This window comes from Ambystoma mexicanum, chromosome 1q (genome assembly GCF_040938575.1).
Source record: "Ambystoma mexicanum isolate Mex_15411 chromosome 1q, UKY_AmexF1_1, whole genome shotgun sequence".
Taxonomy (NCBI): domain Eukaryota; kingdom Metazoa; phylum Chordata; class Amphibia; order Caudata; family Ambystomatidae; genus Ambystoma; species Ambystoma mexicanum.
This window is the reverse complement of record NC_090922.1, coordinates 301,404,248-302,557,680: the sequence shown is the minus strand read 5'-3', so window position 1 is coordinate 302,557,680 and position 1,153,433 is coordinate 301,404,248. Positions and strand designations below refer to the sequence as shown.

Genomic DNA, 1,153,433 nt, shown 5'->3' with positions numbered 1-1,153,433 from the left:
TGCTGCCTGCGCCAAAGGCAATACAGATTCTCTATCCATACCAAGAAAAGGGCCCACATGCAGGCACGGGTATCGGGTGCATCCAACAACACGGCTAACTCTTTAAAATCTGCAAGGAATTTTCCAACACATCCGCAGTCTCCTCTTCCCCTCTTCTGTCCCAGGCCCTCTGCAACGCACTGGCCACACACTTCACCACTAAAACTCTTTACATCCTGGACACCCTTGCTACCCTCACACCTGACCCTTCCCTCACTCCCTTGCCTCCGGCAGCTTCACATCCTCCTTCTTCCTCTCTCTCCTCCTTCTCCCATGTCACACGGAAGAAGTCACCAGAGTTGTCTGCTCCATTAAGGTCTCTTCCAAACAGGTTTCTCCTTGCTCCTCCAGAAGCATCAAGGACAACATTGGCTCTGTTGCCTCTGTACCCCCTGAGCTCTGCAACCACTCTTTTGCCACTGGATCTTTCCCATCCTCCCTTAAGCACTCCCTTGTGCACCCCCTCCTGAGAAAACCTTCAGCAGACCGTACCTGTCCAGCCAACTACCGCCCTATTTCTATAACCCCTTCCGTGGGAAACTGCTGGAGAAGCTGGCCTTTGCACAACTTATCACACACTGAACTTGCTGGTGGTTGCCATGATCATCAATCTGGATTCCGAGCGTCCAGAGGCATGAAAACTGCCCTTCTGAACACCTGTGAAGAACTGCTCACATCTCTGGACTCTAACTCTCCAGCTGTCCTCATCCTACTCGATCTATCCTCTGTCTTTGATATGGTTAACCATTCTATCCTCATAAAACAGCTCCATGATACCCTTGGTATCTCAGAGTGGGCACTGGACTGCCTTACCTCCTTCCTAACTGACTGTTCATCCAAAGTCTTTTTGGGCACTTTCTCCTCACCTACTTCCTTCTCCACCTGTGGTGTCCCCCAGGGCTCTTCAACACTTACCTTGCTCAGCTAGCACTCCTCATTTCCTTCTTCTCTGTCAACTTCCACTGCTATGCAGATACCACATAACTCTTTTTCAAACTTCCTGCTGAACCGCTTTCATCTTCCATCATCCCTGTCTGCCTATCTGCAATCCAGTACTGGTGCACTTCCAACGATCTCTACCTGAATGCCAGCAAGACAGAGATCATTCCCATTGAGACCCTGTTCCCTCTTTTTTCTCCTCTCTCTCTAGCCATCCTCTATGGGCTCTCCCCCTGCTCCTTCTTTTGGAGTCAGAAACCTTGGAGTCGTCTTCGTCTCCTCTCTCTCCTTCCTCCCTCACACTTAGGGCATTGCCAAGAAGTCCCACTTTCAACTCTTCCTTCTCAAAGGAATTCTCCCTTTTCTCACTTCCCACCAGAAGCTCAATGTTACCCGAGGCCTGGTTCTCTCTAGGCTTGACTACTGCAATAGCATTCTCCTGAATTTACCTTCTTCCACTCTACTACCCCTCCAGCTAATCCAGAATGGGCAGCAAGACTTATCCTTGGCCTTAAGCACAGGGACCGCATCTCTCCTGCCCAAAAAACCCTTCACTGGCTCCCGGCTGCGGAACAGATTAAATTAAAATTCCTCTGCATCATTCAAAAGGCTGCCTGGGGTCTGCGACCACGCTATCTGCAACTTTCTCTTACTAAATAGTCTCCTTCTAGACCTCTGCAGTCCTCTAGTACCAGCTCTCTGAGTGTAAAACAAATAGCTAAACAGAGGGCCGGAAGCCGATCACTTTCTTCAGCTGGCTCCCGCTTATGGAACAGCCTCCCCCTTCCTCTTTGTCTTGAGCAGGACTTAATCAAATTCTGAAAGCTCCTCAAGACTTTCCTCTTCACCTCCTCCTTCCCTTGTTCCCTTCTCTGCTAATTTCACAGTCGCTGTGATTGGTGGGCAGGTCCCTTATGTATCGTTTGGGGACCTGGCCTCCCATATCCAATCACCCCAGTCTCTGCCGACCTCGCAGCACTTGCCTCGGCACCCACCGGCCTCAATCCTGTAGGCTCTTACCTTCTACCTAATGTGGTGCCAGGCCACATAGCACTTACCATACTATGCACTTCATTTGCTACCCACCCATGGACATGGACATTACAGCACTCCCCCCAACCCCCACTTCTCCTCTTCTCGCTGCACTTGCACATTCTGAATACTCACAAAGCATAGTAGGTTAATCTTTATCTTCCACTGTATTCATTGCTTTCAATCCCATGTTCCCTATCTGTTGCCCTTTGGGCGCTTTGAAACAGAATTGACTTAAGGTATAAGCGCCTAACAAATGCGCAATAAAACAAAAAATAAAACAATCCCTACTGCCTTGATCCGCGAGAGAGAAGCGAGTTTCAGTCTGTGAAACTTGTATGCTCCTGCGACACTATGCGACTGTGGCACATGCTGCTGGTGGCGTTCCCACTTTTCTCTAAGTGTCCTGAGACCAGCTGCATCAGTGCTTTCTTTGTCCTGCATTCGTGATGAGAGATGTAAACCCCTCATGTAAATGTAGATGTAAATCTACATTTGTAGATTTAAATCCAGATGTAAATCAGACCAGCATCCTCATCTACAGCACCTGTGCATTTTGAAGTGTAACCAAGGAGGGGATTTATTAATCCAGGTGACCTTATTCAAACCTACCAAGTTTCAACCCGGATTGAGCTAAGGGTGGTGAGTAATCATACCACTTACCGGTGGCCCTTAGTTCATCCATACCATTTTTATGCATGAAGGATCCCTTGAGGTCTTTGCCTTGACTTGGGTGGCTCTTGCTTCCTATAGTCGTCCGAAAGTAGTGGACAGCTTTGTTCTCTGTAGCAGACCCGCATCTGACTCCTTACACTCCAGTGTCCTCTTCTAACTTTTCCTTCCCATTTAAGTTTTTCTTTTGTGAGCTTTATGCATTGACGAGCGCTTTTACGTGCAAACATAACATTGAGCACCAGGCTCCAATGTCCGTAAGGCTGAACTTCTTAAAGTCGGGATATCCATTTCTAGAGTTGGGCATTGTGATGAAGTTTGTTTGCTTTCCCTCCATAGAGGTTTTGGCAGGAATCCGCACTTTACCGCATTGACTGGAAAGTGACTGTATATATAGTACAGTTTACATAGTGTGTGTTTAAGTAGTAGTATTACCGTGTTCTTCATTGTTCAATTGTATCTGTTCTGGGCCTAATAAAGTGTATGTTTTTGATATATTACTGTCTAAGAGTAATTCTTGTCCTATTGTGTGTGCTCATCCAAGACCTCAGATAACCCCCACTACCCCTGGGGCTCTGACTGCTCTCCAAGCTACCTTGAATTTTCCTGGCTAACTTCGCAAAGGTGTTTCTTGTTTCACTAAACAAGGGTGGCCTCCTGAACATCTGTTCACCAGAGCAGAGTTCCGTGTACAGCGGTGGGATACAAACTGAAGTACTTGGGTGTTGCATACTGATGTGGCACTGGATTACATTCACACAGTAACACAGTGGGCCTCATTACGACCCTGGCGGATGGATCATGGTGCTAATAGCACCATGGTCCATGCCGGTAACTCTCCGACTCCGCCATGGCGGAATGGGGAATTACCACCCCATTCCGAGGTTGGCGGAGTGGTAATTCCCCCTTCCGTCATGGCCCTTCCCCATTCCCATTTTTGCCCCATAGGGCATAATGGGAATGGGGAAGGCGCTAAGTACGGTGCCACAAATTGCGGCACCGTACTTAGCACCAAGGTCCCTTTGCGGCATGGTTTTTAACGCCTGCAAAAAGCAGGCGTTAAAATCACCATCCCGCAAAGGGACCTTGTAATCAGGCGTTAAGGGTCGGCGCCGTTTACGGCGACGTAAGACCCTTAACGCCTGACTCGTAATGAGGCCCAGTGACTTTTGTTAGCCAGTAGTTGTAAACCACTTAACATGTAATGGAATCAGTCACTGCTATGACTTTGAGTGCTTCTAGATCAGAAACATTAAGAAAGCTATGTGCAGAAAGGGGCATGACTGCCCCTGGCACAAAAGCTGAGCTAATCCAAAAGATCATGGATTGGCAAGAAAGTAGGATTGTACCTCTTCCCTCTTATGATAGTGCAGAAGGTGGCTGCTCCAGGTAGGATTCATGATGTGGCTGTTGCTGTTATTATAGAGATAGAGAAAACAAAAAGATACTGAACATCCGTTGGAGCTTGCCAAGCTTCAAGCTGCCAACAGCGCCTCAAGGGAATCTGGAAAAGGGGTTTGTTCCTCCTCACATTATAGATTTCCCAAAGATCTGCTCAGTGTGTATGATGAGAAAAATGACATCATGAACTGGCTGACTGCTTTTTGTATGCTTGTGAAGTGCACATGCATCCCTTCAATACAGGAAAACAACAACCAATTTACTCTTTGCTCGTATATTATAGCTACCACATGAATAGAGATCATTCCAGAGTGTGAGCAAAACTGTTTCCCAGTCCACATGGGCCTGCATTGTGGTTGCCAGCATTTTCTGCATTATTTCTTATGAGTGTTTGTAAGTTGTACAAATAGTAAAGTGCATGTTTTCTTTTAATGAATATTGTTTGTGTCATTTATTGTGGGGTGGTTTCTAAGAAGGCTTGTTTCTGGATTGTTGTGCATTGGAAGTGGGTTATTTGGACTTTTTCCAAAGGTCTGATGAGCTTTTACCACTCAAGATCCCCACCACTCCACATCACCACAATACCGCTCCAAACCACCATCACTCCACACACCACCCCACCACTCCACCTCCCTAATACACCCCCTCAGTCAGCACTGCCATACCCCAACTCCATGCCACCAATATGCAACTCCACCACACTTCATATCTTGACACATCAAAAGCCAGCTCCATTCCCCCACAACACACCTCCATATCAGTCCACACCTCCACTTCGCACCACTACTCCACACATCACTTTGAAGCACTTTACTTGTGGATAAGCGCTCTACAAATAAACAATTACACTTAGAAATACAATTACAATTACGGAGTCCCGTGGAGAGTCCCAGTCTGCCCCAGATTCTTTTGCGAAGAGGAGCTGCTGTGACAACCTGTGATTTCTGTTTTGTGTTTTTGGCCGATTAAGTCAGAGACTTCCTCAGTGAGACTCCACCTTAAAAGGTGTAGGCGTGCACGGAGCGCCGCACGGAGTCCCATGGAGAGTCCCAGTCTGCCCCAGATTCTGTTGTGAAGAGGAGCTGCTGCGACAACCTGTGATTTCTTTTTTGTGTTTTTGGCCCTTTAACTCAGAGACTTCCTCAGTGAGACTCCACCGTAAAAGGTGTAGGCGTGCACGGAGTCCCATGGAGAGCCCCAGTCTGCCCCAGTCCGCCTCGTAGCAAGGAGCTCTGAGTAGTAATGGCGGGCCCACAGACTCGGCGGCGAATGCTACTTGAACAGCGTGGTATAAAAACGGACACGGACTTGGACAAATCACACGCTGCATTTGCTGAGGTAAGCGAGGAGTTCATAGCTCTGGATTTCCAACAAAGTCCATTGAAACAGACTCACTGTGTTCCCTCGCTGCTCACGTTAGCAAAAGCTTGTGCGTCTGTGAATAGGTAATGGAGAAAATTTGATCTTACACCTGTGGTGCTGTTGAGGGTGGAGACCACAGTGGAACATGTCTTCGGAGTCCCAGACTCAGTCCTGGCTCTCTCCTGTGAGCCTGTTGTCGCACAAGACGAACTTATGAAATCAAATGTGTCGAATGCGATGTCTGTGAATGTGGATCACGGGGAGGATATTGGGGTTGTTTTGGCCCCCGCCCTGGACTGTGACAGCGCAATTGAAGTGAATACGGCCTCTTTTCAATCCCCGTTTGACATCCCAGACTTTGAGCTACTACAAATTCAAGTTCCAGCAGAAACAACATGTAAACACATTCGTTTTTGTTCCTCCGATATTATCGGTAGAGAAACATTTAGAACTTTCACAATTGTGCGACCTAAAACGTACAAATATTGAGAAAGCACAAGTAGCATACCATAATGCTCGAGCAAATTAAGTACTGGCCAAGGTTCCCATAGTGGATCGAACAGATGCTCTGTCGATCCACCCACCGCCTGGGGCATGGGCAGCTAAAAGGATAAGTTCCTACACAAGCACAAACCTATCAGCCACCAGTCGCATGCCTGTTGCTGTAAATGGAAACACTTCTAATGTAGCATCAGCAACCGGTTTGCTGCTCCCCTGGGGGCCCTGCGCTCACGGTGGGCGCGCGGCCGGCGGGGCAGTTTGGTCTCTGTTCTGGGCCCCCATTCTGCTCTTCTTAAATTGATTTTGATTCTCCCCACATCCTCACATTGATTAGAAATTCAATTCTAATTAATGGTTGTGCTCTCCATCATTGACTTTCTTGTCCGTGTTCTATACTCTTTTGATCTCACACACGGCTCTCGAAGTCTGCATGCTAATTGTTTTCCCGTTTCTGTTTTCCCCTCTCTATTTACAGTGTTTGTTGACACCCACTGTGTGAAACAGAAACACACCTTTACGTACTAAATTGGCAGAACACTCAGGGACCCTCACATCGATGGCCACATCCCCGAGCACCATTTGGCTTGCATTTTTTCCTTGCACTTTGAAGAAGACCATGCATAGGTGACAAGTGAAACAATTGCAAGGTAAACCACGATACAGCTCTATTAAGAGTATGGGGGTGTGTGACACACTGTCACATTATGGTTAGGATATTTTTGATCACAATTGTAACAGAAAGAACGATATAGATACAACATTGTCTAAGGACACATATATGTCTGTGTTCACAGAGAAAAACAGCACCAGTATTAAGAAGGAAATTTCCATTTGGGGTGGTCCTGATAGAACCACATAAAGACATTGTAGTGGAAGTCAGCAGAATACAGTCAGGGTGAGAGAATCTTGTTACACTAACCCAACATGAGATGATACTATTTGCTTTAGAGGGTAATCCAGTGTGAGACCTAAAAAAACTTGTAATTATGCATACTGACTCTTGACCCACCAAGGGGTGGACATGAGAGTATAGCATAGCCTTATTTTTTAACTTTTCTCTAACTCTCTTTCTCAAACTGAGATTTTATAATTCTTTCATTATGTGTGTTGCTTTTTCATCTTGGGGTGGCGTTTTTGGTTGGCCAACAGTACTCAATAACATTACCCTTCTAAGAATGTCAGGGTGAGCACATTGTCTCCCTTGTTAAAAAATGGGTGGATTAACCCAGATTGGACTATGCCTAGATTATTTTTTGGGGCATGGATATGACAAAGCAGTATGTGAGGTTCATGGGAGCCAGGATACATGTTCAGGAAAGTATGGAGGATATGGTAGAGAAAGATTGTAAACACTGTTTTCTCTCTCTCTCTTTCCCTTTCCCCTGTCTCTCCTTTGTTGGTACAAGTGGCTCTCCTGGAAACATCTTTTACAGAAATTTGGTATCCTGAAAAGTGGAAGAAACTATACACTGAACATTGGATAATGTTTAACTCACACCAACTTGATTTCTCATAAGAAGAACTGTTTGTTTTTTGTATTGTATATGTCCTGATGAGGTGTACCAGATGGAACTTGTATAGGCCGCTCTGGTTGCCCGAAACTCGAGTCGACATCACCATAGAGCCCACTCCTACCAGAGTTGGCTCTAACTTGGGTTCACACAGAAAAAATGTGGTAAATCGACATATGTTCAAGAACAACCTTTTTGTAACATTTACCCTGTCTTTGGCTTTCAAAAACATTGCCAACTAGGCCTTTTTTGAGCAAACAAGGTACAAACCCAATTGTATGGGGCGTGCTGATTACAGAACAAAATTATCAAAACTGCGACCTTTGCACAAGTACGAATGGTGTTTTGTATGTGAGAAATGATGTGTGAGATGTGAGTTTTTGTTGGTGTGATACATGTGTTTTTGAATCATTGACTTGCTTATGAAAACTTTTTTATAGATGTGATATTAATGTGTTTTAATGCGATTTTCTGTAATAGAAATTTATAATTATGTTTGATTAATGAATACAATAAATGAATTCCTGCACACACTGCCTTTTGCCTAGAACCATACCCTTTAAGGAGGGTTGTTCGTTGGAAGGGATTATGTTGCGTCCCAACGCATGAATTTTACTATTAATAATTGGAGAGTGTTCCACCTATTTACGGATATTTGCAGTTTTTGTAAGGGGGTGACGAAACGCTGCCATTAAAGCCCCAAGGAGTAAAACCTCAAAGACTAAACAATCTGTAAGAAATCTAACAACCCCTCAAAAACTGGGTCTCTTTGAAAGTACTGAAGAGAAAAAAATACAAGGGCAACACCCAGTTATAAATTCAAAGTCTCAGGAAGAATCACATCTAAGAGATCACCAGGCAACAATTCATAAACAAAATCCTAATAAACGCACTCGGCTTGACTCAGACTCTCATTCAAGTGTTGCTGAGAGGGCTCAATTGACTTATGTGATCTCTCAACCTACTCCATCGACTCGGATGATTCTAAGAGCTTAAAAAGCTCTTCAAATGCAGATAACTGTTCCCTTAATGAAGTTGACACAAAAGTGAAGATATTTAGAGGTTCCAGTGATATACACCATGCGGACGCAGTTCGCCACAAACAAAAAGCTATCTTGTTGCCAAATATTCACTCAAAGACACCTATCCGAAGTTCCAAAGCTGCCACGACAAGACCTTCACCCACGGCAGAGAGAGTGGCAAACAAACCGTGTTTAAATTTGAATCCAAAAATGACATCTGCACAAACGAAAAATCAAAAAGCACTAAAAGTAAGAGCCGGACCAGAGCTCAGTGTGAAAACGAGCTCAACGGCGTGGAAGATTCAGGTAGAAAATCTCTTCCCAGATGACAACAAAGTCAATCTCAATAGAAGAAATGCGATGAGGCTATTGCACAATATTCCTTCACTGCGTACAATCAATACAGATGATATAATGATTGTAGAATATATATCAGAAGACTCCGCTGACAAAGTCTTTCTGCACATAAAGTCAACGGCAGTGAAAAAACTATTTTCGCAGCAAAAGACGAGATCATATTGTACGGCTTTGATATACAAGTCGAGAGGGGTCAGTCTAAACCTCGAGATGTCAGCCCGAGGCAGCCAAACGGATTCAAATTAACAAATGATTCAAGATGGGCGGCGTTGAGGCGACAATTTAACTTGAAATCTGTAAGGACATCACCGGCTTCATGGCAGCGAGAGAATGAGGGTTATCCCAGGAGGCGTGGCTTCCAAAGTAAACACCAGACGTAACTAGCACAATCCTGTAGAGAAGAACCAAGTGGGTTAATTTCATGGAATACAAGAGACTTCCACCACCTGTTTCAAGACTTTCCTATACCGTTGACAAATAACTTTGCGATATGCCTGCAAGAAACTTGGATGCGCAACACTCTGGTAAAAGACGGCTATTCTATTCTGTTAAACGAAGCAGGAAAAAATAAGCACAACCATTTTCTGGATTGTTAACAATGGTGAATAATTCTCATGGGTGGGTGGTTAAGCAAACTTTTAATCCAAATATTTTTGTGCAAGGAACCTTGCTGCAAATGCATATTGGAAAAGCTCAAACAAAATATCTTCTACTGATTAATACTTACTTGAATCCAGCTATGATTTCATCAGCACGATACATCAATGCAACGACCTCCATAATTGACCCTTGTCTAACAAATCGTTTAGACCTCACAATAATAATCTGTGGAGATTTAAATTTTTCATGGTTCGAAAGTCAGAATACAAGGTCAAGGACATCCATGTAGAACTTTTGAGAGGCGAGAAATTGTGAAATGATAAATGGGAAAATAAAAGGTGATATTCCTGCCGGATACACCTGGCACAGAGACACAAGCCAAAAAATCTTAGACTATATCTGGATTTCCACCTCATTATGGTCAAAACTCAATTGTTTGTACTAGGGCGAAATGCATGCCCGGTTGAAATAAATCAAGGTGGCAATAGACTAAGAATAAACTACTTTCAAATAAATATGCTAAGACAAAGCATGGCTGTGAGTTCCATTTCTGCATCTCCAAGAATAAACTATTCACCATTACTTCAGCAATTTTGTACATATATGGCTAATGCAAATAGCCCTTTACAATCAAAATGTATGTGTTCAGCGCTATGGTGAGCCTTGAGAAAAAAAACCAGAATAAAGACATCAGACAGATTTAAAAAAAGGAACTGGAAGAGATGTTCCAAAAGCAATCAAAAAACATTAAATGAAATATCACAATTGGCTCAAATCATTCAAACTAATAAGAGACCAAGAATGTGCTGAACTGGTGCTTAGATTGGTTACTCAACATGAAGCCAGAGAAATTTGGAAAATTCTCAATAAGGGTTCATTATGTCAAGATGCAAAATTATTGATTGGAATAAACCCCTTCAGTATGGGAAGAACATTTTTCAACCGTCTTTAATGACACATTGATGTACAAACAGCTACAAATCCCAGATTACTCAGAGCCATGGGATGTATGTGAATTGAGACAAAACCTTGCAACAATGATCCAAAAGCTAAAAAATTCATGTGCAGCAGGACCCGATGGGTTGACCAATTTAATGTTGAAGGAACTGTTTCAGCTCATATCGATTTCAAAGGAAATTCCAACATCCTGGAAATCAGCAGTGATTATTCCTATATTTAAGAAGGGCAATAGGGACAATCCTAGCAACTACCGCCCTATTGCCCTACTGGATATAATAGGCAAGATTGTTGCCACTTGTTTACAACAGAAACTAACAGCATGGGCATCTGCAACTGGTTTGTTGGACTGCAGACAAACAGTCTTTACCAAAGAAGTTGGAAGTGAAGTAAATCTACTAATAGTAAATGTATTGAAGCTTGAAGCTTTTAAGTCCCATAAGAAATTATTCATTTTGTTCACTGATATGCGCCAAGCTTTTGACACAATCAACCGTAGAAAACTATGGGGGAACTATCATCATGGTCATGCCCGCCTGCTCTACTCCATCCATTGATGGTGCCGCACAATGCAACATCCATCAGAGTTCGCTTAGATGAAAGTGGTCATCTGACAAACAAAGTAACAACAACAACCAAGGGTGTAAAACAGGGCTGCCCCTTAGCAGCACTATTGTTTAAACTATTCATCTCAGATATCTCAGGAGCTTTAAATAAGGCCCACCGTTTTCCACCAAAATTAAATGGCCAGCAAATCAGTTGGGCCTTTTATGCTGATGACATTGTTTTGTTCGATTTAACCCAAATTGGCTTACAGCGGCTGCTAACAAATCTTGATTCCAAGCAAATGATCTCTCAATAAACGCTGGAAAAATCTAAAATCATAGCAATTGGTACATCGAGCCAAAGAAGAGTCAAACTTTTACTTGGACAGCTGCACGTGAGATAATAGAGTCTGTCTGAGTAATTCGATATTGGGGCGTACAAATTAACAAATCTGTCAGGGAATGGGATTGGGTGGCAGATTTGAAGCACTGCATGTCTGTATTTGCTATGCAAGGTCAAAAGTTGCATTTCGAATATGGTAAATTCACGCTATCACCGATAAGATCCTTCTATACCCAGAAAGTTATCCCTGCAATAATATACGGGGCTGAGGCAAGTTGGAATATCAATCATCATCTATGGGCAATATTAGAGGGTCAATTCAGGAGACGGGTGCTGCGATTACCTCCCAGAATCTCTATTGTGGCAATAAGGCATGAATTAGGGCTAGAGCCTCTTCATGGAACCATACAACGGAAATCAATAGCAGCTCTACGTAAAATGCATCTATCTGAAGATGCTCCACCGTGTGGGATATTTGAGTCAACCACTCAGAATCCTCATTCAGGAATCCTGTTGATCTGGGCTAATAAAATCAAGAAAGTCTTGGATCTGCAGATATATCATGACAAACTGTGCTGGCAACTCCACAAATGGCAAAGAAAAAATTAAGACAGTGGAATTAGATCCTGAATAATGAAGTTTGTAATAACATGGTGACATCACTTTACACAGGAGTGTCTGATAACGGCCTGGACAATTTACCAAAATATCTTGCAAGATTTCCTTTGAGACCACATTGCAATAATTTTTTTGAGGCTTTGCCTACATGCTTACAAAACGAAAGAGATGTTGTGGATAAAACATGACAAAGGTACAAAAGACAACCTATGTAGATTCTGCACAATGATCGTTAAAACATTTGATGATCGAATGTGTCAAAGTAAGTACCCAACCATAATTTTTCTTGAGGGGATGTGCACCGCTAGGCGATTACATTAAGGATTGGTGGTTCAGGTTGTTGTCAGATAACAATGTCATGTTAACCTGTGCAGTGGTCGATTTTTTAGAAAAGATCTTGGACCACGAAACAGCCTCTTGATAGCCTAATTGGGGCTCCTCGGAGAAAGGATCAGGACTTAATGAATGATGATATGCTGTGTGATGGTCTTAAGAGGCGTTGGGTGGTAGAAATAATGAGGGAATGTGAAAAGATCTTAACAGATGTAGGGAGGTTCTGATTTGATTTGTAATTAAAGTTTGTATAAACTAAATGTTACAATAACATTTTATTTTACAATCCACACTGCCACTTCACACACCATTCCATGTATCTACACCTCAACTCCACACCCCACTGTACACCACACCCACACACCACCACCATAACCCTCAACCACACAACACACTCCACACCACCACTCCACACCAACTGATCCCACTCTACACCACCACTCTACACTACCACCACCTCACATCACAACCACACCACAGCCACTCCACACCACCACTTCATGCACCAGACCACCCAATCATCCTACAAAACATCTCAATACCACCAATATACACCCCAACTCTATGCCTCACTTCCTCACCACTTCATGCCTACACACCATTCGACACCCCATTACACACCCCCACTCCACACCAACCATCTAAACTCACTCTCTACTCACTGTTATACTCTAACATCATACCCCATACCACACCCCTGCCACACTCTACCTTCTTCCTCCACTCTTTCTCATCTGCCACACTACCCCTGCACCTGTTCACCATTGCCCAACACGTCTAGCAGCACTCACACTTCCTTGCCCCTCTCTAACCTCACTCACCCTTCTTCACCTCCCTCTACTCCAATCCTATCCTAATACTCTATACCATACTCCTCCCTATGCACAGGCACTCCCCCTCACCTCACTCTATCCCCACCCACCCCCACCTCACCATGCTCTACCCACACCTTCCCTGCCTCACCTCTGCCCACCCACCCTACGTACCTCACACAGGCCTATCCCTAGCAACCCACCCACCTTAGGTCACCTCAGCCTATACACACTCAACCTAGGTCATCCTGCACTATCCCACCCCACTCTATCACCCTTACTTCATCACTATCTGTCCACCCTTCTATACCCACCATTCAGCCACCCATGCTACCTCACCCCTGCTTATCGCCACGAAAAGAAAAAAAAACCTGTCGCTCGGCTCATCCTACATATCCCCACTTATCCTAGTTTATCCATGCCTACTATGCTCTTTCCTGCCTACTACCTGCCATTTTAGCTCAGACCTTCTCCCTTCCAACTTAGCTCACCGGTACCCACATCACCTTACCTCATCTTTAGAAATCATCAAGCTTACCTTAAGATTCCCAAGCATAGTTACAGCTATTGTATATTCGTTTGTGATCAAAAGAGCATTGTTCCTCCCTGTATATAAATAAATAGTGTTTGCTGACAAGTAACATTAGCAATGCACATAGTAAAAATACCTCTGTACACTACAGCGCCGAAGTCTTTCTACTACGTCTACTGTTAATGTTATTTTTATGCAAGCACTCATTTGCAGACATGGTAGGAATTACTGGCTAAGTAGAGCCCAATAATTTACGGCATTCTTACCTATAAAAGTAAAATACAACAGACAACTACAAACTCTTAAAACTATTGGCTTTCACAATGGTTGTTTTTAACTTGTTACATGTTAGCGTTTTACTTAAGATGTAATGCAGAACTATAGAACTGCACTTGTCAGTGTGTTCGTTTTTGTTGTCCTTTGTACTGCAGTACTTGGAAAACAGAGTATCTCTCAAAACATGAACTGAAGAACAAGTTAAACCATTTTTAAAAAGTGACTTTTATTGAAGAAAGGATTTAATTCTGTGGAATAAGTAATTCTTGAAACTGAAACACATAAGAGTGTGGCTCTTTCTTGCTTAGTGTAACTGGTAACTAAGTCCAAAGAAAGGATTGACCATTTTGTAATCCAGTTCATTGTATTAACCTGTAGAGACAGACACTGAGAGAGGCAGAGGCAGGTGGACAGAACGAGAGAAAGAGAAAGACAAGGAGAGAGGTAAAGAAAGGGGGAGACAATGTGAGAGAGTGAGAAAAGAAAGACCAAGTGAACCAGACAGAGAGAGAGAGTGCACGTGAGAATTGGAGACAGAAGAACAATAAACAGAGAAGCAAAGGCAGAATGAGAGAGACAGGGGAAGTGCGCTAGAGCACAAGCGTGAGAGATGCCAACGGACAGGAAAATAGGGTATGATAGAGAGAGAAGGACAGAAATAAATTGAAAAAAGAGACATAGAGAGACAATAGAGTCACTTACACACATAGAAATACAAAGATATATAGAACGAGAAAACCGTTACATAATTTCCGCCTCACAGCTTTCCAAATAAGTTGATCATGCATTACAAGCCCCTGAAATTCAATTTTCATTTGTAATCTGTTCACCTTTTTCCATCCACAAAGATACCACATCTACACCCTGATGAAGACATGAAAAACCAAACGCGTGTGGTGGAGTTCCTGCTGCTGGGCTTCTCCAGCCTCCCTGAGCTTCAGCTTGGACTCTTCGTTCTGTTCCTGTCACTTTACCTTTCCATGCAGATGGGGAACATTCTCATTGTTACTATCACCTTGGCTGACCATCATCTCCACACGCCCATGTATTTCTTCCTAAGACAACTTTCCCTCCTTGAAATCTGCTACACCTCTGTCACCGTCCCCAAAATGTTGGCCAACTTTTTGGCCGAGAGGAATGCTATTTCTTTTGCTGGCTGTGCTGCACAGCTGTACTTCTTCATCGCACTCGGCAGTGTTGAGTGCACTCTGCTTGCCGTCATGGCATACGACCGATTTGTTGCCATATGTAACCCTTTGTGCTACTCCCTCATTATGAGCAGAATGGTGTGCTACTCATTGGTCACCAGCTCATGGATAAGTGGCTTTCTCAACTCTATGATTCACACCATCTTCGCCTTCCGCCTTCCATTCTGCGCATCCAACGAAGTCAAGCAGTTCTTCTGCGATATTCCACCAGTACTGAACTTGGCCTGCGCTGACACGCACACCAGCAAAATGTTGCTCTTTGTGGTTGGAGGACTCTATGGCTTTGGATCCTTCCTGCTCACCCTAATCTCCTACGTACAGATCATCTCTGCTATATTGAAAATACGCACCACAGAAGGGCGACGCAAAGCCTTCTCCACCTGCACCTCTCACCTCATCGTAGTAGTACTGTTTTACGGCACCTCCTTCTTTATGTACTTGAGACCAACCTCTAGTTACTCCTTAGATCAAGAGAAACTGATCCCTGTTTTTTATGCTGTGGTCACACCAACACTGAACCCCATCCTCTACAGTCTGAGGAATAAGGAGATGAACGCCGCACTAAGGAGAATGTTGCGTAAATCAATGGTGTGTTACCGAAATATTAAAAAGTAGAGCCCACTTCAGTTGCTAAGCAACAAAACCCTACAGAATCCTACATAACTATATAGAACCCTGCAGAGTTATGCAGAACCCTACACAACCATACAAACTAGTAGTCATGTTGATGCCTGGAAAATATCTGGTGATTTGAAGCTACCGTGAACTAGGCCACACCAAGCCCATCTACAAATGTCACAAATGATTGTTCATGCATTGCTAAAGAGCCCGCCACCATTGAATAGTAGTGACTGAACCTCAGAGAATAGCTCTCACTGTTGATCGAAGGAAAGAACAGAAGAGAAATACTTCCATCACTGGGACTTGAAAGTCATTCTCCATATTGGGCACCATGCTAGCCCCTGCTCTTTCTCCTAAATGCTCATTCCCCACTGTTTCATTTGTATTGGTCAGAGGCAGAGACAGGTGACATGATGCAGCGGCGTGCACTAACAGAATGCGAAATGTGTGCGAATGCTGTGCAAAGCTGGCAGTTTCTAGTGGGGAAATGTCTCTATATGTCATGGCATTGTTGGGACAGGTTTAACATATGGAAATGAAGCATAGTGATTGTGATGTGTCTAGTAACTTTGGCAAGAATACTTATGTTTACTTGAATATCACTTGATCTATTTGCCTGAATATGTGATATCATTTTTGGGTGACAACAGATCTATATTAAGTATGTGAGCATCCTATTATTGTTGGCTAGACAATGTAGAGCATTGAAGTGGATGGATAAGACCACATCCAAAGATCAATGGCGGCAAGAGCTGCTCAGAGCAAACGGGTGCGAGGAGATCTACAGGGAAATTGTGCATCCCGCGACCAGGACAATGGACATTTGGGGCTACTTCAGATTTTATTTGATGAAAGAGGCTTCAGACTGTCCATGAGGTAGTTCAATATGATCACAAGAAGTATCGCAACTTTTTTCAAGGCGGACCCATAGCCTTTATCCCAATTGTAAGCCAGAACCCTTGAATCAAAGGAATTATTGACAGCTATTTGAAAATAAGTAGTCGGTCTATAAGGAACCAAAATCATTGTATAAGGAAGTGTCATTAGTGGATTCTGGAAAGAACATTTTCTGAAATTAAGAAATATACCCTCCAAAATAAGGGAATTATATCTCAGGTATTATCTAACTAAATCTCTCCTTATGATCATTCTACATTTTTGAATGGTGAAACACATGTAGAGAGAGCGAATCTATTGTAATCTAGAAATTAGCTAAGAAATAGAAAGGTACCATCAGAATTCAAATAAACCATCTTTTGTCCAGCATACTGAAGTCCTTTTTTTCTTCATTCAACTGTAAAACACTAATAAAGGAATAAATAATCTAAGTTGGCGCAAAAAGAAGCCATCTCAACCTCACCAATCACTAGCACTTATTAGTTGTGTAGCAGTCTCACAACGGGATAACTAACATTTGCCTAACAACTACCACCTACAGAACTTCAACTTTGGTATTGCCAGGAGCAAGATATTAAAGACTGCTATTTGGATCAGTACAATGTGAAAGTTGGTTCATATGCAATAGATAGAACAGACCTGGAGAAATGGGGGAATTCTAGCATGGCCTGTCATATGATGGGATGTCTGTTTGGTGCCATTGTGTGGCTATGGTATTGTGTTGAAATGGTGCTGGTCATAAAAACAGTTTACAAAAATGTATGTGAGCATGATCTATGTTACTTAGATAATTAAAAGTGTGGCAGTCCGGAAGTAAGGGTGCTGGTAGCACTGTAGCAGCGCCATTTCCAGACCGCCACACTACAATTCTGCCTTCCTGGGCCATTGCACCTGGCGGGTCCGACCTTCCGGAACCGCCGGGACTTGTAATGTCCTGGTGGCACCAGGAATTCAGGCACCGGAAAAGTGTTACAAGTCTGGCGGCAACCTGCCAGTAGCAGTGCCGGGCACTTGTAATGATGCCCAATACCTTGTATGTGAAATGTTCTCCTGGTTGATGCAGGCCATTAATAATAATTACAATCATCATTATCATAAATAATATTAATATTTGTTTATAATATGTTACATGTAGCTCTTAGCTGCTTCAGGATCTTCGAAGGAACACCTGTGGCCTGATTTAGGATAACAATTCCTGGCAGACAGGTGGCATTTTCAATATTCTCCTGAAAATTAGTTTGATCTCCTTCTGATCATTCCAAAGCTTATCTCCAAGCCTTTTCCCGCCATTTGCAATATTTGCTTTTTGTATTTGTGTAATCAGGACCACAGGGTTGTCAGATTGCAGATGTCTGTAGAAGATATCTGGTACTCAAATGTGTAGAAATAGCTGAGAAATGATACGTGTATGATCCTTACTGCCTTGCCAGCAAGTCCCTGCTCAACTGGGAGCACAGAGCACAGTGAATTTGGACACACTGCCCAGTTCTTAACCTCGTGGAGTTGGGGATTAGGTTCTTGTGCAGTCCCAAGTAGCACTAAAGTATAGTAGTAGAGGCAGGAATTCACAATGAGGTGGTGTCTCGATTGGCTGTTCAGATATCAGGTCGAGTATCTTGGTTAGTTTATTTTGCAGATTGATAATGTGGCAACTAAAAAAGGTTCCTAATGAAGATGGCAGCTCCAAGCATGCTTCTGAGTTGAAGTCAATGGTAAGACTCAAGTGCTCTTCAGCCACTGTCATTGCAATTTTAGCTGCAACTGGGTGGCATATTGTAAGCACCAGGGCAGAAATTGCCCTAGTGCAAACAAGGTGCATTTTCACTGCATTTTTGCACCAGGGCAAAGTTTGCCCTAGTGCTAATACGGAATGGTATTAGCACTAGGGCAAACCTTGCCCTGATGCAAAAATGCATCAAAAATTTATCTTTTTCTGCACTAGGGCAATGTTTGCCCTGGTGCTTTTAATATGCCAAACTGCACTTGTCATGATGCAATGGTTTTCTAATGTGTCACAGTGTTTTTTTTCTTCAATAGGGCAAACTTTGCCCCAGTGCTAACACCGTGCAACTTTGTACTTGCATCTTTCCATGGTTTCTGTAATCCGGCCCCTGGTCCTCCCACCACACACATTCCATTTGTAAAGCCATTTGTGAATAACTGTGTGCTGTGAGGAGATAATTCCAAAATCTGCTCATTAAAGATTTATGATCATCCTTTTGGAATTGTCCCAAAGTGACACGTCCAAGGGTCTGATTCAGAGGTCCATGTTGAATTTGAAATGTGTTGTTACAGGACAGAAGAATACATTTCTTACATGCATCCTATTCTGACAAATAAAGAATGTGGTGCAGGAACCTGAAAGCCTGGGCACTTGCATGAACCTGATGTACAGCTTGACGACAGCCCTAGGAACCACAAGGAGTGCAGGGCAGGCACTGAGGGGATTCTATTCCCAGCAGCACCGGTTTTGCACGTGAACAAACGGAGTTAATATACAACACCTCTGAGGTGCCATCAAAGTCCACTGCACACTTTTTGCTTTAACAGCATAGCATTTCTTGGACTGTAGCACCTCTTTTCTAGTTTAAAGAAAGTTTTAAAAACATTTCTTAAATGAGCAAAGTGGCAGTCTTCAAGGGAATGCTTGCAATGCTACTGGAGCATATTTCCCCCAGAACAGGAGATTTGAGCAGCTTTTGCTGCTGCAAAGTACATTTCCCCTCAAGTACTTCCACCCACTTCAGAATGGTGGTGGTGGGAACTGGAGGGGAGAATGTCCTACTTCCACACAGCTTTTATGAGAAGCTCAGAATCAGCCCCTGAAATTAATTTCTCTGGTAGATTCCACGGTAGTGGGAGGTCTCCCCAAACAATGGAATATTCCAGAACGTAATTATAGACAGGAATTCCACAGGGCAAGACCAATGCAATCACAGATGTAACCTAGTATCACAGCTGCACATCTGCAGTCCTGCGTGAGTTGCCCTTGTTTCAGTCCTGCTGTCTGTTTCAGATTACAGTGGGGATAAATGTGCTGATAGGTGACAAGTGAAACAAAGCCCTTTATTGAACAAATCAGAAATGCACCTCACAGAAAGTATGCAGCGGACTTGCAAGGGGAGCCTCACTCATTACAACTTATCTTATCTCCCGCAAGTAGAGTGCTGTGCTTTACATAAATCAGCTGTGCAACGCCACAGTCATGCACGCATACACAAATCTAGGGCAGAATTGGTACTTCATCCAGATAAAGGTCTCTGTGGGCCAATGTAGAGGCTCAATGTACAAACACATCTTATTTTCATGAATCTTGTTAAATGCATATTTTCAAAAGCCAAGATTTCGCGCTCAGTCTGAATCTACATAAACAAAGTCTGAAGGAAGTATGCCTAAATGATTAAATGTGCTTCTTACATTACCTTAAAATAGCTCCACATTAAATGTTGCAGTGATCAGCTCTTGAGGCGCATGTCTAGCTAGTAGTACCTTCCAAGTAGGCCACAGCTGTGCAACTGCGTGTACATGGCAATATTTCTTCAACAGTGCAGGATGCAAAACCGGAGGTATTAACACAGCCAATGTTTTGTCCTTTTGAATAATGGTCATGCCTTCTTTGTTCCCAAGTATTGCCATCATATTTAGTGTATTGTTTATTTATTTATTTCTTATGCACTAAAGCCTATGGGTATGAAAGCACACAAACCAAAGCATCAAAACAGAAATGGGAAAGGCAAAAAGCAGGACCAGAAATGAAGGACGGTGCATAAGATTCAGAACAGAAGATTTAAGTCGACATCTAAGTAAGGAGGTTCATTTACGTAAAGAATTCAGAAAATAGGAACGTTTTCAATTTTTTCCTAATGGATAGTAGGGGATAATCAGACCTTGTGGGGACAGGAAGAGAGTTCCACAATGCAGGTGCTGAAACCTGAAATCATTTACCACCGGCACAGGGTGTTTGGTACGTTTGCAGAACATTAGATGTTGAGAACCTGAGCGCAATCCACGTTTTAGTGTGTACCACTTGAGACTTGTGCGTTATTGTTAATGTTTTCAACGTAATCAGTTGGGAGATTGGTGACCTTCTTTTACCACCTGTGTAATGTGCTCATGACAACCTGTGTTAGATATTATTCCAGCGGCAGCATTTTCAACTACCTGCAGCCGGGCTATTGCATATGCTGGAGTCTCCAATGGTAATATGTTCCCATAGTCCAATCTGCTCCCTGTGATTGCTCTGGCAATAATTACATCATTATCATTAGAACTGGTTATGAACGGCATCATCTGCCTGAGCAATCTAATGTAGTTCTGACAAGCACTAACATTAGACGAAATGTGATCAATCATGTTCACATTTGAATGAACAGTAATGCATAATGATTTAGCTGTCCTCAAAATCGGGATAAGGTGCGTACCCAGTGTTAGTGAATAATAGGTATTTCCAACCGTATTTTACATGGCCAGAGTAGCTAATAGTAGCAGATTGATTTTTGATTATTGAGACAGAGCCATTTGTCTTTCATCCAAACACTGACCATGTCAAAGATTTCATTGACCAACAGGGTGTCAGCATCTTTATTCCCCAGATAGAGTACGCAATAGCTGAGTATCATCTGCATAGTTTTTCCAACCAAAAGATCATGAAGTGGCTTGATATACAGATTGAACAGTAAAGGGGACAGACACAATGCCCTGTGGGTCCTTGTGTAATGGAATGTATGTCAGATGATGCTCGGCCCAGCACTACCTTAAAAAGGAGTCAATCCAATCAGGCGATTGTTGGTTCAAATTGAGGATTTCTGGCGGTCTTGCTAGTAAGCTGTTGTGATCTAAAATGTCAAAGACAGCGGACAGGTCTAAAAACATTAGCGCTCCAAGCTTGCCTTCATCAAGAATATCAAATATGTTAGATTGGACGTCTGGCATTGATGTTTCCGCACTATGGGACAGAAGAAAACCTGATTGATATTCCCCCAGCAGGGTTTGAGTGGCAACAAAATGCTGTAGTTATGAATACGCGATTTTCGCCAGTATTTTCAACAGGAAACACAAGTTAGTGATTGGACGGTAGTTTCCAGGATCACCTGGTTATAGCGTGACTTTTTAAATAAAGGGATTAATGCAAGTACCCTCAATGGTGTCAGGAATGACGCTGTTGGCAAAGGATTCATTAACAATAATAGAGATAGCATTAGCCAAACAGGGAACACAGTCTTTTATAATTTTTCCATGGCAAATATCATTCGCACAATATGTTACCTTCATCCTGCTTACCAAATCCACTACTTCAGCTGGAGAGACTGATCTAAATACAAATTTGGGAATAAAAGCATGTTCTATAGCTGCAGAGATTATCATAGTTTTAGATTGTAATATAGGATGACGAGCTGTTTTTTTAGCCTCAATTGCATCTCTGATTTTGTGTAATTTAAGCACAAAATGACTCATAAACCTGTCACACCATTCAGGTTGTTTAAACTTGCACATGGTCACCCACTGTTAGCAATTGTGGGGAGATCCCAAAGCAAAGGTATCGGGTACCACTTTTTCACTTAAAAAACATGAATAACAGGATGAACTTTCTAATTAGAGGGAAAACAAATATACAGAGACACTTGATTCATAATAAAATCCCTCAAAAAAGGTCCACAAAACTAGAACCCAACTTCAGTGATAAAGATCTAGCTGGAGGTAACTGTGAGGGCAACCACACTATATCAATCACAGACTAATGCAAAGCATAATTTACAAGCACTCCTTGCATGCACATTTTTAGGTGCTCTTCCATACTCAACTACCAAAGAATGACCCTGCTTAAATTCCTCAAAAAAGAATCCAGTAACTTTAGACTGTAATCTCAGTGCACCAAGGAAGAATTTAACGGGATATATATACTCAAATATTTTAGTCCAGCTTTTGCAAGGAAAAACTTCCAGTTAGTTTTAGTAGTATTTGCAAAATAATTCAAATATTGTTCCAAAGACTGATTTATACTTTTTATTTCACCATAGGTTTGAGGATGAAAGCCAGAGAAGAGTTGCAACTCCAGAACAAGTGCCTTACAAATGAAGCTCCAACATGTAGCATAGCGCAGACAGCCACTACAAGAAATTGTCATCTTAGAAAGACCATGGAGTCGAACAATTGCCACGGGAAACACTGGCCAATTCAGTAGTGGTAGTCAGTTTCTCCACTATTGTGCAATGACATACCCTGGAAATGGTTAGCCACTATAACCATGATCAAAGAACAACTGATAGAAAGTGGCAATTCCACAATAGCATCATTCGCTATACTGTCACAAGCTTCTGGTGTAATTTCCAAAGGTCTTAAGCACCTGGGTTGATTAGACTCCTCTACATCCTGCAGGCTGATCATCATGTCACATTATTACCCGGCGCCTTACCTTCTGGTAATCCTGCTCATGTCACACCGCATCCTTCACGCCGGTCCTCACCTTTCTTCCGTGTTTCTTCAGGCCATCATGGAAAGGGAGAAGGGACTACACGTAGTCCCTTCTCCCTGTTCCATGACAGCAATTTTTTTGTTTACCTTTTTTTACATGTGAGTCAATTGCCACCATGGAAAGAGAGAAGGGACTATGTGTAGTCCATGGCGCCCATTTTCTTTGTTTGCTATGGCCTCCACAGAAAGAGAAAATGGACTATGTTTTCCTGTCCATGGTGGCCATTTTCTTTTACTGTTGTGCTTTTTTATCCGGCTGCAAAACGCAACGCCTCTCGCTGCTGGAAAAATAACACAATTACTACCCCTGTCTAACGGGCCGGGGTACTAATGGCAATAAGCCCCTCGAGTGCGGGCCATTACTGCATACAGTAATGCCCCCGGGGCCTTCGTTATCAATGGGTCCTTCATTAACTATGGGCCCCAGGGGCATTACCGTATACGATAATGGCCCTCAGGCTCGGGGCTTATTGCCTAATTATAACAACAGTTCTTGTACTGAAGGTGCAACTCCAGGATCAGCCTGAAACACAACCCTTTTCTGAGAATGGAGTGGGCTCATTCAACCACCTGCTCAGTGACAAGTGTTATTGTATTATGGCACTTCCTTAGCCACCAATTGCTGATACTTTCTAGATGTGACTTCTACCTTGACATTTCCTGTTCCGTTAATATAGGTAATAAAGAAATCATATAGAAGAAATATGTGCATGGAGTTCTTAGATGCTATTTTGACCTACCGAAATTCGTATGAAATTCTGTTTACCAGACAACCCTTCCTGAGATGATTCCCTGGATAATGTCATTATCAATGGAAATCAAAAAGCTAGGCCCTCTATACCCATGTTAATATTGTAATCCTTCACAACTCCCGCCTGTCATATATCAAAATATGCAGCTCACAAACCCTGTTCTTGGACCCTAATGCCGAGCAGGGTATATGTGGGTTGATCTATCCTTATCCTGAACTATCAAAATATGCACTGGAAGGGGCAGTTATAACCAGCCCCACCCCACAGTAGCAGCATCAGCAACCACCACAATTTGCACTGCCCATGGGAGGAGGGTACATGGGGTGGGGCCACACACAGCAGGGATTCCGTGGAAGGGGAGGGTTACCAAGGGGGCATGGCTACGGGCCACAGAGGCATCACAACCAAGGGGGATTTCCAGGAGGGTTCCAGGGGCTTGGACAGCAGGTGCAACAGAGCCCAGGGGATTTTTCAGTTTTTTTTTCAGGTTTAGGGACCACAGTGCTGGACCTGCGGGCAACTCCGAAACTCAAGGGCCTGGCGATTTAGAGGGACACAACAAAATAGGGTGGAGCAAGGCCAGCAGCCATGTCAGGGGGGACAAGGCGATTATTATGTACAGGACCAACAGCCACAAGGGCAGATGCAAGGCACATATCAACAGACGCCACACCACAAACCCAACCACAAGCACATGCACAGCCACAAGTACAGGTGCAAGCAGCGCAAATGGCAGCACCAAGATCGCAGTATTTGCAAGCACCACAGATAGGGGAAACACCCAGCAGCTAGCACAAATACAGGATGATGGCACATCAGCACACGCGCACAGAGTGGCGACAGTACCAGGGACGTCATTTCACCAAAATGCCAGGGGTAGCGGAAGTGACATCACACGACTCTTGAGCCCCGATGACATCACAGGAAGTGATGTCATTTGACCCCACCCCAAAGTGATATCGTGGGAAGCGATGGAACACGACTTTTCACCCGTTGACAAAACAGGAAGTGGCATCACAAAGCATTGTAAACTACGAAAAATATGGTTACGATATCACTATAAGGTGATGTACATTTCATACCTGAATGGATCGCCATATGTATTGTTAAGATCAGTGTGTATAGGCCCATATTACCAAATTACTGTGATTGCAAGCAGGCGTCCATGACCAAATGATAAGGATGTGTTATTATATAGCACTTAAGCGCTTTACATAGAAGAAATATACACCCAATATCACCCAACCTGTGTTGATACCCATTTATCGACCTCAGATGGATGAAAGGCTGAGTTGAGGCGTTTGAGAACAGACTAAATCAGTGACTCACCCCCTCAAATTTGCCTAAAATAAATCTTTAATGAGTCTAGCAATTATTGTATAGAATTCCAGAAAGACACATTTTTTGGCATTCCTATTCTTTCTTATTTAGGTTCAGTGCTGAAAGTGTTAGACTTGTGGCCCTGATGTTCCTATTTTTCATCTTTTTTTAAGGGGCCTGAACAAGAAAGCTAGCCACTTCAGAATTAAAGAGCTACATGGTGCTGGCCACAGCCCAGGAGCTTGCATTTAAAAAAAAAATACACACTTTTTAGAGGTCGCAAGGGAGACCACAGACGTCGCAAGGGAGACCTCAGAGGTCGCAATTGCGACCTCTGGCGACCCCCAAATGACGTCCCTGGACAGTACCTGTTTGACTACTGGCAGGGATGACGATGGTGGAGACCAATCCCTTTACCAGGAATGGACTTCCTATGTACCCCCAATAGGACAGCCCACAGATGAACTTGATATGTCCCATCCTGTCAATCACACCCAACCCTGCGGAGGAACCTCGCACAGAGGTGGCAATGGTGACAAAACGTTTTCCTTTCTTGTTGACACTGGGGCGACTAGGTCATGCATTAGTGCAGGAATATTTAAGCTGTCAGGCGATGCCATGAACACTCAAGGATTCTCTGTGGCTCGAGAAGGGGTTCCTTTTACTGATAACATCTCACTATCTATAGGAGATCACGACTTATCACTACCTCTACTTTATTCCTGACAGACACCTGTAAACATACTGGAGCGAGACCTAATGAGTCAGTCTAAACATGACTATCTCATTCACCGACAAAGGCATAGTGTGCTCTACACCGGGCATACACATGTTAAATGTAAAACAGATCATCCAAGCATATTGTGGATGCACGGTGCAGAGGGGGGTGCCAGTGGGCCCTGAGATGTTTCAATATGGGACTGAAATTGCCATTGCCTAGTTGCCAGGCATTGCAGGGAAGATGTGGCGAGTACCAAACGAGTACCTGTTCAGGCCAGAGACACCATTGGATGGGCCAGAAGAGATGATAGTGTCCATAGACATTGAAGCAGTGTTTGAAAGAGAGGATTGGATTGCAGTGACTGCAGTGGATGACACTGCATGGAGTGCATGGAGAGCAATAATGTAGTTGCAGAGGGGTGCAAGCTAACCACAGTGACAGATGAGGAATTGTTCAAGGAGGAGAGACTGGAATTGGAGATGGTATTTGAAATGAGTGTCACATTTTGGTTATAGATCCATTACAGAGAGAGGCCACAGAGAATGGCGATGGCGCTGGAGGCGCTGCCCTTATTCTGGGAGGAAGACATGGCCAAGGTACCAGACTGTCCATGGACCACAAGTCGTAGGGTGCATGAAGAGCATTGGGAAGTAAAGAACAAACTGAAGCCAGGATCAATACTGTCAAGTGCAAAACAGTGCAAAACAGTAGCCCATAATCAAAGAAGCATACAAGGACATTTATGAGACAAATAATGCACTAATTGAACAAGGTATTCTGGTACCCTCAGAACCTCCATGCAATACAGCAGTATAGCCTGTACCCAAGGCCAATGGGGGTCATGGTGTTTTATTCAAGATTTAAGACCTCTTAACCACATTGTAAAAGCTAAATATCCTGTAGCAGCAATCCCAGCGACAATCTTGTTTGGCATCCCACCGGAAGCCACATATTTCACGGTCATTGATTTGAAGAATGCATTCTTCTCAGTGCCACTGCACCCAGACTCACAGGATATAACTAGCTTTATGTACCAACCAGAAGTGGAAACGTACTTGTTTTCCACAGAGGTACTGTGAGCCACTATCCATCTTTAACAGTTTGATAAAGATGGTTCTAAGCAGCATACAGACAGAAAGCACGGTTCTACAGTATGTAGACAGCATTTTGATTTGTACCGAAACAGAAGAACAGTGCAGGGATGGCTCAGTACATAGGCTGATGGTGTTAGCTGACGAAGGGTACAAAGTGGATAAGGCTAAATTGCAGTACTGTCAGAAGGAGGTACTCTACATTGGGCAGATGATATCAAAGGACAGCCGACACATTCCCTCAAAGAGAGCAGAGACAATACGCAACACACACCAACCCAAGAGAGTAAGGGAAATGCAGCAGTTCCTGGGATTGTGCAATTATTGCAGAGCATGGGTCTTTGACTACAGAACATACACAAGGCCACTACTGGGTGCACAAAAAAAGCACAAAAGGGAACAAAGACAATGATTTGGACCAAAGACATGGCTGAGGCCTTTGAGGAGCAGATGGAAGCCATAAGCACAGCTCCAGTGTTAGGGACCCCAGACTACAAAAGGGAGTTGTACCTGTTCACACACACTGACAGTGTAGTGATGAAGGCGGTACTAACACAGAAGACAAGCATGGGCCACGAGCCAATTGTTTACTACAGTGGGCAGCTCGACGCAGTAAGGAGAGGGCATTACCCATGCGAACAATCATTCACCACTTTTAACGTGGAGCATGCCCTCTTTCAGATATTGCACAAGCCAAAAAGCACACTGACTACACAAAGAGCATCAGGATATGAGGTGATACTATCCAATGTGGGGCTGAAAATAGTGAGGTGCAGAACTGTAAACCCAGCACTATTCTTAGCAGACGTTCTCAAGGCAGGAGAATACGCACATGACTGCAAAAAGAACATAGAAATGTTCAGTGAGACAGGCAAAGTGGGGGGAAGATGCACTTGAGTGAGGAAACGTACTGTACATTGATGGTTTGTCGACAATTTTTTTTCATTTATTTTTTTGTTTTTTTTCTGTTTTTAGTGCTTACGCACCTTTACAAAAGAAGGAAGAAAACCTTGTTTTTTCTTACAATCGTTACATCGTGTCAACCTCAGAATGCTATTACATATATCAAAAGAGAAAGAAAAAAAAACGAAAAACGTTCTTTTTCTTTCAATTAGTTACATAATATCAACATCAAAATACAATCACATACATAAAAAGAGGTAATAACTTATATAAAGTTGGTTTAAAAATAGCAAAGCGAAGAGGGAAAGACTTAATCGCTTGCCTGTGTATAAAATATATAAACATACAACATAAGTAAAAATCGACATAATAATTTCTAATAGGATCGCAAAGATGTATTTTTGGTTCTGTAACAATATCCTCATACAATCTTCTATCTCTTTTTTGACTAATGACAAGTAAGTTTGGCTTTTGTAACCTTTCTTGAAACTTTATATAGTGAGAGCAGATTCAATGATTTTAAGAAAGCGTACAGTTGCTAGAATGATGGAATTACAACTTCCACACATGCAGGTAGCCCACACAAGATTCCTTCCTGTAACCATATTTGCATGGTGAAAGGCTTTCAAAATATTAAGTCGCTCTGCTTCAAAGTGCGTACATAACAGAAAAAGATGTTTTAAAGTTTCTTCTGCCTGTTCATTTTTACAGAATCGGCAAGTAAGGGTGTCAAGTAAATTTGATTGTATTGACCAGAACTTTGTTCTAGATTTATTATGGAGTAGATCAACACAAAAATGCATATACAGTGTGCGAGAGGTTGCACAGAGGAAAAGCAATAAATATTGCATGCGAGGATATTGCTTATGTCTGAAGCTGACATGTTCAGAAAATGAAGAATACTTCAAAATGAGGTCTGATGTTGCGGCCCAATCGTTTAGGAAAATTATTTTTCTAGCAAGACGCCATTTCCATTGTAATTCTTCAGGCAAGATATTAATCTGAGATAGCAGCTTGAAGATCCGTTTTTGAAAGAGATCAATGGATCTTGGTGGATATATAATTAGCATCATTGAAAAATCTTCATAGATGGAATTTGCAGGTGGAAAACGCATTTTTATATATGTATTTAGAAGTCTCCAATTGTAACGTGATGCTAAAGAATTTAAGCCCAATTCATGTCTTAAAATGGCGTTAGGTAGATAATTTGGGAGACCCAGCGTAGACTTCCAAATCCTAGCTTGCAATTTGTTTAGGAAAACATCGAGATCTACAAGACAAAGGTCAAGACCGTATAGTATTATAGCTTCCACCTTTTTCAAATAATATTCATAAAGCGGAATCAATTAAAATTTACAAAATTTACGAAGAATTATTTTCATTTGTCCAATCAAAGGGGTTACTTTTTCGGCAAGCTCTTTCTTCCAGAATATCGATGATGTATTATGTGTAAGATAATAGCCTAAATAGGTTAGACGGCTGATGAGATGGATTTCAGTTGAGTCAATCGACCAACGAAATTTCTGCATTTTTTTTTTTGATGATAAAATTCTAATATTAGATTTCATTGAGTTTACAGTTAAGTTGTTTATTGTGCAGTATTGGGAGAAACTTTCCAGTTTATTTTAAAGCCCTGCATGTGTTCGATCTAGAAAGAGCACATCATCGGTATAGGCTAGCCATGATAAATGTAAGTCTCCTATTCGTACTGAGAAGGATTTGTTAGTATTCCAGATTCGCCCGATATCAGACAAATAAAGATTAAAAAGTACCGCTGCCAGGTTGCATCCCTGTTTGACTCCAATGAAGGTCGGGATTGCTTCCATCAGATGTCCTTCTTTGGAGATTCTTACTTTAAAGTTTGTATTATGATGAAGTAAGGAGATGAGTGCAACCAGATAAGGAGGAAACTTATATTCCAACATCTTTAGCCAGAGTCTGCCTCTGATGACACAATCGAAGGCAGAAGAAAGATCTAATGAGGAGATAAAGATGGGCCCATGAGTAGAAGATTGGGCTGCAGTGGTTAAGTGAGCCAAGATTGTTGCATTGAGTTGAGTACCCATAGATTTTCGGAATCGAATTTGTGCTTTATTGAGGATAAAACTTTTGGTTATAAATGTTTCCACCTCACCAAGTAGCAACAGCCCAAACACTTTAGCTGCAACGTCTGAGCGCGATAGGGCGGAAGTTCAATGGAGCATTCAGAGGGCCCTTTTTGTGAAGAGGAATAATAATAGAAGTGACCCATGAGTCTGGTATTGACTTGGTTTTAAAGACAATTTGAAAGATCCTTAGGAAGATGATCGCCCAAAATTGAGGATCACCTTTTACCACACATGGAGGTAGACCATCTGGCCCTGCGCATTTCGATGTCTTAAGTTTGTTAAAAACAAACACAATATCGTTATTAGTCCAAGGGCAGTTAGCTGGAATCGTAAGCAATAAGTTTGAAAAATCAAACTGAGAGAACCTAGATAGAACCTAGATGGAAAAGAATATTTTGCTTCATAAAATGTGGACCAGTTAGTGCCATCGATGGATGAATCTAGAGAATCGCGACCTATTCCATTTACAGAGCGTAGAATTCACCAAATGTCTCTAGTATTGTATTTACAGATGTAGCTAACCATTTTTTGGTTTAGCATAAGCGTGGTTTGAAAGTGAATACTTTTATGTTATGGCTTTGGAAAATTACAGCAAGCCACAGATTCTCATCAAGAGCTGAGCCGAGGTGAATTCAGGCTGGACGAGAGAGCAGACATGTGAGATAGGACCCGCTTCCAAAGCCACCAGATACGAGCAACATTCCATTCCCTGAACAACAGTAACACCAGCTGCAATAAATTTGAATAAATCCTCCGAATTTAGAGCTGCAGAAGCTCCAAATCATGGCCTCTGAACATGTGATCCAGCCGACTGCGATGATGAATCAAAACCACAGCTGGAAAAGCAAGCTGTTCTCACGCTACCAGACAAAGAAGTTTGAAACAAAGATGTTACAGCATGAGACAAATGTTGCACGATCTGAACGGGCACTCTCATAGTCTAAGGTGGTGAGCCAAGATACAATGCAGACACATAGACATGCTTATTACCTTGAGAAGGTACACCAAGAGCTGAGAATCATTTTGAATCTCAGGTCTGGGGAGATCAGCTCTAGCCAATCACAGTTCAGTCTTCTAGGGGTGGGTAGCAATGGGCAAGAACCAATGGTAAGACCCTCACACCGTAACATTGTAGAAGAAGCAACTTCTGGGGCTGGCCACCTGAAATGCGAGAGCCAATAAACTAACATGTATAGGCTCCTCTATATGTGGACTATCACTCAACACCCAATTCAGTAGTATGACAGGTTTTCTGGAGAAGGGCCCAGGTTGTAGCATCACTTTGACATCACACGGGTACAAAACAGGCCTGCAAGCCAGAGGAAGCTGAGACGTTCTAGGATCCTGTCTATCCTTCTACTGATTCCTGTTGGTTTTGGCTGTAATAAACCACAATTTTAACTTGCTGTCTGTCTGGACCTATGTTCCCTTTGGGAAGGGAATGTGTTGGGGCCTTCCAAGAGTTTGAGTCTGCGAACTCCTAGTAGCTCTCAAACCTACCTGGGAGTTTATTCCCCGACAGTTTCTTAAGCAGAGTGGGCACAAGGGAGTGCTTCAGAGAAGATGGAAAAACTCCAGTGGCAAAAGAGAGATTGCAGAGATCAGCCAAGGCTGTAGCGAGAGAGTCAATGTTGTCCTTAATGCTTTTGGAGGGGCAGGGGTCCAGCTGTTTGGATGAGGCCTTCATAGTCCAGACATGGTGGAGGGGCCAATGGAGGCACCAGAGGTGTTGGTCAATGATGTGGTGTGGAAGTGAGAGAGGAAAGGATGTCTTGGGATTTTGCAGTTAAGTGTGCAGCCAGGGCCGAGCAAAGGTCCTGGGTCGGTGTGACAGAAGAGGAGGTTACTGCAGGATTGGACAGTTCCTTACAGACTTTGAAAAGTTTGGCTGTGTTGTTTGATGCCGCATTGATGTGGTGTAATAATTGCGGATTCAGAACAAGTTAGGTAACTGACAGGTTATCTCAATGACTCACCGATACTCCTCTTCCTCTCCTTTCTCTCTCTCTCTCCATCTCTCTGGATCGGATATCTTCCAACAGGGGGATGAGTATGAAAGCCTCCCTAAACCCTTTTTCCTACCTCTAGAAGACTAGAGGAGAGAAAAGGTCTCAGGCAAACCCACTGGGGAAGAAAACCCTGTGTCAGCGACTACAGGATCAATGTCGTCTGTGCAGCGAAGATTCAAGTGAAGACTGGTGGAAAGCGGTCTTGACGGAGAAAGAAGAAGAGAGTTTGGTAAGTATATGAGGGTAAGTGAGTGATAGAAATCTAAGGTAAGTATTTCTCAAGTTACCCTTAAACAGGGTTAGAAGGTGTATCACGCTGTAAGAGGAGACTTCTGGTAATCACCTGATGGAGTACGGAAATTCGTTAGCACAGTACAGGGTATAGAGTGAGCAAGAAGTGTAAAAGTAAGGGGTTTTTACCTGGCAAGTTGTGGCAGAGGAGCTTGGGTGTACAATAGCAATAGCAGGTGTTGAACGAGCGGGTCTGCAGACCGAACTCGGAATCCCTAGATATTGAATAAGGGAAAGAAATATGTCAACTAAGAGTTGCTGTTGAATCAGGGGGTGTCTGTTTACACCTATCCTTCGTCCCGATGAACCCTAACAGTCTGCGCCCTGTATTCCTCGACAGAGCCGATGATCAGGTGTGTGCGAGAGGGGGCTGAAGTCTCTGTGGTCGGAGAGGAGTCGAGCAGAGATGCAGAGTCTGAAAGCCGGAAAGAACGAGGGACAGATTAAGGTGTTATAAAGTTTTGGATGCAGGAAAGACGCATTGGAAAGGTATCCCTAGATACGAATTTACGTAGCGTTGTCTGTGAAGAGTAGCAATGCATCCGTGCGCTGTCAGCAGAACCAGATAAACTGAATCTCGGGTAGGAGGGTGGAGCTTCCTTGGTGCTGGCTTGTGCATTGTCTAGACCCACACCGTCCGTTGCGGTGGCCATCTTGGAAGGAAAAAATGGCCAAAATTCGTCGCGGATGGGACCAACGATGCAACAAAGACCAACGTCTCCAAAGAGGCGTGACAGTATGCCCCCTCCAACGGCCCGGGACCCCGGCTTAACAGGATGTGTCCGAAAAAAACAGCAGATAAGCGCCGGAGCATGAACCGCTGAGGCAGGTTCCCATGAGCGATCAGCCTGAGAGTAACCCTCAATCAGGAACTGAAGATGACCCCGAAAAAGGCGAGAGTCACAGATGTCAGCCACTTCATATTCAGGTCCAATTGGACTGACAATAGGAGGAGGGGGAGCATCCCTTGCACTAAAGAACTGATCAACAAAATCCTCCGTCAGCTGAGACACATGGAATACTGGAAGAATTCTGGACCAAGAATTGGGTAGCTTGAGTCTGAAAGCAGATGAACCCAGTTGTTGAAATATGGGAAAGGGACCGAAATATTTAGGAGACAATTTGGAAGGGACCAAATGACGGGGTAAAAATCGGGAAGAAAACCACACTAAATCACCCGGCACCAATCTTGGCGCTGGAGTGCGGTGTCTGTCCGCAAAGCACAGCATCCAAAAGAGATGTCTAAGCTGTTCCTTGTCCCGCTTGGATCGTCCTGAGCAGGTTGTCCACATCCAGAAACCAGGACGAGGATGCAGGACCAGTAGGAAAACAGGTTGGTTGATAACCGTAGGAGCAAAAGAAAGGACTGAAACCCAGAGCAGAGTGACGAGAGTTATTGTAGGCAAACTCTGCCAAGGGTAGTAAAGAACAGCAGTTGACTTGTGAAGCAGAGATGTAACATCGCAAATACCCCTCCAGAGTCTAATTCAATCGTTCTGTCTGGCCGTTAGTTTGTGGATGGAAACCCGAACTTAACGCTCGGGGGATGTTCAAGCTTTTGCAAACTTGCTGCCAATATCGAGACGTATATCGAGACCCTCGATCAGAGACGATTGTTTCAGGAAGGCCATGAAGAGTGAATATCCATGAAAGGAAGATCTTTGCCATTTGGGCCGCTGTGGGAATCCGAGGAAGAGGAACAAAATGAGCCATTTTTGTAAAATAGTCCACTGTCACCATGATCACAGTGCAACTGTCAGATATAGGCATTTTAACTATAAAATCCGTTGATATCGTTTGCCAAGGACGATCTGGGACAGGCATTATCGACAGAAGACTCAAGGGGGCTGACCGAGGGGGCTTGGATTGCAAACATATGGCACAAGCGGACACATAATCTTGCATGTCTCGAGTCATCTCCGGCCACCAGAAATTACGTTGAACCAACTACATGGTATTTGCCAGGCCTCTATGACCAGCCAACCAGGAGTCGTGGTAGAGTTGTAGAACCGATCTTCTCAATTCCTCAGAGGGGAGAAATAGCAGTTTATCTCTATAAGCACAGCCTTGGGAGAGGGTAAGCTTCCAAGTGGCCACAAATCAGGGATTCAGCTGGATAAATTGAGAGGTTGAGTCAGCCACCAACTGAAGAACGGTTGTAACCATCTGTAAAAATCTTGCTCGTGGAAAAAGAGGTTCAAATCGGAAAGGGGTTGTGGTGTTGTAATCCTTCCTGGACAGTGCGTCTGCCTTTAGATTAACTCTTCCTGGTGTGAAGGTGAATAATATCTCATAGGGGGAAAAGAAATGAGCCCAACGTGCCTGTCGGCTATTCCTGGTCTGTTAGTATTGTAAGACTCGCAGATTGCTGTGATCTGTTCGAACTTCAATAGCGTGTCTTGCCCCCAATAGTAGGTGTCTCCACTCTTCAAAAGCTCTCTTGATCGCCAGAAGTTCCTTTTCGAGAACTGAATAGTTTATTTCTGAAGGTGAAAGTGTCTTCGATAGATAGGCTACGGGGCATTGTACCCCTTGTTCAGTTTCTTGAAGTAGAATGGCTCCTAAAGCATGATGTGATGCGTCTGATTCTACAATGAACCTTTTGGATTGGTCCTGAGTAATCAGTATGGGTCCAGTAAGGAAGACTAGAGGAGAGAAAAGGTCTCAGGGAAACCCTCTGGGGAAGAAAACCCTGTGTCAGCGACTGCAGGATCAATGTCATCTGTGCAGCAAGATTTTGGTGAAGGCTGGTGAAAAGCGGTCTTGACGGAGAGAGTTTGGTAAATATATGAAGGTAAGTGAGTGATAGAAATCTAAGGTAAGTATTTCTCAAGTTACCCTTAAAAAGGATTAGGTGTATCACACTGGAAGAGGAGACTTCTGGTAATCACCTGATGGAATATGGAAATTCGTTAGCACAGTACAGGGTATAGAGTGAGCAAGAAGTGTAAAAGTAAGGGGTCTTTACCTGGCAAGTTGTGGGAGAGGAGCTTTGGTATACAATAGCAATAGCAGGTGTTGAACGAGCGGGTCTGCAGACCGAACTCGGAATCCATAGATATTGAATAAGGGAAAGAAATGTGTCAACTAAGGGTTGCTGTGGAATCAGGGGGTGTCTGTTTACATCTATCCTTCGTACCGATGAACCCTAACAGTCTGCGCGCCAGATTCCTCGACAGAGCCGATGATCAGGTGTGTGTGAGAGGGGGCTGGAGTCTCTGTGGTCGGAGAGGAGTCGAGCAGAGATGCAGAGTCTGAAAGCCGGAAAGAAGGAGGGACAGATTTAGGTGCTATAAAGTTTTGGATGCAGGAAAGACATATTGGAAAGGTATGCCTAGATACGAACTTACGTAGCGTTGTCCGTGAAGAGTAGCAACGCATCTGTGCGTTGTCAGCAGGGACAGATAAACTGAATCTCAGGTAGGAGGGTGGAGCTTCCTTGGTGCTGGGTTGTGCATTGTCTAGACCCACACTGTCCATTGCGGCAGCCATCTTGGAAGGAAAAATGGCCGAAATTCATCGCTGATGGGAGCAACGGTGCCACAAAGACCAACGTCTCCGAAGAGGTGTGACATGTGGGCTTGAATAAAGACTCTTTTCTTGGTGTGGAAGCAGAGTCGATATTGCATTTGAAGGAGGCGGCATGCCAGTTTGTCAGAGGGTCCGCCTGATGCATTCCATTTACTCTCAGCTGCCGTACACTTGTGTTTAAGGGCAGCCAGATCAGCGTTGTACTAAGAGTTGCACTTTTTGGAAGCCTTCACTCTGACCCTCATGACAGGGGCAAGAGTATCAAGGGTGTTGGAGAAATTGAAGTTAGCGAGGGCTGTGTCCGGGAGCGAGTCAGCCGCAGAGTAGGAGGCGGAGAGTAGGTGGAGGCATAGGCAGCACCTGTCACTCTTTTCATGGTTCTGGTGAATTTGAAACCGAGTGGCCGGGCCAGGTGTGCCGATGCAAGGGGAGAGGAGAGCTTCAAGTGTGCAGAGAGAAGAGTGTGGTCATACCAAGAGAGAGAGGTAGTGAGAGGGATGGAGAGAGGGATGTCGGTCGAGATGAGAGCATCCAAAGTGAGGCCCGCTGTGTGTGTGGAGCCAGAAGGTAAAATAGAGAGGGAGAAAGAATTGCATAGGTTGCGAAAAGGTCCTGATGAGTCAGGAGAGTCCAGATGGATGCTGAGGTCACACAGCAGGAGGAGTTGAGAGGAGGAGGAGAGTAGAGAGGAGGCCAGGTCAGCCTATTCTGAGAGGAATCCTGGTGGCATAGATGGTGGCCATAAGGAGAAAAGATTTAGGAGAGAGTTAGAGCCTGCAGACTAGGCATTCGAAGAAGGGATATGCCTGAGTGGGGATGATAGACACAGATATCCATTCTGGGAAAATCAGCGCCACTCCCCCTCCTGATCCCTTGGGCCTGGGCACATAGAGGATCTTGTATCCTTCAGGGGGAAGTGTAATGTATGGCTTCATGGACACTATGGGAAACCAAATTGTAAGCTCTGGTCTCATTGCAGCTGGTGCCAGAGGGGAGGGCAAAAGCCTATGGGGCTGTGTTAGTCCACATTTGTCTATGGTAGTTATCATATGAGTAATTTATCTATTAAATCATCCATTGACCATGTATTCATTTATGAATTCCACTAGAAATAGGCCATATTAACACTATGGGTTTGCTTAAGCTATAATGGTTCCACGTTTGCTTGAAGCCATGTGATTTATGCATTTTAGTATAGCATATAGAAGTGCTTTTAGGCGCTAGAGAAATTAGCTGCTCTCTCTGTGTCCCATTCTGAATCGGCTTCGCTGTGAGCGGAGGATTGTTGTTGCACAGTGTGAATTGTTTTGAAAACATTGTTCTTGGCAGACAATCAGCTATTTTATGAGACAACATTGGCTGGCAGAGAGAGCTGCAAGGAGAGGATGTGTTTTTCGATTTGAAATAGAATGCCTTAGCTGAAGGAGAAAGATTGTTTGGGTTTCACAAATGAATTGTCTCCATGCTTATAACAAAAGATATGATATGCTTGTCCTGTCCTTATATATATATTTTTTTTATTAAAATGTTTTGTTTGGTTTTACAAACTTTTCATTTCTGTATTACACTAGTAAAAATAGAAAGAGAGCATCAGTAACAATCAATATTTGCTATTCATTCATTCATTTCGAATTTTCCTTACTGATTTCCAACCGAAATTTAATTATTGTCAGAATTAGGCGTTTATCTTGACCTCTTAGCAAATTGTCCCATCTTTCTTGAGTTGTTAATTGCTTATGCGATATCCCGAAGTAATCTCTGTGCAAAGATCTTTGATCCGTCAGTGCCGGGCAGATCATAATCAAATGGAATAGAGTTTCCTTGCAGTTAGTGTCCTTACAAAAGCGGCAATCAGGAGATATTTTATTTGACTTGTCCATCATCGAATGATATTCTCGAGTTGGTAAGATGTTAAACCTGAAACGGAGAAACAGATCACGAATGTTACAATCCGGGAAGAGATTTAAATAAGCAGGCAATTCATAAAGACGTCTTGTTTCTGTTTGACATTTTAAATATCTTTTGTATTTATTTTGATCAGCTATGGTTTGGATCCAATCATTGGTCTGTATTTTACGCTTTGCGTATTGTGGTCTGTTGATCAACATTTCTTCAGAGATATCTTCGGCTTGCAGCTTCATTTTGATATCAGAAGCCCATTTAGTCAGTGCTGTAATGTGTAGTGGTGATTTTTTTCTCTCAGGATTTCCAGTGATGGAATCTTGTCTTTGGAAATTATTTTCCTGAGGAGGTCCATTTGTTTCCACAAAACTATTGATTTGATGGATTGAATAGCTAGTTCATAACGGATTCTTGCCATCGGGAAAGACTTTGGGAGAGATAGAGTTTTCCTCCAAAACAATGCTTCATACTTGGGCCAGTGTATAGTTTCTTGGTTGATCAGAGACTCGGTTGCATACGTCAGGATCGGAATTACTTTTTGTTTATACAAGGCTATTGTAGGTTTTATAGAATATGTTCTGTATTTTCTATGAAAAAAACAGCCTTGTCTGTCCTTATATAGAAGTGTCACTGTGAACTAATGTTCAAGCACATAGATAGACATGCCGTCTTTCAAGAGAAATGCTATGCTGGCGAAATTGTATGTGTTACGCACACTGCCATTTGCGTCACTGAAATGTATAAACAGTAGCTGTCCTGTTAGGCTTTAGGATACTAAAGGGAGACGCTGCAAGCACACTGCATGAGGGGACACTCGCAGGGGTCAGACCTTCTGAGTATTGCATGCTGACAGTGGGAGGCATGAGAAGCAGATCACCATACATCAGATTAGAGGGGAGTAGAGCTGGTGTGTGTGGCTAGGAGAACTGTTGTTAGAGAGAGCTAGTGGGAAAAAGAGCTATCTCATTATTAGGAGCTTGTGTGTGGACAGAGAAATGCTGAGAACTAGTAGGGGTATTGCTACTTTGCTAGAGATACAGTAGCATAGCTCAGCTGGTCTGAGAGCTTGTTGCAAGGAGACAGGCTGGAAGGGCTGGGGAAGTTGCAGTAGCTAGCACTTCTGCTTAAGGGGTGCTGATTTGCTCGCTTATGTAGTAATTTGCTGTGATTAGTGTCATGCAATGCAAGGCATGAATAAAGTGTATTATGTTATGAATTGAACCGATTAGTGTGTTTCCTTGTGGTTCTCTGTGTTTCATTGTGTCTTATTTTGTGTCTCTTTTCATGGTTTGTTTGTTTGTCCCAAAGCAATTTTGCTGTAGTTTCTCAGATGCATCTCAGTAATACAGTGCACCATTATTTTGTAGTTTCACAAATGGCACCCAATGTGGGGCCTTCACGGAGCTGATCGATGACTGGAGCAGAAGGGATGTTTTGACTGCCAAGTTCATTTTGCAGCAGCTGGTACTTCTGATCTCCTGATTGAGATAGCAAAGTTGAAAGTATTCGGACACAACGTTGTGTGCAGCTGTGGATGCTGTTTGCATCTTTGTTTGGAAACACAGTGATGGGGGGAATTCCTCTTTGATGGGAGTTCATGGGGTCGTGACTTTCTTGGAATTTGCATTTGGTGAGCATGCTCTAGGACATTAGTCCTTTGTTGAACATACGGATGTGTTGCCAACTTTATTCTTGGAATTGTTTTGAAATGTGTGCACATATTTTCCAAGCTAAAACTCTGGATCTGCTTGTTTAGAGATGCCTGAAGCTTGTTTTGAGACTCACACGTGCTGTGAGGCTATGTTTGTTGAAAATCCCAGTTGGATAGAAGATAACACTGCAGTAATGAATCAGTACCTTAATGGCCTTAGAGCAATACGGGATCTACTCAAGATTATGCTAGAGAATTGGGAAGAAGTCCCAGAATCAGAGCACGAGAGAGTGCAAGTGCATGAGGCAGGAGTGGCCCTTGAGTAGAAGCTGTTACCTAGGGCAAACTCAGGTGTGATAAGTGCTATGTCACGAGAAAGTGTGACACAGACTTGTTGCATTGACAGTTCAGTGTTTCTAGATGATGCCATGTCAGCAGGGTGACTGAATGCTTTAGTAGATAGTGCATGTATGCCAGAGATATGTCCTATTTTAGAAGTAGTACCCATAGAAGTACCTATTGTTGTTGTGAGTCCCTTTGTAGAATGCCATTTGCAGACATCTCTTTGTGAAGAGAACCTATTGAGTGATGTTGTATCCTTGCAGAGAGATGTTTCTGCACAGCAACACTTAACATTGCATTCTGATTTAATGGGGGGAAGTGAAATAGTGAGGATATTTGATATATATTTGTTTTAATTAATATGTTGTTTTTGATGAGTCATCTTTACAACACAAAAGACCTTTGAAAATAGCATATACAAAAATGCAATACAAATACAACTACAAAAATGAATTCGCAACCATATAAAAACAAACATACTAAAACAAAACATCATCACTAAATAATATTCTACCAATTTTACATTTTCGATTTAAATAAACTCCACACATTTAAAATGTAAAAATCTATCTTTTTTTTTTTACATCTTTTACATCACGTCTTGTTTCTCCGCTGGATTTTTTTTACTTCAATCACTAGTGGCATTGTTTTGATAAATGGCTATAACCCAAATTAGTCAAATTACTCATATTTCGACAGCATTCAGTAGGTAATATAAATGCTAACAGCGCATAGTCTATGTATCGGACAATGGGTCCTAAGTTCCCATACCTTGACAAGTTCCAATTTATTATCAATGATTGTCACAAAATGAAACAGCGCAAGTAAAAGTGATTTCCTGTACCCCCACATTCACTGTGACCATAGAGTTCTTAAGTTGACACCAGTTCCGCTGTTCAAATAAACTCCAAGATATTTCTGCCTCTCATTTAAAAAAAAGGCACAGTCTAATATCAGAGGTTTTAAAGTTTCACTCACAATATCGATGCAAAATCTACAATTCTCATCATATGGTATCCCACTAAGGTTTTTCCAATGTTTCATGCATACTTTAGTTGCTAGCAGATTGAATTTAAAGCGCATGTACATTGATCTTACATTGAAACTAGGGTTCTGCCTAATGTATGAAAGATAAGGTTTCTGCTTATGGCGAAACTTTGCATATTCTTTATATGATTTATACTGCCTAATCCAATCTGAGGAGTTTTCCCAGTCATGTTGGAACAATTTCTTTTTTACACATTGCGGGCGAGCTACCAAGTCATCTGTACTCATTGCAAACATTTCAAGGTTCTGTTGTAACAATTTGCAGGCTAGATGCACTGATTTTGGGTTGCCATTCACTCTCATAACAGCCAACTCTTCATAAAGAGAATTTTTCGTTGGCTGTAGGATTTTAGCAAAGTTGGAAAGTCTTCGCCATAAAAGTTTTGAAGCTAGAGATGACAGACCTAGTTCATGAATGATAATAGGGTTAGGCAAAGACATTGGAAGATGTAAAACTTTGTTCCATATCATACCTTGAGTAGTGTTCAGAACAGATCCAATACATAAAGTACACAAGTCAAGACCATATAAGATTATTGGTTCTACCTTAAGAAGGTAGAATTCAATGAGCGCAATAAGAGAGAATCTACAGACCTTGGGCCTCATTACGACCCAGGCGGTAAGTTACCGCCTGGGCGTGACTTTACCACCATGGCATAAAGTACATTTACGCCATGGTGGTTGGTGGACTTACCGCCCCATTCCGACCTTGGCGGGGCGGTAAGTCCCCAATCCCCATTTACCCTTCCCCATTCCCATTTTTGCCCCATAGGGCATAATGGGAGTGGGGAAGGCGTTAATTACGCCACCGTAAATTACGGTGGCGTAATTAACTCCATGGTCCCTTAGCACCATGGATTTTAACACCCGCTAAAAGCGGGTGTTAAAACCTCCATGGCGCTAAGGGACCTCGTAATTGGCGGTAAGGGGTCGGCGCAGCTAACGCTGGCGTAAACCCCTTACCGCCAGGGTCGTAATGAGGCCCCTTGTGATGTAAAATTTTCATATGTGCGACCAGGGGCATTGATTTGATGGTAATAGCGGCTTGCCATTTTGCCAATGAATCAGTATGTGTGAGGTTATATCCTAAATAAATCATGCAGAAAGACCGTGGGATAATTTTCCCATTAATTTGCCATCGGTATGATATTTTTTTTTTTATTAGCAAAGACAAGGATGTTGGATTTCATTGGATTTATTGTCAGATTATATTTGTCGCAAAAGATGGAAAAATGATACAATTTCTTTTGTAGGTCCGGTCAAAGAGGATCACGTCATCGGCAAATGCAAGCCAATTAATACGCAAATGCCCTAATTTGACCGGAAAAGAATCGAATTGCAACCATAGTTTGTCTAGATCAGCAAGGTACAAATTAAATAGGATTGTTGCCAGGTTGCACCCTTGTTTTACTCCTATGTATGTACTTATTCGGTCCGTGAGCTGCCCAGTTAAGTCAATTCTTACCATATAATTAGAGTTGCTATGAAGCATTGCAATCATGGCAATAAGATGTGCTGGGATCTGGAAGGCTCTAATTTTTTCCCATAAAATTATCCTAATGGCGTTGTCAAAAGCTAAGGGTAGATCTAAAAGCGCCATATAGGTTGGACCATTATATTCCTTACGAGAGCTTAGCAATAAGTGCTATAAAATGGTTGCATTCAATTGGGTGCCCATTCCCTTCCTGAAACCGGTCTGAAAGCGTGAAAGAATGTTCCTGGCGGAAATGAATTCATTCAGCTCTCTAAGAATTAGAGAGACAAAGACGTTTGCTGACACATCTATCAGGGCAATCGGTCTAAAATTTGCTGGCTCATCGATCGCTCCCTTTTTATACAGAGGGATAACTGTAGAAGATAACCAAGAAGCTGGCAATTGTTTTGTCTGAAAAAAATAGTCATAACAACGTTTCAGATAGGCAGCCCATAACTTTGTGTCATCTTTTAAGAGACATGGCGGTAGCGCATCTGGCCCTGCCGCTTTGGATGGTTTTAGATTCCTAATCACCAATTCGATTATTTCCTCTCCCCAAGGACATGTGAAAGGAAAGTCCGCCACCATGGATTGCAGCTTATTAAGATTGAATTTCTTAGGTAATGCATACTTATTATGAGAAAATTCCACCCAGGCCTCCCCACTCACAGCAGAGCGCATTTCCACCAGTGCCTTTGCCAAAGGACCTCTTAGAATCGCGCAGATTTCCAGTGTTTTTCTAGTGGTTAAGAGAATAATCATTTTTTGATTATTTTTCAAGTAAAAATCGAATTTCAGAATTTTAATATCATTTTTATAATTTACCAAAATAGCCTTTTTTGCAATGACATGCTATATTGGATTCTTTGAGTTCTTTAGCGAGGCACGGATTGCAACATTTTTCACTCTTTTACTTCTCGCTATAGCAGCTTTAAATAGCCCAGATGAATTGACAGTGTGTACATCAGTTCTCAAGCTTGTTAGGTAAATAAGGTGTTCACGAATCATCTGAACGTTCTGAAGGTCACCAGCCCTACATTCGTCTGTAGACATTAGGTTGGCATTGATTTTTACAAGATAACGGCTAACTAGGCCATTGAGTTGCCTACATAATGTTGGATTCCACCTTATAGATATAGCTTGTCTATCAATTTCTAGTAAAGCCAACAGTATGAACAGTTCATGCTTTGATAGGATGCAGTCGATCGAGCACTCCAAGCGATAGTGATCACTCAAGTTCAGCACATCTATTCTACAGGGTGATGCTGTAATAGCTAGCTTCCTCGACAAGACAATGTAGTCAATTGTCGAAGAGTTTGTGCCTCGTGACCAGGTCACAATCGACTCGTTGGAAACAAAAGGAATAATTTGCATGTCCCAATCTTCAAAAATGTTTACTCACAGTTGTCCTTTCTCATACGAAGCAGTGGCATAAAGGGGATTATGCAAGTCAGAGAGAGGAAAACTTGTCGTTAAGGTAGATTTAAAGTCACCACCTAAGATTATTTGCACAATTGGCATTGCATCAACAACTTCCATCAGCAAGATGTTCAATCTATCAATTATATCATCAATTGAGATTGCGTTAGAATTCCACTATAGAGATATAACTAACAAAGGGATACTCCATAGACCACAGGGAGATATCAAATTGGCCAGCATCTCGGAAGCGGAATACACCCACCTTATTTTCAAGGAATACACGATTGAAAAATAAATGGCAAGTCCTTCTCGTGGACGCCCTAATAAACCTTTTTCAGCATGGTTATAGAAAGCAGATTAGCCCTCCAAGTGAATATATGAAATGTCCATGGTCTCTTGTAAAATGATTATTGCCGGATGTTTGTTAAAAGGTAGCTTCCCAAACCACAAGACCAAATTATTGAAACCACAGCAATTCCATGAATTCAACACGATTACAGTATTTTATGATTTTTCTTTCTGTGGTTTATCATTGAGTATGGATTTCATCAATGGTTCCAGCCAGGCAAGGGCATTTAATATTTGTGCTACTGAGTCAGCTTGTTTTCTGACTTTTTCGTTCAATGTTGCCAGCTGGAAATCTCTTTTTTCACTATTTGACTCTTCCCCTAATGCCGGCGCTTGATATTCAAATAAAACTGCTTGCCTCCTCGATCGAGTAGCAGGCAATCAATTTATAGCCCAGAAATTCAAGGTCTGTAAAATGAGCCCAGATTAGGGGGGCAATTATCGGCGTTTGAAATTTACAGATCATGCGATGGTTGGGCACATGAGGTAATTTAATCCAGTCTACGTCCTCTGATACTTGGTTATGGAGACCCGGTATTTGATGGAAAACGTTCATCAATGCAGTTCTATTTAAGTTAGGTTTTTCTATCTTCATTGGGTCAGCCAACCACTCCATCAATAATTTCATCTCTGGGGGAATATCCTTAGTTGAAACAGCAATTGCCCCTTTGGGCGCCGTCTCGTCAGCTCTATCATTTCATGCTAATTTAGGATTAGAGAGTTCAGAACTACCTGGAAGCAGCGATGGATAAGTCACCACCAAAGGCAGTGAACCACCATCAGAGTTTTCTTTGTGATCCAACATCTCTTATAAATGGCTTGTTGGGCTCAGCGTGCTCCTTTTCACCAGACCCAACACCAAGTTGCCCAATTTCATTGATATTTGTCCCTGCAGCGTTTTTGATATGAATTGTAGACTGCGCTAACATGGATGTGATCTTCTTATCCATTTTCTCAAAGAATCTTTGAAGGTGGGTTTGAATTAAGAAAGGTGAACCTTGCAAAGATCCCCCCTTGTCATGATCTTGCGCCCCCTCTATTGAGTCTTGTGGTTGCTCATGAACAGGTACAGGAAACTATACACCGTCAATTGGCTGACTCTTATTAACCTCCAAATGTGATTGGCTCTCTATGTTCAATTGATTTAGGTCAATGACCATATCATCAGATGACTTTGATACAAGGTTTTTAATAAATGACAACTAACTTTGGATTCTGTTTTTTTTTTTAGGTTTATTTTTTGTTTTCTTTAAGGTATCAGTAGAGGCAGTATGAGTATTAGCCAATGCCTGTCTTTTCTGCGCTCTTGCATGTTATATATTTGCTTTCCGAGACATAAAAAAAGTGGATTGTTGTGGTCCACTTAAATCCACAGTGGCTTCTGGCGCTGCTTGTGTCTCCAATTGAACAGCCACATTAAGATCAATCAAGTCTGTTAAGGGCTATCCGGCGTATCGCTAACAGCAGACACCTTTGTTAAGGGCATCCCTTCACTTCACCCCTCAATATCTCAGGTGGTACAAGGTTGGCTGCAACCAGGATATTTTCCAAAACCAATATGCGATTGTGCTTTAATCTTGCAATATTTAAGTAGTCAGGCGCAAGAGGAAGACTATGATTGGCATTGGCAGGAGTTTGTTGGTCGGGCTTAAGGCACACGTATTCAGTGCACAGCTTCCTGTATCAAAGTTTTGGTCAGTTTGCGTAAACTGTTCATGTGTAATGCAAGATTCAGACCTATGCGCATTTTGAGCAGGAAGCTGGCCACTAAGCAGTTGGGATGCCCAAAATGTGTGGCATTGCTCTTGGGCCATAATAAACCCTTCAATTCTACTTAGTGTATTCAAAATTTCGGAATTGGCGGTGCTTAGAGCATTGATTGCTCCATGGGTATATTCATGCCCTTTGTCAAGCAGGTTCAAAATCCTGGTCAATACCGGAAAATGTTGAAGCTCCTGATGATTAAGGTCTATTAGTGTGTCTTCGAGTGGGTATAAGGGTAAGGATGAGTTAGGAAAGCGTAAGGGATCAGGTGGAACTTTGAGCTGTTGTGGATCAAGGCCTAAAACGGGAGATTGGGGGTAAATTAGATCACTAGGGTTACCGGCAAACTCGTGGGACGGAGAGCTAGCCTTTTGCTTAATATTATTTGCTGCTAGGCTTAAATCTTTTTTCCCATTCTCTTTGAGCTGTAACAAGTTGGCTGCAATTGCAGCATGAGAATTAACCTTTTCTCTAATGCCACGAGAGCTTGAAGCTGGAGTTAAAGGCCCGTTGGATAGTCGTGTACGACTATTTAACTCTGCCAGAACTATAGGGGCCACCAGAGAAGTGTCAGTCGGAGGAAGAGCGGACAGATCCCCTATAGCACCCAGCAGAGAGTTATCATTAATAGGGACATTGCACATAGGATTTAAAGAATATGTGTGAGTGTCGTTAGAGTCAAGGCAAATTTCTTTTGATCTAACTGTTTGAGCAGTATGAAAGTCTGGGCCCTGTGTGCTGATATGTGTGTCAGAATTCACTAAGGCTTTACATGGATTCATATGCTTGGGCACAAGCGGATCAAGACTCACCGATGCAGTCGCTCCATTCTGCCCTTTTTTCTTAGCCTGTTTATTGGGCTCTTCCACACAGTCATCTTCTGACAAATTGCCCTCAGGAATAGTACTCGGGGAACCGTTCAAACAGCGTTTCCCACTTCTCAAATTTTTCACCATGTATTCCATCACCTTTAAAGTAGCACAAGCAGTTCTTTCACCTTTTGTGGAGAGATTTCAATAATATTCTTACTTAAATAGTGCCCAATCCGCAGCACTCAACTTTTCAGCCCTTCCGGCTAGTGACCAGACGTCAGACAACCGTTACTACAACATACAAAAAATTAGCGCACCTTTACAACCTCAAAACAACCTATACAAGTAGCAGCAATGAATCCCAATCAAAAAGCAGAACATAAAGTGGATCAAATCTCTAGAATGCAAGACCTTTTACATCTGCACCCCCGCACTCACCGCCCATGCGAACAGCCAAACAGCGACACTTGGGAAGCACTTCGGATGCGCGTGCGATGCTCGTGCACCGGTGCTTATGAGGAAGTGTGCTGGAGCTGGTGGCGGGCTGGGGGTGGGCACGTAGGAGGAGCTATGAAAAAAGGAAAATTAGGTTACTCGCACTGATAAGGAAGTGAGAAGGGAGAAGCACAGGGCAACGCGGGAGACCAGCGACCCTGATGCTAGAGTAGTTCGAGTAGTTCAAGCAATAACAAGTCCCAATTTACTTGTCAAGTTGGCGAGGCAAAGTTCAGCAGAGTCGCAGCCTTTGTCCTTCTGCTTGCCGACGGCGTTGTCCGTGAGGCTTTATCCGCAGAAGAGAAGGGTAGCGTGCAGAATGAGGAGCATCCAGAGGTCCCAGCCAAACAGCCACACTTGGGAAGCACTTCGGATGCGTGCGCGATGCGCGTGCACCGGTGCTTATGTGGAAGTGTGCTAGAGCTGGAAGCGGGCGGGGGGCGGGCAGGTAGGCGGAGTTGTCAAGTTGGCGAGGCGAAGTTCAGCAGAGTCGCTGTTACAGCAGCCTTTGTCCTTCTGCTTGCTGACGGCGTTGTCCATGAGGCTTTATCCGCAGAAGAGAAGGATAGCATGCATAATGAGGAGCATGCAGGGGTCCCAGCCAAATAGTCACACTTGGGAAGCACTTCGGATAGAAATTATAATGGCAGCATTTTGCCACATGAAGGGGAAGCTGACAGATTTGGGATTTATTTAGAAGACAAATTGAAATTGAGCACGAATTGTGCACAGACATGCTTTGATGTGCAGAATACATTGAGCTTTGCTAGACTGCCTCGGAGATACACTGAGAGTACTGGTGTCTATAGAGGGATGTGGGATGATAGATTAGAATTGCCACAACATTCCACGACATTGCTAGCAGGCTGTTATGAAGTATCCCAGGACGGCACGGTTTGCTTACTGAATGGAAATGCGAATACAGGACGCAGAGTTTTGATGAATGAGTTCCTGTTTTGTCAACATGAAGGAAGACATGGTGGTTTTCTTCTTGTTGAAAGAGGGGATGAGGATGGCTATAGATGTTTTTGTTACATTGCAGTTTGACACAGAGTGGTATGCAATCTTGGAATTTTCTAATTATTTGAAGGAATTTGTTCTGTTTACATTTTTGAAAGACAAAAATGCAGTATGCAGAGAACGTTGGAGCAAAATGCTTCACAGAGTTGACAGCAGCTGGAGATACAGACCTTTGTATACACTGAATGGGAATGGGCAGACATTGAGATTTTAGCATTGCTGTCTGAGGGGCAGCCACAATATTTGGACTAGTTGTTGCAGTAGTGCAATGGGAAATGAGAATAGCTTTTATTTTGTTTGAATACAGCCTGATATAAACTGAAAACACTGATACTGCACTTTCTTTCTTTTTGGTTTTGAGTTACATCTGATGCTGGGAAGACTGCCTACGTATGACAACTTCCTGATCATCCCAGAGATTGACCTGTCCAGAGAGATGACCTGAGCGACGCAGACTGACTGCATTCCAAGTTGACGAATTGACACTTACACAAGTGCCATGCGAGGTTACCGAAAAAGCAGCAAGAATTCTGCTGAATGTCTGTTGGAGGCCTTGGGGTGTGAACATGATATCCGTTCTGCCCTGAGAAGTACGTGGGATCCAAGCTTGCTTGCTGGCTGATTTCCAGGCTGAGAGATTTGCTGTGAGAGAGAAAATCCTGGGATATTGCGATGTTCCTTTGCTGATGCTTACGAGATTGGAAATGATCTTTTGCCACATGCCGTTTTGCAAGCTGTTTGTATTTGCAGCGACAGAAGAATTGAGACACATTTGATGCCTTACCTTTGACCCTAATGAGGGGTTGAGAGGTTGAGGCCTAGGGAATGGAGTTACGTATGGGCCCTGACAAATAGGCCCTGACACGTATTCACTGTGTTTGTTTTGCTTTGGCTACTGTGTGGACAAACCTGAGGTCATTTCTATTTGAAAGTTGCCATCTGCATTGGTCTGAGACAACACTCTGAGCGAAAGTGTGATTGATACATCAATATTAAAGGATAGAATGAGGAGAGTTTTTGGATAGAGGGCAAGTTGAGGAAAGTGCCTCTACAGATTGCAGATTGCAGAATAAGATCAGCATCTGTTTGTTTGGCACCCACAAGAAACCAACGTATCTGTTTTGCTCGAAGATGCCGGGAGCAATGATTTGAGCATTAATGATCTTTTGTGATTTGAGCCTATGTCAGTGAGGCTCCATGATAGTCACTGAAGACTGTCTTCTTGCTGGAACCACACTGGAACTATGCCCAACTATGCTACACTGGAATGTTGCACAGATGTTGGGACACACATACATTTTGACCACAGACTGACATGCAGTTTTGCCATAGCCTGGAATGAACTAGGTCCATGAGGAGACTCCTTTTTGGCTACTGACTATGTGACACTTGTCACTTGCTAATGACTGGAAATATTCTGAAATGTCTCTTGTGTGCAAGAGAGAGAATTGAAATGAATGTACAACATGAGAGATACCTGAACTGATTGGCCTATGTCCACAGAACACACGCTTTGATTTTCCTATGCTTGATTTGCTATGCTTTGATTTCACACGTTTTGAATACACATGCTTGATAGGTATGCATTTTGAACACCAGGATGAGCTATATGAATACTGAAATTCTGCTTTTTGGTGTTTGCTATTTACACGAATTGCTGTGCATCAGTTAGAACAATAGATTAGAATGAATGCACCACATTTTGACAGTTTTTGCATTGCTATTTTGCTTGCAGTGATCATTAGAAATCTGCCTGCTTATTTGAATGCTAGAGCCTGCTTAGTTTGCCATGTCATGTGCATGTTTTCATCTGATCTGACACGCTTGTCAGCTATGTATTTTATGATAGATTTACTTGGTTTTGCTAGAGCACCACTGATAGGGTGTCACTATTGCTGTATCAGTGACACCCTTGAAATGTCCATGTTCTTGCCTTAGAATGTTTGAGAAGCTAGCTACATCATTTGCTTTTGTGTCCATATCTTGACCTGACTACCTGTCTAGGTATATGTATTCATGGGATTAATTATCTGAATGATAAAAGGATAGTTTGTTAGTCCACATTTTTCTATGGTCGTTATCATATGAGTAATTCATCTATTAAATCATCCATTGACCATGTATTCATTTATGTATTCCACTAGAAATAGGCCATTTTAACACTATAGGTTTGATTAAGCTATAATGGTTGCATGTTTGCTTGAAGCCATGTGATTTATGCATTTTAGTATAGCATATAGAAGTGCTTTTAGGCGTTAGAGAAATTAGCTGCTCTCTCTCTGTCCCATTCTGAATTGGCTTGGCTGTGCGCAGCGGATTATTGTTGCACAGTGTGAATTGTTATGAAAACATTGTTCTTGGCAGACAATCAGCTATTCTCCGAGACAACCTTGGCTGGCAGAGAGAGCTGCAAGGAGAGGATGTGTTTTTCAGTTTGAAATAGAATGTCCTGGCTGAAGGAGAAAGATTGTTTTGGGTTTTGCAAATGAATAGTCTCCATGCTTAGAGCAAAAGACATGATATGCTTGTCTTGTCCTTATGTAGAAATGTCACTGTTCCTGTGAGCTAATGTTCATGCACGTAGATAGACATGCCGTATTTCAAGAGAAATGCTATGCTGGCAAAATTGTATGTATTACGCACACTGCCATTTGCATCACTGAAATGTATAAACAGTAGCTGTACTGTTAGGCTTTAGGATACTAAAGGGAGACGCTGCAAGCACACTGCAGGAGGGGACACTGGCAGAGGTCAGGCCCTCTGAGTCTTGCAGGCTGACAGTGGAAGGCATGAGGAGGAGATCGCCATTCATCAGACTAGAGGGGAGTAGAGTCTGATGTGTGTGGCTGGGAGAACTGCTGTTAGAGAGAGCTAGTGGGAAGAGGAGCTGTCTCGTTATTGGGAGCATGTCTGTGGACAGGGAAATGCTAAGAACTAGTAGGGGTATTGCTATTATGCTAGAGATACAGTAGCATAGCTCATTAGCTCACTAGCTCACTAGTCTGAGAGCTTGTTGCAAGGAGACAGGCCGGAAGGGCTGGGAAAGTTGCAGTAGCTTGCACTTATGCTTAAGCAGTGCTGATTTGCTCACTTGTGTAGTAATTTGCTGTGATAAGTGTCATGCAATGCAAGGCATGAATAAAGTGTATTAGGTTATGAATTGAGCCGATTATTGTGTTTCTTTGTGGTTCTCTGTGTTTCATGTTGTGTCTTATTTTGTGTCTCTTTTCATGGTTTGTTTGTTTGTCCCATAGCATAGCAATTTTTCTGTAGTTTCTCGGATGCATCTCAGTAACACAGTGCACCATTATTTTGTTGTTTCACAGCTTGGTCCACAATATTGCACTAGCTAGGGACCCAATAAAGGGCCACTAGTAAGGAGAGTGGATTAAAGTAAGGTGTGAATGCACCACTCTTCTGTAAGAGCAGTCAGAGGGGGTGCACCTTTTCAAATGGGTGCCATTTGTTGTCCAGTTTGATCGGCTCTGGGAGGGGAGTTGAGCAAAGGGACAGCAGTCTGAGATGAACAGTGCTTTTCAGCAAGGTGGTCCTTTGGGGTTCATTAGGCGCTGTACTGTACAGTAGGTTGTTTCAGTTTGTTTTGTGTGTTGTATGTGTGTTGTTGTATTACATACCCAATGCATTCAAAATGTACTAGAAAACAGGATGAGACAAATACAGTAAACAGGATAAATGATAAACTAGCAACAGCACACATTTACTGGTGTTTATTTCCAGTTCTTGTTCCCTACATCCAACAATCAAAGCATATCAAAATGATATGATATGATATGATATGGCATTTATTATGAGCCTATACACAGGTGTTTCAAGGCGTGAAATGCAGTGGATAAATCAAAACGAAATAAATAAAGTCATATGTATACATTTAAGAATGCTCTAAAAGAAATGTCAATAACAGCATTGGATCTGCTGGAAACCTGGTCCCAAAATGTATCAAAAGCGCACCAAGCAGGCTTCCCCACACTGCCGTGGCTGCTACAAAGAGCAGTGAGTGTCTGTAAGATGTTCTGCTGAAAGGACACTTGCATTACACTCTCCTCCCATGTGAAGTGTGCCTTTGGGCAGGTTTTGCACATGATTGTGCAGGTGCTTCCACCCTTATTGAATAGCAAGTGGGTACCTATTGAAAAGATAAACAGCTGTAAGGCTGTGTATAACCAGCATTACAAAATGCATTGTGGCAAAACCAGCATCCAGATCAGTGAACAATGTAACTGATTCACCTGGTCCTAAAAGATGATCTGTTCAAATATTGCTCTACAGTCCTGTAAAACAATATATGAACTTTGAACACTATTATGTGTATATGTGTGTTTCTGTGTGTACTCCAGTTACTGTGTCCCGAGTGGATGTTCCTTTTCCCAAAAGGTACTGCATGCCCAACAAGTGAGAAGACACATTGAAACTTCAGAAAGGCAGCAGCACGTCACACCTGATAGTTGCAATTAGTACCTGCAACAGATTCTTCCCCAATGTGCACTCCCCTGGGCCCAAGTCACAGAACTCAGAGTCCCTATTCTCCTGGATCGGGTTTATTTAAAGCAGTGTTTCAAGGCTGTCAAGGCAAACTGGTGACACTGCTGTCACTTGCATCGCACTATGACAGAAGGAACTCTTGCTTTGTAGGGTCAGCCCCTGTATACTATTTCAACCTTACATCACTGTTCTGTCATTTTGGAGGGCTACAGTCTATGAACAAATAAGGTGGGTATTCCGACTCCTTATTCATGCTGAGGGCTTTAGTGCTGCCATTGTGCTGTCGAGAATAAATACACCAAGGAAATGCATTTCGTGATTATGCCCTGCCCCTAGTAGACAAAAAAGAAGATTATTTGAAATCAACCTGCAAAATAGATAAAAGAAAAAATCCAAAGGGAATAAAGGATGTCACCATTTGAGAACAATTGGGATACTGATGAGAGTGATCAGTCCAAGAGATTTAGACTTTCATGTCAACCTGTGACTCTGCATCCTGACAACCTATTTTACCAGTATTCCCAGTGACTATCTGCCAGGCCGTGAGTACCTTTGTCCTTTAATATCGGCTGACATTTGCAAGATCTGTGTTCTTCCTGTAGAGAAGGACTCTTCTTATGCTTTTATTAGGAAGGACGGCAAGTACAGCACTGGGTTTCCCAAGCTGCACTGCCACTTGATTCAGCTCACATTGTCTGCACTGATTGGATGCTCCTTTGACTGATGGAAAGATGGAGTCCAGCCTAGATGCCCCCAGCACAAGGTGGGGGTGTAACCATGTCACCCATAATACCATGACACCTATGAGTCCTTGACAATGACTATGCTGCTTAAGGCGGTTGTGTGTTGTAGTACAACATATTAGGCGAGCCAAAGGTTGCAGACCCCTTCCCAAGCCTTTCCAAATAAACCATATGTCGTACTGTACCTGCATATGTACGCCACCGAGGTTTACATGCTTGGCTATCGTTAAAATAAAAATAGTAGTTGTTTCAAAACTGGTAGTTCACAGAAACAATGTGTTTACCAGTGATTTATGAAAGTTCAACCTATGGGAAACCTAAAACAAATGCAAGGTAATTACTCCATTTTCACATGAAAATAAAATGAGGTAATGTGCGTATCAATGTCCTATTTCAGTGACCTCTTGACATTTACAAACGGCTTTCTCCAGCAGCCTTGATTAGCATCACCACCAGAATTGCTCGCTGTCTCTCTAGACATGTGAGGCAGGGTGATATCTTTTGTATCAGCCATTTCATATGGGATATTATTATTATATGGCCGAAAGCCAGTTACCAGTTACGAAGGGTTTAAAGTAAAGTGGCAGAATCTGATGTGGCTTATTTCTGTTGGGAGGCAAGTTGTTCCTGCATGGTTCAGTAAGCACACCCATCGAACTAAAATCAAAAAAACAGCACATGGGACCATGCACAAAGGGACACGGACTCACATGCCGTGCAGGTGCACAGTTTCCAAATGAGAAAGATTCCCCCAATTCACAGAAGAAAAAGCAAGAGAAAATGATTCCATATGGGCATATTAGTCCTCTTGGGAACCATAGGTCGGAATCACAAAAGCTTGAGAAACTTGAACTTCTATTTCCTTTTGTGAATCATGCTATTATACACATGTGTAGCAAAGCATATTAGCGCTTGAGGGCGGATAATGACACAGCGTCATATTATTGCGTGAGGTGAAGTCGAGGCCTATGAATTGTTATTGAATTCGGTCCTCAGTCAGCTACTTGTAAATTGTCTTTTGTGTTATGGATTAAACTCTATGCAAAAACCAATGGACAAACTGATAGCCCAGCCAACAATCGCCAGAAAGACATCCCAACAGACAATGCCCAGACACTCTGTCACATGAAGCATGCATGGGCCTAATTGCAGGGGGGTGCAAGGGTGTTTGCCCTCCCCCCAACTTTCGTGGCACACCATTTGTCCTCCTCATTTATCAGGGGCCTCTTTCTTTTGGATGCCATGTTCCCCTTTCCCCCACCATTTTCACCAAAGTTACTCCACTGGATGCGTGAATTCAACAGTGTGGTGTATCACACAGCATGCACCTTGTAGCCACTACAGAGCACAAAGAAAGGTAGAAGGCGGGAAAGGACAGAGCAGAAATTAAAGCAGCCAGGACTCTTTTGCCCTTAAAGATAAGATCGCGTTAAAGCCCCTCTTTTGCTATCCTTCCACAGATTGTTCAGGCAGACCTATGAGCAGGCAGGCATCCGATGGACGCCCAAGCAGGCAGTGGCAATACAGACGCCCTATCACACAGTGGTCAGATCGTTACATACCTCAAAGGCAAAGTGCTGAAGTGTGTACCGCATCATTGTGTTACTGTAGCGTGCACATGTATGTACATGTTATAGTATATCAACGCATCCAAGTACATTTGAGTGAATGGTACTGTTTAAACCATGCTAAACGATTTTTTTGTTTTTAGTATTTCATTTTCGCCAAACCTCAACCTCAGTCGATTGTCAGCACAGCTGGTGTAAGGGTGATTGCAGCAGGGAATATGTGAGAGCCCATTGGTGAGATCTCAAAGAACCAGATCTTTATTCTAAAACGTATTGGCATTGTATGAAGTAATTAGTGTGATAATTTTAAAAGTCGGAAAGGAGTTGAATTTGAATAAAGGCTTTATTTATTTATTTATTAATGTGTTGATTTATTTTTGCATTTGTTACAGCCAGGGGCGTTGATAGGGGGGGGCTTAGGGGGCTATAGCCCCTGATCTTTTGGTTGTAGCCCCGGATAGAATCTCAGGAGCTACAGCCAAAAGACTAGCTAGCCCCCAGTCCCAACAGTTCCGACATCAGCTTAGCCCCGGGTCTTTTCCAGACCTAGCAACTCCCCTGGTTACAGCACACAATACTCTCGGGTATCCAGGCATTAGTTACATTGAGGGAAAAAGGAGAAGGGAGGCAGAGGGGGAAATGCATTAGGATAAGTGATGGGTCTAAGGGGAGCAGAGTTATTTGAAAAGCCAGGTCTTCAAGTTTTTGCGATAGGTCCAGTAGGCTGGTTCTTTTCTGAGTGCTGGAGGGAGATTGTTCCAAAGTTTCGCAGCCACAACCGGGAAGCTCTTACACACCACTGAGAGGCGATTGAAGTTGTAGATCTTGAGGAAGTTAGAGTTTACAGATCTAAGAGGTCGGGCGGGGGAGTATTTCTCCACGCAGCATGAGAGGTAAGGCAGAGCAGTGTTGGAGACACATCAGTGAACTGAGGCTAGTGTTTTGAATTTGATCCTTTGTCAGATCGGTAGCCAATGAGCATTCCTTCTGGCTTCTGAAATGTAGTCAGATTTGTAGAGATTTGTAGAGACCTATGGCTGCTCCGAGAGCATTGCTCTGAATGGTTTGAAGTTTGTTCAGGTTGCTCTCGGAAGGGCTGGTAAATAAGGCGTTGATATAGTCGAGCTTGGCTCCTGTGTTGGCCCTTGCTATGGAACGGCGGTTGGGTGTGGAGAGGAAGTGTGTTCTGGTGTATTTTCTTGTATACATCATTAATCGTTCATACATGCATTCGACTAAGACTTAGCAGAGTAGATATATTGTGATGTCATGCAATTCTGTTTAGAGTGTTTTGATTCTACGTTACATTCCAGTGTGGTCAGTTGGAGCCTGCCTCTCAAGGGGGTGCCTGCTGTCTTTGTATCTTCTACTTATTAAAGACTTATAAACTTACTCATGCCTGGACATCAGTCTTAACATTGGCGACGAGGATGGGATCTGAGGCAAGCAATGTAGGATTCCACAGATTCCGACTTCTCTTGTACCCTCTGGAAAAATTTGTGTCTCTCAAAACTAACATTCTTTTTTGGTTCAAAGTGGTCCCGAAGTTGGTTAAGAGCAATTATATATTCATCCATGTCATCAGCCTCTGGATCACGGTGTCTTGAAAGTCCATCATAAATTCTACGTCCTTCTATGCCAAGGTTGTGAAGGAGTAAGGCTCTCTTACGCGCAGAAGGAAATCTCTCTGCGCCCATGGCCACCAAGTCATTTTCAAACATGTCTCTCCACCTATCCCAAGCAATTGTAGGCCCTCCCGGTTCACTCAGGAAGGGGAGAGGGGGCGGAATGGAAGTAGCCATGATTTGTGTTTAATAAAAGGACACCCCAACTGTAGTACTGTTCACAGCAGTCCAGCTCTTGTATAAACGAAGTCACATATGTTTCCTTGTTTGTGGATTGATATGTATTTGCGGTGCACAAGTAGTTTAAAAAAAAACACATTTTTTTTTTTTTAATGTTCTTGGCCACAATTAGCATGTGAACCATATAGTGGCGTGATTGTGTTGTCACAATGACCACAAGTGCCCCAGGCGTGGGAAAAAAATGGTTGCTAGGCAGCAGCTGTGTCACAATGGGAGATCCAGGGCTTAGACAATCTGAACATGAAAGTTCTGACTTCCTTTCTCTGCTCCCAGGCATGGGAAAGCTGTTGCTAGGCAGCCGATGTCACTATGGGAGGACCAGGGTTCTGCCTTCCTTTCTCTGCTCCCAGGCGTGGGAAGGCTGTTGCTAGGCAGCTGACGACACAATGGGGGATCAGGGTTCCCAGAGATCAACACGCCCTCAGCAGCGCGTGTCTCGCGGTGCGCGTGGAAAGCGAAAGCTCGCTCAGGAGCTCGCGCTGCGGCTCGCGCTGTGGCCTGCACAATGTCCCTCTTCCAACCGGGGGCTCGCGCAAAGCTCTCGAGCAGCCGCCGCGCTGCACCAATGCCCGCTCTATGCAACCGCTGCGACGAACCTCAGAGAATAATGGAGACGGTACTCAAAGGCCTTGAAAAAGTAACTGTGTTCCAAGATGACATTCTCATATTTGTCAAGGATGGTCCTGAACATGATAAGATACTTAGATCAGTGTTAGTCAGACTCAGGGATGCGGGTTTGACAGTACATGCAGAATTGCTGTTACGGAAGTGGATTACTTGGGGCATAAGATCTCCTGCAATGGTATTTCTCTCAGAAAGTCTTTAGTTGATAGCATTGTGGGTGCTCCCCAGCCCCTGGATAAAGAACAGTTACGCTCATTCATGGGGTTGGCGGAGTACTACCACAAGTTTGTTGATGGTTTCTCTGCTCTGTCGTCTCCTTTGAGAGATCTATTGAAAAAGGGTACCAAATATGTGTGGTCGGAAGAATGTCAAAGTGCCTTTAGCAAGATTAAATTGTGAAAGCACCTTCATTAGGAGGGTTTGTTTCTGGCAGACGAACTGTGTTGGCTGTGGACGCAAGCACGTTAGGGCTTGGTGCTGCTCTTTTTCAGTATGAGGGTAACATTGAACATATCATAGCCTTTGCCTCCCGACCACTGAGAGGGGCGGAAAACAACTATTCCGTGGTGGAGAGAGAGGCTCTAGCTGTATCATGGGCTGTTGCCCATTTCAAATTTTTTCTATGGGGCCAGTCGTTTGTTGTAAAGACAGATTATAAGCCCTTAGTTCAGTTGTTGGGAGGTGCAGAGTGGGCTAAAGGTTCGCCTAGGATATCTCGGTGGATGATTGACCTGCTGGCATATGATTTTAGAATGGTGTATATACCTGGGGGAGAAAATGTTGTTGCTGACTGTCTTTCTAGACTGCCTGCACAGAATGAGAGCTTCAAGGATGTGAATGTAGAGTGTACTGTGAGTATTTGCGAACTTGTACACAATGCCATAAGCAAGGAGGAATGGCAATCTGCTGATGTTAAGGATGAGGCCCTGGGGCAAGTCAAATTTTGGACCAAAACAGGCTGGCCCAGGAAAGACCTCATTGAGAAGAAATGTGATGTTTTTTATTGCATTAAAGAGGAGTTGAGCATATCAGAGGATGGATCTCAGCTCACAAAGGGAATGAAGATAGTACCTCCCTGTGATATCAGGCCCAAATTAGTGGACATAGCCCACCAAGGCCATCTAGGTATGGGGGGTACCAAAAGGCATATCAGACAATCATTTTGGTGGCCAGGAATTGACAGTCAGGTAGAGAGGTGTGTGAGGAGTTGTAAAGAATGTGAGAGAAGCGACAAGAGCAAGATTGTTAAGGAGGCTCCCTTAAGACCTGTCAGTGTTCCAAGAGAGCCATGGAGGAAATTAGCAGTGGATTTAATAGGGATCCATACAGGAACTGGGTGAGGATTTTAAATACTTGATTATCCTGGTGGATTATCACTCAAAATGGGTTGAGTGGAAAGCCATTAGAGAAGCAACCACTTCACAATTGATTACATTTTTTGAGGAGGTGTTTTACAGGGAGGGATTCCCCTCAGAGCTCGTTTCAGATAATGGGGTACAATTCTGTTCGGACAGGATGGTGGAGTTTCTTAATAGGTTTGGTATCAAACACTACATGACAACACTTTACCAGCCTAGAGCGAATGGTCTTGTTGAGAGAGCCAACAGATTCCTAAAGGGAGGATTACAGTTAGCCATTGCTTCAGGTCTAAGGTGGCAGACAGTTCTCAGGGAGATGGTCTGGAACTATTGTGTGATCCCACACACTGTTACCGGCATTTCACCTTTCACGTCTCTAAAGGGTAGACAACCCGGGACAAAGTTATGTCGGGCTGGTTGGATTTAGCGAGGAGTGTACATGTTAACAGGGAAAGGATCATGGATCTCATTAGAGAGGCTCAAGATGAGTACAAAGAGAGATTTGATACTAAAAGGGGTGGCAAGGTGACGCCATGGTCAGTGGGGGACTGGGTGTATGTTAAGAATGCATTGCGAGTAAATTCATTGGACCTAAGAAAATTGCTGTGATCAGGGGAAATGTTGTCATCATGCAGGGTGGTGAATGTTGGTCAATGGCCAAACTGGTGCAATAAGTTTGACAATGAGGTCGGTGATGGAGCGAGAGAAGAGCGGGTTCTTGTTGAGCATGGAGAGGATGAACATATGTTTGAACCGAAGGTGCGTACAGCTTTCGGTCACAACAGCAGCTTGAATGCAAACAGGGTCAGGAGCAAACCTGTCAGGTTGAATTATTATTACCTGGGTTAAATCTGCCACAAATTAAAGGGAAGAGATGTGTTCTGGTGTATTTTCTTGTATACATCATTAATCGGTCATACATGCATTAGACTAAGACTTAGCAGAGTAGATATATTGTGATGTCATGCAATTCTGTTTAGGGTGTTTTGATTCTACGTTACATTCCAGTGTGGTCAGTTGGAGCCTGCCTCTCAAGGGGGTGCCTGCTGTCTTTGTATCTTCTACTTATTAAAGACTTATAAACTTAATCATGCCTGGACATCAGTCTTAACAAAGAGCTTGCTGGCATCTAGCAGTTTGGTGGTGTAGGGTGCTGATGAAGCGATAGAGTTCATTTGCTGTGAAGGTGAAGGTTAAAATCCAGGTAGACAACAGGAGTTTTGGCTGCAGTGGAGGTAGGGATTCGGTTTCCGTCAATGGTAAACACCTTGTAAGCTGGGTCTATGTTGTGTAGCGTGAGTGGGAGCTGGAGATGAGGATTTCGGTTTTATCATCATTGAGGCAAAGTAAGTGAGATGCCACCCAGTTTTGTACGACTTCATACACTGAGTTGATGGAGGCTGAGTCCTGAGTATATGAACCGGAACGGGGGTTAAGGAGCTGCGTGTCATCAGCATAGTTCCTGTAAGATATGCCGAGTAGGGGGTCAAGGTGATCGAAGAGGGGTTTCGTATAGATGTTGTAGAGAGTGGGGGAGTGGCAGGAACCTTGGGGAACTCTGCAGGTGTCAGGAGTAGGTGTGGCGGAAAAGTCATCAATGAAGACTCGCTAAGATTTGTCAGCTAGGAATGACCCAATCCAATTGGTGGCCGATGAAGAGAAGTTAGCTGTTGAGGCAAGTTGTGAACAGAGGGTTTGGTGGTCTACCAAGTCGAATGCTGTGGAGAAGTCCAGCATGATCAGGAGGGCAGGTTTGCCAGTGTCCTTGATGGCATCAAGCTGAATTTTCAGGTCAAGCAGGGCAGTTCCGGTTCCATGCTTGGGGCGGAATCCTGATTGGCAAACGCCAAAGATATTATTCTCCTTGAGATTCTCATGAACTTGGATGTAGGCTACGCAATCCAGGATTTTCAGGAGGTCAGGTACCGTGGTAATGGGGTGATAGTTTGTAGGTATGGAGGGGTCGAGGGAGGAATTCTTGAGCAGCTGTAGGACCCACTCTTCCATTAGGGAGGTTGCACCAAATTGGTGGAGAAGGAAGCATTGATGAGGGCTGTGATGACATGAGTAAGTGTCTCAGCACAGTCTTTGAGGATTGGGGCTGGGCAGTTGTCACCTCTGCAATGCTAAGGTTTGAGACTATTGATGATCTTGGTGATTTTATATTTGAGCATGGCTATCTTGTTTGATTCTGCAGTTAATTAACCCAGAACACGGTTTTAGACATACCAAATAAGTGTTACAAGGATCAATATAACAAGTGTGAGTTTTGAGAAGAAATGACAAGACATCATATGGGGCACTGATACTGTGACTTTTTAGCCACGCAAAAGATGAAGATGCTGTGACATTAGTCTGCGGTTGAACAAATTTGCTCTCTCCGTCTTGTGATGTCTTTATAACCATAAACATACATTCCATTTGAAAACAAAGCCTGTAACGCTTCCCTGGTCATGTGTATCCGTTTTGCAATGTCTTCTAAAAAGAACCTGGAAACACCCGGCCATCCATCTATATAATTGTAACAGGCTGAGCTTGGGATTCCCTGCCCAGTCCTAAAAATATATGCTTGAAAAAGCCTTTGGATATATGCTTGGGAGCTGTCCACAAGCTGCCGCCAAGTGGATTCCGATGCGTGTTGTGAGAAGCAGCAACATCGGCAATTGCAGCTGACTCAGAGGGCTGAAAGAACAACTGAAGAGGCAGAGGTTTGTTCAGGGTTAGGAAGTTCAGTTTGTACCTGGAATCGGGATTTACTTCATTATATCCAGATCCTCGCTTCCTCGTCCAAGTGCTTACTCTATGGATGCCATTCACCTTTCCGACAGAACACTTTCTTTGGCCCAACTCCCTCTTATGTTGGGTTATAAAGCACCTGTTTTCCTTTCTGTCCTGGTCAGTGAACCCACATGGCTAGTCTCTTTTTTTCTGAAGATTCTAACCCTGGTGCTGGGCTTTGTGGGTCACAGAATGATGTTTTGTGATTTCCCAATCAGTCCCTGCCTGCTGGGCTTGGTTTTGGCAGACGGGGTCAGCACTGGGTATGGTGAGAATAGGGTAATCTGGGAGGATCATCTAGGCTGAGGACAAGGGATGCCCAGGCTTGGAGATAGCTGTGAGGACTCATACTTCCAGAAAACCTGACCCCAATGATGGGTTTTGGCGTGTACGTTTTCTGTTCTATTTCTCCCTCAGTTCCTGCTGGGCTTCAATTTAGGGTGGGTAGGGCAGCCCTAGGCCTCGTGATTATGGGGCACCCCAGAAGGCTGAGTGTCAGGGGTGTTGAGGCCTTTGGGTGGCAGCAGATGATGCTCCCTGGGCCCGCAAAGTTTGAGGCACTGGGATTGAGCAGTGGAAGTCAACAGAGCAAGGAGCACTGTATGATGATGGGTGGTTTGCAAATGCTCCTCCAAGGAGCCTTGAGGTCACAGTGAATAGGAGAGAATTGGACTGCGGTCTTACTTTGATTCTCAATGTCTCATGTACGTGGTCACTATTCTGTTTCAAAAGTCTGGTGGTTCCCCACCCTCAGGTTTGCAACCAACAAGGCCTCCTGTAGGTTTGGCTGGGCTTCTGAGTCTCTAGGTGGCACCACCCCTTGATGTCGAAGGTGTGGCTTGAGCATGGTTTAAGGTGAGCAACATTTTGGGATTCCTCCCTCATCACAGTAGATGGAAGGCTGCTGCGGCTTTGATAACCCTATCTCCGGCTTAGCCCACCCCCAAATTGATAGATGGAACACTGCATGGGGATGTGAGGAATGCAAACAAACCTCCATTGTGCCTAAAGTTCACAGTGAGTAGGAGAAAATGGGACTGCAGTCATGGTGTTAGTCTCTATATCTCATGTACATAGCCATTAGTCTAATATGGGGTCTGGTACAACTGACAAGTCCTCTTGCAGGTTCTGCTGGACTTCCCAGGCTCTTGGTAGTGATATTCTATTCTACAGGTGTGGAAGGGAAGTCAGTGTCGCCGGGGATTCCCTGTCTCCTGCCCCACCCCCAGAAAAAGATAGACATTTTTTGTGTGGGATTTTCAGTGCTGCCTCAAGGTAAGGGTTTGGCTGGTAGGATGAGTGGAAGGCTTCCCTCTCTGCTGCCTTAACTACCCTATTGTCGTACCTGTAGTTACTTATAGTTTATGACAGTTTGATCTGGATAGCATGAGGAAGCTGCCGGAGGTTCTCTGCAAGGCCCCTTGCCTCCTCAGAAATGAGGTTCTGTTCCTTTCCTTGTGAATGAACTTTTGCTTGGCAGATTACTAGGGTAACTCTGCAAACACCAGCCGCTGATGAACTTAACTGGTGGATTTACCTGCCTAGCTCTGCAGTTTGAATTGCATTCAGTTGTGGGGTGGCAAGGCTTGTTTCGTGTTACCTTTGCATCTTCTAGGACTTTGCTTGACCTTAAACTGACTGTGACTGTGTCTTTTTCAGGCTTAAAATGTTAATGAAGAAAAAAGCGAATGTGATGCAGGCTGTGGAGTAATCTTATTGGTGATCCATAAAGGTAATTTCTACTATACTACAATTATATACATATTTTTTGTAGAAATTGCCTCTTTGGAAAGAACCAGAGTCTGGGAGACGATTACCTGCCTACTTTTTAGGAGTCATAATTCGTGCATATCCATATTTGACGGTATGGTTTTTACATAGTACAAATTAATAACTATCTTCTGGGCAATAGTAAATTCTATAATACTACAATTATATATTTTTGGTAGAAACTACCTATATGGACCACCAATAAGAACCAGAGTCCGGGAGACGATTACCTGCCTAATTTTCACATTGAAGACACAGTGCCTAAACCCATAAGGGTAAGAATTGAGTCCACACTTGTGGCCACAATATGACTTCATACACGTGCCCAATTCCTCAAATCCATTATTAAAGGTTAGGAACCTATGTCAGGATGTCGTAAGAAAATTCTATCTCCTATATATTCTATCTTCGAAAAAAGAAAGATCAACCAACCAATAAAGCCAACGAACGCAGGATTGCTTAGGAAACAGGAAGAAGGTTAGTGACTGTATAACTAGCACTATGGATAGGATACTCACATTTGGATTAGCGTGTTTAGACTTTGGGTCCACAAAAAGTCAATTGTAATAACCATATAACCTTGGCTCTCTATTAGACCAAACTGTATACACGACTAGCATCGTTCATAACACTTGGTCAGAAACTGGGGTCATGCAAATTGCTCCATTGCAGATTTGTTCATTGTAATTTTGAAAATGTTTAAATATATTTAAGTTTAAGAAACGTGATTCGTATGCAATGTACAATGAAATGTGATGATATTTAGATGCTTAAATAATTGGAATTTATATTTAATTTTTTTCTATAGATTAAATTTGAAAATATTTTACGCCCGTGAAGAAGAGAGTTGTCTCGAAATGCGTTGGGCCACATTATTTGTATTAATAAATTGTTTATGAAATCAGAACCTATTGGTAAAGTGTACTATTTCACCAAAATTGTGAATGGATTATTGTATCATTGACATTTTTCCACAAAAAACTAAGACATATTCTAAACTGTTTGGCCATTATATCAGCCATTGAAAGTGTGCAGGGGACGGAAGTTCCCTAATTGGGAACTATTTTTGTACCTGCTGGCTAATTGCCAGTTACAGGTGGGAACAGGTTGGGTGTGTGTAGTAGGCCAATAAAGTTGTAAAGTTGTAGGCTTAGGGCGTGGGCAGCTCTTTGTGACCTCAGTGATGTATAACCTAAGATTGTCATTTTGTACTGTTAGAGGTGAGGTGGATTCTCTCAGTTATCCCAAACCCCCTTCCATCTCCATGCTGAGGACAAGCAGTGGCCGCTGGCCTCCCTGTTTGGGTTCCTACCTTCTTCCTTCAGTTGCAATTTGGTCCTTTCTCGCAGTCTTGTATTCTGTCCTGTTTGGAACATTGAAACATGGTTGTGAACTATCTCCCTGTCGGCACCTAAACACTGTCTGTAGGGGGAAGAAGGTGTCTGAATCAGGGTACTTTCTAGGCACCTGGTTCTTCCCACCTTCAGAGTCTGCTTCTTTGGCCCACCTGATAGGAGGCTCTGTGGGCAGCAGTCTGGAGGGCATGATTCCTTGTTGGTGATTTTTTGAAGCACCTGTTTCTTAGTAGCAGGTCTTTGGCAAAGCCCCTAATTCATGAGGTTTCTCTCCTCATTGACCTTTGTTCCACATGTGGGATTTAAGGTTTAGGAGTTCCAGTCTCCTTTCTTGCCTCTTTGAGAAGTACCTGTGCTAGTCCTCAGTGGTCAGCCCTGGACCCTGGTAGCGTTTTTGTAGCCCTTTGTCTTTCTTTTCTTTCTACTGATTGGTCAGTTCCACACTCAGACTTCCACTGGACAGTAGCTTTTCTATTTTGCTCTGCTTGGTGATTTAGCTTAGGGAATAGAGTTGCTGTTTTTATCTTTGTTTATGCTCCAGGGAATGCTGGGTCCCTGTATTGTGGGTAATGTTGGATTATTGCTAGGTGCTCCTCAAGTTAAGAGTTGGCCTAGGGTTGCTTTCTACCCTAGTCTTTCCGGGAGACGTCTGCAATTTTCTGGTTGTCCCTGGGGGTGGGGCTGTTCAAGGCTGGTGCTTTTAGCTGACCTGAAATAGACACGTTGAATGTTCTGATTATGCATCTATTGTAGACCCTGGCTTTACCCTTCCCACGTTGTTTCTTCGTGAGGGATGCCCTTCCGCCACACCTTGATCTTTTTGGAGGGGGATACTTGTGATTCTCCATGGATGGCCACTGTGCAGGGGGAGGTAATTCCTTTTCAGTTCTGTTCAATCTTTGGTATGTATCATAGAGTAAGTACTGGGATGAGGAAGGGAAGAGGAAGAGTAGGTTATGCTCTGATTATTTACTGGTAATATTCAATACGCTTAATCCTACTCTTCCTCGTCACAGTTCTGCCACCCTTCTCTCCTTCCTCAGCGATAAGACCGTCATGGTACCTTTGGTATAGGATTATGGGAGGGGTCGGGTGCTTAATATCCCAGGTTATGAGTAGGAGTGGACAAAAAAAGAGAACGTTTTCGAAAGGTTTCTGCGGGAAGGCGGATGTCCTTCATAGCCTAAGTATTGTGACGAGGTAGAATAGCACTAAGCGTAATGAAGATTGCTGGTAAATAATCAGAGCATTTCTCCCATCCTCTTCACTTATAAATAAATATATGAGGAACTTCAAAAGGTGTGAGTTTATAATAATAGGTCATTACTAAAATCCATTCGCATCAGAATTATCTTCAAACAATTGATGTTTTACATCAACGGCATGACCTTGAATGGAGAAAGCATAATTGGCTTGTGACATTAGCTGTATCCACTCTTTACATATTAATTGAACAACGTAATCTTGCAAAAGATACAGTCCCGTTTCTAAATGCTGGAAAATGAGCCTCATACTTTGGGTGATACAAAATCATATTAGAAGTGTTACTGTCATTGGCATTGAAGGCACTACAGCCTGAAAGCATCTATTTGCTCGACATAAATTATGAGAAAATGTAAAGTATGCTTAAAAAGCAGAGTCTTAATAATGTTTCTGAACATTAAAAGATCTCTTATCTAGCAAAAACGGAATGGTTGGCACAACGGAAGGCACGAGATGGCTTGAATATAGGAATGTGTAGTGAATTAATAAATATATAATTGGTTATTTTAACAAGCTTAATACCCACAGTTTTCGTAGCACGGACCCGGGCATCGAACCGTTGTTGCTCAGTGCCGTCTTGCTTCCAAGGTGAGCACGTTGCCTCTGACCTATCCTCCCTAGTTAAAAAAATAAATAATCTTAGGCAGAGATATGAATTCTGCCTTTTCAATTGGATCTTGATATGTTAGGTAGTTTCCGTATAATGTTTTATGGATAATGGAAAGAAGTTTAAAAATCAAACTCGAGTTTAGAAGGAAGCAATAAACTCTACTCAAACTGTGAGTAATAAGCCATGTTTTATGGTATTAGTGACTACACCTTCCACTGTGTTTTGTAAAATGTGAAGATTTTAAATCAGATGTTTGGAGTTACTGCATATAGTGCATTGCAATAGTCAACTTTAGAGCCAACAATGGCTCCGGAAACATCTGTGCAAGGTGCTTCAGAAACCAGTTGGACGCATTTGTCTCAGCAGCATTAGATGGTAATTTCCTGCGCTGAGTAGAGCATTCGATTGAGGTTGCATCAAGAGGGTGGAATCCAGTATGATTCCCAGTGTCTTTACCTTTGATTGGACAGGTATTTCAATACCTGCCAGAGTGGTATCTAGAAGTTAATGAGAGACCATATTAATGGACTTAGAGAAGGAGATTATCGACAGCTCTGTTTTATCCCTATTTAAGCCTAGCCACTTGTTTTCCATCCACTGTTTTAAGATGTATTCAATCTGCTGTGTGCTGCATTATGGATTTTTACCAACACTAAAGACTATCTGTGTATCCTCTGTATCGTTCTGAAAGATGTGCCTACATCCAATAACAGTTCTTAAAGTGCTTTAGATTTTTATTAAAGTTTGGGTGTAACATACAGGCGTGCTGAGTTATGACACAAGTAACTTCTTAATCTGAGGAAACGTGTCCTATCTTTAGACTGGAGGATCTATTATATAGAAATGAAGAGATCCAAGAGATAGCTTTAACTGAAACATTGTGTATATCTTGGATTAATAGAGCATGATCTAAGGTGTTGAATGCGGAAGACATATGTTAACGTCAATGTAAATGTTAATGTTAAAGGTATTTGTTGCACGCACTGTCACCACCGGAGTGGTCCCCATGCGCTCTGGTGGATCTGAAAAAGGATGGTGTTAAAAAAGAGGATCTGGAGTGGTTAGTAGGGTGTAGTGGGAAAAGGAAAGTGAGAAAAGGTGGCGTCCGCTTGGCGGCTTCAGTTCGGTTTGCACCATACGCTGAGCTTAAGTGCGGTTTTTGGGTCGGAGCAAAATTCTCATGTACTGTTGTGTTGGTTCTGTGTTGTTTGTATGTTGTTGCAGTGTGGTGAAGTTCTTTGCGGATTGCTGTGCAGATAAGTGGTTGTGTGAGTTTGTGTTCGAGAAGTGTATGCAGAAAAGTGAGGTTTTTGAGTTTGGGTTAGCGGGTTCTTTCTTACCTCTTATCTTTGCGTCTCTATGTCCACCATCTTTGATTATCCTGTGTGTTTGGTATTGTTGTTTGGCCATCTAGTTGGCAGGTACTTTGCGTAATGGCAGTTTTACTCCGTAATACTCTAGTGTTATTTGTAAATGGTTGATGGAGGTGTGTTCCCCCCATCCTGGGGGTGGCGTAGGTTAGGTTCAAGGGTTCTGGTCCCTTCCTGCCCATCCAGTGGGGGTCCTTACCTTCTTAGGTTTCCATATGCTTTAGCAGTATGCAGACATGTGTGGTCGGGGCATCCACCCCTGCCCTATGGTTTAAGAAGATTAAGTTAGGGATGATGGATTTCTCCCTGGGCTTCTTGTTTCCCTCTGGGTTTATGCTTCCTAAAGGCTTTCTTCTGGTTCTGAATCAACGAGACAAGTTTTGAGTAGTTTACTGAATTCCAGATGATCCCTTGTATTGCATATGTTTTTTGGTAGGTCATTCCAGGTGTTTGCTGCCACGTGAGAGAAAGATGATCCTCTGAATTTTCTTTTATTGTATGGTTTTGGTTCCAGGCAAATGTTGTTGCTTGATCGGAGTGGTGTGTCAGATTGTAGGTGATTATTTTCTCATTTAGGAATTCTGCTCCTTGGCTGTAGATTGCTCTCTACATTATGCACATTGTTTTGAAATTTATTTGCTGTTTTATTGGTTGCCAGTGTAGTATTTTCAGCGCTAGGGCAGTGTGTTCTCTTTGTGGTAGTTGGAGTAGGAGTCTCGCCACAGCGTTTTGGATGTGCTGAAGTTTAATAAATAGTCTTTCCGGCATTCCTAGGTATAGGCTGTTGGCATAGTCTATTCTGGACATTATGAGTGAGATGATGGAGAGTGATTTTTGGGCGAAAGAGAGGAACGGTGGGATCCATTTTACTGTGTGCATGAGGAAGAAACGTTTCTTGATTGTAGCATTTACTTGGGACAAAAGTGTGTGTGTGTTGTCCATCAAGACTCCAAAGTTCTTTACTATGGTTGATGGAGTCGGTGCTGTTCCTAGTTCCCTCGGCCACGGGATGCAGTGATTGTTTTCCCCGCTTTTGGATATGATCATTATTTCTGTTGTGCCTGGGTTGAGTTTGAGACTGTTAGTGTTCATCCAGCTGTAGATTTCTTGTAGGCAGCCTTCCAGCATTGTGTTTTCTTCCTGTGTATCTTGTACTTTGTAGACGATCTGCGTGTCGTCGGCATAGTTGAAGCATCTAATGCTGTGTCTTTAAATGAGCTTGATTAGTGGAGTCAAGTATCTGTTGAAAAGCAGTGGGGATAGAGAGGATCCTTGTGGTACTCGGCAGGTGCATAACCTTGGAGTGGATTTGAAAGGTTTGATCCAGATGTTTTCTGTTCCGTTTTTAGGAATGATTTAATCCATAGTAAGTCTATGTCGGTGATTCCTATTTCTTCCAATCTCCCGATGAGGATGTCATGGTTGACTGTGTCAAATGTTGCTTAGAAATCCAGAAGCATTAGAGCTGTGCTTTTTTTCTGAGTCTGAATTAGCCTTTAGGTCTTCCCAAATTGAAAGCAGTGCCGTTTCCATTACTCTCATCGGTCTGAAGCCTACTTGTGCCTGGTCCGGCAGTAAGTGCTCTTCTATGAATTCTTGTGTTATCTTATAGAAGTAGGTTTCGAGTACTTTCGCTGGGTATGGGATGTTGGAGATGTGTCTGTAGTTGGAGAGGTCATCCACATTACCCACTGTGTCCTTGGGGAGCGGCTTGACGTATGCCGATTTGAAGGATTGCTTACTTTCCCTGTTGAAAGTGATTGGTTGAAAAGATTTCTGTTGTATTCCATGGGTGTTCCTTATGTGAGGATTGATTTGTGTATGTCTGGGGGGCAGAGGTCCATGAGACAGCCTGCTTTGTTGCTATTTGTTACCAGATTGACAAAAGCCTCTGCTGATATTTGGAGGAAGCTTTGGAGTTTGTTCTGATGATCCTCAGATGGCAGGGTTGGTTGTATGTTCTGGTTGCTTGGTCTGCTTTGTACGATCTGGTGGATGGTGCTGATTTTGTTTCTGAAGTGGTCTGAAAGGTTGCTGCATCATTTCAGTGAAGCCATCAGTGTGTTGTTGAAACCAGGGGGTTTCTCATTTTGTTGATGATTTTAAACAGTTCTCTTAGGGTGTTGGTGGCTTTGGTGATTCTGTTGTTGTAGTATTTTGTTTGGGCCTATGCCTTTCCTTTTTGTATGAGCAAATTTGTCGTTGGAATTTTCATTTCTTTACGTTGTCATTATTTTTTGCTCCAGTCTAGTTCAAGCTTCCTGGTTTTTCTTTTCATGGCATTCAGTAGCGGGTTAAACCATTTTTCTGTCACTCTATTGTGCAATGGGGTGAAAGGTTTTTCCTTCGAGATCTTGTTGATTGTTCCGGTGATCCATTTGTGAAGTACTTCTGTTTTTCTTTAGAGGTCAACTTCATCCAGTTTTGTTGCTGGTGGTTTGTTGATTTGCAGCTGTTCTACTAAGTGGCTATCTTTGATGGTCCTCCAGTTTCTTTTCATGATAGTCGGCAGTTTGTCTGGTTGTTTGGGTGTTGTTGAAGCCAGCTTGATCATGAAGGGGATGATGAGGTGGTCGATCTAGAGGATCTGTATTGGTGGTGCCATGGTAGTGAGGTTTTTGTTGGAGAAGATTGCATCTAGTGTATGTCCCGCCTCGTGAGTTGCTCCTTGCTGATGTAGTTTCAATATCTTCAGTTGTTTGGCTAGGGATTTTTTGAGCTAGCTCTTTGTTCGTCAAACCAGATGTTTAGGTCACCCAGGATTATCAGGTGTTCCCGGTCAATAGCTAGGTTGGTGATGGCTTCAGTGAAGGTGTCCATGGAGGTTGCATCGTATGTTGGTGGTCTGTATACCAGAATGAATTTGAGGTTTATTTTTGGGTTTGTTGTTAGATGAAGGATTAGGAATTCACAGTTTTCAATGCTAAGGGGTTCTTCCATTTTAATTTTCAGGTGTTCCTTGTATGCTTTGGCCTGTTCTCCTCCTTTTTTGTGTTTCCTATTTGCTTGTGAGCACTTGAAGTTGTCAGGAAAGCAGTTATGGAGTGTGATTTTGTAGTTGTCGTTTAGCCATGTTTCAGTCATGAATAGGATGTCGATACCTCCATTGCACAGGAGGTCGTACATCTCTGTGGCATGTTTAGAAATTGATCTAGTGTTGATTAGGTTGCAGTGGATCTTTTCAATGTGGTTAGGTTTGTTTTCTGACCTTTATTTTGTCTTGCAGTTGTTCACTTGTATTGCTTCGGTGTTGTTGTCGCAAATTGATTGGTGGTCTGTGGGAACTGCTTTGTTGTTGAAGCGGTCTGTTCGATTGATTGTTGTGTTGATGAATAATTCTTCTTCTGCTTCTTCATCTTCTGTGTTTTGATGTGGTTGCTGGCAGTGCCCTTGTGTTTTTCTGATATAAGGAGTGAGGGAGATGTTTCTGTACCTTTCTCATCCGGGGTCCTCTCTTCTTTTTTTGCCAGGTTCAAATAAGTTCTCAGAGTGTCTGGACATGTCGGCGGCGTTGAAGTGTTGAGGTGATTCTGCTGTTGCTAGGTACGGTATAAGATTTAGGGATCTTCCTCTTCTCATGATATTTGTTCTGTTGGCTGTAGTGTTTGTGGGGGTGTGTTCTGTATTCGTGGCGGTTTTAACTGGAAGAGGGTGAGGGTGTTAATCTGTTTTGTTTGTTCCTTGTAGCGATTCTCTTTGGTGGCATCCAGCTCTGTGTCGAAGGCATTTGTGTTCCTTGGTGGTAGAAGGTTCATAGTTTGGGTTGTGTTACAGGGGCAGTAGCTTGCCCGTAGGGCCTTGTGTGGTTTGGATGATTTTGAGTCTTATCGACTTGCGCTGCGATAGCAGGGTGCCCTCTATGGATGGTTTTCCAGTTGCCGGTGTTCCTCTTTTAGTGGGTCGGTGGTTGAAGCAGGGCGCTCACGGGATACCAAGTGTTCGAGGGGGTGGCGCAGTTGGGTATGGGAAGTATATGAAGGGTTCCTAGTTCACTTGGGGCAGTGACTTGACTATAGTCACTTGTTTTCAATGGTTGATGGGTGTTCCAAGATAAGGGGAGGGTCTAGGATTTGCAAATGGCAGACTATGAGACAACACCTAGATTTTGGATTCCTAGATAGTGGGAGGGAGGCCTGGGTTTCCCAAATTAGGGGCAATGAGAAGCCCACCAGATTTGAGATTCCTAGACCGTGGAATAAGGCCTGATGAGAGAACCCCTAGATTTGTTTTTTTGACACACTTAGATTTGAGATTCCTGGATCGTGGGAGAAAGGCCTAGGTTTCTAGAAAAACAGACAGTGAGAAAACACACATGGGTTTGAGATTCTAAGATAGTGGTAGAAAGGCTTGATGAGAGAGCATCTAGATTTGTTTTTTTGAAAACACCTAGATTTGACATTTCTAGATCATGTGAGAAAAGGCCTAGATTTCACCAAATGGTAGGCAGTGGGAAAACACACCCAGGTTTGAGATTCCAAGATAGTAGAAGAAAAGGCCTAGGTTGCACAAAAAGGCAGACAATGAGAACACACACCTATATTGAGAACAAACACTTATATTTGAAACTCACGGATAGTGGGAGAAAAGGCCTAGTTTTCACCAAATGGTAGGCAGTGAAAAAATACACCCAGGTTCGAGATTCCTAGATAGTGGGAGAAAAGGCATAGCTTGCACAAAATGGCACACAATGAGAACACACACCTAGATTGCAAACAAACATCTAGATTTGAGACTCCGGATAGTGGGAGAAAAGACAGAGGTTTCACTAAATGGTAGGCACTGAGAAAACACACCCAGATTCGAGATTCCTAGATAGTGGGAGAAATGGTCTAGGTTGCAAAACTGGCATACAATGAAAACACATACCTAGATTGAAAACAAACACCTAGATTCGAGACTTCTGGATAGTGGGAGAAAAGTCCTAGGTTGCACCAAATGGTAGGCAGTGAGAAAACACACCCAGATTTGAGAAAAGGCCTACGTTTCCTCATACAATAGACACTTCAATGTAATCATGTAAGTTAGGTTCCCACTGAGTTTCCTCGATGGTGTCCTGTGTATTTTTAATGGTGGCAGTACTTATTGCTTGGAGTTGGTGAATGAGCGTTATAGTAGCTATTACTACCAGTTGTCCCTACTTTGTCTGTTGACGCGAATTGACGGCTATCTGACCCTTTTTTGGTACGAATGGACACTATTGAAGCTGCTTGCTTAGGTTGTTCGCGGGTGGGATGATGTCTTGGTAACCAATCAGATGAGTCGAGGTGGGAGCACAGGACCTCGCTGACAGTTAATTCAGGAATAGGTGGGGCTTACCATTACCGCTGGGTACAAGGTGCAGAGCACTGCTCACATGTTACCTGAGCTCTGCAAGGGATGGCATCCAGGCAGAGAGCATAGGTGTCGGGGGGTACAGTGAGTTGTCAGGTAGTGTAGGTGGGGTAAGGGGTAGGTGGCAGTGTTGGCTGTTATTATTGTTAGTGGGTGGTTGCCTGCTTACCCTGCTGACACCTGCAGACACCACCTGGTACTGCCTCCTAGGTTCTGCCCTTAGCCTTGGGGCCCTTAGCTCTGGGGGCTGCAACGGTCACAGGGCTGCCCAAGCCCTCTGGATCTTAAGAGAATGTTGGACCAATCAGGGTCAGGGTGTGAGGTTACACCTAGGAAATCACAGGGGGGACTTGGGTGAAATGCATGGGAGCCAGGGGAGCAAAATACAATTTAAAAGCCACAAAATGGAGTCACAGTAATGAGGGGACCATACTCACCTGCACCTGGGACCTAAATGGTGCGGTGGGTGTTGGGTAAATCCAAACACCCTCAGTGTTACAGAAACAACGGGCCTTAGCCAATCAGAGCAGGGGGATGGACGGGAGGCAGTTGTAAGGGAAGAAATACATGGATAGCTTTAACTTAAACATTGTGTATATTTTGGATTAATACGTTCTCAAATGCAGACAACATATCTAGTACTTGCACTCAGAGTGGGTGCCATAGCCAATGAGGTTACTTGGAATGTGAGCTGAACATCAGGGTATTAGCCCTTGTTCCGAACAACCTTGGAGCTCCCAGTACCCGCCAATCATTTTCCATCCTGCCCTGCCATCCCTGCTTCGTTTCACACAACGTTCCTTTCCTCCTTCCTTCTCTCCCACTCACCTGAAGAGTTGTGGCAGCACCTCTCAAGTTTGATGACTACCATGGAAATGGAGAAGGGACTACAATTGGAACATCAATTCAATTTCCATGGTGGCAGTGTTAGATTAGTATTTCTTTGAAAGAATGGGTTACATGCTCTATTTCAAAGAAATAAATGCCTAATAGCACCCTGGAATGTAAACACGGATTGCTAATAGCCAAACTGATGAGTTACCCTGGTCATACCAGGTGGTAACGTCCTGGGGCCCTTGTTAAAGGCCCGCGCTTTGCTCAGTCCAGTCATATACATTGTAAGTGTGTAGTTGACTGTCCCAGTAAACTAAAGACACTATAAGATGGCGCCCATGTTTGCACTATCGAGCATAGGAAATGTTTTGAAGATCCAACAAGGCTCATCACATGGCAAAAATACATCTACGACATACGCCGCAGAGGTAGGATGGCAAAAAGAGAGTAAAGTCTCCACAGATGCCGGAGCTATGGGTTCTCAGTCAGAGGTTTCCCAAAAGGAGAAGAGTTGATTTCCCCAGTTTCAGCACAGAGACGTGAGGAATAGGAATTGCCTTTCCACTGTAGATAGCCGTGTATCATTAGAGACAAGTGGACTTCACTTAATACTAGTCGCTTTTTTGAAATGCACATTTCCTGTTTTTAAGCCTAGGTACATGTTGTCACCTCACACTGCAATAACAAGTAAGAAATTAAGGCACTGCTAAAGTGCACTAAAAATTGATGCAAAATCACATCCTAATTTAGCAAATTTAGAAAATATGTTCAATTCAAACTAATATGGAAGGGTAATTCAGTCTTATAACTCCTTGGCAGATGGACTTGAGGAATGGGAGGCTCTCCAGTTTAAGCCAAACACACATAAGAAGCTGGCACAAGGCAAGAAAAATACAAGGCATGTCTTTCCTTTCAAAGGGTAGTGCAATATATATTAATAATGCACTTGCTGTTGATAAGAAGTCAAAACAACTAAGACTTTCTTTACTTTCTTGTAGATACATCATGTGGGGAATTGTGAATTGAGGAAGAAACCTTGAATATTTGGAATTCTAGGATTGCTGCATTAACCACCTCCAACTGGTCACATAAAAAATAGAACTACTAATCTGAATTGACCAAAGGGACAATCGATCAGGAATAGGAAAAATGTTGTGTTCCAATTAAATGATATGGAAGGAGATATAAACTCCTGTACACATGTCCAGTCTTACTTTCTGATTCTTTGATCACATATATGATGTATATAGATACATTGTTTAGGAAGTGTTGATATTCACACACAAATGAAAACGCGTTTTTTTGGATACATGAATCCATATTGGTATTTGGAAAATAAAACAAAATAGTGATGTTCATTAAGAAAGTTTATAGTATTTTACAAGAGCACAATCAGGGAAGAGTGTATTACATTTCACAATTCAGCCTGATGTGTGTTATATAGTGCATAGTCTTCACACACAAAAACACTTCTGGGGTCCCACTGTATAAACGTGGGATTGCTTGTTACTTTTAACAATAAATGTATAACTCAACAAAATCCACCTTGCGGGGTATCCACACCTAATGTGTGGGCTCCATCCTAAGGTATAGAAGGATGGCACCACCTATCCACCTGGGTATTGGGGGTGGGGGGCGGGGACGAGGGAGTGAATGTGTCCCTGATTCTGCTGGATTTGAAGTACTAGACACACCTTTCAATGATGGTGAGTTTGGGGCAGCGTCTAAAACACTGGGGCCACATTTCTATGAGGAACTATTTCTCGTGGGTAGTGAGCCCTTCATTCTTTAATCGACCTTCACGTGAGGATCACTTGCTGAGTTAAAAAACATGCAAAACTGACACATGTACAATTGGTTGCATTTCAGACAAAAAAACTCTAAATAAAACCTCTACTGTTAAGTCCTTGTGGTTCGTGTAGTTATATGGACTCAATTGTCCGAGCCTGATGGTACAGGGCTCCTGGAGAATCTGTTCTCCATGACAAGACCATAGTTCCTTTTTTGGTATCCCAACTTCTTCTTCGGGATATCCTGGTTAAAAATGGTCAACCGGTTTCATTGATTCTTTAGTATATCATCGTCTTCAGGACTGGTTGGTTAGAGCTTGTCTTGCAAGAGATCAGTGTGTCGAGCGGATGGGGGGAACTATTACACCATCTACCTAGGGAGAAACCAAAAGCCTTGTTTTTGTCTGGGTTCGTGAGGTAAGTATTTCTTTAAGCATTACAAGTATGTACTAGTCCGATTATTCCAGTCGTAGGCTGTTCGTCGATGGTGTAGACCAGCCCCGTCTGGGTCATACTCTTCATAGAAAGTAAGAGATATTTATCGGGAGTGAGCTAAAATGCCATCCGCCAACAGTTATCCTTTGCTCAGTGTGTTGGTGTCTACTGGTCTGGTACGCCTTGTGACCTCTAAGCCTGCATCAATTTGGAAACCACTGGTTTTGGAACCAATCTGCGGTCTCGTGTGTAATTATTCAGCTGTTTTCCTATCATGTCGGGTCGCACGCCCGCTACCAAATATCTGTCTCTGTTATGTTACTTGTTCATATAAGCCATAACAGATGTTCTGGGCAGATTACAATACGCTGTATGCCCGTAAGTGGTATACACTGTATTCTATGCACCACGTCATGATGGCAGGTCTGCTAGTGGCGCCACGTCTGTTGATAGCGTTGCTTCTGTGTTAATGCATTTTGAGACAGCTCAAGTCGCTCATACCTGAAAGTTGTAACAATTATTCAGGGCAGGTTACAGTGTGCTATACATTCTGTTCTATGTGTGGCCGCGTAAGAGCCGTAGTGTCGTGAAGGGGGTCTACTAGTGGTGCCGCATCTAAAGACCGCACTGCCATTTCATTAATCAATTTTTTGACGGCTCAAATCATTAGTGCTGCCCCCTTCAAAACACGGAATCATGGTTCAATTTATGTTTTTTTTGTGAGCGCAAGTTGTCTAGATGATCGCGCTTACCGTATTTCTTCAGGAAGAGGGCATGCCGAATAGGTGATTCGTGCTCCGTGTGACACAAATAAGGGGGTTGCCCAGCAACCATCCCCACACTTAAATAGTGCATTGTTAGTGTTCATGCCCCATTTGGTTGGTGGCCATGACTGAATGGAGCCAGTCTATTGTACCTTCTGTTGTTCATAGTGCAATACCTATAGGCTAAGGCAGTTCAGTCTTGCCTGCTTTTGTGTGGTTGAGCAAGGCTATTGTTACAGACGTGCACCTTTGTATTTCTTCATTGTTGCATTTTTTAGAATTCTGAAATATGGGCGGCCTGTTCTTCTGTGTTCATATCATAATGTTAGGCTCTTAGTATTGTTTTTGTCAATCTGCTTGGGTAATAGGATGTTCTCAAGTGGTAGAGATGCAAAAACAAGTGAACAAATTACAAATTGAAAACTGAAGATTGCGAGTGGTTTTCATTCTTATAATAGGGTGTGTTGGGGAAACAGGGGTGTGCACATAAATCAATAAAGTATGAATTCCACCAATTGCAGTGTTATTTAAGCGCCTGTTATGCTAGTGCATCTCATCATGTAATTGACACGTGCCTTTACGGGCTGGGTTCTGCTTGTTTGAATTGTCTTTACTTCTAATAGCAACTGTTGTTTAGCCAGATAGCTAGAAGCAGACTGAATGTGTATAAGAGTGCTTCAAAAACAGCAAAGCATGCACACAAATGATAGAGCAGTTCAGAGTTACACGGATTACAGTTGTTCTTTGTTCTTAAGTGGCCCATTGTCCTTGGGTAGCTCTTAATCTGTGTGTCTTCTCATACAGTGTACAGATGTCTTTATTGGCTGAAATCTACTTCATTAAGGCTAAATCATGCCATTGTATCTCCTCATTCAATCCCTTCTTTACTGTATCCAGTCGGAAGATCCAGAGTTGTTTGCGTTTGAGTAGCATTTTGCCGAAGTTCCCACCCCTTCTGGGTGGTCTCAGCTTCTCTAAGAGAGTCCATTTGATGTCGTCCTGTGTATGTCCCAGCACTGTAAAATGATTAACCAGGGGGGCGTTCAATTTTTTTGTGCGGATAAGGATTTAGGTTCAATGAGTCTTGTTTTTATTTCTCTCGTTGTCATGCCCATGTATCTGAGGTTGCATGGGCAGGTGATCAAGTATATGGCGCCTTTGGATTTGCAATTGGTGAGATGTCTTTGCGCTCCTGGCGTGTGTCAACCTATTTCGATTTTCTTACTTCTGGTGGTCTGGGCACACATTGTACATGTTCCACAGGGAGTGTGTCCCATGGGTTTAGTTGTCATGAACTACAGAACACGCCCTTTTTGGACTTCCTGGTCCTTGTCTCAACGGAGCTTACACTCCCTTGTACTTCCAACATGGCCGTCTACTGTGAAACACCTTCCTCGCTCTACACCTTGGATGTAGCGTGTTCTATTTATAGACCACACCTCCCGCGGCTCCACGCGTCTCAATGCTATTGCGAAGTAGCGACCAGACATATGCTCCGTAGCTCGCGGTATTGTTTCCCTTGCTTCTTCCAGCCTACCCCTTTCCTAGTTCCTTTCCTTCCCTTCTTGACTCCTGGACTCGTGTGTTAGTTGCGCACTCTGTTTATTTCCCGGACTCCTGTATCCTTGCATGCCGGAACTTTGAACGCACGCTGGAGTCGGAAGAGACTCGTGCAGCCTTATTCAAGACTCGATCAGTCCGCAAGAAGGCATCGATCAAGAAATCCAGCAAAGACCGAACTCAGGTGAGAAGGGGGGAACTCCTTGACATTAGTTGCATCCCAGATCGTGTTGTTCCTTTGGGGTGATTTCTGCGTCTTTTGATGGCAAAGGATGGCACCGGTAGAGAGCTGGATCCTGTGTTCAGGATGGTCCAGAGATTTTTTATCTCTCTCTTCAAGGTGTTGAAGATGGGGGAGTAGCTCATTACTGCCATTATTTCCTCTTTTTCAGTATCCTTCACATGTTGCTGTAATGTGATATCCCTAGGTATACTTCTTGCTTCATTGATGACTTTCTTAGGGTAGCCTCTGTTAATTAGTTGTTTTTTAAGGGCTCTGACTGTTCTTTGTAGTGCATGTCCTTCGGTATCTGAGGAATTGGCCGAATGGTAGATTATCCCTCAGTGCTTTTGGGTGATAGCTACTGTATTGCAGTAGCAAGTTCCTGTTCGTGTCTTTTTTGTACACTTCGGATACTAGTCTTCCTTCCTGTGCAGAGATCTGATGGTCCAAAAAATGGGTTTCCGTTCTGCTGGGGTCTATTGTGAACTTCAAGTGGTTGTTGCAAGTGTTCAGCCACTGGTGTAATGCTGTTGGTTCCTCGCTCGTACCCTGGAAGACGGTGAAGACTTTGTCGATGTATCTCTTCCATAACCTTATATTGGTCAAAAAGGGATTAGTTCTTGCATATATGAATTCCATTTCAAAGTGTTCGAGGCAGAGTTTTGCTAGGCTGGGCGCGAAGGTCACGCCCATAGCCGTCCCCGAGATCTGTTGAAAGAAAGTGTCCTCCAAGATAAAGAAATTCCTGGTTAAGGCAATCTCTGTGAGCTGGGTGATAAAACTTGTGTGTCCTGGTGTTATTTTGGGGTCGTTCACCAATAGTCTTCTCACCATTTCCACTGTTTCTACTTGCGGGATGTTGGTATATAATGCCTCGATTTTCATGATGACTAGCCATTTGTTGGTCTGATCAAAGTGCAGGGTGGTTAGTAGGTTTAGGATTGCTGTTGAGTCCTTTACATATGATGTCATCTTTGGTATTCTTTCTCGGAGGAACCTGTCGACATAATGTGAGAGAGGTTCTGAGATTGAATTTATTCCCGACACTATTGGTCTGCCCGGTGGTGCTGATATCCCCTTGTGCACTTTGGGTAGCGCATAGAAAGCCGGCAGTCTGGGGTGGATAGGTGTGAGGAATGCTGCTTCCTTGTCATTGATGTGTTCCTTGTTAAGGGCTTCTTCCACAATTGATCTGATTAGTCTTCTCAGTGACAAGGTGGGGTCTGTTGGTAGGGGTCGGTAACTTTTCTTTTCTTGCACCAGAGCATTCACCATCTGTTGATAATCTTTGGTGTTGATTATTACTGTTGCTCCCCCCTTGTCGGCTGGTTTTATCGTTATATTATCATTGCTTGACAGGGACTTAAGTGCTTCAGCTTCTTCCTTGCTATAGTTTTTATGTACAAAGCAAAGGTCTATTTCAAGTTCTTCTAGTCTTTTGAATAGAGCTTGCTCAAAAGTTGCACATTCTGGTGTATTACTCTCAGTTGGTGGAAACAGTTGTGATGCTGGACGTAGGTCTGTAAACTTTCCATTGTCTTTCTCTGTTTTATTCTCAAATAATTGTTTGAGCCATAGTTTTCTTAGCAGTTGGGTGATCTCAATCCTCGTTTGAAAAAGATCATAATGTGCCGTTGGTACAAACGAGAGTCCTTTTCCCAAGACCTTGGTTTCTGCTGTTGTGGGGACATGCATTGCTAGGTTCATGATAAGTGAAAGTTGGGCTGCTGGAATCCTTGTCCTCTGCTGCGAGTGGTCATTGGGGAGAAAGTTTGCCAGCGAGGTCGGCCCCATTGGTTTCCTTGTGGGCCTAAAAAATGTGCATTATTGGCTCCTCGCCCTACTCCATGGTTGTTCGGGAAGGGTCCTGAGGTGTTAAACTGGACTCCCTGCTGCTGCCGTTGTTGTGCCCTTGCGTCGTTATCTGAGCTCAAGCTTGAGTTGTTTGAGGAACCTGATCTGTTACCTCGGTATTGCCTTCCTCCTGTCAGTTGGTTTTGAAGGTAAGTGTTTTTTCTTGCCAGCTTCGCCTCATCCGAGAAGTCAACTTCTGTGGTGTATGGGTACACCTTCTCAGGGGTAAAAGCCGCCAGATCTTTTTTAAGTTTGTTAATCTTTTTTGTTAGATTCATCTCATGGAACTCCTTCATAGATGCTTCTAAGGCCGCAGGTTTGGCGTTGTAGATGTCCAGTGCAATATTGGTCTTGGTGGTATCTAGTTTAGTTTGTATGTCCTTCATGAGTTTTTCAGAGACCATTTTCACTGTATTAATGATTAAGATTAGCAAATCTCTTGTGCACTTATTCGCAATGAACAACCAATATTTCCTGAATTGTAAGTCGTCCAGGAAGATTCTGGGTTGTATATGTATGATGAGCCCACTAGGAGCTGCATGTGCCCTCAGGTATTCCACCATAAGGGCCCCATGTAGTTCAGTTCGAATCAGTTTTTTCCTTAACACCTCGATCTCATTCCATTCATCATTGTTGGTGATGGCTTGTGCTGTTGCATTTGTCCCTAGCAGTGACGGATCGGCCAAGATACTTTCCACAAGTTCTTCTGCGAAGGCCAGGTAGTTATTTTCTGCCATTTTTCTTAGGTAGTTGCGTAATGTAGTGGTGGTAGGGCTGTGCGTACGGCTTGTGATCCTATCCTTTTTACTATTGAAGAAACAAGTTTTGGGTGGAAGAATGTTCCCACTCAATTTTTTGTAATTATTCCCCAGCAGCTCTGTAGCCGCACAAATTATACAAGAGCACAATCACAATATAGTACATACTCTTCACGCACAAAAACACTTCTGGGGTCCCACTTTATAAACATGGGATTGCTTGTTACTTTTAACAAGAAAAGTATAACCTCAACAAAATCCACCTTGCGGGGTGCCCACACCTGATGTGTGGGCTCCGTCCTAAGGTATAGAAAGGTGTTACTGCCTATCTGCCTCGGGATTGGGAGTGGGGGAAGGGGAAGAGGGAGTGAATGTGTCCCTGATTCTGCTGCGTTTGAAGTACTAGACACACCTTTCAATGATGGTGAGTTTGGGGCAGTGTCTGAAACACTGGGGCCACATTTCTATGAGGAACTATTTCTCGTGGGTAGTGAGCCCTTCATTCTTTAATCGACCTTCAGAGAAGTGTGTGGGCCCCACGTGAGGATCAGTTGTTGAATTAATAAACATGAAAAACTGACACTTGTACAATTGGTTGCATTTCAGGCAAAAGAACTCTAAAAAAAGCCTCTACTATTGAGTCCTCGTGGTTCGTGTAGTTATATGGATTCAATTGTCTGACCCTGATGGTACAGGGGGGAACCATCACCCCGTCTACCTAGGGAGAAACCAAAAGCCTTGTTTTTGTCTGGGTTTGTGAGGTAAGTATTTCTTTAAGCCTTACAAGTATGTACTAGTCTGATTATTCCCATTCATTGATAACTTTAAGAATATATTGTGGAGAAACATAACAGGATGAGGTCAGTTTGGCCATGCTGTCCCTGCACATTCTATAATTTTAGTCTCATGTGCCACCATTATCACATGCCACCATTTAATGGGGTTACCATTTAAGCAGACCTTAGGGTAAGGTGCTGCGGGCTCGTTCGTAGCTGTCCAGTCGTAGGCTGTTCGTCGATGGTGTAGACCAGCCCCATCTGGGTTATACTCTTCCGAGAAGTTAAGAGATGTTTATCGGGAGTGAGCTAAAATGCCATCCGCCAGCAGTTATCTTTTGCTCAGTGTGATGGTGTCTGCTGGTCTGGTACGCCTCGTGACCTCTAAGCCTGCATTGATTTGGAAACCACTGGTTTTGGAACCAATATACGATCTTGTGTGTCATTATTCAGCTATTTTCCTATCATGTTGGGTCGTAAGCCTGCTACCAAATATCTGTCTCTGTTATGTTACTTGTTCGTATAAGCCGTAACAGATGTTCTGGGCAGATTTCAATACGCTGTATACCCGTAAGTGGTATACACTGTATTCTACGCACAGCGTCATGATGGCAGGTCTGCTAGTAGCGCCGCGTATGTTGACAGCATTGCTCTTGTGTTAATGCATTTTGAGACGGCTCAAGTCGCTCATACATGAAAGCCGTAACAATTATTCTGGGCAGGTTACAGTGCGCTGTATAACCGTAAGCAGTATATATTCTGTTCTATGTGTGGCCGCGTAAAAGCCGTAGTGTCGTGACGGCGGGTCTACTAGTGGCGCCACATCTAAAGACCGCATTGCCATTTCATTAATGCATTCTTTGACGGCTCGAATCAATAGTGCTGCCCCTTCAAAACACGGGGATTGTGGTTCAATTTATGTTTATTCTGTGAGCGCAAGTTGTCTAGACGATCGTGCTTACCGTATTTCTTCAGGAAGAGGGCATGCCGAAGGCTGTGATTCACGCTCTGTGTGACACAAACAAGGGGGTTGCCCAGCAACCATCCCCACACTTAAATAGTGCGTTGTTAGTGTTCATGCCCCATTTTGTTGGTGGCCATGTCTGAATGGAGCCAGTCTATTGTACATTCTGTTGTTCATAGTGCAATACCTATAGGCTAAGGCAGTTCAGTCTTGCTCGCTTTTGTGTGGTTGAGCAAGGCTATTGTTACAGACATGCACCTTTGTATTTCTTCATTGTTGCCTTTTTTAGAATTCCGAAATATGGGTGGCCTGTTCTTCTGTGTTCATATCATAATGTTAGGCTCTTATAGTATCTTACTCATGTAGATAATGGTTGATAAGTCTAGGTACAGTAAGATCCCCTATATCCGGCCACTTTTAAACATCTTTGCTGAGTTCAGTTTAAGCTATCACTCTTACGCTGATGACATGCAAATCTATGTCAGGCTTAAGAATCCATCTAAAACAATTAATCAATCTTTAGCCTGTGCAAAAAAAAATTTAAAACTTGATGTTGGAAAATAAGTTACATCTTAACCCCTCTAAGACAGAAATTATAGTGCTTTGCCCAAAAAATGGTTGGTTGACTTTCAATCTTGTGTTACCTCTCCTGCTCTCTTCGATGCCCAAATCACTTCTTCTGTTCAAGTTAGTTAAAGAGTTTGGTTGCATCTGGCAGGAAAATTTAAACCATAACCTACATATCAGTTAAGTTGTAAAATCAATTTTTTTACCAACTCAAACAGAAACCTCCATTAGCTGCACTTCAGCAGAGGACTCTTTTCAAAATTCTCTGTTTGATGTTTAAGTGTATTCATGGCATGGCACCTAGTTACCTTTCCTCAAAAATCTCTTCTTACCATCTGATTCACCCTCTTTACTCAGCGGATCAAAATCTCTTAACCATTCCCTCTTCTTGATGTGTGTCTTGTGACAGAATTTTCTCCATTAGCGGCCCCTGAGCATGGAATTTGCTGCCCAACAATCTACATAAAATAACCTCTGTGTTTCTATTCAGAAAGAAGTTGAACACATATTTTTCAATAATCCTCTTCTTTTTGAGTGGTTGCTGTTTCCATCCTCTATCATGTTTTCTAATATCTGTGCATAGGTGCTGTTTCTGCTTGGTTTGTCTTGGACATGCGCATTATAAATCATAAAATCAATCAAATCAAATCACCCTTATCCTGGTGTTTGGATTATTTAAGTAGATTTGCACATCTTCATTATTGATAATAAAATTGAGACTAAGCAATTTCCATTTTGCATGCACAAAAATATGATGAAAAACATATTTGAAAACAGTGGTCATCTTTTATAAGTAAAAAGTCCTTTTATGATTATTAGTTTCATTGCTGCAACTAACACAAATTTGAATGGGGTTCATGGGTGAATTTGAAATCACTTTGCGAACAGTGAACATACTGTGCAAATCTCTCATGAAGTAACACAACATTTTTCATATGAAATGAAATGTTGACGCGTCAATCTAAATTGTTACTGTCACTGATGTTGTAAATATCATGAATTTCCTGAAACATTCAATAGCTCGTACATCTCAAGTTGGTGGTTAATGTTTATCAGGACCTATAGTCAATTTTTTATTATTAGTTTCAGCATTACAATGATGGTGCACTCAATGGAAGTTTTGGGCGAATTTGTGACCAATAAGTAGTAAACATACAGCATTACCAATTCATACTGTAGCAGTGTCAGGGGCTTGACCCAGTTATGGGGGAATAGAGACCCCTCCCAGCTGGGCAACAGAGTCTACCAGGGTCTTAACCGCGCCAGTCCAGCCCCAGAAGTAGGGTGGGCAGTTGGGAGGGTCCCAGTCTCTGCCCCCCCCTGTGTGTGACGTGTCTTATGTGGTGCCACTTTCAATCAAGCCTTACATTTCAGCCCCATTGCTGGTCTGAGTTCATTTTGTGCTTTCAGCAACACAAAGACCAACAGACTTTCCATCTACCACAAACTGACACAATCTGGATGGAGAGACCGTAGGTCTTCCCAATGTTTTGAAGCACCTGCATTGATGGAGCCACTTGCCGTGCTGAAGAAATATACTAACTGAGGCATGAGAAAGAGGTCAAAGTGAACAAGTGCGAGATTATCCCATCCACAAACCTGCATTCCATTCTAGCACAGAAAAAAGGGGCATGAGGAAACCAGAGTTTATCAAGACTTTCTACATGAAAGCCCACCCCTGAAGAGAAGTGCAGCCATAGATTGGCCCGCAAGGTCAGGTAGGGAGCCAGGACAATGAAGGGGAGGAGGAAGGTTAGGGACAGGAAGGGACGGATATAAAAAATATGGGTCATGAAAAGCAGAGTGAGGAGTGTTTGTGTGAAGTCAGGACGAGAGGAGGTGGACCGGGAGGCCAAGCGGAGGAAAGAAGGTGGAATGGGGCATTGAGGAGATTGTGATGAAGATTATCGAAGGTGAGGTGTTGGTGTTGAGTGAGAGTGGTACCAATTTGTGTGAGGCTGGGAGTGAGTGCTTGTTGCGTAGAGTGAAAAGTGTTGAGAGAGAGAGAGAGAGACAGAGGAGGGGGAGAGGTGGGAGTGAATGAAGGAGATGGGGGAGCAGAGAGGATAGTAGAGGTAGAGAAGGGGATGGAGAGCATGGCGGTGAGAAAGAAAAGAGAGCAGAGAGACGAAAGTACGGAGAGGAGCATTTGACAGTTAAAAAGAAGGGCACAAGTTGAACTGAGTGGACACCAGGACTGTCAGGGAAATGAGGGAGCAAGTATGTAGAAGGGGAGAAAGAACCTGGGTGCTTGTCGAAGCACAGCATTGACAACCCTTAAGGGGAGTCATTGGATAATGAGGTTAGTCATTGGATAAGGAACTCCTTACAATAACCCCAGAGGCAGTCATATGGAGAAGGCCATGGCATTTACACCCTCATGACAGTCAGCTTTTATATAGTAGTGGAAACCTGTTGATAGTTGCCATTCTTAGGTCTAGGAACATCTAGGATAAGGACGCGGGAGATTAGGATAGGATGGGAGTGGGGTGCCCACTAGTATACCCTCAGATCTATAATGCTACCCATGGAAACTTGCACATCTAATATTGTTCAAAAATCAAAACCATTGAATCACACTATGGTATCTGTGAGTTTGTCTGGCCACCTGTGGCAATATGTTAATATAAAGTGACTACATTATCACACATATTGGATACATCTAATACTATATGATGACCTCATTTTATAGACCAGGCCCAACATAAAAATACAATGGACGTTGGCAAAAGAGATTGGGGACACTCTTACATACACACTTTAAACGTGACTGATATCACAAAATAAATGTATTTACATGAATATAACACAATTAAACAATGTTGGTTCATACAGCAGCTCTTGCTTTATAATCATTTAACATCCACTAGTTTGATCCACCATTTATACCATTAATCAAACATACAATCATCAATATATATCTAAACACTTCAGGGGTTACTTAAGAACCCAACAACACTCTTTTCACTAAACCAATTCCTCACACCTACATCCACTTTACATTGGTGCTCACAAAAAACAAATCAAATAGTATTCTGCTTATTTGATAGCATCGACAAATGTTTCGGTCGTCCAGAGGTGGCCGTTAATTAAGCCAAGTATTGAGCTACCTTCTTCAGGAAGAGGGTAGGTATAAGAGGAAACATAGCCTCAGCGTGTAATTTGGCAGGGGATGTCATCTAGCACAATTCTAAAAACAAACAAACATTGTACCACATTGTAGCTTCAATCTCTAATCATTTATCTGCACAGTTTTCCTGTGTGTACATACCTATAAATGCATATACTAGCTAGCACTCACCGCCAATAGCATTTTTTAATGGAGGTAGTGTCAGCGACGGAATAATTCCTCAATGCTCCTAGAAATACTTTTCAAGGGGCATGAAAGAAAAAAAATTAGGCACAGAATTAGCCCCACTTCTAAAATCTACCCTATAGCCTGTTACAGGGATAGATCAAAAAATGTTAACAATGCTACACCAGGTTGAACAAAGATGGAGCCATGCCCTAGACACGGTGAAGCATGGTTTGAATATTTCCATCGAGTGGAACAAACTAGTTACTGGATAATCCATCCCAGTCGCCTGAGCATCCTCGGGATGACAGCATGTGAAGCCCTTGCATAACACAATGGCCCTATGCCTATGTGAATTTACCCACTTCCCTGCTTGGACCCTATTTAGACCCTACACCGGGTCCACCCTGTGAGTTTGGTCTTTCCTTACAGCCAGTGGACCAGGCCTTATCTTACGGGCACTTTTGGAACTAACCTTGTGCCAAGTGTTGCATGTAATTGTAACTCGAATCTCCATTGAGTGGAATAAACCAGTTACCAGATAATTTATCCCAGTCGCCTGAATATCCCAGGAGGCCAGCATCTAGATCTCTTGCATGACACACCAGCCCCATGCTTATGTGAATTCACCCACGCCCCTCCTTGGAAGCAACCTTGGGTCTACCTTGAATGAGGGGTTTTACTTGGGGTCCTTTCCCCGATAGCAAGTGGATTAGGCCATATTTTACAGTCCCCTTTTGGTAATAACCATGGGTCGACCTAGAGCTATCAGATCACAATTGATCTACAGCCAATGGATCAGGCGCATTTATTTTTGTGTTTACCCCCTCTACTTATCTCTGCCGCTGCGCCTTCTAGTACCAGCCCCACATGCCACACCTGTTATTGTGGGTTGGTAGTGCACAGTGTTGCACTTTTCCAACAACACCTTTATATGACAGTAAGTGATGTTTTTTCCGTCGCTACTGATCTGTAAGTGATTTCAATTCGGCACACACCCGTGTCAACGCCTAGCGTGTAGTGCACAACTGAAATCCTTATTTATTTGTGTCTAAAAGTTCTTTATTCTGAACGATATACCACTCATATCACGCCCTTCTCCTGGAACCCCCCCAGTCACACTGAACCAGGAATCAGGCTGGTTTGCAAAGGTAAATATTTATTTATGTATTTAACAATTAATCACAATATGTCTTAAGAGGTACACAACAATCACCGATGGGGTGATGTAACAATGAATAATCTCTTTAATACACAAGGAGTAAGTAGTGAGCAAAACAATTCAGCACGGAAAATAATACTTTTGTGTTGGTTCAGATCAGATGGCACTGTGGTTAGAGGTACCTCCTGCACACCCCTCAACCCACAATAGGCAATGTTAAGAGAGAGGAGAGAGCATGTATTCAGGATTGGCAGAATTCAAACAGAATATCAATCCCACGTTCCCCCTTTCAACACAAGAGAAAACAGAATTGACTGTCAAGCTGTCAAAATGGCTTTTAAAGTTATCTTTAGAATGGACTGGGCAAAAAAAACAATTATAGTCAAAATTGCTGAAATTGTTATAAATTCTTATGGGAGCCGCTTTGGATAGTTGCACACAAACACAAGCAATGAGTTAATCCAAAGAAAACATTTCAAATCTTACAATTCAAGTCGGAAGCAATTAAAAGCTGTTTTACACGTGTACAAATTTCCCAAAACGAAAATTCGCTGCAAACTTTTCACTGCGCGATATTCGCGATAACGAAAGAATCGTATTGATTTGGACCACGGTTTTAGGTGCAAAATCTACTTTTGGTAAAATACATATTTACACATATGCAACCTCTATAAACATCACATAATGAGATTACATATTTTACATAGCAGCTATTCCTCAAAACCCCATAGCTGTGGGATCTTGTCTCTACTTTTCACAGAATTTTGCCCTTTTCATTATGAACACAATGTCCAATTTTTAAGCAAATTTCTACAAGTGTGCGTGTTTAACATGGGAATGAGTGTATAAAGTTTCACAATTCTGGTGGAAATACATTTTGCGGAAAATCTCATTTCTCGCCATTGCTGTCCAGAACCTGTCATACAGTTCTGGCGCCTCTTCGCCCGTACACCCAGAAATTACATTAACAACTCTGTTATTTTTGTATTTTTCACAATTTTAAATAGTCAGCTATCAGTCTTTTTAAAATATGTTCTTTGTCCATGTTAAGCAACAAAAGGTTGTTTGGCCCCACCCCTTGGTCTCTCCCTGTAAGCCCAGGAGCCATCCCCCTTGTTTGTTCCTTACAGAGGCCATTTACGACTGTCTTCACACTTCAAATTCCCCGAGGTGCAGCTTGTCATTGTTCCTTTTGCCTCTGTAGACCAGGTTCTTTCCTACCCTGTAATTAACACTTCTCCGTGATTTTCTGCTGGGGGGAAAGACCTTCCTTCCGTGAGAAAAACCTGTTATTCAAGTTCTGCAGCTCCAGCCAGGTTTAAATTAATTGTTCACTCTGTTGACTTTTTCTTAGCACAAAACAAACTTGTTGTCTCAAATAACATCTAGAATTCCCATTCAAGATTTTAAACCCATCGGATCAAAACAATTACAATATGAGTTACTATCAGTAACAGGCCTCTTAGTTTGCAAACATTTGATTTTCAGTTTATACATGTTAAAGGTTAATCAGGCAGGCCCCTGACAGCTGTCATCAGAGCAGCCCTCTGCTGCACAGATATTTTTGACAGATCCACAGGCAGGCCACTTTTGCTGTGGAAATCTCTTTATGCTCTCAGCTTTTCAGGAGCTTGTAAGTTCACAATGATTTCTTAAACTAAGTGAATTGTAGCACCCAGCAAGAATTTTGAATATTTGAAGGTGTTCTGTACTGGCATTCTGAAGTTTCAACAGCAAAGAAAAGGTGCTATTAAAGCAAGATTTGGAGTTTCATTTAGCAAAGCACTGCTTTTTCCTTCTGCACTCCACTTTCAATTGTTGTGGAGCCCAGTGACACATTTTAGTAGTGAGCTCTGTTCCACCACCGACAACATGTGTGGCAGATTGGCAGCCATCTTTTTGTGCACTGAAAAGCACGGTTTTCAGGGGGTTTGGCGCGCACAAGTGTTTTGCGGCCATTTCGCTGTTTCTGGCACCACCATAACAGAGTGATGCAGCATAGCAGAGCAAAAGTGGGTCAATATATCCCACAGATCCCAGGCTGCACCTTGGGCAGTCCTTTTTCTCTGTCCGTGTATAAGTGCAGGGTTGAGCCACGCCCCCATGTTGTGGGTGCTTAGTGTGTTGTCCGTTTACCGAACGGCTGCTTTGATTAGATGGATGCAGCAGACTCACAGCGACAATTTTAAGTATTGCGAAGTCGCCTGCTTAAAAATGAAGATTGGAAATGCAGATAAGAACGTGAGCATGACACAAGTCGATTTCAGTGTGGACTCTGTCCCGCCGCTGCTGTTTGTGTGAAGAATTGTACTACCGCAAATGTGCGGCTTTGTTTTTTTTTTTACAGCACACAGAGTGCATAGGGTGATATAAAGGCGCGTGTTGCAAAGGCACGCATTGAATTTTCTTTGCAAAAGATGCTACAGCCCCCGTGTGTGCCTATGATTCTCCATATATTGAGATTGTTGACTCTGTAATGGAGGACATCACTGTTATTCGTATGTCCATTCCCTATGACAGCTACAAATGGGGATTTCTCTGAATTTCTCCTCAGATAAAGGGCCTGATTCATTGAACATTTTCCTATGTGATTGCACCATTATAAAACACTTCCATGAATCAGGCCATAGGTCGCTTGAACTAGATGTCAGTAGCAGACTGGTTTGGCTACAACATGACACACAGGATCTGAAGTATTTTGAATGTTATGATCTTTCGAAACGAAACTACACGATTTTCAAAGAAATCGACTGCATGTTTAAAAGTTGAAGTGTGCCAACAAGTCATCTTGTCTCCTTGCAGATAAGTTGCTGTAGGCCTGGGCTTTCGGACTCTGACCAGGAAGCTTTTGTTGACGATTTGTGATCCAGGGTCCCACCTGACACTATTACCATGTAACAGGCTATAGGGTAGATTTTAGAAGTGGGGCTCATTATGTGCCTCATTTTCCTTCTTTCAGGCCCGTAGAAAATTATCTCCAGGAGCATTGAGGAATTATTCCATCACTGACACTACCTCCATTAATTGTTATTGGTGGTGAGTGCTAGCTAGTATATGCATTTATAGGTATATACACACAAGAAAACTGTGCAGATACATTATTAGAGATTGGAGCTACAATATGATCCAATGTTTGTTTTTAGATTTGTGCTAGATGACATCCCCTGCCAGATGACACACTAAGGCTAGGTTTCATCTATTACCTACCCTCTTCCTGATGAAGGTAGCTCAATGCTTGGCTTAATTAATGGCCACCTCTAGACGACCGAAACATATGTCAATGCTATCAAATAAGCAGAATGCTATTTGATTTCTTTTTTGTGAACACATATGTAGAGTGGATATAGGTGTGAGGAATTGGTTTAGTGAAAAGAGTGTTGTTGGGTTCTTAAGTAACCCCTGAAGTGTTTAGATATATATTGATGATTGTATGTTTGATTAATGGTATGAATGGTGGGGACAAACTAGCGGATGTTAAATGATTATAAAGCAAGAAGTACTGAATGAACCAACATTGTTTAATTGTGTTACATTCATGTAAATACATATATTTTGTGAAATTAGTCACGTTTAAAGTGTGTATGTAAGAGTGTCTCCAATCTCTTTTTCCAAGGTCCATTGTATTACTGTTTCATGTTATTCACCTGAAGGACTGGCGGCATTACAGGTACCCTTATTTGTGACTTGCAACATAAAGATATACATGTGGATAATGAGACAAGGCGGGACCACATTTTAGCTGAAGTGGCCATACTACTGCATGCCATTTTATTATGACATTTCTGGGTTAGTCAGATTTGTCATTTCTGTATCTGATGTATGTTAGGTAACATTTCACTTACTGCACTTACTGCTATTTTACCTCTATATTTGTGGACCGCCCAACGTTTTGCTTTTGTTTCAGTCTCATGTCCTAACTTTCTGCCAGTGGGCTTTCGCTCATTGTTCTGGGGAAACTGACTTGTCCTTCTGACAGTCAATACTGGGAAACATTGTTCCCTTATTCCTATGAATTTGTTGACACTTTACCGGATTGACCTAAAAGTGACTGTATATATATTCTACATAGTGTGTGTTTAAGTAGTAGTATTACTGTCTTCTTCATTGTTCACTTGTGTCTGTTCTGGTCCTAATAAAATGTATATTGTTGATATAGTACTGTCTAAGAGTCATTCTTGCCATCCTACTGTGTGTGCTCATCCAAGACCTCAGATCACCCCCACTGCTCATGGGACTTAGCCTTGACTGCTCTCCAAGCTACCTTGAATTGTCCTAGCTAACTTTGCAGAAGTGTTCCCTGTTTAACTAAACAAGGGTGGCCTCCTGAACATCTGTTCACCAGAGCAGAGTTCAGAAACCCATCCTGACAATACCAGTAACTACGAGAAGAGCATTACACCTTATATAGACAATTTTCAAATTCAGTTTCTGGTTTTCATTTTAAAAAACAACCTAATTGAATACATTAAAATAATATATGAAATACATTTTAACACTAATGAGAAACGTTGTATGAAACATTGATTAGACCTGACATAGGAATTTGCCTGGTAAAATGTCAAGGTATTTCTTTTACCAAAATTATGTTACATTTTAATAGAATCCACATTGAACACAAATCCTACCTTCAGCAAATATTAGTTGAGGGATTTAAAATTTCAACATCTTGATTTCAATGTGGACAATTCCGCAGTCGATTGAAATATGTAAAGTACATTTATAAAATTCAAAACTTTTTTCTAAATTCATATTTAAAAAACGTTTATATTTGTTGTTTCTGTCTCACAACATGCCTCAATTTTTTTTTATTGGTCTTACACAACCCTAAAGCAAAAAATGTGTCTGATATGTTTAAGTGTAATTGACCAATTGTCAGATGGTTGATATTTACTGTACAACATTCTGTATGTATGCATTTGAAAAATAGTTAGGAAATGTATATTTACTTTGAGATATTTTGCCTTTTATGCCTACGTCATATTTGCTTCAACGATGTTACAACACTTTTTATATGTTTCAATGAAATGATAGAACAAATATGTGCCTGGAAGTTTACAGTTAACTATGGGGAGCATCGTTCTCCCAGGTAATCTATTTTAACATATGGTCCAAGCTGAGGAAGAATCCAAAACAGTAACACAAGACATCAAAGTTGTTTGATACAGATACAACATGTGAATCATTTTCTGCATATTGACTCTGGTTTACTTACAAAGGATTGAACAGAATATAGAACATCTTAGCAAAAGCAGATGTGGTGCAACGGATGATACACAGTCATCTTGCTACTAAGAACAAAGGAACAATTGCATTCGTTAACTGCTCACACAACCCCCATCTATTAACAGCAAAACATGTTAAAGCTCATTACTACACTCCATGTTTAAGCAATCAGGCTGTGCATGTTTCAAAGGCCTGTGTGGCAAAGTCTATTTGACAAAAAACAAAATAAGAGTTAAGGACAGAATGATTGAGCATAAGAGTGACATAAGGAAGTTTAACATCAAATCAATCCTCAACAATTTAATGAACACCATCATACGGTAAGCAATATGGGATGGTTCCCAAGCAAGGGGTATGCAACCACATTTAAGCTCACTGTACCTTCCACGGAGAAGAACATTCCATTTGCACATCAGTCTGGCCCTGCCCACAAACACAGACCAGAACCAAAATGTGTGGCTATTGTCTTCAGAAAAAGAGTACCAACAGACCTCCAGTTTCTGCCTTACTGGGCTATGTGACTTAGTTAAACTGTGCCTCTGTAAGCACAGCGAGTGGGGGTTACACATCTACATTACACTTAGCAATTTAGGATTAACCCCCATGCTTTTCTAATCAAGCAACAATGTGGGAACCACTCCACCGTGAACAACGTGGCCAAATAACCTGTGTCATCAGATGGTTCCCGCGCGACAGGGTCTACAGCCACGTTTTGGCACACTGTACCTATGAGAAATATCCATTTTCATATAATTCTCGATTTACCTATGGTGACTCCATCACTGAAATGCTAGCCAAATCTCTTCTGAACAAGATTGTGAACATCAATTCCAGACACATGTTTCTGCCTTGGTGGGCATCATCAGTGAAATTAAGCTGTGCCTTTCTAAGCCCAGTGAGCAAGGGGGCATGTCTGAGTTACCCTCAAGAATCTGGTGTTAAACCCTAAATTGTTCAAAAAAAGCAAACATTTTTACTTTGAATATTACAATCAACTATGTCTAGCACATCTTTAATCCAACTAATATATTTCAGCATATGGTCCAAGATGAGAATCAATCCAAAACAGTATCAAAAGATGTGAAAATTATTTGAGAACGATAGTATGTGTCAATCATTTTCTGTATATTTACCCAGGTTTCCTTACCAGCGCACAGTCAACATATCGAACATCTCAATAAAAGCAGATATTGTGAGTATTGAAGAAACACAGTGCCAACTTCAACTTGCAACAGAAAAGAAAGCAACATTGGCATGCCAAAATGGGTCAAACAATTCACATCCATTGACAGGAAAACATACTAAACCTCATTGTTATACTAAGGGCCTCATCACGAGGTGGGCTTCATGCAGGCACTATTTCCACGGGGGGTCATGTGCACACGGGGCAGACAGTAACGCTAATTGCACTCGATGGAAACAGCGCTGGAAAGTGAGCTACCCCCCTGAAAACACAGCGCTAATAGTGCTACCGTCGAGCATGGCCGGAACGGGAAACGCTGTGGCAGCAATTTTTGAAATCACAATCCATCCAAGATCAGAGTCTGTAAGAGGATTCAATTCAACACTACAGCTAAGTCAATGCCTAGTCTGGGATACTGAATGGAAACCCTTATTACTATATCTTTATGTCCAGTTCATGCGTTCTGGATGACTACCCCTATATAACACCCCTCTCTTTGAATCCCCCTGACCCCACTGAGCCAAGAAGTAGTTCTGTTTTGCAAGTTAAAAGGTTTATTTGATAATTTAAACAATAGATATATATATCACACTTTATAATAATTTAATAATTGAATATCACACTGAATCTGAGCAGTAATCAATAATGGATAGTCTGGCACTAGCACACTTCTTTATAATCAATGATGAGTGGTTATAGAATGGATAAGATAGCAACAATACTTTATGGTTTCAAATGGATGCAAGGTGGAATGAAAATGCAGTACAGAAAATACTCAATATGCGTTCAACAAAACAATGTAATCACTTTTCTCTGGCAATCCCCTCCCCCCTTTATGCAATGCAAGGAAATGGAAGGAAAGCACACAGTTCTCAGAAATGCAATCAAATGTAATTCAGTTCACCCCAGCAAGCTTAGATTACAGATCGGAGTTTTAAACACAGGCCCAAAATGCTTTTATATGTGCTGGCAATGAAGTGAAAAATATGCTAACATGCTTTTAATTCCCTCTAGAGTTTCAGGGTGAGTGGTATCTAGATAATATTAGTCCAGGCTCACTCTTGCCATGATTCAGGAATGATTGGCAGGTTAAACAAATTTTTTCTTTAACGGAAGGCAAATGAAAGCAGGAAAACTGCTGTTTTCACACGTGAAGAAATTGTGCAAATCGCGGCAAATTCGCGAGTGCGTTTTTCGCGATTACAGCAAAAGTATCGGGGGTAGGAATGCGATTCTAAGTTCGTAGAAAAGCCACGATTCTACGCTTTCTGAGGAAAGTTACTGCAAGTCTCTAGCACAAACGGTCACGGAGATATGAGCGATTAAATAAAGGTCGTTTTTCAGATTTGAAATTTTAAAGATCAAAAAGACAAGTGACAGCTAGCAACTGGAAAATGACAGGTGACAGTTAGGAGGCAGTTCTACTTAGGTTAAAATAGATTGAATTATATTATTTTAACTAAGAGATTGGTTCTGCACAGTCTGCTAGGTACTCACACTATATTCTTGAATTAAATGGGCCTCGCCACGGATCTGGTCAGGTTTTAGACTGGACTCTGGTCTGGTCTCTGCACTTCACAGTGATCTGGGTCAGCTCTCTCTGGTTTCTGGAGATTGATGGATTTAAAGTCTGGATCTTTCTGCACAGCTTTCTCTAGAGATTGATGGAGGTAAAGTATGGATTTTCCCGGCAGAGCGTCCCGCAGCAAATGGATTTGAAGGTCCCTATCTGTCCTGTCTGTCTGCTTTTATGTGTTTTGAAAATGGGTGTATGTGCAGCATCACTAGGCTCTACCCCTCTCCACTTGTCATTGGCCACTTCATCATATTCCACTTGATTGGGGGAATGAAATGAAGTGTCATCATGATGAGGTCTGTTTATGGTACAGAGAACCCATCCCTGTCAAATTACACACAATCTATATTTTGACCCAAAAGACATATTTCATAGCTACACAGTGGTTTGAAATTACATGCACCCATCATGCATCACAGGAGGTATACCCTGTCCAAATCTGCTCTTCCTGGGAGCTTGCATTAAGAAATGGCGACATTTGCACTTTTTAACTGGTTTCGCAATGTCGGACATTAACCCAAATTTACACACATGTGCGCAAGGAGTATGGACATTAGTTGATGAAGTGTCAGATTTTTTCACATGCACACATTTTGAGTAATATCCTCTTTTCCGCTAAAACCCCCCTGAACATACCACCGGGTCCTAACACGTCTTAAAATGTGGGCAGAAAAATCACAAGAATTATGGTATCATTTAAATAATTTTCACAAGTCCGCTCTATGAATGATCCATCTTTTTCTAAAACCATATTCTGACTACAGGGATGTGTCTTTTCAGGTCACATGGTACAGAAACCAGTCTTTCCAGTTTCTGTCAAGCTCAGAGACCCTGCCCCTCCCAGCTTCTGCCAAGAGGAAGCTGTTTTACGACATCTGCAATAAACCATCTGCCTGGGTGAAGGGGGTTGCATTGTTCAGAGCTCCTGTATTCTGTGGGGGCTCCCCTTAATTCAATTATCAGAGAGATGGCATATCCTTAGTGTGGCCAGCAGGAAACAGCCAGGCCTGGGAAGTTACTTGTGAATCAAGTTTCACTCCTGATGGGGGTAGTTGCCAGGCAAAATTGGAATCTCTTTAAGCCAGTTTTTAGCCACATGTCGTTTCTGTTACCCAGTTTTCTGCATTCAAATAACTAACAATTTTTTACATATGCAGCTAGAATGCTGATTCTAAGTTTAAAACTATGACATTTAAACAATTGCAGCCTATGTGACACTCAAAAGTAGGTCACTCATTTCTTTTAAACATTTAGATTTTTAATGTCTGTAGTTCAGTTTAATTTAAAACAGCTGACTCCATAGCTCAGCTAGTTCTGTTATCAACACTGTTCTGGGCTCTTCATCTTCCAGATTTTGTAAGCACACAAAACTCCATTCTGCCAAATGTCTGCTGGTGTTCAGTGAAAATTTTGCATATCCTGCAATGTTTAAAATGGGCGTTTGAAGCTTGCATTCAGGGAAACCAAAGGTAATTTTAAAGCGCTTTGAAGCTAACCGGCGCTACTGTTTTTCCTTTGGCAACCCATTTCACTCATGGCACCCCGGCCCATCCTGCTCGCACTGGTGGGTGGCAAGTTAGGCAATCATTTTAGTGTGCACAACTGCGCAGCTCTCCTGGATTCTGGGATAAAATGATGGGCGGCGACAGCGCATCCCCATCTTTACCCATTCCAATGATTTATTTTTGTTCTGGGGTAAAGTGATGGGCAGCGACAGCTTAATCCCCACATTTACCCCGTCTAATGATTCCACATGGGTCAAAACCCTCCACAAACCCCCCCGCCCGACTGCGCTTTGACTTGAGTCGAGGGGGAGTCGGTTGCAAGGGAGGTTTTGAACCCTGGCGCTGGTATGTCCACATTATCTTCTTCCAATTCTGTAGATGGCACAGTTCAGCATCTTCCTCTCCATCCGGTCGGATCGATCAGTTCTCCTCGCCGGTCCTGATGGGAAGATTGGGCGGTACACGGGGCCCCTTGCGTCTCTGCTCCCGGTCTCCGGATCGTCCTCCTTGTCCCGTCTCCAGGTTTTCTTTCTCCTAGGACGACAAAGGAACAGCGGCAATACCTATTCATAGACATTTTTCCACCACTGTTGAGATAGTGGGGCAGCATATGCATTTCATCATAACGAAACATTACATTCTTATTTTGAAAAAAAAACAGTATAACTAAGAGACAGTTTCATGCAAATCACAATATTTTAGAGACTAGATGTGGTATGTTTTATGGTTGGAACTGAATTAGTCTAAGACAGTACCCGCTAGGATTCCAGAGGATTCCTCCAGTTGTTGCAGAGTGTGCCTGGGATGGCAACATTTCAACGGTTTATGTGGACCCACTTGTCTTCCCCCTCTGCCAAACCGCCTTTGGGGATGCGGATCTTGTAGGCCACAGGGGAGATCTTGTCGATGATCTCAAAGGGTCCCTTCCATGTAGGCAAGAATTTCCGCTGTTTTGCCTGGTTTCTTTGGAAGTTGTATAGATAGACCCGGTCCCCCACCTGATATTCCTTCCTGGAAGTCTTCAGGTCATAGTGGGTCTTCATGCTATCAGCCGAACTTTCTAGATTCCGCTGAGCGTAAGCAAAAGCATGTTGGAGGTGTTTCCTTAAATTCTCCACATACTCATGAGTTGTGGAGGCATTTATCAGTGTCTGCTTTTGGGTCCTATAGAGCAAATGCTGCGGAAGCACCATCTTGCGCCCAGTCATCAACTCAAATGGTGACATTTTGGTTGCAGATGAAGGGGTAGATCTGATGGCCATTAGGACCAGAGGTAATCGGATATCCCAACTTGGCCCAGAATCTGCCACAAACTTTTTTAGTATGCTCACAATGGTTCGGTTATATCTCTCTACTGCCCCAGAAGAAGCTGGCCTGTAAGCAATATGCAACTTCCTTTTGACCCCCAGTATCTCCCACATCTTTGTCATTACTTCACTGGTGAAGTGGCTACCCCTGTCTGACTCAATCCTTTAAGGTAGACCGAAACGGGAAAAGATGTGGTTAATCATCAAGGCAGCTGCCGTTTCTGCCTTGCAGTTTGGGGCTGGGAGACATTCCACCCACTTGGTAAACAAGCATGTCACAGTCAACATGTACTTAGTCCCCCTAGCAGAGCGAATCACAGGGCCTACAAAGTCGATTTGTAAATCTGACCATGGCAGTGTCATCCCCCGCTTTTGGAGAGGCGCGCGGTGTGTGAGGGACGATGGCTGAAATTGTGCACCACAAGACACCCCTTCAAGTATTGGTCGAGGTCCTGCCCCATGTCTGGCCAGTATGCAACCTCTCTTAAGATTTCCAATGTTGTGTGAAACCCCCTATGACCAGCATCATGGGCGTGACATAACATCAGGCTTCGGAATGAGGTAGGAACCACCCACTGATCGTGGCCAGCTTTGGATTTCCTTACCAGCAAACCGTCTTGGATTCGGAACATTTTTGGACATTTCATCAACACTCTTAGGTCCTCTTTCCCAATGTAATCGGTATCCGTCAGGGGAAAGTTCTCAGGGTCCTCAATGTGCTGGTAAAATTTACCAATTATTGGATCCCCCTTCTGAGCGGTAATCAAATCAGCATCAGGGGTCTCCTTACTCCATTGGGCAATTGAAAGGTCGTTGTGAGCATTTGTCTGGGACCTAGTGATAGCAGTGACCTGGATTTCCCCCAACAGGGACTCAATCTCAATTAGATCCCCTTGGATGGCCCCGGTTTTGGCCAGCTGATCAGATAAGTCATTTCCAGTTTTGTCTGGTCCCTCTACTTTGGAATGACCCTTGATCTTTTTCCAATAGATGGTCATCTCATTCGAGGTGACCAGATCATCAATGTTTTGGATCAACTTCCCATGTTTCAAGGGTTTGTTGTTAGCACATAACATGCCTCTGGTTTTCCAATTAACCAGGTGCTCCACGAACCCGTTCCGTACATAATCCGAATCTGTGATTATGACCAGTTCGTGGAGTTGATGCTGGACAGCAGTGAGGATGGCCTGATGCACAGCCATCAATTCTGCCACCTGACTACTTCGGGGACCAATTTTGTATCCAGCGGAGGGTTCTGGGGACTCATTAACCCATGCATTCCCTACGCCGGCCACCAGTTCTTTCTCCCCGTCGTTGTCAACATGGTAAGAGCATCCATCCACATAGACAGTGGGCATTCCCTCACACTTGTCTTCTTCAAAGACTTTGTGGGGGGAATTAAGGTATGCCTCCATGTTGTCCTTGGTCTTTAGACTTTCGTCCTCGAGACAGTTTTCTCTGGCACAATCATGCAAGTCAGCCAGACCTTGCGCAAGGGGACTCTTCTTGTTTTGGCCATATCGGACCTCCACTGGAAAGCCTTGCATTGACAGAATCCAGGAAGTAATTCGGGAATTACTCACATTTCCGGCCCGGATTCTATCACTTTGGAGATATTGCAGAGGCTGGTGTGGAGTCTCCACTATGATGTGTTCCCCCTGGATAAACGGGCGGTAATTCTTCAATGCCCACACCGTTGCCAGGAGCGCCTTCTCACAATCGTTGAATTTTTCCTCCACAGAGGATAAAGTTTTGCTCGCATAAGAGATTACTTTATTGACCTTGTCATGCTTTTGGTATAATACTGCCGTCAAGCACGTATTAGAGAACCCTGTCTCCAGGAAGAACTCCTTGTTTCTGACAGGGTAAGCTAGGCAAGGCGCTTGTGAGAGGCTTCTTTTGAGTTGTCTTACTGCCTCGGCTTGTTCTGGACCCCATTCCCACTTGACCCCCCCCTTCAGGAGATGAATCAGGGGTCTGGTGATCTCTGCGTAGCCCTCAATGAACTTTCTGCTGTAATTCGTCAGTCCAAGGAGGCTCCTTAGTTCCCGCAGAGTTGTGGGGTCTTTCAGTTTCTGAAGTGCTTCCACTTTCTTTTCCTGGGGACAGAGACCCTGAGGAGTAATCTCATGCCCCAAGAAATTAACACGGGTTCTACACCACTGTGCTTTCTGAAAGGAAAGTTTTGCTCCGGCGGCCCTCAACTGCGTCAGAACATAACGGATCTCTGCTATGTGTTCCTCCACAGATAAACTTTTGATGAGGACATCATCTACATAAGCCAGGTTACCCCTCGCACCCAGGTCGGGCATGGCCTTATGTAGGAAAATATTGAACTCATTACCGGAGTTAAGGTATCCGAAGGGAGTCCGGTTCCATGTATACTGCTGGCCCCCAAAGGTAAAAGCCAGCTTGTATTGGTCCTCCCTACTGACAGGCACGGTCCAGTATCCATTGGTCAGGTCTATTGCAGTGAATACCTGTGACCCCTGGATCTGGGCCAGCCCTTGGTCAATGTAGGGCAGAGGCCATCGGGAAGTATGGACCCGTTTGTTGAGCTCCCTAAGGTCAGCGCAGAGTCTCCACTGGCCGTTTGGCTTTAATATTCCCAGCACCGGATTATTGAAGGTGCTGTGGATGGGACTGATTATTCCCCTGGACTCAAGGTTCTTAATTATTTCAGTAAGGGACTCCATTGATGCGAGAGGCAAGCGATATTGCTTCACAAACACTGGAGTCATGCCAGGGTCCGTGGGGATTGTTGTTGTGTGGATGTCGGTGCGACCACAGTCATATGAGTCTACCGCAAAGAGATCTTGGAAATCCAAGAAAACTTGTTTCAACTTTTGCTTTTGTTCCGGAGTCACACAGGCATCAGCTAGGTTGACTCTCTCTTCCACCATCTGCCTGAAGCCTGGAAAGACTTCTGGTTTGGCTATTTCAGCCGCCTCCTCCAGCTGGGTGGAGAAGTCCCTGGTCAGAGTGCTGATTTGGACCGGAGGCTTCAGGTGGGAAAGGCAGCCCTCATGGACCTGGAAAATCACCTCATCCCTCCTGAAGTCACAAGTCACATCTTCCTTACCATAAGGGCAAGAAGTGTACACCAGGAAGTTCCCCCCATGCCGGGTAAAAATCCTGTCTGGTGTTGTATTGTCATCACTGTCACTGTCAAAGCAGTCCTTGGGGATTGGCCCTAACAGTTCATTACCTAAATCTATGGAAAAATGTCGGTCATCAACCGCCATTCCAATAATGGTGCCTGCGGCTAGAGTAATACTCTTTAAGTCGCTGTTATCCACCTCTATTGGAATGGTGTCATGTTCTATGTTGACTAATGGAGTTGTGTTTACCCCTAACCCTTGCTGTTGGAGAGAAGCATTTAGATGTATGTACGCATCAGGGTTTTGCAGATATTGTCCTCTTTTAACTTTCACTTCCAGGGAGAATTGTTGGGTCCTTTCTGGGATGGTGACTTCCTCTTTGATCTGAATTTCGACTGCATAAGGTAGCAATTGAGCTGACCTAAATGCTTTTTCTGGATCATCAAAGCCCATGGGATTATCCGCTAATCGGGACCAAGCTTTGAAGTTTATTAGGTCCAAACTAATGGCAAAGCGATTGAGAATGTCACTGCCTAAGTAAAAGGCGGCAGTGACGTCTCGCACGACCCAACAATTATGGACTATGCTCTTGTTGCCAATAGAGATTTTGAGCATACACCTGCTTGGCAGGAGATGTTTGGAATTAGGTGCTTCCAGGTCCATTTCCCATTTGTCTATCAGTTTGAAGGTGGGAATGGCTGGATCTTTTGGGAGTTGGCGGAACATGGCTTCGCTGATGAAGCTCTTACCGTTGTTCACACACACTCGAGCGAGAACAGAGTCCTTCCCATCATTAAACTGAACAGGGATGAACAACTGCTCTCCAATTTGCTGAATATCAGCCAGGCTCTGAGCTGATTTCACATCTTTCTGGACTATAGAAGTGGGAGTTTCTGATTGTGGATTAGTATAGAATCTCAGAGTGTTTCCTTCCAGCGTGGAGTACCACTTTAGACTGGAAGGAAGGTTGATTTTCAGAAATAGAGAGGACCCTCCATCACCAGTCTGTTGTCCTACTGCTATTACTGTCACGTCTAGAATTTGGCTATTCTGGAAGTGAAATTCTACTTGGTCAGATTTTTGTTCAACCATGTGGCAGGTGCCGTTTAAACTAACATGGTTGACACTCTGTTTTAATTTTATTGGTCGGCTAGTCTGGGTCCAGAGGACCTTGTTTACGCAATCTATTAAGGGTGACAACCTCCTCAGGAGGTCATTCCCCAGTAAACAAGGGGTGCCCTCTGGAGTCACTACTATGACCGGGTGTTTCAACTTGTGTCGCCCAATTTTAATGTCCAAATCTGCCGTCCCCTCGACAGGAATTTCCTTCCCGTCAAAGTTCTGGAGTTGTCCAGGAAGTGAGGTGAGAGGAATTTGGTAATTCCCTCCCCTTCCTGCATTCAGTTCATCAAAGGCCCTTCTGGACAGAAGGGTAGCTTGAGATCCCGTGTCCACCAGCGCCAAAATTGTACCCTGCCCCTGTACTTGTACCGGGGCATAGTATCTTCCCTCCTTCTCCTCAAGGGGGCACAGATAATGCACATTTTTGGACAACTGGTGGGCTAACTTTCTGGTTTTGGACATTGCTAGAGAAGAGATTTGGGCAGAATTCTGTGGAGAGCCTTGGGAATCTGAAACAAAAAGTTGGCAACTGGAGATCAGAGCCATTGTGGGTTCCCCTGGCTCCGGTTCCGGGCCGCCCCCCCCTTTTTGGAGGCAGTCACCAGAATGGGTTTGAACCAGGGGATTTTCTTGCTGTTGGTTCTGGGATGAGATGGTGGGCGGCGGTAGCTCAGTCTCCACATCTCCCCAGTCTGGACTTGCATCCCTAGGGACCCATTTTTCTTTGGGAGGAGTTCCCCCCTCTCTGAAGGAGAAGATCCTTTTCACAGGATCCTCTGAGGATCCCTCTCCCTCAAATTGGAAGATCTGTACCTCCTCCTCAAACTGAGTCTGTTTGGGTCTTTTGTTTCTCCTTCCCCCCCCTCTGCTCCTTAGGAGGCAGACTTTCAGGGGCAAGAGATTTTGTTTCCGGTTCCTGGGTTTCCAGGGGCTGTTTACAAGTGAGGAAGGAAGCTTCCTCCAAGGCTTTACACCCCCCTTCCCCTTGTGCCTCCTCCCTGGGAACCGGTGAGTTATCGGGGTGCTGCCCCCGTCATTGTTCGGGAGCACCAGGTCCAGAGTTGGGTGCGTTCTGCGCCGGCATGCCGATCTGAGGGTTCTGCTGAGCCCTCAGTATGTGACCCAGATCCCGCGCCATGTTTTGAACCTGGCGCTCTAACTGGGAAACCCGCTCAGGCTGGTACGGGGCCCTGTTTTCTCCCCTGGGCTGATCCCGGGAAGGGTAGCTATCCCTTCTTTGGTAGTACCCCTGGTTGGGAAGATTTGGGTACCCCTCCGCCCTTGGCCTCCCCTCTCCCGGATTCAGTTGTCTGGGCTCAGGGAATTGGGGAAAGAAGGGTGGAGGATTTTGGGGCTGGAAATTGGGTGGATACCTGGGGAAAAAGTTCTGCCCAGGATTTGGTGAGTTTCTGCCCCCCTGTGAGAAGTTGGGAGGGAAGTTCTCTGGGTTAGGTGCTTGGCTGGATCCCCTCCCCTTGGGCTGGAGGAGTCCACACATAACCCAGGATGGGTCGATTTCCCTTGTAACGGGGACTTACATAGTCAGGAGAGCGAGGGACCTTATTTGTGGGACTACCTCCTTGACTCCCTGTTTGTGACTGGCCCGAGGACCTTCTGGGCCTAGCATTATTAGGTGCAGGTAGGTTTTTAGGCCCCCCCATCTCCAAATCCAAAACGGGGGTGACCTTTACCTCTGCCACCTTGGCAGCAGCAGGGGTGCTGTTGGCTTTGGGGTTTTTGGGCGCATTATTTTTATTTTCTATTGGCTTCTGCACCTCATAGATCCGGGTAGCCTGTTCAATGATCCAGTCTAAAGATCTTTTCTCATGAAAATCTCTCACGAGCTGGGTCATTATATATTTGGGCAAGGCATGGAAAAATGTATTGACGAATTCTCTGCTGTCTGTGTGCACCCTTCTGGTGGTCTGCGCAAAGGCACGGTTCAGTTCTTGCACAAACTCTTGTGGGGCCTGATCCTCCCCACACTGCGAATTGTAGGCTGCCTTGCGAGCCTCTTGGGGATTTCTGTGAACAGAAAAATGTTTTAATATGGCCGCCCTATAGGTGGACCACCTGGAATGATTTTGGTCCTCCAGCCCTGCAAAGAAACTGGAGTACTCTGGGGAGAATGTCCACTTTACATATTGGATACAGCTTTGGCTGTCCTTCAAATGGAAAGTCTCCATCATTTGCTCAAACAACTCTAAGTGCTCCCAAACAGAATACTTGTCATTCTTATGATACGGCGTGATGACGCTCCTGATTGCCTTAATCTGCTTTAAGGGGTCCTTAAGCAAGGCCCTTTTCGTCTTATTGGCCCTTTTGGTCCGGGTAACCCTGGTCCATTCATCTTCTGACTCAGAGGCACTGCTCCCAGAGGTTCCCATCTGTTCTTCCAGGTATTCCCGGATTCTGCGAGCCTGGGAATGGCTGGCAGAATGTGGGGACCTGGTCTCCTGTGTCCTGTACCGCTCAGAGGAGTCTTCAGATCCCTCCTTGCTGCCAGGATTTGATGGGTACCCCCCCCACTGACCTAACTGGGCAGAGGTTTTCAGGATGCCCTTAATGGGCCTACTCTCCTGGGGTTCCCCATCAAATTGCACTGTGCTTGGGTGCCCATACCCGGATGCCTGCCCCTCCATTCCTGGGTGGTACTGGCCTATGAGCCCCATGCTTCTGGCTGGATAGTAATCTGCCATCCCTGTGGCCCTGTGCTCATGTGCGCCAGGGGACATGGGGGTGGCAGAGTCCAGGGACTGAGAGAAATAAAGGCCTCTGGTACTAGGGCTCCTGGGGTTATGCTCAGGAGTTTCTCTTTCCCAGCGAACCTCATCTCTATCCGCCCCTGCTCCCTGTTGCAATGCAAGAGCCTGCGCCTTCAGTTCCTCAGTTAAGGCCTTACTAGACTCTTTCAGTCTCTCCTGCATCGCTACCTGTTGTTGGAGCCTATCATTGTGCTGGCAGAGAGCCTCATTCTCTCTCTGTGTTTCCTGATTTGTCCTGGAGCACTGGGCCAGTCTTTGCTGCAGGAGGGTTACCTCCTGAGCTGTGTCCCTATCGGCCTGCTCCTGTCTTGCCAGAGCCTCCTCCACCCTCCTGGTGTGCTCTAGCAAGTCCTGGTGTTCTTTTTGGAGGTCACCCAGTCCCTGGTGGGCCAGGTGATTTTCTTCTGTTTTTCTTTTTAAATGGCAGACTTCCTGGCCTAAGGCGTCTCTTTCCTGGCTAAGAGCCTGCATTTGTGCCGCCAGGTCGTCCTTTTGCCTTTGGAAGGCACCAGCTTTCTGGCGCTCCTGATCAAACTCTGCCTGGGTATCCAGGTCTTTCAGAATCAGCTTGTTGCTCTCTGCCTTCACTCTATCTAGATGACTTTGCAGGGTGGCTACCTGCTCCGTGCATGCCCTGTTAAAGACTAATTGTTGCTCCAGCTTTTTCTGGCTCTGCAGTAGGGAGTCCAAACCTTCTTGGTACTCCTTCTGCAAGGCCAGAAATCTGGTATCCTGGTCAGCCTTTTCCTGTTGCAGGATGTCCATATCCCTCTTTATTTTAATGATGTGCTGTCTACTCTCATTTTCTGACTCCTGGCTCCCCTGCAGCCTCTGCTCAGAAGAGACCAGGTCAGATTGGACCTTCTCTAACGCCATCTGTCGCTTATTCGCCAGATCTTGGCTTTCCGTACATTTATCCTGCATGTCTCCCATATATAGGTACAGGTATGCCGCTATCCTAACCATCTTGTCTTGTTCATCCTTAGCTTTAGGAGCCATGTATAGTTCACTCAGGGCCACATGTAGGGGACCCTGATCTCCCCATATATCTGACCCTGTCTCAGTGACCTGTTGCGTGATGGCCTGCAACCAGACCATGCGGTCCTGGTGAGTCCACTCACCTCTCACAAATAACTTATGTAAGAAGTGCTCTCTGGCTATTTTCATGTCTACTAAGGTCGTCATTCTAGAGATTGGTATCTGTCCTCACTTACAGAAATTAGAATTTTATTTTTGCAAAACAGACCTTTTCCTTAGAGCGTTCCTTTGAGGAGTGCTTTACAGCGTAACACAGCGTGTGATCCGACCGGATATGTGTATCTGGTCAGCTGGCACGCTGTATTAATCTGCACAAGTGATAGATCTAATCCAAACGTCCGGCACGAGCCCCCAATTTGTAAGAGGATTCAATTCAACACTACAGCTAAGTCAATGCCTAGTCTGGGATACTGAATGGAAACCCTTATTACTATATCTTTATGTCCAGTTCATGCGTTCTGGATGACTACCCCTATATAACACCCCTCTCTTTGAATCCCCCTGACCCCACTGAGCCAAGAAGTAGTTCTGTTTTGCAAGTTAAAAGGTTTATTTGATAATTTAAACAATAGATATATATATCACACTTTATAATAATTTAATAATTGAATATCACACTGAATCTGAGCAGTAATCAATAATGGATAGTCTGGCACTAGCACACTTCTTTATAATCAATGATGAGTGGTTATAGAATGGATAAGATAGCAACAATACTTTATGGTTTCAAATGGATGCAAGGTGGAATGAAAATGCAGTACAGAAAATACTCAATATGCGTTCAACAAAACAATGTAATCACTTTTCTCTGGCAATCCCCTCCCCCCTTTATGCAATGCAAGGAAATGGAAGGAAAGCACACAGTTCTCAGAAATGCAATCAAATGTAATTCAGTTCACCCCAGCAAGCTTAGATTACAGATCGGAGTTTTAAACACAGGCCCAAAATGCTTTTATATGTGCTGGCAATGAAGTGAAAAATATGCTAAAATGCTTTTAATTCCCTCTAGAGGTTCAGGGTGAGTGGTATCTAGATAATATTAGTCCAGGCTCACTCTTGCCATGATTCAGGAATGATTGGCAGGTTAAACAAATTTTTTCTTTAACGGAAGGCAAATGAAAGCAGGAAAACTGCTGTTTTCACACGTGAAGAAATTTTGCAAATCGCGGCAAATTCGCGAGTGCGTTTTTCGCGATTACAGCAAAAGTATCGGGGGTAGGAATGCGGTTCTAGGTTCGTAGAAAAGCCACGATTCTAAGCTTTCTGAGGAAAGTTACTGCAAGTCTCTAGCACAAACGGTCACGGAGATATGAGCGATTAAATAAAGGTCGTTTTTCAGATTTGAAATTTTAAAGATCAAAAAGACAAGTGACAGCTAGCAACTGAAAAATGACAGGTGACAGTTAGGAGGCAGTTCTACTTAGGTTAAAATAGATTGAATTATATTATTTTAACTAAGAGATTGGTTCTGCACAGTCTGATAGGTACTCACACTATATTCTTGAATTAAATGGGCCTCGCCACGGTTCTGGTCAGGTTTTAGACTGGACTCTGGTCTGGTCTCTGCACTTCACAGTGATCTGGGTCAGCTCTCTCTGGTTTCTGGAGATTGATGGATTTAAAGTCTGGATCTTTCTGCACAGATTTCTCTAGAGATTGATGGAGGTAAAGTATGGATTTTCCCGGCAGAGCGTCCCGCAGCAAATGGATTTGAAGGTCCCTATCTGTCCTGTCTGTCTGCTTTTATGTGTTTTGAAAATGGGTGTGTGTGCAGCATCACTAGGCTCTACCCCTCTCCACTTGTCATTGGCCACTTCATCATATTCCACTTGATTGGGGGAATGAAATGAAGTGTCATCATGATGAGGTCTGTTTATGGTACAGAGAACCCACCCCTGTCAAATTACACACAATATATATTTTGACCCAAAAGACATATTTCATAGCTACACAGTGGTTTGAAATTACATGCACCCATCATGCATCACAGGAGGTATACCCTGTCCAAATCTGCTCTTCCTGGGAGCTTGTATTCAGAAATGGCGACATTTGCACTTTTTAACTGGTTTCGCAATATCGGACATTAACCCAAATTTACACACATGTGCGCAAGGAGTATGGACATTAGTTGATGAAGTGTCAGATTTTTCACATGCACACATTTTGAGTAATATCCTCTTTTCCGCTAAAACCCCCCTGAACATACCACCGGGTCCTAACACGTCTTAAAATGTGGGCAGAAAAATCACAAGAATTATGGTATCATTTAAATAATTTTCACAAGTCCGCTCTATGAATGATCCATCTTTTTCTAAAACCATATTCTGACTACAGGGATGTGTCTTTTCAGGTCACATGGTACAGAAACCAGTCTTTCCAGTTTCTGTCAAGCTCAGAGACCCTGCCCCTCCCAGCTTCTGCCAAGAGGAAGCTGTTTTACGACATCCGCAATAAACCATCTGCCTGGGTGAAGGGGGTTGCATTGTTCAGAGCTCCTGTATTCTGTTGGGGCTCCCCTTAATTCAATTATCAGAGAGATGGCATATCCTTAGTGTGGCCAGCAGGAAACAGCCAGGCCTGGGAAGTTACTTGTGAATCAAGTTTCACTCCTGTTGGGGGTAGTTGCCAGGCAAAATTGGAATCTCTTTAAGCCAGTTTTTAGCCACATGTCGTTTCTGTTCCCCAGTTTTCTGCATTCAAATAACTAACAATTTTTTACATATGCAGCTAGAATGCTGATTCTAAGTTTAAAACTATGACATTTAAACAATTGCAGCCTATGTGACACTCAAAAGTAGGTCACTCATTTCTTTTAAACATTTAGATTTTTAATGTCTGTAGTTCAGTTTAATTTAAAACTGCTGACTCCATAGCTCAGCTAGTTCTGTTATCAACACTGTTCTGGGCTCTTCATCTTCCAGATTTTGTAAGCACACAAAACTCCATTCTGCCAAATGTCTGCTGGTGTTCAGTGAAAATTTTGCATATCCTGCAATGTTTAAAATGGGCGTTTGAAGCTTGCATTCAGGGAAACCAAAGGTAATTTTAAAGCGCTTTGAAGCTAACCGGCGCTACTGTTTTTCCTTTGGCAACCCATTTCACTCATGGCACCCCGGCCCATCCTGCTCGCACTGGTGGGTGGCAAGTTAGGCAATCATTTTAGTGTGCACAACTGCGAAGCTCTCCTGGATTCTTGGATAAAATGATGGGCGGCGACAGCGCATCCCCATCTTTACCCACTCCAATGATTTATTTTTGTTCTGGGGTAAAGTGATGGGCAGCGACAGCTTAATCCCCACATTTACCCCGTCTAATGATTCCACATGGGTCAAAACCCTCCACAAGTCCCCTGCAGCCATCCACACTTCCAGACCATCCAACATGTCTCAGGAGAGGGCAAGGGGCTAGGCAGCCCAAGAGAATTTGAGAAAACCTGGGTTCACAGAGGCAGAACTCATTGTACTGATGGATGAGGTTGTGGCCCACCATGCAGAGCTATATGGAGCTGGGCAGAAGAAGACATCCTCCCAGCGTCTCATCCAGATCTGACAGGTGGTGAGCCAGAAGATGTTTGCAGCCGGCCGTGTCTCCCGGGACAGGGAAGACTGTCGCAAGCAGTGGAATGACATGTGGGTCCGGGGAATCCTGTCCCACCATCGACAGGACAGCATGGCCACAGGGGCAGGTTCACCACCTGTACTAGACCTGACACCCTGGGAGGAAAAATGTAGTACTGTGATCGCCATTGGAGGGGAGTGAGGAAGTTGGAGAAGCTGAGGCGGGCGCTGGCACCCAGGAGGCTGAAGATGAGTCAAACCCCCCCCAAATCATGGCAGTTCTCCCCAGTGGAACTACCCATGAGCCAGGCACTGTGACTGGGGGCAGTGCATGGGAGCCACTACAGGCACCTACGTCAGCACCCAAGTGCCAGTGCACCAAGGCCACCCATGTGAGCCAGAGCAGAGTAGGGTGGGAATCCAAGGGACACATCCAAGCGCCATGTACCACACAGCCATGGTGGGGGCACAGCAGTGCCCCATGGGGACTTGGCAGTGACAAGCACCACCCCACTGCACAAACATGATGTGTATCAGCCAAGTAGGTCCCAGGGATCAGATACATGCAAGTCAAGCAACAGCTAGGCCACCAATGTACCAATGCCATGCCACCACATCCAATTGCAATCCCTCCAGCGTGTGACCCCATCATTGGCAAACCACAACCAGACAAAAGCATGCTAGGCCTATGCATCAGTCCAATAGCCCTGTGCCACCCCTCACCATGTGATTACTGCCATGTATGCCAAATCGCATGAAGGAATGTGTCCTAACGCTATCCCCTATGTCCCCTACAGGCAGGCCAGCTACACCAGAGGTGTCAGAGGATGAGCACATAGCGGACCCATCATCAAGCGCAACCTCACATGTCACCGCCAGCACCACCAGCCCCAGAAGGAGATGCCAAATGTCACCAAGGTACAAGCCGCAGCCCACCACACCCCACCACAGCTGGGGTACCCCACACCTCATTCCCACCCTGCCAGGAGCACACCTGGTGCCAGTGAGGACACCACTTTGGCAGTCCAGGCTGCCAGGGAGGACAGAGCCCTGACAACCATCACCCAGGAGGAACAATGGGCAAGCAGCAACAGCAGTGACAGCCAAAATGTGGCAGTGCTCCCGACACCAAGCCGCAGTAGTTGCCCTCCATCACCCAACACACCCGAGAGCCCAGTATGGGAAATGGAGTGTAGCCCAAGCCCACATGTCTCAGCACACCAGCGGTGCACACACCCCAGAACCAGACACTAACACCAGTTCCTATGGCTCCCTGGTTGCCAGGCCCACCACCTGAGGGGCGACCTGGGTGCTGTCATGGAGCAGATTAATGCGATGGAGGAACGAGAGCACCAAATCGAGAACATTGTGATTACACACAGCCAGAACATGTATGCTATTAGTGACACCATCCAAGCATACACAAGGAGGATGGCCCACGACAATGCATGGACCAGGAGAGTTGCCGAAACCTGCACAGCCTTGCTGACAGGGTTTGGACAGAGGGTGCATGAGATGTGCGAGTGGGTCTCTGCCCTAGCGGACCGGATGAGGGAGAGCAATGCCCTACAATGCCAGCAGCTGCAGGTGGCAGCTTCTCGTTCATCCACCTCCACCACCCCCATGGAGGAATCACAACAAGGCACCCCTAGGCGGAGGTCCCTGTCCCAGCTGCACTCATGCTCCCCGGATGCTGAGGGTCACGAGAAGAGGGCATGGCCATCATGAATGGCATGACTCTTGTTGGGGTGAGTGGCCATGTTATGGATATGATGGGGTATGGGAAAAGGGGGGTTTGTGTGCGGGGTGTTGGTGGTCATCATCTCCATCTTCCTCTGGGTGTGGCCTTTCAGCGTCGGAGGTAGTGGCACATTCCTTCTTAGGCAAATGTTATGGAGCATTGCACACCCCAAGACTATTTTACCTACTTTGTGAGGGGCATACATCATAGTCACTACAGTGTGGTCTAGGCATCTGAATCGTGCCTTCAGGAATCCAAATGTGCGCTCAATGCAAACACGGGTCCGGCTGTGGGCATGGTTGCAGTCTGTCTCATGTGGTGTACATGGGTCACGCACAGGGGTCATCAGCCACGCCAGCTGCGTATATCCCAAGTCACCAGCATGTTGTGTAATAAGGACATCAGGCATTTGTCACATGCATGGGTCTGCAGTCTCAATGGCCCTCATTACGACCCTGGCGGAGTGGGTTTACGCCAGCGGAAATCATGGCGGACCCTTCCGCCCTACTACGAGTTCCCGTAGCGCCATGGAGCCTTTTTCCGCCTGCTTTTTCCGGGCGGAGAAATCCATGGCGCTACGGGACCTTGTTGTTAATTACGCCACCGTAATTTACGGTGGCGTAATTAACGCCTTCCCCACTCCCATTATACCCTATGGGGCAGGAATGGGAATGGGGAAGGGTAAAATGGGGATTGGGGATTTACCGCCCCGCCAAGGTCGGAATGGGGCGGTAAATCCGCCAACCCCCATGGCGGTGTTGGCAGCTTTGCGCCATGGTCCATGGTGCAAATTGCACCATGGATCTCCGCCAGGGTCGTAATGAGGGCCAATGTATCTGGCAATTGTTAGCTGTGAGCATTTGTGTGTGCATCTGGTCCATGCAATGTGTATGTGTGATGGGTGTGCGTCCTTTGTATATTTTGCCATGAATTACTAGTCCTGTACATGCACACAGTGACTTTGTGGCAGGTGTTCGGTGGTGTGTCTGGGTTGACTGCCCATGGGCAGATGACTGTGGCATGGGTGGACATGCTGTTGGGTGCTGCGGTGTGAATCTGCGCTGTGCCACATTCAAGTTGCATTGTGGTACATGTGGTCTGATCTATCATTGTGATGGCAGCGGTGGTGTCTGTCCATCACCATGTGTGTGTCCAGGTGTGTCAAATGTATGCATGCACCCTTGGATGCCCGCCATAGATAGTTCAGGAGCTACAGGGGTGACACCTGTGGCTCCTCTTGATATCCAATGCTTCCTGTGGCTATCCCCCCATTTTTTCTTGTGCTTCAACGTGCATATGTGGCAGGGTTTGTACTCACCCACTATCCAGGTCTGTTGTCCTCTGTGCCACTCCATGTATCCCGGCAGTGTGCTGTTGCATAGGACCATGGAGTCGTGGGTGGATCCTGGGTAGCGGCACATCATTGGGTAATGATGAGGTCAGGGCCACAGGTCACCTGCATGTTCATGGAGGGGTAGAGCTTTCAGTGCCTGTATACAATCTCATGGGCCTGGGGCGCCACCAACGCAACATGGATGCAGTCAATGGCTGCTATCACATCGGGCCTGGGTGGTGGGCAGTGCAATGTGTTGGGTGACATGGCACAGAAGGGCATCCAGCACCTGGCCCAGGACTGCGCTGAATGTTGACTGTGCCATGCCATTCATCATGGCCATGGATTGCTGGAAAGTGCCCGGCCCCAAGAACTGCAGGACTGCCACCAGCTTCACCAGTGGGGGTACAGCTGTACGGATGTTTATCCTGCTCGTAATTTCTTCATGTATTGTGGCCAGCAGCACAGCGACGGTCTCCCTCTCCAGGTGGTACTCAGTTACCAACTGGATGTCACTGAGAGCCCAGAGTGATGGACTGACCCTGGGGATGGGTGCCCACCTTGCTGGGGCTGGTCTCCTCCTCCTTGTCCTCCTTCTCCTCATCCCCCCTCCCCCTTACTCCCTGTGCCCTGGCCTGGTTGTCCTGCGTCTGAAGGTCCAGGTGCAGCCTGAGCAGCTGCCTGTCCCAACTAACAGCAAATAATTGCAGCATGGTGTTGCAAACAGTGTTTGGGGCCTGGGTGGGCCTTATATAGCCCTCTGGTGTGCATTGTGTTCACATGTGGCTTTATTCCTGGCACCTAGGTTTATTTACCTCCAGCTGGAGGCTGGGGGTAATTCTCAGCTATATTAGCCCCGGTTTTTGTCACTAATACTGCCATGCATGCACTTGTGATATGGCTGTATTTGCGTTTTGTGTAGTCGGCACTATTTGTGCCGGCTGTAATAGCATAGGGTGTAATATTGCCGGCTGTAATAGCGCTGGTACGTTTTGGGTCCGGTGGTATTTGCGACGATTCGTGATCTGGCACAGCAGTATTGGCAGTGCTAATACCATTACCGCCGGATTTCAGGATAACCGCCCAACTCATGATAAGGCCTTAAGTGTTTGAAAGATCATTATATATATATGTTTTCAAAACATGTTCAGTTCAACAAAGTTTTATTCGGCATAGGCTATAAAACCATCATTTACATACAAACAATTTACAATGATATACTTATTATTCATCTTAATTCATCATAATAAAATATATTAATAGCAGGGGATAACCTAGGAATCTCAATAAGATCAAATCACAAGATAAATACAATCAACAGCATCTCTATATAAAGGAAGAAAGTGCTATTTCAAGTGCAGTTATACACATGCGATTCACTACCCAATTGGTAGCCCGAACTTAGTCTATGGATGCCCAAACCCCCATGTAGTAGATATTCCTCAGGAAACAATTACTCTGTGCAAAGTGTGCAGAAGGTGTGATGTCAAGTGCAGTTATAGTAATTTTTCCATTCAATACACAGATACCATAATTCACACTACCGTGCACCTCCAGCCTTGCCCAAGCTGTCTCTATGAAGCCAGGCACAATGTATATATTTGGCCACCAGATTCACCACTAGTATTTCTGTTGTGCTTTTACAGCATTGCATCGCGTTGGCAATACTAGCGATGGCTCTTGCCCCAAGGATAGGTTTCAAGTATTGCGAACTGAGAAATTACAATTGGTCACAGAAAAATAACAAATATATGACCGTTTCTTCACCCATTTTGCCCAGCGGGCATGTTTTCGTATTGTCTGCCCTCCATGTGCTCGAGAAACCTGCCAGCTTCAGTGTACCCATTCTGAACTCTAGATAAAGGGATCTCGCAAAGGCCGGGGTGATGACATCCAAATATTCCTCATATCCAAAGTCCCCCTTTGCTTCGAGGTAGCATGGCTACAAACCTAGCCCCTGACACAAGTTCCCCATAGTCCTCCTGGATTCTTGTGGAATGGCATCTTTAAACCTTTTCCTGGATGCATGAAAGGCACCATACAAATGTCCAATAAAATAAAATAAATAAATAACACAAAATCGAGTGCAGCGCTGCAATTTAATTAACATCACATGGTAGCTTAATTACAAGATTATGTTGTTGAAATGGTTAAAAATAATGCAAGTCACCATGACTGTGAGATTCAAGTGTTGAAATATGAGACTTTCTGGCCCTTTCTTTAGGTTTAGAAACACAGTGGGGTTTAAATTAATATATAAACTGGGCATGTGGTTTGTAAGGAGAATGAATACCCAATGTACTGTTTTGTCCATAGTAAAGAAGATGATCGAAAGATTTAATGTTCAGAATATGCAGATGGATGTGGTCTGTCTTTCCTTTTTGCTGCTGGAGCAGGAGGAGTAAAGCGCAGTAGTAATGTTTTCTTCTTTGTCTACATTGCCTTTCTACGTGTGTATTTAGCATTTTTAACCCACTTGCAGAACGATTCCATTTCTAATTCTTGCCATATAAAAGCACTGTAACACTGCACCCTAGTACTCAGAGATAGGGAAGTCAGAGTAGAGCGTTCTCGTTTTTAGTTTTAGGTAGCACAAAGCGCCACCAAATGGCCGATATCATTGGTACAGAGAGAAAGGGTATTGGAATCAGAATATATGGTGGCATGGCAACTGGCAACAGTTGCGGCATGAATTTGCCATCTGATTGCAATGTCTTGCCTCCTTCCAGCAAATCCTGTAATTAGGGCATGTTTAATGTTATTTAAGAGATTTAGAAGTTCTGATAGACGAAAATGTGTACCTGGGTTTGACGGTATAGCTAGCGCTGTAATTGTTACTTCCTGACCAATCCAGAGGCGCATGGCCTTCGGCAACCGAAAGTGAGAGTCAAGGCATAATAAGCCTGGCCTTGTGGACCTACTCACAATGCAAAACAAAACTGCCTGCACTGTTTGGGAAGCACGTTGCTCTGCTGTTAGCCATGAAGCAATGGGCCTTTTCCCACATATGAGAGCATGGGACCAGTGTGCTGCTAGGCTGTACATTTATGAGCGTGTATGCTTTGCTTCCACATGTCAAGTGAGGGGCCAGAGTGGTAGGGAAATGGTGAGTCCTTAAGCAGACCAGGTGATAGCGAGGGACCAACTGATCAAACAAGCTTTGCGAAGCATTTAGACAAATCAGATATCCTCCTCTGTTAAAATATCACAGTCAACGCCTCGAATCCAACAGCCCAAACTGTCCAAAGTGGTTTGCAGCTATAACTGTTATGGTGAATGGTGTGACAAATGAAATGAGCAGAGAGCCCAGTGTGCATTACATGCTGCGATGGGGTTCATGCGTGAATGACTATCACAGACATATTTCAAACATACAATACTGTGGTTAGTCTCATGTTCCCGCAGTGCTCTTTGATTTGGTATAAATCACTACTAAACCACATTGTGCTATTTCCCCCTTCCCCATCGGTAATGTGTTCGCAGAATGAGGTCATTTATTTCCTCACAGATTGAATTGTTTATATACTGAGCATTGTGCCTGTCTCTTAAATGTATATTGAACCCACTTCTGCTACAGACTATGCAGTGAGAATCTCCCCTACTGATCACTGTACACTTCTGCTTTAAATACAGCAACAAAACAAATGAAAATAGGCAGTGTGATGCTCTCCATAATTCATGTATTTGATTGTTGAAATTATTTGAGTTCACTATTTACTACTTTTTACTGACTTTTTTCTTTTCTTTTTCCTTCTGCCTTTCTCTTCTTTCCCTTGTCTTCATTAGTTAGATTGTATTGGCTAATTCATTATTGTTATTATACAGTTGTATGGAATGCTTCTGTTATGTTTTAATGCTGGGTATTTCAATGGTTATTGTTATATTTTGTTTGTATTGAAAAATAAAACACTTTTACTCTCGAAAATAGGCAGTTAAGGAACCACTCTGCCAACAGAACTTCACTTATCACAGTTTGATCATGGAAATATAATTTTTCTAGGAGAATGTGTGTGATTTCTTATGAGGACATCTGTTGGTAATCTGTAGAACTGCAGACTTTCTGCCATCACAAGAGATTGATAATATGAAGAAAGGGTGCAATACCACTGACAACATACCTCACAAGAAATAACTTGCCAATCCACACTGCCTTTCAATAGGTGTAAAGTGATTTTATTATTCAAACAAAACATATTCGGGGAAACAATATATTTTTGAACCACCATACAGCACTTTCCCCAGATATTCTGAGACTGGAGTTTGTTTATATAATTGTAGCCGTACTAAAATAAGTTGGGAAGGGTGATTACAGTGGATGAAAACTAATATTGTTTACCCAACACTGTTTTTTATCAGCATCAAAAACCCGTACATCCCTTCAATACAGGGAAACAACAACCAATGTACTCTTTGCTCATATATTATAGCTGTCACATTAATGGTGATCATTCCACAGTGCGAGTAAAACTGTTTCCAATTTAGCCAGAATCTCTCAACAATTTCAGCCACATGGGCCTACATTGTGGTCGCCAGATGTTCTGCATTATTTTTTAGTAGTGTTTGTAAATTGTACAAATAGTAAAGTGCATGTTTTGTTTTAATGAATATTGTTCATGTCATATTTATTGTGGGGTGGCTCTAAGCAGCTTCTATCATTGAATGTGTTGTTTCTGGGTTTTTTGCATTGGAAGTGGGTTATTTTGGACTTTTTACAAAGGTATGATGGGCTTTTTACCACTCAAGATCACCACCACTCCACACCACCACAACACCTATACACACCACCAACAATCCATGCACAACCCCAACACGCCCCTCCCCAATCCACACCCTCCCCAATCCACACCCTCAGTCAGCACTGCCATACCCCAACTCCTTGCCACCACTATGCAACTCCACCACACTTCATATCTTGACACATCAAACCCCCAACTCCATTCCCTCACGACACACCTCCACAACAGGGATGGGAGGAGGTGTGGCTATTATTGCTAAAACTAACCTAAACATCAGAGAAGCAACTAACTCAACCTTACCTTCAGCTGAACTCCTCTCCATCAAACTCCCATTATCAGACACCCAAACCATCCTCCTACACATTATATATAGACCCCCAGGCGCCATATCCACCTTTGAAGAGGATATCTCTCTCCTACTCACCACAAACACTAAACCCAAATCACAAATCATCATCATGGGTGACTTTAACCTAGGACTCAATGACCCTAACGACAATCTCGCCACTTCTCTCAATGACACCATTATTCACTTAGGCCTCACTCAACACATTAATAAACCTACACATATAAAAGGCAGATCCTTAGTCTGGCTGGCAGATGCCAACTGAACCCTTTCACTGACAGACATCACACCTTGTGCTTGGAGCGACCATCACCTTATCACCTTCTCTCTACCCAGAACTGTACCCAATACGACACCGCCTCCTAGGACACCACATATGATCTCTAGAAACAATTGCAACATCACCATGGAAAACCTTAGACCACTTCTCATGCCCATTACTAAAGCCTACATTCCCACGCAGAATGACAACCCGTCTACCCTGGTAGACCGATACAACAACACGTTGGAACTAGCCCTCAACCAGATAGCTCCACTCAAACAACGTACAGCCAAAGGTTACCAGTCAAATGGTCGAAAACATTTGGTCGACAGACAATTTGGTCGACACCATTTGGTCGAATGCCAAATGGTCGATTTTTTTTCTTTTTTTTTTTTTTACCCATTTTTTGGTTTCTTTTGGGGGGGTCCCCCCCCAACCCCCTTTTTTTTCTTTTTTATTTTTTTTCCCCACACGAAAACCCACAAAACACATATATAAATAATTTAAAAAAAATTCGACCATTTGGCATTCGACCAAATGGTGTCGACCAAATTGCAGTCGACCAAATTGCAGTCGACCAATTGACAGGACACCACAGCCAAACCCATTGCCCACACCAACAAATGGTTCACAGCAGAACTAAAAGCTCTCCGCAACACCAAAAGAGCGGTGGAAACTAGCTGGAGAAAAGCCCCATCTCTCTCCACTAAAGACACATTTACTACAGCTGCCTGCACCTACAAATCCGCTATCTTAAACGCCAAAAAAGAGATTTATAACACAAGAATACACAACGCCAAATCTGGTACGAAATAATTATTCTCTATACTAAGAGAACTTGAATCTCCACTGCCACCCACAGAGGACTGCACGAAGGATAAGGCATGGTGCAATAATATCCAACTAGCCCTCTCCAACAAAATTGCCCTTCTACAAGCAGAGATAGAAGGCAAAAAAGCCAACCTTGCCGCCAAAGATACTCTCAACAGCAAAAAAGACCCCACCATTCCTAACTGCCCACCTTTCCACTTTTCCCCAGTCACCGAAGAGGAAGTAGTCAAGATAATCGCTAGCCTTAAACCATCCAACTGTAAAGGTGACCTATGCCCCGCCTCTGTCATCAAAGATGGAGCCAAAGATCTAGCCCCCTCATCACCTCACTGATCAATTCTTCCTTCAAGAACTTAGTAGTCCCTAATAACCTCAAAGAAGCGTGGGTTCTCCCCTTCTCAAAAAACCCAACCTAGACCCTAACATTCCCACGAATTACAGACCCATCACTACGGTCCCTTTCCTCCTCAAAATATTAGACAGAGTAGCCTACCTCCAAATACAACAACATTTGGAAGACAATAACACTTAGGCTTGCGACAATCTGGCTTTAGACCCAGGCATGGGACCGAAACCACCCTCCTGGATCTAAAAATCCAAATGGATGAAGCCAAAGACAAGGGCAAACTGGCCATTTTGCTCCTGTTGGATCTCTCCGCTGCCTTCGACCTGGTTGACCACCAGATCCTTACACAACACCTCTCATCGGCTGCCGCATTCTCACAGAATGCCACCAATTGGATTCAGTCATTTTTGTCTGACAGGTCGACTAGGGTCTTCGCCCCCTCAGCGGCTGCCGACCCTATCCCAATCCAATGTGGAGTCCCCCAAGGTTCCTGCGTTTCTCCCACACTTTACAACATCTTCACTAAGCTTCTCTTCGACCGTCTAAACGATATGGGCGTCAGCTACACTAATTACGCAGACGACACCCAGGTCCTCATCACACTCACTGGTTGCTATGAAAAAGATGTTGCAAAGCTTAATGAAACCTACCTAGAAATCCAAGCCTGGATGGCTACACACAGTCTCTGCCTCAATGACGATAAGACGGAACTGCTTATCGTAGGCTCCCAGGCCCGCCTCAATAAATTGGACGCTAGGTACCAATCATTCTCCATCGATGGCAACATCATAAAAGTCTCCAAAGAGGTCAAAACTCTAGGTGTGTACCTTGACTCCACCCTATCACTGAAAAAACAAATAAATGCTACCATCTCATCTACCACATACACCAACAAACTTATCAATGCCTGTAGACCTTTTCTATCTTCATCCAGCTGCCTCATCTTATCCAGAGCACTGATACTGTCTAAATTAGACTATTGTAACACACTCTTCCTAGGCACCACCACTAAAAATCTGAACAGACTCCAGATTCTTCAAAATAATGCCTTAAGATGCGCTCTTAACCTCCCGCGCAAGGCTCACATCTCCATTGCCAGCAAAGATGTCCACCGGCTCCCAATCCGAGACAGAATCAAGCTAAGAACTCTTGTCATTACACACAAGTGCCTGTCACTGACTGCCCCGCGCTACCTATCTGACAAATTCTCTAGACACAGCACTACCAGACCCACCAGAACTCCATATTTGCACCAACTCCAGGTCCCCCATTTCAATCTAAAAACAGCAGGAGGTTCCAGCTTCCCAGTTCTCGCAGCACAATGCTGGAACACACTCCCGCTTGCAATCAGATCACAAGCTTCCTTCTGGCCATTCAGAGCCATGGTGAAATCCTGGCTCTCTGCCTAACACTCTGCTACTTACCCACCTCCAGGCCGCTTCACTCTACCAATTTCAACTGTATGCCTTAACTTACCTGTAACAGACACCATGTAACCAGGTCCTATATTATCTACTGTATTTATCTCATGCCACATACTGTACCATTGAATGTATGTACTCTTTCTTTTTGCTGCGCGCCACGATATGTAACTATGTTGTCCACATGATTATGCGCCCAGCTACCTGAGGGTTCGGAAGCGCTCTATAAATAAACAAACTAAACTAAACTCCAAACCTCCACTTCGCACCATTACTCTGCACATCCACACTGCCACTTTGCACCCCAATCCATGTATCCACATCACAACTCCACACACCCACTCTGCACCACACCCACACGCCACCATAACCCTCAACTACACAGCACACTGCACACCTCCACACCACCACACCACCACTTCAAACCAACTGATCCCACTCTACAACACCACTATACACCACAACTACAATGCACCAGACCACCCAATCATTCTATTCAACATCTCCATACCAACATGGTACACCCCAACTCCACGCCTCACTTCCTAACCACTTCATACCTACACACCAATCCACATCCCATTACACCCCCCACTTCACAACAACCATCTAAAATCCCTCTCTACTCTGATATACTCTAACACCATACCCCATACCACAGCCATGCCACACTCTACCTTCTTCCTCCACTCTTTCACATCACCCACACTATCCCTGCACCTGTTCACCACTGCCCAACACCAGTCTAACTGCACCCACACTTCCTTGCCCCACTCTAACCCCACTCACCCTTCTTAATCTCCCTCAACTCCAACCCCACCTCAATCCTCTATACCATACTCCTCTCTATGCACAGGCACTCCTTCTCACCTCACTCTACCCCCACCCACCAGCACCTCACCACACTCTACCCACACCTTCCGTGCCTCACCCCTGCCCACCCGCCCTACAAACCTTTCACAGGCCTATCCATAGCAACCCACCCACCTTAGATCACCTTGTTAAACGGAAATTAATATCATGCCTCCTTTATTGTATATATTGGCCTAAGCCCAGTCGCTGTGCGAAGAAAACCGCGTTGCAAAGTTCCGATTTTAGATCGACGCTGCCGCCATTTTAGGTCAATCCGCCATTTTGATTTCCATTCAAATGTAACCCTGTGTTCTAAAATGGTGGACAGTGTTTCCCGCTTGTAACCGAGCCTTCCTGAACCTTGTACTATAGTTAATGTTTAGACTGTCCGTTGGCTGAATGTTTAGGCTGAGTAAAGAGACCTTGTCCCATGCCTGACTTGTAGTCTGAGGATTGTCTACGCCAATAGGTCTGATCCACGGACATACATCGAACACAATGTTAAGCAAATATCAAACGTGGACACTGGCTGAACTGCAGTGTAAGGGACATGTGCTAAGGCTTACTGTTAAATCCAAGAATACACTGTTGCCATTGTAACCTGTTTGTATGTAACTCAAAGATAATCCGTGTGCATATTGTAGCACAAGCCATAAGTGAACTCGGCACAAACTCTGGATTATTAACTTGCAGAGGGGCTGGACATTATTACCGAAAATGTATAAAATGCACAACTGTTTAGATGTCCAGTACCTCTCACTACTGACACTGAAAGGCTGGTATTCGCTGTGATGTACTGAGGACCAGATAGCTATCTGTTTTGTTTCTTTGTAACTGCACAGTAATAGAATAAAGATCTGTGAATCTTTATAAGCCTGTGTTTTGTGTATTTCCTTTTGTGGTACTCAGCCTCGATATTTCCTTGCTTTTACAGATGGCGCCCGAATAGGGACCCTCAAGATTGATGCCATCTCGTTGAAGGTTGACACGGCTATCGGACCGGGATCGGATGGTGAAAAAAGGGGGCCCTTTTCTTGGATGAGAAGCAATACCTCAACAGTACTGCATGACCCGATCCCTGGACGGTGAGCACGCAGTCCGAAACGGCATCTTGACGAGGGTCCATATATCGAGGCAGGCAGATTTGCCGAAATCACCAACCACGTGGGTCCTTTGAGTCCTTAGAAATTCGATCGGACCTCCTTAGTACTTTGATCAGGTGAGTCGTGACCTGATTCTTAAGTATCCTGATTATTTGTTTTGGTGTATTGCACTTGCAAGTACAATTATTGACCAGATAACACCAGTAATCTGATATGCCTGGGAAATTGTCTGCCTGCTTCAGGGCGTTATTTCGCAGTGACAGACAATCTTTGGAATTTGGCCGACCGTCACCAATGGAGGGGTCGCCGGCGTGTACTATGTACTGTAAGCACGGCATTGGTAGTATAGTGTTTAATGATATTTGTCACAGACAAACTAGACATGCTTCCGAACTCCAGTGGCCAATCAATGGTAGTTTTGAAATTCCTCGCATAGAATACATAGAATCTATATTATTAAAGAAAAAGGCTAGACCGGCAGCATTTGATGTATTACAGAATTGGAAAAAAGAAGCTATGCAGCAACTTAAAAGTAAGGAAAAACATGCGCGACGTTTTATGGCCAACACCGATAAAGCGTTGTTGTATGATCAAAATAAACAGTCTGAGTCAGTTAGGAATATGGATAGGGCTTTTTCATTGGGTATTCAGAAAATGTATCCGTCTAAAGACTTTCATGTATCTGATGAGTTGCTTGATAAACTTCTAAATGAACAAAGGCCTGGTGCCACTGCGCCACCTCCGTATGTTCCTACTCCTGCTATTCTGTCTCTTCCTGCTGTTATTCCGCCTCCCGTAGTTCCTCCTGCTCCCCCTATCGTTCCTCTTGTTGTTCCTCTTACTCTGGCTGTTGTTCCTCCTCTTATTGTTGTTCCTCCAACTGCTCCTCCACCTTTGCCTGCTGTTACGGGTTTGGTAGGTTTGCTTACTGCACCAGTGATAGCACCGTTGTTACCGAATGTACAAGATTTGTCTACTCCTTCTCTTCCAAGTGATTCTGCACCGCTTGTAGTCGATAAGGGAGCGGAATCAAAGATTGTAACTCATAATACTGTGTCTCAAGAGAGAAAGTGTGAATTGACTGCATGGGCTAGACACTGTATGGAGAAGGATAAACAAGCTGATGTTTTTGCCACACCCTCTAACTTAGACAATTTTCCTGAGAAAAACGTTTTTATTGAAGGGTTGGGAATTCATTTACGTATAATGTGGAATAGATTAGATGATATAGATCTCCCACAAGGGTTGAGGGACCTGAATGTTTTAGCATTTTCAAGAGATACTACGGAGAAAGTACATGAGCACGTCGAGAGGGTTTTTGAGTATAGAAGGGAGTTGGAAAGGTTATGGAATGAAGATATTGATGGTGATAGTTTGGACCCTATGTTTATACAGAAACGGTTCCTTCCTTGTCGTAAGTTGATAAATGAGGAAACACAAATTTGCACAAAGGATGCGATTAGGCGGATTTCAGACATGTTGATAACTCCCGTAGAAGTATATGACACATATAGTCAGTCTACGCCAGAAATGCAGAGAAAAGTGATACAGGTAATGGTAGAATACCTGCAGGATGAATGCGTAAAAAGAAAGATTTGTTGTCCTGCAGAATTATTCAATATCTATAAGAGAGCTTTTTTGTTTGACACTCCTTCAGCTGCTTTAGCGCTCGATTTAGCTCTGTTGCTCAGTAAGTGTTCGGAGTTGCCTACTTCTCAGTTGCCTATGAGAGAGGTTCCTCCGACATTTGTCCCAAACGTTGAGATTCCAGCTGATCCTGGAATGGGTACACCTGCTCAAGATATTCCTGCACATTATGTGTCGCAGTTTGTTCACGTCCCCTTCTCAAGACAGGAGGTGAACACCATTAAACAATCCATCCCCTATATTAGGAAGAATCCGACAGGGTTCTACAAAGAGATAGAGTTTGTCTTACAGTCATCATTATTTACCTTGAGCGATATTGATTTGTTATTTCCCGTGCTCCTACCTGTCGATTTGTGGAAACAGATTAGGACTGTAGACGATGCAGCAGGGTAAGAAGACATATGGGAAAATATAGTGCGATTGGATAGAGAAAGGCCAGCTGGCGAGAGACTGCCGCAGGTAATACTGACTTTGCCTGATAGGATAGTCACAAAACTGAAAACTATAATTCCCGAAACAAGGATTATTTGAGACAAACGTACTGCTTGTGTCCAAGGGAAGTCTGAGGGTGCTACTGAATTCTTTAATCGGTTCGAACAAGTGTTCTCAGATTACAGTGGACAAGATTTGAGCACAGAGTCTGGAAAACGACTATTTTTGGACAAATTTGTGTGTGGATTGTTTCCTGACATCCAATCGCAGATTATGTCTTCAGAGAGTGCTTGGCAAGCTAAGTCTCAGTCTGAAGTATTGCATATGGCTCAGTACTATGAGAACTGAGTTAATAACGAAAAAGAAAGGACAGAAAAGAAAAAAGGAGACATGAAAACAAAAGTTTTATTGCAGCAAATTGTTAGAGGCCATAGAGGGGGTAATTCACAATTTAGGGGACAGTATGCTCCACAGGGAAATGCACCGTTGGGTCCTGTAAACATAAACCAGTGTGCTTATTGCAGACAAGAGGGTCATTGGCGTGCACAATGCCCGATCCTCCAGCAAAGGTCGAATAACACATTTGCTTCCATGGGTAGACGATCCAGAGGCCGCCCTGGGGAAGGGGGTCCTGGTAGAAGTCAGTTTTCACAAAATGTGCAACCTTTTTCACAGGATAATCAGGCACCAAGTGTGGATAATAGAAACATTTTTGATCATCCTTCTGCTGCTTACCTCTCTGAAGAAATTCCTTTCGATGACATTCTGTTTCGCTAGGATTGCCCGAAGCAGGGTTTGGAACCAACACCTATTCCCGTTAATCAGAAAGGTCCCTACGTTGAGATGATAGTGGGAAATAGGAAACATCTATTCTTGATAGATACAGGAGCACAGAAGTGTTCCATTGACCATTCGCGGGTTACAAACATTCCACTGTCAGGGCAAACCAATGTTTCTGTAGGGTTTTCTGGCACACCAGTAGTCTGTCCGGTTTCTTCGCCGGTACCGATTACATTGGGTCCATTCACGGACCACTGTCCATTTCTTTTGACTACGAATTGTGGAGAGAATTTGTTGGGGTTGAATCTGTTGAAGGAATTAAATGCAGTAATTCACTGTTCTTCGGATGGAGTGAGTTTGACGATTTCAGCACAGCAACCTTCTGTCTCTCAGTTCCTGACCAGACCTTTGCCACCAGAATTTAGTGATGTTCCTGAGTGCTTGTGGGCAATTGATGATAATGATGTTGGTGTTCTACAAATTGAGCCTGTTAAGATCGTTTTGAAACATGGAGTAAAGTTTTCACGTATTCCCCAGTATAAGATTTCGGTTGATGGTGAGTAAGCTTTGAAATGCATAGTCTCCGATTTTGTGCATCGTGGGGTAATTGAGGAAATTGCAGGTAGTTTGTGCAATAGTCCGATTTTGCCCGTGTACAAAAAAGCAATAACGCAATTCCTTTTCATTTCATTATTGATTTACGTGCCATTAATAAGATTGTTGCTCCACAATTTCCCATTGTGCCTGATGTGATGACAATATTAACTATGATTCTGGCTTCTGCTACTTACTTTAGTGTTGTGGATTTTAAGAACGCTTTCTTTAGCATTCCTATAAATAAAGATAGTAGATATCTGTTCGCGTTCACCTTAGGGGGACGCTCGTTTACCTTTACCCGTGCGCCGCAAGGTTACACAGAGAGTCCTAGCATCTATAGTAGGGCTTTGAAAGAGCAGCTCGATACACTCGAGTTGCCTACCACTTGTACGTTGCTTCAGTATGTAGACGATCTACTTTTAGTTGCTGACTCAGAGAGTGCCTGTAAGGAGGGCACCGTGTTGCTGCTGATTCACCTAGCAAAACATGGACACAAAGCTTCACTTAAAAAGTTTCAGTATTGTCGACAGGAGCAAAGAAGGTTGACGCCTGAGCGGATAAAAATAATTTCTAGCATGTCTGTCCCAAATACACAGAAGGAAGTCAGAGCTTTGATAGGAATGGATTCTTACTGTAGGCAGTGGATCCCTAACTTCTCATTAACGATTAAACCAATGTTGGCTTTGACAAAGAAGGGCATTTCTTTGCCATTAAGAAGAAAGGAGAAGAGGTGGGCACCACTGCTGGTTCTATTTCTTTTAACAATGAGTTAATACGCTGTACATTACTTTGTACGTAGTTGCTTCGATGTGGAGTTACCAGGTTGAGAATAGCCCAATGACACTCGGGCTATGCAAAATACTGACAAAGAGAAAAATAGAGTGGAATCCACCCTGTAAACCCAGTGGTCCTCCTTGCTCCTCATCAGGAGCTGATTTCATTCCTCTGTAGGTTGCAAAAGAATATAGCTAGTATTTAGAGTTCAATAATGTGTTATACTCAATGTTGTAGGATTCCAAATGTAATGGTTGCAATGACGTTTCAAACAAATTCTCAAAGTAAGTAGTTTGTGTTTTAATCACACAATGTTTAAGGTGAATAAGCAATTTCTAAGCTTCAAGTATAAGCTATTTGCCAATGCATTCTTCAGTGCTACATTAATCAAAATGAACACAATTGTAATACATTAATATTGAAAAGAGTTACAAATTTACATACCGCGATGATGCATCAATTCATACATATGCGTAAAGAAAGGAAAAAACACAGTGCTTTCATTAGTGTCCTAAACTGCATTACATTACCGGGTGAACTGTTGTGACTTTATCATGAGTGTGCCAAACCCGTATTTCATGGTTACCTTAGCTTAATCCTAGCTTAAAGTTGGTATTGCCTTGCAGTCAGTCAAGTGCATCAGGAAACAAACATCCTTATTTAAAGAAACATGTATACTTCAAGCTTAGGAATTGCTTATTCGCCTTAAACATTGTGTGATTAAAATACAAACTACTTACTTTGAGAATGCATTTGAAGCTTCATTGCAACCGTTAAATTTGGAATCCTACAACATTGAGTATAACACATTATTGGACTCTAAATACTAGCTATATTCTTTTGGAACCTACAGAGGAATGAAATTAGCTCCTGATAAGGAGCAAGGAGGAGCACTGGGTTTACAGGGTGGATTCCACTCTGTTTTTCTCTTTGTCATTTCTTTGCCATTGCCATGGAACTTGGAACACCAGCAAGCATTTGATCTGCTCAAGACTGCACTGTGTTTAGCACCAGCTTTGGGCACACCAAATTATGAAAAGGCCTTCATGTTGTATGTGCATGAACGTGATGGATGTGCTTTGGCTGTATTAACGCAGGAACACGGAGGGAAGAATAGGCAGTGCGGCTACTTTTCTTCCGCCCTTGATCCTGTTACATGCGCTTTGCCTAGATGTTTGAGAGCTGTCGCTGCTGCTGCTGCGTCTGTAAAACAGAGCAAGGGAATGGTCCTAGGCCATGCTTTAACCCTGATGGTACCTCACTCTGTAGATGTTCTATTAAACAGAACACAAACGCAACATCTCACTTCGGCACGATTCACGAGATACAAATTGATCTTGTTTGCACGGCACATTAAAATTCAGAGATGTTGCATTCTCAATCCGGCTGAACTTTTACCTTTCCCGCAAGGTACTGCTTGCAGTGACGAAGCGTCACATGACTGTCTCTACACCACAGAGCAAGAGACAAAAAGCAGAATCGATTTGAAAGACACTCCTTTGAACAATCCACAAGGGGAGCTATTTTGTGATGGCTCCTGTTTCAAACTTCCGGATGGTACATCCACGGCTGCTTATGCAATCACCACATTGAGCATGGTTGTGGAGACCAAAAGAATCACGCATAACTCTGCGCAGGCCGCAGAGATTGTAGCATTGACTCGAGCTTGTGAACTTTCCAAAGGGCTTACCGTAAATAAATATACTGACAGTCAGTATGCCTTTGGGGTGGTTCACAACTTCGCAGACTTTGGGCAGAACGAGGTTTCTTGACCTCACATGGAACTAAAATCCAGTATGGCTCCTTGATAGTATGGTTACTCTCAGCGCTTGAACTCCCCACTCAGGTAGCAATTATGAAATGCGCAGCACATCAGAAGATTATAGATAATGTGGGAAAAGGGAACGCTTTCGCTGACCAGATAGCCAAACAGACTGCCACTGATCTCTATTTAGAAATGTATACTTCAAGGGAAGCCACAAATGTTTGTACTCTGGATGAGGGTATTAAATCTGTGAAAAGTATTCAAGCTGATGCCACATTAGAGGAATCTAAGAAATGGGCTGAGGGTTTGCCAAGACTGGATGATGATGGGTGTTGGGTGGATAAAGTAGGAGGAAAATGGTTGTTGCCGGACGCATACATTACAATGATGGTCGCTATGGCTCATGGTCCCACCCATATCTGTGCACAAAAGGTTATCAAAATGTTGCAAAATGTCTGGGTGAACGATAAAATCTCTAAAGTAGCTGAACGCTTCGTTCAGAGTTGTATGATTTGTTTGCAGCATAATATAGGAAAGGGCACATCGACTCCTAGGGGTAGTTTTGGTCCACCTTCTGTCCCCTTTCAGGTCATACATTTTGATTTCATTGAAATGGAGCGTTGCAACAACTATAAGTATGTACTAGTGGTTATCTGTGCCTTTAGTAAATGGGTTGAAGCCTTTCCTGTTAAAGATGCTGCAGCAATGACAATGGCGAAGACCATGCTGAAGGAATATTTTCCTAGGTTTGGTTTGCCAAGAGTCATCTGGTCGGATAATGGTCCACATTTTATCGCTGCTGTAATTCTGCAGATATGTGCGGGATTACAGATCGATAAATGGTTCCATTCAGCTAGACACGCTCAGAGAGCTGGCTTGGTAGAAAGACACAACGGCATCATCAAGAACAAGCTCGCTAAGACGTGTGCCGGCACCAAATTGAAATGGCCGGACGCCTTACCGATCGCGTTATTATCAATGAGAACGACCCCTCAAACTAAGACTGGGCTCTCTCCATTTGAGGTGGTCATGGGTAGGCCAGCTAATATTTGGAACCTTCCCAAACCCCGATCTTTACGTGACATTGAACATGTACTTCTTTCCGATTACTGTGGCCAGTTAACTAAAAATCTGTATTTGATTTATCAACAGGTGCGAGAAGCCCTCCCTGTTAAGTACGAGGGCCCAGGTCACAGCATACGGCCTGGCAGTTGGGTTCTCATTAAGTCGTTTGAAAGAGCATCCTGCCTCGCACCTCATTGGCGGGGCCCACATCAAGTTCTCTTGATCACACAAACCGCTGTGCGAGTGGCAGGGCGGAAACACTGGATCCACGCGTCACACATCAAGAGGATTCCCTTCCATTTGCCACACGATACAGAAGAAGCAGAATCCCCTACCTGCGCTGCAACCAACGATCATGTAACATCAAGCAGCATCAAGAGTGCGTCGGAGACTCTCCCTGAGCCCGTGGGGCATGGGGAAACAGCTGCTTTATCTCCACACTCTCCAACAGAGCCTTTTGCACCATTGTTAAATCCTGTTTCGAATTCGCCACTTCCATCAGGAAGCAACGACACAGTGTTCGCAGATCACACAGTACCAGGAGTCACAAGGTACGATCGGCGACCGAGGAGTTAGACTTACTGCACGGTTTGGCTGTACCATCAGGAAAAAATCATCGGAGTGCTTGTCTTTTTGGCCCGTCCTTTTGCACGTAAGGGAATTCTGTTGGCTAGGGTTTGGGAAAGAACTAAGAAAATGCGCGATCTGGAGATCGCCAGCAAACTGACTTTGGAGTATTCGTTTGAAGAAACAATGCCTGCAACCGCTCCCACTCGTACGGAACAGATAAGAGACTGTGTGACTGATCGTAAAAATGAACAATCGAATGCGTGGGCCCCAAAAACGTATTGTTGCCTTGTGATCTTGTTAACTGGTTTCACAATAGTAATTGCCTTAGGATTTTGGTATCTGGAAGAAGTACATCCGCTTGAAATTCTGTTACCCACTGAAAATGTACCTACTGTTTCTACACCCTTCGTGCATCTGCACACTCTATCTCCTAGAGACTCTCAGCACAGACAGCGTTACCATAACAATACTCTATTACTCATCATGAATGCCACACATGCCATTTTTAACAAATCTAATTGTTGGGTCTGCTCGCATTTACCGCAACACGGGGATAAGGGGCTGGGCTGGTATATTCATCCTTTACCTTTGACTACTGCATCCTATGCTTCTTTAAGGGCACTATTCTTTGGCAGATGGAACGATAGCATCTCGGGGAACTTTGATGGAACTAATTTGAATGACTTTGAGAAACGTGTTCTAACGCCCCTGGGATGCTCACTCTTTGTGAATAGGAGCAAGCTTAATGTTCCTTCTATTAGGCCTTCTGATAGACTGTCTCGTCCTTTCCAATCTTTGATCTCTTTCAAAATGGCTCCTAGATGCAATAGGGATGCCACGCCAACTTCCTATACTGTTAACCACAACCCTGATTCAGTTTCTTTCTGCATACAAAGGAATGGTACTCAGTCAATGGGTGATTTCAAGGGTTGCGCCAACATTGCAAACTTGACCAGTGAGGACAGACCTTTGTATGTAGCCGCACCTGTCTACTTTGCGGTAATGTAGCATTTCCATGGTTACCTAGGGATTGGCAGGGAACCTATTATTTAGGAATTCTGTTGCCCGGGGTATTCATAGCAAGAACTGTAGAAATCTCAAAGGCTCGTCCAAGGCGGGACGAGAATGGCGATACTTCAGCACAAGTTCTGGGTGACGTAGCTAAATCCTTCGTACCATTTTGGGGGCAAATATTGAATTCTGAAGATATCAGAAGACTAGCGAGAGTACTGGAGAGGACCATCAACTGGACCAATGACATACTCTATAACATGACTTTAGAACAAAAAGCGATAAGGTTAGTGGCACTTCAGAACTGGATGGCATTAGACGTCATCCTGGCTGAGCGTGGTGGGGTATGTAAATTAGTGGGGTCTGCTTGTTGCGTTTCCATCCAGATTCCTCCCCAACTATCTTTAAGGCAATACAAAATCTGCACGTCCTTAGTTCAGAAGTGCATGTTCCCGAGGGAAACTGGGATCTTAGCGCTTGGTTCTGGTACTTCTTGAGATTTTGGAGATGGAAGCTACTTTCAGTCTGGCTGATCATTTTGGGTATTCTGTTGTTTTTCTGTTGTTGTATACAGTGTCTTCCTGGCATATGTTCGGTGTTAGGGGGATGTTGTGCACAAGCTATGGGAACATTAGGACACAAGGTACGCATCCCTGAGAAAATGACCAACGAATTTGTGTTGCAAGAAATCTCAGTTTCTGACCTCATGACGATCGATATCTCTGATAGTGATTCAGGATGTATGGACATTGAGACGTGGAGTTACTTTTAAAGTGACTAGAAGTAGTTTAGCGCTTGGCTTAGGCCAAAAGGAGGGTTTGTTAAACGGGAATTCATATTGTGCCTCCTTTCTTGTATATATTGGCCTAAGCCCAGTCGCTCTGCAAAGAAAACCGCGTTGCAAAGTTCCGATTTTAGATCGACTTTGCTGCCATTTTAGGTCTATCCGCCATTTTGTTTTCCATTCAAATGTAACTCTGTGTTCTAAAATGGTGGACAGTGTTTCCCGCTTGTAACCGAGCCTTCCCAAACCTTATAATATAGTTAATGTTTAGACTATCCGTTGGCTGAATGTTTAGGCTGAGTAAAGAGACCTTGTCCCATGCCTGACTTGTAGTCTGAGGATTGTCTACGCCAATAGGTCTGATCCACGGACATACATCGAACACAATGTTAAGCAAATATCGAACGTGGACACTGGCTGAACTGCATTGTAAGGGACATGTGCTAAGGCTTACTGTTAAATCCAAGAATACACTGTTGCCGTTGTAACCTCTTCGTATTTAACTCAAAGATAATCCGTGTGCATATTGTCGCACAAGCCATAAGTGAACTCTGCACGAACTCTAGACCATGGATTATTAACTTGCAGAGGGGCTGGACATTATTACCAAAAATGTATAAAATGCACAACTGTTTAGATGTCCAGTACCTCTCACTACTCACACTGAAAGGTTGGTTTTGCTGCGTTGTAATGAGGGCCAGATAGCTACGTGTTTTGTTTCTTTGTAACTGCGCAGTAATAGAATAAAGATCTGTGAATCTTTATAAACCCGTGTTTGGTGTATTTCCTTGTGTGGTACTCAGCCTCGATATTTCCTTGCTTTTACAAACTCAGCCTATACACACTCAACCTCGGTCATCGCATACTATCGCACCCCACTCTACCACCCTTACCTCCCTCATCACTGTCTCTTCACCCTTAAATACCCACCATTCAGCCACCCATCCAACCTCACTCCTGCTTAGTGTTAGGGAGAATTCTCACATAAGTGCTAAATGCCCTATACCTTAGAGCCCCCCAGCTCTTTTGCTATATTTTGGGGATTTGAACTTTTCATTTTTTAGTGTGTTTTACTTTTGTGTTCTTTGTTATGGAGTTTTAACACATCTCCATAGGCATCACCTTTTTCTGTGTGTCACACAGCACCTTCAGTGCAGTGACACAGGGATGTCTTTCAGACTTCCCAAGGTTTACATACCTTCTCTGGCACTGACTAGTGTCTCCAAGAGCAGGTCAAGTTAAATTGACTTTACTAGTCTCTTTAAATTTACCGACCCAGCACACACTATCTTCCTATAGAGTGCTGGAGGGTTTGCCTAGCTTTCCATGAGTCAAAACACTCATGTCACAGTCAAATGTTACCCTTTCCTACTTTAAATGGCTGGTGGCAGTGGTTTAGATCAAACTACCATGATTTTTTCCTGACAGCGAACAACGATAGCTAAAAATCGGGTCAGCCATGTTTTTCAATATGGCGCCCAGGACCTATCTGTTAAAATAGACTTCAGTCAACTTTTTTCACCATTTCTTTTAGGAACAGTCCTTCTTGTGTTTGTCTCTGCGCACCAAACAAGGTTTGGTCCCTTTGTTTGTTGGCCTTTGGCGGGCTTCAGTGCTAAAGCCCTCCTCTGGCGCCTGAGTGTCTGGAGTGGACAGGATGTGAGGGAGGTGCCTGAAACTCCCTGTGCTTAGTCTCCTAGGAGACCTGAATGCACTCTGGCGTGATTGGCTGTCCGGGTATCTGGCAAGGACAGCCACCCGGCTGTGTGAGTGACAGCCAGGCTGGAATGAATGGGAGAAAACTATTTAAAAGCAGTTCTCTGGGACTTGGGAAGCAGAGTCTACCACTGGAACGAAAGAACCGAAGACGAGCTGAAGGAAGAGGACTGCTGCAACTCCTGGATGATAGGTGAAGCCCTGCTGCAGTTTCGAATTGCCTGAAACTCCATCGAGAAAGAAGCCCTTCAAGGTTAACTTCTTCCTTTGAGTTTGGTGGGAACAACCAACTCGTAAGCCGCCTGGACACCATCCCCTCCTGGTCGAATTTTCTGCATAGTGCTGTGAAAAACTGGATAGCCAGTGGGAAGGACACCAGTTTGAGGTCTTTAAGGCACTCACATCTTAAACCGATGTTTTGCCAAACTTGTGGCCTCATCCCTGGGCAGTGCAGGAACCTCCCGACGTCCTCCTTCTTGTCCCAACGGCTGAAGCTCAGGACCAGCGAGATCTGCTTGAACTGCCAGGAACAACTGCCTCAGCTACAAGCTCTTCTTCATTTTAAAGGTACTGTGCAAACACGGTCCGGAAATCTTTTCCGCCATGGTGAAAGCTTGTGAAACTTTTCCAACTTTGAAGGATTGTCCTTCCTTAAACATTTGTCAAACTTTTCACCTAGCCAAATTCTCCTAAAATCTGTGGCAAAGACTTAACCGTTTACTACCAGAACTGTGCTATCCTATACAAAGACTCTGAACCATTGACTTTGGCCCAGGCCTATGAACTGAATTGCTGGTTATAGTTTACTGAAACCCTTTGCCCTGCCTATGAAAGTATGTGTGCTGTTGATTCTTTAACCTTGTACTTTTACCCCTTTTTAAAGTATCTGAAGTGTCATATTGCTCCCACTTCAGGGGAGCTGAACTTGTTCAGTACTTATTGGTTGTGTATCTGTAGTGTATTAGTGTGTGATATTGAGCTGCTCTTGCTAGTGTGATGTTTTCACACTGACTGTGTAAATAAATGTATATTCTTTTACCAAGAAACCTTGAGTAAGTGTTTGTTTGAAGCACTGTATTTGTTGGTCCTTTGTGTAACTTGTTCTACTGCTCACTCAACTATTGAGATAAGTCTGGCTGCTCAGCCACTGCTACCACATAACTGTGTAGTGCAGGCTTGTACCAAAGCTGAAATTGTACTGACACTTGTAGTCTTAATTGCATGTAATGTTCCCAAAGGGTACTGCATGTGATTCTGCCAAACACTTTGTCGCCACCAAACAACCCCCATTTTGCCCCTTCGGCTCACCTCTGCATATCCCCACTGATCTTAGTTCTTCTGTGCCTGCCATGCTGTTCCCAGCCTACCCCCTGTCCCCGTGGCTCGCCCCTTCTCCCTTTCACCTTAGCTCACCCGTTTCCACATCACCCTAGTTCACCTTAGAAATCACCAAGCATACCTTAATATTGTATATTCTTTTGTCATCAATAGAGCATTGTTCCTCCCTGTATATAAGTAAATAGTGTTTGCTGCATCACTTGGAAAAGAGAGTATCTCTCAAAACATGTGCTGAAGAACAAGTTAAACCATATTTAAAAGTGACTTTTATTGAAGAAAGGATTTCATTCTGTGGAATAAGTTATTCTTGAAATTGAAACACATAAGAGTGTGGCTCTATCTTGCTTAGTGTAACTGGTAACTAAGTGCAAAGACATTATTGAGAATTTTGTAATCCATTTCATTGTGTTAAACTGTAGAGACAGACAATGAGAGAGACAGAGGCAGGTGGACAGAACGAGAGAAAGAGAAAGACAAGGAGAGAGGGAATGAAAGGTGGAGACAATGTGAGAGAGTGAGAAAAGAAAGACCAAGTTAACCAGGCAGAGAGAGAGAGTACACATGAGGACTGGAGACAGAAAAACAATAAACAGAGAAGCAAAGGCAGAATGAGACAGAGGTAGTGAGCTAGAGCACAAAAGTGAGAGATGCCAAGTGATAGGAAAATAGGGTATGAAAGAGAGAGAGAGAAGGACAGAAATACGTTTAAAAAAGAGACATAGAGAGACAATAGAGTCACTTACACACATATAAATACAAAGATATTTAGAACGACAAAACCGTTACATAATTCCATGGATGTTTGCAGCCTCACAGATTTCCAAATACGTTGATCATGCATTACAAGCCCCTGAAATTCAATGTTCATTTGTAATCTGTTCACCTTTTCTATCCACAAAGATACCTTATCGACACCCTGATGAAGGCATGAAAAACCAAATGCGTGTGGTGGAGTTCCTGCTGCTGGGCTTCTCCAGCCTCCCAGAGCTTCAGCTTGGACTCTTCGTTCTGTTCCTGTCACTTTACCTTTCCATGCAGATGGGAAACATTCTCATTGTTACTATCACCTTGGCTGACCATCATCTCCACACGCCCATGTATTTCTTCCTAAGACAACTTTCCCTCCTTGAAATCTGCTACACCTCTGTCACCGTCCCCAAAATGTTGGCCAACTTCTTAGCCAAGAGGAATGCTATTTCTTTTGCCGGCTGTGCTGCACAGCTGTACTTCTTCATCGCACTCGGCAGTGTTGAGTGCACTCTGCTCGCCGTCATGGCATACGACCGATTTGTTGCCATCTGCAACCCTTTGTGCTACTCCCTCATTATGAGCAAAATGGTGTGCTACTCATTGGTCACCAGCTCATGGATAAGTGGCTTTCTCAACTCTATGATTCACACCATCTTCGCCTTCCGCCTTCCGTTCTGCGCATCCAACGAAGTCAAGCAGTTCTTCTGCGATATTCCACCACTACTGAACTTGGCCTGCGCTGACACGCACACCAGCGAAATGTTGCTCTTTGTGGTTGGAGGACTCTATGGCCTGGGATCCTTCCTGCTCACCCTAATCTCCTACGTACAGATCATCTCTGCTATATTGAAAATACGCACCACAGAAGGGCGACACAAAGCCTTCTCCACCTGCACCTCTCACCTTATCGTAGTAGCCCTATTTTTTGGCACCTCCTTCTTTATGTACTTGAGACCAACCTCTAGTTACTCCTTAGACCAAGAGAAACTGATCCCTGTTTTTTATGCTGTGGTCACGCCAACACTGAACCCCATCATCTACAGTCTGAGGAATAAGGAGATGAACGCCGCACTAAGGAGAATGTTCCATAAATCAATGGTGTGTTACCGAAATATTAAAAAGTAGTGTAGCCCACTTCCGTTGCTAAGCAACAAAACCCCACAGAATCCTTCATAACTTTATAGAACCCTGTAGAGTTATGCAGAAACCTACACAACCAATCAAACTAGTAGTTATGTTGATGCCTGGAAAATATCTGGTGATTTGAAGCTGCTGTGAACTAGGCCGCACCAAGCCCATCTACGAATGTCACAAATGATTGTTCATGCATTGCTAGAGAACCCGCCACCATTGATTAATAGTGACTGAGCCTCAGAGAATAGCTCTCACTGTTGAACGAAGGAAAGAACAGAACAGTACTACTTCCATCACTGGGTCTTGAAAGTCGTTCTCTGTACTGGGCACATTGCTAGCTCCTGCTCATTCTCCTAAATGCTCATTCCCCACTGTTTCATTTGTATTGGACAGGGGCAGTCACAGGTGACATGATGCAGCGGCGTGCACTAAAAGAATGTGAAATGTGTGTGAATGCTGTGCAAAGCTGGCAGTTTCTAGTGGAGAAATGTCTCTATATGTCATATCATTGTTGGTACAGATTTAACATATGGAAATGAGGTATAGTGATTGCCTGCGTCTAGTAACTTTGGCGAGACTACTTAGGTTTACTTGGATACCACTTGATATATTTGCCTGAATATGTGATATCATTTTTGGGTGACAACAGATCTATATTAAGTATGTGAGCATGGCATTATTGTTGGCTAGATAATGTAGAGCGTTGAAGTGGATGGATAAGACCACATCCAAAGATCAATGGCTGCGAGAGCTGCTCAGAGCGAACGGGTGCGAGGAGATCTACAGGGAAATTGCGCATCCGGAGACCAGGCCAATGGACATTTGGGCCTACTTCAGATTTTATTTGATGAAAGAAGCTGCGGACTGTCCATATGTAATGTGAAAGTTGGTTTATATGCAATGGATAGAACTGACCTGGAGAAATGGGGGGAATTCGAGCTGGGCCTGTTATATGATTGGATGTTTGTTTGGTGCCACTGTGTGACTATGTTATTGTGTTGAAATGGTGCTGGGAATATAAAAAGTTTACAAAAAAGTATGTGAGCATGATCTATGTTACTGAGATAATATACCTTGTTTGTGAAATGTTCTCCTGGTTGATGCAGGCCATTAATAATAATTACAATCATCATTATCATAAATAATATTAATATTTGTTTATAATATGTTACATGTAGCTCTTAGCTGCTTCAGGATCTTCGAAGGAACACCTGTGGCGTGATTTAGGATAACAATTCCTGGCAGACAAGTGGCATTTTCAATATTCTCCTGAAAATTTGTTTGATCTCCTTCTGATCATTCCAAAGCTTATCTCCAAGCCTTTTCCCGCCATTTGCAATATTTGCTTTTTGTATTTGGGTAATGAGGACCACAGGGTTGTCAGATTGCAGATGTCTGTAGAAGATATCTGGTACTCAAATGTGTACAAATAGCTGAGAAATGATACGTGTACGATCCTTACTGCCTTGCCAGCAAGTCCCTGCTCAACTGGGAGCACAGGGCACAGTGAAGGTGGACACACTGCCCAGTTCTTAACCTCGTGGAGTTGGGGATTAGGTTCTTGTGCAGTCCCAAGTAGCACTAAAGTATAGTAGTAGAGGCAGGAATTCACAATGAGGTGGTGTCTCGATTGGCTGTTCAGATATCGGATCGAGTATCTTGGTTAGTTTATTTTGTAAATTGATTGTATGTTAACCAAAAAAGGTTCTCACTGAAGATGGCAGCTCCAAACATGCTTCTTTACACCTTCTAAGTTGAAGTCAGTGGTAAGTAAGACTCAAGTACTCTTCAGCCACTGGCATTGAAACTTCAGCTGCCACTGGTTGGGCACAAGCACCCATCATTCGATTCCCACTTCAGAATCTCAACATTCTAAATCCACTTTGCTCACGCCGCAGATTCAACGGTACATTTCAAGCTGAAACAACATTCTCATACTCCAACTTCAGATGCGCCTTGACAGTGTTTCCAGATAGATGGAAAAGGCATGCCATTGGGCAACTTCTGAAAGGGATCTAATCAATGAACCTAAAACCATACTCAATTCTTGAAAACAGTCCGATTGTGGGAAATCTGCCTGGTTAGAGGTGTTTCAAAATTCTCCATGCATTAACTGTCACTTTTTTTTGCCATTTCTGCCCTCATTTCGATGATTGAAATTGAGTATATATACAGTCATGGATTATGGGACTCTATGGCAGTGGGGACACAGATGCACCAGCAGCGTTGCTAACGGTACCAGTGCTCCCATGAAAAGTCTGCCTACCGTGACCGCTGCGCCCGGCAGGGTCAGACCTGTTGGGCACAGCGGCACCGGCAGGCAGACTTGTAGTTTGCCTGACGGGAAACAAAGGTGCCGGTGAGCTTACCCGCACCCTTGTTTCTGGAACGGCAAACTTATAATGAGGCCCAATGTGCATTAAATAACCCCTAATGATGAGGTTGAATATCTCCAGTGAAAGTAAATCCCTTCATTGCACAAACATAAACGTCTGCATGGGGACACCACCTGCTCCTTCCTTTCCTGTCTATCTCTGGTCACCCATGCTGGGCCCTCTTCCTGCTCCCACCTGTGAGGCTAAGTACCTCTGGGTCATCTTCGACTCCTCACTCTCCTTCTCTCCTCACATCTCTGATGTCTCTAAGAAGTCAGACTACCAGCTGCACCTCCTCAGAGTTATTCTTCCTTTCCTCACCTTCCCCCAGAACCTCAGTGTATCCAGAACTCTGGTTCTCTCTAGGCTGGACTACTGCAACAGCCTCTTTCTAAATCTGTCTGCCTCTACTCTCTGTCCTCTACAACTCATCTGGAACAGGACTGCAAGACTTGTCCTTGGCCTCAAGCCCAGGGATCGTTTGTCTCCAGCCCTGTAATCTCTCGATCTGGATCAAGTGCAAGACCCTCTGCATTGTCCACAAGGCATTCTGGGGCCTTGGACGGAAATACGTCCAACTCTCTCTTCGTACATTTCTTCTTATTTTGAGCTCTTCGCTCCTCCACCTCCAACTCCTTGAGGGTCAGTCGCTTCTCCAAGCAAAGAGTTGGGGGCAGATCTCTTTCTTCGGATGGCTCCTCCTTCTGGAACAGCCTCCCTGCCTCTTTGAAACTGGAGCAGAACCATCTCTGTTTCCGGAAGCACTTCAGGACCTTCCTCTTTGCTTCTGCTTTCTCTCTTCCTCTCTCCTGCTGATCTCCTGTCTTATACCGCACTGGTCACCTGGCCACCCCTGAATTTGGGCCCAGGTCCCTAACCGCCTAGTTGCACAGCCGCACTGCCACCGGGCATCCCTTGCACTTGTGGTCTGTATCTGTAACTTTACCGTCCCCTTTCCTACACTTATTAAACACTTGCTGTCTGCACTTATTCCACAAGCACTTGCCACCTGTTGGCTGCACTACTTGTTGTTGATCCCATGCCCTGCACTTGCCCATCCTCCACCCACCCCATCACTTTCCCCCTCCCCTCTCCCCTACACTTGCGCGATCTCAATGTCAGTAGGCCTAGTAAGATTGTTGTTTTGTCCTCACTGTGTCTCCCCTCCCTTGCCTCATCACGCCTTGAAACACTTGTGTATAGGTGCGTTATAAATGCTATATCATATCATATCATTATGACCATAACTCGGGTCCACAAAGGTAAAGACAATCAGCAAAACAAAATGGCTACGGTTATGCTGAAGGTAATGTTTAATACCCAAAGGGCTGACATATTTATGCATAGGGCTACTAATGTGATACAGGTTACTACAACCTCGGATAAAGAAAGCTTCAATCTCACATTGAATGGTACAAATGAAGTGTCCAAACTATCAATAATCACAGTTTTTGCTGAAAATACTGGTTCAAGGGCATTGTTTCAGGATCTCTTATCTCGGATGCAATGTGTGGCCAGATTGGGCGGAGAGTTTAACATTGTGGTAGCCGGGGCTATGGTTAGATCCAGAAAAGGGAATTAAGGAACTAATCAGTTGTCAAAGGATGTGACCAATGCTACTGAAGATATGGGTTTATGGGATGTTTGGATGATGGATTACCCTACCAGGAGGGATTCTTCCTGTTATTCCCATGTACACCGTATCTACTCCTGTATAATTTTGCTTTTTATTGGTGAAAAATGATCCTGTGACGCTGGTAGCACAAATCTGTGACAAAGGGCCTTCTTCCATCAAACTGCTGATGACCTTCTCTGTCGAGTTGGTGGGAGAAAGGAGACTTTAAAAGTGCAAGCTGGCACATTGGCTGATGTAAGACTTTGTAGTACACTGATATCGAAGTGTATGGGCCCGATTCATGGAATTAATTGCGCCGAGAAAGGGGGACTTGCACACGAAAACGCGTGCAAGGGCCCGTTTGTCGATTTATGGAACACACTGCGTGGGGTTTACCAGAGACTTGCGAGAAATCCGCATGAGTACAACACGTCACTGCAACATTACGAAAGCCTTGCGCAAGACTCCTAGCGAAGGGGCGTACCATCTTGCACATTAACCAAAAAAGTGGGCGGAACACGTGAAATGGAGAACAACAAGCAAAAATATGGGCTTAACGAGGGAAGTACCACAGTAAAATCCTGGCAATGCCCATATGCGCACTAACAACCCGTATTCATGGAATTGAACAGGGCTCTACAGCGCGTGGAAAAAGATGCTCAAATCCGGAAAAACGTCCGCCACACAAAAGCTGGCGTAAGCGTCAATGTGCACTAAACAACATGCATAAAAATGCCAGGTGAACAACCAAGGCACTTATTTAGCTACAATGAATGTACCATTTCTCGCAGCATTGATCGTGGGACCCTGCAGGAGGCGGAGGATGGCCAGGGCCTGCATTTTTCTACCCAGTTCCAGCCTTTTTGGGATGCCTGATGACCAGGTCTACGCCAGGTATAGGTTTCCACCAAATATCACATTAGACCTGGTCACAGAGTGGGAAGATGACCTTACAACAACCACCCTGTGCTCCCAAGCACTGAGCCCCTTGGAAAAGGTGCTCAATGTACTGCATTTTTTGGCCACTGGGTCATTTCAGCAGACAAGTGTTATAGTTGGGGGCATTTCACAGCCCACGCAGTCACGCTGCCTACAGGTGTTGGCAATAATGACTCCACGCTCCTCCGTCCGGAGGCACATCTACATGCCCAGAACACCGGCAGAAAGACAGGCCATGACCCAGAACTTTTAATGGGTGGCGCACTCCCCTAAAGTGCTTGGTGCCATCGATTGCACCCATGTGGCTCTACGTTGACCTAGGGCCACAGAGCACATCTATCGCAATCGCAAGCACTGGCATTCCATCAACGTGCAGGTTGTATGTGATGCCAAGGGAATCATTACTTCTGTATATGCAAACTATCCAGGGTCCACCCATTATGGTTTTATATTCAGAATGTCACCCCTACACCGGTCCATGGAAGCTGGAAGGCATGGCAACACATAGCTCATTGGTGAGTATAAATGCCCCTGAACATGCATGCATGTCACACACAAACAAATGCACACCACTGACAAACATTCTCACCTCCACAGGGGACAGTGCCTACCCTCTGAGCACCTATATGACGACGCCAACACAGAACCCTGCCACACCACCCCAGGTAAGATACAACGCAACCCATATTGCAACTCGGGCCATAGTGGAGTGCATGTTCGGAGTGCTCAAGTCACGCTTCCGCTCCCTTGACCACTCTGGTGGTGAGCTGCTATATGCACCACCAGTAGTGTGCAGGATCATTGTGGCAGCATGCGTCCTGCAGAATGTTGCAACACGGCATGGCATACCAGTGGACATGGTGATGCGCCCACATCCCCAACCACATCCACGTTGCCTGCGCATGGTAGGGGAAAGGGCACGTGGCAAGGCTGCCAGTACCCAGCTTGTGGCTACATTTTTCACGTAAAATCCAACCCCTGCGGAGTGCACACAGCCCTGGCACATTCTGGGTGACATTCAATAATGACAAAGGGACAATCATCTGTGTCCACCAAACCACCCTGAGAATGTGTCCCTGGAAGTGCTACATTGTGTGCATCCCTTAGAATTTAAACTAATTCAATCTGGTGAGTACAAAAGAAACACATACAAGAGTGAGTATGCCACTAACACAATGTCAAAGTACACATCTAATTGCCGGTATGTCACATAAACCCTCCCACACGTCATGTAAAAGCATTGCCACACAGTGCCATGACATACAATATCAAACGAGATAGATAAATGGCCAACACATAACACTACTGTCACAAAGCGCTCAACGATGCATGGAACAAGTTGAGAAATAACACACGCTCATACAATTCCAGAATAATGTTGACAGGAACAGTAATTGCCTAGTACAGCATACCATAAACACTGGACCTAATAGTGAATCTGTCTGACATTGACTCATTATATTTCCACAAGTGCCTCAATGTGTCGTAACTTGCACAGGCCACCCAGGTAGGTTTTGCGTGGCTCTACTAATTTAAGGGGGCAGGTAAGCGCATAAGCAGGAAGGCAAACAAGAATGGAGATAGGCAAGGTAATTCATAATGATGGAACAGAAACAAAGGATGGATCCCAATGTTCAACCAAAAAGGGATGGGAACCATGCACTGGACAATGAGGAATCGCACTAGGGGTTTATATGCAGGTTGGACTCGAGATTGCCCACAGATATAAGGGAAGCCCAAGGCCTCTGTGTAAGTTACTTTTACAGGCACCACTCCTTGCAAGCCCATGGAAAAGGGAAGTAGGAGTGGCTTCTGTGTCTGGACCCTAAGGCACAAACATAGAGTGTACTAACACGAGACAAGCCGGTATAGGTCCAGCCAGAACCTACACTGGATGCCCTCGGAGGGAACAGAATGCAACACACTGTAACATAAATTCACAATAGACCATGGGTAAGACAAGGGAAGGGAAGGTACACAGATTGCCTGCTCTGAACAAAGGAATAATAGATACACAGTGAGGACAAGAACAGCAACTAAAATAACTAGGGAAAAATAGGCAGTAAAGTCGGCAAGGTTCAGAAGATGAAAAACAAGTAAATTAAAATCACAAATGTCCATGTTGGACCGGGGGGGCCTACCCAGCCGGGTGGAGGGACAGGATGCACGTCAACACCTGCATGTGTGGATATTGAAAAAAAATACCCCTCCATGGGTTCATGGGCCATATGGCTATCATGGATTGGGAGGGCTTTTGCTGCTGTCACTACCTTCCTGTGTAGCATCTGAAGGTGGTAGTAGAAATGGAGGTTCACCATGTATAGCCCTGGCCTGGTCCTCCATGGCAGCAGCCAGGTGGGACTGAGATGAATGCATCAGCAACATGAAGCCTCGGAGGTCCGTATGCAACACGTCACAGGAAGCACGGAGTTCCTCCGTGATGGTACGAGTCAACAGTTGCATCTGCTGTTCCAACTGTGTACTGCGGGCTGCCTCTAGCGCTGCCAGTGTAGCTTTGAGGGACAGAAACTCTTGCCTCAGGGCTTCCCTATGAGCCCAATCCTCTGCAAGCAGGGATGCCTGCAGAGACCTCAGTTCCACCCGTCTGCTCCTGTTGCTGGCCTCCATGTGCAGCCTGTGTGAGCGGCATGTGGACCGCAATGCCTGCAGCTGGTGCTCTACCTGTATTGCTGGTGGGATCATGGAATTGACCACCCTATCCATGGCCTGAGCCAACATCTCAAAGGAAGCAACCTGTTGTTGTGCAAGAGTATACATGGACTGCTCACACACTGTATCGCCAGCCACAACACGGCCATCGTGTGTGCGGGCCCCACACCTGCCTGACCCAAGGGAGCATGGCCCTTGATGTGATGCCACTGTCTGTGGCTGCAGGACTGCATCCCTCCCTTGCCCAGCTGTCCCAGGACCAGGAACCAATACTGTGGAGCATGACCCTTCAGCCGTAACCTCCACAGATGCATGTGAAAACACTGACTGGCCCTGTGAGGGGACTTGACCCCCTGCAGACACTTGGGCTACAACAGCACCAACACTTGATGCACTCACCTGTGACAGCATAGAGGAATTCACATCCAGTTCACCACCAGAGCCACTGTTTCTATCACAGGTGGACTCATACTCATTCATGCCCCGGATGGCCTGTAGCACCAGTGGATTTTCATGGGCTGCCACAACACGTCCTCCACTGGTGCTCTGTTGCAGCTGAGTATCCTGTTCCTCCTCAACCTCCTCCTCTGCATCCGATGCCTCATCACCTGCACATGGACAGAAAAAACCATGAAGAGCCATGTGAATATGATAGCCCACACCCATAGGTATCACAATGGTGTTGTGCAACACATTAACAAGCTATGTCACCCATGGCACAATATCCCACCCATTGCCAGTGCCAATGGAAGGTATGGGTAGCATGAAACCACCCATGGACATGTGTGGATGGACTTAACACCATATGCAGTGCATGGTGTATACCACCTGCTTCAGATATAAGCAATTGACTGGCAGAGTTGAGTCACTAACATCACTGATGTAAAAACCCAGATGCCACATTGTATAGGCATGCTGGAAGTGTCTATTAGCATGAGGCGGTTCTTGATGACTACTGTCCCAAAGTCATGTACAATGTATGTGACATGATATGATATGGTATTCATAAGTAGTTACAAGGTGCGACGAGGCAAGGGTGGGGGAATAGAGTGAAGCCAGACACACCGATCTTATGAGGCCAGGTGACATTGAGATTGCACAAGTGCAGGGGAAGGGGGAATGGGAGACTTGGGGGGGCGTGGCAGGGGGCAGTTCAGTACATGCGAACGGCAGTAAAGATAACATAACAACATAAGCACTAAGAAAAATGCGTCCAGCTGGTGGCAGTGAAAGGGTAAGGGCAGACATCAGGTGTCAAGTGCTGTTAGGGGGCTGAAAGGATATAGTAAACAGTCCCCAAGTGCGGGGGGGATGCCAGGGAGGCAGTGCATGGGTGCAACTGGCAAGCTAGAGGACCGAGCTGGGGATCAGAGGGTGGCCAGGTGACCAGTGCAGTTTCATATTCAGCCAGGAGTTCAGCAGGGAGAGGAGAGAAAGCACACACCAAGGCATAAATTAGTTTTAAAAAATTGATTAGCAGAATTTTCTAATTAAAATTTTTTGATTAGCAAACAAACTTATTTGATTAGCAATGTTGTACTAACATTTAATGTCACCAGAATTAGTTGTACCCCAAGACATAACACTCGCAAGAATGCTGAAGTATAACATTAGTGCAATGTCTGTAAAATCATGTAAAGGTTCACGGCATGAATGGACAAACAAATGATAAAGCTCTAAAAACATTTTTCAGATCAAGGCTGGCTGGGTCATGCAATCAGTGTTGTAGCACAGTGCTGTTTTAACTGGAAAATCAAATGGTCTTGGTAATATTTCTTTGCACCTAGTTATTCATTCACAATAAAAGCTACAGCTTTACTTCTGATCAGGCATTTATAACAGTAGTTTCTTCCTGTGATACTACTTGCATTACTGGTCCAAACATATCCATGGAGCTGCGTGGGTAAAAGCAGGGGCACAAGGTCGGTTTCCTATTTTTTGTTGGGAGTATTTGTACTCACTAGTTTTATTTTTTGGGAGTTTTTGCCTTTCTTTAGGGTGTAAAAGTGGCTGATACACCACTTATCTATAGGGCTGAAGCCACTGACACTGCCTAAGGATACAATGCACATTTCTATTCTTGCCAGCACTGGTGTGGTTGGGTTGGGTCAAATGATTTGCCCAGGATCACTTACTTTGGTTAAGCAGTGAAGCCAGAAAGTGCCAGCAATTTAAGCAATTTACCTGCCACACACTTCCAAGCTCTAATTAGTACACATTTGTTTTTTGCTTTCAGGAAGGAACCTCAATGGTCTTGTTTATTTGCAAAGTACACCCAAAGCAACCTCCTTGGAGTATTTGCACCACCCTGAACAGAAGACTACAAATCTCAGAAAGCAAAACCATATTTGACCTCATGGATGAACTCGGCTTTAAAAAAAATAGCTGAGTCACTTTCTGTGCAAATGTGGTGTTTAAGGCATATAGCTTTTTTACACATTGTGAGTTAGCTTTAACGTTAAATCAGTATGAACTCTCGGGTCTCCTGTTTCCTGCTTCTAAGCACTATTGTGATGCAAGTGCTAACATCCCTGATCACAAATCAAATATTGCAAGTCGTAGTTGCTGCTGACAAGTTTACAGCTGCAATCGCTGTGCCTTTATCTGTGCAGCCAGCCAACAGGATAGAATAAATGATTTAGCTTTCTGCAGGCTTTGTTATCAGTGCAGAGCTGCATGCTAGCAAAGGGCTCTGAGCCTAATATTTTGCCACCAAATGGGATAAAACAGCCCTCCAATTTTAACACCGCCTGGTGGCAGAAAGCATTCTAAATATTCTTTCAACTGTGATTGAAAGAATATTTAGAAGGCTTTCAGCCAGCAGTGGCTGTGGTTTTAGTGCAGGGCTGAGTGCACCCGAACAGGTGGTAGAAAATGTATTCCCAGCGCAGCCACTTTCTAACAGCCCAGCAGCAGTAACACATCCTGCTTGCAGAAGGCCTTTGAATAGTCTTCCATTCTCATGATTAAAGCGCTAACTGTGGCACCAAAAACAAAAGATATTTTCTTTAGAATAAAAAGTTGGGCTAGGCTCCTTATCTCTCCAGCCTGTGTTATCAAAGTCACATTGGGAAGGTCGACTCTGCCTAATCTTCCTCTACAGACAAATTCCAGTTCCTACAAAATAGGCAAAAAGCAACTGATTACCCATAGCAATGCACAGGCTCATTATCGGGGGGGGGGCTCGAAAATTGACAGGGCCCCTCAGCACCCACCATGGAATGGAAATAATATTTTTCATACCCGAACAGGCAGGAGAAATATTATTGCCAACGCAGCCACTTGCTACCACCCAGCCCCGCAATCGGGGACGGTGTTGGGGCCTTTCGACCCTTACAAACAAAAGAGGCCACAATCCTCTGTGGGCCCAGCAACTGCCCCCATGTTTCCAGTCCGCAAAGCACAGCAAGAAAAGTCTCAATTTTCGTTCTAGGGCTTTTAATATGCACTTTGCAGTGCTCGCATTAAAGTTATGGCTAGTTAGTGTAAAAATTCCTCCTGGCCCTGACTGCCTGCCTCATGATAAATTTGGCAGATAACCTCCATGTACCACTGTTTTCACTCTCAGCATGCAGGCTCGGACTGGCCTCTAGGGCAGTAGGCCTAAGGCCAAACTAAAAACACAAAATGCTGGTGTGGGCCAGTTTTTGTGGTCAAAGAGGACCATTGACTTGGCCAAATTGGCCAGTATGATGAGTTAATTTGCTCTGTGGCTGGTCGTTTTGACCAGTGTTGCTGAATACATAGGGTGGCCAGACGTCCCGGTTTTCCTGGGACAGTCTGGGGAAATCACCTTCTGTCCCGGGTTTGCATGGTTGGGTGGCTACAGCCCTGGTTTTTCCGGGACCCGATTTCGAAATCAAGTCCCGGCGCAAGTTGGACGTGGAATTAAATACCGCCTTGAAATGCTCCATCTGCTTTTTTGGGATGTAAATATCTATTGAAATGCAATCCAATGTGTGGCAGCAGCTTGGGAGCTGGGGGCCAGTAAATGAGTGTTTGCTTTATCAGCAGGGGCTCCTCTTCCCCTCTCTGCCCACAGCTCCTCGCCCGCCCAATTTCGGGGCTTCAGTGGCCAGAGCCAGCTATCCTGGCACTCTCCACCCCAGGAGCACCTGCCTGGGCGAGTCCCAGGTGAGGAGGCGTGAGGTGCCGGCTAACGACCCTGCCACAGAGGGGTGGGGGATCAATGGCTCTGTTATTGTGTTGTCCCAGGCTCCACAGGGGAGGGGCAGGCCTTCCCCAGCTCTACAAAATCAACTTAAAAACAGCATTAAAATTAAGGCATCGACTACAAAAAGAAAATATAACTGGACAACATAGCACAAAATTCCTACATCTACAAAAGACAGGGCCTCGGGGGAGAGAATAGGGGATTAAGCACTGTATCACTGCTCTGCTAGCCTGGAATCTTGAACAACGCTTCATCTAACTGGGCTTGGGTGACCAGACATCCCGGTTTTACCAGGACTGTCCCAGTATTTGATGCTCTGTCCCTCTTTCTCCAGATCATGTTCCCATTGGAAACTGCAGTGGTCCCTGTTTTTTGTAGTAGGTCTTCATAGCTGACCGGCAGGAATGCACAATCTTGCAAAAAAGAAATACTGCATTTTACAACGGAAGTGTTTGTTGGTGATAAATTCATTATAATATGTGTTTCTTTGAACAGTAACACTTAAACCCCCTTCTCCTCCAAACGGTACTGAAGTTTAGTGGCTTGACAGCCGCTTTCAAGAGTTAGTCCTACTTTTGTTAGTTGCCGTGTCAGGTTTTTTACTTTTTAAATCTAGTTGCCCTATTCAAAATACATATTCTTTCAAATGCACAATTTGCATTACAGTTTATCAAACAACTCCCCCTTGGTTATTCAAACCATGTTACAAAAGGAAAAACTAGCACCCCGGAAGTGCCTGGAAGTGCTGTTTGGGCTGTTCGGGCGTTGAGGGTGGCGAGGTGGCCCTGAGTATTTTCATTTTCTCGCCTATTCATCTGTGTAATTACTTGCATATGAAAATTGGAAGCTAATGTTTATTGTTGATAAGGTGAGCTAGTGGTTTGTATGCGAATTTACCATAACTACTACTGAGAAGTGAGTGACATTATCACTTTTCGATTAGCATACTACCTGCAAGGTAGTTAAAACAGTCGTAGCAGTCCATCCAAAGCGAGAGGAAAACATGGCCAGTGGGCTAAGAAGCAAGGTGGGTGAGAAAATCGCACAACCCACACCTCTCACTGAGGCAGAAAAGACACAAATGTTGCTAGATCAAAATAATGGTAATGCAATCAAAGGCAACCCTGTAACTGTAAGTGTAGAAGTACATACACCATGTGTGCATCCACACGGGATCCCTCCGTTCCCGCTGAAGGAAATGTATGATGGTGAACACTCTGTGCAACTCAGTTTTCTGAGTATACGTGAAGACCCACACACTAATGTACCAAATAGTGGGTCAGGTGGCCTTTTGAAACAGGGCATATCCGTTGAATCTATGCTAGCTCCAACTATAATGGCTGAGCTGGGAAAACAAGTACGTATGTCATTAGGGCCCTCGACTCCTGCAAATCCGAGACATGGAACCATTGAAGAAGTACATCTATTTGGTGCGAGTTGCATCAACTCTGATCGTCCGCAAATCCCTCCAATGGGACTAAATGACTCAGATCCAACCTCAATGCAAACATCTTTTGCCACGAACAGCAATAATCCTCAAAATTACGAGCTAAATCAAGCCACGGCTGATGGGGCTAGAGCATGCTCCAGTCCCGTAGACTACAAACAAAATCTCCTGGCAGCTCATGAAGCCTCCCAAATTCCAATTATGGGAATGACAAATGCACTCAATGATTTTGAGAATGCAGAAGCAACATTCCCTGTAATAACCAGAATTTTGAATTTGCTTGATAAGGGGCATGAGTTCACCCACCTTGAAATCAGAGAACTCAAACAAACAGCTAAAGAAACCCTCAACAAGATCAGCAAAATAGAGGGGTATCTTCTGGGATTAAAGAATGTTGGTGAACTCAAACCAAGGAACTCCACCACAGGAAAAATAACCCAAGCGTCCTCTAAGGCCACTCAAACTGCAGCACTCTTACTGCAATCCAAAACAATACAAACAAACCTCTCGGAAAAACCATTTGCGGTGTCATCAAGATCATATTCTAAAGTGTTGGAACAAAAAACGATGTTGAACAAAAGTATACAGGCAGAGGCCTCTGCTGAACCATCGATAATTAGTGACACAATTCAAATCAAATTAGATATGTTGGATTCAAAACTTACTCTACTAACAAACAGAGTTTTTTGCAACCTGGAAGGCAGCTCGGAAAGCCCTACATCTAGCTTTCCCTCACCCAGCAGAGAGAAGAGTGACAGCCCGTCCATCTTACTAGAGATAATTGAGCAGGAACAGCAGGAAGTTAATGAGGCAACTATTGCTAACATCACAAATGAGGTCCCTATTAAAAACAAAAAGGGATTTTCTGCAGGACCCTATATGTCAAGAAGACAAAAGCGTATGCACACACGCCAATTAAAAAGGAATCTTCGCCCTAAAAAAGAGACAAAAGCGTCTGAAACTGCACAATCAGTAATCATGCCCCAGGATGATGCTAAAGGTGTGGACATGACAGACACCCAGCTAAGCACCTCAGGAGAGGAGGGCGTGCTGGACTTGGAACAGTTAGACGATGAAAGTAAAAAAGCCCTGCAAATAGAGAAAAATAAAATGACAAACGAAAAAAAGGAAGCAGAAAAAGGAATAAAGAGTGTTACAAAAAAACCAAAAATGACCAAAATAAATAAGGACACACATATCTCCACAACGGCAACACAATTAAAGAAGACAGCCATGCACAACTGCAGGGAGGCACAAGCACCCGCCGCAATGAGTATTGAAGGTGCTTTGGCTATCGAATCTAAACCATCTAAACAGCTACAACTCTCCGCCTTTTTTCAAGCGAAGGGGAGTAAAAAACCATTAGATACCAACGCCAAATCACAGCTTGAAATGAAACCTAAAGAGAAAAAAATGTCTACAGAAAAGAAGGTAACACCACAACCTGCACATGCCACTATTTGTACAGAAAAATTGGAGCTCCCCAAAAAAGAACCAAGTGGCAATACAAGCGCCAACCAACCGTGTACTGTTCCGGAAGAGAGCGAGGAGGAAATGAGCTCTGATTGCCAACAGGAAATCACATCCAATGCCACCAGAGAAGTAGATAAAGAAATGGAGAACATCATCGGATGGCAAAGCGATGAAGATGTTAACGGCAAGAAACAAATTAATCGCTCTCATCTAATGCATATCTTTAATCTCATACCATCGCTCAGAAATTTGAAATCAGAGGACATTGACTGGGTGGAACTGTTTAACTCCAACAATAATAGAATGGTATGTAAAACGCACTCTTTAATTATTACGAAACTGCTCTTAGAACATTGCATGGACTTTGAGTTATTGGGACTTGAACTTTTTCAATTTGAATCGCATGAAGCAGCTAAAAACTTTCTCCAATTCCAACCACCCAAATATTCCATGGCTGACACACAAGCTGATGGCAATCAAGCCCTCAGAGAGCCAGAAATAATAGCACTTACACAACTGGCCAACTTAACTGCTACGATCAAAGACTGGTCATGGCTGATTCTTTTAGCTAAAACTCTAAATGAAGTAAATCCGGTAGCACATCTTTCATAGTAACAACGAAATATCAATTTGCTCCTGGAATTCCTGTGGGTTCAAAAATTTTACTACATGGCAGGACAAAATTCCTGCTCATTCTGAGATATCGATAATTCTAATACAGGAAACGATGAACACACAGGACTGGGTTATAAATGGCTTCACGACATTTCTCACTAAAGCCAAGTCTGGCAGGAGAGGGCGACCGGCTGGAGGGCTGGCCATTTGCATTAACAATAGTATAAATGTAAATTCAGAGATGATGCAAAGTACAGAATTCATGCTAGTAGTGCTGCTTTCTTTATGTAACGATTTGTGGCGTCCATTTTACATAATTGATTTATACTGGAATCCAGCCAGAATATCACTAGAGTGCATGCTGGAACAGTTAAATTCAATTTTGGAGGATATTTACTCACGGCATCCCTCGAATCATCTAATCATTGGAGGGGATTTCAATGCATGCTGCAGTGGGTATGAAACTGCAAGCGTGTCACATGGGCTCTCTGCATATCGATCACAGTCACAGGAGAATGGCAACAGATGGAGACAGTTTTTGGAAAGCTGGGACATTTATCTGATAGATTTTGATTCTAACGCAACTCAATATACATGGCGGCGAGATAAAAGTACCTCCAGAATTGATTTTTTGGCTGCATCACAAAATTTGCTACAGTTAACATCACTGGCATATACGGTAGATGTACAACTGGGGGATCACTTAATTATTGGTACAAATATTAGTATGAATGTACCAGCATTAGCAAAGGACTTAGGGTTGGACTTTGTTGAAATTGAACGCCCGGACATCTCCATAAAATGGAATGCCCGATTATGTCGTGAAGTAAATAAAGTAATTAAAGCTTCTACTTCCGCACTAACAAAGTCTAATTGGCATTCACATGACACCAAGTGCATAGAGAAGTTATTCACGGAGACGATTGCATCCACTGTCTTACTAAGAACCAGTGACGTTGATAGATTAAAATCACAGCCTCACAAACTTTGTAATGATGCAATCCTCAAATTGAAATGTTTGAAAAACAGAACTTTACGAAAATTAAAGAAAAGTTGTCCCAATATCGAAGATTATCTAATACAAAAAAAGAAAATTTGTAATAATTTCACCAACAAAGTTCGTAACATCAAATGGAGTGCAAAAATCAAAAATAATCAAAACATGGTCCTATTTCTGTGCACAAACAACAGGAGATCCATATGGGCGATGCTCTGAAGTGGCGTAGACAAAAAATCAGAAGTAATGACATCTCCAATCTCTGCGTCAACTTGGAGGACATTCATAAAAAGGAAATACCAACACCCCCTTGCGTTCCAGCAAACGGATCCACGCGATACGAATTATACAACTGTATCTGTCTGTCCGTGGTCAGAACTAGACATTAAATGGGTGATAAACAACCTAAAATACTCAAAGGCACCGGGGCCCGATGGCATCCCGGCATGTGTCATGAAACAAGATCCTGGATTATGGGCCTCCATATGTAAAATCAAATATGATAACATTTTTAAATCCAAATCAATCCCTACATCATGGAACACAGCCATAGTAGTGCCCATCTGGAAAAAAGGAAGCAGAGAAGATCCAGCCAGCTATAGAGCTATCGCCCTCCTAGACACCTCAGAAAAAGTATTTTCTATTTTGATTCTAAAGGAACTGGAACGTCACATGAAAGACAAAAACATGCTTTCAAGATTTCAAGTGGGCTTTCGACAGGCAATGGGCACTCCTCTGAATGCCACCATCCTAGCGCACTTACTTACAAAATCAAAACATGGTGAATGTGGTCCTATCTATATGGCCTCCCTGGATTTAACATCTGTGTTTGACACAGTCATCCGATCATTAATATGGTCCAAGTTAAAAAAATCAGGGTTTGATCCAATGTTATTACACATGTTAGATCTTCTCCATGAAAACACGCAAGTCCGGATTCGTATCACCCAACAAGGCAACTTATCTGACGCAGTCCCTACGTTTATTGGCGTCAGACAGGGATGCAATTTAGCATCCACCCTGTTTAATGCCTATTTCTGTGATATGGATAACATATGGCAGGGTACTTCCATCTATCCTGCCAAGCTGGGGGGCTTGCGCATACAGTGGTTGGCGTTTGCGGACTATATATTACTGTTCGACCTCACGCCATCTGGTCTGCAAACTAAATTAGAGATGTTTGCAAAATTCGCACTATCACATAATCTGAGTGCAAATGCATTGAAATGAAACATCATTATATTCAGTAACTCTAGTAAAAAATATGTCAAATATAAGTGGGCACTAAATGATACTCGAGTTGAATGCATACACTCAGTGAAATATCTTGGATACAATCTATCTAACAACGAGTCGAAAAGCATGTGGAAAGCTCGCATTCAAGACAAGATCAAACCACTATATGCACAAATGAAAATTATATTCAATAGATACTGCGAGTACTCTATGTCTCCTCTATTTGAATGCTACACGTTAAATGTAGAAGCAATAGTGTTATATAGTCTGGACATGTGTTTGATAAACATCGGACCAGAGCTAAACCAGGCTCAATCCATGATATGGAAAAAAACGTTAAGTCTATCTAATGCAATCCCTAGTGCAGTGATACGACATGAGCTTGGTCTCATATCCCTATCTGCTCGCCTTCACTGGAGGCGTCTTAACAATCTTTCAAAAATGCTTACTCCACCACAAAACTCTCTGTATGAAAATCTGTCAACCATGATCACAGAGAAATCTCCCAAATCTATAAAAAAATATGGGGAAATGTTGAACTTATTATCAAATATCAATGCAACAATTGATGACTTGCAGTTGCGCCCAGCATATGTTAAAAAAAATCTATATGAACATGATTGGAGAATTACCCTTGAGACCCATTCAACGCTGACAATGTACACAGAAATAGCACAGTTTATTACTAGATACACCCCAAGAGCAAGATATTTGATGCAATTCCCGGCAAAATTAGAACGGGACACTTACTTACGATTTAAGTTAAATCAGTTTCCGACTATTGAAAAAATCCAATATTGGAGAATCACGCCCGTAGAAATTGCACATGGTGGATGTCGATTCTGTGGCAATCACACCATAAAGGAAACTCTTAAGCATCTCATTGTTTATTGTAGGCACTTTGAAACACATCGCATCACTTTCTTTGGCAAAAATAAAACTGATATCACGACACTAGGGAGAGAATGGCTGTGGATCCGTTGCATGTGGGGTACAAATGTAACGCTGATTCTGTCATTGACAAGGTTCTTAAGCATTATTAATACGCAACTTCAACAGAAATTAGTTGAATATAAGGCATGGGTGAGACCTGACCTGTAAATGAAGTGCTTGAGCTGTTCTGCAAAACATGGAAGGACAGCGTCCGACCAGTAACATGGTTAATGTTAAACACTGATAGCAATGCCATAAGGGCAAATGTAATTCATGTGGACTTATCTTAAAAGGCTCCAGTATATGCAGTAGTTGACCATATGTTGAATTTTAATAAATGTATTCGATTGAATGTATCCTTAACAACGCAAATGGAAATTGTGCGATCTCCCACTATAACTGAAATCGGTGAAACGTACTGTCTGGGCACAGGCAAACAGTTAATGAAAGGCTGGTGTCAACAGCATACATGCAACAGGTGCTTAGTAAAGTAGCGGCGACATTGTAATTTGTGATTATGAAGTGTAAATATGATTTTAGAACTTGTTATATGTAATGAAAAATATATATGAAATATTGTGAAATTTTGTATATAGCAAACGTTAAATGTGGAAAAAAGAATAATGTGAACAGAAAATGTTTCAAGAAACGCAAAAATTGTTGTAAAAGTTTGTAAAACGAACTAAAAACAACAAATATATTTTAAATTTAAAAAAAAAAAGAAAAAAAAAGGAAAAACTAGCCATTTCCAACTGTGGCCCACTTTGTCTCTGGTGCCCAAGAGAAGGTTATTGTCCAGTCGGACTGTCCGCAGGGGGTCGCCAGGGCCACACTTCTTCAGCCGGGCTTGTTCGCTGCTTGCAGAAGCCCTTAGGGCTTTTGCGAGCAGGCTGTGTTATTACTACTGTGCCTGGGTGTTAGCAGCCACTTTCTAACACCCAGCGCCCGCAGTAACAACACAGCCTGCTACTTGCAGAAGCCCTTTCAAACGCGCTTCTGCGAGCAACAGGCTGCGTTATTACTGTGGGACCTGGGTGTTAGAATGTGGGCTGCAATAATATTCAACACCCAGAGCCCGCAGTAATAACACAGCCTGCTACTCGCAGAAGCCCTTTCAAACGCGCTTCTGCGAGCAACAGGCTGCGTTATTACTGTGGGACCTGGGTGTTAGAATGTGGGCTGCAATAATATTCAACACCCAGCGCCCGCAGTAATAACACAGCCTGCTACTCACAGAAGCACTTTTGACAAGCCATCTGCAAGCAGCTGGCTGTGTTATTAATGCGGGACCTGAGTGTTAGAAAGTGGCTGGCAATAATATTTCTCCCGCCCGAATGCCAGCCACTTGCTAACACACAGTGGCCCTCATTACGACCCTGGCGGAAAGTAACTGACATGACCGCCATAGCGTAAATAGCGTTTCCGCCATTGCACGATGGAGCAAAGTGCGGCTAATTCTGACCCATCGGGCACGAGCATTACGCCATGGCGGAAGTGCAAAGTCCGCGATGGCGGAAATGACCCCAAAACGCCCCTTACCGCCGTCGTACGCCGCCCTAGGTGCAATTCCGCCACCCATCTTAGCGGTCACCGTAATGAGCGGTCAGCGCAAATTACGGTCACCGTAAATATACGGAAACGGAAGTAAAAACATGGGGCCGGAACGGGAAACAGCACGCGGTACACCTATAAAATCAGAATCCCAACACAACCATTAAAAATCCGACCCTGAGACACATCCCAGCCCGTTAGCCACCCCAGTTAAAAAAATAAATATGGGAAAAGTTGCTAAAAAAGCGTGCGATCGCAAGCGGCAGGTCCACTTCTCCCATGAGGAACTCACCGTGCTCACAGAGACCCTCCAGGAGAATGCTGCCGTCGTCTTCTCGACGCAAATGACCAGGACGGCACTTGCGAACAAGAAGGCCATATGGGCCCTGGTGGCACAGCGGGTAAGTGCGGTGGGGACCGCACCCCGCAACCCACAGCAATGCAGAAAGCGATGGGACGACTTGCGGATACGCGTCCGGAGCATACTTTCTGCCAACCGAAACATTGCCACAGCTACCGGGGGAGGATCGGAATCACCCATCAAGTTGACCCCCTGGGAAGAAATCTGTGCCTCCACCATTGGAATGGAGAGCATAGAGGGAGTCGGAGGGATGGAGAAAGGAGTGCAGACATCCGAAGAATCAGGTAGGTGGCCCAAATAAAACAATGCTAAATCCACAATGTCCAATCATGTGAAGTACCATGTGTCCCCATGGTGCAATAGAAACACATGTCCAGGAGAACGTCCACATACATTGCCATGATAGCGCCCTTTAAAAGTCAGATTAAATACATAAATAAGTAAAAATCCTAAAAACACCCTCTACATGTGCAGCATGCACACCCTAACTGCAGGCTGCAAAATAACTGCATCCTCAATCCACACAAAAATGAGACCACCTCCAAGGCCCTGACCCAAATCACCCTCAGGTACCACCCCAATGCATGTGATACATTGCCATTCCAATTTCCACAGACCCATAAATAACGCTCGCCCTCCTTTACTCCACCACAGGGTCCGATTCAAACGACGAGCTTCAGGACACCCCTACCAGCACACCTGCAATGAGGGCCAAGACCAACGGCCAAAGGCCCTCCACCTCAGCTGCACGGATCAAGACACGGCAGCAGCACAAATCAAGTGGCAGCACACTGGAGGGGACTTCAACAGGCACCCCAGCAGCCAGCATGTCCACAACAGCAGCACCACAGGTCCCCCCAATGGATGCCACAGAAGGCACTGCTTCTGGTGGCAGCAGCACCATAGGTGACACTGCTTTCATGCCAGAATGCTCCGACACAGAAAACGGTGCTGTCGATGTAGGACCCATCCATGACCTGTCTCAATCCCCCTGTTTGTTTCATCCCGTACACCATGAGGAAACCACGCAGGGGCACCCACAAGACGACGACTGGCCAACCCCCACAAGGCCTGTGGCAAGGCAACATGAGGTGATCAGCCCCTCTGTGACACCACCGCAAATGGGCATGGCCCAGCAGAGGCAACAGTCCCTCGAGCAGATGATTGTGCAACAGCAGCAACTGGCCACGCTCCTCAAGGAGCATGCTGCTGAATGTGGGGGTTCTAAGGCAGCCATTGAAACATCTACTGAGACACTTAGGGCAGAAATGGAGCGAAGTACAGAGACACTAAGGGCACAAATGGAAGGAAGCACCGAGAGCCTGAGGGGACAAATGGAGAGAAGCACCGAGAGCCTGAGGGGACAAATGGAGAGAAGCACCGAGAGCCTGAGGGGGGAAATGCATGCGACGTCCAAAGACGTATGTGGTGAACTTGCCGCTGTGCGCCGTGTGCTCACTGAGCTCTCACAAACCCTTAGGGACATGCATGGACGTGAGCAGGCAGAGACATCATCCGTTGCAAGTTCCGTCCAGGGCAGCCCCCAACGTAGATCTGGGAGGAACCTGCGCTCCACAGGCAGGGGTGCCCCTGATACCCGGAGAGGGGGCTTGCAATAGCGTCTGCCCACTGACAATGATCATCTTTGGACACTGGTGTTCGGGGGGGAGGTAGGAGGGTGGAGGGGGTGTGTTGGGCTTTTTTGGGTGGCGGGTCGATTGGGTGTGTAATATCATTTCACATTTGCTATACATTTCTTCATATTCATCCAATGAGATGTGTGGACATTGATCTTTGTGTACAAGGCCTTTCTTGGCGTACAGTCCACATTGTGCATGTTCCAGACACACACAGTGCCACAAGTCCCGTGTCCATGTAACAGCCACCAGGCGTGAGTGCTAGAAGCATGCATCTATGAGATTCTGACGAATTTCACGGGCCTCCTGTGCCTCGCGGACTCCTTGAGGTGCTGCCACATCCCCACCCTCATCATGACCATCTTCAGGTGCTTGCAGTTCTGCGTCAGGGGGCATGGCCACATTTCTACGTACGCACATGTTGTGTAGCATGACACATGCCATGACCATCTTTGCAACCTTCTCATGGCGGTACAGGAGTGCCCCGCCAGACCTGCTGAGGCAGCGGAAACGAGCCTTCAGTAGGCCGAATGCCTGTTCTATGACTACACGGGTACGTGAGTGGGCATGGTTGTAGTCCTCCTCATGCTGGTTCTGTGGGTTCCGGATTGGTGTAAGGAGCCATCTCTTCAGTGGATACCCGGCATCACCTGTATGTGGACAATGAAGGATGTTTGTGGAATGACATTGCTACGTACGCATCCCCCCCCTTCCTGCCAGGTCATTGACGCATCACCTACCCCACATTCTCATGCATTAAATGAGACTCACCGAGTAGCCAGGATCGGTGCCCTGCGTGTCGCTCCATGTAGCGTGGTATTGTAGAGTTCCTCAAGACCATAGAATCATGGGTTGATCCTGGAAATCGGGCACAACAATGTGTAAAGATCCTGTTGGAGTCACACACCATTTGTACATTGATAGAATGATATTGTTTCCGGTTGCGGTACTGGACCTCCATGGCATGTGGGACAACCAATTCCACATGGGTGCAGTCGATGGCACCAATGCAACCCGGTATGCCGCCAAGTGCATGGAATCCCACTTTTGTGTTTGTAAGCTCCTGCTCCGAGCGTGGTAAAGAGATGTAGTCGTCTGTGTGCTTCAGGAGGGCATCAAGCACTTGGAATAGTGTCCGTGACAATAGTGGCTGTGAAATGCCATGCAACTGTCCGACTGTGTGCTGGTAGGTGCCTGTGGCCAGGAAGTGGAGTACAGACACCACCTTCAGTAGGGGTGGGATGGCGGTTGGGCTATCTATCATGCTGACAAGGTCAGCGTGTGTCATGTTGACAATGGCGGTTATGGTGTCCCGGTCCAAACGGTAGAGGGTGTGGATCTGCTCAGCAGTGAGGTTGAACGGATTAGCTCGGAGGCGTGGGATTGCGGGCTGCCTGCGTGGTGGTAGTGGCTGTGCTGGTGGGCCTTGCTGCCCCTGCCTTGCCCTCCTCCTCCTCCTCCTGCGTCTCCTCTGTGCGGCCGGTTGTTGTAGTAGTTGGTGTTCGTCTTCTTCTTGAAGTTGGAGTACTTGCAGTGCTATCAGGTCCCCCAGGCCCAACATCGCTAGTCCTGTCGGTAGCATTTTGGAGTGGGTGTGGTTGTGGGAGGGGGTTGGGTGTGCAATTTATGTGTTTTCAGGCTGTATAGCCTCCACCTGTGGTGATTCATTCCACCTGTGCCAGCTGCAATAACTTTTGGGCGAGCACGTCCCGCACACAACGCTGCAATTTGACGCATGGCATCTTGCAATTACAATCATGTATTTAATCCCGATGGCAGTGAAATATTGGTTTATATGTTAATTCTGCTATGGTCCCATTGTTTCACATACTATATTTGCAGTCGCGAACAAACTTGTGAAGGGTCAGTGGAATGTAGTACTCGATCAACGGTGGACCCTCATGCAGCACTGTACCGACGTTCACCGACGGGCGGGGAGTCCCATTAGTGATTGAAGCCAGTTACCATTTTCACACACAGCCGCACTACATAGATGTATTTGTGAATTCAAGCGTTCACAGATGCCTTTTCGACGTGATGTTGCAAATGAGGAATTCGAAGGACAGCGCTTTTGGTTTTCAACTAGCGGCGAGGAGACGCCCACAGGTCTGACTGGAAATATAACGTTCTATTGTTGAATGTCCTTGGGACAGGGCCCATGACGAGAATGCAATGATTGATATGAATTGAATGGGATGCGCAATAGCGTAGTGGACGATAAGGCAGGACGTTCCCAAATACATGTTACTTCACTACACTAGAAATCCGGGCAGGAGCACAGTGGATTTTGCAGACTGCATTACGCACAGACTCAATGGAAATTTCAAATGTTATGTGAGTAAATATTCAGGCGTTTTTATACCGGGATGAGGGAATGATGAATGGATGCATGGACAGATGATTTAATTGAGAGTTTGCCATGTACATGGCTTTTTGGAATCTATCCCCTTCCCCTGCGCTATGTGATGCAAAGCTGCCATAGTGGGACCATCGTCTATCTGCCCTTGTTGAACCCTCCCTGTCTCGACGCGCCTTCAAACACTTGTGTCTATGCACGTTACTAATCCCATCTAATGGATTCTGTTTTAACAGACGCATGCACACAAACACTCGTTTGTAATAGTGTATTCACCTCGATTTATATCGTTATGATTCGCAAGTGATTTTTGGGTGAAATTAATCCTTTTCAGTGGGCTAGCATGCATATGGTTGTAGATTTAGTGTGTTGAATGAAGTGAGTAATACATATGAAGTTCGGATGCCCATACTATTATTTTTTTTTTCATTTGGGTGACAGGTATCTCCTCCCCTTTTGCCGCTGCCATCTGTACGCCACTCCTGCAGATGGCTTTTACAGTCGACACCTGCAGCTTTGAGTTAATCAGTGGAGCACCATTACGATCTTATGGGACGATCGCCAATGGGCCACATGCCCTTACGCAGTACTAGTGGCTAGGAGCAACATATCAACCTTTCAGCTGGACTAGTGCCTACTTCATGGGACGGCCCTGCGGTTCTAGGCGCTTCCATGTTGCCTTTTTCAACGTAAATGTAGCCCCTGTGTACCATGAAGGAACAGGGCGTCACACAAGAAGAAGCTGGTCATTTATTGCGGATGCAGCCCACAATAATGAAAATTATTTGGGAGTTTATGAGCAAATAGCTGTATGGGCTTGGTGATTTTGATGTGCATTCAATTTAAATTCAGATATTAACCGTGTAGCGTTATTCTTTGCTAGAAATGTAGCATATTCCGATTTGTGGCGCGATGTATTGTGAGATGATCTGCATTGGGTTCCGGCTTCTGAGTAGAGTTGTGTGGTACTGTACTGGCCGCGTTTGCCTACGAAGCCCAGTAAGGTCAGGGATAGGGGCTGCCATTATGACTGTTTTTATGATGTCATGCTCAGGGGCGGGGGATTAGCTTTTGTGCAACAGATGCCGGTCAGCCAGGTGGATTGGTGGAATGATGGGATTATCAGAAAATGGCTGGTCACAGGTGCCTGTGTTTGCGTGCGTTTCTTGGAGGGAGACTGAGGTCAGGTCCATTGGAATTGCTTCTGTATTCGTGCCATCTGTGCCCTACAGCTCCCATTGGCCCCTCTTGAGATGAGCCTGGCTGCTCAGTCACTCTGCCAACTTGTGTGGTACATGCTTATGCTGATGGTTGGTTTGTCTACTGGCAAGAGTACAGGGCTGGTGCAGTCTCCCTCAGGATACTGCTTTGAATGCTGATTTACACTGGTGGCAAGCGATGGGGGACTATTGTTGTTTTGTCTCATGGAATATTTCAGTTCATTTTGGTGTACTTGAACCTTCACATGCCTGTGCTGCATCAGTACGGCAATGGTGACATGCCAAATATGGATGGCCACTCACAAGGCACTTGGAGCCCCTGCATGCATTTGTTCGTTGGCATGCATGGGTGACTTGTACATTTCACTGGTTGCATAGTGTGACTACATTGTGACTACATTGCGCCTACGAGGAGTTGTGCAATGTGGGCAGGGAGTGGAGTACAGGCACTCAGTAGGGCCATTTACGGTTGGTTCGCGATGCCGTAATTCTCACCATGGCGGAATGGTACTTTCCGCCATGCTTGATGGCGTTAAGTAAATGTCCGCTAGGGTCAGAATTCGCGTACCGTTGCGCCATGGCGGAAATTACGGTTTTGCAAGGCGCGCGTGCGCGTACTTGGTGCAGTTAGCGTTGGCGTTCACTACGGTGTCGCTAATGGCATCGTACTTTACGGTGACGGGTCATAATCGCAACGAGCGGTATTCGATGGCGGTATTACATTTCCGCCATCGTTTTTCGAATTCCGCCATGGTGAGAACCAGTGTCCGCAGTAAGAACACAACCTGCTTGCAGAAGCGCTTTCAAAAGCGCTTCGGCAAGCAGGCTGTGTTATTACTGCGGGTACTGGGTGTTAGAAAGTGGCAGGAAATAATATTATTGGCAGCCACTTGCTAACACCCAGCGCTCGCAATAATAACACAGCCTGCTTGCAGAAGGCCGTAAATATTCTTTCAATATCGTGATTTAAAGCAGCGCTTTTTACTAGAATGAAAGAATATTTGAAAGACTTATGCATGCATGCTGTTTTTATTACTCACACATTCGCTTGCAAAAGGGCTTCCCCAGCCCAGCACTAACCTTACCTAGGAAGAAGCCCAAGCTGAATGCGGAAGTGGGGCTCAGAGATCCTTCTGCTATTGACGTTGCTCCACGTGATGACACTGCACCTGGGCTGGGCTTATAAAATGGATACAATGTATTCAGCCCAGCTCGGGCCCTTCTGCTTCGCATGCACGCTGTGCAGAGGCACAGTTTAAAGGCCCACAATTTATTTAGGCACACACTTTAATCTGAGTGGAAATATTATCGCAATTGGTGCGACATGATTCTTTAATTAAAGAGCAAACCAGCAGTATTGTATCGCAAATTGTGATGCAATACCGCTTATTCTATGCCTTGCACACCAAGAGGAAGTATCAGATGTGCTTCCAGAACTGGAGAAGGTTCTCTTCAAGTTACAGGGAGGCACTGAGGCTGTTCCAGAGGGAGGCCCCAGCCGAGGAAAGACATCAACCACCAACTATTTGCAAGGAGAAGCAACTGACCCTGGGGGAGTAGGAGAGGGATGATTGAAGAGCTTGACAAGGAAGAGATGTGGAAGATACAGTTGAAGGTATTGCAGCCCCAGGACCCAGAAGGCCTTGTGGACAGGGCAGAGGGTTTTGAACTTAATAATCGTAGCCACTGGGAGCCAGTGCCATGATTACAGTCCTGGAGAAATACGAGACCTAGGCTGGAGAACAAGGATGATTTTCATAGTCCTGTTCTGGATGATTTGCAGAGGGCAGAGACTTGAAGCAGTCAAATTAAGGAAGAAGCTGTTGCATTAGCCCAGCCTAGAGAGAACCAGTGCTCTGGAGACAGTGAGCTGCTGGGGGAAAAAGAGGAAAGGAAGAATACCTCTGAGGAGGTGCATCTAGTAGTTTGACCTCTCCTCACATCAGAGATGTGAGGAGAGAAGGAGAGTGTGGAGTCGAAGATTAACTCAAGGTTTTCAGCATTACAGGTGGGGGCAGGAAGAGGGCCAAGAGAGGCCAGCCAGAGAGTGACAGGAAAGGAGGGAACAGGTGTGCTGATGAAGAGAGTATCTCTGTGTGCAGCACATCGGTTGTAGGCAGTCTGCAGGACACCAAGCATGGGTCAGTATACCATGACATGGTTCACCCATGGCAGTCCTGGGAATGCAGGCAGAAGTGCTACACAATCAGAACAATTCATTCAAATGACATACACATATTCTGGATGCACACGCTTCACCACTCACCTGACATTTCCTCGTAATTTGGTAGGCCTCCCACGCTTTGGACCTGCTTCACATTAATTAACTCACTAATGGTCTCTTCATCTGGTGTGAGATCCTCGTCCTCTCGTGGTGACCCACCTCCAGTCACCAGAGTAGAGGCGAAAATGGTACCAAGCTTGTGTTTGGTTCGCGGGTGGAGGTCATTTCACCACCTCACCACCTCATGAGCGTTGCGCCTCTCATTGCCCAAGGCATTAGTTTTATCCGTGACTCGCTGCCAGTCGACCATACGTTGAGCAGGCGTATGAGTGCTCATTGTCTGCATGAGCATGCCACGGTAGTGTACGCCCCTGTAGTCCACAAAGATCGGGATTTCTTTACCATTGAAGCTTCTCTTCCTCAATGCGGTGGTCTCCTGTGCGGTGAAAGGGAGATTGAGCCTATTCTGCTACTGCATGCTTTATTCTTGGAAGGTCGTGCAGACCCTTTGTGACTGTGACCACTCGGGTCAAGAGGGGCTGGAGCACCAGTGGCCTGGGCCATGGCATGACCCACTAATGCTGGGACAGTAGGTGCCCCTGCAAGTAGCCCTACCTGGTTGTTGGTGCCAGGTCCTTTCACTGCACGTCGCTACCCCTTGGACACATGGACAACATCTGCCCCTGCGTCTCTGTGCACGTGGGCCGTGACCACTACAGCCATGGCTGGTGGTCCCTGAGACTGGGTGGTGGGGACTGCAGCTTCATGACCCTGAATGGTGGGGAAAGCAACAGGCCCTGCAGCTCCCGGACCGTGGGTGCTGGGGACATGGGTTTTGTGGGAATGTCCCTTCCCCTTGGACACACAGACAACATCTACCTCTGCGTCTCTGTGGACCTGGGCCGTGACCACTAGAGCCATGGCTGGTGGTCCATGAGCCTGGGTGGTGGGGACTGTGTTAGGGAGAATTCTCAATGTGCTAATTTCCCTTACCTTTTGAGCCCCCCAGCAACTTTGCTGGATTTCTAGGATTTTATTTTTTTATCTGGAAAGAGTGTGAGCCTTTTTCCCCACTCTTTCATGTATTTTGATGTGTGTTTTACTTTTGTGTTCTTTGGTTATGGAGTTTTTAAACAACTCCGCAGGCATCATCTTTTTCTGTGTGTCACACAGCACCTTCAGTGCAGTGGCACAGGGTTGTCTTTCAGACTTCCCAAGGTTTAAATACCTTCTCTGGGACTGACTACTGTCTCCCAGAGCATGTAAAGTTAAATTGACTTTACTAGTCTCTTTAAATTTACTGACCCAGCACACCCTGTCTTCCTATAGAGTGCTGGAGGGGTTGCTTAGCTTCCCCGGAGTCGAAACACTCATGTAACAGTAAAATCTTACCCTTTCCTACTTTAAATGGCTGGTGGCAGTGGTTTAGATCAAATTACCATGATTTTTCCCCATCACTAACAACGGTAGCTAAAAATCGGGTCAGCCATGTTTTTCAATAAGGCGACCAAGACCTATCTGTAAAAACAGACTCTGGTCATCTTTTTCCACCATTTGTTTTAGGAAAGGTCCTTCTTGTGTTTGTCTCTGCGCGCCAAACCAGGTTTGGTCCCTTTGTTCGTTGGCCTTTGGCAGGCTTCAGTGCTGAAGCCCTCCTCTGGCGCCTGAGTGTCTGGGGTGGACAGGATGTTAGGGAGGTGCCCGAAACTCTCTGTGCTTAGTCTCCTAGGAGACCTGAATGCACTCTGGTGTGATTGGGCGGCTGGCTGTCTGGCAAGGACAGCCATCCTGCTGTGTGAGTGACAGCCAGGCTGGAATGAATGGGGGAAAACTGTTTAAAAGCAGGTCTCTGGGACTTGGAAAGCAGAGTCGACCACAGGAACAAAAGAACCGAAGACGAGCTGAAGGAAGAGGACTGTTGCAACTCCTGGACGACTGGTGAAGCCCTGCTGCAGGTCCGAATTGCCTGAAACTCCATCGACAGAGAAGCCCTTCAAGGTTAACCTCTTCCCTTGAGTTTGGTGGGAACAAACAACTCGCAAGCCACCTGGACACTGTCCCCATCTGGTCGAATTTTCATCAGAGTGCTGTTGAAAACCGGATAGCCAGTGGGAAGGAAACCAGCTCATGGACTTTAAGGCACTCATACCTTAAACCGATGTCTTGCTGAGGCTTCTGGCCTCCTCCCTGGGCAGTGCAGGAACCTCCTGACGTCCTCTTTCTTGTCCCCATGACTGAAGCTCAGGAACAGCAAGATCTGCTCGAACTGCCAGGAACAACGGCCTCAGCTACAGCTCTTCTTCATTAACAATGTACTGTGCAAACGCGGTCCGGAAATCTTTTCGGCCATCGAGAAAGTGCATGAAACTTTCCTCAACTATGAAGGCGAGTCCTTCCCTTACAATTCGTCAAACTTTTCACCTAACCAAATTCTTCTAATCTCCGTGGCAAAGACTTAACCGTTATCTACCAAAAACTGTGCTATCCTATAAAAGAGACTCTGAACCATTTACTTTGGCTCTGGCCTAGTGAGAAGAATTGCTGGTTGTATTTAACGGAAACCCTTTGCCCTGCCTATTAACGTATTTGGGTTGTCTATTCTTATAACCTTGTCTTTTTACTCCTTTAATAAGTATCTGAAATGCCATTTTGCTCCCACTTCAATGGAGCTAAACTTGTTCATTTACTTACCGGTTGTATTTTTGTGGTTTATTAGTGTGTGATATTGAGCTGCTTATGCTAGTGTAATGTTTTCTAACTGACTGAGTAAATAAATGCATATTCTTTTACCAAGAAACCTTGATTAAGTGTATATTTGAATCACTGTATCTGTGGGTCCTTTGTGCAACTTGTTCTACTGCTCACTTAAACTCTTGAGATAAGTCTGGCTGATCAGCCATCGCTACCACTTTACTGTGTAGTACAGGCTTGTACCAAAGGTGAAATTGTGCTTACACTTGTAGTCCTAATTGCTTGTAGTGTTCCCAAAGAGTATTGCAGGTGATTCTGCCTAACAGACTGCAGCTGGCCATGCAGCTCCCGGACCCTGGGTGCTGGGGACAGGGATTTTGTGGGAACGTCCCTTCCCCTTGGACACATTGACAACATCTACCTCTGCGTCTCTACGGAGCTGGGCCATGACCACTACAGACATGGCTGCTGGTCCCTGAGCATGGGTGGTGGGGACTGCCACCGCCCCTGCAGCTTCATGACCCTGGCTGGTGGGGACTGCTGCTGCCCCTGCAGCTTCCTGACCCTGGCTGGTAGGGACTGCAGCTGCCCCTGCATCTCCCTGACCCTGTGGGTGGGGGCATAGCTCTCCCTGCACATCCCTGACCATGGACACCTCCAACACCTTGGACCCCTCGGCCACCTCGGCCACCTTGCCACCCTTCCCTCTTGTGCCCTTCCCACTCATGGCACAGATTGATTTGTACAATGGGAAGCACAGCTAGCAATTGCCCTGAGCAATTGGAGTGAGGGGCAGGGTACGTGATGTAAAATGTACTAGTATGGTCTAGCAAGCAATTTCACCCCATGTGGAAAAAAAGGGACGCGTAACGCACAGGCACCCAAAAAATCTAAAATGCGTGTGCGCGACCCCTCGGTAGCTCACGTGAAAAATAAAAGCATTACGCGGTATGCTGTGGTACCCAGCAACACAAAACATGCATACACGAAGCCCACGAAAGCCACTGTGGTGTTAACAATGGGAGTATGCGATACAGAGGGGCACCCAGAGTATGAATAATGTGTACGCGACTCACCGTTAGCCTCTGAAAATAGGGAAAAGTAAACACGTGTGTGCACGGGGCAATTCTCCCACCAAAATAAGAAGATCGCACTTGTACTGTAGTGAACAAAATGGTGGGACCCCAAAGATCTCCAAAGTCCACATGTCCGTCCGCTCCAACTCACACAAGCGGTGTGATGTTCTCCTATGCACTCCTTTATTCCGAATCTGAACGGAAATGCCCAATGGCCAGCGCTTATCACGTAACTTACGCAATTAGGCCCTTTCCTCTGATTCAACGTGTATGCGCTAATTTTGCATGCGTGAAGTAACCGTCACTCTGTTTCCGGCTGCCCACGCAAGTAACATGGAAGACCCATGCTCTCCTGCCTATAAGGCATTTACCTACCTCCTACTTCCCTGAGCTGCCTCCTACGAGCCATCTGTTGCTGCCTGCCCCTTGCATTTTGAGTGCCTGCTGTCAAGCCATTGCCAATGCTCCTGTCCTCGGCCCTGTGACCACCTCAGCTGATTCAGAAGACTCCCAATGTGCCAGAGCATCACCATCGCAACACAGCCCACCAAAGAACCATATTGCCCACCCACACCTGCCTCGGGGGTTGCCATGTCTGAGCAAACATCTCTACAGGCAAGTGGCAACCTCACGGCAGCGAGGCAGAGGGCTGTCAACTCCACAGCCAGGGAAGTTGAAATCCTGGTGGAGCATGCCCATGGGCATTATGATGCCCTCTTAAACCCTGCAATGCAAGTCATCAAGGAAGGAAGGATGGAAGCAGATCGTGGATGCCATCAACGCAGAGGGGGTGGCACCCTGTGACTATCACCATGTGCAGAAGCGCTGGGAGGACCTGAAGTCCAGGACCCACAATAAGGCCGGGCATTTCCTCGAGGCTGGTGCCAACCAAGGGGGGTGCCAGGGCCAATTGAACACCACAGACATGCGGGTCCTGGAGAGGTTTTACACGGCGCTGCACACCCAGGTCAGAGATTTGCAGCACCGTCTGGAGTCGTCAGGTGAGTGTCCATGTGTTGCTGTCCTCCACTGTGCATGTGCATGTTGATGTATGGTGGGAGTGGAGTGTGCACCTTGACCTTACGGCAAGTATGCCTCTTGGACGGATGTCTGTGTGCATATCCCAGACAGTGCTGCACATGTGTTCAATGAAGCATGCATGATTCCAACTGTGTTACTTTTGCAATGTTTGTCGTACTGCAGCATATTACAACGTACATGTGGTTTCTTACATGTGTCTGAGACGTGCCAGTCCATCCATCCGGGATGGATGTAACTGGTGCATTTCAATGTGTGCCCTACACTTGCCGCCTGATTGATGTCAAGGGGACTCTGATGTGATAGCTCAGTGCACTGCTTCAGGACTGTCAGGTGATGTGTGTGCATGACATGTGTAAGTCCCATGACACATGTGTGTGTAGCATGCACAATTTGTAGGTGGTAATAGTGCCATGTCCAAGGATGTGATTGTCTTTTGTGACGGACAGACATGTATGTGAATGTATGTACATTGCATGTACCTGTGTGTTGTGGAGGGTGATGATGGTTGTAACCTTTGGACGTGTACTTCATGTGCATATGTTTTGTGCCAAACACACATAGGTACAGTACCCTGATGTTTGTGTTCTATGTCTCCTTATCCACAGCAGCGTTGGAAGAGGGTGTAGAAAGTGCTGTGGAGCAAGGCAGCAGGGATGCCTCCACCGGGCAGAGACACAAGGCCCAGTCACACCCCCTGGCATCAACATCATCGGAGAGCGAGGAGACTGGTGCCACGTTTCAAACATTGGCCAGAGCTGCTGAGGGGAAGTCCAAGAGGACAAAGGTGGGCGTGGACTCCTCGGCAGCGGGGGGGACAGGTGAGCTCACACAGGGGCAATCCACTGCAGAAGATGCTGGGGAGGCATCCAGGTTGGCGGGGAGGAGGCCATATCAGCCCAATCCATGGGGCCTAGAGGGGGTGATTAGATGGGTGTGACTGGTGCAGTCCAGTCTTAGGGGCAGTAGGCAGTGGAGGTTACAGTGGAGGTGCCTGTGCCAAATCCTGCCCCTGGGCCAGTGCCTGCATCAGTATGCACCAGCCGGCATGCCCCAGGTCGGACCCATCTGCAGGTGTCGGACGTTTCCACACAAACCGACACCCCAATGCTTGCGTATCAGGTTATTCAAGGCAGAGTGGAACCCCTGCTAGCTGGTATCATGAGGCATAAAGGCGCCATCCGTGATGATATGCAGGCTTACAATCGTGGGCTTGCACATCATCACAATTAGGTATGGCATCTCCTGAACTGGCTAGCAACGTTCCTGGTCTCGAATTGGCTGCGTGGGCTGGCCACTTATGCAACCCCCTCCTCGCCTTGCTCCTCTGTGTGCCAGTCGTCCTCCCGGGCACCTTCCAGTCCAGATACTACCAAGGCCCCATGTACCTATCCCACCCACGTTGGCCCGTCTGGTGGAGATCACATCCCTGCATGAGTAGTGAGTCAATGTGGGATCAGCCGAGGTGGTCACCATGTCGATCCAGGCTACGACAGGAGCTATGGCAATGGAGGGAAAGCAGGCACCCGGGAGCAGGGCACATGCCAGATGCCTCCGGGTAATTTCATCAGCCCGGAGGATGGCCATGCGACGCAGCCACCGGGCAATAAGCCAGCAGCAGGCTCTGAGTAGGAGGCTTCGTGACTCAGGGCATACCCTCCAAGCGGGGCAGGTATCCGGCGTCAAGCAGGACGCAAATGTGGTCCTCCGGTTGAGGATGTCTTCCTTGTGGGAGCAATATGGGCAGCGAATCGGGGCAGAGAGGCAGCGGGCTCGGGATGCAAGACTCACCATGGCCAGGGTGGACACTGCACTGCATCGGGCAAGGTGTCATGACCGCTGCCTCCAAAGAGTCAGACCCAGCCCAACATCCTTGGAAGCAGGGTCACAACTTCCATTCCAAGCACCAGTCGGTCCCCACAGGGGCCTTTTGGACCTTGTCCTGGCGCCAGTGGCGCCAGGCTCATAAGGGAACCCAGTCCCGGCACAGGAAGCGCCGGGCTCATATTGAGAGGAATGGTGCTTGGGTGGACCTACCTGCTGCAGACCATGCTGCTCACTTACCTGTAGGATGATATCCTCATCCATTCCTGGCTGGAACTACTTTACCTTCTGGGTGTGGCCAGCACCACTCCCTGGGACTGGATACTGGAACTGTTCTGGAAGCTGGAACTTCTTTCTTGCCTGGGCGAGGCTGTGGAAGGAGACACCTAAGCACTCCAGTGGCCTATTCAAACCACACCCGATCAGTGCAACGTGCTTCGCGTTATTCTGCACTAGCAGCAGGACGCTCACCGTGTCAGCTCCAGAGAATCTTCAGCTTCTCCATCTGTGAACAAGAAATCTTCAGTCTTACCTCCCGGAAAACCAGTCTTCAGTCTTCAGCAGCGTCTGAAAGAGAACAAGGACACCAGGTTAGGACAAGGCAAAACCAGCGCTGCACTTGCCTCGTCCATCGGTGCATTCCGAGGCCGCGTACCGCACTCTTCATATTCCGGCAACCCTGCGGAAACAAAGAACATTGGTTAGTGAACCTCCGTGATAATTTTGCTTACCTGTGCCACGTACGCCTCGATCTCCGCCAAGCGCTGTTTAACCGCACCTGCAAAAACAAGAAGGACATCATTAAGGGCACTGTACGCCATCACTACTCACGTGCCTTCTAGCTGTAATCTGCTTGCCCATACTCCGGCGCGTACCTCGGCGTCCATCTCCAACGCCGGCTGCTACGGCTACCTGAAAAAGGGAAAAGAGACATTAAGAAGTGCATTTAACTTCGAATAACATTCTTTTGCTTACGTGCCTTCACGAGCTCCGGCATTCTTCTCGCTTACCTTATCTGCATACCGGACCTGCAAAGGCAAGAGACATTTAAGGGGACATATAAATAAAACTCCATATTCAAGCAATTACTGTTCGTGCGGCTAAAGACGGCCTTGCTCCCCGTCTTCATCCTCTGCAATCAAGAGGCTGGGCTATTAACCAGTGAAGCAACTGGCATTAGCGCCCCTGCACAGACGCAGGATGGAGAGCTCCTCTTTCACCTATCTAAGGTGAGCACATTCAGTCTACGAGTAACGTGGGGAGTCCAGAAAGGGGAAAGTCAGATTGGCCAACCAGACATACATTAACCCCTTGTTCTCCTACTTGCAGACACCTCACCCTCCAGGTCAAAATTACGGTGAGGAGAGGGCCCATCCAGGGTGTTACCAGAGGCCTGCGCGTGACCCTAGAAGACACTGAAATCTCCCAGCCCGGACCTGCGCCTCCGAGGGATTCAGGTGAGCGTTACACAAGGCGGCATCGCCTCATCCTCAAGGAGGCTTGCAGGGAATGGGAGGGGAGGGAGAAGGCCATGCTGGTGGACCTGCAAGCCTTCGAGAAGCAAACAGAAGCACACATTGTGGAACTGGACGCAGTGCTCCATGATGTCCTGACCCAGACATTGAGCGACATTGGTGAGGAGGACTAGCCCGCTGCCTTTGTACATAGTTTTTTAGGTATAAGTTTCTGTTGATTTTATTCATTATTTGGAACTTTGGGACATCACTCCATTTTTTAGTACATAGTTCTTCATGTGTGGGTTTCCTTTTAATTATTTTATTATTTGGAGTGGACTTTGGACATTACTCCATGCTTATTGTGTAAATAGTTTTATTGGTCTTTTTTTGTGTTCATCATGCGGTAATGGTTATTTTTTATGGTATTGTAAATACTTTTTATGGACATGGACATTTTTGAATCCTTTTATTGTTTTCATGTACATATTTTGAACTTTCATTTGCAGTGCGTATGAGCACAATACAACTGTTCAATATAATTTATTTTCTTAACTAACAGTAATTTTTTCTCATAGTTTTTTTGGCAGTGCGCCAGTTTGTTCGTCCATTTAGTGTCCCTGGTTCTGTCCATCGTTGGTCATGTGTGTGGTTACTTGCATACATGTGTCATGTTTGGTATCCATTTGCGTGGTGAATATACACATGTGGATGACTGGTGGAGGAGTGTGAAGGGGGAGTTTGGGTGTGCACAGTAAAAACGGCATTTGCTTTCACATGTGCAGCATCATTGTGTATTGGCCCTCAGTGTGTTTGTGAGGGAGGTGGGTGGGGTGACTGTGGGAGTGTTAAATGTTCAGGGTATTGGCACATGATTTGCTTGATGCTGTGTAACACACATGTCGTGCTTTTACCTTCACCAGCATGTGTTTCTGCAGTTATCATTGTCTCTGGTGTTGGTCTACCTCTTGCACTGCCATGCAATTTTGGCATTACTTTGGATTTACACATCAGCAGACCAATGCAGCTTTGTGAGTGCGTGGCACACTGTCAGATTGCCATGTACTCAATCAGAAATCAAGTCATTCCTATTTGCTTGTGCTTTCTGTCCTCCTCTCCCCTGCTGAACTCCTGTCTGAATCTGCACTGATCACCTGGCTACCTCTCACTTCGTGCCAAGGTCCCACCCGCCACTTGCACACTGCACTGCCTCCCTGGCATCCCGTGCACTTGGAGTGTTTTTCTGTATTACGACAGCACCCTCCCTGCACTTGACACCTGATGCCTGCACTTAGTTTTGCACTTGCCACCAGCTGGCTGCACTTTGATGATTTTCACTGTTATTGTATTTCTTATGATGTCCTTCCCATGTACTGCACTGCCCCTCCCACTTCCCCCTACACTTTTCACCTTCACCCTGCACTTTTCACCATCCCCACTTCCCATGCACTTGCACCATCTCAATGTCACCTGGCCTAGCAAGATCATTGTCTCTGTCTTCGCTCTGTTCCTCCTCCCCTGACTCGTTGCGCATTCAAACACTTGTGTAAAGGTGCATTATGAATGCCCTATCATTTTATATGATTTCATATCATATCCTTCACACATGGGAGGAACAGTGATGTGTTTATTAGGAAATCTGTTCTGGTAATAGCAGCTCATTGAGATTCAGGCTGTGACATGCCTGGGCAGTGTCTGTTCATCTGGCACTCATTGAGGCTGCTTTTTATTCTGTCAGGGGGCCTCATTATGAGGTAGGAGGTAGCCATGGTGCTACTAGCACCATGGATACCCCTTACTGCATACGGGGTCCGGGTTCTTGGAATGGGTACTTACCGGGTCATTTCAAACTTGGAGGACCCGGTAAGTCCCCATTCTGAGAACCATTCCCCATTCCCATTCGAGCCCTCATAGGGTTCAATGGGAATGGGGAAGGAGCTAATAACGAGCCCGCTAATAGCGGGCCCGTTATTAGCTCCCTGGTCCCTTAGCAGCTCCCGCTAAGGGGCCTCGTAATACGGCAGTAAGGGGTTAATGGCAACGGCACCCTTACCATTGCCGTTAACCCCTTACCGCCGACCTCGTAATAAGGCCCATTGTCTGACTATTGCTCCATGTGGATTTGTGACATGACATTGTCACATGGACAGCAGGGCCTCACTTTAGCATTAACTTGTTACATTAGTATATTGGGAGATGGTTGCGGACAGCAATTGTGTTTCAGCAGCTGCCACACTCATGGGTGTGGCCAGGTGTATGCATTTATTTGCATTTGCAGGATACATTTTCCAGTGGATATTGAGGGTGGTGTCACCACATGGCAGTCAAGGTGCACGACACACCATCGAGGGAGTGATGATGTGTCACTATGTCAGCGTCCACCCTGCAGGCATCATGTGTGATGGGGGCTGGGGTGTCCCATGTGGAGGGGGCTGCATGCAGGGTGGGGGCACGGGTGATGGGGGCTGGGGTGTCCCATGTGGAGGGGGCCGCCTGCAGGGTGGCGTCACGGGTGATGGGGGCTGGGGTATTCCATGTGGAGAGGGCTGCCTGCAGGGTGGGATCACAGGTGAATGGGCCTGTGGTGGGGTTGTCCCATGTGGAGAAGGCTGCCTGCAGGGTGGGGTGATGGCTGAGGGGGGCTGGGGTGTCCCATGTGGAGGGGGTTGTCTGCAGGGTGGGGTCACAGGGGATGGGGCTGCAGAGAGGGTGTCCCATGTGGAGAGGGCTGCCAGCAGGGTGGGGTGAGGGGGTGATGGGGGCTGGGGTGGGGGTGTCCCATGTGGAGAGGGCTGCCTGCAGGGTGGGGTCACAGGTGATGGGGGCTGGGCTGGGGGTGTCCCATGTGGAGAGGGCTGCTTGCAGGGTGGGGTCACAGGTGATGGGGTGGGGGTGTCCCAGGTGAAGAGACTGCCTGCAGGGTGGGGTCACAGGTGCTGGGGGCTGGGGTGGGGCTGTCCCATGTGGAGAGGGCTGCCTGCAGGGTGGGGTCACAGGTGATGGGGTTGGGGTGGGGGTGTGCTTGCCCATACTCCGGCGCGTACCTCGGCGTCCATCTCCAACGCCGGCTGCTACGGCTACCTGAAAAAGGGAAAAGAGACATTAAGAAGTGCATTTAACTTCGAATAACATTCTTTTGCTTACGTGCCTTCACGAGCTCCGGCATTCTTCTCGCTTACCTTATCTGCATACCGGACCTGCAAAGGCAAGAGACATTTAAGGGGACATATAAATAAAACTCCATATTCAAGCAATTACTGTTCGTGCGGCTAACGACGGCCTTGCTCCCCGTCTTCATCCTCTGCAATCAAGAGGCTGGGCTATTAACCAGTGAAGCAACTGGCATTAGCGCCCCTGCACAGACGCAGGATGGAGAGCTCCTCTTTCACCTATCTAAGGTGAGCACATTCAGTCTACGAGTAACGTGGGGAGTCCAGAAAGGGGAAAGTCAGATTGGCCAACCAGACATACATTAACCCCTTGTTCTCCTACTTGCAGACACCTCACCCTCCAGGTCAAAATTACGGTGAGGAGAGGGCCCATCCAGGGTGTTACCAGAGGCCTGCGCGTGACCCTAGAAGACACTGAAATCTCCCAGCCCGGACCTGCGCCTCCGAGGGATTCAGGTGAGCGTTACACAAGGCGGCATCGCCTCATCCTCAAGGAGGCTTGCAGGGAATGGGAGGGGAGGGAGAAGGCCATGCTGGTGGACCTGCAAGCCTTCGAGAAGCAAACAGAAGCACACATTGTGGAACTGGACGCAGTGCTCCATGATGTCCTGACCCAGACATTGAGCGACATTGGTGAGGAGGACTAGCCCGCTGCCTTTGTACATAGTTTTTTAGGTATAAGTTTCTGTTGATTTTATTCATTATTTGGAACTTTGGGACATCACTCCATTTTTTAGTACATAGTTCTTCATGTGTGGGTTTCCTTTTAATTATTTTATTATTTGGAGTGGACTTTGGACATTACTCCATGCTTATTGTGTAAATAGTTTTATTGGTCTTTTTTTGTGTTCATCATGCGGTAATGGTTATTTTTTATGGTATTGTAAATACTTTTTATGGACATGGACATTTTTGAATCCTTTTATTGTTTTCATGTACATATTTTGAACTTTCATTTGCAGTGCGTATGAGCACAATACAACTGTTCAATATAATTTATTTTCTTAACTAACAGTAATTTTTTCTCATAGTTTTTTTGGCAGTGCGCCAGTTTGTTCGTCCATTTAGTGTCCCTGGTTCTGTCCATCGTTGGTCATGTGTGTGGTTACTTGCATACATGTGTCATGTTTGGTATCCATTTGCGTGGTGAATATACACATGTGGATGACTGGTGGAGGAGTGTGAAGGGGGAGTTTGGGTGTGCACAGTAAAAACGGCATTTGCTTTCACATGTGCAGCATCATTGTGTATTGGCCCTCAGTGTGTTTGTGAGGGAGGTGGGTGGGGTGACTGTGGGAGTGTTAAATGTTCAGGGTATTGGCACATGATTTGCTTGATGCTGTGTAACACACATGTCGTGCTTTTACCTTCACCAGCATGTGTTTCTGCAGTTATCATTGTCTCTGGTGTTGGTCTACCTCTTGCACTGCCATGCAATTTTGGCATTACTTTGGATTTACACATCAGCAGACCAATGCAGCTTTGTGAGTGCGTGGCACACTGTCAGATTGCCATGTACTCAATCAGAAATCAAGTCATTCCTATTTGCTTGTGCTTTCTGTCCTCCTCTCCCCTGCTGAACTCCTGTCTGAATCTGCACTGATCACCTGGCTACCTCTCACTTCGTGCCAAGGTCCCACCCGCCACTTGCACACTGCACTGCCTCCCTGGCATCCCGTGCACTTGGAGTGTTTTTCTGTATTACGACAGCACCCTCCCTGCACTTGACACCTGATGCCTGCACTTAGTTTTGCACTTGCCACCAGCTGGCTGCACTTTGATGATTTTCACTGTTATTGTATTTCTTATGATGTCCTTCCCATGTACTGCACTGCCCCTCCCACTTCCCCCTACACTTTTCACCTTCACCCTGCACTTTTCACCATCCCCACTTCCCATGCACTTGCACCATCTCAATGTCACCTGGCCTAGCAAGATCATTGTCTCTGTCTTCGCTCTGTTCCTCCTCCCCTGACTCGTTGCGCATTCAAACACTTGTGTAAAGGTGCATTATGAATGCCCTATCATTTTATATGATTTCATATCATATCCTTCACACATGGGAGGAACAGTGATGTGTTTATTAGGAAATCTGTTCTGGTAATAGCAGCTCATTGAGATTCAGGCTGTGACATGCCTGGGCAGTGTCTGTTCATCTGGCACTCATTGAGGCTGCTTTTTATTCTGTCAGGGGGCCTCATTATGAGGTAGGAGGTAGCCATGGTGCTACTAGCACCATGGATACCCCTTACTGCATACGGGGTCCGGGTTCTTGGAATGGGTACTTACCGGGTCATTTCAAACTTGGAGGACCCGGTAAGTCCCCATTCTGAGAACCATTCCCCATTCCCATTCGAGCCCTCATAGGGTTCAATGGGAATGGGGAAGGAGCTAATAACGAGCCCGCTAATAGCGGGCCCGTTATTAGCTCCCTGGTCCCTTAGCAGCTCCCGCTAAGGGGCCTCGTAATACGGCAGTAAGGGGTTAATGGCAACGGCACCCTTACCATTGCCGTTAACCCCTTACCGCCGACCTCGTAATAAGGCCCATTGTCTGACTATTGCTCCATGTGGATTTGTGACATGACATTGTCACATGGACAGCAGGGCCTCACTTTAGCATTAACTTGTTACATTAGTATATTGGGAGATGGTTGCGGACAGCAATTGTGTTTCAGCAGCTGCCACACTCATGGGTGTGGCCAGGTGTATGCATTTATTTGCATTTGCAGGATACATTTTCCAGTGGATATTGAGGGTGGTGTCACCACATGGCAGTCAAGGTGCACGACACACCATCGAGGGAGTGATGATGTGTCACTATGTCAGCGTCCACCCTGCAGGCATCATGTGTGATGGGGGCTGGGGTGTCCCATGTGGAGGGGGCTGCATGCAGGGTGGGGGCACGGGTGATGGGGGCTGGGGTGTCCCATGTGGAGGGGGCCGCCTGCAGGGTGGCGTCACGGGTGATGGGGGCTGGGGTATTCCATGTGGAGAGGGCTGCCTGCAGGGTGGGATCACAGGTGAATGGGCCTGTGGTGGGGTTGTCCCATGTGGAGAAGGCTGCCTGCAGGGTGGGGTGATGGCTGAGGGGGGCTGGGGTGTCCCATGTGGAGGGGGTTGTCTGCAGGGTGGGGTCACAGGGGATGGGGCTGCAGAGAGGGTGTCCCATGTGGAGAGGGCTGCCAGCAGGGTGGGGTGAGGGGGTGATGGGGGCTGGGGTGGGGGTGTCCCATGTGGAGAGGGCTGCCTGCAGGGTGGGGTCACAGGTGATGGGGGCTGGGCTGGGGGTGTCCCATGTGGAGAGGGCTGCTTGCAGGGTGGGGTCACAGGTGATGGGGTGGGGGTGTCCCAGGTGAAGAGACTGCCTGCAGGGTGGGGTCACAGGTGCTGGGGGCTGGGGTGGGGCTGTGCCATGTGGAGAGGGCTGCCTGCAGGGTGGGGTCACAGGTGATGGGGTTGGGGTGGGGGTGTCCCATGTGGAGAGTGCTGCCTGCAGGTTGGGGTCACGGGTGATGGGGGCCGGGGTATCCCATGTGCAGAGGGCTGCCTGCATGATGGCGTCGGGGGTGCTGGGGTGTCCCATGTGGAGATGGCAGCCTGCAGGGTGGGGTCACGGGTTATGGGGGCTGGGGTGCCCAATGTGGAGGGGGCTGGCTGCAGGGTGGCATCACGGGTGATGGGGGCTGGGGTGGGGGTGTCCCATGTGGAGAGGACTGCCTGCAGGGTAGGGTCACAGGTGATGGGGGCTGGGGTGGGGGTGTGCCATGTGGAGAGGGCTGACTGTAGGATGGGGTCACTCATGTTGGGGCTGAGGTGGGGGTGTCCAATGTGGAGAGGGCTGCCTGCAGGGTGGGGTCACAGGTGATGGTGGCTGGGGTGGGGGTGTCGCATGTGGAGAGGGCTGCCTGCAGGGAGGGGTCACAGGTGATGGGGCTGGGGTGGGGTATCCCATGTGGAGAGGGCTCCCTGCAGGGTGGGGTCAAAGGTGATGGGAGCTGGGGAGGGGATGTCCCATGTGGAGAGGGCTGCCTGCAGGGTGGGGTCACAGGTGATGGGGGCTGGGGTGGGGGTGTCCCATGTGGAGAGAGCTGCCTGAAGGGTGGGGTCACGGGTGATGGGGCTGGGGTGTCCCTTTGTGGATGGGGATGCCTACAGGGTGGGTTCAAGGGTGATGGGGGCTGCGGGGTCCCATGTGGAGAGTGCTGTCTGCAGGGTGGGGTGATGGTGATGGGGGCTGGGGTGTCCCATGTGGAGCGGGCTGCCGGCAGGGTGGGGTCACGGGTGATGGGGGCTGGGGTATCCCATGTGGAGAGGGCTGCCCGCAGGGTGGGGTCATGGATGCTGGAGGCCGGGGTGTCCCATGTGGAGAGGGCTGCCTGCAGGGTGGGCTGATGGGTGATGGGGGCTGGGGTATCCCATGTGGAGGGAGCTGCCTGCAGGGTGGTGTCACAGGTGATGGGCACTGGGCTGTGGGTGTCCCGTCAGGATGGGTGTGCTTGCCACAGATTGCGAGGTGTAGATGCACAATTTGGCTGGAGTGCGGCCGGGGATCACAGGGTGTTTTCACGCGATTTGGCTGGTGTGCGGCCGGAGATTGCGAAGTGTTTTTCGCGGATTTACGCGGTGGTGCGGCTGGGGATCGTGCAGAGTTTTCAGGCAATTTGGCTGGGGTGCAGACGGGGATTGCGAGGCGTTTTCACACGATTACGCTGGGGTGCGGCCGGGGAACGCACAGAGTTTTCACACAATTTGGCTGGGGTGCGGCCACGGATTGCAAGGTGTTTTTGCGTGATTATGCTGTGGTGTGGCCAGGGATCGCGCAGAGTTTTCACGTGATTTGGCTGGGGTGCGCCGGGGATTGCAAGTTGTTTTCAAGTGATTACACTGGGTTGTGGCCTGGGTTCGTGCATAGTTTTCATGCAATTTTGCTAGCGGGGTTGTATGCTGGCCCAGGGATGGCCTGGAGGCTTTCGCCTTGTTAGGCATTTCACTTGCTTTTTACTGCGCGTGGGGGCATGTTGGGGGCGTTACTGGCACAGTTTGCTGTTCCTTGTGCCAGAGCTACTGATGCCTCAGGAAATCCATGAATACGCGTGCCATGCATTCTTTTCTTTGCGCCAGGGCTGGCGCACGCTCCTTCTCGGCACGCAGTGCTTGCGCCTTTTCTGCACCAGATTCTATGCAATGGGCCCTATATCTCAGACTTTCTCGCCGACTTCTCGCCATCAATAACATTAAGCGCACGGGGAGTGGGCAGATGGGACACCTTTAAATCTTTTATTGTGGGTCTTGCAAATTAGCAGGCTGAAAAAAACAGATCACATGAAGAGTAAGACTTCTTAATGTTACTGCAAAGTTGGAAAAATACATAAAAGTAATTAATCTATCAAAAATGTCAGGCAATTGAATATGAATAAGAAACAGCTTGATGCACCAATGATGAATAAAACTGAATTCATGTAGGGGAGGGAGAATCAACGATTCTGTGAATTGGGGAATGAAGCAAATAGATTACTCACATACTAATTGAAGACCAAAATGTGAGCTCATCCCATCACTCAGCTGAAAGAGAATATTATCACTAGCGAAAATGTAATGCTGAAGCTGTTTAGAGGCTTTTATACATCCCTTTACAGCAGGAGGCACTACAATTCTTCCTTCTGATGGTTCATTTGCCCAAGTTGAGATGGTCAAATGGAAAACTTGGAAATCCTGATTACTGTAGAGGAGATTGTTAATGCAACCGATCAAGACCCTAAAATAAAACTGAATAAGGCCCAGAGCCTGGTTGGGTTAATTCCTTTATTTTATAAGACCTTCCAGAGAAAGCTATTGGGAACAATGGCATTTCTGTTCAATTACATCAAAGACCAGGGGTCAATACAACTGGGGGAGGCTATCATTAGTGTATTACCTAAATACTGCAAAGACTGCTTGTCATGTACTTCATATGGGTGTATGGCCCTATAGATTATTGAGGGAAAATCTATGGGTGGGTTCTGGCGAATAGATTGGCAGTGTTGTTACCTTTCCTGATATGTGAATATCAATATGGGGTTCTCCCGTGAATGCAAGCGGCAGATGATGTCCTTAAGATTATAATGCCTATAGCTATAGGGCATAAGCATACAATCCCAGGGATGCTTGTTTCACTAGAAGCTAAAAATGTGTTTGATTGGGTGGAATGTAGTTTTCTTAGTAGGATTCCTGTATAAAGTAGGTAGAGGGCAGGGGTTAAGGAAAGCTATAATCACCATATATGACCGCCCAACAGATCAAATACTCATTAATGGGGATTTATCAGACTAGAGGCACACTGCAGACTTATACTTTGTCACCTCTGCTGTTGGCTGTGGTGGTGGTGCACCTGGCACATGCGATCAGAGATTAGAGTAAAGTTTTTGAGTTTTTTTATATAGAATACGCCAGGAGTATTCAAGGCGTCCTTGTTTACGAACGATATTCGTCTTTCGCTTGCTCAACCATTAAGGTCTAGGCTAGGTCTAGTGCATCTCTTCAAAGAATTCCAATGTATCTCAGGTCTTTAAAAAACTTGGACAAAGAATCAGAATCAGAATTGATCAAACAAACTATTCATCCATCCCAACATTGGGCCTTTATGCAGAAATGTTGGCTCATCTTCTATTTGCGATTAGGGAGGATTTGAGTTCTTGCAAAATAATAGCAGCCTCATGGTTTGGGAGGATTGTCACTGTAAAACATCCCAGACATCTCTGTATGTTCCAGAGCTTAGTACTTCTAGTCCCCACAGGGCTTTTGATGACTGTACAAAAGGGCATTAGGAACTTTATTTGAAAGGGATCACATCCCAGGGTGGCCAAGTTGATGATTCAAATGCCCCCATATACATGTAGGGGCCCTTCTTGTCCAAATATTCCAACATAGTACCATACTTCACAGCTGCAATTTGTGGGTGACCGGCTGAATCCTCAGTCTGCTAAACAATGGAAACCTTTGGAAAACATAATAGTTAGCCGAACGCTGCAACAATTGATATAAGCACATAGGAGGATAGATCCCATAGCATTTATTTTTTAAATTGCCCACTACAAGAACTGCCATGACAGTTTGGTGTAAGGTTAGCTATTTAGAAGCTCTTGCCTCCTTCCCGGACCATTTGTGTCCCATACATGGCAATGCACATTTCCCTCGGTCATGTAGGTGTTGAGGATTTTTGTTAACTGGCTTGAAGATTTTGAACTCATTTGTTTTAAGATGTTGAGATCAAGTCACTTAACCTCTGCAAATAGAACTTTGTAATGAGGTTGAGAGAACTATTTTGATATTTTCAAGTGTGGCACTGGTTTCTCCATCAAACCATTAGGAAGGATTTCAATGGGCACTTTAATTGTTTTGAAAGACTGATGCTCTCCCTGCCAGGTTACAGGGGGTTCATTTCCAAACTATTACCTTATAGCCAAATCCTAAGGCTTAAAAGAATAATTTCCGACCCAGCAGGACTTGATGTGGAGTGCACTAAACTTTTGGATAAATTTGAGAAGAGGGGTTATCCTCACTCTGTTTTGACACAAGCTAAAGAGAGATCTTCTGCCATAAGCAAAGAACAACTATTGACCCCCAAAGTTAAAAGCAAAGAAACACCGTTACTCTATATCTCTAAATACTCCCGACAGAGTTTTCAAATGGAAAGATGCATTAAGAAGCACTGGGGTATTCTCCATAGTGATCCTCTCCTACAAGAATTATTCCCAAAAACTCCCATGATGGCATTCAAAAGAGGACAAAATCTGAGGGATAAGCTAGTGAGAGCTGAGAAGCCTCCGAAAGAAAAACAGATGTTGTTAAGCTCAAGGAAAAAAGGAACATATCCGTGCTTAGCCTGTATACACTGTAACAATGTAATTAAGGGAGAATTTGTAACACACCCCTTGACTGGCAAAAAATATAAACTGAAGGATTTTGCCACCTGTATTTCTACAGGAGTGGTATACGCCATTAAATGCCCATGTGGTAAATTATATGTTGGTCAGACCTCTAGAGCAGTGAAAGAGAGGATAACGGAACACAAGTCCAACATTAGATGTAAAAATGTGAAATCTCCTCTAGCCAGACACTTTTTACAATCTTCACACACAGTAGCCCAAGTGAAGTACATGGTTTTGGAGGTTGTCAAGAAATCGTATAGAGGGGGTGATTACCAATCAACCCTATCACGCAGAGAAAAATATTGGATAGATCTCCTGGACACTCTCAGCCCTAGAGGACTCAATGAGGAGTTTTCCTTGAAATGTTTTACTTGAAATACATGTGACTGATTATGTTTTTACTTTTTGTTGAGTTTCTATTAATTATACTAATATTACCTTACTGTATTTGTTCACAAATGCATGCAGTTCGTACTGGCATCATCCATCAATGACTTTGCACTTGATGTTGACATTAATTTTCAGTGGAATACCTGTTAAAAGTAGTTAAGTCCGGGAGTTGTCCACCGGCCCGCTGAATTAATGGTAGGTTAAGTTGAATTTTGCTAGATATTTCATAGAAGATTCACTCTACATCGGGTCATTCCCTTATAACACCAACAATTATATTGACAATGAGTGTCAACCTGCACCGTCCGTCATTGTGACCACTTTACAATCTTTTTCTGGTGCCTTTTTACCCCATATTTTGTTTTACATTTTATCATTCTTGATTTGAATCATCCAATCAATATCACTACTAGGGAAGGTCCATTGTACTCACTATTCTATCACTCATGGTTACAACTTCGTCTCGATACATGGATTGGTAATGGGTTTTTCTACTCCATTCCATGATGGCGCTCATGCACCAAACCGATCTTTGAATTACTTGGTTTGTCCTCGTAAAGATTATGTAGTCCATTTTCTATTTCTCTTACTTTCTAACACGTGTTCATTGCTTGCAGCCCCCTAGACACCAGTTCGTAGTCTGGGTTGGCTTCCCTAGCGACAGCACAGCCCACCTACACTATTGAGAAGGCACGCTTCGCTCGCATCTGTCCACCCGCGGCCGGAGCCTGTATCCTGTGCATTGTTTGAAGACTCGGCTCGCGAGTGATATTTTAAGACGCAGCCTTTGAGCTGCGTGCCCTGTGCACTCTGGATCACCTACTTTTGACACCACTCGTACCTAAGCATTAGGTAAGCACAAGACCCTCCGCGCAGCACCTTATTATGATCTGCTATTTCCCTTAATACCACACTCATTAGCACAGTTCACTATAATGAACGTGATAATTTATCTCATTTTAGGCTGTGCTCACTATAGCACTGGATATTCCCATGTGTCTGGAGGACTTTGGTACCACAGGGCACCACCTTCAGCCCACAACATATTCAAGAGCATTGTAACGATCTTGTACCTTACAACACGTGTAAGGAGAGGTATGCCTTCTACCTGAGTTTAACTTTCCGAGTTCGATTACACCTTTTTTTCCTTCGTTTCAACTTTACAGTGCTTTATCAATATATTTTAGAGCCTTTACTTATTGATTACACTCTGTAAATGACGTTCTGTTTCCATTAGTTCATATGTCATTAATACAGCATAAGTTTGCTTTTTATACATTTAGATTACCGTCTTGACAGGGAAGTTGTTTATTCAGTTTGAAGCTCGAAGTCTGTTCCCCACACATCACGTCCGTGAAACAGTTACTTTGCCTTTTCAAGTACACTTCCTGAAGTAGGTTAGTATCTACCTCTTCTTTTTATTTTTTGCAACTACACTGGGGTACCCCCTGTGAAGTACTCACATATACAATTAAGGTGTCAGATTACCTCAGCTTTGCTAGAATCTAGTTAAATTGACTGCAAAGATTGTTTATTGGTCACACTGTCAACTCCCTCTTTGGGAGAGGTGCTTCTTGGTAAATATGTAATTGACCCAGTACATACAATGTATATTGTGGTTCTTTATAAACCAAAGGATTTCATGTATTTTAATATAATGAATGGATCGTGCCGTTACCCTAGTACATGCTTTGTGAACGTTTTAATCTATGAGTATTTACTAGTCAAAATACCTGACATACGTTTTGTTCATTTTATTTCTCTTACAGTTTGCAATTCACTTGGTTCTAGAAGAAGGGACAGGATCCCGAAACGCGTCAGCCATTTTTTAGTTGTAATTGTATATATACTTGATTTACATTGTTCTAAACAAATTAGTATATTGTATATCATTTGACATTTATTTTTGGTCTCAGCATCAGAAGATTTATTGATGTATATCATTTTTTCAAGAAAACGGTTTTTCACCATTAAATTCTTCAATTTGAAACGCCTTGTAGCTTTGGAATTATATGACTAATTATTTACATTACTGTATACCTATGCTTGACTTTAGATTTATTATTAACCGTTAATACACGGGATACTAATAGTGTGCAGGGGACGGGAGGGCTCCTACCTATGGATCCTCTTTTTCTTCTCAGTACGGATAGGTACTTGTGATCCTGTGCCAGGATTACGTTTCCTCCCCCGCACCTTAAAAGGTTACTTAAAACTATTTATAGTCTCTTTTTCATAATATTCTTTATACAGGTGTGTGCATCTACAACCCCTTTCACGGTTCATTTCCAAACTATATGCAGAGTTGCTCATACTTAAAGGGCATGGCAGAGAGATCTGGGAGTGAAATGGATTAAAGAGAAGGGGTAAAAACTCTGGACGAGGGCAGCGTCATCTTCCACCTGCACGCAGCACACACAATGTTTGAAAATAATGTTTCGATGGGATCAGCTCCCAGAGGCCTTAAAGCAAGTGGTGCGAGAGGAAACAGGTTTGTGCTGGGGGATGGGGAGACGTGGATACATTCCTGTAAATGTACTGGCAATGCACAATGCTGCAAACGTGTTGGGTGCATATAGTTGTTGAGATCAGCAAAAGGAGTGGTGATTTACTTTCCAAAGATCTGGGGATCTGTTTATTGAGTGCCTGAAAGGCGAGGGTATTTCCCCTAACAAAGAGATATAGCAAGGTCCTTCCTAAAGGATTATTGGCGACCTGGTTGGTGAATGGGGGATCTGTGGAAATCTGGATGGGTACCTGAATTAATCGATTGGTATGACAATATGTGGGTGTTACTTATCAATAAAAACGATGGTATGCAATGCATTGGAAGTTAGCAACATTCTTCCAGATATGGGGCTGCTTCCTTGAATTTCTGAAATGACATAACAAAGACTGTGCATGCCCGAGTCGCTTAAGAGCCTTGGGATTGGTGGACTTTTGAGCCCTGTGGATATGACTCACACACTGAATTGTCCCTCTGGCTGCCTGAATAAAGGAGGTTGTGTTGGTTTTATTTGCATGTGTGAGCCTTACTGTTAAGGAATGAAAGCAGAGACAAGCTGCTCATGTTGGCTATTATGCATTACCTTCTATGTTGTCCTTGTTTCTCTGTTCCTGCTTTGTGAACCGATCTTGTTTGACTAAATTGTAAGGGGTGGGGCGATGGGGTTAGGGCAAAGCAGGTGCTCGTGATAAACATTTACATAATTATATGTATATCATAGTTTTATGGCATTGATATTTTAACTGTGCCCTTGAAAAATAATAAAAAGATAATAATACAAACAAAACTACAACTGTGGTGTAGCCAAAACAAATGTAGAGCTGCCAGCCACATTTAGGGGTGAGGGGACAAACTGGGGTGCCTAGAAAGCACCCTTGCCCTACTAACTACTGCCCTACTAACTATAACGACTACTATGGCAGCACATCAAAAAACGGTTTGTCTTGGCATGGGGTTTCAGTAGAAGTCCAGAAGTCCACCTGACCACAAAAAGGAAGTCCATAAAGCATGGAATCAAGAAAAATGTTCAGGAGATTCACAAACCCAGGCAAAAGATACAATGGGATTGCACCCTAACAACACAAGTGCTACCACCAGAATGGAATGATGTCACTCTCACGCATGGAGATTGGGAGACGATAGATGTGGTGTTTAAACAACTCAGGGTTTCTTGCCATTTCTATGTATCAATCTATCATGTGGTTTGCTGCATTCAAGCCAGAGTTGGAAATGTGTTGCCACTGAAATGTAGATGTTGGCTTGTAATCTAAGATTGATATGTGATTTAATGTGTCTGGCTACAAGGCTTGAGTATTGCTTGTTAAATCCTTAATATAAGTGACACATTCATATTGAACTTGACATTTTTATATGAATATTGCTATTCATATTTGATATTTAATTGAACTATTTTAAAATAAATATCCCTAAATGCCAAACTTGTTCCATTACATGCTAGCCGCTTTAGTTTTTCCGATCTCATCTACTAGCAAAACCGTTCCCTCCAATGGGAAAGAGTCTACGATATTATCAGTTCCTTGCAGTTGGACCTCGGTAGATTGTTCAAGCAGAGATGCTGTGGTTTCATTGTATACAAATCAGAACATTACATTTCACGTGGATTTTTGGGAACCAGTTGGGTTATACCTTCAAACAACTGATACTCCCAAGCGTTGACAATGTATATTAACTTTCAAACGTATTTTATCAGAATTATGTAATATTCTTATCTGTATATTGACATTACTTTAACTAACTATTCTTATGTTCACTTAGTGTAAGCATTTGTTAGCCGTTTGTATTGACTCATTTCTAAATTGTATGTTTTCAATGTATTCATTTTTATAACTTCTGTGGAGTATTCTTTTTTGCTGTTTTATAGTTAATACCAAAAATAAAGGTTGAAATGAAAAAAAGAAGTGATACATCTGGTCATATTACATACCATCCAGTTCTCTTTCCACATCAAGTTGTTATGCCGTAGCTAAAGTATTGTATCTATTTTATTAAGGGAGCAATGTATTTTGATCGAAACCACACGATGCAGGGTTACCCTTCAAGATATCCCTTACCTAGGAGGGAATGATAATGAGTGCCTGACCAGTTAATGTTAGGAATTTGAAGAGGGATGGGTTTCTCTGCGAGCCAATCAGCATGAAGCCAATGATGGAAAGTGTGAGAAGAGCAGGAGGGATAGTAGAATTGAATATAAAACCATCTCACTCACACACAAATGCCTAGCTAACCAAGCACCCAGATACCTATCCGACAATCTCAATCACCACACCCCAGCGCGCCCTACCAGATCAGCTCAAACACATTGCTTAAATATCCCAAGATTTAAGCTCCAAAAAGCAGGGGGCTCCAGCTTCCCCGTGCTTGCCTCCAAACTTTGGAATTCACTTCCTCTCGAGCTGAGATCAGAACCTTCCTTTCACAGATTTAGACACAACACCAAAACTTGGCTTCTATCCAAAGAAACGTAAACTGCCTAGCCCTACCTTACTAGCATGCACCAAGACTGTAAATTTGTAAATATGTAATCGGTTTGTACATTTCTGTTGTATTATTCTTTTGTATTCATCGCAAGCGCCTGGATGCCCTAGGGCCAGGCGGCGCTATACAAATAATAAACTAAACTAAAGTAAACTATAGTATGGGGTGTTTGCTACAAAGCTGAGTATTTTGTCAAGTGGGTACAATGAATCCACAAAGGCAGTTTACCCATCACCTAGAAAGTGCCTGGGGGAAAAGTACCAAGGCGTCCAGAGCTCCCACTCATCAGGCTGGAATAGCGTTCTGCAAACTCCTTGATTGCTTAGCCCATATGACCATGCCTTGCTCTAGTATCAATATTGAGCACAGGCGGCCAGGAGAAGGGAGATTGGTCAAGGGGATCCTCTTTGCCTTTTCGCATAGCTCGTCTAATAGGTCCCCCAGCCTGCCCCTGATTTGTTTTTCATGTCTGTGGTGTTGCCACTACTGAGGCCGGAACAGGTGAGTACTACAGACACATCAAGTGCTTGTCAATCTTGATCTGCCGCTGCATACTTCTTCTCTATCTCATACCCATTCTCTGGATTAATACCAAATACCCAAAGTTTCTAGTGCAGCTGCCTACTCTCACCATCTGAATCCAAACCTCTTTCCATAACAATTCCACCCGGCTCTTCGTGCCCTCTGCCAGCTTGTACGCCTGCTCATGCGTGTAGATTGTATTTTGTTAGAGATCTGGTTGTGTGGTTCCACCAACCTCATAATACCTATGGGACCTCCCATCAAATACAAAGGATGGTGGCATTTCCCACTACTTCGGAATAACCATCTTTAATAAACGTGTCTAATTGTGTACACAAAGTCTGAGCAAGCCGACGATCCATTTCTTGCCTCCCACCAGGATTTAGTGGTTCGAAAGCATGGGAAGGCTCACTAGACTGGGTTTGAGCTTGTTTTGCCTACGTCCACTGCAGGGTGGTCCTTGCCCCACCCACTTTTCTGTTTCCCTTGGTCCCAGGACTGCTCAAAGCTCTCAATCTACATAGCCATGCTTTGCCGGTCACTCTTGATCTATGGGCTTCCAAGGCCCTCATTTCTTTCCCTTACACCAAAGGGATTTGCCCCACCCAACAGCTGCTAGTCCCCCTCAAGCAAGTCTGCCCACATCATCTACTCTTTTCTTGTGGGAAGCCTGGAGACTAATTAGGGTTCCCTTGCAGAACTGTATTAGCTCATTTTAGACACATACACCATGCATACAAATAAGATAAATCATACGTGTACAAATTAAAACAATAGTGTAAATGGCTAAAAATATTCACATCGCAGTCGAGATGCCAAAGCCATAGGAAAAACACATATATACAGCATACATGATCAGATACAAATAGACAATATTCAGAAACACAATATGTCAGTCATATAATGATTTAAAATGATAAAACAGAATCTAGATAATATTCTTCTATGTTACTAACACAATATAAGATGTGTGTCTTCCTCAAGCAGCTACTAAAAGTTTAGAAACAGCACGTTGGATTAAAATCGAAGACCACTCCATGCAAAACTGATTGCAGCAGCTAATCTTCTGATGTTACACAACACGGAAAAATAGGCCACCAACTCAACTTAGTTATAACGACAGCCACCCCAAGTGTTAACACAATCAAAAGACAACAAGGGGCCTGAGGTGGCTGCCCATTTGGTAGACTTGTCACTCAATTTGGTTTCTTAAACACATTTTTGTGAAAGTCGAATAGAAATTCAATTAAACTCACACGTTAAATAGAAGTCAAGTTATTTTACTAAGAACATAAATTTAAGAAAACATACATACGTAGAAACATCATTGTGTAAGATATAGGGAAAAAATTGAAAACAAAATAACTTGAAATAGGTAAGTTTGAACATGATTCGATATATTGCTGACAAAGGCAGCACAAATGGCAAGCTTCCCTGTGCACTCCCAACACCAGTGAACCAACCCTGCGAGAAAAATAATATGGCAAATGAAAGAACCCCCAAACAACTAATCCGAAAAAGAAGAAACTACGACATTTAAGTGCCCAGGGCATCTGCGGGAAAAAAAAACCTATAGTCATGTCACAGCATTGACTGTTGCATCCAAAACAGGCTGCTATGCAGGTTGATAAAGATTTATATTTAAATCGTATGTTACACTGCGCGAAAATCCTAATCAACCAGGCTCTACACAAATGTTGTGAAAGGGCAAAGGAGAAGGAAACACACTTTATCCTTTCATATTCTGCTTTTATTGTTAGGTTTTATTTTGTGGGTAGGGTATTCAGCCTGAGGTTACCCTCTATCATATGAAAATTGATTCGAACTCATTCTTTGTGCTTCAGGATACATGATCTGAATCAGGTACATGTGCTTGGTCCCGGGAAACAACAGATTCATTTGTAGTGATTGCCATATTCATCCTCCCATAGACTTCCCCCGTATTTTTGCCACTTCACGCTGCGATTGCCTGTTACAATGATAGACCGGTCTATGGGGATAAAGAAGTTGTGGCAGACAAATTCGCCTTTATTCCCAGGCTGTTCGAAAAAAATGGAGATGTAGAGGTTGCCCTCACCGGCTATCTTGACAAAATCATTTGGTGGGAGGTGTACGGAACGAATCCGTGTATCTCGACGCAAGGTCACCTTGACGTTGTTCCCACCTTTGGAGTGAGCCTCTGCCGCAGATGCTGGTATCTTTCCTCCTGCTTCTGAGAACGCTTCATAAATAATTTCATCAATGACCACCTTATCTGTGCTATAAAACACACAGAGGTCCCTGCCCGTAGCATTGGCGACATGGGTGTTTGAACGTGCAACCTCGTTGCCCATACTCTCCCCCTGGTATGTTTGATGGAGCTCTGGGAAGACTGTGGCACGGTGTTAGTCAATATCTGCGTTGAGGGGGGTTCATCAACTGCAGCTGCAAAAGGAGAACTGAAGTTAGCAGCACATCATGAAACACACATTCACCCAAATCTACAATGCACTTTCCTCAGCAGGGACAACATGATGCAATCACTTTTTGATTTCTTCTTCAATTAATGTAAGTCGACAGAGCAAAAAAATGGTTTCCCATTAAAAACTGCTTCTGATGGTAAACAAGACACACAGGTCAAATTATGAGTTAACCACTACTGCGCATTTAAGAGATTGATATGATTTAGTCCAAAGTATGATATACATTTCAGATACAGTGAATGTTTCATACCACATAATGAGCTTTAAGAGCACCGCCGCGCAGAAAAGGGTGGTGGTAAAGTGACATCAATTACATTACCGTACCAATGTACTACAAGTTTTGGTGGTAAGGTGTAGGATGCACCTCCAGAGAAAAGCTGGAGCTGAATCATCCACCTTACTGCCAACAATTGCCTGATATACTGTGCAAAATTACAGCTCATAGTAAATCTACCGAAAATCCCCATGGAGTCCTACGGACTACACAAATGGTGATTTACACTGCCATACCAATAGTGTGAATCCTGTGGTAATGCCAGTGGACCATGTAGCGGGAACAGTAAATGGTTGTGGTGGTAATTCATCAGATTTACTGCCAAGGTACTGGCAAACACGCAATGAGACACAATGGGCCTCATTACGAGTTTTCCGGTCCGGAAACAATGGTGCCGGTAAGGTCATCAGAGTTTGACCCTTACAGGCGCATCGGCCACTATAGGCAGACTCTTCATGGAAACGCTGGCACCGTTAGCAACGGTGCCGGCGCTTCTGAGTCCCCACTCCCATGCAGTCCTATGGAACTCCACGTGAATGGGGACTAACATTTTAATGGCGCCTGACTTCCCAGGCCGCCGGACTTGCAATATCCCTTTGGCACCGGGAAGTCAGGCGCTGGTAAAATGTTTTGAGTTTGGCGGCAACCTGCCGAAAGCGCCGGCAGGGTTACCGCTGGACTCATAATGAGGCCCAATGACTTTTTGCACTATTTGGGCTTAACTGTGGTTGGAAGTTCATGATATGATTAGTCGTTTATAACACGCCTGTACAAAAGTGTTTCTAGGCGCAACATAAATGCTGTGTCTGGTACCCCACAGTTTATAGGACATTGCACTAGGTCTAGAAAGAACTAAAGAGGCATGCCCGCAGCCTGGTTGATGACCAACGCAATGAGTTCCTATCCACAGCGGGCAGCTCCCAATGCTCAGCATTAGAACTGTGGCCAGGGGAGGAACATTCACTGACAGGCAATGCCTAAGGCAGCATTGTGGGAGTTGGAATTGTGGAGTTAGGAAGTGAATTTGAGTAATGAACACAATGTAGAAAATCTGGGTGTCCAGTCATTATTTCGAATACAAAAGGGTCGAGAAAAAAAATGACCGAATGCTTTTTGTTTAATGTATTTTTTGTTTTTTGTGTTTGGTATACGAAAAATTAGTGGTTTTACACCAAAAAACGGCTGCTTGGGGGAGACCTCCCCAAAAAAAGTGCAGTCGGTAATTATTTTTTTCGATCCTTTTGATTCGAACTTATTGTATTCAACCCTTTTATATTCGAAAGTTTAACTATAAACCAAAAATGTGTATGCATTTATATCCAAAGTTAAGCATATTGCGCTAGTCCCTCCCTGCATCTCCTCCAAATCCTCAGACAAAAAAAGGTTATTGTATATGTGTAGAATCCATAAGGAAGTTCCCAGCGGCTACTATTTCGATGGTCAATGCGCTTCCACGTGGGGCCTGATGAATGATGCTATGGGTTCCTGCTTCCATCTCAGTTTTGCACACACGGAGGAGATCTATAATGGGTATTGCCCACTACGGGCTCTGCCTGCTACCAGCAGATGAGGAAAAGCAGTCAAGGTTCATAGTCATTCCTTCTTTCCATTGGTGCCTGCTTAGCTGCTTGAGGCTGGGCCACAAGGTGTGGCAAGCCTGGCTAGCAAACTATGGCTTACGATACTGTGCTGGTTTCATGCAGCTGCTCTGTGGTGTGTGTACACAAGGGTGTGAATGAAAACCGTTTATACTATGACCCTAGAGTAGCATTTGACCACCACCTCCCTCATCAATGTAAACCAGCATGTGTTATCTCCAGTATGCCTGTTGATGCAAACATATGTCCCAAGCGTTAGTCAATTGTAGGTGTTCATTTGAATAGTAACCTGGAGTCCACAAGCATAACGGAGCGTGGAACAACAATTTGCTATAACCAGCTAAGCCCCTGTGATGAGGTCACGAGGGATAGGAGAGGGGATGAGGAATGGCAGATCCTAGGGGCCGGGGAGCACTGCCCGCTCTGCGATGCTAGCGGAAGATGCTGGTGGAGAGGAGCATTGGGGCCGTGCTGGCTGAGGTGGACAAGTCGTCATTGCCTTGTTAGACTCTGGAAGCCAGCAACCTGCTTGCCACACTAGCAGACCTGATCCCACCAGACAAACTCCAGTTCCTGCAAGGGAACAAGTGAACAGCAAAGGGGAACATGACATGTGCTTCTTCCATCAGAGAAGAAAAAGGATTGGGCCTGGCAGCAGGTGGCCCGCATTAGGGCAATGAGGGTACCATGAGCTATGGCTGCTCCTCTGTTGTCCTACTCTGTTGGGGGTAATGGCCCATGTCGTTTTTATATCTGGTTGATTTATATTACATTTTTAGACGTTTCCCTAGATCCTATAGAACCTAGGTATTCGAATCAACTCCTCCTCAGAAGAAACAATAAATCAATCATTTGAAGCACATTAGTCTAATTGCTCGGCCTCACAGCATAGCTGCGGTACTTTGATGCCTCAATGTCAGGGGCCAGCTAGAGGCTACTGCACTTTGTCCCGACATCATTTCCACTGTACAATGCACATGAGAGAAGCATTGGCCCCCATATGGATGCTATCCTGACAAATGCCAAGGGTGACTAAATCCCATGTCTGCCCATCCATTGAACGAGCTCAACTCGATCCTTTCTCTGTGACACTGTGAGATCATATAATCGTGAGCTTGAATTTGCGGATAAGTATATAACGCATATGTGGATCCATCTGTATGTCAGTGAGGCAAAGCTGACAGCAGCACTGCACTTTCAGGAACCACGGCCGACTGTATGAAGAGCTAAGAGCACATCTTAATAGCTGCAGTGGGGTGCTGTTAGAGTATACCTCACCTCCGCAGGGTGCATGGTGATCCATGGTCACAGTGAAGCACGAATAAAGCTCAAATGAATTGCCTAATGAAATAGAAGTGGCAGAGTGTGGGAGTTGCTAATATGGCTGTTTCTGCACACTCAAGAAAGTGTTTAACTTTAGCATAATTTCAATGAATTGACTAAAAAGTTAATTACTATATTTCTCACTTTTTCTTACATCTTTTCAAACAATTCATAAAAGTAGGGAGTGGTATTCTGATGAACCCTTTCACGACTGTGTTGGAGACTAGCAGCAGAGTAATTCTGACTTAGGCAACGTCCGGCTCCGGGTGGGGTTATGGTACTTTGGTAGCTTGACCCAGTGGCCATTATTAAATAGTCAAGGAGTGCTTAAAAATGTATTCAAAGCTCAGCCCATTAGCGGAGCACCAACGGTTAATGTTCACAACCAGAGGTCAATGCCGTAAACTGGGTAGCACTGACTACCCAGGAAAATGCAATGGACACTAATGCTTATTAATTGAAATTCCACGCCAACGTCACACGTCCACTTTTCGATGGACAGCACCACTTTGCGGATTAAGTGGGAATGATCAGAATGGCCCTGGTCTGCCCATGGGCAGCGCTATCAGAAACTCAAGTCCTGCGCCATGCAATCAACAAAGTGGGCATATGTGATGGCCCACGCACCCGCGTGGTGCCGAAGCACACTGTGGCAAAACTGCATATAGACGGTGGTTTTTGCTTTAGGGGTTTGGACACTCGTGGAGGCTCACAGAGAGGGGGAATATCGAAAGATGGGTCAGCTGCATATCACTGCCAGCCAACATTTGCGAGTTTCCACCTTATGCGTCTCACAAACATAATGATGGCACCATTGCCTTGTCCAATTCCATTTCTAGATGTATGCTATATAGGTGTGCCCCTTCAACAAGACACATCCTCATTTATTTATTGTGCATTTGTTAAGGTGCTTATACATCAAGTAAATTGTGTTTCAAAGCGCCCACTGGGCAACAGGGAGGGAACATGGGAAGGAAAGGCAAACATAATAGCAATGAAGAGAAAGAAAGAGGCGATCCTACTAGGCCTTGTGAGCAGTCAGAAAGTGCAAGTGCAGAGAGAGAGAAGGGACGAGGGAGGGGGTGAGTGCTAGGAGATCCACAGAGGGAAGTGCTAGGGAGTAAGTTGCAATCAACTGGGAAGTGCCTGGAAGAGATCACTAGGTAAAAGTGGTCATCTGCCAATACAATAAGTGCAGGCCTGTGAGACAGCACAGGCCAGTGGGCACCCAAAGGAAAGTGCTGGGAGTGGGCAGAAGCTGAGGTGATTGGGAGAGGGGCTGGCCAGGACCCAGAAGGATGCATAAGGGCCATGGTCACCAATCTCACTGTCTGTGGGGTTTAGCAAGGGAGGGAGAGGGAGAAGGAGGAGGTGAAAAGGAAAGTCTTGAGGAGCTTCCGGAATTTGAGGAGATCCATCGAAAGACAAAGGGGCAGGCTGTTCCAGAGGAGGGAGCCAGCTGAGGAAAGAGATCAGTCACCAGCTCGCTGTTTAGAAAGCACTTGACATGCAGAGAGTTGGTGCTGGAGGAGCATAAAGATCTGGAGGGAGAGTATTTGGTGAGAGTCAGTTGTAGATAGCGTGGTCCCCGACCGCAGATATCCTTATGGAAGATGCAGAGGGATTTGAATTTGATCCTTGCAGCCACCGGGAGGCAGTGGAGAAATTTTAGGCTTGAGAGATGCGGTCCCTGAGCATAGCGGCCAAGGATAAGTCTTGCAGCCCTATTCTGGATAAGCTGCAGGGACGTAGAGTGGAACAGTGTAGATTAAGGAAGAGGCTGTTGAGTAGTCCAGCCTAGAGACTACCAGAGCTCTAGAGACTTTGAGCTTTTGGGGTAAAGTGGTGAAAAGAAGGATTCCTTTGAGGCGGTGGAGTTGAAAGTGGGCCTTCTTGGTAAGGTCCTGGATATAAGGGAGTAAGGAAAGAGAGGAGTTTAAGATGACTCCAAGGTGTCTGGCTTCAGATGAAGGAGAAGGGGGAGAGCCCAGAGAGGGTGGCCAGAGTGAAGGGAAGCAAGAGGGAACAGGAGTCCCAGTGGGAAGGATCTCAGTCTTTCTGGCGCTCAGGCAGAGATCACTGAATGCCCCCCAGGAATGGATGGCAGATAGGTAGTCAGGAATGATGGAAGATGTAAGGAGAGGGTCAGAGGGAAGTTTGAAGAAGAGTTGTGTGTCATCTGCATAACAATGGAAGTAAGGGGAGAAAGTGGAAAATAGGTGTGCAAGCAGGGCAAATAGATGTTAAAGAGCCAGGGAGAGAGGTTGGAGCCCTGGGGAACACCACAGGTGGAGATAGAGGTAGAAGAGGAAAAAGTGCCCAGGATAACCTGGCAGGGGCGGTCAGTGAGGAAGGAGGTCAGCTATTCCAGTGCCTGCTCCGAGATACCTAGGCTACCCTTACCCAGATGCATAATGTTAGCCTTCATGGAGACCATGGTGAGACAAATATTTAGTGTATGCATTGCCACGTTTCTGAAGAGTTGCAGGTGGTCTTACCATTACAATGCCATAATCAGAATCAATTTGTATCAAGAGTCTTCTGTCACAAAAGGACATGTGGACTAACCTCCTAGTTCTTTTGACAATTAATGAATACACAATGTAAAGATCAATGGCACTTGAACACAACCCTGGCACACTCCCCTTGGCCCCAACGTGGCATTAGCTCTTCTGAGGCCCACACTCACTCTTGCAGAATCACCTGCGTTCAACTAAATCAATAGGCTTAGGGCCAATAGTTTTCACGGATATATGCAGTCAATGCAGAGGACAGATCCTTAAAGGTTAGATGGACAGAACAATTATTGCCCAATACATATTCAGAAGTGAAAACGTGGCATGTGAGCTCCGGTGGTAGGGTTCCCGGGCCCTCCCTACATCCATACTGTGTGTCAGACAGAAGATTTAGTTTTGCCTGCAATTCAGTGAGGCTTTTATCAACTATCTCAACAAACATTTATGCAGAACTATGAAGCAGGACAATGGGACAACATTAATTCGGTTCAGATTTCTCCACCTTTTTAAATAGCAGAACGAGTATGTCTTCTTTAGAACTTCCAGGAAGTGCTTGAATTTGTAGAGGTGTTTTAAGTGCACATTTTTTTTTTTTTGCAATATGTTTCTTGCTTTTTCAGCCGTTTCAACGACGTTTGGGTTGTCAAAAAAACGTGCATTTTCTAGGACTATTCGATAACCTACCATTTCAGAGAAAGTGGCTTTTCTGAGCTTTTGCTGGAACACCTTAGAAATCCAAGCTTATCTCTGAGTTTTCAAGCCAAGCTTTTCATAGCAAATCCACGGATTTCCAGTCTCATTTATACATGGGCAAGCTCTCTGTGTTTGTTCAGTGCTTATCGACTTCTAGGCACTATGGGCCTTTCCTTCCAAGAATAATTCACTTAGCTTCTATCATTTGTTGATCGAAGGCCCCCATCCAGGCCAAACCATATCAGAGTACTGTCTTTTCCCAAAGGTAGTCTATAGTAGTCAGGAAATTCCAAAGACCCTCACACTCGATGGGAGCTGTGGGTCAGTAGAGAGAAGCCTCAAATGGCTTTTCTTGATAACATAGATTTTCCCCAGTCCATTTATATCTCAACCTCCCTTCTCTTCACCCTCGAGCTGAGGAGCAACATGTAGACACCATCCATGTGAGGGTTCTAGGTCATGCCAAAGCACTGGCAGTTCTGCACTGAGTCGTCATAGTCATTTTCCAGATCACGTTTTTCTTCTTGACTCGATCACCCTAACCTACATCTGGAGACAATTCATCCAGCTTTGTCTTGGCGTCAATTTCACCTTGTTATTGCTGTAGCTCTAGTTACCCCTGGCCTTTCAGGCTTTTTAAATTGGCTTTTTTTTCTGGATGTAATGTTTTCAACCACAATTCTCTTTAAATGGGTACCCCAATACGTGGCTTCAAAGACTACTACATTTGTTAGGGAAGATGGAGGGAATAACTGGTCAGGATGCTTCCCTTTAAGAAGCAGGTGCAGTTGCCCTTGTTTTCACCAGCTTAATAAAAAATGCCAGCGCCTTCGGTCTGTCAGAGTAAGCACGAGGTTTGCAGGCTTCACGCCATCACATCAGCCTTTTTTGAATGGGTCTTTTGGTTGTATTTCTTTATTTTCATTTCCTGTCGAACATCTGCTGTGCTAGGTCTCCTGCCATTTTCTGCCCCATCCTTCCTGTCTATTCTCCCTTTCCCCATCCTCCTCACAACCTCCACACGCCTTCTCCTGGGACCCGGTAGAACACAATTTACCCCTTGGTTTAAAAAAAAAGAACAGATATCAAACTACTCCACTTGCCTCTTAAATCCCACGACAAAGCTATACATTGTTTCTCCTTTCTTCTGAACCGTGGAATGAAATGTGATCCTTTGATAGCATACGTTTTTTTTTATTTTTTTATTACGAGTATATAATCACCAAAGTGATTTTTACAAGAGGTTGAGAAAAAAAATACATCAATTTACAATTTCAAAAAAAAAAAAATTGTTACAGAATGGTTGAAGCAGAGAAGAGATCCAAAGTCAGGAGAAGCTGTAGCTAAGGGAAGCATGAGCAAGATCAAAGCAAGTTCAAAGACACACTCAGCCCAACTGGTGAGTGGCCCATCCAACGCCCAACCTCGCATTTCACCCCTTGTGCTTGTGCTTAGATGGGTCCGTTCTGCCCAGACTGCGAATCTGTGTGAGGAAAGATTTGATCTAAAATTTTGGTGGCTGCTATTGTCCAAGAGGGTCTCAAGCCTCCTATTAGGCGATCCCACCAGAGTGCTTCGTTGAGCAAGTAAGCTTGCTTTAAATGGTGAAGCAGGTACGGCGATCTATAGTTGTCTGTTCCTGGAAACAATAGAAGAAGATGCTGTACTGTTTCGATTTGTGGGGTGTCAGTACAAAAGCGGCAGATATTAGTTGAAGAAAGGCCTCTTATATGCGGATTTCATTCGTAGGGAGCAAATTGAGCCTAGCACGGAGTAGAGTATTCCGGGTTTTTCTGCTTGAATGTTTTATCAAAAATGGTTGGATTGTATTTAATTTTCTGCATGATAGCATACGTTTTTTTCTGGATTGACGCATGCCAAGATTGACATGTAGCTTGTCATAGGTATCCGTTTCATAATTATAAAATTATAATCCAATGTCAGGGATATCTGGGCCAATGCAGTGTAGCAGGAGGCTGTGTTCTCGCTCCACATCTTCGAGTCATGCGAGCAAGGCAAAGTCTCTCATCCAGCTTGGCCAACGGGCGCCTAGGTCACTGGTTTCTGTGATCTTGATGTACAAAGGTTGTTAGAGAGAGAGCATTAGCAGCAACCATGGCGGGTGTTGCCATGGCAGCAGCAGGTGGCTCATTTCTGTGTGGGCGTGATATGCATATCGAGGTTAGGGGATAAGCAAGGGTCTGACTACAGCACGTTTGTCAGAACAGGTGTTATTGTCGAGTATGTTTTAGACCTGTGCACTTTGTTCGTGCACTTTTCCTCGATGTGCTTGTGGTCGAATGTTTTTGTGGTATATGTTTGTGTCGGGTTAGAGGGTGCAGCCACGGAGTGGTTGGTGGTGTGGGTTGGAGAGGTTTCTTTTTTTTTAGAAGAACCCGCAATTTAAAAAAAGAAAATCGACCGACTAAAACGTAGAAGCACATCTGTTAGAGACATCTGTTTTGCCATGGGAAGAATAGGTTGTATGTTTGGTGGATTTCGGATATATGTACAAATGATGTTCCACTTTTTTCTGGCAAACTTCTCTGCAGTGGCACTTTGAGAAAGGAGCACTTCCCACTTTATTATTTGGTAACATGCTGTGTCCTGCGATTGCCCGCTCATTGCCAATACGAGTTGGGCACGTAGTTGCGTTGTTTTGGGTTATTAGGTGGCAATGCCATCTATAAAGTGAAACTATTGCATTACGACGGGGAGAAATGGCATACGAGGAGGGACACAAAGCTTGTATTATTGGGTATTAACCCACCCATTGACTGCCCTTGGCCCTGCTAATCCGTAAGGCCGTTCCCAACCAGTTCATGCCACTCTCCACCCAAAATGCCTCCCCATGGGGGTTCTTTGGGCTCGCTTTACTCAATCCTTAACATCAAAGTTTGCACTTGAAGGGCTTGCCAGTGTTTTTTCAAAGTAATCTTCTGAGAGTTAATGACTTAATTGGAGCTGTAAACGGCTCCTGGTGCAATACAAAATAGCTCTTAACCAGGTCTGCTTACAGCCACTGATTTATAGGCACCATACTTGTCCATCACTGAAGGCCTGTTAAAAACAAACATAGGCAAAGCCAACAGTTTTGGCTTGTGTGTATCAGGCATGTGTCAGGCCCTGCTATTACATTCCCAGCTAATTGCACAATTTTGTAGCTGCTACCATCAATGGCAGTTGATACCGCTACGGCAGTGCCTGGCAAGCACCTTTCACATGCGCACACAAAAGTCCAAACTGTTGGCATTGCCAATGCTTGTTTCTCTTTGCAGGCGAGCATCTGTTGAACTCAGTTTCCTAGTGCACTCTGCCCTGTCCTTCCAGTGACCGTCCCCACCCTCCTCCCAACTCCCATATAGCACATACGTGTGGCGATTGAGGAGTGGGTCTGGGCAGAGCATGACAATCCCGATCTTTGGCATTAGGCCCATGTTAACCAATGGTGCAGCCTTTTCATATGAGCCGATGAAAGTCCACGGCAGGCTGTTTCCCATGGATAGGAGATATTTATGTTAGCAGATGAGGTATATGGTTGAAATCGAAAGGATATGCGTGATTTTTCCACCGCGGAAAAGTCAGCAACGGAAAAGTTTGCATGAGAAATGTGCGAACCACAAAAGGTTTGCACATTTCCCATGCAAACACGCATTTAAAACCCCTACATACCCACACCCCCACCCACCCACACACACAACATACCCACAACACTCCCCCACCCACACCCCAAACATAAACAAACCCTACTTACCTTTTTTTACACGCTGAGTCCCTGTGGCACCAGTTCCCTTTCACTTCCGTGATGCAGGGTCCTTTTCTTTTTTCTTTTTTTTTCGGGACCTGGAGGGGTGTCCCCCGCAACCCCCGCTCACTATACCACACAGTATAGTGAGCATTGTGTTGCCGGGGACACCCCCACAGTCCCCACAGTCTTTTTTTTTATACTTACCTACAATGCTACCACCAAAGGTTCGAAATTTGGTGTTCGAACCTTTGGTGGTAGCATTTTTCAGAATTTTTGTACGGTCGGACCTTTTTTTTCAGTCCGATCGTGCAATTCCAATCTAAACGATCCCTGGTTTGAAGCCTGAACACAAACAGCCACAGCAATACAGCTCTTTCCACAGCCAAACATCTCACAGCATGGAGATCCAGGTACAAACCTTCATGACTGAAGAACTTGTTAGACAGGTTTCTCCCTTTTCTTGGAGTCAATACAGTTCTGTTTAGCACAGATCAGAGGGTGAGGAGTCAAGACTCAGAATTCCCACACAGGAATTCCTATGGCTCAGGAAGCAACATGGTCGCATCTATCATGAGGCTTTCTGTGTGGCTTTCTGTAGCCACATTTGGCAGGCGGGCTACAGAGGCGCACTGGAAGTAGGAGGCCTGGTACAAGTGGTTATAGCAACACCGTAAAGGAGGTGGGGGTGCATGCAGTTCTGGAAAGCGGCTATTAGAAAAGCATGACAGAGAGTCAGTGCATCATCACGCGCTAAATGCCACCAACGCAGGAATGGAGCGCACAGACCTTTACATAGATGGGAAAAATCTTGCAGTCAAATGGCTCCTCTGTGAACTGCGGGGTACAGTTCTTTCCTTTCACTACAGAACAAAGTAACATTATTAATTTGTCAGTGTTGCACCCAGCAGAGAACCTTTCTCATGTAATGACTTTGAATTGAGCTTTTTAGGATGGAGGGTGCTTAATGCTGCTGATGGCTGGGCATGGCCATGAGAGTCGTCCATATTATTGAAGAAGGGTGGCATTTCACATTCTGGGGCCCTTTGGATCCAGAATATTCAGGACCTCGGAACATAACAATGTTCTAAAGGATTGTATACAGACAATATAGTTCACAATTTTTGATAGGGCTGCTTTAGCCCACCTGCAGGAATGGGTCAGTCAATAAGGAAAGAAACTTTGTAGATAACCCAACTGGGGTTGCGGGTGGGAGTGGTAACGTACAAGCAAGCTTTACATCTTTATTTGATTATATCCAACTCTAACCGCAAAAGGAGACTATACATTGTGTATTCATGGACCTACATTGCCTTTGATAAAGTCAACAAGTCAAAGTTATGGCAGTGTCTCTGGAAAATGTACTCCCTGATGGTTCTGATGCACATTCTCTCCTGCCTTTATAAGGGGAAATCAGAATACATACTGTGATGAATCTTACATATTCCTCACTAATTCCCTGCCTAAAGTCTCCTCCCAGGTGGCCAGGGAAATACTGACCAAAGCAATCATGATCCACTTTCTGGGTAGTGAGAAAAAAAAGAACTTAAAATCCTGTGGTTTGCTTTTATGCAGTGGTTTTTTCAGGTTGGGAACTTTGCATCCTATTTTTGTACTACATCAGGAATTTTGAAAACGCTGGCGACCAGAATTATCTCTGACTTGCATTTAAGATGTCATTTGGAAAAAGAACATTATGAAATCCACCTGCCAATAGGATCCACATTACCTTAAGTGATAGTCAGTTGTCTGGCTATTTCCCATGGCCCAAGACGAGAAATAAGTGTGCTCTTATCACCAGTGCACGGATCACGGCCATAGGGTAGAATGGAATTACCCTGAAGTGGACGAGTAGTTTGATACCTAATCAGAGTTGCTATATCAGTAATGCAGCAAAGGAAGACTTGTTGCATCTGTTATTCTTTTGCCCGGTTTATGTGAAACCCTGTCAGCACTTTCTTAAGCCAATGCTCAAATCTGTAAATTTGAGGCACTGCAAACCAGCCCTTCATTTTATTTTAAAGGCGGAGAAACCTGTTAGAGCTTGGATATTGCTATTTTGTTTATGATCTTTACTGAGAATTTGATATAGTCTGATTAAATGAAACGTCTGTTATAGCTATGCATCTTTGGTTTAAATGAATTTTCGAATAATTTTCTGTGTTTATTGATTCTTTGCTTTTTAAAGGCATTGTATCTGTTTTATAGTCAATGTTTCCGGGGGTTCTTGTGCTCATTGTCTGTACTTTTGTGTGGGATGATAACGTTTGTTACATTGTAACTTTAATGGAATCTTTTCTGAATAAACTTTCTCAGTACTACTAGTACTAGTACTACACCATATGTAACTAGGTTTTCGTATGACACTCGTTTCCAAGTCCTACTCAATGGACTTCATTTTATTGAGCTAGAGCAGCTGAACTGGTGAGATGGCCGTGTGGGATGTGAACATGTGACTGTCAAGTTGCACAAGGATTTATTCAGCAGGCACATTAACACAATGTGCTATGTAACAAGTTACAGCACATACAGCATCCAATAGTATGCCGTGCATATAAAGCCCATTGACAGCGAGATAACTATTAATTTCTATGTCTAACCTGAGCGCAGGACGTAACATAATTTTAGGCTGTCCGGTGCTAAGGAAAGGATGCTAAAAAAAGGAGTAGTGGTATGTGACGAGCCTAGCGTTAGCCCATCCACTATTTTAGCGGCATCAGCCTGCCTGGAATGTTCCCTTTATCACCAAAGTACCAAGAAATTTGTAAGCAGTACCCATGGTGTCCTGAGTGTGTCAACCTGTACTGTTGGCCATGGGAACAAGGAAACAAAGGGCCTCGTTATATGTCTGGCGCTCCCGTAATGAAGGGGGCCGGTACGGGATCGGCACCCTTCATTACGGGAGTGCCGATTACGAGCTTCCCTTTGCGGGACCCAGATCAGACGCCTGGTAAAATCAGGCGTCCTTTCCGGGTCCCGCGAGGGGAAGAGGGAGGTAATAAAGGGCCAGATGTAATCTGCCCATTATTACCTCCCTCCCCATTCCCATTGAGCCCTATGGGGGCTCAAATGGGAATGGGGATGGGTTCCTGCAAGGAGGATTTACCGGGTCCACCTATGTCGGAGTAACTCGGTAAGTCCCCATTGCAGGAACCCGGTAATGGAGTCTGGTACGGAGGCAGACATGGAACTAATAGCTCCATGGCTACCTCCATACTCGTAATGAGGCCCAAACTGTCCAACATTTGAGAACACTTAAGAGGGGATTGTTGTACGAGGAAGAGTAAGGATTGTATTTTTCTATTGCCTTGCATTCAAGTAAGTATATTTTTGGTGACAGAAAGTTAAAACAGTCTAAATATAAACATTTTGGGCTCCAAATCATGGGGCTCTCTCCAAAATAGGCAGTGTTGGTCTTTGTGCATGGAGCGAGGGGTGTTATAGATAGGGGTGCTCCGAATCGCAATTGTAGTATTCTACCGATTACCAATATTTCATGCCATATTCAGGTGAAGTCGAATATCAAGCCAAATTGTAGTTTTAAATGAATCAATTTTGAAACTTGAAAATCGCACTTTGTAAGGAAAAAAGAAATCACAGCACTGTTTGAAATACATGTCCTCACGTTTTTCAATTTCATCACCACATCATCCCTATTTAAGGCAGACAAGCCAGAAAATAATAGATTAACAAAAAAAGAAAAGGAACAGTCACCTGAAAGGATGTGGCTTATGCAAAGCCAGTGCTTCTCAAAGTGGCAGGGTTCATAGATGCAAAGTGCCCGGCTGCAATAAGCAGCATGAACATTGCTGTTCATACGCTTGCAACTTTTTTCAAGTTATAATGTCGAAAAGCGGCTTTCTTTCCTTCCGTGCAGCTTACAGAGAAATGGATCAATAGTTCCTTGCTGTGCCTCTTGTCTCAGATCATTGGACATCAACTATCTCTCCCGTGCAAGGGATGACCTACAGCAAAGTGGAAGTGAAAAGTCCAAGATGGCGTCTAATGTACACGCCCAGAGAATGTGGTGTCACGTGCGTAGGCAGAGATCCCTGGGGACTGCTGCCAGCACTCCGAAGGCCTCTTCACATTGGAGCACGTTTTATGCATTTTGACTGAGCCATGTCTCTTTAAGGGACAGCGATTATAACACTCTCGATTCTCATTCCTTCCCCCGGGGCACACTCCTCTACGAGAGCGATACTTTCAGACATGACCGGAGCGACAGGTTCGGTCAGATACACGTAGGAATGCTTGACATGTGAATTCATCTGCGCAAAGTCTACGGGTTCTAAGAAGGTGCTGGCTTGTTAGGAAGCCTCTCACTTGCAGCACCGATCATTCTGCATGCCTTGTCTATCCTATCATACCCACCAGCAGAGGGGCTGCAAGGAGTTGTCTATGCTCTCACTCGTCAAAACTCCACCTCGCAACACATTTTCAGTCTCCGTTGAAAAGTCGTGACTTCATCATGACTGACAGTCAATAAAAGCAGCCTCAGCCGGCCACACAACATTGGTGACGAGGTGCTGGCTCCACACCAGTCTGGTGGCTGCCAGCCTGCACTCAGCCATGTCGGCGCGCATCCCACAGCGTCCCGGACATCAGGCAGTGATTGGTGCATGACCCGAATTCGGAGCTCCAGGAAAAACAAAATGTAATGATAACGCTGCACAGACCAGCGTTGTAGGAGTTGGGAAAGGAGAGATGTGACGTTTGCCACAGGCTAGTGCTTCATTTGTAAAAAAAAAAAAAAATGTGCCAGGGCCCACATATTTGTTAGCACTGTTGACACTGCAGTGGCATACCTGCCTACATTTGAAAATCAAAAACCCCGCCTAATGTCACACAAGACCGCCCATTTTCACATGGCTCCGCCCACATGTCAAAACGGTAAACTTTGCAATGTGATGTGACGTCAGAAATGTGCAGTTCAAATTGAAATATGCATATTTCATTAAATTGGCTTTTCACAACCACCCAAATTGCATAGGACAAAAGGCATTCGCCTTCCATAAAATCAACACGTTAAAATGTGCACATGTAAACTCCAAGAACCAATACAAAGGTTTCCCCTGAATTTTGCAGTACTGAAATTGGACATTTCACCTTATTTGTTTTTCATCAGGTTATTTAGTGCAGTGGTGAGTTGTCCAGCCTGCAAACCTAATGGCTGTGGTTCAATGGCACTGAGTCCACCCTCTTAAAAATGTGGATGGACTCTGTCCACCCACGTACCCTCTACTGGAGCCCTGCTAAACTGGGCAAAAAGAACGATAGCAAAATAAACGCGCGTTCGCAATGAAATTTGGCAAAAACGAATGAAAGGTGAAGCAAAATAAACGTGCGTTATTTTGCTTCACCTGCATTCTTTTTGCCAATTTGCTGGAAGCGTTACAGTCATTGCTGCAGAGACAAAGCCACTCTCAGGCAGTATACACGCATTTCGTCGAATGATTTTACATCGTCAGACTTTTCATCGCCAACCCTTTCATCGCCAAAAACTTTTTTTAAAAAAACTTTTGGGGGGGGGTGTTTGGTGCAGTTTGGGGTATGATTATTTAAGTAAGGGGGAATTGGGGGGCAAAGCCCCCCCATAAATAAAAAAATTAAAAAAGGAGTTTTTGGCGATGAAAGGGTGGCGATGAAAAGTCCCACGACGTAAAATCATTCGGCGAAATAACGTAGAACCACTCAGGCAGGGAGTCCGCGGCAGAGCACTCCTGCAAGCATTAAAAAAAAGCAATGAATAAAAGCTGCCCCCCACCCCAGCAAGGGGCTCACAGGAGGCACATTTGCAGCATTCGTGGGTCCGCACAAACCACCACCTAATTGGCTAATGGCAGCAGTCTTTTGCAGCCAATCAGATTGAGGATTGGACGGACCGTAAACTGCTCCGGGGAAAACCCAGAGGTTAGGCAGGTATGTGCGGCGGGCAGTTCCCCACTACTGCTGCCAGCACCTATAGCTGTGCCCCACAGTGTTGACAAATTTGGGGTGACACTACAGCTTGCACCTGCACATTGTAGTTGATGGATGCACTATCAGCACTTCATTATTAAAGTGAGTCTGAGACACTAAGTGCGGAGGCTCAAAAATAAGTGCCAGGGAAAACACCCCCACAAATTAAGCACTGCAGAAAGCACTAGGAGCATATTTTTTCGGGCCCTTAAGTCTGAGTTTCAGACTGTGAGTTACTGTACACATACAAGAAACGTGTAAAAGACTGTGTGATGTGAAAGTGGGTTTTGCAATGAATTGTCACTTTGATCGTACTGGTGTGATTTTAAAAAGTGAACTTAATTCACATGTCTGTATATTGGGCTGGAACATGAGATTATGCTTAGTGCTTGAGTTACAAAAAGGTTTTTAAATAGGAAAGTCCCATTCAAAATGTTTTTTTTTAAATCAGACACTGACTTCTTGTAACCAGCGTCTAGGCGCTCTCTAGTGGCTCCCATCGCCAGACCTTTTTTTGAAGATCGGTTAAAGGAGACGCCATCAGTTCACCTCCATGAGGTAGCTGAGTAGGTTGAAAGACCACAGAAAAAGTCTGTCTGGGGCCTGCAGATGGCAGATTTTGACCCAAACTGGGCTAACGTCCTATCTGCGGATAAAGTCGATTAGTGAAAATCATAACTAAGATGGTGTTGCCCTAGGTCTCAGTTATTAATCAACTACATCCAACGTAGCACAAAACACAATTGCCTTGTGTTTTCAAAAGGGATCAACTTCCAGCACTTCTTTAAACACCATGGTACCACACCCATCTATTTTGTACATCACTGCCCACCCTTCACACAATGTATGGGTGCGCACGACACCGGCTGTGATCGAGCGCCAGTGTGGTGCACTGTGCAGATAGGACAAAGCAGAACATGTAGAGATCAGTGCTTCATTACAAAGGAATAATGTGCATTTGACACTCCTAAAGCAGAGGCAGATCAAAGGCAGACAATAAAAGCGAGGCACCCTGAGCTGGGAGACTAAATACCTGTCATCACAGAGAGTTACAAGAGTGGTGCCGAGAAAATCACCACTTCCACCAGACTGATATGTGACCGTCACGCTGACTCACTCCTTGTGCAGCGCACCAAGACATGGGGCCTAATTACGACCCTTGCTCTGATGGAATGAAGGGGGCCGGTACTGGACTGGCCCCCTTCATTCCGTCAGGGCTGATTACAAGGTTCCCTTTGCGGGACCCCGATCAGACGTCTGGTAAAACCAGACATCTTTTCCGGGTCCCGCGAGGGGAAGAGGGAGGTAACAACGGGACACTTGTAATTTGCAAGTTGTTACCTCCCTCCCCATTCCCATTGAGCCCTATGGGGGCTCAAATGGGAATGAGGAATGGTTCCTGAAAGGAGGATTTACCGGGTCCTCCTATGTCGGAATGACCCGGTAAGTCCCGGTAAGTCCCCATTGCAGGAACCCGACAATGGAGCCCGGTTTGGAGGCAGCCATGGAGCTAGCAGCTCCATGGCTGCCTCCAAACTCGTAATGAGGCCCATGGTCTCTACAGCTGCTGGCCTGCAAATTTAAACATAGTGGAGTGCTATAGCAGGCCAGCTGCTGCAGAGGCCATGGTGCACTGTGCGGCCGCGCGCCACCATGTTGCTGGCATTTTTTTCTTTTTTGTTTTAGAGCTGCCTGCTCTGCAGCGTAGGCGCTGCTGGGAGCAGTCAAAACCTTAAAAAAGAGTGCTGGTGTTGAAAAAAAGAGTGCCAGTGTCGAAAAAAAGAGTGCAGTGTTGGCCACTGGCAAACACCAGCACAAATTAAGTACTGCCACAGGCACATATGAAACTCCTGCCTGGGAGTGAAAAAGAGTGTGCTCCGGGCACGGAGCAGAGAGGAACAATGTCTGAAAAGGAAAAATGGTGCCACAGGGTGCGCTCTGTGATCAGAGCTGAAAGGAAAAGCTGAAAAAGAAGAGGTGAATACTAGTGCTCTATAATAGGAGCAGAGAGATAGAAGAGTGCACATTTGCACGCACTGGGGGAGACCAGCAAGCCCCAGTCACCCCACTGCTGCAAGGATGTGACTCCTGCCTGAGGGGAAGTTTGTTACTGCGTGATGCTGCTTTTTCTAAGCCGCCCCACCATCATGCCGAGGTTGACCCAGCTGAAGCCTTCCTCTGAGAGGGTGCTTGTGCAGCCCTGGGGGTGGGGAGAGTAAGAATCTGCCAACCCAATGCCCTGTCAACATCTAGGCTATTCTCGCTTGGGTGGAGTGTGGGGTGCATTTAAAGGCACCAAACAGAAGTCACTTTCACCTGAACAGCAGCACCTAAACACTGCAACAAAAACAGCCTGGCTTTTGCTTTTATTTCACATGAGTGGCAAGAATTTAAACACTGCAACAAAAATGGCCTGGCTTTTTCTTTTTGTTCATGTAAAATTAAAGAACCATGGGGAAAGGGGCTTACCTGTCATTATCAATGGACCAGCAGCAATGTAATTCACCCAAGAAGGAGGAATCAAAGAATCAAGTGACATGGAAAACAGGATATCACTGCTCACAGGAAAATGTCAGGAAAGCAAAACCTGATGTGGGGGCGGGGGGTGACCAAAGCCAATGTCTAGTATGTTTCACCCACAAAACTCCTGTAAACATGTGAAGAGGCACTTACTTCAGGAAAACCCTGTTCTGGCTGAGTTCTAAACTTCACAATGAAATGCTCCACTTCCAGCGGGATGTAACACCTCCCATCCAATGATGCCCTGCAATAGAATCTACTACTTCAGGTGTTGAAAGCCTACTGTTCCCCAGACTGGCTGGCACTGAAGGCAGTTAAAGCAAGGGACATCAAGGAAAAATCATCCCTAGCTGAAGCATGACAAAAAGGTGTGAGCCCTTGCTGCACCCACTTCAAATAGCCCACTCTAATTTCAAAGGGACTCATAAAAACCTCTGGTCACAGGCTGAGCCCAGGGGAACAGATGGAAGTGGGGGATGAAGCGGCAATCCCATTTGCTGACAGAAACACTCATCATTATGATAAAAGACTGTTTTCATTTTAGGCATTTTGCGCAGCCATCAGACTCAGGATTGATCTCAATTTTATGCCATTGTTCATGTAATTTCCAGGCGGTTTGGGGATATAAATTGCATATATCTGGGATTCTGGGAACTGTAATGGCCAGTTAGAGTAGGTTTCTGGCTGATTTGAACATGTGAGAAGTATGAGAATAGGTGAAAAGATGGAAATTGAAATTAGGAACATGCTTGATAACTTACATATTCATAACTGTTGTACATTTTAAGAAAATGACAAAAATGTGACACATGGCCATGCTACATCATACAGAGTTGGCGGTCGGCTTATCTAGTTCCCTGTGATCCGCTCAAACAGAATATATGTTTTATATGACTAGTTTTGCCAAAAAGTTTAAATGAGAACAAAGGATAGTGATGAAGGGGAAGAGACAGATGGTGCTCCAAAATCCCCAATCCAATCCTGACTGGGGGTGGAGAGAGAGCGATAACTGTCCAATCCTGGTGGCAGGGATTATTGAAGGGTACTTCCCCTGGATTGTAAAATTAGTGATGTCATTTCTGCTATATAAGGGGGACTGTACTAGGGCTCATGAGACACACACAACAACCGGGGAAGACAGAAAAAGGAGGAAGGAGAGAAGGCTGTTGAAACTTACCATCTTTGAGAGTGCAGTGACCAGTCCCTTGCCCTTTCTTTCCAGACATCCTGAGATGCAGCTGGCTTCCTGAATCTTAAACAAAAGCTTGCTATGTAAGTAGCAAAAACCCCAGCCCTAAATTGCATAAGCCCTTCATTTTTGTAGCAGTGCATCCAATATTCCCCATTTAAAACCCCAATTGCCCATGTAGTTCAGGCATGTCCCATAGAGGAATCTCTTGTTTGTCTGCGTTAATCTCCTTTTGTTAAATCTACTGAAGATGGAAGCCCTCCGATCAAACTCTAAGATCTATCTTGCACTGGTAGATTTATCCCAGGCGTTTGATAGTATAAACAGAGAGCTACTATGGGGAAAAATGTCCAAATGGAACTGTCCGTCTAGCCTGTTAGCTGCCATCCGAGAACTTCACACAAACACCTCAATCAGAGTTCGACTGGACCAAAAGGGCAACTTATCAGCTCCTATTATCACCTCTAGGGGTGTAAAACAAGGCTGCCCTCTAGCAGCAAGTATATTCAACCTGTTTATATCAGACATCAAATACGCCTTCAATGGTTTACGCACGTTTCCACCCAAAATCCATGGTTCTCATGTTGATTATCTAGTTTACACGGATGACATCATTCTGTTAGACTCAACACCTATAGGTCTACAACGTAAACTAATCGCCGTGGAAACATATCTAACAGAGAACGGCTTGAACATCAACAGGGGGAAATGCGAAATCATCGTCTTCGAAAAGCTGCAAGGTTCGAAAACAAACCGCAGAAATTTAAATAGTATCTGGACAAAGAACCCATTGGGCGTGTGCTAAACACCTGCTACTTAGGAATGCAAATAAGTGCAAGTAGAAATGATGCACCATGGGTTGAAGCAGTAAAGAGAAAATGCCGACAACTGGCATGTCAAGCGTCTCTAGTTAACAAAAAATTTGGAAAATTTTCCCTAAAACCAACGCTAAACTTCTTCCAGCAGAAGGTGCTTTCCTCACTGATCTACGCCGGTGAAAATGCTTTCGGCTGCGGGAATGAAGTGTGGAACTCGCTCGAAAACATTTTCTGGTCTAGAGTTCTACACCTTCCCAAAGGTACTTCTACGGTCTGCGTTAGATATGAGCTTGGGTACATCTATATACACGCGAGGGTTGCCTGGAATCTCCTAAATCTTTTCAGGAAACTAAAACTAACGAATCCGATGACCCAAATTGCAATACTTCATAATCCAGAGACCGAGAAAGCTCCCACAATCTTATATCAATGGAATGAGCTATGTCATGAGGTACTCGCCTCATATGACATCACGACACAAATGCTGCTCGAAAACCCTGATGCTGCTAAATTGAAGCTCTGGAGAAATGACTGGATTAACACCTGTAACCGAAGAGCAACATCTAGGTCTATGGAAGAATTTCCTGGAGAGGCGAGAGACTATGGCTGTGTGCCGGCATACTTGTCTCGCTTCCCGGACCAGTGGATGCGATCCTTATACTTGCAGTTCAGGCTTAATGTTCTGCCGACCAAGGAAAGGCTCTGCTATTGGTCCCATTCATCTGATTCAGACCTTATGTGTCGCTTTTGTTACATCTCGAACGAAACGCTCAAACATCTGACAATGTCATGCCCCGGTTTAGAGCATGAAAGAAACAGCATCTTCGGCACAGTCACAAAGAACTACCAATTCCTAAGCCGAGACGATTGGTGGAAAGCCCTGTTTGACGGGTCTAATAGACCTGTGTTGTATGCTTTGGTTTCCTTTCTTCAGGCGGTAAAAGAGCGTCTACATGCTACGTTGGCTGATCAGATGGGCAAGACGGTTTGAGGTCTGGTCTTGTTGATGTGTGCGGTGACCAAACACATGTGTTAAGACTCTAAGAGATGTGGGTTGTTGTTTGTCCTGAAAGATCTGTAAATCTGTATTTTTTAAAGGTTTGCAAAAAACCAAATAAAAATAAAAATAAAAAATAAAAAAATAAAAAAATCTCTTGTTTGCCTGTAATATGTTAGCTTATCCCCATTAAGAAAAGCCCTCATTTGACTGTGTAAATCCTTAGTATTTTTGTGAGACAATCAATTAATTTCCCCATTGAATTTCACAGATCGGGATTATTGAAATTCGAAAACCAACCATCCTTGGGTAGTGTTTTTATTTAATTGTTATAGTCATTAAAGTGTTGCCTTCAAGAGAATTAATCCCCTTGAGAGCTGAAAACTGAATTTGTCCTTGTGTCTAAATTATGCCCTGCTAAGCAAATTTTAATTTGCCAGTGTCATTCCTATTTGCATCTGTCCTATTAAACCCAAACCATTGTTCCCACTGTGAGTAATGTCTTTGCCCAAAGCCTATCTGTTAGCTGCCCCTATTATTTTCACTAAAAAACGATTTTCCTATGTGCCTTTCTCATTGTTGAAAGCATGTGTGCCATTTTCAAGCCCCAGTAAAATTAAGGCGATTTCCCTTTTCTTTTTTCTAAAAATGTCTTTTCATCCAAACATTTTTCCTAGAGTAGTCCCCTTCCTCTATCACAATCTAAGCGCGGATTTCGAATTGCATTTCCTTCATTCTTCATTGCTCAGAGCTTACCTGTCACTTCACAGCCCCAGCAAACTTAGTGTGATTTGTGTTTCTGTTTTTCTAAATCTTTCTTTTCACCTTTGAAATATCGTGTTTCTTACTCTATCCTTCTTCCTCTATCATACCCTGATCACGGATTCTGAATTGCATTCCCTTTATTTTTTTTAAATTTTCTTTCTAATGTGCTGCCTGTGTTCAAATCGAATTTCCTAAGTGTGCTAGCTGGTCTGTTTTGAAGCCCGGTTTGTCCTCTAGTGTAAGCAGCCGGAAGACTGTAACGCTCACCTGATTCCCGTAGAGGCGCCGGTCTTGACTGGGCGTATACCCTATCTTCAAAGGTGATGTGTAACACACGGCTGGCTCTTTGGGCTGGACCTCTGTGCACTGTATGTCTGGCTCGAAGGGTAAGATGTCTGCAGATAGAAAATGTGGGATTCATGAACTGGGTTATTGAATGTCTCTCTCTTCTTCCCTTTCTCTTCTCGTGTAGAACCCCAAAGGTTAACGCTCTCACCTTAGGTAAGTGAACGCCATGCTCTCCATCTGCCTCGGGGCAGGGTGCTGTAACCAGTTTCTTCACTGGATAAGGGGAGCAGGCCTCTTGACTTCAGAAGACTGCTGTCCGTCGTTTACTGCACGAATGGTAAGTTTCGAGTAATTCTAATGTCTTTAAAATCTTTAGTAATGATGTCTCTTGTTTTGCAGGGTTCCGGCGATGGCGGATGGCGGGCTGAAGTGAGTTGAAGATGGAGCCCGTGTGATGAATAGAAGCGCCTGGAAGCACGTAAGTAAGCGCTTGTTGCCTGCTTCACGATGCGCTCTAACTGTCTTTTTATTTTGCAGGTACAAGTTCGGGGCGGCTGCAGGGTGCCGGAATACCCACTGGGTTAGATGTGGAAAGGAGTAATGGCACGTGAGTATTAAAGTTCCCCAATGTCTTTAAACGCACCTTGTTTTGTCTTTCAGATGCGGGATGCAGCGCCGAAGGCCTCCGGAGCGTGCGAAGAGTTGGTAAGCTTTTGTCTTTCAGATGCCGGAATGCAGTGTGAAGACTTCCGGAGCGCACGAAGAGTAGGTAAGCCTTTGTCTTTCAGATGCCGGAATGCAGCGCGAGGCGTTGGTGACAGCCGATGGACCAGGTAAGTGAAGAGCTGTCACTGAAGACCGTAATGCTAACCTGTTCTTTCTTGTCTTTATAGGTGTTGCTGAAGACTGGATTCAGAATGGTAAGCCTTTTTCCTTAGGCCCAGGATCAGATGCAGAAGACACGATGAGCGTTCTGCTGCTGAGGATGCAGAATAACGCAAAGCAAGATTCATCCATCGGGTGTGGTTTAAATAGCCTCCTGTAGTGCTTAGGTGTCTCCTTCCACAGCCACGCCTAGGTAAGAAAAGAGTTCCTGCTTTCCAGAAGAGTTCCAGTGTTCTGAATCTAGGGAGTGGCTCCTGCCCCACCCAACAGGAAAAGTAGTTCCAAACAGAAGAGGATCAGAGACTCAACTGGCAGGCAAGTAAGCAGCATGGTCTGCTGCAGGTAAGTCCACCCAAGCATTATGAGCCCGGCGCTTCCAGCGCTGGGACTGGGCATATTTATGAGCCTGGTGCCACTGGCGGCCGGACTGTGTCCAAAAGGTCCCAATTGGGACTGGTTGGCACTCGGAACCTGGGTTATGGATCTGCTTCCAAGGGAGTTGGGAAAACCCTGACCTTTTGGAAGCAGAGATCATGACAAAGACCCCTTGTGTGCGGTCCCGTAGCAGTAGTATTGAATCATTGAAAACCCATGTTTCCATTGTTGCAAGGGGGAGTGCTTAACTGTTGGTGCTATCACTTTGTGGTAAATTGTTCTTTTTCTGTTCTACCATTAAAAAAACAGAAAAAACTGTAATAGTATATCTTAACATGGTTGTTTTGTAGAGATTATTGCATTTTGTCTTGCCACAACTTTAGTGGCTGTGCAGTTGGTTGATGTTCCTTTTTCATTAAATAATACATTAATAAATATCTTATTGATACACACCGGCCTGGTTCCTAGTCCATTGTGACACAGGGTGTTTGTGGAGGCTGGGTGCAAGACGGGTTGGAGGCCTACTCAAAAGAATCCGAGTATATTAAAGCGTTTTATTGTGCGCCACATGCATTGTAGAGGAATGAGTTCCCTAGCTGGCGTGTGCCGTGTAATAAACCGTGAGAGGAGCCAGAATGTGGCGCACCCCAGACACCCGCCACCAGTGCCTCGCTGCCTGCCCTACCATCAAGTGACTACTGCCGATGTGGTCCACAGTGTCCCCGGCTGTGGCTTTGCCGGCTCCTGAACTCTGCCCTCAACTATCCTGTACTGCTACAAGTGTGAGGTCGAATTGGTTTCCTGCAGCCCCACAAATACTTAAAGAGGACTCAGTAAATATGTATGTTGATGTTGTGAGCCTGCATGTTATAGATGTGCTTAAAGTGGTCCCAGTAAGGACATGTATGTGAAGCTGTGATCCCGCAGGTTGTGGGCATGCTTCAAATGGTTCTAGTAACTGACAATGGTGTTTTCTATTGGTTGAAGTTTCCCCTCTAACCTGTTGAATAAAGTTTGCCTTAGAGGGTGGTAGAACTGCCAACATACCACCAGCAGTCCAACAACTCTGACCGTCACCTGCAAAACATGTAAAGAGTGGTCGACGTATGTTTTAATGTTTGCAATTGACTGAGTCCCAATGTCTGTGGTTATTGTTTTATCCCATGGTTCCCAAGTGGACCAAGCATTGCTGTTTGTGACTGTTGATTTATTTGGTGTGCATTCATGTGTCTTTTTTTTGTTTGTTATGAAAAAGGAGGAGTGTTGTGTTGCCCCTTTAAATATATGTGTCATGATATCATCATGACTGACAGTCAATAAAAGGAGCCTCAGCCGGCACGTGCCTCAGAACGACGGCAGACTCCATGAATGGCACTTTTGTCTTGTGTCTCATTGTTGGGCCTGCAGGCTGACACCATGTGACCATGGGTGCCCCCTGATCAGCACGTGTAACCTGGGAGCTCCCAGGCCACTGTCCTGTTTGACTACAGCACAGCTGCTTGCCGGAGAGCCAATGGCAGCTGATGTCCAGCCGTGTGATCACGGCAATCAGGGTAATCCCTGCAACGGTCCGTGCCGTTTGGCCACGGCACTCTATGTGTTGGCTAGGTGCCCCCAGCACTGATGGGGCTGGCCTGTGTGACCACAGTCCAGCCCACAACAGTCTCATCTCTCACAAGTTCCCTCTTAGGCAGACTGACCTATCGTGTAATGAGGAGATAGCCCAATAAGCTAGTTCTCCTGAGAGGCCAATATGGCTGGGAACATGTCAGCCACATTAAGCATCACCCAACATGTAACTGACTCTTTACCAGCCCTAGTGACCTACCTGTTGTGAAGTGTTTCAATTTCTAAAGACCCAAGTCCACCTATGCCCACTTAATCGATCAGTGTCAGCAGAAGAGCATGGCTCTCTTAGCCCCATACCACCAGAGTCCTGGCAGATATCGCACCATACCCCCCTCACAGGGAAGCTGGATTGATTTCACAACATGAAGTCCCCCTATGAGATCTTTTAGGCTGAGGCAAGCCATTCAGCCTAATATAGATCTTACTTACCACAGCCCTACTGGTCTCCACTCCCCCTCTTAAAGTCTAAATGTTTCAAACGCATGCACTGTAATGTGATATGTAATTAAGAATATTTTCAAACAATGCTTAAGTCCCCTCACTTTGGAATCTGCACTCAAGCTTTGCCTCACTGAATTGCTTTTTTTTGGTATATATATTATATATGTGTGTATAAATATATATATATATATATGTGTGTGTGTGTGTGTGTGTTGCGTGTTTGGGATGGTGGGGTATTGGGGAGTGGGTTAGATGGGGTAGGGGGTTGAATGGGAAGCCCCATTTTAAAAAGAAATCCGACCAAAACGACTACGGGGAAAAATGCACGATGAATATGCAAACGATGAAAGTGACCTCGCTTAAAACACCTACAACCCAAGGGAGCTTACGGCCGGAGCCGATCATCTTTGCGTAGTTGGAAGGAGGCCGAGCACCTAAAGCTGAAATTCAGCATCCCGCGGTGCTCTCCGCTCTCCTCTCACACCTACTCCAAGTCAGAGCACATTGCATGGCACCAGGGTATGAATGATCTTTTCGTAAAGTGTGCAAGATTTTACCACAGGCTAGTAAAGTCAGTTTGTGTTTTTCAATGATGAGCATTTGGGTTGAGGGCCGAGTAGGGGACTCCTTTAAATAAACCTGGCTCCAGTTGTGCTTCAGTCTGTCAGCATTTGAAGGAGTATTAGTTACAAAATGAAAGAAATAGTCACTTACCTAGTAGGTGTCTTTGTTGCGTCCTGAGTGTCTGGTCTTAGCTCTCATTATTGAACACTCGACGAGATGTGTGGCGAGATATAAAGCATACGCATTTCCTGTTATTTATCTACTTCGTATTGTGCAACCAAATGCGAGTTCCTGCATCTTGTCCATGTGTTTGTCGCATGTATTTCCAGGAATCCTCGGCACTAGTCGGTGCTTTTACAGGAAACGTTTTGTTTTGCTTTCGGTTCATGAAACCTTGCGTCCTCGTGGTATTATCGAAACTGTTATCACGCAGAGGCTGTTGCCTGTCCCATCTTGGAAAAGCTCCACCCTTGCCAGAACTGCCAGTCACGAGAACCGCGAGGGTGCAATGTGGAGCGAGAGGGGGGTGAAAAAAACAAGCACACCACTGAAAACATTCAACACGTCATTCACGTGAGTGCAGAGTAATTCTATGACAAGACAGGAGGCTCATATTATGCATATCAATCTTTACTCTGAAACCACAGCAGCAAAGAAAAAACTTTTACAAACAAAAAAGTTTCAACAACAGAACTAGATAAAGTTCAAAGTCAATGCATGGGGAACTCCCCAAACCATCATGGAGGATAGGTCATACCCTGCAGGGGACCAATGAGCAGGGACCCTCCTCTATATATGTCCATTACTCTAACCCCAACCCCTCTTTCTTTGCTGCTGACACCACAGAGCTAAGTCACCCTTTTCAGTTGTGTCTTACATTGTTTGTCAGTAGTAGGCTTTATTAGTTTGAATATGGCATATATGATAAATATGTGTTAATTACCTTTTATTATAAAGGAATTTGTGTATTTGATACATTGTATCTGGATAGCCACGTGTGGCCGTTGGTTTCAGTTTGGTGTCTTTCAAAAAGAAAATATGTATTATGCTTATACATCATGTTTCAGCTGAAGCAGTGGTGCAATGGTTGAATTTCGGACTACAGTCCATGAGGTTGTGAGTTCCAGGGAGCTCTCTAATTTATTTCTTTAAAATTTTCTCGCTTGTGTAAACACAGGTGTTTCTGGTGCATTAATCAACTCGCTCCCAGCGTGCGCAAGAGCAGTGTTGTTTACACTGTTCCCTCTTCATTTCGCCTGTGAATTCCAGGTGTAATGGTTTATTGGGCGTGACACCCTTTAGGCTCCTGTTGCGCGCCGGTCAGAAAGAAGCTGTTGCTTGACACCCAGCGTGTACGGGGCTCTTGTTTGAATTTGTGCCCCTTGACAGATTTATGGTCACCTGGGGATTCCAGGTGCTGCAGGCTTTGGGTTCGGCCTGCCCCTGTGGCTTATGTCTGTAACAAAAGCCTCTGTTTTAGTACTGAGCCAAGTTAGCTCAAATATAGAGCTGCAGGTCTCCCATGCAGGAAGACCCGGGTTCGCGGCAGACCAGCTGTTTATTTGTATATTTTAAGATTAGATATTTTAATTATTATATTTTAAATAATTGTATTTTACAGTGGAGGTATTTAATTGTCACCTTTTTTGCTCAGTTGAGCAGGGATTTCCTAATGGGCATTTGGTTGGTTCATGACTTCTTCAGAAAGATTATAGCACAAACATTTTAATATTAAAAATGTGGTTTTGTTAAATGTTTGTAATTTCGTATCCCTGGTGACACAATACATTTCCTTACCTTTAGTGCTGGAAAGAAAGAATGTATACTGATAGACTGTGGGTTCGTTAGGTCAAAGTCTGACCATCCAGCGCAAGAGCCCGATGCACTGCCAGTCTGCAGTTTTATTTTATTTTCTTTATTTATTCATTTACTTATTTCTTAAGTTATGTGCTTTGCCTTCACTGTAGGTGCCATAACCTGTTCGGTTTCAGGTTCAGCCTGATTCTATTGCGAGGTTACCCCCTCGTGTACTGCTGATTATCACACCCTGCTTGGGCAAGCAGTTGGAGGTGCACTTGCTCAGTGTATCCTACCTTCAACTTGACAGTTTTCTTTTGTTTGGGTTATCTTCCCTGGAAAGGTGCAGTCACCTGCTCGGTGGCAAGGTTGCCTGGGGTTTCTGCGAGGGGTCCCCTCGTATACGGCTGTGTCCACACCCTGCTAGGGTGAGCAGTTGAGGTACACTTGCTCAGTGTTTCCTCCCTTAAAGTCGGCAACTTGGGTAATTACCTTAACTGGCATGCACCATAACCTGCTCGGTTTCAGGCTCTGCCTGAGTTCTACTGCGAGGTTACCCCCTCGTGTACTGCTGATTATCACGCCCTGCTCGGGCGAGCAGTTGGAGGTGCACTTGCTCAGTGTATTCCTTCCTTAAGGTCGGCAGCTTTGTTTAGGTGCTGCATATGGCTGACGCCATTGTTTGGTCTTGTAGGCGTGCAGTAACCTGCTCGGTTTAAGGCTTTGCCTTGTTCCTACTGCGAGGTGCTCCCTCGTGTACTATTGGTTGCCTCACCCTGCTGGGGTGAGCAGTTGGGGTGCACTTGCTCAGTGTACGCTTTGATAAACAATATGTTTAAGTGTTGACTGGAACACATTTGCGTTTTTCAGAATTGTCAGTGCCCTAGATAGCTCAGTGAGTATCATCTTATATAAGGGCCGGGGATTCGGTACCCTGTGAGGACGTAACCCCTCTTCTTTGGATATTTTATATATATTTCATATATTATATATTCTTTATTTATTAAGTACTTTAAAGAAAAGAGTGTGGAAGTGGTTGTAAACAGACCCATATGGGGTTGTACCTTCCTCTCTAACCATCTCTCTGGTGTTATCATTCGTCTTTTAGTTAAAAATTCTGTCACCCTTTACCTTAGTTAGTTTCAGGACAACTCAGTCCTTTCCTTAGGTTTTGATTCCCGACCTCAATTGCTCCACCCAATACCCGTGCTGATTAAGCTACAGTATATTCTCACAACATGAGGAAGAATAAAGATGATGCGTTATGCCTCTATTGAGGTCTGTAGGGCTTAAGGCTCTCTTTAGTGGGGACGTTTGTTCTCCCCTACTTTTGCCCCATTGGACATTCCTTATTCTATTGGTTTCTGGTGGAGACAGGGTCAGCTCGAGGGTAACCGTTCAGTTTTTTACATGACAAGTTGAGCAACCATGTTTTACTTGGATGGAGTGTTTGGAAGCACTTGATGGTATCAGTTAGACGAGTTGCCAAATAATAACTTTCTGGTGCCTGCCCCATGTTTTTCCTCCCAAAGCTTGGCCTATGGTTCAGCTAACCGTCTAACAGTGTGTTGCAACTTCTCCTCTGCTCGAGGAGTACACGCAGGCTTCTGTACCCTCATGAGCGTTGCTTAACCTCTTTAGAGTGCTGTTTTCATATCCGTGCTGACCCTTCTGATACAGGTTCCTAATTTTGGAAAGGTCTACATCAGTCTTTTATCCTGCTGAGATCGATAAGTGAACACCTCACACCACACAACGTTCGTAGTAGTGATAAGCACCACTCATATACCTGAGGGTTCATAGTACTGTATAAGTACTGTTTTGCTATGGACAATGTGCTTAGTTTTTCCTTCCCCTGATTCCCTTAGTGGCCAGTCAGCCTCACATGAATACAGTGACTCAGACCTCGGGGTTTGAGGGGACAGTGGTCCCAGATTTCTTCTCAACCTTGCATTTACGGGGCATTGATAATTATCCAGAGTCCTTTCCCCCTCATTCCCCTTCCTGCCATCCTTGGGGGAGATTGCATCATAATATTACACCTCTGGGAGTATCCAATGGTTTCCGTTTTTTTCCTTTTTACAGGAGTTCTGGCGGGTGACCAGTGCAGACTCGCACTGAGCATTTCCCTCCCGTCTGTTACTTTCCTTTGTGCTAATCTCTGGTATTTCAATAAGTTAACCAGAGCCTGTTCACAGTCAGGGGATTGGTTAGAGGCGCTAGTGGGTATTTATTTCTCTTAACGGTGTAAAGCGGGGCTTTAATGTGGTCCTCAGGGTAGTTTTTTTCTGGATTGCAAGGTTTTTCCTTTGGATAAGTGGGGGAGGTTTCTCCTCTTTTGGGAAGGCTCAATATCCCTTGGTGGGTAGAGGGGTCTGGGAGTGATACTATCCCCCATCCACGTTATTATGACCCTCTATCACGATGCGTTCCAGAGTCTATACATTAACTTTCAGACGGTGTCTGCCGCTACGATTACCAGAGTGCTGGGATATATATTTGGTTGATGACTTGATTATCATAGTCACCTGCATGGCAGGTGGACCTTTGGGGTTTTCACAAGAGTTTGTTTGCAGTAAGGTGCCAGCTCATGGTGCTGTGAGCTTCAAAGATCTGCAAATTGGCTGAAATATAGGTTGGACCTCTTCTGGTGTACACCTTCAGTTTAACCGTTTAGTGATCAGTTCTTTGCAGTTTAGAGTCTTGCTAAGATTTTGGAAATTTGGTGTCCTCCGGTTACTTTTGATCCTCTAGGGGATTTATCACCAGGGAGGAGGGAACAAGGTTCAAGCACCGGGCATACCTACAAGGGGGTTTAGATATCACTATAATGGTAGTGATTGGATGTCGGATACATTTTTTCTTCTTGCCAAGTTTGGCCTCTTAAGGATCAGGTTTGTAATATCTGCCTTTTGTCATGGTAGCAGAGTCCTTCTTCAAGAGTTCGGGAGGTCTGAGAGGCTCCGTGTTGGCGGTTTGACGGGTTTAGCTTCTCAGGTGGGGCCCTCTCTTCCATTCTGCTTCTGCCTCCAGAAGACTTCCCTCCTTAGTATACACATATGTCTGAAGACAATTGTAGATTAATTCTATTGCTTTTCAGCTCCGCTCAGGATGGATTGTCCTATTACAAAATTTATAAAAATGATTTTTTACTCCCATTTTACCCTTTTGAAGATTTGTCTTTCCCTCTTGGTTCCCCAGTGTAGTTCTGTGACATGCCCTGTTTCTAATGCAATATCTTCCTTTAATGCATGGGATGGAACCTATAAGACTTTCATCCCTATGGGGTACTTTTCTTTATCTCCAGGAGAGCTAGGTGTTTGTTTTCATTGGTTTGCTTTCTAGGTCCCCAAAAATGGTACGAATTTAAGTGTTTTGAATATTTGATTGAACTACATAGGTGTTTATTTCAGATGGTTTTGTCCTAACCTATTAGTATAGGAAAACTTTGTTCAATGTTTTCCCCTCTTTTAACCAGTTGGTTTTGGTGGCCTGTAAGGAACGCTGGAATTGGCACATTTCCTGTTTTCTTGCAGTGGATTTGACTTTGCCTTATAAGACAGCTTTTCGGGCAACCTAGTCTTGGGCAATTCTCTGATTGGTCAACAGATTGATTTAATGAAAGCATTTAAAAAATGTTTCCTTTCCTATTATTTTATTATATTATCTATTATATTGGATCATTTTGTACGTACTAATGAGATGCAAGGGCTTTCAACTTCCATATTTTGAGCCTCCTGTCTTGTCATAGAATGACTAATCCCCCACACTAACGTGAGATGGGGGTTTAGATTCTATTAAAGACAAGGAGGCGATTATTATCCTTCCCACCCACCCTGGATATGATATGATATGACAATTGTGATACGCATGTACACAGGTGGTTCAAGTGAGAACATTCTTTGGTTTGTTGTTCTTCCCAACCACCCACCCTTCTTGCTTGTTGTTCTTACAGGTACGAGTTGAGGTTCTGCTCAGGAGTGTGGATCGCAGTTACAAGTTCTGGAGTGCGTGATTTCGGGTGAGAAGTCCTATCCAGAAGAACTTCTTCATTGCTTCAGGCTGCGGAAAGGTTGAGATCTCCGGTTTCGCTGGATCCTTTTCTCTGCGCTACAGTTCAACCGTTCCATTGGGCGTCTGGTGCAAGTCAGCTGCAGAAAGAGGGGTTGGGGTTAGAGTAAAGGACATATATAGAGGAGGGTCCCTGCTCATTGGTCCCCTGCAGGGTATGACCTATCCTCCATGATGGTTTGGGGAGTTCCCCATGCATTGACTTTGAACTTTATCTAGTTTTGTTGTTGAAACTTTTTTGTTTGTAAAAGTTTTTTCTTTGCTGCTGAGGGTTCAGAGTAAAGATTGATATGCATAATAATCGCCTCCTTGTCTTTAATAGAATCTAAACCCCCATCTCACGTTAGTGTGGGGGATTAGTCATTGTTAGTTAGCTTCTTCACTCACAACAGTGGCAGCAAATCTCTGGGAAACACCACCCTCCCAGACCCCTGCCCAAGAGGGCCCCAATGTGCCACGCAGTAAGAACAAAGCAAGACGGTCGAGAAGGAAGTGCGCAGGCTGCACGCGCATGGACTACTTCTGCATGGAGACAAAGCCAAACTACTACAAGTCAAATACCAAGTTTACCATAGATTTGAAAAGGGCTCCTAGGGAGGCACTAAACTACTAGAATCTTTCCAGCACTGCAGCTTGACAGTACGTAGGTGCCCTTTCAAGCTGTATAGGCAGTTATGTTGTGTGTAGTTCTAAAGCCCTGATTTGCTATTACTAGTCTCATAGCACTAGAGGACCAGAGAGTGCTGTTTGGCTCTCAGGTCAGATATATCCAGGTGAAGCTGAAGGAGTGAGGGGTGATCTATATCACAGGCAGTGCTGGAAATGGAAGAATGACCTATGGGTAACCCTGCAAGGGGGTGGATTCATGCAAAGCAAGCAAAAGGCTTATAAAAGAAAGGTAAATAACAGGGCAAAATAAGTTCCGTTTGGATTGAATCTTCCACAAGCCACATAAATAAACTTCAGAGTATACAAAACCATTATGGTGAAATTCTGAGCAAAAGTAATGTCTTGCGTTTGCTTTCCCACTCTGAATGGTAGCCTACAATTGCCAGCATGCAAAAGTAAGAAGCCCCAAAAAATGCCTCTTGGCTTTACAGCTGTACTCCGGAGAAAAAGTCAAACAGTGTTAAAGAAATTCATAATCAGGTTGCCTGATGTTAGGAAAGATTTCCCTTAGGTGCATTTTCCCCTCCATTTATGGACCCCCAAACTTTTTGCTTTTGTTCGGCTAACCTAACCTGACTTTTCCACTATGTTTCCCTTAGTCTTTGACTATGTTGCCATGTCTTAGTAACGTTTTATCTATGTGCCAAGTACCTTACAGTACCACGCATAGGGGTCCTTTTGTTTATGGTCCTAACCAGCCTCTAAGGATGTTTTGGTGATTGTACAAGTGTGCCTAAAATGAACCGGTGGCAGCAGTTTTTAAAGTATTTTTACACCTTTTCAATGAACCATATCGCGTTTACCGTGTTTGGCTGAAGACTGTGGCCAGCCGAAAATGGCCGTGCCACAAAGTCTTTTGTTCTGTCTTTTGGCCATTTTGTCCCTTTGCCTTCCCCCTCGAATAGACCCGGGAATTCCTTATTTGGGCATGCAGCCTTCTGCTTAAAAAACCACAACTTTCGTGGGCTCCTGCATGTCACGTGTGCTAGTGCCCAGGAAGAGGAAGAGGATTGTGACTCTCTGGTCCCAATCCACAATACTGGTGCCGGTATGTCTGGTTTGCCTGAATGACTGGGAACACAATGGACCATTATTGGTCCACGTCTGGCGTGCATGCAAGAGAGCAGATATTTGATTCGTTAGCCCAGATTTGAGCGCAAAACAAATCCTCGATAAGAGAAGGGGCTCTGAATCCATTCCAAGTCGATCACCTGAAGCTCACTCCGAACTACAGAAGGAGGCAAGTATCCTGAAAAGTTGAAGCAGACCCATGGAACCGCCAGAGACGTGCTGGAAGATTTGGCACCCTGAACCCATTGTTGTCCCATCAGACCCCTGATTTGCATCGATCACTGAAGGCCTGCAAGGGCGCTTTGACCCTTTGGAGTAGTGGGAACAACTACTCTCTGAACCTCCTGATTGCCCTCCCAAAGAGCCTCATCGGAAGTGTTCCTGCGCCATCCAGTAAACTGACCAGCTCGGACCCGGAGTAATGCATAGGAGCACTGCTGCCCTGAGTTGACACTCGAGACGCCAGCAGGTGATCCCGGGCCCTCTCCTGCCAAATTTTGTAGTCCTAGCTCCTCTGGGTCGCGATTTAAGAGAGTGCACCATGCCGCAAGCATTTGCAGTCCCTGTGTCGGCCTGCTGTGGTGAGGGTCGTTGAAGGAGCCTTGCCTGTCTGCCGCCTGTGCCCTGAAACGTGCTGCACTGGAACTGTCCTATTTTTTTGACCGAGAGCTGAGAAAAGGCTGCTGTCCCGCCACAGACGATCGTCTCATCCCACAGCTGCTGAGAGCCAGAGTAACGTGCAACTGTAGGAGTTGAACCTACAAGTGACCTGGCCTAGACTGGCAAAGTTTGGCCTGAACTGTATCAAGGGTCGTTGAATACTTGCATCACTTACCGGTGACCCCCCGCCACACAGCCATCGTTTTTTACGCACGAGAATCCCTAAAAAGATACTCACTTTAGCTGGGTTAGCCTGCGCTCCCTAGCTATTCCCGAAACTCAAAAGTTGCTCTGCCTGTAAGGGTAGACTTTCCTCAAATAGTAGGGCGCTGTTTTTCATCACCTCAAGCCCCTTCCTGAACCCCTACAGCTCCCTGAAGAAGACCTGCTTTCTCTCGTTACGCACGACAGCGCGTTTTCAACACACTACTATACTTTTGAGCACAAGGCTCCCCACTTCATAGGGCTGGACTGCTTAAGTTAGGCATCAATTCTAAAGAACTGCCTAATGCTATATTTGTGATAACCTACCCGCCTGTTGCAGGTTGTGGCTGTGTTTTCCTATTTACCGCATTAGGCGAAACGTAACTGTGTATATGTTAAATAGTGAAACGCATGTGTGGTAACTGTTTTATATTACTACGGTTCATTTGTTTTGAATTATTAAGGCCTATATTAAATGTATATGTATTTTTTATGTACACTTGTCTAAGTGTATTCTGTGGAGTTTTACTGTGTGTGCTCATTGTGGGCTTTCCGATCCCTCTCACCCCTCCTGAGACCTAGGGGTCTCATTACGAGGTTGGCGGTAACCCCGTAACACTGTTTCTGCCACCTGAGATTGGCCCGGGATCTCAGGTGGCATAAAATGTTGTCCCCCATTCCCATAGAGTCCTGTAGGACTCTATGGGAGTGGGGACACAGAAGCACTGGCACTGTTGCTAATGGCCCGGTGCTTCTGGGACAACTGTGCCTACTGGAGACGCTGTGCCCGGCAGGTCAGATCTGCCCAGCGCCAAGGCCCCGGCAGGCACAGTTGTAGTCTGCCAGTCCAGAATGGGTGCCGGTATGTTGATACCGGCACCCTTAATACCGGACCAGCAGACTTGTAATGAGGCCCTAAGTTTTGACAGCTTGCCAAGCTACCGTAATTGGTCTGCCTTGTCCAGAAGGTTCCATTGTTCCACTGAACTAGACTGGCCTTCTAAACGTCTGCCCACCAGGTCAGAGTTTAGAAATCCATCTTAACAAATTGGTGTACAGCGGTGGGATAAGATCGCAGCAACCCAGTGTTGCGCACTGGTGAAATACCCAGGTTACACTTACACAAGAAACACAGTGACCTTAGTTTAAATTTTACTGTAAGCCACCTGCCTCACTTATAGCATGGAAGCAATTGCAAATGTAACTTTAAGTGCTTCCAAGGCTGAGGCACTAAGGAAGATCTGTGCAGAAAGAGGCTTGTCAGCCTCTGGTAAAAAAAGCTGAAATGATCCAGAAGATCATGGAATGGCAGGAAAGCCAAATCACAGCTTTCGCCTCTTATGACAGTGCAGAAGGTGCTGGGGCTGCTCCCAGTAACAGTGCTGAAAGGACTGTTGCTGCCTTCATAGAGGAGACTGATGATGGTAGGGAGGATGTAGAGTCCCATGTTTCTTTCGCTGGCTCTGAGGCCGAGGCCATGCTGGAATTCAAGAGACAAGAACTGTTTAAGCAGAAGGAGCTTGTATTTCGCATGGCTAAGCTAGAACTAGAGGAAGCAGAGAAACGGAAGCACAGGGATCACCAGTTGGAGCTTGCCAAATTACAAGCTACAAATGGATCCTCTGGAGAATCTGGTGATGGGTATGGGTCCTCCTCTCGTTCCAGATTTCCAAAAGATCTGCTTAGTATGTATGATGACAAGAATGACATCATGGACTGGTAGACTGCATTTGAGTATGCATGTGAAGTGCAAGAAGTTGTGGATGCTGATAAGATTGCATGGTTGCTCAGTCGACTACCCAATTCTGGCTGCAGTGCTATTATGGAAATGTCAAAGGCTGACAGAAAAGACATTGCAAAATTGAAGCAAACTCTGGTCTTTAAGTTTGGGAAGCCTCCGGCCCAATACTTGAAAAGATTCAGAGATTACAAAAAGAAAGAAGGTAATACTTGAGTTCGTATGTGACTGATTCCTTAAAAAACTTGACTAGTTGGGTGGAAGGTTACAAGGTCACCACCTTTGAGGGTATGATTTGTTTAGTCATGCTTGAGAACATATTTTTGCTTCGTGTTTCCCTGAGCTTAAGCAGCACCTGGCTAATTCTAAGGAGATATATCCAAAGAAGTTAGACATTGCAGCAGATTTATGGGTGTCACACGGTGTGTCCCATAAGGACAAGCCTGCTTCTGCTAAACAGGAGGAGGGAAAAAAGCACAAAGATAAGGACGGCGGGGGTACTGATAAATCTTCCTCCCATAAGGGCCACAAAAAGTATAAGGGTAAATCCCATGAGAATGTTCAGGGTAGTGGGAGCCATCCTCCCAAGCATAGCTCTGGTTACAGTAAGCCTCCCTATGTCCCAAGACCCAGTGGATCTTGTGTGGCTTGTGGAGCAAGTGACCATGTGAAGGGGTACCCCAGATGTAAAGTCAACACCTTGGGGGTCCACTCTGTGAGTCTGGCTTCCCCTCTTATGAGGAAGAAGATATTGTCACACGGGCATCCTTCTCTTCAGGCGAGTCTGAAGTAGTCTTAGTATTCCTAGATTCCTGGGAGCCTAGAGTTTCAGAGGCCTATGCTAGTATAGCTGATAATACCAAGCAGTACTTTAAAGACAATGGGCATCATTATGAGTGTGGCGGTCCAGAAACAAGTGTGCCAGTAAGCTCACTGGCACCCTTGTTTCCAGACGGCCACACTATGAGATTGCCTGCGGGGCCGCTGCACCCAACAGGTCTGACCCTGCCGGGCGCAGCGGCCCCGGTAGGTAGACTCATCACGAAAGCATTGGCACTGTTAGTAACGGTGCCAATACTTCTGTGAACCCATTCCAATGGAGTCCTATAGGACTCCACGGGAATGGGGACTAACATTTTCAGGCACCCAGCTTCACGGTTCCCCGGGACCTGTAATGTCCCGGTGGCACCGGGAAGCTAGGTGCCGGTAAAATGTTACGAGTCTGGTGGCAACCCACCGGAAGCACCGGCAGGGTTACCACAGCACTCGTAATGAAGTCCAGTGTGCTAATCAATGGAGTTGACACTGCTGCCCTTAGGGATAGTGGGGTCAACAGAGCTTTGTGGATTCACTTTGGTAAACCAAGATGAGCTTGCCAGAGCTCCCTTGGATGCCATCTAAGTTAGCTAATGGCCCCACTCTCAGGTTCCCAGTAATGCCTGTAAATCTAACCATTAATAGTACAGTAGTAAGGATACCTGTGAGTGTACAGAGGCAAGTCCCTAGAAATGTTCTGCTGGGGAATGACCTCAGAGACTTAGGTCTTGTGGGGGACACAGCAGAAAGGACACAAACAAAGGCTGTCGTGGCCAAGTCCAAGGCTGAGCCAAAGGGGAAACTTAAGGCTAAGGGAGTCAAAAAACCCAGAAGAGGGAAAGAGAATATTCCCCCTAACTCACCTACAAATGAGGTGGAGGTAGTTGGTCAAGCACCTAAACCTGATGAGGAAGGGGTGCTGCATGAAATTGTCAACCCACATGACCATCCTGAACTCCAATGTTTATTGGTTGAAGGTGGTCCGGATAATGAAGAGTTTAGTAAGGGCGAAAGTGAGTGCTCATCTTTAGAAGGCCTAAGGAGACAGGCTTGTTCCCAGCTTGGGGGTTAACCTCCTGGGAAACATAGGATTTATTGGGAAGGTGGGATCCTCTACAGTGAGCCCACTGGTGGGATCCTGTACAGTGAGCCCACTTAGTCTGCTGAAGGTGACCTAGGAAGTTGGTGGTCCCATATCAGGTAAGACCCTTCCTCCTACAAATAGCTCATGAGGTTCCTCTAGTTGGTCACCTTGGGATCAAGAGAACCAAGCAGAGGCTACCCATGCATTTCTACTGATGGTGGTCCAGGTAGGAGGCCATTGTAGGAGTTGTGCCACTTCCCAGATTTCTTTTAAAAGTGGTTCAACAATCCAGGCTCCACTGGTGGCACTCCCTGTGGTGAGGGTGCCATTTGAGAGGGTAGGGTCATTGTTGGTCCCCTTGACCCTCAGACATCCTCTGGCAGTAGGATTATCTTGGTGCTGGTTGACAATGCCACCAGATATCCTGAGGCCATCCCATTGAAGACAGTGGGCCTCATTATAATGTTGGCAGATACAGTATGAATGGTGCTTGTAAGGCACCGTTAATACCATACTGCCGAATTATGAGTTCTGCTCGTGGGTGCCTGACAGCCCGCCAGGTCTGTCTACTACCCTATGGGGCAGAATGGGGATCGGGAGCCCGGCAATACCGCAATACCGCCACCCACGAATGGGCAATTACCGGCCCATTCAACTCGTAATGGGCCTGTTATTTCCCAATTGCGGGTGGCGGTGCCAGTAGCGAGTTTGGCAGTAGCCATGCCTCTAAAACAGGCACGCTACCGCCAAACTCGTAATGAGGCCCAGTGACTACCAAGTCAGTTGCTAAATTATTACCTGGAATTTCCACTAGGGTTGGCTTCCCTAAGGAAGTTGTATCTGACAGTGGCAGCAAATTCATGTCTAAGTGCATGCAAGCAATCTGGAAAGAGTGTGGGGTCGCTTGTACATTTTCATCTGCTTATCATCCACAAACAAATGGCTTATTGAGAGGTTTAACAGGATTCTCAAAAGCATGATTGGGGCTCTGGAAGAACCCTGAAGGAGAAAGTAGGTTCTCCTTTTACCGTGCTGTTTGCCTATGTAGAGGTACCTCGAGAGGGTGTTGTTTTCAGCCCCTTTGAGCTTCTTTTTGGTCACCCTGTTAGGGGACCACTGGCCATAGTCAAGGAAGGGTAGGAGCTCAAAACTCCTTCTATCACTACCAATGTAGTGGATTATGTGCTGGGGTTAAGGAATAGGACGGACATCCTGATGATTCAGGCTAGTGATAAGTTGAAGGCCGGTCAAGCTTTGGTAAAACATTGGTATGACCAAAAGGCTTCACTTATTCACTTTACCCCAGACCAAGAAGTCCTGATTATGAACCCTATAAGGCCCAGAGCCCTGCAGGATGGTCCTTACACAGTTGTGGAGCAGCTGGTTGAGGTGAACTATTTAGTGGACTTTAGGAGGCCGGGTCAAGCCCCCAAGTATTTCACATAAATAGGCTGAAGGCTTTCATCCCTAGTGTTAAAATAGCTGCACTAACTTTGGAACCTGACATTGAAGAGGAGGAATCAGAACCTCTGCCTGACCTATTCCAAAATAGCCCTTCAGATGGCTCAATTGAGGTTGTCAAAGTGGCCCCTCACCTGACTCCTAATCAACAAGAGGAAATAAAAACTTTGCTGAGGCAGTTCTCCCCCTTGTTCCCACTAACCCCAGGTTTGACACCTTGGTGCAAACACGACATTGACACTGGGGATAGTGTACCGACCAAAAGTAGGGGATATAGGATAAAGTGAGATCCTGCATCAAAACCAAGGTCAACAAGATGTTGGATCTCAAGGTGATTGAGCCCTCCAGTAGTCCATGGTCCACTCTTGTGGTTCTGGTGCCAAAGGCAGGTACTTATGAACTGAGGTTCTGTGTGGATTACAGGGCTCTGAATGCTGTCATTAGGACAGATGCTCACCCCCTGCCTAGAACTGATGAGCTGGTGGATACCTTGGACGCCTCCAAGTACCTCAGCACATTTGACATCACTGCAGGATATTGGCAAACAGCCTTAGCAGAACATGCCAGGGGGAAGACGCATTCTCAACCCCAGAAGACCTTTACCAGTTCAGGGTAATGCCCTTTGGATTAAAGAATGCACCAGCCACTTTTCAAAGGCTTGTGAATCATGTCCTAAATGGGTTGGATGAAATCTGCTTAGCATATATCTGGATGATATAGCAGTTTCCAGTGTCACCTGGGAAGAACATGTGAAACACCTGCAAATAGTGTTAAAGGCTCTCCAGAAGGCCCACTTGAGTGCCTTCTGGCAAGTGTCAGAATGGATAAGGATCAGTGGTCTGCCCTGGGCATGAAATATGTAGAGGGAGGATTCAGCCTCGACCCATAAAGTACAAACAGTACAGGAATGACTTACCCCCACTACACAAACCCAAGTGAGGGCTTTCTTAGGTCTCACTGGGTATTACCTAAATGTCATGGCAGACGATGGTACCATAGCTGCCCCTCTGACTGCTCTCACTGCTCTGAAGTAACCCAAGAAGGCTCTTGGTCTGAGGTTTGTGAAAAGGCCTCCAATGGCTTAAAAGACACCCTGTGCCAGGCCCCTGTTCTCAGGCCCCTTGAATACAAATGTACTTGTATTGTGCAGACCAATGCCTCTGACACAGGGATAGGTGCTGTACTATAACAGGTAGATGAAAAAGGCAAGGAACACCTGATTGGATTCATTAGTCGCCAGTTTAAGGACAGAAAGCTCAGGTGGTCCACTGTAGAGAAAGAATGTTTCTCTGTTGTGTGGGCCCAAAGGAAGCTAAGGCCCTACCTCTATGGGACCCACGTCACTGTGCAAACTGACCATAAGCCCTTAAAATGGCTAATGAGCATGAAGGGAGAGAATCCAAAGTTGCTCAGGTGGTCCATAAGCCTGCAAGGGTTTGACTTCACCATTGAGCAGAGGCCAGGTGTCTAACATAGCAAAGCTGATTGGTTGTCCATAACGTTTAGTCGACCTGAACATGAGGCCCATCCAGGGGTGGATTCATTCCACCTGTCCTTGGTCTGGGAGGTGCGAGTGTTAGGAAAGATTTCCCTTAGGGGCAATTTTCTCTCCATTTATGGACCCCCTCCAAACATTTTGCTTTTGTTTGGCTAACGTAACCTGACTTTTTCCAGTGGAGCAGAGCCTTCAGCTGCGCTCCTCTTGGCTTTTGCTCATCTGTTATGGGGAAACTGACACATACTTCAGACTGTCAGTACTGGGAAAATGTTTCCCCTCATCTTTGACTATGTTGCCATTTCTTGGTAACTTTTTATCTATGTGGAAAGTACCTTACAGTACCGCGCATAGGGGTCCTTTTGTTTTATGGCCCTAGCCGCCATCTAAGGATTTTTTTGGTGATTGTACACATGTGCCTCTGACGAACTGGTGGCAGCAGTTTACTTTTAAAGTATTTTACTTCTTGTTAATAAACAATATCGTGTTTACCACGTTTGGCTCAAGACTGTGGCCAGTGCTGAAAATGGCCATGCCATGAAGTCTTTTGTTCTGTCCTTTGGCCATTTTGTCCCTTTGCCTTCCCTCAGGTCGAGAAGACCCGGGAATTCCTTATTTGGCATGCAGGCTCCCGTGAAAACTGCAACTTTTGCGGGCTCTGCATCCATTCCAGGTCAATCACCTGAAATTAATTCCAAACTACAGAAGGGGCCAAGTATCCTGAAACGCTAAAGCAGACCTGTGGAACCGCCGGAGACATGCTGGAAGCTTTGGCACCCTGAGCCTGCTGTTGTCGCATCGGACCCCTGTATTTACATCGATCACTGAAGGCCTGCAAGGGCACTTCGACCCTTTGGAGTAGTGGGAACAACATTTTTTTTATTTTTTTTTATTTTATTGTACTTGTTACAATTTACAAAATAATTTTTACAAGAAAAGAGAATATAGTACAATTCTCAGCTCCAACTATCCCATCACTTCATCTATCGAATGACATTAATAGTTTCGGGTAGTCCATAGACAGATCTTTTTCAAGTCACAACCCCCGAATGATTCCACCTTGTACTCTTAGACTTTCAAGTTCATGAAGAACTGGGAGACCGCTATTACGTAACTGATGTTATCTCCCTCGATTAAGCGGTTCCACCAGTCCTCCTCATTGCACGTTCTTGACTCCTTGAGTAAATGACCCAAGTGTGCCATTCTCAGCCTTGTTAGAGCGCCACACACTAAAAGTAAATGCCGCAATGTCTCTGGTTGCATCTTGTTTTTACAAAATCAGCAACTGTTTTCAGATGTTAATTTCCTGATCGCTTTGATCTCGTTTGTTGGCAAGAGGTTCGTTCACACTCTTAGGAAGGTTTCACGTAGTGTTTTACCTGGGAATTTTTTTAAGTAGTTCGGTAGATCGTTTAAGCCTCCCGTTGTTGGTGGCAAGTGGCTTATCAATTTACTTCTTTGGTCCAGGGCTATTGTCTGTATCCAGTCGTACTCCTGTAATTTTCGCTTTACTTTGTTCAGATTCAAGATCAGTTCTTCCTCAGAGCTGTTTATTTCCACAAGCTTTTTTTCACGTTCTTTTGTCCAACACATCAGAATTTTGCTTTTCTGTTCTTCAATTTCCGTATGTATGATGGACATTACATTTGGGCAGGTGCTAGTCAGTGACTTCCTGTATAGCATTAATGAGTTTCAAGCAACCATCGATTCCAATGATTGCAGACAAAGTTCCTGGCGTATGGTCTTTGCCGGTGTGGATTGCGGTAGGTTCAAAGTATGTTTCCAAAACAAACCTTCTAGTCTATTCCAAAAATCTGGGGGAATCGATAGTAGTGCCTCCGCACGGTAGATCAAAGACGGGACCACCTTCCCTTTGTAAAATTGAATCAGGGGAATTGCTGTAAATTGGCCATATCTTCTGTCAATTATTTTTGCTTGACATGCCAATTCTTTTGCCTTCTCTAATAGGTGCAGTTGCATAGGGTGCTCTTGTTTGTTATTGCTGAGGATTACCCCCAGATATTTGAATTGCACCACTTGTTCTATTTTCTCACCTGCCAGGGTCCAGCTAAAATTCTCTATGCGGGTAGTTTGTTTCTCCATGATCATAACTTTGGTTTTGGCCCTGTTAATCTCCAAGTTGTTCTTCTCTATATATAGTGCCAAAGCGTTTAATTGGCGCTGGAGACCAATAGGAGTATAGTCCATTAAGATAAGGTCATCCGCATAGAGTAATCTTGGGATCTTAACCTTCCCTACTGTAGGTGGAAAGGACCGTATCTCGTGGCCACGTTCTTCAATATCCCAGAGATAAGAATTGAACAGTGTTGGTGCAAGAGGGCATCCTTGCTTTACTCCTCTCGCCATAGGAATTAACTCAGTTAACGTCCCTCCTTGGTTTAGACGCACTCTGATAGAGGTATTCTAGTGTAGGGCTCTAATAGGCCCCAAGATGTTTTCCGGACAGCTTCTCGCTATTAATTTTTCCCAGAGTATTTCACGATTGACCTGGTCAAAAGCCTGGACCAGGTCAATAAAAGCAAGGTAGATCTTTTGGTCTCCTTCTTGTATCTTGCTTTTTAGGGTGGTTAATAGGAGAATGTTTGGTGCCGTTCCCCCATCTTTCACGAACCCTGATTGTAGAGGGTCCTCGTGTCCTGATTTCCTAGACCATTTTTGAAAGTTTTCTAACAGTGAGCCAAACACCTTCCCAACGACGTCTAACAATGCGATCGGTCGGTAGTTCTTAGGTTGGTCTCTAGGCCCCGATTTATAAATTGGGACGTTTGTTGCTGTAGTCCATGACACGGGTATCGATCTAGTTTCATTGCAATTTTTAAATACCTCATATATAAAGTTTGACCATTCTACAGCATGTTCCTTCAGGTCTGCGTTAGTAATACCGTCGGGCCCAGGGGCTCTTGAGTTATTCAGTTGGACAAGTTTTCTTCTTATTTCCTCCAGATCCCATACATTTTTCCAAGTTGAATTTAGCAGTTCTTGGTTATAACAAAAAGATACTTGTTCTTTGTTGGGAAGATCGACATAGCCCTTTTTCCGGAATACTTTCATGAAGTGGGTTGACCATGCTTCTTCTCCCACGTAATTGTTTATCAGTTCATTTTGTGAATCTGACGTATTCCTGATTAGGGTCCAGAAATCTCTGGTTTTCCTACTGCATATTGTCTTCAGCATACCTGCTGCGTCGGCTTGGTTCATGCTTTCTCTGTGTTGTCCTAGCCAGTTTTTATAGGTCCTTGTTGCTATTTTCATTTCAGTAACTAGTTCAGCAGTAGGTGATTTCTTAACTTGTTGTTTTAGTTTCCTCATTTTTTTCCTTTTTTCAACAGTTCTTTTGTTGAATTCGTGTTGATGGGTTTTTGATTTGTCATTTGGCCCGAACTTTCTTTTGACTTCATATACTTTTAACAAAGGTCGGTAGTCAATATTATTTTCCGTGGTTACTCGCTTGTTTGCTCTGCTGATGTTTATGTATGAGTCTGTTAGCTCCACAACTGCACTAGCCGACAGTCTTAGCTTTGTGCCGCTACTGTCGGGCTCAATTTTTGCTTCCATGATTGATTTTATTTTTCTTGAGCACGCCCATTTTACCTTTAATAGGTTGTGATCACTATTGGCCGTTCTCACAACCTCGTACTCTGTTATGATTTTAAGTAACTCATTAGAAACAAAAATGTGGTCTAAGTTATCTCTCTCCCATGTCGGTATTCTCGGATTGTCTGTGTATTGATGTTTGTAAACTCTGCAAATCCCAAGCAGTCATTGCCTTAATCCAGAGATGCCGACGTACCATGTTCAATGGCACCTTCTTACCAATCCCGTATTTCGAGTTGGGTTTTGGGCAGATCGCGTCTCCACATAAAATGACAAATTTCGGTGTCCATTCAAGATGTATTCTTTCCAAAATATTATCTGCCATTTCCAGGTAGTCCTCGTTTTTAATCACTGCGGGATTCCAATATGTGTTCAACACAATTATTACTTCATCCTTTGCAGTGTTTTTACTGTTAACTGACGGTTGATTCGACCAGTTCAAAAGAGACCCCTGGAAATGGCTGTTTGAGATCACCGATTCGACGTAATGTAATCCCGATCCAGATCTAATGGCAGTCAGCAGGCCTGAAGAGGGGCGTCCTTTATTCGAACGATCCGCGGGGGCTAGGTAGGTTTCATAACCCTCCAAAAATGGCTTCTTAGTTAGCCACGTCTCCTGCAGACAAATAACGTCAAACTCTCCCAAGTTGACGTCACTCTCTGCCAGGAGGTGGCTAAATCCCCGGGTATTCCAACATGCCATGATGATGTTATCCTCTTCCAAAGGCCTCACGACATTGGTCCCGGATCCTGCCTTGCTATCCTTCCATATCTTGCGTGGCTACCTTCTTTTTCGGCAGCCATCTTAAGATTCAGATCTTCTCCATCTCCAGGATTAGTACTTGCTGCTGGTTCATCATTGACCATTTCACTAACTTCTTGAACAAATGTGATTTTTATCTTCCGTAGGGGACCTTTTGGATATCTATCATTGTTCACAGCATCCTGGTCAATGTTTACGTCTTCGTTCACATTGTTTGATTTTACTCTTTGATCATCTCTGTCTAGGATGCTTGTCTGCTTCTCTGTCTTTGTTCCTTCCTTTCTTTGTGTCCACTCTTTAGTTGAACCAAAAGTAGTCTCATCCTGATTGTTAGATGAATCCTTTTGACTTGATCTCAGATTTGTGTTTTGTGGCTGTTGTAGTTTCGCACCAGTTGTTCGACAGTCCGATAAGTCATAGCCCAACATTTGGAAGCTTTCTTGTTCCAAAGTCAGCATTTGTTTAATTACCGGGGAGGGAATATGTAAGTAGACGCAATCTCTTTTACCCGTGGTACTGAACTCCACGATCTTAATAACTTCAGGATTGATCAGCCTTAGTTTTGGAATGCAGTTCAATAGGGTCATGATGTTTTTCCGATTCAGGATCAGATTATCTCTGTTCGCCCCTACCCGTTCCAGTTTAAAAGTTCTTTCGCTGCCTAGCTTTTTGCTGTACGGAGTGTGGGTATCTTGTTCTTTGGCTCGAGCTTGTTTTCTATCGGCCTTTATATTGCGTTCCTTAATTTGATCCAATATGAATCTGCTCTTTTCCTCTTTGTTGTTGTGAGTTGCAGATCGCGGCTTCTCCCCTGTACGGGAGTTCGTTTCTCCCTTGATGAATGAGGCTGTAGACTTTGGATTTATTGCTGCGGCTGTCCTAGTGCTCCTTTTGTAATCGTTCTCTGAGTTCGCAAATTCCAGAGGCTGTCGATTCGAAAGTTGTTTTCCTCCGTAGGCCTTAGCTACTTTTTCCTGTCTTTCTGCCAAAGTAAGGAAAGGGCTCGAGTGTTGAGCGTCTACAATTGCTTCGATTCTGCAATCTTTTCCTGGAGCTCTTGCTTGTTGACTCTCTGATAGGGATTCTAGTTCCGAGTTTTCAACCGAGTATACTGACAAATCTAGTAAGTCGATACTCTCTGCCGATTCATCAATGATCTGATATTTCTTAGCTGGATTATCGGCCAGTCTCGTTTCTTCTATATTCGATGGTTCCGTATCCTGGAATACCACTGATCTGTTTTTTGCTTCTTTGTTTTCCCGGACTTTTGTTTTCTGATTTTCTCTTTGATCCTTTCCTGCTACTACCTTGGAGGGTTGGAGTTCCTCAGTTGTTACATTTTCCCCTGTCTTGTTCGGTGGTCTTTTTCCCTTTGCAAAGAGCGGGTATAGTTTTGCGGTCTTCCCTCGCTTGTCAAGTTCGTTTTGATCACTGGATCCTGGATTATTTGATCTCTGGGATTTGCTTTGTAGCTCTGTTTCTGGTTCCTCCACAATCTCATCTATAGTGGATGAGTTGTTTTCTGCAAACATAGTTACACAACCATTTGATGGTTGCTTCTTGGATGTAAGCGGGGCGGAGGACCTCTGTTCTTTGCGTGCTTTTGTTGGCTGAGCTTTTTTCAAGGTTTCCTTAAATTCCTCTAAGGGATTTGATTTGACTAATTTGTTCTGTTGTTCCCTCAGTAGCTGCGCGTCTTCTATCACAATTATATCTGAGGCTGCTTTTGTGAGTGTGTTCGTTTGTCCAGCCAGCATGACTTTCTCTGGTGTCATCTCATTCTCCACTGCCACGGCTAGGTTGTCCAGGTTTCCTGTGGTATCACCCTGTGGATTATTAGGTGGCATAGGTCTCCCACTTCTCGATTCTAATTCTGTGATGTACCCTTCAATAAATGTCATTTTTGTATAGAGCATTGCCACCAAAGTTGTCTGGTCCTTTAATGCCTCATGGATGGATTCATACAATTTGCAGTATGGTGTCAAAGCAATAGTTATTGCCGACATTACTGTCAAGATGTCTATTTGTTTTGTGGAGGTTTCTTTCTCATTATTCGAGTCCATAGTTGAAGATCTCCTATTCCTCGATGGGGATTGTAGATGGATATTGTGCAAGATGTTCGACCCCTGTTCTGTGTTCTTTGTGTGCTTCTCAGCATCACTGATCACGGCCCATGGGACTCCCGGTGGTTCCTTCCTTCGATCCTCGCCAGTCCTTGGCGTTTCCTTCAAGCTGGGCCTCGAGTTTGTTTCTCTTAGAGGGGAATCTTTATCAGATATCATTGTGTGGAATACTTCTTGTTTAGGGGTTGATTCCAAACTCTTGCCTATGCTTGCCTTAATAGTTTCGCTCAGGACCGGAACACGTCTGTTTGCCGTGTAATTCTTGCTCGTCCCCGAACTGACTGTCCGGGACTTCATTAATTCCTCCTGTAATTGCTTAGTTATTGACCATTTAGAATGTTGGTTCCCTTCCAGTTGTAATTCGGGATCTTTGAAATACCGAATTCCTGTTTTTAGGGCTGGACCGGAAGGGTACACTTTAGTTCCTGGCCAAACACACCCCCCCCCCAAGTGGAATTTCATTTATAGACATGCTGGTCCCGCCTAGTAAGTCCGCGTCAGACACTTCCTCCGTCATCGTTTGGTCCTTCATTAACGTGTTTTGGAAAAATCTTGCCATTGAATTTGAGGCTGCAGTCTTTGATCTCCGTCTCAAGATGGTTTTGCGGATTACTCTCCTATTGCTTAGCTTAGAGGATTCATAGAGGGACGTTTTGTGCATCAGTTTAGTTGTTCTTTTTATACTGCCATTTCTGGCAGAATTTTCCCTAATGTATTTTTCTTTAGGGTTCAAAGTCATTGGTTTATCCTCTGATGGAAGGGGGTTATTGCTTTGAACTGCTTCTCCGATTTCATCTCTGTTGCGATCTCCTAGTCTGTTTTCTTTGTCTATATTTGTTCCCTTTTCATCAGTGAACTTTAATACTTGAATGACCCCTGGCGATATTAGATTTTCTTTTCTAAGTTCTTCACTTGGGCTAGTTAGGTCTGGTCCTGTCGTTTGATGGTGAATCTGAATAATAACGTTCGTCACGTTATTCGGGTTCACTTTAACTGCGTGGGCGCTTTGGACTCTCATTGATGTTGCCATGCCTGAGGCCAGTGCCGCCCCTCCACGAGCTGGTCCAGCGAGGGTGTCTCCCGGGCCACGCCCCCCGACTCCCAATGACGTCGGACCCTGAAGCTCCACCCCTCCCGCCTCGTCGAGCAGCTCCTCATCGCCCACTGTTTGATCCGGGCTCCTCTCTCCCCCCATACCCCCTCCCGTCGGAAACCGCAGCTCCGGCGACGGCTCCCACGGAGAGGGCAAAAACGGCTGCTCGTCCACACCGGGGAGCTCCGGAGGTCCTCCTCCCGCTCCAACAGGGAGCGCGCCGACCCTCCCGACTCCCACACCCCCGCCCCCTCTCCGGGCCCACCACTAGGTAGGGGGGACTCTAGGGTTGGGAGGGAGGGTTGAGGGGATGTTTGGGGATGTTTGGAGGAGTTCGAGGTGATATTTATGTTTTTGCAAGCAAGGAGGAAGGAGGGGGAGGCAGGGGAGGAGGGAGAGACTACCTCATGAGCGTTGTCCATATTCTCCTTTTCCTCCTCGTTTTCAATCATGGGGTTTTGAAATGTTTTAAGTGTTTCGGATGTTTCATCCAAGAGTGGCGGGGAAACAAAAAGGCCTGTGTTATGAAAAGTCGATTTTGGGAAAAGAAAAATGTTCTGTTGCATACCTGACCCCGCCTGTATGTTTATAGGTGACGGCGAGACCAGTCGTCGTTGGCGCAGTCGGGGTAACTGCTTCAGCGGGCTTCTCTTGTCCAACCCAAGGGCCCCAGGACCTGGTCGTTTGCTCCGCATGCTTCGTCCTGTGTCCTCCATTTTTGGATACAGACAGACGGGCAGGCCGCCCCCGTGCAGCCCCGGGCTGCACCAGACTGCTTCCACCTCAGCTTCCAACTCCGCGTCCGCTCCGTGGTGTATGGTGGTTTTTCAAGGGTGGGCTCCTCCTCCAATAGCAATGGACAACAGACTGCTCAGCACAGGGGGACTGCACCAGACTGCTTCCACCTCAGCTTCCAACTCCGTGGGAACAACTACTCTCGGCACCTCCTGATTACCCTCCCAAAGAGCCTCATCGAAAGTATTCCTGGGCCATCCAGCGAACTGACCAGCTCAAACCCGTGGTATCACATAGGAGCGCTGCTGTCCCGAGTTGACACTCGAGACTTAGGGACTCACCAGCTTGTGGTCCTGGGCCCTCTGCCACCATAGTTCACAGTCCTAGCCCTTCTGGATCGCGATTTAAGAGAGTGCACCTCACTGCAAGAATATGCAGTCCCTGTGTCACCCTGCTGTGGTGACATCCATTATAGAAACCTCGCCTGCCTGCCCGCCTGTGCCCTGAGACGTACTGCACTGGAACTGTCCTCTTTTCTTCACTGAGAGCTGAGAAAAGGCTACTGTCCAACCATGGACGATCGTCTAATCCCACAGCCTCTGAGAGCTGGAGCAACGTTCAACTGCAGGGGTTGAACCTACAAGCGACCTGACCTAGACTGACAAAGTTTGGCCCATACTGTGTTGAGGGTCAGTGACTTGCATCACTTGCCGGTGCCCCCCTGGCACAGCCATTGTTCTTTATGCACAAGAGTCCCTAGAAAGATACTCACCTTAGCTGGGCTAGCCTGTGCTCCCTAGCTATTACTGAAACTTGAAGGTTGCTCTGCCTGCAAGGGTAGACCTTCTTTGAATAGCAGGGCACTGTTCTTCATCACCTCAAGCCCCTTGCTGAACTGCTACATCTCCCTGAAGAGGGCCCGCTTTTGCTCACTATGCACGACTGCACGTTTTCAATGAACTGCTGTACTTTTAAGCACAGGTCTCCCCACTTTGTAGGGCTGCACTGCTTAAGTTACAGACCAATTCTGAAGAACTGCCTAATGCTATATTTGTGTTAACCTACCCTTCTGTTGCAGGTTGTTTCGCTGTGTTTCCCCTTTACCACATTAGGCGAAATGTAACTGTATATATGTTAAATAGTGAAAGGCGTGTGTGGTAACTTTTTTTATATTACAGTCGTTTATTCATGTTTAATTATTAAGGACTATAATAAATGTATATGTATTTTTTATATACACTTGTCTAAGCTTATTCTGTGGAGTTTTACTGTGTATGCTCATTGTGGGCTTCCGATCACTCTCCCCCCTCCTGTGACTTAGTCTTGACTGCCTGCCAAGCTACTGGGATTGGTCTGTCTTGTCCAGACGGTTCCCTCCCCTGTTCCACTAAATTAGGGTGGCCTCCTAAACCTCTGCCCACCAGGTCAGAGTTTAGAACTCCATGTTAACACGTGCTGCATGTAGTTTTTCACACTGAATGCAGCTTCAGGTATTGCTCCAATGAATCTCTCCAGAGGTTGAGAGTGAAAGGGTAAGAAGTAAAGCAAGAATATGAGAGGAAGGTGAGTGGGGTGGGATAGGTGAGTGGGGTGTAGAGAGAGCAGGGGTAGGGTGGATGTTTGGGGAAAGAGAGTAGGGTGGGTGGGGGTAGAGAATGGGTGTATGGCGGGTGGGGGTACAGAGAGTGGAGCTAGGGTGGGGTACAGTGAATGTGGTAGGGTGGGTGGCAGTAGAGAGAGTGGATGTACGGTGAGTGGGCGGCAGTTAGAGAGAGTGTGGGTAGGGTACAGACAACAACATGTTTAGGTTTGCGAATGCTTGTTTTTAATGGGATTTCTGTGAAGGACACGCATATTGCTTATAAATGGAGTGGCTGAATGCAGATCTCGTGAAGACACTTATTACACCAGTAGCGCGTTCATAGCTCCAGTTAAGTCATTAACTATCAGAAGCAGTGGCGGCCTTAGTAGCGGCAGCTCCCCGGGCAGAAAAAGAAAAATGTTGCATCCCCCCCATGTTCCCCCGATCAATGGGGGTGGCAGGGTTGGAGGCGCCAAATTTTTCATTTTAGTGGTGGGCGAAGGCATCCTTTTGCAATTGAATGCACTCGCTCGCATTCTAATGAAAACCGCCCCACTCCCATGACGGAGCAGGGAGGTAATTATCTCAATAGGGTGTAACAGCACCCTATTGTTATTAAATGGGCCCGCAAGTGCATTTCATTTCAAAAGGGCGCCTTCTCCCACCACGCCCGCTCTGGGTAGCCCTTGAAAGACTCCCCTGAGCTGTCACCCCGGGGGGCTAATTGTGCCCAAGGCGGTCGGACCAGTGGCCCATCCCTAAGGCCGGCCGTGCTCAGAAGACAGCTTTGAAAGAACAAACAAAGCGCAAAAACACACAAAGGATACGACAAGAAAGAAACATGAAGCCCTGCAGTACTTTTGAGCCAGTGCTGTCATAGCACTGGTCAGAGTTCTGCGCTGGAAAATTATGATTCCTGAGGAAACAATCAAACTGCGCACAGGTCCCTACAGGGGGGCACATAGGCTAACATGTCAGAGGGTGGGAAGGCTAAGCCTTAAAATGTTGAGAGAGGGGCTATTTTCAGAGACTATTAGGAGGGGGCAAATATACTTTTGTGGGGGCATCTATTTTCTTTACACATTCTGTTACTATTCTAGTACAGCTTCTTTGTCACAAGCAGTTAACCCTCGTCTGTATGTCTTAAAACACCCACTTAAGAACTGCTCTAAGAAGGAGTGGTCCCCTGACCCCATTACCCTCCAATCACTCCCTTGACATGCAAGTACTAACCCCATCACGATTTCAATTGCCTAAAAATGTATGCATACGAATGCAGGTGCTAACAATGAAACATTTTACATTAGTAATGGCGGGGCCTTTGTTAGCTGTGAAACAGGTGACACTTGTTATTGTATTTAACCTGTTCTGTCCAGTCACGGCTCTGTATGTCAACCAGGTCAAGTCAACATAACTCAAAGTTCCAGGGGGCAGAGGGGGTCCTAAAGCCTGATCTTCTCAATGGTCATGGCGCCACTGGGTCCCTTACAGGTTTAAAGCTATCAGGCACAGTAATTCGTTTTGCCATGAGGGTGTTTATTTAATCACATTTTATTGCTAAGAGGAAATGCCTCTTACAGACCCTCGGATTTCCCTGCAGTTCATGCAAGCATCTCTAACTATTCTGTACAGGAATGTCTGTGAAGGGGACCAACTGCTAGGGAATAACATTAAGCTCCTGCGTGTATCAGCAAATGAATACCCCCATCCCTCGCTGGTCTGCATACTCATATCCCTTATGCCCGTCAACATTTCCTGCACAGTTTGAAGCAGCACGCCATCCCCTCTGTAATGCGAGGCGGAGATCGAGGAAATGTTTCTTCTGTACTTTCTGTGGTATTGTAATGGTGTACATAGCTCTCAACTTACACCCTTTCAGTTCTCTCATCCACAAGCTCCTTATACCCCCATTTAGTTTACTTCAGTGGACTCTCACCCGAGATGATCAGAAGAGGTTTCATTGTCTTTCTTGGGGCTACTGTGTGCCATCCATGCACGTATCACCATTATACGAGTGATCCTCCAGCAAGGCACCCGTCCTCACAATACTGGCTATGAAGGTGATGGGGTGTGCCGTTCTGTGAGGGAAATTGCACACCACCCTGAATTGAAGCGCAGCAGTGCTTGTTGTTCACCCAAATACCAGTTCAGCGTATATGCGCTAAACGTGAGTTTGCTGACTTGGAAGCTACTTTGGTGTGAGCGTGCTCACCACTGGTTGTCACCATTGGTTGTGTGGCCAACCTCTCCCGCTGAGGGCTGTATCTGTGCTATGTATATACATAAATAATAAGAATAACATCACATTGGTGGTGCATACATATGGTGTTTCACTGTTCACAAGAAAAAGTTGGCTCGGAAACAGATCACTCTGCAGCAGACTTTAAACATAGTCCGACTGGAGTTTAAGTGACAAAAAATATTGCTGCATACAATGAAAATAATAAAGGCCATGTAGTTAAGTGCAGTCATTTTTCTCCTACTTTGGAGCTTGCACACCTTCCACAACAACAGCAGCAGGCCACCAGACGTGAGTGAGAAGGTGTCCGCCCGCAGGGTACTTTGGCCATTTCCATCATGCATTACAAGCTGCCATGGCAATACCATACGCTGCTCACAAACTCCCCTTTCGCCTTTGTTTTACATTTCCAATACAATGTTTTAGTGTTTAGGTGGCTTACGCCACCAAAGCACCAGAACCAAAAGAACTTCCTGGACACATTCAAAGAAACACCACACCCTGGCCTAAACATACATTACAACTTCACTCCTTCATTGGAGTAACAGAATATTATGCACATTTTGTGTAAAGGTGTTCAACATACATTACAACTTTACTCCTTCATGGGGGTAACAGAATATTATGCACATTTTCTGTAAAGGTTTTCCTCCAAATCAGAAATTGTGAGAGCACTAATAAAGAAAGGCAATTTTTGAATGGCATTCTTATCGTAAAAGAAATTCTCCTAAATCAGTGTGACTGTAATTATTCAGTGAAATAGAGAGTAGAGCATCATTACAGCTGATGGCAACATCTACTTGCGAGGATCCACAATGATGCAGAGATCACAGCTTAGAAGGTCATATCATTCAGTAACAAATCCTTCAATATCGCCAAAAAGGAACTCTCAGTTCATTGAAAGATAAATGTTTGCATGCACATATTCAACAGAATATGTAGGAGAATGTGTATGGGGGAGGACATTTGACCTAACAGGGAGAAGCTGTTACTTGTATACTTGCACAAGAGAATCCATAAAAATGATTATTAAAACTACTAAAATTCAGAGACAAATTCCAGAAATGTATGTGCAAAGTTGCATACATCCGAAGTGATATGTAACCCAAGATCTTATTCCAGCCCTGGATCAACGCAAGTGGAAACGGAAGGGTTGAGAAGACCAATAAGGCATAAGGCATAGTAGCTAATAATTACATTTCCACTTGCCTTCTGGATTGGAATCTAGAAGGATCCTCTAAACCACTTGGAAAGCAGCCTTGGGGGCTGGTTGATGCTGAGTGAGTAGTTTTACATTGATTGTAATTCTTTTTTGGCCCTTTCATGTGCTCCTGTGGAGGGGTGTTTGCACTTTTTTCTAAATTGTTTTTTGACTAGTGTGTGCTGTTCTGGTGGGTTTCTTTTGTGTTCTGTGGCTTCTCATCCTGTTTTCTGAGCTGGCCTGCATCTATAGTGTGCAGTCCCTGGGGTGTAGTGCTTTGCTTCTTTCTGGCTTTTTCCTGTCCCCACCCTCCCCCTTGCAATTGGTTGGAACAGTCAGCCGTTTCTCTGCCTTTGTTCCTGGCAGCCATTTCCACTTGCCTTCTGCATTGCAATCTAGAAGGATTCCTCTAATGAAACCAGTTGGAAAGCAGCCCTAGGGGCCTGGTTGATGCTCAGTTAGTAGTTGTACATTGATTGTAATCAATTTTTGGCCTGTTTCATGTTCTTCTGTGGAAGGGTTTGTGTATTTTTCCAATCATTTTTTTACTAGTTTGTGCTATTCTGGTGGGTTTCTCTTGTGTTTCTGTGGCTTCTCATCCTGTTTTTTGGCGCTGGCCTGCAGCTAGAGTGTGCAGTTCTGGGTGTAGTCCTTTGTTTGTTTCTGGCTTTCTTCCTGTCCCCACCCCCTTGCAATTGTTTGGAACAGTCATGTGTATCTTGGCCTTTGTTCATGGCAACCATTTCCACTTGCCTTCTGGACTTTTTTCCATTTCTCTGCCGCACCTGTGTGACCTCTCCCCTGCCCCTTGTCCGTAATTGGCTGTTTCCCTCCAGGAGGTAGACTCTTAACCGCACCCCCTAGGGCAGCCTACTGCCCATGCAACCCCTTCACCTAAGGACCCCAAGGCAAAGGGCAGCTCCCAAAGAAGCAGTTCTAGACCGTGTTTGCCTGAGAAGCCTGTGGTCTGGGTGGGGTGTACAGCAATCACTGTATTTCAAAAAGCCCTCCCTCTCTTATTACTTACACAACATAAGCATACCAAAATCAGCCAGCTAGTAAAGAATACCTCATTCACTGTAACACACGCTCAGTGGTGTTGTTCACTGTTGTGTCCTATAGTTAGGTGTTCTCCATCTATTCAGATAACTCAAATATAAGTGTTTGCACTTCTGCTGTGCCTCCAATTTAGGCATTCACATTCTGTCCTGGTAAAGTTTAGCCATGCGTCATACTCAGATAGAAGAATTGTGAAGATTAGCATTGCATCAGATCTAGACAAATGTAATACTAGCTTGCATCACATCTAGACAGAATTGTGATGATTGGCATTGCGTCACATCCAGACAACTGTAATAGAACTTGTGTCACATCTAGACAGAATTGTGAAGATTAGCATTTCATCACATTCAGACAACTGACATAATAGCTTGTGTGTCACACATAGACAGAATTGTGAAGATTAGCATTGCATCACTTCTAGACAACTGTAATACTAGCTTGCGTCACATCTAGACAGAATTGTTAAGATTAACATTGCATCACATCCAGACAACTAAACTACTAACTTGTGTCACATCTTGACAGAATTGTGAAGACTAGCATTGCATCACATCTAGACAGAATTGTAAAGACTAGCATTGCGTCACATCTTAACAGAATTGTAAAGATTAGGTCTGAACAAAGTGACCAGCAATCACTGTCCCACATTAGGCTGTCTGACCCTATCATATCTGCTATCTCCAATAGCATTTAGCCTGACTGTGCCAGATAGCTATACCTCGTATTCAGCCTGATTGTGTCAGATAGCCATACCTCGTATTTAGTCCGATTCTTGTAAAATCGCTATACCTCGTATTTAGTATGATTCTTGTAAAATTGTGCCAGATTGAAAGACCCATTTAGACATTTTTCTCCCATGATCCAGGTGTCCCAAACCTGGGTGCTACTGTATTTCACTGTCTGCAAACTCCATTAGGCGTTTCCTCCCATTATCCAGGTGCCCCAAACCCAGGTGCTACTGTATTTGACTGTCTGCAGAATCCATTAGGCGTTTCCTCCCATTATCCAGGTGCCCCAAACCAAGGTGCAACTGTATTTGACTGCTGAAAGACCCATTAGGCGTTTTCTCCCATTATCCAGGTATCCCAAACCAAGGTGCTACTGTATTTGACTGCTGAAAGACCCATTAGGCGTTTTCTCCCATTATCCAGGTACCCCAAACCTAGGTGCTACTGTATTTGACTGCTGAAAGACCCATTAGACGGTTCTTCCATTATCCAAGTGTGCCAGGCCCAGGTACCACTGTACTTCACTGCTTACAAATCTCGGTGGCAGTCTATTTAATGCCTACTGCTGTACCCCAGTAAAATGTCTCTCCCACCGCCCAGCTGTTCCCAAATCCAGGTGCCACTGCATTCAACCATTTATTGTTAGGGCTCTTGTTTGAGTCACCAGTGTCAGGCCTGGCTAGACCCAGGGTTGATATTTGGAACCTATGCTTTGTGCCTAGGCTGCTTGTCTAATATGCCTTTGCCATTGAATGTGGTCTGTCTTGAGAAATCACTTATTTTAGCTAATACCAGATTTTGTACACATTTAACAAGTGAACTATAATGTCACTGGCTAAAATCCTGAAAAGGTGTAATGCAAGGATTGGTGAAGTTCACAGGGTGGATAGTATTCAGCATGCTATCCTTTATATGTAGATCATTTGAAGTAATGACTTTTGTAATTTTATCCTAAGTTATGCAACGTTTCATAGCTTGTTGGCTGTGATGGCTGTCTCAGGGTTATTAGCATAGTGTCAGCAGTTGGTTGTGGGTTTCCTTAGGGCCACATAGGAGATTTGGTTCTTTCAACCATCTGCATTTCCAGATTGCAAGTAGTAGATAGTTGAGCCCTGTGCACTGGCTTCAGGAGCTGTGCGGGCACACTCAGCAAGGTGTATCATTTAAATGTGAGGTCTTGTTATGTGTGCATGCATGGGATTTATAAAGCCCAAACTTACCTGGGAAGCAACAGAGAACAGTACAAAGGGGGACACCCAAGGCTTACACTAGGATGCAGTAGTAGCAGAGAAGCTGGGATAGGCAAGGGGACTGAGAGAACCTTACAGCGGTAGAAAGGGTTGAGTGGAGAAATCAGTGACTGGCAAGATTTCTTCTGCGGGTTAGGGTCTTCAGGTCCTTGCTGAAGTGTAGGACAGAGTGCCAGACTTATCTGCATTGGTAAATATTTCCAGAGACAGTGTATAGCCCGAAAAGGCCAGTTTCCTGTATTGTGTTTTGCAGTCCTTTGTTTCTAGCCTGGCATTGTTGTGGCTTTCGGGGGTGCACTGGCATCCGGAGATGGTGAGTTTCTCAATCAAGTAGAGTGGTGTTTTGGTTGTGACTGCTTTGTAGGTGATGCAGGCATTCTTGAATATGATGCACGCTTGAAGGGCTATCCAGTGCTGCTCCTTGAGGATGGGGGTGTTGCGGTCGAGTTGAGTCCTGTGATGAAGCGTGCTCTTCTGCATCATGCTGCACAGCTTTCAGAGGGGCCAAAGTGGCATCTGGGACTCCTACAGTTAGGGCATTGCCATCATGCTGTTCAGAGATGAACCGGTCTTGGTCGAAAACTAGCGTCAAGGATAAAAGGCTTGCCTTTGTAGAGGAGCGCAGGCTGGTACTATGCTGTTTGGGTCTTCTTGGCCCTGTGGGCTTTGAACGATAGGTCACAGTTGATACTGTATGTATGTTTTGGCAGGTGATTATATGTTGTTAGGAAGTGCATGAGGTCTGATAGACTCTACAACTACCAAACACATACTGCAATGGTGGATGTTAGAATAACAATCCTGTCTGCTTGAGATATGAGGCTAAAATTGTTCAGGTTTTTTTTAGAGTTTGTGTGTATGAAATAGGAAAGAAATATATATGTATTGAGGATATATGTACTGATATAGAATTTAAATAGCTTTTTCAATAGTTGGTATGTTTTTGTATTATAAATATTTTTTATTGATTTGTGGTAAGCAAATGTTTTCCTTTGATGCACACTGGGCCTCATTATGAGGTTGGCGATAACCCGCCGGTGCCACCAGCGAGTTGCTGCCAATCCTGTAACACCACTACCGCCGCCTCACATCCCGGTGCCACCAGGATATCACAAGAGGCGGCGGTACGGTTATTTCCCATTCCCATGAAGTCCCATAGGACTCAGTGCCAGTGCTTCAGTGAAAAGCATGCGGGTAGGGGCCTGAGAGAGATTCGTGCCCCTACCGACATACTTATAGTTTGGTGGTTCAGGAAGGGTGCTGGTACGTTGCTACTGGCACCTTTATTTCCGAACCGCCAAACTTGTAATGAGGCCCACTGTCTTCATGTCAGAGGTATGGGGGGGTTGGACAAGGGAGATACAATTGTTAAGCTCATTATAGTTTGAGTTGCCATGTGTACAAGAATACACTTTCACTTTAGAGTTACTCAAAAAGGATTAATTGGCCCTCGTTACAAGGTTTCCAGAAAACCTTGCGGTAGGTGGCAGGTTTCCGGCAACCCCATAACAGCTGTACCATGGGCTAAATATTCAGTTGCCAACGGGATATCACAAGGGAGGCAGTAATGGTTACTCCCCATTTCCAATGTGAGAAAGTCCCCAGGATCAAAAACAACCATTAGTCAGGAGGTTTTGAATGCCAGGATATGGACAATATGGATCTTGTCGAACTAAAAGTCATGAAAATGCAAGAGAGTTCACAGGATTATTCATAGACTGTACAGTTCACCATAGAACATATGGTCCTCTTTTCAGTCATGCACAAGGGATGTGCAGTCTCAATGGCGGAACTAGACTACTCAACTATGCACAAAAAGTAGAAAAGCATGTACAGGAGTGCTTGAACTCAGATCCTGGTACTCCACATACCCAATAAACATGCCACCTGAGGTTTTATTTTCAACTACATGGATGTTTATCTGTGAACACGAAGAGGAATTGATGGTTGTGGGTTGTATTTGCTCAGCTGCAACAAGACCAGGTTATGTCTGCGGACTTCTATAGTCTAGCTCCATCAGTCCTACTCAAGGGCTGAGAAATAAGCACAAATACTTAGGGCACATGCACATTAAATGAGCAGAATATGTGTAGCCACATGGATCTATCAGTGTGCTTGACACAATCTTCGCATCAGGTCTGTAACCAGGGATCAAGTCCTAAAAATTAAAGTGGGGGGACTCATCAATAAACGCAATGGGATGTGACGTCGCTAGAAATTAGTATATGAAGGTGAAATATGCACATTTCATTAAATTGGCTTAGCATAACCACACAAATTGAACAGGCCAAATGGCGTTTGCCTTTCATAAATTCATCACACACACAAAACCAAGAGTGGATATTTTCTTCTAATAATGTTTTTGAAAACTTTACAAGTTGTGCATGTTTTAAACTCCAACAACCAATACAAATGTTTTCCCTGGGACTTGCAGTACAGAAATGGGTCATTTCACCTTTAGTTTGTTATTTGTCATCAGGTTATGTAGTGTAGTGGTGAAATGTCTTGCCTGCATATCTGAGGACTGTGGTACTATCCCCGAGGTTGGCTTTAATTCATAAATCCAAAGAGGACTTTCAATGTTTATCATTTTAGCTGGGGGGGGCTGAGTCCACCCTCTGAATAAAGTGGGGGGACTGCGTCCCCCAGCGTGTACCCGTGACTTGAGCCCTGTCTGTAACTAACACCCAAAGTTAGTTACAGAAGATGAAGATGGCATGAGGATACAAGCCAGGTGTCAGCTATAGAAAGGATGTAGCTCTCACTGTATCTGCTGAACGTCACACACATTGCTTGGATCTTAACATCTTGAGTTACTAAATTTGAACGAGTAACTCAAAACAAGTGTCTTTGCCTGCTTCACAGGAAAACTGTTATTAAGCAAACAGCCTCTGTGCTTCAAAACAATGCATTTTTCCCAGGAGGATATCTCAGTGGCAGCGTGCCCGCCTTGGAAGCAAGACGACAGGAGCAACACAGGTTCGAATCCCGGGTCCGAACGTAGAAGCCTCTGGGTATTAAGCGCGTTATAAATAACCTATCGGTCCTATTATATCATTTACAAGGAAAGGAGGCACATCTCTGTGAACCGGGCGTGTAAATCAAATAACATACAGTCCTGGGGTCATCGCTGTTTGGGTGTCTTAGATGTTATCAATGTACTTTCACTGAATGCCATGAACTGAAAAGTCTTGTATGTCACCAAACTGGACAAATGCTTTGAAATCAATTTTTTGTAGATAAATGTCTATAGAGAAAATCTGTTAATAATTTGATCAGCTAAATCGAATAAGATAATTGACAGTGAGATAGTTGTATGGCATTTAGGTAATGGAAAGGAAGGAACCTTTTGCTGCACCAATTAAACCTGCATAATGGAGAAATAAGGGCAAGCACAACATTGTATGGGTGGGTAGTGCAGAGGATGAGTGCAAAGCGCATTAGCAGGCGTGATGAAGTGAATATCACCAATATACAAAAATAGAAGAATCCACACATTCTACTATGGAGGAGTGACCTGCCGGAGGCTTGCTTTCTTTGAAAAGAAGGAAAGACCTCTATTAGAGAAAGGCAAGTGCAGCATGTTGATAAAGAGAATCCATCGAAAACAAATTAAGGAAAGTATAGATGGCCCACGCTTTATTTATCTTTTAAAATCATAATCATTAGTTAAGTTTATGACAATACATTTATTTATTTTATTTATATACAGGAGGAACACTGCTCTTTTGATCACAAAAAAATGTACAATAGAAAAGAAATGAGAATTCACGTGAAGCAGCGAGCTACTTAGAATGTGATGAGTTTGAGGGACATTCTGACCAGGTTGTGGAGGGGAGTAAAGGGAACAATCACTGGGTACAATACATAAGTGGGCATAGATAGATTAAGGACAACCAGCATCGGACATTTTTAAGTGCAGGTAGGGGGTGCGGCCAGCTGTGCTCAGGATGTGACCATGATGGGTGTAGTGCTAGAATGGAGGCAGAGGAAGTGAGGGACAGAGGCAGGCTAAAGGCAAGGGAAACATGTTAGCTAGCAGGCAGATAAGAGGTAAGTTAAGAGGGAAACTCAGAGGTGAAGAGGTAGGCTTTTAGTTTGGTTTTGAACAAATCCGTGTGGACCGTTTTCGCAGATGTCCAGGGAAAGAGAATTCCATGCAAGTGGAGCAAAAAAGAGAATGAGTGGAAGCGAGAGGAAACACAGGGAGGGCGAGTAGCCACAAGGGTAGTCGAGGAGGCAGAGTGGAGATTTAGAAAAGGCTTATAGAGTTGGATAGATACAGTGGTGCCTTACTGTGGATAGATTTGTGAACCAGCAGAAGACATTTAAATCTTGTCCTGTTTTGCATCATCATCATCAGCCACTCAGCCTGGTAACGGAGCGAGAAGGGGGTGTGAATTGAGGGAGTTCAAAGCGAGTCCTGATAGCAAAGTTAATGATCATGTAGAGGAGACAGACAGCATAGTTGGAGTAGATGTTCCTAATATTTAGGAGGTTGAGGCGAGCTGCTGTTCCAATTATGGAGATGAAAGTAGAGAAGTTGTGAGAAGGGTCATAGATGACGCTGATGTTTCTAGCTGAAGAAGAGAATGGAGAGTGTCAGATGGGAACTGGATAGGCAGAGGAAGAGATGAGAGACATCTTTTGACAGGGAAGAAGAGTACCTCTGTTTTGGTATAGTTTAACATCAAAGAGTGCAACGCCATCCGATATTTAACCCTTTAAGTGCCATGGGTATTTCTCCCCAGTGCTAGGGCCTTTTTTGGTGATTTTAGTATGTGGCCATTCAATGCCTTGTAACTTTTTTGTTACATGAGATATCTTGGCCAAATTTGGCTCCTTTTTTCCCCACATGTAGGCGGTCGTAACGCCACCCAGGAATCCCAGGTTGCTGTAGGGGGGTGAGAGAAAATAAGGAAAAAGTGTGAACATTTTGGCCAATAAAATAATGTACAAAGAAGCCTGTGGTTTTTTCCTTGTAAGAGCTAGGAACAAATGGTTTGCTGTGCTGAGTTCCCCAATTTCCTGGCTTTCAGGAACAGGTTGAGTGGAAATGGAAAAAAATTATTTTGATGTGGTTATCAACCGTTTTGTGAGAGGTAGGCGATTTTGGCCATTTTTGCCAACTGGACATGCATGGACGGAATGGAACAAAAGGGCAGGAAAGCCAAATTGGAGGACAGAAAGGCATATATTTCTGAAAAGTAGACAAAATTCCAAGTTTAGGAAGGGGTGATTTGCATAGGGCAGGCAACAACTAGGTAGGGGAAACTGCCATTGAATGGGGGAAAAGCGGGAAAATGACTGAAAAAAAAAAGGTATGTGTTGGACATGGTTGGCTTGGTACGGCAATGGCTTCTATGAATTTTGAGAAAAGCAATGCTCCGCTACATTCCCCCAACTCTTGCAGTTAGGAGAGCATACCATTTTTGTAGTGTTTTTACAAAACAAGCAATACCACAAGCCAAACACTGAGCCATGGTACACAGGAGTTTTACGCTCACGGCCTGTCCAGACGCACTTAGCATGTGTAAATTGGGAAAACCAATGTGGTGAGGAACGGCAAGCATACATTTTTTGAAAGAGCACAGGCAGACCTTTTCAAGGGTAGGTGACTTGTGCAGGTTACAAAAGTGTATGGTGGCTAAAGCAGCGACTAAATGTAGGTCACATTTGGGAAAAGAAAGGGTTGTGAGACAAAGGACACCAGCAAATGGGTCAAAACGTTATGAAAACCACACAAACACAACACATGGCCTACCGTCCCGTGTTCCCACAGGTGTCCCGATGAAAACGGTACCCCACATGTGTGGGTGCACCTACCTGGCCATCAAGGGGAAAGCCTAAAACACAAGTAACCCCAAGTCTGTTTTCAGAGCGAAATCTCAGACATTCTGCCGACCGGCACAACGTACAGATATGGGCCTCGGGTGTCCAAGCCACCGAGGAAAACAGGGAACCCCATGCATTTCCGAAAAGAGGATACCCATGGGAATCTGCAGAGGTATGATTTGCGCACATCGCCCCAGAATTTTTTACCCAGACAGCCCCGCAAAGTCCAAAATGTCGGGAAAAAAATACTTTTTCCGTACATTTTGCTCAACGCACCCATCGAAACACGCCCCCAACAACACATGGCCTACTGTCACGCGTTCCCACAGGTGTCCCGATGAAAACGGTACCTCACATGTGTAGGTGCACCTACCGGGGCCGCAAAAGGAAAAAGTTAACCCACTGGTCACCCCAAGCCTTTCGCTACTGCCCATTGTGTTCATGTGGGCAACCAACAGATTTGGGCCTAGGGCGTGGAAGCCAGCAAGGAAAACAGGGAACCCCATGCATTTCCAAAAAGAGGACACCCGTGGGAATCCGCAGAGGAATGATTTGTGCACATCGCCCCAGAATTTTTTACCCAGACAGCCCCGCAAAGTCCGAAATGTCAGGAAAAAAACACTTTTTCTGCACATTTCGCTCGACGCACCCATTGAAACACGCCCCCAACAACACATGGCCTACTGCCACGCCTTCCCATAGGTGTCCCGATGAAAACGGTACCTCACATGTGTGGATGCACCTACCTGGCCGCCAAGAGGAAAGCCTAAAACACAAGTAACCCCAAGTCTGTTTTCAGAGCGAAATCTCAGACATTCTGCTGACCGGCACAACGTACAGATATGGGCCTCGGGTGTTCTAGCCACCGAGGAAAACAGGGAACCCCATGCATTTCCGAAAAGAGGACACCCGTGGGAATCCGCATAGGTATGATTTGCGCACATCGCCCCAGAACGTTTTACCCAGACAGCACTGCAAAGTCTGAAATATCGGGAAAAAAACACTTTTTCTGCACATTTCGCTCGACGCACCCATCAAAACACGCCCCCAACAACACATGGCCTACCGCCACGCGTTCCCATAGGTGTCCCGATGAAAACGGTACCTCACATGTGTGGGTGCACCTACCTGGCCGCCAAGGGGAAAGCCTAAAACACAAGTAACCCCAAGTCTGTTTTCAGAACGAAATCTCAGACATTCTGCTGACCGGCACAATGTACAGATATGGGCCTCGGGTGTCCAAGCCACCGAGGAAAACAGGGAACCCCATACATTTCTGAAAAGAGGACACCCGTGTGAATCTGCAGAGGTATGATTTGCGCACATCGCCCCAGATTATATTACCCAGACAGCCCCGCAAAGTCCGAAATGTGGGGAAAAAAACGCTTTTTCCGCACATTTCACTCGACGCACCCATCGAAACACGCCCCCAACAACACATGGCCTACTGTCCCACGTTCCCACAGGTGTCCCGATGAAAACGGTACCTCATATGTGTGAGTGCACCTACCGGGGCAGCAAAAGGAAAAGGTTAACCCACTGGTCACCCCAAGCCTTTCGCTACTGCCCATTGTGTTCATGTGGGCAACCAACAGATTTGGGCCTAGGGCGTGGAAGCCAGCAAGGAAAACGGGGAACCCCATGCATTTCCAAAAAGAGGACACCCGTGGGAATCCGCAGAGGTATGAACAGCCCCGCAAAGTCCAAAATGTGGGGAAAAAAACGCTTTTTCCGCATATTTAGCTCGACGCACCCATCGAAACAAGCCCCCAACAACACATGGCCTACCGTCACGCGTTCCCACAGGTGTCCCGATGAAAACAGTACCTCACATGTGTGGGTGCACTGTAAAGACTGGTAGGGGGTGTCTGTACTTCTGTTCCCTATATGGTAGAAGAGAGGCACAGAGGACCCCAGCCAAGATTCTCTATTACGGTAGCAATGGACGAGCAATCAAGGCCTAGCTTCTCAGGAGGTGATGCAGGCTGGTTCTTAAGTACAGTGTAGTCCCCAAGCCCCCACAAAGGAATGTCCACACACTGTATTGGTTAGAACACAGTCTTTATATAATCAATATTCAAGGTTATGTACCCTTATCATAATAACTCACTTTGTACTTAGGAAAATCAACAATGGCAAATATATACAATTCTAAAGTGGTACCACCCTTTGTATTAGATCTCATGAAAAGTGCATCAACAATACTGTAATCATATCACACAGATCAATAGAGTGAAACCAGCAATAGAAAGAGGAGAGAAAAGAAGTTGGTGGAACAATAGGCAGAATACTGGCCCCTACTACTAGACACAGTTCTGTGTGGAGATCCCCCCACCTGGGCAACCTGTAAAATAAAGAAATAGCACAAGCCCAGTCCATGTATTGTTCTGCAAGTCTTATTCCCTCCTATAATGTTTTTAGCCCCCCAATGTACCTGGTGGAGTCGAGTTCTTCGAAGAGGCGTCGACAGATCCTTCTTGAGGGACCCCCTTTCAAGCGGGAGTCACGGATCGTCGAGAGGCGTCGAGAAGCGTCGAGGAACTCGGCGTTCGGCGTCGAGGAATCGACAGCCCTTCTTGAATGCCTTCCCTTTCAAGCGGGAGACACGGGGCGTCGAACGTCCGACAACGAACAGGGTAGAACGGCGTCGATGAGGCGGCAGCTTCGATCCAAGCGGTGCTCGTCGACGACGGAGCGTTGGCGTCCTGCAAGGCGGAGGCGTGCGGGGCACCTCGATGACAATTGTTCTGGACCGCAAAGATTGTGAAGACGGGGGCCCAGCAAGGGCGTCGAGTCGTTCGAGTCTTTGTGGTCTTCGGGTGGCAGGAAACCCACCGGCAGGTTTCTCCTCGGCGCGTTGGTCGTCCTCGACTTTCTCTGGCAGGATAAAGCGGTCGACGGTGCGGACGAGGGAGTCCTTCGATTCAAAGGTTCTTAGGCAAGGAGCGGACGGCTCCGGTCGTCGGCGGCACGGCGTCAAGTGGTTCCCACGGCTGGGCAACACAACTTCGACGGGCCTCCAGCGGTTACACAGACCTGCGAACCCTGGTCGACGGCGATGGACTTCGACGGCGGCGATGTCCGGGTGCTTCACTTCGATCTCCTCGGCGGTCCCGTCTCGGGTCGGCAGCCTTTCGAGGGTCTGACTTCCAGGGCGCTTCGGCGAAGATGTAGCGGTGCTCGATGATCCCTCGGAGCACGGGAAGAGGTCGCCTTACCAGGTCCTCTCTCGGGTCAGTCCTCGACGAATTCGGCAGCTTTCAGATCTGTCGAAGCAAATGCAACAGCAAGTCTTCTTCTTCCAGCTGGACGTCGAGGATCAGCAGTTCCAGTTACTCTTAGAGTGGAGACTCAGCTTCTGAACGCTTCTGAACAATTTCCAGTGGTGAGAGGTCCCCAGATATACTATTCTGTCTCTCATCCACACTGCTGGCACACACTCAGCAGCCAATCACACAGAAGGGCATTCATGCAGTCAGTCAGCCAATCAGGCACACAGTGCATTCAGGCCACACTCCTCCCTTTCAGACACTCACAACAAGGAATGTGGTTGGGACAAGTACCCAGCCATTCAACACTACACACTGCATTCAGGCCAGTTTCGGGCAGGGCTGTCTCAGTCTTTGTCTCTCATGCCAGAAACCAGACAACCACAACAAGGAGTGTATATTGGTCACACACTTCATTCACCCAGGTCCCACCCACAGGAGGTACCCACAACATAGTCACTGGGAAGGCTCCAGTCAGTCTAGCTGGGCCTTCACAACAACACCATATATGGAACTTCCACCCAACAGCCAGTCAGGGGGAAGGGACAGAGTCAGGGCTTCCCAGGACTTTGGGAAAACAAGGTAACAGGCAATAGAAAGCAAGAGGCCACAGGGGCCATCTTGTTTCCTATCAGGAATCAACTGATCCCAATGGCAGGGCCTGGGTATCCCAAAATGGAGGACACCCAGAGCACCTGTCAAATTCAGCATGGAGCTGCCACCAGCCCATACCCTGCTCTGTGGGCCACCCACAGGTGCCCAAAAACATACACTAGAAGCACAGGGTTGTACCCCTACCCATGGGTGCCATAAGGGTATCCCATGGGTCTGTTCACCAAACCAAAAGAGAGAGCTGCACTGCCAGGAGTCCCACATGGACTCCTGGGCAGAAAACACGACAGAACACACGATAAAGAGCAGTAAAGGACAAGGATTCAGAGGCCCTGTCCCTCTGATGCATTTCCAGCATCACAGTCGCCACCCCCAGACTGAGGTGGAAGGTGTCTAATCTCCCACGGGATAGACACCCTCATCCAGACGGTCAACATACCTTCTGGAAAGGCCATCTGCATTATCGTGACTCTTCCCTAGTCTGTGCTCTATGGTGAAGTCTAGCCCTTGCAGGCTAATGGACCACCTGAGCAATATCGGATTCTCACCCTTCATCTGCATAAGCCACTTCAGGGGCTTATGATCTGTTTGGACCTTGAAGGTAGACCCCGTAAGGTAAGGCCTAAAACGCCTAAGGCTCCAAACTATGTTAAAACACTCCTTTTCAACAGTAGCCCACCTAAGTTCTCTACCCTTGAGTTGTCTACTGATGAATATGATAGGATGTTCTCTCCCTTTGTCATCTAACTGGGACAAGACAGCTCCAATTCCGGTGTCGCAGGCATCCGTCTGGACGATAAAGGGTCGGCTGTAGTCAGGGGCACACAACACAGGTGCCCTACACAGACTTTCTTTCAAGCCATCAAAGGCCCTTTGACAGTCTTCGGTCCAATTAACCTTCCTAGGCTATTTGGGTGAAGTTAGAGCTGTCAGGGGTGCAGCTATGGTTCCATAGTCTGCCATGAAATTGCGATAGTACCCAGTGAGGCCCAAAAAGGCTCTCACCTGTGTTTGAGTAGTGGGAGTCTCCCAGTTCTGTACATCCTGTACTTTACTGGAGAGAGGTTGGATTTGACCCCCTCCTACCTCATGACCAAGATAGGTAACTTTCCCCTGAGCTATCTGGCACTTGGTGGCCTTGATAGTGAGGTTAGCCCTTTTCAAGGCCTGCAACACCTTATCCAGATGTGTCAAATGCTCTTCCCAGGTGGAACTGTAGACGGCAATGTCATCTAAGTAAGCCACACAAAAGGCTTCCAGCCCACTGAGCGCTTGGTTGACCAATCTCTGGAAGGTGGCAGGGGCATTCTTCAACCCAAAAGGCATGACCCTAAACTGGTAGAGTCCCTCAGGTGCGGAGAATGCCGTCTTTTCCTTGGCATGGTCCGTCAGAGCTATTTGCCAATAGCCTGAGGTAAGGTCAAAGGTGCTCACAAATTTGGCAGCACCTATGGTGTCCACAAGCTCATCAGCCCTGGGCAATGGGTGCGCGTCAGTTTTGGTGATGGCATTGACTCCTCGGTAGTCCACACAGAACCTCCAATCCTTGGTACCCGCCTGGGAACTTGCCTTGGGGACAAGGACCACTGGAATGGACCAGGGACTGGTTGAGGGTTCAATAACACCCAGATCCAACATCTTGGCGACCTCAGCCTGGATGTGGTTCTTGACGGTATCTGACATACGGTAGCACCCGCTTTTGACAGGCACACTGTCACCAGTGTCAATTTCATGCCTACACACGGTGTAAGGCCTGGCATCAGTGAAAACTGAGAGGCATACTGTTGGAGCAAAGCCCTGCAGGCCCTCTGTTGCTCTGTTGTCAAATCTGGAGAGAGTTGTACTCCCTCCACTGAGCCATCCTGAGGGTTGCTGTGCAGCAAATCAGGAAGGGGCTCACTCTCATCCTCTTCTTGCCCTGAAGCTAGCAAGAGACATGAGACTTCTGTTCGCCGGTGGAAAGTCTTGAGCCTGTTGACATGGAATACCTGGGGGGCTACCCCAGAGGCTCCCATGTCAACCAGATAATTGACTTCGCCCATCTTGGAGATGATCCTGAAGGGTCCAGTCCACTTGTCTGCCAAAGCTCTAGGCTTGGTAGGCTCCATCACAAGGATTTCCTGTCCCGGAGTCCAATCCACTTGCAAGGCTTTAAGGTCATGCCAGTACTTATTCAATTCCTGGCTGGCCTTGAGATTTTCTGTTGCCTGACCCATCATCTGTGTCATCCTCCGTCTGAGGCCTAACACATTGTCCCCCACTTGCTTGGCGGGACCTGGAGGGGTGGCTTCCAAGCCTTCTCGGATCAAGGCGAGGAGCCCCCTCACGGGATGTCCAAAGAGTAACTCAAAGGGGCTGAAACCAACACCCTCTTGAGGTACCTCTCTGTAAGCAAACAGCAGGCATGGCAGGAGGAGATCCCATTTCCTCCTTAGGGGTTCCTCCAAAGCCCCTAGCATGCCCTTGAGAGTTTTATTAAATCTCTCAACCAGACCATTGGTCTGGGGGTGGTAAGAGGTGGAGAACTTGTAGGTTACCCCGCACTCTTTCCACATGGTTTTCATGTAACTGGACATGAAGTTGGATCCTCTGTCAGAGACAACCTCCTTGGGGAATCCAACACGGGTGAAAATGCCCAGGAGAGCCCTGGAAACCACCTTGGCAGTAACAGTCCGAAGGGGTATTGCCTCAGGGTACCTGGTGGCATGATCTACCAAGACCAGGATGAACCGATGTCCACCTGAAGTGGGAGGGTCAAGGGGACCGACGATGTTGATGCCCATCCTCTCAAATGGTGTGCCAACCACTGGCAATGGCTGCAGTGGGGCAATGACCCTGCCTCCAGTCTTGCCAGACAACTGACAAGTGGGGCAGGTCCTGCAGTGGGACTCCACCTCTACTCCCATCCGTGGCCAGTAGAAATGGTCAGAGAGCCTCTGCTTAGTCTTCTTGGTCTCAAGATGACCAGCCAAGGGCACCTCATGCGCCAACTGCAGTAGGAAGGGCCTGTAAACCTGGGGTACCACCAACCTCTTGAGGGCACCAGGTTCAGGCTTAGTGGGCTCACTAACAAGGAGCTCACCCTCCCAATAAATCCGGAATGTCCTGGGCACTTCTCCTTGTGCCTGGGACAGGGCCTGTTTCCTCAGTCCCTCGAGAGAGTGGCACTCTCTCTGTCCCTTACAGAAGTCTGCCCAGGAGGGTCCCCCTTCAGCTAACAAGCATTGAAGGTCGGGATGATCCTCTGGGTTGAGAACCTCTCCCACAGGAGAGTCATCTGTCTCTTCTCCCACAGGAGTTGAGTTTGGGTTTTCCACTGGACCCAGCCCGTCCGGAGCATGGATCCCAATGGGTGCTGTCGGAACAGCAGGAAGAGAAGGTGTTCCCTCCACAGAGGTGGCCTTCTTGGTCTTCCTTCTTCTTGCCTTAGGCCTCGCCTTTGGCTCGGGTACCTGACTCACAGCCAGACCCGGTGTCACCTGTGATCTAGTGACTGCAGCAGCAGTCATGGGAAGTGTAAAGGCTGGTAGGGGGTGTCTGTACTTCTGCTCCCTATATGGTAGAAGAGAGGCACAGAGGACCCCAGCCAAGATTCTCTATTACGGTAGCAATGGACGAGCAATCAAGGCCTAGCTTCTCAGGAGGTGATGCAGGCTGGTTCTTAAGTACAGTGTAGTCCCCAAGCCCCCACAAAGGAATGTCCACACACTGTATTGGTTAGAACACAGTCTTTATAAAATCAATATTCAAGGTTATGTACCCTTATCATAATAACTCACTTTGTACTTAGGAAAATCAACAATGGCAAATATATACAATTCTAAAGTGGTACCACCCTTTGTATTAGATCTCATGAAAAGTGCATCAACAATACTGTAATCATGTCACACAGATCAATAGAGTGAAACCAGCAATAGAGAGAGGAGAGAAAATAAGATGGTTGAACAATAGGCAGAATACTGGCCCCTACCACTAGACACAGTTCTGTGTGGAGATCCCCCCACCTGGGCAACCTGTAAAATAAAGATATAGCACAAGCCCAGTCCATATATTGTTCTGCAAGTCTTATTCCCTCCTATAATGTTTTTACCCCCCCAATGTACCTGGTGGAGTCGAGTTCTTCGAAGAGGCGTCGACAGATCCTTCTTGAGCGACCCCCTTTCAAGCGGGAGTCACGGATCATCGAGAGGCGTCGAGAAGCGCCGAGGAACTCTGCGTTCGGCGTCGGGGAATCGACGGCCCTTCTTGAATGCCTTCCCTTTCAAGCGGGAGACACGGGGCGCCGAACGTCCGACAATGAACAGGGTAGAACGGCGTCGATGAGGCAGCAGCTTCGATCCAAGCGGTGCTCGTCCACGACGGAGCGTTGGCGTCCTGCAAGGCGGAGGCGTGCGGAGCACCTCGATGACAAATGTTCTGGACCGCAAAGATTGTGAAGACGGGGGCCCAGCAAGGGCGTCGAGTCGTTCGAGTCTTTGTGGTCTTCGGGTGGCGGGAAACCCACCGGCAGGTTTCTCCTCGGCGCGTTGGTCGTCCTCGACTTTCTCCGGCAGGATAAAGCGGTCGACGGTGCGGACGAGGGAGTCCTTCGATTCAAATGTTCTTAGGCAAGGAGCGGACGGCTCCGGTCGTCGGCGGCACGGCGTCAAGTGGTTCCCACGGCTGGGCAACACAACTTCGACGGGCCTCCAGCAGTTACACAGACCTGCGAACCCTGGTCGACGGCAATGGACTTCGACGGCGGCGATGTCCGGGTGCTTCACTTCGATCTCCTCGGCGGTCCCGTCTCGGGTCGGCAGCCTTTCGAGGGTCTGACTTCCAGGGCGTTTTGGCGAAGATGTAGCGGTGCTCGATGATCCCTCGGAGCACGGGAAGAGGTCGCCTTACCAGGTCCTCTCTCGGGTCAGTCCTCGAGGAAGTCAGCAGCTTTCAGATCTGTCGAAGCAAATGCAACAGCAAGTCTTCTTCTTCCAGCTGGACGTCGAGGATCAGCAGTTCCAGTTACTCTTGAGTGGAGACTCAGCTTCTGAACGCTTCTGAACAATTTCCAGTGGTGAGAGGTCCCCAGATATACTATTCTGTCTCTCATCCACACTGCTGGCACACACTCAGCAGCCAATCACACAGAAGGGCATTCATGCAGTCAGTCAGCCAATCAGGCACACAGTGCATTCAGGCCACACTCCTCCCTTTCAGACACTCACAACAAGGAATGTGGATTGGGACAAGTACCCAGCCATTGAACACTACACACTGCATTCAGGCCAGTTTCGGGCAGGGCTGTCTCAGTCTTTGTCTCTCATGCCAGAAACCAGACAACCACAACAAGGAGTGTATATTGGTCACACACTCCATTCACCCAGGTCCCACCCACAGGAGGTACCCACAACATACAGTCACTGGGAAGGCTCCAGTCAGTCTAGCTGGGCCTTCACAACAACACCATATATGGAACTTCCACCCAACAGCCAGTCAGGGGGAAGGGACAGAGTCAGGGCTTCCCAGGACTTTGGGAAAACAAGGTAACAGGCAATAGAAAGCAAGAGGCCACAGGGGCCATCTTGTTTCCTAACAGGAATCAACTGATCCCAATGGCAGGGCCTCGGTATCCCAAAATGGAGGACACCCAGAGCACCTGTCAAATTCAGCATGGAGCTGCCACCAGCCCATACCCTGCTCTGTGGGCCACCCACAGGTGCCCAAAAACATACACTAGGGGCACAGGGTTGTACCCCTACCCATTGGTGCCATAAGGGTATCCCATGGGTCTGTTCACCAAACCAAAAGAGAGCTGCACTGCCAGGAGTCCCACATGGACTCCTGGGCAGAAAACACGACAGAACACACGATAAAGAGCAGTAAAGGACAAGGATTCAGAGGCCCTGTCCCTCTGATGCATTTCCAGCATCACAGTCCCGATGAAAACAGTACCTCACATGTGTGGGTGCACCTACCTGGCTGCCAACGGGAAAGCCTAAAACACAAGTAACCCCAAGTCTGTTTTCTGACTGGAATTTGAGACGCTCTGCCGACCGGCGCAACATACAGATTTGGGCCTCGGATGTCCAAGCCACTGGGGAAAACAGGGAACCCCATGCATTTCCGAAAAGAGGAAACCCGTGGGAATCCGCAGAGGTATGATTTGCGCACATCGCCACAGAATTTTTTACCCAGACAGCCCCGCAAAGTCTGTAATGTCGGGAAAAAAACACTTTTTCTGCACATTTAGCTCGACGCACCCATCGAAACACGCCCCCAACAACACATTGTCTACCGTCACGCGTTCCCACAGGTGTCCCGATGAAAACGGTACCTCACATGTGTGGGTGCACCTACCTGGCCGCCAAGGGGAAAGCCTAAAACACAAGTAACCCCAAGTCTGTTTTCAGAGCGAAATCTCAGACATTCTGCCGACCGGCACAACGTACAGATATGGGCCTCGGGTGTCCAAGCCACCGAGGAAAACAGGGAACCCCATGCATTTCCGAAAAGAGGACACCCGTGTGAATCTGCAGAGGTATGATTTGCGCACATCGCCCCAGAATTTTTTACCCAGACAGCCCCGCAAAGTCCGAAATGTGGGGAAAAAACGCTTTTTCCGCACATTTTGATCGACGCACCCATCGAAAACCCACCCCCAACAACACATGGCCTACCGTCCCGATGAAAACGGTACCTCACATGTGTAGGTGCACCTACCGGGGCCGCAAAAGGAAAAGGTTAACCCACTGGTCACCCCAAGCCTTTCGCTACTGCCCATTGTGTTCATGTGGGCAACCAACAGATTTGGGCCTAGGGCGTGGAAGCCAGCAAGAAAAACAGGGAACCCCATGCATTTCCGAAAAGAGGACACCCGTGGGAATCCGCAGAGGAATGATTTGTGCACATCGCCCCAGAATTTTTTACCCAGACAGCCCTGCAAAGTCCGAAATGTCAGGAAAAAAACACTTTTTCTGCACATTTCGCTCGACGCACCCATCGAAACACGCCCCTAACAACACATGGCCTACTGTCACGCGTTCCCACAGGTGTCCCGATGAAAACGGTACCTCACATGTGTGGGTGCACCTACCGGGGCAGCAAAAGGAAAAGGTTAACCCACTGGTCACCCCAAGCCTTTTGCTACTGCCCATTGTGTTCATGTGGGCAACCAACAGATTTGGGCCTAGGGCGTGGAAGCCAGCAAGGAAAACAGGGAACCCCATGCATTTACGAAAAGAGGACACCCGTGGGAATCCGCAGAGGAATGATTTGTGCACATCGCCCCAGAATTTTTTACCCAGACAGCCCCGCAAAGTCCGAAATGTCAGGAAAAAAACACTTTTTCTGCACATTTCACTCGATGCACCCATCGAAAACACGCCCCCAACAACACATGGCCTACCGTCCCGCGTTCCCACAGGTGTCCCGATGAACACGGTACCTCACATGTGTGGGTGCACCTACCGGGGCTGCAAAAGGAAAAGGTTAACCCACTGGTCACCCCAAGCCTTTCGCTACTTCGCATTGTGTTTATGTGGGCAACCAACAGATTTGGGCCTAGGGCGTGGAAGCCAGCAAGGAAAACAGGGAACCCCATGCATTTCCAAAAAGAGGACACCCGTGGGAATCTGCAGAGGTATGATTTGCGCACATCGCCCCAGAATTTATTACCCAGACAGCCCCGAAAAGTCCGAAATGTGGGGAAAAAATGCTTTTTCCGCGCATTTTGCACGATGCACCCATCAAAACACGCCCCCAACAACACATGGCCTACCGTCACGCGTTCCCACAGGTGTCCCAATGAAAACGGTACCTCACATGTGTGGGTGCACCTACCTGGCCGCCAAGAGGAAAGCCTAAAACACAAGTAACCCCAAGTCTGTTTTCTGAGCGAATTCTCAGACATTCTGCCGACCGGCACAACGTACAGATATGGGCATCGGGTGTCCAAGCCACCGAGGAAAACAGAGAACCCCATGCATTTCCAAAAAGAAGACACCCGTGGGAATCCGCAGAGGTATGATTTGCGCACATCACCCCAGAATTTTTTACCCAGACAGCCCCGCAAAGTCCAAAATGTGGGTAAAAAAACGCTTTTTCCGCACATTTCGCTCGACGCACCCAGCGAAACACGCCCCCAACAACACATGGGCTACCGTCACGCGTTCCCACAGGTGTCCCGATGAAAACGGTACCTCACATGTGTGGGTGCACCTACCTGGCCGCCAAGGGGAAAGCCTAAAACACAAGTAACCCCAAGTCTGTTTTCAGAGCGAAATCTCAGACATTCTGAAGACCGGCACAATGTACAGATATGGGCCTCGGGTGTCCAAGCCACTAAGGAAAACAGGGAACCCCATTCATTTCCGAAAAGAGGACACCCGTGGGAATCTGCAGAGGTGTAAAGACTGGTAGGGGGTGTCTGTACTTCTGTTCCCTATATGGTAGAAGAGAGGCACAGAGGACCCCAGCCAAGATTCTCCATTACGGTAGCAATGGACGAGCAATCAAGGCCTAGCTTCTCAGGAGGTGATGCAGGCTGGTTCTTAAGTACAGTGTAGTCCCCAAGCCCCCACAAAGGAATGTCCACACACTGTATTGGTTAGAACACAGTCTTTATATAATCAATATTCAAGGTTATGTACACTTATCATAATAACTCACTTTGTACTTAGGAAAATCAACAATGGCAAATATATACAATTCTAAAGTGGTACCACCCTTTGTATTAGATCTCATGAAAAGTGCATCAGCAATACTGTAATCATGTCACACAGATCAATAGAGTGAAACCAGCAATAGAAAGAGGAGAGAAAAGAAGATGGTTGAACAATAGGCAGAATTCTGGCCCCTACTACTAGACACAGTTCTGTGTGGAGATCCCCCCACCTGGGCAACCTGTAAAATAAAGAAATAGCACAAGCCCAGTCCATGTATTGTTCTGCAAGTCTTATTCCCTCCTATAATGTTTTTACCCCCCCAATGTACCTGGTGGAGTCGAGTTCTTCGAAGAGACGTCGACAGATCCTTCTGGAGCGACCCCCTTTCAAGCGGGAGTCACGGATCGTCGAGAGGCGTCGAGAAGCGTCAAGGAACTCGGCGTTCGGCGTCGGGGAATCGACGGCCCTTCTTGAATGCCTTCCCTTTCAAGCGGGAGACACGGGGCGTCGAACGTCGGACAACGAACAGGGTAGAACGGCGTTGATGAGGCAGCAGCTTCGATCCAAGCGGTGCTCGTCGACGACGGAGCATTGGCGTCCTGCAAGGCGGAGGCGTGCGGGGCACCTCGATGACAATTGTTCTGGACCGCAAAGATTGTGAAGACGGGGGCCCAGCAAGGGCGTCGAGTCGTTCGAGTTTTTGTGGTCTTCGGGTGGCGGGAAACCCACCGGCAGGTTTCTCCTCGGCGCGTTGGTCGTCCTCGACTTTCTCCGGCAGGATAAAGCGGCGACGGTGCAGACGAGGGAGTCCTTCGATTCAAATGTTCTTAGGCAAGGAGCGGACGGCTCCGGTCGTCGGCGGCACGGCGTCAAGTGGTTCCCACGGCTGGGCAACACAACTTCGACGGGCCTCCAGCGGTTACACAGACCTGCGAACCCTGGTCGACGGCAATGGACTTCGACGGCGGCGATGTCCGGGTGCTTCACTTCGATCTCCTCGGCGGTCCCGTCTCGGGTCGGCAGCCTTTCGAGGGTCTGACTTCCAGGGCGCTTCGGCGAAGATGTAGCGGTGCTCGATGATCCCTCGGAGCACGGGAAGAGGTCGCCTTACCAGGTCCTCTCTCGGGTCAGTCCTCGACGAAGTCAGCAGCTTTCAGATCTGTCGAAGCAAATGCAACAGCAAGTCTTCTTCTTCCAGCTGGACGTCGAGGATCAGCAGTTCCAGTTACTCTTGAGTGGAGACTCAGCTTCTGAACACTTCTGAACAATTTCCAGTGGTGAGAGGTCCCCAGATATACTATTCTCTCTCATCCATATTGCTGGCACACACTCAGCAGCCAATCACACAGAAGGGCATTCATGCAGTCAGTCAGCCAATCAGGCACACAGTGCATTCAGGCCACACTCCTCCCTTTCAGACACTCACAACAAGGAATGTGGATTGGGACAAGTACCCAGCCATTCAACAATACACACTGCATTCAGGCCAGTTTCGGGCAGGGCTGTCTCAGTCTTTGTCTCTCATGCCAGAAACCAGACAACCACAACAAGGAGTGTATATTGGTCACACACTTCATTAACCCAGGTCCCACCCACAGGAGGTACCCACAACATACAGTCACTGGGAAGGCTCCAGTCAGTCAGGCTGGGCCTTCACAACAACACCATATATGGAACTTCCACCCAACAGCCAGTCAGGGGGAAGGGACAGAGTCAGGGCTTCCCAGGACTTTGGGAAAACAAGGTAACAGGCAATAGAAAGCAAGAGGCCACAGGGGCCATCTTGTTTCCTATCAGGAATCAACTGATCCCAATGGCAGGGCCTGGGTATCCCAAAATGGAGGACACCCAGAGCACCTGTCAATTTCAGCATGGAGCTGCCACCAGCCCATACCCTGCTCTGTGGGCCACCCACAGGTGCCCAAAAACATACACTAGGGGCACAGGGTTGTACCCCTACCCATGGGTGCCATAAGGGTATCCCATGGGTCTGTTCACCAAACCAAAAGAGAGAGCTGCACTGCCAGGAGTCCCACATGGACTCCTGGGCAGAAAACACGACAGAACACACGATAAAGAGCAGTAAAGGACAAGGATTCAGAGGCCCTGTCCCTCTGATGCATTTCCAGCATCACAGTCGCCCCCCCCACACTGAGGTGGAGGGTGTCTAATCTCCCACGGGATAGACACCCTCATCCAGACGGTCAACATACCTTCTGGAAAGGCCATCTGCATTATCGTGACTCTTCCCTGGTCGGTGCTCTATGGTGAAGTCTAGCCCTTGCAGGCTAATGGACCACCTGAGCAATTTCGGATTCTCACCCTTCATCTGCATAAGCCACTTCAGGGGCTTATGATCTGTTTGGACCTTGAAGGTAGACCCCGTAAGGTAGGGCCTAAAATGCCTAAGGCTCCAAACTATGCTAAAACACTCCTTTTCAACAGTAGCCCACCTAAGTTCTGTACCCTTGAGTTGTCTACTGATGAATATGATAGGATGTTCTCTCCCTTTGTCATCTAACTGGGACAAGACAGCTCCAATTCCGGTGTCGCAGGCATCCGTCTGGACGATAAAGGGTCGGCTGTAGTCAGGCGCACACAACACAGGTGCCCTACACAGACTTTCTTTCAAGCCATCAAAGGCCCTCTGACAGTCTTCGGTCCAATTAACCTTCCTAGGCTGTTTGGGTGAAGTTAGAGCTGTCAGGGGTGCAGCTATGGTTCCATAGTCTGCCATGAAATTGCATTAGTACCCAGTGAGGCCCAAAAAGGCTCTCACCTGGGTTTGAGTAGTGGGAGTCTCCCAGTTCAGTACATCCTGTACTTTACTGGAGAGAGGTTGGATTTGACCCCCTCCTACCTCATGACCAAGATAGGTAACTTTCCCCTGAGCTATCTGGCACTTGGTGGCCTTGATAGTGAGGTTAGCCCTTTTCAAGGCCTGCAACACCTTATCCAGATGTGTCAAATGCTCTTCCCAGGTGGAACTGTAGACGGCAATGTCGTCTAAGTAAGCCACACAAAAGGCTTCCAGCCCACTGAGCGCATGGTTGACCAATCTCTGGAAGGTGGCAGGGGCATTCTTCAACCCAAAAGGCATGACCCTAAACTGGTAGAGTCCCTCAGGTGTGGAGAATGCCGTCTTTTCCTTGGCATGGTCCGTCAGAGCTATTTGCCAATAGCCTGAGGTAAGGTCAAAGGTGCTCACAAATTTGGCAGCACCTATGGTGTCCACGAGCTCATCAACCCTGGCCAATGGGTGTGCGTCAGTTTTGGTGACGGCATTGACTCCTCGGTAGTCCACACAGAACCTCCAATCCTTGGTACCCGCCGGGGAACTTGCCTTGGGGACAAGGACCACTGGACTGGACCAGGGGCTGGTTGAGGGTTCAATAACACCCAGATCCAACATCTTGGCGACCTCAGCCTGGATGTGGTTCTTGACGGTATCTGACATACGGTAGCACCTGCTTTTGACAGGCACACTGTCACCAGTGTCAATTTCATGCCTACACCACGGTGTAAGGCCTGGCGTCAGTGAAAACAGAGAGGCATACTGTTGGAGCAAAGCCCTGCAGGACCTCTGTTGCTCTGTTGTCAAATCTGGAGAGAGATGTACTCCCTCCACTGAGCCATCCTGAGGGTTGTTATGCAGCAAATCAGGAAGATGCTCACTCTCGTCCTCTTCTTGCCCTGAAGCTAGCAAGAGACATGAGACTTCTGCTCGCCGGTGGAAAGGCTTGAGCCTGTTGACATGGAATACCTGAGGGGCTACCCCAGAGGCTCCCATGTCAACCAGATAATTGACTTTGCCCATCTTGGAGATGATCCGGAAGGGTCCAGTCCACTTATCTGCCAAAGCTCTAGGCTTGGTAGGCTCCATCACAAGGATTTCCTGTCCCGGAGTCCAATCCACTTGCGAGGCTTTAAGGTCATGCCAGTACTTATTCAATTCCTGGCTGGCCTTGAGATTTGCTGTTGCCTGACCCATCATCTGTGTCATCCTCCGTCTGAGGCCTAACACATAGTCCCCCACTTGCTTGGCGGGACCTGGAGGGGTGGCTTCCAAGCCTTCTCTGATCAAGGTGAGGGGCCCCCTCATGGGATGTCCAAAGAGTAACTCAAAGGGGCTGAAACCAACACCCTCTTGAGGTACCTCTCTGTAAGCAAACAGCAGGCATGGCAGGAGGAGGTCCCATTTCCTCCTTAGGGGTTCCTCCAAAGCCCCTTGTGATGCTGGAAATGCATCAGAGGGACAGGGCCTCTGAATCCTTGTCCTTTACTGCTTTTTATCGTGTGTTCTGTCGTGTTTTCTGCCCAGGAGTCCATGTGGGACTCCTGGCAGTGCAGCTCTCTTTTGGTTTGGTGAACAGACCCATGGGATACCCTTATGGCACCCATGGGTAGGGGTACAACCCTGTGCCCCTAGTGTATGTTTTTGGGCACCTGTGGGTGGCCCACAGAGCAGGGTATGGGCTGGTGGCAGCTCCATGCTGAATTTGACAGGTGCTCTGGGTGTCCACCATTTTGGGATACCCAGGCCCTGCCATTGGGATCAGTTGATTCCTGATAGGAATCAAGATGGCCCCTGCGGCCTCTTGCTTTCTATTGCCTGTTACCTGTTTTCCCAAAGTCCTGGGAAGCCCTGACTCTGTCCCTTCCCCCTGACTGGCTGTTGGGTGGAAGTTCCATATATGGTGTTGTTGTGAAGGCCCAGCTAGACTGACTGGAGCCTTCCCAGTGACTGTATGTTGTGGGTACCTCCTGTGGGTGGGACCTGGGTGAATGGAGTGTGTGACCAATATACACTCCTTGATGTGGTTGTCTGGTTTCTGGCATGTGAGACAAAGACTGAGACAGCCCTGCCCGAAACTGGCCTGAATGCAGTGTGTAGTGTTGAATGGCTGGGTACTTGTCCCAATCCACATTCCTTGTTGTGAGTGTCTGAAAGGGAGGAGTGTGGCCTGAATGCACTGGGTGCCTGATTGGCTGACTGACTGCATGAATGCCCTTCTGTGTGATTGGCTGCTGTGTGTGTGCCAGCAGTGTGGATGAGAGACAGAATAGTATATCTGGGACCTCTCACCACTGGAAATTGTTCAGAAGCGTTCAGAAGCTGAGTCTCCACTCGAAGAGTAACTGGAACTGCTGATCCTCGACGTCCAGCTGGAAGAAGAAGACTTGCTGTGGCATTTGCTTCGACAGAACTGAAAGCTGCCGAATTCGTCGAGGACTGACCCGAGAGAGGACCTGGTAAGGCGCCCTCTTCCCGTGCTCCGAGGGATCATCGAGCACCGCTACATCTTCGCCAAAGCGCCCTGGAAGTCAGATCCTCGAAAGGCTGCCGACCCGAGACGGGACTGCCGAGGAGATCGAAGTGTAGCACCCGGACATCGCCGCCGTCGGAGTCCATTGCCGTCGACCAGGGTGCGCAGGTCTGTGTAACCGCTGGAGGCCCGTCGAAGTTGTGTTGCCCAGCCGTGGGAACCACTTGACGCCGTGCCGCCGACGACCGGAGCCGTCCGCTCCTTGCCTAAGAACATTTGAATCGAAGGACTCCCTCGTCCGCACCGTCGACCGCTTTATCCTGCCGGAGAAAGTCGAGGACGACCAACGTGCCGAGGAGAAACCTGCCGGTGGGTTTCCCGCCACCCGAAGACCACAAAGACTCGAACGACTCGACGCCCTTGCTGGGCCCCCGTCTTCACAATCTTTGCGGTCCAGAACAATTGTCATCGAGGTGCCCCGCACGCCTCTGCCTTGCAGGACGCCAACGCTCTGTCGTCGACGAGCACCGCTTGGATCGAAGCTGCCACCTCATCGACGCCGTTCTACCCTGTTCGTTGTCGGACGTTCGACGCCCCGTGTCTCCTGCTTGAAAGGGAAGGCATTCAAGAAGGGCCGTCGATTCCCCGACGCCGAACGCCGAGTTCCTCGACGCTTCTCGACGCCTCTCGACGATCCGTGACTCCCGCTTGAAAGGGGGTCGCTCCAGAAGGATCTGTCGACGCCTCTTCGAAGAACTCGACTCCACCAGGTACATTGGGGGGGTAAAAACATTATAGGAGGGAATAAGAATTGCTGAACAATATATGGACTGGGCTTGTGCTATATCTTTTACAGGTTGCCCAGGTGGGGGGATCTCCACACAGAACTGTGTCTAGTGGTAGGGGCCAGTATTCTGCCTATTGTTCAACCACCTTATTTTCTCTCTTCTCTCTATTGCTGGTTTCACTCTATTGATCTGTGTGACATGATTACAGTATTGTTGATGCACTTTTCATGAGATCTAATACAAAGGGTGGTACCACTTTAGAACTGTATATATTTGCCATTGTTGATTTTCCTAAGTACAAAGTGAGTTATTAGGATAAGTGTACATAACCTTGAATATTGATTATATAAAGACTGTGTTCTAACCAATACAGTGTGTGGACATTCCTTTGTGGGGGCTTGGGGACTACACTGTACTTAAGAACCAGCCTGCATCACCTCTTGAGAAGCTAGGCCTTGATTGCTCGTCCATTGCTACCGTAATAGAGAATCTTGGCTGGGGTCTTCTGTGCCTCTCTTCTACCATATAAGGAGCAGAAGTACAGACACCCCCTACCAGTCTTTACACCCCTAGCATGCCCTTGAGAGTTTTATTAAATCTCTCAACCAGACCATTGGTCTGGGGGTGTTAAGAGGTGGAGAACTTGTAGGTTACCCCGCACTCTTTCCACATGGTTTTCATGTAACTAGACATGAAGTTGGATCCTCTGTCAGAGACAGCCTCCTTGGGGAATCCAACACGTGTGAAAATGCCCAGGAGAGCCCTGGCAACCACCTTGGCAGTAACAGTCCGAAGGGGTATTGCCTCAGGGTACCTGGTGGCATGATCTACCAAGACCAGGATGAACCGATGTCCACCTGAAGTGGGAGGGTCAAGGGGACCGACGATGTCGATGCCCACCCTCTCAAATGGTGTGCCAACCACTGGCAATGGCTGCAGTGGGGCAATGACCCTGCCTCCAGTCTTGCCAGACAACTGAAAAGTGGGGCAGGTCCTGCAGTGGGACTCCACCTCTACTCCCATCAGTGGCCAGTAGAAATGGGCAGAGAGCCTCTCCTTAGTCTTCTTGGTCCCAAGATGACCAGCCAAGGGCACCTCATGCGCCAACTGCAGTAGGAAGGGCCTGTAAACCTGGGGTACCACCAACCTCTTGAGGGCACCAGGTTCAGGCTTAGTGGGCTCACTAACCAGGAGCTCACCCTCCCAATAAATCCGGAATGTCCTAGGCACTTCTCCTTGTGCCTGGGACAGGGTCTGTTTCCTCAGTCCCTCGAGAGAGTGGCACTCTCTCTGTCCCTTACAGAAGTCTGCCCGGGAGGGTCCCCCTTCAGCTAACAAGCATTGAAGGTCGGGATGATCCTCCTGGTTGAGAACCTCTCCCACAGGAGAGTCTTCTGTCTCTTCTCCCACAGGAGTTGAGTTTGGGTTTTCCACTGGACCCAGCCCGTCCGGAGCATGGACCCCAATGGGTGCTGTCGGAACAGCAGGAAGAGAAGGTGTTCCCTCCACAGAGGTGGCCTTCTTGGTCTTCCTTTTTCTTGCCTTAGGCCTCGCCTTTGGCTCGGGTACCTGACTCACAGCCAGACCCGGTGTCACCTGTGACCTAGTGACTGCAGCAGCAGTCAGGGGAAGACCATCCGAGATCAACCCCAACTCTACTAGATCATTTCCTAACAGAATGTTAGCAGGGACATGTTAATATGTAAATGACCACGCTTCACGTGATGCTTGTCTTTATAGAGAGGCTTTATTTCTTTAGTTCATCCAAGAGAAAGGACCCCAGCTGTGGCTGTCCTCCTGCTCTCAATCCTCTCTCTCTCTGCTGCTAGAATGTGGAACCTTTGCTTAATCATAACAACAAAGGTTCCTTGGTAACTAGGTTACATGGCAGCAGCTGAATTGATGTGATTGTAAACTCAATGAAGTAAATGTAACCACCTCCTAACACCTCCCTTCCTTTTACCAAAATATAAGTATTTGCCTAAACTAGATAATAGATTTCATTGAACATAAGTAGTTCATTATTTACATAGTATCTGATACACCGCTATATGAAGAAATAATTAAATTGCTTTAAATACCTTGCAGTGCAGTTACAAGTTGTTGTTTACCTTTTTGCAAATTGCTATCCTCTCCTTGTTCCAGACCCCACCCCCTTTAACAAGCACCGAAGATCCCAAATCTTTAACAACTTGTTTGGGCTGTGAAAATATGGATGCACCTTTGCGCACCTTGGTGGGAAGTTTGATCTTGATCCAATCACCTTCCTCAAGACTGAATTCTCTACAAGCATTCTTCCTGTCATATTGCTCCTTGGATCTGACCCCAGATTCAAATATCTTCTCTCTCACTCCCTCCAGATCTATTCCTACGAATTTTGACCTTCCCATCCAGCCTGGACACATGTGTGAGTTAGGTTTCCTCCCTCTTAATAGTTCAAATGGGGATACACCCGTAACACTGTGTGGTGCTAGTCTATATTGGAATGTTCTCTCCATTATGGTCCTGATCCAGTCACCTCCTGTTGCTACCGCAATTCTAATTGCATCCATGAGAGTGCGGTTGAAGCGTTCTACACACCCATTGGTCTGGGGATGATATAATGAAGTGGTTACTTGTTCTATTCCATGGTTACTCAAGAACTCTCTAAATTCCTTGGAAACCAATTGGGTCCCATTATCTGATAAACACTTTCTGGGGAATCCCTCTCTCCAAAATAATTGCTCCAAACATTTAATGATGCTACTGCTGGATATGTCTCTTAGTGTAAATATTTCGGGCCACTTGGATAATAAATCTATGACAACCAGTACATAGGTGTCTCTCCCACCCTTGATATTGAAAGGCCCTAGTAAGTCTAAAGCAACCTCATCCCATGGAACTGTGGATGGCTTTCTAACAGTCATGGGTACTTTTTGAATCCTGAGACCCTTATTACCTTCAATGCAATCACAACAATTGTTGACCACTTCTTCAGTGTCTTTGTCAAGATTAGGCCACCAAAATTCTGCTCTAACCAAGCCTTTGGTTCTAGGCAGTCCCAAATGCCCTCTTTAGTTCATCCAAGAGAAAGGCCCCCAGCTGTGGCTGTCCTCCTGCTCTCAATCCTCCCTCTCTCTGCTGCTAGAATGTGGAACCTTTGCTTAATCATAACAACAAAGGTTCCTTGGTAACTAGGTTACATGGCAGCAGCTGAATTGATGTGATTGTAAACTCAATGAAGTAAATGTAACCACCTCCTAACAGGACATTGTCCTGAACCAGGACAGGAAGCTTTGCTGTCTTGTCTCCAATCATGAGTGTGACTAGGGCTACAGGTGATAATTTGGGAGGCCCACCAGCTAACCTGGTGGTTCTCAGAGGAGCACCTACATAGTCCTCTGGCTTGAGCAGTGTCCTGTCCACCACTGTCATGCTTGCCCCAGTGTCTCTCAGACCAGTAGAAGGCTGGCCATTCAAGAGGACACTTCTCAAATACCTACGGGTGTTCTGTGGGATAGTCGCCAGTACTTCTGCATACTGGTCCCAGGCCCCAAGGGACACTAAGGAAATCTCTACCGGAGCACCAAATGTGATCCCGGTAGAGGAGGGGAGGACAGTGGCCTCCACCTCAGACACGGGGTAAGGGTAGGTCAGGCTGACAGCCTGTACTCCAAGTGCCTTACCTTTACACTTGGAGTCACCCCTTTTGTGATCCAGAGACCCACAGTCCCAACAAGTGCCAGGAGTGCGGGGTACGGTACTGGAACCACTGGGAGCCTACTTTGCAGCAGGTGGACCACTACTCTTATTCCCACCCACAGATGACTTATCCCCACTAGATTTTTGGGTCTTGGGAGAGGAAGGTTTAGGTTTACCCGACTGTGACTGCTTGTGGGACTCCTCAGCTTTCTGAGAGGCCCCCTTTTCTTTGTCTTTGTCCTTTACACTGGAGCCCTTAGGGGACACCCGGTGGGAGACCCACTTGTCAGCCAACCTAGCCAGCTTAAAGGGGTCCAAAATGTTCTGGTCAGCCACATACTGACGCAGCTCTGGTGAACAGGCTTCAGAAAAATGCTCAAAAAACAAGAGGTGGGACAATTCAACAAAAGTCTTAACCTTGTATCCATCAATCCACCCCATCATGTTCATGTGCGCAGCACTCACCCAGTCAACCCAAGACACATTCTCTCTTTTCTTAAAATCCCTGAACCTTTTAAGGTATTGGGTAGGTGTATTGCCAAACTTGGCAATCAAAGCAGACTTCATACACTCATACTGACCCCTTTCTTCCACACTCAGCTTCAGAATACAGTCATATCCAGTTTGAGGCACTCTGCTTAACAAACACTTAGCCCAATCTCTTTTATCAACATCATGAATTGCACAAGCTATTTCAAACGCTTCAATCCATTGGAGGATATCTGAACCCTCCACAAATACACCCACCAAATCTTTCATAAACTTGGTGGCTGGGGACCTGACACTCTCACTGGTTTTAGCTGAAGTCTCCACTCTAGCTTTCTCTAGCTGGATTCTCTGACATTCAGTGTCCTGGCTCTTGAGTTCAAGGTCCTTATTTCTGAGTTCAAGATCCCTATTCTTGAGCTCCACTTGTTGAGCCAACTCCTCTTTCTTAAGTTCAGCATCTATTTCCAACTTGCGGTATTCAAAGGCCAATTTCATCCTTAATAACTCAAGCTCCAAGGAATTGCTGGGGTTTGGAACAGAGGCAGCAGGAATGGCGGCATTCCCAGAAACAGATTCAGCAGAAACCCCAGGGGCAGAGTCCTCATTGGTTGCATTCCCCCCCCTCATCAAGAGTTTCACTATCAGTCTGGTAGTCCACCAGGGCAGCTATCAGCTCAGCCCTAGACTTATCCACAAAGTCTAACTCCCTGGCTTCACAAGCACTCTGGAGAGCCTCCAAGCTCATCCGAGTCAATTTGCCATTTGCAATAGAGTCCATTGTTTGTAATGCAGTTATCTTGTACACAACTAAACCTTAATTTCATAAAGTGCAGATATTTTGTAAGTGGCACGGTTATACACTGATTCTTAAAACCATAAGCATCCCACCGCTGCCACCATCTGTAAAGACTGGTAGGGGGTGTCTGTACTTCCGCTCCCTATATGGTAGAAGAGAGGCACAGAAGACCCCAGCCAAGATTCTCTATTACGGTAGCAATGGGCGAGCAATCAAGGCCTAGCTTCTCAGGAGGTGATGCAGGCTGGTTCTTAAGTACAGTGTAGTCCCCAAGCCCCCACAAAGGAATGTCCACACACTGTATTGGTTAGAACACAGTCTTTATATAATCAATATTCAAGGTTATGTACACTTATCATAATAACTCACTTTGTACTTAGGAAAATCAACAATGGCAAATATATACAGTTCTAAAGTGGTACCACCCTTTGTATTAGATCTCATGAAAAGTGCATCAACAATACTGTAATCATGTCACACAGATCAATAGAGTGAAACCAGCAATAGAGAGAAGAGAGAAAATAAGGTGGTTGAACAATAGGCAGAATACTGGCCCCTACCACTAGGCACAGTTCTGTGTGGAGATCCCCCCCACCTGGGCAACCTGTAAGATAAAGATATAGCACACGCCCAGTCCATATATTGTTCTGCAAGTCTTATTCCCTCTTATAATGTTTTTACCCCCCCAATGTACCTGGTGGAGTCGAGTTCTTCGAAGAGGCGTCGACAGATCCTTCTTGAGCGACCCCCTTTCAAGCGGGAGTCACGGATCGTCGAGAGGCGTCGAGAAGCGTCGAGGAACTCGGCGTTCGGCGTCGGGGAATCGACGGCCCTTCTTGAATGCCTTCCCTTTCAAGCGGGAGACACGGGGCGTCGAAGTCCGACAACTAACAGGGTAGAACGGCGTCGATGAAGCGGCAGCTTCGATCCAAGCGGTGCTCGTCGACGACGGAGCGTTGGCATCCTGCAAGGCAGGGGCGTGCGGGGCACCTCGATGGCAATTGTTCTGGACCGCAAAGATTGTGAAGACGGGGGCCCAGCAAGGGCGTCGAGTCGTTCGAGTCTTTGTGGTCTTCGGGTGGCGGGAAACCCACCGGCAGGTCTCTCCTCGGCGCGTTGGTCGTCCTCGACTTTCTCCGGCAGGATAAAGCGGTCGACGGTGCGGACGAGGGAGTCCTTCGATTCAAATGTTCTTAGGTAAGGAGCGGACGGCTCCGGTCGTCGGCGGCACGGTGTCAAGTGGTTCCCACGGCTGGGCAACACAACTTCGACGGGCCTCCAGCGGTTACACAGACCTGCGAACCCTGGTCGACGGCAATGGACTTCGACGGGGGCGATGTCTGGGTGCTTCACTTCGATCTCCTCGGCGGTCCCGTCTCGGGTCGGCAGCCTTTCGAGGGTCTGACTTCCAGGGCGCTTCGGCGAAGATGTAGCGGTGCTCGATGATCCCTCGGAGCACGGGAAGAGGGCGCCTTACCAGGTCCTCTCTCGGGTCAGTCCTCGACGAATTCGGCAGCTTTCAGTTCTGTCGAAGCAAATGCCACCGCAAGTCTTCTTCTTCCAGCTGTATGTCGAGGATCAGCAGTTCCAGTTACTCTTCGAGTGGAGACTCAGCTTCTGAACGCTTCTGAACAACTTCCAGTGGTGAGAGGTCCCCAGATATACTATTCTGTCTCTCATCCACACTGCTGGCACACACACAGCAGCCAATCACACAGAAGGGCATTCATGCGGTCAGTCAGCCAATCAGGCACCCAGTGCATTCAGGCCACACTCCTCCCTTTCAGACACTCACAACAAGGAATGTGGATTGGGACAAGTACCCAGCCATTCAACACTACACACTGCATTCAGGCCAGTTTCGGGCAGGGCTGTCTCAGTCTTTGTCTCACATGCCAGAAACCAGACAACCACAACAAGGAGTGTATATTGGTCACACACTCCATTCACCCAGGTCCCACCCACAGGAGGTACCCACAACATACAGTCACTGGGAAGGCTCCAGTCAGTCTAGCTGGGCCTTCACAACAACACCATATATGGAACTTCCACCCAACAGCCAGTCAGGGGGAAGGGACAGAGTCAGGGCTTCCCAGGACTTTGGGAAAACAAGGTAACAGGCAATAGAAAGCAAGAGGCCACAGGGGCCATCTTGTTTCCTATCAGGAATCAACTGATCCCAATGGCAGGGCCTGGGTATCCCAAAATGGAGGACACCCAGAGCACTTGTCAAATTCAGCATGGAGCTGCCACCAGCCCATACCCTGCTCTGTGGGCCACCCACAGGTGCCCAAAAACATACACTAGGGGCACAGGGTTGTACCCCTACCCATGGGTGCCATAAGGGTATCCCATGGGTCTGTTCACCAAACCAAAAGAGAGAGCTGCACTGCCAGGAGTCCCAAATGGACTCCTGGGCAGAAAACATGACAGAACACACGATAAAAGGCAGTAAAGGACAAGGATTCAGAGGCCCTGTCCCTCTGATGCATTTCCAGCATCACAGAAGCCAGCAAGGAAAACGGGGAACCCCATGCATTTCTGAAAAGAGGACACCTGTGGGAATCCGCAGAGGTATGATTTGCGCACATCGCCCCAGAATTTTTTACCCAAACAGCCCTGCAAAGTCTGAAATGTGGGGAAAAAACACTTTTTCCGCACATTTCGCTCGACGCACCCATCGAAACATGCCCCCAACAACACATGGCCTACCATCCCGCCTTCCCACAGGTGTCCCGATGAAAACGGTACCTCACATGTGTGGGTGCACCTACCTGGCCGCCAAGGGGAAAGCCTAAAACACAAGTAACCCCAAGTCTGTTTTCAGAGCGAAATCTCAGACATTCTGCCAACCGGCACAACGTACAGATTTGGGCCTAGGGCGTAGAAGCCAGCAAGGAAACCAGGGAACCCCATGCATTTCCAAAAAGAAGACACCCGTGGGAATCTGCAGAGGTATGATTTGCGCACATCGCCCCAGATTTTATTGCCTAGACAGCCCCGCAAAGTCTGAAATGTGGGGAAAAAACACTTTTTCCGCACATTTTGCTCGACGCACACATCGAAACACGCCCCCAACAACACATGGCCTACCGTCCCGCTTTCCCACAGGTGTCCCGATGAAAACGGTACCTCACATGTGTGGGTGCACCTACCTGGCCGCCAACGGGAAAGCCTAAAACACACGTAACCCCAAGTCTGTTTTCTGACTGGAATTTGAGACGCTCTGCCGACCGGCGCAACAGACAGATATGGGCCTCGGATGTCCAAGCCACTGGGGAAAACAGGGAACCCCATGCATTTCCGAAAAGAGGACACCCGTGGGAATCCGCAGAGGTATGATTTGCGCACATCGCCCCAGATTTTATTACCCAGACAGCCCCGCAAAGTCCGAAATGTGGGGAAAAAAACGCTTTTTCCCCACATTTCGCTCGACGCACCCATCGAAAACACGCCCCCAACAACACATGGCCTACCGTCCCACATTCCCACAGGTGTTCCGATGAAAATGGTACCTCACATGTGTGGGTGCACCTATCGGGGCCGCAAAAGGAAAAGGTTAACCCACTGGTCACCCCAAGCCTTTCGCTACTGCCCATTGTGTTCATGTGGGCAACCTACAGATTTGGGCCTAGGGCGTGGAAGCCAGCAAGGAAAACAGGGAACCCCATGCATTTCCAAAAAGAGGACACCCGTGGGAATCCGCAGAGGTATAATTTGCACACATCGCCCCAGAATATTTTACTCAGACAGCAACGCAAAGTCCGAAATGTGGGTGAAAAAAACGCTTTTTCCGCACATTTCTCTCGACGCACCCAACGAAACACACCCCCAACAACACATGGCCTACCTTCCCGCGTTCCCACAGGTGTCCCGATGAAAACGGTACCTCACATGTGTGGGTGAACCTACCTGGCCGCCAAGGGTAAAGCCTAAAACACAAGTAACCCCAAGTCTGTTTTCAGAGCGAAATCTCAGACATTCTGCCGACCGGCACAACGTACAGATATGGGCCTCGGGTGTCCTAGCCACCGAGGAAAACAGGGAACCCCATGCATTTCCGAAAAGAGGACACCCGTGGGAATCCGCAGAGGTATGATTTGCGCACATCGCCCCAGAATTTTTTACCCAGACAGCAACGTAAAGGCCGAAATGTGGGGAAACAAACCCTTTTTCCGCACATTTCGCTCGACGCACCCACCGAAACACACCCCCAACAACACATGGCCTACCTTCCCGCGTTCCCACAGGTGTCCCGATGAAAACGGTACCTCACATGTGTGGGTGCACCTACCGGGGCCGCAAAAGGAAAAGGTTAACCCACTGGTCACCCCAAGCCTTTCGTTACTGCCCATTGTGCTCATGTGGGCAACCTACAGATTTGGGCCTAGGGCGTGGAAGCCAGCATGGAAAACAGGGAACCCCATGCATTTCCAAAAAGAGGACACCCGTGGGAATCCGCAGAGGTATGATTTCCGCACATCGCCCCAGATTTTATTACCCAGACAGCCCCGCAAAGTCTGAAATGTGGGGAAAAAAACGCTTTTTCCGCACATTTCACTCGACGCACCCATAGAAAACACACCCCCAACAACACATGGCCTACCGTCCCGCGTTCCCACAGGTGTCCCAATGAAAACGGTACCTCACATGTGTGGGTGCACCTACCTGGTCGCCAAGGGGAAAGCCTAAAACACAAGTAACCCCAAGTCTGTTTTCAGAGCGAAATCTCAGACATTCTGCCGACCGGGACAAAGTACAGATATGGGCCTCGGGTGTACAAGCCACAGAGGAAAACAGGGAACCCCATGCATTTCCGAAAAAGTTGAAAGTAGGTGGAACTCTCCCAAGAGCTTTCACAGCAAAGGAAACCTTTGTGCATTTTAAAGCACTATTTATTGTTCTTAAACAGCATAAGTGATTGTTTACATTGCCAAATGAGTTGGACTACCTCCTGACAGGCACTGCATATACAAAGCCCAGCACCAAAAGGAGATGAAAGGAACATAGGAAACAAAATCCAGTACATCTTTGTTAAACTTCAGTCACGTGAGAAGTAACACTGACTGTGAACGACCCTGAACACCTCCAATTATTCCTCATCATGCTAGTACAGGAGCATATGTAGAAAACTAACATCTTCCATTGCAAATGCAGAAAGGAAACGGTGGGCCTGCTTTTGTTCATCATAAACTAGCTTTAGATTAATAATTTCCATTGTGTCTATGGTTTGACACACGTTGTATTAATGATGCCATCAGGAAGCCTGCTAATGAAGTACATCAAATCAAAAATATCTGCATTTATGGACAGATTATAATTTCTATGGTCAATTGAAAGATGTTTTCAGGCCTAAAAAAGTATTCCTAGCAACATTTGCTCTGAAGTCAATATTGTCTCAAAAAGTGGCATATTTATAATACCAATATGTACTTACAGCACTGGTGTTATAAGTACAGTTCTTTGATTTCTTTCAATGATTAATTTTTATTATCTGATTTTGGTAGAACAGTTTGACCGAAGTTATCGAAGGTGTAACAGATAGATCCATCATCATCTTCTAAATGAAAGTGTTGAAGTGGTATAGACTTTCATTGATGTTTACTTTATCAATATCAACAAGTACCGAATTTTGCAAAGATGCTGGCTTCTTATGATAGACCTGAAGCTATGAAGCATGTATTGCACTCTGATTCCACTAAAAAGCCAAATCAGAAGATGTATGATGGCGTTCAGTTGAGTGAAGCTAGACAGTGGAATCTCAAGTGGAGTGGGTGTATCAATCGAAAAAGACATTCATGAAACGTGCTGCAATCTAGCCCTGACGAATAGTGTCGTAATTTCATTTGTCCACTGAAACCGGTAGACTTTTTCCGGTCTTTTCAGTAAATATGTACTGTTGACATGCTGAAAAGCCGTATATAGATCCTTCCAAACAAACCCAGGAAGGAGTCAGAGTAAACTACAGGCTGAACCCAGGAAAAGTGAAAGTACACTGTGGAATACATGGGGTAGTATTTTTGCAAAACTACAATTCTGCCTAGAAATATCTGACAGCAGTCCTGTTTAGTCGTGCGTCTCTCATGAAACCACAACACGAGAATTCGAAGAAACTCGATGAAATTTTGTTTTACTGTTTCTACCAAACAAAGAAAACAAATAAAACATATATATCTCTTCATTTGCAAGGCAGATGGCACATGCCCTGATGATGACGGCATGTGCCTTTTAAATACCTGTGAACAACCAGATTGTTCCTGTTGAGTGTGGTTAAAGGGTACATACGGAAAATTATGAATGCTGAAGACTTTATTGTGAGAAAAAAGGCCATCACACGTATGGTCACCCCAATTACCACATGTTGCAGCGCCTACAGTAGGGGCAGCATGGGCGCCGAGTACTTCCTGAGAAAGGTGGCAACTGCCCCCTCTGCTCTTTAGCAGTGGGAGTGTTTACAGTTTTTGAACTCGGACTTGCAGACTGTAGAGGCAGCATCAACTTTTGCAGTAGATGAAACATTGGGCTGCGAAAGCAGTGCCAATGGCCAGTATAAAGACGCCTCCATCCAATGTTACCTTCTTTATGTTGAGACAAACTCGGAGGTAGGTTCAAGGGCTACTAGCAGTTCACGGACTCAGACTCTTGGACGGCCCAAGACATTCCCCCCGAAAGCAAAGCAGGCCCAGTCAGACAGCATGTTAAAACTGCGGTTTATTTCAGCCAAAACCAACATGGATCAGTATGTGGATCGAAGAAATCCAAGAACCACTCAATGTCTCCTGGCTCGCAGGCCAGTTTTGTCTTGATGTTGCGTCACAATGATGTCACAACCTGGGCCACTCTCCAGAAAACCTATCGTGCAACTGGATTGGGTATTGAGTGATAGTCTACCTATAACAGACCCCATACATGTTAGTTTACTGGCTCTCTCATGTCAGGGGACTGGCCTGGAGCATGCCCAATTATCTAACTTTACACAATGTTGCAGTGTGAGGGTCTTAGTATTGGTTCTTGCCCGTTGTTACCCACCCCTAGGATACTGAACTGTGGTTGGCTAGAGTTGACGTCCCCAGGCCTTGGACCCGAAATGATTCTCAGCTCGTGGTGTACCTCCTCAAGGTAAAAAGAACGACTATGTGTCTGAATTGTAAGTTGTGCGTACCACCATAGTCTATAAGAGTGCCTGTTCACATCGTGCAACACTTGTCTCTCGTTGTAAAAACTTTGTTGCAAGCTTCTGTCTGGCGGCGTGAGTCTGCTCCTCTTCCCAGCGTCGGTTTTGATTCATCATCCGAGTTACGTGTTCAGAGACCGTGATTTGGGCTTCTGTAGCTCTGAATTGTGAAGAATTATTTGCATTTACTGCAGCCGGTGTTACTGTCGTTCAGGGAATGGAATGTCACTTGTAATTGGTGGCCTTGGCAGCAGGCCTTGTGTCACACGTTTGCTCCTGTGTTCCCGCCTGAATTCAACTCAGCTCAGCTCCTGCTGAGAGACTGTGGCTTACTGTAATTTCCCTAAGCCATAAAATGGCATTTATATGTTGTGCTATTCTATGTTCTCCATATGTTAATCGCACTTTTCTCTGTCAGGTCCCCTAGGTGCTCCTGCACTTCCATAGGGTTAGTTGCATATAAGCATCTGCAAGCTTGCTTCTGGATCTCTTGCTTCTTGCGGTTTTGGCGTTGCTGTGTAGACAAAATAATAAGGCAAAGACAGTATGTACACGTGTCTGTCCTCTACCTTATAGAACTTTTACGCATGTTTTTTTCATGTATTCGGTTGTGTGTTTGTGTCCCGATGTGCAGATTGCACGTGTGCTTCCTGTCTAACGCTGCTATGGTGTGGTGTCTCTAACTATGTCAGTAGCTTATGGCTTCTTGGCGCTTAAGTTGATACTGTCAATTGAAGTCTCCTTAGTTGCATCCTGAGGCTCCTCGTCCACTCTGGGTAACGTTTGTACCACTCCTGGGTTGTAGGGTTGACTGAGTGGGTACCTCTCGACATACTTGTCTATCATAGAGCACTAGGAATCGGTCCGAAATAGTATGGGCGATCCCTGTATCTCCTGTTCTTCTTCCGGGCCAAGTATCTTATGGGAGGGGGAGCAGGGGGTGGATTTGTAGAAGAAAAACATAAAAAAAACGCACAATTCTTACAAATTAAAGGCAAATACACGGAAACTAAAGTAAGGAAGAAAGAAACAACAGCACCAAAAAATGGAAATAACATTAGAGTTAATCATCATGTACACAAATTAATTGTGTGTTTGAGGTGTGCTTATTGCTCCATGTATGTGCACTATGAGCTCAGATTAAACTCTAAGGAATGTACTTTAAGAACATATAAAAAGGTAAATGTAGAGCCCCTTTTAAATTTTGGAAATTCTCATTGTCAGTAAAAAAAAAAATAGCCTTTGTTAGTCCAGATAGTATATTGGCCTGTTATGAGTGATCATCAGAATCATTTCAGATCTACATTTCCAGATATATGCCGCATCTATTATGCCATTGAAAGTCACATTTTTATATGCATTTGCTAGAGAAATAGGCCCTGTCATGTGAAGGGTTTGCTTAGAAATGATGTTGCCATTTGTGCATTAGAGACACGCACGTGCATGCATTTAGAATGTATACTGCCATTTTATGTAGTGCTTAGTTTGAAGCGAAGTGTTGCTAGGTGCTAAAGCACGAAATTGCTACACTGAGCCATTCTGAGACACTGAAAGCTGTTTGTTCTGCAGAGAGGTGTTTATGGTACACTGTAGTTCGAAGAATGTAAACAGATTAGGTCGCCTTTGCCTAGTAGAAGGAAAGGAATGCGGCCCTGACTTATCAGGCGCTGGGCTTGCTCTGAGACAGCAGGGGAGGTGGGAGGCATCTGGGGATGGAATGCCTTTGCACAGTTTTCGGTAGGAAGCCTTTAGCTGACACAGAGCTGACAGACGGAGAATGATTTCGTAAAACACAGTGAGAAGGATATGTGCAGACAGTTAGATGCAGTTCTGAATGCGGTTCCATCTTGCTTGACATGTCACAGTGAACTTACAGAGAACAGACGTAGGCACACTTCTTGGCGCTGCCTGCTTTTAGAAAAAGGTTGCTTGCAGAAGAGACATGTTACCATAGGGATGTATGTACGTCATTTGACACTAAACCATGAGCATGCTTTCAGTAGAATTAGAATTAGATCGGATTCAGATGGACAGCAGAGTTCGAGAGAAAACTGGGAGAGCAGTTAGCAGGAGACCAGATCGCTGGGGGCTCTGAGGAAGCAGAAAGAGGCCCTGTTCAAGGGAGCAGAGAGAGAGAGAGAGAGAGAGAGAGGCTTGAGTCGTGCTGGGAGCAGACTGAGCTGTCTAGATGAGATAGGATACATTCCAGATGGGAACCTGGGAAGACTGTTCGCTTGTAATGAGGGGAGTATGGTTTGAGGCCTACCAGATTAGAAAGCTGTTTAAGACACGTGGGGAATTAGCACACACACAGGCATGGGTTTTGACACACTGATTGAAGGGGAAATTACTCAGACAGGGATTGTCTCATTAGAGAGAGTGTCATTGTGTGTGGTGATGAGAGAGAGAGAGATGCTGATGCTTGTCACATGTTGCTATTAGCCACGCTTGTTGTTAGCATTGGTAATTAGGTTGCTTGCATAGAAGGCAGAAGGGCTGACAATTGTAGATCACATCCATTTTAGATTGCACCCATGCAAAAGGGGTTGCAGAGATTTGTTTGCTTTGCTATTTGCAGTTCTGCATGCAGTGTTATGCATGAATAAAGTGTTTTCTGTTGAATCAATTCATGTGTTGTCTTTTCATGTCTATTCTTAGTGTTTGGGTTTGTTTGCGTGTCCCATATTTTGCAGTACACAGTGTGCACCACCCCCCTGAGGTAGATTTGCAGTTTCACAAATTGTCGCAACAACGTGGGGCCGGATTAGCACCCCCCCGTGTTGCATTTTTGATTCACACCTTATCATGTCAGTAAACAAAAACAAGTGGCCCAGATACGTGATGTCTTCAGTGACATCATCAATGACATTTGTGATGTTATCTTTCATGTCCTAGGTGTTAGTCTTAGCAGTGCATGGGGGTGGCGTGAGTTATGGTTGCTTAGCTTATCATAACTGGCAAACTTCTGTTTTTTTTTGTGCTTTTACTTGTAACCATAATGTCCCTTTAACAACATTTTTCCAGTGAATTTCACAGGTTTATTAGTGCTACTTAACCATAATGTTCCTTTAACAAAGTTTTTTCAGTGAATTTCATGGGTTTTTACCAGTGCACGCTAATTTCCCACAACTTACTAATATCATACTTACCCCAATATAGCAACGTTTTTGTCCAATTACAAAGTTTCACTTTAAAACTCTGCCATTCCATGCCTTCTAGCATCATTTTGAACACTTCGATACACGTTTTGCAACTTTTTCCACTGTTTTTTTGTTTGTCGCCATCCGCGAACATCTGATGTCATCGCGGACTATCTGGACAGTGTCACAAGCTCATGCACGGCCTGACGACACGTCTTCACTTCACGAATAGGCCCGTGCTTCGCGAAAAGTTTGGAACTGCACTTATCAGCTCATCTAGGTCTTTGAAGCTCAAAATGTACCCTTGCACAGCTTGGTGTTGTGAAAACATGGCCAAATGCTTCAACCACAAAGCTGTCAGGACTATACTGCACTGATGATCCCTAAAAGGGTGAAACCAGGCATGTAGTTGTCCTGGCAGCCATGAAAATGTCTGTCTTGGGTTGATTAAGCTATGTATAAAGTAGTACAGCCCTCTTAGACAAAGACAATTTCCTGGAGAAAAAGGTTTGCAATTGAGTTAATTTGCATACCCACAATGCCTTGCTGTTGTGGCTCAGAACTGGAGGTGAACTTCCAGCAATGGCTACTAGGTAGCATTGTGGAATGTCTGACTCGGCTCAAATGGACTTTCCTACTTTCACATTTCAGGTGAAAGTTTTTTTTTTAAAAAAAACCTTTTTAAACCCACCATAACTTTCTTGGTGTTATGAAAAGATGGCCAAATGCTCCAAAGACAAAGCTGTCAGGACTATACTGAACTGCTGATCCCTAATAAGGGTGAAACTAGGTATGTAGTTGATCTGGCAGCCTTGCAAATGTCTGTCTTGGGTTGATTAAACTGTGTATAAAGTAACACTGCCCTTTTAGACAAAGGGCCTCATTAGGGTATACCGTCATTTCATCGATGGGATTTTCATCGCTGGGTTTTTTGCCGCAATGTTTTTTTTTGGGGGGTTAAAAATTAAATAAATTTGGAGTGTGCCTAGGGGAATATTAAAATAATTAAACAGATGGGGGGTTTGTGGGGGTAACCCCCCCCCCCAAAAAAAATAAAAATCGATGTTTTTTTTTTAAAAAAAAATCCATGGCAAAAAACCCCGCAATGAAAAGTCTGTCGATGAAATCATATAGACCCCTCATTAGGACCGTGGCAGTATGGGTTGTTTTTTTTATCAAAGATTTTATTGATTTTAAACATAAAACAACATTACACTTATCTCTCTGCAGTATCGGGTAGGGACGTGGGGAAGCAGGGGAAAGTTTGGGGTAATAGTGTTAGGGAAGGAAAGGGGTGGACAGAAGGGGAGAGGAACATATGCAAAATCTACATTCCAGGTACATGTGATAGAATGCAGAGAGAGAAAGACAATCAATCAAAAAACAGAAAAAAACAAACATTCCAAAAAAATACAATAAGCTCAACTTCCGGGACCATGGTCCGACAGAACGTCAACTCAACAACAGATGATCTCGTGGCATAGGATATTCTCGGCAGAGGCATCTCCCCCCCACTCCCGGGGCAACTCTCAGTCACAGAGGCTGTGGAGCCAATCTTGTCCTTTAGCTAGCCTCTTCCCATCTTCTCCATATTTTGTCTGCTTTCTGCGGGCAACCCCTCGCCGCGTACACTCTATGTTCCATTATAGAGCATATGTCTAAATCCGTGACCCACTGTTCAAAGCTTGGCGTACGTTCCGATCCCCACAGTTGCGCAATGTTCCACCTGAGAACTGCTACCACAGTCGACCAGAGCAACTTCTCATAGCGGGAAAAGTCTGTGTCACTGGAGATCCCCAGGAGAAGGAGTTTTGGGCATCTCTGTATCTCTTTACCTATAACGCTAGACAGTTTATCACAGCATCTCTGGCAGAGCCTTTGTATCCTACTACATTCCCACAAAATATGGGTAAAGGTACCTTCTTCACTTTTGCAGCGTAGGCATCGTGCGTCCGAGGATTTGCCCCAGCGGAAGAGAACCACTCTTGGGTAATAGGTGCGGTGCAGGATCTTCAGTTGGACCAGTCTAAGTCTAGAGGAAATGGTTGTTTCTCGTGGGTACATCAGGGCCTCCACCCAGTCCTCCGGTTGAAGGGGACCCACATCCCGTTCCCACTTTGCCTTCAGGCTGGTTAGTTCCGGTGTCGCAAAGGATGTTATCACATTGTACATGGTAGAGGTGACTTACCGGTCCACCCGGTCCAAAACTGTGTTTCTCTCCAATGGGGAGCTTTCCGGCATGTCTCGCGTTATGAGTCTGTGAGTCATCCAAGCGTGTTTCAGCTGCATATAGTGGTACCTCTCTGTGTCTGGGAGGGAGAACTTTTCATGCAATGTCTCGAATGGTACCAGGTTGTCCTCGTAAACCACATCTCCTATCCTGCCGATTCCTCGCTGGGCCCACTCAGGTCATCTGGGAAGCTTTCTTATTTCGGGAAGGTTGCAGTTGTTCCATAGGGGTTGTGCCAGCGTTAGCTTCTCGCCCCATCCCAGGTACTGATGTGTATCTTTCCATATTCTCACTATATGCGTTGCCATATCCGTATGTGATGTGCGGTTCAGGCCTCCATTCAGATGCTCTAGAGGCATGGTTTGGCATTACAGATAAGACCTTTGATATGTGGGAGGCTTCCGTCTCCGTGGAGCATGTCATTTACTACCGCCATCTGGCTGGCCCAGTAGTATGACTGTATCCTGGGCAGTCCAATGCCTCCTTCCCAGATAGACCTTTGGAGCGTGGCAAGAGCAATTCGTGGGTGTCCTCCCCCCATAGCAGCTTCCGAAGGGTGCACTCTATTTTGTGAAATTCTCGCTGGTGAATGTATACTGGCACATTTTGCAGGATATATAAGAATTTAGGAAGGGCAATCATTTTGAACAGGGCCGCTCTGGACATCAGCGTTAATGGCAATGAGATCCAATGGCGAGTATCTTCTGCAAATCTTGTCATGAGGGGGGAGAGATTCAGGGTTGTATATTCAGTCAACTGCTTTGTGATACGTATCCCCAGATACTTGAACTGCTCTCTTTCGATCTGGTAAGGGCCAGACGTCAAGTTTGCCGACGAGGTGTCCCCTAGCGGGAAGGGGATGGATTTGGACCAGTTCACTCACAATCCGCTGAATGCCTCGTATTGCTCTAACAGGTGCATGAGTCTGGGACAGGCATTGCTTGGGTCTTTCAGATATATGAGAAGGTCGTCTGCATATAGAGATATTCTGTCTTCCCAGGTCTCGGACCAACGGAAGCCTTCCCAGGTTGGCGTGTTTCACAAGAGGCTTGCCAGTCGTTCGATGACGATAGCAAAAATCATGGCCGACAACGGGCAGCCCTGTCTCGTGCTCCTCCCCAGATTGAAGAGGTCCGAACGCCAGCCATTAACTCTGGTCCTGGCCACCGGGGATTCGTACAACAGGCGCACCCACTTCATAAAGTTCTCACCAAAACCCATGCGTTGCATTATGGTCCAGATGGCCTCCCATCTCAACGAGTTGAAGGCCTTCTCGAAGTCAATTGCTAGCAGGGCTAGCGAGCCCTGTATGCTGTTGGCCCTTTCCAGGGCCGAATATAGCCTGTGGAGGTTCATACGTGTTGATCTCTGGGGCATGAAGCCGCACTGGTCTGGATGTATCAGGGTGGGAATCACCTGTTGCAGGCGGTCGGCAAGTAGTTTCGCCAGAATTTTAGTTTCGCTATTGATGAGTGAGATGGGCCTATATGAGCTGCATCTTTCCTGGGGCTTGTCCGGCTTGGGTATCACTATTATTGTTGCTTCTCGCAGATCTGGTGGGAAAATGCCCTCTTCTAGCACGTGTTGGTACATTTGGAGCAGTTGGGGGGCCACCACATTGGTCCCCACCTTTCGCCATAGCTCAACCGGGAAGCCGTTAGGTCCTGGGGCTTTACCGGATCGGAGGCTCGACATGGCACTTAGGATCTCCTCTTCTGTGATCTCCCTCTCCAGCAGTTGCAGTTGCGTTTCCGTTACGGTGGGGATGTTAATTTGTTCCATGATCGTGGCGTCCATCTGTGTCGTGGGCGTTCTGTACAGCTCAGCATAATAATCCGCGAAGCCTTGACTTATTTCCTGATCGGTCACTCCTGGATTCGGTCCTCCTGTCTGGAGCCTTTGGACATGGCTGCGTTCCTGTTCCATCCTTTCCAGCCAACCCAGCATCTTGCCCGCCTTGTCCCCTGTTTCATAAATTCTCGCCCGCATTGCAGTATGCGCTTGTTTCGCATTGTCCATCGCTATGTTTGCAGCTTTTTCTGTGCCAGTAGCAACGATCGATTCGAGGCCGGTGTGTCCTCAATTATGTGCCTCTCCTCTGCTCGCTTGACCTGTTGTTCGGCCTCAAGCGTCTTGCTCCAGTGCTGTCTTTTTTCGCGGTTGTCCACGATATCAGTTTGCCTCTTAACACCGTCTTGTAGGCCTCCCACAGTGTTCCTGGGTTCATTGCCGTCTGAGAGTTGAGCTCGAAGTATGTACTGGTCGTCTCCTGCAGCTTGTCCACAAGCGCAGGGTCACCCAGGTAATAGCTATTTAGGCGCCAGCTCGGCGGTGGAATCCGCCAGGATGTTATGAGTGTCAGTTCTAATGAGGAGTGGTCAGAGATGCCCCGGGGGAGAATGTCTATTTCTTGCGCCCTATGTAAATCAGTTGCTGGGATGAAGAAATAATCTAGCCTGGAGAGCGAGGCATGTGCCCCTGAGTGGAAAGAGTATGCTCTTGTGTCCTGGTGGAGTTCTCTCCACACGTCACATAGACCTAGTGCGTTGGCGAACGTGGCAAGTCTGGTGGGAACATTGGGGTTTCTATTCCTCAAGTGTGATCTATCAAGGGTTACGTTCATGACTTCATTAAAGTCACCTCCCAGGATCATGAGGTTGGATGTGTCGTTTGCGATTAACGGGGCAATGTCGGTAAGCAGTGGCTCAAGCAGAGTACGGGGTGCGTAGGTCGCTATCAGAGCGATGGAGTGATCCCATAGCTTTCCTGCCGCGTAGATATATCTGCCGCCTGTGTCATGGGTCACCGACGTGAGGTGGAAGGGAAGGTTTTTGTGTACCAGGATCATGATCACTCTTGAGACTATCGCGAAACCTGAGTGAAGTGCCAGCTTGTAGTTTGTGCGTCTGAATAGGGTACAGTCAGTGACTGCAAGATGGGTCTCAGACAGAAACACTATGTCAGCCCCCCGCCTGTTGAGGAATTGCCGCACCAGCCGACGCTTGACTGCACTGCCCAACCCATTAACGTTCCAAGTCATGAGCCTCAGTGTTCTGAGAGCGTCGTTACTACCACTATGTGATGCCATGGGTGCTCGTAATGGTCACTGCCTGTGTTGCCGCCGACGGTGTAATACGCCAGCTGCAGATACGCCCGCAGGCGAACACTGTCTTATCTAGCCTTATCATCCTATGCGTTTGACGGGTCCTGTCTGTAACTAAACCTAACAAATCCCCAACCCCCCTCCCCATACTCCTCCCAACTAGAAGCATCGGTCGCCCGAACGAAAACCCACCAGTGTCAACTGGACACCTTACATGCGTTTAACCTAACTTCAAGTATAGGTAGCCTCCCTCGGGTTGGATCCCAGGGGGAGAAGGCCCTCTCTTGGGGGGGTGGCTAGGGGGGAACCGCCATGGACAATACCCGTGGAGGGGGCTCTCTTTGCGTCGCGGTCTTGGGACATTCCACGACCGCATCAGATAAATGTGTGTAGCCTACTGTTGCGAAGGTGCATGTAGAAAGAGTAAAGCAGTAGCTCAACCTGGGTGACCCAACGGGACCTCGGGCATCCGGCCGGCCTCGGGGCAGTGGTCAGCCTCCCAGCTCTTCCGGCAGGTGCTGCGCTGGTGGTTGGTGGACCTCCCGCTGTTGGTCTGGTGGAGGCCTTCGGTTCCTACCCCTGTTGTCGCGGGGGGTCGACCAGGCTCCGTCTATGTTTTGTTCAGCCCAGCGCCAAGCCTCCTTGGAGTCATTGAAATGGACTGTTGACCCTTTATGGTAAATCTTGAGTTGCGCAGGGAAGAGCAGGCCATATTTCACCCCCATTGTTTGCAGTTGTTTTTTGAGGTGATCGAAGGAGTGTCTCGCCTTTTGCACTTCCCTGGTGTAGTCGGGGAAAAAGGCAATTTTGGAGCCGTTGAACGTGAGGGTGCCTTTTGCGCATGCATGCTGCAGTAGGGCATCGCGATCCATGTAATTTAAGAATTTTGCAATTATCGTGCGTGGAGGTGCACCGGGTGGGGGCTGCCTGTGGGCACTCTGTGTGCCCTCTCAATGGAGAAGAACTTGGAGAAGGCGTCTGGCTCGTACAGATCAGTCAGCCATTGTTCTAGAAAAAGTTCCATGCAGGAGCCTTCGGCCTTCTCAGGTATATCGAGTATACACACGTTGTTACGTCTTGATCTGCCCTCTGCATCTTCAATCCTGTCCTCCAGTACCTTTAGTTTGGATGTTACGTTCTGGAGCTGCTGTTTCATAATGTGCATTCTGTCCTCTGTGTTGGATATGCGATGTTCCGCTTCCCCGGTGTGTGCTGTCAGCTTTTGAAGATCGTGACGGAGGAGGGATACATCCATGCTTATCCCGTCCATTTTCTGCTCCATTGATGAGCGGGAATTGGCTATTGCGGCCATAATGTCCTTCAGTGAAATTCCCTGGTCCGTTTCCATCTCGTCTGCGGATTGCGGCTGGGGGTCTGCCGCCAGGGGCGGTTGGATGGTATACTGATCCATCCTGCTTTGTGTGGGAAGTTTCCTCACCTTGTCTTTCCCCATGGTACCGATATCACTAGCTGCGTATGTCTGTCTTGCATGCCGTCGCCTCCTGGAGTGGAGCTCGGGGGGGGGGGACACTCGCCCACGCTGTCCCACCGCTCCGGCACCTCTTCCCCGTCTGTGGCTCACAGGTCTGCCTCACACGCTGGGTCGCACGGGAAGGGTGCCCCTCGTTCTTGAGCAGGAGTGCTGCCGGCAGGGGCCGCGGCGTCCCACGCGGGTGGATACGCGCTTCGTTCTCACCTCCGCACTGGTTCGCTATAGTCCGCCTGTTGGGAGGGACACCGTCCCACCGGGACCACTCTCTTCCTCCGATGTCCACTGCGGAACAGTAACAGGCTGGATTCCAATGTTGCACGGACTCACTTCAGGGCGTTCGTGTGCGCCGGCGGCCATTTTGGAAGCTGGATGTCGATCGCCTCGAAACTTCTCGTGGTTGTATTTCTTGGAATCGGCTGTGGTTTCCACTGCTCTACGCCTCGTTTGTGCCCAAGGGTATCCGACACCCTACGGGGTTGTTATCAGTTCTTATGTCGTCGAATTTCAGGCTATTTTATCAAGATATTTGCTGTGGTCGCGGGAGCCGAGGAGACCTACGTCCTTCTCATCCCGCGGCTAGCCACGCCCCCGACGGCAGTGTGGGTTTAACAGTGCCGTTAAAGGTGCCGGAACCGTTAAACCCATACTGCCCTATTAGGAGGTTCCCTCGCGGGACCCGCTCTGGACATCTGGTCAGACCAGACGTCTTTTGCGGGTCCCATGAGGGGACCAGGGAGCTAACAACGGGCCCGTTGTTAGCTCCCTCCCCATTCCCATTGAGCACTATGGGGGCTCGAATGGGAATGGGGATGGTCCGGGTTCCCTGAATGGGGAAATACAGGGCCCTCCAAGGTCGGAATGGCCGATTCAGGGAACCCGGACCCGAGTTGTAAGGGTATGGCTACCTCCAAACTCCTAATGAGGCCCAAAGACATTTTCCTTGAGAAAAGGGTTTACATTTGAGCTAATTTGCATGCTCACAATGCCTTGTTGTTGTGACTCAGTCCTGGAGGTGACCTTCCAACGATGGCTAATCGGTTGCATTGTGGAATGTGTGAATTGGCTCACATGGACTTTCCTACTTTCACATTTCAGGTGAAAGGGGTTTTTTCAAACTTGTTTAAACCCATCAATAACTTTCTTGGTGTTGTGTGTGTGTGTGTGTATATATATATATATATATATATATATATATATATATATATATATCTTTGTGGCTCTGATTCACATCAGGCAAGGTGAGTGGCACTCTCCACAACCGTTTAGATGAAAAAGACGTCCGGATACACAGAATGTTCGTTTGCAGAAAAAGTTTTCTTTATTGGAACTAGCAACTCAGCAAACAAAATGTAAAAGCTATCAGAATGTGGCACTCCCATGATGCAGTAAAATCACATTTGGGTCGTTAATGCCTTTCGCGGCAAAATTTGCCGCTTGTTCACAACTAAGAGCCTCCAGTAAGCCAGTGATTATTTAAACATAAGTGCAGAGCGCGAGAAAGCAGCTGGTGAGTATTTTGGCAACAATTGAGGAAGGACTGCCTCATTAATCCAACACCTTTGGTACTGAAAGCATGGTGGCCATCTCTTAATGTAGTGATTTTAACTCTCCAGTGCTTCTTTTGTTCATGGAATATGTGGACACTACCCCTTACACAGCCAGCACTTTTTTATTATTGTCGACCTCAATGTTTTTGTGACTCCATGCGTTTCAATACCATAATGTGTAATGGTGCCCAAATTTCGGCACGGTACATAACCTTACTGTGCATAGTGCATAGCGCACAAATGCCAACCAATCGCTTGTATTTGCCAACACAATATTTCTATCTAAGATTCACTGATTTCAATGAAGTGCTTAGTGCAAATAGCCGCTGTATTTGTCAGTAGCATATTATCTCCCCATCGTGCCCGTTTGTTGACAACATCATTATTCTGTGCGGAATGTAGTCAGTTCATATACATACCTGGGTATCAGATTACAATTGGTAATTATCAACATGGTATTTTACCAGAAAAGTGCATAGTGCTGTGGCATCATTGTTGGGTCGAATGCATCAATATCCAACAACAATTATGCATTGGCAGCATAGTGCTCTTACCAAGGTTCGAATGCATATAATCTGAGGGGTAATTCACAGCCCAAAATGTAGTTGACCTGCCAAACTGTGGTGCACAGATAACAACCAGTCATTTACAGTCATCAACATAGTGTTATTATCTCAGATGCTCTGAATTCCAGAAAGTGCATGGTGCAATAGTACCAATATCGGTCAGCAGCACAATATATCCCAGTCTAAACTTTCGGTTAGCAGCATGATTTTTCTTATGCAAAATACATAGGAGTCCTAAAGTACATAGGTGTTGATAAAGTGCATAGTGCAATAGCAACCATTCTGATCAGCAACATTTTTCTTGTGCAAAATACATAGGAGTCCTAAAGTACATAGGTGTCGATAAAGTGCATAGTGCAATAACAGCCATTCTGATCAGCAACATTTTTCTTGTGCAAAATACATAGGAGTCCTAATGTACCTAGGTGTCGATAAAGTGCATAGTGCAATAGCAGCAATTCTGATCAGCAACATGTTATGTCCCAACCGAAACTAACAGTTAAAAGCACAATTGCCCTGTACAGAATACATTAAAATCATGAAATACATCGATTTCAGCCTACAATTAATAGTTAGCAGCATGGTATCTTCCTATGCATTACTCTCAATGCAATAAAGTGAAAATTGTAAATCGCAACAATATTGGTTAAATGCAAGAATGTCAAGCAGCTATTAATGACTGGCAGCATAACCTGTATGTGTATAAATGCCTTCTATTTAATCAAGTACATAATGCATACCAATGTGTCTGTCATCTTTGGCTATTGTTTGGCCACTAAACTGCACAGATTCCTATCTATAAATTGCACAGTGCATCTTGTTTCTCAATCGCATGCTGATTTCATGTATGTGTTTTAACATTTCAACTGCATTGTGCATTTGGCTAATGCATCTAATATATCTGTCAAGCCAAAACCTATTTGTGCGGTTCTTTACCAACTTACACCTTTATCAGTTTCATCCACTGCCTTTCTTTTGGGCCCTTGGACTTCACCAGCCCCCAAGCTTTCTGCACCACTGTTAAAAATAACAACTATCACACATGTGTATAAAAACCAAAGAAACAATCACTAAAAAATCAGAAAAAAATGTAAAAATACAAATATCCAAGTACAACTGTAAGCAGATAAACATGTTACTAAAAGTGGAACAACCTATCTTCTTTCATGTGTTTTTTAAACCGAGATAAGGGGGGGGGTTGGGAGATTAAAGAGGTTCAGATTTCATTGTCCTAAAAATGTTTAGAGCTCCTCGTCGATATTGTGCCCATTCGGAAATTTGCTTTCGAAAGTCCAGAATGCAACAAGTCTCTTTTTGTCATAAAAGTTTTTCTTTATTTCCTCCTCTCGGTCCTTTTTCAATTTTGTGAATCCCACTGAAACCAAAACTCCCCATGTTTTTCTTGTGGCACTCTGCAAAGTGCTTGGCCATTGGGTAATTTACATCACTGTTAATGATGGCCTGTACGTGTTGTTGGATGCGTGTCTTTAATTTACACTTCATACTGCCTATGTACCATTTTTCACAGGCACATGTACGAACATAAACAACATATTCAGTTTCACATGTGATTTTGTCCGATATCGAAATTGTTTGGCTTGTGATGAGATGTTTAAATGAACCACAGGTCTTGGCATACTTGTAGATGCTACATCGGGTACATTTGAAACAACCCGTCTTTGGATTTGATAGCCAACTTGTCTTGTTGCTGTCTTTTACTTTGGTCATGTAACTTTGAACTAGAGTGTCTTTTATGGATCGATTCCTTCTAAACGTTATTTGAGGGCTGGTCTTGAGATTACTACGAAGATCTTGGTCCACCAAAAGGATTTTCCAATGTTTATTCAGAATTTGCCTAATCGAAGGTGCCTCAGTATCAAAGGTTAGGATCAGGCGAGTACTATCTTTTTCTGTCTTCGTAGTATCCTTCCTATCAGATCCTGCTAAGAGGCTTAATCACTCTTTAGATCTGGCTTTCAGATATGCTCTCTCAATCACTCTCTTGGGATACATCTGTCTTGCGAAGCCATGAGCCATGATTTTGCTTTCTAGGTCATAGGACTCCAGTGTACTGTTGTTTCTTCTCAACTGTATGAATTCTCGGAACGGGACACTCCAAATTAGATTTTTAAGGTGTCTGCTGTTCGCATGGAGTGGTGTGTTTGACTCTGTGACCTTTCTATGCAGCTCACTTGTTATCTTCTCATTCACAATTATTACGTTGACATCGAGAAAAGTGATTAGTGTGCGACTAAGTGTTTCCGTAAATTGGAGGTTGTTTTTGTTGAGATTCAAATGGCTGACAAAATCCACCCATCCCTGCTCCGTTCCCTTCCAGATTATGAAGAGATCATCTATATATCTTAGCCATAAAATTACATTGTCAGTAAATTCACGATTGCCGTCTGTCCAGTCGTCAAGTTCCTACCATGCGCCCATTGTTAGATTTGCATACGACGTCGCAAAAATGGTGCCCATAGCAGTTCCCTGCATCTGTTTGAAATACTCATTGTTGAAGAGGAATACATTATTTGTGAGGCACCGTTCAATCACTGAGAGTACCATTTTTGGTGTGTTCCAGGTAATGTAGTGATCTGGTATGCAGATAGTGTGTGCACGCCTGTTTACCATACTCATGGCCGATGGACGTGTAAAGCGAGACCACATCCATACTCGCCAACAGATATTCCATTTCCCATGGTATATACTCAATTCTTGATAGGAAATCCGTCGTATCTCTCAAGTAGGACGGAAGTACAGAGACAAAAGGGAAGAGAACTTCATCTATGTAGTTAGACATATTTTCGAGAGCTGAACAGATCAAACAAACAATAGGTCTTCCTGGTGGTTTTCTCATGTTCTTATGTACCTTAGGGAGAAAGTAAATTGTCGGTGTGATTGAATTTGTAGTCGATAAGAACTTGCGGCTCTCTTCTCTCAATAAGCCATTTTCTTCCCATTCTGCAAGGAACATATTGATCTTTTTTCCCAGTTCTTTAATGGGATTGGTTTTAATCCTCATATAGCATTTGTTGTCATTGAGCTGCTTATATGCTTCTATTATATAGTCCGTTCTGTTCTGTATGACTATATTTCACCCTTTGTCGGATGGTTTGATGATACAGTTTTTTTTAATTCTTATAGCTCTTGTAATGCTTGTCTGTCTTGGGCTGACATGTTGTCCTTCAAGATTTTCTTCTGTTGTTTCCTTCGTAATTTTTTTAGGTCTTCGTCTACTAGGCTCTGAAATGCCTCAATGTTATTCCCAAAGTTGGCCATAGGATTAAACCTTGATTTCAATTTCAATTGGCTCTGAGCTGTCCAGTCTGTTCTGATGTCAAGTTCATCAAAATCTATGAGGCCAATGTCATCACTCACTTCTATTCCTTGTTCCAAACCCACTAGATCTGTCAATACATTCAACTCCTTGATTTTCACCTCTGTTTGACCCATTTCTTTTTCCTTCGGGTGTTTCTTGTATGCATTGGTAGCAAAAAATTTCTTCAGAGGTATCTTGCGTATATAATGGTCAAAGTCTATTCTTCTTTGTACGTAGTCATTCTTGGCTTTTGGGCAAATATTTAGACCCAGACTAAGTACCTTAGTTTGGTTGTCAGTGAGAACATGTTCTGATAAATTGATTATTTTGAATTTGCTGTCATCTTCTTCTGATTTCTCACCTACTTTCCAGACCGCAGCGATCTGGCCAGGGTACTGTTCATTGCATTGCTTGCTCCTCTGCCCCCTCCTCATTGTTTTCAGCCACCTCTGCCTCTCCCCCGACTTTGATTTCCATCTCTTTGTGGCTTGTTTTTTCTGCTATCTAGGTGTAATAAACGCATTTCGTCCCAAAAAAATTAATTCGAATATTCGACTTGTCAGTCTCACTGCTTGTTAAGTCTGACTCCGAAACTGATGAGTCTTCACTCGTGCTTCCCTCGGTTTCATCAGTGGGTTTGGCTGGTTTGGACAGGGATGCTTGTCTCAGTTGGTCAAACCTTCTGGCAAAGGTATAGACTCTTCCTCTCTCATAGTCCTCTTTGTCTCTCAAGAATTTCCTTTGTTTCCTCTGTTTTATTTCCTCTTTATAATCAACCAAATTCTACTCCATTCTGCTCTTAAGTTTCTTTCCTTCTTCAGTTTTCGGGTATTTTTTTCAATTGTTTTTCCACCTCGCTTATTTTCTCCAGTGTCTTGGTACGGCCAACACCTGCATATTTTACCAGCAACTGTAAAAGGTTTTAGAGCATCCATTTTTAGCAACGCTCCATTCTTTAAGCATAATTGGGTCCAGCTCTTCAAAGGAAGGGATGGTAAGAATCCTTAAACCTCGTGGGATTCTGCCCACCACAATATAGTATTGGAGTGAGTGTTCCTCCCACCATTTGCTTACTTCTTTGCATTGCAATTGTTCTAGTTCCTTTAGTAGACCAATTTCACTAGCACTTTTGGGTGCTATTACAGTGGGTATAATGGTGTTGCCGATTTGCAGTCTCATTGAACAGTGATACGGCTTGTGCCTTTCTTATTGCTTCTCTATGGATCTGGGAATTAGCCATGTTGTTAGTCCTCTTTAGGAGGATCCTATGTGTAATCCGGCACTAACAATGTGTTTCCAGTTGCTCGTAAAGTGATGCTGATATGAAAACACAAAATGCGGCTGTGAAACTAACAGGCACAGTGTTAGTTTATCCGTGCTAGTAGTGGGCTAGTATGAGGTTGTGATGTATTGTGGTACTAGTCAAATCCAATACCTCTGTGGCAATCAATTGCATTTGCAGCCCAACATGAGTACTCACCCTGCTTAGTTCTGCTGTCCGTTCTCCAACGTGCAGCTTCACACCGCTCTGAGTTTTCCTCAAATGTCGCACTGCTCCTGCATTTTCCAGTTTGCCTTCATGAACACAACCCGGGCAGCAACGGGACTGTTATGTCGTTTCAAGACGTGCTGTAGCCGTGCACTCGATAATAAAAATTCCCACTGGTGCTCAACTCCGCGCTCACACGTTGCAGCGTGAAAATGTCTTTGTGGCTCTGATTCACATCAGGCAAGGTGAGTGGCACTCTCCACAACCGTTTAGATGAAAAAGACATCCGGATACACAGAATGTTCGTTTGCAGAAAAAGTTTTCTTTATTGGAACTAGCAACTCAGCAAACAAAATTTAAAAGCCATCAGAATGTGGCACTCCCACGATGCAGTAAAATCGCGTTTGGGGCGTTAACGTGTTTCGCAGCAAAACTCGCCGCTTGTTCACAACTAAGAGCCCCCAGTAAACCAGTGATTATATATATATATTCCATTAAAAAACTTTGTTAAATGGACGTTATGGTTCAGTTGTGCTAATAAAAACCTATCAAATTCAGTGCAAAAACTTTGTTAAAGGGGCATTATAGTTACTTTTCACTAATAAAATAATTTAATTTTTTCACTAATCAATGTCATCTTTGATGTCATGGGTGTTAGTTTTAGCAGTGCACGGTGGTGGCGCAAGTTATGGTTGCTTAGTTTACCATAACTGGCAAATTTCTGGGATTTTTTTTTGATTTTACTAGTAACCATAATATCCTTTCAACATACTTTCTCCACTGGGTTGGATAGGTTTTTATTAGTGCAAAGTAACTATAACGTCCCTTTAGCAAAGTTTTTGCACTGAATTTGATAGGTTTTTATTAGCGCAACTCAACCATAACATCCCTTTAACAAAGTGTTTCACTGAATTTCACATGTTTTTGCCGGGACCCTTAATGTGTGTACATGTACCATACAACATACTGACCCCCCTGGCCCAAAATGATAGCCACAGAGTACGCAGACTATGCGACTGTCCGCGGACATCGGGTAGCATCCACACCGCCCAAAGGCTCAGGGGTTGTCTTACATTATTGTAGCGTGCTGCAAAGAAAGTCAAGATGTTTAAAGAGCAACACACTGTACTTATAAAAGCAGCAGCACAAGTGCATAGGCTGTACAACATAATGGAATGCACCAAGCAGGAAAATTCCCTGTGCTCCCAACAGTATTACCTCAGTACTGCTTTACATACAAACTGAGAAGCAACTGTCAGCGTGAGAAGTGCAACATAGTGACAGCAGAACCGTACTAGAAAGTGGTAAGTACACTATATTTTTTCCTATAACTGTGCAGTTTGTTCTGTATACATGACTAGTAAAAGGTATTTTTTTTTTTTTTTTACAACACAGAAATGGCAAGCACCCTGGAGTGGCTTGAGGAGAATTTCCCTCTTGATTAAATAAGTGAAGAAAGTAACTCCAATGGTACAGAGTGCAATTTGAAAAGTAGGAACATTAATGCACATTGCTACACATGTAATTGAAATATGTTTTTTTTTTTTAACAGTACATACTGGAAATGAAGGGAATGGCCCGGAGGTACCAGCTGCTCCACAAGTGCATGGGTACATACAAAACAAAACTGACAGTGTGGAAAATGAACTAGTGAGCCTGGGGGCAAAAATGGACCAATTGATCAACAGTTTTGTTGACTGAAAAGAATTTGTACAAAGGCATATAATGGGAAATATACAGTACCACTGCCCCACCTGCACCTGTACCCCTTCCCCCTGTCCCAGCCAACCATCCCTACAAATTCCCTGTAGGCAATCCCTTCCTCCCCTGATGACAACCCGTGGAAAACCCCAAATCCCCTATATATGTTTCCATTTCCGCTACCCCTTCCCTTTCATAATTGTGTGTATTTGTGTGTGTAAATAAATTCTATGCGTATACTGTTGCTTTGTGTGTGTGTTTTCTTTTTTAAAAGCCCCGTTTGGAGTCCGCGGAGGGTGCGACTGCCCAGGATGTCCGTAATCAAAATGGAGATGTCCTCCGGACACCGCACCTTTGCGGGCTGTCCGCAATCAAAATTGAGGTGTCCGTGCGACACGCACATGTCTGCAAAGTTGTGATGTACCTCTAATTAGTTCGGGGACACCACCCCTGTCCTGCGGACACCTGGGCGTATGCGCATCACATTCCTTGTGTCCTACGGACACTGTGCCTGTCCGGCATGTCCGCAAAGTTGGGGTGTACCTTTAATTAGTTCAGGGAGCCCATCCCTGTCAGGCAGACACCTGGGCGCATGCGCATCTCGTCCCCTGGGTCCTACTAACACTGTGCCTGTCCGGCATGTCTGCAAAGCGCTGACATACTTTAATTTGTTCAGGGAGCCCACCCCTGTCCGGTGAACACCTGGGCACATGCGCTTCACTCCACCTGGGTCCCAGAAACACTGTGCCTGTCCGGCATGTCCGCAAAGCAGTGACATACTTTAATTAATTCGGGGAGCCCACCTCTGTCCGGCAGACACCTGGGCACATACACATCAACCCCCCCGGGTCCTACGAACACTGCACCGGGTCGGAACTGTCCGCCGCATGTGTGTCGCACTTTTAATTAGTTTGGGGAGCCCAAACCTGTCCTTAGGACACCTAGGCACATGTGCACAACGGATCCTGTGCAATAGGTATCCTGCGGATAGCCGTCCCAATTGCGAATGTTCGCGACATCACCATGTGACCGCACCGACACTGAGCATCGGTCCTTATTTGCAGACACTGTCTGGGCCCCTTGATAACAAACAAGTGCTTTTTGAGCAATCCGAGTTGTTTTACTGTGAAACTTCACCTTTGAAGAGGTCCTAGACCATACTCCAGATGATGTAGAGGCTTTTTCAACTGTTTGAGTCCAGCTTAGGGTTTGAAGTGTCAGCGGAGCATGCGACTGTCCGCGGAGCGCTCCCCAGGACCCCTATAAAAGGCCATACCCCAAATGCTGCTCCTCATTCTGTTTTTGGATTTCCAGAACAGAGCACTACTCCACATTGCTGGATTGCTGAATTACTGCTCCACATTGCTGGATTATTGGATTGCTGGGCTGCTGATTTGTTTCATTACCTGGATTACCTGAATAATGGCATCCACTGCTGTTGCATCTACTGCCTCTGCCTCAGCACCACCCCCACCACCACCACCCTTCCAAGGTCCTGGGGAGGGGAACAGGCATGGTGATGCAGAGAGGAAACAAGAAGAGGATGAGGTAGTGGAAGTCCCCACTACCAGCTGCCAACATGAGTTTTGTGTGTGGAGGCTATTTACCACCATTGGAGACATACCCAAGGCGCATGCAGCCAAGGTTCGCTGCACTACTCAGTCGTGTCAAGCCTAGGCTGTACAGCTACGGGACCACCTCCATGCGGCGACACCTGAGGTCAAACCACAAGGCAGCAGTTCAGAGGGCCATTCCCTTTGAAGAGGGTAGTAGGTTGAATTCCGCTGCAGCATCCTCGCCATCTGCTCCTGTCACAACAAGGGACACTCCTGTGGGGCAGCAGATCCCTGACTCAGCCTTGCAGGCCATACACACCACAGTAGACCCTTACCTTTCAAATGTCACTGTATTGTGTGTGTACTGCGATGCGCTACTCTGCACGGGTAAGCAATTCCAGAGTGCTTTTGAGGCTGCAGTCCAGGAGCACAAAGGAAAGTGCCCCCTACCTCGATGAGGCCCACCCAACATCTTCCTCTCTCCACCTGCCCCTTCGTCTCTGTGTTTGGTGCCCCTTCCCTGCCTCCCTTCCCTTCTCTTTGTGTCATGTTTAATAATACCAAAAAAAATAAAAACAAGAAACCACACACAAATAAAATCTCTTTTCAGAGCCACCTTTCACAGTTTAAAAATAGAAGTGCCAATAAAATGGTGCAGGCCCCGGCGCAGTCTGCAAAGTCTGGGGACAGCGCGGTAGTTCATGGACTTTTAAAGCATGCAGTTGGTGGCAGTATGTAAACCATTGCATTCTTTTCCGGGAGAAAGTGGTGGCTCTGAAAAGAGCCTTTGTGTTTTTTTTGTTGTTTATGAAAGGTTTGAAGTGGCCAACACCTACTGCACAAATGCTTGCTATACTTACAAAAAGGGTGGCAAAGCATTTTGGAGATTTTGCAAAAAAAGGTGATTGCTAGAATCAGTAAAATGGCGCCATTTCTGCGGAAAACGTTGGTGCTACGAAATGTAATGTTTTCATTGTGGAAGGAAGACACACCAACATCTCACAAAAAAAGCGCAAACAGCCTTGTTGACATTGCGCTTGGCTTTCTCCATTTGTGGACCAAATGAAGAAGAGCGCTGCCACATCTGTCTCTGGGCAATGCGCACAAAAATTACTATAGAGTTTGGAAACATATCCATGACTTTGCCAAGTGCCGCCTTCATCGCAAACTGCAGAGAGATTCCAGTAACGTGGCCTAAACTGTTCCATCCACAATGAACAATAATAATGGCTGGATGATGTTACATCACCAAAGTGACACAAAGGGGAAGCAAATCCAGCCACTTCATGTCACACACTCCATACCAGTGCACATCCACATGAGGGAATCCAAGATGTGCAGCCGCATCCACAGTGCTCAACCAAAGTAAAAATAGAACTGCTACTCCAGAGGTTCACACCAATTTTTGTCAATGAATGAAACAAAACATATAAATTATATTAGGGAACCTTTCACACTTGTACTAACGGAATAAATCCCTAAGTTCATAGCTCATGAAATTGTCCGGAAGGGAAAAAGAAACTCACACACATCAGGGGCTGTGAATATACATTGTTTGTATTAAGACAAAACAGAATTCTCTTGTGAGAACTTACATATAACAAAATTCGACATTGTAGACAAAAACATATGGTGAAGTCAAAATTGAAACAATATTCAATGTATAATGATCCTTAACTTCATAAAGGTTGAAAATCAGTTACTCAAAAATGCATCATGAAACTAAAAGCATGGATGTTGTCTGGGCGGGTGGGGTTTCCAAAAACACATCATAACCCGTGGAAGAAACATATGGAAGTCAGAAGTGTTGATAGCTCTGCGCTCTTGGGGACCTGCAAGAATCTAAGTCCTTAAGAAAATATGCAGATTTTTAAAGTATCTGGTGTATGAAAAGCATCTCATCTTTCAGGTGCCCCTTAACTTCATAAAGGTTGAAAATCAGTTACTCAAAAATGCATCATGAAACTAAAAGCATGGATGTTGTCTGGGCGGGTGGGGTTTCCAAAAACACATCATAACCCGTGGAAGAAACATATGGAAGTCAGAAACTTTGATAGCTCTGCGCTCTTGGGGACCTGCAAGAATCTAAGTCCTTAAGAAAATATGCAGATTTTTAAAGTATCTGGTGTATGAAAAGTATCTTATCTTTTAGGTGCCTGAAAAGGTCACCCCTCTTCTCCTTGGTCTCTGATGACCAGACTGAGTGCCTCCTGACTGATTGGAATTTTTAGAATATTCTTCTGTTGTATAGGGGTAGTCCAATTCTATTCCACAGTGCTCCGCATACACCTGCAACCAATGTATCCAAGAGTCCCCCAAAATCCAGACACTCTGTCTCCTGAAAAACACAGCCTTAGCCATGGCCATCTGCATTCCTCTCACCAAACAGAGCCTCTGCCACACTCTCTCCTTGCACACCACACCCAGGGAACCTTATTGGCCAATCCCCTGGCCTCCACAGTCCCATTTCCATGCCTGCAATCCTTAGAAGTCCTGGATGTGGCACGTGCGATCCGCAAACTACCGGAGTGTTCAGTGATAAATCGGCCAAATCAAGGGGGTGGGGAGAGAAATTTAACCCAGAGTAGGAGATTTCCCCTATTGTAGTGGCTCTGAAAAGAGACATTTTTTTTGTAAACTTTTGCTTTGTATTTTTTGGTGGGGGGGTTCTCTTCTTTTCCCCCTGATTTCCTTAAATTAACCTCTGTAAAGCATTCCTTATATTGCAAAATAACATGGCATTTCACAGGATAGAAAAAGAAATGCCATCTGCTCTGAAATAATGAACATTAAGGGAATCAACATTACAATTGTTCCATGCTGCCCTAGGTGGTATCTCAGAGGAAATGACCTTGGCACTTGGAAGAACCACCATCACTGCCTTCACCAACTCTTTCAGAGCACTCAACAAACCAGGAGCACTGATGTATCCCAAATACAGTGCACCACAATGCAGCACTACTATATCAGGACTGTTCAAAGTGCACATAACTTTATATCTTTACATACTGCAAGCACTGGATGCAAATTGCGGCCAGGCACAGTGGACCACAACACCTCCACTCCTTCCAAACCAAAATTGGCAGCAATGTCTCTTGATTTGGCATACCTCTCCAAAACATTTACAAATAAATCACCAAACACCAATACCCTGACTTTCTGCACCTCTGCTATCTTCATTTCACGCAGTAATGAAACAAAGTATTACCCTCTCTACCTATGAATCACAACCTCAACACCTAATTGGCTAATCTCCACAATCCCATTTCCATGCCAGGCATGCTGTGAAGCCCCAGATGTGGCACGCCCTGTCCGTGGACTACCGTGGTGTCCTCGGACCCTGTAACACAGGAGCAGTCCTTCTTCCCTTTCCACTTCACTCTTTGCAGCACTCCCTCATTGTCTACTGTTAAGCAGTCACACACCAATCCACCAATCACATCCAAGAACTCTACATCTAACGCTGTCATCATAGTTCAACACTTTAGATGTACTGTTGAACCCTCAGAGTACTGGTCTCCTGTGACTCCAAAGCACTTCCATCAAAAAATACTGTAAAACTCTCCAAGATTTCTGCTTCCAGATTTATCCACATCTGCATCCATCAACAAAAAGTACAGGTGTGCATATATTTTGTACAGTACATTTGCAACTCTTTTAAAAATGCATATGAACCGGGGTGCCTGCCATTTACCCTGCATAAGCTACTCAATAAGCATATGTGCCATCTCCTGACATCAAGTGCACTTACTTACAATGCTGTGTTTTAAAGCCCACTTGCATAACAGTTGTAAACCACCTATTTCACTTTTAGCAGAACTCTCGGATTGTTTTGTAAAAAAAAAAAAAAAAAGCACATTGGGAACATTTGCACAGTATTGCAAGTGCCAGATCCTATGTGAAATTTCAGTACATTACCACAACATGTATGCTTGCCCATGTCACCTATTCTAATGTGTAAACTGTTATTTTCTTCTTTCCTTCTGTTTCTTTTACAACCACTTCTCCCACTAACACACCTACTGTAAAATGCACAGAATGCACACAGAGAAAAAACTGCATGTATGTTACCAAAGCATGGCAAGTACATAGATTGCATAATTAACAAAAAGCACTTCACTTACAAGTGATCATTTAAGCACCATTTGAAGGAAAACAAATGCATGCAGGTGTGCAGTGGCAACTGTGCTATCTGTAAATTGTGATAAATAAATGAAAGCAACAAGAAATAATTTCTGCAACATACTGCAATGGCACTCATGTAACAAACATGTATGTGTGCGAAAATCAATAGAATTCCTTACACTCACATTCTTTATTCTAATCTGTACATCTTTCTGGGCTCCTACCTTTTTCTCACCCTACTAGGACTTGCACTACTCCATTTCCAATGCAAGTAGTGCAACAGCAACTCACATACTTGAATATGTGCAGCCTCGTCAGGCATACTTATCACTGCACCACTGGCCCCTATACCAACGATGCTAATGTTCCCAAGTGCCCATACCTATGCAGTGCTGTTCAACTGCACACACATACTGACTAACATTTACCAACAACTGACTTTCCAGGCCAACATGGCCTGTAATATCCTAGTGATACTGGGAATCTTGCTGCCAAACAAGTGTTAGGAATGTAGTGCCAACCTATCTAGACAAACAGCAGTGCTACAACCATATTCGTAATCACATACAATAGTACTAACTCTGCCTCCCAACAAATACTCCTACAATGTGTAATAATATGTTCTGCTACTGCAAGTATTGTGCCATGAGCACACATACCCACTAACTTCCTTCTTTCGCAATTGCCGTGAAGAATAGCATCCTGAAACACAGAAACGTCTCTACAAGAAGATAAAACCCAGAAGAAATCTACTTTTCACATCCAACAAAGTAAGTGCAGTACTTTAGTGTTATTCTCCCTGTTACCCAGACAGTGCAGTGATGCTGTATTGTAGCCTAGCAAAGTCTATGCCATCCAACTACATTTGCTTCACTCTTACTCATTGCTCCTCAGCGGGTCCACTCTTTGTATTCACATGTGAACACCAGTCTTGTAACACCCACTAGTTTTGTGAAAACATTGTAATGTCCTTACTTATTCATGCACACTACACTGTCATACACACTGAAGGAAACATTTCACACATCAATACACACAGATACCAGAATAACCTTAAGAACCAGAAGTAGTTGTCCATCACACATGCCTCTACGTATTCCTACCCTGATATTCATACTCTCATACACAGTGCAGGCAAATACATTACACAACTTTGAAACCCATACTTTCCTTTTTTCTCCAACAGACAAAAGAGAATGCCTACCAAGAAGCAACTTGGTACAAAACAACACAAAAATAGAGCAGATAAAACTAAAAGTATACAAAATACTCCTCCGCCTCTAGTAGAGTTTGTACAAAAAGTTCAAACAAAACAGCTAATACAGTCACTGAGCAAAACAGAACAAGCTAGCAAGAAAAAAAGTGTGGCCCCTCTCCCAAAATGTAAAACTACAAAGAAATGTGTTAAGGAGAATACAACTACCAGTAGTGCTAGCACTGCATCTGCCAATGTTAACGTAGACAAAGCTAAGCATTCCAAAAAATGTATTTTACAGAAAGTGCTCCACCAGAACCTTATAAAAACAGCAGAGAAATCACGCTCAACCCTTAAAACTTACCACAGAAAACTGATCCTGGAAGCTCTCATAGACGGTGCAATGTTCCTCAAAAGGAAATTGTTTATATTAATTTTAAACAGAATGAAACCGCTAACAAAATTAATTAGTAAACTACAAAAAAGTACTTCGCAACATGCGCAATATCAACATAGGTGCCTTTGCAAACTTCTGTGCAGGTGTGTGGATTCACACAACCAGCACAGAGCCATATTTCAATGAAGAGGCATACAAACAAGAGCAGAGAAACCCATTTGTCATACATAGCAGTGGCTGAGGGTATGCAATTGTAGACAACACCATTATGGCAGAAGATACGCTCATTTAAAGAATATCACCAACCACTTACAATCAACTCTCCATTCCACTGAACCAATCCATCCTGTCTACAAATGGCCCTGCACCTCAATGTGTAACTTACAAAACAATCCTTTAAATCTTTACGGCAATTCCTCAATCATTATGTGAAAGCGGAAAAGAAAATGAAAATTTTGCAAACAATGAACTCCTGTCCAGTGCACAAATACACAGGACTGCGAGGACATTCATTAGCCTGCATTTCTGGGCCTGCTGCAGAAGCACTTTCTACCACATCAAAATGTTAGCAACACACTATTCCACTATACGGAATCTTGTTCAGAGACTGTACTATGCAAAATGTCCTGCTTTAGAACTGGAGTATTTAAATCACATTGTCCTACATGGCACAGCAAAAGAACTCCTGGGAGAAATCGACCACATCCAAAGCAAATATTTTGGAAGTGAAGAGCACTGACAAAATCCAGTAACTTTAGAAAAGAGTAGCGACAACCTCACAGATGCCAACCTTCCAATACACATGTACAAAAAAGAAATAGCAAAATTGAAAAGCACATCTGTTGAAATACCAAACCAGGTATGTGTGTGTTGTCGCAGCACTTTTTATACAAAGAGCACCAAGACTGTAGATATAGCATACAAAATAGAAGACAATGAGGAATCCCAATGGTTCCAATTAGCTCTCTACCTTATAGCAGAAAACAAATATGAAATTACGAACCCCTCAATACTTTGCACATACTGCACTACAAATCTTGATGATAACCAAATACCTCCACAGGCTATCACTAATACCTTGGAAATATTCCCACTTCCAAAACCACTTCAGCAGCTTGATTTGTATGAAAGCATTATTATCCAAACAGTACATCAATTTCAAGCGATAATACACCTTCAACCCAAAACAGCCAAATTGCCTCCTTCTGAATTACTAAAAGGCATTTGTGCAAAAGCGGTTTATTTGCCATTAGATCTTAAAGAAAATGTAGAATGGTGCACCTACAAAAGACAAAAGAAATTGTCAGCAAATAGTAGACGTAAACAAAGTTAGAGCAGCCCTACAATATCTTGAACAGAAAACTGAATACTACAAAGAAATAAACATAAAACCTAAGAGAAACATCTGAAATAATTCAGGATTCCTCATCAACTGGCCAATTTGAACTTGTAGATCCTATTACAGCATGCAATATTTTAGACCAGTATACAATTCACCCACTGCACTCCAAAGACAGCATAGACGATGCACTAGAAACATATCAAATGCGGCAAGCCAAAGGATCTCCAATCAGCATCTGGGAAAAAAGTGTAGCAGCACAAGCCTTTTTCCTCTCCTCTTTCCTACCGGAAAAGGTGGAAGGTATGATGAAAGATGCACACAAATAACAGTATCAGAATACCGTTCTTTACGAATGTATTCTGAAGAAGCCCCATTCAGACAAAACGTTGAATACATATTCCACCGCCTCTTTGAAAGTGAATTAGCAACTTTATGTAACAGAGTTGCATACACATTAAAAACAGGTTCCAATTTGTTAAAGATGTCTGCTACGCAACTCCTTCAAAAGGTGCAAGACAACAATGAAGTTTTGCAGTCAAGTATCACACATCTCTTGGTAAACATGCGTGGTTCAAAAGAATACTGGTTCCAACGGCATGCAGATTTACAGTGTATGCTACGCAACCACGGCCCACCCACATGGTTTGTCACTTTAAGTTGTGCAGCGTATGCATGGGAAGACTTGGCCGACTTCCTATGCATAGCAAAGTAAAACAAAGCAGGGATAGACATGAAAACACCAGGAGAACTCTGCTCTCTTGACCCTGTAAATGTGTCAAGGTACTTCCATCACTGCTTTATTGCCATGCTGCACTTCATCTGTAATAAAATAATTCCTCCCCTCAGAGAAGTGCAACACTTCCTTTGGAGAAAGGAATATCAATCTAGAGGAGCACCACACATCCACATGCTTTTGTGGATAAAAGAGGCACCTAAATCTGGTCAGGACAGTGATGCCACTGTTTTACAGTTCATTCACAAATATGCCACTTGTGAAATCCCTTCTGAAAGCGCACATAGTGAGTGACATGCACAACTTTCGCGGTTTCAAAGACATAAATGTGGCAAGTATTGTCTACGCAGATATAAAAACAAAGGCAAATACTACACCAAATGCCGCTTTGGTTTCCTTAGACCAGTTTCAACAAAAGGATAAGTAAACAACTTCATGTCTTCTGTTAGACACAATGTGAAATGCAAATCGCCTAAGAACACATACTACATTAAACGAAGTGAAGCATCAAAGTACATCAATGATTACAATGCAATCATTGCCCTCTTGTGGAATGCAAACCTATATGTGCAGTACATTGCAGACAAGTCCACTGCTGTTGCACAATATGTCACAGCCTACTTAACCAAAGCTGGGAAAACAGAGCTTAAAGACCTCTGGGATGACATATCATCTGACAAAACACTGTCACAAAAATTGTACAGCTTTGGCATAAAAATGCTCTCCCACAGAGAATGTGGATGCTACAAAGCTGCAAATCGTTTAACAGGCACAGCCTTATATGGCAAATCTGAAAACATAGTCTGGCTAAGCCTTGATCCTGCTACATCCAGACATAGAAACAATAGCCAAAAATGATACAAACAGCCAGGACATTTTGAAAAAACAATCTATTGGATACATACTACCCGAAAAGGAGTACTGCTTTATTAAACCAGATAAAAAAAGATAAATACATAGTCTAAAGTTGTGAAGGCAGTCTGGTTAAACTTATCAAACCCACCCTGATTAATCATATGAAGCTATAATTTAAAACTCCTCAACGTAGAGTACTGTAATACATGTCCCTACGGCAACTTTTTAAACCATGGAGAAAAGAAGATTTATTGGACACCCATGACTCCTATGAAGATGCTTTCAATTCAAGGGAAAGCAGTATAACAGATATGAATTTCAAGCAGTACATAAACATGTTGGACAATGAACGCCAACAAGAGGAAGAAGTCCAAGCACAGCTAAATTAATACTCTCCTGAGGGCAGTGAACCTTCTCTTACAGGAAGCCAAGAACCACTTGGAGAGCCACTCATAGTACATGAAGCAGAATTAGCCATGAATGAAATAGAAAACACAATGTGTCAGTATGAGGAATCTGAAGAAAACTTTGCTCTACTGAAATCACAACTCAATGAACAACAGAGCATTTTCCTGGAAGTAACTAAAGAAATTGGACATGGTATACAGCATGAAAATAAAACTTGTAACTGTGAAAATTATAAACCTATACTCCTGTATGTAAGTGGTGAAGCTGGTTCAGGCAAAACATTCTAATAAAAAATCATCAGCAAATTACTCCAACAATTAACAAACAACAAGCTTTCAGCTATTGTAACAGCCCCCACAGGTTTAGCTGCCTACAACATAGGTGGTGTTACTTTACATTGATTGCTACTCCTTCCAGAAGAACACCAAAACAAAATAGAATACTACAAACTTTCAGCAGAAGCTGCTATGGAGCTACGCAGATTTCTGGAACAAATGAAAATGCTCCTAATAGATTAGGTGGATCTATGTGATCACTGCGCCTCCCGTAACTGCGACAGCCAAAATGCTAACGCCAGTTACGGTGCGGTGCAGTGATCATATGGATCACTGTGCCCCCTTCCCCTGGCCTGCATTACCCCTCCTCACCCCCCCACTCCACTTACCTTTAGGGCGGCACGCGCAGAAGTGTGCCGCCCGTACTCTGTGATCCCTGCAGTGCCAGCTCCTCCCACTAACGTGGGTTGGAGCTGACGCCGAAGGGTGCTTTTTTTTCTTCTTTTTTTTCTTATGTGTCCCCCGCTTTCCGAAATCGTAAGCGGGGGACACCCACACAACCCCCGACTCCCATTACTGCACCCAGGAAGAGCGGGCGACACCCCCACAATCCCCGCTGTGCTTTGGCGCAGGAAACGTCACCCTCATTTTGTGTGCCTCCAAAGTCGCAGTGACTGCGGGGGTGCACAAATGAGGGTGACATTTTTGTACAATACCGATGAGGTGAGCATGGTCTCCAACCTAACGTTGGCTTTGATTTACCTCAGATTGCAAGAGGTCCTTAAAACGAACTACGAAGAACTCTTTGGAGCAAAACATGTTATTGTTTTAGGAGATCTTCTTCAATTAACATCAGGGAAAGGTGAAACTGTTTTTAAAACCTTAGGACACAAACTGTGCCGTAACACACTTGGCAGCATAGGAAATGTAAATAGCTGCCAACATTTCCAATACACAGAACTAACTAAAAACATGCATCAGTCTGTAGACCTCACCTATGCAAACATTTTGAAAAGCATTCGGATTGGTGTCCTTTCTAGGGATGCACAGTTTATCTTAAAAAGTAGACTCATCCATGCATCCACTCATACATGCATAACACATCTGCTACTGATATCATGGAACAATTGCCACACAGAAATGTGAAATATATGTCCTTAATGCCAACCCTAGCAAGCTGTGCACAATTCAATGAAATAATGTTAAAAAAAAGAAATGCAACCAATAGTGCAAATTAACTCCACAGACAAACTGGACGTGCATGGTATGACACTACCTATGTGTCAACAAGCCACAACACAACTAAATAGCTTTAAAAACTCTATCTTCAACACAGCTGATTTGGAGAAAATGTTAACATAGTGTTTAAGGGGTGCTGTTGAGCAGCTGTTGGATGCAGTCGTTGTTTTCCACTGCTCCGCCGGGGCTGCTTATATCCTGCATTATCCTGCTGCCTATGCAAAGACAATCGCTTTGAAACGATATCCATTGAAAAGAGGATTCCGCCCGCATCATTCTTCTGAAATCCTGGCTGAAATCAGAGCCGTTTCACGTCTCCTACACCGTCTGCAAGTTGGCCGCGGCTCTGGGTGCTGAGGAGCCGTGCGGCCTGTGTGGGGGAGGGGCAGCAACGGACAGCCAGGGCTGAGAGATCGGGGCCTGTTGCTTTAACTGAGCCACCAACCCTGCGTCTTGGCTAGTGACTGCCGAGACCCCCGCTCCTACCGCTGAGCTCAATCTGACTGTGGGACTCTTATGACACCTGAACTGCAGGGTGCTGAGCTGGAAGCACCGACTGATGTGGTGTGGAGATGCCCTCTCCTACGGTGTGCCCGGGATCTGTCTGCTGGGGACCAACGCCACTGGATTACGCTGCTGGGCACCTCAAGGGCTGTGCCACAAGACACGACCGGACCCTCACGGCCCTGCAGGCATATTTGTAGGGTCGCATGGACGGTTGGATGCCCTTCCACCAACTCCTGGTCAAGCGCGCCACTGAGGCAAGTGTGAGGAAGAGGAAGTAAAGAGGTAACACACAGACGGCGGCACCACATAGCGCCCGTGGGGCAGCCACATGGGGGACAGCCGCATGTGCACCGGGCCTGGGCTGCAGTGCACCACCCACCCCCACAAGTAAGTGAATTCCCAGAGTAGCCGCCTGCGAGACATCAGGTGCAACAAGTATTAAAACATGTGCATAGAGGCAGCATGCGCCGGTCTCCTGGCCCCCACTTCCTCCCAATTCCAATAAGACCAGGGAGCCAGACAAGCAGAGGAACGCACGTGGGTAACTGAAGGGTAGCGGGCAGTGCCTATGGACCCGGGGATCAGTGGGTTGACCTGACCGAGGACCCCAGGAAGTGGTAGCACTGGCACTGCATGACTCTTGGCCAACAAGTGGGGGAAGGGGGGACCCAAAGACTATTACTGCACGCTTAATACTAAAGAGCCCAGCTTGAAGGGGGTAAGACTGGCCTTGCACAACTCACTCTTATGAGTCCTGACCCCAGCGCACAAACGCATCAGAACTGTCCCACCAACACCTGTTATAGAGAGGCGTACCAGAGACCCCACATCATGTACTTACCTGGAAAGCGTATGAGAACAGGTAAAAAGCCAAAGCCTCTTCCAACTCAGGTGGGAACCCTACTCACCCCTCCACGTGCCTCGCAGGGCGATATCTGCCCTCTCTATCGCAGCACATGACCGCAGACACCAGCCTAGGGATCAAGAAGATGTCGGTCCCCGGACTGGCCCACTGGAATGACACGGATGAGGAAACACAAGCCCTGCAACACGTCAATGCAGAACAAAATAGACAGATACACCATGAGTGCCCCGGCTAGGGCCCCCAGCTCCCTGGATGGAGGACGAACCAGTGTTGCGTCTCACGAGATGAGCCAGTCCTTGTTACTCAAAGACATCATGGTGGCCATTGGAGAGTCTAGGACATTGGTAGAGACTAAATTGGATGGCCTGACCTCTGAAGTCTCCTTCCTGCACCAAGACCTGCGCAACTTGACAACCCGAGTGGGGGAAACCGAACAGCTGATCTCAGATACTGAAGTTACAGTCAAGAAACTGGAAGAACGTCTGGATCACATGGAGAAGAAACTCACTACCCTGGAAACAAGAGCAGAAGATAGCAAAGGCAGATCCCACCACAATAACCTGCGCATTCTGGGGCTTCCTGAAAAAGAAGAGGGACTATCCATGGAACTGTTCCTAGAAAGCTGGCTCTCGGACCTCATGACCCCTAAAAACCTCTCCAACTTCTTTTCCATTGAGAGGGCACACAGGATCCCAGTGGGCAGACCGGTTCCCAGTGCCCCACCTCGCACAGTGATTGCCAGACTCATGAACTATCGAGACCGAGACACCATTCTCCACATGGCACAAGCAACCGGCCCAATTACATACAATGGTAACCGCATCGGGTTCTTTCCCGACTACACACAAGAGGTCCAGAGATCCCAGCAGGTCTATGATTCTATTAAAAGGAAACTTGCATCTCTGCACATCAAATATGCGTTATTTTTCCTGGCCACTCTCAAATTGCACCATAACAACATGGTCCATGTGTTCTCCAACCCTCGAGGGGCCTGGAAATGGCTAGAGACACAGGTCCTATCCTCTTCACATCCCAGCGATCGCACGCCGCGAAAGGATGAGGTCTGAGATGATCCGCACCAGGAGCTAACTTTCACGCCATGTAAGAGGCATATGGAGGACGATTCACCAGGGAAAATAGGAGAGACCTGAGGTGGGATGATGGGGCATGAGACACCCAACAGCCTGCACCTGCATTTGGAGAAGGGCAATAATTCATGGAATTATTTGCGTGTAAAACTGGGATTTGCGTGCCATTCTGCCCGCAAATCCCCATTCATCAAACAGGGATTTGTGGGCAGAATGGCACGCAAATCTCGGTTTTACACACAAATAATACTATGAATCAAGGCCTTGGGCTGTACAAGCTCAATCTCACACGAAGGAGTGACCTAAGTTTCCCATTCACCTCAAGTGACGTTTTCCACATGCAAGCCAGCACGACATAGAGTCGACAGTCACCTTCCACATGTCCCATGCGCACCTGTTCCAGAACCATGCTGCGTGTGGAGACATGGAGATGCAGGTCATGCAATATATAATACACACACACACACATCCAACACATACAGTGGCAAAGTCACACATAAATGTGTCATGAACACAAAGACAGAGCCAGAAGGTGTGCAGACTGGACACACAAACATTCAGCAGGCCATGCCTCAGCAAACATCCCAACACCTGATAACACTCAATTGAAATGTTAGGAATACGAATATAAATGATAATCAACCCAGCCACGATTCTTTATGGAGTTCCACATGGAGCTTGCATTTCACAAACACGTTTCAACCTGTATATTAGATCTCTTTGCAGTTTGCTAGAATCCTGTGGAGTCATGTTTACCAATTACGCAAATAATACCCAGCTGATTCTGTAAATCAGTGGGGACCATGATACGGACACCAGGAATTTTAATGCAATATACAGGATTATCGAGCAGTGAAGGACAGACAATTGTCTCTATCTCAATGGAGGAAAAACCGCACTTCTGGTGTTTGGCAGCTGAGCGGCAATAGCAAAATTGGGGAATTAATAATGATGTTTTTGGGTTCAAGATTGCCCAATTATAGTTGCCGAAAAAGTCAAGACCTTGGGGGTACTTCTTAATGCCTCTCTTAGCTCCGAGACACAAACCAACTATTTAGCAAGAAATTGCAACTACTATCTAAGACTTCTTAGGAATATTAAGCCATTAATCTCAGAGATGAATTGTGCCACTATCGGCTGAGCCATTATACTTTCTCGTCTTGACTACTGTAACTCCTTACTTCAGCCACCCTAGTGCATAAGTGTATCCACAGAACAACCCCAGTATACCTGAAGCCCCGCATTGCTCTCTATAGTCTGAAGCGTGCTCTGAGGTCAGCTCATTTTGGAACAATCTGCTTCTAAGGTTTAAAAGGGCTGGGGGTGGGGGGCTTGGTAGAGCCTTTTCCCGTGAGAGCAGCTGAACATTTTTTTTAACATCTTCCGGGCTCATCTGAAAACCTTGCTTTTTCAAATAATTTAGGGTTCGAACTTGTATGTAGCAGTTGGTGTATCTGAACTGATTATGTATTTATGTATGTCCGGTTTCCTAATGTCCTTTTGGAGTTTGTGTTGGGACCCTGATGCCTGTGGGTTCCTGGCGCGGTATAAATAAATAAAATAAATCAGACTGTCTGTGTTAGATAGCCATCATAGGCATGATATGTGCAGTCTGAGCCAATACATTTGGCTAAAACTGAGATGCAATGCCAATCACGGCAAGCATACACATCAGTGGACAAGATCTGCTGCACAACACTCATCAAGGATAGGTGACGCTTGATGGCACGACTCATAGGTACGCATGGCACGTGCAGATTTATGCGAGTTAAAGCTTATCACACAGCTGCACCTGCATTAACACTGCATCACCTTCCTGACTGAGAGGATCAAGCTGTCCCATGCATGTGCACAGCCTGCCTAGGAAAAGGCACTGTCCTGTCTTTTCAATGTGTGCAACATCAACTGCTGCCTCCCAGAAGAGGCGGGACGTGCAGCTCGTAGATTGACATGCCAACCCGTGCTCATGTGCCCTTTGGCATCTGCATGTGTCGACTCTCCCACACAAGGACGGTGGTGTAGAGGCTCCCTGCATGCACCACTCCTGGTACATGTGTGTAGCCCACAAATGGACAGAGCCAGACGCATATTGCCTGCGAACACATGGCACAACTTCCGGCTCAGTCTGGTGCCATGGCAGCAGTGAGCGTGCCTAGCAACCATAGTCCTCCCACATCACAAAGGGCGACCATGTTGCCTACATCTGATATGGAAGGGAGCAGGAAACGTTGTGGAGGCAGGGATGACACAACCCCAGAGGAGGGACCCACCAGTCTGTGCAGGAGGGTCACCAGGAGCAGGGTTCGGCAGGCCACTGCTGGGGATGCCAGCGCCTCAACTACCCGAGGGATGAAAGAGGGGGGTTCACCATGGGCAGGCTAGCAGAACACTGCCATGCCCACCCGCACAGGTGCACCCTGCCAGGTGCAACGCCCCCAATGCCCCTGTCAGGGACATTGTGGCCACTCCTGAGACCAGACGAGGAGGAGGGGTAGGATGGAGACCTCCTCCACCATGGGAACTGTGGAGAACCCCAGTGGGGAGTGTGATTCTGCCTCACCGCCAGCCATAACAGCTCCCATCATGCACTCAGCGCAGTCTACCTTGATCCCCGCCACACTGCAGGATGACTCTTCATTTTGCCGCAATGATGACTCCTCTCCACCTCCTGGGTTGCGAACCCCCAACTCCACCCAATAAGAGGTGGAGGTCCTGGGGAAGAGGTGCTCAACAAATATGGACACTTCACCGGTCGCAGCTTGCTGCACACTTAGGTGGCAGCATAATCCAAGATCGCGAGGCACATCAGCACACTCAAGGTCTACCAGCTGAACGCCAAGGAGGTGAAGAAGCGCTGGCACGACCTCTGGTGGGTGAATGCCATCACACACAGAAGCTTCTGGAAGAAGGGCCAGATGAACCATCTTGGCCCATTCTGAGGGGCTGCACCAGCCACCTGGAACTCCAGGTCCTATGCTGGATTTGCCCACAGCATTACCAGAGGCTCTCATGCATTGACAGGCCCCTGGATCTGCCCAGTAGTTGTTCCCCGCCTTTTTGTGACATGCCTATCATTCCATGGGGGGTGCCACATGCATGTCTTCGCAACACGGAACGCTAGATAGCGTTGTCTTTCAATCTGCATGTGCCAATCTGTCTGGTGTCTGTTACCTGTGTACTTGTCATTTGTGCACCACATGTTTGTGCTGTTTGTCCCTTGGTGCGTAAATTGTCTCATATGTCACTTTCTCCTCTCTTGCAGCCTCTGTTACCAGTGACCCCCATGGCCCAGGATGACACCCACGCATCAGAGCTGCAGCCCGCGCACAGGACGCACACAAGGAGGAGTATCGTGGAGGTGTCAGAGGTGGAGGCCCAGGTGTGGCATGAGGAGGGGCAAGAGTGGCAGCAGACAGGGTATGCAGAGCCATGTAGCCCCCTAGGTACTATGGGAGCTCCATCTTCTGCAGCTCACGTGCCTTCTCATGCTCCATCAGTCCTCTCACTACCCCCTTCCTTGACTGTCTCACACCCTTGTTCCCCTGTGAGAGCTGCCCTCATTCCAGAGTTTGGGCCAGCACGAGTGTGCAGGGAGTGTACCTGCACGGGTCATGTTCATGTCCTGCCACCCCTGCAGGACGGGGCCCAACACTGCCCATTACGCCACTTGGGACCTCAGTGCTGGCCACCCATGGAGGAAAGTGTCTCTGCCCCAGACACCGCTGGCAGTGCACCTTCAGGGGACCAGCCGCAAGTCACCATGACTCACGTCCCCTTGCCTGGAGGTGCCAGTGCTGACTTCTACCAACAGTTGTTGGGGGTTATGCATGAGGTGGCAAGGGAGGTGTGGGAATCAGGGGAGAGACAGTTGCAGGGACGGAGGAGGTAGCAGTGCTGAGGGCCGACTTGCCGGAGTGGTCAAGGGAACTAAGGGCCATTAAGGATCTGGAATGTGTCATCTAACGACAGCTATTGCTGACACAGACAGCGCCCTTGCCTCCATGGTCCCCTGCGCCCTCGGCCACTCTGACTCCTCCTACAGCCAGGGGAGGCCAGCGGGGACACACAACAGGACACACAATGGACCACCCTTCCCCTTTTCCTCCATCTCGCCAGGCCAGTGGCCCCTGCATGGCGAGGTGACGGAAGAGGAGATGGTGGTGGTAGTTGTGGGGGACAGTCGTTCTGAGGGATCAGGGGGCAAGCAGTGAGTTATCCTTATTAACCCTATTATGTCCATCCTATTTCTCTCTCCCTGCACAGTGCACATTGTATATTGTTTATTTTTCTTTAAGTTTCTGTTGCCGACTTGCAACCACTGATTTCCTCTGTGTACTACACCTTCATGGTGTACGTTTCATTTCCCTGCACTCCCTTCCGTTCATATATTCCCAGGCCATGTTTGTGTGCACATTTTCCCCCATTGTTTTCCACATCCTACTGTACATTTTAATATACTTATTGTGTGTGCAATCCACGACTCATGTCCATTTTGTCATGTGTGTGCACTTTGTGGCTAAGTAGGTTGAGGTGCGTGGTATGATGTCGGTCCTGACCTTTCATATGGGTATGGCAGGTGTGTTATTGGGCATGGAATTGTAAGTCATTCACATTGGTAGACGAGCGAACCGTCACATGGCTCGTCTGTGCAATTGTGAAATGATGCTCATGGGAATCCGCGTGTATCAGGTGAGTAGTCCTGTGCCGGAAGCAGTGCGTCCGCTCCATCGATGGTGTGCCCGTCAGGCCATGCAGCTGTTGGGAGTGTGATGTACAGGCATGGAGGTGTTCTGCACATGAATGGGTTCACACATCAGGTCTACATCATCTTGCATGGCGTCCACGCATTGGAGACAGTGGGCCTCATTATAATATTGCCGGTCCGATAAAAACAGTGCTGGTAGGCTTACCAGCACCGTTGTTACCGAACCAGCAAAGTACAAGTTTGCGGGTGGGATGCCCTCCTGGCTGCCAGGTCTGACCTGGCGGGGGGAACGGACCCGCCCACTGACTTTCATGGTAGCACCGGCACCGTTGTTAACAGTCCCGGTGCTACCATCCTCCCCATTCCCATTGAGTCCTATGGGACTCGTATGGGAATGGGAGTTACTTTTTCCGGCACTTGGCCGCACGGACCACCAGGGCTGTAATGCCCCGGTGATTCCCCATTGCCAGGCACCAGGAAAAAAACACGACTGAGGCCCAGTATGTGCTACAACAGCAGGTTCTCACGTAGCTGAGTAATTAGCATGGTATTCCAATAGGGTGGGGTGGGTGAGAAGAGAGTGTTAGGTGCCATGCATTCCCGTACGCATCTGCCATGGCCTGCCTACATCTTGGGAGAACCAACACACTGACCTTGGACTTTCCTGCTATGTCAATAAGGTGAAGGTGGCCTTGTTTCCTGCAACCTTGTGGGTTGCGGGTTGAAAGGCTCTTCTGCAACAATGAAGGACACAATGCTTATTGCGGCCTACCTCAACTGTTTAGTGAAGGAGTTGTGCAATCAATGGCTCATGAATATTTGTGTGGGGGGCATGAGTCCTTCAGCGGATGACTATGTACATAGGTGGCATAGTCCGTCCTGCTACTATTTTGCACAGAGGGCTTCTGGAAGGCATGTTCTGTGGACATCAGACTGTCCCTCTTCAGTATAAAATCGAAATACAGGTGGGTACTTGCGAGTATGCATGTACTCATGTGTTCCACGATGGACTGTGTGAATTCTGAGTAGGACCTGTGCAGAAGAGGATGTCAACACAAGTCTATCCTTCTGGACCTATATATCTGATGTAAGCACACTTCTTTGCTCGCATGACGCTGTGCATGTGTGTGTTTGCAGGCTGTGGGAAGGGATGGGGTGTCATGTCCCATAATTTGTTCTAACTGTGCATTCCCTCTCCTTGTCCCCAGATACATTGTTGCGGTCTGTCTTTATTGGGGAATATTTGTGGCTGTAGGGTACATTCTGGGGTCGGCAGAGCCGTACCAAGGGTCTGCGGACCTCCATTTTACAGAAGGCCCTAACTCCTTCCAAGTCCAAAAGAAGTCGAGGTCCACACAAAGAGCAAGGAGCACTGCCGTTCTTAGATCAAACAGGCAGGAATAACATGCATGAAACACGTTCAAGTCCAGGCACTTCTCATTCATTTTGGGCTCGCAGGCCCTTTTTTAGTTGTAGTGACATCACAGTTACATCAGTTACCAAACTCCGTCCCCAAAACCTAGCGTAACTCTGGGTTGGCTCCCCGAGTGGTAAGTCCAATATGGAGACATATAGAACGCCTGGTTATTGGCAGCCGCTGGGTCAGGTGGTGAGCTTGGGTTGTCCCTAAAAATCGTTACTTACGAAATGTTACATTAGGAATCTTGATGAATGGCTGAGGAGTCCAGCTACCAGCCCCTGTCCCCCAGTGTCCTGATTGGTCGGGCCGTGGGCCCCCAAGCATGGGATCGCCATATTTCCCAGCCCGCAAGACACCTGCCTTCATACAATGTGTACCCATAAAAGGTGGCTATGTGACAATATGTAACAATGGGGAGTCTTACTACTGCCATGAGAGCGGTCCAGTCCCAGCGCATGCTGTAGATGGATTGTTGCAATATTGTTGCAAGTCTTGGTCTCAAACGTGAGACAGTTGCATCTTCCCAGCTTCCAGACCTTGGCGTGGTGTCAGGTTGGCTGGATCACGTGTGTACAGACCGCTGGAGAGACCAAATTACTTTGATTTAATTTGTATTTTGCCTTGTGGGTATTCTCCTCTGTGGCCGTGCTCACCGGGGTTTGGTCCATGAAAACTGTCACTTGCAACATTACGACCATGACGGTGGCCACCTCGCCCGGGTGATTCTGCTCGCTCAGCAGCTTGATGCTTCACGATTTCTATTGAGATGAGTATTAGTGTGCTGGAATAGTCTAAGGCCTACTTTGATTCAGCTACGTTTCCAACATGGCGGTCCATAGGTTGGAGCATGTCACGGATGGTCGGGTCCCTCGTGTGCTCCGGTCCATCCCTAGGTTTAGTAGCATGTACCATCTGCAAGCATTTACACAAGCTCTTCTGGTATCTTGCGTTCCTGCGGTGCGGTAGCGAGCCTATCTGAAAAACAATAAACATGCAGACAGGTTGTGTGTCACTGTCCTCTAACTCATAGAACTGTACGCATATATTCTTCATTTAGGTTGATGTGTGAGTGTCCTGAATGTGCATGCTGCACGTGTGCTTCCTGTCTAACGCAGCTATGTTGTACAGCATGGCTTGTGGTACGTTTAGTCGAGTTGATCCATATAGTCGCTTCCAGCTTGATCTTGGTTATTGGTGCTTAGGTCGGCTAAGACCCGTGCCATAGGTGGTTGAGTGGTTGGATGTCTGAGCACCGTGCATGATGCAAACTGGCGTGTGGAGCAGTGGGGCCATGGGCAGATTCACATGATCAGCCATTATTATGTCGGGATTGCTTCTTCCGGTTAGGGGCTCCGTCTGGAGGGAAGGGACATTCCGGTTTTCCCTCTTCAGTCCCCCCTCTGGTCAACTTGTCAACCACAAAATTATTGCTCCTCTTGTCGTCTCGTAGGTGCCATACCTTCGTTATTCCGGCAAGGTGTTCGTAGTGTTTCACAAGATCTTTAAATGACCAATACATATATACACATCCTCCACCAGGCTTGCAATAAACCCATTTCCCAACATACATATTGGGGTTTCTCGGATTCTGTAGCTTCATCGATGGAGGGTACATGCCTGATTCCATTAGCTGTTGTCGTAGTCTCTCGCTTTCCATGCGTATTATGTCACTTTGTTGGTCGCCCTCTGCAGGTAATATCAATTTCATCCCAATCATCTCTTCTGCCGTTGTCTTAGATTTTGCATGCACGCTTTTATCCCAAGTAGTGAGGCCAATCCCAATATTATGCCTCCCACTAGTATTTTGAGGATATCTGACAGCCAGAATGGCATCCATGACCATAGGTATGAAAACCAGCTTCCATCCTTCTTAGTGCCTCTTGATTCTTCTTCCATCTTGGCGTGCATCATTGCTAGTTGAAGTACTGCTTCTGATAATGTCCCATTATCTTCATTGTTTGCTGGTATGAACGTGCAGCAGGGACTTACTATCTTTGCACATACTCCTCATTCCATAGCTGTGAACAGGTCCAAGACATACCTGTTCTGTAGAGCCACTAAACGTATAGCTCAGAGTTCTTCTTTTATTGCGTTGAATCCATTCACTGTTGAGTTTATTGACATCATAAACTCCCACTGTGTGATCTGGAGCCACTTTATGTTTACGTACGTCTGAAACCCTGGGTGTATGATCGGCGAGAAGAACATGGCAGTACTGCTGAACAGCTGATGTGCTGGCGATACCTCATCGAGCGCCGTCTCTGATTAGTCCCATAGTTAGTTCCCTCTTCGCTTCACTCTCCACAATGTAGTAGCTTTGGTGGTGCCGGGACCCAGTGGTGTTGGTGATGGAGAGAGTTGCATCGATCTCTTCCTTTGCATACTGTTGTCATCTATCTTTGGAAAGTCATCTAGCTTAACATGTTTCTGGGGTACCACTAGCGAGAGTATGTTGACATGAGCCAAGGAGCAGATTCCCCCACCCCCAGTTAGGTGGTAACTTGTTGTATGCTTCGATCCACAAGCCCAGTGATGCAGTAATGGTCCATCAGTACCGCTGTCCGGGTTCCCATGTTTTCTATCTTCTCTATTCTCTGGCATCCTTCATTTGTCCCTATGCCAAAATCCCCACTGTGCTGGTAACATCCATCTTCCTTGTCCAGCCACGTCAGCAGACTTGCACTCTTGGCCCATTCCTTGAGACATTTGTCATTATCTTCCTGCACCTTGTTCACTGCAGCCTTCGTTGATGTGCCCGGTTTGCTCCCCACTACCCGGTCCACCCATCCATCCTTAGTGTACACCTTTCCAAACACCAACATCTGGGGGCACTCCCAGCATCCGGGCTCTCCGCCTATCTCCCTGACACTCCCTTTGCACGGCAGGTAGTTCAAAGTCACTTCCTTTGTTTCTCCATTGTCTGGTCCGTCGGTTATGTACCGTAGTGCTAAGGTATGTTGCCAGTAGTTGTCAAACATAAGTAATGTCTTAATGAAGCTATCCTCGTATGGGTATGTTGCTTTCGATCTCCCCTGAAGTGTTGCTGTCTTCCCTTGGAATCTTTGTCGCGTCTGGAACAAGGCGAGATACAAGAGGCATTGTGTCTTTTGTGCTGGTACTTCTGTGGCCACAAAGGTTCTGGATGCGCTCATGGCATATGGTATCAGGGAACAGACATAACAGCTGTCCAGTGTTGTGTCCTTTCCAATTTTTGACATGTGTTTATACCACATGTTATTTGTGATGTGTTCTGTACCAGTGAGATATGTGTCAACTCCATTAATGTCAGTGGCAACACTACGCTTACCTCTCCTTACCTTTATGTCAGTGCCATATACACCACATGACACAGTGCTCCTTGCTGCTTGGGTGGTGGGATGTTAGTATAGGGTGTTACAGAAATGTGCAAAGCTGCATATGCCTGCCACACAATGGCAGCTACCAAACCAGCAAATAGCATAATCCACATTGTTTTTAATAAAGTATTTATTACAGTAGGCATTACTTTCACTTACACCCCAGTCCAGGGATCAACGAGATGATACAGTTGTATGCCTGAAAATCGCAGTAAAACAGTGTTAATAGGTTATCATTTGTAAGTACGTTAAGCCCGATTCACTAAGTAGTCATTCAATGCCCAGGCAAATAACTCCTCCCAGATCCTGCATACTGATTTGTTTCTAAGGACAGATAGGGCGTGGTGGAGTGGAGAGTCTGATTGGGCTATATATTCAATAAACGCGTTGTATATACGCATGGTGGTCTTGGTCGGAAATGGGTGGGTCTTCTTAGAGCATGGATATGTTGGTGTGAAAGAGCTTCAGGGTGTTCAATGGGAGGTAACATCTAAATCAATTGTTTCTATCCTACTTCTAACATAAATTCATGCACATTTGGCTAAGACGCAGAACCCTCCATGTGCGAAGAAAGAACATACCAAGACAGTGTTAACACAGTGTATTCCTAATGGGTGAGTGCGTGCAGGATTGCCCTAGCTACATCAGAACATAGGTGGTTCGTATGTACTTCTGTATTGTTTAATAATTTAGTTTATTGGTTCAATTGGGGTGAGTCAGGAGCTTGTAAACTTTGCGAGCGCATAGTCATGGAATGTGGGAGATGCTCTTGTTCACTAATGTTAATGTTTGTAGAATTACCTAAAGTTGATGTTGTGGCTAGCGGGACACTAGTACTATCTTGTGTGGTCATTGTAGCTGCAGTGTTGGCCCCGTCGGTGAGCTGAGGAGAGGTTGCCGCTTTGTAGGGCTTGATGTCATGCGTGTGGTGCCAGATGGTTTTATCCTGGAGCTTTATCGCTCTCTCTGCGACCACCTCGACTGTATGTCGTCCTGTGAATCTAGGAGAATTCCATTTCCAGCAATAATTCCGCGGTAAAACGTGGTCCCCTTCTTTGATTGGTGGTGTTTTTGCTGTGTCTTGAGGGTCACTTGTCTGTTGTAGATTGTTCTCCGACCTCTCCTGTGTCCGTCAGATCTGTTGAGAGATAAAGGAGGCACTAGTAACCAAGGAAGTAACATAGTCATGCATCTCATTTCCAAACATTGTAGCGGTTCCTTCACAGGCAGAAATGGCCCTAGTAGAGAGGGTTAATGGGAGGTTCATTTGTCGACCGGTCACCACCTCACGGGGCGTAAGGTGGTGGTCTGACCCTGGTTTATTCCACAGCTCAAATAGCACCAGCGGCAGGCAGCAGAGCCAGTTCTTTTTAGTTGCCTGTTGCGTTTTCACTATTGTCTCCTTCAGGAGGCCATTGAGGAATTCACAAATGCCTTTGGCCTGCGGGTGATATGCACAAGCAAATTTATGTTTATACCTAGCAATGTGGTTATATTCTGGAACAATTCATTGGCAAAGCAGGGTCCATTGTCCATTCATAGGACTTCACAGACACCCCACTGTGGAAACACCTCTCTAACCAGGAACTTGGCGGCCCGTAATTCATCGGCATGGGAGCACAGGCCTGCTTCTATCCATAGTAGGGACATACTACCACGATCATGTAGCGGTAGCCTTGGCATATATTTATCATATCGACATAGTCGATGTGAAGGTGCAGGAAAGGGCCTCTGGGTTTGGGTATCACTCCTTTGATGACATTAAGTGTTTAGCCAGCGATAAACTGCTGGCATGTGAGACAATTGCTAATAACATTTGAAACATGGGCATTTAATTCAGGACAGAACCATGATTCCTTAATTACCTCCTTCTCTCTGTGTGCAGGATAATGTAGTTGTGTTAATGCCATTTCTAATAAAGCAAGAGGCATATCTACCTTACCCATATTATTTTGTCTCCATCTGTGGGGGACATTGAACACCCTCTGCTCACCCAGAGCTCCAGTTCGGCCATTTGGGCTGCTGCCTGTAACCCCATTATCTGTGTCTGTGGCAAGTGACTATACCCCTCTTTCGTTAGCATCTGTCTCGCCCCTCCCATCTCTTTTTGTTTTTCCTATAACTCCCCAAAGTGTGAGGCATGTTTTGCATAGAAGTCTGCTGCTTCATTTCCTTTTGATATTGGGTCCTCTCCATTAGTGTGTGCTTGGCACTTCACCAATGCAAGTTCTACTGGGTATGTTACAAGCTCAATCAGTTCTCCTAGGAGGAGGATGTGCTGTACTGGTGTACCATATGCCCGTCTAAGCCCTCTTCTTAGCCATCTTGCTAGACCTGTATGTACTGTTGACGTCACATAGGCACTGTCTGAATAGATAGTGACCCGTTTTCTTCACTCTCTCTAAGGGCTAGTATCAGGGCCACTAGTTCTGCTGCTTGGGCCGAATATTGGGGAGGCAGTTTGACACATTTTACTGCCTCACTAGTCCAGTTCTCTCTTAATCTTGCCACCGCTGCCCCTGTTCTTCTCACCCCATCACCTTGGTCAATTGTTGGAGACCTGTCAATATACAGCACATCTCCCCCCTCAAGTGCATCTTCCTCTAGTTTATGTGTTTCTGAAGAGTATTCAATAGTTTTTGTGCAATCACGGGCATATTCTCCTTCTTCTATCTCTTCTACCAAGAATTGTGCTGGGTTAACATTCCTGCATATTACTATCTTTAGTTCGGGGCGTAAGATGATTTCGTATTCTGTTTCTCGTTGTGTTATCAGTGTACTCTTTGGCTTGTGTAGGATCGCAAAGAGGGCATGCTCCAGATACAGCGTTGTGGAACATCCCATTGTTATTGATGATGCTTTTTCTATGGTGAAAGCTGCAGCAGCCAAATGTTGTTCGCACGGTAAATGCCCTGTCATTACTGGGTCTAATTGTCCACTGTAGTATGCAATTGGTTTGTGGCCCAAACTGTTTTTTTGCATCAGTACTGCTTTCATTACCACCCCATCACAGTGTGAGAATATAAGTAACTCTTTCTTATGATCTGGGGTCCCTACGACTGGTGCTGTTGATATTACTTCTTTCAATTCATTAAATGCATCTGTCATTTCATGCGTCCACCTCAACGTCTTTCTCCCCTCTGTGCCTCCCTGAGAGCTGTGAGCAAGGGCGCTGTGTATGTACTATAATCAAATACCCATACCCTGCAATAGTTGCAAACTGCTGTTATTTCCTTATTGTCTGTGGCTGTGGTGTATTTAATATGGTTTGTACCCTTTGTGGCGCTATGTGTCTACCCTGGTGTGATATTAATTGGCCTATGTATAGAACCTCCTCCTGGCAGTACTGCAACTTTGCTTTTTCTACCTTGTATCCTTTCTCTGCCAATACAGTGAGCATTTTAATTGAGTCCTTCCTACACTCTGCTTCCGTTGTGCTACAAATGAGGATAGCATCTACATATTGTAGCATCGTACTCTCTGTTTCGATGTTGCTTAGGCCCATCTGTATTACTCTGTTGAAGATAGACAGTGACTCGCAGTACGCTTGGGGCAATCTTGTGTGTTTCCAATTTGTGTTACAGTACAGAAAACTTGTCAAATCTTGTGAATCGGGATGTAGCGGTATGGAGAAGAAGGCCTTTTTGAGGTTGCTCACAGTGAACCGCATAGTATCGTAGCTTGTTTAGCCGTGACTGGGTATTCTGCCTCTACCATGTTATTAAGGGATCACAAGTCTTGTATAAAATGCCACGATCCCCCATTTGCCTTGCAGACGGGGTACACCACAGTGTTGCAAGGGGATTCTGATGGTACTAGGATGCCTCGTCCGATGAGGCCGCTTATCATTTCGTAAATGCCCTCATCGGCCTCTTTCGATAGTGGGTACTGTTTAACTCTGGGTAGTATTGCTCCTTTTTTAAGCTTTATTTTCACCCCTCCTATGCTTTTGATGCACCCTACGTCATAGGGACTTGTTGTCCATAGTGACGTCAGTACCTTTGCTAAATCCTCCCCACAGAATGGGGGTGGTGCTGGCAGGGGTGCTTCTAATGCCATCACCATTTTTTTGGGCCACCTCTCCGTATGGTAATCGTAGCCAGAAGTACACACTCATCCCCAACATCATCTCGCTTGTACCCGGCTCTTGTGAGAAGAGTTCCTCATCAGACACTGGTGTCAATCTGCATCCTTCTGCAACAGCTATTACTGCCATCCATGCCTTCCCTTCATCATCTAGGGCATGTACCATGATCCAATCCTCTCGTGCTTGTATTCCTTCTATGTCTACAGACACAAAGGTCCCCTCCTTCTCATCTGTTGGCATCTCAGGTCTAAAAAGGAACTCACCTGGTCTTCTCACACCTTTCCTGCAATCCCTGGTAGCCACGCTAGAGCCATGTCTGTTCCGTATTGAAATACCTCACGGTCTACAGGTTCCCCTCTCTGTACACTCTTGCCGGAGTATGCCTTGCCGTAAGCATGTGTATGCCTGGTGTTGAACATATTATACCCTTATCTGTGAACAAGATGGTCATATTCAGCCTACTCATTATGTCGCGCCCCAAGATATTTATAGGTGCATGTTTGGAGTACAGTAGGGGTAGTGAGAGGTCATGATACCAGATAGATAGATAGATAGATAGATAGATAGATAGATAGATAGATAGATAGATAGATAGATAGATAGATAGATAGATAAAGAGATGTTATCAGTGAATGGAACCACTTCTCGGGCCCAGAAAAACTTTGAGTGTTCATGGCATCGCCTGACAGATTGTATTTCCCCTCCCTTATACATGACCTAGTAGCCCCCTTATCAACCAGGAAGGAAAAAGTCTTGTCACCTATCGCCACCTTTATGAGAGGTTCCTCCGCAGCATTAGGTGTTACCGATAGGATGGGACACAACAAGGTAGTCTGTGGGCTGTCCTATTGCGGGCACAGGGATTGTCCAATGCCAGTGTATGGGTTGTGTCCCATTATTGTCATTCCTCCCATCCTTGTCATTGGCAACGTCGCTGTTGTTTCCATTGGTGATTGTGTGCTGTCCTGCAGTTGTGTCAACTGTTGCTCTGGCTGTGCATGTTTTTGCTCCGGTTGCTATTGTGGTTGTAACATTCCTTGCTGTGTTTGTGGCTGCTGTATGCCTTGCTGTCATCCTATAGACGGTTGTCCTGTCTGTTGATAGTACCTGTTTTGGCCCCCCTGGTAGTTTTGTTGCCCTTGCTCACACCACCCTTGCTGTGCAGCTCTGTATCTGCATGTGCGTGATATGTGGCCTACCAATCCGCACGCCAGTGGCGGCTGGTGACTTTGAAAGGTGGTGGGGCGTAATGTATCAGGGCGAATTTGGAAGCAAGTGAGCGCAGCAAGCAAGTCCAACCCACATCAAGAGGGGTGCAGGATTTTACCCCGTCAACATTTTGGAAAAATGGCTTCCAAAATGTGCAATTTACTGTCCAAATCCATACAAATATGCTCTAAAAAGCACTAGATTTTAGGTACTAATGCTGGTACATTATTCTTACATGTGCAAGTGTGATGGTGTATAAAACACAAACAAACTAGTGGTACAGCGTCATGATTTATATTACACTTCCATCTCTGAAACCCAAATAACCGAATACCATGCATAGGAAAAAATAAGAATAGGTAGTGTGTGGGCGTGCGTAACCCTGTACGATATTAAGTTCAACACAACCTGGATTTCTGATCCATGGACCCTCCTCACCTAAACTTGTGGTTAATGCGCCTCGTATAGACCCAATATAAATGTATGGCTGCCCATAAGTTTCAGATCCAACAACCAAACGTGTGTAATGGAATTAAATGGATGAGGAGGAATTAATGACATTGCCAGGAAATTTGGAATAGGATTCATTAGACCTATAAACATTAACAACTACCTCATGCCACAGGGTCTGACATTTCGAAGTTAAACAAGCGGCTTTACTTTTTATGAAGGTCTTTGTCAAAAGTCTACTCCAAGTCTGGTCTTCGAGAACCCCAACCACACCAGGTTTGCAAGATTACCACTGAATATACAAATATTTTACATGTGGATATACTGTATTGCAATGTATTTTATCCCTGAGAATATGCAATTGATTACTATCTTGGGGAGCGGACTTCGATAAACACTCATCTATGCTGTATATTTGTATCACATAAAAGTTTCCATGTCGTCTACAGTAAGCAACTAACATACCAATTTGGGATTAGTTATCTGATGAAAAGTATTTTCAGTGCTTCAATGCAAATTACCCTAATCTCTCTTCTGCTTAGCTCTGTTGCAGAACTGTCTTCATACTATAGGCTCAACAACCAATCACCCAAACCCACCATATGCACACATGCGAGTATACCATTAATGTATATATATATATATATATATATATATATGAGTGGGGTCATTTAATACGTGCACACTATGGACTCAGTCTCTAGGTGCTGTCCCGAACTATAAAAAGTGGCAAAATGTGAGGAGAAACCTTTATTTTGCATCAGAACAATATCACAATAACCATTCACTACACCGCCCTTCACAGTAAGGCAAAAACTATTATCCTTCAGTAAATATGCATGGAGTGAAGGCATTCTTTCACAAGGCCAATTAACCTGCAAAGACGATGCACAACTGCACCACACTGGTGTATGTTTGCTACAACACAGGTTAGTTGTACTCCTTGTGAATTAGTAAATGAAGCAAACAGGTGCTGGTCCACTCCACTATGCGCAAGGAATTTTGCACTGGGGCTGAAATGGAGCAAAAAGCTGTTGGCACTTTGTTTACTCGTCAAGTCATGTGAAATAATGATGATTTTGCATCCACCCTATTAAGTGAACCAGTATTCATTTGCTCTATTCCTCATAAAGTAAATAACAACATGAGATAAAGATCAGATTTCTGCATTGACATTCCTTGGTTGAAAATTTGAGTTAATGTGGCCCTAGCTAAGTCTGGACTCTGGAGCCACCGTGCTTGTTCCATTCTCAATTGCGCAAAAGCCAAACATGGGCAAAACTTGTTTTTGCTGTAGTGCCAAAATACTTATGTAATGTGGGCGGAAAAGTGACTGTGCCATATCCCTACAAAAAAAGAAGCAAACTGGACCAATGCTGATATCCTGCTATACATGTTTTATTTTGCACTGGTGCAAACGTGAGGTAATATGCCCCAAAATGTCTGAAGATGCGCCTGCTATTGCAAGTAAAATAAAACGTGGTCTTCCACTGTAGGTCGTGCATGGTTCGCCCCATATGCAAAGTAGCAGTAAAGGGGGCCTGCCCTCATGCATTTCAACTACTAAGGGCTTGATTCACATAGCGTTTTCCAATGGGGTTTTGCCTTATAAAACACTTCTGAGAATTAGGCCCTAAATGTGCTAGGGCTCTGTAGCTGGCCCATCTGCCGCTTCAAATTGTAACAAGAATGACCTTTGTGAGTGCTCCATACACAAGGTTGGCCCTAGACACATGCGCTGCCCTAGAACATCCAACAAAACGGCCCATTTCTATCCTGAATGACAGACGAAATAGCGGGGTGCCTGCCGTTCACTAGAGTTCATTGCGCTGTGTTTTGGGGGAAGAAGGGAGGATTTTTATAACATTTCACTCTAGCTTTCTTTAGTGAGAGAAGAGCCGAACCCTTTGATTAAAGAATATTATAACACTGACTCTTGCTTACCCATTTTTACACATGACTAAATTTTAAATGAAAAAACACAGAAATACTACACAAGGCAGCGTTTAGCTCCCAAAGGCTTTCTAGTCATAAAATTTGAATAAACATGTTACATGTCATGGGCAGTTAATGATCGATGCGAGTCATGCAACAAACTTACTTGGACCGTTATCCTTTCAGCATCATCACGCAAAAACACGCAGCACACCAAAATAAAACATACATTATTTGTGTGCGTCTTCCACAAGCTATACACCACGATTTGAATTGCGAGCAGACACAGCGATGTGTCATTCGAGCAGGGGAACGCCTGGCTAATTTAAAATACAGTCACAATCTAGTATCTCTCCAAAGGTTGCTGGCTGCCCCGGACCAGGCGATTACAGCACTGCGTGGACCGTGGTGGCCTACATACGCAGAGATGCTAAGGGGAAAAGTGTTCATATTAGTTCACTTCACGGTGAACAAATTAATGGAAACAAACTTATGGAGTTGCTCCAACCCCGCACTCCTTCCCTCCCCCCACCGTGTCAGTACCTGGACTTTGTCTAAGGGGAGACGGACGGTCAGGACCAAAGAGCGTCCAAATACAAAACTGGGCCAGCAGGCAGCTGGGTAGTGAGTGGCAGGGCTCCTGACTCGGGCTTCCTCCAGGAAGGGAATGGGAGGAGGCCATACTGTGGCCTGCCTTTCTGGTGGTCCAGATCCAGATGGACTAGTCCAGAACCACCAGTAGTCCAGTCTTGCGCTCGTGGTGCAGGCTGGTGGAGCTACTTACCTTTCAGACTTCAGTGGACAGCAGCGGACTCCTCTCCTCGGTCCACACAACTGTTAAAGCACGGCCACACATGCCTGCTCTGCTTTTCTGCGTGGAAGTAAACTAGGCCGACCACGCCCTGGCTCAGAGCTCTGCAAGTGCAACTGAACTCATTAACAAGTGAGAAGAAAGTGGAGGTGCGCGTGCGCCCATATCCACCCCACCCACACTCATAATAACAGATTGTCATTGGCTGTCAAACAGCCAATAACAATTCCAAATAACTGTGACTATGTGCAGAGACGATCCTCTCTCTACGCTGTTTGTGCACAAATTATCCTGGCGGGGCCACAGCTCTAGCGCCCCGCCAGCCTCCTACAGTGATGCCCATGTCATGAATTACATAAACTGCGCAGAGCCTACGAGCTCCGTGCAGTAATAATGTGGAAAACTGCGTAAAATGGGACGCGCCCCTCTGTAAGTTTGTGTGTGATCAGATCAGGCCTTGCTTATTTATTTATTTAGCTAACATATTGCCGACACGCTGCACAAAATAAATTATAAAGTGAACAGACTGTATTCTGAATTTTACTACTCCCTTGGTGGGGGAGGGGCGGCGCCCCCACGCCCTGAATAAGCAGCCGCCACTGCCGCACGCCCAGCACTGGGGTGGTTCCTGTGCCTGCCATGGAAATCCTCCTCCTCCTTCCCATTGGCCTTGCAATCCCTGTTGTGGGTAGCCCCTGAATCCTCCTCTGGCATGGTGTGCCTGTGGCCCGAAGCCCCCCCCCCCTTAATTTGCACCAATTTCTTCAATTGCCTCTGCACCAGTTCCAGCAGCCCTTGTATTAGGAAATGGTAGAGGATAGCTATTTTTTTGTCCCACGGCTCTAGAGTTTCGAGGCACCAGAGCTCTTGGATCTCTTGAATGTAATTAACAGGGTCCTCATCGTCACGCATTTTGCTTGACGTGATTGTCCCTATGTCTGAAGTGTCGGGGAACTGTATTCGTAGTGCTTGCCTCACCGCATACCTGCAGTTCTCGAATGGGGACCCATCATGTGCTGTGTTTCATGTCGTCACTCCTGGGAACCCTGCCCTCTTCCAAATGTCATCTGCAGCGTCACCCAATATCGATACCAATAGCCCCTTCATGACCCCCACTGCCAACCTATGTCCCGCTGTTTGCTTCTCCATATATCCACTTCCTCTCTTCCCCACTGAGTGATGGCAACCTATTCATAACATTTTCTCTATCCACGTGCCTCCAGGGTATGTATTGTGGCCTGGTTCCCCCTCTTTCTAGTAGTGGCATCTGTGAGTACTCAGCCTGCTCCTCCGGTGACCTTTTATGTGGCCGAGCCTGTATAGGCTCCATCTCATCCTCTATGCCTACTCCAATGCCTGTGAGGTCTATATTATGTGACTTGCGTGTCTCGTGTTCCTGTGTGCCCGCCCCGCTGACATGTGTGTCCCCTGTTGTGCGTTACCGCTGCTCCATCTCTTCTGCACCCAGGGAGGTCTTGGAGCCTATTTGTATAGGGTGTGAGTGGTGCCTCTGCTGTTCCTGTGGACTCAGCCGGTTTGCTTGCCTGCTGCCCTCCACTTCTTCCATCCTGTGTCCCACACTCCGTTGATGTCCCCGTGCCTGTACGTGTAATGTACAGTTTGCTTAGCCCTCCCTTCCCCACATCATTGCTATCCTCATCTTCCTCACTACAGATCCCATCAGAGAATCTCAGTTTGTGTGGTACTGGATAGCACACTGTTACGCTTTCAAGATCGTTGTTTGTAAACTTTGCAGCGTTCATATCTCCTCGCTCTATTGCATTCTGTTGCGCGGACCCTGTCTGCTGTGTACCAGCCGTTCCCATGCTGTTCCCTGTGTGTCCCGTCGGTACCTGACGGAGTTGCTGCTCTTCACATTCTGCCTCCTGCGCCCTTGTTCTATCCATCACTGCCATTATCTTATCACTTACCCTCTGCAGCACTTCTTCGTCTTCGCCTCTACGATCGTGCGCTTCGCCTGTCAATGCTAATCTTAAGTCCTTTTGCCTGCTTTCCTCATACTTACGTGTGCTTTCCAACAATATCCTTTGTCTCCAATATGCCATCTCCCTCTCAGCTTCAACGCACTCTTTTCCTTGTGATTTCCTTGTGACCTATGGCCTTTTGTTTCTGTACTCACCATGCTCCTTCCTCCCGCTGTTGCCCTCTCTATTACCTCTCTCCGCTCCCTCTCCACTGCTTACTCACATTCCCTTTCCTCTTGATTTGCCTTCTCCTGCCTTTCTAGCTCTAGCTGTGCGTCCCGTTGTTTCACTAGGGCATTCCTTCTCTCCTACAACTCTGCTATCCTCGTCTGTAACTTTACCTCTTCCTCTTCACTTAGCTGTCCTTCTTTCGTGTCGTTCAGTGGCTTGTCTCTGCATCCTTTTCCCAACTCTAACTCCTCTATAGCTTTTGTTGCCCCTTCTGCCTCCCCCATGGTAGACCCTTGTAATTTCAACAATACTTTCACAGCTATCCATTCATCTAAACCTATTCCTGATATTTCGTTGTTTGCCTCCTTTAGCCCTCTCTCATCAGCGTCTGGGCTACTTACCTCTACCCGTGGAGCATGCCCTGTTGGGGCATACAGGGGTGGTTTGTATGTAGGGTTAGAGTAACCCTCTGCTGCAGTTAATTCTATGGGCTCCACAGCTTCCTTTAGCTCCCTAAGCGGGTACAATACCTGTTCCACATTTTTTGTTGCAAGTGCTGGATGGAAGAAACTGGCCTGAATGCACTCTGAGTCTGATTGATTTCCTGCCTGCCTGAATGCCCTTCTGAATGGTTGGCTGCCTGAGCCTGGCTCAGCAGTGTAAGTGAGAGACAGAACAGTATATCTGGGGAACTCTCACTTACCAGAATTGTTCAGAAGCTGAAGTCAAAACTTGATGCTTAACCTTGAAGCCCAGATGAAAGAAGAAGGTTTTGCTGCTGCTTGCCGTCATCAAAATCTAAAAGCTGTCATGTCTCCAATAACTTATCCAGGAGAGGACCTGGCTAGGAGACCTCTTCCCGAGCTACAGGGGAACATCGTGCAGAAAGCTAATCTTCACACCGGTACCCTCGAGGTCAGCCCTTTAAAGACTGCCGAAAGGAAACTAGGACCGCCAAGGAATCTGAAGTGAAGCACCAGAACATCGAAGCCGTCGATGACCTTCACCGTCCACCGAGGTTTGGAGGACTGCTGTAACCTCATTGACCGGAGCCGCAATGCTCCATTGCCTAAGACACTTTGAAATGAAGGACTCCCTTGCCATCACCATCAACCGCTTTGTCCCGCCGGAGAAAGTCGAGGCGTCTACGAGCCGAGGAGAATCCGCTGGTGCCTTTCCCACCACCCGAAGTCCACAAAGACCAACAAAGATCCGAAAGCTTGCTGTGGTCGAGTCCAGATTGTCAATGTCAACGCGGATATCCGATGCTTGCTGCCGGTCCTACGTTCTTCATTGAATCTGCTTTGCAGCAACAAACTCTTGTCATCGAGGTGTACCGCATGCCTCATCTTCGCATGACATCCATGATTGATCATCAACGTGCACCGCAAAGGCTGAAGCTGCTGCCTCAATGACATGGTTCACCTTTTCTTCGAGGAATCTCGATGACCCGTGGCTCCTGCCTTAAAGAGAGTGGACTCAAGTCAGATCCGTCGACAAACTGTCTAAGAACTCAGGTAAATTGGGGTAGTAGAACATTTTAGAAGGAAATAAGACTATTTTAAACATCTATGGGCTGGGCTTGTTGATACACTTTATTTACAGGTTGCCCAGGTGGGGGGATCCTCACACAGAACTGCGTCTGGTGGTAGGGACCCAGTATTCTGCCATTGTTTAACCCAACTTTTCTTCCTCCCTATGTCTATTGTTGATTCACTTTACTATTTGATTTGTATGCCATTGAAACGTCAGCAGTTGGTGCATTTTAAAGGTGTCAAGAGTTAACTGTGGTACCAAATAGACATTGTACATATTTATCATATTATTATTGCCAAAGCACAAAGTGTGTTATTGATTGTGTATATATATTGAACCTTATTTATATAAATAACTGTTTTGTAACATAACCTAGTGTGTGGACAGTCCTTTGTTGGGGGCTTGGGGACTACACTGTACTTAAGAACCAGCCTGCATCACTGCCTGAGAGCTAAGCATTCATTGCTACCAACAATAGAGAATCTTGGCTGGGGTACTCTGTGCTTCTACTCTGCCACATATGGGGCAGGAGGACAGATAACCCCCCCCTTCAGTCTTTAAAACAGGCATATCCATATACAAGTGGACCCCAATTGAATGCTTGCTGGGGATTTATAGCAGGCCTGACTGTAAAGACCGGAGGGGGTTGTCTGTACTTCTGCTCTCTATATGGTAGAGGAGAGGCACAGAGGACCACAGCCAAGATTCTCTATTGTAGTAGCAATGGACGAGCCATCAAGGCCTAGCTTCTCAGGAGGTGATGCAGGCTGGTTCTTAAGTACAATGTAGTCCCCAAGCACCCACAAGGGAATGTCCGCAACTGTATTAGTTAAAACATATTCTTTATATAATTAATATTCAAGGTTATGTACAAAATCACGATAACTCACTTTGTACTTGGTTATCTATAAAGGCAAATATACAGATCTACGTGGTACCACAATTACTATTAGATCTCTTTAAAGTGCATCAACTGGACAGTTAAATGTCACACAAATCAGTTCATAAAGGAAACCAACAATAGATATAAGAGGAAAGCAGTTGGTTAGAACAATTGGCAGAATACTGGCCCTGATACCTAGACACACTTCTGTGTGGAGATCCCCCCACCTGTGCAACCTGTAGAGTAAAGACATATCACAAGCCCAGTCCATATATTGTTCACAAGAGACTTTCCAATAGTTCTGCAACCCCAAAGTACCTGGCGTTGCAGCGTTCCTCGTCGGGGAATCGACGGTCCTTCTTGAGTGCCCTCCCTTTAAGGCAGGAGTCACGGGTCGTCGAACGTCCGACGGAGAACAGGGTGAACTAAGACGGTGAAGTGGCAGCTTCGTTCCTAGCAGTGCTCTTCGACGGGGAAGCGTAAACGTCCTGCAAGGAAGAGGCGTGCAGGGCACCTCTAGGACCACAAAGAGTTTGAAGAACTGTGGCCCAGCAAAGGGCGTCGAGTCGTCGATGTCTCTGTGGTCTTTGGGTGGCGGGAAACCCACCAGCGGATGCTCCTCAGCGTGTCAACAGTCTGGCCTTCTTCGGCGGAATAAGGGGGGCGGCGGTACGGACGAGCGTGTCCGGTAATCGAAAGTTCTTAGGCAATGGGAGCATGGCGGCTCCAGTCAGTGACGGCGGTCGACAGTGGCGACGGCAGTCGAGAGTGGCGGACATCAGTCCGGGCACGTCTCTTTGGGATTCCGCGGCAGTCCCTGTCTCCGGTCAGCAGCCTGTCGCAGGTCTGTCTACCAGGGAGATTTGGCAAAGATCAGCTGGTGCACAATGGTCCCTCATAGCTCGGGAAGAGGGCGCCTTACCAGGTCCTCTCTCGGTCAGTCCTTGGAGACACAGCAGCTTTCAGATTGATGAAGAAGTGCAACAGCAATTATTCTCTTCTAACAGGGCTTCAAGGTTAATCTTCAGTTTCACTCCAGTTACTCTTCATAGTTTGGACTTCAGCTTCTGAACACGGTTCCTAGCAGTGAGAGGCCCCCAGATATACTATTGATCTCCCATTCATTACGCTGGGTCATACTCAAGCATCCAATCATTGCGAAGGGCATTCATGCAGGCAGGCAGGCAGCCAATCAGGTGCATAGTGCATTCAGGCCATTCACTTCTCTCCAGACACTCACAACACGTTGTGTATTGGGACAAGAACCGAGCCATTCAACACTCCACACTGCATTCATACCAGTTTTGGTCAGGGCTGTCTCAGTCATTGGGCCTCATTACACGGACGGCGGTGGACCAAGGTGCTATTAGCACCTTGGTCCATGCCGGTAAAATACCGGCATCACCTTGGAGGAAAGGGGAATTACCGCCCTATTCCAAGGTTGGTGGGGCGGTAATTCCCCCTTCCCCCATTGCCCTTCCCCATTCCCATTTTTGCCCCATAGGGCATAATGGGAATGGGGAAGGTGCTAATTACGGCACCGCAAATTGCAGTACCGTAATTAGCTCCCTGGTCCCTTTGCGGGTTGGTTTTTAACACCTGCAAAAAGCAGGCGTTAAAGTCTCCAACCCGCAAAGGGACCTTGTAGTAAGGCGGCAAGGGTTAAGGGTCACCGGTACCATTAACGGTGACCGTTAACCCTTACCGCCGTCCGTGTAATGAGGCCATTGTGTCAAACACCAGAAACTAGACATCCACAACAAGAAGTGCATATTCCCCACATAACTCCATTCACCCAGGTCCCACCCACAGGTGTACCCACAACATACAGTCGTTGGGAAGGCTCCAGCCAGTCTCGTCAGCACATTCCCATACTACCATATATGGAACTTCCACCCAACAGCCAGTCAGGGGGAAGGGACAGAGTCAGGGCTTCCCGGACTTCGGGAAGATATCAAGGTAACAGGCGATGGAAGGCAAGAGGCCACAGGGACCATCTTGTCTCCACCAGGTATCTACCGATTTCAATGCCAGGGCCTGGATCTCCCAAAATGGAGGACGCTCAGGGCACCAGTCAATTCAGCACAGAGCTGCCACCAGCCCATACCCTGCTCTGCTCTGTGGGCCACACACAGGTGCCCAAAAACATATACACTACGGGTACAGGGTGGTATCCCCACCCATGGGTGCCATAAGGGTATCCCATGGGTCTGTTCACCAAAACCAAAAGAGAGAGCTGCACTGCCAGGAGTCCCACATGAACTCCTGCACGGAAAACACAACAGAACACACGATAAAAACAGTAAATGACAAGGATACGGAGGCCCTGTCCCTCCAATGCATTTCTAGCATCACACTGACAAAATCAGGCATGTAGTTAAATCAGTGGATCCTCCGGTGTGTGTCCTTGCAAAGAGGAGAATTGCGATGGCATGGAAACAGGCGGGGAGGCCTGAACCACTTAGTATGGCTGAAAGACATGCCGCTGTGGAGCATGGCTGGAACTGTAGTGTGGTACAGATCCATGCCGAAAGGCCTTAGGGAGCATACTACCAATATAGAGCTTTGGAATGCGCTCCTTTTAGCAATGTTCTGTCCATCTGATGACAAACCTCCATGAATACTGATTCTCTCCACACATTGCTTTGATGATAGGTGGGAATGTTGGAGTTGCTCCCCCCGATGTCCTTAGTTTGTGGTGATAGTAGGACTCTGGAAATTGCTGGCCCCGTCTTCCCTTTGTTAATCATATGAGGGTAACTCCATTGAAGCTCCACGACCTGCTCCTAGGATACCAATGTGACAAAGTAATTGTGTGAATATTGCCTATTTTTGTTTGCCTGTTTGTTCTATGTATAAATTCAATCCGTGCTTTGGTATTACAATATGCTTTTTCTTTCTGTAATGTGTTAATACATAAATGCCAAAAAACAGATTTTCAAATAAATAGGCAATGTAGTGTGTATTTTTAAAGGAGAAATGTATACTGTGGAGATACACTCAAATTTAGACTGAATGCTTTTAATTAATTTAACTGTGTTGACTTTAGCTGTTTCGCATGGTAAATGTAATTGATGAGGTGTGGTACAGGTAGCCTCAGTGGTAACATTGGGAGTGTTGTAAAGGATATGACTATTTTCAATTGTTTTAAATGTTTTAAAGTACTGTTTCTGTAGTAACACATTCTTTTAGAATATATGTTTGACTACTTCTTCTGTGACATTACCAATAGTTGGTACATTTGTAATGTTGTGAGTGGGAATATTTATTGTAACCTCTGTTTGCTAGTGATATGTTGGCTTTTATGTTACCTTTTTTGTATTTCATTTTGGAGGAATTATTGTAATTTTTTTTTCTTTTACCACTTTCTTTTCATGCTTGTTTTCCAACTGAAATTAAATGACCATTTTTTTTATCAAAGGACCAGGTGTTTTGTTTTTTAATGTATTTTTATGTTTAACTTTGCTATATTTGCACATGTCTGTATTATTAAATTTGCTGTAATAAAACAATTGTATTTTAAATGTACTGGACAGAAGACAATTTGGTTTTACTTTTGTTAACTTTGAACGTTTTTCTTGTAAATGTTTTTATAATAAATTATACTTACAAGATTTATGATGAGGTTTGTGTTCTTTATTTTTCAATTTTTGGTGGAATTGGATTGTCATCTTGTCTTAAGGTTCATGTTACACCTATAAAAATAAGACATTTTATAATAGTAAAATAGGGCTATGTTAATGACAATATAATAATAGTAACAGTACATTTATTTATTAGTGTAAAATATGTGAAATCAATAAGCGGCATATTTGATGAATCAGAGATGATTCCCCCCAGAAAACCTGGCCTGGGACCCTTCTCATGTGGCCATCAAAAGGTAGATGCTTCCTGATCCTCACCCTGGGGGTGGTGTTTGGGGGGAGGTGGGGAATCAGGCCAGGAGGAATGGGAAAACCCCTTCACTAACTTTCCCAGAGACCCTACAATGTTAACGCCCTACTATAAAATTGAAACTGTGAAAGAAAAGGGTCATTTGAACATTGGGGACTTCAAGTCCCACAATGCCCAAAGTACTGGGATGGGGAAGACAAATGCAGAGGCACTAGACTGCAAGTTGCAGCTTAGTGGTTATAATGACCCACATCTGCAAAGGAAAGTTAAGTATAAAGGGCCCCCTCAGGTGCAGGCCATGAGAAGAAGCAGGAGGTGGAGTGATTGCCGTAACTCCACGTTGTGGTGGTAGCAGAAGACGAAGGAAAGCAGAGAAGAGACTCCGGAGCTACTGCTATTTGCAGAGTGGATGCCGGTTCCGAGAGCGTCTCTTCCTTTGAAGACCTTACATGCAGAGGTTGCACAGTGAGAAGCGTTGTTTTAGAAAGCTTTCCCCCTGATGGCCGTGAATGCAGAGGTTGTGCAATGGGAAGCGTTAATTTGAATAGTTTCCCGATTGTAGGTTGGGCTCTGGTGGCAGGCGAGCACCGGACTGTCCCTGGAGCGAGTAACGCTCCTCTCCCAACCAGCGCTCGCCGCGGAAACTAAAACAAAGCATAGTGCCATGCGGAACAAAGCTGAGGAAGCAGAAGGCATCGAGGCAGCGGAGCGAGCGGATGCGTATGCAGAAACCAGTGAGTCCGCTACTATTGTGTAACCCGGAACGCTCCATAATGGCCCGCTGGCCATTAATGTGAGCTTAGAATACCGAACTGATACAAAGAAGCTAAAGTGGCAGAATAGAAGTGATTTTGAATACCGGACTGATACAAAGAAGCTAAAGTGGCAGAATAAGAAATAGACAAGATGGTTATAATTTTACAACGGTTTAAGTAATTGCCAAAGCAAAAGGAGGGCAATAGTAAAAGAAGTTAACAACCCACATTGCCAAAGCCAAGAGAGTGCAATACTAAAAGAAATTAACAAGAACCATCATTGCCAAAGCCAAGAGAGGGCAATTCAGGAGTAAGCTAAGTGTAAACCATATTGCCAAAGAGAGAAAGAGGCAATAGTTGAAAAAGACCCAAACAAGCATTGTCTAAGCCAAAGAGATGCAAGTGTGATAGAAAGCCATTATCAGCATTTGGTTGATGTAAGAGTGGGAATCCCAGGTGGACTTATACCTGCGTTCTCAAGTACCAGCCAGAGAGAGGAAAATGAGCTCCCTAGTCAGTCATTAGGACCACAGGTGGAACTGGATGTTACTGCACTGGGTCCTCAGTGACTGAAAGGGAAACCATAATGTTATTACCAGAATCACACAACTGCTTCCCCCTAACTCTCGGACAGTGAATGGAGAGTGGTCTCCCCAATAATGTTTGCCTACCAAATGATGACAGGGACTCAAGCACCAAGGTGGTATGTTAAGACGGTAAAACCAGCTTAGGATGGAAAGGGTACCACTAATGCGACGCAGAAAGAAGGTAACTCGAGCAAGGTTCAAAAGTCACAGTTCCAAAAAAATGGAGATGCAAAAAACAACCCAAGTCCAATGTCACTATATCCAGAAGAAACAGAAGAAATGTCACACAATCCAGGAAATCACAAAAATATCCAGAGGAAAATCAGTTCACCAATGCAATAGGAAAATCCCGGGGCTATCTAGGGAGCAAGCCAAGTCCATTAACCAGCATGCAATAATCCATAGGTAAAGTCTATAAACAATCTGCTGAAGAAAGAGGCAGGAGTCCAAATAGCCCGGGAAGTTGAAATCGGATAACCAGGAATGCAGAAAGTGAAGTGCTGCCAACAGAAACGTTGAGAAACACTGCTACTAAGGTGCTATTCCCTTTTTTACAGGAGGTAGTGGGTTGTTTCTGGGTATGAATGTGTCACGTGATTCTGACAAGTCACGCGACAACCCTCATGATCTTCTTGGTCCCTGGCAGACGCTGAAGCATTGCAGCGTTTTCCAAGTGCCATGGCAACCCTGAGGGACAGCGCAGCCTTCGGGGCAGTGACGGAGCACAACATAGCTGCCGTGCGTCGTTCACAGGTCGTCTCCCATGGTGTAGAACGGGTTGCTACCATGCCCATGATGGTAAGTGCCGTCTGTTAATGACGCTGTTGTGGAATCATCCCGACAAAATACGATTGTTGATACAGATACATTGTCCCCAAAGAAGTTGTGTTGAACTCTTTGCTACAAGTGGGGAGATATAGACTTGTCATTTATTTTGATCTGTTGGTCAAAGTCCAAGTGAGAGACTTTTGGAGCAAGAGGTACTTTATCATTAGAACTTTGTTGCACGACAACACTTTCCTATTTTAAACTGTTGATTAAAAACCCTGTTTTGAATCTTGGGAAGGGGATCTCACCTAGGTTATAAGGAGAAACAGTTATTAGGTTTATGTTGGACATGGCTGTTATATTTGAATTGCCATATATTCCCTTTATAAATGTGTTGTATATATAGGTGTCAAGGGACAGATTCCTTTTGTTAGAGTGTTTAGTTTATTTTATTTTATTTTGATAGGCAGAGAAGAACAAGTTACTCTCTTACCTGGCAACGTTCTTTCGATGGGTTGGTCCGACGACGTATTCCATATCTATGACAGTAATCACCACAGCTGTGCAGCTTCGGAAAATCTTTCGGCATCTGTGTCCTGCGTCGATGACGTCGATACGCTGTCCTCGAGGGCTTCCATCGAGCCAACGTCACTGGATGTTATAAGTAGGATGCACGACGCCCGTAGCCTCAGTTGTAGTTTTTTCCCAGAACATGTGGCACCAATCTTCTGCCAGTATGACCACAGAAAGCCTTGCGGAAACGTAAGCTGCAATCGCATAAGAAATTCTCTAGCGGGGAAGGCAGGGAGGGAGCGATATGGAATACTTCATTGGACCATCCCATCGAAGGAACGTTACCAGGTAAGAGAGTAACTTGTTCTTCGAGGGGATTGGCTCCTCCGACGTATTCCATATCTATGACAGACTCCCAAAGCAGTACCAACGTAAGGAGGTGGGAAAAGAATTTAGAATATACACATTTAGAATGCCCAATCAAATTGCAGAGTAAAGGATCACCTTGCCAAAGGCCAGATCCTGCCCATGGGAAGAATCTAGGGAGTACTGATGTACAAAAGTATGGACCAAAGCCCAAGTGGCTGCTTCACAGATGTTACGAATAGGAACACCCCTCTGCAGAGCAGTAGAGTCAGCCATACCGCTGGTCGAATGGGCCAGTAAGCCTACCGGAGGGTCCTTACCCGCCAAGTGGTAACATTCAGAAATTTCCAAGATAATCCACCTAGACAAAGTCTGCTTAGTCACAGCTTGTCCCAAACGCCTTCCAGCGTAACCAATAAAGAGCTGATAGTCCACTCTGACCCGGGACATGCGTGAAATATAGAAACTTAAAGCTCTCCTAGGATCCAGCCTATGGAGCCTCTCCTCTTCCTTACCAGGATGTGGAGGAGAATAAAACGCCAGAAAATAACCTTCTGGCTTAAATGAAATTCCGACACCACCTTCGGAAGAAAGGAAGGACGTACTCGAAGTACAACCCTGTCCTTATGAAACACAGTGAAGGGTGGCTTAACTGAAAGTGCCTGTAACTCACTCACTCTGCGAGTGGAAGTGACCGTAACTAAATAACAGTTTTAAGGGATAACAGTCTCAAAGAACAAGAATGTAAAGGCTCAAATGGAGCACCCATTAGAAACTTGAGAACAAGGTTCAAATCCCAACCGGGCACCTGGAAAGGTGACGGAGGGAACACATTAGCAAGCCCTTTCAGAAACTGAGAAATTAAAGGAATTTTAAAATAAGAACACTCCTCAGACGAGCGCTTAAATATGGACTGCGCCGCCAGGTAACCTTTAATGGTACCCACTTGCAAGCCCCTGTGGGCTAAAGAAAGCAAAAAAAGACAGAACCACAGGAATGTCACATGAAAAAGGATCGACATTCTTAACACTCCACCAGTCGCAGAACTTTCGTCAACGGCAACGGTACAGGGACTTAGTTGCCGGCCACCTGGCTGAAAGCAACACCTCCATCACGTCTTCAGGGAGGTCCCAATCCTTATACGTCAACCTTTCAGAAGCCAAGCGTGAAGGTTGAGGGAACTGACCTCTGGATGGAGAACCTGACCCCACTCCCATGAGTGCAGATCGTCTCGGTAGGGAAGACGACGTGGAGGGCAGATGAACAAGTCGAGAAGGTCCGTGTACCACGTCCTCCAGGCCCATGCCGGAGCAATGAGGATCATCTGGGAACCAAACCTCCGTAACCTCTGCAACACTTGCGGGATGATGGGAACTGGAGGAAACGCGTACAGCAGTGGGAAGGACCACTCCACTACGAACGCGTCTCCTAAGGCTCCTCTTGGAGGAAATTCCGGCGAGCAGAACCTTTTCGCAATTCCGGTTGACACTGGAGGCAAAGAGATCCACTTGAGGGGTCCCACAAAGGGGCAAAGATCTCCAGGAGAATGTCCTGAGCCAACTCCCACTCGTGGGAGATCGCGCTCTGCCTGCTCAGAACTTCCGCCGTCTCATTTTTGTCTCCTGCCAGATGAACTGCTGAGATCGAAATTTCCTGCTGGATGGGCCCAGAACCAGAGCTGCATCGCCTCCCTGCACAGAGAAAGTGACCCTGCCTCCCCCCCTTTTTGTTGAGGTAGTGCATGGCCACCGTGTTGTCCGTCATAATCAGGACATTCTTTCCTCGCACAGTCGGCAGAAAAGCCTTCAGGGCAAGCCTGACGTCCCTCAGCTCCAACAGATTGATATGGAGTCTGGACTCCAACGGAGACCAACGACCGCTGACGGTCAGCTCGTTGGCATGAGCTCCCCATCCCGTGAGGGACGCGTCCATCACGATCATCACCTCCGGCCAGGGTAGCCAAAACTGAGCCCCCCCCCTCATCAGATTGCCTTCAACAGCCCACCACAGAAGGTCCTGGGCGACCTAGGGCGGCACCTGAACAGGGTCCGACATCCTGCCGGGGGACTGTGACCACTGGAGCTTGAGAGCCCATTGCAGAGATCTCATCCACAACCTGGCCTCTGGCACCAGAAGAATGCAGGATGAAATGAGGCCGAGCAACCTCAAGAACTCGAATGCTGGGAGACTCTGGGCATGTTGAAACTTGTGCACCATCTGCTGAATGTGGTGAGCCCTCACCTGGGGAGGAAAACACTGCCCCAGGGACGTGTCGAGCACTGCTCCGATGTACTGTAGCTGCTGAGTTGGCGTCAAGTGGGACTTCTTTAACTTGAGGGAGAAGCCCAGCTTGTGAAGGGAGTGGCTGGTGACAGACAGATGATCCAGGACTTGCTCGGGAGGGCGCGCCCTGATCAACCAATCATCCAGGTAGGGGCAGACGTGAATCGCCCTTTCCTGAGATACACTGCCACCACCACCATGAGCTTGGTAAAGACCCTCGGGGTGGAGGTCAATCCGAACAGCAGGACCCAAAACTGAAAGTGCGAGTCGCCAACCACGAACCTCGGGTACTTCTTGTGCTTGGGATGGATCGGCAAATGAAAATAAGCGTCCTTGAGGTCGAGAGACACCAACCAGTCCTGAAGTTGAAGGGCCTGGAGAAAGAGTAACCATCTTGAACTTGTCCTTCCTGAGGAGCTTGTTCAAACCGCGCAAGTCCATGATGGGTCTCAATCCCCCGTCTTCCTTCGAAATAAAAAAATAAGGGGAATACCATCCCTTGTTCCTCTCTGCTACAGGCACCAGTTCTATGGCGCCTTTCTCCAGTAGGGATTGAATTTCCTGCGCAAGGAGCGGATCCGGACTCTTCAAAGAGAGATTCCCTGGTGGATTGTCGTGAGGCCTCTGCCTGAAAGGAAGACATTAGCCATGGGCTATGATCTCCAGAACCCACACATCTGAAGTAATGGCACGCCATTCTACCAGATGCTGCGCCAGCCTTCCCCCAACCAGAGAAGCATGGGCCTCATGACTGAGCTGAAGCGGCTGCGGCAGTGCCTGAGGGCAGAGAGGCAACTGCTTGTGCGGCCTTGGTACCTCGAGTACCTTGTTCTCCACCTCTGGTACTCCTACGGTTGCCCCTTTGACTTGCAGCTCCTCTCGGTTTACTAAAGGACGAGTAATATCGAAAGGAACCGCCCCTCCATTGCTGTCCCCTAGGACGAAAAGGCGGAGGTTGGTGAACTGCAGCGCCCAACGACTTTGCTGCATCTTTGGAGGTCTGCAACCTCTCAAGGCTTGCTGCCAAAAAGATGTTCACCATCAAAGGGCATGTTGAGGAGGCGGGCTTGCACATCAGGAGCAAAACCCGACTTCCGCAACCACGCAAACCTGCGTATTACGGTGCTCGCCGCCATGGACTGGCTGACGCAATCAACCATGTCCAGGCCCGACTGAACGGATTCACACATGGCATCCTTGCCATTCTGCACAATAGCAAGGAAACCATCCCGTTCCTCCCCTTTGGGAATATGATCAGCCGGAAATACAGTTCCACAGAGTGTGCGTGAATCGAGACAAGGTACAAACGGAGTTGGCAGCCATACCCCAGAAGAAAATACCTTCTTCGCCCAGCCGTCAAAACATTTGTCGTCCCTATCAGGAGGGATGGTAGGGTACGACGCCTGCTTTGCTGGGGCCGTAGCCGCCGGCACCACCAAACTCTCTGGAGTAGGGTGTGTGGTCAAGTAGCAGGAGTCGCCACTGGCTGGACGATATTTCTTCGGCAAGGACTTGCTCACTGCCGGGAGATTCTCCAGAGAGGTCCAAGCCACCGCCACCCTTCTCTGCAAAGCCATATGGAATGGCAGCACTAGGTCAGTTGGAGGACCTTGGTCCAGGATATCAGTCAGGTCATACTGCTGAAAATCCCCAGGGGTGGCAGACCACCCCAGGTAATCCGTGACCCTCGACATGAGGTGCCGGTATGAGGAGTCTGCATGCATGCCAAGCTCCGGCCTACCAAACTCCACCTCCGGAGAGGTGTCTAGACCACTGGCGTATTGCAGCGACTGACGCAGGTCCTCAAGTTGACTATGACCAGAAACAATGCCATCAGGAACCCCTGCAGGAACTTCACCTTCCTCAGACCCCTCCTCCACCTCACAGATATAATCCAGAGGCTGGAAGGAGGGTACAGAAAAAGGCACAAAGACATGTTTAGCCGTGGCCAGCGCCTTCCTGGGGGTGCCACCGTGCCACGGGGCACCTCCGACAAAGCCACCTGGAAAGGCGTTGATGGAATCGGCGTCGATGTCGAGCGCGGCGCCGACAGCTTTGACGGCGTCGACACAGGCCTCGAGGGCGGCGCCCCGAGCGTGTCTCTCGACAGCCTGGGTGCCGATGATGTCGACGACTTCCTCGGAGGTGGGGCCTCAAGATAGTCCGTCGACGACCAAAGCGTCGCCGGTGTCGATGTCTTCCTCGAAGATTTCACAGGTTCTCGCGTTCTCGAGGGTGTCAAGGACCGGGACCTGGAACGGGCATGTCTACAGCGACCATCCTTGTCCGACCGGGACCTCGAAGGCATCCAGTGGTCGCGATGACTGCTCGAGCCCGAAGGCGGACGAGCGGTGTCTCTAGCATGGCCATGATCGGCGTCCTCAGACAGCGGTGACGGACCAGAGCCCTGCGATTGCAAAATCGCCAACATCTCCTTTCGGAAGGAATCCCATTCCTCAGGAGTGGAATGCTTGTTGAGACAAGCAACCCGCTGACAGGCGGAATCCTCGGAAGAGGACGGGGAAGGTGACCTGTGGCGGCGCTTCCTGGAGTGCCTCGAAGAGGCAGAGGAATGGCAGGACCGACTCCCAGACCGAGAACCCCCGGACTCACGACGACGATGCAGAGAGTCGCCGCTCGAATCGTCCATCGAAAGACCAGTGGAGCGCGACTTCCGGGGCCTGGCCACCTTACCGACCGACAGCTTCTTCTTACGCTCTCGGAAGGCCTTCGATGTGAGTGATTGGCAGTCGGCACAGTCGTCCGTATCATGGTCCTCCCCGAGGCACCAGAGGCAAGCGTTGTGCGTATCCGTCAGCGACATCTTGGACCCGCACACCTGACACTTCTTAAACCCGGAACGCGGGGTGAAAGAAGCCAAAGACATCATACAATAGCAATGAAGAAACAGGTTCAAAGAACTGAAAGAACAGAATCAGTAGAATAGAGGCGCGCCGAGATCTCTGAAGCAAACACGTTTGCGGAAAAAACGGAACTGAGGCTACGGGCATCGTGCGTCCTACTTATAACATCCGGTGATGTCGGCTCGACGGAGGCCCTCGAGGACAGCGTATCAACGTCATCGAAACAGGACGCAGACGCCGAAAGATTTTCTGAAGCAGCACAGCTGTGGTGATTACTAATCCCCTCGAAATACTCTTCAGTGTAGGGATATCCAACCCTTTGAGTTAATAAAATGGCATTTTATGAAAAATCTTTACCAAGTTGTCCAACTCACATTTCTGACCCCTCACATATTTGAACAGCATGTTTGAATTACTAGGCTTAGTAGGATAAATGTGCAGTTTTACAAGCAGTACATTATGTTTAATGTGAGTATGCTTTATTATTTTTACGATAATAACGTTATATTTACTGTTTAACATACACATGATTATGATCGGTTATTTATAATGCGCTTAATACCCAGAGGTTTCTGAGCGTGGACACAGGGATGGAACCTGTGTTGCTCTGTGTCGTCTTGCTTCCAAGGCGAGCGTGTTGCTCCTGAGCTATCCTCCCTCCTGTTGAAGCTGTTGATAGAAATGTTACGAATTTAAAAAGAGTTGAAAGAAAAGTAGACATTATACAAGTGTAACATAATTTATGTGTGCTGATGATGATATACATACTGTTTGGCCTATACACCTGTTGAAGGTGTAAAGTGTATCACATTTATGCAGTGCTACCAACATTACATTAAGTGTACATGGGGATTTATTTAAGGTGCACTACTTCAAGTAACATTATGTGGACATGAACATGCTTATGATGTGAAGCATGTAGTTTACAAGCTGTACTTTGTGTATTATGATTTTTCTGCTGTTTAGCTTACTGCTGCGAGTCAGAAGAAGGGCACGGACCCTGTGAGGACATGATTCACAAATGTGTATTAAAGTACAGGGTAATGCCTAACTTTCTTTATGGGTGGTCCCTGCCTATATTTCTAAGTAAGGCACTCGTCAGTCAGTCGCGCATGTCCAAAAGGCAATAGTCTGCCGTCCAAAAAACTATCCTAACTGGCCTTACCACTATAAGAACTAACCTATATCCGGAGATTGACTCCCTTTTCCTTGGGGCATTTTAATACCATTCAGTAGACTTGTTTAGTAGTCTCTTGTGACTTCTTTTGTTAGTCTCTGTAACTCTCCCATTATGTTCTGCATTTCCCCCTTCTACTTGGGATCCCCTTTTGGGCTTCTTTTCCAAGATATGTATTCTTTGTTGCTACTTCCGCCTAGCCTGGAAGGATACTATTATTCAGGTGACCTTTCTATCTGGGTGAATTAGAACTCAACTTGCTTTGTCCTACTTGCTTATTTATCTGGCTCTAAGGTATAGTTTCTGATTCACAATGTCCATTCATTTTACATCCTCTTCTGCAGGAGCGCCCCCTTGCACGTACAGACGTGCAGTTCCGCAGCCAGCATTTAAAATTAACCATGCCAGGCTGGGGAAGCAGATGTTTCCCTTTCACAGTTAAGAGCACTTCCTCAGCTGATAAAAACAGCTGAGGGAGTGCTCATATTTTACTAGGCTGCCTGCTCCATAATGGGTGAGAGGGGGCCAGGACCCGGTTGGTCCACGCCCCCTCCCCAATATGGACGAGTCGCCCCTGCATTCTAAACTGCCTTTCAAAAAACAGCATCTGACGAAAAGACATGTTTTGTGAGGCCTCTTCTGTTTAGGCCTCAATGTGACAAGAAACTAGGGAAAATTCGAAAAGAAACCTTCTGCTGAGAAGTAGCTAGAGTTCCAGACATCAGCTTCAAGTTACTGGGGGGAGCGTGCCGTTTTAGATTGGTTTGCTCCCTTGAGCGAACTAAATTTCATAAATTTAATTTTAACAATTTAATGCTATTTTAATTTTTTGTAAGCAGTTTGTAAATATTTAAAAGGGAAGCGCAAGTGTGAACAGTTTTGCGCTTTCATTTTTCTGACAAGAAAAGCGAACCAAGAAAACGGTGTGTTTCCTTCTGCTGCGTCGGCCCCTTGTTGATTCTTCTGATCTCCAGGCGCCATCTAGTTGAGGCAACAACGTTCATTGCATTTAGGAGGAAGTTTAGTTAAATATGTTTCACCGTTGGGCACACGATGACAATAATACAAGCAATACACTCAATTTTCAGTGCAAGTTGTAAAAACGGGTAAATAGCAACCTTCAAAATTGGGAACGCATTGAACCCAGAAGTGGAGCACAATTAAAGAAAGACATTTTCTGCTCAGCATAAAATGTGTTATTGCTAAGAAACAAAACAGCATTGTAAATACACACATTTTTGGGAAAATACTTTTAAAGAATTACTCAGAAGTTTAGAAACAGCCTCCTGGCATTCTGTTGAGGTTGCACAGGTAAACAGGGTGGAAAAGTCATAGAAGTACGAGAATAGGGTATAGCATGAATGAGGCATGTTAATTTGTTGTTTGATTCGTGTACATGAGTGGTTCCAGAACAATGAAGAGTTCCTGTGTCGTTTATTGTTTTCTCCAATTCCCCTTTCCATCTGGACTGGTCTGTGCCCCTCTAATACTAGCTGAGCGCAGAGCATTTGGAAGGGTACAGTGGCGTTCAGCAGCTCCTACGGAGGGCGATAATTCAGGGACCTTCACATTTGAAGCCTGTATAAGGATATGCCTCCCTTACCATGTTGGAGGCCTAGAATAGACAGGTGTACCCTATCAGTGGTGAGCTTTGGCTACTGCCTTCCACCTTCCCCAAAAATGTTCAAACCCAACGGAAGGGTTACTGAAGTTGATGAAACTAGATGGCGTAGAGCAGGTTCAGTTGGAGCATACGGTGCAGGATTTATTTGAGTGTTTCCCCAAGTAGGGCAAGGCAGGGTGGAAGACCATCCTTGATCTGTCAAAGTTTGATGATTCCAAGTCAGATCTTAACAACCTTGTTAGAGGGGGACTAGTTGTGTGCCCATACCATTTTGGGGCCAAAACTCGAGGTGGCTTCACTTTACAATACAGGGAATAGACAACCAATACAAGGTATTGTATTGCCCTTTGGCCTAAAACACAACACCACCGATTTTTACAAAGTTGATGGATGCCATCATGTCGCATCTCCGTCTACAAGGGGTACATATTTACCCATATTTAGATGACTGGCTGCTGCGGAGTCCCACACCATCACACGTGACGTAGTCCATTTTACTGGTTACACAACATGCTTTTGCGCTGGGCTGGACACTGAGTCTAGAAACATCGATTTTAACACCAACAGATAGCAGTTCATTGGAATAATATGGGACGTTAGGAAATGGCGTTTCTGCCCTCCGACAGATTGGAAAACAAGAACACTTTCTTACCAGCCATAAAGATTTCCATAATTTCTGGGTTTGTTGGGATCATGCATTTTAGTGATGCCTTAGGCCAGTTCCACATGCGACAGTTACACCTGAGGTCAGCTTGGTGTCAGGAAACAACCTCAAACACAACAAATCTTGATTCCACTGTACCTGCATTCAGATCTCTGGCAGTGGATGGAAGAGGGGAATTTCACTATGCCAGTGCCCGTCATGCCGCCTCAACCGATGAGGGAACTACCAACAGATATGATGTGATATGTTATTTATAACACGCTTAATACCCAGAGGTTTCTCAGCGTGAACCCGGGGATCGAACCCGTGGTGCTCGTCGTCTTGCTTCCAAGGCAAGCACGTTGCCCCTGAGCTATCCTCCCGAGATGCGTCCCTTGCAGGCTGAGGGGCTGCACTCATTGGCGACTGGTGAGTGGAGGGGCATAAATATTTGCTCCAAATATGCACTAGCAACCGAGTGTAGCGAGGGAGCCAAAACAATTAAGGGTTTTGGGGGGTTCTCCGCCGAGAATGTTTTTTAAATAATGGGTTAAAATGGTGAATTTTACGGCACACTTTTTTGAAGAATTGGCTAAGAAGCCAAACAGTTTGCAATACGTTTTGAAAAAATCCAATAGATGCAAGTCACCAACAGTGCACAGGAGAATGTCACCAACACATTTTCATGATTTATTTATTTATTCATTTATAGCATCGCGCAAAGCCATTGGCATCTAAGCGCTAGTTACATACAAGTGGACAGATAACACAATACAGTAGATGGGTTAGTTGAGGAGGTGAGTCTTTAGCTTATTTATGAATGACAGGTCAAATAGTTTGCCCCCCAGTGTGGGGGGGGGTTTGTTCCAGTGGCTGGGGGCGCGCACTGGCAAGCTGCATCCTCCTGCTCTTTTGCAGTCGTATCTGCGTGTGGGCAGGCAGTGTTGGTAGGCTATACACTGTGGCCTCGTAGACGCTTGTCTTTTGACCTTCTGGGAGAGGTAAGTCAGTGCATGGTTGGATAAGCAGCGATGGGTGATGAGTCTTGAACATGATTCTCTCTCTGATGGGGAGCCAGTGAACAGATCTCCTAGCTTCTGAGATATGGTCGTATTTACCCAAGTCCATTGTGGCCTAAAGGGCATTGTTCTGTGTGATTTGTAATTTGTTCAAGTTTTTTTCTGAGGTGCCACAAAGTAGAGCATTTCAGTGGTCCAACTTGGACCCGATAAGTGACCTTGCGACCGTAATGCGCTTTTCTGTGGAGAGGAATGGTTTACATGCGTAGATATGCTTGATAGCCTAGGCTGAAGTGGAGGTGATGTGGTTGATCTGCTGTGTAAAGTTGAGGCTGGCGTCCAGGTAGACCACAAGGGTTTTTACTGCTGGCACCACTGGGATATTGTGGCCGTTGACGGTGAAATATTTGAAGGTGCTATCAAGTTTGGCTAGGCGGGCTAGGGAACCAATAAGCAGTAGCTCTTTTTTTCATTGTTCAAACAGAGGTGATGCACAGCCATCCATGTTTGAATGTTCTTATAGATAGTTTACTGTGATCGTCTTGGGCGTAGTCGCCGGACAGTGCAATGAGATTTTTGTGTCATCGGCGTATCTTGTATATGATGTGCCAAGGGAGTCTAGGAGGTCAAAAAGTGGCTTTGTATAAATGTTATACAAGGTGGGTGAGATGCAGGAGCCTTGGGGCACACCGCAGGAGGGAGGTGTGGGGACAGCCATTTGCGTTACATGCAAAGACTCTGAAGGTTCTGTCGGTTAGGAAGCTATCCATTTCAGTCCGTCAGGTGAGAAGTATGCAGAGGTGGTGGCACAGTGTCTGGTGGTCGACCAAGTCAAAAGTCGCTGAGAGGTCGAGGAGGAGAAGGAGGGAGAGATTTCCGGCATCAATTGCATCATCCAATTGGTTTTTGAGATCCAGAAGGGTTGTCTCAGTTCCATGTGTGAGGCAGAAACCTACTTGCCTGGTGCATAGGATGTGGTAAGATTCGAGAAAGTCTCGAATTTGGAGGTATGCCACTCTACCGATACTTTCAAGAGAAAAGAGACCGTAGTTATTGGGAGGTAGTCGGTGTCAAAGGACGTTTTTTCTAGGAATGGGGGATCCAAGATTCCTTAAGGGCCGTAGGGACACAACAGGACACAAAGGAGGCATCGATGATGGCAGCGCAAAGGGAAAGCAATGGTCCAGCGCAATCTTTGATCAGTGAAGCTGGGCACATGTCCCCTTTGTATCGGGATGGTTTAAGACCCTTGATGATAGTAGCTAGATGGGAGTCCAAAAAAGGTTAGTATTCGAAAAGAGGGATATTAATGGGCAGGTTAGGATGAGGGCACGGTAGCGGGTATGCTGTGTTGGAGGAGCGTTTGGCAGCAATTCTAGCTTGGAGCTGTGCGATTTTCCCCATGAACATGTCTTGGATGATGCTGCACCAGGTATTGTCTTTTCCCAGTAAGGTGGGGGGGGGGGTGATCAGCGTTTCTAGATCACAAAGAATAGTGAATAGTTTGCGTGCCGAAGATCGAGGGTTAGCAATTCTGTTATTGTATGTAGCTGCTTTAGCAAGGTGAATGTTTTGTTTTTAATTCTTTGCAATGACTGCAAACGCCCCTTTGTTAGTGGTAGTAGTTTCTTTCTGCCAGGTGGCTTCCACTGCATTTTTGTGTGCATAGAGCATGGAGGTTGGGGGTAAACCATGTGTTGTAGTGTCTGGCCTATTTAGCTTTGCAAAGTTTTAGCAGGCCAGGGCATCCACATTACCTACAATGGTGTTGTAGTTATCTACCAAGATAGTGGCTTTCTGTGTGGTGGGCAACAGGTGGTTGAGTAAGGGGAGGAGGTGAGCACTGGTGGTTGCAGTGCTTCATGCGAGAGCGTGCATGCTAAGGGGTGTGGGGCTAGCACTGGTTGTCAGTGGTTTGTTAGGGATGAGGATGAGGAACATAAATATATGGTGATCTGACCATGGGCAGGTGACAATGGAGTCAATGGTTGTGTTGCAGTCGTGGTCCAGCAGCCAGTCGTGGTCCAGCAGCCAGTCGAGGGTATGACCTAGTGTGTGTTAGGTGGAGGATGCAATGGGCGCACCCTACGGATGCCATGAAGTTGGTCAGGGCTAAGGCTTCTGTGTCAGCCGTGTCGTTAAAGCTGAGGCTGAAGTCGCCCAAGCTCATGAGTTGGGTGATGGGCTTAAGGTCCACAGATGCAAGTTGAAGAAGGTCATCTTCAAATGTTAACCTTGGGCCGGGCGGTGGTAGATAAGGTGGAGGTTAATGGTTGCGTTGGGTGAACAGGTACGTTTAGCAGAGATACATTCACAATTGGGAAGCTGGGTAGTGTTTACTTGGTGGAGTGAGAGGCTATCCTTTTATATGAACGCTACTCCTCAACCTTTTCTACCTATTCTGTCGCAACGTATAATGATGGCGTAGCCTACAGCGATAAAGCGAGAAGGTTCAGCTGTCTGGGTTAATCATGTTTCAGCAATAGCTAGGATGTCAGTCATATTCAAAGAGATGAGGAAGATGGAGAACGTCAGGGGCATATGCCACTAAGGATTTGGCATTCAGCTGGATGCACTTGAGGGGTGGTGCTGGTATGCTGCTGTCTTTGGCAATGGTGGTTTGGTTTGGTATACGTGGCCTAGTTCCACGGGTAGGCGAATGGTGGTAGGTGGTGCGAAGCCTGAGATTGGCATTCTGTACCCTGGTTTTAGGGGGCAGAGTCAAGTTTGCACAGAATGCAGGTGTGGGTGGATGTAGTACTGGCAGACTGGGCTGGTTTGGTTGATGTAGGTACACAGCGGGCAGGCTGTAGTTCCCGTGGTTGGTTACTGTAGTGGCTGCACAAGGTGGGATGCGGAATCAGGTGTGACCCGTGTGTAATAGGGTGGCCAGGTGCAGCACTGTGTGTGGCAGCGTTGGGGGGCAGGCGTTCCAGGCAGGCTCTCAAATCTGTAGATGAGTAACTGGTGGCAAGCTGTAACTTTGGTCCACCACAAGAGTGGCGGCATAGGGTACCGACTGGGTTTTAGACGCACAGGTACTGGCAGTAACTGTTTCCTGGGGTACTTGCGGGCCTTTTGGTACATAGGCACTGGCGGTAACTGTTTCCTGGTCCAAGGGGGAGTGAGTACAAGCAGGGGATGCCCGATTGGTGGTGGCCACTAGCAAAGGTGGTTGGGTGGTGTGCGTCATGCAGAGAGGGGGAAGAAAAGGGCTAGAGCTTGGCAGCGGAATTAGTTTCACGCAAGTGAGGCGGACAGAACAGCATGATCGAGGCTGTGATATGAGAGAACAGAAAGCATGTGCATATGCTGCTTTGCTATAGGCTGTGGTGTGAGGAGCAATGGCCACCGTGTGGGTGCACTGGCGCCCTGCTGTGCGTTATTAAATGGAGATGCAGCGTTGTGTGTGGCAACACTGGGAAGCAGGCATTCCATGCAGACACTTAAGTCTGTAGATGAAGGCGGTGGGCCTCGCATATCGGGAATCACTTGTACAGAGCGGTGCAGAGAAACGGCTTGGGTATTGGGAAAGGGTGGTCATAAGGGTGTTGTTTAGGACCCTGGTGGCAGGAAAGGGCGTTAGTCTGAGGGGGGCGTGTTGGTAGTTGGATCGGGTAAAGGGGTATTTAACATAATAGCAGAAGTAGTACAATCAGAACGACAGCAAGTGACTAGCGGGATATGCAGCAATGCGGTTAGCAAATCAAACTGCACATGCTTCCCTGTAGTCTTTGCTTTTGCCCACAATATGTGCAAGTATAAAATCATGTTCACGCTGGCTGTGCCCATATATTTCCAGGCACCAATATATGCCAGTGTTCCCATACAAGAACATACTCATGTTTGCTTTGCGCATAATGCCAGTAATGATACTATAAGAAAACATGTCCACACTAGTTCTACCAACATAAGCTAGTACCCTAAACATACTCCTGCTGGCACAACCATTAAAAATGCATGACACTGTATGGAAATGTATTCAAAGTGGCTGCATCAAAATGCCAGTCTGGCTACATGTTAACAGTTATCATGCTTGTGTAGAGGAGGGGCCAAGTGCCCCTACCTCAACCGTCCCGCCCCTTTTACCTTTATGCTGGAAACCAGAGTATGACACATGCACAGAACAGTTGAACCAACAAAGAGCATAATATGGACTCTGTCCAGTACAAGTGAAAGTACCAATACCTAAGAGAATCTGGGAGGCAAGGTACCCATTGAGAAAACCATACCTACACACTAGAAAATATGATGACCATTTGAATGAAATCCCTGAAAAAGCAGAGCCAATAAACGGCAAGGACGAATGGTAACTTCACTAACCATCGCCATTACACGTCACACAGAGCTGAGATGACGTACCTAGAAGAGATGCAGAGACCAGAGAATATAGATATTCTAAAAGGCATCAAGAAAGTATCAAGGATAAGTGACATCTTGGGATCAAGGTGAAGAAGCTTATGCCACAGAAACAGATGAAGATATCAAGTCATTTTATACATGTACCGATGCAAAAGAAATGCAAGCAAACAAAGTAATCTTAAGTCAGGCTTTATAGTGAATAGATTGCGGCAAGCGCCAATATATATATAAATGCATCTGGACAAGTGAAGGATGGATGTTCCACTACGCATTATAGCAGTGCTGGACAGTAGCAAGAAGGCCTCATTTCTCGTGTGTCGCAGTTAAAAAGCAAATTGAATTACAAAGTGAATCTCAGCAGACGAGGCTGATCAAGCCAAGAAGCCAAGGTCTTATCAAACTGGAGTGAACTGACATTGGATACAAAATTGTGTGAAAGAACAAAAGTCCTGTTCAGAAGGCATGATCAGAACAAGGAAGACGTCAGAGGTTTATTAAAACATAGTATTAAATGCACAAAAAGGCTTGATTCCATGGTCTCCAGTCACATAGAAGCAGGAAGTTGGACGAATGAAATGATCACACCTACTCACAAAGGCAGATTGTGCTTCTCACTCCCTAAATTTCTCAGAACTAAGTACACTCTCAAGGTCGAGCTTCAAAGGCCTAATAGACAGTATACCACTGAGGTGATAATGGATTGATATGCTAATTGGTGCAAAGCTAATGTTAAAGCCACCGCACCAGCACCTGGATGGCCAGCCTGCATGCTCCTAGACGTAGGTGGAAAAGTACTGACAGAGTTTAGAGTGCCAACCAATTGTAGAGGACCATGTAATTAGGGGTCCTATAGTTGTGTAAACCAATGGGATGTTGTGTATTTAGTGACGTTCATAGTGGTCATATTTAGGGGAGGACTTAGTTGCTCCATCTGATGTTAAGTAACCAATCACATAGTGACACTTTTTAGACTAGCATGGATCATATACTTTGATGTTCACTCGGAGCCAATCACCCATGCACATAGGTTTTGTAGTTTGCCACGTAGGATGACGTTAGTACGCACGTAGGTTAACTTCATTGATGATGAGTATTGCTTATAAGATCTCAGGTTTTACTGAGAATGTTTGAGTAAGAGGATCGAGCAAGTTCATTGATGTTCGTTATGCTGCCTGTTTTAGATACTTGATAATAAAACAGTCTTCCTTTTGCCAACTTCCTGAGTCGTCTCTATTATTGATGTATGAATACAATCTGCATCTCCAGGGTAATTGCTACTCATCTTAAAGGGCTGGGGTATATCCAATTCACTAGCTTTATCAGAGATGCACAATACAAATCATCATACCACAATATGAAATGGCTAGACTGGCTGCATTACAATGCCAGGCTAGCTACATAATAACACTTGGAGAGCAAGTGGGAGGAAAGTGGTCTTGCATGGTCACTACTGAGTATCTTTACTATTGCTGTGCTGAAAGGAGGAGTCATTCATATAATTATCTCATTTTACAACTCTCAACACACCCCAATGTAAGGTGGAAGGTAGTGTGGCTGGTGCTGAGGGGGTGAGGCTCTCCTTTGAGCCACTCTTCTTCCTAGGGTTTATTGATTTTTCTGCCAAAACACTAAAACGACGTGCCACTGGGTGCACGGTAGCCCATGCCTCTAAGAGATTTGCTATTGCCAAACAGGGCGTTATGGAGCCATTGTCTACAGCTCCTTTCTCACCTTTGTGCGAAGACGCTGAAAGCTCAACTATCATAATCAACCCTACTTGCTTAGCCTGAGAGGGCGGGGACTCGCTAGTTGAGGTTGGGAAGCACCCTAGAATTGACTCCAACTTACGTTTACTCATCTTTCCAGAACTTGCCACCAAAAGTCTTTTCAACTTGGTGATGCTGCCATAGGGGTGTATGTCTGATCAAATAAATCACAGAAATTGTTTTCTGTGTGGAATAGTATTCCGTTAAAAGGTGCGGCCTTGGTTATCGAACTCTGCTCTTATCTGACTGAGGAGCTTACAGTCTCGCTTTCCTGCCTGTGCTCCAAAGCTATTGAGTGCGTGGTAACAGCTTTAGTAATGGGCTGTCCCGGGCAGCACCTGGAGACCCTATTGGAGTCCCCACTGGCGCCCATATTGGCGCCCAAACCGGCAACCGGCAGCACGTTTGTGTTTGGCTCGTCTTTGATTCAAACATGCTCCAGTTCAATGGTGACCGATTTTGAATCAATTGACCTGGCAAATGAAGTGACTGTGCCGAATATACTAGCCACTGATACTTCCGTGCTTCAAGAAAATTATACCACAATCATTTTTGAGCCTCTCGTGGAAACACTCTAAAATTCAGTCCACTTGTAGCTTGCCCTGTGTGCACGTCTTGTCACAGTCTTTGGATAATATAGTGCAGACATCTGCTGGAGAGTATTTTAATGAGCCTAACAACACATTACACGACTGTGATGCTAGTGGTTCCTCGGCAGCTGTATTTAATGTCCTGGAAAATCTACTTACACTGTTCATTGTTAGAAGTAAGGTTATTGCTAAAAGGCTAGAGAAACAAGGCACCACTCTCAAGCACATCGGGGGATCAGTAACCACACTTACTAAAATCACCAATGGGCATGCTGCTAGTTTGGACAAAACTCTTGGGAAAGATACAGCATTCAAGAATTGAATTCCAGAGCAATCGACCGCAGGAAAACCAATCTTGATCCCGATCCCTGTTGTGGCGGAATAAAATCCCACTGCATGGCATAACCACAGGAAGAAGAAAGCGCACAATCAATCTATTATGTACAATGATGTCCCAACTACACGGAAAAGAAAGGCGCCTTTGGACACCTTGCCAAATTTTAATAGCCGCAGAAGAGCGACCAAGCTGTGTGCTGTCATTTGTCATTGCAATGCCAAGCCTGCCACTAATTCTAAGGGTCAACATAAGCAGGGCTCTAACTCGAACAACTGTGTGTCTGACATGCCACTATTAGTGGAGGAGGATTGTGAGCTGGTGACTATTGGCGTAAACACCTTACTTTCTACCGTAGGAACTGCTACCCGGCAGACTGCTCCAATCCCAAAGGACAGCCCTCTGATGCCAGAATATACTAAGGTCAAGCAAAGCAACAAAATAAAAAATCATTAGCCGAGTGGGTGGCGGAGGAGTCTGTTTACAACCGGGAAGGGATTTCTTTCCCACTCCTACTGCAAAGGCCGAGGATGCAAGGTGTGCAGTCAACAACGTTTTGGTTTACACCGACCTCTGTAGAACAGCATCCAATAATTTCGAAACATGAGCGTCCCGGTAAAGTCAAGATCCTACAAATCCAAAGCCTTTTTTGTGATGGCAAACTCTTTATCTGAACCGTTCAAGGTTATTGGAACTACACACAATCTTACCGTTACGCTTCATTAGAAGCAATGATTTAATTGTGGACATTTGTGAAAACGTCAGACATGCTACTTCGATTGTGAATTTTCAAGCAGAAAATACTATTCACTATATTATGGATTATTGTTCTCCATTTAATAAACTTGGCTATGATTGTATGGCCTTCGAGGTTGATGAATATCTGGGAACAGCTCCCTGTGGTAAATTCCCTGACAATTTACTACACTGCGAGAGGCTGGTGTGCCAAGATTTCATGATTTACGTAGAATAGGAGTCTAAACCTACGGTCCAAGAAAAGTGGGGGGCGCCTGTGTCGGCCCACAAGCCACAGACTAACACCACAGGTATACACTCCAGTCATGGTGAGCCACTTAACCTAGGAGGGTTGTTGGTTGGGGATGGGGAGTAGGGTGAAATGCGTCATTCGGAATGGCTGGCCAATTTGGTCAAGCAACACAGGTTGCAGCACTCCTTGCTCCCCTTTCCTTCTTCTAAGTTAGAAGACTCGTGGCCACTTGCATCTCTTTGAACTTGACAGATTGCTGGTACACATTGACAATTCCAATGTTATAGCACTCCAAAAGACCTGGCATACTGAACCGTTATTTATTTATATAGCGTTCCGAACCCACAGGCATCTGGGCGCTGGTTTGTAGTAATACATGCATGCATGCATACAGTTGCTGGATTGAAGTCATTGTGGAGGAAGGGGTACATGCATGCATAAAGTTGCTAGGTTGAAATCATTGTCAATGCAGGATATATTCGTTAGGTGCATACAGAAAGGGTTTGTTATTGTTAAAGCACAGGTTAAGCGTAAGGGTTCAGTGATATCACAAAATATATGGATGGAACATACATTCTTCTTCGGCAATTCAGAGACCTAGTGGACGCCCTAAAGGCGGCCTGGCTCTGGGAGTCAAGAAACCTTTTGGTTTGGTCGAAATTCCTAGTGTATCTCGGAATGTCTTTATTGGTAGAGTGTTGTATCTAAAGTCAGAATGAGAGAAACTATAGTCATTAATACATATGATCTCTCTTATGTGGTGAGAGAAACCTGAGGGTGTCTCAACCGCTAGTCCCTGGGGATCTGTCATCCAGGTGGCCAGGACACGGCCATTGCTTTGGATCCAGTTCCTGGGGTTGGACCAGTGCGGGAGGATCACGTGGATGAGGAGTCTTCAGGGAGTGGAAGTGGGACACCGGATGGCGAGATCCGGTAACATCTTTACCCCATCCTACTAGGTAGGATACCTAGGAACTCAACCCCCCCCCCCCCTTGCCTTTCCCAACACGAACTGTTAGGGAGAATTCTCCTTTTATGGCTAATTTTCCTTACCTATAGAGTCCCCCAGCAGCTTTGCTGGATTTGAAGGGTTTGTTTCTTTTTTACCTGCTAAGAGTGAGACTCTTTTTCCCACTCTTAGGCATTTTTGCTATGTGTGTGTTCTAGGCTATTCTTGTGTTTAATGCCTATGAGACTTTCTCTCTCCCATAGGAAGCATCTTTATGCACATGTGTTACACAGCACCCTCCGTGCAGTATGACAGGAGTGCCGTAGCGACCCCAAACATAGACTCCATACCCTGGGACTGACTACTGTCTCCCAGGGCATGTGAAGTCCCCATTGACTTTACTAGTCAATTTCTACGAACTTAACCAGTACAACCCATCTTACTATGGAGGTACTGGAAGGGGTTAATAGTTTTTCCCCTAGGTTCATTTTCAAGAGTGTACCCTAACGTACCCCTCGAAAAGTTTCTGGCTGGTGGCAGTGGTTACTAACAAAAATATTCAAGCGCAAATATTTCTCTATGGGATTTTCCCATTGTTCGAGGCTACTACTTTTTCTGACAGCCTCTAACATACCGTCGGTGCATTTTAATATTAACTTTGCTCCGGTCGGTTTTATTTGCCAGAACTTTGATATAACTTCTTTCTCTGGTCTTTCTCTACAATCCTGACCCAGGTCGGGGATCCTTTGTTCATCCTTTTGGCAGGCTTCTACCAAGAAGCCCTCCTTTTGGCACCACTGAGTCTTGGGTGGGTCCATTGTGTGGGAGGGGGAGTAGGACCAAGATGACCACTCCACTGTGTGAGTGACAGCTAGGCTGTATGTATGGGTCTCTTTCTGCATAAAAGCAGGTTCCTGAGGACTGGAAAAGCAAGACGTCGCCACTGGAACTACGGAACCGAAGGGGAGAGAAGCCACAGACATCTTCAGCATCTACGCCACCGGTGAAGCCCTGCCGGATCTTCTCACCACTTTTCTTCCACACAACGAGAGGGTATCTTCTTTGAAAGAACCTCCTTCCCTTGAGCTGGTGGGAACAACCAGTTCGCCCATCGCTTCTCCGGACCTGTCTTGGTCGAATCGACAGTGCCCAGCGCTTGGAGACCGGATAGCCAGGCAGCTATCGACCCGGACCGCCATTAAAAGGAGCGTACCTTTTAAACTTTGTTTGGCAGCACCACGGTTGGCTTCCTCCCTGAGTAGTGCAGTACCTCGAACCTTCCTCCATAACGAGAGCCTCTCTTCCTCTGCTGGATCCTCTGAACTGCAGGAACTACCAGGAACAACCGCCACCGCAGGAGCCACTTCTCCACTTTTAAGGTACATTGTTCCGCCAGGCCACCCTTTCTTCACGGTAGTGCTAAAGGTGTTTTAAATCCTTTTCCTACCTGTAGGGTTGGCCGCCCTTCTCGCTTAACATTATCTTTCACTTCCTGTAACCACCTTTTCAACATCATCAACCAAAGACTTGACTGCAGCTACGAGAACATTTTGCCCCTGGGACCTTGCCCTGTACCACTAACTCCAGCACAGGCCTATTGACTCTGGTCACATTTGTTAGACCTGCTTTCTCGAGATTGATTCTCCATTCAAACTGTGTGGTGCAACCCTGTCTTATAACTACCCTTTCCTTCCCACTGCATAATCATTGTGAAATGCCATTTTGCTCAGTTTTCATTCTCGGTATTGCTTATATTGATGCACTGTCTTGCTGAACTGGTTCACAACTGATGGGAAGTGTTGTCAGGGTGTATAATAGCCTATTTCTAGATAACTTGCGTTTTCCCTCCCTTGTGAGAAATTGCTAGAGGTTCCCTTGTGTGTAGCTATCACTGTGCCGTTTTGCTCAGTTTTCACTTTGGCTCACTTGGTCTACAATTTATATAGGGAATGTGTATATTTTTCTATTGACTTAATTTAACTTGCTTGATACTTGTGATACATGTGTTTACTTAGAAGTGTATAAAATAACTATATATCTACTTTTTAACTACAAAGCTTTGGTCAGTGTTTCCTTGTGCCATAGTACAGTAGGCCTATTGTGTAAACCCTGAATACTGCTCATCACCCTCTTGACATAAGTCTGACTGCTCAGCCACAGCTACCAACTAAATCATTGTGGTACAGACTGATACCAAAGGGGATTTATTGCTCTCACCTGTAGTCCTAATCTAGTGTAGTGCTCCCTAAGGGTTACTGCACTAGATTCTGCCTAACACTAACACTTTCTCACGGACAGTTCACTGTGAGAGAAAACGTACCTACACCCTAGCTGTATACCTGATGTGTCCCAATACCCTGGTCAGGCAATTACAGATCATTACACACACCTGACTTCCAACATACTTCCCCTTCACGGATTAAATGCGGAGCATGAATGCACACTCTGAGAAAGGCAAAGCCCACGAGGAAGCAGCAGTTCCAAGATAGCAGTTTAATACAAGGTGGAAGACGGCAAGACCGGAGAGGATTGCAAGGAGGGAAGTGTCCATGACCTTTTCATTGAAAGACTGCATCTTTCATGAGCCTTCGAGAATAGGAAACCTAACACCTGGGATCAAAGCTGAGGGGTCCTGTATTGTATGTTGGAAGTACCCGGGGCTCTCCTGCCTCGATAGTCAAGGCTAGGAGAGGCGTTTGATGCTGTGGTACTGTCCTTGACTCATACAACAAAGCAGCACCAGTGAGGTCAGCACAGCCGGTGAGTTGGGGAGACTGATAACAGACCGGTCTGTGCGGAAACCAAGGTTGCAAAGGTAACATTGTATAAAGGAAATTGAAGAAAACAGTGCCAGAAGTGTATGCAGAAAGCGATGCAAATATAGCAGCCGACGAGTGACGGAACTTCGAAGCTAAGATAGAATACCGTAGACAGAGTTGTCCAGCATCACGTGGGTGCTCAATCGAAAGTCTCGGTTAGGTATCCAACTAAAAGGTGACAAACATTATAGAAAGAAATTGTGAAATCGAAGTGGTCCTGCAACAGGTCAAGCCAAACCCTGTGCACATTCAAAATTCTTCGATAAGTGAAGTAAATTGAAATTGGTCTGAGCCCGGCTGAGGGAGACCAATTGTGTTAAAAGGGATCTGAGCCCGGCTGAGGGCAATCCGGGGTGAACCATGAGTCACCCGAAAAAGAATATCCTATGAACATTGTGTTAAAGGGATCTGAGCCGGGATGAGGGGGATCCGGGGTGAATAGTGAACCACCCAAAGTGAACACTTGTGAACATCTAAAGAGGCAAATAACTTGTTGTTTATTTGGTTGCCTCAGGCCCTCTGAGTGAAGAGATTTGGGAAGCAAGGAGAATTGTGCACGGAAGGCCCTGCTGCTGATTGAACTGTATCCTCGTGCTAAAGAAGCCAGAGACTGTGCTACGCTCGAGTGAACCACCTTGTGCCATGCTGACAACGTGGGTAAGGGAGGCCAATTGCCTGAACATCCTGACATATCATTTGGAGCACTGCTTTCTCTTTGTCATAGAATTATTCCCCACACTATTTGTATTTAGAGGAAAGGATTGGCATTAGGTTTATTAGAATTTTGACAAGACACCAATAGGACTGCATTATTATTATTCGATGGTCGTAGCTTGCTCCCATCTGTAGATTTAGGGTTAGAAAGGCGTTTATCAAACACATTTTAAAGTTCAATAAACACCCTTGAACAATGGTTACTTGCGTCTGTCTTAGTATTGATACCATGCCTTCCTTACAGTGGGCTGTCATGAGGCAATAATTAAGGAAGTGGAAGAATCTATTAGTAACATGGTTGGCAATGTACCTACTATCACCTGTCGGGATTTCAATTGCAGGGTGCCACAAGACGTCAGCCTGAGGGACTAGGACATGGACTGTTCATCCTCATTGCGTTATAGGCTAGACAAAGCTTGTGAACGTGGGACTAACTGGGCAAACTTGTACTATTTGGCTGGGTTTAGCATGGCCAATGGTGCCTATCCTGATTCACCCCCATGCCCCTCAATGCACTAGAATTTGGCATAATAGCTGTATTATAGACTACATCTTTGTTGCTAATGCCCCTTCCTTGATCACAGACGTGCGTGTTTCAACAGGAAAGTGATAATTTTCTTATTTTTGCCAGTCTCAATTTGCAGAGTTATCCCCCGAATACTGTTCCAACTGCGTTGTTGCGGGTTAACCAGTCATTAAATCATATCTCTTGGAGTGATAGCAACATTGGGGCTGCTTCTCTTATGGCCCAGTCTATTCTTCGGGACTATATATTGGCTAGTATGCTCCTTGACTAATTTATCATCAGATGCTGCTCACCCTGCAATTCATAAATATGAAAGATATGTGGAGAACGTTATGATAAGCACTTCTGCTAAACTAGTGACACATTCGAGAGTAGGGAGTGGCCCTAGAAAAGTTAATCTACATCCTTTTGATAAATACATGAAGGATAAGAAAAGGGCTGCACGCAAAGAATTACGTGGACTGGCACATTTTGAATTACATCCAGCTAGGTATGCTACTAGGGCCACAGACAGAAATCAGCTATTGTAGATTGCTCAAATGGCATAGGTTTCAAGTACAGTGCGCCCAATGGCAGGCTCTGGCTTATGCATCCCTTACTAATAACAATACTATGTATTGTAAAATCATAAAGCTGAAATAAGCCATTGGTTAGACACGTAAATGGTGTTTCGGAACAGGACTGGAATACTTATGTGGAACTACCTATGTGTACGTTGACCGCTTACTCCTACCCAAAGTTAAACAAGCAAAAGCAGGTTCCTCCAGCTTCCCATACATCGGAGTCAAACAGTGGAACGCCCACCCCCTTTCACTGAGAGCAGAACAATCTTACTGGGTATTGCAAAAAACACTAAAAACACAGCTGTTTGCCTAAACTGAACCACTTTCTGTGCCTTGCTCCTTTTAACAGTGCCTCAAGGCCTCTGGGTTGTTTGTGCGCTTTATAAATGACATTTAAAAAAAAAAGAAATCTCTCTTGGTGGGGGTGACAATGAAAACATCGTGGCTGCTACCATCTCTGCTGATTGGCATTTCTTTTATTTATTATTTTTTTATTTATGAAATGTTACATATAGATAAACAAATAAATCAGTCAATCAGCACAGAACCATAAAGTATACATGAAACAGCAAAACAATATAAATATATTACCATAAAGAATCTAGTAAATGTTCGGGAAGTCATCCCAAACCCTTCCATGCATACTCAACTTCCCTTGGCTCTTAAAAACCACCTTTTCCATGGACGCAAGGGCAGACATCCCCTCAATCCAATCGTCAAGAACTGGTGCAATGCTTGATTTCCAGCCCCTCAGAACCAACTTTTTGCCCAGACTAGCACCACAGAGCAGAAACTTTTTCCGTGACACAGAGAGATCTTCCAGCAATTCTCCACCTCCCAAAATCATTGTCATAAAATCCAATTCAACATCCATATTCAGAACACGCAGACAGGCACAACAAACATCATGCCAAAATCCCCGTACACGCACACATTCCCAAAGTAGATGTTCCAAACTTCCCTGTCCATTCCCACAACACCAGCAATCATCCGAGTCCATCAACCCCCTCTTAAACATTCGTTCCGGACTCCAAAACACTCTATTGAGGATCTTTATCTGTCTTGACCGTTCCACCAAATCAATAGCACTTAGTTTAACATCCGCACACATATCCAACCACATCTCGGGTGAAATCTCACACCCCAATCTCCTTCCCCATTCATCTCTCAAATCTGAATTTTCCTTATAAGCAGACACAATACAATTGTAAATCCTGCTAGCAATCGAACAACCACCTGGCTCCCTCTCTTTAAGAAAGAGATTTACCATTGAACTTCCTTGCCTCGCCACATCACCTATGCATCTTTTCAATTTTCTGAAGTCATCAGATCTGAAATTATCAATGTGAAACTTCGCTCGCAACTCACGCTCTCCAATCCACTCAACTTCCACCAGAACATCATCAATCCAGAGAACTCCGCCTAGAAACCAATCCGGCCAGAATAAAGACTTACCCCCGACAGAAATCAGCGGATTCAACCAAATGGATGCATGAATGGTCTTTGAAGCAACCAATCCCAACAATTCATGTATCTGTCTCCACGTTTTTCTCAGAAAGACTGTCAAAGGCGATTTCTTACATAACTTGTTTGTTGCCGTGAGAATTGCTCTTGGAGGGAGAGGTCCCAACAAACTTGCCTCAGCAATTACCCATTTATTAGGCATTTCCATCAAAAAGGGAACAATAAAATGACTTGAAAAAGCTGATATGCCCTGAAGTTCGGCACCCCCAGACCCTCTTTTTCCACTGGCAACTGAAGTTTCTATAATTTTAGCCGTGGCGGCTTATTATCCCATAGAAAGGACTGCAACAAACCATCAATTTTCTTCCAAAAATGTTGGCCAATTCTCACCGGAAGCATACCTAGATTGTAATTAATCTTTGGTGCTGCATTCATTTTTAGAGCGTTCACCTTGCCCCAAAGGGACAAATGAAGCAAAGACCACCTCAAAATGCTCATTTTCAAGTCACCACATACCTCATTCATGTTCACCACAACCATCTCATCCACCAGCGGGGTCAGCCATATACCCAGATATTTCAGTTTCCTGTCACACCACTGAAACCCAAGTCCAGTAATCAAACTCTTATCACAGTCTCCTGAAATCGGCAATACCTCAGATTTAGACCAATTGACCTTAAATCCTGCCACCGCATGAAATCTATCTAAAACATCCAGCAAGGCCGGAAGGGACACTGTCAAATTCCGTAATAATAATAGCAGATCATCCGCATAAAACCACAACTTTTGATCAGCACCATGAAAACTCAGGCCCTGTGTTCCCACGTCACATCTCAAGGCAATCGCCAATGGTTCCATGGCCAAAACAAATATCAGGGGGGATAAAGGACATCCCTGCCTCGTACCGCTCTGTCTGATTGGCATTTCTTGAAAGGCCCTAATGACATTCATAGGTCGATTATGGCCAGTAAATTTTCGCAAGCCACTGGCGCTGGTGGCATTTGTAAACTGTTAATAAAGACAGATTTGGTAGTCTGGGCAAACGCTTTAAATTGGCTGTTTCATTGGATCAATGTGACACAGACCATCCAGTCTTCATGGCGGGACAGTATTATTGTCCCAGTTCATAAAACAAGGAGTCACATGGAACCTGGCAATGATCGTTTGCCGGCCATGTTAGGTGCCCCCGGCCAAGATTTTTTCTTGAGTCATTCTAGAAGAGCTAGGAGCCTGGGCAGAGAGCCTCCCAGGCCCCCCGAGACTAGAGCCGGAGCAGGGAGATGAGCAGTATTAAGGGTTTACACAATAGGACTACAGCACTAGGGTACAAGGAAACACTGACCAAAGCTCTGTATTAAAAAGGATATATATATTTATTTTACACACTTCTAGTTCAACACATTAATCACAGTTAATAAAGCAAGTTAAATTCAGTCAAGAAAAGTATACATAACTCCCTAGTTAAATTGTAGACAAGTTTGAGCAAGAGTGAAAACTGAGCAAAACGGCACAGTGAAAACCAAACATAAATGGCACTCTAGAAATTTCTAGGGAAAGCATAAGTTATACAGGAATAGCTTCTTATACACCCTAGCAACACTTCCCATAAGTTTGTGAACAGGTTTAGGCAAGGCAGTACTTTGGCATGAAGAACACTTAAATGAAAACCGAACAAAATGGCACTTCACAAGTTTTAAAAGTGGGAAGGAAAAGGTGTTTAGAAGAATTAGGTGCACTAACACAGTTCTAGTTGAGAAGCAATCTAGAGAAGGCAGTTCTAACAAATTCAGCCAGAGTCAATAGGCCTGTGCCAGAGTCAGTGGTACAGGGCAAAGGGCCCAGGAGCAAAATGTTCTTGTAGCTGCAGTCAGGTCTTTGGTTAACAATTCGAAAAGGTGGATGCAGAAGGTGAAAGACAATGTTAGACGATAGGGGCGGCCAACCCAACAGGTAGGTAAAGGATTTAAAACACCTTTAGCACTACCACTCAAAAAGGGAGGCCTGGCGGAACAAAGAACCCTAAAATGAAGAGGAGGCTCCTGCGGTGGCAGTTGTTCCTGGTTGTTCCTGCAGTTCGGAGGATCCAGCAGAGGAAGAGAGGCTCTCGTCGTGGAGGAAGGTTCGAGTTACTGCATTACCCAGGGATGAAACCAGCCGCGGTGCTGCCAAACGAAAATAAAAGGTACGCTCCTTTAAATCGCAGTCCGGGTGGATGGCTACCTGGCTATCTGGCCTCCAAGTACAGGGCACTGACGATTCGACCAAGGCAGGCCCGGCAAGGCGATTGGCAAACTGGTTGGCCCCACCAGCTCAAGGGAAGAAGGCTCTTTCAGATGAAGATCTCCTCTCGTCGTGTGGAGAAAAGTGGTGAGACGCTGCAGCAGGGCTTCACTGGTGGTTCAATCGTTGCAGATGTCTTTGGCTTCTCTCCTCTTCGGTTCCTCAGTTCCAGTGGCGACGTCTTGCTCTTCCCGTCCTCAGGACCCTGCTTTTATGCAAAAAGATCCCCATTCATACAGCCTAGCTGTCACTCACACAGTGGAGTGGTCCTCTTGGCGGGAGACCCTCCAGCCTATCAGCTTAGAATGCGACATGAGTTGCTGCGGCAACTCTGTCCAGGGGTCCTACTCCCCCCTCCCACACAACGGACCCACCCCAGACTCAGGGGCACCGAAAGGAGGGCTTCTTGGTAGAAGTCCGCCAAAAGGACGAACAAAGGATCCCTGACCTGGGTTAGGAGTTTAGAGAAAGACATGAGAAAGAATTTATATTAAAGTCCTGGCAAATAAAACCAACCGGAGTAAAGTTAATAATAAAATAAACCGGCGGTATGTTAAAGGCAGTAAGTAAAAGTGGTAGCCTCGAACAATGGGAAAATCCCATAGGAAAATATTCGCAGTCGAATATTTTTGGTAGTAACCACTGCCACCAGCCAGAAACTTTTGAGAGAGGGACTGTACGGTACCCTCTCGAAAATGAACACCAGGGAAAAACTATTAACCCTTCCCAGTACCTCCATAGTAAGATGAGTTGTACTGGTTTAGTTCATAAACATTGACTAGTAAAGTCAATGAGGACTTTACATGCCCTGGGAGACAGTAGTCAGTCCCAGGGTATGGAGTCTATGTTTGGGGGTCGCTACGGCACTCCTGTGTCACTGCACTGAAGGTGCTGCGTAACACATGTATAAAGATGGTTTCTATGAGGGTGAGATAAACCCCATAGATATTAAACACACAAAATAGCCTAGAACACGCACAGCAATATGCCTAAGAGTGGGAAAAAAGAGTCACACAGGAGAAAAAAACAAACCCTTCAAATCCAGCAAAGCTGCTGGGGGGGCTCTATAGGTAAGGGAAATTAGCCATAGAATGAGAATTGTCCCTTAAACTGCCCCCCCCCGCAGACTAAGGGGCAGGAGGATCTAATCCCTAATCCCCTCCTGGATGAGTCTCTTACCTCTAGTCGGTTATAAACATCCTAGAGAGACCATCAGCATTTTGGTGGTGACATCCTGACCTGTGCTCAATGGTAAAATCAAAGGTTTTCCTTTGTAAGCTATATGACCTACAAACCGTTTGAGAAACATCTTTCTTTTTAAAGCTATAGGGGATCTGGTTGACCAGTCCCTCAGAAGTTGGTACAACTCCTGAACCTGTGATAGGCTTTTTCAAGGGGTCCTTATAAAAGATTCCTTTAGATCTAGAGGGTCCTCCAGGGTTCCTCACCACCTCTCGGTTGGGAGCAGGTTGGGTTTTAGGCCTCTTGGTGGGAGGGGCGGAGGATAGGCAATGTACATGCTTCCCTCTCCTCTTAGATCTAACCTTACCTACTTTAGGAGTTTCCCTCCTAACATTAAGATTTGGGTTAGGGTCTTCTGTAGAAGGTCCAACAGTCTGAAGGCTTTTGGTCTCAGGCTTTTCTTTCCTGGTTTTCCACCAGCACTGAGAGTTACCATTTCTCTTAGGCCTAGAGAGGGGCCTAGTTGGTCTATCCATCTCTTCCTCAGAAGCAGGGGGAGTCACTGGGGGAACAATGATGGAGCTTGGTTGGCGCTTCCATTTCCCTAACATACTAGCCTGAAATTTGTCTGGGTTAGAGGTCAATTTACTAACACCAGGGCTTGTAGTGGGGTTCTCTGTAGAGGTTCCCACAGGCCTAGAGTGATCCCTAGCCAATTTGGTTTGGTTCTGCTTCTCCATACTGGGAGGCCTGGGGGTACTGGATACTACTCCTAGAGTTTTTAGATCATTCCCCAACAGGACTCTCCCAGGCACATCAGTCTGAACACTGACAGGAATCCTCACCGTCATGTTATTACACTGAATGAGGGCTGGTAAAATAGGAACCAACTGGACAGGACCTCCAGAAAATTTAGTGGGACCTTTCGGTGCCTTAGCAACATCCTCAGGCTTGAAAAAGCTTTCATCCACTACTATTCTGCTGGCCCCAGTGTCTATCCTGGCAGGAGTATCCTAGCCATTGACAAGACCACTGTCCATGTAATATACTTTAGCGTTTTCTGGAAGGGAGTCATACACACCCCTATTCTGTTTGCTAACCAGACCCATGGACTCTAAGGATACAGTTGCTTGAAGACCTGAGGGTTCTTTAGCAAAAAATTCAAAGTGAGCACTAGCCAATTGTACTTCTTCCTCTGGGGAGAAGGCTAAGGAGGCAGTGCTGATCCCTGCAGGTTTACCCTTACATCTGAGATCACCCTTTATATGGTCAGTAGACCCACAAACATAGCATTTTCCAAATGCTCTCTGGAATGGGAGTTTCTGCTGACCTGCCTCTGGTTGGGCCCCAGAGGGTTCACTAGCCCTATTTGGTTTCCCTGGGGGCTTACCCAGGGAAATGGCTATGTTGTTGTTTGTGGCCCTCTTTGGGATGGGAGGTATTAGAATTCTCTCGGTTCTATTTTGGTGGCTGCTTCCCCTCATCCTTTTTCTGAGTGACCCCTGAATCCTTGTGAGTAGCCCTGTTGGCAACCCACAAGTCAGCAGCCTTGCCTAACTTTCTAGGATCCATTTCCTTTGAATCAGCCAAGTGCTGTCTGAGCTCAGGAGAGCAGGCATCATAAATAGACTCCAACATTATAAGATTTCTCATTCCTTCATAACTGTTAACTCTGTAACCCTTAATCCATCCCTCAAAGTTCTTCAAACACTCATTCACCCTAGTAGCCCAAGGGGTACTATCATGCTTTTTGAGGGTACTAAACCTCTTAAGGTACTGGGAAGGAGTCTTCCCAAATCTAGCTTTTAAAGCTAGTTTTACACATTCATAATCCATCCGATCCACCTCCCCCAACTCCATTACCACATCAGATGCAACAGGGGGGGAGCCTAGAGAATAACCAGGGGATCAACTGATTCCCTGTGACCTGGAGCCCATGATTATATTCAAACATAGCAAGCCAATCTAATACATCCAACTTAGGTTCATACATACCCACAATCTCTTTAGGCATCCAGGGTCTTTTTGGACTGGAAGATCTAGAGGATTCGGGGAGAGAAGCATTTTCCAAAGACAATTTCTTCATCTCAAGCTCATGGTTGAGCTCTAATTCTTTGACCCTTAGTTCTTGATGCCTCTGTTCAGTTTGGGCACTAATTCTTTTGAATTCTAGTTCAAGTCTCATTGTTTCTAGAGTGATACATTCAGGACTTAATGTGGGACCTGATAAGGGTCCAGTAGCCACATGCTGAGGCCTTTGAGCAGGCAGAGGGCCAGAGGGGGTGACATTGTTATCCTCCTCTTCCTCATCTTCTTCAACTATAACATTTTCAACATTATCATCCTCAATGTTTGCTACATTTGCAGGAGTAGTAGGTACTACAGCACCACTATCCAGACTTGGTTTTTCTAACAGTCTATCAATCATTTCTGCTTTCTTGCCTTTGAAAGGAAGACCCTTCTGTCTACACAGATCCCTTAAATAATCAGCAGCATTAGTAAGGAGGGTCTCCTGTCTGTAACTTTCCATATTTTGACTTTGTTTAAAATAAACTTTTTGTGATTGTTAGCCTTGTGGTTAATTGAACCAAGGTACTAGCAGCACACTAAAATGTAAATCCAATACTTTTATCCTCACCACTGCACACCAGTGTTAGGCAGAATCCTGTGCAGTTCCCTTAGGGAGCACTACAGAAGATTAAGACTACAGGTATGAGCAATAAATCCCCTTTGGTATCTGTCCGTACCACAAGATTTAGTTGGTAGCTGTGGCTAAGCAGTCAGACTTATCTCAAGAGGGAGATGAGCAGTATTCAGGGTTTACACAATACGACTACAGCACTAGGGTACAAGGAAACACTGACCAAAACTTTGTATTAAAAGGATATATATATTTATTTTACACACTTCTAGTTCAACACATTAATCACAGTTAATAAAGCAAGTTAAATTCAGTCAAGAAAAGTATACACAACTCCCTAGTTCAATTGTAGACAAGTTTGAGCAAGAGAGAAAACTGAGCAAAACGGCACAGTGAAAACCACACACAAATGGCACTCTAGCAATTTCTCACAAGGGAGGGAAAGCACAAGTTATACAGGAATATCTTCTTATACACCCTAGCAACACGTCCCATAAGTTTGTGAACAAGTTTAGGCAAGGCAGTACTTTAGCATAAAGAACACAAATGAAAACCGAGCACAATGGCACTTCACAAGTTTTAAAAGTGGGAAGGAAAAGGCGTTTAGAAGAATTAGGTGCACCAACACAGTTCTAGTTGAGAAGCAATCTAGAGAAGGCAGTTCTAACAAATTCAGCCAGAGTCAATATGCCTGTGCCAGAGTCAGTGGTACAGGACAAAGGGCCCAGGAGCAAAATGTTCTTGTAGCTGCAGTCAAGTCTTTGGTTAACGATTCGAAAAGGTGGATGCAGAAGGTGAAAGAACAATGTTAGACGATAGGGGCGGCCAACCCAACAGGTAGGTAAAGGATTTAAAACACCTTTAGCACTACCACTCGAAAAGGGAGGCCTGGCGGAACAAAGTACCTTAAAATGAAGATGAGGCTCCTGCGGTAGCGGTTGTTCCTGGTAGTTCCTGCAGTTCGGAGGATCCAGCAGAGGAAGAGAGGCTCTTGTCGTGGAGGAAGGTTCGAGTTACTGCACTACCCAGGGATGAAACCAGCCGCGGTGCTCCCAAACGAAAATAAAAGGTACGCTCCTTTAAAATCGCAGTCCGGGTGGATGGCTGCCTGGCTATCCAGCCTCCAGTGCAGGGCACTGGTGATTCGACCAAGGCAGGTCTGGCAAGGCGATTGGCAAACTGGTTGGCCCCACCAGCTCAAGGGAAGAAGGCTCTTTCAGATGAAGATCTCCTCTCGTCGTGTGGAGAAAAGTGGTGAGACGCTGCAGCAGGGCTTCACCGGTGGTTCAGTCGTTACAGATGTCTTTGGCTTCTCTCCTCTTCGGTTCCTCAGTTCCAGTGGTGACGTCTTGCTCTTCCAGTCCTCAGGACCCTGCTTTTATGCAAAAAGATCCCCATTCATACAGCTTAGCTGTTACTCACACAGTGGAGTGGTCATCTTGGCGGGAGACCCTCCATCTTATCAGGTTAGAGTGCGACAGGAGTTGCTGCGGCAACTCTGTCCAGGTCTCATACTCCCCTCCCACACAACAGACCCACCCCACACTCAGTGGCGACAAAAGGAGGGCTTCTTAGTAGAAGTCCGCCAAAAGGACGAACAAAGGATCCCCGACCTGGGTTAGGAGTTTAGAGAAAGACACGAGAAAGAATTTATATTAAAGTTCTGGCAAATAAAACCAACCGGAGTAAAGTTAATAATAAAATAAACCGGCGATATGTTAGAGGCTGTCAGTAAAAGTGGCATCCTAGAACAATGGGAAAGTCCCATAAGAAAAGATTTGTGGTCGAATATTTTTGGTAGTAACCACTGCCACCAGCTAGAAACTTTTGAGAGAGGGTCTCTCACCAGGGAAAAACTATTAACCCTTCCCAGTACCTCCATAGTAAGATGGGTTGTACTGGTTTAGTTCATAAAAATTGACTAGTAAAGTCAATGGGGACTTTACATACCCTGGGAGACAGTACTCAGTCCCAGGGTATGGAGTCTATGTTTGGGGGTCGCTACAACACCCCTGTTTCACTGCACTGAAGGTGCTGTGTAACACATGTGTATAAAGATGGTTGAGGGTGAGATAAACCCCATAGACATTTAACACAAAAAATAGCCTAGAACACACATAGAAATATGCATAAGAGTGGGGAAAAAGAGTCACACTCTTAGCAGGAGAAAAAAACAAACCCTTCAAATCCAGCAAAGCTGCTAGGGGGCTCTATAGGTAAGGGAAATTAGCCATACAATGAGAATTCTCCCTAACACTAACCCCTCTATTATACCACCAAAACTAGGAGATACTCCTATACAAACTCCCTAAAAGTGAAGATTGCCAAAACTAAAATCATGATTTTTAGTCTCTCAAACAAGAACGTGAAAAGAAATAACTGGCACATGGATGAGGAGTTAATTGAGGTAATCTACCAATTTCCCTGTATGGTGCAGAGATTTGGGGTTTTAGGATTACGACAGAGCTGACAACAATATTACAGAGACTACTGAGATTACCTCCCCACAGTGCCATGGATATTATTTACCTGGAACTCAATATTGTACCGATCTATGTTAGATTGCATTCCAGTGCCTTGACTATGTACTGGAAGCTTGTAAACGCACCCAATGAATCCTTAATAGGTTGATATATGGTGTGTTATTGTACAGCGCTAGTCTCATGTCTCCCAGTTGTGTTGTGAACGTTAGGCAGATTGCTGATAGGTGGCTTAGTTTGATTCCGGAAAATGTTCTTGCAATGGTGCTTAGCCAGTATAGGAATAGTATGAAGGCCATCTTACATTTGCAGGGCAGGGAACAACCGATTGTCAACTTGGCTACTAAAACGAATGCTGCTGTTTTTATTGATTTATGATTATATTCACGCCTGGAATCATTTCAGTTACATTTATTGGGTATTTCCTTGGTTTGAATTAGCTAAAAAAAAAAATAATAATAATTGTGAAGACCATTGAAATAACTGGAGCATGGTAACAATCCCAAGGAATGTCAGACATTGCCGTTTGTGCGGCGAGATGCAACTGGAGTCCGTCAAATATCTTTTGATTGATTGTCCCTCACTCCTGCAGCTTCGGCTTCTGGCTGTGAGGGCAGCAGGTCTGGAGGAGAATATCACAGCCTAAGAACTTTGGAACATGAAGTTATTGCTACCTGTTATTGCTACCTGTAAAAAATGGTTATCTGAATTGAAGTACTGTAGTGAGCGTTTGTTTGTTGGATCAAGACTGTGTCGTTTTTTAAATTCGTTTGAATTAATTTAATATGTTGTTAATCACAGGCCTGTTTTATGGAAATGTGTAGCATTAAAAGTTGACGCTGGTTAACTGTATAATACAGTACATAAATAAACACTTATCATGCTTGCTTTATCAAAGACCCCCAAAACAAAATGTCATGCCACGGTAAGAAATGGCTAGAGTGGCTGCACCAAAATACCAGTCCAGCCACGTAATTTCATGCTTGCTTTATCAGAGATGCCCAGTAATAAAATGCCAGGCCTTCCCCACCAGCACCTTACAGAAACAGATAATTGTGTGCATGGGAAGTGCTGGGGGCCCAGGTATTTTTTACTAGGCATCTATCAAAAAGATTCCCAGTACAAAAATGGCATGCTGACCCCTGGGTCCCTAGATCCTCACACATGCACACTATCAATATGATTATGTGTGTTAAGCAAGGCGCTGGGGTGTTGCAGGGGGCAGGTATTTTTTATTTTCTGCATTTTTAAAGCGCTCACACAGCCCGTGGGCATCGAGACGCTGTTACAGGATTACGTATTTAGCGGTTTCTAAGCGCGGCCCCGGGGATCGAACCTGCGTTGCTTCATGTAGTCTAGCTTCCAAGGCGAGAACGTTGCCGCTGAGCCATCCTCCCAGTGAGGTATGGTAATTTTTACTAGACATCTACCATAGATGTCCAGCAAAAAAATACCATGCCTATCCCTTGGAAACCCCCCCCATCCCCTCACACACAATCAACGCCATTATGTGTGTGGGCAAGGCGCTAGTGTGCAGGCATGCTATTTTTGCACTACACATCTATCAGAGTTATCAGTAAAATAATTACATGCCGGCCCCCAGCTCCTCAAACATGCACACAATGTGATTATGTGTGTACTTGAGGCACTGGAGGCCCAAGGGGCAGGCATGCTATTTTGTACTGGGCATCAATCATTGACGGCCAGTAAAGTATAAAAACATGCTTATCCCCTAGTCTCATGGTGCTTCACACATGCACACAATCAGTATGATTATGTGTGCATGGCAGGCACTGGATGGCCCCAGGGACAGGCATGGTATATTTTTTTTTTACTAGAGATCTATCTTAGATGTCCAGTAGAACATCCCATCCCCGTCCCCGACCCAGTGCGTTTTGCACACGCACATAATGTGATTAGGAGTGTGGGTGAGGCACTGGGGGAGCTCAGGGGGAGGCATGGTTTTTCTTACTAGACATCTATCATATATGTCTACACCCTGGCCGTGCATGGCTCATCGAGCATGCGCAGTTGGGGAACAGAAATGCCAAAGGGAAACTCTTTCGCTCTGACTGTTCAGCAGCCAGCTGTACTCAGTGTTTACACTGGGCTGGCTCCTCAGCCCCCTCATTGGCTAGCCGCCACTGGCTGTAATAGACAGCTGGGAGATACACGACCTATGGGAGCTGGATGACCAAGGTGAACATGTAAGCTATTTGGAATTAAAAGCCATTACTCTTTGAGTGAAGGCTCTGTAGAATTACCTGGGAGCTGGGTTTTGAAATATACGGAAAACACCAACGTAATGCTCTACCAGAACAAGGTGGGACAAAGTCTCCAAGACTTTGTCGTCTGGCTATGGAGATTTGTGCCTGGTGTCTGGAACATGCAATATCACATGTGGCCTCCCACTTGCCAGGAGAGGACAACATCAGGTTGGAAGCGCCAAGTCATATGACCCACACTACGCAGCAATGGGAAATCAACCACAGAACATTACTGCCAATGTTCCAGGCATGGGGCATGCCAATGGTGGACCTCTTTGCAACCAACGAGAACAAGAAATGCTCACTGTATGCTTCTGCAAAGGGAGAGCACAGACTCTGTGGGGGATGGATTCCTACTGAACTGGAATGGGCAGACCCTATCGAGGGTGCTGCATAAATTGAAGTGTATGAGAGGTTGCCTTGCCACATGTTCCTAGTGGCTCCTTTCTGGATGAAACGGATTTGGTTTTCAGATCTTCAGGATCTGAAATCTAGGGTCCCATGGCCACTAACCTGCTGCCCGGAAATACTCCCTCAACAACAGGGAAGAGTACTCCACCCCAATCCTCAATCGCTGTCCTTTGCAGCTTAGTCCCTGAGACAGAAATACGGCTATCATCAAAGCAGCCAGAAAGGGTAACACGGGAGAGCAATAGGTTTGTGATAATGGCAAATTACCCTCGGAAAACAGAAGGGGACATCCTAACTTTCATTACAGATCTCACTGAATCAGGTGTATCAGTAGATTCCTGAAGGACCTATTTAGCAGCAATAGGGTCCTATCTAAAAAACAGTTCATAAAACAGTGTCATTGTCAAACCATGTGGTTAGGAGTCACTTCAGTGGACTAATGAAAGTCTACCCTCCTAGGAAAAAAAACTTAACAGCCCATGAGATCTTAACTTTGTACTGTAAGCCCTCGTGCATAAACCCTATTGGAGATGAGGAGACCTCAGAACAACTGCTGTAGAACAGCGTGTTTGTGATCCCTGCAGTGGGTAAACCATAATCACAAATGATTGACTTGAAGTGCTCACGAATTCAAACAAGCCAATCACATCCAACAAATAATTATCCAACAGACTTGAGAACAGTCAGAGAGGTGCATACATGGACAAGCGCCTGAGTGAGTTGATTGAGCTGAGAGAATGAGGCTGTGTTGCTAAGGCTGGGTGAGAGAAAAGGAGAAGAACTGAGGGAGGATAAGAACGAAAGTAATTAGCAGAAAGGTAAATGAGGTTGGACGAAGCAGGTGAAGGAGGAGGTGGACACAAAGAAGGGAACTATGCATCAGGAGAAAGTGCTAAGACACGATGAAGTGGTAGTGAGACATCAGGAAGATCCTGTAAAACTCGGCCTGGATATTAGGAGATACGTATTAGCAGGAAGCGGTGAGGCACAGACATCAGGTCGAGGTGAGGCATCAGGAAAAGAAAGTGAAATAGCATGAAAGACAGTACAGGGAGCAGTAGAATCGTCAGACAGAGATGGTGAGACAGCAGGAGAAATATTAGAAGGTAGAGCGAGATAAGAAAGAGGAGGTCACAGAGACAGCAGGAGAAGGTGCTGGCACGTCAAGAGGCGGTAGAGACATTTGCAGAGCAAGGTGGGAGAAGGAATAGTTTGTGAAGGCGGAGACAGATGTGATGAATCCTGCTGAGTCCTCACAAAGACCCTACCTAATGTCTCCTCCCAGGCAGCCAAGGAAAGGCAGACGCTTCCTGATCCTGACCCTGGGGGTGGTATTAACTGGGAGGATCACCTGGGAGAAGGGCCCCAGGGGAACAGGAGTACTCTGTTGGGTGAGACGCAGTATTTGCCTTCTTCATAGAAGTATCGGGGATACCGGAATACGTAATGGCTTGCTGTCGGAGAAAGATTTTTTCCCCCCAAGCTGACTCTCAATGTCAGTGAAAAGCATCAGAACCAGTTATGCGTGGGGAGTAAAACATTCCTTGTGAAATTACCTACATTCATAGGGATAAAGGCTCCAATGATTCTCAGGGGAATATTAAAGATGAGTCTTAAAAATGACCAACTTAAACTCTGAAACCATAATTCCTGTGTGAAATCGAGCTCTTCTTTAAAGCCTTATAATGCTCCTTTACGGAATATACAAAAGGAAGAAATTAACTTGGTGTTGATCCTTTTTCATTAGAAAAACACTTTCACATTGTGAACTCCAAGTCCCACAAATCCCAAAGTACTGGGACGCAGAAGCGGATGCCGAGGCACAAGACTGCAATTTGCAGCCAATCAGTGATAATGACCCACACCTGAGGGGAAAGTGGGGGGCATAAAAGGCCCCCTCAGGTGCAGGCCATAAAGAGTCTCAGCAGCAGGAGGAGGAGGAGGTGAAGTAGTCAAGGTCTCTCCATATTACAGCAGAAGCAGAATATGAAGAACGGAAAAGCCCGGACTACTGGCATATGTCAAGCAGTTGCCGGTCCTGTGAGGGTCTCTTCCTCTTTAAACCTTCTTTGCAGAAGTTGCGCAGCGGGATGCGTTGAAGTTGGAGGCCTCCCCCCTGAAGACTTGAATTGCAGAGGTTGCGTGGCGGGAAGTGTACATTTTGTAAGCGTTCCCTGAAGTAAGGCAGGTGAGCACTGGAGAGCCTCTGGAGCAGATAAAGCTCCTAAGGAAGCAGGTTGCCAGGCCGCAGGAAGAAGCAGATGACCTGGAGGCAATGGAGCAAACGGACGCTCACGCCAGACCTGGCAAGTTCACTATTGTGCTGTGACCCTGGAGCGCTCCGCGATCGCCCACTGGCCAAGCCGGGGTGCAATAACCAAATAACTACTACAAAGAGAGTGAAGTGGCAAACTAACTCTGATTTTGTTACCCTCACCTGATATCCACGGGGATGCTACTCAGGCCTTGCTGGAAGATTAGCACACACAAACCCTCTCCCTTGATAATGTGTAAACGTGTAGAGCGCCTGTAATACAGGAGAACTTTACATTAGGTATGGTGTGCTCTCCGTCCTGCGTCTCTGTGCAGGGGTGCGTTGGAGGTGTGGGCGTTCTGCGACCTAGTTGCTTCACTGGTGCGTTGCCCAGTCTTCAGGTCCAGGCCTGCTCTGACTCCGATTTGCTTGATGAGGTAGGTACCACTGTTGTACAGTCTTTTTGTTATAAATGTCTCTAGTTTCTTTCCCTCAGATGAGTTGGAGAGTTTTGGCGTTGCCGTGCTGTATAGGATGAGAATGCCAGCAAGGTAAGTGAAGGCGCAGTGCGTGGCGCCTTCTTACCTTTTCTTTTTGCTAAGCTGTACCTGCGCCGCTTCCTTTGCAGGTCGTTAGGATGTTCCGGGCCGCTGTGATGTTCCGAGATCAAGGAGAGACTGCACCTGGTAAGTGGTTTTCGTTGTCCTTGCGTGGCCGTGAGCGAGTGCTCACTAATAATGTTGCTCTTGTCTCTTTCAGGTTGCTGCAGAGTTCTGAAGATGGATTCAGCGTTGTGATGAAGAATCCCCGATCGCGTGTATTCAGGTGAACAGCTGGTGGTAGTTTGAAGATGGAAGATTCAAGACCAAAGCCAGGCTGCTACTTACAGGTAAGCGCTGAATAATGGTGTTCTTCTTCTTCCAGATACAGGATTCAGCATGTGGCAGGATGCAAGAAACACTGGAGATCAGAACTGGACACAGTGAGTGTTATGCTGCTAACTGCAGAATAACGCGAAGCATGTGTTGCTGTTTGGGTGTGGCTTATATAGGCCAAGTAAAGTAGTTCCAGGTAAAGTAGTCCAAGGCCCAGCCACCGAAACACTAGACCACATAGCTCAGTTCTGTGGAACTGAGCTATGTGAGTGCCTTCATGTTAACTGAAGTCCCAATCCAAATGTTGTCTTTCACATAACAGTATGAGCCTGGCGCCAAAGGCGCTAGGACTGGCTCCAAAGGCGCCAGGACTGGCTCCAAGAGAGTCCATGATGGTGTTTTGTGGCACTTGAGGCTACCATGGAAGCCTGTAACAGCTACTGGGTTTATTATAGACTCAATGGTGAAAGGTCCTAGATATCATGGACAAAAGGTCCAGGTTCCTTTTATTGGAACATGTTTTGATGCTAACCAGACTTCTTCTCCAACTTGGTAATCGGAAGCCTTTCTGCAATGTTGATCAGAGAATTTCTTTTGTCCTTCTTTAGCTTAAAGTAAATGTCCAGTTGCCTCTTTGAAGGCTTGAGTAATGGTTGTATGTAAGGTTTTCACCGCTGGCATCTCCAGAGCCCTGGGAGCATCTAATTCAGAGGTGCTTGGATGCCTACCATATAGGGTATAGAAAGGAGTTTGTCCCGTGCTGGTAAACAGGGAATTATTATAGGCATATTCTGCTATCCACAGTAAATCCTTCCAACCTTCTTCAACTTGGTGTAACATACAACGTAGGTATTGTTCAAGTGTCTGGTTTGTCCTTTCCGTTTGGCCATCCGTTTGGGGATGATGGCTGGTGGATATTCGAATATCGATTTGGGCCATTGATAAGCACTTCTTCCAGAAGCTAGATACAAGTTGACTACCTCGATCTGAAATAAGGACAGAAGGAAAACCGTGTATTCGTACTATATGTTCCAGAAACACCTTTGCCAGGCTGGATGCGTTTGGAAGACCTTTAAATGGAATGAAGTGTGCCATCTTAGAAAATAAATGTACAACTACTAGGATGGTGTTGAATCCTTGACAGGGAGGTAAATCCGTGATGAAATCGAGAGAAAGTGTATGCCAAGGTGCGGGAGGAATTTCCAAGGGTTGTAGGGGACCAGCTGGTTTTTGCTTTTGAGATTTATTTTGTGCGCACACACCAGAGGAAAGGATAAAGTGAATAATGTCTTTGCGCCATGTTGGCCACCAATAGTTCTTTTTACTTTGGCTAAGGTTTTGGCAATTCGTGGTTGACCTTCCATCAAAGAGTCATTATATCCGGAGATGACTTGCTCTTGTAATTCTTTGCTTGGCAGATCTAACCGATCTTTGAAATATGGTAGTTGATCCTTAATTATGTGATGTTCGTTTTGTGTACTCCATTTTTGTAAGGTCTCGGGATTAATTCATCATCTTGTTATGGAGTTTACTTTGGGTTAATGTTGTTGTCAGGCCTAATATTTTGTCATTCGGAATGATAGCTACTAGATCTGGGGTTGTGTATACTTTCTCATCAATACCCATGCGGGATAAAGCGTCAGCTTTTCTGTTTCGGACTCCAGGTTGATATGTGATCACATAGTCATATTCTGCAAAGAAAAGTGCCCATCGCAGCTGACGTGAAGATTCAGCTTTTGCAGTTATTAAGTATTGAAGATTTCAATGATCAGTAATCACAGTGATGATATGTCTGGCACCTAGGAGATAATGTCGCCAAGCCTTGAAAGCTGATTTGATAGCTAGAAGTTATTTGTCCGTGATAGCATAATTGAGTTCTGGAGGCGTGAATTTGCGTTACGAGAAGGCCACAGGACGTAGCTGGCCGGTATCAGGATCCCTTTGTGAAAGAACTGCTCCCATTGCCATGCTAGAGGCATCCATTTCCACCACATAAGGGAGATCTGGGTGAGGGCGTTGAAGAATTGGGGCGGAAGTAAATCTTTTCTTGAGTTCTGAAAAAGCCCTTTCTGCTTCTTCTGTCCATTGGAATTTCTTATAGTTTTTTCATAACAATGATGTGATCGGTTGCACCATCTGAGAAAAGCCTGGAATGAATCGGCGATAAAAGTTTGCAAAGCCCAGCATGCTCTGGATTCCCATGAACGAAGTTGGCGACGGCCAATTAAGAATGCCATCTACTTTGTGCATATCCATCCTGATCCCTTTTGGAGTGTGGATAAAACCGAGGAATTCAACTTCGGTAACATGAAATGAACATTTTTCAAGTTTAGCATACAGTTGATGTTGACAGAGTTTTGCCAGAACTGAACAAACATGTTTGACATAATCTTGTTTTGAAGAGGAGTATACTAAGATGTCATCAATATAAACCAAAGTGCACACGTCGATTAGTTCCCATAAGACTCATTCATAAAATACTGGAATGCAGCAGGAGCATTGCAAAGTCCAAAGGGCATTATCTGATATTCATACAGGCCATACTTGGTACGAAAGGAGGTTTTCCATTCGTCTCCTTGCTTAACATGAACGAGATGGTATGCTCCCCTAAGGTCCAATTTACTGTAGATCTGGGCATCCTTAACTTGATCTAGCAGTTCCGGAATTAGAAGCAGTGGATAGCGTTTTTTTACAGTGATTTGGTTCAGTGCGCAATAGTCGATGCAAGTTCTCAAGTCCCCTTCCTTCTTTGGTACGAAGAATAAAGGACTGGCTGCCGGTGATTTAGAAGGGTGGATAAACCCATTAGCCAGCTACTGATCTAGATAAGATTTCAAATGGAGATTTTCTGGTTCTGTGAGTGCATAGACTCGACCACAAGGGACTTGTGCACCGGGTATGAGATCGATCTGACAATCATAAGGCCTATTTGGCAGCAGGGTATTGGCTTGTTCTTTCTGAAAAACATCTTGAAAATCTTGGTTTTCGCATGGTAGAGTAGCTGTAATCCCAGTACTACTGTTGATGTTCCCCAAACAGATGTCTGTGAATCTTTTTCATGCTTTTCTTTGTGGTAGCAAGTGAGAGCACAGTCGTCGGAAAAGGCCAACCTCTTTGCACGCCAGTCTATTTGAGGATGGTGAGCTACTAACCATAGCATCCCTAAAATCAACCAGAACAGAGGAGCCTTGATGAGGTCGAAAGCAATACATTCTCGGTGTTCATCCTGGCACAGAAGGGTTAATACTGCTGTACATTGGTTTACTGGACCAGAAGCTATTTCAGTACCATCAACAGTGGTGACCTTTTCAGTAGTCAGCTTTTTGCATAGGGGAAGCCCTATCTCTGCTGCCATATCTTGGTCTATGTAGTTTCCAACTGCCCCGCTGTCTATGTATGCTTCTACGGCATGCATCCGCGATGGATCAAAATCAAAGGTAATGCAAAGTGTGAGGTCTGTGGCTCATTCTCCTCGCTTGACAAACGGACCTCTACGCTTGCCAGGCTTGGTAGTTTTCCGTCTCCTTGTTGTCGTCCTCCTTTTCTGTAGCTCCAACAGTTCTCCTCTGAGGCTTTATTGGACATTCTTTGAGGAAATGGCCTGACTTTCCACAGTATAGACATAATAGCTGTTGCCTCCTTTTGTCTCTTTCAGCCTTAGTTAGGGGAGCCCGTACGCCTCCGATTTGCATGGGTTCTACAGTGTTCTCCGCTGAACGTGAGACATTGTCCTTTGACCGGACATACATGGCACAAGTGTCCAATCTCATCCGATCTACTTTTCGGTCCTCTAGCCTATGATCTAACTGAACAACAAGATTAATGAACTCTGCACAGTCTCTTGGTGGATTAACCACTTGTGCTAGGACGTCCTTTAATTCTCCCCGTAGACCCCAATGGAATAATGTGGTCCTTTTATCTTCGGGCCATCCCGTTTCAACAACTAACCTATTAAAGGTTGCTATTTATGATAAGTCTTGGTTTCCTTGACGGAGGGACAAAAGTTCATTATCCAATGCTTGTCCTTGGGTATGTCGAGCAAACAGTTTCTCAATTTCCTGCTGAAAACCTCTAAAGTCACGTAGCAGTGGATCATCCTGACTTACTAATGGCACAGACCAATCTGCAGCACTGCCACCAAGATATGATAAAACAAAGGCAACCCGTGACTGGTCGTTAGAAAAAGCCCCGGGTCTACAAAAGAAATGAAGACTACATTGGTTCATGAACGTTGCGTACTTCTTTGGATCCCCCACAAACCGTTCTGGTGGAGCTAAAGGAATTGTCCCAGGAAGAGTTATTTGTACCGGACTGGCTGGTGTTGTCACTGGCGCAACGCTTCCAGGTAAGGGGGCCTGTCCTGCCTGTGATTGGAGAAATTATCTACTCAATTCCTCAGTACGCTCTTTAGTAACTATCATTTCGCTCTGAAGGGCATTGGTTTCTTGCCTGTCTGAATGTACTTCGGCACGTAGCTGCCCCAGTAACTCGGCTAACTGGTCAGTTTGATGTTTCGATGACATCCAGGTGGATAGTTATATGAGGCTTTGCGTTCTGTTATGCTCAACTGATATCCATGGGGACACCACTCAGCCCTGGCTGGAAGAGTAGCACTCTCGAACCCTCTCCCTTGATAATGTGTTGAATGTGGAGAGCACCTGCAATACAGGAGAACTTATTAGGTATGGTGTGCTCTCCGTCCTGCGTCTCTGTGCAGGGGCGCGTTAGGTATGGTGTGCTCTCCGTCCTGCGTCTCTGTGCAGGGGCGCGTTGGAGGTGTGGGCGTTCTGCGACCTAATTGCTTCACTGGTGCGTTGCCCCATGTTCAGGTCCAGGCCTGCTCTGACTCCGATTAGCTCGATGAGGTAGGCACCACTGTTGTACAGTCTTTTTGTTGTTATTAATGTCTGTAGTTTCTTTCCCTCAGATGAGTTGGAGAGTTTTGGCGTTGCCGTGCTGTATAGGATGAGAATCCCAGGAAGGTAAGTGAATGCGCGGTGCCCGGCGCCTTCTTACCTTTTCTTTTTGCTAAACTGTGCCTGCGCCGCTTCCTTTGCAGGTCGTTATGATGTTCCAGGTCCCTTTGATGTTCCGAGAACAAGGAAAGACTGCACCTGGTAAGTGGTTTTCATTGTCCTTGCGTGGCCGTGAGCGAGTGCTCACTAATAATGCCTCTCTTGTCTCTTTCAGGCTGCTGCAGAGTTCTGAAGATGGATGCGGCGTCGTGATGAATACCCGGATCGCGTGTATTCAGGTGAGCAGCTGGTGGTAGTTTGAAGATGGAAGATTCAAGAACAAAGTCAGGCTGCTACTTACAGGTAAGCGCTGAATAATGGTTTTCTTCTTCTTCCAGATACAGGAGTCAGCACTTGGCAGGATGCAAGAAACACTGGAGAGCATAACTGCACACAGTGCGCGTTACGCTGCTAACTGCAGAATAACGCGAAGCATGTGCTGCTGTTTGGGTGTGGCTTATATAGGCCAAGTAGTTCCAGATAAAGTAGTCCCAGGCCCGGCCACACCCGAAACATTAGACCGCATAGCTCAGTTCTGTGGAACTGAGCTATGCGAGTGCCTCCATGTTAACTGAAGTCCCAATCCAAATGTTGTCCTCCACATAACAGTTTGAGCCTGGCACCAAAGGCGCCGGACTGGCTCCAAGAGAGTCCCTGATGGTGTTTTGTGGCCCTTGAAGCCACCATGGAAGCCTGTAACCTGGCCCCAGCCGAAAGGCTGGTTTGGCCATGATGACCAGGGGCATGAATCATGACAGATTTTGAATACCGAACTGATCTAAAGCTGAAAAATAATCCATTTGAAAATCACACTGATGTAAAGAGAAGGAGGTGGCAAAATAAGAACTTGAAATACAGACCAGAAAAGTGTGGTTGCATTTATGTGGGTCAGAATAAAGGCCAGCAACAAGAGAGGGTGATATTTAAAGAACCCAATACAAACAACTATTGCCCAAGCCAAGAGAGAATTACACCTCAGCAAGTTAAAAAGAAACATTGTCAAAGCCAGGAGGAGGCAATTTAGAGACTTAGGACCTCATTTACAAGGTTGCCGATAAACCCTGCCGGCAAGATACCGGCAACCCCATAACACTGGTACCGCCACCTAACATCCCTGTGCTACCACTGCGGCAGTACAGTAAGTTCCCATTCTCATGGAGTCCCAAAGGACTGCATGAGAATGGAAAACCTGAAGCACTGGTACCGTTATTAACGGTGCCGGTGCTTTAGTGAACAGCATGCCGATTTGGGACTGAACTCTCGGCAGGTCAGGCCTGCCAGGAGATCCGGGGCCCCCAGCAGCAGACTCAAAGTGAGCCGGTCTGGAAAATGTGGCAGTACCATTTTACTGGCACCTTTATTTCCAGACAGGCTCACTTGTAAAATATATTGCCCATATATAAAGGAAGTCATAAGAGGAACTGGCTTAAACCCAAATTACCAACGCCAAAGAAGTGTAAAAGTGGAACTATTGTCCGCATTTGGTTGATGTGGAAGTGGGGCAACAAGAGCGGCAGGAGGGCTGATCTTATGACAGGAGATATTCTGGAGGTATGGAGCATAATCTGCATTGTGCGTGGCAAACACAAGAGTGTAGCGAATAGCACCAGTGCGTTTCTTGTTTGCCCAGAAAGAATACTTACACTTGATGTTGTGGAGCAAAAGACATTGCTAACTTGTTGGAAACGGTTTATAGTCATAAAACCGAAAACAAAAATCCCGAATCCAATAATCTCGAATCCAAAATCTCGAAAAAAAAAAAGTCGAATTTTTTTTTAATGACGTTTTTTGTTCGAAATGGGGGGGTTCCCCCCCAACCCCCCTTTTTTCTATTTTTTTTTATTTTAACCCATTATTTTTACTTACCTGACCCCAAAAAAGCATATAATTAAATAAATAAAAAATTCTACTTTTTTTTTTCGGGATTTTGGATTCGAGATTATTGTATTTCGAGATTTTTTTTTCGGTCTTTTGACCGACCACCGGCCAGAACACCTTGTAGTAGTAGCCCTGAAAGGTGAGTGGACCAGGTGGAAGATGAAGTACTGTGGTGGTGAAAAGTTGCGAAGAAGAAGTGGCAGAACCACTAAGATGTTTTTGTGAATTGTTACAGAGCCATCCTAACAAACATATATCACTCAAGCAAGTGCTGCATGAACTACTGCATCATTATCTAACATTGTAAAAATAAGTGTTTTGTGAAATGTTGCAGAATAATCCTGACAAAGGCAATTCCTGTGGCTCTTAATGAACTATGAAAGTATCCTTGGTTTATGAGAAGGAGATATTTTGAGGTCTTTAGCACAAGTGGAAAGGGGAACATCTTGTTGAACAATTTTGAACTGTTGGCTGAATTAAATTTGTTACAAACAGAACTGTATTGGAACTTTGTTATAGGACAGGATGTCTTTATCCTTTTGAAACTGTTGAACAGAAAACTTTTGTCAGTGTTTCCCTTAGTTTATTTTAGGAAGGGATATCCTCATCAGGGTAGGGATAGTGAGGGGTTTATCCAACCTTTTGAGTTCATAAAATGGCATCTTTTGAAAATTCTTCACAAAGTTGTCAGACTCACCTTTCTGACTCCTCACACAGAGCAGGAAGGTACATCCTAGTGAGCTATTCACTTGGTAGACCAGTGTGAGGGATGGGAGGCAGTACAAACATGGACAGAGTGAGGAAGACGATTAGTGGAGAAGCGAAGAGAATAGATGAGGGTCACAGAGGAACAAGATGAGAGCGGTATGAGAAGAGTAGTCAGAAAGAAAAGTAACACATAGGTAATCCCCTAAACTAGGGCTAGAAAAACGTTCCAACCCAGCCAACCTGCCGAGCAACAGTAGGAGGAAGAGGGGGGAGGCCTTGGGGCTAAAGTTTGGTGATGAAAGCCTCTTTCCAGTACAGTAGTCACCAATAGCTGGACAACAATAGACAGCACCCACCGGAGCAGGATCCTACAAAGAAAGTAAAGAAATATAAAACCATTGCAATCAGAGTTGAAAAGATGCATCTAAACACTGCAGTTTGAGTGTCTAAACCACTTCCACACCAACCCCTAGGGCTGCAGAGTGAGGTGGTCAAGCTTTGCGACTGTTGAAACCGAGGCACTTTCTTTTGGTTTATTTCTATTAGAAAGGAAAGGTCATCCTTTTATTTGTTACCATTTGAATCCTGTAAAGAGATCCTAGGACAATAAATGAATAAGAAGGGCTTTACTACTGCCCATTCTTTACATTTACCTTCTTGACCTAGTTTATTATTTTGCCCATGGAATGAATTTTTTATTGCAGGTATTATCCTTTTTGCACCAACTGATTGAGTTAAGTTAACTCTTAAGGATCACAGTTTTATTGTTTCCAATATTGAGATGTACAAGAATTTTGTAAGGTTCCCTCCAAGGTGAGATCCAAATGACTGTTTTTCACACGTTTGAACTTGGAATAGTTGTTTATTTCACATATCACATTTGTTCAACTCTCTATACGCGTTTCACCTCTATTATATAAAATGCTCATCAGGAGAGTATCTATAACAATAAAGACAAATAAACTCATAATTCTCAAAATTCTTGATTAAAAAATAAATTCAACATGTACATTTCACATTCATAGCTAGTTTTCCCTTTTAATTTAGGCTAGGAATAGCCACTCACCATAGGGTGCTCCAAAAAGTGTTTCAAGGTATATCAAGAAAATGATTGGTTGCTTTTTCCTTAAGCAAATTGAATTAAAATCCTATTTCCTCCAATTAGTGTTTTTTTAAAAAGGTTTCTAAATAAATAAGGAGAACAAGACAAAAAGAAAGGAAGAAAAAATACATTTGTATTATTGCTAAAATGCCATTAGCACTTCTAGTACTAACTCAGCTTGCACTGGATGCAGGTTTCTGATTTGTATGTTACCTTATTTCAGAAAAAAAGAAAGACAATGGGGATCCAATTGCCCTAGTCTGATTCCTCCGATCCGTAGCATGGATCTTTATTAAATTTGGCAGACTTTTTATACCGAGCAGCGTTGCGGCACCATGTCATCATGCCCACGTTGGTTAGCACGATGACATCACGCCGGCTCGTGCCGTGGCCACCTTGTTTTTGCCGTATCTCGCTGTTTCTAAAGGAATTCAGAATTATTGACTTGCACTATCTGAGATTGGTCTTCTAGAAAATCTCGGGTATTTTATGGATTGTAAATTGTAAAGGAATCTATTTCCTTTTTGATGACATAGGATCTCCAAAGAGTCCCTATATATGAATTGCAAACAATGCGATGGCACAAGCATTATGTGCATTATTGTTTTCAACCATGTTGTTGTCCTTCCTACATACATATATATATATATTTTTTTTTTTTTTTATCAATTCCCTTTCTGTACAGACTCATTCAAATAAACATATGTCTATTGCTTCTAGTCAGTTTTAGGTCTATATTGTTTGGATTCAGTACTTGATTGGATTTCACAAGTGAATATGTCTAACATTCATTACTCCTGATCTATGACATCACAGCCAATTAAACACCTCATTATCACAGGTAGACCAGTATCGCATGTGTCCATGAGACAAATCCATTTAGCTTCCATTTGTCTCAAAAACATTTCTGTATTACCTTCCCAGGGTAATTCTTTAATACTTTTGAGGCCAAAAACTCTGTTCTACTTTTGTTTCTGGATGTTCTGTGCGGAAATGGATCGCCATGGATCATCTAAAGTCTTGATTTCGAATTGCTCGCAAATGTTCAAAAATTATAGTTTTTAACGCCCGAATTGTACTGCCGATGTAAAGTTTGTCACAAATGCATCTGATTCCGTAGATAACAAATTTAGTGTTACAGTTTATAAATGAAGAATTTGCTCTTCTTTGCCATTTGGCAATTGCAGACTTTTTGTTCCATTTGATATTAGTGGGCAGAGTTTGAAACTCCCGCATCTGTGGTTTCCCAGGATTGGGTTCAAGTTTACCATGCTGCTTAAGTCTTAGGGCTGATGATGTTTTTAATGGTTGGAGCCTTACAATAACAGAGTTGTATTGTGTCATCCAAATGTTTACATACATTTTCATCAATTTTTAGGATGTGCCAATATTTTTTTAGGATTTTCTTTGTATTGGGGGCTTCTGAGATATATGTTGTAATACATTTCCTTGGTGTGATCCGCGTTTTGGTTCATCCTTTAACAAAAATTCTCTTGAGATCCTACCTGCTTTTTCTACCGCTTTTCGTAGTAGTTTGGGAGTGTATCCTCGTTCGCTAAATGTGTTATAATTTTTTCTATGTTTTCCTGATTGGCCGCTTCTGTACTGCAATTCCTTTTTAACCTTAGTATTTCCCCACATGGGATGTTGTCGATCAGATGTCTGGGGCGGTTGCTACATGCATGCAGTATACGATTTCCTGCAGTAGGTTTTGTAAAATGATTTGTTTGAATTTTGTAATGTTCCATATATAGTTCTAGGTCCAGAAATGGAATTGTAGGACTTTCATTCATTGTAAATTTGAGGTTATAGTTGTTCTCATTTAAGTGGTTGATATAGGTGGTAAGATTGGATGTTTCTCCTTCCCTAATCATGATGATATTGTCAATATATCGACCACAGAATATTATATTCCCAGAGTCATTGAATGCTGGGTGTTTCCAGGCATGATTGATCTCAAAGAAGCCCATAAATAAATTTGAATATGATGGCGCACATTTTTACCCCATTGCAGTTCCCTGAATTTGTCGGTATATCGGTTTATCAAAACAAAAGACGTTGTTTGCCAAAGCAAATTTAAACATTGAAATTATGTTGATCTGTTCCTTATATGAGATGGATCGCGTTTTTAGAAATGATTCCGTGCTCTTAATCTTAAATTATGTTGCATACTCGTAGAGTTAAACAATATCCAAAGTAACACATCTGTAGTTCGCCTGCCAAGGAATGGAGTACAGTTGGAGGATGACATGTTTTGTATCACGGATAAAAGATGCTAGAGGTTGAAGGTGAATTTCTACGTACTGTGATTTTCTTTCGGTTAAAGAACAGATTCCATTGACTATGGGGCGACACAGTGGACATTGTGTCATTTTTATGAATTTTTGGTAAAAAAATTAATTGTTGACATTACTGGACCTGAATATTCATATATTTGAATTCCTCTTCCATAAGTAACCCCTTATTGAACCAATTCTTGCTCATTTTATTCCATTCTTTTACTAGGTCTTGTAACGGGTTATCTTTTCGTTTTTGATAGCACTCTTGATTGTTTAAGTGAGTTTTGCCTTCTGGAACGTAGTCTGTTCTGTTCATCAACGCTATTTTTCCCCCTTTGTCCACCATCTTTGTGATTATTGATTGGCACAAAAACGATACCTGCAATAAAAACATTTACTTTCACTATTGAACAGTCAAAATAGTGGTATACGCCTGTGCAGACAACTGCAATACTCGCCAAAAGGTAGTTTATTGACTGTACCCTGTGCACGACAAATCCTGGAATTAACTACACTAAGACGTATTTTCTGGCTAATGCTTAAACAATGTCTTCTTTGTGACACCATACACTAATAGGGAAATGTTATGTACTTTGCATGCACAGCTTTATGATTTTATAATGGGACTTCATTCAGCATGTACCAGCTCCCATTTTAAAGGTGGTAATTTATAACTGCATGTACTGGCCGTTGGTGAAACTACCAGGAAGCTTTTGCTCAAGAAAGACTGCCACCAAGCAGTCTTTCTGTGTTCTTAGAGAGGCACATCTTCACCTCACTGATGATGCCCAATGTGATGCTGGAAATGCATCAGAGGGACAGAGCCTCTGAATCCTTGTCCTTTACTGTTTTTTATCGTGTGTTATGTCGTGTTTTCTGCCCAGGAGTCCATGTGGGACTCCTGGCAGTGCAGCTCTCTTTTGGTTTGGTGAACAGACCCATGGGATACCCTTATGGCACCCATGGGTAGGGGTACAACCCTGTGCCCCTAGTGTATGTTTTTGGGCACCTGTGGGTGGCCCACAGAGCAGGGTATGGGCTGGTGGCAGCTCCATGCTGAATTTGACAGGTGCTCTGGGTGTCCTCCATTTTGGGATACCCAGGCCCTGCCATTGGGATCAGTTGATTCCTGATAGGAAACAAGATGGCCCCTGTAGCCTCTTGCTTTCTATTGCCTGTTACATTGTTTTCCCAAAGTCCTGGGAAGCCCCGACTCTGTCCCTTCCCCCTGACTGGCTGTTGGGTGGAAGTTCCATATATGGTGGTGTTGTTGTGAAGGCCCAGCTAGACTGACTGGAGCCTTCCCAGTGACTGTATGTTGTGGGTACCTCCTGTGGGTGGGACCTGGGTGAATGGAGTGTGTGACCAATATACACTCCTTGTTGTGGTTGTCTGGTTTCTGGCATGAGAGACAAAGACTGAGACAGCCCTGCCCGAAACTGGCCTGAATGCAGTGTGTAGTGTTGAATGGCTGGGTACTTGTCCCAATCCACATTCCTTGTTGCGAGTGTCTGAAAGGGAGGAGTGTGGCCTGAATGCACTGTGTGTCTGATTGGCTGACTGACTGCATGAATGCCCTTCTGTATGATTGGCTGCTGAGTGTGTACCAGCAGTGTGGATGAGAGACAGAATAGTATATCTGGGGACCTCTCACCACTGGTAATTGTTCAGAAGCGTTCAGAAGCTGAGTCTCCACTCTAAGAGTAATTGGAACTGCTGATCCTCGACGCCCAGCTGGAAGAAGAAGACTTGCTGTTGCACTTGCTTCGACCGATCTGAAAGCTGCCGAATTCATCGAGGACTGACCCGAGAGAGGACCTGGTAAGGCGCCCTCTTCCCGTGCTCTGAGGGATCATCGAGCACCGATACATCTTCGCCGAAGCGCCCTGGAAGTCAGACCCTCGAAAGGCTGCCAACCCGAGATGGGACCGCCGAGGAGATCGAAGTGAAGCACAAGGACATCGCCGCCGTCGAAGTCCATTGCCGTCGACCAGGGTTCGCAGGTCTGTGTAACCGCTGGAGGCCCGTCGAAGTTGTGTTGCCCAGCCGTGGGAACCACTTGACGCCGTACCGCCGACGACCGGAGCCGTCCGCTCCTTGCCTAAGAACATTTGAATTGAAGGACTCCCTCGTCCGCACCGTCGACCGCTTTATCCTGCTGGAGAAAGTCGAGGACAACCAACGCGCCGAGGAGAAACCTGCCGGTGGGTTTCCCGCCACCCGAAGACTACAAAGACTCGAACGACTCGACGCCCTTGCTGGGCCCCCGTCTTCACGAATCTTTGCGGTCCAGAACAATTGTCGTCGAGGAGCCCCGCACGCCTCTGCCTTGCAGGATGCCAACGCTCCGTCGTCGACGAGCACCGCTTGGATCGAAGCTGCCGCCTCATCAACGCCGTTCTACCCTGTTTGTTGTAGGACGTTCGACGCCCCGTGTCTCCCGCTTGAAAGGGAAGGCATTCAAGAAGGGCCGTCGATTCCCCTCCGCCGAACACCGAGTTCCTCGACGCCTCTCGACGATCCGTGACTCCCGCTTGAAAGGGGGTCGCTCAAGAAGGATCTGTCGACGCCTCTTCGAAGAACTCGACTCCACCAGGTACATTGGGGGGGTAAAAACATTACAGGAGGGAATAAGACTTGCAGAACAATATATGGACTGGGCTTGTGCTATATCTTTATTTTACAGGTTGCCCAGGTGGGGGGATCTCCACACAGAACTGTGTCTAGTGGTAGGGGGCCAGTATTCTGCCTAATGCTCAACCATCTTATTTTCTCTCCTCTCTCTATTGCTGGTTTCACTCTATTGATCTGTGTGACATTGTTACAGTATTGTTGATGCACTTTAATGAGATCTAATACAAAGGGTGGTACCACTTTAGAATTGTATATATTTGCCATTGTTGATTTTCCTAAGTACAAAGTGAGTTATTATGATAAGTGTACATAACCTTGAATATTGATTATATAAAGACTGTGTTCTAACCAATACAGTGTGTGGACATTCCTTTGTGGGGGCTTGGGGACTACACTGTACTTAAGAACCAGCCTGCATCACCTCCTGAGAAGCTAGGCCTTGATTGCTCAACCATAGCTACCGAATAGAGAATCTAGGCTGGGGTCCTCTGTGCCTCCCCTCTACCATATAGAGAGCAGAAGTACAGACCACCCCTTATCCAGTCTTTACACCCAACAAGGCTGAAACACGTGTATGGGGTTGCTGTTGGTACTCTTGTTCAGAGGAGAATTGCCTAGCATTTTGGTGATGGACTGCCCCTGGGCAGGACAAAGACTGATATGCAGGGACATTTCTCCTCTGTGAAAGGGACAGTGAGCTAAAGACTTGGTAAAGGGTGCTGGTAGAGCGATTCCCAGCCCCCTTTGTTTTGCATAAATTAACTTTGGGTCTCACCCTAAGTTACCAGGGCAATCCAGACATGGACCCCTTGATCACTGTTCTTAGAGAGGCACAGCTTCACCTCACTGATGATGCTCAACAAGGCTGAAACACGTGTACTGGGTTGCCATTGCCTAGCATTTCGGTGCTGGACTGCCCCTGGGCAGGACAAAGACTGATTTGCGGGGACATTTCTTTCCTGTGAAAGGGACAGTGAGCTAAAGACTTGTTAGACTCTCTCTCAGGGGTTATTCACCCAAGAACACGTCATTGGGCAATGTTCGTGCTGGTAGAGATTCCCAACCCCCCCCCCCCCCAGCTCCCCCCTTTGTTTTGCAAGCAGTGAACATGGTGGTCTGGAACAAGCAGCAATGACTAAATTCAAAACACCTCAAAATGAGAATTTTGTAGGTGCATGTTAAATTGTTAGCAATGTGTATTTAGAGCACAGATGTTTGTCCTTTTTAAGCCAACACTATTTGTAAGGTCCCAGTTTATCTGTCCTGCAGATGTCGAATGCCCTCCTACTCCTTTCTGCACTGTCTGACCTGAGTGAGTTGTAAACACTTCTAGGTTGACACCGCAGAGGAAAAAGGGGATCTAGACAAAACAAAAAAAACACAGTTCACTAATTCCCACTGGTTTTCATTCTCTAGCTTCCTCCTTAGCAGTCTTCGTCCTCCCAGACTGTCAGTGATCACCTACTCAATCTACAACAAAGAATACCCATTAGCTACAGTCTAAGCGTGTAAGTCTCACCGCTCACCCTTCTGAACTATAGCTACCTGAGGCCTCCTTGAAGAGCTGGAAGGCTGACTGTAGAACAAACTGTGTAATCATCCCGCTGCTGTACATTTTCAAACATTCTGAATGGCTCAATTCTTTTTTATACTGAAAAAAAATATATTCAGGTTTGTTGACATCTAACTTACAGGACCGCATGTAGAGTTTAACAATACATCAAGGCAGCCAGGCGTATGTAATGAAATAATAGGCCGAGGCGAGAGTACGTCTGCTACATTTCTTTATTTAACATCGACTGCCTTCCCAGGCGGTAACCCCTCCCCTCATACCACGTGGGACACAGCCCACTTTCCACCTTCACAGAAAGAGGACTATTCCTCTGACCCGTAACGGCCATAGAGGTAGGACACCACATCTTCCCCCTCCTTGAACAAACACTTCGCTGGTGTTCAGTTGGATTCTTCAATCCATCTTATGGGTCTGCGGATGACCCTCTTGGATGGGCTGCGCGCCGGTGGTGCTAATGTTGCCAGTGTGCTGTCACTTTCACTGCCGCTGTCATCCGCGTCTTTTTCCTCCTCCAGGTAGCTAGAGTCAATGTCCGAGGAGTCACTTTCCGATGTTGTTGATGCATTGGCGGTGGTGTCGGTGCTGTTGAAAGCCTTGAAGAAGGATGAATTTCTAGTGATCGTGCTATTGGGGCTAGAGGCGGTTATCATTGACCCTTGAATGTGAGTTACTCTCATGGGATCTGGTTTAAAAGCAGGCATGTCCTTCGTGACTTGGTTTTGTCGTACTAGTACTTGGTCGCCAATGCAGATGGTGTTGGGTCTGGCATTTCTTCGTACGTCGGTGTATCTCTTCATCTTATCCTTGCTTTCTTGGTCTTTGCTTCTGGCCTTCTTTGTGTGTGAGGACTCGTCCTTCTTTTGCACATGATGAGGAAGTCGTGTCTTGATAACACGTCCGAACATTAGCATTGATGGGCATTCACCCGTCGAGCTGTGCGGTGTGTTCCGATACTCTCGCAGCAACCTGCAGATGGCTTGCATGAACGATCCATTTGTGATGGAGCAGATTTGTAGGGTGCGCTTAAGGTTTCCCATGAAACGTTCTACCATTCCATTCGCCTGGGGCCACAGTGGCGTGACCTTGTGGTGTTGGAACCCGAGATGTTCTGCGAACATTGCAAAGTCGTGGCTCGTGAAGGGAGGACCATTGTCCGACTTGACTCTGGATGGTATGCCATAGTCGGCAAATGTTTTGTCCAGCGCAGGTATGATGGATTGTGCACTGGTCGAGTGAACCAAATGTACTTCGGGGAATCGCGACATTTCATCAATGATTACCAGGACGTATTTGCCGTTTGCCAGCGGGCCAAACATATCTACAGCTACTTCATCCCACACTTGCAGCGGCATCTCCGAGGTTTTGAGTGGTTCTGGAAACGTGCGCGGTGCCACCGCCTGGCATGCTAGACATTTCCGTAGTAGCTGTTCTACTCGCTCGTCTATGGATGGGAACCATACCTTGGTTCTAAGCTGCCTCTTGGTTGACACGATTCCTCTGTGTCCGGCATGGGCAATGTCTAGTATCTGGTCTTGCAAGGTTTTTGGGATGACTATTTTGTTTTCTTTCAGTAGTAGTCCTTCCGGTGATGTAGATAGCATGTGACGAACTAGTTTGAATGTGCGGAAGTGTTGTTCCTCTTCCGTAGACAAAGAGGAGGCTCCTTTCGCGTTGACCTGCTATTGGTTCGATTTAAGGCAGGTTTGTACCTTCTGGAGTAGTCCGTCCTTTTGTGTCTCTTCAAGCAGTTGTGCTGTGGTGATGTATTTCGGTAGCGCACTGCTGATCAGGTATCTTAGATATTGATTTGCTTTGTGTGATTGGTGCTCGTCGTGGGCCGGGAGTGGATAACGTGACAGGAAATCGGCGGGATTGTTGTCTTTGCCTGGTCGATGTATTATCTTGAAGGAGTATTCTTGTAGTCTTAGACCCCATCTGGCGATTCTGGGTGGCATTCTCGCGTTCGGCTTCCCATAAATGGTGGTGAGGGCCTGGTGATCTGTGATTATGGTGAATGGGCGTCCATACAGAAATAGGTGATAGTGCTCACATGCCCACACTACCGCTAAGCTATCCTTTTCTGGTTGAGAGTATGGGCACTCTGTCTTGGAGAGGCTGCGGCTGGCATAGGCTACAATTCTTCTTGGCGAGTCAGGGGGTGCACCAGGCCTGGATTGTGCTAATATTGCTCCTAGTCCAACTGGGCTCGCATCTACTGTGAGTTCTGTGTCGAGGTCGGGGTCGTAATAAGCCATGCAGGAGGATGTTGCAATTCTTTTTTTGATTTCTTGGAATGCTTCTTCGCAGGCACTTGACCACTGGAATTCCTGATGTTTTCCGGTTAAAAGTCGAAGAGGCGTGCTTACTGAGGCGAAATCCTGTATGTATCGGGTGCAATAACTCGCCATTCCCAGGAAAGAGCGTACTGCTGAAACGGTCGTAGGTGTGGGTGTCTCAACCAGTGCTTGCACCTTTTCTGGGTCTGGTTTTAGACCATCCTTTGAGAAGATGTGTCCGAAGAATTTGAGAGTGGATTTGCTTATTTCGCATTTGTCCGGGTTGAGTGTGAGGTGGGCATTTTCCAGTGCCATGCAGACTCTCCTCAACGTGTCATGACTCTCTTGTGTGATGCCGAATATCAAAATGTCATCCGAATAATTTAGGCAGTTGGGAATGTGTTTTATCACTTGATGTATTTCATTTTGGAATATTTCGGCGGCCGCCGACACTCCAAAGTTGAGTCTTTTGTATCTGAACAGACCTATGTGCGTTGAGAAGGTGGTGATGTACCTCGAGGTCGGATGTAGTTCTAACTGATGGTATCCCTTGTTCAGGTCTAGCTTAGAGAACACTTTAGATCCGTGCAGTAAATGCATCATATCAGTCATTCTTGGGGCCAGGTGTCGTTCCCGCTCTATGGCTACGTTGGGGGCCCTCATGTCCACACAGATGCGAATGCTGTCTTTGTTGTCTTTCTTCGGTACAGGTACAATGGGAGATACCCAGGGGGTTGGTCCCGATGCTGGTTCTATGATGTCCTGCTGCAATAAGGATTGGATCTCGTTCTCCACATGCCTTTGTATGTTTAGAGGTATGCCTCTGTAGTGCTGTGCTGTCGGGGTTATTTGGGGGTTGATATGTAGCTTTATTTGCTTGTCCTTTAACTTGCCCAAACCTTTGAACAGAGAGGGAAACATTTGTTTTATCAGGTCTTTGTGGCTGGTAGTGTAGGCCGACATTATTTGATACATGATTTGGATGAGTCCCATTTGAATCGCAGATTTGAAACTCAAGATGCTGCCGCCTGGTACGTCTCCTTTTATGACGTATATTTTGATCATCTGACTCTTGTCTTTGTATTGACAGTGTGCCATGAACATCCCTTGGCAGTTGAGAGGTGTGTTTGAACCATAAGAGTATATTAATGTGTCTGATTCTTTTAGTGACTTCTTGTGGTTGAGTTTTGTGTAGGTCTCATCATTTATGACATTTACTGTTGCCCCTGTGTCAATCAGGAATTCTCTGTTTTGTCCGTTTAATTGTAGTAGCAGTGTGGGACTGTATTCTGTGGCTATACTGTTTCCAATGGCATGCACGTATCCCCTTTTCCTGTCCCCACTGGATGAGGATGAAAGAGAGTCTCGCCTTCTGAGAGGCGAACTTTCTAGGTGTCTAATCTTTTGTCTGGAGTGTCTCCTGCTCGCATATTCTCTTCTTTCTTCCCGCCTTCTCCCCTTTCGTGGCGTATCACGGGATGCGCTTTGAGATTGACGTCTGGATCCTGTGGGTGACTGCCTCCTGCGAGATCTCGGGCTTTCTTTTGTTGCAAATCGGTCTGACCTCCTCGTGTCCCGGTGCCCTTCAGTGGATGGGAAGAACTTGATGTTTCTGCATACCGATTGGAAATGGTTTTCACCTCCGCACTTGTCGCAGTTGTGTCCTATGGCTGGACATGGACCAACGTGAGGATATTTAAAACCGCACCTATAGCATTTTTTTTGTTCAGTGGGACGTGGTGCTTCTTTAGACGTTCTGATGGGGCATATTGAAGCCGTGGAGGCAGACTGAGTGATTTTGATGTTGTCCAGTGATTCCGTCTGTTGCGTGAGGGCGGCATCCGCTCGCGCGAGTTGCAGTATCTCTTCTAATGTCCTGCTCTTTTGTAGTAATTTCTTCCTAAATTCTTGAGAGGCACAGCCGGCGATGGTTTGGGATTTGATTGCTTCTTCCGTTGAATATCTATCAAAATCACAATATTTCGCTCTTTTTCTAAGGCGCATTACAAAACTGTCCATGTTTTCACTGCTGTCCTGTGTGGAGGTGTGGAAAATATGACGTTCATAGTCAACATTTCGCAATGGTGCGAAATAGGCATTCAGGGCGTCGATGATACCTTGGAAGGTGTCTGTGGTGGACTCAGGCATTTCAAAAACGATGTCTCGTACCACTGGTCCTAGTGAGTGGAGTAGGATTCCTCTCAGTCGGCGCTCCTCCCTTACCCCTGATGCATCTATGTAAACATGTAGTTCTTTGAGCCATCTGGCCCATCTGGGGGCAAGGCTACTTGTGTCAGACATGTCGAACGGCGGCACGGCTAGTAGTTGTATTGATTCTGAGCCACAGTCGTCTTTGTGGGTGGCTTGACGGGGTGTGGAACTGGAAGAGGGGCTCAGACTGCCACTGTCTGGGTTGTCTGCAGACATGTTTGTTTCCTGTCTGTGCCCGAATAAGTGTCTTAGCGACTAGCCGTGTGACTTTCAGCTTCCTTTTTGCGTGTCCTGGAATGATTGTGCAATTGGTAGGCCTTTGATGTACTTCTCGCTTCTTAGCAGCTTGCCGTGTAGGTTGCAGCCCCCCCCCCGTGCTCTGGAATGGTTGCACGTGTGGTAGGCCTTTGATGCGCTTCTCGCGCTGAGCCTGAGGCAATGGTGGTAGGCCTTTGATGCGCTTCTCGCACTGAGCCTGAGGCAGCACGGTAGAATGCGATGATTTCGCACGCATGCAGGGCCGAAATGTAGGTCAAACGGCGTATGCGTGCTCTGTCCGCTGAGCACCGCGTGTAATACGCGATGAATTCGCACCCGTGCAGGGCCGAAATGTAGGTCGACCGGCATACGCGTGCTCTTTCCGCTGAGCACCGCGTGTAATACGCGGCTCGCGTGACACGTGGGTCGGCAGCTCCTTGCCGGCATATAAGGCTGTGGCGCGGTCGGGGACTCTTACTTGGTTGCGGCGGAGTCTCGCGTGCTTCGTGAGTAGCTCCGGATCAGCAGCATAGGCAGTGGAGTGCCTGGATTCTCAAACCGCCGGCAGTCAGGGCTTTTAAAGGTGCTCCGGCATCGGATTAATCCTCGTCGCCATTGTTGACATCTAACTTACAGGACCGCATGTAGAGTTTAACAATACATCAAGGCAGCCAGGCGTATGTAATGAAATAATAGGCCGAGGCGAGAGTACGTCTGCTACATTTCTTTATTTAACATCGACTGCCTTCCCAGGCGGTAACCCCTCCCCTCATACCACGTGGGACACAGCCCACTTTCCACCTTCACAGAAAGAGGACTATTCCTCTGACCCGTAACGGCCATAGAGGTAGGACACCACAAGGTTGAGGCTCTAACGTTCAAGTCTTTGATTGAGCATTGAGTTCAGTACTTTTAGCTTCACTGCAATGTGGACATTTCAAGAGTTCTCTGTGTCTTCGCACTTTTAAATCACCCTCTGCACAATTTTCCGTTTCTCAACACCCTGCCCGCACTAACAAACACTGCCGCGCCCTGCACACTACTCACTGGATTTAACTCGCTGCTTCCTGGACCGAGCTTCCTGCTGAATGCCAACCTCTCACACATGCGCCACTGCTCCCACTACGGATGGACTTGTCTGTGCTGCAGCGCCTTAATCTTCATTTAATTCTCTGATCCAGACTGCGCTGAAGCATACTTTCTTACGCAAGGGTTACCATGGTAACTGACCGCCCGCTCTCAACATTGCGTGCGCTCGGGTCCTTTGCTCGACTATGTTCGTGCTTGAGATAAAACACTGACAGAAACTGAAAATACTTTGTGTGCTGTGTTTGGAACGAAAATGCAGATACACTTTTTAAAAAGATAAAGTTTCTTGAATTACTTCTTTTAGAAGGCTGTAACTACTAGTTTCTGCAGCACTACCATAAATTACTATTACAAGTCGTTCTACATTCCGAACAGAATATCACTAAGCTCTGGTTGCGCCTGGCTGTCACAGATGAAGCTCACAGTGTTATCTTCGTATGCTCCTTTTTGTGCTCAGCTCAGACTCTGAATTTTCTTAGTTTCCTTTTTTGCCTTCAGAAGCTTCAAAAGACTGACCTTCTCTGGACTATTCTTGGATGAAAGGCAGTTTAGAGTCCCCCGAGAGATTCCAAATGACCTCATCTGCCTTCAGCCAATCAATTGCCGAAAGGGAGTCCTCCATCTTGCCATGGACACTGCTGGGTTCCTGCATGAACCTTGTTGAGGAAAATAAACACTACCACAAATTCACCTCACACTCAGCCACACTTTCTCCTGATGTTACATCTCATTGGTCTGCAACCCCTTGGTAGGGCGTTGACACTATTGGAATGAGAAATGAAGAGTGATGGAATGTAAGGATGGACACTGCCTGTGGGCGCTGTCTGGCTTGTTACCTACCCATTGATAGTCCATGGCAAGGCTAGTCTCTATGGACATTACCAAAAACGACCTGCCCCCTCCACACCCAAATACCACATCATGGTATCATTTTGAGCTAGCTATTTGCTTTCAGCGGGTTGCCAATGTTATTTCTAAGCAGTCTTGCAATGTTAATAGCTTAACTGCAGCTGTAAACCAGCTCCTGGTGTAATGAACATTTCTTAAAGTGTGCCTTCAGTCACTCGATTTATGAACAATATGAATGCCCTTGCATCTGTTCCTTGTTCTGAATACGTTAAAAACAAGCACTGCCAAAGCCAACCGTTACAACTGTTGCATAGGAATTAGATGGCCATTACTACACACTGTCATAATATGCAAAGGTACTAAACATTTGCCAGCCGTTGCTATTTATGGGCAGCTAGTACCATTATAAAAGTGTCTGGACAATGTCTATCCCATGCCTACACAAAAGTCTAAATTGTTGGCATGTATTTGTACCAGTTTTATAAACATGATATATAAATATGTATGCTTTAAAAATGAATTTGGTAAGTGTCGGAGCAAAGTATTGGAGACCTTTCTTCACTTTAATTTTCAGGATTAATTGTATTGCAACTTTAAGATTTTAAAATATTACATCCCAGCATTGAGATTAAATAAAAGAGAAATATCTGATAAATTGTTAAAACCACCGAGTAGGAATGTTTACAGTGATAGTACTGAGCACAAACAGGTGCTTGGGCAATCCTGCTAAGCAACAACGGTATGCAGAGAGTTGAAGTCTGTGCGGGGAGAACAGAGAACTGTGAACCAGTTTTTCCTCAGTGGCTATTGTGAGGAACTCATGGTGACAGCAAGTAAGACGGACACAAGTTATGCCTTATGGTTGCTAATAGACCACAATTGTTTTGCGCTGTGCCTCTGATTTGTGTTGTGCCTTATGGTCGCCAATAGACCACAATTGTTTTGCGCTGTGCCTCCGATTTTTGCTAGGCCTTACGGCCGTCAATAGACGACACTAGCTACCTCATGTATCCCAATGTGTTTTGGGCTGCACTATGACTCTCGCATCTAGGTGATACAATGCCATAGCTAGATCATCCTTACCTGCCTAGTCTGCCTCTACCTGCACTTGCCTAGTTTGCCATTACCTATACCTCTACTAGCTATGATAACATGCTGCACTCTATGCTGCACTCAGCCCGCCTACGATAGCTACATTTAGCCTGCCTACTGAAAGATGTACTTATCAACTGTACTGCCGAATGTACTCTAGTCAACTGCCACCGTCCCAAACTTAGACCCCATCTACTATACCTGAGCTATCTGCCTTATCTGCACAGGCCCCAACCCTGATCAGGCCGGATTACATAGCCTCACTCTAGTTCTATCTGCCACCCTCCACGGCGAAGTCACAAGATGCAAACCCTACAAGCCACACTAGCCCTTCTCACTCTATACTCCTTGTCCACATACCTAGACTCATTCCCACCACTGAACACACCACCCCCCAACGCTCAGCTCACTCCCCGGCCATGAGACAGACTCCACCTCAACCATTATTGAGTCGGAACTGCCTGACCGAAGAACCTCAACCACATAGAACCCTCAAATCTAAACCATGCAACACCATATCTAGAAATGCCAGACTCCGAGCCAGACTTGCAAAACTATACGAACCACGTGCCAGAACACTGACCACATCTAACCGTATCAAACCCTTACCCAATAGGGGCATAGACAAACCACACAGCCCACAACCAAAGACACAAAATGCACGTATACACACTTCTGCCACAACCCATGAAAAGACATGCACTCCCCCATCCACCAGCCCAGCTCTGAAAGGCGCATTAGTTAATGCTAGGTCCTTGATTGCTCATGCCATTGAGATTGCTGATCTTATCCAGACCGAAAATTTTGACTTTCTGGCCATCACGGAATCCTGGCTACATGCCGCCGCAGGACCAGCCATTATGCTAGCAACTCCCAACGGCTACACCATCCTAGGGGCAGACAGAGGTGAAGCCCGCGGAGGGGGCATAGCCCTTATCATTAAATCCAACCTATCCATCAGGCTACTGCCCCCGAACGACACTAATTCATGTGAAAGCCTAACAGCTAAACTAGCCATTAACAACTCCCAAACCCTTACTATTCAACTTATTTATAGACCTCCAGGCCCTATTGGAACCTTTGAGGAGGACATCTCTACCATCCTATCGTACAACCTAAAACAATCATCACAAGTCATCCTGCTAGGGGATCTTAACCTAGGCTTCAACGACTAAAATGACCCACAGGCAACTAGAGTAGCCAACCTACTCTCTGAACTAGGCTTCTCACAAAAAGTACTTCACCCTACCCACAACAAGGGTAGAATACTCAATTGGGTGGCAGACCACAACTGCAATGCCTCCATCCTATCGATCTCCCCACTAATTTGGACAGACCACTGCCTTATAACATTTGCTCTAGATACAATCAGACCTACAACCTCCCCAATCCAGCCAGCACCATCCATCCCAACCAGAAACAAGAAAAACATGACCCCGGACAACCTACTCCCGCTCATCCTCCCCACACTTAACTCACTAGCAGACAATCTGGACCCTGAAACACTAGTGGACATGTACAACAAAGTCATGTCCTGTGCCTTGGACACTATTGCACCACTCAAAGTGAGACGCAGCAAACCTAAAGCCCATCTCAACTCCTGGTACACCCCCACCTAAAAACTCTTCGCTCCAAAAAAAGACAAAGCGAGGTCGCATGGAAATCACAACCATCTGAAGAAAATAAAAGCACCCTGAGAGACATATCCACCCTCTACAAACAGGAAATACTGGCGGCCAAACGGGAAACGTACAACACTAGAATAGCCCAAGCTAACTCTAGCATGAAAGAACTCTTCATCATCCTAAAGGAAATAGAATCCCCCATCCCAGTGCCTGACAACTGTGTCAAAGATGAAACTTGGTGCACCAACATTCAACAAGCCCTAGCCAACAAAGTAACTACTCTCCAATCAAAAATTGCCACAAAAAAATCCTCGCTCAGTCTCAACACTAAGCCCAAAACAGCTATCACCCCTCCCAAAAATAACACCAACTACCCTCGCTTTAAGTTCTCTAAAGTATCGACTATTGAGACAGAAAAAATCATACTGTCACTCAAACCTTCCAATTGCCAGGGGGATCAATGTCCACCTCAACTGATAAAGGACGCAGCCAGAGATCTGGCTCCCTTTATCTCAAAACTTATTAACGCCTCTTTCTCTACAGGGACCATACCGAGCAACCTAAAAGAATCTTGGGTACTCCCATTGCTTAAAAAACAGACACTAAACCATGCCATACCCATGAACTACCGCCCAATCACCACCGTACCATTCCTCTTAAAAATCATAAAGTGGCGTACTCACAAATACAGAAACACCTTGAAAACAACAATTTACTAGGAGTATGACAGTCTGGCTTCCGTCCCCAACATGGAACCGAAACTGCCCTCTGAGACCTAAAAGCGCAAATTGACGAGCTAAGGGATCAAGGCAAACTAGCCTTACTCCTCCTCCTGGATTTATCAGCCGCATTTGACCTTGTTGACCACAAGGTCCTTTGCAGACACCTAGTTATAGCCGCGCACTTCTCAGAAGAAGCCACAAATTGGATCCAATCCTTCCTCAATAACAGGACAATGAGAGTCTTCTCCACCACTGCAGCAGCAGACTCCATCCCCATCAGATGTGGAGTGCCCCAGGGATCCTGTGTTTCGCCTACACTCTACAACATCTTCACTAAGCCCCTTTTCGATAATCTGGACCTTCTTGGCATCACCTACACTAATTATGCAGATGATACCCAGATTCTCCTACCACTTACCGGTGATTACGACAAGGATTTGGCCTTGGTGAACAGAGTGTATCTCATCATCCAGGCATAGATGGCCACACACGGTCTATGCCTGAATGATGACAAAACTGAAATCATCATCCTGGGTACACCCTCCACCCTCAAAAAACTGGGCCCCAACTACTACTCCTTTAACATTGACAACAACCAACTCACAACCGCCCACGCGGTTAAAACCCTGGGTTTCTACCTGGATTCCACCCTTTCTTTCAACAAGCAGGTCAATGCGATGGCTTCGGCAACCGCCTACACCTGCAAATTGATAAGATCAGGCAAACCCTTCCTATCAAACGATAGCTGCATCACACTTGCGAGAGCGCTCGTGCTATCAAAACTGGACTACTGCAACTCACTCTACATTGGGGCTAACAAGGAAGTCATCAAAAGAATCCAAATTCTGCAGAACAACGCGCTCAGAGCAGCACTTCGCATTCCTAGGAGAGCCCACATCACCGCACTCAGACGAGCTAACAACTGGCTCTCTATGCAGGAGAAAATCCAACTAAAAGTTGCCTCCTTGGTCCACAAATGCCTTAACAACGCCGCACCGCTGTACCTATCTGCCAGATTCACCAAACTAAAACCAACAAGACATACGAGATATGCTAACTCCAATAACCTATCCATACCTAGAGTCAAACTGACTTAAGTCGGTGGCTGCAGCTTTCAGGTTAAGGCAGCTCAACTCTGGAACGCCCTACCATCCACCTTAAAGTCTGACCAACCCTACCCCACCTTCAGACACAACCTTATAACATGGATCAAAAACACAGACACCTTAGATCTTCTACTGCCTGGACCTACCCAAGCCTAGGAACTCCTGTTTAGGACTGAAAATACATGCTTCTACATTCTTTACATGCTGTGTATCTTTTTGCGTATATTTCTGTATATTTTGCATATATTCCTGCATTTTTGTTGTATATTATTCTTGCTGCTCTATTTGACCATGTAATCCTGTAACAAAGCTTTGAGCTGTCTTATAAAATGCGCCCGGTTACCCTTGGGTCTGGTGCGCAATATAAATAATAAAAACAAACAAAACAAACAAGTGATCACAGTTCAAGGGCATTTATTGAACAATACATTCGGTGTGTATGTTGGAAAATCGCATATTCTAAACCTAAATCTAAGATGGGAGCAAGCATCGACCACCAAATGAAAAATAAGGCGTTGTGTCAAAATAAAAGAGCCTATACTAAGAAACCTATTGCCAAACCTCACAACCTATACAAAACAAGGGTGTCGGATAGTTTTCAAGAAAAGAAGTGTTCTCAAATATGTCAGGATGCGGTAGCCGGGGTCTCCCTTCCCCACATTTTGGACACTGGGTAAGATGGGAGCTTGGAGCACAGTACAGTCTTGGGCTTCTCCAGCACAGGAGAACAGTTCTATTGGCAGCTCTCGGGACACACTCTCAATCTCAGCTTCCAGGGTCGTCGATGGCCAAGTCTCGTTTCACATGAAAGTCTCTTGCCTTCGAGGACCTGACGTGTTCAAATAACAAAACAAAAATTCCTTTTACAAATGAAGTTTGTAAGGGCGATAATAATTCACTCCTGGATCCCCCTCTTGTGGACGCTGACCCTTCTCAATTATTTATCACAGTTTCATGTAGGGTGACGGCTTCACCCCTGGGTGCCCCTCTTCTGGGCACTGACCCTTCTTGTATCGTTTTCAACAAACATTATTGCCTAGTTCCAAACACAATGTTTCTTGGGAATTTAGACTTAGCCCCTCTTGGGATTGGTTTCCCTTGTTTCTTCTTACTGCAGGATTCACGCCCCTTTCTTTCATTTAGTCTGCAGATCAAATTTCACTGGATAAACTGCCAATGGATAAGTGCAGGCCTATGGTGGGATAGGCCAGTGGGTGCCACAGCAAGTGCAGGGAGTGGGCGGAGGCTTAAGGTAATTGGGTGTGGGAGGCCAGGACCAAGGAGTACACATAAGAGCTCTGGTCACCAATCTCAGCAGCTGTGGCATTTATCAGAGGGGGGGGGGGGGAAGGAGGCGGTGAAAAGGAAGGTCTTGAGGAGCTTCTGGAATTTGAGGAGATCCGGCTCAAGACAAAAAAGGAAGGGTGAGGCTATTCCATAGGAGGGAGCCTGCCGAAGAAAGATCAGCCACCAGCTCGCTTGTTTAGCAAAGTGCTTGACACAAAAGGAGTTGGTACCGGAGGAGTGTAAAGATCTGGAGGGAGAGTATTTAGTGAGAGTCAGTTGCAGATGGCGTGGCTCCCAGCCCGAGAGCCTTCTGGATGATGCAGAGGGATTTTAATTTTATCCTTGCAGCAACCAGGAACCAGTGGAGAGATTCTAGGGCTGGAGAGATGCTGTCTCTGGGCTTGAGGCCAAGGACAAGTCTTTCAGCTCTATACTGGATTAGCTGGAGGGGGTCGTAGAGAAGAAGAGGGTAGATTGAGGAAAGGGCTATTGAGAGAGTTCATGGTCATGACAAGCATATTGTGCCAATATGCTTGGCATGACCATGAACTAACCCAGTGTGAATGATTTTTGAGTTGTGTATATTGATTTGTTCTTATTGATGTATAAATATGCTTTGTTTAGATATTGATAGGATGATTTTTTCTGAATAAAATGTGTTCAAACTAATTGTCTACGGGAGTTCAGTAGAGTGACTAACCCCCTAGGGGTTGTCTGTGGGTTTTTTTTGATGAATAACAGTCATTAGGAAAACAGGAGCAGAAGGTAGTTGGTGGTTCATATTTTCAAATATACAAGCACCTTTTATACCACCTTCCCTTGTACACAAAAAATGTGTAGGCACGACCTTTTGTTTACAGTGTTTGGCTAAACGTCATAAAAAAATCCTGTCTTGATTTCCTTACCAATTTGGGCAGCGCATCTATTGAACTCGTTTACAATGAGGTCAGAGTTTTAAAAAACCTCTTATTTGACTGGGAATGGATTAAAACTTTAAAAGTCTATACATTCGTATTCTTCCTTAAGTCATTTACAGGGAGAACACAAGAAGGAAGGGACCGTATCTACATATTTGGCTATTTACCCAAATAAGTATACCAGGCATCTCTTTCTGCATTTTCGTTGGAATTTGATTCTGAGAAAACAGATCCTGGCGAGATATAGTCTGCTCCGCTCCTGACAGAGTGAGCAGTCTGCCACTTTTGTAACATGGACAGCTAAAATGAAACCCTTCGGCATCTATTGGTTTCTTGTAAGGCTCTTCAGATCTCAAGAGGGAATTATTTAAGAAAATGTGAAGGCATTCTCATGAGAGATCAGGAGGATTTGGTATGGTCAAATTGCTTAACTAGTCATACTACCAGCACAGTTCTTGCTGTTATTGGCTTTTTAAGATGTTTGAAATTAGATTTGCCTTTTACCTCGAGTGTGGGGAATATCTGGAACTGTAATCATCTTTTATTGGCAATTATGTTATTTATTGAACAGGAGCAATAACAAACATCTTTTTGATAAAGGATTACTCATTATTTGATTGATATATACTTTGATCTTTCCTTATGTATTAGATTTACTTTATGTAAGAAAGGGATCATCCTTTCTGAATTGTACAATGATGCTGAATTTGGCATTGTTCTACATGAATTTTAAGACATTTCTTTATTTTTTAGGGTTTTTTGTTTTCATGTACTTGTGCTTAATGTGTTATATCGCTTGTATTTATTTTTCTTGTCTATCGAAACTCGCTTCAGGTTAATTTTCTGCTTTTTTTAACCAGATAACAATTTCAAAAGAATGTATGAATAAATAATAACAGTGTGAACTAATTAGGAATGGGAATATCCGTTCTATTAAGTCTTCAATTTGTTGTATTAGTTTTATTTTTGTCCAATGGTGGGATGGAGAGTGGGAAGGGGGTTAGAGGGTGTAATCAAGAGACCATCCAATAAACTATTTCGGGACTCCTTCCTAACTTCTGGGGCAGAGCTACACACAATACCAGCCATCACGAACTAGACATTCCAATTTTGCACTTTCCTTTTATCTCTGAACAAAGGGGCAGCCCTTGCAAAAACATCACGGCGCCATCTCAGGAAGAAGCAGATTAAGGCAGAATTGCCAGTGGTAAAAACTCTCCTAGGAGGGGAAAGGCCCTGTATTATTCTGTAATAAGCTAAGAGTGATGCTAGAAGATGTCAAACCACCTGCACAGAGATGGCATCATACAGACGAGTAGAAGAGCTGTGATGCACATCCACTCATCAGATTCTTATACAGTAAAAGCTGGCCAATGACTGGAAGAGTGTGGGAGCAAGATTTCAAAGCATAACAGGTGACCTGGAGCAACAGCACATCAACCCAGCTGTCCTGAAACAGGAACAACAAAGTTAGTAGACACCGTAAAACATGCTAAACAAAGCCCCCTTTCTCTGCCTGAAAGAACTGAACATATTGTGGGGCCACAACAGCCTTGCACAAGCAACATTATTACCGCATCACCATGCCCACATGTTTGTCCAATCAACAAGTAGCATGCTGGAACCGTGAGAATGAGCACCACATGACTCCAAAAGCCATGGATGCAAAGTTTGTTGATACACCTCTTGACATTGTGGTGGACTAAACATCCCAGATGCATTGCTAAAATAAATTCCCAGGCATGACACACACTATCTTTTCAGGTGGCTCTATGCAGATCTCCATTAATCTGACAAAGTACATCTGTTGCAAACAGAAATGTGAGGATATTTCTACAATAGTAACATTTTATCCCATTACCCCCGCACTATTAAAATGTTCTCAAATTTAAAGCACAAACATTTTATTTGTGTACCTAATCATTGTTCTACTAAGTACTTATTTGGTTTGGCATGGTGTTGAAGCTAATTAAATTGTGTCTGCTTTATCATTGGAATGGATTCTCAAGTTAGACCTACACACCTTGTATTAGGGGTCACTTTACATCCTTATACAACAATTTAACAAACCATTATTCAAAGTTGAAGTAAGCATTTGGTGTCTCAACGCAGAAAGCAGGTATTTTTAACAATGCCAAGTCCATGGTAAGTGCTAGGGAAATCAAAAGATAACAAAAGACACATAAAAGACCATTCTCATGCTAACAGTGACACAGTTTACCAGTTTGTTTCTTGCTCAGTCATGAACTCAGAAAATGACTGGTCTTCGTTTTTGCAGTGATCAATCCCCCCAAAACAACGTGGCCCGATTTACAGTCTTCCTTTGTGTGCCGGAAGCCATGTAAACTATACATACTGAGAGGCAAATTAGATGCTACTAGAAGGTGACTGGATTGCTTTGACATACACATTCCTGCAGCTCATCAAATCTTTTGTAGTCGACATAAGGGCTGATGCAAGAACAAAGCACTCTTATTGACCTCCCTTATAGCAAATGAATCCTGTCAGTCCTGCATTTAAGTCTCAGAATAGTTCTTGTTCTCTGTTATTTAGAGAGTGGGCTACGAACAGTTCTTTGAGCCCAATTCCAGCCCTAGGTTACTATGACCTGTATGATTGCATCACTTGTTCCTCTATGGGTCTTCTTGTGCTGGCTCAAGGCAGAGCTGTGGTGGTAGCACTTGTCACACTGTGTGCACTTGTACGGCCTCTCCCCTGTGTGAGTCCGCACATGTTGGGTAAGGTCTGAGCTCTGACAAAAGCTCTTTTCACAGGCCGTGCATTTATAGGGCTTGAGGCCAGTGTGTGTCCGTTGGTGCCGGATTAGATTGGAACTGCTGCTGAAACCCTTTCCGCACTGCTTGCACCGGTAAGGTCTCTCACCTGTGTGGGTCCGGTGGTGCAGTTTCAAACCTGGGTTATCACTGAAGCTCTTTTCACATTCTGAACACTTGTAGGGTCTCTCTCCAGTATGCGTACGCTGGTGGATTACCAGTCGGGAGTTATTAGTAAAACTTTTATGGCATAGATTACACTGGTAGAGCCGTTCTCCAGTGTGGGTCTTCAGGTGCAGGTTGAGATGGGTGAAGGTGGTGAAGTTTTCATCACATGCTGTGCACTGGTAGGGCCGCTCCCCAGTATGGCTGCGCAAGTGAATCTTTAACTCAGAGCTGTTAATGAAACTCTTTTCGCACTCCAGGCACTTGAAGGGCCGTGCCAACATATGTATCTTTTGGTGGCGGGCCAGGTTGGCACTGTCTCCGAAGCTCTTGTCACACTCGTCGCAGGGGTAGGAACGCTCACCACTGTGAGTCCGAAGGTGGATTACGAGAAGGACTCTCTTTGTGAAGCTTTTATCACAAGCAGTGCATTTGAAGTGCCGTTCCAACGCATGTGCCCTGGGTGGTGCAACAGACTGCACAGGAAGATTCAAAACCTGCTGGTAGTCTGGGGATTTCTCCAGCCGATGACTTGTTAAGTTGAGTGGCTGCTGCATTGAAAGCTTGCTCAGTTTATCAAAGACCTTTTCTCCATTAAACGGCTTTGGGCTATTCTCTTTGGTTTTCCCTGGAAATACTTGTCTTGGGTACCGTTTGTCAGTGATTTTCCTGGGACCTTGTTCCTTGTTCTTGCTTGTCTGTCCATCTCCTGTTGAAAAAAGCAAATACATGATGAAAGAAACATAACATGCTTTTAAAAAACACCCAATTCTCTTTAGTACCACTAAAATGATTTTAAGAGGGTTACCTGTTGCATCCCCCAGCTCACAACAAAATATTGGTTATCAAACATATTCTTTCTTGGTGGAGCAAGATGAACTGCCACTGAAACCTTGATGGACACCAGAGTGCAACATTTTGGACAAAGAACACAAACCCTACACTAGGAGTGTTCTTTCACAATACATAGCAGAGAAACTACAAGTGTCACTATCTGACCTAACCTCTGCATGTAGACATTCTACTTGCGTTGCAAATGGAGATCAGGAAGTCAACAATAAAGACAATGTTTTCAACAGAGAAAGAGTACGAGGGGGAGGGAGGTTGCTTAGTCTAAACAATAATTACAGGGTCTGTAACTCCTCTGTTTTTATTTCCCTGTAAAGTTGAAACACCAGACTCTGCATTGTATAGGGGTAGAACGAATGGCATGTAGGTTATGTTTTGGATTTTCTGAACTTCCAGAAGGGGTTCAATAGAGTTCACTCGCTATTTTTTGAGCAAATGCACAATGGATTTTTTCAAATCATGACAAATCCCTGAAAGATTATAAGAATAAAATGTAACCAGAGGCTGTTTGCGATAAAAGGTAGCAACTCCAACCCTAGCAAGTGTGATGTACCTTCTCAGTTGTTTGATTTCCTGGAAGAGTGTATACACAATTAGGGAAATGAGTTTTGCCAATTACCAGATGGGCGTGGCCAAGACCTCTGTTGTTTTCCAGGTGTCATTTGGGCGTGCTGCTTTATTTTGAATTTTCCTACTTCCAAAGTAATACCAGCCAAACTCCCCCATGCCCTCCCTTCTCTCACTATACCTTCTTCCAATAGTCAGTCATTCTGGCGATTTGCCATAAAACCTCGTGCTCTAAGGGCACAAAGAGACTTGTCGTAGCCATCATCCTGCTCAGGTACACTCTCTTTTCTGCCAGCTGTAAAAACACCCTTTGATGGCACTGGAGGCTCAGTCCCCCTTTCCTATCCCCTCAATTTCTTCTGAGATGAGCTGCTGGTCAGAGAGAACACTGCAAACACTTGTTGATCAGCCCAACTCCTTGTAAAACGTGACTTGTAGTTTTGAAAATATCCTAATTCTTTTTAAGTAAAGCTGTTTTTGAAGAGACTATGTTAAAGGCATAATTCTAAAATGAAAGTAATTAGTGGTAGTAATGTAACATTTGCTTTTTGTCAACTTTACATCAGAGGCTTGCTCAAATATTGTTTTCTGATGAAGGGCTGAAAGAAAACAGAATCCTGACAATATTGCATTGCAGATGTTCAAAAGAAATCAACAGAACTTTTCAAAATGTTCACGGATCTCAGTTTGCCCCGGCAATCTAGTTGTAAACCTACACTATTCCAGCCCCTAGGAGGAAACTAGCTTTAACCATCCAAGGAAAAACCTTTACTATTCAGGCAAACATACTCCTACAAGAAGGTCGTCACCACCCTTATAAAAGACCAAGTGATCAGCTCGCTCCTTCTTTCCTTCGAGACCTCTCCTATGGAGATAGATCAGAAACTTTAAGATATGTCTCAGGTGAAGAACTATTCTTGTTCTGCACAGTATGGAATGTTCTTCCACACCTCCTCATTACTAGCATTTGCATGGCTCCACAGATTATTAAAGGGGCGATCCTCAGAGCCTTACTAAAATAAAATCCTACTCTCTACCATGATGAGGTCAAACCCTCAAGCTCTCGATCCATATTTAACATTGCCTTCCTGGCCACGATTATGAATAAAATCGTGACCCGTCAACTGACTACTCTAAGTGACGATTCCCCCCTTCTAGGTGAACAATCTGCATTTAAACCAGACCGAAGCACTGTTTCTTCTCATGAGAGAACACATCCTAAAGTAATTGGACAAAAACACTTCCACTTAATTAATTTTCAGAGGCAGGTCTATAAGATGGAGTTAGCTGCTGGAGACCTTAGTTGAGGCACAGATTTTAGATATATACTTCTTAGAATTGCGCTGTTTTTATAGTGCCTGCTTTTAAGTATTTTAGTGATTTTGTAGAAGTGTGTTATTTTAAATTGTGCTTTTATATCTGCAGACCTTTATTGGAGCATCACTAGCAATATAATGGGCGAAAAAGCCTTCCTTGTAGTGTATTTTTACTGCTCTCGAGACCACACATGCTTATTAGGTTAAGAACTACAGTTCCCAAGAAAACTGTAGTTCCACGCACTCTGGCGGTTCGTGGCGAGTTGAGTGATCCTTATCCTGCCAGCCTCCATCTGCTCCTACCTGCATACTTTGATACTATGGCATCTGTTTGCGATCTAGTTTCAGTCATCCAGAGAGACCGTAGGACTAGACTTCTATCTCTATGGACGACGCTTTCAATGTGGATGATGCCCTAATTAGTAATTGCATTCCTATACCCGATGACCATGCCATATTAACAGCATCTTCTCTTCCGGATCAGGATAAGGCCTTAAATATTGAGCCTAAAATTATTACCGAGCTTACACATGATCCTGGTACGGACATGCTAAACATCCCCCTCAATACACAAGCACTGAATTGTGTGCTATTAAATATGCGATCCCTGGTGAAACATGGGTCTGAAGTGGCTGATTATATTTCACAGATCAAAGTAGATTTTCTGGCCATGAGTGAGACATGGGTTCACGATGCTGATCAACACTCCTTACAACTGGCAATGCCCCCTTGTTACCTACACATACACCTCAATTGTCCTGATAAGAAGGGAGGTGGTGTTGCTTTGATTTTTAAATCTGCTATTAAAGTTCAGAAAGTTACCCACAAAGCTTTTCGTACTCTGGTTTCTCCCTTATTGCGCTCTCAAAAAGAGAACACCTATCTTGAAGATTTCATCTCCGGTTTCAGACAGGATCTTGACCAGGTTTTTGATACACTAGCCCCTCAGAAAATTTCCCATCAGAAAAAGGTTTACTACTCTCACCGTTCCCTTTACGCCTGAGGTAATTGAGGCCAGAGCACAGAAGCGAAAACTGGAACGCGCCTGGCGTCAACATCTCACTGAGCTTAATCTTAGTGCTTACAAACAGGCTGCTAAAATCTTAAAATCTATGATTTCAATCCTACAGGAACTAAAAGGATGTACTACCACTTCCACTACACCTGTAGATAACAACTGGTGTCTACGTGTCCATGATGGTTTTACAGATAAAAAACGTAAACATCAGGACAATATACGAGACCAAGTAAAATGATTGTCTACCATCACAGACTCTGCTACTAGTGCGGTCAAAGGACCTGGTATCAGATGAGGAAGTCCTGGAAGTAGTCCACAAACTTAAACCCACCTCTTGCAGAGGCGATATATTTCCTGCTACATTGTTTAAAGAGTTTCTCTACACTAGTTCCCTGGGTCACAAGGTTCATAAATTGCTCCTTCAAAGAGGCCTCTGTACCCGAAAACATTAAGGAGGCCTGGGTCACCCCATTATTGAAGAATAACCTTTGTGCAGGAGGCACCCCAGCCGGCCCATAGGACTGGGGTTTTCCCAAATGGCACTTTAAGATGGAATAGCAGCATCCGCGAGATGGATGGGGATGCAGATTAGTACTCAAGCATCAAATCAATAATGACAACTCAATAGTTTGGCAAAGGGAGTCTGTTTAAAGTACAAAAAAACAGAGAATTATGAATATCAGCAGTTGCTCGATCTTCCTTCTCGCTTCAACTCCGATGAACTTCACAAGAATCGCATCCTTTATACTAAAAACTTGTCAGCCCGTGACGTTAAATGCTAAAAATGTAGCATGCAATTCTACTGGTTCTAGAAAGGTAACTTTACTATATGTATTATATCTGTATATGATACTGGAGTAAAAGGATTGGATAACTAGTGTCAGGTGGGGCATCTAAGCCCTTCCTTCAGAATGACTACTGTGGACGTCACTAAAAGTATGTCGTCTCATTGGTTCTACGAACTATAGGATCCTAGATTACTTGGTGCATTGTGATTGGGTTGATACGTCACCTTGTACTTTTCCACTTTGCTTAGCAGCATGCAGAATGGTCGGCCAGGTGCAAGGTGCCCGTCAGCTCCCCTAGCCTCCCACCAACCAGTACCACCATCCATCACTGACCCACTGGCCATGTGTCAATGAGCTCATTTGTAGGCCTCGATGCTGCCTCTCTGTCTGGGATAACTCGGATATCTTTGCATGGCTCAAGGCTGCGCATTGGTGTGAAGGCCCCAACTCGTCTTGCTTGACAGGTCACGTGTTTTAGGCACAGTGAAATCGTCTTCGTCTCCATGTAATTCATTTATTTGATTTTAGCTTTCTGTCCACCAAATGCCTTCTGCTGCTTATCTTGACTCCTTTGAACAGTATACTCTGCTCTTGGCGTCATGAATTGCATTAGCCTGTGTAAGCTAAGATGACCTTGGTTTCTTTGCAAAGGTCTCCTGCATCTGAGTTTCGTTGCTGTCCTTGGCTTTCGATTCCCGTGTTCGAGGGCCTTCTCTCCTGGGGCCTCTGGTAACTTGCGGTTGGTTCTGCCCTTTTGCAAAGTGGACATATACGTCATATAAAGTGCTCCTTTTGAGGTAGATATGTATATGTGGCGCTTGCCGCATCCAATTTCCTACTAAGCATAGCAAGCCGCATGATTTCCTCAGCTTTCTTGCGTTTCCAAGAATATGTACACGTGTAAACTGGTTGCATATCTTCATCACTCTTATGGCATAAGCTTCTTATGCTTGACATCGTCCTTTTACTTCACTCAGGATGTCGCTTATCCATGGTGTTTCGTCTCTTTTCGTAATTCACAGGTTGTTGTTTTCTTTATCTGCGAGTCAGTCGGAGTTCTTGTCACGTCACCATTCGTCCTCTTAGGACTTTTGTGGCTTCTTCAGGCATTATGTTTTGACAATCGTCATTCTGTCTCACTTGTCGAGACGGTTTTCTCAATTGGTACCTTACTGTCCAAGGTTTATTAAGTGTAGTTACTTGAATAGGTACTGTCCGTCTGATAGTTACCGAGTCCCACTGCGGATCTCTGCAGGTTTATTTGCTCATCATACGTCACATATCTTGGCGTGACTGTTCCTGGAACTTCAAAATGGTCGGTTGGAGGGCAGGCCAAATTTGAGGCCTCCTCTAAACCTTGATCTGGCAGATGTTTGCAATTATCGTATTAACATTCTGGATAAAATAGCACACATGCAGTACCAAATGTTTTTTGAAAACCAGGACATTCTTGCAACTCAGCAATCTGCTTTTCATCCCAATCACGAGACAGACAGCTATGCTCAACCTGAAGTCGCATATTGCAGGTGTCACTGAAGAGGGAAATGCAGCATTGCTTAGATCCATCTGCCGCTTTCGAGCTTGTGGATGATTGTCTTTTGGCGGATAGACTATCTACTGTTGGCAGATGTACTACCTCTGCCACAGCAATGTTCAAATACTTTCTTGGTCCAAGAAGGGAGTAGTTTCTTACCTGTAACTCCATTTCTCCAGCGTTGGTATCTTTCATGGATTCACATGCTGTGAATATTTAGTCAGGCTGGGAAACCTCAGCAACTTTGCACTTTCCTTTGGAAAACTTCGACACTTTAGTGTCCTATCAACGTCCTTTTTGGGTGCTTTAGGCCCCACCAATAGGACATCTGCTATAAATAGCCCTGCGGCTTCCCTTCAGATTTTAACCTCCAAAGTAGAGGGAACCCCGAAACCAGGTTTGCCTGCAGGGGCGGCCGGATGTGAATCCATGAAAGATACCAACGCTGGAGAAATGGAGTTACAGGTAAGAAACTACTCCCTGCTCCAGCATTGGATCTTTCATGGATTCACATGCTGTGAATAGATTACATAGCAGTACAACCAATGTGTGGCAGTGTGTCACAGGAAAACCAACAAACAGTACTTAATCGTATACATGAGACAACAAACCCATCAAGTGTCAAAGCACATAGAAAAAACCCTGAAGCTGCAGGGTCTACCTTATTGAAACAGGCGTTGAGGACCGCATGCCCCACCTGCACATCTTCCACATGTTGCTGCCCCAGACAGTAAAGCCTGGTGAAGTTATGCGGCACCACCCAGGAGGCCACCTGGCAAATGTCCACCAGCAGTATCTCAGAGCACAGCTCTGCTGACGAGGCAGTGGACCTTGTAGAAGGAGCTTTAGGAGCAGTCCTCAAAGGCTTTCCAGCTTTTGCGTGGCAAAATGAAATTGTAGAGGAAACACTGCAGGAAAGTCCTTGCTTGGTGATGGCCTGCCCCCTGTTGGACGGTCCATACACCACAAACAGCTGCCATGACTTCCTGAAGTCACGTGTGCGATTCAGATGAAAACTTTAGTGCACTCTTAACGTCCACAGAATCCAGGGCCATTACAGCTTGCGAGGATGCATTAGCAAAAAACAAGGGTAAAGCAATAGAGCCAAGTTTGTGAAATGCCTTTGGCACTTTCGTAATAAAGTGCGGGTTAGTGGCCAGGAGAACCTTGTCCTTCATAAATCTCAGGTAAGGCGGGTCAATGACCAGTGCTTGCAATTCAGACACCTGCCTAGCGGAGGTAACTGCCACTAGAAAAGCCACCTTCCATGAAAGGGACGTCAAGGGAGCCTTGACGTCAACGTCAAGGATGCAAAAGGAGGCTTCCTCAAAGCTGAAAGGACCACATTAAGGCTCCACACCAGTGTAAACTTCTTCACCGGAGGAAATGTCCAAAACAACCCCTTCAGAAAATGTGTTACCAAACGATCACTGAACAGAGGAGCAGCAATGGTGCTTTCTCGTGAACCTAGAAATCGCTGCCAAATGCACCTTAATGGATATCAACACTAGGCCCCCTTCCGCCAGGTGTAACAGGTACGGGAGAACCTGCGCTGGAGAAACATTCAAAAGGTTCAACCGCAGGATGACCCTTACACCATTCACAGAATCTCGCCCATTTATGCCCATAGAAGACATTTGTGGAAGGCACCCTTGCTGCCCAAAAAATCCGGCGACACTCGTGGGACATTTCTAAATGACTGAACTCTGAGTGATCAGGAGCCACGCCGCTAGGCTGAGAAACGCCGTCTTGTGATGCCACACGCTGCCGTCGTCCTGAGACAGGCGATCCGGATCTGCCCCCAACCGAATCTGCTCTTCCACCACCAGATGGAGGAGATCTGAGAATCAAGTCTGCCTGGGCCAGAAGAGGGCCACCAAAATCACTCAGCACTGGTTCCTCCGAACCCACTGGATGGTCCTCCAAATGAGCGGGAAGGGCTGTGGGGAGCCGGGGAACGCATACACGAAGAGACCCGTCCACAGGAACGAAAACGTTTCCCTCAATGACTCGGGATGAGCCCCTCTTCTGGCAAACTCCAGACACTGCTGGTTTACCCTCGTAGCAAAAAGATCCAACTGAGGATGCCCCCATCGTCGGAAGATCCTCGACACCTGCTGCTCCTTCAGCCTCCACTCGTGCAGCTGATTGGCGCCCCTGTTGAGCGTGTCTGCTTGAACATTCAGAACTCCGGGCAGGTGGAAAGCGACAATGCTGATCCCTTGAGATAGAGCCCAATGCCAAACATCCTGCGCCTCCTTCGACAGGACACTGGAATGTGTGCCCCCCTGTTTCCTTAAATAAAACATCATGGTGGTATTGTGCGTTAACACCCTCACCACCGATCCACAGATGCGCGGAAGACACAACTTCAGGGCCCAGTGCACCGCCCTCAAATCGAGCACATTGATGTGGAACAGTCTCCACCCGAGACCACAGGCCCTGCACCTGCGAGCCGTCGGGGTGTGCCCCCCCCACCCGACCTGGGAGGCATCGCCACAATCGTAAACTGGAACTCCCGCTCCAGCAAGGGCATCCACCTAACAAGATTGATCGTGCACATCCATCAGCGAAGGGCATCCACCAGGCTTTTGCTGACCGCCAACTTGTCTGACCACAATCCTCAACTCTGCGACCATCTGTCCGCGAGGAACTCCTGCACCGGCCACATGAACAGACAGCAATTGGGCAGAAGAGGGATACACAATGCCATGGCCCCCAACAGCGACATGTAACCTCGGACCGATACCGCTGAGCCCTCTTTCCACTCGCTTGCCTTGGCCCACAACTTTCCCACATGCTCGCTGGAAGGCTTCCCCAGATTTTACCAGGTAAGAAACTGCACTCCGAGAAACACCAACTCTCCGGATTGCGTCAAATATGATTTGTCGAGGTTGACGGCGAATTCCAGCAGTTGCAAAAGCTGCATGGTCACCACAAGAGACTCTCGTGCCCTTCCCTTCGATGAACCCCCACGCCAACCAATCGTCCAGGTAGGGGTACACATGTTGACCTTCCCTCCAGAGGAAGGCCGCCACCGGCGCCAGACAGTTCGTGAACGTCCTGGGGGGACGACTTCAGGCCAAACGGGAGGACAAGAAACTCAGTGTTCCTCTCCGACCACAAAACGCAGGAACTTGCGGTGCTTTCGTGGCATTAGGGATGTGAAAATAGGCATCCTGCAGATCCAACGACGCCAGGAATTCACCCGGCTGACCTGAATGGATGACATCTTGAAGAGTGAGCATCTTGAACTTCAGGCGTTGCAGAGTCTTGTTCAACACCCGAAGATCTAGAATAGGCCTCCACTTGCAATTGGACTTTTTCATGACAAAGTACTGGGAATAAACCCCCTGGCCCCGCTCCGCAACCAGAACTGGTTCAATCACCCCTTGCTCTAGCATGAGAACCACCTCCTGCCACAGGATTGGAAGATGCGGCTGCAGTACATGCACTGGTAGAATAGGGACCAGAGAACCCAGCGATCTGATGTTATCTTTCGCCACTCGTCGATGAGGATGGCGACCCTGCGCCCCAGCAGATTGTCCATATGGCAGTCATTGTTGAGTTTTAGTTAGCCGCCCCTTAGCCGCAGATGACTGCAAACTCTTCTTTCGCTGAGCCTGGAAGTCCCAGCCTTTCTGCGCCGACTGGACAGACTGCCAACACCCTTGAGAGGAGTAGCTGGAGCACCCGTAACCTCGATCTATGGAAGAAGCAAACTGGGCATTGCCCGAGGCCACACCGAAAGCCAGAAAGGAGCGAAAAGAGCACCCACTCTGCAAGGAACCCAAGGATTTAGCAGTTTCCGTATCCTGTTTCAGGGCCTCATCAACTTTCTCATCGAACAAGTGCTCGCCCTCACAGGGCATGTCGATGACCGTAAATTTTGGACCTCCTGGCGAAAGTCAGTGCACTTCAACCAGGCCTGCCGCCGAAGCACCACTCCATTGTTAATCTGTTTGAAACCTGACTCTGCCAGGTCCACAGCAATATTTATGCTGTGGTTGGAAGTGTCCTCCCTTTCACGCACCAACAGCATTGCTTCCTTTCGGTGTTGCTCCGGCAGATGTTCAAGAATCGGGCAAGCCAATGACATTTCACAATCATATCTGGCCGTGATCGCCACGGAATTTGCAGCCATTACAGTCGTAGCCCATACTGTCAAGACCTTCTTTCCAAAAGCGTCCTGCTTCCTAGCCTCACTGTCCAGAGGCGTAACACATTTATGTTGGCTCCTGGCCTTATGGCTGGCAGCCGCCGACACTACTGACTCAGGCGTGGGCTGCGACACCAGGCATCTACGGGTAGACTCCGGAGCCTTGAATTTCTTTTCAAGGCGACCCTTCTCAGCCAACAAAAGCTTAAGAAGCTTGATTCTAACTACGACAACTTTACTATTGCCCAACATGTTATTCCCGTTTCCAAAACAGTGAAGACATTGGGAGTCTTTTTTAAACCCCGACTATGCTTCAATCGTCCGGTCAGCCACCTTAAATCCACATGCTGTTACTACACCCAACTACTATGGCACGTCTGCCCTTTTTGATCTGATGCTAATTGAGCGACGATAGCAGCTGCTATCATTAATTGTAAATTGGATTATTGTATGATAGGAACCTCGCAGACCAATATCAAACTTGAGGTAATTCATAACAGCGCTGCTCGCACCGTTTGCAGTTTGAAGCGCAAAGTACATGTCACTGACGCCCTTACACTGGCTGCTAATCCGACAAAGGTTACAGTTCAAGGGCTTAGTCACAGTTTTTAAATGCCTTCATGATGAAGCACCACTTTATCTGAAAACCAGAATAAAGCATTCCACTGGACGCACCTTGCGCTCACATGATATTATTGGCCCGAGTCAACCACGCATCATCTTGAAGAAAAATGGGGGAGCCAGCTTTAACTGCTGGGCTCCCGCTCTGACAGCGACTCAACCGCTCTTTTCAAGAAACATCTGAAAACATTTCTCTTCGATTCTGAACTCGGCTGAATGACTTAAAAACTGCTCCAAACCCTAATAATCCACTATGTCAAAACTTTTTCTAGTCTTCGGCTTGTTTGCTGGTGCACCTCTATTCCCTGTCTTCATGTTTCCCTTTGTAAGCACCCTGAGGAGGCCTATGGGTGAGTGGTGCTATAGAAAAAAATGCAGATAGGGCTGTGTGACAACCTGACAGAAGCTCCAGGCACGGAATACCCAAAGGCGGGTTGGTGGGGACAAGAGACAGAAAATAAAACGGTGCTGGATCATGAAATCAAAACACACCCATACCCTGATATTCACGTACGAGTACAGACTTCATAAAAGCACCGGCTCAGGCAGCCGTGGAAAAAGACATGACTCGTGTAAATAGTTTACACATCAAGGGCAGCACGTTCCCTCTGAAGTCAGCGCCGGCTCAGGCAGCCGAGGGAAAAACTTGTTTAACCTGTTTTCAGATTAAGGGCAGCAAGTTCCTTTCGAAGTCAAACTGCAGTTATAATGACCGGAACAGAAAACCATACGAGCCTGTTAGAAAACAAAAGAATGCGCCACAGAAAACTGTAGAAGACAGCATTATTGTAGCACAGAATTTACCGTGTACTTTTACAATGAAAACCAGTGTTCTCCACGAGGCTCCAGTGCGGGCTCCATTATGGTGACCAGAATCCTCCAAGGAAGGGGGCGGGGCTTGGAAGGGCTGTTCAAGCTTTCGGGCGGGGAAGCATCCTGATTGGGTGGAATTGTCCAAGCCCTTATATAAGGGAGGAGATAAGGAAAAACTGACAGATTCGTTTCCTTTCTGTTGCAGAGGTCAGCAGAGTGTGAGGAAGCAGCAGAGAGGTTCCTTTGGGCATACGAAGACTAAACTACGTTTTTTTTCCTTATTCTCTAACCAAGCCTGCTGGTAACGAATTTTGGACTCTAAACAGGGATTCTTACCCAACTTAATTTTCTTTTGTTACCATTTTTGAAGTCAATAAAGACACATTTTTTGTTAACCTAACTCCTGCTCATAGTGATCCCTTACAGGCTGATTCTGAAACTATCTGTCTATGAGAAGATTCTTTGAGGCCACCCTATTCTGGTAAACGGGGAAAGACACCAATGTCTAAACAAATTCTATCTGGGTAGTGTGACTCAGCAGAATGACTTAGGAGAGTGTGACCATGGTGAAAGGTTCAGCTAAACACACAGAGCACCCTTAATAATACATGGTATGCAGAATGTATAAAGATACAATTATTTATTTAGTGTGAAGAACTCCTGGTGGCAACAAGACAGACAAGTGATCACAGTTTAAGGGTGTTTATTGAACAATGAATTAGGTATGCAGGTTGGGAAAACACCTAATCTAAAACTAAATCTAAGATGGGACAAGCGTCGACCATCAAATGAAAAATAAGGCAGTCCTAGTGGCGTTGTGTCAAAGTAAAAAGGGCCTGTACTAAGTAACCTATTGCCAAACCTTACAACCAATACAAAAAGGGGTGTGGGATAGTTCTCAAGAGAAGAAAGAAGTGTTCTCGAATAATATGTCAGGATGCAGTAGCCTGGGTCTCCCTTCCCCACGTTTTGCACACAGGGTAAAATGGAAGCTTTGCCACACAGTACAGTCTCAGGTTTTTCCAGCACAAGATGATAGTTCCAAAGGCAGTTCTTCGGACCGTTGATGGAAAAGTGTCGTTTCCTTTGAAAGTCTCTTGCCTTCAGGGCCTGACATGTTAAAAAAAAAAAAGAACAAAACAAAAAGTTCCTTTAACTAAATAAAAGTTTGTTAGGGTGATGATTCATCCCTGGGTCCCCTCTTCTGGGTGCTGAGCTTTCACATATAGTATACCAAATTATATGATAATTCTTTCCATTATGAACTTTGGATGATAGCTTCACCTCTGGATCTCCCTCTGCCGGGATCGGACCCATTTGGATCTCCCTCTGCCGGGTTCCTACCCTTCTTTGGCATTCTGCCTTCAGGTTCACTCTTGCTGTCTCTTAACTTTTGCTTTCACTTTTCTCAATCTTGGGGTGACAACTTTTCACCCTTGGATCCCCCTCTGCCAGGCTGGACTCTCGACTCTTAGCTTCCCTTTGCCGGGTTTACTGTGGCTCTCGATCAGGGTGATAGTAGCTCACCCCTGAGTCTCCCTCTTCTGGGCACTGACCGCTCTTTACTTTCAATGTTCTCTTTTTTTTTTTTTTTTTACACAGTTCAACATTTGCAGGATTCACCTCCCTTTCGTTCACACTGCTTGTAGATTAAAGTCTTTTGACTGTACAGGGATTTTGGTTGACCCTCTGTATGACCACTTTGACCTATTTCGCTGGCCCTCCTTCGGCCTTCTGGTATCTGTAGTTTCTCTCAGATGAGTCTATTGAGTTAGTACCTAGGTGGTGCCGGTTTCCCTATGCAGCTGGTCTCCCTTTTACACTCTTTACAGTTCTTTCATAGTGCATCAAACTTGGTTCAAAAACTTGCCACTTTGCGATTCTCACTCAACACAGCCCGGTTCTCATCGGTTCTCCCCTTGAGTCAAGGCCAGTACCATGGGAGCTTCCCTCACTCCTGCTTAACGGCGTAAGCTTGCCCCGTGTACCGATGACATCTGCTGCAAGACCTTTGTGCTACAGTTTACGGTCTTACGCTCTCTTCCACAAAGGTTCTGCAGGCTTGGGACAAACAGGGCAAGGTTACTTCTCTCCTCGCCACCCTCTCCATTCCTGCCACTTTTCTCTTTCTCTTGAACCGGCACGCTTGATTAGTAGTCTTGTTGTGCTGTCTGCCGTGCTCGCCTTGCTCGTTTTGTGATCTTACTCCACCTTTTATCCCTGTGGGGAAAGAAAAGGGTCGTCAGGTGTGTGTAGTTCAGGTTAATTGCCTGACTTTGCCACACGCTGGGCTTGGGACATGTCAGGTGAACAGTTTTATTTGACCACTGTTTGTGGTGTGCACAAGCGTTTGTGTCGGAAAAGGGGAAGGTTTGTGTGTCAGAGCATCCTACAGAGTCGGAAGGGAAAGGTGTTATATGGAATTGGATCCTCTGTATTTGGGTTGATCTCGGAAGGGCAGGTTTTGTTAAATGGACGAGAATGACCGGGTTGGAGAACAGAACAGAGGGGATTGTGGGACCAGTAGTGTTCTGTCTTAATGGATTGGGTGTTGGAAAAGGACAGAGGGACAGGGTTGGTAGGGGTTTGTGGGGCAAACAGAAATAGCTGGGATCGTGAAATCAATGGAGGGGATAATGGGAACCGTAGTGTTTGGTCCGGATAAACTGGGTGTTTGGGACCAAATAACCAGAGGAAGGTAGAAAGGAATGTCCGAGGTTGTTTGGGTGGGATGTAGGAAAGCCGGGATTCTGGGATGGATCATCTTCGGGTGCAAGCGGGTTTGACATCTTATGGGATTGTTTCTGTACGCAGGGGTCATTGTATCTAGGTGGAAGAGATTTAATGGAAGGAGGTGAGGCAGATGTGTTATAGCCTATGAAGGCCTCAGATGTACCATTCGCCTCTCCTTCCTCGGCATAGTACTGCATCTCACCTAGGGTATTCCCCAGAGCATAACCCTGGGTTCCCCTACCTAGGGGATCGTCCCTCGCTCGTCTACCCCCAGGGTCGTCCCTCGTCTACCCCCAGGGTTGGTTGGGATCTGAGAGCACCAGCCCTCCCCGGGCCACCTGAATAAGGGATTCCCGAGGTTTACCTGGAGAATACCCTCAGGTTTCTCACATTAGGCTTTGGACCACTCTAAGCAATTAAAAACCACAGGCAAGTGTCACAAAAAACACACACTACTATTGTGTATACACATTAACTTTTGGGGTGCTCGCGCTACAGATCATCAGCACTTTACTATTGAACAACGTCAAAACTAAATTGGCAGATTTCAAGATGGCAGCCAACGGGAGAGCACCGTGAACGACGCGCTTCCGACCCCCCACTCGAGTTACAGCACTTTGCGAGACCCCCGCCTTGGGCGCGAAAACGGCTACCCTCAACGTGGTGGCATGAAAGGTTCCCGACGTCTGAAAATAAACAGAGCAGATCGGATGCTGTGGCGCAGAAGGAAGGAAGTTCAGAGAGAAGGAAGCACTGCAGAGAGTCGTCCTGTCGTAGCAACTGAGCCAGCTTCAGAACCCCCGCGGTGAGGGACGGGTTCCAGAGGCGTAGGTGCGGGAGGAATCACCCTTTAAGGAGGCGTGCAGATCTGACCCTTGACGCGAGAAGAGCAGCGGGGCGACAGTTTTCGGGTTCCCCCGCAAGAGGAGTATGACGTGCCCCACCTGGGTGAAGGTGAGAAGCTGCATCTAACGCTCCGGAGTGAAGGCTGACCACGAAGAAAGAGGAGGCACTGATTGAAATGCACGGAGCGGGACCAGGAGGCATAGCTGAACCGGATCCATGAGGAGGAGCCCTGTGAAAAAAGTGCACGGATCGAGACCAGGAGCCAGAGCAGACCCGGCGCCGAGAAGAGGACCCCTTGAGGAACAAGGCAGAGGTGAGATCTAAGCCCTCTCCCCCGTGCTGCCTCACCTGAGCCCAGTCCACAAAGCGGTGGCTATAATTTAGGGCCTGAAAAAGACTACCCCTGCGGGTAGCAACTGGCCCATAGTCTACCACAGGGCAGCAAACAATAAGCACGAAGAAGGGCGAGGCGCATGAGAGCGAGGACACGCTCAGCCTGGGGGGCCCCGAATATTGAAGGAGGGACAAGGAAGAAGGGAAGCAAACTCACCAACCAAGAAAGGGGTGAAAGAGATAAAGCAAAAGCCCCTGGGGAATCCAGGATACCAGGGGCATATCAGGGGGGGCACACAAGACCCCTCACGGGCAGTCTAAATAAAAGGAAGCGCTCTTAAGTCATCTCTAAGGGGACACAAAGAAAGATGTCAAAAAACAGGGGCAAAGAAGTGCAAACCGCAATCAAAGGCCCAAAAACACTGGGAGGGTTCCATCCAAAAACTGGAGGAAGGGCACAGAGACCCAGCCCGAAGTGGAGGGAAGCCTGAAAAAACAGGAAAGCAGGAACCCACAAGGTAAAGAGGGACACGACCAAGCAGTGGCGCAAGAGATTCATAGATGGTACATCCAAGAATTTGAAGATAAAATTGCAGGAACGGTCCAGGCCCAGTTAAATAAGATCAGAGAAGATTGGGTGTCAGATCTTCAGGAGGTAAAAGGAGACATTAACAAACTTGAGGAAAGAGTGGACACTAATGAGACGGCACTGCAGGAACTGGCGGAAGACGCCAGGAAAACAGAAGACCTTGTGGAAAAGCTGGCAACTGTTACCAACAACCGGGAGCAGCAGACTGAGGACTTTGAAAACAGGCCGAGGAGATCAAATGTAAGAATAAAAGGCCTGACCGAAGATGTGCAAGACAAGGACCTCAAGGCGGCAGTCTGGCAAATATTTGCTCACCTAATTGAATTGGAAGGGGATGCCGAGCTAAAACTGGACAAAGTCCACAGGGTGGGACCGCTAATGAAGGAACTGGGGGCCAGACCTAGAGATACCCTCTATGATTACAGCCAGAAGGAAGACATTCTCCAAGCAGCCAGGATAGTGAAACAGCTAAAATACAACAGCTCAGAGCTGCAACTCTTCCAAATAACACTACTCAAATAGGAGGAAAAGAGGCCCTGTAGTGCGGTTTCTCTGCGAAAATGACATTAGATAGCATTGGACTTTCTCCCTTCGGCCTGATATTTGAATGGGAGGGCAGACAACAATGCATCACAAACAGCAACAAAGGAGTGGGCCTACTCGAAATAGTCGAGGAAGCAGGACGCAGCGAGCCCAGAGCAAAAAATCCTGGAAATCTTGGGAATGGACTAGGGAAAAGCAAAGGAGCACTAAGAAGGGCCCGAAGGATCCTATAACAACATAACAAGACTAAGGAGGGGCCCAGAGTATATCGATATAAGCAAAGGAATCAACAAGTGGGTTTGATCTAATACCTGTGCACTATTGACCACTTTTTTTTATTAGATAGAGAAATAAAGAAGAAATAGCATGAAAGGAAAAGGAAAAGGCGGCTGGAAGTACACTATTCACACAAACCACCCACAAGGTTTGTTAATTTGGAACAATGAATTAAACGTTTTGGGAAGGTACCTCGCGCTCTGCCTACTGGCAGTTTAAGACAAACGTTAAGCATATATATCACTGTTACAAATCAGGTGTTTATGAAAACAAAGTTTTAATAGTCTATGATGAACAGCCGACATGTGTTTCGACCATCCGGTTCTTTAGGGCTGTTGCAATGTTCATATACATACATTAATAAAACAAGATTTTTTTAAACATAAATGATACGATCATGTTATTGGAATAATATTGTTCCACCATGTTATGATCAACATAAGAGATGAAAAATGAGAAAACATACCAAAACATGTCACAAATCAGGTCAGGAACGGAGGGTGAAGTCGGATGAATATATATATATATATATATATATATATATATATATATATATATATATATATATATATATATATATATATATATATATGGAAAAAGCCATCAATTAGAATACATAATATTAATGAAACAATCCTGAATTTAGTGAGATACAGAGTGTATATTATCATTAATGTAGTGCACTCCATTATGTCCCATGTTTTCAAAGCACAAACAGATAAAAATGTGATACCATCCCGGTTATCCACCAGACTATACACGTGATATGATCAAAAGTGTAAGAAGGGTGTAAACCACATAGGCAAATTAGTTTCCCCACGATCTATCCCAAGGGTATAAGTGCCAGATATTAGATTGTTGATATTCAAATTTTGGTTTCGTCTCTGTGTCCTTATCTGTTTGAAAGGACAAATTAAAGATAGAAGAAATTATATGTAAAATATGTATATATAGGTGTCAAGGAACCCTGTACATTGCAAGTACAGATGACGTCACTATAAAAGCACTGATTTCATTTTATAAATCGGACGTATCTTATAGTAATGAAAAAATGTTGATCTGAATTCAAGTCGTGTAGCTAGTGTAGTTGCGCTACATAGATTGCCGATTTCCTCTATGTAATGGAAGTCTGGTTGAATCCAGGTGGTGTTTATATAATGCAGGATATTGGGATGAGAAACAATCTTCAAATGCTCGATAGCATATATGGTCGAGTTAATGACCTAAAAAGAATTGGTTGAGAAAAACTGAATCAAAATCTCGTGTTAAGGTTTGAATCAAAAAGAATCTCCATAGATTATAAAAAGATATTGCAGAAGGAAAGAGGCTGGTCAGAATTGGTCGGCCCCGTTAATGCCCACTGACAACAAAAATATGTTATTTTATTAAATTAATTCATTTAATTACTGTCCTCCATTGAAAAGAAGAGTGCTGTAAGCACAAATAATCTACAAGTTAAATTGCATCCGTGGACATCCATTGAAGTATAATCGTCAAAATAGTCAGTCCTCTTACCTTATAAGAATACCATAATAAGGCTTGGGACAAATCCCCTGAAAAAGTCATTTGGCAGTTGCCCAAACAAGTTTAAAATGCAAAGCACCATTTCCTAATCCTATGTGCATAAAGATGCCGGAAATATGTGAAAACGTGATGACGTCATACGCGCCAAAACCTATGACGTTAGATGTAAACATTGAAATCCAACATATGAGTGTTGCCGTTATAGATAAGAACAGATTGCGGTGTAAAAATGAAGAAATTCCATGTAAGAGATTGCCCTTGATACAACTGCAACAATTTAAAGTGTAATGACTGTCATGAACAATATAGAGTCATCAAGTACTTATTGAAACCGAACGCCATGGTATGAATGACATTGTGGAGTGGCCATAAATAAAATAGTGGCTGCCTTGAGATGCTATGGTTAGCAAATAAGTTACCCAGTTTTAATCCTCATATGGCTTAAAACTAATGCCAAATCAATAGAGCGGGCCAATCAAAGTCCTAATCAGATTATTACAAAATTGCTCTAGCAAAATATATTTTGAAAGATGATTTTATGTTAATTTATACGCAATTGAGATTATAATATATATATATATATATATATATATATATATATATATATTGCCTGATGGAAAATCAGAGTGGCATCACATCTTGAAAAGTGAAAAAGGGTATGGCCAATTATATTAATGATTATCATCTGGAGATTGCATTAGTTTGTAAGTAATTTACAAAAAGACATGCATTTCATGTTCACAATTAAGGCCGTTAATGGTACATCTGAGAAAACAAATTAGTTTACATTTTAATTGCCTCACTTTGAGCCTAATATTTCCACCCCTTTTGCCCTTCTTGACTTTCATTAATCCAATGAAACGCAAATCCTCCTTATTGCTTAGCTGATGCTGTTCCTGCCAGTGCATGGCTAATGGCGATTTTGGTTCAACACTCGTCAGACTGGCCAAGTGATCCCTTACACACACACAACTGCCTGATAGTGCTTCCGACATATAGTTTGCCGCAAACACAAACAATAGCATACATAGCATAGCATGTTTTGCAATTGATAAAATCATTAATCCTTATTTCAGTACCAAAAGCATCAGAGAAAGTGTTACAATTGTCACGGGCGTATTTGCAAAAGTTGCAATTGCCACACTTATAAAAGCCATTGGTTTGTTGAAGCCATTTTTTATTGCCGTTTGGTTCCGTGTTGCTCATGAAAGAGGGGCTCACTTTTTGCTTAATCGTTGGTGCCCTAGTAAAAGTAAATTTTGGGTTATCCGACAAAAAGGGTTGCAGATCCTTGTCTAATTTGAGAATGTGTCAGTGTTTAGAAGTCAAATTAAAGAGAGTAGAGGAGTCTTCTGAGAATTGTGTAATGATAGCCATGTGTTGCAATTCCCGTTTCGGCTTATTCATATCAACTAAGAGGTCAGATTGTTTCTTGTCGATATATTTGTTTGCAGCAGTTCTAATGTCAGAGTTATATCCTCTGTCCAAAAAATGTTGTATAAGAACCTTGGATTCTAGTCAATATCACGGCTGCAGTTTCTCCTGGCCCTGTAGAATTCTCCACCTGGGATATTATTGATAGTGGACCATCGATGATTGCTTTGACAAAGAAGCACAGAATTCACCTCAGTCATTGTACGATAGGTTTTAGTCTGTAAAACACCTTCCTCAACAAAAATATGCAAATCCAAGAGAGCAATATATAGAGGACTAGCCTGACCTGAAAGTTTGATACCAAAGTTGTTATAATTAGTATAAATTGCAAAGTCATCAAATGATTCTAGGGATCCCTTCCATATAATGAGAATGTCATCTATAATGCAACGCCAAGCAATTAGATTGCTGCTGAATCTTTGCTGATTGCCGATTGTAAATGTGAGATTCCACAAAAGAAGCCATGAACAGATTTGCCAAGGATGGGGCAAATTAAGCACCCATGGCAACTCCCATGGCAACTGCCCTGGCTTGCACATAGTATTGTCCATAAAAAATGCAGACATTGTTACACACAGTGAATCTTAGAAAGTCTGAGCATTTCAGTGCGTTTCAGGTAAGATGCAGATACATTACGGAATGTATAGTCAATGGTTTTGATTGTGAGATTGTGATCAATACTAGTATATAATTGTGAGACATCCAAAGTAGCTAGTAGAAAATCTTGCTCCCTTGCCAAAGTCTTGAGGAACTGCAGTACATGCATACTGTCTCTAATGTCAGATTTTATTTTGAGCACAAAAGAGTTGAGCGCTTCATCCAAGTAGCCCACGGGCAGCCCGAGAGACTCCAAATGGGAAAACAGCTTTAGGCAGAAACACTTCAAAGAAGGTAGCAGGCGCTCCTCTCCAGAAAAGAACATGGCATGATAACCTGTTCTGAGATGAGAGTTTGCAGCACACGCTTTTTGCTCACTGTACCTTTCACAGATGGAAAAATATCCATTTGCATATCAGTCTTTGTCCCGCCCACATGGGCAGTCCAGCACCGAAATGCTATGGCAATTCCTCTCTTAACAAGAGTACCAAAAGCAACCCCATACACGTCTTTCAGCCTTGTTGGGCCTCATAAGTGAGGTGAAGCTTTGTCTCTGAGCACAGTGAGCAGGAAGTCCACGTCTGGTTGCACCCAGGTAACTCAGGGTGACCAACCCCAAGTTACTTGCAAACATTTCAAAGAAGGTAGCAGGTGCTCCTCTCCAGAAAGAATATGGCATGATAACCTGTTCTGAGATGAGAGTTTGCAGCACACGCTTTTTGCTCACTGTACCTTTCACAGATGGGACATATCCATTTGCATATCAGTATTTGTCCCCCCTGGGGAACACCGGAGACCCAAAGTGATAGCCACGGCAGGCAGAAACAATGCGGTTGTGTTTCAAAAACACTGCGGTTTTTCTTTCTAAGTTTCTCATGCTCCTCCGTGCCGGAGGAGCCTGAGAAACTTAGAAAGAAAAACCGCAGCGTTTTCAAACACAATAATGTTGTATTTATGTTTGCGGTAGCTTCAAAAGCTACCACAAACATAAATACAACGTTTTTAAAGCTGCGGTTTTATTTCTAAGTTTTCCGGGCTCCTCCAGCCCGGAAAACTTAGAAAAAAAAAACGCAGCTAGTGCTTTTTAAAAAAAAATAAAATCGCACTTACCGAGATGCAGCTGCAGCTTTTCTGCCTGTAGTCTCCGGTCTGCGTCCTCCGAGTCCCGGCACCAATGATGGAACAGCCACCCAGTGGTAGCTTTTGTTTACTACAGCTGGCTGGCTTTTCCTTCATTAGTGCCGCAAAAGTAAAAGCGAGCACAGGCGGGCATCCATTTCACAAAATGGATGCCCCCATGTGCTTGCTCTTTTGTAAATTTTGAGCTTCAATTGCTCAAAATTTTACATGGGGAAAACAAGTGCCAATCTATTTTTTTATTATGGCCCATCTTTTTTTGCAATAAAAATGTTTGGGCAAACCATTCATTTAATGCCGGGTGAAGGTATGCAGCACCGCCCAGGAGGCTGCCTGGCAAATATTCACCAGCCGAATCCCCGACCATAACATCGCTGACGAAGCCGTGGATCTCGTAGAGTGAGCCTTAGGAACCCTCCTCCCAGTGGCACAGCGAAATTGTTGAGGGAACCCAACGTAAGAGTCCTTGCTTGGAGGTAGCCTGTCCCTTGTTGGACGGATCATAAGCCACAAACAGCTGCTTTGACTTTCTTGAAGTCCGGAGTGCAAATAAAACTTTAAAGCCCTCTTAACGTCCACAGAATGCAGGGCCTTTTCCGCTGGTGTGGATGCCGCAGCAAAAAACAAGGGTAAAACGAGTTTGTGAAATGCCGTCGGGGATAAAGTGCGGGTTAGTGGCCAGAATAACCTTGCCCTTCAGAAATTTCAAGTATGGAGGGTCAACGACCAGTGCCTCCAACTCCGATATCCGCCTGGCCGAAGTAATTGCCACCAGAAAAGCCACCTTCCATGATAGAAACTTTAAGGGAGCCGTCGACATCGGTTCACTGGACAGAGGAGCAGCATGTCGCCTCCTAGTGAACCTCGATATCGCTGCCAAATGCACCTTAACTGATGACAATTCCAGGCCCTGCTCCGCCAAATGCAACAGGTACAGAGAATCGTTCAAAGGGTCAACCCCAGGGTGGGCCTTACACCATTCACAAAATCTCTTCCATTTACGCCCGTAGAAGATATATTTATGGACGGTGCCCTCGCTGCCTCCAAAATCCGTCGACAGTCCCAGGAAATACCTAAATGGCCGAACTCAGATGGTCAGGAGCCAAGCCGCCAGGCTGAGAGAGACCGGATCGTGATGCCACACCTTGCCCTCATCCCGCGACAGGAGATCCGGAGCCGCCCCAAACCGAATCGGCTCTTTCAGCGGCATATGAAGGAGATCGGAGAACCACGTCTGTCTGGGCCAGAACGGGGCCACCAGAATCACACAGCATTGGTATCGCCAAATCCACTGGAGGGTCCGCCGAATGAGCGCAAACGGGGGGAATGCATACGCGAAACAGCTCGTCCACGGACCCTGGAATGTGTGCTACCCTGTTTCCTTAGATAAAACATTGTGGTGGTATTGTCAGTCAATACCCTCACCACTGATCCACGTATGCGTGGAAGAAACAACTTGAGGGCCTAGTTCACCGCTCTTAATTGGAGCACATTGATGTGGAGCATAGAGTCCCCCCCCTGAGACCACAGGCCCTGCACCTGTGAATCAGCGAGATGAGCCCCCCCCCATCCTGTCCGCGAGGCATCTGCCGCAATCGTAAACTGGAACTCTGGCTCCAGCAACAGCATGGCCGCACCAGATTGGCCATACATGTCCACCAGCCAAGAGCGCCCACCAGACATCTGTTGACCACTAACTTGTCCAACCATAACCCACAACTTTGCGCCCATCGGGATACATGAGGCCATGCCCCCCCCCCCCCAACAGTGACATGTAACTTCAGACCGACACCACTGTGCCCCTCCTTCCATTCGCCTGCTCACTGCTGCAACTTCTTGACACGCTCACTGGAGGGCTTCACCAGATTGTGCCCGGTGAGAAACTGTGTCCCCAGAAACACCAATTCCTTGGACGATGTCAAAAAAGTTTTTTCAAAGTTGATGGCAGATCCCAGTCGTTGCAAAAGCAGCATGGTTGCGACAAGACTGTTGCGCGTCCTCCCCGGTGACGAACCCCTCACCAACCAGTCATCCAGGTAGGGGTATACATGATGACCTTCCCGCCAGAGGAACGCTGCCACTGGTGCCAAACACTTTGTGAACGCCCTGGGAGACAACTTTAAGCCAAACGGGAGGACCCGAAACTGGTAGTGTTCCTCGCCGACTACAAACCGCAGAAACTTGCGGTGCCGTTGCTGCATAGGAATGTGAAAATATGCATCCTGTAGATCCAATGACGCCAGAAATTTGTCCGGCTGCACCGACCGGATGACCTCCTGAAGAGTGAGCATCTTGTACTTCAGATGTTGCAGAGTCTTGTTTAATGCCCGAAGATCCAGAATGGGCCGATCACTTGCCGTTGGACTTCACCACGAAGTAGCAGGAATAAACCCCTTGGCCCGGCTCTGCCACCGGTTCTATTGCCCCTTTCTCCAGCATGAGAACCACCTCCTGCTGCAGGATTTCAACATGCGGCTGTACTGCATACACCGGTGGAATACGAATCGGGGGACACCTGAACTCTAACGAATGGTCTAGACGCACCGAGTCCAACACCCAGTGATCCGATGTTATTTTTCTCCACTCGTCCACGTGCATAGCCACCCTGCCCCCTAGCAGATTGTCCATAAGGTAGTCATTGATGCGGTTTCGTTTGCCTCCCCTTAGACACTGCAGACTGCAAACCCCTTTTTCGCTGGGCCTGGAAGTCTCGACTTTTCTGCGCCGACTGGGCCGACCGTCTATATCCTTGAGAGGAGTAACTGGATCGACTGTAACCATGGTCCCTGCTGGAAGCAAACCAGGCATTATTTGAAGCACCTCAGACCAGTCGAAAGGAGCGAAAAGAGCGCCCACTCTTTAAGGAACCTAAGGACTTGGGTGTTTCCGTGTCCTCCTTCATCCTTTTCAGGGCTTCATCGATCTTTTCACCGAACAAGTGCTCCCCTTCACAGGGCATGTCAATGACTTTATATTGTACCTCCGGCCGAAAGTCAGTGCATTTTAACAAGGCCTGTTGTCGAAGCAACACCCCATTGTTAATTTGTTTAAATCCCGACTCCGCAAGGCCCACAGCAATATTTATGCTGTGGTTGGAGGCCTCTTCACCCTTGCGCACCAACAGCATGGCGTCCTTGTGGTGCTGCTCTGGCAGATGTTCTAGAATTGGGGCAAGCCGATGCCACATTTCGCGATCATATCGGCCCATGATCGCCAAGGAATTTGCCGCCTTGACTATCGTCGTCACAACCGACAAAACTTTCCTCCCAAGACATCCTGCCTCCTGGCATCACTGTCCGGTGGCGTAACGCACTTGTGTTGACTTCTGGCCTTTCTGCTGGCCGCCGGCAACACCACAGACTCGGGCGTGGGCTGTGACACCAAGCATTTTGGGGTAGAGTCTGGAGCCTTGAATTTCTTTTCAAGATGACCTTTGACAGCCTGCTCCGAAAAAGGATGGTGCATCATGCGCAGGCCCTCCTGCCACACATGGTCAAGAACAGGCACGGAGAAGACAGCCTTCCTCCGCTTGCCAACATCATGTGTGCAATGCCCCAATATCATCTGATGGAGAGGGCTGCGTCGGACTCTGAGGTTGCTTCACCTCCACATCCGTGTCCCATGCATCGTCCCGCGGCGGTGAAGACGAAACAGTAGACAAAGCGTTCTGCGGAACACTCTGTGGCTCAGGCTCTGCCAGCTCCCCTTCTTCTGGATGCGACTGTGGGCAGCCTACACCCACCGGCAATGGCAACCGTGACAGGAGACCTCCTCGGTGTTACACCAGGCACTTAGACCAGCGGCACCGCTGGACTCTCATTCGGAGGAGGCAACCTCACATCCAGCTGCCCCAACAACAACTGAAGCGTGGACAGTACTTGTAATGACAAAAGGGACTGTGGTTTAACCAGCGGATAACCGGCTGGACCAGCTCTCATTCCACTCGACATCAAAAGTCCCACACTTTGGAGACCCAAAGCCGACAGGTCCAGCACCGGATCCTGGTCGTCCTCAACCACCGATGCCAAAAAAGTCACCGGATCCGGATGCAGAATGTTGTCAGGAAGAAGAGAATCAAAGGCAGCAGACTGCCACGCCCCGCTCGTCGACAACAATCCTCCCGTTTCCACTCCCGTGGACGAGAGCAGCATCGGTCCACTGTCAATCCCTGTCGTGGACGCCACCAACAACACCACCGTAGACTGCAGCCCAACCGTAGACGGCAGATCTACCGTCGGCGAGGTCGTCGGAAGCACCTCCCTCGACGTCAACTTCACTGGAGACCAGGATTTCTTGGAATAACTGGACCAGTGTTTGGAAGACTCCCGGCTGGACGACGACCTGTGATGGTCCCAGGATGACGAGCGCTTCAATTAATATTCCTTTGGCTTGGCCAAGACTTTCTCCTGCGCCGTCGGCCGGGAATGATCCGACCAACCATGATTGGATGAAGAGGCATTCGCACCCTACGACAGCCGCTTGCTCGATGAAAAAGTACTGCTCTTCCCCACCTCTGATGCGGGCAAAGCAGGACGAGGTTTCTTCGTCGGAGGTTTGGCTGACGCCGCACGGCGATGTTCCACGGACTTCACCGCCCGCTCCGAAGACATACCCCGGGCCGACCCCACCTCCGAAGCCGGGTACGTGCCCTCATTGAGCCAACATATAAGTCGCTGATTGCTGTCCTTCAGAGAGTTCTGCAAGAACCCCTGACATATCTCAAAGGTCTCCGCCGAGTGATCGGGGTAAAGGCAGTAGAGGCAATCCATATGGCTGTCGCCCTCATACACCACCTTCAAGCCACAAGTAGCACAAGGCCGAAAAAGAGACTTCTCAGCCCCCGATGCCATTGTAGCTCTCGATACCAAAAACGCACGTGCACAAACACGAAGAACACAAGGTGATCCCAACAGTTTGGAGACAGTTGAAATCTGAAGGGAAGCTGCGGGGGCAGGGCTATTTATACCACACGTCCTATTGTTGGGGCCTAAAGCACCCAAAAAGGACGTTGATAGAATACTAAAGTGTTGAAGTTTTCCATAGGAAAACGCTAGGTTAAAGTGACCGAGGTTTCCCAACCTGACGACGGGGAATATTCACAGCATGTGAATCCATGAAAGATCCAATGCTGGAGAACTTCATTTCTGCACTGCAATCTGTTCTCATCTATAAAACGGTAACACTCATATGTTGGATATCAAGGTTTACGTCTGAGGTCATACGTTTTGGCACGTATGACGGCATCACGTATATCCGGCTTCTTTATGCATGTAGGATTAGGAAATGGTGCTTGCCATTTCAAACTTGTTTGGGCAACAGCTAAGTGACATTTTCAGGGGATTTATCACAAGCCTTATTATGGTATTCTTATAAAAGGTAAGAGGACTGACTATTTTGACAATTATACTTCAGGGGAGTTCCACGGATTCAATTTAACTCTTAGATTCTGTGTGCTTACAGCAGTCTTCTTTTCAATGGAGGACGGTACTTAAATTACTTCATTTAATAAAATAACATTTTTATTGTTGCCAGTGGGCATCAACAGGGCGGACCAATTCTGACCAGCCGCTTTCCTTCTGCAATATCTTTTTATAATCTTTCGAGATTCTTTTTGATTCAAACCTTTGATTATGTTTTTCTCAACAAATTCTTTTTAGGTCATTAACTCGAACATATATGCTATCGAGCGTTCGAAGATGGTTTCTCATCCCAATATCCAGAATACATTTTATTATCCAGAATAAAATAATATCAATGATAAAAGGCAAATTACTCTAATCCCAACCTCCGCTTGATGATGAATGGACAGCTATCAGGGCCAATCAAGGTAACAAGAGGAACAAAACAAGGTTGCCCCGTCTACCCATTGTTGTACACGATACACCTAGAACCGTGGTTGGCCATAATTCGCAACACTACAGACATAGTAGGCATTCCATTTGGAGGACATTCCTATAAAGTAATTGCCTTTGCAGACATGTTGCTAACACTTACAGACCCAGACAAGTCCATTATGGCCTTGGAAAGGGAACTTGCTAAGTTCGGATCAGTGGCAGGGTTGAAAATTAACACCCATAAATCAGAGGCCCTGAACTTAACAATACAGAAGGGAGAAGAACAGGAACGTAAAGGTCTTTTCCACTACAGCTGGGCAGACAGTGCGATAAATACTTTGGAGTCAGCATTACAAGAGATACTGACTCATATACAGCAAACTATCCTCTCCTATTGGCTAACATTAGACAACTGCTACATGATTGGGGCCCGCTTAGGACCTCATGGATAGGAAAGGTTTCACGCAATCAAGATGGTCATCCTCCCTAAAATCTTATATTATTTCATGACCATACCAACAAAAGTTCCCAAATCATTCTTCATAGCAGTAAAAGGCACATAGGGAAATTTGTCTTGAACAATAAAAAACCCTGGGTAGCAAGAATAATAATGCAAATGCCGAGAAGTAGGGGAGAGATGGGGGAACCAGATATGAGGGCATACTACTTGGCTGCCCAAATCAGGGTAATAAGAGACTGTTCAAAAGATGATAGACAAAAGTTGTGGAGACAAATGGAGGAGGCAGTCATGGGAGGACATATAAAAACAGTACTCTGGAAACCTAGGAAGGACAGGCCACACAATCTGTACCGTAGATCGATTGGAACTCGAGTGGGAGATTCATGGGACAAACTAGTAACCAGAGTAGGCGTTAGGGAGAATTCTCATAAATGTGCTAATTACCTTCACCTTAGAGACCCGCAGCAACTTTGCTTGATTTTGAGGACTTGATTTTTTTACCTGGAGAAAGTGGGAGCCTTTTTTCCCCACTCTCGTGTATTTTGATGTGCGTTTTACTCTTGTGTTCTTTGATTATGGAGTTTTAGACAATTCCATAGGCATCTTCTTTTCATCTGTGTCACCGAGCACCCTCAGTGCAGTGGCCCTTCAGGCTGTCCCAATGTTTAAATACCTTCTCATGGATGAGCTACTGTTTCCCAGAGAATGTAAAGTGAAATTGACTTTACTAGTCTTTTCAAATTCTTAGACCCAGCCCAGTCTATCTTACAATAGTCCTGGAGGGGTTACTTAGTATCCCCTGTGTCTAAATACTCATGTAGCAGTCAAATGCTACCCTTTCCTCTCAAAATGGCTGGTGGCAGTGGTTTTACAACGTACTACCATGATTTTTCCCACGTACACCGGTAGAGTTAAATCGCGGGAGCCATATTTTTCAAGATGGTGTCGGAGCCCCCTTTGATTAAACAGGCCCGGTCGTCTTTTTTCACCATTTCTTTTTGGAAAGGTCCTTCTAGAGTTTGTCTCTGCGCGCCAAACCAGGTTTGGTCCCTTTGTTTCTACGCCTTTGGTGGGCTTCAGGACTGAAGACCGCCTCTGGCACCAGAGTGTCTGGGGTGGGCAGGAAGTGAGGGAGGTGCCCGAAACTCCCTGTGCTTAGTCTCCTAGGAGACCCAAATGCACTCTGGCGTGATTGGCTGGCTGACTGTCCCGCAAGGACACCCACCCTGCTGTGTGAGTGGCAGCTAGGCTGGAATGAATGGGAGAGAACTAAATAAAAGGCAAGTCTCTTGGCTTGGAAGGCAGAGTCGACCACTGGAACGAAAGAACCGAAGACGAGCTTGAAGAGGATGGCTGCTGCAACTCCTGGACCGTTGGTTTGCCGGTGAAGCCCTGCTGCAGGTCCAAATCACCAGGTTCACCTCGACAGAGAAGCCCCTGCAAGGACGACTTCTCCCTTTGAGCCAGTTGGTGGGCCCAATCAACTCATAAACCACCCAGATACCATTCTCGGAGCTGGTTATATTATCTTCAGAGTGCTGCAGGAAACCGAATAACCAGGGAGAGGGACACCAGTTTGAGTGCTTGTATACAGCTACCGGAATTGAAGATTTGCCAGTTGCCAGCTTTTCAACCAGTCCCAGTGCAGTGCAGGAGTCCCGACGTCGTCCTTCCTGTCCCCACGACTGAGGCTCAGGAACAGTGAGATCTGGAACTGCCAGGAACAGACGTTTTCAGCTGCATCTTTTTCTTCATTGTAAGGTACTGTGAAAACCCGATCGAGAAAACTTACCTCTCACTGCGAAAGTGCTTGAAACTTTTGCAACTTGCAGGCCTGATCAGCTTGTGACCCAGCATATGATTCTCTCTAACTACTTCTGAGAACTGTGGCAAATTCTTTTCCGTTTCACTACCAGAACTGTTTTATCCTATACAAGACTCTAGCCCATTGACTTTGGCCTACATATTGCATTGAATCGACTCCTCTGGTGAACTCAAACTAGTTGCACTGTTAAAAAATGTATCCTTCATTTTATTAACCTATGCCCTTTTGCTCCAACTTCAAATACTCTGAATGCCATTTTGCTCCTCCCTCAAAGTAGTTTTAAATGCCTCATAGCCTGATAGTGTAAAGTATTGAAGTATATTTGTGTATGATAGATTGCCCCCTTCTAGTGAATGTTTTGTAACTGACTGAAATAAATTAATAAATGTTTTACCAAGAAACCTGGAGTGTAAGAGTATTTGAATATGTTGAATTGTTGACCTGTGTAACCTCATTACAAGCTCGCATTCCCTCTTGAGATAAGCCTGGCTGCTCAGCTCCGCTACCAAAAACTGTGTGGTACAGATTTATACCAAAGGTTGATTTGGCTTACCCCTGTAGCCTTAGTTGTGTGTAGTGGTCCCAAACGGTACTGCATACAAACTCTGCCTAACAGTAGGTCTCACAACCTTCCCATCACCATTTACCCCAATATTTTACAACCCACAATTCTCCCTGGGAGTGGGAGGGACAGGGTTTGGCAACTGGGAAAATGGTGGATGCCTAAAGTTCAGGTATATGTTTGAGGGAGGTTATACTAAGTCCTTCAACCAGTGTAAGGCAGAGTTTTCGCTGCAAGAGGGGGAGAGATTTAGATATACGCAAATAAGACACTGGCTGATGCACCCGGGAATCAAAAAGGCAGCATTAAGGCCTCCAACGTCTTTTGAAAAACATCATTGGAACCTTCTATAAATTCATCAAACAAAATGAAGAAGCAGGACACATGCAATATATGAAGCAATGGGAAGAGGCTGTGGGCGGCAAGATCGAGGAAAAGAGTGGGCACAACTATGGGCTATCATGACCAAACCCACAAGATCAGTCCAACTACAAGAACTATGTGTAAAACGGATGTGCCAATGGCATCCCACCTCAAATCTACTGCACAAGTCATTCCTGAAAGTACCTAAAGCCTGCTGGAGGGGATGCAGAGAAGAGGGGACATGGAGCCACATGTGGTGGGAATGCCCCCGAAACCATAGCTACTGGGTAACGATAATAGGCTCTATAGAGGATATGGTGGGGTCCAAACGAAAAGGTAACCTAGGCCTGGCTATCCGGGGTATAGGGGGAGCAATTCAACATCTCCCCTAAAAAGCACAACAAAAGGTGTGCATGATATTAATTCTCTCAGGGGCCCTGGTGATTGCACAAAAATGGAAATCGAAGGACCCACACACGGAACACTAATGGGTGAGCAAAGTCTGGCAGTTTGTGGCCCTGGAATCGGTAACCTACTCCCACCAAGGGAATTACCAGGGATCACTTTCAATGTGTTGTTTGTGGTACGGTAGGACCTCCTAAACCTGTTCCTAAAAGCGTACCATTAACAAGGTTTTTAAGCTTCTGGTGAGGTGCCTTCGGTGAGGCATGTGCAACCATCTAACCTAGTTATAGAACAAATCCAACCAAAAAGGAAGCAAACCCCTCTAAAATAAATATACAAGTAGTTTGGTTTACCTTCCGGAGGGAAGGAGAGCTGGGAAGGAATATCAGTTAGTCAACACAGTTAACTAAAGAAAACAACATCTGTACACTTCAAAAACTGTACACTTTATTAAAGTCACACTATTCTCCATTAGGTTAAAATGAGTAACTTAGGCAAAACATAGCACACAATGAAATCACTGTATGGATAAATAAAAGTAATATTTTAGAGACCGCACACCATTTATTAACACAATGTTAATTTGAATGTTTAGTTCCTTACTGTTACTGAAGAAAACCATGTGCCTACATATGGCAGTAAAGGAAAAAAGAGGGCGCCAGACATGTGATGTCATCAGTGATGTTCAGTGGCATTTGTGATGTCAACTGTGATGTCCTGGGTGTTAGTCTTAGCAGTGTACGGTGGTGACGCGAGTTATGGTTGCTTAGCTTACCATAACTGGCAAATTTCAGGGTTTTTTCGGTTTTACTTGGAACCAGAACGTCCCTTTAACAATGTTTTTTACTGAATTTCATAGGTTTTTAGTAGCGCAACCTAACCATAACGTTCCTGAAACAATGTTTTTTCAATGAATAGAGTTATTTAGATAATGTAATTTTGATAAATGTAACCTGGACGCCCTTAGTTTATATACATATAACATAGAATATACTGAACGCCCTATCTGCGCTAGTGGGTCTGATATCCGCAGACCATGCGCCTGTTCACGGACGGACTCAGACAACATCAACACTATCCAAAAACTCAGGGGGTAGCTTACATTGTTATATCATCCAAAAATAAACACTAAACAGGTTTGTGAAGGACCAGAGGGGGGGGGGGTCTGTACTTCCGCTCTCTATATGGTAGAGGAGAGGCACAGAGGACCCCTGCCATGATTCTCCATTATTGGTGCATGGTCGAGCAATCAAGGCCTAGCTTCTCAGGAGGTGATGCGGGCTGGTTCTTAAGTACAGTGTAGTCCAAGCACCCACAAACGAATGTCCGCACACTGTATTAGTTAAAACACAGTCTTTATATAGTTAATAATCAAGGTTATGTACAATATCACGATAGCTCACTTTGTAATCAGTTATCATTAATGGCAAATATACAGTTCTACGTGGTACCACAATTACTATTAGATCTCTGTAAAGTGCATCAACTGTACGGTTAAATGTCACACAAATCAGTTCGTAAGGGAATCCAACAATAGTTGGTTAGAACAATTGGCAGAATACTGGCCCGATACCTAGACACAGTTCTGTGTGGAGATCCCCCCCACCTGGGCAACCTGCAGAATAAAGATATATCACAAGCCCAGTCCATATATTGTTCACAAGAGACTTTCCAATAGTTCTGCAACCCCAAAGTACCTGGTGTAGCATTCCTCGTCGGGAAACAGACGGCCCTTCTTGGGTGCCCTCCCTTTCAGGCAGGAGTCACAGGTTGAACGTCCGATGGGGAACAGGGTGAGCTACGAAGGTGAAGTGGCAGCTTCTTTCCTAGCGGTGTTAGTCGACGGGGAAGCGTAAATGTTCTGCAACGAAAAGGTGTGCGGGGCATGTCGATAGTTCTGGACCGCAAAGAGTTTGAAGAACTGTGGCCCAGCAAGGGCGTTGAGTCGTCGGCGTCTATGGTCTTTGGGTGGCGGGAAACCCACCAGTGGATGCTCCTCGGCGCGTCGACGGCCTGGCCTTCTCCAGCGGGATCAGACGGGCGATGATGCAGACGAGAGCGTCCTTGGATCAAGAGTTCTTAGGCAAAGGGAGCACGGCAGCTCCGGTTGTCAACAGTGGTGGACAACAGTCTGGGGAGATGGTAGGGGAGGAAGGGATGGAAGTCTCATCGAGAACAGGCTTCTCTTTGGGATTCCGCAGAGGTCCCCGTCTCCGGTCGGCAGCCGGTCGTAGGTCTGTCTACCAGGGAGCTTTGGCAAAGATCAGCTGGTGCACGATGGTCCCTCGTAGCTTGGGAAGAGGGCGCCTTACCGGGTCCTCTCTGGGTCAGTTCTTGGAGACACAGCAGCTTTCAGATTGATGGAGGAGAGCAACAGCAATTCTTCTCTTCCAGCAGGGCTTCAAGGGCAAGCGTCAGTTTCACTTCAGTTACTCTTCGTAGTTTGGACTTCAGCTCTGAACACTTCTGAACACGATTCCTAGCAGTGAGAGGTCCCCAGATATACTGTTGATCTCCCATTCATTCCGCTGGGTCACACTCTAGCATCGAATCACTACGAAGGGCATTCAGCAGTCTGTCGGCCAATCAGGCGCACAGTGCATTCAGGTCATTCGTCTCTATCCAGACACTCAACACAGAATGTGGATTCGGACAAGTAGCACGCCTTTCAACACTACACACTGCATTCATACCAGTTTCGGGGAGGGCTGTCTCAGTCATTGTGTCAAACACCAGAAAAACAGACATCCACAACAAGAAGTGCATATTCGTCACACACTCCATTCACTCAGGTCCCACCCACAGGCGTACCCACAACATACGGCCGTTGAGAAGGCTCCAGCCAGTCTGGTCGGCACTACCATATATGGAATATCCACCCAACAGCCAGTCAAGGGGAAGGGACAGAGTCAGGACTTCCCAGGACTTCAGGAAGATCAAGGTAACAGGCTATGGAAGGCAAGAGGCCACGGGAGCCATCTTGTCTCCATCAGGAATCTACCGATTCCAATGACAGAGCCTGGGTATCTCAAAATTGAGGATGCTCAGGGCACCAGTCAATTCAGCACGGAGCTGCCACTAGCCCGTACCCTGCTCTGTGGGCCACACACAGGTGCCCAAAAACATAAACTAGGGGCACAGGGTTATACGCCCACCCATGGGTGCCATAAAGGTATCACATGGGTCTGTTCACCAAAACCAAAAGAGAGCTGCAATGCCAGGAGTCCCACATGAACTCCTGTGGGGAAAACACGATAGAACACACGATAAAAAGCAGTAAAGGGCAAGGATACGGAGGCCCTGTCTCTCCGATGCATTTCCAGCATCACAATGTTCAAAAAGCAGCACATAAATAAATTACATTCAGTAACAAATAAGAAATTAAACTGTATGTAAGACACTAACAGTCCAATTACATAGCATATGCAACATAGTGGAATATACCAAAACACAATAAATATGCCTCCAACAGAATTACCTCACAGAAATTGCACAGCAAAAATCAACAGGACACCTACGCAGCAGTAAAAGCAAAACTTAGTAAGAAACTAGTGAGTACACTACATTTATTGTATATATTTATAAACTTTCTGTGTTAGGTACACTAAAACTAATATTTTTTTTATTTCTTTTTTTTTTTTTACACAGAAATGTCCAGTACTTTGGAATGGCTGGAAGAAAATTTCCCTCAGGATGAAATGAGTGAAGACAGTGATACTAATGGTAGACACTACACTTCTCTATAGAAGCCAATTAATAACCATTACTTAATGTGTACTTCATTTTTAACAGACAATACAGACATTAAAAATAATATACCAAGAGAGACGTTACAAAATCCTCTGCAGCGAATCGAACTAAAAATGGATCTGTTAATGAAAAATGTCATTCTTTTAAAAAACTTTGTGGAGGAACATAATTAAATATCACTGTCCCACATGTACCTGTTCCCCCTCTCCATGTCCCAGCCACCTATCCCCAAAACCTCCTCGGCAAAAATAAACGTTACGATGAGACTTCCATCCCTCCCTCCCCTAACATCCATCATGTCAACCCCCCTAATTCCCCTGTATTGGTTTGTTTCTGCTTCCCCCTCTCTTTCGTAATTTTTATACTTTTATATAATAATAAAATATTGTGTGTTAGTATATTCCTCTGTGTCTCATTTTAAATAAAAAGGCAGTTAGGGCGTCCGCGGACAGCGCAACTGTTCGGGATGTCCTCAATTAACCAAAATGGGGGTGTCCAAAGGACACTATACCCATTTGTATTGTTGGCAATCAAAATGGAGGTGTCCTTGGACACTATACCTGTTTGAATTGGCCGTAGTCAAAATGGGGGTGTACACAGAACACTAAAGACATCCGCATTTTCGTAGCTATGCAAAATAAAGTGTCACAAGAACATTATCCCTGTTCGCATTGTCCGTAACCAGAAAGAATATGTCTGTATAACACATAGCCCGTTCACCTGTCCGCAAGTTGTGACGCACATTGTTTGGGGACCTTAACACTGTCCGTAGAACACCCACTCGCATGCGTAGCACACCCTTGCCCCTACGAACATCGTGCCTGTCCGCAACTGTCCGCCACATGTGTGTCACACTTTTAATTAGTTCGGGGACCGGAACACTGTCTGTATAACACCCACACGCATGCGTAGACCCAACCCCGTGCATTTGGTGTCCTATGGACAGCCGTCCCTTTCGCCAACATGTCGTCGACGTCATCATGTGACCGCATCCGCGCTAAGCGTAACGAACACTGTCCGGGCCCCCGGACACCTAAAAAGTGTTTTTTCAGCAATCCAAGTTATTTTCTTGGGAAAGTTCACCCTTGCACATGTCCCACACTATGTCCCTGGCGATCTGCATAATTTCTGGAATTTTTGGAGCCCTTTCTTGGTTTTTGAAATGTTCGGGGACATCGCGGGTGTCCGCGAAGTGCGCCCCAGCACCCCTATAAAAGGCCACACCCAAGAGTTGCTCCTTATTCTGTTATTGGTCTTCCAGGACAGAGACTGCTCCTTGTTGCATTGGATTGCTCTTGCTCTTTCAAACAGCTGTCCTGATGGCATGCATGGCTGCTGCTGGTGCTACTGTTGTCTCAGCAACACCCCCAACCCCTCCACCACCAACACCTCTCTGAGGGCCTTCAGAGGGGAACAGGCGTCAGGATACAGAGGAGAGTGATTAAGAGGATGAAGTAGTGGAAGTCCCTACTACTAGTTCTCACATACATTCTGTCGTTTCAACTTCCTTTACATATGAATATATTAGTAATCAGACACAACACACACAGCTATCTAACAAAGTGTAATTTCATGTTACAAGTTGGGAGAAAAACCAGTATAATTAATTATGGAAAAAGGCTTTCCATCCTGTTATAAAATGACACAGCCAGGAGGAGTACATGCATCTTTATTTATGCACACAGAAAGCCAATATTTTAAAGGCTCCCCGCGGAAACACCACTGCCTCTACAAATGTTCTTCAATCTAGACAACTCTCTCATTCCAGCTGGTTGCCCATTCCGTACTAGATTTCACAACAGCATTCATCTATGCACAAGTGCAGTCATATCTATTGCATCATCTACAACTATGTACAGTGTTGTAAAGCAAGACATACAACATCTCCCCCTTCCCTTCAGTCTGCAACACAACCACCAGGTCCTTCCTTGCAACCCTTACTTTATTTCAGACTCTCCAATCTCCATGCACTACAGAATCACCCACTACTTTAGTAATCACCTACTGAGTAATACGCTGCTGACCCCATCAAATCCTTCTGATTTATTTCCCACACCTTCACAAATACATACATTACATACTTCCAAATAAATTATACAGAATGCACATAGGCAAAGAAAAGTGCATATACATGCTATGCACAGTTATCAGAAAGCACTAATACTACTACTACTACTACTACAAAAAAAGAAATCCATGCCTACATTAACAACAGTGCTATTAACACACATATTTACTAACTTTTCTTTCACAATTGCAGTGAAGACCACTCTCCTGAAAAGCAACAGCGTCTGAAGTACGAACGAGAACTCAGAAGAAACCTACTCTTTCCATCCAAATAAGTATGTGCAATACTGCATAATGTTTGGTTACTCAAACACTGTAGAATTCTAGTAATCTACAACAAACAACTGTATTAACCCTGCAACATTAGATTCAGTATTAGTGCTTCCCCTCATCAGCTCCATACTTTCTATTGCAATCTGAATACCAGTATAGTAAAACACAAATACAAGAATAGCCTTCCCAAAATGATGTAGCAGCCCATTGCACAATCACACACCTCTACATACATCCTCATCATGCTCAGACACTCCTGCACAAAGCACACATACACTGCACAAGATCTCAACCCACACATTTTTTTCTCCAACAGACCCCAAAGAATGCCCACCAAAAAGCAACTCTGTAGAAAGCAACGGAAAAGTAAACGAAATCAAACTAAAACTCTCCAAAATAAGCATCCACCTCTAGCAGAATTTGTACAAAGTTTTAAAAAAAACAGCTAATACAGTCATTAAGCGAAACAAAACAAGCTTCCAATATAGAAACCTTGCCTCCTCTTTCAAAATGTAAAACAAAACAAAGTGATTAAGAAGACTGCAGATACCATTAGTGCTAACACTGCACATATAAATCTTGATGTAGCGGCAAGTAAGCATACAAAAAAAATATTTTACAAAAAATGTTCCGCCATAGAGTCCTTCAGAACCTTATAAAAACAGGAGAGAAATCACGCACAACCCTTAAAACCCACCATAGAAAATCAATCCTAGAGCTCTCACAGTTTTAGTTTTAAACAGAATGAAACCACTAACAAAACTACAAAAAAGACTGCTCAATAAACAGAATATCAAAGATAACTTCACAAACATCTGTGGAGGTGAAGGGAGTCAAATCACGAGCACCAAACCATATTTCAATGAAGAAGCATACAAACAAAAGCAAATAAACCCAATTGCCATACACAGCAGTGGACGAGGGTATGAAAAACTTAATACCATTATGGAACAAGAAACGCTGCTCACAAAAATATCCCCCGGAAACTCAGTATCACCTGTCCATTCCACTGAACCAATACGTCCAGACTACAAATGGCTGTGCACATCAATGTGTAACATTGCCAAAAAATCTTTCAAATCTTTACGCCAGTTCCTCAATCAGTATGTGAAAGGCAAAGACAAATTCAAAATTAAACTACTACAAAATATGGACCCCTGTCCAGTGCGCAAATACACAAGACTACAAGGACATTCATTAGCCTGCATTTCTGGACCTATTTGCAAAAGCATCTTCCCTCATATCAAAATGATATCAACACATCATTCAACTATAAGAAATCTGGTCCATAAACTGTACTATGCCAAAAGTCCTGCTTTAGCACCAGCCAACTTAAATAACAAACTTCTACATGGTACAGCCAAACAACTACTCGAAGAAATAGAACAAATACAGAGAAAATATTTTGGATTTGTAAGCCACTAACAAAATTCAATAGATTTACAACAGCCTACCAACAACTGCACAGATGGCAACCTTCTATTACCCACATACAAAAAAGAATTGCTAAAGTTTAAAAGTACATCTGCTGAAGTACCCAACCATTTGTGTGTATGTTGCCGCAGGACTTTTTTAATAAAAATAGCACAAAAACTATAGACGTAACGTACAAAATAGAAGACAATGAAGATTCCAAATGGCTCTCTATCTTATAGCAGAAAACAAATATGAAATTACTGACCCCTTAATACTTTGTTGCACTGCAAAACTTGACAACAACCAAACACCTTCACGTGCTATCACAAATAACTTGGAAGTATTCCCATTACCAAAACCCCTGCAACAACTCAATTTATATGAGAGCATCATAATTCAAACAGTGCACCCATTTCAAGCAATAATACACCTTCAACCAAAAACAGCAAAACTACCTCCCTCTGAATTAGTGAAAGGTATTCGTGGCAAAGTAGTTTATAAAAATGTGTGCTCCACTACCCATGTCATTTAAAAACTGTATACAACCACAAAAAGTCAAACAGTAAGTATATATGGATTGGACTCTCAAACACCGCAACATAACACACCCATTCGAGCAAACACCTGACCATAAACCACAATCCAAAATGTTTGCTTCCATGGGTATCTTATGCTGCAGTGCTTGTTGCCAAACACTACAATCTTGACTGCATGGCCTGGTCAAAACTCTTCATATAGCCTCAACAAAGGAAACAGTAAATATATAATAATTAAACTCACAAACACCGTAACATAACACAGCCATGCAAACAAACACCTCACCAATAAATACAACCCAAAAGGCCTAGAGTCTTCAATACCAATAATCTGAAGACAATCCAACAAACACACATCATCCCTCTATCCTATAAACAATATTACAGTACTACCAATCACTACTCACATTTTTGAAAACATATCCCCCAAGCACCCCACATACCACAATCAAAATGTTTGGTAGCATTGTGGAGTTCTGCTGCGGTGGTTGTGGCCAGGGCCTAGTCTTGGGTGCATGGCCTACGGTCTTCGGCCATGCACCCAAGACTACGCCCTTCGGCCATGCACCCAATACTCCAGGCCCTGGCCACAACCACCGCAGCATAACACACCCATAGAAACAAACACCTAAAAAAATGACCACAACCCAAAAACATAATACATTCACCTCAAATCTATGCACTTCAATTAACATTCTAAAAAATAATTACAACCAACGCACATACTCTTCAATATATACCCTCTTCACCCAATGCTCTTCTAACGAACCAAAACCAACATCATACTAAACTAAAATAGCCAGTAGTGTGCCCAGTGTCTAGTATGTCTGCGGACCCATCACAACCTTCTCCCACCTAAACAAATACAGCATTTTACCCATCTCTTGCCCCCCCACCCTCTCCAAGCACTCATACACACTAACACTCACCAAAATTGGATTTATGCTCACTTCCAGCGCATGTCCACACATCCAATATGGCGGCTGCATCGAAACAATTTGACGCACCTCACCCCAACCAATCAGAACACGTTGCGTGTCGGCGGACATGATGCAAGCCGATTATCCAGCTGGTGTCCTGTCCGTGGAGCCAACAGGGATGTGTGTCTGCGGAGCCGACAGATATCACACATTTTTTTTAGACCTACTTTTTGGTAGTTTAAAAAAAAAAAAATCTACTTGACCGATGTTCACCTAATTTACAAAAGCACGCTTTCGGGACCAAGCCGCTGCTCCTATTGCAAATTTGGTGAAAATCCGTCCAGTGGTTTTGGCTGTAGGCGTGACAGAATTTTTTTTATCCAGTCAGTCTATGGGGGGAAAAAAGAAATGTTGTTGGCACCCCCCCCCCATAACTTTGCCCCCCCCTTGACCAAACCTCACCAAGCTTTGCAAAAAAATCAGAGTGGGCCATTTACTTTTTTTTTGCAAAGTTTGGTGAGGATTCATCCAGGGGTTGCGAAGTTATAAGCCGCCCAAAAAGTGCTCTTCCTAACGCGGCCATGAGATAGATGGATGTATATGGGATACATTACTCACCGTAATCTTATTTCTGATGCTTGTATCTGCTTAGATTCACATGCTGTGCATAGGCCGACATCTAGTGGAAGCTGCAGAGTATTACAGTTTCTTTTTCGAAATTTGAAAAGGGGCAAACTAGGGCGTGCCAGTATTGCTATCCCTAGTGTGACATCCCATGTACCCATGATCCCTCACACATGTAGGACCCTCAGATTGTATTTTTTCTGACATGAGGACTAGCGCGAGTACAGAGTATCCAAGCAGATAAGATAGATAAGACTACAAGCATCCATGCGACTTCTCTCAGAGGGGAGGAAGGGCAGGCGCATGTGAATTTAAGCAGGTACAAGCATCAGAAATACGATTACAGTGAGTAATGCATCCCTTCTGAGGCTTGTGGAATCTGCTTAGATCACATGCTTTGCATAGATTAGCGAAGGAGGTGGGATGCGAGAAGGGTCATGAACAAATAAATGTCTTAGAACCGCTTGTCCCACTTGAGTATCTGTCTTGGAATGAGTGTCAATGCATTAGTACTGAGTAAAGGTGTGAATAGAGCTCCATGTAGCTGTTTTGCATATGCTGTCAAGGGGTACATTTGCAGTGAAAGGCAGAGTGGCTCCAGTACCTCTTGCAGAGTGGGCCCTTGGCGTAAAAGGCAGTGTTTTATCTGAGTGGAATAGCACAGTTGGATACATCTGACTATCCATCTAGAGATGGCATTCTTTGAGACGCTATCTCCTTCTCTGCCTAGGGCTATGGAGACGAACAGTCTGGTCTTGTCTACATCTAGTATGTGGAGTTTCACCTCAGCAGAGCTTTTGGGTTCTTGGAAGAAGGCCGGTAGCTCAATGGACTGGTCAACATGGAATTTGGAAATTAACTTAAGTGAAAACCTAGGGTGAGTGCGTAAAACCAGTTAATCCTTATGAACAGTAAAGAAAGGATCCTGCACTGAGAGCTTGAATTTCACTGACCCTTCTTATGGATGTGATGGCAACTAAGAAGGCAGTTTTATAAGTCAAGTGTTTGAGACTAGATTTGTGCATGGGCTCAATGGGGGGGCGGTCTCATGAGCTTAGCAAGTACCACATTAAGGTCCCAACCTGGTGGTGGGTTAGAAATTGGAGGAGGAGTCTATTTACCCCTTCCATAAATGCTTCAACAACTGGCTCTTTCCACCACAACACCTTGTTATAGGAAGTGGTGTAGGCAGATAAAGCTGCCAGGTGCACTTTAAGTGAGTTAAACACTAACCCTGCATCCAATAGGTGGAGCACATAGGTGACAACATTAGAAGGAGTACAATCAACTGGGTTGATTTGCTTATTCTGGCACCAAATAACAAATTGTTTCCATTTGTCATAGTAACAGTGCCTTGTGTTAGGTTTTCTTGACTCTTTCAAGATATCCATACATCTCTGGGGTAAATTGAGATGTCCGAACTCTATGACTTCAGGAGCCATGCTGCCAAGTTCATTGAGTTGGGCTGAGGATGCACGGTTAGGCCCTTGTGCTAGGAGAGTAGGTTGTACTGGCACGGGAGTTTGATGGGGGGGGGGGCGCACACCACCAGTATGGTAGGTGGGGATACCAAGGTTGTCTCACATACATAGGAGCAACTAGGATGAGCATCATTGGTTGCCTGTGGATCTTGTTCACCACCTTTCCCATCAGAGGGGTTGGTGGAAAAGCGTAGGCAAATATCCCTGACCAATTCATCCATAGGGCGTTCCCCTTTGAGCCTGGCTGGGGGAACCTGGATGCGAAGTCTGGGCATTGCCTGTTTTTCGCCTGTGGTGAATAGGTCTATAGTGTGGAAACCCCACTGAGAGAAGAGGTCTCCTATGACTTCTTTGTGTAGTGTCCACTCGTGTTCTTCTGAAAGGGGATACCAGCTCAAAGCATCTGCTAGCAAGTCGAGATCCCATGGAACATGTTGGGATGACAGTTTGAGTGCCCATTTCCAAATTGTCTGGGCAAGCTTGGACAGATTTGGCAAACAAGTGCCCCCTTGTTTGTTTAAGTAAAACATTGCTGTCGTGCTGTCTCTTAGGATCTGCACTGACAGGTTGGATAGGAGGGGTTTGAATGCCCGAAGCGCTCTAAAGACTGCCAGAAGTTTTAGCAGACTGATGTGGTTCTGAGCCACTGTGTGAGACCAGAGACAGTGAGCTGTGTGGTGAAGGTAGTGAGCTCCCCACCCTGCCACGGAGGCGTCTGTTGTGACGACAGCCTGTATCTCTGGATCGTAGAAGGGTTTCCCTTTCGTAAGATTCTCTCTTGTCAACCAGTGAAGACTTTGTACTAGTGCTGGCAAAACTACCACTAGATCGTCCCACTGACCACTTGCTTGAGACCACTGTTTCGCCAACCATTCCTGCATGGGTTGCAGGCGCACGTGGGGATCCAGATAAATGCAAGATGCCATCATGCCTAGCAAACGCATCGCTTTGCTCACCCTTATTTGGCGACCAGCCTGATATTAAGGAATTTGCAGCAACAGATTCTGAATTCTCTCCTCTGAAGTAAAGGTCAACCCCTCTTGGGTGTTTAGGACAGCTCCTAGAAACTGTTTTGAGGTGCATGGCACTAGGCTTGATTTTTTCTCGTCGATTGAGAAGCCCAATTGGAAGAGGAGGTTGATTGTTCTTTGAATGTTTAGTCTGCAAATTACGGGAGTTTCCCCTGTGATGAACCAGTCGTCCAGGTAAGGGTACACTGGGACTGCCTCCCTGCATAGGTGCGCTGCCACCACCGCCAGTGCCTTGGTGAATACCCTTGGAGCCGAGGCTATACCGAAGGGCAGCACCTTGAACTGGTAGTGCTGGTTGTCTATTTTGAAATGCAAGAATCTTCTATTTTCTGTGCGCTGGGAACATTGAAATATGAAAATAGGCATCTTTCATATCCAATGTTGCCATGTAATCTCCTTTTTTAGTAGGGGGGGATTACTTCTTGGAGTGTAGTCATGCAGAATTTGTGTGGCTTGACATACTTGGTTGCAGGGCGTAAATCTAATACTGGGCACATTGTTAGATTTTTTTTGGCACAAGGAAGTACGTTCAATAAATACCCCTCTTTACCTGGTTGCCCGGGACGAGTTCTATGGCGTCCTTTCCAAGTAGAGTGGCAATCTCCTCGAGAAGTATTTTCTGGTGCTCCAACGAATGTACCTTCTGTCTTGGAGGATGGTTGTGGGGGCGCGCTAATAGTTCTATACAGTATCCTGCGGACACTGTGGACAGCACCCATCTGTCCGAAATGATCCCCTCCCATGTGTGGGTGAAGGTTGAAATGCGCTCCCCTACTGGGGATTCATGGGAGTGGACCCGAAGCGGAACGTCACTGTTTATTAGGTGGCACACCACCTCTGACGGGGCTGCCTCTACCCCTAGTGCGGCCCCTGCGCTGACCTCTGGTGAACCCTGTGATGTTTGGAATGCATTGTTGCCCCATGAGGTTCCTTGATTTTGATAGTAGTTGGAACCCATCTGGGAGCTTTGGCCGCAAATGCGACGAAAACTATTATTTCCCCTCTGACCTGGGGGTTTATTTGTGAGTTGGCCGAGAGATTTTAGGGTCTCGTACTCCTCTTTAGCTTTCTTTAGTGCCTCTTCCACTGCCTTGCCGAATAGAACGTTCGACTCTACCGGCATGTCTGTAAGTGACTTGGGTCTCGAGTTTGAACCCCGACTGCCTTAGCCAAGCGTGGTGCTTTATTACTGTGCCTTCAGCTATCAATCTGTCAGCATTATCTGCTGCATCAAAATTTGTCTTGAGGATGCATCCAGATACGAACCTTCTGTCTCAATTTTGGCCAACTTGCCTTTTAGTTGTTCAGGTGCAGAGGCTACTAGTGCAGCTACTTGTTCCCACTGATGGCAGTTCTAGCTTGCTAAAAGAGTGTTACTGTTAGCAATATGTGCCCGATAGGCTGACGTGGAGGCAACTTTCCTACCCAGAGCATATATTCTTTTGCTCTCCTGACCGGGAGGAGCTTATGAAGAAGCTAGTGGTGTACCTGCCCCCTTTCTGGTGGTTGTTACTACCAGGGAGTCTGGTTTTAATTGACCCCTTATGTACATGGGATCGAAGGGTACGGCCCGGAATAATTTTTCCACTCGTGGATTAACGGCACGAGTAAGATTTGGGGTTACCAGCGAGGGATCAATTCTACGCTGGATTGATTTTAATATTGGGATAGCCTGGGTAATGGCTCTCTTGTCCCCTAGGATTTCTTCTGCGAAATCCCCATCTTCTTGGACACCCTGTGTGTCCATTTGAAAATGAGCTGCTGCTTTAGCTAGCACCTCATTGAGGATTGGCTGATCATCAATTGGCGAGTCATTCACCGGGACGTCCCTAGGAATTGGGGAGTCAAGACTGTAGGCTTCCGCCTCAACCTCCTGTTCCTCTTCCTGGTCCTCGTCATCCCCATAATAAGAAACCCCTGTCTGGTCTTCCAGCATATGCGTTCGTCTCCTCTCCATATGACTCTGGATGGTAAGGTTCAATTAGCAAAGGGTTTGAAACCAATCCCTGCGCCGGAGCCTCAGAGTGGAGCCTTTTAGTAGGGGGTTGAGAGTCCTTGGACCCCGAAGGGGCAGAGGTAGCTGGTGTATTGGCATAGCTATGGAAATAGTTAGGGTCTTTCTCATAGAAGTCTGCAAAAAAAAGACATTCTTCTCATCACCCTATCAATGTCAGCTGAGTTCCATTCCTTGGAACTGGGAATCAACTTCTGTTCCGGTTCCTCATCCATGCCCATATCATGAGGAGTGGAAGGGACAATTTTACTATTTGGAGTACTGTCAGGGACCTCGGATTTCTCTATCACCTTAGGAGACTTCTGTTTTTCCTTATGGTGTTCTGATGGTTTCTTGTGTTTTGTTATCCCCTTCCCATGACTAGAAGAATGTTTTCCAGAGGTTTTAGGGGTTTCCTAGGGCTTCGACTCATCGCGTCGAGGTTCGGAGGTGGTCTTTGACGCTTTGCGTCGAGATTCGAGGTAGTAGAAGGAGGGCGCCGAATCTCAGGAGTAGACGCTACGCGCTTTGACTTGGGAGCATAGAGGTCAGAATTGTCTTCTGACGATCGAGCCTCTGCAACTATTGTGAGTACAGCACTTTTTCCAACCGCGGACGGTTGGCCTTTGTCATGTGGCGATCGTGAACGGGAACGCCCAGAGGACACAGAATCGTTGGACCGCTCTCTCGGTGCCTTCCGTTGCCGATCGCTCCACACGCGCGTCTAGTCACGGCTGGGGCTGATGGGTTTAGAGGAAGTGGTGTGGGTTGCGCTTCTGCCGCTGGCTGTTGCCCCATAACTGGGCCGCTGGCCTGTCCTCCGAGGTCAGGGGCTTGTGTGTGGGTGTCTAAAGGTGCCCCTCTGCCCTCGACGTCAATACAGCGGCGTTGCTGCCATCGATGAACGACCCTTCGACGTCCATGGACTCTAGCTGCCTGGCGTAGTGGGCCCATCGCTTCGTCGAGCGGTCCTTAAGTGTCTTTGGCTTGAAGAGCTTACAAGCTTGACACGTAGCCTCGGGATGGTCTCGTGGGAGACAGATTGCACGTATTGTGCTTATCTACCCAGGGAAACTTCCTGTTACACTTAGGGCAGAATTTGAAAGGCGTACTCTCCATATGTGTAAATATGGCAGCGGGCTGTGTATATGTAGGAAATAAACGTGGGAAAGTTATGACCACCCCACACTCTCCCTACTTGTTCAGGACCGAGGCCAGAGGCCTTCCAAGGCCCGGGCCGAGGCCAGAGGCCTTCCAAGGCCCAAGGTTCGTCGTGTAGTTTGACAGCTGGTTCCCTCGATCTTCGGTGACGTCGATCTTCGGCATAGGATGGAAGATAACGGGGAAAGTTTTAAACAATATTTATGTATAATTGGCAAATGCCAAGGGAACTCCGCAACATCTGTCTGACTAGTATGGCGGAAAAAAACTATCTGAGGGTCCTACACGCGTGAAGTATCATGGGTACATGGGACGTCACACTAGGTATAGTATTACTGGTACGCCCTAGTTCAACGCCCCTTTTCGAATTTCGAAAAACAAACCAACACTCTGCAGCTTCCACTAGATGTCAGTCTATGCACAGCATGTGATCTAAGCAGATTCCACAAGCCTCCGAAATATATATATCTCAAAAGGTTTGTATTTTAACCATCGCCTAATAAAATAAATTATAAAAGTAATGGCCATGTGAGGAGGTCAAAGAGGCAACAGAGATAAAAGACAGCCCCATTCTAACTTTCGGACCCAGCACCCAAAATGTTACATCAGCAGGACAGAACAAAACTACATGTCCCATAAACCACCATGGGAAATGGAGACCAGGTGGGGGAAAAGATAAAATGAACAAAGGGAAGCGGTATAGATACAGCCCTGTCATGCGGTACCGTAACAGATACCCACATAGCAGTACAGGTTGGGATGGACAAACAGTGCATGGAGCAGGGGGGAGATATGAAGGTAAGCTGGCTGCAGGTGTGGGACAAACAGTGCATGGAGCAGGGTGGAGGAGTGAAGGCAAACTGGCTGCAGGTGTGGGAAGTGGGCAGGAAAGGCGGGTGGAAGCTGAGAGAAGGGGAAGAGCAAAGTATGAGTTAAAAGAAGCCCCGGGAAACTTCAGCCGTCTCTCATTACAGCAGCAGCCCTGGCCGGAGACCACAGAGGAGTGGGAGGAATCCCCAGGTGATGTACATTGAGCGTACTAGGAGGCTGAAGGCTCGGCACTGCGGAGATCCTCATCAAGAGGCAGAGCCTCTGCCAGGAGAGGCTCGAAGAGCGGCAGCGCCGGGGGCACTACTGAAGCGGATTCACTGACAAGGAAAGTCTGGCTGTAAACCATTTTCAAAGGACAGTGTTTCCGTAGGTTTACCCTCCGTTTGTTTTCCTTTTTTTCAAAACCCAATTGGGACAGCTGGCGAAGGAATGGAAAGCTAGTGTCCGGGGAAAGAAATTTATGTGACCTGATTAATTTTCTTTCAAAGAGGAGCAAGCCTGCTGAATCACATTTAAGCATGTTTTGTTGTTTATAACGAGAGGCTGTGTGAAAATTTAACTCAGCAATAAATCATACCTTGTGAACCCTGCATCCCGACTACAGTCTACTACTTTACAGGCCAATTGAATCCTAACGCTAACCTGTAAGCCTGCTACCCTGTGGTAGGCACTGTACACCTAGCGTGAGGAAGTGGGAGGGGGGGGGAGACAAGGGAACCCTAGAAATAGTGGATCATTGCATCTCCAAAGTCATTAGGACTCATGTTGCTACACCAACAATGATTACAGTGTTCCTGACCCTCTAGTACATAGATACATGGATGATCCAAACACACTAGAGAGTAAATGCATAGACCCAGACGCCAAGAGAAAAGGGATTTCACTATAAAACACAAACCCAAGACAAGATTCGACTTGCAGCACACATCACAAGAACTCATTACACTTCTAGAAGGGACAGAGGTACAAACAGAGCATCAAATGGTAACAGTAACAAGGCATTTCAATAGCAGGACTTCACAAATGCAATTAAAATCAGGAGCACCATGCAAGGTCAGAATATTTCAGGCTGATAGGGCAGGTTACTAGGACTCATTCCATTATATAGGGAAGACTTTGATACATAAGTAACCACAAGTAACGAGGTTTATTAAACAAGGATAAAATGCATAGATTTAAAAATGATTCTATCAGTATTGCCAGCTAAAATCCTAGCCTTTGGACCTAAACACTAGGGACAGAGAGGGAACCCAGAAAAAGGGTCCATGGCCAGGTAAGTACCTGTCACTTCCAGAAAAGAATACACTAAGTTTTTAAATCCCCATAATACTGGTCAAAGTCACAAGCAGGTCGGTGATAAAATGCAAACTCCCAATTTACCCCACAGGTGCAGCGAAGGTGGCAACACACCCAAGGGACCCCAGACAATACTCGTTTGGAGAGCCCTTGGCAAGGTTCGAGACACATAACCCCCTGTAGAAGATGCGGCCAAGCATATCTCATCCCCAAACGTAAGTCAATGGAGAAATGAAAGAAGAGATTGGTATAGCAAAGCTATCTAGCTTCAAATCACTTATTACACTTACAGCAAACATTCCCCCACCCAGTGACAAAGGAGCATGTCACATAGCTGCATCTGCATGATACTTGGGCAAAGGAACTCCTAGACATGGAGACTAGTGCATTAGGATGAGACAGATAAAGGGGATGGGTGGTGTCTCCCTCCTCCTTGGTTGATTCCATTTTTGCTTTCAACATATCTGCTGAGGCTCTTTCACTTTGTGGTTCCCTCCTGTAACAATTGTCCATTTCCCACTGTTCCATCCAATCTACTGTTGGCTGTATCTCCTGCTTCTCACTTCCTTTGTTGCTCCATTAGCCATCTCCCATTCGATTGGTTGCTCACTGTCATACATGCATCTGCTGCTCCTTCCTATATAGGAGAGAGTGGGTGTTTGTTTGAGGGGAGTCCATAAAAATAGTGTCGCATATCAGGAGATCAGGGCCGGTAATCTGGGGCCTTGAATGTACAGAGTCCGATTACTGTACATGAGGGAGACTCTGCTGTGCTATTTGCTTTTAGGGTCGCGAGTTCATGTAGCACATGGTACTTGTAAGACTTTTCTTTCATTTAATGAAATGCGCATAGGTGACATTTTTTAATGAGTCCAATAAAGCAAAAGTGTTGCTTTGTACATTGTAATGGAAATATTTGATGTACAACAATGCGCCTTAAGGTTTTTATGCATTCTTTCCCACTGCGTCTTGTCAAAATGCATTCTTTCCCACTGCGTCTTGTCAAATTCACAACAGAGTGACGTACACTCACTTAGTAAGTTCTATGGATGGCTTTAAAATTACTGGGCTGCTGAGATACAAGACACTAGCAGGGGCATCCTCTCCCTAAGAGCTCTCCTTTTAGTAAAACCTGCATTTGCAACCTGCCTTTGGGAATCATAGTTCTGCCACAACAGAGGAGGCCATGAGAGGGAAAAAAAAGGACATTGAAGGAAAGGACAAAAGAAAGGCAATATAAAATTACTTTCTAGAAAGAATGCCAGACAACGTTTGAATGCAGACTTGCCACATCTCTCCAGGAACGTACAGGAGCTCGCCCTACTTTGTTTGCAGCAAAGCAAGCTAAGAGACAAGGCAGCCAGCTCTAGACCCATGAATAATGTACCAAACTCCTGGTATTTACCTTGAGAGCTCCCAGGGGCCATTGATAAAGGGCGCAGTAACACTTCTCACGCATGCTCTTTTGCACCCAAAGTAATTCTCCTCGATTTCGGCAAAATCTACCTTCAGGGCCATGGAGATATTGCAAGCAGAGAGCTCGTGGGTCAGGGCTGAGATTGACAGTACGACCTACTGTACCTTATGAGGACTTTTGAACACACGAAAGTCATAAGCACATACATGCCAAAATTCGCTAAGAGGCAGAAGAACATACACATCTACAAGCCAACTCTTTGTATTGGGACCCCTGAATGTGGCTGTAAATGTCTGCACTGTTTGCAACAAACAGCTTATACAGTATTATTAAAGACTCACACGCCTAACCCTCCAGTTTGCCTATTTTATAATTGGCCATGTTATCCAGTCCTGGTTTTATTCTTTGCATTCTGGAACTTGTAGTATGGTTTTCTCATTTTAAATTCAGGACTACAAGAATGTAATAAAAAAGAACAAATCTGGACTACATGGTCACACATGGCAGGGAGAACTGTATAGGATTGTCATGAAAGATTTAAACGAATTATTCTGGCCTATTAGCAAACAATTAAAAGGCGGTGATGTGCATATGCCATTTAAAAAAAATGAAGAAATGTTTAATGACAAACAAAACCTCCAATATGTAAATTTTATGAATGCTTCTGATCCGTCCCTGAAAAAACTATGGATCCAGAAATGGGCAAATCTTCTGAAGCGACCTGTTGCAAGAAGTTGCCTAACTGAACATCAATCTTTGTGTGTTGGTTTGTTGCCCAGATAGATGCCATTAAAGAAGGTTCAACATATTACGGGGAAAAAAAATCAGTCATGTTTGTAATAGCATGATCATGGGAATTTCCTTTTTCTTTTCAATGTCTATTCAGTAGAGTCAAGCCGTGTTGATGTATGCCCACCTGAGTCCTCTGACAGCAGCCCAGAGTAACAGCAGCTACAGGTCTTGCTCGATCTCATTTATCATGCATGTTTTGCACTGTGTCTTTCCTTATCAATGCACCATTTCATTTCCAAATTGTTAATATCCTTACAACCTTTACAATAAAAACAAATTCGATTACAAACCACGGGTTTGGGTTCCTCAAGAGAAACTTAAAATTGCGGTTAAAACCCAAAACAGTAGTGCTTCAAATGCACCTTCAAAACGTCAATTGTATTGTTACATGTCACAGATGTAAGAAAATGGTTCAGCTTCAAAACTGGGGTTCCTTTTAAACGTGTGCAAACCTGCTTTAGGCAGTTAACATGGGTGATGCAGAAGCTTTCCCTGCACTGTATCCGAGGAAACCGGTGTGGGAGTCTGGATGTAATGGCAGTAATATTTTTATTAAGGGTGGACTTTATCTGTCAATGGAAGAATCGCAAGAAACGAGGTACGTTTCTGAGCCAGCTGCTCTGTTCACCCTTGTTGCCACCTTCCCTTTAGTGCTTAGTTTGTTCTGTGAGACTAACTCCCGAGAGACAAGGCCACAGGGGCATCAGGGCTGAGGTGGTGCGCCGACCTAAGCATATTATTAAAGGTTGAAACAGAATGGTGACCTTACGCAGCATCTCCTGAACAGCATAACAGTTTAGCTCACTTTGGACTCTCTATACAGCCCCAACCAACCGCAAAGGCACATAGGCACTTTCAGCTAGGCCTACCTGTGCAAAGGAAGATAATCATGCCACTTATTTAATGCAGTGCCATACTGGGGTCTTTGATCTACGAACGGCATGTTCATATTACATGGCCCATACCTTGTTTGTCCCGAGTTTAACAGGAGAATGTATATATATCTATCTCCGCTCCATTCAGTCACCTTCACCTGGCCCCAGAACATGAAAACAAGAGGCCTAATCCATCGGATTTTTAAACCCCAGAATCTGGCTCAATTCTGAATGTTTACATGCATGAAGCCCCATTCTCAATAGAGTGCATTTCGAAGAGTCCTGCATCCACAAAAGCGCTGCTTCTTTCACTGCAGCCCAACAGTGAATTTGGAATTGGCATTCAAGTGGGAACTCACGTGCTGAAAGGGTGCTGCAGTGCAATCATCTGGTTCTGCAGTGCCATCTAATGGGGGAAGTAATTAATAAGAACTGCTGTGGGTACCAAGCGCAAGTGTCGGATTCACATGATTTAAGTGCATAAAAGGGCCCAATATTCCCCTTATCTGGAGGGCTGCGTGGAGCCATCAACTGAGACAAGACCAAATTCAGGTCCCACTCGCCGTGCCTGGTTGAATGCTGGATATTGGTTAGAAAATATTTTCTTTTTGCAACTTTCCCTCCGTAGTTTTCTATGGAGCCCTAGACTTTTTAAATGGAAGTAAAGCCTTCTCCTCCCCCACTCCTTCAGACTAAGAGTACTAGGAAACTTTGAATTCCTGCATTTTTAGCACTGAACATAGCACTTTACAGTGCAGTGCAATGCAATGCAAAGGGGATACTTTTGTATCACCCAAACCTTTTATACATGGGATTTTTAGTTACTTGTCTATGTGCCTGAAAACAAGCAGGTGGCAGCAGTTACATTTTTGCCATTATTTTTGGTGTGCACATTCGCCTTTACCGCATGTGGCTACTAAACATGGCTAGTGCCACAAGATGTTGGCCATATTGTAGTTTGGCCTTCTTTCCCACTCAAGTCAGGAAAGTCCTTATAAAAAGGTCATGCACTTGCCTGGGAAAGCTGCTGCTTTGGAGGGCTAGTGAGCCTTTGTGTGTGTGTGTGTGTGTGTGTGCCAGGTATATCCCACATGCGGTCACACACAAGATGGGAGGATGCTGGTCATGTAAATGGTATGGGAAGTTTTAGGAAGGAATTGTGGGGTTTGCACTGGAGTTCAATTTATATAGTTTTCCTTAATTATATCTCGCGTCAGGAAGGCAACACGATCCCTTTCCAAAATGCAGGCGATATCAAAGAATGCCGATTGGTAGAGTCCTAGTGAGTGATGTCAAGAGAATTCTAAACTGCCTTTCATCCAAGAAGAGTCACCAGGCAGGTCGCAGTTACACAAACTCCAGTTATAAGTGAATGTAGTTTAAGAATTCATTAGAGCAAGCAACAAGGAAATATCAGTCCTTCATGGGGCATGGAACTGAGAATAGGTGGGATCTAGCCATCACTAGATTTGTCGTGTATATAAACTGTAATTAGTTACTTACTGTGGAAGTGTGTGCAGCATTATACGTTTTCAGACAACCGCTTTATTGGGATCCGTTTGGCAAAAGCCAGTGAGAATGCTTTGAGGATAAACTTAGTCATTTAATTCAAGTTAAATACTGTTTTCTGAGCGCCAGTGTTCAACAGCTTTTATGAGGAGGCATGCATGACAGAATAGCATCACTCCTGCAATGCACGAGGATAAGAAGCTGCTTTGAGATGTGGTGTAAGCAGAAAGGCCAGCAAGGTGGACCTTTAGTGAGTTAAAGACTAGTCCCGAGTCTAAGAGGAGAATTAGATAAAGGACTGTGTAGGTGAGCAGTCAATGGGGTTGATGCTGGAAGTATTGGACCAAATGACAAAATGTTAAAAACTTACTGGAATAACAGTACCTAGTTTTAGGTTTTCATGCCTCCAAGTACTTCCATACATCTTTAATGCAGCTGGAGATGGCAGAACTCTATGACCTCGGGAGCCATGCTGCTAAATGGAGAGTTTGAGGGCAAGGGTGCATTGCTGTCCCCTGACCTTGGGACAGCATGTTGTACGGGCAAGGCAATTTCACTGGCGGGTGAAGGGACATTCTTATGAGATGTGAGAACCACGGCTGTAAATCCCACATTGCTGCTATCAGGATTAGTGCAACTTGTTTCCTGGTACATCTTGTGAATTATCCTGTTGAGTTGAGGAACTGGGGGAAAAAAATCATAGGTAATTTTCTCTGACCATGTGATCCAGAGACAGCTTCCTTTGGACTGTCTTCGGGGATACTTGGGGATACGGGGAGGCGTAGTCTGGGCACTGTGCGTTTTCTAGTGTTGCAAAGAGGTCGATGTCTGAATGTCGCCATTCTGCAAAGATGTTGTGTAAATTGTGTTTGTTCAAGCACCACTCATGTTCTACGGGTAGTTACACGTCTCTGCCTAGCAAGTCTGCCAGAAGATTGTGTTCCCCTGGAATGGGTTGCGACAGGAGGAACATGTGTTTCAGTGCCCATTTCCAAATGCTCCGAGTTTGGATGACCCTGCAGAGCGAGTGCCTCACTGTTCAAGTAATACATGGCTGTGGTGCTGTCTCTAAGGACCAAAACAATGTTCTCTTGCAGTTATGTCTGAAAGGCTTTCAAGGCTTTGAATACAGCAAGTAGCTCAACCAGGTTTATATATGTTTGTTCGCTACGGATTGTGACCACATGCCGTGTAAGCAGGGCATGGTATCGAAGTAAGAGACAAGTGACCACAGATCAAGGGTGTTTATTGAACTTTCAAAAGGGGTGTGAAAAACGCCCATCTAAACCTAAATCTAAGATGGGAGCAAGCTACGACCATCAAATAAACAATGCAGTCCTAGTGGAGTCCGGTCAAACTAAAAAGGGCCTATACTAAAAAAACCTATTGGCAATCCTTACCACTAATTTACAAATAGTGTGGGGACATGTTCATGAAAAAGAAAGAAGTGTTCACAAAATAAGTCAGGATGTTCAGGCCCTTGGCCTCCCTTTCCCACGTTTTCAGCACAGGGCAAGGCGGTTCACTTGAGCCAAACACACACTCTGGCTTCCTTGACACGAGCATACAGCTCCAATTCCAGCATCAGGGCCTTCTGTGCTAAAGTCTCTTTTCCATTCAAGTCTTCGGAGGGCCTGATGTACAAAACAAAAATAGAAAGTTATTTTTCTCTTATATACTTATATGACTTGGGTGTCTCTCCCTGGATCCCCAAAGCCAGGCTCAGATTCCTTTATTTTACGATTTTAAAAGTATTCCTTCTTGGGTGACTCATGGTTCACCCCAGATCCCTCTCAGCCAGGATCAGATCCATTCTTCACATTCAATTAGTCTCCCTCAGCCGGGCACGGACCAATTGCAGTTCACTTTATACTTATCGAAGACTTTCGAATGCGCACAGGTTTTAGCTCGACCCGTTGCAGGACCACTTCGATATAAAGCTCTTTCTTTACATTGCAGTTGCCATTCAGTTGGATACCTTACAGAGACCTTCGATTGAGCACATGTGGCACAGGACCAGTCTGTACTCAGTATCTTGTTTGGCTTTTTCAAAGTGCATTCACTTCTTTAGTTTCCACTTGTTCGCACCTCTCCTCACATGCGCTTCAAAACACTCTTTTGTGGATTTGTTCCTATAATGTTGCCACTTGCAACCTTGGTTCAAACAAGCCGATTTCGTATCGGTTTCTCCGACTCACCGGATGGGCTGCTTTTACTGGCACAGATTTCTGGCAGGAGCCAAGGACAGTTGCATGCGGCAATCGCGCATCCTGCTCTGGGTTATCGACACAGGAGTGCCCTGGACACCTTTGATGGACAGTGTCTGATATATCAGCATCAGTTCCCGGGCTTAGGCTTCTCACTCTCCAAGCCTCGTGAAAGTAATGGGTTCTAGAGGTCAAGGGCACTTCCTTCCTTGCAACCCTCTCTGGTCTAGCCGCCTTTCTCCTGGTGTTAAATCGCCATTGTGGAACTGCGGTTTCCTTGTATGCTTTTCCTCGCGCTGAGTGCGCATTCGTGCTCTGCCTTTTATCCGTGTGGGGAAGTGTGATGGGAGTCAGGTGTGTGTAATGATTAGCAAATGCCTGAACTTGCCTGACCAGGGTGTTGGGACATGTCAGGAATACGGCTCTGGTGTTAGTTCGTTGTCGCTCACGATGAACTGTCCGTGAGTAAGTTTTTGTGTCGGGAAAGGAGGGAGGTGTGGGGGGATGAGCTTCGAGTTATCCCACCTGGTAGGATGGGGAAAAGGTGTTACAGAAAAAGGGATACTGCATCTCACCCTTTGGTGTCCAACTTCCACTCCAGAAGACCCCTTATCCAGGTGATCCTCCCGCACTGGTCCACCCCCAGGAACTGGATCCAATAGCGATGGCAGTGTCCTGGCCACCTGGATGACAGATCCTCGGGGACTAGCGGGTCAGACACCTTCAGGTTTCTCACAGCTGTCTGCTGTAGAAGGTGTGCTCCCCACCCTGACATGGATGCATCCATGGTGAGTGGCTTCTACTGCAGGAGTGGTGAAGCATTTTCCCTTTAGAAGGTTCTCTTTTGACCACCACTGCAGAGACAGAATGAGGGCTGTTGAGACGACCACTAGATCATCCCACGGACTGCTTGCTTGACACCATTGGCTTGAGTGAGGGATATTTATTTTATGCTTCATCCCCTCTCCTAATGAGACCCCCCACCACTTTTTGCTGGACTTCTGGACGTTTTTCTTTCAATCCTGAATGAGTGGAGCCTTTTTCCACTCATCCATTCTTGTGGGCTCCATCTTTTGGAACTCTTTTCTTAGTATTCTACCTGTACTATGGAGTCTGTCTGCTCCATAGCTCTTAAAGGCGCCTGTGTTTTTACAACTGCAGCACATAGCTCCTCACGGGCAGTGTTGCAGGGGACCCATAGGGTCCTCCTTTAAAATTATTTTCCTATATCCTCAAGTAACTACAGTTCTTAAGGATAGAGATACTTCGTATCTCTCCCAAAACTCTATAGTTTGTGAGATTGGCCCACACCACCTTCAGTGGAGTGCTAAAAAGATATGTAGTATCGCCCTCCTCTCTGCTCCTGTGACCTTTTAGTCACAGACAATCACCTAGTTATGGCTGGTGGGAGTGACTTGTTCTACTGACTATTGTGTATTTTTTTTTTTACACTGCAGGCTATGTCCATAGCCTCGGTAGTGCACAATAGGGGCACCAAAGTACCAACTTGGGGCCCCCCTTCTTTTTTCGCCATTACTAGCATGGTTGTTCTTTGTTAGCCATTCTTCTACCATTCTGGGAGGGGGAGGTCTGTCTATATGTTTTGCCTTTGGGAGAACCAGTAGGTATCCCCGCCTAGGCTCCAGAGTGTCTCGGCAGGGAGGAAGTGGGTGGGGGGGGGGGGGTGGGAAGTCTTCCACCCCCGTCCTTTCTCTGCCAGAGGGCCTGAATAGGTTTAGCTCCCACAGGGGGTCTCGAGGTCCTGATTGGACAGGCACACCACTTTCTGTAAAATGCTGAGAGAGAATGCAGAGAAGTTTGTGCAGGAACTGTATAAAAGGTGAGGCTTCTGGAGTGTAAAGCAAGTCAACCACGGGAAACAGAAGTTACCGAAGAAGAAGACGTCCAGAGTGACCTGCAGACCTTGCAAGACCGTGCAACGAACACTGCTGTCCTGACCCCTCTTTCTATGCGACAGAGGAGCTCCGAAGAGGACTCCTTCCCTTTTGCTGGTGAGAACAACCAGTCCCAAGACAAACTTTAAAACGAGTCATCTCCCGAGGTTCGCAGAGCTTCCAGAGCTGCAGAACCCCAATACTAGGAGACCTGCTGCCCATTTCGAGTGCATCATCGTGGAAAGGCCGAATCCATCCAAATCTTTGCTGAATCCGTAAGGACAATGCAGAAATCCGATCCAACTCACCCAGACTCCTTCACCAGAGTGTGGGACTGCAGGAAGTGAAAAGATTGGCCGGGCGAGCCGTGGCCTTTGTTGGTGCTGCTGGAAAGGTGCCAGAACCACAGAGTTAAACAAGAAGTTGCTGAAAATGTCGTGCTACAGGTCCTCCCTTGAGACTGCTGCTGAGAGACACACCATCCATTGTCCTGCCTTTTGTCACCAGACCAAGGAATCCTGGAGATCGGGTCCAGAGCTGCAACCTCGCGGAGAAACCAGCACAAACACTTTCTTCAAACCTAAGGTACTGTGGGGGGGGAAAGGTATTGCTTACCCGATTCTAAGTCGTCACACCAGAGCGTTGCAGTGCACATCGAGGTGTCCAGGGCAACCCCCCTCTTACCTCTGACCCAAGCCGCTGCTTGTCTCCCCTTCAAGTCTGTTTTAAGGTCTCCTTTGTTAGTTGCTAACTTGCTGCTTCAATAACTTTAGACACTGGAAGAAATCCACAGGAACTCTTTGTATTACTCTGTTTGTCAGGACTTGAAGCCCTAAACTGCCTTTAGCTAGGGTTGTGTTTTTGGACAAAAGACTTGCAGGCGAAGAAACCATCTGAAGAACCTTGAACTAAGCCCATGTTACACTAATAACTTAAATGTTCCTCCCTTTTCTATATGTGTTTGCAAAGTAAATACATTACTCTATGAACTGTTGAAAAACACATGAGTGCTTAATAACCGATAATACGATAACCTTGGGCCTCATTATGGGTCCGGCGGTAACCGCGCCGGTGCTACCGGCTGGTTGCTGACGGACCGTAATTATTTACTGGTGCCTGACTTCACGGTTCCACCAGGAGATTACAACCCTGGCGGCCCGGAAAGACAGGCACCGGAAAATTGTAAGTCCCCATTCCTATAGAGTCCTATTGGACTCTGAGAATGGGGACCAAGGAAGCACCGGCACCATTGTTAATAATACCGTTGCTGCTGTGCCCAGCATGGTCATCCTTTTCGGGCACGGCGGCTCAGTCAGGCAAACCCCTAGTTCTGCCGGTCCGGAAACAACAGTGCTGGTAAGCTTACTAGCACTTAGAAAGAGGCCCCTTGTCTTTTCCCTTTTTAAGGTTGCTAAAAATGTAACCACGAACCAACACAAAAGTGAAAGGGCCCTTTGAAGCGTATTATCTAGTATTCCCAAGTGTTATATCATAAACGTAATAAATACATACCTTATATAAATATATGTTTTTTGTTTTTTAAAGGGCAGAGTAAAGGACTGCCTTATCAAAAGCAACATCCTGAGCATTGGAACTATCCAGAGAATAATGCTTAGTAAACAAGTGTATCGATGACCACATTGCAGCATCACAGATAGGGACACCCATTTGCAGGGCTGTCGATATGCCCATGCCTCTGGTGGAATGAGCATGCAAGCCCTCAGGAGGGTCCTTGCCTTCTATAGCATTCAGAAATAGGTAGGATGATCCACCTAGATAAGGTCAGATTAGAAACAGCCTGGCCCAGTTTGCATACTGTATACCCGACACAGAGCTGGTTGTCCACTCTCAATTTCAACATTCTGGAAAGATGGAGCCTTTCCTCTTCCTTGCTAGGATGCAGAAGAGGATAAAAGGCTGGCAGCACACATTTCTGACTTAAGTGAAAGTCCAAAACTACCTTAGGTAGACAAGAGTTTCACCCTCAACACCACCCTGTCCTTGTGGAATATAGTAAAGGGTGGCTTGGAAGAAAATGCCTGCAACTAGCTCACTATACGTGCAGATGTAATGGCAACCAAAAGTATAGCCTTAAAGGTGAACAATCTCAATGGACCTGTGTGGAAGGGTTGAAATGGGGCACACATCAGAAATTTCAAAATCAGGTTGAGGTCCCAAACCAGAACCTGAAAAGTAGATGGCGGTAACACATTTGTGAGCCCATTTAGAAACCGATTGACCAGTGGAATCTTGAAATAGGAGCATTCCATAGATGAGCGCTTAAAGATTGAAAGCGCTGCCAGGTAACCCTTAATTTTTCCAACCTGAAGACCTTTGTGTACTAATGAAAACAAAAAGGATAGAACATCCGGAGTTGTACAGTGAAAAGGATCAACATTCTTTTCTCTGCACCAGTAGCAAAACTTATTCCAACGGCAGAGAGACTTCGCTGCTGGCCGTCTGGCCAAAAGCAACACTTCCATCACGTCATCCAGAAGGTCCCATTCCTTGTACCTCAACCTTTCAGAAACCAAGCGTGAAGGTTGAGAGTCTTGACCTCTGGATGGAGAACCTGACCCTCCTCTCGTGAGAGAAGATCCTCTCTTTGTGGAAGACGTATCAGAGGACAGATGGACATGTCCAGAAGGTCCGGGTACCACGTTCTCCTGGCCCAATCCGGGGCAATGAGGTTCAAGTGGGTCCAGAATTGTCTCAACCATCTGAGTACTTGAGGAATGACGGGGACTGGAGGAAACACATACAGTAGTGGGAATTCCCAATCCACCTCGAACGTGTCTCCTACAGCTCCTCTCGGACGAACTCCCTCGAGCAGTACAGCGTGCACTTCCGGTTGACACCGGTCGCAAACAGATTAACTTGAGGAATTCCCCAAAGGATGAAGATCTTTTGAAGGACTTCCTGAGCTGCATTGCCTCTCTGCATAGTGGTTTGTGACCCTACGCCCCCTCTTTTGCTGACCGGCATTATCAGGACATTCTCTCCCCGTACAGACAGGAGAAAAGCCTTCAGCGCTAGTCTGCTCTCAGATCCAAAAGATTGATGTGTAGCCTGGACTCTGATGGAGACCAACGACCGCTTATTGTCAGATCGTTAGCGTGAGCCCCCCACCCCGTGAGTGAGGCATCTGTCACTACAGTGATCTCCGGCCATGGTTGCCAAAAGGGTTCTCCCATCAAAGTATTTTCCTTCCAGGCCCACCACAGAAGATCCTGGGAGACTCTGGTTGGAATCTGAAGGCAGTCCGACATCTTTCCGGAGAACTGGGACTATTGTGTCCCAAGAGCCCACTGAAGGAATCTCATTCTCAGGCGGGCCTCTGGCACCAGAAAAATGCAGGATGCCATGAGACCGAGCAACCTCAGGAATTCGAAGGCCGGCTGACTCTGGGCACTCTGGAATTTGTTACCATCTGGAGAATGTCTTGAGCCCTCACCTTGGGTGGCAAGAACTTTCTCAAGGATGTGTCTAATACAGCCCGATGTACTGGAGTGGTTGGGAAGGCGTCATATGGGGCTTCTTGAAATCGAGGGAGAAGCCCAGTCTGTGAAGGGAGTGGCAGGTAACATTGAGATGATCCAAGGCTTGTTCAGGAAAACAGCGTCTCGAGTGATCCTTCGATTCCTTGTCCGAACGAGGCCTTGAGGGCTCTCAATGTGGATCACGTCGTTTACCTGGGCTCGAGGGAGTGCGGGTATCCAGCCGAGACTGCTCATTGCAGACTTCCACAGAAGGCGCGGTCGGAGCACGGCCCTGTTTATCAAAGATTTTAAGCATTTCCACACGGAAAGCTTCCCATTCTGCTAGTGTTGACTTCTTGGACAGGCATGCCACCCTCTGAGAGGTGTTGCCTGACGAAGATGACCAGGAAGGCGACTGGCGGTGCCTTCCCCTCGATCTCTTCGATGAAGATTAAGAGTGCTGGGAATCACTCCTAGACCTAGAGCGCTTGGCCATCTTCCTCCGAGGAGTCTCGCCTCATCGGTAGAAGGGCCAGCATGTCGGGACTTATGGGGTTTGGAAACCTTGCCTTCCTTACGCTTCCCCCTTCGTTCCCTCAAGGCCTTTCCCGTCACGGATTGACACTTTGAGCACGTATCCGTATCGTGACCTTTGCTGAGGCACCACAGACAGACTCGATGCAGGTCCATGATGGACATCTTGGAGCCGCAGTTCCCGCATTTCTTGAATCCGGACCGAGAGGTCTTCGGAGTAGAATACGAAGACCTATTCGAAAAAATCAACAGCAATACTTTTCCAAGTACGAAGCGCGCCAAGTTTCTCATGAAGCAAAAACGTTTGCAGAAAAACAGAAGGCCAACGGGAGCCGTGCGTGCTACTTATAACATTCAATGACATCACCCCTGATGGAGGCCTCAGAGGGACATCGACTCGATCGACGCAGGGCACAGTCTGCCAAAAATGTTTTCCGAAGCTGGACATTACATGTCAAAGATGAGGAATACGTTGGAGGATACAATCCATTCGAAATTGTTTGACTTGGCTGGGGACAAGACTTGACTTGTTCTCATTGATGGAGAACACCAGGTTTAAAAGAAGGTCTATACTCTTTTGGGTGTTAACTGGAGACACACATCAAGCGTCTCTAGACATGAGCCAGTTGTCTAGATAAGGGTACACCAGAATGGACTGTCTGCGCAGCTGAGCTGGCACCACTAGCAGTACCTTGGCAAACACCCTTGGTGCTGAGGCAATGCCGAAGGGGAGTACTTTGAATTGATAGTGAGTGTTCACCGTCTTGAACCTTAGGTACTTCATGTGTGCTGGCAACATTGAAATATGAATTGGACATTCATGTCCAAGGTGGCCATGTAATCCCCTTGCTTCAGCAACCGGATTACCTCCTGCAGAGTTATCATCCTGAACCTTTGAGGCTTGACATACTTGTTCGCAGGGCACAGGTCTAACACAGGGTGCCCGGTTAGATCCTTTTTGGGTAAATAGAAGTATATTGAATAAATATCCTTTTTTAGCCAGATCTGGGACGAGTTAGATTGCTCCCTTTTGCAGCAGGGTCTCCACTTCAAGAAGGATGAAGAAATATTCTGGAGACAGTCTTCTGTTCTTTGGCGGGTGGTCTTCTAGACGGAAGAAGCTTCATACAATAACCGCCGCCTGCAGTCTTGAGCACCCACCGGTCTGAGGTTATCCCCTTCCATGCATGGGTGAAGCACGTTAACCATCCTCCTAATTGAGAGGCATGGGAGGGGAGCCTCTGGCTGCTGCATTTTCTTCCCCTTCCTGTGCCATGCCGAAGTCCCTGCTGTTGAGGGATTTCATAAGTGCTGGATGTTCCTTGGCCAGAATACCAGGATGAGCCGCCTACACCATAGGTAACCAGAGTGGTGCGGGAAAAGGATTGCCTGCCAAAAGACTGGCGGGTATTAACACCCCACGTTGTATATACGGTCTGCTAGAGATCTGATTAAGAGATTTTAACATCTCATGCTCCTTCTTTGCAGTCTCAAGTGCATCATCCACTGCTTTGTTAAAGAGAGCCGAATCCTTGATAGCTTGAGGAGTGAGGCCTGGGTCTCGGGTTTAAACCTGGTATTTTTAAGCCCTGCATGATGTTTAAAAGTGTCCTCAGCCAACACCATGCCCGCTGTTTCAGCAGCATCCAGCGCGTTTCTTACGATGTTCTGGTGTGACCAGACATCCTTCCTGCACAAGTGCAAGTAGTTTTGATCTTGTTGATTCAGGCACATTTTGCAGACCAGGCTCATTGGACATCACTGAAGCTAGCAAGGAGAGTGGTATTGTCAGCGATGCGGGTAATGTAGGCTGCAGAATAAGTAATTATTTTGCCCAAGGCGTAGAGTTTCTTGCAGTCTTTATCTGGGGGGAGACTCAGATGAAGACAGGGGATCTCTTGCACCTTTTCTGGGCATGGTAACAACCAAGGAGTTCAGAACAGAATAACCCCGGATATAAAGTAGATTAGAGGGTGCGGGCGAAACATCTTTTCGACGCATGGATTCACCGCCCGAAAAAGAGAAGGCGTAAGCAAGGAGGGGGAAATGTGCTTTTTAATGGATTGGCTGACTGGAATCTTTTCCTTGAGGATGTCCTCTACAAAGTCAGAGTCAGACACTGCCTCCTGAGTAAAGATCTTAAAATGGTCTGCTGCCTTCCGAATAGTATTGAAAAGCATTTTATCATCAAAAGGGGAAGCATCCCTGGGTTGGAATACATGCTGGGCGTCCGAAAAGATTATCAGGCTCTGCCTTGTGAGAAGGGTAGTGGCTAATTCCCCATGTCATCTGTATGGATCCAAGTGCCTGGGTTGTGAGAAAGAGTGTCTTCGGAGCCATTATGACAAACTGGAAAATAGTAGACGTCATCACCTTGATCATGGGAATAAGGCCATTTTCGTCTAGTAGAAGCAGAGTGAGCCTCAGGGGAGTGGAGACTTAGAGGGCCTAGGGCCTTCCTCAAAGGAACGAGACCGTTTAAGAATTTCATTGAATTTATCTGAGAACCCAATAAATTCAGATACTTGCTCCATATAGTGTTAGAACCTCTCTCTAGTCCAGCAAGTGGAGGTTTCTGGAAGTGGAAAAGCTAGCTCAGAAGGAGCTGGGTCTTCTCTGGGCCCCTGCAGTGACAGGGACAGTGGAGAGGAGGCCTGGGTATACCCAGAGGGCAGGGAAGGGGCCCTTTGGGGGTCAGAGCCACAACAAGGGGCCTTAGAATGCTTCTCCCTCGGTTTGGGGGGATTTTTGACTAAAGAAGCACGTCTCAATGCATCGGAAACACCTGTTGAAACTATAGGAGAGGCAGCGGTCCCCATCAAACCTTTTGGCAGACCTGCGGGTGCCGAAGGCATTTGATGGTTCCGTCGAAGGAGGCAGAGAGGTTGCAAGCTTGGCTTTGGGAAGAGATTGTGCCTTTGCTGCCAGGGTGCGATTTCACAGCAGCAATGGGTTCGGCATGCTTAGAGGGGCTGGTGATGGGCACATGGGAATCGGTCTCCAAAACGGAGCAGCGGCTGATGGAGGAATCCTGGTCTGAGTAGCCGGCTCAGGCAGTAGAATGACTCTCAGCCTGCATGGAGTAGGTCGCCCGCCACTTTGTGCCCCTTTCCTTAAGCATCTTGGGCCTAAAGAGTTGACAGGCCTTCTAACGTCATGTTGATGAGGTAGACAATTATTACACTCTCTCTAGGGGTGTACTTTCACAGAAACTTCACGTTACAAAAAGGGCACAATTTATATGGAGTTCTTTCCATTGTAAAGTGGAAAAGGAGCAGCCAGATAAGAAAAGGATAGAAAGGAGAGAAAAGGCATTATCTAAAGAGAAGTGTCGAGAAACAGGCACCCGCTCTCCCTAATGTAAGGCCGAAGCCTGAAGGCAAAGGCAGACGACGGCCGCTGAGTTGTTTTTAAACAAAGATTCACAGGATAGCAAAATAGTTGAAGAAGTCGTTGATGGGTGTATCAAAGACGCGTGGAACAGCATTAAAATCTCATCAACACAAGCGCCACATGAAAGCAACCAACTGGAATGGCAGAAAAAAAAACAATCTGTGGGGACCTCAATGCGTGAGGGATCTTGGGCAGACTACACGTCATGTTAGTGATAGTGTTACAGACATGCCCAGGTCGACGTCCCTTTTCGGTCTTCGAAAGAAAGATGAAATACTCTGCGATTACCGCTAGAAGTCAGACTATATGCATAGCATGTGATTCTAAGCAGATTCACAAGCATTAGAAATGTGCATTGTACTACTACATGCTAGTTTAATTTTTTAAATTCTCTACGTTCTAAAGGTCTCAAATAACTAACTATTTGTATAACTATCCAAGCTGAATTGTAGTGCGTTATTGAGAGTAGAGTCATTGAGGGCCCCTGACGCCACTGACACTCTCCTGAGACTAAGACTTGACTGCTCTTCCACGTACCTTGATTGGGTTATGGCTAAACTCTTAGAGTTCACCATAACTAGGGTAGTCTCCTAAAATATGTCCCCCAGGGCTGATCTTAGAAATCCATTTTACCACTATCTAATCACCCTTCTGTGAGGAATTGAATCACAATCAGAACTCCCTCAAGGAAATCATGACCCTGGAAACTGAAGCACTGAGAAATAATGGGTGGAGCAGAAGGCTGCCCAAGTCCACATCAAGATCCTGCCCATCAACAAGCCCAGAAAAACTGGGCTCCTCTAAGACACACCTCTGCTCACACAACAAAAGTCCACAGACAACACTGTCTGAAGCCATTTCTGAGCCATCAGAATCATGGTCCCCTTTAGAAGCTGAATCTCCCAGGAGCATCTCCAGTAGGAGAACCTGTGGGAATGTGTAAATCCTTGTAAAAGTTCACTGGACCAACAGGGAATTGCCCAGGGCATCCCTTCAGGGTATTTCTCTAGAGCAGAAGACTGGCAATTAGGTTGAAAATAGGTCCACCAGCAGTAACGCCTACAGCTCGAAGACCTGATCCACCACAACTGCACAGAGTGGCCACCCCTCATGCTCCTCTCCCCGGAAAAAGGCAAGGCTCAAACAGAAATGCCCCTTGCAATCAACAACAAGCACTGTGATTCGGCCTCTTTGCACAGGTTGAGGGAGCTCACTCTTGAACTTGTCAACATAATGCATTACAGGGGTATCGTCCATTAAGATGAACCTTCTTTCCTAGCAACTGCATTTGGAAAGCACAAAAGGAGCAATAGTTCTTAGAGATTGAAATGAAGCCTTGATCTCTGACCATACACCGCTCGTACCTCCAGATCTTTGCGAAAAGCCCCTTAGCCTGTCATGGAACCAGCAAGGACATCCTGTGCCTGAAATACAGGAGTGCAAATGGCTCACAGCATGCCATTCCCATCTCTGAACCACCAACTACAGTCCTGTACCAAGCAGGAACTCACTCGCTAGACCTCCAGAGGCATAGTCATTCTGCCCCCACTGAACCAGAGTTCTGAATGAAGCCTCCCCGAGCGAAGACTTGCTTGAGGGACAAGACGAATGACAAGGTCATTAGACCCAGCAGCAGAAACATCCTTGCGGAAAGCATGATCTCTCCTTGAAACTGTCAAACTTCATCATGGTAACCTGAAACCGGCCAGGCAACGGGTAGACCCTCAAAGGCATGTCTCTATAATGTGGGGTTGCATTATAGGGGTCAGGCTTGATTCCTTGATGTTGAACATAAATCTCAAAATGTGGAGCAATCCCATAGTCTGTTGAAATGTGAGCAGAAACCCTTGCAGACTGCGTGATTCCACCAGCAAATTGGCTGTGGTAGGGATAACACCTCCAAACCTACGAGGCACAAATGGGATGCCACGAAAGCCACTACTTGGTAAAGATCCTCGGGGTGTATGTTAGCCTGAAAGGAACACCCTGAATTGCCAGTGCTCATAACCACCATCCTCACAACTGGTTGGCCGATGGAACATGCACATGGGAATAGGCGTTCTGGAGTTCAGGGACTATCTAGATGCGCTGAAACGTTTGTTAATCTCACCATTTTGTCTTTTCTCATTTATTTCCTCAGGCCCTGTAGGTACACAATGGGCCTCTGTTCTTCTGGTATCCTTTTGGGGATTAGAAAATATCTGGAGAATACATTTTCTACATTACTTTTTTTAAACCATCTGTGTCACCTCCAGGAGGAGCTCTGTTTGGAAAAGCTCATGCCTTTGTGGCTGTGGAGGGCAGTCTGGGGAGGAAGGGGGGAGGGGGCTGGGGGGAGTCAAATAAGGGATGCTATAACCCTTTTCCCCCAATCCTCAAGAACCAGACCTAGTCACAGACCTCAACTCAACAAAATCGCCAAGCCTGCACCACACAGACGTTTTGTGGACTGAAGACACAAAGTTGTTTATCAGCGGCCTTCACCCTTGAAGGTTTCCTCAATGATGGATTGCTCATGCGAGTGCCTCTGCCTAAACGCTGCTTCTGTTGCATGGTTGGCATGCCCAGATACTGAAGAGTCATTAGCACATGTTTGGAGCAGATAAGCCCAAGGAATGGGCCATCAGTCTAGACTTCATGAATTTCTGAAGAGTATGGTCAACCTTGTCCCAAAAAGTGCTCGCCATCTTGAGGTTGCCATTACCCAAACACAGAATCTGCTGTGTCCAAGCCAGCCTGGATTATGTAGTCCTCTTTCATAACCTCTCAGTTTTGCACTGGCAACTTTACTACATGCAGTTATTGAAGGTTTTGCTGATAAACCTGCTAAATAATGTTCAACTGTCTTTAAGGTAATGTGTAGGGGTTATCTCTAGAATCCCCCCAATTGTGGCTGCATGTATGTATCTTTTGGCTTAGTGTATATTTTTAAGACTTAATAAATTATTGAACAATGTTGTGCTTTTCTGTCTAACCGGAATTATTGTAGCCCTAGACCAATCTCACACCGCTCCAGAGTCCAAGTCTTGCCATTATGCTACTTACCTTGATTGGGTTTGGCTAGACTAGAGTGCCTTTCCCAGTGGTGATTTTGGAAATTCACCTCAACAGCCATAATTGGGTCCTTAAGGCACTCCCCAAATAGCTGAGGCACGTGGGCATCACATTAATTAATGTTTCCTTGATCTACAGAATTCAACACCTGGATGTCCAAGGATTTGTCCACCCTCCTCATAAGGCCCATATAGGTAACAGACACTTCTTTAGGGATCACCAGTACCCTTGCATTGAGTATAACCTCAGGTGAGGTAGCAAAACCACCAGCGTACTGGAGGTCTCTCAGAACCTCATTGCCCAACTATTGATCTTTCCCCAAAGCTTTCTAGGGCTATGGAGTAACGATTCTCACAGTCTCCAGTATCAAAATCATCAATGCCTCTAACCAGTGTGAGAAACCAAAGGGTGTCTCACCCGGGAATCTCTCTCAGGGGGCCAGGGCACGGCCATCGCCTTTGGATCCAGACCCTGGGGGTGGACCATTGCGGGAGGATCACCTGCGTGAGGGGTCTTCAGGGAGTGGGGCTGAGACCACCGATTGTGAGACGCGGTATTCCCCCTTTCCCATACCCATCACCCATATGATTCTTCAATGTTCTAATTCCCCTCCCCCATTCTGCGCAAACACTGGCTCGAGGAAGAGGTTGACAGAGTAAAGAGGCTAACCCATACATATCTCATTGGACATGTCCCACTAATCGAGTCAGGCACTGGACTTTAATCAACCACATCAGATGTCCATTAGCTCTTCCCAGACGGATAAAAGGCGGACACACTCTGAGAAAGGTGGAACATGAGAAGGAGCAGAACTTCTGGGTGAAGTAGAATCTACTGAAGCAGAGCAGCAGAGCGAACGACAGAGGGACGGGAGGAAAGGGTAGAGAAACCCAGGAGACCCCTACAAGAGGTTGTTGCCTCCTAAGACCCGTGAACGATACGAGGTGAAGGCCAAAGACTGAAATCCCAGACACAAAGACTGCATTGTGTTTCAAGGGCGCCTGCGACTCTCTCGGGTGAAAGACAGAGTTGGGGAGGCGAGACCAAGCCTGTGGTATTAACCTTGACTCGTGAATTAAAACGCCAAGAAAGGAATGCGCAAAGACAAGAAAGGAATGCCTAAAGCCGGTGAGTTGGCAGCCAACATCAAAGACTGGTGTGTGTTAAGGAAGATTGAAGTTACAACAGTATATATCGCACAATTGAAGGATGCACGCCTGTGGATGAGAGGCGAAGGAAGGCAGACCAGTGGTGAACTGTAAATTACTGATAACTGAAGCCAGCGATACAGAGTAGTGGAGTGGTCCGGCAAAAGGAAGAAGCCCACTCGAACGTCTCTGCGAAAGGTGAAAGGTTTTGTTATAAAGCAACAAAGTGAATGAACTCTAAAATGCGTAATGGTCAAGATTAACCGACAAAAAGGTAAGTGAAAAGGTGAATGTTGAACTTTGTGCTTATGATACTGAACTACCCAGACCAAGAGATACTGGGGCAAATAACAAAACAGTCCGAGTAGAAGGGAAAGTTGTAGTGGTCCTGCGGAGGTCTAGAGTAAAAAAATAAATGAAAAAAACATGCACATTCGAAAGTCTTTGACAACAGGAAAAGGTCTGAGCCTGACTGAGGGAGAACGGAAGGGTGATAAGTTAGGGCAAGGCAACCCTTAAAGAAGGTGAATTAAGCTTGGGCAAGGGAACCCCTTGCAACTGCTTTGGTTAAAAGGTCAGAGCCACACTACGTGAACATTTAACTGTGAAGGAACTTTTTGAAAGCTGGAATTGGAGACTAACGTGGAATGCCAGGTGGGCTTCGATCCACGTTGTGAACTGCCTTTGTTTTGAGAACCTAAGCCACAGTGTGTTATCTGGTCTATGGGGGCCACTTTACTCTGTGCTGTCCAACATGGGGAGTAGAGCTGACTCAGCCATTTCTGATCATTCATGTTATAACACCGATTTTCCTTTGCATACACATTCCCATTTACACATTTTTTTGTATAAGAGATAGGGCAGGCATTAGGGTTTGTTACTATAGGCCATTTTGATTTGACGGACTGACTAGGACTGTTTTCTTGATGGTAGAGACTACTCTCATCATAGCTATAGGGCAAAGCAGGAGTTCTACCAAACCCCAAAAATGTAATAAAGGTTTTGAAATTGTACATTATATGTCAGTATCATACTTGTGATACCATGCCTCCATTACACCAGTAAGACATTCAAATTTCTATGCGACTCCAACTTACTGCTTGCTTCCATTGCAGTGCCATTATCTATGCCATGCAGATACCCTCTGACACCACCCATGGCTAGAGATCATTGGTTGAGGCGTTCCTGCCGAATATGTATCCAACATATGCGCGTGATAGTAGAAAACAGTTCATACAAAGTTTCAAAAGGGCCAGCGTGTGGTCATAAGGAGTATGTTGCATACCTGTAACTCCTGTTCTCCAGCAGAGTGAAAAGACCAACCCAGGAGGCCATCCTCAGATTCTAACCCCAGAGAGTTGGCAAAATGTAGCCTTTCTACCATAGGGGTGGTAAGTGGGTGCTTGTGATGCTAGTCTCTTCCTGTTTGATGTATTACCCGTTTATGTTTTGCTGAGGGGCGTGTCATAGGATTCAACGCTATGGAGGTTTTTTTTTGGGGTGTGGGGGGGTTTATTTGGGAGGGGTGCCGGGGGTGTTGGGGTTGCTTTTTTTTATTTTGCACTTTTCAGCGTTGGCGTCTTTTTTCTGTTTCAGGGGGTGTAGGGTTGGGTTTTTTTTGTTGCTTTTTGTGATTTTTTGGTTGGAGTCTTTCTTAGACTTTCTTCGATCTTTTAGCATGTCTGACATTGGAGGATCTCGGCTTTTGGTCTCTTCTTGGAATGTCAATGGAATGAATAATCCTGTCAAACGGCAGAAAATTCTGAACAGTTTTGAAGATATGCAGCGTGATGTTTATTTTTTACAGGAAACTCACCTTTTGTTGGAGGACATTGGGGTATTGCGTAGGAAATGGCTGGGTGATGTTGTTGCTTCCTGCTATTGCTCTAAGAGTAGGGGGGTTGCGATCCTGTTACGTAGGGGCTCTCCTATTAGAGTCCTGAAGACTAGTTGTGATCGGGAGGGAAGGGCCGTGGCTCTCCTGGTGGAAATTCAAGGTGTTCGATATGTGTTGTGCGATGTTTATGCTCCCTCGGTAGACAATGGTTCTCTTTGGGAATGCGTCACAATTGTTACTTGATTTGAACTCCCCCAATATCATTCTTGGTGGTGACTTTAATCTGGTTGATGATCCTTCGGTGGACTGTACTGGGCGTAAAGCCATACAGAGAAAGGATACACATTTTTGCTCGTTTCAGACGATGGTTAGGGATTTTGATCTGAAAGATTGTTGGAGGTTGCAGCATCCTGACTCCAAGGAGTATAGGTTTTTTCTGGATTTCTCAATTCATACTCGAGGATTGATACTTTTTTTTTTTTTTTTTTTTTACACCTGGTGGGGCGACTGCAAATCTTTTGAGTAGTCGGATAGGTTGCATTGCTGTCACGGACCATGCACCCATATTTTTGAATTTGTCTTTGAATTTTGAACGCTGTAGAACCTTTCAGTGGAGGATGAACACCTCTATTCTTCAAGATGAGGTTATTTTGGAAAAAATCAGAACAGAGGCTGAATGCTTTGTGAGAGAATTGTTCTGATGAGCTTATTAAGAAGGATACTTGGGAGGCGTTCAAATGTACGATGAGGGTTATTACTTTAGGCTCGTCTTGTGGCAGGAGGAAGAAATTGGCGAAGGTGCGGTTGGAGACTGAAACCCATTTGCTGAGGTGATGAATGGTTTGGTGCGTGATCCAGATGACGCTGATAAGAGAAGGGAATTGAAGAAATTGAAAAAGGACTTGAATGACATTTGGGGTGCTAGAGCTGAAAAGGATTTATATAGGATCAAATGTGCCTATTTTGATAAGGGAGAAAAGTGTGACAGATGGCTCGCCTACAGACTATGACAACAGGCTTCGGAAGGGGCCATTACATCTATTAAAAGGTTGAAAGGGTGGTCACTTTTGATGCACGTGAGATTAATACTGTTTTCAAGGATTTCTACATGAACTTGAATGAGAACGAAGCTGGTATTACTGGTCGTGGTGATTGCTTCTTTGATAATTAGAATGTTACAAAAATTTCTGATGAGGAGAGAACTGGTCTGAGCTGGCCGGTGACTTTGGATGAGATTAGGACTGCTATTACATGTTTGAATTCTGGGAAAACGCCAGGGCCTAATGGTTTACCAGGAGTTTTAGAAGGTTCTTCCTGAAGCGGCATTGGGGCTTTTGAGGGATATGTATATTTCGTGCAATGAGGTAGGATTGCTTCCAGAATCAACCAATCATGCTACCATTTCTGTATTTCTGAAAAAAGGGAATGATAGTCTCTTAACTTCCAGTTATCGGCCGATAAGTTAAATAAATATAGATAAGATCCTGGCTAAAATACTTGCTTTGTGCATTGAGGATGTGATTCAAAGATGTATTCACAAGGATCAGTCTGGTTTTGTCAAACATCGTAGAACTTCTAGCAATATTCAGAATCTTTTGCTGACCATGTCACAGGCCCAGAATTTGGATGAGGACGTGGCTGTGTTCTCTCTCGACGCTGAGAAAGCGTTTGATCGTGTTAATTGGCAATATAGGTTTACAGTGCTGAGGGAAATGAATTTGGGCGACAAATACATTTCTTGGGTTTCCCTTTTGTATGCTCGTCCCACGGCAGATGTTAAAACGAATGGCTTGTTGCCTGAATTTTCAGTCTTTGGAGGGGCACCAGACAAGGATGTTCGCTTTCACCTTTACTATTTGTGCTGGCCATTGAACCATTCGCTATTGCTTTAAGGGGTGATTTGTACTTGAAAGGTGTGTCCTTCCATGGGGTTGAGCAGAAAATATGGTTTTATGCAGATGACCTTTTATTAGTTGTACGGGATCTGGAGATTTCTTTGCCATCTTTGATGAACATCCTGGATCGTTTCCATGTGGTGGCTGGATATAAAATAAACTGGTGAAAGTCTGAGGTTTTGCCAATCACCGGGACTTGTGCTAAATCATTGGTGACTGGTTATGGATTTCAATGGTGTTTACGCAAAGTGAAATACTTGGGGATTTGGTTGACTCCAGTTGTGAGTGATATGGTGGAGGTGAACGTGGGGGGGATGCCTGTCATGAGTTGAAATCTTCTACGCAGAGGTGGTCGGTTTTGCGTTTGTAATTGTGGGGCAAGGTGAACGCGGCCCCGAAACTCAATTATGTTTTCAGTATGCTCCCTTTGAAGATTAGTCCATATTACTGGAAATGAATTGATGTGACTTTACAGTCCTTCCTTTGGGACGGGAAACCTCCTATGCTTAAATTGTGGAAGCTGCAGTTACCTGTTGAGAAGGGGGGGGGGGGCTTGAGGTCCCCAATTTTAGGGCGTATCATTAGCCTTCTCTTGCCAGTTTTTGCTTCCTTTTCCGAGTGATTCTATGAGTGCTTGGGCAGTAGCTGAGGCAAGCTCATTGGTCCCTCTTGCCCAGCGAGCTGTGCTTACGACAGTTAGCAAGCGTGGTAGGAGATTTCCTTTGACTGAGTTTCTGCGGGATGTGTGGAAAGGCTTTCATGATGTGTGGTTCAAGTGTTTTAAAATCACCTTCACCCTCAATTTGGCATAATAAAGCAATCGCGGAGGGTGGCAAACCTATATTTTGGCCGGATTGGTTTGTTGGTGGAGTTCATTGGATTAGTGATGTCTACAGGGATGGGGAGTGGGTTGATTTTGATGTGCTATGCACAAATTTCACGATTGAAAATATTTCAGTTGCAGATTACAGGAAATTACAGAGATGCATTGGCGAGATTGATGGAAACGAGTCTGTGAGCTTGGAATTCATCACGGTGGCCTGTCAGTCTATTGCGAGCAAAGTGTATCGCCGGATTGTTGCTAGCTACAAATGGAATATTGGTCTATTGGATGAGTGGAGTAGAAGGCTGGGTTGCGAGATCACTGCAGATTTGTGGCTTGAGATGTGTGCAAATGTGAGGCTTTGCTCGATCAGTTTGTGTGAGCGCTATAGGCAAATTAAAATTCTCAACCGGGTTTATTGATGCCCGGAGAGGTTCAAAGGCAGAGGCATGTCTGATTCTGATGTGTGTTGGTGTTGTAATGTGGAGGTTGGCACTCTTGAACATTTACTTTGGGATTGTGCCCGGGTCATGGGTTTTTGGCAGGAGGTTTGTACTATGTGTCTACGGGTCTTGAATCGCAGTATTGACTTGGATTTTAGGACAATCATTTTGGGCTGTGGTGTCTTACTTGATGATTTATCCATGTGTGAGAAAAAGTTCTTGTTTAGGGGTGCTTCAATTGCCAAGAAAATGATCTTGAGGGGGTGGAAGTCCCGGGTCCCACCTAACTCAGATGCTTAGGTTGATGAGATGGTTTCTTTGGCGGCTATTGAAAAGATGATTTACAGAAAGCAGGGGAAAATACACTTACATGCTAAGGTCTGGGAGTTTTTTTTGAATATGTACTAATTTTTTTTTCCCTCTTCTTCACGTGCAGTTAGTATCAGTCACCTTTGGATGCAATGCTGGCCGATTGTTCTATTTTAACTGATTTATGTGAGTTGTGTGTTCTTGTGTGGTAAAATGTAAACAAAGAATAAAAACATAAATAAAAAAAAAACACAATGCTGGAGAACAAGAGTTACAAGTAAGCACATACTCCTTCGCCAGCATTGGATGTTTCATGGATTCACATGATTTGAATAGATTGGCACAGCAGTAAACATCTTGTAACAGGAGGTTTAATGGGAGAAGGCATACCTTATTAGAACAATCGCTGCAGGACGGCTCTTCCGACCTTTGCTTCAGCCTCTCCTGTCGCTCCATGCAGTAATGCGTGACAAGGCTGTGCAGGACTGCCCAGGTTGCTGCCCGGCATATGTCTGACAGGGGAATCCCCATCCACAGCGCTGCTGAATATCTCACTGCTCTAGTGGAATGAGCATGTGGTCCCTGTAGTGGCCGATTTGCCTGGGTGTGTGCTGTGGAAATTGTGGCGGAGACCCTTCTAGCAATAACTGGTTTTGAAATAGGTCAACCTTTGTTAGGGGCCCCAAAGGCTACAAATAGTTGAGACATGCGCCTGAAATTCTTTGTTCTGTCTACATAGAACTTGAACTCTTCGAAGGTCAGGCAAGTGTAGAGACTGTTCCACTGGTGTGGATGGATGTGCAAAGAAAACTGGTAAAGTAACCTCAGTTTGTAAGTGGAAGGTGAATATGTGAGAAATCTGAAGGAGTCTCCCTGACTAGTCCCCGGGGGTCTGTCATCTAGGTCACTAAAACACGGCCACTGCTATTGGATCCAATTCCTGGGGGTGGACCAGTGAGGGAGGATCATCTGGATGGGGGCCTTGGAGAGTGGAAGCTGGACACTGAAGGGTGAGACGTGGGACCCCCCTTCTTCCAACATATTTTTTGCATCCTACCACGTAGGATACTCAGAAACACTACCCCGCCCCCTTCCCCTCCTTTTCCGATGCAAACACTTTTGCATACCACGAAAGACTACAGCCTAACACCAGAGCCGTTTACCTGACATGTCCCAACACAAGGGTCAGGCAATTGACCAGAATCGCACACACCGGACAGCCCTTTCCCTTCCCCACAGGGAAAAAAGGTGGAGCACGAGAGCACACTACGAGCAAGGCAGACAGCACGATGAGACAGCTATCCCAGTACGGCAATTCAAGAGGAGGAGAAAGGTGGCGAGAACCAAAAGGGCTACAAGGAGAGAAACAACCTTGCCCTTTCCGACCCAGACCAGCGAAGCCTCCCTGAAAGAAATCGTAAAACTGCGAATAGCTAACGTGTGTTGCAGCAGATGTCAACAGTACACAGAGCCCTCCGAAACGGATAACCAGGACAGGGAGCAACACCTGCTACCGTGGTACAGTCCTTGACTCCAGAGACAAAAAAAGCTGTGCGGTTCATCACAGCTGGTGAGTCGAGGGGAGAACCGATAAGAAACCGAACTGTGTTGAACGAAAGTTGCAAAATGTCACATTGAGGAAAAATCAAAGGACTGTTAAGTCCTAAGGGGAAAACCAGCTGCAGAGGGGACCAGCACCACGTGGGTGCTCATTCGAGAGATTGTCTGGTTGATTCCCCCATTATTGAAACTACCAATACCAGAAAACCTTGGGAAATCCGCAAGAAAAGGTCAAAGCGGTGATACGGGGGTCTAGCTAAATCCTCTGTACAGTCAAAAGTCTTTGAACCACAAGCCATTGGAAAACCAAGGGAAGTGAATCCTCCACAGTAAGAAAGGACAAGAAATTGAGAGGCTGGCAAACGTGAACCTGACGGAGGGATGCAGGTAGAATTGGGCGAAGCAGGATGCCCCAATGAACTGTGAATAAAAGCAGTGGAGAACCTGACAGAGGGAGGCTGCTATTAGAGAGGGATCGAAACCCAGTAGAGGGGAATCCAAGCGTGAAAAACCATCACCCACCGTACATGTGGGGAGTAACCAACATAATGAAATAGGAGAAATCCTGTGAACAAAAGCCACGGTGAACCAGACGGAGGCAGGCTGCTATTTGAGAAGGATCCGAGCCCAGGAGATGAGGATTCAGGTGTGAAAAGCCATCACCCACCATATATGCAGAAAGGAACTTCTTTGTTTTATTATTATGAACCTATCAGATTCTCGAAGGCAAGCTACTTTTTATAGAAATACAAACACTGAAGAGCCCGAGACCTAGTAACGGAACTGTTATCTCATGCTGGGAAAGCCTGAGAGTGTGATGTGCTCAGTAGTCCTGCCTAGTCCCATGCTTAAAACGCGGGCAAGGGAGACCCCCGGCTACCACATCCTGATCATTTGTAACACTTCTTTCTTGTGAACACTATCCAACACTCTTTTTGTATTTAGTTGTAAGGTTTGGCAATGGGTTGTTGTTAGTATAGGCCCTTTTATTTGACAAGACGCAACTAGGGCCGCCTTATTATTTGATTGTCGTAGCTTGCTCCCATCTTAGGTTTAGATTAGGCATTTTTCCAATCTACCTATACAGTTTAATAAACACCCTTCAACTATGATCACTTGTGTTTGTCTTTACTGTTGCCACCATGTGTTTTACAGACAGTACCTTGGGAATGAACATAAGGTTTGTTCTCAGGATTACTGTGTTCCTTTCAAACCGGAGATATGGAGGTTTAACAGATAGCATATGTATTTCTGACATCTGTCTGAAAGATGCGACCACCACCAGAAAAGCGTTTTTCCAAGACACAAACCTTCAGTCTGCGGTTGCCATCAGTTCCAACCGAGATTTCATTAGAGCAGACAGCACAATGTTTAAGCTCCACTGAGGTGGTGCTTTTTTCTGAGGGGGCTAAGTGCAGTATAGGCCTCATTAGGGATGTAACGGTATAACGGTATACCGTTAAAGATACCGTGAACAACTTAATTGAACAATAATAACCGTCAAGTTGTTTATACCGGTATACCGTTAAGTGTGCTTTTCAATCTGATTTGGAAAGGCTGCAGTAAGCAAGTGCTGCATAGTTTTGGTCTTGCACAGTAGGATGTGCCGTCTGCCAAGGGGGCCTTGTTTGGCAGACAAGAGCATAGGGAAAGTGAGGCCACATTAGTAAATGCAGCTTTGCTGCTGCGACTGCTCTTTCTCTGTGATCAGAAGAGTCGGGTCAAAGATCAGCCGATTTTTCGCAAATTGCGTTGAAAGCTGCCCTGCCTGAACCTTTGTGTTCCCCATGCATAGTTGGTAACAATGAGCTGACTGACTGGCTCTATAAGCATACCGGAGACTCCAGTTCATAGACTCAGCCAGACCTGGATTTCATGGGCAAAATAGAAAAAGTTATTTTGTTTCAGGCATTATTTATTTCAAAGGCAGCATACAGATTTTAAGCGTTTTCACACAGTCCTGCTGCTCCGTGCTACAGGTCAGATCTTCTATGGTGAATTCAATTTGCAATTAGAAAGACCAAAGGGACATCAAGAGGGTGAGCTGAGGGCCTGAACTCAAAGTGAGCATTTTATTTTTCCTTTTGTTCGTATATTAACAAATGTAATAAAATGTTCAGTGACTTGCAAAACAGTGGAGCTAGCAGCACTTAGCTTAGCAACCACTCAGCCAGCAGGAGCAGAAATGTGTCGATTCAGCCGGGCCCTGCATCATGTGCCATTAGTTCTGTAAGTTAAGGACCTACTGCACTGAGCAAACAGACATTGTAACGGCTCTTGCTCCGGCTGTGCAAATTGTAAAAAAAATAATAAAAAAAGACGGCCAGTAAAGTAATGCACATCGAATTACTCTCCCCAAGGTTTAGATTCAAGGAACTTAAGTTTCTCATGGTCATGGATCGGATAGCCATCCAGTTCTGTATTAGCTTAGAATTCTGGGATTTGTAGTTTACCCACCAATTTGATAGATGGGGAATACACATCCCAGAATTCAAAGGGGGGAAATGAACTGAGTGCCCTTCTGATGCATATCCACAACCAACTTTTTAGCCTTGTAGACCAGGCATGGACTGGCCTTTAGGGCAATAGGGCCATGGCCGAACCAAAAACATGAAATGCTTGCGTGGGCCAGTTTTTTGGGTGAGAGTGGAGCACTTTTTTGGCCAAAGTGGGCCAGTTTGATGAGTGACTTCACTATGCGGCTAATAGTTTTGATCACCGTTGCTGAATAAATATTCTTTTAAATGTACAATTTGCATCACATTTTATCAAAAATCTCCCCCTTTGGGTACTATTCAAACAGGGTTCCAAAAGGAATGAATTCCCATTTGCAACTATGGGCCACTTTTATGCTGGTGCCCGAGACAATTTTATGCCCCGGTCCGACCCTGCTGCAGACTGTGTGAACACTGGGCCTATCAGTGCTTTCTGCTAGTAAATAAACTCCCCCCCACTCCCCTGCCCACTGTCCTCTGTTTAGATTTGTACATTGGCATTAGAGTTGTTGCTTCGCTTGATCCTTGGCCTACCTGCCTTCTGCATATGGCACTGGACTCAACCAGGCAGGACAGATTCTACATTCAATTTGAAGTATCCAGAGCAATGGGGGTAAAATATTTCTTAGGTCTATTCTCAATTTGTGACACCAGCCATGAAAGCATTCCTCCCTCTGAACTCGCATCACAAGGGTCGTAATGCACTTAGACCTGGGGAAAACGGTAACGAAGGGACTGTGGTGAGGTGGTGATCTAGGCCATATTTCTGCTGATATGCATTTTAACTTTGTCATTTTCAAAGGTTTTTTTTGCCCCTCTCTTTAAGAAGGCAAATGAACATGTATTGCAAGAATCAAGAAAGAAATCAACAGCGCCCACTGAGCGCTGTCCCTTTAGGATTACATGGTCAGTGGTGACTCCGACATCAGACCTTCATAATACACCAGGCAGATGGTAAACAAGCTATAGTATTAGATCAATATGCAAACCTTTGGTGTGTCTGTGTTGGCTATGACATTTTGACAAAAGTAACACAATGACATGGGCTTTCAGACCGCACATGAGTGACTTTTCTCCCTTTAATGGGATAAAGAGTTGTCAAAACAAACTTTGTCGCAGCGAGGGGTCATGATGCCCATGCCATGTGGTTAAAAAAAAAATGCAAGTCGAGGCCAATTTTCAAAGCGATGACATGTGACTGAGCAGCAAGCTCATTGCTCAAAACGTGCATTATAACATTTCCACTAGTCACTCTTTCATTCAAGGCGATCAACGAGTGAGCGCCATGAAAAACCAATTCTGCAGTCGCCTTAGATTCCTGCATGATAGGCTAAATATGTGCAGAGACACGTTTCAAAATGCTACCTTGCTGCAGCTGGAAAATCCTGCCTGTGTATTTGTAAATTAACTAAAAAGCATTGACTTAATGGTAAGTTAAAGAAGTTCAAATGCAAAAAGGCAATGTAAAAAAAAGTTCTTTTTTTTGGTACAAGTAGTTTCAGTTGGAGCAGTTTTTAATGCCATTCCGTAAACCACACATGCCTGACACAAAATCAGTATGTTACCAATAGGAAGAATAAATATAGTGCCAAGAAGGAAAAGGATTTACTTTGGGTTGGTGGCTTTGGGGTTTATACATTTATAATGGATAATGTTTTCTAAACATATGACAATGGGGGATTTCCCTGGTTCTATCATTGAATTTATACATAATAAGTCACACCGCGAAATTAACTCATCTCTGCAGGTATTCCCTGCTGCCATACCAAAGGATAACATGTCTGTGATTACTGAACACCTTTTGGCCCGCAAGTAAACTAAAGGCTGTAACGTAAAGAGAGAGTGCGTGTGCAAGTGTGTGTATGCGCACAAGCACATACTACCATCAGACTCCATTGATCTGTGGCATGCAGATTATCAATATGGCAACATGTTCATCTTCACCAGTAGCCAGTGGGGGAGCTAAAAGGCAAAATGACCACTTAAGAAAAGCTATTAAGTTTGCATTGCCAGTCGCAGCAGGGCTCTCCCCCTAACCTCTCCTCTACACACGTGTGTCTGTGTTATTTGGTGCAAGCGAGGGGTGGCATTTCAGTGGAAAGTATGTTGAAAAGCCCAATTCTGGCCCTGGGTGCCTGATTTTGTTTGTGATGATAAATCTGAATTTATTACCTTTTTCCGAAAATATTTTTTTAAGATTAGTTAACTCCACTTGCTATACCGTGATAACCATGATGTACCGTCATTTGGCAAGAAGGTTATCGTACCGCCATAAAACTAATACCGTGACACCCCTAGGCCTCATTAATTGTTTTACGATGCGTGCTCCTTTTCTTGCTTTCTGGTTTATCTAGAAATGGCTGCCAAATGTACCTCGATGGATGAGTGTGATAAACCATCTTTGGCTAATTTCAACAGGTACGGTAGGATTTGGTGAGGCTCCAGACACAACGGGTCCAATTGTTCTTGAGAACACTAAGTGCAAAACCTTTCCCACTTGTATTTGTATGATTTGTTTGTGGATTATGCAATGGCAGCCTTTAGGATGTTTCTGCACTCCTGCATGATTGAGAGTTGCCAAAACGCGTTGAAGTCAGGAGCCAGGCCTTTAAGTTGAGCACCCCTGGATTGTGGTGACGCACCTGTTGGTTGCACATGGTTAGTAGATCGGGGTCTTGACCCCAAGGAATTGGACAGTCCTGGGTCAGGTGAACAAGCTCTGAAAACCACAGTTGTCTCACCCATGTTGGCGCTATGAGGATGACCGTGCACCTGTATGTTGCAATCATTTGTAGAACCTTGCTGATGCCTGGCATTGGAGGGAATGCTTACACAAAGATTCCCTCCCATGACATTGCAAAGGTGTCGCCTAGTAATTGATAGTGCCTGGTATCTGCTTGCGAACTGCGGGCATTTTGTGTTCTCCCATGTGGCAAATAAATCGATCGTCGCTGTTCCCCATCTTTTGAAGATCTGTAGGAGTTTCATGTCCACCAGCTGCCACTCATGTGACTGGTTGTTGGCCCTGCTCAACTGATCCGCAGTTTGGTTTGCTTTTCCTGGAAGGTGAAATGCTTATAGTTGCATGTTCTGGATGGCGCAGTGCCACAGCTGTTGGGCTGCTCTGGAGAGGGTCCTTGATCTTGTGCCTCCCTGTTTTCTTACACAATACATTGTGGTCATGTTGTCTGAACACTCGTACCACTTTGCCTTTGAGCACTGGCTGTAATGAGTGGAGGGTGTGAGCCACTGCTTTCAGCTCCAGTATGTTAATGTGGGGATATGTCTCGGCCAGGGACCGATGGGGGGCGGGGGGAGAGGAAAGAGAGAGAGAAAGAGAGAAAGAGAGAAAGAGAAAGAGAAAGAGAAAGAGAGAGAGAGAGAAAGAGAAAGAGAGAGAGAAAGAGAAAGAGAGAGAGAGAGAAAGAGAGAGAAAAAGAGAGAAAAAGAGAGAAAGAGAGAGAAAGAGAGAGAAAGAGAGAGAAAGAGAGAGAAAGAGAGAGAAAGAGAGAGAAAGAGAGAGAATCCTGTTAGTGAGGCATCTGTGATCATGGATTCTTGAAAAGGCAGATCCATGAAAGGGACTCCTTGGAGATGTGGGATGGTATGAGCCACCATTTCTGTGAGAGACTTTGTTACTGCCAGCTTGTCGTTCCATGTTCCCTTTAGCTGGGACCACCAATCAGCTAAGAATTCTTGTAGCTGCCTCATGTGTAAGGAGGAGCAAAGTACACCCACCCAAAGCTCCTCCCCCATGCTGCCTATATATGTTGGGAGCCAGAGCGTGAGGCACGTGCAGTACCTGTGAAAATACCTATACCAAGGAGACGCAAGATTCCCATTGAGAAAGCCATACATGCATTCACGACAACATGGCCATTTGAATGAAATCCTGGAGGCATTATGAAAACTGAGCAAAAGGGAAGACTGGTGACGTCATGAAGAGCAGGCCTGACGAACCCAGAAGAGATGCAGAGGTGAGAGAACACAGATATTTCATAGGTTCTAAAGAGGAGGTGTGAAAGATGAGCAACATTTCGGGCTCGAGATGAAGATGCTCATGCTACAGAAATAATGAAGATATCAAGTCATTTTACAATTGTACAGAAGCAGTAACGCAAGTAGACAAAGTATTCTTAAAAGCTGGCTATGTAGTGACTAGATTGCAGCGATGCACAAACGTATATACATAGGAAATGTAAGGACTATGGACGATTCCACAACGTACTTTAGCAGAGCGGGACCCAGGAAGCAGAAAGGTTTTTTTAGTGAGTCGCAGTTAGAAATTGAAAACGTAACCATGGAGGTGAATCAAAGAAAGGCTTGGTTGGCCCAAGATCAGGAAGTCAAGGCCACCTGGAGCCTGAATGTTCGAGCAACAATTACAGAACGTGTGAAAAGAACAAACTCCTGTTTTAGGTGAGGCGCTAGAACATTGAAGACATCAGAGGTTCATCATTTAATATTTAAATACAGCAAGACTCGAAAACATGGTCTGTAGTCACGTGGTCAGATGGAAATGTTAAGGATTCTAAATCGGTCGTCAGACCAGAACTCTTGCCACTAGCCTAGTATTTTGCGCACAATTAAAACACTTACTTAATTTCCTAGAAGTCAGACTGAGCTGGCTCCCAACCCGTCTCACACCCCCTTTAACAAATACCCCAGGTCACAATGGACCATGAACTAGGCCGGTAGGTGGTAATACAATATTTATTTTAAAGTCAAAGAAAAACACACAAATTTAATATTGACCAGCAATCACCAATGGGGTGATCATTACAAGGTAAATTGATGAAATACACTTAGTCTGACCTTCTACTATAACATGTCCAAAGCACAAATTAATGGTAGCAATTTTACTGTTTGGGTAGATATAACCAGAGTTAAGATTTCCTCCTGCAATGCTCCTTCGAACCTCTATTAATCGAATTTTGAGTGGATAGAAAGGAGAAGCAAGGAGTCAGGTATACTCGGCAGCAAACAATTAAAATCTGACCTTCCGCCACGAAATGGAAGGCAACATTTTAAAACCTTTGCAATTGCATAAAATAGCACTCTGAATTACTAAATATTTAATTTAAATGTGCAGTTGAATAAATGAGGTAAATATGAGTTATAACCGTATCAAAGAACATTAGCAATTACAAGGCAAGATACCAAGAACAGGCATACAGTTCAAAAATCAACTTTGCAGTGACAACATAGTGCAGCCAAATCACATGCATAGAAATTGCATTTGCTAATTTACACAGGTTTAAATGTCAAAAATGTTTGAAAAACGGGTGAAATAGACAGAATCGGAATGCATTTTTTATGCTGAATGACAGATGAATATCACAGGGATAATATGCAAGCGAAAGAGCGACTTTGAATTAATGACAGGATGAGATTCTCAATGGGAAAAGAAATTCGGTTTTAAAAATAAAAGCAGCCGACAGAGAAAATCGGTTTAAAAAGGAAAGGACAAGTCTTACAGAAGCTATATTTTGGTGGCTAGAAAAGAGACATCACCCGTGACACAGGTTACTTTGCAAGTGTAACCCCTTCGCGACGTGTGGCTCTTTATGTGGGAAATAATTAGTTTCATCAAAATGGTCCTAAGGACTTGCACAAGACAGAAATGAGTGGAAGAATGGCACCAACACTTGGAGATCAAGAGTACTCTGACAGTTAAGGATTTAGGTTAAGGCAGTTACATGATTTTTATGGCGTGGAACCTAATACAAGGTACAGAACAAGGGAAGCTGTTTGTGGTTGTTGGGGAAGGAAAATACTCAAGCATTTGAATGGGTATTTTGGACAGCACACCAGGTTTCTGGACAGCAAGGCAATATCTGGTCACTGGTCACAGCAGCAAGCTCTCCCAGGAGAAAACAGCTGGGCAAAGGTCTGGTCATGGCATAGCGGCACCTCAGCTGGATAGAGCAGGTGGCAGGGCAAGCAGGCAGCACTGGATATCCTAATGAGGATTCAGCCACCCCTCCCCTTCCTCCGAGTTATTGGGATTTTTTTGGTGGGGATTTTTGTGGATCAATAGTCCTGCCTGGACAGGGTCAGCTATGCTCTGGCCTGGCAGTGGAATCTTGCAGAGTGAAGATGGAATATCTGGCTGCGCAGGAGCTGGACAATTCAGAAGAGTGTCCTTTGTCTCCGAGTCTCCCCCTTTTATAAGGCAGGTGACATCACAGGATTTAACATGGGGCAGGACTTTGGCTTGACATGCCTCAAACAACTGGATTGGTCAGGGTTTACTGTTAGAGCCTTCCTGTCAACCGGTTGGGCTTCAAGGACATGACCTCAGTTTTATGGTGTGAGCTTAAGTTGCCCATGCCCTCCCACAGTCATTTTTGCCAAAAATAAGTTATGACATAAATTGCACATTTTTACAGTTGTGGCATATTTGAAAATCCCATAGGCAAATGACATTTCATACAGAGCATGGAATTCCGACTCCCAAGTCTGTACTTTGTCATTTCGCCCTCCTAATAATCTTTTGCACTTTTCAGTGGTAAATATTTCACCTAAAATTCTACAATTTTATATATGTGTACCTATTATCACAGAGCATGTTTGCATTACATTTTAAAGTTGCACCAAGTATACTTTTACCACGATTTACATTTTTCTGCCATTTGCAACTCCTACATGCTAGGGAAAGTCCCATGTTTTAATGCCACACAAATTACATTTAAACTGTTAAACTTTTGCATTTCTGCATCCTCCGGTTGCAGAAATAAAGTCTTAAAGTTTATTCATTCAGAACAGTCTTTTTCCCCAAATGGGCCAGCACTGTCTTCCAAATAAGGGCATACTTCCCAATGCTGCTCTGGAGTTGCCTTTGAAGCGCCCCAGTTTAAGTTGAGGGGAGGTGCTGCTTAAAAGTCACACCTACGCGTCCCAGAATTCCATTGTACCCGGCTGGAGCACTGGCACAGAGACTGAGGAGGGTGTGAAATGCTTCACCCCTACCTATTCATAGGCCCCAGATGCTGGTACACTTGGGGGAAGGTAGATCCTGCAGTCAGTACTTTGAAGCCAGGGCCTAAAACCTGTCCTGTTGGTTTTACAGTAACTTTATTAATTGTCTTTCCTGAACCAGAAGGCAAGACTGTTGGCGTTAAACATCCTATATATGTTTTAACACAAACCCCCCATCACATTTCTATGCAAGGACAGGGCCTTCATTTACCATTTCACTTTTAAACAGATCTTTTCTTGTTTGTAAAAAGCACCAATTTACACGTGGTTAATTTTCCTTGGCTGTCAATTTCAAATGTGGCTTGTCCTGGTATCTTTATTCTGAGCATTTCCATGGCCATAGTCAATTTCTAATACACAGAAATCTGTTCAAAGCAAGGGTCCAATGAAAGCGAAATGAGCAAAGAAGGAGCTTCTTATGAAGGGTTTATCTGTCATTTTGTTGCAAAAAGGAAAGCGTTTTGCGTACGGCTTGAAGGGAAGTTTTTGTTATTTCCCAGATCTTGCCTGACAAAGCCCGTCATTCAATGAGACCTGCCCCCTTTTTGCTGGAGCACAACCTGAATATGGAGGGACCTAGCTGGGTCTCACTGGATCAGAACTGCATACTGTTGAACAGATGAAAGAGCATCAGGGCGCAGTCATTTTAAACAGTAGAACTTTCCCTTTTTCAGTGGGAAACTTTAAGCTGGCAGGCTAGCAGCGCTGCCCTTAATTCTTTTCTCTGGTGCAAATGAAGAAATTACTGGCAGCAATTCTCAAGGTGTTCAGTGTTTCATCTTGCCCCATGTGTGGCTGGTAAGACGGCACAGCCATCATTTTGGAGACTGCAAAGCGCCGTTTTAAGGCACGGGATAGCGCTCAACAGAGCCAGCGCAGCCATTCGGCTGGTGACTGCTGAGATGTAGCTTGGTGAGGTAGGGGATTCTGCTGGGCTGGCAGACGTATCCCACAGAAATAGACAGTGGGACCAACTGTATCGAAAACCAAGAAGACAGTATGCCTATACCCCCTCGTATTCACCAGAGCAAGGAACATTTCCAAGACCAAATTCAAGCCCTTAATTGACTAGCAGACTTCAAATGTCATGATAGATGACAGGCTAATTGGTGGGAAGCTATAGTTATGACCAGCCCACCAGCACCTAGAAGCCAGCCTGCGTGCTGCTTACGTGTGTGTGGAATATTACAGAGGGGTACAAGGATGCCATCCTATTGTAGAGCGCCATGCAATAGAGACCCCTATAGTTTGTATAACCAATGGGACGTCGTGTATTTGAGGACGTTCGCAGTGACCTGCACTAGAGAAGGGCTTAGTTGCCCCAACTGATGTTAGAGACAAATCACCTTCCGTGACAAGTATGGACCGTATACCTAGATGTTCCCTGTAAGCCCATCTCCTTCCCAAGTAGATTTTTGTAGTTTACCACGCAGATTGACGTCAATGACAGGTTAATATATGAACTACATTTTTTATTAAATGCATTGAGTGAGAAGATCGAGCGAATCCATTGATGTTGGTTGTAACTTCTTGTTCTAGATAATTGATATTAAAAACAGACGTACTTTGCCAACTTCCCGAGTCAGTTTGATTGATGTTTGAGTATATTCTGCATCCGCATCCATCTCAAAGTATTGCTACCTTGTCTTAAAGGGCTGGGTCGGATAGCCCAGCGCACGTGGTTGCAGAGACGATGGTTAAAAATCAATCGACCGAGTAAGCTTTGAGGTCCTGGAAATATCAGACGTCCTCTGCCATTTAGCTGGAGGAACATGAAGCTCTCTGTAAATAGCGGCAGTTAGTTTAAAAAACCTTGCAAGTACAGGTGGTTCATCTGTTCAACGGTCCCTCGTTTTCAAGCAGAATCCCTTCCCGACTTCTACATGAAGCTGAGCGGACCGAAGGTTGAAGCAGCTGGTTGAGGAGACGATCCCGAGGGTCGAAGTCGAAAACGGTGAGTAGGCGGAGTGAGGTGGCAAACTGAATGAGCACCAAGTAGGGAAGAGTGATAACGGGGATACAGTAACGAAGGGTTTGCTGATTGGGGTATTTTATTCTTTGGGTATAAGACAATGAGAATCACAGTTTAAAGGTATATACACCAGGAGCGATCTATATAGTAAGCCCGGAATCCTACATCAAGAACATTTAGAAGGAGCTCGTCCTAAAGTCCATGTGGACATATATAGGCTAAGAACAGCCAAGGGTCATTAAAGAGGACAGCTCATACACCATCGGAGCCATTTCAGGAGCAGAAATAGTGACAAGGAGCGTTGGCGGAGACATATGTGGGCGGGCCGGCCGGTCTGTCAGTTTGTCTGAATATTGTATAGGGTGTATGTGGTGGAAACGTTGAGATTTGAAATGTAATTATTTATTTGTATAAAGTTGACTGATAATGTTCAGTGAATAGATAGCCTGAAGTAAACGTGACAGAGGTTTGGAGCTGCGACGATGGTGCACACTCATATTGTATTTTTCTGGAAAGCATTTATTTGTGAAAGATAACAGTAAGTATTGACAGTCAAATGTGATTTCAGTCATGATGGAGGATATTACTCCACTTACACACATGTGCAGACAGCTGACAAAACACACATCTAAGCTTAAGCAGTACAGTGCAGAATGGGTAAAGGGATAAAATGTTCATGCCATGGTCACAAGGGGGAAATCGCTGTCCAGGGCAGCGTTGCAGCATATGACGAAATATTTGCATGCAGCATATACGGGCAAGAAGCTAGAAAGGAGGTTAAGCTAGCTTAGAGCTCTGGAAAATGTACCAGGAGGAAAGAGAAGACCAGCCTAATGAAGACTGGATGCTTAACCAGTGCAAAGAGGGGTGAAGAGCCTTCTATTCCCCCTACTGTGCCTGAAGTAAATGGCAATAGTACGAAAGATATCCTTTAAGAGAGCTTAAGGCAGCGACGGGGTATAGTAACCCGATGTATAAGTGACCTGCATGTAGTAGCGACGAGAGTCCAGAAAAACTCCAGAAAGATGTGATCCCTAAGACACATGGGACAAGAGAAGTAACCGACAAGGTATGTCTCTAGATACAGAGAGAAATAAAAAGATGGAAAGGAGAGCAAGATAAAGCTGAAGTAGCAGCGCTCATACAGAACAAATGGATGGGTGCTCAGATATTGCTCCAACTTGACGGAAAGAGCATGTAGGAAGTGAGACAAAAGGAAGATCAGGATAAGAAAGATGAAGAACGTGAAAAACAATTAAAAGACGACGAGGCCAAAAGAAAGTAGACAAAGGCGGGAACAGCTGTACCAAGATGAGCAGTTGAAAACAGGAAACGGCAGAGGAGCAAAGAAAGTATGGTAACAGGCAAAGAGCAATCGAAGAACAAGACAGGCTAGAAAAGAGAGGAAGAGGAAGAACCGAAGTTAAGAGATAAAAGAATACAAAGATGCAGGGATGAAGAAATGCGTAGAGCAAATGCGAGGAGAGGTGAAAAGACAGGAAGAGGAAAGGGTAAGAGAGGGAGCAAGGAAACAGAGTTTAATGAGGAAATGGAACTCAACAGAAGCCAAAGGGCACGCGACATTGATCGCATAGAGAAAGTTAATGGAACCTATTCCAGTAGTAGCTTAGGAGGACATAGAACTCTTCCCAACACATGAACCAATGTCATGTCCATCTAGAGCAAATATAGAGGATGATTTCAATATAAGAAGCATTGGGTAGAAAATCGAAAGGTCTATCATGAAACGAGGACCAAAAGTGAATCAAAACAAAAGGGAAAAAATGATCGATTTAAAGGTGCAGTCGCAAGGAAAAGAGGGAGGTTTGTTCAGTCTTGATCATAGAGTCTTGTCTTTGGACAGGCTGACTCTGAAAAAGATGAGAAAGAGGGAAGTCACAAGCTGGGGACAGGACATGTCTGACGAAGACAGAGAAACCTTCCGTGGGGAGGAGGGAGCTAATGCATGTGATCCTGAGGGATGTTCTCTGACAGATAGGGAGGTGAGATGGTCAGAACTGGACCCACCTAACTAGAGGACACCAGAGCCCCTGGCGTGGCCAAGTCGACCTAAAAGGTGACACCTTATGTGAGCAGACCAAGGTCGTTACCAGGAAGAAGACGGTGTGGAACCATTGTCCCTGCTATGGACAGGCAAACGATGGGGGATGAATGTGATTTTGGGATATCGCAGTTCTCATGGTTATAGAAAGGAGGGGTCAGACAGCAGTATATACCATGGCCCCAAATGGATAAGGATAATTTAAGGTGTAAACTCCAGAGTCTGTTGTCGGTTGCCAGAAAATGGAAGGCGGAAATACATTAGCATGAGAGGACATTAAGGGTCTTCTAGCAGCTATACTTGGGGAGAGAGCTGATGACATTTGGTCGAGAGCAGGCTACGCAGGTGTCGCTGCCCAGAAAACTGCTCATGATGGAGGGCCGTTTAATACTTGTAGAGTGGCAGTCTAGAAAGCGCTTTGAGTACAGTATCCGGATACGTCGGCTATGGGAGCTATAATGGCATGTAAGCTGCAGGAAGGAGAGGCCCCACTTATTTACATTCAAAATTTCCAAGAGCAGTGGAGCTTGGAAACACGCGAGCCATGGGGGAAATCTATACCTGTATTCTTTCATATATTATGTCAAGGGCTGCCAGACAAGGTGCAGAGACAGTTCAAGAAGCTGCTGGGTATGGAGGCAAAACCGTGGCCAGAAATACAGTTGACAATTGTGCATCATTGCCGACTGTTGCAGGAGAAGAGTCAAAAGAAAGAAGAAGGTAGGAAGCTATAGGAGGCTAAGCTAGTACAGAAAAAGCTATTGAACTATGCTATAGAAGGGACAATGTTAACCAGTGGAGAACGGTCAGGATCACAACAGGCAGCAGGTATGCCGCAGGTGAATAACCAACGGCAGTTCAATCAAGGAGGGAATGGCTTTATACCACGAGGTAAAGGAAACTTTCGTGGAAGAGGAGGTTTTCAGAATAATCAAGGGAACTTCCAGAGTAACCAAGGTGGGTTTCAGCCTACACAGAATGATAATCAAGGCATGCAAGGAGGGCAAATTGGAAAACTCCCTCCTGTATGTTGGACATGTGGAATGACAGGGCACATAGCATAAACATGTGGGAGTCAAGGGTATGTACAGAATGGCAGTTCTCAAGACGGGGGACCATTTATCCGCCTCCATATGGTTCACAAGGTAGGGATGGGTTTGCCCAAGATCAGACAGTGTATCAAGCACAAGCGCCAAGAATGCAACAGGCTTTGCAACCACAGCAAGCACCATTGAATCCACCACAAGGGCAGTCACAGCACGCACCCATGCAAATACAGAAGAGCGCAAACACAGGACAGTTGTTGACTCCTAGGATAGGGGGTGTCACCATCGAGGGTGGGAATCCTTTTACGGGCACAAGGGATAAGCATGTACCCACAAAAGGACAGCTCACCGGGTGACTTGATGTGTTCAGTACTAGAAGTAACGCCAAATTCTCAAGAGGAACCAAGGTTTGACGTCACAATAGAAGTCACGATAGAAGGCAGATTTTTTTTTTGGTAGACAGGTGCAACTCGCTCATGTATACGTCAGGGAAAATTTGTATTGTCGAATAATGCCATGAATGCTCAAGGTTTTACAGGAGCTACACGTTCCTTTGACTGAAGAATTGCCAGTCTCTATAGGAGAATGCAATGTCTGTCCCATTGTTACATTCAAAGCAGACACTGGTTAATATACTGGGTCGAGATCTAATGACAAGGCTGAATATGACTTTCTATTACTGATGAAGGTATAGTGTGTTCAATGCCAGGAATACATCATTTAAATGTGAGCAAATTTACCATGGCATTTACGGGGCAAATAGCCATACGAGGGGTACCATTAGAACCAGAAGTGTTTCATTATGGGGTATGCATTCTGCTAACATGGCTGGCAGGTTTAGTAGGTAAGTCCATGAGAATACCTGATGAGTTTCTCTTTAGACCAGAGATTCAAATGGACTAAGGGGGGGGGCGTTGGGGAGGGGGGGGATTATTCCCTTAGAGTTACAAGCAGCTGTAGTACGAGGGGTCTTGGCTATGCTTATAGGATTTGATGATAGAGGCAGATAATGGAGCACTGCAATCGGTATTGGAGAAGGTTACAGATTAACGGACGTCACTGATGAGGACCTATTTAAAGATGACCCATCTGATGACGAAGTGGTGTTCGACATGAGCATTACATAATGGGTGAGGGCAAACAATGCGGGATCCCGCAGAGAATGATGATAGTGAGACAGCGTCTTGCATTTTTTGATGAAGACATGGCAAAAGTGCCAGTTTCTTTATGGACTAATGGCCCTTATGACATAGGCCTATTGAAGGGGGTTGGAGAAGTTAAGATCAAACTGAAGCCAGGAGCAATTTTATCTCAAGCACAACAGCATCCTATGTCTCGAGCGGCAAACAAGGGTATTTTTAAGACGATATCCGCCATTATGGATCAAGGCATTTTAGTGACGTCAGAGTAACTATGCAATACTGCAGTGTACCCTATCCAAAAAAAATCCAGGGGGGTGGGGGAGGAGGGGGGCATCGTGGCATTTAATTCAAGAAACGCACCCAATGAATCAAATTGTAGAGGCAGAGTTTCCTCTAGTTCCCAATCCAGCAACAATCTTATGAAGTATCCCTGTTGAGGCTTGATAGTTCACTGTGATGGATTTGAAAAACTCAATTCCGTTACATAAAGATTCTCAAGATCTGAAGTCATATTCAGACAGACCAAGTTAAAAAGCACAAGGGTACTGTGAGTCTCCATCGATTTTCAATAGAGTCCTAGGGATGGGCTTAAGCAATATTGATTTGCCAAGCGTCGTGCTGTAATGCGTAGATGATATTTTGATCTGCAGCACATCTGAAGAGTGCAGACATGACTCAGTTCCGCTAATGATTATTCTACCAGAGAAAGATTACAGATGGACAAAGAAAAATTGCAGTATTGTCAAGAAGAGGTGCTATACATAGGGCAGTTAATTTTGCATGAAGGAAAGAAAGTTACACTTGAAAGAGCAAAAACAATTTTGAAAACAGCAAAACCACACACGATAAAGCACATGCAGCAATTCTTGGGACTGTGCAATTATGTGAGAGCATGGGTATTTGATTATAGTTCATACACAAGGCCATTGTTGCAGGCCCTGAAGAAGACTCAAGCAAGTCAGGAAAAGATTGTATGGACTGAGGAAATGGAGGAACGGTTCGATTAACTGAAAAAGGCAATTTGCACAGCTCCAGTTATAGGGATTCCTAATTATTCTGAGGAATTATTTTTATTTTTGCACACGAACGGAACAGTTATGTTAGCAGTACTCAGGAAGATAACATTGGGGTATATTAGGACTGATTTCTATACTCTGGCCTGGTGGAAGATGAATAGAAGGCCAACCTATATTGTTACAGGGACAACTCTGGGAAGCTGTAGCCAAACCAGTTTAGGTAGCAGTGACAGGCGGTCTAGGCCAAGTTCTTCAGAGGGGTGAGTGTGTAAAGGGTCAACAATGCGGTCACACAATGGGAATCACATATTGCACTTAGACAGGATGTATAAAAATACAGTTATTTGATTATGGCCAAAACACACATTATCCAACCCTAAGTTGTCTGGGGCCTTGTGCCCTATTGTTCAGGATACAGTTCCACAGAACTTAGGATGCAGGAAAGAATACAGGTAGGGTCTCTAGGGTCCAGTGATGGATTCTTAAGAGTTGGGGTTCAACGTAGACAAGGGCCCAAAATTACCCACAACAGTCAGAAGTCTTGCCAAGGCAAGTAATGGCAATGCCAATAATGTTAGAAATAGGATTATTATAAGCCATTTGACCTATAATGAGAGTATAGGGTTAGGTTAAAAGCCTTGTAACTTAGCCCCCCCTTACTCCGAATCTTCCCTAGTCTTTGTAGAACAAAGGAAGGGTGTCCTGGCTTGCTTTTACTGCCGAAATCCTCGGCCCTCGATTTCCAGGAGTTGCAGGTTCGAGAATGACTCTGGTTGGAATCTTTTGCTGGTGCAAGGGCTCTCGGTCGAAGAATGCAAAAACAAATGATGCAGCACCCCTCTAGGGACTGGAATCGTGTCAGAAAAGCAGGTTTTGGACGGTGTGCACTGTGAACAGCAATGCAACAGGACTCAATAGCCGCAGTTGGACTTTCCGGTCTTTCTCGGGTCCCGTTGGTGCTAGAACACTGAAATCTCGGATAGGATGTCGTTGCAGTGGCAGCTGAGGGTGTGCCAAGTTTCAGGTGGAAACTCGGAACGGCGGCAAAGTTAACCCGGTAGACCAAAAACAAGACGATTCCCAGGCACTTCCGAAGGCAGTTTTTGTGCTGCTCACAGAGTAGACATCGAAATGGATGGTCCCTCCACTCCAAGGGTCGTAGCACCTTCGCAGGCCTACCGAAGATCACAAGCAAGACAGGGCTCCACCGCGTCTGCAAGTAGAAGTTTGTTTCCAGGCCTCCTTCAGTTAGGCTTCGGGTTTCTTTGCAGGTCTCGCAGCTGGACAGGATACTTGGCTCTTTCAGGTTTCTCCAGGATCTCTAAAGAATGCATGCAGAGGTCCCTTTATCGTAAAAGCCAGGTAGGAGTCTAAACTCCCACTAGCTAATAGCAGATCTAGCTCACACACACACACCCCCCACATTGGTCCAATCAGGACCACTGGCGGGAACACTCATGCTTACCACACAGAAACCAGGATGTGGATTAGGGTCAGATGACCCAGCCCACATCCTGCTTGCAAAAATACAAATCCACCCAGTAGCCCGCCAAAAGCTGCTGCTTTCCCAGGCACTGTAAGTCCTTACAAGGATCTTCCTGAGGTCAGGAAGAAGGCTAAACAAGATGCAAAAAGAATGGGTGAAAACCTTGTGGCACGGCCTTGTTTGACCAGTAGCCACAGTCAGTAGCCAAACGCGGTAAACGTAGTAAAGCTAAAAAAAAAATCCCCAAAAGGTGGGGAAAAAGTCACTGCTGCCACCAGCCCATCTTTTAAAAACATCTAGAGTAACCAAAAAATCCTTTGAGTGTTAGTCTAGGTAAAAAGAAACATGCACCCCATTGCACTGCAGTGCAAGCTGTTTTGTGCAATGATCAAAAAAATTAGCACAAGTGAAACACAAAAGTAACCACAAGTAGCAACATAGTAACACGACTAAGGGAAACACTGTTTCCCAGTACTGATCACCTTAAGGACATATCAGTTTCCCCATAACATGTGAGCAAAGGCCAGTACAGTGAAGCTTCAGACTTCACTGTACTGCAGAAAGTACAGGTCAGATTCAAAAATAAATTTCTCTTAAAAATGAGGAGCCTGTTTTGTTGGGTGCTTTTCCCAAGTGGGCCTCAGCGCCCTCTCTTTTGGTAATTGTTGACTTACAAGTCACGGTCGCATGATTAAGTACGCAGATACCTGGCTCCTTTACTCCATTTGAAATCAAAATACAATACTTTAACTTGTATCACGCGCCCTTGTCATGAAGGAGAAAAAGAAAGACAAACACTGTCTTTTGTTCTCCAAATTGTAAACTTTTGGGTTTTGTAATTGTGCAATCGATCAAAACATTGCCCTTTAGGATTACACGTGTTTCGACGTCTGCGTCTTTTTCAAATCAGGGCTAGTCAGTTCGGTTAATAAGTCATGAGTTGAATACTTATATTGAGTAGTCATGGGTTAAATCCCAGTTAGTCCGCGTGTGCCGTTACAAAGAGTCCCCCTCGGGGACGGGGGACTAGCCCTGACTAGCCCCGATTTGAAAAAGACACAGACGTCGAAACACATGTAATCCTAAAGGGCAATGTTTTGAATCAATAGCACAATTAAAAAACCCAAAAGTTTACAATTTGGAGAACAAAAGACAGTGTTTGTCTTTCTTTTTCTCCTCCATGACAAGGGCGCGTGATACAAGTTAAAGTAACACAGTTTATTGTATTCAGATTCAAAAATAAAATTAAAACATTTTGGGCCGCCGCGTTAGCTTTTGAGAAGTCTGCCAGAATAGTAATGGGGTGTTCCATGATGATGTTTGTTAGACATGGATTATTTGCTGTTTTGGAAAGCCTAAAAAAGGTACACAGACTTCTCAAAGAGCCTTTGCTTATGAGGTGGTCCTATTGAATCCAACAATTAAAATATTCAGATGCAAGACAGCGAACCCTGGCACGTTTGTAGCTGAATCACTAGCAGAAGACGAGCATGTACATGATTGCTCAAATTATGAGGAATTTTATGAGATCCCGAGAGTGAAAGAACATGCTCTGGAAGCTGGCGAGATTCTCTATTGATGGGTCTTCAAGGATCGATCAAACTGATGGGCAAAGATATTCAGGTGCCACTGTGGTAAGGCACATGGCTAATGAAGAATTTGAAGTAATGACAAGTGCACGACTACCGTCACAGGTCACAGTAGCCATTGCGATCGTTAAGTGCACAGCGCACACTAAAAGCACACTTTATCTCACACTGGAATCAAGCCGCAGGCGAAGAAGCAAAAAGGGTTGTACATTCAACCGCCATTATGAGTTTTGATATGCCTGATGTGAATGAAAGAATGGTGGTGATGTTGATTATAAATTAAAGTTTTATTAACTTATCGAAGACACAATTGATGGAAGTTCAAGGTGGAGAACCACAGGATGAGAAAGATCTGTGGACACGGAGAAGGTGTTCTTTATCCCCTTCTGGGGCATTGTGGCGACAGGAAAGCACTGGTAAACCGGTGATGCCTGTAGAGGGTGATGTTATAACAGCTACACTACCCTGTGCATGTCATTAGGGAAAGCCTTGCAGCAACTATTGCAGAGGAATGGTTTGTATTGAATTTGTTAGAACACGTTGCTTTTTATGTAGTAAATTGCATCATATGTCAAAAGTTTACTGCTGGCCACACACTGTGAACAGTCAGAGTAGTTAAACCTCGACCCAATGGTCCTTTTCAGCATTTATATATGGACTGTGTTGACATGCTGCAAGTCTGTAATGGCTATAGATATAAGATAGTGGTGGTGTACCCCTTTTCTAAGTGGATCAAAGCTGGCCCATGCACAAATCCAGACGCCATCTACGTAAATGCTGGAAAAACCCAATAATCGTCCCGGACCTAGCCGACGCACTCCTTCAATCTCCACTACCTACCTGCCAGCTGACTAAAAAACTAACCCCCAATGCCTTTGACTCATGGCTCAACGCATCTGATGCCGCGCACACCCCCTTGTAAACCATCATCCCGCCATGGCCTCTTCCCCAGATGGTTCACTCCTGAGTTGAAGACCACTAAACAACTATATAAATACCTGGAACGCAAATGGCTGAAAGACAAACCAAGGAGAACAGGGCCATCTTGGCCCAACACCTCTATCAGTACAAGGCTGAAATCCGGAAAGCAAAAAAAGCCCACTACAACTCCCGAATTGTAAACTGCAATAACCCAAGCAAGGAACTCCACAAAATCATTTCCGAGTTCACCAAACCGGCTTGCACCACGACCGTCCCGACCCCCTCACTCTCCCTCCACTTTTACACCACGGCTCTCGAAAGAACAAATACTCTAGCCACCAAACTGGCTCTCTCGCATCCACCAGGCAATAATCCCCGCCTTAGTGGCCAACCCCCCAGCTGTGACCACTACGCAACCAACGTTCGAATCCTTTAGTCCAATATCACCAGAGCAATTTCTCAAACTTCTATCTGCCAGCAAACCATCTGGCTCCCCGCTGGCCCCTTCCCGGCCACAGCCCTCAAAGAAATTTACGCTTCCACCTGCCAGGAGAACATGCAAGGATCCATCATAAATGCCTCCCTTTCCTCTGGTGTCTTTCCTGACGCATTCAAAATGGTTCATGTCAGACCACTAATTAAAAAACCTTCTATCGACCCTCTCCAGCCCAAAAACTACCGCCCCATCTCAAACACCAGATTCCTTGCAAAACTCATTGACCGAACCGCCTACTCCCAACTAAATGCCTTTGTCAAAGCCAACAATCTCCTAGACCCTGCACAATCAGGTTTCAGAGCCCGTCACGGAACCAAAACCACCCTAACCTCAATCTGGGATGACCTTAAAATGACGGCAGACTCCGCAGGATGCGCGGCACTAATCCTTCTTGACCTATCCGCTGCCTTTGACACAATCAATCACTCAATCCTCCTAGACTGCCTCCACGCCCTAGGAATTCGTGGAACCGCTCTTAAATGGATAGCTTCATTCCTCAAAGATAGGTACCAAATAACGATACTCTCCACCTATACCTCCCAAGCCCGACCAGTCGACACCGGACTCCCACAAGGAGCATGCCCATCTGCACTCCTGTTCAATCTCTACTTTATCACCCTCCTTCCAATAGTTCACACAACATCCGGTGTTACAACTACGCCGATGACACTCAACTGATTCTAAAACTAATTAACTCAAATCCCAACTCCCAACCTGACCTAGAACTCTGGATGACCAAAAGCCACCTCTTATTAAACCCCTCCAAAACCAAAATCATGGTATGTGGCAACTCCGAGCTTCTTCCGCAACCACTACCCTGCCCACCCACCATGGGCAGCTCACCGACCCCCTGCAAATCAGTGAAAAATCTTGGATGCATCCTTGACTCTGACCTAACACTCTCACGCTAAGTCAACAATGTCTCTAAATCCTGCCACTACCACCCTAAAACCCTTAGGCGCATCTTTCCATATCTCTCCTTCCCTAACAGACTCTCAGCGGTCCAATCAATCGTTATGTCAAGACTGGACTATGCAAACCCCCTATACCTCGGACTCCACGCGTACCAACTGAATAAACTCCAAAAGGGCACTAAACGCTGCAGCCAAATTGCTGCTTGCGCTCGACCCAAGGGACCACATCTCCCCAGCCCTTAAGACGCTGCACTGGCTTCCGGTAGCCCGAAGGGTGACTTTTAAAACCTTATGCATATCCCATCGAGCACTGCATAAAACCGGACCTCAATATCTTCAAAACAAACTAAAACCATATAATTCCCCCCCTCGCACCCTAAGATCAAGCTCAGCCAGCCTCCTAGTCATACCTAAGACATACTCAGTCAGATTAGGCGGATCATCATTCTCAGCCTTGGCCCCCACCCTGTGGAACTCACTCCCACCCCACATGCGCCAAACTGATGATTTAACATCCTTCCGCAAACTGCTGAAAACCTGGCTCTTCCCCTAAAACCAACCGGTATCCAAACTAACCCAAACAGACAAAAAGCATCTCAACGACACCAACCCATCAAACTACCTGAGACGAGAAATGGACAGCTGATAACCCTGAATATAAACTAGAAAGACAAACAGAATTAAACGAGTAAAGTAGATCAAAACAGTGAAGTCGATAATAAGAATAAATCATATGGAAACAGTAAGGAGATGTAAACTGCTGAAATGCACATAATGCATGAGGAGGAAACGAAGTGAATAACATTGATGAAATAGTTAGAATGGATGAAGCGTGAACAGATTAAAGCACTGAATGAAAGAATGCATGAGTGGAAGAACAGATGACTATGTAGATTGAATAAATGTGTAAATCGAATAAGTACATCGGATAAGTGTATAGAATGGATGAACATGTTAAGCGGCCGAGTGTGTAGAGTAGTTGAGTGTAAACAGTTGAATGCACTAAGTGGAAGAATGCATGAGTGGAGGAACAGATGACTACATAGATCGAATGAGTGTAAATCGAACGAGTATGTGGATCGGATGAAGGTATAGAATGGATGAACATGATAAGCAGACGAGCATGTAGAGTGGTTGGGTATGTATATCAGATGAGCGCGTATGGCGGACGAGGGCATAAATACAGAGAAGCGAATGTAGAACTGATGATTGCACAGAATGTATGAGCGTGTAGAGTGGGGGAGCGTGTACAGTGGAGGAGCGTGTAGAGCGGATGAGGCTAGAGAGCAGATGAATTTATAGAACTGGATTACTGCGTACTAACGAATGACTCTAAGGGGCTGATGAGTGCATACTAATGTTGAATGTGGGGAAAGCATGAGTGCATAGAGTGAATGAGTGTGCTGAGCTTGTGAGTACAGGGAGCTGGTGAGTGCCGTGAGTGGGTGAATGTGGGGAGCGGGTGAATGCGAAGTACAGGCGCAGACTGCGTGGGGCAGTCAGGAGCGCGCAGGGCGGACTAGAATGCATGAGTGCATCGAGCAGATCGGAGTGTGTAGCACTGACGGGGACGCATGGAATGAATAAAAGTCCATAGAACGGACTGGAGTGCATAGAACTGCGCGACGTACATAGTATGGACTGGAATGCAGAGAACGTATGAAAGAGCATATAACCCATCATATCACACCCCACGCTTACTCTCTTCTTTACACCACCACTCAATTAGAACACAGAGATACTACGACACCATTCGGTATAACTGTTCTCATACCAACACCTCCCGCTCACTCCCCATCACTCTAAGTAAACACTGCTGGTTACACCCCCCCCAGGCAGGCTTTCTCCTCAGGCCTAACGCAGCCACAGTCGGTCTGGATAAATCCTGCCAGAACGAACACATACCCCTGATCTCAACCACCACACCTACCGCTAAGAAGCAGCTATTTAACGAATACTGCACCAGCTGCACACATACCCGGTGCGCACATGCACCGTTGACTCTCTCTACTGACCTGAACTCCGGTTCCCAAGGGTGTTCAACCTACCAGCGCCTTCAGACCATACCAATGGTATTTAAGGCGCTATATAAGTGCAAAATAACATAACAACTTGCGCTGAGAAGTTCTTAGTATGAGAAGTATTTCCTAGATGGGGGAATATGTGAGGTATTGCGATCAGATAATGGCCCAGATTTTGTGAATTAAGTGTTTGAACAAATTAGTTTATTGCTTGGTATAAAGCATATGTTTTCTTCAGCTTATCATCCGCAAGCTAACGGATTATATGAGAGACTCAACGGTCTGCTCAAGGAAAGGATAGCCAAGCTTAAAAATGTTGAAAAAAGGATGGCTGCATTGCCTGCCTCTTGCATTATATGCACGGAGGAATCAACCAAGCTCTGACCATCTTACGTCACATGAACTAGTAACAGGGAGACAAATGAGAACGCCTCTCACTCCGCCATATAGGACTAGAAGTGACGCCCAGACAATAGCTGAATTGCTAGATGAGCTACATGTGTATTTAACATGTATGACAACAAGTATTTGTCATTTTAGACCAAGTCAAGCGGAATGGGTGTCGGTCTCAGAACACAGATGAAGACGATACAGCAACCGGATCATGTGAACTACTACTGCCCAAGTCGTTTGCCCCAGATCGGATTCTGATCCAGAACTTTGTCCACAAATGGCATCAACCCATGTTTAACTGTCCCTTCATTGTGGTGGAAGTTACACCATCAGCAGTCAAGGTGCTAGGAAGACATGTTTGGATATTCCTAGGAGAGGAGACGCAAAGCTCTACACCGACGAGGCTGCTTCACCCCCCACCCCATTCAGAAGCAAGCAATAGAGAAGCAGTTCAGCATGTGCAGACTAGATCTATGATGAGGAAGAAAGACACAGACTGTCCAGTAGACAGATAAAGAGTTCATTGGACTGTGGTACGTTTGAGACACTCTTTGTAGCTGCTATGCAAGGAGTGAAAACAAGCTATTCTTGTGGCACAGGAGCTTGCTGACATTCGACTGAGACATATTGAAGCCTTGAAAGGAAAGGAAATGTCATACCTAGAGTTTATCTTTGACGATTGGAAGAAGGAGCAGTTCCCAGATTCTTTTCTCACCAAGTTTCTCTTTGGAGATGCCCACGGTGGTGCCCAATGGCAACGTTCATCAGATCATTCTTACGGTTTTCCTCTTCATTCTTTGTGCATATCCGCTACTGGTTGGGAGAACTACAGACGTTCATGTGTTTTTGAAAGATCCTAAAAATGGTCCAGTCGTGAGGAGATTGCTCGCAGCTATCATAGAGCAAATCCTCCAGCAACCAGAGTATAACACAGCAAGTACAGCTGGTCCGGCCTGACGAAGACGCTCATAAACTGCTGGGAATGGTCTTTTATTTCCGGATTGAAGAGCATCCTTATATTGTTGGACGACAAACAAACACACGTGTATTTGAGTGATCCTAGAAATCGACCTGTGATAAATTGACTGATAAAATTCACAGGCAGATTTGTTTATTGCCTGACACATCTCCAATGCATGGATGGGTTTGTCAAGTGAGGACATTCACAAACTATTGGCCTTGGTCTTTTACAAGTTGCTGGAAGTACATCCTCATTTGGATTTGCGAAAATACAACTTTGTTGTATTAATCAGGAACCCTATTAACCGTCAGTTGCTTGTGGAACAGATCCAGCAATTGCCAGAATATTTTACGAGATTGCCCGATTAAAGTTTGGTTTTTCCTTCTTTAAAAGTAAAAGTAGAAAATGGGCCACATTGATAGCAATAACAATGTGGCAAACAGGGAGAGCGCACCACGACGTGAAAGAAACTATTGCTGTGTAAAATGGATTTACGGTACATAATCTATACATGCATCCTGTTCATTGTAATTCTTCTCTCACTCACAGTACGTAATGTCTATTATGAAGATACAAACAAAGCAGTAGTTCCTGTGCAGCAGGCGGGTACAGACGTGGTAATTGTAAGGCAGCCAAGGCCTTGTGTGATTGTCCCTACTCTAGTGGTGCATATGAAAGCACCTAGTCAAGTGACAGATAGGTCTGGGCTTCCCTTTGAGGGGCGGTCGGCTTTACAGGTTTTTCATGATTCTTTGCTACCTTTGAATTTTGACAATAGAAAGACCTTATGTGAATGTTCTTATTTACATGTAACAGTAGCACATGTAAAAACACAGATTTTACTGGTAAATGTCCCTATGATTCCCCTAGTGAGAAGGAGTTATGCTGATATACTTGATGAAATGATTATAGAAGCTCATGAGGCAAGAAGGAGACCTAAGCTGAATGCTTATCTAGACAGCACAGCACATTTGGGGAAACACTACGTGGTATCAGCATATGAAAGAGGTAGACGAGAACATCTAAAGAGAGTTGTAATATGTATGCTCTCATACCTTTATGCTATGACTGCAGCTCAAACTTTAATTGTTAGGGAAATTCCAGAGAATGAAGCCAGATGTCCTCTTCACCTTGCAGCATGCATGACAAGAGGTCAGTTTCAAGGGAGTCGGGCCGCTCTGCGATGGGGAGCGAAGTCAGCGTTTCCATTCCAGGATGATTATGTCAAGACTACACAGATGGAAAAAGAGTCTAAATGGAAAAACCAAATGCTTGTGTATCCTGCTGCAGGACAGGCTGAAGAAATGAAGGGACCCAACTGTTCTGAGAAGGAGGAAATAGCTTGGATGCCCGGATGCTGGGAAGGAGCTCAGCTGATAATCTATGGGAAAGTAAAATCCAGGAAAGGAGGGGAAGAAGGGCTGGTATCATGCACAGCTCACCTGCTAAAAAATGAATATATACGAGAAGTACAGAAAATAGACAATGATCGTTCTAAACCATGCGCTAAGTATGCCAAACGACTAACGTGTGTTGAAGATTAAGAAGGTCCACTAACTGTGATTCCATTGATAAATGCGACCAGAGAAAATGAAAAAAGCACACCAATATAGGGTGCAAGGAGGACTCCAAGATGGCGGCGGGTATGGAGTAGATGTGCCGGCCGAGCTCTCTCGGGCAACGAGTGGAAGTGCGGCCGTCCACCACCCCGCGGCAATCCATTGGCCGGTGGATTAGGGCTGAAATCCGCGCATCCTCCAGGGGGTCAGGGGAGCGCGAAGAGAAGGGGGAACATCACCCCTGGAGCCCCGTGTGCAGGCAATAGAGCGAGGGGGGTCGTCCCCTGCGGTTCGCGCCCCGGCAGCAGAGAGAGGAGCCGGGCTGCCCCCCTTGGAGCCGGAGCAGAGGAGAGGAGGGGGGGCCATCGGGGCAGGCGGGTGCTGTGCGGCCGGAGAACGGGGAGGTCGTCCCCGGGACCCGCGCTCCGGTGCTGGAAAAAGGAGCTGGGCTGCCCCCTTGAAGTTGGAGCTGGGGAGCGAGAGGCGCGGGCCCCAAGGGCGGCAGGAACGAGGTCCCGGCGCTGGCAGAGCAGCGTGGAGACGGTTGAGGAAGCGCCCGGCGGCAGAGCGCATAGCCGCTGGTGGGGAGCGCTGCGTCGAGGCTGCAGACCGGGGAGAGAGGTGTCCCCTGGGGCACGGCTGGAGGCCGTGCTCTAGGCTGGGAGGCGGAGGAATCCGGCGCGGGAGAAGGACCCTGAGGACACGGGGATCCCGGCGGGAGCGGCAGTGTGGATTGTGGGCCGTATTCGGGTCACTGTGAAGGAGACACTTAATGCGGTAGGCGAGGCCCCTAAGGACACGGAGGTGCAGGGCCAACTGAGGAGCTGCTGTGGGCTTTCTCCTAGAGCCACGGCGTTGTGGAGCACTACACCGCAGTGAGGGCGGCTGAGGGGGGGAGAAGTGTAGGGGCCGCGAGGTCTTTGCTGCCCACCCAAGGCCTGGATCAAGTGAGACTCTCAAGGGTGAATTGGGAGGGTTTTTGCTGACCTCCTTCCCCCGTTGGTTGGTGGGGCATAGCACTGGAGATTAGAGCTGGCAGGAGGGTCGCCCGCAGTCAGCAGGCTGGGGGCTGGCTGAAGGTTCGGAGGGGCCAGGAGATCCGGAATTGGAGACGGGTCACCCTATTGAGCACCTTACCATTACTAAACCCTCCTCCCCCTTCAGCTGGAGGACTCTTTGTGGTACGCCCTGTTGAAACGTGGGCGGGCGTAAGGGAGGGCGGTCCAAGACCCGATATTAGACCGCAGGGGTTGAGGCGTGAGGTTGGCCTAGTCTGAGGGGTCTGGGTGGAGGTCAATCCCTGGCTTGACCTCCTTCAGCCGACTCAGGTCCCTGTTGATGGCCACTCGCTCTAAGGGGAAGAGTGGAAGGGCGCAGCAACCTCCAAGGGACTCTCAGAGTACAATCCACTCTCTGTGGCTTTCGCAGGACATGGGGGAAAGCACTGGGAACGGCAATGAGGGTTCGGTGAGGCGTGTCGCGACAGAGAGAACGCAGGAGCGTTCCCAGATGCATGGCCAAGACCTCATGGGGGAAAGCCAGACGCTCCATGCCAACTTAGCCAAGACCTTTCAAGACCAGTTTCAGCTAATGTGCGCTGATCTTAATGAAGCGCTGGGGGAGATCAAGCGGGAAATGAAGCAGTTAGGGGACAGGACGGATCTCCTGGAGAGAGGTCTGCAGGAGGTCGAGAAGGAAACTGCAGCTAATAGTGAGGCGTTGGAGCGCCTGAACATAGCGACCCGGAACCTGGAGATACAGATGGAGGACGTTGAAAACAGATCTCGGAGGATCAATATAAGTGAGGCTGTTACCGGAATCCGTCTTGGACAAGGACTTGAAACAGGAACTGCAGGGGGTGTTTGCGGACATCCTTGGTGGGGTGGCCCCAGGTGACATCGAATTGGACCGGGTCCACAGAGTTGGCCGACTCGCTAAGGGACCTATCTCAAGGCCGCGAGACGTGCTCGCCGCCTTCTCCAGGTACGCTCAGAGGGAGGCAGTGCTCCTAGCTGCGAGGAAGAAGGAACAAATTATGTCTAGAGGCCAGAAGATAGCTCTTTTTCAGGATTAGGCTAATGCAACTTTAATAAAAAGAAGGAAGATGGCGCCAGTGTTGAAGGCCCTACTGCAACGGTGGATACGGTACTGGTGGACTTTTCCTTTTGGTTTGGTTTTTGAGTGGGAAGGCTCTCTGAAACGCATAATATCAGTTCAGGAGGGGGTTGATTTGTTGCGGCTGGATTTGGAGGAGGGCGTTTCGAGCAGGGAGGGGAGAGGTGTGGGGAGCAGGCAGCGGGAGAGGCCCTGGGAGTGGTCCACAGTGGCGGATAAAAAACGGAGGGGGCAGAGGGAGAATGGCGGCGTGCAGGGGGAGGGTAGGGGGCCCTGTGGGGAGGTGGGTAGTGGCGGAAGGGCTCTAGTATAATCTTCATTCTAGTCGGATAAGGAGTGGTGGACCTTTACAGTTGACATAGGAGCTCGGAGCCGGGGAGGGCAACATATTGGGGTCAATAAGGGCTAGGTGGCCCGGGGGGAGATAAGAGGAGAAGGTGAACATAACGGTTTGGGGGAGTCATGTTAAGTTGGGTGGGAAGGGGGGGTTGGTTCCACTCTAAATTGGGGTTGTAGAGTGGAAGAGGGGTGGCCTGGGGGGGGTTTGGGAGGGCGTCAGTCCTAGGCTTGACGGGGAAAGAGGCTGGAAAGGAAAAAGGGCGAGGACCCTCCCCACATCTTGCTGGTGAGGAGGGGAGTTAAGAGGGTGGACCTGGAGGGATGCGGGAAGGGGGGTCCCCGCGGAGCAATCTGATTACCAGAGTGGGATTCAAATGGATGACACATAATGTACGGGGTTTAAACTCCCCGCTTAAGCGGTCCAAACTGGAGCAGTTCATCGGTTCTCACAAACCTGATGTTCTGGCTCTGCAAGAGACCCATCTGCTGCGGAAGGATCAACGAAGGCTGAGGTTGAAGGGATTCCCGCTAATAGTTTTCGCATCAGGTCCTTGCAAGAAAGGTGGGGTGGCGCTGGCATTTGGGAGGGGGTAGACTTTCGGGTTGCTGACACCATCCGGGATAAGAATGGGAGCTACATCATGGTTCGGGGAGAGTACATGGGCTCGCACCTCACAATAGTTTCTGTGTATAGCCCAAATGTGGGGCAAGACCAGTTTCTGCGTGGGATGGTGGGAACTCTACAAGACTTTGCAAGAGGACAGATAATATTGATGGGGGACCTGAATTTGGCATGGGACGGAAGGAGGGACTGTTCGCAGCTGAGGGGAGGAGGAGGGGGTGTGGTTGGCTCGTCTAAATTGAAGGAACGGTCGGAGGAAGCTGGCTTGGGAGACGTGTGGAGAGTGTTAAGGGGGGAGGAGGAGGGGTTTACGTTTCTTTCGGATGTTCACAGGTCCCAGTCTAGAATAGACTATATCTGGGTGTCTGCGAGTTTGATTGGGGGGGGTTGACTCCATAGAGGTAGGCCCAGTGGGGATAGCAGATCAGAAGGTAGTTCAAATGCGGCTACGGTTGGGGGGGGGGTAGAAGGCCGGGGCTGTGAAGATGGAAGTTTCCGGAGGCGCTGCTGAGAGACCAGGTGACGAGTGGGGAGATAGAGGGGAAGATCCGAAAATATTTTGACCAGAACAGTGATCTGGACACGAGTCTGGAGGTGCGATGGGATGCTTTTAAGGCCACGTTGAGGGGTGAATTAATCGCCCTGCAAGCGGAAAGACACAGACAGATGCGGAGGCTTGAGGAGCAGTTGGAAAAAGAGGTGGAGGCCACTAGGGAGCGGGTGGAGAAAAACCCCTCTAGAAAATTGTATTAAGGAGTATAGGGCGGTAGAGGGTCAATTGGGGATCCTCAGAAATAAAAAAGCGGAGGAGGCCATGTTAAGGGTCAGGCAGAAGTACTATGCGAAAGCTAACAAGGCCGACTCGCTCCTGGCGCGCTTACTGAGGGGTGAGAGGGAACGCAATGTAATCGGGGCGATGAGGAGCAGGGAGGGGGCGAGACTCACCAAGACAGAGGAGATTAAAGGGAGGCTAGCAGAATTTTACGAGGAACTATACTCCTCACTGAACCCGTCTAGTGACACTCAGAAGAAGTTTTTGGAGGGCCTTGCGCTCCCGCGGCTCTCGGACGAAGAGGGGGTAGAATTAAGCCGAGCTATATCAGAGGATGAGGTGCGGGCAATCATTTCAGCCCTCCCCAGGGGTAAGGCCCCCGGCCCAGACGGCTACCCAGCAGCCTTTTATAAGCACTTCTCTCACCTCCTCGTTCCACATCTGACGCAACTATTCAACTCCTTCAGAGCTAGGGGGTGTATCACTCCATCGATGGAGGCGGCTAAGATAACGCTTATACACAAGGCGGGTAAGGACCCCGAGGAGTGTATGTCATAATGTCCCATTGCCCTCAAACACTGAGGCAAAAATGTATACCAAAATTCTGGCGAAGAGGCTGGAGAGGTACCTTCCTAAATTGATTCATCAGGACCAGTCAGGCTGTGTGGTAGGGAGACAGACGGCTGATAATACGGAGGGCGGCCCACATTGTTGAGAAGGCACGGAAGACTACCACTCAGGCGATTCTTTTGGCGCTGGACGCGGAAAAAGCATTCAATCGGGTGGAGTGGTCATTCTTATTCCAGGTGATGGAGCGGATGGGGCTAGGGCCAGGTTTCATTAGCATGGTCGAGGCGAATTACAGGAACCCCAGGTCGCGGATCCTGGTCAATGGGGAAGCCTCCAACCCAATTAGGCGTAGAAGAGGTACGAAACAGGGCTGCCCCCTGTCCCCCTTGCTTTATGCAATTTACCTGGAACCCCTATTATTGGCCATAAGAGAATCCAATCGTATCCGGGGCATACCGTTTGGGGGTGGCCAACATAAAGTGGCAGCTTTTGCAGAGGATATGCTGCTCATGTTGACGCAGCCGGTGGAGTCCATTAAGGCGTGTGTTGAATTGTTGACCGAATTTGGGGAGGCATCTGGATTGCGCCTCAATCTGCAAAAATCTGAGTTGATGAATCTATCTTTGGAAGAGAGGGAGGCACGGATACTTAGGGAGGTCTCCCCATTTAGGTGGAGCCCAGGGGGGGATTAGGTACTTGGGGATTTGGATCACCCCCTCATTGGCCGGGTGGTATGGCGCAAACTATCCCCCTTTGCTTAAAGATATCAAGAGAGATTTACGGCGCTGGAGCGCACTTAAGATGTCCTGGCTAGGGAGGAGAGAAGCGGTCAAAGTGGTGATTCTGCCTCGTATCTTGTATCTTTTTCAAGCGATCCCTCTGGCGATTCTGCCGCCCTTTTTTAGGGAACTGGATCGGGTGGTTAGGGACTTCATATGGGAGGGTAAGAAACCGAGCCGGTCTTGGTGCCTCCTCACGGCGTCTAGGGATCGAGGGGGCCTGGGGCTGCCGGATTTCCGGCGATATCACGACGCTGCACTCCTCAGGGTAATTAGGGAATGGTTCGCAGATAATTATGAAAAGCATTGGGTACAAATGGATAGGGCAGTCGCCCGGCATCACTTGGGGGAAGTACTGTGGCTTCCGCGGAAACTGCGGCCGTCGCACATCTACATGAGCGACATTACAAAGGGTGTGGTGACCGCTTGGGATAGGGTGGTAGGGAGCCGAGGGGTTTCGTCTTTTCCATCTCCTTTTACCCCCATTTTTGATAATGGAGTCTTTACGCCGGGATTGGAGAGAGGGGCGTTTCGAGTGTGGGATGAAGGGGGCTGTAAGACCCTGAGGGACATGTTTAGCAACAGCACGGTAAAAACATTCAGGGAATGCAAGCAGGCGTTTGGAGTCGGGGAGGGAGAGAGGCATAGATATTTTCAACTAAGACATTGGGTAATGTCGACTGAGATGAGGAAAGGGGCCACGAGGGAGCTCACACAGTTTGAACGATTCCTCTTGACCCATGATGGTACCAGGGGCTTGATATCAGATCTGTATAAACTTCTGGAGGGCGGGGGCCCGGCGGTCAGGTGGCTGTATATGAAGGTCTGGGAGCAGCGGAGGGGGGGCTGGAGAGAAGAGATTGGGAGAGATTATGGAGGTTGGTCCCTAAATTGATCAGAGCACCCTGATTACAGGAAGCCTGGTATAAGTACATCTTTGATGGGCACTACACCCCAGCCAAACTCCACGCGATGTACCCCACAAACTCTAGTGATTGCTGGAGGGGCTGCGGGGAGGTGGGCACGGCAACGCATATCCGGTGGGACTGCCCACTTATTAGACCCTTTTGGCGGGAAATTGCAGGTGCTCAAACTCAGACCCAAGAGCTAGGGGAGCCTCGGAGCCCCAGAGAGATCCTATTGGGCATGGGGGGGACGGGAGAGGGGGGTGGAAGGGCGAGAGCCCCCAAGGAGCACATTGTGTATATTTTGGCAGCAATGGGGTTAATCGCACAGAACTGGAAGAGCCCGAGGATCCCCACGGAGAGCGATTGGCTCAGGAAGATGTGGGACATTGTTTCCTTGGAGTGGGCCACTTATGCGGTTGAGGGGAAGCTGGAGAAATTTGCAGCGGAATGGGGTGAGACTTTGGACTACTTGAAAGGCGATTTCAGGGAGCAATGGTGCCCGCAGACACTAAAACTGTTAGATATCTACAGCTGCTAGGCCGGAATGGCTGACTTGAGGTTGAAGATTGTTCTTATTCAGGTGCTGCAACTGGGAAAGGGGGGGGGGGGGAGTGAGGGGGCCTTATGGTTGTTGCTATTTTCTTGTTTATTGATCTGCTGGATTTGTCAAAATTAATAAACAAATTTAAAAAATAAAAAATATAGGGCGCAAGACTACAGTTGATGTCTCCAAAATGGGAGCAGGAACAGCAGTGATAATGGATCACTACGGGGCTTATGGATCCAGAGCTTACATGAAGCTGCCCAAGGATTGGGAAGGACTATGTTCTATAGTAAATGTCCATGTTCCAGTATTGGTGATTCCTACAAGTGACCTGAACATTGGCTAATTTCCTAAAGCAGATGCTCACCTGAGGAAGAAGAGATCTGCTGAACTCCTGAATCGAATGAAGAGAGAACTATTTCTCAGCCAAGTCAATAGAAGCCTTTGACTCCATGCCATATAAACACAGACTGTTTAGTAAGACTTCATCGATATTCACGATAATCTTCATGCCCAGGATCCAGACAGATGCCAATACAAAGTGGTTACAAATAACCAGATGGGAATTGTTGCAGACAATCAACACTACTATCAAAGGATTCAATGCTATTGGGAAGACCTGAGAGCCATAACACTGATGACTCTTCAGAATAGATATGTTCTGGACATGATCACAGCTATGGATGGAGGTGTTTGTGCCAAAATTGGAGAATCATGTTGCACGTTCATACCATCTCGTGATGAGAATGGTACCTTGAGAGAGGCCATAGAGATGCTGACAAAGCAACACGTCCAGATGATAGACGAAGTGGAAGACATTGCTGATGACAGTTGTTTGGATCACTTTTAGTGGGTTCCACAATGGATAGCAGATATGTTCACATTCCTTGGAGCCCTGATAGTAATGCTATTGCTTGTATTTTGTGTGATCAGGATAATAATCTCACAATGCAAGACGGCGGCAAAGAAAGCTGTAGGAATGAAGATCATGATTGATGTTGAATCAGGATGGAAAACTAAGGAGCTGACAGATGAAGAAATCAGAGACTATGTGAAAGCTAGCATCCAATTGATTTATTGCAGTCCAGTGGACAATGCATGCTTATGTAGTGGAGTAAGGATGAGCATGTGAAATCAGCAGGATGCCTGAAGGGAGTCAAAGATATTGGTCCCAAAGAAGCATTTCTTCAGACAAGGAAGTCTAGATGTGAAGACTGATGAGAGAGTGGTCCATGAATCGCACAGAGGGGGGGGGGGGGAGAGAGGAGGGGAATAGTGTAGAGGTGGAGCCAAGTACCCCCACCCAAAGCTCCTCCCCCATGCTGCCTATATGTTGGGAGCCAGAGTGCGAGACACGTGCAGTACCTATGAAAATACCTATACCATACCAAGGAGAATCCTGGAAGTAAGATTCCCATTGAGAAAGCCATAAATGCATTCATGACAACATGATGGCCATTTGAATAAAATCCCAGAGGAAGTATGAAAACTGAGCAAAAGGGAAGACTGGTGAGGCCATGAAGAGCAGACCGAACACACCCAGAAGAGATGCAGAGGCGAGAGAACATAGATATTCTATAGGTTCTAAAGAGGTGGTGTTAAAGATGAGCAACATTTCGGGCTTGAGATGAAGATGCTCATGCTACAGAAATAATGAAGACATCAAGTAATTTTACAATTGTATAGAATCAGTAACACAAGTATACAAAGCATTCTTAAAGGCTGGCTATACAGTGAATAGATTCTGGCGATGCGCCAACGTATATAGATAGGAAATCTAAGGCCTATGGACGATTCCACAACTTACTTCAGCAGAGCTGGACGCAGGAAGCAGAAAAGCTTTTTCATTGTTTAACAGTTAGAAATTAAAAACTTAACCATGGAGGTGAATCAAAGTAAGGCTTGGTTGGCCCAAGACCAGGAAGTCAAGGCCACCTGGAGCCTGAATGTTTGAGCAGCAATTACAGAACGTGTGACAAGCACAAACTCCTGTTTTAGGTGAGGAGCGAGAACATTGAAGACGTCAGATGTTCATCATTTAATAGTATTTTAAATACAGCAAGACTCGAAAACATGGTCTGCAGTCACATGGTCAGATGCAAATAGACAATAGGACGAAATGTATCAAAACCAAGAAGAAAGAGTATGCCTATACTCCCTCGTATTCTCCAGAGCAAAGAACATTTCCAAGGCCAAGTTCAAAGCCTTAATTGACTAGCAGACTGCAAGTGTGATGATAGAGGACAGGGTAATTGGCGGGAAGCTATGGTTAGGACCAGCCCACCAGCACCTTGAAGCCCGCCTGCGTGCTGCTTACGTGTGTGGAATATTACAGAGGGGTACAAGTATGCCAACCGATTGTAGAGGGCCACGTAATAGAGAGCCCTATAGTTTGTATAACCAAGGGGACGTAGTGTATTTGATGACGTTCGTAGTGACCTGCACTACAGAAGGGTTTAGTTGCCCCACCTGATGTTAGAGACCCAATCGCCTTCCCTGACAAGTATGGAACTTATACCTAGATGTTCCCTGTAAGCCTATCACCTTCCCAAGTAGGATTTTGTAGTTTGCCATGCAGATTGATGTCAATGATGGAGTTTTTAGTATATGACCTACATTTTTTATTAAATGTATTGAGTAAGAAGATCAAGTGAAATCGGTTGATGTTCGTTATAACTCCCTGTTTTAGATAATTGATATTAAAACAGATGCACTTTGCCAACTTCCTGAGTCCATTTGATTGATGTTTGAGTATATTCTGCATCCCCATACATCTCAAAGTATTGCTACCTTGTTTTAAAGGGCTGGATCGGATACCCCAGTTCCGTAACTTGGCCTCATTTGTAATCTGTAATGTTATATCAGGGAAATGCATGACGACATGGTGCCTAAGAGTTGCATGACAGATCTGACTGCGACCTTGGCATATGGATAGACTTTTCTGATTAGACGGGGTACTGACATGGCCCTCTATATCTATGTCAGAACGCCAATTCCTACTACACGTTCCCGCGTACCCGACAGACTTACGGGAGTCAAAATAGCTAGGAACAGCAACAAGCGCTTCTATTCCTCTAAAGGGTTGTTTCGAAGGCATTGGGGGTTGCCATGGCGACGATGGCCACTACTAAGTCTGCAGTCACGTGTTGCTCCGGTTTCCCGGTCACGTAACTCCCGCGTTGTGGTCACGCAATCTTAAGTCCGCCCAGTTTGCTGTTTCGGTGCTTCTGATTGTTTTCCTTGGATTACTACAGTGGCGCTTGTTATTTTGGATCTTGTCCCTTCTTGACCTCTGGCCTGTATTGGATTTTGCTCTTGTCTTGCCCTCAGTACTTCAGCTACGAACTCCTGCTACGACCCGGACTTCCTTTTGACTTCGATTCTTGTCTCATGCTTTGTTTTGTTTGATTACCTGATTCTGACCCGGAACTCTTGGATCCTTCATCCTAGGCGTACGCGTGCCGGCGGGAATAGGATACGAGTGCTGGACTAGAGACTGCCTGTAGCACTTCTGGGATTCTTCACTCTAGGCGTACGCATGCCAGCGGGAATAGGATACGAGTGCTGGACTAGAGACTGCCTGTAGCACTTCTGGGATTCTTCAACTCTAGGCGTACGTGTGCCGGCGGGAATAGGACTTGCACCGGACTGAGGATTTCTTCAACACCGTGAGTCTGGGCTCATTTCGGACTCTTCTTTGGATCCGGGGAGATCAAATTCATCCTACTTTCCTCGTTGCTTCCCGTCTCACGGATATACTAGTAAGAGTCCTTATTTCCTGCTCATTTTCCAGTTATTGGTTCTTTTGCCCTTCCTTGTCTTATATAGTTCTTGTATCTTTACAGAGGCTGTCCACTTCCAATCTGTTGTCGTTTTCTTGTCGGGATGTACCGTACCTTACCCTACTGACAATCAGTGAGTTTTCAGTCTATCTTGTGAAATTACCATTCATCGGGAAGGAACCTGCAGTCATCAGGAGTTCCAGAGGGTCCTGTTCATTCTTCAAACATCTTTCAACCAATTGACCGCTCAGACTGTTTTTTATACACAACTGAGTGTTACATTGGTAGGAAGAATATACCACTGCACTACGGGTTCCACAGCTTCTCTTCGGTCACCAGGCGCTTTACCCTGTTAAGGTTCAGTGCTCTGACAGAATCAGAAGCCTTAAAATGGACACAGCCAATGATCCTTTGGCTACCTTGGTTCAATTAGTGGCTGATTTACGTGCTGACATGCAAACTGCCCATGATGCTACTCATCGCCGTATTGATGATATTCAAGCGGGATTAAGGGTTAGCGCCATTGAACCTCCATCAGTCGCAGTGGCTTCCGGGTCTGGTACGGCCGGTGCTCAGGCCAGGGCAGACCCGGTTCCGGTAGTTATGACACAATTCCCGTTGGCTCCTCCTGAACGTTTCTTGGGCGATCCAAAAACCTTCAGAACGTTCATCAATCAATGCAGACTGCATTTTCTTTGTAGACCAACATCATTTCCCGATTCAACCACTAAGGCCGCTTTTATATTATCTAACCTAGGGGGTACTGCTGCAGTCTGGGCGAATCCTCTCTTGGAGCAAGGTAGTCATTTGTTATTTGACTGTGACGCTCTCATAGAGGCGCTTACCAGAGTTTTTGACACCCGATACAAATCTCAGGCAACTGATTTGGAGTTATTGAATTTACAGCAAGGCGATTCTACTCTATTGACGTATCTGGCTAAGTTTAACCAATTGGTTGCTGAAACCAACTGGCCAGACGAGAAGAAGGCAGCCTTATTTTATAAGGGTTTGTCGGATTCCCTCAAGGATGTCATTGCTACGGTACCTGTGGTCCCCGTCTCCTTTCCTGACTTTTTGGATCTAGTTCTTCAGATCGATGCCCGTAAAGCGGAAAGGAAGGGGGAAAAGAGGATTTTGCCCCCGGTCCCTGTTAGTCTGACAAGTTCGGCTTCAGGCAATGGGGAACCCATGCAAATAGGGGCGATAAGGGGACCATTATCTAGCGAAGAAAGAGAGAAGCGTAAAAGGAACAAGTTATGCTTTTATTGTGGTTCTTCTGGTCATTTTTTGAGTCTATGTCCCAAGAAACCCGCAAAGTCGGGAAACTCCAAAGCCCGACAATAGAGGGAGCCCCTATGTTGAGCATTGATCTTCCGGGCTCCAAATTCTCAGTTCCTTTCACTATTAAGGTCGTTGTTGCTTCTCCGGACGGCGAAACCTGGTCCTCTGAAGCGGTTTTGGATTCTGGGGCTACTGGAAATTATGTTGATCTCCAGTATGTGAAAGACTGGAACATTCCCCTGGTACCAAAGGAACAACCCGAGGTGGTCAACGCAGTTGATGGTACCACACTACTCTCAGGGTTGGTAACGGAGTCGACAGTGCCCCTGAATTTACTCATAGACGGCTGTCATAGCGAAGTCATTTCATTCGATGTCATTACTGCACCTCAATTTCGACTAATTCTGGGTCTACCATGGCTTCGGCTCCATAACCCCTTGGTAGATTGGGTTGCAGGGTCTGTCTCGTTTACCTCAACTTATTGTTCAGGACATTGTGGCCCAACGACTCAAGAGAAAAACAACCCCTGTCAAGCCTTATTGGAATCAGTTTCAATGGTAGGTGGTATTGTCAATACTATTTTACCCCCAGAATACAAGTCTTTCGCAGATGTCTTTGACAAAGGTGAGGCAGAAAGGTTACCGCCTCATCGTATTTATGACTGTCCCATAGACCTTAAGGAGGGAGCTAGGATCCCCTCTGGGAGGATTTACTCTTACTTTAAAGGAAGATGCAGTTTTAAAAGAGTATTTGGACAAGGCTTTGGCTTCTGGTTTCATTCGCCCCTCCCGTTCTCCTGCTGCATCTCCCCTGTTCTTTGTTCCGAAAAAAGAGGGGGACCTGAGACCATGTATAGATTATCGGGACCTGAATGCAGTCACAATACGGAATCAGTATCCCATACCACTGATTTCAGTACTTTTGGATCAGCTAGGCTCTTCAGTGATATACACCAAATTGGACCTCAGGGGTGCGTATAATCTAGTGAGGATAAGAGAGGGGGACGAATGGAAGACGGCATTCAAAACCAGATACGGCCTCTTTGAATATTTGGTCATGCCGTTTGGGCTATGTAATGCCCCTGCCACATTTCAACATTTCATCAATGACGTTTTTCAGGACATGATTGATCGGTTTGTGATCGTCTATTTAGACGATATCTTGATATATTCCCCTTCTCTTGAACTACACCTTCAACATGTTACTGAAGTACTACAACGTCTGCGTAAGAATAAACTATACGCAAAACTAGAGAAGTGCATTTTTCATACAACTCAGTTGAATTCCTGGGCTATGACATTACTAACCAGGGTGTTCAGATGAGCCAAACCAAGGTCAAGGCTTTATTGGAATGGCCCGTCCCAGGTACACTAAAAGCTTTGCAGTCTTTTTTGGGGTTCGCAAACTTTTATCGGCGGTTCATCATGCACTTCTCTAGCATTGTGGCTCCACTTACTGCTTTAACAAGCAATAAGCATCCGTTTCAATGGAATCCCGAAGCACAGAATTCATTTGAGACTCTCAAGGAAGCCTTTACTTCAGCTCCGGTACTTCAACATCCCAATGTCAAACAACCGTTTGTTGTAGAGGCCGATGCGTCTGACGTGGCAGTAGGGGCAGTTCTCTCCCAGTTTTGTCCTGACACAGGGATCCTCCATCCTGTCGCGTATCATTCACGCAAGCTTACTCCGTATGAGGTAAACTACACCATTACCGAACGTGAACTGCTATCTGTCCGGGAGGCTTTTACAGTTTGGAGACATCATCTCTTGGGAGCAGAGACTCCGATTCAAGTGTTCACTGATCACAGAAACCTACTGGCCCTTCAATCATTGAAATGCACCACAGCGCGCCATGCACGTTGGCATGAGTTCTTCTCTATGTACAACTTTGTATTGACCTACCGTCCGGGGACGTTGCACTCCAAGGCAGATGCCCTGTCAAGACTTTTTGAAGACCCAGTGCATCGGCCACAGGAGGGTCGACTACTCTTGCCCAACCAGGTCGTGTGTGGCTGCACATTGCAACCATCCCTGAAGACAGCCATTCAGCAATGGGTCTCAGAAAAACATCCTGAATTGGAGGATCTTAATCTGGATATTATTCAGTCCTTGCCATACGTTCAAGGTAAAATCTATATACCTGACTCTCATACCCGCAGGATTGCCATGTCTTGGTGTCATGACTCCCTGTTGGCCGCACACCCCGGTCATCGTAAGACTTTGGAGTTACTCAAGCGCTGGTGCTGGTGGCCTTTCATGTCAAAAGACATTGTGCTGTACATCGCAAACTGCGCAGTTTGCGCTCAATGTAAAACCGTCCCGGCCAAACCAATGGGTCTTCTACAACCCCTGCCAGTACCTGCTAAACCCTGGGCCATGCTTTCCATGGACTTCGTAGTGGAACTACCTTTGATTGGTGGATTTGATACTATTTGGGTGGTAGTCGACAGTTTTACCAAGTTGGCCCTTTTTGTGCCTTGTCGGGGTCTTCCATCCGCTACTACTCTGGCGGACCTGTTTTTACGCAATGTCTTCCGCTTCTTTGGTCTTCCTGAGATCATAATAACTGACAGGGGTGCGCAATTTACCTCTCGTTTTTGGAAACATCTTACACAGTCCATGGGTATTGACGAGAGGTATTCTACGGCTTACCATCCACAAACTGATGGCCAAACCGAGCGACTCAATGCCACCATGGAACAATACTTGAGATGTCTTACTCTACAACACCAAGAAACCTGGCTCTCCGTATTGCCTATGGCAGAGTTCGCTTATAATAATTCTGCGCATTCTTCTAGGGGGGTCTCTCCTTTCTATGCCATGTATGGACAACACCCACGCCCTCTACCCTTGGATTTTTGTATATCCTCGGATTGTCCAGCGGTCCAATCTTGTCTTAGAGACCTGACATCGTTGCGTAAGAGCGTTATGGAACACTTAATACATGCGCAGGAACAGGCTAAGAAGTATGCCGATCGCCATCGCCAGCCAGCACCGCAGTATACTACAGGTATGCGTGTTTGGCTTTCTACCAAGAATCTCAGTATTCCAGGTCGTAAAACCCTGTTACCTCGCTTTGTGGGTCCTTATGTTGTTAAGGAGGTGATTAATCCCCTTGTGGTCAAGTTGGAATTGCCTCCTACTTGGAAAATACATCCCGTTTTCCACGTGTCTTTGGTCAAACCATGTTCTGAGCAGGTGAGGTTACCTATCCGCCCCCCCCCCCCTGTTGGTACAAGGGGTGGAGGAATATGAGGTTAATGCTATTTTGGATACTAAACTATCACGTGGTGTACGTTTGTTTTTGGTAGACTGGAAGGGTTACGGTCCGGAGGATCGGACTTGGGAACCTGAGTCCAACATCCATGCACCCGTGCTGTTATCCCAGTTTCTAGCATCTCAAGGTCTTGGGGGACCTTTGGGGGAGGATACTGTCAGAACGCCAATTCCTACTACACGTTCCCGCGTACCCGACAGACTTACGGGAGTCAAAATAGCTAGGAACAGCAACAAGCGCTTCTATTCCTCTAAAGGCTTGTTTCGAAGGCATTGGGGGTTGCCATGGCGACGATGGCCACTACTACGTCTGCAGTCACGTGTTGCTCCGGTTTCCCGGTCACGTGACTCCCGCGTTGTGGTCACGCAATCTTAAGTCCACCTAGTTTGCTGTTTCGGTGCTTCTGATTGTTTTCCTTGGATTACTACAGTGGCGCTTGTTATTTTGGATCTTGTCCCTTCTTGACCTCTGGCCTGTCTATTGGATTTTGCTCTTGTCTTGCCCTCGGTACTTCAGCTACGAACTCCTGCTACGACCCGGACGTCCTTTTGACTTCGATTCTTGTCTCATGCTTTGTTTTGTTTGATTACCTGATTCTGACCCGGAACTCTTGGATCCTTCATCCTAGGCCTAGGCGTGCCGGCGGGAATAGGATACGAGTGCTGGACTAGAGACTGCCTGTAGCACTTCTGGGATTCTTCACTCTAGGCGTACGCGTGCCGGCGGGAATAGGATACAAGTGCTGGACTAGAGACTGCCTGTAGCACTTCTGGGATTCTTCACTCTAGGCGTACGCGTGCCGGCGGGAATAGGACTTGCACCGGACTGAGGATTTCTTCAACACCGTGAGTCTGGGCTCATTTCGGACTCTTCTTTGGATCCGGGGAGATCAAATTTATCCTACTTTCCTCGTTGCTTCCCGTCTCACGGATATACAAGTAAGAGTCCTTATTTCCTGCTCATTTTCCAGTTATTGGTTCTTTTGCCCTTCCTTGTCTTATATAGTTCTTGTATCTTTACAGAGGCTGTCTACTTCCAATCTGTTGTCGTTTTCTTGTCGGGATGTACCGTACCTTACCCTACTGACAATCAGTGAGTTTTCAGTCTATCTTGTGAAATTACCATTCATTGGGAAGGAACCTGCAGTCATCAGGAGTTCCAGAGGGTCCTGTTCATTCTTCAAACATCTTTCAACCAATTGACCGCTCAGACTGTTTTTTATACACAATTGAGTGTTACATTGGTAGGAAGAATATACCACTGCACTACGGGTTCAACAGCTTCTCTTCGGTCACCAGGCGCTTTACCCTGTTAAGGTTCAGTGCTCTGACAATCTAGGGACATACTCGGCCCTCGTTGGTGTTGAACTGTGCCCCTAGAAACACTAACCTGTTTGATGGATTGAAGCAGGACAGGACTTGCTTGAATTTTTTGCGAAGCCGAGGAGCAAGAGGGTGCTGGAAAGCTGCCGGATCACTCTTTCAGCCACTCTGTGCGATGATGCTCGTACCAACCAATCGTCCAGATAATGGATATACATGGTAACCTTTTTTCCTGAGCAATGCAGCTCTAGGAGCCAGAAATGTTGTGAATGTTTTCGGGGCTGAGCAAAGGCCTAAAAGGGAGGACATTGAATTGGTAGTGGTTTGTGCCCAAAACAATCCTTAGGATTTTTCTGCGAATGGCAATGTGGAAGTATGCATCAGATCTAGTGACGCTAGAAGTGGTTCACCTTTATTGACTTGGTGACATCTGTCCGGATGACCATCTTGAACTTTTGTTTGACCAATTTGTTGAGATATCTGAAGTCCAGAATTGGTTGCCATGAGTCGTCTTTTTTTTTTTTTACGACAAACCATCTGGAGTAGCTTCCTTTGCCCTTTTGATGTTGAGGGACTTTTTCAATTTGCTTTCTTCATAAGCAGTTTCTCCACTTGCGAATACGAGGATGTCCTTTGGTATGTCTTTCCTCCTCCATTTGTCACTGTAGACCGACCAGAGGCCCCTTGAAAGAAGCGAATATTGCGCATTCCCATCAGTGCGGTGAGCGATCGCGCAGTGTCTGTCTGCTTTTAGGGCATCATCAATTTTGGGACCAAAAAGTTGGGTCTCGCTCAAAAGGCATATCTAGCACCTTTGATCGCCCATCTGTTCTAAAGTCTGTGCATTTTAACCATGCCCGTCTTCCAAGTACTAGCCCATTACTAATTTGTTTAAAACCTCTTTCCTTTATGTTAACTGCTATGCGGATAGCGTGATTTGATGCTTCTTCACCCTCTCAGAGGATGTCCAGGGCCTGTTGTCTTTGTCTTCTAGCAGGTATTCATACAGCGGTGTGAGCCGGTTCCACATCTCGCAGTCATGTCGAGATTATTGCAAGGGTATCAGGTTAAATTATCCCCACCAAAAATATAGATATATATATATATATATTACATGGCCACAGTAGTGGCCATGTAGTTATGGTTAAGTTGGTGTTTCCATAGGAAGAGCACTTTTTGGGCGGCTTATATCTTCGCTCCCCCTGGACAAATCCTCACCAAACTTTGCAAAAAAAGTATATGGCCCACTTTTTTTGCAAAGTTTGGTGAGGATTCGTCCGGGGGGGGTGGAGGGGGGTGAGTTATAGGGGGGGTCCCAAAACTTTTGTTTTTTCCCCATAGACATAATGGGAAAAAAAAAAACTTTGCTCACGCCTACAGCCCAAACCGCTGGACGGATTTACACCAAATTTGAGGCTGGAGCGGCGGCTTGGTCCCGAAAGCGTGCTTTGCTTTATTTGGTGTAAATCCGTCCAGTAGTTTTTTTAAAAAAATGACAAAAATGTAAGTGAAAAAAATTAGTGATATCTGTGTTCGCTTCGCGGACACACTTCCCCGTTTGCTCCGCGGACAGGACGGTGATTGGGCAAGCAGATTGCGTGATGTCCGCAGAGACGCCCACCATCTTTGTTCCTGCATGAGAGGCTGTCAGCAGTAGCGGGATCTGCCGCCTGCACAGTAAGTCCGCCCCCGTCCGTGTCTGTCTCCTGTTCCTCCCACCCCCACTCATGCTCCGTGTCTCCAGCCCCCCGCTCACTCCATCGACACACGATGGCCAGCGGAGGGCCGAGGAGCGGGATCTGCTGCCTGCACACGAACGCCATGCGTCTCTCCCCCTCCCCCCACTCATGCCCTGTGTCTCTCTCCCTCCCCCCCGACCCACCCCCGCTCATGCCCCGTGTGTCTCTCTCCCAAACCCACCACCCAACCCCGGCTTGTGCCCTGTGCGTCTCTCCCAAACACGCCACCCAACCCCGGCTCGTGCCCAGTGTGTCTCTCCCCCTCCCCCGCACCCTCCACTCATGCCCAGTGTGTCTCTCTCCCTCCCCTCCGCTCATGCCCCGTGTCCCTCTCCCGCCCACCCCCCAGTCATGCCCCGTGTCTGTCTCCTATTGCCCCCCACACCCCCCTGCTCATGCCCCGTGTCTGTCTCCTGTTCTCCCCACCCCTGCTCATGCCCAGTGTCTGTCTCCTGTTCCCCCCCACCCGCTCATGCCGTGTCTCTCTCCTGTTGTCCCCCACCCCCCTCTCATGCCCTGTGTCTATCTCCTGTACCCCCCACCCCCCGTGTCCGTCTGCTGTTGCCCCCCACCCATGCCCCATGTCTGTCTCCTGTACCCCCCCGCTCATGCCCCGTGTCTGTCTCCTATTGCCCCCACCCCCCGCTCATGCCCATGTCTGTCTCCTATTGCCCCTCGCTCATGCCCCGTGTCTGTCTGTTCTCCCCACCCCCCTGCTCATGCCCCGTGTCTCTCTCCTGTTCTCCCCACCCCCGCTCATGCCCCGTGTCTCTCCTGTACCCCCCAACCCCGCTCATGCCCGTGTCTCTCCTGTACCCCCCACCTCCGCTCATGCCCCGTGTCTCTCTCCTGTTGCCCCCCCACCACCGCTCATGCACCGTGTCTTCCTCCTGCCCCCCACTCCTCACTGATGCCGTGTCTTCCTCCTGTTCCCTCCCACCCCCTGCTCATGCCGTGTCTTCCTCCTGCCCCCCACTCCTCGCTGATGCCCTGCGTCTTCCTCCGTTCCCTCCCACCCCCTGCTCATGCCCCGTGTCTTCCTCTTGTCCCCCCCCTCCTATGATGCCCCTTGTTGACCTCTTGTTCCACCCACCCCCCGCTCATGCCCCGTGTCTCCCTTCTTTCCCCCAACCCCCCGCTCATGCCCCGTGTCTGCACTGTTGGAACAGGGCAGACACGGGGCATGAGCGGGGGTGGGGCCCCACCTTGCCCTACCCCCGCTCATGCCCCGTGTCTCTCCTGTTCACCCCAACCCCCGCTCATGCTCCATATCTGTCTCCCTCCTTTTCACCCGCTCATGCCCAGTGTCTCCCTTCTTCCCCCCCACCCCCACTCATGCCCCGTGTCTCCCTTCTTTCCCGCTCATGCCCCGTGTCTCCCTTCTTCCCTCCCACCCCCCACTGATGCCCGCGTCTCCCTTTTTTCCGCTCATGCCCCGTGTCTCCCTTCTTTCCACCCCCTGCTCATGCCCAGTGTCTCTCTCCTGGTCTTCCCGACCCCCCGCCAATGGCCTGTTGTGTACACCCTGCCTTCCCTTTCCCTGGTGTCCATCTTGGTAAAAGATTTTCCTTCCTACACCGGGACGCCTGCCCGCGGCGTCCCGGTTTGGGAAGAAAAATATTTTACCACCCCGGGTTCCCACTTTGAGATCCTAGGATGCTAGTGGTCTTCCTCCATTGAAAAGGACGTTATGGTTATGTTGCACTAATAAAAAACTATGAAATTCAGCAAAAAAACGTTGTTAAAGGGACGTTATGGTTCAAAGTAAAACCGAAAAACCCCTGAAATTCGGCAGTTATGGTAAGATAAGCAACCATAACTCACCCCACCGTGCACTTCTAACACTAACACCCAGGACATCAAAGATGACATCACAAATGTCATTGATGACATCACATGTGCATTTACTTTTCATAAAAACTCTGTACAAGGGATTCTTATAATGCTGACCAAAAACTGTCAAGGATCATTGGGATAAATATGAGCTAATTAGTGCATTAAGCAATGCATTAATAAAAATAGCATTCTTATGAAGTTCTATCCAGTATATTAAGCTGCTCATGCAGAAACATAGGCAGTGTGTGCAGCATACATGATGAAGGTGTCATATTCATAATCTTGCCATGTTGAATAGTGAAATAACTGCTTTCTTATTAGAGTTTTGCGTACTGTGAAACATGTAATAAGTAGATAATAAAACCCACTTAATAATTATTACAGACAAAACACAAAGAGACAACAACACATACAAATATGAGTATATACAGTGACAGTGAAGTAAACGAAAAAGCAGAAGTAGAAGCAGAAAGAGTTCATAACCTAACCGATTGTCTTTATGCAGAGAAACTATTGCTCTGTTTCAAAGCTGCTACTTACCATATGTATGTGTATCACATGATGTGACTGCACCCAAAGGAAAGGAGAGTGAGTATAATGTATACAAATATGAGCATATACAGGGAAGGTAGAGTAATAAAAATAAAACTATGAGAAAGTGCTGATAACCCTAATGATTATCTTCATGCACAGAAAGGATTGCTCTCTTAAGCCTGGGTCTTCCGCTATGTATATGTTTCATATGATTTGACTTGACCCCAAGTCTACAAATATAGTACCTTTTCAATTTTTACTTCCTGACTGTTACTGAAGAAAACTATGTGGCTTAGATATGTCAGTAAAGGAAAAAAAAAGGGAGAGCCAGCCATAACTGCCCAATTTCAGGGGTTTTTCGGTTTTACTTTGAACCATAACGTCCCTTTAAAAAAGTTCTGACTGAAAATATATATATATATATATATATATATATATATATATATATATATATATATATATATATATATATATATATATATATATATATTCGTCGAGAACAGCCATAGGCAATATTTTTAGTGCGAATAATATTAGTGTTTTTTGGGACTGGGGGATGCAGGGGTGTCCCCTGCTCCTATTAAAATAATAGGAGGTTTGCGGGGGTGTCCCCCACAGGTTCCATGCCTTAATATCGCCGCAAAAATATGGCTATGTTTTTGTATGGTGATATTTTTTGCTGGGATATTAACACATGGAACCATTGCAAGCGAGTTAGCCGCTTTTACTGTTGTGGCTCCTGTGGCTAGGACTTTCTTACCGAAAGCATCTTGCTTTCTGCTGTCATTATCATCAGTTGGTACTGCACATTTTTGACCTTGCGCATTTGACTTTCTACACGTTGCCGCTGATATTACTGAATCAGGTGTTGGCTGGGAAGTAAGGCATTTAGGGGACACCAAGGTGCCTTACATTATTTCTCCAAGCGGCCTTTCAATGTTCTCATGAGCATGAAAGGTTCTCATGAGTAATAGCCCTTCCTTCCAAACATGGTCTAGGATGGTAGTGGACATTACCCCATTCCTGCTCTTGTGAATTAAATCAAAAAGCAAGCAATCCTTCTTCTGCTCTGAAGGTATTTGGCCAAATTTCTCACAAGCCTTTTGTACTGTATTGTGGAAAGCCGTTATGTCATCCGGTGGAGACTGACGCGATGGGTTTGATCCAAGATTCTAAAAAACCAAGTCTGTGTCCTCCCAGTTATCAGGCTGTATAGATTTTGGGGTTGAGGTATCGGTATCTGTTACCTTCCTCATCGTCAGTGGTAGACGATTAGAGCTCTCCTTCCTCTTGACTGTATGGTGAGGCCCCTCCTGTTCTAATGGGGCTGACGGTCCTGTTAGGTCGTCTGTGCCTCAGAGGCATGACGGCCAGTCCCCTTGGTTCGTTCACCCAGTTTCTGCCAGGTCTGCTGGGTTCCCCAGAGGGGCCTGGCACTTCAATGTGTTTTTGCAGGAGGGGCTCGTTTAGTGGTAGCCAGGTCTCTAATTTTGTAAATAGGTCCTGAAGAGTAGATGGTACTTGTAAGGATAACAGGGACTGTGGGTTGAATAGCGGTTTTGTTGGGTTGAATAGGAGCAGCCGGGGTTGGTAATGTTGGGTGCAGCAAGTCTTGTAGCCTTGGCTCCACTTGTGTTCTCCATGGTGAATATTGGCTTTCTTCAGATGACTGGGGTGAGTACCCCTGTTCAAATCAATGTGGTGCTCCAGTATCTGATCTGGAAGAATTGAGGAGACCGGCGACAGTGTTGGACCCTTGGTTGCTATTGGGTCATCAGTGTTCCCTTCGATGGCCGAGGTGAAGAATGTTCCCCAACTTCTGTTATATCCTGCTCGTCCATGATTTTAGGCGAATGCAGGTGCTTGATAGGCATTTTTAGGACTATCGGACGTTGTTGGGCCGGTGCAGAGACCTGTATTTGGCCCTTGCTCCATCCTATTTGGCACATGCTTTTCGTCCCACCTGTGTTTGTGCTTGTGTTTTTTTCTAAACCTTCAGTTCTTCTTGTTTGACATCTTGTGTGCCCGTGGGCGCATTGATGTCCTTTTGTACCCCCCTTTGCCCGTCAACAGCGCAGACAGGAAAGGTGTTGGTGACCTTCCATATACTGTTAGTGAGACCGCTTTATTTCCCAACGACGGGGAGGAAGTCGTCATGGTCATCGACGGGGCGAGTGCCGTCGATGGACGCAAGGACAGTATCGTCATCGACGAAGATTTCATCTATTTATCAGTTGGCAAGGCCACAGACCATGGTTTTGCGGCCATCAACGATGGTTTAATGGCCATCGACGATAAGGCCAACTATGATTGTTTTGCTGTCGACCATTTTGACGTGGACAGTCGGAATGCAGTCGGCTGTGGTTTCTTGGCGATGGAGCGCCTGCTGCAGACTGTTGCGGTCGGAGGGTTGTTCGTCGGGGAGGTCGACGGACGGGCCTTTTTTTCCCCCTCCTTTTTCCTTTTGTGGGTCACAGATGAACAGTAAGATGTCATTTTCGCCTCTGATCTGGCCCTTTTACAGGCTTTTGGCCTATCTGATTTGCCTTCCACCATACTTTTAGAGCATTCTGCCTCTAAGGGCCAATCTCCTCTTCCTATGCTTGAGGGGTTTTGTGCTAAAAGTAGCACACATCTCACAATTTTATTTTATTTATTTCACAGCCAAACCCTTGGGTGCCACGACGTACTTACAGACATCTTAGCATGAAAGGATGCAATTACAATCAAATCTCAATTACAATCAGCAATATTTACAAGTGGCAGTAGTGGATACAGTTAGGTCAAAATACTTTGCGGATGCCAGTAACATGTTCTCAGTAAATACCTATCCGAGAACAGGGATAGGTACAATGGTCTAAAATGTATTTAATAGCCAGGTTTTTAGGGACTTCTTAAAAGCAGAGGTCAGAGGGTTCATTTCTGGTGGGTAAAGGAAGGGTGTTCCAGATCCTTGGAGCCAGGACTGGAAAACTACTACCTCCAGCTCAGGAACATGTGTAGCGTGGGACAGAGAGGTGTGCATGTTTACTTGATCAAAGTACTCTTGCTGACTTGTTCAAGCAGACAGTGTTGAGGTATATGGGTGCTTCTTAGTGATATATTTGTGTGTGATACAGAGTGATTGGAATACAATTCTGGCTTTTATGGGTAGCCATTAAGCTTCCCTTCTGATTGAGGAGATAGTCAGAATTTTTTAGTCAGAATTTTTTAGTCCTAGTCCTAGGGCTGCTTGCAGCACTTTATTTTCTAGTAGCTGGAGTTTGTCCAGATTGGTGTTTGAGATACCGAGCAATAGTACATTGCAGTAGTCTAATTTAGACAAGAGGAGGGCCCGGGGTAGGTGGTGCAGTTTTGTGGTTTAAGGAATTGACGACTTAGTGCAATAAATTTGGATGTGTAGGAGGTGGCCGAGGATAGCGCATTAATATGTTTAGACATTATTAGATTGGCATCCAAGTAGACACCTAACGTTTTGACCTGCTTAAGAACTGGAATGAGAGTTCCATCAATGTTGATTGTTGTGTATTCTGTGTGGAAAGCATTGATTCTGGCTGGGGAGACTATGAGGAATATCTGTTTTCTCATTGTTAAGGCAGAGGCAATTTAACGCCATCCAATTTTGGATTATAGCGTAGATTTTATTCATCATGGTTGTATCCTGATCGTAGTTACCAGTGATGGGGATAAGGATCTGGGGGTCATCAGCAAAATTCATATAGATGACACCCATGGCATCCAGTGCGGCAAATAGTAACTTAGTGTATGCATTATATAGCGTAGGGGACAAATGGGATCCTTGTGGGACTCCTAGTGGTACTGGGATAGGGTCTGCGGCTCCTTGACAATTGAGACACGGGATGTTCGATCAGCCAGGAAGGATTTGACCCAGGAGCTGGCCTCTTGGGAGAATTGGAAGTCCTTGGCTAGTGTGGCACATAGTTTGTCATGATCTGGACAAAATTGGAGTGGTTAAAACTGATGAGGTATTGGTCAGACCAGTCGACTAGTACAATGGAGTCTATTGAGATAGTGGTATCTTCCTGAATGGGATTAGGATAGAGGCAGTATATGCATTCAGAATGCTTATCGCCCTCAAACATTTTAATGCCACATGACTGACATGCCTTCTACAGAGCCTTCTGTTTTTCCTCCATATTAAGAAAATAAGAAGCAATTATCTGTCTAGATGATGTTTTAGTAAACTTTTGAAGAAATATTTTGGGCTTTTGTTGGCTTTTTTCTCCAGGAGAGAAAACCTTGAGGACTCCTCAGCACGATCTGCGTTTAGAATCTGAAGATGGCCTCCTGGGTGGGAATGTCACTCGACGTCCCATTGGCTAAGGCACAATACACCCAAAAAGGACATAGATGGGCTATTAACGTGAGCTTAAAAACTCTATTCTAAGCTATAATAAAATGTTAATGAGGATTCCCAGCCTGTCGATGGAGAAAAGTCTGAGCATATGAATCCATAAAAGATCCAATGCTGGAGAAAGAATCGTTCATACATGGTTTCTGAAAAACCAAGTGGACATTGTTACTTCAATGTATGTAACACAGAAAACTGTTCATACAATATTACAGACAGGCTGACTGCATGGCCGTGGGTTTTGCCCACTGGGCTTTTTCAAGGCTAATACATTGAATTGCTGAGTCAATCCTTAGAGCATCACCATAGAAACAGTTCTGCATCTAGTGCATAAGGATGGTCTTGCAAGAGCAGCACAGGTGAGGACAGTGTGCTCGGGCGGTGAGAGAGTTCAGACTAACAAAAGAATTGTCCAGATCCTAAGTGGTGATGAATATGCACCTCAGCGTCCCAACTCCCCCTAGGCCAGAAAAAACCAAAGACTAATATTACACTACCGAAGAATGAAGACCAAATAAAGGTGGACTGTCTTTTTTTGCGACAGTTCAATAAATGGGTAAAGAAGACAGAAGCCTCCGATAGGCACAAGCCTAATGTATGCACAGCAACTGTGCAGGCAATACAAATGCGTGATTCAAGAGCACGAGCTGGGGAGTCCAAAATTAAACTTCTCAGAAGAAAGGATGAGGAGGAGAATGATACATGGCTGAGGAACTGGATTCCTATAAACTTGGTTGGAAAGTTCAAAACTAAAGTTATTTAAATATGCATGTAGTATTTGCCGCTCTGGGCAAAATAAAGGATGAAACATGCATGCCTAATATCAGCTTTGTGTCCAATTAAATCATTTTATCAAGCTGTAGAAAATCTGGTTGGTGTAACGAAAAGCAGCTTTTCTTAGACCCCATGAGGGAATTTAATTGTTCATAGATCATGAAATTAGAATCTTATAGCAATCTTTCTTGTGGGTAGCAAATAGTTAACCAGGCAGGTGATTTTTTCACTGTTAATGGCCAAGAGTGGCATGTTGAAGTTGTACACCAAGTCCTAAACAGAACTTTGTATACAAAAAGCTTTGCATTCTGATGGTCACTACCAAAATATTTGTCAAATATGTAGGTCTTGCAGGGATTCACATATTCAGGAGGGTCGGTCGTTTCCCCAGATGTCATTGCCACTGCATTTCCAGATGCTTTTGCACCAAGAACCAATATCGGCTTTCAAAGTTTTAAAGACACAACCTAATGTGCACATAGCTAAAACAAATAGGGAGGTAAAGAAAAAACAGTCCGGTGATCAGGGTGACACTTTCGGCCCACTGTTTTCTTCGCTCTTCTAAATATCTGCCCATATATTCCCCAAACTTAAACTTTGTATAGCTCTACTCACTAGATGTGAAACTGGTCAGGTGGTCTCGGACAATTGGGTCAGAATGGGCACCGGTAGAATGTTCACTTTTTTGTTTGACCCTCAACAGGTTGTCCGGCATCAAATTCTGGTAACCTGACGAGAGACAAAAGGTGAAATAACATCAATATAAAAGATAGAGAAGCTTTTCAGCGCCATAGTAAGAGAGCACACTCTTAGTCCAGTCACACAAGCAACTTTCACTTGTCCAGCACCGTTGCTTAAAGACCCATAATACATATACTTTGAGTACACATCTTGCCTTAAGCGATTGCATGCTATATTTTACTAGCGATTGAGAAAACAAACCCATACAGACCTCCTCTGAAGAAACAAAGAATGGTAAATGTAAAAATCAGATGAAAACTATTTTCTAGTTAACTTTTATTTACCAATGACTCAAGCATTTAATTCCTACGGAAAATATCTAGGGGATGCTCCACAGGTTTTGTCACTTTCTGTTGGTGATGATGGTAAGCGGACTCCAGCCATTACAACAATTACCTTTTTCTTGGCAGTTCCAGTGGTACAAATCCTTTAAGCATGTGGTTTTCCAAATAACAAGAGGACAACATGGTTTGGGGAGAGGGTGCTGCAAAAACCCTCAACAGAAAGCTCCAAGCTCATGTGTATTAATATTCAGTAAACCATGCTATTTTTTGTCAGAAGATTGGTGATGTGAAGTATCAACATTGCATCAGGGCCTGGCAAAGAATAGAATATTATAAATGGCTAACTTCGTGTGCACCTCTGAATTAGAGGCAGCCCTTGGATTTGTGGAGAATCAGAAGGACACAGACTCTTAGTGAACAAGCCTAACTTTCCCTATCTCTATGGGTGGTCCCTGCCCATTTTAATACCCAAGGTTCTCGCCTGTCAGTCTTAAATGTCCAAAAATTAAACACATCCGCTATCCAAAGCCAACTGACCCTACCACTAAGAAAACTAACTTAAGACCCAAGGGTACTGCTAGTACCAGTCTTTAGTATGCAATTCACATATAGTCTCGTGACGTCTTGTCTCTGTAATTCCTCTAATGGGAGAGTGTGCTTCCTTTCTTAACCTTGGTTCCCTTTCCGCTCTCTTGGTTGGTTTAGGCTTTTGGTCTCAAACCTGCTTGTATCCCTGAGGGAATATAGATTTCCTGGATCCCTCTGGTTTGTGTCTAGTAAAGGTCTATAGGCTCTGAGCCCTCTCTCCTTTAATGGCATTTTGTCCTGGTTCAGGACAGCACTTTGTTTTCCTCTTTTCCCGGGTTATTAGGTCACACTGGTTCTCTCTTGTCCAGTGTCTCCTCAAGGTTCTCTCTTGACTCAGGATATTCATTTCTGCTGGTTTGCGAGGTTAACTCAATTTCATATCTTCTGCTGTGACAAATGAACTCTGGGTGATAATGATTCCTCTTGATTTACACTCTTGGTGCTCATTTGTTCTCAGTTAAATTTATCATCTCATACCTTCTACTGTAATGAGGTGGCTGTGTATTACAATAATTCTCTCTTGATGCAGTCTTTATAACGACTTTGGTTCAAAGCTAACTCGCTCCTGTTTCTTATAGTGGGATGAGTTGACTGTATAACAAACATATTGATTCACTGGAGTCCCCCTGTACCTTCTGCTCGCCTGGTTAACTTTGTACCATGAGGGAAAGTAGCTTCCTGGTGGTTCTAATTAAATGTTCTGCCTGTTGTCTTGATGCCAGGGACCATGAAGTTCAGCAAGGGGTTTTTCCTTTTCCTGCGGTCTGCTTCTGTCCTCCTGCTTCAGTGTGCCGTCTCTGCGACAGTGATCTCTCTGCCAAAGACTTGCTTAGGGCTGCAGTCAGACGGGCACAAAGACACGAAGCCGGGAGTGCGAGCTGAAGGGAGGCATCAACAGGTTCAGGCAGGAGGCATGCCTAATGTCTTTTGTACTGGTTTGCAGGGTGTTTAAGTTTAAGCTTAATTTTTGAAATCTGTATGGCTGTTTTTGCAGTCAGTGAGTGAGTGTGCTACTGGACACTACATAGCGCTCAGACACTTTAGTCTTCCTTTTATGCCCATTACAAGGTCCAGCCAAATAAAGATGTTTTCTGCATATACATCTGTGCACGTAGTGGCAATAGGGAGTCCAAAAGAGTAATAGGTTCTGAAGCCAAGTCTTCCTCTCCGACTAAGACGGGGGACTCTCTCATGCAGGGAAGATATCAACAAGATATCAGATTGGCCAGCAAAGCTCTATTAAGACTCTCGTGTTGGTAGTAATCTCACACCCACATCACTTACTGTAAGGTTTTAATGTGTGTGTATGTGTGTATGTGTGTGTCTCTTTTCTAGGGCTTTAATGTCATTGTCTGAACATGTTTCAAGCTGGAAGGTCCGATCACCAGATCTGAAACTGGCAATCTATGAAAAAGTGCATTATAGCCAACAACTTCGAGGCCAACTTAAGAGTTTTGCTAGTGGTTGGGAACTGTATCAGGAAAAAACTTTCACTTATACACTTTATTTCTCCGCGGAACCAATCACTGAACTCTGGGTCATACTGCCCCCAGCCAATGACTGCCCTCTCCCCAATCCCCTCCTCTGGCAGCCATCTTCAGATTTAGTAAGCACATAAAGTGGCAGTATGACCAAAAAAAGCTGCTGAGGGGTATGAGGGAGGGTTTGCATGTGAATCCATGCGAGACCCATGCTGAAGAACAATAGTTAAAGGTAAGTAACTTTTTCCTTCTCCAGCATGGGGTCTGGCATGGATTCCCATGCTCATAAATAAAGAATACATAGCAGTACCACATTAGACAACCATGGGAGGTGGCAAAGGTCAACAGAAGCAATTACTCTTACCTCCGGAAGAATCCCACCTTCAAACGAACAGGTTGTGTAGCACTGCTTAGCCGACCCTGGACTCCTTTCTGGAGTCCTTGTCAATGCAGTAGAATCTTGTGAAGGTGTGTGTGGACCTCCACATAGCAGCCCTACAGATGTTCAGCAGGGGTACACCAGACAGGAACGCCATTGTCACATCGATCGCTCTGTTAGAATGTGCTCTTGGACGGCCTGGCAATGGCCAATTTGCCAACCGATGACATTGTGTGATACAGCCAGAGAGCCACCTAGAGATGGAAGCCTTGGACAAGGCCCTACCATGGTTCACAGGACCAAAGTTTACGAACAGTTGAGACGTCTTCTGAAAACTATTTGTGCGTGCCAAATAGAATTTCAGAGCATGAGCAATGTCCAGCAAGTACAAACTCCTCTCAGCCGGCGACAAAGGTTTTGGAAAGAACACATGCAACACCGAAGGCTCGTTGAGGTGGAATTTGAACAGAACCTTTGGCATGAAGGAGGGGTGCTTCCGCAGCACCACCCTCGATTCGTGAAAACCAAGATTTGGCGGTTTTGAAGGATAGGGGCTGTATCTCACCCACCCTCCTGGCAGAGGTGATGGCCACGAGGGAAACAGTTTTCCATGAGAGGAATTTGAGAGGGGCCTGATGCATAGGCTTGGAGGGCCCCCCCCCCATGAGCCTCGTCAGCACCATGTTCAGTTCCTATGCCGGGGTAGGAACCTTCACCTGCAGGAAAGATCGAAACAGTCCTTTGAGGAACTCCTTGACGAGACGATGGGACCAAAGAGCAGATCGTCCTGGAGACCTGGTGTAGCGGGAGATAGCCGCCAGATGCACCTTGATAGAGGCGTGCGCCAGCCCTGCCTTGGCCAAGGCCAACAAGTATGGAAGTATCTGTGGGGCGGTGATCCTCAGAGGGTTGATCTTCTGCGACCAGCACCACGTAGTGAAATGCTTGCACTTGTGCCCGTAGCACTTAAGTCGATGATGCTCTTGCTCTGGCAAGGACATCCCTGCAGTCCGCTGGCAACTTGCATCCTCCGAACTCTAGGGCTGCAGGAGCCAAGTCCTCAGGTTCAGCGATACTGGGTCGTGGTGCAGGATTGCGCCTCCTTCTCTGATGAGCAGATCCACGACCACCAGCAACTTGACTGGAGGAGACGTTGACCGGCTGAGAAGATCTGAGTACCAAATCTGCCTCGGCCACGCTGGGGCGACTAGTATCTTCCTGCATCGGCACTGTGAGTTGATTGATGACTCGCAGCAGGAGAGACAATGGAGGGAATGCGTATAGGAACCTTTGAATCCTGGTCCCCAGATGCTTAAATTTTGACAACTGCGGGCAGCGCAAGAGTCCTGCTACACCCTGCACGTTTTTGGGGAAAATATCAGGGCTGAGAAACCCTGTAAGCAGAGGCCGAAGGCAAGTGACCGAGTGGCGGGACCCGCAGAAGTGTCACTGGTGGAGAAGCAAACAGAAGCGGCAGCGCCGGCTGGAGGTCCATGCCAACATCCACCATACTTCCATGGAAGTAGCAGGTCTCGGTCTTGTTGCAGTGGAGACCGGGGCAGGGGGCGCATAGGGCCTCCAAATGTGAAAGAAAACTCTAGCAGGAACCCGGTGAGCAGCAACAGGTGCAGGATGGGACTTGGCCCGCCACGGTGCACCTGCGAAGTGCTGATAGGTGGAGGAACGGCTGTCTGGCCTGCAGCAGTGAACCCTGGGAAGCAGGTAAGCAGCACCAATGGAATACAGTGAGGCCTTGCCCCGTGAACATCAACCAGCTGGCCCGCAGACAAGAAGAACATTGTTATTATATGCTGCCCAGGGCGCGGTGGTGAAAATCTTACAGTAAGCCCATGCGACCAGGTGGGAAGGGCAGGCATTGAGGTACTAGCACCCCTAGCATAGCAGAGCCCTGACACACAGGACAGGTGGCCTGGAGCTGGCCCGTGGCGGATGGTAGCTCGGGCTGCAGCTGTGAATCTCCTGCAGCTTGCTAAAGTGGGCTGGTGTGGCAGGACATAAATAATCTATATCTTTACATTATGGCGACCAGGCAACGGAGTCTCATAAGATCCACTGTGGGTCTACCAGCACTAAGAGCATCCATGCATGCACACTCCAAGATGGCGCCCTAGTAGATCGGGTCCTCAGACCTGCTGTACCTTACCATGTACAGCCTCGCAAGTTTAGGATTATAAACTCTTGCGGCGCAGCAAGCTTGCTGCCTCTATGGTTACCCGCCTGCCAATACAGTTCGCTCGGCCCCATGCACACACTCCGTGTAAGGTGGCAGCTGATTCTCACAGCTGCTGTTTCGGGAATAAGGATATAGGCCACTCGGGATGAGTTTCTAAGATAGTTCCTTTCTTTCGCAGTGGTGTGATTCGAAGCGCAAAATTCTTACAGCAATATGCGAACACACGCGTAGCTAGTTACCTTCACGCTGCTAACTGCCAAATGCTACAGTGACAAGACCTCTTGCAGGTAACAGAAGGGTCTTGTCTTTGCCATCTTAGAGGCTTGGAGAATACGCTTTCCGCTCGCTTAGTCACGACCCGCATGTCTGTTGGCGTTGGTCTTATGTGCATCAGATATGCAGACAGTTCCCTTCAGTGTACATGCGAACATCACACTATATTAAGTCAGGCAGGGATTCAGCAACAAGGGATCCGCGTTTTGCACTTCAACCAAGCTAGCGACACCGCACTTTAGGTGGTCACATTTTTAAAGATCAATGTTATTCCATCTATGTAAGTCATGGGACCAAGGCAATGACTCCCTGTTGTATTTTCTTTTACCCCCCCAGCTAGCGACTGCCCTACTCCATGGTCTGAGAGATGGGGGCCGCCTGCGATTCGTATACCTCTCGAGAGGTCCATGCACCTCACCCGAGAGGGTAAGTCTGCCCTTTAGGGTAATCTCTCACATGACCCTCAGAGAAGTAAATCACATTAGTTTGGTTTAATGTGTCCTGTTTTAGTTGTCGAAGCAGGTAACACCAGGGTGCTTTTTTTACTTTTAAATTGATCTGTGGGAGTAAATGGACTCAGGCTAGTCATGCGTAGTCTGGTGATGGTGAGCCCAATGTGTTCCCTTAAAGTATTGTTTATTTTTAGTTCCGCAGGGTCACCCAAACATCCTGTTCTAGTCCTGAGGAAGGCAGCACTACTTGCTCATCACCGCCGAAACGTATAGCCCTTATGAAAAGAATTCACAGTATATTGGCTGCACAGTCCTAGTGAATAGTACTGAGCCTTATGTAGATCCTTGAGCCTATGACTTGGTCCTTGTGGCAGTTTTAAGTGATATATATTCTGTGTCTACCTAGACAGAGATGCATTTCTGAACCTAACCCAGGTTTTGGTGAGTAGGCTTATGCACAGAACTTTTCCCTGGGATTTCTAACATTCAACTGTGGGATGTTAATGTCTATTATATATGATACTTTCTGGTTTCATGTATTTGTGAGAATTGTTTCTCTGTATATTGCTTTAACAATTCTGTTTTGCATGGAGAGCAATACATTTCTGTATGTCTTAATTTTATGAATATAGGTATAAATTTTGCGAGAATAAAATGCAGATTAAATAATTTTTGCAATTTGACAAATGTTAACACGTCTCTAGATGTGGTTCTTTTTTCATGATTGCACTTTCCCTAGACATTGATTCAAACTACTAGTAAGATTTGTATCCCGTAGAGCAAATAACCGACAGAGTAAGCACAAAGAACTTAGCTTCTTTTAGAAGTCACTTCTCCCTGTCAGGACAATTCCAGACATTACTTCAGGACATATAAATAATGCACTGGGACCCCGGGCAAAGAGGCAAGAGATTGTGTGCCTGGCTGGCAGCAAGCTCATATCCACCTGCAGGAGGGAAAACTGAACAATCAAGGGGAGAGCACTGAGGGCACCATGCAGACTGCATTGAAACCTGCAAATACGACGGCGAGACTGAGGCACCCCTGGCGGGGGGAGCACGCTGTTGCTGTACTGACCCCAGGACACCAGAGAAGGGTGGAGTCACAGATCTGTTTGATGGTTGCGAGCATCTGAGGTATTGGGGCTAAACAATATATCAAGCAGCTACTAGCAGAGACATTACTGGCAGATAAGGCTGAGGAGAGCAGTTGGCGAGTGCCCCCCAGGGGCATGGGGTAAAGCTATTTCGCCAAAGGACACCATGGAAGAATGTGTCTGACTCAACACGAACGAAGGCCAGAGAGATACCAGCGGGCCAGAACTGGAAGTGGGGCTCACCTAGGCTCGGCTCAGTAAGGGGAGGAGTGGAGAGAGGCTGGCAGCAACAACAGACGTGACCTCCCAAGGCTAGAGTGGGAAGCGTGCAGCGGGCACAGTGTGCCGGGAGAGTTGGGTGAGCACAGAAGGCTGAGCGTTGGCTGACATTGCGGGTCAGCCGCGCTTTTAGCCACGGCTAAGGATAAACCCAGGAAGGGTGGACTAGAGAACAAAATGGATCAATACACAGTAAACTGCACCTCGTCAGCTGCAAATCATGCACCAGTAGACAGTAGCCGGGTAGGGGAATCCCTGGTCCCCGAGCCCTCTCCCTCAAGGACAGAATGGGAGCCATAGGGGAGTCTAGGACCTCTGTGGAACAAATAAATTGATGGCCTTGCGTCGGAAGTCTCCTTTCTATGACAGGACCTGTGGAAGCTAGCCACGAGGGTGAAGCAGAGCAGCACATCTCCAACTTGGAGGACACCATTAGACACCATTAGACACCTGGACACCAGTAAACAGCTGCAATCTTACAGAAAATCACTCACCTGGAGCAGAGGGCAGAAGACAGCGAGGGGAGATTGGGACGCAATAACCTGTGGATCCTTGGGATGCCAGAAGAGGAAGAGGATTCCACCAAGGAGCTGTTTTTGGAGAAGTGGCTAGCGGACCGGTTCGCTCCGAAGAAGCCATCGAAATTCTTCTCCATCGTGTGAGCACACTGGATCCCAACAGGTCGCCTGGTCTCCGGGGCTCCCCCGCCCACAAAATTATAGCAAGGCTCCTGAACTACAGTGACCAGGACGCCCTGTTGCGGATGGCGAGGACAACAGGCCCGATAATGTATAACAGGCACAGGATCGGACTCTTCCCCGACTACACTAAGGAAGGTCAAAAAGCCTGCCAATCCTTTGATTCAGTTAAGAGAAAGCTGTCCTCTCTGGGATTAAAATATGCCCTCTTCTTCCCAGCACAGTTAAAAGGTCTACCACAAGGGGACAGTCCACCCATTTCATCACCCTGCGGAAGGGTGGAACTGGATGGTAAGATGGATTCTGTCGGCTCCTGTGTCCAGACAGCCAAAGGGACAGCCCAGATCAGTAGAAACAGAGTGAGCATCTCCACTTATGTTTGACTCTCAGCCCATGCAGCAGCCTGGTGCAGCAGCTGCTGCGGTAGACTCTGGAGACACTGGCTGAATTAAAGAATTAAAGCCTGGGACGATTCCATCGTAAAACAGCAGGTTTAAAAAAAAATGTTTTAAGATGGGGTTGCAGCTCAAAGGGTGGCAGTTGCACACCCCTCCCATGGTTGGTAGTATTCTCTCGTGTCTGTTCTCGCAGGGTTAGAGTGACAGGTGCTTCATGATGGGGGTGGGGGAGGCGGTCATTTGTTTAGTTAAGTTTGGGTTGGTACATCTTGCATGATGGAGTTCCACACGGAGATGGTGAGGATTAGGGGTGGAAGCGGGCGGAGGAGCTGAAAGAGAATGGGTTGGAGGGGAGGTCTGAGGCAGTATATGGTTTCTCTGGGATGATGGCTCCTGACAGGAAAGTTTCATTGATGACCTGGAATATGAACGGATTATGCTTGTGTAAAGCACAGACTGGTGCTACTATTTATCGATGTATGATATTTTATTTATAGCATTCAATAGGCATTCTCCTGACATTGCGCTTCTCACGGAGACATATAGCATGCAAATACTTTCTTCGAACCAACTACAGAGTAGCATTCCATGCTGGCTTTTCAAGGGACTCCTGGGGGATGCTCATACTCCTTCATAGGAGGATCCCATTTCAGGTCACAGAGGTGAAACCAGATGCCAGGGGGCCCTTCATTTCAGTCGAAGGGGAACTATGGGGAGCAACATGGGGCATGGTGGCAGTATACGCACCCCTAATGTTTGCACCCAACCTATCCGACCTCCAGGCTCTAAACCCTTCAGGGCCATACTGTCACATGGGTGTTTGACCGGGACCTGGATGGAACACATATTGGCACTAGAAATCCCTGGCTTCCCACTAGGTTGTGCTCCTTCGCCAACACACTGGGCTGGGTGGATGCATGCATGGAGGTTGCTGCGCACTGCGGGGGAGAAGAAAAAAAAAAAAAAAAGCCTTCATTTTTATCTGGGTTCCATAACTCCATGTCCAGGATCGAATATTTCTTTGTCCCCTCCTACATCACCCACAGGCTATTAACTGCAAGAATCCTGGCTAGAGGGATATCGGAACATTCCCCATTGTTCATTGAACTCAAAAACAGGCATGTTAAGCCTGCAGCATCGTGGCGCTTGAAAGCCTATTACCTGTGGGACTGCGAGTTTGTGGAGCACCCGACCACCAAAACAGGACTATTTCACTATGAATACTGGGACGGTAGACAGCCAAGAAATTTTATGTCAGAGCTACAAAACAGTGCTTCTTGGGGAGGCAATTTCACTAGTGGCAGCTAAGCGGAAAAAGCACACAGAGGCGGTAGAGGACGCTGAAAAGACTGTTCGCTTAGAAGAGTGAAAGTTCTTTGCCTCTGGAACGGCAGGGCTGCGGATGGCCTTGGTCACGGCGCAGGAGTCTCTAAGCAATGTGGCCCTGGATAATGCCAGAGTGGCACACTGGGATAGGAGGAGTCAGATACATACGTGGGACAAGGTGGGCAAAATGCTAGCCAGAAAGGGTGGACAGGAGGATTGGGTATGTGGGGGTCATTACATGATGCCCAGGGGAAATAGATTACTGAGGATGTGGAAATTGTGAGCGAATTTGCCCTTTTTTACGAGACATTGTACAGTCCTTTGTCAGGAGGGCCAGTGGCAGAGGGGACAGATATACTAGACTTGGTGGCTTTCCCTAGACTTAGCATGCAGAAGGCCTCGAGCATGGAGGCAGATATTTCGGAGGAGATCTCTGCTGCACTGGCGCAGTTGCAGACGGGTAAAACCCCGGGACCCAATGACTTCCCAGTGGAAGTGCAGAAGAGGTTGGCGGAGCAGGTGATAGGACCGCTACACTGTCTCTTTATGCAATGTAAGCACGATGGGTGTCTCCCACCACATCTCAGAAGGGAGAGCATAGTGGTTCTCCCCCAAAACCTGGCAAGCCCCTGAAGCAATACGCCTCTTACAGGCGTATCTCATTGATCAATGGAGAGGCTAAGATCCTTGCTCGCATTCTGGCTAATCAGTGGCTCGGGGTAATTAGCCCCCTGATCACCCAGACCAATGCGGATTCATGCCCTCTAGATCCACATGAATGAACCTGCGCAGGGTACAATTAGCCATTAGTCAGTCAAGCAGCCGAGTTACCAGATTTGCTAGCCCTTCTTGCAAAAGACTTTGAAAAGGCGTTTGACTCGATGAGGTGGCAAGCGTTATGGAGATCATGGGCCGAATAGGGTTCAGGGAGAACTTTTTGTCTTGGGTTTGCATTCTTTACACCTCACCTGAAGCATTGCTCCCTTCTCTGACCTTTCCCCTGGGGCTGGGTATGAGGCAGGGTGACGCTTGTCCCCGCTACTGTTCACGTTAGCCATAGAACTACTTGCAATACAACTTGGAGCCAATCCGGAATGTGCAGGATTCAAATAGCCCTGGGTGAGGGAAGACAGGGTCTCACTCTATGCAGACCATCTTCTGATCTATATGAACGACCTGGTGGTCTTGTGTCTGGTTGTGATCCGTATACTAATGGAAACCAGGAGGTCAGTGGGCTAAAAATAAATTGGCAAAAATTGGTTCTCTTTCCGGTACAGGGGGGTGAAGATGTGATCCCACAGGGCTGCCCGTATGAGATTGCGGTCTCTGGCTTCAAAGAGAATTCACCTGAGCCCTAGCCTATCAGATTTCACCTGGCCCAATCTCTACACAGTGGTGGATAAGTTTGCACTAGACCTAATTCACTGGTAATCTCTCCCACTGACCATTTTGGGCAAGGCAGCTCGCTTTAAAATTACGTGTCAAGTTTCTTTAATCTTCTGCGTAATTCCCCACTCCCAATTCCTTAGAAGGTCTGCGCAGACATCGAGGGATCCTTACAGTGGTTGCTGTGAGGAGGAAGCAACCACAGGTGGCCCCGAAGACAATGCAGGGGTCTGTTTGGGAAGGGGGGGGGGTGCCTACCCAACCTCTGTCAGTACTATGGGGCTGCTCAACTTGGGACAGTAAATGACTGGTTGCATGGGGATGCGGCAATCCCTCACATTGGGGCGGGCGGGGTCAAGAGGGGATGGATAAAGGGGCGGAGGCCCAGACAGGTACTTTACAGACAGGGGGTTCCGGGGGGGGGGGCTAGAGAGAGGGAGGAGCCCTCCCGGAGATGCTATGGCACACGTGTCATGTAGGGGCGGATGCACATCGGGTGGGGAGGCAGGCCGACCTTGGACCAGCCCATCTCTTATAATATACACCTACCTGAACTTCTAAAAAATGGGGTACTCTGGGAGTTGGAAAGCTAAAGGTATATTCGCCATAGCATATGTGATACAGGAGGGCCAACTCTGATCGTTCCAGACATTACAAGAAAAATACGATATAGATATGCACTAATCACACACACCATGCAGGCACAGTTCCCCTCTTTGGAAGAGATTCCAAAGTGCTCACCCTTATAGGCGAACCTATTCCCTTGCGAGTATCTCTTCCAAGGTGACCGCCACACTTATTTCATCAGGTGATAACTGCTTTTGGCACCAGGGAATTAACATGCCTGAAGGATAGACGGGAGCGGGATGTGGGGCTGGACTTCCATTGACTGCTGTAATGGCATTTATTTGGGGCAACCTGCTGCACTGCTTCAACGCTTGCAGATTTTACAAAATTCAGCAGCTAGATTGCCTCTTAGAGCTCCAAGGTTTTCACACTCTTTGGCCCTGCTCAGTCAGCTGCATTGGCTTCCAATTGGCAGCCGAATCAGGTTTAAAATGCTTTTTTTGGTACACCGCCCAATTCATGATACTTGCGCAGAATAACTTTGCTCCAAACTTACTCTCCATCAGCCGACGAGACTACTTCGATCCTCCTCTCAAACTCGGTTTAGTATTCCAAGGTTTCGTAGGAAACTAGCAGGAGGAGGATCTTTTTCCGTACTGGCTCCGACAATGTGGAACTCTGCTGATGGATCTTTGCGATACCGTTGATCATCTTCGGTTTCGTAGGAATCTGAAGCCAGATCTCGGAGTCCTGAATGAGTTGCTCTCTCCCCTAACAGTTGTGTGTCAGCGCCTTGATGCCTTCGGGCCATAGTTGCACTCAATAAATCTTTATGCATACATACAAACAGGGATGATGCTTCCAAACTCTGCCAAGTGCGACCAACCCGATTGCGGAAAAAAAGACAATCTGAGGACCTCGATGCATAAGGGATCATGGGTACAGTACACTTCACAGTAGCTATAGTATAAAGCCCAGTCGCTGTCACTTTAATAAAATTAATAAAAAACTACCACTAGATGGTCGGTCTGTGTGCAAACCATGGGATTCCAAGCAGATGCACAAGCCACAGAAACATGCATACATTAATTATATATTATTTGTTTCACTTACAAAATGCTTAACCCTCTAGACCATCCTGCTCAATGTGCTACTCACATGCAGTGGGGCGTATTTTCTCTTGTACATTGAAGGTTTCGTGGCCCTGGAATTTTACATCTCTTTCTTGCTTGATACGGCATAAAATGTCTGGGCTTACGAAGTGGGGGCCTGTGTGAAGAAAAGGTTGCATGTCAGGGTTGGTTTTCCCCCCAAGGGCAAAAGGAGAGTAAGCTTGCTAGAGAGAACGAAATGTGTAACTTCATGTTAGAGCATAATGAAAAAGGTATTAAATGAGACATATTAGAAGCAAAAATCACAGTAATTGATAACTTCCTCCATCCAATCACAAACTGGTCTAGGAGTTTTCTCAACAGACCCTTCTTCATACGGTCTTAACTCAACCAACCAAGATAGGTACTCTCCTGGCACAGGTAGGATTTTGCAAAGGAATCAAATGAAAAGTAAAGGCATTGCAACAGTGTTGCAAATGTGAGCGGTGTGACATATGCATCCCTATGATCTCTAGCATCTATCGGTAAATAGAAGTGGAACACATTTTTTTTCCAGCCCTCCTATGGACCATGACTGAAGAGATGGGCCCATGAGACGATCCTGAACGGCAGATCAGTCTCTAAAGGCGAAATCCTACATTACAACGCTCAGAACATTGAGGGAAGGCAGCTATTGGTCAATGCCCGCGCAAATTGGTATAGCCTGGAGATTGGCAGAGGGCTGTGCTCCCTCAATATTCTCTGCATTGCACTGCAGGGAGGGCTCTCACCACAGCGCCCGTCGTCATAGTAGCACCACTGTGAGTGACACTGCCCCAATTTTTATCTGGACGTTCATGTCAGACACGGCCTGGGACTTCATACCTCACCGTTCCAACGCCCATCTTCACCCTGGCCACTCCAAGAAGGCACGACCTGGGACTTCATAGCCCCCCCCCCCACCACTTGCCCTCTACCCCCATAAGCTCCTTACAGCCACTCCCATTCACTGCTGGAAGAGGATACCCGGGGAGCAGACAGTGCCCTCACTACCATCATTCTGTTCTTTGATGGGCCGCACCGGTCAGACACGGCTCAGTCCTTTAAATATAACCCAATGTTGGCTGGAGACTACATGTCGCCGCTGGACATTCTCCAGCCAGCGCCCAGCAATCTAGACCTCCCCTGGCTCCCAGCAGACACTTATCCCCCAGATATATATATATTTTTTTATCCGAAATTCAGGATATAAAAGCTTCATAGACCTCAAACTCTGAACGTACAAAGTTATGGGTCTGGTTACCTCCTGGTACCACCCGAAGGCTAGATCTATAAAGCTATTCGAAATGTGAAATGTTGGCAGTTCCATTGCAGACAATTTACTGGCAAAGGGAAATAATGGCTGGCATAAGTCCTTGTCCAAACATCCGATCATTTCCCCTAGTTTTAAACTGAATATTATACTTTAATTGGCTGAAATGTTCAAATGGCAATAATGCCCCCTCCTTGTACCATTACCACATAGTAACACCCCTTGGCCCACGCTAAACACCATTGCTTTGCTTGGGCCTTTAACTTTGACCAATGGTCATTACCACACGGTAATGCTCTCATATTGCAGCATTATTGCTTACCAACAATACCAGATTCAATGCTGGATGGTGGTCACACGGACTACATCAAAAAGAACATCATCACTATTACTACTACCTGTTGCGCTCTTAACCACATCTATGCCAGAACCATCTCTATACTCCAACTTCTCCTCCTCCTTTATTCGAAGCAAGTTGTCACTGTTGACGATTGAATACCCTGATGGAAAAAAAATGGAAAGTCATTAGTAAGACACTGTTACAATAGCCACAAATAAAGTAATAGCCCACCCAAAAGTAAATTATACACTCTGCTGCACAAGACAATAGTATTTTCAAAAAGAAACTTTTCATCTCAATCCATGGCACAGATGATGAACGTAACATGTCCCTTAAGTGAAGTAAAAAGTGGCCCCCGACTAGCAATCCACTTAAGATATTTAATTTACAGTGAAGACCAATACACAAACATGCAAGGAAAACCTTCAATATGGAGTCTGGGTCCATTTAGACCCAACACAAAATGTCAGAAACCCTGCGGCAGAGAGCAGTGTTATGCCTCCCTGCATATTTCTGCAGTGCAAACTTGATCCAGCGTATGTCTTTCCAACACCGGAGGCTCACTGGTTCAAATTGTTAGCCTTAAGCTGGTGACTTCACATGGGCATGGAGAAGTGATCATACAAACCAATCACTAGAGATAACATTTTTATCTCCAGAGACATTACGTTAGTCTTCGAAATGAACATAGTAGTAGTGGGTAAGAGGTAGATAAGAGTCAAACAGGTGAGTAAACAAATTAGTATACAAATAGGCTTTTGTGAAATAATGAGAATTGATAAATAGGTACAGGATGGAGTAACTCACCCACGTGGGACCAATTTGTAGGATTGGAGTAAAAAATAAAACCACTGGAAGAAATGAATAAGGCTTGAAAGGTTGAATGGGAAGTTGATTAGAATCCTTCAACAAATGTCAAATCTGACAGAATTAAACAGAACAAGTGTAAATGAAGGTTTGAAAGTATAAAGCTGAAAAAAGTAATAAGCAATATTGTGGTCAGTATTTTTTCTAGTAATCATAGTCACCCTCATAGTAATACATTCCAGGTGTAACCCTCATTTTCCCATTTGTATTCTTTTCTCTGCCGCCACCAGACTCCACAGAAGACTATAGTTATATGCGAGTCTGATCTATTACCCCCTCCCGCCCCCATCATATGACAATGTGCAGAAAGGTCTGCTCCTACATGGTGAAAGATTTTTAGAGTGCCCCCACCTACTGAATCAAGGGCAACACAAACCTATCTTTTTATTTACATCCTGCAGTAACTTACTTATGTAACTCTCACCAAAGACTACTAAAAATGTATATGGTTTATTTTACTGTTGAATTGTGATGTCACAAAAAGATTAACCATAAACAAATATGCTGGCAACACATATGCATATAGAAAACAGATCTGCACAATAATGGTATTATGATAGTTTAGCATGGAAGGATATCCAAGTGTGGCGCGTCCTCTACGATAATGATGGGCAAAGTGGACTACAACACTGTCCCTTCTACCTGGACTTATTAATAGGCCTCCAAACAATTTGTCTTATTCTCACATTACCACACCCTTAATTAAAACATTTGCCTATAGTGGAAGCAACTGAACTCAACTCCTCACCGGTCACGATACCCAGGGTTGTTTCTGCGACAGGGTCTTGACAAATGGGTTACCTGTGGGGCTTTACATCTTTTGAAATCCACGATGAGGAACACCTTCATGGATGCACCTGGAGAGAAGCAACTAACTGCCACTAACTTCTAATTTTTCATCTCACCATTCTGTTCCTTTACAATAGGGCACTGGAACAAATCTTTTTACAGGGCTTCTTTCAATCCTTACTCCCTTTAGCCATACAACTATTTTAGATATATGTCTTTTAGAAGACACTCTATTCGTCAGTCAGGCAGTAATAGCATAGGGATGTCAGAATCCTTTCCTTGGTGCCTCATACATGCTTAAATACATGAGCTATCCCTAATCCAGGGACTACAGTCATGTCTTGATTCACATAATGGCAGTTTCCTGTTATGATGTGTTTAGCTTCTCCACCAACAGAAGAGGAGAGAACGTGAGGAAATCTTAAGCAGGACTCTTCAGTCAGTATCGGGTCCTTGTAGCATACTGTAGCTACAGGCAGGGCTAGGGTGGCACATATGGTGGGAGGCTGCTTCACTGCTAAAGGTTGCAGGATATTTTAGGTAAAAGGCTTTCGAGGTTGATAGTATGACAGTGTGTGGTATGGAGCTGCTGGTATTCCACTACTTTTCATTTTCCTCAACTATGCCATTTTAAGAGAAGGCATTCTTCCCTTTTGAAGATTGTGAAGAAAAAAAAATAACTCAGCACTGATTGGTGCAATACACATTCAATGAAGTGATGCAGAATCTTTGGGAAAGGTTATAAACGCCATTTATTAAGATAATTAGAGCAAGCAGGTCCTGGTTTATTTTGATTGGCAGCTTTGGGCTAGTTTTGAGAAACAAGTGTTTAACTTGAGCAGACTTTGTGGGACAGGTTGCTGAAGAAACTGGTGGGATACAAAATCTATTATTTGAATGACTGCACTGGTGCAGACGCCGTCAGATGTGTCTCCAGAAGACGCAATGAATCGGATACAGCTCAAAGAAACACGTCTGAAAACTCTCTGCGTGGAAGAGTGTATAGTTTTTCAAAGGAAGATAACTTAGCTAAGTGTGTGTTTCCAAGCTTGTGGTGACTTAAACCATGCACACACGGTAACAACTGACACCTTTGGTGGCACGCAGTGCATGTAGCATGGTTGGCGTTCAATTAAGGGGAACGTGAGAGTGTGGGCGTTCACGTCATGACGGTGCTAAAGAAAAGAACCAAGCATCATGGGTCGAGTCGTTGTGTGCTTCAGATCCTCTCTGCAGTTCTACAGGAAGTTGCGGCAGTTACCCTGTTTAATTTGTTGGCACTGACTAAAAGAAAGATTGCTTCTATTTATTAACTCCATGGATTAAACTGGATATGAAGCCTGTTTAAATGACTAGAATTAAAGTGTTGAAGATACTGTGAAGTCACACACAAAGACATGTACATAATTCACTTATGGTGCTCAGGACAATGCTATTCTCTGGAAGATTACTACCCATAATTCTCTCTAAGAGACTATGTTGTATAGCAGTAGATTTAATAGTGGGGCAAATTAGGTATAGAAGCACAGTACTTTATGTTCTTTTACATGTCAACAACTCTCTAGCCTCTAAGCTAGCAGGGGAGGCCGACGGGTACAGGAAGTAGGGGCAGAGTGAGTAGAGTTTATTTAATTACCATATAATTACCATAAAATACCATATTAGTTTAGTTCTGTGTTCCTTTAGAGATGTTAAGCCTGAGAGTGGAAGGAAGCAGGAAGTGAGAGCAGTGTAACCAAGCAGAATCTGTATTTATCATCAAGTCCAATTCCCCTTTCCCTTCCGGGGTTCTTGAGTGCAACTGGCAGATTGCCAAGCAGTTGGAAACTGGAACTCCGAGTGTCTCAGCAGGGCCAGCAACTTCTGCAGGATTGATGCTTGGGACCAGACAGTCAGGGACTCGGTTTACCATTGCTCACCTGCAAATCAGTCAGTTCCCTCGCTGTGCCTCACAAAATCCCCTCACAGTGTGGCTCTGCTTCTATGTTCTGTGATGAACCCTCAAAGCCATTGGCTCACTCCACTCTCCGTCTTGCAGTCACTGGGATACAGCTACTCCCTTCCAGCCTCCATGGGGATACCATGCGGCCACCTACTGGCAAGCCCCTGCCACCGTAATGCAGTTCCTCCAAACTAATGAACAACAAGCAGGACATCAAACCAGGAACTACTGATATGAACATTTAACCCATTAGGTTCCAGCAAACATTTTAATGATTTACAGTGCAGGAAAAGAGCATTCTGAGCTTACTAAATGACTCTGGGGTTACACCAACAAGGCCAAACTAGAGTCTTGAGGTAGGCAGACTATTCTAGATACAACTATTAGCATGTCTGAAAGGGATAGCTGGAGTTAAGAGCACAGAAAAAGTCAAAGTACTTTAGTAGGAGGGTTCAGACCAATAAGCTGCAAAATTATCATAGGAGCTGTGAACTAATGGTGAAGGTCATGGATAGTCTTGAGTTTATGTTCTCAAATCACTTACTTTTGCCTACTAGCACAGTAATGTACTACTAACCACTACAGGACACATGATGTGATGATCAGCAAACAAAGTCCTTCTGGCTCAGTTGCTCAACTTTAACTGGAGAGAAGCGAGACCCCCCCCCCCCCAAAGCCAGAGGTGGATTAAGGCAAAGCACAAAACAGGAGGATATCAGTGCTCCTTATGAAATGGAAGCACACTATACGAACACATGATTCCATCATGCACAAGAGGAGCTAGATGGGTTGCTGCAGTTAGACCACGCTGCCAAGTCATCGGAATGGCTAACAACCAGCTGTATTTAGAGAACAGAACTAAAAATCACTGCTTTTCATTAGCAATATGCACTGGTTTTTCATGCAAGGGTTACCAGAGTGCACCATACTGTATCATGGTCTAAAACAAAGCTTCCGGTCCATGTAGAATTGTTTAAAAGTGCAGTGGCCGAATTAATGGCACCAGGTCAGGTCACATACACATCTCGAGGGGCACCAGACAGTGTTGCCCACTATCACCCTTAGTTTTTGCCCTGTCCATGGAATTAGACAAAATGAGGGTATAAAGGGGATACTGGTAGGTGACCAAGAACACAAAATCGCGCTTTATGCCGACGATGTGCTAATCACCGCCACAAACCTAGCAACATCCCTGGGGGCACTATGGAAAGAGATCGGGGAGTTCGGGGACCTATCAGGATTCAAGGTTAACCCATCTAAATCCTCAGCATTACCCATTAACCTCCCTACCCAAGAAAGGGATTCCCTCACCCCACTTTCACCAATCCCTTGGGCCAAGGGTGCAATTGAATGCCTTGGGGTCCAGATCACTAAAGACCCAAAGCGACTGTACTCGAACAACATCACGCAATTAGTCAGCGACCTGCAAAACAACCTCAAAGGTGGAAGCAGCAAGAAATCTCCTGGTTCGGGCAAATTACCGCCGTCAAAATGAATTGATCCCCAGATGGCTATACCACTGTGCAGCACTACCAATACAGATCCCAGTCCCTGCCATTAAATGCTCTACAAAAGAAAATACTCGAATTTGTTTGGGGATGGGAGGGGACCCCAAATTAACAAACCAATTATGCTGAAGGGAAAACCACAGGGGGTGGGGGGATTGGGAGTCCCTGACCTGGCCAGATATTCCCTAGCCGCTCAATTATCACACGCATTCTCCTGGGTGCAAGAAGTAGACCCCCCCCGAAATGGCGACAAATCGAAGAGGCCTGGTGCCCGGTCCCACTACCCGTTCTCCCGCGCCTACCAACTATAAAGCCACAGGCAAACAGCGGGCCCCTATCGGCCACGACTGTGACGACCCATTGCTGGAAAGCCGCAGCTCGGAAATGGGGAGTACGATCCACCCTGGGACCCCTGACACCCATCTGGAACAACCCTGAATTCTCACCAGGAAATCCCCCGCGGGACTTCAAAGCCTGGTCAGTAGGGGGCCTGGCGAAAACTAGCGACTTTCTAGAAGAGGGCTTACCCATCACATTCGAAAGGTGAAAAATAAAATTCGGAGTGGGATGCGGGAAAGATTTTGCTACACCCAAATCAGGCACTGGATGTCCCACAGAAACACCCGAGTAAAATGCTCTAGAGAACCAGCAGCGCTGGAACTCACGCCATCAATGCCAACCGGCAAAGGCAGGACATCCACGATCTACCGGCTCCTAAACAGGTCAGGCCCTATAAAAAAAGAAAGATATATGACAGTCAGAAAAGGATCTTGGGCGAGAAATAGCGGTAGAAGAATGGGAGAAATTTGGGCTAGATTACACAAAAGCTCACAATGCATCACGAACAGGCAAGGGGGGTTATAAACTGTGCTACAGATACTATATCACCCCTACTCAAATCCATAAAGCCAACCCAGACATCCCCGACAAATGCTGGCGCGGCTGCCCGGTTCCCGGATCTCTATTCCAATTGCTGTGGTCCTGCCCAAAGGCTGAGGTATCAAAGATATCTCCAAACTCTATTCCCTGGGACCCAGGAATTGTCCTTTTCGGCGAAACCGGAGACAGAGCATTCCCGATCTCAGGACAAATACCCCGCCTATGCAATCACCTACTACTAGCCGCAAAAATCGCAATGGCCAGACTATGGAAAGACGAAAGTGGCCCCTCGATTGCCTTATGGTGGGCAAAATGCTGAGACATAGCAGTAGCTGGAAAAAAAAAAAAAAAAATCACAGCAATACGAACAAACTCCCTAAATAGAACCTTGAATATATGGGACTCATTTTTGGATTACGCGGCCAAATTCCCAGCCCTCACTAGGAGACCCCCACTCACCAGATGGCTCCAATGTAGCCCACTTTACGGAACCCCGGAGATCCCCTAATCACGCCAGAGGCAAGTCGAACACCTATCCGCGACCAAGATGAACCATGGCCAGGAGACCAGCATCAACCTCGCCCCCAACCTACAAACAGTCCGAGAGACACTTTGTGAATTAACGTATAATTATTGCTTGTTGTAATGAATATATTACTTTGTAAAAATCAATAAAACGTTATGAAAAAAAAAGTGCAGTGAACAGTGTGGCAAGGCCTGGGAGACTTGGTGTGGACCACAATGAACGGGACATCCCAGCACTAGAATAACAGGTGCTTTAAGCGAGGCTAGCAGACACAGTGGTGGGGTCCCAGCACTGCAAAGGTTGTCTTTATTGTGGCCGAGTGATTCCTAAATCCACCCTATTATGGTGAACAGGTAAACACTGAAGTCTAGCTAACCCAGTAAAGGTAAGGTAGCAGAGTGGCAAGGCCTAGGCTCAGGAGGGGTTCGGGAATGGGCAAGGGCTACGAGTCCACACATAAAACACCACCAATAATTCCAGTTGGACAGACATATACATTGATTAGGCCTTTAAAATATATACTCAGCATGTAAAAACCTCTGGTCAACTATTGTCAAACCAATACTATAAAACAGGTATGTACATTCACACTTAATAGATATAGAAAAACATTGGATTTAATAACCAGTGGACCACAGGCAAGACCTCAGATGCAATTAGAAACAGAAAGATACTTTAGAGCAGCCAGACAATAGCTTTCATAGCTCTTATGAAGTCAAACCCTAACATAGTTTGGGGGCCTTGTGCCCAAAAGTGACCAGTTCCAAAGTTACCCTTCACAGGTAGAATGTTTCTTGTGCTTCGTCCCGTTGAGGGAGGCCCCGGGGTTGCGGAAGCACAGGTAACTTTCAGACACCAGATTTAGTTTTGGCTGGTCACTGTGCTTAGGAATCAGGTGTAGACAGTATTAGTTAAGACTTTCAGATTTATGATCAAACTTCCTGACTTGTGCCAACCAAAGAACATTTTGCTTGGACTTGGATAATTACGTTTCCTTCTCCCTAGTTGAGTGGGAATCTTTCCCCTCTCACCTAGTCTTGTACTCTTTATGTGTGACCTTTCCATGTCTCTCCATAGTGTGTGTTTGGATGTACAGTTCCGTACAACTTTTGGGCTTAGGCCGGGTTACCCTTGGTAATTTCTCTTTGTACTTGGTTGAACTACTTTTCCCAAGGGGTTAAGTGGCATTTACGTCCCCTTTACATTTTATATAGTGAGCCAGAACACCCCACCTTAGGTGGAGGGCTGGGGAGATACACTTACTTTCTTACTTACCTGGTAACATTTACGTTACAATTACAAGTTACCTTGAAGGGCTGGTGGCAGTGAAACTACTTTTATGACCCATAGTCTTCCTCGCAGGCTGTCAAATCAGCTGCGTTAATGCACAGGAGGATCACCATTCTGCTAGAATGGTGGGCTCCTTTTTCACCAATTCGCGTTTGCTTGTCGTTGTAATTGGCAGGAATCCTTTGTATTCCCCGCTGAGGCTCCAGTGTCTGAGAAGGCAGGAAGCGTGGGAGGAGTCCAAAACTCCCCAGCCCTTTGTATTTTGTAATAACTTGGAAGCTGAAGAACACCCGAGCCAGCAGGTAAGTTATTAAGTAGATTTATTGTAGTTCAATGCCAGGGACAAAACATTGGCATGTCCTTCCTAGTCAGCATAACTCCAACTGCCAAGCTTAGAACCCTCACACACCAACACTCCACTCACACTGACATCACTGCATTCCATTCAGCAGTGATGTCATCCACTCAGCTAGTAAGCACATTACAACACTTCTCCCTCCTTTACTTTGTTGGAAACAGATAATGATCACACCTAAACCATCACCAGACAAAAACCCCTGCATATACGTGTGGCCAGCACGTAATGCTCCAACTAGTTATACCACTGGCGACAAGAAACTGCCCCCAGAGAACACCAAAACCCCGACACACCAAGGAACAGGAAAGTGCTCCACCAAAGGAGTAAGAACCCAATAAAACCTACATGGCACCCCCAAGATACTAACACTGTGCCAACACGTTGGGCAACTTGACACGTAAGTGTCTACCAAACCCTTATACCAAGTCCTACGCCCAACTCTACACCACTTCCACTCCTCCCTTTATAACAAACAGAGAGGAACCCAACGCATTCTACAAAGGGCTCACTCCTTCCAAAAACAGAACTGGACTACCTTCGAGAAACAAAATAAAAACTACGCACCTCCACCTGTTCCAAGCTGCCCCTTGGAACCTAGGTCCTGCCACGACCCAGCGTCCACAGCAGATAACTACCTAACACTCCTAAACCCTCAGTGCACTAACATCCTCCCGTCCTAGTCTGCCCCCTAGGACACCAGGGCTGCCACCCCCGGGCACACACCACACAGCTCACAGAGCAACAACAAGCACAACTATGAAACAGTTCACTACAGCACCCCTAAGGATACCACAAAACCACAAAACCCTTAACCTTAGAGAACCAACCCGCAAGAAAGCGGCACACAGTCAGGACCAACCACCTGGACTAGACACGCACCAACCACACACTAACCACCCTGGACCCCAGGTCCAGCCTACTGCCAGCCGCAGCACACCTACTACACACCTTGGACCCCAGGTCCAGCCTACTGCCAGCCGCAGCACACCTACTACACACCTTGGACCCCTGGTCCGGCCAAACTGCACCAACGCAGCACACTCGCCACTCACCACTCACCATGGACCTGGACCCCGGGTCCAGCCTACTGCCAGCCGCAGCACACCTACCACATACCATGGACCCCAGGTCCAGCCTCCTGCGAACGCAAAACGCAGCACACTTCACTTACTGGACCCCTGGTCCGGCCAAACTGCACCAACGCAGCACACTCGCCACTCATCATGGACCCCAGGTCCAGCCTCACCTGCTGCACCACAGCAGAACACCTCAATAACCAACCACTCCCACACAACGCAACGTTCACCTCACGCACCAATGCAAACCCCCAAACCGGATGGTTGGCATACACGCAAAACATTGCACACATTTTAATACAAAATGATGTGTAAAAATGCATTATATCACGTAATTATTGGTAAAGGATAACTGTAGGCGCATATAAATACACACAGCACAGGATAAACAATGCTGTTCACAAAGCAAATTCAACCCGCAAGTGCCCCCACCCACGAGTCCGTACCCCCAATAATGGAAATACAACCTGCAAGAAAACATTTTAAGTAATGAACAGTTCCATCTGCAAAGAATCATTGAATGAGAGAAAACAATATGCAATGTAATACAAAATAATGCAGGAACACACTCAACAACTTCTCATTAGCACACAAGATTGCAATTTCTCAATACAACACAAAGCAATCACCCATACACAACTCTCAGCGCGCGCACTCACTCACTCATACGGGCCCATGCAACACACACACTTCAGTTAAATACAACAGTAACACTACATTTTTCACTTTTCACTAGTGAACCGTCCAATAACAGGAAAGTCCTCTCGCTCGCATCGAGCTGCCGCAACATCGGGCTAGAACTCTCCAAAGCCCATGTAGCACCATTACTCCAGTTGCAGACCAACCGCCGAATCCTGTGTTTCACCTGGTCTGAGGAAAAACAGCACCCTGAATGCCCCTCGCCACTTTTCACCAACACGGGATCCTTACACCCAACGCAGAACATGAGGGCGTCCAGAATATGCAAATCAGTGTAGAAGTCAACGTCCCTCACCTGGTACCACCTGCGAACCACCAACACGTACCCGCAGATGTCCATGAACCACTCGCACCAAATCAGTCTGCCAAGTCTTTTGGAGGACCCTCGCGGCCGCTCTCCTCCTTTCAGACACACCGGCCCGGCACGGACACTGCGTTCGTAACAGGAAAAACAATGCGAACATTCCTTGCGTTCCAACAGCACACGCTGGAACGCACGCCGTAAAACAGGAAACGCGATAACATCAACGCGTTCTGCCACGCCCCCATGGACACCTGTGCATTCGAGCCTCCTACGAAATGCGCGCAAACAGTGTTCACCACGGAGTTCCTTTAAGCGACAAGCTACGTCACCATTGCCATCGCAGGCACCGCAGCGCTCACATTCCTTACGCACCTCCATAGCATGCAGGCACGCTCACGCGCCAACCTCCTCCTCCTCCCCGTGCGCTGGTACAGTGTCCCTTGCCACGCTGCCCCAGAGTTGGAAGCTGACAGCGCGGATACGCTGGGGCAAACAGTTTGCTACTTGGAGACCCCGCACACCGACATGTGTGCCGCACAGTAATTCCAGGACCCCCACAGGCAGCCAAGAGGGAAACAGCACCGACCTGATGCCACACGACACCAGGCACCCCGGACATCCACCAGTCACAAACGCCACCAGGAAGACTTGTTCCTCACGGGAAACGCTCCACACACCGACCCGTGTGCCGTACGGTTCCCCAGGCACCGGCTATTGATTTGCCAGTCACAAGCTCCACCCGGAAGACTTGTTCCTCACGGGAAACGCTCCACACACCGACCCGTGTGCCGTACGGTTCCCCAGGCACCGGCTGTTGATTTGCCAGTCATAAGCTCCACCCGGCCAGCTTGATCCTGGAAGCAGACGCTCTCCAAAGCGCTGCACACCGACTTGTGTGCCGAACACAATACCGCCCGCAGCACCACCCAGTAACTGGGACTGGAAACCCACCACAAGACCAGCTGTGCCAATCTCAACTGCACACCGACCTGTGTGCCGACTAGAGTCCTCAATTCAGCACCACCCGGCCTGCTGAAAGGGATACCCCACCCAGTCAAAACAACTCTGGGTTCCCAAACTTGCTGAACTTCTTTATGGACATGGATCATTGGAGGGCAATGTTTCCTGGTTCTTGGTTGTCCCCTCCACGACAAATCCCATCCTCGTCGCCAGTGTAATAACTTGGAAGCTGAAGAACACCCGAGCCAGCAGGTAAGTTATTAAGTAGATTTATTGTAGTTCAATGCCAGGGACAAAACATTGGCATGTCCTTCCTAGTCAGCATAACTCCAACTGCCAAGCTTAGAACCCTCACACACCAACACTCCACTCACACTGACATCACTGCATTCCATTCAGCAGTGATGTCATCCACTCAGCTAGTAAGCACATTACAACATATTTCACTTTGCCAGAAAGGAACTAGTTCCTACTGGGGAGCTGGCTGTCCTGCTTGGACAGCAAGGCCACCCCTTTCTGTAAACTGCAGTGAGAGTTTGCAGAATGTGTGCTGTAGTTCCCGATAAATACTCCGATCCTGGAAGCTGCAAGTCATCCACTGGAACCAAATCTGAAGAGGAAGATAGAGAAGAAGAAATGACGGCTGTACCCATTTCCAGAGAGCCCGTTGTGCAACCGGAGCCTGAAGTAACCCTTCCTTCCAAGCGACCTCGGCATCCCAAATGCGATGACTCCTACCTAGAGGCTGGTGAGATCCACTAGTGTTGAGAAGACCTGCACAACGAGCCATCCCTCGACGTGCTAGGACCTTCCTTGGCTGCAAAGCGCCAATACCAGCAGACCTCGACCCTGAGTGCAGTGCAGCATCATCCAAAGTCTTATTTTGTCTGAAACTTTGGTGGACTCCTGCTGGAGTTCCAGAGACACAATTCAAATCCCTGAAGTCCCCTCACTAGAGTGCAGGGCTGAGAGAGAAGAGAATCCGACGGCCGATATTCATTCTTCATTAGGTACCTGTAAAAAGGCGCTAAATCCATAGAGCCACGAGAAGCTGTAAAGAATCCTTTGTTGGAAGCCTCTCCTGTCAATGACTGCCACCAGTTTTCCTTCAGTGTCCATTTCTTCAGTCTCCCGACCAAAAACCCAAGAACCGGATCCTGTGCTGCTGCATCCTGAAGGCATCCACCCAGAAGCTTTTCTTTCCTGCTGAGGTACTGTATTGGCTTGGGTAATACTTAGCTTACATTTTGTGTGAATCCTGTGAGGCTGAGTGGGTGATTCCAGTGTTTGGGAGTTTGTCCATACCGTTTGCCCAGGCCCAAACACTGGCGCTGATATAGGGAGCCTTCTGCAGGATTGGACTAGGGCATAAAATTGTCTCGGGCACCAATGAAAAAGTGGCCCACAGTTGCAAATGGCAATTCATTCCTTTTGTGACAGACTGAATAGTACCCAAGGGGAGCTTTTAGATAACATGTGATGCAAAGTGTGAAATTTAAAGAATATTTATTCAGCAACAATGGTCAAAACTACTAGCCACCCATGAAGTAACTCACCAATCTGGCCCATATTGGCCAGAAAAGTGGCCCACTTTGCCCACACTACCATTTTGAGTTTTTTGTTTCGGGCATTGTGTAAAGACTGGTAGGGGGTGTCTGTACTTCTGCTCCCTATATGGTAGAAGAGAGGCACAGAGGACCCCTGCCAAGATTCTCTATTACGGTAGCAATGGACGAGCAATCAAGGCCTAGCTTCTCAGGAGGTGATGCAGGCTGGTTCTTAAGTACAGTGTAGTCCCCAAGCCCCCACAAAGGAATGTCCACACACTGTATTGGTTAGAACACAGTCTTTATATAATCAATATTCAAGGTTATGTACACTTATCATAATAACTCACTTTGTACTTAGGAAAATCAACAATGGCAAATATATACAATTCTAAAGTGGTACCACCCTTTGTATTAGATCTCATGAAAAGTGCATCAACAATACTGTAATCATGTCACACAGATCAATAGAGTGAAACCAGCAATAGAGAGAGGAGAGAAAATAAGATGGTTGAACAATAGGCAGAATATTGGCCCCTACCACTAGACAGTTCTGTGTGGAGATCCCCCCACCTGGGCAACCTGTAAAATAAAGAGCTAGCACAAGCCCAGTCCATATATTGTTCTGCAAGTCTTATTCCCTCCTTTAATGTTTTTACCCCCCCAGTGTACCTGGTGGAGTCGAGTTCTTCGAAGAGGCGTCGACAGATCCTTCTTGAGCGACCCCCTTTCAAGCGGGAGTCACGGATCGTCGAGAGGCGTCGAGGAACTCGGCGTTCGGCGTCGGGGAATCGACGGCCCTTCTTGAATGCCTTCCCTTTTAAGCGGGAGACACGGGGCGTCGAACGTCCAACAACAAACAAGGTAGAACGGCGTCGATGAGGCGGCAGCTTCGATCCAAGCGGTGCTCTTCGACGACGGAGCGTTGGCGTCCTGCAAGGCAGAGGCGTGCGGGGCACCTCGATGACAATTGTTCTGGACCGCAAAGATTGTGAAGACGGGGGCCCCGCAAGGGCGTCGAGTCGTTAGAGTCTTTGTGGTCTTCGGGTGGCGGGAAACCCACCGGCAGGTTTCTCCTCGGCGCGTTGGTCGTCCTCGACTTTCTCTGGCAGGATAAAGCGGTCGACGGTGCGGACGAGGGAGTCCTTCGATTCAAATGTTCTTAGGCAAGGAGCGGACGGCTCCGGTCGTCGGCGGCACAGTGTCAAGTGGTTCCCACGGCTGGGCAACACAACTTCGACGGGCCTCCAGCGGTTACACAGACCTGCGAACCCTGGTCGACGGCAATGGACTTCGACGGCGGCGATGTCCGGGTGCTTCACTTCGATCTCCTCGGCGGTCCCGTCTAGGGTCAAGAGAGAGCTGCACTGCCAGGAGTCCCACATGGACTCCAGGGCAGAAAACACGACAGAACACACGATAAAGAGCAGTAAAGGACAAGGATTCAGAGGCCCTGTCCCTCTGATGCATTTCCAGCATCACACATTGCCCTACAGGCCAGTCCGAGCATGGACTTCTGTGAAGTCCCCAACTACTTTTCAACTAACCCTGTAGTGATACTTACTTGTCAGAAGAGATATCCTCTGGAACTCCAACTGAAACCTTTCCTGGCCTGCCTACACTTGGCTCCTAGACCACTAGGGTCCTTCTTCTGCTACTGAGAAAACTCGTGCTCTAGAAATAGGGAAGGATTTTAATGACAAGGGTCCAGTCTTGAAATCTATAACACGTGTGGAAAGTACCTACTTGTAAATTAGTTAAGTAACTTTGGTTCTGTAAGAGAATAAATTACATGTCTAACATTTCATACTTAACTTTAAGTTGCTTGTAGCTCCTTTAGAAAGTATAGAAGTTATTTTACCACTTTTGAATTGCGATTCACTCTTCCAAAAAGTAGAGTTGGTAGTGTTTTATCATTTCTAAAGTGAATGAGTGTAAAATCATTCAAATAGGATGTACCAACCTTGATTAGCTGTGAGCTCTTCCAAACGTGTGTTATTGGCTTTTGCTTTCCCTGATCAGCTCTAGTGCATTTCTAAAACAGTCTTGGAGTTAATACTTGACTTTGAGTTGCTTGTAGCCCCTCGTATATGGTTTCTTACTTACCTGTGAACTGCTGAATGCCATTCTTAAAAATTATAATAGGTTGCTTACTTACCTTGAAATACACTGTCTAGTTGGGTCATGCTTTCCCTGAACTGTTTTAGGACTTCTAAAATAGTTAAGTTCTTAATCATCTTTGGATTGTATATTACCTTTCTGAAAAGTATCCTTGGTTAAACTATAAAGTGGACAGAAATAGTGTAATAGTTTGAATACCAATAGGTCATACTGACCTTGAATAGCTGCTGCACTTCATAAACTGTAATACTGGGTTATGCTTTTCCCTGCATTGCTTCAGTGTACTTCTAAAATAGGTCACTGTGTTCATACTTAACCTTGAGAAACTTAAGGCCCCTCTAGAAAGTATACAAGTGAAGATGCTCCTTCTGAACCATGTTCTAAAAAGTAACATTGGTGTGTAACTTTATGTATTCATAATCGAAGAAAGTTACATATGTTGCAAGATATACTTCTGACAGTCTTGGTCTAATTAAGTGTGTCTGCAACTGACTAACACTGTATGCCCTTGAATTACTAAATTAGGTTATACTTTGGTTTGTATACCATATGTTGTTTTTATAAAATGGTGTTATACGATTTGTGATGGTACTTTCCCAAAGATTTATCTTGGCCTACTTTTATTTAAATAAACCCTTTATTTTTACAATACATAGTGTTTCTTTGGACCATACGTATGCTACAAATTCTTTCCACCAAGCTTCAGCCCCCTCTCCCTCATAAGATAAGCCTGGCTGCACTGTCTACGCTACCAAATATTCTCAAGTGATACATCTTTATACTAAGAGTGGAGTTTTTGTACTGCCTCAGATATGGTTTTATGAAGCCCTTAGTTGGACTTTGAAAAAATGTCCTAACTGACAGATTCCAGCAGAACTACAACACCCAAACGAAGAAAAGATGAAGACTTCTGCAAGCAGACCACCTCAGGTAACCTTCAGGGAGCGATGAAGAAGGGTTACAATGTGACTGTCTGATTCTCCCTTAATGCACTGCAAAACTCATAGCTGTGAACATGGGAAAAGGGGGAGGGTTGTGAATGTAAGAGTAGATTTAAGTGAATTCTAATATACATTCAGAAACCTTTCTTTAATAGTAAATACAGGAACAGGAGCCAAGTCCCACGCAAGATGGGGACACAATACAGAATTCCAGAAACAGTGGAGAGCGGGACAGGAAGGACCATTGGAGGCATTCTAAACTGCCTTTCATCTTCAATTTCGAACTAGTTGATCATGAGTTTGAGAACAACTGCATTAGACCATAGTATTTGTAGCGAATATTTATTGTTTAAAGTTAAGAGCTTTTAGTCCAACATCTTCTCCCTGGACGCTGAGATTCTGCGTGGTACATTGTGATCGGCAAGTACAATGGGAGCACTGCCAATTAAGTGGGAAAATATGAAGGTAGGGTGAGATTATTTTGTACCGTGTTTATGAGGGACGCTGCCCTATCTGTTGTGCTTGACATGGATTGAATATTGCGCGGTATGCCATTTCGGTAAATTGTAACGGTGTGCTTGTTCATAACATTTAAAGGCTCAGTTTTATTAGCGCCGCATGTGTTACTTCACTGGAGTGAGGAAGTCAGAGGACTGTGTTTTACGTCCAATTACACTGTCGCATGTGCGCATGTTCCCGACGCGTCCAACAGCTGGGACTTTCAGCAAGGACCTCGCAATAAACTATTTTTGGGGCCCATCAGAACTCAAGTTTTATTTCATTTGTTAGAGTGCATTCAGTTTCTTAACTAAGTTTCCATTATCATCCAAGGAAAGCCACTAGTAGCAGCAAAAGCAAGTTGAGAGAGGCTCAGAGTACAAGTACCTCATGGAAAATAAGTTGCATGTGAGAACATATTCCCAGAATTCAGTACGAGGCTTATAGTATACTAGCGGTCCCTGGCCACGCGTTGCTGTGGCTCAGTATGATTAAATGGAAAAGAAAGAAAAGCGAAAGCGCACGTTTCTAATATGTTTAATTTCACAATGCTTGTGGGTAGTTTATAATGGCTCTGACGGTTCTCCAAGTTGATGCAGTTTAATTTTCCCGGCGGTGCAACACATTCCTTTCGTTTCTCTATTAAATTTCAGAGCCTTGCAATAAGGACACACTTCAGTCATGGTGCCAATGAGAACATGCCGGCTCAAACTATAATCAGCTGGGTTGTACCGGAATGCAAGGTGATTGTAAATCGCGCGATTGCTGAGCATGGAGTCGTGTTTGACGCTGATCTGCCGTTTCTCGTTGACGTCTTTCAGCCACTCTCAGCCTGTCACGTTCATTCTGTTGAGAATGAAGCAGATCTGAAGCTGCAGAACGCGATCGCCACGCTCCCAACCGTGCATCCTGAAGTCTGGCTGCACGTCGCTCTGCTGCTTCCTCTGTACGTATTGGAGCCATTCTAAATCAGAAACATTGAAATGGAATCGTAAAATAGTAAGTATAGCGTGTGTTGCTTTTACATCCAACAGATGCACTGTTTTTCAGAAAAAGCATGTTTCTACCTCTCACAGGTGTGACATCTATGTATAGTAGGTATATAAAAACACGTGCCTTTTCGAATGCAACATTGTGTCAAAATTTCAAAGCAATCAGTGAAGAACTCTCCGAGATTTAAGATTTTGAACAAACGAACATTTACATTTTTATATATATAGATATAGTTTTCCAGTACAGTCGATTCAAAGAACTTGCAAGTATTTATTTTTTGGAACATATATATTACAGGCGTTTTCAAATGTTGGTCAAGTTCACCCTCCAGACTTCCAGAGTACACATGTAATGTGAAGGGGGCAGGGGGGGAGGGAGGGGGGAGAATTCTGAAACTAATAGAAAAAGGTGATAGCATACATCATCATATCTGAGATTTATTCACCAGATGTATCTTTTATTATTCCCTTCACAAAGTGTAGGCCGCCAGATGAGTTGATGAGAAGATCCTGTGTTCGTTATTTTGTCAAATTCCCCTTTCCCTGAAGGGTGTTGAGAGTGCAACTGTGCATAAATTACTGTATGCTGAACATCAGTGGGAGTCTGCGTGGTCCAGCATTCTGGAATAGTCAGGTCACAACAGGATTAAAGGGCCACGTTAAAATAGTTCTCCAAGCGGTCCTCAATCCCACAGATGTCACCATGAGTTCATAGTTATGGGAGGAGTTGCGAGTATCACGAAGATGGAATTTGCCCTCAAGTCAGAGGGTAGAAGTTGGAGTCAAAAGATAACTCAATTACAGATCCAGGGAATACCAAAACCATCAGATGAGTTTACTTGAGCAGCCCCCAGAACTATTGAGGGAAGTTGCGGGAACTAGTGAGAATTCATATTCTAGATTTGGTAGTTCTGAACTTAGTTTACCAATGTTGAATCCCTTACCCTTAGCATCACCAGAACGTTTTGGGGGCGATGGAGCAGTTTTTATTACCCAATGTGAATTACACTTTTTGTGCAAACCAAAGGCATTCTTCAGTGAAGTTTCCAAGATTGCATTAATTTTGTCCTAGCTTTCTGGGGAAGCGGCTGAGTGGTCAGTGCTTTAAGTGGGTTAGAATAGCCCAGTATTAGAGTTGTTTAAAGCAGAATTCAGAAAGATGTTTGAGAGAGGACCTGTGTTTTTAGAAGTGGATGGAGAAATTCTGGAGTTCCCAGGGAGGTAGAGATTTAATTTGTTATATTACACACTTTAATTCACCGATTTTTAGACAGTGGGCCACCTGATGAAAAGTGCATCCTTATTCTACTGAAGTCTTTAAGGAGGAGCTTAAAGATGCATTTTCTGTTGTAGTGGAGGTATTGTTGTAGTGGAGGTATCAGGTAATAATATCGCCATATATATGGTTGCCGTAAATAATATCGCCGGGAAAATGTTGTGGCGATATTATTTAGGTGTCCAAAAAAGAAAGAAAAGAGTGGACACTGCGTTGTTGGTTGTTGAGATAATCTGTACTTGGTAAGATATTTAGTCCCGTCACCAGATACCTCCCCGTTGCTTAGGGAGGTGAGAAATTATAATATACTGTTGACTGGTTAGTTCTCTCCAGTCTACTGGAAGGACCTGTTTGGGTATCCCACTAAACTTTTTTTGAAAGTGTTCTGTATTTCCCAATAATTCTTGAAAAAGTACTTGTTGATTCACTTAATTGTGGTGAAGATATTTTTATTTATCAATCTGTGTCTTTCTGTGGCCTTTAGCAAACGTTATATCGTCCAATGCATTTCGGTCTATGCTAGACCTTCAGGGACTAATAGTAATGAAAAGAAAAATAAAATATTAACTAAAATACTTATATAACCATACATTCACAAATAAACCAATCCTATATCATGAATTTTGCTTAAAGTCAGCTACACTAAACATATTGAAAAAAGTAACTGTGTAGAACGTTGCTTTTAATCTTTGACCTTGTTCGTTTTACTTCCTTGTTGGAAAATTTTCCAATTCCTCTCCACTTGAGCGTGCTAGTTCGCATTAGCTGTTGTATGTCCTCTATGTGACTTCCTTTATTTCCTGGTAATCTAAACAATAACCAATGTGCATTTAAAATCTAACAAATGTTGATCAGCAGTTGGTCTATCAACTACTAAAGTTTCACCTCCCCGCAGGGGGAGTCTTACCTGTTAGACCTACCTCATGTGAGGCATTAATCAGTTAGATTTACAACTGAATGAGAGAAAGGCACAACGTCAGAGATTGGCGGTTGAGGTGAAAAATGTTTTAAAAGTTGAGATGCAGATTTGAGTCAGGAGGTAGAGAGGTTTGACATAGAGCGCTTGAGTTCCTGGGTAAGACGAGTGTTCCACAGAGGAATCCCAGTAAACCTAGAGCACCTCTCGCCAAAGGAAAAAAAGAGAAGTCCTCAAAGCAATTTGTTCTTATACGAGTAATCACATGTCCAGTCTGTCCCAAAAATACTTATTTTTAAACTCCAAATCAATTCAAACATGTGGCAAACACCCTGTTGTAGTCTACAGTGCTGCATATTACAGTAAATGTATCCTTGCTTGTGGATGAGAAATTAATGGGAAAGGGACCAGTGATAATAATTCTTTTTTTTTAAAAAAATGTTCTTTATTAAAAAGGCACTTGGTAACATACTAAACAACCAGAGTACAATGGTCATCGTAGCCATCAGTACATACAAAAAGGTGCAGATGGGAAAAGACAATGAAACTGAGGCAATAACGAAGTGTACAGGAGATGGTGACAAATGCAGGTCAAACAGTAAAAAAACCCAGAAAAAACAAACAGTCTTTATAACAAAGGGCCAAATCGTAATCATATATTAGTTTATCTGGGTATTCTCTTGCGCGCATAGCAAATAAGATTTGAAGGGCTGGCATTTATTTTTTACGCGATACCCACTGGCTGCATGGAAGCCCATTGATCTTTAACGTTGCTGGCCCAGACAACAGCCAGCAGCCACTGATCAGTCGACAGTATATTGGGTTTCAGCCAATACAGCAACAACCATAAATTAACAAGTTTACGCATATGTCCCGTTATTCCGTCAAATACATGAAAAAGGCAATGCATGGTAGTAGCCTCAAAACTTCCGCCAGACATATCAGTATAGCACATGCATCCTTCCAGTACCTATCAAGTTTCTCCACACCATGTGAAAATACCCAGCATTGCCCTCCCCATACCTAGGCCAGCAGCCCACACTTGTTTGAGACAAATGATTCATATCCTGTGCCCATTTTGAACAGAGCTCTGCTAGGGGCGCCAGAGCTCGGCCTTGGATCAAACTGTATAGAGACAACGCTCCGGGCATTGTGTGCCTCCATAATATACACTATACACAAGGATGGAGTCATCTGCAAGCTCAACAGGGAATGCCGCCCACAGTCCTTTAAAAGCTCTACGAGTGATGCCATTGCGCAGATTTATACTGTGTGAGAGCAGGGACATCATGAGCAGAAATAAAGTTCACATCTAGTTTGATATTCCCAAGTGAGCTGAACCCATTTTGTACCCATCGCCGCTCCAAAGCAGCGTCTACCCTGGGAAGGGTTAGTATACAGTTCCATAAAAGGGAAGTTGCTATGGTAAGGATGAGCTGCACCCAAGAGTTTCCAACTTTTTCACCAGGCCAGGGCAGGGACGCTTACGGTCGAATGGGCAAGAGTTCAAAAATGCAGTAGGCAGCACCAGAGATGTAATCTCACTTGCCTGCAGAATACCTTTCGAGTTTAACATGTGGAATAAGCACATCTCGCGCAAACCAAAACGTGGAATACTGCACCTGCACCACCAGCCAGTATACCCTCTAGTCACGAGTGGCAAATCCCCCCCTTGCACATGATCAGGGTATTCAACTTGAGATGTACCAACCCGAGTGGCATACAGAAGTATTAATATCAGCTTCCAGCTCTTTGAAATCTTTTGCTCCAGGACATATGGGTATATTTTGCAAGAAAAAAAGATGTTTTGTGAGAACTATCATTTTAAGCAGTGCTATTTTACCCGCAATAGTCAATGGTAACCACGCCCAAGTTGCGAGTTTAAGCATGAGGTGCGACGGGTATTTAGCAGAATTACTTTCAAATAACACAGCATGATGCCTGGTTATTGTAATCCCTAAATATCACATCTCCGATGGAGCCCATGCAAAGCAAAGTAGGTTGAGTGGTCTGGTCACAGCATCCGTTAGCGGAACAATTTCAGACTTATTACAGTTTACCCAGCGGCTGGACAGATCCCAAAAGCGAGAATGTCCCACATTCGAGGCCAGACAGTCCCCAACAGGGAGAACGTCCCGCATGATTGGGTTCAAATGGATCAGTAGATCCCATAATTAGATGATTGCATCATCCGCATAAAGCAGCGAGGCATAAAGCAGACACGCATATGACCCGAAATTGGGACCAAATTTACATTTAGCCAAAACAGCATATATGAATTGCCATGAGACCAAATCGAAGGCCTTTTGTAGATCAAGTGTGGCCACCACTGCCTGAACTCCCAGGGCGATCTTTATTGAATGTATTTATTGAGCATTTGTTAGGAGCCTATACAAGAAAATGGTGTTTCCAGACGCCACATGGCAAAGTGGGGGAGGGAGAAAAAGGGGAGTAATTAACAATGGCATAAACAGTAAATATACAATCATGGTCCTACTAGGCCTTCCGACATTCGGATGTGAAAGTGCAGTTAAGAGAAGTGCAGGAGATAGGGAAGGGGGTTGGGGGAGCAAGTTCTGGGCAAGTGCTGGTGGGGGCACAGGAGGGAAGTGTCAAGGGGGCCAAGGGAGGAGGCCACTGGCTAAGTGCTATGGCGGAGGAATCCCAAGGTTGGGATGCACAGCCACCAGGCAGGGGGGCCGCAAGGGCAGTGCTGAGGGGGCAGGGTGCTGGTGTCGACTGGGTAGAGGGCCTGGTAATCTGTGAGATTACATGAAGGACTAGGCCTTCAGTGGGAGTGAGGTGATTTGAGCAAGAATATTGAATAGACAGAGCAAATTGAGTGCTGTAGAGCGCCCGGGTATGAAACCCGACTGGTCAGGGTGAATTACGTATGGAGCCAATAGAGTAGCTAAAATCTTAGTGAAGATCTCAACAAGCTTATGCACCTGCTGTCTGCGCACTGGTCACCCTCTGAACTCGGGCCCAGGCTCCTGCATGTCCAGTTACCCTTGCACTGCCTCTGGACTCCCCAGAACTTAGTGTCTGTATCTGTAACCCTACAGTCCCTTCTCTCTGCACTTATGAGCCACCCGCTGGCTGCACTTGGGAGTTAACTGCACTTCCCCTGCCCCCTGGCGCTTCTCTCCTACCTGCACTTGCACGATCTGAATGGTTCAAGGCCTTGCAAGATCGTTATTTTGTCCTCCCTTTTGTTTCCCCCTCCTTGTCTTGTCGTGCCTAGAAACACTTGTGTACAGGCGAGTTATAAATGCCACATCATAACATCAGCCTTTATCCAGTGAGAGGGTGTGGTAGGAAGTGCATTGTTCAGCGGGTTTGTCAGGTTTCAGTAGCACTGTGATGACCACCTCCCTCATGGTATTGGGAAGCATGTGCAGCTCGACGGTCTCCCCCACACTTTACGAAGATAGGGAAGACTTAAGTTTAAGAATTTGGCGGTAATGCCACCGGGGCAAGGGGCCTTCCTTGTATGCAAAGCATCAATTGCATGAGCAATATCCTCCAGCGAAATGGGGAGATCCAGTTGAGCGCTAGACTGATTTCTGGAGGGTCTCCACAATTATCAATCCGTCAATGTCAGCCTCTAAGCAAGCATCCGAGTATAAACAAGAATAGAAGGCTTCAAATACTTTAACCTCGGTCAGTGTGTGGACCAAACTGCCCGACCGGTCCTCAATAAGCGTAATGTAGCAACTGTCTCTCACCTGCCGGTTCGAATGAGCCAGCAACCTATCCGGTCGTTCACCCTCCCCGTATCGCCGCCACCCGGGCATCCAGAAACTTGAGCACGCTCGCTGCATGGTCCCTAAAGCTGTAGAGCGCATCCATAACCTGTGAAAGCATGGCAGCGGGAGGGCGAGCGGACAGCTGCAACGGCTCCAGGCGGTGGAGACCATCCTCACTGTTTTTAATGTCTTGCCTAATTGTGTTGAGGACCCCAAACTCAATGGACAATGCGATGCCCTGAACATAAGCTTTAAAATCCTCGTTCAAAGTGCTTACCGAGGAGACTCACCCCCCCCCCCCGCCTTCGTCACAAAAGTAGAGCTTTACACAGTCTAGGAGGTTAGTTTAAAAAGCAACATTTAACAGTGCCTGAGATTTAAACCACCAATTGGCACAGGGTTTAGGGAGCCCGTCAATGTGAAAAGTAACTAAAACAAGGGAATGTTCTGGGCAGTATGTTCGTCCTGGTGACACCACTGAGGAGAAAATCCGAACCAACCTACAGGTCTATATGTGAAAATGAGTCATGCACAGAAGAGTAGGGGTATGCACTGTTGCAAGGATTAAGAACCCTCCAACATATACCACACAACTCTGCCATTCTATCGCACATCGTTCGTGCAGCCTTTGTTAGTGCCCTACAGATTTGGCCAGACCTGTCCCGGTCTACATCCAGGATGGTCTCAAGATCACCCTCCACTCCCTGACAGAATAGGTATCCGAGTATAGAGAGCCAACATATCCATGGATTTCAGAGTACAATGCAAGGTCATATTCATTGGGACCATACACATTAACAAAATAATTTCCCTACAAGCCACCACCTCGTAGAACATACCATTTCCCTGAGGGTATACGTAAACCTCATGTGCGAATGGAAGTGAATTGTGAACCAAAATCATCACACCCCTAGATTGAGTTGAATGCGTGATGTAAAACCTATTTTTGCCCCAGTGTCTGGCAAACCCCATCCAGCAGCTGTAGCATGGGTCTCTTGTACAAACAAGACCTTTGCCTTAAGGCGTTCAACGTAAAGCATACATTTTTTGCTTTTTAACAAGGTTCCCAAGCCCTGGCACATTTCAGCCCAAGCACGCGAGTTCACTCATTCCAGCCATGTAGTGCATGCATTTTCATCTGTCCAGAAGTCGCAAGAAAGTAGAGCTCCAATTTCTCCCCATACACTGTCTGTGAAACAAAAGTACTTCCTCAGCATAACCAAGTGCATTTTGAATCTCCAACATAACCCCACCACCCTCGCAATTGAGAAGATGAATCCCCCCACACAACCCATCCAGACAAACTTTGCAACACTGCATGGGGAGGCCGGTGCACGGGAAATGAGGCGCAAGGACCGCACTATGCATACAGTGTAGCCACATATACCCGTTATGCGCACTTACAATTGGATGGAACAAAATCATCAGAAAACATTAAAGATGTTGATCTAAAACCAACATCACTGAGATAAGAGGCCATGTTGGCGGAGCTTTCTAGCAGTCACCCCAATTTTCAGCAGCAAACACTTGGGCCCATCAAAGACTCCCCGCCACAAGAACGGAAGACTCAGCCATGAGGCAAAGTTACTGTCTTATTAGCAAACAAAATAACAGGGATCACACCAGAAAAACAAGTATCCTCTGCAGCTCTGGTCTTCTAAGCATGTCACACAGTTTTATCCCAGCATGACGTCACAAATTCAGGTTCCATCCCAGAAACCCATCACACATTTACATTGGTCAGTTTGGGTAGGCTACATATAGAAGAAATATGGGTTAGTTCCACAATTGGATAGCCATATCTAGTGGCTCCTCCTAGGACCACCTCTACTAGTATCAATCTACAATGTTGCAAGGTCACAGAGACACAATTGACCCTTGCAACAAATGATATCCCCACGTGAAAGGTGAATCTGGATTAGGCAGAATGTGTCCTCCCATCCCTATTACTCTGGACAGTTACCAGACTGAGTACCTTTTCAAGGCAATGAAAATTAACACAGAGGTGCGAAGTGTTCCCTAATGTTGCCATCTCGGATCACCTAAACCTGGGAGAGTGAATTCAGTTAGCTGGTAGGCAACACTTGTTGCTTTTTCCCCTCTGGTTCGATGGGAGCAGTCCTCTTCGTCTACTTCAGTTGAACGGGCATTGTCCCGTTCGCCTGGTCATGTGTGTGTGGAGACCACAACATAAGCTGTCCTACTTGTAATTATGAGGATTTAAAAATGATTTTCCTGCAGGTGGCTTATTTTCCAGGTAACTGGAACTTTCCCGTCTCCACTTGTCCTTGGCCGAGTGCCTGGTTTCTGCTCACCTCTAGCTCCGGTGATCATGTCAGCTTTTCCACGTACCCGAAACATGTCGCTCCTTTGCCACTAGTTTCAGAGAACTATAGCTTCCATATCATTCCTTATGGGTTCTAAATGTTAGTAGCAGACAAGCATGTGCAAGCTAAATATACGAACTCTTTGCACCTAATCAGGCTGGCCAACCTAGAAACAACATAAGGGGAATATACAACCCCATATCACAGATTTTGACAAGAAAGAATCCTGTCTTGAAAACGACCAGTGGTCGAAACAAGTGTTGGCAGAGAGCAGTCAAAGAAAAAACAAAACTCTTTGTTAGTAATAATAATGCAAATTTGTTTGGAGGATTAATTTAAGGAGAAGCGCATTGCCCAAAAAGTACATTTATTATATGAACTCTTTGCATCTTGCGGTTTCTGCTTTGGCGAAAGATACAAGTCCAAAGATATGTATGTGCATCTGTCCTCCATCTACGCGAGTCATAAGCATGCGCTTCATGCCTATATGCAATAAACTAGTGCATGTTTGTTTAACTTCATGAACGGATGAATATGTACTTTATGTAAAATGCGGCTACTTTGTGATGACGTCAGTCTCTGGTTTAGTCGACTTGCTCAATCAATGTCATTTCCATTTCGTACAAATCATCAATTGGGTATGGTCTGAATGGTTGTCGGAGAGAATAACGCTTCTCACTAGCTCGAAGTTTGTGGTGATTTGCCTAAGAGTGAGGCACAGCTGTCATTTCTCTGCCTTTCTGTTGAGTTGTGTGGCGGGCATGAGGGTCAGATTGGGCCCCAACAGCCCCATCTCCAAGAAGGATGATATGGTGTGGCAGAACGCTAATCTAGGAATGCCATGTCTTCTTCAGAGATTGCAAATAAGTAGGTCTTGCCATTACATTCGATGCACAGCTTGGCTGGGTATAGCATCACATATTTTATGCCCTGCTCCTGAGCCTCTTATTCACTGCAAGGAACGATTTTTCCTATTGCACACCTACAGAGAAATCCAGGGACATATGTAGCCTAAGAAAAGCTGCCACTTTTCGTGGGCAGAATTCAGGATATCGTCCCCGTTTCACTAATTCAATAGCTGGGCAATAATCGGGCAAGGTGGTGCTCCAGGCTTCGGCGCCAGGGAACGTTGGGCTTGCTACACTGCAAACTGCTGCAACAGTTTAACATGGTCGAGCGGGGTTAGAACAGTGTGCTCCACAAAGTCCTCCATGAATCCCTCAAGGTTGTTCTCGGGGCCCTCGATAATCCAGATATTGTTACAGCGCAATCTGATTAGAGTTAGTCATTCTTTCTAGTAACCGCTTGGACATGCTTAGTCAATGAGGAGACATAGTTCAGCAAGGAGATTTAGTCTTCCACTACGCAATAGCATACCTCCTTGAAGGCCACACTTATGCTCAAGGCGGGAGCAGAGTCAAGGCAGATCATGTGACCTGTGCAATGATCCTCATGTAATATGTTGATGTGCGTGTAGCACACTCAGTGGTCGACACACACGGCTGGGGTTGCGGTCATTCAGATCGTGTTGTAGCCGTCATTCCCACAAGATATAATCAGTATAGTCTGCTGCTCACGCTACCCGGTACTGAAATCGAGATGCAGCCACCAGCAGGATAACAATCGGGAGCAGGTAACAGCTGTCAAGAGCCCCAGGTCACAGTAGGTCTAAAGCGGAGTGGGCATATTGGTTAGTGCACAACAGCACTACCACCCCACCCCCCCCAGCCCAGTGATAATGGATTCAGGGGCTACTGGGAATTTTACGGATTGGAATCGGAGTATCCCTCTGCTGAAGAAAGATCAAGCATAACAGGTGAGGGCAGTGGATGGTACTCAACTCTCATCGGGGCTTAATACTCATGAGACAACTAGTATTACAATGTAGATTTCAGAGAGACATTGGAGGACATCGCTTTTCAGTTAATTGATGAACAGCTGAAAGTGATCTTGGGAATGCCATGTTTAACATTAAACAACCCCAAATGACTGGGAAAAATACTTTTATACAGAACATTGAATTCTGGAGATTAAAAGAAATGCAGAGAACATGTAATCAATTGGAGAAGGAGTGGGGAAATTAATGTTACCTTGAGTTTTTGGGATGTGTTTGATTAAGTTGAAGCAGGAGAACTTCCACCCCACAACCCCTACGACTGTAAGATGGGAACTGTGCAGGAAAATCAATGCACCGACAGAGAAGAAAAACAAATACCTCAGAAAATATAGAGTTTAATCGTAATTCCAAGTCACCCGCAGCATTACCTTTGTTTTTTGTGCCTTAAAAAGATGGCTTCTGGACAACCTATATCGACTACAGAGCCCTGAATAAAATCACCATTCAAAGTCATTATGCACTTCCACTTGTTTCAGTTAATAGGATCAAATTCAAGGAGACCGTATATTTACGGAACTAGATAAGAGGGGCATAGCATCTGGTTCGGATCAGACATGGGGGCGAATGGAAGACAGCATTTAGAACTATGTTCGGCCTCTACAGTAATACCTTTTGGATTGTGGAATGCACTGGCCACTTTCTTTTTCTTCAATAATGAAGTTCTTAAAGATTTTATGGATGCATTTGTTATTTATATAGACCATATCTTAGTTTTCTCACAGACTTTGGAAGAACACCAGGAACATCTTAAAAGGGGGTTACATAAACTGAGAGAAAATCACTTATTTGCCAAACTCGAGAAGAGCCAACACTGCGGATAGTTGTTAATGACAAAAACACAGGTGCCTTAGGCTGTAACAGCATGGGATGGTGTTGGTCAGGGATATGGTTCGTGCGGTACAGCAGATCCTATGGATTTGGAGGCTTGGTCCTGACAGAAAGAAGGGCCCAGGTTAAAGAATTCACCCATGCTGTTATGGAGCCCTCCAAAATTCCCTGGAGCTATTTGGGGTGTGTTTTGCAGGACTTGAGACAGAAACTTAGGGCAGTTGGGAATGTCTCATTGACTCAGAAGGTTTTGAACCAGCGAGTGCGCATGTGCTAAGTTCAGGGAACCACCAAACTCAAATTTTAGGTTGAAACCCCCAGAATTATTATAGGTAAAGAAATTGGCCAATCCAAATAAAGTGAGAGATAGAAACTGTGGAATCTGGGGAAGGTTCAAGTCAGAGTGTGACCTATGTGCCTATTCCCGGAACGTTACGAGGGAGATCCTACGAGATTTTGGGTTTTCATTACTCAATGCTTAATTGCATTTTATATGTAGGTTGGTGGCCTTTCTTATGGAGGGGTCTAAAATAACATTGGTTTCATCTTACCTCAGAGGGGTGCTGTTGCCTGGTCAGTCCTATACATTGCAAGGGAATCCCCATTTTGAAGGGCTTCACTTTTTTTAAAGCAGAGTTTGGAAAGATGTTTGGTCGTGGACAGGTTTTGCAGGAGGTAGACATTGAGCTCTTTCAATGCAAGCAGGGAGTAGCAACCATGATAGCCAGGATCAGTTGCGGATCGGCAGGAAATGCGACCTACTGCATGGCCACCTAGCCATGCTCTCCCCCTGCATCTATCCTCGTTTTTTGGGGGGAAAGGATTAATGGAAGCAGTTCAGTGGCAATTTGACTCGGGTGCAACAGGGAATTTTATGGACTGGGGTTTGGCTAGGTCCTTGGGGATTCCCTCCCTTCTCTCTCCCCGTCGTATAACCCACTCCCCACCCCCCACGGAAAAAAATAGAGCAACTGAGGGAAGTTGTTGGTCTCAACTTTTCTTGGGACTAGTCCCCAAGAGACAGTCATTGAGAATGGAGATATCAGGCAGGCATAAGGAGGAGCTGGTGTTTGAATCGATTGACGCGCTGTTGATTCTGTGTTTGCTTTATGTAACTCTTCATAACATTTTCTTTGGGATTTATTTGATGAATGAATCTGAGGCTGGGGAACTTCTTCCTCAGCTCCCTTATGATTGTAAGATAGAGTTGGAGGTTGGGGATCCCATACCATGTAAAAAGATGTATGCCCTCGCAGAGAAGGAGAAGGAATACCTAAAAGAATACCTGAGAGAGAACTAAAAGGCTTTATTCAGCACTCTCTGCCACTAGCAGCATCTACTATTTTCTATGCCCAATAAAGATGGTTTCCTGTAGACTTGTATACCAGGATTACCAGGTGCAAGAAAGTATTTGGTGTCCACTAAGGATCTCAAATTAAAGGGAAAGGGGTACAGTCCAAGATATGCAGGTTCATTTGAGATGGAGGAAATAAATCCAGTTGCTGTATGTAAAGTTAACACTAGCCAGGGAGATGGTCCATCTGTCATTTTTTATGGGAGCTAACTGAAGCCCTGTTGCAAAAGGACACAATTAAGTTAGCTTCGTCTCATGCAATTATAAAGGGAGATTCAGAGGATTACGACGTTATGGCAATCTTAGATTCCAGTAGGAGTAGGGGAAAATGGCAGTACTTGATGGACTGGAAGGTCTATGGTCCTGAAGAAGAGTAATAGGAAGTAGTCCTAGAAGTTCATATACTGTGCTTAGTGGGTACATTCTATCAAAGTTACCCTTTCAAACCAAGCTCTGCAGCATAGCCTAGCGCAGGTGGTACGGTTGGGTCCTAAAAGTGATCTGTTGTAGTGCATAGGGTGGGGCAGGATGTCTTCCCTGAGAAAAAGCTAGGGATGGTTTGCGATTTACTAGGTTGGTGAATATGTATTTCCTTAATTGCAAGATACAGAAGTTGGGAGCTGTCCCAAGCCACACTGGAGGGAGGAGTCTGCAATCAGCTTGATTTGGAACTCTGATGGAGTAAAACTCATCCGTGCCTTCTACAATTTCCTTTCATCTCAAGTTTTGGACAAGCAGGACCTGTGTTTGTGGGGCTCGACCTTACTTCACCAATACAGTGGGAGAGCAGCCATTTATGTTACACAGTAGCAAAGAGATTTGACACAGACATTTAGGTGAAGTATTATTGGAATCAATTTTTTCAACAGGAACTCGAGCGGAAATGAAGGTCTCTTCGCTCACTGTTAAAGTCATCTGAAGTTGGGAATGAAATCAGCATCATTTCAAGGAATCAGCAGGAGCAGATGCAAGATCCACAATCCAGTAGCACAAGTTTTTCAGATGTAGCACACGCGCTTGGAACGCACTCTTCGGCAGAGCAGGAGCAGAAGAGAAAAAGGGTAGTAGGTCAAATGTTTGGAGATGGTGGGCACAACTTGAGGAAGTGTCCAACATCAAATTAGTTGTTTCTTCTCTGCCGAAGTGGGCCCAGTACTGCCGTAGGTCGATCATGTCTACGGAGAGTAGCATCTGGCAGATCTGAGCGAACCGTCTCTAGTATGTTGCGTTCTAGTGAACGGCTCGTAAATTAGGGACCATGCAACCCTCAACACAAAGTGTTATCTGAACTTTTAGTATTCATTGGAAATTAAGCACTCCCAGGGTAACCCCAACCTGGGGAAGGAACTAGAGATTTGAAAGTTGATCTACAAACTGCATTTATGTTATATGTAAATAGTTTTCACTTGGTAGCCAATAGGACCACCTGAAAACAAGCATTGGAAAGGCAAGGTTTTGGCTTCTGAATAGGCATTGTATAAGTATTTGTCCAGTTTTAATATATCATATTCTCAGCTACTTGAAATTGTCGGCAGCTATTGGCCATATATGTCCAAGCACTTGCATCAGCAATAGGGACGGACTTCAAATCTATAAAGTTACAAACCATTGCCATGAATTCCCTGAAATGTTTAGGTAGACAAACAGAGTGTGTCTTTTCATGCACTGTGCGCATGAACTGTGTGCTGTGTGTGGTGTGTGTATAGGGGGTGTATGTGTGCATGCATGTAGCCAATAGGTGGGGCAGGGGGTACAGTGTGTGTGGGGGACAGTGTGACTGGGGGCTTTGTATGTTTGAGGGAAGTACATGTATGACAGCATGTGGGGGCAAGCGTGTCTTTGGGACGTGAGGAGTCTGTGAGGGGGGGGGGGGCGAGTGTGCCACCTATTATGGGGGCAGTGTGATTGGTTGTTTGGGTGAGCGAATATAAGTGAGGGAGCCAAGTGTGTCCAGTTGGCAGTTGGAATAACAGGGCTGCGGTTGTGGGTTTGTGTCACTGTTAGTGCATGTGGGCAGTGAGTTTGTGTGCATGTGTGAGAAAAAGAGGAAAGTGAGTTTGTGAGCATGTGGTGGCCCCTCTCAAATGCATTAGAGTTCGGGGTCAGCCCTCGGAGCCTTGGTTTAATGACAATCTTAAACTACTGCGCCTTAAACACAGGCAAGTTGAACGAAAGTGGCGTTCCTCTGATGCACCCGGTGATAGGGTTTCTTTTTAATACAGGCAGTTATCATTGAGCTATTAGTGAGGCCAAATGCAATTTTTGTTTACTTTCTGCATTGAGAATTCAATAAATCAGCCTAAAGAACTGTTTGTCAGGTCTAGCAGGTGGCCAGTGGTGATTCACAGGGTTGGAGGATGTTTTTTTAATCAAGGTGAGGTGTTAGAGGGGTTGCTATTCCTTTTCTTTCACCATTTTTGCAAGGGTAGGTTTCCGAGGCCAAGATGGAGGAATAGAGGGCTGATCTGATTGAGTTCCTATCAAGACACTTCTGTCTATTGTTCTCCCAGCCAGAGTTCCATAACTGCCTTTCATCCCTAGACATTTCTTGGCAGGTTGTGTTTCATTTAAGCTCCTTAACTAAGGCCCAATTCAGAGTCCAGAGGTTTACCTGCAGAAGAAAGAAGACTACCATAGGAAGTAATTCGAGGAATGAGAAGGCCACTGGTGGGAGTCCAACAATTTGAGGGACAATGCTGTGTATTTAATAAAATAAGACCGAAGGTGTTCATTGTAGAAGCAGCAGCGTTCATAGGAAATGTAAAAACTCACTTCAATTGCCAAAGACTAGTAGCGGCAGTCACCGGAGCAGAAATGACCTAAACTGTTTAGTAATCTGAAGGCTCCAGCGTTATGTAAAAGCAGAGTCAAGCATGCGCGAATGTTAAGCGCGATGTGGAGTCTATTCCTAAGGAGAGAACAGAGCGGGGAAGAGCTGAATAGGGTGAGCAGCTGAGCGCATGAGTTTTATGATCAGTCTGCAGCCTGCAACGGTTTCCAAGTGAGAAGCGTGAACGTGCAATTGCCTGTGGCTAGCCTGAGTGGTGGGGGGGCGAGCAGACATGCGGTGAGAGATGCGAGTCCAAAATAGGGATGCCTTTTTTCATCTAAGGATTTCGAATGAAGAGTTAATTTCAACGTGCATGCGCAGCCAAGGAAATAGTCGACGCGCAATGCGCAGTACAGTTCTAGTGAAAGTTCAGACAAACTCAGACAAGTTACAGCAAGCACAGTGGGAGCAAAGGCTTTCAGAAGTCAACAGTAAAGTGCTCTTTAAGAGTCCCACACTAAGCTGATAGGAGCTGATCCTTATAGTTAAAAGAAGGAAGACTTTTAAAATAAAATAGAAAGACTTGTAAAATAGTTTTAGTAAGAGAATAGTTAGTTTAGGTTTTCTACTCAAAAGAGGAACATCTTTTTACAAGGCAGAGCGCAGGAACATTTTGAAGGTCAGAAGTGAACGGAATTACCTTTTCAAAATCTCTTGAAAATCTCTTGGCAAATAGAGGCAAGACGGGTAACAGAAACATTTCATTTAAGGTAATGTTTTATAGCTCACTGAATGGAATAATAAATAATGTGGTGTCTATTTTACTGCAGATACCAGAACAGGGCCAAGAGGTTGGGAGCCAAGAGTCTCTTTCATCCACTACCTCTTTTCCTTCCCTGGGGTTCTCGACTCACCTGTAAATCTGGGGTTGAGCAGGGAACGTCCAGAGGGTAGGTGGGATCATCATCAGTTCCTGCGGATTCCAGAAAGCCTACCATGACAAAGGTTGGCCTCTTGCTGTCCACTAAGGTGTCCCCCTCCGACTCTATTCCCTTTCCCAAAATATATTCGACTCCCTGGATTTTTTTATTCATCCACAAAATTGTGGATATTCATAACCATATCAAGCAAGACAGGAGTCAGACCAGTGAGTCTGTGGTTCCTCTATCGACTTTGGCTACTTTGCGGATCCCTGTGTCTCTGGCTGTTCTGGTATCCTCGTGGGACCCTTTCCGCTTCTTATTCTGTTGCAGAGATTCTTTTGGCTGTGGAAAAAATGAACTGATGCTATTCCACTGGATATTCTGAAATATTGTGAAAGAAATTCTGCCGTCTATTGCCACCAACGTTGTTTCTGCAATTAATCTCTTCTGCTCTATGGGCGAGATCCCCTCCGACCTGAAATATGCCTTAGTTATTCCGTTGCTCAAAAAGCCTTCTCTCGAGCCTCTAATTTCAGCGAATTTGCGTCCTATATCGCTCCTCGCTTTTTTAATGAAGTTGTTGGGAGTCACTGTTTGCACCCCTGCTTGGGAGTCTCTTTTGACTCCTTTCAGTCAGGGTTTAGGCCAGGTTGGGGCAATGAAACTGTATTGGTTTCGTTGTTGGATGATTTGGCACTTATTTGTGATCAGGATGGAGTGGCAGCCTTGATTCTGTAAGATGTATTGGCTGCTTTTGATACTGTTGACCACTCCGTTCTGCTCAGTCGACTCTCTGCAGCTGGGATTTCTGGCGTGGTTTTATCCTCGTTTAATTCTTTTCTTTCTCATCTCTCTCAGTCTGTAGCTCTTCGGTCTTTCTGCTCTATTTTCATTGATTTTGTGGTGTTCTACAGGGTTCTCCCCTCTACCCCACCCTGTTCAATACTTACTCGCTCCCACGGTTCCGATGTTATTCGTACGCAGATGATACTCAGATCATAGTCCGTCTTGATCTTCTCCATTCTCCCATGCTACTCAGCTAAGGGACGGTCTGTAGGCCGTGGGGAGCTGGATGAGCGACAATTGGCTTAAATTGAATGGCGGTAAGTCTGAGGTTATAGTGGTAGGGTCGGCTTTTGAAGAGAGACATTCGGAGGAAGAATGTCTTGGCTATTTGAAGGTTTTGAAACACTTTCAAATTAATCTTGTCAGAACCTGTCATGAGCCATAAATCCCTGAAGCTGTGGTGGCGTGTCTGATTGTCAGTGGATGTAGGACTTCATTGGTACAAGTAAAGTGCAAGGCTGTGATACAAAGGAGCATTACCTCATAGTAAATTCTAATAGAAGCAAAGTTGGTGAAGTAGAGGTAGTAGCAGCACTGTGGAGTCACCCTAACAAATATTCCTATTGGGAAGCCTAACCTGAATAGAAGAATAATCACCGTTAACTAAGACTTGTTTTACTAACATTCTAGAAAATGTATTTCTTTAAACTGTGGCAAGTCCTCTTGGATTATATGAAGTGGTGAAAAAGCATTGAGGCTGGGAATAACATTGATGCTATTCTGAGAAAGTGGAAAGTCTTTATTTAACCAAGAAGAATAACTATGTTGTCGAAACTTTGGTTAACAAAAAGTTATCGTACCATTGGAACCTCAAGAACTGAATTAAGACTTTGCTATCTAGGTACATAGCCTTTTCTTTTGATGAACACTGGAGTTGAATTAACCTTGAATCCTGGGGAAGGGAAGGGAGTTCACGCAGGTTGCTGAAATGGTTGTCAAGAAACTGTTAATATCATGGTTTATGTTGATTGGTTCGCTATATATTTTACTTTGTATTGAATGTCTAAATTTGAGGGACATACATCATGTGCTAGCGTGTTTCCCCTTAGTTTGGTTAGGTCAGGAAATCCTCAGCAGAGTAGGGCTAGTGAAGCATTTCGGTGTACCTTAATAAAATGGCATGTTTTGAACAAACAGTTGCCTGACTCGCATTGCTGACCCCTCACACCTGGCAAAATATGAAATTTCCAACCTTACCCAAGGAAATAAGGGCTGTGTGGATCTCTCGCATCACGTTCTTGTACAGCTCCTTCTGCCAGTCTCCCAGAATCCTCCACTCCTCTTCAGAGAAATAGGCAGCCACATCACTAAAAGTCACAGAGGCCTGAAATAACACCAATGACATCTGTGTTAGGACTGTGCCACCTCCGGGTTTGTGTCATGTAACATTTGTGTCAGTGATGTGCAATCTCCTAAACCCAACATTCTTGCAACCTCCCCGTCAGTGTTGCACATAAGAGATGGAAAAACTCAGTTGCAGGGCATTACCTTTACATGAGAAAAGTAGGAGTGTTAACCTTTTTCAAATAATACCCCTGCCACTAAAACAATGGTTAACTATACACCAAAATGCACAGGGTTTGTATCCTACCCGTGCAGAGACATATTCAGTCACATTCATGACTTTTGGCGCCTTGGAAGTAGAAGGCTGAACGAGTTAGAGTTGTAGGTCTGGGTACATAGAGGCAGACGTTTCCCAGTGAGGAAGCATGGAGAAGTGAAGTAATAATGCAGCCATCCAATCCACTGCACTACTAATCATCCTGCAACAAGAAAACAAAATGAAATATTGGAGGTTAAAAGTTGAAATGTATCAGTCAGATCATACAATATCAAATGCTATTTAACATCAATTTACCAAAAAAAGAATCAAAGCATCGCCAAGCTACATCCGTCACACGAAAGAAAAGCAGCTCGATCAAAATGACAATTTGTGGACAAAATATGGGCTGTTCAAAAGTATGCAGCAAAAAGGGGGACAAAAAGTATATCAGAAGTCAAGTACATAATTAACCATCTATTAGTCCATTTCATAACAAACAATGTTGATAAGAAGATTGGAAATAGTATGGCACTGTATTTCTTCAATAAAAACACATACAACTGAAGTCAAAAACTCAGTATTCCCACTAACAGATTAATATGTGCTGCCTCTAAAATTGACACTTCTGCTATTTACACCAATGGTGTCATTGGCTCTGAAATGTGGGTACGACCTGGGAGCTGCTGCAAATGTAGCATAGGACTTTTTACTCTGGCCCCCTGCCTTCCGTTGCCACCTGGCCAAAGGGATTAACCAATCACCCCCCCCCCACAAAATGGGAAAGGGAAGTAGTGTCTAGTGCAACCTGTGCAGAATTTAACAGTAGAGGTGGCAGCCCTGAATTCTTAGGAGTCAGTCATCTATATGATCCTGGGCATAACAAAAGACCATATGGTGCTACCTGTAACTTATAAAGTTTGCCAGTAAAGGAATGTCATGTTGAGGGGCCTAGGAAATTCCAACGGTTATCGCTGAGCTTGGGTTCACTGGTGGCGTGAGCACTGGGGGCCATTACAGCAGCTCCAGGGTTCCATTTAATATTTTTGCATTTTGAAGGCTGCACACCAGGTTTGAAGGCCCCCCAGATTTTTTTGGCCTATTTTGTGTGGTCTTAAAATGCGGAATTATCACACTTCTGGGAGAGGGGGGTGGGGTCATAAACCCCCAACCCTCCAGGGAAGCGGATCCCACACCCGCCCCCATCCCCACCCTCTGCGTTATTGGGATTGCTTAGAAATTGGGGCAGGGGGCGTATTTATCATCCCCTCCAACCACCCCAAGAGCCCTTTCCTTGCCCAGCACCTCCCTTCCAAAGCCCCCCCCACCAACTCCTCATCAGACACACAAACACTCACATTTACCCACTCCCCAGCCCCCACCTTCCCCGCTAAAACATTCCCCCACATAGACGCACAGACACACACCCACAGATCCCCACAACACTTTCCTGGCACGCAATTTCCCTCTTCTGGCCCCGGCTGTGCCTGTCAGCCCTTGCAAGAACTTGTGTGCGTCAAGGGGCGTAACCGTTGGATTTAGAAAGACTGCTCTAAAAGGTCACAGAGCGGTAATTCTAATCAGTACAGGTGTTAAATGCTTTAGCTCATATTGATCAAGGTAAATCTTTTTTAACTCGAAATTTGTTGGTGGACGAAGCAGCCATTGGCTCACATCCATTGGGCAGTTGCTTCTTAAAAGGGATTTCGGTGTTAAAGCTGCCAAGGCCCAAGTACTCTGGACTGTGGGATTGTAACAGTCGCTGAGATTGGCGGCCAGGTCCCTTATGAGGCGGAGTGAGTCCTGGCCTTCTGCCCAATGGCCAACAGCATCCGCCCCCCTTTCACTTGCCTTCAGGACCACACTGGCCTGTGGTGTGGTCTCAAGTTTGCACTTACTGGTTTGGTGGCAGACCTCCCTCTCACCAGCGTGTCACTGCCTTTGCCCTTCACTATTTCCACCACAATTTGGTTCTCCGGGCCCCCCCAGGGGACCTTCCAGCACTTACCACGCCTCCACTCTTTCTCTGCACTTACACACTTGTCTTTGCTCTTTTATTGTCATTTTATTCATTCATTCATTCATTCATTCATTGTTTTAGGTTCCCATGCTTCCTTCCCTTTTGCCTTGTGGCGCTTTGAAACACTATTCCAACTGTACTAGCGGCTTATAAATGCCCAATAAAATAAATAACAGGATAATTTGTTTTGATCACTGTCACGTCACAGCAGACTAGCCCTGCAGAGGTTTCTGAACCCCGCTAATACCCACCAGAATTTCGGCACAGCGTCCACCTTTTGCTAACTAGTAGGACTGACACCTACGAGGGGAAAGCGAAAGTGGACAAAATAACCACCAGTCTCCTACTCGCTTGTCCTCACATTCAGGTCCCTGGACTCAACTTGTGAACCTACTGGGGATAATAATACTGAATTACTATTATTCTAAAGTTAAAACTTAATCTTCATTAAAACTCCTTCCCCAATATTAAGATTTAGCTAAACCTGCCAACCTCTGCTACAAACCCAGATTAATTTTTTGCAGTAGATTTAGAATACCCCCCCTCCACCCCCTGCATGAGTATATTGCACACAGTCTCAGTGTTTGCTTCCTGAAATCTTTGTTTCTTGGATGAGCTTGCCACCGGTCTCCTGTCTGAATCTGTTTTGGATCCTGAAGTTTATGTATATATTTTACAGATTGAACTTTAATGAAGTCTTCTTCAGATTTTTGTTTTTTGCCTTTTTTTTTTATCACCATCTTTTCTCTCCCCTTTTTTTGGGCCTTCAACACCTGCATCGACTTCTTGCATATACTTATCCTGTACGCACTTGTCTTGCCTTCTCATGCGATGTTGCGTCAAAATAAAAGCCGCCTTTACCAGAATAAAGAAATCGAACAGGGAATGCTTGTGCACTCCATGAGATAGGATTTCTTTTTATTGTTATTGTGCTTCAGTCAATTATCTGACTTTCCACAAATTCATAAAGGTAAAATACATTAAAATCCAAAACATTAAAATCCAAATACATTTCATTATACATTTTTCCTAAACACAAATAAGAAGGAACTACATGTCATAAAAACAAATTTAACAGAATTGTATATTTCAACACACCAATCCCTGGTACCGATCTTTATAATTGATATGACATTTATAATGCGCCTATACACACACGTGCTTCAAGGCGCGACGAGGCAAGGGAGGGGGCAACAGAGGGAAGACCGAGACAACGATCTTACTAGGACAGGTGACATTGCGATCGCGCAAGTACAGGGGTATAGTTTCAGAATTTGGAGTAATCTAAATACTTCAACAGAACTAGAAGGGTCCATGCCAGAGTTTAATCGATGCCAGAAATCACAAGTATCTAGCCACCTTGGGTGGTCCACACATCTAATCAAATGACTAGTTCCCGCCACTTCTTCTTGGGCCAAGTCCATTACAAAGTATCGTCTTTAGGCCATTTGATCGTTTTGAATAGCTGCAGTAATTTCCAGTCTACAGTCACCCTCAGGAATTCTAGCTCCAATTCATAACGCAGGGCCACTACAGACAGGGACTGAGGGAGCCTCAATGCCTTCTTCCATAATCTTACCTCACAATAGTCCCAATCTAGATCCTACGCTTGAGATTCTATATCCAACCCATACAGAAGACCTGGGATGATTTTGAGAATTCACAACATTGTGTATCGATATTTTTTAATTGTGCAGCTAACTGATCCATTTTCACGCCCAGTGGTTTTTTAATTAAGCTACATTAGGGTGGGCTGCAAGTCTAAAGCCTAGATATTTTGTTGCCAGTACGGGTTTGGGTTTAATACACATTGATTCCAGCTTCCAGCTGCTGACTTACCATCCTGTCTATGTTCGTTTTGCCAGGATTAATTACCAGCTCATTCACGGACGCATACCTGCTCATGGCCTCCAGCAAATGATAAAATCCCCTAGGGGTTAGTCCATGAGCAGGATGTTGTCGGCATAAGCCTCCCAACTCACCTTTTGCATTCAAACTTAGGACTTGCAAACACTGCTCTATTCAGATTTATTTTTATATCTGCCAGCTACAGATTACCCTTTCCTCACACCTCGCCCTGTGGGTATCTGTTCAGGTGTCTCACCCCATCCATTCTCACTAGAATATAAGTATCTTCATGCAGATACACGAGGATTGCCAATAGCCCAGGAGGGATACCCCAATCCTTCAATTGTTTCCGCAATAATGCCCTGTTGTCAGCATCAAAAGCCTTAGTAAAGTCTATTAGAGCTACATAGAGCGGGGAGCCATGCTTTATTTCTAAGAACGTTAAACTATCAAACCATTCAGTGTCATGGACATCCACCTCATAAAAACAATCTGTGCCTTATCAAACATTTTATTTTCATGAGCCCACTTCTACAGTTCCCTCAGAACCACCCCTGCAAAAATCTTGCTATAGGCATCCAGAAGGGCAGGTTAAAACTGTCTTGATTCGCCCGGTCACCCCTCTTGAAAATCGGTACCACCACTACAGACTTCCAACTAGGCGGACAGCACTCAACCTTGATACAATTCATAAAGAGCACATAGAGCACTGTCCATATGTCAACATTGTCCTTCAGTATGTGGTTAGTGAGTCCGTTGGGGCCTGCTGCTCTTGAACAAGATGCTTTACTGATCAGATCCCTGACCATTACTCATGTTACACATCTCGTTCAAGGAGCATTAGATGTAGGATGCTTTGCTCTAGTCCAAACAAGACTTCACAAATACAAATTCCTAAGCCCCAACGCACCTTGCGCCAATAAATCCTCGCAACACAAGGACCGCTGCTCTGGACACCCAAAACGTTGGGCAAGGCAGAATTGTAGTTGGTCAGTTTATAAGTGTGACTAATTGGGAAAGCTACTTCAAGGTTTATACGCCAAACGCGTTTACCCTGCTGCTTCTGGCTCACACTCCCACTATTACACAGAACCGAACAGCTGATTGCACGCTCACCTTGTGACAAAATGACTTATGCCTGCAGGAGTACATGGTTGAGAAATGGCCAAAACTCCTGCTTTGCCCTCAAACTGCTACAAAGCAAAAGTGGTCACAATCAAAAAGGTAAAACAGGCACAGTTGTGGGCTCAGAAGGCTATACTCTCAAGTAGGGTCTGAATGTGATACAGTAGCAACCCAAACAGCAGAGTATAACAGTCAAAAAAAAAATGCAATGTCCTATCATGGTTCTATAAAGATATACATACTTTAATTAAACACACCATGTGCAATAGTAACTAATTAGAAAAGCACTGCACAAAACCCACTTGTGTAGAAAGAGCAGAGAATATGCAAAAGATAGCAAGATGCAGCACACTGGGCAATGACATAGGGGAGTAAGGCAAGTAATGACAGCAATCTTTGTTAAAAAAAAATAGATATGCTCTAAGGCAAAAAGGGATTCATTGCGATCCAACCAGTCTCTAGGGCTCAAACATGGACCAAGGGGGCAGTTAGCAGTCAATTATACCTTTCTGAACTCTTTGACAGCATTGAACCAGGCTTCTTTGTACTGCTTGCGCGATTCAAATCAGGGTCGAAAGAGTTGGTCGTGTTGTTCCAGAAGGGTAGCAGGTGCAGAGCTCGGGCGTGTTGAAGTTCATTGCGGTTCAAAGAAGTGCAGATTGTGTGGGTGTCACGAGTGGGGCTCGCCTGTGATTCGGTGTCTGATTCGCAGGAAGATATTTCAGCCTCAGCAGATGGCGTAGTCCGGTCCGGAGTCTTTTTTTTTTTAGAGAAGATATACGGTCTGTTCCGGGAACTCGCCACAGTGGTTGCGTAAGAAGGCAAACAGCAACCAAGGCGGAGGATTCCCTGCACAGCCTGTTAGGGGAAAAAGCCAGTGGCAGAAAAAACCCCTGGATTGTTTGTGCACAGGGCTGAATGGAAGTCCAACGATCTTTCAGTTCCGGGAAGAAAACAATCACTGAGGTGTGCTCTTGTAAGCGCTGCGAGGAAATAAGGCCAAGAGGTTCTGCAGCTGGGAATCCGGTGAGTGCCAGGTGACAAATTCAGCGTAGTACCGACAGAAGAAGGCGGGGAAACCGAGTTCATCCATCCATCCATCAAATACAGGATCGGCAGCAGGTAGGGAGTAATGAAAACTGGAGAGAGATAGAAGAAACTACCAACCCGAAACCGTGAAACTAGACGTGATATAGCAAGATAAGAATAAATAGAAACCAAGGAGTAAATCTAATAATCCCGATGAAATCACCCAAAAGGAAGGAGCTGTGAAAATGGTAGGGTGAAAGTAACGAAGCCCTGGAGGAAAAGCAATACGAAAATGCCTAGAGAAGGAGGCGGAGTTACTTGAAAGTGAAAAGCCGAGTAGAGGCAGAGAAACGTAGGAAATACACAAATAGAGAAAAAGATACCGAGAGAGGTAACGCCAAAGGAGGAACAATAAAGCTAGGAAACACAACGCTATGAAAGGGAATAGTCAGACGGGAGGAAAACACAGAGGGCACGGGAACCAACGGCAACCGTGTAGCGAAGAACAGGAAACAGTTGCAACGCAAGGAGGGGGCGTGGCTAACCCCAATATGAGGCACACAGAACGTAACAGCTAGAACGCTGCACAGGGCGCCGTGACGGGGAATTTAATGGCGCTTCCATCGTGTCCAACACTTCCATCGTCCTGCCCTCATGACAGTGGGCCACAAGGGTCAGTTCGACAGTGGGCTCGACAGCGAAGAGGCTGGTGTGTGGATGTGCAGTTTGAGGCACCAGTCTGATCCACCGCCGAGGGTCGTGGTTTGATGAGGTGTGAGGGGTCCGAAATGTGAGGCGGACAACTTTGTAAAGCGTTTTCAACTTATGCCATCCTATTTATTTAAAAATCTGGTTGAATAAATGCTTCACTATCCCTACCCTGACTAGGAGATCCCTGCCTAAAATAAATTAAAGGGAACACTCTAACCAAGGTATATTTAACCCCTCACCCTTCTAACAATCAATGCAAAAAGGAATAATATGGCAACTTAATTCAACAAATATATATGACCTGATTCACAAGGTGATCAATGTCTCTTGTTGTGGTCTGGGCGAACTTCCCATTCAAGGGTTTGTCCACAGTTCAAAGGAAAAACGAGGAAATCCGTTTGAACCCGAAAGTCCAATATAGTTCTTGTGATCAACTTCTCAAAGTACTGTTGCTCCAATAAAGTATCTTGAAAAAAGGTCATAAGTTCTCATGCCTCTTGGAATAGGGACGGTCTCACATTTATGGCATCAACAAATAGTTTGATCAGGAAGTTTCACAGGTTCTATGTCATTTAATCGACGAGTGCAATTTTGAAGTCCCGTCGCCCCCACCCGCCCCCGAGTAGTTTTTACCAAAAAAAAACTAATTGAAATGGTTTTAACTTTGGGTGGGAGGGGGTTCCCTCCCATCCGCCTATAGTTTTTTTTTTAAACCTATTCGGACCCTCCGACCTCTTATGTATACACACTTTTCCAACCACCCTATAAATTTCCAATACGTTTTTTTGATAAAATATACAAGGGGAAAAAAACCATCGAAATTACCCGTCGATGAAAGAAGGCTATACCGTTTCACAACAATTTTACCTGCAGAAAGAATTGTAACTTTTCTTCAATCAGCTTTCACAATTCTTCCCCAAGTGACACTACTCAACATGTTGTTTTACATTAGTACCACTCTTCAGCACTTGCACATTCTACTACCTGGTTTATCCTTTCACCAGGTTTCTTCTGGGCAACCACTTCTTGCCCTATGGCAACTAGGGGAATATATAACTATGCATTTCTTGGGTTATAACAAAATAATGCATTACTGTTAACACCACAGGGTTAATGGCTGAATTTGTTCACATGCTACACTTGTGGCAGAACAGAATTATGATGGCAACAAGCCATTACATACTGTGGTATTTGTAGGATGTCTATTTTACAAGAAGGCGAATATCGTGTCTCATCCCGGGTTCCTCTCACCTCCCTGAGCCTTTTCTCCTCCCAGGTGAGCCTCCTGCGGAACACCAGCCCCAAGGTCAGGATCAGGAAGCGTCTGCCTTTCCCTGGCAGGAGACTTTAGGCAGGGATTGAGTGAGGGATCCATAGGATTCATCACAGAATTCACCAAAGTTGGTTTAACTGGCGATGAAGATCAGCAGCAAAGATACTGATGATTTGAAGGGTGGCTCAAGGTGGCTTAAAGCGAAGTGCACATGGTGAGGGCTGTTAGGGAGAATTCTCAAAAATGTGTTAATTCCCACCACATTAGAGACACCCAGCAACTTTGCTGGATTTTGAGGACTTGATTTTTTTTAACCTGGAGAGAGCGAGATCCTTTTTCCCCACTCTCTCATGTATTTTAATGTGATTTTATATACCGTTTCTTTTGGTTATGGAGTCTAACCAACTCCATAGGCATCATCTTTTACAATTGTGTCCTAAAGCACCTTCAGTGCAGTGGCACAGAGAAGTCTTTCAGACTTCCCAAGGTTTAAATACCTTCTCTGTGATCAACTACTGTTACCCAAAGCAGTAAAGTGAAACTGACTTTACTTCGCATTGTACTTGGTAGACCCAGCACACCCTACCTTACAATAGAGTGCTGGAGGGGTTACTTAGTATCCCGAGTCTAAATGCTCATGTAACATTTTTTATGTTACCCTTTCCTCAATTGACTGGCTGGTGCCAGTGGATTAATTTTGAACTACCTTGGTTTGCATTTACCAAGACCGTTCGCGGCTCCGGTAAAGTAACTGCGGGAGCCATCTTTCTCAAAATGGCGTACAGCCATCTTTGTGAAAATGGTGCCCGGTCTTTTTTCGCCAGGTCTTTGTGGGAAGGTCCTTGTAGAGAGTTTCTCCGAGCGTCAAACCAGGTTTGGTCTCTTTGTTCATTTTGCCTTTGGCAGGGTTTCTGAGATAATCCCGCCTCTGGCGCACAAGTGTCTGAGGTAGGCAGTAAGTGAGAGGTACCCAAAACTCCCTGTGCTTAGTCTCCTCGGAGAGTGAAATGCACTCTGTGGTGATTGGCTAGCTGACTGTCCAGCAAGGACAGCCACCCTGCTGGGCGAGTGACAGCTAGGCTGGAATGAATGGGAGAGAACTGAAAAAAAGGCAAGTCTTTTGGCTTGGAAGGCAGAGTCGACCACTGGACGAAGGAACCAAAGAAGAACTTGAAGAGGACGCCTGCTGCAACTCCTGGACCATTGGTTTGCCCTGTGAAGCCCTGCTGCAGTGACTACTTGCCAAGTTTGCATTGACAGAAGCCCCTGCAAGGACGACTTCTCCCTTTGAGTTGGTGGGACCAATCAACTCCAAAGTAAGCCACCTGGTCACCCATCTCAGAGTTGGTTGAATTTCCTCAGAGTTGCTGCAGGAAACAGTTTAGCCTGGTAGAGGGACACCAGATTGTGTGCGTTACTTTTAAGCTGGCCTAAATCTTTTGGACGATCCTCCGGACTCCCGCGAAGCTGGACTGACCAGGCCTGAGCCCCCTCAGAGTGTGGGACCCCAGAAGTAAGGACAGTTCACTTTGACAGCCAGGAACTACGCATATTGCTATTTGTTGTACCACAAGGGGCTGAATCGCGAAACAGCCACGGAAAGTGAAGTTTGCCGGTTGCCAGTTTTGACAGTCCCAGTGCAGGAGTCCCCCGATGTCCTCCCACTTGTCCCCACGACTGAGGCCCAGTAACAGTGAGATCTGCAGAGCTGCACAGGAACAGAGGTCATCAGCTGCATCCTTTTCTTCTTTACCAAGGTACTGTAAAGTAAGTCTAAGAGAACTTACCTCTTACTGTAGAAGTGCTTGTAACTTCCACAACTCACAAGCCCAATCAGCTTGTGGCCCTACATTTGATTCTACTCCTAAGAACTTGTGCAAAGACTTTTACATTGACTTACCTCAAGTGCTGCATCCTATACAAAGACTTTTGCCCGTTGACTTTGGCTTAGCCTATTGAATAACTGATATCTGAAAATATTTGCCCATCTTATGAATATTTGTAATTTCTTGTGTTCTAATAACCTTTGCCTTTTGCCAACTTTTTAAGAGTGTTCTGAATGCCAACAGTAAGATATTAATGTCCCCAGCACCCTTGTCATTGAAGTCACTTGTTGGTGTAGGTTGGGTCTGTGGGCCACCCCAAAAGGTTCTCGTCCGATTCAGAAACTCGGAGTGTACAGTATTGAAGTGTATTTGTATGAGACTAGTATATTGCTCCCTTCTAAAAAAGGCTTTATAACTGACTGATAAATTAATAATTGTTTATGCAAGAAACCTTGAGTGTAAGAGTATATTTGAATACCTGTAACTGTAAATATTTGTGTAACTCCACTACAGCTCACATTTCCCCTCTTGAGATAAGCCTGGCTGCTCAACAAGCTACCAAAACTGTGGGTTGCCTATACCTGTAGTCATAGTTGTTGATTGTAGTGTTCCCAGAGGGTACTGCATTCAAACTTTGCCTAACAAGGGCTACCAGGGTCATTATGACAGTCCGTTCAATGGCGAAGATACTGGTGACTTGATGCACAATTCGAGTCGGCCGGCTCCGGTGCAGCATTTGAAGGTTGTGGTTCAAAGGATTCCCCCAGGATCTGGTCAACTGTCAATGAAGATCTGCAACAAAGGCTGGTGTGTCGAAAACTGTTTAAAAAAGGCAGCGGGCGCAACAATAAGCTTCAAGTTCGAGCCAGGGCAACAATGCGCTCAGCTGATATGGTGCGACAGCAAACTGGTTGGAGAGTGCAGAACAGTAACTTGAATATGGGTTGAGTGCCAAAGGCAGCTACGGTCCCGTTTGGTCCAAAAGGGTCCAAGTGGTTCGAGTCACAGCATGCAGCAGTTTGACAGTGAAAGTTCAAGCATCCTGACTGTCAGTTTACTGCGACTTCCAATCCAGTGACTGAAGAATAAGATTTGTCCTTGTTCTCAGACTCCCACCATGGGAAATATGGGCACATACCTTCAGGGGTCCTGCAACACAGTGAGGTTCAAGGCAGCAGTGTGACTGACAGAGGCAGGTCTTGCTCCAGCCGCAGTTCATCTCCAATGTGGCCCGAGAATGGTTAAGAAGAGCGTGCCTCTGCCTTGCACACCCAGTTTTTACCTCACTGGCAGAGGACTTGGAAAGCTCAACTCTCCCAACAGACGTCCAATGAATTCTTCGTCACGTGTTTGTTCAAGAGTGAATCATAAAAGAGTAGGACAGCCCCCCTTTTAAAAAGCAGGCTGTTGGACAAAAGTAAGCTTGCTTTAATGGGACAATACCTGTCCTGGGAACAAGTGGATTTTGCCTTCTTGACATCACACACAAAAGGGAAAGATGTGGAGACCTTCCTCCAGCTATAAGGAACTCCCTCAGTCTGCACGAATAACCCCGCCCCTTCTGAACAGAATCAAGGGCCCTTTTGGTATGCAGAACCCTGGTGCGAGGCAACTCTTTTTGTGACTGGGTGAGACCTTTGGTTCTTGATTCCTGGCCAGCTTCCGGTGTAGTGGCAGTCTCTGAAATGTATTTACCTGCCTTAACAAAGGAACAAAGAGGCAACACCCAGAACAACAGTATTGCTAGCCACAGCAAAGACAGCTTGGCTGGGGGCGTGGCACACTACTCCTAATCCTTACACAACTGACACTTCCACAAATCCAAAGATTTGGTCCCTTCTCCCCAAGGTCAGCCAACCCCTTTGGCACTACCCCTTTTGGACTAGGGAGGTAGACCAGTTATGCAACACCATCTCTAGAGGACAGTGCAAGCGCGATCCCCCTGGAGGTGACCACACCCCTCCGAGACTATGGAATCCCCAAAGAAGAATAACATCCCACCTTCCCTTTCCCAGAAGTCTGACATGTTCATTGGTTATATGGGAAGTGAACAGGGTAATTATGTACAGGGGCCCTTTAATGTGGAAGGCTAGTTTCTGACCTATATTTTCCATACAAATCTTGTGGGAACCAGCACCAATCAAGTTTCAGGGCAGAACTTAAAGATCAAGGTACAGGCAGTGAAGAGGAGAGCAGCCGCCAAGAGCGAGCAACACAGGCTAACAGAGCCGCGCAGAAGAGCAGAGTATGCAGCAGATGCCATGATGGGTGGACCCATTAGACACGCAGAGAACGCTGTAGCTTCGACAAAGGTGAAACCTCGAGCCAGAGAGGAGCGCTGAAGCAGGAAGCGCCACCCCCACTGAAGGCGCAAGGTATTGCCCTCCTGGAGCAAGGACTCTGGTACTCCCAGCAGGATAAACCTGCTCAGAGCAGTGAAGGGGCCTGTGGAGCCGAGAAGGGCTCCCAGAGTATGCCCCAGAAAGGGGTGAATGAAGCAAAACAAATGAAGGGGTCAGAGGAGCCCGAGAAGGGCGAACCAAGAGCATACCCCAGGAAGAGGTGAACAGAACCCAACAAGCCAAGGGGACCATGAAGAAACAACCGACCGCATACCTCAGGAAGGGTTGAACAAAGCCAAATAAAGGGGCCAGAGAAGTCCATAGCAGACCCCACTGCTGGGTGAACGAGAGTGAACAAACATAGGGGGCCGGAGAAATCTAGCCCACAAGGTGCCTACTGCGAGCATACCCCAGGACGGAGCAATCAAAACAGCACAGCTCTGCTTTAGACACAATCAACCACTCCATCCTCAAAGCGGCTCCATGATACCCATGGTATCTCAGAGCGGGCACTGGACTGGCTGACCTCCTTCCCAGGTTATCCTGGGTTCTTTCTCCTCACCCACCTATATCTCCACCTTTGGCATTCTCCAGGGCCCCATCCTTTCGCCTTGGTTCTTCAACATCTATCTCGTCCATCTTGCTCACCTTAACTCCAGTTTCTCCCAGCACTTCCAGTGTTATACAGATGACACCCAATTCTTCTTCAGACTACCGTCTGCATTTCTTCCGACTTCCTCTGTTATTCCCGACTGCCTGTCTGCCATCCAGTCTTGGTTAACCTCCAATGAGCTCGGTCTCAATGCCAGCAAGACAGATTCTTCTTGGTCCTCCTTTTCTCCCTTCACTCTGGCCACTCTCCATTGGCTCTCGCCGCACTCCTTCTGAAACCAGAAACCTGGGAGTTATCTTCGACTCGTGTCTCTTTCATTCCTCACATCTTGGACCTTGCCAAGAAGGCCCATTTACAACTCTACCTCCTCAGAAACATCCTCCTTTTCCCCAGAAGCTTAATGTCTCCAGAGGTCTGGTACTCTCAAGGCTGAAATATTTTAACAGCATCTTCCTCAAAATTATCTTCTCTCTGCCACCTCCAGCTAATCCAGAATACAGCCGAGAGACTTATCCTTGGCCTGAAGCCCAGAGAACGTATCGCTTCAGCCCAAAAATCTCTCCACTGGCACCCGGTTGCTGGAAGGATTAAATTTAAATCCCTCTGCATCATCCATAAGGCTGTCTGGGGACAGGGAACCACATTATCAGCAACTTGCGCTCACCAACTACTATCCTTCCAGAACCCTCTGATCCTCCGGCTCCAACTCTCTAATCAGAGAGCGGGTGGCCGTTCTCTTTCCTCGGGTGGCTCCCGCCTCTGGATCAGCCTCCCCCTTTATCTCAGTCTTGAGCCAGAACTAGCTCCGCAAGCATCTAAAGACTTTCCTCTTCTCCTCCTCCTTCCCTCTCTCCTGTGCAAAACCCCACAGTTGCTGTGATTGGTGGGCTGGACCCTTGTGTGTCATTCTGGGTCCTGGCCTTCTGTCCAATCGCCCACAGCATCCGCCCTCCCCCTGCACTTGCCTTTGAGCACCAACTGGCCTGTGATGTCTCACAGGTATACATTTATAGTATTAGCTGGTGACCCCCCCCCTCTTCCACCAAGTGGTCGCAGCCTGGCACTAACCAGTTGCTTTTTAAACTAGTTCTCTGACACAACCGCCGCCCCTCTGTGGAACCTCTAGCACTTACACACACCGCCCCCCCCCCCCCGACTCCCCTGTCCATTTTCTCGCTCTATGCACTTGCACGCTCCGAATGTTCTTTTTGGAACGCTTTTGTCTTGCTGTTCCCTTGTTCCATTCCCTTTGCCCTGTGTGCGCTATGAAACAATTTCTTGATGTATAAGCACCTCACAAATGCCCAATAAAATAAATACAAATAAAATTAAGGGGCTAGAGAAGCCTGCATTCTGCAAGGGAAAAGCCCCAAGCGTACACGAGGAAGGGGTGAACAAACCCATAGCAGCAGAAAGGCCAGAGAAGCCTTTAAGGGACAAATCGACAATATATCCCAGGATGAGGCGACAAAAACAGAAAATTCAACTGAGCAAGAACCGCATAGAGTGCATCTGGGGCTAAGAACAGTATAAACCCACAAAAAAGGTGAAGAAACAGAGAACCTGTTTGAGCAAGCCTACCATCTCTCCGGGAATATCAGGTGCGAGAGGTCAGGGATGTTGAGTGAAAAATTTGCATTTAAAAAAAAAAAACAAAAGAGAACAAAAACGGTTTTGAAAGACCCCTACAAGCAGTCGTTCTAAATCAAACTGTCATTCCCCTATCGCACATGAGCACGCGCAGGGGCTGACAGGTGCGGGCAGTAGAGAGAAGCCGCACGAGCGAGTCAAGTATAATTTATTTGTTGTTCGTGCACGTGTGTTGTGATGAATCAGAGCTGATCATCCCATAGACCCTGGCCGGGATCACTTCTCATGTGGCCAGGGAAAGGCAGACGCTTCCTGATCCGGACCATGGGATAGTGTTTTTCAGGAGTGTCACATGGGAGGGGACTCCGGTCAGGAGAATTGGGAGAACCCTCCAACCAACTTCTCTAATGATCAAACAGTCTTATTGGTCTACTGCAAAACTGAAGCCATGTTAAAAGGAACAAGTCCCATAATGAGTTAGGTACAGGGACTATAGTGCGCAGTCTAGTTGTTCTAATGCCCCACACCAGAGTGGGACTTTCAAACATTTAAAACCGCTTTGGGTGCAGGCCATTAGGAGGAAGCAGGGGGAGCAACAGAGACAGGAGAAACGAGAAGGAGCCGCTGCTGTATTGGAAGCGAGGACGCACAGCGGGAAGCGGTACAAAGACTGGCTATCCCGAGGGAGAGGGGACCTCTCCTGGTGCAACTGTGGTGTGTGGCATTCACTGGAGTGCAAGCAGGGCAGTGAAAGCTCCAGTTACAGGAGTCACGAGCGAGGGAAATGTTACCGGAGCCGTCAGGCGATTGTGCAAAATTTAAGGACGAAGGAGCAGAAGATCTATTAGAGTTGCACAGAAAGACTGGTGAGTTGGTCTCCGTCATGGAACCCTGGGGTGCTCCGAAACAGACCACTGAATCCCAATAACATTTTTGAATCCTGAACTATTGAATGAAAGCCAATTAAACATAACTCTTATGTTAAAAGAAACAGAATTGAGCAACATTGTAGCCACCACTTTCAAAGAAGTGCTAAGGACGAGTATGTTTGTCCTTCTTGCAGAGGTTTTTATCAAGCAGTTATGCGGTTAAGAGAAATAAAGTTGAGAAATGTAACCAAAATCGCCAAAGCCAAGGAAAGGCAATTAAGGAAAATCAATAAGTCTTAAGGAAAATTCACGCTTGCCCCAGTTCTAATCTTCTACGCTCAAAAGGTTCTCCCGGCAATGACCTTTGGGTCCGAATTGGGTTGGAACATCGATGCCCAGTTTTGGCAGAAGATAGAAGGTATATTTTGGCGCCAAGCAGCCCTCCAGATAACAAGCTTATCTTGCCCATTTACGCATTTAATTATTGCAAATACGGATGTTTTAATTCTTTACTGCTTACCATGTACGCTTTGATTTATTCATAAAAAAACATACTTTTCACCACTAGATGGCACGGTAGCGTTACTTTTGTCAGCAGCATAGCCTTTCTTATAGAGCAGGACGATTTGCAGCTGCTATGTTTTGGCGTGAGGGGCTCTCTGATGTACTCAGACAGATTCTGGCATGGCACATGTGCATGCCATTTAGAGCAGCAGCGCGGAGGACTCCTGGCCACTGAAACTGTCAGCCAGCATATCTCTGAGGAGGGACATCTCTCTCCAGGAGAGCACACCCTCGGCGACGCTGCACCCAAAACGTAATGTCATTATTTTTTTGTAGCTGTCCATTCCCGTCTTTGCATGTTGTGCGTATGGAGTGCATGCAGGGCACCTCGCCAGTCACTATTATGTACAATGCACACTTCTTTAAACGCTCGCAGCTAAGCAGACCAAACGTGTTCCTCATTTCAAACTCTGTGTCCACTGGCAGCTCACTAAAAACCTCCACAGCTTAAATCCTCCTTTCTCAGCAGACCGCCAGGATCGCCGCTAGATCGGCTGCTTACCACCAACCGCCCCTCCACCTCCACTCCACCCCCCCAGCTCGGCAGCAGTGGTCGGTGTGAAAACAATCTCTCCTTTTATGAGGCAGCATGTGATCTTGCCCAAAAAGAATCCCATCTCCAACACCATTGACAGACTGTCAGATACACTGGGTGCAATAAAGAAATCACTGTGCACGTTACTGCCGGTTGTTATGAGGACAGGATTTCAAGCTTCTACACGGGACAGTCTTGCTCCCAATGTGCACAAGACATCCAGGCACACTGTGTGGCGGCAGCTATGTGCTCAGTATTGACAGGCGTGCTGTGGAGTCTCTGCTGGGGTAGTTTCCCTGCGGAGGCAGGTGCTCCAAGTGCAGGCGTGGTGTGTGAGGGCAGGTGCCATTCCAGGTTTTCCATGCAGGCATGCGCTCTTAGCAGGCTGGAACTCTATGATGACAGTGTCTTATGGAGGCAGGTGCTCTAAACATTGAGGTGTTGTGTGGAGGCAGGTGTTCCACGGAATGACTAATGAAACTGGTATTCGCTGGATGGAGGGTCCTCCAATGCTCTCGGAATACAGGTGTCGGTCAGCCCCTGAGGTGGGCTATCCAGGTAGATAGTCTATGCAGCTGGGTGGCTTTCGGGAGTCTGATGCTCTATGCATGCAGATTAAGTGCTCTGGCTAGTCCGGTGTTATCTCAGAGCCTGTGCTGTGTACAAGCAGCTGCTGCGGGCTGCTGCTCTACTCGGTGTAGGCAGATGCGTTATGCAGGGAGGTGCACTGTGCAGGGAGGTGTTATATGCAAGGATGTGCTGGGATGCTTTGTGCAGACAGACGCGCTTTGAAGGGGTATCTCAGTGGTGGCAGCAGCTATGTGCGTGGAGGGGCTCTGTACAGGAATGTGCTCGGTGAAGGCAGTGTTCTGTGCAGGAAAGTGTTCTCTGCAGGAGGGAACTCTGCCTGGGTAGATGTTCTGTGCAGGCAGGCGCTCTGTCCAGACTCTACAAAGAGTTTTACAAAAATTCATTGCTGTTATTATTCAAGGCTGCATGCGAGTGCCGACACCAGTAGAAGGTAATGAAACACACTCACATAGTTTGGCGCGAGGGACGTTTGGACGTGGCTGCAATGTCAGCCACGTCCAAACGTCCCTTGTGTACCAAAACGACGGCGCCACAAAGGCTTCTGCATCAAAATGGGTGCGCCGAAGCAGTCGCGCCAAACCGGCCCGTGTCGGAATGGCGGCACCAAAAAGGGATGTACCGCCTTTCTTATGCATGATGGTGAATTTCTAACTGAAAGACTAAATCTGTGACAGCTAAGCGAGCAACACAGTAAAGCATGCACCATTTTAAAATGTGTTCATACCCATAACGTCTAATAGCTTCATATGCTAAAAAGAAAAGTTTGCTTTGATGTCCTTAGTTGAATATTCTTTAATAACCATACATAACACCACGCTGGAAGTGTGTGACGAATCTCCAAACCTAAGTGAGTTTATGGCACAACTTATTTTTTGGGGTGTTTTTAAAGCGCTGAAAATAAAGTGGGTAAATCCAGGATGTTTTGCCTTTTGGATCTTCTAGTTTTCCATGCAGGATGTGGAAAATAAAGGTACAGTGATATTATTTTGGCACAAAATGTTTCTATATGGATTTACATGTGCATTACTATGCAAGTAAACTCTATAGGACAGTATTATTGTAGGTCTTGACACCCAAAACTAAAAGTTTTGTTCCAAGTAGAGCGCCGAAGAAGGTGGCCATGCCTAAATTGAATGAGCGGGTTAAAATCCCAGCTTCGCTGTTTAGCCTAAGTGTGTGATGCTGGGCAAATAATGTAATCTCACCCTGACATCAATTGCAAAAATTGGAGTGCTTATAAGTTTACACCCTTACAAAAGGACAGTTTTAAGAAGTGTAGGGACACATTGGTGTATACTGGTGCTCCTATGCTAGTGGCTCCAATACTGCTGCATAGAATTGCATTATTGCTGCACTGGCCCTCCCCCATTCTTGTAACACTGGATTTGACAGGTAGACATAGGTCACCAGTCAGTCAGTGCACCAGAGATTCTAGTATAGCAGACTGTGGTAGAACCAACATTACATTTTCTCCCCTCTTGCTCCCAGCCACTGAAGGTGCTTGGGCAGTCCAGTGTACTGCCCCACACTCTGCAATGCCCTGTTATGCTATGATATTGAGTATTTCATTGCACACCATCTGTCATTGTCACACTTTCTAGGACCTTCAGGTTCTGCAAGAAGTGGGTGTTTCAAACTCAAAGGAGAGAGCAGTTAACTGATTGTAACTTTGAAGATGCACTAGAATATTCTTATTACAATGAGTAATGAGGTTAGTAATGAGGTTAGATGCCCCTACACAAGTACGTTTGCCATTCCTCCAGTGTCTCTGAAGTTAGTGCCTCTCCCAACATTTGAAGGGTTAGCCCCAGCCTACATTCCCTGGATGTGCACACTTGCATTTTGATAGGCAGGGAGGTGAGGGAAGTCTTTCCCCCAAACTGGCGGTGTTAAAGTTTCTGTGTGTGCTCAGAAAAATGTAGTTGAACAAACGCAGTAAAACTTTAAAGCTGTTGCTTTCAAGAAAGTCTTCCATCACCTCTCTGCATATTGCACTATAAAATATACTATTCAATAGTTGTTTGTTAGGCAGAACCCTGTGCAGTTCCCTTGGGGAACACTGCAAAAAGATTAAGACTACAGGAGTAAGCAGTAAACCCAATTGGTAGCAGTCTGTACCACCCAGATTTATCTGGCAGCTGTGGCTGAGCAGTCAGACTTCTCTCAAGAAGAGTTAGGCAGTATATAGAGTATACACAATAGGGCTGAAGACACAGTAGAGCAAACAAACACTGACCAGAGCTTTGTATACAAAGTATAGAATTATTTATTTAAAACACACTTTATGCATTATACTAGCACTGTCAATCAAAAGCAAGTTAAAACACAGTCAAATAAAGTATTAACACCTCCCTGGATAACTAGCAGGCAAGTCAGGGTTAAAGCACCACTGTTTGTTAAGACAGAGGTGAGCGCATAACCTAGATGGCACTCAACTAGTTAAGGTTAAAGGGAGAGAAAAGGCAGGGCATGGAATAAAAACAGTTCCCAACACTTTTAGCAGCTCAGAGCAAGGGAAGAAAGGCAGTATATAGTGTAGAGCAAAAGTTCATAGGCCAGGCCCACTTTAAATGGAGCAAAGCGAAATGTGCCCAAGATCACAGTTTAAGTTTGCACTAAAAGTCTTTGCAGAGTGTTCAAAAGAGTTTGGGGCGATACAAAAGGTATAGTTAGAAGGTCTGGAGCCAACCCAGTTGGAAAGCCAAGGATTTAAGGGTCACCTTTAGCAATCCGTAGAAAGGGAGGCCAGGCAGGACACAGTACCTTAAAGAGAGAGGAAGCTCCAGCGGGGGCAGTTGTTCCTGGCAGTGATTGCAGTTCGTTGTTCGGGCCAGGGGAAGAGAGGATCTCGTCGAGGAGGAAACGTGGAGTTGTTGCACTGCACAGGGATGAAACCAGCTGCGGAGTTTCCGATTAAAAGGTGCGGTCCTTTTATTCACGGTCAAAGTGGTGAAACTTAGCTATCCAGCCGCCGGGGTGCTTGGCACGGGCGATTCGACCAAGAGACGTCTTTGGAAGCGAAAAAGGGTGAACTGGTTGATCCCACCAGCTCAGGGGGAGAAGACTCGTCCAGCAGAAGATCTTCTCTTGTCGTTGGGAAAGTGGTGAGTTCCGTTGCAGCAGGGCTTCACCGGTGGTGTCGTCGTTGCAGATGGCTCTGCTTCTTCCCTCTTCAGATTCTTAGGTCCGGTGGCGACTTCTGAAGTTCCAGTCCCAAAGGCCCTGATTTTATGCAGAAAAACCCCCATTCAACAGCCTAGCTGTCACTCACACATGCTAAGTGGTGAGCCGGAGCCAATCAGAGTAGAGTGCGACTTGGGTTGCTAAGGCAACGCAGTCCAGGGTGCCAATTCCCCCCTCCACCCTTCCTGTGGAACCCAGACAGAGTGGCACCACTTGGAGGGCTTCTGTGGAGAAGCCCGCCAATATAGTGGAACAAAGGGCTCGACCTTGGTCACAGTCACAGAGACGGACACAAACGCCATTTTGGAACAGAGTTCTGGCAAAAAGACCCCACCGTTGATTTAATATTAAATAAATAAATCTGTGGTATCTTTAACATTGCACCAAAAAGTGGTGCGTTTAAAACCAATGGGAAAATCCCATAGAGAATATTCCAAAGGAATATTTTGCGTGGCAACCACTGCCACCAGCCAGAAACTCGACAAGGGGGGACTGCACAGTGCCCCCTTGAAAAACAGACCCAGGGTTAATCGAATTAGCCCTACCAGTACTTCCACAATATGATGGTTTGTACTGGTTCTGTTCACAATTTAAGACTAGTAAAGTCAATGGTGACATTACATGCCCTGGGAGACAGTAGTCAGTCCAAGGGTATGGAGTCTATGCTTGGGGGTCACTATGACACCCCTGTGTTACTGCACTGAGGGTGCTGTGTAACACACACACACTAAAAACAGATGATACCCTTTGGAGTAAAAGACCCCATAGCCCAAAAGCACACAATTTCAAAGGTACACCTCAAATCATGTCAGAGTGGGAGGAAAAGAGTCTCACTCTTAGCAGGAGAAAAAAACAAACCCCAAAAATCCAGCAAAGCTGCTGGGGGACTCACTAGGTTTTGGAAATTAGCCTTATAAGACAATTCTCCCTAACATTGTTCCCCACACCAGACCATGGGAGGAGTTGGGTTGAACAGTGGGGGCAGAGCCTCCAAGTTTGCCCTGCCTATTTTCTGAAGTGGCCCCTCCCATCACGACTTAATTCCCCCCTCCTGCCCCCCGAAATGTAGGTTTTGTTGTGCCCCTGCATGCTAGAGAGGTCGGGTAGGTCGGCTTACTCTCTCAAGCCACCTCTCCCCTCAAAAGTGCTGAAATAAAGGGACGGGAGCCAAAACATCTGCAATTATTCCTTTACTTGCTGCCTTTTGCAAACCTGCTCTGTAATGTATAATTTATAAAGTTATCCTGGCTGTAGTAAGACGTGCGCTTGCTTTTGGGCTATACCAAGAGGGATGCGCCGTTAACCCATGCAGGGATGAACGGTTCCATTACCCTGAACTGAATATATTTGCCAATAGAACATGCAGGGAGGCCATGTGCGACTGGCGCTTGCAGAAAAGAGATGCTGTTAGCATGTGCAGAGAGGAGACGTGCTGCTGCATGTGTACGGAGGCTATGCCAATAACAGGTCGAAAGGGAGTATGTGTTCTTATATAGCGCTTTTAGCAAAATTCCTTCAGCTTTTAAGCACTGTGGTAACGGTTATTATCCCATTTCGAATGGTACTTGATTTATTACAGCAAAACAGAGCAGAATGCCAGGGGAGCACTGTTGGGCATTGTGGTGGGGGCTGGCGAGGACATGTTCGAGTCAGGCTGAATAAGGAAAGGGGAGGGGGGGGGGAAGAAAAAAATCGGGTACATTTTGTCCATTTTCAGCACTGATAGTAACTTGTGTGAACGGGCATTCTTCATTATTGCATTTCTTGTAAGAAAGAAGCGACTCCTGCGGTCTTCCCTCTGCACCACACCCATCAATGCTGCGTCACGTAATTGGAACTTGGAAAGTGCAGGCCGTCCTCCTGCCCAGTAGCTTTCCACCCTTTCTTTGGATGCAACGTTTTAGCCTGTGCAGAAGGGAGCCCTGCCATTAAGACTGGCAGAGAGGAGATGTGCTGTTGTAGCATAGGCAGAGGAGAGGCTACGTTGGCACTCACAGAGAAGAAACGTCCCCATAGTACGTACTTAGTAAAGATGTGTCATTTGCACGTGCCATGGAACAGAAGGGCAATTAGCATGCAGAGCCGAGATGTGCCTTTATCATGTGGATAGACAGGATGTGGATTTTGCACATGCTAACTGCACATCCCGTCGTTGCACAGGATGTGCAGTTAGTACTGCAGGGATGGGATGTGCAGTTAGCATGTGCAGAGAGGATACGTCCCCTTAGCATGTGCGTAGAAGGCATGTCATTAGCATGCACAGCTCCTCTGTGCACATGCGCGCAATTAGCACGCATATACAGAGAGTTGTCCCACTTGTATGTGCGCAGAGAAGATGCACCATTAGCAGACGAGAAGAGATGTGCCAATAGCATGAGAAGAGATTTGAGGTCACTATGGGTAGAGATATGTCCTGTCAACGTGTGCAAATATCAGGCTTGCTAAACAAAGTGTTCTATCAATACGTGAAAACAATGTCTGCCATTAGCATATGCATAGAGATGTGCTGTTAGCAGGCGCACGGTGTAAAGGTGTAATTTACGCATGCAAATGACACAAATTTGCTCTTCAAATGCTAACAGCACATCTCTGAAAATACTGAAATGAGATGTGCCTTTTACCATGTGCACAGAGTACGTGGCGTACTCGTTAGTAGAGGGGATGCATAGCTAGCATGTTCAGGGAGGATATGTGCCATTATCAAGTTGAGTGATGTGCCGTTACTATGTGCTCAGATGGGATGTACCGTTTGCATGTGGAGTGAAGGGCTCTGCATAAGCCAGACAACTTTGATCTACAACGCTTTTGGTCTATGGGTCTGATTTTACATATGCATTGGGTGTATGTGTTGGATAAGTTTTACTCTCTTGCAGAGGAGAAAACTCATTTTTACTCTTGAAATTGCATTTACTCTCTAATTTGAAAAATCATGCGTAAAATACTCCGACCTCAAAATCTTATCTGGAGCACTGGCGCCAAGTACTGAGGCTGCCTCTTTACATCTCGATGACCTCACATCGATACGAACTCTCATTAAATTCCATGCATACCCGTGTTATGTGGAAATCATTGATGGTGCTGCGAAAGATGAAGTTGAATCCCTTGACCCCGCCGTATCAAATCTTTGAACAAATCCCAGGTTGTGGGAGATCAAGCCTCCTAGATAAACCAACTGTTGTTGGAGGCTGCTCTAGCTAATGCGGACTTAAATCTAGCCGATCTGATTTCACAAACCCAATGTGTCAAAAAGAAGTTTGAGTCCTGGAGCTGGATCCAGAATTGTGATTTGCGACAAACAATGCCAACTACACTGAAATCAGGCATCGGTGAACACAAGCTCAATGTCCAGTGTCGCTATCTAACAAAACTGCCCATCACGACATCATCGTGAGCAATTCTTGAGGCTACGTCTAAACGCCCTGAAAACCAGGGAGATGCAATTTCTCCGGCATATCAAGGAAGCAAAGGACGATCTTTGTCGCTTCTGCAACATCAAAACTGAAACCTTAAAACATCTAGTCACCAGATGTCCTGCGATAACCTCACGGCGAATGCACCACTTAGGGGGTTTCCGACCTGTGGAATCGAACAATCAGAGCTGGTGGTCATATGCCACCGCGGGGCACAATGTTAAATTGACCTGCTCTATTGTGGACTTCCTGAATTCTCTACAACTAAATGAGAATGTTGCCTCGCAATTCCTTAATCTAATTTTTTCCATGGCAATGGCGGGTTTTTTTTAGCTTCATAATCGAGGCTGATGCTTTTACAATTTGCTGACCATTCTTTTTGTGAAAAGAGGAAAGGTCGGGATAATTTGCTGTAATAAAAGTTCAGCGTCCTGTCAGCTCGCTTTCAGGGTTTGCTGTGCTGATGTTTCAATAAAAAAAATGATCATAACAAATAAATAAAAAAAAACAATATTGTCAAAGAAGGGCAATTGAGGGAGAAGAAAGATGGCAGATTGGAAGCCCTCCTTGAAACAATTATCAAGGGGAGAGGAATATAATCTGCATTGCCTGGTAAAAGGAAATCAGAGTGAGAGACATTGTCAATGTGTTGACTTTTTTTTTGATGAAACAGTTGATTTAACTTTTCCACATTGAGGATTGAAGTGTGGAAAGTTTGAAGCAGCCTCACCACAGAGTATTTGTAGTAGTGGTAGTAGTTTCAGCCTAGCAGGCGAGTATACCAGGAAAAGGACTATTAGTGGTTAGTCCTGGCAGGTTAGTGGACCAGGACTTGCACTTTCATATGCTTTTGTACCATTCTTCTCCTCCTCCTCCTTTCCTGAGCATTTCCTTCCTGCACTTCACCTGTCCCCCCACTTCTGTTACTGCACTTGCATGCATCAAATTGTCTCACAACCTAGTAGGAATGTTATTTGCCTTCTTTCCCATATCTCCCCCCCGACCTTCTCCTCCCCTGCACATCTCATTCTTGTTACAGCACTTACACAATTGAAATGTCTCAAGACCTAGTAGAAACTTTGCTTTTTTTTCTTCCCTGTACCTCCCCCTCCCTTGTCTGGATGCGCCTTGAAACACTATTTGGCTGTTTAAGTGCACGATAAATTACCCAATAAATCAATCAATCAAATATTGAAGTACTGTAATGTGGGAGACGTTGTAGGCAAGAAATTGTCTAGTCCATTATTGTGTTGTGATGAACTGTGGAAAAACATCCTGCGAAAACCTGTTTATTATGAAGAAGAGAAAGTATATCTAATACCGACTAAAAGTGTGAAGACAGTCTTTTGGTTTTGTGGATCTGTGATAATCATTTTGAAGAGTGATCAAGTCTGTTTAGCAATAAGACAATTCAATTGCCAAGTGAAAGACTTGTGGAACGATAAGAACCGTGTGTTGTATTTGGATCAGAACCTGGCTATTGAAAAGTACTTTCTTGATTTGAACTTTGGTTTGGAAAATCTTGAATTAAATCATGGGGAAGGGGATCCGACCCTGGTTGCAAGGATATAGGTTTACATAGTTTATGTTTGAATATAACTTATTTTATTGCATTTAAACATCCATTTGATACCTGTATGATGTTGTATGTCTAAGTGTGAGGAACAGTGTCTACCTTTAGTCTTAGTTGACAGGTAGGGAAACGCTTGTTAGGGTGTGTGTGTTAGGGTGTGTGTGTTAGGGTGTGTGTGTGTGTGTGTGTTAGGGTGTGTGTGTTAGTGGGTGTGTGTGTGTGTTAGTGTGTTAGTGTGTGTGTTAGTGGGTGTGTTAGTGGGTGTGATAATGTGCGTGCGTCTGTGTTAGTGTGTGTGTGATAATGTGCGTGCGTTAGTGTGTGATAGTGAGTGTGTGTGTGTTAGGGTGTGTGGGTGTTAGGGTGTTAGGGTGTGTGATCGTGTGTGTGTTAGTGTGTGATCGTGTGTGTGTTAGTGTGCGATAGTGTGGGTGTGTGATAGTGTGTGTGTGTGTGATAGTGTGTGTGTGTGTGATGAATTGGGTGGTTTGGGGGGCTAACCTGCCAATCCAGCGGAAGAGTGTGGTGAGCGGATGTGTCTGCATTTTAAATGCCACACACAATTCGGAAAAATTAAAATTGGTCTTTGTGTCTGGCCTTTAAAATGCAGAAATATCGAATATAACCAGGCCAGGAGCGACCAGGACCACTCTTGGACTCTGCTATTTCTGGAAAAGGGATAAAATCTGATGGTTGGATGAGTACATTGTTTTTGAACACCACAGGAACTTTGAAAGTTTTTTATTTGAGAAATTCTTTGATGTTTTACGACTGAGACTTTTCTACATCTGGGATTGAAGGTCACAGGTTACATCTGGGATTGAAGGTCACAAACCAGCCACCACTACTTCCTCGGGTGAAGTAACCCTTAACTAAGTCGTAGCTTAGGATCCTCCTTTCCAGTTTCTTTTCCATAAGAGTATCATAGTGTTAGGTTAGGTTTGGGGTGGAGGACTGATTTTAGTTGTGAGACATGCCGACAAGCATCTTTGTTATTTTATAGCATAGGCAACTCATTTTACAAGTAGAGACCAAAACAGGTTTTCTTTATTTTCTTCAATAAAATAGGGTTAAACTATTCCCCTGTCTCTGCCTCCTCGTCTTACCTACCAGACAATATACAAATACCATTCACCATAACCTGGGCATGGTTTATGAAAGTTTAACGTGCCACCATCAAAGTAGACTCAGAATTATGAGGTTTTGGAACAGCAGTGCAGATCATAAATGCACTGCAGTGACTTGGCTATCACTGCGGCTGTCAAATGGGAACTGGTGTCCTCTGTACCAGAGCACCTGTAGAGGTAGAGCAGGTGCTGCATATCAGTATACTGGTGCAGCAGGGCAGAGGCACACACTTATGCGCATGGAGTTTACCAGATTACCCTTTCTAAAATGGAATTACCTGCATCATTTTATTAATTTAAAAAAATAAATAGTAACCTATAAAGCAACAGCTTCTACACCCTCGCCAGATGGCAATCTGGGTCACGTCTTTTGTGATGATCGTGTGACTATTAACTGTGCAATAACATTTACAACACAGTATTTTCTCTGCAAAATGTACATGACTTGTTGCAGTCTCTTCAGTTGTAACATCAAGCTGCTGCACTCTTAAAATGCAATACACTCCAACCTATGACTGAGCGAGGGGTGCAGGGGGGGGGGGGGGGGGTGGTCTGCTGCTGGGGATTGCCCCTGCTCTCTGGTTCTTTTTGTTGTTGATCTCTTCAATTCGGGCACGTGGATGCTGCCCAACAAAAACTGTAACTTGCTTGTTCAACTTCTGAAGATGAAAGGCAGTTTAGAACCTTGCTCAGGAGGGCAAACTACCTCACTGAAGGACTCCGGAGCAATCAATGTAGGTTGGACTCCTCCATGTTGGAAACTAGCAGCGCCCTTTCCTGAATACACCTCAAAAGTGTATGTTTTAATCCAATCACTCAGCACTGTCCAACACCCCCACCCCCCCAACCCCCAAATCCCCAGCAAGCATCTACACCCATCCATTAGAACTTTGTTACCCATGGACAAAAAATGAAATAAATCCCCTCACCCAGTGGATTACCGGAACCCCCTGAATAAGCCCCTGACACAAGTGGATCCCACAGTACCCCACCCCCCACTCCTTTAATACCAAGCTCCAGTGCCAGGCTCATCAGGGTTCAATCAATGAAATTTGCAACCAAGCTAGGAGTAAGAACATTTTCCGCCAGTTCCAAAAATCTCTCCTTGGGACCAAAACCTTACAATACACTAGCTACTACAACCTCCCACGAGAAACCATAGAGTTCAAAGGGGCTTCTTCTTCATAAACCTATACCTGGCCATCAGTGCTAAAAAGGTGATGAGCAAGATGAGCCACCCAAGCCAAATGGAGTCCTCCTCCCCGCCATTAGCCAATGTGCTAAAGGTTCTGCAGGACATACAAGCTGCACTTGCATATTCAAGACATGAGTATAGCTTTGAAGGCGCAGGTGAATGGGTTGGTAACCTAGAGCACACCATTGCAGGGAGCTTCGTCATCCTCCACTGGGCCTAAAACGGTGGTAATGAACCAACCTTTGAATGTACCTCTAGCGGCATCAGAACGGTTTTCCAGGATCCAAGAAAATATCCAACCTTTTTGACCCAATGCCAACTTCACTTTTTGTGCAAGCCAGTGGCGTTTGATACCATGCAAGTTAGGACATCATTTATCATCTCTTATTTGTCTGGGGATGCCGCTGCGTGGGCAATTCCTTTAGTTCTGAAAGATGATCCCTTACTGTACAAATGGTATCAGTTCACCACTGAGTTTGGGCGGTTGCTTGACCGCAAGAACGTCCTAGCACAGGACAAAAAATGACTTGCATTACGACAGGGAATGAGAGATTTGGTGACATACATTAGACAATTTAACAGGCTAATTATTGAAAGAGCCTGACTTCAGGCTAAACAAACAGCGTTTAATCAGGGACTTAAAGAAGAGTTGAATGACGCCATAGCTCGGGTGGAGTCCGATCCAACCACCTGTACCAATCTAATCAACTTGGCATTATGGCTGGATCACATAATAAGTGAGCGGATGGGAGAAAAGTAAAGACTTGTGGCCCCTTTTGATCGTTTAGATAAAAGTAGGGAGACTAGTGCACGACATGCAGAGTGAACCTATGCAAATAGGAAGTATAGGGGCCTCTCACATCATACAAGAAGGAAAAGAGGCACAATGATAACCTGTGTTTATATTATGGCAAAGGGGGCCCATTTCATTCGCAATTGTCCCAATATTCCTCAGTAGAGGAGGGGTTCAAAGCAAAGGTTGGAGGCGGGAAAAGAGCACTAGAGGGAACTGAATCGACGAGTCCGAAAAGTGACAGTTCCCAAATTGCAATGCTAATCTGGTTCAAAACAAGACACCCCACCTGTATTTACTGGTATCCCCGCTACCAAACTAAGAGTTTCGGCCATGATTCATTTCAAGGCCACTGGTAACTTTGTGGACGTAATGTTGGTCATCAAACTGAAGTTGCCCACACAAGTCAAGGAAGTTATGGAACCAATTCGATCTGTGTATGGTTCTATGTTGACTTCAGGCCCCATCACTACTCAATCTCAGCCAATACAGATGCTTTGCTTGCCAGGCACAAGAAGGTAGTAATGTTTGATTTAATTGCTGCCCCTCAGTTTAGATAAATTTCTATAACATTACTCACCGTAATCGTATTTTTCTGATGCTTGTATCTGCTTAGATTCACATGCTGTGCATAGGCCGACATCTAGTGGAAGCTGCGGTGTATTACAGTTTGTTTTTCGAAACTCGAAAATTGGGCGTCAACACAGGGCGTGCCAGTAATACTATCCCTAGTGTGACGTCCACTGTACCCATGATCCCTCACATGTCTAGGACCCTCAGATTGTATTTTTTCTGACATGAGGTAGCATGAGGAGTAGCGCGAGTACAGATGATCCAAGCAGATAGAAGATAAGATAAGACTACAAGCATCCATGCGCCTTCTCTCAGAGGGGAGGAAGGGTGGGTCGCATGTGAATCTAAGCAGATACAAGCATCAGAAATACGATTACGGTGAGTAATGTATCCCTTCTGAGGCTTGTGGAATCTGCTTCGATCACATGCTGTGCATAGATTAGCGAGCAGTGTTAGAAGGAGGTGGGATTTGAGAAGGGTCATGAGCAAATGTCTTAGAACCGCTTGTCCCACTTGAGTGTCTGTCTTGGAACGGGTGTCAATGCAGTAGTGCTGAGTAAAAGTGTGAATAGAGCTCCAAGTAGCTGCTTTGCAAATGGTGTCGAGGGGAACATTTGCAATGAAAGCCAGAGTGGCCCCAATGCCTCTTGTCGAGTGGGCCCTGGGCGTAAAAGGCAAAGTTTTGTCAGAAAGAGTGTAACAACTGGATACAGTTGCCAATCCACTTGGAGATGGCCCCCTTAGAGACGGGATCTCCCTCTTTGCCTGTGGCTACAGAGACAAACAGTTGATCTGTTTTCCTAAGCGGTCTGGTCTTGTTTACGTAGTAAAGGACCGCCCTACGCACATCTAGGGTGTGTAGTTTAACCTCAGCCGAGCTTTGTGGGTTTTGGAAGAAAGCCGGAAGCTCGATGGACTGGTTTACATGGAATTTGGAAATAAACTTAGGTGAGAACCTAGGGTGTGTCTGTAAAACCAGCTTATCCTTATGAATTGTAAAGAAAGGATCCTGCACTGACAGAGCCTGAATTTCATTGACCATTCTTATGGATGTAATGGCTACTAAGAAAGCAGTCTTATAGGTCAGGTGTTTGAGACTTGTCTTATGCATGGGCTCGAATGGGGGGCCCATGAGTTTAGATCGCACCACGTTCAGGTCCCATCCTGGTGGTGGGTTAGATATAGGAGGATGAAGTCTCTTTACTCTCTCCATGAAGGCTTTAACCACGGGTACCTTCCACCACGACACCTTGCTATGTGAGGTGGTGTACGCTGACAGTGCTGCCAGGTGTACCTTTAGGGAGTTGAAGACCAACCCTGCGTCCAGCAGGTGGAGCATGTATGTCACGATTGTGGAAGGAGTGCAATCAACTGATTTGTTTATACTGGCACCAGATAACGAATCTCTTCCATTTGTCGAAGTAGCAATGCCTCGTGTTCGGTTTCCTAGACTCTTTTAGGATGTCCATACACCTCTGTGGTAAATTGAGATGTCCAAACTCTATGACCTCAGGAGCCATGCTGCTAGGTTCATGGAGTTGGGTTGAGGATGCACCTTCTGACCTTGGTGCTGGGACAAAAGGTTGTACCAGCCCGGGAGTTTGATGGGATCACACACCGAGAGTCTGCGTAGGTGTGGAAACCACGGTTGTCTCGCCCACATGGGAGCAATTAGGACGAGCGTCATTGACTCTCTGTTCATCTTGTTCACCACCTTCCTGATGAGGAGTTGGTGGAAAAGCGTACGCAAACATCCCTGACCAGTTCATCCACAGGGCGTTCCCCAGGGAGTCTGGTTGGGGAAACCTGGATGCGAATCCTGGGCACTGTGTTTCCGCTTGTGGAGAATAGGTCTATAGTGGGGAAACCCCACTGAGAGAAGAGATCTTCTACGATATCTCTGTGTAGACACCATTCGTGTTCCTCCGGAAGTGGATCTCTGCTCAAAGCATCCGCTAGAGAATTGAGATCCCCCTGGAACATGTTGAATGACAAAAAGATGTTCCGTCTGAGTGCCCATATCCAAATGTTCTGGGCAAGTCTGGACAGATTTGGCGAACGAGTCCCTCCTTGCTTGTTCAGGTAGAACATGGCTCTCGTGCTGTCCGTCCGGATCTGCACCGACAGGTTCAATAGGTGGGGCTCGAACGCTTGAAGTGCTCTGAAAACTGCCAGAAGCTCTAGCAGGTTGATGCGATTCTTGGCCACTGTGTGAGACCGGAGACCCTGAGCTGTGTGGTGGAGATGGTGAGCTCCCCATCCCGTCAGGCATGCGTCTGTCGTGACTACCGCCTGTATCTCGGGATCGTAAAAAGGTTTCCCCTTGGATAGATTGTCTCTTGTCCACCAGTGGAGGCTTTGTACAAGTGTTGGCGAAACGACCACTAGATCGTCCCACTGACCACTTGCCTGAAACCACAGTTTCGCCAACTATTCTTGCATGGGACGCAGGCACGCGCGGGGGACCAGGTAAATACATGACACCATCAGGCCCAGCAAACGCATTGCTTTGCGTACTGTTATCTGGCGACCGGTTTGATATTGCGGAATTTGCAGTAGTATATTCCGAATTCTTTCCTCTGAAGGAAAAGCCAACCCCTCTTGAGTATTTAGAACAGCTCCTAGGAACTGCTTGGAGGTGCTGGGCACCAGACTTGATTTTTTCTCATTTATGGAGAAGCCCAATTCGAAGAGGAGGTCGAGAGTTCTTTGAATGTTTGCCCTGCAAATTACTGGGGTCTCCCCTGTGATGAGCCAGTCGTCCAGATAAGGGTACACTAGGATTGCCTCCCTGCGTAGGTGTGCCGCCGCCACCGCCAGTACCTTGGTGAATACCCTTGGAGCCGAGGCTATCCCGAAGGGCAGTACCTTGAACTGGTAGTGCTGACTGTCCACCTTGAAGCGCAAATATTTTCTGTGCGCTGGGAACATGGAAATATGAAAATAGGCATCTTTCATATCCAATGTTGCCATGTAATCCCCTCTTTTAGGAGGGGAATTACCTCTTGAAGAGTAGTCATGCGAAATGTTTGGGGCTTGACATACTTCAATACTGTGCACATTGTCAAATCTTTTTTTGGCACAAGGAAGTAAGTTCAATAAATACCCTTGTTTACCTGGTGTCCCGGGACGAGTTCTATCGCGTCCTTTGGGAGAAGAATTTCGATCTCTTCGAGTAGGATCTTCTGGTGGTCTAAGGAGTGTATTCTTTGTCGTGGAGGGTGGTTTCGGGGACGCTCTAGGAGTTCTATGCAGTATCCTGCGGACACTGTGGACAGCACCCATCTGTCTGATGTGATCCCTTCTCAAGCTTGGGTGAAGATGGAAATGCGCCCCCCTGCTGGGGATGCGTGAGAAGGGACCCTGAACGGAGCGTCACTGTTTTGGTGGAGGCGTGCCCCCTCCTTTATTGGGACTGCCTCTACCCCTACCACGACCTCTTGTTACCCCTGCCATAATTCTGGGTAGACTGCTGGTTAGTGTTCCATGTAGTACCCTGGCCTTGGGAATAGTTAGAGCCTCTTTGGTAGTTTTGTCCGCGAGGCCGACGAAAATTGCCATTCCCTCTCTGGTTAGGGGGTTTGTTGGTTAGTTGCCCTAGGGACTTGAGTGTCTCGTACTCGTCCTTGGCATTCTTTAGTGTGTCCTCGACCGCCTTTCCAAACTATATATATATATATATATATATATACACACATACATACATACATACATACATACACACATTCAGTAAAAAAACTTTGTTAAAAGGAATGTTATACTTCACAGCGAAACCAAAAAACACTGCTCATTCCCCCCCATTATGGTAAGCTAAGCAACCATAACTCGCACCATCTACGCGCATTGCTAAGACTAACTCCCAGGACATCAAAGATGCCATCAAACATCCTTGCTTTACTCCTACAACCATTACAGAACCTTCTCTAAAGCAAGCCTTACGTTCCAAAAGAACATTGCATTTCCCAAAGAAGATAGCGCAACACCATCTGCTTCGAAATAATCTGCATTGCTTGAAGCAATGTTATTGTGCCTGCAGAAAAACATACCAGCTTGTACCATGAATGCACGCATGCCGCAACTGATGATACACCTCCCAATACTTTGGTCTGGACAGAAAACAGAATTGTTGTCCCATTTTATTCTAGGCAGCAACGCAGAAAAAATGACTTACGTTGTTGGGAAGATGGTCACGAGGGCTTCAACCAACTGTGCCAAATCGGCTAACAAAGTATGTGAACTCACGTATCCCAAATGGGAAGCACCGTAGTGCAAAATTACCACGAGGAGTGGTCGTTGTACGCATGTCTCTGCAAACTTGCAGAATTGCCGCGGCATTGCCATCAGTGTCAGCGTTCCACACCACCTCTACTCCTCTAACATCGAAACGGTGTGCCACATGCCTACTCTCGGCATAGTGTTGTAATCCATGCACAAAAATGTCTCCAATCACCAAAACCCTGATCCTCTGCACATCTGCCATCTTCACTGTACGCACCGTCTTTCCACACAAAAGAGTAATGTGAACATCGGATTGGCTGATGCCTACAGTCCCCTTTCCATGCAAGATTTGCTGTAGAAATCCGTATGTGACACGCCCTACCTGCGGACAAGCATTGCTTACGTGCGGCACGTAACTCTTAGCCAGTCCTTCCACCCTTTCCACAGCGGTAGCAAGTCGAGTCCCTCATTGGACACAACTAGGCAGTCACACAACCATCCACCAATCACATTGAACATCGTTAATTTTAACTCTGTCATCAACATTGCGCACTTCAAAATCACAGTTGACGATTGTGAATGGAAGTCGCATATCATTGCAAAGCATCTACTTCATAAGCCACTGTGCAAGTATTGCAAATTTCTACGTACAGCTCCATGCATGCGCACATGCACGAGTATAGAATACAGGTATGTATGTTGTAATCAGAGAACATGTGCAACCCTTAAGATTTAATAGACAAATTAAAGGGGCTAAAAGTGCATAGGCAATACATACCAACGTTCCCCCCTTTTAAGTGCAAGATGTCCAATTTATCATTGACAAACCGCACAACTGCTTACCGTCTTCCGCATAACCTATACATACGTTGCAAGCATGCCTATTTGGGGCGGAACTCAATTTTGTATGTGAAAATGTCGGAGTTGTGTACGGGCTACAGTAATGCTACTTGCAACGTAATCGTATGAGAAAAGTAAGGGCTCCCAATTGCTGTGGTGACATGTCCCGATGAGGGTCTCCCGATTTTTCGGCATCGTGCTTTTAATTTGCAAGTAGAAAATGTTTCCCCATCTACTACTGTGCCCCATCACTTACAAACCTCTCTCCTATACATAGTACACCGTGTAAAAAACAAGGCATTTCCATAAACTTAAAATAGTTAGCAATTTTGAAGGACTTTCAAGTACCATATTGCCAATACCATGGAAAAAATGCAGAGTGTGAAGTGAAATGCACACATGCACTGGGTTGAAATATGAAAGTAGAATGCTGTGACGAAAGAAGCACAATTAATGTGTGCAGTAGCATCACTGCTGTAAACCCACCAAGTCATTGATTTTGTTTTTTTTGCACCGCAGTGAAGACTACTCTCCTGGGAATCAACAGTATCTACACTGCAGACGACATACCCGAAGAAACCTGGTTATTTAGCAAGAAAAAGTAAGTACAGTACTCCCTTTATATTGTAACTACTCCTCAAATAGGCTGCGTGGGTTATTTGTTTATTTTGGGCGCCAAAGCAAACATTGATTTCTAAACCATTCTACCTACAAATATCCATTTATTGAACAAAGAATAACAGGCAGAATGACTCACAAATCCCTGTGTGTTTGGAACTCAAATAACATACGTAATCCTTAGAAGGTTAGATTTAGAAAAGAAGTTGCTGTTGCAAGTTTATGGTATTTTGTTCATTAATAATGGTTTTCGTCACAAGTAGGCCACTTTGTACTCCCATCTGAAGCACATTGTAGTAGTATAGAAACAATAAAGTAGCCTTACCAAATCATTGCAAGAGTCCAATGCACATCGACACCATGGCAAAGACCTTCCCCATCAAACTCTTGCACACAGACATTGGACAACAGACCAAAGTATACCTTTTTTTTCAACAGACACCAAAGAATGCCTACTAAAAAAGCAACTCTGTAGAAAGGAACGCAAAAGTAGAGCAAATAAAAATAAAAGTGCCCAATGTAAGCATCCACCTGTTGTAGAGTTTGTAGAGAATGTTGGAATAAACCAGCTAATGCAGTTGGTTAGCAAAACAAAGGAAGTCTCAACTACCGAAACTTTACCTCCTCCATCAAAATGTGTCACAAAACACAAAAATGTTGTCAAAAAAAATGACTACCAGTACAGCTAACAATGCTCCTAATAATCCTGATAGTGTAACAAGAACGCATAGTAAAAAAAGTATTTTTATCAAAAAATTTTCTTCACAGAGTCCTTCAGAAGCTACTAAAACGAGGACCGAAATCATGCTCACCCCTTAAAACCTACCGTAGAAAGTTAATCCTACAAGGTCTTGTGGACAGTGCAATCCTTCTCAAAAGGAAGTTGTTTACCTTAGTGTTAAATAGGAAGAAAGCACTAACAAAACTAAGTACTAAACTACAAAAGAAACTGAGCAATAAACGGAATGTGAACAAAAATAATTTCTTACATGTTTGTGGTGGTGAATGGAGTCACACAACAACCACAGAACCATATTTTAATGAAGAAGCACACAAACAAAATCAAACAAACACAATTGCCATCCATAGCAGTGGAGAGTATGAGAAAATCAATACTACCATCATGGAACAAGAAACACTGCTTACAAATGTATTCCCTGAAAACTCAGAATTACCTCTCGATTCAGCAGAACCACACCATGCAGTATACAAATGGCAGTGCACATCAATGTGTACCATTCCAAACAAAGCGTTCAAATCTTTACGTCAGTTCCTTAATCAATATGTAAAAGGTAAAGGGAAAAGTAAAATGAAAGTGCTGCAAAATATGGATATTTGTCCAGTGCGGAAATACACAGGACTAAAAGGACATTCATTAGCCTGTATTTCTGGGCCTATTTGCAAGAGCACCTTCCATGATATCAATACATCACTCCAATGTAAGAAATCTAGTGTATAAAATATTCTATGCAAAAAGTCCAGCTTCAGAATTAGGCAACTTAAATACCACTCTTCTGCATGGTACACCCAAATACTTAAAAGAAATTGACCATATTCAGAGAAAGTATTTTGGAAGTGAGAGCCACTTACAAAATGCAACAGTTTTACAACATAGTAGCAACAATTGTACACATAGCAACCTTGTATTACACACACATACAAAAAAGAAATAGTCAAATTTAAAAGGTCATCGGCTGAAGTACCAAACCATGTGTGTGTGTGTGTGTGTGTGTGTTGCTGCAGAAAGTTTTACAAAAGGAACACAAAAAATGTGGACATAGCATACAAAATAGAAGACAATGAAGATTCTAAATGGTTTGAATAAGCTCTCTACCTTTTAGCAGAAAACAAATATGAACTAACTGAACGCCTAATATGTTGCAGTTACTGTACTACAAAATTAGACAACAACCACACTCCTTCACGTGCCATTACAAATAATTTGTTATTGTTTCCATTACCAAAAATCCTGCAGCAGCTCAATTTGTATGAGAGCATAATAATTCAAATAGTTCACCCATTTCAAGCAATTATACGCCTTCATCCAAAAACAACAAAATGACCTTCATCTGAATTGGTGAAAGGCATTCGTGGCAAAGTAGTTTATTTTCCATTAGATCCAATGGAAAATACACACACTCTAGGAGTGGAACGTTCAATAGAGCGTTCTTCAATAGTCTTGGTAAATGGAGTACCAACAAAGGACAAAAAGATTTGGCAACAATTACTGGACTTAAACAAAGTTAGACAAGCATTGCAATATCTAAAAGACAATAATGAGTACTACAAGGAAATAAATATTGATGAAAGCTTAAGGGAAACAACTGAAATAATTCAAGAGCCATCAGAAACTGGACAATTCGAACTTCTGGATCCTGCTACAGTATCCACACTTTTGGACCATTACACAATACATCCATTGCATTCCAATGAAACCATAGATGATGCACTAGAAACTTACCAAATGCGACCAACCAAAGTGTCACCAATGAGTAGATGGGAAAAAAGTATAGAAGCACGTGCTTTTCCACTGCTATTTCCTACTGGCAAAGGTGGAAGATATGAGGATATACCCACTCAGATTGGGGCATCAGAATACCGTTCATTATGAATGTATTTGCAAGATCCCAGATTTAGACAAAATGTGGAATACATATTCCACCTACTCTATGAAAGTGAATTAGCAACACTATGTTACAGAGTTGCACACATTCTTACATCTGGTACCCACTTTCAAAATATGTCAGCTACGCAGTTAATACAAAAAGTACAGGAAAAAGATGAGGTTTTACAATCAAGTATAACAAATTTGTTTGCAAACATGCGTGGTACAAAGGTTCCGATGGCACGGAGACGTGCGTCGTATGATCAGAAACCTAGGACCACAACTTGGTTTGTTACGCTAAGTTGTGCCGAATATGCATGGGAAGATTTACATGAGTTCCTACACATAGCTAACAGCAACAAAAACAACATAGATATATTAACACCTGGAGAACTTTGCTCTCTAGATCCAGTTAATGTGTCAAGATATTTCCATCATCGTTTCGTTGCCATGCTACACTTTATTTGCAATAAAACTGTGGAAAGCATTTGTCTATACCACATAGCTCAAAACTTTGCATACAAAAATAATGTAAAACCCGATGAAAGTAAACGTAGATATAGAGTGACCGATTGTGAAGGGAGCTTAGTGAAACTAACCAAACTAAGCTTAATTAATCATGTAAAATTGTCATTAAAAAGTCCCCAACAGAAAGAACTATATTACATGTCTGTTACAACTTTTCAAACCGTGGAGAAAAGAGGAAGACATACTAGATAACTATGACTGCTATGAAGATGCTTTCAAAGCAAATGAAAGCGCTATCACCGATGTGACAGTACAAAACAATGTTACACAATGAGCAGCAACAGGAAGAACAACTTCAGGCCCAACGAGTAAGGACTCTTCCGACAGTAGTCGGCCTTCTGTAACAGGAAGTCAAGAACCAATAGGACAACCACTAATAGCAAATGAGGCTGAAGTAGCTATGGCAGCAGTAGAAAGCATCTTGTATCAGTATCAAGAAGACACAGAAGACTTAACTGTACAACAAGCAAAACTTAACAACGATCAGCACACCATTTTTGAAGACGTAACAAAACAAATTGTACATGGTGTACAACACGAAATAAAGAATGTACCTGCCAAAATTACAAACCTATATTGCTGTACGTCAGTGGTGAAGCTGGATCAGGGAAAACAAATCAAAATCATCAGCAAGTTCCTTCAACAATTGACAAACAACAAACTGTCAGCTGTTGTAATGGCCCCCACAGGTCTGGCTGCCTACAACATAGGCAGTGTCACTTTACACCGATTACTACTACTTCCAGTAGAGCAGACTACTACAAACTTTCTGCAGAAGCTGCAATGGAATTATGTAGAGTATTGAAACAATGAAAATTCTACTAATAGATGAAGTGAGCATGGTCTCCAACCTAATGTTGGCTTTGATTCATCTCAGATTGCAAGAAGTACTTAAAAGTAACAACGAAGAACTCTTTGCAGGGAAACACATTATCGTTTTCGGAGATCTTCTACAATTAACACCAGTGAAAGGTGAACAGATTTTTAAAACCTTAGGCCACAAACTGCCGGAAAACTGTTGGTAGCACAGGTAATTTTAACCTTTAGCAACATTTCCAATATAGAGAATTAACTGGGAACATGCAGCAATCTGCAGATCTCACTTCTGCCAACATCTTAAAGAGTATTAGAGTTGGTGTATTATCACAAGAAGCACAAGTTGTATTGAAAAACCGGCACATACATGCACTTTATGGCGACAATGCATGTGCAACTGATGTTATGGAACAAATAGAGCACAAAAATGTCAATTGTATGGCCTTAATGCCAACTCTTGGAAGCTGTTTCAAATTCAATGAAACAATGTTAAGTAAAGAAATGCAACCAATACTGAAATTAGCGCCACAGACAAACTAGACGTACATGGTATGACAGTAGCCATGTGCAAGCAAGCCACAACAAGACTAAATAGTTTAGAAAATTCAATCTCTAACAGCTGGGTTGGAAAAAATATTGAAATTATCCTTAAAAATTGTAGAGTAATGCTTAAACGTAACCTTGACGTAGAGCAAGGGCTAGTTAATGGGGCACTAGGCACAGTTGTTGGCTTTCAATCATACCCACGTGATAGCAACATTCAGTTTGTCAATATTCGCTTTGATAAAGTTTCTGTAACGCTCACCTGACTCCCACGGAGGCGCTGGCCTGGTTCGCGCTGCTGTGACCTCTTTTAAGGTGATGCGCAGGGTTCGGAAGACGGACTGGACTGGGCCCCCAAATCTGGCTTGTCTGGCTCGCAGAAGTATCCTTCTGTAGGCGAAAATAGGGGATTAACTGTCTGCGGGGTAATGCAATCGGCCTCCCACTTTCCCCTCTCACCCTCCTCGAAACCCTTCTGTGATTCCTCGCAGCGTCTCACCTTATGGTCTGGCAGGACGAGCTCTCCATCCTGCTTCTGATGCAGGGGCGCGTTGGTATCCAGTTACTTCACTGGATTTTTGGATTGGTGAGAACCAAACTTGCTTGGCTTCCAGGTAAGTTTTTTGATAAGAGGTTCCCCTTGTGTCCATGCATTATTGTACTAATGCTAGTGTCTTTTTCCCCATAGGGGCCGGGGTACGGAATGCCGGGGAACAGGCACCGACCCGAGATGAGAGGTGAAATCCTTGTAGAAATCAGGTAAGTCTTTAATGAGCGTTTTTTGGTAATATCTTTTCATTCGCTCATTAACGCTGATGTCTTTTTCCCCTTAGGGGCCGGGGTCCGGAAATGCCAGGATGCGGCGCGGACCCGAAATGAAGAGGGAATGAATCAACAGGTAAGTCTTAACATGGAGGTTTAGTTTTCCTTATTCCCTTCTCTCTCTCACCTTTTGTTCTGGTCTTTTTCTCCCTAGGTGCTGGGGCATGACTGCGAATCCGGATGATCGCTGCTGAACATGGAGGCGCCCTGAAAAGGTGAGTGGAATGCGGCGCTGCAGCGATCGACGCGATGAGCTTTTAAATAAAAGTTTTCCTTTTCAGGATTGTCGGCGAGATGTCTCCGGGATGCGGATTTAGCAGGTAAGGACGTTTCCTTCTTCTGTTCTCTTCTTCTCTTCCTTTGCAGGTGATCCAGGATGCTGGCAGGCGTGGCAGAAGTCAGGATGCAGGAGCAGACACGGTGAGCGTCCAGCTGCTAGATGCAGAACAACGCGAAGCACGTGTGGCTGTTGGTGGGGTTTAAATAGCTTTGGAAGAAGTTCCAGGTATGTATCCTTCCTCCAATCAGGTATGTATCCTTCCCCGACCACGCCCGGATGGTAAATTAATCCCACAGGTAAAGTAGTTCCTTTCAGGCCTCAAGGAGGCCGGGATCCTGCAGCATGTTCTGCATCAGGTAAGTCACCCAAGCACTCCCATAATGAGCCTGGCGCCTATGGCGTCAGGACACTGTCCAAAGGGCCCCTATATGGGGTTGCTGGGTCCTTCCTTGGGGACTGGATGTCCGCTTTCGGGGACGCAGGGCTTGCACCGGCTCCCCGGGAGCGGGCAAATTTGCAAATGAAAGTGGGGTAAGTTGCTATGTAAACGTAGCAATGAATGTTCTATTTCAATTGCCACCAATTGTTAACAATATTTACCTCCACAGTACAGACCAATTGTGTTTGCAAATGTTAGTGCTGAATAGAAATGCAACAAGCAATCCTGACGACATAGTGTTCATGGAGTAAGGCAACAACTGGACGACTGTGCTGGAATGGTGAGATTCACTATGAACTCACAAGAAGATCCACAAGAATGTCTAATGTACATACTATTAGTATTGGAAAACAAAAGCATACCTGTAAATGAAATCTTCCAGATTTCGTACATGTGGAAACATACATGCACTCTGTAGCAAAGTGATACAGGGAGAAATCCTAAATAAGCGATTTGTGTACGTTTCCATACCAAATTGTGAGAGCAATCCATTTCAGCAACTTGTACAAAATGCAAACCATGGCAGATTATGTACTATTTGCAATTCAGACAATCGCTCCACCTTACTGATACAATCACATAGTGCCTACATAATACTTATGCTTCTACGTTATAATGCAGATGGTACCAAAAACAACTGCAAACTGACTGGATTCACACACGGTCAAGTGTCACTTGGAAAGAAAACCTTTACAACAGTAGGTATAATCTACCATGCAGGAGCTGCAACCAATGCAGGTCACTACACTGCATACATTAAAAAGAATTGTGGATGGTTCGAATGTAATGATAGCACCATTACTCTAAAGCAGAGATTGCCAGCTAATCTTACAAATGCATATTTAATGTTCTTAAAGCCAAAATTTACTAAATAATGTGTACTTCAAGATTTTTTTAAAACATTATGCGAAAGACTACAAAGAGTTAGAATACGCCAACAGGTATCTAACTACCCAAGAGGATGTAAGAATGACATAGAAATGAATATCACAGATCGTTGGAACAAATGCACAGGTAGAATATGCCTACAGGTAAAATCGGCAGGAAGGCAACAACCATAACATTAATCGGAAAGATGAAGGAAACACAAAGGAAACAAGGAAGTAGTTAGTACCATAGTAAATGAAGGGTTTTTTTAATCCGACAAGGACTTTTTTTCCTCAGACCTAAGGATTAGAAAAGCAAACACAGAAACTGAGCGCAATGCACAGTACACTGGTTTGTAAACTAAATATGAGGGTAAACAAAAAAAGGTAAACTGTCTATTAAGCAATGTAGTACATTTTCCCAAAAATGCAAAGACTAACATACCCGTTTCTTTTATCACAGAAATGGAAAAAGGGATACTTCCGCCAAGTACGATAACCATTTAAAAATTGTATGTGGATTCTGAACAAAGGAGTACGTATATTGGCAGTCATTTTCTACACATGCAAATCTACAGGTCTAATCTATGGTACCAATATGCTGCAGTGCCTGTAGGCTGGCCCTTGCATCTTCGGTGTGTAACCTACCATGTACGCCTTACGACCAAGGCACAAGGAGTATAGATCCTAGCCACAACCATCGCTGCATATCAAAACCATGGTCCTTGTAAATTAGCTACTTATAAATTAACTTTTCGGACCATCGTCTGCAGCCATGCAGGCAAGACACTAGGGCGTCCACACAACAAGCACATTACACCACACCCATATTCACTTGTAACTCCACTGCTTATGACTTCAGTCTTGGGTGCATGGCCTTTGGGCATGCAATCAAGAGTCTGGGTCCTGGCTAGAAACAACACAGCATATCGGAACCATTGTGCCTGGTCATTGTACTACGCCCTCCCCACAACCATCTTAATAATGTTGCATAGTACAAGTGTACCAATAGCTGTCATATGGTGCAGTAGTTTTTAGCCACAGGCTACAGAGGTGAGTTTGAGGCCATAGCATTATGAATGTATGGGTATACAGTATTTAAAATGCATAGTTACTAACAACTGCAGTGCTTATTACTTTGTTCAAATACTCTGCATCCTGGCCACTATTACCACACCATATGACATCCATTGTGGCATATAAGTACACTACGAACAAATGTACTATTGGGGGCATGGCCTTTGGCCACGCACACATGATTGCAGCCCCTCCCCACAGCCGCCAGAGTGATGCACTACCACACCATATCGTACCCATTGTGCCTTGTAAGTACACTACATATAACTGTGCTCTTGGGTGCATGGCCTGTGCCGATGCACTCATGACTGCAGACTCTCCCCACAGCCACCTGACTGATGTTCAATACTAGGGGTGTCTCTGTAGCTCCGAAATGCTGCACGGTTTGTGCGCAGGGCCTAAAATTGTAGGTGTATGGGCAAACATTTCAATATATGGTTGTGAAGTGTCTTATAACTGCAGTGCTTACAAGTTTCCTGTTGGGTGCATGCTTGGGTGTATGGCATACAGCCTGCAACCATGCACCCAAAAGTACACATCTTGTCCAAAACCACCGCACTACATGAAACCCATGTGGGCTTGTAAGTGAAGAGGTTATAGCTTTGTTGTTGGGGACATGGCCTTCAGCCTTGCACCCAAGAGTACACACACTCCCCACAACCAGGAAATCGATACGCATTAGTAAGGGGGTATCCATGGGTGTGACATGCTGAAGTATTGGTGGCCAGGACCTAGAGTTTTGGAAGTAAGGCCTTCGGCCGACGGCCATGCATCCAAGACTCTAGGCCCTCGCCACAACCACCGTAGCATGTGCCACCCATGGCGGTGTACTGATGAATACAATAACCATAGGAAAAAGTATTGCAATTACGGCATGGTGTTAATTTCAATGCTCCTTACCACCACACGTGTCCTTACAGCTGTTACAAGTTCCCTGTGCACTGCACGGACTGAAATACTGCCCTTATTGGACGCCTCATTTTCTGTGCGTACAAGGAAGCCATAGAAAATACATCATGAAGACAACAGAGTCTCCCCTCAACCACCTCATTGATGTGTGGTAGTGGGTTTTTCTATAGGTGTGGTATCCTTGAGAGATTCTAGCCAGAGGCTTCACTCCTAGCTGTATGTCCATAGATCTTACATGCGATGGGTGTGTAGTGGCTTCCACGTCTAGTACTTATAACTTTGTTCTTGGGTGCATGGCCTCAAGACTGCACACACTCCCCACAACTTGCCAATCGAAATGCAATACTACGGGTGTATCCATGGGTGAGACATGCTGCGGTGGTTGTGGCCCGGGCCTACAGTCTTGGAAGTAAGGCCTTCGGCCGACGGCCATGCATCCAAGACTCTAGGCCCTGGCCACAACCACTGTAACATGTGACACCCATGACGGCGTACTAATGATTATAATAATAATAGCCATCGGGGAAAAGTAATGCAATCACGGCATGTTTTGTGCTTTCAACAGTTAGAAGTTTCCTGTCCACTGCATGGACTGAAGTGCTATCGTTATTACACCCCTCATTTTCTGTGCGTACAAGCTGTCCATGGAAAGTACATCATGAAGACCAACCCCCAGAACAAATGCATTGATCACCCATGTCCTACTGTCTGAACATTTCCCAACGGTCTGTGACACAGCAAAACAGTTTTATAAATAGAGCATATGTATGCTGGTTCTTGCTTCGCTTTCGGCGGATCCAAGATGTCGGCCGCATCCAAACAATCTGATGCAGAACACGTCTCGCAGCAGCCAATGGGCAGAGACGTCGCGTGTCCGCGGTCATGATGCCAGCCCCTTAACAAATCGGTATCTTGTCCGTGGACCGAACAGGGAAGTGTGACCTCGAAGTGGACATATATATCACTAATTTTTTCAGACATACTTTGATAATTTTAAAGAAAAGTACTGCACGGATGGTCACCAAATTTACAAAAGCACGCGTTCTGGACCAAGCCCCTGTACTGGCCAAAGATTTCGTGAAAATCCGTCCAGCGGTTTGAACTGTAGCCGTGCGCAAAGGTTTTCCCCCCATTCAGTCTATGGGAAATAAAGACGTTTTGGGACCCCCCCCATAACTTTTGCCCCCCCTGGACTAAACATCTCTCCAAACTTTGCAAAGAAATTTAGAGTGGCCCATATACTTTTTTTGCAAAGTTTGGTGAGGATTCGTCCAGGGGGAGCAAAGTTATAAGCCGCCCAAAAATTGCTCTTCCTAATATATATATATATATATATATATATATATATATATATATATATATATATATATATATAGATTTGTAAACTTACTCGAGTGGAACACATTGGAGTTATACTGTTTTGCATATTTTGCACCAGTCAGTTTTGTTTACAGTGCAGTTTTGCACCAGCACCATGAAATTATTCATTGAGGTGTGCAATAATCCTTGGATCTCATATTTGTGGCAACAGTAACTTTATCAAATGAGACATTCATAGGCTATAATAGCGCTTAATTTTTATGTATGGCAGCCATTATAGCAGGCAGCACCATAACAACGTTTCTTCCGCATGGAGGTGCTATTTGTCATTAGAAACAATATCAATTAGGGATACTTTAATACAGAGTTCCCAGGTAGTTATAACACTTGCTCCATGCAAGAGGTTTCAATATACTGATGCAGAGGATATGTATGCATTATTTATAAAAGCAAAGCCATACACAGTTTTTGACTGGATACATGTTTTGCACCATGCAATTATTTTCATACATATATTTGTACACAATGAACTTTTCAAGTTAAAATGTTGACTGTTTTAATAGAAAAGCAGCATGTATGCAACACTTTCCTTTCAATGGCTCAAAGCAATAATGCTATCTCTTGCAAGTGTCTGCCATGGTGTAATCAGATAGGTATGGGCACTTTCACAGGAGACACCACCTAGAGTGAGGGGGATAGAGACTAATGTGCTTTAAATCAGTCACCTTGACTATGTCTGCACTTTCAAACGTGAACAAGCGGTCTGTGCACCGTGAAACGCGTCGTTTTTTCTGAACATTTTTTCTTGCCATGCTGACCTGATAAAATAAAGGATTGTCAGTCTGGATACAACTTCGTGTGCGTGCCTCTTTGCAGAGAGTCACTGAAGCCAACCCCTCTGTTCTTTGGAGTGCTTTCCGTCGGCTACTTCCTGGTCCATTTTGGATCAGGGTTTTTGGTTATTTGAATATTTTTCACGCCGCAGGAGAAACGGTGTTGGAGTTTGCACCCGGGGAGGTCCCCCGGCGGGCCTCGGGGCATAGGGCCTCTTTTCTTGCTTGGCGGCCTTCTTGTGGAAGGATACATGATCAATCAATCATCACAGCAAATCATCCAGGCCAGCCTGGGAGGTTCCCTCTAAACCGGCTGCTGCCGTTCTGCAAGGCCACGCCTGCGCATTTGTGATGGGCAATGTATGGGCTGGGCATTGAGAACCGCACATGCCCAGTGCCCTAGTGTGTGTCTGTGCTCGCATCACATGATCTACAATGCGCAGGCAGCCTGGGCCTTCCATGCCGAGCAGACGTCAGTGCTGACTGCTCTCTGACAGAGTGTTCCGACGACGAGGGGCCGGCGAGCTCAGGCCCTTGCCGCTTTCTGGCGGCTGCCACTTCGCTGTTTAAGTGAGGTGCGAGTGTGTGTTTCTTTATTTGGGAGGGAAGTGGAGTACATGTCACCAGTATGCTTGTAACTATCATTTTTACACAATTCTCTTTTTCTCTTCTTGTACAACATAGAAAACAAACACCAAGCAAAAACTATCCAGAGGTGTGTACAACTGTGCCTTCTTGTGTGCTATGCAAACAGAAATAATTTGATCAAGGGTACACTTTTACAAATGCTGGATATGAAATCTCTTCTGGTTGTTCTGCCATGGCGAGCTGCAGTTTTGTTTTGATGACAGTACTTTTCTGAATACTTTACATGCATGCAGTAGTAGCCTGTAGTCCCGTCGCACCTACAGATCACAGAATTGCAAACGTGAGCTCATGGGAAATCCTGTGTGAAAGCTGTGAATGATTTTAGGAATCGGCAGTGTATTCCCGTGGATGAGGCGAAGAGACTGTTTTACTGTTTTTAATGGGCACTCAGCTGCGCACCTGTAGGGAACACCAGATCTCGATGAAAGAAACAATTCGTATTGTATGTTTACTGCAGGCCTCCAGATACGTGCCCCTTTGGTGTGGACGGGCTAATCAATCTTTTCCTGGTTGTGGGATGCTGTCAAAGACAATTACCAAAAAGGCCTTAACCCATTGAGTTGTCTTATAGGAAGGATACTCAGTTCTGACTTGAGAGAGGAAACGTCATGATCTTTCACACAGGACGGGCCTAAGCTAGTTCCATGCCGCGGTCACTGTCTTTTCCGTTTTCTTACCGAGTGCAGACTGCAGTGTAATATGTGTTTAATTGGTGCAGATCTTGCGTTGTGTGTAACCCATATGAGCTGTAATGTACTGGGCCCAGGGATGGACTTCCATGCTACCAGCAGCCTTAGTCACCGTTGTTTTGGAAACTGGATGAGCAGTCTGCTTGTGCTGTGACATCTTATTTAGCCTGCCCCACTCCACCTTGACTCATTGCCTTGTTCACTCAGACTATCCTCTTCCTCTAGTCTGGCCCTTTTCCGCCATGCTCCATTTCTCTCCTGTGTTTCTTCCATGCCTGGGAGCATTTGTCACAGCTCACAGGCTTACGCACGAGAGATAGTGATTGTCATTTGCACTTTCTGAGATTCAAAATGGTGCTATATTCATGATTGTCCAATACTGTGGGCCTCAACACTCTTGGTTCAATACTGCCCTTTACCTATATTGTACCGACTGAACATGTACCTTCTGGGTTGTTTATTGGAGTGTGCTTTCTTCAGCGGTTCAACCATTTCTGGTAGCAAGTAGGTTTTCTGGGACAAAACTGGGTTAAACATATGGGTTTAGGATGGTGGAATAACCAGTAAAGTTTGGGGAGACTGGATGAACACCATAGATTAGAGATGTGCTGGAGAGTGTTAGGGGGAATTCTCTCTTTAGGTTGAATTTCCTAACCTAGTGAGTCCCCCAGCAGCTTTGCTGGATTTCTGGAGTTTGTTTTTTTCTCCTGCCAAGAGGGAGACTCTTTCTCCCACTCTTGGACATGATTTATGGTGTTCCTTTGACTGCTAATGTGTTTTATGGGCCATGGGGCCCTTTACTCCATAGGGTCTCATGTGTTTTTACTATGTTTGTTACACAGCACCCTCCGTGCAGCGACACAGGGGTGTCGTAGTGACACCCCACCATAGACTCCATACCCTGGGACTGACAACTGCTTCCCAGGGCATGTAAAGTCACCATTGGCTTTACTAGTCCCAAATTATTAACAGAAACCGGTACAAACCATCATATTGTGGACGTACTGGTCGGGTAAATTCGATTGCCCTGGGGTCTGTTAGTCGAGGGGGCACGTCTCCGTCCCCCCTGATCGAGTTTTGGCTGGTGGCAGTGGATACTACTTTTTATATTCGACTGCGGATATATCCCTATGGGATTTTCCCATTGTTCGCGGCTATCAACTTTAATTATTTAATTCTCATAGCCTCGAACATACCGCCGGTTTATTTATTTAATATTAATTCGATGATTGGTATTTTTTGCCAGGACTTGATTCTAAAATGGCGTTTGTGTTCTCTTCTGTGACTCCAACCCAAGTCGAGGCCTTTGTTCCACTTTTTGGCAGGCTTCTCTGCTTATTGGATTTCATATGATAAGGATGGGCAGCAGTGTGTTCGAAGACTGGGAAGAAGATGGAGGTGATATGAGTATAGATCCCTAAAAAGAGCGCAGCAGAGTGGGAATTGTTAAGAAAACTCTACAAGACAGTATTATTGTAGCTCTTGAAATCCAAAACGTTAATGTACCAACAAGTAAGGCTTGGGAGATATGTGGTCAAATTTGCATAGTGGGTTCAAATCCTCCTTCACAGTTTAGCCAAAATGTGTGATCCTGGTCAAATAATGTAATCTCTCTCTGGATGGCTTAACTGCAAAAACGTAAATCCTTACATGTGATTAAGTTCACACTATTTGAAGAAGAAGGAAAAAAAAAACAAACAAAAAAAAGCCATCACATAGAATTACATTATTGCTGCACTGGCCCTCCCTCGGGCCTCTATCACTTGACTTTACAGGCAAACATATTTGGCCTGATTCACTGAAGTTTTTTATAATGGCACTTTCCCATTGGAAAAGGTTCTGTAAATCAGGCCCATTGTCTCATCAGCCAGTCAGCTCGCTATACTACATATACTATACTAACTGCGGCAGAGCTAACATTTGTTGTCTTTCCTGTTGCTGCCAGTCGCAGACGTTTCTTGGGCCATGCAGAGTACTGGCCCACAAGATAGCAAAGAGTTTCACTCGTTATGCCCACTAATAATATTTTGTTGCTTCAATTATAGCACACCTTTTGCCATTTTCTCACTTTCTAGGAGCTACAAGATCTGCTAGCAATGGGGTAAAGAGTAATGCACAGCAATGGGGGTAGCTGGGCAAGATGGTTTGGTACAAGGTTGATATTTGCAGATCTGAAGATGGTGCTCTGTGCGAAGTATGCAGCAGTGGTTAATGTGCATTACAGGTTGCCAAGGTACTTGCTTGAGCGGTTGTCTGGGGGTGTGTCAGAGTGGTGCTTAGGGAGTGTCTGGAGTTGGTGCATCTGTGGTGGGTTTGTTTGGCGTTTAGGCAAATGTTATGCAGGCACGTGCCTTTAGATGGTGTTCCATTGTGTAACCTGTGTTTTTTTGGTGAACACGTTATGTGCCACAATTTATTGTCAGTTAGGGTGGAAGGTAGTGATTTTAAAACAGCTTTTGGGACCAAACCTTGTTCTAATCAATGCTGAATATGACTGCCTGGATAGATCAAATTTGAGCCTTTCAAAGGGCACATTAGATAGAATTAATTAGCGCACCGAAAATGGAAGGGCTTTGCTTATGTTTGTTTTTGACAGCGACTCATCAGGAAGCCAAGGACAAGACAAAGGGTTGGCCAGAGGAGCAGCTCCCAAGGGAGACAAGGACCAGAGGAGAGTGGCTCACCAGAATAGCGAAGGAACAGAGAAGCAACAGAGGGGCAACAAACCACAAATCTTTGCTTTTACCATCATTTTACTTCAGTCCATTTTGTGGATATTAGGTAGTGCTTATAAGCCAACATTATTGCACTGGAGTAAGGAGAGGAATGGCACATAACTAAACAACACCCTTAAGCTATTTACCAACCCATTGACTGCCCATGGCCTTATTCAGATCTGCATACCATTTCCCACCCACTACCTGCTCCTCCCCACCAAAATACATCCTCCTGGGATGTCTCTGAGCCTGCTCTATGAAGCAGTAACATGAAACCTTGGCAAAATTGCAGCCACAAACGTGCTACAGGTGTAATAAAAATGCCTCAAACGAGTGAGCCTTCAAGTACTTGCTTTATATCTGTTCCTTGCACTGAGTTCATACCTAAACAAATACTGACAAAGTGAACAGTTTTGGATAAGCATATGCTAGACATGCATAGTCTTAGATTATCACACTATGTTCCAGCCTTTGCAGCTTATGGCCTGGTAGCATCATTATGGCAGTGCCTAGCCGTTGCCTATCTAATATGGATATTCTCTCTCTCTCTTCTCCCCCCCCCCCCCCCCAGCCCGCCCGCCCGCCCGCCACTGAACCGACCCCCAGGCCCTGACCTCACTTAGGCGCCCACCACAAATCTACAAACACACACAACTGTATATCCTCCCCAATAGCAACACACGTCCCCTGTAGAACGAGGTACCAGGGAGGCTAAATCAGAGATCAATCCCCCAGGGAGGAGACTGGGTGCGGGAACTTCAGTATTAATGAAGTCCTGAATGTGGGGGGTCAACACCCCTTCAGACACCCCATTCATATAATGTTCAGGCACTGCCATGAGTGAATAACTAGTTCCCGTTTAGCTTAGATAGAGTGTTCCTAATGGTCGCCCTGACCATCACCGCGAGGATGAGCCCAGCTGACCCATGTGCACAAAGATCGACTGGGAAGAAAGAGCCAATTAGCGCCTGGCATCCCCTATGGACCAGGCTTTGGTATATGTCCGCACCAAGCAGTTGCGTGAATATCTACTGTATGCAATTTCGTCACTGATGATGCGTTTGGCCTTTTTAGTGTGCTACCCGTGTAATTTTTGGCATAGCGCTCTCAGGCAGTAGAGTTCTTTGCTAGCATTTATATTACATAAAACTTTGTTATCCTTGCAAAACTATCTCTTTGCTTTATTCCCTAGCGGGTTTTTGGAGTGCGAGTTCAGATTTTTTTTTTAACTAGGTCTGTAATTGTGTGTTTAAGCATAAATAATGATTCACAAATAACAATAATACACATGTTCGGAAGAGATGTATATCAAATAGTATCTTGTTTAATTGGCATCCAGAGTTGGATATCTCTATTTAGGAATATATTGCTTTTAGGTTTCTGTCCGGAACTAATTTAGTGCCATTAGTGCAATATTCCAGGCAACGCCTAGTATGCCCACAATGCAAAAAAGACACTGCAAACGGGACCGGGAAGCTCGGTCAAGCCCTGACCTGCCACGTCCTGCCCCGCTCTACCCCCACATCCCACTTGATCCCCAATCCTTCTGCCATCCGACTCCATCCTTTTTGGATGCAGCCAGAGTACCACTAGTTCCTTTTTTCAACTAACACCACTGGTTAAAAGCCATCCAAAAGTGCCATTGTATAAAGTGATTCCAGCAGCAACTATGCAAGCTGACAGAACCACACATTTGGCATGAGCTCCGACACCTTTAATCCAGCAAAGAAAATGTAAAACATCTTACGAATTATGACACGTAAAAGTCGATACTCCTCCATCCCCCTCCCTCCGAACACATACTATGCCCATTTGCATTTGAAAACATTAAACTATACTAAATCAATGTAGGTTTGTCATTGTTGACACTTTAGCCTGCCCTGCCATAACCCTCCCTTGACTTCACCCCACTCACCACTGCAGACTTCACAAGTGCAAGCAAGGCCCTCCTCTCCTTTCCTGCCCCCAGCTCATTTACTGCTACCGGTATCCGATAATTGCCGCATCCCAGGGGGCCGGTGGAGGGGGGCGCCAGTGCCCAGCATGAAATGTGTGTGTTTTTTAGATTAGAGGAAATGGTAAGGGGCAGCTCACATGGTCAGACTGGACCATAAAACGGTCTTAGGCACCAATGAAAAAATGGCCAGCAGTTGCAAATGGATATTCAGTCCTTTAGTCACAGACTGCTAGTACCCAAGGGTTTTTTTTTGTTCAAATGTAAACAAATTGTGATATTTAACAAATATTTATTCAGCAACAATGGTCAAAACAACTAGATGCATAGTGAGGTAACTCCTCAAACTGGCCCACATTGGCTGCAAAAGTGGCCCATTTTGACTGGCCTACACTAGCATTAAGCATTTTTAGTACGGTCATCGCCCTATAGGCCAGTCTAAGCCTGCTGGCTCATCCATAATGGGTGACGCGGAGTCCAGCCACTGGCCACCTCACCCATTATGGAGGAGCCAGCCCAGTGAAACACTGAGCACTCCCTCAGCTGCTTTTTCCAGCCGAGGGAGTGTTCCTGGGCTGGCTGAACTCTCAAAAGGGAAACACTGTTTGCCTTTGACAGTTCATTTCCCCAGCCGCACACGATCACTGAGCCATGCAACGCTGGGGGTGTTTTGCTTCGCCAGCTCATTGGAAATGCCGAGTGGGACATTGCATGTATGTATGTATGTATGTATGTATGTATGTATGTATGTATGTATGTATGTATGTATGTATGTATGTATGTATGTATGTGCGAGGGGGTGCTCCTGGCAACCTGGAGCGGGGCATTTTAGCAACCACGCGCAGCCCCCTGCAGAAGGTACCTTTATGGTGATTTATTTTTTATTTAAATGTGTATGGATGTGTGTATGCTTGTGTTATGGGACTGTGGTGGGAGCAGGATGGGCGGCAGCACTGGGATAGTGGTGGGAGTAGGGTGGGGAGAGCCCAGGGTCTGTACTGGGAGTAGGGTGCGGTGACGGCACGCAAAAATCATAGCGATTTCTACATACTGTCCATCTGGCACTTTTGGGGGACCGGGCCAGTCCAAACTTTGCTCGGGGGGGGGGGGGGGGGGGGGGGGGGGGGGGGGGGGGGCCAAGGCCAAAAAAGTTTGAAGACCACTGGCCTATGGAATTCATTCACATGCTCAGGATAAGACATGCCTGCGCGAGCCAAAGTCACGGCTTCTGGGGGCATTGTCACCATGCGCTCAAAGTACGTTCCAAGGCAGAGACTCTAGACTGAAAATGTGCACCTTTAAAAACTGATGTTGTCATGGAGTCGCTGACATAATTATCCGCAAGTACTAAAGTAGAATAACCATTCGTTGTTTGCCGCATAAGAAATTTGCTGATCGAATCCTTGCGGTGTGTGAAAATGAGTTTCAATGTTGAATTGAGCTAGTTTAGTTGCAAGAGGCAGTCCAGTGAACTAGAAATCACGCATTCCTATTATCTTTATTGCACCATTTACTACATTGGTAATTCAAAGGCAATTTTCACTTCACTGTGTTATTGAAAACATAACTACCCGGTAGTATCATTCAACCTACTGCTATGGTGTTAAAAGTGCCTTTCATCGTGAGAGGTCGGTTCGGGAATACGCATGCGCCGAAACTACTTCTGCGGCTCTGGTTAAAGAAGATCAGAGCATGCGCTTAGCTATATCCGCTGAGGGGTGGCAGGTTAGAAGGGTGATCAGGTGAGCGATGATAACACACCCGGGGTCTTAGAATAAGAAAATACCATACCGACCAATACAAAAGACTAGCCCCAGGAGTAAAACACACGTACACGGACTACCCTCACAATGTGCAGACTAGTTTAGCAATGTATACTGAATTTCACGATGTAGAGATATTTCCTCCAACATCTACTGTGCATTCATAATATCCCATCCCGACTGGTCCTCTGCACCCCATCCATTATTGTGCACAATGACCCTCCTGTCTCCTGTGCAGCTTAACCCATTTGTAGGACACGACGCACCACCACGTAATCTAATCTGGTGCATACCTAGCTACAGGGTTACCACAAGTTTGTGTGGGGCAGAAAGCAAAACATTTGTTGGGGACAGTGGTGAGCCAAGGGATGCAACAGAGTGACGTAACTCCGTCGGGTCAATAAATGGGGAGTCACCACGTCAGCACAGCAGTGCACCAATAGCGCCCAGACCAGCCACAAGTGTCTATGCGTCTTCTGAGGGGATCCGGGGCTATCGCAGTATCAGGCCAATGGCGAGGAGGAGGTCGCTGTAAAGGACCCACGTGCACAGGCCATGTAGCAGTGAAATCCAATACCTACTGAAGGACCTAGCACCCTCTCGAGACTTTTGCCAGCCGCAAGCCTGGCACATTAACAAAAAGGCGAGGCATACCCTCGACGGCCCGACACCAAGATGTTGTGGCTCCCCTGGGGAGTGCACGTGCGCCTCTAGAAAAAAAATTATCTTTGGGAGCACCTACACGTTGTGAAATATTTGTACATTTTTTCTTTTTTTTACCATTTCTCTCTTTTTACCAACCTCTGGTCATTGTCAGCGATCATCCATACCCGCAGGGGCGTTTGTATTTTTTATTTTTCCAATCCCATTGGAGTCTGCCTGTGACAAAGTGGCTCAGTGTGTGGTGCCAGGTCCGCCGATCACGTGCTGCTGAGTTGGGGCCTTCTGGGAGTACTTGTGCGCTCAGACAGCTGGACTGCTGACTAAGGCAGCATAAGGGACATAGGTCAATGGATTGCACCTGCGGCAGCTCCTGCAGGAGTTTGATGTATTGCGCACCATCGAGCCTAGACCAGAGATGGAACCTGTGGATAGAATGCCTGGAGATGTACTTCAGAGCCATGGGGGAGGTTAATGACCAGGCAAAGCCGTCGACAATCATCTATGCGGCAGGCCCGGCAGTGCACAAAATATTTAAGAATTTAAGGGCAGTTGACTCCTACTTGGCGGCTAAAAACGTTTTGAGAGAATACTTCATTCCTCTCGTCATTTTGGACTATGAGAGGTTTGTGATGTGCACAGCTAAACAAAAAGGACGATAAGGCACTTGATACCTGCCATGGAATATGGCGTCCACATGTGCGTGGGACGATGAAGATAACATGCCTGCAGCCGATTCAAGGATGTCCGTCAGGCAAAATGCGACAAGTGTTAAGAACCATGTCTGGCCCCGGCACATGAGCAAGTAGACACAAGTGTGTCTAGGAAGGATGTTACTATAGAGACTCTGAAGAGTGACAATGTTTGTGCCGTAGGGCGTCAACCAGGGCTTCGGTTGGCACGGAAGACTGTGGGTACAATCTTCCACATGTGACTGAATGTCCAGCAAAAGGCTGGACGTGCGGAAGGTGTGGAAACCCAAACCACTTGCGCGAATGTGCCGAGCACCAGTCCCGGTGTTGATGCCTAGGGACTCCGTCCGAATGGGTCAGTTTGTCCAGAGGCATCCCCAAAAATGTGGCCCAGGTGGATGACCAGAGTGGTCAAGGATTTGAGGACGATGAGGAAGTCTTAATTTCCAGTGTGTGTGTGAATTAAAGGCTAAGAAAAGAAGACAGCCGAGGTGCATGGTCATTGTCAATGGGTCTGAGGTGCCTGTGCTGGCTGACACTGGCGCTTCTGTTAATGTAATGGCAATGAGACACTACGAAGCATTGCCCGGTCCCCCACAGCTGAGCCCACCAAAGATGATGTGTCCACATTTGGGGGGCCGGGACAGACCCATACCGCTCATAAGGGGGGGGGGGGGGGGGAGATTTACCTTGAAATTTGGCCATGGAGTAAACAACATTAAGGCAAAACATTTGTCACCGACATCAGTGAAAATACGTTGCTGAGCTGTGCCGCAGCTGAGGCGTTGAACATTGTGAGTTTTGCCTATGGTGTTTATGTGGAGGATGTTCAGCGGTCAGAGAAGTTTGCAGATGTGTTTGTTGGAATTGGAAAGCACCTGTGAAGCTTCAGATGGACAACTCCATCCGCCCAGTGGCCCTAAAACGTAGGAGAATCCATTTTCATCTGGGGGCGCAGGTTGAAAGAGTTGGATCAGCTGGTTCAACTGGATATCATTGAGAAAGCGGATGGACCAACCCCGTGGGTGTCTCCCAATGTGGTGGCATGGAAACTCAAGCAGCCGGACTGCGTTTGCACTTGTGTGGACATGCATTTACCAAATAAAGCCATTAAAAGGGAACACCTAATGCCTCCCATCAATGATATTGTAGCAGATCTTCAATGGGGCAACATTTTTCTCTAAGCTCGACTTAAGGGAAGATTATCATCAAGTGGTCCTCCACCCTGAGCCTAGGTACATTACTATGTTCACCACACACAGGGGACTCTACCGCGACAAGCAGCTCAGTTCTGGGGTTTTGTCAGTGGCTGAGGTGTTTCAGAACATCATAACAGATGTGCTGGCAGACCTTGACAGAGTATTGAACATCAGCGATTGATTGATATATATTTTTTTCTATCGCGCTCGTACACAAGTGTTTCAGAGCGCAACAAGGCAACGGAGGGGAACAGGGGAGAACAAAAAAAATGATCTTACTAGGCCCAGTGACATTGAGAATGAGCAAGTGCATGGGAGAGGGGGGAGGGGCAAAGTGAATGGAAGGGGGGAGAAGTGGAAAGTGCAAAGCAGAGGAGAAACAGATAAATAACAATAAATAAATAATAAAGGCAACAAACAGTGGTAATGCAGCCAGCAATTTGCAAGTGCTAGGTTTAAGGCAGCAGACAGGGTAGGTCTGATAAGTGCAGGAAGAAAAAGGGGGGGGGGCTGTATGGGTACAGATACAGACCCCAGTGTAAGGGGTGGCCTGGAGGCAGTGCGGGAGGGTGGCAGGGTGAGCAGGTACCTCGGCCCAAAGGACAGAGGGTGGCCAGGTGCACGGTGCCAAGAGAGAACAGATCAGCAGGGGAGAGGGGGAGCAAAGGCAGAAGAAAAGAGGAAGGTCTTGAGGTGCTTCCGGAACCAGAGATGGTTCTCCAAGTTTTAGAGTGGCAGGGATGCTGTTCCAGAGGGAGGCCCCAGCTGAAGACAGATCTACCCCAGCTCGTTTATTTGAAAAACTACAGACCCTGAGGGAGTTGGAGGTAGAGGAGCGAAGAGCTCAAGAGGGGAGGTATTTGCGGAGGGATAGGTGAAGGTATTTTGGACCCAGGCCCCAGAAAGCCTTGTGGACAATACAGAGGGTTTTGAATTTACTCCTTGCATCCCCTGGGAGCCAGTGGAGATATTTCAGAGCTGGAAAGATACAATCCCATGGCTTGAGGCCAAGGACAAATCTCGCAGTCCTGTTCTGGATTAGTTGCAGAGGGCGGAGAGTAGAGGCAGGTAGATTTAGAATGAGGCTGTTACAATAGTCCAAGCTAGAGAGACCCAGAGCTTGGGATACCATGAGCTTCTGGGGGAAGGAGAGGAAAGGCAGAGTACCTCTGAGGAGATGAGGGCGGAGAAGGAAAGGGTGGTGTCAAAGATGTCCTGAGGTTCTCAGCCTCGCAGGTGGGGGTAGGAGGAGGGCCAAGGGAGGCCGGCCAGAGAGTGACGGGAAAGGATGGTGAAGGTGTGCCGATGAGGAGGATCTTCGTCTTGCTGGCATTCAGACAAAGATCATTGGCGGCACACCAATCTTGAATGGCAGTTAGGCAATCAGAGATGGGAGAGGAGTTGACAGAGGGCACCCCAAAAATGAGTCGAGTGTCATCAGCGTAGCACTGGAAATTTGAGCAGAAAGTGGCAATGCAGTGGGCGAGAGTTGCCAGGTATTGGTTGAAAAGCCAGGGCAAGAGGTTAGACCCCTGGGGAACACCACAGATAGAGAGGAAGATATATGAAAGGAAGGACCAAAGTTGGACCTCGGAGGGTTGATCTGAGAGGAAAGAGGACAGCCAGGCCAGAGCCTGATCAGTGATACCCAGGTTTTCACGGAGACAGTTGAGCGGGATGGTATGGTTGACCATGTTGAAGGCAGAAGAGAGATTGAGGAGGATGAGGACAGAGGGAATGTTAGAGTCAATGTTGGAGAGCAGATCTTCACAGATGTTAAGGAGAGCAGTTTCCGTGCTTCTGGCAGCTCTGAAGCCGGACTGATGCTCATGGAGATAGTCAACAGAATTGGAATGAAGGTTAAGCTGAGAGATGGCCAACTTTTCCAGGAGTTTGACAAGAAAGGGAGTAATGGAAATTGGGCGATAGTTAGCTGGACAAGAAGGGTCAGCTGTGGGTTTCTTGCGAAGAGGATGCACAAAGGAGTGCTTCAAAGGGGAGGGGGAAGGATCCAGAGGCAAAGGAGTGGTTGCAAGAATTAGCAACGGCCGGAGCGAGGGGGTTTATGTGGTCCTTAATGGTTTTAGAGGAACAGGGTTGAACCTGTTTTGAAGAGGCTTTCATAGGTCTGACTTGGCTAGTGACTTTGTCAGGGGTGAAAAGAGGAAAGGATGAGAAGGATGGTGGGAGGGTGGCTAAAAGAGGGTCAGCAAGCACAGATGGAGAGGGAAAAGGAGGGGTGTGGGTGGACAGGATGTCCTGGGTTTTTGAAATGAAGTGAGAGGTAAGGGCATTGCAAAGAGACTGGGAGGCAACAGGAGGGGTAAAGACTGCAGCAGGGTTGGCTAGCTCCTTGCAGATTTTAAAGAGTTCGGCCGAGTTGTTAGATGCCGCAGAGACACAAGCTTGAATGTGGACTCTCTTCTTGGTGAGGACAGAGAGTCGGTATTGCCTTTGTAGAGAGGGAGAGATGAGAGGGAGAGATGAGATGAGAGGAGGGAGTGATCGCTCCAGGAGAGAGGAGTGGTCAGAGGAATGGAGAAGGGGAGGTCAGAGGAGATCAAGACATCTAGTGTAGGCCCTGCAGAGTGAGTCTGGCCAGAGGGGAGGATGGACAGGGAGAGGGAGAGGGAGAGGGAGTCGCAGAGGTCAGGGAAGAGTACAGGAGGAGGAGCAAGGAGAGTCTAAATGTATATTTAGGTCACGGAGGAGGAGGAGTTGAGTGGTAGAGGCCAGGAGGGAGGAAGAGAGGTCTGCCCAGTCAGAGAGAAATGAGGTGATTTGACCAGGAGGCCGGTAGATGGTAACTACAGTAAGAGAATGGGTAGACGAGAGAGAAAGCCTACAGACAAGGCATTCAAAAGAGGAGCAGGTCTGAGTGGGAATGATAGAGGCAGGAATCCACAAGATCAGGGCTACCCCCCCACCGGACAGGGAGGATCTGGGTGCTGAGAGGATCTTGTAGCCATCAGGGAGGAATGTCAAAGCTTGTGACAGAGCTGACCGTGAACCATGTCTCAGTAAAACCAAGGACATCAAGGTCTAGTTCTTCAAGGAGGTGGCATATGTCAGAGGAGTGTTTGACGGCAGAGCGAGAGTTTAGAGTGGCAATATGAAGAAGGTTGCCAGCCTTAAGGACCTTCCGGGGAGGGGTACAGATCAGAGGTACGCCCTGCGGAGGAGAAAGAGCCCTAGGAGGGGCAGAGGAGGAGGGGAGAGAGAGGGCAAGGTAGCCAAGGGGGGATAGGAGGGGACAGCAGGAGATGAGAGGAAATTGATGAGGCGAGGGAAGCGCCCATCAAAGAGGAGGAGATTGGCCTGAGGGCCTTAGACCATGACAGTGCCATTTAGGTAGACATTAATGATGACTTTAAGAGGAGTCGAAGGAAGCCATGAGAACTTCCCAGAGAGTGCCACCATTAATGGGAGAGGAGGAGATGGGGCAGAGCACAGAGACCATATGAGGAATCCATAGATCTGGCGAAGGAACGACAAAGAGGATTGGCGGAAGCATTGGAGTAGGTGTCGGCGATAGGAAGACCAGGGCTAGAGGCCAAGATATCCTTTTTGAACTTCTTCCTACCAGACTTAGTGAGAAGGGAAGGATAGTCAATGGAGAAGCAGTTGGAGCGATGACATCCTAGTTTTTGCGAGATCAGAAGTGGAGCACATGGAGAGATTATTCTCTCCAGGGTCGTGACCAAAGTCACTTGGGCCCACGCTATACAAAGACAAGTGTGAGTTTTTCAAAACCAGCATTGACTTTTTGGGGTTTGTGTTCAAGGAAGGGGGTCGCTGGACCCAGGGAAGGTAAAAGATGGATGCAAGAACTTCTGGGACAGTGTCAGAAGTCTGTAGATTCCTTGGAATGATGGCTTATTGTGGAAGATTCATTAGGAACCTTGCGCCACACTTTCGGAGCCATTTCAGGATCTGACTGTGATGCTGGAAATGCATCAGAGGGACAGGGCCTCTGAATCCTTGTCCTTTAATGCTTTTTATCGTGTGTTCTGTCGTGTTTTCTGCCCAGGAGTCCATGTGGGACTCCTGGCAGTGCAGCTCTCTCTTTTGGTTTGGTGAACAGACCCATGGGATACCCTTATGGCACCCCTGGGTAGGGGTACAACCCTGTGCCCCTAGTGTATGTTTTTGGGCACCTGTGGGTGGCCCACAGAGCAGGGTATGGGCTGGTGGCAGCTCCATGCTGAAATTGACAGGTGCTCTGGGTGTCCTCCATTTTGGGATACCCAGGCCCTGCCATTGGGATCAGTTGATTCCTGATAGGAAACAAGATGGCCCCTGTGGCCTCTTGCTTTCTATTGCCTGTTACCTTGTTTTCCCAAAGTCCTGGGAAGCCCCGACTCTGTCCCTTCCCCCTGACTGGCTGTTGGGTGGAAGTTCCATATATGGTGTTGTTGTGAAGGCCCAGCTAGACTGACTGGAGCCTTCCAGTGACTGTATGTTGTGGGTACCTCCTGTGGGTGGGACCTTAGTGAATGGAGTGTGTGACCAATATACACTCCTTGTTGTGGTTGTCTGGTTTCTGGCATGAGAGACAAAGACTGAGACAGCCCTGCCCGAAACTAGCCTGAATGCAGTGTGTAGTGTTGAATGGCTGGGTACTTGTCCCAATCCACATTCCTTGTTGTGAGTGTCTGAAAGGGAGGAGTGTGGCCTGAATGCACTGTGTGCCTAATTGGCTGACTGACTGCATGAATGCCCTTCTGTGTGATTGGCTGCTGAGTGTGTGCCAGCAGTGTGGATGAGAGACAGAATAGTATATCTGGGGACCTCTCACCACTGGAAATTGTTCAGAAGCGTTGAGAAGCTGAGTCTCCACTCTAAGAGTAACTGGAACTGCTGATCCTCGACGTCCAGCTGGAAGAAGACGACTTGCTGTTGCATTTGCTTCGACAGATCTGAAGGTTGCCGAATTCGTCGAGGACTGACCCTAGAGAGGACCTGGTAAGGCGACCTCTTCCCGTGCTCAGAGGGATCATCGAGCACCGCTACATCTTCGCCGAAGCGCCCTGGAAGTCAGACCCTCGAAAGGCTGCCGACCCGAGACGGGACCGCCGAGGAGATCGAAGTGAAGCAACCGGACATCGCTGCCGAAGTCCATTGCCGTCGACCAGGGTTCGCAGGTCTGTGTAACCGCTGGAGGCCCGTCGAAGTTGTGTTGCCCAGCCGTGGGAACCACTTGACGCCGTGCCGCCGACGACCGGAGCCGTCCGCTCCTTGCCTAAGAACATTTGAATCGAAGGACTCCCTCGTCCGCACCTTCGACCGCTTTGTCCTGCCGGAGAAAGTCGAGGACGACCAACGCGCCGAGGAGAAACCTGCCGGTGGGTTTCCCGCCACCCGAAGACCACAAAGACTCGAACGACTCGACGCCCTTGCTGGGCCTCTGTCTTCACAATCTTTGCGGTCCAGAACAATTGTCGTCGAGGTGCCCCGCACGCCTCTGCCTTGCAGGACGCCAACGCTCCGTCGTCGACGAGCACCGCTTGTATCGAAGCTGCCGCCTCATCAACGCCGTTTTACCCTTTTGTCGGACGTTCGACGCCCCGTGTCTCCCGCTTGAAAGGGAAGGCATTCAAGAAGGGCCGTCAATTCCCCGACGCCGAACGCAGAGTTCCTCGACGTTTCTCGACGCCTCTCGACGATCCGTGACTCCCGCTTGAAAGGGGGTCGCTCAAGAAGGATCTGTCGACGCCTCTTCGAAGAACTCGACTCCACCAGGTACATTGGGGGGGTAAAATCATTATAGGAGGGAATAAGACTTGCAGAACAATACATGGACTGGGCTTGTGCTATTTCTTTATTTTACAGGTTGCCCAGGTGGGGGGATCTCCACACAGAACTGTGTCTAGTGGTAGGGGCCAGTATTCTGCCTATTGTTCAACCATCTTATTTTCTCTCCTCTCTCTATTGCTGGTTTCACTCTATTGATCTGTGTGACATTGTTACAGTATTGTTGATGCACTTTTCATGAGATCTAATACAGAGGGTGGTACCACTTTAGAATTGTATATATTTGCCATTGTTGATTTTCCTAAGTACAAAGTGAGTTATTATGATAAGTGTACATAACCTTGAATATTGATTATATAAAGACTGTGTTCTAACCAATACAGTGTGTGGACATTCCTTTGTGGGGGCTTGGGGACTACACTGTACTTAAGAACCAGCCTGCATCACCTCCTGAGAAGCTAGGCCTTGATTGCTCGTCCATTGCTACCGTAATAGAGAATCTTGGCTGGGGTCTTCTGTGCCTCTCTTCTACCATATAGGGAGCAGAAGTACAGACACCCCCTACCAGTCTTTACACTGACAAAGAAAGATACAGTGTGGCAGTGGAGCCTGCTGAACAGGCAGTATTTGACGATATCTAGGAGGCTCTCACAGTGAAATACACCATGTGTTCTTTGACCCCTCTTTGACATCAGATTGTGGTCGATGCAAAACCGTTTGGATTGGGGGCTGTACCGTCGGAGGAATGCGACTTGAAACGTGAAACCAGTGGCATTTGCAAGCAAAGACCTATGAGACAGAACAACAGTAATCACAAATTGAGCGGGATTCCCTGGCAGTCCTCTGGGGACTGCCAGGGAATCCTGGCATGTGTACATTCTATGGAGACCAGTAACTGTAGTCACCGACCACAAACTCCTTATACCAATTATGTCCGGTTCATCATCTAAACCGCCTCGACCTGGGGCAAATAGCGCTGCACACTATCTCTCTAGTCATCCGCTGGGTCAACACAGCAACGCCAAGAGTGGGGCGGAAGAGGCTGTAGAATTTGTCTAGGTGATAAAGAGTCAGCTACTCCAAATTCCATCAATCCAAGAACTGACCAACGCATCAGAGGAGGGCAAGTGTTTCTTCCTCTTCCGTGAAGCGCTACACAAAGGTGAGTGCAAGGGGATCCTTATGGGTATGAACAAGCGGACTCGGGAGGCCAGTGTAATGATCAATCAATTATGGAAAGTAAGGGATGAACTAGCCTTCTCAGATTCAGGTTTGCTACTGAGGGGGCCGACGATCGCGATTACTTCCAGGAGTATTCTGCAAATTATTGCACTGGCACATCAAGGCCACCAGGTTGCCGCCAAAACAAAAGCATGTGCAAGTCTTAAGGTGTGGTTCATGAACTTGGAAAAATGTGTTGCCAAGTTTGTAGCAGGTGGCGAATGGTGCCAACCAGCTGCCCCGGCGCAACGAGAACTGTGGATCGAGTCCATGCTAAGAAGCTGCCGCCCATGGGAAACAGTGCATGTCGATTTTGGGTCTGCTGGACGGAACACGTACTTCATGGTGTTCAATGATCAGTGGGCAAGATATCAGGAGGTCAAATTTGTGGACTCCACGGCATTTGATCACATTGTGCCAGTCCTAGAAAAAGGCTTTTGCTTCACATGGTTTCCAGAATGAGACTGGCTCAGACAATGGACTGCTATTCCAGGGGGAGAGGTCACACATTTCATATTGGGAGTGTGGGATAAACCACAGGAAGAGTTTGCAAGTGTGGCCAAGAGTGAACCGGGAGGCGGACCAAAATAACATATATTGTCTGCATTACTCTTTGTTGTTGTTATGAAAAAGGTGTAGTGTGGTGATGGACACGGAGTGATGTAACTCTGTTGCGTCAATAAATGGGGCATCACCGCGTCAGCACAGCAGTGCACGCGCAGAACCCGGACCAGCCACAAGTGCCTCTGCATCTTCTGTGGGGATCTAGGGCTACTGCAGTATCAGGCCTGACAGCCCTGATAACAGGGACCTACTGTCATGGGCACTGCACTGTTATATCAGGGCATTTATCACCTTTGGGTTTCAAGAGACTTCAGAATATGCTCATGGGGACTACAAGGCTTGGTGTTCCAGACACCTCCTGTAATCACAACCAACATACACTATTGGGAACGGAGCACTTCCTGTTCCTTCAAGATGGTCTATGAAAAGGGTCTTGGCAGAATTAAGAAAGGTTCTAGTCTCTCAGCGTGGCTACCTATTTAAGCCACGGCCAGAAACCAGTCCGTGCTTCGTGTAGTTTCTGTTTTCAACAGCAACACACTTACCGCAGCTCCGTCCCGACCTGCAAAAGAGAGATACAAGCTATTAGTACAATATTCCAAAAACATTCTTCCATTCAACTTACCCGCTGGCGCGCCCACCTCGACCGCTTCTGTGGAGTTCCGGGCATCTCCGTCTGCAGAATCCTCTGCTCCACGCTTCCGCACCTGCAGAGACAAGAAGAGAGAGTAACAGAATATTAAACAACGCACAGGAAACAGCCGCGCCGCAGGTTGCTGCATGCAGCACTATTCAGCAGAATCCAAAGTCCCAACGAAAAGCTGCGAGCCGGCAAAACCTACCTTTAAAGACAATAGGCATGCAGTTTCCACTTCCCAAGGCTGCAGCCAACCGCTACCAAAACCACAGCAGAACGCTCACCACGTAGGCGTTCAGGACTCACTTTCTTCACGATTACCGTGCAGGGTGCGCATTTCAAGAAGGCCAAAACCACTGTACAACTGTTCTGTATGGGGAACAAACAGTGGGATTACACCAGCATCCAAGTCGCTGCACACAGTGCGCTCAGCATGCAATAACCTTAATAATCCCAGTTACACTGGCAACCAGACCGCAAGCTCAGATCACTGCAGGACAGGATTACAGAGCCAATAAGCAACTGGCAGCAGTACAGGACAGGATTACAGAGCCAATAAGAACTGGCAGCAGTACATCCTCATATCTCCATAGGACAAGATTGATGATAACTGGGTAACAGTCATCTACATGACTTAGCGCCCCTGCATCTCGCAGGATGGAGAGGCCACCATTCATTCCCTAAAGGTGAGCTTGCACATCACATTGGGGAGTGACACACGGGGTATCAAGAAAGAAGGTCCCAAGATTCCAAGGAAGCCACAGTTAGTAACCCTGGTTTTGTCTTGACAGGCCCAGAACTATTTCTGACCCCAGCTCTACCCAAGCATCCCCAGAGAAGAGGTCTCCATCGCTTCCGCAGAGTTCAGGTAAGCGCGACACCTACTAGTGATATTTTTTTTGCTCTAGCCTAGCCTGTCTCCACTGATTGACTTTTTACACCAGAAAATCTCCCTTTGCATTTGCAAATGGAGAGTTAAGCGGGAAGCAGAAACCTGGTTAGTTGTCACAACTGTCTCCTTAGACTGAAGTGCCCTCCAGTTCTACCCATGACTCCCAGGGATGGCACTCCATCTAAAGTGGCGCCCATGCTTGTCTGCTTCCTTTTTTAAAGGAGAAAAAAAACAACCATTTGCTCGTTCCTGAAATTAATTTTAAACTCCCCTTAGTTCTGTAATCTAGTTATCAATAATGTGGTGTCTGGCTAGGGGACACCCGGGCCAGACACACTGTTGCTGGAAAGCACCCAGCACAATCAAATATGCTGCGATCACGCAACTTCATGATTCCAGCGGTAGCACCTCGATACAGCTGGGATCACCTGACTGTGTCCATGCACTGGGATCACCCAGCTCAACTATTCCTTGGATCCGTGGGACACAGGCCAAAAGGCACTTGGAGGCCGCAAACACACGGCTGACACACTCACAAAGATACACTGACACCAAAACTAATGCTTTCAGAGTCATTCCAAGTCAAAAAGGAATTTCTTACTGGAATCATTCTGGGGGTCATCCGGTGACTCCATCCTAGAGTCATCCATGGCTAGTTCAGGGAGATCATCCGAAACCATCCTGAAGTATGTCTATAGGCCAAAATATTTAAATGGGATGACCCTAGAGTTATCACAGAAACTACTCCAGGATGAGTTCTGATTACTTCCAGTGATTATCTTGTATTACTCCAGGATGGCCCCATGACAACAGGTTTGGAATTGTGAACGATTATTGCAGACAACTTCAGGAGGAGTTATTTCAGGTTGATTCCAAACGATTTAGGAAAAGGGTTTTGTATGCAAGACGGGTGGTATTACTATAGGGCGAGTCTAGTTAGACTTATGGATAGTGTACTGGAAAACCTCAAGGAAATTTGCAGCTGTCACTTTCCATCTTTGCCAGAGCACTCAAATGTAATGAACCAAGTTTGCTGATTTAGTATCCAAAACTACAAATCCACCCCACAATGCCACAAACCAACCACTCCCACAATTACAAATCGTTGCACTTAAATACACACTACTAAATAGAATCTGTTAAAGGTCTACCTGCATGATAACCTGCCCATCACTTCACCCAAGATCACTATGAGCAGCTAGCAATTAGATCGACCATTCACCACACCCAAGAAAACATTAGCTGACCCCCAACAGAAATCAATAGCACAAAGACATGTACCATTTACAAGTTGCCATAAATTCACCAGGTCAACTATATAGTTCGACACACAAGAGCACTTGCATCTTCAGTTTCACAGAGCATGTGAGCTACAATTACATTGTCGATTAGTAGCAGGGGCTGACTAATTCGGTTGTGGGGATGTTCCAATCCCATTGTTTTTAAAGACCACAATCTGAAAAATTGATCAGGTGTGTGGTAACTTGTAGGTGTCACTTCACTGTCCAAACAGGCATGACAGTCATACAGTAACAAGGACACACTGTTGAGAAGACCTGGTGATAGAGTTGAGCTTGTCAAAATAGATCTATCCGACAAAAGATTTATAGCAGACAATTGACTTATTCTATAGTCCAATATTTTGTAGTTGTAGCTGCGCATCATCTTTGGGAACTGCAACATTACACAGATATATCTGTCTGCCGATTTACTGCTGTCTTTTTCAAATTGTACAGGTGAAGTAACAGAGGCGGGTTCTGAGAAAGGAATCTAGGAGAATTAAGAACACTAGCCATACCTGCCAAAAGACAGCTTTTGTGAGCCATTAATAGGTTTGGGAATAGTCCGTTTCCACCCATTTTTTTTTTTCACTGCATCTTCTTGTAGTTCACACACACTCTTAGTTTTCCAGCGCTTCCCAGATTCCACCAGAATATGCTTTTTCTCCTCAGCCCTTCTTTTTAAAGCCCCAATCAGTCCCTCTGCATCACAATAGGTTTTAATTATTTCTTCAAATGTTTTCTGTGTCTTAATACCCGGTTTCTTGGCTGCGGGTAGGAAAAAAGGCAAGTTGAAACTTCAAAATGTGACCATCATAATGTGACTATCAATACAACAAACGTTTTGCTTGAACTGTACACTGGGGAAAGGGACTCCCCTTAAGCGCGGCCCTATCCATCCCCTTGGATTTTTGCCTACTCTTGCGCTCCTCTGCCCTTTCCCTCCCTCCACAAGCAGCTACCCACAACTCAGTCTACCTGCACACATGCTCTGACCTGGACTGGCGTTCAACCCATAGCACTTTGCCAATGATGAGAAATCATGTAGACCATCTATACTTTAGAGAGTTACTCTAGAGGAAGGATATGCTGTAAATGAGCGGTGGGCACTGTGCAGCACTCCTTTGTATGTGTGAAAAAAGGGAATGCCTCTGTGTAGGCGCGTCAGATGTACCCTCCTCCCCCAAACATCAAATAGATGAAGGAAAAAAAAGAAGAAAAAAAACAACATTGCTTACCTGCTGACTAGAAAGGCACTACTGCCTTGAAATCTGTTTCTTCACGTATATCTCTTCTACTTTCAAGACCCTCTTATCAACCATTTACAATAACCTTCACCAAGAATTGCCATAGGCTCAAATTCCCCATCCTTTTGAATATACAGAGAATTGTCGGAATCAAAGAAAAGCACATTAAAGAGTGCCACGATTTGAGTTCTTGTGTGCGCTCCCAAGTATTTGTGAATCAGGTCTGTACCCAAAACCATTATTTTATAGTGGGCTTGCTATGTTGTGACTGAAGCATCTCTTGGTGCTTGGTAACTTCCTCCAAGATTTTTCACCCATTGTGGAGTCAACTAGTTTCATCTGCTCGCTAATACAATTAGCGGTGGGTGTTCTGGAGAGGCAATATGTTCTTAACTGCAGAGCTTTTGTATCTAAAATGCTGCAGAGTCATTTTGTGTGTCCTTTAGACAAGCACCCGTTTCCGTTTCTTAAATGTAAAATATCAACCATAGAGAGCTTGCAGACAGCAACATGTACAGGACATGATAGGGACCGGAAATAGGAGGGTATGCAAGGACAGAACCCATGACCAAAGCGATATTTAATTTGGGGGGGATTGGGGGGCAGGCGGACAAAAAGTAAATATTACACCGTAGCAGGCAGGCCTTTGCTAATATGAGCCAGGCAATATCCTCCAGAAGGGTCAGAATCCCCCCTCCCCCACAAGCATTGCTACTGTGCCATTAATTATGCACTACAACTAAACTCGCGCAGCGCTCATGAGCAGTGGAAAAATCCTGCAAAAAAGTAAAAGCCATGGGAACATTTTGCAGAGGCATGGTTTCTCACACATGTGCCACGGCCTGATACTTGTAGATAGCCATCGGGTGCACCCATCTGAGGAAAGCATGGACCTATTCATGTGGAACATTGTGGGGGCATTAGAGCAGCAACAGCTTTAAAGCCAGAGAGGGGCAGCCAGTAGTAGCATTTATCCACTACTTGGCGACGGTTTAAAAGCGATCAGACTGATCAGTAGAACAGTCATTGTGTGGAACTAGAAAGGGGAAGGGAAGGAATCATGCAAGAATGTGTCTGGTGAAAATATTCACCAGACCTTGGGACGCCAAATATTGTAGTGAAAACTACTGAAAAATATCTCATTTATTCTGTGGTGATATGTTCATCAACAACAAATTTGTGTGCAAATCTCTAATTAAAGTGATTCTTTTCTTGTGAGTAAGCAGAAACCACTAGCACCGATGCATTTCAGATCAAGGTTCTTCAGGGAGAGTTCTACAATACCAAATAGCAAATAGATATTTATTTAGAAAAGATAAGTCAAAGGAGAATTAAAAGGAAGTCTCATAGTATCTGCAGTCTTGTGAATTCGAGATGCTGTGCATGTGTATGCAATAGTTTCAAAATTAAGGTTCTTTGAAAAGACATGTTGATATATACTACTATATGCCAAAAGGTCTGATAATAATCCAAATATGTAAACAAAACAATCTATGTTGTTTTGATAATACAGTTGGATTGCCGTGGAGACATGAAGTCTTCCTTATCCCTGTATTGCTTTTCCAATCATGCTCTATAGACCGATAAACCGTATTGGGCATAGGATGTAATACAGCGTGTGCAATCAGGTACAATACGTGTCCCTCATGGCTGTATTTAAGCATTCACCTGTTACAAAAATGTAATTATAGAATACAACATATTCCAGTACTGCTGCTGCTCAGAAGGGTAGGGGATATGCTTACTGTGCTTAGGAGAGGACGCTCACGATCCATACTTGGCGTGTTAATTGCGGCGTGTGCACTCTGATGCAATGCGTGTCCATCATGGTAGTGGTAAGTATTAACCTGTTGCAAGAATATGGGTACAATTATCAAGTTCAGTGACCTGCAGTAATGCTGCTGATCAGTCAGTGGGCGATATGCTTACCGTAATAAGAGGACGCTTGCGATCCATAATAGGCGAACCGATGGAAGTTCCAAAAGGAATGTGGCTGCGGGTCGTGTAATATTTATATAGTAGTGTAGTCATGGAGACCACATACTAAAGCACAACGTGGCGTCATGTCGTAGAGTGCTGACGGAATACACAGCATCTATGGTTGCCAAGGTAACCATGGAGTACAGTAAGGCGAGCCCGCCGTGATAGAAGCCATACAGACAAAAATTTAAAAAGAAAAAAAAAAAAAAAAAAAAAAAAAGTCTGAGCCATGTACGTATTCCGAATAAATGATCACGATAAAGTTGTGCCAATACTGTATACGATTCATTGCACATTGATTTTCTGGTCAATGGTGTACTGGCACTTTGTGCAGCACTTGTGCATGATCTATATCGTTTGTCTGAGAGTCTAAGAATGAAAGAGCCCAATGGTATGCGTAATACACCGCAGAGCGGCGTTGGCAATACTTGTTGGTTACGTTGATGCAAACTGGATGTGGGAACGTGCATGTGGTGATGGTAACATGGTCTGGCTGTCTTACATGACCAGTGTGTGGGAGTCCCCAGATGCTAATGTAATAGCAATGTAAATAAGGTGCTATATGAGCCAAAAAGCATATAAGATGCCCAAGAGTATAAAGTGATGCGTTACTGTCTATTGGGTGTGAAAGGAAGAGTTACATCAAATAAGCCAGTTAATGACATGCATATGACCAGTGATACATAATGTCGAACACAATGAACTACCTAGGGTACAAGTAGGGGTGTCACAGTATTGGTTTTATGGCAGTATGATAACCTTCTTGCCAAATGACGGTATATCATGGTTATCGCAGTATGGCAGGTGGAGTTAACTAATCTTAACAAATATTTTCTTAAAGATCATAAATTGTCAGCATTTTGAAACTTGTCTCTGCACATTTTTAGCGGATACTCCAAGAATCCAAGGCGGCTGCAGACTTGGTATTTCATGGCGCTCACTCTTTGATCGCCTTGAATGAAATCATGACTAGTGGAAGTGTTACAATGCACATTTTGAGCAATGAGCTTGCTGCTCAGTCACAGGTCATTGCTTTGAAAAATCGCCCTCAACCTGCATTATTTTGGAACCACATGGCATGGGTCCTTGCTGAGATCAGTTATAAAAGTTTGTTTTAATAACGCCTTATCCCATTAAAGTCACTCATGTGAGGTCTGAAAGCCCATGTCATGTTTCTTTTGTCAAAATGTGATAGCCAACATGCACTCACCGAAAGGTTGCATAATGATCAAATCACTATAGCTTGTTTACCATCTGCCTGGTGTATTATAAAGGTCTGATGTTGGAGTCACCACTGACCATGTAATCTTAACAGGATAGCGCTCAGTGGGCGCTGTTGATTTCTTTCAATACATGTTCCTTTATCTTCTTAAAGATCGTGGCACAAAAACTTTTTGAAAATGACAAAGTTAAAATACATATCGTCACAAATATGGCCTAGACCACCACATCACCACAGCCCCATCATTACCATTTTCCCCAGGTCTGAGTGCATTAGGACCCTTGTCATGCGAGTTGAGACAGAGGAATGCCTTCACGGCTGGTGTCACAAAATCGAGGATAGACCTGAGAAATATCTCACCCCCATTGCTCTGGATACTTCAAATTGAACGTAGAATCTGTCCTGCCTGCTGGAGTCCATTTCCATATACAGAAGGCAGGTGAAGGATCAAGCGAAGCAACAACTAATCTACTCACAGAGGACAGTGGGGGAGGAGGGGTGGGGGGAGAGGGGTAGTTTATATACTAGCACAAAGCACTGAAAGCTCTGTAGACCGTATGAACACTGGGCCCAATGTTTTTTGTGGACATGCATCAGAAGGGCATCCAGTTCATTCCCCCCTTTGAATTCTGGGATGTGCAGTTCCCCGTCTTTTAAATTGGTGGAAAAACTAAAAATTGGCTGATCTTTAACTCGACTCTACTGATCACAGAATCAAAGCTGCATTTACTAATGTGGCCTCACTTTCCCTATGCGCAGACAGACGCCACATCCCACAGTGCAAGATGCAGACTGCGCAGCACTTGCATACTACAGCCTTTCCAAATCAGATTGAAAAGCTCACTTAATAGTTGCAGGCTCTAAAACTGTATACGGGTATAAACAATGTGACGTTATTCTAGCTCAATTAAGCTGTTCATGGTCTCTATAACGGTATAACATTACACCTCTAGGTACAAGTAGTGCATAAGTTAGCATATAGGATATCGGAGTGTTATACTCACTAGGATCGAGAACACATGGCAATGCAGATTTACAAAAAAACAACGCAGATCAAGTTCCACATTCAAACCATGAGAAGACACTGTGCCCAATGTTTCTACCAGTACGCCTCTCTTTGTCCAGTCTCTTGATGAAGTTGATTCCGAGGTGGGTTGAATTGACGACCTCCAGAATCTGGAATCCGATTTTCTACAGCTGGTGCCTGGCCTGTTCAAAATGTCGCGCAACTGGCGATTGTGGGTTCTTCATTCTAATTTTGGACTGGTGTTCATTCCATCTCAGTCTGGCTTTCCTGCTGTTCTGCCCCATGTAGAGGAGACCTTAGGGATATTTGATAGAGCTTCACTCCTTTCAAAATGCATGTTGAGTAATCTTTGATGGCAATCTTCTCTCTGGTCCTGGGATGTGCAACTGTGGTGCCTTTAATGAGGTTATTGCAGTTTCTGCATGACATGCAAGGGAAAGTACCCTTCTTTTTTGGTTTTTGTCTTCGTGGTTTGTTTAGGCTGTGTTTTGACAAGTAGATCTTTTAGATTACTGCTTCGTTGGTATGCAAATATCGTTTTTTCCTTGAATAAATCTTGGAGTTTGTTGTCGCTTGTCTAAAGAGGCCAGTATTCAAGTATGGCTTTTTTAATTCTTGGTGTTTGAGTGCTATACTTACAAAGACTAATGGGTTGTCAAATGTAGTAGTGCTGGTAGGGGACAGAAGAGACAGTTGTTCTTCTGTTTACATTGTTATCTAAGACATGTGCATTCAGGGTAATGTCTAAATCCAAGAAGTGGATATGTGGTTTGCCTTCTCTTGTCGATCCTATTCAAGTAAATCAAAAATACACCCAGTGTTTCTGTCTCGTGTCCTCCCCAGAACAAGAAAATGTCGTCAATGTATTGTCCCCAGTGTTTGATGTAGCAGTGTCAAGCAGGGTGTTTAATGATGTGGTCGTCTTCAAATTTGATCATGAATGCGTTTGCATATGGCGGTGCCAACATGACTCCCATGGCTGTGCCTCTTGTCTGCAGATAGTATGAGTGGTCATATTGGAAGCATGCATTTTGTGAAATGAATTCCAAAAGTACCATACTACATTCTTTAGATGCTCCCACTCCTTGTAGTAGAAGTCATTCTACTGCTTGCTCCCTAGAGAGTGTGGGATAGAGGTGTACAAGCTGTTCACATCAATGGTGACCAGTAAATCCTGTTCATTAAGTTGTATCTAGGTAAGTCAGTTTTGAAAAATTGGTTGTGTCCTTAATAAAAGTTGGCTATTTTTATATTACCGGTTGCCGTATCGTGTCAATGTAGACACCGAGCGGTTGGAGGATGCGGTTAGTTGCTGCCACTATGCATCATCCTGGAGGTTGTGTCAATGACTTCTGAATCTTTGTTTTGGGAGAGTTCTGTGTAGGAAATGCCATGGTTTTCTCACTGATCCATTCATTTTCTTCTGCCATTTCTGGGATAGATTTCAAACCGCTGGCGATCTAGTTGGTTGGGTCACAAGGTAGAGTGCTGTATACACTCGAGTCACTCAATTGTCTGGAACACTCCAATTGATATTCATCAGTGTTCATAATGACCAGAGCACCCCCTTTGTCCGCGGGGCGGATGGTAATTGTCTCGTCTCCAAAGATGTTTCTGATAATTGCAAGATCGCGTTTGCTTGAATTGTGAAATTTGGGTGCTTTTTAGGAGATTTGTTTCAGATCCCCGAGAGCAGATTTATAGAATAAGTTGATAGTGGGGTAAAGGAGATACAAAATTGTTTTTAGGCCGGAGTTCTAGATATTCAGTTGCTGGTTGATATCCGAGAAGTACGCTCTTTATTTCATATTGCGGATGAATCTGAATATATCAATCATGGTGTTAAGAAGTTAGTTCCGAATGTGGGCAAAGGCCTTTTTGCAGGACTTTCATCTCAGGAGGGTTTAGTCTGCGATTAGAGATGTTAATTATTAAATTTTCCTGTTCGGATATCTGGTTTTTGTGTTGCGTCTTTGCCTAGGGCCCATCCTGGCTCCATTCTTCTTCTGTCCTGACCTAAAAAAAGGTTGTCTTGGTGGTGGTGTTTCTCTTTCTTCAGTTGTTCTGTTCAGGACACTGCCTGTAGCTAGTGGCGGTTGTCTTCGCCAGTGCATGGTAATATGCTTCTTGAGAAGCCTGGTCTAGGGAAGAAATTGCCCCACCCACGCAAAGGGGGCCTCTGTATGCTGAACAGGTAGGGTGCCTTAAGGCAGTGGCCTTCAAACTGGTGGCCCACGAAGGATGGCCAGTGGTGGGGAGCATGAAGGATTATGATGACTCTTGAATAGAAAATATAAGCATTTGCTGAAAAATCCAGAAAAGCAACAAAATAGATTTAAGCTTCACAACATCCAACGAGAATGAACTACAAAAAAATAAATACACCACACCTATCCCTGCCATAGAAAGCATTCACCCCAGATCATCATACACAATGATCAAAAAGATATTTTCAAAATGAAGGACAGTGATCACTAGCCCTAGCAGGCAGTCAAAGTTCACAGGCAAACTATCTTCGATTAACTGCCGAGGTGAAATGGTTGGAAAAAACAAACCGCATTGAAAGGGTAATAAAAACCCTCTGGGAACCTCATCAACCTATATAGAGAATGTGACATAAGTATAACTAGAACATGCAGTAATCCGGAGTCCCTGAAACTTACCTTTGTATATATTAAATCATGTAGCGATTTCCCCAAAGTGTTGAGCATAAACTAAACGTAGAGGGAGGAGAGCATGAGTCATGGAGGAATTAGAACACTGTCCCCCACGACCAAAGGCTGGCACAACTAGCCCTACTGTGAACTGAAAAGGCAATGGAAACAGACTTAAACAAACCCTCTATATGTTCTTTAAAATAAATGGTGTAAAAGTAATACAACCGCTCTGCCTCACAGGTATAGCATCCGTAACTTCCAGCAATGAAAAAAAAATAATATTCTAAAGCCTTACAATACATAATGACAGTCTTTGAATGCCAGACAGTTCACTTTTTATGGGGGGCAGCTTTACAGAACCTCTTAAGGAGTGCTTTGACCTTGAACTTAACAGAGTACCTGTCCTGTACACTTTTCACATTACACAAATCTCAAACCAATGCACATACTGTAAACCATATTCCCCAGCTTGAACAAGGTGGTGGTTGAGATCTCCTTTACTGCAAATTCACTGACATTCAACTGATGCCACTTTTTGTAGTTGGCTGGTGTTCAATGGCTTAAGTGAAAGCAATGATCCTGTTGCGAGCATTGTTAAGAGAAATTAATAGATTGGGGGCGGGCCATCTGTCCACTGTTGGTTAGAGGTGCCTTTTTCGCTCCCTTCTTAATGAGAGCGTGGGTGGCCAATATAGGCAACCATTCTCTGTGCGCAGAATCACAACAGCAAATCTAATTTGAAGCTTTTGTAAAGTAAAGCCCAAAGCGCCCTGTGCCACCAGAAGCAGGAAGGAAGGAATCAAAGAGTGAATTCATCAGGGCATTTCAACCTTCCCCAGAATGAGACTACACCCCGTACCACACAGTGGCACAGTCAGCCACACACTGCAACACTTAGCCATCCTTCATGCCAGCCAAACAAAACTTTACCACTTGGCACCCTGCTTCAGAATTAAGCAATATTGACGAAGATGCTGCGAAATACACACACACACTTCCAAAAAGCCACACATCAACAATCCCCACAGAAGGGAAATCTATGCCAGCAGGCATCTGTGCAACGACATGCAACTGTCTGGGTAACTTAATGAAAATTACAAGCACTGTGCCCTTTAGACACATTCTCACAGGGGCTACGCGACATTGCAATGTTCTTAAGCAGATGACCGAGTCAAATCTAGAGTATCCTTGGGCCGATGCAACTCTTACCTTCATAGTAAAGCACTGGAATGATTTCGCTCGTACCCACTGAAGGTACAGTCAGGTGTACGTGTTGTATATGCACTGTACTGTAAACATAGCAATGACGTACACAAGGTCAGGCAGCACAAGCACGTGGAAAATGGACCACTTTAAAAAGCAAAAAACGAAAACAGGGATTCTGCAAAGGTTTGTTCAGTACACAAAGCTTCCGCTGTTCAAGACCACATGTGCACTGTCCCCTAGGGACTGGGGAGGTTCCAAGTGCTCTTCCGAACTAGCAATCAAAACATATAGCGGTACCAGCGGTACCAGCAAGATAGCAATTATGTTTTTTCCCTTCTTTTCTTGATAACAAGCAGTGGTCTTCAAATTTTTTTGACCCCCGAGCCACCTTTAGAAAAATGTACCTGGCTTGGGCCTCCCCATACACATGGACTCCAAAATGTTTGTCGTTGCGAATGGTTATCGCCCGCTGATGTGAAATGGTGCCCTAAATGGTGGTGTGGGTGTGAAAAAAAAAAAATTTCAAAATCATTGCTTATAATAATTAGATTAGAGGGCAAATATTTGCAAAACACAGCATTCAGTATTTTTTGCTACAGAGGACTGGACTAAAAGTAGTGTTGGATATTTATTTCCTACAATAACATTTGACAAGTAACAATTTTTTTTTTTTTTTTTTTTTTTTTTTTTTTTTAAGTTCACCAATTTTGAGTTTACTATCCATGCAGTCACTTGCAAGTTGGACAGTGGCATACTGGAGAACTAGTGTGAAGGGTGGGCCTGACTTTCAGCAGCCAGCCTGTCACTATTGGGTTCAATTTTTGCAATAGCCAACCACAGGTTTTCTTCCAGCGTTGACCGATATTTAGTCTTTAGTGCTGCAAGTGCTGAGAATCCAATCTCACAAAGGTACGAGGTGCTGAAAGGTAACAGTACATTGACTGCACATTTATAAAGTTGGAAACTCTGCATTTTGCCAAAATCCACACAAAGACAATGTTTTGAATTGGTTCTCCAGTAGGCGATCACTTTGAAGCTCTATTAGTTTCTCCTAGAGGTGAAATGGGAGGTGGGCCCATACGTCTGCCAATTGTCCTCTGAAAAGTACTTTGAGACTGGTTCTGAGATGGTTTCCTATTAGTTCAGCAAACACATGAAAGATCATTCTCAGTCTCCTCAAGAGCATCTGTTAATAATGGAAACGCATCGGAATGCAGACATCAACCCTCCTCCTCCAAAGCTCAAGGTTCTTCTTGAATGCTGGTATTTTTGCGTTCATAGCCAATGATGTGATTTCTGTGACTTGCAGGGAGAGGTTTAGAAAATGTAGCTTTTCAAAGCTAACAGTACAAGCCAGTGTGAATCACACAGAGGCTCTTTCCTGTGGTCTAAACCCAGGAGGAAGTATCTCGCTTTGTTCCCGAGTTCCTAAACACAATTTAAAACCTTTCCCCTGGAAAGCCACCTTACCTCGGTGTCAAAGAACAAAACAACATGTTAAGCTCACATTTCTGCACATAATGTGGCAAACAGACTGTACATTTTATAAGATGCACCCCAAAAGAGTCAATCTTTAAACAGAAGTCAGCACCTGAGAGTCCATTCCCCATATTGCACACAGCCAAAGCCTCAATATATGCGGAGCTACTGCCAACACTTGTTGCTTTTAACCCAGCTCTAGTACCACACATTGAAGGAGCACCATCCATGCAAATACCAACACACGCCTCCCACTTTAGACAGTGCGAACTAGGAAGTAGTTTGAAGTTGCTCTGCCCTGAATTGGTTTACAAAATAGGAAATCCTCCACTATTTATTTTCCATGGCAGTACCTCACATAAACAATCAAATGTGCTTCTCTTGAAATGTCAGTGACCTCATCCAACTGAAGAGCACACTGTTTCAAGCCTGATATCTTCTGTACTGATATCAGAGGAAAACCGTGGGGTCAGAGATTGGGATACTTTTGTATTTCTCTACTGCACCGTCACCAAGCATTACCCTGTTGACAGCGAAATCGTTCGCAGAATTATTTTCTCAGCATCTGTAAAAGGCTTTTTGTTTTTGCCCAGATAATGTTTTAAGAAGCTTCTTAAGCATTTGAAGGTACCGAGGCCACATTTTTAACAGTGTTTTTTTGCTTTTGTATGCCTTGCAGCTGCCGTACAAAGAAATCCCTGTTCTTTTTTGCTAAATCTGCATGTTTGGTTTCCAAATGCCGCCTTGTGTTGGCTTCAGGCTTGCTAATGTAGCGCCACAAACTACAAACTGCAGCTCAACTTCGAGCAACTGCGATCCATGTCAATGAGAGACATATTTACGTGTTGTTGCATTTTTTCTGTTCCCACTTCTCCGTGTGCTTTTCGTTTGAAATTCCTAAGATCTTTGGGCACAAGGAAAAGATCTGCTTCTATGTGATATTTCTGCATTTTAAAGCCCGAACACACGAAAAAAAAATAATAAATAAACAAAAACACTTTTTCGTCTCCCTCTTCTCCTTTTCTGGACTCTTTTCAATTTTCTCACTTCTACTTTTTCTCCTTATTTATGTTGTGCTATGCATTATGAGATGATTTTATCTTAGTTTTCTTCTCTTTTGGACTCAATCGTGTGACCAGGTTTGTAATTTTATGAAGCTTGTTTATTTCTAATTGTATTGCAAACAAAAATGATAAAACTGGAAAAGAAAAAAAAAAAAAAAAAAAACACCACACCTTAAAATCGCTTTAAAATGCGGAAATATCACATACTGCCACCCCCCTTCCCCACCTGCTCAATCACTCGTTAATCAGAGGGGGTTTAACACCTCCGAACCCCTTTAATGATTGTGCGTAGTGCTAGCTAAAACATGGCGTCGTGCGCAGCCATTTTGGACACCCTCTCCCATCACTGTATTAAAAGCCTGCGTCTCTGCGGGCCTCGGAAAATAAAGAAGCATTTCAGTAGCGAAAGCAGAGCAAGGTCACATAGCCATATAAATATTGTTGCTGCGTGGACTTACTGTAGAGAAAATAGTTATTGTATTGTCCACTCAAGGACGAATACGAGGAGGGAGTCGGAGCATCCTGCAGGTGCACAAGGTTTTCCTGCAGGTGCAAAGATGCCATCACAAATCTCATTCATGACATCACCGATGTCAAGGCAGTTGTTCCTGGCAGTTCCTGCAGATCTCGCTGTTCCTGAGCTTCAGTCGTGGGGACAAGAAAGACGTCGGGAGGTTCCTGCACTGCCCAGGGAAGAGGCCACAAGCTTGGAAAAACGTTGGTTTAAGGTGCGAGTGCCTAAAAGTCCACAAACTGGTATCCTGCTCACTGGCTATCTGGCTAGCCTAGCTGTCACTCAACACAGCAGGGTGGCTGTCCTTGTCGGACAGCCATCCAGCCAGCCAATCATGCCAGAGTGCATTCAGGTCTCCTAGGAGACTAAGCACAGGGAGTTTTTGGCACCTCCCTCACATCCTGTCCACCCCAGACACGCGCAGAGTTAAACACAAGAAAGACCTTTCCGAAAAAAGTTGAGAATGTTTTTTACAGATAGGTATTGGGAGCCATATTGAAAAACATGGCTGCCCCGATTTTTAGCTACCGGTGTTCGCAGCGGGAAAAATCATGGTAGTTTGTTCTAAACCACTGCCACCAGCCATTGCAACAGGGAAAGGGTAACATTTGACTGTTACATAAGTGTTTAGACTCAGGGGATGCTAGGCAACCCCTCCAGCACTCTATAGGAAGATACGGTGTGCTGGGTACTAGTAAAGTCAATTTAACTTAACATGCTCTGGGAGACAGTAGTCAGTCCCAGAGAAGGTATTTAAACCTTGGGAAGTCTGAAAGACATCCCTGTGCCACTGCACTGAAGGTGCTGTGTGACACACAAGAAAAAGACGATACCTATGGAGTTGTTTTAAAACTCCATATCTAAAGAACACAAAAGTAAAACACATTTAAAATGAAAAGTTAAAAGTCCCAAAAGATAGCAAAAGAGCTGGGAGGGCTCCAAGGTAGAGGGAATTTAGCACTTGGGCGAGAATTCTCCCTAACACCAATTCCATAGGCCAGCATGGTGAGGAGCGTCGAATGTGGCACGTGCGGGTGCCCAAGTACGTTGAGGGCCGGTCCCCAAAGCAGCAGGAGTCCCTCTTCCTATTGCCACACATCCTAAGCAACTCATTGGACAATCCCCACAGTTCCATGTGTGTGGCCGCCACTCGCAAAATCCCAGCATGCGACTTTCGTGCTGCGTGCGGGCAATAACGTGCAGCCAGGGCAGGGGGAGTTTGTAGTAAGGGGAGTCTTTTTTTGTGTGTAAATACGTCTACAAAAATACCTTTTTTGACCATTTTCAATTGGGCAAGCTGGTCTGTAAAGCACAGATTTTGCCACGTGTGCCTCCAAAAGTAGCGCGTGGGCCACACCCCTGTAAAACTGGAACAGTCCTCCTTCCCTTTGCACAATCTTCTCTGCCGCTCTACTTCATTAGGTTACTGGTAAATAGGCACACACGCATCCATCAATCGCATTAAAGCCGCCCTCATCGAACACTGTCACTGCTGTAGAACACTTGAACTGTACGGTTATGCATTTACAGTACAAATGTTGTACCATTCCAAAGCACATCCACTACAAAGTACTATGAAAGTATGCATGATTTCTCCATCCGCATACATCCACATAGCCACCCAGGATGTGGCACTTGCCATCCTGAAAGTACCGCATATTCCACTACATTTTTGTGACAGTGAAGGTGGGTTGGGGGGGTATTTGTCAAACAATATGAAACTGGGCAGGGGATTCAGTCTTCCAGCGTATATGTATTTTTTTTTTCTTATGTGCATGGATTTATTTGGGTATTTATCTTCATATGGGTTTGTTTGCCTGTCCTCACGTTTTTACAACATTCTGGTCAATGCTTCTTGCACAGTTATAGACGCATCGTAATCACCAGTAAGCGGGATAAGCACCTGTGCGTCATCCGCGTAGGGGGCATATGAGATACACAGGGCATCAAGAATGCTTAACAGGGGCCTCTTGAAGAGGTTATAGAGCGTGGGCGCAATGCAGGAGCCCTGTGGGACTCCGCATTTGATGTGGCTTGGCGTGGCACATGTTGATTCGGAAAAGACTTTCATGGCCCTCTCTTGAAGAAAGGATGTGATCCAGGCACATGCCTTAGGGGAGAAGTTAGCCGCAGTAGAGAAATGGAGGCAGAGTGTGTGGTGGTCCACCCGGTCGAATGCTGCGGGTAAATCGAGGAGCAAAAGGAGCGCTGGTTTGCCTGCATCTCTGAGGTCGTCCATTTGTTTTTTTAAGGTCTAGGAGAGCCGTTTCAGTGCCAGGTTGCGGGCGGAATCCAGACTGCCGAAGGCCGAGGAGGTAGTTGTCTAGGAATTTTTAAACTTGCAGGTAGGCTGCCTTGTCCAAATCCTTTAGTAAAAATGCGACAGTGGGATGGGCCTGTAGTACCCCGGAACCGTTGGGTCAAGGGACGTTTTTTTTAAGGAGCGGGTGTACCCAGGCTTCCTTAAGTCCAGTTGGGACATGGCCAGACAGGAAGGATGCATTAATGAATGCGGTTAGGAAAGGGGCAAGGATGGGGCATAATATTTAATAAGTTGGTCCGGACAGGCACCGCACTTGCAGTTCGAAGGTTTAATTGATTTGAACAGGGCAATGAATTCTAGCCTACTCGTATCTTTAAAGTCGAAAGGCGTGGAAGGATTCGACTTGGTGGCCGTAGGAGAGTTGCTGTGCAAGGTGGCTATGAGGTGCGTCGGTGCTTTTAGATGGCCAAGGATTTTAGCTTGCAGGGTATTAAGCTCATCTAGCATGGCAGACAATGCTATTGCACCACTTTACGTCCTTCAGTAGAGTAGGGGGAGGAGTGGATGGTTTTTCCAACTCTCTAAAGATGGTGAAGATTTCTTTCGACTCGGATTGGAGTATGGGTAGACAGGTCAATGCTATTGCCTCCTCATCGGCCTATTACTCAAAAAGAACTCAATGCAGCTAGATCCTTCTTATCTCGACAGGATTGCCTCACCATTGCTAGAGCAATAATCGGATCAAGTCTGGACTACTGCAATGCCCTCCTTCTAGGGACCTCCCGTAAAAACTTGGCTAAACGCCAACTTGTTCAGAACAACGCCCTTAGGGCGGCCACAGATCATCAAGGAAAGACCACAACTCTGAAGTGAGAAGGCAGGCTCACTGGCTCCCCGTCAAAGATAGAATTGTTTTTAAAACCTTATCCCTCATGCATAAATGCCCCCATGATCTGGCACCCCCCTACTTGGTCCAAAGAATTGCCAAGCATACCTCTCCGAGGCCTTTGAGAAAGGGCTACACCAACATGATCACCACTCCCGAAATGAAGAATCTGTGCTGGGGCACTAGCTTCCCCACTATGGCCGCTTCACACTAGAATGCTCTTCCAACTCACCTACAGATGATCGATTCACAATTAGCATTCCGCAAAGCTATCTAAACAAAGCTTTTTGATTGTGTACCTTTTACATCTCGCCGTATTGTGGCCGGATGCTAGCCCCCTCTGAGAACGCTAGCACCTTCTGAGAACGCTTTCAAACACTATTGTAATGCTGACCAATGTATGCCAACTGTGAAATTCCTTTTTCCCTTCTGTTTTTATCACCAATGAGACCACTTATGTCATTTGTAACCATTTAATCAAGCTTATATGCAATTTCTTCTAACAGCACCTGGATGCCTCTGGGCTGCAAGTGAGCTATACACAGCCCTCCAGATAACAAGCGTATCTTGCCCATTTAATTATTGCAAATATGGATGTTTTCATTCTTTACTGCGTACCATGTACGCTTTGATTTATTCATTAAAAAAAAAAAAAAACATACTTTTCACGACTAGATGGCACTGTAGTGTTACTTTTGTCAGCAGCATAGCCTTTCTTACAGAGCAGGACGATTTGCAGCTGGTATGTTTTGGCGCGAGGGGCTCTCTGATGTACTCAGACAGATTCTGGCATGGCACATGTGCATGCCATTTAGAGCAGCAGCGCGGAGGACTCCTGGCCACTGAAACTGTCAGCCAGCATATCTCTGAGAAGGGACATCTCTCTCCAGGAGAGCACACCCTCGGCGGCGCTGCACCAAAAACATAATGTCATTATTTTTTTGTAGCTGTCCATTCCAGTCTTTGCATGTTGTGTGTATGGAGTGCATGCAGGGCACCTCGCCAGTCACTATTATGTACAATGCACACTTCTTTAAACGCTTGCAGCTAAGCAGACCAAACGTGTTTCTCATTGCAAACTCTGTGTCCACTGGCAGCTCACTAAAAAACCTCCACAGCTTAAATCCTCCTTTCTCAGCAGACCGCCAGGATCGCCGCTAGATCGGCTGCTTACCACCAACCGCGCCCCCACCTCCACTCCACCCCCCCAGCTCGGCGGCAGTGGTCGGTGTGAAAACAATCTCTCCTTTTATGAGGCATCATGTGATCTTGCCCAAAAAGAATCCCATCTCCAACACCATTGACAGATTGCCAGATACACTGGGTGCAATAAAGAAATCACTATGCACGTTACGGCTGGTTGTTATGAGGACAGGATTTCAAGCCTCTACACGGGACAGTCTTGCTCCCAATGTGCACAAGACATCCAGGCACACTGTGTGGCGGCAGCTATGTGCTCAGTATTGAGAGGCGTGCTGTGGAGTCAGGTGCTCTGCTGGGGTAGTTTCCCTGCGGAGGCAGGTGCTCCAAGTGCAGGCGTGGTGTGTGAGGGCAGGTGCCATTCGTAGGTTTTCCATGCAGGCATGCGCTCTTAGCAGGCTGGAACTCTATGAGGACAGTGTCTTATGGAGGCAGGTGCTCTAAACATTGAGGTGTTGTGTGGAGGCAGGTGTTCCACGGAATGACGAATGAAACTGGTATTCGCTGGATGGAGGGTCCTCTATGGAGGCAAATGCTCTCGGAATACAGGTGTCGGTCAGCCCCTGAGGTGGGCTATCCAGGTAGATAGTCTATGCAGCTGGGTGGCTTTCGGGAGTCTGATGCTCTATGCATGCAGATTAAGTGCTCTGGCTAGTCCGGTGTTATCTCGGAGCCTGTGCTGTGTGCAAGCAGCTGCTGCGGGCTGCTGCTCTACTCGGTCTAGGCAGATGCGTTATGCAGGGAGGTGCACTGTGCAGGGAGGTGTTATATGCAAGGATGTGCTGAGATGCTTTGTGCAGACAGGCGCGCTTTGAAGGGGGATCTCAGTGGAGGCAGCAGCTATGTGCGTGGAGGGGCTCTGTACAGGAATGTGCTCGGTGAAGGCAGTGTTCTGTGCAGGAAAGTGTTCTCTGCAGGAGGGAACTCTGCCTGGGTAGGTGTTCTGTGCAGGCAGGCGCTCTGTCCAGACTCTACAAAGAGTTTTACAAAAATTCATTGCTGTTATTATTCAAGGCTGCATGCGAGTGCCGACACCAGTAGAAGGTAATGAAACACACTCACATAGTTTGGCGCGAGGGACGTTTGGACGTGGCTGCAATGTCAGCCACGTCCAAACGTCCCTTGTGTACCAAAACGACGGCGCCACAAAGGCTTCTGCATCAAAATGGGTGCGCCGAAGCAGTCGCGCCAAACCGGCCCGTGTCGGAATGGCGGCACCAAAAAGGGATGTACCGCCTTTCTTATGCATGATGGTGAATTTCTAACTGAAAGACTAAATCTGTGACAGCTAAGCGAGCAACACAGTAAAGCATGCACCATTTTAAAATGTGTTCATACCCATAACGTCTAATAGCTTCATATGCTAAAAAGAAAAGTTTGCTTTGATGTCCTTAGTTGAATATTCTTTAATAACCATACATAACACCACGCTGGAAGTGTGTGACGAATCTCCAAACCTAAGTGAGTTTATGGCACAACTTATTTTTTGGGGTGTTTTTAAAGCGCTGAAAATAAAGTGGGTAAATCCAGGATGTTTTGCCTTTTGCATCTTCTAGTTTTCCATGCAGGATGTGGAAAATAAAGGTACAGTGATATTATTTTGGCACAAAATGTTTCTATATGGATTTACATGTGCATTACTATGCAAGTAAACTCTATAGGACAGTATTATTGTAGGTCTTGACACCCAAAACTAAAAGTTTTGTTCCAAGTAGAGCGCAGAAGAAGGTGGCCATGCCTAAATTGAATGAGCGGGTTAAAATCCCAGCTTCGCTGTTTAGCCTAAGTGTGTGATGCTGGGCAAATAATGTAATCTCACCCTGACTTCAATTGCAAAAATTGGAGTGCTTATAAGTTTACACCCTTACAAAAGGACAGTTTTAAGAAGTGTACACATTGGTGTATACTGGTGCTCCTATGCTAGTGGCTCCAATACTGCTGCATAGAATTGCATTATTGCTGCACTGGCCCTCCCCCATTCTTGTAACACTGAATTTGACAGGTAGACATAGGTCACCGGTCAGTCAGTGCACCAGAGATTCTAGTATAGCAGACTGTGGTAGAACCAACATTACATTTTCTCCCCTCTTGCTCCCAGCCACTGAAGGTGCTTGGGCAGTCCAGAGTACTGCCCCGCACTCTGCAATGCCCTGTTATGCTATGATATTGAGTATTTCATTGCACACCATCTGTCATTGTCACACTTTCTAGGACCTTCAGGTTCTGCAAGAAGTGGGTGTTTCAAACTCAAAGGAGAGAGTAGTTAACTGATTGTAACTTTGAAGATGCGCTAGAATATTCTTATTACAATGAGTAATGAGGTTAGTAATGAGGTTAGATGCCCCTACACAAGTACGTTTGCCATTCCTCCAGTGTCTCTGAAGTTAGTGCCTCTCCCAACATTTGAAGGGTTAGCCCCAGCCTACATTTCAGCCTAGGTGCACCCCTGGATGTGCACACTTGCATTTTGATAGGCAGGGAGGTGAGGGAAGTCTTTCCCCCAAACTGGCGGTGTTAAAGTTTCTGTGTGTGCTCAGAAAAATGTAGTTGAACAAACGCAGTAAAACTTTAAAGCTGTTACTTTCAAGAAAGTCTTCCATCACCTCTCTGCATATTGCACTATAAAATATACTATTCAATAGTTGTTTGTTAGGCAGAACCCTGTGCAGTTCCCTTGGGGAACACTGCAAAAAGATTAAGACTACAGGAGTAAGCAGTAAACCCAATTGGTAGCAGTCTGTACCACCCAGATTTATCTGGCAGCTGTGGCTGAGCAGTCAGACTTCTCTCAAGAAGAGTTAGGCAGTATATAGAGTATACACAATAGGGCTGAAGACACAGTAGAGCAAACAAACACTGACCAGAGCTTTGTATACAAAGTATAGAATTATTTATTTAAAAGACACTTTATGCACTATACTAGCACTCTCAATCAAAAGCAAGTTAAAACACAGTCAAATAAAGTATTAACACCTCCCTGGATAACTAGCAGACAAGTCAGGGTTAAAGCACCACTGTTTGTTAAGACAGAGGTGAGCGCATAACCTAGATGGCACTCAACTAGTTAAGGTTAAAGGGAGAGAAAAGGCAGGGCATGGAATAAAAACAGTTCAACACTTTTAGCAGCTCAGAGCAAGGGAAGAAAGGCAGTATATACTGTAGAGCAAAAGTTCATAGGCCAGGCCCACTTTAAATGGAGCAAAGCGAAATGTGCCCAAGATCACAGTTTAAGTTTGCACTAAAAGTCTTTGCAGAGTGTTCAAAAGAGTTTGGGGCGATACAAAAGGTATAGTTAGAAGGTCTGGAGCCAACCCAGAAAAAAAGCCAAGGATTTAAGGGTCACCTTTAGCAATCCGTAGAAAGGGAGGCCAAGCAGGACACAGTACCTTAAAGAGAGAGAAAGCTCCAGCGGGGGCAGTTGTTCCTGGCAGTGATTGCAGTTCGTTGTTCGGGCCAGGGGAAGAGAGGATCTCGTCGAGGAGGAAACGTGGAGTCGTTGCACTGCACAGGGATGAAACCAGCTGCGGAGTTTCCGATTAAAAGGTGCGGTCCTTTTATTCACGGTCAAAGTGGTGAAACTTGGCTATCCAGCCGCTGGGGTGCTTGGCACGGGCGATTCGACCAAGAGACATCTTTGGAAGCGAAAAAGGGTGAACTGGTTGATCCCACCAGCTCAGGGGGAGAAGACTCGTCCAGCAGAAGATCTTCTCTTGTCGTTGGGAAAGTGGCGAGTTCCGTTGCAGCAGGGCTTCACCGGTGGTGTCGTCGTTGCAGATGGCTCAGCTTCTTCCCTCTTCAGATTCTTAGGTCTGGTGGCGACTTCTGAAGTTCCAGTCCCAAAGGCCCTGATTTTATGCAGAAAAACCCCATTCAACAGCCTAGCTGTCACTCACACATGCTAAGTGGTGAGCCGGGCGGCTCACCACTGGGCCAATCAGAGTAGAGTGCGACCTCGGTTGCTAAGGCAATGCAGTCCAGGGTGCCAATTCCCCCCTCCACCCTTCCTGTGGAACCCAGACAGAGTGGCACCACTTGGAGGGCTTCTGTGGAGAAGGCCGCCAATATAGTGGAACAAAGGGCTCGACCTTGATCACAGAGACGGACACAAACGCCATTTTGGAACAGAGTTCTGGCAAAAAGACCCCACCGTTGATTGATAGTGGTGCGTTTAAAACCAATGGGAAAATCCCATAGAGAATATTCCGAAAGAATATTTCGCGTGGCAACCACTGCCACCAGCCAGAAACTCGACAAGAGGGGGAGGGGGGGGGGGGAACTGCACAGTGCCCCCTTGAAAAAACAGACCCAGGGTTAATCGAATTAGCCCTACCAGTACTTCCACAATATGATGGTTTGTACTGGTTCTGTTCACAATTTAAGACTAGTAAAGTCAATGGTGACTTTACATGCCCTGGGAGACAGTAGTCAGTCCCAGGGTATGGAGCCTATGCTTGGTGGTCACTATGACACCCCTGTGTTCCTGCACTGAGGGTACTGTGTAACACACACACACTAAAAACAGATGATACCCTATGGAGTAAAAGACCCCATAGCCCAAAAGCACACAAAGTCAAAAGTACACCTCAAATCATGTCTTAGAGTGGGAGGAAAAGAGTCTCACTCTTAGCAGGAGAAAAAAAACAAACCCCAAAAATCCAGCAAAGCTGCTGGGGGACTCACTAGGTTTGGGAAATTAGCCTTATAAGAGAATTCTCCATAACATTGTTCCCCACACCAGACCATGGGAGGAGGTGGGTAGAACAGTGGGGGCAGAGCCTCCAAGTTTGCCCTGCCTATTTTCTGAAGTGGCCCCTCCCATCACGACTTAATTCCCCCCTCCTGCCCCCCGAAATGTAGGTTTTGTTGTGCCCCTGCATGCTAGAGAGGTCGGGTAGGTCGGCTTACTCTCTCAAGCCACCTCTCCCCTCAAAAGTGCTGAAATAAAGGGACGGGAGCCAAAACATCTGCAATTATTCCTTTACTTGCTGCCTGTTGCAAACCTGCTCTGTAATGTATAATGTATAAAGTTATCCTTGCTGTAGTAAGACGTGCGCTTGCTTTTGGGCTATACCAAGAGGGATGGGCCGTTACCCCATGCAGGGATGAACGGTTCCATTACCCTGAACTGAATATATTTGCCAATAGAACATGCAGGGAGGCCATGTGCGACTGGCGCTTGCAGAAAAGAGATGCTGTTAGCATGTGCAGAGAGGTGCTGCTGCATGTGTACGGAGGCTATGCCAATAACAGGTCGAAAGGGAGTATGTGTTCTTTTATAGCGCTTTTAGCAAAATTCCTTCAGCTTTTATGCACTGTGGTAACGGTTATTATCCCATTTCGAATGGTACTTGATTTATTACAGCAAAACAGAGCAGAATGCCAGGGGAGCACTGTTGGGCATTGTGGTGGGGGCTGGCGAGGACATGTTCGAGTCAGGCTGAATAAGGAAAGGGGAAAAAAAAAAAAGGGAGAAAAAAAAAAAAAAAAAACGGGTACATTTTGTCCATTTCCAGCACTGATAGTAACTTGTGTGAACGGGCATTCTTCATTATTGCATTTCTTGTAAGAAAGAAGCGACTCCTGCGGTCTTCCCTCTGCGCCACACCCATCAATGCTGCGTCACGTAATTGGAACTTGGGAAGTGCAGGCCGTCCTCCTGCCCAGTAGCTTTCCACCATTTCTTTGGATGCAACGTTTTAGCCTGTGCAGAAGGGAGCCCTGCCATTAAGACTGGCAGAGAGGAGATGTGCTGTTGTATCATAGGCAGAGGAGAGGCTACGTTGGCACTCACAGAGAAGAAATGTCCCCATAGTACGTACTTAGTAAAGATGTGTCATTTGCACGTGCCATGGAACAGAAGGGCAATTAGCATGTAGAGCCGAGATGTGCCGTTATCATGTGGATAGACAGGATGTGGATTTTGCACATGCTAACTGCACATCCCGTCGTTGCACAGGATGTGCAGTTAGTACGTGCAGGGATGGGATGTGCAGTTAGCATGTGTAGAGAGGATATGTCCCCTTAGCATGTGCGGAGAAGGCATGTCATTAGCATGCACATCTCCTCTGTGCACATGCGGGCAATTAGCACGCATATACAGAGAGTTGTCCCACTTGTATGTGCGCAGAGAAGATGCACCATTAGGAGACGAGAAGAGATGTGCCAATAGCATGAGAAGAGATTTGAGGTCACTATGGGTAGAGATATGTCCTGTCAACGTGTGCAAATATCAGGCTTGCTAAACAAAGTGTTCTATCAATATGTGAAAACAATGTCTGCCATTAGCATATGCATAGAGATGTGCTGTTAGCATGCGCACGGTGTAAAGGTGTAATTTACGCATGCAAATGACACAAATTTGCTCTTCAAATGCTAACAGCACATCTCTGAAAATACTGAAATGAGATTGCCCTTTACCATGTGCACAGAGTACGTTGCGTACTCATTAGTATGTGTCAATAGGGGATGCATAGCTAGCATGTTCAGGGAGGATATGTGCCATTATCAAGTGGAGTGATGTGCCGTTACTATGTGCTCAGACGGGATGTGCCGTTTGCATGTGGAGTGAAGGGCTCTGCATAAGCCAGACAACTTTGATCTACAACGCTTTTGGTCTATGGGTCTGATTTTACGTATGAATTGGGTGTATGTGTTGGATAAGTTTTACTCTCTTGCAGAGGAGAAAACTAATTTTTACTCTCTTGAAATTGCATTTACTCTCTAATTTGAAAAATCATGCGTAAAATACTCCGACCTCAAAATCTTATCTGGAGCACTGGCTATACAAATAAGTAAGTAAATAAAATAAATAAATAATGGCGCTCAAATGAATGCCATTTCTACGGAACCACTGCATATTTTGCGACCTCATGATCTCATAGTGGGTGGAGAACATGCCATCAGTTTGCATAAACTGACGCATAATTCTGTTGATAACACATCTTCCGACCACTGGCTGGGGACAAATTACACCGTCATGGACCCACACTGCTCTTGGAGTTATGCATGAGAAAACCACCTTGGCAGTAGGAAAAATATGCATCACTGAGGTCAGAAACCTCATCAGTAGATCAGTATCGTCCGCACAACATGTAAACCAAATGTGCACTTCCATAGTGCACCACGACACAGTCCACGTTCGTGACGGACACCACATATCTGCAAAGGCGAACCATCCCGCCAAAACTGCAGTCACCCGGACAGGCCCAGAAAGCGTCCACTCCTTCCAACCCCGAATTACCAGCAACGCCTCTTTGAACGCAAAACCTGTGCAGATGACGCACAAAGGTATCACCGACAATAAGCACTATGCGTCTCTCCATGTCGACCACCCTCACGACACAGCAGTGTGACGAAATGGTACCGCCCCTTCCTATGAACCACGCCCTAAACTCCTAATTGCCTATTTCCCACTATTCCATTATTCCATTTCCACCCTACCCATAATGGGAGGATGTGCACGTGCCTCCCCCCATACCCCTCCACCCATCTACAGTGAGGGCCACGGTTCAGTAAAGCTCTGACAATACTTCCCTTTGCACGGTCACTTTTAGGAGCACTCCCAAAATTGGGTGCTGTCACATTTCAAAACAGGCATGCACCAATCACATACAAAACCTCTGCATTGCTTCTATACACACACACACGTAACAATTGGCAGTAAAAGTCAATATCCACAGCGCTTGTACATTACCTTTTGGTTAGCAAGAAGGCAGCGGGTGTCTAGGGGGTGTGGGTGGTCTGCCAATCCAATCCCATGTTAATTGGATACAGACAAGGAAATGCCAAGACACACTGAGCCAAAGATGTACATTTTTTGAAAAATACAAAAGTTTATTTATTAATGTAGAATGGTCAGCCTGACACGTGTGTCGAGCCAAACCTGGCTCTTCATCTGAGGCTTATTGAAGGAGGAGGGGTACAAAACGTAGAGGCATACATTGGCAATGTACTCTAAAGCTTCGCAATTGCGGCAAAGAAAACTGGCAGTATACAGAAGGACAAGAAAAAATGGCTCTAAATGCTCTGAAGGCTATTCGGACCTGCAGCAGGGCTTCACAGGGCAAACCAACGGTCCAGGAGTTGCAGCAGTCGTCTTCCTTCAGCTCGTCTTCAGTTCTTTCGTTCCAGTGGTCGACTGCCTTCCAAGTCCCATAGACCTGCCTTTTAAACAGTTTTCTCCCATTCATTCCAGCCTAGCTGGCACTCACCCAGCAGGTTGGCTGTCCTTGGCGGACAGTCAGCCAGCCAATCATGCCAAAGTGCATTCAGGTCTCCTAGGAGACTAAGCACAGGGAGTTTCGGGCACCTCCCTTACTTCCTCACACTCTTTCCAGGTAAAAATGAAAGTCCTAAAAATCCAGCTAAGTTGCTGGGGGTCTCAAAAGGTAAGGGAAATTAGCATATTTATGAGAATTCTTTCCAACACCACACAGCATCTCCAACCACAGGGCACCGCCATGGAGGTATGCAGTAACAAATTGCAACAGTTACCATGATGTACAAACAAGGCACTCTCACCTGCATCCCTGTGCACGTTCAATCACATACTATGGGCGTACCCACCACCATTCACAAAGTATTGTGCAACTGCCAACCTACCCACAATCTGTTTGCAACAGTGGCCTATAACGGCTTAAATGTGCTCCACACACATCCCTTACATGTCACCACCCTCTAACTCATGCACACTGAAAAATGCATTACTGCCCTGCGTGTCCTCAAGGCCTATGCTCTTGAATGCATGGCCTACGGCCTTCGCCCATGCATCAATAGTTTAGGCCTTGAACATACTCACGGCAATGTAATGCCACCATGCATGTCTCCAGATCAGCAACTGCGACAATCCACAAAGACATCACTGCCACCAACACCCCTACCCAACCTGTACACCACTATGGCACTACGCAGCAACAAATGGCAACAGTTAACATAATGGCCATGTGGGCAGCTACCATTTTGCACACACGTGCCACACGTATGTAGCAGAACTTCACCCCAACTCCCCTACACCATAAAACACACAGGGACGCCACCCAGCCGGGTTACTCGCTGGTATGCTTCTCAGCTTTGCCCTGATGTGGTCTGCGGGGAAGGTTCTGCCCGAGAATACAGGAGGACGGTGTTCAAGACTGACGGACTGGGGTAAGTATCCTCCCTCCACCCCGTATGATTTCAGTCCCTCTGGCGCCCTCTCCTCACCTTGTGGTAGAATTAGGCGTGCTCTCCGTCCTGCCTTCTTTGCAGGGGCACGTTGTCTTTCATGGGCGAGTGCGGTCCAGTTACTTCACCGACGCCGGCCCGTTTGATATTGTTCAGGTAGGTCTTATTGCTGTTTTTTTAGTTTGTTGCTATCCTGCTTGCCTTTCTTGGTTTAAAATGTCTCTCTTAGGTATGCGGAGCTTCAGAGCGGCGAACTGGCTTGGTTGAGCCCCCGCTGGTAAATGATAGCGCATTAAGAATGCTGTGATGCGGTAAGTAAGCGCTATGCGCAGCGCTGCGAAGTCTTGCCTTTGCTAACTCGTGCTTTCCTTCCTTGTAAGTCGCAGTGTTCTTCAGCACGAGTGGAATGTCCGGAGTGGTGCCAGCCGAGAGGCGACCAGCCAGGTAAGCCTTTTGAGCAGTTCGTAATTTGTAAATGTCTCTACTGCTTTCTTTAATGTTGCCTCCATCTTCCTCTTTCAGGTCGTTCTGTCCGGGAGGCGTGCAGATTCGAGGAAGCTGTCCTCAATAGCTGCGAGTGTTTAAAGATGAAGACTGCAGGTAAGATGCTGCTGCTAATGATGTTCCTTTTGCCTCCTTGCAGGTTCTGCTTCTCCGAGGTTCGAGGAAATAGCTGGACACGGTGAGCGTCACGTTGCAAGCTGCAAAGTAACACAAAGCATGTTGTCTTGCTCGGGTGTGGTTTAATAGCCCCAACAAAATAGTCCAGGTAAAGTAGTCCCTAGGCTACCACACCCAAAACACTAGACCGCATAGCTTGGTTCATAGGAACCAAGCTATGTGGATGCCTCCATGTTGGCTGATTATTTACAATAAAGTAGTTCCCAAGCACATTGAGGTTTTTGAGCCCGGCGCCATAGGCGCCAGGACTGGCCCCATGAGGGTTTTTGAAGAGGATGCCAGGCTCTAGAGGCCCGAGTCCTGACTCCACCTGGCCAATGGGTTTGCCAGAGGGGGTTTTGGGTGAGGGTCGTGACAACAAACCCAGGTCGCACTTACCAGAATGCACAAACATACCACATCCTCCACCACCTCTACCCACAGCCATTCACAAAGTATTGTGTCACTAAGCACAACATGTTCACAACACTTGGCCTATTTTAACAATTCTGCACACAGCATAGGCCTGGAACACACCTACAGCAACGTAATGCCACCATGCATTTCATCACCTACGGCCATCGACATACACACCACTGCCACCAGCAGTCCTACCCAACCTGCGCACCACCATGTAGCTATGCAGCAGCAAATTGCAACAGTTAACACAATGTGGAAAGAAAACAAACACTCTGTCCTGCACCCCTATACACTTTCTTTCACATATTACAGGCGTACCCACTCCCATTCAGAAAGTAGTGTCACTGCCAACCTACCCACATTCAGTTTGCAGCACTAACGCTACTACAACCAATCTGCACTATGCAAGCACCACCCTTTACCGGATGCAGACTCAAACATGCCTTTGTGCAGTGTCTATATTGCAGCCCTACGCTCCTCGGTCCTTCCCCACAGCCTACGGGCTTCGGCCATGCACCTAATAGCGTAATCCTTCCACAGACCCACTGCACCTTCAGTCACCCATGCATGCCTCCATGTGACCAACTATCGCATTCCATCCGCAGCGCACCGCCACCAGCACTCCCACCCAACCTATGTCATTTGCAATTCACTCCCTATATACACAGGGTCTGCCACCACTCACCACCAAAAGAGTTCGCCGCAAACAGGTTGTGCCAGAAGATAAGGGATCGTTATGACAGCTGCGTCCAATCACCACAGAAAATACTAGCATACATGTGCCACATATAAACCACTTTTCACTCCCCCAGCAATTCCCTCCCTTATTGCTGCCAACACAATGGGTACAGTACATTTTGCTGCACTGTCCTCCGATACACCATGACGGCTTTCCCAAAAAAGATTGACGCACAGCACGCTTCCCTCCAGCCAACCACCGCCCGCATCCAAACTTCTTCGACACCACACCGTGATCCAATGACACGTCTGTACACCTAGTGAACAACCTAGTGAACAGGTAAATGGGTCCGCGCAGCGGACCCAGATATCACTAACTTTTTGGGACGTACATTTCAGTGTTTTCCCCAAAAATTTACTGGTCCGATTCCACCGAACACATAAAAGCACGCTTTCTGGGCCAAGCCCCCGCTCCTGGCGCACATCTGGTGAATAGGCATCCAGGTGTTTGACCTGCAGCAGTGCGCCAACTTTTTTCCCATTCAGTCTTTGGGACCCACACTATAACTTGGCCCCCCGCACCAAACCTCACCCAACTTGGTGAAAAAAATTCACAGTCGCCCATATACTTTTTCTGCAAAGTTTGGTGAGGATTCGGCCAGGGGGAGCAAAGTTATAAGTCGCTGAGAAAGTGCTCTTCCTACGAGTTTAGCAACTATATATATATATATATATATATATATATATATATATATATATATATATATATATATATATATATATATATAAACACACATCTCTTGTGAATAAAGTGCCTATAACAAGCCATTCTTATCGTTTAGGCCTACCAGAGTAATTTGTTTTGGCAGGGGCCGGGGAACCATAAGTGTAAGTGTTCTCCTCACATAGCCAAGCAAAAGCAAAACAACACCCAATCCCCCCAATCTTGCATCAACACACGCATCCTACCCCACACATACCCACATACAGTCCAAAACTCACCTCTGCCTCCTACGACGACTCCGCTGGGGCTCACAGCACCCGTCAGCCCCTGCGAACACTCGTGTGCGGCAGGGGTTTGACAAGTATGATAAGTTTGATTTAGAAAGACCGCTCTGTGCGGTCACAGAGTGGTTTTTCTAAATCAACCTTTGCCCCCAACCCCCATAGGTACAGTGAAAAAGATCTTTTCATTTAGTACCAACAAGCCATCTAAAAAAGGAGCCTGAATCGGAAAACATTGCAAACCCCTACTTTAGTGTATGTCACGTTAATTTTTAAAAACCATTTCAAGTTTTCAAAAATTAAACATGCCTCAAAAGATTTAAAATGGCAAACACCACATGCAATGATTTAAAACGAACCATGTGAACAGCTTGTGGAGTCACAAATACCGGTTGGATTAAAAAATAATAATAATAATAAACACACACACACACACACACACACCACATTGATGCACGACTCCCTTTTCAGATCGTTAAGTTCTAGCTTGAATTTCTTTTTTGAAGTGTGGTCCTGGACTAGGTTACAGATTGGTGGTGAAAACCACACCTGGATGCACATTCCACAGGGCCAATATAAACCTTCAGCACTTCTACTCAACCAATGGTACATAGGGAAAAGAAATCCTTACCTGCCTGTGTCAAATGCTTCACTGGATTTTTCTTGCTGGGACACAGGTGCTTAGCAATGAACACAAATAGTTACTCAAGAATACATGGGACTACCTGAGACTTCAAAATTAAGATTAGATGAGCAGCGGTTAAAACCAGCTCTTGGGTGTTAGGCATCAGCTAGTAAGCAGAACCTAACGCTGGGAAGCCAGGAGAGAACAGACAGTGCACTGTATATGCAACTCCCACATGAGACGCTTTTAGTACCGCCCCAAACTGAGCATGAGAAAGGAACAGCCTCCAAAATAGTTTTGAAATCCCTGACTATGACTCCTAACTATACCTTTAAAATTGTCCCACCATCACCCACAGCAAAAGTCCCATTACAAATGTCAGGATTTTTTATGGTGCCACTGCTGCTGGGGACTTGCTGTTCTAGATGGGATTATATAGCCAATTTGTGTTCCTGCAAAAAGAACAATAAAAACTACCAGACTGACTGTACCAATATTCGAGCACTACACTCTGCCAGTCAGCGCACATCCTCCCCCGTACAAAAAAGGGACCTAGGGTGCAGGCTCCTACTGGGAAATCTCCAAAGTTCCCTATAGGCCAGTCCACCTCAGCTGGCAGAGAGAACAGAGAGCAATCGGAGCACATACCTGAAAACGGGACTCATACTCAGTCACAGAGACTGAGAGCAAGAGAAAGAGCATCAGCTTGTTATATTTAACCGTTTCTATTCCCTGCCTACAATAGTTGAGAAGTCCAGTCATGCCAGACAAGTGGGTCCCTGGCTTCTCTGCAACATATGGTGCCCCATGCAGGCGAAGGTCTGGCACCCAAAGCAGGAAGGTCATGAATTCCACTTAAAATCACTTCTATTGCAGCGGTGCTACCAAAGAACTGTTGGTAATGCAGTGATTTTAGTACATCAAGGGATGCATAGACTCGCTCTATAGTAGATGGCTACCGCGGTAACTCAGCAGGTAGGCACACCGTTGCTGAGACGTTACATATGCAAAATAGAAGATATATTGTTGTTTCTTTTAATGTATTTAAGGTTGAATTTAACCAAAACAATAAAATATATGCAAAACTTGTCAAATAACTTTTTGCGATAACTTATAAAAAAAAAAAGTATGTGCTATAAAATGTATTTGGCCAAGAATGGGTTTGGCTGGGCAATGGGTTGGGGTTTTTCTGACTCTGTAGTGAAAACCAAAAGTTGGCCCCCATGAACCAAGTTTAATTTCCTAATAACTGCTGTCAGCACAATGGAAGCATTTATTTGTGATTAACCAGTTTGATAAACAGAACATCTTTATGAATATAACCTGTGATAAAACATAAATTACAGAGACAGAGTATTGGTGTGGTGCACTGACAAAAAAAAAAAAAAAGAAAACTAGTAAATTTAAGTTTCAGCAGCGTTTTTGAGTTTTCCTACGAACGTGGAAAATGCACATTTGAACAAATATGTCTAGCATGTAGAAGGCCTGCTTTCAACAGTGATCCCCCCCCCCCAAAAGTGATGTTCATCGCCCATCGATGCCCATGGTGTCCCTTTCAGGACAGAAGAAAACAAAAGGGTTTGAGCAAATAGAGCCAGGAAACGCATGAGTGACAGCCAGGGAAAGAAGCACCGCGAAGATTAGGTCACTGAGCCCCCAGTTACCCTCTGCAAAGCTGGGGGCTTGGTAAAGCCTGATCATGGCTGAGGCAGCCAGGTCCCAAGAACCGGGCAGACATCCGATGCTGGATCTCTGACCCAACCAGAGCCGTCCCATGTACCAGAGGGGTGACGAGGCAGAGGGGCAGCCAAAGCAGGGGGCCGGTGTTGTACAATATCTGGTCCCTGACGGCAGATTGCTGGCCCCAGCAATCTGCCGTGGGGGGAGCTGGATATCATACAACACCAGCAACGCGTGCTTACATCCGCTTATACACAAGTGTTTCAAAGCGCAACCATGCACGGGAGGGGAAGACAAACAATCTTACTAGGCATGGTACATTCAGATTATGCAGGTGAACAGAAAAGGAAGTGCGTGGGGGGGGGCAGTAGGGACAAGTGTGCCCCCCAGTCCCGTCAGAACATGGGTTAAGTGCAGAAAGATACCTCTCTCATGGGTCACAAGTGCAGTAGTGCTGTGCCAAGTGCAAGGCCCGGGGGCAAGTGCAGAAGACTGGCGAGGAAAGCCTGGGACCTGTGAGGCTCTGAAGGTACACCAGGCAACGAAACTGAGCAGAAGTAGAGGAGAGAGAACAGAAAGAGGTGTTTAGCAGGTGAGGGGGAGAGAGAAGGAGGAGGCGAAGAGGAAAATCTTGGAGTTTCCGGAATTTAAGGAGGTCCGGCTAACGACGGAGAGAGGCTGGGATGCTGCTCCATAGGGAGGCACCTGCAAAGGATAAAGCCGCTGCACTTGTCCCCCACTCCGGTAGCGGCACATATCACCCCCAGCGCAGGAGGGCTCGGTAGTCCCTGAGGCTTCCAAGTCCGCATGAGCTTGTCATACTTGCCAACCCTACAGATTAGGCAGTAGGCTACTACTTTTTAAGCATTCCTACCGCCTACAGATTTCAGGGAGATCCTACTGCTTGGACTGTAGGGGATTACTGTGATTTGGCTCAGACCAATCCACTGACCTGACAGCTACTTGATTCTGTCCTGCATTCTTGCCGGGACAACCCTCAGATGAACGACCAGTGAAGGCAAGTGGCAGAGCATAACACCATCACACAGCATCTGCCTATCAGACTGAGGGAGTTATCAGTCGCCATTTCATTTAGTGTTCAACTTGCAATAATTATGTACTGCCTGGGCTGCCATAAAGAGCAGTGGCAAACTTTGACTACTAGCTCTGTGTGATTACCTTCTGTGAAGTAAGGTAAGTGAATTTTGTGTTAAATTCAGAATTATACATTTTTTAAATTTCAACATCTTTCCATGTTGTGTTGTTTGATGGGTTGTGTACTTTAGAATGCTTCAATCGTGCCAAAAATATGTTTTGTATTTTCCTGTGATGTCATTGTTATGGGAAATTATTATTTTTGAAACTTAAAAAAAATCCTACATCTTTTTGGTCACAGAATGTTGGCAAGTATGGCTTGTGCAAAAAAAAAAAAAAAAAGAAACACGCATGCGCCTGTGGTAAAAATGGGATGACATGGGGCTGGGCAAGGGGGTAATAACTTACCAGCCAAGAAGACACACAGAGATCCGCTGTTGCTACAACCAAAATTAAAACAGGAAAAACAAACCCATAGGCATTTAAATATACCTGGCGCTTAACACTTCGGAGATGTATAAACGCCTTGTTACAAATGCACTATAAAAAATAAATACCTGCCCATCCACAGCATAGAGCACTCCTTCCTCCGTGATTCTCTTCCTAAGCACGTAGACGTCCTACGTGAAAACGTCAAGACTTAACAGAAATACGTAACACACGTAAAACGGCGAAAAGGCATTTTAGAAAGTGTCGGCAAATCTTTAAACAAACACACAATGCTATCGGGTCTCATTGGAACTTTAAATGTGTGATTGATAATGAAAGCACTATAAGGACCCTTTACGAAACGCTCATCTCCTGATTCCAGGCAGCATCAGGTGTGTGCATGCGATCCTGTTCGAGAAGGGAATGTTATATATGCATTACTTTTAGGATCCGTTAACTTAGACGTTCTCACCCCTTTGTTGTTATATTGGGAAGAGGAGCCCTTTTGCAACCTCTGGAAATGCACGCTGTAGCTGTAATGCGTTGTATTCTACTCATCTCATGTTGACATTAAACATTGGAAGTATGTGACTTTCTAAACCTTTGGTTTTGAAAGTACACTGGGCAGCCTGTTGTTGGTATCGTAGACACAGTAGCTGCTCTGAAGCTCATTTACGGTACAGTCCAGGCTGTGCAATGCTCGCAGATGCAGTAACTGCCTTGCAGACCCTGCTCGAGCATATATAATACCTGTGCAGGTTAATTATTGCAGACGTGTGTTATGTATGACCCTCCCATGTGTATTGCCCCTTTAAGGGGATGTGTCCCTCCCACGTGTATTGCCCCTTGGCTCACGCTAATAAAAGGAGCCCCTGCAGGCACGTGCAGCAGAATGGCTGCAGACTCCAACCATGCAACATCTGTGTCCATCTCTCATTGTGGACCCGTAGGCCTACATCGTGTGATCACGGTCCTGCCTGCAGGCCCCATGCTGTGTGACCATTCTGGATGCTCCAGGCATCCAAGGGTGCCCGGCACCCAGGCTGTGCCCCACAGCCTCTCAACTAGGGCCCTGCCCTTCACCACCTCCATAAGTTCGGGTGACTCTGGCTAACCAGCATGGTGCTAGGCTCCCCAGCACCAATGATGCTGGCCGCGTGACCGCCACCGGTCCCCAACAACGTGTATTGTCTCCAGTTCCAGTGCATACTCTGAAAGTAATGATTCCCCAGGGCTAATGGCTGCAGATCTGGTACTTTCTTCTCTGGGTCTAATGACCCTCTTGTGGATAATAACCGCAGTCCCAGTGTCTGTTCTAGATCTAATGGCTACAGACACAGAAACAACACCCCGATTAATATCGGCAGACCCTACCTTGTCTAGCGCTAATGGTAAAGGCCTATCACGTCCTCTGGCTGGAGCGATTGAGTGCAGACACAATACCTGCTCTGGAGCTAATGACTTCGGATGCAGTACGTCGTACCTGCTCATCAGCTACATCAATACCTGCAATGGGGCAAATAATTACAGACACAGTACCGGATCTGGTATAACGATTCCAGACACAGTACCTGTTAATCCATTACATATGACAGATTATTTGCCCTGGGGCTTATAACTGCAGACACAATACCTGCCCTGCTCAGCACGTACTCTGGGGCTCACAATTCCAGTCACAGTATCTGGTCTGGAGCTAATGGCATTTAACATAATACCTGCTCATGAGCAAATCTGGGGTTAATGACTGCAGAAACAGTAACAACCCCATGCACCCTTTCCTTCTCGTGTGTCTTTTCCCATTCCTAATTCACCTCTGACACCTCGAACCACACTCTCCGAAATGAACATACAGCGTAAAGAAGTGATCAGTAGGGATAAACCATTATGCCACGATTTTCAAAACGTGTTTGGTGCAACTGATGGGATGCTCATTCGCGGCAAAAAGGTGGTGAACTTCAAAGCACTTGGTGCAGGGGGATATGAAATGTATGGGTAGGTCACTTATGATCCTCATGCAATGAGTAAGTGAATGCTGTGTGTGAATAAGCGAGTGAATGTTGAGTCAAATACTGTGTGTGGGTGTTTTCGTGCTGGGACAGGGAGCTAATTTTGGCTGGTGAGGGCAGCACAGTAACAATGCCCTTAAAGATATATATTTTATTGCCATTTTCAACAGTAAGAACACATGTAACTCCTTCCCGCCCCACCTTCTCCCCTCTTGCCCCCTTGATCCCAACACATGTAACCAACAATGCATCCATTCCTGTTCACACCCCCCGCCCCCAAGTCCATAAACTATGCAGATGGCTCCCGGTCCCAAGTTGCAGTGAGTAGCCACTTCTCTCGTCAGCCATTGTATGGGCCCTTGCACTGTTTGAGAACCCCCCCCATAGTCCTCGTCTCCCCTAGAAACTTAAGCCACATCTCCTCCCAGCTTCCTGTGAAGGCGCCCTGCCCAAGTGGAACGAGTACTCGCACCAGCCCCAGCAATCTCATTTTCCCCGAGAACCATGCGGCCCGCAAGTCCCGCTGCAGGTGATACCGGACAATGTTCCAGTCTGGGAGAAACCTTTGGTGATCCCCCGAATCGAATAGGTCTCCCACTCCAGTGTCACAAAGTTCCAGATTTTACTAAACCCATTTGTGTTCTGTGGGGGCAGCTTTTTGTTTCTATTTGTGTGCCACCACAAGCATTGCCACCACTATCAGGATGATGCATGTCCTTCTTTGAGCTTTCGAGGGTAGATTTTCCAGAGCCCCGTCCATTCCCAAAATGGTCATCCTTGTATTGTCTGGCATCTGACTCCCAAAAATACTATTCATTGCTGCACAGGTCATGTGCCAATAAGGCTGTATGACTGGCCATTCCAACCAAATATGCTTCCCCAATCCCAGTTCCCCACAGCCCCTCCAGCAGCACGCTGACGCAGTTGGTTGGAAATTGTCGTTTTTCTGGGGTGAGATACCATTGGACCATTATTATAACCCACATCTCCTGAATCTGCATAGCCTGTGTGAGCTTGGTGGAAATCTGCCCATAACTGAATCCAAAGTCCCCCTCCAGCGGCTGCCCCATTGCAATTCCCACTGCTCCGTATAGTGCCATACCTGGCTCCTTGCCCCTTCTGCTCTAATCCCATATAATGCTCCTACCAAAGGCCTGTACCCATGTCTATCGTTACCCGAGAACATGCCACGTAGTTTGGGGCACCCTGCCGCCTCCACCGATTGAAGGCACCCCTTTCCATACTCAGTGTGAACTGGAGGTTCCTAAAAGGCGACGTCTGCGGCGAGGGGAAGGTGGTCAAGTTCACCCTCCACACCAGCTCATACCATGAGTCCCCCAGTAGGGCCCCTATCCTGCTACGGTACATGTTTGCAGATCTATCCCCCTTGGGTCGCCACAACACCCCGTCCAGCGGCGAGCCCACTGCGTTTTGTCCATTCGACACAAGACCTTCCCACGATCGCCCCATAACCAATCCCGGCTGACTCTGATTTGAGCCGCAAGGAAATGGCGGCAGAAGTTTGGCACTCACAGCCCTCCATTTCTTCCGGGAGACATTAGCATCTGCATAGCTACCCTGATTCTCTTCCAAATAAATGACCCCACATGTTTTTGGATGGTCCTGAAGAAACCTTGGGGAACCCCCTCTGGCAGAGCCTTGAAATAGTACAGAATTCTTGGCAACATCCCCATTTTAAGGGTATTTATCTTCCCCATCCAGGATATTGATAAGGGTACCCATTCTGCCAGCAGCCTGTGCAGCTTTACCCCTATAGGCGAGTAGTTAGCACAGTAAAGAGCACCCAGAGAACCCGTAATCTGGACCCCCAATATCTAATGCCAGTTTCTGCTCATCTATAGGGTACTATTCCCTGAACCTTTTCTGAGGGGGGCGGTCATGTTGAATAACTCTGTCTTGTGCGCATTTATTTTTAACCCTGCCACCTTCCCAAAGAGAAGAAGTTCCTATGAGATCCGTGGAAATTAGGTTTCTGGTCCTGTGATCAAGAGGAGCATGTCATCGGCAAATGCTTAAACTCTATGCTCCTCACCCTCAAAGGGAATCTCCCTAATATCTGGGGAGACCGTAATGCTGGCCAAGAGCGGCTCCAGGTGGATGGCGCGTATGTGTGGGGAGAGCGGGTAGCCCTGCTTATTGCCTCGTGAGGCCGGGATCCTCTGGGAAAGTTGCTTGTTGATTGCCAAGCGCAAGGAGGGAGTTTGGTAGTTAGTTCTTACCATTGAAAGGAATTTAGAACCGAATCCCATAACCTCCATGGTATGGAAGAGGAATGGCCATTCGACCTGTTTGAATGCCTTCTCAGCATCGAACGCTAGTATGAGTGCAGGGGTTCTAGATTTATTTACTTTTTCAATCAGATGACAGACCCGCCGAATGTTATCCGAGGTGTGCCTATGCCTAATAAATCCTGACTGGTCGGGATCAGTCAGTTTGGGGATGAGCATATCCAGGCGTGACGCCATAACCTTGGTGTAGATCTTTGTGTCTGGATTAATAAGGGCAATTGGCCGGTACGAACCACATAGTGACATCCATACCCAGCTTTGGGAGCAGCACAACCTTGGCTTCTTCCATTGTCAGGGTGATACACCCTACCCCTCCCCAAATCTAAAAGACCCCACCAAAAGTTTTGAAGAGCTGGACTAAGCGCAGTATCAGTGCCTCTCTAAAGGTTTTGTAGAAGCACGCTGGAAAGCCGCCGGGGCCCAGAGCTTTTCTTGATAGCAAGGCAGCTATAGCCACCCTTATTACTTTGGGAGTAATGTCTCCCTCTAGTCCTTCCCGTTCTTGATTGATCTAAGGGAGAGGGCACTGGGACAGGTATTCCATTTGGGCTCCCTCCTCAGGGGAATCTGATGTGTACAGGGATGAATAATATTCTGTGAAGACCGAAATTATGTCGGGCAGAGCAGTGCTTTCTTGCCTCCCTACCTTTATTTTAAAGATTGTCCTTGATGCTTCTTTTTTTCTAATTAACCTCGCTGACAGGCGATATGCCTTATTGGCTTTGACATAATTCCTCTGTTGGAGGTAGAGAAATTAATGCTCTGCAGCTCTAGTTGGCAAAACATCTAATTGGCCGCTAATCAGGGGATATTCCCTTTGCAGCGTACTCCCAGCGTTATTTGCCATTTGAGCCATTATTTGTTTAGCTTCCAATTCCTCCTGTAAGAGACCAAGTTGTTTGTCCCTCTGGCACTTCATCTCAATGAGCTCCCCCCTCAATGTAGTCTTAAACGCGTCCCACACCACCTGGTCCCATACACCCTCTGTTGCGTTAAATGCAAAGTAATCCAAGCTATTATTCTTTATGTCCTCGCATTGGACTCCATCCTTAAGGCTGTGGCTAGGGAACTTCTCCACCGCCATAGGCCTGGTTCGGTCTGTCCCATATTTAAGGTAATTGTCATGGGTGCATGGTCTGACAGGGAGATCACTCCTCACTCTAGCCCCATGACCCTACCCAATAGTGACCTCAAAATCCAGGAGTAATCTATCCTTGAGACGGTTCTATGAACGTGGGAATAAATTGTGTAGCCCCCCTAAGTTCCCTCCAGCCATCTACCAATGCCAGTTGGGCCATGTATTTGTTCAAGCAGGTAGATGGCTCCACCTGGTTGTGGAACACCCTTGCTCTCCTGTCTTCTCTTGGATCCCAGGCCAGATTAGTCATCTACCAATGTTATCTGCCCTTTTGCAAAAGTCTCCAATTTGGTCAATGTCGCCTACAAGAACCCATCTTGCCCCGTATTGGGGGCATAGATTGCTGCCACTATATATGATCCCCCTTTCCCATTGGAAAGAGACCACCAGATACCTACCCTCTGTATCCCCCTCTGTAGCTATGACCTGGAAGCCTGGGATGTACCAAATGGCGATTAACACCACCTCCCTGTCTTCCCAGGGGCGTTGGATTGGAACAGGTGGCGGTACCCCTTGATTTTCAGCTTCTGCCTGTCTCGCCTACGAACGTGCATCTCATGTAGGGCTGCAATTCCAGGGAAACCCTCCCCACCCCCCCGCCCCAAGAACTGTTCCACCTTCCTTCTCTTAACCAGGGAATTAAGCCCTCTGACATTTAGGGCAGTCACCCGTAGCACTTCCCTCTTTCCCATGGTCGTTTTACCGTGCGGCTCGCACTAATGAGTTACTGCCATTAGGATCTACCCGCCGAGCCCCCTTCACCCTCCCACCACCATCTGGGTGGGCTCAACCAGCCTCTAGCTTCCCCCGACCCATCTTCTCTGGAATTGAGCCCTTGTAAAAACTCAGAGTAAACATGTGCATGTCCCCCACCCCCCCCAGACCCATGTAGATTAACCAAGACATCCTGTACCACCCATATCCCCTGGTACCTTTCCCCTAACTACCTCCCCCAGGCAGACTACAGCATTCCTTCCTGTACGCCCCTTTTCCCTCAGCGTGGCACTCCTGTGTTGATGGGCGTGTGGGCACCTTCCACTCCTGCCCCCTCGTTGGGGGGCGGAGGGGTTATGCTGGGCCCCTTAGGCCCTGTTTATTTTAGCCCTTTGTCGAAAAATGTTGTCCACTCTCACATTTACCTCTTGAGCGGTTCTCTCGCTGGTCTTTGTTCTTGCCTTGGTGACCCTTCGTCCTCAATCTTCAGTACCCTCGCAACTTCCTCGCAGGTGATGACCCGATGCTGTTTCCCTTTCCATTCGAACATTAGTCAAACTGAAAGGGTCATTTATAGCATATGTCCACTCGCATTAGGGCACACAACACCGAGCCCATCACCCTACGCTTCACCAGGATGGTCTGGGCTAGGTCCTGGAATAGCTGAAGTTCCAAGCCATTATAGCTGATTGATCCGGCCCTCCTGGCAGCTGCCAGCACTTCTCTTTCTGCTCATACTCGTGTAAGGCCACCACTGCATCTCTGGGTCTGGCCCCTGACGCTCCCCTCTTTGGCCACACTCTGTGTATGCGGTCCTGCTCTATCCCCGACCAGTCTTCCACCTCCAGCAGGTCTGCAAACACTTGCTGAACCATCTTGCATAGGTCCTTGTCCGCCAACGCCTCAGCAAGGCACTTTATTTTATAAGTTCTCGAGCACACCTGGCCCATTAAGTTCCAGAAAGAATGCAAGGATTTTCTTTTGTTGATAGGCTCTTCACGTGAAGAACTAATAAATAGACCTCAACACACTAAACATTGGTTGAAACTTTGGGATTGGGCTCAAACGATCGACCTACTACACTTATTGCCATCTCTTGCTCATTAGAGTACAGATCACAAGAAACCTGTTGTTAAGGCACCATTATTATTAGTCTATCTATCTAGGTCAGTAAGGAATTAATTCTGTATATTTCGGTGGAATCTTTTGTATACCAGGGAAACTCGGCTCAGATACAAAATGATTGAAATAGAAGACGCCAAATGCAGGTTTTGTGAGGGCGGCCAATAGAAACATCAAGACATTTATTAATGGAATGTCCCTCACTGAATGCTGTCCGATAAGTAACTCAACGGTCTATGTGCTAATAAAAATATCTCAGATGAAACCGAGGTTTGGAACAGATATTTCAGTGGGCATGTAATGCCAGAAATAATAGCAGTGGTGGGGTTTTTTTTGGGCTATCACTTAAGTTTAGAATATCAGTTTTCTTAATCAAATTTTCTTTTAAGAATCCTTTGATGTTCTCTTTTTTAGATTTGTAAATGTTATCATGTCAAATTTTACTGTATATGTATTTTAGATTGATTTTGTTCTGTATGGTTTTACGTCTATGAAAGTTTCTTTCTTAGAAGCTACAAGCCAGCTAAATAACAATAACAATAAAAAAGATCTACTCGAGTGTTTTTGGCTCTGGGTCTCGAGGTTCTGCCCAACCCTTGTAATTGCTCTACCAGCTCATCGATCTTCCTTGTGTCCCCTGCGACCTCTTGTATGGCGCATACCGCTGCATTGGTCCACTCCTCTAGTTTCATTATGCCCCCCTTCGCCTCTTGCAACGATTGGGAAAGTTCTGCTTGCATCATGCTCAACTGCGACTGAATGGTGTTTGCTATCTTGTCCCCAAAATCCTGAAAGCTTTGGCGAAGGACCTCCTGGGTGACCACTTGATCTTTTGCAGTGCCTTCTAGCGCCCACAAATCCTCTCCTGCCCTGGGCCCCTGATCTCCCCCAGCCGGTACCTCACTGTCTCTGAGCCAGAGTCTCTGGAGATTGCCCTCCTGTGATTTCTTCAGACTTCGGGGCCACTTGCATGTCCTTGCCCTTGTTTTTTGACATAGTGCGTAGGCAGGTCTGATTGAGGGTGGGGGAGGAGCCCTGCCCCCTCCTCTTCTCCCTGAAATTGTTTTGCATCCTTTGGACCGCTTCTGGACATTTTTTCAGGGTGTAGGATCCTCCTCCCTCTGCCGCTTTGTGGGTTCGACCTCGACTGTGTGGGGAGGTTGGAACTCCCCTCTAACTGTGTGCAGGTGAGCCACTGTCCTTCTCCTTGGGTTTCAAATTACCGTCCTCCTGGCCTTGGTGCTCTGCCCTTGGATCACTCTGCCCTGAGCCTGACCAAGTAGACTCTCTCTTATTCTTCAGTGCCCACCACGGATGTAGATTGACTCTTTAGCCCTCTATTCGTCCTCAGGATTGGGCCGGGGAGGCCAGGGCCCAACCGGTCACTGTCTCCTATGCGTGGTGTGCCTCTTGCTACCTTGTCTCGCTGAGGCACTATATGCAGCTCCAAAATGTACCTCAAATGGGCCTCCAGGCCCCGGCTAAAACACCACAGGGCCTCCCCTGGTCTTCTCTGCAAAGTGCTGGCTTCAAAGCTTGGGCAGGGGCCCTCCCGCTGCGCTCCCCCACTCCTCACTGTCACTCTGCTCAAAGCTGACGATCACTGCCTGCTGATCACTGCCTACACTGGCCAGCCTCTGCCTGTTTGCACCCTTTCCTTGGGCCAGGGCGCACTCTGATCTGTGATGGTTCTTCCCCAAGAGGGGGAGTCGAGCCCTTCAGGGTCGCCGCCTTTCTGCCTCTTGACCTTCGCTGTGCGGCCCCTCCCGGACCTCTTGGCCACTCTGGGGTGCTCTTCTCTGCTGTGCAGCTCTCAGCAGTGGGCTACAGGTATGGCCCCTTCGGATCCTCCTAATATCTCTGATGAGATGCTGCTTCTCTGGCGCAGGGGCGGCTCTGTCCCGCCTCGATCTTCCCGCTGGTGCTTGCCAGCAGGGGAGCCCCCACTCCACGAATCCAGCCCTGGTGAGCTTCCATTATTGTAGACAGCTCCTTTCTGACGGGCTCCTCCACTGTCCGACAGCGGCTGCTTTCCGCCTCGCAGCCGCACTGGATCCTCAGCCACCCTGGTTCTCCCCGAGTGGTTTTTCTTGCTCGCGGTCTGCGAGTGTCTCTCCCAGCTTGGCCTGCACCGGCTGCTGGTGCAGTGCCCCCACACCTCAGACACCGCAGAGACGAAGGCCGCATACCCGCCTCTGCCGAAGTCCCCCAGCAATCTGGGCTGTGGCACTCCATCACCGCAGCCTACATTGATAAATCCCCACATGGGGAAGGCTCTTCTATCTTTATTGTTTTTGGCCCCAAGGGTGAGAGCGCCACGATCACGCAGCTCTGCCTTCTGCGGCCATCTTGGAATCTGAATCATGATGCACTTTTTAATGGGTATCCATCATAGATGCCAGTACAAAATGCTTTTTTTGTTTTGTTTTAGAAAGGATATGTGCTTTTATGTGGCTTAACTGGCACTGGCATTTTGGGGCACCCAGTGTAGCCATTCTTTGCTGTGGCATGAGATTTTGTTTTACTGGGATTCAATGACTAGGCAAACATGAGTGTGTGTCTAGACTGCCATTTGTAGCAGCCAGTTAAGCCATTTCTTACTGTGGCGTGGCTTTTTGCACTTGGTATCAAGGGTAAAGCAAACATGATAAGCATTAATACTCATCTAGACTTGCCTGCGTTGTGCAGCCAGTTTGGACCTGTTTTCTTGTTGTGACAAGACATTTTTAAAGGCGAAGCAAACTGGTGTGTGTGGCAGAGCCATGGTGGGCATGTTTTCTTATAGTATCATTACTGGCATTATGTTAAGTTGATTTGTACTGCACAGCTACCAACCAACGGCAGTCTACAGGCGCTTGCAGGGCTTTGCAAATAAGTGGGGTGGAGGTTAGTGGGGAAAAGGGTGAGAGGATAGTATCAGAACCAGGAGGAACTGGCACCTGTGAGTGTTTTGCATGTTGTCACTTGTGAGTGGCCTCCCGCATTGTAACCATATGGGTAAGATTCCATGCCTCGGTGTGTGGTAGTGTTTTGTGTTGGTGTTATTGTTGTGTGGTTATGATGGGCTGGTCGTGTGCAGTGGTTAGATAGTGTCCATAAGGGATTCAGATTCACAAGTGGTTTTAGCTGTAAGGTAGTCCGGCATCTTGGTGTGTTGTTGCATTTTAGATGGTATTGGGCTATGTGGGTGGTTCAATCTGGAAGTTGGCATAGTAATGGTTCTCTGTATGTTTGAGTGTGGCTAGTCCAAGATATGGTGTAGAGGCGTCAGTTATGTATGAGGAGGAGCAGGAAGGGAAGAGGGTTAGTAAAGTTAGTCAGTTTGTTGTAGTCTCTCTCTGGGGCGGCCCTTTGGATGCTGCTTGACGTTATCTAGCCAGGTTCTTGTTTGTGTTTCTTTGGCCCCTCTCGTCTCCTCTCTACTTGTTTGTCTGCGGTGTTGTTGTTGCTGGTGTCCTTTCTAGGTTCTCATTTGTCTGCTGAATAGCCAGGTTTTTAGCAGTTTCCTGAAGGTGATGTGGTCTTCTGTGGTTCTATTTACTTTGGGCATGTTGTTCCAGGTGTTAGCAATTAGATGGGAGAACGCTGTTCCGCATAATTCCGTTTTTTTGTGGTGTTTTGCTTCTATTTGTAGGTCATTGCTGGATCTTGGTTCCCTTCTTGAGTGATACTGGCTAATCTTGTCTTGGAGGAATTTCGCGCCTTGTCTGTGCAAAGCTTTGTGGGCGATGTAGAGTGCTTTGAATTTGATGCACTTTTTTACTGGTAACCAGTGTGGATTTTTCAGTGATGGAGTGGTCTCTTCTGTTTTTGTCTTAGTAGGATCCTGGCTGCTGTATTTTACACCTTTTGGGGTTTCTTGGTGAGTCTTTCTGGCATTCCTAGGTAGAGGCTGTTGCGTAGGTAATTCTTGTGAGTATCAGGGATATGATTGTGAGGGTTCTGTGGGAGAAGGAGAGGTAGTGAGTAATCCTCTGAGTAGTTGTAGTAGGAAGAAGCATGTTTTGGCGATTGCGTTGACTTGCTGTTCCTGTGATAATCCACACAGCTGTCCTTTTAGACCTTGTAGTGTTTCGCACTTTGCTATAAGCAAGACTATTTACTGAGAAAAAATAATTTATATAGTGGTTTCAAAAATCCTTTTCAACTTTAATCAAAATAATTTCTCTGTTGTCTTAGCCTTTGTTTTATTCCAAACAGGAAAAAAGGTTTGTTAAATTGTAGATTGCATTCAGAACAGAAACTGTTGTATCACAGAATTTGGCTTTTCCTAAAATTCGTATTTGATTATATTGTAGATTTTAAGCAATTTTGTACATTCTTTCATTGAACCAAAAATTACGTTTCTTTATGAGTTTCATTCAATTCAATGTGTTATTATTGAAATAAAGGTTGCATTCAAAATAGTCTTGCTTATAGCAGGGCGCGAAACACTACAAGGACTAAAAGGACAGTTGTGTAGATTCATTTCCCTTTACAGTCTGAGTGTGATAGACCTTTGTTCCGCCAATTTGCAATTACTCTAATCTGACAAAGTGAGGAGTGCCGGAATCAGCCAAAGACTGTTTCAATTTCCTGTGATAATCTGTTGTCCGTGAGTATTCCTAGGTTGTTTACTACATTTGTAGTCTCTGGTTGCGTTCGCATGCCAATTGGCCAGTCCAATTGTGAGTTCCCTCCATCGAACCCTGCGGATGAGAGCATTATTTCCGTTTTTGACGGGTTTAGTTTGAGGTTGTTCGTTGTCATCCAGTTGTATATGTCTGTGAGGCAGTTGTTGAGAGTTGTTATTTTGTTCCTGTGTTCTGTTTGTTTTCACAATCAGTTGTTGTCTACATAGTTGTAGGGGGTAAGTCTGTGTAATCTAATGATTTTCATCAGTGGGCACATGTAGATGTTGAAACGTATAGGGGAAGAGGCTGGAACCCTGTGGGACTCCGCAGAATATATTTTGGTGTTTGAGGTGAACGGTGTTAGGTAGGTTCTTTCGGTTCGGTTTGTTATGAATAAGGTAATAGGACGGATTCCTGCATGGCACATTCCATCAATGTTTTTATTAGTGTTGCGTGGCTGATTGTGTCAAAAGCCGCTGAAATGTCCAATAGAAGGAGGGCCGATTGGGTGTCGTCTGCATTTATTTTCAGGTCGTCCCATATTGATAGAAGTGCTGTTTTTGTTCCTCTCATCGGTCTGAAGCCAACTTGTGATTGGTCGAGTATTCCATTTGTTTCAAAGTGTTTAAGGTGTATTTTGTAGGCGTGGTTCTCCAGGATCTTCGCTCTGTAGGGCAGGTTGGATATCGGTCTGTAGTTGGTTGCGTCTTCTGCGCTTTCAGACCTTTTTTTTAATCAGTGATTTCATGTATGCTGATTTCAAGGAGGACGGTACTATTCCTCATTGGAGTGATAGATTAATTAGGTTCCGGAAGCGTGTCGCTGGGGTTCTGTGGTTGAGGATTCCTTTGAAGACGTCTGGGGGGAAGGGGTCCCTTGCAAATCCTGCAAGGTTGGTGTTCTTAATCAGCGTGGCGAAAAGTTTCCTTTGTGATTGGTTCTGGGCAGATGAGTTTTGCTGTAATTTGTGTTTCGTCTGTGGTCCAGTGGTTATATTTGCCCCAGCTATGTTGATGGTCTCCTTTATTGTGTCTATTTATGCTCTCAGGTGGTTGGTGATTTTGTCACAGTGTTTGTGTAGGGGTGAGGGAATTTTTGCAGGAAGAGTTTTTCTAATCTTGAATTTTGAAGAGTTCTTTCTGTGAATTGTTTGCCGATTGTGGCGTAGTAGAGTTTTTTTGTTTTGTTTTGTGGACTGTTGCTTTGTACAATTTGAGTTGTCTTTGGTATTTTATTTTGTCTTGTCTGGTGTTTTGTTCTCTCCATATTGTTTCCATTTCGCGGTCGTTTCTTTGGAGTTTTTTCAACTCTTCTGTGAACCATTTTGCTGCCAGCTCTTTTTGGTGTTGCTTTGAATGTTTTATCTGGTGCTTATTGGTCAAGGGCCTTGGTGATCCAATGTGTCTTCTGTTGTATCTATGTTTCCATCATTGGGATCTCTTTCGCTTGGGACAGCTGCATCTAGGTTTGTTAGGCCCTCTAGGTCCAAGTTCTTGCAGTTTCTTTTCTTGCTGGCTGTGGCGTATTTCCTTCCTGGCCATTAGGCGGGTTTAGGGTGTGATGTAAAATGGTATCCAGTAGTGGTCACTCCACACCATTAGTGTAGGTGGCGCTAATGCAAGATAGTTCTTCCCTACAGAAAATTGCAGCTAGGGTGTGTCCGACATCGTGGTTGGATCCATTTACTATTTGCTTGAACTGCAAGGTGTCCAGGAGTGTGCAGAGTGAGTTTGCTGTGTACGCATTTTCTTTTTCGAACCATATGTTGAAATCTCCCTGTATGACTAGGTTGTCATGGTTGGTTGATAGCGTGGCAGCCCTGTCCGCTAGTTTTGTTGCAATGTTGGGGTTGTAAGAAGGTGTTATTGCTGTGCTGTTTTTGTTTACCATGTTGCCGTATGTGGAGAGGTAGCAAGCAATGTAGTCTGTCTTTGCTCTGTTATTTGTATGTCTCCTTGGGCCATCTCAGTTGTTTGAGTTTTTTGGGGTTGTGGGATCATGCTGGGCGGTGCCTTCCCAAGTGGTTTGGGTTTTCTTATTATTTCTGTTGTCTGTTCTGGCTTCTTTGTCCTTCTTGTGGCGAGGCATGATGTATGGGTTGTGTTTCTTTGAGAGGGCGTCCTCTTTCGATTGGTGTTTTTCCTTGTCTTTCGGGTTTAGTCTTTGCTGTTTGTGGTTTGTTGTTGCTTGTATTTGGTAGGTTGTGTGTAGTTGAGACCTCGGTTGATGGGACTTAGTGGTTCAATTTGCTCATTGCTTCTTTCTTTGTTGGATCATATGTGTTTTGCTTTTGTTTTTTTAAATCCTGGAGGTCCTTTTGGTTATTGTTGTTGATTATTGGACTATGTGCAAAGCAAACACGAATACTGTGTGAAGGAGTACATGTGAATACTGGCATATATTGGTGCAGTCAGCATGGAAATGTATTGATTGTGAGAGTGCTGGGTTCCTGTTCTTGACTGGGATGGCAAAGGATTCTCACCCAGGGGGTGCATGCTATGTTTAGGCCTCTGACTTCCACTTTGGCCCAACATAGTCTCAAGCTTTACCCTTGCCACAGTGGGGGGTCATTCAGCGCAAGTGCAACTAAGCAAAAACGGAATGACCATCTGTATTGGTCCGCATGTCATCCTACAAACTCTGATGTAATCAGTAAGTCATCATCAAGAACAACCATGTTTCATGGCAATGCTCTTGAAGTAATCAGCAGGTCATCCCCAAATCATCAGGGACAAATGTGCAATCTCTTTAAGTGATTAGCAAGTCATCCTAAAAGCATCAGGAACAAAGCGTTTTCTAAAATAGGGATGATATTAGCATATTCATTAAGTCATCCTAAGCTCATCCCCTAATCATCACCCACCATTCTGAGACATTTGCTGATGACTTTAACAGTGTGATAACATCTGATGATGTGGGAATTACTTCTAGTGTAGATCGATGGTCTCTAAAGTCATCCTTTTAGACCAGGGCACTGCTGCACGTGCTCACTGACACTCCTTTATTAACTTGTGTCATGCCAAGGTCATGACGCATGCTCTTAAACGGGCAATATATTTGAGTTGAAGGGGCCACACCACAAATAAAACCACCACACCACAGAAGTCATTGTTCAACACAATCATCTTGTGAATAAAATGTGTAAGCACCCATGCATTCTTTAGATGTAAACAAGTGAGGCGCATCGGAGCTGTGATTTGAGGAGGGTGCCAACATCTCCTCTCTTTATTTTACTCTTTATTTTACTCTTGTGTCGGAGCCCAGTATAAGGCCCCACAAAAACATGGGGGATCAGCTGGGATGACCTATAAAGACTTGCAATTAATTGATAAGGTTGTTATTTCCCTTGATAAGTGCCAGCCTACATCAAATGAAAAAAGCAACCCTTTTGTTAGGATTTCACGAGGCCGGCCTCCTTGATTACAAGGGGAACAAGAGTACAAGGGGGCATCCTTGTACGTGTACGTGTTTTCATGGACGAGAACGTGTACCACAGGATGTTCTTAAGTGCCAAACCGGGCATGATCTTCACATGCTTGCCTCGCCAGCCATTTTTTTCCTGCAAACTTCTTGCATTCCCTAATGTTAAAATAACCCTAAGCTACCCATACCCGGGCAGGACCTAGTTGCACACAATCCTCTGATCCCAAAGTCTTGCATACCCCTAACCCTTCACTCCCCCTCCCCTGCAGCACACCAGCAATACTCTCGTCCATTTCTCCCCAAATGCCCAACGCATGCCCCTAGAGTTCACTCCCATCTGAAATTCAGGCCGGACTGATGGTATTTTAAGAATTATGTCTCGTTGACGAACAATAAATCCGTATTTTAGCTCTCACATGGGCAGTGCTTTAAGTGGGGTGAAAAATCGAAGGGGGGCTCAAACAAGGGGTGTGGCCTAAATCTTGGGCGTGGCCTAAGGGGAGGTGGGGCATGCAGCTTATGCAATGGCCGTCTGCAGCAAACAATCTCTAGCCTGGCATGGTTTGGTCTGAGTCCCAGTGGCTCAGCAAGCACTGAATCCTTTCTAATGTCTTGCATTCAAATGAAGACTGCACTTGCCCGTTCAATTCACATTCAGTTTGCACCCAACCAGGAATCTAAAAGTGTAAAACCCTGTCGCTCTCCCTCCAAGCTACACGTGCCTCTCGTCTGAAAGGAAAATCAGGCACTCACTTGCTATGGTGCAATGGGGAATAATGATTCCTGCAGCATGTGGGACAATGTGTTACATCTACTGCCTGAGCCTACTGTGGGGGAAGGAGGAGGATGGGCTGTTAGCACTGTCACAACTGCTTACTGTCACAACTGCTTACCCTCAGACACATTTTAAAAACGTAATGCGTGTTCAAGCACTACGGAGAGGGTGGGGAGTCATATTGACTTGTCGAACAATTTGACTCAACAACGGATACTCTCCAACTAAGAAACAGAAACAAGCCGAGCAGCTCTTTCACACAAGCCGAGCAGCCACAACACAGAGGATTATAGCTGCTTTAAATGGTTTTCACTTTAAAGGGCTGGGAAAGTGCTGGTCTCCTTTGCAAATGAATCACTCCTCCAAACACAGCGCTGCCACCTGCCGTTCATGACAAAAGCCTCTTTCCTCATTTATCCAATAGCACATCACTGCAGAGCCTGTCGACACAGGTTCGAATCCCGACAGGGTCAAACTCAGTATTTCATGAGCACCACACACCGGGGGTAATAATAAGCAGCGCTCAGATGCATGAGGGTTGCAGCGCTATATAAATGCTAATTATTATTATCAAGGTGAGTGAGGAGCCAGGGGCACACAGCAATAATTGCTTTTGTCCGCCCCTGTCTCCCTTTGTCTTGTACCTGGCAGGAACTGAAAGGGTGATGAATCATTTCTCTTTCAGACCCTCCCTACCAAACTGTTAGAATTCTCATAAATGTGGTAATTCCCTTCACCTTAGAGACCCCCAGCAACTTTGCTGCATTTTGAGGACTTGATTTTTGTTTTACCTGGAGAGTGTGACCCTTTTTTCCCACTCTCTCATGTATTTTGATGTGTGTTTTACTCTTGTGTTCTTTGGTTATGGAGTTTTAGATCACTCCATAGGCATCATCTTTTCATGTGTGTCACACAGCACCCTCAGTGCAGTGACACAGGGAAGCCTTTTAGGCTGTCCCAAGGTTTAGATACCTTCTCTAGGATAAACTATTGTTTCCCGGAGAAAGTGAAGTTAAATTGACTTTACTAGTCTTTTAAAATTCCTAGACCCAGCACACCCTATCTTACAATAGAGTGCTGGGGGGGGTTGCCTAGTATCCCCTATTTCTAGAAACTCATGTAGCAGTCCCATGCTACCCTTTCCTCTCGGAATGGCTGGTGTCAGTGTTTTTACAATGAACTGCCATGATTTTTCCCGACCGAGGACCCTGGTAGCATTAAATCGCGGGAGCCATGTTTTTCAAGATGGCGTCTGAGCCTCCTTTGTTGAAACGGGTCCTGGTCTTCTTTTTTCTCCATTTCTTTATGGAAAGGTCCTTCTAGAGTTTGTCTCTGCGCGCCAAACAAGGTTTGGTCCCTTTGTTCCTATGCCTTTGGAGGGCTTCAGGACTGAGTGTCTGGGGTGGGCAGGAAGTGAGGGAAGTGCCCGAAACTCCCTGTGCTTAGTCTCCTAGGAGACCCAAATGCACTCTGGCGTGATTGGCTGGCTGGCTGGCTGTCCGGCAAGGACAGCCACCCTGCTGGGTGAGTGGCAGCTAGGCTGAAAGAATGGGAGAAAACTGTTTAAAAGGCGAGTCTCTTGGCTTGGAAGGCAGAGTCGACAACTGGAACGAAAGAACCGAAGACGAGCTGGAAGAGGACGGCTGCTGCAACTCCTGGACCGTTGGTTTGCCCGGTGAAGCCCTGCTGCAGGTCTGATTCGCCAAGTTCATCTCGACAGAGAAGAGAAGCCCTTCAAGGACGACTTCTTCCTTTGAGTTGGTGGGACCAATCAATTCGTAAGCCACCTAGATACCATTCTCAGAGCTGGTTGTATTTTCCTCATAGTGCTGCAGGAAACTGAATAGCCAGGGAGAAGGACACCAGTTTGTGTGCTTGACTACAGCTACCGGAATCGAAGATTTGCCAGTTTTATTACCAGTCCCCCTGCAGTGCAGGAGTACCCCAACGTCCTCCCTCTTGTCTCCACGACTGAGGCTCGGGAACAGCGAGATCTGCAGGAACTGCCAGGAACAGAAGTCCTCAGCTGCATCTTTTTCTTCAATCTAAGGTACTGTGAAAACCCGACCGAGAGAACTTGCCTCTCACTGCGAAAGTGCGTGAAACTTTGGCAACTTGCAGGCCTAGTCAGCTTGTGACCCGACATATAAAGCTTTCTTCTATTAACTACTTCTGAGAACCGTTGCAAAGACTTTTCCGTTTAACTACCAGAACCGTTTTTATGTATACAAGACTCTAGCCCATCTTTGGCCTATCATTGCATTGGAACAACTCCTCTGGTGAACTCAAACTATTTGCACTTTTTACAAGTAACTCCTATTATTTGTTTTATTAACTTATGCCTTTTTGCTCCTACTTCAAATGCTCTGAATGCCATTTTGCTCCTCCTTCAAAGTAGTTTAAATTCCTCAGAACCTGATAGTGTGAAGTACTGTAGTATATTTTTGTGTGATATTGATTGCCTCCTTTTAGTGAATGTTTTCTAACCAAAAACAGTGTGGTACAGACTTATACCAAAGGTTGGTTTTGCTTACACCTGTAGTCATAGTTGTGTGTAGTGGTCCCAGAGGGTATTGCATGCAAACTTTGCCTAACACAAACATAGGGCCACGCATCACTAGGCATTCCAGTGCACAATGCTGCTTGAATGCTGGCTGGGGCTTATGTAAGCCCTGGCAGGGCCCCAGCTCACTGCCACTATGGGGACTGTCGGGGCTTGGCACCGCCCTACTTCACGCACTGCCTGTGGGTCGGCTGAATTTAAAGAATTAGAAGCCACGGGCGTAGTAACAGAAGCTTCCTATGACGTTTTAAGATGTGTGCCAGGCTGTTAATTGCATTTTAATTCTATGGTGTTGTAATGGAGCTGTGATTAATAAACCCTTTTTTTGTCAGATATGGGCTACCCAGTAGGTAAAAATTGATGGAAACTGGGCCATGGTGCAAAGTTCCCCCTTCAGTGACCTTTTCAAGTGCAAAATTCCAACTCACAGAGTCCAGACAACAGATCTCACCAGCTATTTGGTTTATTTGTGAAAGAAAAGGTAAAATGTGTATTTATAGAAATAAACAGTTTCCTGCATGTTTGAAAGGGAAACATTGTTTGGGTGCAAACCGCACCTTTTATTTACACCTATGCAAAACAATATGCTGTATGCTCGTTTTCAACAATGAACAAATCAAGCATGTGTATTAATACTACAACCAACCCACAGAAGACTCCAGACACACAAAGTCATATGTGAATTGGACATCCAGACCTGTCTCCGTTATTTGTTTTTGCATTCTGTCACTTACAGCTCTTCATTGATGAAAGAAAAGCAAAACTATGAATAGCAGAATGACGAAAAACACTCAGCACAGTATGCACCAACGTGGTGTGAGGGAATATACGTCTCTGCATCACAGCCATCATATAGAGTAAGGAGGTAGTTGTGGGAAAGAAGCTGACTAGGGCTCAGTGTTTGTTCGCCAATGGCAATCGGCACTTGCTTTGCAGTACACTCTTTTGGGAAACGCTAAACTATAAGTCTGAGAATGCAAACTGCTGTTGAATGAACAGCCAGGGGGCTGGATGTGAGGTATGTTATGTGTCCACTTGTCTATACTTAAAGATTTTTTTGGAATGTAGCCTCCTGTCAAATCTATCTAGTTAAACAATTTCAAAAGTTACAGCATTCATGGCCTCCAGGACCACATCAGCCTTCATGCCTGCTAGTTGTAGATCTGCATTTTCATTGGGAAACATACAACGTCATTATTCAGAACATCCAGGATATTGCAGCGTGAAATTGGAACATTTTGCAAAAGGGAAAAGCAAATATTGCGACAGACATTTGTATTGTATAATTTTTCTTCACGTTTTTATTGACTGGAGGGTGCTAGAGAGCCAGGTTGTAAGAAAACCAGGTGGTAAGAAGCCCACATTGCAGGGGGGTTTATGTAGTTTCTTCTTGCGAGTTAATAGTCTCAGATGTGCCCAGCTTGAAAGAACAGTGTTATTTTGCTCTATATTTTTGGTTTATTGTGTGAGGATATGTTTAATTAACTTTATTTATCATTTGTAATTGATGCAAATATCCCACTTCTATTTTCTCCAATCCCCCAAACACTGACACGCTCCTCATACTACCAATTCTCTATCGGAACATACATTCCAAAAACCACTCCCCCCTACCAGTCATGTGCCTACACTTGCTCTGTCACATTTCCATGACACAACTCACACTCCGCAGTCCCTGCTACAACCCCAACCATGCACTCTGCTCCCATCCTATGCTCTCCAGTTCCTACTGCAGTCTACAGCCCTTCATTCTTTATACTGCTCCTCCATCTTGCAACTTTTCTCCAAGTCTTTTGTGCTTTTGTGCCTCCTCCCACTCTATAGCTTGATCCCACTCTTTCTGGTGTCCACCTTAGGCTTATTGCTCCCCCTCTTTTATCCCCTCATGTGGTGACTAGTTTTTATTTTTAGTAAACCTGCATATGTTTTTTCAAAAATAGCTGTTTTTGTGTGCGTTTATGCCAAAACAGACGATTTTTGTGGGGGGTTTTGTGTGTAAAAAGGCTAATTTTACCTATTTTGTATTTCTTTTTTTTAAACATTCGATTTTGCTGTAGAACTTTTGCTATAAACTGGGGGATCTAATTATTCTGTAAGGGTGCAATACATCTATATTTCTGTATGATATACAGCAAAGATAGAATGGTGAGATTTAATACAGGACAGTATCTGAAATTCTAAGAGGAACTAGGATAAGTCAGTTGCAAGCCTATAGTGTAATCGGCTCAGCCTCTTATCACATCTGACAAAATGAATATGATGGCATATACCTCTAAAAGGATGATAGGGATTGGTAAGGGCCAGCTTAATGCCAGATGTGCCTAAACCAGTTTGAAACTGTCTTGATTATATAAAATGTAGTTTGTTGGGGAACAATGGCAACATTTCTTAAAAATTGCAACAGCCCATGTTGTTATTGGTGTGTGTTTAACGAAATGGTTAAGAAATCATCTCAGTTTTCGTCCCCATTATTTTATTTTAGAATGTTGGCTTGGTGGGTTCAATATCTTGAAGGAGTTGAAAATTCAGATTCAAGAAGCAGGAGCTGAAAGTAGCTCCTGGGTGTCGAGGATTTCCCTCTGACCAGGAGTTATTCATCTGATCCAGGAGCTGTTAAAGTCTCAAAGGTTATGTACGTATAAAATATTAGTTGAAAAAAGTTCTGCAGAAGATCAAAAGATTCTCGGACAAAAAGCTTTATAGAGATAGGACGACACTTTTATTCACTCTGGAATGCCCGAAGAATTGTCAAACTTGCTTTTATTTCCAATCGGTAGTAAGCACCCGAAAAATGCTCTTGTCTTGCACTCTGTTCCAATTGTATTTTTTTCATTATGATCTTGTGCAATGCAGCTTCATATTTATTTATCTTTTATTTACTCTTATGCCAGCCTCCCTATTTGTGTCTCTATTGCTTCCTCACACAGTCATTATTCTTGGCTGCCGTTACACCCATGACTGCCACTAGAACACTGTTTCTATTGCTAAATCTATTGCTTTTGCCATCCCCTCACTGACATTTCTTTCTGCTACTGCCTCTTTTTCTGCTAGCCCTTTGTTTTCTCTCCTGCTACTGCACCCTATATCTACCCCACCCTATGCCTTCTCTTTTTAGGTGAAGAAATAGGGTAAGGTTTTAAAAGTAACTCTGGTTGTGCTTTTGGTTAAGAATGAAAAATGTGTTTATGGTGCAGGTGTTGAATATACTAAATGCCAAGATGTTTGCTAGCTACAGGCGCTACATGACTCAAGCCGCAGTGTATCACAGGTGTTATTCGACCATATTTTAAGGACCTCAGGAGAATGAATGGTTGTTATACCTGCTATGGTTCCAACTTGAGATACATAGATTTTACAGATGTAAGACCTTTGCATCAGGTGCATTAACCCACTAAGGATATATCAAACCACACCAAAACACCGTAATTTAGAAAAGGCATCTTGCCCAATGTATTATGTGGTTTCTCTTAGGAGCCATATACAGCATTCTTGTATGGGAGATTTTTTATTTTAATTTTTTTTTTATTATAGCCGACAACCTGTTGCACAGGTGTTGCCCTAACATTAAGATCCTGGTCCGACTTGAGATTTCTATTGACATTTATGAGACATGTAGGAGGCTTAATGCATATTTTGGAGAGATTAGAAGGAAACAGGACATTTTTAGCAAAGTGCGTTTTACAGCAGCAGGAATGTTTTTCACAATAGAACACTTTTTTAACAATAATGCAAAGGTTAGACAACTTCATTAGTAACACCTGTTTAATGTTACAGTGATGTTTAATGTTACAGTGAAAGTTCTCATTAAGGCAACTGTCCAGCTGTAAGTGCAGGCATAGTTTGTAACCATTTTGTAACTGGCCTTATCTGCACCACACAGCGGATTACATTAATGTAAAAGGCAACGTGTAAGTGGAGAGATTTGCAAGCAAAACCTACACCTGCTTTTTAAAATCTGTATTCTCCATTTAGAGCTATAGTCCGCTCAAACTTTAAAAAGAACAGTGGGGTTTCCTGCAGTAAGTAAGGATGGTTTTGTGTACCCGTTTAAAATATATAATTTTACTGCCTTTAGTGTTGCAAGACAATCTGTTATTAGGCCTTCTAAAAGAAAGGCTTTGCATGAAATCTCAGTACTGGCCCTGCTTTCCTGTAAGAAAAGGAGTGAAATTGGCTTAACTTTCTTTCAAAAGCATGGCTGAAGGAAAAAAGTTTGAAATTGTACACACGTTTTAAATGCTAGAAAGCAAGTGTAATTTGTGCACCAACTGTTTGTATAATTTATATATTTTCTTGGTGTGTGAATCTTTAAAAGAATGGGTTCTGGTGATGTATGCATGTTCCCATGAGGCTAATTCAGCAGTAGCTGAAACCAGCTCCTTTCTTGGACTTTCAAAGTGATTACCAGGAGCAATTTTATCTTTACCAGGAGCTAAATAGCGCTCAGCGCTCCTGAATTTGGATCCCTGTCTTGTAAAAATCTGAACAGCTTGACAGTCGCTGGCTCCAATTTTGTCAGAACCAGCTCAGCTTTGCATCTTTTCTAGGTGAAGCAAATGTATGGTATATAATGTTGTGAAATGTCATTTTAGCCTTACATAATTATGTATTTTAATAATGCAGATTGCTTATAAAAAAACCATTATAGACCCGTGACAAAAAAAACAGCAATCTCTTTTTTTCCTCTTGTTATTTTACTACTGTTCTCAAATCTAATTAAGGGATGTGTCAACGGGGTCCAGCTTCTACATTGTGGGCGTAGCTTCAAGTCCTCTTTTTGCTTCAAACAAAGTTGGCAACCTTACATGCCCCCAAGCTGTGGAGGAAAAATAAGAGAGATAAGTGGGAATGGCCATCAGGGACAATAACATTTAAATTAGATGAAGAGGAGGAAGACGGGAAGAAGAAAAGTGGAAGTTGGGGACGAAACAATGCAGCCTCAGACGAAGGACTGCTAGGGGAAGAATGGACTGATGGGGACAGTGATTAATGGATGCCTGATAAAACAGCGAGGCAGGGCAGGAAAGAGTGATAGCAACAGGACAGGGACTGGTCTACCTCCCTCCGCGGCTGGTTAGGGAAGTTGAAAAGGGGATTAACTCAGACCTCCAAAGGAGGAGGAGGTATGGGTCCAAAGACATGCGTAATATCCTTACTGCAGAAAAAGAGAGTGGGTGCACATTACATACCATGGCAAACGATGGATAGGGACAATCTAATTTGCAGTCTGCCCTCCCTCGTGGCCGGGGCCAGTAAATGGATACAGGCACTTCAGAAAAACTTTGCAGGGGTGACATTAGCGATGGGGGACATAAAAAGTTTTTTGCAGCCATCATAGGAGAGCAGGCAAACAAAGTATGCAACCTGTCAGGGTACAAATGGGTGAAATTAAGCACAAATGCCCATAACAGAGCTCCATTTAACAACTGTTGAGCACACGTCTGGAAGGTTCTGAGAAGTATGTATCCTGACAGTTACAACCTAAGGATGGTAATGCTCATAAAATGAAAAAACAATGACCAAGCAGATGATAAAAAAAAGGGTGCAGAATCTCTGGACACAAAACACGCAAAGGTCCTGGCATGAATGCGTTCCTTTGGTCTATCACACTGATGAAGGGACTGCCAGCGGAAGTACACGCATCATTAGATGTGGGCATCGAAACTAAGGGCTGGCCTGAAATACAGGCAATGATGGTGCATTATTGCAAACGAAAACAAGATACTGAGACAGGCAGCAGAAAATGTTGCCAAAGCAGAAAACAAACTGGTGCAGACTTGGCAAAGGTCACAATGGAAGGGGCACAACTCGTGCCTGACGCCACTCCAGTGGTGCCTGCACCACAGGGAGGGTTTGCTGCGGGGAACATGCCACAGCAAGGGAGCTACATGCAGCCACAATATACACCAAAATGGGAACCCCATCACAAGGGCACAAGGGAATTAAATGCACAGGGGATTTTTTCCTATGGGGAGAGGTTACCAGCAACAAAGAAGATGGTTGCAGGGGGTGGGAGGGGATATAAAGGGTCGGTTTACAGGGTCTTCGGACTGTGTTATACATGCCAGAACATGGGGCACCTGCCGTGCACCTGCCCTTTTGTGCAGCAAGCCCAGCCACAAGCAATATAAGTGTCACAACAACAGGGGTTCAGCACAGTACCGCCGCAGTGGCAGCAGATGCAGCTTCTTCCAGCACAGCCACAACAGGCACAGATGTCTACGCAGCAGGGCAGGGTGCAGGCACAAGGAGGGACATCGGGTGGTGAGATAGCAGCCCCAACTGTGACACAACCTCCAGCAGTGGCGGCAGGGACGGCAGTGGTGCTTTGACAGAACGTAGTGCCTCACTACACTGGGGTCAGTGTTGTCAGGGGAAATCCTTTTCCCTTCCCACCAAGTAACCTGCAACAATAGGGGGCCCACAAAAAGCCTGAGTGTGTCCAGTTCTAGCAGTAGCCAATGACCCCGAAGAGAAACCGAGGTAGCAGTGAAAATAGGACCAAGAGAATTTTCCTTTCTTAAAGACGCCGGAACAACCAAATCCTGCATAGGGATGTGGAGGTGGGGGGGGGGGGATTCCCATTATGAAACAAGGTGATGGATATGCAGGGCTTCTCTGGAGTTGTGGTCATGGTTCCAGTAACCAGAGATTTACCACTAACCATAAGGACACAATACATCGTAGAGCAACTACTATATTTCAAAGACACTCCTATTAACATACTAGGGCGAGATCTGCTCAGCAAGCTAAACGCAACAATCTCATTCACGGAGAAAAGAATGGTGTGCACAACACCAGGCATCTACTACACATGAGTGGCCGCTCTACTTTTGGCAGTGCACGCTCAGAGCTCAGCCCCTGTATTCAAGCATGTTCCTGTGCGGGGCCGAGATCCTACTAGGATGGGTCCTGGGGATACAAGGGAAGGTGTTTCCGATTGGCCTCGGAATTTCTGTTCAGACCACAGTGCCAGAAGGATGACATGAAGGGGGTGACAGTGATGTTACAGCTAGAGGAGGTAGTGGCACGCAAAGACACAGTGATCCTGTGTGGGACAGACAAGGACAGCATGGAATGGCGCACAGTGCCATGCATTGACCCTACACTGACAATAACATGACTATCGGATGAAGAATTGTTCGCCAATGAGGAAGAGGCGGGAAATGTGGTGATTCATGTAGAGGTACCTTGACCAGTTCAAGTAATGGAAAAATGAGAACCCATATTAACCCAATTTAACCCAGAATGAGCACCCTTGGTTGGGTCCTTGTCGGGTTAGTCCTTAGTCCCTGATTATTTAGTATGCTGTGATTACTATCATTCCGTCTCATTTCCTTGGCTCTCTGCCGTTTAGCGCGCACTAAACAGAGAGACTAAGGACTAAAGCGACAAGTACCCAACCAACAGCGCTCATCCTGGGTTAAACTGAACCCCACCAATACTGAACAAAGAAGCCAGCAAAATTAATTTTCCAAAAATCATAGAATTTAATCGACACATTCTTACCTAATAATAATTCAGAAAGCAACACCTGAAACTCGTCCATTCAGCAACAAAAAAATTGTTAAATAAGAGGATCAATATGCATGTAACATAATTGCTGATTGTACTAAATGAATCACATATGCAAGAACAAATCAATTCACTCACAATAATTGATTGTTGACTAGTTTATGTCACTCATGCCTTGAAAAGCCCAAGTAAGGGCTAAATACTTGCACATGCCTCCAGGTGGAGATTGTTGGCACCACAGTACAGCATTACAATACAAACAGTGGTTGGGATAACGTTTTTATGCAACTATGAATAAAACCAGAAAATCAATGAGACTGCATCTTGCCACGTGTATCTGACAAATCAAATCCAACACTGATCCAAATGTGCACAGTTCCACATAGAAAACCCAAAGCTAAACTTCACACAAAGGAAGCCACAGGGACACCAGTCACTAACAAGTGCTCGCGGCTGTAGCGTTTGCCATAGCGAAGGCATTGTCAATCATAACGGGGTGCCCCGTAGTACTGTATGTGGAGCACTCATTATTTGCCATCTTGGAAAAATCAAAGAGTACACTAACAACACACGGGCATCAAGTTACGAAATTATGTTGACTAACCGAGCTATTGAGCACAGTGAGGTGCTGTGTGGTTAACCCAGCTACAGAGTAAGGGTACTACTTAAAATGACTGTGCAGTGCACATGGACAGAATGGAAGGGAACATACAGGTATAGTAGGGGCAGAAATGGTTTATATTGACGGGTCGTCGAGAATAGACCTGGAGATGGGAAGAAGACATACTGGAGCAGCAGCAGTGTGCAACATAAATGGGGAATATGTAACAGCATCCCAGCAGCGACTACCCTTAAACTACTTAGCACAGTCAGCAGAATTGGTGGCAATGATCACTGCGTTAAACATGATGAAAGGGCATGCTGCTAACATATGCTCTTATTCCATCTATGTTACATCAACAATACATTCAGGGTTAGCGCGGTTGGAAAGGAGAGGGTTCAGGAGAAGTGACAGGTCCTCGGTGCAACATGCCGAGCCGCTTAAAGAGTTAATTGAGGCACTAAAAGTACCAGTAGAAGTGGCAATAATAAAATGCACCACCCACACTGGTAAACAAAAGAGAATATCATTAGGAAACAAAATCGGAGACAGAGCTGCAAAAAAAGAAGCCTACTTACCTGGATGGTACCCAAGGGCAAAAGGAAAAAAAACGAATGGCAGCAGAGAGGAGAAGGGGTCACGAAGAGGAGAGGCAAGAGGGTCTGTACACAATACCCATAGTTCAAGTAACAGAGCTGCAAGGAGAGGCCCCAAAAGCGGAAAAAGACTTATGGGTACAGTGTGGGTGCTCACTCTCACCCAATGACTTGCTCTAGATGCAGAATGGCACAGGGAAGCTGGTAATGCCCAAAACATTGCTAAGTGTAAGCTGCACGTCCCCACCCATACATCTAAAGAAAGTGTGGTGGCAGAAATAAATGAAGGAGGGTATGTGCCAAATTTGCATGAGAGAGTGGCTCAGTTCATAGGAAACTAACGTGTCAACAATTTCTGTCTGGTTATACTTTGAAAACGATGAGGGGAACAATACCTTGGTCGAAGAGGCCTTCTGGCACTTTCATATCAACTATGTTGACATGCAAGACAGACGTGCCTGCTTTAGGTACATGATCACTTGTTGTTGTCTGCTCACGTTGGCCTGAGGCGGGACCCTGTGCAAAAAACAATGCAAAATCCGCTGCCAAATTCTTGGTGAGCGAAGTGTTTCAAAGGTGGGGAGTATGTGAAGAGATCAGGTCGGATATTGGCCAGCATTTTGCCAACAACCTTTTTGATGAGATTATGCGCCTCTTGGGGATAAAATACAAGCTTTGCACAGTGTACCTATTAAGCAAAGCGTTTTGCTGGCACTGTGTACCTTTTTTTGTTATTATTATTTATTATTATTTTTTTTTTTTTTTTAAGGAGATGTTGACGCCAGGCTGTCGGAACTGGAAGTTCATATGTTAGGGTGGCGTGAGAAGCCCAACCAAAACTCCCCAGAGTGTGACTAGGGAACTCTGAATAAACTCCCCATGCCATAGGATGGCTCTTCTCAGATTTCCGTGGTGTAGAGACAGTGCAATCACTGACTGGGAAGGCTAGACTGCGAGATGATGTCCAAATGTTGCTTGAAGTCTCCAATTAGATGTGGCTGATGAAAATAGGCTGGGACCATGAAACAGGCCAGGGGTGATATACTGGTACTGGTGTAAACTGCAGGAGACTGGCAGCCACAGAGATGGTAAGCGTTCACTAGGCAAGAGAATAGTAACAGAAAGCAAAACAGAAGGAGGATTCCAGGACTGAAGGGAAGCTAGTGAAACCCCTTCCTCCAGGGAACAGAGGATGAGGAGGGGTACCCAGAGAGGTTCAAGGAGACCATGTGAAGGACTAAGGCAAGGAAACCGGACAAGAGCAAGGATGGGCCACAGCAAGCTGGGCCGAGAGCGCCGCACAGTACGGGAACAGCCACGTTAAGATGCGACGAACCAGCAAAAGGAGAAGGCAGATAAGGGCCTAGGGCGAAAAACAAGGCTTGAACAGCAAGCCATTGTTGCAATAGAGCCATGTGTACTGCGCATGCACGAAACATTGGGCATGGAAGTCTGCGCATGCGCGGGCTTGGAAACTGAATAAAGAGCCCATTTGGAACTGACCCGTGGGAAAAACACTGTTGTGGGTATAACCACCACGTCGGGGAAGACTGGAAGGAAACCCATAAGGTAAGTGACAGCTGGCGGGGTCAGCCCCTGAGGGGAAGCGCTGTAACACTGCCAGCGAACAGGCTTGTTGAAAGGTTTAATGGCTTACTTAAAGAACATCTTCTTTGTGCCAAAACCAGCTTTCTTGCCTTCCCTTGTGCTTTTTGCTCTTTGCAACTCACCCAGTGCGGATCACCATCTGACTATGCACAAAATTGTAACGGTTAGGAGGAAGCGTGCACCTGTCCCTCCTACACGTTCAATTTCGTATGCAAACCCTAGCATATATATATATATATATAGTAAAACATCAGTATTTTCGGTTTTGACATTATTTTTTCACAGTGATCACATAGATCCCTTTTTATCCTACCTGTACTTTCTTTTGTGAGATCAGCACATCCCACCTTATGTGGAGTGCTGAGGGGAAACATGGCTCCCTTTTCTCACTCATCAGTACCTTTTTGGTTACTGTGACCAGTCCCTCTTTTTAGGCTTGTGGCATTGTACCTTTTACACTACTTTTTGTGAACTTTTATCACAGGCTGTCAAAATGGTGGCTGCATTTTTTAAAGTCCTGAACAAGATGACTTTTCCTCTCTTAGGTCTTCTTCTGCCTACCTGGGTTGGGGAGGTTCCTCTAGTTCCTTTGTCTTCATCAGGCTTCCCTTGGAAAGACAGCCAAGGGTCTTTGAGTAACTGGCAGGACAGGAAGTGGTGAGGATCAACCGAAACCCCAAGTCCTTCGTCCTGCAGAGGGCCTGAGAGAAACGATTTCTGACTGGGAGACTGTCTATCCCCATTGGGCAGCCATGGCAAAGTTTTGAATGTTGCATGGGATATGATTGGGGGGCTCAGCCAGTGTCCCTGCATAATTCCGGAGGACCTGGATCAGAAACATTCGACCACTGGAACAGAAGAATCTGAAGAAGCCTGAAGCAAGAAAAAACTAGCCAGTTCCAGCTACCGCCGGAGCCTGCTGAGTAACCACTGCTTTTCCAACCTCCACTTCTGAGCAACAGGGAAGATCCGAACAAGACGACTTCTTCCCATGGACTCGTGGGCCTAACCAGTCCCAAGACTAACTGCATTTTGCGCCATCTGTGGAAGATCTGTAACCTCCACATCCTGCATTTCATCAATACTCAGGGTGCTGTGCCAATGTGCGGGGCATCGTCGGCTAAAGAACAAATCCACCGGGAATTTTGTGGGCATCATTCTTGACCCGCTGAGACTCGATCCAGCACAGCAAAGTCTCCTCACGTGAGACGAGGACTGAGAATAGGAGAAGTCTACCGTCGTGACATCCGTTCTTCAACCAGGCCTCGAAAAGGCACTAACAAACAAGAACCGAGAAGATCCATTGCTAGTCATCCGTTTGCACAAGAGCTGTCACCAGATCCACTGAAGTCCCCCTCTTCTGTCGCCAAGACCAAGAAAACTGTGACCGGGTGTGCTCTCGCCTTTCCGCTGGAACCGTTCTGCAGCCACAAGTTCTTAATTTAAAGATACTGTCCTGCTCCTTGTAAAATCTACCTCAAGCTTTGCTTGCTGATCCTGTATTCCTGGGTGCTGCAGATAGCTGTATCCTGCACCCCTCCAGGACCTACATAGAGATTCATTGTGGTGGACAACGTGTTGTCCAACACAATGGCAGGCACTTCCCTCTGGAACAGCCTCCCTGCCTCTCTCCGTCTTGAGCCTGATCACCTTAACGTCTGGAAACTCCTTGTGACCTTCCTCGTTTCTCTCTCTCCTTCTCTCTCCCTCTCTCTTGTTTAACCCCCCCAACCTCTCTATTCGTGCCTACTGCCCTCTCCCTAACTCAGCTCTGTTCACTGACTGGTCGTCTGCTGCACCTCCAAAACCACACCGGTCTCAGGCTCCCCCGCCAGTCCTCGCACTAGCCCCTAGACCGCTACGCTCCACACACCACTTCTTTACCCATTTCTTATGAATCGTAACCTCTCTGCACTTACCCGAGGTCCTTGGACTGGGCGCACTTGTTCCCTCCCCCCGACCCCCCCAACCCTTTCATTCCATTTCTGTCACTTACGTTACCTAGAGTTTACTGGGTCTGGTCTGCCAGGCTTTTTTTCTCTTTTTTTGTTCTGTATGTCCTCCCCACTCCTTAACGCCTTACCATCTGTCACGCACTTGGACTACCTGAAACATTGGCCGGGTATGGTAGCTTAAAGACTGTATGTTCTTCTCCCTCTACTCCCCCTTCGCTCCTTCCTTTTTGTTTTACACCTGCACTTGTAGTAAGACTGTCAGGTCAAGTTTGCTAGTCATTTTTGCAAGATCATTCGGAAATGTCAAGGCCTAAGAATGACTGTTCCCCTGTTTCTGTGCCGCCTTAAAGCGCTTTGAAGCACTTCACCTGTATATAAGCGCTCTATAAATTACAATTTTACTATGCCCTGCCTTAGGACACTGGTAATTAATGCAACTTTACAAGGAAATCCCTAGGGTTCCGTGACTTGAAAAACCTAACTTTACCTACATGCAAACCCAAAGGAGATCCTGTTTGACTCTGCACTTTTGAACGTAACACTGCATTCTGCGTATCCTGCTCAACTCCCAAACCACTGCTGGTCTAGGGACCTTCTGAACATTGTTAGATAGTTATGAGCTAAGGTTGGACTCCTTAAGACGGGTTGAAATAAAGTTATTAAAAGTTATCATAAATTGGAAAAGTTTACATGTATGTTTCAGATGGTTTTACCAAGAGATTCTGAAAGTTACTTACCTATGGTCTATTACCTCACCAATCTTACAACTGTGTTCTACATGTTTTACTGTGTTTAGTACTTACTGTAAAGGCATCATGAAGTAGACACAGACAACTGAATTCAAGTGTTAAGTCAAAAAGAGGGTTGGAAAAGGCCTAACTTGCTCTATACTAAGATGGGATTTCCCTACCCAAACAAAACTAAGGATAGTCTATGTCAGGATGTCCAAAGTAAATGTCTGTCTGGTCAAAACCTATACTTGCCTTCACATCTATTTATATACACTGTGTAGGGATGTCAGTTTCAAAATCACAAATGTTCAAATAACCGTTCCAATCGTCTTCCAGCTCTGGGTTGGAAAGTATCTCCCTTCCCCACGATTCAAGATAGTTCACAAAGTCTCCCAAGAAGAGGATTCCCTTCTCCAAGGTTTCTAAATAGTTCACAAGACACCAAGGAGCCTTCCTTTGCCAAGGCTTCAGGACAGTTCACAAAGCCCAAAGGGGTCTCCCTTCTCCAAGACTTCGGGTCTTTCAATAATTCAACAAAGATCAAATCCTTCAGATATACCCACAAACTCTGTTGCAGGTATTTCAGTTGATGTTCCATTGATGGGTGTTCTCGGTCTAGGCGCAGCCATTGTACCGCACGGTCCAACCATTACAGTTCACGCAAACGATACACCACAGTGCTTTCTCCTTCACCTGCACATTGCCACTGTTTCAGCTTCACAGTGGTATTTGGTTCAAGCTCATTTCACATTCTCTTGATGCTTTACCTTTTCTTGTGGGCCACTATGTAAAGGGTACATGTTCCCATATTCTTGTGGTTCTTGCCAATACTTCTTTCTCTCAAATCACATAAGTTTGCTACCAATCACCTGTGCTCTTTCCCATCTTCTTGTGGCTCTTGCTAATACTTGCTTCTCTTGAAACATACACTTCTGTGATATAGTTAATTTGGCTCTGGCCAATGCTTGTTTTCTCAAAGTTCACAGTTCATGGATTTTCATACGTTTCCACACAAAACTGCTTTCATTCAAATCCGTTTTCAAACTGCTTCCTTTCATTCGAATCGGTATTCAAAAAGTGCTCAGTTAAAAGTGAAATGTCATTTGTATCTTTACTTTGCTTCAGCTTTCACCTTTCTGCTATTTCTGTACACAAGATGACTCCAATATGCCCCAACGTCCTTTTCCCAATTCAGTGGACCCACTGGTCTCTCCTGGGGCCTTTGGTTTCTCTTGTGGTGAACCATAGCACCCTCTATGTTGAAGTCTGCTTTGCTTTTGCTTCCTTCGGCTCCTTCTGGCTTCCGTGGTCGCCACTTTCCCCAGCATCTCGGATCAGAGCTCCGGTAAGCCTCGTCCGGCATGCTCTCACCTGCGAACACCCCAGAGCGTCTCCTCTTCTCTCGTCGTCCCCACAGCCTGATGCTTTCTTGCAGCGGGTCTCTTCGGCGAGCCGCCTCTCTCCACACACCGGCACTCGCTCTTCCTTCTGCACTGCTTCCCAGGGAAACTCGGTCTGTTCACGTCCACAGTCATGGCCAACACCATTCGCTCTTGTTCTTATATTGCAGGTATTTAAACGTCCCACCAAGATAATTGGAAATTTTGAGAGGAACAAGTAGGATACCATGTCTCATCTAAGGGTACCTCATCTGCTTCCTCCAAGTCGCCTCCACCCAGGTGATCCTCCCTTGCATATCCACACACCCACCCCCCACCATCAGACTCCGATAGCAACGGCCTGTCCCTGGCCACCTGGGGGGAGGTTATCCTGGGGGAAATAAGTGAGGACGCCTTTAGATTCTTCACATAACTTAACTTGATAATATTTAACAGTGTCCCTTATTGTATATATTAAATGTCTATTTTTCTATATAACTTTAAGTGTATTAGGGTTTTCTTGAATAAGAGTTCTTTGTTCCTTCCTACAGCTCTCCTCCCCTCCTAGACTAAGCGTGGCTTCTCAGCCATTCTACCAAACCTTTGTGGTTCAGGCCAAACCTAAGAGTTGGAACCCTGTATATCCAAGGTGGGCTTTTCTAAGTTCTGTCACATACAGCAACTTGTGTAATACTCTCTAACAGGGTCCACTGAGTTGATATTGATTGGTAATTTCCCCAAAAACGTGTGGTTGTAGGTGCACATGGCATCTGTTGGTTTGGGGGTTTCTTTAGGCCCATCCATCTCTGCAGTTGGTATCTCTCACAAGTAAGTAACACTACAAGGAAGAGGAATGTGGAAGTAATTCCTGGATTACTTTCCAGTAATCTTCATCACAATATTTACCTCTGCCTCTCCCGTCCTGCATGGAAGAAGTGGGTCCATGGAGTGCACTCTCAGTGGGAGGGGTGGTAAATGGAGAAAAAAGAAGTAGAAATGAACTAGTCTGAAACCTTCCAAGCTACTGGGGACGAGAAACAGGTGGGAGTAAATACCACTCTGCATCTCTAGCGGCAAAACCATCCAAAAGGCACCCTTCTGACAAAGTCAATAGCAGTGTTCCCTGTTTAAGCTGTCCCATGCAGCTTGTGTGCCACGAGGGAGTCTCTGATACATCCTTCCTTGATGATATCTGAATCCCAAGAGACTGACGCATAAGCCAGTTAGGAGTGCTGTGTTTGCCCGAGTGATGCCTGACTTCACTGGGGGCGGAGTGAGATGCTGAGTATGCTCTTGAAGACAAGGCATCATTGACCTGCGGAGACTTAGTAGTGAGGATTGCTTTGCTCTAGTTGGGCCTTTTGGAAATGAGAGATGGGCTTCAGCTTGAGTGTCTGCATTTTTGTCCCATTTGTGGACGGTGTTTACTTTTTTGTCCAAAGCTTTCCAAAAGGGCACAATTTTCTGGGTTTTGTAGATCTTCCAGTCTCTATAATGGATCTGCCTTCTGGCCATGATGGAGGACCCCTTAGTGATGGCCATTCCTGAACTGCACCAAAAGCCAAATCCGAGAGAAAATCTGCTTTAAGGTGCATTGCCTCAATTAGATATGAGCAGTCTTCTCCTACCTCCATCATGTCATACAGACGCTGAAAATCCTACAGAAGAAATTTTGCTGTAGTACATGAGCAGGTGCAAGATCGCAGACCCAGATGAGCACTAAGAGCAGCATCCAGTCTTATCCATAGTATAACTTACACCTAGTTGGTGTTGTGTTGATTTGATGTCGAACTGACTTTGGTCTTAGTACAAGGAAGAGTGGAGGTAATGGCATGATTACTTAAGGTAATCTTTATTATGTTACGGTACCCTTCCTTGTCCCAGTGCTTAGAGCCCCTTCCACTCCCTGTGGGAGAACAGGTCCCTTTCACAATGTGGAATGTCAGGAAATGCATTGTTATAGGAAGGGGAGGGGTTAAAGGGAAAACATATATTTGGGAATCTCTGTGGGCGAGGCAGTGGGCCTTTACATGTAGGACGAAGATGAGGAACAATAGGACTAGGTTTTCATGTTTTTTTAATCTCTTATTGTGATTTTTCTTGTATGCTTTCAGGCGTCTCCAAAAGTGTTTCCCAAGCAGTCTCTGTGGCTCAATCGTTTAGTGCAATGGCTGTTAACTTAAAGGTTGGTGGTGTGAAGTTACCCGAGATGACCGACTTTGTGTTTCAGTAAAATGACCAATGCTATTTATTTAGTCCTTAAAGGGATAGTCCAGTAAAAAAAAGTATTTAAAAAATAGATAGGCAACATTAAAAAAAAATACTAGCACTTTTTTAAAAAAAACTTCCTATGTAAAATTTTGAGCTATTCAAGCTCAAAATTCGCAAAAGCCAGCACCTGTGCTGGCTTTTGCTTTTGCGGCACTAATGAAGGAAAAGCCAGCCAGCTGCAGATTCAGCTGCAGCTTTCCTGCTCTGGTCTCCGGTCCCCGTCCTCCGTGTGCAGCACCAATGAAGGAAAAGCCACCCAGCGGTAGCTTTTGTTTACTACAGCTGGCTGGCTTTTCCTTCATTAGTGCCGCAAAAGCAAAAGCCAGCACAGGCGGGCATCCATTTCACAAAATGGATGCGCCCATGTGCTTGCTTTTGCGAATTTTGAGCTTGAATAGCTAAAAATTTTACATAGGAAGTTTTAAAAAAAAAGTGCTAGTATTTTTTTTTTTAATGTTGCCTATCTATTTTTAAATACATTTTTTTACTGGACTATCCCTTTAACAAATACATGATAGTGTTGATTTGTAAAATGCGCATTGTAACCCATTTCTTCGGCGCAGCCACTGAAGATCCTCTCCCCAAAAGAAAACGCTCTTGGGATGGGTTAATAGACTACCCAATTCTGCGACAGTCTGGCAGAACTGGGACATCTGATCATTCTATTCGGAGATGCAGGCCCCTCAGCCGTTCATTTGCTGCAACTATAGATTGCCTGCGCTGCATGACCTTTAACCTACTTCACCCTTATACTTGATTGCGACATCCCAAACCTTACTCAAGCACCTGATCTCCCATTCTCAGATACCTGGCCAATCTCTGCTTGAATCCAACTCTGCATGTCCTCTCCTTAGCCAATGTATATTGATCCTTGGCAGTGTGCTGCACAAATCCCTGTTGATATAACAGGCAACTCTGATCTATGTTTAAAGGCTGGGGAACAAAAGGCAGACCTTGCAGATTCTATGTTATGTATGTTATTGTCCATTTGTATAGTGCCTTATGTACCATTGGTATGATCTCCAAGCCCTGTGGATTGAGCGCCCTCAGGGACCATAATCCAAGTCAGTGGAGAGAGTAGGGTAGTATACAGTGCTTGGGTGCACTCGGTATGTGTACAGCCACTGGGGTGTGTAGCTGCATTCTAATGCTAGACGTGGTGCAGTGGCTGTGTGTTGTCAGTAGAATGTGTGCAGCAAGCCCCCATAGACATCAGGTCTGCAATCTGGTACTGGTGGGGTTGTGTATATTATGTGTGCAGCTAGGCCACTTTTTTTTTTTTTTTTTTTGTAGGGTATAGCTGTGTTCTAAAGGTTGTCAAGGTCTTCATTGGAAGTGAGAGGGTATGTGTGTAGCTAGGCCGAAGTGATTGAGGGTATAATTGCATTCTATTGTCTGTTGACTTAGGCAGTGAGAATATTGGTATGTTTGAGTGTCTGTGCAGATTGGCCGGAGTGCTCTTTTTCTGAATTGACCGTGTCTGTTCGAGAAGAGCGTTGCTTCTCTGAGGGAACATCTCTGTCAGATTCATCGCTTGCTTCGGAGTGTCATTCCCCTGAGGTGGGATAGGGTCAGACTGTTTCAGAGGCTTTGTTATAAAAGTGTTCATGGGCCCATTTTCCGGGTCCCGAGTAATGGTTTGCGACAGGTAGCCGAGTATCCCTGCCTTAGTTTCTGGTTTGAGTTTTGGAATTGTATCATATTATTCACCCTTTTGGGAGGGGTGGCACAGAGTGCCTCTGTTTCAGGAGCTCGGTAATAAATGCTGGTGGTCCCATTTTTAAGGTGCTGGATAGGGGTTTGAGCAGGTGGGTGGGTATTCCTGTCATAGTTTATGGTTTGAATTGTCGAATTGCATTGCATCATTGTCCCTTCAAGGGGTTGCAAGTCTTCGAGAGCAGTTCCTGGTTGACTGGCTTGGTCATAATATGACCTGGCCTAGTCGTAATGTTTGGACATGAGTGCTGTTTGGTTTCAGAGATTGTAGTTCTAAGCGTTAATTCTCAGAGGAGTGGGATTGACACAGGTTTAACAAGAGCAGGCCCGGTGGTGGTGTTCAGAACAAAGAGGCTTGGTTATAAGTGCTGGTGGGCCCATTTTCCGGCTAGTGGGTAATGGTTTGTGGTTGGTGGCTGGGTATTCCTGCCTCCGTTTCTGGTTTGAATTGTGGAATTGTATTGCATTATTCACCTTTTCTGGGGGGTGGGGACAATCTGTTTCAGGAGCTTGGTTATAAGTGCTGGTGCTGTTGAGAATGGACCGCCCACTGGAACCGCTTAGAGTCCCCGTCTTTGAGCGGTTCCAACCAATCCAGGCGGTGGTGGTGGTGGTGGCGGCGGCGGCGGCAGCAGCGGCGGCGGTGGTGGTGGGTTGAGTGGCCCAAAGTGGTCCATCATATGATTTAGGGGAGAAGCCAGGCTTTCAGTGCTTTCCGAAGGCCAGGTAGTCTTGGCTGTGTCGAATGTGGGGAGGCAGAGAGTTCCACAGTGTGGCACCAGGTTTGAAACAGCGGACCCTCCAATCCTGGCTGAATTGGAGTTGAGGACTTCCATGAGGAGGACTGTGCTTAACCTTAGGGTGAGGTTTGGGAGATGAGGCACAGGGGCCCATCACGAGTTGGGTGGTAAGTAGGTGCTATTTCTGCAGAGCTTAAATAGCCTTGCTGCCGGGACCTGTGGTGCTGCATCACAAGTATGCAGGCACACGGCTCCAGTGGTAAAGTTAAAAGCACCTGGTGGAAACTGGCGGAAAGCGGGCTACTACCCAAAAACCCAGCTCAAATAGAGCTATCACTGCCAGTGCTATTCGCGTCTGCGCAATTAGTGCATGCTATTAGCACTGGCGGGAAACGCGTCACCGCCAGAATGGGAAGCATTGCAGCAGCTATTTTGAAAATCACAATCCATCAAAAATCGGAGCCCCTGGCAGCCATCCACTTTCCCAGAGTATCTGAAATGTCTCAGGAGAGGGTAAGGGTCAAGGCAGCCCAAGATTGCCTGTTTAAGCCCAAATTCACTGAGGCAGACTTTGTGGGTTTGATGGATGAGCTTGTGGTCCACCATGCAGAGCTCTATAGTGCCAGACAGCGGAGAACAACATCTCAGCGCCGCAAACAAATCTGGCAGGCGGTGAGCAGAAGGTTTCTATAGTTGGCCGCATCCCTCGGGACGGGGAATACTGCCATAAAAGGTGGCATGACCTGCGTGTGCGGGTCCGGAAACTCCTTTCCCAGCTGTAGGGACGGTATGGTATCACAAGTATTGACACTGACACAATGGATACAATTTGTAAAACCATTATTGAAAATGTTGGGGTTGGAGAAACTCCTATTCTGCCCTATAACTAAGATGGGAGTAGTCTCGACCATCAAACGATAAACAAAACAGTCCTAGTGGAGTCTGTCAAATCAAAATGGCCTATACTAACAAAAACCTAATGCCTGCCCCATCTGTTGAAAAAAAGGTGTAAAAAGGAGAAAATGTATGGTAAAGGAAAAGTCTTCCACGTTTAAGGTTCCCTTCTCTGATAAAGTTTCAAACAAATATTTTCACAAACGTCCCCCTCTGCCGGGCTCAGACCTCTCACAATATATTTCACACAAAGTTGGGGCTCCGTTCACCAAGCTTAATATACTTAGGGTCTCCCTCAATCAGGCTCGGACCAATTTCGGATGTTAAAGTCTTTTGAATGTGCATGGCTTTCTTTACAGACCACCGCAGGACCGCTTCAACTCAACATTCCCTATTTACTTTCACTATTGCCATTTGTTCCCTCGTTAGCTTCAAACAATGCACCTTTCACAGAGACTTTCGAATGGGTTACTTCCTTTCACCGGACTACTCCATTACTTACTATCGCTGATCTTGCAGCTGTATTACACTTTAAAGTTCATTCAAAGGTCTGCCTTGCTTTGCGTCTCATCCACACGCATGCAGCCTTCACTTGTGATACAACGTTGCTACTTCATTCACTTTAACCTACACCAGTCTCTCTGGTGGCTTGCCAACTCACCGGCTGTGTGTGTTTCTTTCTTGTTTTGCGTTTGCCGATTTTCGGATCAAGGTTAGGCTTGACCTCGCCGCCCCACCTCTGCCGTTCAACGGGGAGGGTCACTGGCATCCTTGAAACACAATGCAATCTTCACTTGTTGGATCTGGCCTTCCGCGACCTGTGAGAGGCAAACCATGGGGGTTTCTGCCTGCTGCACTCGCCCCTCTGTTGCTCTGCTCCAGTAGGTGTGCTTTTGACCCGGAAGTTCTGGTCGTTCTTGTGTTCCACCTTGCTCCGAGTGTGTCTTTAGGTGTTGCCTTTTATTTGTGTGGGGAGAGCTAATTGGTATCAGGTTATGCTCTTAGGGTAAAGTGCCTAACTTTGCCTGACCCGATTAACGGGACATGTCCAGTACGATGCGAGAGAGTTAGTCTGGTTACTTGGTTACTCTGCCATCCTCTTCCTCGGCCTAGTGTTTGTGTAAAAAAAAAAAAAAAAAAAGGGGAGCTGGGACTTCAGAAAATCCTAAAAAATAGCTTGGGGTAGATGAACAAAAAAGGGGGGAATGCCGCGTCTCATCACTGGTTATCTCAACCCCTGCCCCCCCCACCACCCCCACTCCACCACCCGAAAACCCCTCACCCAGGTGATCCTCCAGCACTGGTCCACCACCAGGGTCTAGATCCAAAGGCGATGGCAGTACCATAGCCACTGGAGAGGGAGATCCACAAGAACTAGCGGGTGAGATACCCTCTGGTTTCTCACATACCTTTCCTCTACGCGATGTAGCAACATCTGTTTCACAGGGGAACCGGCAAAGGAAATTGATGTTCCCCTGTTCTTTACCCTTTCTGTGTTCCACAGTGAAGCTGTCATGATGCCTACCCCCGGAGCACCAGGCCAGGCCCAGCACCCCCGGGAGCAGGCATCATGCCCCCGGGTAAAAGCCCAGCGGCCCCTTATAAGGGCTCTTTGGACTCTGTCCTGGCGCCGTTGGCGCCAGGCTCATGTTGGACATCAGTCCTGGCGCCATAGGCGCCAGGCTCATAAAGGAAGATGTTTTGTGCACTTACCTGATGCAGACCATGCTGCAAGATTCAGGCCTCTCTGAGACCTGAAAGGGACTATTTTTTCATTGGGACTATTTTGCCACTCTGGCGTGGCCAGGGAAGGATACTTACCTGGAACTACTTTGGGGGGCTATTTAAGCCACGCCCAGACAGTAGCTCACGCTTCATGTTGTTCTGCATCCAAGCAGCTGAACGCTCACTGTGTCTGCTCCTGCATCTGGTCTCCAGCCACGCCCGCCTCGATCCTGGAACACCTGTAAGGAAAGAAGAGAAGAGAAAGGTGAAAACCAAGAATTTTATCAAACTTCTTACCTGCATCCGGAACCTTCACGCCAGCGTTCCTGAGAAAAGACTTTCATTTAAAAGCACCGCGTTGCTTGCTGCAGCGCCGCGCTTCACTCACCTGTCCTCGGGAGTTCTTCTGGCTCCACCGCGACTGTTTGCACCGGTCGCCACATCTCTGCGCCTAGGGGAGAGAAGAAGAGACAAAAGGCGAGCAGAAGGAACATATGAGGAAAGCCTAATTTTCCGCCATAACACTTACCGGTCTTCTGTTGGTGGACCATTCCTCATTTCGGGTCGGCGCGGCTTCGTTGGCAGGTACCGCACCCGGACCCTATGGGGAAAGGACAAAAGACATTACTGGAGGAATATAAAGATATTAAGAGGGATCGCCCCCATCGCTAACTCACCTGAGTTTACCATCGGCAATTTAATCCCTCAATGCATCGCCTTCATTCTGCACCTGAAATAAAGGACAGATCACAGGTTAGGAAGGCAACAGAAAAGGAGGCTCTACACTTGAACCTTTGTAATCTTCATACTTACGGCGTTCCGCTCGGAAAAGTCAAGTGGATTTTGCCAGCGCCATTCTGAAAACCAGTGAAGTAACTGGACAAACACGTGCCCCTGCACCAGAAGCAGGATGGAGAGTTCATCCTTTCAAACCATGAGGTGAGCTTCAACCGGGGATTTCGGATTAAGTTAGAGAAGAATGAAGGGGGAAGGGGGGAGCAAGCACACTATTCTGCAGACTGTTAATCCCCTTTCTCATCTGCAGAAGGATATTCCTACGGGCCAGACAAGCAAGATTTGAGGGTCCTGTTCAGTCGGTATTCCGAGTTCTGCGCATCACGCTCGAAGAGGCCACAGCAACCCAGACTAGACCAGCGCCTCCGTGGGAGTCAGGTGAGCGTTACAGAACGCGAAGCCTTCCTACAAATTGCCACCCAGGCGCTATGGAAACTTCTGAGACTGATCAGTTGGCCCAACTACTGGGGGAATTACGGGCTGAAGTACACGCCGCTCGTCAAGAGACAAATGCTCTCAGGAGGGAAGTGATTGTATCAAAGGAAAGAACTGATGACCTGGCTAGACAGTTTTTGCAAGGTCAAGCTGGACACACTCCTCTACCCGGTTCCGGGGGGAACCCCGCTCCTGTGGTTCCCAGTAACCCTGTGCAGATTAATCTACCTGGAAACATGCCGCTGGCCCCAACCGAACGCTTTGCTGGGGACCCCAAACGATTTGCCGTATTCATGAATCAGTGTCGTTTGCACTTCCTATGCAGACCTGGGGCCTTCCCTAATGACCAGACCAAGGTAGTCTTTGTATTGTCATATCTCAGCGGCTGTGCTGCCGATTGGTCAGTTCCACTGGTTACTCAAGATGACCCGATTCTCCGTGATTTTCAAGGATTTCAAGCAAGCATGGAAAGGTTATTTGCTCGACACTCTCAGGGGCAGGCTCTGGATGATAAACTCCTATCCCTGCGACAGGGCAATCAGAACCTCCTATCCTACATTGCAACCTTTAATAGACTAATTGTGGAAACTGGGTGGCCAGAGGATAAAAGAATCACGTTATTTTATCGAGGTCTACGCGGAGAACTTAAAGATGTTCTGGCCCAAGTTGTAAATCCGCCCCAAGAATGCACAGAATATATAGGGCCTCATTACAACTCAGGCGTTAAGGGTTAACGCCACCGTTAACCCTTAACGCCTGATTCTGATTTTAACGCCTGCTTTTAGCAGGCGTTAAAATCCATGGCGCTAACCTGCCATGGTGCTAATTACGCCGCCGTAATTTACGGCGGCGTAATTAGCGCCTTCCCCACTCCCATTATGCCCTATGGGGCAAAAATGGGAATGGGGAAGGGAAAATGGGAAATGGGGATTTACCGCCCCACTCACCTTGGAATGGGGCGGTAAATCCGCCATCCACCATGGTGTAAACGGAGTTTACACCATGGTGGTAAAGTTGGTGCACTTAGCACCAAGGTTGTAATGAGGCCCATAGACTTAGTGGTCCAATTGGATCACAGACTTCAAAACAGAAAAGCAGATCGGTCCAAGTTTGAGACCCGGGTGTTGGTCAAGACCCACGCTAACCCCAAGGGTGCTGATGTCTCTGAGCCTATGCAAATCGGAGGGGTTCAAGGACCTTTAACTCAAAAAGAATGTGAAAGAAGACGGCAGATGCAATTATGTCTTTATTGTGGGTCCTCTGGACACTTTCTACGAGATTGCCCGGCAAAACCGCCCAAGAAGGTGGTAGGAGCCGCTGATAAAAACCATGAAGACTCTGTTTCGGGAAACGACCACGCCCGACAAGCGTAGGGGTCCACTTGCCGAGCTTGAAAACTAACTCTCAGACCTCGCATTTCATTGTGCCAATGGTCCTCGTAGATCTGGATCAGCCTAAGCGGTTGCATGGAATAAAGGCATACATCGATAGTGGGGCTATAGGAAATTATGTGGATCGTGAATTGGTCTCTAGGATTAACCTCCCTCTGCGTCCTAAAACCAGCAAAGATGTCATCACCGCAGTCGATGGAACCGAAATTGCCTCTGGACCGGTAACACATTCCACTGCTGAGGTGACACTTATAGGTCCGGACGGCCATCGGGAGGCAGTTGTGTTTGATGTAATCAAGGCTCCACAGTTTCAGGTTATTCTCGGAATCCCTTGGTTAGAGACACATAATCCTCGAATTGATTGGCGAGCGTAGAGAATAACCTTCCCGGATTGTGCACAAACCTGCTACCCAGAAAATCTGAAGATTAGTCTAGCGTCTATAACCTCTGTCTCCATGCAACTACCTCCGGAATACCAAGACTTTCAGGACGTCTTCCAAAAGGAACAGGCCAACACGTTACCTCCCCACAGATCGTACGATTGCCAAATCGATCTGGTGCCCGGTGAACAACCCCTTTGTAGCAGGATTTAGGCCCTTACTGAACCTGAGAATCTGCATTTGAGACAATATTTAGATCAATACCTAGCCAATAGTTTCATTCGCCCGTCAAAGTCTCCGGCATCCTTGGCTTTGTTCTTCGTGCCCAAAAAAGAAGGCGACCTTAGAACTTGTATCGACTACCGCTCATTGAACCAGATAACTGTTAAAAACCGTTACCCTCTGCCTCTGATCCCTGAACTCCTTGACCAGGTGAAGGACGCTTGCGTATACACCAAGTTAGATCTCCGAGGGGCTTATCATCTGGTGCGAGTAAAAGAAGGCGACGAATGGAAAACGGCCTTCCGTACAAAATATGGATTATTCAAATACCAGGTGATGCCTTTCGGGTTGTGCAACGCGCCTGCTGCCTTCCAATTCTTCATGAACGATGTCCTTCGGGAACTCATCGATGTTTGTGTTGTCGTATATATCGATGACATTCTTGTGTACTCCTCTTCGGACTCTGATCACAGAAAGCATGTCAAAGCCGTCCTTGAGAAATTGCGCCAGCACAAACTGTTTGCAAAGCTGGAAAAGTGCGTTTTCCATACCACCGAGGTTGAGTTTCTTGGATTCATCCTGACACCTAAAGGGGTCCGAATGGACACACGAAAAGTGGATGCCATCCTCAAATGGCCATCACCTAGTTCGGTGAAAGGTGTCCAAAGCATGCTTGGTTTTGCTAATTTTTATCGCAGATTTATCCCGGAATTTTCACGTGTGGTACAACCCATCACTGCACTCTTGCGAAAAAATAAACGCTTCGAATGGACCGAGGAAGCTGAACGGGCCTTTCAGGAATTGAAAGCTAAATTCACGTCCGCACCTATTTTGAAGCACCCGCGTCCCGATCTCCCATATATAGTCGAAACCGACGCGTCCAGCTTAGCCATGGGAGCTGTCCTGTCTCAGAGAGACCCTGAAACCAACCAACTGCACCCCGTAGCATTTTGGTCCAGAAAGTTCTCGCCGCCTGAGGTAAATTATGCAATCACCGACAAGGAATTATTAGCCATTAAGTGCGCCTTTAAGGCTTGGCGGCATTATCTTCTTGGCGCCAGGCATACCATCACCGTGATCACTGATCACCGAAACTTACAATATTTAAAAACTGCCAAGGCTCAATCGTCACGTCAGCTCCGATGGGCTTTGTTCTTTGCTGAGTTCGATTTTGTAATCACTTACCGTCCCGGCTGTAAGAATGGCAAAACGGACGCGCTATCTCGAATAGGAATGGGAGAAATAGACACGAACTCAGAACCTGTGCCGATAATTCCCGAACAAAGAATTTTGGGGATAACCTCTTTACAAACCCTTGAAGACATTCAAGCACGGGTAAAACAACTCCTGGACTCTACAGCCTTGCAGGATTGGATCCAAAGGGGGTCTTACTTTTCGGTCAACGATGGCCTACCTTACTTCCAAGGACGCTTATTTCTGCCAGAAAAGGAATTGCAAGAACTAGTTATTTCCCGTCATCATGATACCCTGATGGAAGGACATTCTGGCATTGCCAAAACTGAGGAAAAAATGAAACGACAATTCTGGTGGCCTTCCTGGCGAAAGGATATTAAATCTTTCGTGATGTCCTGTGGAGTTTGCGCCCAAAACAAAGGCCAAAAGACAAAACCCGCCGGTCTTCTTCAGCCTTTAGACATTCCACCAGCACCTTGGCACACCTTGTCACTAGATTTTATCACGGACCTGCCCCCTTGTAATGGATACAATACTATTCTGTTTGTGGTGGATTTATTTTCCAAGATGGCCCATTTTATTCCTTTGAAAGGATTACCTTAGCTTCTGTCCTAGCCAAGGAATTCCTCGAAAATATCATCCGTTTGCATGGATTCCAGTCCATACTAGTCTCCGACCGGGGAAGCCATTGTTATTTCTCATTTTTGGAGAAAGTGTTGTCAACTGGCACAAATCGACGTAAGACTCTCAACCAGCCACCACCCACAGACCGATGGTCAGACGGAGAGAACGAACCAGACCCTTGAACAATACCTACGATGTATGTTGCACCAATCAGAGGGTAATTGGAAGGATATTTTATGGGTGGCCGAATATGCATACAACAACTCGGTACACTCTGGAACTGGACAAAGCCCCTTTTATACCCTATATGGACATCACCCTCGTACTTCAGACCTGGACTCACCTCTGAGCCTTGAAATGCCCGCAGTGGACCATTTGCATTCCACGATAACTCAAGCCTTCAAGGATGCAACTGCACATTTGCAACAAGCAAAAGGGAAATACAAAAAGAATGCGGATCTGCATCGGAGTGAGGCGCCTCCATACCAAAAAGGGGATCAAGTATGGTTGGCTACCAAACACTTATTGCTCAAGGGACCTCGAACTTTTAATCCAAGGTATTTGGGCCCTTACTCGATCAAAGCTATAATTAACCCAGTGGCAGTCAAGCTCGATCTACCAGCTAACATGCGGATTCACCCCATTTTTCATGTGTCACTTTTGAAACCAGTGCAACCAGGAACCAGATTAATAAAGCCACCAGAACCAATCCAGATAGATGGGGAGCCTGAATTCGAGGTGAAGAACATTTTGGATTCTAAGATCTCAAAATCAAAACTTTTCTATCTAATTGATTGGAAAGGGTACGGGCCTCAGGAAAGGTCTTGGGAACCCAGCGACCACGTACATGCACCTCGGCTGGTAAAAAGGTTCCATCGGAATTTCCCAAACAAACCAAAACCTCCAGAGGGAACGACCTTGGGAGGGGCCTTGGGGGGAATGCTGTCATGATGCCTACCCCCGGAGCGCCAGGCCCAGCACCCCCGGGAGCAGGCATCATGCCCCCGGGTAAAAGCCCAGCGGCCCCTTATAGGGGCTCTTTGGACTCTGTCCTGGCGCCAGGCTCATAAAGGAAGGTGTTTTGTGCACTTACCTGATGCAGACCATGCTGCAAGATTCAGGCCTCCCTGAGACCTGAAAGGGACTATTTTTTCATTGGTACTATTTTGCCACTCGGGCGTGGCCAGGGAAGGATACTTACCTGGAACTACTTTGGGGGGCTATTTAAGTCACGCCCAGACAGTAGCTCACGCTTCGCGTTGTTCTGCATCCAAGCAGCTGAACGCTCACCGTGTCTGCTCCTGCATCTGGTCTCCAGCCACGCCCGCCTCGATCCTGGAACATCTGTAAGGAAAGAAGAGAAGAGAAAGGTGAAAACCAAGAATTTTATCAAACTTTTTACCTGCATCCGGAACCTTCACGCCAGCGTTCCTGAGAAAAGACTTTCATTTAAAAGCACCGCGTTGCTCGCTGCAGCGCCGTGCTTCACTCACCTGTCCTCGGGAGTTCTTCTGGCTCCACCGCGACTGTCTGCACCGGTCGCCACATCTCTGCGCCTAGGGGAGAGAAGAAGAGACAAAAGGTGAGCAGAAGGAACATATGAGGAAAGCCTAATTTTCCGCCATAACACTTACCGGTCTTCTGTTGGTGGACCATTCCTCATTTCGGGTCGGCGCCGCTTCGTTGGCAGGTACCGCACCCCGGCCCCTATGGGGAAAGGACAAAAGACATTACTGGAGGAATATAAAGACATTAAGAGGGATCGCCCCCATCGCTAACTCACCTGAGTTTACCATCGGCAATTTAATCCCTCAACGCATCGCCTTCATCTGCACCTGAAATAAAGGACAGATCACAGGTTAGGAAGGCAACAGAAAAGGAGGCTCTACACTTGAACTTTTGTAATCTTCATACTTACGGCGTTCCGCTCGGAAAAGTCAAGTGGATTTTGCCAGCACCATTCTGAAAACCAGTGAAGTAACTGGACAAACACGCGCCCCTGCACCAGAAGCAGGATGGAGAGTTCATCCTTTCAAACCATAAGGTGAGCTTCAACCGGGGATTTCGGAGGAAGTTAGAGAAGAATGAAGGGGGAAAGGGGGAGCAAGCACACTATTCTGCAGACTGTTAATCCCCTTTCTCATCTGCAGAAGGATATTCCTACGGGCCAGACAAGCAAGATTTGAGGGTCCTGTTCAGTCGGTATTCCGAGTTCTGCGCATCACGCTCGAAGAGGCCACAGCAACCCAGACTAGACCAGCGCCTCCGTGGGAGTCAGGTGAGCGTTACAGAAACAGTAGGGTTGCAGGTCTAAGAACCATCGCATGACTCGAGGGTTAGAGTACTTCTGCTGACTTATCCATAGTAAAGGTGAGTGGTCAGTGACAAGTGTGAACATTTTCCCTAAAAGATACCTTAGATGGATGATTGCCCATTTAATGGCAAGGGCCTCGAATTCCAACACAGAATAATTCTTAACAGGTGGGAAGAGTTTCTCCGATGGAACTGCTCCTAGCCCTGTAAGAGAGGCATCCGTTTTGTAACCCAAATTCTTTTGGGTAGTCTACTAACTTTTAGGATTGGGTTCTGACACAAGGCTTGTTTTAGATTGGTGTAACATGCTTCGTCCTCCTCATTCCAATTAATAGTCTGAGGTTCAGCATTCTTTAGTTTGTCTGTTAACCTGGCCGTTCTGTCTGAGAAATTTGGAATAAACCTATGGTAATAACCAATCAGTCCTAAGAATGACCTGAGATCTCTCTTGATCTTGAGAATGGGGGCATCTAGGGCAGCTTTTACTTTTTCTTGTTGGGGCTGGGCACTGCCATGCCCTAAAAAAAAAAAAAAAGCCTAGGTATTTCATGATCGATTGAACCAGCTTGCATTTGGAGGGATTAGCAGTTAGGCCTGCCTTTCTGAGGCTTTTCTTGCCTCCTGAGCTCATATCCCCCCCCTTGTGCGCGTGAGCCTCCTGAGCTCATATCCCCCCTTGTGCACATGAGCCTCCTGAGCTCATATCCCCCCCTTGTGCACGTGAGCCTACTGAGCTCACATCCCCCTCTTGCGCGCGTGAGCCTCCTGAGCTCATATCCCCCCTTGTGCGCGTGAGCCTCCTGAGCTCATATCCCCCCCTTGCGCGCGTGAGCCTCCTGAGCTCATATCCCCCCCTTGCGCGCGTGAGCCTCCTGAGCTCATATCCCCCCCTTGCGCGCGTGAGCCTCCTGAGCTCATATCCCCCCCTTGCGCGCGTGAGCCTCCTGAGCTCATATCCCCCCCTTGCGCGCGTGAGCCTCCTGAGCTCATATCCCCCCTTGCGCGCGTGAGCCTCCTGAGCTCATATCCCCCCTTGCGCGCGTGAGCCTCCTGAGCTCATATCCCCCCTTGCGCGCGTGAGCCTCCTGAGCTCATATCCCCCCCTTGCGCGCGTGAGCCTCCTGAGCTCATATCCCCCCCTTGCGGGCGTGAGCCTCCTGAGCTCATATCCCCCCCTTGCGCGCGTGAGCCTCCTGAGCTCATATCCCCCCCTTGCGCGCGTGAGCCTCCTGAGCTCATATCCCCCCCTTGCGCGCGTGAGCCTCCTGAGCTCATATCCCCCCCTTGCGCGCGTGAGCCTCCTGAGCTCATATCCCCCCCCTTGCGCGCGTGAGCCTCCTGAGCTCATATCCCCCCCCTTGCGCGCGTGAGCCTCCTGAGCTCATATCCCCCCCTTGCGGGCGTGAGCCTCCTGAGCTCATATCCCCCCCTTGCGCGCGTGAGCCTCCTGAGCTCATATCCCCCCCTTGCGCGCGTGAGCCTCCTGAGCTCATATCCCCCCCCCTTGCGCGCGTGAGCCTCCTGAGCTCATATCCCCCCCTTGCGCGCGTGAGCCTCCTGAGCTCATATCCCCCCCCCTTGCGCGCGTGAGCCTCCTGAGCTCATATCCCCCCCCCTTGCGCGCGTGAGCCTCCTGAGCTCATATCCCCCCCCCTTGCGCGCGTGAGCCTCCTGAGCTCATATCCCCCCCTTGCGCGCGTGAGCCTGCTGAGCTCATTCTCGCCCCCCCCGCACGCTAGCTAATGACCCTATGGGTGCCTATTGATGGCCACTCCCACAAGCGCCTGCTGACTGTCTTCTACCACCATCTCTTCAGGAAACCAAGCTCCTGAATCAATTTCACTTTATAGATTGAATTGTTTCTTTTCTGTTTCCATCAGGTCTTTTGTTGATGGGCCGAGGGTTGGTCGTTCCCTGAAGCCATCTTCACATTTTATGTTAAGTCTGAGGTTGTACCACAAGCCCAATTCAGCTTTATGGAAAACCATCCAATCATGGAAGAATACATTTCAGCACAGGTACAACTTTGTTTATACTTAATACAATGTGTTTTTAAATATCTTTTTTTCTGGTCCATTATATTATAAATAAGCGCACTTATCAGTGTTCTACAATTAGTGGATTTTTTAAAATTGTATTTAATGTATTTATCAGTGGAAAGCTATTTGAAAAATACAATAACAACAGTTCTTTGTATGACAATAATACAAACTATAAAATATCAAAGGGGATGTCTCTTGACATCTATAAAACAATACAGTTAAACCTTAAGGTACTTGTGGGAGGATTACTCGGGAGCAATGCGTTTGTCTTTGAAGCAAGATAACACATAGCAAAACAGGTTTGAATCCCTGTCCAACGCTTGCAGACTGGTCTCCAGTATTAAGCATGTTATAAATGATGAATTGATGAATTAATTGTTATTAATGGCACTTCACAGGAAGAGGATCTAGTCATTTACAACTTTCCTCACTGTCAGACGTTTGCATAAAAGCAGATTGTCTAATTGTCAATTTCCTCCCTTCGTTTCCAGGCAGCTGTTAAGTTGCTGAACACACTAAACACCCCCAAGGGGCATGTCATATTTCTGGTCCAAACTAGTGCCTCCAATAATCGTTGGCTCCCACTTCCTTCTGGAAATCTAGCTTGAATCACTTCTGCAAATTATCATAAGTTGTTCACACTAACACACAATGAACCAGTGTTACTGTCACGCCTCTTAGAAAGCGCTGGTCCTTATGGCACCGTTGGGTTCGGAGGCATATGGCATCCATTTTTTCACCCAAGATGGCGGCTGCTACCACCGGCTACAGTCTAGCTGCTTGGCTCCCACACGGCGACTTGGCTCCACCCTCTCGACCAAGCACAGCATATCAACCTCACTTCACAACAAGCAGACGTGTTGCTACTCCTACCTACCAACGCTACGTGAGTTCGGATCTAGGGTTTATTCCTATCTGTCCTTAATATGTTCTGTGTTTCTAACATCTCTTCCTGTCTGTCTCCCGTTCCAGCTCCCGTTACTTCCCAGTGGTTTCACAAACTGCAGCACCCTTACTGTGGCGCTTCCACTCGCCGTTCGAACCCTCTCTCTCCCAAGGGAAACTTCCGGGTTGCCTCAGAGCCTCAATCACGATCATTCTTCGATCTCATACGAGGTATGAAGCCGGGGCTGACTTTTTCTTATCTCTCTTCCACTGTAGCACTATCCTGACGTTGTTTCTCCCTCTATCGCAGTCAATCTTACACTTCCGCCAAACGACGGAACTTCTATTTAAACTGCAGTTCAACGGTGAGACCATTCCTACCACAGGTACTCCTTGTTCAATCTCTCTCTCACTCTCTCTTCTGCTCGGACCTAATTTAACCTATTTCTCTATCACAGTGCAGTCTTCCAAGGTTTCCCAGAGGCAGAGACTCCGGTGTCCCGTACTCTTTTCTTCCGGTCCGCAACAAGGTGTTTACTCTTACCTTCTCCTTCTTACATGATCCTACTCTACCAGCCACCATTACTTACTGTGTATTGTCCACTTTCCTTGTAGTCTACAGTACGAGGTAACCTCACCTGGAATCCCCACTGCCACAGGACACCAGAAGCAGACCAACGACTGACACGCAGGGTTTTCTTCCCCCCGAGGGTTTTCCTGGATTCTCTCTCCGCCTCTGGGGCTTCGCCACGGGAGGGGAGGAAGGGTTCAGTGAAATCCACACCAGCTTCGTTTTTCCCAAATCCCGGTCACAAGTGGGTGCAAATCCTCAGCTCTTTAGGTGAGTACACTCTAAGGTTTCTTTCCTTGTCATGACCACTGTTTAAACATATTGAATGGTACATTTTTAACAGTTTCCTGTACTTGGATACAGTGGCATCAAGAGGCGCCCGTTGCCCCTAGTACCAGTTGGTGATTTCAGCCCCTGATGGGTGCTGTGACGAATCTGGACAATTTGTCACTTCTCCCCAGAGGGGAGCCACCCCCTGTGTGGCTAGGGAGGTGAGCTTGCCTTGCAAGACCCTTCCTAGGGGTCTGGGCATGTGGGACCTCACTGGGAGTGGACAAGGACTCCCAGTCCAATGAGGACCTCCCTGAAAGGACTACATTGTCTGCATACATGGGACTGGAAAGAACTGAATGTTCTCTGATTTTTACTACAAGTACCAGCAATCCTCCTTCCTCCCTATTAGATTCAGGTAATGCTGACTGTTATCTGAGGGCCATCGTAAAGGAAGGACACACCTATTTTCAGATTGCGATGACGTACATGCAAAAAATAAGAACTGTGATTGGAGAGGGACTGGGAAAGCCGTGCTCGGCTCCTCAGCAGGAGCAGAATCCATGGTACACAGAGGCAAGCCTCTGGAAATGCATCCCTGAAGGGAAGAGCTAAGCACAGCCATGGAGCCAACGCTATTGTATTGGGAGTGAGGACCGCTAGCTGGAAGCTACAAAGCGGGTATGCTGACCAAGCAGGAAAGGAGCCAAGACGGAAAGCAAAAACTCACTGCTGGGTTCTGTGCCCAGCAACCAACACTGGAACCAGAAACAAGCAAGGAGCCCGAGTCTCCAAGCTCCACATGGCTAGTGCCAGTCCAAGTGGGACGAGCACGCACAGGGAGACGCTCCTGCCGCGAGGACGCCAGCGAATGCGACAAGCTTTTTGGTTAGATCCTGCCGAAACCATTCCTGCACGAAACACTGGGAAACCGAAGCGAGCACAAGACACAGGTAACCCAGAATGAGAGTGTTGTGAGTATTGCATATAAAATCTGGACAAGTCACAGTGCGCTTGAAAGCCTAAAAGCATGGAATGGGCATGCACCCGCATGTAATGAGAGTGATAGAAACACAAACACTATCTGTGAAGGCTGGGGATGCTGTGTTCTTTATGAGAAAGTGAGAGGGTTATGTGGACACACATCCTGTGTTCGAGGAAGTTAAAGGAATCCCTGTGATCTGTATCCAGGCTGGGAATGTATCAGAGTGCTTCAATTGAGAGTTGACAAACCTACGACAGAGCCACAGGACGTGGGGAGTCCCAATCCCACAAGAGGTGGGATAAAGGAGAATACATACAAAAGTAATCCTGGAGGGATTTGTACTACTGGTAAAAGGTAAGTTGATTCTGGAGGAATTTAACCAGTGGTAAATGTCGAATGAGATGAAGCAAGAGGAAATGTCTCGTCTTCCCCAGTGAGGGGGAAGCAAGAACTGTATAAAAAAAAAAGGATTGGATGCTGTCTAGGAATATCCTTACAGAACTTTGAGGCTGAGATAAGTCCTCCAAGAACCGGGCCAGGCAGAAGCCCATGCTGAGGCTGTTGTGCAAGTCTCCTTTTTTTTAGATAGGTTTTTCTAAAGTGGTAGGGCGTGGTAGGGCGATTTAGTAATTAGGAATTTGAACTCTTTATTTTGGACTACAACGAGCACACTTAGTTTTTGTTTTAGAAGGCAGGGGATTTCCCTCATAGTGATAGGGCCAGTTAGGCATTTTTCCTTTTATTTGAATAAACACATATATACTATGACCCATTGTTGTCTGAGTCCTCCTGGTTCGCCAGAGTGCCTGTGTGGAATATTGCATAAACTGATTGTATACGTCGGGAGTAGCATCTGATGCAGATAGACCTCTCAACCACTGCTGGATTTTATATCAAAATACCCAGACTTTTCTTGGAGTTGGAAAGCGCTAACTTGATGGTATCGTTTTTTCGATGTCCTAATAGTTGATTTGAATGGCCTTAGAAATGAGAGAAGTAATGGTCTCTTCACCCTTACACAATTGGTTCAGTCTGGGGCATTCAAGCCCTTTATCAGTGCGGTGAACACAGGACATATTTGTTTCCCCAGTGAGAGTCAATATGCCTGCATGATTAATCTATCTTCTAAATGATGGAACTCTGGGCCAGACAAATTCTGGGCTAGTATAGATGTTTCTTACACATGTTAGTCTGCATTACAGTATGCAATGGCACATACCCAGGACTTAGAATTTGCGTTCAGCTTGGCAGCCTCCCTTTAAACTGCCCATTGACACCACAAAGATAGTCCAACTCATACCTGGCATGGCAATCCACTTCAGCCAGATACATCGCTGGCACTAGCAACGGACAAAGGCAATAACACACCATATTTCAGCCGCACACTTGACAACCACAGAATTATAATGCTGACAGTTTTCAGAATAGGGTAGTGTGGTGATTTGTTATGTTGTTCAGCATGCCTTGTTGTCTTAATTCTAATTCACAAAGCATAAGCATCCAACTGTTTACCATTCTGCAGTGCTGTAGACAATGCTGTTTATCATGCACTGGAGGGCCAGATGAATGAAAGGCACCCATTGCATCACATGACCAAAAGCCAATGTTTACCATCAACTAACTTTTCAGCCCCACTCTGTAACCATTACCGTATCTCTCCACACCACAATATCAACTCAAATTTTCGAAATTATTACAAGTATATTCCTATTTTGGAAGACACTATGTCGAGAAGAGAAACCTACAGGAATGCAAGATAATTTGCTTTTCAGCCTCCTGTTTTAGTTACTTGTCAATCAACTTGGTTTCAAGTGAAGATGAATTGTTTGGAACTTGAGAGAGTTCAAATTAATATTGAGCACATAATTTATCATGTTTTGTCTTCAACGGCTGGTCATTTTTCAGCCTGTCACTTTGGGGCGAGATTGAGCTCCATCGAAATGATCATTCTACCTAAATCTGATTTACTTTTAAAATTCTTTATGGATATCAAAGGATTCTTGTCATCAGTTAAACTTCCAAAACTGCCGTTTATGAAAGTTGAGAAAGAGGTCTGCTGTTCATCTAACCTCTACAACTATTAGAGACGGAATGCTATTCTGCAGAATCGGTGGGAAGCAATGCAATTGAGAGCTTTACTCGTCACCCTCTGAAAAGGACTGATGTGTCATCTTTTTAAGGCAGACTAATTTAACTGTAGCTACTAGGCATTCTTAAGGCAGCCCATGCTCAGACAAGCCCCACTGATCTCCCTTTGCAGCTTGTGAATCTGTCACCAGACACCATTTTCTGCACCAACAGATGTTAAATGGCTATCAGTCTCTTCTGACGGTAAATACCATAAGAAGACTGAATCCACAGGTGAATCACAAGCCAATTCCCTTTGAGTCTGATGTGCCCTATCATGTGTGTGCGCCCAAATTGTGCTTGGAACTCTAGCCAACACTAGGATTGCAGTCTAGCCTCATGTTCAGCCAATACTCTTAGGCCGTTTGATTTCACCAGTCCATTCAGCAACAGTCTGGTTGGTGCATAGCATTTTGGCTTCATTTATTTTAGGATTGGTAACTCCTTTTTGGCTAACAAAGACTTAATCCACTCTATGGAAAATTGAGGGGTGAAAGTTAACGCTCATTCGTGTTCCAGTTGTCCATGAATAACCTTTCACCCACTTTTTGGCTCATGTCATCCACATTGCTTGCTATTATATCACTGCTTAGAGTCGCTGTCTGCTCCCTGTTCGTCTTTCATAATTCGATTTCATAATACAGTACTTCATGGAACGTCTCTGTCTTGCTGTTTCACTCTGGGGGGTAGTGTTTGTTAAAATTAACTAAAGTGTAGGCATACCCTGACAAACCAGCTCAATGGCTTCTCTGATACATGGGCGCACCTCAAGATAGGAGCTCAGAGTAACTCGCTCCTGGGAGGTTAGAGGAGGCTGAGTGGGTAAATACCACTTCTAATAAAGTTCTTGGGTTCTCTCTCCTTTAAAACAGATGTGATATGTCTTCATCTATTAGTGTTCATAAGTGCCAGATGGGAAGCATGGGAAAGAGTACAAGTGTGTTCTGAGTGAGGAATTGGACCTATTCAGGCTACCTTTTTAAAATATTTTTTGAGGGACTTAAAAGTAATGTATTCAAGAGTGTGTTTTAGTGTACGAGGAAGAAAAAGTATATTAGCACCGTGACAGAACTTTGATTTGAGAACCAATCAAACTCTCCGGAGTTTGCTACGAACACTTACAGTCCCTTTCCACTTGTCTTGCCTCTGTTGCAAGCCCATTCCTCCCCTTCTGCCACTTCAGTTAGTCACCTGCTCCTGGTTGCGTCCACTTAGCCTGTAGACAGAGCTGAAACAAAAAAGATTCCAAGCCAACCCTTATGCCACTGAGCATCTGTTGCTTAGCAGACATTTTAGAATGTTTTCTTTTTTCCCCATAAATCAAGGGCATCTCTTTGAATGCAGCCGGGTGCAAATCGCTCTATTGCTCGTAGCCAATGGGCACTGTGGTATGTTGTGAACCCTGAGCACCCTTGCTTCACTTTGGCCTATAATTGTGGTTTCTGGGTTCGTAACATCCCGATTGGCCTGCAGCTGCAATCAATAATGCTTAAATCTCTCTTTCTACCGGTTTGCAAATTCACACATAGGCTAAGTTCTGTTGGTATTATGACTATGCTTCTTTTTTTCATCTGAATACTTTATAATCCTGACTTAGAATGATATTTTATGGGGGCATGGCTTGGAGTTCCGCTTATATGGATGCTTTCCGAAGAGCGTACATGAGGGGCTTGGCTCGCCGCAGATTTTCACTGGAACTCTTCTGGCATACTTTGAGTCGGGAGAGGTTTGCAGTGGCTGTCTGGAATGGGGGGATTCTGTGATCCTCTTGAAGAACGGATCATCGGTCCGTGAAACACAAGATGGCACCCAGCCCGGCCACAACGCTGTTGAGATGCGGAGGCTGGCGTGACAGAGCTGATTAAATCAGAGGTAGTTTGGGGGACTTACCAGCATAACCATGGACCTGCAAGCTGAGACTGAGCGTCGGATGTGGCGGCCGATCAGATGGGAGAGGCAGAGATCCTGTGCGACTTGGTGCCTCAGGGTGGTGCTAGGACCTTGGCTTTAATCCTCCTTCGCTAATCTTCCCATGGCACGTTAATGCCGGCATACTGTGTTAATGGGGACCAAATGATTGAATTAATGGGCGAGAACGGGAGAAGGAGAGCTTGAAGATCTTGAATGGTGACTGTCGGGTAAGATTTTCAATTCTATGATAAATCTTCCTCCTCAAATGTGTCAACGCCAGAACTGTTTGCTGGAGTTGGTGATTATGTTTCCTTGTTTCTGGGTGAGTGGGAATCTTTTTTCCCTCTGACCTTGTCTTTTACTCTTTTTATGGGTGACCTTTTTATGTTTCTCCATAGTGTATGGTTGGATTTATAGTTCCCTATAACATTTGAGCTGTATGCATTTTTCTAATGCTGCACACAGGACCTTATGGGCAGTGTTTTGGCGGGTTGCCCCTCAGGCTTCCCTTCATTATTTTAGCTTAATATACCTTGGGTGAACTACTGTTCCCAAGGCTAGAGAGTTGTGAGACCAGCACACCCCACATTATGTGGAGTGCTGAGGAGATGCATGGTATCCCTTTCTCACTGACCTAGTGCCTGTTTTGTTACTGTGGCAAGCTAACTCTTACGGATGGTGGCAGTGAATCTACTTTAATCACTTTATAGTTAATATTAAACCCAGGCTGTCAAATCAGCTGCGGTAATGCACAGAAGGATCACAATTCTGCTAAAAGGGTGGCTTCTTTCTTTTTTCACGATTTTGAGTCTGCTTGTCCTTTCTTGGGTCTTCTTCTGCTGTCCTAAGTGGGAGACATCCTGGTTGAAGTTTGTCTTTGGCGGGAACCCTTTGAGTTTCCTGCCGAGGCTCCAGTGTGTCTGTGAAGGTAGGAAGTGAGGGAGGAGTCTGACACTCTGCAGCGCTTTGTCTTCTGGTGTGCCTGAAAGGAACCAGTTCCTACTGGGGAGCTGGCTAAACTGCCAGGAGAGTTTGCAGAAGTTGTGCGTGGGTTCCTGGATAAAAGTCAGATTCTGGAATTTGAAGACAAGTCGACCACTGGAGCTGAATCCGAAGAGGAAGATGAAGAAAAGATGTCTGTAACTGATTCCAGCAACTGGAGAGCCTGCTGTGTAACTGGAGTGTGTTCTGACCCTTCCTTCCAAGCGACCTGGGGGTCCCGAAGACAACCCCTACCCAGAGACTGTGGAGACTCACAAGTCTTAAGTAGACCTGCAAAACCAGCCATCCCTCAACGTGCTGCGACCTTGCAGGGCTGCAAACCGCCAATACCAGGGGACCTCGAGCCAGAGTGCTGTGCATTGTCTTCCGAAGTCCGATTTGCGCTGAAACTTAGGTGCACTCCTGCTGCACCTCCAAAGATAGGATTCAAATCCCCGAAGTCCCCTCATCAGAGTGCTGGACTGAGAGAGTAAAGAGAATCTGACCAGCAATATCCGCTCTTCATGTGGCACCTCTAAAATGGTGCCAAAGCATTGAAGATTCCTTTTTTAGGAGCCTCTTCTGTCAACTGCTGTTGCAAGTTCCCATCCAGTGTCCGTTTCTTTCGTCACCAGACCATGAATCCAGGTACTGGGTCCTGTGCTGCTGCACTGGGAGGGCGTCCGTCCAGGAGCTCTTATTCTCTGCTGAGGTACTGTGCTGGCTTGGGTAATACATTAAGTCTTGTGTCGATCCTGTGTAGCTGAGTGGGTGATTTGTGTGTTTGGGAGTTCGCCCATACCGTTCGCCCATGCCTAACGCTGGAACGCATATAGGGAGCCTTCTCGGAAGTCCCTGAACACTTTCTACTAACTTTGAAGTCTGTACTTGCTGAAAGAGAAATCCTCTGGAACTCTGACTTTCCAGCATCTGAGCCTCATCCTGCCCTGCCTACTTCTGGCTCCTAGACCACTAGAGGCCCTCATCTGCCTGTGCGATAACTCATGCCCTAGAATAGGGAAGGACTTTTAAAGTATAAGCCTCTGTCTTGAAAAGATCACAAGTGTTTGTAAATGTGTTACTGTTGTAACTGTATCTCTGAAAGTGTCCTAAAGTTCTTACTTACCTGTGAATTGCTTAATGCCATTCTTAAAAGTAGAATAGAGTTTACTCAACTAGAATAGCTGTTGCCATTCTAAAAGTGTACCATTGTGTTTTGCTAACCCTGAACTGCTTAGTGCATTTCTAAAATAGTCTTAAGAGTTCTTACTTATCCTAGAGTTGCATACTGCCCCTCTGAAAAAGTGTGCTATAGTTCTTACTTAACTCAGAATTGTATTCCACACTTCTGAAAAGTATCATTGGTATAACTGCCTGTTCCTGTTTTAGAAATGGTGTTAGCGTTTATACACCAATACGGTTTTACTCACCTTGAATAGCTGTTGCCATTCTCAAAGTGTAGTTTTGGGTTGTTCTTACCTTGAATTGCTTAGTACACTTTGCATTCTTACTTATCCATGAGTAGCTGACTACTTCTCTGAAAGGTACCTTTGACGTGTGTTCTGAAATGTAATGCTAGCGTCACTGTATCCATTCCTAACAGAAGAATGTTACATATATTACAAGGTATATACGTGTAACGGTGTTGGTTGATATAACTAGGTGGTAGCCCTCTCTCCCTACCAAGATAAGCATGGCTGCTCTGTCCATGCTACCCACATCTCAGGTGGTACAGCCTTGTACTAAGAGTTGAAGATTCTGTATTGCTAAATGTATAGTTTTATAAAGTCTTGGTAGGACTTTAGAAAAGAACTGTCCTAACAGTGACAAACCAACCGCCAATAGAGCTCTGAATAGGCTAACGCCGCAATATCAAAACATAGGGATCACGTGCCCCTGCGGACTAACATAGTCCTCCCGTTGAGCATATCCGAACCTTCTCCTGCCTCCCCACTGACCCTGCTACTACAGCTCTATTGGACCTACATTCCTGCCAGCATCCCTGCCAGATGAGCGTTCTCCAGTAGATCCTATGCATTATGCAGGGTCAACAGATATTGAAATTTAGCCACAGTGAACTGGCCACGTAATTTCAGCATTTAGTTCAGTCCTCTAACCGATACAAGGACCTGAAGTTAGCTGTACAATACATAAACTAAATTGCAGTCCTTCAAGAGTGTCTGACCTCGATCTACCTGTTCCAGCGGCATCAAGAAGATGGCAAAACAAAACCTGCCAAAAATAGTGACATTGCCACCCTCCTCCAAGCACAACATAAGGGAAAAAAGGCAGAAACTATAAGCGAAATTGTTGTTGAGCATCGAGAAATAATTTTGCAACAGAATGGCGGAACTCACAACGAGGTTGGAAAATTTGGATGGAAGAATAGTAGAGGCAGTACAAAGGATAAATGATCTGGAAAATCTCACAATGGATGAAGCTTCAGACATTTCAGAGCTCACGCAGAAGTTAACAACGCTGGAGACTACCTCCAGATGCTAATTACTCCTGCGCTCGTTTTCAGCACTAAACAGGACATAACAGTATCATGCAGCACAATAAACATCGGCTTCCGCAACACTTCTATTCAAATCTATCAGGACCTAGCCACCATGACGATACAAAAACGAAGGACTCTCAGACTGGTTACACTCCATTTGCAAAAGGAGAGAATTTGATATTGCTAGATCTTTCCGGCTAGTCTCCATTTCAGACAAGCGTGCAATAAATGGTCCATTGGTACTCCCAAAGAAGCAGATTACTTTGTTTATGCGGACCCTGTGGACCACCAATCACCGACCACTTCACCATCAACTTCACTCTGACCAAATCCACAATGCACGCCATGGACAAAAGTCAGAAAAACCCATAAACCAAGAGGCCAGATGAAACACAAATGAGAACTTCCTTTACAACGCTGCCACAATGGTTGATCATTTTGATCGATTGGGGGTCCAACAGGTTTATGATCAGTGGTCTGGGACTGGCTGATATATTGGAATTCAGAGGTCCTAACGCCAGGGCATTTGGGTGCTATTATTTACAATTGGGAATGGTGGGGGTCGGAGGCCTGTGCCCTCCTTATCATGGGATTGTATCACACCAAGGTGCTCAGCCCTTCTCCCATGTCCTTGCAGGGCACAATCTTCCCAGGGCACGAAGGGTGGCAACCTTTTAGGACAATGAAGGTTTTATGGGTCAGTCTAGCTCTGGCCTTTCTCATCTGTGCCTGTGATACAAACTATTCCTTTACACATGCTTGCGGCCTAGGCCTGGGATGCTGACTGCTATGCAGCGTTTAAGCTTTGTGTTCCAACATGGCTGCTAATATGTGTTCCAACATGGCTGCTAATATCCAAGATGGCTGCTATCTCCACATTTGCACTGCATCCTATAAAGCATGCAATAATGTAATCATGGAGAAGCCTTTAAAGGCACCCCTCTCCCGCATGGTGTCTTACATTACCGGTGACAGCCTTTGCCTTATTCTGAAGCGCTTGGGGGTGCGGGAGAATTGTGTCCCCTTCCTGTGAAAAACCAGAGGGAGTTTCACAACCTAGTCCCTGGGGATCCCATACTCAAGTGGCCAGAGAAAGGCCATCACTTTTGGATTCCGACCCTGGGGTGGACAAGCAAGGGAGGATCACCTGGGTTGGGGTTCCTCTGGGAGTGGAGGAGAAGCACCCATTGGTGAGACATGGATCCCCTTTTTCCACAACCTATCTAACCCCTATGTGTGCTTATTTTATGGGAAACAGCAGCTCCCATAATTCCTCCCCACTTCACATTGACAACACTACTGAGCCTAGAAAGATGAGCAATACGACCAGGAAGATTACCTTTTCTGACTTGCCTTTGCTCTGTCCCTTTAATGCAGAGTCAGGCACATAATCCTAACACTACACACCTGCCAGGATAAAAGGTGGCGCGCACAGGCAAATGTAACCAAAAGTTAATGCCGATAAAACGCCTAGTGCAAAGGCCAATTGCTGAATTGAGAAAAAGGTATACAAAGTAACAGAGCGGTCCTGTGAGGAGGAAGCGCACATTGGAAAGTCTCTGTGAAAGTTGTGAGTTCACTCTGACTCTGTTGGCTCTCTCCATGACCACCAATCCAGCTTCAGAGCGGCCTGAAGTACGGAAACTGCTTTCCTGAATATCCGTGAAGACCTGCTCTCCAACCTTGACTCTAACATTCCCTCTGTCCTCATCCTACTTGATAACTCCTCTGCTTTCAGCACAGTCAACCATACCACCCTGCTCAATCGTCTCTGTGACAATCTGGGCATCACCAATCAGGCTCTGGCCTGAGTGACCTCTTTTCTCTCTGAGCGACCCTCCCAGGTTCAACTTGGGTCCTTCCTATCTTCTATCTCCCTCTACCTGTGGTGTCCCCTAGGGGTCTAACCTCTCGCCCTGGCTCTTCAACCAATACCTGGCGACTCTCGCCTACTGCATTTCCATCTTTTGCTCACATTTCCAGTGCTATACTGATGACACCCAACTCATTTTCAGGCTTCCTTCAGCCACCTCCTCTCCTTCCCTCATCTCTGCCTGTCTAATCGCCATTCAGAATTGGTGTGCCGCCAATGATCTTTGTTAACTTGCCAACAATACTGAGATCCTCCTCATTGGTAAACCCTCTCCATCCTTTCCCCTCACCCTCTGGCCGGCCTCCCTTGGCCCTCCTCCTGCCTCTACCTGTGAAGCTAAGAACGTCTGGTCATCTTTAACTCCACACTTTCCTTCTCTGCACACATATCTGACGTCTCCAAAAAGTCAAACTTCTTACTTCACCTTCTTTAGAGGGTACTCTTCCCTTCCTCTCCTGTCCTCAGAAGTTTACTGTCTCCCAAGCTCTGATTCTCTCTAGGTTGGACTACTGTAACAGCCTCTTTCTAAATCTACCTGCCTCCACTCTCCGCCCTTTACAACTAATCCAGAACAGACTTGTCCTTGGCATCAAACTCTGGGATCGTATCTCTTCAGCTCTAAAATCCCTTCATTGGCTCTCAGTGGATGCAAGGATTACATTTAAAACCCTTTGCATTGTCCACAAGGCTTTCTGGGGCCTGGGTCCAAAATCCCTTCAACTATCGCTCCGTAAATACCTCCCCTGCTAAGCCCTTTGCTCCTCTACTTCTAACTACCTCAGGGTCAGTCGTTTTTCAAAGAAACGAGCTGGGGGTAGATCTCTTTCTTCGGCTGGTGCCTCGCTTTGGAACTGCCTCCCTGCCACCTTGAAACTTGAGAACCATCTACGGTTCCAGAAGCTCCTCGAGACCTTCCTCTTTGTCTCTGCCTTTGCCCCTCTTACCCCCTGCTGATTCTGCTTTCTCTCTTGGCACTGTTGCCCCTGGCCACCCTCTGTCCTTCGGGCCCAGGTACCTGCTCACCATGCCACCCTCCTGGCCACCCTTGCACTGGGGCCTTTATCTGTACCCATACAGTGCTCCCGCCCCATTCTTCTGCACTTATCAGATACACCCTTATCTGACTAACCTTGCACTTTGACACTCACAGGCTGCACTACCACTGTCCTTGATCACCCTATTATTTATTTATTTATTTATTTATCTTGTTCTCTCCTATGCTCTGCACTTTCCAATTCCGCCCCCCCCCCCATGCACTTTCTGTTAAGACTTGAATGTCGTGTAGGCAGAAGAGTCCTCTGTCCCCAAATGCCACACAGAGAACTCAGTCACTCCCTGTGCAACCGTTGAGGCCACCGGTGGAGATGGTCAACTCCGGAACCGCGAACCTCTGGGACCCCAATCCGCTGCAGGAAAATACTGATTAAGTACCAAGCAAATGACAGTAAATGACAGTACCAAATAATGTGAAAAGATCTTACCAGAGGGATCAGGAGAAATGTAATGAACCTATGAGGTAGGGGTCCGGGACTCACGTGGGCAGATAGACAGTAGTCCCAAAAATGGCGTGAGCACCACCTGATGAAAAGAACGTGATTTGATACTGTGAAGCTTGAAGCAAGAAGTTCCAAGGAAGGCCAGATGCAAAGGGAAATCCGTTTTGCAGTCCAATGAACAGTCCAAGTTCGATGCACAGGATGATCCAAAGTAATAAAGCCAGCAAGATAATCCAAGCGAAGGCCGAGGTCAAAAATCCAGAAAAGTCAAGGAATCCAAAGGAACACGTATCGCCAAACAGGTTGCAAAGAAGTGTTAAGCAGAAACCTGTGCCGTTCCCTTAGGGACCACTGCAAAAGATTTAGAACTACAGGTGGTTGGCAGTAAACCCAATTGGTGGCAGTCTGTACCACCCAGATTTACCTGGTAGCTGTGGCTGAGCAGTCAGACTTCTCTCAAGATGAGTTAGGCAGTATATAGAGTATACACAATAGGTACCGGGATACAGTAGCATAAGCAAACACTGACCAGAGCTTTGGTGTAAAAGTATATAATTATTTATTTAAAGACACACTTGTAAATTACACTAGCACACAAAGAGGTAAGTAAATTCAACACACAGTCACTATTATATATATACAACCCTAATTACTTATTAGACAAGTCTTAGTGAGAAACACCACTTATTTTCAGACAGAGGTGAGCGCTTAACATAAGATGGCACTCTAATAAGTTATAAAAAAAGGGAGGGAAAAGGCAAGGTTATGAAAGCACACAATTTCAATACTTTTCAAAGAACCACAGTGAGGCAGGTTAGACAAAGTCTACTGGAGAGCAAGGAAGCTCAAATGCCAGGCCCACTCTTAGAGAGAGCAAGCGAAATGTGCCCAGGATCACACAGTGGGGTTATGCCCAAAGAATCTTTGTAGATAGTTCATAAAAGATTGAGATCAAGTCAGGAAAAGTTAGTTAACGGGCCGCAGGCCAACCCAGGTTAGAAAGTCGAGGATTTACTGTCACCCCGAACGATCTGTCACAAGGGAAGCCAGGCGGGACACAGTACCTGAAGATGGGAAGAATGCTCCCGCGGGGGCAGTTGTTCCTGGTAGCGAGTACAAGTCGGTGTTTCGTCCAGAGGAAGAGGAGGTCTCGACATGTAGGAAAGCTGAAGGTCGTTGCGTTGCCAGGGAAGAAACCAGCCGCGTAGTTTCCCGATTACAAGGTACCACCCTTTTCTTCGCGGTAGTGGCAAACCGTGGTATTCCGGTTGCCGGGGTGCTTGGCACGGGCAAGGCGGCCACAAGATGTTCCAGGAAGGCGAAAAGACGGGCAAACTGGTTATCCCCACCAGTCAAAGGAAGAAGACTCTCCGGGCTGGAGATCTCCTCTGTCGTCGGGAAAAGTGGTGAGACGGTTCAGCAGGGCCCCACCGGTGGTGTCGTCGTTGCAGGTCGGCTCGGCTTCTCCCTCCTCGGATTCTTTAGGTCCTGTGGCGACGTCTGAAGTTCCAGTCCCCAAAGCCCTGCTTTTATGCAGAAAACCCCCATTCATTCAGCCTAGCTGTCACTCAAACATGTGGGCCAATCACACAAGAGTGCGACTTGAGTTGCCGAGGCAACTCAGTCCAGGGTGCCTAAACCTCCTCCCACACCCCCTGTGGTACCCAGACAGAGTGGCACCACTTTTGGAGGCTTCTGTGGAGAAGCCTGCCAAAAAGTGGAACAAAGGGCTCGACTTGGGTTGGAGTCACAGAAGCGAACACAATCGCCATTTTGGAACCAAGTTTTGGCGAAAAATACCAACCGGTGAATTTATATTAATTTAATAAACCGGCGGTATGTTCGAGGCTATTTTAAAAAGTGGTAGCCTCGAACAATGGGAAAATCCCATAGGGATATATTCGCAGTCGAATATAAAAAGTAGTATCCACTGCCACCAGCCAAAACTCGGTCAGGGGCAACTGGACAGTGCCCCCTCGAACAACAGACCCCGGGGCAATCTTAATTTCCCCGACCAGTACGTCCACAATATGATGGTTTGTACTGGTTCGGTTCACAATTTGAGACTAGTAAAGCCAATGGTGACTTTACATGCCCTGGGAGACAGTAGTCGGTCCCAGGGTATGGAGTCTATGGTTGGGGGTCGCTACGACACCCCTGGGTTACGGCACGGAGGGTGCTGTGTAACCCACATACCAAAAACACATGAAGCCCTATGGGGTAAAGGACCCCATAGCCCATAAAACACATACAAAGGCAAAGGAACACCTCAAATCATGTCTAAGAGTGGGAGGAAAAGAGTCTCACTCTTAGCAGGAGAAAAATAAACCCCAAAAATCCAGCAAAGCTGCTGGGGGACTCACTAGGTTTGGGAAATTAGCCTTTACAGAGAATTCTCCCTAACAAGAACAGCTGTGAAGCAACGAGTCCACGGAAAGCCGCGTTTAAATACTCGCGGTTCTGGCATTACTTCCTGTCACATGACGTGCTGCCCCGTCACGTGATTGGTGTTACGGGTCACGTGAGTATACAGCGCTGGTCACGCGACGCTGAGGCATAGTAGCGTTCCGCCGGTAACCTAGGCGCCAAAGAAGCTGCCAATGCAAGAAAGGACACAACCTGAATAGCGTTCTGTTGCGACTGAGGCGTGCAAGTGCACGCGAGTCATCAGGGGGCCCACGTGAGTGCCGAGATGTGAATGGGAAATGAGATGGGACAGAGGGAGCGGGGCACGCTATAGTGATTCTAGAGTTTTGGGCATGGTGAGCACAGGCAGGAGTGGCAGTATTGTCAGGTGTGTGTACAAGAGTGGGTGTGACACTTTCCCCCTTTTTCCCTCCCCATGAACTTGCACGTTCCCAATGTCACTGGGCCTAGTAAGTGCCTGGTCGCTCTCTGAAACACTTATGTACGAGCGCAATATACATAATCATATCATAAGTACATTAAAAAACAGGAACCGAAGATAAAGTTGAATAAGTGAAAAGCAAAGGATGTCAACTCTATATATGCCAAGAGGGTAACGTATATGAACTTTGAAAGAGGCCAAGAAGGCAAATTAAAGAGAATAAGAAACTACAAGTACCGTGAGGCATTGGTATTTCCAGAACGTTCCGCAGCAGAAGAGTTCTTGGTTGGCGGTTTTTTCCTTTTGTATGGAAATAAACCCTGTTATCCTTGCAAGAGGTGTATTGGGCCTTTTTCCCTAGTGGATTGTATTTTTTCTGGTGTGAGCGTCTGTGGGCTTTCCTATATTTGGTGACCCCAAAGTGATCCCAGCGACCCCCGCAACAACAGAGGCTTCCAGGCCGCTTCATGAAGGGGCCACGCCCATTTGCAGCGACCAGTCCCAAGCGCGTGACCCGCAGAGCTGTGCAGGTGCCATTTTTACAGAATTCCTGTCTGCTCTTTGGAGCAGAGCAAGGCCCCTGGGAGAGAGCAGGACATTATTGGGGCCCCGTGACAGAGGAGTTTAGGTGAACATGCAGACGTGAGTATACCCTTTGAGAGGGATAACGAGGGTTAGTGTGCGTGGGGGAGTGTGGTATAGATGAGTGAAGGTAAAGTGTGGTAAGGCCACGTGGCAAGCTTTAGTTTTTATTATTTTTGTGATAAATTAAGAGGATTTTACAGAGGAAAAACAGGAGGGTAGGGAGCCTTTCCAAGTGTGGCAAGATGGTGGCACCATTTGTTTTATGATAAGGGGGCAAAAAAGTAGGAGACCATATAATATGAGGGTTCATTGGAAGTAGTGGTTGTTGTTAGCTTCAAAAGAGGAAGGAGATACTAGATCTGTGGAAGATGATAGAGGATGTGGAGGATCCTGATGTATTTGTATTTGTATTTTATCATATTTTATATGGCGCTTTTTCCCAAAGCTCTTCACAGAGAACAATCAGCAGTACATAAAAATAGTGGTAGGATATGGTGTTCAGGGTCGACCGGTTACAATCAAACAGGCGATAGACGTGAGTTTTTAAGGAGGAGCGAAAGAGAGAATAGGAGGTGATAGAGCGGTGCGATATAGGAAGTAGATTCAGTTGAGTTGGGCAAGAAGTTGTAAAGAGCGGAAACGAGATTGCGCACAGGGGGCACGGAGGACATTGAGTCGAAAAAGACTAGTGGAACAAAGAGTCCGAGAAGGGGAATATAACGAGAGAAGAGAGGCGGGATAGACTGGAGCAAGACTATAAAGAGACTTGAACACTAAGCAAAGGAAGTTGTATTTGAGCTGAGAGTGAAAGGAAAGCTAACCGAGAGAAAGGGCAGAAGAAATGAAGTCTCGGTAAGAGAGCAGGCAAAGAGATCGAATAAAGGAATGATAGAATGATTTTAGAGTGGCAAGACGTGAAGACGGAAGACCAAAGAATAAAACAGAGCGGTAGAAGAGTTGTGAAAAGACTAGCGAGTAGACCACAAGTTTAGTAGCGTGAAAGGTAAGAAAAGGGCACATCTTGCATATGTTGTAAAGATGGAATCGACAGGCACGTGAGGTGAGAGAGATATGGTGGGCAAAGGAAAGATCAGAATCAAAATAGTGGCCAAGATTGCGGGCAGTGGAGGAGAAAGAGAGATTAGAGGGAGGAAAGGTGAGAAGGAAGAGCAGGAAAGAAAGCCGAGTGTTGTCAGCATGGAAGTGATGCGATACTCTGAAGGATGAAATAATAGGAGTAAGAAAAGAAGTGTTTAAGGAGAAGGGAAAAGGACCAAGGACAGACCTTTGTGGGACACTGTGCTCGAGAGTGCAAGAAGGAGAGGTGTTACCAACCCAAGAAACAGCAAAAGTTTGATTAGATAAGCCTTAAATGCATTTGGTCATAACTTCACTGGCAGAGGACTTTTGCAGTGTATTTCCAATAAAGGTCCAGTGGATCCTCCTCCTTGTCTTGAAAATCCAAAGATGAATCCAAGAAGGAGGAGTTTCCCCCTTCGTTGGCAAAATGTAACATGGGATTTGGCCAAAGCAAGCTGCTGTAAGGGGAACAATCCATGTTGTTGTAACAAGCCTTTTGCCTCTGGCCTTGTCCTGCAGGAAATGCAGGAGGGTAGGCAGGAAGTTGTAGAGAGCCCTAGCAGAAACCAAGACGGTAGAACTCTGCCATTCTGTCTGGGGTACTCTATCTGTGCTGTTTCCATTGTCTGCTCACTTTAAAGGGATTTCAGTGGTCACCACCCTGTTGTGAGTGTGGCTTTATGCCAGTGCTGCCTCCTAGAGAGAGTTCCTGGGCCCTGGGGAGGAAGGTGTTGCCCTTCCTGTACGAGGAACAAAGAGGCAGCTTCCTGGCCATTGTCCCACATGACATTTGTGGAAACATCCAGGCCAGATGGCTAATACACATTGTCGTGTCATAGCTGAGGCCTGCTCACAAAGATGACAATAGTATCCTCACAGATTTCTGCGGCTCCCTAATTGTATGAGCCTAGCAGTCACTACGCCAGTCAGCGCACTGTGAAAAACGAACTGAAGCTGCCAACAGGACACCACCTTCTCACTTTCCTACGACCTCTCCACCCACTATCCCAACCTCACCTCTTGGTTTACAGATCCGCCTGAGCGCCTGGAGACCAACTCTGTTGGTGATAGTGCGCTATAAGAAAATCTTTACATTAACAACCAGGCATAACTTATTCAAAGTTAAACGAGCCACAAGACTGACTAGGCCACAAAAATATTATAATTTGAATCAGAGGTGCAAACAAAGCCTACTCTGCCTGTTGTCGTTTTGTGTTCCGGCAGCTGTCATGAATGCATGTGACCTTTTGAACCTGCCCTGTGCCACTGCAGGGCGGGTGCTGAGGATGGAAGTAGACTATCTCAGCAAGACTATCTCAGCAAAGGCACATGTTTGCACTCTAGTTTTGGCTTGGATCATTTATTAAAGTGGGGGCTCATTGGAAGACTTCCCTTTCAGAAACCGAATTACCCACATCACTTTAATTAATACAAATCCAATTAGGGCTTTTACACCCTTGCAGATAATAATCCAACACAGGATGGCCATTCCTTTTAATCATCTCCCTCCATCCTCTTCTCACACTTTCAGTACCTCAGTCCCCTCCCTTTGAGTTAAATCTATTATGGATGACAGGAACTATCACTGCCTGTTCAATATTTCTATCTCCTTTTCAAATAATGAGTTTCCTGTGTGAAAATATCTGCCTTGCTTTTTTGGGATTTTGCTCATTTTACTTTTTTTTATACAGTAGGCTGGTTAAATATTTTATCATTGCACTTTATAAAAGGTCATTTACTAGACCTATTTAATCTATAAATGTGAAACACACATTAAAATGTCCCCATGTATAGCATATATTTAAAGAAAAAAAAAGCACAAACAAAAGGATACAGGTGAAAACACAGAACATGACAATGGGGATGGGGGACAGGCAAACAATTGGAATGCAGCATATGATTATTAAATGAGAAAATTCATAAAAATGTGCAGAAAAAACCTTATTTAATTATGTAATCCAGACAAGATTATCATTACTAATATGTTTTTTATCTACAAAATTGTTTCTGACTTTGACTCGTGCATTATGTATTTCTCAGGATCCTTCAAGCATTGCATTGATACTGTAGCTCAGCATAGCAGTGCTCCCATCTTTCCGTGGTTGAAAAGCCATGAATATGCCCTCTAACTTCTCACACAAAATTGATACAGCTCGGTGGGTTAATACACAGATTCAGAAATCTTTTTACAACCTGCAAATCACTGATTTTAACCCGTTTGATCAAAACTCTCTTTAATCCTCCTTCATCCGACTAAATGAACACCATTAAGTTGGTATTAGTAGCATCCTTTAATTACAGCAATACAAACGGCACGTCTGCTAATGTTCCATGAAGAAATAAGTTGTTGGTAATGTTTCACTTTGGTGATTGTGTCGCCTTCTGCTTATAATGATGAGCCATTTAATGTACTCCTTGACACACCATTCCTTTTGATTGTTCCAACATTTGCAATTGATGATTGTTAGGACATATTTATTTTTTCTGCTTTCCCTTCATAGACCGCAGTGGGACTCCACAACTTTTTTGCTATTGTTTGAACCTGTTCCGACTTTTGGTGGCAAGTGAAGCCTTATTACTTCACTTGCCTTGCTAAGGTCACCTGTTTTGGGGGCACTGATCAGTCCCTATTAGTATCAGTGTGGGAGAACCCTGCCCATTGTAATAGTCTCTGTTTATTATTTCCATGCACACTTTACCTTACTGTGATGTGTGTTAGAGACACTTTGTGTCCATATAATTTTGTTACTTGTGACTTTGGGTTTTCTTTTATGATGTTTCTAGGATGGCCTGGTGGCAGTGGATACTTTTATACTGTTCGGGTTTTATTATTTTTTGTACTTTTTATGTTACCTCTTAATGCCAAATAGAGTACAATATACTTTAAAATAACCACGCCACAAAAAGTTTGTCTGTCCTTCGGCCATCTTGTCGTTTGTCCTTCCTGCTGTCCTCAAAGGGCTGGCTTTGCCATATAGGGAAAGCCCTTTCCCTGGGGAAAGCTCAAGCTTTTCTGGGCAAAGCAGTGGTATGTTTGTGGCCTGATGTGGGGGCTGAGATTGTTTGGTCCCAGTCCACATCCATGCCGAAGTGTGTCACTTGCTGGGCAGCTCCTGCCAGTTTGAATGTTGCAGATCCTTACAGTTGGTTGGCTCGGGCTCAGCCCTAGCTTGAATCTTGGATAGAAAAGGTATTCCTGCAGCTATTCAGAAGATCATTATTGGAGTCAAGACCCCTACGAAGAGGAGCATCCTGCTGTAGACTCGGAAATGACAAAGTTGCTCACCGTACTGATTACCTTACTCCTAGTCCACAGTCCCCTTTTCTTCATACGTGTGGGACATTCTCTCCATCGGGACCGGTCCGGAGCACTTTTAAAGCATCAAAAAATAAAATGTTTTGTCCTCTTATTTTTACACAGGACCACCACACGTGACCGTAGCTCTGCCTTCCTGAGCTCCGCCCCGCGCATCACCCTTCAGTCCTTTTCTATCGCCAGGACCATTTAGAAAAATAGAGGATACTTATTAGAGGGGACGGTGTTCAGGTGTATGGAGGAAAGGGGACTATGGACTAGGAATAAGGTAGTCACTACTGTGAGTAACTTTGTCATACTCCTACGTCTCGTCCCCTTTCCTCCATACTTGTGGGAGTTTCCGAAACACTGACCAACCAAAAACGGGAGTATGGAAATTGCCCTTATTGGAACAAATTCTTAAGAACTGCCTGGCCAAATAGACCATCAACCCGGGAGCTCAGGTCGAGACACTAATGTCTGCAAAAAGCCCAACGTGAAGCCCAAGTAGCAGTCTTGGCAATGGACTCCTAGGTGACATATTTTTGGAAGGCAACAACAGCCGCTTTGCCCCAGACCAAATATGCGTGAATGCCTTTTGGGGGCAGAAGGCCCTCAGTTTTGTAGGCCTCAGAGATGCATAAAGCTATCCAACGAGAGATGGATGCTTTAGAGGCATGTTTCGTTTTTTGGGTCACCAAAGGTAACAAAGAGTTTTGAAGAACTTCAGAGCACATCTGATGTCCAGGTTGTGTAAAACCCTCTCGGCATTGGAGACCGCGTTCGGGAAGAAAACCGGTAAGGATATTGACTGATTTAAGATGAACTCGGAGACAACTTTGGGAAGGAAAGAAGGATGAGTGCGAAGCGCAACCTTATCCTTGTGGAAAGGGAGGAACGGATGTACGACAGAGAGCTTGAACCTCACTAATTCTTCTTGCAGATGTTACTGCAATCAAGTCCCGGGAGGATAGCTCAGCGGCAACATGCGCGCCTTGGAAGCAAGACAACACGAAACAACACAGGTTCGATCCCCGGGTCCGTGCTTAGAAACCTCTGGGTGTTTAAGTGCGTTATAAATACATAACTAAGACAAAAACAATTACGCAACTAAAAAACAAAACTATTCCTGTAACAGCGCCTCGATGCCTGCGGGCTGTCTGAGCACTTTAAAAATGTTTAAAAGAAAGTAATAATAAAAAAATAATAATATAGAAGGCCACTTCCAAAAAAGGTATTTTAGCTCGGTAGTAGCCATAGGTTCAAAAGGATTATGACGCAACGCATTGAGGACCACATTTGGATGAGGGGGCCTAACCGGAGGAAAAATATGAAGACCTGCAAAATTTCTCTTGATGACTGGGTTTGCCAGTGAAAAAGAGTCATTGTCTGTAGACAGATAAGCCGCAATGGCGGATAGGTATGTCCTGCATGACAAGACATGAATGCTAGAGGCTGCAAGGTCTGATATAAAGGCAAGACACAGTCAATGGAAGCCTGTTGGGGATCAAGCTGTTTAGCTAGACACAAATGACAAATCTGAGACATTTGCCCTTTTCTGAGCCCTCATAGAAGGCTTACGTGCCGCCTGAATTATGTGGATGTTATCCTCTGAAAGGTTGAACTGCTCTAAGGACCGGAACTCAGGTACCAGGCCGCTAAGCTGAAGGATTGTGGGAAGGGGTGCCACAACTAATGATTACTCTGGTGAATGAGGCCGGGAATCTGCGGCAACCTGATCGGTTTGCACACTGACAGGTGCTGCAGTTCCAAAAACCAGAACCTGGCCACAAGGAGCTATGAAGAGGAGAGTGCAGTTGGAAGCACTCCTGAGTTTCCAAAGCGACAGATGAATCAGCAGCAAAGGAGGAAAGGCATACGCTTTCATGTTGTCCCAAGGGATCTCAAGCGCGTCCCCCAAGGAAGATACTCCGAGAACGTCATTGCTGGAAAATGTTGGTGAGAACATTAGTGTTAATTTCCCACTCGTAACTCGCCGCAGATTGGCAGCTGAGGGAGTCTGCCGCAACATTGATGTGACCTGGAATGTGCACTGCCTGAAGCCAGACAATGTGCTGGATCGTCCAATTCCCAATTTGTATAGCTAGATCCACCAGAGGGGGAGACCTGGTGCCCCCCTGTTTGTTGATGTAAAACATTGCTATGGAATTGTCTGTGCAAATTCGAACCACACTGTTGATAATAGAGGGCTGAAAAGCCTTGAGCACCAGAAAAACTGCCAGGAGCTCTAGGTAATTGATATGGGACTGTGTGTCCTGAGGCGTCCACAAATCGTACACCTGGAGGTGACGCCGTGTCGCTCCCCACCCTAGAAGGGAGGAGTCTGTAGTACCCATTACTTGTGGGCAGGGCTCCTGGAAGCAGGTTCCCACCCAACAGGTTGCTGCCGGAAGATCAACATTGAATATTCGCCGTCATGGAGGATGGGACCAGAATCGTCTTGGAGTCTGAGTCCGTAGCCTGAGACCAGCAGCTCCGCAGAGCAAGCTGAGAGCACCTCATTTTCAGTTGTGCCAGAGGCAGAGCTAACACGCACAAGGTCATAAGGCCCAGGAGTCTCTGGAACCACCAGGCCGACATGTCGGAGGAGTGCCAGAAGAGCTGGCACGTGTCTGACAGATCTGTAATCCTGTCCTCCTTCAGGAACACTTTCCTTCAGGAACACTTTGGTACTGACAGTGTCCCAACGGAAACCTAGAAATATCAAGTCTTGAGCAACCGTCATCGACGTTTTCTGCTAGTAAACCGACAGCCCAAGATGGAACAGGAGCTGGAGGAGTGACTAAAGATATGCTGTTTCCGCTTCTGGGCAAGGACTGCGGGGGAGCCAATCTTACAAATATGGATATACATGAAACTCCCTCCAGTCTGAGGAATGCTGGGATGACCGCCATCATCTTCGTAAAAAAGACACGTGGCGCCGAGCTGAGACCAAATGGTAGCACTCGATACTGGAAGTGTTCCATTCCCACAGGGAACCGCAGATATTTCTGATGCAGGCTCCAGATCAGGATATGCATGTAAGCATCCAGAAGGTCCACTACGCAGGCCAATCGCCTTTCCGGAAAGAGGATTTTATCTCGCTGGGCGTAATCATCTTCAATTTCTTTTGGGGTAGAAAGAGATTGAAATTGGAAAGGTTGAGTATAGTGCGCAGGCCAGCCTGGTTGGGTTCGGGCACTGTAAACAGACGAAGGCAACAGGCTCCACCGCTCTGAAGTCTATACGTTTCTGTACCTCTGCTCTGACGGAGGGCGACACAGTCTGCTGAAGAGGAGGGTGAGTGGATGGGGTAGGAGGGAGGGGCAAGCGGAATCCCACCCAAGCGACTGACAAAACCCATCAGTTTTCTGTGATGGTCTGCCACGCCTCCAGATGATACGATATTCGTCCTACCACCAGAGTCTTGCGAGACTGATGGAAAACATAATTTAGATGGTTTATGGGTGTTAAGACCCTCAGTTGCTGAAGAGGAGGCTGTGGACCGGCAACCTTGCTTTTGCTGCTTGCAGCGAGGCCCCCCAGAAGGAGCATCTGCCCGACGCGCACAGCGGTCCTGGAACCCTCTGAAACCAGAGAAGGACCTTGTTTGAGACCGCGACCTTGGAGTATAAGCTGCTTTAGCTGGGTCATTGGCAAGGACTGACAATGATGTAGCCGTTTGCGTGCTTGCCTTTGTTTTGGTGAGTTCCTCATCAGTGGAGGAGTGGAATAGTTCCTTACCTTCGAAGGGAAGATCAAGTACTTTGTCCTGAAACTCCTTCGAGAACTCTATAGCATGCAGACACACTTGGCGGGAGATGTTTACTCCGACCATAAGACCCCGAGCGGAAGTGTCGACATGATGGGCCACAGCCTGCAGCAGGTCCTGAGACAGAACTTTGCCATCTGATAAGCCACCTCAGAAGTCATTGAGTCTATCAGGAGGAATACATTCCTGAAACTCTGTAAGTTCCTTCCACAACTTGAGATTAGCAGCCGCCAAGATGACCTTGGTATTAACCTGTCGCATCTGAAGAGCCGAATTAGAAAAAAAAAATTCCCAATAGTATCAAAAAGCTTGTCCTCCTTAGAAAGGACTTGAGCTGCTGCAGTGGAGGATGTGGAGGACGGATTAGCCCGGAACGTAGCTGCTGCCGCCACCGTCGATGAGGGGAGTGGACATGCAGTCAGGGGTATGCCTTCTGATGCGTGTTGCATGTAGCTTGTAGCGAGAGTCAATTTTCCTGTTAACATGCTGCCCTGAATGAGGTTTTTCCCAGACCTTGTGGGCTTCAGCCAGGGCATCCTTTTGTAGAAAAAGACCAGGGGTGCCCTAAAAAGGAAAGAATTTACCGGACAGAGAGGGAGTCGGAGAAGAAAGTCTCCCACCGGTGTTCCGGGCCCAATTACTCCAGACAGAGAGAGTGGGGATCCGCCATCGCGAAACAACGTTCGCATGAAGAACAGGACACAAATCCGAAGACGGAAGAAAGAAGACTGTGGAACTGGAGCAGGAATATGAAGGACAAGGGAACAAAAAGAAAAAAATCCCTAAAATGCAAGTGTGTCCGACCACGCAGTGAAAAGGATTGAAGGGCGATGCACGGGGCGGAGCTCAGGAAGGCAGGGTTGCGGTCACGTGCAATGGCCCCACGTAAAAATAAAAGGACAAAAAAAGTTGTTTTTTGATGCTTTAAAAGTGCTGTGGTCCCTGTCCTTTTAAGTCTTTGGAAGTGAAATGGAACCATCCTGTGGGCTGACCAGCTTCTTCCTAGTGTTAGGAATCTACCTACCTGCTACCCAGCACCACTGTATGCACCAATTCATAGACTTTGTTCATAGCGTAACTACCATGCTAAAACCCACAAACGTCCATGGCATTAATTTACCTATTTTACTGCTGCAGTTTCGGACCAAACTACTTTAATGTTCCATTGCAGGTTTTGGGTTAAACCAGCTGATGCATTCTGGTAGATGCATGCTATCCAAGAGGCAAAGGGCTGGGGGAGGCATACTAAATAAATTCACTTGCAACAAACGACTACGAACTAGAGAGACCTTGTTTGCATTCACCTGTTACAAGCTCCTGCAGGCTAGACTACAGAGAGAGGAAGAGGCCTTAATTCCAATCCACTGGTGCAAGCTACTGAAGCCTTGGCTGGGCCTAACCGGACACAGCTGCCTTAGGCTACAGCAACTCCACCCTGTTGTGCTGTGGTCTGGGAGGGATTCATAAGCTCAGTCTGAGGAGCACTGAGTGTTCTATCAAATGCCTTTACTTGGAGTTTCTGCTTTATGCGTTGTTTTTTTTACTTTTGCATACAATCTTGCTTTTGGCTATTGAATCCTACCTGCTGTTTCTGCTTTTCACCTTCTGTCCTGTTTGCTGTTAAAGCTAATCCTTCTTATGAAGGTATTTGTGCTGCCTTTCTGATTTTCTTGAAAACCTTGTTTTGCTGTGAGAAACCAGAAGGTGTCTCATCCACTAGTCCCCGGGGATCTGTCATCCAGGTGGTCAGGATGACGCCACCGCTTTTGGATCCAGTTCCTAGAGGTGGACCAGTGCATGAGGATCAGAGGGGTCTTCGGGGAATGGGACACTGGATGGTGAGATGTGGTATCCCCTTCCTTGTATAACCTTTACCCCATCCTACCAGGTAGGATATTTAGCAACTAAATCACCCCGCCACCCGGCTTTACAACACAAACACTTTCTCACGGACAGCTCGCTATGAGAGAAAAAAAAATTAACACCTGAGCAGTATACCTGATGTGTCCCAATACAATGGTCAGGTGAGGTCAGGCAATTACTTATCATCACACACACCTGCCTTCCATTACACTTCCCCACATGGATAAAAGGCGGAGCAAGAGGGCATACTCTGAGCGAGGCAAAGCACACGAGGAAACATCAATTTCGAGACGGCAGCTGAGCAAGAGTGGAAAGATGGCAAAACCGAAGGGGATCGCAAGGAGGGAGATTCCCTTTACCTTTTTGACAAGGAACCATTACTTTCTTGAGACCTCAAGAATAGAAAGCCTAAGACCAGGAAACCAGGCTGAAGAATCCTGCATTGTGTGTCAGAGATACCCGGGGCCCTCCTGCGTCAATAATCAAGGCGGGGAGAATCACCAGCCGCTGTGGTACTGTCTTTGGCTCCCAGACCAAAGCAGCGTCAGTGAATCAACACAGCCGGTGAGTTAGGGAAACCAATACAAGACAGGTCTGTGCTGAAGCAAGGGTTGCAAGCAGTGGCATTGTATGGCAAGCGCTGTAACAAACATTGTTAAAACGAGTGTGATAAGAGACGCAAGTGAAGTTGAACTGCTGATGAGTGATTGAACTTTAAAGCAAGCTATAATACCTTTGACAGAGTGGTCCAGCACCATGTGGGTGCTCAATCGAAGGTCTCTGTAAGATATCCAGCTGAGCAGTGACAAAAGTCCTGAGAAGAAAGGAACTTTAATGTTTTGTCGTGTTGCATCAGGCCCTCTGAAATAAGAGACTTTGAATGACAAAGAGACTTTGGCACAGAAGGCCCTGGTGTGCAAGTTGTGAAGGGCATCCTCGTGTTAGAAAAGCCACAGTGTGTGCTAAGTTTGAGTGTGCCGCCTTGTCCCGTGCTGAAGACGTGGGTAAGGGAAGCCAACGGCTTGAATATCCTGACATATTTCTTGAACACTTTTCTTTTTGCATAACATTGTTTCCCACACTATTTGTATTTAGAAGTAAGGATTGGCAATAGGTTTATTAGTATAGGCCCTTTTATTTTGACAGACTCGACTAGGACTGCGTTATTATTGTTTGATGGTTGTAGCTTGCGCCCATCTTTAGATTTAGGATTAGATAGGCGTTTTTCAAACCCAATTGAAGTTCAATAAACACCCTTGAATGTGATCATTTGTGTCCGTAATGTTTGATACCATGCCTTCCTTACAGAGCACAGACCACCCGGTTCACACAGGCTTGCCATGTTTCTGGCAAAGCAGTTCACCCCCCATTTTGCTTTGCAGTCTGAATTTCATGCTTTACTTACTAGATTTCTGTCCATAGATTTAAGTACCTGCTCTTTAGTGTACTTAGTTTTCTGAGCCACGTGTTCTCTGAATTTGAAGCTACTTTTTGTCTTTTCTTGTCTATGACTAGTGCACTGAGTTTCATGAAACACATATTCGCTTAGTTGGCAGCTGTCTCGTCTATGATTAGTGCACTGACTTTCCTGAACCATGTATTCAGTAAGTTGGCAGTGACCGACTGCCTTTTGTGAGGAACCAGGAATTAGACACGGACACAGAGACTTATGATTTTGGTCAAAGACTTTTATTGAAATAAAGGGGGAGTGAGAATATGCCTCTGTGCCCCTGCACTATAGGTGTTTTCCTGCCTTAAACCAAAACTAAGGGTCTGTTAATGTCAGAATGTCCAAAGCAAAACCGTCCCATGTCCAAAGTACTATTCTGGCCCTAACATTCTAACAAAATAAAGTCTAAGGAGAAAAGGGTAATGTCTTTGGCCTTGAGTGGTTTATAAATGTTCAAAAAGGAAAATGTGTAGCTCCAACACAGTTCCAGAAGGATAGAGTTGCGTGTTCCAGAGGGTGGTTCCCTTCTCCTGGATTTCTCTTCCCTCTGTTGTATATTCAAAGAAATTAGTTCCTTGAGTTTCTCTTTATCTACAACGCAACTGTTACACAAAATAACTTGGCTCTTTGTTTTCATCTTGTGAGGATACCTGGTGTATTCTCCTGTCAGGTTTTCAATCCTCTTTTCTTGATCTGCAATAGAACTGGTAAACAACAACAACTTGGCTGTAAATCTGCACCTCTCTTTGTCTTGCTAGGATACCGAGCCCTACAGATAAGGGGTGTATCAGCCACTTTTATTCCCTAACAAAAAATAGGGAGTGAAATTCTCCCACTTCAAAATCTTATCTGGAGCACTGAGGATACCTGGTGTAACCTGGTCCTTGCCAGGTTTTCATTCCTCGTTTCTTGTTCAACAATAAAAATAATATGCAAAACAACTTGGCAGTGAGTTTGTATCTTGGTAGGATACCTATGGTACTCTTCTGCCAGCTTTTTACTCTTCTTCTCTTTGTTTTGAGGCAGTCTTTTGCTAGTCCTGATATATACTTCTCAGGTCCTCTTTAGGTGATGTATTTGATATACACTGTTCAGTTTGTCCTTGTCTGTGATGCTTCTCTACAAGGGCTTTCTCACATGAACACTCCTGCACTTGCCTGGTATACTCTCCTGCCAGGGCTTTCTTAAAAGCCCTTGGTACTGCCTGGTATATTCTTCTGTCAGGACTTTCTTAAAGGCACACACTTGCAGCTTTACTTGGCCTGGTGTACTCTCCCTCCAGGGCTTTTCTTTTTTTTTTTTTTTTTATTTTTTAAATTTTTTTTGTGTTAACAAAATTAATTGTTTTTACAAAACTGAAGCTGCTTCTTGAGGACTTTCTTTGCTTTCCTTTTATATTTCCTTTCTTTTCCTGCTTCACATGTTTATGCTGTTTTTTTTTGCTGTTTTCTCCCGTCTGCAGTTCTTAGACGTCTATTCATCTTTCCGTCCCAGACTTGGACTCTGTCAAGTTTTTCCAGCGCCGACTGTAGGATTTTGGTGGTCGCAATGGTCCAGACAGTTTTTTGGCCACTAATCATGCGGGCCCACCAGCTCGATTTTTCAGGCGCCCCGTAGGGCTCCAGGACCGGCTTTAGATAGCTTTCTCGTGTTGGTTGGAGTGCCGTGCATGAAGTTACTAGATGGCGAATTGATTCAGTTTCGGCCTCCTCTTTGCACAGTCTGCAGACACTCATGGTTGCCAATCCCCTGATAAAGAGGATTTCGTTAGTTGGCAGTAGATTCAGTCTCGCTCTGATAAAAAGATTTCAAATTTTTTTGCTTGGGAATTTTTTGTACATTTCTGCTGGATTGTTGATTTTCCTAGCAAAGGGTGGTAGATGCTTTAGGAGCTTGTTTTTTGCCGCTGTTTCTTGCGTCATGATCCAGTCTAGTTCCTCAACCTTTTAAAATAATTCTCAGTGGGTTCTGCAGTAGTTCAGTCTCTGAGCATGCAACAGATTCCAGCTTTGATTTTCTCTTTGAGGCCCAGGCTGTTAGCATTTTTGATCTTCCTGACTTGAGTTCTTTTTGGAGCAAGGTGTACAGAGGCGAAGCTTCCGGAAGCAAGATGTTTCTGAAGAGAGACATACTGTTGTTTTCTGCCCATGCCTCTAAGGAAACCAGACCTAGCTCTCCCCTGATGGCTGACATGGATGTGCAGTTAGGTAAGGACAGGACTGATCTCCAAAAGAAGCCTTCAATCTTAGCCCAGATCACCTCTGATAGTGCTGGCATGGCTTCGGCTCCGTACAGCAAGCTGGGAACCACTTTAGACTTATAATAGGTTAGTAGCGGAATAATGAAGAACCTGCCAAATTTGTTGTCTAGCATTTGGGCTTGGGTTGCTGAAGATCTTACTTTCGACCATATGAAGCGCTGCATACAGGTTTCGGAACGTGAATTGTCCAGCATAACGCCCAGATATTTGAATTCCGTCGTAACTTCAATGCGGTTGCTGTCTAGTTGCCAAAGCGGGCACTTCGAGTTGGAGCTGGTTTTCTTTTTTTGATTTTTTCCCAAGATCATTATCTTTGTTTTCTTGACGTTGATTTGTAGTTTGTTCGATTTAATGTAGCTTGCTAGGTTAGTTAATTGTCTCTGTAGACCGATAGGAGTTTGATCGGCCAAGGTAATGTCGTCCGCGTATAGTAGTCTTCCGGTTGCCACTTCTCCTATCTTCGGAGGGAAACTTTTCGCCATTGCTGCTGTGACATTAAAGTCTCCTAGGAAGGCTGTAAATAGGGCCGGGGCGAGAGGGCAGCCCTGTTTGGCACCCATGGACGTAGGAATTTCTTCTGACAATAAGCCTTTCGTATTCAACTTTACTCGCATTGATGTGCTCGTGTGAAGGGCCTTTATTGGGTCCAGTATTGCCTTCGGACATTTAGCGGCTGCCAGTTTGGTCCACAATAGAGGCCGATCTATCATATCAAAAACCTGTGAGAGGTCTACAAATGCGAGGAACAACTGTACGACTCCATCTTGTGATTTGCTTTTGAGGGTACTGATCAGCATGATGTTAACGATGGTACCCGAGTTTTTCCGGAAGCCCGCCTGAAACGGATCGTTGAGGCTCGACGCCTTGAACCAAAGTTGGAATTTGCGTAGCAGGAGAGAGGCGAACACTTTCCCTATTGCATCTAAAAGTGCAATTGGGCGATAGTTTTGAGGATTTGTTCTGTCGCCTTTCTTAAAAATCGGGGCAACCACTGCTGTTGTCCAGGACCTCGGCAATAGGCGGCTCTTCGCACAGGTTTCGAAGACTTTAGAGAGAAAGATGGACCATTCTTCCAGGAATATTTTCAGGTCTGCGTTTGTCACTCCATCCGGGCCCGGGGCCCTTGAGTTTTTTAACTTACTTATGACTGTTGAGATGGACTCTTTGTCTGCAACGTCTGCCCATTCCTCGCTTATGTCGGAGTTCCCGCTTTCAGTGATTTCAATGGGGCCTCCAAAAACCTTGTTGAAGTGGGCCGTCCAGCAAGTTTCGCTCACTCTGTTAGTCAGGGACAGCTCGGCGTGGGCACCTGAAGATTTGATCAGTGACCAGAAGGCTCTTGCATTCTTTCCTCCCATTTTAGCGAGCATTGCTCAGAGTCTTTTTGGAAGAGGGACAGCCGTTGACTTCTTAGCCAGGCTTTGTACAGGGTTGACTCCTTTTGCCATTCCAGACAGGCAGCTTCGGTGTTTACGATTCTTGCCTTTCTCTTTAGACGTCTTATTGCTGCTCTTTTCACCACTAGTTGCTTGTCATATTGGTATGCAAACTGGTCACTTGAAGGAGGTTTTTTCGTTGTCCTCAATTTATAGGGGCTCAACAAGGGCTGATAGTCCGGTTCGGAAAGCCCTTGTGTGGCTTTGTTATCCAGACTGTTGTTGTATCTGACTGTTAGTTCTTTTATTCTCTGCTCCGTGAGTTTTAATCGGGATCTCTGTTGGTTGCTCTCTATTTGGGTTTCTGTCCACATGGCTTCCGGAGGGGACACGGTCCAGGTGGCTTTAAGCAGGTTGTGATCACTTGCAGTCGTTTTTAGGACTTCAAACGAGGTGGCCAGATTGAGCATGTAGTTACTTGCGAAGATATAGTCAATGGTGGAGTTTGACATGTGGTTTTCCCATGTTGGGCATAGATTTGGATTGGGAAATGCGAGGGCCAGATTTGCGCAACCCCTTGACTTCATCAACTTCACCCAACGTGTTCCTCGGTTTTCTGCTAAAGTAGTGCCATGGTTGATGGCACTCGCGGTTGAGGGGCATCTCGCGTTTGTCTCCGCAGATTATCAGAGCGGACACTTCTTTTTCTGTGTATAGCCAGTCGATAGTCACTTCAATAGAATTCAGAAAAGTGTCGTCCTCTATAATTTGAGGGTTCTAGTAGACAGCTATTATTGCAATCTGGAGTTTCATAGTGATTCCTTTTTTCACTGGATCCGGCAATAACCAGCTGGTAAGACATGCAAGATGGGTTCTGGAGACTGACACAGTCTGTTCAAGTGTGGTTCCTCTGCCTGATTGAATAGCAAGGAGAATTCCTGCTGACGGGCAGCCCAGGACATTTTTCTTTGCCGGCGAGTCCACTATGATGAAACCATCAAGACATGGAGTATCTGAGAGCCAGGTCTCTTGTAGAGCCAGGATATCGTAATCATTCAGATTAACGTCACCTCTTTGCATCAGATGCCGGAACCCGCTTGTGTTCCAAGATCCCATAGTTAAAACCGTTGACGGTAGACAGATTTTCCCGGCTTTCCTGATGGTTGTGTCGCAAGTCCGTCGGTAGCAAACTGCTATTTGTGGCTTCTAATTGAGAACTGTTTAGGGAGCCATGCCCATAGTTGTTCAAGAGGCGCTGTTAGCGATTTGCTTCCTTCCACGTTGTTAGGTCTGGTTCCAGATCCGTCCGATTTCTTATTGGGTACTGTGAGCGGCGGGATGCTGGGATGCTGGGTTTGCTTTGGGATCTGGATGTCTTAGTTTGGTTGGTTTGTTGGTTGTGTTTGTCAGTCCCGAGCTCAAATCTGAGCGGTTGGTCTTTTTTTGGGCCTGACTCTGTCGCATTGGTGGTTCCGCTATGACTGGGTAATCGGGGCGTCGTTGTAAGCGTTTTGTCACTCGTCACTCGACCCGCTTTGGTGGGGCCTCTTGCTGTGGACTTGTGGTAAGTTCTATTTGATGATTGCTTTGACTTATGGTTTGGGGCTACAGAGGTTGTTGAAGATGTTGTTAGCGTTGAAAGGTGAAAACCCAGTGAGACCAGCTCGTCCGAGGCTTTGTTCATTGAGGATGGAAGTGCGGATTTTCTAACATGAATGTATGCTTTGGCTATTTCCCCCCTGTGATAAGGTTCAATCCTCAGGTAGTCTTCCATTTTCAGGTATTTGAGTGCCGAAATTTTGCTGAAAATGTGCTGCCATACCATTCTACGGTTTAGTACCATTTCGTCTTTGTTCCTGGCTGATAGTTCTAACTTCAGGGTTGAGATTGATGGTGAAAAGTCTCTCCTTTCCCGACTGCCAAAAAGTGCTGGTTGTCTAGTGTCAGACCTTGCTCCTTCCAGGCATAGAGGCAGCACAAACGCAGCTAAAACGCCTCCCTCCCCGTTAGGTCACAGTACCTGGAGATAGACAGCACAGGAAACCTTGACCCTTCGGGGAAAGAGGGTTAGGGTCCGTTGGTTGGATAGGTAAGGAAGTTAGGAACACCGGAAAAAGGTTTAGGTAGAGGTTCTGGATGGGAAGGGGGATGTCAGGGTTACATGCTCCTCGCCTCCTGTTCCATGAAACTCCGCCCATGCACTCCTGCTCTCACCTCTCACTCTTTTACTGAATGCTTGAGTTCACCTCGGGCCTTTGTACTGGAGCCCCTAACCAGGACATCACAAGTAACATATTGACTGCAGATTACCCCACATTACAACATGCGGAATTCCAAAACTGCATTACTTCATGCAGCATCTGTAGCAATTGCCCAACTGCCCTCCCAAACCTGCATTCACTTCATGCAGTACCAAATAGGTCTTGCCCAAAGCAAATAGGTACTTAGCTTCGATTTCAGCATGAGTTTTCTGGCCTTTTCGTGTTGATTGGCCCCGAACTTCTCCCAGATTTCCTGTCTCTCTGCAAGAGCAAAACTAGAGTCAATATCTGAGCGCGCTGTGCGCGTGATTGGTTAGTGGGTTCAGAATACCCTGCACGGCGAGAAGCGCCGGTCCAGAGTCATGCGACTTTATTGTTAATCAAAATAAACATGCGGGCGTTGTTAGTTCGAGTCTCATGCGTGATTAGGGACGTTTTAACGTCTAGCGTTCCCTGCAGGAGTTTTGCGCTCTGGCTCGCGGTGGGCTGGTGGGCCTCTGCGCCGCTTCTACTGTGTGACCCCCCTCGGGTATGAAATGCAAGGTAAGGCTTTGTACTTATCTCTGCCTTGTACGCGGGGCCTGGGGTTTGCAGGCATCGGGCAGAATCGCCCCGCGTAAGCTTGCCTCCGGAGCTCCTGAGAACACGTCTTTCCAGGACGCCGGTCAGTATTGCGAGCGGCTCCCCACGGGCGCGGCTCGCGCATGCGCGCTGATGCGGGCGCGGTCAGGGGCGTGGCAGTCTTCCTCCGAGCAGGCCCAAGCGGCGAGCGGCCTGCTGGGAAATGAAGTTCTCGGGCTGTTCTCCATCCCTGGACCACGGTCCTACAGAAAGGGTGGAGAACACGCCTGGAGTACTTGGTGGGGTGCTTTCTGGTTGCTTGCCCGCCCCCCAGGTTAACCATAAGGGCATTTACCCCCAGACCAGCCCCAGCCCTGACACTAGTCTCCTCAGACCTGCCCCTATGCAAAAATTCGCCGGGACTGTTTCTACTAGTCAGTTCTTCATCTGATTGATTAGCTGCACTTTTGTGTCTTAAGGACGGTTCCTTATTGTCTTGGTGGTGTTGTTTCAGAGGAGTTCTCGATGATGCTCTTTTGGCTCTATTGTATTCCAGCTCTTCCAGCCGCTTAGTGCTGCGATGCACTGCTTCTTGCGGGTATCTCCGGCGCTCGCCTGTATGTAGTTTTGGTGTTCGCTCCGTTGCTGCATGGTGTCTGTGGGTGGATCTGACGGTCGGCGGAGTCCTTTGAGTTCTACCGTCCTCACCTAGCGCAGTATCATCCAGGTGCTGCGAGAGATTCATTAAAGATGAGTCTGCAAGAAAATCTTCTGTTGTCTTAGGGGATGGAGCGTTGGGCTCTTGCAAAGTTTTGCCCCTTTTTGATGTCGTCTGAACGGTTTCTGGTGTTTTCCTTCCCGTCAAGGGCTTCGGTTTTGTAAGATGGTCTGGCGACTGGCTTTGATCAGCCTGGTTGACCGGCTGTTTTGACTGGCCCGATGGATCGATTATTTTCAAGAGGTCTTGTTTTTTTTTTGGCGATCTCTGAACAATGAGAGTAGGTTCCGGCGTACTCTTTGTCTTCTGCAAGACCCCCACCAGTTGTTTCTTACTGGGGGCATCTTCTAAGGCATAGATGTCTGTTTGCACTTTGCTCGATGAGCTTTCCTTGAAAAAGAAGACCTCCGGTAGGTTTGTACTTTTGGGAGACTTTGAGCCATTTGAGGAATTGAAAATGTTGAAGTTGTCCCAGTGTAAATTCTTTTTAGTCGCTGGGTATAGCTTTTTCTGATCTGTTTGGATACTTTGGGATTTCATTGTGGAGCTCTTTTTTGCCTCTTTGTCTTGGGCCATATTGGTTTGTGAATTTTCTGATTCATTTTGCATGCACTGAGAATTGGTAGGTGGAGTTGTTAGGCTGGCTAGTCTTTTTTCCATCCCTTGGATAAAGCCTTCTAAATAGGTGTGTTTTGTGTGCATCGTCGCTATTAAGGTTGTTTGATCTCTTTGACTGTCGTATAAAGCCTCATAAATCTTGCAGAAAGGGTTCAGTGCGATGGTTAGGGCTGACATGATGGTTGTCAAGTCTTTTGACTTCGATGGAGTTTCTTTTTGGGCAAGGGATGATTGATTTCCCAGGCTCAGGCGTCTCTGGGCTGAGCTCGGCGAGGTGGTGAGATTTCGAACGTGGGCTGGGAACGGTTGGGGTGTTGAATGTCTTTCAGGTCTGCCCAGGGATGGTCGGTCATAGTCTTTTCCCAGACTCGCGTCCTGCTCATTAGATGGCTTAAAGGGCTTCCTTTGCCGGGGGTTAGGAGCGTGATGGTAACTTGGGCTGCCAATTGAGGCGGGGCTGGAGGACCCTTCGCACGGTAAAGGCTGTTCAGGGGCTTTCTCAGATGACAAGTCCGGTTCTCTCACGGATTCCGCTGGAGGAATTGGGCCCCGAGTTTCCGCCATTTTTTCAGGGTCATTGGTCTCGTTAGAGGTTTTTGAAGGATGGGTCAAGGGCACGACTGATCTCGTTTCAGTTTCGCTTGTCAGGGCTTCTGAAACTGCAGAGGGTTTGCTCTTTGCATCCTTTATTTCCAGATGCTTCCCGACGGGTTCCGTCAGGCCTGTTGATGTTGGAGCAGTTGTACTGTTGTTAATTTTCCTTATTTTTGTGGCCGGCGGAGGCTCCTTTATGGCCTCTAAAATCTCAGTGTCGGAGAGCTCGGCCATTTGGTCGTAGTTCCTTTTGCCTTGTTTCGTAAAGAAGTCTTTCAGTGAGGTTAATTGGGCCATTTTGGCGAAGGTTTTCTTCTCTTTGCTAATTAGAGCCTTTTTCCTGCTCGTTCCCCTCTTCTTAGCTGCAATGATTTCCTGTTGATTTTTTGGCTTTGTTAGGCCCACTTCAGGGCTCAGCGCTCTTTTTTTCTTGCGAATTTTGTGAAATATTGTTAGTTGAGGTTTGTTCTTCGCTGAAAGGACTCAATTCTCCATTTCTTTGGATCGGCTGGCCGTCCCGCGAGCGTTGGCGTTCCTGCAAGGAAGGGTTGAGAAGGGAAGTCAGGGGGGCTGTTTTGCTCGTTGAGCCGTCGTCAGGCGGCGGAAGCATTTCTGCAATCAACGAGTCATCCTCTCTGACACAGCCGTTTTCGCGGAGCGTCTTTCTTGCTGGCGCCCCGCCTTCCTCAGGGAGCACGCAGCAGTCTGCAGATCCTGAAGCCACGTGGTCGTCGGACTGGGAACCGTCCGCACTGACATGGGAGTCACCAGATAAGACGGCCCGGGGGGATTCCCTTGGGTCCTGAAGATCCGTTTCTAAATCCGAATTGATCGCGGATAACAGCGGGGTCACCTGAATGGAAACTTCCACCGGTAATGTTGTTGGGATTTCGCTGAGTGGCTCCTGCAAAGCTCGATATTTTTCGTGCCCGAGGCCGGGCAAATTTCCGCTTCTGAGGTTTCTGTAATTGCTATGTCTTGTGTCACGGCTGATGAAGGCTCCGGCATCGAAGACCCTCGGGGTCGAAGGCATCGGGGCCGGCTGAGCGTCTGGCTTGAGGAGAAAGGTATTTCCAGCGCTAATGGATTTCGGCAAGGTGTCCGCTTGACACGGTGGCTCATTGACACAGTGGTCATCAGTAGAATCGAGGGAGTCTGAGTTGGCTCCAGTGCTCTGCAGCAGGGGGTCGGTTTGTTGCACTGGAGCTGCTGGTACTTCCGTAGCCTCCAGGCACGCGGGAATGGCCAGAGAGGTCCTCTCAATTTCGCACTGTGATTTCGGCTGCTTGCAAAGTTTTGATGGTGCAGATTGCAAGCGGCTTCGTTGGGGAGAACAGATTGGATATTGGTCAGTTCTATTTAAGTTCGGTTTAGAGCTGCAGAGAGTTCGTTTAGCTCTTTCTCCTTCTGCTTCTTCGGTTTGCTGCTTTGCCAGTGTTTGTGATTTGGGTAGTTTGGGCCCGAGGGGCGCTGAGGGGGGAGGCATGTCTGGCAAGTTCTGGCACGGACTGCACAGACTGCTCCTACCTCCGCGACTAGCTCCGCGGCCGCTCCGCGGCCTGAGGTGGGATTTTAAGGATCCTCCCACAGCAAGGAAAACAGTAGATCTGGTAGACAGACTTCCAGGCAAATAGCTGGAACACTGGAGCTCAGGGAGGTGGCGACTGCGCAGACTGCTCCTACCTCAGCGACTAGCTCCACTGGTAAACAACAACAACTTGGCTGTAAATCTGCATCTCTCTTTGTCTTGCTAGGATACCCAGCCCTACAGATAAGGGGTGTATCAGCCACTTTTATTCCCTAACAATAGGCAAATACTCCCAAAAAATAAAAATAGGGAGTCAAAATACTCCCAACAAAAAATGGGAAAAGACACATATGACCTTTTGCCCCTGCTTTCACACACACAGCTCCATGGATATGTTTGGACCAGCAGTGCACATAGTTCCACAGAAATAAATTGCTATTATTACTACCTGATTTCAAGAAGTAAACATGCATCTTTTAATGTGTACGAATAACTAGGTGCAAAGAAATAATTATTGCAAAAACATTTGTTTTCCAGTTAAAACATATTTTTACTCGCTTATAAAATACTCTCATTGAGAATTGGACTTATATTGTTACTCCCTAAAAAAGAATTTGACTCCCAACTTTAAAAAATAAGGAGTGAAATTCTCCCACTTCAAAATCTTATCTGGAGCACTGAGGATACCTGGTGTAACCTGGTCCTTGCCAGGTTTTCATTCCTCGTTTCTTGTTCAACAATACAAATAATATGCAAAACAACTTGGCAGTGAGTTTGTATCTTGGTAGGATACCTGTGGTACTCTTCTACCAGGTTTTTACTCTTCTTCTATTTGTTTTGAGGCAGTCTTTTGCTAGCCTGATATATACTTCTCAGGTCCTCTTTAGGTGATGTATTTGATGTACACTGTTCAGTTTGTCCTTGCTTGTGATGCTTCTCCACAAGGGCTTTCTCACATGAACACTCTTGCACTTGCCTGGTATACTCTCCTGCCAGGGCTTTCTTAAATGCCCTTGGTACTGCCTGGTATATTCTCCTGTCAGGACTTTCTTAAAGGCACACACTTGCAGCTTTACTTGGCCTGGTGTACTCTCCCTCCAGGGCTTTTCTCGTGTGAGCTCTGCACACCTTTCAAAACGTAATATCTTTCTGTGTTTGCTTTATCTAATACTGTGCCTGCCTGGTACACTAGCTGTGGGATGTTCTGACCCACTAGTCACTGCCCTGCAACATCGCTGTGTGCTGCTTTCATCAAAAACAACAGAATGGCCGCCGAAAAGCCATAAATGCGCTAAAAATCTCTGAGAAGTGCGCAGGGAAACCTGAAAAATAGGCTGCCAAATCTATTTTTGCCTATGTCAGTGGTAGAACAGGAGACCACACTGCCAAAAACCTATCATTGGGCTGCCCACAGAGTAAAATAGAACTGCTTGAAAAGGCAGTGCTACATTCCAAGAAAAACCCAGAAGTGCTTTAAAATCCGTTTTTCCTTGGCTGTTGAAAGTGCAAAATCATGGTTCCTGAACAGCAGAGAAGATCCAACATCCTTGTGGGATGTTCACCATCACCTTATTTAAGGAATCCCCATAAGCACAATGTCAGGAGAAGTACCTTTCATCATAAAAAAAATCCACATTCAGAAGGTGCTTGCCTGGGAAAAATATGTCAGATATGGGCGCAGTACCGCCGCTCGCCTGTGTCCAAGCTGTCATTTCCTTATATTGTCAGTTTAAAACTTGTGTCTTAAAATCAAATTGTGGAAAAGAAGAGACTTGCCATCAGAAGCAACATAGGTTGCTACAATTCAATTTCTATGTTTTAAAAAGACTGGAATGAAGAAATCTATGTGTATATTTGTGTGGAAAATGTAAATTGTATCTAAGAAAAGACCATTTTAAACAGTGTTTTAAAAGTGAACTAATGTCAGCCACACTGGACTTCAAAGACATTCCACAGCTTCTCCCAAACAAAGGAATCTTCCTCCTGCTCTCTGTTCAGGAACTGGTATTGAGTTGTTAATGGTGGTGAGAGGAGATTTTGGCCTGTTGCTCTGAGTGGAGACAAAAGACTCCCTTGACTGAAAGGAAATGCAAATTCGGGTGTCAACAGAAACCAACTGCCAAAGGAAGAAAGGCTCAGGTTGCTCTTGGCCCAGCCAAACCTTGGAGGCGGGACTATACTGATATGTGTATCTTAAACTCCAAGGAAATATCTTTCTGGAAAAAGACTCATAGGAAACTGTGTAAAACTAGGAAAAATCTGTATTTTATAGGTTGTTAATATGAAAATGCTGCTCACAGTTTGAAACTCCTCTGAACCCTATGCGATATTCAGAGACCGGGCTACTAAAATGTTGATGTTGTAGCAATTGTGATAAGGCTAGGAATATGAAATTTCACAGGATTATTCCCAGATGTCATGCGCATGTATGTGGAAAAATGTGTACAGATCTGACACTGGGTAACCAACCAAAAGCGCAAAAAACTGTCAATTTTGAACCGAAACTCTCAAGAAGATGGGACTCTGACGGATACGTGCTCTGTTAAATCTGTGATGTGAATATGTATTATTAACAAGTTGGTGATATTGTAAATATGCTCTATATGAAAAATAGATTTTCTTTGTAGAGACAAAGGGGAGGTTTTTCCCTGGATTGTAAATTGTAGCATCACTATGACACTAGGTTTCCTTCTCAAATCAGGAGAGGGGAAATAATCTGACCAATCGGATTCCTAGAGGGTGTGCTTAGTATAATCAGCCTACCCACCCCTTTGGGAAATACATAAATAGGGACAGTTTAGGACCTACAGACACACACACATTCACCCATCAACTGAATTACTGGAGAAGCGCTCTGCAGGAGAACCAAGACTACAGAACTCTGAAAGCAGAAGGCCCAATTCCAAAGTGAACCCTTCTCAGCTGGCCTTTAAAATCTTGCAAACTGATTTTACCCCCAGACTTCCAAGGGGCACATCAAAATATGAACAGCCTGGCTGTGCTGTTTTCTTCTTCTGGCCAAGAACTCTTGCCAGAACCCAGAGATCCAAACCAGTAGAGCAGAGCTGTAACCAGATAGTTGTAACTCCAGAACCCACCCATCATATCCAGTCCAGAGTGCCGTGAAGAGACCAGAGTGCCGTGCTGAGTGCAGAACCGGGTGCCTGAATCCTGTCCGGTGGGCTAGCAGATTCCTTCTAAAACCTTTGACCAGATCTTTAGCGGGCCTATTCCAAAACCATAGTTGTGAGTATCTAGCATAGAACTGTCCACAGCCAATCTCTTATCCTTAAGTAATCCTATCCAACCCATTCTATCATATCCAGAACTGCATTGTACAATCTCTTTCTTGTTTTTCTTGAATCTTTCCCTCACCGATATAGTCCTTTGATAATTGTAATGATAATATCATCTTTGTGTAAATATTTTTGCTGAAGGAAAGACAAGTGTCTTGGCGGGCAAAAGTCAGAGCGGAGGTGCCGCTGTTCTGGTGGCTGTCCGTGGGGTATCTTGCATCTTCATAGCCTCCCTTAGTGTTTTGCCGAAATCGCGTTTCTCGCGCGCTGAAAAGTTTGCCGCAGATTTGCATTTGGCTCAATTTCATCACATGTAAAATAGCTATTCTTCGCATCTGACCTCAGAATTCAGTTTCCAATCTGCTAATTATTCAATCATCATTGCTAGTGTTTACCTGAAACTATCCAAAGCGGCTCACACTAGTTTTGAATCCACTTGAGAGAATTAAATTCATTTTTCAGTGTTTTTCCCATTCATTCAAAACCACATGACCTGTTTTGAAATCATTCCTGTTTCTCTCTGCTTGCTGGGGGAATTGGGATGGAAACTGCATTTGTTGAGTGTTTATTCCTGAAACCTGTATTTTCTCCTTCCATCTTCATCTTGCATATTAGGGGGGATTGAGTAGCGTGCATGGGGAAAGAGTGATAACATTGCATTTTATTGAACACACAAAAGTATTATTTCTGTGCTGCATTAATTTCCTATCATTGCATTTGACTGAACCCACACTACATGCGGAAGTCCTTAGTTGTTTTCACTAAGTTTTGATCCTAATGGGTTGAGAAGTCTTTAGTTGGATTCATTAAGTTTATTTTGTTGGTTGAAATGGATCCTTATGGATTGGAAGTCCTTTGTTAGATTCACTAGGACGTCCGCATTGATTGGACTCCAATACAAATCTAGTAAAAATCTAGTAAAAATAACCAAAGACATCACACCTCTTTATTCTTTCATCAGACCTCGCCTTGACAAATAAACTTCAATTTTGATGTCTACAATGTTTTCAATTTATATGTGTTAATCTCTCAATTTCAAATTAAAAACCAACTCTTCTTTATAACACATCATTTGTGTAAACATCTTATTTTGAGAAGCGCAACAGGAGGGCCTATTCTCTTCAAGTTTGTCCAAGCCCAGGACAGCCTCTGTGGCACCCCTCAGCTGCAGCATCTCCAGCACCACCATCCTATAATCCCCCTACATTTTCCACTAAGAGCGCCAACACTGTCTCTAAGGCTGATCCTCACCTCTTTTCTGAATTGACTTTGCAAAACAACCTACTTCTTGGTTCAGTGAGACCGGGGGAATTCAAAGAGAGGGGCGTGATATAAGGGTACATCATTCAGAAATAAAAGAACTTGTAGACACAAATAAATAATTACGGGTTTCAATTGTGCATCCCACGCTAGGCATTGACTTAGGTCTAGTGCTGGGTTGAAATCACTTACAGATGGGGGCTCATCCGGGATTTCTGAATTAGATATACCACTTGTGACAGTCTAATACAGTGTGCTAACTGACAGGGTATATAAATCCTGTTGGGCTACCCCGCTGTTTTACACTGTGAAAAGCACCCCTTAATAAGAACGCTCTAAGGAATCGGGCTGTTTTGCAAAAATAAAAGAAAACTTCTGTAAGTCAGGAAGGAAATTAATATTTCCAGAATGGTCACTTTGGTAGAGATGGATATGGCTAAAGAACACCTATTGCATAAACTATTTGTAAGGGTTGAATGGACAGAGCATGATCAGTATGTGTGGTTGCAGGCAATCACAGAACAGATCACTGCAACAGGGTTAGATTAATGGCAAGATCAAGGTCCATTACATATGGCCCTGAGTGAACTATATATGGCCCCTAAAGCAAAGGAAGAGCAAAACAAGATTGCCAAAATAGCAGCATATCTGTACCTATATATTGGAGCAATACAGGACAAATATGTCGAGGGCCAAGATCTGGCAAACAAGCAACTGCAGGCATTAGAAAAGGCCCAAACTGATCTGTACTCTTCTGAGCAGAGGCTACAGAGGATCCAGGAGGCAGAAAATGAAAGTAGGCAGTACATAATCTAAATAAAAGAGGACAATGGGTATCCTGCAGCAGGAAAAGGCAGACCATGATATCAGAATGCTGGCCCTGCAGAACGAGTACCAAGAAAGTTTGGACTCCCTACTGCAGAGCCAGAAAATGCTGGAACAACAAATACATTTCAACAGGGCATGCACAGAGCAGGTAGTCACCCTGCAAAGCCACTTAGATAGAGAGAAAGAAGAGAGCAATAAATTAATCCTGAAAGACCTGGATACCCAGGCAGAATTTGATGAAGAGTGCCAGAAAGCTGGTGCGCTTCAAAGACAGAGGGAAGATCTGGCGGCACAGAGGCAGGCTCTTGCTCAGGAAAGGGACACCTTAGGCCAGGAAGTCTGTCACTTAAAAGAGAAAGTTGAAGAAAATCACCTCGCCCTTCAGGGACTGGGTGACCTCCAAAAAGAGCATGAAAGATTGTTAGAGCACACGAGGAGGGTGGACAAGGCTCTAGCAAGGAAGGACCAGGTATAACGCTCACCTGGCTCTCACGGAGGCGCTGGTCTGGTCTGGGTTGCTGTGGCCTCTTCAAGCGTGATGCGCAGAATTCGGACCACCGATTGAACAGGACCCCCAAATCTTGCTTGTCTGGCCCGTAGGAATATCCTTCTGCAGATGAGAAAGGGGATTAACTGTCTGCTGAATAATGTGCTTGCTCCCCCCTTTCCCCCTTCGTTCTCCTCTGACTTCCTCCAAAACCCCCGGTTTAAGCTCACCTTATGGTTTGGAAGGATGAACTCTCCATCCTGCTTCTGGTGCAGGGGCGCGCGTTCGTCCAGTTACTTCACTGGTTTTCAGAATGGCGCTGGCAAATCCACTTGACTTTACTGAGCGATACGCCGTAAGTATGAAGATGCAAAAGTTCAAGTGTGAGCCTCCTTTTATGTTGTCTTTTTCTGTCCTTTATTTCAGGTGCAGAACAAAGGCGATGCGTTGAAGGGTTAAATTGCCGGGGTAAAATCAGGTGAGTCAGTGATGAGAACGACCCCTCTAAATGTCTTTATAATTCCCCAGTAATGTCTTTTGTCCTTTCCCCGTAGGGGCCGGGGTGCGGTACCTGCCAGAGATGTGGTGCCGACCCGAGATGTGGAATGGCTCACCAAGAATAGCCGGTAAGTAATATGGCTGAAAATCCGGCTTTCCTCTTGTGTTCCCTTGCTCACGGTGCGGTGCAGAGATGTGGCGACCGGCACTGAGAGCCGCGATGGAGCCGGGCGGCGTCTCGGGAACTGGTGAGTGAAGCGCGGCGCTGCAACGAGCAACGCAGTGCTTTTAAATGGAAGTCTTCCTTCAGGAATGCTGGCATGAAGATTCCGGATGCAGGTAAGAAGGTTGAAATAGTTCTTGGTTTTCACCTTTCTCTTCTCTTATTCCCTTACATGTGTTCCAGGTTCGAGGCGGGCGTGGCTGGAGTCCAGGTGCAGGAGCAGACACAGTGAGCGTTCAGCTGCTGGGATGCAGAACAACGCGAAGCACGTGTGGCTGTCCGGGTGTGGCTTAAATAGCCTTGGAAGAAGTTCCAGGTGAGTATTCTTCCACAGCCCCACCCAAGTAACAAAATAGTTCCTTCAGAAAAATAGTCCCTCCTCAGCCTCATTTGGCTTGGTTCTTCATGCAGCATGGTCTGCATCAGGTGAGTGTGCAGCATGGTCTGCTTCAGGTAAGTGCACCAAACACTTCCCTTTATGAGCCTGGTGCCTATGGCGCCAGGACTGATGTCCAACATGAGCCTGGCGCCAACGGCACCAGGACAGAGTCGAAAGAGCCCCTATAAAGGGCCGCTGGGCTTTTACCCGGGGGCGTGATGCCTGCTCCCGGGGGTGCTGGGCCTGGCCTGGTGCTCCGGGGGTAGGCATCATGACACCAGGCCAGTATGGACAGGACTCAGGAGGTAACCCTCCTGCAGCAAAGACTGGCCCAATACTTAAAAACAACCCAGGAAGCACAGAGAGAAAATGAGGCTCTCTGTGAGAACAATGACAGGCTCCACAGACAAGTAGCTATGCAAGAGCGATTGATGGAAACCAGCAAGGCCTTGATAGAGGAACAGAAAGCTCAGGTTCTTGCATGGAAACAGGGAGCAGGGGCTGATAGAGATGAGGTTGGCTGGGAAAGGGAAACACCTGAGCATAACCTCAGGAACCCTAGTACCAGAGGCCTTCACCTCTTCAAATCCCTGGACTCTGCCACCCCCATGTCCACTGATGCACATGAGCCAAGGGACGCAGAGATGGCAGATTTCAATCCAATCAGAAATATGGGGCTCATAGACCAGCACCTCCCAGGAAAGGATGGGCGAGCATCTGGGTATGGGTACCCAAGTACTGTGAAATTTAGTGGGGACCTCCATGAGAGTAGGCCCACTAAGGGCATCCTGAAAACCTCTGCCCAGCTAGGACAGTGGGGGGGGGCTACTCATCAAATCCTGGGAGCAAGGAGGAATCAGAAGACTCCTCTGAGCGCCCCAGGACACAGGAGACTAGGTCCCCACATTCTGCCAGCCATTCCCAGGCTCGCAGAAACCGGGAGAGCCGAGAAAATCAGGCGGGCACCTCTGGGAGCAGTGCCTCTGAGTCAGAGGAGGAGTGGACCAGGGTTACCCGAACCAAGAAGGCCAATAAGACAAAAAGGGCCTTGCTGAAGGACCCCTTAAAACAAATCAAAGCGATAAGGAGTGTCATCACACCCTATCATAAGAACGCTAAGTATTCTGTTTGAGAGCACTTAGAGCTCTTTGAGCAGATGATGGAAACTTTGCATTTGAAGGACAGCCAAAGCTGTATTCAATATGTGAAATGGACCTTCTCACCAGAATACTCCAGCTTCTTTGCGGGGCTGGAGGACCAAAATCATTCTAGATGGTCCACCTATAGGGTGAAGCATTTTTCTGTGCACAGAAATCCTCAGGAGGCTCGCAAGGCAGCCTACAACTTGCAATGTGGGGAGGATCAGGCCCCACAAGAATTTGTGCAGGAATTAAAGCGTGCCTTTGCGCAGACCACCAGAAGGGTGCGCACGGATATCAAAGAATTTGTGAATACTTTTTTCCACGCTCTACCAAAGTACATCATGACCCAGCTAGTGAGAGATTTTCATGAGAAAAGATCGCTAGACTGGGTCATTGAACAGGCCACACAAATTTATGAGGTGCAAAAGCCCATAGAAAACAAAAATAATACAAAAAGCCCCAAAACAACCAACACCCCTGCTGCTGCTAAGGTGGCAGAGGTGAAGGGTGTCCCCATTTTGGATTTGGATATGGGGGGCCTAAAAACCTGCCTGCACAGCAGAATAATCCCAAGGCCAGAAGGCCCTCGGCCCAGTCACAAACGGGGAGCCAAGGAGGTAGTCCCACCAATGGGATCCCTCACTCCCCTGTCTATATTAGTCCCCGCTACAAGGGGAACAGACCTATCCTGGGTTATGTTTGAAATCCTCCAGCCCAAGGGGGGTGATCCAACCAAACAGCAGCTAACACAGGGAACTTCCCTCCTCACTTCACCCAGGAGGGCAGAAATACCCCAACTCCTGGACAGAACTTCTTCCCCAGTTACCCGCAAAACTTTCAACCCCAAAACAATCCATCCTTCTTTCCCCAATTTCCTGAGCCCAGACAACCCAATCCGGGTGAGGGGAGGCCAAGGGTGGAGGGACACCCAAACTTTCCAAACCCGGGGTATTTTCAGAGAAGGGATAGCTACCCTTCCCGGGTTCAGCCCAGGGGAGAAATGAGAACCCCTTATCAGCCTGAGCGGGTGTCACAGCTAGAGCGCCAGGTCCAAAACAAGGCACAGGATCTGGGTCGCATGCTGAGGGCTCAACAGAACCCTCAGATGAGCATGCCGACGCAGAATGCCTCAAACTCCGGACCTGGTGCTCCAGAGCAATGACGGGGGCAGAATCCTGACAACCCACCGGTTCCCAGGGAGGAGGCACAAGGGGAAGGGGGGTGTAAAGCCTTGGAGGAAGCCTCCTTCCCCACTTGTAAAAAGCCCCTGGAAACTCAGGAACCGGAACCAAAATCTCCTGCTCCTGAAAGTCTGCCACCCAATGAGCAGAGGGGGGGTAGGGGAAACAAAGAACCCAAACAGACCCATTTTGAGGAGGAGGTACACATCTTCCAATTTGTAGAGGGCTCCTCGGAGGATTCTGGGAAAAGGAGCTTCTCCTTCAGAGATGGGGGAACTCCTCCCAGAGAGAAATGGGTCCCAAAGCTTTCAAATCCAGACTGGGGAGATGTGGGGACTGAGCTAGCGCCGCCCATCATCCACCCCCAGAAACAACAAAATGAAAATCCCCTGGTTCAAACCCATCCTGGTGACTGCCTCCAAAAGCGGGGGGGGGGGGGGTGGCCCAGAACCAGGGGAACCCAAAACTTCTCCCATATCTAGTTGTCACCTTTTCTTTTCAGATTCCCAAGACTCCCCACAGAATTCTGCCCAAATCTCTTCTCTATCAGTGTCCAAAACTAAAAAACTAACCCACCAGTTGTCCAAAAATGTACATTATCTGTGCCCCCTTGAGGAGAAGGAGGGGAGATTCTATGCCCCTGTCCAAATACTGGGACAGGGTACAATTTTGACACTGGTGGACACTGGATCCCAAGCTACCCTTCTGTCTAAAAGGGCCTTTGATAAACTGAATTCAGGAAGGGGGGAGAATTACCAAATTCCTCTCACCCCTATTCCTGGACAACTTCAGAACTTTGACGGGAAGGAAATTCCTGTCGAGGGTACTGCGGATTTGGACATTAAAATCGGGCGACACAAGGTGAAGCACCTGGTCATAGTGGTAACTCCAGAGGGCACCCCTTTTTTACTAGGGAATGGCCGCCTGCAAAGGTTGTCACCCCTAATAGACTGTGTAAACAAGGTCCTCTGGACCCAGACTAACCGACCAATAAAATTAAAACAGAGCGTCAATCATGTTAGTTTAAACGGCACCTGCCACATGGTTGAACAAAAATCTGACCAAGTAGAATTTCACTTCCAGAACAACCAAATCCCAGACGTGACAGTTATAGCAGTAGGACAACAAACTGGTGATGGGGGGTCCTCTCTATTTCTGAAAATCAACCTTCCTTCCAGTTTAAGGTGGCATTCCACACTGGAAGGAAACACTCTGAAATTCCTTACCAATCCACAATCAGACATTCCCACTCCTATAGTCCAGAAAGATGTGAAATCAGCTCAGAGCCTGGCTGATATTCCGCAAATTGGAGCGCAGTTGTTCATCCCAATTCAGTTAAATGAAGGGAAGGACTCTGTTCTCGCCCGAGTGTGTGTGAAAAACGGTAAGAGCTTCATCAGCGAATCCATGTTCCGCCAACTCCCAAAAGATCCAGCCATTCCCACATTTAAACTGAGAGACAAATGGGAAATGGATCTGGAAACCCCCAATTCCAAACATCTCCTGCCAAGCAGGTGTTGGCTCAAAATCTCCATAGGCAACAAGAGCATAGTCCATAATTGTTGGGTCGTGCGAGACGTCACTGCCGCCTTTTACTTAGGCAGTGACATTCTCAATCGCTTTGCCATTAGTTTGGACCTAATAAACTTCAAAGCTTGGTCCCGATTAGCGGATAATCCCATGGGCTTTGATGACCCAGAGAAAGCATTTAGGTCAGCTCAATTGATGCCTTATGCAGTTGAAATTTAGATTGGAGAGGAAGTCACCATCCCAGAAAGGACCTGACAATTCTCCCTGAAAATGAAAGTTAAAAGAGGACAGAAATTGAAAAACCCGGATGCCTATGTTAATCTAAATGCTTCTCTCCAACAGCAAGAGTTGGGGGTAAACCCAACACCACTAGTCAATATAGAACATGACACCATTCCAATTGAGGTGGATAACAGCGACTTAAAGAGTATCACTCTAGCCGCAGGCACCATTATTGGAATGGCGGTTGATGACCGACATTTTTCCATAGATTTAGGTAATTAACTGTTAGGACCAATCCCCAAGGACTGTTTTCACAGTGATAGTGATGACAACACAACACCAGACAGGATCTTTACCCGGCATGGAGGGAACTTCCTGGTGAATACTTCCTACCCTTATGGGAAGGAGGATGTGACCTGTGACTTCAGGAGGGATGAGGTGATTTTCCAGGTCCATGAGGGCTACCTTTCCCACCTGAAGCCACCAGTCCAAATCAGCACTCTGACCAGGGCCTTCTCCACCCAGCAGGAGGAGGCCGCTAAAATAGCAAAACCAAAAGTCTTTCCAAGCTTCAGGCAGATGGTTGAAGAGAGAGTCAACCTAGCTGATGCCTGTAGGACTCTGGAGCAGAAGCAAAAATTGAAACAAGTTTTCTTGGATTTTCAAGATCTCTTTGCGGTGGACTCATATGACTGTGGTCACACCAACATCCACACAACAACAATTCCCACCGACCCTGGCATGACTCCAGTGTTTGTGAAGCAATATTGCTTGCCTCTCGCATCAATGGAGTCCCTTACTGAAATAATTAAGAACCTTGAGTCCCATGGGATAATCCGTCCAGTCCACAGCACCTTCAATAATCCGGTGCTGGGGATATTGAAGCCGAACGGCCAGTGGAAACTCTGCGCCGACCTTAGGGAGCTCAAGAAACGGTCCATACTTCCCGATGGCCTCTTCCCTACATTGACCAAGGACTGGTCCAGATCCAGGGGTCACAGGTATTCACTGCAATAGACCTGACCAATGGGTACTGGAATGTACCTGTCAGTAGGGAGGACCAATACAAGCTGGCCTTCACCTATGGGGGGCAGCAGTTCACATGGACCTGGACTCCCTTCGGATACATCAACTCCAGCAATTAATTCAACATTTGTCTACATAATGCCATGCCCGACCTGGGTGACAGGGGTAACCTGGCTTATGTAGATGATGTTCTCATCAAAAGCTCAACTGTGGAGGAACACATAGCGGAGATCCGTTATGTTCTGACACAGTTGAGGGCTGCCGGAGCAAAACTCTCCTTTCAAAAGGCACAGAGGTGTAGAACCCGTGTCAATTTCTTAGGGCATGAGATTACTCCCCAGGGTCTCTGTCCCCACGAAAAGAAAGTGGAAGCACTCCAGAAAATGAAAGACCCCACAACTGTGCGGGAACTAAGGAGCCTCCTTGGACTGACTAATTACAGTAGAAAGTTCATTGAGGACTATGCAGAGATCACAAGACCCCTGATTCATCTTTTGAAGGGAGGGGTCAAGTGGGAGTGGGGTCCAGAACAAGCCGAGGCAGTAAGACAACTCAAAAGAAGCCTCTCACAAGCGCCTTGCCTAGCTTACACTGCCAAGTTCTTCTTGGAGACAGGGTTCTCTAATACATGCTTCACTGCAGTACGATATCAAAAGCATGACAAGGTCAATAAAGTAATCTCCTATGCAAGCAAAACTTTATCATCTGTGGAGGAAAAATTCAACGATTGTGAGAAGGCACTCCTGGCAACGGTGTGGGCATTGAAGAATTACCGCCTGTTTATCCAGGGGGAACACATCATAGTGGAGACTCCACACCAATATCTCCAACGTGACAGAATCCGGGCCGGAAATGTGAGTAATTCCCGAATTACTTCCTGGATTCTGTCAATGAAAGGCTTTCCTGTGGAGGTCAGATATGGCCAAAACAAGAAGAATCCCCTCGCGCAAGGTCTGGCTGACTTGCATGATTGTGCCACAGAAAACTGTCTCGTGGATGAGAGTCTAAAAATCAAGGACAACATGGAGGCATACCTCAATTCCCCACACAAAGTCTTTGAAGAAGACAATTGTGAGGGAATGCCCACTGTCTATGTGGATGGATGCTCTTACCATGTTGACAACAACGGGGAAAAAGAACTTGTGGCCGGCGTAGGGAATGCATGGGTGAATGAGACCCCAGAACCCTCCGCTGGGTACAAGATTGGTCCCCGTAGTAGTCAAGTGGCAGAGTTGATGGCTGTGCATCAAGCTATCCTCACTGCTGTCCAACATCAACTCCTCAAACTGGTCATAATCACAGATTCGGATTATGTACGGAACGGGTTTGTGGAGCACCTGGTTAACTGGAAAACCAGAGGCATGTTATGTGCTAATAACAAACCATTGAAACATGGGAAATTAATTCAAAACATTGATGATCTGGTCACCTCGAATGGGATGACCATCTACTGGAAAAAGATCAAAGGTCATTCTAAAGTGGAGGGACCAGACAAAACTGGAAATGACTTAGCTGATCAGCTGGCCAAAACCGGAGCCATCCAAGGGGATCTACTTGAGATCAAGTCCCTGTTGGGGGAAATCCAGGTCACTACTATCACTAGGTCCCAGACAAATGCTCACAATGAACTCTCAACTGCACAATGGAGTAAGTGTCAAGTACTCATCGGTGTTAGGATGCCATAATTATCCGGCTTCCACAAGACTAAATACTTATGGATCTCGTACTTGCCGGCGAACGGTCGTTACGGCCCCTTTAAGACCTCGTCTGCCGGGAGCTTGGAAGTTGGCATGGAGACGATGGCGTCCTCTCACGGCTTTCAGTTTTCACTGTGCACGCTGAAGGACGTATTGTGCTCATGTGATTCCTATTTAAGCCACGCCTGTACGTTATGCCGGCGCTTCTGAATCTTGTATTCTAGCAGCTTGCTATTCCTCGTATCCAGGTTCTTGCCTTGCCTTCTCTGCCTTGTTTTCCCCGTGTTCCTAGACCTCGGACTGCCACCGGATCTGCTTTGCTTACTCCTTTGTACTTTTGCTGCCAGCCTTGCTCCCTGACCTCGGACTGCCACCGGACCTGCCTTGCTTACTCCTTTGTACTTTTGCTGCCAGCCCTGCTCTTCGATCTCGGACCGCTAACGGACCTGCCTTGCCTACTCCTTGTACTTTTACTGCCAGCCCTGCTCTTCGATCTCGGACCGCCACAGGATCTACCTTACTTTGCCAGCCAGTTTTTGTACTGTTTCCCGCTTACGGTTCTTACTCCTCCATTGGAACTTTGCACCACTGGTACACGGACTAGAGACTGCCTTTATGTACCTTTAGGCATCCTCGTGCCGTCGGGTTAGGTGTTGCTCTTTGGACATCTGCTTGGATCCACCTCCTGTTTCCTGTTTTGCCTTCACTTCTGGTTGATTCCTTGTCATTTCGTATTTGGGTTTGCCTCGAACACTTCCACATTGCTTCTGATCCTTCCTGGGGATTTTCTGACACTCTGAAGAACTGCACAGGTTAGTGTTTGGTCTCTCTCTTGATGTTTGCATTTCGGCATAGAATTGCACCATTGTGATTGTTGCTCTTCTTGCAGTTGTCTGGGGGTCTTGCCTGTACACCTTGAGACCTCCTGTTCCATGCGGTTCTGTGTTCTTCATTGGCATTCCATCTTTCCGCCAATCAATTGTTCTGGTTGTTCATTGTATCAACTAGTTTGGTAGATTGGCGAGAAGAATTCCTCGGCTACACTACGAGGGCAAGAGCGCTACTGACATATTCAGAAGCCATCTATATAAATGGATGCCAATGAGTCTTTGACAGCCATCATGCAACTGGTGGCGGATTTACGCAATGAAATGGCTAATGCTCATGCTGCCACCGAAAGACGCATTGATGAGCTGCAGGCTGGTTTTCAGCCCACCGGTGCGGGGGCGCCTTCGCCCGCTGTGGCATCGGGTTCTGGGCTAACTCCTGCCCGTTCTGATACTGGGCCTGTGTACATGACTGCTCAGTTTCCCCTGGCTCCGCCAGAGCGGTTTTTAGGTGACCCTAAGGCCTACCGAACCTTCCTTAACCAGTGCAGGTTACACTTTCTATGTAGGCCAGCTTGGTTTCCGGATTCAACCACAAAAGCGGCCTTCTTGTTGTCACACTTGGGTGGTACGGCGGCGACATGGGCCAATCCACTACTGGAAGAGGGCAGTCACCTCTTGTACAATTGTGATGCTTTGATTGAGGCTATGAGTTGGGTTTTTGATACGCGGTATGCCACGCTAGCCACCGACTTACAATTATTGGCTTTACAGCAGGGGACTTCAACCCTTTTGGCATACTTAGCCAAGTTTAATCAATTGGTTGCCGAAATTAATTGGAAAGAGGAGAAGAAGGCATCCCTATTTTACAAAGGGTTGTCTGATTCCCTTAAAGATACTCTATCCACAGTACCTGTAATCCCTACCGCTTTCCCTGAGTTGATTGATTTAGTATTGCAGATTGACTCTAGACAAGCAGAGAGAAGGGGGGAACGGAGGCCGCTTCCTCCTGTTACGACCACCACTTCCACACCTGCCACCGGATCCTCAGAACTAATGCAAATCGGAGCATTGCGGGGACCTTTGTCAGCAGAAACAAGGGAACACAGAAAAAAGAATGGCCTTTGTTTCTATTGTGGGTCATCGGATCATTTACTACGATCATGTACTAAGAAACCTGTTAAGAAACAGGGAAACGCGAAAGCCCGGCAATAGAGGGGGTTCAGTTGCCTGGTGGTTCTTGCAGTGGCCCCCTCATGTCTACACCCTACTGTTTATCCGTTACTCTTGCTTCCACCTCCCTCAGTAGGCGGGTGGTTCCAGTTGTTTTGGACTCAGGTGCCACGCGTAACTATATTGACGGTGCTTACGCTCGAGAGCTGGGTATACAGATTGTTTCCAAAGACTGCCCCGAGGTCGTGAATGCGGTCGATGGCTCATCCCTGGTTTCTGGTCCTGTGACTGAGCGTACTGCTACTTTGGTCATGAGGACGGAATGTGGGCACACTGAAGAAATCTCCTTTGATCTGATTGCCGCCCCACAACTTAAAGTTATCCTGGGGCTTCCTTGGTTGAAACTACACAACCCCGTGGTGGACTGGCATTCGGGGGAAGTGAGCTTCCTTTCAGAACATTGTGACCAGTTCTGTTTGACATCAGTTCAGAAAACCTCTAGCCCAAGCCATGCACTCATGGATTCTGCCTCCACGTTAGGGGCTGTTATTAACACTCAATTACCCCCAGAGTATCGAGAATATCTGGATGTCTTTGACGCAAGTGGGGTAGAAATCCTTCCTCCCCACAGGCCTTTTGATTGTCCTATAGAATTGGTTCCAGGGGCCAAGATACCATCTGGTCGGATTTATTCGTTAACACCCAAGGAGGATGTCATCCTTACAGAATATATCGACAAATCCTTAAAATCAGACTTCATTCGACCTTCGCGTTCTCCGGCAGCTTCCCCTCTGTTTTTTGTTCCGAAGAAGGAGGGAGACCTTCGCCCTTGCATTGATTATCGGGCCTTGAATGCTGTTACGGTCAGGAACCAATACCCGATTCCCCTGATATTGGTCTTGCTCGATCAGCTTGGCTCGGCCAAAGTCTTTTCTAAGCTAGACTTACGTGGGGCGTACAACCTAGTACGCATACGTGAAGGGGACGAATGGAAGACCGCCTTTAAAACAAAATGCGGTCTATACGAATACACTGTAATGCCTTTTGGTCTAAGTAACGCCCCGGCCACTTTCCAGTTCTTCATCAATGAAGTCTTTCATGACATGTTGGATCAATATTTGATTGTTTATCTGGATGACATCCTGATCTATTCCCCTAACCATGAAACCCATGTTGTTCATGTCAGTAGAGTCTTACAACATCTGCGGGACAATCATCTGTATGCTAAACTGGAAAAGTGTCTCTTCCACGTACAAGAGGTCGAATTCCTTGGCTATAACATCACCAACAAAGGGGTTAAGATGAGCAGATCTAAGGTCTCTGCCATTCTGGATTGGCCGGTTCCCAACAATCTGAAGGTGTTACAATCCTTTTTAGGCTTTGCGAACTTTTACAGACATTTCGTTCAAGACTTTTCAGCCATTGTTTGTCCCCTTACGGCCCTGACTAGTTCTAAGATATCTTTTCATTGGAATGGGGAAGCTCAACAGGCTTTTGATTGTCTGAAGTCCGCCTTCACCTCAGCACCTGTGCTCCAGCATCCGGACCCAACCCAACCGTTCATAGTCGAGGCTGATGCTTCGGATGTCGCTTTGGGTGCTATCCTGTCTCAGCATTGCCCAGATGATGCAGGTTTACATCCAGTAGCCTTTCATTCGAGGAAGTTAACGCCTTATGAAAGGAATTATACTATCACGGAGCGCGAATTGTTGGCTATCCGGGACGCCTTCTTGGTATGGAGGCATCATCTGTTGGGTTCTCGAGTGCCTGTCCAGGTGTTCACGGATCATAGGAATCTCTTGGCTCTTCACTCAGTGAAGTGCACTACTGCACGGCATGCTCGTTGGCATGAGTTCTTTTCGATGTTTGATTTCACTATTTCCTATCGTCCTGGTTCTCAGAATTCCAAAGCGGATGCTCTCTCTCGTCTACATGGACCAGCCAAATCCTCTCACGCCACTGGTGCACCTTTGTTACCTACTCAGGTGGTGTGTGGTTGCTCCTTACGTCCGTCACTTAAGTCCTTTATACAGGAATGGCTTCGAAATGATCCGCCAGAAGTAGCCAAATATAGACTGGAGATCGTTAATTCATTACCCTATAACCAGGGTAAAATATTCCTGCCTACTCCGGGGACGCGACGTACTGCTATACAATGGTGTCACGATTCGTCTCTGGCTGCTCATCCAGGTATTAGGAAGACTGTTGATCTACTAAAAAGATGGTGTTGGTGCCCATCTTTATTGCAGGATGTCACTGATTACATAAATACATGTTCGGTTTGTGCTCAGTGTAAGACATCACATGGCAAACCCGTGGGTTTGCTACAACCTATGCCTCTTCCAGATCACCCTTGGTCCTCCATTTCCATGGATTTCGTTGTGGAACTACCTGTGGTGGAAGGTTTTGACACTATTTGGGTGGTCATCGACTATTTTTCTAAAATGGCACTGTTTGTACCTTGTCAGGGGATCCCTACTGCTCCTAAACTGGCAGATCTCTTTCTGCGGAACGTTTTTAGGTTGTTTGGTCTTCCTTCTCTGATCATCTCCGACCGCGGTCCTCAGTTTACTTCACGCTTTTGGAGAGCCTTGTCAGCTGCTTTAGGTATTGAAGCTCGGTTTTCGAGTGCCTACCATCCTCAGACGGATGGGCAGACCGAACGTCTGAATGCCACCATGGAACAGTATATAAGATGTCTTATCTTTCAGCGCCAGGACGATTGTCTTTCTGTACTGTCAATGGCCGAATTTGCTTATAACAATTCGCTCCACACTGCTACACAGGTTTCTCCTTTCTTTGCCCTTTATGGACAACATCCACGTTCCTTGCCTCTTGCCCCTGAATTGCCGACTCATAACCCTGCTGCTCTTGCCTGTGTTAGGGACATCTCCAGCACCCATGTCCAGGTCAAAAGACAGTTGGTGGAGGCTCAAAACAGGACCAAGCTTTATGCAGACTGACATCGTACCGGTATATGACCCGGGCATGAACGTGTGGTTATCAACTCGCAATTTATGCCTGCCTGGTCAGAGGAAGTTACTCCCACGTTTTGTCGGTCCATATGCTATATCACATGTCATTAACCCGGCAGTTGTGCGTTTGGTTCTCCCGCGTTCATGGAAACTTCACCCAGTATTCCACGTGTCTTTGATAAAACCGTGCCGTCACGATACTCGTCTCCCCGCTCATCCTCCGCCTGTTAGGGTTCGGGGTGCTGTGGAGTACGAGGTTTCAGCGATCTTGGACACCAAGGTTCGGAACGGTAGAAGACACTACTATGTTGACTGGAAGGGGTATGGTCCGGAGGATCGTACCTGGGAACCATCTGAGAACGTACATGCCCCGGTTTTGTTGTCCCGTTTTTGGAAATCTCGGAAGGTGGGGGCCTCTTTGGGGAAGGAAACTGTCAAGTATTGGCAGAACTCATCGGTGTTAGGACGCCGTAATTATCCGGCTTCCACGAGACTTAATACTTATGGATCTCATACTTGCCGACGAACGGTCGTTACGGCCCCTTTAAGACCTCGTCTGCCGGGAGCTTGGAAGTTGGCATGGAGACGATGGCGTCCTCTCACGGCTTTCAGTTTTCACCGTGCACGCTGAAGGACGTATTGTGCTCATGTGATTCCTATTTAAGCCACCCCTGTACGTTATGCCGGCGCTTCTGAATCTTGTATTCTAGCAGCTTGCTATTCCTCGTATCCAGGTTCTTGCCTTGCCTTCTCTGCCTTGTTTTCCCCGTGTTCCTAGACCTCGGACTGCCACCGGATCTGCTTTGCTTACTCCTTTGTACTTTTGCTGCCAGCCTTGCTCCCTGACCTTGGACCGCTACCGGACCTGCCTTGCTTACTCCTTTGTACTTTTGCTGCCAGCCCTGCTCTTCGATCTCGGACCGCTAACAGACCTGCCTTGCCTACTCCTTGTACTTTTACTGCCAGCCCTGCTCTTCGATCTCGGACCGCCACAGGATCTACCTTACTTTGCCGGCCAGTTTTTGTACTGTTTCCCGCTTACGGTTCTTACTCCTGCATTGGAACTTTGCACCACTGGTACACGGACTAGAGACTGCCTTTATGTTCCTTTAGGCGTCCTCGTGCGTCGGGTTAGGTGTTGCTCTTTGGACATCTGCTTGGATCCGCCTCCTGTTTCCTGTTTTGCCTTCACTTCTGGATGATGCCTTGTCATTTCGTATTTGGGTTTGCCTCGAACACTTCCACATTGCTTCTGATCCTTCCTGGGGATTTTCTGACACTCTGAAGAACTGCACAGGTTAGTGTTTGGTCTCTCTCTTGATGTTTGCATTTCGGCATAGAATTGCACCATTGTGATTGTTGCTCTTCTTGCAGTTGTCTGGGGGTCTTGCCTGTACACCTTGAGAAGACGTCTCGTCCCAGTATCCTGTTCCATGCGGTTCTGTGTTCTTCATTGGCATTCCATCTTTCCACCAATCATTTGTTCTGGTTGTTCATTGTATCAACTAGTTCGGTAGATTGGTGAGAAGAATTCCTCGGCTACACTTCGAGGGCAAGAGCGCTACTGACAGTAAGATGCTGATTTGATTATGGCTCAAAAAGGGGATCCAATAATTGGTCAATTTTATCAACACCTTGAGGACCCTGAGAACTTTCACCCGACGGATACCGATTACATAGGGAAAGAGGACCTCAGAGTGTTGATGAAATGTCCAAAAATGTTCCGAATCCAAGACGGTTTGTTGGTGAGAAGATCCCTAGCTGGCCATGATCAGTGGGTGGTCCCTACCTCATTCCGAAGCCTGATGTTAAGTCACGCCCATGATGTGGCCACAGCCGCTCATAGGGGGTTTCATACAATACTTGAAATCTTAAGAGAGGTTGCATACTGGCCATACCTGGGGCAGGACCTCGACCAATACTTGAAGGGGTGTCTTGTGTGTGCACAATTTCAGCCAACATCCCTCACACACCGTGCACCTCTCCAAAAGAGGGAGATGACACTGCCTTGGTCAGATTTACAAGTCGATTATATCGGGCCCGTGATTCGCTCCTCTAGGGGGAACAAGTACATGTTGACCGTGACATACTTGTTTACTAAATGGTTGGAATGTCTCCCGGCCCCAAACTGCAAGGCAGAAAAAGCAGATGCCCTGATGATCAACCACATCTTCTCACGTTTTGGACTACCCCAAAGGATTGAGTCAGACCGAGGTAGCCGCTTCACTAGCGAAGTAATGACAAAGATGTGGGAGATACTTGGGGTTAAAAGGAAGCTACACATTGGTTACCGGCCAGCCTCTAGTGGTGCAGTAGAGAGATACAAGACGACAATTGTGAGCATATTAAAAATGTTTGTGGCAGATTCTGGGCCTAGTTGGGATATTCGATTACCTCTTGTCCTAATGGCCATCAGATCTACCTGTCATGGTGCATGCCCCCAAAACCCTGAAACCCGTGAGCCCAGCCCAGACTCTGGCTTCCTTTGGGACTTCCCAGGCCCCAGCTAGGCTCACTTGGGCTCAGTCCTGGCGCTGCTGGCGCCAGGCTCATGGTAAGCATTAAATACATGGTCCATTTATTTGGCTCAGAGATGCTGAGCAATTCACTACAGGGTGTGGCTTGGGACTACTTTTCCTGAGAGGCAGGATACGATTGAGGGGACTATTCTCCTGGAACTACTTGCAAGGCTATTTAAACCGCACCTTGCAAACTGAACACGCTTCGCGGTAATCTGCACTCCTGCAGCGTAACGCTCACCGTGTTAGTTCTTGCTTCCTTTCTGCCACACCCGTCCAGAGTCTTCTATCCATCGGCACCTGTGAAAATAAAAGAACAAGAGTTATTCACGCATTGAAGGCCTTACCTGCAGAACATCCGGACCTCGCCTTCACGCTTATCCAGGGGCCGCCCCATCTGTGGAAGATCAGAACAGAAGGTACCTTCTCGGGTATCGACGCACCTGACTCGGCCTCCTCCAGGAACTCCAGCAAGCAGTTTTCCATCATTCTGCATCGTGCCGCATCTCGACACCGTCAATCGGACCTTCCATCTTCTTCCTGGAAAGCGCCACACCTGCCGAACAGAAAAGACAAAGCAGGTTAGTTGCACACAAGAAGGCTAAAATAAAGCAAACTATTAGCACATCTCGCACAGCGCTCTACTTACCGGCAAGAATCCTGCACATCATTGTCAGGAGAGTCATCCATCATCCGAAAACCGCTTTTGTGCCGCACCTGAAAGACAAAAAACAAACATTAGATATCTTGCATGCAAGGACTTAAGGCAGCTATTTCAAGGAGTTATTGGAATAGAGACTTGCCTGCTTACTCCGGTCCATCCACTTCAGCAACCTCCATCGGATCAGTGAAGTAACTCGATCCTGGAACTACTGAGTAACCGCGCCGTTGCCAGAGAGTGTGTAGGACGGAGAGCTCACTCATATAATAGACAAGGTTAGCCAGCGGAAGAGAAGGATAACACGGAAGGAGGTGAAAACCGAAACCAGCTCCACACAGTTGGCTAATATCTTGTTTCAACTTGCAGACGAACATCTCCTGAGGCAAGACAGAAGGGACGGCGCAAGCAGGCCCTCATTAAGCAGAACAACACCAGTGCAGACATCATCCTTCGCACACGAGCACGCCCCCGTGGAGACCAGGTGAGCGTGACACTACCCCTTCATCTGCAACTAAAATGTCACAGTTTGAGCTGATGACTGGACGCAGGATGGTGCTTCCCCAGCATCTGCTATACAGAACCCAAGAGCAGACATTGATCAATACCTCCACAACTCATGAGTATGTTGAAAATCTAAGAAAACACCTTCAACATGCTTTTGCCTATGCTCAGTGAAATCTAGAGAGATCTGCAGACAGCTTGAAGACCCACTATGACTTAAAGACTACCAGAAAAGAATACCATGTAGGAGACCGGGTCTACTTATTCAATTTCCAAAGGAACCAGGCCAAACAGCACACATTTTTGCCTAGCTGGAGGGCACCTTTTGAAATTGTAGACAAAATCTCACCAGTCGCCTACAAAATCTGCATCCCCAAAGGCAGTTTGGCAGAGGGGAAGATAAGTGGGTCCATATTAACCAACTTAAGTGTTGCCATCCTAGGCACACTCTGCAGCACCTGGAGGAGTCTTCTTGAACCCCAGAGGGGGTCACTCCAGCTCCCTAGAGTCCCAACTATAAAATATTCCATATATAGTCCATAAATTACAATTGAAAAATGGGTCCTGATTGGTCAAAATGTATGTGCCCGGACCACTATATCAATAGTGGTGGGGAAATGTCTATAAATATGTTTTTACTTTGTCATCCTAGAATTGGAAACCATGGAGACTAAAACCAAGGAGGACCACCCAGGGACCGGAAGCAAAGATCCAAGGAGCCCAGGGTATCGCTCAATACTCACATCAGGACTGGGCGAGGAGAACTGGTCGATCCACCCCTGATGGAGGAAAAGATGATGAACTTTGCTATTTTTGGAACCAAAGGAAATGAGACTGATCATCCCAGTCTTGCGACTTCCCATTGATGGACGATCAGTGCCAAATCGCAAGGGGGGGGCTTGTGGGATGTTCTGACCCACCAGTCTCTGCCCTGCAACATCACTGTGTGCTGCTTTCAACAACAGAATGGCCGCCGAAAAGCCTTATATGTGCTAAAACATCTCTGAGAAGTGCGCAGGGAAACCTGAAAAATAGGCTGCCAAATCTATTTTTGCCTATGCCAGTGAGACCATACTGCCAAAACCTATCATTGGGCAGCCCACGGAATAAAATATAACTGCTTGAAAAGGCAGTTGTACATTCCAAGGGAAATCCAGAAGTGCTTTAAAATCCGTTTTTCCTTGGCTGTTGAAAGTGCAAAATCATGGTTCCCGAACAGCAGAGAAGATCCAACATCCTTGTGGGGTGTTCACCATCACCTTATTTAAGGAATACCCATAAGCACAATGTCAGGAGAAGCACCTTTCATCATAAAAAAAATCCACATCCAAAAGGTGCTTGCCTTGGAAAAATATGTCAGATATGGGTGCAGTACCGCCGCTCGCCTGTGTCCAAGCTGTCATTTCCTTATACTGTCAGTTTAAAACTTGTGTCTTAAAATCAAATTGTGGAAAAGGAGAGACTTGCCATCAGAAGCAATATAGGTTGCTACAATTCAATTTCTATGTTTTAAAAAGACTGGAATGAAGACATCTATGTGTATATTTGTGGAAAATGTAAATTTTATCTTAGAAAAGACCATTTTAAACAGTGTTTTAAAAGTGAACTAATGTCAGCCACACTGGACTTCAAAGACATTCCACAGCTTCTCCCAAACAAAGGAATCTTCCTCCTGCTCTCTGCTCAGGAACTGGTATTGAGTTGTTAATGGAGGTGGGAGGAGATTTTGGCCTGTTGCTCTGAGTGGAGACAAAAGACTCCCTTGACTGAAAGGAAATGCAAATTCGGGTGTCAACAGAAACCAACTGCCAAAGGAAGAGAGGCTCAGGTTGCTCTTGGCCCAGCCAAACCTTGGAGGCGGGACTAGACTGATATCTGTATCTTAAACTCCAAGGAAATATCTTTTTGGAAAAAGACTCATAGAAAACTTTGTAAAACTGGGAAAAATCTGTATTTTATAGGTTAATATGAAAATGCTGCTCACAGTTTGAAACTACTCTGAACCCTGTGCGATATTCAGAGACTGGGCTACTAAAATGTTGATGTAGCAATTGTGAATATGAAATTTCACAGGATTATGCCCAGATGTCATGCGCATGTATGTGGAAAAATGTGTACAGATCTGACACTGGGTAACCAACCAAAAGCGCGAAAAACTGTCAATTGTGAACTGAAACTCTCAAGAAGATGGGACTCGAACGGATACGTGCTCTGTTAAATCTGTTATGTGAATATGTATTATTAACAAGTTGGTGATATTGTAAATATGCTTTATATGAAAAATAGATTTTCTGTGTAGAGACAAAGGTTTTTCCCTGGATTGTAAATTGCAGCATCACTATGACACTAGGTTTCCTTCTCAAATCAGGAGAGGGGAAATACTCTGACCAATTGGATTCCTAGAGGGTGGGCTTAGTATAATCAGCCTCCCCACCCCTTTGGGAAATACATAAATAGGGACAGTTTAGGACCTACAGACACACACACATTCACCCATCAACTGAATTACTGGCAAAGCGCTCTGCAGGAGAACCCAGATCCAAGACTCCTGAACTCTGAAAGCAGAAGGCCCAATTCCAAAGCTGAACCCTTCTCAGCTGGCCTTTAAAATCTTGCAACCTGATTTTACCCCCAGACTTCCAAGGGGCACATCAAAATTTGAACAGCCTGGCTGTGCTGTTTTCTGCTTCTGGCCAAGAACTCTTGCCAGAACCCAGAGATCCAAACCAGTAGAGCAGAGCTGTAAACAGATAGCTGTAACTCCAGAACCCACCCATCAGATCCAGTCCAGAGTCCAGAGTGCTGTGCTGTGTGCAGAACCAGGTGCCTGAATCCTGTCCGTTGGACTAGCAGATTCCAGTCCAAAACCGTTGACCAGATCTTTGACGGCCTATTCCAAAACCATAGTTGTGAGTATCTTGCATAGAATTGTCCATAGCCAATCTCTTATCCTTAAGTAATCCTATCCAACCCATTCTATCGTATCCAGAACTGCATTGTAGAATCTCTTTCTTGTTTTTCTTGAATATTTTCCTCACCCATATAGTCCTTTGATAATTGTAGTGATAATATCATCTTTGCGCTAATATTTTTGCTGAAGGAAAGACAAGTGTCTTGGCGGTCAAAAGTCAGAGAGGAGGCGCCGCTGTTCTGGCGGCTGTCCCTGGGGTATCTTGCATCCTCATAGCCTCCCTTAGTGTTTTGCCGAAAATCACGTTTCTCATGCGCTGAAAAGTTTGCTGCAGATTTGCATTTGGCTCAATTTCATCACATGTAAATAAGCTATTCTTCGCATCTGACTTCAGAATTCAGTTTCCAATCTGCTAGTTATTCAATCATCATTGCTAGTGTTTACCTGAAACTATCCAAAGTTGCTCCCACTAGTTTTGAATCCACTTGAGAGAATTCAATTCATTTTTCAGTGTTTTTACCATTAATTCAAAACCACATTCAAAAGCATTTGACCTGTTTTGAAATCATTCCTGTTTCTCTCTGCTTGCTGGGGGAATTGGGATTGAAACTGCATTTGTTGAGTGTTTATTCCTGAAACCTGTATTTTCTCCTTCCATCTTCATCTTGCATATTAGGGGGGATTGAGTAACGTGCAGGGGGAAAGAGTGATTACATTGCATTTGATTGAACACACAAGTATTTTTTCTGTGCTGCATTAATATCCTATCATTGCATTTGACCGAACCCCCACAAAGTTTTATTCTATGCTACATTATTCTTCTTATCCATACTCCTACTGATTAAAGAAATTGTTGATTGTAATATCACCCATTGGTGATCATTGTATAAATATTAATAGTGTGATATCTAGATATTGTTCAAATTCATAAAATATATATCTTGTTCAAATCCATAAAATAAATCTTAACTTTGCAAAACAACCTACTTCTTGGTTCAGTGAGACAGGGGGGGATTCAAAGAGAGGGGCGTGATATAAGGGTACATCATTCAGAAATAAAAGAACTTGTAGACACAAATATATAATAAGGGTTTCAATTGTGCATCACACGCTAGGCATTGACTTAGGTGTAGTGCTGGGTTGAAATCACTTACATAGCCATGCGAGGGCTTTTCTTAAATGTGATTGCATACACTCACAGACTTGAAAGTCTCTTACTTTTCTTCTATTACCTCATTCAACAAAATGCCCTCTGGCTTCTTCTCTTTCAAGCACTTTATTTGCTTCTTTAACGTTTATTCGTATGCAGCATGACTGCCAATACGCCCGGTGTCCCAGTTTCCCTTTCAGGGACTCAACGACTCTTGCTGGCGTATTTCCTTCTTGCAGCAGCAAGCCGGTGGCAGTCGTTCGACATCTCTCTCCGTTTCACTGCCTTTGGTCCTTGGCTTCTCACGGTTCCTACTGTGCTCTCTTACTTCATGTCCGGCTTCTCTGAGGTAAACACTGCAGCTTAACACCTGCGAACGCCCAGGAGCCCTGAGCTAGCTTCTGGCGTTACCTCAGCAGGTTCTTTCTCATCAACAGGTTTTCTTCTCTGCCTCCTTCAGCCAGATGGCTCCACAGCACTCTCTGCAGAGTCTACCGGTCCAAACAGAGAAGCAGCTTTCTCTTTCCAGCAGCATGCCCCAGTCATCTGTGGCTGCTGTTTAAATCTCCTGTTTATAGGTATGTGCGCACAACAACTAGAGCACAACCTGTACTCTTGGTCTTTTCCGCTCCGCAATACTGGGCTTATCTTCCTCATCCCAGTATCCTTGTAGTTATGGGAATGGTAGTCTATTCTTCATTTGTTCCATACAAAGTCTAGGTAAGTGTTCTTTAAGGGCAATTCAGCTCTGAATGACTTGCAGGCAGAGTCTGAAAAGGTGTTTCCATTAGACTTCCATACAGATCTTGAGAACAGGTCTTCGGTATTCTTCCTGGATGGACGAGGGGAGGGTGTAACAACATGCCATTAAGGCATTGAGTATGGATGGAGTATCCTCGAGAGGAAGAGGAACACCATGCCTTCTCCGATGGTGCCCTGATACTCCCCCGGAGGTTGTCTCCCCATGTGATCCTTCCACATATAGCAACCCCCGTGGTCAGTATTACATAGCGGCTGCTGTGCCCTGGCCACATGTGAAGAGGTCACTGCTGGGAAAGAAGTGATGACACCAGTGGATTCATCACATTTACCTATGACTAATGCTTTGTTTCATGATATTCCTGGAACGCTAGGTTTCCAAGACAATGTGTGGCAACTTTCCTCACCTAAGTCCATGATAGGCCAGTCATATAGCACAGTGAGCTAAGTGCTCGCCCCTGATGTCTGTGTGCGGCCTGCGGTGGCAGGTTCGAATCCCGGCAGGGTTAACTCAGCCTTTCATCCTTCCGAGGTCGATAAACTGAGTACCACTCTTTGGGATAATAATGATGACTGTTATTTAAGCGCTCTGAGACCTATGGGTGTGTAGCACTATATATAAGAAATACATTATTATAATTATTCCTGTTCGGATTCTTGGTCCATGATTTCCTCTATGCCAGCATTGACTTGTGCCTTCTGAGTAGTGCTTGTATAGATTCTGTCTTTACAGTTTCTGTTCTTGGCTTCTTTCTATGGCTATCCTGTACCAAGTTATTTCTATCCACTCTGCTTTTCAGTCTTGATTACAAATTTCCCCACTGTTGTGTCTCATCTCTGTATCCGTATACAGTGTGACCCCTGGGTTGATCTCTGTTAATATCAGATAAGGGAAAGACTTCTGTGGCCTTAGTCTAGTTCAATGGAGTCTCTCCTGTCTCAGTATATTGTCTCCAGCTTTGGCCTTAAACAGAGTACAACCATCTCATTAGCACGTTCTACCCATAACATTGCTGTATGATTGTTGTTAAGAGTAATCTGCTGGTACCGATCCCAAGGGCTTTCCCTAATCCCCCTGCAGACCCCTTATCATATTCCAGTACACACTCTATTCTGATCAATCCGTGTTACCCTGCATATTTGCCTGCTTTTTTTTTCTCTCTGTCACTTTGCTTTCAGTCAGCGCCTCCCGCTACAGGTCCTTTGACTACCTGTCTCTGCAAAGACCAGCCTGGTATGTACCTTGTTTCTGTTGTATGCTAAGACTTACCTCCCAAGTCGCTCCCAAACTACAGTGTGTACTCTGACATGAATCTATTGCCCTGTTAGCTCCCGACACCTATGCTACCTTGCTAAATAGGTTGTTGTACCTGAATTGAGCCGTGGGACTCCGAAGATCCCTGACCCCTGATTTATGAAACAATAAGGCATCCACTGCAGTTGCAGCTCTCCAACAACGAAGAGGGGCCGAGCAGGGCCAGTTTCTTTCTTTCTGCCATTTCTTCATAGTGGCCATTGCTGATCGCTGCATGCATTGTGTCCTGGTGGTCCTCTGTCGCCGGAATGGTGGTCCTTTTTTCAGTCAGAGGTGTCCAGTGTGCAGAACCGATCAATAGGAGCACTGAACTGCTGATTAGCCGCACCCAAAACCTGCCACCAAAAGCGTGACCTCTGCACCGAAATTGACTGGTTATCCTGGAAGCGGAAAACAAGAATGACTTTCTATCTGGGGACTTTAGTGCAGGATGTGTTCATTGATCGGTCACTTAGACGGGGGAAAAGAGGAAAGTCATGGTGAGACTGATGAGGGGTGGACTTGGCAGATATCTGGTGAATTTTCAAACCTCGCAAGAATGAATGTAAGCATTATTCCCAGGAGCTGCTGGTTCTCATACTTTGGTAAAAGCACTTCGCCATCCCTATTCTTTTAAACTTGTCAAAGATCATTGCAAAATGAAAACGGGGCGTTGGGGTATAAAGCCAGGATGCCGAAAGGAACATTGAAACTGTGCCTTGGTAGGTTTCTTGAAGAAAGTGGCAGTGGCTTGTAGTGATGAAAGGGTGGCATGCCTTTTTTCTGCAAATATAGGTTGGCTCAGAACTTCGTCTTCCAATCCTTCCCTGCAACTGTATCCCTTTTGTCTGAATAGGAGTTCTTGCATTTGCATTTACATCTTATAACACATCCCACTTGTAGTGGAACTGAAACGTGTGGGAGTTTGCACAGTATTTACTCTGGATGTGTGGGAATGCTGAGCCAGTAGGATGTAACTTTGCTACAACCTCCGTAACAGCAATGTGCTACCTCCTGCATCCTCAGCATTCATACAACCCCAGTGCTAGAGCTGCACTAAGCCATGCAGAGCCCAGCACAGCACTGGCCCAATGGTATATAATGAGATATTGCAGATTTAATACTACGGCTCAACAAATGCAGAGAGGTGTTGGGTGTTGCTCCGCAGTAAGATTGAGTGTCGGAGGTAGCAGACCACTGACATCGATGATGCTAGAATGCTGAGATGCACAGGACATTGCACAGAACTGATTGCAGGAATGTTGTGAGGAGTAGACATATATTTCAGCACCTCCCCTTACGTTGTATTGCGCTGATATTGAGCATGTTGTTATTGCAGGCCTCTGTGACATTCAGTGATGTGGCTGCCTATTTCTCCGAGAAGGAGTGGAGGGTCCTTGCAGACTGGCAGAAGGAGCTATACAGGAAAGTGATGCAGGAGATCCACAAGGCACTGATATCTCTGGGTAAGAACTGTGCTATAGCTCACTTGCAGTGTACGTCTTCCGTCCGCATTGGGGACTGGCCCTTGCAGATGGAATGTTGCCTCCATCTAACGTTATTGAGCATAATAGTGACAATATGGTACAGAAAGGCTTTTTGGCTGCACAACTCAGCTGCTGCCTCAAGACCCTATTGACATGATGGCATTCTCCCTATTTGCTCTACATGTGTATGTTCTCTTGTATATTAGCAGATTGGAATGGACAGAGCATGCCTGTAATTCTGGCTACTGTTTATACCCAGTCCAGAGCACTTTTCAACCAGGCTGTCGGCGAATAATGGTAGGAAGCTATTGCCAGTTGTAATGAAGCCATATCTGCACAATTACAAGTGGCAGAATGGCCATGTTAATCCCCAATTTGCAGAGTCCACTGGATCACATGGGGATTTTGGAGGAATTACTGCAGTAATTCCTCTAGATTTTGGCAGTCATGTGGGGGAAATACTTACAGCTATGTGCTGGACGTATCTTCTCCACATTAGCTCCAAACTCGTAGTATGATGGTGTGATAGAAGGGTCGCTAGTTCTGGTTCCTCAGCATATTTTTTCCTGCCCTTCTATACTTTTAATGAGCCCCAAAACACTAAGTCATGTAATGTATGCAATCGGAGTAGGTTGAAGAAAGGAATCGAGAGTGGTGTTTTTTCTCAAAAATGTACATCGGCAGCACATGTCTCCAGTAAGAGTGGTGGTGAGATTGTCTTTTCTTGGCCTTGTGCATTTTGGGAGCATCTTTTGTGCACCGAATATCCACATTCTTTGCCATGACAATTGAGTCATATATGTGCATATAAAGGATAATCCAAATAAACAGAAACAAGGGTAAATACTGCAGCAACATATGTAAACAATACTTTTTTGTGGGAGAGTGTAATGTTGTTTAAAAGAAAGGTGATCAAGCTTCACATTTCCTTTGGGTGGAGGGGATTGACTATATCGTCAAAATAAATACAACAGACCCACACAGGGTTCCAGATAAGAATTTGAGGTAAGAGCAGTCTACTCTGTATTTTGGGATTTAGGTAGTAGAAGGATTTGAAGAGCGTAAAAGCATGGTGGCATATTTTTAGGCATGTGAAAATACATTCTCATTTGAAAATGTATACATTGTTCTTTGCAATTGAAACATTCTTTGTAGCCAGCAAGCCCTATATAAGACAATGCACATATGTTACCATATCTGCGGTTTTCAAACTCGCGCACGCTCTAAAAGTCTTTGTGATGGTGGAGTACCTACATCTGAGCAGTTTAGGTGGCGCTACAATAAAGGGACAGACACATGCATACATGTTATTCACTATCTTTTGAAGAGGGAATTGGCCTAATATTGGTGAGTAAATCTGATTTAGGGAGTAAAATAGTCAAGTTTGCCTCTGGCTGGAGCGGTGTGCCCATACCTAGATCACCATAAAAAGAATCTTACAAAACTTCAATGGACAAAGGATAGTTCTATATGTCAGAACTAAGCTGACTTGGTAAAGTAACCAGAAACACATATATACTAAAGAAAGATAGTAAAAAGATAAGCTTGAAAATTCATTCCTATGGCACATTGTGTGCAGTCACATCTAAACCCATTCTTTACAATAATTGACTCCAGTTTATATTCATTGGCCTCACATTGATCCTCAACCGAGCACCCTGCTTGTAAGAAAGTAAATAACAATGTTGATCAGATTCCTCCAAGCATTCTAAAAATGTATTTAAAGAAAATCCGATCAAGGATTGCGACAGTTCATATCTCATCTTATTTGTAATGAAAAAGTAGTTTATGCATTTCGGTTATATTGACATCATTGCTAGCCACTCCTTCAGAATCTATGTAGTGGTCACAGCATTAAAATGTTCAACAAACTTAATGTGAGGCTTGTATGAAAGCTTAATGAACTTTCGCTGGTGTGCAACACATACTACTGTGCTTTGCTAGTCAGTGTCGATTCATTTTGGCAGAATGGGTCTGGTTCCCATTTCTAAATTTAGAATATCATACGTAGTCTGAGGCATCAAAAGGTGGTACGGTGTGCACCATATGTGTCATAGATGCTCAAGCAATATCATTCCATGAGAAAACAATTCTAAAATATAAAGTGAATAGCCCATTCACATCACCGGCAATGGTCTGTACTTCGGCTCAGCGTTTTTACTTCTGTACTCTTCTGTCTTATGCATGTGCAGCAAGACCTGCCACACAGATTGCACTCGCCATTAGCCTTGGCAGGTGATCATTCAGTCAAAATTGTTGTTCTGTGTGCATGCAGAGAAATGGCATTTATTACAGGAAGCGAGTATCTTGTATTCCTCGCTAGTAGCTTCCAACTTGAAATTGTTCCCTTTGTAATAAGAACAGGCTAAAGAAATGAGTTTTGGAGTATCTTTTCTGCACCCGCTATCCATATTATCTTGACAGTGATGTTCTGACTAATAGCATAACTTTAAGTCTGTGATTTCCATAGATCTTTGGTGCACAAAAAGTGTTGATTGTTCATTTGATCCACCTGTTCCGTAATTAGACATATATATAAAAGAACCAGGCCAAATCTATTTCTAGTACTCTTAACATCACATACAGAAAACTAATGTACATGTTCTTTCTAGCAGACCAGGATGTAGCCACTAGCACTTGTGCTATCCTATGTTGGGTCCTAGTTAACACTTCCTTTCCAGTTTCCGAAGCGAGTTTCCCCAGGCGTGTATGCTGTATGTGGATGAATAAGACTAATTTCTGCTAATTCCCTAGCAAGATGCTTCTCTCCTAACAACTGAGGCAGCTTTTGCTCAATGGATACTTTGCATCTCTTTTGAAATAAAATCAAACTCTGTCCATGGGAGCAATGACAATTATCTGGAGCATGGACAGCCCTCCCACACATTATCCGGGCTTGCTCGGAAGCTGCTTTATTAATTAGTCAAACTCATCCGAAAGATAGGGCAAGTGGCCAAGGTTACAGAGCTGCAGCCCACCAGACTTCCTGAACCTGTTACCCAGAACCTGTTCATTTTGACTCTTGAGACTGAGTTTGCCCACAAAGTAGGATGGACTTGTGCTCAGCTGTAGGTGAAGGGCCTGCTTAGAGATCTGACTGCAGATGAAAGGTAGTTCGAATGGATTGTGTCCTGCCACGTATTCCTCATCTTTGATATTCAAATCATCAGCTTTGCTGCTTCTGAAAAAAAAGTCCACACCAGAGGGTGCTGTGCTCGATGGTGTGGCATCGATGTGCCTCGAAGGATGCTGTAGAGTGTCAACGTTATCCGCAGTACAAATAGCTTGAGCTGCGCCGTTGGCTTCAGTTCCGTTTTTCCAAAAGCTTTCGTTTCGTGTGTTTGAAAACAGCTCTTTAGTCTTTCGTCAAGATGTCTTCATCTTCAAATCCTTCTACCCCAAAAACTAGCTTTAAAAAATCCCAGGATTGCGGGAAGATGTCGATCACTGATCCCAATCGAGTTTGCCTATGGTGCCTGAGTCTCGACCATCGGACCGATGAACTCGGGTCCGGTCAGACCATGACGCCTAAAGCTCCCAAGGAACGGCAAGGTAAATTGGCGGTGGGGAGGGAAACTTCAAAGAGCTCTTCAAAGAGAATTAAACACTCCGGGGAGTCTAGGGACTCGTCCTGGTGTAAGTCGAAGAAGTCTCGATCGAGGAGTCGGTGAGAAAATCTTTGTCTTCTTCGAAGAAGGCGAAGAAGAGACATCACTGATCTCCCTCTTCTTCTTTGTCTTCTGACTCCACAGAGATTATTACTTGTCCATCTAAACATGATTCCCCTAAGAAATGGGAGGCCTTCAGAACCTCAATGATGCAAATCTTTGAGAATGCGGCCCTACCACCTCAAAGAAGTTGCACAAATACCATGCCCCCTCTGATCCCTCGGATGACAGAGGAAGGTCAGAGACTACTAAACGCTCACAATCCGGTGAGAAATCGTCGAGGGTACAGTCTAGAAAACCTTCTCTAGTACCTAAGAAAAAGAGCAAGTCAAGCCTATCGGTGCATAAATGGAAGGCAATGCCAGACAAAATGGCGTCAGGTTCCAAACCTTCATCGACACCTATGACGAAGGTTCCGTCAACACCATTCTCAATGCCTTTGTCAAAGGCGCCATCGAGTTTATCGAAGCCAGCGTCGACGATATGGACTTCATCGACGACTTTGTCGAGTACAAAATCGATTCCTATAGCGTCATCAACGCCATTAGTGAAATCTATGCCAACGCCTTCATGGCCTCAACCCTTGGGTTGAGGCCATGAAGGCGTTTATACCCATGTACCAAGAAAATACTTTTTCAAGTCTATGGCTTCCATTTATGAAGAGGAACAATCCTCTGAAGAGGATTCTTCCCCATTTGGGTTGAAGTACGGAACAAAGTATGCTCCTGAGGAGCCAATTGATGCAGAATCAAAAATGTCTGATGTTTATGACTACTGTCTCCAATCAGCTAGTGGAATAGACATTTCGCCTGAATTGGAGTTCGACAGACCTGAATAGGGTTGTAGAGTTTATGGGCTGGAATAGGAGTTCTCCCATCTACGAACAAAATTATATGACAGACCTTCTGAGCCATGGTCCTCAGAAAGATCCAATGCTACCTTTCCATACAGCCCTTCAAAAGAAAGCCACAGCTAATTGGGAGACCCCAGAATCTGGACCAGCAGTAAACAAAAAGTTGCAAAAAAATGTACACCATCATCATCTGATACAGACTATTTAACTAAGCACCCTACACCTGAAAGCTTAGTGGTCCAAGCAGCTACATCCACAAGGCAGTCTGCTTACCCATCAATGATAAAAGAATTGATGCATGGTCTTGCAAGATTTTTTCTTCAAACAGTATGGCTTTAAAGTCAACCAACGTTACTTGCACCCTTTCCAGATTCACCTACACCCTGTGGGTTTGTATTAGTATGGCAGCTGAGCACATTCCAGAGGACGAGGAAAGAGATGGCTTCCTTGCTATTGTGAAAGACTGAAAGGAGGCAATGGGGGAATGTCTCCAGTCAGGACTGTACACTGCTGAGAGCATCAGCAGATCAGTGGCATCTAGCATCATGCTATGCAGATTTGCGTGGCTGAGAAAGTCGGGCTTTGCACCGGATGTGCAGGCCAGACTACTCAATATGCCCTTTGACGACTTGAGGTTGTTCGTTAGCAAGGCGGACAAGAGGCTGGAGAAGCTGCAGACCTCTAAGCCGGCAGCTAAATTACTTAGCGCCGCCATACATTAACCTCAACAACACTCCTACTCAGGCTCATCTTCCTGGAGGGGTCGCTCTTTCGTTTTTATTCCTCATTTGGAAGAGGAAGAGGACAGGATAGTCAGAGGACAAAATAGATTTCCTCGTGGTGGACGAGGAAGGGGTGCTAGATCAGCCCCAGCAGCAGCAACTGTCCCCTCAGCCGCTACTGCAGCCGCCTCTAAGCCACTTGGAGGTCTTGACCCACAAGACCCCGGTGGTAGTCAGAATCTTTCAGCATCTGAACGAATGGCAGGGCATTACTTCAGATGCTTGAGCACTGGAAACAGTAGCCCAAGGTTACTGCCTTCCTTTTCAGAAAAGACCTTGGGACCATCCACCGGGATACAATGTTAACCCTGCTAGAGAAAGATGCAATAGAACATGTACCTGTATCGGAGAGGAAAAAGTGTTGTTATTCCCCCTACTTTCACATTCCCATGAAGGATGGAGGGTTGAGACCCATCTTGCACTTAAGAAATTTGAACAAATTCCTCAGGAAGGACAAGTTCAAGATGGTTACCCTTTCTCAGATCCTTCAGGTTCTCCAACTCCAAGGCTAGTTGGTATCATTGGACCTTCAGGATGCTTACTTTCATGTGCCAATCCATCTCAATCACAGAAAGTACCTGATGTTCACGGTTGGCGGATCTCTCTATCAGTTTCGAGTTCTGCCATTCGGGCTAACCTCCGCCCTGAGGGTTTTCACCAAGCTGATGACGGTAGTGGCAGCAAGTCTCAGGAGAGGGGGGATTCACATCTACCCCTGCCTGGGCGATTGGATAATCAGGGCTCGTTCACCCAAACAAGCCCAGGAACATCTCAGAATCACCTGCCTCTTCTTACACAGACTGGGCTTCTCCCTCAATTATAAGAAGTCCCATATGATACCATTCCAAAGACTCCAGTTCTTCGGAGCAGTGTTGGATACTTCCTCGGGGAAAGCCTCGCCTCCCGAGGTGAGAGCTCAACACATTCAGCAGATGGTTACAAAATTCCAGAATGCCCAACACCTTCCGGCCTTTGATTTTTTGAGGTTGCTCGGCCTCATGGCATCCTGCATTTTCCTAGTGCCTGAAGCCAGATTGAGAATGAGATCCCTTCAATGGGCTCTCAAGACTCAATGGTCCCAATTTTCAGGGAATATGTCGGATCACCTGCGAGTTCTGAGCAGAGTTGCTCAAGACCTAATTTGGTGGGCTTGCGAGGACAACATCCTCAAGGACAACCTTTTTGGCAACAATGGCCAGAGATAACTGTAGTGATGGATGCCTCACTCACGGGGTGGGGAGCCCACACCAATGATCTGACAATCAGCGGTCATTGGTATCCATCGGAGTCCAAACTACACATCAACCTTTTAGAGCTGAGAGCAATCAGATTAGCGCTGAAAGCTTTTCTGCCCTCTGTACGGGGAAAGAATGTCCTGATAATGACGGACAACACAGTGGCCATGTACTACCCCAACAAGAAACGAGGTGTAGGATCACAACCACTGTGCAGAGAGGCAATGCAGCTCTGGTTCTAGGCAATACAAGAAGGAATCTCTCTGTCGGCAGTTCACCTAGCCGGAGAGCAGAACACGGCGGCAGACGCTCTGAGCAGGAAGAACACAGTATCTCACGAGTGTGAACTAGCACAGGAAGTCCTTCAAGAGATCTTCACCCTTTGGGGAACCCCTCAAGTGGATCTGTTCGCGACCGAGGTCAATCGGAAGTGCGATCAGTACTGCTCAAGGGAATTTCCTCAAAGAGGAGCTCTAGGGGACGTGTTCGTAGTGGACTGGGAATTTCCACTCCTGTATGTGTTTCCTCCAGTCCCTGTGATTCCTCATGTAATCAGGAGGTTGAGAAAGTTCAGGAAAACCATGATCCTAATTGCCCCGGATTGGGCCAGGAGGATGTGGTACCCTGACCTTTTGGACATGTCCATCTGCCCTCCAATACGTCATCCACAAAAAAAAGGATCTTCTCTCGCAAGAGGAAGGTCGGGTTTTCTATCCAGAGGTCAAGACACTCAGCCTTCACACATGGTTTCTGAGAGGCTAAGATATAAGGATTGGGACCTCCAGGACGACGTAACAGAGATTTTGCTTTCGGGAAGAGGGCCAGCAACAAAATCCTTGTACCGGTGTTGCTGGAATAAGTTCAGTAACTGGTGCGAGGATAAGAATGTGGATCCATTCCTATGTGGCACACCTATGGTGCTTTCTTTCCTGTTACATTTAGCCAATCTGGGGCTCCAGACCCTGTCTGTGGATGGTAGTAGCCTACATTTAACCAGAACCGACTTTGTAAGCCACAGTTCAAAACGCAAGCGCAGCATTCCAGAGCGATACTGCAACGATGGAGCACGCACCAAATATGGTGGAAGTGTGCGTTCTTTTTTTGGTGGAAATCTATTCAAGTTACCATTTTTGTGTTGTAAACATAGATCTCTTGTTTTGATGCAATCAACCTCATAGATCTTGGTTTTGGCTGCGTTGTTAAGCAACTAGTCGATTGATACATTGGCTTCGGCTTAGGTATGATACGCTTTGTGTGTCCACTATGTGACAAATACATGCTTTGTAGAAAAAACATAATTGGCCAAGGTTTTTAGAATTACATTTTAATCTGTTGACATCAGAAATGTCCTAAATAATGAACATAAACACCACTGATGGAGGACTCATAGGGAAACCAGCCCCAGTTCATATCTCAACCTTACATTTGGAGTACATTGAGGGAGATGTAAAATTTGCTTCCAATAAGTAGCCTCCCATTTTTCAAATTGGAAATTTGAATTGGTAGGTAAGGTTTCCAGGCCATATAAAAGACTTGGGACTATTTTCATGTTCCAAAAGAAGCATGCTGGTTTAATTGAACATTTACCATATTTGAACAAGATAATTTTTGCCTGAGATATGGCTGTGGCTAGCTTTGATTCTATTCGCTCCAATTGGGTCCTGGCATTACTGTGGCCTTCAAAAGACATGCCCAAATAGATGTAGTGTGGAACTACAGTCAAAGGTATTCTATTAATCACCCAGGTAAAGGCAGCTTTTTGAAATCTTTTTAGAGAATAAGAAACTATCTGAGTTTTATCTGTATTAATACGTTGTTCATTTTTTGTAAGCATATTTGTGTTTTTGATATGAGTACCAGGTCGTCTGCATACATTAATGCTTTTATCGGTTGATCATTAAGCTTGGGTGAGTCCGGGTTTATGTTTTCAAAGACGTCATGGACAAAATAGTTAAATATTGCAGACTCCAAGAGACAGTCTTGTTTCAGGCCTCGTGCTGTTGGAATAGATCTTGGTAAGAGACCTTCAAGAGACAATCTGACTTGTATCGAAGTGTTAGAATGTAGACCTTGAATGATATCAAAGAGAGTTGGTGGACAAAGGTCTCTATTCAATTTTGAGAGGAGAATCACTCGTGAGATGGAATCAAATGCTGCATTGAGGTTGACAAAAGCGGAAAAAACCAGTCGCTCACGCAAAAGGCCTTGCGGGAACGCAAGAAGAAGCTGTCGGTAGGTCGGGTGTCTAAGCCCCAGAAGTCGAGGTCTGCGGGGCTTTCGACGGATGACTCGAGTGGCGACTCTCCGCGTCATCGTCGGAAGTCCAGTGGGTCTCCTTCCAGGAGTCGGTCTCGCCACTCCTCCGCCTCTTCGAGGCATTCCCGGAAGCGCCAGCATCGGTCGCCTTCCCCGTCCTCTTCCGAGGACTCCGCCCGTTGGCGGGTCGCTTATCCCTCCATGCAAGCGACACCGGAGGAATGGGTTTCCTTCGGGAAGCAGATGCTAGCGATTCTTGAATCGCAGGGCACCGGTCCATCCGCGCCTCCCAGTGGGGTCGGTCGGCACCGGTCGAGAGACACCGCTCGTACGCCTTCGGGCTCGGGTGGTCGGCACGGCTCACGGGAGAGGTCCCGCTCGGACAAGGGTAGCCGTTCTCGCCATGCCCGTTCCAGGTCCCGGTCCTCGACGCGCTCGAGACTGCGTGATCCTGTGCAGTCTTCGAAGAAGACGTCGACGCCTGTGGCGCCGAGGTCGTCGACGATTTCTCTCGAGGCTCCACCTCCGAGAGGGTCGTCGGCGCCTAGGTCGTCGAGAGACACGCTCGGAGCTCCGGCTTCGAGGTCTCTATCGTCGATGCTGGCAGCGCTGCCGCTGACGTCGATTCGCTCAAAGTCGACGCTGTTTCTGGCGCCTTTCGAGGCGGTGGTGTCGGAGGGGCCCTGTGGCATGGGGTTAGCCCCTAGGAAGGCTCTGGCTAAGGTCAGGCACTGCTTTGGTCCCCAGATGTCTTCCTCTCCCCGACTGGAGTACATTTCAGAGGGTGATGAAGGCTCTGATGACGGCTTGGTTCCGGTTCCGGTACCAGATGAGCTTATCTCGGGCCATAGCCAGTTTGATGACCTGAGGCAGTCACTGCATGATGCCAGGGGACTGGACGCCTCTCCGGAGGTGGAGTTTTGTAGGCTGGAGCCTGGCACTCATGCCGATTCTTCATATCGGCGCCTTATGTCTCGGGTCACCGAGTACTTGGGTTGGTCAGCTCCCCCAGGGGAGTTCGTTTAGGATGATCTCACGGACATCCTTGATCTTGGTCCCCCCACAGACCCGGTTTTGCCATTTCATATGGCTCTGCAGAGAAGGGTGGCGGCGGCTTGGACTGCTCCGGAGAGTCTCCCGCCAGTGGGCAAGTCTTTGTCGCGAAAATACCGTCCAGCCAGTAGCGACCCCTGCTACTTGTCCAGGTACCCCACTCCGGAGAGTTTGGTGGTGCAGGCGGCTACGGCTCCGGCAAAGCAGGCGTCGTATCCTACCATCCCTCCAGATAGGGACGACAAACGTTTTGACGGCTGGGCGAAGAAAGTGTTTTCTTCAGGGGGTATGGCGCTTCAGGCGGCCAACTCCATATGTGCCTTGTCTCGTTTCACACACACTCTGTGGAACTGTGTTGCATTAGCGGCTGAACGTATTCCCGAAGGGGACGAACGGGATGGTTTCCTTGCTATGGTTCAGGATGGCAGGGATGCCATGTGTGAGGCCGTTCAGTCGGGTTTGGACATGGCAGATTGCGTCAGCACCGTGATACGCAGGTTTGCGTGGTTGCGGAAGTCTGGGTTTGCTCCTGATGTGCAGTCCCGGCTCCTCAACATGCCCTTTGGCGGTGAACATCTTTTTGGCAGCAAGGCTGACGAGAGCCTTGAGATGTTGGAGACCTCCAAAGCTGCAGCGAAGTCGTTGGGCGCTGCAGTTCGCCAACCTCGGCCTTTTCGTCCTAAGGGACAGCAACGGAGGGGAGGTTCCTTTCGCTATTACTTGTCCTTCAGTAGAGCGAGAGGAGCTAGCAGTCAAAGAGGCCACCGTAAGAGTGCCAGAGGTGGAAACAAGGGTACTCGAGGTGCCAAGGCCGCTCAGGCAGTTGCCTCTTTGACCACAGGCAACACCGCAGCCGCTACCACTCAATCAAGAGGCCAGGTCCCATGGTTCGCCGGTTGGGGGAAGGCTGGCGCAGCATCTTGTACAGTAGCGAGCCATTACTTCAGATGTGTGGGTTCTGGAGATCATAACCCACGGCTACTGTATTCCTTTTCGGCAGAGGCCTCACGACAATCCACCTGGGAACCTCTCTTTGAAGAGTCCGGATCCGCTCCTTGCGCAGCAAATTCAAGCCCTGCTGGAGAAAGGCGCCATAGAACTGGTGCCTGTAGCGGAGAGGAACAAGGGATGGTATTCCCCTTATTTTTTGATTTCGAAGAAAGACGGGGGATTGAGACCCATCATGGACTTGTGCGGTTTGAACAAACTCCTCAGGAAGGACAAGTTCAAGATGGTTACTCTCTCTCAAGTCCTCCAGGACCTTCAACTTCAGGACTGGTTGGTGTCTCTCGACCTCAAGGATGCTTACTTCCATGTGCCGATCCATCCCAAGCACAAGAAGTACCTGAGGTTTGCGGTTGGCGACTCGCACTTTGTTTCGGGTCCTGCCGTTCGGATTGACCTCCGCCCCGAGGGTTTTCACCAAGCTCATGGTGGTGGTGGCAGCGCATCTCAGGAAAGGGGGGATTCACGTCTACCCCTACCTGGACGATTGGTTGATCAGGGGGAGCTCTCCCGAGCAAGTCCTGGATCATATGTCCGTCACCTGCCACTCCCTTCACAAGCTGGGCTTCTCCCTCAATTTAAAGAAGTCCCATTTGACATCAACGCAGCGGCTCCAGTACATCGGAGCAGTGCTCGACACATCCCTGGGGCAGTGTTTTCCTCCCCAGGTGAGGGCTCTTCACATTCAGCAGATGGTGCACAAGTTTCTACTTGCCCAGAATCTCCCAGCGTCCGAGTTCTTGAGACTGCTCGGCCTCATGGCATCCTGCATTCTTCTGGTGCCAGAGGCTCGTCTGCGGATGAGATCTTTTCAGTGGGCACTCAAGCTCAAGTGGTCTCAGTCCTCCGGCAGGCTGTTGGACCCTGTTCAGGTGCCGCCCTCGGTCGCCCCGGACCTTCTGTGGTGGGCCGTCGAAGGCAATCTGATGAAGGGGGCCCCATTTTGGCTGCCCTGGCTGGAGGTGACGATCGTGACGGACGCATCCCTCCCGGGATGGGGAGCTCATGCCAACGAGTTGACAGTCAGCGGTCGTTGGTCTCCGTTGGAGTCCAGACTCCATATCATTCTGTTGGAGCTGAGGGCCGTCAGGCTTGCCCTGAAGGCTTTTCTGCCGACTGTGCGAGGAAAGAGTGTCCTGATTCTAACGGACAACACGGTGGCCATGCACTACCTCAACAAAAAGGGGGGGGCAGGGTCACTTCCTCTGTGCAGGGAGGCGATGCAGCTCAAGTTCTGGGCCATCCAGCAGGAAGTTTCGATCTCGGCTGTTCATCTGGCCGGAGACGACAACGAGACGGCGGACGCTCTGAGCAGGCAGAGCACGATCTCTCACGAGTGGGAGCTGGCTCAGGAGATTCTCCTGGAGATCTTCGCCCTTTGGGGGACCCCTCAAGTAGATCTCTTCGCCTCCAGTGTCAACCGAAAGTGCGAAAGGATTTGCTCACGGGAATTTCCTCCAAAAGGAGCCTTAGGAGACGCGTTCGTGGTGGAGTGGTCATTCCCACTGCTGTACGCGTTTCCTCCAGTCCCCGTCATCCCGCAAGTACTTCGGAGGTTACGGAGGTTCGGTTCCCGGATGATCCTCATTCCTCCGGTGAGGGCCCGGAAGACGTGGTACCCGGACCTTCTCGACTTGTCCATCTGCCCTCCACGTCGTTTTCCCTACCCAGACGATCTGCTCTCACAGGAGGGGGGGTCAGGTTCTCCATCCAGAGGTCAGATCCCTCAACCTTCACGCTTGGCTTCTGAAAGGTTGAGGTATAAGGATTGGGACCTCCCTGAAGACGTGATGGAGGTGTTGCTCTCAGCCAGGCAGCCGGCAACAAAGTCTCTGAACCGTTGCCGTTGGAGAAAGTTCTGCGACTGGTGCAGAGTTAAGAATGTGGATCCTTTTGAATGTGACATTCCCATGGTTCTGTCTTTTTTGCTTTCTTTGGCCCTCAGGGGCTTGCAAGTGGGGACCATTAGGTTACCTGGCGGCGCTGTCCATCTTTAAGCGCTCGGCTGAAGAATGTTCCTATTTTAAGATTCCTTTAATTTCTCCATTTTTTAAAAGGGCTATCTAATGTGTTTCCTCCGTCACCTTTTCTGGTCCCCGGTTGGGATTTGAGCCTTGTTGTTAAGTTTCTTATCGGTGCTCCGTTTGAGCCTTTACATTATTGCCCTTTGAGACTGCTATCTCTTAAAACTGTGTTTTTGGTTACGGTTACTTCCGCTCGCAGAGTGAGTGAGTTACAGGCACTTTCAGTTAAGCCACCCTTCACTGTGTTTCATAAGGACAGGGTTGTCCTTAGAGTTCGTCCTTCTTTTCTTCCGAAGGTGGTTTCCGAATTTCAATTGAGCCAGAAGGTTTTTCTTCCGGCGTTCTATCCTCCTCCACATCCTGGTAAGGAAGAGGAGAGGCTCCATAGGCTTGATCCTAGGAGAGCTTTGAGCTTTTATATTTCGCGCATGTCCCGGGTCAGAGTGGACGATCAACTTTTCATTGGTTAGGCTGGAAAGCGTTTGGGACAAGCTGTGACGAAACAGACTTTGTCTCGTTGGATTATTTTAGCTATCTCCGAGTGTTACCGCTTGGCGGGTAAGGACCCTCCGGCTGGCTTGCGGGCCCATTCTACCAGGGGAGTGGCTGCGTCTACTGCCCTGCAAAGGGGTGTTCCTATTCGTCACATCTGTGATGCAGCCACCTGGGCTTCAGTACATATTTTTGTACGTCACTACTCCCTCAATTCCATCAGAGGGCAGGATCTGGCCTTTGGCAAGGCAGTCCTATATTCCGCAATTTGATTGGGCATGCTAAATTTGTGTTCTAAATTCTTTTCCCACCTCCTTGCTTGGTACTTCTTTGGGAGTCTGTCATAGATATGGAATACGTCGGAGGACCCAATCCCCTCGAAGAACAAGTTACTTTCTTACCTGGTAAAGTTCTTTCGATGGGATGGTCCGATGACGAATTCCATATCGCTCCCTCCCTACCTTCCCCGCTGCAGAATTTCTTTTGAGATTGCAGCTTGCGTTCTGCAAGGCCTTGTGTGTCTGACTGGCAGAAAACTGGTGGCACACATACAGGGGGGAAAAAACTATAACTGAGGCTATGGGCGTTGTGCGTCCTACTTATCACATTGGGTGACGTCGGCCGTCGGAGGAGGTCCTCGGGGACGGGGCATCGACGTCATCGACGCAGGACGCAGACGCCGAAGATTTTCCAAAGCAGCACAGCTGTGGACATTACCTGTCATAGATATGGAATACGTTGTCGGACCATCCCATCGAAAGAACGTTACCAGGTAAGAAAGTAACTTGTTCTTCCTGATTACTAATGCTTCTATCCCTGTTGCTCAAAGCGTAAAGACGCTTGGGGTTACAATTGACGCTGAACTCTCTATGCGCTCTCACGTGGCTAAAAACTGCGCCACATGTGGTTGGATTAATAAGCAACTCTGCTCACTGCGCCCTTTCTTGTCTGTTCACAATAAGTCTCTCCTTGCCTCCGCTCTCATCAACTCAAGGCTAGACTATTGTAACAGTCTTCTGGCATGTACATCTTCCGCCAAAATCGATGCCCTTCAAGTCACCCAGAACCATGCTTGGCTTGTCAAGGCGGCACTCATCATTGAATCCCAGAAGAAACTACATTGGCTACCTGTCAAACATAGGGTCTCTGTCAAGATTATTTTGCTTACATTTAAATGACTGAATGCCACTGCACCCAGCTATCCTGCAGAACGTATTCAGCAATACGTCCCAGGGCGATTTCGCAGGTCAACTGAACAAGCCAGGCTTTGCCAGCCTCGCTTTCGTCTGGGTAAATTCGACAAAACCAATTTCAATGTCATCACCCCAGCCTTGTGGAATTCTCTTCCTTTGCATCTTAAATCCTCCACTTCCTTGGTTGACTTCAAAAAGAAACTGAAGACCCACTTCTTCACTACTCCTTAGGTCTTGTTTTAGTACAAAGAAAAGGGGGGAATTATCCCATAAGCAGTGAGTAAAGGGATTAAGAACTAGACTCAAACAAGAGGGTCCGCACTGCTGTGGGTTTAATTAATGATTACTTTGAGTAACAAGGTATTTGTCAGGGTGTACTACAAAGGTATCACTCAAATTTTTAGGCTGTAGCAGACTCTGAAAGCAAACAGGGTAGTCCGATGATTGAAAACCATAAAAAATATTTATTTAACAAAGAAATAGTTATGTAAATAATACATAAACAACTAAACATAAAGCAATATAACAAACATATAAATGCATTAGTTCGATGGTTGCAAGGTTAATAGTCAAGAGACACCAAACAAAAAAACTTAAATGTAGGTTTTTCTTAGGATTTTATCACTCCCTACGGCCATCGCCAGACCATCCTCATCTTTATTGTCAGGCAGCTTCTTCTCTGCAGAGCTGCAGTCATACAGGAAGAAGTTGCTGGTGCATCTCTCCCCGCCCCCCATTGCGCCGAAGCTGGCAGCCAGCAGCCTGGAGCCGGCGGTGACAGCGGTGCGCCCTCCGCACAGTGACCGCTTCACCATGCTTGCTTAGGTCTTGTTTAGCACCCTCTGTTTCTGGCTACTCTGCTTGTCTTTGACTGTTTGTCGTGTCTTGTTTTGTATGCGCCGTGAGGCCTGCGGGCGATTTGGAGCTCTATCAGGAATTAAAATAAATAAATAAAAATAAATAGATTCGACCTTGTCTCAAGGAGGTCTCTGCCAAGGCCATACTTCATATGGTCCATGATTAGAGTTAATTGGTACTCCCTCCTCCAAATTTTTCACTGCTTTGGGAGTCTATCAAAGATGAGGAATAGGTGGAAGGACACAATCCATTCAAAGAACAAGTTACCTACCAACTGGTAACGTTCTTTCGACTGGATGTTCCTCCCACGTATTCCTCATCAACCCTCCCAGCCTACTCCGCCGTACAAATTACGTGAATTACACTCTGTGTTCCTTGAGAGCTGAGGATATCGTAAAAACAGAACTGAAGCCAACGGGCGCGGCTCAGGCTATTTGTAGTGCGGATGATGACGCGCTACTGCGCCCTCTGGTGTGGAAATATTTTATCCGAAGCAGCAAAGCTGATGATACGAATATCAAAGATGAGGAATATGTGGGAGGAACATCCAGTCGAAAGAATGTTACCAGTTGGTAAGTAACTTGCTCTTCTAGAACTCACTCAATAGTTCTGTACTGCCATCTATGGGGCGACACAAGCCCCTTCATTCATTTTGACCTTCCCCCTCTATCTTAGAATGGGTAAGATTTACTCTGAACTGCTTATTTGGAATTGATTACTCACTTTCTGTAACACTAGTACCCCAGGAAGAAAAGCATCCCCTGAGTTTGTGGCGTGCCACTGCCCACCTAAATGCATTCCTGGCAGATGTGCAGGCCTTAGGAACCTGATCGCACACACTGCATACCCACCTCTTCTCCTTGGTGCTGTTATTGACAGACCAAGGGACCAATGGGTTGCTGCCTATTGCTGCATGGGTATGTTTTGAAACAGGCTCCAAACAGGGTGTAATCGGACTTTGAGTAAATAGCGCTCTGGAGCTTGTTCTACTGCTGAGGGCCACAGATATAGAAGCATATACCTAACCCCAGAGAGCAGTTGAATCGGAGCAAAGAGAGGAAAAAGGAACCTGCTTGTGAGGTTAAAGTCCTAAATTGCAATGCTGGCAAGAGCCCATGTTTTTTTCGGTATTTGCCCTGACTTGTCATTTAACTTTTCCCTAATGCGTCCTACACTGAATCCTCATCAGGGACGCACATGTGATTAAATTGGCTCCTTATAGAACCCAGTCCTCTGAGCTTGTTTACACCAAATACTCTCTCTTTTGTCTTCTCTGAATATTCTCAAACAGCTGAATAGAGTGCACTTCTGTTGGTGGCAGGTACCTAACCGTAGTTGGGGTTATAGATGGTACCTGGGGTGGCTCTACAGATTGTGTGCTATGAGCAGACCTGGTTGCCACGTACCAGTGACTGTGATACAAATGGTGAAATGCAGAGAGCTTTTCTCACCTGCTTTAATTTTCAAGCAGACACGGAAAGCAGCCTTTCATGATCAAAATGGATGAAACAGATATACCCTGTTAAGACTTTTTAAAGACTGTCCATCTTGGATTTTCATCTAGCCCAAGCGCTGAATGAAACGGCGGTGTGGATGGTGACCCTTCTGCCATACTGACCTAATCTTGCTGGCCTGCAGTAACTCCAAGTAATTGTAGAAGTCCTAACACATTACAGCCCAGTGAACCAGGGCTCAGTTCCCTCTCCCCTACCAGAGTGCAACAGTGCTTTGTGCATGTTATCTTCTGCTTGTGCCTTTCTGTGTCATTGTTGTCAGTTCCCCTACAGATTATAGTGCCCCAGAAACATGCCTTGGCATAGTGGGGATAGCCAGGTGATCCTCCCCTTGCCACTTGGGCTAAGCATCACATGACTGGTGGTGCCACCCTGCCCTCTTGGCTACACCATTTACTACCCTAAGGTGCAGGGTTGGGTTTTCGTCACAGCGTGTACTCGTTAAATTGAAGACCACCAAATTACAAGTTCCAGAATCCAAAGAACTGTTGGCTGAAAAGCTAAAGCTGACTTGGGGTTGGACAATTGGAACTTTGATGATCACTTTGTAAGTATAGCCTCTACAAAGATAGGTGTTGGCCTTATGATGCAATAAGATCTCAAAGATGATCTATTATGTGTGTGGGGCTCAGTTAGTTGGTGGGTATGGCCCTAGGTGTAAGCACGGCCATGGGCTGTATCTCTCCTCGCATTGCCTTCTCCCTTCCTTCTCTCTTATATGTACTCCTATGTCAATAGGTTTGGCGTATAGGTTGCTCTAGAACAGCACCTCCTATCAGTCAAAAACTAAATAGAAATGAGAAATAAAATATGTCACTAAAATCCCTAAACCACAAAGTCAGGTTCACTGGTAAGTACACCAGACAGTTCTGAGGTTTGCACATATTAATGAGCAAGTATGCTTCTCCTGGCTGCTGGAACAAGGCAGTTAAGTATCACCAGAATTCCAAGGGAGCTACAAAGACAAGCCACTGGACTAGCAATGGTGGAGAGCCCACCAGAGGTGATCCCGTCCCAGGTTCGATATGACATTGAGCTTAGCAGCAGAAGATACATTAAAGACCCTTTTACACATGTCTTTACAAAACTGCTTTTTTCAAACATGCTCCATTCCAGTCCTAGTTTTAGCTTTGCATTCTGTAACTTGTAAACCTGGGTTTATAATCGGGAACTCTGGGACTACAAGTCTTGGAATGCCAAGCTACAACCAGGACTGAACTGGCATCTCCTGACTGGAATGAGGCATGTTGGCATGTATGTTTTTGAGTGGGCGTCAATAATGGTTAGGAACGTTCAATAATTTTTCTGAAATAAACAAGACTGCTTGTTCCTGCCTCTTTTTTTATGTTTTTCTTTTTTCATCTTAAACAGTCTGTCTCTCTCAAAGTGATTCTCCATAGGTGTCAAACATTCAATTCAACAGAGAACACCATAAGCTTACAGTTGGTAGGGTTGTGCTAATTTTCCTTTTAAAAACTTGATGGGGCAAAGCAATTGAGCACTATGTTCGGTCCTTCCCTGCCTAATCTGCCCGCTCACCAGGCCTCTGCTTTTTTCTTTTCTCTGCCCCATTCTCCAATCACCCACCCCCTTTCCCAGTTGCATTCGATCACAGTGTGATGTTGGAGGTTTGATAATATCAGGATTGAGCCAGTTGATCAGTCATGGTGGCTGCTCATAGCACCCTGTGGGCTGTTCACCAACTTTCTAAAGGGCAGCTGTTTACACTTAACAGTTCAGATTAGCTTGATCCATAATACTTGTGATGTGCGGAACCCCTATTTTCAGACTCTCATGCATAAGAAGAGAAGATTTTAAAAAAAAAAGACAGCCCCTGATGTGAACACCAAGGATCAAAGCTCACAACAGGTTTTTGTAAAGGGAGTCCACCTACCATTTGATGTACGACTCTGGAGGTTTCATTTTCGACTCTTGTACGAGCCGCCACACTCCTGGTTGGATGTCTGATGATGCACATGGCCTTCAATAGAAGGGCCCTCCAATAGAAGCCACTGTAGAGAGTACCTAGCAGCAATGTCAGCAGAGCTGCGAGCAGTGCCATTGCCCCAACAACGGCGCATGTGTTGGGGCGTATATACAGCTCCATTCACCCCATAGCAAGCCAAGCGGTGCACACTGTGTATAAAACGTGTTGCCTGGCAACCCAAAATAACACTTCTTCGGGAAAGTAGCAAGTCTGCGATAGCACTCATTGTTCAGATGAGTGTGAAGCCTTACTTTACACATTTCAAGTTGTCAGCTACTAGCTAGGCATAAAATGTCACTTGTCCCCTCAGTTCTCCATATAAACCAACACGCAATTAATTCTTACTTGCTCAGAGTCAGTGATCACAAGCCAATGCCTGTGGCAAGTGCAGCTTTTGAGGCCTCAGCTTGAATATCTGAGAAAATGACCCCTCACACTAAGGGCTCAAGCACTGCAGATTTAAGAAATTAGTTTCACAAACCTGCCAACCCGTACCATCAAAATCAAACGCCTGTTATTCAAGAAATGATGAATATCTCTGGCCCCACACGGTTTCTGCCTGCTCCAGATAAGCAGACTGTCAATGGGAAAGACCGGAACGAAGGCTTCATAAAATACATTTTGGCCGGTGTTATGATGCACTTCTAAAATCAGCCCTGGTGGAAGGATTTGGGGAGGCCACCCTGTTTACGGTAAATAGGGAAGACACTGAGAGGTTAGCCAAAACGCAATCATGGTAAGGTTGCTGGGCCATCATGGCTTAGTCTCAGGAAGGTTCCACACAGAGCAACCCCAGTAATTCAAGTTAGACAGATAAGTATATGAAAATACAATTATTTAGTAGGCCATTTAGTTAACATACTAAGCAGATAAAAATCACAGGTAAGTCTTGTAAGACAAAAACCTTATAAAACATACATATACATTAACCATTAGGACAAACAGAATTGCATACAAGTCATTTGCAAGTACAATACAGGTGAGCAGTCTGATGCAAGGAAAATAGGCAGAACACTAAAGAGTTAACACAAGAACAGCTTCCCTCAATCGTATAAAGTCAGACCCTAAAAGAGTTTGGGTGACTTTATGCCCAAAAGTCACCCATTGCAAAATATAAATTCTTCAGGTAAGTTTATATTAAAAGAATGCAATGGGCTGTGGTGTTGATTTATAGAAAGTTTCCCAAGTGTGAGGAACTCATGGTGGCAACAAGTTAGACAAGTAATCACAGTTCAAGGGTCTTTATTGAACAAAGAATGCTCTATGCAGGTTGGAAAAACGCCTAATCTAAACCTAAATCTAAGATGTGAGCAAGCGTCGACCATCAAATGAAAAATAAGGCAGTCCTAGTGGCATTGTGTCAAAACAAAAGGGCCAATACAAAGAAACCTACTGACAAACCTCACAACTATTTCAAAAAGAGGTGTGAGATAGTTCTCAAGAAAAGAAAGAAGTGTTCTTAAATAATATGTCAGGATGCGGTAGCCCGAGTCTCCCTTTCCCACGTTTTGGACACAGGGTAAAATGGGAGCTTGGAGGACAGTACAGTCTCGGGCTTCTCCAGCACGAGACTACAGTTCTAATGCCATCTCTCAGGACCGTCGATGGCTAAGTCTCGTTTTCTTGAAAGTCTCTTGCCTTCGAGGACCTGACGTGTTCAACTAACAATAAAAAATACACAGTCTCTTTTCCATGGGCTTTGGGTGACGACTACACCCCGGGGTCCCCCTCTTCTGGGTTCAAATCCCGAGAAAGTTCCTTAATGATATCAAGTCCCCATGTAGCTATGTTTTCTCGCTTTCGAGGGCCTCTCTGGTTCCAAAAGAAAGGTCCTTTAACAAATGAAAGTTTGTTTCCAATGTTCACCGGTTGATGGGTTCACCCCTGGGTCCCTCTCTTCTGAGCGCTGACCCTTCTCAATTGCTTACTATAATTTCACCCCTGGGTCCCCCTCTTCTGGGCCCTGACCCTCCTTTACTTTCAACCTCCCTTCTCTGGGTTCACTACAGCTTATCCCTTGCTCACAAATCTTGATGTCTTTTCAAAACAGTTCTAGTGGACATCTGTCCGACCGGGTTCACTCTTGTCAACACACGGTTTCCTGGGACTTTACACTTGCCCCCTTCTTATGAGCATCCCTCGGTCGGGCTCACTCTTGCCAACTTTACATTTGCTTGCATTTGCGGGATTCACTTCCCTTGCTTTCTCTCAATTTGTTGATCAAAGTCTTTCGATTGTATGGGGATTTTGCTTGACCCTCAGTAAGACAACTTTGACCTATTCCACTCGCTCTCCCACGGCCTGCTCGTAACTGTAGTTTCTCTCATATGGGGCTTGACCGGAGTCTTTTGTCTTAGCACCCACGTGGTGCCGGTTTCCCCCCTTTAACACTTGTTACAGTTCTTTCACAGTTCATATAACTTTGTTCAAAACTTGCCACTCTGCTGTTCTCACTCAACACAGCCTCGTTCTTAACGTTTTCCCTTTCGACTCACCGGCTGTGATGAACCGCTTGGATTCTCTTCTTCATTGGAGTCAAGGCCGGTACCACGGTTGCAGGAGCTTCCCTCGCTCCTGCTTATCGGCGTAGGCTTGTCCCGTGTACTGTTGACACCTGCTGCAAGACACATGTGCTATTGTTCGCAATCTTAGGCTCTCTTCCACGAAGGTTCAGCAGGTCTGGGACAGAAAGGGCCAGGTCACTTCTCTCCTCGCCTCCCTCTCGATTCCTGCTGCCTTTCTCCTTCTTTTGAACTGCTGCATCTTGTTTGCTTTGTATCGTGCTGCCTGCCGTGCTCGCCTTGCTCGTACTGTGCTCTCTGGCTCCACCTTTTATCCCTGTGGGGAAAGGTTAGGGCTGTCGGGTTTGTGTGTGTGATTCTGGTCAATTGCCTGACTTCTTCTGACCCTTGTATAGGGATATGTCAGGTAAACGGCTCTGGTGTTCTCTTTTATGTGGTGCGAAAGTGTTCCTGTCGGAAAGGGGACGGGCGGGCAGTAGCTTGGATTATCATACATGAGGATGGAGAAAAGGTGTCGAAGGAAGGGGAATACTGCATCTCACCTGTCGGTGTCCCACTCCCCGAGGGTCCCCCATCCAGGTGACCCTCTCTCAGTGGTCCACCCCCAGGAACTGGATCCAATAGTGATGTCCGTGTCCTGGCAACCTGGATGACAGATCCCTGTAGACTAGCCAACACCTTCAGGTTTCTCACACCAAGTTAGATAAAAGTTCAGGTAAGTACTTTTGGGATGTGGGTGCAACGTCCTAAATGTGAAGGGCAACAAGCTGCAGAAAAGCTATTAGTGTTGGTATTTCTGTAATTTGTCACAGTATTTCAGGCCACTTTCGAATTGGAATTAGGTTTTGCCACATTTCACTAGGCTACAGAGTATGTGGTGCAAGGATGGGCAACAAAGGTACATGTTACTGGTTTCCATTAGCAGAAGGGTCTCTTGCCACCTTAGCTAGAGTCCTACCATATTGAACTAGGCCCTGTCAGAGTATGTAGATTTCTGTCATTTAGGGCACTAGGCTGCAGTTCTGAGCCTCTGTCTTTCCGTTTGATTAAACTTTATTCTGCTTCCCCCAGCAAGTGTTCAGCATGCCAAGGTCCTTGGGGGAAGGTCAAGGGGCAGCACATATGTCAGTTATTGTTGCAGGGCCTAGCAGATGTCGGGAGCTGTGAGTGAATTGGAGTGAATAACGGTTTGTGTTCCTGATGATAAGATACATGCAATAGTTGTGAAGGACATATTTTGGTGTGAACGAACCTTGCGTGTAGAGATTGCCAAAGCATCACAACTAGATTGTAGCTATACTGCCCCCTAGGGGGTGTTGGAACAACTGGGTCTGCAATGGAATGGCTTGGTAGTACGAACAAATATGAATGGAACTTCAGTTATGAAGCCACCTGGTTCCCAAGAGATAGCCGGAAGACTGTGTGTCACGGATAGCACTAGGTTTAATAAAGGGACCCGAGTGCCACAGATAAAAGGACGCTCCTGCAACTATTTACAGGCGGTTGTGTTTATGCAAACATGCGGCCCATAGTGGCGTCGTACAGATGGTTTTATTGTGATTGCGCATAGGGCACCCAGGTGCGGCGGTCGTCCGCCTCCTCCATTTTTCTCACTTGCAATCACTACTACTGTGCCCTTCACACTTATAATGGCCTTGTTAAACGGAAAAAAAGGACATACACAATAAGTACAAATTAACATATCAATCTTTATTAGCACACATTCATAGCAACTATTTGGAAAGAGAAGGGGGACAAGAAACAGATAGATATATTGGGGATTTTCCCATTTCAACAAGCTGCTGGTGAGGGGAAGAAGGGATTGAGGTCTCATCAAAGCGTCTCTCGTGACACTCAATTTGTGGGCAAGGGTGGCTGGGAAATGGGGAAGGCAAGCATGTGCAAGTTGGGCAGTGATCTCTTTTTTTCCCCACTATATGTTTTTCTACAAAATTTCTCAAGGCAGCAAATTGGACGAGCAACTGATCGATTTTGGCGTCCAGGCGGTCAACTTGTATATGCCCAGCATTTACTTCAGTTTCGGTGGCCGTATGTTCCTGTGGAAAGGTGCTGCTTCTGGTGTACTGCTTTGCATTCCGGTGTTCTGTTAAAAGACAACAAATGTGGTTAATTCACATGAAGTATTACATTGTGATTGTGTTCATCTTGCCACCGCATTCCCTACCTATGGGGTTACTATGCTCACTCATTTGGTAATGCGGGAAATTCTCCTCCAGCCATTCAAGGGTGCTTGCCCTTGCAGTAACTCTTTCCCTTTTCACAGTGCGACGGGTAACAATGGGCCTATCGTCATCATTAATTTCTTCATGCAGAAAATTCTCCTCCAGCCATTCTAGGGTGGAAGCCATTGCTGCGTACAAACAGAAAACATCATGCTTTGCTACTATTGTACACTACCGGACCTGTGCAATTACAACATAAACTTTTGTGTACTTACCACGTTGCTCTGACGTTCTGTTCTCAGTAGTTGTCGTCTGCTCCTTTGCCTCTTCGTTCTTTGATTGTGCAGCAGGTGTGCGGTAACATTGATGAAGGATGGGCAAGCGCCACTTCTCTTGTTGGTGCTTTCCATTATGCTGCATGCCCTATGCCTTTGTGCACTTTGTTGCTAAAGTACAGATTTTGTACAGGTACGTCATTTTCCCTTCCTATTCATGCACTTGCTTCTGTTTATATATGTTTTTGTCTGCTGCATGCTACCACTTTTTATGAACACCCCTCCCTTTCTGGGCAGGTTGGACTCCACCTGATCCCCGCAAACAGACGCAGTGTTCCCAACATTTGTGCCTATTAGTATAGAGCCATCGGCTTCAGTATGTTGTACAGTACATCTTTACAAACTAAGCATATCCTGTAAAAAACTAATGCAATTCAGTGAAAGACACATTATTACAAGGACGCTATTGGTTCACTTGTGCCCAAATATTACTACTAGGCGACTTGAATCTAGGACTAAACGACCCTGACGACAAATCAGCACAAGCCATAGCTAACATGCTAGATGAACACGGCCTAATCCAAAGAGTGCTCACCCCCACCCATAATAAAGGTAGGACCTTGGACTGGATCGCCACTCTAAACTGCGACACCATCATTACCAAAACCACTCCCCAGCACTGGACAGACCATTACCTCATTGACTTCACCTTATCTCTTAATAGAGAAGTCAACAAAGGAAAAATCATGGCACCACCACTACCCACTAGAGCAAAAAAAAACATAACCCCAGACAACCTCCTACCACTACTACTGCCAACCCTCAATGCTCTCCCCGACAATCTAAAACCAGAACTCCTAGTAGAAAACTATAACAATACCATAAAAAAAGGACTAGACATCATTGCCCCTCTAAAACTGCAAAAAAGCAAACAACAAGCCCACCTGAACACCTGGTTCACCCCACATCTGAAAGAACTTAGACTGCACAAAAGGAAACTTGAAAGCCAATGGCACAACTCCCCTACTGAAGAGAACAAATCACAACTCAAACTTTGTGCAAACAACTACAAAAAAGAAATTCTACTCACAAAAAAGAAACTATTCAATGAAAGAATCGAAAAATCGAGCTCCAACACCAGAGAACTATTTGCTATACTAAGGGAATTAGAATCCCCTATACCCCCACCAGACAATATAATTAAGGATAAAGCATGGTGCACCAGCGTCCAAAACGCCCTAACTAATAAAATCAAAAGTCTCCAAACCAAAATCGCTCTGAAAAAAGACTCTCTCACCACCAATGAAGCATCTCCCAGCAACCACGACAAAACAGCCAACCGTCCAGGCCATAATCTCTTCAGATTTACCAAAATATCTATCCCAGAAACAGAAAAAATTATAGCCTCACTTAAACCATCTAACTGCAAAGGCGACAACTGCCCTCCCCAAATAATCAAGGATGCTGCTAGGGATCTAGCCCCCTTCATAACCAAGCTGATCAACGCATCCTTCTCCTCCAACACCATACCAAGCAACCTCAAAGAATCTTGGGTCCTGCCTCTCCTCAAGAAGCAAACCCTAGACCCCGCCATTCCCACCAATTACAGGCCCATCACCACGGTGCCATTCCTGTTAAAGATAATAGATAGAGTAGCATACCTGCAGATTCAGCAATATCTTGAAACTCACAAACTACTAGGCACCCACCAATCAGGCTTCAGACCGAAGCACGGCACCGAGACAGCCTTAATCGATCTTAAAACCCAGATCAATGAGATTAACGACAAAGGGAACACTGCCATGTTACTACTCCTCGACCTGTCGGCAGCATTTGACCTGGTGGATCACGCAGTCCTGTGCGAACACCTGGCCTCAGCAGCCCACTTCTCGAAAGAGGCCATAGCCTGGATCCAATCATTCCTGGACAACCGAACTATGAGGGTCTTCTCCACCCTAGCCTCAGCAGACCCCATTAAAATAACCTGTGGGGTGCCCCAAGGCTCCTGCGTCTCTCCCACCCTCTACAACATCTTTACCAAGCCCCTATTTGACAAGTTGGACAGACTGGGTGTCTCATATACCAATTATGCAGATGACACCCAGATCCTCATACCCCTCTCAGGCAACTACGCTTCAGATACGGCCTTGGTAAACAAAATATATCTCATCATTCAGGCATGGATGGCCACACACGGTCTATGTCTAAATGATGAGAAAACCGAAATCCTGCTCCTCGGATCCAATACCAATCTCAAAAAACTCAGCTCCAACTATAAGGCCTTCAACATTGATGGCAATACCATCACAGTGGCCAAAACAGTGAAAACACTAGGCTTTCACCTTGATGCAACCATGTCACTAAAAAAACAAGTCAACTCACTAGCATCCTCCACCGCCTACACATGCAAGCTAATTAGGGCATGTAGAGCCTTCCTCACCCAAACTAGCTGCATCATCATAGCCAACGCCCTAATACTATCCAGACTGGACTATTGCAACGCCATGTACCTAGGAGCCAACAAATGCATAACCAACAAACTACAGACACTACAAAACAACGCTCTCAGAACAGCCCTCAACCTACCCTCTAAGGAACACATCTCCAACAAAAGAAGAGAACACAAATGGCTTAAAATCCATGACCGCATCTCCCTCAAAACGGCATCACTCACCCACAAATGCTTAAACAACGCAGCCCCCCCCTATCTCGCATCCAGAATAAAGAAAAAAACGTCCACCCGCCCCACCAGATCGATCAATTCCTACTGCCTGCAGGTACCCAATTTCAGACAAAAGAAAACCGGCGGCAGCAGCTTCCCTGTCCTGGCAGCCCAACACTGGAACGCCCTCCCACTCCACATTAGGACAGACCAATCCTACTATAGCTTCAGGCGAAACACCCTCACTTGGCTGCGGGCCAATGATCCTCACGACTAACCCTGCCATCTAATCTGATCATGCCAATGCTATAACCTGACTACCATGCACAGCCTTAAATTTGTAAATATGTAAATGCAACCGAACTGCTCCTACGCACAGTATTAATATGTACATTTGTAAACCTTCGCTCAATTATATGTATATATGCACATCCCACACAATGTAACTGTAAATGCATTGCACTTTTTCTCATGCCTATCTTATTCTGTAACCAAGTTTTTAAGTAATCCTATCTTCCTGACCTCTGTTGCGCCCTGTTACCTCTGGGTTTTGCGCGCTATACTAAATAAATAAACAAACAAACAAACCCTATCACCTTTCCTGAAAAAACTATAATATACGAACGTTGTGGTTAAAGTGCCCTACTAAAAACCGATGAAATTCACTAAAAAAAAACATTGTTAAAGGGACGTTATGGTTAAATTGCGCTACTAAAAACATTTCCCCTTTATTGAAAAAACTAGCCTACAGCAACGTTACGGTTAAAGTGCCTTAGTAAAAACCTATGAAATTCACGAACAAAAAACGTTGCTAAAGAGACATTATGGTTAAGTTGCATTACTAAAAAACCTATGAAATTCAACAGGAAAACGTTGCTACAGGGACGATATGGTTATAGGTAAAATCTAAAAACCCCAGAAATTCACAAGTTATGGTAAGGTACGCAACCATAACTCATGCTACCACTGTGTACTGCAAGGACTATCACCCATAACATCAAAGATGACATCACAAATGCCATTGATGACATCACTGATGACATCACAGGTCTGGCTCCCTCTTTTTTTGTTTAGTGACATATCTACACTACGTGCTTTCCTTTACTAACAGTGAGGTACTACAAAGTGAAAAGGTACTATATTTGTACACCTTACCTGTCTCATATGTTCTTACACTGCTTTCATTAAGGTTCAGTCACATCATATGGTACATATACATACGGGAAGAAGGAAGCCTGAAATACAGCAATCATTTCTGAGCATTAACATAATCAGTTAGGTTATGAACACTTTCTGGTAGTACTGCTACTTTTTTGCTTACTTTACTTTCTTTGTATATGCTGCTATTGGTATGTGTTGTGCTCTCTTTCAGTTTTGTGTGCAGTAGTACATTTATGTAGTAAGTGATGGATTTGTAGCTACTTATCACATGTTTAACAGTCCACAAAAGTGTAAAAGGAAAGCATGCATCATTTTACTATGCAACATGGGAAGAAATTGGATATTGCACCTGTATGATGCATGCTGCACACACTGCTTACGTTTGTACATGAGTTTGGTCATGTAATGGAAAGAAATGTGTAATGCAATACTGTTTATAGCAATGCCTTGTGTAATGCAATACTGTTTATAGCAATGCCTTGTCTAATGCCCTACTTATGTAATGATAGTTCTGGCCATGATCTCTGATAGTTCTCTGCCAACATTACAATGACAATCCCTTCTGGAGGATTTTTATGACAACGAAATGCACATGTGATGTCATCAATGACATGTGTGATGTCATCTTGGATGTCATGGGTGTTAGTCCTTGCATTGCACAGCGGTAGCGCAAGTTATGGTTTTTGAACCTTACCATAACTTGCGAATTTCTGGGGGTTTTAGGTTTTACCTGTAACCATAACTTCCCTGTAGCAACGTTTTTACATTGAATTGGTTTGTTTAGTAGTGCAACTTAACCATAACTTCCCTTTAACAACGTTTTTTGTTAGTGAATATATATATATATATATATATATATATATATATATATATATATATATATATATATATATATATATATATATATATCCGTCCTATAGTTAAGGTGAGTCGGACTCCCATATGAACCTCGACAAATTCTATTCTTAATAACTTTTGATTTGAGAAACGGATTTGGCTGAAATCTTGAAGTTGGTTAGGGATACGTGGGCCCCCTCAGACTGCAAAGTTACATAAGGATTTGTTTTGCGGGACCGCACAGCACAAACCGCAAGATGGATTTTGACCATGTCCGAAACAATTTGGGCACGAAGCCTATAAAAGAGACCTTTTTGTGGTTTGGGTTATTCCGTGCAGTAGTTTTTAACATATTTGACGGAGAAGGGAGTGCCCCCATTTTCAAGAATAGATAGCTATATCTTGGGTAATTTGCCAAAACAGGGTTTTTAGAAATGAAACAGCCGGCATCTTTTTTTTTTTCAATACGAGAAATAGCAGCGGCTAGAGCCTAGATTATGGGAAAATTAAACACAGGCAAAAAGCCATTTACAGGTAAATGCAAATGCAATCAGTCTAGAAGTGGGGGGTGAGGTGGCTAGAGGGCACAAAGTGAAATTCGGCAGTTGGAGGGGAACTAGGGACTGAGTTTGCAACACAACGCTTTTCTGTAACATCAGCTATATCTATGAATAGCCGTCTTCTCAAAGCAAACTGCATCACAGAAACAGCGTGTGTTGTGGGGGCAAAGGGAGAGAGGGCGGGGGAGTGAGGAGGCCATCTGGGGAGTTGGGGGAGCTGGCACAGGTGATGGGGGCACTTGGTGAGGGGCTGAGGGGTAAAGAAAGCATTTTGTTTTTCGAAATTAGTGGCCATGGAAAACTACAAATTGCCATGGCTATCTGTAGTTCCATACCTGCGGTAATAGTTTTACTGATGCTCATGGATCTCTCTGCGGCCTTCGATCTGGTGGACCACTCTCTACTAGTGACAAGGCTCGGGGAGATCGCACACTGTTCTGACAAGGCATCTCGGTGGATATCCTCATTCCTTGGCCCTCGTACTGCCCGGCTAGCAGTGGGTGACGAAAGCTCCCTTCCCGTCCATCAAACATCTGGCGTCCCTCAGGGCTCTTGCCTATCTCCTACCCTGTTCAACGTATACATCAGGCCCCTGCTTGACTTTCTGGACGCCTTGGGTGCACAGAATACAAACTATGCTGACCACACCCAGGTCGTCCTTAAGCTAAGTGGGAAATATGAACAGGATCTGGCTGCCATAAACAAAATCTATGACGCAGTCCAGGCATGGATGACAAGCAACTCTCTTGCCATAAACTGTAGCAAAACAGAGCTTTTGATCATGGCATCTAGATATCGCCTTAACAAACGAGACCCAGCCTATGCCCATTTTTGTATCGCAGGCAACATTATTAACGTTTCCAAGAAAGTCAAGACATTAGGGGTTGTCCTTGATGATGAACTGACCATGAGACCTCATGTCTCATATATCCGATCTTCCTGTGGTCTCATCTCCAAGTGACTGAATTACATACAGCCGGCCATTTCTCACTGCTAAGAATTGCGCCCTTCTAGCCTCTGCCCTAATAAATTCCAGAGCTGACTACTGCAATAGCCTCCTATCTAGAACCACGCGCGCAAACATTCAATCGCTACAGGTTGCACAGAACAGTGCAGTGCAGGCCATTCATGGCATTCCTAAATGCACCGATGTATATGATGCTCGGAGGACATTACATTGGCTGCCAGTACAACACAGGATCACACACAAGATATTGACGCTGTCATTCAAATGCTGTACCAACGCCTGCCCAACATACCTAAAGGATTGCATGAAGACCCACACATCAGGTAGACAGCTCTGCTCCTCTGCCTTCCCCACTCTTGCACAGCCTAGATACAAACTGGTACGCTCTGGGGGGACATCATTCGATGTCCAGGCCCCTCTACATTGGAACTCACTTCCCAGGCTTTTACGCCTGACTAACAATCTGGTACTGTTTAAGAAACAAATCAAAACTTGCCTGTTTAATCTCAACCTAGGTTAAACTCAGTACCACCTTGCCTACCCCGCCTGATCACCGACCGCCCTGTAACCCGTGTCCCTGTTTGTCGTTTGTGCGCTCTGAGGCCCATGGGCATGTGGCGCTTTATAAATATTAAAATAAATAAATAAGGATTTATATATTTGAGTGACACTATGGTGTACTTTTGAAGTTATTTTTATAAATCAGAGTATTGATGAAAGCCAGACATGCAGGTGAGATGGGGAAATGATTAGAGGGCAAGTAAGTCATGAATATTTGTCCACAATGCGGCAAGAGAGTTTGCAATCCTGGACACTGGTGGGATTATTTCCCCCTGATTGTGGCTGCTTTTCAGGGCACAAGTAAAGGATACATGTGGGTGGACAGCGTGACTTTTGTTTGGAGGGCGGTCGCAAGCCCTTGGTTTTTTGAGGTTGGCAAGTTTGCTTAAGTATTTAGCTACAAGGGTTTTACTCTGGTTGTCATGTTCCCAGTGCAAACACTTACCCACAAAACCACAAGCACTTGTTTCATATTGGGATTTTGTTTTCATGGGAATGTTTCATGACAGATTGCTGGGTTTAAAACGTGAGCACCTTTTACACTTTGCCATTATATTTATTGGAAGATTTCCTTCATTGGTTTATTTTTCTGGTGTTCATTACTTTCTTTAAAATCCAATGCTATTTTGTCTTGCTCACTTTATTCTAAGAAGATCTAATGAACTACATTTGTATATTTCACTTTAAGATATATATTCACTTACTATCCGTATAGTCATGGGTGTCAGCTTTTTATTTTCACTAGGGGGGGAAAGTACCTGGGCATATGTTATTCTTGCAGATGGTCATTTTTTTCTTTTTTCTGTGTTGCTTAAATACAATAAGTTGGAGTTGTGCGATGTATTACAACAGTCACAAAGAGACCAGCCATAAAACAAAGGGCTTGTAGCACGCTACTTAACTAAAGTGTGTGATCCTCGGCAAAAAATGTAGTCTCACTGCACATTGCCTAAAAATATTGTGAATTCACAGGAGGGCCTGCAACATTTTATACATAACAACACCACTGTCAAAACCACTCAAAATCGGTTTGTGATTGATGAACCTCTTTGAGTGATGGGTTGCAAGTGTTATAAAATATAGAGTGGCCGTGCCCACCGGCCATGGCTGAAAACCATGGCTAGTGGTCTAGGAGTGTTCTAAAACATACAACGGACACGGCCGTAGGCAGTGGACACTGGCCATGTGCGGAAAAAATCTATGGAATAACAAAACCCTTGCAGTGATGTTAAGGTGAGCAATACATTGTAACAAAACCTTTGAAATTCAAGGAAAAAACATGAATTGCAGGGTTGCTAAGGTGAGAATTTAACGCAACAAAACACTTGAAATTCAGCTAAATCCACCTTAATTTCACGCCCCTTGTTGCGCAGCCTATGACCACCATGATGACACCATTGGTGACATCACTAATGACATCCTCTATGACAACACTGCTGACATCACTGGTGACATCGCTAATAGCATCACAAATGACATACATGATTATTTAACTAATGGCATCAGACGCATTTATATATATTTAGTTTCTACAAATGTGAAATTAGCATTTTAGAATAGTTCATAACAATGAGTACATTATTTAAAACAGTAAACAGCTACACATGCATCATATCACTACTTGTGAAGCTTTCCTGTGTAGTACATTGCTAAAAGATGATAATCTGAATTATAAATAGTACACTGATTAGAATGTTCCCGTTTGTGCCAAATATATCTAAAACATGTTCACTATAATATATTCTGTATATACATTTCCCCAAAAAATGTGTAGAAATAAATAGAAACCGACACATGTTGAACCGCAATTATTTATGATGTTTTAAAATAAACATATGTAAATACTCAATTGTTTTATTGTAAGCAAAAGGTATACACGTATCATTTTGTAAATTACATGCAAAGTTCTTTAAAACGGGGAACTACTAAGTATTAAGATATATTTGAAGAATGTTCATACAAGGGTATTAAAAAAAGGAATCATTACTCTAAATGTGTATATATATAGAAAAGAAATGAAGTTTTAAACTTCAACATTTGCTTGAAAACTTTTACATAGATGTACATTTCTTTCTGTGTCTTTTGTAAATGATTAACATTGAAATAAAACACATACTGTACAAAGTAAAAGTAATATGTAAATAGTATCACATATTTTAATACATTGACTTGCGCGTACATCCTAAATGATGTCATCAGTGATGTCATGTGTGGTGTCGTCATTGTGGTCATAGGCTGTGCAACAGGGGGCATGAAGTTAAGGTGGTTTTAGCTGAATTTCAGGGGTTTTGTTGTGTTAAGTTCTCACCTTAAAGTCCCTGCAAATAAAATTGCAAGGAACGCCCTAGCACTTATTTGTTGCTAATCCCAAATATCCAGATGTATCCAAATAAAAATACCTACCTGGGATCCAATTTAACAAATTGCCGACCGAGCATAGCGCTAGCAGCTATGCAATAAGAACATGAGTTTTGGGACTGACCTCCCTGTCTCCACCCACCAATCTTCACCAAACAATGTGACCCACCAAGATACAGGAAGATTCCACGCCCTTGACAGGGACTGGAAACTGAACAGAAACAAGGTCCCCCTGGAAAACACAGAAACTCAACACACCACTATGCTAACTCTTGCCTCTGTACCAAAAACACTTAGAATGTGGCTATACCCCTGGAATAATTCGGCCTAGCTGCACACATACTTACACACCGCCACGTTCACCTCAACCGCCTCTAGAACGCAGCTATACACCTCGAATTCGGCATGGCTGCACACATAACGTCACCCTCAAGCACCAGCGCCGTCAGAATGCAGATACTATTCCCATTGGTCTTAATGCACACATTCTACCTCCGTTACACAGCCACCAAACCACAGCAAACGCTAGTATTCAGCTAAACACCATCTACTGCACATTGGCTGCACACATACCGAGTGCACTCATGCACTTTCTACTACACTACACTCTCCACTGCCCTGGACTACGGTCCCCGAGGGTGTCCAGCCCACAGCGCTTTGTAATCATAAAAATGGTAAATGGCGCTATACAAATGCCAAATAACATTTATTTATTGTGTATTTGTAAGGCGCTTCTACATCAAGTAAATTGTGTTTCAAAGCGCCCACAGTGCAACAGGGAGGGAACATGGAAATTAAAGCAAATATAACAATGAAAGATAGAGATGAACCTACCAGGCCTTGTGAGCATTCAGAACGTGCAAGTGCAGAGAGAGTGGAGGGATGAGGGAGTGGGGGGCAAGTGCTAGGTGTGCCAAAGATGGAAATGCTAGCGAGTAAGCCGTCGTTAAGTGACTACGTGACAGTGGTCAGCTGCCAATGAATAAGTGCAGGCCTGTGGTGGCATAGGCCAGTGGATGCCAAGGCAAGTGCAGAAAGCAGGTGGAGGCTGAAGGCGAGTGGGTGCGGGATGCCAGGACCCAGGAGGACACGTAAGAGCCCTGGTCACCAATCTCAGCAGATGTGTGTGTTTAGCAGAGGAGGGAGGAAGGGAAGGAGAAAAGGAAGGCCTTGTGGAGCTCCCGGAATTTGAGGAGTTCCGGCTCAAGATGAAGAGGAAGGGGGAGGCTTTTCTATAGGAGGGAGCCTGCTGAGGAAAGAGATTGGCCACCAGCTTGCTGTTTAGCGAAGCGCTTGACACACAGAGTTGGTGCCGGAGGAACATAAAGATCTGGAGTGGAGTATTTAGTGAGAGCGAGTTGAAGATAGTGTGGTCCCTGCCCCCAGACAGCCTTATAGATGATGCAGAGTGATTTTTATTTGATCCTTGCAGCAACCGGGAACCAGTGGAGAGATTTTAGGGCTTGAGAGATGCGGTCCCTTGGCCTGAGGCCAAGAATACATCTTGCAGCCCTATTCTGCATTATCTGTAGGGGGCGTAGAGAAGAACAGGGTATATTAAGGAAAAGGCTATTGCAGTAGTCTAGCCTAGGGGGAGCACCAAAGACATTGAGCTTCTGGGGGAAGAATCCTTTGAGGAGGTGGAGTTGAAAGTGGGCCTGAATGTGAGGAAGGAAGGAGAAAGAGGAGTCATAGCAACTCCATTTTTGGCTTCAGATGAAGGAGAAGGGGGATGGGGGGGGGAAGAGGTAGCAGGAGTCTCAATAGGAAGGATCTCCGTCTTGCTGGCCTTGATGCAGAGACATTGAAAGTACACCAGGACTGGATGGTATATAGGCAGTCAGGGATGATGGAGGAAGTAAGGAGAGGGTCAGAGGGAAGTTTGAATAAGAGTTGTGTGTCATCTGCATAACACTGAAGTTGGGGGGAAGGTGGAACTGAGGTGTGCAAGCGGAGCAAGATAGGTGTTAAAAGAGCCAGGGAGAAAGCCTGGAGCCCTGGGGGACACCGCAGGTGGAGATAGAGGTGGGGGAGGAGAAAGAGCTCAGAATAACCTGGGACAGACAGTGATTGAGGAAGAAGGTCAGCCAGTCCAGGCCCCACTCCGAGAAAACTAGGGTATAATGGAGCTGTTTTATGAGGATGGAGTGGTTGACCATATCTAATGCAGAGGAGAGATCAAGTAGAATGAGAACGGCTGGAGAGTTGGAGTCAAGAGATGCAAGCAGTACCTCACGGGTGTTTAGAAGAGCAGTTTCTGTGCCTCTTGATGCTCGGAATCCAGATTGATGGTCGTGTAGACAACCAACAAGTTCAGTGTGCTGGGTCGGATGGGGGAAGACCAGCTTCTCCAAGAGTTTTCCAAGAAAGGGGTTGATAGATATGGGGTGGTAGTTGGCTGGACAAGACTGGTTTGCAGAAGGTTTTTTCAGGAGGGGACGCACAAGGCAGTGCTTGAGGGAGGAGTGGAAAGATCCAGTAGCAAAAGAGTGGTTGCAGAAATCATCAAGTGCAGGTGCAAGAGATCCAATATTGTCTTTAATGGTTCTGGAGGAACAGAGGTAGACCTGTTGGAAGGAGACCTTCATGGAGCAGACAATCCGGATGACCTCATCAGCTGTGATAGGAGAGAAGAGGGCGAGAAAGGTAGAGGGAGGATGTGAGGCCATAGGAGGTAGGTGTGTGGGGGAAGGGGAGAGGGACGCAAGGGTGCTCGGAATGTAAAGTGTGTGGCCAATGTGTTGCAGGGGGCCTGGGAGTGAAGGGGTGAGGAAGAGACCGTGGAAGGGTTGGCTAGTTCCTTGCAGATTTGAAAGAGTTCAGCCGTGTTGTTGGATACACGAGAGACGTGACCCTGGATGTGGGCCCTTTTCTTGTAGCGGATGATGAGTCGGTTGGAGCAGGCGACACGCCAGTTCGTCAGAGGGTGAGCTTGAGGGCTGCCACATCTGTTCTGCTACTCTGCACTTGCGTTTCAGGGCTGCAAGTTCAGAGTCATACCAGGTGTTACACTTGAGGGCATGTTTCGCCGGATCATCATGACTGGGGCAAGAATGTCAAGGGCATTAGTGATGGCAAGATGGAGGTTGTTGAGCGTAGAGTCTGTAGTGGGGAGAGAGGGGAGGTGAAGGTAGACACGAAGGAAGCAGCTGACACTAGTTTCATCAGACAGATGTTCGTGAACGAGGTTGGCAGGGCTGGGGGAGGTAAGGTCTGAAGGCAAAAAGGACCAAGAGGAGAGGAGAGAATGGTCTGACCAGGAGAGTGGGGTGATCAGTGGGTCGGGGAGGGGGGTAGTGTAAGATCAATGTGGATGAATGCATCAAGAGTGTGTCCAGCTGAGTGGGTAGCACCAGAAGGGAGAATTGAGAGGGAGATTGAGAGGGAGAGCGAGGTGCAGAGGTCACGGAAGAGAGTGGATGCTGTGATGGAGGAATCAAGCTGGATGTTAAAATCACCCAGGAGAAGGCGTTTAGAGGTCGTTGTGAGGGGAGAGGAGGAGAAATCAGTCCATTCGGAGAGGAACAGAGTGGTAGAGCCAGGTGGCCTGTAGATAGTGTCAATGGTCAGAGAGGAAGTGGGAGAGATGATCAGCTTGCAAACCAGGCTCTAGAAGGAAGAGTAAAGCTGGGTGGCTATGAGGGAAGAAGGGCCCACTCAGGGGAAGATCAGGGCAACCCCACCACCAGCGCAGTTAGGGCAAGGCTTGTAGATGATCGTATAGCCATCAGGGAGAAGGCAGTGACTGAGCTGGCATTGAACCAGTTCTCGGTAAGAGCAAGGATATCGATGTCAAGGTCTTCAAGGAGGAGGCAGATGTTGGCAGAGTGTTTGAAAGCAGAAAAAGCATTAGGTGTGGCTAGGTGCAAGAGGTCACCACCTTTGAAGGTTTTCCAAGGAGGGGTGCAGGGGCATGGTACACCAGTTGGAGGGTAACATACCTAATTAGGATTTAAAGCGTTGAAGTTTGAAGACTTCATACAAAAATCTGCTTATTAACACTGGCAGCTGTATTCTTCTTTTCCCATATTGTTCAGGTATATTTAACCAATTGTATATGTTCAAACCAATCGAGGTGGTGTTGGGGAATCTTGGGACATAGTGGAAAATGCAACTACATCCACCTCAACATTTTTCTCAATCTGCCCCATACCACACCCCACTTACAGCAGCAAACCCCCTTGACTGCTATACCATCTTCCCTTTTCCAAATAGCAAATGGTGGGAATCCCAGATTACATTTTCTAAAGTTCCACCTGGTGTTAGCACAGGTGTGTTGCCGGGCGTATATCAGATTGGATGACGTAATGGTTAGCATGTCCTTAGTGGATTTCCTTGAACTGCAACCAGCATAGAACAAGAATCAGCACTGACCTGTTTGCATGCTTTTCTATACCTCCACTTTTGTGGGCTTTTGAAAAGAGCAAGCTACAGTGGACGTTTCCAGTTTCCGCTGAGCTTGACCAAACTGTCACTGGTATACGACTAAACAGTAAGGCCTCAGCTCTTAGGAGAGGGAGACACTGGTTGAGATACAGAAAAGTACCAAGAGAGACAGAGTAAAGGATTGTTCACACAAGATGTGTATAACATATAGATGTATTTATTTAGCAAACATACTGTGCCATATATTCAGATAAAGTACCATGTACATACTAAAGACATATGTGCACAAACAAATGAACACCACCCCCACTTTATGTATCTCATAGTAGTTACAATAGTTACAAAATTGTTCTGCTGTTGCAAATGGAAAATGGGTCAGAAAAGGAGCAGTGGTAACAAAATTTCAAATTACAAGAGTTCAATCAATGTCACGTATAAGTTTAAAAAAAAGTAACTTGGCTATAGAGGTTTTTCAGCAATAGGATTTTAATTCCCATAGGCTACAATGGGCAAAGGCAGTAGGCAAGCACGGTTATAGTGTCAGACTCTGTACGTTGCTACTTACCACTTCTATGAACTAGAAGAGGGCAGCCACCAATCCCAAGAGTCTAGGAGGATCCCAGAGAAGATTCCTACGCCCATGTTCTGAAATCAAAGGTAAGGCAAGGGTGGCTGCCTTGGATGACTTTTGGCCCTGTAGGATTCAGTGGGGCCATGTGGCATGCATTCTTTTCTCTTGAACACTGACGAAGAAGACCATGGCTTCAGGTAAGTCCGGGCAATTGGAGACAACTGTTCTCATCATTAGTTGCTTCCTTGGAGGCACAGAGATGGCTTCATTTCACAGCTGCATCCGTCGATTTCGGTCTACATTGATAACCTCCACTGTCAGGATATCAGCAGGCTGGACTTAAACCTTTTCTTCGGGTGAAGGACCTCCGCTTCATCACCCACGAAGAGGAAGGACCATGACAATGCAGCAGCCGCAAGAAGCAGTCTTTGTGACCAAGCACAGGTAAAGGCAATGATGGGGGCTATGGATTTCAGCTCCAGCAAAGTCCCTCTAACTAGTGGATCAATGCAGCAGCAGAGCCACACAGTCATTGTCCCTTGACAAAGTCACACAGCAAGTTGCACAGCATGGAAGGCTGCACAAGATCTTAGGCACAGAGGACTCCCATTCCAGATAGTGTCCAAAATTTGATTCACTGCTATGAAGTGGTTGTTCTTATCCGCTGAAGGGAGGGAGACAGAGTTGAGGCTTCCCCTGGTCGAAAGAAGACAGAGCTGGGAGTGGACTTTGGCTGCACTTGTCGCAGCAGCATCGAGCATTCCTCCTCAGGCCACTCATTCTTTGGACTCCAGGGTGTCCACAGCCTCGATATTGGGGAACATGCACCATTTAAACTATGAGTGGTTATCCAAACTTGGATAACCAACTCAGAGACAATCATGATGTCAGTCAAGGTGAGGGTGTGTTATTGTTCGCTCCCTTCGCTCCCGCCACTTGGGGGCCTGATCTGGGGTTTATTCCCTACTGGATTTGCCTTCCAAACCTTATGCAACCGTGCTGTGGTGAATTTGGAGTGCTAAATCCTTATTTTCCATGTTACTTCCATTCTGGATCCATTCCAGGTTTTTGGCAGTATGTTGCTTGAATCAAAAGACTATGCATCCCAGTGTGCATGGCCCACTGCTTCATCTCCACCCTTGCAGGACAAGGTTGGGTGGAGGATAAGCAGCACCTGTGGCTGACGGGTGCAGCAAGCAGTACACCTTAGGCGTGTGCTAGTTCAGCATCTTTAAAAGCCTCAGTTTACTTCAGTCCAGCGCTGGTCATTAATGCAGTGTTCCTGTTTGTGACCTGTCCCTTGTTCCTGGTTCTTAGCTTAGTGTCTAGTTTCTATTTTCTTATTCCCATTTCCCTGCATTTCGAGTTTAGTGTGCTTATTAGTAATTTCTGCTTGCTGGCTTCCCTTTCTGTCTTCTTCTGTTTTGCAGTCAGCACTTCCCAGTGTTTTCCTTTTTCTGTGCACCCCAGTTTGTATTCTTTATTCCTTTGACTTTGCCATATTCTGCAGTGACACCTTAATCCTTGAGTCACTCTTCGTTTATAGATTTAGTATTTAGTCCCATTTTGCCTCTCCTCTCCTAGCCTGGGTCGGGAGGGGGGAGGCGTTGCATTGTAATTTCGTTTTCCCTGCTCCTGTTCCATTACTTTCTCTTGGAGTCTGCTACCAGGTTTACCCTTGCACTTCTCCCTTTGTTCCCTATTGATTATTAGGTGTGGTGTGCTGTTGTAGCCAGCTCCTCTGTGAATGCCTATGCTTTCCTCACTATTCTGTAAATACTATTCCTATGTGTCCCTTGTCAGGAGTCTTATGTATTAAGTTATCCTCACTTTGCTGTTATAGCCTATCTGAGGTCACTGTGTGATCAACAAGTTTCGTCGGCTTCGCGGACATTTCAGGTGGTATTTCCCAACCTCATGAGTATTGTCTTTAAGTTACCCTATAAAATACCATTAAGGTTTTTAGCTCCCAGATCCTGTTTTTGCTTGCCCTATATGTGGGCTTGGCGCTGACAGTAACTGTAACAGCAATTGTGGGTAAGGAGTTTGCTGACTTTCTTTATAATCATAATGAGCTTCTAAGTGCTTACCCCACATCCCTTTTCATATGTTTGTATTCTTATCATGCTCTACTTGCATATCCTGGGTTTTAGTGTACATGTGTCTTGGTTCCTCAGTGCATGTTGTTTGACTTGTGTGATCTTGTGCACATTTCCCTTGCCATATTCACTGCCTTTGTCCTCTCATGACAGGATGTGGAATAGGATGTCTACACCCTAAATCACTCCTCACCCGTTTGAAGCACTTGGCTGCCTTTCTTGGGCTTTGGACAGAGCCTGGAAAGAGAAAGGACCATATATGTCTATTTTCTGCCCTGGACATGAAGAAGGGGGCTAGCAAGAAATGGAGTTCTTAACTTCTAGTAACAAACCTAGTCTAAAGTGGTCAACACAGGTTAAGGTGGAAGCTAGTAGAATCAGATTGCGGCTGGATACAAATGAGGTCGCGTATTTATCAGAACAATTTCATGACTGAGGTTCAACAGTGGAATACGCACCGCTGCTCTCTGAGTTCAAAGCAAAAAATATAGGGCTTAAACATCAGTCATTTAAAAAGACCCATTGCTTTGACTTAGAAGTGCTGAAGAGGAAACGTCTGATGCGTTCAACGATCCATAAAAACAAAATGTTCCCGAGCCAAGTAAGAAAAGTGAAAAATCAGCTGGCGAAACAAAACTACAAAAACTGGCTCAAAGGACAAAAGCATCTTCTGTTACAGCATGACGCAGAGAAGATGCTGATGTGCTTAAAAAACAAAAACAGTGGAGATTTTTGGCGCATTATTAACAACCTCGAAGCACCTCAAATGGCACTCCAAGCCTGTATGGTGACGCAAGCTGAATGGCAATCACATTACGAGACCCTTTACAGCAAACCTAATGTCACCCCAATTCCATGTGTCCCAACTGAATCATCTTGGGATACATACTAGTCAAAAGAAGACATCATGGCGATAATAAAAAAAGCAAACAATTCCAGGGCACCCGGACCAGATGGTCTATCGAACTTTACAATCAAGCAACTTCCTGATATCTGGACCGATGTGTGTCTGGAATGTTTGAAAGGATAAGAGTACAACATCAGACTCTTAATCGGCTATAATTATACCTATTTTCAAGAAGGGAAATAAAGCCTGTGCTAAAAATTACCGCCCAGTGGCACTGTTGGATGTTCTTGGTAAAATGTATGCAACAGTGCTACAAAGAAAACTGATCGAATGGTCCATAAAGGCTAATCGGGTAGACATAAGACAAGCTGGGTTTGTTAAATATGTTGGATGCTCGCTGAATCTACTTAATCTAAACTTGCTGAAGATGGAGGCCATGCGTACCAACACTAAAGTTTACCTTGCTTTTATCGACTTCTCCCATGCGTTTGATACTATTAATCGTGAAATTCTTTATAACAAGTAGCGACTATGCGGCTGCCCAGCTGGTCTGTTAAATGCAATCAAAGATCTACACACGGAAACATCGATCCGTATTGGACTAGACCAAGCAGGAACGCTCTCCAAAGAGATCAAGGCGCATAAGGGAGTGAAGCAGGGATGCCCACTGGCCGCAGCTATCTTTAGCCTCTTCATATCAGTCATAGGGGATGCCATAAACTTCAATCTTTTCCTCCTAAGCTCCACATGTCTCACATCAGCTGGCTGTTATATGCGGATGATTTGATTGTATTAGATATAACAGCTATTGGCCTCCAGAGAAAGTTAGACATAGTACAGAAATATGTGACCACGAAGCAACTGGAGATTAATACCTCCAAATGCGAAATCATGGTGCTTAACAACTTGAGAACAGCTCGAAATAAAAACAAAAGTAAAGTTACATGGAAGCTGGGCCATGAATCCTTAGGCTTGTCAAGCAGCGTAAAATACCTAGGCATGCGGATAAGCTCTAACATAAATGACGGCCCATGGATCATTGAAATCAGGAGGAAATGTCATCAACTTGCCAATCAAGCACTTCTTCTAAATAGAAAATTTGGAAGGTGTTCTCTAATCCAGTTTGAAACTTTTACCAACAAAAGGTCTCTCCAATTCTAACGTACAGAGCTGAAAACACGCTGGGATGTCCTTATTCCTTGTGGTCCACATTGGATAATACGTTTTGGTCCAAATCATTGAGCCTGCCAAAGGGACTGTCCAGGGCATGTATAAGGTATGAATTGGCACTAACCTCATTGCATGCTAGAATTTGTTGGAACCTCTTGTCTTTATTTCGCAAAACACGATTACGCGAGAACATTCTGCAGTTTCAGATCCTACATGACGTATCCTCTGAGGGAAACATGGTCTCAATGTGGGCCAAACGCTGCAAAGATCTTCTTGTGGGATTCAATATTAATTTAGAAACATTGCATGACCATCCTAATGCTGCAAAGCTAAAAATCTAGCATGCTGACTGGGTGGCGACATGCGCACAAAGATCTGCCAACACTCTGATGGCTGCTGTACCGACTGAAGCAAGTGCGTTTAATGAACTTTAAAGGTACACAGGCCTGTTTCTAAGTGCGAATGGAAGGAGAGTGTTTATGCTGTTTAGACTGAACGCCTTCAAAACTAAAGAGTGGCTGAGAGTATGGAAATGTAATACATCCTTAGACACAGCTTGCAGATAGATTCTGTGCATGTGGGGTGGAGACCCTCAAACATCTGGTACTGTTCTGTGGCAAATTGAGAGATGTGCGATCAATCCACCTGGGCCCATGGGCTGAGAAACATCCTTCATTATGCGCCGACGAATGGTGGGAGAAAATGTTTCATGGGATTGACATGAAGCTGATACTCCCATTTACATCTTTCTTAACAGTGATTGAGAGCTTGCTGAAAACAGACTTAACTCAACCTTAATGACTGGCTGATAGAAAGACAGCTAACTTGGGCCTGGCAGGACTGAGAAGACTGAGTTATTGTGAAGAGATTGATGTTTGTAAAAAAAAATGTAAAGGTTTGTTTTTAAACCAATAAAAATATTTTTTTTTAAAAAGAAGAGGGCTATCAAAACCCGTGTCTCACACAGACCGCTTTAAGAAAGTGGAAGCTATTTCAGCCCTGCAAAACTCTACCTTGCAGTAAAAATAATGGTGCACAGCAGTGCACCATGAAAAATATCAAAATCGGGTAAGCCTGCCTTGAAATGCGCTGCAAAGGCAGAAAATCCACTTATATTAAAAGAAAATACGGGCCCGGGTACCCCTACAGTGCTGCTGTTAAGGAGGCTAGTAGTATTACCTCAAAAATGTAAAATGGAGGAAAGAATCCCCATGTGCTGGCAGCCTTAGGGACTGACTAGTACCGTTCCAAAAATCTGAGTCATTAAAGGGAAAAGGGGGAAGCCATATACGAGGTTACCTCATTTGCCAAAAAGGGGTCAGGAACTTATAAAGTGTCAGCTTGTATGGTGGGTGTCTCTCTGAATTAGGCTAACAGAGCTGAAGGAAATCTTTCTAGGTTTGAAAAACCACACTTGCATCACTTTTCAGTCTCGAAGGTTAGTATTCTCAGAGAGTTGAAAAGTTGGACACAGAAAATGACCCACGTGCCTCACAAAGCAAGGTTCAGAGGTATTAGTTGGCATTTTGGGGGATGTTTGCACTTCTGTTCTTCTTGCTGACCTGGTTCTTTCGGATCTGTGCTTATCTTTCCACATTCTTTGAAATGTGCTTTGTAGCTCACAAGCTGTGCTTTGCTTTGTAGTTCACAAGCTATAATAATTTAAATAATAATGAAAACAATTGCTATGTAAAGCCCTTCCGGTCAAAGAAAATGCAGGAAAGCCTTTCACATCAACTGCTGAGCAGAGCCACCCATCCACCTACTCTTTCCACTTCCACCTAATACTCCAAAGGCAGCTTTTCATGAAAGTGGGGATGTGGGAGAATACTATGTACATGTACAAACTGGAAACTGCCCACAACCCCCTGGTAGCCTTCCAAAACCAGTAACTCAAAAAGTAATAATGACAAAGAAAATTTAAAATGGTAATATCAAATCTTGAGAAATGAAACTATTGTATGAAAACCACTCAGTAAAATGATTCCTCTATGAAGTGCAACTTGAAGAAATGTTTTGTTTGTGGTTACGGAATTATCGCTCTATCACATTGGAGCACATCATTGACAAGATCACCAAGGTTAGATTCTTTTGCAGCTTTTGCAAAGACAGATTTCAGTCACTCAGACTCGCAACACAAGCTCAGCTCCAAAACTTGCAGCACGGATCCCACTTTTCTCTGTGAAAAAAAGGGACATGCTTCATGTATGTATGGATTTTAAAAGTGCAAACCTAGCGGGGGAAACAATGGAGCACTGTACATGGGGGATGCCCCTAATGATTAAAGGGTGTGGGGATAGCAGAAGCAGCTAGAATGTGTAGGGGAATTAAGAGGCTAAGTAGTAGGGTTTGCAAGGAGTGATCAGCTATGGGCCAGATGTTCTTTGAGAATTAGGGTCTTCAGGTCCTTCCTGAAGTGTAGGATGGGGGAGAGCAAGTTTTACCTGCATTGGTAACTTGTTGCAGAGACCAGTTAGGTAGCAGGAAAAGTCACTGTCTGGTCAGCCAATTCTGGTCTTGGGCATGCTTGGCAACTGTACTTGGAAGAAGGCTAAACAGTGCTGTCATTGATGCAATTGCTTTTTGCATATTGGTGTGCCTTCAAGTTGTTTTTTATGAGTATCTTGAGTAGTTTCACGTAGAGGTTGTAGACTTGGACAGGAAGGAGCTTGAGGAACACTGCAGGTTACTGAGCGGTGCTGGGGTTTTTTGTGGCCCATCTAGAGAAGTTGTTCTCTGTTGAAGAGGAAAGAGGCGAACCACTGGAGGACTGTTCCGTCGAAGCCGTTGCTCGTGGCAAAGATGATCACATGTATCAAAGGCGGCAAAGAGGTCAAGAAGAACAAATTATCAGTCCCCCTTATCCTGGATGTGAATAGTTTCGTAGATAGCTTGGGTGATGGCAGTCTCTGTGCTGCATCATAGGTTGAATCCTCAGGGGTAGTCCTGTAGGAAATTGTGCAGAGTGACCCTTTCATGCAACTAAATGTAATCATATTATCAATTGCTCTGCCAAGGAAGGGGAGATGTGTGATAGGGAGATAGTTGGCAAGCTCATCCCAGTTAAGAGAGTGTTTTTCTTCAGCTGGGGAGAATCTGTCACGTTTGCAATGCATGAGTAGGTGCTTGATGTGAGGAGAGCATTGATGTTGTAAAGTGTGAGATTCACCTTAAAGGGCCCTTGCAAGGGAGTATGGGTGAATGTTCTCTTTGCGGGTAATGGGTTTGAGTGCTGCAAGAGTGTTCGTCAGGTCTTTTGGAATAATTTTCCTGAATTCAGTCTCTTGGATGTTTAGTGCTGTCAGTGGGTTTCCTCATCTTGTCTATGAAGAAGTCTTGATGGCATTGCATTTTTCATAGAATTGCAGTATTGCCGGATCTTTTAGGGGGCTGATGCGGTGCTGAATGGTTTAGAATAATCATTCTATTCTTGAGTGCTTCCATAATCGTCGTTGTGTAGCAGTTTGCTTTGGCTACAGTAGTGAGTGTCCTGTTTTTTGGATGAAGGATTCTCTTGGTGTTGCATTCTTATTCTTGGTTGAATTTTCTCCAGCATTTTTCTGATCTTTGGATAGTGTACTTGCTGTCACTTCCTCTGTGTACCATGGTGTCAAAGGCTTATGTTTGTCAAGTTAAGGTTTTGGTGGTGTATGGGTGCTGGTGGTTTCAGGGTGCGGTTCAGTGCACTGAGCTAAGCATTTACATTCTCTCAGTGTTCGAATGAATAGGCCAAGTTGAGAAGTAGAGGCAGTCCAAATCTATGGAAATGTATGTGGAAATCTGGGGAAATAGGTTTTGACTTCTGAAGAGACAGAAAATCTGTAGTTACACAGGGGAAATCTACTAGAACTGACAACATATTTCAAAAACTGTAAGTGAATTTACAGTAGAGAATTTTTAAATCCTGTGCTCATAAGACATCTGCATTTTCTCCAGAAAGATGTGCCCCACAAGTTTGAACTGTCTCTAGTGAGAAGGTTTCCTTCCAGTGTGCCAAGGGAGAAGTTCATAAAGTAGTGATTTGGGGTGTTAGTAATTTGGGTTAGCCCTAGAGTGTGCGTGGGGTTTGGCAGAGCAGGGTGGGTATGGATGTGTTCATCACAAAGTTAGGGGTGGTGGATATTTGATAGCTGGAGAGGTGGTGGATACCAGGTCTAGTATGCTGCCTTTGTTTTGGGTTGGTTCTTCTATGTGTTCCTTGGTGTCCAGTGGTCCAAGTGCCTCTGGTTTTCTTTGCACCTTGGCTTCTGGGCAGGTTGAGGTCTTTTACTAAGATGCTGGTTGTGTTGTTGATGGATGCAGCTGTAATGATGTATGTGGTTTTGTTGAGAAAAGCCTTTTTGGTTTGGAGTGGTTGGTAGAACAGGTGGAAGATGTCCTCATCTGTGGCACAAAAAAAAGAAGCCTGTGGGCCTCATGGTGCTCACTAGCACATAGCCACTGTGCATTTTACTTAGTCTTCCTAATCTCAGCTTAGCATGATATGAAAAAGAGAGGGCCTTCATACGTAAACAATGCAATCACTTTAGTTTTGGATTGATACTTAAAGTCTTTGCAAAAAGGCAAGTGTTTACAGGCTTACTCACTCAACCACTAGAATTACTGCTACCATATCCGAGAAGGATTCCCCGACACACTCACCCCATTCATCTGAAATCTGTGCATTCATGGGGTATAGAAATGAAGTTTTCACTGTCCTTACTCGAACAAAACAGCCAATCCAGGTGCTCCTTAAAGTTTACTATTTCCTTTTTTGAAACAGGCTATACAATCCTCAACAGTGACACGCTGCTACGAGTTAAGGAAGAGAAGACCTGCTTCCAGGACCTGATCTATATGGAGGAGAATGACCCTGCTTCCTCCAGTGGGGCCAACGGTGAGAAAGAGATTCTTTCCAGAATTTTTTTCTTTGTTGAGAAGCAATTCAGTTCTCGTTCTGATGCGAACTGAACATGATGAATAAGTCTGTAAAAATAGTGTGAACTGTGAAATGTTTTATATTTCTGGGGATCAAGAAAAGCAACATGAGAACACACATATTTACAAATGGTCAGTTGACTTCTTATGAGGCAGGATTGCATCTGCATACGGTTCACTGTACACAGCAGTTGTACTGTGTCTAAGGCTCTCCACTGTCAGCTTTACATGAATTTTGCTGGATCTCAGGGACTTGTTTTGAAGATCAGTAGTCTTTCCTCCCGTTTCCAATGGAACTGCTCTTTAGCCTCAAATTCTTCCCTATTCTTCTCAACACAGTATTGTTTCTTTGCAGATCGTGGCCTTTCGTGTAACCTTTGTGTTTGGCTAGGCATGTTTGGGCCAGGACCGCACCTTGGCTCTCTGTGAAAGAATTCCAGTATGCACACTTGGTCAATGCCTCAAGTGTTAGGTACATTCCGAAAACCTGGAAGATCTACGTCCTTCTACCCCTCTCTCCTCAGCACCCTGGCCTGGTGACACCTTTCTTGGTGTCTCTAGCACCGGACGGGACACACACGCCAATAAGGCAATTGTTCAACAACAGAGTTCGGACAGCCCTAAGAATCTCCTTACCAGGACTAACACTGGTCTGCAGGCTGAGGACTTAAAGAAGTCTGACCAAAGGTAGCTGAGGTGGCACCACTGTGTCTTAAAGTTACAACAGCGGCTAAGACCGGAGACCTTGGTCCTGAGGGCAATCTACCTTCTGTGCATTTCACCAAGGTTCCTCCACATCGTAAACATGGTTTCCCACAAGGGCTTCTCTGGGCCTTTCACTGTCAGTTCATATGTCGAGTGCTAGCTTTCAGCACTTGGGGGCTGTTTCGCACACTTGTGGGGTGCGCAAACGGCAGCTCCTACAAATTCCTTTGAGGCAGTTTCTGGCAGCCTTGTGGGCCCTTCATCATTCGATGCAGAAAAAAGCCCCAAACCAATACGGTTGGGTTCTTCATTTGGAATGCCCCTGGACAAAGAACATTTTTGTTCCTTGCTAATCTATTTCCGGACTGAGGAATTCTCAATTTGCATAGTGTGAGAAACCAAAGGGTGTCTCACCTGCTAGTCCCCGGTTATCTCTCTCAGGTGGGCAACACACGGCAATCGCCTTTGGATCCATACCCTGGGGGTGGACCAGTGCGGGAGGATTACCTGGAGGATTACCTGGTTGAGGGGTCTTCAGGGAGAGCGGGTGAGGCAGCCTGTGGCGAGACGCAGTATTCCTTGCTTTCCCGTACCCATGATCCCTCCTATTTCATAGTATTATCCGATGTCCCAATTCCCACCCCCCACCTCCTTTCCACACAAACACAGCGCTTAGGAAGAGGGCTACTGAGAGGAATAATGCAAAGTCTTACACATAGCATAGGATGTGTCCTGCTAATTGGGTCAGGCAAAGTCAGGCACTTGACTTGAAGTGCATACATCTGATACCAATTAGCTCTCCTCACACGTATAAAAGACAGAACATAGAGACACACTCTGAGCCAGGTGGAACACGAGTAAGAGCAGAACTTCTGGGGCACAGGCGAACCTACCGGAGCAGAGCAACATACCGAGGGATGAGAGCCACGGGTGGAGAACCCCAGGAATTCCTTGCAGGAGGTTGTTGTCTCAAGAAGGCCGCGAAAGATGGATGGAGAAGGCCGAATCCCAAACAAGAAGGCTGCATTGTGTGTTTCAAGGATGCCAGTGACCCTCACAGACGAACGGCTGAGTTGAGTTGAGTTGGGGAGGCAGAGCCAAGCCAGTGGTACTAACCTTGACTCGTAAACTGAAAGACAGTAAAGCCAAGAGAGAAACGCTCACAGCTGGGGAGTTGGCAAGCGACGTGAGAGACCGATGTGTGCTAAAGAAAGATTGAAGTGCCAACATAATTTCGCACAATTGAAGGCTGCATGCGTGTGGATGAGACGCGAAGAAAGGCAGACATGTGAATGAACCTTGAAGTAGAGATAGCTGTAAAGTCAGCAATACTGAGTAACAGAGTGGTCCGGTGAAAGGAAGTAGCCTACTTGAAAATCTCAGTGAAAGGTGAAAAGTGTGTAGCGATAAAGTGAATGAACTGTAAAAGCAAGGTGATTGAAATTGACCCTGAGAAAAGGGGTGGGTAAAAAGGGGAATGTTGAATTTTGGTGCATAATACAGTGAATTACCCATACCAGGAAGCACTGAGCAAATAACATAGGAGTGTGAGTTGAAAGCTGGAAAGTCAAAGTGGTCCTGCGGAGGTCTGTAGAAAAAAGAGCCATGCACATTCGAAAGTCTTCGACATCAGGAAACGGTCCGAGCCTGACTGAGGGAGACAGAAGATGTAATAAGTTAGGGGAAGCGAACCCCTAAAGGAGGGGAATTAAGCTTGGGGAAGGGAACCCCTGCAAGTGTTTTATTTTTGCTTTGAGAAGTACAAGCCCGATTGAGGGAGACCGATGTGAACCTTTGCTGTGAAAGGTCTGAGCTCCACTGAGGAAGACTGATGTGAACTTTTGCTTTAAGAGGTCTGAGCCCGACAGAGGGGGACCAACGCAAACGTTTTGGTGAACTGTGTTTTGGAAGACTTTAAAGTGGAAGGCCAGGCAGGCCTTGATCCATGTCTTGAAATGCCTTTGTGTTAGAGTGTGTCATCTTGCCTACAGCGCCTTACTCCATGCTGTCCAAAGTGGGGAGGAGAGCCGACTCAGCCACATTTATTCTTTATATTTGAACACCGACTTTCCTTTGCATACCTAGTCTTCTTTTCACACTTTTTGTACAAGATACAGGGCAGGCATTAGGTTTTTGTTAGTATAGGCCTTTTTGATTTGACAGACTCAGCTAGGACTATTTTATGTATTATTTGATGGTTGAGACTACTTCAATCTTAGCTATAAGGTGAAGTAGGAGTTTCTCCAACCCCGTTGAAACTTCAATAAAGGTTTTACAAATTGTACCTTTTGTGTCAGTGTCATACTTGTGATACCAGGCCTCCATATTGCTTGCCCAGGCTAGAATCTCATCAATGCCGGCATTCTGAGGAGGACTAACCTTTCTACAAATAGAGATTAATACCTTCTCAGGTCATGACAGGGCACTCTATGAACCACATTAAAGAGGTTACTGTCTCAATGATGTTGGCTCCAATAGCACCACAGCCTCTAATGCCATACCTCTAACACCCTCCCCCTGTGGCCCCGGTGTTATTGGTGCAGCCTCCTGCTGCACTTCCTTCAAATTCTCCACAACCCCCAATTTTCTAACATCAAGGACCCGAACAGTGATTTCCCAGACTTTGGCAAAGGTGATTCATAACCTGCAACAAAATGTTGATGACAGTCTATTATCTTTTAGGTCATTCTATAAACTGGATGCTGAGAACAATGCAGTATATGGTCATTCTAGTACCAGAAGCTTTGTTCATCAGATAAGGATGTTCTGTCTTTGGTCTTTTTTAGGTTTTGTTCGATAGCATACTCTCTGCCAAAGCCCTTTGAGGAATATATAGAAGGGCCCTAGCGTCAGTCCACTTTGCACGTGATGCAGAGAACGCATTTGGTTGACCAGTTGCATCTCAACTAAAAGCAATATGTTAACATCTGTTCTCTTAGAATGGAAGAACACTGCATGACAATGTTATAATTTACTTGTGTATATCAGCTACCTAAAATGTTTTTATTCAGGTTGTGTTTTCCTTCTGTGTGACAACTTTTGAGCTGCAGCATGTAGGAATATGTGCTAGCGAATCGTAAAGATTTTGACTTGTAGATGGATGTTTCTTCAAGGTTGCTTAATTGTTTGCATTAAGTTTTAAATAGTTGTAGGGTGGGGTGGAGAGGTGGGCTCTGGTGGCATGCATGCTTTTATTTAACAGCTTGTGATTTTTCTTGACAGCATATCTTACTGAAGTATTTCAAAAATATAAATAACTGTGTGTGGTTATATAGCACTATTTGTCAAACATCTCAAATTGATGGCGTTCATGTTTAATATTACACCACTGGCAACTGTAGGGAAGGCATGGTATTGACACCGACACAAGGATACAATTTGTAAAACCTTTATTGAAAATGTTGTGGTTTGAGAAACTCCTATTCTGCCCTAGAACCAAGATGGCAGTTGTCTCAACCATCGAACGATAAATAAAACAGTCCCTGTGGAGTCTGTCAAATCAAAATGGCATATGCTAACAAAACCCAATGCCTGCCCTATTGTCAGAGGTAGCCTGGAATATTGCCCACGTAGTGTAGATGATGAATTCTACCCAATAATATAACCCTGTATATGGAGGGTAAACCGATACCAAGGGATCTGTTATTTGGAAAAATTGACCCAAACATGTGCAGCAGACCTCCTAGAACCGGAAAGGAATTTGCAATTAGTGACTTTCCTCAGTAAATAGTATACAAGACTGTATGTGATTAAACCCCACCTGAATTGGGTTAATGAAGAACACTATTCTGTTGCTGGCAATGGAGAGCAATTCAACAGGTGTCAGGAGAATTCTGAAGCATCTAGTGACAAACAAGAAGGTATAGATTCAAGATTTGTGTAAGAGTAAAGTGCACTAAGAGCATAAGAAAGTTCAGTCAGTTGGATCTTACCGTTTGCTGAGATGAGGCAGCTTCTCAGATGCAGCAGCAAGATGAAAAGCTACTTATAAGGCCAGGAAGCACTGGGAAGATGACAGGACTATTCCCGACAGAACGCATACGCCTTAATGGCCATGAAGTCCTGTGAAGCACCTGACGGAACGAGGACGCTCCTCATCAGCCCCTCCAGGTACATAGGAAGTCTCTAGTCCGTACCGGGCTAATTGCAAGGAGATGGGCTTCCGGACTTACTATGCAGCGGAATCCGTAGGAGAAGTGCAAGTCTGCTGCATGCTGAAAGGTAAGAATCCAAGAGAAAAGCAGTCTGTGAAACAATCCTGGTCGGCAACGGGTCGGGCAGAGAACCATCCAAGGAGAAGACAAAAGCAATCCGTAAAGCGTTCCCCGTCAGCAACAGGAGGACTTGAGGACAACCAAGGAGGCCGAAGGTGGTCCGAAGAGCGGACAGACTTTGGCAATGGGCGGGTAAGGCAGAAACAGGAGGGAGAAAAGTCAAAGAGCAAGAACAAGGTTCACATGAGCAATAGCAGAAAAGAATCCAAGCAACTCGTAGCAGGCAGGGAGTAACACAGAATGGAGTCCAGAAATACAGGATAGGAGTCGAGAAACCAGGAAATACAATAAGGCAATGTCAAAATGTAACACACTTCAGCAAAATCAGAAGCACTGAACCATCGGCAAGGAGGAGCTAAAAAGGCTGTAGTCACATGACTTAAACGTGCATGTGACGTGTGGTACACTAGTGTTTATGCCCCAGTCTCCATGAAAACGTCCACAGTGTATGGAAAGGCATAGGCTTATGCCTTTCTATTACCGTAGTATAGCAAATGCTTTGCCGTGATGAACCATGTTTGTAATGGTTAACAAAAGACCGTAAACGTGAACGTGTGATTGTCCTGGAGCACAGGAATCCCTAAACCGGGGAAAACATGAAGTAGAACAGGGGGTACCGCCTGGATTCCTGACAACTATCTCTTGTACAAAAAGTGTAAAAAGGAAAAAATGTATGTGAAAGGAAATGTCAGTGTGCAAATGATAATGTGGCTGAGCCAGCTCTCCTCCTCACATCAGGCTTCACGGGGCAAGGTGATAGTTATAGGCAGGATGACACACTCTGGCTCGGCTTCCAACACAGTACACCGTTCACAACCATGGATCGAGGCCCGCCTGGCCTTCCACACTCAAAGTGCCTTTTCTCTAATTTCCAAAATGTTTCAACCAAAACTTTCACAATGTCCCCCTCTGCCGGGCTCAAACCTTTCACCATACAGTTCTCGTAGGTCCACCTCTGCCAGGCTCAGACCTCTTACGATACAGTTCACACAAAGTTGCAAGGGGGCTTCCTTCCCCAAGCTTAATGCAGTTCGGTTCTCCCTCATTCGGGCTCAGAACACTTTTGTCTGCAAAGTCTTTTGAATGTGCGTGGTTTTTGCTTACTGACTACAGGACCACTCTGAGTCAACGTTTACTATTTACTTTCATTCTTGCTGTTTGTTTGTTCTTATGCACCTTTCGAATGGGTTGCTTATTTTCACCGGACCACTCTGTTACTTAGTATTGCTAATCTTGCAGCTGTATTTCACTTTAAAGTTAATTCACAGGTCTGCCTTTCTTCGTGTCTCAACCACACGTGTGCGCCTTTAATTGTGATATGATTTTGTTACTTCATTCACTTTAACACACACCGGTCTCTCAGGTCGCTTGCCAACTCTCTGGCTGTGTACACTTCCTTCTTGTTTTGCGTTTTCCAATTTTCGAGTCAAGGTTAGTACCACAGGCTTGACCTCGCCTCCCCATCTCTGCTGTTTACCCGGGAGGGTCGCTGGCGTCCTTGGAACACAATGCAATCTTCACATGTGGGATCTGGCTTTCGCCTAGTGTCTTTTACGGTCAGTCAGAGGCAACGATTTCCAGTAGGGAATCCTTGGGGTTTTCAGCCCGCTGCTCTCGTTCCTTGGTTTGTTACTCTGCTTCAGTAGGTGTGCTTTCGTCTCAGAGGTTCTGCTCATTCTCATGTTCCACCTTGCTCAGAGTGTGTCTTTGGGTGTCTGTGTGAGGAGAGCATATTGGTATCAAGTGAATGCACTTGGGGTAAAGTGCCTGACTTTGCCTGACCTGATTAACGGCACATGTCTAGTACGATGTGAGAGAGTTAGACTGCCCAATGTTTGTGGAAAAAGGGGGTGGGGGAGTTGAGACTTCGGACAGTCCTAAAAAATAGGATGGGTAGATGAACAAACAGGAAGAATACTGTGTCTCACCATCAGTTATCTCACCCCCACTCCCTGGGGAATTCTCAGGTGGGCAGGGCACACCCATCGCCGTTGGATCCAGACCCTGGTGATGCACCATTGTGGGAGGATCATCTAGGTGAGGGGTCTTCGGGAGTGGGAGTGGGACACCTGATGGCGAGACGCGGTATCCCCTTCCATTTAACACCTTTACCCCATCCTATCCGAAACTCTAGCCTCCCTTCCTCACACAGACAGCCCGCTCTGGAAGAAATGAGACTCACACCCGAGCATTTTACCTGACATGTCCCACTACTATGGTCCGGCAATTACTGGTAATCACTCACACCTGACTTCCATTTAACTTCCCCACACAGATGAAATGCGGAGCACGAGAGCACACTCTGAGCTAGGTAAGCACGCGAAGGAACAGTACTTTCCCGACAGCAGCTGAACGAAGGAAGGAAGATGGCAAACCAAGAAGAGTACGCAGGGAGGGAGATACCATTGACCTTTTCGGCAAGAAACTGTTACTTTTCTGAACCCTTCAGATTAGAAAGCTTAAGACCAGGAAACCAGATTTAGAGTCCTGTATTGTGTGTCTGAGATATCCGGGGCCCTCCTGCACGGCTGACCGAGTCGGGGAGGAAAAGCAGTCGCCATGGTACCGTCCTTGGCTCTAAGATTGAAGCCGCACAAAAGAGATCAACACAGCCGGTGAGTTGGGGAGACCGATGCAAGACCGGTATGTGTTGAAGTCAAGGTTGCAAGCAGCAACATTGTATAAAGAGCACCTGAACGAAGATTAAAAAGCATGTGATGAAAAACACGAGGAAGGCTTGATTGCTGATGAATGTCTGAACATTGAAGGAAAAGATACAATACCAGTGACAGTGGTCCGGCACCACGAAGGTGCTCAATCGAAGGTCTCTGTAAGGTATCCAGCCAGGAAGTGGCAAAAACGAAAGTAGAAGATTGGCAAGAACATTGTGTGAAGTGAATCGAAGTGGTCCTGCAACAGTTTAAGCAAAACCCATCGCACATGTGAAAGTCTTTTTGATATCAAGAGGAAACCGTGGAAAGTGAGATTACATGGTCTGAGCCTGAACGAGGGAGACCAATTGAGAACATTGTGATAAAAAGGGGTCCGAGCTTGAAGCAGGGAGACCAATGAAGAACACTGAAAGCAAGAACTTGTGAATGTGAAAATCCTGCTAAAAAAGGGACTTTTGTGCTTGTTTGTTTTCGACAGGCCCTCTGCAGTAAGAGACTGTATTTGTGAAAGAGGCTTTGGCAGAAGGCCCTGATACTTATGCTTTGAACTGTATCCTTGTGGCAGAGAAGCCGGAGAGTGTGCGAAGCTCGAAGTGTGCCATCTTATCCCGTGCTGAAAATGTGGGGAAGGGAAGCCAACTGCTCAACTGTCCCGACATATTTCTCGAACACTTTTCTTTTTGCATACACTATTGTCCCACACCATTTTGTATTAGAAATAAGGATTGGCAATAGGTTTATTAGTATAGACCCTTTTATTTTGACAGAGACTCGACTAGGACTGCGTTATTATTTGATTGTCTGTCAGGATTCGCCCTATGTCAACCGATTCCTTGTCATCCAGAAATAGGTTTCAGGGCTTAGGACAATGTTTGCACAATAAGAGATCAGTGCTTGTACGGTCACCCAATGCCCCACCTCGTCTCCACTGCACCCGATTCCATAGAATTAGTGGACACGGGTTACCTTGGCAACTCTGGCGTCCACTACGCTCTCACTACAGAGCTTAACGCTGAAGGGGTGGAGTTTTAGTTTCCATGGCAACCTGTTAAATACTTCCGGGTTGCTCTAAACACCGCTTTTTGATTTTGAAAGAATCACAGCTTTGTTTTGCTTTGTTTTTGTCTCCTGTAATCCTGCCTTGCTCTTGTCCCCTTGCCTTGCACCCCTCTAATCCATCCCAGACCCGGACTGTTACATCGACTACACCTCTGTATGCCAAATGGATTGGACTGCTTCCATGTGAACCGAACCTTGTCTGCTACTCGTTTCCTCTTCTGCCTGCCGCACGGATTGGACTGCTTTCACGTGTACCGAACCTGGTCTGCCTCTTGACTTCCTGTCTGCCTGCTGATTCCAACCGCAATCACTCTTACGTTAACAAACCTGGAACGTTACTTTGGACTTCTCTTCTGCCTGCTGTTTCGGGTTTGTTTCCACCGGTAACTCGAGATTGTCTATCTACATCAGGAACACACACTGCTCTCCAATTACCTGGATTGCCAACTCTCTTTCACCTTCTACATATCCTGCAGAACACCAACAACACCCCAGTGTATTCCCATAAAGCGCTTGAACTTGAGACTGTCCACTGCTTGCGCTTAGGCCGTTAAACAACCTCGTGCTGGCGTGGTAGAGCTGGGACTAGAGACTTCCTCTGTTCGCTAAGGCGTCCTCGTGCCGTCGGGTTTCAGGCTAGGAACAGAATACACTGGGTGCTCCGTTGGTACAGGGATACGCTTCAAAAACACATTCTGGTAAGTCTCCGCACCTGACCGCTCACTATTCCTTGTTTCTTAACTTATGCTTGCTTCATGAAATTCCTTATGTCTTGCTAGAGTGCCCTCTGCAATCCAAATCTTGTACTCAGAAGTTATCCCAGACCAGATAGGAAGAGTTGTTAATACCTCTGGTCAGTGCCTTGAGGTTTTCTCTTGTTTATTACATACTTTGAGATTGACTCTCCAAGTAACTTGCCCTTGTTCCTTTGCAGCGCCTGGTCCTTTGTGTGGTGTTCCTTATCTTTTGACTAATTGATCCCTCTGTACTTCACCTTGTGTGTCCAGAGGGATACATTGGTAGGAAGAACTCGACGGCTACACTTTGTGTTCAACTACCACGGATTCTGAGATTGTCGTAGCTTGCTCCCATCCGTAGATTTAGGTTTAGATAGGCGTTCAACCAACCCATTGAAGTTCAATAAACACCCTTGAACTGTGATCACTTGTGCCTGTCTTTGCTGTTTGATGCCTTCCTTACAGTACCAATCCCTCTAATGTCAATTTTCAAAGAGCCCGTCATAAAAAGTCAGTTAAACAGAACAATGTGGATGCTTCAAAGATTCAGGAATTAAAGATGAAAGCTTTGTATGGTCATGATTCTGCCTTAATGAGAAGTTCTCACTCTAATGTGGATTACACACCCCTCCCACAACCTCCGCTTGCTCTAATAACAGTTCATAGAACAATCTGACTTCATTAAAAAATAACATGGAACAACATAATGCTACACATTCTTCTATGGGCTTCAGTTCCCATAATGCTAAAAGTACTGGGATAAGGAAGAGGAGCCCAGAGGTAATGAGGACTCAGAACTGTGAATATTCAAAGATATCATCTAGTTGTTACCAATTAAAACACCTGAGAGGGATATTTAAAAGCCAGGGTGAAGCCCAGCTGAGGAAGAAAGGAGAGGAAGAGAAGGAAGCTGAAGCAGAGGAAGAAGCAGTTAATGGCCGTGCAGTTGGTGTAGCTAAGGCAACTATCTGAGTTGCAGGAGCAGCCACGGAGAGAAGCCTTCCAGCATAAATCACCACGAAGAGTGAAAAACAGACAAATTGCACAGTACGCGCAGTGTAAGGCGGTATACTTAGAAGAGGCCCAGCTGAGAAAGACATGCTTCCAGAGCGGCGCGTGGCAGACCATTGAAGTTGCGGAAGATCAAGAGAGCTGTCCTCAGAGGCCGCCACGCAACTTACTTGAGGCCCGCAAAGCAGAGAGAAAGCAGACTGAATACATAAGGCCTGCTGTGAACTCTCACATCCAGAGGGAGCCGCCTCAGACAACAGGAGAGTTGGCACAGAGTGAATGCTGACCCCGGGGCACTCTGTAGGTGCAGGCTGTCACCAAACAGTTATTTTGAATACTGAACAATTGACAAATTAAAACAGAACGTATTTAATGAATATCAAATAGTTAAAGAAAATGTTACCAAGTGGAAACGAAGAAAGTTCTCTCATAAGGGACTACAAGAGGGGAATGTTTATAACCACTACTACCCACAGCCAAGAGGATGTCAAAAGACTTTGGGTGAATTAACAGTGGGGAAAGCCTCTAACCAATACTACCTACAGCCAACAAGCTACGGGCAAACCAGATCAAGAAAACCACTGGGAAACTCTCACAACCAGCATTCCCATCAGCCACGAAGATACGAGAAAACTTTGAGAAAGCAACTAAAGCAGAAATCCCCTTTTGAGAGAGATTCTTTTAGGAAAGCTTATATCTCACCTTGTCAACAGCCAAGTGACTGTGAAACCAGACTAAGGCGACGAGGGTGCAACTCTTCCTTTTTGGGATTCCAATTGGAGGAAACTTGTAACCCAAACTGCTATCAGTCCGAAGGCTGTCGAAAAGTAATTAAAAGACCCTTTGAGAATAATTCTAGTATCTTTTCGTTCTCAGTTTAGGGAAACCTGGAGCACAAAATGTCTTAGTCCAGAGACTATAAGAAGAGTCAGTTGTTGTTAAACCTCCTTCCAAGAGAGATTGGTGGGGAGAATCTTGGGATCAATATTGCCATCAAGTTTGAAGTTCGTGGTAGGAGTTTTTCTTCCTGGCAAGCGAGTGTACCAGGAAAGAAGATGATGGTTTGATATCTTTGTGGCAGAAAGAAATGTGGAGAAAATATTTATTGAATGAAGAGTATTCAAGTACTTTATCATTTGTATGACAAGCAGTAATATCACTGAGACAAGTAGCTTTTTTGCTACCCTGGCAAGTGTTTATTTCAAGAAGAAGCATTCAGAAAGATTTAAGTGTTATCTCGACAAGAAGTAATTCCTTTGAAGGAAGTGTTATATGATAACAGAACAATTGCCTTTGGTTTTGGAACCTGTGTATTGGGGAGAAGTCAATCCTTACAAGAGAGATATTGTGGAAGACATTGATTGGTTTTTAAATTGTCAACCAACTATGGTGCAAAGGACATTGGTAGTTTCTCCAAGAAAGAAACAGTGACTGAAAAATAAGTTTCTGTTAACTTAAATAGAACTGTAATCTGAGTATTCCTGAATTGATCCAAGGGAAGGGATTACAACCGTGGTCACAAGGAGTGCTTGCAAGAACATTTGAGTTTGAAATACAAAACTGTTTTGTTGAACTAAACTTTAGACACATTTTCCTTGTATAATTTTATTGTGTGTAATAGTGTGAGAGCCAGAGATATTTTGGACACTAGGTCATTTTTCTTTAGTTTGAGTTTGCTAGGCACAGACCTCTCTATTAGGTATGGAAAAGTTAGGCATGTATCACCCCCCTTTTTATTTTGAATAAATGGCAAACTTTGAGAAACATTTACCATTGTGCCTGTCTCGCATTTTTGACCCCTCAAGCAAGTCATCTGGGAAAACCGGAGTCAGGGGGGCAAGTAAACGTAAAACATTTGTCCCTCCCCGTCCTCCATAGGATAACACTGGGAACCAATCACTTTGAATCCTAATCTTGCATTTCACTGCTTTTGTTTCGTCGAATCTTGGTAGTGTTTTCTGAAAGATAAGAACACGATTTACTTACCTAGTAACCTTGTTGAATATCTTCTTTGAACAATCACCAACACAAATAATATTTGAACTTACCTACAGAGACTACATTCTGGGGAGAAGCATTGTGGCTCCTGTGATGTTTGGACACAAGGCCCCATTCTTCTTAGCGATTGGACTACTGAATTTAGGAGAGTTCACTTGTGACTTGGTTCCATGTTTACTGCATTCATTTACTTACCTCCTGTGTTTATTGTCATTTGAATGTGCTTTAAATATGTTTAACATTGAGTATTGTGTAATAGTATTGCCTGCTAGTTTCCTTTTTAGTGTGTGTAAAAGGCTTAAAATAAATATTTGTATTTTTATACATTCCTGTATAAATTGTGTATTATATTGTGGGGACTCAGTAACGCCCCTGACCCCACTCATACTCTCCTGTGAATAGCCTTCACTGATCTCCACCTTTTCCTTGATTGGGCTTGAGCTAACCTCTCAGAATTATCTATTCACTGTAACTAGGGTGGCCTCCTAAAATCTGTCCACTAGGCCAGATTCTAGAAATCCATCTTAACAGCACCCCAGATCGGCTCCCCTTATACCCTCCGAGACGATGAGCTGCACCCCGAATCTTTGAGAAAATCTACGTAGGCCTTCGGGTACACTTTCCCTGCCTCCTATATAACACATAATTTCATTATATTATTAAGTGTGTCCATCTTCTTTTTCCATGGTTCCAGATATCACATGGTAGTTGCCTTCTAGGGCATGACAAATGTAGCAACTTCCAATTTCCTTCACAGGTGAGGGGCATATGTCCTCCACCCTTTGTCGTATGTCCTGTCCTCTATAAGGGACTTATTGTCTAAGCTGGCTAGAACCAGTATAGTCTACTAATGGCGGCCCAATGTCCTTGGCGCAGTTACCTCAAGCGCATCAAAGTCCAGGACGCACATGCCCAGTCCTTTGTAACACTTGCAAATGCTACCTTCAACCAACAAGCTGTGAAATTGTTAAGATAGATTTCCAAAATAAGCCCTGGTGGGAGGATTTTGGGAGGCGACCCTATTAATGAGAAACAGGGAAACAGGGAGAGGCTAGCCAAAACCCAATCAAGGTAAGGTAGCAGAGCAGTCAATGCTGAGTCTCAGGGAAACTCTGAGAGTGGTCTAGTGCTACAGTGCATCCACAGGGAGCAAAACCAGTAATTCATGTTAGACAGTAGGTATATAAAAATATAGTTAATCTGTCTTTAGTTACACACTAGGCATATAAAAGTCACAGGTCAGTATTGTCACACAAAACCTTAAAAACATATACACACATACACCACTAAGAGAATAGAATTGCATATGAATCAATTACCAGTGCAATACAGGTTAGTAATCGGATACAAGGAAAAATGGGCCGAGCTCTCCAGAATCAACACAAGAACAGCTTCTCTCAATCTTAATAAGTCCAGCACTATGATGGTTTGGAACCTTATGGCTAAAGGTCACCATTTCCAAAGTATAACTTCATTAGATAGGTTTATATAGAAAACAATGAAGTTGGCTGTGATGGGGATTATAGAAAGTTTCCCAAGTTAGATTGCAGGGGTCACTTTTTCGGATCCACGATTTAGTGTCATTCTATCATGGCACACAGGTATCCGTTCCAGCCAGCTTACACTTGAAGACCCAAAAGTATAAAAGATGAAGACTTCTGCAGTGCAGACCCCCTCAGGACACCCCACAGGCTTGAAGGAGGAGAGTTCCAACGAAAGTCGCGACGACAGTGGATTGTACAGCTGCAAACACAGAAGCAGCACCCACCAAAGCTTCCCCTGGAGTGAGACGGCTGACAATACATGAACAGGTGACTTGTGGCATAAGATGAAGATCTGCAAAGTTCCAAGGCTCTACTCTGAACGGCATCAGCTGCAAGGAGGTAGCCCATGAGAGAGCTGGTCGGTCCACTGGTTGGTCCAGGGACACTTTTGAAGGTTCCGCAGGAGCAGATCTTCAAGCAGGGGTTGAGACTGGTTGTTCCCACCGGTCCAAGCACCAGCGAGGGTCTTCTTGAGATCAGGCAGAAGAGCAGAGCTTCACCGAGCAAATCACTGGAGTTTATGCTAGTCAGCTGCAGCAGTCGGCCTCAGGTCGTCAACGGGTTAGTCATCTTGGTGGAAGTTGTGGCTCCAATGGTAATCTGCTGAACAGTTGCAGGAACCCGCCTTTTATCCAAGATTCACACAGGGAGTAAACCCACCAATGATAAGTAATTGCAACATTCAAACGGCCAGGGGTAGTCGAATCTTGGACAACGACTGGTCATCACATCTGCCCAGTTTAAGAGTGTGGAAGGAGGAGATTGACACACAGGTGGCATGTTTTGGGCAAATACTTTTATTTCTATGGAAATAAAAGAGAAAACCCTAACTCTAAGAGAGGTTTCCTTGCCTCAACTAAATATAAAGGATGTGTCAGAATGTCCGTAAGTAAAAAGTCCACCGTCTTGTGTCAAAAACCTATTTCCTTCCCTTTCACTTATAACTAAACTAATGGATTGGTGAGTGTTCTTAATGCAGAGAGTGGTCTACGGCGCTGGTGATGTGCGGGGACTATTTCCCGAGAGAAAAACCCCCTTTCCCTGGTTGCAGTCCCTTTTGCAGGTACAACAGAAAGCTCCAGTTTTCCACAGTTCACGAAGACTGGGGGAATGATTCCCTTCCCCAGGTTTGGACCAACTTGGTTTATTAGCCTGCCAAGTATGGTCTTGTTTTGACAATCTCAGTGCCAGGGGGAATGACTCCCTTCCCCCGGGCCCTTCTCAGGTTTCTCACAGTAGCAGGGAAATGACTCCTCCCCCCCTGGCCCTTCGCAGGTTTCTTGCATTGTTCACAATGCCAAGAGGAATTACTTCCTTCCCCTGGCCTTTCTCAGGTTTCTCACAGTGCCAGTGAAATGACATTCTTCCCCTGGCCCTTCTCCGGTTTCTTGCAGTGTTCACAATTGGGGTTTTTTGTAGCAGCACTGGTTCGCTAACCTGCTGGGTACTGTTACGAAGGAGGCAGTTAGTGATCTTCTGTCTTGGTGGTGGGTCCCAGACCACTCTTGACTCTTTACAGGTTGTCGATGATAAACCTGGTTCACTACCCTGCCAGATATTTTCTTGTCTCCCTTTATTTAAAGCAGTCTCTGAGTTTCTAAACGGGTCCCAGACCCTAGTTCTTGGGCCACATGTTGCCTTCTGTCTTCCCCAAACAACCCTGGTACCTCTGGATTCATTGTGGGTCTTCTCTGTCCGCCCGGAGTGCTCCTGCTGCTCTGTTCGGTTTCCAGCATTCTCTCTCTCGGCTTCCTCTATGGCTGTGCGGGCTCCACAGCAGGTTGGGTGGCTGGCGGCTCTCTACACGTCTGCACGATTCTCTGCCTGCACAGAGTGCTTCTGACACTCTGTTCGGTCTACCGCATGTTCTCTCCCCCTCATCTTCACAGTGGTTTCCTTCCACCTGGCTTCTGTTCCTTCCGGTCCTTTGGCCTGCCTGCTTGCAGACTGAAAAGGGACTTCCCTTGAGGGACTCTCCTGTCCCAGTCTCCCGCCCTCCCTTGCGCGGCATAGCTTCCTTGCTAGATACTCCTCGAGGGCGGCCTTACCCTTTGTTTTGGTCCTCGTTCCCTTTTTATGTTCCACTGATTTACAGATTACCATATTGACTAGAAAGTTGATCTTTGTTCTGCTGGATATTCTTTATTACTCTGCGCCTCTTCTTCATCTCAGTATTTATGTTCTCAGCTGGTTTACTTGTTCTCTTCTTCGTCCCAGTTTCTACACAAAACTCACATATGTAGTCCCTACTCTTCCTCGTCCCAGTGCTTTTTAAAACGGGGGTGGGTGGGCAGATCTACCCTACACAAGTACATAGAAGCGTGTGGAATTATGGGACCCTGTATAGGGTAGGATGATGAGGGAGATTGGGATATGTTTTTGGCATACCACGTTTTTCCGGGACAGTCGTCCCTAGTCCCATTGGGGGGATCCCTCCACATGAGATTCACCAGTTGAGTTCTGAGGTAGTGGCCACACCTCCCTGACATCATAATAAGGGGCTTCCCCCAGGGGAGAAGGTATGATAACCAAAGATTCATCACGTGCCCTTCCCCTAATGTGGCTGGCTTCCTCATCTTCTAAAGGAAAACAGGACAGGAAATCCATGTTCACTTGTTCCTTACCCCTTTTGTGTTCGACGCTGAAACCTAAGGGTTGAAGATCAAGGAACCAGCGCATTATTCTAGGGTTAGTGTCCTATCTACGACAGAGCCATGTAAGGGATGAGGGGTCTATGATAAATGTAAACTTTCGACCCGTCAGGTAATTTTTAAGGTAACCTACAGCCCACGTTATAGCTAAAGCTTCTAATTCAATGGTGTAGTCATTTCTCTCTCTGGGAAATAGTTTTCAGCTGATGTAAAGCACCGGATGTTCCATGCCATCATATTCTTGCGATAGAAATTGCCCCTAGCCCTACTTTAGAGGCATCAGTTTATAGTAAAAACTCCTTATTAAAGTTAAGGACATTTAGGACAGGCCCGACATAGAATGGATTTCAAAGTGTCAAAACAGGCCAGATCCTCTGTTTGCCATCTTAATTTCTGAGGTTTGGCGTTCTTTAGCTTATCGCTAAAACAGGCAGTGATGATGGAGTCATTAGGGATGAACCTCATGTAATAACCGGTAAGTCCTAAGAAGGCCCTCAGATCTCTTTTAGTTTTGGGAATTGGTGTTTCTTGGACGGCCCAGGCTTTTTCTAACTGGGGTTGCACGAATCAGTTTCCCACAAAGAAACCCAAGTACATAACAGCTGATTGTGCCAAGTTGCATTTCTTAGGCTTAACATTTAGGCCAGCTCGTCTCAGGGATTGGGTAATTTCATACAGGTGGTACGTGTGTTCCTTACAGATTTTGCTATGAATAACAATGTCATCTAGCTAGAAACCGTAGAAACTGCAATAGGGTCTTAAAAGATGATCCATTAACCCCTGGAAAGGGGCAGGAGCGCCATTCTATTCTATTTCTATGTATGTATTTATAATGCGCCGCCAGCTCGCGGGCATTAGAGCGCAGACACTGACACACTAGACATAACGGTTATGACGGGAAGAGCAAAACTAAAAGATCTGTAGTAGGACAGGGGCTGATCAGTTGAAAAGGACGTTTTTTAAGGCTTTTCTAAAGGATGTCAGAACAGGGTCAAGTCTGAGGGCAAGTGGCGAGGAGTTCCAAAGACTGGCTGCTTTGGCTGGAAAAGAACTGGGACCCTGTATCAACCCTAAGCTGGAGGAGCAAAGGGATCTGGTGGGTTAGTAAAGAGAAGCCAGTACTTTTAAGATATTCCGGTGTGGAGCCAAAGAGGCAGCGGTGGACCAGGGAGACTGCTTTGAAAGCATTCCGTTCCAGGATCGGCAACCAGTGCAGGCTCCTTCTGAGATGTGTGATCTTCTAGAATAATTGGTCACAATTCGGACTACATTGTTTTGGATCACCTGACATCTCTTAAGATTGGAAGAGGAAGCGCCAATGACTAGAGAATTGCAGTAGTCTAATCTGGTTAGAATGGTAGCACGTGCCATGGTGGCGCAGTTTCTCTCGGAAATGTAGGGGCGGATGTTTTTAAGGAGGCGCAGGTAGTAGTTGCAGGTGTGGTTCAGATAGGTGGTGTGGATGGCTTTGTTTAAGGAAGCCTCCAACTGGACGCCTAAGGTTTTTACTTTTTGTTGAGTTTTAATTAGATTATCTTTCAGAGGGAAGCTACTGTAGTCCGTGCTCAGTTTGTCCCGGGCCTGTTTGCATCCGAAGATCATTAGCTCTGTCTTGCTGCCATATAGGCACATCCAACTATCAATGTGATCGTAGATGTTGGACAAAGTTCTGGAGTCTTTAGCTTAAATCCCAGTAAGTTCCAGGATGATTGGGCGTCATTAGCATAGTTTATAAAAGTAACACCCAACTTGTCGAGGGGATCGCAGAGAGATTTGATGTTTAAATGAAATAGATTCACCCTGGGGCACTACACATCGAGTAGGCGCAGAGGAGGAGAAGGCGGATTGCCACTGTATTCTGCATTCCCGTCCAGTGAGGAAGGACTGGAGCCAATTCGCTGACTCCTTAGAGCAAACACCTGGGTCCTTCAGGCAGATAAGGAGAGGTTTGTGATCAATGAGATTGAATGCCATGGAGAGATCTAATAGGATCAACATCCCGGCCTTTCCTCTGTCTATGATCTCCAGCATTTGGGTCTGGAGGTCGATGAGGGCAGTCTCTGTGCTGAAAGTAGGTCGAAAACCCGATTGTCGGTTGTGTAGGATGCAATTGGACCCCACAAATGTTTGTAACTGAAAGGTGGCAAATTTGTCAAGTATTTTTAGTAGAAATTGACAGTTTGTAGTGGGTCTCAAGTTGCTGGGTTTTCTAGGGTCGATGTTTTTTTTTTTTTGGGGATGGTGGTGATTGTGGATTTAGGTGGGTCAGAAAGGAGGCAAACAGGTCTTTGTGTTCCAAAATAAGTTTAGGAGGTAACAAAATGTATGGACTAGATATGCGGCGCGTGGAGGACAGCATGCGGGACATGTCCTGGATGGAGATTTGTGAGAAAGAGAATTCTTGAAAATCCCTGCCTTTAATTTGAGAATAATCATGTTTCGTGGGGGGCTGGGAGGGGGGGGGGAGATTGAGAGCTTGGGCAGCTACAATTTTGTGTTGAGCAATTACAATGTTTGCCTCTAAGGCAGCCTGAATTGTAGCGCAATCTAAGTTAGTAGGAGTGAAGGAGATCTGAGAGGTCTTAGGTTTTTCTAGAGATTTCAAAATTTCAAAGAGCTTCCCAGTATGGTTGGAGGAGGACTCAATTTAGGTGTTGAAGAATGTTTTCTTAGTTTCCTGAATTACAGATTTATATGTTTTGTTGACTTCCTTCCAGGCGGACCTGGTATCTTTAGATTGCTGTTTAAACCACCGGGCTTCTAGTGCCCGCTTATGTTTTCTCAGGAGTTTTAGTCATGTGGTGAACCAGGATTGGTGTGTTGGATTGTCCCCGACTGTTTCGTTTTCATAGGAGCCGATAGGTCAAGCATTTCGGTAACTAGTTCAGAGAAGGCGTAGACCATGCTATCGGCTAAATCATTAGGCGTTATTTTACACATGATGTTACTTAAGCAGGACTCTAAGTCCTGGCGTGCAATTCTTTAAAAGTTGCACTGAGTCACTGTTTTTGAAAGGTTGGGGGATTTAGGTAAAGGGTGGGGGCTCTTGATGTTAAATGTAACAACAGAAAGGTCGGACCAAATGCATGAATTAGTTAAGATGTTGTTAGCTATAAGGTTCCTTCTCACCATCCAATCAAGAATATTATTGTTTGTATGTTTTAGGTTTGTTGTTTTGAACATCGACACATATGCTAACCAGGGAAGATTCTAATTCGATGGCTTCTTTATCGAACATATTCCCTCTCCACCTGTTCAGGTCTCCCAAAAAGAGCGTAGCCGAACTGGGGCTGTACAGGTTGTTTAGAATATTAATAATTTCATTATTACAGTCAGGTATTGGGTTAGGGGGCAATACAATATTTATACAATTATTGATTGGAGTAATTTCTACATGTAAGGTTTCACATCCAGAGCATGAGATGGGAACTGGGAAGAGACCTAACTCCGTTTTTGCAATGATGGCCACTCCGCCACCGTAGCCAAAACTGTAGTTAGCGCAGAAAAAGGAGAAGCCTGAAGGAACTGCTAGGTTAATGGAAGGTCCGCTTGTATCCTGAATCTAGGTTTCGGTGATGCAGAGAATGTCCAAGCTATTGTCCATTATCAGGTTGTGAAGGACTCGAGCATGGCTAATCAAAGACCTAGTGTTGAGGAGCACAACTTTTAGTGTCATTTCTTTACTTGTAAACGAGTGTGCTGTTGAGTTTTTAGTAATATTGTTTGGATTGAGGGGGCTATGCAATGGGATAATGGGATGTGAGTAAGAAGGCAAGGAGGTGGTACCAACCGTTGGCGCCATGTGCTTAGTGCAGTTAGAAAGATGGGTGTCCTAAAATAATGAGCTGGGGCTCAGGGGCCCTAGGTCCGGGGAGTTTGTTGTGAGAAGAGGAATAGTGTGATGTGGTTCAGGGAAACCGGGATGTTTTTGGACCGCTGTGACTATTTTCGTTGAGGTGGAAGCAGAGTCTGATACTGCGCTGTCCGTGCTCGAGGGAGTAGCTTGCGTTGCAGTCGGGAGACTATCCAGTTTCATTAACTTTAATTTGTTGATATAAGCCAATCTGCCATGGAGCCAAATCGGAGGACTTTAAAGTGAAATAGTCCGCTGGTGGCAGGGAAGGCTGTTTGTTTTCTCCTCCATTTTACGGGTTTAATGTTACCTGCCAATAGCCCTTGGTAAGATCACTTATGCAGAGGTAGATGGATGTGCCCAGTCGATCGACAAGGTCAACCCAAGGCATCGGATAATTGTTGAACTGGGACACAGCATTGAGTTTTCTAAAGTCTATGCAAAACCTCCACAATTTATCAGGTTTTGCCATTAGGACTATTGACAAACTCCACAGAATTTGCAATGGTTCGATAATGTCAGCTTTCAGCATCTTCTCCACCTTTTGGAGGACTATTTCTTTTGGGACCTCAGGAATTCGCTAGGGTCTGAGGTTAATGACTTTGTCAGGAGTGTGTATATGATGGTAAATCCCTTTCACTCTCCCAGGTTCACAACTAAAAACATCAATGTACTGATCCAAGAGATCTTGCATGACTTGTTGTTGGGATAGGGGAAGGTCTGCTGGTATTAAATTGAACCCGGAGGCTGGCCATTACTACAGAATAGCATTCCTTTAATAGGTTCACATGGTATATTAGGGTCTTAAGTCTTCTATCGGGCTGGGAGATATGATAGTTACAATGGCTAGTCTGCTCCAACACCTCATACGGTCTGTGCCAGCGAGACAACATTTTGTGTTCTGAGGTAGGCAGGAGTACTAGGACCTTCTGTCCAATAGAAAAAGTATGGGTAACAGATCCTTTGTTATATTGGGCCTTTTGGTGTTCCTGGATAGGATCTACCACATCCTATTTTGTATGATTTTCCCAAGTCTAGTCTGCTCCAACACCTCATACGGTCTGTGCCAGCGAGACAACATTTTGTGTTCTGAGGTAGGCAGGAGTACTAGGACCTCTGTCCAATAGAAAAAGTATGGGTAACAGATCCTTTGTTATATTGGGCCTTTTGGTGTTCCTGGATAGGATCTACCACATCCTATTTTGTATGATTTTCCCAAGTCCCAACTCCCCCGCCCCCTTTTTATACAAACACTGGGCCAAGGAAGAGGGTGACAGAGTATATCACATCATACTGTACCTGTTCCATTAATCGGGCCAGGCAAAATCAGGCACTTTACCCTAATTGCATACACCTGATACCAGTTGGCTCTCCTCACACGAATAAAAGGCAACACCTAAAAACACACTCTGAGCAAGGTGGAACACGAGTGCGAGCAGAACTTCCGGCACGAAGGCACACCTACTGGAGCAGAGCAACGGAACAAGGGATGAGAGCAGCGGGCCAAAAACCCCAGGGGTTCCCTACTGGAGGTCGTTGTCTCTGACAGACCGCGGAAGACACGTGGCGAAGGCCAGATCTCACAAGTGAAGATTGCATTGTGTTTCAAGGATGCCAGCGACCCTCCCGGGTGAACGGCAGAGTTTGGGAGGCGTGGCCAAGCCTTTGGTACTAGCCTTGGCTCGCGAATTGGAAATAGCAAAACAAGAAAGAAACGCACACAGCCGGTGAGTTGGCAAGTGTAAGGAAGGCATGGTATCAAACAGTAAAAACAGACACAAGTGATCACAGTTCAAGGGTGTTTATTGAACTTTAAATGGGTTGGTTGAATGCCTATCTAAACCTAAATCTAAGGACGGGAGCAAGCTATGACCATCAAATAATAATAACGCTGTCCTAGTGGAGTCTGTCAAAATACAAGGGCATATACCAATAAACCTATTGCCAATCATTACTTCTAAATACAGAATGGTGTGGGATAACAATGTATGCAAAAGAAAGTGCTCAAGAAATTATATGTTGGGATAGTTGAACAGTTGGCTTCCATTGCCCACGTTTTCAGCAAGGCGGCACGTGCGGGCTTCGTACACACTGGCTTCTTGGCCACAAAGTAACAGTTCAACGCATAGGCATCAGGGCCTTCCTCCAAAGTCTCTATCGCAATGACAGTCTCTTATTGCAAAGGGCCTGATGTAACAAACAAAACACAAAAGTTCCTTTCCTTTGTTAGGGTCCTCACATTCATAAATTCAAGATTGGTCTCCCTCCTTCAAGCACGGATCAAGGGTTCCCCTCGTCCGGGCTCAGGCCCCTTTTCTACAATGTTCACAATCCACAATTTAGTCTCCCTCAACCAGGCTCGGACCATGGATCCCCCTCCTCCGGGCTCAGATCCCTTTTCCACAATGTTCACAATTTGGTCTCCCTCATCTGGGCTCGGACCACGGATCCCCCTCTTTCTTGCTCAGATCCTCTCTATATGTTAATCGAAGACTTTCAAATGTGCAGTGGGTTATGCTTAAACCGTTGCAGGACCACTTTGATTCACTTTAGAGAGTTATACTTCACATCAATCTTCTACTTTAGTTTCTCTTGTCTGGATACTGTACACAGACCTTTGATTGAGCACATTGACGGTGCCGGACCACTCTATCAACGGTATTGGATCCTTCCTTCTTAAGTTCAAACATTAACCTGCAATTTAGCTTTACTCGCGTCTCTCATCACATGCGTTTAAGAATGTTTGTTCATTTTACAATGTTGCCGCTACCAACCTTGACTTCAACACAGACCGGTCTGGGATCGGTCTCCCCAACTCACCGGCTGTGTTGTTCTCTGTCGTTTCTTGGTTCTTGGTGCCAACAACGATAACAAGGCGCCTGCAGCTCCTCCCCGCCTTGGTCAAATACGCAGGAGGGCCCTCGATATCTCTGACACACAATGCAGGATTCTTTAGCCCGGTTTCCTGGTTTTACGCTTTCTGCCAAGAAGGTCTCTTGAAAGTAATGGCATCCTGTCGAAAATGTCAAGGGGGTTGGCTTTCTCATGAACCTCTTGTGCCTTGCCATCTTTCTCCTCTCGTTCAACTGCCGACTCAAAATTGCTGTACCCTGTTGTGTTTTGCCTCGCTCAGAGTGTGCTCTCGTGCTCCGCCTTTTATCCGTGTGGGGAGTGTAATGGAATTCAGGTGTGAGTGATTGTCGATAATTGCCTGACTTTGCCTGACCAGCAGCTGCCATGTTGCGAATCAGCAGTCTATAAAACACGGTTTTGCAAGAAGTTACAGCGTGGTGCGGTTAGGGGCACCATCTTGGAATTTCCAGCCATGCAGAATCCAACATCATGAGGTTCCATGTCTTCCTGCTATTGCCTGTGCTGACATCCTTCTGGGGCTGCTTATACACTCCACAAGAGTTTCACTGGGTCGCTGCTCTCTTACAGGCATCTTGCACGCCTGAGACGAGGGTTTTCTCCACCGCCTGGCGGGTAGAACTGAGAAACACGAATTCACCAAACTTTGAGGGTTTTCTTACGCCTCACCTCCACTATACTTAAGGTTTTGCAGTCCAAACCCAATAGGCTCAAGAAGAAGGGATGAATATCCCGAAACGCGTCAGCCTCGAATTGTATAAATGGACTATCATTGTTTACTGTTTTCATGTTTTTTTGTAGACAGTCATTTTGGCTTTTTCACTTCAAATCTGTATGGTGAATTTACTGTGACATTAATTAAAAACCTCCCCCTGTTTTTGGTTTTTTTTACAAAATCACTGAGTGTTCAGTCTTACTACTAACTTGATCAGAATATTATTAATTAACTACAACAAATGCATTTAAAATTGCTGAACCATCAATTGATGGACTTATTATAGAGTGCAGGGGACGGGAGGGTTCCTAATTTTGGATCCTCGTCTTTTGTTTATACTTATATCGTTATTTGCCAGGTTCACGTTTCCTCCCCCGCACCTCAAAAAAATATGTATACTTCTACACATTATTGAATAAATCAATCTCTAATTTTAGAATACCAGGGAGTGCTTCTACTGATCTACCCCTTTGCACAGTTTGCCTGACCATAGTATCAGGAAATGTCAGGTACACAGCTCGGTTGTGAGTCTGATTTCTCTCAGAGCGGGTTGTCTGTGTAAAAGTGTTTGTGCAGGAAAAGGGGGGGGGTTGAGTTTCTAAATAATCCCATCAAGTAGGATGGGGAAAAAGTGTTACAGGGAGAGGGGATATACCACGTCTCACCATCCAGTGTCCCACTCCCCGAAAGACCCCTCACCCAGGTGATCCTCCCGCACTGGTCCACCCCCAGGGTCTGGATCCAAAGGCATTGGCCATGCCTGTTATGACTGGTTTTCCTATGTGGTATGTGTTTGGTTGTGTGGAAGGAAGGCAGGTGTTATTACTGGTTTTCCTTTGATTTGTTTCCCTTCCTGCTTAATCACTTCCCCTGAATGCATGGTGTTTGACTGCAGGTATGAGGCATGATTAGAATGCCAGGAGAGTGACTGGAATGTTGAGGGTGAATATGATTCCACCCAGGGCAGTTGTTAATGATGTAGCTTGGGTGGTGGGAGCCAGTGGGCTCCCCTCTGACTGTACTTATTCTCCTTATGTACCTGATGTGGCCTGATTGACATTGAAACCTGATTAAAGCAACTTGAAAAACTAACAGCCGACTACTGAAGTTTCCTTTACACGCGAACATAACAATTGGCGACAAGTTGGTCCTTGTGAGGATCTTGGAGAACCCAGGAAAAGACAGGTACCTGTGTGTATGAGTGCCAGGGAGGAGAAAGGAAAGTGCTGCAGGGGCTGCAGCAAGGGAAGTAGAGAGCTGGACAAAGGAAAACAGAGGGGGCTTGCTGCCCCCCAAAGATGAGTCGCACCATCCAGGGGAAGTAAAAGTGCCAGAGACAGATCTAAGATGCCAGAGACAGATCCAAGTGTGCCAGAGACTGATTTAAAAGTGCCAGAGACTGTCTTATAGCACCAAGGCATTTGTCTGACAGAGGAGTGGAAAACTAGAGCACACAAAGGGCCTAAAGTTGTGGAGTTGCTCCGCCAGAGTATGGGCACAGAACATGTTAAGTTGAGCTCTCCCGTGCAAGGTCCAGAGGAGTTTTGCAGCACACAGTGCGGCTGGAAAGATAGTGCAAACTCGCAGTCAGTGGTGGCAGAAAGTGTATTTGAAGGAATTGACTAAGAGTACTCTATAAAGCTCTCAATGTTTTACCAGTGCTTTGTGAATGATATGGCCCGCTGAGGTGCTCCTGTCCCGTGGGTGTTACTGCAGCGGGCATAAGAACGCCAGCCAGCTGCAGCGACTGTTGGCATTGCAGAGCTCTGGTCGGCTCTGTGTTAGGTTTTGACCTGCCCCTGTCCATGTGCAGTATGCTTGAGTCATACTTAGAATGTTAATGTGGAATGTTTATGCTGGCGTGTGCAAGAGAGTTCCAGGGTAATACAGTTGAGACCGGCACTGAATGGACAAGGGGGCCGGTGGATGTCTCCCCTGCCTATATTACCTGTTTTATTTCCCTTATGTACTTACCTGTGAACCTGACCTAGTAAAGACTTTTGAAACCCACCAGCGGCTCCAGCGTGCATATTTGACCCCCAACCCTTAAACGTAACACTGGCGACGAGGAATGGTCTTTGGGACGGTCACAGGAGCAAGAGAACTGCCAAAAGAAGAAAGGCTGCACTCAAGGAGAAGGGAACCTGAAGACAGAGAGAGGCAGAAACCCGAGAAGCAGGAGACATCCACCGGCCACCCCAAGCTGTCCCCTTGCAAAAGGTGAGCGTGCCCCATTTGTTAAGACTGGCAATAGACTGTGCCAGGCGTTAATTCAATGGGGGCTGGCACTTGCATATAAAAGGACAGTGAATTTTACAAGTCCATAGAGTTTGGGAGGAAGCGCTATTGTAATTAGATATAGCGCGAATGTCTTCCCCTGAAGTAGCGCCCTTTATACATATACAGACTATCCCGAAGAATGGCCCACATATCAAAGTGCACGACCGTTCTTGCAATCCATAACATCCGGCAGTCCCGACATTCAGGTTACCTAAAGGCGCGGTGCGGCTGGTGCAACAATAGTGGAGAACATGAATTTAGTGAATGGGCACTCACTTTCTCCTCCCTCGCTGCCTCGATTCCGGGCTGTGGGGCGTGTGGTCCCGGCGGCAGCACTGTCAGCGTTGTGAGCGCAGCGCTGTGTGGGGCCTGCGGGGCTTCCTATTCCTGGCTGCGTGGGGGTGACAGTTGGGCTGGAGCCATCCACCCGTGGCCTGTTCCTCTGCACCTTTGATGACATCACATGGTTACTGGGGGATTCAGCGACTGTGACTGGTGTAGAACACTTCTTCTGCGTTCCAAGTCAGGCCAACGCAGCCACCGCATCATCAAGTAATGATGTTCAGAGAAAAGCACCTTATTACGTGATGCAAGCTTTGGCATTCAGTGAGACACACTAAGGATTATTTAAGGAACTGCATCGGAACAAGAATGTTGTCTGCAGGGATATGAGCGACGGGAATGAAGCGCCGCAGGGTGTAGGTTTTTTTAATTGTTTATCTATGGACTTTGCCATCAACAGAAAGAAAAGGAAGCACAACTTTTAGAACACTAGTCTTGGTGCTGGGATAAGCACAGAGAGACGTTACAGAGTCGTGGAGAAGTTCCAGTGTAAACAACATCCAGAGTGAAATTACATTAAACCCAAGCACTGTGGAGTTTTAATGGGTGTTGCTATGATGTTATCAAAGTGATGTTCAATCCATTAAGGGATTGAGTAAGTGACTCTGCTGGTAAAGCTAATGTTTTGACAGTTTGGTCAATTGATACAATGCAACTTAAAATGTATGGTATGTGTGCATAATATTGCGTTTTCTTCCAGAAATTCAACCAATAGACACTGAAGATTTAATTGCTGGGTTCGGGAGGCGTTTTTTTTTCTTGCATAATTTATTACCCACTTTTATGTCTGATTGGTTCGTTGGTTAAGTCATGAGAAAGTTATGAGAAAGGCAAAGTGAATATGATATGCATAGTAGACATAATGAGCATTAGAGGTTGTGTTTGTTATTGGTAGTGTCAGACATGGTTTTGGCACTTTGAGTGCCAGTAGTATGGCAAAATGGATGTCAGTGGTTTGGTAAAGGTAGTGCCATTGTTGACATATTTGATGCCATAGATTTGGCGTAGGTTAAGCCGTTGTGTTAAGCCGTTGTGGGCCCATTAGAGACTATTAGTTAGCGTAAGCTGTGCTGAAATGGAAAAGGTGTTGCCATTTGTTGGGCGCTGGTTGTGCCACAGGTTACATATTGATGCTATTGTTTAGCATGGGATGTGCCACTGATGGTACATTGAATGCGTGTGTTTTGGCAAAAGTTGTGTATTACTGCACATCAGGTCCCATTGGTTGGGCATTGGTTGAGCCACAGTTAGCTATGGTTAGTCCATAGTGTCTGATGTACGTTGCACATCGGAGTTGTTCTCGTTTGGCGCTATGTGCAAATTTATGGCATAGATGTGCATTGACGTGCATATGAAGTGTGTAGATGCCATTATAGATTTGTGCTTGACACAATGTTGTATAACACATACCTATAGCAATGTGTTATGTATCAAATAACCCATGAGAAGGAAATGTAAATGAAATGCTTGTCATGCATAATGTTTAACAATCTGATTTTCCCACGGGTACACACAGATGAAATGTAAACTTAACCAAAGAAATTTATTTACCACATGTACGCACAAGATCTCTCTGCAAGCTTAACTTATGGTTCCATTTCGGCCGTGAAACTTTCGTGTTATTATTGACCACATTTAATGCTGAATTCGAGACTGTGTGGAGGTGTGAGTGGAGTTAGTTATTGGTTTGTGTGGATCCTGGACAAGGGTCGGTCATATGGTTAAAATGTCGAAAATTGTTGATGGGGATAGTCCCGTCAAATTCATTTGTATTAGAACAAATCTATGCCTGGCATATGTGCTAGGTTTGAAGGTGTTTGTGCACATCTTTTAGTATGAAGTTAGATGAATAGATGGTTTAGCATGATACATGGTGGTTATGACTGATCGGTGAATGAGGGCTGGTTCCCTATTAGTTGATGTCTGTAGTGGGGCCCGCTACATAGTTGATATTGGTCCGAGGTTAGTGTTTAGCCGTTTTGAGCTAGAGAAAGGTAAAGTGAGGGCAGCAAATTTTGCTCTGAGCTATAGCTTGGTTGGTGAAAGTCATATTGAACAGAACTTAAAAGAACTGACCTATGTAGAATGCATGTGGTTTGTTCGTGTTCAGAGCAGTGTTGCATCTTCTCCCTGTGTTTCTTCCTATTGTTGTCTGGTATAAAGGGGGAAGATGTGTTAGGTTTTGTCCTGCCCCTGTCCATGTGCAGTATGCTTGAGTAATACTTAGAATGTTAATGTGGAATGTTTATGCTGGAGTGTGCAAGAGAGTTCCAGGGTAATACAGTTGAGACCGGGCACTGAATGAACAAGGGGGCCGGTGAATGTCTCCCCTGCCTATATTACCTGTTTTATTTCCCTTATGTACTTACCTGTGAACCTGACCTAGTAAAGACTTTTGAAACCCACCAGCGGCTCCAGCGTGCATATTTGACCCCCAACCCTTAAACGTAACACTCTGCCTCCTCTGCGAGAGTGATGACGTCAGCAAGACCGCTGGGGGAGCTGGCGATCGTTTGGAATGCTGGCTCCGTCTGGAATCGGCTGCCAGTGACGCATGAGATGACCATCGCAAGGCAGCTAGCAACGATGAGCTTTAGAGGAAAGCACCCGGTAACACGCCCCAGTGTGACTAGGAAGCCGTCTTTATCCTGGAAAGTTTGCAGGAATGGCAGAGGCTGTGGGAGACTGACTATGCTTTCTGCCAACGCAGGCAGTGTGGAGGCATGGAGGCAGTCCATGAACACGGTTGATGTATGGGTACAATATTGACACAACATGGGTGCCAATTACCAATGATGCCACCGTTCCCAGTGGTGACTATTTGCTTGATAACTTTGTTGTGGCTCAAAGGGCTTACCAAGAACTGTGTTATCCCCGCTCCACGTCCGCTGTTCTGGGAAGTTTCCCAACTATATTTTTTACACTGTAGTATACGCAGTGTCAAATGGACATGTTAGTGATGATTCCTACGTGTATGCATCCACATGCACGTCAGGTGAATCTAGTGGGCATATTTCCAGCATTAGCCGGCTACTGTGAAGTATGAGTTCTTTTTTAACGTGTTGTAAAAGGGGATGTTTATTGTGAAAGAGGATGTGTTAATCTCTCTGGCATATATGAATTGCGTTGAGATAACATTTGTGGGGAACTGTAGGTTTGAAATCTTGTATTAAGTGTGGGGATACAGTGTTTGACTATTTACAGGTTGTAGGTTGGGGCCTACGAGAACGTTAGGGCCCCCACGTTCTAGGAGAACAATGCAAAAAATATTTTTAGGTCACTGCAGTGAGGTTTAGAAAGTGTATGCTGGGGCATTATGTCTTAGTTCATGAATACATGATATTTTGAAATTGAATTTCCATGTGTTGACTAGCATGGCATGAATGGACACTCATGTGAGGCTTTGAGTATGGGTGGGAATAGTAGCCCAGTGGATGTTATGTAAGGTGTGGGTTGTATGCCTTTGATGTAATGAGTATGGGTGAGAATAGTAGCCAGTTGATGATGTGTGTAAGGTGTGAGTTGCATGACTTAGATGTTTTGAGTATGGGTAAGAATAGTAGCCTGTTGATTTTGTGTAAGGTGTGAGTTGCATGCCTTTTGAGGTTTTGAGTATGGGGGAGAATAGTAGCCCATTGCATTTGAGTATGGTGGACTCAATAGATGTAGGGCAGGGCCCTGCCCGCATGATTGATTGATTGGTTATTTATAACGTGCTTAATACCCAGCGGTTTCTAAGCGCAGACCCGGAGATCGAACCTGTATTGCTCCACATTGTCTTGCTTCCAAGGCAAGCGCGTTGCCCCGGAGCTATCCTCCCGCGACATGCTGTTTGTTGTACTGGTGTGGTTGGGACGCCTCCGCATTCAGCTTTCTTTTGTTGGTGTTTTACAGTGTCTGGTGGGAATAGACCGTTTGTGGTTTGCTGGATGGGAGTCTCTCCCATGTGTGGTATTAAGTATCCAGGTGCAGTGGTAATGATCTGGATGAAAATATGTTAGTACTTGGATGGCTAGAACCTGTCCCCAGGTGATGGTTAAGTTTAGGGGCAAGATGTCCTGGTGATTTTGGGCGATAGTTTAGTCCCACCATCTCATGTAATTGCCTAATCCATTGTTTTTCCATTTTTGTTCACATTGAAAATGCTAATACACACTTGGCATTCACGTGAGAATGCAGCAATCTTATTTTTCATGTTTTCCATCTGGTCCCCTGAGGTCCATTTTACTTGTGGAGGTGTTGGATCCTTTCTCAGGATTTGGGATATCGGATGACCCAGTTTGTATGGCCAAACAAACTGGAGTTGGAGAGAGTTTTTTATGACCGGAATCCTACCGTGCCTAGTTGTTGCCAGGGTGCGTGTAGTGTGTTTGGGTCTGTGTATGTGTGCGTGTCGGTGTTGCACATCCTGGTCGTTCTTAGTTAGATCTGCTTGGATTGGTTATATCAGGAGGTTAGCTAGGACCTCGTTTTGGTGCAGTGGGACCATGTGCCAGACCATATAGGGACAGCATGTGCTTGGGGGTGGCAGTCCCAAGATCCACGAGTGGCAGTTGTGGATAGAAAGTGTTTTGTTTCTGTTTGGGTTTCTGGTTGTGTGGTTTGGTGGCCCATGTGAGGCAGGTAGTGCTCAAACGTGGCAGCTTTGAGGCTCTCCGATGGCAGTGGTGGGCGGAAGGTGGTCGGTGTTGTTTTGTTGGTTTAGTTATATGTTTTGTTGGTGTGGTCCTATTGCCAGTGGGTTAGATACGCCAGTTTTAATAACTATTCAGGGTCTTTGGAATTTGGTTGAAAGGGAGGTGTGTGTTATGATGTGTTATGACAGTGGTATGTGTCTGGTTGTGCGGAAGGAAGGGAGGGGTCATGGCTGGTTATCCTTTGATTTGTTTCCATTCCTGCTTAATCCTTTCCCCTGAATGCATGTTGTGTGACTGCAGGTATGAGGTCATTAATAGAATGCCAGGAGAGAGACTGGAATGTTGAAGGTGGATACGATTCCACCCAGAGCAGTTGGTAGTGATGTACCTGATTGACATTGAAACCTGATTAAAGCAACATAAAGATCTACTTGCTGACTATCTGAGTATCTTTCATGTGAACATAACAGTGCTCTGGCCACCTGAGAGGGAGATCCGCAGGAACTAGCAGGTGAGACACTTTGGGGTTTCCATCACAAGCACCTGAGAGATTGGTGTGTGTTAAAGCGATTGAAGTATCAACATTATATCACAAGTGAAGGCTGTGCGTGTGTAGATGAGAAGCGAAGAAAGGCAGACCTGTGAATAAACTTTGAAGTAAAAGGCAGCTTTGAGGTCAGCGATACTAAGTAACAGAGTGGTCCGGCAAAAGGAAGTGCCCATTCGAAAGTCTCTGTGAAAGGTACATTGTTTGAAGATAAAGGGCAAACAAACAGCAAAAGTGAATTAAGCAAGAGTAAATGTGAACTTTGTGTCGAAGTGGTCATTCGGTGGTCTGTGAAGAGAGCCATGCACATTCGAAAGTCTTTGACATCCGAAAGGGGTCCAAGCCCGATTGAGGGAGACCCAACCAAAGTACAATAAACTTGGGGAGCCTCCGGCGAGTTTGTGTTGAACTGTAACGTGAGAGGTTGGAGCCCGACAGAGGAGAAACTCTGTGAACTTTACATTGAAATATAATATTTAAAGTCAAGAAAGAGACCTTTTAACATGGAAAGCCAGGCAGGCTTCAATCCATGTTTTGGGACTGCTTAGAGTGTTGGAAACCAAATCAGAGTGCGTCATCCTGCCTACAAGGACAGCCTTACTCCGTGAAGTTTAACCTTTAATCTTTTGAACACTGATTTTTCCTTTGCATACATTTCTTCTTTTTACACTTTTTGAATAAGAGATAGGGCAGGCATTAGATTTTTGATAATATAGGCTATTTTGATTTGACAGACTCCACTAGGACTGTTGTCTTTATTATATGGTGGTCAAGACTACTCCCATCTTAGTTATAGGGCAGACTAGGAGTTTCTCTGACCCCAACATTTTCAATAAAGGTTTTACAAATTGTATCCATTGTGTCAGTGTCATACTTGTGATACCATGCGTTTCCTACACTGGGCTTTGGTTAAGTGAGTATGGACTATCTCTTGGACTACAATCCTGTGTTCTTTAATCCACTGTGCGGTTTGGGACAACAGTAAGATAGCTCCTCCCTCTTTTCCCATGTCTCCCTTAACATGTCTCGGACATGGTGGCGTTAGAGAGCCCAACCAAGATGGCTGGGTCTCTGTGAGCTCCGTGAAGCATTAAAGCGGTTAACCAGATACCCTGCCATATCCTTTGACCCCGAGATACATCGTTCGGAGTGACGAATCGCTGAAGTCCTGCGGCTCACTCCGGTGTATGCCGCTAGTGTGGCAGAGGCACAGAGTGGCTTCATTGAGGTGGCGGCCTGCATCCCCAGGCTGAAGGTTTGAGACGTCGCCCCCACGGCAGATTGCAGGGCGTCGTATAGTCGGCTGGCGAAGAGACATCTGAGCCATGGGCCGCTGACTCCTGACAGCGGGGGACCTCGGGCGGGACGGCAATCATCCGAGAGGTGTGTGAAGAGCTCTCCATGAGTGGAACTCCCGGTGGGTGTCATAGGGGCCCAACAGTGTCAAGGAGAGGCCTGTTGCAGGGGTTTGTATCTATGGTTCCTGATTGGACTACTGTTGAGGAGGTGGGGGCTGCAGTTTGTAATTGTTTATTTGTAAAGCGGTTATACACAGGTGAAGTGCTTCAAAGCATTGTTGTGGACCCCCACAAAGGGGCAAGCTGGTGTCAGTACTGGCGTACTGATGGGAGGGTCTGTGCTGCCCCACCCCCTCCCTTGTTTGGAAGAGAATATTTCTGCCATCGGAGCACAATGTGGCAGCGTGGCTTCCCAATGAATGACAGTGGGCAAGAGGCCCGGCAGCCTGGGGGTACGTCCGAGCGCACAAAGGTCAGGAGGACCTGTTGGTGTGGGACTGGTTGTAACTGCCTGTGGACTTTGTAAGCAAGGGATGTGTGGGGGAGGAGGGCATCTCGGGCCTGTGCTGCATGATTCAGTGAGCTGGAGACCCTGATTGGGGAGAACTGACTTGGGGCTGCTGGAGGGTTTCACCCTGGACACGTCCTTGAATGTTCTGCAGGTGCTTGCATCTTACGACTCCTGGCAGGCAGAACTAGTGACCGCATTTGCCTCAGATCTATCTGGCCGAAGAGACACTTCCTTCAGCTTGGCCTGGCAGGACACCCCGCTGTGGGTTTGAGACGCCTGGCTTCACGTACAGGAGGAACCTCCCTGAAGATGGGGAAGGGCCTGCAAAAGCTAGAGCAGTGTATGGGAGCTAGAAATAATCAACTTAAGCAGAAAATGTCTAATGAAGAATCCCCAGCCCAGGCTACGCCAGAAGATCAGGTGACCATGGGACACCTACGGACGGCCATCCAGGACTCTAGAAGCTCGCTTCAGAACAAGGTACAGACCGTGACTATGGTACTGTCATGAGAATGGACAGATCTCAAGAAAATAGGGGAAAGAGTAACGGAAGCAGAGAGGAGAGTGGGCGAAGTTGAGGATGTGCTCATAACATTACGGGCCAGGGTAAACATGCTTGCTGCAGCGACGAGAGTGCGTGAGACATGGGCAGAAGATTCAGCGGGCTGCTCCCGGCAAACCAAAATATCCGGATCCTGGGGATAGCAGAGGGGCACAGTATGGAGCTGTACTTGGAACGCCTATTTTCAGATGTGTTAAAAATCTGAGGGCTGTCCATATGGTTTATGTTTGAGGGCTCTTAGTGTCCCTGGATGACAGCCCCCAATTGGTGCTCCTCTGAGGCCCGTTGTGGCGAAATTAATGAACTACAGGGATCAGGATGCGATTCTGCTGGATGCACGCATGTCGTCAGTCTATAAAGTGGGGGGCATGTATATCATGGTTTTCCCAGACTTTCCCCAGGAGGTTCAGCAACAGCAGAAATCATATGACAAAATGCAGAGAAGGCTTATAGACCTAGATCTGAAAAGCATGATGTTTTTTCATGCAAAGCTACGAGTGCTGGCGGATGGCCGATCCCTCCTTTCTCAAAGTCCGGCAGAGGTGTGGGATTGGTTGGGGATAAAGTGAGATTCCCAACGCGGCAAGGGCCGTGGTTGGAGTTCAGATTGAGTGAGTGCCCCCGCCACACAGGAAGAGGACACTGGGAGAGTGTGCGTAACAAAGCACTGCACGCTTGAACTGTGAATGTGCCTGGGGGGAGGGCGCTGGGGCTGGGTATGGCAGTAAATCAGATGAATTGTATGAAGGCATAGCTGGGTCTGCTGATGGAGGGAACACTGGCTGAGGTTGGAATACTGTAACTTTGATGGGGTTGCTCTCTGCCCAGTATGCTGGGGTGGGTAAGCTTGTATGGGGGGGACAGAGGCAGGGGGCCGAGGCAATGGAGACTCGATGGGTTGTAATGTACTTACAAGAGGGGATAACTTTGAGTACTGATGGGGTTCTCTTGATCTTGCATAGGGGTCACAGCTCTGAGCTTTATGGAGCGTTCCACCTGTGTTTCACCTTCGCCTTTGTCACTGGCCTTTAGGTCGGGAATGAGGGTTCAGGGGGGACCTCAAATTGAGAAGGATTTTGTTGAGGGTGGTTTTGGAGGTGTGGGCAATGGGGAGGCATCTGGTGTTGAGGCGCGGAGTGGGGGGGAGGGGAACGGGTTGGGAATAGGTGACTGTTGGTTTGTTGCTTACTTGTCTGCACTATGAGGACTTTAGTTGTATGTGGGTTTTCAGCTGACCGGGTACAAAAATCCCAGATTTGTTGGGATGGCTGGGTTATGATTACTCAGTTGGAATGTGAGAGAACTGAACAATGTCATTAAAAGGGACAAGAGCCGGTCATATTTTAAGAGGCACAACATTGACATGGTCATCCTGCAAGAGACGCACCTGGATGCACACTGGTTACAGGGAACTCGGATACGCTGTAAAGGGGGGGTGGTGGGAACGACATTCTCCACATACTCACGGGGGTGCTTGTGTGAGTCAGTGCTGCCGCACTACTGAAAGTTTTGCAGATGAGGGTGGTAGATTTGTGGGAATAGTTGGGAGCTACTGGTACCAGCCTGTCTGCTTGGGACTTATGCCCCTAATGTACATTAGGCTATGTTTTATTCGCAGAATCCAGGACTTATTCGCTCGTCATAGGACTCTCTGGCCTCTCTGGGTTGGGGATGTCAATTGTGTATTGAATGGCATGCTGGAAGTGGCTGGGGCCATGTTCAGACCGTTGGGCCCTGCAACAAAAGCCTTGCGGAAGTGGTAGTGGACCTTTGTCTGATGGATGCAAGGAGGGTGCTACATGGGGACGAGTGTGGCTACTCCTACTTCTCGATGGTGCACAGATCCTATTTGCGAATTGACAATGCATTCTTGGGAGAGGAGAGATTTGATTGGATGTCCAGTGTGGAGTATCTGGACAGGTCATTATCGAATCACTCGCCTGTCCTGGTGGAATTGGCTTATAGGGGCGTCCAGCCGCTTATTCCCAAATGGAAGTTTGACACCGGTTCTTGGAAGATGGTGGGTTTAGGGTCACATTGGGTGATAGCATTCGCCAGTTACCTGAAGAATATTGGGGCACCACCATGCAGACATCTACTGAGTGGGAGGCATTGAAGGTTTTATAAGGGGGTTGTGCATATCTACCGATGTGGGATTAACCAGAGTCCTCTCTCGGGAGATTAAGACTCTGGAATTGAAGTTTGCGTGTCTGGATCAGAAGCTAGCACGGGGTAGGGTTGAGCCTGCTGAGCTGCGTACGTGAACGTAGAGCTGCGCGATGCAAGGGAGTGATTAGATAGCCACTCCTATGCGGGATACGTGGCTCATCAGCATGCTGCAGTGTGAAGGGATCCGTTGCCCAGATGGGTCAGTGATTACAAATAACAACGGAATCTGTGCTGTGTTCTGAGATTTTTAAACCGACTTATATCAGTCATAGTTGGAGTTTGATGTCCATCGTGCAAATCGGTGGATTGAGGAGGCTGAGCTAGCAAAACTGGATGGCCTTCAGGGGGAACAGCTGGGTGGGGCAGTGGATGTACAAGAGGTAGCCAGAGTAATCAATAGCTTATCTCGAGGTAATACTCTGGGGATGGATAGTATTCCGGTGGAGGTGTACCGGGAATATGTTGACATCCTAGCCCTCTAAACTATTGGAGGCTTTTACGGAAGCAAAGACAAGAGGGGGTTTCCCAGAGTCCATGCTGGAGGCTCTGCTAATAACTTTGCCCAAGGAAGGCAGGGATCTGACTGAGTGTGCATCATACCGACCCCTGTCTGTTGAATGTAGACGTTACAATTCTGTGCAAGGTACTGGCAAGCCGATTGACTGGTTTTATTACCAGGGAGAGTCACTATGGATAACCTGAGGAGGTTACTTTTGATCCTGGATAAACAGACGCACTGCATAGAGGTTGGTGGTGGTTAGCTTAGATTCATATAAGGCATCTGATTCTCTTTCATGGGATTTCCAATGGCTGGTTCTAGAGAGGATGAGCCTTGCAGTCAGTTTTATTAGGTGGGTGAAGTTGCTAGACAAAGAGTTTAAGGATTTCAATCACCCAACACATGCCTTGGTCTCGGCCTAGTATGTAGCGCACAATTGAGATGCCTTTCTCCTTATTTGATGCAGATTCAATTTTGGGATGGTACACCACTCATATCACACCTACTTTTCAAATACCCCGGTCACAATGGACCATGGACCATGAACCAGGCTGGTTAGTAAAATGCAATATTTATTTATTTTGAAATTCAAAAGAAATCATACATTTTTTAATATGGGGCAGCAATCACCAAGGGGGTGATAATTACAATGAGAATGTGAGCAATGCAATGGGTTTAAACTTCTAGTGGAACAGATACACAGCACAGCGGAATAGGAGCACTTTTTGGTTTAGGAAAGATAGCACCCAAGTTAGGATTTCCCCCTGCAATGTTCCCTCAACCCACAAATAATAAATTCTGAGTGGATAAACAGAAGCAGCAGGTAATCAGGAATAAGAAACAGGAGACGGAATCCAAATCTGACCTTCCTCCCCAAATAAGAGAGAAAAACAGATTGTAAACCCCTTGCAAAGTTATGAAATGATACTCGGAAATGGACAAATAAATAATGAATGTGTGTTAAAAACCTTGAAGCAAATATAATTCCTCAATAAAGCAACATTGCAAAGACACTAACAATCACAAAGAATGGATTACCAAAAGCATACAGTTCGAAAATTAGTGGAAAGTTTAAAACAGATGGCAGCACAATGACATGTGTAAAAGTTGCATTTTTCAATTCCCGCCTTAAAAACGGGTGAAATACACTGATTTGGAGTACGGTTCTTGGGGTGGGGGATAGAGGTATATCACAGGGATAATATGGAAGTGAAAGTAATTCTCTAGCTGGTAAATTGGATGAGTTATGCAAGATATAAAAAGGTGCGCTTTGAGTAAAATGAAACCGTGAAATAGGAAAGGAAATCAGTTGTGACAAGAAATGTTTTACTCTACACTAGAGTATCCACCAAAGATGGACACAGTAAGATACAAGTTTGATTTGCGAGTTCAACCCTCTCTCCTCAGCGCCCAACTCTGGCCAGTCTGATCACTCGAAATATGACTAATGGCATAGGATTACACGAGACAAAATTGAAAAGAGATGGCGCTAACACTAGAAATCAAGGGCGGAGATGCACGGATAATTCTGACAGTTTTACAAGTTATCGGGATAAGGATAGGATGGCTTAGAGAGTGGGATAAGGACAAAGGCAAGACAAGATATACTATGGGTTTCTATGGGGTGGTGATTTATACTCACAGTCCACCTTTAGTTTTGGGATTTTTGGACCGTCAACGGTTCTGGTCACTACACGGCAGCTCGCCTGGCAAACAGCTGGACAGTTCTGGTCACCGGATACTAAAGGTCAGCTGGATGGCAGGATGGCAGTGGGCATGCAGTTAGTGAGCAGCAAGCCAGGCTGATTCAGGATGCAAATGGTACCACAGCTTTCCCCTTTTTAATGGGAGATTAGTGGGCATTCAGATTTGAGGCCTTGCTGGGAATAGGATCAGCACTGCTTGGGTTTTGCAGTGGGCCCTGGAGTAGGGTCAGCAATGCTTTAGCCTTGTAGTTGGGGTCTGGAATCTGGATGATGAATGGAACAGGAACGCAATGCAGGAACCTCAGGAAGAGTGCCTGTCTAGAGTCTTGTCACGGATATGGCTGGGCAGGGTCTACTAAACATGCCTATACCAACTGGATTGGGCAATCGATGTTGGCTGCCTCCACTAGGATGTGACTCAGTTCAGGGGTTGTACTTTTGTGATGTGAAAAGACTTCCCACAAAACTTTTTGCCAAAAATCAGTCATAACAGAATTTACACATTTGTACAGGTGTGGCATATTACCCAATGACATGAGCAGGTTACGTATTTTATGGAGACCATTCCACTCCAACTCTGAACTCTGTGAGACACTGTTTCGACCCTCTGATACATTTTGTTAATTTTGAGTATGAAAGATTCAGCCTAAAATTCCATAACTTTATACACATGTGTGGTTTATCATAAGGGATGTAAGCATAACAATGTGCATTGGTATCATTGATACTTTTCATATAATCCCCAATACTTTGCCATTTCTATTCCCGGGGTGTCAGTTACTTTTACAATGTCTCAAATTATAAAACACAAAATCATTTTTAAACTCCAAGATTTTTACATTTTTACAAAGTCTTGCTGCAGAGATAAAAGTTAAAGTTTATTTATAAAATTGTCTTTGGAAGCTAATGGCAGTCCTTTGTCCTGCACTGGACCATTTTCTTTCTTTTTCAGCTACCGCCAACTGTCACTTCCCCCAAAGCAAGGTGGGGTTTTTTCCAGCTTCATTGAAGGTTTATTGCCCCTTATCCACTTCGCACTTTGATGTCCCAGAATTTCTATTGAAAGTGGCCCCTGCCCAGACTGAAGTCTGATTTAGTATATGAAGTTTCTTTCTCCTGGTCATTCACAGTTTTCCAATCTAGCAATTATCACTTTTGTGTCCTGAAAGTTTATGGTGGCTCCCTTCCTTGGGGGAAGCCTTCGCTCTGCCAACTAGAATAACTTGTTTTTGGAAGCTTGCAAAATCTAGCCAAGTCAGTTTAAAGCCTTTATTTTTTTTTATTTGGTCCTGAATCAAAACAAACACGCCTGTGGAATAAAAATAGCCCATATGTGTTTCCCAGCAACCAACCCCTTCTCATTGCTAGGCACAGACAAGCTTTCTTTCAACATATTACTTTTCTTTTGCAACAGGCATTTATTTTTCTTTTGTTTGCAAAGCTCATTTTACACATGTGGTGAAAACTGCTAGCATTTACTTTCAAATTCGATTTTGCCATCTGACTTCCCCCATATTTGTTTCTTGTACACAACAGTCTGTACAAGGCAAAGGTCTCCTGGAATTGACATGTGCACAGAGCTATGCTTTCTTTTGCAGGGTTCATTCCTCTGACGTTTCGTAGCACAAAATAAAGCGTTTCCCGTGCACGGCAGAAGGTGAAGTTTTTCAGGCCTTTTTTTCAGATTTGGCTTAACAGAGCCTGTCATTCAGGGGTCATGTTGGTTTTGCTGAAGCACAATGGGGATATGAAGGTGCATGGCAGGGTCTTATTAATCACAGTGGTTTAAGGAAGGACAGATGGAAATAACGTCAAAGCAGCATTTTCTTTTAAAGGTGAACAAAAGTTTCCTTTTTGATGGGGATTTTGGGGTTTGCAGCAAAGTAACGCTGCCTTTTCACTTTATTCCATTTGTAGGTGTCAGAACACACTGGCACGCTCCTTCAGTGTGTCCCCTAGTTCCATCCTGCCTGATGCGTGCTTGGCAGGACGGTGCGGCCATTTTTTTGTGTTGCTGCAAAATGCAGTTTTGAGGCCATGGCGCTCACAAGAGCCAGCGCAGCCATTTTGCTGTATCTGCGCAAATGCAGCTTGGTGATGTGGAGAAATACTGTTGAGTGGGTCAATATATCCCACAGCTCGGTTTGGGGGAGGGGGGACACTGTATCCGAATGTATGCTGAAGATGTACTCTTATACATCCAGAGTCTAATTTAGGTCGAGCTGTACTGACAGTTTTAACGTTTGTAGAGTTATCTGGACTGTTGGTCAATAAGTTCAAGTCGGCCATGTAAGTGTTACCTACTTCTGCTATCGGAGAACTTGAGCATTTCGGAATGGAAACACCAGTCATGGGATGTAAATATCTGGAGAAGAGGATTAGCGCGGACTGTGAGTGGATGTATAACTAGAATGTTGAGAGACTTACTGTGGCATTTGAGAGACTCACAGACATTTTGGATTAAGTACCCAGTTTCTTAGATGGGTCGGATGGCCCTGGTGAAAATGATTGTTGTCTGGATTATTATATGCCTTCCAGGTTATGCCGATGTTGCTTAAGGTTGCGTGCTTCCTGTCATTACATGGGACCTTATCTAGGCTTCTATGGAAGGGAGAGACGCAGATGCTTTGAGCACCTTACAGCTCTGAGGGGACAAAGGGGTGATCGGAGCACCTGATTTCAGAGGATACTATTGGGCATCATCTCTACAGCACATGTGTGGAGAACTAGGGGTCGTAAGGAGACAGTGTGCTTATTGATACCGCTGAAGGTTATATGGTAACATAATTAGTACAGATAGGATCAGCTGCGTTGGCACCCTTCCACTGGTGCCCCCTAGAAAGTACCAGGTGTCACGTCTCGGCTAAATTGGAAACTGCCCTGGCGGTTGTCTGAGCGCTATCCGGCACGTAAAACCCTTTGAAACTACAACTCTTGCTATTATAGCCATGTGACATACACGCATGACGTTGCTGTGTTTTCCTTTGTTTGTGAACTGCATTTAACTCCCGTCTATCCGGAGATCGAGTGCTCCTAAACTGTTGTTAGGTGTGAGCTTCTATTATCGGACTTCTGTTTTGTTATTGAATACTTGGCATTTGAATCTAGACCTTGCTTCTGTCTTGCCCTTTTTTTGTCTCCCGACGCTTGCCTCCGCTGGAAAACTCGAACCCGGCTTCTCCACCTCGACCTCCCATTTCTAAATCCTTACACTTGGGCGACCTGATAAACCTGAACAATTCTGCAATGGAACTAGCATGAGGCGAACGCTCGTTCCTCTGGATATTTCTTTTACTATTTTTTGTGGTTTTGTTCAACATTTTTTGACACGTGTGTTTATTCCTTGGTACACTTTTGGGAAGCTTTGCTGTTTTGAACATTGGATTGCTGTGGTACACTTTTGGACGCTTTGCTGCCTCAACCCTGGATTGCTTTACACACTTTTGGGACGCTTTGCTGTTTTGAACATTGGATTGCTTTGGTACACTTTTGGACGCTTTGCTGCCTCAACCCTGGATTGCTTTACACACTTTTGGGACGCTTTGCTGTTCTGAACATTGGATTGCTTTGGTACACCTTTGTACGCCTTGCTGTTTCCACATCGGTGTTCCTAAACTATTGGCACACCCCTCCTTCACTTTACAATCTCCTTGTTTCTGCACTCGATACTAGTAGGTTACTGGTATATTGTCTCTACGGAGCAGGTAAGAGCGGGTACTTGTGGGCTGTGTTGGCTGTCTGTATTTTGGCACTACAAGGCTGTATTTCTTGAACAATTGTTTTGTTCTTTGTCCCTCTAGCTCTGACGATTCTGCTCCTGCCTTTTCACTCAAGCCCCCGGCCTACCAGGTGTGTTGATCCCTGTAGGCTGAGCTCTTGGGAGGGAAGTCTTTGGCAAATCAGCATAAAGACTCCATATTCCCGGAGGAAAGGTAACCTCCCCAAAAGACTGGGAGACATTATCCGCAACAACTGGGATAACAGCCCTGAGTTGTGACACCAGGACACTTGACTGGAATATGGAGATTGAAGGTAGATCCAATGCGCAGATCCACAAAATGTATAGTCGGTGATACAGAAAAGCCACCCTGAGATTCAAATTCAAATGATCAGAACGTGTAAATAGGACGTGCAGGTAAAGTAGTAAGTATTCAGATTCTGTAAGGCAATAATTGCTCTCCTGCAAAGTAAAGGGGCACAATCCCCATGTAGAATCCTAAGTGCGCCCAGTATGGATTTTACATGGGGATTGTGCCCCTTTCCTTTGCAGGAGAGCAATTATTGCCTTACAGACTCTGCATACTTACTACTTTACCTGCACGTTCTATTTACACGTTCCGATCATTTGAATTTGAATCTCAGGGTGGCTTTTCTGTATCACCGGCCACCACTCTACAAATTTGCCCTTCCACTTACCTGGATATACGCCTTGATAACGACCTGGAAGGTCGAAACACGTGTCGACTGTTTTTTTGACAAACCAACTTTGTAACCGATAAAAAGATTACATTCATTACACCATATGAACTGATGTGAAGGAATATTTCTTTCAACTTGGACTATACATTTTCTGGATCTGCGCATTGGATCTACCTTCAATCTCCATATTCTACAGCACATGTGGATAGGTTTGTTCAACCACACAAGGATCATATTGCGACTTGGATCATGAAGGAATCAGAACCATCTCAAGCTCATGGAATGTTGGGGTGGAGGGAGAGGGAGCTAGGGAATTTCTTCACTCTGGTGGGAACCATTATTCGGGCTTGTGGAAAGCCACCGGACTGGACAAGTGGGACATAAATGTCCCCTTTTACCGGTCCTTCCTCTGGGCTGCAGCGGATTGGGGAGAGTACTGACTGGAAAACAGGAGGAGGCGATTGGACAGCTGGGACAAGGTGGGGTCATAGATGATTTGTATGTTGGGCCAGGGCCATTACATACTCAGAATTTAAGACAGCTCATCTGTCAGTTTGGTTGAATTTCTGGGAGTTTGCCATGTTGATGACAGGGGTGAGGAAGGCCTTGGATGGTTTTACAGAGAAACCACGGGTCCATGCTTGAATATAACTCTGTTGCAGTTATTGGAAGGTGGTAAATATGTGTCTGAATTGTATGTGGCGGGTAGGAATGAATTTGCCTACACAGGTCTGGAGCTTAGACTAAAATGGGAAATGGAAATCGGTAACAACTGTCAGATGGTGAGTGGGCCAGGGTACTTAAACACGCAAAGTGGGTCTCAAGAAATGTTAAATTCCAATGGATACAATATCCATTGGGCATATATCACTTGAGTGAGGGTGGCTGAAATGGCAGTCAGGGTGGATCCTGCATGTTGGAGGTGTAGGAGAGAGATCAGGATGTTTATACAAATGTGGTGGGGATGTGACCGGGTGGCAAGATTTTGGGAGGCGGTCAACTTAGAACTGTCAGAATTGCTTGCGTCAAGGGTTCAGCTCACGATTCAGCACTGTCTGTTAGGGCTTCTACCTCGTGGGAAGGTTTGCTGTTAACGAAAAGGGTGATTGCTATGGCCTGGAAGGTGCGGGGGGGGGACCCAAGATGGGGGGCTGGCATAGGGCCTTCTGCAAATGGGTGAGGGCCAAAAGGGTCGTGGGTGCCCCAATGGGCTCAAGAGAAGGATATGAGATGCGATGTTCGATATTGCATGAGATTTGCGACAAACAAGATGAATCCAGATTTAGGACCACCATGAGGTGGCAGGGCATGGGCACAGAGAATGATATTGAAGGGGGAGGGGAATTAAGGGGTTGATTGATGCTTATGTAATGGGGAGGGGAATCTTGACAGGCTTGTGTTATTGTTGAAATTCCTGGTACTGCTGTTCATAGTCATGGGTCTTTCTTTACCTGTTGTGTACCTGTATCCAAAAGAAGAGACTTTAAGACAAATAAGGAGAATTTAAATAAATCTTTTTTTAAAAAAAATATATATCTGGGACATCTCTGGGATCCTGCCCATTAAGGAGTTCAAAGGGCGAGAAACTGAGGGCAGCTTGGCGTGCCTTCCTGATGTTAAATAAGGCCCAAGGAACCATCATGCCCCAATTCTTTCCATCCGCCTCTACCAGTTTTCTAAGGGCGCTCTTAAGTATTATTTGTCTGAGGATGAAAAAAAACACAGAGGTCCTCAAAGTTTTAATTTGAAGCATTTGTTTGACCTCTGCCATGATTTTACTCATAAAGGTCGTTCCCTGGTCAGTCAGTATTTCTTTTGGTAAACCTTCCTGTGACAAAAAAAAGATGTTTTAGAATTTGTTACAATGTGTTACTATGCATCGGGAAGGCCTCAGGGTAACATGTAGCATAATCTAGTATCACAAGGATAAATGTATTCCTGAGATTGGAAGGTGGTAATGGTCCTATATCCATCCATATTCAGGACAAGGGGATGTATATGATAGGTAAGGGTTGTAGAGGGGCGAGAGGGGGGCTATGTGGGTCAGTCTTTTGACACAAGGAACAAGTTATAACAACATTTTTGATATCAGCATTTATCCCTGGCTAATAGAATCGGCTTACCACTTGTCCTTATATTTTGGCTGTTACCAAATGACCTGAAGTGAGGTGGCCATGTGCGATCTCCAACACAACCATTCAGTGACTTCTGGGGACGACTATTTTGGATCGAGGGATTCCCTCGCTGCTAGTATCGTCCTTGTACAATAGACCCTATCTTAAAAAAAAGAATGAACCATCCTTCTTTCTGCCCTCCTCCTCTGGGATAACTCTGAGGAAGGCTTCAGTCAACACGGGCACATTGCATTAGGCAAACACTAAGTGTGGGATTATCTCAGTTTCTCTTAGTTCAGTACTTCATTTAGGTATCTCCATGCTTGGGTCTGGATCTTTGTCTTCTTCTCCAAACCCCTTATCCCCTCTCTCAGTGAAGACTAACACTGGAACTAAAGTTTGGGAAATAGTGCCGTTTAGAGAATTCCTTGGGCGATCTTCTCTTTAGTTTTTATATAATAAGCATGCTTACCATTATTTTTGGAGTAAGATCTTAATGTCCTCTCTAAAGTCTGGGTCTGCCAATCCATGCTTCCAAGCGAGTCCAGACTTGGCGAACAATCGGAAATAAGTACCCTTAGTGTCTGCCAAGACTAGGTCAGTGGGAATGAGTTGTCTCTCCCCATGCTCTATGGTTATATCACGACTGCTGGTGAGGTCGAACCCTATGGACTCTGTAGAGGCAAGGCATGGGCCAGAGGCTTGGTCACTTAACTTAGTGAATCTAAGGGTTCCCAGGTTTGTTTCAACTGGGCCAGATCCCACCACTAACACCATATGTAAGGGTGTGGAAGGAGAAGACTGACACACAGGTTACAGGTTTTTGGGCAAAGACTTTTATTTGTATGGAAATAAAAGAGAAAAACCTAACTTTCCATAACGCTAAGATACTAAGGATGTGTCAGAATATCCGTAACTAAAAATTCCACCGTCCTGGGTCAAAAACCTATTTACTTTCCTTACACGTAAAACTAATCTAAAGGATTGGTGAGTCTTCTTAATGCAGAATAATGGCTCTCTTTCTTCAGAGAGCGGTCTATGGTGCTGTTGATGTGAAGGGACTATTTCCCGAGAGAATGACTCCCTTCCCCAGGTTGCAGTCCCTTTCATAGGTAAATCAGAAAGCTCCAGTTTTCCACAGTTCATGAGGACTGGGGGAATGACTCCTCCCCCCCTCCCTTGCACCTCCGTCTGTACACATGCATGACCTAAATGTAATGGGACTAGTACGTTTGCCTGGCTTGTCCCCGGACCACCTTTTTTGTCACCCCTCCCTAGCCTTGGTCACAACTGTAACACTTCTTGCACTTGCACTAGAAGAAATGCTGTCGGGCCTAGTATGCTAGTTTTTCTGTTAGATCATTTGGAAACTCCAAGGCCTAATAATGATTACTTACTTCCTTATTCCCTTTCCGCCTTGAAGCGCTTTGAAGCACTCTAACCTGTGTATAAGCTCTTTATAAATAAACAATTACAATTCCCCAGGTTTGGTCCAACTTGGTTCACTAGCCTGCCAATTATGGTCTTGTTTTCGCACTGTCACAGTACAAGCGGGAATGACTCCCTTACCCTGGGTCTTTTTCGGGTTTCTCACGTTCCAGGGAAATGACTACCTTTGCCTGGCCCTTCTCAGGTTTCATTTACAATGCCTGGGGGAAAGACCTCCTTCCCCTGGTCTATCTCAGGTTTCTCACAGTGCCAGGAAAATGACTACCTTCGCCTGGCCCTTCTCTTGCAGTGTTCACAATTGTGGTTTTGTGTAGCAACCCTTGCTCACTAACCTGCCAGAAACTGTGACGAAGGAGGGAATTAGTGATCTCCTTCTCTCTTTGTGGTGGATCCTCAACCCCTCTTGACTCTTTACAGGTTGTCGCTGATGACCCTGGTTCACTACCCTGCCAGGTATTTACTTGACTCCCTTTATTCAAGGCAGTCTCTGTTTCTAAACGGGTCCCAGACCCTGATTCTTGGGCTTCCTGTTCCCTTCTGGCTTCCCCCAAAAACCCTGGTACCTCTGGGTTCGTTGTTGGGTCTTCTGTCTGCCTGGAGTGCTCCTGCTCCTCCATTCTGTTTGCTGTGTTCTCTCTCTAACTCGTGCAGGCATCTCACTGCAGTGAAGGCTGGTCGGCTAGAATCTCTCTCCACGTCTGCACGGCTCAATGGCTTCCTTCCACCTGGCTTCCGATCCTTCTAGCACTGTGGTCTGTCTGCTTGCAGACCGAAAAAGGGACTCCCCTTAAGTGGCTCTCACGTCCCGGTCTCCCGTCCCCTTTTGCGTGGCACAGATTCCTTCAGTGATGCTCCTCTGGTCTGTTTGCTTGCAGACCGAAAAGGGACGCCCCTTAAGTGCCTCTTGCGTCCCGGTCTCCCGCCCCCTCTTGCGTGGCACAGCTTCCGTGTTCAATGCTCCTTGAGGGAGGGCTTACCCTTTACTTCAGTCATTCTTCCCTTTTTATGTTCCACTGATTTACCTGTTGTCCGTATTGACTAGAATGTTGATCTTGGTTATGCAGGGTATTCTTTATACCTGTACGCATCTTCTTCGTCTCAGTATTGATTTTCTGAACTGAGTTACTTGTACTCTTCTTCGTCCCAGTTTCTACAGAAGACTCACATAGGTAGTCCTGACTCTTCCTTGTCCCGGTACTTTTTAAAGGGGGCCAAATCATCTACTAAGTACATAGAAGCGTGTGGGATTATGAGACCCTGCATAGGGTAGGAGGATGAGCTATGTTTTGGGCATGCCGGGTTTTCACAGCCGTCCCATGTCCCATAGGGGGATACCTCCTCATGAGATCCACCCGCTGAGTACCACCCTCAGGGGGACTATCGGGTAGCAGCCTCACCTCCCTGGCCTCATGGGAGGGAGCTTCACCTAGGAGAGAAGGGACTAAACTAGAGCCCCTTCCTCTGCTCACTTATACAAAGCCCTTTTGCTGGCTACAGCAGCAGCTTTCCCCGGGAAGGGGATTTACATACAAGGCATTCCCGGACCTGAGAAGGCAAGAAGAAGGCCAAAGACCAGTATGGCCACAGAACAAGCAAACCATATTGTGGCATGGCCGTCTTTGGGTGCTAGTCACCTTCAGTAGCCATTTGCAGAAAATGCTAAAGTGCACAAGTAAAATAACATTAAAACTGTAAAAATATCCCTACTGCCACCAGCTTGTCTTAGGCACATATGAAAAAGCCATCCCATAAGGATGCAAAGTATCCTAACTGCACTTCAATGTAAGGTGATGTGTGGAATTGTAAAATTCATAAAGAGAGACAAACTCTCAGTACTGGCAGTCTTGGGGACTAGTCAGTTTCCCCATAAGAATGAGCAAAACGGGCAAGGAAAGTAAAGCAGAAAAGTCAGGACAGGGTTAAAAACAAGCAAAACGAATGGGAATCCAATGGGAATCTATGTAGGGAAATGGGCAAAAAGAAAATAATTCTCAACAAAAGTACACAGGCTGTAGGTCTGGTGTCATATGGGCATGGTGTAGGCATCTCAAGGTATACAATAAAAGTGCCACCCAAGAGGAACTCATGAAACCCCCTTCACCTCCCCCCACCCCCCATTAAGCTCATTGACCCCAGCGCGGCCAGCCATATTCCTACAATGATGTACTTCAACTTCATAACATCTAAGGTAGGATCTACACGTTGACTGACACCCCATTTTGCACTTCTTGTGCAATGAAGAGAAGACCTACAAGAAAAATGTGTATTATTATTTCCATTTTCTTTTACAGGAAGCTAGACAGTCTTAGGAGAAAGGCCATCATCTCTCTGCCTATAATATTCCTCTACAAGCCAACAGAAAATGACTCCTTATTAACTGGACTCACTTTTTCTGTTTATCATAAGTGAGTTCAGTTAATGTAGAAGAGCATGTGCCTACCTATGCATCTCCAAGAGGAGAAAAGAAGCCAACATTTCTGTTGCAACTTCTGTGGCATGATGAAATAATGCCTGCTGTGAATAAGAAAAAGACAATTGTGCACAAAGTGGTAGTGATGTAAGGTTAATCAGAGATTTCTTGACTAACTGCATATATAATATCTCCTAGACTGCACATGGTGGGCATACGATGTGCTACCTGAAACACTTTCTTCTGATCATCAAACTACCTCCAATGCTTGCAAATTCTTGTGTATATTTGTAATCTTCCTGACCTCTGATACTAGACTCCCCAAGTACTCAAACATCGTGGTTCCTAACTTAAGACATTCTTTTAGAAATTCTATGTGAATAGTAACCGTTTTCTCTTCCACTGCTGTCTAAAACGCATTAAACTGTCTAGTTTCTGTATGTATTACAAAGTGTACATCTCTCTCAGGCACTGAAACTACTCTACGCACCTGTCCTTACCTTAAAACAAACACCTACCAGTTAAGGTGAACCCCAGAGGTTTCCGCCTCCATTCAGAACCCCATTAATATACCCTACATGGCTGTAAGATATTCAGCTATTACAAGTTTGGTGGCTGTAGGCACCATAATTTCCAGGTTTGGCCAATTCCGAACCACAAATCAGGCGCTATACCTGGGGTTGACATGACGTCTCTGGCCGAACTGCCATGTGGTCTCCCTTCCCATACTTCTCATTGTGTAATCCAGTCCTTGTTGCATCCTGCCCATGGGCCAGGCATTATCTCGCTTTAAGGAGCCCAGGTACCCTTAATCGGCTCTTGGCTGTGAATTTAAAGTCCTTTAGTTCACAGAAGCAGCCACTGTACTCAGTGCTTCAGATAAGATTTTGAGATTGGAGTATTTAACTGCGTCTTTTTAAAAGGGCGTAAAAACAATGTTTGTCTTCATAAAAGAGTAAAACGTATTTGACATCCAGTTGACACAAGCAAAAGCTAAAACTCTATGGAAATCATTATCATGTGGCATGATAGAAAAGCATGTTTTCTTCACAATTAACTGATAAAGCACAGTGTGCATTAGAACAAACACCCTCTAACCAATGGAACAGATGAGCACTAACACTGTGAGCTGCTCCTGCATGCAAAGAATAGGTACAACAGCAGCTAAATGGGAGGCTTTCAAGCTTGCTGACACAAACCGAAAACGACGACTCAGGGCAACAGCAATACACGCTTTCATCATGTAGATCAGTGCAAGGTAAAGAAAGAGTAGAAGATACCCACATAGTAAACAGATAAGGAATGGATAGAACAGGAACAGTTAATTGCCACAGCAGTGCAAGTTCCTCATAGATATAACTAATATAGCATTATAGCGACTAGTGTAAATATGAAGGTTAAGTTTGCTTCCGGAATCACTTTGTTATTTGTTTTTCCGATTTCTCCATAACATGAATATATCTACATTGACAATAGCTCAAATTTAAAAATAAAATCCACAAAGTAGACATTTTTTTTAAACAGAATTAGAAGGAATTCAACTTTAGAACAAATGATTTTATACCAATTCCCAGCCACGCTACAGCTGGTTCACTTCCTAAAGCATGCTGCAGATGGGGTTGTTATTATTACAGAAGGATAGGTCACCCAATAAGTCTTTCAATTTACCTCTACAAAGGTCTGCACATTTGATCTCTTATGTATATATTTAAATGTTTAACACACAAACGCACCTGGCCAATTAAACAGTAAAGCAAATATGACTTGTATTATGTATTTTAAGGTTTGATATCCGAATTGTCTAATAATTAATGAAAGTCTTAATTTACTAGAACTAGTACTACTTAATGATATACCAGTGTGGTGGTATGATAGCAAAGAGAGGCAAGTGCTCAGAACTACAATCTACAGGCCCTATTACAAGTAAGGCGGTGCAGAAAAACCAAGGGGGTAATGTCAACAGTGCCACTTTTTTGGTGGTAACAGAATTGCCTACTTTTTTACCACACTGCTGAACCTTAGGTTTGACCTTGATGTGGAGGATTTTCCTCCAGCATCATGATGGAGGTAAATCTGCTACTTTAAGGGCAACATTTGGCACAATTACCGCCAGCGGTAATCCCACTAAGATCCCCATGGAGCCGTATGGACTGCCCTAACACCCCTTGTAATCCTGAGGTAAACCCACAGGACCAAGTGATGGTAATAGTAAGCAAGTTTGCCGGTAATTTGGTGGATGTACTGGTGAATGGCCACCAAAGTCATAATGAGGCCGTATAGCTAATCCCATGGTCAAATGTTGGCTGAGTTACCCTTACATCCTTCAAAGGTAATTATACTATCGATTGAGCTAATAATACTCACTGTGCTTAGAAGTTGGAGGAATCCTGCATGAAGAGCTACACACACATTTGAAATAGGAACACATTTAGCTGTGTTTCTATTTCATTTGCAATTGCAACTGTAAGAGCGCTTGCACTGGCTGGAGAGTCTGGGTCTGAATGTTTTAAGTCTAGGCTTGAAGATTTGAAGGAGGTTGCAACCCCTCTGATGGTGTAATGACAATAATTCACCCTAGAGCAATGGCCTTGCTGCCGCTGACCATTTATAGTACATTGACTCCAAGTTCAGGTTTAATGGACGTTTATACTAGACCTTCCATACTCCTGTGTGCCCCAGATAAGGTTTTGAGATAGGAGTATTTTAAACACTGTTTTAATAGAGGGTACATTAAATTGTAAGAGTAAAAATAATTTGCTTCATCAAGAGTGTAAAGTATGGGACATGCAACCAGAACATTACTAAACCTGAAAATGAATAGGGCACATAACCAAAACCATTGTGTAGCAAAGATGGCTGACTTCAAACAAGTTATATATTTGTGAAAAACCTTCTGCCACACATTGTGTATGAACACACCGCATAGATGCATCTTGATTATAAATGCATTCAAACCATGAACTTGGAAAAATACTTTTGTGCAATGCAAGCATGCATTCACTGAAAAAGCTTAATTGGTTTGTTAAAAATATACTTCCAAATTGTAATTAAGTTTCTGATGTTTGTAAATCTGCTTAGAATCACTTGCTGTGCATTTAGTCTGACATCTAGTGGTAATAGAGGAGTATTGCATCTTTTTTCAAAGATCGAAAAGGGACGTCAACCTGGCCGTGCCTGTAACACTATCCCTACTGTGACGTGTAGTGTATCCATGGTCCCTCATGTGTCCCCCCAGATTGTTGTTTTTCCACCATGCTGCTTGGTAGGTTTAATTCACAGAGCTTGTGTTAACAAGATTTATTGCTATATTCATCGCATCTTTGACGCATCGTTTCAACGATTTCATCGATGGCCGTTCCCGTTTTCTGTCCTAGAAATCTCTGATTGAATTCTCGACTGCTGTTGGCTGCCTTCACCATCAGGCTTTGCCCTTTACAGTAGGGAAAGTGGACACCCTTATTCTTGATGCTACTCTTTAGAGAATGCCTTTTCTTTCTCCTCTTCCTTCCCTTATCTGGCTGCTCTTTTTCCACTTAATGATGGAGATAACTGTTTACATTTTGTCCTTCCTGTAATCAGAAGTTTCCTTAGAGGGACACTCATAGTGTGTGTAACAACTGCTTATCTCATAACCACAACAAGCAGCGCTGCAAAGCATTTCAACTCTTTAAGCCTAAGACACTTAAAGGTGCACAAAGCAGTGGGTGACCTCGGCCATGCAGGGAGAATCCCATTCCGCCATTGGCTCTGTCGCATCGGACGAGGACACCTCCAGCAGTTATGGCATCGGTTCAGAAGCTGAAGACACTGTTGTGGAGTCAGCCGACTCCCGCGTGCCTGTTCCCAGCCCCACTAGGCATGCTAAACACATTGCTACGGTGAGACCACCCTCTGGCGACAGGGGAACAAACACTCACACCATCAAGGCTAAGCAAAGAACCCCTTGGCATCCCTCGACGTTACCGTCGAAGAAGCCAACAGCAATTGCAGGCCAGTCGAAAACTTCGACGGGGCCTGGAGAAACTTCCGGTTCTCAACCCTCTGCGCCTTCGCTGCCACATGTGACGCATGGTACCAAGTCTTCCACTCCACAGGGTGCTCCCCCTAAAGTTTCAGCGCCTGTTTCCGACGCATTGAAAGACATGTCAAAACATGCTTCTTCAAGTAGAACACACCCTAAAAAAAAAAACTAAGGCCCTTTCACACCAGGATTCCTGTGGTGCTGGTCTCCAGTCAGCCCCTCCTTTACCTCAAGGCTATACCAAGACCTCCTCTCCACTTTCACAGTCCTAGAGGCCTATGGGCTATATTCAGGAAGATTTAGCTTTTCCACTTCCAGAAACTCCAACTACAAGCTTCTGAACTAGGGAAAGGTTTGAGGCGTGTATAGACAAAGTCTCTTAAGTTAATTGATTTCTCAGGGAGAATTAGCAATTTTCTTCATATAAGAACTAATTCCTTCGAGGATGACCCTAAGCCCTGCAAGTCTCCCAGGCTTCAGTGTCCTGTTGTCTGCCCTACCTCCCCTGGACTCAAGTTTCCTTATCCCTATGAAGATATTTTTCAGGATGATCAGTTTGATATTGATGAAGAGATATTCTATGTCCCAGATCAAGTTGATGTGTCCCAAGATCCTGTCTCTCAGGACCCAGACGCATGGCTTGCTATAGAGTACCATGGGCCTGGCCCACTACCCCTGCTCATGAGACAGAACCTGACAATATGTTTTTGAACGCCACTCCTGTCACACAGCCCAGGGAGGCTTCCCCTATTAATGACCTGTTGCTCTTCAATAACATTCTTAGGAAGGTAGCGGACCAGTTCAAGGTTATTACTCAGGAGGCCTGACTCCGACTTTGTGGAGGACATCCCCAAAAATAAAGATTCCTGTGAGCCTGGCAATTCCCCTTCTTAATTCCATTAAGAAGCTATTGCCCCTTTTTTACTTACACCCTCCCTTACTTGCACAGTGAACCGTGCGTTGAAAAGATATTTTGCCCACACCCTCTGATCACCTCTATTTTCGGGGACACTCCATTCCGTACTCCCTGGTGGCCACCACAACCAGAAAACCTGCAGCCAGCCATTCCTTTGTCTTTGGCTGAGGCTCCTCCCAGCAAAGACTGTAAAAAACTCTATGCCTTAAGCAAAATAATCACTTCTTCTGCAGCTTATAGTACCCGCATTGCCAATAACACCAACCTGCTTACCAGCTTCAGTGATGTCCAGTGGCGCCTGGTGCAAGACTGACTTCAAAGTGTTCCTGAACCAGCTAAGTCACAGCTGCTGGCGATTGTGCAGGAGGGACGCAGGCCATGCAGAATATTTTTAAAATCATGCGTGAGGCCGCCGAGACGGCTGGCAGAGTATTGGCAGAAGGGACTCTTTTGAAACGCCAGGATTGGCTAAAATATTCAGATTTTAAACCTGAGACGCAAGCCCCACTTATCAATATGCCCATACAAGAGTCGGCTCTCTTTAGAAAGACGGTGAACTACGCTCTCGGGACAGCAAAGAAAGAACATAAGACACTAAAATCTCTCAACCAGATTTGCAGGAGCCAGTACGTGCAGCGCATGGTTTTTAATACCCGCTGCTCCTGTCAGGGGCGATCCTTCTCTAGACCCGCACAGGGTTCTTATGGTACAAGTACTCTGGCTAAGGCGCATCCAATGCTTATCAGGCCCCTCAACAGCGGGGGGTTTGGCGTGGCAAAGGAAGGGGTAGAAATGCAGCTGCCAGAGGCTTCCCTGGTCCCTGCCAGCAAATGACTCTGGTTCAAGTCCCCTCCCATGCATTTCCAGTAGGAGGTCAAATAGCATGCTTCACCCACGCATGGGAGGGGATCACTTCAGAGAAGTGGGTGCTCAAGACAGTGGGCAAGGCTTATTGCATTGAGTTTCTTCAAACATCTTGCTACCACTCGCCAAAAGACAGATGAATGTCTCCAGACCATCTCCTCATCCTTCAGGCAGAAGTGGAGGCCCTGCTGCAAAAGGGATCGATAGAACTCGTCCCAGATCATCAGGTAGACAAGGATATCTATTTAATATGCTTCCTTGTACCCAAAAGGGATCTAACCATGCGCCCTGCCTAAAACCTGCGCCCAAGTATGTCAAGCCTCAGAGGTTCAGGATGACTACTCTGCAGGAGGTAATTCCACTGCTGAAGCATGTTGATTACATGGCTAGCTTGGATATAAAAGATACATGCTTTCACGTTTCAATGTTGTCAATGCACATAAAGTACCTGAGGTTCAAGATAAAGAACACTCACTATCAATTCAAAGTACTCCCCTTCCACATTGCCTCAACCCAGAGGGTTTTTACCAAAGTTCTGGCATTGGCAGCAGCTCACTTACGCAGACAGTCTGTTCCAGTGTACCCTTATCTAGACGAATGACACACATCAGGCATGTCTGGAGTACACCCAGAAGACTGTAGACCTACTCTTTCAACTAGGGTTCTCTATCAGCGAAAATAAATCAAGTCTTGTCCCCAGTCAAGTAAACCAATTTCTGGGGGCCCTAATTCGAACAGAAGACGGACAACCGTCTGAAGGGGAAATCATTCACCACCCCCACAGTAGAGGCCACTCTCACCACAGACGCATCCCTGTCAGGGTGGGGAGCACACCTTCTCTACCAGACAGCGCACAGCATGTAGTCCCAATGGGTAGCGAACAAACCCATCAACCTGTTAGAGCTACTAGCAGTGTTAAAAGCACTGAAACAACTGCAGGGTAAAACCATTCTAGTCCTAACAGACAACACCACAGCCATGTTTTACATGAACAAGCTGGGAGGTACTCACTCTCCAGGGCTGTCCAAACTGTCACAAAGCATTTGGAAGTAGGCATTGAAACACAGCATGTTCCTCCTGTCGCAACACGTTCCAGGGCAACATAATCCTGGCAGACGTGCTCAGCAGAGATGCTCAGCTACCGTAGCACGCTAGTGGCATTTACACAAACACATTTTCCACAACGTCTTCGCAGAATGGGGGCATCCGGACATCAACCTCTTTGCAACACTGGAGAATGTGCAACATCCATACTATGCCTCTAGGTAGCCATTTATAACGCGCCTGTACACAAGTGTTTCTAGGCATGACAAGACAAGGTAGGGAAGACAGATGGAGGACAAACAAAAAACGATCTTACTAGGCCTTGTATCATTAGGATTGTGCAAGTGCAGGAGGGAGAGAAGTGCAGTCAGGGCAGCATTGCTCTAAGTAAGTGCAGCCAGGGCAGCCGGCTCTGGAAAAGAGCAAGGGGGCAGGGGACTGTAGGGTTACAGATACAGCCCCGAGTGCGTGCTAGGCCCGAAAGCAGTGCAAGGGCTACTGGTCGTGGAGGAGTCCTGGTGTGGTAAGGAACTCATGGTGGCAATAGTAAAACAGACCCAAGTGATCACAGCTCAAGGGTGTTTATTAAACAGTAAAGTGGGTGAGATAAACACCTAATCTAAACCTAAATCTAAAATGAGGCAAGCTACGACCATCCCATAATAAATACGGCATTCCTAGTGTTGTCTTGTTAAATAAAAAGGGCCTATACTAAAACTATTGGCAATCCTTATCGCTAAATTACAAAATAGTGTGGCATAATGATCAAGTGTTCACAAAGTCAGGATGATTTAGCTGGGGTCTCCCTTCCCCACATTTTCTAGCACAGGACAAGGTGGAACTTAAGCACAGCACACTCCTGGGCTTCGCCAGCCTGAGCTTACAGTTTGTTTCCAAAATATCAGCGCCTTATGTGGCCAAGTCTCTTTCATACAAAGCCTCTTGCCTCAGAGATCCTGACATGTCATTCCTGTCAGCGATATCAGGACCTTTGGTGGTCAAGTCTCTTTTCTACAAAAGCCTTATGCCTCCGAGGGTCTGATGTGTCAAAATAATAAAACAAAAGTTTCTTTCTTTAATCTTCACATCGGGTGATGCTCTTCACCCCTCGACCCCCCTCAACTGGGCTCTGATCCTCAATGTTAGCCTCCCTCTGACGGGTTCACTATGGCCTTTCACTCAAAACTATTTTGCTGTAGTGTTTGAGTCTTAATGTCTTTTTTTTATTTTAAATAATCATTCACTGTGGACCACCCTTAGTCGGGTTCACTCTTGTCAAAACAATTTCACTGGGTTACCATGCAGGCATCCCTCAGTCGAGTTCTCATTTGCCTTGACACTTTTCTCAGGTGTGTTACCCAGGATCCCCCTATTCCGGGCTCAGACGCTCTATTTACATTTAGTCCCCCCTCTTTCTGGCTCAGACCAACCTTTCGCTGTTTCTTTTCACCAGAGACTGGTACACTCAAACAATCACTTTACTTCTTTTCCCTTGGGGGTTCTCTTCCCCTAGGATTTTGCCACCGCTTTCAGGACTGCCCACTGTAGAGCTCAAGTCCCTAAATAGCTATCGAAGTCTTGAGAATGTGTTGGGAGTTTTGGCTCCACCCTAACAGGACCAATTCGATCTTGCCTCAGCAATGCCTTCTGGTTCTTGCAGTTCTAACTAACGTGAATTACAGTTTCATACTCAATTGTTAATTCGCTTTCAAAGTTTCCATACCTTTCCCAAAGTCCTTCGAATGGGCACGAATCCCCTTGCCAGACCACTTTGCTACTTAGTATCGTCAGTATTTACAGTTCTTTAACACTCAACATACTCGTTATCGCTTCTGTCAGCCTGTGTGTCTTCCGCTACTGTTGCAAGTTCTTCCTGACACAGACCAGACTCTTTCGCTTTCAGACTCACTGGCTGTGAACAGAGGCTTTGATCTGTAGCGTCTTTTCTCTCTTGAAGTCAAGACTAGGTTTGCTGCATCCTCTGGTCCTCTCCAACTTTGTTGTTCGCCAGGAAGGGCCATCTGCAACCCGCTAGCACTCTTGGGCTCTGTTAATCTTTCCAGCAGGTGGCCACAACTGTCGCGATTCTTGGGAGGCCACTCAGCGCAGCCAAAGGGATCTTTAGCATTTGTTAGTTTCCCTCTTTCTCTGTGGCCAGTCGTTCCTCTCCGCCTGGTCTGCCACTGCTCTGAACAACCAGCTCCTTTCGTGCTTTGCCTTGCTTGCTGTATGCTTCAGTGCTCCACCTTTTAACCTTGTGGGGAGGAGGCCTGGGGGCCAGGTGTGTGTAGTTAGAAGGGATTGCCTGATCTCATTAACGGAACAATATGGTAGACTCTCATAGGAAGTTAAAGCCCTAATTTTCCTATGGGGAATCTTTCTTCTGGTCTGTTCTTTTTGGTCCCAGTATTTCTATGAATTGGGGAGGTGGACTTCGAGATTGAACTCAAATACCCTTTGCAGATACAAAAGGGGGGGGTGATGGAATTTATGAAAGGAATTAATATTACTTCTCCCCTTTTGGTATTATCTGAAGTTTCCACTGAAATGAGGAGCAAAATGTGAAAAGCCCTCTGGTTTTTCACAGTGCCCATTGAGGTTCTGAGGGTAGCCAGGCAACCAGTCAGCGCAGCAGACAGGTAGGTCAGCAGGGGAGAGGGAGAGAGAGAGAGAGAATGCAGAAGCGAAAAGGAAGGTTTTGAGCCGCTTCTGGAACCTCAGGTGGTCCTGCTCAAGTTTGAGAGGGGCAGGGAGGCCATTCCAGAGGGAGGCACCTGCAGAGGAGAGAGCTCTAACCCCACTCTGCCTGGAGAAGGTCTCGAAGGGCTCAAGAAGGAAGGTGTTTAGTAAGAGAGAGATGGATGTAGTGTGTGCCCCAGAAAGATTTGTGGACGGTGCAGAAGGTCTCGAACTTCATCCTTGCAGCCACCGGGAGCCAGTGGAGAGATTTCAGGGCTGGAGAGATACGATCCCTGGGCTTGCGGCCAAGGACAAGTCTTGCAGTACTGTTCTGGATTAGTTGCAGAGGGCGGAGAGTAGAGGAAGGCAGATTGAGAAAGTGGCTGTTGCAGTTGTCACGCCTAGAGAGAGCCAGGGCTCTGGAGACGGTGAGATTTTGGGGGAAAGTGAGGAAAGGAAGAATACCTCTGAGGAGGTGCAGCTGGTAGTGGGACTTCTTAGCGAGGTCCGTGATGTGAGGAGAGAAGGAGAGAGTTGAGTCGAAGATGACACCAAGGTTTTTTCCCTCACAGGAAGGCGCAGGGAGAGGGCCCAAAGAGGGCGACCAGAGTAAAAGATGGAAAGCAGGAGCATGGTTCCCAGTGAGAAGAATCTGTCTTAATGGCGTTAAGGCAGAGATCGTTTGAGGCGCACCACTCCTGAATCGTGGATAGACAGTCAGGAATTAGCGAGATAGGCAAGGAGGCTGAGCGGAGCCTGAAGGAGAGCTGAGCGTCATCTGCATAACACTGAAAGTTAGAGGAGAAGGTAGAGATGAGGTGGGCCAAAGGGGCCAAGTAGACGTTGAAAAGCCAGGGTGAGAGGTTAGAGCCCTGAGGAACAACACATGTGGAGAGAGCGGTGGTGGAGAGAAAGGACCCAAGTTGGACATGGGAGGGTCGGTCCAGGAGGAAGGAGAACAACGAACCAGGGCCTGATCTGTAATGCCCAGGTTCTCAGGGAGACGATTAGGCAGGATGGCATGATTGACCGGGTTCGAAAGCAAAAGAAAGATCAAGGAGGATGAGGACAGAAGGAAGGCTAGAGTCGAGATTAGTGAGCAGAACTTCACAGGTGTTCAGGAGAACAGTTTCCCTGCCTCTGGCTGCTCTGAAGCCAGAGTGATGGTCATGGAAACAACCAACAGATTCAGTATGGAGAGTAAGCTCCGAAATTGCGAACTTTTCCAGGAGTTTGCCCAGGAAAGGAGTTGTAGAGATCGGGAAGTAGTTTGCAGGACAGGAAGGATCGGCAGAAGGCTCCTTCACAAGGGATTGCTTAAGCGGGAGGTGAAAGTTCCAGTGGCAAAAGAGGGATTGCAGAAATCTGCCAAGGCTGGAGCAAGGGTGTAAATGTGGTCCTTGATGGTTCTGGAGGAGTAGAGGAGCACATGCTTGGATGACACTTTCATAGATCGGACTTGTCTAGAAACATTGTCAGGAGAGATCGAAGAGAAAGGGGGAGGCGAGAGAGAGGCAGCCAGAGGGGGCCCAAGAGAGGTAGTGGGAGAGAAAAAGGAGAGGACAGGATGTCCTGAGTTTCAGTGGTGAAGTGAGAAGCCAGAGATGTGCAGAGGGCCTGGGAGGGAACAGGAGGGGTGGAGACTGCAGGAGGATTTGCCAGCTCCCTGCAGATTTTGAAGAGTTCGGCTGTGTTGTTAGAGGCTGCAGAGATGCAAGCTTGGAGGTGAGCTCTCTTCTTAGACAGGACAGAGAGAGTCTGTATTGCCTTTGGAGAAGGCGACAGGCCAGTTTGTCAGAGTATGTGCCTGATGCCCTCCTCTTCCTCTCAGCCACCCTACACTTGCGTTTTAGGGTAGTGAGGTCAGAGTCATACCAAGAGTTGCACTTGAAGGTAGGTTTAAGATGGATTCTCACGACGGGGGCAAGGACATCCAGCATGCTAGAGATAGAAAGATGCAGGTTAGAGAGGGCTGTGTCAGAGTGTGAGTCAGCCACAAGTGGTAGGGGGAGGAGGGAAAGTAGCACAAAGTCCTCCACTGACACACGCTTCATGGTCCTGATGGCCGAGCAGGTAGGTAGCAGTGCTGGGGTCAGCTTCATCTGGGGGACAGCAAGCTTCAGGTGGGAGGAGAGTAGAAAGTGGTCAGTCCAGGAGAGAGGAGTGGTGAGAGAGTTAAAGAGGGGGATGTCTGAAGAGATGAGAACATCCAAGGTGTGCCCGGCAGAGTGAGTTGAGCCAGAGGGTAGAAGAGAAAGAGAGAGTGTGTCGCAGCGATTGCAGAAGAGCCCCGAGGAGGAATTGGAAGCATCCAGATGGATGTTGAGGTCTCTGAGGAGGGGCAGTTGAGAGGTAGAGGCAAGTAGGGAAGAGGAGAGTTCAGCCCACTCTGAGAAGAAGAGGGCGACCTTGCCAGGTGGCCTGTAGATGATGGCCACAGTCGGAGAGTGGCCAGGAGAGTTAGAGAGCTTGCAGACCAGGCATTAAAAGGAGGAGTAGGCCTGCGTAGGAATGACAGAGGCAGGGACCCCCTCCAGAAAGATCAGAGTTACTCCACCTCCGGGACGGTAGGTTCTGGGTTCGGAGGCGATCTTGTAGCCATCAGGGAGGAGAGTGTCAAAACTTGTGAAAGATCTGGCCGTGAACAGTGTCTCAGTGAGAGCAAGGACAGTCAATGTTTGACAGCAGAGCGAGAGTTGAGAGTAGCGACGTGGAACAGGTTGCCACTTTTGAAAGACTTCCGTGGAGGGGTACAGGCTTGAGGTATGCCCTGTGGAGGTGGTAGAGGGGCCCAAGAGTGGGCAGAGGAGGAAGAAGGAGACGGCAGAGTAGCCAGAGAGGATGCAGAGGGTGCAAGGGAGGTGGCAGAAGAAGGTGGTGGCGGAGGAGCCAAAGAGGTGCTGGTATGAGTAGCAGGAGAAGAAAGGAAGTTGATAAAACGTGGGAGATGCCTATCAAAAAGGAGGCGATTGAGCTGAGAGCCCTGGACAAAAACGCTGCCATTCAGGTAGACATTAATGATGGTCTTGGAGGAGTGGAAGGAGGACAAGAGGACCTCCCACCGAGTGCCACCATTAATGGGAGAGGAGGAAAAAGGAGACAAAACAGAGACCATATGAGGGGTCCATATGCCTGGAGAGGGAACGACAAAGAGGATGTCGGTAAGAGTCTGTATGGAGGAAGCACTGATGTAGGTATCAGCGATAGGGAGGTCTGTGTTGGAGACCAGGATGTCCCTCTTGAATGTCTTCCTTCCTGACCTAGTGAGAGGGATAGGATAGGAGATAGAGTGGCAGTTAGAGGAGATAGCAGGGACGAAAAGCACCATAGAGAGTGCAAGGAGGAGGTGGGAGGAGGAGGAAGGAAGCAGGAGGGTGCAGGATGCACAGGGGGGGTTTCACACAGTCGGGAACACACAAAGGGGAAGACTGGTACACTCAAACAGTAATGGTTACCCACAACATGGAGTGGGGGGTCCCTAGAGGGTGGGAGAGAGATTGAGGACACAGATCACAGTAATAACAGTAACCACAGTTGGTGTGGGGATCCTAGAGAGTGGGAGAGAGCCTAAATAACACAAATCACAGTAAGAACAGTAACCACAATTGGCATGGGGAGCTAAAGAGTGGGAGAGAGCCTGAGGACACAGATCACAGTAACAACAGTAGCCACAGTTTCCGGGGGGACCTAGAGAGTGGGAGAGAGCCTAAAGGACACAAATCACAGTAACAACAGTAACCACAATTGGCGGTGGAGGGACTTAGAAAGTGGAAGAGAGCCTAAAGGCACAGATCACAGTTAACAATCACCACAGTTAAGGGGTGGGGGGGTCTGGAGAATGAGAGAGGGCCTAAAGGGCACAGTTTCAACAGTACAATAGTAACCGCAATGAGGGGACCTGAAAAAAAACAAAAGACAGAGAACAGAAAGTACGGCTAACCGCTGAAAGGGGAGAGCCTAAGATTGTGCAGGGAACAGCAAACGTCAAGTCAGACGGTTAGGTGAAAGTACATACAAGGCTGGGAAATCTAGTAGAGAGCAGTAGTGGCTGCTCTCCCTCCACACACCTTTCTCACCTTTCGGATGCAGATAGCCGACGGTTGTGTCACGCAATCGCACTGTATGCTGCTCCCCTTCACCGTCAAACACCTCAGTCGTCCAAAGGGGAACGGTCTCTGGATCAAATGGTATGGGTAGATTTGCTTACACTTTTCCCCCCCAACTCCTCTCCTCAACAGTATAATTCATAAGATGCACCAGGAACAAGTAACACTAATCCTGATTTACTTTCTTTGTGCCGCTCATGGACCCGGCTCCATAGGACAACATAGGACACTCCCCGCCCGAACCCATGGAATGGAACCCCCGGCTGGAAAAACCCTGGTGACACTGTTCAGCCGGGGGGGGGAGAGGGGGGGGTGAGCGGTGGCATGGCAGATGGGCCGCACCGGATCAAAAGCAAGAGCCGGTTGGAAATGGGCTTGGTGCAGTGGGGAAGAAGCCCCACCTTGCAGGCTCATAGGTAGCCCCCCACACAGTGGTGCTGACTCGGTGGGGCCTCGGGTGAGCAGGAGGAGAAACACCCAGGGGAGGTTGAGGCAGCACATCGTAGCTGCGCAGAGCAGTCACCAACATGGCGGATGCTCCGTAGTGAAATGGAAAAGGATGCTGGCTCAGGAGCATGACTGAGTGCATGTATAGCACTGGGTGACACCCCCACACAACCCTCCCGCCCCCTACCCCCTTGGGCAGATGGTGAATCAAAGTTAAAGGGGGAGCTGGCTCACAGCGGAAATTTTGCTCACCGCGCTGCAGCAGTTAAAGGAGGATCTGAAAACTGTGCTGCGTACAGAATTGGTCTCACTGAAAATTGAGTTATCTGAAGCTATCAGTGATGGAGGCCTTTAAGATGAAGTGTAAGGAGCTGTAGAACAGGGCGCGGAGAGACAACTAGCAGATACGTTTTCTGAAGGAGGGCACAGAGGCGGGGGCATTGAAGCATGCGCGTTTGACATTTTGAGAGCCATCCTGGGAGAGGTTGAGAACCTGCAGATCTGGGATGAAGGAGCCGATAGAGTGGGGTTTGTACGACTGGGGGAGCATCAACCCCACACGGACATAGTCGTCAAACTACATCATTACGAGACGAAGGAAGCAATACTAAACAAAGCAAGAAAGGAGGGCAACATTGATTTCAAGGGCATCAAGATTCAGTCAACCCTGATAAGGGCACGACAGATGAAGCCGGTTAAGGAAGAGCTGTCAGAGAGACATTCAGTATAAATGGATCCATCCATTTGGCCTGCAGTTCAGAAGGGATGGCCAGGTGTATATAGTCATGTCACTAGAAGCTGGTGCTAAGCTCCTAAACATCAAAATCCCAGAGGCAGGCCTCGCTGGCAGGCTAGAGAAAATCCCAAGAGGATAGGGAGAGGCTAGCGGCCACCTGGAAGATGGCAAATAAAGAGGCTAAATCTGAACACGATGGATCACGGAGGTGGACTCATGCAGGTTATTGACAGGAGATCATGGGGGAATAAGGTATCTTCACTAAACGTGAGGGGCCTCAACATCCCCAATAAAAGGATTCATTTGTATAGCAAACTGAGAGCAAGGGGCATCAAAATAGTGGCGTTGCAGGAGAACCACCTAAACTAAAACACAAGACTAGACCGACTCTGGAGCTCGGAGTATCAGTTGCAAGTTCATGCTTCTGCTCAAACCAAGAGGGCTGGGGTAACTATGTTGTTCCACAAAAGTGCCCCTTTCAAAGTGAATGGGAGCAAGGTGGATGGAGAGGGGAGATTGTTGCTAGGGGTATTGAACACAAGGGAGAGAACCTTTACCACCTACGCTCAAAACGTTGCACATGAAGCGTTTGTTGAAGTTCCTAAGGAAGGTGGAGGAATATGTCAAAGGTGACATTATAATAATGGCTGAAATTAATTGACCTGGTCCTAGATAGGGACTTAGATAGGCCCTCATCTAACAAATACATAACAGGGGCAGCGCCACTCGTAACCTTATCCAGGCACTAAACAGTCTCGGCATCCTAGACGCATCGAGAGAGCTGTATCTCCAGGCTGGGGATTATACCCACTACACGCACGTGCAGTTCCTTTTTGAGGAATGATTATGTATACATATTGTTAGGGAGAATTCTCTCTTTAGGCTGAATTTCCTAACCTAGCGAGTCCCCCAGCAGCTTTACTGGATTTCTGGAGTTTTTTTTTTTCTCCTGCCAAGAGTGAGACGCTTTTTCTCCCACTCTTGGACATGATTTATGGTGTTCGTTTGACTGCTAATGTGTTTTATGGGCTATGGGGTCGTTTACTCCATAGGGTCTCATGTGTTTTTACTATATGTGTTACACAGCACCCTCCGTGCAGTGACACGGTTGTCATAGTGACACCCCACCATAGACTCCATACCCTGGGACTGACTACTGTCTCCCAGGGCATGTAAAGTCACCATTGGCTTTACTAGTCCTAAATTATGAACAGAAACCAGTACAAACCATCATATTGTGGACGTACTGGTCGGGGCAATTCGATTGCCCCGGGGTCTGTTAGTCGAGGGGGCACGTCTCCGTCCCCCCTGATCGAGTTTTGGCTGGTGGCAGTGGATACTACTTTTTATATTCGACCGCGAATATATCCCTATGGGATTTTCCCATTGTTCGAAGCTACCAACTTTAATTATTTAATTCTCATAGCCTCGAACATACTTACGGGTTTATTTATTTAATATTAATTCGCTGGTTGGTATTTTTTGCCAGGACTCGATTCTAAAATGGCGTTTGTGTTCTCTTCTGACTCCAACCCAAGTCGAGCCCTTTGTTCCACTTTTTGCGGGCTTCTCCACAGAAGCCTCCAAAAGTGGTACCACTCTGTCTGGGTACCACAGGGGGTGTGGGAGGGGGTTTAGGCACCCTGAACTGAGTTACCTTGGTAACTCAAGTCGCACTCTTGTGTGATTGGCCCAAGTGGTGAGCCGGTAGGCATGTTTGATTGACAGCTAGGCTGAGTGAATGGGGGTGTGCTGCATAAAAGCAGGGCTTTGGGGACTGGAACTTCAGAAGTCGCCACAGGACCTGAGAATACGATGAGGGAGAAGCTGAGCCGACCTACCACGACAACACCACCAGTGGAGCCCTGCCATACCGACTCTCCACTTCCCGACGACAGAGATCTCCCGGCTGGAGAGGCTTCTTCCCCTGACTGGTGGGCACAACCAGTTAACCTTCTTTTCCTCGCATCCCAGGACATCTTGTGGTCGAATTGCCCGTGCCAAGCACCCCGGCAACCGGATAGCCACTTACCACTGGACCGCGAATAAAAGGACCGCTCCTTTTACCTGAGAACTCCGCGGCTGGTTTCTTCCCTGGCAGTGCAACGGACTCCTGTCTTCCTCCCCGACGAGATCCTCTCTTCCCCCGGACGAAGCACCGACTTGCATCCGCCTCTAGGAACAACTGCCCCCGCTGGAGTATTCTCACCACTTTAAGGTACCGTGTCTGCCAGGCCTCCCTTTCTAAAGATTGCTACAAGGTAATAATAATCCCTTAACCTTCTGGACTGGACTGGCCGCCTTCACCATCTAACTGGTCCCTTTCTTTGGTCCAACTCTTTCTGAACCTTTTCAAGACTTTTGTGCACTTCAACCATGTGACCTTGGACACATTTCGTTCTGATCCTCTTAAAGTGGATCCGGCCTTCTGAACTCTAACTTCATGGTTTTACTTTGCCTTCCTCTCTTGTTGTGTTCTTGTGAAAGTGTTGGGATCTGTTTCAAATTATACTCTACTTTTCTCTCCCTTTTTAAAACAAATTATTAGAGTGCAATCTGCGTTAAGCGCTCACCGCTGTCTGAAAATAAGTGGGGCTTTACTTAAGAATTGTCTAATATTCTTTTAAGGGAGTGCATATCTTTTAGTGACCGTGTTTTTGAACTGCTTAACATTAGTGCCTGTGTGTTTTACTAGATGTGGTTTTAAATAAATAATTATATCTCTTTTACACCAAGCTCTGGTCAGTGTTTACTTGTTCTACTGTGTTCTTTTGACCTATTGTGAATACTCTGTATACTGCCTAACTCTTCTTGAGGGAAGTCTGACTGCTCAGCCACAGCTACCAAGTGAATCTGTGTGGTACAGACTGCTACCAAGTGGGGTTACTGCCAAACGCCTGTAGTCTTAAATCTTTTGCAGTGGTCCTAGAGGGAACTGCACAGGTTTCTGCCTAACACATATCCTCAGACCTGCGTCAGCTGGTTAAGCAGATTGACCTTCACCACATGACTCTTACAGACCACAATGTCTTGGTTGCAGCACTAGACAGCCTAGGCATACCACAGAGGAGGTATAGGTGGAGGGTGCCCACAGGCATTTGGAATGACCTTGTGAGTGTGCAGGAACAGAAAGAAATATTAAGGGAATATTTGCTCTCTAACCAACGGGATGACACATTGCTGAATAATCATTTGGAGGCACTTAATGCGGTAGTAAGAGGAAGGTGATAGCCATTGCAGTGGACCTGAAGAGGCTGCACCCGGAGACGTATGAGCAGCTGGCGGGGGGAGTTAGGACAAAAAGAACAGGAGTTTAAGGTGAAGCACTAGAGGAAAATGTATAGGGAAATGGCAGGGATCAGAAATCGGCTCCATACTTTGAGAGTTCATAACACAGATCGAGTCATTTTGAGGGGACAGCAGGGCTTCTCCAACTTTGGGAAAAGGCTGGGGAGGAAACTAGCCAACCAGCTGAGAGCAAGAGCAGACTCAACATTAATTAATTCATTCGATACAGGATAATAACTTGGTAGAGGGGGGATGAACCCCACAAGCGGACAACATTCAAGACCTTCCGAAAAAACCTACCTACAGATTGTAGATGTCCCTTCTCTGTCGGAGGAAGAGAGGCATGCTCTGGACCCCCCTAATAGACATGCAGGAAGTTATTGTAGCCACATAGGTGCTAAAACCTGTCAAGGTTCCAGGCCCTGATGGTCTGATAGCCCCATTTTTTCAAAACTCTAAGCCAGACGCTGGCGGGCCAGGTTGTTCAACGCTTGGGGAGGGAGAGGATCTTCCAACATCGATGAGAGAGGCCCATGTTATACTAATCCCCAAGGTACGGAAAGACCCCAGGAAATGTGCTTCATATAGACCAATTGCCCTTTTAAATTTGGCGCTAAACTTTTCATGAAGATTCTCGTCACAAGATTGGAGCAACTCATCCCGAGACTCATTGACCCAGATCTATAGGGATTTGTGATGGAAAGTGGGACACATGACGATATTTGCAGAGTCCTAGACCTAGTCAACAAGGCAAATAGATTGTCAGTCCACTCTCTGTTATTGGTGCTGGACGTTGCCAAAGCATTCGACAGAATGGACTGAGACTTCCTTAAACTCACACTATCGAAGTGTAGGCTTGGCCCTGGGATGTCCAACATGATTTTTGACAATTACAAGCACCCAACAGGCAGGATAATAGTTAATAGAGAACTGACCAGTCTGAATAGGCCCACACACTCTCACCATTGCTTTTTGCTCTGGTGGCAGAGCTCTGGCAGCCTGCATAAGGGCCAATCCTAATATTACAGGGGTAAAATTCAGACAGTCACAACATAAGGTCAGTCTTTTTGCTGAAAATAATATAATCTGCTTATCCCATCCTCACACTTCTTTGGTCCACCTGGAAAGGGAATTTCAATCCTTCCGCCAAGTGTCAGGATTTAAAAATCGACACTATATTAGAAATTCTGAATATCAGCACCACGCCGCCGGACTGTGAATTATTAAAGGCTACATTCCCCTCTTTCATCGACAAAGAAAGGATTGACATACCTGGGGGTCAAGATCATTGCCAACCTTCACAAATTATATGCACTAACTACCCAACACTCTGCGGGAAGATCGAAGATGATCTTGGCAGATGGGGAAAACTCAGACTTGCATGGTTCGAAAGGATTGCAGTGAGTAAAATGAATGTTTTGGCACGCCTTTTATACCTATTCCAGGCGAATCTGAAAGCTGAGCAGAAAATCGGGATTTGGGAAAGCAGACTCCAAGTTTGTTTGGGATAGAGAGGCCCCTAGAGTAAACAAGAATACAATGTATGCGGCTTGAAGTAGAGGGGGGCTGGCACTGTGGAGAGGGAGCTGTACCTCCAGAAGGCAAGTCCAGGGGCAGCTGGGGTTGCCTGGAAGTACTCACAGCAAGACGCCTCCTGTGAGCCAGCAGTCAGGGGAACCCAGGTCTCTGAGTGTCAGCAGAAGAGACCCTGGCCTCGGAACATTATCCCCTTGTGGCTCCTGCAGCTCCCAATGCCAAATGTCGTCTTGGGTAGCTGAGAAGTGGGAGCAACATCCTGACGGTGCATTCCGGGACTGGAAGTCCCAAAACCCTTTTTGAAAACTGTGAATTGTAAGAAGAGACTCGAGCCCAGCAGAGGGAAGTCTTCTTTGTGAACTGTGGAGTCTTGAGAGGGGTCCGAGCCTGTCAAGAGGGAGATCCCTTGTGAACTTTTGGAGACTGGCCTGAGCCCGATAGAGGGAGGCCCTTTTTGAACCTTTTAGAAGGGTCCGAGCCTAGCAGAGGGAGACCCTTGTGAACATTGGGAGAGGGTCCAAGCCCGAAGAGGGAGGCCCTTTTGAACCATAAAAGGGGTCTGAACCTGGCAGAGTGGTCTGGCGCCATGTGGGCGCTCATTCGAAGGTCTCTGGCTGGTACCCCTCTCCTGAATAAGGAAAGTAATAGAACTGAGATTGTTAAAACTACAAGTACCAAGAGGCCCTAGGGAAGGCCAATGTGAGGTGTCAAAGTTGTCATACGAGGGTCAAGCCAAACCCCTTGTACAGTCAAAAGTCTTTGACACGTTGCGGGGCAAATGTGAACCCGACTGAGGGATGCCTGCAAATTCATTGTGATGATAGAACTGTGTGAAGCCTGACTGGGGCCTTTAGAGAAAGCCTGACTGGGGGCTGAGACCTGGACTTAGGTAAAGGGAAGAACCTGAGGGGTCTAGAATGACTTTTTTTAAAAATGTGAACTGTGGCAAATGTGAACCCGGTGGAGGGTTGCCAAGAGAAAGCTATGGGAAGGGAACACCTGCTTTTTGATAAGGTTTAGAGATTGTGAACTGTGCAAAGCGTGAACCCGATTGAGGGATGTCCACAGTGAGTTGTCTGAGCCCGACTGAGGGAGGCTGACGTTGAGAGAAGGATCGGATCCCGGGTGAGGGGATCCTAAGGTGAAGATTAATCACCCGACGTGAAGGTTACCAGAAAGAACTATTTGTTTTGTTGTTTATTGCATATTAGGCCCTCTAAAGCAAGAGACTTTGCATGAAAGAGACTTGGACACAGAAGGTCGTGATATAAGGAAAAGGAACTGTAACCACATGCTGGAAAATCCCAGGAGTGTGCTGTGCTCAAGAGTCCCGCTTTGTCCCGTGCTTAAAACGTGCGGAAGGGAGACCCCGGCCATAAGATCCTGACATATTTTGTGAACACTTCTTTCTTTTCTTGTGAACACTATCCCACACTCTTTTCTAGCATAGCGATAACGATTGGCAATTGGTTTTCTTAGTACCATCCCTTTTTTTGACTAGACTCCACTAGGACTGCATTATTATGATTTGATGGCCATAGCTTGCTCCCATCTTAGATTTAGGTTGAGATTAGGCATTTAGCTCACCCATTTTTACTGTTTAATATACATCTTTGAACTGTGATCACTTGTGTCTGTCTTGCTTTGATACCATGCCTTCCTTACACCTGTCAATCAATCATTCTGGTTGGAAATACGATCCAAGCAAATGGAGATTCTGAATGTTGACTTCCAACTAGATCTGATGTACTGGGGGAGGCGAAGAAGGAAGGAAGGTATCTCAGGCTGGCCGCTTGACACTGGCCTCTCACTTGCTTCTGGAAGCGAAACCATTCCAGCTAAATGGAGGCAAACGTCGCCACCATCGGTAGATGTCTGACAAAACAAAACTTGCCACATTTTGATGATGGGGAAGCTCATGGCGAAAATTAGAACAAAAGCTGCCTCCAGAAGTCTCTGTGCCCTGTTTTTAAACTATATGGAGAGTGGCTATAATGGCCTAACTTGCCCAAGGAGGATGAAAGCAATAAACGTGATAGAAACTCAATCATTGTGTTCTGCATATATGCCTTGACCATTAAGAGCTCATTGGGATGCATGGAAGCGTCACAGGCTGGGGTGGAGGGGATTCTTTTATGAGGTTTCAATGCAAGATTTTTATGATTTCTGATACTAAGGTTGATTGAAAACTGAAAATCGAATAAAGTGTGGTTTTTAAATAAAATTCTATGGGTAGGGTTTTCTTTTTATTTAACTTATGTTTAAGGTGTTTTGCAATTTTATTTTAACCTTTTTGAAGCATGGATTTTCTGTATAGACATCTATGTCACCCTCACCCATGACAGTTGAATGACAATTCGTAGATTGAGGTCAGGGAGGAGCAAACAGCCCTCTTAATTTGTTATTTCAAAAGGGCTGCCATAACAATACCAACATTCACGTCAGCTGATTACTGGCGTGAGGAGTTTAAGCTATTGATTTTCTCACTGTTTAAGATAAAAAAAATCAACTCTAGGTGTTTCTTTTTATTATGGACATAAAATATGTATCCGTTGGCTCTGGTAAACTACTTGGCTAGTAGTCTCCCTCTCCTCTATGACAGTAACTTTCAGGATTCTCCAAGCTATAACTGGAATCATTTCGCCAGAAACAACAGACACTGTGTGTAGATGCTGAACATGTAACTGTTTCTAAATTTATTCCAGGCTACCGGGTTACCCCAGATATTTTATGCCGAGTACGGCATCCTGCAGAACGTCCTTTCATGAGCTGGCACATCTCTGGGGGAAGAAACTGCCTTAACAAAGCCCCTACACGTGAGTCCATCAATCTGATGTGTGTTCATGGCGATTGACAATCTGGTGCTTCTGAAATATGGCAAAGCATGTCTCTGGTATTTTCTTTGTATGTGGTGTTTCCTCTGCCTCCTCAAATCAGGTTCCCAACAATTTGAAGTGATGTTTTCTATTTTCAGCTGTGGGTGAGGGTCATCCTAGTAGATGTAGTGTTGCTAGATGCCCATCTCCACCGCTAATCCCCTGCCTTATCTGGAGCAACGTAATCAGCCTTACTGCTTTTTTAAAACCATCTCTCCCTAAAAAGAACTTCTTTACAAATTAATGTTGGGAATAGAATTGGAAAATGTCATGCTAAGCAATCCACACCTGTACGGTTCTCAGCTGTAACAAAAATTGGAAAATACTAATGAAAGTTATCCACACACACAGTTGGGGGATAGCAGGAGAAAGTACATAGACTGTTACTGAGATGATGGGGGTGTTAGGGGAGTTCTCATAAAGTCTACCTGTGGTAAGACTTTATAAAACTGTCCCTTGATATACAAAGCCCCAACTTCTAGTACAAGTATGTACTACTCAGAGGTTTGGTAGTATGGCAGAACAGCCAGGCTTATCTTAGGAGGGAGATGTGAGTTGTAGATAAGTACAATGAACTCAGTAAATACATAGGCCCAAAGAAACGTACACACGTGTAGTTATAGTAAAATAGTTATTTGTATTATATACACAAGGATAACTATATATTCAGGTACTACTATTTCAAACTGATAAACACAATAGAAAACCAATGCAATACTTCAGGTGAGTAAACCATAAATTACGATTTGTAGAGTTAATGAACCTAGTTCAAGGTAAGTAAAATCACTTGTTATAGAAAACGTTCTGTTGTAGAAATAAAATGGTTAATCAACACCAACAATAGCAGGTCAGTACTTTAAAAGCCTTGTATTACTTTTCAGAGGCCTTAAGGCTTTCGTAGCCTATCCTATTTATTTATTTATTGTATTGTTGATGGCGCCCAGACCCAGAGGTATCACAGCGCTAGAGTTATTTTGCAATACAAAAGTAGGTGAGGCGGGTGAAATACAGTACGTTAGTAGTTGTTACGGTGAAGCAGTATGTTACAGTCTGAAGGGAGCAGTAGGCTATTGACATTTTGTGCAGGCAGGAATCGAGAGTATTTGTTGAAGAGAGTATTTTTCGAAAAAGCAGGTAAGAGGGTTCTTCTGGGATACTGGGTGGTAAGGAATTCCACATGGTGGAGGCAATGGCGGGGAAGCTGGACCACCAGCTCTCTTTCTGTTGAATCTAGGGGTAAGTAGTGAGATGGAGGAGGAGGAGCGTAATCCCGATGTGTTGTGTTTTCTGGTGATGTGGCGGGTGAGGTAAAGGCTAGCTGTATTGTGGATGCAGCGGTGGGTGATAGTGAGGAATTTTAATTAAATTCTCGCTTTGATGGGTAGCCCGTGAGCCTCGCGTCTAATATGTGAGATATGGTCAAAACGTTTCAGTCCCGGTGTAAGGAAGGCTTGATATCAACAGTAAGACAGACTCAAGTGGCCACAATTCATTCAAGGGTGTTTATTGAACTTCAATTGGGTATGAAAAACACCTATCTAATCCTAAATCTAAAGATGGGAGCAAGCTACGACCATCAAATAATCATAACACAGTCCTTTTGGTGTCTTGTCAAAATAAAAGGGCCTATACTAATAAACTTATTGCCAATCCTTACCTCTAAATACAAATGGTGTGGGAAACAATGTTACGCAAAAGAAAAGTGTTCCCTTGCTCACATTTTCAGCACAGCACAAGGTGGTGCACTCGAAGTTAGCACAGTCTCTGGCTTCTCTAGCATGAGAGTGCAGGTCAAAACTTCAACATCGTGGCCTTCTGTGCTAAAGTCTCTTTGCCATTCAAAGTCTCTTTTTCATAGAGCCTGATGTAACACGACAAACATCAAAGTTCCTTTTTCCTCAGGATGTCACATTTACAAATTCTCACAATATTCACTGTTTGGTCTCCCTCATTCTGGCTCGGACCATGGATCCCCTTCCTTCGGGTTCAGACCCCTTTTTTCACAATTCGATCTCCCTCGTTCAGGCTCAAACCGCAGATCCCCCTCATTCGGGCTCCGACCCCTAGTTTCACATTGTGCACAATTCGATCTCCCTCGTTCGGACTCGGACCAACTTTATCTACTTTGTTATAAACGTTTCCTTACTGTATCAACATCGAAGACTTTTGATTGTGCGCAATATTTGGCTTGACCCGTCGCAGAACCACTTTGATTCACAATCCTTTGCCACTCTTTCACTTTTGTCAACTCACAGCTGGATACCTTACAGAGACCTTCGATTGAGGACCCACACGGTGCCAGACCGCTCTCTCTGATATAGTGTATCTTGGCTTCAAAGTTCAATCATTCATCTGCAGTTCAACTTTACTCGTGTTGGTTATCAGATGTGTTTCATACAATGTCCGTTCCAGCGCTCAACATACAATGTTGCCGCTTGCAACCTCGGATTCAACACTGTCCGGTCTTGTATCTGTCACCTCAACTCATCGGCTGTGTTGATTTCACTGATGCTGCTTTGTTGTTGGAGCCAAGGACAGTACCACGGCAGCTGGCAATTGTCCCTGCCTTGATTATCAACGTGGGAGGGCCCCGGGTACCTCCGACACACCATGCAGAATTCCTCAGCCTGGTTTTCTGGTTTTACACTTTCTTCTCTCGAGGCTTCTTGAAAGTAATGGTTCCTTGTCGAAAAAGTCAAAGGAACTTCCCTCCTTGCGACCCCCTTCTGTTTCGCAGTCTTTCTCCTCGTGTTAAACTGCCATCTTGGAACTGCTGTTTTCTCGTGTGCTTTGCCTCGCTCAAAGTGTGCTCTCGTGCTCCGCCTTTTATCTGTTTGGGGAAGTGTAATGGAAGTCAGGTATGTGTGTGATGGTCAGTAATTGCCTGACCTTGCCTGTCCATTGTATTTGGACACATCAAGTATACGTCTCGGGTGTCAGTCCGTTTTCTCTCATAGCGGGCTGTCTGTGAGAAAGTGTTTGTGTTGTGAAATTGGGGGGTTGAGTTCCTAAATATCCACCTGGTAGGATGGAGTAAAGGTGTTACAGGGAAGGGGGATACTGCGCCTCACCATCTGGTGTCCCACTCCATGAAGACCCCTCATCCAAGTGATCCTCCCGCACTGGTCCACCCCGGATCCAAAGCCGATGGCCGTGTCATGGCCACCTGGATGACAGATCCCCAGGGACTAGTGGGTGAGGCGCCTTCTGGTTTCTCAAACCAGGCAACTCTGAGGGCGTTGTTTTGGATCAGCTGTAATGTATTGATATTTTTTAGTGAAGTGCCACTTAAGATAGCGTTGCAATAGTGGAGTTTATTCCCAATGATTGCCCTGGCTAGGGTGAGGCAGTTGTTAGCGGTAAGGAATTTTCTAGAGGGATAGATAAGTTTAGTGTAGTAGGCGGCAGAGGAGGCCATTGCATTCACCTTTTTCTGCATGTTTAGTTCAGAGTCAAGGTAAACTCAGAGGGTTTTGACATGGGGGGACACAGAGGTCATGTTCCCATCAATGCAGAAGGATGCAAAGGCTGGGTGGAGGTGTTTTAGACGGTGTGAGGAGCCCATGATAAGGAGTTCCGTTTTGTCATTCAGGCACAGATGGTGAGTTGCCATCCATGCCTACATGATGCTGTAGATGTTATGTTGTGTTTATGCTTGTAAGTCAGATGTGGTTGATGTTGTTAAGAGTCTAATTCGTAGTTGCTGGTGAGTTTGAGGTGGACCTGTGTGTCGTCAGCAAAGTTGGTCTATGTGATATCAATGCTGTCTAGGTGGTCAAAGAGGGGTTTGGTATACATGTTATGCAGGGTAGGACAGAAGCAAGATCCTTGAGGGACTCCGTAGGAGATGAGCATGGGGTCCGCTGCTTCCGGTCCCACGAATACCCTAGCGGATCGTTCAGACAGGAAGGATTTGATCCAATTGGCCGCTTCTGGGGGAGAAATTGAAGGAGGTAGTGAGGTGGTAGTATAGGATCGAGTAGTCAACGAGATCAAAGTCCGCCGAGAGGTCTAAAATGAGGAGGATGGCGAGCTGCCTGGCATCTCAGATGCAATTGTGCTGAATCTTTAGGTCAAGCAGGGCCGATTGTGTGCTGCCTGGGTCTGAAACCTGGTTGGCAGGTGCCCAGAACATTGTGGGCTTCTAGTCGAGATTGGAGCTGAGAGTTGGCAGTCCGGTCCAGAATTTTTAGGAGTAAGAGCATAGTCATGATGGGGTGGTAGTTGGTAGGAAGGCTGGTGTCGAGGGACGGTTTCTTCAGGAGTGGTGTGACCCAGGCTTCTTTGCTGTAACTGGGCACAGTATTATTTATTTATGCATTTATTGCAGCACACAATACCCTCGGGTATCAAGGCTCTAGTTACATTGAGGGAAGAAAAAGGGGGGAAATGCATCCAAATGAGTGACGGGTCTTAGGAGGAGCTGTTTTAGTTGAAAAGCCAGGTCTTTAGATTTGAAGGAGGCGTTAGTGAAATTGGCAATGGTGGGAGCTAGGGGGATCAGCACACATTTTGATTAAGTGGGCTGGACAGAAGTTGGAGGGTGTAAGACGTTGAATGGTGGTGAACACCTCCATAGGTGAAACGGGGGAAAAATAGGGTGGTGGTGGTAATGGCTTCGAATGGGGCCAACATCGAAGGCGGGAGGCTTGATTTTTCTTTTAGAGTGGCTTTGTCCCTGAGGTAGAGGGTTTTGGAGGATGACTGAATGAGGGTGCACCAGGCTTTGATTTTGGGGAAACTGTTAGTGTGGAAGCAGGGGGGCCAGGTTCCGAGCTCTTTAAGAATTTTGAATAGCTCTCTAGTATTAAAGCTTGCTTCAGTGATTCAGACATTATAGATGTTGGCTTTAGTGGTCAGAATGGCTGATTTATAGGCACTAACAGCGTGGTTAAAGGCTGCCTGGTTGGCGGGGGTGCTTTATTTCTCCATAGATGTTCGAGAGCACATTTTTGTTTATGGAGGGGGGATAGTTCATCTGTGAACCAGCTATGGTGATTGTTTTTTGAGTGTTGTGGTTTTGAGGGGGGGCCAGTCGGTCTAGAGCACTGAGGAGCGCAGTGTTATAGGCTGAGGGGATGATTTCAGGGTTGGAGCTGAAGGGTAAAGAATCGAGGGAGGCCAAGATGATGGGTTCGATTTCTTCTTTGGTAAGTTTACGGGTATGTCTAGCTGTGATACGTTGGGGGTCACACATTTCGTGGGAGGTAATGGATGCAGCAGCCGTGGTGAAGCAGATCAACGAGTGATCTGTCCAGGGTACCGGGTCGACGGAAGAGACTTGGATGGATGTTTTGGTGGAAAGTATCCAGTCTAGGTATGAGTTCTTCAAAGTCATATTGGGGGTAAAGCAAATAAGGCACAGATGCAGAAAAGGCTAAGTTCCAGAGGAGTCTTCAATTACAAGTAAGTAAAATGCTTTTGTGGGTCAAAAAGGTTTAAGGGACCTTGGCAAAGTCTCCCTATGAATGCACACGTGTTGGGTACTACCACAAGTCCCACAGTTCCTGAGGCGTTATGAAGCATATGCAGCTGGATTCTTTCATGGTGCAGCAGCGGTGGCACCGGTCTCCTGTTCCGTGGTTGTTGTGACGAAAGGAGGCAGAAGTCGAGAGAAATCACTCACTGCAAAGGATTCTTCGTGCTCCAACGTCAGTCTGCAGTTTTGACACCTTTCTACAGACTCCAATGGGGAACTGTTCTCGTCCAAACGATTTACCTTGCTTTCTCGGTCCTGCGCTCTGGTGAGGGGACTTTGAGGAGGGGGTCCTGCCTCTCGAGGTCATGAAGGAGTCCACCAAAGGTGCTTTGTGCTGCTAAAGGTAAACACAGATGCCTTAAAAAATATGGAGGAAAGCAAGACTCCATAGAATAAAGTAAAAGTAGAATGAACAGGGGTTCCCATAGTCACAGCAAAAAGAATGAATTAGGGGGAAAAGGCTCCTCTCATTCAGGAGAACAAGAAAAAAGGTCCAAGAGTCCAGCAAAAAGTGCTAGAGTTCTCACAGGTAGAGGGGATTTGGCATGAAAAATCGACCTAAGAGAGGATGATGGAGAAATCATTTCAAATGATGCTTTGAGAATTCCCAAAGATGGGTTTTCCATGTTGTGGGGCTGCATGAGTACTTTATTTAACTAAGCTCTTCTCCATTTCCTCAATGACCTGTTGCCATTTCTTGATTTTACCTAATAATGAACTGCAGCCTTGAATTTTCCTTTTTCTGCTTCCAAGGATGACTGGCTACATGAGCAATAATATAAGTGTAGTCTTTGCTTAAATTCGTGGCTATTAACCAGTGTTTGCAACTTGCTGACTAGGACAGCACCTCTTCCAGACTTCGTGTGGCATTGACTGCACTTCCCATGCTTATTCCTACTCCAGAGCAATACCTGTCCCTTTTTGGTATGATTTAGTGGACACATTGAAATCACCAGTAATGATTATCATACCATTGATCTGGGCGGTTTGGGCAGCTTTACAGAAGACTGGCTTCATAGCTAATGCTATCCCTTTCTGTTCAGAGAATATTTTCTTTTGAAACTTTCCTTCTTTGACTTTAATTTAGTCCCCCAGCAAATGTGCTTTTTGGCTAGTGCCTGTCTGATTTCTGGGGTGAGTGAGGCCCATTTATCTTTCTCGTCTGCTTCACTCATTTTGTTTGGGGTGCACTGGGCAGTCTCTATGGTTACCATTTTAGGGAATGCGTCTCCCATTATTTTTTACAATGTAGCAAGGCCACCTTCGGTGGAGTGCCGAATGAACCCTTTGTGTCCCTTTTTAATTTCTCTCAGTAAAAGAACAAGTTACTTACCAACTGTAACGTTCTTTCGATTGGATGTTCCTCCCATGTATTCCTCATCTTAGATATATCCTGCAACAAAGCTGAAGGTAAGAATATATCTAAGATGAGGAATATGTGGGAGGACACAATCCATTCGAAGAACAAGTTGCTTACCAACTGTAACATTCTTTCAATTGGATGTTTCTCCCACATATTCCTTATCTTAGATATATCTTTACCTTCAGCTTTTCTGCAGGATATATCTAAGATGAGGAATGCATGGGAGGACACAATCCATTTGAATCCCTGTTACTTTGAAGATGTGCACTGAATATACTATTGGCAGTGAACAGTTTTTGACCTTTTCCCTGGTACAAGGCTGTGCGTCTTTACCTTTTATCTAAATAATGCCTTTTTGAGTACCATCTAATTAAAATAGCTACTCCCCGTGGTACCGGTACTGTACTTTGTACCATCTTCTCTGTTGGCCATCTTCCTTCCTCTTCTGGTCAGTAATTGCCTTACAAATTACTGCTGGTCAGATCTGACAGCAAGCACGAGAGTGAGGCACATAGTTCCTGGTGATGATTGTTTTGTGGCTGTTTTCATTTATATGCCAAATCGCCTTCTGATGTGAGAAACCGAGCTGGACTTGGGGATTCTTTTTCTATGTTGCTGAGTGAGTTGGAACCTTTTTCCCCACTCAACCTGTCTTTACTCTTTTTATGGGTCTAATCTTTCCGACTCTCCATAGTTTATTTTTGAATCTATACTTTCCTATAACTTTTTGGGCATCTACATTTTATTGTTGCAGCACACAGCACTTTCTGTGCAGTGTTGCTGGGGTGCCCCTTGGGCTTCCCTTTTTTATTTTCTTTTGACTTACTTTGCAGAACACATGTTCTCACGGGTAGAGAGGGATTTCCATTCCCTTTCCATTTTATATTTTGAGACCAGCCTACCCCACCTTATGTGAGTGCTGGGGGGTTACTCTATCTCCTTTCTCACTGCTCCTGTAACCTTTCTGTTACAGTGACGAGCTTTCTGTTATGGCTGATGGCAGTGGACATACTTTACTAATTTGTGTGTCATTTTTTTTTTTTTTACTCGCATGCCTTTTTCACCATTTTTAGTGTGCTTGTCCTTTCTTGGTCCTTCTTCTGCCGTCCTGGGTGGGGGAGTTCCTGTTGTCCTTTGTCTTCGGCGGGAACCTTTGTGTAGCCCACCAAGTCTCCAGAGTGTCTGAAGGCAAGAAGTGAGGAAGGAGTCCGAAACTCTGTTCACCTCAGTCTTCTGGTGCGCCTGAGAGAGTCCAGTCCCCACTGAGGGGTTGGCTATATAATCGGACAGCCACCCAGTTTTGCTTTTGCTTGGCCACGTGGGGGGAACCTCAGATTACGTTCACCTGACTCTCACAAAATCAGTTATTGGACTAAGATAGGCAAAATAATTAAACTTAGACCAATGATACAGAAAAAATTTAAATGGCTCGTTATAGTCCCTTTATTCACCTCTTACACATATTCACATCACACAGATATATATGAGAGATTATACATAGACATAAAGAGAAATCATCACGTTATCATAGTTGCAGAAGGCACCTTCATCTCGGCCACCAGCAACACTGCTTAGTCCCAGAGCAGGTAGGCAGAGAGATGTACTCGTGTTAACGGAATATGGAGCGGAGCATCTCTGAAACACTTGTGTATTGAGCGCGATATAAATAAAATATATCATACCATATCATATCTCCCTCTCAGCGAGACTGCATCACCCAGAGGTCCAAATTCTAACTGCTGACCATAGAGGAAAACCTCTTCTCTTTATGGGGGAACGTACCAGCCCTTCTTAGTTATGACTGCCCTCGGCCAAAGAGCAGATCACAAGTAGAAGGGGCAAAGAGTGGGAAAAAACAGCCAGGAGTGGAAAAACCTAGCTTCCCTCTCCTCGCATTGATATGATATGATAGTTTATTTATATAGCGCCTATACACAATGTGTTTGAAAGCGCTTAATTCTCAGGACCCTTTATCATTGCACCTTCAGCGTGCTCCGACTCCCTTTCTGGCTCGTCCTTCAGCGGACAATACAATAACTATTTTCCACAGTAAGTCCACTCTGCAACAATATGTATGTGACCTTGCCTTGCCTTCGCTGCCGAGATGCAAGTTTAATTTTCTGCGCCCATGAAAAACATAGGCTTTCATTGCGGTGATGAGAGATGAATGTCCAAGATGGCTGCGCACCAGCGCCATGTTGTTTTAGCTCGTTCTTTTTGGATAAGCATTACACTCCACCCCTTGGACATTCAACTACCATAACCGGATGGACGAAGAGGAGGTACCCAAAACTGTCAGACCATTCCCCATAAATTCGGAATACATGAAGCACAACAACAAAAACGAACTAGCACAGCATAAATGCCAAAAATCAAAGCAGAGCGCGGTGCTTCAGGTATCCACGTGATCAATTGCTCCCACCAATCCCCGTCTTGATCTTGAGTTTCTCAGGCAACCAGATCCTTCACTTTCTTGATATGTTTTTCAATGGAACGGGAATGGTCCCCCAACTCAAAACAGTGCATTCCTTCTACGACTTCACATCCCAAATTATGTTTAAAAAACAAATAATCTATAGCTGCTCTGTTCTGAAAAATAATTTTTCTAAAGTTTCTGTTATCTAATAATAATTCAGTTAAAGCCTGCAAAGTTTCATTAAGCCCTTTAACTACCAGCCAAGCTAATTTTGATCATGGTTTTATAGCCCCCAGCTGCTACACCCCAAATCCCAATTATAGAAATAGCCAACGCTAATACTTCACTCTCGGAAAGCAAATGGACATCATAATTACAGTCAGGTGATAAGGCGGTATAGGAAGCACGTGTAGACTGCCGAATTGCAGGTTGCAAAGGGAACATCATTAAATCAAGATGTTTCAAAGCACAGGGGTCACCTGAAATATAAGCAGGAATGTATGAATAAGTAAAGTTTCCACAGGAGAATAACCAACCTGTGGGAGGTTTTACATGGTTCAGGTGACTAGCAATCAAAACAGTTAAATTACATAACGTGTTATTTGATACATCAACACAAACACTTGTAGGCCTCGCACATAGCAGCTGCTCAAAATGAGTTCTCTTTCCATCCCTGTCCAGATCCAGTTGTTGGCATTTGCTAATATAGGTTGGATCACAAGTCATCCGATAAGACATCCGCGGGAACGATGTTGGGTATCAGGTAATAAAATAGTGTCAAAAATGTTGCCATAAAAGAAAATCGCGGCAAAAATGCTGACCCGGTAAAGGTGTACCCCATTATACCATTTAAGGGGAGCAGGGATTGCGGGGGTGTCCCCCGTTTCTCTTAAATGGTATAATGGGTCTGGGGGTTGCGAGGGTGTCCCTTGCATCCTTTACATGATTGTGGCGTCAAAACCACAGCCATTTTTGCTGCGATTTTATAACATGGAACCCGATATCGTGGGTGATGATGCAGGTCATGTTTTTCCATTTGTGGTGTGTGTCCGCACAGAATTTACAATATTCATAAACAGAAAAGGAATTTCTGACATCCGAATGCTTAACCAAGGAATCGTTATGCAGGACACCGAATACATTTTTTTAAATCGGGTTAGGCGTTGGAATAGCCTCGAGGCATGTTGAAATCAGATTTGCAGAGTTATACACATCTGCCAAACAGAAATGTGAGATGATCAAAACTTGACGGGCCAAATAAACCCATATATTTTCAGGTTGCCTGACAAGGGCTGAATAGCTGTGATGCAAAAAGGATGTGGAAATTCCAGAAGGGGGCAAAAGTAGGGCACTACGTTGCTGCCCCCGCCGTTTCCTCGGTGCCCCACGATATGCTGCAACGGACACATCCTCCAGCGCAAAACTGGTGGCAGGTGTATTAGTCTTCATCCATATCCCCGATTCCAGCTGTAGGAACTCCCTCCGGCATGTCCCCGGACCCTCTCGAAAACACTCCACCGTGCCTCATGCAGGCACTCGCTATACTCAGGATCTAAAATGTCAGAATTCAAAAACAAGATATTAGTGAAGTACATCACTCGCGCAAATAACATTTGTCAGCAGGGATATGAGGCCATTTCCTCTTCCCTGGTTCCATTACAAGAACTACTTCATCTTCCCCGGCTGCAATCACATGCGCCGGAACGGGCGAACCATTCCGTTTCACAACCCAAACCTTGGCACCTGGAATCATTGCGTCCGATGAGCCAAAACCTTGTCCCCACGAATAGTTAATACCGTGGTTGGCTCCCCTTTTCTCACCATGGATAATTTTACGGGTACTAATATCAGTGGGGCCACTCGATCCCCCTTATGTACAGGCAATATATTCTCACCACTGTTTATGAGGATAATCTGGATCAATCCCTGATAATCTGCATCCACAATTCCTCCTAACACTTGAATGCCTTTTAAGGCTAATCCAGATCCGTGGGCAATTAATCCCATATGTTCAGACAGAATTTGTACCCCAATCCCTCTGTCAATTACAGCAATACCTCTGGGTTTTAGACGGCTTTCTTCTCTTGCATGCAAATCCACCCCAGCAGACCCAAGAGTGGCACAGTAAGAAGCTAACAAACCAGGAGATATTTCCCAATATAACAGTTTCTCCATTCCTCTATTTGGTCTGATTTGTAAGGCTGGCGTTAACATGCGCATTAATGGAGTTTCACTGTTCGCAATGAGACGGTTATTCAGGATTTGAACGGCTTCTAGTACACATTCTCGCCACCCTTTCAAAGTACCATCCCCTGTTTTGTGCAATTGTGCTTTCAACAATCCATTCATTGTCTCAATTAACCCTGAAGCCTCAAGGCGATAGGGGACATGAAAGATCCATTTGATTCCTTTTTTCTGACAATAATCCAAAACCACCTTCCTGTTAAAGTGGGACCCATTGTCACTTTGGGGGATACCATAATATACAGCCACTTGGTCTAACAATTTAATTGTGTTCAATTGGGTCTCTCTTTTACATGGCAAAACCATTAAGTAGCCAGAATATGTGTCCACAATGGTGCACGCATATTGACATCCTCTCCTAATGGGCATAGGACCAATAAAATCGATCTGTCCAGGCAATTTACCTCGCTTCAATGCGCCATGAATTATATGTGGAATCGATCTCTGCTTCTGATGTTGACACATGGGACATTGTAGGATTATTGTTTTTACAACTTCTAACGGAATACTGATTCCCCTGTCTTGTGCCCACCTGATAGTAGCCTTCTCTCTGAGATAACCACTCTTCTGGTGGGCCCATTTCGAAATCCCTTCCAAATCATCTTCCTCAGCCCTCGCATCCATGATTACAATTGTTGCATGTTCGTCTACAACAGAATTGAACTATCGTTCTAATGAATCTGTTGCACAATGTGAGCCTACGCGATATACAGTTACTGTAGTATGCATTAGCATCTCGGCAATGTCTTACCACAATTCTCTTCCCCATACTTCCTTAGCATGAATTTTCCATCCATTCTTCTGCCAATTTGGCAGTCACACCACCAACCCATTCGCAACGGACCATGAGTCCATATAAATATGACAAATCCTGGGCGTCTCCTGTTTGAAAGCCTGATACACGGCATACAGCTCTGCGAATTGGCTACTCTTCCAGAGGTGGTTAACACCTTTTTGGTTTTGGGACTGTGCACTACTGCTTTCCAGTTTCGCTCAATTCCTAAATATTTGGCTGAACCATCAGTAAACCATTCATGTTCAACTTGCTCACTTGATAATTCTCCATATGGGATCCCCCATTTAACTGGAGACTCGTCGATAATCCATTCTCCCTCTGGCTCAAGATCTACTAGTGGGACTCCCGCCACTTGCTCATGTAATTTTGCCATTTCGCCTTTCCCTGTCTTGGCACGATCTTGAATGTACCATTTCCATTTGATGATACTAGCTTCTTGTGCATGCCCAATTCGGTGCGTTTTAGGGGAGCTCAGTACCCATTGCATGTCTTAGGCAAGATTGTATGCAGTACTCTTAGGGTGCACTACAACAACCCTGACCTCCTGGCAGTAGTAATCCAACCTTTGGTATAAGTCTGTACTACACAGGTTGGTAGTGTAGACGAGTAGCAAGGCTTATATCAAGAGGGGTCAATGCAAGCTGTATGGGGAGTTATACAGAGGTTCACAGTGACAAGTATTCAAGTAGACACTAACACACAGGGTTTCTTGATAAAACAATTATTCATTTATTTACCAGTCAGTTAATATAAGCATTCTTCAGAAGGGAGCACTATAAAACACCACACAAATATACTTCATAATTATACACTCTCTTAAGTTTAGAATCAGTAAATACCCTTTTGGGATGGCATACAGCAGGGATCTACACCCACAGGTGACTTCAATTGCTAGGGTACTGTTGACATTAATGTATTACTGTTGGCATTCAGAACTAGTTAAGAGCAAGCAAAAAGGAAAAGATTATTAGAGCAAACAAGATACCACACATTTTTCTTAAGCAGGCAAATACTTTCAGATCCCCCAATAAGAGTCATTCAGTTAAAACAGGCTAAGCCAAAGTCAATAGGCAAGAGTCTATATGGGCTGAAGCATTCTTTGAAGGTAAGTAGAAAAGTCTTTGCACAATGTTTCAGAAGTCTTTGAAGAAAAAGATGAATCAATGTAGGGCCACAAGCTGTTAGACTTGTGAGTAGTAGAAGATGCAAGCAACTCTACAGCAAGAGGTAAGTTCTCTTAGACTTTGTACAGTACCTTTAAAAATAAGAAAAGATGCAGCAGATGACTCCTGTTCCTGTGCAGCTCTGCAGATCTCACTGTTCCTGGGCCTCAGTCGTGGGGACAAGAGGGAGGACGTTGGGGTTACTCCTGCACTGCACTGGGATGGTCAAAACTTGCAACCGGCAAACTTCACTTTCAGTGGGTTTTTAGTGTTTTAGCTCCTCGCGTTTACCGCAAATAGCAACACAGCGGTTCCTGGCTGTCGAGATGGACTTTCCTTGCTTCTGGGGTCCCGCACTCTGTTGAGGGGGATCAGGCTCGGTCAGTCCTGCTTCCTGGGAGTCCAGAGGATCTTCCTGGAGCTTTTGGCCAACTTAAAAGCAACGCACACAAACTGGTGTTCCTTTCCCTGGCTCTACGGTTTCCAGCAGCAACTCTGGAAATTCAACCAGCTCCGAGATGGATGTCCAGGTGGCTTACTTTGGAGTCGATGGTCCCACCAATTCAAAGGGAGAAGTCGTCCTTGGAGGGGCTTCTCTGACAATGCAAACTTGGCGTTTCGGCACTGCAGCAGGGCTTCACTGGGCAAACCAACGGTCCAGGAGTTGCAGCAGGCATCCTCTTCAAGTTCTTCTTCCTTCGTCCAGTGGTCGACTCTGCCTTCCAAGCCAAAAGACTCACCTTTTATACAGTTCTCTCCCTTTCATTCCAGCATAGCTGTCAGTCACTCAGCATAGTGGCTGTTTTTGCCGGACAGTCAGCCGGCCAATCATCACAGAGTGCATTTGGGTCTCCTAGGAGACTAAGCACAGGGAGTTTAGGGCACCTCCCTCATTTGCTGCCTACCCCAGACACCCTAGAGCCAGAGGCGGGCTTCACTCGTGAATCTTGCCAAAAGACAAAATGAACAAAGGGACCAAACCTGGTTTGGCACGCAGAGTAAATCTCAAGAAGGACCTTTTCGCAAAGAAATGGCAAAAAAAGAAGACTGGGGCCATTTTGACAAAAGTGGCACCCTTGGGTGCTTTACTGCAGCTGTGAACGCAGCCTGCGGTAAATGCATACCACGGTAGTAAAAACAAAACCCCTGCCACCAGCCATTCAGTGAGAAAAGGGTAACATACAGGAGAAAGTAGACAAAATGGGATACTAGGTAACCCCTCCAGCACCCTATTGTAAAATAGTGTGTGCTGGGTCTAGAAAGTTACAAATGTAAGTAAAGTCAATTTCACTTTACTGCTCTGGGAAACAGTAGTTTATCCCAGAGAAGGTATTTAAACCTTGGGGAAATCTAAGCGACTTCCCTGTGTCACTGCACTAGAGGGGCTGTAAACCCACAATGTAAAAGATGATACCTATGGAGTTTGTAAGACTCCACAACCAAAAGAAACACAAAGTTCAAAATTCACATTAAAATACATGAGAGAGTGGGGAAAAAGGGTCTCACTCTGTCCAGGTTAAAAAAATCAAGTTCTCAAAATCCAGCAAAGTTGCTGCGGGTCTCTAAGGTAGAGGGAATTGGCATATTTCTGAGAATTCTCCCTAGCTGCATGATTGCTATTTCAGGTCAGATCAATACATCATGACCTACTGTCATCTGTTCCGTATCTATGACTGCCGAGTAGCATGCTAGCAATTGTTTCTCAAAAGGAGTATATCTGTCACCAGCATCAGGCAACTTTCAACTCCAAAATCCTAACGGCCACCCATTTTCTGTCCTATTTCTGCCATAAACTCCAGTTGGCATAGGCATCCTGTACGGATACATTTAACTCCACCTCTCTGTCCCTTACTGGCCATAAATCCAACACTTTCTGAATTGTATCTTTGGCTAATTGGAATGTTTTCTTGCTCCTCACCCCATTCAAAATTGAATTTCGTGTGTGTTACTTTGTAAAGGGGCACCAAAATTTGCCCCAAATGTGGTATATGTTGTCTCCAGAATCCAAACGGCCCAATAAACTGTTGAGCTTGTTTCTTAGTCCTCAGAGTTAAAAACTCGAGGATCTTTTTCTTGGCTTTTGGCACCATTTCACGATGCCCATTATGCCACTGTATGCCTAGAAAAATCACTGTCTCTGCCGGACCTTGGGTTTTGGTGTCATTAATCTCCCATCCCTCTTTCCGTAAAACAGTCTATGATAAGATCTATGTGTACCCGCACACTATTCTCATCCTCACCTTGAATCAATATATCATCAATATAATGCACAATGTGTACATCCGGTTTGCACAGAATTGTGTCCCAAGTGTTCTGCTGCCGGTGACAGATCGTCGGACTATGCATGTAACCCATTGGTCCAAGAAAATGCAAACTGTTTGGCACAGTGAAGAAGGCATTAGCCAAATCCAACAATACCAAGTTCGCTCAAATTTCTGTACGTTTCCAATCATGGTTTCCCCATCCGGTACTTGCGGAGGAGTGTGTTTATTCAACTCACGATAATCAACAGTCATCTTGTAACTTCCTTCCCGTTTTTTGACATGCCAGATCGGATTGTTCCAAGCCGTGGTTACGGAATGCAACACTCCAGCTTCTACATACTCTTTAATGGTTTCTGAAATTTCCTCCTGCCCCGCGAGAATTCAATATTGTTTCATTAACACTCTTTGTGGCAGACAAACGAACCGATGATATGGACAATATGGCTCAAGTTGCCGGAGGGGGGGGTGGGAGGGAGCTGGACTGAAGAACAGAGTTTGTAAAGTTATCTTGTTAAACATGGAAATGGAAGTCCTAATTGTTGTAATGTTTGGTGTGTTGTTATAAAAAATAAAAAATGTTTTTTAAAAAAAACTACAATAAAAAATGACTGACACGCTTGACTATAAAAAAAATGTAAAAAAAACACTCTTTTTGTGGCTGTCAGAACCTGCACCGGGGGCATCTTCAATTGTCCTACAATTACAAGAGTAAAAGCACTCACCCCAAACTGATAAAGTTTACAGCCTAATCCGAGGGACAGCCCTTCTAGAATATTGAATCCAATAACGTATTTGTCAAGTGGTACAATTAACACCTGGTATGTGTCTCTCTTTAAATTACCAATTTTCATATCAATTTTCGATTGGACAGCAGGGGTTTCTTTGCCCCCTAATCCTGTGATCGTGAAATGTCTTCCCATAAACCTTAAAGGATTTCCATGTATCAGTGAGGGCTCCACCCCGTTATCAATTAAGGCGCGAACCTCTTGTGTATTTCCTGATTGACAAAATAATTTCACTTATACATGATGCCGTCTGTCCACTTTAACATGGGCCGTTGTTACCGGAGTTTGACCACTATCCTATTCATATTTGGAGTGCAGATATTTGGATTCCCTTTCCACCATCGCACTCACCATTTTCCGCAGGTCTGCATAGGTTGGCTGAGATTGTAGACATCTACCTGGGGATTCATCGTCTCCCTCCTCTGGAGGTGGTCCAAAAGGATCCTCCTCCTTCGGCTTTTGTACTTCTTGCCGTTTCACTTGTTTGTAATGCTCCTTTCCATCTAGACCCTGTTTTTTCTTACTGTAGTACTCCATTTTTCAATAAAGCTAAAAACATGTCCTTTCTGGATACGCGAGAATCTCGGCTGCCGAACCTCTTTCCGGGAGTGCGTCTTTCACTTCGCCCCTCCCTCTCATGCTCTCTCGGTCGTTCCTCTGTCTTTTCCCATTCTCCTAAATCGGCCAATTGTCTAATGGCCTCCACAACCTCATTTGTTATTTTACCAGTCATTGATATGATATGATATGATAGGTTATTTATAATGCGCTTAATACCCAGAGATTTCTAAGCACAGACCCGGGGATCGAGCCTGTGTTGCTCCGTGTCGTTTTGCTTACAAGGCGAGCGCATTGCCCCTGAGCAATCCTCCCGAGATGTTCCCACTAATAGGGTCATCATGACATTTTTACATGCTGGAGGGGCAGTTAGAATAAGGGTATTTCTAGCTGACATGGATATGTTTACCAACCCCATGTGCTCTGGAATGTCTAAATGAATTGCTTCTTTCATGGCATGTTCCCTCACTCTTTGTATAGCTTCTTTCAGAGTATACAATTTTTTCTCCTCCGTCAGCCAATCTGAAGTGATCGTATACTTAAGATTATCCCCCTGAGATGCTAATTGTAACAAAGACATTTGAACCTCTCCTCCATCATCCTGACGAGGAGGGCCTACACATAGGATCTCAGGTAGGAACCCGGCGGAATCCGTCGTATCTACATGGAGACCCGCTGCCCCTCCATCTAATAATCTGACCATCTAGGCTAACAAAGATTCACCAGCCCTATGTTTCAATCGGCTAACGATCTCCCCAATCTCTTGTTGTGAGTAATCCTCGTGTGTGGTCATATCCACCACCCCTCCTCCTGGATTCATTGGATGGCGACCCATCCTTCTACGTACTACTGGTCTAACAGTTACCTCTTTATGCCCAGGTTCCGACTTGGATACAACCTCTGGCTCTGAACCACTCTCAGTACTAGTACTAGCGAATACATCTCCATCCCACCGATCTGGGTCCCAATCCATCCTTGTGGAAGCAATCACAGTTGCCACCTTACGAGAGTTCACCCCCCCTCGTCTTTTCCGATATTTGTAGTGAGCAACCCTCACAGCAGCCCGCTCGGCTACTGCTTGATATTTGTCCACTTTATCATGATACAATTTCATTTGGAGCTGCTGCATCAAAGCAATCTGTTTTTCAGAAGCCAACTCCTTCTCAATCTTTGGACATTCATCTGTAATTACACATTCTGTTGGTGTATTTTACGAAAAGCAGGCAAGAGAATACAATTCCTCCTCCCTAGGGCTGAACACTCTTTCCCCTTCTCCACTGACACCTGTTGCAGGTATTTCACTACTTCGGCAGGACTCGCCGATCCTATACTTGTATCCCAGGTCTCGCTGAACCCCGCACCACATGCCCAAGTATGTGCAGCTTTATCATACGGGCTCTTCCTCCACCCTGGGATAGTCATCTCAGGACAGTCTTCGCCTGCGGAGCTTCCCTTTTTCCTAAATAGGGAGCTCATTTTACTAAATGGATGTTTCACTTCCCTATCGTTAATACCTTAATCCACACACACAACCCTGTTATTTTTTTTTTTTGGGAGCCTTTTCTGTCGACTGCTACTAAAAGGTCCCATCCAGTGTCCTTTCTTTCGTCAACACGACCAAGAATCCAGAGTCTTGGTCCTGTGCTGCTGCATCGTGAAGGAATCCGTCTGCAAGCTCTTCGCTGCTGAGGTATTGTGTGGCTGGGATTGATACTTAAAGTCTTGAGTCACTCCTGTGTGGTTAAGGTGTTGATTCATGTAGTTGGGAGTTCGCCCATTGCGTTCGCCCAAGCCCAATGCTGGAACACCTATATGGCCCCTTCGACAAAGTCCCTGAACACTGCTACTAATGCTAAAGTCTGCTACTTGTCTGACGAGAAATCCTCGAACTCTGACTTTCGTATAGTTCTGTCTTATCCTAAACTGCCTACAGCTGGACCACCATGGTCCCCCTTCTGCCTCTGAGAACACTCATGCCCTAGAATAAATAAGTACTCCAAAATATAAGGCATCTGCAGAGAAAATATGACGTGTTGAAAAGTACTTACGTGCTATGTGTTAGTGATGTAACGGAGTCCTGAAAGCAGAAATAGTCGCAATTCTGAAAAGAATACAAAGTTATTTACTTGCCTTTAAAAGTGTGTCCTCTCTTCTAAAAAGTAACATTGGTGTACCTATATATTCCTGAAATAGAATAGGTGTAAGGGTTTACTACCAATAGGGTTTTACTCACCTTGAATATGTTTAGCATTAGGTTTTGCTTATCATGAACTGCTTATTGCCTTTCTTAAGAGTTCTTGCTTACCTTAGAATTGTGTCCCACTGTTCTGAAAAGTAACATTGGTATATCATTAAGTGTGCCAGTCCTCCAGAAATGTCTGAAGAAATTGCCGTAATTCCGTCTCTGTCATTTTTTCTGGACTGGCACACTTCAAGTTTGCCAGTGGGGGCCACAGATCTCTCGGCAGGCCTGACCTGCTGGTACATCAGGCCCCTACTGGGAAAGACATGCCTGAATCACCATCACCGGTGATACCGGTGGCAGTGATTCAGGCAATCCCATCACATGGAATCCCATATATCCCGGTAATACTGGGGCGGCTGTGGCGGGTGAGGGCCCTAGAATAGCTTCTTGACATTCGAAATGTGTATTCCTACGCTTCTGAAAAGTAATTCATAAGTTCTTGCTTACCTTAGAATTGTGTTCCACTAATCTGAAAAGTAATGTTGGTGTAACTATATTATTCTAGAAACTGAATAAGTCACATAGTGTACCACTACCAATAGAGTCTACTTACCTTGAATTGCCTTGGGTTATTCTGAAAGTCTACTAATGTGGTTTTACTCCCCTTCAATAGATTACTGTCATTCTAAAGGTATAACACTAGGTTTTACTCACCTTGAACGCCATACTGCTATTCTAAATGTAGTTCATGCTTTGGTTTACTTACCAGAAGCATTTTGTTTGTCTTTATACTGTGTTTATGATTTATAATAGTACTTGCCTTTCTAAAGAATTCTCTTTGCCTGTGTATATAAAACTAACCTCAATGTTTACAATACATCAGTGTATAAGTTTCTTTGGACCCTATGTATGCTACAAGTTCTTTGTACCTTCCTACAGCCCTCTCTCCCTCCTAAAATAAGCCTGGCTTCCCTGTTCAGACTACCAAAATACTTTAGTACAGATCTATACTAAGAGTTGGAGTTTACTATATTGCCTAAGGTATTGTTTTATAAAGCCCCTTGAGTGGACTTAAGAAGAACTATTACAGTTTCTAACTTTGTAGGGGTTTAGGGGCCTGAGATCACTTAGACCGATCCCTCCCCATTGGGCTAGCACTGGGCGCAAAGTCCTGCTTAGCTTGGTGCTTCCCGGGACTTGCACAGGGTGGTGGTGTAAAGGTCAGTACTTCTGTGGGTCATCCTGTTTGACGTCAGAGGTGGTAACTGCTTCTCTGACCTCTACAAGCTAATTTAAGACTTAAGTTCCTATTCACCTATTGTGTTTGCTCTGCACTGCCTTCAGAGGATTACCTTCCCTAGCTGAGTGGATCTCTAGCCCTTTCTAATTGACTCTCACAAACCTTTGTGGGACACCTAAAGACTCACAGAGAGTGTGTGTGTTGTGATACTAAAATAGTGTGAGAGTTAGCCAGAGTTATTTGGAGCTACTGGCAGAGACTTCTCTTGTTTACTGCTGCTACACTAATTGCTGGCTGAGTGTTATACTGCCCCTTTAAGGAGCCTCCGCCCTATGCCTCTTCAAATCCAACACCTGGCACGAAGCGCCGGTGCGAGAGTTGGCCGGAATTACTGGCGCTGACATCTCTTGTTTCCTGCTGCTACACTCATTGCTGGCTGAGTGGTATACTGTCCCTTTAAGGAGCCTCCTCCCCCTGCCTCTTCAAATCCAACTCCTGGCGTGAAGCACCGGCACGAAAGGTGGCCGGAGTTATTTGGAGTTGATTTGGAGGTGTGCTGAAGGTGTAGTGGACATGTCTGCTCCTGGCCTGAGAACGTGCAACCAGCTGCAGAACCGCCTACTCTCAATGGGAGCTGTGATGGAATTGACGGCAGCAGATCTAACAGCGGGTCTCCAAAACACAGAGAACGCTCCCAGCGACTCAGGCAGAACTCTTGCTGTACAAACCGAGGGGAGCACGCTTGCGATTGCGATGTCTGTTTCATACTCTGTACCCTCCTTGATTCCAGAAGTAACAGACACAACCCTGATACACGACTCGATTGATTCCAATAATGTTTCCTGGTGCTCAAGTCTGAACGTGATACAAGACCCAGAACCCCCAATAAGCATTTGTTGTCCTAATAGTCTTGAAATTGTGTGCCCTGCGGCACTGCTGCTCTTAACTACCACCCCACAACTCCTATCTACGTCAATGACCTTAGAACAAACTCCTAATCTTTTCTCTAATCATTTGGACCACATTCCACACCACCGGCAGACCTAGAATCAAGCTGCAACACAGATAGAGATGTCACTGAGATTGGAACTCACGGTCCATCTGGTCAGTTTTGGCCGACAGTGCTTCCATCAGTTCTGCCTTCGACTCCTCGAGATGCGGTCACCCGCTCTTTAAGTACAACTTCACATACCTTGAATTCTTCTGTGCAGCGAGGCTATCACTAAGCATTGCTGAGATTGAATCTCGACGCATAATCAGGAAAAAAGGAATATTGTTTTCGGAACCCCGAGTTAAAACGTCAGTGTAAAAACAAAGACAGGTGATTTACCTCCTATACGAGGTCTGGGAGACTCTGTTAGAGCTGGTGTAACACCAAACGTTACATCGCATTATCCATCCTCATCTGTCACAGATGGGTATGCTAATCTATTAACACCATTTGCACCGGATATGTTCTAACAAGTTGGAGTTCCTCTCCTTCTGGACATTTAACTAACCAACATGGTGAAGGCAATCCACCATTTTTCCGATGCATTATTGAACCCGCCAATCAAATCATTAGATACATCTGCCATCAGAACGCAGTCAGAGACATCGACTGACCGTGTGTCTGTTACACGGTCCCATGAATCAAATGGAAGCGAAAAACCTCCCCAGATACCCACTTCGATGATCAAGCTTCCAAACAATATCATGGCCGCAATCTCCCTTTCACCTTTTCTTAAACTCTATGAATCCTATAGTGATGCGTTGAAGGACCAGGAAATGCTACTGGCCATGATACACACAAAACAGATTTATCTTGAAACCTTTGCTGGCAAAATACAATCTCGATTGGACACAGAGGCGGAACAGTCTGCCCAATGGCAGGCACGGCTATTTGACGTGGCAAGAGAACAAAACCACCATGATGCCTGCACTCTTGGAACGTATTAACATGACGCGAGCAGAGATCCGTTCTCTGCAGTGCTCCTCTGATCCATTAACATCTACTGCTGTGGTAATTGAGTCTACTGCTGATCCATCTCATAACCCTCCATGTTTAATTCAGGTGAAGAAAATGTGCGACTCTCGACCTAGTGAAAAAGTGAGAGCGACTCCAGAATTGTCTCACCATGTTGAGAACCTTCTTCAAGACTCTGTCTCTTCTGGTCGAGTTCTCTCCCTGACAGAGGGTCATGGCGACTTGGACTTCCCAACACCAGCACCGCTACCATCACATTCGACTCATGGAGCCCCATTGCCCTTAAAGAATGTTGATAGTATAGATCCATCCATGATGGTATAAATCCATCTGAGGTACCACCGCCTAATCCCCTGAAATCAGATTTAGAGGCTACAATGAAAGAACCTTTTTAAATGTTTCCAAAAAACCATCCTACGCCGACGACCAGAGAACCAAAGACACAGAACATAAACCAAAAGAAAACGAAAAATCAAACGAGATGTGCGAAACAATGATCTAACGGGTCTAGGGCCTTCCTTTGAAATCGAAATCTAAAGATTCCACAAACTAGAGACCATCACATAATCCATAAACTATCCACAAGGCGCCTATCCCATGAAAATCTTCCAGATCAGCTAATACCTTACAATGCGGCCTTGACAGAGGGGGATTCATTCCAAAGAAATGCTCTATTAGATCTCTCAGTTTATATGACAGATGAAGATCATTCCGTGAGTCCTGCCCCTGCTTTAACGTGTGAATTTGCTTGTGAAGACATTTCTGACAACGATCTGGAATGTTCAACGATGGGGCAGGACTTAGATAACTTGAAGAACTTACCACATGACATTCTAGCGGTTCCCGAGGATCTACCTTGACACTAGACCAGAAGCAATCCTGTACATTAAAATCTGTGAGAAACGACCCACCCACTAAGTCGACGGATCGATTAAAACTTAGAGCCCAATTAAACTTTCCCAACTTTGATTATCCTAGACTCCATCCTTCCACCGATACATTAGTGATTGAGAGAGAATGGTTGAATCATCCGATGGTTTGATCCTAAACCGTGACAATGTGTTGAAGCTTTTGCATGCCATACCTAAACTTCACACTATTGATTCCAAAGACATCAAAATAGTTCCATTTGTAGAAGAAGCAAGAACTGACTGGATCATATTACACTTAACATTAAAAAAATCCATTCTGCGATTTAGGATCAAGGTGAAGCATTCCTGCCTCTGGGATTTGACCCTTTCGAGGGCAATTTCACAATGCTCCAAACAGAAACCTGAAGATACGAAGGATTGCAGCGATTTAACTTCCCGCTCTACAAGTGTGCCACGAAAATACTCAACAGTTCATTCTACTCGAGCGACAGAGAAAGACTCTGGATTTCAATGTCTGACAATTAACCTTGATTTATTAGACATTAACACAACAAGAAAAGTGAAGACTCACGAGACCTCTAATAGCCACTCTCACCAGAGGAATCAAACTATTGGCACAGATTCCGCTTTACGATTGCCTCATAGCAACTAGCAAACACAGCTTGTTGACTTTACACCAAGGAAGGCTTTTGTCACCTATTTGCTGAAGACAACTTACAACTTCAAAATTTCGACATCAAATGTCTTCAGGAACCCTGGTTACTATTCTTGTCTCAATTGGTTGATACAATTTTTGCAAGATTTTGATTATTTATTACGTTTTCATTGTGAGAGGCCAAAGTTTCATGTTTCATGTTGAATCCAGTTTGCTGTGTCATAATTCCCCTTCCAGTTTATTTTTTCATTCCATTGGCTGTAGTGTCCGTGGCCCTGGTCTCTAGTCCAAGACTTTGGAAAAAGCTCACGACTGCAATTACTGATTTCATTGATTTACCACTCAACAGCAGGTTCCACCAGTGTGTTTCGTCAAGGGTGTAAGCGCCTTTAAATAAGTGGCCCATGTGGGTCTGTCTGTTTGAAGTTGTGCCTTTGCATGACAAGAGTAGGTGTCTTACTGTTTCCACAGAGTCAGGGCTATATGCAATTTGTACTGCAATCCAGCAGGTGTGAATGATAATGTCTTTATAGACACTCTACTCCAGGCCATCGGTGAGTTGTATCTACGCTTTAACATCTTGAATGTAATTTTGTGCGCAGACCTGAACATCCATCTATTTAAGTCTTTAGGAGAGTTGATACCAGAAGGAAATCTCCCTATGAAGGCGAAAATCAGAACTAATGGCAAGATCTATTCAGTTAATTAATGGTCAGTTGAAGGGTGATACCCCCCAGTTCCAACTTGGCAAAAGGGGAAGTCTCTAGCGTACTTGGACTACATCTTCACCTCGCTCTCCATAATTCCGGAACTTGATTCCTTGAAAGTCATCTATTCCAACAAAAGTGACCATATGATGTTGACACTGGCTTGCAAAGCGCCGCAAGTAAGAAGACCCTTTACTATCATGCCAACTCTATTCCTGAATAATGGAAATAAGTCTTCGCATCAAACCAGAAGATGCAACATCTGTAACAGGAACATTTCTTAACAGCTCAGGAACTGGTGTCGAGAAACTTGATTATGATTGGCTTTTAGCTCCATACAAATTAGCAAACTCGAGAGCTCCTACTACGACGTCAACCACAATCGTGCCTATAATTTGGAACTCGTAGAGCAAAGAAAACACAAAACGTTTGGAATTAAGGAAAGTGAGGTCCCTCCCACCACAAGAACGCCCGATTCACATTAAAATAATCAAAAAGAGGTATAAGAACTGGCTGCTTATGTCCAGAACTTTTTGCAGCCAATGGGACGCTGAATGCATGCTTAAAGCATTGGCAAATCGCAATACTCGTGCTCTTTAGTTTCTCCAAGTTGCGGATGTCTTGGAAACCATGTGGGTTACCCATTTTACATCACTCTTTGCAAAAAGAATTGAAGATCTAGTTTGGCCCGCTAATTTGTCTCAAACTGAATGGGAACTTAATTGGGATCGGGATGAGATCCTTACGCAAATTAAACACCTGAATTCTTCAAGAGCACCAGGTCCGGATGTTCTGACCAACATGATTCTTAATTCCAATCCAGAGGCCTGGGCAGACCTCTGTCACTCGATCTTTAAAGTGATTATAACATCTAAACAGATCCCCAACTCGTGACAAAATGTGACACTGATACCAATATACAAACAAGGAGACAGGTGTCACGCCGCGCGCTCGCTCGCGGGCGCCACTTACCTGTCCTGGGGTCCCTGGTCCACGGCCGCAGCGGTCTCCTCCTTCATGGAGACTGTACCCGCGGTGGCGTCTCTCCTCACGCCGACCCGCGGTTCGGATGGGCGCCGTGGACGCCGCCATCTTGCGAGGATCTGCGCATGCGCGGATCGTCAGTGTTTCGACGTCCCGCGCATGCGCCGTGTCGGAACATGCGTTCCAAGCCTCGCTTTGACCCCGGGCCATAAAAGGGCACCGCATACACAGGGACAACGCGTCTCAACGCGGTTGTTACTGTGTATGCGCTGCTGGAGTCCTGGCGCTTGTTGTCCAGCCCTCCAGTTTCCTGTTCTAACCTTTTCTGCCTAGTTCTGCCTCATTTCCTTATTCCAGTCTTGCTTCCTGGTCCTCCTACTCTTTCTGCTCCTTATTTCTGATACCTTGCCCCTCCCTGGTTTAGGGTAGAGTAGGTTCTGTCTGGGTTCCTAGTTGTAGTGGGGACTCTCCTGTCAGTACTGCCTTTCTTGCAGTTTGCCTTCCTTTGTCTGTCTTGTGCCCTGCCGGTACCTGTGCCTTACTGCCTTTTGGAAGTTCCTGAGTTCAGTCCTGTTATCATTGGTGATTTCATCAAGCCTTCTCAGCCAGTGGAAACACTGTCCCGACGTCACGCAAATTCTGAGAAGTGCCACCCGTGGCGTTGGGAGTTGGTTCAGTGCCGTCCTGTGTTATATCGCCAGGAGGGGATTGGGCTAATTGGTCCCGTTACCCAGTCATCGGCCATCATACATCGACATACTGGCAACCTCAACTCCACGGTCTACAGGAAGCAGAGGTAACTCACGATCTCGTGAAGATTTGTTTAACAGATTGAGACGCCTATCCCTCAGTCCCGACATGGACGACATGCAGGAACTACGTGAAGAAATGCGTGCCATGCGTCTTGAAATGACCACTCTCCGCCAGGAAAACAACACTCTCAGACAAGCATTGGATCGGTGTTTGGCTAATCCCGCACAACCTGTCACACCGCCTGAGAACTCCATGGCTTACACCACTCCGATGAAGTATGATGGTGATCCGCGTCGAGTGGCAGAGTTCTGTACTCACTGTCGGATCCATTTCCAATTCAGGTCTACACATTTTTCTCAAGACAAGGCTAAGATTGGGTATATCCTTGGAAATCTAACCGGCAATGCACTCGCCTGGGCCGCACCTTTGGTCTCTACCAACAGTCCTCTGTTGGGTGATTTCGCTGCCTTCGAGAAAGCCTTTTTGGACGTCTTCAAACCGCCCAATTTGGCAGCCATGGCCCAGAATCAATTAATGGAGATCAAGCAAGGGTCAGGTGACATAATCCACTACATCAGTCGGTTTCGACAATTAGCAACTGATTCACAATGGCCCGAAATCACTCAAAAAACCTTGTTTCGTCGGGGACTACGAGAGGAGTACAAAGACGAATTGCTGCACATTCCGGAGCCAGAAACGTTGCCTGCATTGGTGGAACAAGTCTTACGCATTGACCACAGGTTAACCGAACGACGGAGTGAACGCCGCAGATCTGACAGGTATCAACCAATTCTTCCAGCACAGAACCCTGGACCGGCTGTTTCTATCGATGTAGGTCCAGAACCCATGCAGTTGGGTGCCGTCAGAGGTCCGTTATCCGAGACTGAAAAGAAAAGAAGACGACAGAAGAACTTGTGCATGTATTGCGGTGGTTCTGGCCATTTTCTAGGCACCTGTCCGTTACGTCCTCTGAAGAAACAGGAAAACTAACAGGCCCGTTGTTTGAGGCGAAGGCAGCAGCGGGCCGCCCTTCTGAATCCGTCCTTCCCCCCATGAACTCAGTACCCTTGTTGATCCTGAAAGTCGGTGTTGCTTGGCTTGGAAAGTGTGTGAAGACCTGGGCCCTTTTGGACTGCGGAGCATCTGCCAACTACATCGATGCCTCGTTCGCGATTGCCAATGGGATCCGTTTACATAACAAGGAACGACCAACGGTGGTTGAGGTGATCGATGGTTCTACTTTGTCTTCTGGTCCGGTTTGCCAACACTCCGATCCCTTGTGGCTCTCTGTGGAAGGGCATCTCGAACGTATCTCATTGGACGTTATCAAGTCTCCTTCATTTCCGGTGGTGTTGGGTTTACCATGGCTGTTGTATCACAATCCCCAGGTCGACTGGACCGCTCGCTCCCTGGTGTTCTCTTCGACACGTTGTCCTCGTGACTGTGTAATTCACGAAACCTTTCCTGCAATTTTGGAGTCCCTCAATCCTGCTGATTTATCTGCTCGTTTATGTGCCACTCAATCGGTTCCTCATGAATATGCCGGATACCACAAGGCGTTCTCCAAGCCTGAGGACATACCACTACCACCCCATCGGCACTTTGATTGTTCCATTGACGTCCTGCCTGGTGCGATCATTCCCCACGGCAAGATCTATTCGTTGACTCACCTCGAGAAAGGCATACTACAGGAGTACATTACGGATTGCCTCAACAAGGGCTACATAGTGCCGTCCAAATCCCCTGCAGGATTCCCGTTGTTCTTCGTCAAGAAGAAAGAGGGCACTTTGCGTCCTTGTATCGACTACCGTCAACTAAACGAGATCACGAGGAAGGACAGGTACCCGTTACCACTCATCCGGGACATCATCGAATCCCTGAAATCAGCACAGATCTTCACCAAGCTGGATCTAAGAGGGGCCTATCACTTGGTGCGGATTAAGAAGGGAGATGAGTGGAAGACGGCCTTCAAAACACCTATTGGTCACTTCGAATACAGGGTGATGCCGTTTGGCCTCTGCAACGCCCCGGCAGTCTTCCAACGGTTCATGGACGATGTCTTTTCTGACCTTATTGGAATATCTGTCTGGGTTTACCTTGACGACATTCTGTTTTTTTCTGACACTCATACTGCACACGTGGCACATGTACAGGAAGTCCTCCGTAGATTGATACACAACGGCCTGTATGCCAAAATTGAAAAATGCCAATTTCATAGGGAGAGCATGGAGTTTCTGGGTTACGTGATCAGCAACACAGGAGTACAGATGGATCCCGCAAAACTGCAAGCTATTCAAGAATGGAAATCGCCACATGGCGTGAAGTCACTTCAAAGGTTCTTGGGCTTTGCCAACTTTTATCAGCGTTTCATTCCACGCTTCTCTCAACTGGCCAACAGTCTAACCCACCTGACCAGTACCAAGGTGCCGTTTCTCTGGGACACGCAGGCCGAGGAGGCATTCCAGGAATTACAAAGATCATTCATGTCGGCTCCTATTCTTAGACATCCAGATGATGTAAAACCATTTGTGGTTGAAACAGACGCCTCGGACTATGCAATTGGGGCGGTCCTACTACAGCAAGATGCAGTCACGGGAATAGAGCACCCGGTGGCATATTACTCGCGGAAATTGTCAGTGAGTGAGAGAAACTATGCAGTGATAGAAAAAGAATTACTGGCGATAAAGGCTGCCTTCGAGGAATGGCGACATCACTTGCTGGGTGGGAGGTACCCGGTGGTGGTTCGCACGGATCACCGTAATCTACAGTTCCTGCGCTCTTTACAATGCAGAACCTCCCGTCATGCTCGTTGGGCCTTTTTCTTTTCACAGTTCGATTTCACCGTCACGTACATTCCTTGTTCCCAGAACACTAAGGCTGATGCCTTGTCTCGGTCTCTGGAAAACAACGTTGAAGGTGTCAAGGAACCGGAACCTCTGATAGCGTCCAAACATTTCCTATCGATGGTGACTCCCCAGCTCCAACAGTTGACTGAGGCCACACGAACGGATCCCTCAAGAACACAGATACTACAACGTGCTGACATCAGGGAACGTGATGGCTTGTTGTTCTTCAAGGATCGTCTGTACGTTCCCACATTGGAACTCCAGAAAATCGTTTTACAGAATTGTCATGATTCCGTCGTTTGCGGTCACCGTGGAGTCCGTACAACACAAGAACTGGTTGCACGACAGTACTGGTGGCCTGGATGGGCTACATTGGTAAAGCACTACGTGGACTCTTGCCCAGTATGTGCCCAGACCAAGATTCCTCGCAAAAGACCCATTGGTCTTCTAAAACCCACGCCAACGCCTCCGTACCCTTGGCATACCATCGCCACGGATTTCATAGTTGACCTGCCCCTGTCTGGTGGTTTCACGTGTATAATGGTGGTGGTGGATTGTTTCACCAAGACAGCTCATTTCTTGCCCTTTCCTAAGCTGCCCACTGCATCCCAGATGGCACGATGTTTTCTACACGAGGTGTATCGTCTTCATGGTCTTCCGGAGAAGATTTTGTCAGACCGGGGGTCTCAATACATCTCTTCCTTTTGGGGCCAACTGTGTCGGCATTTGGACATTCAGCGAGCCCTGAGTTCCGGCTATCATCCGCAGACTAATGGACAGACGGAACGTACCAATCAGACCCTTGAGCAATACCTACGTTGTTATGCCAATGCTACCCAAGACAACTGGTCGGAATGGTTGGACACCGCGGAAGCAGCTTACAACAACGCTGTTCATTCCGCTACCGGACTCAGCCCTTTTTATTGCTCTACTGGTCTTCATCCTAGACTGCTGCCTGTTCATCCAACATCTTCCAGTGCCGTTCCATCTGCAGATGCCCTGGTGTCCCTGATCCGCGATCAACATCGTCTGGCGGCCGGTACCTTGGCAGCGGCACAAGCACATATGACGGAGCAGGCTGACAGGAGACGGAGCCCTGAGCCTGTCCTTCATGTTGGGGACATGGTTTGGCTGTCCTCCAAGAATCTACCGGTACGCAACTTACCTGTGAAACTAGCCCCCCGCTTTTTTGGTCCCTTTCGCATCACAGGGCGTATTTCGTCTGTTGCCTTTCGTTTATCTTTGCCCCGCTCTTGGAGGATCCATCCTGTCTTTCATGTTTCCCTTTTGAAGCCCTACGTGCCCGATGTTATGGGTCGTACCTGTTCCCGTCCTGCCCCGGTCTTGGTTCGGGGGGTCCCTGAATTTGAGGTGCAGGAGATATGTGATTCACGGATTTGGCGAGGTGCTCTGCAGCTTCTCGTCAGCTGGAAGGGTTATCATGCTTGTGACCGTACTTGGGAACCGCGCTCCTTCGTGCATGCACCGCGCCTGGTTCGGGACTTCTATCTCCGCTACCCTTGGAAACCCGGTGCTCCGGGGTTGTCCGGGAGGGGGTATGGTGTCACGCCGCGCGCGCCACTTACCTGTCCTGGGGTCCCTGGTCCACGGCCGCAGCGGTCTCCTCCTTCATGGAGACTGTACCCGTGGTGGCGTCTCTCCTCACGCCGACCCGCGGTTCGGATGGGCACCGTGGACGCCGCCATCTTGCGAGGATCTGCGCATGCGCGGATCGTCAGTGTTTCGACGTCCCGCGCATGCGCAGTGTCGGAACATGCGTTCCAAGCCTCGCTTTGACCCCGGGCCATAAAAGGGCACCGCATACACAGGGACAACGCGTCTCAACGCGGTTGTTACTGTGTATGCGCTGCTGGAGTCCCCTGGCGCTTGTTGTCCAGCCCTCCAGTTTCCTGTTCTAACCTTTTCTGCCTAGTTCTGCCTCATTTCCTTATTCCAGTCTTGCTTCCTGGTCCTCCTACTCTTTCTGCTCCTTATTTCTGATACCTTGCCCCTCCCTGGTTTAGGGTAGAGTAGGTTCTGTCTGGGTTCCTAGTTGTAGTGGGGACTCTCCTGTCAGTACTGCCTTTCTTGCAGTTTGCCTTCCTTTGTCTGTCTTGTGCCCTGCCGGTACCTGTGCCTTACTGCCTTTTGGAAGTTCCTGAGTTCAGTCCTGTTATCATTGGTGATTTCATCAAGCCTTCTCAGCCAGTGGAAACACTGTCCCGACGTCACGCAAATTCTGAGAAGTGCCACCCGTGGCGTTGGGTGTTGGTTCAGTGCCGTCCTGTGTTATATCGCCAGGAGGGGATTGGGCTAATTTCTCGCGTTACCCATTCATCGGCCATCATACATCGACATACTGGCAACCTCAACTCCACGGTCTACAGGAAGCAGAGGTAACTCACGATCTCGTGAAGATTCGTTTAACAACAGGTCGATCCCCACAAACTATCGTCCAATAGCTCTATTGGACCCTATGGGGAAACTGTTTGCGACGATGCTGCTCGACACCTAACCGGCTGGGTAAAGTTGAACAGACAAATCGATCCACGCCAGACTGGATTTGTTAAGAGTGTCGGAACGAATGTCAACTTAATGATATTGAACACATAAAAGCTTGAAGCATTGAGAACTAAAACCAGCTATGTTCATAGATCTGAAGCAGGCATTCAACAGCGTGGATCGGGGGAACTTGTGGAAAAAATGTGGAACTGCACCCCAGACTTACTGGGTGCCATTCAAGCCTTGTAATCTTAACACGTCTGTCCAGGTGAGGCTTTCTACCAAGGGCTCCACTACTAAGAAAACTGACATCTGGAATGGCTTGAAACAAAGCTGCCCCCTTGGGGCAATGTTATTTAACCTTTATACTTCAGACTTGGTGACATTGCAAGAAGAAATCGGAGCCTATCCGGCAATTCTTAATGACACAGCTGTGTGGACGATCTAGTCCTCCTAGATAAAACGCAGATTGGCCTCTAACGAAGATTAGATGGGCTAATAACTTATATGGAACAAAATGGGCTCACAATAAATGCTGTAAAGACCCAAACTATGATCTTCGCTTGTCAACAAGGAGCCAAAACTATTGCCCTCTCCCTTTTTCTTAACTCTTACAAACTAACCTGAGTCCACTCATATAAATACCTTGGGGTATTGCGCAAGACTCTATAAGAGAGGAGGGCATGGTATGTTAGTCGGATAGCATGAGGGCAGATGCAGAAACCTTTAGTGTTGATGGATGCAGGTCAGAAGTACCAGTTACCTGTGTGCCAATATGAAAATCTCTGTTTGTGGTTGGTAGTACTGACTGGCAGGTTAGTCATATGGGCACCCTCTGGATTGTAGAGTGCAAAGCTGGACAGCATGGCTGTTGATAGAAGATGGATAGGGTCTGAATCTATTAACAACATTAGACCTGGAAGTCATCTCAAGAAGTGTGGGTGGTGTACGGTTTTTAGAAGTGAGGAGTTAGTAAAGGGATGAGTGAGGTGGAGAGGGAGGAATGAGGGTATTGTCGCTTCCTGGCACTTGGTTGGAGATTTCACTGAGATTAAGGTGCAGACCAATGTCACATTGCAGAGGATCCATGATTCAAAATGGTTTCCTGCAGATGGTAGTGCCAAGAGTTTCAGAAATTGCTTGTCGTAAATTAGCCTAAGTTTCTGGTGCACAGTTTTTAGTCTGTTGCTATTACTTTTCATTTCTTTCAAAGTGGTTGGTTGAAAAGTCTTAATCTGTATCCTGGAAGTCAGGTGGTTTGCTTCCAGGCGGGGAGGTTTGGGTAGGGCATTCCACAGTTTTGTGGCCAGAACTGAAAAAGAGGATCCTTCTTGCCATTTCTTGTTGAAGTTGGGGACTTGTACTAGTGCAGCATTGCTGGACTCTAAGTATTCTGGACAGAGTGTAGTGCCGAAACCTAGTTCTGAAGGACAAAGGGCCTGCTCCCTGCTATGAACAATGCGCGTTTCACAACGTTTTTAAATTAACCCTTTTTGTTGATGGGTAGCCAGTGGAGAATGTGTTATGCTTGTGTGATATGCTCAAATTGCTTCATTCTGAGAAGTAGTCTTACTGCTGCATTTTGAACTCTTTAAATTTCCTCATTGGGTAATCTGGGTGTCTGAGATGGAGGCTGTTTGCTAGTTTGGCTAGTATTCAAAATGCACGCACAGCTGGCAGAAACAGCTCACGGCTATGGCTATGGCTTTGACCTGTGGCTCAAGAGTGAGAGTGTTGTCCATTGTTGTTCCAAGATTCCTTACTATGGTCAGGCCAAGGGATTATGGTGGCACTGGAACCGGTAAGCTTACAGAGCATCAGTTTTGTTTTGGTAGGGTTTAGACTGTTTGCTGTCATCCATGCGTCCACCTGTGAAAGGCAGTTTTTAATGTCTGGAGCGCTTGGTGGTTCACAAATGTGTAGATTATTTGTGTGTCATCCAAGTTGTAGCAGGAGATACCTGATTTATTGATCATGTCTCGTAGGGGGTGTCATGTTGATTTTGAAAAGCAGAGGTGAGAGTGTGGGTCCTTGGGGTACTACGTAGGTAAGTGAGTAAGGACAAGAATTGTAGGGGCCGCAGATAATTGTTTCTGTTCTACCCATGAAGGAGATGATCCAGTGTAGAGCTATTCCTTAATACCAATATCTTCCAGTATATGTACTGTAAGGGTGCAAAAGGGTTGTTGGTATACACTTTTATTATACCAGAAATAAAGAGAAACCCTACCTCTCCCCAACTCTAAGAGTGGTTTCCCTACCTCAACTACAATACTAAGGGTTCAGTCAGCATGTCCATGTAAATCAAGTGTCTACCGCCCTGTGTCAAAAACCTATTTCCGTCCCTTACACTTGTAACTAAACTAATGAAGTAGAGGATTTCTTGGTTCAGAAGAATGGCTTCCTTCTTCTGGACAATGGTCACAGACTGTGAGTTCCAATTCTTGGGTGGGATCTTTACCTGAGGTAATGGCTCCCTTCCCCAGGTCTCAGTCCCTTTCCAAGGCACAAAACACAGTTTCATGTTGTAATGTCGACAAGCAGCAACGTTTTCAGTTTATATCAAAAGCTAAAGTTCCAGTTCCAACATAACTATTTCTTATTGCCCATAGTTGCTTCTTCACTATTGGGGTTCCTGGAGAATGCCTCCTTTCTCCAGGTAACTTCCCTTCTGGTTTTCCAACACGAGAGGGAAGGACTCCATTCCCCTGACTTCAATAGTTCAACATAAAGGATTGCTGGCTTTGCATTAACAAATGGATTTCTTCTCTCCAGGGGCGTGGGGGGCTTCCTTCCCCTGGATCACTGGCTTGACTTTCTTTGTAAACTTAGTCACCAGGTGAATGACTCCCTTCTCCTGATATCAGGCTCACTGTGCTTTTCTCCACACACAGCCAGGAGGAATGCCTCCCTTTCCATAGACTCTCTCTTCACTGGGAATGACAATTTAACAATGCTGGAGGAATGACTCCCTTCTCCTGGCCTTCCTTGGCTTTGTTATCACACTCTTTGGCTTGTTTTCACAGTTCACAGCACCAGGGGGAATGTCTCCATTCCACTGTCTTTTTTCAAGCCCTTTTCCACAGTTCATGACACCAGGGGGAATGCCTTCCTTTCCCTGGTTTTTCTTCTCTTTCCTGCTCTGGCAGACCTGGTTTGTTTACTACTGTGCCAGGTACTGCCACAAAGAAGATGACCCAGGAGGCTATTTGTTATTGGGTGCAGGTCCCAGATCCGTCCTTTTCCACCTTTCTGCAGTCCCACCAACCATCCCAGCAACCTACATACCTGCAGGGCACTTGCCCATGCTTTTTGGTCAGTTGTGGGCTTCACCATGTCCCTTCTTGGGCTTCGGGCTGCTTCCCCAGCGACTGTGGTGGCTCTGCAGCATTCTCTCCTTCTCGGGCTGCCCAGTTCTAGCTGAAAGTGCATTCCAGCTCCCACGACCGGCTGGATGCCCGTTCTTCTTCCTGTTCTGTCCATCCGTCCACGGTGGAGCTGCCTGCACTGCCTCTGCCGGCAGACGAGCATCCTGGGTTCCGCCTCGCTTGCCGGCTTTGAATCTCGTGGCTCCTCCAGGGCTCCTTAGATCATCATCGTTGTCCTTAGAGGGGGGGAGTCTCACCCTGTGACATACTTCCACTGAGTACCAGCCCCAGGGGGGACCATCAGGTAGCAGCCTCACCTCCCTGGCCTCACGGCAAGGGGCTACATACCCCTCGGGGGAAGTTATGACATCTAAGGATTTGTCACAGTAATTTCACTTACCTTTGAATATTTAAAGTGTGCCTTAGTGTAGTACTGTATTCAATTAGTGTTATCTTCTACCTACTTGTGTGGGTTGTTTTACGTTTTCTGCTAAGTGTTAACTGTACTTCACAGTAGTGCTCCCTTCCTCTTTAGTTCAGCTTTGTCTATGCTACTTAAGAATGGTTTAGCTCACCTGGAACTCTGAAAGTCTTGCTAACGTTATGTTGGCTTTTCCAAGTCCTGTCACAGTAATGACTTTGAACAACCCTCCTAACATTAACGCTTTTAATTGCACAGGTTTACATGCATACTGACAGGTTGAGCTCTGACATACGAGGTGTTGGTTGGGTGCTGATAGGCTGGGCGAGTCTGGCTACATCAGCCAAGTCCAAAGAGTTAGGTAGGTTCATTGGTTGACATTAGGTGCTAGTGGTAGATTTCACGTTCGGAGCTGGAATTGGTTTGGGGACACTGCAATTTAAAATAAAAATGTTCTGTTGGGAGAGGTCTTGTCTTGTTAGTTCTAGATTTTTAGTGCCTAGCCTTTATTTGGATCATCGAATTGTGATAGTTTGCCATGTGGATAATTACAAGGCACATGTTGATTTTTAACTGCTAAGAGTGGATCCTTAGGAGATGCTTTAGGCAGTGGTCTTCAAACTGTGGGGCTGGTCCCTGTAGCAGAGCCCATAGCATACCCAAGGTAGGGGAGGAGCCACAAGGCTCTTCAAAAAGGGATTACGGTAACTGCTTACAGTAGAAAATATAGCAAATAAGGCATCTGGGGAAGGCCAGCAACTATATTTTTACTCAAGGCGGCTCAGCAGCAATATTTCTATTCAAAGGTAGGGGGAGGGGGCTCACAAGAACAAGTTTGAATACCAATACATTAGAGGGTCATGGATGGTCATGTTGTTTATAACCATGAGTTGTCAAGGATTGTGGGTGTTTTCTTAGCTCATTTGCACACATTGGTTTCACAGCATCCATTTTCTGTGAAGTAGATACCAGGTGTATGGTTCTATAATTAGGAGGTCTGCATGTATTGGGATGAGTAAATTCAGCTTGAGCTCAGTGGACGGAGGCAGCGATTGTCGGCTGAAGACCCTCTAGATTTGTATTGGTTGTTTAATTTTCACTGCTTTTGACAGCAGTTCCACCACTCTATGTGAAGTACCATAATGTCTGTAATGGGGTCTTTATTCTTCTTTGACGTCCCAGATGTGGCTGTAATTTAGAACTTTGAACCCTCCTAAATCCTCAGGTAAATCAAAAAGCAGGTCATGAAGATGGAACGTAACAACGTAATTGTGAATGATACTCTGCTCACTTAAGTCACTGGTTGAGTTTGAATCCCTAATGTATTAGAATTTGTTTTCGCCACCAGTAGATGAACTTCTGCTAGAAGGTGGTGCAGAGACGATTTTATCTTTTATGAATTTTGGAGCATTACATTTTAACTTGACTTTGAAATTCAGTTCACTTGGTATTTGAGTATCCCTGATTTGCTTAGAAAAGAAGCACAGTTAGGAGCTGCAGTAGTAGTCTGGAGTGAAGAGCCAGGCATGCCTGGCTTGCCCTCAATATCAGGGGATTTCCTGAATTATTTAATTGGCCTCTTGGGCAGGAGCAATCATCCTAATTACATGTTTTTTCTGAGGTGCATGGTGGGAGTGGGCGACTAACGCTTTCCCATACTTTGTCACTAGAATTGGTATGACTTGCTAAGTTAGGTAAATGGTATACATTATAAACTGCCATAACAGGGTGAGCTAGGGTCCTGCTGACAATCAAAGTTTCATACTTAAAATTGATATTGATGCACAGTAAAGAGGTGAAATTGCTAATTTAAAAATCTTTATTACTCTGAGTACATTTATCCTCCCGAGTACGGATTTTGTTTAGAAGGAATTTATGGACATTGGAAATATAGAAATACAGAGAATGGAATTTAAACAGAACTCGGTGTATAACATTACAGAAGACATTACACATCAGTAGGGACCTTGAGAAGTATACGTTCAAGTATTTAACTCTAAAACTACAGGACATCATTACTAATGTTTGTTGCCCTGCAGCAGGAGACCGGCTGATTCAGCTAACCTGATCCCTGCACTTACCCCTCCGACTGTTCTTCAGCTGAGATCATCATCAGCAGTCTACCACCTTGAGGAGAAGTATTTGCCCCACACCCAGCTGCTGATTGGTTGTAGAGGTCACGTGACTGTCAAATATTGTAATGTTACAGCCATCTATTAAAATTTTAACCAGGTCTATTAGGGTGCTTTGTCATACAGGCACCTCATGTGTGGGTGGAAGTTTAAGACCAGATTTGAAATTACCAGGACCTCGGTGCAGTTTAGCTCTTTTGTGTACCCTAGAGGAGCCTGATTAGCTTGAACCCAACAGTTACCAAAAGCTACACTTGACTATACTGGCAAATTGGTGCTTTACCAGCATAACTAGTACCAGGATGTTGCAGAAAGGAATTTAGGTTCCTGTGCCACACTGTTGTTAACGCCCCACCCCACCCCCTCTGAGGGCAAATACTGAATAATTGTGGAGAGATGGATCCGGCCTGTCTCTAAACTACAGGAAACAGAATTCCTTGCTCCAACATTTTGGTACTAGTAGGATTCAACTGTGCACACCTGAATCTGATCGGCCTTCCCGAGGATTGCTGAGGCATGAAAGCGCGCTCTAGGAGGAGAACACTACTGGTCTGTGAGCTTATTGCCGCTGGGACCCAGAGATGCACCCCTAACACCCCTCCTTTACCTACACATGCTACTTGAGTCTGGGGCTCCAGTGGGGCTGCACCCAGGTTACCTATGCCTGAGTCTGGAGTGCCACACTGTTGGTAACTCCCCCTTCCCCGCTGACGGCAAATACTGAATAATGGGGGAGAGTTGGTTCCCGGCTGGCTCGGAACTACAGCAACCAGAATTCCTTGCTGCAACATCCTGGTACTAATGAGTAGGATTCAACCTTGCACACCTGAATCAGATCTGCCTCCCTTAATATTGCAGACGCATAAAAGCGCACGCTATAAGTGAGGCGAGCACCACTGGACTGTGAGCATATTGCAGCTGAGAGCCAGAGTTGCGACCCTACTACCCTACCCCATCTTCTGTCTGCCCTTATTTACATATATATTTCGGAGGCTTGTGGATCGGCTGAGAATCACTTGTTTTGCATAGGCCGACATCTAGTGGTTGGCCCGGCGTATTGGATGACTTGTTTTCGACATTCAAAAAAAAGGACGTCAATAGGACATGTCTGTAATACTATCCCTACTGTGACGTGCACTGTACCCATGGTACTTCAAGCATCCAGGTCCTCAGATTGATTTTTTTCCGCCATCAGAGTTGGTTGCATTACGCTGAATTCTTAGCTATAGTAATTAACTTAACATATTGTTAATATTATACTTCATTGATTATTACTGCCGCTGCCTTGACGCTTTCCATCAACGCTCGATGAATTCAGCTGTGCTAGACGAAGCAATAGCCATTTCGGACAGACTGACTTCTCAACAGCCTTTCTTCAAATGGCCTGCATCATGAGTCGACCTACACACTAGAGAGAGTTGGGGGAATCACATACTGGATTCACTTTTGGAGACTGTCTCCATTCATCTTTCCCCATATACTTCTTGCCTGGCTGTCCTTCGACATTTACCATGGTGGAAAAACTCAATTTAAGTTCCTGTAAGCGCAGGTTTCCATGGAAAGATGCACACAAAGTGTGTAATTAGGGTCACTGGGAGAGACTCCACCTATGGGGGCAAGAACTCCTGTCCCTATGAGGAAGTCCCTAAACAAAGAACCACTACTTCTTTTTCAATAACATCCTATGAAGGAAGACAGGAAGAACACATTAAAATATGTTATTGTCAACTAAATACATCATTGGTGTCTATGAAAGAAAACCTAAAGGAAACTAAAAGAAAAGAAGGACTTTGACAAGTTACCCTGGAAGCCCCATACGAATGTCATGAAACTGAGAGGTGGGGCCCTGTAACGAGAGAGAGAGAGCATGAGTTTCAGATCAGCTGGCTGAGACCCGCTGAAGGAGTCCTGGACGGTGTGAGAAACCTGTGGGTGTTCTCCCAAGTAGACCTCGGGAAACTATTCAGGTGTCCAGGGGAGGGCTAGTGCTCTCAGATCCCAACCCTGTGGGTGAACAAGTGAGGGAGGATTACTTGGATAAGGGTACCCAAGGTTATGCTCAGGGGAATGCCCCAGGTGAGACACGGTATGTTACTACTGTCCTACTCCTACTTATTAATCTTGCGCATTACATCCTCTATTAATTAGCCTACTCGACCTATCGCTCAGTATACCTCCCTCACCAAGTGCACTACACTTTACCTCACAACACAGTAAATCTACCTCCATGCTCATTTATCCTTGACTGCTGCCTCAACCACATGGCCGCCTTTCACAGTCACCCTTGCCATGGCCTCCCTCCTTCCACTGTTCCACACCTTCACCCCTACTAACTTCCTCCCTCCTGTCCATCCCGCTGTAAACTCTATCTCAGCAGCTGGCAACCACAGGGATTCACCAATCTATCCACTTAAGCCCCTTGTCCCATCGACATTAGAAACCTGAGATTAGGCTCACGTTTCCTTAATCACAAGGTGACCACAAGGACGCTCCCTCAACACAATGCTCCTGAACCCAGAAAGCACTTACCATCTATCTGCTTAGCAGCTACCACAGAATCTTCCAACTCTCCGACTCCCATCACCACCACCACTACGGATCACCCACTTACTCTACTACCTTTACCCACAGCTATTCCACGCACTGGTAAACCCCCAAACATTCCACTGCCGCATCCGATCAAAGGAGCACTCATCAACGTTTGCTCCTTAGTTGCCCATGCCCTAAACATTGCTGACCTCATCTCGGCTAACCACCTGGACTTCCTGGCCATCACCGAAACATGGCTTCATCAGGCAGCAGGCCCAGCAATCTCCTTAGCCCTACCAGAGGGCTATACTATCACCAGAGCCGATAAAAATGCAGGCAAAAGAGGTGGAGTGGCCTTCATTTCAAAAACCCACCTGGGCCTCAGAGCTACCTCCCAGACTAGCTCCCCTTCCGCTGATCTCCTATCAGTCAAAATCGAGCTCACACTGAATCAAACCATTCTTATGCATCTCATCTCATCTGTTGTCCCCCAGGACCCATCTCCTCCTTCGAGGATGACATTACAGACCTCCTTTCCTCGAATACTAAACTTGCTTCTCAAACTATCTTACTGGTCAAACTATCTTACTGGGAGATTTGAATTTAGGGTTCCAGGACCCTAACGATTTGCAGGCATTAGCCCAGGAAAATTCCATCTCCCAACTAGGCATCAAACACCAAATCTCTGACCCTACACACATTAAGGGCCGAACATTGGACTGGGTGTCAGACCTCAATTGTTCCATAACATTACTGCAGAATGAACCGGTCGCCTGGTCTGACCACCACTTCATTTCGTTCACTATCTAAGGGATAACACCTTCAAACCCCACTATTGCACTCCTTACTCTCTCCAGAAACTGCCGAAATGTCACTATTTCTAGCCTTAGACCTTTTGTTAATAACATCCTGGACTCCTCCAATTATAAGAACTTCGACTCGAATAACTTAGTTGACTTATATAATGGTACACTAGAATCAGCCTTAAGTATATCTTCCCCACTCAAAAAAAAAAGCCAAACCAACTACCCACCTCAACAAGTGGTACACGCCCGAATTAAAAATCCTAAGGAACACCAAAAGAATGGCGGAAACCATCTGGCGTAAATCGCCTTCCGCTCTCAACAAAGCCTTGTTCGCCACAGCAGCTTCTGCTTACAAAGCGGCCATTCTGTCCACTAAAAAAGAATCTTACAATTTTCTCAGTTTTCTCAGAATTCTCAACACTAAATCAAGCACCAAGGAGCTTTTTAGCATACTAAAGGAACTAGAATCTCCAGCACCCCCGACCGAGGACTGCACAATGGTTGCGGCCTGGTGCACCAAAATCCAGTAAGCACTAGCAGACAATAGCACTACTACAAAACAAAATAGAATCTAAAAAAAGTAGCCTCTCGAGCAGCCACGCCTCTAAGCCGGTGCAGGATCAAAGACTCCCCAAATGCCCACCTTTTGCTTTTTCCCCAAGTTACTCCAAAAGAAGTGCAAGACATCATTAAAGGTCTTAAACCCTCTCGCTGTCAAGGAGACACGTGTCCTGCCTCCATCCTTAAGGAAAGAGCCAAAGATCTTTCCCCATTCATTGCCACCCTGATAAACTCCTCATTCAAGTCAAGTCTAGTCCCCAATAAATAAGGAGGCATGGGTCATGCCTCTCTTAAAAAAAACCTAACTTAGACCCTAACATTCCCACGAACTATAGGCCCATCACTACATTCTTTTTCCTTTAAAAAATCCTGTATAGAGTTGCATACCTGCAAATCCAGCAACACCTGGAGGAAAACAACTTACTTGGCCTGAGACAATCAGGCTTCCGGCCCAGACACAGTGCAGAGACAGCACTTCTGGATTAGAAAATCCAGATGGATGAGGCAAAGGATAAAGGCAATCTGGCGATTTTACTGCTGCTAGACTTGTCTGCAGCTTTTGATTTAGTCAATCACCAAATTCTAACTGACCATCTAACCACTGCAGCGGCCTTCTCTACCAATGCCAGTAATTGGATCAAATCTTTCCCATCCAATCATACCACCAGTTTTCTCTCACCTTCTAACTCAGCAGACCCAATCCCCATTCACCGTGGGGTTCCCCAGGGCTCTTGCGTTTCACCAACGCTTTACAATATATTCACGAAGCTGCTCTTCGACCGCCTGGACAACATGGGTGTCATCTACACGAACTATGCTGATGACACCCTGGACCTCATCCCGCTTACAGGCCACTATGACTAGGATTCCAAACTAATTAATGAAATCTACTTAGAAATCCAGGCTTGGATGGCCACTAATAGTCTTTGCCTTAATGACGAAAAGAGAGTATATCTCCTTCAATATTGATGGAAACCCGATCAAAGTCGCTAAGGAAATAAAAACCTTGGGAGTTTATCTCGATTCCACCTTATCCCTAAAGAAACAAGTCAGTGCTGTTGCATCCTCTACAGCCTATACTAACAAGTTAATCTACGCCTGCAAATCCTATCTGTCCACTAGCAGTTACTTAACACTTTCCAGAGCCTTAGCGCTGTCAAAGATTGACTACTGCAACACACACGTCCTAGGATCGTCTGAACAGAATCTCAACAGGCTTCAGGTCCTACAAAATAACTCCTTAAGAGCTGCTCTTAACATTCCAAGATCCAGTCATATTTCAGCTTTCAGATGGAAAGCCAACTGGCTTTCAGTCCGCGACAGAATTACCCTTCGCACATTGGCAATCACACAAATGCCTGTCAAATTCAGCTCCCAAAACCTTTTGGGCAAATTCAGCAAACACCTACCTTCTCGGCATACCAGATCTGCCCTCTCCCAATGCCTCTCAGTACCAAGATTCAACCTAAAAACTGCGGGGGGACCCAGCTTCCCAGTTCAAGCTGCCAAATGTTGGAATTCACTGCCTCTCACCCTCAGGCTAGAACCCTCCTTCCTTGCCTTCAAAGCCAGAGTAAAAAATGGGCTTAATGATAAACCCATTAGATGAGGGTACTCTTCCTTATGCTGCTACTTCTTTTATGCTCCCCACTATGTCTGCCGATCTTCATGCCCTCACTTGTATTATTTGACTCTAAACCTAACTGTAACCATTGGTCTTCCTGATTACCCGTTTTCTCTTACATGTATATATGCTATTGCCTAATTATTTTTGCTAGACCCAACTGTAACTATGGGTCTACCTGACTGCTTGCTAATATCTGTATAACTGCCTGTAACACTTAAGTTTTCCAGCGCCCAGTTACCTCCGAGTTTGGTGCGCGTTACAAATAATAAACTAATCAAATACAAACGAGGTCCTCCTCAGCAGCAATCTTTCTTTTTATCTGTCCTCTAGCAATTAAGATAAGAGTCTGAGGAATGCACTGATAGAAAATTAATTCCAGGGCTAGCCATGACACCATTGCAGCACTAGACAGACGCACAAAGGATTTGTCAGCCAGCTGTGTACACTGGTTCATCCACACGGGATGTGTATTCGACATGTCTGGGACAAATAATCAAGTTACCACAGTTTAATCCACATTAGAGCGGCCAGTGCTGGGCACTCATAAGCAAAACGGGCATTTTAGGTCTGCCTGCTCGTCCACACAGTCAAAGGGATGACTCAAAACAAAGTGACAGAGTCGTCTTAAAAAATACATTAGTACTGCAACGGCTACTACATGTATGCAAAATGTACTACTAGGGTAGCACATCAAAAAAGGTTTGCAGTTGTAGGGATCCTTCTGACCACAAACGTAAACTTACAAAAACTAGAAGCCAGCAATGAGAAAGCAAAAGCTTTCCGCCATTGTTAGTTCCAGTCACTCCTATTTTGCCTGCTACGTCAGGTCAGACCATTTATCTGACCAGGGCTATTATTGGAGCAAACCTAACTATGGCAACGCATTGCTTGCCGGAGCACCATCAAACGCGGTCGCAAGGCTCCAAGTGATACTGAATATGGCTGCTCCCTAGAAGATCTCCTATCACTCCAACACTAAAAAGCCTGCACTGGCTGCCAGTTCCAAGTGAATAAAACTCAAAACCATGTTCATCATTCATAACTGTGTGTATGGGCATGCCCCCTTATACATTAAGGCACGGTTACGGTTCTATAAACCACCTCGTTCCCCCGCTCAAGCACACAATAGCTCCTAACAAATAACCGCTACAAGCGTAGTCGTGCTGGTGGAAGGTCTTTCCTTACTTAAGCCTCAATTTGGTGAAATATGCTACCACAGTGCTTGTGCCTGGACTCTAATTGTGTCTCTTTCAAAAGACATCTTAAAACACAACTCTTCAAAGAACACTCTACATGACTCATGTCCCGTTATGGATTGACTGTTGGATTACTGACTCTTGTTCCTTCTTTTTGTGTACTTCTCGTAGTAATGTCTTATATGTGAAAGCTCTTTGACGCCTATGGGTTTAAGCGCTCTAGGAATAAATAAATAGATAAATAAAATCCCAAAAAATGAATTCTGTCCTGACACTTGTCCACCATCCTGGCCTCCTGAGTTTTTGGCCTTGACTGCCAGACTACTGCTACCAGAAGTGAGGCAAAGAGAGTCGGCTGCAACTCCCTAACATATCTCAGTAGTCTGCTTCAAACCTATACTGGGCCCCTGGGGACAGTGTTGGCACTGCATGGAATGGCACTGCAGGACCTCTGAGGAAAGTGTCCTTCAGCAAGTGGGCGAAGGTGTGGAGTATGATGTTCTGCGTCCTGTACTCAAAGTAGGTTCACATGGTTTAAAGGCACAAGCGCTCCACTGCTCCACTGGAGATACATGCCATATGTAGCAGAGGATATGCACAAGTCATCTATAGCTGGTGGAGTGTCCTGCAGAAATAAAAAGATGATTCACATTGACAGTGACACAGGAGGACCAGAGTGAGGGTCTCATGCTTGGGAACCAATGCAGGGATGTTGAAGACAATATTTGTCAGGTACAGCCGCACAAACATAGCCACTATGGTTCCACATGAATTTGGGTACTCTAGAGCAGGCCTTCATGCAACAGAAGATATCTGTACAAAACTCTAAAGAAAAGAGACTGTGACGCAGGAGTGGCAAAGGAGGCAAGCTGGAGTTGCTGGCCATGCGGTAGAAGGGGCAAATGGATCCAACAGAGTTGCCATCAGAGATGTTGGTACGAATGAGCGATGAATTAAACTTGGGCACTGCAACGACTGATGGGAAGCACTAATTGGCGGTGGGGAAAGTGTGTGCCACGATGGGGCCCAGACAGTCTTTGGTGTTGTGGGCACTGCCGTTGGAACCAATGCAGGGCGGTTGGAACTATTGGCTGTAAGGTTTTGCCCTTACATGTGTGCTCACTGGGGTTCAACACTTAGGTACAGGATTGGTTGCAGGAGAGGGCATTAGTACACTACTTTACGGTAGCACTGTGTCTTGCATTGGGAGATAGAATATGGCATGATGTAACAACAACACAAAAAGAACAGGAGATTAGCTGTATACGTCTTTGGGTGGCGAGAATCTCTGGGTCTCCCTCACCACATTTTGCTGGAGGCGCTGTTAATTTTGTGTTACGCTACTGTGTAGGGATTAATATTGTATAGAAAAGGTTGAGCGGATTATCAGCCTCGCCATAAGGAACAATTGAAGCATGCACATATAGAAAAAATACCAGTGTTGGAAAAGTATTGTTAACAAGTAACATTTTTCTTACCGAGTTTCATTTTAAATTTGGAGGTCTCAAATTGAAGCTGTCAACATTACCATAATGTCATTACGTGCTGTTTAACTATTGTGCTTGCTCGTGTACTTGAAAATATATGTTAGAGGTAAAATGAGTAAATTGAAAAGGTTCAAGCCATAAACTGCTTGCAGGGCATACCAAGTAACTCCCCCCCCCAGTTCTCCAACTGCACACATGACACAGTGTCTTACTCGCCAAGAGTCAGTTATCACCAGCTAATGGCTAGTAGCGAGTGCACGTTCTTCGAGTTTAATATAATGGAATTACTTAATTACTTATTCATTTGTTTGTTTCTATTAGATTTAATCATGTTTTAGGAATGACTTCTGACCTTTGTTTTTCCTCACTTTGCCATTCATGATCTTCAGCGTATTCATGCTTTCCTATTTATCACTTTTTCCCCCCAACCCATCTACTCAACCTTTGTACCGAAACTGTGCTATGACAACCTTACTTTTTTTTCTGAATTTATTTCAACAGGTTTTCACAAAGAGATGGGTGCAAATAACCAAGAGCCAAGGTTGTTAGTAGAAAACCTCTGCACAAGAGAGTTGTTGCTCAAAAAGGTCAAAGAAGAGAGCCCTCATAGTACAAAGGGGCAGGTCTATGAAAATCAGTACAAGTCATTGAGTCATCAGCTTACTCCTACAGGACTGCGGCCAGGAATTTCCATTGCATATGAACCCATCTGCATTAAGCCTAAAGCACAAAACATGCCTCATGTGCCAGAGAAGCAGTTTAAATGCACCTTGTGTGAAAAAAGTTTTACTACAAATACATTCTTGGAAATCCACTTGCGGACGCACACTGGTGAGCTCTCGTACCCATGCAACGCTTGTGATCGGAGCTTCATCAGCCTGGCAAATCTCAACCGCCACAAGATTATGCACACAGGAGAACGACCCTATAAGTGCCCGGAGTGTGAGAAGAGCTTTGTGATCCGCTCCAAGCTTAAGATCCACTTGAGGAACCACACTGGAGAGAGGCCATACCGTTGCAGCGAGTGTGATAAAACCTTCACATCATACACATACCTCACCCTTCACCAAAAGACACATGCCCCCGAGCGGTTCTACCAATGTGGCCAGTGCGATAAGAGCTTCATTAATAACTCCCGCTTAGTGGTTCACCAGAGGACACACACAGGGGAGAGACCCTACAAATGCTCAGAGTGTGACAAACGATTCAGTGACAACAAAAGCCTTAAACTACATCACAGGAGTCACACAGGTGAGAGACCTTACCGATGCAAGCAGTGTGGGAAAGGCTTCAGCAGTTGTTCCAACCTTGTCAGACACCAGAAAACTCACAAAGGGCTCAGACCCTTCAAGTGCACAGTGTGTGGTAAGTGCTACAGTAAGAGCTTGGACCTTAACCAACATATGCAGACACACACGGATGAACACCAGTACCACAATACGTGGTATGAGGAGCGACAACCGAACAGCTCCACTCCGAGTAAACATAGAAACAGCCGAAAAGGTGAAAAGAGCTCAATCATACAGGTGATCATTACTTAGAGGATTGAAGAGTAGGACGGCAACACTGCAAAACGATACCCGACTATTGTGAAGACAAGCCCTAAAAGCCAAGACTGCATTTTGAACGCCTAGCGGTTTTGTGGACTTCAAAGCACACACTAGCTTGTCAAGCCCTTGAACAATGTACTGTAATAACCTCAGATCAGGCAAAGAATGAGCATAAATCAACAGACGATTTGCATAGTATGAAAAGAAATGGGAAAGATTTGAATTCCAACAATCTCTTTCTAGACTGTTCTTGGGGGCAATATAACTGTATGTCGAAATGTAACGGAATGCAGCAATACCATGTTGCCTGATAACTGTTACACTAACAAAATTGTACAACACCTGTATGCACTCTCATATGTCATGAAGTCATGTTTTTTTTAACTTCATATGTAATCATTTCTTTCTGGAAACACTGTACACAATACAGACATCAGTGTGCGCCAGTAATATGGCATGGATTTCACTGATCCTTGTTGAAACAAATGTCAGAAATGTTGAACAAGTTACAAATTCAAGTCTTCCTTGAAAAGCAATCTTATATATTTGGACATTATATAGATGGGGACAATTCCCCCAACCTCATACCTTCTTCTTTCCCTTGCACTGTTTTTAACTTGTTCTTCAGTACTCCCTGTGTCCCTTCGGACACTAAAACCCTCGCAATTAATTATTTTCGAGGCATTGATGCTCTCTAGGCCCATACACCACTTGCGGTTTGTATTAATGAAGTTTTCAATCCAGAAACTAACATGTGGCAAGAGAATGACACCAAAGGCAAGTCATTTCTATTTTACCAGCTGGTTTATTCTGAGGCGTTGTGTATTTGAGGCAGAATACCATAGTTTGCCAACCATAGCTCTAGTTCTTTTTTTTTTCATTTTCCCACTTCATCTGGGAATGTCAGCCATGTTGTCCCCTTCTCCCTTACTTTCTTGTTGTGCTTTCTCCCTGGCTCTTTCACCTGCACATTCCCATCACATCACAGGGAATGGCGCCAATACACTGGGTCACTGCAGGGCATCTGGATTATTAACCAAAAGGAAACCAGTATACGATCAAATCCATCATAAAGTTGCTGAATACATTGGTCAGCTTTTCTAACAATAAATACATCATGTATCCCATGGCCAGATCGTATTAGTCTAGTGGCTTAAATCACACTCTGTGCACTTTTAGAGATGTGTCTCCCTTGTGTGTCCTACCTTGTGGCACTAATAGTGCATCCAGTAAAAACAAGTGGGGTACACTGAGAAATCTGTACCCCATGTACTTTTTCTACATCTTAAGATCTACGCCCAGTATGCCTTCACTTGGAACATTTCCAAGCTTTCTTTCCTTTCCCGGCCCCTTGCAAACAAGCTGTTGAAGTGTTTTTGAAAAAGTGACACAATTGGTCGGGCAAATAGTGCAACCTGTGCAATAACTTGAAGTTCATTGCCGTCATTTGAATGATATGATAATTGTTTATTTATATAGCGCCTATACACAATGTGTTTCATAGCGCTTGAAGGCAAGGGAGAGAACAAGGGAAAATACAATGGCATTCTTACAGGCCATGAACAGTAAGAATGGGAAATTAACTATCGTACTCAGCCTGACGACATTTCAGATAATGCAAAAGCTAAGACATAGATAAGGAAGGGAGGGGAAGAGTGGGAAGGAAATGGAAACTGACAGGCAACTACCATACTAGGCCTGACGAAATTTCTGGTTGAGCCGGAGAAAAACCAAAGGTGAGAGAGAGGGAGGCAGAAAGGGAGGGGAGGAACAAAACAAGCGACTGTCGTACTAGGCCTGAGGACATATCAGATAGTGCTGGAGAGTGTGGGGGGGCAAGTAAGGGGAGAGGGAGGAGACAGACCAGGTTGCTATCATACTAGGTCCAGGGACAATTCTGATAGAGTAAGTGCATAGAAGAAAGTAAGAGGAGGAGGGGAGGAGATGGGGAAAAGCGAGAAAGCGAGAGGAGGAGAGAACAGAGAGTAAGCAGTCAAAAACAGTGGAGGAGCAAGAGGGGAGAGCGAATAAAATTGCAGAAGCCAGTAGTAACATATAATGTTGCAAGCCAGTATACAAGATGAAGATGGGAACAGCATGATTCAGGGCCACCATGAGTACAAGATGCAAAGGAAGTCCAGCATGAGAGTTGAGAAAGGGTGACGCACCATGAATCAATGATGTCCATAAAAGTCAAATTCAGCATTGGCCACAAGACGGTGATGGTGAAACCAGAATGTATCAGGACAAACTCCTGCAGAAGTGGGCTGGAGGGGGCCAGGGGGAGCAGGGTAGAAGAATCAAGCAAAACAGGCAACATCTGTGTGCGAGAAGGGGGGGCGGCACAAGGGAACATCACGCGGGCACCAGAGGTGGTGGGGATGGCCTGTGGGGACAGAGGGAGTAAACACATGTTGGTGCATGCTTACCTGCTGTTTGAACAGGGGGTCTGGCCCCGGGTCCTCCTAGTCCAAACAGGAATTGCACTTTTCTTTGTATGCCCTTCACCTCAGATGGCCGGGCAGGAGACACCCTTATTCTAAAAGTTAAGAGCAGGAAGGAAGAGGCAGGGCTAAGAAGGTGGGTGGTGCATAGGCCCAGGTGACCTAGACCCACTTGCACCTGCCCCCATCTGCAAAGGAAAAGAGGCTGAAGGGCTCCTTAAGTATGGGGGAGGAAAAGAGCAGCAACCAGGAAGGCTCCAGGTGGGCGGGGCTTGCTAAGTGCGGAAAAATAGCGGCAACCAGGAAGGCAACAGGTGTGCAGGGCTTAGGCCAGGTGACCTAGACCCACTTGCACCTTCTCCCCATCTGCAAAGGAAAAGAGGCTGGAGGGCTCCTTAAGTAGGGGGGAGCGGCAACCAGGAAGGCACCAGGTGGGCAGGGCTTAGGCCAGGTGACCTAGACCCACTTGCACCTGCTCTCCATCTGCAAAAGAAAAGAGGCTGGACGGCTCCTTAAGTAGGGGAAAAAAGAGCAGTTACCAGGAAGTTACCAGGTAGGCGGGACTTAGGCCAGGTGACCTAGATCCACTTGCACCTGCTCCACATCTGCAAAGGAGAAGAATCTGGAGGGCTCCTTAAGTAGGGGAAAAGAGCGGCAACCAGGAAGGCACCAGGTGGGCGCTGCTTAGGCCAGGTATAAATGGTGCTTTGTTGAATCCTCCTTTCACATATCTTACAGTATTGCCCCATGTAGTATCTGACATCTGTCTCTCCTCAGGTCTAATTCCCATTCTGTCCTTAAAAGTGAGGCCACTGAATGACACGTCCATGAAATTTAAAATTCAACCCTCCGTCATAGCCACACCTCATAGGTTCTAAGAGGGTTAGTGGCTTTCTTAACCCTTTTATCAGTGAAAAAGCGCACCCCACAGACATGCATTAAATGTCTTTCCGAAACCTCTGCTTGAAGTTCGTGACGTTTCCTGGTTTGGAGCGCTCTGGATAGTTGCCATGCTTTCTCTGACCACACTTTCAGCCATCTTTGAAATCCTACTGGATCGATCGTTAAAATGTGAGAGGGAGGGCCTGCATCTTCTACCAGAGACCCTGGTTATTTCTCAGTTTCTCTGGTATGTCTATTTGGGAACTGAGAGTGCAAAGACTATGTTGAGCCCTAAATATATCTTAAGCACAGAATTTGGCATACATCAATTTATGCGTAAAAACATAGTTTATTTAGTCCTTTATTGCATGTACCTACAGTTTTTAAACCATCTGCTAGTTCTTATTCAGAACTATCCTCTCACATAGCACAGCTTTATGGTGATATTGCCAAAATTCCTACCTCCCAATTTCTTTTTCTTCCTACTATTTTGTGCCATGCTTTTGTTTGTTACAATATTGCTTATGCAAAATCCATGGAGCAGTGAAATAGGACACATTACCATTTATTTTCTCACTTTAGCATTTAAAGCATAAGAAGCATACATAGATGTTTTGGAAGTAATGAACAAAATCACTGACAGACTGGAACATGAAATATATTAAGCAATAATACTTTCCTAGCTATAAACTTGAATGGATGCTCATTTCTTTATACTGATCACAGTAGGGAAAAATACAGAAAGGCAATCTGCAGGAAAAATATTTCTTAGGTGGCAAATTCCGTTTTAATTTCAAACACGCAGAAACAAAGCCAATAGCTTGGCTTTATGATTTAGTTAATTACTTGTGTATACGTGAAGATGTACGCAAGAGGAATAGTTGTGTATGTTCTCTGTCATTTATTTTGGAGGTCATATTCCCTCCCTAAATTGCCTGAAGGGTCCGTTTACGTTTGCACTTGCGATCAAACAGGTCCCCACTGCCCAATTTTCATCATTTGCACTGCAGAGTGCAAAAGAAAAGTGTAAAAAGACAGCGGAAACCTCTGTACACCTCTTTTTTTGTGTGCTCCATAGTGCATAATGGGTAAACGCTGCCTGCCATATACGCATGGCAGGCAGCGTTTACAAACACTAAGCGCCTAGAAACATTTGTGTACAGGTGCGTTATAAATGCTATATATCATACAATGATTTCTCATGTAATCTACCGGCTTTTTGCTGGTGTAAAAAACATACAGAAGGAAATTCATAGGTTTTACACCAGCATGAAAATGTCATGCTGGTGTAAAACCTAGTTGTTTTTTTAAAGGTGGAGGGCAAAGTGGAAGCAGAAACTTAGCTCCTGTTCTGCCGTCACCCTCCGCCTTAAAAAACAATGAAAATGCCCTGGAGTATAAATGAAGGCGTTAAGAAAGGCGTACCGCCATTATGCCTGTCTTTTGCTCCTTCAATCACGCTCTGGAGACTTAGGAAATTGGCTCCTTTATGGTAAAAGGCATATTTTGTAAGGTTTCTTGTTGTAGTTTCATTTGCATTTCTTTCTGTAATGTAGGTTAATTGATAAGTCATGATACATTACTTTAAATGGCTGGTGGCAGTGGTTTAATTTTTTGTACCATTGTGCTTGGCAACCGCAGGCTGAACACTCAGCTGCAGTACAGCACCCATGGGTGACCATTTTGTCAAAATGGTCCAAGTCTTCTTTTTTTGCCATTTTCTGTTTGTGAGGTCTTTCTTGGATTTTACTATATGCGTCGAAACAGATTTTAGCCCTTTGTTTGTCTTGCCTTTGGCGGGCTTCAGCCCTAAAGCCCAACTCTGGCTCCAATGTGTCTGGAAGGACAGGATGTGATGGAGGGTCCTGAAACTCCCCTGTCCTTTGTCTCTAGGAATGCCTGAATGCACCTAGTCCTGTCTGATTGACAGCCTAGGCTGTGCATGAATGGGGGAAACCTGCTTAAAAGGTGAGGGTTTTGGGACTAGAGGCAGTCGATCACTGGGAGAAACACCCGAAGAAGAAACCATGAACAAAGCTTGCTGCATCCTCCTGGACCTTTGAATTGCCCGGTGAAGCCCTGCTGCTGTGCTGAAACTCCTTTTTCAATTCGACAGAGAAACTCCGGAAAGGACGACTTCTCTCCTTGGGTTACTGGGACCAACTAACCCTGAGACGAACTCCACTGGACCATCTTCCCCGACTAGCTGTACTTCTTCATTGCTGCAAGAACCGAGTGCCAGTAATCCGTAGAAGGAGGACGACCAGAGCTCGAGTCCCCTCACCAGAGTGCAGGAGCCAAGGAATGAAGGAAGCCCAACCGGTATCCGAGATCTGCAATGGTGCTGTTTACTAAGCGCTGAAACCGCAAAGTGGCGCTGAACCGAGAAAAGCCCTGTTGCTGCCAACGACCTCCCAAGTACCGCCGTAGGAGCCCTCCAGACGTCCTCCCTCTTGTCCCCACGACTGAGGCTCAGGAACAAGGGCCTGCATCGCTGTAGCAAGACAGAATCCAGCTGGACCACTTCTTCAAACCAGAGGTACTGTTTAGACTTGGGGTACTTACCTCATTGTCTTTTAGCTGTGCTTTTCTCAGTTGGGAATTGCAGTTGCTTACTTTTAGAGTTGATTCCAACTATGTTTCCACAGGCTTAACAGCTTGTGACCCTACAAGTGATTTTCTAACAAACTCTTTAACTTTGTGCAAGATTTTGATTCTAAGAAGTGCTTCAGCTCTATAGACTGTTTCAAATTGAATTTGGCTGTCCTGGCTCCCTGCACACTCTTCTAGCCCATTGACTTTGATATTGTTTGAGCGGGGGTGGGGGGGAAGAAGGGAGACATGGGGCATGAACGGGGGGTGGGGGAAAGAAGGGAGACACGGGGTGGGGGGGAAAGAAGGGAGACATGGGGCATGAGCGGGGTGTGGGGGGAGAGACACACGGGGCATGAACGGGGTGGAGGGGGGAGAAGGGAGAAACGGGGCATGAGCGAGGGGAGAAGGGAGACACGGGGCATGAGCGGGGGGGAGAAGGAAGACACGGGGCATGACGGGGGGTGGAGGGAGAAGGAAGACACGGGGCATGAGCGGGGGCTGGGGGGGAGAAGAGACACAGCATGAGCGGGGGCTGGGGGGAAGAAGGGAGACACGGGGCATGAGCGGAGGGTGGGGGGAACACAAGGGAGACACAGGGCATGAGCGGGGGTGAGGGGGAAACAGGGCACACACGGGGCATGAGCGGGGGGAGGGGAGAGACACACGGTGCATGAGCGGGGGGTGGGGGGGAAAGAAGGGAGACACGGGGCATGAGCGGGGGGGTACAGGAGGGAGACACGGGGCAAGAGCGGGGGGTGGGGGTACAGGAGGGAGACACGGGGCATGAGCGGGGGGAAAGATGGGAGACTCGGGGCATGAGCGGGGGTGGGGGGAAGAAGGGAGACACGGGGCATAAACGGGGGGTGGGGGGGAAGGGAGGGAGACACGGGGCATAAGCAAGGGTTGGGGGGAAGAAGAGAGACACGGGGCATGAGCGTGGGGGGAAGAAGGGAGACACGGGGCATGAACGGGGGGTGGGGTTGAGAAGAAGGGAGACATGGGGCATGAGCGGGGGGGAACAGGGCACACACGGGACATGAGCGGGGGGTGGGGGTGGGAAAGGAGGGAGACACGGGACATGAGCGGGGGTGGGGGAAAGGAGGGAGACACAGGGCATGAGCGGGGGTAGGGGAAACGGGTGGAACACACGGAGCATCAGCGGGTTGGGGGAACAGGGCACACGGGGCATGAGCGGGGGTGGGGGGAAGAAGGGAGACACGGGGCATGAGCGGGGGTGGGGGGTACAGGAGGGAGACACGGGGCAAGAGCAGGGGGTGGGGGAGTACAGGAGGGAGACACGGGGCATGAGCGGGAGGTGGGGGGAAAGATGGGAGACACGGGGCATGAGGTGGGGGTGGGGGGTAGAAGGGAGACACGAGGCATGAACGGGGGGTAAGAAGGGAGACACGGGGCATGAGCAAGGGTTGGGGGAAGAAGGGAGACATGGGGCATGAGCGGGGATGGGGGGGAAGAAGGGAGACGAGACACAGGGCATGAGCGGGGGTGGGGGGAAGAAGGGAGACATGGGGCATGAATGGGGGGTGGGGGAAAGAAGGGAGACACGGGGGTGGGGGGAAAGAAGGGAGACATGGGGCATGAGCGGGGTGTGGGGGGAGAGACACGGGGCATGAACGGGGTGGAGGGGGAAGAAGGGAGACACGGGGCATGAGCAGGGGCTGGGGGGGAGAAGAGACAGCATGAGCGGGGGCTGGGGGTAAGAAGGGAGACACGGGGCATGAGCAAGGGTTGGGGGAAGAAGGGAGACATGGGGCATGAGCGGGGGTGGGGGGAAGAAGGGAGACGAGACACGGGGCATGAGCGGGGGTGGGGGGAAGAAGGGAGACATGGGGCATGAACAGGGGGTGGGGGAAAGAAGGGAGACACGGGGGTGGGGGGGAAAGAAGGGAGACATGGGGCATGAGCGGGGGGAGAAGGAAGACACGGGGCATGAGCGGGGGCTGGGGGGGAGAAGAGACAGCATGAGCGGGGGCTGGGGGGAAGAAGGGAGACACGGGGCATGAGCGGAGGGTGGGGGGAACACAAGGGAGACACGGGGGGTGAGGGGGAAACAGGGCACACGGGGCATGAGCGGGGGGAGGGGAGAGACACACGGGGCATGAGCGTGGGGTGGGGGGGAAGAAGGGAGACACGGGGCATGAGCGGGGTGTGGGGGGAGAGACACACGGGGCATGAACGGGGGTGGAGCGGGAAGAAGGAAGAAACGGGGCATGAGCGGGAGGAGAAGGAAGACACGGGGCATGAGCGGGGGGGAGAAGGAAGACACGGGGCATGAGCGGGAGGTGGGGGAAGAAGGAAGACATGGGGCATGAGTGGGGGGTGGAAAGAATGGAGACACAGAGCCTGAGCGGGGGTGGGGGGGGGAGAAGGGTGACACGGGGCATGAGCGGGGGTGGGGGGGTACAGGAGGGAGACACGGGGCAAGAGCAGGGGTGGGGGGTACAGGAGGGAGACACGGGGCATGAGCGGGGGTGGGGGGGAAGAAGTGTAACGCTCACCTGACTCCCACGGAGGCGCCGGTCTAGTATGGGTTGCTGTGGCCTCTTCGAGCGTGATGCGCAGAACTCGGAACACCGACTGAACAGGACCCTCAAATCTTGCTTGTCTGGCCCGTAGGAATATCCTTCTGCAGATGAAAAAAGGGATTAACAGTCTGCAGAATAGTGTGCTTAAACCTCCTTCACCCCTTCGTTCTTCTCTAACTTCCTCCGAAATCCCCGGTTGAAGCTCACCTTATGGTTTGAAAGGATGAACTCTCCATCCTGCTTCTGGTGCAGGGGCGCGTGTTTGTCCAGTTACTTCACTGGTTTTCACAATGGCGCTGGCAAAATCCACTTGACTTTTCCGAGCGGAACGCCGTAAGTATGAAGATTACAAAAGTTCAAGTGTTGAGCCTCCTTTTCCGTTGCCTTCCTAACCTGTGATCTGTCCTTTATTTCAGGTGCAGAATGAAGGCGATGCGTTGAGGGATTGAATTGCCGATGGTAAACTCAGGTGAATTAGCGATGGGGGCGATCCCTCTTAATGTCTTTATATTCCTCCAGTAATGTCTTTTGTCCTTTCCCCATAGGGGCCGAGGTGCGGTACCTGCCAACGAAGCGGCGCCGACCCGAAATGAGGAATGATCCACCAACAGAAGACCGGTAAGTGTTATGGCAGAAAATTAGGCTTTCCTCATATGTTCCTTCTGCTCACCTTTTGTCTCTTCTTCTGTCCCCTAGGCGTAGAGATGTGGCGACCGGTGCAGACAGTCGCGGTGGAGCCAGAAGAACTCCCGAGGACAGGTGAGTGAAGCGCGGCGCTGCAGCGAGCAACGCAGTGCTTTTAAATTAAAGTCTTTTCTCAGGAACGCTGGCGTGAAGGTTCCGGATGCAGGTAGGAAGTTTGATAAAATTCTTGGTTTTCACCTTTCTCTTCTCTTCTTTCCTTACAGGTTTTCCAGGATCGAGGCAGGCGTGGCTGGAGACCAGATGCAGGAGCAGACATGGTGAGCGTTCAGCTGCTTGGAAGCAGAACAATGCGAAGCGTGAGCTACTGTCTGGGCGTGGCTTAAATAGCCCCCAAAGTAGTTCCAGGTAAGTATCCTTCCCTGGCCACGCCCGAGTGGCAAAATAGTCCCTTTCAGGTCTCAGGGAGGCCTGAATCTTGCAGCATGGTCTGCATCAGGTGTGTGCACAAAACACCTTCCTTTATGAGCCTGGCGCCAAAGGCGCCAGGACAGAGTCCAAAGAGCCCCTATAAGGGGCCACTGGGCTTTTACCCGGGGGCATGATGCCTGCTCCCGGGGGTGCTGGGCCTGGCCTGGTGCTCCGGGGGTAGGCATCATGACAATAAGGGAGACACGGGGCATGAACGGGGTTGGGGGGGGAAGAAGGGAGACACGGGCATAAGCAAGGGTTGGGGGAAGAAGGGAGACATGGGGCATGAGCGGGGGTGGGGGAAGAGGGAGACACGGGGCATGAATGGGGGGTGGGGGGAAGAAGGGAGACACGGGGCATAAGCGGGGGTGTGGGTGGGAAAGGAGGGAGACACGGGACATGAGCGGGGGTGGGGGAAAGGAGGGAGACACAGGGCATGAGCGGGGGTAGGAGAAATAGGTGGAACACACGGAGCATCAGCGGGGGTGGGGGGAACCGTGGAGACACAGGGCATGAGCGGGGGGGGAAACCGGGCACACACAGGGCATGGGGGGTGGGGGAACAGGGCACACGGGGCATGAGCGGGGGTGGGGGGAAAGAAGGGAGACACGGGGCATGAGCGGGTGTGGGGGTACAGGAGGGAGACACGGGGCAAGAGCAGGGGGTGGGGGGTACAGGAGGGAGACACAGGCCATGAACTGGGGGGTGGGGGGAAAGATGGGAGAAACTGTTACACCTCGGCAGGCCCGGAGGAAGATTATTGCCCTCCGTAAGGGTATGCGTCACATTGCAAACCCATTCTACGCCCACTGGCAACTGCCCTGGAAAATAGTGGCTTCGGCTCACTCCGCAGCACTCTGCGGCAAGTTGGACTACGATTCCCAGCCTTCCGCCTCCCGCTGTCAGCGGTAAGGCGATGATGCGTGAACCTCGGTTTCGTCCAGTTCCGCCTTCTCCTCCCTGATTTAAACCTCAGAACCGGGCGAAACGCTGCTTCTGATTAAAGTTGCATCCCGGTGTTTAGAAGTTCCGTCTTCGATCCTACTTTACTTACCTGTGTACCAGACCTGTTTCCTCCTTCACGGACTGCTTTTGCCTGCCGCCTTTGGAAAACTACTTACTCGTGTACCAGACCTGTTTCCTCCTTCACGGACTGCTTTTGCCTGCCACTTTTGGAAAACTACTTGCTCGTGTACCAGACCTGTTTCCTCCTTCACGGACTGCTTTTGCCTGCCGCTTTGGAAAACCACTTACCCGTGTACCAGACCTGTTTCTTCCTTCACGGACTGCTTATGCCTGCCGCTTTTTGGAAACTTGTGATCACGGCATCGGTAAGACTCTTCTTTTTCACCACTTGTTAACAAGCATCTCCTGTACTCATTGTACCTTGCCACCGAACTACATCACCTGCAATACTCCAACTCAATTGTGTCTCTTATTGTTGCTGTTACCATCCTCTCCACAATCAGACTTCCATTGGACATTCTTCAGTAGTGCACAGGGACGCCTTGCTGATAGTGCACCTACCCGACTCTAGCGCGGCCCTCGTTCCGCCCGGGTTCAGTTCCCTAACTAACCTACCCGTTTGTTATTTTGCACCTCCGTTTTATGAACTCTTTGGGACAACACAGACTCAACAGCACATCAGTGGTAAGGGTTTTCTATTTATATGATTCCATATTCCTTAGCTAATCGACCACTATAGTTAGTATAGGTTACATTCTCCTCTCTTCCTTGTAGGTGGTTCCGGTTACCTTGAAACAAGGGGAGGGCATAGTTCAGGTACTACTAGAAAGAGGTATTGAGGGAAAGGGATCTATCTTAAATTTCCAATTGCTCACCTCTTGTTTTTCCTTTACAGCTGGGTTCTTGGCGGCGTGTCCTCCCTGCCCTTTTGAGCGATCAGTCCCTCTGCCTGGTCCTACCCAGCAGAGGGTCATATCGTTAAAAAGGTCTTGTGCCCTCACAGAGAGGAGGCTAGGTTGGAGGCCCCGACCTAGCTCTTCAATCAATAGTTCAGTCCTGTGTCTTCCGGCCACCGATTTGGTTTACTTCCCGTCCGGTGAGTAACAGAAACGGGGCATGAGCGGGGGTGGGGGGAAGAAGGGAGACACGGGGCATGAGCAAGGGTTGGGGGGAAGAAGGGAGACACGGGGCATTAGCGGGGTGCGGGGGAAGAAGGGAGACACGGGGCATGAGCGGGGGTGGGGGGAAGAAGGGAGACACAGGGCATGAACGGGGGCTGGGGGTGAGAAGAAGGGAGACATGGGGCATGAGGGGGGGTGGGGGGAAGGGAGAGACACAGGGCATGAGCGGGGGCTGGGGGGAGAAGGGAGACACGGCATGAGCGGGGGGTGGGGGAGGGAGACACGGGGCATGAGCGGGGGGTGGGGGGAAAGATGGGAGACACGGGGCATGAGCGGGGGCGGGGGGAACACAAGGGAGACACGGGGCATGAGCGGGGGGTGGGGGGAAACAGGACACACACGGGGCATGAGCGGGAGGTGGCGGGGAACGGGGCATGAGCGGAGGGTGGGGGAAACGGGTGGAACACAGAGCATCGGGGGTGGGGGAACGGGAGACACAGGGCATGAGCGGGGGTGGGGGTGGTGGGAAACGGCACACACGGGGCAAGGTGGGGGGTGGGGGGAACAGGGCACACACGGGGCATGAGCGGGGGGTGGGGGTGGGAAAGTAGGGAGACACGGGACATGAGCGGGGGTGGGGGGAAAGGAGGGAGACAGGGCATGAGTGCGAGTGGGGTAACGGGTGGAACACACGGAGCATCAGGGGGGTGGGGGGGAACAGGGGAGACAGGGCATGAGCGGGGGTGGGGGGAAACAGGGCACACACGGGGCATGGGGGGATGGGGGGAACAGGGCACACACGGGGCATGAGCGAGGGGTGGGGGTGGGAAAGGAGGGAGACAGGACATAAGCGGGGGGTGGGGGGAAAGGAGGGAGACGGCATGAGTGGGGGTGGTGGGGAACAGAGGGAGACACGGCATGAGCAGGTGTGGGGGGGAAGGGAGAGACACACGGGGCATGAGCAGGGGTGGGGGGAGGGGAGAGACAGGGGGTGGGGGAGGGGAGAGACATGGGGCATGAGCGGGGGTGGGGGGAGGGGAGAGACATGGGGCATGAGCAGGGGTGGGGGGAAGGTGAGAGACACACGGGGTATGAGCTGGGGGTGGGGGGAAGGGGAGAGTCACACGGGGCATGAGTGGGGGTAGCGGAGAGACACACGGGGCATGAGCAGGGGGTGGGGGAAGGGGAGAGAGACACGGGGCATGAGCAGGGGGGAAGGGGAGAGACACGGGGCATGAGCGGGGGGCTGGGGGGAAGGGGAGAGACACAGGGCATGAGCGGGGGGTGGGGGTAGGGGAGACACGGAGCATGAGTGGGGGGTGGGAGGGGGAGAAGGGAGACACGGGGCATGAGTAAGGGGTGGGGGGAGAAGGGAGACACGGGGCATGAGCGGGGTTGGGGGGCCAAAGAAGGGAGACACGGGGCATGAGCGGGGGGTGGGGGGAAGGGAGACACGGGGCATGAACGGGGGTGGGGGGAGAAGGGAGACACAGGGCATGAGCGGGGGGTGTGGGGGGGAAGAAGGGAGACACGGGGCATGAGCAGGGGGTGTGGGGTCGGAAGATGGGAGACATGGGGCATGAGCGGGGGGAAGAAGGGAGAGACAGGGCATGAATGGGGGGTGGGGGAGGGGTAGAGACACACGGGGCATGAGCGGGGGTGGGGGGAGGGGAGAGACATGGGGCATGAGCGGGGGTGGGGGGGAGAGACACGGAGCAGGGGGAGGGGGAGGGGAGAGACAAGGGGCATGAGCGGGAGTGGGGGGAGGGGAGAGAGACACGGGGCATGAGCGGGGGGAAGGGGAGAGAGACACGGGGCATGAGCGGGGTTGGGGGGAAGGGGAGAGAGACACGGGGCATGAACGGGGGGTGGGGGAAGAGGAGAGACACACGGGGCATGAGCGGCGGGTGGGGGGGAAGGTGAGACAGACAAAAACACGGACATGAGTTTGTGTGCAGGCGGCAGATCCCGCTCCTCGGCCCTCCGCTGGCCACCGTGTGCCGATGGCGTGAGCGGGGGCTGGAGGAATAGGGGAGACATGGAGCATGAGCGGAGGGGTGGGGGGGGAAGAAGGGAGACACGGGGGGTGGGGGAGAACAGGGCACACGGAGCATCAGCGGGGGTGGGGGGAACAGGGGAGACAGGGCATAAGCAGGGGGTTGGGGGGAAACAGGGCACACACAGGGCATGAGGGGGGTGGGGGGAACAGGGCACACACGGGGCATGAGCGGGGGGTGGGGGTGGGAAAGGAGGGAGGCACGGAGCATCAGCAGGGGATGGGGGAACAGGGGAGACACAGGGCATGAGCGGGAAGGTGGGGGGAAACAGGGCACACACAGGGCATGGGGGGTGGGGGGAACAGGGCACACACGGGGCATGAGGGGTGGGGAGGACAGGGCACACACAGGGAATGAGCGGGGGGTAGGGGTGGGAAAGGAGGGAGAGAGACACGGGACATGAGCGTGGGGTAGGGGTGGGAAAGGAGGGAGACACGGCATGAGCGGGGGTGGGGGGAACAGAGGAGACACAGGGCAGGAGCGGCGGTGCGGGGGAAGGGGAGAGACACACGGGGCATGAGCGGGGGTGGGGGAGGCGTAGAAACACAAGGGGCATGAGCGGGGGGTGGGGGGGAGGGGAGAGACACGGGGCATGAGCGGGGGTGGGGGGAGACACTCGGGGCATGAGCGGGGGGTGGGGGGAGGGGAGAGAGACATGGGGCATGAGCGGGGGGTGGGGGGAAGGGGAGAGAGACACGGGGCATGAGCAGGGGGTGGGGGGAAGGGGAGAGAGACATGGGGCATGAGCGGGGGGGAAGGGGAGAGACGGGGCATGAGCAGGGGGTGGGGGAGGTGTAGAAACACAAGGGGCATGAGCGGGGGGTGGGGGGAGGGGAGAGACACGGGGCATGAGCGGGGGTGGGGGGAAGGGGAGACAGACAAAAACACGTACATGAGTTTGTGTGCAGGCTGCAGATCCCGCTCCTCGGCCCTCCGCTGGCCACCGTGTGCTGATGGCGTGAGCGGGGGCTGGAGGAACAGGGGAGACACGGAGCATGAGCGAGGGGGGTGGGGGGGATGAAGGGAGACACGGCATGAGCGGGGGTGAGGGGGAAGGGGAGATACACGGGGCATGAGCGGGGGTGGGGGGAGGGGTAGACACACGGGGCATGAGCAGGGGGGTGGGGGGAAGAAGGGAGAAACGGCATGAGCGGGGGTGAGGGGAGGGGAGAGACACGGGGCATGAGTGGGGGGTGGGGGGAACAGAGGAGACAGGGCATGAGCGGGGGTGGGGGGGAAGGGGAGACACACACGGGGCATGAGCGGGGGGTGGGGGGAGGGGTAGAGACACACGGGGCATGAGCGGGGGGAGGGGAGAGAGACACGGGGCATGAGCAGGGGGTGGGGGGAAGAAGGAAGACAAGGAGCATGAGCGGGGGGTAGGGGGAAAGAAAGGAGACAAGGAGCATGAGCGGGGGTGGGGGGAAAGAAGGGAGACACGGGGCATGAGCGGGGGGTGGGGGGAATAAGGGAGACATGTGGCATGAGCGGGGGGGTGGGGGGTACAGGAGGGAGACACGGGGCAAGAGCAGGGGGTGGGGGGTACAGGAGGAGACATGGGGCATGAGCGGGGGGTGGGGGTACAGGAGGGAGACACGGGGCATGAGTGGGGGGTGGGGGGAAAGATGGGAGAAACGGGGCATGAGCGGGGGTGGGGGGAAGAAGGGAGACACGGGGCATGAGCAAGGGTTGGGGGAAGAAGGGAGACACGGGGCATGAGCGGGGTGCGGGGGGAAAGAAGGGAGACACGGGGCATGAGCGGGGTGCGGGGGGAAAGAAGGGAGACACGGGGCATGAGCAGGGGGTGGGGGGAAGAAGGGAGACACGGGGCATGAACGGGGGCTGGGGGTGAGAAGAAGGGAGACATGGGGCATGAGCGGGAGTGGGGGAAAGGGAGAGACACACGGGGCATGGGAGGGGGGTGGAGGGGGAAGAAGGGAGAAACAGGGCATGAGCAGGGGGGAGAAGGAAGACACGGGGCATGAGCAGGGGCTGAAGAGAGACACAGCATGAGCGGGGGGTGGGGGGAGGGAGACAAGGGGCATGAGCGGGGGGTGGGGGGAAAGATGGGAGACACGGGGCATGAGCGGGGGTGGGGGGAACACAAGAGAGACACGGGGCATGAGCGGGGGGTGGGAGAAAGGAGGGAGACAGGGCATGAGCGGGGGTGGGGGGAACGGGTGTAACACACGGAGCATCAGGGGGGGTGGGGGGGAACAGGGGAGACAGGGCATGAGCGGGGGGTGGGGCGAAACAGGGCACACACGGGACATGGGGTGGGGGGAGGGGAGAGACAAGGGGCATGAGCGAGGGGTGGGGGGAGGGGAGAGAGACACGGGGCATGAGCGGGGGGGTGGGGGGAAGGGGAGAGAGACACGGGGCATGAACGGGGGTGGGGGAAGAGGAGAGACACACGGGGCATGAGCGGCGGGTGGGGGGGAAGGGGAGACAGACAAAAACACGGGCATGAGTTTGTGTGCAGGCGGCAGATCCCGCTCCTCGGCCCTCCGCTGGCCACCGTGTGCCGATGGCGTGAGCGGGGGCTGGAGGAACAGGGGAGACACGGAGCATGAGCAGCGGGGGTGGGGGGAAGAAGGGAGACACGGGGCATGAGCAAGGGTTGGGGGGAAGAAGGGAGACACGGGGCATGAGTGGGGGGTGGGGGGGAAGAAGGGATACACGGGGCATGAACGGGGGTGGGGGGAAGAAGGGAGACACAGGGCATGAACGGGGGCTGGGGGTGAGAAGAAGGGAGACATGGGGCATGAGTGGGGGTGGGGGGAAAGGGAGAGACACAGGGCATGAGCGGGGGCTGGGGGGAGAAGGGAGACACGGCATGAGCGGGGGGTGGGGGAGGGAGACATGGGGCATGAGCGGGGGGTGGGGGGAAAGATGGCAGACACGGGGCATGAGCGGGGGTGGGGGGAACACAAGGGAGACACGGGGCATGAGCGGGGGGTGGGGGAAACAGGACACACACGGGGCATGAGCGGGAGGTGGCGGGGAACGGGACACACGGGGCATGAGCGGAGGGTGGGGGAAACGGGTGGAACACAGAGCATCAGGGGGTGGGGGAACAGGGGAGACACAGGGCATGAGCGGGGTGGGGGTGGTGGGAAACGGCACACACGGGGCAAGGTGGGGGGTGGGGGGAAGGAACAAGTTACTTACCTGTAACTGTTGTTCTCCAGCATGGGTCTGGCATGGATTCACATGCTCATGAATATTCCCCGTCGTCAGGCTGGGAATCCTCGGTAAAGAAAAAACCAGTATCAGTTTCGTTTCTGATCTGTCTTTCGTAGTAATAACCAATCACTGGTCTCTGCGTCATACTGACCACAGCCAATGACTGCCCTCTACCTAAGCACCGCCTCTGGCAGCCATCTTCAGATTTGGAAGCACGTGAAGTGGCAGTATGACCAAGTGAAGAGCCGCAGAGGGGTAGGCGGGAGGGTTCGCATGTGAATCCATGCCAGACCCATGCTGGAGAACAACAGTTACAGGTAAGTAACGTGTTCCTTCTCCAGCATGGGGTCTGGCATGGATTCACATGCTCATGAATAAAGAATACATAGCAGTACACACATGCACAACCACGGGAGGTGGCAAAGGCTCAACATTAAGCATCACATCAACTCAACATTAAGCATCTTACCTCCTCACCAGGCTCACCTCAGGCGAACAGGTTGCGCAGCACTGCTTGGCCGACCCTGGACTCCTCCCTGGAATCCCGGTCGACGCAGTAGAATTTCGTGAAGGTGTGCGTCGACCTCCACGTAGCAGCCCTGCATATGTCCAGCAGGGGCACACCAGATAGGAACGCCGTGGTAGCTGCGATCGCTCTGGTGGAATGGGCTCTCGGACGGCCAGGCAGCGGTCGGTTTGCCAACCGGTGACAGCACATGATACAGCCGGAGAGCCATCTGGAGATGGAAGCCTTCGAGAGAGCCTTCCCCTGATTGACAGGTCCAAAGTTCACAAAGAGTTGTGACGTCTTCCGAAAACCCTTCGTGCGGTCCACGTAGAACTTCAGCGCTCTAGCTACATCCAGCGAGTGCAAAGTCCTCTCAGCCGGCGACGAAGGCGACGGGAAGAACACAGGTAACACCAAGGGTTCGTTGAGATGGAAGTCCGACGGTACCTTGGGCATGAAGGAGGGGTGCGTCCTGAGCACTACCCTCGTGTCGTGGAAAGTCAAGTACGGGGCCTTGCAGGAAAGGGCCTGGATCTCTCCCACTCGTCGTGCGGAGGTGATGGCCACAAGAAAAGCTGTTTTCCACGATAAAAACTTCAACGGGGCCGAGTGCAGAGGCTCGAACGGAGGTCCCATGAGCTTGGTCAGCACCACGTTGAGCTCCCACGCCGGGGCCGGAGCCTTCACCGGCGGGAACGATCTGAACAGTCCCTTCATGAACTCTTTCACCAGACGATGAGACCACAAGGACGTCCGCCCCGTGGTTCTGGTGTATCGGGAGATCGCAGCAAGATGAATCTTGATGGACGCGTGTGCCAGACCAGCTTTGGCCAGCGTCAGCAGGTACGGCAGTACTTGGGGAGCCGTAATCCGTAGAGGGTTAATCTTCTGTGCGTGGCACCAGACAGAGAACCTCTTCCATTTGTGTCCGTAGCATTTAAGAGTCGAGGACGCCCTGGCCTTTGCAAGAACCTCTCTGCAATCGGCCGGTATGTCGTATCCTCCAAACTCTAGCGCTGCAGGAGCCAGGCCTGCAAGTTCAGCGACTTCGGGTCATGGTGGAGGATGGCGCCTCCTTCCCTGGAGAGTAGATCCGCGTCCGCCGGCAGCTTGATCGGCGGGGACGCTGACAAGTCCAGAAGGTCCGGGAACCATATCTGCCTCGGCCACGCAGGTGCGACGAGGATCATCCTGCACCGTGACCTCTTGAGCTGGTTGACGAGCCGGATTAGCAGAGGCAAGGGAGGGAACGCGTAGAGGAACAGGCCCTCCCAGGGGAACGAGAAAGCATCGCCCATGCTCCTCGTCTGGGGAAACCTGCTGGCGAACCTCCGGCACTTGGTGTTCGTCGCCGTCGCGAACAGGTCGATCTGGGGTGTGCCCCACCGTCGGAAGAGGCGATCCACCAGATCCTGCCGTAGTTCCCACTCGTGGCACGAGCGCAGCTCCCTGCTGAGTGAGTCGGCGATGGTGTTTTTTATCCCTGCCAGATGAAACGGCACCAGAAAAATCCCTTGGGCGACGGCCCAATGCCACAGGTCCTGCGCCTCCTTGGACAGCGCTGGGGACCTGGTTCCGCCCTGTTTCCTGATGTAAAACATGGTGGTGGTGTTGTCGGTGAAGATCCTCACCACCTTGCCCTTGAGGGACGGAAGGAAGGACCTGAGGGCCCAAAACACTGCACGGAGCTCCAGGACGTTGATATGCAGGGACTTCTCCGTCGGGAGCCAGAGTCCCCTTGCGTGCAGATTTTCGGTGTGCGCTCCCCACCCTTCCAGGGAGGCATCCGTGGTCACAGTCTCCTGGTGGGCTGGGGTCTGGAAGTCCATGCCCGCCGTCAGATGCGCGCGGGTGCCCCACCACCGTATCGCTCGTCGGAAACTCTCGTCGAGCTTGATCCTTTCCTCGAAGCTGCCCGTCGTCTGGATCCAGCGCGCATCCAGGAATTCTTGCAACGGGCGCATCCGGAGCCTGCACATGGGAATGAGGTAGATGCAGGAAGACATCATCCCGAGGAGGGACTTGATGGACCTCACTTTGGCCGCGTCGGCCACCAACATCCGTTGCACCTTGCCCAAGATGGTCCTGGTCCTCTCCTCCGACGGGGAGGCCAGAAGGGACACTGTGTCGAGCCTCGCTCCCAGAAACAGTGCGACTTGCGCGGGCACCAGGTGGGATTTGGCGTAGTTCACGGAGAATCCCAGGTCCGTGAGGAGTTGGACGGTCCTTGCCGTGTGGACCACGGCGAGCTCCCTCGTCTTGGCGCGGATGAGCCAGTCGTCCAGGTAGGGGTAGACGTGAATCCCCTCGCGGCGCAGCTGCGCCGCCACCGGTGCGAGGCACTTGGTGAATACCCTGGGTGCCGACCGTAGTCCGAAGGGAAGGGCTTTGAACTGGTAATGACGCCCTTGGACCACGAATCTGAGGAATTTTCGGTGCCCCTTTAGGATGGGAATGTGGAAGTAGGCATCCTCCAAATCCAACGACGATAGGAAGTCTCCTTCCTCCAGCTGACCCAGGACGTGTTGGAGGGTGACCATCCGGAACTTCTGCGCCTTGATGAACTTGTTCAGACGTCGCAGGTCTAGGATGGGGCGCCATCCTCCCGTCTTCTTCTTCACGAGGAAGTATCGCGAGTAGACTCCGGAGCCCCGAAGCCTCTTTGGGACGAGTTCGATGGCGCCCTTTCTGAGCATCGCCTTTACCTCCAGGAGAAGTTGAGGGACGTGAAGTTCTTTCCTGGCCACGGGGGGGACGCGCGGGCACCTTCTTTGAAACTCGAGCGCGTGGCCCCGGGCCAGGGCGTCCAGCACCCAACGGTCGGTGGAGATGGACTCCCACACGCTGACGAAGCCCGCCAGCCGGCCTCCCACCGGGGTGCTTCGGTGGGGGCCCGACCCCACGGCCGGTTCAATCCTGCTTGGACGCGGCCTTGCCGCCTTGACCTCCTTGGCGACGACGGCGGGGTCCGCTAGACTTGCCTCGTCCTCTGTAGGCCTCTTGCGACGACGAGCGGGCCGCTTGACGGTAGGAAGCGAAACCGCCGCCGGAACCTTTGGAGGCGCCCTTGCCTCCGCCGCTCCGAAAGGGCGTTCGTCGTTGCTGCAGGACTCCAAGGGCCCGGGCCGTCTCAGTATCCGCCTTGATGGCCTGAAGGGAATCGTCCACTGTCTTCCCAAACAGGTTGTTCCCGTCGAAGGGCATGTCCAGGACTCTGGTCTGGACGTCCTGCCGAAAGTCCGTAGCTTTGAGCCATCCACGACGTCGAAGGCAAACGCCGTTGCCCAGCTGGCGGAACCCAGTGTCGGCGATGTCCGTCGCCACGGTGATGGCGTGGTCCGACGCCACCTCACCTTCCTGCAGGATCTCAAGGGCCTCCGCCCTCTTGTCGTCCGGCAGAAAATCCAGCAGGGGAGCTATCTTGTACCAGAGCTCCCTGTCGTAGCGGGCCACGATAGCCAAGGCGTTGGCCGCTTTAATCGTCGTCGCTGCCGACGAGATGACTCTACGTCCCATAGCATCCAATTTCTTTCCCTCGCCGTCCGGCGGGGAAGTCGATGTGGAGGCCGCACCCCCCCCCGCTTTCTTCCTGGCTGCCGCGGAGACGACGGAGTCCGGGGTAGGCTGCGCCCGGAGGCATAGGGGGGCCGTGTCCGGGACCCGGTACTTTTTCTCGTACCGGTCTCTTCTAGCTGGCGTCGTGGAAGGGTTCTTGAGGAGGGAAAGGCCCTCATCCCAAATGTCGTCCAACAGAGGCACTGCGAGGACCGTCTTCCACTTGGCCTCGCGCCGCTGATAAAGGAAGCCTTCCTTTTTCTTCTCCTCAGGGCAGAGTTGGAAAAGCTCGGAAGCCCTGGAGATCATGGAGTGGAAAGATCCGATCTCGTCGGGCGGAGAAGCCCTGGTGGGAGGCGACGACGGAAAATCCTCGTCGTATGCCTCGTCGTCCGTACCCGTCGCTGCCGTGTCAGTCCCCGTATCATCCCCTCGGGTGGACGGGGAGGAGGGCTGGACAGGGCGCGACGGTTGAAAAGGAGGTGGTGGATGGATCCTTCTTTTCTTGGTAGGGGGAACACCAGAAGGTCCCGGTTCTGGATCCCCCGACGGGAGAGGTTCCTCCGTCGGTAACGGTAGCCTCGTCCTTATCTCGGAGCATAAGGACTGTATGGCCAACAAAATGGCCGCCGAGTTGTCTTGCGGCGCTGGCAGAGGGGAATCCGACGGGCGAGCAGGGGCCCCGTCGGTATCCTCGACGATGTCGTCGTCGTCACCTGCGTCGGGGTCCATTCCGACGGGCTGGCCTTCTTCCACGCCTAGGCCGTGGCTTAAGACCTCGATCAGCTCCTCTTCTGAGGTTGAGGCCGAATCCACGACGACGCCCTGCCCCCCCCCCTTCTTCTTCCCCACGGAGGGTTTCACGGGGGTCCTATCGATGGGCACAAAGGAAGACTCCCTCCGAGGAGGCAGGGAGATTCTGGGCCCTGAGGTCGCCACCACTGGTGCAGCCACCACAGGCTGAGCCAGGGCCGCCGCGACCGTTTCGATAGAGGGCTTGGTCGGATGGATCAAGGCCTTCACCACCTTAGGTGCGCTCACCGCCTTATCCTTGAGGGAGGGGGCACTGCCACGCTCCTCCTCTGCCTTAGAGCTCGACCGGGGCCTCTCCAGGAGCTTCGCCGGGTGCTCGGCCTTCCTCTTACCCGACCCAGAGCGTTGGCTCGTGGTTGATGGTGCCGGGGAGGGTGCGCCCTGCCTGGCGCCCGTAGAGCCCGACCGTTCGGCGCTCCCGGTGCCAGCGGACTCGCGGTGCTTGGCCTTATGTTGGGCCCCCGTCGCCGGGGCGCCCTCAAAGGTCTTAGAAGACCACTCGGATTTCTTCTTCTTCTCGCCAGACGGGCTCTTACCCTCCAGCCAGTTGGCGAGACGTTGATGGCGGTCCTTCATGGTCCGTTCCGACATGTTGCCGCAAAACGCACAGTCCTTCTCCACGTGCGTCTTGTCCTCATGAAGGCAGTAAAGGCAGAAAGAGTGTTCGTCCTCCTTGAAGACGTTCTGCAGCTGGCATCCAGGGCAGACCCTGAACAGCTTTCCGGGCGTCGAGCTTCCCTTCTCCTGGGCCATCTCCGAGACCGGGCCTGAGAAGCTTCTGGAGTCCTCCGAAGTGTAGCTCGACGAAATCTTCACCCTTGAGGGGCACAGATGAATCCGACACGGGTCCCCGTTGATCGGATGTAGGATCGGTGGAGCTTGAGGCTCTTTTGACCGAAAGAATCGAAGTTTTTTGTGAAAAAGCGCGAAAAATAGCACTAACGCTCGAGAGCAATAGCACGAGGATCCCAACACATGAACGTGCAGTAAAAATCTGAAGATGGCTGCCAGAGGCGGTGCTTAGGTAGAGGGCAGTCATTGGCTGTGGTCAGTATGACGCAGAGACCAGTGATTGGTTATTACTACGAAAGACAGATCAGAAACGAAACTGATACTGGTTTTTTCTTTACCGAGGATTCCCAGCCTGACGACGGGGAATATTCATGAGCATGTGAATCCATGCCAGACCCCATGCTGGAGAACAGGGCACACACGGGGCATGAGCGGGGGGTGGGGGTGGGAAAGGAGGGAGACACGGGACATGAGCGGGGGGTGGGGGAAAGGAGGGAGACAGGGCATGAGCGGGGGTGGGGGGAATGGGTGGAACACACGGAGCATCGGGAGGGTGGGGGGAACAGGGGAGACAGGGCATGAGCGGGGGTGGGGGGAAACAGGGCACACACTGGGCATGGGGGGGTGGGGGTAACAGGGCACACACGGGGCATGAGCGGGGGGTGGGAACGGAGGGAGACAGGACATGGGGGGTGGAGGGAAAGGAGGGAGACAGGGCATGAGTGGGGGTGGGGGGGAACAGAGGGACACACAGGGCATGAGCGGGTGTGGGGGGAAAGGGAGAGACACACGGGGCATGAGCAGGGGTGCAGGGAGGGGAGAGACATGGGGCATGAGCGGGGGCTGGGGGGAGGGGAGAGACATGGGGCATGAGCGGGGGGGTGGGGGGAGGGGAGAGACACACGGGGCATGAGCGCGGGGTGGGGGGGAAGGGGAGAGAGCCATGGGGCATGAGTGGGGGTGGGGGGAAAGGGAGAGAGACATGGGGCATGAGCGGGGGGTGGGGGGAAGGGGAGAGACACACGGGCATGAGCAGGGGGTGGGGGGAAGGGGAGACAAAAACACGGACATGAGTTTGTGTGCAGGCGGTAGATCCCATTCCTTGGCCCTCCGCTGGCCACCGTGTGCCAATGGCGTGAGCGGGGGCTGGAGGAATAGGGGAGACACGGAGCATGAGCGGAGGGGTGGGTGAGAGAAGGGAGACACGAGGGGTGGGGGGGGGAGAAGGGAGATACGGAGCATCAGTGGGGGTGGGGGGGAACAGGGGAGACAGGGCATAAGCGGGGGGTTGGGGGGAAACGGCACACACGGGGCATGAGGGGGTGGGGGGGAACAGGGCACACACGGGGCATGAGCGAGGAGTGGGGGTGGGAAAGGAGGGAGGCACGGGACATCAGCGAGGGGTGGGGGAAAGGAGGGAGACACGGCATGAGCAGGGGTGGGGGGAACAGAGGAGACACAGGGCATGAGCAGGGGTGGGGGGGAAGGTGAGAGACACACGGGGTATGAGCTGGGGGTGGGGGGAAGGGGAGAGTCACACGGGGCATGAGTGGGGGTAGCGGAGAGACACACGGGGCATGAGCAGGGGGTGGGGGAAGGGGAGAGAGACACGGGGCATGGGTAGGGGGAAGGGGAGAGACACGGGGCATGAACGGGGGGCTGGGGGGAAGGGGAGAGACACAGGGCATGAGCGGGGGGTGGGGGTAGGGGAGACACACGGGACATGAGCGGGGGGTGGAGGAACAGGGGAGACACGGAGCATGAGCGGGGGCTGGGAGGGGGAGAAGGGAGACACGGGGCATGAGTATGGGGTGGGGGAGAAGGGAGACACGGGGCATGAGCGGGGTTGGGGGGCCAAAGAAGGGAGACACGGGCATGAGCGGGGGGTGGGGGGAAGGGAGACACGGGGCATGAACAGGGGTGGGGGGAGAAGGGAGACACAGGGCATGAGCAGGGGGTGTGGGGGGGAAGAAGGGAGACACGGGGCATGAGCAGGGGGTGTGGGGTCGGAAGATGGGAGACATGGGGCATGAGCGGGGGAAGAAGGGAGACACAGGGCATGAATGGGGGGTGGGGGAGGGGTAGAGACATGGGGCATGAGCGGGGGTGGGGGGGAGAGACACGGGGCATGAGCAGGGGTGGGGGGAGGGGAGAGACAAGGGGCATGAGCGAGGGGTGGGGGGAGGGGAGAGAGACACGGGGCATGAGCGGGGGGTGGGGGGAAGGGGAGAGAGACACGGGGCATGAGCGGGGGTGGGGGAAAGGGGAGAGAGACACGGGGCATGAACGGGGGGTGGGGGAAGAGGAGAGACACACGGGGCATGAGTGGCGGGTGGGGGGGAAGGTGAGACAGACAAAAACACGGACATGAGTTTGTGTGCAGGCGGCAGATCCCGCTCCTCGGCCCTCCGCTGGCCACCGTGTGCTGATGGCGTGAGCGGGGGCTGGAGGAACAGGGGAGACACGGAGCATGAGCGGGGGGGTGGGGGGAAGAAGGGAGACACGGGGCATGAGCAAGGGGTGGGGGGAACAGAGGAGACACAGAGCATGAGCGGGGGTGGGGGGGAGGGGTATAGACACACGGGGCATGTGCGGGGGAGGTGAGAGACACGGGGCATGAGCGGGGATTGGGGGTGGAAAGAATGGAGACACGGAGCATGAGCAGGGTTGGGGGGGAGAAGGGCGACACGGGGCATGAGCGGGGGGTGGGGGGAAAGGAGGGAGACACGGGCATGAGCGGGGGGTGGGGGGAAGGGAGACACGGGGCATGAACGGGGGTGGGGGGAGAAGGGAGACACGGGACATGAGCGGAGGGTGTGGGGGGGAAGAAGGGAGACACGGGGCATGAGCAGGGGGTGTGGGGTCGGAAGATGGGAGACATGGGGCATGAGCGGGGGGAAGAAGGGAGACACAGGGCATGAATGGGGGGTGGGGGAGGGGTAGAGACACACGGGGCATGAGCGGGGGTGGGGGGAGGGGAGAGACATGGGGCATGAGCGGGGGTGGGGGGGAGAGACACGGGGCATGAGCAGGGGTGGGGGGAGGGGAGAGACAAGGGGCATGAGCGAGGGGTGGGGGGAAGGGGGGAGAGACACGGGGCATGAGCGGGGGTGGGGGAAAGGGGAGAGAGACACGGGGCATGAACGGGGGGTGGGGGAAGAGGAGAGACACACGGGGCATGAGCGGCGGGTGGGGGGAAGGTGAGACAGACAAAAACACGGACATGAGTTTGTGTGCAGGCGGCAGATCCCGCTCCTCGGCCCTCCGCTGGCCACCGTGTGCCGATGGCGTGAGCGGGGGCTGGAGGAACAGGGGAGACACGGAGCATGAGCGGGGGGGTGGGGGGAAGAAGGGAGACACGGGGCATGAGCAAGGGGTGGGGGGAACAGAGGAGACACAGAGCATGAGCGGGGGTGGGGGGGAGGGGTATAGACACACGGGGCATGTGCGGGGGAGGTGAGAGACACGGGGCATGAGCGGGGATTGGGGGTGGAAAGAATGGAGACACGGAGCATGAGCGGGGTTGGGCGGGAGAAGGGCGACACGGGGCATGAGCGGGGGGTGGGGGGAAAGGAGGGAGACAGGACATGAGCGGGGGGGTGGCGGGAAAGGAGGGAGACACAGGGCATGAGTGGGGGTGGGGGGGGAACAGAGGGAGACACAGGGCATGAGCGGGTGTGGGGGGAAGGGAGAGACACACGGGGCATGAGCGGGGGTGGGGGAGAGACACGGGGCATGAGCAGGGGGTGGGGGGAGGGGAGAGACATGGGGCATGAGCGGGGGGTGGGGGGAGGGGAGAGACATGGGGCATGAGCGGGGGGTGGGGGGAGGGGAGAGACACACGGGGCATGAGCGCGGGGTGGAGGGGAGGGGAGAGACACATGGGGCATGAGCGGGGGGAGGGGAGAGACACACGGGGCATGAGTGGGGGGTGGGGGGGAAGGGGAGAGAGACATGGGGCATGAGTGGGGGTGGGGGGAAAGGGAGAGAGACATGGGGCATGGGTGGGGGGAAGGGGAGAGACACACGGGCATGAGCAGGGGGAAGGGGAGACAAAAACATGGACATGAGTTCGTGTGCAAGCGGGGGTGGGGGTAAAGGAGGGAGACACGGCATGAGCGGGGGTGGGGGTACAGAGGAGACACAGGGCATGAGCAGGGGTGGGGGGAAGGTGAGAGCGGGGTGGGGGGGAGAGACATGGGGGGTGGGGGGAATAAGGGAGACATGTGGCATGAGCGGCGGGTGGGGGGTACAGGAGGGAGACACGGGGCAAGAGCAGGGGGTGGGGGGTACAGGAGGAGACATGGGGCATGAGCAGGGGGTGGGGGGTACAGGAGGGAGACACGGGGCATGAGTGGGGGGTGGGGGGAAAGATGGGAGAAACGGGGCATGAGCGGGGGTGGGGGGAAGAAGGGAGACACGGGGCATGAGCAAGGGTTGGGGGGAAGAAGGGAGACACGGGGCATGAGCGGGGTGCGGGGGAAAGAAGGGAGACACGGGGCATGAGCAGGGGGTGGGGGGAAGAAGGGAGACACGGGGCATGAACAGGGGCTGGGGGTGAGAAGAAGGGAGACATGGGGCATGAGCGGGGGTGGGGGGAAAGGGAGAGACACACGGGGCATGGGAGGGGGGTGGAGGGGGAAGAAGGGAGAAACGGGGCATGAGCGGGGGGGAGAAGGAAGACACGGGGTATGAGCGGGGGATGAAGAGAGACACAGCATGAGCGGGGGGTGGGGGGAGGGAGAGACACACGGGGCATGAGCGGCGGGGGGAAGGGGAGACAGACAAAAACACGGACATGAGTTTGTGTGCAGGCGGCAGATCCCGCTCCTCGGCCCTCCGCTGGCCACCGTGCGCCGATGGCGCGAGCGGGGGCTGGAGGAACAGGGGAGACACGGAGCATGAGCAGCGGGGGTGGGGGGAAGAAGGGAGACACGGGGCATGAGCAAGGGTTGGGGGGAAGAAGGGAGACACGGGGCATGAGCGGGGTGCGGGGGAAAGAAGGGAGACACGGGGCATGAGCGGGGGGTGGGGGGGAGAAGGGATACACGGGGCATGAACGGGGGTGGGGGGAAGAAGGGAGACACAGGGCATGAGCAAGGGTTGGGGGGAAGAAGGGAGACACGGGGCATGAGCGGGGTGCGGGGGAAAGAAGGGAGACACGGGGCATGAGTGGGGGTGGGGGGGAGAAGGGAAACAGCATGAGCGGGGGGTGGGGGGAACAGGGGACACACGTGACATGAGCGGGGGTGGGGGAAACGGGTGGAACACACCGAGCATCAGCGGGGGATGGGAGAACAGGGGAGACACAGGGCATGAGCGTGGGGGTGGGGGGGAAACAGGGCACACACGGGGCAAGGTGGGGGGTGGGGGTGTGAAAGGAGGGAGACACGGGACATGAGCAGGGGGTGGGGGAAAGGAGGGAGACACAGGGCATGAGCGGGGGTGGGGGGGACGGGTGGAACACACGGAGCATCAGCGGGGGGTGGGGGGGAACGGGAGACACAGGGCATGAGCAGGGGGGTGGGGGGAAACAGGGCACACACGGGGCATGAGCGGTGGCTGGGGGTGGGAAAGGAGGGAGACACGGCATGAGCGGGGGTGGGGGGAACAGAGGGAGACACAGGGCATGAGCGGGTGTGGGGGGAAAGGGAGAGACACACGGGGCATGAGCGGGGGGTGGGGGGAGAGACACGGGGGATGAGCGGGGGTGGGGGGGAGGGGAGAGACTCGGGGCATGCGCCGGGGGTGGGGGGGAGGGTTCGACACTCAGGGCATGCGCCGGGGGTGGGGGGAGGGGAGAGACGCTCACGGCATGAGCGGGGGAGGGGAGAGACACACGGGGCATGAGTGGTGGGCAGGGGGGAAGGGGAGAGAGACACGGGGCATGAGCGGGTGTGGGGGGAAAGGTAGAGACACACGCGGCATGAGCGGGGGGTGGGGGGAGAGACACGGGGCATGAGCGGGGGGTGGGGGGAGGGGAGAGACTCGGGGCATGAGTGGGGGGGAGGGGAGAGACTCGGGGCATGAGCGGGGGTGGGGGGGGAGTAGAGACACTCAGGGCATGCGCCGGGGGTGGGGGGGAGGGGAGACACTCAGGGCATGCGCTGGGGGTGGGGGGAGGGGAGAGACACACACGGCATGAGCGGGGGTGGGGGGAGGGGAGAGACACACGGGGCATGAGTGGTGGGCGGAGGGGAAGGGGAGAGAGACACGGGGCATGAGCGGGGGTGGGGGGAAGGGGAGAGACACACGGGCATGAGCAGGAGGTGGGGGGAAGGGGAGACCGACAAAAACACAGACATGAGTTTGTGTGCAGGTGGCAGATCCCGCTCCTCGGCCCTCTGCTGGCCACCGTGTGCCGATGGCATGAGTGGGGGGTGGGGGGAACAGGGCACACACGGGACATGAGCGGGAGGTGGCGGGGAACGGGACACACGGGGCATGAGCGGAGGGTGGGGGAAACGGGTGGAACACACGGAGCATTAGGGGGGTGGGGGGAGCAGGGGAGACAGGGCATGAGCGGGGGTGGGGGGTGGTGGGAAACGGCACACACGGGGCAAGGTGGGGGGTGGGGGGAACAGGGCACACACGGGGCATGAACGGCGGGTGGGGGTGGGAAAGGAGGGAGACACGGGACATGAGCGGGGGGTGGGGGCAAAGGAGGGAGACAGGGCATGAGCAGGGGTGGGGGAACGGGTGGAACACACGGAGCATCGGGGGGTGGGGGGAACAGGGGAGACAGGGCATGAGCGGGGTTGGGGGGAAACAGGGCACACATGGGGGGTGGGGGTAACAGGGCACACACGGGGCATGAGCGGGGGGTAGAGGGGGACAGGAGGGAGCCAGGACATGAGCGGGGGGGTGGGGGGAAAGGAGGGAGACACAGGGCATGAGTGGGGGTGGGGGGGAACAGAGGGAGACACAGGGCATGAGCGGGTGTGGGGGGAAAGGGAGCGACACACGGGGCATGAGCGGGGGTGGGGGGAGGGGAGAGACACGGGGCATGAGCAGGGGGTGGAGGGAGGGGAGAGACATGGGGCATGAGAGGGGGTGGGGGGAGGGGAGAGACATGGGGCATGAGCGGGGGTGGGGGGAGGGGAGAGACACTCGGGGCATGAGCGCGGGGTGGAGGGGAGGGGAGAGACACATGGGGCATGAGCGGGGGAGGGGAGAGACACACGGGGCATGAGTGGGGGGTGGGGGGGAAGGGGAGAGAGACATGGGGCATGAGTGGGGGTGGGGGGAAAGGGAGAGAGACATGGGGCATGAGCGGGGAGTGGGGGGAAGGGGAGAGACACACGGGCATGAGCAGGGGGAGGGGGGAAGGGGAGACAAAAAAACGGACATGAGTTCGTGTGCAGGCGGCAGATGCCATTCCTCGCCCCTCCGCTGGCCACCGTGTGCCGATGGCGTGAGCGGGGGCTGGAGGAATAGGGGAGACACGGAGCAGGAGGGGTGGAGGGGAGAAGGGAGATACGGAGCATCAGCGGGGGTGGGGGGGAACAGGGGAGACAGGGCATAAGCGGGGGGTTGGTGGGAAACAGGGCACACACGGGGCATGAGGGCGGTGGGAACAGGGCACACACGGGGCATGAGCGGGGGGTGGGGGTGGGAAAGGAGGGAGGCACGGGACATCAGCGTGGGGTGGGGGGAAAGGAGGGAGACACAGCATGAGCGGGGGTGGGGGAACAGAAGAGACACAGGGCATGAGCAGGGGTGGGGGGAAGGTGAGAGACACACGGGGTATGAGCGGGGGGTGGGGGGAAGGGGAGAGTCACACGGGGCATGAGTGGGGGTAGCGGAGAGACACACGGAGCATGAGCGGGGGGTGGGGGGAAGGGGAGAGAGACACGGGGCATGAGCAGGGGTTAGGGGGAAGAGGAGAGACACGGGGCATGAGCGGGGGGGGTGGGAGGGGGAGAAGGGAGACACGGGGGTGGGGGGGAACAGGGCACACACGGGACATGAGCGGGAGGTGGCGGGGAACGGGACACACGGGGCATGAGCGGAGGGTGGGGGAAATGGGTGGAACACACGGAGCATTAGGGGGGTGGGGGGAACAGGGGAGACACGGGGCATGAGTGGGGGGGTGGGGGGGAAGGGGGAGAGAGACATGGGGCATGAGTGGGGTGGGGGGAAAGGGAGAGAGACATGGGGCATGAGCGGGGGGTGGGGGAAGGGGAGAGACACACGGGCATGAGCAGGGGGTGGGGGGGAGGGGAGACAGACAAAAACACGGACATGAGTTTGTGTGCAGGCGGCAGATCCCATTCCTCGGCCCTCCGCTGGCCACCGTGTGCCGATGGCGTGAGCGGGGGCTGGAGGAATAGGGGAGACATGGAGCATGAGGAGGGGTGGGGGGGAAGAAGGGAGACACAGGGGGTGGGGGGGAACAGGGCACACACGGAGCATCAGCGGGGGTGGGGGGGAACAGGGGAGACAGGGCATAAGCAGGGGGTTGGGGGGAAACAGGGCACACACGGGGCATGAGGGGGGTGGGGGGAACAGGGCACACACGGGGCATGAGGGGGGTGGAGGGAACAGGGCACACACGGGGCATGAGCGGGGGGTGGGGGGGAACAGGGCACACACGGGGCATGAGCGGGGGGTGGGGGTGGGAAAGGAGGGAGGCACGGAGCATCAGCAGGGGGTGGGGGGGAACAGGGGAGAAACAGGGCATGAGCGGGAAGGTGGGGGGAAACAGGGCACACACGGGGCATGGGGGGGTGGGGGGGAACAGGGCACACACGGGGCATGGGGGGTGGGGGGCGACAGGGCACACACGGGGAATGAGCGGGGGGTAGGGGTGGGAAAGGAAGGAGGGAGACACGGCATGAGCGGGGGTGGGGGGAACAGAGGAGACAGGGCATGAGCAGGGGGTGGGGGGGAAGATGAGAGACACACGGGGCATGAGCAGGGGTGGGGGGGAAGGTGAGAGACACACGGGGCATGAGCGGGGGTGGGGGGAAGGGGAGAGACACAGGGCATGAGCGGGGGGTGGGGGGAAGGGGAGAGACACGGGGCATGAGTGGGGGGAGGGGAGAGACACACAGGGCATGAGCGGGGGTGGGGGGAAGGGGAGAGAGACATGGGGCATGAGCAGGGGGTGGGGGGGAAGGGGAGAGACACGGGGCATGAGCGGGGGGTGGGGGAAGGGGAGAGACACAGGGCATGAGCGGGGGGGTGGGGGAAGTGGAGAGACACAGGGCATGAGCGGGGGGTAGGGGAGAGACACGGGGCATGAGCGGGGGGTGGAGGAACAGGGGAGACACGGAGCATGAGCGGGGGTGGGAGGGGGAGAAGGGAGACACGGGGCATGAGTAAGGGGTGGCGGGGAGAAGGGAGACACGGGGCATGAGCGGGGTTGGGGGGCCAAAGAAGGGAGACACGGGGCATGAGCGGGGGGTGGGGGGAAGGGAGACACGGGGCATGAACAGGGGTGGGGGGGAGAAGAGAGACACGGGGCATGAGCGGGGGGTGTGGGGGGGGAAGAAGGGAGACACGGGGCATAAGCAGGGGGTGTGGGGTCGGAAGATGGGAGACATGGGGCATGAGCGGGGGGAAGAAGGGAGACACGGGGCATGAATGGGGGGTGGGGGGAGGGGTAGAGACACACGTGGCATGAGCGGGGGTGGTGGGGAGAGACACACGGGGTATGAGCGGGGGGTGGGGGAGGGGAGAGACATGGGGCATGAGCGGGGGGGTGGGGGGAGGGGAGAGAGACACAGGGCATGTGCGGGGGGTGGGGGAAGGGGAGAGAGACACGGGGCATGAGCGGGGGTGGGGGGGAAGGGGAGAGAGACACGGGGCATGAGCGGGGGTGGGGGGAAGGGGAGAGAGACACAGGGCATGAACGGGGGTGGGGGAAGAGGAGAGACACACGGGGCATGAGCGGCGGGTGGGGGGGAAGGGGAGACAGACAAAAAAAACGGACATGAGTTTGTGTGCAGGCGGCAGATCCCGCTCCTCTGCCCTCTGCTGGCCACCGTGTGCCGATGGCGTGAGCGGGGGCTGGAGGAACAGGGGAGACACGGAGCATGAGCGGGGGGAGTGGGGGGGAAGAAGGGAGACACGGGGCATGAGCAAGGTGTGGGGGGAACAGAGGAGACACAGGGCATGAGTGGGGGTGAGGGGGAAGGGGAGAGACACACGGGGCATGAGTGGGGGGGAGGGGTAGAGACACACGGGGCATGTGCGGGTGAGGGGAGAGACACGGGGCATGAACGGGGAGTGGGGCGTGGAAAGAATGGAGACACGGAGCATGAGCGGGGGTGGGGGGGAGAAGGAAGACACGGGGCATGAACGGGGGGTGGGGGGGAAGGGGAGAGACACACGGGGCATGAGTGGGGGGAAGGGGAGAGACACATGGGCATGAGCGTGGGGTGGGGGGAAGGGGAGAGACACACGGGGCATGAGCGGGGGGTGGGGGGAACAGGGCACACACAGGCATGGGGGTGGTGGGTGGAACAGGGCACACACGGGGAATGAGCGGTGGGTAGGGGTGGGAAAGGAGGGAGACACGGGACATGAGTGTGGGGAAGGGGTAGGAAAGGAGGGAGACACGACATGAGCGGCGGTGGGGGGGAACAGAGGAGACAAGGCATGAGCGGGGCTGGGGGGGAAGGGGAGAGACACACGGGGCATGAGCGGGGGGTGGGGGAGGCGTAGAAACACAAGGGGCATGAGCGGGGGGTGGGGGGGAGGGGAGAGACACGGGGCATGAGCGGGGGTGGGGGGAGACACTCGGGGCATGAGCGGGGGTGGGGGGAGGGGAGAGAGACATGGGGCATGAGCAGGGGGTGGGGGGAAGGGGAGAGAGACATGGGGCATGAGCGGGGGGTGGGGGGGAAGGGGAGAGAGACACGGGGCATGAGCAGGGGGTGGAAGGGAAGGGGAGAGACACACGGGGCATGAGTGGGGGGTGGGGGAGGCATAGAAACACAAGGGGCATGAGCGGGGGGTGGGGGGGAGGGGAGAGACACGGGGCATGAGCGGGGGTGGGGGAGACACTCGGGGCATGAGCGGGGGGAGGGGAGAGAGACATGGGGCATGAGCGGGGGGAGAGAGACACGGGGCATGAGCAGGGGGTGGGGGGAAGGGGAGAGAGACACACGGCATGAACGGGGGGGAGGGGAGAGACACACGGGGCATGAGCGGGGGTGGGGGGAGGGGTAGACACACGGGGCATGAGCGGGGGGGTGGGGGGGAAGAAGGGAGACACGGCATGAGTGGGGGTGAGGGGAGGGGAGAGACACGGGGCATGAGCGGGGGGTTGGGGGAACAGAGGAGACAGGGCATGAGCGGGGGTGGGGGGAAGGGGAGACACACACGGGGCATGAGCGGGGGTGGGGGGAGGGGTAGAGACACACGGGGCATGAGCGGGGGGTGGGGAGGAGGGGAGAGAGACACAGGGCATGAGCAGGGGGTGCGGACCCCACCCCCGCTCATGCCCCGTGTCTGCCCTGTTCCAAAAGGACAGGCACGGGGCATGAGCGGGAGGTGGGGGGGAAGAAGGAAGACAAGGAGCGTGAGCGGGGGTGGGGGGAAAGAAGGGAGACACGGGTCATGAGCGGGGGATGGGGGGAATAAGGGAGACATGTGGCATGAGCGGGGGGTGGGGGGTACAGGTGGGAGACACGGGGCAAGAGCAGGGGGTGGGGGGTACAGGAGGAGACACGGGGCATGAGCGGGGGGTGGGGGGGTACAGGAGGGAGACACGGGGCATGAGTGGGGGATGGGGGAAAGATGGGAGAAACGGGGCATGAGCGGGGGTGGGGGGAAGAAGGGAGACATGGGGCATGAGCAAGGGTTGGGGGAAGAAGGGAGACACGGGGCATGAGCGGGGTGCGGGGGGAAAGAAGGGAGACACGGGGCATGAGCGGGGGTGGGGGAAGAAGGGATACATGGGGCATGAACGGGGGTGGGGGGAAGAAGGGAGACACGGGGCATGAACGGGGGCTGGGGGTGAGAAGAAGGGAGACATGGGGCATGAGCGGGGGTGGGGGGAAAGGGAGAGACACATGGGGCATGGGAGGGGGGTGGAGGGGGAAGAAGGGAGAAACGGGGCATGAGCGGGGGGGAGAAGGAAGACACGGGGCATGAGCGGGGGCTGGGGGGTGAAGAGAGACACGGCATGAGCGGGGGGTGGGGGGAGGGAGACACGGGGCATGAGCAGGGGGTGGGGGGAAAGATGGGAGACACGGGGCATGAGCGGGGGTGGGGGGGAACACAAGAGAGACACGGGGCATGAGCGGGGGGTGGGGGGGAAACAGGACACACAGGGCATGAGTGGCGGGTGGGAAAGGAGGGAGACACGGGACATGAGCGGGGGGTGGGGGGAAAGGAGGGAGACAGGGCATGAGCGGGGGGTGGGGGGAAACAGGGCACACACGGGACATGAGCGGGAGGTGGCGGGGAACGGGACACACGGGGCATGAGCGGAGGGTGGGGGAAACGGGTGGAACACACAGAGCATCAGGGAGGGTGGGGGGAACAGGGGAGACACAGGGCATGAGCGGGGGTGGGGGTGGTGGGAAACGGCACACACGGAGCAAGGTGGGGGGTGGGGGGAACAGGGCACACACGGGGCATGAGCGGCGGGTGGGGGTGGGAAAGGAGGGAGAGATGGGACATGAGCGGGGGGTGGGGGGGAACAGGGGAGACAGGGCATGAGCGGGGGGTGGGGGGAAACGGCACACACGGGGCATGTGGGGGTAACAGGGCACACATGGGGCATGAGTGGGGGTGGGAAAGGAGGGAGACAGGACATGAGCGGGGGGGTGGGGGAAAGGAGGGAGACACAGGGCATGAGTGGGGGTGGGGGGGAACAGAGGGACACACGGGGCATGAGCGGGTGTGGGGGGGAAGGGAGAGACACACGGGGCATGAGCGGGGGAGGGGAGAGACACGGGGCATGAGCAGGGGGTGGGGGGAGGGGAGAGACATGGGGCATGAGCGGGGGGTGGGGGGAGGGGAGAGACACACAGGGCATGAGCGCGGGGTGGAGGGGAGGGGAGAGACACATGGGGCATGAGCGGGGGGAGGGGAGAGACACACGGGGCATGAGTGGGGGTGGGGGAAAGGGAGAGAGACATGGGGCATGAGCGGGGGGTGGGGGGAAGGGGAGAGACACGGGCATGAGCAGGGGGTGGGGGGAAGGGGAGACAAAAACATGGATATGAGTTCGTGTGCAGGCGGCAGATCCCATTCCTCAGCCCTCCGCTGGCCACCGTGTGCCGATGGCGTGAGCGGGGGCTGGAGGAATAGGGGAGACACGGAGCATGAGCGGAGGGGTGTGGGGGAGAAGGGAGACACGAGGGGTGGGGGGTAGAAGGGAGATACGGAGCATCAGCAGGGGTGGGGGGGAACAGGGGAGACAGGGCATAAGCGGGGGGTTGGGGGGAAACAGGGCACACACGGGGCATGAAGGGGGTGGGGGGGAACAGGGCACACACGGGGCATGAGCGGGGGGTGGGGGTGGGAAAGGAGGGAGGCACGGGACATCAGCGGGGGGTGGGGGGAAAGGAGGGAGACACGGCATGAGCGGGGGTGGGGGGAACAGAGGAGACACAGGGCATGAGCAGGGGTGGGTGGGAAGGTGAGAGACACACGGGGTATGAGCGGGGGGTGGGGGGAAGGGGAGAGTCACACGGGGCATGAGTGGGGGTAGCGGAGAGACACACGGGGCATGAGCTGGGGGTGGGGGGGAAGGGGAGAGAGACACGGGGCATGAGCAGGGGGTAGGGGGAAGGGGAGAGACACGGGGCATGAGCGGGGGGTGGGGGAAGGGGAGAGACACAGGGCATGAGCGGGGGGTGGGGGTAGGGGAGACACACGGGACATGAGCGGGGGGTAGGGGAGAGACACACGGGGCATGAGCGGGGGGTGGAGGAACAGGGGAGACACGGAGCATGAGCGGGGGGGTGGGAGGGGGAGAAGGGAGACACGGGGCATGAGTAAGGGGTGGGGGGAGAAGGGAGACACGGGGCATGAGCTGGGTTGGGGGGCCAAAGAAGGGAGACACGGGGCATGAGCGGGGGTGGGGGGAAGGGAGACACGGGGCATGAACGGGGGTGGTGGGGAGAAGGGAGACACGGGGCATGAGCAGGGGGGGTGTGGGGGGAAGAAGGGAGACACGGGGCATGAGCAGGGGGTGTGGGGTCGGAAGATGGGAGACATGGGGCATGAGCGGGGGGTGGGGGGGAGAGACACGGGGCATGAGCGGGGGTGGGGGAAGGGGAGAGAGACACGGGGCATGAGCGGGGGTGGGGGGAAGGGGAGAGAGACACGGGGCATGAACGGGGGGTGGGGGAAGAGGAGAGACACACGGGGCATGAGCGGCGGGTGGGGGAAGGGGAGACAGACAAAAACACGGACATGAGTTTGTGTGCAGGCGGCAGATCCCGCTCCTCGGCCCTCCGCTGGCCACCGTGTGCCGATGGCGTGAGCGGGGGCTGGAGGAACAGGGGAGACACGGAGCATGAGCGGGGGGGTGGGGGGAAGAAGGGAGACATGGGGCATGAGCAAGGGGTGGGGGGAACAGAGGAGACACAGGGCATGAGCGGGGGTGAGGGGGAAGGGGAGAGACACACGGGGCATGAGTGGGGGGTGGGGGGGAGGGGTAGAGACACACGGGGCATGTGCGGGGGAGGGGAGAGACACGGGGCATGAGCGGGGAGTGGGGGGTGGAAAGAATGGAGACACGGAGCATGAGCGGGGGTGGGGGGGAGAAGGGAGACACGGGGCATGAGCGGGGGGTGGGGGGAAGTTGGGAGACACGGGGCATGAGCGGGGAGAAGAAGGGAGACACTGGGCATGAGCGGGGGGTGGGGGGAAGAAGGGAGACACGGGGCATGAGCGGGGGGTGGGGGGAAGAAGGGAGACACGGGGCATGAACGGGGGGTGGGGGTGAGAAGAAGGGAGACATGGGGCATGAGCCGGGGGGAACAGGGCACACACGGGGCATGGGGGGAGCTGGGGGGGAACAGGGCACACACGGGGCATGAGCGGGGTGTGGGGGTGGGAAAGGAGGGAGACACGGGACATGAGCGGGGTTGGGGGGAAAGGAGGGAGACACAGGGCATGAGCGGGGGGAAACGGCACACACAGGGCATGGGGGGTGGGGGGTAACGGGGCACACACAGGGCATGCGCGGGGGCTGGGGGGGAAAGATGGGAGACACAGGGCATGAGCGGGGGTGGGGGGTACAGGAGGGAGACACAGGGCAAGAGCAGGGGGTGGGGGGTACAGGAGGGATACACGGGGCATGAGCGGGAGGTGGGGGGAAAGATGGGAGACACGGGGATGAGCGGAGGGTGGGGGGAAGAAGGGAGACACGGGGCATGAACGGGGGTGGGGGGAAGAAGGGAGACACTGGGGTGGGGGAAATGAAGGGAGACATGGGGCATGAGCGGGGGGAGGGGAGAGACACACGGGGCATGAACGGGAGGTGGAGGGGGAAGAAGGGAGAAACGGGACATGAGCGGGGGGAGAAGGAAGACACGGGGGATGAGCGGGGGGAAAGAAGGAAGACACGGGGCATGAGCGGGTGTGGGGAGTAAGAAGGGAGACATGGGGCATGAGCGGAGGGTGGGGAGGAAGAAGGAAGACACGGGGCATGAGCGGGGGCTGGGGGGAGAAGGGAGACAGCATGAGCGGGGGTGGGGGGGAAGAAGGGAGACAGGGGGCATGAGTGGGGGTGGGGGAAAGATGGGAGACACAGGGCATAAGCGGGGGTGGGGGGGAAACAGGGCACACACGGGGCATGAGCAGGGGGTGGGGGGGAACAGGGGACACACGTGACATGAGCGGGGGTGGGGGAAACGGGTGGAACACACAGAGCATCAGCGGGGGATGGGGGAACAGGGGAGACACAGGGCATGAGCCGGGGGATGGGGGGAAATAGGGCACACACGGGGCAAGGTGGGGGTGTGAAAGGAGGGAGACACGGGACATGAGCGGGGGGTGGGGGAAAGGAGGGAGACACAGGGCATGAGCGGGGGTGGGGGGAACGGGTGGAACACACGGAGCATCAGCAGGGGGTGGGGGGAACGGGAGACACAGGGCATGAGCAGGGGGGTGGGGGGAAACAGGGCACACACGGGGCATGAGCGGTGGCTGGGGGTGGGAAAGGAGGGAGACACAGGGCATGAGCGGGGGTGGGGGGAACAGAGGGAGACACAGGGCATGAGCGGGTGTGGGGGGAAAGGGAGAGACACACCGGGCATGAGCGGAGGGTGGGGGGAGAGACACGGGGGATGAGCGGGGGGTGGTGGGGAAGGGAGAGACTCGGGGCATGCGCCGGGGGTGGGGGGGAGGGGAGACACTCAGGGCATGCGCCGGGGGTGGGGGGAGGGGAGAGACACACACGGCATGAGCGGGGGTGGGGGGAGGGGAGAGACACACGGGGCATGAGTGGTGGGCGGGGGGAAGTGGAGAGAGACACGGGGCATGAGCGGGTGTGGGGGAAGGGAGAGACACACGGGGCATGAACGGGGGTGGGGGGAGAGACACGGGGCATGAGCGGGGGGTGGGGGAGGGGAGAGACTCGGGGCATGAGTGGGGGTGGGGGGAGGGGAGACACTCAGGGCATGCGCCGGGGGTGGGGGGAGGGGAGGGGAGAGACACACACAGCATGAGCGGGGGTGGGGGGAGGGGAGAGACACACGAGGCATGAGTGGTGGGCAGGGGGAAGGGGAGAGAGACACGGGGCATGAGCGGGCGTGGGGGGAATGGGAGAGACACACGGGCATGAGCAGGGGGTGGGGGGAAGGGGAGACCGACAAAAACACAGACATGAGTTTGTGTGCAGGTGGCAGATCCCGCTCCTCGGCCCTCCGCTGGCCACTGTGTGCCGATGGCGTGAGCGGGGGCTGGAGGAACAGGGGAGACATGGAGCATGAGCGGGGGGTGGGAGGGGGAGAAGGGAGACACGGGGGTGGGGGGGAACAGGGCACACACGGGGTATGAGCAGAGGGTGGGGGGAACAGGGCACACACGGGCCATGAGCGGGGGGTGGGGGGTACGGGAGGAACACACGGAGCATCAGCGGGGGGCGGGGGGAACAGGGGAGACACAGGGCATGAGCGGGGGATGTGGGGGGAAACAGGGCACACACGGGGCATGAGGGGGTTGGGGGGAACAGGGCACACACGGGGCATGAGCAGGGGTGGGGGTGGGAAAGGAGGGAGACACAGGACATGAGCGGGGGGTGGGGGGAAAGGAGGGAGACACAGGGCATCAGCGGGGGTGGGGGGAACAGAGGAGACACAGGGCATGAGCAGGGGTGGGGGGGAAGGTGAGAGACACATGGGGCATGAGCGGAGGGTGGGGGGAAGGGGAGAGACACGGGGCATAAGCAGGGGGCGGGGGGAAGGGGAGAGACACACGGGGCATGAGCAGGGGGTGGGGGAAGGGGAGAGACACACGGGGCATGAGTGGGGGGAGGGGAGAGACACACGGGACATGAGTGGGGGGTGGGGGGAAGGGGAGAGACACAGGGCATGAGTGCGGGAAGGGGAGAGACATGGGGCATGAGCGGGGGGTGGGGGAAGGGGAGAGACACACGGGGCATGAGCGGGGGGGTGGGGGGTAGGGGAGAGACACGGGGCATGAGCGGGGGGTGGGGGGAAAGGGAGAGACACGGGGCATGAGCGGGGGTGTGGGGAAGGGGAGAGACACACTGGGCATGAGCGGGGGTGGAGGAACAGGGGAGACACGGAGCATGAGCGGGGGGTGGGAGGGGGAGAAGGGAGACACGGGGCATGAGCAGGGGGGTGGGGGGTAAGAAGGGAGACACGGGGCATGAGCGGGGTAGGGGTAAGAAGGGAGACATGGGGCATGAGCCCTGGGTGGTGGGGGTAAGAAGGGAGACACAGGGCATGAGCGGGGGGTGGGAGATGGAGAAGGAAGACACGGGGCATGAGCAGGGGGTGGGGGGAAGAAGGGAGACATGGGGCATGAGCAGGGGGTGGGGGGAAGAAGGGAGACACGGGGCATGAGCGGGGGGTGGGAGGGAACACAAGGGAGACATGGGGCATGAGCGGGGGGTGGGGGGAAACAGGGCACACGCGGGGCTTAAGCGGGGGAACGGGAGGAAAACACGGAGCATCAGCAGGGGGTGGGGGGAACAGGGGAGACACAGGGCATGAGCGGGAAGGTGGGGGGGAACAGAGCACACACGGGGGATGGGGGGAACAGAGCACACACGGGGCATGGGGGGCTGGGGGGGAACAGGGCACGCACGGGGCATGGGGGGTGGGGGGGACAGGGCACACACGGGGAATGAGCGGGGGTAGGGGTGGGAAAGGAGGGAGACACGGGACCTGAGCGTGGGGTAGGGGTGGGAAAGGAGAGAGACACAGGGCATGAGCGGGGGTGGGGGGAACAGAGGAGACCCAGGGCATGAGCGGGGGTGGAGGGGAAGGGGAGAGACACACGGGGCATGAGCAGGGGGTGGGGGTGGCGTAGAGAAACACGGGGCATGAGCGGGGGGAGGGGGGAGGAGAGAGACACGGGGCATGAGCGGGGGTGGGGGGGAGAGAGACACGGGGCATGAGCGGGGGGTGGGGGGAAGGGGAGAGACACACGGGGCATGAGCGGGGGTGGGGGGAAGGGGTGACAGACAAAAGCACGGACATGAGTTTGTGTGCAGGCGGCAGATCCCGTTCCTCGGCCCTCCGCTGGCCACCGTGTGCCGATGGCGTGAGCGGGGGCTGGAGGAACAGGGGAGACACGGAGCATGAGCCAGGGGGTGGGGGGGAAGAAGGGAGACACGGGGCATGAGCAAGGGGTGGGGGACCAGAGGTGACAAAGGGCATGAGCGGGGGTGGGTGGAAGGGGAGAGACACACGGGGCATGAGTGGGGGTGGGGGGGAGGGGTAGAGACACACAGGGCATGAACGGGGGTGGGGGGAGGGGAGAGAGACACGGGGCATGAGCGGGAGGTGGGATGGAACACAAGGGAGACATGGGCATGAGCGGGGGGAACAGGGCACACATGGGGCATGAGCGGGGGGTGGGGGAACGGGAGGAAAACACGGAGCATCAGCAGGGGGTGGGGGTAAGAAGGGAGACACAGGGCATGAGCGGGGGGTGGGAGGGGGAGAAGGAAGACACGGGGCATGAGCAGGGGGTGGGGGGAAGAAGGGAGAAACGGGGCATGAGCAGGGGGTGGGGGGGAAGAATATAGACACGGGGCATGAGCGGGGGGTGGGAGGGAACACAAGGGAGACATGGGGCATGAGCGGGGGTGGGGGGAAACAGGGCACACGCGGGGCTTAAGCGGGGGAACGGGAGGAAAACACGGAGCATCAGCAGGGGGTGGGGGGAAGAGGGGAGACACAGGGCATGAGCGGGAAGGTGGGGGGAACAGAGCACACACGGGGCATGGGGGGATGGGGGGAACAGAGCACACACGGGGCATGGGGGGCTGGGGGGGGAACAGGGCACACACGGGGAATGAGCGGGGGTAGGGGTGGGAAAGGAGGGAGACACGGGACCTGAGCGTGGGGTAGGGGTGGGAAAGGAGAGAGACACAGGGCATGAGCGGGGGTGGGGGGAACAGAGGAGACCCAGGGCATGAGCGGGGGTGGAGGGGAAGGGGAGAGACACACGGGGATGAGCGGAGGGTGGGGGGAAGAAGGGAGACACAGGGCATGAACGGGGGTGGGGGGGAAGAAGGGAGACACAGAGGTGGGGGAAATGAAGGGAGACATGGGGCATGAGCGGGGGGAGGGGAGAGACACACGGGGCATGAACGGGAGGTGGAGGGGGAAGAAGGGAGAAACGGGACATGAGCGGGGGAGAAGGAAGACACGGGGGATGAGCGGGGGGAAAGAAGGAAGACACGGGGCATGAGCGGGGGTGGGGAGTAAGAAGGGAGACATGGGGCATGAGCGGAGGGTGGGGAGGAAGAAGGAAGACACGGGGCATGAGCGGGGGCTGGGGGGAGAAGGGAGACAGCATGAGCGGGGGTGGGGGGGAAGAAGGGAGACAGGGGGCATGAGTGGGGGTGGGGGAAAGATGGGAGACACAGGGCATAAGCGGGGGTGGGGGGGGAACCAGGGCACACACGGGGCATGAGCAGGGGGTGGGGGGGAACAGGGGACACACGTGACATGAGCGGGGTTGGGGGAAACGGGTGGAACACACGGAGCATCAGCGGGGGATGGGGGAACAGGGGAGACACAGGGCATGAGCCGGGGGATGGGGGGAAACAGGGCACACACGGGGCAAGGTGGGGGTGTGAAAGGAGGGAGACACGGGACATGAGCGGGGGGTGGGGGAAAGGAGGGAGACACAGGGCATGAGCGGGGGTGGGGGGAACGGGTGGAACACACGGAGCATCAGCAGGGGGTGGGGGAACGGGAGACACAGGGCATGAGCAGGGGAGTGGGGGGAAACAGGGCACACACGGGGCATGAGCGGTGGCTGGGGGTGGGAAAGGAGGGAGACACAGGGCATGAGCGGGGGTGGGGGGAACAGAGGGAGACACAGGGCATGAGCGGGTGTGGGGGGAAAGGGAGAGACACACCGGGCATGAGCGGGGGGTGGGGGGAGAGACACGGGGGATGAGCGGGGGGTGGTGGGGAAGGGAGAGACTCGGGGCATGCGCCGGGGGTGGGGGGGAGGGGAGACACTCAGGGCATGCGCCGGGGGTGGGGGGAGGGGAGAGACACACGGCATGAGCGGGGGTGGGGGGAGGGGAGAGACACACGGGGCATGAGTGGTGGGCGGGGGGAAGGGGAGAGAGACACGGGGCATGAGCGGGTGTGGGGGGAAGGGAGAGACACACGGGGCATGAACGGGGGTGGGGGGAGAGACACGGGGCATGAGCGGGGGTGGGGGGAGGGGAGAGACTCGGGGCATGAGTGGGGGTGGGGGGAGGGGAGACACTCAGGGCATGCGCCGGGGGTGGGGGGAGGGGAGGGGAGAGACACACACAGCATGAGCGGGGGTGGGGGGAGGGGAGAGACACACGGGGCATGAGTGGTGGGCAGGGGGAAGGGGAGAGAGACACGGGGCATGAGCGGGCGTGGGGGGAATGGGAGAGACACACGGGCATGAGCAGGGGGTGGGGGGAAGGGGAGACCGACAAAAACACAGACATGAGTTTGTGTGCAGGTGGCAGATCCCGCTCCTCGGCCCTCCGCTGGCCACTGTGTGCCGATGACGTGAGCGGGGGCTGGAGGAACAGGGGAGACATGGAGCATGAGCGGGGGGTGGGAGGGGGAGAAGGGAGACACGGGGGTGGGGGGGAACAGGGCACACACGGGGCATGAGCAGAGGGTGGGGGGAACAGGGCACACACGGGCCATGAGCGGGGGGTGGGGGGGACGGGAGGAACACACGGAGCATCAGCGGGGGGTGGGGGGAACAGGGGAGACACAGGGCATGAGCGGGGGATGTGGGGGGAAACAGGGCACACACGGGGCATGAGGGGGGTGGGGGGAACAGGGCACACACGGGGCATGAGCAGGGGTGGGGGTGGGAAAGGAGGGAGACACAGGACATGAGCGGGGGGTGGGGGGAAAGGAGGGAGACACAGGGCATCAGCGGGGGTGGGGGGAACAGAGGAGACACAGGGCATGAGCAGGGGTGGGGGGGAAGGTGAGAGACACATGGGGCATGAGCGGAGGGTGGGGGGGAAGGGGAGAGACACGGGGCATAAGCAGGGGGCGGGGGGAAGGGGAGAGACACACAGGGCATGAGCAGGGGGTGGGGGAAGGGGAGAGACACACGGGGCATGAGTGGGGGGAGGGGAGAGACACACGGGACATGAGTGGGGGGTGGGGGGAAGGGGAGAGACACAGGGCATGAGTGGGGGAAGGGGAGAGACACGGGGCATGAGCGGGGGGTGGGGGAAGGGGAGAGACACACGGGGCATAAGCGGGGGGGTGGGGGGTAGGGGAGAGACACGGGGCATGAGCGGGGGGTGGGGGGAAAGGGAGAGACACGGGGCATGAGCGGGGGTGTGGGGAAGGGGAGAGACACACTGGGCATGAGCGGGGGTGGAGGATCAGGGGAGACACGGAGCATGAGCGGGGGGTGGGAGGGGGAGAAGGGAGACACGGGGCATGAGCAGGGGGGTGGGGGGTAAGAAGGGAGACACGGGGCATGAGCGGGGTAGGGGTAAGAAGGGAGACATGGGGCATGAGCCCTGGGTGGTGGGGGTAAGAAGGGAGACACAGGGCATGAGCGGGGGGTGGGAGATGGAGAAGGAAGACACGGGGCATGAGCAGGGGGTGGGGGGAAGAAGGGAGACACGGGGCATGAGCAGGGGGTGGGGGGAAGAAGGGAGACACGGGGCATGAGCGGGGGGTGGGAGGGAACACAAGGGAGACATGGGGCATGAGCGGGGGGTGGGGGGAACAGGGCACACACGGGGCATGAGCGGGGGGTGGGGGAACGGGAGGAAAACACAGCATCAGCAGGGGGTGGGGGTAAGAAGGGAGACACAGGGCATGAGCAGGGGGTGGGGGGGAAGAAGGGAGACACGGGGCATGAGCAGGGGGTGGGGGGGAAGAAGGGAGACACGGGGGCATGAGCGGGGGGTGGGAGGGAACACAAGGGAGGCATGGGGCATGAGCGGGGGTGGGGGAAACAGGGCACACGCGGGGCTTAAGCGGGGGAACGGGAGGAAAACACAGAGCATCAGCAGGGGGTGGGGGGGAACAGGGGAGACACAGGGCATGAGCTGGAAGGTGGGGGGAACAGAGCACACACGGGGCATGGGGGATGGGGGGAACAGAGCACACACGGGGCATGGGGGGCTGGGGGGGGAACAGGGCACACACGGGGCATGCGGGGTGGGGGGGACAGGGCACACACGGGGAATGAGCGGGGGTAGGGGTGGGAAAGGAGGGAGACACGGGACCTGAGCGTGGGGTAGGGGTGGGAAAGGAGAGAGACACAGGGCATGAGCGGGGGTGGGGGGAACAGAGGAGACCCAGGGCATGAGCGGGGGTGGAGGGGAAGGGGGAGAGACACACGGGGCATGAGCAGGGGGTGGGGGTGGCGTAGGGAAACACGGGGCATGAGCGGGGGGAGGGGGGAGGAGAGAGACACGGGGCATGAGCGGGGGTGGGAGAGAGACACGGGGCATGAGCGGGGGGTGGGGGGAAGGGGAGAGACACACGGGGCATGAGCGGGGGTGGGGGGAAGGGGTGACAGACAAAAGCACGGACATGAGTTTGTGTGCAGGCGGCAGATCCCGCTCCTCGGCCCTCCGCTGGCCACCGTGTGCCGATGGCGTGAGCGGGGGCTGGAGGAACAGGGGAGACACGGAGCATGAGCCAGGGGGTGGGGGGGAAGAAGGGAGACACGGGGCATGAGCAAGGGGTGGGGGACCAGAGGTGACACAGGGCATGAGCGGGGGTGGGTGGAAGGGGAGAGACACACGGGGCATGAGTGGGGGTGGGGGGGAGGGGTAGAGACACACAGGGCATGAACGGGGGTGGGGGGAGGGGAGAGAGACACGGGGCATGAGCGGGGGGTGGGAGGGAACACAAGGGAGACATGGGGCATGAGCAGGGGGAACAGGGCACACACGGGGCATGAGCGGGGGGTGGGGGAACGGGAGGAAAACACGGAGCATCAGCAGGGGGTGGGGGTAAGAAGGGAGACACAGGGCATGAGCGGGGGGTGGGAGGGGGAGAAGGAAGACACGGGGCATGAGCAGGGGGTGGGGGGAAGAAGGGAGAAACGGGGCATGAGCAGGGGGTGGGGGGGAAGAATATAGACACGGGGCATGAGCAGGGGGTGGGAGGGAACACAAGGGAGACATGGGGCATGAGCGGGGGGTGGGGGGAAACAGGGCACACGCGGGGCTTAAGCGGGGGAACGGGAGGAAAACACGGAGCATCAGCAGGGGGTGGGGGGGAACAGGGGAGACACAGGGCATGAGCGGGAAGGTGGGGGGGAACAGAGCACACACGGGGCATGGGGGATGGGGGGAACAGAGCACACACGGGGCATGGGGGGCTGGGGGGGAACAGGGCACACACGGGGCATGGGGGGTGGGGGGGACAGGGCACACACGGGGAATGAGCGGGGGTAGGGGTGGGAAAGGAGGGAGACACGGGACCTGAGCGTGGGGTAGGGGTTGGAAAGGAGAGAGACACAGGGCATGAGCGGGGGTGGGGGGAACAGAGGAGACCCAGGGCATGAGTGGGGGTGGAGGGGAAGGGGAGAGACACACGGGGCATGAGCGGGGGGAGGGGGGAGGAGAGAGACACGGGGCATGAGCGGGGGTGGGGGGGAGAGAGACACAGGGCATGAGCGGGGGGTGGGGGGAAGGGGAGAGACACACGGGGCATGAGCGGGGGTGGGGGGAAGGGGTGACAGACAAAAGCACAGACATGAGTTTGTGTGCAGGCGGCAGATCCCGCTCCTCAGCCCTCCGCTGGCCACCGTGTGCCGATGGCGTGAGCGGGGGCTGGAGGAACAGGGGAGACACGGAGCATGAGCCAGGGGGTGGGGGGGAAGAAGGGAGACACGGGGCATGAGAAAGGGGTGGGGGACCAGAGGTGACACAGGGCATGAGCGGGGGTGGGTGGAAGGGGAGAGACACACGGGGCATGAGTGGGGGTGGGGGGGAGGGGTAGAGACACACAGGGCATGAACGGGGGTGGGGGGGAGGGGAGAGAGACACGGGGCATGAGCGGCGGGTGGGGGGAAGGGGAGACAGACAAAAACACGGACATGAGTTTGTGTGCAGGTGGCAGATCCTGCTCCTCTGCCCTCTGCTGGCCACCGTGTGCCGATGGCGTGAGCGGGGGCTGGAGGAACAGGGGAGACACGGAGCATGAGCGGGGGGGGTGGGGGGGAAGAAGAGAGACACGGGGCATGAGCAAGGGGTGGGGGGAACAGAGGAGACACAGGGCATGAGCGGGGGTGAGTGGGAAGGGGAGAGACACACGGGGCATGAGTGGGGGGTGGGTGGGAGGGGTAGAGACACACGGGGCATGTGCGGGTGAGGGGAGAGACACGGCGCATGAGCGGGGAGTGGGGGAACAGGGGAGACACGGAGCATGAGCGGGGGTGGGAGGGGGAGAAGGGAGACACGGGGCATGAGTAAGGGGTGGGGGGAGAAGGGAGACACGGGGCATGAGCGGGGTTGGGGGGCCAAAGAAGGGAGACACGGGGCATGAGCGGGGGTGGGGGGAACAGAGGAGACACAGGGCATGAGCGGGGGTGAGGGGGAAGGGGAGAGACACACGGGGCATGAGTGGGGGGAGGGGTAGAGACACACGGGGCATGTGCGGGGGAGGGGAGAGACACGGGGCATGAGCGGGGAGTGGGGGGTGGAAAGAATGGAGACACGGAGAATGAGCGGGGGTGGGGGGAGAAGGGAGACACGGGGCATGAGCGGGGGGTGGGGGGAAGTTGGGAGACACGGGGCATGAGCGGGGAGAAGAAGGGAGACACTGGGCATGAGCGGGGGGTGGGGGGGAAGAAGGGAGACACGGGGCATGAGCGGGGGGTGGGGGGAAGAAGGGAGACACGGGGCATGAACGGGGGGTGGGGGTGAGAAGAAGGGAGACATGGGGCATGAGCCGGGGGGAACAGGGCACACACGGGGCATGGGGGAGCTGGGGGGGAACAGGGCACACACGGGGCATGAGCGGGGTGTGGGGGTGGGAAAGGAGGGATACACGGGACATGAGCGGGGTTGGGGGGAAAGGAGGGAGACACAGGGCATGAGCGGGGGTAGGGGGAACGGGTGGAACACATGGAGCATCAGCGGGGGTGGGGGGAACATGGGAGACACAGGGCATGAGCGGGGGGAAACGGCACCCACAGGGCATGGGGGTGGGGGGTAACAGGGCACACACAGGGCATGCGCGGGGGGTGGGGGGGAAAGATGGGAGACACAGGGCATGAGCGGGGGTGGGGGGTACAGGAGGGAGACACAGGGCAAGAGCAGGGGGTGGGGGGTACAGGAGGGATACACGGGGCATGAGCGGGAGGTGGGGGGAAAGATGGGAGACACGGGGATGAGCGGAGGGTGGGGGGAAGAAGGGAGACACGGGGCATGAACAGGGGTGGGGGGGAGAAGGGAGACACGGGGGTGGGGGGAAATGAAGGGAGACATGGGGCATGAGCGGGGGGAGGGGAGAGACACACGGGACATGAACGGGAGGTGGAGGGGGAAGAAGGGAGAAATGGGACATGAGCGGGGGGAGAAGGAAGACACGGGGAGAAGGAGACATGGGGCATGAGCGGAGGGTGGGGAGGAAGAAGGAAGACACGGGGCATGAGCGGGGGCTGGGGGGGAGAAGGGAGACAGCATGAGCGGGGGGTGGGGGGGAAGAAGGGAGACAGGGGGCATGAGTGGGGGTGGGAGAAAGATGGGAGACACAGGGCATGAGCGGGGGTGGGGGGGAAACGGCACACACGGGGCATGAGCAGGGGGTGGGGGGGAACAGGGGACACACGTGACATGAGCGGGGGTGGGGGAAACGGGTGGAACACACGGAGCATCAGCGGGGGATGGGGGAACAGGGGAGACACAGGGCATGAGCCGGGGGATGGGGGGAAACAGGGCAGACACGGGGCAAGGTGGGGGTGTGAAAGGAGGGAGACACGGGACATGAGCGGGGGGTGGGGGAAAGGAGGGAGACACAGGGCAAGAGCGGGGGTGGGGGGAACGGGTGGAACACACGGAGCATCAGCAGGGGGTGGGGGGAACGGGAGACACAGGGCATGAGCAGGGGGGTGGGGGAAACAGGGCACACACGGGGCATGAGCGGTGGCTGGGGGTGGGAAAGGAGGGAGACACAGGGCATGAGCGGGGGTCGGGGGAACAGAGGGAGACACAGGGCATGAGCGGGTGTGGGGGGAAAGGGAGAGACACACGTGGCATGAGCGGGGGTTGGGGGAGAGACACGGGGGATGAGGGGGGGTGGTGGGGAAGGGAGAGACTCGGGGCATGCGCCGGGGGTGGGGGGGAGGGGAGACACTCAGGGCATGCGCCGGGGGTGGGGGGAGGGGAGAGACACACACGGCATGAGCGGGGGTGGGGGGAGGGGAGAGACACACGGGGCATGAGTGGTGGGTGGGGGGAAGGGGAGAGAGACACGGGGCATGAGCGGGTGTGGGGGGAAAGGGAGAGACACACGGGGCATGAGCGGGGGGTGGGGGGAGAGACGCGGGGGGTGGGGGGAGGGGAGAGACTCGGGGCATGAGTGGGGGTGGGGGGAGGGGAGACACTCAGGGCATGCGCCGGGGGTGGGGGGAGGGGAGAGACACACACAGCATGAGCGGGGGTGGGGGGAGGGGAGAGACACACGGGGCATGAGTGGTGGGCAGGGGAAGGGGAGAGAGACACGGGGCATGAGCGGGCGTGGGGGGAATGGGAGAGACACACAGGCATGAGCAGGGGGTGGGGGGAAGGAGAGACCGACAAAAACACAGACATGAGTTTGTGTGCAGGTGGCAGATCCCGCTCCTCGGCCCTCCGCTGGCCACTGTGTGCCGATGGCGTGAGCGGGGGCTGGAGGAACAGGGGAGACATGGAGCATGAGCGGGGGGGTGGGAGGGGGAGAAGGGAGACACGGGGGTGGGGGGGAACAGGGCACACATGGGGCATGAGCAGAGGGTGGGGGGAACAGGGCACACACGGGCCATGAGCGGGGGTAGGGGGTGGACGGGAAGAACACACGGAGCATCAGAGGGGGGTGGGGGGAACAGGGGAGACACAGGGCATGAGCGGGGGATGTGGGGGGAAACAGGGCACACACGGGGCATGAGGGGGGTGGGGGGAACAGGGCACACGGGGCATGAGCAGGGGTGGGGGTGGGAAAGGAGGGAGACACAGGACATGAGCGGGGGGTGGGGGGAAAGGAGGGAGACAGGGCATGAGCGGGGGTGGGGGGAACAGAGGAGACACAGGGCATGAGCAGGGGTGGGGGGGAAGGTGAGAGACACATGGGGCATGAGCGGAGGGTGGGGGGGGAGGGGAGAGACACGGGGCATAAGCAGGGGGCGGGGGGAAGGGGAGAGACACACGGGGCATGAGCAGGGGGTGGGGGAAGGGGAGAGACACACGGGGCATGAGTGGGGGGAGGGGAGAGACACACGGGACATGAGTGGGGGGTGGGGGGAAGGGGAGAGGCACGGGGCATGAGTGGGGGAAGGGGAGAGACACGGGGCATGAGCGGGGGGTGGGGGAAGGGTAGAGACACACGGGGCATGAGCGGGGGGTGGGGGGTAGGGGAGAGACACGGGGCATGAGCGGGGGGTGGGGGGGAAAGGGAGAGACACGGGGCATGAGCGGGGGTGTGGGGAAGGGGAGAGACACACTGGGCATGAGCGGGAGTGGAGGAACAGGGGAGACACGGAGCATGAGCGGGGGGTGGGAGGGGGAGAAGGGAAACACGGGGCATGAGCAGGGGGGTGGGGGGTAAGAAGGGAGACACGGGGCATGAGCGGGGTAGGGGTAAAAAGGGAGACATGGGGCATGAGCGGGGGTGGGGGTAAGAAGGGAGACACAGGGCATGAGCGGGGGGTGGGAGGGGGAGAAGGAAGACACGGGGCATGAGCAGGGGGTGGGGGGAAGAAGGGAGACACGGGGCATGAGCAGGGGGTGGGGGGAAGGGGAGAGACACACGGGGCATGAGCGGGGGGTGGGGGGTAGGGGAGAGACACGGGGCATGAGCGGGGGGTGGGGGGGAAAGGGAGAGACACGGGGCATGAGCGGGGGTGTGGGGAAGGGGAGACACACACTGGGCATGAGCGGGAGTGGAGGAACAGGGGAGACACGGAGCATGAGCGGGGGGTGGGAGGGGGAGAAGGGAGACACGGGGCATGAGCAGGGGGGTGGGGGGTAAGAAGGGAGACACGGGGCATGAGCGGGGTAGGGGTAAAAAGGGAGACATGGGGCATGAGCGGGGGTGGGGGTAAGAAGGGAGACACAGGGCATGAGCGGGGGGTGGGAGGGGGAGAAGGAAGACACGGGGCATGAGCAGGGGGTGGGGGAAGAAGGGAGACACGGGGCATGAGCAGGGGGTGGGGGGAAGAAGGGAGACACGGGGCATGAGCGGGGGGTGGGAGGGAACACAAGGGAGACATGGGGCATGAGCGGGGGGTGGGGGGAACAGGGCACACATGGGGCATGAGCGGGGGGTGGGGGAACGGGAGGAAAACACGGAGCATCAGCAGGGGGTGGGGGTAAGAAGGGAGACACAGGGCATGAGCGGGGGGTGGGAGGGGGAGAAGGAAGACACGGGGCATGAGCAGGGGGTGGGGGGAAGAAGGGAGAAACGGGGCATGAGCAGGGGGTGGGGGGGAAGAATATAGACACGGGGCATGAGCAGGGGGTGGGAGGGAACACAAGGGAGACATGGGGCATGAGCGGGGGGTGGGAGGGGGAGAAGGAAGACACGGGGCATGAGCAGGGGGTGGGGGGGTAGAAGGGAGACACGGGGCATGAGCAGGGGGTGGGGGGGAAGAAGGGAGACACGGGGCATGAGCGGGGGGTGGGAGGGAACACGAGGGAGACATGGGGCATGAGCGGGGGGTGGGGGGAAACAGGGCTCACGCGGGGCTTAAGCGGGGGGTGGGGGAACGGGAGGAAAACACGGAGCATCAGCAGGGGGTGGGGGGGTAGAAGGGAGACACGGGGCATGAGCAGGGGGTGGGGGGGAAGAAGGGAGACACGGGGCATGAGCGGGGGGTGGGAGGGAACACGAGGGAGACATGGGGCATGAGCGGGGGGTGGGGGGAAACAGGGCTCACGCGGGGCTTAAGCGGGGGGTGGGGGAACAGGGGAGACACAGGGCATGAGCGGGAAGGTGGGGGGGAACAGAGCACACACGGGGCATGGGGGGAACAGAGCACACACGGGGCATGGGGGGCTGGGGGGGAACAGGGCACACACGGGGCATGGGGGGTGGGGGGGACAGGGCACACACGGGGAATGAGCGGGGGTAGGGGTGGGAAAGGAGGGAGACACGGGACCTGAGCGTGGGGTAGGGGTGGGAAAGGAGAGAGACACAGGGCATGAGCGGGGGTGGGGGGACAGAGGAGACCCAGGGCATGAGCGGGGGTGGGGGGACAGAGGAGACCCAGGGCATGAGCGGGGGTGGAGGGGAAGGGGAGAGACACACGGGGTATGAGCAGGGGGTGGGGGTGGCGTAGAGAAACACGGGGCATGAGCGGGGGGAGGAGAGAGACACGGGGCATGAGCGGAGGTGGGGGGGAGAGAGACACGGGGCATGAGCGGGGCGTGGGGGGAAGGGGAGAGACACACGGGGCATGAGCGGGGTGGGGGGAAGGGGTGACAGACAAAAGCACGGACATGAGTTTGTGTGCAGGCGGCAGATCCCGCTCCTCGGCCCTCCGCTGGCCACCGTGTGCCGATGGCGTGAGCGGGGGCTGGAGGAACAGGGGAGACACGGAGCATGAGCCAGGGGGTGGGGGGGAAGAAGGGAGACACGGGGCATGAGCAAGGGGTGGGGGACCAGAGGTGACACAGGGCATGAGCGGGGGTGGGTGGAAGGGGAGAGACACACGGGGCATGAGTGGGGGAGGGGTAGAGACACACAGGGCATGAACGGGGGTGGGGGAAGGGGAGAGAGACACGGGGCATGAGCGGCGGGTGGGGGAAGGGGAGACAGACAAAAACACGGACATGAGTTTGTGTGCAGGTGGCAGATCCCGCTCCTCTGCCCTCTGCTGGCCACCGTGTGCCGATGGCATGAGCGGGGGCTGGAGGAACAGGGGAGACACGGAGCATGAGCAGGGGTTGGGGGGAAGAAGAGAGACACGGGCCATGAGCAAGGGGTGGGGGGAACAGAGGAGACACAGGGCATGAGCGGGGGTGAGGGGGAAGGGGAGAGACACACGGGGCATGAGTGGGCGGTGGGGGGGAGGGGTAGAGACACACGGGGCATGTGCGGGTGAGGGGAGAGACACGGGGCATGAGCGGGGAGTGGGGGGTGGAAAGAATGGAGACACGGAGCATGAGCGGGGGTGGGGGGGAGAAGGAAGACACGGGGCATGAGCGGGGGTGGGGGGAAGGGGAGAGACATGGGCATGAGCGGGGGGTGGGGGGAAGGGGAGAGACACACGGGGCATGAGCGGGGGGTGGGGTGGAACAGGGCACACACGAGGAATGAGCGGTGGGTAGTGGTGGGAAAGGAGGGAGACACGGAACATGAGTGTGGGGTAGGGGTAGGAAAGGAGGGAGACACGGCATGAGCGGGGGTGGGGGGGAGGGGAGAGACACACTGGGCATGAGAGGGGGGTGGGGGAGGCGTAGAAACACAAGGGGCATGAGCGGGGGGTGGGGGGGAGGGGAGAGACACGGGGCATGAGCGGGGGTGGGGGAGACACTCGGGGCATGAGCGGGGGGTGGGGGGAGGGGAGAGAGACATGGGGCATGAGCAGGGGGTGGGGGGAAGGGTAGAGAGACACGGGGCATGAGCGGGGGTGGGGGGAAGGGGAGAGAGACAGGGGCATGAACGGGGGGTGGGGGAAGAGGAGAGACACATGGGGCATGAGCGGCGGGTGGGGGAAGGGGAGACAGACAAAAACACGGACATGAGTTTGTGTGCAGGCGGCAGATCCCGCTCCTCGGCCCTCCGCTGGCCACCGTGTGCCGATGGCGTGAGCGGGGGCTGGAGGAACAGGGGAGACACGGAGCATGAGCGGGGGGTGGGGGGAAGAAGCGAGACACGGGGCATGAGCAAGGGGTGGGGGGAACAGAGGAGACACAGGGCATGAGCGGGGGTGAGGGGGAAGGGGAGAGACACACGGGGCATGAGTGGGGGGTGGGGGGGAGGGGTGGAGACACACGGGGCATGTGCGGGGGAGGGGAGAGACACGGGGCATGAGCGGGGAGTGGGGGGTGGAAAGAATGGAGACACGGAGCATGAGCGGGGGTGGGGGGGAGAAGGGAGACACGGGGCATGAGCGGGGGGTGGGGGGAAGTTGGGAGACACGGGGCATGAGCGGGGGGAAGAAGGGAGACACTGGGCATGAGCGGGGGGTGGGGTGGAAAGAAGGGAGACACGGGGCATGAGCGGGGGTGGGGGGAAGAAGGGAGACACGGGGCATGAACAGGGGTGGGGGTGAGAAGGGAGACATGGGGCATGAGCCGGGGGGGAACAGGGCACACACGGGGCATAGGGGGAGCTGGAGGGGAACAGGGCACGCACGGGGCATGAGCGGGGGGTGGGGGTGGGAAAGGAGGGAGACACGGGACATGAGCGGGGTTGGGGGGAAAGGAGGGAGACACAGGGCATGAGCGGGAGTAGGGGGAACGGGTGGAACACATGGAGCATCAGCGGGGGTGGGGGGAACAGGGGAGACACAGGGCATGAGCAGGGGAAACGGCACACACAGGGCATGGGGGGTGGGGGGTAACAGGGCACACACAGGGCATGCGCGGGGGGTGGGGCGGAAAGATGGGAGACACAGGGCATGAGCGGGGGTGGGGGGGTACAGGAGGGAGACACGGGGCAAGAGCAAGGGGTGGGGGGTACAGGAGGGAGACACGGGGCATGAGCGGGAGGTGGGGGGAAAGATGGGAGACACGGGCATGAGCGGAGGGTGGGGGGAAGAAGGGAGACACGGGGCATGAACGGGGGGTGGGGGGGAAGAAGGGAGACACGGGGGTGGGGGGAAATGAAGGGAGACATGGGGCATGAGCGGGGGGAGGGGAGAGACACACGGGGCATGAACGGGGGTGGAGGGGGAAGAAGGGAGAAACAGGACATGAGCGGGGGGAGAAGGAAGACACGGGGGATGAGCGGGGAAGAAAGAAGGAAGACACGGGGCATGAGCGGGGGTGGGGAGTAAGAAGGGAGACATGGGGCATGAGCGGAGGGAGGGGGGGAAGAAGGAAGACACGGGGCATGAGCGGGGGCTGGGTGGGAGAAGGGAGACAGCATGAGCGGGGGGTGGGGGGGAAGAAGGGAGACAGGGGGCATGAGTGGGGGGTGGGGGAAAGATGGGAGACACGGGGCATGAACGGGGGGTGGGGGGGAAGAAGGGAGACACGGGGGTGGGGGGAAATGAAGGGAGACATGGGGCATGAGCGGGGGGAGGGGAGAGACACACGGGGCATGAACGGGGGTGGAGGGGGAAGAAGGGAGAAACAGGACATGAGCGGGGGGAGAAGGAAGACACGGGGGATGAGCGGGGAAGAAAGAAGGAAGACACGGGGCATGAGCGGGGGTGGGGAGTAAGAAGGGAGACATGGGGCATGAGCGGAGGGAGGGGGGGAAGAAGGAAGACACGGGGCATGAGCGGGGGCTGGGTGGGAGAAGGGAGACAGCATGAGCGGGGGGTGGGGGGGAAGAAGGGAGACAGGGGGCATGAGTGGGGGGTGGGGGAAAGATGGGAGACACAGGGCATGAGCGGGGGTGGGGGGAAACAGGGCACACACGGGGCATGAGCGGGGGGTGGGGGGGAACAGGGGACACGTGACATGAGCGGGGGGTGGGGGAAACGGGTGGAACACACGGAGCATCAGCGGGGGATGGGGGAACAGGGGAGACACAGGGCATGAGCCGGGGGATGGGGGAAACAGGGCACACACGGGGCAAGGTGGGGGGTGGGGTTGTGAAAGGAGGGAGACACGGGACATGAGCGGGGGATGGGGGAAAGGAGGGAGACACAGGGCATGAGCGGGGTGGGGGGAACGGGTGGAACACACGGAGCATCAGCAGGGGGTGGGGGGAACGGGAGACACAGGGCATGAGCAGGGGGGTGGGGGGAAACAGGGCACACACAGGGCATGAGCCGGGGGATGGGGGAAAGAGGGCACACACGGGGCAAGGTGGGGGGTGGGGGTGTGAAAGGAGGGAGACAGGGCATGAGCGGGGGTGGGGGAACAGAGGGAGACACAGGGCATGAGCGGGTGTGGGGGGAAAGGGAGAGACAGGGGGCATGAGCGGGGGGTGGGGGGAGAGACACAGGGGATGAGCGGGGGGTGGGGGGGAGGGGAGAGACTCGGGGCATGCGCCGGGGGTGGGGGGGAGGGGAGAGACTCGGGGCATGCGCCGGGGGTGGGGGGGAGGGGAGACACTCAGGGCATGCGCCGGGGGTGGGGGGAGGGGAGACACTCAGGGCATGCGCCGGGGATGGGGGGAGGGGAGAGACACACACGGCATGCGCGGGGGTGGGGGGGAGGGAGAGACACACACGGCATGAGCGGGGGTGGGGGGGAGGGAGAGACACACACAGGGCATGAGTGGTGGGCGGGGGGGAAGGGGAGAGAGACACGGGGCATGAGCGGGTGTGGGGGGAAAGGAAGAGACACACGGGGCATGAGCGGGGGGTGGGGGGAGAGACACGGGGCATGAGCGGGGGGTGGGGGGAGGGGAGAGACTCGGGGCATGAGCGGGGGGGGGAGGGGAGACACTCAGGGCATGCGCCGGGGGTGGGGGGAGGGGAGAGACACACACGGCATGAGCGGGGGTGGGGGGAGGGGAGAGACACACGGGGCATGAGTGGTGGGCGGGGGGAATGGGAGAGAGACACGGGGCATGAGCGGGGGTGGGGGGAAGGGGAGAGACACACGGGCATGAGCAGGGGGTGGAGGGAAGGGGAGACTGACAAAAACACAGACATGAGTTTGTGTGCAGGTGGCAGATCCCGCTCCTCGGCCCTCCGCTGGCCACTGTGTGCCGATGGCGTGAGCGGGGGCTGGAGGAAGGGGAGACCGACAAAAACACAGACATGAGTTTGTGTGCAGGTGGCAGATCCCGCTCCTCGGCCCTCCGCTGGCCACTGTGTGCCGATGGCGTGAGCGGGGGCTGGAGGAACAGGGGAGACATGGAGCATGAGCGGGGGGGTGGGAGGGGGAGAAGGGAGACACGGGGGGTGGGGGGGAACAGGGCACACACGGGGCATGAGCGGGGGGTGGGGGGGAACAGGGCACACACGGGCCATGAGCGGAGGGTGGGGGGGGACGGGAGGAACACACGGAGCATCAGGGGGGTGGGGGGAACAGGGGAGACACAGGGCATGAGCGGGGGATGTGGGGGGAAACAGGGCACACACGGGGCATGAGGGGGGTGGGGGGAACAGGGCACACACGGGGCATGAGCAGGGGTGGGGGTGGGAAAGGAAGGAGACACAGGACATGAGCGGGGGGTGGGGGGAAAGGAGGGAGACACAGGGCATGAGCGGGGGTGGGGGGAACAGAGGAGACACAGGGCATGAGCGGGGGTGGGGGGAAGGTGAGAGACACACGGGGCATGAGCAGGGGGTGGGGGGAAGGGGAGAGACACACGGGGCATGAGCAGGGGGTAGGGGAAGGGGAGAGACACACGGGGCATGAGTGGGGGGAGGGGAGAGACACACGGGACATGAGTGGGGGTGGGGGGAAGGGGAGAGAGACACGGGGCATGAGCAGGGGGTGGGGGGAAGGGGAGAGACACGGGGCATGAGTGGGGGAAGGGGAGAGACACGGGGCATCAGCGGGGGGTGGGGGTAGGGGAGAGACACACGGGGCATGAGCGGGGGGTGGGGGGTAGGGGAGACACACGGGGCATGAGCGGGGGTGGGGGGGAAAGGGAGAGACACGGGGCATGAGCGGGGGTGTGGGGAAGGGGAGAGACACACTGGGCATGAGCGGGGGTGGAGGAACAGGGGAGACACGGAGCATGAGCGGGGGGTGGGAGGGGGAGAAGGGAGACACGGGGCATGAGCAGGGGGGTGGGGGGTAAGAAGGGAGACAGGGCATGAGCGGGGTAGGGATAAGAAGGGAGACATGGGGCATGAGCGGGGGTGGGGGTAAGAAGGGAGACACAGGGCATGAGCGGGGGGTGGGAGGGGGAGAAGGAAGACACGGGGCATGAGCAGGGGGTGGGGGGGAAGAAGGGAGATACGGGGCATGAGCAGGGGGTGGGGGGGAAGAAGGGAGACACGGGGCATGAGCGGGGGGTGGGAGGGAACACAAGGGAGACATGGGGCATGAGCGGGGGGTGGGGGGAAACAGGGCACACACGGGGCTGGGGGGAACAGGTCACACACGGGGCATGAGCGGGGGGTGGGGGAACGGGAGGAAAACACGGAGCATCAGCAGGGGGTGGGGGTAAGAAGGGAGACAGGGCATGAGCGGGGGGTGGAGGGGGAGAAGGAAGACACGGGGCATGAGCAGGGGGTGGGGGGAAGAAGGGAGACACGGGGCATGAGCAGGGGGTGGGGGGGAAGAAGGGAGACACGGGGCATGAGCGGGGGGTGGGAGGGAACACAAGGGAGACATGGGGCATCAGCAGGGGGTGGGGGGAACAGGGGAGACACAGGGCATGAGCGGGAAGGTGGGGGGAACAGAGCACACACGGGGCATGGGGGGGTGGGAGGGGGGTACAGAGCACACACGGGGCATGGGGGGGTGGGGGGGAACAGGGCACACACGGGGCATGGGGGGTGGGGGGGACAGGGCACACACGGGGAATGAGCGGGGGGTAGGGGTGGGAAAGGAGGGAGACACGGGACATGAGCGTGGGGTAGGGGTGGGAAAGGAGGGAGACACAGGGCATGAGCGGGGGTGGGGGGAACAGAGGAGACCCAGGGCATGAGCGGGGGTGGAGGGGAAGGGGAGAGACACACGGGGCATGAGCAGGGGGTGGGGGAGGCGTAGAGACACACGGGGCATGAGCGGGGGGAGGGGGGAGGAGAGAGACACGGGGCATGAGCGGGGGTGGGGGGGAGAGAGACACGGGGCATGAGCGGGGGGTGGGGGGAAGGGGAGAGACACACGGGGCATGAGCGGGGGTGACAGACAAAAGCACGGACATGAGTTTGTGTGCAGGCGGCAGATCCCGCTCCTCGGCCCTCCGCTGGCCACCGTGTGCCGATGGCGTGAGCGGGGGCTGGAGGAACAGGGGAGACACGGAGCATGAGCCAGGGGGTGGGGGGGAAGAAGGGAGACACGGGGCATGAGCAAGGGGTGGGGGACCAGAGATGACACGGGTCATGAGTGGGGGTGGGGGTGGGGGGGAGGGGTAGAAACACACGGGGCATGAACAGGGGGTGGGGGGGAGGGGAGAGAGACACGGGGCATGAGCAGGGGGTGGGGCCCCCACCGCTCATGCCCCATGTCTGCCCTGTTCCAACAGGACAGACACGGAGCATGAGCGGGGGTGGGGGGAAGAAGGGAGACACGGGGCATGAGCGGGGGTGGGGGAAAGACAGGAGACACGGGGCATGAGCGGGGGGCCTGGGGGGGAAGAAGGGAGACATGGGACATGAGCGGGTGTGGGGGGTACAGGAGAGAGACACGGGGCAAGAGCGGGGGTGGGGGGTACAGGAGGGAGACACGGGGCATGACCGGGGTGGGGGGTACAGGAGGGAGACACGAGGCATGAGTGGGGGGTGGGGGGGAAAGATGGGAGACACGGGGCATGAGCAGGGGGGTGGGGGGGAAGAAGGGAGACAAGGGGCATGAGCAAGGGTTGGGGGAAGAAGGGAGACACGGGGCATGAGCGGGGGTGGGGGGGAAAGAAGGGAGACACGGGGCATGAGCGGGGGGTGGGGGGAAGAAGGGAGACACGGGGCATGAACGGGAGGTGGGGGTGACGAGAAGGGAGACATGGGGCATGAGCAGGGGTGGGGCCCCCACCCCTGCTCATGCCCCGTGTCTGCCCCGTTCCAACAGGACAGACACTGGGCATGAGCAGGGGGGGGAAACAGGGCACACACGGGGCATGGGGGGGTAGGGGGGAACAGGGCACACACGGGGCGTGAGCGGGGGGTTGGGGTGTGTTAGGGAGAATTCTCTGTTTAGGCTGAATTTCCTAACCTAGTGAGTCCCCCAGCAGCTTTGCTGGATTTCTGAAGTTTGTTTTTTTCCATCCTGCCAAGAGTGAGACTCTTTATCTCCCACTCTTGGACATGAATGTGTGTAATTCCTTTGAATGTCAATGTGTTCCATGGGCTATGGGGTCTTTTACTCCATAGGGTCTCATATGTTTTTCTATGTGTGTTACACCGCACCCTACGTGCCGTAACACTGGGGCGTCCTAGCGGACCTCCACCATAGACTCCATACCCGAGGACTGACTACTATCTCCCTGGGCATGTAAAGTCACCATTGGCTTTACTAGACCTAAATTTACTAACAGAACTAGTACAAACCATCTTATTGTGGACGTACTAGTAGGGGTAATTCAATTACTCCTGGATCTGTTATTCGAGGGGGCACTGTCCCGTTCACCCTCGTCGAGTTTTGGCTGGTGGCAGTGGAAACTACTTGTTATGTTCGACCCCAAACATAACCCTATGGGATTCGTCCCATTGTTAGAGATTGATACTTTTTCACGTTAATTTCTAACGTACCACCGGTCTACTTATCTTAAATAAGTTTATCGGATGGTATTTTCTGCCAGAACTCGGTTTTTAAAATGGCGTCTGTGTTCGTCTCTGTGACTCCTAAACCAGAGTTTGAGCCCTTTGTTCCACTTTTGGCGGGCCTCTGTACAGAGACCCTCCAAAGTGGTGCCATTCTGTCTGGGTTACCACAGGCGTGTGGGAGGGGTTTAGGCACCCTGGACCGAGTTGCCTTGCCAACTCCGGTCGCACTCTGGTGTGATTGGCCCAAGTGCTGAGCCTCCCCACTCAACACTTAGCATGTGTTGATTGACAGCTAGGCTGAAAGAATGGGGGTTTTCTGCATAAAAGCAGGGCTTTTGGGACTGGATCTTCAGAAGTCGCCACAGGACCTAAGAATCCGACGAGGGTAACGCTGAGCCGACCTGCACGACGACACCTCCGGTGGAGCCCTGCGGAACCGATTCACCACTTCCCGACGACAGAGGAGATCTCCCTGCCGGAGAGTCTCTTCCCCTGACTGGTGGGAACAACCAGTCCCCTTTGCTTTTTCTTCGTCTCAGGACGCAGTGGTCGAATTGCCCGTGCAGAGCACCTCGGCAACCGGATAGCCACTACCCCTGTACCGCGACCAAAAGGTGGTACCTTGTGACGGAGCACTCCGCGGCTGGTCTCTTCCCTGGTGGTGCACCGGACTTCACTTTTCTTCGACAACGAGATCATCTCTACTCTTGGCAAAGACCCGACGTGCATCCACCACCAGGAACAACTGCCCCCACCGGAGCTGTCTCTCCACAAACAAGGTACCATGTCCGCCTGGCTTCCCTTTCGATCGGTTCGAGTGAGGTGTCTTAATCCTCTCCTTTCCGTTGGGTCGCCTCCAAGCTTTTTCTCACGTATTGTTCTGAACTGGTTCAATCTGCCGATAACAATTTGCTACAAAGACTCGAACGCATTGCCACTGGAGACTTTTTGGGACATATCGCCTTGCCTCTCTCCGAGTGGGCCTGGCCTCTGAACTTTATGATCTATTGTGGTTCTTGCCATCTTGCCGTGCATTTTTCCCGTGCCGTATTGAACTGTGTTGATTTCGTAACCTGCCTATTTTTCTCTCCCGTCCTAACTAATATTAGAGTGCCATCTAGGTTGAGGCATACACCTCTGTCTGCAAATAAGTGATGCTGGTAGAACCTAGACTTGTCGAAATATTTTTAGGGGGATTGATCGTTTCTTCTTCGTAGAGTAATTGTGATTGAAGTGTTTGCCGTGATAGTGCCATAGTGTTTTCCAGAGATGTTCCGTTATAAATAAATACCTTAATATCTTTACACTGAGCCTTGTTGCGTGTTTGCTTGTCTTACTGTGAAGAATTGCCCTATATTGTATACTCCACATACTGCTTAACTCTTCTTGAGGGAAGTCTGACTGCTCAGCCACAGCTACCAAGTGAATCTGTGTGTTACAGACTGCTACCAAGTGGGTTTACTGCCAAACACCTGTAGTCCTAAATCTTTTGCAGTGGTCCCAGAGGGAACTGCACAGGTTTCCGCCTAACACTAGTGTACAGCGGTGGGATTTGTATCGAGTATACAGTTTAGAGTGCTTTTCGACACTTTAGGATAACTAACCACAAAACTTAGCACTAAAAAGCAACTTTCAAAAACATGTCTACGATGGAAACTTAGTCAAGAATCCTTGTCAGGTGAAAATACTGAGAGTTTGCGAGCTCTCTGTAGGCAAGAAAATCTTTCTGTAAGAGGCAAGAAGTTAGAATTAATAGAGAGATTGCTGGCGAACCAAAGTCTGGGTACTGGTTCAGAGGAACCAATTTCTCCAGCAACTGTAGATAACATTGATGGTGTTGATCTGAATCGTAATTCTGATGATAGCGATGAAGAGGCTGACGAGGACGGAGAGGCTAACGAAACTGTCTCCTACCAGCTGTGCCTACGGGGCCCATACCAGGTCCCACAAGTAAACCTGCTTATTTTGAACTGGAAAAAATGAAGCTCGAATTAGAATACAAACGGTTCTTGGCTCAATCTGAACGAAACCAAGAGCTCGAGTTCAGACGGATGAATGCCCAGGCTGAGCAGAAGCAAGCTGAGTTAAGACTCAGGGAAATAGAACTTAATCACGCGTTAGAGATGAAAAAGTTGTCTATCGAAAATGCTTCTCTCTCCTCTGGTTCCTCTAGGAGCTCCAGTCCCAAAAGACCCCGGATGCCGAAGGAATTAGTGGGTATGTATGAACCAAGATTGGATGTGTTAGATTGGTTAAAACTGTTTGAGTACAATCATGGGCTCCAGGACATCACCGGGAATGAGTTACTTCCCTGGTTGTTCTCTAGGCTCCCTCCTGTTGCGACTGATGTGTTAATGGAATTGGGGGAGGCGGATAAGACAGATTACGAAAGTGTGAAACTAGCTTTAATAGCTAGATTCGGGAAGACCCCTTCCCAGTATCTTAAAAGGTTTAGAACCCTCAAAAAGCATGATGGTACCCCTTGGGCTACCTGGGCGAGTGAAGGGTTGAAGAACTTAGAGGGATGGATTAAGGGTTACAAAGTGAACACTTATGAGGGTATGAAGAATCTTTTTATGTTGGAGTCAATTTATGATGCCTGTTCTCCTGAGCTCAGACAGCACTTGGCTGATTCGAAGGAATTGGATTCCTGGATGCTAGCTAAGGCCGCTGACTTGTGGGTTGCCAACAGGGCTACTCATAAGGATTCTGGGGCAACTCAGAAAAAGGATGAGGGAAAACAGCCTAAAAAAGACTCAAAAGAGAATTCGAATAACTCAAATTCCAAAGAGGGCCCCAAACAAAACCAGAAGGGTACGCCACTGGGAAAACCACAGCAGAATAGTGTGTCTTCTGGTGCCAAACCCGGAAGGAGGTCAGAACAAGTCACCATTCCAAAAAGCATTCGGTAAATGCTTTGTTTGTGGCTCGACTGACCATGTGAAAGGAGATCCCAGATGTAAGGGTAAACCTTCAGGGGTCCAGCTTGTCTCCTTAGCCTTCGCTCCAGAGGAGGAAGTCCAAATGGCAAGTGGGGCAAGTGGAAACTTTCTACTGCTAGCTGACAAACCCATTGGAGTCTCAGCCAGCATTTCTTTAGTATCTCTGGGGTTGTGGGAACAACAGAATTTAGATGTCTATAATTCTATCCCCGATAATACTAAAGAGTATTATAAGGACAGTGTCCAGGTGAATGGTCAGGAGACTCCTGCCATTAGGGACACTGGGGCCAGCATAACTGTGGTGGATAAATAGTTTTTTCAGGCTGAGGATGTTGCTAAGGCACCCAAACGCCTCACCAAGTTAGCTGGAGGGCCTGTGCAGATGCTTCCCCAATTACCAGTTCTCATCCAGTGTAACGACATGACTGTAAAGATACCTGTCAGCATACAGAGTGAGGTACCAGGACGCATACTGTTGAGTAGCGATTTGAAAACTCTCGGAGTTGTATCGCATACTCCCAGACCTCCTAGTAAACGGTTACAGGAGCTAACCAGACCCACAAGAGAGAGGACCATGCGCGGTACTCTCCAGGAGATGATGAAGAAGGAAATCACTCCTGCTCCACTGGAATTGTCGGCAGCTGTCTCCAAGAAATCAGAAGCGAAAGGGAAACCTAAGACTTCTATCCCGAAACCAGCAGCCAGCATTTCAGTGCAGCCAACACAGACTTCCCCGCGGTTGTCCAAAGTTACACCCGTAACTCCACCTCCAGCTGAGGCTGAGAGGGAGGTACAACCCTGTGTGGTAGAATTAGACTCTGAAGAAGAGCTAATGGAAGGCCAGGAACTCATTGGAGATCTGGATCCTGTTGACCATCCTGAGCTGCAGTCTTTCCTGGCAGAAGGTGGACCCAGCAGGGCAGACTTCAGTAAGGGACAGAGAGAATGTCCAACTCTGGAAGGTCTTCGCCACCAGGCAGAAGCTCAGGCTGAAGGGCAAGAGCCTGGGAAATACAGGTTGCACTGGGAAGATGGCCTCTTCTACAGTGAACCGACCGAGTCTGCACCTGGAGACTACAAACGACTTGTAGTACCCCAAGAGAACAGACCACAGTTCTTGCAGTTAGCCCACGAGATTCCTTTGGCTGGTCACTTGAGTTTCAAGAAGACTAAGGAAAGGCTCTCTCTCTACTTCTATTGGCCAAAGTTGGGGGCCGAAGTAGAAAAACACTGCAGGAGCTGCCACACCTGCCAGACCTCTGGTAAGGATGGCTCCAAGAATGTGGCACCTTTAGTGCCTCTCCCAGTTGTGGGAGTCCCGTTTGAGAGAGTAGGGATTGACATTGTTGGTCCCCTTGATCCTCCAACCTCCTCAGGCAACAGGTTTATACTTGTTGTAGTAGACCATGCTACTAGGTATCCTGAGGCAATTTCTATGAGGACTGTTACAGCTCCGGCTGTGGCTAAGGCCCTCCTTGGTATTTTTACTAGGGTTGGGTTTCCTAAGGAAGTAATCTCTGACAGGGGGTCAAACTTTATGTCCCACTACATGAAAGCCATGTGGAAAACCTGTGGAGTTACTTACAAGTTCTCAACAGCTTACCACCCACAAACCAATGGGTTGGTAGAACGGTTCAACCAAACCATGAAGAGCATGATAGGTGCTTTAGAGGAACCCCTTAAGCGTAAGTGGGACCTTCTACTGCCATGCCTTCTCTTTTCTTATAGAGAAGTCCCTCAGGAGGGAGTAGGTTACTCTCCCTTCAAACTACTCTATGGTCATCTCGTCAGAGGTCCATTGGCCCTGATTAAGGAGGGCTTGGAGAGTGCTCCTTCCCCCAAGCCAGTCAGAGTGACTGACTACGTGATAGGTCTCCGGAGGAGAATGTCACACATGATGACGGAAGCAAGCGATAACTTGAAAGCTGGACAAGCATTGGTCAAGCACTGGCACGATCAAAAGGCTAACATGGTTGAGTTTGCTCAAGACCAGCTCGTTCTCGTTATGATCCCAACAAGGCAGAGGGCCTTGCAAGATAAGTGGATGGGACCCTTCAGAGTTGTGGGTAAACTCGGGGAGGTTAACTATCTGGTGGACTTGGGCAATCCCAAGGAGGCTCCGACAGTCTTCCACACCAACCGCCTTAAAGCGTATGTCTCACGACCTGATGTAGGAGCGTTGCTTCTAGCATCATCCGAGGAAGAAGAAGAGAGTGAAGCTCTTCCGGATTTCCTCAGAGGCTTACCTTTAGACTAACAAATTGAAGGAGTAAATCTCTCCTCCAATCTGACACCCGAGCAACAAGACCAGTGCAAATCTATGTTGAATCAGTTTGCCTCTCTGTTCTCGCTTTCACCAGGCTTGACCCCTTGGGGCCAGCATGACATACTCACTGGTGACTGCCAGTCAAAAGCAGAGGATACCGAATGTCAGAAAACGTACGAACACACATCAAAGGTGAGGTCAGCGAGATGCTTGATCTCGGGGTAATAGAGCCCTCTACTAGTCCATGGTCTAGCCCAGTTGTGTTAGTACCAAAGGCCGGATCTAAAGAGCTTAGATTCTGCGTGGATTATAGAGCTCTTAATGCAGTCACCAAGACTGATGCTCACCCTTTGCCAAGAACAGATGAGTTGGTGGATAAACTTGGCGCCACCAAGTTCCTCAGCACATTTGACTTGACGTCAGGCTATTGGCAAATAGCCCTGACAGACCATGCAAAGGGGAAAACTGCATTTTCTACCCCCGTTGGCTTATACCAGTTTAAAGTAATGCCTTTCGGATTGAAGAATGCACCTGCTACGTTTCAACGGATGGTAAACCAGGTTCTGAATGGGATGGAGGACTTCTGCATGGCATACTTGGATGACATAGCAGTGTTCAGCAATTCCTGGGAAGAACATGTAACCCACCTGAGAGATGTTTTGCAGGCTCTTGGACGAGCCAATCTGACCATAAAGGCGAGTAAATGCCAAATTGGACAGAGTAAGGTAGTCTATCTTGGACATGAGGTAGGAGGTGGAGAAATAAGGCCTTTGCTCAGTAAGATTGAAGCTGTGCAAAATTGGACAACACCTACTACTCAAACCCAAGTGAGAGCCTCCCTAGGCCTCAATGGGTATTACAGGAATTTCATAGAGAACTATGGGACCATAGCTTCTCCACTGAATGTCATCTCCTCGCCCAAATTTCCTAAAAAGGTTAAATGGAACGAGGAGTGCAATCAGGCTTTTGAAAACCTGAAAAAGGCTCTTTGCCAAGCCCCAGTACTCAGAGCTCCTGATTACCGCCAACACGTCATTGTGCAGACAGATGCTTCAAATGTAGGGATAGGTGCCGTACTCAGTCAACTGGATGGGAAAGGTAGGGAGCACCCCGTTTGCTTCATCAGCCGCAAGCTGAAGGATCCTGAAACAAGGTGGGCAACAATCGAAAGAGAGTGCTTTACTATCGTGTGGGCTCTGAAGTAGTTTAGGCCGTACCTGTATGGTTCTACTTTTGTCATTCAGACTGACCACCAACCCTTGAGATGGTTAATGCAAATGAAAGGGGAAAACCCAAAACTATTGAGATGGTCGATCTGCCTGCAAGGGTTTGATTTCACCTTTGAGCACAGGTCAGGATGTCACCACCAAAATGCTGATGGTCTCTCTAGGATGTATGTCATCGACTAGAGGTATGAGATTCATCCAGGAGTGGATTAAATACTCCTGTCCCTTAGTCTGGGGGTGGGGGGGGGGGCGAGTGTTAGGGAGAATTCTCTGTTTAGGCTGAATTTCCTAACCTAGTGAGTCCCCCAGCAGCTTTGCTGGATTTCTGGAGTTTGTTTTTTTCCATCCTGCCAAGAGTGAGACTCTTTTCCTCCCACTCTTGGACATGAATGTGTGTAATTCCTTTGAATGTCAATGTGTTCCATGGGCTATGGGGTCTTTTACTCCATAGGGTCTCATATGTTTTTCTATGTGTGTTACACCGCACCCTACGTGCCTTAACACTGGGGCGTCCTAGCGGACCTCCACCATAGACTCCATACCCGGGGACTGACTACTGTCTCCCTGGGCATGTAAAGTCACCATTGGCTTTACTAGACCTAAATTTACTAACAGAACTAGTACAAACCATCTTATTGTGGACGTACTAGTAGGGGTAATTCGATTACTCCTGGATCTGTTATTCGAGGGGGCACTGTCCCGTCCCCCCTCGTCGAGTTTTGGCTGGTGGCAGTGGAAACTACTTGTTATGTTCGACCCCAAACATAACCCTATGGGATTCGTCCCATTGTTAGAGATTGATACTTTTTCTCGTTAATTTCTAACGTACCACCGGTCTACTTATCTTAAATAAGTTTATCGGATGGTATTTTCTGCCAGAACTCGGTTTTTAAAATGGCGTCTGTGTTCGTCTCTGTGACTCCTAAACCAAAGGTTGAGCCCTTTGTTCCACTTTTGGCGGGCCTCTGTACAGAGACCCTCCAAAGTGGTGCCATTCTGTCTGGGTTACCACAGGCGTGTGGGAGGGGGTTTAGGCACCCTGGACCGAGTTGCCTTGCCAACTCCGGTCGCACTCTGGTGTGATTGGCCCAAGTGGTGAGCCTCCCCGCTCACCACTTAGCATGTGTTGATTGACAGCTAGGCTGAATGAATGGGGGTTTTCTGCATAAAAGCAGGGCTTTTGGGACTGGATCTTCAGAAGTCGCCACAGGACCTAAGAATCCGACGAGGGTAACGCTGAGCCGACCTGCACGACGACACCTCCGGTGGAGCCTTGCGGAACCGACTCACCACTTCCCGACGACAAAGGAGATCTCCCTGCCGGAGAGTCTCTTCCCCTGACTGGTGGGAACAACCAGTCCCCTTTGCTTTTTCTTCGCCTCAGGACGCAGTGGTCGAATTGCCCGTGCAGAGCACCTCGGCAACCGGATAGCCACTACCCCTGTACCGCGACCAAAAGGTGGTGCCTTGTGACGGAGCACTCCACGGCTGGCCTCTTCCCTAGTGGTGCACCGGACTTCACTTTTCTTTGACAACAAGATCATCTCTACTCTTGGCAAAGACCCAACGTGCATCCACCACCAGGAACAACTGCCCCCACCGGAGCGGTCTCTCCACAAACAAGGTACCGTGTCCGCCTGGCTTCCCTTTCGATCGGTTCGAGTGAGGTGTCTTAATCCTCTCCTTTCCGTTGGGTCGCGTCCAAGCTTTTTCTCACGTATTGTTCTGAACTGGTTCAATCTGCCGATAACAATTTGCTACAAAGACTCGAACGCATGCCACTGGAGACTTTTTGGGACATATCGCCTTGCCTCTCTCCGAGTGGGTCTGGCCTCTGAACTTTATGATCTAGTGTGGTTCTTGCCGTCTTGCCGTGCATTTTTCCCGTGCCGTATTGATCTGTGTTGATTTCGTAACCTGCCTATTTTTCTCTCCCGTCCTAACTAATATTAGAGTGCCATCTAGGTTGAGGCATACACCTCTGTCTGCAAATAAGTGATGCTGGTAGAACCTAGACTTGTCGAAATATTGTTAGGGGGATTGATCGATTCTTCTTCGTAGAGTAATTGTGATTGAAGTGTTTGCCGTGATAGTGCCATAGTGTTTTCCATAGATGTTCCGTTATAAATAAATACCTTAATATCTTTACACTGAGCCTCGTTGTGTGTTTGCTTGTCTTACTGTGAAGAATTGCCCTATATTGTATACTCCACATACTGCTTAACTCTTCTTGAGGGAAGTCTGACTGCTCAGCCACAGCTACCAAGTGAATCTGTGTGGTACAGACTGCTACCAAGTGGGTTTACTGCCAAACACCTGTAGTCCTAAATCTTTTGCAGTGGTCCCAGAGGGAACTGCACAGGTTTCCGCCTAACAGGGTGGGAAAGGAGGGAGACACAGGCATGAGCGGGAGTAGGGGGAATGGGTGGAACACAAGGAGCATCAGCGGGGGGTGGTGGGGAACAGGGGAGACACAGGGCATGAACGGGGGGGGGGGGAACAGGGCCCACACAGGGCATGAGCGTGGGGTGGGGGGGAAAGATGGGAGACACGGGGCATGAGCGGGGGTGGGGGGGAAAGATGGGAGACACGGGGCATGAGCGGGGGTGGGGGTACAGGAGGGAGACACGGGGCAAGAGCAGGGGGTGGGGGTACAGGAGGGAGACATGGGGCATGAGCAAGGGTTGGGGGACGAAGGGAGATATGGGGCATGAGCAGGGGGTGGGGGGAAAGAAGGGAGACACGGAGCATGAGCGGGGGGTGGGGGGAGGGGAGAGACACACGGGGCATGAACGGGGGGTGGAGGGGAAAGAAGGGAGAAACGGGGAATGAGCGGGAGGAGAAGGAAGACACGGGGCATGTGCGGGGGGGAAGGAAGACACGGGGCATGAGCGGGGTTGGGGAGTAAGAAGGAAGACACGGGGCATGAGCGGGGGTGGGGGGAAGAAGGAAGACACGGGGCGGGGGCTGGGGGTAGAAGGGAGACACAGCATGAGCGGGGGGAAGAAGGGAGACACAGGGCATGAGCGGGGGTGGGGGGAAAGATGGGAGACACGGGGCATGAGCGGGGGGTGGGGGGAACACAAGGGAGACACTGGGCATGTGCAGGGGTGGGGCGGAAACAGGGCACACGGGGCATGAGCGGCGGGTGGGGGGGAACAGGGGACACACAGGACATGAGTGGGGGCTGGGGGAAACGGGTGGAACACACGGAGCATCAGCGGGGGTGGAGGTGGGAAAGGAGGGAGACACGGCATGAGCGGGGGTGGGGGGAACAGAGGGAGACACAGGGCATGAGCGGGTGTGGGGGGAAAGGGAGAGACACGGGGCATGAGCGGGGGTTGGGGGGGAGGGGGAGAGACACACGGGGCATGAGTGGGGGGTGGGGGGAGGGGAGAGACACGGGGCATGAGTGGGGGGTGGGGGGAGGGGAGAGACACGGGGCATGAGCGGGGGGTGGGGGGAGGGGAGAGACACGGGGCATGAGCGGGGGGTGGGGGGAGGGGAGAGACACACGGGGGATGAGCAGGGGGTGGGGGAGAGGGGAGAGACACACGGGGCATGAGTGGGGAGCAGAGGGGAAGGGGAAAGAGACATGGGCATGAGCGGGGGGTGAGGGGAAGGGGAGAGACACGGGCATGCACAGGTGGTGGGGGGGAAGGGGAGACCGACAAAAACACGGACATGAGTTTGTGTGCAGGCGGCAGATCCCGCTCCTCGGCCCTCCGCTGGCCACCGTGTGCCGATGGCGTGAGCGGGGGCTGGAGGAACAGGGGAGACACGGAGCATGAGCGGGGGGTGGGAGGGGGAGAAGGGAGACACAGGGAGGTGGGGGGGAACAGGGCACACACGGGGCATGAGCGGGGGGTAGGGGGGGAACAGGGCACACACGGGGCTTGAGCGGGGGGAAAGGGAGGAACACACGGAGCAATCGCAGGGGGTGGGGGAAACAGGGGAGGCACAGGGCATGAGCGGAGGGGTGGGGGAAACAGGGCACACACTGGGCATGAGGGGGGTGGGGGGAACAGGGCACACACGGGGCATGAGCAGGGGGTGGGGGTGGGAAAGGAGGGAGACACGGGACATGAGCGCGGGGTGAGGGGAAAGGAGGGAGACAGGGCATGAGCGGGGGTGGGGGGGAACAGAGGAGACACAGGGCATGAGCGGGGGCGGGGGGGAACAGAGGAGACACAGGGCATGAGCGGGGGGGAAGGTGAGAGGCACACGGGGCATGAGCGGGGGTGGGGGGAAGGGGAGAGACACACGGGGCATGAGCGGGGGGTGGAGGAACAGGGGAGACACGGAGCATGAGCGGGGGTGGGAGGGGGAGAAGGGAGACACAGGGCATGAGTAAGGGGTGGGGGGAAAGAAGGGAGACAAGGGGCATGAGCGGGGGGTGGGGGGGAGAAGGGAGACACAGGGCATGAACGGGGGTTGGGGGAAGAAGGAAGACACGGGGCATGAGCGGGGGGTGGGAGGAAGAAGGGAGACACGGGTCATGAGCAGGGGGGTGGGGGGAGAAGTAAGACGGCATGAGCGGGGGGTGGGGGGTAAGAAGGGAGACACGGGGCATGAGCAGGGGTGGGGGTAAGAAGGGAGACACAGGGCATGAGCGGGGGTGGGAGGGGGAGAAGGAAGACACGGGGCATGAGCGAGGGGTGGGGGGGGAGAAGGAAGACACGGGACATGAGCAGGGGGTGGGGGTAAGAAGGGAGACACGGGGCATGAGCAGGGGGTGGGGGGGAAGAAGGGAGACACAAGGCATGACCGGGGGGTGGGGGGGAAGAAGGGAGACACGGGCCATGAGCAGGGTGGGGGGAAAGATGGGAGACAAGGGACATGAGCGAGGGGGGGGAGGCAACACAAGGGAGACACGGGGCATGAGCGGGGGGTGGGGGGAAACAGGGCACACGCGGGGGTGGGGGGGGACAGGTTACACACGGGGCATGAGCGGGGGGTGGGGGGGGAACAGGGCACACACGGGACATGAGCGGGGGGTGGGGGAACGGGAGGAACACACGGAGCATCAGCGGGAGTGGGGGGAACAGGGGAGACAGGGCATGAGCGGAAAGGTGGGGGGAAATAGGGCACACACGGGGAATGAGCGGGGGGTAGGGGTGGGAAAGGTGGGAGACACGGGACATGAGCGTGGGGTAGGGGAGGGAAAGGAGGGAGACACAGGGCATGAGCGGGGGTGGGGGGTACAGAGGAGACACAGGGCATGAGCGGGGGTGGGGGAAGGGGAGATACACACAGGGCATGAGCGGGGGTGGGGGGGAGGGGAGACATGGGGCAGGGGTGGGGGAGAGACATGGGGCATGAGCGGGGGGTGGGGGGAGGGGAGAGAGACATGGGGCATGAGCGGGGGTTGGGGAAAGAAGGGAGACACGGGGCATGAGCAGGGGTGGGGGGAAGAAGGGAGACACGGGGCATGAGCGGGGGGGTACAGGAGGGAGACACGGGGCAAGAGCGGGGGTTGGGGGGGAAGAAGGGAAACATCGGGCATGAGCAAGGGGTGGGGGGTAACCAGAGGAGACACAGGGCATGAGCGGGGGGTGAGGGGGAGGGGAGAGAGACACGGGGCATGAGCAGGGGGTGGGGGGAGGGGAGAGAGACATGGGGCATGAGCGGGGGGTGGGGGGAAGGGGAGAGAGACACGGGGCATGAGCGGGGGGTGGGGGGAAGGGGAGGGAGACATGGGGCATGAACAGGGAGGTGGGGGGAAGGGGAGAGACACACGGGGCATGAGCGGGGGTGGGGGGAAGGGGAGACAGACAAAAACACGGACATGAGTTTGTGTGCAGGCGGTAGATCCTGCTCCTCGACCCTCCGCTGGCCACCTTGTGCCGATGGTGTGAGCAGGGGCTGGAGGAACAGGGGAGACACGGAGCATGAGCCGGGGGTGGGGGGGAAGAAGGGAGACACAAGGCATAAGCAAGGGGTGGGGGGGAACCAGAGGACACACAGGGCTTAAGCGAGGGTGGGGGGGAAAGGGAGAGACACACGGGGCATGAGCGGGGGGTGCGGGGGAGGGGTAGAGACACACGGGGCATGAGCGGGGGTGGGGGGGAGGGGTAGAGACACACGTGGCATGAGCGGGGGTTGGGGGGGAAGAAGGGAGACATGGGGCATGAGCAAGGGGTGGGGGGGAACCAGAGGAGACACAGGGCATAAGCGGGGGTTGGGGGGAAGGGAGCGACAGACGGGGCATGAGCGGGGAGTGAGGGGGAGGGGAGAGAGACACGGGGCATGAGCAGGGGGTGGGGGGGAAGAATGAAGACACGGGGCATGAGCGGGGGGTGGAAAGAATGTAGACACGGAGCATGAGCGGGGGTGGGGGGGAGAAGGAAGACACGGGGCATGAGCGGGGGTTGGAAAGAATGGAGACACGGAGCATGAGTGGGGGTGGGAGGGAAAGAAGGGAGACACGGGGCATGAGCGGGGGTTGGGGAAAGAAGGGAGACACGGAGCACGAGCGGGGGTGGGGGGGAGAAGGAAGACACGGGGCATGAGCGGGGGGTGGAAAGAATGGAGACACGGAGCATGAGCGGGTGTGGGGGGTACAGGAGGGAGACACGGGGCAAGAGCGGGGGTTGGGGGGGAAGAAGGGAGACATGGGGCATGAGCAAGGGGTGGGGGGTAACCAGAGGAGACACAGGGCATGAGCGGGGGGTGAGGGGGAGGGGAGAGAGAAACGGGGCATGAGCAGGGGGTGGGGCCCCCACCCCGTGGGGCCCCCACCCCGTGGGGCCCCCACCCCGCTCATGCCCCGTGTCTGCCCTGTTCCAACAGGACAGACACGGGGCATGAGCGGGAGGTGGGGGGGAAGAAGGAAGACACGGGGCATGAGCGGGGGGTGGAAAGAATGGAGACATGGAGCATGAGCGGGGGTGGGGGGGAGAAGGGAGACACGGGTCATGAGCGGGGGGTGGGGGGTACAGGAGGGAGACACGGGGCAAGAGCGGGGGGTGGGGGTACATGAGGGAGACACGGGGCAAGAGCGGGGGGTGGGGGGAAGAAGGGAGACACGGGGCATGAGCAAGGGTTGGGGAAGGAGGGAGACACGGGGCATGAGCGGGGGGTGGGGGGAAGAAGGGAGACACGGGGCATGAGCAAAGTTTGGGGAAGAAGGGAGACATGGGGCATGAGCGGGGGTGGGGTAGGAAGGGAGACATAGGGCATGAGCAGGAGACACGGGGCATGAACGGGGGTGGGGGAAGAAGGGAGACACGGGGCATGAACGGGGGTGGGGGTGAGAAGAAGGGAGACATGGGGCATGAGCAGGGGTGAGGGGAAACAAGGCACACACGGGGCATGGGGGTTAGGGAGGAACAGGGCACACATGGGGCATGAGCGGGGGGTGGGGGGAACAGGGGACACACGGGGTATGAGCGGGGGGTGGGGGAACGGGTGGAACACACGGAGCTTCAGCGGGGGGTGGGGGGAACAGGGGAGACACAGCATGAGCGGGGGAAACAGGGCACACACAGGGCATGGGGGGCTGGGGGGAACAGGGCACACATGGGGCATGAGCGGGGGGTGGGGGAAAGAAGGGAGACACGCGGTATGAGCGGGGGTGGGGGAAGAAGGGAGAAACGGGGGCATGAGCGGGGAGAAGGAAGACACGGGGCATGAGCGGGGGGTGGGGAGTAAGAAGGGAGACACGGGGCATGAGCAGGGGGTGGGAGGGAGAAGGAAGACACGGGGCATGAGTGGGGGCTGGGGGGAGAAGGGAGACACGGCATGAGCGGGGGGTGGGGGGAAGAAGGGAGACACGGGGCATGAGCGGGGGTGGGGGGAAAGATGGGAGACACGGGGAATGAGCGGGGGGTGGGGGGAACACAAGGGAGACACGGGGCATGAGTGGTGGGGGGGAAACAGGGCACACACGGGGCATGACCGGGGGTGGGAGGAACAGGGGACACACGGGGTATGAGCGGGGGGGTGGGGGAAACGGGTGGAACACACGGAGCATCAGCGGGGGGTGGGGGAACAGGGGAGACACATGGCATGAGCGGGGGTGGGGGGAAACCGGGCACACGGGGCAAGGTGGGGGGTGGGGGGAACAGGGCAAACATGGGGCATGAGCGGGGGTGGGAAAGGAGGGAGACACAGGACATGAGCGGATGGTGGGGGGAAAGGAGGGAGACACGGCATGAGCGGGGGTGGGGGGAACGGGTGGAACACACGGAGCATCAGCGGGGGGTGGGGGGGAACAGAGGAGACACAGGGCATGAGCGGGGGGGTGGGGGGGAAACAGGGCACACACGGGGCATGGGAGGGTGGGGGAACAGGGCACACACGGGGCATGAGCGGGGGATGGGGGTGGGAAAGGAGGGAGACAGGACATGAGCAGGGGGTGGGGGGAAAGGAGGGAGACACAGGGCATGAGCGGGGGTGGGGGGGAACAGAGGGAGACACAGGGCATGAGCGGGTGTGGGGGAGAAAGGGAGAGACACACGGGGCATGAGCGGGGGGTGGGGGAGGGAGAGACACACGGGGCTTGAGCGGGGTGGGGGGAGGGGAGAGACACACGGGGCATGAGCGGGGGAGGGGAGAGACACGGCATGAGCGGGGGTTGGGGGAGGGAAGAGACACACGGGGCGTGAGCGGGGGTGGGGGGAGGGGAGAGACACACGGGGCATGGGTGGGGGGAAGGCGAGAGAGACATGGGGCATGAGCGGGGGGTGACGGAAGGGGAGAGACACACGGGCATGAGCAGGGGGTGGGGGAAGGGGAGACAGACAAAAACACAGACATGAGTTTGTGTGCAGGCGGCAGATCCCGCTCCTCGGCCCTCCGCTGGCCACCGTGTGCCGATGGCGTGAGCGGGGGCTGGAGGAACAGGGGAGACACGGAGCATGAGCAGGGGGGGTGAGGGGAAACAGGGCACACACGGGGCATGAGGTGGGTGGGGGAACAGGGCCCACACAGGGCATTAGCGGGGGGTGGGGGTGGGAAAGGAGGGAGACACGGGACATGAGCGGGGGGTGGGGGGAAAGGAGGGAGACACGGCATGAGCGGGGTGGGGGGAACAGAGGAGACAGGGCATGAGCAGGGGTGGGGGGAAGCTGAGAGATGCACGGGGCATGAGCAGGGGTGGGGGAAGGCGAGAGACACATGGAGCATGAGCGGGGGTGGGGGAAGGGGAGAGACACGGGGCATGGGTGGGGGAGGGGAGAGACATGGGGCATGAGCGGGGGTGGGGGGGAGAGACACACGGGGCATGAGCGGTGGGGGGAGGGGAGAGACAAGGGGCATGAGCGGGGGTGGGGGGAAGGGGAGAGAGACACGGGGCATGAGCGGGGGGGTGGGGGGAAGGGGAGAGAGACAAGGGGCATGAGCGGGGGGTGGGGGAAGAGGAGAGACACGGGGCATGAGCGGGGGGTGGGGGGAAGAGGAGAGACACACGGAGCATGAGCAGGGGGGTGGGGGGAAGAAGGGAGACACTGGGCATGAGCAAGGGGTGGGGGGAACAGAGGAGACACAGGGCATGAGCGGGGGTGAGGGGGAAGGGGAGAGACACACGGGGCATGAGTGGGGGGTGGGGGGGAGGGGTAGAGACACGGGGCATGTGCGGGGGAGGGGAGAGACACGGGGCATGAGCAGGGAGTGGGGGGTGGAAAGAATGGCGACACGGAGCATGAGCGGGGGTGGGGGGGAGAAAGGAGACACGGGGCATGAGCGGGGGGTGGGGGGAAAGAAGGGAGACACGGGGCATGAGCGGGGGGTGGGGGGAAGTTGGGAGACACGGGGCATGAGCGGGGGAAAGAAGGGAGACACGGGGCATGAGTGGGGGGTGGGGGGGAAAGAAGGGAGACACGGGCATGAGCGGGGGTGGGGGGAAGAAGTGAGACACAGGGCATGAACAGGATTGGGGGTGAGAAGAAGGGAGACATGGGGCATGAGCCGGGGGGTGAACAGGGCACACGCGGGGCATAGGGGGGGTTGGGGGGGAACAGGGCACACACGTGACATGAGCGGGGGGTGGGGATGGGAAAGGAGGGAGACACGGGACATGAGCGGGGGTGGGGGGAAAGGAGGGAGACACAGGGCATGAGCGGGGGTAGGGGGAACGGGTGGAAGACATGGAGCATCAGCGGGGGGTGGGGGGAACAGGGGAGACACAGGGCATGAGCGGGGGAAACGGCACACACAGGGCATGGGGGGTGGGGGGTAACAGGGCACACAGGGCATGAGCGGGGGGTGGGGGGGAAAGATGGAAGACAAGGGGCATGAGCGGGGGTGGGGGTACAGGAGGGAGACACGGGGCAAGAGCAGGGGGCGGGGAGTACAGGAGGGAGACACTGGGCATGAACGCGGGGTGGGAGTAAGAAGGGAGACACTGGGCATGAGCAAGGGTTGGGGGAAGAAGGGAGACACGGGGCATGAGCAGGGGGTGGGGGGAAGAAGGGACACACGGGGCATGAACGGGGGGTGGGGGGGAAGAAGGGAGACATGGGGCATGAGCGGGGGGAGGGGAGAGGCACACGGGGCATGAGCAGGGGGGTGGGGGGAAGAAGGGAGACACTGGGCATGAGCAAGGGGTGGGGGGAACAGAGGAGACACAGGGCATGAGCGGGGGTGAGGGGGAAGGGGAGAGACACACGGGGCATGAGTGGGGGGTGGGGGGGAGGGGTAGAGACACGGGGCATGTGCGGGGGAGGGGAGAGACACGGGGCATGAGCAGGGAGTGGGGGGTGGAAAGAATGGCGACACGGAGCATGAGCGGGGGTGGGGGGGAGAAAGGAGACACGGGGCATGAGCGGGGGGTGGGGGGAAAGAAGGGAGACACGGGGCATGAGCGGGGGGTGGGGGGAAGTTGGGAGACACGGGGCATGAGCGGGGGAAAGAAGGGAGACACGGGGCATGAGTGGGGGGTGGGGGGGAAAGAAGGGAGACACGGGCATGAGCGGGGGTGGGGGGAAGAAGTGAGACACAGGGCATGAACAGGATTGGGGGTGAGAAGAAGGGAGACATGGGGCATGAGCCGGGGGGTGAACAGGGCACACGCGGGGCATAGGGGGGGTTGGGGGGGAACAGGGCACACACGTGACATGAGCGGGGGGTGGGGATGGGAAAGGAGGGAGACACGGGACATGAGCGGGGGTGGGGGGAAAGGAGGGAGACACAGGGCATGAGCGGGGGTAGGGGGAATGGGTGGAAGACATGGAGCATCAGCGGGGGGTGGGGGGAACAGGGGAGACACAGGGCATGAGCGGGGGAAACGGCACACACAGGGCATGGGGGGTGGGGGGTAACAGGGCACACAGGGCATGAGCGGGGGGTGGGGGGGAAAGATGGAAGACAAGGGGCATGAGCGGGGGTGGGGGTACAGGAGGGAGACACGGGGCAAGAGCAGGGGGCGGGGAGTACAGGAGGGAGACACTGGGCATGAACGCGGGGTGGGAGTAAGAAGGGAGACACTGGGCATGAGCAAGGGTTGGGGGAAGAAGGGAGACACGGGGCATGAGCAGGGGGTGGGGGGAAGAAGGGACACACGGGGCATGAACGGGGGGTGGGGGGGAAGAAGGGAGACATGGGGCATGAGCGGGGGGAGGGGAGAGGCACACGGGGCATGAACGGGGGGTAGAGGGGGAAGAAGGGAGAAACGGGGCATGAGCGGGGGGAGAAGGAAGACACGGGGCATGAGCGGGGGGAAGAAGGAAGACACGGGGCATGAGCGGGGGTGGGGAGTAAGAAGGGAGACATGGGGCATGAGCGGAGGGTGGGGGGGAGAAGGAAGACACGGGGCATGAGCGGGGGTGGGGGGGAGGGGTAGAGACACACGTGGCATGAGCGGGGGTTGGGGGGGAAGAAGGGAGACATGGGGCATGAGCAAGGGGTGGGGGGGAACCAGAGGAGACACAGGGCATAAGCGGGGGTTGGGGGGAGGGGAGCGACAGACGGGGCATGAGCGGGGAGTGAGGGGGAGGGGAGAGAGACACGGGGCATGAGCAGGGGGTGGGGGGAAGAAGGAAGACACGGGGCATGAGCGGGGGGTGGAAAGAATGTAGACACGGAGCATGAGCGGGGGTGGGGGGGAGAAGGAAGACACGGGCCATGAGCGGGGGGTAGAAAGAATGGAGACACGGAGCATGAGCGGGGTGGGAGGGAAAGAAGGGAGACACGGGGCATGAGCGGGGGTTGGGGAAAGAAGGGAGACACGGGGCATGAGCAGGGGTGGGGGGAAGAAGGGAGACACGGGGCATGAGCGGGGGGTGGGGGGTACAGGAGGGAGACATGGGGCAAGAGCGGGGGTTGGGGGGGGAAGAAGGGAGACACGGGGCATGAGCGGGGTTGGGGAAAGAAGGGAGACACGGGGCATGAGCAGGGGTGGGGGGAAGAAGGGAGACACGGGGCATGAGCAAGGGGTGGGGGTAACCAGAGGAGACACAGGGCATGAGCGGGGGTTGAGGGGGAGGGGAGAGAGACACGGGGCATGAGCAGGGGGTGGGGCCCCCACCCCGCTCATGCCCCGTGTCTGCCCTGTTCCAACAGGACAGACACGGGGCATGAGCGGGAGGTGGGGGGGAAGAAGGAAGACACGGGGCATGAGCGGGGGGTGGAAAGAATGGAGACATGGAGCATGAGCGGGGGTGGGGGGGACAGAAGGGAGACACGGGGCATGAGCGGGGGGTGGGGGAAAGAAGGGAGACACGGGGCATGAGCGGGGGGTGGGGGGGAGAAGGGAGACACGGGTCATGAGCGGGGGGTGGGGGTACAGGAGGGAGACACGGGGCAAGAGCGGGGGGTGGGGGGTACATGAGGGAGACACGGGGCAAGAGCGGGGGGTGGGGGGAAGAAGGGAGACACGGGGCATGAGCAAGTGTTGGGGAAGGGGGGAGACACGGGGCATGAGCGGGGGGTGGGGGGAAGAAGGGAGACACGGGGCATGAGCAAGGTTTGGGGAAGAAGGGAGAAATGAGGCATGAGCGGGGGTGGGGTAAGAAGGGAGACACAGGGCATGAGCAGGAGACACGGGGCATGAACGGGGGTGGGGGAAGAAGGGAGACACGGGGCATGAACGGGTGTGGGGGTGAGAAGAAGGGAGACATGGGGCATGAGCAGGGGTGGGGGGAAACAAGGCACACACGGGGCATGGGGGTTAGGAAGGAACAGGGCACACATGGGGCATGAGCGGGGGTGGGGGGAACAGGGGACACACAGGGTATGAGCGGGGGGTGGGGGAACAGGTGGAACACACGGAGCATCAGCGGGGGGTGGGGGGAACAGGGGAGACACGGCATGAGCGGGGGAAACAGGGCACACACAGGGCATGGGGGGCTGGGGGGAACAGGGCACACATGGGGCATGAGCGGGGGGTGGGGGGGAAAGAAGGGAGACACGCGGTATGAGCGGGGGGTGGGGGAAGAAGGGAGACACAGGGCATGAACGGGGGTGGGGGAAGAAGGGAGAAACGGGGGCATGAGCGGGGGAGAAGGAAGACACGGGGCATGAGCGGGGGGTGGGGAGTAAGAAGGGAGACACGGGGCATGAGCAGGGGGTGGGAGGGAGAAGGAAGACACGGGGCATGAGTGGGGGCACGGGGGAGAAGGGAGACACGGCATGAGCGGGGGGTGGGGGGAAGAACGGAGACACGGGGCATGAGCGGGGGTGGGGGGAAAGATGGGAGACACGGGGAATGAGCGGGGGGTGGGGGGAACACAAGGGAGACACGGGGCATGAGTGGTGGGGGGGAAACAGGGCACACACGGGGCATGACCGGGGGTGGGAGGAACAGGGGACACACGGGGTATGAGCGGGGGGTGGGGGAAACGGGTGGAACACACGGAGCATCAGCGGGGGGTGGGGGAACAGGGGAGACACATGGCATGAGCGGGGGTGGGGGGAAACCGGGCACACGGGGCAAGGTGGGGAGTGGGGGGAACAGGGCAAACACGGGGCATGAGCGGGGGTGGGGGTGGGAAAGGAGGGAGACACGGGACATGAGCGGATGGTGGGGGGAAAGGAGGGAGACACAGGGCATGAGCGGGGGTGGGGGGAACGGGTGGAACACACGGAGCATCAGCGGGGGGTGGGGGGGAACAGAGGAGACACAGGGCATGAGCGGGGGGGTGGGGGGAAACAGGGCACACACGGGGCATGGGAGGGTGGGGGGAAACAGGGCACACACAGGGCATGAGCGGGGGGTGGGGGTGGGAAAGGAGGGAGACAGGACATGAGCAGGGGGTGGGGGGAAAGGAGGGAGACACAGGGCATGAGCGGGGGTGGGGGGGAACAGAGGGAGACACAGGGCATGAGCGGGTGTGGGGGAGAAAGGGAGAGACACACGGGGCATGAGCGGGGGGTGGGGGAGGGGGAGAGACACACGGGGCATGAGCGGGGTGGGGGGAGGGGAGAGACACGGGGCATGAGCGGGGGTGGGGGGAGGGGAGAGACACGGCATGAGCGGGGGTTGGGGGAGGGAAGAGACACACGGGGCGTGAGCGGGGTGGGGGGAGGGGAGAGACACACGGGGCATGGGTGGGGGGAAGGGGAGAGAGACATGGGGCATGAGCGGGGGTGACGGAAGGGGAGAGACACACGGGCATGAGCAGGGGGTGGGGGAAGGGGAGACAGACAAAAACACAGACATCAGTTTGTGTGCAGGCGGCAGATCCCGCTCCTCGGTCCTCCGCTGGCCACCGTGTGCCGATGGCGTGAGCGGGGGCTGGAGGAACAGGGTAGACACGGAGCATGAGCAGGGGGGGTGAGGGGAAACGGGGCACACACGGGGCATGAGGTGGGTGGGGGAACAGGGCCCACACAGGGCATTAGCGGGGGGTGGGGGTGGGAAAGGAGGGAGACACGGGACATGAGCGGGGGTTGGGGGGAAAGGAGGGAGACACGGCATGAGCGGGGGTGGGGGGAACAGAGGAGACAGGGCATGAGCAGGGGTGGGGGGAAGGTGAGAGATGCACGGGGCATGAGCAGGGGTGGGGGAAGGGGAGAGACACGGGGCATGGGTGGGGGGAGGGGAGAGGCATGGGGCATGAGCGGGGGTGGGGGGGAGAGACACACGGGGCATGAGCGGTGGGGGGAGGGGAGAGACAAGGGGCATGAGCGGGGGTGGGGGGAAGGGGAGAGAGACACGGGGCATGAGCGGGGGGTGGGGGGAAGGGGAGAGAGACAAGGGGCATGAGCGGGGGGTGGGGGAAGAGGAGAGACACACGGGGCATGAGCGGGGGGTGGGGGGAAGAGGAGAGACACACGGAGCATGAGCAGGGGGATGGGGGGAAGAAGGGAGACACTGGGCATGAGCAAGGGGTGGGGGGAACAGAGAAGACACAGGGCATGAGCGGGGGTGAGGGGGAAGGGGAGAGACACACGGGGCATGAGTGGGGGGTGGGGGGGAGGGGTAGAGACACGGGGCATGTGCGGGGGAGGGGAGAGACACGGGGCATGAGCAGGGAGTGGGGGGTGGAAAGAATGGCGACACGGAGCATGAGCGGGGGTGGGGGGAGAAAGGAGACACGGGGCATGAGCGGGGGGTGGGGGGAAGAAGGGAGACACGGGGCATGAGCGGGGGGGAAGTTGGGAGACACGGGGCATGAGCAGGGGAAAAAAGGGAGACACGGGGCATGAGCGGGGGGTGGGGGGGAAAGAAGGGAGACACGGGGCAAGAGCGGGGGTGGGGGGAAGAAGTGAGACACAGGGCATGAACAGGATTGGGGGTGAGAAGAAGGGAGACATGGGGCATGAGCCGGGGGGTGAACAGGGCACACATGGGGCATAGGGGGGTTTGGGGGGGAACAGGGCACACACGGGATATGAGCGGGGGGTGGGGATGGGAAAGGAGGGAGACACGGGACATGAGCGGGGATGGGGGGAAAGGAGGGAGACACAGGGCATGAGCGGGGGTAGGGGGAACGGGTGGAAGACATGGAGCATCAGCGGGGGTGGGGGGAACAGGGGAGACACAGGGCATGAACAGGATTGGGGGTGAGAAGAAGGGAGACATGGGGCATGAGCCGGGGGGTGAACCGGGCACACACGGGGCATAGGGGGGGTTGGGGGATAACAGGGCACACACGGGATATGAGCGGGGGTGGGGATGGGAAAGGAGGGAGACACGGGACATGAGAAGGGATGGGGGAAAGGAGGGAGACACAGGGCATGAGCGGGGGTAGGGGGAACGGGTGGAAGACATGGAGCATCAGCGGGGGTGGGGGGAACAGGGGAGACACAGGGCATACGCGGGGGAAACGGCACACACAGGGCATGGGGGGTGGGGGGTAACAGGGCACACAGGGCATGAGCGGGGGTGGGGGGGAAAGATGGAAGACAAGGGGCATGAGCGGGGGTGGGGGTACAGGAGGGAGACACGGGGCAAGAGCAGGGGGCGGGGAGTACAGGAGGGAGACACTGGGCATGAACGCGGGGTGGGAGTAAGAAGGGAGACACTGGGCATGAGCAAGGGTTGGGGGAAGAAGGGAGACATGGGGCATGAGCGGGGGGTGGAAGCGAAAGAAGGGAGACACGGGGCATGAGCAGGGGGTGGGGGGAAGAAGGGACACACGGGGCATGAACGGGGGGTGGGGGGGAAGAAGGGAGACATGGGGCATGAGCGGGGGGAGGGGAGAGGCACACGGGGCATGAACGGGGGGTAGAGGGGGAAGAAGGGAGAAACGGGGCATGAGCGGGGGGAGAAGGAAGACACGGGGCATGAGCAGGGGGAAGAAGGAAGACACGGGGCATGAGCGGGGGTGGGGAGTAAGAAGGGAGACATGGGGCATGAGCGGAGGGTGGGGGGGAGAAGGAAGACACGGGGCATGAGCGGGGGCTGGGGGGAGAAGGGAGACACAGCATGAGCGGGGGGTGGGGGGGGAGAAGGAAGACAGGGGGCATGAGCGGGGGTGGGGGAAAGATGGGAGACACAGGGCATGAGCGGGGGTGGGGGGGAAACAGGGCACACACGGGGCATGAGCGGGGGCTGGGGGGGAACAGGGGACACACGGGACATGAGCGGGGGGTGGGGGAAACGGGTGGAACACACGGAGCATCAGCGGGGTATGGGGGAACAGGGGAGACAGGGCATGAGCAGGGGAGTGGGGGTGGGGGGAAACAGGGCACACACGGGGCAAGGTGGGGGGTGGGGAGGGACAGGGCACACACGGGGCATGAGCGGGGGGTGGGGGTGTGAATGGAGGGAGACACGGGACATGAACGGGGGTGGGGGGAAAGGAGGGAGACACAGGGCATGAACGGGGGTGGGGGGAACGGGTGGAACACACGGAGCATCAGCTGGGGGTGGGGGGAACGGGAGACACAGGACATGAGCAGGGGGTGGGGGGAAACAGGGCACACACGGGGCATGAGCGGTGGCTGGGGGTGGGAACAGAGGGAGACACAGGGCATGAGCAGGTGTGGGGGGGAAAGGGAGAGACACACGGGGCATGAGCGGGGCGTGGGGGGAGAGACACACGGGGCATGAAGGGGGGAGGGGGGAGGGGAGAGACTCGGAGCATGAGATGGGGTGGTGGGGAGGGGAGACACTCAGGGCATGCGCCGGGGGTGGGGGGAGGGGAGAGACACACGGCATGAGCGGGGATGGGGGGAGGGGAGAGACACACGGGGCATGAGCGGGGGTGGGGGGAGGGGAGAGACACAAGGTGCATGAGCGGGGGTGGGGGGAGGGGAGAGTCACACGGGGCATGAGTGGTGGGCGGGGGGGAAGGGGAGAGAGACACGGGGCAAGAGCGGGGGTGGGGGAAGGGGAGAGAGCCACGGGGCATGAGCGGGGGTGGGGGGAAGGGGAGACCGACAAAAACACGGACATGAGTTTGTGTGCCGGTGGCAGATCCCGCTCCTCAGCCCTCCGCTGGCCACCGTGTGCCGATTGCGTGAGCGGGGGCTGGAGGAACAGGGGAGACATGGAGCATGAGCGGGGGGGTGGGAGGGGGAGAAGGGAGACACGGGGGTGGGAGGGAACAGGGCACACACGGGGCATGAGCGGGGGTGGGGGGGAACAGGGCACACACGGGCCATGAGCGGGGGGTGGGGGGGAACAGGGGAGATACAGGGCATGAGCGGGGGATGTGGGGGAAACAGGGCACACACAGGGCATGAGGGGGGTGGGGGAACAGGGCACACACAGAGCATCAGCGGGGGGTGGGGGGGAACAGGGGAGATACAGGGCATGAGCGGGGGATGTGGGGGAAACAGGGCACACACGGGGCATGAGGGGGGTGGGGGGAACAGGGCACACACGGGGCATGAGCGGGGGTGGGGGGAACAGGGCACACACGGGGCATGAGCGGGGGTGGGGCTGGGAAAGGAGGGAGACACGGGACATGAGCGGGGGGTGGGGGGAAAGGAGGGAGAGACAGGGCATGAGCGGGGGTGGGGGGAACAGAGGAGACACAGGGCATGAGCGGGGTGGGGGGGAAGGTGAGAGACACACGGGGCATGAGCGGGGGGTGGGGGAAGGGGAGAGACACACGGGGCATGAGCAGGGGGTGGGGGAAGGGGAGAGACACACGGGGCATGAGTGGGGGGAGGGGAGAGACACACGGGCCATCAGTGGGGGTGGGGGGAAGGGGAGAGAGACACGGGGCTTGAGCAGGGGGTGGGGGAAGGGGAGAGACACGGGGCATGAGTGGGGGGAAGGGGAGAGACACGGGGCATGAGCGGGGGGTGGGGGAGGGGAGAGATACACGGGGCATGAGCGGGGGGTGGGGGGTAGGGGAGAGACACGGGGCATGAGCGGGAGGTGGGGGGGAAGGGAGAGACACGGGGCATGAGCGGGGGGTGGGGGGAAGGGGAGACACACACCGGGCATGAGCGGGGGGTGGGGGGAAGGGGAGAGGCACACAGGGCATGAGCAGGGGGTGGGGGGAAGGGGAGAGACACACTGGGCATGAGCGGGGGGTGGAGGAACAGGGGAGACACGGAGCATGAGCGGGGGGTAGGAGGGGGAGAAGGGAGACACGGGGCATGAGCAGGGGGGTGGGGGGTAAGAAGGGAGACACGGGGTATGAGCGGGGTAGGGGTAAGAGGGGAGACACAGGGCATGAGCGGGGGGTGGGGGTAAGAAGGGAGACAAAGGGCATGAGCGGGGGTGGGAGGGGGAGAAGGAAGACACGGGGCATGAGCAGGGGGTGGGGGGGAGAAGGGAGACACAGGGCATGAGCAGGGGGTGGGGGCGAAGAAGGGAGACACGGGGCATGAGCGCGGGGTGGGAGGGAACACAAGGGAGACATGGGGCATGAGCGGGGGGTGGGGGAAACAGGGCACACGCGGGCGTGGGGGGAACAGGTCACACACGGGGCATGAGTGGGGGTGGGGGGGAACCGGGCACACACGGGGCGTGGGGGGGACAGGGCACACATGGGGAATGAGCGGGGGGTAGGGGTGGGAAAGGAGGGAGACACGGGACATGAGCGTGGGGTAGGGGTGGGAAAGGAGGGAGACCCAGGGCATGAGCGGGGGTGGGGGGAAGGGGAGAGACACACGGGGCATGAGCGGGGGGTGGGGGGAGGCGTAGAGACACGGGGCATGAGCGGGGGGAGGGGGGAGGAGAGAGACACGGGGCATGAGCGGGGGTGAGGGGCGAGAGACACGGGGCATGAGCGGGGGATGGGGGAAGGGGAGAGAAACACGGGACATGAGCGGGGGGTGGGGGAAGGGGAAAGAGACACGGGGCATGAACGGGGGTGGGGGGAAGGGGAGAGACACACGGGGCATGAGCAGGGGTGGGGGGGAAGGGGAGACAGACAAAAGCACGGACATGAGTTTGTGTGCAGGCGGCAGATCCCGCTCCTCGGCCCTCCGTTGGCCACCGTGTGCCGATGGCGTGAGCGGGGGCTGGAGGAACAGGAGAGACACGGAGCATGAGCCAGGGGGTGGGGGGAAGAAGGGAGACACGGGGCATGAGCAAGGGGTGGGGGGACCAGAGGTGACACAGGGCATGAGCAAGGGGAGGGGGGAAGGGGAGAGACACACGGGGCATGAGTGGGGGGTGGGGGGGAGGGGTAGAGACACACGGGGCATGAGCGGGGGGTGGGGAGGAGGGGAGAGAGACACGGGGCATGAGCAGGGGGTGGGGCCCCCACCCCCGCTCATGCCCCGTGTCTGCCCTGTTCCAACAGGACAGACACGGGGCATGAGCGGGAGGATGGGGGGGGAGAAGGAAGACACGGGGCATGAGCAGGGGGTGGGGGTGGAAAGAATGGAGACACGGAGCATGAGCGGGGGTGGAGGGAAAGAAGGGAGACACGGGGCATGAGCCGGGGTGGGGGAAAGAAGGGAGACACGGGGCATGAGCGGGGGGTGTGGGGGGGGAGAAGGGAGACACGGGGCATGAGCAAGGGTTGGGGGGAAGAAGGGAGACACGGGGCATGAGCGGGGGTGGGGGGGAAAGAAGGGAGACACGGGGCATGAGCGGGGGGTGGGGGGAAGAAGGGAGACACGGGGCATGAACGGGAGGTGGGGGTGAGGAGAAGGGAGACATAGGGCATGAGCAGGGGTGGGGCCCCCACCCCCACTCATGCCCCGTGTCTGCCCTGTACCAACAGGACAGACACGGGGCATGAGCGGGGGGGAAACAGGGCACACACGGGGCGTGAGCGGGGGGTGAGGGTGTGTTAGGGAGAATTCCCTGTTTAGGCTGAATTTCCTAACCTAGTGAGTCCCCCAGCAGCTTTGCTGGATTTCTGGAGTTTGTTTTTTTCCATCCTGCCAAGAGTGAGACTCTTTATCTCCCACTCTTGGACATGAATGTGTGTAATTCCTTTGAATGTCAATGTGTTCCATGGGCTATAGGGTCTTTTACTCCATAGGGTCTCATATGTTTTTCTATGTGTGTTACACCGCACCCTACGTGCCGTAACACTGGGGCGTCCTAGCGGACCTCCACCATAGACTCCATACCCGGGGACTGAATACTGTCTCCCTGGGCATGTAAAGTCACCATTGGCTTTACTAGACCTAAATTTACTAACAGAACTAGTACAAACCATCTTATTGTGAACGTACTAGTAGGGGTAATTCGATTACTCCTGGATCTGTTATTCGAGGGGGCACTGTCCCATCCCCCCTCGTCGAGTTTTGGCTGGTGGCAGTGGAAACTACTTGTTATGTTCGACCCCAAACAGAACCCTATGGGATTCGTCCCATTGTTAGAGATTGATACTTTTTCTCGTTAATTTCTAACGTACCACCGGTCTACTTATCTTAAATAAGTTTATCGGATGGTATTTTCTGCCAGAACTCGGTTTTTAAAATGGCGTCTGTGTTCGTCTCTGTGACTCCTAAACCAAAGGTTGAGCCCTTTGTTCCACTTTTGGCGGGCCTCTGTACAGAGACCCTCCAAAGTGGTGCCATTCTGTCTGGCTTACCACAGGGGTGTGGGAGGGGGTTTAGGCACCCTGGACCGAGTTGCCTTGCCAACTCCGGTCGCACTCTGGTGTGATTGGCCCAAGTGGTGAGCCTCCCCGCTCACCACTTAGCATGTGTTGATTGACAGCTAGGCTGAATGAATGGGGGTTTTCTGCATAAAAGCAGGGCTTTTGGGACTGGATCTTCAGAAGTCGCCACATGACCTAAGAATCCGATGAGGGTAACGCTGAGCCGACCTGCACGAAGACACCTCTGGTGGAGCCCTGTGGAACCGACTCACCACTTCCCGACGATAGAGGAGATCTCCCTGCCGGAGAGTCTCTTCCCCTGACTGGTGGGAACAACCAGTCCCCTTTGCTTTTTCTTCGCCTCAGGACGCAGTGGTCGAATTGCCCGTGCAGAGCACCTCGGCAACCGGATAACCACTACCCCTGTACCGCGACCAAAAGGTGGTGCCTTGTGACGGAGCACTCCGCGGCTGGTCTCTTCCCTGGTGGTGCACCGGACTTCACTTTTCTTCGAAGACGAGATCATCTCTACTCTTGGCAAAGACCCAACGTGCATCCACCACCAGGAACAACTGCCCCCACCGGAGCTGTCTCTCCACAAACAAGGTACCGTGTCCGCCTGGCTTCCCTTTCGATCGGTTCGAGTGAGGTGTCTTAATCCTCTCCTTTCCGTTGGGTCGCGTCCAAGCTTTTTCTCACGTATTGTTCTGAACTGGTTCAATCTGCCGATAACAATTTGCTACAAAGACTCGAACGCATTGCCACTGGAGACTTTTTGGGACATATCGCCTTGCCTCTCTCCGAGTGGGCCTGGCCTCTGAACCTTATGATCTAGTGTGGTTCTTGCCGTCTTGCCGTGCATTTTTCCCGTGCCGTATTGAACTGTGTTGATTTCGTAACCTGTCTATTTTTCTCTCCCGTCCTAACTAATATTAGAGTGCCATCTAGGTTAAGGCATACACCTCTGTCTGAAAATAAGTGATGCTGGTAGAACCTAGACTTGTCGAAATATTGTTAGGGGGATTGATCGTTTCTTCTTCGTAGAGTAATTGTGATTGAAGTGTTTGACGGGATAGTGCCATCGTGTTTTCCATAGATGTTCCGTTATAAATAAATACCTTAATATCTTTACACTGAGCCTCGTTGCGTGTTTGCTTGTCTTACTGTGAAGAATTGCCCTATATTGTATACTCCACATACTGCTTAACTCTTCTTGAGGGAAGTCTGACTGCTCAGCCACAGCTACCAAGCGAATCTGTGTGGTACAGACTGCTACCAAGTGGGTTTACTGCCAAACACCTGTAGTCCTAAATCTTTTGCAGTGGTCCCAGAGGGAACTGCACAGGTTTCCGCCTAACAGGGTGGGAAAGGAGGGAGACACAGGACATGAGCGGGGGTGGGGGAAAGGAGGGAGACACAGGGCATGAGCGGGAGTAGGGGGAATGGGTGGAACACACGGAGCATCAGCGGGGGGTGGGGGGAACAGGGGAGACACAGGGCATGAGCGGGGGGAAACAGGGCACACACAGGGCATGGAGGGTGGGGGGGAACAGGGCACACACGGGGCATGCGCGGGGGGTGGGGGGAAAGATGGGAGACACGGGGCATGAGCAGGGGTGGGGGGTACAGGAGGGAGACACGGGGTATGAGAGGGAGGTGGGGGGGAAGATGGGAGACACGGGGCATGAGCGGGGGGTGGGGGGGAAGAAGGGGGACACGGGGCATGAACAGGGGGGGTGGGGGGTAAGAAAGGAGACACGGGGCATAAGCAAGGGTTGGGGGAAGAAGGGAGATATGGGGCATGAGCAGGGGGTGGGGGGGAAAGAAGGGAGACACGGGGGTGGGGGAAGAAGGGAGACACGGAGCATGAGCGGGGAGTGGGGGGGAGGGGAGAGACACACGGGCCATGAACGGGGGGTGGAGGGGGAAGAAGGGAGAAACGGGGAATGAGCGGGGGGAGAAGGAAGACACGGGGCATGTGCGGGGGGAAGGAAGACACGGGGCATGAGCGGGGATGGGGAGTAAGAAGGAAGACACGGGCATGAGCGGGGGTGGGTGGAAGAAGGAAGACACGGGGCATGAGCGGGGGCTGGGGGGAGAAGGGAGACACAGCATGAGCGGGTGGGAGGCGGGGCATGAGCGGGGGGGAAAGATGGGAGACACGGGGCATGAGCGGGGGGTGGGGGAACACAAGGGAGACACGGGGCATGTGCAGGGGTGGGGCGGAAACAGGGCACACACGGGGCATGAGCGGCGGGTGGGGGGGAACAGGGGACACACGGGACATGAGCGGGGGGTGGGGGAAACGGGTGGAACACACGGAGCATCAGCGGGGGGTGGGGGAAACAGGGCACACACGGGGCAAGGTGGGGGGAACAGGGCACACATGGGGCATGAGCGGAGGGTGGGGGTGGGAAAGGGGGGAGACACGGGACATGAGCAGGGTCGGGGAAAGGAGGGAAACACAGGGCATGAGCGGGGGTGGGGGGAACGGGTGGAACACACGGAGCATCAGCGGGGGTGGGGGGAATAGGGGAGACACAGGGCATGAGCAGGGGTGGGGGAAACAGGGCACACACGGGGCATGGGGGGTGGGGGGAACAGGGCACACACGGGGCATGAGCAGGGGGTGGGGGTGGGAAAGGAGGGAGACACGGCATGGGGTGGGGGGAACAGAGGGAGACACAGGGCATGAGCGGGTGTGGGGGAAAGGGAGAGACACAGGGCATGAGCGGGGGTTGGGGGGGAGGGGGAGAGACACACGGGGCATGAGCGGGGGGTTGGGGGAGGGGAGAGACACGGGGCATGAGCGGGGGGTGGGGGAAAGGGAGAGACACGGGGCATGAGCGGGGGGTTGGGGAGAGGGGAGAGACACACGGGGCATGAGTGGGGGGCAGAGGGGAAGGGGAGAGAGACACGGGCATGAGCGGGGGGAGAGGGGAAGGGGAGAGACACGGGCATGAGCGGGGGTGAGGGGAAGGGGAGAGACACGGGCATGAGCAGGTGGTGGGGGGGAGGGGAGACCGACAAAAACACGGACATGAGTTTGTGTGCAGGCGGCAGATCCCGCTCCTCAGCCCTCCGCTGGCCACCGTGTGCCGATTGCGTGAGTGGGGGCTGGAGGAACAGGGGAGACACGGAGCATGAGCAGGGATGGGAGGGGGAGAAGGGAGACACGGGGAGGTGGGGGGGAACAGGGCACACACGGGGCATGAGCGGGGGGTGGGGGGAACAGGGCACACACGGGGCTTGAGCGGGGGGTGGGGGAACGGGAGGAACACACGGAGCATCAGCGGGGGGCGGGGGGAACAGGGGAGACACAGGGCATGAGCGGGGGGGTGGGGGGAAACAGGGCACACACTGGGCATGAGGGGGGTGGGGGGAACAGGGAACAGGGCACACACGTGGCATGAGCGGGGGTGGGGGTGGGAAAGGAGGGAGACACGGGACATGAGCACGGGGTGGGGGGAAAGGAGGGAGACAGGGCATGAGCGGGGTTGGGGGGGAACAGAGGAGACACAGGGCATGAGCGGGGGCGGGGGGGAAGGTGAGAGACACACCGGGCATGAGCGGGGGTGGGGGGAAGGGGAGAGAGACACGGGGCATGAGCAGGGGGTGGGGGGAAGGGGAGAGAGACACGGGGCATGAGCAGGGGGTGGGGGGAAGGGGAGAGACACAGGGCATGAGCAGGGGGTGGGGGGAAGGGGAGAGACACACGGGGCATGAGCGGGGGGTGGGGGAAGGGGAGAGACACACAGGGCATGAGCGGGGGGTGGGGGGTCGGGGAGAGACACACGGGGCATGAGCGGGGGGTGGGGGGAAAGGGAGAGACACACGGGGCATGAGCGGGGGGTGGGGGAAGGGGAGAGACACACCGGGCATGAGCGGGGGGTAGGGGGAAGCAGAGAGGCTCACGGGGCATGAGTGGGGGGTGGGTGGGAAGGGGAGAGACACACGGGGCATGAGCGGGGGGTGGAGGAACAGGGGAGACACGGAGCATGAGCTGGGGTGGGAGAAGGGAGACATGAGTAAGGGGTTGGGGAAAGAAGGGAGACAAGGGGCATGAGCGGGGGTGGGGGGGAGAAGTGAGACACGGGACATGAACGGGGGTTGGGGGAAGAAGGAAGACACGGGGCATGAGCGGGGGGTGGGGGGAAGAAGGGAGACACGGGGCATGAGCAGGGGAGTGGGGGGAGACGGAAGACACAGGGCATGAGCGGGGGGTGGGGGGTAAGAAGGGAGACACGGGCATGAGCGGGGGTGGAGGTAAGAAGGGAGACACAGGGCATGAGCGGGGGGTGGGTGGGGGAGAAGGAAGACACGGGGCATGAGCGGGGGGTGGGGGGAAGAAGGGAGACACGGGACATGAGCAGGGGGTGGGGGTAAGAAGGGAGACACAGGGCATGAGCGGGGGGTGGGAGGGGGAGAAGGAAGACACGGGGCATGAGCGGGTGGTGGGGGGGAGAAGGGAGACAAGGGGCATGAGCGAGGGGTGGGAGGGAACACAAGGGAGACACGGGGCATGAGCTGGGGGTGGGGGGAAACAGGGCACACGCGGGGGGTGGGGGGGACAGGTCACACACGGGGCATGAGCGCGGGGTGGGGGGAACAGGGCACACACGGGGCATGAGCGGGGGTGGGGGAACGGGAGGAACACACGGAGCATCAGCAGGAGTAGGGGGAACAGGGGAGACACAGGGCATGAGCGGAAAGGTGGGGGGAAATAGGGCACACACGGGGCATGGGGGGTGGGGGGGAACAGGGCACACACGGGGAATGAGCGGGGGGTAGGGGTGGGAAAGGAGGGAGACACGGGATATGAGCGTGGGGTAGGGGTGGGAAAGGAGGAAGACACAGGGCATGAGCGGGGGTGGGGGGGAAGGGGAGAGACACACAGGGCATGAGCGGGGGGTGGGGGGTCGGGGAGAGACACACGGGGCATGAGCGGGGGGTGGGGGGAAAGGGAGAGACACACGGGGCATGAGCGGGGGGTGGGGGAAGGGGAGAGACACACCGGGCATGAGCGGGGGGTAGGGGGAAGCGGAGAGGCTCACGGGGCATGAGTGGGGGGTGGGTGGGAAGGGGAGAGACACACGGGGCATGAGCGGGGGGTGGAGGAACAGGGGAGACATGGAGCATGAGCTGGGGTGGGAGAAGGGAGACATGAGTAAGGGGTTGGGGAAAGAAGGGAGACAAGGGGCATGAGCGGGGGTGGGGGGGAGAAGTGAGACACGGGACATGAACGGGGGTTGGGGGAAGAAGGAAGACACGGGGCATGAGCGGGGGGTGGGGGGAAGAAGGGAGACACGGGGCATGAGCAGGGGAGTGGGGGGAGACGGAAGACACAGGGCATGAGCGGGGGGTGGGGGGTAAGAAGGGAGACACGGGGCATGAGCGGGGGTGGAGGTAAGAAGGGAGACACAGGGCATGAGCGGGGGGTGGGTGGGGGAGAAGGAAGACACGGGGCATGAGCGGGGGGTGGGGGGAAGAAGGGAGACACGGGACATGAGCAGGGGGTGGGGGTAAGAAGGGAGACACAGGGCATGAGCGGGGGGTGGGAGGGGGAGAAGGAAGACACGGGGCATGAGCGGGTGGTGGGGGGGAGAAGGGAGACAAGGGGCATGAGCGAGGGGTGGGAGGGAACACAAGGGAGACACGGGGCATGAGCTGGGGGTGGGGGGAAACAGGGCACACGCGGGGGGTGGGGGGGACAGGTCACACACGGGGCATGAGCGCGGGGTGGGGGGAACAGGGCACACACGGGGCATGAGCGGGGGTGGGGGAACGGGAGGAACACACGGAGCATCAGCAGGAGTAGGGGGAACAGGGGAGACACAGGGCATGAGCGGAAAGGTGGGGGGAAATAGGGCACACACGGGGCATGGGGGTGGGGGGGAACAGGGCACACACGGGGAATGAGCGGGGGGTAGGGGTGGGAAAGGAGGGAGACACGGGATATGAGCGTGGGGTAGGGGTGGGAAAGGAGGAAGACACAGGGCATGAGCGGGGGTGGGGGGGAAGGGGAGAGACACACAGGGCATGAGCAGTGGTGGGGGGAGGGGAGAGACACGGGGCATGAGCGGGGGTGGGGGGAGAGACACATGGGGCATGTGCGGGGGGAGGGGAGAGAGACATGGGGCATGAGCGGGGGCTGGGGGAAGGGGAGAGAGACACGGGGCATGAGCGGGGGGTGGGGGGAAGGGGAGAGAGACACGGGGCATGAACAGGGAGGTGGGGGGGAAGGGGAGAGACACACGGGGCATGAGCGGGGGGTGGGGGGAAGGGGAGAGAGACAAAAACACGGACATGAGTTTGTGTGCAGGCGGCAGATCCTGCTCCTCGACCCTCCGCTGGCCACCGTGTGCCGATGGCGTGAGCGGGGGCTGGAGGAAAAGGGGAGACACGGAGCATGAGCCGGGGGTGGGGGGGAAAGAAGGGAGACACGGGGCATGAGCGGGGGGTGGGGGGAGGGGTAGAGACACACAGGGCATGAGCGGAGTGGGGGAGAGGGGTAGAGACACGTGGCATGAGCGGGGGTGGGGGGGAGGGGAGAGACAGACGGGGCATGAGCGGGGGGTGAGGGGGAGGGGAGAGAGACACGGGGCATGAGCAGGGGGCGTGGCCCCCACCCCCGCTCATGCCCCGTGTCTGCCCTGTTCCAACAGGACAGACATGGGGCATGAGCGGGAGGTGGGGGGGAAGAAGGAAGACACGGGGCATGAGCGGGGGGTGGGGGTGGAAAGAATGGAGACACGGAGCATGAGCGGGGGTGGGGGTGGAAAGAATGGAGACACGGAGCATGAGCGGGGGTGGGGGGAAAGAAGGGAGACACGGGGCATGAGCGGGGGGTGGGGGGAAAGAAGGGAGACACGGGGCATGAGCGGGGGTGGGGGGTACAGGAGGGAGACATGGGGCAAGAGCGGGGGGGTGGGGGGTACAGGAGGGAGACACGGGGCATGAGCGGGGGGTGGGGGGGAAGAAGGGAGACACGGGGCATGAGCAAGGGTTGGGGAAGGAGGGAGACACGGGGCATGAGCGGGGGGTGGGGGGAAGAAGGGAGACACGGGGCATGAGCAAAGGTTGGGGAAGAAGGGAGACACGGGGCATGAGCGGGGGTGGGGGGAAGAAGGGAGACACAGGGCATGAGCAGGGGGTGGGGGAAGAAGGGAGACACGGGGCATGAACGGGGGTGGGGTGAGAAGAAGGGAGACATGGGCCATGAGCAGGGGTGGGGGAAAGGAGGGAGACACAGGGCATGAGCGGGGGTAGGGAGAACGGGTGGAACACACAGAGCATCAGCGGGGGGTGGGGGGAACAGGGGAGACACGGCATGAGCGGGGGGAAATAGGGCACACACAGGGAATGGGGGCTGGGGGGGAACAGGGCACACACGGGGCATGAGCGGGGGTGGGGGGAAAGAAGGGAGACAAGCGGTATGAGCATGGGGGGGGAAGAAGGGAGACACGGGGCATGAACGGGGGTGGGGGGAAAGAAGGGAGAAACAGGGCATGAGCGGGGGGGAGAAGGAAGACACGGGGCATGAGCGGGGGGTGGGGAGTAAGAAGGGAGACACGGCATGAGCGGGGGGTGGGGGAAGAAGGGAGACACGGGGCATGAGCGGGGGTGGGGGGAAGGGGAGAGACACACAGGGCATGAGCGGTGGTGGAGGGAGGGGAGAGACACGGGGCATGAGCGGGGGTGGGGGGAGAGACACATGGGGCATGAGCGGGGGTGGGGGGAAGGGGAAAGAGACACGGGGCATGAACAGGGAGGTGGGGGGAAGGGGAGAGACACACGGGGCATGAGCGGGGGGTGGGGGGAAGGGGATAGAGACAAAAACACGGACATGAGTTTGTGTGCAGGCGGCAGATCCTGCTCCTCGACCCTCCGCTGGCCACCGTGTACACGGCATGAGCAGGGGGTGGGGGAAGAAGGGAGACACGGGGCATGAACAGGGGTGGGGTGAGAAGAAGGGAGACATGGGCCATGAGCAGGGGTGGGGGGAGGGGTAGAGACACACAGGGCATGAGCGGGGGTGGGGGAGAGGGGTAGAGACACGTGGCATGAGCGGGGGTGGGGGGGAGGGGAGAGACAGACGGGGCATGAGCGGGGGGTGAGGGGGAGGGGAGAGAGGCACGGGGCATGAGCAGGGGGTGGGGCCCCCACCCCCGCTCATGCCCCGTGTCTGACCTGTTCCAACAGGACAGACATGGGGCATGAGCGGGAGGTGGGGGGGAAGAAGGAAGACACGGGGCATGAGCAGGGGATGGGGGCGGAAAGAATGGAGACACGGAGCATGAGCAGGGGTGGGGGGAAAGAAGGGAGACACGGGGCATGAGCGGGGGGTGGGGGGGAAGAAGGGAGACATGGGGCATGAGCGGGGGTGGGGGGTACAGGAGGGAGACATGGGGCAAGAGCGGGGGGTGAGGGGTACAGGAGGGAGACACGGGGCATGAGCGGGGGGTGGGGGGGAAGAAGGGAGACACGGGGCATGAGCAAGGGTTGGGGAAGGAGGGAGACACGGGGCATGAGCGGGGGGTGGGGGGAAAAAGGGAGACACGGGGCATGAGCATAGGTTGGGGAAGAAGGGAGACACGGGGCATGAGCGGGGGTGGGGGGAAGAAGGGAGACACAGGGCATGAGCAGGGGGTGGGGGAAGAAGGGAGACATGGGGCATGAACGGGGGTGGGGTGAGAAGAAGGGAGACATGGGCCATGAGCAGGGGTGGGGGAAAGGAGGGAGACACAGGGCATGAGCGGGGGTAGGGGGAACGGGTGGAACACACGGAGCATCAGCATCAGCAGGGGGTGGGGGGAACAGGGGAGACACGGCATGAGCGGGGGGAAATAGGGCACACACAGGGAATGGGGGCTGGGGGGGAACAGGGCACACACGGGGCATGAGCGGGGGGTGGGGGGAAAGAAGGGAGAAACAGGGCATGAGCGGGGGGAGAAGGAAGATACGGGGCATGAGCGGGTGGTGGGGAGTAAGAAGGGAGACACGGCATGAGCAGGGGGTGGGGGAAGAAGGGAGACACAGGGCATGAACGGGGGTGGGGTGAGAAGAAGGGAGACACGGGGCATGAACGGGGGTGGGGGGAAAGAAGGGAGAAACAGGGCATGAGCGGGGGGGAGAAGGAAGATACGGGGCATGAGCGGGGGGTGGGGAGTAAGAAGGGAGACACGGCATGAGCGGGGGTGGGGGGAAAGATGGAAGACACAGGGCATGAGCGGTGGTGGGGGGAGGGGAGAGACACGGGGCATGAGCAGGGGTGGGGGGAGTGACACATGGGGCATGAGCGGGGGGAGGGGAGAGAGACATGGGGCATGAGCGGGGGGTGGGGGCAAGGGGAGAGAGACACGGGGCATGAGCGGGGGGTGGGGGGAAGGGGAGAGAGACACGGGGCATGAACAGGGAGGTGGGGGGGAAGGGGAGAGACACACGGGGCATGAGCGGGGGGTGGGGGGAACAGGGGACACATGGGGTATGAGCGGGGGTGGGGGAAACGGGTGGAACACACGGAGCATCAGCGGGGGGGTGGGGGGGAAGAAGGGAGACACAGGGCAAGAGCGGGGGTGGGGGGAAACCAGGCACACGGGGCAAGGTGGGGGGTGGGGGGAACAGGGCACAAACGGGGCATGAGCGGGGGTGGGGGTGGGAAAGGAGGGAGACACGGGACATGAGCGGAGGGTGGGGGAAAGGAGGGAGACACAGGGCATGAGCGGGGGTGGGGGGAACGGGTGGAACACATGGAGCATCAGCGGGGGGTGGGGGGAAACAGGGGAGACACAGGGCATGAGCGGGGGGGTGGGGGAAACGGCACACACGGGGCATGGGAGGGTGGGGGAACAGGGCACACACGGGGCGGGGGTGGGGTGGGAAAGGAGGGAGACAGGACATGAGCGGGGGTGGGGGGAAAGGAGGGAGACAGGACATGAGCGGGGGTTGGGGGGAGGGGAGAGACACACGGGGCATGAGCGGGGGAGGGGAGAGACACACGGGGCATGAGTGGGGGGTGGGGGGAAGGAGAGACACACGGGGCATGAGTGGGGGTGGGGGGAGGGGGAGAGAGACACACGGGGTATGAGCGGGGGTGGGGGGGAGGGGAGAGACACACAGGGCATGAGCGGGGGGTGGGGGGAGGGGAGAGACACAGCATGAGCGGGGGTTGGGGAGAGGGGAGAGACACACGGGGCGTGAGTGGGGGAAGGGGAGAGACACACGGGGCATGAGCGAGGGTGGGGGGAGGGGAGAGACACACGGGGCATGAGCGGGGGGTGGGGGAAGGGGAGAGACACACGGGCATGAGCAGGGGGTGGCGGAAGGGGAGACAGACAAAAACACAGACATGAGTTTGTGTGCAGGCGGCAGATCCCGCTCCTCGGCCCTCCGCTGGCCACCGTGTGTCGATGGCGTGAGCGGGGGCTGGAGGAACAGGGGAGACACGGAGAATGAGCAGGGGGGGTGAGGGGAAACAGGGCACACACGGGGCATGAGGGGGGTGGGGGAACAGGGCCCACACGGGGCATTAGCAGGGGTGGGGGTGGGAAAGGAGGGAGACACGGGACATGAGCGGGGGTGGGGGGAAAGGAGGGAGACACGGCATGAGCGGGGGTGGGGGGGAACAGAGGAGACAGGGCATGAGCAGGGGTGTGGGGGGAGGGGAGAGACACGGGGCATGAGCGGGGCGTGGGGGAAAGGGAGAGACACACGGGGCATGAGCGGGGCATGGGGGAAAGGGAGAGACACACGGGGCATGAGCGGGGGGTGGGGGGAAGGGGAGAGACACACCGGGCATGAGAGGGGGGTGGGGGGAGGGGAGAGGCACACGGGGCATAAGCGGGGGTGGGGGGGAGGGGAGAGGCACACGGGGCATAAGCGGGGGGTGGAGGAACAGGGGAGACACGGAGCGGGGGTGGGGGGCCAAAGAAGGGAGACACGGGGCATGAGCGGGGGTGGGGGGCCAAAGAAGGGAGACACGGGGCATGAGCGGGGGGTGGGGGGGAAGAAGGGAGACACGGGGCATGAACGGGGGTGGGGGAAGAAGGGAGACATGGGGCATGAGCAGGGGGTGTGGGGGGGAAGAAGGGAGACACGGGGCATGAGCGGGGGGTGTGGGGTCGGAAGATGGGTGATATGGGGCATGAGCAGGGGGTGTGGGGGGGAAGAAGGGAGATACGGGGCATGAATGGGATGTGGGGGGGAGAAGGGAGACACGGGGCATGAGCGGGGGGTGGGTGGTAAGAAGGGAGATACAGGGCATGAGCGGGGGTGTGGGGGGAAGAAGGGAGACACGGGGCATGAGCGGGGGGTGGGGGGGCAAGGGGAGAGAGACACGGGGCATGAGAGGGGATGGGGGGAAGGGGAGAGACACATGGGGCATGAGTGGAGGGTGGGGGAAGGGGAGAGACACACAGGGCATGAGTGGGGGGTGGGGGAAGGGGAGAGACACAGGGCATGAGCGGGGGGTGGGGGAAGGGGAGAGAGACACGGGGCATGAGCGGGGGGTGGGGGGAAGAAGGGAGACACGGGGCATGAGCGGGGGTGGGGGGAAGGGGAGAGACACACGGGGCATGAGCGGGGGCGGGGGGGAGGGGTAGAGACACATGGGGCATGAGCGGCGGGTGGGGGGGAGGGGTAGAGACACACGGGGCATCAGCAGGGGGTGGGGGGAACAGGGGAGACACAGGGCATGAGCGGGGGGGAAACAGGGCACACACAGGGCATGGGGGGCTGGGGGAACAGGGCACACACGGGGCATGAGCGGAGGGTGGGGGTGGGAAAGGAGGGAGACACGGGACATGAGCGGGGGGTTGGGGGAAAGGAGGGAGACACGGCATGAGCGGGGGTGGGGGGGAACAGAGGAGACAGGGCATGAGCAGGGGTGGGGGGGAAGGTGAGAGACAAACAGGGCATGAGCGGGGGGGTGGGGGGAAGGGGAGAGACACACGGGGCATGAGCGGGGGGTGGGGGGAAGGGGAGAGACACACGGGCATGAGTGGAGGGAGGGGAGAGATGCACGGGGCATGAGCAGGGGGTGGGGGTAAAGGAGGGAGACACGGGGCATGAGCAGGGGTGGGGGGAAAGATGGAAGACACGGGGAATTAGCGGGGGTGGGGGAACACAAGGGAGAGATGGGGCATGAGTGTTAAACAGGGCACACACGGGGCATGACCGGGGGGTGGGGGGGAACGGGGGACACACGGGGTATGAGCGGGGGGTGGGGGAAACGGGTGGAACACACAGAGCATCAGCGGGGGGTGGGGGGAAAGAAGGGAGACACAGGGCATGAGCGGGGGTGGGGGGAAACCGGGCACACAGGGCAAGGTGGGGGGAACAGGGCACACACGGGGCATGAGCGGGGGTGGGGGTGGGAAAGGAGGGAGACACGGGACATGAGCGGAGGGTGGGGGGAAAGGAGGGAGACAGGGCATGAGCGGGGCTGGGGGGAACGGGTGGAACACATGGAGCATCAGCGGGGGGTGGGGGGAACAGGGGAGACACAGGGCATGAGCGGGGGGGGTGGGGGAAACAGGGCACACACGGGGCATGGGAGGGTGGGGGAACAGGGCACACACGGGGCATGAGCGGGGGGTGGGGTGGGAAAGGAGGGAGACAGGACATGAGCGGGGGGTGGGGGGAAAGGAGGGAGACACAGGGCATGAGCGGGGGTGGGGGGAACAGAGGGAGACAGGGCATGAGCGGGTGTGGGGGGGAAGGGAGAGACACACGGGGCATGAGCGTGGGTTGGGGGGAGGGGGAGAGACACACGGGGCATGAGCGGGGGTGGGGGGGAGGGGAGAGACACACGGGGCATGAGCGGGGGTGGGGAGGAGGGGAGAGACAGCATGAGCGGGGGTTGGGGGAGGGGAGAGACACACGGGGCGTGAGCGGGGGTGGGGTGAGGGGAGAGACACACGGGGCATGAGTGGGGGGTGGGGGGAAGGAGAGACACACGGGGCATGAGTGGGGGGTGGGGGGAAGGAGAGAGACACACGGGCATGAGCAGGGGGTGGGGGGAGGGGGAGAGACACACGGGGCATGAGCGGGGGTGGGGGGGAGGGGAGAGACACACGGGGCATGAGCGGGGGGTGGGGGGAGGGGAGAGACACAGGATGAGCGGGGGTTGGGGAGAGAGGAGAGACACACGGGGCGTGAGCGGGGGTGGGGCGAGGGGAGAGACACACGGGGCATGAGCGGGGGTGGGGGGAGGTGAGAGACACACGGGGAATGAGCGGGGGGTGGGGGAAAGGGAGAGACACACGGGCATGAGCAGGGGGTGGCGGAAGGGGAGACAGACAAAAACACAGACATCAGTTTGTGTGCAGGCGGCAGATCCCGCTCCTCGGCCCTCCGCTAGCCACCGTGTGCCGATGGCGTGAGCGGGGGCTGGAGGAACAGGGGAGACACGGAGCATGAGCAGGGGGGTGAGGGGAAACAGGGCACACACGGGGCATGAGGGGGGTGGGGGAACAGGGCCCACACGGGGCATTAGCAGGGGTGGGGGTGGGACGGAAGGGAGACACAGGACATGAGCGGGGGGTGGGGGGAAAGGAGGGAGACACGGTATGAGCGGGGGTGGGGGGGAACAGAGGAGACAGGGCATGAGCAGGGGTGTGGGGGGAGGGGAGAGACACGGGGCATGAGCGGGGCGTGGGGGAAAGGGAGAGACACGGGGCATGAGCGGGGCATGGGGGAAAGGGAGAGACACACGGGGCATGAGCGGGGGTGGGGGGGAGGGGAGAGACACACCGGGCATGAGAGGGGGTTGGGGGGAGGGGAGAGGCACACGGGTATTTTAAGCGGGGGTGGGGGGGAGGGGAGAGACACACGGGGCATAAGCGGGGGGTGGAGGAACAGGGGAGACACGGAGCATGAGCGGGGGTGGGGGGCCAAAGAAGAGAGACACGGGGCATGAACGGGGGGTGGGGGGAAGAAGGGAGACACGGGGCATGAACGGGGGTGGGGGGAAGAAGGGAGACACGGGGCATGAGCGGGGCGTGTGGGGGGGAAGAAGGGAGACACGGGGCATGAGCGGGGGGTGTGGGGTCAGAAGATGGGTGACATGGGGCATGAGCAGGGGATGTGGGGGGGAAGAAGGGAGATACGGGGCATGAATGGGATGTGGGGGGGAGAAGGGAGACACGGGGCATGAGCGGGGGTGGGTGGTAAGAAGGGAGATACAGGGCATGAGCGGGGGTGTGGGGGGAAGAAGGGAGACACGGGGCATGAGCGGGGGGAGGGGGGACACAGGGCTCACACAGGGCATGAGCGGGGGGTGGGGGGGAACAGGGCTCACACGGGGCATTAGCGGGGGTGGGGGGAACAGGGCACACACGGGGCATGAGCGGGGGTGGGGGAACAGGGCATTAGCAGGGGTGGGAGAACAGGGCACACACAGGGCATTAGTGGGGGTGGGGGGAACGGGAGGAACACACGGAGCATCAGCGGGGGGTGGAGGGAACAGGGGAGACACAGGGCATGAGCGGGGGGGTGGAGGGGAAACAGGGCACACACGGGTTTTGAGGGGGTGGGGGAACAGGGCACACGGGGCATGAGCGGGTGGTGGGGGAGGGAGACACGGGACATGAGCGGGGGGTGGGGGGAAAGGAGGGAGACACAGGGCATGAGCGGGGGTGGGGGGGAACAGAGGAGACACAGGGCATGGGCAGGGGGTGGGGGGAGGGGAGAGACACATGGGGCATGAGCGGAGGGTGGGGGATGGGGAGAGACACACAGGGCATGAGTGGGGGGTGGGGGAAAGGGAGAGACAGGGCATGAGCGGGGGTTGGGGGAAGGGGAGAGAGACACGGGGCATGAGCAGGGGGTGGGGGGAAGAAGGGAGACATGGGGCATGAGAGGGGGTGGGGGGAAGGGGAGAGACACGGGGCATGAGCGGGGGTGGGGGGGAGGGGTAGAGACACATGAGCGGGGGGGTGGGGAGGGGTAGAGACACACGGGCCATCAGTGGGGGTGGGGGGAACAGGGGAGACACAGGGCATGAGCGGGGGGAAACAGGGCACACACAGGGCATGGGGGGCTGGGGGGAACAGGGCACACACGGGGCATGAGCGGAGGGTGGGGGTGGGAAAGGAGGGAGACACGGGACATGAGCGGGGGGTTGGGGGAAGGAGGGAGACACGGCATGAGCGGGGGTGGGGGGGAACAGAGGAGACAGGGCATCAGCAGGGGTGGGGGGGAAGGTGAGAGACAAACGGGGCATGAGCGGGGGGTGGGGGGAAGGGGAGAGACACACGGGGCATGAGCGGTGGGTGGGGGAAGGGGAGAGACACACGGGCATGAGTGGAGGGAGGGGAGAGATGCACGGGGCATGAGCAGGGGGTGGGGGAAGGGGAGAGACACATGGGGCATGAGCGGGGGGTGGGGGGAAGGGGAGAGACACACGGGGCATGAGCGGGGGGGTGGTGGGGGGAAGGGGAGAGACACAGGGCATGAGCGGGGGTGGGGGGAGGGGAGAGACATGGGGCATGAGTGGGGGGTGGGGGTACGGGAGAGACACACGGGGCATGAGTGGGGGTGGGGGAAAGGGAGAGACACACGGGGCATGAGCGGGGGGTGGGGGGAAAGGGAGAGACACAGGGGGCATGAGCGGGGGGTGGGGGGAAGGGGAGAGACACACCGGGCATGAGCGGGGGGAGGGGAGAGGCACACAGGGCATAAGCGGGGGGTGGGGGGAAGGGGAGAGACACACGGGGCATGAGCGGGGGTTGGAGGAACAGGAGAGACACGGAGCATGAGCGGGGTGGGAGGGGGAGAAGGGAGACACGGGGCATGAGCGGGGGTGGGGGGCCAAAGAAGGGAGACACGGGGCATGAACGGGGGTGGGGGGTAAGAAGGGAGACACGGGGCATGAGCGAGGGATGTGTGGTCGAAAGATGGGAGACATGGGGCATGAGCAGGGGGTGTGGGGGGGAAGAAGGGAGACACACACGGGGCATGAATGGGGTGTGGGGGGAGAAGGGCGACACGGGGCATGAGCGGGGGGTGGGTGGGAAGAAGGGAGATACAGGGCATGAGTGGGAGGTGTGGGGGGGAAGAAGGGAGACACGGGGCATGAGTGGGGAGTAGGGGGAACAGGGCACACACAGGGCATGAGCGGGGGGTGGGGGGGAACAGGGCTCACACGGGGCATTAGCGGGGGGTGGGGGAACAGGGCACACACGGGGCATTAGCGGGGGGTGGGGGGAACAGGGCACACTCGGGGCATGAGCGGGGGGTGGGGGGAACGGGAGGAACACACGGAGCATCAGCGGGGGGTGGAGGGAACAGGGGAGACACAGGGCATGAGCAGGGGGGGGAAACAGGGCACACACGGGGTTTGAGGGGGTGGGGGGAACAGGGCACACACGGGGCATGAGCGGGGGTGGGGGAGGGAGACACGGGACATGAGCGGGGGGTGGGGGGAAAGGAGGGAGACACAGAGCATGAACGGGGGTAGGGGGAACAGAGGAGACAAAGGGCATGAGCGGGGGGTGGGGGGAGGGGAGAGACATACGGGGCATGAGCGGGGGGGTGGGGGGCAAGGGGAGAGAGACACGGGGGATGGGGGGAAGGGGAGAGACACATGGGGCATGAGCGGGGGGTGGGGGAGAAGGGGAGAGACAGGGCATGAGCGGGGGGTGGGGGGAAGGGAAGAGACACGGGGCATGAGCGGGGGGTGGGGGGAAGGGAAGAGACACGGGGCATGAGCGGGGGGTGGGGGGAAGGGGAGAGAGACACGGGGCATGAGGGGAAGGGGAGACACGGGGCATGAGCGGGGTGTGGGGGGGGAGAGACACACCGGGCATAAGCGGGGGGTGGGGGGAAGGGGAGAGGCACACGGGGCATGAGCGGGGGGTGGGGGGAGGGGAGATACACACGGGGCATGAGCGGGGGTGGGGGGCAAGGGGAGAGAGACACGGGGAATGGGGGGAAGGGGAGAGACACATGGGGCATGAGCGGGGGGTGGGGGGGAAGGGGAGAGACACACAGGGCATGAGCGGGGGGTGGGGGGGAAGGGAAGAGACACACGGGGCATGAGCGGGGGGTGGGGGGAAGGGAAGAGACACGGGGCATGAGCGGGGGTTGGGGGGAAGGGGAGAGACACACGGGGCATGAGCAGGGGCTGGGGGGAGGGGAGAGACACACGGGGCATGAGCGGGGGTTGGGGGGAAGGGGAGAGAGACACGGGGCATGAGGGGAAGGGGAGACACGGGGCATGAGCGGGGGTGGGGGGAAGGGGAGAGACACACGGGGCATGAGCGGGGCGGAGGAACAGGGGAGACATGGAGCATGAGCGGGGGGTGGGGGGGAAGAAGGGAGACACGGGGCATGAGCAGGGGGTGGGGGGAAGAAGGGAGACACGGGGCATGAGCAGGGGGTGGGGGGAAGAAGGGACACACGGGGCATGAGCAGGGGGTGGGGGGAAGGGGAGACAGACAAAAACACGGACATGACTTCGCGTGCAGGCGGCAGATCCCACTCCTCGGCCCTCCGCTGGCCACTGTGTGCCGATGGCGTGAGGGGGGGCTGGAGGAACAGGGGAGACACGGAGCATGAGCGGGGGTTGGGGGGGGAACAGGAGACAGACACGGGCATGAGCGGGGGTGGGAGGCTTACTGTACAGGCGGCAGATCCCGCTCCTGCTGACCTGACAAAACCTCTCATGCGAGAAAGAAAGATGGCGGGCGTCTCTGAAGCCACGACGCACTGCACGCTTTCACCGCATCCAATGAGAGAGCACGTCAGATGTCCGCGGACATCACTCAACCCTCTTGCCCAATCCTTGGTCTTGTCCGCGGAGCGAACAGGGAAGTGTGTCGGCGAAGCGAACACAGATATCACTAATTTCCTTTTACCTACTTTTTGGTCATTAAAAAAAAAAAAACTACTGGACGGATTTTCACCAAACTTGCAAAAGCACGCTTTCGGGACCAAGCAGCTGCTCCTGGTCCAAATTTGGTGAAAATCCGTCCAGCGGTTTGGGCTGTAGGCGTGAGTAAAAAATGTTTCCCATTCAGTCTATGGGAAAAAAAAGTTTTGCAACCCCCCCTATAACTTTCCCCCCCCCGGACGAATTCTCACCAAACTTTGCAAAAACATTCAGAGTGGGCCATATACTTTTTTTGCAAAGTTTGGTGAGGATTCGCCCAGGGGGAGCGAAGTTATAAGCCGCCCAAAAAGTGCTCTTCCTATGGAAACAGCAACTTAACCATAACTACATGGCCACACCGTGGCTATGTAATTATATATATATATGTGAATACGTTTACTTACCTGTAATTGTAATAATATGTTAGTTGCTTTAGTGTTTATAATAAATATCAATTTTTTTTTAATACTACTGCGTATAAGTGTAGTCTTTCTCAATGGGCAATAAACAGGTGACCACACCACATGGCGTATTATCAAGCTTAATCAGACCCCCTGGTTGAATCTGAAGACAACATAGCAAACAGTGTGCTAGGATGGTTTATGTAAACCATCACTGATGTGCGATTTAGAGAACCCAGACTTTACTGGACCTGCAGGGTTTTCACAAGAGGCAGACCAAGTGCTCACTGGTAAACGAGACTGGGCAGTAAGGCATACTCTTTAGGGGATGAAAACTGGTATAGTGTACCCATCACTCACAAAGGAGACCAAGTAAAGGATTGTCCACATATGTTATACTGAAACATATTTGTAAGTAGTTAAGAAAAAGAATGTACATTGACATTAAGAATTACTATGAGGTAAGTAACTCTATAGTAAGCATGCTCCAACATGTGTTTACTCCCACAGGCCATCCCCACCCCCTTTGATCCCCCTGTGATGTTCCCTTGTACCCCCCCTTCTTGCACACAGGTGTTGCCTGTATTGCTTGATTCTTCTTCCCTGCCCCCCGCCCCCCAGCCTACTTCTGCAGGAGTCTGTCCTGATACATTCTGGTTTCACCATCACCGTCTTGTGGCCAATGCTGGATTTGACTTTTATGGACTTTATTGATTCACAGTGTGTCACCCTTTCTCAAGTCTCATGCTGGACTTCCTTTGCATCTTGTACTCATTGTGGCCCTGAATCATGCTGTTCCCATCTTCATCTTGTATCCTGACTCGCAACATTATGTGTTACTACTGACTACTGCAATTGTATTTGCTCTTCCCTCTTGCTTCTCCACGCTTTTTGACTGCTTACTCTCTGTTCTCTCCTTCTCTCCCTTTCTCGCTTATCCCCATCTCCTCCCCTTACTTTCTTCTATGCACTTACTCTATCAGAATTGTCCCTGGACCAACTATGATAGCTACCTCGTCAATCTCTTCGCCCTCCCCCTCCCCCTCCCCTTACGTAAGGCCCGCCCCACACCCCCCAGCACTATCTGAAATGTTGTCAGGCCTAGTACGATAGTCGCTTGTTTTGTTCCTCACCTCCCTTTTTTCACCCCTCTCCCTCACCTTTTGTTTTTCTCCAGCTCTACCAGAAATGTTGTCAGGCCTAGTACGGTAGTCGCCTGTTTCCATTTCCTTCCCAATCTCCCCCTCCCTTCCTTATCTATGTCTTAGCTCTTGCACTATATGAAATGTCATCAGGCCGAGTGAGATAGTTAATTACACATCCTTCATGGCCTGTAAGAATGTAACTGTATTTTCCCTTGTTTCCTCCCTTGCCTTGAAGCGCTTTGAAACACATTGTGTATAGGCGCTATATAAATAAACTATCATATCATATGTCTAAAAGGGACACTGGCTACATTTAACAGTATACATGTTTTCACAAGATAACAAGACGTAACGCTGTTGCAAAGGAAAAGTGGGGAAGAAAGATAATGGTTAAAACGTATAAACCAGCAAAACCACAAAATGATCTCGAGCCCTATCCCCTGAGCAATCGGTCAGCAAAAATCATAGTTATGTGTGCAATTTTACTTATTTATAAGAGTTATTAGTCAATACAGTCGTCAGTAGGCAAGTGCGGTTATTGCGCCACAAAGTGGTAAGTATGTTTTCTGGATTTAAAGAGACTAGCCACCTAGATGGGGAGTCGGGGTGACCCAAAAGCACATTTCTCTGACCAGGTTCCCCCACCGAAGACGAGGCCAGGGAGGTTGCAGGTTAGATTTGTGTTCCCTATGAAGTTTTAAGTGGTCCAAAGGGGTCAGGCGGGAGTGGACAACAAGGGTATCCAAGCACTACCAGTGGCTCCAGGTAAGTCCGAAGACTTGGGGGAACACTACTATTGTTTACTGCAAATGGGACCTTTTGGCCACTAGACTCTCCAAAATGGCTGCACCTTTTGTTAAAACCCTGTTTCTGCGGACCGCTGTACTTGTTGGCAATTGTCGCAAATGGTCATATATGGTTATGACAGGTTGTGGGCTGTGCCCAAAGTTTGGTAAGAGCAACTGTGTGCTTGGAACTGGTGAGAACTGGTTAACACATTCTTGGCTGATATCACAAGTGTGTCTAAGCTGTGTGTCCCCTCACCATTTGAATTGTTGGTCTTTATAGGTGGGTTGCAGTCATTCCCAGACCAGCATTTCTTTTGTATGGAGACGTTGTGGATCCATTCTTCAGTCGACCACTGGAACTTGGGTCTGAAGCAACACTTCACTGAAGGACATCCTCTTCAGGGATCTGCTGCTGCTCATGGCAACCAGGCAGAATAAGCCCTCCAGAGCTGACGTCCTTTTTGTCTCATTGCCAATAGGCCCTTGCTGGGTCACCTGAAGATTGATCCCTGTCATTATCATCATCTGCCCTTCTCCCGCAGAAGCATTCCTTCATCAAGATCCTTCAGTCACATCTGTTACCATGGGTTTTGGAACAAAGACTGTCATGCAAGCCAGACCCAAACAAAACCGCGAAACCTACCTCTGAACCAGCACCATTGGGGCCTCTTTCAGTGCAATCATTGCTGTGAGTAGATACACTTCCACCACCCTCTCTTAGAAACACTGTCAACGGAATGACAAATGCAGTTTAGAAAAAAATAAATGGGAGGCTGGACCCCCCTCCACTAGTTTCCATAATGCTATACTAAACGATGAAATGGTTGAGGGGGTCGCCTTGTGTAGATCTCCTTGGGTGGAAATATTCCTCAACAAAATGAAAACCCTCCAGTGCTTCAAATGTCTCAGATTAAGACACTGGAAATGCATTGCTGTCCCCAGCAACTGTTAAACCAATCAATTCAAGAATTGAGAATAAATATAAACCTGCACTATGAGGACCCAACAACAGTATGGCCATCCTGCCCCTTATTCTGTGATAGTAACAACAGCAAGGCAAATATGTTCTTTGGTCACATCATCCTCTGAAGTTTCATCTAAAGACTTTGTATGCAATTGGATGAAAGGCTGATACCTCTGAGTCCTACAACTTAAGAGGTGCAGCTCAATGCCATTACTAGCAGTGTAGCAGATTACTACATATGATGAGATGCAGGAAAGTATTACATTATTGACAGAAGAAGCTGGTGTAAGAGCCAAAGTCAGATAGCTTTCAATATAATGATCTAACCAAGTCTGTTTACAGCTGAGGCAAGCAGATACATGTATAAGGCTAAGTATAAAGAGACATTCATGGCAATGGGTTTCCGGGTTCAAACTAGAATTTCAGACATAAATAACGTATATGCCCTTTGCTGGCCTAAGGACAGTTGACAACTGTTGAGATGGATTTCCAAAATCAACCCTGGGGTGGATTTTGGGAGGCCACCCTATTATGTTGAACAAGGAGCCAAACCCAATCATGTTAACATACAGATTAGCATGGCTTAGTCTTGGGAGAGGTGTGAGAGTGGTGTAGAGCTACAATGAGTCCACAAAGAGCAACAACAATTATTCCAGTTAGACATGCAAGTATACACATATACAATAGTTTATTAGGCCTTTAGAATGCACACTAAGCAAGTAAAACCTCTAGTCAAATATTGTCAAACCAAAATGTCATGTGCAGTACTCAGCAGCTTCCACTAGATGTCGCCCTATGCAAAGCATGTGAATCAAAACAGATACAAGCATCAGAAATAGCATTTGATTCAATAATTAGTGCAACATGGTTAGAACTCTGATGCAATAGAAATAGCATAGACACTTCAAGATAATCGTAGAACAACTTCCGTAGCTCTTATAAAATCCAGCCCTAAAATGGTTTGGGGCCCTGTGGACAAAGGTCACCAGTTCCAAAGTAGATACTTTGCAGGTACGTTTATTAAAAGCTTGGTGATGCCAGTGGTTATGATTAATAAAAGTCCAAATGTTAGATAAAGTTCAGGTATGCAAACTCACTCAATCCCAGTCACTACGATAGTCCTAGGAAGGGATTCTTTTTTTTGTTGAAACTTTATTTACACAAAATCCATAACAAATCCCAATACAATCAGCGTATATCAAATAAAACATGAAAAAAAACACAAGAAAAGCACAACATTTTACCCAGTACTATGTACACAGCGAGATATACAATACCCTAAATCCCCAACATCTCAAATACATCTCTCAATTACCCCCCACCGAACAACTGTAATGTCAATTTAAAACAACTGCAAAAATCTACCCCTTATTTTCTCAAACAAAGCCAACTTACCAAGTCTCCTATACATCACTCTCTCCATATTTGCCAATTCATGCATCTCAGACAACCACGTCTCCACATTCAATGTCAAAGCATTTTTCCAGTTCCTCAATATAATTCTTTTACCAATCATCGCCCCTCTGAACAACCACTTCTTCTCACTTTGAGTGAGATCATCCAAAGACTCATCACTTCCCAATATGATCACACTAAAATCCAAGACCGGGAGACCAACAATCACTTCATCACACACACGTCCAATCTCACCCCAAAACAGTCTCACCAGCCTACAATACATAGGAAGGGATTCTTGACCAGGCATCCAGCGACCAAAGTCAGGAAAGAGTGAATTAGGGACAGGACTTTATGCCCATGTAACCCGTAACCCTATGACTTACCCCCCCGACTCTGATTTCTCCAGAGACCACTGATAGTGTTCCGGAATCTGTTGGGACACATTCTTCTGTGCTTTGTCCTATCAAGATAGGACCATGAGTTGCAGGTGCAGAGGCCACTTTTGGACGCAGGATTTAGTTTTGGTCATTCGTGGTGCTTAGGTATCGATTACCGACAGCTTTCAGGAGAACACCTAAATGAAGAAAGAAGACATCTGCGGCAGACCACCTCAGAAAACCTCTAGGGAACTATCTTCAATGGGCAAACAAAGCAGCAGGCCAATTACAGCTTCCGTTGATGCAAGAAGGCTGAAAATGACAGAGCAGAAGTCTTGTTACACAAGATGAAGATTCTCCTTGTTCCAAGGATGAACTCGGAATGGTGGCGACTGCAGCGAGGTACCCCAGGAGAGAGTTGGTCAGTCCACCGCTTCGTCCAGGGACACTTAAAAAAGGCTCAAATGGCATGAATCCTCGAGCAGTGGTCGAGACTGGTGTTCCCACCATTCGTAGGGTCGAAGCACTGAGGGTCTTGTTGAGATCAAGCAAAGGAGTAGGGCTGCAACAGAGCAGCACTGGAGTCGATGCTGGTCAACTGCAAATGTTGTTCTCGGGTCAACTGGCTGCTCTTCTTCATAGAGGACTTGGCTCCAACAAAGATCTGTCGAATAGCTGCAGGAGCCCTCCTTTTATCTAAAATTTGGCTGAGAGCATGCCCAAGCCCATCATTGGTAAGGATCTGCACCATTCAAACATGCAGTGGCTATCCAATCATAGATGCCACTGATCACAACATCTGCCCAGCAACAGACATTCCAGTACTCAAATGCTACTGGGACCAGACAGTCCAGGCCCCCACATCCAAGCTCACGCACAAACCACCGCTTTGCTGGAGAAAGCCACAGCTTTATGGCATTTCATAACCTGAGAAGGCAGGAAGAAGGCCAAAGAACAATATGGCAATAGGACAAGCGAAAACCTTCTGGCACAGCCATCTTGTGGTGCTAGCCACCCTTACTAGCCATGCATGGTAAATGCAAAAGTGCACAACTAAAATTACCAAAATGCAGTAGAAACATAACTGATGCCACTAGCTAGTCCTACATACATTGTAAAAGTAACCAAAGAAGCCAATACAGAAAATGTTATAAGGATACACATTATCCGAACTGTTTTTCACGTTAAGATGATGTGTGCAATTGTAACAATACAAGACATTCACAAAGAGAGACAGTGTTTCAGTACATTAGTCTCGGGTATAAATCAGTTCCCCATAAGAATGAGCAAAAGGGCAGGGGAAGTAAAGCAGTAGGCTTTACTTACCACCAGAAAGTCAGGCCAGGAGTCAAAACAAAGCAAAAAGAAGAGGTGTCCCATAGAAGTCTATAGGGGAAAATCAGCAAAAAGAAAATCTTTCCTAACAGCGATAAACTAGGTAAGACTGAAAAGGAGATTGAGGCAGTAATAGCAAGGAGGACATTAACATCCCACCATTTTCATGGAAGGGGCCAAACAGCCCAAAGAAGAGGTCAATGTTAGAATATTATAGGCAGTCATTTTATCAGTCATTTTAAGGACATTTGGGCTGACTTCAGGGTTCTGGATCACATATACTCTTTTTCAGACAAAGATCCAAGATCAAGAAAGAGATGGCTCAGGAAGCAGAGCCACTTCCTCTATACAATAACTCCATCGGGATACCCTGAGGGAGGGAGACTCAAATTCTTCACTCTGTGGGAAGACATCACAAGGGATATTGGTTCTATGATGTTTGCTCGCAAAGATTTGTTCGAGGCTCATTTGGTCAAATGTTATTTATTTTTTTAAACATTTCAATGCACAAAAAGAGGGATGGTAGACCTGCTTGCAACCACTCCCACCTTAATATATACCCAAACCTAACCACCCCACCTACCTTTGCAGCAAAATGTCTAAAACAAACTCTAGCAAATGGGTCTCGAACAACGGGGCCTGCAAGCAAATGGGCTTGTAATGGGATATTGGTGCTGAGCACCGTTTAACAGATTTACTGAGTGGAACATACAAGAAGAAATCCCACCAAAGAGATCAAAAACCAGAACTCTTGCTATGAGAGGCGTTGAAAAGGGGCAATAAAAATGGTTCCTTACACAAATGGTTCAACATACATTTTTATTTCAAAGAAAGGCTAGACAAACGGATGAGTGAAGACGGGAAGGTTCAAAATGGCTACTTTGCAAGCTGTCCTACTGATACAAAGGAGAGTCTATGACAACAGTGGACCTCAAGGATGCACACTGATATTTCAATCCTCCAAACCCATTAAAAAACCTTATATTGCAGGTGGGTGGCTCACACGTTCCATTCAAGGTACTCTTGTTATTTATCAGCACCAAAAGGTGTTTACAAACTTTCTCCCGGCAGTAGTGACTGTAAATCGAAGCATAAATGTAATACGTATGTACCCAAATCCAGACATCTGGCTGATCGAGATTAACACGTCAATCAAGTGTATGTTGGACATTCAAAAAGCAATCCTCTTCTTGCAGGAACTGAGGTTTATATTGAACTGCAACATTTCAAATTTGGTCCCAAGAAATATGGTGTTTCTGGGAGCTCATATAGATGCAATTAAAGCAAAAACATCTTCATGCAAATAAGTGAGTGTATGCCTCAATGTTGTTTTACTTTACCAAATGCCTAAGTGATGGACAGTGAGGAAGGTGATGAAGTTGATGGGAATTAAGTCTTCATATATACATTTAGTCCCCAATGCTAGCTTACATAGAAATCCAATACAAGAAAGGATCGCAAATATGTGGCCACTGGAAGAAGGGATTGGCAGATCTAGTGAATTTGGACAAAAATTGGCAATTTGCTGCAGTGGTGGCCTGCACAGAACCTACAGATAAAACGACCTTTAACATCCCCGTCTGCACAAGTGAGACTCATAATGGATACATCCCAACAGGGGTTGATGGCATGCTTAAAATGTGTTGCGGTTTGCCTTAGAACTCACCAATAAAAATTGCAAAAGTAATCCAAAAAAGGACTGTACACCAAGCAAGAAGTAACGGTATTTAGTCTGGGTCCAAGCACAACTGGGAAAGCAAAATTCACACAGAATGTGGAACAGAACTGCATGAAAGGCGCTGTATAAAATACGCCCCTAAAACAAGAGCTTTTATAATCATACAAACTAATTAGCATCAAACCACGTTGCAACATTAGGTTAGTCCTCCATGCGAGGCTAATTGGTAAAGCTACATCATTCCCCCATAGTGGGGCATACATTATCCTAAAATGATTGGGTCCTGCAAACTTTGCCACACCACCCTCGACCACCTCTGTGACATCACAGTCCAACCCACAATTCCGACATCATAGTGCCAAGACATTGAGACATTTGAGATGACCAGTGGATCTTTATTCATCTGCTGCCGGTCATCTCCACCCGTTTCTCATGGGAATGCAACCGATCAGGACACTGGGAGAGCCTTGAACCACTGACAAGTTACCTTTTTAATGTTGCATTTTAGGAACTCTTCAAACCTCTTCCCAGGCTCACATGTGCAAAAGGGCAATTTGAAACCGCCATGGGACATTTCGAAATCGTCAGTATTCCAGTTTCATAAACTAATATGCCAAATTATAAAATGATTGTGCATTCACTGCCTTTCCCCGGCACCCATGAGCTTTGCTTCTTGACCTCACAGTATCAAATGCTGTTATTTTCTTACCGTATGATCCTGGGAACATGTAGTTTACAATGTGCTGCCAGCCTCTGCGGCTACTAAGAAAATACATTGTGAATTTGTTTCTAGTTAAAAGCAAGCTCTGAGGCCTCTTTACAATGCCTTGTTCTAATGTTAAGCCCTGTATGCTTAACCCACACTTTAGCGCCTATAAGTTATATGCTTGAAACAATTATTTAGGGCATTCTCCAGCCTAGAGCATAGAACTGTTTGGATATCAACTAAGCCCCCTCCCCTTTCAGTGGGCTAATCCCACAGCTAAGCTTGCGCCTTTTTACTACACTGAATTTGCATTCTTACCACACATGCAAAGAATAAAAGAAGTGTAAATGAAATACATCACCATTGACACAGCAGCAAAAAACATCCTCATCTCTCCAGAAGTCACTGAAAAGCCCAGAAACAGTCAAGGAGAGAGATCTCGGCATCAACAGGCCTGGAGCGATGCGTTCATCTTCCAAGTGAAGCTTTCTACCCGACCGCCTCAGCGCCCCTCGTTTTAAGTCCTCCACAAATGCAGGGTGGTACTTTCTAAAACCCTCTGGCTTTTCAAGTTTCTACCTGTTGGCAGCTCTCATGGGCCCCCAGCTGAAGTGACCCATGGTAACCTTCAAGTAGAACTCTTCCCTCTCTCCGAAATGCATGAAAAACAACTCCATAACTCACACTCAGATTTGACAATGTCCATGGTAACGTTATCAGGTACCAGCTGGCACCAACTTATTCTAACCTATTTGTGCACCTTTTTCTCAAAGTGTCCTTGGATGAGCAGTGCAAACTAACATAAGCAATGAATAACGTTGAAAACAGGTTTACCAGTGGAATGATACAAGCAATGTTGAAAACATGTTATCAGCAAAATAGTTCACATCAAGTGCAGATTCCACTGAGGCCTGAAGCAAATGTCCACTATGGCTTTGAGTGCACCATAATGCATTGCCTACAAGCGCTATGTTTTATCCTATTCAAAGGAATTAAAATCCACCCTTGGACAGTTGACTTCCGTAACTCAGTGGTACCAAAGTCGGGTTTTGAAACCGACGAAATATCACAACTACATTAGAGATACACTGAAGGCAACAACAGCAAAAAGTTATAATCACAACAATTCCACAATTGCAAGCAAAGTCATAACACAGAGTTCCTCCAACATCTGGAATCCAAGAAAACAACCAGTCCCACCAATTCCCGGTGTGGTATTGCGTTACCGGCTTCATTAAGTCTTTCAAATTTCGGATATGATTTTCAATAGACTGGGAATGGTCACTCAAATTAAAACAGCACATGCCTTCAACTGCGTTACAACCCAGGTTATGTTTAAGCAATAGATAATCAATAGTAGCGCGATTGTGCAAGGCTGCTTTTCTCGTAGTTTGGCCATCTAGAAAGCAGCTCCTCCAATGCTTGAGAAGTATGATTGAGTCCTTTCACGATTAGACATGCTAACATGATTAAAAATGTATATCCCCAGTAGCTAATCCCCAAACTCCCACTAATGAAAATGCAAGAGCCAAAACATCAGATTCTGACAACTGGTGCACGTTTGAATCACAGTCTGGGAATAGCCCTACACATTCAAAAGTTGATCTTCTCATTCAATGTAATGCTGGTTGTAAAGAAAACATCATTAATCCAAGTCGTGTTAGAGCACATGGTCCTCTGGAAATATTAGCCGCAATGTAAGTATATGTAGTTTTGCTACACAAAAAAAGCCATCCTGTCAGAGGTTTAACATGGTTCAAGTGACTAGCAGCTACAACTGTATGATTACATGACATTATATTATTTACATTGGTGCATGTGCTTGGAGCGCGTGAACACAACTGCCTCTCAAATACAGTTTGGTTGTACTCTTTGGTTACGTTCAGCTGTTGTCATTTGACAACCTCTTTTGGTTTACAGGTCATATGATAGCAAACGTCACATTGGTTGACATTGTAAGTAACTATCTGAGTAAGGTTTCTCCATTTTTGGTCCATTTCCTGACAAAACGTGCAGTACTAGTTTATGGAGAATGATTGCTGCACTTCGGAATCATTGTAAATATCTCCAAATATCTGTCCCAAAATTGAAGCAAGCGATGGCACCGCAACTAGACATGTAGTCAGCTAGTCTACTGAATTGTGCACTACAGTCAAACAGAAATGTGAAATGTACAGACCCTTTCGTGTGAGATACACCCACATGTTTTCTATTTGGGCAATCATCAGCAAATTTCTCTGCTGTGCTAACGACATCTCTCAAACAACCGGCGTCAGTGTTTCTTGAGCTCGTACCTCACGTGTTTTCAAAACTTTGCAAATTCTGTTCTTCGTGGCTGGTTTATTAGCGTCGGCATTGGGCGGCTTGCGGACATCATTCCTCATCATCATCATCGGACTCACATTCGTCGGCTGCGCAGACACGTCTCCTTGCATATGCTGCATAGTGCCACTTGACTCTCCCGAATGTGGTCCACTTAGTATCACAATTAAACAAACCAGGCACAGGTTCTACAAGGCAAACTCAGAAAAGACATATCAATGTTGATGATCACTCTCTTCAGTAGCATTTGTTTTCTGGCACATAGTCCCATTTCTCTTTGGCAGGCTCCATTACCAAAACTACTTGATCCTTGCCGGATGCTACGACGTCCCCAGGTACGGGCGTGCCACTTGGTTTTTCTACCCACACCTTTGCACCCGGTACCATGCTATTTGATGAGCCAAAATCCATGGTCTCCGCGAGTAGTTAACACTGTGGGGGGGCTCCCCCTTTCTGATCATGGACAATTTAACAGGCATGACAATTAATTGTGCTATCCTGTCTCCCTCATGATTAAGCAGTGCTTGGTTTCCACTGTTCATCAAAATAACCTTGATTTGTTTCCTTGATAACCAGCATCTATTATTCCACCCAGTACGTGGATTCTCTTTAATGCTAATCCAGATCTTGGGCAATCAATCCCATGTGTTCTGGTGGAATCTGCACTCCAATCCCAGTTTCAATAATCATCATACCTCTGGGTTCTAACCTGATTTCTTTGTGAGAATGTAAGTATGCCCCTGCAGATTCTGGGGTTGCGCTGTATGGAGCTAAAGCATCTGGCGTTATCTCCCAGTACAACAAAGTCTTTTCAGCTGAATTAGGTTGCATCTGCAATACAGGTGTCAACATTTGCATCAACAGTGTTTCATTTCTATTGTTCAAATCTGAACAGTATCAAACACACTATCACACCAGCCATTAAGGCTACCATTGCCAGCTTTGTGCAATTGGTCTTTTAACAAACCATTCATGCGTTCAATCAAACCCGCTGCTTGGGGGCGATACCGTACATGATACAGGGTATCGGGTAATATTATCCCCACCAATAATATCACCATATATATATATATAGCCGTCGGGAAACTGCATAGGCGATATTATTAATGGGGTTAATATAGGGTTAAATGGGAGCAAGAGTTGCGGGGGTGTCCCCCTGCTCCCTTTAAAAAAAATATGGTGATTGCAGGGGTGTCCCCCGCAGGTTCCATGGGGTAATATCGCCACAAAAAAAGGCGCCATTCTTGCCGATATTTTTGCGGCTAAATTAACACATGGAACCTTATACAGCCACTCAATGTTCTTCATTTGACAGTATTCCTGAATTAACTTACCTTTTGAAGTGCGAGCTGTTATCGCTCCAGATTTGCAAGGGCACACCGTAATACAACGTAATCTCATCTAACGGTTTAATAGTGTTCATCGTGTGGCTCGCTTGCATGGCAGCACCATCAGATATACGGAATATGTGTCCACAATCGTACATGCATACTGACAACCTTTACTGATTTGAAGAGGCCCGATATAATCAATCTGCCAGATTTGACCCAGCAAAGTACCTCTTTGTAACGTACCCCGGATGATGTGAGGAATGGGCCTATGCTGCTGATGTTGACATTGTAAAATTATAGTTTTCACTACTTCTAAAGGGATACTAATCCCCAGAGTGTGTGCCCACCTACCAAGTAGCCTTCTCTCCCATGTGTCCACGTTTCTGTTGTGCCCACTTTGCCAAACCCTCAAAATCGCACTCCTGAGTCTCTGTGTCCACCAAGGAAATCGTGGTGTATTCGTCTGCAACAGAATTGAACCAGCATTCTAATGAATCAGTAGTACAATGCGCATTCACATGATATATTGTTACTTCACTTTGTGATAGCATTTCCCAGATATCTTGCCACAGCACCTTTCCCCACAATTCTTTTGAATTAATGTTCCACCAATTCTTTTGCCATGTCGGTAGCAACATAGCTAGCCCATTATCCACTGACCATGAATCTGTGTACAAAAGACATTGACCAGGTATTTCTTGTTTGAAAGCTTGATACACTGCATAACATTTTGCAAATTGGCTGTTCTTCCCTTTACCGGATGTCGTTAGGATCTTTTTTGTCTCGGGATTATATGACACAGTTTTCCAATAAGGCTCAGTTCCTATATAGCGAGCAGAGCCGTCAGTGAACCAGGCATGTTCTGTCTGTTCCACTGTCATATCCCCATAAGGTACTCCCCATTTTACTGCAGACTCATGCACTTCTGTCACTTCCAGCGGTATATAATCTACAGGTGGTACACTAGCAAATTGCTCATGTAGTTTTGCAACCCCACCCTTTCCTGATATTGCTCTATCCTGGATATACCATTTCCATTTGATTATACTGGCTTCTTGGGCGTGTCCTATCCAGTGTGTTTTAGGAGAACTTAAAACCCATTGCATTATCAGGATTTCGGGCCTGATCAGTACATCAGGACCCACTGTCATTGGTTCAGTATCAACAAGAGACCAATAAAACGCTAGCAATAGCTTGTCAAACGGAGTGTATCTATCACCAGCCTCGGGTACTTTTCGACTTCAAAATCCCAAGGGAACCCGCTTCCTGTCTTGCTTTTGCCACAATCTCCAGTTGGCGTAATTTTCTTGTGCAGACATTTAATTCCACTTTTCCTGACTTCAAAGGCCACACATCAAGCATACTTTGTAGAGTGGAGCCAATATTTGCTCTAAATGTGGTATATGCTGCCTCCAAAACCCAAGCAGCCCTATGAACTGCTGAGCTTGTTTCTGGTTTACAGGAGTGGTAAAGTCAAGTATCTTTTGCCAGGCTTTCAGCACCATCTCTAGATGCCTGTCATGCCACTGAATTGCCAGAAATACCACAGTCTCAGCTGACCCTTGAATTTTGTTAGGGTTAATCTCCCACCCTTCCTTCTTCAGCCTGTCAATGATTACTTCCAACTGATTTCGCAAACTTCGCTCATCTTTACCCTAAATCAAAATGTCATCAATATAATGAAAGATTTGTATGTCGGGTTTACACAGTATCTTGTCCAAATGTTCTGCCACCAGGTGAAAAATTGTTGGGCTGTGCAAGTACCCCATAGGCAACCTCGTGAAGGTATACTGCTGCCGACTCCAGGAAAATTAAAACTGTTCCTGGCACTCGTCAACAATTGCCACAGAGGGGGGGGGGGGCGTGGCCAGCGGGTTCGGCATGCAGACGTGATCTCTGCGAGCTCCCGGGCCGCCAGCAAAATCCTACATTATCCAGATGAGAAACAGGACGAAATGAGCATACACCTGCCTTAAATCGAAGATGTATGACCCCAGCTAAAAGCCTGATGTGATTTCGGGACGTATCCGCGCCCGAAATATGAAGACATTCGCTGAGAGAAAGTAAGGAGACCGGCGCCGGAGCAGATCCAAGATGACCGGCGGGCACGGAGACAGAGGGGCTGCCGCACACACCAGTGACTCTGAGGTCGGACGGAACTGAAGCAGAGCCCGTGGTGTGAGGCCGAGCGGGGAAGGTGTGGCGCTGTCTTCCCTGTGACACTCCATTCTGCCCCTGTGAGGAAGACCGCTACGGAGCTGGAGGGAGGACCCCTGCTTAGCGGCCCGGCGTTGCGGAGACGAGCGACGCGGGAAACAGGCGCTGGTCCCCGACCGAGGACCCTGAGGTTCGAGCCAGGGGTGTGACCCAGCGCACCCCCGTAGGAGAAGAAACGGACCTGCTGCTGAAGACATGTGGAGATCCAGACTGCCGGTCCCTGCTCCGGTCGGGAGCGAACCACCGCGGGCGCTCCGTCTAACGTAGAACGCCCGCCAAAGCTCCGCAGGCTGCGACGGTGCGGATTTCCATCCGGCGCGGCAGAGAAAAAGGCTGGTAAGGAGTGGGAGGACCGGGGTGTACGCAATACGATCAGAAAGGAAAGGGGGAAAAACGGAACCCCCCCTGCCCCTCGCCTCCCCCAGCTGCCTATCTGAACACAACAACCTAAGGCATGGATTGTGCCTCGGCTCTTGTAAGGGGGTGAGGGGATTGAAGACCCCTATTTAAACTGCTGGACATAAGAGGCCCCCCCAAGGGTAAAGGCCACAACAAAAGCACGAAACGGCGCAGAGTGTAGAAAAAAGGGCAAAAGAGAAGAGTTGGGATACCCATACTTGCCAACATTGCACATCCGCAACTAGACCAGAGACTGGGGCACCCCATGTGTGCAGGTAAAGAGTGACAGTGAGATCCTAACGCTGGGAGATACACCACTGCCCCAGCAGATCAGTGACGGACCACTCTCGGTGGATCCAGCAACCCAGAGCAGCGTATCCCTGCAGCACAGACTACGTGTGTGCCGAGGAAACTAGAAGCCACAGATCACACTGTTGGATACCACTTTAGGTGCCGGAGGGCGCCAGTTGGAGAAACACTTTTTAAGTGGACACCACCACCATCTACGGATCATCTTGCTGAGTAGAATAGACTTCCCTGTTCCAACATGGGAAAGGATAGACCAAGGAAGACATCCACACAGAGCAGGATAGAACAATACGCAACGACACCCATGTCCCGCTCACCGGAACGTCCGGCATCAATGGATTCTGACAACATGGAGAATTACATTTCCCTCAGGGATGTGATGAGTGCTATCGCCAGCTCCAGAACATCAATGGAGAAAAAGATGGACAGTACTGGGGCTGATGTGTCCCTGCTGAGACATGACTTGCAGAAATTGACCCCGCGCACTGGAGAAGCCGAGGCCCGCATCTCGGAAACAGAAGAGAGCCTTCGAGGGGTCAATAGATGTATGTCTGGAATGTTGGACCGAATAAAAACCCTGGAAGTGAGAATCGACGACAATGAAGGTGGATCCAGGCGCGACAATGTTTGCATACTTGGCCTCCCGAAAAGGCCGAAGGGGAAAGCATGGAGCTGTTGCTCGAAGAATGGCTCACAGATATATACGATGCAAAATCCTTTTCCAAATTCTTCTCCATTGAACGTGCACATCGTATCCCAAATGGCAGGATCGCACCGGGGGCACCCCCACGAGCAGTCATCGCAAGATTCCTAAATTACAGGGACAGGGATGCTGTGCTTCAGATGGCGAGATAGAAGGGGGCCATCACCTAAAATGGATCGAAAATCGCTTTCTTCCCGGACTTCACCAGGGAAGTGCAAAAAGCGCGCCAATCATTTGATCCACTCAAAAAACGGCTGCAGGCATTGGGAACAAAGTATGGTCTAATCTTTCCCGCCCAACTTAAGATATTCCACAATGGAACCACGGTGCACTTCACAGATCCGAAAGAAGCGTGGAACTGGGCTGAGAGACACATAGCAGGCGAATGGAGCGTTAAAAAGACAACAGGAGGCGAATGGAATGGGCTGCATCCTGAGAGACGGCCAGAGGACAGAAAGAAATACCGCTGTAATGAAACACGCAATAATCACCTGTTGTCAACTAGAGCTGGCTCTATCACTACACAATGAGACGAAAAGAAGCTCATACCCCAAACGGTAAACAAGTAGCAATAAACATGCAACGGCTGGCGGTCACACCGGAGCCACCCCCCTAATAAAGAAGAAACCACAGAATACTTAATCAGTTCAGTTTGGACTAAGTTACTAAGTTATGAAAGGGCAACAGATACTTCAGTTGGGGACGAAGTGTGGGGAGGGGGCCATTGGATGTAAACTTAGAAGATGGGAAAGCTCAACGGAATATCAAAGCATACAGACATTAGAAAATAACCAAATACTGGCTGACGACTCTCTGCCACAAGTTGAATATAGGCAACACCATTATCTCAGGAAGGCGTGATGGCACCCAGGACCACGAGCACTGAAATACTGCTGCAGATCGACAAAATTCGTACTCTAAAACTTCTGACCTGGAATGTGAACAGTCTAGGTAACAGCCTGAAAAGGCGACTGGTGCGACAGCTGTTGAACAGGCATGGCCCAGACATAGTCTTCCTAACGGAAACTCACTTGGCAGGCACATCCAATGCACTGTTCGACCACTCAAAATACCGCACGGCAGCATAGACAGGCTTCACGATGGGAGCCAGAGGAGTACTGATACTTGTACATAAAAAATTGCCACTCACCCTCACAAAAATAACGCAGGATACCGGGGGCAGATTCGCATATGCCACAGGCACACTATGGAATAAATCGCTATCCCTATTGGCGATCTACGCCCCGCCCGCACTGCAGGCAATCCTGCTCGAGTACATAACACCTCTAATGTCTACGACGCCTCCGATATCCTGATCCTTGGGGGTGACTTTAACAATGTCATAAGTAACACAGATGATCGCACACATCTACGCAGCAGAGAGGCCCACCCGCCGAACCAACCTGGCCTAATTTGTGGAGGCACTTGGCGTCAGGGATGTGTGGCACGACCTGCATCCCGGGGAGCGACAATACTCCTATCATTCCGGGGTACACGCATCGTTATCACGCCTAGAGTACTTCTTTGTACCCGCAGCAATAATACACACAGCAACACAAGCGGAATACCTCCCAAGAGGCATCTCGGACCACTCCCCTCTACTCATATCAATAACAACATGTAAACCAAAAACCCCATCTGCGTGGAGACTGAACAGTTATCACCTAGGCTCTCCTGAATTGGTAGAACGCCTACAAGAAGCTAGCACAACATACTTTGAGCTAAACGAAGGATCGGTAGACTGCCCCATCACACTATGCGAAGCCTATAAACCGGTGGTAAGAGGAGATATTATTTCCTGGACTACAGCACAAAGGAAACAACATCTAGAATCAATAAAGGAGGCGGAAGCAAATGTGGAGCAAGCAGAGACAGCGCATCTACGCCAAGACTGAGCTGACACGAACAGGGCATTAACCCTGGCGCAGATTAAACTCCAAAGCATTGCACTGGACAATGCAAAACAAGCGCATAATGCAATGAAAGCCAGAATCTACGAAACGGGTGACAAAGCAGGGAAGATGCTTGCCTGGCTCGAACGGAGAGACGAAGGACACAGCCAAGTGAGAATGATCACATCCCAACAATCAGAACCATGCCTGACAGATGCGGAGATAGCTGAAGAGTTTGCAAGGTACTATGAGGAATTATATAGAGCACCAGCGCCTGCCCCTGAGACCTCTATGTTGGAACAGATCTCTCTCACCTCCTTAAATGCTGAACAAATTGCTACATTAGAAAAAGAAATCACCGAAGATGAAATCATAACTGCCATGATGCAACTCCAATCCGGGAAAACACCCGGGCCGAATGGCTTTCCCATTGAGGCATGGAAGAAGATAGGAGGTAACGAACTGGCTCCTCATCTACTCAAAATGTACCAGCAAGCTCGAATCACAGGCAGCCTACCGGTGGACCTCAGAAAGGCCACCATAATTTTAATAGCCAAAGCAAATAAGCCTCCAGATAAGTGCAGCTCATATAGACCAATCTCCCTTATAAACACTGAGGCGAAGATTTTGGCCAAACTGTTAGCTACACGCCTGCAACGGGTCATAACATCTCTGATTCACCCAGACCTGTGTGGCTTTATGCCTGGCAGATCTACGAGAATGAATATCCGAAGACTACATTTAGCCATTGAACGCGCCCAGACCCTGAACATTCCCCTAGGAGTTCTTGCAATTGACTTTGAAAAAGCATTCGACTCTGTCCACTGGGAGGCACTCTGGGAGATCATACGCAAAATGGGGTTCGGGGAGCAATTCTTATCCTGGGTTCAACTACTATACAACGCACCGATGGCTGAGGTCCGAGTGAACGGTTGGACATCTCGATCCTTCCCCTTGGGAAAAGGGACGTGACAAGGCTGTCCCCTATCGGCCCTCCTCTTTGCATTGGTCATGGAACCACTTGCCCAGCTCCTGAGGGACGCACCCACATTGAGAGGGATCCCGGGCGGACTAGACTGGAAGGATAGGGTGTCATTATATGCAAACGACCTGTTGATATATATGTGCGACCCGAGGTCAGCATGTGCGGTGGTGACGCAACTACTCCAGAAATATGGGGCCTTCAGTGGCCTGAGGGTGAACTGGTCCAAATCTACAATGTTCGCACTAAACCAGCTAGGCATGGAACCCCCAGAGCCCTGCCCATATAGAATGCCCTCGGACCACTTTCAGTACCTGGGTATCAAGATCACAAGGAACCTTAAGGAATACACGTCCAATAATTTACAACCCATTGCAGACCGGTTTGGGGGGGGATGTGCAACATTGGAAATCTCTGCCATTGACCCTGTTAGGTCGCGCAGCACTATTTAAAATGCTAACACTCCCCCGATACCTATACATTCTCCAAAACGCCCCACTCCACATACCGGGGAAAACGTTCCAGAAAATAGATTGCATACTCAGAACACTTCTATGGGGAGGTGGACAACCGAGAATAGCTCTCCGGACATTACAAAGATCGATATGGGAAGGTGGCATTGGCCTACCAAGGCTACAATCCTACTACTGGGCTGGCCAAATGTCGGTGATAAACGACACACTGCATGCAGAACCCACACTACCACACATGAGAGCGTCACCCCCCCCTGAGGTTATATGCTGCAACACCCAGAGTAGGCCCCGGGGACATGGCAACGCAGGCACCTCGCATCTGGAGGGAATCACATGCTTTTATGAGGTGGGACGACAAGGTCACACCACTACATCCCCTATAGCACAATAGGAACCTTCCTGAGATAACCAAACTGCCCGAATGGCCGACATGGATGAGGTGTGATATAGGAAAAGTGGGAGACATCGTAGAAAACGACAACATTAGACCCTTTGAAGATCTGGCTTTGTCCTTTAACCTCCCAGAGTCAGAACGATACCACTACACACAGCTGCGACACGCATTACAACAACATCTCCCTGCCCTTTCCAACATGCCGGATAGTACCCCACTAGAACGTAACATAATTGAAGATCGAATCCAAGCAAAGGTCACCACAGTGATGTACAACGTTATAACCTCCTTTGCCACACCAGAACTGACACGGCTGAAAACAAAGTGGGAAGAGGAAGTTGGGGAAATCATGCCAGAAGACTGGGTCCAAATTCTGATGCACCCCCGTGAAACCGCCATCTCAACTAGACTAAGACTGGTACAGCTTAAAATACTCCACAGGGTCTATTACCCGAGAGTAGCCCTGTACAGTTGGGGCAAAATAACAGAACCTAACTGTTTGCGCTGTCGTGAAGAAGTAGAAACTTTCTTTCACATACTGTGGGAATGCCCACCCATCAGTCACTACTGGCAACAGTGCTGCGATATCCTTACGAAGGTCCTGCGGCAAACAATCCCCAGAGATCCTACACTGATGATACTAGGAGCAGACAGCGAATGAAAAATGAAAAACTATGCTTCATGACCACGACTGCGATAATCAAAAGAAATTTAGCCCGGCTCGGGGGTGAAGCACAACCGCCACAGGTAAACCAGTGGATCACAGACATACAAATCTGCATAGCCATTGAAAGAAGAGTATATAGAGCCTGGGGATGTCCCGAAAAAGCAGAAAAGATTTGGCAAAGCTGGGAAGACAATGTATGAACCCTTGAACCACACAGCCTTGTTAACATGAGTTACGAGATATGAATAAATGCAGCGGAGATCTCAACATGTGAAATGATATGCAATGTATGAGCATGATTACCATCAAATGTTAATGTTGTTGTAATGTTATGTTCTGGCCCGACTAGGACCAGCGGTTCTTGTGTTGTAAAACCAATAAAATATGTTATCGAAAAAAAAAAAAAAACTATTGACACAGAGAAAAAAGCATTTGCAAAGTCTAGCCCAGCATGCCACGTTCCCTCAAACATTTGTATGTTCTCAATCAAAGTAATGGTATCTGGGACTGCAGGGACTAAAAGGGGCGGTGTATTTGTTCAATTCTCTATAATCCACAGTCATTCTCCAGCTCCCATCCCCCTTTATCACAGGCCACACCGGGTTATTCCAAGGCGAAGTAACTGGACATAACACTCCTGTTTCTACATATTCCATAATTGTGTCAGCAATTGCCTTATGTACCCAAGAATGCAGTATTGCTTCATAGATAGACGCTTTGTGGCCAAAGGCACGTGCACCAGAGGGATTTTCAATTTGCCTACAATATCCGGTGTACAAGTTAATGCAGTCACTTGAAACTGATAGGTTTTACCTCCCAGTCCTAAAATCAACCCCTCCAGAATATCAAAACCAATTATATACTCCGGTATCGGGACAATCAACACTTGATATTTCTGCTTTGGCAAATTGCCTATCTTCATTTTCACTCCTGTCTGTACTGCCAGTGTTTCCTGACCCCTAGTCCAGTAATGGTAAAGTGTCGACCTTTAAACCTGGAAGGATGTCCAGGAATCAATGAGGCCACTGCCCCGGTATCTATCAAAGCTCGGACCTCTTGTGTGTTTCCAGGCTTCCAAATATCTTAACATTAACATGAGGTCATCTGTCAACTTTTATACGAGCTGAAGCTGCCGGGGCTTGGCCATAATCCTAATCAAATTTGGAATGAGTGTATCCGGAATCGGACTCCAACATTGCACTCACCGTTTTCTTTCAAATCGCCATGCGTTGGCTGGTACTGGGAAGGGACTCCAATAGACACTTCTTTCGGCTCCTCCTGAGCAGGAGCCAAAGAATAAGTGTCTCTTCTCTGCTTGGACACCACCTGCCTCTTAACCTGTTTGAAGTGATCAAAGGCTCCCCTGATTTCTGCCTTAACCGAGTAATAATCTCACCAACCTCCTGTTGTGTGTAATCCTCTAGCGTAGTCAAATCCACAACTCCCCCTCCTGGATTATGGGGATGGGGGCCAGAATTTGCCGAATTGTCACAACCCTCACCCAAAACCCCCTCTGGCAAACCCATTTGCCAGGTGGAGTCAGGACTCGGGCCTCCAGAGCCTGGCATCCATTTCAAAAGCCCTCATGGGGCCAGTCCTGGCGCCTATGGCGGCAGGCTCATACACCATGAAAAACAATGTGCTTGGGAACTACTTTATTGGATTGTCAGCCAACATGGAGGCATCCACATAGCTTGGTTCCTAAGAACCAAGCTATGCGGTCTAGTGTTTTGGGTGTGGTAGCCTAGGGACTACTTTACCTGGACTATTTTGTTGGGGCTATTTAAACCACACCCGAGCAAGACAACCCGCTTCGCGTTACGTTGCAGCTTGCAACGTGATGCTCACCGTGTCCAGCTATTCCCTCGAACCTCGGAGAAGCAGGACCTGCAAGGAGACAAAAGGAACATCATTAGCAGCAGCATCTTGCCTGCAGTCTTCATCTTTAAACACTCGCAGCTACTGAGAACAGCGTCCTCGAATCTGCACGCCTCCCGGACAGAACGACCTGAAAGAGGAAGATAGAGGCAACATTAAAGAAAGCAGTAGAGACATTTACAAATTACGAACTGCTCAAAAGGCTTACCTGGCTGGTCGCCTCTCGGCTGGCACCACTCCGGACATTCCACTCGTGCTGAAGAACACCACGACCTACAAGGAAGGACAACACAGGTTAGCAAAGGCAAGACTTTGCAGCGCTGCGCATAGCGCTTACTTACCACATCATAGCGCTCTTAATGGGCCATCATTTACCAGCGGGGCTCAACCAAGCCCGTTCGCCGCGCTGAAGCTCTGCAAAGGGAGAAAAAAGAGACATTTTAAACAAAGAAAGGCATGCAGGATAGCAACAAACTAAAGAACAGCAATATGACCTACCTGAACAATATCAAACGGGCCGGCGTCAGTGAAGTAACTGGACCGCACTCGCCCATGAAAGACAACGCGCCCCTGCAAAGAAGGCAGGACGGAAAGCATGCCTAATTCTACCACAAGGCAGAACCTTCCCCGAAGACCACATCAGGGCAAAGCTGAGAAGCATACCAGCGAGTAACCCGGATGGGTGGCATCCCTGTGGATACCAGGTGACCGTAACACTCATTACCGGTTTAGCATTTACTGTCTTTTTGTCATGCCTCGATTCAGATTCAGTGTCCACCTCTGAATTAGACTCTGAGTCGGTGGAGATCCAAATATCACTGTCCTATTGATATGGGTCCCAGTCCACCCCAGCTGTGGCAATCATAGCTGCCACTTTCCTCTTATTTATGTTACCTCACTGTTTTTGTACTTATATCGGGCAACCCTTACGGCTGCCCGCTCAGCCACCGCTTGATATTTGTCTGCATTACCATGCCAAAGTTTTGTCTGTAACTGCTGCATTTGCGCAATTTGCTTTTCAGCAGCCAACTCTTTTTCCAATAGTAAAATGTCTACATTCAACTCAACATTCCTCTGGTGCATTTTTCTAAATGCATGCAATAGAATCCACCCCGCCTTCCCGGCACTGCAAATTCCTTTCCCATCTCCACTGAAATTTGCTGTAAACAGAACACGACCTCTGCGGGTCCTACATCACCTAGGCATTCATCCCACGGTGCACTCAATCCTGCACCACACCCATGTTTGAGCTAATTTATCATAGGGACTCTTTGCCCATCCTGGAATCATGGTACTAACGCAGTCCACGCCAGCGGATGACACCTTCTCCTTTTTCTTAAACAATGTCTTCATATTTACAATAACTTACAATTATCCATTTACAGTATCTTATTCACTGCAACCTAAGGACAGTCGTGCAAAGCGCACACCCATAACAATTAAAGCAGCCTGAATCCCACTGCAAAATAAACCTCACTTCCAACATAAATATTGCCCACTAGCATTCAAGCACAAGTTTGTTGGTACCAGGAACTCTTCATCACAAGGAATCCTCCTTACAGGGCCAACATTTTTTGCTTTCACAAAGTGCCCGGATATGTTACACAGAACTCTTAGCTGTTCTACCCCAGTGCACTGAATGAAAACCTTGGACGCTGGAGAGCAATTATTCACACAGACGCCCAACTGCACTGCTAAATGATGCTTTACGGCCTCTTTATTCATACAATGACAAAAACAATACATTAATAGATAAATAGTTAAAATGCAGCACAAATACTGAATGCTATACATGCAAAGAATGAAGGAGGTCTAAATGAATACATCACCGTTGACCCAGCAGCTAAACACATTCTCACTCGCCACAAGTCGTTGAAAAGCCCTGAAACAGTCAAGGAGAGAGATCTCGGCATCAACAGGCCTGCAGAGATGTGTCCATCCTCCATGCAAAGCTTTCTACCTGACCGCCTCACCGCCCCTTGTTTTAAGCCCTCTGCAATTACGGGGTGGCCCTTTCTAGAACCCTCTGGCTCTCGAAGTTTCTACTCGTTGGCAGCTCTCATGGGCCCCCGGCCGGATTGACCCATTGTGACCTTCAAGGAGCAGAACTCTTCCCTCTCTCAAAAATGCATGAAAAACAACTCCCTAACTCACTCAGTTTTGACAATGTCCATGGTAACGTTATCAGGTACCAGCCGGCACCGGCTTATTCTAGCCTATTTGTGCACCTTTTTTCTCAAAGTGTCCTTGGATGAGCAGTGCAAACTAACATAAGCAATGAATAACATTGGAAACATGTTTACCAGTGGAATAATACGAGCAACATTGAAAATATGTTCATCAGCAGAATAGTTCACATCAAGTGCAGATTCCACTGAGGCCTGAAGCAAATGGCCACTATGGCTTTGAGTGCACCATAATGCACTGCGCACAAGCGCCATGTTTTATCCAGTTCAAAAGCATTACAGTGGGGTGACAACAAAAGAAGGAGGATTTTAATTTCATGGCATTTTCGTCTTTACGATATAATGAAATATCGTTGCATTCCCACGAGAAGCATTCTCAGCGGAATGGAAAAGCCACGCAATGGTTTGCATGGAATACTCACACAGAAAATTCTCAGGGGAATACCATGTCGGAATGATAGAAGGAAAACACGAAAAGTGCCACGTTGGCACTATTATTTTACCCTGATTGGTACAAAGTGGTCTGTGGTCTTGGCTGAAGGCCATGGCCAGCAGACAATGGTCTTTCAACCTAATGTTGCAAAAGGGCCACTGGCCATGACCGAAGGCCATGGCCAGTATGAAGGCCATGGTCAATCGGCCGGGTTTATTGACTACTGCAAGTGGGGGTTAGATGTAGGATAACTAAGCCTTGAAATTCAGTGAACAAAACTTAAGATGAGAGACAGTAAAGGTGATGTATCGCAACAAAAAATAAATTTGCCAGGTGTTGGAAGTGATGACAAATTGCACTTGCCCGGGACGTATGAAAACTCACAATGCAGCCAGTTTTGACGTTGATGTGCGTTTTAACATGCATAGAAGGTGTAAAAGCGTTGTCTAGTTTGCACATGTATGCAAATGTACATCTCCCAAAAATGTATATCAAAATCAGTCTTGACTTTGATGTGGGTTTTCAGAATTATATTAGTGTACATGTTGTCACAGATGGGTCAAGACTCATTCCCAGTCTCAGAGGCGGTTCAAGGGTTTTAATCCTAGGTTTTGCAGAGCCTATGGCCATCCCTGTCTCTTGCCTAGTGTAGACCCCCAACCCAGGAGTACCTGATCACAGCTTGGTAGCTACTGACAGTTGACACCTACTGTCTAATTCTGTCTTCAGTGTGGTAATGACTGAAATGCTCAATGTCTTTTCTCTCTAGACTCTCTCCAGAACTTCCTAACTCTCGCTACACTACCAATAGTTAGTTTTCTAATGTGTTGTTGGGACAGTGCCATGATAGTATGCTGTTTATGATAGTATGATTCATGTTTGTTTGTAAATTTGTAAAGTGCTTCTGGTACCCGAAGGTTTATGGGAGGTTTATGGGATCTAACTCAAAGACAGAGAACAAACACAACAGAAACAGGCCTGAAGAGTAAAATTACCCTATAGTGATATATAATGGCTTTTTAACTTGGACTAGAAGAAGAGAACAGTCTTTAATTTCATCTTGAAAACCTCTGTTGAGACTATGGTTCTCAATGCCGGCATTCAGGCATTCCAAGCTAACGGTGCCACTATACTAAATGCTCTGTTGCCTGCTTTATTGGTGTTGCAACAAATGGTGTTTACGGAGGTTTGTGTTATCTGATCTCAGAGACCGTGTTCTAGGTTTTTTTTACAATGGCTTCCATTACGTAGGATGGCATTTGTCCCCCCCCCCCCCCAAGGCATTTATGGGTTATAATTAATAACCTAAAATGCACCCTGGCCTGTATAGGGAGCCAATGAAGACTCCTCCTTGCTTCTGACACATGGCCCCTCCTATGAAGACCCTTGATGAGCCTAACCGCCCCATTCTGGATAACCTGGAGGCGTTGAAAGTCTGTTTGAGGAATGCCCACTAGCAGCCTACAACAATAATCCAGTTTGGCGCCTATGCTGGCCTGGGCCAGTGTCTCTGAATTTATTTCAGAGATTACAGTTTTTGATGAAATAAAAAGGAGGAGATCAAACTGTTCACCTGGGCCTTCATATTTAGATTCTTATCAAGAAGAATACCTAAGGTCTTCACCTTACTCTTCACCTCAATACTACAACTATCTATGTTAAAATAATTTTATATCGGACCCAATTTCTCAAGTTTAGAATTTGAGCCAACAAGCATAAGTTCTGTTTTTGAAAAAATAAACCAAAAAGATCCACTGCAACTTAATCAACGCAAGATCAATGTCCAAACACGCCACCGAAATCTACAATCTTTTAAGTGACGGAGGCATCGACATCCTTTTCGTATCCGAAACATGGCTAGATGACAATTACAAGATCACCCTCAATAACTGTCTACCCGATACCTTCAAGTGCATCCAAGTAAACAGGAAAACCAAAAGAGGTGGTGGACTAGCAATCATCCACAAGGAACACCTGGAAATTAAAGCGGAAGACCCATTAAACATCAACAAATGTGAATCCCTAATCATACGTCTATTAACAAATCCGAAATCAAACCTGAAATTCATACTGATATACAGACCACCAACGTACAATGCAGCCTTCATAGACAACTTCATAGAAGCAATCACCAACCTAGCCATCGAGCGTAACCAACTGATTATCCTCGGAGACTTCAACATCTGGTTCGATGAAGAAACCACAACCTCACAAAAATCGCTTACCGACCAGCTAACAACAATGGAACTACATCCACTGGTCAAAGGAGCAACCCACACGGCAGGACATACACTAGACGCAATCTTTGCCAACAGAAAACTAATTACCACAGCACCACCGATTCAGATCCTCTGGAGCGACCACCTCATCATCCCATTCGTAATCACATTGCCCTCCCCAATTACCAAGAAACAAGAAAAACTACCAAGCATCTTGAAAAGAAAATGGAGAACCATAAAAAACTCCAACTTAATGGAACGACTGGAGATAACCAAACCACAAACGACCTTGGGCGAAGCGGACCTAGACACTAAAATAGATATACTTCACAAATGGATCACCACAACAATCGACAAGATCGCAAAAGAAAAAACTTTCAATCGATCCTGCAAAAGAGCAAAGGCAAAATGGTTCTCGCCACTACTAGGTGCCATGAAAAGGAAAAAATTCAAATTAGAATTAGAATGGAGGATCAATAAAGACTGCGGAAAAAAATTCAAACTTCAACAACATACCCGTTCAAACAAAAAGGAAATACAAAAAGCAAAAATGAAAGGAAATATTACAACAACAGAATACTCAAAGCACCAAACACCCAAAACGAACTGTTTAAAATCATAAACGAAAAAAAAAAACCACCAGGCTGCAACAACACTCCAATACCATCAAAGAAATTCTGCAATGACCTTGTAGACTACTTCAAAAATAAAATCATGACCATCCAACAGACCATACAAAACAGACCATGCAACCACAACACTGAAGACACCCACCGATGCAAGGAACACCAGAACAAACTCCGAAACTTCCCACACATATCAGTGGACACTTTCATCAAACTCGTAAATCAAAGCAACAAATCTGGCTCCCCCGCGGATCCCTGCCCCCCTGACATCTACAAATCAATCCTCGCACAAGGAACACCAATGGAATACTACAAAAACGTCCTCAACCATTCAATCTCAATGGGAAGAGTGCCTCAAGCCTTCAAATCAGCATAAATCAAACCACTCATCAAGGACACAACAGGAAATGTAGAGGACCTCTCCAACTACAGACCCATCTCCAACATCCCCTACACAGCTAAACTCCTTGAAACGCACATATACAGAACAACCCAAAACTTTATAGAAGAACATCACCTATTAAACCAGGTACAAGTTGGCTTCAGACCGATGAGAGGAACAGAAACAGCACTTATTTCAATCTGGGATGATATAAAGGCGAACGCATACTCAAACAACAGCACCGCTCTGATACTTCTAGACCTCTCTGCAGCTTTTGACACAGTTAAACACGACATCCTCATCACGAGACTGGAAGAATTCGGAATCACTGACAACGCCGAACTTTGGGTCAGATCCTTCCTAACGAATATAACAGAAACAATATGGATGAAACCTTACAAATCAAGCCCTCGAGAATCATCATGCAGAGTCCCCCAAGGATCGTCTTTCTCGCCACTTCTATTCAACATCTACCTGTCACAGCTAATTAAAATCATCGAAAGACATGGCCTCACCTGTTACAACTACGCTGACAACACTCAAATAATCTACAAAATACAAGATTTACAAGAAGACAACGCAACATTAGAGAACTGCCTTTGTGAAATATACAACTGGATGAACTTAAACTACCTCAAACTCAACCCAGGCAAAATATGAATAATGATCATCAAAAAAAGCAGAAAGGACAACCTCTACATCCCATGGCCAACTGAACTTGGCCATCATCAACTGTAAAAAACCTGGGAGTCTTGATGGACAACGAACTCACTCTAAAACCACTAAACGCCCTAATCAAGAAATCCTTCTTTCTCCTGAGGTTGGTTAAAAGGATCCTACCATTCCTCTAATTCGCCAACAAAACAACTACTGTCATCGCCCTCATGTCCAGACTAGACTACGCCAACAGCCTATATCTAGGCCTCCCAGAACGACTCCTAAATAAACTCCAACGCATTCAAAATGCGGTGGCGAGACTGCTCCTTAAACTACATCGAAGAGAACACATCACACCAGCGCTGAAAACGGTACACTGGCTACCCATCAAACATCGGATCAAGTTCAAATCAATGTGCATAACCCACTGAGCAATCCACGACCAAGGTGCAGAGTTCATCAGAAGAAAACTAAACGTACATCACACTGCAAGGCCACTCAGACCCAGCAGCGACATCCGCTTGGAACCCAAATCATACAACAAGAGAAAACTCGGAGGGTCCTCTTTTTCTCACCCCGCCCAAAAACCTGGAACGAACTATCAAAGAACATACGGAACACAAGAGATCACCTACAATTCAGGAAACGCCTCGAATCAGCTCTTCACCCTATAACCAGAAAGAATGCCCATAAGGACATACACAGATGAAATAGGCAGAGAGAAGAGCCTACCCTGACTACCCTAATCATCAACCCTTATTAAAATAAGGAAATGCGGACATGTAACATATCCACTTAACTATTAAAAACAAACCTCACCAATCATAACAAGAAGACCCACAGATCAATAGAAAGGAAGAGCAAGGTATTACCCAGCAATGGCACCTGGCAACCCTTGAGGGCAAAGGCAGCAATGGACCATAAACAGTAACACATAGGAAAGAACGGGGATAGATAATATATCTCCACTACCTAAACAGGATTATGCCCGCCCCTGGGTGTACCAAGCTCAATACCTTAGTCCCCCAGCCCAGATACTAGACAGTCAGGAAAGGGAAGAGAAGTTATACCACCCAATGGACGACCGACAGTAAATAGATAGAAAGAAGCTGGTTAAAACACCATTATCGATCTGGGGACAATGGTCACCGAACCAATTAATCTGCTAATCCAACCACAGTATCACCATAAAAACTAGACAATCAAGTAAACCTAGAGAGAGAATATACCAACTCAATATGACTACTTGATACATAAACTAAACTACAGGGATTATGAGACATACAACCCACTAACCAAAACCTCTAATTTCTGCTTACTTAATGCACACAAAATCGACACAACCACCTCTCTCACAGCAAACTGCACAGACTTCACCACACCGCAAGAACAAACAACCAACACATAGATTGCAACAACAGCACGCGAGGACCCGCTTCGATCCTACTTGCACACCCAAGCTCAGCGCACAGTGAAAACCGAACTGAAGCTGCCAACAGTACACCACCTCTCACTTTCCTACGCCCTCTTCACCCACTAACCCACCCTGTCCACCTTTTGTTTACCGATCCGCCTGAGCGCCTGGAGACCAACTCCGTTGGTGACGGTGCGCTATACAAATACCTTTAACATTAACAATTAAGGGCCAAGCCGTTTGCCACCATCCAGTTTTGGATCTTTTGATACACTTTATTAATATAGATTTGTCGTCACAGTGCATACCAGAGATGGGAATGACACATTGCGTGTCGTCAGCGTAGTTCGCAGAAACAATCCCTTTGTGTTCCAGCATAAAAAAATGGAATCATGAAAATATTTTAAAAGCACGGGGAGATAGATACATGCTCCCTGCGGAACCCCATAAAACAGAGAGGTTGGTTTAGCTTCTGTGAGGTCACTTGCGACTCTCACTTGTCTGCCACTCAGAAAAGAAGAGATCCATTGAATCACCTTAATGGAAAAGTTGGCAGTGTCCCCTGGCCTGGTGGACAAGATGGAATGGTCCACCAGGTCAAAGGCTGCCGAGAGGTCTAAAATCATGAGTAGAGAGATTTGACCTTTGTCCATGCCTTGATGTAGATGAGATTTCCGTGCTAATAGAGCGGTCTCTGTTCCATGGTTTTGTCGAAATCCAGATTGATATTTATGAAGAATTTGATTGCTATCTAAAAACGGCGAAATTTGATTGTAAGCGACTCAATCCAGAATTTTCAACAAAAAAAGCAGTATTCATGATAGGTCTATAATTGGGTGGTTTCAGGGGGCAGAGATTCAGTTTTTTCAGTAGTGGGTAATCCAGGCGTTTTTTACATCATCTGGAACCGATTTTGTTCAAAGGAGGCATTAACAAATTTCGTAAGTGCCGGGATCAGTATAGGAGAGCACTCCTTAATCCTAACGGCAGAACAAGGATCTCTCTTGCAGCTTGTGCGTTTTAATTGAGCTATGGCTTTGGCAAGTTCTTCTTCGGATATCGGCAAGAAATTAAATGTTTGAAGCTCCTTGACCTTATTAGGAGGAGTGTATACATTAGCTTCAATATCTTGTTTACTCATAGATAGTTTTCTCTCCTCAGTTGTATCTCTGATCTTACCTGATTTATTCAGCATAGTTTCCTGTATTTCTGTACTCCAAGTATCATTTCTGAGAATGGGATCTTGAATAGGACCCTGAATGTGTTGTTGCTCTATTAATATTTTAAAGAGTTCCTTGCTATCTGATTTGGCATTCACTATTCTTGCATTTAGTGACTCCTTTTAGGCTAATATCACAACTGTTTATAGTTAGCAGCAGCAGTTTTATAGGCAGCTAGACTGAATGGATCTCTAAGCTGACTCCAGGCATAGTACAGCTCGATTTTTTTGGTCTCGAGTTCCATAAGATCGTTATTGAACCAAACATTTCTCCTATGTTTGATTTGGTGTTTTATCTTGACAGGGGCAAACCTCTCAGTCGCTGTACTTAGAGAATTCATGCGAGTATTAGTGATATCTTCTAGGTCACCTATATTGCTAATTTCTGCATTCAAGGTTGTAGCCCATGAACTAAGGTTCTCTTTTTTCAGATTCTTATGACTTCTGATAGCAAGTGAGACCTTAGGCTCAATTACTCTTTTGATAAAATGATTGATCTGGGTCTGAAAATATATACAGAAATGGTCCGACCAGGGACATGGTTTCACCTCTAGGTCTATTAGATTGAGGTTAAGAGTAGAAACCCAGTCCAAGGTATGTCCCTTGGTATGTGTAGGTTCTCTGATGACATGGGAGAAGCCCAGGGAATTGAGAGTATTCTCCATGGCTCCTGCGGTGGCATCCGTATTGCTGCCCAACCAGACGTTAAAATCCCCTAAAAAGAGTAGTTTGGTGTTGGGTTTCAATAAAGATAGCAAAAGATTGCTCAGGAGATTTGGGAAGGCATGATCTGGCGATGGGGCCCTGTAGAGTAGGAGGATGTTAAGTGTAGTTTTGGCACTAATGGCCACTTTAACTAAAAGGAGTTCTACTCCTGGCATAGTGTCAATCTTGCTTTCCCAGGTTTTTAGCTCAGATTTAATTATAAGGTCAACACCTCTCCCTCTGATGTCAACTCTGTCCTGCCTTATTATATGGTATCCCTCCGGTAAAACTAGTGCCAGTGCTGGATTGGCCGCTTCATGGCTCCAGGTCTCTGTTAGAGCACAGATATCTAAATTATATTCTTCAATAAGGGTAGCCACTTCAATAGCATGTTTAAGAAGTGATCTGGTGTTGAGCAGCATGCATTTGAAGATACAATGCAGCGAGGTTACACTCTTGAGGTCCTCCTTCAGGCCTGAATTTTGCTTAAGGATAGTCTGCTTACATTTATTAAATCTAATATGTCTTTTATATTTGTGCAATGTTGTGGCAAGAGGAGGAATTAATCCCATAGTATTACACAATGTAATGGGTTCCCTCTGTGCCTCTTCAGACGCTTCCTCCCCCACGTGGGCCTTGAAAGCAACCTCACGTGGGGGAGCAGCAATGAGGAGGCACTAGATACCATGAGCATCTAATAAGAGTATTGTTTCCCGGCCCATGGTGATCAAGGTGGACCTCTTTCTCCAACTCCTCCTTTACCTGGGCTATAGAGGCGGGGGTAAGCTCTATTTGGAGAGTTGTTACATGTGTCTCTGCTTCTATCATTTCCCTCATCACGTAACGTCAAGGCAGCTGAGGCATACATCTTGCGTCTAATTTCTCCATTGCAATCCTTATTGCATTGAGCACTTCTACAATCCCCATGCTGCTAGACTGAACCGGAAATAAAACGGCCCCAACGCGCCGGTGCTTACGCACCTGACGTGTAAAGAAATACCCTCCTGAACTACAGAACAGATGGAATATGTAGTTCTCAGCAGCTGTATGTCTCGGGAAGAAGGAGAAGCCGTAGGAACACACATGTTCACTTTTGCATAAACGCATAGAGTCTAAAGCAAAAACAATACTGTTTCTACGTAAATAAGCACTTCAATACTAGCCGCTAGAAATATGGTAACTATGCGATGCACACAGCTGCAAGAATAAAATAATACACAATATGTTTAAAAGGCTTAAAATCCAATCTGAAATAATGTAGCTGCACGGTTTCAATCTGGCAAGTAAACTCTAGTAAGTGCAAAATTCATGCTCCTTCTAACATGCTCACTCTTACCTTTCGCTGTTCTACTCTTCCTCTGTCTCTACTGTGCCAGCTCTACCAAGTAATCTTCAGTCCCTTGGATGTTCTCACTCCTCCTAGGTCTTGGATCCACCTTTGATGTTACCTCTCCTTCTCCACACTACTCCTCCCTTCTACATATTACTCCTCCCTCCTTCCACACTACTCCTTCCTTTACACTACTACTGCCTTCCTTCTCCACACAAACCTACTCAAACACCATGCTTTCACACAGTACTCATTGACTGCACAATCACTCCTTACACTACACCTCCACATCCTGCTGGTCTCATGGTCATCCTCCATCCCCCCCTCTGACTTCACCTAAAACAAAACATCCTTCCTGGTTTATATTCCCCTTTCCTGTCCAGGTTTGGCTCTCTTCCCCTGGGAAATCTGGCCCTGGCTTCCCCGCCTGGTGCATGTATGTAATGTGGAAAGTCATAAGTAGTGGGATACACCCCACCCACTTTTTCTGCGTGGGCTTGCTTTGCACTGGAGATGCCAGCCTGGGAAGCTGCATATCAATGGTTATGTTCCCTGACCCAGTGTCAGATTTCAACTTTTTTTGCACACGCTATGGTCTTCTGAAAACGTTCTCTTCACAATGACATCAAACAAGATGACTGTATACAGAGGCAGTGTGAGGACTGCAGACCTTGCATCACAACTATCCAGGTACACTGCATGAAGCTTGTTCCCGTTCTGCACCTGTTCTGGGCTTTATCCTTTCTACGGTTCTATTACCTTTTGGATCTCCCGCCTTATCCTTAGCTTTCTTGTTCTCGTTATAAAATACATTTCCCCTTGACTTCTTCCTCCCAGGATTCATCCCGGAAAGTTACTGAATCTGTAACCTCTGCTTCCTTCTCTTTGGATCTACTGGCTAGTCCGATTCTACACTACTCTTCTGTGAACCGTCCTGACAGAAATCTGTTGTTGGAGTCCTTTGGACTCCCAGATCATCATTCAGCAGAAGGGGAGTTTTATTCCCCAGAGGGTTCCCCCCGTTTATTGAGATATGTTCTTGGGAAGGCTAATATACCATCTTGTGAGTTATCTAAGGTGGAAGACTGGCATCCCCAGAACCAGACCATGCCTATTTGAACCTCGACATTGAAGGAGGATCACAGTGAGTTCTCCAGAATGTACCATTCTCGACACTCTGCTGTCGAGCCTCTCAGTGGAGGTGGGTCTTTCTCCCCTCTTGCTTCCTGGTGGTATAGGGGGCCTTTGGGTCATTTTGCGGGGATGCCTGGTCTGGTCAGAAGCATCTCTGTGAGGTCCTCTGTGCTGCCAAGTATGAGAGGCATCTAGCTCTCTTTTTTGTGTAGCGCTAGCGCCTCTGGTGTGTTTTGGTGGCAGCATTTCTACCTCTTTTCCTGTCTGCGGTTCAATGCTCAACCAATCCCTGTAGTGATCAGGCTGTGTGTCATGATGCCCGCTCCCGGGGAGCCGGTTCAAGCCCTGCGTCCCCGAAAGCGGACATCCAGTCCCCAAGGAAGGACCCAGCAACCCCTTATAGGGGCCCTTTGGACAGTGTCCTGGCGCCAATGGCGCCAGGCTCATAAAAGACATCAGTCCTGGCGCCATAGGCGCCAGGCTCATTATGGATGTGCTTGGGTGCACTTACCTGATGCAGACCATGCTGCAGGATCCCGGCCTCCTTGAGGCCTGAAAGGAACTACTTTACCTGTGGGACTAATTTACCATCCGGGCGTGGTCGGGGAAGGATACATACCTGGAACTTCTTCCAAGGCTATTTAAACCCAACCCGAACAGCCACACGTGCTTCGCGTTGTTCTGCATCTAGCAGCTGGACGCTCACTGTGTCTGCTCCTGCATCCTAACTTCTGCCACGCCTGCCAGCATCCTGGATCACCTGCAAAGGAAGAGAAGAAGAGAACAGAGGAAGGAAAAGTCCTTACCTGCTAAATCCGCATCCCGGAGACATCTTGCCGACAATCCTGAAAAGGAAGACTTTTATTTAAAGGCTCATCGCGTCGATCGCTGCAGCGCCGCATTCCACTCACCTTTACTGGGCGCCTCCATGTTCAGCAGCGATCATCCGGATTCGCAGTCACGCCCCAGCGCCTAGGGAGAAAAAGACCAGAACAAAAAGGTGAGAGAGAGAAGGGAATAAGGAAAGCTAAATCTCCATGTTAAGACTTACCTGTTGATTCATTCCCTCTTCATTTCGGGTCTGCGCCGCATCCTGGCATTTCCGGACCCCGGCCCCTAAGGGGAAAAGAGACATCAGCGTTAATGAGCGAATGAAAATACATTACCAAAAAACGCTCATTAAAGACTTACCTGATTTCTACAATGATTTCACCTCTCATCTCGGGTCGGTGCCTGTTCCCTGGCATTCCGTACCTCGGCCCCTATGGGGAAAAAGACACTAGCATTAGTACATTAATGCATGGACACAAGGGGAACCCCTTATTAAAAAACTTACCTGGATGCCAAGCAAGTTTGGTTCTCACCAATCCGAAAATCCAGTGAAGTAACTGGATACCAACGCACCCCTGCATCAGAAGCAGGATGGAGAGCTCGTCCTTCCAGACCCTAAGGTGAGACGCTACGAGGAATCACAGAAGGGTTTCGAGGAGGGTGAGAGGGGAAAGTGGGAGGCTGATTGCATTACCCCGCAGACAGTTAATCCCCTATTTTCGCCTACAGAAGGATACTTCTGCGAGCCAGACAAGCCAGATTTGGGGGCCCGGTCCAGTCCGTCTTCCGAACCCTGCGCTTCACCTTAGAAGAGGTCACAGCAGCGCGAACCAGGCCAGCGCCTCCGTGGGAGTCAGGTGAGCGTTACACTGTGTTTCAGATCGCCCTTCTGTTGCAAGGTTTTTCTTTACTTCTGATTCTGATGCAGGGTCTCAGAAATTAACAGAAAGACACTGACAAGTATCTGGCGAAGAAGACAAAGCTCAAAATAACAGTGGTATACAAAAAACATGCTGGCACAATGAAGGAGAAAGGAGTTGGGGACTTCTGAGCTACCTATATCTACAGCAAGGCGAGGACAAGCTCTGGATTTCTCCCCGGTAGGCCTCCGGCCCTTGGGTAAGAATCTCAATAACTTGAGATTGTCACATTCAATTTTCAAAAGAAAATAGTGCACCAATTCATGATACTATCTGTTAAGAAAGGAAGAAGGCAATGAATATGGTAAGGGGAATGTGCAGGGAATCGCACAGTGAACAACTTTGAATCTAACAACGTGCATACAATACCCAAGACTTGTGTATACTAAAACCCAGGAGTGCAAATAAAGTGAAACAATAATACCAATATATGAAAAGGGATGTGGGGTAAGCACTTAGAACCTCCTTATGACTGAAAGGAAAGTCGGCAAACTCCTTACCCACTATGCTATTACAGATACTGACAGCGCTAAACCCACGTAGAGGGCAAGCAAGGACAGGATCTGTGAGCTGACACTCTGGATGATACTGAATAAGGAACTTAGAAACAGTGCTCACGAGGACCGGAAAGACCACTTGAATGTCAGTAAACCCACGAACCCAGTTGATCAAACAGGGACCCAGAAGGCTATAACAGCAATGGTTGGAGGATAACTAAATACATAAGACCCAAGTCAAGGGGTAAGTAGGAATTGCGATTATAGAATAGTGAGGAAAACAAAAGGCATTCACACAGGGACTAGTTACAACAGCACCCCACACCTAATAATCAACGGGAAATAAATGCAGAAGTGCAATGGAAAACATGGAATGGATCCCAATAGAAAGTAAGGATCAGGAGCAGGGAAAATGATATCAGAAAAGGAAACCTTTCCCACCCATCCAAGGAGAAAAGGCAGGAAGCTAAATCTATAAAGGGAAAGACTAATGCATCAAGTTTTTCAGTAGCAAAGGACAGCATCAAAGAAACAGAGAAACAGGCAAATTGGGCAGCATCAAAGGGTAAAGCACAGAGAAAGGCTTCCTGCAGACAGAGGAAGACGGAAAGGGAAATCCAGAAAGCAGAAATCAATTAAGAACATAAATCCGAAATCCAGGGCAGAGGAACAAGAAACAGGAACTAGGAACTAGGCACAAAAGCTAGGAACAAGGAACAAGGGACCAGTCACAACAGGAACACTGCAACAATGACCAGCGCTGGACTGAAGCAAACTGAGGCTTTTAAAGCTGCTTAACGCTGCTGCACCTGCAGCCACAGGTGTTGCCTATCCTCCACCCAACCTTGTCCTGCAAAGGAGGAGGTGAAGCAGTGAGCCAGGCATTCTGGGAAGCATAGTCATTAGATTAAAGTAGCATGCTGGCTGCCAAAAACCTGGAATGGATCCGGAAGGGAAGTAACTTAGAAAATAAGGTTTTAGCGCTCCCAATTCATCACATCACTGTAGCATAAGTTTCGGAGGAAATGTCCAGCAGGGAATAAACCCCAAAACATGCCCCCAAGTGACGGGAACGGGAGCGAAGGGAGCGAGCCGTGACACTATCTAGCTACAAGAGGTGTTAATGAATTCATATTTTACTACGCACTTGATACCAAATGCAGGCCCGGGATTCAAATCTGTATTGCTCTGCGTTGTCTTAATTCCAAGGCCCCTGTGCTGATCTCCCGAACCGATGTTGGCATCCCCTCTTGACAAGGCCAGATTACTGGCCTTGTCACAATTTACAAAACATACATCTCCCACACGTACCTGTACAGTTCGTATATAGAATGTACTTTCATTCTGCTTATGCACTATATGCCTTAGATATGTATAAAAGCTCACTTTAAAATGAGATCGAGCTTTAATATGAGTTTTCAATTCTTATACGAGGTAAATGTGAGTTTTACAGTTCACACATGCACCCAATTTGCATCTCCTGAAAACTGACGTGAACTTTCAAACATGTATTACTGTACATGTACAAAATGTACATCTCCCAAACGTACGTGTACAGTTTGGATATAAAATGTCCATTCATTCTGCTCTTGTATTATATGCCTCCTATTCATATAAAAGCTCACATTAAAGAGAGTTATAACTTTGTTGCAAATTTTCAATACATCCAAGAGGTGTATAGGAGTTCTGCATTTACAATTTGTCTTCTATACCTCTTACACACTACATGAAAAGTAACATCAAAGTACGTTCAGAATATGTACAGTAGATTACATGTACAAAATGTACATCTTCTACACCAATGTGTACAGTTTGTATAAAAGATGCACATTCATTCTGCACGGGCATCATATATAGATAAATCCTAAAACGTAAATAACTTGAGATTGTCACATTCAATTTTCAAAAGAAAATAGTGCACCAATTCATGATACTACTGATAGCTACAAGCCCAAATTCGTGAAAATCGAAGGGGCCAATTTAGAAATATTTGGGCTAAAAAAATATTGGTTTCCCCCAGTGAGAAAAAATGATGTTAAAATATGATCAATCAAAATAAAACAAAATTTAAAATATGAAGCGTTCCATGAACATGTTTCCATGCAGGGCAGCTACTTCGAAATTTCACAGTGGAATTATTTCAGATTTTTTCATGGAAGGGTTCAAGAGTTATTAAGAAAGGATATTTTCTGAAACTCCATAGCCTTTAACAAAACCCTTGAAATTCTGCAGATGTGTGAAGTGCATACCATCTTAACCTGGGGGTCCCCCGTTAATGTCCCCATGATGTTATTTTGTATGTCAATGTGAAACCCTTCTGTTAAAATATGTATGTACTCATGGATTTTGCAATGGGGGAACGCCGAGTTAAGATGGTCATCACTTCCCACATCCACTGAATTTCAACGGTTTTGTTGCATTAAATCTAATCACCTTAACTCTCTCTTAACTAATGTTTCTTCACTGAATTTCAAGGGTTTTAATATAGTTACTTCAGGGCCCACTAGCCAGTGGTCATGGACTTCGGCTTCCCCTAACATCAATGCTCTGGCATCGAGCAAAAAAGAAATAGCAGATTTCATTTCTCAAAAGCCTCTTTGCTGCAAAGCACCATAGGACATATATAGACGTTTTTTGGGAGCAGGTGGCACCTTGTTCCCAGTCAAATATTTTAAAAACTACTGGACAGATTTACCACAAACCTTTAAAACAAATACGTGCGACGCTTTGTGCCCACATTGTTTTTGTGCTACCAGTATTCAAATGATGCTCTTTTTCTCTATGGGCAAACAAATAGGACTAGTGTTTTTTTCTTTTCTTAAAAAAGTTTGATCTTTTGACAAATTTCACCCAATTCTAAATTGTCATCCATATCCATCCATCGAGTCAAAAGATACTTGTTCTTGTGTGAAATTACCACAAAATGACTGCAAATTTACTATGGAATTACCGTGGAAAAGCTTGCATCGAAGTAAAAACAGGATGGCTTTTTTTTCTTTTTGAAACTTCTCCACAAAGCACCATGAAAAATATATAAAGATTTTTGGGAGCAGGGATACCCCCTTCTCTGTCGAATATTTTTAAAACTACTGGTCGGATTTACTCCAACCAGTCAAGGTAATCAAGTCAACGCTTTGTGCCCAAGTTATTTCTTATTTGGTCCAAATCCATTGAGCGGTTTATGTGCTACGGCTGTTCAAATATTGCCCTTTTTCACAATCTTTGTTTTCTTAACTTTTTCACTTTTCAATAGGTGTAAAAGCACAGTCCTTCAAGTAATCCAAGAAAAGTAATCCAAAAGTAGTCAAGAATGGAGTATACAAGTTGTGGGAAAAAAACTTTTATCTGCAAAATGGCCAGGAGAAAAACAGACAGCTTTTGGAACTGAACTGAACACTATCTCAAACACGCCTAGTCGGGCTAAAGTATTTAAACCCGGAAAATGCACATTACCATCTTTCTACAACTGAAAAATGTATGCTAATTTTAAGAAAATCATTGGTAGCTCAAGATCAGGACTCTAAAGAACGCTATAGATGAATAAATCTAACTGGTGGTTTCCTTTCTCCTGGTGTGTGAACGTACTGTGAACATCAGTACAAGCATAGTTCATAGCGAAAAATTGATAAAATGCTGGGTGCTAATTGGGCAGTAAAGTCAGAGACAGCTTGGGCAGTTGCATCCCACCGAGACGGACCAATGATATTTCGAGTGGAAATCAGCAGGGGAAAAGCATTATTGTATCACTGGAACATTGTAATCCCCCAACCCTGATTGGATCCCGTCGCTCCTTGCCCCCTGCACCTACTTGCTCCCCTACCTCCCGTGTCCATACATGTTGCCAACTCTGAACACAACCTTGTAGCTATCTTCTCATATTGAGCAGCTGCATGGAAAAAAACATGCTGCTGGGGATTAACTCCTATTTATTCGTTCTACCCAAACACATTATTTCAGACCCAAAGCCCCTGTGGTCATTGGGGGTGCTATTGCTCCTATCCGAGTTGTATGTATTGGCCCTGTTGGTGTCTAGGCCTGCACGTGCATCGTACTGTGTGCCTTACGATCATTGTGCATTCATTTTTTTTTTTTAAATATATTTTATTTTCTGTAACAAATATAGCAGAAGTATCATCTATAGCATCTGAAAGGCATATCACAATGACAGGATGAAATAAACCCCCAACTTCCCTTTCCCCTCCCCCCTCCCTCCCCCCCACCAAGACCGCGATAAGTCAATGATTCTCAGGAGTTCAAAACGCTTGGGTCGGCATCTCCATCTAGTTCCGACTCAGGTGGCTCAGGATGAAGCAAAGGTACTGTTAGGGCCACCCAGCGTTGTAGCTCCTCGCTAGAGTCCAATCTCTGCACCTGAATCGCCGTCTCCCATGCCGCTCTTTCAGCCATGATCTATTTTAGAAGGTCGCCCCACCATACGGGTATAGGCGGGCCTCTGGGGCTTTTCCAACTCATGGCTATGCACCTTTTTTGCTGTGATGTATAGGAGGTCTTTGAGCTTGTTTAGTGGTTTGTTCTTCCTGCTCCGCCTAAACCTGCCCAGGATACATGCTGAGGGGTCATCTGTCTCAATATCAATGTCTGCCCCGGCCACCCTTTCCTTTACTTGCAGCCAAAATTCCCTGAGCACCGGGCAGCCCCAAAACATGTGTGCTACGCCAGCCTTGGGTTCACTGCATTTGGGGCACAGTTGGATGCCAGCACCAGTGAATCTAGATATAGCTTCCAGGGTGAGGTATGCTCGGTTAGTGATATACATCTGGATGAGCTGTAAGCGAGCATTATGGGAGACTTTCTTGTGATAGTGGGTAATGTCCCCCCAATCGGAGTCTTCAAAACCAAAGCCTAGCTCGGCCTCCCATTTGTTCCGGTTTTTTAGCTCATCCACAGTGGAGCCCTGCAGTAGGGCCTCGTAGATACGGGAGGTCTCGTGGCCCCCTTCCGCAGCGTTCAGGATCATTTCGATGCATGCGTTTTCCTCCCTTTGGTCAGCCGCCACAGGACACCTGCTACTCAAGGCCCGTGTGACCGCTCTGTGCAGCAGAAATTGCCCGGTGGGGAGACCAGTGGCGTCACATAGGTCGGGAAAGGCAATGAGTTCTTGCTCCTGAATCAAGTCTCCAAGCGTGGCAACACCAAAAGGTTCCCATTGTGTATGAGTCTCAAGCTGCCCCCAGGGTTGACTGAACATGAGTGCTGCAATAGGGATCTGTGGGGAGTACGGGTCTTTAGGCCCTACCAGTTTACAGGCCCTTTCCCAAAGGCGAATCCCAAGCTTGGCGAGGTAAGGGCAGTGTACGAGGGCGCCCCTTCCAGTTCAGAGCAAGTCCCTGAGCAGCAGCTGGGGGAGGGCAGGCTGAAGAAGGCGAGTATCTATTGTGTCCTCGTCAGCCATCCACTGCATCACATGTCTCAATTGACTAGCGAGAAAATATAGTTCGAAGTTTGGGATCTTCAGTCCACCCTTCTCGTATGGCCTTTGGAGGGTCTCTAGTGCCACCCTGTGTCTGCTACCCCCCCAAAGGAAGCCCCTGCAAAGTTTATTGAGGTCTCTGAAGAAAGCGGGAGGGATGTTATATGGGACGTTGGTGAAGGTGTGTAGTAGGCAAGGGAGGGCAACCATTTTGAGAAGGCCCGCTCTCCCTGCCATCGAGAGCGGGAGCCGACCCCAGAAGTCCATGGACTTTGAGAGTGAGTCTTTGGCCCTGACAGTGTTAAGGATATGTTCTGTAGCGGGGTTCCTGTGTATAGTTATTCCTAAATATTTGAAGGAGGTTGTTTGCCATTCCAGATCAAGAGGGGGGAGAGACCCATAATGTTCACTGTGCAACGCGGCTAGAGGGAAGAGACAGGATTTACTCTTGTTGATCTGGATCCCGGTGTGCTTGTGAAAGCAGTCCAGAGTTTCCAGAATATAAGGTAGGAGGTGTTCGGGATCCTGAAGGTACAAGAGGGTGTCATCCGCATACATGGAGATGAGGTGAGTCGCCCCATCAATTTGAATGCCTCCGTCCCCGTATTCCTGTCTCAGGTAGGCTGCTACAGGCTCTGCAGCGATGATGTAAAGCATGGGGGAAAAGGGGCAACCTTGACGGGTGCCCCTGCACAGGGGCCACTTATCGGAGTAAGTTCTGTTAGTGCGTACCCTAGCAGTGGGGTTAGCATAGACTGTGTCCATTTTAGAAATACAGGGCCAATCCCCATTTTTGCCATGGTGGCGTATAACCAGTCCCACCTCACGGAATCGAAAGCTTTGGTGGCATCCAGTGACGCCACTGCGAGTTTCTGTGGTCTTCCCTCTGTACTATAAATAACATGATGCAACCTCCGCAGGTTTTCAGTAAGGATGTAACCAGTTTGGTCTTGGTGGATCAACAATGGGATTACTCTACGTAGTCTGTTAGCAAGCAATGCCGTAAGGATCTTGCAATCTACGTTCAGCATAGAGAGGGGCCTATACGAGCCACACACGTTTCCGTCTTTCCCTGGTTTGAGCAGGGGTATTATCACGGCCTCACTCAGGGAGTCCGGAAGGGAGCCACGCTCGAATACTTCGTTGTAGACCTGAGTCAATATGGGGGCGAGTGTGTCCTCGTAAGTCTTATAGAACTCCCCGGGGAGGCCGTCAGAGCCCGGGGTCTTCCCGGCAGGCAGCAATCTGATCACCATCTTGACCTCGTCTGGGGTAATAGGTTCGTCAAGGGTCTCGGCCATATGCGAGTCCAGTTTGGGCAGATTAATGGCCTCTAGGGCGTCATCGATCCCTGTGTCATCGGGGAGCGGGGTTCTTGCTGAGTATGCACGGTATTGCCATCGGGTGTGACTATGTGGCAAATGGGTGGTCTAGGAGTTTCCCTTTTATAAAGCCATGCTAGGAGCTTCCCCGGTTTATCCCCCAGGGCGTGGATTCTTTCTGTGTGTTTGGTGTGACTTAATTTGCCCAAGGATTCCCAATGGGTTAGGCAAGTTTGCTTAAGTTCAGTGATTCTGCATAAATGATCAGGGGATGAGTCAGCCTTCGAATCCAGGACCCCCAGGTCACTCTCAGCTCGTTCCAGCAGGGCTGTGATGGATCTCTGGGCACCCCCAACCGCTGGAATCATCTTGCTCCTCATAACCACTTTATATGCCTCCAAGGTGGTGCTCATGTATTTGACGCTATTGAGGTTGAGTTGCCAATATTCTTCAGAGCTATCCCTTATGTGTTCTCTGAAGGCAGTGTCGAGAAGGGCTTCGGCTCTCAACCTCCACGTGGGTATAGGGGGTTTAGGCGGGGACACCTCCCAAGTAATCAGCAAGGAAAATGGTCTGACAGCACCCGCGGCAAGTAACGTGCATCAACGAATGCAGATTGGTGTGCTTGTCTAAGGAATATGTAGTCCAGCCCGGTGTGTACGGCGTGCGGCGGGGAATAAAAGGAGTACTCGCGGTGTTCCGAGTGCTGGTCCCTCCAGATGTAACAGCTGTTGGACTAATTTGGACAGGATTTTGACCGGGGGAGAGGGGCGATCATGTTTTGAGTCGGATCTGTCCAGTGTGGGGTCGAGGGTACAATTAAGATCACCTCCCCATATTATGATTCTGTTCATGTAAGGGGTGAGCCGTGTGTAGAGAGAGTGGAAAAAAACGGTCGCGTCATGGTTGGGTGCATAGGTGCTAATTAGACAAAGCTCCTTACCTTCGATAGAGCCGCAAACCACTACCATCCTCCCCTCATTGTCTGATTTGGAGCTAATAAGCTTAAAGGGGACCGTAGGGGCAATCCAAATTAAGACCCCCCTGGCATAGGAGGAGTAGGCGGAACCCACTAGGGTGCCCCGCCAGGACTTGGACAGGGCTTCCAACTTTTTGGCAGCTAGGTGGGTTTTCTGTAACAGGGCGATTCCGACCTTGCATCTCCTAAGGTAGGATTGAACCTGTCTTTGTTTGACAAAACTATTCAAGCCTCTAACATTCCAAGTGACGATCTTGACTGTGTCATCCATTGGTGCCGTGTGGGTAGACGTTTGAGGCGGTCTGAACTTGGGGTCCAGTTGTTACAGCATTGCGTATAAAGAGTTCCCGTGGTCTTGGAGATTTCAGTACGTGGTACCCAACTGTAAAGTAACTCGTTTCCCCTCCCCCCCTCATAACTTCAACAGAACTTCCCCATAACATAACTAGTCCAGCGAGGTTTCCCCCGTTCTGACTGTCCCGTTTTCGTGCCATGTGACCTAAGGTTTCTAGGTGCCCTATGGGCGGGTGTAACGCACCCTAACTTCTTCAGGAGGCCTGAAGCAGGAGCTCTTCGATTGTGATTGGCTTGTGGGGGGGGGGGGGTCATCCGACTCCCATGCAACTCCAAAGGGAATCAGTGTTGCTGCGTTGCGGTGCGTCCCAGTTTCCGTGTGGGTCCAGCTCCATAGCTGGGCGGTATGGGTCACTTGGGGTGCTGCTTCCGGGGCCTGCGCTCTCTAGGTTCAAGGTCTGGGAGCTGTTCTCCGTCCATCCACTTGTTGGCTTCCGATGGTGTATCGAACAGCAGCGCTTTGTTGTCGTGTAGCACTTTTAGTCTGGCCAGGTAGAGAAGCATGTAGCGTAGGCCTGCGTTCTTCAGTCTTGCCTTGGTGGTGATGAATTGGGCCCTCTCCATTTGGTCCTGGAATGTGTAGTCCGGGTATATGGCCACTTTGGCAGAGTCCTTTTGTATACGGCCACCTGACCTTGAGAATGCGAGGATCGCCTCCCTGTCTCTGTAATTGAGTTCCTTGGCTATTATGGGTCTGGGTGGAGTCCCCGGGGGTGGCCGTTTGGCGAGAGAACGGTGTGCGCGCTCAATTGTGAAGCCCTGTGACAGCTTCCCAGCCCCAATTTCTTGTATTAGGAGGTTTTCAATGTAATTCGTGGGGTCACTCCCCTCAATGCCCTCCGGTAGTCCGAGGAGTCTGATATTGTTTCGGCGCGCCCGCCCTTCCGCCTCATCGGCTCTGTCCTCCAAATTTTTCACCTTTTGTACCAGAGCGTCCACATCATGAAGTATCTGGGTTTTTGCCTCCGTGTTTTCACGGACCTGGGTTTCCAGCGCCTCAGTTCTGCCGATCATTGTGCATTCATTAATTTATCGTCTGGGAAGGCACCAGCCTTCTCAAGTGTAGCTCTATACCTTTGAGTAAGTACTCCCTTGCACCAATTAAATTGAACACCGTGTTGCTTCCCTTCCCATTCTAACCTTCGCTACATTAGCTTTTCTGCCCATCAGCAGAAATACATTCTATTCAATAAAAACTCCTGGTTTTTAGCTAATGCTGGCGACCTGTGCAGGCTTTGACACTGGCCTGCTACAACATGGCTGACCTCTTGCTCTATACAAAAACTAACACTATACTTAATAAAGCAAAATGTATAAAATAGCATCAAGCCACACCTACATGTCCTTCTGCCCAAGTGTCCTATACCACTGATCCTCTTCATGTGTTTTTCGGCACGGCACCCACCCTGCAGCCCCTAATGTTTGGCACAATTATATATGTATTCTAATTACCTTGCGACGTCACAAAAGCATGTGACCATCGCGTCACTACCTGTACCTAAAGTCTGGCTAAAATAATTTCCTTAGCTTGTACGTGTGTCCCCCTTTGAGACATTGGATTTGCATGTTCACACGGGCCCTTGCCAAACCCGATGCTCTATATTTAAGGTGAAGCCTGTACACATAGACTTTCCCCCGAATTGTATTGCTAATTACTTTTGACTCGCTGGACGGCGTTGGATAAGATTTTTCAAAAAGTAAGTTTGTCACGGACGCCCACACACTGGAATGCATTTTTCCGCTGCCTGTTTTTGAGAAGGTAGGATTTCCATGTATTTCTCTACGCCTTATAATGTGATTGTGAGTTGGGTGTGGGGGAATGCATGGATTGTGGTAAGAGGCATACCTCTATGTGGTGCCAGAGAGATAGAGATATATATATATATGTATATATATATATATATACACACACACACACACACACACGCTGTACCAAGTCGCCTATTTTATTTGATTGTTAAATGTGGTATTGCAAAAATTCTGTATGTAAATTGTGAAGTGTGGGCGTGCGTGCAACACAGCGCATAATAAGCCAGCCTGCCTGCCTGGGTCCAGAGCACCGTACATTGTACAATCTCTCTTTGCTTTACCCTTCTCCTATTCACCAAACTCAAAAACTCATGGCACATTGTTCCTAATCTGTGACACCACCCCAGAGTGGCGACAATAAAGTGAATAGCATATATATTCTGTTATGGCAAATAGGAAGGCCTTTTTAACCACAGTCTCCAGGCTAGTGGTAAGAACTACTGTACCAAGCTCCCTTTCAAATTACCTGCATTCTTCCCCTGCCCCTAACACAGCCCCACTCCCTGTACCCCTTTGACCTACCCTTGGGCCTCTTCCTAAAACCTAATCTCACACTCCCTCCTGTTTCTAGGCTGCATTTTTCTGCTGCCTGTTTTTGAGAAGGTACGATTGCCATGTATTTCTCAGCGCTTTGTAATGGGATTGTGAGTTGGGTGCGGAGGAATGAATGGACTGTGGTAAGAGGCACACCTCTACGTGGTGACACAGAGATGAACATACATATATGCTGTACTAAGTTGCCTATTTTATATAAATATATATTTATATGTGTATATGTATATTCCATTACTGATCCTACCACATAACAGGGGGCGATCCCTGACTAGGAGCAGCCCCACAGCATAGTATTCGGACATATTCAGCTATACCTCACAAGTTATCAACCGCTTGCTACATGCTCTTGTCCCCTTCTTTGCTCACATAGTGACTTAGCTGTCAGTCCCATCTTCCAAATCGTCTGTTACAACTGTCATTAGTCCCTAAATGTTATCACTCAAACCTAGGTCCTCCCTAGTTACCTAATACCATAGACACTACATTGCTGTATAAAGTGAGAAATGGGTCACAGCATTCAGAGAGGCTCTTTAATGGAACAACAGTGATGTCCCAGCACAGGTCCAGGAAAAAGGAAAAGGTACACTCTGTGACCCAGCGCACAACCCCCAGGATAGAAAATACAACACAAACAGGCTGTGGCTGGCCAGAAATTGAGAATCATGTATGACCACCCCACTGAGCTGAGAACAAAGTGGCAACTGAATGAATCTTCAAATCAGACAAACCTCTGGCATCCCCAGGCATAGCTTTGTGTTGCAATGTTATCTGATGCCTTTTGCAATACAAGCAAAAATAATAAAGAACAATGCAACATCAATCCACTCTGCACAGCTCCATCATCCCAGGTATTTGAGCCAATGGGTTAATGAGCACCAGGTAAGGTATTGTAACAAATCTGGAAAAAGACTCGGACACAGAGGCATTGTGATGATTGCTATAGACTTTTATTAAAGTAAAAATTGTGTTGGAGAAAGACCCATCTTACTCTAAAACTATGAGGGCTTTCCATGCCTCAACAAAACTAAAGGATGTCAGTGTTCAGAATGTCCAAAAATAGGAGTTCTCCATCCTGTGTCCAAAGTCCTATCCTGACCCTTACAAGCTAAACTTAAGAAAACATGTAGAGGGATAAAGGGCCTCATTCCGAGTCCAGCAAAAAAGTGGATACCAGCACTTTACCGGACCGCCCGACTACGGGTGTGCCGGTGTGGCACCTGGCTTACCTCCAGGTGCCCTACCGGCCAAAAAAGCCCTTGTAATGAAAGAAAATCCCCTCATGGAAAGGGGGACTCCATGAATGGGGAGTTACACTGCACCACTGGCGCTCGTCACTGAGTGCCAGTAAAGAGATGCCAGTATCCTGGCGGCTTTACCGTCAGGATACCGGCATAGTCGGAATGAGGCCCAAAGTCTTTGAAGAACTCTACCAATGGCCAGTTCCAAAATGAAGTTCAAAAAGGGTGCACAAAAAACAAATGATCAAAGATCAACAATCCTCAGGAGAATGATCCCCTTCCCCTGCGTTCTCAACCACAGTTCCTTTTTCTTGGAAAAAAAGACAATTATTCAATCCAGGGGTTATGGCCTACTTCCACTAGACTCACACATTCAAGGGTTCTTCCTCACCCCTTGAGTTCATTGATTTTTCCAACCAAAGGGATATATGTTTCCCTTAGGTGCACACACTTTCAAGTAACTGTCTTGAATGCCTTTATTTATAACTGGCTGCGGGTCCCCGACTTGCAACCACCTTGCCTAGTATAGTCTCCTGCCAGGACTTTGACAAAGTTCAATTACAGATTTGGATGCACGTGCCAGACTTGCAGCAAGTTGCTTGGTGTACTCTCCTGCCAGGACTTTCATACTGTTCAGTTTTTCTTCAGGGCACAGGTCTCCGACTCGCTATCATACTGCCTGGTACTAGTTTCCATCCCCTGACCTATTGTGTACCGTTCTGTGGTCTTGTTCTCCATGGTTGTTGGCTATATTGTATTGCCTGCATCCCTGCTATGTTCATTCTTTTCTTCTAGGATCCCTGGTTGATTGTTCTGTTTTTTTTGGCGTTTGGCATTTTTGTTATCCATGGTTGTTTGCTTACATTGTACTGCCTGCATCCCTGCTGTGTCCATTCCTTACTTCTAGGTTCCGTCGGCAGCTGACTATGGGCCTCATCACGAGTTGGGCGGTATCTCAGCTGTATTACTGCTGGAATACCGCCTGGCCTAATAGTGTTACCGCCACCCAGTCCGGGCTATTAGCGCTGGATCAAGGGTTGGACGGTAATGGGTATTCCCGATTCACAATTGGGCATTTTTGGCACAATTAGCGCAACACTAATTGAGCACGAAAATGGGTGTTAAATTGGCGCATTTCCCCCATGCTTATAGCTGGAGGTAAATGCTGCCAGACTCATAATTGGGCGGACCCTTAATTGCAGCGGTAATAGCATTACCGCCGCATTTAAGGGCTACCGCCCAACTCGTGGTGAGGCCATTTGTCTAGTTATTGCATCTGATTTTCTGTCATTGTTCTGTCTTCTGTGTCCCATCCTTCTTCTGTGTCCTCCGTCCTAGTGATTCCCCCGCCTGTCTGCTCCCTAGCTCACCCCCTTCACTCTCCACTCTCCCTCCTCCCCACCCTTACCTCTGCACTCTCTATGGTGCTCTCTATCTCACCTATCTTCTCTAACTGCTTTTCTATCGACTATCCTAGCCATCTCACTAGGCCTGGCAGGAAGAAGTTCAAAAGGGATATCCTGGTCTCCAACCGAGGCCTCGCTATCGCCGATACCTACACCAGTGCTTCTTACAGACAGGCCCTTACCAAAATCCTCTTTGATGTTCCCTCTCCAGGCCTATGGACCACTCCATATGGTCTCTGTTCTCTCTCCTTTTTCTTCTTCACCCATTGATGGTGGCACCCGATGGTAGGCCCTCCTGGCCCCCATCCACTCACCGAAGACCATCATTAACGTTTACCTAAACAGCACCGTCTTGGTCCATGGCTCTCAGGCTAATGCCCTCCTTTTTGATAGATGATTCCTGTGCCTTATCAACTTCCTTTCTTCTCCTGCTGTCCCTTCTTTCCCCTCTCTGGCTCCTCTGCCTCCTCCATCCTCTGCCACCTCTATGGCTACCTCTGCTGCTTCTCCGGGCACCCTGTTGCCCCCTTCCTCCGCCACCCCTCTGGCTCCCTCCTCCTCCTTAGCTACCTTGCCCTCGCCTCCTTCCTCCTCTGCCCATCCTTAGGCACCTTCAACACTTCCACAGTGCGTACCTCTGACCTCTAGTCCTTCAAAGGGGGCAACCTGCTCCACATTGCTACTCTCAACTCTCGCTCTGCTGTAAAACACTCCTCTGACATCTGCCGTCTCCTGGAAGAACTCGATCTGGATGTACTCAGTGTGACCGAGACGTGGTTCACGGCCAGCTCTGTCACAAGTTTTGACACTCCCCTTCCTGATGGCTACAAGATCCTCTCTGCCCAGAACCAAGTTCCCAGTGGGGGTGTGGCCTTGATCTTCCCAGAGTGTATCCCTGCTTCTATCATTCCTATGCAGGACTACTACTGCTTTGACTGCCTGGTCTGCAGACTCGCTCTCCCTCTCCTGGCCTTTCTCACACTGTGGCCACTATCTACCAGCCACCCGGCCAAGGTAGCCTCCTTCCTCTCTGAGTGGCCGGCCTCTCCTCCTCCCTCCTCACCTCTACCTCTCAACGTCTCCTCCTCGGATGCTTCTTGTCCTTCTGCAGCACTCTTTCACAACCTCTGCGTATTTCTCTCTCCCGACTCACTCTGCAGGGCACACCCTGGATGTTCTGATCTCCTCTGACCCCCCCCCCTCTCTAACCCTCTCACCACTTCTCTCTCCTGGAGTGATCACTTTCTCCTTTCCTCCCATCTCGCTCTCTACCCCTCAGGCTAAGCCAGCTCCAGCACTGCCACCTATCTTCTCGGTCATCCGACCCATGAAGCGCGTGTCGGTTGAGGCTTTCTGGCGCTACTTTCTCTCCTCCTTCTGCACCTTTGGCTGACTCACATCCTGACAGGGCCCTTGCTGACCTTCATTTTTCTATCTCTGACACTCTTGATGTACTTGCCCCTGTCATGAGGATCTGCTTGAAGCCCAAATCCAAGTGCAACTCTTGGTACGACTCCGACCTCGTCCCCCTTAAACGCAAGGCAACAGGTGCACCCTCTGACAAAATGGCCTGCCGCTTGCTCCAAAGACAGTACAGACTCTCCGTCCTCGCCAAGAAGAGAGCACAGGTCCAAGCATTTGCCTCTGCGGCATCTAACAACTCGGCCGAACACTTCAAAATCTGGAAGGAGCTGGCCAATCCTGCTGCAGTCTCTACGTCTCCTGGTCCCTCCCTGGCCCTCTGTACAGCTTTGGCTTCTCATTTCATCACTAAAACTCAGGACATCCTGTCCTCCCTCTCTTCCTCTTCTTCCTCCTCCTCCACTCCTTTCCTTCCTGTGGCCGCTTCTACTCCTCCCTTCTCTTCCTTTCCCTAGTTCACCCCTGACGATGTTTCTAGACAAGTCCGATCTATGAAAGTCTTGTCAAAACAGTTTCTTCCCTGTTCACCCAGAACCACAAAGACCACACCAACACCCTTGCTCCAGCCTTGGCCGATTTCTGCAATCACTCTTTTGCCACCACTCTTTTGCCATTGGAACCTCCACCTGCCCCCTGAAGCACTCCCTTGTGCACCCCATCCTAAAGAAGCCGTCTGCCGATCCTTCCTCTTAGGCAAACTATCGCCCGATCTCCATCACTCCTTTCCTGGGCAAACTCTTTGAAAAGCTGGCCATCTCCCAGTGGCCTCTATGACCATCAGTCTGGCATTAGAGCGGCCAGAAGCACGTAAACTGCTCTCCTGTGAAGACCTGCTCTCTAACCTTGATTCCAACCTTCCTTCTGTTCTCATTCTCCTCAATCTTTCTTCTGCTTTTGATACGGTCAAACATGCCATCATGCTCAATCGCCTCCATGATAACCTTGGTATCACTGATCAGGCTCTGGCCTGGCTGACCTCCTTTCTCACTGATCGACCCTCTCATGTCCAACTGGGGTACTTCCTCTCTTGTATCTCTCTCTCTACTTGTGATGTTACCCAGGGGTCTTACCTTTCTCCCTGGCTGTTCAACCAATACCTGGCACCTTTTGCCCACTGCATTGCTGCTCTGTGCTTCAACTTTCAGTGTTATACGGATGACACCCAGCTCTCTTTCAGGCTCACCTCGGCCACCTCTACACCTTCTCTCATTCCAGACTGTCTGTCCACAATTCAGGAGTGGTGTGCCACCAATGATCTCTGCCTTATTGCCAATAAGGCCGAGATCCTCCTCATCGGAACACAAGCTCCCTCCTTTCCTCTCTCTCTCTCTGGCCGCCCACTCTGGGCCCACTTCCTGCTCCTACCTGTGAGGCTAAGAAACTTGGGGTCATCTTCGACTCCACCCTCTCCTTCTCTCCCTACATCTCTGACATCTCTAAGAAGTGAAACTATCAGCTGCACCTCCTCAGAGGTGTTCTTCATTGCCTCACTTTCCCCCAGAAGCTCACTGTCTCCAGAGCTCTGGTCCTCTCTAGGCTCGACTACTGCAACATCCTCTTTCTAAATCTTCCCGCCTCTACAACTTATCCAGAACAGGACTGCAAGACTTGTCCTTGGCCTCAAGCCCAGGGATCGTATCTCTCCAGCTCTGAAATCTCTACATTGGCTCCCAGTGGCGGCAAGGATCAAGTTCAAGACCCTCTGCATTGTCCACAAGGATTTCCGGGGCCTGGAACCGCACTACCTCCAACTCTCTCTTCCTAAACATCTCCCTTCTCGTGTTCTCCGCTCATCCACCTCCAACTCTCTGGAGGTCAGTCGCTTTTCCAAGCAGATATTTGGGGGCAGATCTCTTTCTTCGGCTGGAGCCTCCCTCTGGAACAGCCTCCCTGCCTCTCTCAAACCTGAGCAGAACCACCTACGGTTCCGGAAGCAACCCAAGACCTTCCTCTTCGCTTCTGCTTTGTCTCTTCCTCTCCTCTGCTGATGACCTGTCTGCTCCAACACTGGTCACCTGGCCACCCTCTGAACTTGAGCCCAGGTCCCTGCCTGTCCAGTTGCACCTCACACTGCCTCTTGGCTCCCCCAGCACTTGTGGTCTGTATCTATAACCCTACCGTCCCTTCTCTCTGCCCTTATGAGCGACCCGTTGGCTGCACTTTCGATTACCTGCTCTTCTCCCCTTTCTCTTCCGTGCGCGATCTGAATGACACAAGGCCTAGTAAGATTGTTGTTTTGTCCTCACTCTGTTTCTCCCTCCTTGACTTGCCGCGCCTAGAAACACTTGTGTACAGGCACATTATAAATCCCATATCAAATATACTCTTGCCAGGTCGTCCACATACAACTGCACCATAAAGGGGTATTGTACTTACCTTATAGGTTCATATCAAATGTTTGTAATGGTCATTCCTCATTTTCCCAGTCAACATATCATTGGGACTGTATAGCTAGCAGCAGGGCAAAGGGGTCTCTAGTTCTCCCCCTATTCCCATTCAAACTGTCTGGCACTTCTCCCGGCATCCCAAGCCTTTCACAATTGGCTCACCAGTCATACAACTTCTTATGTTCATTCACTTTCAGGATCCATAGGGGTATCCTTCTTCCCCAAGTTCATCTAATCAGTGGGGTGTATTCTCTATCTCTCCAGGTACTGGGACAATGAAGATCAGTTTGTGATGCAAGCCGTAGTGAATTTGCCTCTCCACCTCCAAGCTGGTGTCCCAACCCTCCACCGTAGGCTCACCAGCGTTAGGACTGCTCCTCTGGCTTCTTCGACCCCTCTCGGGTCCTTCTCTGCTTCCGCTCCCTCTCTGCTTTGGGCGGCGCAGCTCTGTGGTGGATGGCGGTTTGCGCATCAATCTGGTTTGCCTTGCCGGCGCAAAGCTCCTTCTTTGCCTCACGTCCTGCTTTGGCATATCTCATGCTTTCGGGAATGTGTCTCCTACACAGACGCCGCCTTCCCCTCTCGTCATGCTGCTTCTCTGCCTCGCTCACCGCCTCCTGGATTCCCAGACCGAGCTGGGAAATATTCTCCATGGTTCTCCCGCGTCTCCATGCTCATCTGTCCACCTGACAGCTTGGCTTCCCCGGCAGTGACTAGCCGATGGGATCTCTCTGTTACTCTCAGCTGTTCCATCTTTGAACTCCTGGTTCAAGGAAGGGAGTTGCTGAGAGCCAATCAGCTTCCTCCAAACACTAGACTGCTCCTTCTGGTTCAGCCTAGTAATATTCATTTGTGCAGTCCTCTTCTTCATCTCAGTCTTTGTCACTATGTTTGTTACAGGGTATTGGAGGATATTGTCACCATAGGCCATACAGGCCTAGGGGATTGAGGGGGTGTCCCTAAATTGAAAAGGGGGATACCATGTCTCACCCGATGATATCTATCGGCCCCTTTTAGGGTCGCCTCCCACAATGTGGTCCTCCCTCAACTAGCCAGCCCCAGGGTCAGGTAGCTGTAGCTGTCCCCTGGCCACATGGTGAGAGGCTATCCCTGGGAAAGGAGTGATGACATCATCAGATACATCACAGTAAGCACTAGGCAGGGCTCCCTCTGTCTGACTTGTCCATTGGTGGCTGGGGCCCTCTAGATCCTTGTGATCGGCTTGCATTGCCCCTGCTTCTTGCCTTGCTGTGATCCTTACTCCATATTTTTGCCATTAGCAAAAAGGCAGGCTTGCTCTGAATAGGCAGGACTCCCCACTACTGAGATACGGCAGCTTCTCAGACCAATAGCCTTCCGCGATGGTGCCAAATTGATTATATGAGTGAAGAAATTCGATTCAGTTTCTCCTATTTTAAAACGTTTATGTTGGCTTCATTTGGAAGCATGTATTCTTTTCAAACTTGGCTGCCTAATCTTTCAAGCCATACGACTAAGCCTTCCTTCTTATTAGTTACAAGCTCTACGAGGGATAAATGGAGACTCTTGTACTGGAGATAGGCTTGTGTTGATCAGGTTAAGAAAGTACAGATTAAAAAGCAGGCAATTTCTTTGCACCAATTTTTTGGAACAGCCCAGCTGTTGCTATTCAAATTGCTGTTACAATTTAGGAAATTATTAAAATCTCATCTCCTTTCCTGACTGATTTGTTTTGTCGGTTTTTAGTATCTGATAGTTTAAAAAAAAATGTTGTTGTGTTTTTGCATTTTTCATCATGTATTGTATTTTAAGGCGTATGTGTTGCACAGCGCTTTGTGAATCACTTGTTGATAAGGTTTGCATGTTATGAATACCATTAAAAAAATATACCTTTAAGACACAGAGTGTACTCCAATTCCACTTAGGAAATGGTTGTGTTTAACAGGGTTAATTGATTGTCACTGCTATACAACTGGTTGTCAGTCCCTTGACCATTGGCTTGCACATGGCTTTGTTGTCTTTCATTTGCAGTCATAACAATCCAAATTCAGGTTCTTTCATCCATAAAGTCAAAGGAGAGTTCTCGTATTTTCTTTTGGTGGTCTTCTGTCAGTGAAAAAAAGCAAACTAAAAGGGGCCTAACCAAACCCTGTGACAGCCCCGCCATAGGCCGAGTAGCAAAGGAATCTAGATATCCGGGATCCATCGATATCAAAACCCCTTTTTATGCCCAATTTAACATCCTAGAAAAACAGCAGTTGACACATTTCCTTAAATCCACTGCTGCTGTTCATGTTCCCTTAGCATGAGGCAGTCCAAACACTGGATGCATACTTATCCTACATGGATGCACCCTCTTGGCACCTTATACCTTGACACATAGGTGCATACCTTTGTCACTAAAACCATTAATCCTAAATGCAAAATACAAATTTCTTTTGAACCTGTGTTATGAATTTCCAATCTGCACTCCCTTGAGCAGGCCTAGCACCAACAAAACCCTGAAGGAACTAGGTATAGGATGACATATCTGTAATAGACACATTGTGAGTCACAACACTAAACACCATGTTGACAATACAACAGCTCAATACTGCACAAAGAGGAATAAAATCCCAAATCACTATAAGAACACACTTCTACTCCGCTCACAGCCTCATGGCAGAGATGGGATTGCAAAATACAGTACAGAGTTCCGTGTGGTGTATACTTGTTCTTAGAATCTCCAATTACGTGTATGGTTTTAGAATGCTTTGGGTTGAATCAGTCAGTTTACCCTAGCACCTGAACTGCTAGGTGCATCTGCTGCCTGCTGCGTTTATACTCTGAAATAAATCTATGTTCGCATCTCTTCTCTGCGTAATCCTTATCTCAACACTGGCGATGAGGACGAACATCATGTCTTTCAAGCTTTGACCTGCCTGCCCGCCCCATCCCAGACCTCCTGCCTACGGGCCAAGGCTGGAGAACTGGACTTCTCCCTGCTGCGCTTCGGGAGCGCTGCTCCTCCCTGCCCCGGGAGTGCCGAGTGGTGCTCGCGTAATCCACGCCCCCATCCACAGTGATTCATCGCTGCACACCTCATCACCCTCTCCGGCAGACCAGGCAGCAGACGCCGTGACCGCCAAGAGTCAGGTCAGAGGGTTCTCGCCGCATTTGGGGGGGGAGGAGGTTCCACGTCAGCAGAGGACTTCCCAGAGCACTGTACTGTGCAGCAGCCTCCGCGCGCACATTTTGGGAAGACTGCCCACGTAATTACGTCACGTGGAGGCGGACCCAGTCGTTGAGGCAGAGCATTTGTTTATGTTTGTGTTGCTGCCCATAGTTGCTTAGCACCACACTCACAGCGACCAAAGGCTGCAATTGCATGGACTGTACTATGACCTCATATCGAATTTTGAAATGATCATTACAATTGCAATCCACACAAGGAACGCTGGCTTGAGCAGAGGCTCATTGTGATGTCACAGTAACCCATCGTCTGCACAGGGCCAGCCTGCAGAGTGCCCAACCTCACTTGGCATTCCAATACCACTGTTCTGCTGAATAATTGAAATCACATATGGACTTTGCAGCCCACAATTCCAAGATCCTGATTATCTGACCCCTGTGCACTAGATGTTCACTAAAATTGACGACATGGCAGCAACAATCCCTCCTCCGGCCCCTTTTCTCCCTCATCCAGGCCGACCTCCCGTAAAATGGGACAGATGGGTCAAGATGTTTGAAAATTATATTGTGGCCATCTGGGGTGACAGATACAGCTCTGTAAGGAAGAGGGCACTACTTCTACACAATTTAGGACCCGAAGGGCGCATAGTGTTCGATGGTCTCACGCATGGCATTAAAAAGATTGAAGATCATTTTGAACCCAAGAAGAACGTAATGTTCGAGAGACACTAGTTCTTTCAACGCGCACAGAACAGCGGAGAATCAGTGGAATCCTATGTGGCATCCTTGGGAACATTGAGCCACATATGTGACTTTAGCAACCTCACCGACTCTCTTATCAGAGATCAATTAGTAAGATGCACCAACAGTATTAAAGTGCAAGAAAAGTTACTTGCCAAAGATGTCTCTTTAGAGCAAGTCGTAGAATTGACACGTAGTATCGAGCAAACGTCGCAGTACATGAGGGTCATGAAAATAGACAAGCAGTTCTCACAGAGTGTTGCGCAGGGTGTGTGTTCAGTGATGCCGAAAAGGAGAACAGCAACCAGGAAGGAGTGGTGGAATCAGAAGTGTTCCAGGTGCGACAACTCCAGACATTCAGCGAATTTCCCTTCTTGTCCAGCAAGGTTGGCAGAATGTTATAGATGTAAGCATAAGGGACACTTCGCAAACATGTGCAAAGATTTGTCTATCAATTCCGTGGAACAGAGGGACTCTGAACACCAATCTGCTATCCAGCCTTGAACAGAATGTCAGAAGAACCACCCATTCAGGAGAAGAACACTAGACACCTATTTCACATTTATGCCATGTCTGACGATGTCAAGGGACCGATTGACGGATATCAGCTCAAGATGAAAGTGGATTCGTGTTCACCTTGGACCATAATTTCCAAAGAGACATTCAAAAATGTTCTTGGCAAAAATTCAGATGTTCTAGTCCCTTCCGGTGTCCAACACTGTGGCTACGGAGAATCTGACATTGTTTTGTCTGGTGAATTTCATGGAATAGTGTCATATAAAGGAAGAGAATGCTCTGCAAGAATATTAGTTGCCAAAAAGGGAGCATCGCTCCTAGGCTGGGAAGAACAAAGAGAATTGGGTGTCTGCATTCAGGCCAGTGCCGCAGAGGCTGTAACAATTGCAGAAGTTAGGTTTTCACTTCGAATCTGGGAAACAATTTCGAGCATCACATAAAACTGAAAACTAATTCACAACCAGTAGTACACAAGGTGAGACCTGTCCTGCTGAAACTGCACCAGCAACTGCGCGAAGAACTTGAGAATCTTATCCAGAAAGGAGTGATTGAGCGCATTGAAGGGACTGAATGGCTCTCCTCTGTTGTTCTAGTCACGAAAAGCAATGGGAGCTTGAGACTTAGAGACCTTAACAAGAACATATTCATTGAAAGACATCCTCTACCCATAATATCAGAAACCCTTGCTACCCTGGGAGAACCCAGTTGGTTTTCAGTGTTGGATCTTTCCGCAGCCTATCATCAAGTGCCTCTATCAGAGGACTGTCAACATGTGACTGCATTTGTTACACCAGAGGGCACTTTCAAATACTTACGAATGCCTTTTGGATTAGCATCCGCTGCCTCAGTCTTCCAGAGGGTCATGTAGGAAGTGCTCAAGGGTCTTAAAAATGTCACAGTATTTCAGGACAATATACTGATTTATGCAGAATCTGAAAGTGAACATGATTGTGTGCTAAGAAATATATTACAAAGATTGAGAATGTCGGGTCTTACTGTACAAAGGGAGAAATGTTGCATTGCCCTCAGAGAAGTGGAGTATTTGGGACACAGAGTGTCTGGTAATGGTGTGTCGCCAAAAACAAATTTAGTGGAGAACATTTGTGGAGTACCTGCACCCACCGATAAGGATCAACTCAGATCCTTTATGGGTATGGCAGAGTTCTACCACAAGTTTGTAGAAAAGTTTGCCACTATTTTACCACCTTTAAGAAATTTGTTAACAAAAAGGAGTAGGTTTCAGATGGTCTCCCGAGTGTCAGGAAGAATTTAATGCAATAAAAGAAGGCATTTCAAAAGCCCCCTCATTGGGTGGTTTTGTGAGTGGCCGGAAGACATTTCTCGTGGTGGATGCCAGTTTAGTTGATTTAGGTACTTCATTGTACCAATTAGAATCAGGAAAAGAATCACACGTGATTGCATTCGCTTCCAGGCCTCTGAGAGGAGCTGAGCGTAATTACTCAATATTAGAAAGGGAAGCTTTGGCTGTCTACTGGGCCATCTTACATTTCAAATTCTTTCTTTGGGGCAGGAGTTTCTGATAAAATCAGATCACAAACCATTAGTAAACTTATGAGTAGTTGTGACTGGGCGAAAGGCTCCCCCAGGATCCCTATATGGATGGTGGAATTGCAAGGTTATAATTTCAAGATCATCCACATTCCAGGCAAAGATAATGTTGTGGCTGATTGCTTGTCTAGGCTTCCATCAGAACATACTGAAGTAATATCAGGAATGGTCAATGAAGAAGACATGACTATTTCAGATGTAACAACGTGTGCAGTGAGCAAGGAGGAATGGCTTGAAGCGGATGCATGTGATATTCTCACCAGGGTAAAAGAGTGGACAAAGAGTGGATGGCCCAACAGAGATACTTTAGACAGGAATTTTGACCGGTTATATGAAGTCAGGTTGGAATTAAGCTTATCTGAAGATGGAGTGAAACTGAGAAGGGGGTCCAAGATAATTCCTCCTTCAGACATTAGATCTCGTTTAGTTGACTTAGCCTATCAAGGTCACCTAGGGATAAATGGTACAAAAAGGCTGTTGAGACAATCCTATTGGTGGCCAGGCATGGACAGTGTGGTGGAGAAGAAGGTGCGTGGTTGTAATGAATGTGAAAGTGCAGACAAAGGGAAAATTGTCAGGGAGATTCCCCTCAAGCCTGTCCAAGTTCCTTGTGAACCCTGGAAAAAGCTTGCCATTCACATAATTGGCCCTATGCAAGGTTTGGGTGATGGATTCAAGTTTTTGGTTGTATTAGTGGATTATCACACTAAGTGGCTAGAATGGAAAGCCCTAAGGGAGGCCACCACCAATGAATTGATCACATTTTTCGAGGAAGTCTTCCATAGGGAAGGTTTTCCCACAGAAATCATTACAGATAATGGGGTACAGTTCTGCTCTCAAAAGATGAAAGAATTCTTGGCACGCTATGGAATCGAACACTTAAGAACAGCTCTTTACCATCCCAGGGCAAACGTGTTAGTGGAAAGAGCTAATAGATTTATCAAAGGTGGTAACCAATTGTTATGGGTCGACATTCACCTCGTCCTGTGTGCAAAACCCGGCCACCTGCATCCCTAGCACTTCGGTTTCCCAGTGCAGCTACTAGGAAGGTTAGGAGGTTTGTGGCGCTCCCCAAAAGGATACGGCATCATGCTGCCCCATTCTATGCACGATGGCAGCTGCCGTGGAAGTTAGCAACTCGAAAACTACACTTCCCAGAAAACATGGCTCCGTGCGGTAGTTCGGTGGTAGAGCCTCGCATTGGCTTGCCCCGCCTCTCTCACTGATGTAGTCCGTGGATGCAGCCAGGACGCCGCTTCCGTTTACAGCTACTCCCGGCATTTAGAAGTTCCTTCTTTGAGTGCCAAACCCCTTTTGTCTCTTTACGGAATCGACTCGGATTGTTTACTGGACCCGCTATTGGAATTCCCTTGTGACTTACCTTCCTGTGTACCGAACCTCTGTTTTGCTTCCACGGACCCCGCTAGAAAAAGTTTTGTCTTTTTTTTCGCCTGCAAGTGTACCGGAACCCTGTTTTCTCCCGGACTTCTCTTCTACACGCTTTTGCCATAGTCCCTGTCCGCTAGTGTGCCAGACCTTGTCTACCTTCCACTTACCTATCTCTGGAACTGACATCCCGACTGGTTGTTATCTTCATTCGTGCCAGACCTTGCCTGCATTCAACTTACTTTACTTGGAACTGCCATCCCAACTGGTTGTTACCTTCATTCTTCGTTCACCAGTGGTAAGACTTTTTGCCTCACAAACGGAACGTTTGGATTGAACGTTGTTTTTCCTGTGCACTTAAGGACGCTCTGCAGCTGTGCACCATCCCGAATCCAGTGCGACCCTCGTGCCGCCCGGGTATTAGTATCCTACTAACATTTACCTTTTTCTTATTTTATCCCTGTCGTCGTTTTCTGAACTGCTCAAACCCTCCAGTACTTCTCCACTGGTAAGATCCTGTCCACCTCATGAATTGTGTCATAGTTTAAATCAGTTAGGTGCTAAGTCTTGTTATATTCCTAGGTGATTCCCGATAGTGTGCCGTTCTTCCATTCTACGGGGGGAAAAAGCTCAGGTATTCCATCAATTAGTAAGGCTTACAGGGGACAAGTGTTACCTTCGTATTACTTACTTGTTGTTCTTTCCTTTACAGCCTGGTTCGTGGCGGTGCGTTCTCCCCCGCCCTTCTGGGTGATCAGTCCCCTTGTCTGGTTAATTACAGCAAGAGGTCATATCATTTTGAAGGTCTTATTCCCTCACAGAGAGGAGGCTTGGGTGAAGGCTCTACCCAAAGCTCTTCAAGCAACTTCCTGGGTTTTGGATACTCCCCGGTTCCACGCACTCATCTCACCGGTGAGTAACACCAATTAGCGCTCAGTTTTGGACTTGAATGGTCAGAACTACCAAAGTGTCACTGTTTGTGTCATTGAAAAGTCGGCAACCAGCTACCAGACTGTGTCCAGGATGGCTAGAGCCATCTGGTTGTGTAGAGGTAGACAGGCAGAAAATAATGAGTTTAATTTATGATGCTCAAAACGAATACAGACAGAGATTCAATATCACTTTTAATGTTAAAGATGTGATGTTGTCTGTAGGTTCAATGTTGATTAAAAATCCATGCTTTGGAGTAAAATGTACAGAAAGTAAGTTTATAGGCCCAAGAAGAGTGAGAGTAATACAAGGCAGTGTTGTCATACTTGAGGGGGGTGAATGTTGGTCAAAGTCTAGACTGATCAAAAGCACATCCAATCCTGACCGGGAATGTGTGATGAAACACAGTCTGGAAGGGGAAAAACAAGATAAACAGGAGGAAGGAATATCACGACCACAATCAGACAATGGGACTTCAGAAGACACAGAATCCAGTATTTATCTTGAATAGTTATAGCAAAATGTTTGCTCATGTGTAAGGAGGGAGGTATGTTAGGTTTGTTAGCATTGCATCCCTGGTATTCTGCCCTTTGTACATCAGAGTTCTGTGTGGTGTATACTTGCTCTTAGAATCTCCAATTACTTGTATGGTTTTAGAATGCTTTGGTTTGAATCAGGCAGTTTACCCTAGCACCTCAACTGCTAGGTGCGTTTGCTGCCTGCTGCGTTTATAGTCTGAAATCTATTTTCACATCTCTTCTCGCCGTAATCCTTATCTCAACACAGGACTAACACCATTGTGTAGGTAAGTCTGTTGCTTTTCTAAAAACAAAAATGTCCGATATCCCTTGAAACATCTTGAAAGTTGGCTTTCCCGCCTTGCCAACAAGTCATTGATTTGTTTATGCACCTATTTCCAGTTCCCAGAGGCCCTTGATCATTTAATCCGTGATCATCTCTTTGCCATAAATCATTACATTTGTTGTCCCTTTATTCCTCAGTCGATCATCTATATTAATTAATGCAATTCCATAGCTGATGCGCCGCGCACATGCAGGTTGTGTCACATGAAAGCAATTCACAGACAAATGAAGTCCCATCAATATCATTGTTCATCTTTTATTATTTTATTTCTTTTAAAAACGTCCTCTGTGGCGTCATCCTTAGGCACGTTGCTGATGCATTTCTTCTAGACGTCCGTTCTTTCCCATCACCACAAACGCTGCCATTGCGTAACAACAGAAAGTGGCGCCGTTAGGCTCATGGTCGACCTCATCATTAATGGGCAGGCATCCGAGAGGAAAGAGCTCTGTGACAGCTGCGATGCTGCTAGACACAGACCCCCAGCCGGTATCCAGGATGCTCTCCTGTGCACCACAGGTTCACCCCCGCAATGGCGACGCCACCACCTCGGAGCCGGCCTCAGAGGAAAAGGGCCCACCAGACACTCTGAGCAAGCCATGTCACCAGTTCTCTCCAGTCTGCCCCCGCGGTCCTCCGGCCAGCTCCACACAACGCAACCACACCACGACAGCTGCCTTCCCCATCATGCCAGCAGCTGCTGTATGCACACCTCAAAGAGTCCAGGGCGATGTAAGACAAACCCCCTGCTGCCCGTATAATTAACGAAACAGCATAACATCATTTATGTTATTCAATACACTGCAAATGATAGCATTACTCTTGTGACCAGCATATTTTACACCTCCCGCTGGATCCTTAAGTTCTCCTGAGGAGTCACTGATACTCCCGATAGGCTAAAAGTGTAAGGCCACAAGTGTCCAATCTCTTGATAACTACGCTCTGGCGGTGATCCCCGGTCGATCAAGCCTACCACCCAAAGAGCCCACAAAGTCAATATAGTCCATACTATAATCCATATATTGGGGGCTGCCGGCCGTGCCACGTTCAGG

The 1,153,433-nt window shown here is 47.4% G+C and overlaps 4 protein-coding genes and 1 long non-coding RNA gene across 11 annotated transcripts; 3 read left to right on the top strand and 2 right to left on the bottom strand.

Moving 5' to 3' along the window:
* Positions 1–14,727: 14,727 nt before the first annotated feature.
* On the top strand, positions 14,728–15,675 carry LOC138555577 (olfactory receptor 5V1-like). The gene has a single exon (XM_069642610.1). The coding sequence runs from the start codon at positions 14,728–14,730 to the stop codon at positions 15,673–15,675; it is 948 nt and encodes a 315-aa protein (XP_069498711.1).
* A 121,248-nt stretch (positions 15,676–136,923) lies between these two features.
* On the top strand, positions 136,924–137,871 carry LOC138555561 (olfactory receptor 5V1-like). The gene has a single exon (XM_069642609.1). It carries the CDS (start codon positions 136,924–136,926, stop codon positions 137,869–137,871), a length of 948 nt encoding a protein of 315 aa, XP_069498710.1.
* Positions 137,872–192,043: 54,172 nt separating this feature from the next.
* On the bottom strand, positions 192,044–220,348 carry LOC138527613 (uncharacterized). Its single transcript, XR_011283958.1, has 2 exons — positions 219,973–220,348; positions 192,044–193,203 (listed from the first exon to the last, which is right to left on the bottom strand). It is a non-coding gene; the product is annotated as an uncharacterized lncRNA (long non-coding RNA).
* A 195,976-nt stretch (positions 220,349–416,324) lies between these two features.
* On the bottom strand, positions 416,325–698,895 carry LOC138527604 (zinc finger protein 773-like). Of its 2 annotated transcripts, none has more exons than XM_069638907.1 (7): positions 698,777–698,895; positions 600,027–600,198; positions 599,633–599,759; positions 564,308–564,412; positions 562,668–562,778; positions 549,983–550,096; positions 416,325–421,779 (listed from the first exon to the last, which is right to left on the bottom strand). In XM_069638907.1, exons 2-7 carry the CDS (start codon positions 600,054–600,056, stop codon positions 420,725–420,727), a joined length of 1,542 nt encoding a protein of 513 aa, XP_069495008.1. In that variant the 5' UTR covers positions 600,057–600,198; positions 698,777–698,895; the 3' UTR covers positions 416,325–420,724. The 2 variants fall into 2 exon arrangements, with proteins under 2 accessions (XP_069495008.1, XP_069495019.1); XM_069638918.1 differs by having other exon boundaries at positions 564,311–564,412; positions 698,777–698,839.
* Positions 698,896–698,973: 78 nt separating this feature from the next.
* LOC138527575 (zinc finger protein 773-like) lies at positions 698,974–983,999 on the top strand. 6 transcript variants are annotated; one of them, XM_069638867.1, is made up of 8 exons: positions 698,985–699,040; positions 719,794–719,943; positions 733,811–733,881; positions 748,277–748,414; positions 816,725–816,851; positions 863,714–863,827; positions 935,244–935,354; positions 981,821–983,999. In XM_069638867.1, exons 4-8 carry the CDS (start codon positions 748,373–748,375, stop codon positions 982,858–982,860), a joined length of 1,434 nt encoding a protein of 477 aa, XP_069494968.1. In that variant the 5' UTR covers positions 698,985–699,040; positions 719,794–719,943; positions 733,811–733,881; positions 748,277–748,372; the 3' UTR covers positions 982,861–983,999. The 6 variants fall into 6 exon arrangements, with proteins under 6 accessions (XP_069494951.1, XP_069494996.1, XP_069494968.1 ...); XM_069638858.1 differs by lacking the exon at positions 733,811–733,881; XM_069638875.1 differs by lacking the exon at positions 719,794–719,943 and having other exon boundaries at positions 699,007–699,040.
* The last annotated feature ends 169,434 nt before the right edge of the window (positions 984,000–1,153,433 follow it).

Coding starts and splice junctions, on each gene's coding strand:
- LOC138555577 (XM_069642610.1), top strand. CDS start 14,728: ATGAAAAACCAAACGCGTGTGGTGGAGTTCCTGCTGCTGGGCTTCTCC.
- LOC138555561 (XM_069642609.1), top strand. CDS start 136,924: ATGAAAAACCAAATGCGTGTGGTGGAGTTCCTGCTGCTGGGCTTCTCC.
- LOC138527604 (XM_069638907.1), bottom strand. CDS start 600,056: ATGAATGTGACTGAATATGTCTCTGCACGG. Junction 564,413..599,632: donor CACAGCCCTTATTTCCTTGG/GTAAGGTTGGAA, acceptor TTTTTCCATCAG/GGTATTCAATCGTCAACAGT. Junction 562,779..564,307: donor GGTTAAGAGCGCAACAGGTA/GTAGTAATAGTG, acceptor TTCTTCACACAG/GCCCCCACTTCGTAAGCCCA.
- LOC138527575 (XM_069638850.1), top strand. CDS start 748,373: ATGGAAAACCATCCAATCATGGAAGAATACATTTCAGCACAG. Junction 748,415..816,724: donor AAGAATACATTTCAGCACAG/GTACAACTTTGT, acceptor TTGTTATTGCAG/GCCTCTGTGACATTCAGTGA. Junction 863,828..935,243: donor TTCCTCCAGTGGGGCCAACG/GTGAGAAAGAGA, acceptor AATTTATTCCAG/GCTACCGGGTTACCCCAGAT.